The sequence below is a fragment of the Helicoverpa zea genome, chromosome 2 (genome assembly GCF_022581195.2).
Source record: "Helicoverpa zea isolate HzStark_Cry1AcR chromosome 2, ilHelZeax1.1, whole genome shotgun sequence".
NCBI lineage: Eukaryota > Metazoa > Arthropoda > Insecta > Lepidoptera > Noctuidae > Helicoverpa > Helicoverpa zea.
Genome location: NC_061453.1, coordinates 95,197 through 1,189,081, shown reverse-complemented (window position 1 = coordinate 1,189,081; position 1,093,885 = coordinate 95,197). Strand labels below are relative to the sequence as shown.

At 38.8% G+C, this 1,093,885-nt stretch overlaps 49 protein-coding genes, 1 long non-coding RNA gene and 1 other non-coding gene across 82 annotated transcripts; 25 read left to right on the top strand and 26 right to left on the bottom strand.

Annotated features, from left to right (window-relative positions):
- Window positions 1-3,086: 3,086 nt before the first annotated feature.
- On the bottom strand, window positions 3,087-5,040 carry LOC124640395 (innexin inx2). The gene is made up of 2 exons (XM_047178158.1): window positions 3,790-5,040; window positions 3,087-3,725 (listed from the first exon to the last, which is right to left on the bottom strand). The coding sequence occupies exon 1, from the start codon at window positions 4,928-4,930 to the stop codon at window positions 3,851-3,853; it is 1,080 nt and encodes a 359-aa protein (XP_047034114.1). The 5' UTR covers window positions 4,931-5,040; the 3' UTR covers window positions 3,087-3,725; window positions 3,790-3,850.
- Window positions 5,041-56,264: 51,224 nt separating this feature from the next.
- Window positions 56,265-64,559, top strand: LOC124642562 (innexin inx7). The gene is made up of 8 exons (XM_047180995.1): window positions 56,265-56,359; window positions 58,831-59,109; window positions 60,151-60,328; window positions 61,068-61,215; window positions 61,425-61,614; window positions 62,871-63,021; window positions 63,314-63,503; window positions 63,796-64,559. Exons 2-8 carry the CDS (start codon window positions 58,861-58,863, stop codon window positions 63,950-63,952), a joined length of 1,263 nt encoding a protein of 420 aa, XP_047036951.1. The 5' UTR covers window positions 56,265-56,359; window positions 58,831-58,860; the 3' UTR covers window positions 63,953-64,559.
- Window positions 64,560-68,929: 4,370 nt separating this feature from the next.
- On the top strand, window positions 68,930-115,907 carry LOC124645136 (innexin inx1). The gene is made up of 8 exons (XM_047184889.1): window positions 68,930-69,279; window positions 85,887-86,258; window positions 91,334-91,441; window positions 95,447-95,602; window positions 110,188-110,345; window positions 110,780-110,974; window positions 112,049-112,210; window positions 113,923-115,907. The coding sequence occupies exons 2-8, from the start codon at window positions 86,010-86,012 to the stop codon at window positions 113,975-113,977; spliced, it is 1,083 nt and encodes a 360-aa protein (XP_047040845.1). The 5' UTR covers window positions 68,930-69,279; window positions 85,887-86,009; the 3' UTR covers window positions 113,978-115,907.
- A 2,310-nt stretch (window positions 115,908-118,217) lies between these two features.
- LOC124645108 (innexin shaking-B) lies at window positions 118,218-189,458 on the bottom strand. Of its 4 annotated transcripts, none has more exons than XM_047184865.1 (5): window positions 189,186-189,458; window positions 139,351-140,086; window positions 123,270-123,489; window positions 120,853-120,976; window positions 118,218-120,644 (listed from the first exon to the last, which is right to left on the bottom strand). In XM_047184865.1, the coding sequence occupies exons 2-5, from the start codon at window positions 139,720-139,722 to the stop codon at window positions 120,239-120,241; spliced, it is 1,122 nt and encodes a 373-aa protein (XP_047040821.1). In that variant the 5' UTR covers window positions 139,723-140,086; window positions 189,186-189,458; the 3' UTR covers window positions 118,218-120,238. The 4 variants fall into 4 exon arrangements, with proteins under 4 accessions (XP_047040821.1, XP_047040837.1, XP_047040830.1 ...); XM_047184881.1 differs by having other exon boundaries at window positions 139,351-140,044; window positions 189,292-189,458; XM_047184874.1 differs by lacking the exon at window positions 189,186-189,458 and adding an exon at window positions 189,026-189,166.
- A 14,592-nt stretch (window positions 189,459-204,050) lies between these two features.
- On the bottom strand, window positions 204,051-211,575 carry LOC124644394 (innexin shaking-B-like). The gene is made up of 4 exons (XM_047183708.1): window positions 211,511-211,575; window positions 206,362-206,521; window positions 205,110-205,246; window positions 204,051-204,267 (listed from the first exon to the last, which is right to left on the bottom strand). The coding sequence occupies exons 1-4, from the start codon at window positions 211,573-211,575 to the stop codon at window positions 204,051-204,053; spliced, it is 579 nt and encodes a 192-aa protein (XP_047039664.1).
- Window positions 211,576-218,833: 7,258 nt separating this feature from the next.
- On the top strand, window positions 218,834-224,665 carry LOC124642017. The gene is made up of 5 exons (XM_047180316.1): window positions 218,834-218,987; window positions 220,880-220,970; window positions 222,348-222,494; window positions 223,917-224,036; window positions 224,429-224,665. The coding sequence occupies exons 1-5, from the start codon at window positions 218,956-218,958 to the stop codon at window positions 224,657-224,659; spliced, it is 621 nt and encodes a 206-aa protein (XP_047036272.1). The 5' UTR covers window positions 218,834-218,955; the 3' UTR covers window positions 224,660-224,665.
- Window positions 224,666-286,444: 61,779 nt separating this feature from the next.
- LOC124644337 (homeobox protein MSH-A-like) lies at window positions 286,445-290,238 on the bottom strand. Its single transcript, XM_047183649.1, has 4 exons — window positions 290,151-290,238; window positions 288,648-289,163; window positions 288,126-288,333; window positions 286,445-286,592 (listed from the first exon to the last, which is right to left on the bottom strand). The coding sequence occupies exons 1-4, from the start codon at window positions 290,236-290,238 to the stop codon at window positions 286,445-286,447; spliced, it is 960 nt and encodes a 319-aa protein (XP_047039605.1).
- Window positions 290,239-308,757: 18,519 nt separating this feature from the next.
- On the bottom strand, window positions 308,758-328,133 carry LOC124639778 (nuclear pore complex protein Nup205). The gene is made up of 31 exons (XM_047177249.1): window positions 327,956-328,133; window positions 327,358-327,518; window positions 326,889-327,009; window positions 325,955-326,132; window positions 325,439-325,639; window positions 324,965-325,046; window positions 324,774-324,877; window positions 324,223-324,487; window positions 323,471-323,607; window positions 322,793-323,158; window positions 322,228-322,345; window positions 321,775-321,889; window positions 321,189-321,358; window positions 320,098-320,301; window positions 319,471-319,689; window positions 318,751-318,886; window positions 318,247-318,433; window positions 317,333-317,510; window positions 316,691-316,803; window positions 315,976-316,120; window positions 315,402-315,542; window positions 314,239-314,374; window positions 313,811-313,926; window positions 312,866-313,678; window positions 312,554-312,777; window positions 311,789-311,926; window positions 311,155-311,398; window positions 310,561-310,744; window positions 309,864-310,073; window positions 309,287-309,405; window positions 308,758-308,920 (listed from the first exon to the last, which is right to left on the bottom strand). Exons 1-31 carry the CDS (start codon window positions 327,969-327,971, stop codon window positions 308,840-308,842), a joined length of 5,622 nt encoding a protein of 1,873 aa, XP_047033205.1. The 5' UTR covers window positions 327,972-328,133; the 3' UTR covers window positions 308,758-308,839.
- A 312-nt stretch (window positions 328,134-328,445) lies between these two features.
- Window positions 328,446-331,719, bottom strand: LOC124642705 (cap-specific mRNA (nucleoside-2'-O-)-methyltransferase 2). The gene is made up of 4 exons (XM_047181309.1): window positions 331,030-331,719; window positions 330,547-330,732; window positions 330,351-330,471; window positions 328,446-329,868 (listed from the first exon to the last, which is right to left on the bottom strand). Exons 1-4 carry the CDS (start codon window positions 331,510-331,512, stop codon window positions 328,577-328,579), a joined length of 2,082 nt encoding a protein of 693 aa, XP_047037265.1. The 5' UTR covers window positions 331,513-331,719; the 3' UTR covers window positions 328,446-328,576.
- A 577-nt stretch (window positions 331,720-332,296) lies between these two features.
- On the top strand, window positions 332,297-335,043 carry LOC124635968 (RNA-binding protein 45-like). 2 transcript variants are annotated; one of them, XM_047171933.1, is made up of 2 exons: window positions 332,297-332,384; window positions 332,516-335,043. In XM_047171933.1, the coding sequence occupies exon 2, from the start codon at window positions 332,583-332,585 to the stop codon at window positions 334,107-334,109; it is 1,527 nt and encodes a 508-aa protein (XP_047027889.1). In that variant the 5' UTR covers window positions 332,297-332,384; window positions 332,516-332,582; the 3' UTR covers window positions 334,110-335,043. The 2 variants fall into 2 exon arrangements, with proteins under 2 accessions (XP_047027889.1, XP_047027896.1); XM_047171940.1 differs by having other exon boundaries at window positions 332,333-332,359.
- Window positions 334,194-336,851, bottom strand: LOC124635999. The gene is made up of 2 exons (XM_047171963.1): window positions 336,181-336,851; window positions 334,194-335,879 (listed from the first exon to the last, which is right to left on the bottom strand). Exons 1-2 carry the CDS (start codon window positions 336,721-336,723, stop codon window positions 335,730-335,732), a joined length of 693 nt encoding a protein of 230 aa, XP_047027919.1. The 5' UTR covers window positions 336,724-336,851; the 3' UTR covers window positions 334,194-335,729.
- A 287-nt stretch (window positions 336,852-337,138) lies between these two features.
- LOC124636008 (U3 small nucleolar ribonucleoprotein protein IMP3) lies at window positions 337,139-340,163 on the top strand. The gene is made up of 4 exons (XM_047171971.1): window positions 337,139-337,358; window positions 337,437-337,648; window positions 337,796-337,971; window positions 340,006-340,163. Exons 1-4 carry the CDS (start codon window positions 337,222-337,224, stop codon window positions 340,027-340,029), a joined length of 549 nt encoding a protein of 182 aa, XP_047027927.1. The 5' UTR covers window positions 337,139-337,221; the 3' UTR covers window positions 340,030-340,163.
- On the bottom strand, window positions 340,153-342,970 carry LOC124635984. 2 transcript variants are annotated; one of them, XM_047171955.1, is made up of 6 exons: window positions 342,913-342,970; window positions 342,493-342,722; window positions 341,953-342,132; window positions 341,761-341,860; window positions 340,985-341,071; window positions 340,153-340,748 (listed from the first exon to the last, which is right to left on the bottom strand). In XM_047171955.1, the coding sequence occupies exons 2-6, from the start codon at window positions 342,700-342,702 to the stop codon at window positions 340,513-340,515; spliced, it is 813 nt and encodes a 270-aa protein (XP_047027911.1). In that variant the 5' UTR covers window positions 342,703-342,722; window positions 342,913-342,970; the 3' UTR covers window positions 340,153-340,512. The 2 variants fall into 2 exon arrangements, with proteins under 2 accessions (XP_047027911.1, XP_047027904.1); XM_047171948.1 differs by having other exon boundaries at window positions 342,862-342,939.
- Window positions 342,971-342,998: 28 nt separating this feature from the next.
- Window positions 342,999-356,924, top strand: LOC124635954 (raf homolog serine/threonine-protein kinase Raf). Of its 2 annotated transcripts, XM_047171922.1 has the most exons (13): window positions 342,999-343,739; window positions 344,564-344,755; window positions 347,959-348,083; window positions 348,956-349,000; window positions 350,042-350,159; window positions 351,185-351,286; window positions 351,785-351,926; window positions 352,246-352,358; window positions 352,663-352,883; window positions 353,140-353,231; window positions 353,748-353,938; window positions 354,367-354,683; window positions 354,934-356,924. In XM_047171922.1, exons 1-13 carry the CDS (start codon window positions 342,999-343,001, stop codon window positions 354,962-354,964), a joined length of 2,430 nt encoding a protein of 809 aa, XP_047027878.1. In that variant the 3' UTR covers window positions 354,965-356,924. The 2 variants fall into 2 exon arrangements, with proteins under 2 accessions (XP_047027878.1, XP_047027884.1); XM_047171928.1 differs by lacking the exon at window positions 348,956-349,000 and having other exon boundaries at window positions 343,027-343,739.
- Window positions 356,925-357,226: 302 nt separating this feature from the next.
- On the top strand, window positions 357,227-357,299 carry Trnav-aac. Its single transcript has one exon. It is a non-coding gene; the product is annotated as a tRNA-Val (tRNA).
- Window positions 357,300-357,483: 184 nt separating this feature from the next.
- Window positions 357,484-361,115, bottom strand: LOC124639401 (titin-like). The gene is made up of 4 exons (XM_047176743.1): window positions 359,626-361,115; window positions 359,390-359,474; window positions 358,840-359,029; window positions 357,484-358,646 (listed from the first exon to the last, which is right to left on the bottom strand). Exons 1-4 carry the CDS (start codon window positions 360,960-360,962, stop codon window positions 358,459-358,461), a joined length of 1,800 nt encoding a protein of 599 aa, XP_047032699.1. The 5' UTR covers window positions 360,963-361,115; the 3' UTR covers window positions 357,484-358,458.
- Window positions 361,116-361,804: 689 nt separating this feature from the next.
- On the top strand, window positions 361,805-369,826 carry LOC124639720 (nucleolin-like). 4 transcript variants are annotated; one of them, XM_047177206.1, is made up of 9 exons: window positions 361,805-361,973; window positions 362,375-362,761; window positions 363,009-363,096; window positions 364,599-364,785; window positions 366,987-367,132; window positions 367,476-367,611; window positions 368,104-368,210; window positions 369,125-369,160; window positions 369,551-369,826. In XM_047177206.1, exons 2-8 carry the CDS (start codon window positions 362,388-362,390, stop codon window positions 369,134-369,136), a joined length of 1,050 nt encoding a protein of 349 aa, XP_047033162.1. In that variant the 5' UTR covers window positions 361,805-361,973; window positions 362,375-362,387; the 3' UTR covers window positions 369,137-369,160; window positions 369,551-369,826. The 4 variants fall into 4 exon arrangements, with proteins under 4 accessions (XP_047033162.1, XP_047033153.1, XP_047033146.1 ...); XM_047177197.1 differs by having other exon boundaries at window positions 369,548-369,826; XM_047177190.1 differs by lacking the exon at window positions 369,125-369,160.
- Window positions 369,827-370,706: 880 nt separating this feature from the next.
- On the top strand, window positions 370,707-379,372 carry LOC124643193. Its single transcript, XM_047182077.1, has 13 exons — window positions 370,707-370,997; window positions 373,380-373,465; window positions 373,542-373,638; window positions 373,704-373,837; window positions 373,903-374,695; window positions 374,768-374,855; window positions 375,271-375,399; window positions 375,874-376,039; window positions 376,561-376,742; window positions 377,039-377,168; window positions 378,052-378,208; window positions 378,567-378,709; window positions 379,058-379,372. The coding sequence occupies exons 1-13, from the start codon at window positions 370,712-370,714 to the stop codon at window positions 379,172-379,174; spliced, it is 2,508 nt and encodes an 835-aa protein (XP_047038033.1). The 5' UTR covers window positions 370,707-370,711; the 3' UTR covers window positions 379,175-379,372.
- Window positions 379,373-379,797: 425 nt separating this feature from the next.
- LOC124644321 lies at window positions 379,798-434,150 on the bottom strand. Its single transcript, XM_047183625.1, has 20 exons — window positions 433,776-434,150; window positions 431,940-432,061; window positions 429,777-429,884; window positions 428,846-429,015; window positions 428,480-428,626; window positions 420,254-420,964; window positions 395,626-395,745; window positions 392,544-392,677; window positions 391,959-392,131; window positions 387,970-388,160; window positions 387,406-387,507; window positions 386,741-386,901; window positions 386,389-386,489; window positions 385,989-386,120; window positions 385,493-385,658; window positions 385,233-385,312; window positions 384,891-385,116; window positions 384,443-384,617; window positions 383,859-384,001; window positions 379,798-380,840 (listed from the first exon to the last, which is right to left on the bottom strand). Exons 1-20 carry the CDS (start codon window positions 434,148-434,150, stop codon window positions 380,712-380,714), a joined length of 3,666 nt encoding a protein of 1,221 aa, XP_047039581.1. The 3' UTR covers window positions 379,798-380,711.
- Window positions 434,151-449,632: 15,482 nt separating this feature from the next.
- On the top strand, window positions 449,633-455,188 carry LOC124642731 (dual specificity protein phosphatase MPK-4-like). Its single transcript, XM_047181340.1, has 9 exons — window positions 449,633-449,857; window positions 449,965-450,122; window positions 450,436-450,567; window positions 450,916-451,015; window positions 451,280-451,515; window positions 451,841-452,014; window positions 452,353-452,531; window positions 452,934-453,126; window positions 453,914-455,188. Exons 2-9 carry the CDS (start codon window positions 450,011-450,013, stop codon window positions 454,015-454,017), a joined length of 1,230 nt encoding a protein of 409 aa, XP_047037296.1. The 5' UTR covers window positions 449,633-449,857; window positions 449,965-450,010; the 3' UTR covers window positions 454,018-455,188.
- A 906-nt stretch (window positions 455,189-456,094) lies between these two features.
- LOC124642458 lies at window positions 456,095-462,048 on the bottom strand. Of its 2 annotated transcripts, none has more exons than XM_047180888.1 (2): window positions 460,371-460,702; window positions 456,095-459,992 (listed from the first exon to the last, which is right to left on the bottom strand). In XM_047180888.1, exons 1-2 carry the CDS (start codon window positions 460,674-460,676, stop codon window positions 456,450-456,452), a joined length of 3,849 nt encoding a protein of 1,282 aa, XP_047036844.1. In that variant the 5' UTR covers window positions 460,677-460,702; the 3' UTR covers window positions 456,095-456,449. The 2 variants fall into 2 exon arrangements, with proteins under 2 accessions (XP_047036844.1, XP_047036854.1); XM_047180898.1 differs by lacking the exon at window positions 460,371-460,702 and adding an exon at window positions 460,709-462,048 and having other exon boundaries at window positions 459,857-459,992.
- A 315-nt stretch (window positions 462,049-462,363) lies between these two features.
- Window positions 462,364-468,754, bottom strand: LOC124644432 (zinc finger protein 664-like). The gene is made up of 6 exons (XM_047183775.1): window positions 468,571-468,754; window positions 467,848-468,355; window positions 467,313-467,481; window positions 466,022-466,116; window positions 464,617-464,795; window positions 462,364-462,982 (listed from the first exon to the last, which is right to left on the bottom strand). The coding sequence occupies exons 1-6, from the start codon at window positions 468,679-468,681 to the stop codon at window positions 462,818-462,820; spliced, it is 1,227 nt and encodes a 408-aa protein (XP_047039731.1). The 5' UTR covers window positions 468,682-468,754; the 3' UTR covers window positions 462,364-462,817.
- Window positions 468,755-469,243: 489 nt separating this feature from the next.
- Window positions 469,244-471,062, bottom strand: LOC124642425 (ADP-ribosylation factor-like protein 16). Its single transcript, XM_047180841.1, has 3 exons — window positions 470,772-471,062; window positions 469,831-469,929; window positions 469,244-469,566 (listed from the first exon to the last, which is right to left on the bottom strand). Exons 1-3 carry the CDS (start codon window positions 471,021-471,023, stop codon window positions 469,369-469,371), a joined length of 549 nt encoding a protein of 182 aa, XP_047036797.1. The 5' UTR covers window positions 471,024-471,062; the 3' UTR covers window positions 469,244-469,368.
- Window positions 471,063-494,590: 23,528 nt separating this feature from the next.
- LOC124638818 (ecdysone-induced protein 74EF) lies at window positions 494,591-703,114 on the top strand. Of its 4 annotated transcripts, none has more exons than XM_047175939.1 (10): window positions 494,591-494,860; window positions 544,055-544,150; window positions 556,853-556,913; window positions 580,023-580,112; window positions 580,543-580,979; window positions 581,275-581,532; window positions 581,836-582,193; window positions 675,735-675,851; window positions 681,966-682,169; window positions 699,362-703,114. In XM_047175939.1, the coding sequence occupies exons 5-10, from the start codon at window positions 580,905-580,907 to the stop codon at window positions 699,895-699,897; spliced, it is 1,548 nt and encodes a 515-aa protein (XP_047031895.1). In that variant the 5' UTR covers window positions 494,591-494,860; window positions 544,055-544,150; window positions 556,853-556,913; window positions 580,023-580,112; window positions 580,543-580,904; the 3' UTR covers window positions 699,898-703,114. The 4 variants fall into 4 exon arrangements, with proteins under 4 accessions (XP_047031895.1, XP_047031904.1, XP_047031887.1 ...); XM_047175948.1 differs by having other exon boundaries at window positions 580,023-580,207; window positions 581,836-582,187; XM_047175931.1 differs by having other exon boundaries at window positions 580,023-580,207.
- Window positions 542,820-570,905, bottom strand: LOC124638843 (U7 snRNA-associated Sm-like protein LSm11). Its single transcript, XM_047175966.1, has 4 exons — window positions 570,428-570,905; window positions 562,990-563,105; window positions 543,491-543,638; window positions 542,820-543,418 (listed from the first exon to the last, which is right to left on the bottom strand). The coding sequence occupies exons 1-4, from the start codon at window positions 570,726-570,728 to the stop codon at window positions 543,261-543,263; spliced, it is 723 nt and encodes a 240-aa protein (XP_047031922.1). The 5' UTR covers window positions 570,729-570,905; the 3' UTR covers window positions 542,820-543,260.
- A 1,475-nt stretch (window positions 703,115-704,589) lies between the features above and the next one.
- On the top strand, window positions 704,590-709,636 carry LOC124637410 (vesicle-trafficking protein SEC22b). 2 transcript variants are annotated; one of them, XR_006985239.1, is made up of 6 exons: window positions 704,590-704,837; window positions 705,062-705,171; window positions 705,443-705,563; window positions 708,054-708,252; window positions 708,579-708,855; window positions 708,886-709,636. XR_006985239.1 is itself a non-coding variant. In XM_047173849.1 (5 exons), exons 1-5 carry the CDS (start codon window positions 704,763-704,765, stop codon window positions 708,725-708,727), a joined length of 654 nt encoding a protein of 217 aa, XP_047029805.1. In that variant the 5' UTR covers window positions 704,590-704,762; the 3' UTR covers window positions 708,728-709,636. The 2 variants fall into 2 exon arrangements, 1 of the variants encoding a protein (XP_047029805.1); XM_047173849.1 differs by having other exon boundaries at window positions 708,579-709,636.
- On the bottom strand, window positions 709,631-710,839 carry LOC124637415. Of its 2 annotated transcripts, none has more exons than XM_047173869.1 (5): window positions 710,759-710,839; window positions 710,566-710,671; window positions 710,344-710,472; window positions 710,123-710,266; window positions 709,631-709,882 (listed from the first exon to the last, which is right to left on the bottom strand). In XM_047173869.1, exons 2-5 carry the CDS (start codon window positions 710,623-710,625, stop codon window positions 709,772-709,774), a joined length of 444 nt encoding a protein of 147 aa, XP_047029825.1. In that variant the 5' UTR covers window positions 710,626-710,671; window positions 710,759-710,839; the 3' UTR covers window positions 709,631-709,771. The 2 variants fall into 2 exon arrangements, with proteins under 2 accessions (XP_047029825.1, XP_047029836.1); XM_047173880.1 differs by having other exon boundaries at window positions 710,766-710,829.
- A 269-nt stretch (window positions 710,840-711,108) lies between these two features.
- LOC124637394 (nudC domain-containing protein 1) lies at window positions 711,109-713,086 on the top strand. The gene is made up of 2 exons (XM_047173826.1): window positions 711,109-712,478; window positions 712,578-713,086. The coding sequence occupies exons 1-2, from the start codon at window positions 711,242-711,244 to the stop codon at window positions 713,069-713,071; spliced, it is 1,731 nt and encodes a 576-aa protein (XP_047029782.1). The 5' UTR covers window positions 711,109-711,241; the 3' UTR covers window positions 713,072-713,086.
- Window positions 713,075-717,412, bottom strand: LOC124637401 (box C/D snoRNA protein 1). Its single transcript, XM_047173838.1, has 6 exons — window positions 717,241-717,412; window positions 716,890-717,166; window positions 716,487-716,805; window positions 716,249-716,401; window positions 715,827-716,142; window positions 713,075-713,271 (listed from the first exon to the last, which is right to left on the bottom strand). Exons 1-5 carry the CDS (start codon window positions 717,288-717,290, stop codon window positions 715,841-715,843), a joined length of 1,101 nt encoding a protein of 366 aa, XP_047029794.1. The 5' UTR covers window positions 717,291-717,412; the 3' UTR covers window positions 713,075-713,271; window positions 715,827-715,840.
- A 1,046-nt stretch (window positions 717,413-718,458) lies between these two features.
- Window positions 718,459-719,848, top strand: LOC124642672 (PAXIP1-associated glutamate-rich protein 1A). Its single transcript, XM_047181269.1, has one exon. It carries the CDS (start codon window positions 718,582-718,584, stop codon window positions 719,038-719,040), a length of 459 nt encoding a protein of 152 aa, XP_047037225.1. The 5' UTR covers window positions 718,459-718,581; the 3' UTR covers window positions 719,041-719,848.
- On the bottom strand, window positions 719,399-720,940 carry LOC124642665 (mitochondrial mRNA pseudouridine synthase Trub2). The gene is made up of 5 exons (XM_047181255.1): window positions 720,719-720,940; window positions 720,422-720,613; window positions 720,125-720,341; window positions 719,885-720,021; window positions 719,399-719,723 (listed from the first exon to the last, which is right to left on the bottom strand). The coding sequence occupies exons 1-5, from the start codon at window positions 720,840-720,842 to the stop codon at window positions 719,473-719,475; spliced, it is 921 nt and encodes a 306-aa protein (XP_047037211.1). The 5' UTR covers window positions 720,843-720,940; the 3' UTR covers window positions 719,399-719,472.
- An 879-nt stretch (window positions 720,941-721,819) lies between these two features.
- Window positions 721,820-791,681, top strand: LOC124637721 (protein FAM102A). 4 transcript variants are annotated; one of them, XM_047174377.1, is made up of 13 exons: window positions 721,820-722,089; window positions 740,253-740,341; window positions 743,423-743,895; window positions 778,083-778,213; window positions 779,076-779,256; window positions 779,366-779,514; window positions 779,647-779,748; window positions 786,999-787,138; window positions 787,242-787,339; window positions 787,736-788,419; window positions 789,427-789,638; window positions 790,153-790,270; window positions 790,346-791,681. In XM_047174377.1, the coding sequence occupies exons 3-13, from the start codon at window positions 743,750-743,752 to the stop codon at window positions 790,347-790,349; spliced, it is 1,965 nt and encodes a 654-aa protein (XP_047030333.1). In that variant the 5' UTR covers window positions 721,820-722,089; window positions 740,253-740,341; window positions 743,423-743,749; the 3' UTR covers window positions 790,350-791,681. The 4 variants fall into 4 exon arrangements, with proteins under 4 accessions (XP_047030333.1, XP_047030308.1, XP_047030325.1 ...); XM_047174352.1 differs by having other exon boundaries at window positions 721,820-722,092; window positions 789,384-789,638; XM_047174369.1 differs by lacking the exon at window positions 740,253-740,341 and having other exon boundaries at window positions 721,820-722,092; window positions 789,384-789,638.
- A 1,417-nt stretch (window positions 791,682-793,098) lies between these two features.
- Window positions 793,099-843,399, bottom strand: LOC124637700 (protein crumbs). Of its 2 annotated transcripts, XM_047174322.1 has the most exons (40): window positions 843,149-843,399; window positions 822,714-822,887; window positions 820,464-820,675; window positions 819,359-819,548; window positions 818,401-818,497; window positions 816,883-817,034; window positions 816,682-816,801; window positions 816,486-816,608; window positions 816,104-816,412; window positions 815,758-815,829; window positions 815,556-815,684; window positions 815,272-815,375; window positions 814,497-814,830; window positions 811,192-811,299; window positions 810,983-811,105; window positions 810,763-810,911; window positions 810,311-810,506; window positions 809,894-810,083; window positions 809,617-809,796; window positions 809,329-809,551; window positions 808,814-809,056; window positions 808,409-808,621; window positions 807,534-807,768; window positions 807,298-807,466; window positions 805,762-805,996; window positions 805,405-805,677; window positions 805,141-805,334; window positions 804,939-805,043; window positions 804,342-804,834; window positions 804,169-804,255; window positions 803,966-804,081; window positions 802,198-802,342; window positions 801,918-802,024; window positions 801,458-801,651; window positions 800,386-800,507; window positions 800,031-800,184; window positions 796,264-796,363; window positions 795,958-796,144; window positions 795,541-795,780; window positions 793,099-795,415 (listed from the first exon to the last, which is right to left on the bottom strand). In XM_047174322.1, exons 1-39 carry the CDS (start codon window positions 843,195-843,197, stop codon window positions 795,544-795,546), a joined length of 6,843 nt encoding a protein of 2,280 aa, XP_047030278.1. In that variant the 5' UTR covers window positions 843,198-843,399; the 3' UTR covers window positions 793,099-795,415; window positions 795,541-795,543. The 2 variants fall into 2 exon arrangements, with proteins under 2 accessions (XP_047030278.1, XP_047030287.1); XM_047174331.1 differs by lacking the exons at window positions 793,099-795,415; window positions 795,541-795,780; window positions 795,958-796,144; ... (4 more) ...; window positions 801,918-802,024; window positions 802,198-802,342 and adding an exon at window positions 803,335-803,920 and having other exon boundaries at window positions 804,028-804,081.
- LOC124637714 (nitric oxide-associated protein 1) lies at window positions 811,807-814,438 on the top strand. The gene is made up of 3 exons (XM_047174342.1): window positions 811,807-812,816; window positions 812,955-813,072; window positions 813,214-814,438. Exons 1-3 carry the CDS (start codon window positions 811,975-811,977, stop codon window positions 814,387-814,389), a joined length of 2,136 nt encoding a protein of 711 aa, XP_047030298.1. The 5' UTR covers window positions 811,807-811,974; the 3' UTR covers window positions 814,390-814,438.
- Window positions 843,400-845,884: 2,485 nt separating the features above from the next.
- Window positions 845,885-849,207, top strand: LOC124640270 (ubiquitin carboxyl-terminal hydrolase MINDY-3 homolog). 2 transcript variants are annotated; one of them, XM_047177983.1, is made up of 2 exons: window positions 845,885-846,057; window positions 846,250-849,207. In XM_047177983.1, exon 2 carries the CDS (start codon window positions 846,273-846,275, stop codon window positions 847,641-847,643), a length of 1,371 nt encoding a protein of 456 aa, XP_047033939.1. In that variant the 5' UTR covers window positions 845,885-846,057; window positions 846,250-846,272; the 3' UTR covers window positions 847,644-849,207. The 2 variants fall into 2 exon arrangements, with proteins under 2 accessions (XP_047033939.1, XP_047033933.1); XM_047177977.1 differs by having other exon boundaries at window positions 845,891-846,091.
- A 2,674-nt stretch (window positions 849,208-851,881) lies between these two features.
- On the top strand, window positions 851,882-854,331 carry LOC124638792. Its single transcript, XM_047175896.1, has 2 exons — window positions 851,882-852,523; window positions 853,050-854,331. Exons 1-2 carry the CDS (start codon window positions 852,332-852,334, stop codon window positions 854,307-854,309), a joined length of 1,452 nt encoding a protein of 483 aa, XP_047031852.1. The 5' UTR covers window positions 851,882-852,331; the 3' UTR covers window positions 854,310-854,331.
- Window positions 854,329-855,941, bottom strand: LOC124638799. Its single transcript, XM_047175908.1, has one exon. The coding sequence runs from the start codon at window positions 855,649-855,651 to the stop codon at window positions 854,344-854,346; it is 1,308 nt and encodes a 435-aa protein (XP_047031864.1). The 5' UTR covers window positions 855,652-855,941; the 3' UTR covers window positions 854,329-854,343.
- A 145-nt stretch (window positions 855,942-856,086) lies between these two features.
- LOC124638783 (U11/U12 small nuclear ribonucleoprotein 35 kDa protein-like) lies at window positions 856,087-857,792 on the top strand. The gene is made up of 3 exons (XM_047175883.1): window positions 856,087-856,452; window positions 857,106-857,236; window positions 857,445-857,792. The coding sequence occupies exons 1-3, from the start codon at window positions 856,380-856,382 to the stop codon at window positions 857,790-857,792; spliced, it is 552 nt and encodes a 183-aa protein (XP_047031839.1). The 5' UTR covers window positions 856,087-856,379.
- A 253-nt stretch (window positions 857,793-858,045) lies between these two features.
- LOC124644312 lies at window positions 858,046-859,678 on the top strand. Its single transcript, XM_047183617.1, has 3 exons — window positions 858,046-859,018; window positions 859,327-859,384; window positions 859,415-859,678. Exons 1-3 carry the CDS (start codon window positions 858,081-858,083, stop codon window positions 859,655-859,657), a joined length of 1,239 nt encoding a protein of 412 aa, XP_047039573.1. The 5' UTR covers window positions 858,046-858,080; the 3' UTR covers window positions 859,658-859,678.
- A 13,502-nt stretch (window positions 859,679-873,180) lies between these two features.
- On the bottom strand, window positions 873,181-895,933 carry LOC124643111 (YLP motif-containing protein 1). 7 transcript variants are annotated; one of them, XM_047181978.1, is made up of 23 exons: window positions 895,521-895,928; window positions 892,353-895,150; window positions 892,042-892,274; window positions 890,689-890,805; window positions 890,234-890,389; window positions 889,267-889,369; window positions 888,659-888,721; window positions 888,260-888,359; window positions 888,043-888,196; window positions 887,838-887,971; window positions 887,676-887,763; window positions 887,491-887,598; window positions 887,314-887,418; window positions 886,710-887,242; window positions 886,469-886,620; window positions 885,441-885,546; window positions 884,918-885,211; window positions 882,466-882,612; window positions 881,336-881,497; window positions 879,452-879,561; window positions 879,292-879,377; window positions 878,059-878,195; window positions 873,181-874,164 (listed from the first exon to the last, which is right to left on the bottom strand). In XM_047181978.1, the coding sequence occupies exons 1-23, from the start codon at window positions 895,602-895,604 to the stop codon at window positions 874,099-874,101; spliced, it is 6,036 nt and encodes a 2,011-aa protein (XP_047037934.1). In that variant the 5' UTR covers window positions 895,605-895,928; the 3' UTR covers window positions 873,181-874,098. The 7 variants fall into 7 exon arrangements, with proteins under 7 accessions (XP_047037934.1, XP_047037925.1, XP_047037943.1 ...); XM_047181969.1 differs by having other exon boundaries at window positions 881,336-881,500; window positions 895,521-895,926; XM_047181987.1 differs by lacking the exon at window positions 888,659-888,721 and having other exon boundaries at window positions 881,336-881,500; window positions 895,521-895,926.
- An 800-nt stretch (window positions 895,934-896,733) lies between these two features.
- LOC124642597 (apoptosis regulatory protein Siva-like) lies at window positions 896,734-902,494 on the top strand. Of its 2 annotated transcripts, none has more exons than XM_047181078.1 (4): window positions 896,734-896,988; window positions 897,069-897,217; window positions 897,312-897,460; window positions 902,275-902,494. In XM_047181078.1, the coding sequence occupies exons 1-4, from the start codon at window positions 896,880-896,882 to the stop codon at window positions 902,312-902,314; spliced, it is 447 nt and encodes a 148-aa protein (XP_047037034.1). In that variant the 5' UTR covers window positions 896,734-896,879; the 3' UTR covers window positions 902,315-902,494. The 2 variants fall into 2 exon arrangements, with proteins under 2 accessions (XP_047037034.1, XP_047037024.1); XM_047181068.1 differs by having other exon boundaries at window positions 897,297-897,460.
- A 1,191-nt stretch (window positions 902,495-903,685) lies between these two features.
- On the bottom strand, window positions 903,686-921,189 carry LOC124639390 (cytochrome b5-like). The gene is made up of 4 exons (XM_047176731.1): window positions 920,862-921,189; window positions 907,484-907,572; window positions 906,827-906,937; window positions 903,686-904,824 (listed from the first exon to the last, which is right to left on the bottom strand). The coding sequence occupies exons 1-4, from the start codon at window positions 920,976-920,978 to the stop codon at window positions 904,749-904,751; spliced, it is 393 nt and encodes a 130-aa protein (XP_047032687.1). The 5' UTR covers window positions 920,979-921,189; the 3' UTR covers window positions 903,686-904,748.
- Window positions 921,190-929,041: 7,852 nt separating this feature from the next.
- On the bottom strand, window positions 929,042-930,914 carry LOC124642778 (THAP domain-containing protein 2-like). Its single transcript, XM_047181421.1, has 3 exons — window positions 930,719-930,914; window positions 930,003-930,177; window positions 929,042-929,887 (listed from the first exon to the last, which is right to left on the bottom strand). Exons 1-3 carry the CDS (start codon window positions 930,787-930,789, stop codon window positions 929,660-929,662), a joined length of 474 nt encoding a protein of 157 aa, XP_047037377.1. The 5' UTR covers window positions 930,790-930,914; the 3' UTR covers window positions 929,042-929,659.
- A 4,325-nt stretch (window positions 930,915-935,239) lies between these two features.
- On the bottom strand, window positions 935,240-936,132 carry LOC124638941 (CDGSH iron-sulfur domain-containing protein 3, mitochondrial). Its single transcript, XM_047176118.1, has 3 exons — window positions 935,960-936,132; window positions 935,560-935,786; window positions 935,240-935,481 (listed from the first exon to the last, which is right to left on the bottom strand). The coding sequence occupies exons 1-3, from the start codon at window positions 936,008-936,010 to the stop codon at window positions 935,349-935,351; spliced, it is 411 nt and encodes a 136-aa protein (XP_047032074.1). The 5' UTR covers window positions 936,011-936,132; the 3' UTR covers window positions 935,240-935,348.
- Window positions 936,133-938,792: 2,660 nt separating this feature from the next.
- Window positions 938,793-945,797, top strand: LOC124641045 (cell division cycle 7-related protein kinase-like). The gene is made up of 8 exons (XM_047179054.1): window positions 938,793-939,130; window positions 939,290-939,515; window positions 939,750-939,843; window positions 943,271-943,413; window positions 943,490-943,601; window positions 943,786-944,272; window positions 944,334-944,512; window positions 945,330-945,797. Exons 1-8 carry the CDS (start codon window positions 939,004-939,006, stop codon window positions 945,468-945,470), a joined length of 1,509 nt encoding a protein of 502 aa, XP_047035010.1. The 5' UTR covers window positions 938,793-939,003; the 3' UTR covers window positions 945,471-945,797.
- Window positions 945,798-951,604: 5,807 nt separating this feature from the next.
- LOC124637213 lies at window positions 951,605-956,604 on the top strand. Its single transcript, XM_047173578.1, has 2 exons — window positions 951,605-951,881; window positions 952,443-956,604. Exons 1-2 carry the CDS (start codon window positions 951,867-951,869, stop codon window positions 954,912-954,914), a joined length of 2,487 nt encoding a protein of 828 aa, XP_047029534.1. The 5' UTR covers window positions 951,605-951,866; the 3' UTR covers window positions 954,915-956,604.
- Window positions 956,605-958,230: 1,626 nt separating this feature from the next.
- On the bottom strand, window positions 958,231-961,179 carry LOC124637223 (protein OPI10 homolog). 2 transcript variants are annotated; one of them, XM_047173587.1, is made up of 4 exons: window positions 960,959-961,179; window positions 959,498-959,750; window positions 959,296-959,414; window positions 958,231-959,206 (listed from the first exon to the last, which is right to left on the bottom strand). In XM_047173587.1, exons 1-4 carry the CDS (start codon window positions 960,995-960,997, stop codon window positions 959,006-959,008), a joined length of 612 nt encoding a protein of 203 aa, XP_047029543.1. In that variant the 5' UTR covers window positions 960,998-961,179; the 3' UTR covers window positions 958,231-959,005. The 2 variants fall into 2 exon arrangements, with proteins under 2 accessions (XP_047029543.1, XP_047029544.1); XM_047173588.1 differs by having other exon boundaries at window positions 959,296-959,405.
- A 6,149-nt stretch (window positions 961,180-967,328) lies between these two features.
- Window positions 967,329-990,216, top strand: LOC124637912. Its single transcript, XR_006985304.1, has 2 exons — window positions 967,329-967,995; window positions 988,446-990,216. It is a non-coding gene; the product is annotated as an uncharacterized LOC124637912 (long non-coding RNA).
- Window positions 967,610-970,752, bottom strand: LOC124637885 (delta-1-pyrroline-5-carboxylate dehydrogenase, mitochondrial). Its single transcript, XM_047174630.1, has one exon. It carries the CDS (start codon window positions 970,025-970,027, stop codon window positions 968,327-968,329), a length of 1,701 nt encoding a protein of 566 aa, XP_047030586.1. The 5' UTR covers window positions 970,028-970,752; the 3' UTR covers window positions 967,610-968,326.
- Window positions 971,632-975,846, top strand: LOC124637900 (delta-1-pyrroline-5-carboxylate dehydrogenase, mitochondrial-like). Its single transcript, XM_047174631.1, has 4 exons — window positions 971,632-973,530; window positions 974,137-974,391; window positions 975,444-975,584; window positions 975,667-975,846. The coding sequence occupies exons 1-4, from the start codon at window positions 972,295-972,297 to the stop codon at window positions 975,790-975,792; spliced, it is 1,758 nt and encodes a 585-aa protein (XP_047030587.1). The 5' UTR covers window positions 971,632-972,294; the 3' UTR covers window positions 975,793-975,846.
- On the bottom strand, window positions 975,837-1,026,273 carry LOC124637867 (formin-like protein 5). Of its 4 annotated transcripts, none has more exons than XM_047174591.1 (7): window positions 1,025,811-1,026,273; window positions 1,023,523-1,023,591; window positions 1,013,961-1,015,513; window positions 991,593-991,772; window positions 989,953-990,112; window positions 980,343-980,570; window positions 975,837-976,886 (listed from the first exon to the last, which is right to left on the bottom strand). In XM_047174591.1, the coding sequence occupies exons 2-6, from the start codon at window positions 1,023,560-1,023,562 to the stop codon at window positions 980,356-980,358; spliced, it is 2,148 nt and encodes a 715-aa protein (XP_047030547.1). In that variant the 5' UTR covers window positions 1,023,563-1,023,591; window positions 1,025,811-1,026,273; the 3' UTR covers window positions 975,837-976,886; window positions 980,343-980,355. The 4 variants fall into 4 exon arrangements, with proteins under 4 accessions (XP_047030547.1, XP_047030556.1, XP_047030564.1 ...); XM_047174600.1 differs by lacking the exon at window positions 1,025,811-1,026,273 and adding an exon at window positions 1,023,676-1,024,697; XM_047174608.1 differs by lacking the exon at window positions 1,023,523-1,023,591.
- Window positions 1,026,274-1,093,885: the final 67,612 nt, after the last annotated feature.

Here is a 1,093,885-nt window from a genome sequence, read left to right as displayed (position 1 = left end):
ATCGAGTTACTGCCTTTATGGAAAAGCAAGCCTGGTTTTTCATCCTAGAATAAGGAGTGATTGACATAGACCATCTAGATACGGCCAAGTAACGGTTTATCGAACCTCTTTACACTACCAATGTACCTATATGCGTGCGCATTCGCAGGTAACGTACTTACACATTTGTAGTGTTTTACCCACCAGCCTGTACACATTATGGAATGCAATAAACTTATTGAGTATTGAGTATAGGACTTATGTTAAGATCCTGACTGTAGGTAAATGCAAAAGGATACTTTGCATTTTTTCAGTTATCTTATAGAGAAGGGATGTGATATGGGTAGAATTTTGTGAAAAGAGTGAAATGATGTAAAGCGTTTCATAACATTTCATCTGTATTTGTCACACGTCAAATTGGTGTAGTCCTAATAATTTTGTTATCCGTGGTCTAGCCGTTTAACTCTAAAAGGGTAACAACAATTAGACAATAAATATAAGTTGGTTTTTAGTTAGGTACTTTATATTAACTATTAATAATTGTTCTGCGTCAAATACATAGTTCTTTAATGACGTGGTTAAAACCACGGGAAACTGGTTTGCTACTAATTTACTCAAATATGACTTTTGCAAAATAAGGAGTAAAACGATGAGTAATTTTGCTCAAATGGTATTTAATTGCGCCATTGTTTATTTCATAAAGTTAACTGTAGTTTAATAGTTATGCAAATCGTATTCACAGAAGTTGTACGAAGATTTATTTATAAACTGACCTACCTGGCTGAAATTTAATCTTAGTTTTGTCCTGTTACAAAAGTTTCTATGTGTGCAACTTTTTTTAGGTTTATTACTTATCGGGCACCTATATCATTTCTGAAAACAGCGAATGCATTTTTTAAATGTGAATTATGATTAGCCTTCTTCTGTGTGAGATGAGGCCTTTGCATAGCAGTGGGATGCTAAAAAGCCTGATGATGATGATGAAATGTGATAAGGACCTCCTTAACCTCAATGATGATGCTGGACTGCAAGACACTCTTTGAGAAAAAAACACATTTTATTTGTCAAAAGAAATATCAGAAAGTCTCTCACAAAAGAAAGGTTATTAATAATCCAAGTTCTTAAGTGGATTTTATATGCGCATAAAACGCGCACGAAGCCGCGGGCAGACATGACGACCAAAAACAATGGAAGATTTAAGCCGGCACGCATTGTTATATCCTGCGGTCTTCCTGCAAATTCTATTCCGTAATCTATGAGCTTAAATAGAAATACAAGTAAGAAAGGCAAGAGGTTTGAACAAAGAAGGCCCCATCGTTTGTTCTGGCCAGGTAAACGAATACTTCCCGGAACGCGCCGAGCACAGACAAATATCACGACTTTACGAGGCTCGAGTGAAATATTTCACACGTCTACTCTTTATGGTTAGTCTTAGCTTTTTACGCTTACAGAATGATGAAAAACATTTGAATGGAATATTTAAAAGAATAATATTTAATTACGTGATTGGTATTTTTAATTCAAATTTGGGAGTCCACCTTTAGATCAGAAATAACGTGTCTTCTGCAAGACGAAAGTTGTAATTTTAAAACGGGCTTGAAAGGAAAACAATATTTGTCACTGAAGAATGCTGTATTTCTTACCTAGTTAACGGTAACGGTGACCTACCATAATGAGGTCGTCCGTCATTCAAAGAGTTTAATGGTGATATAAACTACAACTACTAGAATTAAACTTGATAGTAAATCAACTACATAATACAACAATAAATTGTTGCCTATATTTATCCACACAATAATAGGATGTAGGTACCTACCTGCCTAGCAAGGTATATTTTTATTTAGCATTGTACAATTATTTATGCATGAGTGCTTGCATAATTAGGAGCCTCGTTGGTCTAGCTGTCGCAAGTGCGGCTGCTAAGCACGAGGTCTCGGGTTCGATTCCCGAGTCGGGCCGAAATCGCCTTGTGGGTTTTAGAAGACTTTCACAAAGCAGCCCGGAGCCTGGAAGCTGGTGATTGATACACCCGTGCATCGGAGAGCACGTAAATGTCGGTCCTGCGCCTGATCTCTCTCCGGTCGTGTCGGATTACCGTCCCATCGGGCTATGAGAGTTAAGGAATAGTGAGTGCACCTGTGTCTGCGCAAATGCTCGTGCACTATAATATGTCCTGCGTAGTTGGCTAATCTCCTTACATGAGAACAGCCGCCGTAGCCGATAATCGGCTAGGAGGACATCATCATCAATTAGGAACGTAAAAACAGCTGTTTATTTTACTATGTATTTGTCAGATGACGTAGTTCTATCTATCACGTCATAATGCGTCATGGATAGTCAAAAACCATTACTTACTTGTAAGAAGCTATTATCAAAATTCTATCCCCAGTAAGCAAATCAACACACAAATAGATTATTGGAAACGGACGTGATTTTTGGTATCTATGAATGAATTTGTTTTAAATATGACGCACTATTTATCGATTTACGTAACAGGGTCATGATTTTATAATTGCTTAATAATCATTTGGATAATTAGAATTACTTACCGGAATGGCGGTCCTTTGCAATAATGAATATGTAACGGTAGATAAGATTTTAAATATTAGTCATTTTATAGGTGTGTTATTATATTGTGATTGTTATATGTGTGATTCAATAATTAAGGAATTCTTAACAGCTAACAGCTTTTCACAAGAAATCCTGAATTGACTCAGCTCATCGTGGTTTGTTACCATAAACTAAATACAGAAACAGGCAAACGGCCGAGGTTCATGTTGTATGTATATGAAAGAAAATGTTATATAAGAAAATTATGTCATTTATAGTATCATAATTCATTATCTAAAGTACCTATATTATCAAAGAATGCAAAAGAAAAAAAAACGGGTTTAACTGCAATTTGTTAACAACGCCATCTGCTATCAACATTTTGTAGTTTAAAAGAGTCCTAAGAGATGGCGTTACTGGTTCTCTTTGTCGTAACGTGTTGGCTTTGTGTCGATGTGTGCCTTTTCAAGGCAGCTGAACAAAGCAGTTTGTTATTGTTATCAAGATTAGTTGAATCATCATTTGTAATGAGGAGTTCTTATCGAAATAATACAAAATTAATGTGGCAGTAAATATATTCAGAAAATATCAACCATGATCGCAGGTATTTATCGATTTCATCAATGTAAAAAAGTTTAATACAAATCAGTACGAATTACTTACGTAGATATATGTATAATATTGTCAACTTTCATTTTGTATACTTAGCCATTATCTTATAATTAATAGTTCAGTTACGTTTTATTACAGTTTAGCTTTATTATTGCTTTATACAATATCGTATCGTGTAGCCGTCCACACGTTCTATTTCGTACACGCTAGTCACTTAATTTAGATTAATAATAATTACATATCACAATGAGACGTTCCTTCAACATGATACACTCGCACACAAATAATACAAAATACAAAACGAAGGCACGAGATCTAACTACATCTACGACTACTAGTATAAACATGCCCCAATAACATTACGCTAAATGCACGCGCGACCATTGCGGCGCGACTCAGTCAAAGTGTTGCGTTTGGAAGAGTCATATCACCTATTTCAATTTCGGTAGCGTTAGTTTGAAAGCGGTTCTGGAATACAACGATGCGGCGGCGCGGAGGTCGTTCCCCGCGCCGGCCGTGGGTAATGGAATGTTGGCGTACAGCCGCTCCCGGCGCTCTTTGTGCGCGGCGCGCCCCGCCCGGTCCGCGGCGCGGGCGCAGCGGCCAGGTAGCCGCCGCCGGCCCGCCTCGCGGACCGGGCCTTCGATCACTATTAACACGTCACACGGACGACCCAAAGTCCACTAGCCGCTTCACACGCCCCGACAGACTACACACTGTCCTTCCCCTCGAACTTCTCAGCCAGCTCGCCCATCAGCTCCTTGTAGATCAGAGGGTCGATGTTCTTGCCGAGCTGGTAGAGCACGAACCAGTCGCCGATCTGCAGCTCGCGCGCCACGGTCTCCACCTGCGCTTGCGGCGCCAGGCGGCTGCGGGCGCGGAGCAGGTACAGGCGCACGCGCGGGCCTGCCACCACGGCCATGCGGTAGATCAAGGAAATTCCACTCAAGATAGACAGGATCATGAACCAGAACCACAAGAACACGTAGATCTTCTCGTTGACAATGTTCAGGGGCAGCACGCACAGGCCGTCGAACTTCTGCACGGTTCCCGAGGGACCGTATTTGTGGAAGGTACACTTGGTCACTTTAGGAAACACTCTAGCCATCGGGTCCACACGCTCTTCCGGCTCCATCTCGGTGAAGCTGACCACGTCACTGCCGTACGTGGAGAACTCTCCGTCCAAGAAGAAGTCCATGAAGAAGATCTGGCCGACCACGTTGATGAAGTTCAACACTTCACAGATGAAGAATCGGAACGCGTAAAAGTTTTGCGTATGCAGGTTTGTGTGAAAGTAGTCGACGAGCAACTTCTTGCGACTATCTTTGCATTCATCTCCCACGACGGGGCAGTTGAGATCGAGCACTAACATCTTGATGCGGCCGCCTTCCCATGTTTTCCACAAGTATCGCGGCACATAAAACAAAATGGCTTGGAAGAACAACACAAAACACACCCACTGGTAGTACTTGTGGTATTTGACCTCATCCTGGCCATCAACGTGCGAGGCGACTCCGGCCTGCACCACATCCTTGCCGACGCGGCCCACCAGCCGGTTGGGAATTGTGAAAGTTGAGTATATCCAACAGTATGTGTCCATTACGGCGAGCGGGATCTCGTCGACAATGCAGTCGATAGGGTCACCGATGTATTGCCGCGACGTGACGAGCAGCGAAAACGCGATCAGGATGATCACGGTGGCTTTGTAATGAAGCCGGAACACATTGTTGTCGATGCACACTGAGTCGAGCTTGAGAAGCCCCTTCACGGAGCCGAAAACGTCAAACATGGCGGTCGTCTAGCCGCGAGCGCGCGGCGCGTCGTACGCGATCGTTAAAAAAGCAGGGCGTGCGCTTCGCCCTCGCGTCGAGTGCGGAATGCTGGTCGGTGGGGAGCACCGTCGGTTGAGGGCGCCGGGCCGGGGGGGGCGGGTGCGGGGCGGGGCGAGAGGGGGGCCGCGACCCCCGCCTCGTCGCCGCGTGCAGTCTCAGACTCTCGGAGCAACGACACAGCACTGACCCTATTTCTACCTCCGTGGCGTCATCTGGTAGCTGTGACGCCGTACCCCGGGGGCTGTCGGCCACCAGTGATAATGCTCACGGTGCGCCGCACTGCTGCCTAATTAAATACATGATTACGCGTTGCATCACTTAGTTTGGGAGAGTGCATGTCCGTGAAATGGTAATAGTATGCATTCTAACGGTAATGGCCGACAACGCGGGGCCGCAGCTGCGCTGACAACCACAACGGGTTACCTAATAACTTAACCGATTGAAAGTATTGCGATGGATACTTAAGAGTAAAATCATTGGTATGTGAAGAAGTGTTAGCAAATGATCATAAATAATGTTATTGGCGAGTGTAGGTGGACAGACACTTGGCTGATGACGATATATCGGTCAAAGGCCGAGGGTTCAAGTGTAATTAATGTTATCATTCTGTCAGCATTGAATTACTTCACATACGCGAACGTAATATTGCGGAAATTTGAGAGATATTCTAACATCTACCTAATAGAGGTAGAATAGATTTTAGTTTATAAAAGGACATACATAATATAGGTAGGTACATGGAAGTGCACTGAGGATTCAGTTTGGCTTCTATTGCACAATATTGGGCCAAAATAAACGAAAAGATTTCGAGTTATGGTTCTCATATTAAACGTGGTGTAATCGATTTGGTACATTGAGCAAAGTTTTTTTAAGAGAACACTTATAGTATCCTTGATGTCCCCCTTTTTTTTTTTTTTTAGCGACGTAAAATCATCAAATGACCCCTCCCGCTGTGGGTTAGCAGCGGTGAGGGAGTGTCAGACTCTTACTGACTAAAATGTGTGTGTTATGTATTATGTGTGTTCAAAGCACAATAAAAATCTCCGCTCCTCTAATAATCGTCTTCTTCACTGCCCTGCTCACCGTTCAGATATTATTCACTCTTCCTTCTTTGTTAAATCTATCCTTCTCTGGAATGAGCTACCCTTGGAGGTCAGGATGGTAAAAAGTCGACACACGTTTAAAATTAAACTGCGTAATCACATCCATGGCAAGTTGGCGGAATCATTACACTAGTTCATTTTCTTCACTTTCTTCTCTTGGATTCAGTAATATATATATATATATATTTATTATATTTATATACATATACATAAATATATTTATTTTTATTTTCTTGCACTTATGCTCAAACTGTGTTGCACCTACCATTTCTGTTTCACCACCACCCTAAGGTAGACTGGCAGAGAACGCCTAAGGCGTTAAGTCCGCCGTTGTACAATGTGCATAAAGTATTTTAAATAAATAAATAAATAAAAATAAAATCGTCGTGTTCCGTCATAGGCCTTTTATGTACCAGGGCCGCGGTATCTCTTTCGAACAACCCGCAGCCCCGGCAGGCCTTGGCCCTGCTGGGCCCCGCTTGACGTCCCCTCAAGAAGACATCTGTTTGTTTTGATCTATCTTAAATAGCATTAATTAGGACCATTTATCTAATGGTTTATTGTTTGCGATCCTGGTGCTATAGTCCCCTGTAACTTCTGTAATGCAGAAAAATGGAAATTAGGCTTTTTATTGCGAAATTCTTCGCGCCTTGCTGAGCATGACAATCGTTCCCTAAGCTCCCGACCTCTCTCACGATTTGTCATGATTTTTATAACAGCTAGAAAAAAAACTGTTAAATAGTTGAAAAAGGCAAACATAGATAGTTTATACGAAAATTAGCTTGTCTAATAGTTTGTAATTCATTAGAGTATGATGTAAAGCAATTATAATATTTTGAAATACATTTGTTTAATCGTCATTGAATATCTCACGGTAACTTAGGATATTTATCATTTGAGAGTTACGTGCGGTCGCGCACGATTTTACAACAACTTGGTTATTTGAGAAAGCGGTAGAAATATTATGACTGTTGGAATGAGAAGTTTTTTCGCCAGTTAACGACGAATGATCTACAAAAGGTCTTCTACATAAAGAGTTGAAGAATATAAAAAGAAGGCATGGAAAAGATTGGTTATATCCCCGGCTAAATCAAATTAAATAATTTAAAGATGAGGGTAGATGTTTAACCTATAGTCTACAAGAAGTTCGAAGTAACTGAACATGATGTTGTTTTGGATGTATGTAGGCCCCATCAACCTTAGATTTAGGTGATCCACCTTGTCGAATAATCGTTTGCAACTGCCAAAACAAGACCTTTACAATGCACGCAAAATTTCGACATTTGATTGTCGCTGCGAAAACTTGCTTAAGGATGCTCATACAATAAAATTGGTTGATAGTACTGTACTTTAAGGTCAGATAGGCAGTCGCTTCTTGTAAAGCACTGGTACTCAGCTGAATGCGCTTAGACTGGAAGCCGACCCCAACATAGCTCGGAGGATGATGAGTACTGTACTTCCAAGTTTGCCAAACTTGTTGAGGTCTATTAAAACCTTCTAGTGTTTGCTGAATGTTCAATAAGGTAAGTTAATAATAGGCACTTATGCGAAGTGGACGTTGAAGCAGTACGTAGAGGTGTCGAGTAAAATCCATGAATTTATATATTATCGCCGATATCCGTGAGATAAGATTGTGTTCTTGCAAAATGTACATGGAATACGACGTAGAGTGAAGATTAGTAGTCAGTAAATTTAATACAGATATTTTGGCGTTCTTATATTGTTTTGAATAGTTTTCTTTGAAGCTTGAGGTCATCATTTGACGCATGATGAGGCTTCAAAACTACTAAAAATACAATTAAATGTCTAAAAGCCGGTGTCTTGAGGTCAAATGATGTGGATTCACAGTCAGGGAGATGAAGTCTATTTCTATGGCCAAAAAGCAGCACAATTTCGTGTAAAGACTATGTAGGTATTTATAATTTCACATATAAGTTTAGAACATCTTCTAGAAGTAAGGTCACGGTTCGAGAACGATGGTGACGCATGAGCGTGGTCTGTCACGCATGAGTCCTAACAGTTCTTGTCAGATTAAGTTTGGTAACTTTAATAACTTTATTCATACTTACACATACCTGTTAACTTTACTAGAATTCCACAATTTACAAGATTACGAGTAAGTATTGTTCATCGGTACCTATCAATGAAGGATCATAGATAAAATCAGAAAACAATAGTATCATATTTACCTTAAGAACAAAGCAGTTAACGTAGACATAGTAAGGTAAGAGAATACAGGATATAGCTCATTATGAGTAACATTATAACTTATGATTTTCCTTACAAGATAACAATTAGTAATGCATGTAGATACTTAATTGCACAAACGTATCCATTATAAACCCACGTGCAAAAAGTATTAAGTTTCAGATAGTCCGATATTACCTAGCGTACCTATGTCAGCAGTTTCACCCACGGTTTACAGGAACTATACCGCGCACCTGGATTCAAAATAGTCAATAAGCTTCCTCGATAAATGGGCTACATAACACTGAAGGAATTTTTCAAATTGGAATAGTTCCTGAGATTAGAGCGTTAAAGCAAACAGCAGCTAAATAATAATTGCACGTCATATTATTGTGCATAAATGACGTAATGAAACTAAGTACCGACGTAATAATTATGTTATCTTTACAGTTACTAGTCAATTAATTCGTCTATTTGTTTATTTAATTAATTTAAGGAAAACCCCAATAAAATATAGGCCTATTAAAATATTAATATGTTACAAATGGTTTGTTATTTACATTTAGTAGGTAAAAGTGCGTAGGTATATCTTATGTAATCTAGGTTTATTTTGTAAGTAAAACCACAATAAAAATAGAACAAAGTAGAAACCTAGTATGCGGAAACTTATGAATGAACCAATGTAATATTGTTTATGTCGTAAGGGATTCCATTTTTAGATTGTGCATGGTCAGTCGAATATAAATATATTTTTTAAAAGAAGGTCTACTAGAATCAGGTGACCAGCATAAAATGAATATAATCTGTAAGTAGGTAAATATAATAGGTAGCATGATATGTTAACTTGTGAAAAGAGAACCTGTTAATGACATCTTAATAATTAAAATGTCACTAGTTTATACTAGTAAATCATGAAGACTTGAAAAGGATTCTTGTCTGTCGACCATTTCAAAGATTATGATATAGGTACTCGTACGGATGGATAAGACGTATTTTATCTGCGTCGTGCCGTGTTTTAAGTCAATCATCAGATAACTCAAGACAGAGAATCCTTTTGCATATTGATTGATACCGATATGATATGACTATTGTGTTTGAATGTTTACTTCAAACAAATTCTCTCGGTTCTGCTACAATGGGAAGAGTTGTTTGAAGGTGGCTTTAAAAGATTTAGGCAGTTTCGACTTCTAGACCCCAATTCTAGAAGTCGAAACTGCATGCTTCATGTCAAATCTAAATGAAGATTTGAACGGTTTTCGTCAAATAATTCTACCTTTGTGAAACGGCTATACATAACAGTTTGACTAGACATAGAGTCACTATGTAGAAGCCAACTTTTGAGCTGTTGTATTTACTGGGACCTGTATGGGCCAGGCTTTATGTTCTACGGTCTACTGTAAACCAAGAGATTCGTTTCCTTTTCCACTGTTATCAGTATATAGCAGAACAAAGAAACTATGGCTGCCCTTTTATTGTAGTACGCAATGAAAACAAAAGTGCACCGATTGCATGAGTGCCCGATAATATTGCTACTCAAAACATTTGACGATCTGAATTGTGTAAATTGATCCAATTCTGTGATAAGTGTTGCAACTGTTAGACTTTTTATCCGGATGGAAGTAGTTGCACTCGGGAGGCAGGGATCAGCTAGTCAAATTATAAACAAGTACATGCTTAAGTGATTTGTTGATTTTCGAAGTTTAATTTATCTCTTATTTCATTCAAGAATGTAATGACGTTAGTAAGTAGTGTTAGACCATTTTGGCAGACTTGGGGCCAAGATCAAAGTTTTAAAGTCAGATACCTACTTAGTGTAAGTAGGTGGCTTACATAAGTAGATGTCTGAAGTATCGATCCAGGACATGGTCTGACTGTGTGCCAAGATGCATACAGCTCAAAACTACTACTTCAGAAAAGACTAAAAAGAGGTTTTTACGGTTACATTAAGCAGGTCATCTCAATCAGAATGTATATTATGATATTTTACATATGTTTATTGTCAAACTTAATCGTTATTCGTGCAGTCCCTATTAGTTAGCACCCTATCTCCAAATTACATAGTCAGTGTGATAGAGCAAAATAGGGAAGAAAAATCAGGATAGCTGACCCCACCACCATATTTTATAAATAGCAGAAAGAGAGTGTCTTTTAGACATTAAAACAATATCAATGAATCTTCTTATCAATATCAAGTGTAGTCTCACTATAAGACATGTCATCGACACCAAAGAAGAAGAATGAATCTTCTTATCGAGTGAGCTGCAGGTATAATCACCTAACAAACCCTGGTGTCAGAGTTTTCCCAAATCCACCAGACATTTTCGACAAAGTTTGCTACTGAGCAGTATAACAAAGAATAAAAACAACCTAAAGAACATTTTTATGGTTAAGAAAGTGTCAAGCTGCGTCGACAAGCGGCCATGCTCTCAAATTGGACCAGATTACGTTCAATAAGTGCCTTGACCCAGTCAGTTCGAAGTGCGCACTGTATCATGTGTTCTGTAAGTTATCATGATAATATTGCACTTGGGAAGTCCTATCATTTTATATTATTAGATAGATAAGTGAATTAGAGAGTATGTTCAATTAATTTGGATAAGATCTATTTTTGGAAAATGGAAGCCTTTCATGTTGATCTGTAGCCGAATATTATCTTGGCTGGTATTGGTGAACATTTAAGTAATTTGTATATAGGATATCCTGAGGAGGAAAAAGGCTCGGAGGACGATGATATCCGACCGGAGAATTTGGAAGAAGCTTTTTTTTCTTTGAAATAGAGAAAGTCTCCTTTTCTTCTACTCATTTGGTCCTCGTGGTTATTCCTGCCTGTTTTAAGGATATCGTCTGTTCTCCTTGTAGCACACATTTGATTAATTCATTATCGTGTATAATTTACTTGCCTTACGTGTTGTTAGGCGACTTGACACGTCTATTTATAAAATTAATAATGTTAACCTAAACATATTTTGTTATTTAATACTCGTTGCTTATTTCATCAAAATTGAAGCTGGCTCTTCGAACCTTTGAGGAAAACAATATATGAATTTAGCAAATACCGTTTAGTAATTCTTGTTTTCCTGAATGACCTGGATTTGCATGGAGCACTGACTCATTATATACTGTGGATTCTATTGGTTTTACGTGACTGACAGCAGATGCACATCGAATTTTACATTTGCTCAAGGGTCCTGCTGCTTGTCTTACATCTAGGCCAGCCATAGATTGGTTGAAAAGTCGCCATTTACGAAATCATACGATCAATGTGTAAAGTGCAATTTGTATAATTTCTTTACCTCAGTAGATCGGTATACTATGTTGGGAATCTGAACAGGCAAATGAGCTAAATTCTTGGAAAGTGAAATCATTTAACTACCATCCATTCGTAATAATTGTTCACCGGTGTAAGAGGTATATCCCCTTTCAATGAAAAAACCAATCACAAAACAAGGAAAATGTCTTGGATGCTTTACCGTCTCAACTTTAAGAGCCTACTGCAAAGTTTTAGTTGGCCGACAGCTTGTTCGAGCTCAAAAATTAGTATGAAAATGAATGGTAGGTAGTAAACACAACACAACGATCAGGTATTTAGCCGGTATCAGACCGACTGAAAACTTAGATTTGAATCAACATCACCTTTAAAACAAAATTGTCAACCAACCACAGGGTCAACTATCGGCCAACTGTAGTCTAAAATGTGTTCGTATTCTTAAACTTCAAAAAATCTTGAGATAATAGCCAAATATCTACATTGAGAAAGAATATTTCAAATGCAAAATTTCGCTTATGCAGACGGGATTTTCGCTCTAGAACAACTGAAATTAAGGTAAATTAATACAGGTACACAGTTACATTAGGTACTAGCTGTAGTCATCTCAGTAACCTTGTTTAGTCCAATCACATGACAAAGTGGAATTTTGCATTTATTTTCCCTTTGAGAACTTTACAGGTGATGTCAATGACACGAACGAAACGGAGCATAGAAACCACTTCAAGAAAATGGATTCAAATCATCTTATATACTTTTTCATTATTGACACAATTAAGTACCTAATCATCTCTCATATTATCAGTAAAAGTACCTATGAAATCTTACTTACCATATTTACATTTAAAAAAAATTGCAGCGGTCAGGCGATCAGTCAAAACCGTCCATTGCTGAACGTACATATCTCTCCCTAGGTAATTATTCTGATTCATGTACAAATGACTGTTAACTTTAAATAACCTGGACTACCTAATTTATTACTAGAACCTAATTACTAACTTATGCATATAACCACACCTTTATTTTAGAGAGACCCACTTCATATTTGTATGTCAAAATTTAAACACCATTTCAAAGAAAACCGCCAAATATCAGGTGACCTCTACCAAAAGCTGTATTACCGATAAACCCCAATATACGAGAGGATTAACCGCCTGTATTGCCAACAGAGAATTTATGACGAAGCAGATAAAGAGGTAAGACAACTTAATACCTCCTTTATGCCAATCGAGAGTCGTAAATGGCAGGCGTGTTTGATAAACCATTGATGTTCGATAGGAGTAAAACGACTGACGCTTTTGAAGGTCTTTGGAGATTAGAAATGCTGTGTAAAATCTAGGATATGTATCATCGTTATATAACCAGGCTATTTACTATTGAACAACTGTTGGTCTTAGGGTGGTTTTAGGCCTCTCTTACTTGGTTACCGCGGCCCTGATACATTAAGGGCTTAAGAAGGAACATGATGGGTTTTAGTCAATAAGACTGACACTCCCTCACGCTGCAACCACAGCGTGAGAGGTCTTTTCATGATTTCTCATAAAAAAATGCCTTTTCCACCAGGTGGATTTGAGAAAACTTAGATAAATCGTCAGATAAAGCGTCATTTCATGATAAACAATATGGTTTCTTTACTAGTTATCATGTATCATGTTCGAAACCTCAAAAATACCAGTCGACGCGCCAACAACCGTTTGTAAGGCTGACTAAGCATTCTTAAAAACTTGAAACCTAAATACACAAGTACAAAACAAAAACGTTTTAAAACAAAGCGCAGTTTTGCACCTCCATTGAATATTACACTCACGTAGAAAAACGTTTTTTACTTACATATGTGCATTTGTTATTCAGAGAAGCGTCATTTCTTTGAACGTTGTAAAAAGCGGTTGAGTTACCTTTGTGCATGCTAATGTAAGTTACTTTAGAAGTTAGGGCAAGAGTTAGTGACTGTAAGACCTCCTATATTTTGTAGACGTCGGCATATGGAACACTTTTATTTACGAAGTCTCCCAATTGTGGCGTTCAACTAGTTTGTATCTTTCTCTGGGGCGGTTTTGACGTCTTAAACAATATTCTTTAAATTTCCCAAATCAACCAATAATGAAAGTTCGTTATAGTCAATCGTTACCCACTGTTGGGTGGATGCTGATAAAATATAGGTACTAGCTGTGCCACGCTAGTCAAAAAGTTGCTTGTGTCTGTTCTCATGCTTTAGACTACTTTGTACCAAATTCATTTAGTTAAATCTGTTCTGTTGTTTAAGCGTGAAAGGCGGACAGAAAGACAGACAGACAGTCAAAGCGAGAATTACTTTCGCATTAATAATAGTCAGAATATAGGAGTTCTGTCTGTCTCTGGCTCTTGATCTAACTAGATAGATATGAGAACGGGTTTGTTCAGCGTCCGTGGCTAAGAATAGACCTAACTCTATAGATGACTTGTCAGTAACCACGTCATTGTTATTTGACCGGTCCCAGTATCCTGTACGAGACTTTGGACCTTACGACTTTAAGAACTGTGAGATTTGTTGCCACGTTCAATAACGATGCTAAGTTCAAGGTTCTTTTTATTTAGGAAAAGTATTTATTTTTGACTGGCGACGAACATGATAAAAAAAGTATCCTTCTTAGCAGTCAAGTAAAAATTACGAAAGCATCGCAAATATCATGCAAACACGTATTAACCCTAATTTACTTTGTATGTTAAATACGTAATTTACCAAACCGCAACATACCAGATACATGATATTTCAAAAACCACAAAATTCATAACAGTTCATAAATAAATAGATAAAAATAAAGTTCATAAATTATCCTTAGAAATATTAGTTTTTTTTTTTTTATAACGTCTTCAAAAATCATCAAATGACCCCTCCCGCTGTGGGTTAGCAGCGGTGAGGGAGTGTCAGACTCTTACTGACTAAAAACCGTCGTGTTCCGTCGTAGGCCTTTTTATGTGCTAGGGCCGCGGTATCTCTTTCGAACAACCCGCAGCAGAAATATTAGACATGCGACAATACCCAGCTGCGTCAGTCTGGCTATGCTTTCATGGCTAAACCTGTTGATTTCAAAAGTTTGTATGAAGACAAAGAAGAAAGAAGGAAATTCATTGGACTTTTCTTACAGGTTACAGTACAGTAACCAATTCCCCTGGTATGCCAGTAACAAAAAAGGTACCTATGTAATGTGTAATCTGAATATCTGACACATTGTTTATATCACCATTTTGATAACACACAGGTGCATAATACTTAAATTAAATTATTAATTAATAATCATGAGGTGGTTAAAAGTTCAAAAGTCGAAATGTGTACGGCAATATAATGCCAAACCACGGCAACGACGTGGGCACATGTCAAAGTCTCACAATGCAAAATTAACAGTCGAACCAGGGTTTGTTTTTGGTCGTTTAATAAGAGTGAAAACGATAATAAATGATAGGTAGTTAAATTTTCTAAGAAATGTTCGGTACTATTTTAGTATCTAATCGGATCATCAGTTCAAATGATTCAATCACTTTAAAGTGCATTGTTATACTGCACATGACAATTCATTGCACTTACACATACGAAATTATTATAGTATTTGTGTTCTAATTTACGCCAATTAACGTTAAATATAAAACTGATTAGTTGTTAATCAGTTTCATGCATTACAAAGCAAGATATTATTTTATTCGCCACGATTTATCGAAAATACGGGCCGCACCTTTTTTATTAATCGCTCGTATATTTGATAAGTAACCTTGCAAAAAGGTGTGGTTCTAAATTTCACAAGAACTATTTTAGAAATGATACGCTGTTGTTCATATCTAGATTTTTTTAATGATTGTTAGATTGTCATGCATTTGCGCTATACTTTTCCAAATAAAGTATATGATAGGGCCAAGCCAACCATGTCTTGGAAGCGTGCAAACGTTTTGACATTTTCTTTAAACGTTTGCAAAGATGATCATCATCTGTCTAGCCTTTTCCCGACTATGTTGGGGTCGGTTTCCAGTCATACCGGAGCAGCTGGGTTCTATTCTTTTACAAGGAGCGATTGCTTATCTGACCTCCTGATCGGGCTGTTGGATTGCCCTTGGTAAGACTGGTGTCAGACTTACTGACTTTTGACTATTTGAAAAACACACCTAGAAAATAATAATAGCGGGAAATAATGAGGTCTTCATAAGGACCTTATCATCCCAACTATACTTGACATAAAATCCTTCATTCATTGTTCTCATTAAATGGACATAAAATTCTCATAGTAAATAAGCTGTGGTACTTATCGAATTCTTATCGTAGAGTTAAGCTCGTAAAACACTTATTGGCTATTACAACGACTACTTAAAATGTTGTTAATCTGAGTACGTAGTATATGTAGTGATGACATAATCACTAAGCGTAGTTGAAGTTTTAATGAACTATGCGAAGAAAATATTAGTTGGGCTGTGGTTTGACTGTAGTACGTATTATACGTATTTCTTTGCCAGTTTTCGAAAATGTTGAGGTTTGCATTTTGACAGATCTGAGTTGGTTTCTTCTTAATTGGACACTCTTGGCAGAGTGGTCGTGATCATGGATTCTCTGGTGGCTGCCCTTGCGATTTCTCTCCACTTCTCCCTGCTGGTGGCGTTCCGTGCGCACTCCACAATTGAGCGTGATGTTACAGATTTTATGAGGTCTGTCCATCTGGTTGGCGATCGTCCACGAGGACGCTGTCCTTCTATTCTCCCTTGCACAACTAATCGTTCCATTGAGTCTTCATTGCGGATGATATGGCCAAACATTTTAAGTGTTCTTAGTTGCACAATCGAAGAAAGTCTTTGTTTGATGTGAAGCTCTTTTAATATGGATACATTAGTGCGGTGTTCAGTCCAGCTTTTTCTCAGTAGCCGCCTCCAGCACCACATCTCCAACGCATCTGTTCTGCTGCGATCTTTTTGACGAATAGTCCACGTTTCAGCTCCATATAGAAAGATAGGAAAGACTAAGCACCGCATCAGTCGGACCTTGGTATTTTTGGTTATGCGCCTGTGTCTCTCCAGATTTTCTTGAGCTTTTCCACAGCTGAACGCGTCACAGCACATCCCTGTTCAGGTTCATCCCTGTCCAGCCTTCGTATCTCTTCCTCACAACTTCCGGTGTTGTTGATGGTAGAGCCTAAGTAAATGTATGTAGTAGTAGCTCTGGACAAGTGCACAGTTACCAATGTTATGGATCTCCGGTCTATTATTGGTCTTGCGATCCACAATCATCATTTTGGTTTTCTCGCGGTTTATAGCCAAGCCATACTCAAGACTGGTACACTCTAGAAGTTGGAGAAGGTTTTCTATATCAGGTAGTGAGGGAGCGAGAAGAGTAGTGTCGTCAGCGTACCTGAGATTTGAAATCATGCGACCCCCCAAAGATATCCCTTTATCCCACTGATCTAGCACCTTGCGCATGATATATTTTGTGTATATATTGAACAACAACGGGGAGAGAATGCATCCCTGCCGAACACCCGCCTGCGTCTTGAAATTGGCTGAGTCAACCCCATCTACCTGGATTGCTGCTGTGCCGTCTTCGTACAATCGTCTGAGGAGATACACTAGATGTTGCGGTACACCCATTTCTAGGAGTATATTCCAGAGTTTACTCCACTTGACTGTATCAAATGCTTTGCGAAAGTCGACAAAGCAAAGAAACAGGGGTTTATTAAACTCTCTACTCTTTTCAATTATCTGTCTCAAGATGAGAATTTGCTCGCGTGTACCTCTTGCTTTCACGAAACCAGCTTGTTCCTGAGCAATTTCTCTGTTCAGGAATGCCTGCAGCCTTGTGTTCAGGACAAAATCAAAAATCAAAATCAAAAGTCATTTATTCAAAGTAGGCTGAAAATCAGCACTTTTTGAACGTCAAATCTACAAAAGACAGCCCCCAAAACGCCCGCCCTTCATACCACCACCACTACCACCACCACCACTTCCTATGTGTTTTTGCTGGGAAGAAGAAGTGGTGGAACAAACTCCCCAGCAACACAATTCTGTCTGTATGGTTTGAAGAACCGTATACAAAAAAATAAATAAAAATATCACTCAAAATTATACACAAAAAATTTTATTTATTCACAATATACATATTTACATTAATTGAAAATAAAATAAAATAAACTTATATATATATATACAACTTAAAACTAATACAGTGCATCAAAAAATTGCAAATTATACACATAAATTTGTATAAAAAAAAAAAAACAAGTAAACATGTAATCATGTTAGCTAGTACACACCTTTCCCATACCTATTACTCAAGCAGCTACAAAAAAAAAAAAATGTTGCAAAAAAAAAGAGAGAACATAATGCCTCCATTCAGTGAAAATAGGTATAGTTTTAGGGCGTACTCAGCGACATGCGAAACACGACGTGTTTTTATATATATAATATATAAAAAAAAAAAAAAAAACAAATTTACAACATAAACAGTGAAAACGGTGAACTAGGACTACTGTTCGAATCAAAAGTCATACACATTATATTACGAGTCAAGAAAATATGTAGTCAGCAAGACGACCTGGTACCACAAGCAGCACCCGTTCACGAGCATAACGCGAGGATCAGCCATCGCCCCCCTCGCACATTTTTGAGGGAGGGAGGCAACCCGACCACCGACGCTACCGCAAGCAATACCGTCTAAGGGAGCATGACGACTTGCAACCACATAACAAGAAAACAGTTAATACTAATAGTTTTACAGTCGCTAGTAAACCATTTACAAAATTGCGAAACAACTCATCGTGAAAACAGTACGATGGTGATAATCTGTCTGTATACATACAAAATGGAAAATGTCACGTATAAAATGAAAGTAAATCACATCAACTATCAATGATAACTCTTGAAGCTGTCCGGTGTTTAACATGAGGACCAACTACTCTTATCGTTTATGTAATCATTTACAGTATAGTAGGCTTTCTTCGACAGAATAGATTTGACTTGGACTTTAAATTTATCAAATGGCAATTCTAGTAACGACTGAGGAAGTTTATTATAAAATCGTATACCTAGCCCCTTAAATGTTCCATGCACCTTGTGAAGCCTGTGAATGGGTACGCACAGTTTATGCTTGTTCCTAGTGTTGATACTGTGGACATCACTTTTCTTAGTGTAGAGATGAATATTCTGCCTAATATATAGTATGTTAGCAAGGATGAATTGAGATGCCACAGTAAGGATACCTATTTCTTTGAAAAGCTCCCTTAAGGAATGCTTGCTACCTAACTGATATATTGCACGAACGGCTCGTTTCTGTAGTACGAAAATGTTTTCGATATCTGCAGCTTTGCCCCACAGTAGAATACCATAGGACATAACGCAATGAAAGTAACTAAAATAGACTAGTCGAGCTGTGTCTACGTCAGTGAATTGTCTTACTTTTCTGACGGCGTAGGCAGCAGAACTAAGCCTTCCCGCGAGGCTAGATATATGCGAGCCCCACTGTAGCTTTGCATCAACTGTTATTCCCAGAAACACTGTTGACTTCACAGTTTCAAGAACTTCATTATTTAGGATAATATTAGGTCCTAAGTGTTTCACATTAGGCAAGGTGAACTTAACACATTTAGTTTTTTTTAGCATTAAGAACTAAATTATTTGTTGTGAACCAGTGCGTAACTAAGGAGAGGGCACTATTCACTTCATCAAATTGCTCTCTATTCCTATCAACTTTGAAAATGAGAGACATGTAGCAGTATCTTACTTCCGTGTGATATTAGAGAGATCAAGCGGTAGTTGTTATACTTTTTCGTCGATCCTTTCTTGTGGAGTGGTATGAAGACTGACTTTGACCAATCTCTTGGCCATTCTCCAGTGTCCCAAATTTTTGTGCAGATGATATGCATGATATCCACACCGATATCGCCCATGTCCTTGATTACTTCAATGGGTATTTCATTAACGCCGACTGCCTTACCGCGCTTCAGATGTTTAATGGCGGCGGCTACCTCTTCTCTCAATATGCAGGGTTCCCGTTGTGATGGATAACTGATTGTAGCGTCTGTTGCATTGGGACTGTCGGTGAAAAGGGACTTACAGTAGTCCTCCCATACTTTCACAATCAGTTTGATGTCGGTAACAGACTCACCAGCACTATTCTACACCGCCCAAGTTTTGGCTTTAAATTGACGCGTGATGACTTTTATTTTCATGTGAAACTAAAGACTTGCGTCCTTGGTTTCAAACTTTTGCGAGTGTCTTTCCAGCTCAGTGCATATGTTTTTAAGCTCTGGGTTTCGGTCTCTGCGACATGCAGCTGAGTTGGTTAGTTTTTAAGAAATAACATGTTACCTTTTTGTAGAGAGCGTTTCATTAGACGATTAGGTGATACATAAGAGGGAGTTCATGTTACTAAAATATACTTATAAATACTATTTATTATGTATGTTGTTTCGGTTTCAATTTATTACATCTACCCAAGACAAAGGGGAATTAATAATTCATTGAGAGGACAAAGATTTGTCCTGTTTACTAAACTGAAAACGAAAATTTCAGGATTCATCATTATTTGTACGTATTGTTCTCCCAACAATACACAATTGACTGAGTTATTTTGCAGTAGTTAATAGTGATTCACATTGAAACAATATTTTAATGGGAAATATTGCCATCCCAATGCGCAAATCCGAATTCTGGGTTTTTCTTAAATAGTTTAAGGAAAATTTGAAAATTACCCATCGTAATTCAAAGTACTGTAAAAAAAGTTTGAAACATTGTTAATTTTGGATTTTTTTTTAAGAAAATATATTTTTAATGCCTAGCCCAATTTATTCACATTGAGTTCTGTACTCAATACTCAATACTTTTATTGCTTTCCACATGTATTCTTTGGTGGTAATACTTATAAATATGTAGTTCGCATGGACCCTGTCGGGCCCTGTATTTGCATCCATGGACCCTGTATTTCTTAAGGCGGATGTACGTGATGATTTTCTGGTCTACCAAGGATATTTGATTAAATATTTTAATCTATGCATATTAGGCATATGATTGTAACACAGGACACGTAATCCTTCCGGGGAAAAAATGGGCGTGAATATCACGCAATAAATTCTAAAAATTAATCATAATGCCTACCTATGACTCACAATAACCAAAAAGTGTTACTTTTTTAAAGCAACATTGATTACAATTTAAAGATATGACACCGCGCCTTCTTCAGTAATATTTTCGGTCTTCAAATATTGGTTTCAGGACCTTGAAAATGTCCTCCAAATTCTACCAGAGTCGACAAGTAGGCTACATCGTTATCGATAAAGATAAATGGGCCTACCTATTGGGAAATAGGTAATCGACGTCGGCGGTTAAAAGTGAAGATTATATCGACGTTTTGAGATACCGATAAGTTTACGTCCCTTCAGATAATTTCGACTTTTCGCAATGTATGATGACTGAGCGTGGACTGATTTTTCTGAAGTTTGGGGATTAAATTGTCATGTAGGTACCTATTGGTCATGGTCTATCATCGCTTGGCCAACACTTGATCTATCTATCTAGTTGTCTAGTGCAAAACTAAAGCGATGTTGTTGTATTGATTTTAGTGTATTACCGCGATATCTGTAGTTTCGTTGAATGTATAGATACGGATGCATCTATACACTATGGTCAGTTGGCGGGAAACTGTGAGGTGTTGTGGCAGGATGGGTAAGACCTTATGCATACATGTGAGCCGATATCTTACTATCGGATGGTAATTACAGAGATACAGTTAGGACGAACACTACACTGTCTAAACCACCTTCAAATTACATAATTTTCGCCCTTTTTGACAGCTTTTGGTAAACCGCAAGGCGAAAGCACAACATATTCAAGTCTTCTATGATATGCTGACACCTCAACAAAACAGTAAAAGTAAATGACTCGTCTTATAGGAATTACTGCCGGAATTGAGTCATTGAGGTTTCCATTGGCAGAATACATCAAGAGATTTTGATTGCGATAAGTTTAACCACAAAATATTACTTATGCAAGCGCGTGATTGATTCACATAGGAATACACTACTTATTTTTGCATAAAACTTAAAAGAATTATATTCATATTAAAGGACTTACAATTTTTTGCAAAAACCATTATGCCATTGTCTCCAGCGCTTTAAAAACAATATTTTGGATGTCATTTGTTATTTCAAGATGGCTGCCACTATGGCGCGAAGATATGGAAGATATAAAATGAAGACGTTAGGGATAGGGTAGCTGGCCCAAACAACTGTCATCTGATTACGATCTCATATTTCATCACACATTATTAAGTATTTGATTATTTGTTTGTGTCGTTTAACGTTTTAACAAACAGAAGAGTTCTCTGAGAAAAAAGGTCAAATTTTGCATACAGGCATTAAAGCGTTGGGTCAATAATTACTCTATTGTTAAGGTTTGTCTTTAGGGTACCTATCTGTAACATGAAGTGCGTTGTGTCTTCGTAGAAAATGAGCTTTAGAAATCTTGAAGCTTCGAAGTCAACATCAAAACCAGCTAAAGTTTCATATAGTAATGAATACAGGGCCAGATGACCGCAATACCCCGTATTACACCACAAAATGTCAGTACGCATGCTCTTTTAATACACATAATTGCTTCTAGACGGGTAGCCTCGCAGCCTGCGCCGGCGCAGACGGGCTGGGGGGCGCAGAGCAGTGCAGGGGAGGGGGTATGAGTAACACGGAACCCGTCAGACCTGCCGAGAGACGCCGAGACCCCTCTGCCTCTCGCGAAATGCCTTCCGACAAAACGATACTACAGACAAATTTAAACCCTATTTGAAAACCCAAATAGTTTATTGTTCTTCGTCACGGTTCTACGGTGTTAGAGATTACCTTCTATTCCTTTTACAACCGCTTTCCAACTAAAAAGGCTTTAAATATTCATTTCAATAATGAAACCGCGCTATTGCTGTTAGATATAAGGATTGTTTTGCTTTGCGCTTCGTGTAAATTTTTTACAGGCAAAATTAAGTTCTATCTCAATCGGATAAGATTTAAATTTCCTGCAGATGACTTGGTAATTTATATCGTTTATCACATTTAAGGGGGTAATGCACAAGACATATTCAAGTTTGGAGTTCTAAGAATTGAGAAATGCTGTCGTTAGTCCGAACTTCTTTACTTTTTTTTTGAAGAAAATTAAGTTGTCGTGATTTGATAGCTATAAAGCCTAGTTGGTTTATTAACGATTCTCTCCGATTTCTTGGCTAGTTTAATTACTGCTCTATCAACTGTCTTGGTGATCAGATGACGTAAGGCACAAGAAAAAAAAACTTGCAGGTGGACTTTTTAGTAGCACCGGACCATTTTTTGTTGTAACCTTTTTATTAATACGTGATCAACGTCAGGGTTTTAAAGTAAGAGATGAAAACATTATATAGACAGAGACAGCCTTACCTACAGACAAGTACCTATAGCGAATATATCAGTCAAAGAAGATACTGCTGCAAAAAATGCTGTTAACAGTTGCTTTCTCGCACTCTTAACTTATAGTTTAAAATATTCTAAAGCAAAAAAAAAATACAGTTAATCGGAGTTAAGTATTTTCTTCATACATTTCTTTAGCATTCCAACAGCAAAGCTTTTAGTACAAACTTCACTAATCGTCTTAACTCGTTGTGTTCGACTGGTACGCGCATTGCATTTTTACGACCCACAGTCCGGTCCCACGGACGTATTAAAAAATGACCAGAAAAAATGGTCGACGAAAAAACCAGTATGGCCATCTATCCGTGTCGGATTAGTAACAGGCCTATTATTGGGTTGTTTACCCTATACGTGGCTACGTTTGTTTTCTATTTCAAAATTGACACCTCGCGATTTTTATTATTATTATTTTGTGTTTATTGTTGTTGATGGTTAAAGTGACTTTTGTCACCGATGACTAATTAGTTAAGTATTACGCTTTAGTGTTCTCTACTTGCTAAGATAAAGTAGTTACAAAACCGTTTTACCTACACAAAGTAAATGTACAAAGTGTGCTGTGCCTAGTTCATAAACCTCATTTTATTTAATTTAACATGAGCTTACCTACCATGTTTATGTTAACTTTTTATTTAGTAATTAACCGTTATTCTTTTTACTTACAATTTATCTACTATTTACATTGAAAACTGTAACAAAAATCTGAAACTGAACTTTAGGAAAAAAAGAAAGCCAGCCATAAAGAAAACTGTTTCCCCAATTCAAGAAGGATAAACACCAAGGAGGTATAACTACAGGCGGCTGACTAAGACGCATGAGGACAATGCACCATAAACAATGTATGCGAATTGCAGAAAGTGAAGTACAGATGATTAATATTCTGGTTACGAGTATTCTCTGTAGCTTGTGGTCAACGGTTATGGACCACCGGGAATGACCTGGCTTTTAGGGCTGGCCCCGATTTTTGCTTGCGTGGTTTGTTAAGTGCGTGGTTAGTATTTTTGAATAGATGCTTTTAATGCATTTGAATAACTGAAAGGGTTCATAATAGTATCATCAAGAACAACAAATTAATTCGCAAATAAATTGGTGTGCAGGCAATCTTGATATTTCCTCAGATGAAACAAAAAAAAAAGGCAATCTTGATATCTTAAAGCTGATGTCCACATCTTAAAAATATTTTAGACAGTTAGGATTTAAAAATCTATCCAGGATACAAAATAATAAGCAACATTTAGTAATACCCAATTCTTGATTCACCGAATTAATATTTGTTAATGGATCTAAAATCGTTTTAACATAAAGTTTGACCTGTCATCATATTGAAACGAGTGTGGTGAGCAAAAAAATATGCTATCGCTGTTGGCACGGATTATGTAATCGACAGAGAGTGCAAACTTTGAATGTTCGCATGGAAATGTATATTTATGTCGCTCTGCAACAAATTAGTATTCTAAAAGCTTTTGTCTGTACCATTGCTTAGTTTGCTCAGAAAACTGCCGGCTGCACATTGTGGTAACTTGTGCATGAAGTTTTGGAATTTCGTCCGTATGGTTTTGTAAATTACTTAACTAATTCTTGGAAAAAAATTGCAAGAAAAAATCAAACGACATTGTAGACGACCTAAAACTTAATCTTTTTTGATGAATTGATTGAGCTTGCGACGAGGTATCAACAACTTGGAAAACTGTTGAAACAACAGCTGTACTAGTTGATAGATATTTGTACGGACCTCAAAGAATTTGCAGCAATTTCAAACTCTGTTCCTTCCCTCCTCATTGTCGCTAGATGGCTTAAGCTCGTAATAGTTATAAATAAATGACATTATGTACCAGGTTCGTTGACTCAAGTCATTTGACGGCTGATTACTGGTCCCTGCAACTTTTTATTTGAAATTGCTGTACTTGAGTTGACCACACCGAGCCCAGGTGTTGGTTTTTTGCAACTTATTGGGGAAAAACTATAGACTATATAGACAACATAATTGCTTATAATATGTGCCAATAGTATTTAATATATCACGATGATTTATCGTTACAAGAATAGGTTCGTTTGTCGTAATGCTTACCTCATGAGTCAACCGCTTTTCGGCAAATTGACGGCCTAAATGACTGTTGAATCTAGACTAAATGATTGCAAAACATAACTCCTCTTTTTTTCCTTGTACAACAAAATAGGTTTAAGCCAGCTATAATCAATATTGTTTTATTTTAGTCAGCTAAATTAAAACAAGTGCCCACCTGTACACTTAGTAAAAAAAAACAATTTTGCAAAACTTCAACGCAGCAAAGCTGTCAGTCTCTTGTTCAAGCTCTCATTAGATAGCAACGAATGGGGAGGAATTTCAGACGCTTTTTAGTATATACTTATGTTTATAATAATTCAATAAGTCCTTATCTTTGACAATAACTTAAATGTTTTTGCAGTAATGTTCTGACAACCCTACGAGACGTGCTGACACCGCCCCGCAGTTATCTGGTGCCATAAAGCCAAGTAAGCTCTCGATAACCATGGGACTGTTGCCGGGCACAACTTAGCACATCTCTTCTTGCGTTGCTAGATAGATAGATAGATGTCTGCAACGTTGGCGGATAGACTTACAAGACACCCATTGAGAAACAATGCACGGTCAGCGACAGAAGTAGACAAAACAAAATAAAATTTTCAAAAGTGCTTAGCAACGTAAAGGCTCATAATTTCTTAACAACAAAAACGTCAAGATTTACTTAACATCCTAAACTTCAAAGGGACGGATGAATACTCTGGTAATTTATCAAAGACACGACGTTTAGCAATTTTGAAAATGTTGATCGGTTCAACTACTTTTGAAGCTGACTGTACGTGTTCTATTTATCTATACATATAGGTATATTTTGACCGATTGGATGGAAACCATAGAAATCTTCTAATATCTATTTATTGATCCATAAGAGGCAAAAAATTGCCTTCAGACTAAATAGTTTCATGAAAGACCCATTCAACTCGGGCCCTTTGCAAGTACCTACATTAAATATACTGTATTAAACTTCCCAATAAGACCTGTCGACGAAGAATGCTGTATAAGTTTATATACCTTATGGTGTCTACACACCAAAGCCGCTGATGCCGGCGGCACAGCCCGGCGGCCCAAGCCGCCGGCCGTATTTTGTTCAATCATGCCGCATGATTGTACAAAATACGGCCGGCGGGTTGGGCCGCCGGGCTGTGCCGCCGGCATCTGCGGCTTTGGTGTGTAGACACCTTTATTCTACTCGATCAAAGAGCTAACGTTATGTACAGCGACGTGCGCAAATCCGTTCAATTTATCTCAATAGACACGCGTTGAGGGGGGTACATGGTCATGGTCGTTGCAGTTAAATAATCTTCAATGGAGGATTGTTTCGTAACGTTGTCGTGGGTTTCAGACCTTTTCCATCACGTCAACATGTATTAGTTTGTATAATTGTTCGTAATCATCCTCCTGCCCTTATCCCAATTTAATTTTCCATACTCTTTAATCTGCCGTCATCTCATGAGTAATAATGTTTTTAATCATGTACTAAATTAATTTTTATTTAATTAAAACTTTCAGTATACTTAATAAGTATCAGATTTTTTGACTAAATTCTGAATAGAGGTTGCATTCTACGGCATTAGCATGTTGCTGTAGCGACCGCGGGTTGGTCTGAATCTGAAAGACTTACCGCAGCCAAAGACAATAGAATCGGATAACCAGGAAACCATGAAAGGTGAGCCTTATAGAGGCTCTGCCGTGTTGAGGGAGGAACTGCCACATTGTATTTCTGAGGCCAGATAAACTGTTAAGTATTCAAATTTCAATACATATTTTGAAAATGACGTGGTCTCAAAACATAAGGAAGAGGAGTCAAAGTAAAGAAATAATAATTCGCATACGCATTCGAAAGCAAAAAACCCATCCGCATCGCTCTCAGCGGGGATCGTGCCCAAAAGGCTGGCTGCGTTGCCCCGCTGAATTTCAATGCATATTCTTTGACATAAAGTTGGTATAGACCAGCCTTTTGGTCATTAATACAATTTAATGATTGAAGAAAAACAAGTTGCCTTATTTAGGTACCTTCTGGTAGCTTCTTCATGACTTCAACATCAGTCACCACAATAAGCCAAAGAAACATCAACACAATATGTTACAAACAGCATTTCTCACACTTGCTTACACGAATGAAATGCATGCGATTCATTCCTATTTGTGTTCTCACAATGCTGTTTGTAAATAATGTCCGTTGCAAACCAAACGTGAGTGAGTTCGCATTATTGTGTTCAGTTAATTTGAATGATAGATAATTGAAGAGGTATCCGTGTTTATTTGTGAATCTTTCAGTAGGTAGGTATGTTGCTGCACGGAATTTTCGGAAGGTTTCTGAACTCATAGCGAAGGCTTAAAAACTACGAGTGTTAGGAGTCTCAAATTCAGAGGTTTCTTTTTAGGACTGCGTTCACTTAGGTGGGATTTTGCGAAATTAAAATCGTGTAAAACAAATGCAGTGAGGTGATATAGATAGTAAATAGATATTCAGGACGTCTGTCGGTCCAAAGTTAGGGTGCAAGGAGCACTTTAAAACGCACATCCGCCTCAGCAACCTGTCAATTGACATTTACAGAATTACTAAAAGATTGATTCTAGATATTTTTTATAAATAATTTCTTCAGACACGACTATAGCAGACAATAATATTTACGAGCAGGTTTACTTACCTCATTCCAATAAAAATAAATATTTATTCAAACAAGTATAAAGTTTTTAATATGTTTGTTAAGCAAGCGTCATAGTGACCCATTTTTTGAGACACACAGATGTGTTATCATGACGAATGTGCTGTTCAGATACCAGGTGATAAGGCTATATGCTAGAACTCAGGAAGTTTTTATAAGAAATATATTATTTACTAGCTACTACGGGAAAACTCCCATGGTTTTACCCGAGTCCCGTCGGAACTACTGCCCTTACCATTAAAGTAGCCTACGTTAACTCGGGAAGATTAAGTGATTTTTCAAATATGTTAATTAATTTCGGAACCTTTTTTGCTTACAAACAAACAAAACAATGTTTCCCCTTTAATATATATATTAAGTACCTACAGATACATTATTGATTACTAGATTACAACATATGGGCTCGTTAGTGAGGTAAGGCTTGCCTTATTGGGTGTCTATTGCGTATTTAGCAAGACTAGATTATTATCTACCATTTGTAGCTGTCGTGGCTGGGTTTACTTCTTTCGTGTTCCTGATACTTGTATATAAGGTTACTTAATCTTTTTCTTCAGGTTTGATTCCACATTATTCACTTTTAGGACCATACATTTCATCTGGATCATGCTGTTTTTCTTGTCATTGCTGTAGTGACTTGACTTTTCCTTCAGAAACAATACTCTAGTCTTTGCTGCACGGAACCAAAGCTTTAAATGAAGAGAGATATGTTTTGTCATTGCAAGGATCGCAGAACAATCATCTCAGGAAGGAATGGTCACCGCATCAACTCCATAAATTTAGCATCATAAACATATGCCTATTATTTATGAAATGTATACCTTAAGGTTGCTCTCTTGTATTCGATAAATCTTCACTAAGCTTTGTATTTTACGGGTGACAGTATGTCTACCAAGACGTTCCATACCTCGATAATGAATTAATCACTCACATAGCTACCGGTGAACAACCTCGACCTATGGCTCTGCTCATACAACAGACGCCTGTTCGTGATAACTGGTGGAGCACAGTGGGTGATTGTCGTGGGAACGTCAGCGCGTGCCAATTCATTATGTGGCTGGTTAAGAATGTTAGGGTGATATACTATGTCTGATATCTTGGGTGTGTGCTGGTGAGATGCCTGTATACCTCAGGGACATGATGGTGGCATTTCTTTATTTCCTCCACAATGTAGGTCATCTCATCATCTACCGAGCCCTTTCCCGACTATGTTGGTGTCAGTTTCCAGTCTAGACGGATGCAGCTGAGTGCCAGTGTTTTCAATGTGGCATTGTATGTAAAAGGGGGCGCGTGTCTTATCCTAAAATATTCACTAACATTTTTAATCACGTACGTAGGTAACATTGCAGGTTAATACCTATGTATAGATGTGCCGAGGTCCATATCTAAGAAATGTCACTGTTAGCTCGTTTTTGTGCCATGTTGAATATTTAGTTGGAATTCTCACGATTATCATAATTGAATTCTGAACATGTACATCTATATGTGTTAAGCGCCCTGAGAACGATGTAACACTAAGAACTGCTATTATCAGACTGATGACCTTAAGGAATCATCTACATATATGGTTTTGAAGAATAAACAAAATTCACATACCCAATTTTAATTTTTGTCGCCCTTTCATTGTTACATCTATCATTAGTTGACACATATCACACTAATATTAGAAGCTTGTTTACTCCGGATATTTGTTGGGTACTCTTTCAGGAAAATACTTCTACGAATTTTGGTGGTGTGCAAAGAACCCTTGGGACATCGGTGAAACGGCGAGCCGAAGCTAGTCTTTAGAGATAATATTCAAATTCTGATTTAAGAAAATAAATGAATACCAACTAAATTCATCAAATTAACAACCTATGTAAACATCATCTAAAGCTATAATAGTGTCCCAATATGGCGGCATTGTCAACGGAATGCGAGTTGCGCAAGCACTGGGCTCGGGTCAAATGAACGGGACCCATTGAGGCCCGAAACTGATCATTGATGAGTAGATGAGTAGGTATTTGTTATTATCGAGGCCAAGTGTGGGCGTTGTGTTGTTAATAAGCACTAGGGTTTATTTTTAGAAGCCTGATTGAAAAATATTTTCAGTTTTGAACATTTCTATGAACAGTCTTGCATTTCGCTGATTTGCCGAGCCCAGCAGTCCAAAGAAGATTCTGACTTAACTTAAGAAGTTACATGTATGTATGTATACATGTAACTTTACTTACTTATGCCACAGCAGAATCTTCTTAGCCTGTATGTATGTGTGTATACATGTAACTTTTTAAGTTACTTTTGCGAAAAAATTCAATTTCATTTTCAGCTGAAATATAAATAGAAATATGGCCTACTAGCCTCCATAGCTTTACAGTCACATTCAGATACAGTTGGATAAAGACTACCCAAAGATACGGTTACAAAGACGTTGAATTTAAGACCTGTCTACATGCGTTTCAACAGCAAGTAAATAGATTCTCATCGTCATCTGCATTTTGGAAGTATTTCAATGCCCATCTAATTGACCACTATCTTTTACTCATAAAGTATTTTACCAACCGTGAAAATGCAAAACGTGGGCGATGCACTTAACACCGAACAAGATGGAGCCCAACCGGTAAGTTCACATGTTAATGAAGAAGTTGGACGGCTCCACAGTGGCTGTCCAACGGGACTTGGTGTTAGACAGGTTTGTACCTATTGAGGCTGGTGGTACTACATACTGGGTACTATAGGTCCTATTAAAATAGTGGGACAAATGACGGTGCTACTGTAATGTTCAGTACTACTTACAACGATTTAAAAATAACATTTAGTTTAAAGTGTATGTATAAGCTATCATTACCATATGTTACATACCCGTAATGAGGTATGTTCTGTTCACTAGAGCTACATAATGGCAACCGTATGGATAACCACATTTCAAGCAAATAAATGATTAATTATTTAAGTCAAAACATGATCAATTACATCTGTAGAAAAAAAAATTACCTCGAAAAGAAATCACGAAAATACAAAATAATAAAAAAATATCAGCTTGTTGTAAATATTTGTTGGTTACAGTTTTATTTAACATCACTCAATGAGATAGTGTTATCCTTTCAAGTTATGAAAGCACAATTATAGGTGAGTAATCCGTGATGAAAATTCAAAACATTCGTCCAAGGAGTTTCTCAGGTTTTGAGCGAAACCGAAAGCAGTAGTAATTAAGTACATATCTATATTTTTTGTAGAATTTCCTCAACTGGGGAAAAACTAGCTTTATTATTATTCACCCCTTTTTGAAAAATAATGTTACAGAAATGCAATAAACAGGAAAATTGGAAAGTAATTGTTAATTCGAAAACAAGGCCAAGTGACAAATGCATGCGTATGCCAGTGTGTGCACATAGTCATTCATAATGGCTATTCATGCTACAAACAATCTTTTGTTCATATGAGTAAGAACTGTCTCACTCTGATGGAATTGCAATATAGTGCAGCTCACGACTTAGACACTTTAGAATCAACTCGTTTGTAAACGTAGTTTTAATTGTTTTTTCATGCGATTTCATGTCCCGTAAAGGGTCGTATTTTATGGGGTACTCATTTTCATCACGTAAAGAGTTTATTTTATTTTATTCATAGCGCATCTCAGTATATCTACTGGACAGATTTTAAAAAATATTGCAGAGCCAAAGACACCAAGGCCAATGTTTCCTTGGGACACTAGAGGAGACTTGAGAGACTAGATATTATGACATAAGATAAAAAAAATGGTATACAGTATAGTTATCGGCACGAATCTTGAGCTCTGACCTACATCTGCGCAGAAGTGATTTATTAGCAAAGAACCAATCCCGAGTGACGGCTATGACGCGATGCACTGGGGGCCAATCACCGCTTCAGACCGCCCCCGCGCGCGCCTCACTTCATACCACAAAAGGGACCCAATGAATTACTTCTGCGCAGATGAAGGTCAGAGCTCAAGATTCGTGCCGATAACTATAGCTTCATGATATGATGTGTGTTCATAAGCGGGCAGGACAGGTTTGAACGAAAGAGTGAAGTGAACCCGCCAGAATGAAGGATTTATAAAACCAAAGGCAAGCAAGTCAAACCAGCAACACAAGTAAACACTAATTCTTATCTCTAATTAATATCTAGACTAGGTCACATATCATCTAACACTGAAATGAATACCATATAAAAAGATCAACTGGTAGAATTAATCCCTATTGTAGAGCATATCGTGCGAAGCAAAGTGGGTGTGCAAGGCTAAAGCAATCACCAGCTTCCTTCGGGACGTACAATTACTACTACTTACCTATATACACTGGTTTGTGTGTATGTGTGTATGCTTGTTTATGTCCGTATCCGTGTGACGAGAATCCTGGATGCAGTCGTAATGAGGTTGTTCCTGGTTCCTATGCATGGTATGTTATAATGGATAATTCTATTGATATTTATGCATTATTTAATACATAGCTCATGTTTCTCGTTTGCCTGTGGGCGCTATGATACCCCAACAATCACAAGAGTTGCAAAATTCTTAGAAGAATAATAACACCCCCACGGCAACTGATTTTTAATCGACATCTTTTAGTCAGTCAAATATTTTAGCGGGTTATTTAATGAACCTTCACTCCATTCATAGAATAAATTCCGCAGCTAGTCTAATTTTATGTTGAGGCTGAATGAAGGAGAAAGTTTGTGAATGTGGACGGTCCTGCATAAAGTACTGACCTATATTTCTCAAATGAAACACAAGTAAAGTTGCGGGAACGACTAGTACTAAAACTGTGTATATTGACGTCTCATGGTGCATCCCACGATAAATGGTAAGGTTACGACGCAGTAGACCTGTCGTCTCCAATACATGGACACGTGGAACCTCATGTTATTTATTGGCTTTAATAAACAGTGCATATCTTCATACACAATACGTATAAGGTCTTGCAAGTACCAATGCAACTGTTCTCAATTTGTATGTAGGTACTTTTCTCTTCTATATATCTTGGACACTAATGACCGTGTCTCGGAGAGCACGGTGAACTGTAGGTCCCGGCTGTCATTGAACATCTTTGACAGTCGTGTGCGTTCGCGCAGCGGAATGTTGTTGAATTTAAAGATTTTAATTATGCAGATAATTAGTGTAAGACGTCCTATAATTGTGTATGGTAAATAAAAATTTGTGTATGCAGCCATTGTGGAGAAATTCACCAAAAACAGATTCCGCTGGGCGAACGTTGGCGAACGTTGTCCTGGCGGAACTTTTTTTAATCCATATACTTTAGAAGAAAAGAGATGTGTCCTAAAATTAGTGTGTATTTGTGTATAATTGATTATGTATGAATGAAATCAGAGCATGCATAAACTTCGGAGAAATTCAAGTTTCCGCTACGCGAACGTTTGGCCATTAGCTAGTTTTCATATAAAGCGCTTACATAGAGAGCTGTAGATTTTTACATACGTTGTTTTGAATTTGTTTATATTTGTTTAAAAAACAGATTTAGAAAAAGTCGTAGGGTTTAAAAGATAAAAATATAAACGTAAAATACACTTATTAGGTCTTAGTTCTTAAAGTATGCAGTTTGGGGTCTAGATTTTCACGTTTACACAAACCTTGTAAGTGTCTCCAACATGTTGCCAAGTATCAATGATGTTCCGTTAGTAATTAAAAAGTTATAGGATATTTTACCATGAATAGATCACTGTTTACAAAGCAGTCGAATATCACGACGTTCTAAAGGAATTGCATGGTAAAATGTATGCCAATAATTAGTTTAATCATTCAACTATTCACTTGCAAAATTTCATGTCATTAAATTCAGTAATTAAAGAAAGACAATTATAATACTGACGGAGCATCGAAACCCTACATAATCCGACCAAGTTCGGATAGCTACAAAAAAGCGGCCGTACCATAAGTCTAAGCAACGTTCTTAACTTGGTAGGTTAGTATTTATTAATATGGTACAGTTGCGTACACAAGCGTTAGGAAAAAATAAAACAATTATATTTCTTGATTGAAAAATATTTTTTTAATAATAATGCCACTATCTACGATAAAAATAAATCTTCAATTAACAAGTACTTCTCTATTTAAATATCCGTGCACAAAATATTTTTATTATTATTACTTACATAAATTACTTAACTGCGTGATTAAAAATAACGTTAATAAACGTTACGTACTTTAACTAAAATGTCGTAGATAGTGGCGTTATTATTAAAAAAATATTTTTCATTCAAGAAATATAATTGTTTTATTTTTTCCTAACGCTTGTGTACGCAACTGTACCATATTAATAAATATACTAACCTTCCAAGATAAGAACGTTTCTTAGACATATGGCACGGCCGCTTTTTTGTAGCTATCCGAACTTGGTCGGATTATGTAGGGTTTCGATGCTCCGTCAGTATTATAATTGTCTTTCTTTAATTACTGAATTTAATGACATGAAATTTTGCAAGTGAATAGTTGAATGATTAAACTAATTATTGGCATACATTTTACCATGCAATTCCTTTAGAACGTCGTGATATTCGACTGCTTTGTAAACAGTGATCTATTCATGGTAAAATATCCTATAACTTTTTAATTACTAACGGAACATCATTGATACTTGGCAACATGTTGGAGACACTTACAAGGTTTGTGTAAACGTGAAAATCTAGACCCCAAACTGCATACTTTAAGAACTAAGACCTAATAAGTGTATTTTACGTTTATATTTTTATCTTTTAAACCCTACGACTTTTTCTAAATCTGTTTTTTAAACAAATATAAACAAATTCAAAACAACGTATGTAAAAATCTACAGCTCTCTATGTAAGCGCTTTATATGAAAACTAGCTAATGGCCAAACGTTCGCGTAGCGGAAACTTGAATTTCTCCGAAGTTTATGCATGCTCTGATTTCATTCATACATAATCAATTATACACAAATACACACTAATTTTCGGACACATCTCTTTTCTTCTAAAGTCTATGGATTAAAAAAAGTTCCGCCAGGACAACGTTCGCCAACGTTCGCCCAGCGGAATCTGTTTTTGGTGACTTTCTCCACAATGGCTGCATACACAAATTTTTATTTACCATACACAATTATAGGACGTCTTACACTAATTATCTGCATAATTCAAATCTTTAAATTCAACAACATTCCGCTGCGCGAACGCACACTTGACAGTCAGTCAGTGAAAAGCCAGTAAGTCCGACACCAGTCTTACCAAGGGGCATTAGGTTGCCCGGGTAACAGGGTTGAGGAGGTCAGATAGGCAGTCGCTCCTTGTAAAACACTGGTACAGCAGCAGCCGGTTAGACTGGATGCCTTCCCCAACATATTTGGGAAAGGGCGCAAATTCATAATAATACCTACCTACTGCAGTAGGTATAAAGAGCATTATCAAGGCAATTGCTGATCGACGGACTATAGGACGTCGTCCAACGAGCCATTTCCTAGTATGATCGCTTATAGGTAGGAACTTTAGAACTCTTAACTCAAGAGGGAGCTCGTGGCTATGTGACAGTCCTAAGGGTCTTTCAAGGTCCTGATTTGAAGATAAGAGAATGTTCTTTGCGTTTGTTCCAAGTATCTAGAAGTCTTTGTGTCTTGAAAAGGACATTAAACTGTTGAATATGTGTATCTATAATCTTTATCCGATTTATAAGTTAGAAGACGAACACAATTATGTTTTTTTTTTTTGCTTTCTTTTTTATTTTGATAGTATAAGATGACATGTAGAACTTTCTATATTTATAACTGACAGACTGCTTTTTGTAGTTTCAACTGCGTTTTCGGAAAACCCAAAACCCCTCTTTGTGTCACTATTTCATCATTTAAGGAAATGTGTGCAAAATTAGTAGCAAGTAGGTACTTCTAAATCCAGCTGTTTCGACAGTTCAGCCATACAGTCAGTTTATCTGTTTTCTAAAGACTATGTATCATTTGTTTAGCGATAAACAAAGGATCGACTATCCTTATGGGATTGAGAAATGACAGGATTTATAATAAGCTAAATATCAACAGATAGGTTATAAATACAAATCTGCAGTTACATAGATTTGTCTTACAATTCCTGTCGTATAAACTAAGCTACATACAATGTTAGTGACTAAAGCAAAAGTCGCGGGCATCTCGTCCGGTGCACGCAGGTAGCAGATGCAACTGACTCACCGGGCCTAGCCAGGTAACATTAATAACCGTTTGTTAATCTTGCACCTTCACTGTGTTACCAATGAAATAAACACAGAAGTTTAACTAGGATGTCCTAAAATAGCTTTTGCTTCCAACAAAAATATTTTGGAAAATTCTCGATTTTTCTGCAGTTGAAGCAGTTTATGATTACCACAGCACCAATTGTCAGCTTTAAGGTTTTTACTTTGCACGATTGCTTGTCTGTGGAATTGAAAAATTGGCAGAGAATTGCTTGTCATTTCGGGATCGTGATCACCATTAAAGAGTGTGCAAAACACCAAGCTGGTACTCCGCTTCCTCCGGTTAAACTGGAAGCTGGCTAGGCAGGTGGTTATTATACTTTTTCTACAGGTAATTTTTAAAAGAAAATACCTTATCTCGTCTATGAAATGTGTGTTATCAAGATGATTTTATTATCTTTTCCTGTTTCTTCATATCGGCAGTCAGTCAGCCATATCTTTGGAGAGTTTTGAGATAGATTCTTCCGAATTACTATTATTAGGATACGAGCGTTGGCATTGAAACTGGAAAACTCTCCTAGAATGGCCTCTTTAACTAAAAGGTAAAAAGTTTTAGTAAAAATCTTACTATTATTCGGACTGCAGTTAGCATGAGTCGTGTTAAAAGTACAAAGTGAAACACGAAATTTCTGAAGGTATACGTATATTTATGAAGTAGGCTTTTCAGTTATTTAATACTAGCTTTACCCTCGCTTTTGCCCGCCTTCTGCTACTTCATGACATCAGGTAAAAAGCTGCTTGCACCCGAAAGATTTTTTGTACACCAGTTCTTCAGCGCGTTCAAATAAGCTATTGAAAGCAAAGGTTTGTATAGTAGGATGGATTCTATTATATATATTTTGTTTCTATTGGACCTTCTGACTTCATACATTTCATTATAGTCAGGTAACGACAGAAATCACTCGCGGCTGTAGGTAGCTCTTTCAGATTTTTTGTGACCAATCTCGAAGGTGCTTTAATAAAAGCAATTCATGGAGACCTTAGTATAATGAGTGGATTTATAGGACAATAATAACTGGGAAAGTATAGGTTGTACGTGTTAAGTTAAATCAGGAACATATATGTGTATTTAATTTGTGTAATATGTTTGTAATACGGGAACAATTTTCTGAAATAAATGATTATTTAATTTAGCGAGCTGTGTCTCCGAGGTCTGCGTTCCGAGAAAACTAGTCCTGAGCTCTTTTGATTTAACTAACTTTCTGGTATATAATAGTTGAATGAAATAAAGATTCTGTCAACTCTACTTTAGACATAGAAAGACAACAGCTGAAAATGTGAATTTTAGGATTAATTTGTGTATGAAACTATGTTAACCATTGTTATACGTAAAAACAGGATACAACGTAAAATATGTATCATGACGTACAAAAGGTAATCAGATGTAGGTACCTGTGTGTATATAATTAGTGTCTATTTCCTCTATCAATTATGGTAAAATAAGTGTTCTAAACGTATTAAATTAATTATTGTAGCGGATATAGCGCAGTTATTTACCAGTAAATGTTGACTAATTTCTGCGAAAAACAAAACGGTAAAACCCAGTAATACCTAGGTACCTTTGTTACGTAAGCAAAGGGGGATAACCAGTCCATTTTAAATAAGCCATTAATATTTCTTTCTGCTGTATTATTATATATTGGTTGGCTCCTCAAATACTCATCAGTATGGCAAGTACCACTGCAACTTTTCCAAGTTATGTGTACTTTCTAAGCTTATCTTGGACACTAATTACGGAGTTAAGGTGAAGGAAAACATCTTGAGGACACCTGAAATAAAGTCTGAAATCACCAACCCATTGATTTGATTGATCAAGCGTAGTTAACGCTCAAGCCTTCTCTGTGTGAGACGAGGCCTGTGCCCAGCAGTGGGACGATAAGAAGGCTGAAGATGAGGGGAATATAATAAAGTCATTAACCGGCAAATGCTGACTAATCATTTCTATGAGTTTCACAACGGTTAAACCCTGTAATGCCCAGCTACAAACAAAGCATAACCAGGCATCTTAAATAAGCGATTAGTATTTCTTTTCCTATACTATTATTGCTTTGTTTCCCACCATCCAAGAGTCATTATCTGCCCATAATGACATATATATCTCTGTAGTAAGGCACCTATTGATCACATCAACACAAATCATCAACATTTATGCGTAAAGGTAGTAGTCTAAACTACTTTCCTAACGGGTCCTCTTCTTTCTCTTTTACTCTTACTAGAAAGTGTCTGCTGTCTCCCTTCAGCGTAGGTGTAACCCAAATAGTTGGGTACAGGGTCAAGCAGGTATGCACAGAAGTACAGTTTTGAAAATGTATCTCTTGGAAAATCTGGTCATCTGGAAATTGTATGTCAGTTAAACTCGTTTTTCCTCTATTAACTGCCAAAATGGTAAACAGGCTCACTGATGGTTGACAGTCTTCTGAATTTAGAAAACATTAGTAAGGATGATTCTTCTTGAATATTTTCCCCGTTTAAAACAAGAGGCTCATGAAAGTGTGAAGACATGGCCCGTTATTAAATGGGTCATGAGTGACAGCTACATAATGCATAGTTTTAGACCTCTCTAGATTCCGTGGCTGGGTGTTATTACGATATTTTCGCGATCGTAAGTCGTCAACAGAAAAAACTATAATAGCCCATTCAAATTGAGCATATACATATGGGCTGCCCATTTATTCTAAATTTAAACGTTCAAACATCGGATTTATAAATGACAACATGCATAAATTATTATCACCATAGGTCACCTTTAAAACTGTAGGCAGGCAACCCTTGCTGATTAGCAAAATCGACATGAGCCATTCTGCTTCAATTCGCTTTATCAGACAGGATTATAGTACGAAAACACAACTGGCTTTAATCTAACGATGTCAATATTTGCTGAAGCCGGATTAATGACGTCATACTCGTGTACTATGGAATCTTATGTCATTTTATTGCAGAACTATAAAGTTCTTTACACAAACATGATATAGCTGTGAAAAGACTTTAGTTCCTCTAACGCGCTCATAATCAGCGGAGCCTTTTCCCAACTATGTGGGGGTCGGCTTCCAGTCTAACTGGATGCAGCTGAGTACCAGTGTTTTACAAGAAGCGACTGCCTATCTGACCTCTTTAACCCAGTTACTTAGGCAACCCAATACCTGGTTGTCAGACTTCTCAGGAAACTGGTTTGAGCGCCCATGTCACGAAATACTGGTCCGATTTCTTAAATATCTTTCAGCGTTAGATAGCCCATTTATTGAGAAAAGCTATAACAGAGACTCTAAAGAATGAGGAATACCGCGGGCAGAACCTAGTGAAGGATAAAAAGAGATTAGAAGCTGCAGAATTATCCCAACAATATCATAATAAAAATGGGTGTTGATTTTACATAATCCTGTTTTATCAACCGGTAGAGGAAATGCTAGCTAGTGCAGATAACAGGACTGAAAAATAATGATTTTGTGTTTTTCTCAGTATTTCTGACTGTTAGGTATTCGGTTTTTGTATACTGAATCATTTATTTTTGTTTACTTACTACATGATGGCTCATGTTTAGTGGTAAATGTAATAAAAGAGGTTTTTTTTGATAACTTTCTTAGATGACGCAGTTTGCGTCTTAACAAATTAAGAGGACGAATTAGAATTTTTGGCGCCAAGGATCTCAATTTTTCTCAGTAAATACAAAATGGATCAAAATACAACTTGGTTACCTGAAAGTTCATGATATAAACCTTATTTTGTTAGACGTCAAAACATGATTAGGTAACTTTTATAACAGAGAAAAATATATCAAACATACCTCTTTTTAAAAAGAGATTCACATATTAAGGGCAAACGGGACCGATTTAAGCCTCTTAACTTTTATAGTAGTTGAGTATATACATACTCTTTAAAATTGTAGAAGGATTTTTTATAAAATTATCATTTCTAAATAATAAAATTACAAAACCATTTTGTCGCTTACGACTTTTAGTTATAAGCTAGCGCGCGTATTGTTATCCTCGCCCCGCTCAGACACTCCGACCCCTTTTGGCGCCTTAGATGCGCGTGCCGGTTATGGAATTATTGTTGACCAATTCGTCGCCTTAAAGTTAGCAAATGCGTCAATGTGTTTACACTATGCAACTCACTGTTTCTATTTTAAATTACTGTAAAGGACAATGCTATTCTTTGTATGGAAGTTGGGCTCAAGAGTTGCCCACAGTAACTGCATAGTGTATTATGTTCCATAGGCTTATAATAGGTCCCAGACCGAAATATTTCGAAATCTATCCCAGGAGTGCTGAGAAAAACTGGTTTGACTCTTATTCAATACTACGAAAAATATGCTTACGAACTCTTAACTATTCCACTTTTATTACCTTAATTGAAATGCATTATAATATTAATCGACAAATACGAGGTATTGAACGAGATTTTTTTTTACCGACTTCAAAAAATGGAGGAGTTTCTCAGTTCGTTTGTATTCTTTTTACGTAAGTACGTGCATAACTCCGTCGTTTACCAACCGATTTAAACAATCATTTTATTGTTTAAAAGGATTTACTTTCCAAATAGTTCCAGGGTCCAGGGTCTGGTGATAGAAACCTTAAAACATTATGGAACTCTCGGAAATTGTAAGCACATCTATACATATAATAAATCTGTAGAAAAGTAATTTTTGTACATTGAAGAAATTGACAAAAAAAATAGCCAGCATGTTAAAGGATAACTAACAGAACCCATTTCCATCATTTTTGTCATTTTTGTCTGTTTGTCTGTTTGTCTGTTTGTCTGTTTATCTGTTTGTTTGTTCGAGATTCACGTAAAATCTACGAATTAAATGCAGACAATGCTTATATACAAAAATTCTACGTAACTTGGGGTATTACTTAGTTTTTGTTTCATCGAAATCGATTCACTCTATCAAAAGATATGATTAATTTTGTGAATTCAAGATGTAAAATATTACGACACGCAATCTATTTGTCATAACTGTACATTTGAATGTTGTACTTATATTAGTTGATCGGCCTATTATTAATCTTTACACCGAAAATCACACCTTTATAAGTAACATCGGAAGAAAAAAAAAAATGAAAATTTTGTTTAGCCAAGGTTAAAGTAGCTCCATCTGTGGTAAATAAAATACATCATCAATTTGTCAAAGGAGCGAGGTGGTAAATGACAATATTACCATACATTCTTTATAGAGGATTATTATTTCAACAGATGGAGTTGTGTATTTTCCGTAATTCACCATATTTTAACACGAAGTGTAATTTTTCGATAGACATTTCAATAGTGTTTGTCAGTTTGCCGTGCCACATCAAAATCCAACTATAATTATTACCTTGATGAAAGGAAAATTAATAGTTCTCGGCCAAATTTAAAACGGTGCCATCTAAATAATTTTTTGAACATTATGTCAAAAATGATGACTTTAGTGGAACAATTAATTATCATTTAAAGTTACAGATGGAGTTCATATCAGGATTTTTTCATAAACATAGTTTAGCTTATCTTCCACTAATGTGGTGGCCTTAAAACAAAGTACTTTGAGTGAGTAGTATTAAGTAGACCTTAATTATTTTTTCTGATGCAAAATATGTAAACTTAATCCTAGAAGAAATGAGGATCTATCTCTCGCAAGCGCTGCTAAGCGTGAGGAAGGTAATGTAGGATTCTGTAGCTTTAAAAACAAGCCCAGATACAAAGTGCAGATAAGAAATGGGAGCTCTCTCTATTTAATACCATCATCATCCTCCGAGCCTTTTCCCAACTATGTTGGGGTCGGCTTCCAGTCTAACCGGATTCAGCTGAGTACCAGTGCTTTACAAGAAGCGACTGCCTATCTGACCTCCTCAACCCAGTTACCCGGGCAACCCGATACCCCTTAGTTAGACTGGTGTCAGATTTACTGGCTTCTGACTACCCGTAACGACTGTCAAGGATGTTCAATGACAGCCGGGACCTACAGTTTAACGTGCCATCCGAAACACAGTCATTGGTGTCTAAGATATACTTAGATAGTACTTACAAACTTAGAAAAGTTGCATTGGTACTTGCCTGACCTGGGATCGAACCCGCGCCCTCATACTCTATTTATTTAATACCATACACACGTAAAATGCTTTATGCGTCTGAAAACGTACAAATTACGCGCCGCATACCAGAGACATGCTTACTTTCAACTTCTGATCGCAAATACACTGTTCACGATTACGAACAGTCTCAGTAAGACCCGAGCCAAGTCTAAAAAAACACCTTTTATATAAAACTACGTTTGATATCATTTAATCACAAAGACAGAATTGTTCTCTGTTGCAAATCCTATCCACCTATATCCTATCCTAATCCAGAATGCATTGCAGGTGTGCATTGCACAAAAACCAATGGTATCCTATTCGAGAAGTCAAAAGAGTTGACCTGCCAACGTCAGCTTCTGCGCTAAGCAAATGTTCTTAATAGTACCATCAGAATTGATCAGAATTACATTCATCGTTGAATGAGGTGAATAAATTTTCAGAAACCACAATAACAGTAGGAGCCAAAGCGTATTATCGCTTCATAGAGCTCTGATTGGTCCCAGGTGACCAAGTCAGGTCTGATTTGTTCGTTCATCAGATCTTTGAAAGTGTTTCGGTGGATACTTACTGTCGTCCTGTTTACGTGTGACACAAAATATGGTATATAAACGTCCTCCGCAAGAGCGAAATTTTCCCGGTGTGCGGTAGTGACGCACAGTATACAACACTTATGTTTCTTTTGATTTGCTGGCTCCACCAAGAAATGACAAATTGCGAGCGTGCATTCTGAAAATCTTGGCAAAACTACAGGTTTCAAGTACGAACACATGAAGTGGACTCTCACAGATACGTACATTTTGCCTATTCGTGAACTAATGCAAACATTTCGGTGGAGTCCTGGCTTAGGCCTCCCCCACATTAGGCGTGCGCGATCCTCGGGCGTGTGAGTAGCGCGGGCGCCGCGCGTGCGTCGCGAGCGCGTTGCGTGAGCGTCGCGTTTTGTTGCCCTGCGGCATTTGCAGCGCGCTCGCGGCGCGCACGCGCCGCTCTCCTTGACGTTTAACTGCTAAGGCGTTTAGCGGGCGGCGGGGATAGCAGGCGAAGGGGTAAGAACGCAACTCGAGCGCCGCGTGCTCGCCGCGAGCGCGTCGCTTGCACTCTTCACACATGCCGCAGGGCAGCAAAACGCGACGTTCACGCAGCGTGCTCGCGACGCCCGCACTACTCACACGCCCGAGGATCGCGCACGCCTAATGTGTGGTCAGCCTTACCATGAGTAAGTGAAACTATCCTACCCTATGCGCCTGCTGATGATGATGACTCATTTTATCATCCATCCAGCTATTCCCCAACTATGTTGGTGTTGGCTTCCAGTCACCGAATCTGTTTTAGTACCAATATTTTGCTTGGAGCGACTACCTATCTACAATCCAGTCAACTACACAAGACGATATCCATATTATGGTAAGACTGACAGACTTTCTGGCTTCTGATTAGTCGCAGCAGCTGCAGAAAATGTACAAATGACAGCTTTATCAGACTCAAAGCATGTAGACATAGATTATAGCTGTTTCCTGTGAAAATTACTTACGCACCATACGTAATAATTTTCCAAATTGGCTGAACAACGTCACAAACTTTACTTCTTTTGTTTAGATAAATGGTCACATCCACAACACAACCTTGATCAATGAATCTATGCGACTGCGAAGTGCTAATCCTAATTATACTGTCACGTGAAAGAATGCACCTACGGGATAAGTAGTATTTTGACGATTCTATATTGCCCACGCAGACGAAGTTGCGGGCAACAGCTAGTATCGAATAAAAACTTGTCAATCGGGTATATGTCTCCGACACCACAAAACTGTGGAGGTTAAGACCTGACCTGACGATGGAGACGACAGTGAGACGAGGGAACTCCTCAACGGTATCTATTTACTACCTCGTGTTTGAGCTTATTTTATTCGTCTTGATAAGATTTTTCCATTGCCATTAAGGATATTAATTGCATGACGCTACTCGAACTTAGGACTGATTGTGGTAGATAGAGACTGAAAAGCAAGAGAAACAACAATTACCTTTAAACGTCTATTTCTGTTTTTTTTTTTTTTTATCCTGTTAACAGTGAAACCACTATCTATCTGATATATATATCTCTATCTATCAAGAAAAGAGGTTGTTAGGTTTGTGGCTGCTTAAAATGGCTTGCTAACAATGGCTGGCTAAAATTAGAACTGGTTTTTCTCGGGACCTCTGGGACCGATTTCAAAAATATTTGGATTCCGTCTTAAGAGTGAAGTAAAAAACCTATTTTAATCATTCCCACTACTGGGCAAATGGCTTGGGCTTCATAAACTGACTGTTCAAGTTGGACATTAGAACCGGGTTTTCTCGGGACCTCTGGGACCGATTTCCAAAATATTTGGATTTCGTGATAACAGTGAAGTAAAGAACCTATTCTAACCATTCCCACTACTGGGCAAATGGCTTGGGCTTTATAAAGTGACTGTTCAAGTTTAACATTTGAACCGGTTTTTCTCGGGACCTCTGGGACCGATTTCAAAAATATTTGGATTCCGTCTTAAGAGTGAAGTAAAGAACCTATTCTAACCATTCCCACTACTGGGCAAATGGCTTGGACTTTATAAAGTGACTGATCAAGTTTAACATTTGAACCGGTTTTTCTCGGGACCTCTGGGACCGATTTCCAAAATATTTGGATTTCGTGACAACAGTGAAGTAAAGAACCTATTCTAACCATTCCCACTACTGGGCAAATGGCTTGGGCTTTATAAAGTGACTGTTCAAGTTTAACATTTGAACCGGTTTTTCTCGGGACCTCTGGGACCGATTTCAAAAATATTTGGATTCCGTCTTAAGAGTGAAGTAAAGAACGAATTTCCACCACTTTCACTACTGGGCAAATGGCTCAGGCTTTGTTAAGTGACTATCTATGGAGACCATTTGAACCGGTTTTTCTCGGGACCTCTGGGACCGATTTCAAAAATATTTGGATTTCGTGTTCAGAGTGCACTATGGAACCAGCTGAAACTACTCCCACTGCTGGGCAAACTTTGAGCCCACACCCTGGCATTGTCCTTTATGTGATTTTGTATTCTTTGCAATGAAACAATATTTTGCTTAGATTCTCAAAGTTGTTTAAAGATTTTCATCTTATTCTCCTCACCTTATACTATTTAACATTCAGTCATCAATGTCATTCATTACATTTATTCTTTTTATAAATTTATAGATATTTTTTTATAGAGAATGTGTCTGGACCTTATTTCGACCACCCTTTACCCATAAACCTTCTGTTCTCCATGCCTCACGGTGAAGGTTAAGCAAAAAGGTGGGAAGGTATTTTGATAAGGGCCCTTAATTGTGTATTCTTGGATGATGATGAAGAGTTTCTGATTCTATACGTTTGTTAGCTTCGACGGACAGGAATGCTCCCTTTGTGTGTATGTTCATACATACTTATGTGTAAAGCTTTTCTATGTTAATTTTTGGTTTGAAACCTCCTTATGCGTGAGTGAACGGTAAGCCTTACAAGTGTTGTTGTCACGAAGATCGTATTTTGTCTTGTAGGCAGTTTTTTGGTCGTGATTTTATGAAAGCTGGGTGAGGTAGAAAAATCGACGTATGCGTACAAATTAAATTAAAGGTTTATACTTTAATTTAAGTTTTAAGCTCTTGCTGTTAATAAGTATAAGTTCTTTGAAGACGCGAACCATTTACAGTTGTCAAATCTCTGATTTGACCAATGAGCGGCAACTATACGCCTAGTTAGGTTAATAATATAGGTATAGTAATTTAGTTATCGTTATAGTAAAATGGTGCAACTGGGTCTTAATGTATTTTCCTTTCTTTTAGTTTACAAAAGCTTATGATGTGTTGATAACCTTCAAATAAGGATTTACATCTAAGCCTTCTCTTCTTTGTACCTGTGCAAGCGTGCATAGGTACAATAAGCAATAACGATCATCACTGCAACATCGTAATCGATGTGACACACAAACTGACACGTGTCCAGTTACATACATGTACACAGCCAATGAGACGACAATATGGTAAAACTTTGCCTTGAAGAACCACATAACTCTTTTCTAGATGATAAAGTTTTATGTTCCATCAAAAACCTTTCTGTCTAATGCAGTGGTTCTTAACCTTTTTGACATGAGGGACCACTTTGACTAAAGTTTGTCTTGCCGGGGACCACCTCATCGGTTTACCTAAATTAGTACTCATTTCTTTATTATTTATCAAAAAAAAATTGAATTTTTGGGTCAGTTCTACTCAAAGCTAAACGCATGTCAGCAGTTGTGTAGGTAAGCAAATGCAAATAAAGAAAAACGCGCCTAAGGAGTTTCCAAATGCGCGAGCGAAGCGAGCGCGAAATTTTTATCGGACTTGAACCAAATATTACGTAAAATGTAGCCCAAACTTACTTAACTTTTTGTTTGTTGACAAATGCAAAAATAAGGGCATATAGTTTCTGAATACGCGAGCGAAGGGAGCGCGAAATTTTTATCGGACTTAAACCAAATATTACGTAAAATGTAGCCCAAACGTACTTAACTTTTCGTTTGTTGACAAATGCAAAAATAAGGGCATGTAGTTTCTGAATACGCGAGCGAAGCGAGCGCGAAATTTTAGTTATTTTTTAAGACTCAAAACCAAAATTACGTAAAATGTAGCCCAAACATACATTTTCATGAATGGGGGGACTCTGTACGACACATCCGATATACGTCCATGCGAAAACCCCCGCTCGCAATTATAAGTCGATAAAAATTAAGTTAGATAACTTATAGCAACGTCGCGAAGCTAAGCTTCGCGGACCACTTGGAATGCCTCCAGGGACCACCAGTGGTCCGCGGACCACCGGTTAAGAACCACTGGTCTAATGGATAGATTTATTTCCTTCCCACACTATAAGTACTCTCAAATTATGAAGGAAATAGACGACAACCAGTCGCTAGAAGCGTGAAAGACTGACAACCAGTATCGGTTTGCCCGGGTTGGAGAGGTCAGATAGACAGTCGCTTCATGTAAACCTCTCAGTTACCCCTGGTTGTGACTAGAAGCCTGCCTGCCCCAATATAAATCGTTTTGAAAAGGCTTGACAGTTAGAAATATCTCGATGCAAATCTTTAACTAACACTGGTAACGTGTCTTGTTTCGAATGCCACCAAAATCACACCAAAAACCAACCCCAAACTATCCCCCTAATAACGCCTTCCAAATCGATATTGACCAACCGATTATATGGATCGATTGGTGACTCGAGAGCTCCGGAGCGCTTGGCAACTGCACGAGGTCGCGAAAGGTGACTGAACAGGTTCTGCCAGGCTAAGAGCTGACGTGCCTATCTGCCTGCATTCCACTAAGAATATCTCAACGGATTAAGTTTTTAACTCGCCTTTAATTTGGTTAGTAATTTCGTGGATGGAAATAGACTGTTATGATGCTTTTTTAGGCACGTTTTTGTTGCTTTTAGTAGTGTGAAATGTTTAGGTGTTTATTTTTGCCATTTACTATTTTTTGCATTTCGTATTTTTATGGGATGAAATGGGATGTAGGCAGGATGATGATGATCCTTTTAAGAGTTGAAGCCTGAAAAAATCACGCATATTTTTTTTAAAACCTAGAAATAAGTGCAGTTGACACAACTCTCTTGTGGGAAACCATGATAGATATAAGACATAGTTAGTTTCTTCATGTAGCTATTATTGGATGTAGCTATGTATAAGTGTTTTACAAGGAGCGAATGCCTATCTAACGTCCTCAACCCGGGAAACCCTAGGCCTTGGTAACCACTACTGAAGTATCTTTCAACTATTAAAACTGTAAACAAATCCACCATGATGATGACAAGTATAAAATATGATGTCTAGAATGTGGCGTCTAATTGTCAGAATACGCCATTTAATTTAACAGTAATTTATCTTGTTCAAATACGACTAATTACTGTGAGTTATCATGGCTGCCATGGTTGGCACTGTCCCACTTTATGTAGATAATGTTGATTTTTATTGTTTTAATACTTACTTTTGATTTATTAGGATTAAGGTTTTAAGGGCTTTCGTTGTTGACGGAAAATAGACCTTAAATTAAACGAGAAAACCTCGATTTTCCGATGTAGCTGTGGTAATAAGATTTAACTGTGTCTGTTTGTTCTTAAAATTACTATGTATACTTAAACCTAAAAATACATTTCTAAACAGGTTTGCACTATCAGCCCCAGATATGCTTCTTCACAAATATTCTATTCGACAAAATATCATATTATTAAGTAATAGGTAGGTTCAAATACCTAATTTTAATTCACCAGAATTTCCTGCAAAAACAAAATAAGTTCAAAAAATGCACGAACCTCCTTCTCACTATCCTCCGGGGCCGGTCTTGATCCCTGCGCACGAGTCGATCTCACACATGCAACGACTCGCGTACATTACTTGCGCATGTGTGAGTGTGTGTAACTCGGGTCAAATGGTGGTCAGGTTGAAAATTAGTCCCATAAGGCCGGCTTAATCATATTTAGTTACCTACGTCACCAATTAAATGGGTTTCGCTTGGCAGTTTTTTTATGTATTTATGCTGTGCTAGTTTTTGTAATGACTTGGTTAGGTGCTTGTAGATCGTGTAGTAAATGGATGGTCTGTTATAGCATTTAAGGATAATCCATCTACGTTTTGAGAGAGAATTGCAGTACAATTGCAATTTTTTTTGCAATCTAAATGCAAATCTAATCTTTTGTTGCAATCTAAATGCAAATTAATTTAAATCGATAAATGATTTAAAAAAAAAATGCTTCATATAATTTCTGAATTGGAAGAAAAAGATTACGCTTTGTTAATCATATCAAACCATGTGCAATAGTGGCACGTGGTATTCTTCAGGTCCAATTTTATATAACTGTTACACTATATAATACATAGTTACTTTATACTAGCTCTATCGATTCAATTGTGATAAAAACAGGAGGGTTTCCAGAAAAAGAAATAGTTCGCTTTATCTGGGCACGTGAACCTCTTTAGTCATTACCTAATAAGTGGCGTTGGTATCTTAATTACTGACATTTTTGAGACAATGATGCAAGGCATTAGGATAAAGAATGGCAAACTGTTGTATTCTGCATATTCAAGAAACCAGTTAGTTCAAAATAACTGCAGATTTCGAAGCTGAGATTAAAAAACAGTAGTGCCTGAATGTATGAATCGAATAAATTGACGTTAGAGTACAGTAACCGTGTTACATTTACCTGTATAAATAACAGATGTACTTTAACAGGTAAAACAATAAGCAAAACGATATATTCTAATCAAGTGCCCACCAACGTATAAGATGATAAGTATATCCCTAAACATACATTTGCGAAATATCCTTATAGTTCGGCCATTCAGAGAATGCGTTCCTGACACGTCGCGATTGAACTGACGACGTAACTTTGCAATGGCGTTGCAGTTACGATAAAAATATTTTTGCTGGTTGTTTACCGTTTTAACAATTGAGGAGCATTAAAACAACATTATTATATCAATAATCAATGAATGTTATAATTTTGTGCCAAACTGAGTGTCAAATAACTTGGTAAACAATATTTTTCTAAATCTATACTGCGCTATTACAAGGTTATGTCAGCGGTTTATATTTTGTAGTGCTGTGCTAAAAATAACTGGCAAGTATCGTAATCTGTTCTTATACAGTTATAATATAAAATAATACGTTTTGATTTTCTTTTTAAGAATTGGAAAATAATGGACTATAAGACTTAATTATAACTTTTATGAAAAATAAAAATAAAACTATGACCAAACCGCATTTTTATACTTAGATTAAAAATGGTAACCCCAAATGGCGTTATGGGCCGCCATTTTGTGACGCTAAAACAGTCGTCCGTTGTCGTTTCGTGCGCATAGACCACGTTTTTCAAGTGTTTTCGATCTGTTTTTATTTGATTACCCGGCTTTTGTTAGACCGAGATATCAGGATTGATTCTGTTATTGATAATAATATAATTATACATGTAGGCGAAGATGATGATGAAGACACCACCTCCTCAAGCAAATCGGAGTCTGATTAATATTCTGTTCGCACATTCAATTCAATGTACTTGTAACAAAGAATAAATAAAACAATTTTATTATATGAATATTACCTTTTTTTGGTTTCCACTTAAATAACTAAAATATAAAACAAATGATTCCGCCAATTTAAAACGAAAATAATCTTAAAATAATGCGGCGGTTCATTTTGAAGGAACGGTAACGAACTCAGTGTTATGTTGTGCCCATCACTAGTCGTGACTAACTGATAGGTGTCAGGAACGCATTCTCTGAACGGCCGAAGTATAACAAGTCATCAATTTGCGACAAACTAAATATTGTTTCCTCAAACGAGAATAATGTTAAAAGTATTAAAAATCTCAGTTGCTCCTTTGTTCGTTATGTGCGCAGACAGGAATGCAGTCTTGCGGGCTCCGGACTGCACTCACACATGTACAACTGTGCATGTATACAGAAGGAGTCCTGTGTGTGGGATTGGGGCGATACTACGAGTTGAGATGTCACTTGTTACTGGTGAGTGAGTTTTGTTCGTGAGTTATGAGTTGTGAGTCATTTTTTTTACAAAATTCAACATATTAAAAAAAGAAGATCTCATCATTGTTACAAACATGTAGTTACCGTAGCAGGTGAATTTTAATTTATTTCTGCTATGAAGGCAAGGCTCCAGAGTTGCAAATAGACAAATATTTTGTATAATTGATGCATTTTTCGTTGGCTTAAGCCTTCTTTAGTATTATGAAAGTTCGTATAAAAAGACAAAAATCATCACAAGATAAAATAGGTAACCATTAGTTATAAAACATTATTAGTAGATTTTGTTGTCAATCAAACTGTAAGCGTTTTTGGCACTAGCGCAAAAAAGAAGGTGTGGTTAGTTTTTATTTCACAATAATCGCAATAATTACAGTGCATCAAAATAGTCACAGCATTAATTTTCATCTCCTCGCCAATAACAAGAACCTTTCGAGTGATAACCAAGTGAGAACAACATGATAACCAAACCCATAGTAGTGCCCACAACTGCGCCTGTGTGTACCATAGCCTGTCGTACGAACACATTAGCAATTTTTTCACAAACGCCACGAGACGACGGAACAGGTTACAGCATATAGTCTTATGTAATAATAGCACATAACAGACATGGTTTATTTGATGCATATTGTAATAAGGTAAATGGTTCTTCTTAATAAGATTTGTTAAAGAAAATGGATAGGTTTAGGACGTGTTATGTTTAAGAGATGTAAGGGAAATAGTGTTAAGTAAATTGGCGGACGTCTGAGGATAGACTGAATTTTAGATTAGTTCTTGTCGTGAAAAGAGTAAAGATGAAGCTACCTGGAAGGTGCAAAAAGAGCATAATATATTTCAAAAGCATAAGTTTTATAATATTGTATCGGAAATTAGCATAAATGGAAAGTGAGGCATCTACACATCTACAGCACTTAGTACATAATGGTAAAAAAAATCGGGTGTGCCAAGTCTTTTCTTCAATAAGTCAATATCTAAATTGCATAAGAAACGAAGAGAAGGGAAGGTATTTTCTTCCCCAATTTGGAGATATCACAGGAAAATTCAGAACTAATCTTACCATGATTCCTTATTATCGCTGGACAAATATCGACTCATATAGTATATATGTGAGTCAAGTCAGTCACGATCACTTCTATTAATAACTATGACAATTATTTGACAAATTCACACGTTACTGAGAAATATCACCTGCTATTGTTGTATAGCTAAATTTGTATTTCCGTACTTAGAGTTACTAACTTTGTATTGTAATGTTTCTGACTTCCTTATTAAAATAGTAAACTTTATTGCAAGCATGAGTTGTGTTATTAAAGAGTGTCATTAATCTAGTTAGGGTCCATAAATGTCAGTCCTTTACTTGGTCTGTCTTTTTGCGATAAACTCAAAAGCAATAAAGGATTTTCCGTGCGGTCATCACTAACGGCCAGTTTTTTCATCAAAAGTAAAAGCCAAAGTAATGTCAAAAGTAAAAGTAACGTACAAATTCGTTTTTTCAAGGCCAAAGTAACAGCAAAACTAATAGAAAAAATGAATTTAACCGTTACTTTTACTTTATGACATTACTTTGGCTTTGTCTTTGGCTTTTACTTTTGATGAAGAAATTGGCTGTAAGAGTTAGAGCGATTCATGAGGAAAACTTAGAAATATAGGTAGCTATAGTATTTGTAATATTAATGCCTGGGCGGTTCGAAAATGGCTAATCTAGTATAGACACTAATATCACTTCACTTATTTTATAAATCCCTTATTGTAAACGTATCTACTCGTAATACTTTAGAAGATTTTTTTTAAATCAATGCTTCAATTAACCGCAATCACATATATTGATCAATATATTTTATCAAATCAATTACCATTGTAGATGTGTAGCCCCGGAAAAGAGTTGCACATACGAGCATAGTTAATTACTAAATTCATTCATATTTAGTTCTAATATACTTTCTCATGCTGCGAGAAAGGCAATTACCCAATATTGGCCACCTAAAAGTTACCAGTCGCCAGTTTGGTCGCTACTAAACACTTTTTCAACGGTGAAGCCTGCAAAAAAGGAAATCTAAATCAAGTAGATTTTGCTATGATCTAGAATTAGGTGACAAATTCACTGATCGCGACATTAATAATTTCATTGAGCCTTATTTGTTCCGATAATTTCAGGTAGAACAGTTTGATCAGCAACATTTCTTCGTAAATATCGTGATTGGGTTACAAGTTCTGATAAAGTCGTCGTGTAGCGTGACAATATGACATCATGTATCTTGAGCTCCGATTACTTAAAACTGCTTGGTCATCAATTTACGTGTGCCTAACAAACCTTGTAGGTAGGATTATTAAGTCTTTGATGAATAAACTAAGTAGTTCAAGTTTTTTAGGTCTTACATATTTATGAAGCTTCCCAAGCGTAAAGATATATAACTATAAAATAGTCAGGAATATTAAGTAAATATTTTTTATTTAACATTGAGGCAAGGAGGATCATAACCTATTTGTAAATCATCGATAACAGGATGCAGGTGTCAAGCCAAGGACCGGGCAAGCTGGCGTTCATGAAAAAGCTTATGATCAAAGACAATATAATGGACTTTTTATGATGATAAAGAAAAGCAATCCCTTGGGAGGTAAGTAAATATGTTACTTTGATAATCATATTTTGTTACGAAGTCTTGTGTCGAATAATTTAGATCTTTAGCTATGCCACTCACATGCTCAGAACAGTGGGTATGGGCACATCCTCTTGCTTGGGGGAGGCAGTAGTCCAGTATTGGACGTATTTCGGCAACTTGTCGTCAATTTCTTAATTGAATTGTTTATTCGACAAAATTGTAAAATCCATCAACTATAACAAGTTTATTTCTTTATTAACTAATCTAGAAACGTATAAAGGTAAGTAAACGAGCTCGGTACCTCTACATCGATATCGTGTTCACGATAAGAGTTTGATAACCCAAATAGCGAACTGTAATGATTGTATTACAAACACAATCACGTTATTAATTGTTAGGAATTTACCGTGGTTGTGCTAATCTTAATTTACTTTCATATAAATGGTTTATTGAGCCAATTTGACGCAAAAAATTACTGCAATTTGATAATTAAGTAAACATTTTGATGGTTATGAATTAAGGATTGTTTGGTTTTCTTGGTCTGCAAAATTTTGATACTTGGTACTGCAGTAATTTTATACGCATGGTTCATTTAACCTTGTCTTGTGAAGAAATAAATTATTGCGAAGGTTACCTCTAAACTTTAATGTAGAGATAGCCTTTTTATTATTAAATGTATCGGTCAAAAGGTTGCATGAATTGTCAAATCAAATCAAATCAAATCAAATCAATTTATTCATTTTGTGAAACAGGGGTGATTACAGGTGATTGTCGACCACTTGCTATGAAATGGGTTATTAGCTAATGTTGATTGCTGTTCCATCAATGTGCTCACTGTTTTACCTGCTTCCAAAAATTACTTGTTACGTAAATAGAAATATGTTATTCTGATGTTGTAGCTTCATCCAAATCCGTATAGTAGATTTTACCTGAAAGACTAACTACTTATTCTTCCTATATAATGTTCTCTGCCTGTGGTGTGAAGTCTTTCCTGGAATGCATTCACGCTTGAGAAAGTAGTTATAGTAAATTAAGTAAGGAGTATGAGTGCGTGATTTTTATTTTTATATTATTCTAGTTGTCAATACACAATGTGATGGGGCTCGAACTTTCGAAGTAACCAGATAATGTAAAAATTAGAGCAGTAGCTATGCTTAGACAAGACATGATAAAACTTATCAGTTAAATCAGAAACAGCTATATTTATCATAGGTTTAGTTCGAGTAGCAAATATAATTATAACGGATTACTAGGATTAACTAGCGTCTAGCTTATTTCCAGATAATAATAATTACTTAAATATAATTTATAACTTACAAATCTGTGTCTCCTTTTGGTTATTGAAACCGTCATATTCTGGGAATAGTTTCAAGCAATTTAATAACCAGCTAATTTGAACGTGAAGCAATAAGAGATTAAGGTTTAAAAATATTGTTTTGTTTGTTTTAGGGTTGCAAACGTTTGTTCCATAGATGTAGCAGGTAAATCAATATTCTATCCTGTATTATCCGGTCACAGTAAATTTAATAAATGACCTATCAAGCCAGACTCGTTGTAAGTTTTGGTTATTTTGCAGTTATCCAGTCAGGAACGACAGATATATCTGGTGAATGCCAACAGGGAGAAATGATGAAGATGATGATGATGATGTTCTCCTAGCCGATTATCGGCTACGGCGGCTGTTCTCATGTAAGGAGATTAGCCAACTGCGCAGGACATATTATAGTGCACGAGGATTTGCGCAGACACAGGTGCACTCACTATTCCTTCACTCTCATAGCCCGATGGGACGGCAATCCGACACGACCGGAAAGAGATCAGGCGCAGGACCGACATTTACGTGCTCTCCGATGCACGGGTGTATCAATCACCACCTTCCAGGCTCCGGGCTGCTATGTGAAAGTCTTCTAAAACCCACAAAGCGATTTCGGCCCGACTCGGGAATCGAACCCGAGACCTCGTGCTCAGCAGCCGCACTTGCGACAGCTAGACCAACGAGGGAGGGGGGGGGAAATGATGAAAGACTGTATATGGAGCTGGATACGCCTAAACCACCACCAACTTAAATGTCTTGATGTGACCATGACCACTCTGTCAAGAGAAACAAAAGAGAGGAAATGTAGAAACCAGTACCTAACGTAATATGTATTTGTGTCGCAAAGGGTTAATACGTAAATAGAATAATCTACAAATTCACTAATTTACGTGATTGATGATTAATTTCTTTGAAATAATTTAATCATCAATCCTTGGATTGTATTAAACAAACCTTTCACGCACACATGGATATATTTATGTTCAGTTGCTATCGCGTTATCACTAAGAAGAGGGTGCTACGACCTACGCACTTCGTAGCACGTAGCAATCTCGTAGATTTTACAATTATCAAAGATTTTAATGTTGTATTATAAAATTACCGTGAGAGTATTTGTGGATTTAAAGGGGAGTGAACAGTTGAGCACCAATTAATAATACATAACGATAACCTTAAGCAGCCATGAAATTGCCGCCCATTGGAAAAATCTGCGATTTGACAACTGAAAATGGTTCAGTTATCGTTAGAGTTAAAATGTGTAGTCCACCCCAAGTAACTAAGATAATTATTAAATAATAATTTAATGCCTGCCCCAACTTACGGATATCCTTTTAATCAACTTTGAAAATAAAAATATGTGCATACATAATTGTTACAGTAAATATTAACCATATGTCATCTCTAAGTCATATGGCATTTATCTAGCTAAAGAGGAAACTTATCCTTTACGAATTTGGAACTAATTAGAACCTTTGCCATACTTGTTTATGTTTGAACACAGCTTTTAGATAATCAAGCTTCCGTTCAAGCAGGTTTCATGAAAAAACAAAAGAACTGGATTATCTTTTCACTAAAGATCATTCGTCATACTGATTATTATCAAACTTTACAACAGTTATGCTGAAACAGCAAATTCCTGAAAAAAGTGTTCTAGTTCATTGTCATCCTGAGTTCCCTTGTGTTCATTCAATTCAAAATTCTCTCCTCTTATCTTTTCCATATAAGTTTTGAAGGCTCCAAGGTCTTCCATAGGTAATAAGTACCTATATTTAAAAATCGAGTTCCACATATTAATCGCAAAATGTTAAAACAAAAGAACAAATAATTGAGGCACATTACACACTAGATCGCACTTATCTAATCGTTATCATTGCTATCTGGTGACAGACTACAGGACTCGCGCCAGTATGCGATCAGCCTTACGCTGCTATATGTCGGTGGTGGAGTATAGTGCTGTGTGCGATCAGCTGAAAGTGAGAGTGTAAGTGTGCATATCTGTTTATTATGTAGGCATCTTTGTTCATGTTGTGATGAGATGTTAAGTTTCTGCAATTTTGATTAGTTCGCCATAGAATAGCTACATAAATGGAGAGATTATGATTTGAAAGAATAGGATGCTGGCATTGAAGGCAAAAGCTTGTTTAACAAACCGTAGTTTGTATGTTGTGTAAAGCTTACTAATCTACGCTGAAAGTTTGTTGTAAAAGTGTGATGCCGTATGCAGAAACTACTTTTGATTAAAGATGCATATTTTAAGTTCGTTTATATTTAAGCGTAGTTTTACAACTTTTTTGTGCCATTTATTACAGTTACATGTTTCTTTTATATAAGGCTTTATTTTAAGTATGATGGTCAGGACTTCAGGAGCCCAGTATTTATTGAACCTTTTAGACAATAAAATATGTCTTGGTTTAATCTGACATAACGTTTTGTTTTGCGATATCAGCAGAAAAAGAAAATAAGGTTACCATGTGACATTGTGTAGGTACTAAGATTTTCATTTAATTATCATAATTGTATGTTATTTTTTTTTACTTTTGATTTCATTAGACTACATAACTAAATATTTCATGCCTTCGTGATTGCGGCAGTATTTAGAATAATTGCTTTAATAATCCTATGATTGCTGTAGGTTATCTGAACATCCATCCATGTAAAAGTACATATGTATAATCTTACTGAACGATCAAAGGTTTTTTTAAGAACATGCCCCTATCAATATCTTAGGCTTGGCTCCTAAGGGCACGCCACCATCGTGGCGGTAAGTCCCCTCTTTGAGGAGTGGCTCGGGAGGAGTCACGGCGCCCTCACGTACCGCATGACGCAGGTCCTCACCGGATACGGTTGTTTCGGGAGGTACCTGCACCGCATCGGTCGTGAGGAGGCGCCCGGGTGTCACCATTGTGCGGACAGCCCCGAGGACACGGTGGACCACACAGTCCAGGTGTGCCCCGCATGGGAGGGGCACCGCCGGGTCCTCGTCGAGGCTTTGGGCGGCGGCGACCTCTCGCGTCCGGCCCTGGTTCAGGCCATGGTCCGGGGCGAGAGGGAATGGGATGCCGTCGCCTCCTTCTGCGAAGCGGTCATGCTCGAGAAGGAGGAGGCGGAACGCCAGAGAGTCCGCACCTCTCATCCCGGCCGCCGCGCTGGACCAGGTAGACACCATGGGCGCCGGGTGTCGCGAGATGACTCCCGGCCACCGTAGGCGTGGGTCTGTGGGCGGTGAGTTCGGGTGGCTCATCGTCCCTCTGTCTTCCTAGACGACAGACCCGTGTCGACGGCGCGCGTTGTTCCACGCGCTCCTCAAAGAGACGTCAGCAACCCCAGCGGGGCCCAGCAGGGCCAAGGCCTGCCGGGGCTGCGGGTTGTTCGAAAGAGATACCGCGGCCCTGGTACATAAAAGGCCTATGACGGAACACGACGATTTTAGTCAGTAAGAGTCTGACACTCCCTCACCGCTGCTAACCCACAGCGGGAGGGGTCATTTGATGATTTTACGTCGATAAAAAAAAAAAAAAAAAAAAAAAAGGCTTGGCTCCTACGTTATACGATATCTTTGGATACATCGATTGTTATCAGTTGTTATCTTAAGATAACTTTGCAACAGGCACTCACTTATTTTGTGCAAATGACTTGCTTTGTCAAATGCATCGTTGACAAATATTTAAACTCGAAGAAATGGGGTTACAAATGAACAACAAGCTTGCTAGATTGTTGACGAAAATTAGTAAACTACTGTTCTAACTTCATTATCGTTTATTTATTCACGTTTTACACATTTTGATTTTCACTCAGTAAATATTTGGTATGGTAAGTCATGGTTTTAACTAAGTTTCATGACTTTCAATCTTTTTAATAAATATTGGTCAGAGAGCAATTTAAATATTATTTATTTTAAATTATTTCTTTACATTAAGTTGTCAATTCTGCCAAGGAGACCAAGAAAAGTTGAAAAGTTCATGAGGATTTTCATTTAAGTACCTAAATCTCTAAAGATCCTGGTACCTGGCATTACAGTACCTAAGTACACATGACAAACAAAAAAAAATTAATACTATAATATTTATGTTTAAAATGCTGTTCAAATATAAGTCTAGTTACTTACTTATCTTTTATGGTACCTTTACCCCATAAAATATACAAGTTGGTACGTACGTATTGTTATCAAACAAAATATGTAATGGTAAGATTTACTTAAAGATATGGAGAAATATCTGGGTCATGGTTATGACAATAAAAGCCATAAAGACATATTTTTGTTACAATAAGGCTAACCATTTAAGGTCGCATTTCTTACGCAATTCGAAGTAGAAGACCCTTTATATAAAAAAAAAAAACAAGAAACTTCTTGCATAGCTTTATTTAGACAATAGAGCTTAATTAGGCACTTACTTCGGAGAAAACATAACGCATATATATAAACAAATTAATTTAACTGTTCTTTTTTTGCAGTCAACCCTTCTAATGAAATAAACCACCAAGATGTTAGCGTCAACCCTATCAACGCTGCTGGGGCCGCGCATGCGCGACACTCTCTCCCTACGCAAGCCAATCATAGAGAACATAGCCTTCAAATTGCACTACCAGCTCACAGTGACGCTCCTATTGCTGGCTGTGATCCTCGTCTGCGCAAGAGACTATATCGGAGCGAGCATCAGTTGTATGGCAGATGCTGGGATACCGACGCCTTTGATTGAGAAATACTGCTTCTTTATGGCTACTTTTACTATTGTAAGTTGGTTTTGTCTCTTTTATATTTGAAAATTTTGACGTACTTATTACTTCCTCAATTCTAGTTAGAATACTTAATGACACTTGAAAAAAATGAGAAGTATCCCTTTAATATCTAGAATTATAGGTGTGATTTGAAGTAGTAAGTTTGCAGCGGTTTATTCAGACTTGTCAAGTAGTTCCCTTGGAACCAAACTTCTTTTTTGATTGGAAATCATCCCCGCTGTAGGTGCAGCATGAGGAGATCAGACATACGTTACTCTTACTGACTAAAACTTACCATGTTTTTTTTTTTCAAATCAAATCAAATCAAATCATTTATTTGCATAATACAGGTATAAAAGATGTTACATATGGATATATAGTGCACTGTATCATTACCTAAATAGATGTGCAAATATTTATACAGTCTTTAGGCAATAAATTTTTCTAATTACATTATATGCTTACAATAATATTACAAAATTATAGAAATGTCAAAGGATTAAAACGTACAGAATGTCAAGTTATAATTGTTCATGTCATGGTCAATAAATAAAAGAAAAAAAAAAGTAAAGTCTTTCTTAAGCTCTTTATGCACTAAAGCCGTGGTGACTCTTTCGAACAATCCCGCAGGCCCGGCAGGCTTTGGCCGTGAGGCCCGCTGGGGTTTGCTGACACTCTTTGAGGAGCTCGTGGAACTACGAGTGCCACCGAGAGCATGGGCCTGTTGCCTCCTAGGAGACGGACGGACGATGAGCCACTCGAAAATCACCGCCTCAAGACCCACGCCTACGGTGGCCGGGTCGACTCACGACACCGTGCGCTCGTGGTTTTATTCCACGTCAACCGCAGCGGCTGGGATGAGAGGTGCGAGTTCTCAGTCGCTCCAAAGCCTCCTTCTCTAGCATGATTTCTATGCAGTAGAAGGCGAAGGCATCCCATTCCCTCTCTGCCCGGACCATAGCTTGAACCGTCAATCGACCTTGAATCCAAACTGCAAACAACTTCCTTTTAAGCCCGATTGTCAACTGAAAGTACACTCTATTTCTATTACCTCAGGTTCGACATTACAACGAGAGTCTGCTGCAAGGCGGGTTCCTGCCCCACCCTGGAGTGGGTCCCCTCTCGGATTCTGACGAGACCCTGCATCATACGTACTACCAGTGGGTGCCGTTCGTGCTCTTCATTCAGTCCATCTGCTTCTATATGCCGCATTATATCTGGAAGAAGAAAGAAGGTCGGTGTGAAAAAAATAGTTATAGAATATTCGTATGATCCTTCAAACCAATTTGAAAAAAATATTCAATGTTAGAAGTTAGAAGTTAGGCCATGACAATGTCTATTTTTTTGACGAAAATGTGTTATAATTAAATGGTTAATTAATGAGGACTAGTAAACCATTATCCAAATAACTATACAGCTTTTGAATCAACGAGAATCTCATGATGATTTATAAACAAAGTGACAAATCGCAAATATTTAAAACGTTTGTCGTGATTAAGTTGTATTCTGTGTATTTTTATATGACTTCACACTGTCTTTATCTTATCTAGAAAATTCAGGTTAAGTATAACATTTTTCTTAGAAATGTGTGTCACAGCAATGTTGTGGTTGTGAGTCTTAACAAAGAATGTATGATACTTCCAGTTGTTTTTGCAAGAAATTATTAATAAGAAAGTAAATATCCTGTATCCAGGGTCATTTTAATATTAAAAATGAAGGAACATAAAGAATAGGCTCTCGAATTTTTTTTAATTCATAAAGATTAATTTTCAAGAATGTTTAACTTTGCACAGTTATGGCTTCCTATTCAAACACATTTTTCGATGTTTCCATTGATAGAACAAGTTTTTGGCGAGGTAAAGTACCTACCCACAACAGAATTTTATAGTAATATTCAATGGTGCATCAGAGGGGTACAAGATTATTATCTTGCAATAAAAAACAGCTAGATCAATCATAGTATTTCTTTGCAGGGGGCAGAATACGGGCTCTAGTGAACGGCCTGCAGTACGCCAGCCTAGCGTTAACGACAGAAGACATGAATGTAGCCGGCATGGACGTACCTTCAAAGGAGACGCTGGAAAAACGCATTGACATCATCAGGAGAGATATTAAACTGAGGTACATATAAATATCTATACTAATGTACCAAAGTCGAAGAGTTTATTTATTTACGTCCATCATGGGATTAGAAATTGGTTCGATTTGAAAAAAAAAAGTTTTAGATAGTCCCTTTATCGAGGAAGGGTCCGTGCTGCTTTTTATTCGGGTGTGTAAAATAGTTCCCACGGAAAGTTAGTTTAAAATAGTTTTTCTACTATTTATTCCAGGTTGCGTATCACCCGTACCTGGTCAGTATGGCTGGTATCCATGGAGGTGGTGAACCTCCTTCACGTCATGTTCCAGATCTGGATCATTGACAGGTTCCTCAACGGAGCCTTCATAGGGCTCGGTCCCAGTGTGCTCAACTACGACGAATGGAATAACATTGCTGATCCATTGGAAACTGTATTTCCTAAGGTACTTAATAGATCTATGTATATATTTAGATACAGATTTCAATAAATTAAATTATATATGCCGTAAATCCTACAATTTCTCCAAAGCTATGAAGAACGAAAATATATTATACAAGCTGTTGATTTGCATCCGTGCCATATTCAAGGACGTCATTATGCTACTATTCTCGACCCAAATCAACAAAAAAAATTGGTACTTATTTTTTTTTTCGGAATTCCTTCAATGTCATCTAGCCGTATTTTAAACTTGGCGCGTGTGTTACTGGCCTTAAAACCGTGTTGCGCCCTCAAACAAACGCAAACACAAAGCATACGCAACGATCATTCATAATTTTCATTCATAAAATTGGGTTACTTCTGAAATACTACGACATTAAAATGACAAAAATAGCAGTGCATATTAGCTATTTCCCGTCTACTGTAATTCCAATTGATTATTTACGTATTTTATGTCCTCCTCCTGCAGTATGGCACAAATGCAAATCAACACCTTGTATATTTATTTATTTTATTTATTTAGTAAGGTACACCAACGACATTTTTACAAATAGCTTAAATTTTTATAAACATTTATCCTCCATACAGTGCAAAAACGTCACTTAAAGGTGTACACACCATTCGTATGGAAAGTAACAATCATAAATACATTAGATTAAATTGCATTACATTGAATCATTATATTACATTATTGAAATTACATTGAAGAATAAAAATGTTAATAAAATTCTTATAACAATAAATTGAAAAAAAAAAAAAGAAAAACACAAACAAAGACAAAATCAGAATATTTACAATTGGCAGATAAAAAATAATAATAATAAAAGATTGAGTCGTTAAATTAAATCAAGCAAAAAAAAAAAACACACACACACAGAATTACAATAGTTACTAGGTAGCCAATCACAGGTCATCAATGACAATTGCCTTGGCTTTGAAGCTTGATAAGCTGTCAGAATATAATCTAAGCTACTGTCACACGCGCAAGCTTTATTATACGTAGTCATCATCCTATTAAGAGGTGCATGTTGTTATACATATTGTACCCATATTCTCTGCAAAATAAACGATTTGATTTGATTTAAAACTATATTAACTTGTTCTTCTTTCTTGCCGTGTTAATTTTTGGGTAACGGAATAAGTTTACTCCTAATCTTATATCTTTTCATGATTACTTTTATTTCTTCCCGTCTCTTGGCTATCATCATTCACAAATTCAATCATTACAGCTTTCTATAATTTCTCTGTTGTCTTCACCAGGTGACAAAGTGCATCTTCCACAAGTACGGTCCCAGTGGCTCCATCCAGCAACACGATGCGCTCTGCGTGATGGCTCTCAACATCATCCACGAGAAGATCTACACTGTCCTCTGGTTCTGGTTCCTGTTCCTCTTCATCGTGTCTGTTCTTGGTAAGTTCTGGAAGAACTACATTACCTACATTACCGACTACATTTTTGGTATTGAATTCTATTAATATCAATTGTCTTGTTTAGGCTCCTAGCCATCAGTGATTGACAAAGTATAATTGTTGATAAGATTCTTAATACATTAAATTTAAAATGTGATTGGGGTTTAGCAATCAAAATGACTCTGAGTGCATCCTTTGTATATTTTGAGTTCCTCTGTCACAAGAGTTTATTTAGCAAAACTGCTGCAGTTATCAGGCATTGCACCAAGTTTTAAATTGACTTTTTCTTACAGCTGTAGTCTGGCGTTTCATATCGTTCTTCCTATACCGCCGTTCTCCGAAGTTCAACATGATGATGTTCCAACGAGCGACTCGCGCCAAATTTGATCCCTACAACGTCATTGACGTCGTGAACGGCTGCCAGTTCGGAGACTGGCTGTTCCTTTACTACCTCGCTAAGAACATGCAGGGCTTTGTCTTCCAGTGAGTATATTTTGACTGTTAACTTTCTTAAATTGGCTTTTAAAAAACCTCAGAGGTTTTATGTGACTTTATGTGAGCTGTTCGATCTTCTTTTGCTTGTGATTTTTTTTCTCTTGCGTCTCGTGTAAGATAAGAAAAAAAAATCTTTTTCTATATTTTCTTTAGTGTATTGATAGTATTTAATTCATGTTCGATATTGTACCGTGTCACTAAAAGTGACTTAAAAACCTGAGTACAAACAACAATGCAAATATTTTCCTAGATTTTACCAGAAACATTTTTTTTCTTTCAGGCAACTCTTCGCCCGACTAGCAGAAGAGTTAGGGAAGCGAGACATGCCTGACAATGACGACCCCGATGAGAAGAAGGGAGCTGAACCTATCCTAGTAGGCCATGTGAACTATGACGACGAAACACTACCACTTAAGCCTGACAAGAAAGCCTCATAGTGAGGACTGATATTTATTAGGAAATACTTGAAATGAGAGATAGGTTAACAAACATTAGCAGGGTTTTAGGCAATAATCGAAATTATTTTTCTGGTTATAAGAATATATGATCTATTGCCATAATTTTTAAGTATTAAATTAATTACTTATTTTGGTTTTGCTCAAAATAAACTTTAAGTGGTTTTGTACAGAAAATTAATGAAAGCAATTAATTTATTAAAATCATAGATTATACGTGAAACAGTATTTAGAAAATCCTTTAGATTATTTAATCAATTTGTAACATAAATAATGTTTATTCGTGAGATATGCGACCCCTTAAAACTTCGATTCAGAACGGACTTAGGAAAAAATCGACTGCAGGTTTTTTTATTAGGTAAGTAAGTATATTTTATAAGCAACGTATAAAAACGTCCTTCTGGACTCGATAATAATCAGTTTTCTTAAAAGAAGTTCTGAATCGATCGGCTGAAGAAATCGATGTATAATGATGATGACAGCTACGAAATTACGCATTTTTGTACAATTTAATTTAAATTGTCTAGTCCATATATGTTTTGTTATGTTTTTTAAAGTTTATGTGAATATAAGTGTGTTGTTTTTAAAATTCTCGTTTTATTTTTAATTCGAATAAAATAATTTCAAAATTCCTAGATTGACTTTGGTTTTCTGTTGCATCTATAATCAGTCCACCTAAGTTTAATAGGGATGTACCTTACAATACGAGCATAGTTTAGTTGGTATTTTTAAGCGAGAACATCTTTAGGTCTTCCTATCCTATACATAAATGAGTTATTGAATAAAGTAGCACAAATATAACCAAACTAAACAAACTTCCGTATCTTAGAAGTTTAAATGTCTTAATAAGGTTGGCAAGTTAATTAAGTTGTTAGCCTAACCTCCTTGCAAGCAGTTAGCATAGACACACGTCATCGCTAAAACTTAGGCAGAGTAAATACAAAGTAGACTTTTAGTTATTTAGCAAATTAACGCGCGCCAAATGTTTGAATTTCGAAGATATCGGTAGTTTTTTTTTTTTTAGGTAAGTATTTAATGGCAAATATGAGACGAGGACTCAGCTGCCCACGTATGTGGCCAAAGCTACACGTGGACTTTCAAAATTATATGGATGATTTGCGTTAGAAAACCGAAAGTCACGAAAACCAAATTAAACGAAACGTAACTTATGCATTCAACAAAAACTCGAATACGTACACTAAAGTTCTACAATTACCGTTCGAATAAAATTACATAGATAAGTATGCACATTTTCAAAAGGGAATTTTGGTACTTAGTTATTGAAGACGCGGGCAAAACCCTGGGATACACAACTATTACCTACTACTTAAATGCATCAATAATAATAATAATAAGCCCCGCAGGGCATCTGAGGCGGATGACGGGGAGTAGCGACCCCGCGGGGCTATATATCCGAGTGCTCCAGGGAGAGTATACTGTCCCCCACCTCCGGCTTGCCGGAGTGAAGCATGACGGGGGATAGGTCTCCCGCCTCTTGGCTTGCCTTCATCGGCCGGTCAGAGTGGAGTCGCTAGAGCAAGGTTAGTCCTGCTCGGAGGGTAGGTGCCTCGTGGTAAGTGGCGAGTGGGCCGGTGATGCTGGACCCACAGGGAGCGCGTGATCTGCGTTTAAAGTCCGCCGAGGTATCCTCACCCTTCTCAGCCGCTCATGTCCCTGTTGCCCTCTTGTTGCTTTTCAGTGACTGATTCCCGGGGGCCCAGTAAGTGAGTTGGCGAGTCTCCACCTGCCATTTTAACATGTATTTAATACATTGTCATCGGCAGGTGCCATAGTTCCCGTAGTTTCCCCATTCCTAGTCCATTAGCATCCCATCACAATAGCCTAAGTAGTTTTCATCCATTGTTAGCAATAGTTTAGCACAGAACCGGGGATTGTCCTTGGGTACATGTTACATAGTGTATACAGGGATAATCGTCGGTTTTGTGTTACTATTTCATTAAAGTTGTCTCAAAAGGGCTTCAGCGTGTTGGCTTCGGCCCCACGTTCGCCTTCCAAAAATCCGGGACTCTGTAGTCCCGAGGTCAGAAAGAGACATACAAATAATAATAATAATATTCATTTATTTGCTCAGAATGTAGGTATTTACAATAAGGTGTTTACAGAAAATGTTGAAGCATCCTAGTACATTCTACCATTTTGGCATGCAAACATTTGATATGATGCAATTCATCATTACACATGCTTAATGCATCCTATATTGAACTTAATTATTTTGCGTAGGCTGTTACTAACAAGCCTTACCATTTAGGATTTAACTTCCTACTAACCGTAATATTGTCTCTGTAACAATATGAGTGACCTTTGACAAGTCTTGTTTATAAAAATCATTGACAATATTTACTTTATACCTATGTATGCTACCTACTTACTTAATACAATTGTGTGATAATATGATGTGTTCGTCCATGTGGATTTGTAAGTATTATGTGTTAGTATGTGAAAATGTAACAAACGTTAATTATAAAGTTGAGGTTAAACGATATAAATAAGGTACCTACAATTAAGTAGGAAATTGCTTTGTCATTGGACCATATGATATCGATAGATACTCTTTATTCTACGAAAAAGGCTTTTTTCCGTCTTTCATTTTTATATCTTCCTTATTTTTGGGAAATCGATAAAAGATGGCAAGATTTACGGGCTTAATTAAATAACTGTTGTGCTAATTAACAATACCAACCTACACTGTTCTTGGTTGGAAAAGAAAGTTATCAATTCATTCTGTAGGTAGTGTATTACGTACTGTTTCCCGCGGATCCACCCACGGCCTGCAGGAACGACTTCCTGAACCCGTATAAAAAGAAGTCTATAGCCTAAGTCTATAGTCTATAGCTTTCCTCGATAAATGGGCTATCTAGATCTAATACTGAACACAGCAAGTAATCATTTGAAATTATGGTACTTTTAGATATTTTGTAATTTTGCTTGTGTTAATTGACTTTGTAGTTAGATAAGGTCATAAAAATCTAAAAAGGCTTTAGTTACACTTTAGGTACCTACTTAAAATTAACATAATATCATTGCATGATTTAATTTAATGCACATTGCACGTTGAGCGCCGGCGCCAGGCAACGCATCATGAATGCAGTTCCACAATGTCTAATGAGTAATTAAGTCTTAGATACGCCGTGCTTATTCGCTATTATTATATTTCTTTGCCAAATTATAAACATTCTCCTTTTACCTTAGTAAAACACAAGACACACACAAGAGTAGGTACACTGCAAGCTTTTAATCGGCCGATAGCTTGTTTGGCCTCATAAATCAGCATGAATATGAATACTTTATGCTAGTGCGCACATTACATGATCTGGGGCCCGATTCTCCTAATTTTACTTAAGCAACATTCGATTGACGTTCGACTCGATTCGACTGAGATCCGATCCCGACTCGATTACGATTGAAGCGTATGTGGCATTCCGCTATTTTTTCTTTGAAATAAACGTTTTTATCCTTTTCTTTCATTCAATAATGAATCATTTTGTCTGCAAATGATTTACGATTGCAAAATGATTGTACAGCAAACTACCGTATAGACCAAAATCACCAAAATAGCAGACCAATCGCACACCAATCAAATGTCAATCGAATACGATTGGTCTTTTATTAGTAGCAGAATGCCCGATATGGTTAAAACTGCTATTGCGATCATATTGCGATTCGATTTCTATTCGATTTTGACATTATTGACTTAGGAGAATCGGGCCCCAGAACGACTAAAAACAATGATTAGAATTAAAAAAAAAATATTGGCAACTTTCGGGTCAACTGTCGACCGACTATTTAGTTTGCAGTGTGTGGGTCATCTAGCGCGGTATCGTCATGACAATATGATATGTTATTATATCGTTTATCCGGATGTTAATGTTATACCTAAGCAGGTACCAATTTAAGGTTTATATTACTATCGCATTATAGCGTCAAAGGCACCGTCTATTGTTGCTAAGGTTCGTGTTTAGAATATTATATACAATTACGTGTAGGTATGGCAACGAAGGGACATTTATTTATGTGAAAACCTTACGCACGCTGAACTATTTTGTGGGCTGTACTTACGACAAAAAGGTAGCTGTACTTTTTTAGAGACTAAAAAACACGGTTCTGCAATTAAGTACCTAACAGTAAAGTTTATTTGTACCTATGCTATGTTGACCGCATCTCGTAGCGTGCTAAGACTTCTAAGCGCTCAATCCCGGTGTCTCTTTTCGGTGGGACAGGCCACCTGGTGGCGACTGCGCGAATTACGTCGTACATGAGACACAACACGTAGCCACAGCACGAACGGCCATCCGGCTACCTAGAGCAGTTAGTTTTATCTGCAAGGTATTTTTTTACACAAATAATTATTGTGTTACTTTTGTCTACAAAACTTATTGTCTATTTTCTAACGTATAGATAGATATTTCTAACGTATCTATTAGATTAGATTTATAATAGCTACATACAAGTAAGTATCTTTGGTGAAATTTTAAAAGTAATATTTAATCGAACTTTGCACTTCATGACGATAATGCGACCATTAGATATACATAAACAGGTTTTGATAAAATATCACAACAATACATATTTCATAATTTAAATTGAACAAGGCGGTTTTATTGCCAGGTAAAAAACCAATGATAAACTACATGCCTAAAAAATACTGATATATCGCATCCAATTAATTGAAACATTCCACTTATACTGTAAACCAACTGTAGAAGATGTTAAATGTGTTATATACCTACTAATATTTTATTTCTCCACCAATTATTTTAAAGTCTTGAACTTCTGTGCTTAATGCGTAGATTGAAATGTTATTTTTATAATCTGGCAAGAATCAAAATGGCGTCAGCGCGCGCTCCGAAGCGCGCTCTCTCTTATATGTCTGTCCTTTTCTGACGTAGGATAAAGTATACAGCTATCTCTGTTATCGGCAACAGATAATAATTTTCTTTCAGTGCGTGCGATGTAAAACAAAATAATCGTGAGAGCCGGGCTAGCCGTGAAACGGAGTACTTTTCTTTGACGTTGCATGGTTCCGTTTGTGGTCAAAGTGTTTTTATACGTTTACTTTCGTGATTTATCAAAGAAAATATTGCCAAATATTGAGACAGTTAATTAAAGGACAAGGTGGACTTTGAAATGTATTAACGAGTGTGTTTAATGCGATTTTTTATATTACTGTTTCCATGAAACTGTATTTGTAAACGATTATTACGAAAACGATCGGATTTTCCGCGAAAAATAATTTCAAAACAAAGGACTAACTTGGAAAAGTTTATGGAGGGAAAAAATTGTACTATTTGGTGAGTAGAACATAATGTAATATCTAAGTCGGTCGTGTAACATTTTTTACGCACCACGATTTTTTGAGTAGCTACGCAAACACAGCTGAGGACTATGCCAGTAAAATGTTAGATGAAAATAGTATCTTTACGCAATTATGAGACAAAGGAGGCTCAATAGTACACTGTCCTATTTTTTAGTTTTATGCATAGCCAGTACGTGATAGTTTATTAAGATTTAAATGAATAAAACTAAAGAAAACTACGTTTTTAGTAGGCCACCCACATCCTTGATTTACAAATAAAATTACATTATGATGTCAAACTGCGATAATTTTAGTTTTTTCTTCTGTGTACAAGGACTTTCTACAGCAGACCAGCACTAGCCTACATGTGAAACTGGGTTAGGTGTCTTTTATGAACAAAAATGTATGTCTACCCTAAAAGAAAAGCTGTTCACAGTATCCTTACAAAAATAGTATTCTGTATTAGGTAGTAGATACAAGAGAATTAAACTATATTACATCTGTTAGCATTGGTTCCATTTTTATGGGCACAATATTACTTGACCCATGATTCTATAGGCACTTCAGAATTTTATTTATAGTTTATAATTGTATACCTAACACACAAGTAAAGTTAGTACCAGTTTACTTAATAATAGGTTGATCAGTATGACACAGCATTTATAGAGGTATAAATGTGTCTGAATGTGCAACCACATAATTGTACAGAACTGCCAATTATTCTAGGAAACTGGTACTAACTGTTCAACTATGTAAATGACAACATACATACCTACTAACTGGGATAATATTACAGATGTATTGAACCACTACAAGAATAATTATGAAATGAACTACTACCAAAACAGCTTCTTTCCTACAGTTCCAATGTTTACAGAAAAACTACATCTAAATGAGAAAAGTAAACTACACTCTTCCTAAGTAACTTAATAAAGTATATTTTATCCCAGTACGGACAGTATTTCCCATGGGAGACAGGTGAAATCAGCGGGAAACGGCTGGTCTACCACAAGATGAATTAATATAATTATTATTTCAAGTTGCAAACGCAGGACTGCTTTTATCCTGCTGTATGGAGTAATTTCCTAAAAATGTAACCACAAGAAACAGCTAGTCTAGAAGAATGCTAAGCATACGTGACATTTTTAAACCGCTAAATGATTAAAACCTCAAATATTAACAAAACAAGTATGTTTTCCTTAAGTCGAAGTAAATAATTAGTAGGGTTTGTACCTAATATTCATTATAATTTGCAGTAATTAATACTAACTTTGTTAGGAGGAAAATATGTTCTCCTTTATGGCATTTTACCTAAACCTAGTTAGTATCCTGTTTGTAAGTTCACTCAGAATAAATAACAGCATTTATTTTTCATGTTCCCTATCATTTCTCAAGGGTAAAACCGACCTATAAAACAACTTATATAAAACAACTTATATAATAATTGCATAATAAATTGTTTTTAATTAATGACCAGTGAATCATGCTGCTGATTAACTGTGGAAACTACGGGAAAATGTATTTAGTACTACAAATAACTAATTGTAATAGATTAGGATAATTTTATTTTATTACTTGGTTGTTAATTAAATAAATCAAAATTACTACCACAAAAGTGGTTTCAAACTATAGTAGGCTACCAATAATTTTACTTAGGTAAAGCTTTAGTGATTACGTTGACACTAAAAATTAAATATATTCTGGGTTTAAAAAAATTATTTGATTCAAACTGCAAAGGCATGCAGTGCTAGCAACTTTCTATACCAGTTTATCTGAGTATAAAGGAGCACTGTTCAGAGAAAGCTAGGTCTGACAGATAGCATAGAAACAGACAAACTTGATCATGTTATGCAAATATTATTACGAAAAATACCATACATGTGGCAGCATTTTTCGTCAATGGTAGTTCGATTTTCAAAATGGAACGTACAGAGCAAAAAGTATTAAACAAAACACGATCAATAAAGGCTAAACAAAATCAAGACTAGAAATGAACGAAGATACGGAAGATATGTCATCTGGAAGGGGCATTTCATCTGATTCCAACATGTGACGGAGCGCACGTGCTCCCCAGCCGCGCTCCATCCGGGATAATGACCGCAGCACATTTTTGTGGCCAACTGTGGCCAAACCGTATAATTTGGACCATCCTGCTCTCGAGCACACTTTAATCACCTTTAATGGTAGATCGCCGGGGGCGGGGCGGGGTGATTTATAGCCAAACTTGTCTAGCTTACTGGCCGACCAGTGTATTGAGACCAAATAACTTGCTTCATTTCGTATAAGCCACATCTAGAAGGTTCTAAGATCAAGGAATAAGAAAGCTCTTTCTAGTTTGGCGGTCGTGATCCCGCACTTAGTTCGTACTGTCGAAATATCAGGTGTGGAATTGGTCTAGAATAAATTGCTTTCCAGCTGGTTTTAAGCTCTGCAACTTGCAAAGCATCAATTATATTTTTAACGAAACCTTATAGCTACAGGATTGTTTTAAGCTGTAAGTTTTCTAATCCTGAAGGATAATCCCATAGCTTTCCTAAATCTGAACAATCGCTGATTCATTTCCATATCATGTTTCTTTAGTTAAATTATGTCTTTATTCGTAAACCCACAGAAGCTGTAGTTACTAAACAAAATTAAAACTTTAAACAGATGATGCTGGCTCATCCAAACATATCATAAATTAAAATGATAATATGTATATGCAAATCTATATTTCAAAAACTTTGTATCATTATTTCCAGTTTCATTGTTTGTACACCTAACTTGAATTATAAATATGGAAATCATGTGTGAGATTGTTGCGAGATCAAAGCAAAACGCGCAAGTATTGAAGTTGTGTTTAAACGACTTTTGAGGAGGAAGCCGCCAATTGATGGTACTTTGGTTAAACGTTTGACGGAAGCTCGTCTAATAGTTTCTTTTTTAAACTGGTTAAACACTGTTAAGTCATAGATTGTCTTTGGTAGCCTTCATAGTAAAGCTGGTCAAATATCAATGCTTTGCAGCCTCTTATGAAAAGTCACTCCTTTAAGTGCAAGTGCTAATGATACCCTGAAGAACTGATACCTTTATGTACCTATCTCTTATCTCCAATCATTGAAGCCTTCGACTTGCTCCATTTTTTTACACCGGTACTACTTTAGACCAATTTACTGCATAAATAGTTCATTACCTTCGATCCTGACGCTCATTCTATTGTCATCAGGTGGTTAGCCGGCCAATGATTCACTATAAAAAATGTTATTGTCATGATCGGTAATTGTTAACTGTCCTGTGGCAGAAATTCTTCGTTTTTTTCATCAAAGTCACTGATCTCATTATCAATTCAATAAAAGAAAGCATGAAAGCCATTTTTTCTCCAAAACCACTTTGCCAAAGTAACTGCCTCAATCGCTTGACTATTGGATATCGTAAGAAATTCTTACTCAATGCTTAATTCTATAACAACCAAAGCCAATCCTAAGCAAGGACACAGTTTCTCAAAGAGTAAAAGTGTCCATTCTTTGTAAAAGCGGGTTCCTATTACCTATGCTAAGTGGGTGCAACGCGATACGATGTTGCACCTTGCGCTTGCAGTTCGCCTTGACCGCGAAACAGACCTGTTATACTGTCTGCGATATGGCAGTTTTCCATGCCAGATTGTATCTGAATGGCGATGTCAACGCGGTAATGAAAATACTAGGGCAGATCAAAGCCTTGATCCTTGATAAGCTTGTTTTGCCAAAATTTATGGGAACTGTTTGCATATTTCAAGTTCGGGATCAGAAGGTCTTTCGCCTAGTATCCAAATCTGAGCATTCTATATTAATTTTGCAAAGTCTTTTTAAGCGCGATCTATTTGCAATTCATATCTAGTTTTTTTACAAAATATATTCATACAGGCCAGTTGTTAGGTAACTACCACGGAGGAAACTACGTTCCATTCACATTTTACATTCATAAATTATTTTGTTTGCGCTCGTTCTACATAAGTTAACATAATTAATTTACAGATGGGTTTATATCCCACAACCGGTGTGTACTTTAGTCGTCCTTCAACCCGTCCGGTGTTAGACAATTATATTCATTTTGCACACGAATTAATAACAGCTCCAAAAATGCTATAAATTACAGGCCTACTCGTTTTTGCCCGCGGCTCTGACGAAGGTTTAAAAGAAACAATTAGAAAAAATATTTTTTTCAAATTACAGATCACAAAGATCTATGGTTTGATCCTTTAAATTGTATCTGGGATTATTTGAATTGCAGATGTTATTATTAAATGCTAAGCCATGTGTTAAGGTTAATTACGTTATGCTAAATCTAGTGGTGCAATCCTTACACAAAATAATAGTGTTTTTACTAACACCGTCTATCAGTGAGGTCGTCTACTATCTATGACCTTAGTGACATCACTCTCAATCACGGCCATGTGGCAATTGCTCGCTCAATTATCATAAAATTTTTGGGTCACGCTGTCGTCGCATCATTTTAGATCATCTGCGTACGTTATATGATGTATGTGATCATTAGCAGCTGTTGGCATGTCCAAATAAATGTGTCTGTTGAAAACCAAGTGGAAATTAAAGTTTAAAATGTATTTATTGTTTGCTACTAAATTCGCAATTTGTAGCTATAGGGAAATGACCTCAGTAAAATCGCTAGTGTCGTCATCCTAATCCTTTGATAAGAGAATAATGTTTAGGCTAATTCTAGTGCCTTATGACATCATTGTGGGTTTTGATTCAAAAAATCCCATATAATCGGTATCCTATTATTGGTCCAAAAGGAGGCTTTTCACACAGTATAAGACGAATAGATCTCATAGGATTTATGTAAACCTTCCAGATTCAGTAGGATCTTCTATTCCATATGATGGAGTTGATGCAAAATACACCACGGGCTTAATGCAATTTCCTTTCCATTAGGTTTGCTTATTTTAAGATTGAGTCAGACCGTGCGAAGAGGCTTGTAACTTCAATCGCTGCACGTGGGCCGGTCTGAGGTCACTATTACCGTTAGTAAGTCAGACTTGCAAGACAATCGCTAGAGTTCATTGTAACACTGCTGTTGGTAACTATTTGGATCCCGCGACTGTCCTGCTTCCATTTTGTTCAAGTGTGAATTGGAATGGTCTTATTTTGGGCACTTTTCATCTCTATTAGTTGCTTGGTATTTTATTAACAATATTTTTGGCAACATCTTGATTTATTATTGTCTAAAAAAACTTCCCAGCAAAATCCTAATCGAACGCATCGCCTTAGGCCATATGTTTAAATCAAAAAGCTCCTAAACGTAAGCTTCTAGTATAAACTGCTAGATGCTTCCAGCCATTTCTAAAGTATTAAAATTATATCTTCCTTACTATGAGGTAGAATAGTAGTCATAATAATACACAGAACATTATCAATAGTAAATAAATGTAGACTGTACCGTTTGTTTATTAAGATCAATAAATATTTTGTTGTTGGTGTTCAATCAATGATGAATAACAAATGTTAACTAGTCGCCAATGACACCAATGCTGGATGTTTAACACTGATTGCCAATCGAACTACCACGTGCTAGAATTTATTTCAATCAAGCACAGTACCTACTTCTCTTGCTCGTCATGTAGTTCGAGAGACAAGTACAGATCTCTAAGAGCTCCTAAATATTCGTTATAGCCAATCAAGAGCGAATAATGAATTTCATTGGAATAATATGTTATCTGTCTCTTAATAATTTTAATATCAGTATCATTTAGTATTCTTATATCTTGAACAGGTTAGCTACCGGATATCATCGCCATATTTATTGCCCTCATGGCATGAAAGAAGTCAATGTATCCTGTAGCGATAATGATTTTTGTGCACACATGTTGCAGGAATCGTAATGTGAGTCTGGTCTGTTTTCGTCGTCCAAAGTTCTTATCTGGGTCCTTGACACTGAAGCTATCGTTCTTGATAAAGATTATGTATTTGGCAGTTTGAAAGTTTTTTTTTTTCTAATAATATTTCATAAGGAAACTGTGAGGATTATTGATTGATATTTAGGTCACTGAGAATAACTAGTAAACTATTGTATGTGTTTCTTATCATAATAAGTCTACGGCATAGTTTACTATCGGCACATTCGTAAATACAGTTTGTTTGTTGTTTTGACAAACAAGTGCTTATTGTTTAGTGCATTATTGTTTATACAACAAAATTTCCTCTTAACGTCAATGCATTGCGTTATTCATTTGCATTATATACTTATCACCCACTATTCTTGGTAATGTGCTAAATTGTATTAATTTGCCATTAAAGACTTATGTCATTAATGATTGCTTTTCCGTTAGCAGCATTATGCAATTTAGTCTTGCAATGTTTTGCAATGATTTCATCAATTTAGACATCAGTTAACCGAGCCAATAAATGTTAGGTTTCTAGAAATCCTATTAGTGTCACTGCTTTCAAAGTGATGATTAAATGCGAATCTGATCTAATCTTGTATTTCCTCATTCAAAGATATGTAGTAGTTTATGACCATTTAGAGTTTATGAAGATTGACAATCGGATAGAGAAATCGCAAACGACGTTGTTAAATCTTAACGGGGTTTCTCTAAGGTCTGGTAGCAAGCACGTAGATTTCTCCGAAATTGTAAGATACTCAGTAGGGACAATGACCCTGACTAGTAGCCTTTAATGTCTCCTTTAGAATCGGTAGGATTTAGAACTGTAATTTCAGTCCGGCTTCAATCGCAAATAGTTTACTTGTTCCTCATTCCCGAAGTGGATGAGTTCCTTTTACTGCCAGTCTTGTGTTTTAGGGTCACCCACGCTTTTATGAACATTCCTTGCAACTGATCTAACTTCACCCAACTGGCTATTACAACGACTCATCCCATATCAGATGACCAAGCTCCTGTTGCATTGTGCCACTAGCTGTTGCATTCATTGCTCGATCATGTCAATTGGGAGCGACACCGACAATTGGCCAATTTGGGCTGGCCTCGATGATCGGGCCTACAATAGGCTTGACAATCAGATGTACCTCCTGTACGGGTTTGTACCCTTTGTTGGTATTTGATAAACTCATCTTGTGGTTTGCACGTTTTGCTTGTTTGTTCGTTAGATTGCTATCAAGATGGCAATCACCCGATGGCCCGATGATCCCCATAGTTGTGTTGTTATGGTGTTTTGCATGGAATTTTCGCTAATAAATCAGATTTCGGTGGATATAACCGAAAAAATCGCTAAGAGCAATATTAGGGACAAATATGAAAAATGATCTAGTTATAGCATTCATTTGTAAAATAATTCCGTATTAACAATGTTTTTTGCGATTACAACCTTCACTTTTATTATGTGAAAAACTTTCGGAACGGAATTGTTTAAAACTATAAGCATGCTTTGTAGTGTGAACTAATTAGTATGTTCACATTCTTAATGATAAGATGATGAATGCCGTTAACTTTGAGATTTTTTTTTTGTTTTGCCCGTTTTATTGGAAAGTAAAGTAAGGCAGGGTAAAATAAGGCTTTCTAGATGAAAAAAAAAACTCAGTTTTATCAGCCTTAACCTAGTTTTTGGAGCCTCATTCACTACCTAAATGAAATTTAGCTGTTTAATTGTTGCCCATGTTCTCTTTAATTATACTCTATTATAGTTATTTTAATGGGAAGTCATGAACAATTACATCATGAATGGCATTATTTTCAGTGTTGACTAATGCTTGCGTGCTAATATCACGGCGGTAACAATTGGCAGTTGACCCATGCCCTCAGCAGTATTCGTGAAATTAATCAAATTCGTACTCACTGCTCTGATTTCTATTGCAGTCTCTGCGTGAGGTAGATTCTTTACATCAGTATGTACATACGTCTGTTTCAGAATATACTTGCATATCTTACTTAGATACGTTCTTTGTTATCATCATCAGCTTTTGCATTAGTTCTTGCGTTGATAAAGAGAATCTTTTTGAACTTCGTCTATATGTCCTATCTTCAGTGTGACATTCCGTTTAAATTAAGTATGTTTTTGAAAAATAATTTCGAATAAAATGATTTCTTGTGGTTAGAAAGTATTGGTTTTAGTCTTACTCATTTTCATACTATTTTTGTAAATATTTATGATGAAATTATGAATGGGAAAACGAACTTCGGAACCACAAAAACACTGCGCCAAATAATTTGTCATCATACGAATCGCTATATAGGTGATATATAGGTTAATTTCAAATACCTAAGTAATGAAATAACATGTTTACTATAAATATGTATAATATTGAATAAATACATATTTCTAACAAACTTCCAGACCCTTTGACTGAAACGAATTAATAACTTTATTTCCCTAAGTTCATATTCAGGTAATTCAGGTAGTTTATGAGTATGATGCATGTGTTAGGTTTTAACTTATTTCCAAATACATATCATTTTATAATGAATGTTTCCTATCGTCATTATGACGTATATCCTGCGTCATTATCATGATTAAAATGCCCATAAAATACCTATAAAATTACCATATAGAGGTATATAGAGTCTGACTTCAACCATACATAGAATAGACTGTGTATATGGATATTTTACAATACCTCTGTTTTACCTTAAATGCGTCAGTTTTAGCATAGATTATAGATGCCTACTTTGGTTCTGTACTATCTATAGTAAGCTTTAGTTATAATATCAACAAAATAGAGCTAAACGACATCCTTTCGAATAAAGCATCTTGCATACGATGGGACCTTACCTATATTCGATGGCACAGGAATCATAAGTTGACTTTCTGTAGCATAAACCGACTTAGTTCGGTTTGTGGTCTTATTAATATCGATAAGGAAATTATATTTCGAGTAATTTTATTTGCTCGAGATAATTATTTCCTGTTGCCTTCGAATACGTTCTATTTAGATCATATAAAGGTATTTTTGGACCAAGTAATCACTGGTAAGTAATAATAACAAGTGAATGTAATTTATTTGATTCTAATTAAACTTGTTAAATGTAAAGGGCTTTGTAAAGAAAGTAGGTCCTCGGCTACAGCTATTCGTTACGAAATTACGTCTATCAAGAGTAGATTAAGTTCGATAGCAAACGGTGAAGCAAATTGTAACCAGTTGTTCCGAGCGGTTTTGTGTTGTACCAATTTCAATGGATTTGTAACAATAAACCTATCCTAGTACCTACAAATACATCAACTTTATATTAGTTGAGAATTAATCTCTTCCACTACATTTGCCGGATGTTTGCCTTTTAGTACTATTGTTCCGTAACTAATTTACAATAAACATATCCACTATTCTAAGAAGTACAACGGTACTTTATCCCTTTTATTAGCCGGTACAGAAATAGCTGCTTCCCTCCTTGGGCATGACTTTACAGTTGCTCGTAAAGCTACCACATCGCCTGGTCATTATCCTAACCGAACCCATATATTAGCCAGTAATAATGCTCGAAATCTATTATTCATAGACTTGCAGTAGTTTCTGCATTAAGAGCTTTGTTTTCTGAAGGCTTGGATTTCGTCCAAGGAGTTGACCAACATTTGGTAGTTCGTTCCTTCATTTTAAGCCAACGGAACACCATTTTTTTCATATTTTATCTCATATTGGAGAGCGGGAAAATGAGGGATTTTCTTATCTCCGGATTGGGATGAAACCGTGAGAAAAATGGGTTCATTTATAATCTTTTAAAACTTTGTTTTACTTACAGTGCATTTCAGTTTTGTGTACTGAATATTCCACATCTATATTTTTATTGGTTCCTGCACTTTGGCCTGCTTAAATACAACAATTTTCTAAGGAACAATTTTTTTATGATTTTTGTTACATAAACTCTCAATTTAAATACTCAGTTGAAATAGAATAAATATGTCTTGCTGTGATTTTTATATTTCTAATCCCAGGGTACGGGTCGGCATCACGTTTCTTGCTAGGGTGCACCATTTAATTGAAATCGGAAACCTTTCTCTCATAAATCTGTTAGATTTATATTACTTTGCACTGAACCGGTTTATTTGAATTTTAATTGGAATTCATAAAAAGAGGTTTAATTGATTTTATGTGAACTCCTTTTTATTACTTTTGTTATAGTTCCATTAACTTTTTCGATTGCAGCATTTATTTAATCCTGCAAAGAATTTTCATGCGATCCCAACGTGAATGTTTTCAACCGTTCTGCGGTTGTTGACTGCCATTTTCAAATATTTAGGTGTAATTGTGCGGTAGTTTGGCGCTATTCAGTTTAATTGGGCTGATGGCTTTATTTAAACGTAAAGTTTAAATAAAACGTAATGGAACTATTTTAAGACCTTCGCGGTAACTGGCGTGTTCACATGCTGAAACAGTTTTTTTTTTTAACATTATTTTGCTATTCACTTGTGACCACATGACCAATATTCTGCCATATTTTAAACTTAAATAAAAATCTTTTAGACGATATTTTTGGCGAGAGTTAGGCTAAATTGGGAGATAGCATTCATTTATGTCGCTACCAATTGTTATATTTTTCATTAATTTGACAGTATGTGCAAGAGAATAGACTGTATGAGTACTCAGAAAAAATGTTTTTATCATAACAGCTGTTTGATACAAGTGGCCTCATTGTACTGTTTGTGTTACTAAGTAACATATAACAATAACATTTATATGTTTATAATCATTGAATTGTGGGACACAAATATTAATCCAGGTTTGTAACCACGTACAATTTTGTCGTGTCTGCCAACTTAAACTGTTTAGATACGTAAGTTTCTTTGTCTTTTCAATATTATTTTCTAGTACTTACTTATATTTGCATTCAACCTCTGAACTCATTTCCTCGTTTGGTAAATATTCCTTCTTTATGTTTATTTATAACTTGCATCTAGAAAGTGTTGCTAAGTATCCCGTCACGATTGCATTTGGTGACATATTAACATCTGTGACAGATTTTGAATGCTAAATAGTATTAAACGGAATTATTTAGTTCAAGTTGACACTTTAGAAAAGTGCTAATTTTAAAAGTGGTGTGTTATTGTCACTTAGTTTATTTTTGATTATCGTTTCATTGCCATATTTGGTCTAAAAGAAGTGTACTGTATCCAGTACAGTAAAAAATATTGAAAAAGAAAAACTAATTTCTAAGCGTTGATTCAGTCATTTTGACATTATTATAGAGATAGAATATGGCACGACTAACTGTACTCTGAGTGACAAGTTGTGGCCTATAACGGTGGTTTTAAAATCATTATTTTAAACTGTAGGCATACCAGCATACCAGTTTGTATTATGTAATTAAGTATGTCTTCATTTTTTATCACAGTGATTCGAATATTTTTCTTTTGCAGTTAGATTGCACTTTATAATATCAGAGTTCTGACATACTCTTACTTGCTTGTTCGTATGAAATGTTAGGCATATTTTAACCAAGCACTTGCATTATGTTGACAGAATTTTATCAAATCGTCTCACTAATAACAAGAAAAAAACGTTTAATGAGATATCACACAACACCTTTACTTAATGTGACATCCTATTAACTTGCATTCGGTGTGGGTAAACAGACACTTGCTACAGTTTTGTTACTACTTAGACGTATTTGTAATACGTAGATTATGTTTGGCTTAAAATAAATAAAGATATAAACACTGAAATACCTATGGTACGGTATGGTCGAAAGACTTTATGGCCTGCCTTATGGGTAAATAAAAAAATGATGTTTGGGTTATGTCGCCGTATTTATAAGCGTTGTATGCAAAGGAGTTATTTTTATTCATGCTAAAAACTCCCCCACATATTTTTCGGTTATTCCCCTATATGAATGGCACGTTCGAATTCATAAAATTCTTAGCTGCCAGCAACAGTGGTGTTCACACGCGATACTAAGAGGTTACAACCAAAACAAGGTGGAACAATTGCCAGTTGAGAAATACTCGCTATTTGCTTAGCTGTGACCTGCGTACCGTCTTCAGGGTAATGCACTGTTACGTCACTAGTTGGAATTCGAATATTGAATTTTTGGAATGCCATATTCAAAATTCGAGCGGTTGTCCTAAAAATTAAACGTGGAGTTTCGGTTGTTTTATCTTGCCAATATCATATTTAGTAGAATAAAATTCGCTGCAAAAGTTAATAAAACTGCTTGATATGGATGTATCTGAAAATATGAAGACATTTGTTAGGGTAAAATTTCGTGTTCATTTTCTATGAGAAATATTAAGTTATGACAAGGGAAGGAAGCGGAACATAACATAGGGGTGCCAAATGTCAAACGAAGGGACTTTATTCTATGTGAGATTTTGTTCGAAGATTCACCCTCACACAAAGCTTTTTTATAATTTGTTAATGTTATTCAGCCAGCCAGCCAGAAATCAAAATATTTACCTAATTGTAATATAAGCGTATAAGCACACTAATATTAATTTATGGTCTATTCTGACTGCGGGGTTTTTTCTTGGAACAAACACGATCTTTAAAGTTTATGTGCCATCTAGTTTTATAGCTAAAATCCACATAACCGGTAACTAAAAAAATTGGCATTAAGCTTATCACTCGGAGTCAATAAGGCTACTGTAACATTGGTTTGTAATTTAATTTTCCTTGCATAATGCAGCATAATGCTCTCATTAGCTGTTTATGCATGCAAAGCAAATTAATCGTAATCTTAACGAGGTATAGTTATGCTTCGCGATAACAGAGGTCAGTGAACTTTCCTTGTAGAATAGACAGCCTCTGTTGTTACCGCCTTGAAAATACATTGCGCGGGCGCAAACATTGCATCTAGTTACATATTATAATTCTTAAATGGGGCATGTAATTGCACAAAATATAGCTTTATGATATTGTATATTTACTTTTGCTTTACTTACATTTCTCTAGGAATGCAGTGTCGATAGGATATCATGTCATAATACGGCCTAAACTTATGTCTACATACACAACGTAGCTGTTGTCAGGTTACTGCCAATTTAGATTAACATCTGAATTATTGCCATTCCCCTTTGCCACGCCCCCTATTTTGACGTAGCTGGTGGGGCAATCGACGTAGGATCCTACGTCATAGCAACATAGATATTGATGTTCTCTGTGCTTCTGTATGAAGTATCAAAGTTATGATTACCAGGTTGAATCCTTAAATTAAACTATATCGGATTGGTCGACGACAGATGCACATACCTAGACGTCTAGGACTTAATATTATACCATTTCCGACAAAAAATGACAGACCGGCTAGAGCGGAGTGATTGAAGGCGAGAGGTACGGATCTGTGTGTTTAGGCTGATGATGAGGAATATCGATAATATGAAAGCCAGAATCCTTTATAACATAGTCTTTGGGTTAATAATATTTACCAGATCGTAAGATAATACAATAATAGTGAGGTCCTTAACCTTCCTACAGCTTTCTTATACGAAGTTGTTTTCCTTAAGTTATATGCGTAATAGCTGGCTCGTCGACCTGGACTATTAAACAAAACAGTAGTAGGTATCAGGTTTTATTAAATTAATGAGGAATTTTGAACCATGTTAATAGGATTATTTCATTATAATAGATGCGATCTTAAGAACCACTTAATAAACCTTGCTTTGGATCTACAGAAGCCAAATAAAAGGAAAAATAACAGATTTTATTATTTATGATCTGTCCCACGCCTGTTTTCTACATTAGACTAAATGACATTTACATTGTATCTAATCAAATAATATCTATGTGATAAAATAACAATACTGAATAATAATTCTTTAAAATGATCATGATTTGGCAATTTTTAGATAACTGAACAGGTTAAAGAAAACATGCTTGATATTTTACGCGCAGTAGATTTAATAGTAAATATTGTATTAATAAACATATTTTTTTTATCTGACACCACCTTGTTGCCAAATATCATTTATATTGGTTTAGCCGGTTTTACTCCCAAACTCACTTGTTGCATCCATGATTAAAATTGCGCCTGCAAATGCATATAATCTGCCTACTCACCTGTATCCGAACGTCGTGTGCTCACTATATCATCACGCATCACTGTTATGTGAATATCCTGTGTTATTAATACATACTTATTTACTACTACTATTAGTATTTATGTACACGCAATATCACAGTTAGCGACAAAACGCGCAACACTTGCGTGTAGCGATGTTATTTTTATTGCATTTATAATGACAACTAATAGTAAATAAATAACAGAGGGAATTTGAGACTATCTTAGCATACTCATTATGTTATAATTAAGTAACTTCAAATAATGTAAATATATTTGTACATATTTTCCTTTCATCATATTTTTAATTTTTCAATTAGGTATAGATGATGGATGGATGGATTGACTAAGTCGCAAAATCATTAAACCAATGTAACCAACTGAATTTTCCTTACCTAGAGCTTAGATAAATGAATAACTTACTAATATCGTAAATGGGAGACATTTAACATTTCATCATCATCATCAGCCTATCGCAGTCCACTGCTGTACTGGGATTCTATAAAACTCGATCAACAACTCGCATTTCACTTCGATTCGTAATGTCATTTCATACTTTAGGGGAGGTAGGGGAGGGATGGGCACTTTTTCACAATTTATTGCATAAAAAATCAGATTTTACAGATCATTATCAACTTTTATTGCCATTTCTTATATTCGGCTAGATATAATGAAAGAGCTTTCCTAAAAATTACAATCAGTTTCAACATTACGAGATATTTAAACGGTTTTATTTAGCTCACCCCGTTTGTTTTATTATTTATTCTTGGATCAAATTTAGTAATTCAAATTTCACCCTCTTCCTGTCAACCGATTGGTCTGAAATTTTGTATACACCTTTAATTAAATCCAATATGGCCGCCGGCACAAAATGGCACAGCCCCCTCAATATGGGTATCAAATGAAAGGGCTACACAAGTAGAATACTGTCAGCAACCCCAGCGGGGCGCAACAGGGCCAAGGCCTGCCTGCACGTCGATTCTATAAAATTCGAACAACAACTCGCATTTCACTTCGCTATTCACTCTCACTTCGCATTCGATTCAGAACGACCTTGATTTTGCATTCTGTAAACATCACCTAATCACTTGCGAAGTGAAGTGAGCTCGACATCGACCAATGCTGTGCTAGTGACTTCCCCACTCGACAAAATGTCAACCGAGATTAATCAGTTTTTAATTTTATCAGTTTTGACACAGAATTTTAGCTAAATATGATGTTTTAGTTATAATTTGTTATTGTAAGGAATTTGAGGCAGCTTTTAAGTATAAAATAAACAGAAATCTCTAAATTCGTGCTGTGAATATAATCTATGCTTACCCTACGAAAAAAAATACTGACAGCGCCAATACCATTATTAATCTGTGGACAATATTTTCTTCTCTTCTGTCATAGAGGAAAGTAATATATCGGGTATCTTCTGTCTTCATATTGTGTTTAAGCTTGTTTGTTTTGTATTGACAACTCACAGAAATGACAGATAGTCTATGGATGAACACCGTTACCAGTCGGTAACGTAAACTACCCAATTAAAAAAAAAACAAAACTATGATCAGAAATCAGAATAAAAGGACCCCCCTTTTATTCTGATTTGATCATGTCTCCCAACTGCCCATCTCTCCCCTACCTCCCCTATAGATAGACAGATTTTGACAAATCTGTCAAAATCTCGACTTTGATTTAGTTCAACTTGTCAACACGCTCGATAGTGAAGCGCTAGTGTAGTTTGACAATGTCAATCACGAAACTTTAAGGTAGAATTCCGTGGGTCGCGATTGTCGCAGCCGCGCGCGACAAAAGTCAACCTATGAAAATGTATGGCACCGCTGCCGAGGGCTGCGACAGTCGCGCGCGGACGACGAATTTCGTGAGCCGCTCGCGGCCGTACGCTTCTCAACATGGTCTAGCGCTTAATAACATCTATAGGATTTTAGTAAAACCAGAATTAAATTTTTGACAATGCCGCGAGCAGCTTACGAAATTCGTCGGCCGCGCGCGACTGTCACGGGCCTCGACAACGGTGCCATACATTTTCAAAGGTTGACTATTGTCGCGTCCACGGAATTCTACCTTTAGATCGAAGTCGAAGTGAGAGTGATGTCGAAGTGAGTTGTGATATTTTATAGAATCGACATGCTGGACATAGGCCTCTCCAAGTGCACGCCACTGAGATTAACATTTAACATTTATCATTTTGAAATTGTTTATTTATTTATTTACGTTACTCACATTTTATGTTTTTGTGCATCTTGTGGTTTATGGTGCTTAAAGGGGTAAATTGTATTTTAAAAAATACGCAATGTGACCGCAGGTATCCGTCATTTGCCAATTAATATGATAACAATTGTCCCAAGCGTTATTCTGTCCCATATTTTGGTTAGGTATACTAAGGCACAAATAGGTTTTAATACTGACAGCATTTCGTATCGGGTCCCGCTATATAAATTTTGGTTTTCCTCTTTCATATTTAGTTGTGAATAAGCATTCATATGTAACTGACGTACATATATTATGGGTTTGTGAGGTGAATTAGAGCATATAATAATATTTTATTGGAATATACCTTAGAACTGTCACTCATTTTTTATCACTTTCCCTGAGTCCTATCATTGATTAGATAGTTCCTATTAACCTCAGTATGCAGTGATTATAAAAAATCGTGGTTATATTAACCAATTTTTCTTTTGTTTCAGATGACAGCGCACAGACAATAAACGCGGTACACAGACCACGTAACAATTACAAAAAGACTGATTTTACGTAGTATCACACATTCCTATCCATGTACAGATAACAAGAAGCCGAAATAAGGCAAAATGTTTAAGCTACTCGGAGGGTTGCGGGTGTACTTCAAGACCCAGCCTATAAAGACTGACAATGCAGTGTTCAGGCTACACAATGTGTTCACGACGGTTCTACTGCTCACCTGTTCCATGATCATCACAGCTACCCAGTATGTTGGGCAGCCTATCCAGTGCATCGTCAGTGGTTTGCCCACAAATGTGGTCAATACCTTCTGTTGGATTACTTCGACGTTCACAATGCCTGATGCCTTTGCTAGAGAGGTGAGTTTTTGTTATGCAATAAGTAAATAATAGTTTACTGCCGTGATTAATTATGTCATTTTCAATGTATTGTGTCATATACGGAAAGTAGCTGCAATAACTGCTTACCGATGCCCTATACTCATTTAAAATTATTAACAATATTTGCGATCCTTCCATTCTATCTTTACGGAAATACCTAGATAAGTTAGCTTTGATAGCTAAGTTTGAGATAAATAAAAAAACGAAATACAATCTGTGACTTCGTAACTCGGTGGCGCATTAACCCTTCAGCAGCTCAGACACAGTCTGGCACTTGAAGTCAAGAGCGCTCGGTCTAATTGGTACCCTTTCTTTTTAAGTGCCCTAACCGCAGTGCAACGGTACTCAGTGACATTTATCATAGACGTGTCCCCTCACGAAACGCATACGCTTTTATGGGTAATTAAAAGCTATATGTATGGTCTCCAAAACCTGTCGTGTATTTTTATTGCTGTTGAAAATTCATGAGCATTGAACATCATATTCTTGATAAAGGTTATCAGATTCATTAGTTTAATTTAGTATTGATTTTTTTTATCGCTGTGTCTTTAAAGTCCTGATGAACCTTAAATATTAAATCTGTCCATCTTAAAATTTCAATCTATTAAACTTCTAACAGAAATGAATCAGTCCTCAGCTTTACGGAAGCTGGAGGACCTTTAAATACTTTTGTACAATTAACAACAATAACATGTCTCTATGTTTCTGTGCACGCCTATGCAAGCTGAATATTTGTCTATCCGGAATAGCCCTAATTTGAAACTGATCAGTAACATGACTACCCAAGCCAATGTCATAATACGAATGCCCTGAATTAATTACAATGGTAACATTTGTAACACAATATTGGCATCCAGCCAGCACCTCCGCGAATTAGGAGCTTCCGATTTCTTCTTCTTGTAAGGATTGGAATTATCATTCGTTTTGTTATTTTAATGGCAACACCTGTGTCTGAACTTTATGTAATCTTCATTGCTTGCTAGGCACAGACGCCAACAGGTCAAAAAATCCGAAATACCAATCGAACATTAACTTTCCACTATTGTGACAAAATTGAAAATGATTTGAAAAAAAAATTACAGTTTGAATTGCATTTGGTAGGTTGGGTGTGGTTAGGGCTGCCATCTCGAATTTCGCCAAACCCGGACAAACATTTAAAAAACCCGGACATTTGGCGTAAATCGCATTTTTCCCCGAACGAGTACGATTTTTTTTTAACAAAATAATACCTAATTTGTAATCCATTTACTATTAACATATACCTACTTAATTCAATGAGGTGGTTCCTTACATGAAGTGTCCGGGTTTTCCCCGGACACTTCTTGAAACCCCGCCCGGACGGCCCCCGGACGGCCTCCAAACGAGGACAAATCCGGGGAAACGAGGACGGATGGCAGCCCTAGGTGTGGTAGATTGACGGCATGGTCAAATGCGGAGGACAATATGATCATACATTTATTTGTATTTATTGAATTAGGCTTTTGGGCTGTGTGGTACAATCTAGGTAGGAAAACTTTCTTCTCAAAGATATGTAATTTACTCGTAGTTTCTGTCTTATGAAGTAGACAGTTATTAAACTTAAAACAATGGGTGTCAACAATTTATTCATAATTAATACATCAAATGTTTATCTGTTGCTACATCTTTATAACTACAGTCATAACTCATAGCATCTGAGTAGGCAAAAGTAGTCAGTTATTTATAACTCCTAAACAATTAACTAATATTGTATTGTTTGTAAAGCGTACTACACAATGTAAGGTAAATCACATGGTTATGGGTCAAGCACATTTAGTTAAAGGTTACTAAATTATGCGTAGGATCGTCATGTGGGAACATGATTTGTGATTCTTGAGACCAATATTTGGTCAGAGTTCTGATTGTAACATTTGGTCATAATCTTTTACGTAATCGCCGCCGTTACCGAGAAAACCGCAAAATCAGATCATTAACCTTCATAAATGGGGAGGGACAGTCACTTAATCTGGCTAATATTTTATTTCTTTAACTATATTGTAACTAGAAGACGTACATTTAGGTTTACTATTTTCCATTCTGACTAGTTTTTCAAAGCTTTTATTTGTCCTTTTTATTTGTCCTGTTATCTGTTCTCACTATATTTTAGTCATCATCTTTCATTTGAGTACTATTAAAATCCGCTACTACATCTTCATTGCACAAATCACCGTCGATTAGTCGGGTAGGTGCTGTCAATTGCGCGTGCGCAGATCTCCGTAACTGCTCGCTTCCTCTCTTGTGGCGTGAGTGCGTTAGGGCTGTACATGAACAGAATAGTAATGAATAGAAAATACGATTGCATCGTGTGATTTGATTGAGAAAAATCAGAGATATTGGTGCATTTAGTACGTCAATAATTTAAACCTTTATGGCCTTACTACAAAAACTTTAAACCCTGTTTTACACTTGTCTAATAAAATTTTGGCTGCAAAATGAACCATATGTCAACGTCATAATTTGACATTTTTTTAGACAAGGCATAAACTGACGTTTAAAAGTTTTTGTGGTAAGACGGTTAAAATCTGTATTTTTTCTTGTTTATCAGCTGCTTTCTTAATGTTTTTAGCCTAATTTTGGGTGTTGGTTAAACACACACAGAATCAAATTTTCTGTCCATAACAGTCATGAAGGTACTGTGTGAAATTTATGTTTTACCTATCATTCTTCGCTGCAGTATTGCTGCAGAGATGTTGCTGCTCCTTTATTAACTTTAACTACCTATTGCAAATAATAGGGCCTAATTCAATTTATTGAACATTGAGCTAGGTCGTTAGCCTAATAATAATTGTATGTACTTACGGGTCAATGAAGTGTTACCCTCGATCGAGATTGGCATCCTCCATGTGTGATGATGACTAATTTCTGTAATTGGAGGGTCAATTGAAAACCAGTTGTAGAGGTCATTGTATTGACACATCGAATCAAAGAACCTTGATGATTAAGTAATATTACATAAGTAACTGTAAATAACTTGGTAAACAGGTTGTTGTTATTGTAATCAGCATTTTATTTTACCTGTATTATTCATTTATGTTCTGCAGCATTTTTCGCATGTGTTTTATGTAAACAAAATATTAATCTGAACATTATTTTGTTTTGAGTATTTCCAAATTAAGAGTATTTAATGAGTTTGATCATTATTGTCTTATGGTTATTTAATGTTTGTTTGTTGGCCATGCCGAGGAATACTGCTAAATTACTTCCTTTATCACATCTCCCCATTTATCCCAATAATCAGCTACATCAGGTACCATAAAAGCATAGAACCACAAACCAGATTTCGCTCGCGGTTTAACTCAAGAATCGATGGGGACTACTACCGAAAAAACATTGTCCATCTCCGTATTCAGTTCACCATCAAATTATCTACATAAATATACACAGTTTTGATAAAGGATAGCCCTATATCTGTAGTTACAGAGATTCGCAATTCGCACAGCTACCAAATGGGCGTGTATTGGTTAAGGTCAGCGTCCACTTGTCTCGCTCCTATTGTTACGTCTGAGTAATAAATTGGATCTGCGTAGTAGGCTGAATTGGGTTATTTTGGGCCTATAAAACTTGCATTATTAGCCTTGTTTGGAGCGTTTGGCCTAGTTAAATTGTAACTTCACGCAAAATATGAATCGGTCTCTGCCGGGAAAGGTCATATTCTAATAAAAAAAAAGCTTGAATATTGATCAGAATTTAAATCCCGGTCTATTCCCGATGTTTGCTTTACTGTTAGGCACTAATTCCGGCAGCCGGATAAAAAGTTACCTTAATGATTTTTCTCAGGTTCTGCGTACGGATCTGTGTGACGGACACACAATTACTCTCGTACTTGTGACATTAGTAAGGAACAAGAATAAATTCCGAATATCATTTCAAGGCAAATGTTTGATGCTGGTGGTATATACTTATGGTAATGAAATAGTATATTTATTACACCTTCAGAATCTGCTTAAATGTGAAAACCAAATTATCTCACGTTGCTGAATATCATATTTACGATATTTCCACTCGTAAACTTTACGAAACAGTTTCGAAATGAAAATCACCATTAAATAATGTATGAAGGCAATAGAACCTGAATATTTCAGCATAACCGTAAATATTTCAACAGTTTTCAGCAATAAATTGTCCATGTTTAGTACCTATTATATTAAAATTATCTATTTATAACCCTTCTTGGTAGACCCCATCTCAAAGATATTTATTAATTTAAACATGAAGTCCCATTTTCGCAAATAAAACGAAGTTAGGGCAATCGATCAACTGAATCGACTTTCTAAACAACCTAAGTATATGAAATTTTCATGATTTCTTCATCAATTTGAAATTCACATGAAAATCCTTCGAAATAACTTCATTGCTTATTTATGGTGTATCTTTATAATACCAATGTTTATGTATCAAGATATCTTACTTGAATGAGGAAGTAATGTACTGTGGGTATACATTTGATTTAATAACTATAAACTGCCTTGACCTAACGGTAACTTGAGTAATTCAACGTATTAAGGGAGTTTTCGATTACATGTGCCACCGCCATTATACTTAGACTTGAACCATTTTGGAACGCTTTTTAATAGCGATCTAGGCATTTCTAGTTAAGGATACTCTTCTTCTTCCTACCTCTTCTTCCACTTTACTCTGTCCTGGACATCTTCGAGTTCGCAGCGTTTCATGTCTTTCCTTATGACACTTATCCAACGTAGTTTCTAGATACTGACAGTGAACAGAACATCATCATCATCATCTCAGCCATAGGACGTCCACTGCTGAACATAGGCCTCCCCCTTAGATCTCCACAGATACTTGTTGGAGGCGACCTGCATGGAGCGTCTACCGGCAACCATTATAAGGTCGTCTGTCCACCTTGTTTTCTCAAAGCTCAAAGTCGCTCAACGAGCTATGGAAAGGGCTATGTTCGGTGTTTCTCTACGTGATCGAATCCGAAATAAGCAGAACTTATTAACATCAAAATATCTTCTCCGTATCTTCGAGAATTAGGGGTCTATTGTTTTACTTATTTACGTGTATGTTGTCCACAGGTCGGCAAAGAAGTAGCGCATCCAGGTATAGCGAACGAGTACGACAGTTCGCAAGAAAAGAAGTACTACACGTACTACCAGTGGGTGTGCTTCGTGCTGTTCTTCCAGGTGAGATCTTAAAAACTTTATTACCTAAAATACTGTGAACTTGCCCAGATATTGACCGTTTGAAAGTTTCTCTGGCTATGGAACTTAAGGGTTAAATATGGACTTTGGACACTGAAAGGAGCGATGATTTTATAAGAAAAATTATATTCCGCCCGTGGGTATTTCGAGCATTTGCATAAAGAGCCTTGAGTCTTCCTCGATAAGAAGGCTACCTAACACCAACATAATTTGTCAAAATGGACCAGTAGTTCTTAAGATTAGCTCGTTAAAACATAATACTTTTAATTGTCAAGTGTATTTTATTCATTTTAATAAGACATGTATTGTGTATGTTGAGTGGAGGTTGGCAGGTCAATGGATACAAATACAAATAACTGTTATTACATTGTTTTGTGGCATTGTTAGTGGTAATTACTTTATTAATTCTGTCGCCACTACACAGCTGTAAGATTCATATTGGGGAAATATAATTCGATTTACACTAAGCTTTTGTTTTGATTAATTTGTTAAAAAATGATTACTATTGATCCAGTTATTTGAAGTAAACTTGCTAAAGCCAAAACTGTGACACCGTCTACATAAGTCCCAATTTTATTGGTTGTTAGGTGTAAGGAAACCCTGGAAAGGAATCTGTAAAGTAATCAGTGTTAGAAGAATTTTATATATCAGGAGTAAATAAAGCTAAAATCTAAATTGAAACTGCTTCACAATACAGGAGGATCTAAGTAGTAGTCACATTAAGATAGAAATCAAATAATTAAAACAAACGGAAGTGTTCGCACAGTTGCACACGTGCTGGCAATTGCTTCGAACCTTAATAATGTAAACATTATCTCACTATGCTGTGATGTCATGTGACGTCATATTTTTACTTCATGTAGACTTATAAGGATTGTCTATAGTAGTGTACAGTATAGAAGCCATCAGGTGGATTTGAGAAAACTCTGACATTAGGGCTTGTTACGTGATTAAAACCTGCAGCTCACTCGATAAGAAGTAAGAAAATTAATGGTCAAAGTTATTTTGATAGTAATATTATGTTATAAGTAAATCAATTAGAGAGAATTCATTCTAACTTAAATACTTCTTGATGCTACGGTGCCGTAGAAATTATCAGTATAGTTAGTATGCGTCAGTTTAATTAATTACAAACAGTGCATCGTTATCCACGTGCAGTAATTTACCTTTATCTCATATTTATCCAACGTGGATTACTCATAGAGTTGTAAGTCTATGAGCAACTAGTCTAAGCATTAACTAAGCAAGTATTACTCACGGTATAGAAATAAAATGTGTTCTTTTTATACTTATTTTATGAGTTAACTTTCTATTTGCGCGGTCGACACTTTCTTTATTGTAAATGAGATTGACAATGCATCTAGAAAATCCTGTTTTCTATCGATTAATTAGTTTGAGAATATATCTGTGACTTCAAACAATCGAACAGGCTGTATCCTATTCTGAAAATTAAGCTTAACCGTGCAAGAGCGAAAGATTTTGTTAGGGAATCAAGTTTAATTTTCGTAACTTTTTTCTAGGATCTTCCATGTAGGTATCATTTCGAAGTATTAAAAAAATAACGTAAAAAGAACTATAAAGCAATAAATTCCGACCCAATTTCTGTACCATCATGACAATGAGAATTTCAATTAGCACTTGAACCGGTGCAAGGCCTACGACCGTATATGGCCTATTGCCAGTAAACTGTATTGAGTCGTACACTACTTACCCAAATATGGCCACCTGCGCCGACGTCGACCAAATGTATCTAATAGCTTAATCACGAGGTGTCAATGAAGTGCCGTCAAGTGCCTATACTGTTTTTTTTTCTTTTTGCAATTTATCTATTACTGATGGCCGTAGTTTTATACACGTATCCTGAGGGTTCCTATTAATTCCTGTATATTTTTGTTTTAAGTAGGGTTCCGTTCCCAAAGGGTAAAACGGGGCCCTATTGTTTTCGCTCCTTTGTCCGTCTGTCTGTCACCAGGCTATATCTCATGAACCGTGATAGTTAGAGAGTTGAAATTTTCACAGATGATGTATTTCTGTTGCCGCTATAACAACAAATACTGAAAACTAGAATAAAATAAATATTTTGGGGGCTCCCATACAACAAATGTGATTTTTTTGCTCATATTTGCTCTGGTACGGAACACTTCGTGCGTGAGTCCGACTCGCACTTGACCGGTTTTTTACAAACATATCACATAGGTATTATTGTGAATTGAATTAGAAACATCCTTATTAATAAACTTCACGTTTATAATATCAACGTACTGTGATTTTATGATGCCTTAGGTCACCGAGGGCCGTGCTATCTCTTTCGGACAATCCTACAGCCGTTCAAGTTTACCGTAATTAAATAAATCTGTCCAATTTATTATAACAATGAAGGAAAACGGATAATTAATGCTATTGGTGATGAAATGATGAACAAGGTGACAGAAATCAAGTTTGAAGGTGGTCGCTATATAATTGATGCTATTTTCCTATTGTTTCTATAGGAAATGTCGATCCTGTCCGTCAAGAGAGATCATTATTAATCACGAATTGAAAAGCATGATGATGATGACTAATTGAAAACATGATTGGTGTCATCACTTAACCCTACTCGGCAGCATACTGCAGCACGTGGTAGCACAGGCGGAACAAATGCGATTCCGTGCTGCCAGATGTGGTCCAACCCTTACCTTTCCTAAAGATCAAAGTTTTATATAGGGGAAAAGTAGAATGACAGTAGATCTTCTAGAAACAGCTACATACAATAACATCTTCCAAGCCTATACTTATTGCTTAGACATGATCTTTGTTCTAACAATTGTTTTATAAACATTTAGCTGAGTTTATTGTAAGTTGTAGTAATAACAGCGGCGTGGCTAACTTGTTTAGTTCGAAGATCGTCTGTGTAACTGTTCTAAGCAGGTGTGACAATGAAGACTGCAGATGGCCTCTTGAACGTGGTCCATTGTACGGAGGAATTATAAGAAATCCTCTCTGTAGAATTTGTTTGTTTAGTTATTTTATTACAATTGCTCAGTTTGTATGCTCGTTTGAGGTATACCTTAGCCGAGATATTGACTTACGAATCAGACTTCTACAAAAATCTAATATCGATCAATGGCTTTGCGTATTTCACAATATCTTTTCAGTTTACGTAGACGTTTCCTAGTAGACTTCGATATTGCCCTATGCACAGCCAATTTTCGTGCAGGCAGTCTGCAGCTGTGGTAGCATTAAAAGTATATTCAGCCTGAAAACCGCCTCCAATAACTCACATACCATAATTTAGATTTGTATTAGGTACTTAGGTAGGTATAGTGTATAATATTTTGCTTATTACTCATACATTATTGCTAAAAAATATGACCATATATTCAGTCAACATAACCGGAACAACTGACTTTTTGATTGGAACTCCAATTCTTCTCACCTATATACCGTGACAGCACGATTAACATTGCCGAGCTGAGCTGCATATCCGTGGGAACGCCAATATTCTCGTCAGAATCAGAATATAAAACAAATGACGAGATGTGATAATTGACACTCAATTGTTTGGTATATTTGAACTGCAGACGTGTCTGTTAGAATCGTGACATGCCAATATATGGGCTGTTACTCTTTCGGTCTAGTTGTTGCGCTTATAGTGACAATGACATGCCTTTGTTTTGATATGCCAATGTTCGGACAGGCCTACCGTGTCAGTGAGTCATGGGATGCAAAATTTATATTTAAACTATAATATAATATGCAAAAGTGTATCTTCGAGATATAACTGCTGAATGGGTTTTTCTAAAATATGGCACAAAGATGGACCATATTTTTTGAATTACATGAAACTGTAGACATGAATTCGCCATTTTTTCTTGAAAGTTTTACTTTAAAAGCTTTTGAACATAATGGTACTTTTCAAAACATAAGTAAATAGAGACGTAAATAAAATCCCTTGTGTATCTGAGATACCAACTCTCAGCCCAAATTCATACCTATAATCTCTTCCAGGCCATAATGTGCTACACACCCAAGTTCCTATGGGATGCCTTCGAGGGAGGTCTTCTAAGGACCCTCGTGATGGGGCTCAACATTGGCATCTGTCACCCTGATGAGAAGGAGAAAAAGAAGGATGTCCTCATAGAGTACCTCATCAGGCACGAAAGGGTATGTTGCTAATTTATATCATATTTAGTATATGTTATTTAAATATTAAGAAGAGATAGCTATTGTTATTCATTATCATACTTTAGTTTTACCTTGCTATTTAAAATAATTGACGTTTGAAAGTAAAGCGGTAAAAATCAGATTCTGCCAGCGTGGGGTCTCAAAGGCACAGCCAATATCATCACAGGATTGAAAAATATTGCCAAACAGTTGGTAATCCAAATCCTTTTGTGACCTTCACCAGACCTCTACCAGTTCAATAACCGTGAATGCTTTACTTATATTAACTATAGATTGCGCAATAATCGCATACACAGGATCAAAGTACAGGAATATATTCAAGGGTATAGTCTACCATTTCATAACACAAACTATATCGGACTGTGAATTCAATATTTCAATGGTCTTTCCTTTGCGTAATATAAAGTTTGTGGTTTAGGAAAATTAGTCACACACTGACTCATTGCCCCAAAGTTAAGTGCCGAGTCACTGTGTAACTGTAAAGTTAGCAAAAACCGTATTTTTGCCGAAGAAACTGTGCCTAGTGAAACAGAGGTCAATTTTAATTACGAGTATGTCTGTAGTAGTTTTGACAACAAGATACCTATTGTAGTGTAATGTTGTAGAACCACTAACATCTGAGCTAGGACCGTTTTGTTTCTTTTAGGACATGCTACAATAACTGGTTGGACATCAGTCTTATTCTGATCAGTGAACATTATTCCAAGATTTCAAGGACTTATCAAAAACTTGCAGTTCCTATTTAATATTCACAACCAACGGCTTCTGTCCGCCTCTGGGAACTGAACCTTGTTCCTGTCGAATCGTGTCCTGCGTACACAATGCATTCCCGGCCCGCCTGTAATTGGCATTCGATAGGCGAACGCTGCGCGTGAGTCGTTAGGGACTTTCTTGTGGCCGTATTGTCGAAGTCCACGGAATTGGACTTAATAACTTCTAAGAGTTTCTAAACAGTACAAATGACACTAGAGTTTCTTCAGCAAACCAACTGACATATCAAAAGTTTTATCGACTTCAAGCTTCATTGAAGCAAATTCTTTAAACTCGTTCGGAATGTCTGTATTTTGGCTGTCTATATTAAATTCAGTCTATTTTTGTTTAAGTTTTTAAACATATGGTATTGTTGTTCATAGCTTAATCTCGGTCTAGCTAAAAAAAAGATCGTTAGAATTTACACGGGCACATAAAATGCATCAAGTAAATCAAGCGTACATGTTTCTTATGGACAATAAACAGTAGTAAATTAGCCATTCTAAAAGCGTCTGTCATCGTGCAATATTTTTACCACACATGAATGACTCGCGGCTATTTATTAGGTTTTTACACTACGAGGAAAGACAACTTAACATGATACAAAACTTTATACAAAAGCCTGTGTACCTGTTAAGATTACTCACGTTTCTCTACCTTTAAGTCTGACGAAATAAATTGCAACTCATCACCATCTGCCTAGCCTATTCCCAACTATGTTGGGGTCGGCTTCCAGGCTAACTGTATGCAGCTGAGTACCAGTGTTTTACATGGAGTGCCTATCTGACCCCCTCAACCTAGACTCACCTTACCCGGGCTACCAATACCCCTTGTTAAGACTGGTTTTCAGAGAAAAGCTTCTTCTACTATTAATTCTGAAGAAGTAAATGGCATCCCTATGAATATGAATATTCCCAAATTCCATAGTAGTATCTATCACCCAACATTTTTCCAATATCCATTTGCTGAATGGGACTCTGAGCAATGATTCACGCAGTCTAGACGCCTAATTTAATTAGCCTTTGCATCGTATCAGTCTGCTTTTTTGGGCGACATGTTTTATTCATTATAGGGGATATGCTAATGAACTTGACCTAGATCTTAGAACATATGTTTACATGTACTGTTAACGGTGACTATGTTTTTATTTCCTCGTGCCGTAAAGGGACCTGTGACTCTTTTATTGTATTTTGCTAATTTATGAATACGTGCTTTATTTCCTTAGTTGCTAAGTTTCGGTTGGTTGACAAAGCTTCTCGGCAGATTTGGGTCCCAAAGATGTAACTTAGCTATTAAAGAAAATCCTGTCTCTGTTTGCTTCTGATATTGCAAGAATTTCAAAACAATTACATCAGATGCTTACCATTCAATTTTTTCCCCCTCAAGTTCAGAAAGGGCTTCAAAATTTAATTTGTCAGCCTTATCTATTGTGTGCGTCGTGTCGCTTTCTCGCTTGCAATAGACCGTGACTTGGCTTGAGATCGTGACAGTCGATCAGGCCAGCGACAAACCGATTCAACCAATTTTTTCTACGCGGTCATTGCCCATACCTCGTTCATTGCTTTCTTACGCAATAACTTAACTGTCGTCTATACATCGACGCTTCTCTTCTAAGCTTTCGTTTGTGAGTAAAAGTTGGCCAGTATTGGATAGTGTATATATTTTTTGCGTTAAATACCTTCTCCGAAGTTACTTTTCCGGTTTGTAGCGTACTTAGTTGTTGTAGATGTGGTCCTATTCTATTTCAATTCTGATTATTATGAAGCTTGGAAGCTTATGTAGTAAAACCATACATAGTGGCCGATACATAAACTGAATATTTAAAATCTGATTCGTACTAATATTTATGACTATAGTGATTAGATTAGATATTGATAGAATGTTTATAAATTAATTTATGGTTTTCGATGCAGGATATATTTACAAGGATTCATAATAAATTCAATTAACCGTGTGGTTTGAAAGCTTCGCTTTTATTGATAACATTTCCTGCTACTTATAATTTGTTCTGACTAATAAGTTTCAATGGAAATTATAACTTGAAAGGCTTCGAGGCCGTTTTCGTAGAAATAATTGACACCGAAAAACATTCACTGGAGCCTATAACGTATAGTAATCGGTCAGTTTCGAAGTAATTTAATGGAAGGAGGAAAAACCAGGTTGCAAAACATGATCTTCCTGCTTAATTGACTGACTAAATAGGAGAAATGCCTCGAGGATCAAAAAGCTGTTCTGGTTCCAACACTTCTCTACTAGTTTTTACAGAACTTTGGTGGTTGTGCGTTCATGTTTTGGAAATTTTTGAAATCATTGTAACCTAACGTATTACTTCGTGGTCAGGCTGTTGGATGTTTAGGTAATATTTCTATACTTCCGATGGACTTTTGAGGCTTTCGATAATCTTCTTTTTGTCCTGTTTCCAACTCTGATATTCTTCTTGCATCTGATCATACCATGATTTTCGTCATCCTTCGTTTGTAACTAAATTCTATTATCAAAAGTACACCAGTCCTATAAATTCCCCATTACAACATAAACCCATACAAGTGTCAGCGTAGGTGTCAAGTGCGACCGCTTCCTGTCATCTGGCGGATGTCTCGGCTGCCGCAGGTGTGGGCTGTGGGCCGATTTTTTACCTAGAAATGAGGTTTTACTTACCTTTTGGCATAAGGTAGCTGGTCAGTTTCAATATGGTTGTTTTTGTCTTGTTTAAACCGTTGTTGATTTTGGTTTTTTATTTAATTGTTTTTGGAATTTGTAGTATAGAGTTGTTACTGATTTTCAATTCGGTTCTTTTTCGTGCCATTTAATTTTTATGTTCACACGCACGATTCATGGCTAGGAGACGTTTAAGAAAGCATAGGGGACAAGATTTGCAATTCGTGCTATAATTTCTAGCTTAGGTACAGGTGTGGGTACTATTTCCTGACTAAAGTATTGTCGCCTAAGTTAACCTCAAAGTCATTATCAATACAAATTGAAGTAAGTAATTTAAATTATTTCACGTTATCAATTTTATTTCCCGGAAGCGTTTTATTAGTTCAAAATAAAACGCATTGCACTTAAATGTATGACCAGTTTATTACTTTAATACAATTTAAAACAGGTACCTATATATTTTATTGTTCCGTTTCTCGTCGAGTCAGGGAGGAAAATCCAGGCTGCTAAACTATATTTGTACATGAAGTTTTAAGTTACATCATATAAGTATGAATCACAAGAGGATTATTGTAATTTAGAGAAATAACAGCCAAATAACATATTAATTTTGTTTTCGTCAAAATATGTTTCTCCTGAGTTGTGGCATGTAGGCAGATCATTTTAGGTTAGTGACCGAGTATAGAGGTGTAATTCTCACGTATGTATAAAATTCGTACGTTTGTGAAGGTTTAAAAAATCACACCTTTTTATTCTAAGCGCGAATTCACGATTTGGTATAGTCATCTGTAGGATTGTGCGAAAGGGTTACCACGGCCTTAGTGCTCAAAGGGCTGCAAAAGGAACGTGATGGGATGGTTCAGATGATTTCAGTCAGTAAAAGTCTGACGTGTCCCTCACGCTGCAACCGCAGCGGAAGGGGTATTTTAACAAACAAGGATATAAGAGTCGTGTACCAGCAATAGAAGTTGCCTGGAAAATTCTCTGAACTGAATACGAAATTACGAACTCAAAAGCGAATAATCGGTATTGTGTGATAATCATTTACATATTAGTTAGATATCTTACATTAGACTAAGTAAAACCCAAGAATCATGATGCCAGATCTTCCTTGAACTCATAAATAAAACCAATCTGTTAAGTCACTTGTCCTTCTAACATTAGTCGTGTCTGTGGGGAAACCCGAAACTACTGTAACACATGTTCTGAATTACCTACCATAGTTTAAACTGAACTTAGAATATAACTACACAAGTATGCTCATCAATTCATACAATGACGAATGTTTAAGCAAATCTTGAGTAATCTTTACGATTTCCTCATTTTTTTCGGTATATTTATTCAGATTCTTTGTATTAATTTGCATTTGCAACTTTGTTCAAATTTTGAGTACATATTTTGGTATATTTTTTGTCCATGTGTAACTTTATGTTACTGATCATTATCTCAAAGCGTTATGGTTTCTTTGTAATTGTTTTAATTTCAGTATTAAAGTGCACAAGCGCTGAGTGCTTTTAGTTTTAATGCAAGCCCTTTTCAATAAAAATGTCGTAAAATATAACACTGGAGTCATCGGACTCTTTAGAAGACTTATTCAGCATAATGTTTGAATTTAATCTAAAATATTTCGAAGCCAGTTCCTAATGCCTAATCAATGAATGAAGTAAAACTATTCGTATCAAAGATATTTCACAATCAGCCTTGGAATTTTACGCTAACATTCCTCACATACGCGTGGGACATTCATACAATTTTAGATTGAAGTAATCGTGCGCGGTGGAGTATGAAGATTTCATTCATATCCGACATAAATATATGACTATTATGTATGTACTCCTATGAATGAACGTCATGTGATTGTGGTAAAATTGCTTTGTGGTTTGGTTATTTTGCGGGCTTTGTGTGACTATAATTCTATATGGGAGTTGACAATGCTAACAGCTAATAGCTGTTAAGAGTTGAAGCCATCATGACGTTTAAACATAGAAATCTAAAATTTCTATTTTATAGATGTGTAAGGTACATGTTAGTTATGAACGCGCGCTTTCACGATGTCTTCGTGAAGTGTATTGTTTACAAGTTATTTGGCTATTTTGAGTTTAATTTTGGGTAGGCCTGGCTTAGTAATTAGGATTAGTGTAGTGCAGTGCCTCTTTCTTCTTCTTCTTCGCAATGTTATTTGGGAACCGTGCCATATGTTTTCCACTTCCATTTCTCAGTCACTCGCGATACTACTTCACATTATACATACATTCACTCCTTTCTTATTCATGTTTTCTCTCTCACAGTGCCAGCTGATGCTTTGCACAATCCCAATTTTTCACAAATACATTAAAATAATAAAAAAATGATTATTTAAGCTAAAACTCTAAGTTCCAAAAACTAGAACTTTCCACCAGCATCAGGTTTTTTTGGTGGCTGTCACTCAACGGGTTTGACTGCAGCTTATTTTAACGGTACTTCGAGAGACGGCTACCGGGCGACGCGGCCATAATTTATAATGAGAACTTCTCAGCTTGGCTGGCACCCTTTTTGTACCAGCTTAGAAGGTCCGCTAGCACTTGGTCTGATGTGTTTTTAAATGGTCTAGTAGGCCTGTGCTCGTGGGAAGTTGATTTTGTTTTGTACTAATCGGTAGTTGTGAAGATAATGTAATAGTTGTGTGTTGTGTGTGCTAATCAAATGCAATTTTATGGGTAATAATAAAAATATAATAAAAATATGGGTTTTTGAGATCGTGATCGGCATATGTGGTGAATAAGTTTACCTATGGATTGGGGAAATAAGCTTTATAGAAAAAACAAGCGTGATCTAGATCATTAGTAGGTACCAACTCAGTTAAACATACGTAACTATTGACGCATTTTTCTCTCATAACAAGAAATATGACTTCAGAATTGTATTACGGAAAATGCATAAATTAAATGAAGCATTTACGTCATTAGTTATCCTTTTGAAACCACAATTTAATTAAATCATAACTTACTTTGACCACTTTTATATTGAAACTTATATATGTAATAGCAAATAATAAATTAATTATACTCAAGCAAGGGTACGTCATATCATATAAGGGTCTCATTGCATTTGTCAGTTGTCAACTGGATAGTTTGCCTTGACACAGTCAAGCTGTCGTGGACCTAAAAAAAAGTTCTACTTAAGACCCGTACCTCTACTTAATAGGGCATAAAAGGTTATCAGTGCAGTCCATCGTTCATCGATGCAGACGTTTCTACGATAAAAAATACTTTTCCAAGAACTTACGACATTAAGAAGTGTACATAATATATGTCATCATTAGTCTTTACCTTTTTGGCACATTGTTTCTCATTCATAATATCCAAACAACAACGTACACAGTGCCCCTGCATACACATCTCGGTCCCCAATTTTTGTTCCCTTCCCAACTTCCTCTGTTCAAGTTCAAGGAGAATTAACTGCCCCAATCCGGACCCCTGCTGTTAGGGAGATCAAAAATAAGACGTAGATGCACCTTCCAGTCAAAATTGCACTTTATCACCCCCTCGTTAGGTGCAATTTGCTAAATTTTGCTGAAAACGACGCATGATCGAAAGCAAAATATGAACGAGAACTCACTTCCTTGTGTAATAAAATCTGTCTTTGTACACATTGCTTATTTCCGATTAAATCTTTCTCAATTAGATTTTAAAAAGGGTCAACGCAGATTTTGTTGTTTAATTTCGCCGTGTTAAACGAGATTCGTTTGTATCCCGATAGTTTTAAGTTCAGTTTTCATTGAGCGATAGTCATTTGGCGCGCAAAAACTTCGCTGGAGGCGAAAACATGTGGCAAGCAGTTCAACCATGTGTCCGGTCGAGTCCGTTTTAAGATATTTAGGAAATTAGTTCGTTGAAAACTTTTTGCTAAATATTTAAAGTCTCTTTGGCTCTTTTGTGAGACATACGATGTATCCCACCAAGAACCAAGAATAAAAATGTATTGTAAATAAACAAATATAGAGGTAAGTTATGTTTATTGTAATACTGCATGCTCATTATAGATTGTAATTGGTTTTAGTATAAGAAGAGTTTTTATTGCAATTTATTATTACATTTGCGTTCGCAAGTACTTGATTCTGTTGGAGTTGTAATGAAGCTAACATTGACCAATACATATTTTTTGCTGCATACTACTTACAGTAATAAGTTCTCTTACGTCAAACGCTACGGCTTACCATGGCGCTTCCTATCTTCGTTTGTAGACTTCAAGACTCACGGTGAACACATAAAAATAGAACTAGCTTTTGTATAAGGATAAATTAAAGCCTTTACCACCTGTAAAGGACTGGATAATTCCAGATCTGAAAATGTTATGTTAAATATGAAATGTGAGATTCTTAAAAAAAAAATTATCATCAAAATATTTATGTCTTACAAAAGAGGTTTGTTTTGTACACCAATCACAATCGTGGCTTTCAACTCGTAAACAAATGTTCTAAAGTGGTTCCAGAGATTATCCCCTACAAAAGAACAATCTTGCTCCTCTTCAAAATATTGGTATAGTTTAGATAGCACAAAACACCTATTTTGACAATCATCTGGATCACAATGGCTTTGATAATACGGCTATTTTCAAATTAGTGAATGGTACTTTTTACTTCGTATAAAAAGGCAGTTCATCTAATCACGTTAGGAGACTTTTTGCAGGATACTCGTAACAGTTGATTATGATCAGTTTTTTGCCAAGATCGATAGCTGAACGGACAAATACGTATAATGGCACCTAGTGCAATGACCGCTTTATGTTATGTACTTTAAAGTTTAATACTATCCTTGTGATTGAGGTTTTTGTTGGGTCATGAACTTGAATGATGGAGAGCGTTGAAAAAATACCAAGGGATGGTTAAAAAGAAATGAGGAAGACGCTTTCGTGGATATCTTATATGGTTACCTGATCTCGTTCTTATTTAGGACCGTAGAACTAGGGCTAATGAACCTCTTTGCTAAAAGACTGCGCTAAATCAATGATATGTAATCAATTAGATGCAGGAAGGGTAAATTCGGAAAATATTTCACATAATTCGAATGATGATTATTATAAGCACTAAGCAGCATGCCTATCATATACTCGTATTTTTGGAGTTCGACAACATAGCATTACAAAATTAAAGCCTGAACAGACTACACAAATACCTTCACCATTGCAAAACCATTCATGGATGTTATGAAAGCGTAATGATACTCTTGGCTTGTCGGTTTCATGTGTGTGTGTGTTTCATGTGTTTCAACAATGGGATAGTGATGTGAAACCATAGTGCTGTACCTAATTGCTGAGCCGAGTCGAGTTGCCCGATTGTTTGTCGTTAACTGCTATGCAGGGCTGGGTCACACGTATTCTGATGAAGCAAAGACAAGAAGGCTTTGTAAAAGGAATATTTGTCTTGTAATGAAGACATTGAAGTACGTGTGAGCAAAAAAAAAATGATTGTGATGTCCGTATTTTGATAGTGTTTGCCTATAAGCTCATTTTTATGTCCACATGTCATGTCTTGGTACTCAGTGAATTAATTTGAATTATTCAAGACTAAGCCACGTTTAGAGGGCACGTGCGTGTTTATGTAGACCAGTGGTTCTTAACCGGTGGTCCGCGGACCACTGGTGGTCCCTGGAGGCATTCCAAGTGGTCCGCGAAGCTTAGCTTCGCGACGTTGCTATACGTTATCTAACTTAATTTTTATCGACGAGCGGGGGTTTTCACGTATATCGGGTGTGTCGTACCTAGTCCCCCCATTCATGAAAATGTATGTTTGGGCTACATTTTACGTAATTTTGGTTTTGAGTCTTAAAAAATAATTAAAATTTCGCGCTCGCGTATTCAGAAACTGTATGCCCTTATTTTTGCATTTGTCAACAAACAAAAAGTTAAGTACGTTTGGGCTACATTTTACGTAATATTTGGTTTAAGTCCGATAAAAATTTCGCGCTCGCTTTGCTCGCGCATTTGGAAACTGCATCGGCAAGTTTTTCTTTACTTGCAATTGCTTACCTACACAACTGCCGACATGCGTTTAGCTTTGAGTAGAACTGAACCAAAAATTCAGTTTTTTTTTTTATAAATAATTAAGAAATGAGTGCTAATTTAGGTAAACCGATGAGGTGGTGGGCAAGACAAACTTTAGTTAAAGTGGTCCCTCATATCAAAAAGGTTAAGAACCACTGATGTAGACATTATCGTGGCATCGATCTGCATAGTTATGATAGTAACCGAGTCTAGTATCTAGATCGTCACAAAATGCAATGGTGAGATAATTTACTAATTACTGTAGAATTATCTAAGTTAATGCTTATATCTAAGTATAAGCATCTGCAGAAACCCGAAAGTGGCAGAGGGCATTGCGTTTCAGATATTTAATTCAATGAACAGATGTTGTACCTACTAATACTGTAACTACCGTTATGAAGACACTAAAAATAGACCACTACAATTCTATAAATAACGACATAGATTAACCATCATACTATTTAATGATGAGCTAAACCACGTTGGTGTAACTGGCAGATGATTATACCAAAGTAACCCGTTGAAGAAATAAGCGACATCAAAAAAAGTTACCATTTAATACAGCAAAATGTATGATGAAACTAGTACAGTATTATTTGCTGGGCTTACAAAAAGTGCCAGGTGTTGGTTCGTCTCGTTCCGTGCATCTGCCGCACCGACCCCTTGCCTCACCCTAGCGCGGTGATGTTCATTGGGTAGATCCTGTCAGGTGGGGGACTTTGCACGTACTATTGTTATATTCGATGATTTCGCTTCATTGGGTTGTTCTGTAGAATAATTGGAATAAGTTTGTAATATGCGTGTAAAATTTATCCTTTAATCGATTCTATAACTTCTGGTCGGTCAAAGCCGGTTCTTACGATGCATGTCCTAAGCTATAGCTGTAGCAAATTATTGATAATATAATTTATATAAAGGTTTAGTTATACACAATTAGCCGTCGCGAATCCGTATTGTCAAAGTAAACAAATATTCCTCTTAAATGAAACGTAACCCCATAAATATAGGTACAAATCCTACGCATTGATCAACCCTATACAAAACCATCAGCTATCAAGAAACTATTGTCTTTAAGGACATTCTGACATTTGATGGGAAGCTGTCGCTTACGCCGTCTGCGCTATGATGCAAAGGTGACGCAACTAGATGCAACAGCCTGCAGGCCTGTGTACTTTGTACCCGACTGCCTATAGTCATGGGCAGTCAGGCATGGTGGGTTTGTGATGATGAAATACCTGGAGCATCGATGGTAAAAATATCAATCGTGTGTATTAATACAGTACAAAATCAATGGCTGTCAAGAAACTATTGTCTTTAAGGACAGTCTGACATTTGAGGGGGCTGTCGCTTACACCGTCTGCGCTATGATGCAAAGGTGACGCAACTTGATGCAACAGCCTGCAGGCCTGTGTACTTTGTACCCGACTGCCTATAGTCAAGAGCGGTCAGCCATAGTGGGTTTATTATGATGAAATACCTGGAGCATCGATGGTAAAAATATCAATCGTATGTACCTCTATTAATACAGTACAAAATCAATGGATCTCAAGAAACTATTGTCTTTAAGGACAGTCTGACATTTGATGGAATTACACCAGCTGGACTATGATGCAAAGGTGACGCAACTTGTTGCAACAGCCTGCAGGCCTGTGTACTTTGTACCCAACTACCATAGTCATGGGCAGTCTGGCATGGTGGGTTTATCATGATGAAATACCTGATGTTTTGATGATAGAGCTCGCAAAGAGTAGTTACAGCTAACACCATGTTTTGGATTGTCATTTAATAGTGACTACTTTGAACCTAAAATAATAATGATGAGTGATGAAGTTTCAACATAGAATTCCAATTTTAAGGAGCACTACAATTTTGCTGTAAGTAAGTTCATGAAAGAAATACAAACTTATTAATATAAAAAATCTTCTTGGGATATTGAGTAACCTACGTGTAGAAACATGGTGACCTTGCGAGCTTATGGTTGCCCTTTTGATGCGGTTTTTCTAATCCCATCATTAGTTATATAACTAGCCGGAACGTTTTCGAAGGTCAACGGTATGTAATTGTGTGTACTGACGTTTGATTGTTCGTTATTATTTATTTATGGGGGTTTTTCTAATGCTATACTTACTTAATATTTCGATTATCAAAATTGGTTTATTGTTCGAAGCACACTGATTTACCCAATTAGATTGAACACAAGAAGGATGATTCTTCTGACTATTTGATGATCTACATTTACACACATATGGCTTATTTGCGTTAGTATCATAAGCCCAAGTTGAGACTAACTTTAGGAAAGTTCTTAGATAAGCCGTAGAAGATGTCAGATATTTATTTGCCAAACTATCGGTATTATAGTATTTTAAGCCGGTAATACAAAACTTGGTATTTTAATGACAGTACTCATTAACAGTTAGATGAGCAAGCTATATTTATAGTCTGCCTTGACACATCACAAATGGAAGAATATTCATTGCTTCCGATGTCGTTAGCATATCGCATCTTTTGTCTGCCCACAAATAAATATGGATAAGTTTACGATGCGGTTTTATAACAAAATAAATTTTTGTTTAGGCTTCTCAGTAAACCTAGGCTTAAAATAAATTAATAATTTACGATGTATAATAATTTTATTGTTACTCCTAGACGCATATAAACTTGCATTAATCAGCAAATGACTTCATATGTTTAACGTCGTCCTTCGGACAGCCTCTATCTCGAAGCATCATGCAAATGGAGGGAATTGCTGATAAAGAAATAACTGCATACCAAACACAAAAGCATTCTTCACTCCATTCCACCAACATCTGCCACATTCCATTTCCCTTTTATCCTCACAAAGAGCTATTTCATACATTAATTGCAGTGTTATCTGCTTTATCTCCAATAGGACCCTGTGTTCGCTTCAATTGGACCATTGAAGAGATAATCGTACCGACATATCGAGCTCGAGTGACAAGGTTCGCTTGTAAGTAGACTCTTGATAGCCTGGTAACCCAAACAGAACACCCACGAGTCAGGGTGTATGAAAATGAATAGTCTTTTGATTTTGTACCAACGGTTCTTGGTAATCGGATGCCAACTGTGTTATGGGTCGCCGTTGTTTCCGCGGGTGCCTATAGAGTAGTGTTGATAAGTGTAGGAAGGAAAGAGGAAGTAGGATATAATGCAATTATATTAAAGTTGTGACATTTTTGTTACTCGTTATTGAATTAAAAAATACCGATAAGATGCAGGGAGATTTTATCACGTGCAGCATATTTGGAGTAAAAAAATAGTACCTAAAGCGAAACTGAGGCTGGCTGGGATAGTTAAAATATTTAGACTTATTCATAGACTTGAAATATTACGATAAAAAACATATCATTAAACAATCTATGTATGTAAAGTGTACACTTTAATGTTTAAAATAATTCGACAGCATAAAAGAGGTGACCAATGACTAAAAAGATTAAAAAAGAGAAGTGCCCATTTCGTATCTTAGTAGGTTAAATACCTCCCAATGTAAAACACAAGTCAATAGTATACGCTAATAACTACTCGAGATAGAATGACATAATGATGTAAACGCACTCGTTTTCAAGAGCCTGCTTATAATCCAAACGGTCGAGTGGTTTTGAAGATTATGTCACTCAAACATTTTTGAAAGTTTAAAAAGAAATATGTGGAGTCGTTATTTGAGAGATTAGTAAGAATTTTAAACATATGTATGTATGCTTAGTAGCTACGTGCCTATGGCTGCACTCGTTGTTTTAATAGAAATGCAACATGATTTTATATTTGAGTAAGTACTCCTCTGCGTTAAAATAATTAAATCCAGACCAATTTTACGCCTCTACATAAAAAAATGCTGACCGAATTCCCAAAAAAGTATAAGTATCCCAATTTGGTTTGTATTTTTTTTATTCAATATTTTCAAAGTTCTAGAAGTGACTTAAATTCAAATTCAACGACAAAGATATGAAATAATTCCCCGTTTAATTTAAATTCTAGTATAAAAACCTCATTAAGCATTGTACTAAGTGCAGTGCAGTGCATCGACGTCGGGTCTTCATAAAACACTGCACACACTTAAGGAATTTTAATACCGACCACACCAGTAGGTACATTTACGTGTTCATACGTTTCTTACTGAGAGAGGAGTATTGTGTGTTAAACTTGGTATTTTACTATGTAAAGCTTGAGGAATGTTTCTTATTATTTTATATGGTAATTGATATAACTTGATCAGGATTCTTTGCAAAAGCTACTTGAGAAGGTTTCGGATATGCTCATCAATGGTGAAGTAATTTAAAAGAGATTGAACCTTGATTTTTTAAAGGGTTTCTTCGGCATGTATGTAGTAGATAAGCTTAGGGAACTATATCTAAATTCTAAATTAAGCCTTAAATGTAAGAGCAGTTCCGAAAGCACGGGTTTTTTTTGTTAAGTTCACGTTTTTAGGGGACGTTATAAATTGTAGATGGACCATAATAGACAGGTATGCCATGCCTATTACCTACACAAACAAAAATGTGCAATTCTCTTTTGAAAATGCGTATCTAGTATTAAATGGACATGGATAATCACATCCGGACAAACACGAACCAATACCGCGACAGTCATAAATAAAGTACTTGAAAACTTAGATAAATTACCCAAAACAAATATTTATATTTGATTCAACAGCAAAGTGTCATTAGGGTCATTTAATCACATTATAAAATTGGAAGGGATATTTTGCTGATATGAAGTGATTCCAATGATAATATCGTATAGTCTGTTTATTTAAAGTTCGAGGTTATCTACCATTTCTTTGTTATTGACATACAATTTCTATATTTCAACTATGTGCACAAAAATCCTATAATATGAGAAAAACTAAAAAAAAAAACAACACTACAAAACCTATACTCATCGGTTTAGCCGAAAGACGTCCTCTTCTAGACAAAGGTATCCCCCAAGATTCGCCACTTTGGTCAGTGCCCAGCAATCTGCATTCACTGCTGCCCGACAACCTTAGCTAGATCGAAGTCAATCCCTATGGAAACCCTCAAAAACATCTTCCTTGATAGCTACTTTGATATTCAGTATAACCTTAAATATTTGACTTTATAGAGCATTCCAGAATCTAATCTTTTTCTATCTCCTTCCAGACGCACAAGCTATACGCGCTACGGTACTGGGGCTGCGAGCTGCTCTGCCTCATCAACATTGTGCTGCAGCTGTGGATGATGAACGCCTTCTTCAACGGCGAGTTCTTCTCGTACGGCACCAGGGTCCTCGGGTACAGTGAGGTGCCGCAGGAAGAGAGGTATTGGAAACTTGAAGTTGTTTGTTTAAAAGGGTGAATGAAGGGGATGAGTCGCTTGGGTAAATCCATCATAGGGTTAAATAGGACTTGGTGTGAGTGGTCCTTATATAGGTGACCATCTTTTCATGACGAGTTCTTCCGTGTTTCGGAAGGGTCGTTAACTTGGTGGGTCTCGGCTGACATTAGAAAATCTTTGGCAGTCGTTACGGGTAGTTAAAAGCCGGAAAGCCTGACGACCCAAGTCTTATCAGATTACCCAGGCTGATGTCGTCATATAGGCATTCGCTCTATGTAAAGCACTGGTACTCAGCTGTATCTGATTAGACTGGAAGCCGACCCCAACTTCTTTCAACAACTCTGCAACCAGGAACTCCTCCTATCAGCTAGCAGAGCCTACAAATCAGTCCATTTAATATACCTTTTTCTCTTTTCAGATACGACCCAATGATCTACATATTCCCTCGCATCACAAAGTGCACGTTCCACAAGTTCGGTGCTTCAGGCAGCATACAGACGCACGACAGTCTATGCATACTGCCGCTGAACATCGTCAACGAGAAGACGTATATCTTCCTGTGGTTCTGGTACATCATTCTGGCTGTGGTGCTGACCCTGCTTGTTATATACAGGTGAGGATTTTTAATAAGCAAAAGGGTTTATAATAGCCGTTCTGGTTTGTCGAATAGATTTGATTTAACTAGAAATCGTAGAACTGTTTCAAAGTTGGAGTCCTAACGTTTTTGAAAGTAGCTAGGAAGCTTATTACAGCCAGGCCCTGAGGGAACAGCTTCCCGCACCCGGATAAGAGTAGCCTATAGCTCATATAAAGCTATAAAACTGCCGAGTTTAATGAAGTCAAATAATGAAGTTCAATGAAGACACATATAAGTTAAATAACTTTTGCTAAAGGTTTTAATAAATATGAGTTGCTATTAATATCTTTTAAAACACGATACACCGTAAAATTGCTGCAAAATCAAGGTCACATCCATAACCGAGTCCAAAACGTGACATTTAACACAAATCTCGACTTTACTTACTAAACAAACACTCGATACATCATATTGCTGCGACAGTTTGTGCCTTATCAGTGCTCGGCGCGTACGCATACCTGCATAACGAGGTGTGATAGCTGGGACTAGTGTAATTATCGTTAAACGTAGGTATGTGGGATAGAGGTCATTTTATCTTACTTTACTTAGTTGAAACAATTGAATTACGATTGAAATTAGTATCTTTTTGAACTGCAAAAATTCCCAAAATTAGGTAAGGTTAGTTGACCTTACCTAGTAATATGAGATTCGTTTAAACCACTGTTGTATTAGGCAATGTCCCTTTAAAGATGTATGTGGTTAATAAGTACATGAATATAGTCGGAATTGTATAACTCAATGTAATTCATTGCCCTACCCTATTTACTACCTTGGGCCTTTATATGTGTCCTATATTTAAATAACTTTAGACCTTCAATAAAAATATAGTAAGTTATCAACACTGAATCAATATGTACTTGTATGTACATCAATGGGTACTAAATAAACTGGTAGTGACTAAAGATTTTGATCATCATAATGAAAGACAAGGTGAAGGTTGTGACGTATAAGAAAGTTCAGGAGTTGGCGCTAGATAGGCATAAATGACTGATGAGGATAATTAATTTTGCTCATATTTAAATGACTCTCAAGTATTTTACTCCATTCCAGACTAGTAATAATCTTCATGCCGTCGATCCGGCCGCGTCTCCTGCACGCTCGCTCCCGCACCATCGCCATGGAGACCGCCAAGCTCGTCTCCCGCCGCACCGACATCGGCGACTGGTGGCTGCTGTACATGCTGGCGCGGAACATGGACCCGCTCATATACAGGTATGATGATGAACTGTACACAGCTGCCCGTCTACTGGCATAGCTGGGGGGATTTTTGACTCTACGCGCAGTTAGATGGAATATGTTCTCTCAAGGCGAGGTCCAGCGGTGGTGGCAACGTGAAGCACATCGAATGTTTCTTCTCTACTATTCGCTCAACAACAACAACAAATAACAGTAACAAATTGCGTGTTAACATTTCTAAAATGTCCGCAAAGCAAGCCTTGTGCAAACACATGCTGACAGTGGAGTCGTACACAATTTTTGTTCGCGAAATTTTCCTTTTTAAAGTTCAAGTACTATAGGAATGGAGTCACGTTGACCAACACATGGTTTTTGTACGCAAACTTTTCTTCTTTAAATTTCAAGTACCATAGGAAAAGTGCAATAGAGCGACAAAATGGAAATCTGCTTTCACTTTCAACAGCAAGCGCAACAAGCGTGGATAAGTATAGCCACACGCAACGACCGATTAAAGGTCAGTTTTGCTCATAGTCTGGTTGGTTCGCCGATGACTCTAGAAGAATATGTTTTCTGTATGACCCGGATCTTTATAAAAGGTGAATATTTAAGCCATCTTAGGTTCGCAGACGACCTAGTAATCCTCTCAGAGACGGCCAGCCAGATGCAACACATGATAGAGACTCTTCACCAAGCTAGTACCAGGGTTGGACTGGAGATGAACCTAACTAAAACCAAGATAATGACAAATGACAGATGGAAAAAACCTATAATAATAAACAAAGAGCCACTAGAACATGTTGAAAAGTACATATAATTAGGAAAATTGTTAAGTTTTGACAAAAACAACGAAACATTAGAAATAGAAAGAAGGGTACAATCAACTTGGAACAAGTACTGGTATTTGAAGGAAATTTTCAAGAGTAATATGCCGACAGACATCAAAACCAAAGTGATGAACTCGAGTCTCTTACCTTGTCTGACATATGGGTGCCAAACGTGGAAGTTCTCTTCTAAGTCCACAAACAAAATCAGATCCTGCCAAAGGGGCATAGAGAGGAGCATGCTGAATATTAGGAAGATAGACAGGGTAAGACATACTAATATAAGAAAAACCACCAAAGCAATAGATGCTCAAACCTACGCACTTCAGCAGAAGTGGAGATGGGCTGGTCATGTCGCAAGATGTACAGACCAGAGATGGACTGCGAGAGTAACATCGTGGAGAGGCCCCATGGGTAAGAGAAGCCGAGGGAAACCACTAACAAGATGGGAAGATGACCTAAAACGGACTGCTGGCCCATCCTGGCAAGACGTAGCACGTGACAGAGAGACATGGGCATCTTTGGAGGAGGCCTATACCCAATCCGGGGTTCATGCTGAATAAACATAAAGTGTATAAAAAATGTAAATACTTAAACTATGCAGAAGCATGAAATAAATGGCTTATTTATTTATTTATATTTTATTTATTTATGACCCGGATATATATTTTACCTCACTAAGATAAGGGAGACATGATGGTGTGTAAAAATGTGTCTTGACCACTACTGCATATAGGTATGTAAACACACAAGTGAGACTCACCTGCTTCCGGAAGTAAAAAAGAAACATCTATAACTGTGGTTTCTATTGGGTTGGGGTTTAGAAGAAATCGTCGATGTGAAATATCTACTTTGAACCCCACCAATGTCCAACATTAACATTCAACAAATATTTCTCTAACTTATTTTTATACATGTTGTCCCCAGAGAGCTGATCTCGGAGCTAGCGAAGCGTATGGGCGAGAAGCCGGGCCGCGCGTGACAGCCGCCGCCCAGCGTCGCCGTGCTCGGCGTCTGACACATCATCACATTACTTTACTCTGGATTACAACCTCTTTAGAAGGCTGGACAAACTCCCTACACCTTGTGTCGAAGGTTTGCTAAACATACACGTAGTTTAAACTCCTCAGTTTGAAAAAACAAATGAAATCAGCATATTTACTTGGACAGCCCAGTAGAGATCGAGTAGCCAAGTCATAAAATGACAATATGCGTGTATGTATGTAAAACATTTGTACCATGTCTGTGTACCACTGATCAATAATAATTTGGTATTATTCTGTATGTATCATTTTTTACAACATTATATAAGGTAAACCATCACAATTCCATTAGCTTTATATTTTTCAACTTAAAAAATTTGTTAAATATACAAAATGTTGGTTAAAGGCCTTCTAGGGGGGTTCCTTCAAATCCTGTTTCTACATTATACTATTATTAAAATGTATGTGATCAGATAGCATATAGCATTAGCTATAAACAGATATATTAAGATTACTTTACCCGCCTGCATCAAGGAGGGTAATGATTTCTCAGCTGTAGTCGACGATAGTCAATTACTTGCCCAAACGCTGTATAAAAATATTGTATTCCACGATCACAATCTCTTACCTTATTGCAATGGTATAAGGTTCAAATTGCAACTTGTGGTCGTGAAATACCATGTTTTTAGCGAAAAATACTCTACTTAAGAATTTGCAATAGATGCTACATTTGCATTAATATAAGATAAGATTTTTTTAAAGATATGGCCATAATTAGCGCTATTATCAAAAAAAACTAGTTTTTTTCCTAACTCGACAATCGATAACAGTGAATCGGATTGTCCAGTTATTATGAACAATAGCGTCCAGAAAAATTAAAATATGAAAAACTAAAATCTCTACTAGAAATCTGAATTATTTGTATACTATATTAAGCTGAAAGATCTATGTATTTCATATTTTTTCTTTAATTTACTGTACTATATAGATTTTACTGTCTGCATGAACAACGAATATTGTACCTTAAAACTAGGTACCGTAAGTAGAAATTCCTTTAGCATTTTTCTTTATGTTATTTTTCTCTGTAGTCATTATTTCACTGCCATTTTTTTATCACAAAGAAACATTTACTAGTTAATGCATCACACACATCACAATACCTTTTTTTTCCGTTATATCATCACGTCTTATTTTGTCATCGCTATTAAAATCTTATGTTTTCAAAAAATCTTTTAAGTTTATATCTCAATTAGAAAGATGACAAGTAGGTTTTATTTTGTATTTTACAATACACTGCAATATTCTTTTGTGGCCCATCGTATTTGTTCCACTTTTGTGGTAGTACGAAAGGTGGAAATCACCAGTGGGACGAAGGTAGTGAGCCGAATAGAAATAAACCACATTATGTTAAAGCAAAAAATGCTTGATAATATACTCAGCGTATCGTAAAATATGTAATATGTCTTATTTGTCGTAAGATCTGAGTAAAAAGACATTTTTACTAAACAGTTTTATGCATATCAAGTAGATAATTGTTTACTAAGTTTTCTCTATTATTTTAATGTTTAACTCCAACATTTGTTTATTACGATAAGTTTATCTTACAGTTAATTTTTCTGAAAATAATCTCAACCATATCTTAGCACAAATCTTTTTTACAAATAGCAACATTTTTACTTCAACTTTTTTTTTTGCAATGGTCACACTAATTTGAGGTCTCTATTTTGAGGTCCATTTTTAACCGACTTCCCAAAAAGAAGGAGGTTGTTTATATTGCCCACCATGGCCTTTTGTGAATAAAGCCGTTAAATATTAGTATTGTAAAGCACTGATGTGAAATGGACTGGAATTGTATGGCCTTATAACTAGTATTGTATGATATGTATGGACTTGAAGATTTGCACTGGCATATCTCGAATATGTACCTAAGTGTTGCGTGAAATTAGACTTTACAGTCTTTGAATTGGATATTTCCAAGTTTTTTTAACGTAGTCAGTGATATTATGTATCATTTGTGTATTTGTATAAGTCATGGAGAATAAAATGACTAGCGGAGATGTCATAACGAAAAATCTACTAAGAAATGCCAAAATGCGGGTGTTCGGGGGACGGGGAACGTTACTGGCTCCGCCCTTACACGCCTTCCTTTATTTTCAAAATAAAATTACCGGTCAATCAAGACCAATCTTTGACAGATTGGTTTTGATTTGACAAGAAACCCGAACACCTCGTTAGTTCTAGTAACTGATCACGCCTACCGTACGTTGCCTGACGTGATGGTATCTCCGCTATCTTTCCTTCCTCCATGACATAAGTATAGTTATATGTGAACGGTAAAATTCTAGTATTTGGATTTATTCAATGTGTCAGTGGCGCCATCTAGGCGTCCGAATCGTAACAAGCGTTGTGATCAGACTGTCAGTGTTCATTTTTGTAATGAAATATTAGCTCCATTGTATTGGAGAAGTTTTTTAGCATTTTCGCTCTTTAGCGCGTTGAAAGTTGACTTTTTAAATGAATTGTTAAGTTTTAATAATGATATCATTTTCATTGTTGTAGTGAAGGACCTAATTGTATATGCATTCCAATTTAAAGTGTAGGTTGTGCGCGAGTGTCACAATATGGCCTATTATTCCTCTTTTAAAAATACATCACGAAGCTAGTATTAATATAAAACCGCCTTCGCTACAATTTCATCTCAATATAAGTCATAAAGATTCAATAAATAAGACTTTAAGGAATTCCTTCATTTCAAACATACCTCGAATATGTATTAGATCTACGAATAAATTCAAGATTTTCTATGTTCTAGGTTCGCCAATATATCATATTGAAATAAAATAGAATGCTAACTATTGTAGACTCATAAATAAAAATCATAAGCATAGCCCATCAAAAATTGCGCTCAAGAAAAATGCCATAAAATATTAATATGTAATATCTATAAAAAATCACAAAACTTTTATATTATTTGTATATTAAGTAATTATTAATATAAATTTAGAATTATGTTTACGCAAGCGTTTGCGCAGAGCGAGCGATTTCCATTTTAGTGATTTTTGTATGTTAGTGATTTTCTTAAATTTCGTCATGCGCCCTAATAGTCCTCTTGCATTAAATTACATAATATTATAATATTCCATAGATTGTTACGAAAAAAAGAGATGGATATTATTTGGTTTTTACCCAAAAATAAAATGGTATCTGTTTTTAAAATGACATTGGGCGTATGACAATATTTTTTTGCAATTAAAGACAGGATGTAAATAGTGATTTTAGTAGTTATACGTATGTTCCTAACAGACGATTACTTTTAGTTCAATATTAGCATGTATTTTTGTTCCCAGAGAACATTATTTTCTGTGTCGCTAGAAATTTAGATTGTCGCTTATTGTATGACATAAGAAAAAATAATATCAAACTGTTCACAGAAGATTGACTTATTTTTCTTCCACAAAAAGCGGCAATATCTAAAATTAGTGTCAGCATAGCGGTTGCATTTTTAGATTGCAAGTGTAAACCCGCTGTTCCGACGCACACTATAATTCCTAGCGACCGACGTTTTACGTTGATAGTTTAAAAAAGTATAACACAAAACTTTAAGTTAAGATTAACTATACTGTTAATTTTAAAGATCAAGCATTTATTATATTTAGTTTAAATCTTGTGTTAATATTTATATACTCTGTATGATACGTTCTCGAATAGTTTTAGTTCAAACTGGTTATTTTTTTGTGATTTAGGTACGTGTATCGTCGATTCTTTTTAAGAGAAAATATATTACATTTTATACTATAAGATTTTTTTTTTTCTCGCAATAACTTATAATTGTACCTATACCTTAGTGTATTGGACGCAAGGATAAAAATTTCATTTTTTTCTTAAAATTGTCCTTGCGTCTGATATACCATAACCCATCTACTTCCATAGCCGCTCAGCCTATAAAAACATTTCTCTACAGATTGTGATTATTTAGTTCGTATAAGAATATGTAATTGTTTAAAAGTAGCTCATAGAAAACGCGATGTTTCTTTGTCAGATGAAATAAACAAATATTATTCTTTTAATTATGTGGTTTTATTTCTTGAAAGCTGATACATAGATTTCCAACCATTTTTCAATCTTTGATTGATTAATTAATCGTATGACGCTTAAGTAAAATTTTCAGAATTGAGCCCCAGGATTTTTCACTAAGCATAGGTTAGTTAACAGCCTAAGGTAGAAAATAAAATACATAAACATTTTCAATATGATTTATTCGATCTCTCCCCTGGTAACTCGTCTGTCGTAACATTTTGTTATAAATAATTAATCTTTTGGCACAATATTTGGCTTGGTTCACCAAGAGTTACAGAAATTGATGCCGTCACGTCAGAATTCGGAAGCACGTAACTTCCAATTCAGGTTTCTGTACATTTTATTGACTTGCCCAGTTCCTATAAAAAGAAACCATTCGTTTTGCTTACCAATGGTAGATTCTTGACATTAGCCTCCTAGAACAAACGTCAAAACTTACCGTTCGTAAGCAGAACGAATCGTAAGTAGTAGCAAATAAAAATAAATTGTTTAGTTTTTAACGTAATACGGGCGCTATATCTCACTTGTACCTACATTAATCGTTCTAGACTGTGTCCAAACGCACCAGCAAAACATAAATTGTTACACTTTACAATCAGACAACCTTTTTACATTTACAATATTTACGTGCCGTTAGCCATTCGAGGAGGGCTCCAAAAACTAATTCCTGAGATTTGACATAGACAAGTAAGAGTAAAAACTACAAACACAACACGATGTTTACTCTATGGATTCAAAACAGTTATTAATTTTACTCATTTAATTTATTTAATACATTAATAGGCAATGTACAGATTTTGTCAGTTAAAAGATTTATGTCCATAGTATAAAAACATAGTCTTTCAATACCCAAAGACTCGTTTTTGGAGACCTAACACTCCAACATGGCGAAAACGACACAACCTTCTAATATCTTCACGAACACAACAATTTATTGTTTGTAACAATATTATAATAATTTTCAGCCTACTTCTAGGCAAAATAAATTTCTCTAAACATTTTCGTTAGCTTACAGATTATTCTAAGCATTGTACGACAACATTATTGTCAATTTTACACCTACAGAAACAGTCTACTTATTTATAAGTTCTTTCCAATAGGTACTTAAAATTTTGAATCTGTAAGCTAACGTCTAAAATTTTCGAATCAAGAAATCTAACCGCCATTTTGAATGATGTGTCAAAAAGTCTTTCAATTACACGTCAAAATTCCGTTCAGATTTCTTGAGACAAGATACCAATTACATTTTCTAATAAACCGAAGAAATTATAAGAATTCAGTCGCTCCATTATAAAAACAACAATTGTTTTAAACACGTTTTATATAAGCGAACATTTGTGTTCTCGCTGTATTGATGGCAGTGTGGTTTTCGTCGTAACAAAGTTTTATCATTTGAGCGCTAGGTACCTACATGTGGCGGTTCTCTCTGAACTTAATGAAAATTGAGATTTCAAGATTTTCTTCAGAAGTTTGAGGCTGTCGGATTTCTATTAAGTGTGCCCAATAGAAATAGCAGTTCTGTTACTTATTGCTCAGTATGTCGTTCGTCAAATCTGCAATTAACGTAAAATGTCTTTTGACAATCAAAAGCTAGGTCATTGTGATGTCGCGGCGATGTCACTACTCGGGTACACTCGATCCCCTAGGGAACTGTTCGTTCAACTAGTAATATCCTCAATTACAACTACACTATAATACTTAATTGCTTTATTAATTATTGCTTTATATTTTTGGTCTGTCAAATCCTTGGCGAGTGAATCGTGTAAAATTGTATATCGTGTATGTGTGCTCACTGTGTGCTTACTTTCAGTACATTACAACAGCTAAAGTAGAAAACAAACGAAGCGTCGATTAACTGATTACTACAGCAGCGAAACTATGAGTAAAAATAGTTCTAAAAAGTATACTAGTACCTACTAACGGGGTAGCCGTCGATGTTAACTATTAAAAGGCCTTCGATAGGATTCGTCCTGAGATCACGTTCTTAAAGATTAAGTACAAACTATTATTGCATGTTTAGAATTGCACTGTTACGATTTCGATCAAAAAGTATCGATAAAAGTAGTCTTTACACTGGTTAGTATTGTCCTGTGGAGAAGCACCTTGGGGCGGAGCGGTCAGGCCGGCGGCAGGCGCGGCGGCGGCGTCAGTCACGTGGGGAACACCCACCCCGGCACCGGAGGTCACGCGTCCGGCACGCCGTGGATGTGGTGCTGGTAGTTGTGGTTCAGCTTGTTCGCGAACTCGTGCATGATGTCCCGGAAGATCACCGAGTCCAGGTTCTCGCCCAGGATGTACAGGAGGTACCAGTCGCCCATCTTGCTGCGGCGCACGATGGTGTCGACGTTGTCGCGCCGCACCAGCCGGAACCGCATCCGCATCATGTACACGCGCATGCGCGGCGAGAAGATGATCACCAGCCGGTACACGAGCGTGACGAACGTGAGGATGCCGAGGATGACGAACCAGAACCACAGGAACACGTAGATCTTCTCGTTGACCACGTTGAGCGGCAGGATGCAGAGCGCGTCGTGCCGCTCCACCTCGCCCGACGACCCGAACTTGTTGAACAGTGTGCACTTCACCATCCTGGAATGCACACGTCAAATATTAAACTATGTGCAACTCAGATATATTAATTGATACATGTTAAACGTTATAGAATAAAATAAAATCACGTATTCATTGCGGAGTCCATATTCTACGACTTCTAATTAGTTACGCTTTTTCACAAAAGTTTATCAGAGCAACCCATTACATTAAACTGTTCCTAATAAATAAGCTAATCATACATTACCTTGGAAATATATAAATCATGGGGTCGATGCGATCCTCCTGGTCGGACTCCATGTAGGCGATCACGTCCAGCCCGAAGGTGAGGAACTCTCCGTCGAAGAACCGGTTCATCAGGAACATTTGCCCTGGAACATGATGACATGTTTCAATTAATAATTATTTTTCAATAATGAAATGAAGGAAAACCGTGGTTTTAATTTATGCTAAAACAGCTTAAGTTCCAGCAGTTTTCTTTGGTTTTCGGATCGGACGAAATCGGATGAAAATTATGTTTCATACAAGCAAAATTTCAATACTAGGTACGTATCAATATCAATTTTCGTCCAACAATTTTTCCGTAAGTCAAAAAACAGACATAGAGGAAGCGTACTTTCAATTTTTTAATAATGTTAAGGATTCTAACGTGTGATTCGAAAATAAATACGTTTTTTCAAAAACTTAGGCTGTTCTATATCCCATTTATATTCTGAGCGATACCCAAAAACAGTTGACGCGCCGTGTTTTTTATTTTATTGCATAGTTTGGGTAGAGGTCAACAGTCGGGCATAAACCCAGTGTGCTGTAAACCTTAGTTTATGCCCCTTTTAATTCAATATGTTATGATTTACAATCGGCGCGGTAGACCCTGCGGCGTTGTGTAGAAAAATGGCAGAAGATTTATTAACATCAATATTTTTTGTGTAATTTATTTCACGGGAATTAAAACAGATTGACAATGGGAGACAGCAACATTTTGAGCAATTAGCGAACCACAAGAATATGCAAGAGATGACATATTTGTCACAAAGAACGTCCTAAGCTGGTGGATAAGTTGAGGTCTTTAGAGTCTGACATAATAGCCGGTTGACTGTCATTCGGATATTACTTATCATAGTAAATTCTAAGATGTTAAAGAAAGAAGATTTCTGAGAGAAACCATTAGTAGAAATCAAACAGAGGACGTTAAAGATTTTCTTGTTTTACTTGGTGTTGTCACGAGTCTCCCAAAAAAAATGACGCATAAATAAAGAGTGAGGTTCTTAACCATATAAATGAACCTTCTAGGGTACACCTGTCGTTGAGGGCGGTTGGTTCACGATTCAGATCGTGCGCGCGACAGATGTGCGTCTGATATATCAGTTAGGACATGTTTAGGTCCCGCGGGCCACGGAACACGCGATTTTGATAAAAAATTTGACGTTTTCCCAGACTATATTGCGTAAGGATGGTGATTGGTATGTGTGAACGTGATTGTGTCTTATTGAATTTCTGGATCAGCTTACAGAAGACAAGATAATTGACGATGATTATTTATTTTATAAAATAAATACTTTTTAAAATTCTTTTAAATGTATTTTTTTTTATAAAAATGAAATAATCATCGATCTTTTAACAAGTATTTTATAGTGGCAGATTTACACAACGCACCACAGCGATGTCGCTCGGTTTTCTGCTCGGGAAATCCGCCAATTAAAAACGCTGTAATTGTCTTCACACCACACCATAGGTATTAGGTGTCCATCATTAAGGATAATATTGGGCATAGTCCTTGTATTTATCCCATAAAGTGCGTGCAAGAATTCGCTGATTTGGTGGCCCATCGGTAGCAAGATCGCGCGCACAGCATTATTTCCCTGGCGGCCTACTTAGATTTTGTTGTTGGAAACGCGACAGGAAGCGAAACTATATTGCCATACATGAGTTTAGAATTACAATCGACTGATACAAAAGTTGTGTTTCCTGGCAATTTTTAATGAGATTTTGTAATATCATCTACACCACATTGCAAATAGAGGCTACCTATGGAAAAAAGTGTAGATTTTCTCCAAGTAATATAAATAGGACAGAAAACTCGAAAATGGTTGCGAGTTAGGTACGTGATGTTCTTTGTCGCAGAATGAAGTCAATCAATTTCTTTTATGTTTAGTTGTTGATAACAAGGAGCTACAGGCTTCAAAAGCTTTCACCACAAAAATATTGACAAGTTTTTAGAATGCCAAATATAATTTAACTTAACGCTAATTTAGCAATCTGAAGTGTTTTTCTCCGATCAGAGGAAAATTATGATCGAGATAACGCAGACTTCACTTGACAGTTTTCTAAAAACCTTTTTTCATTCAAAAGAAGCCTAATGTTTAGATACATTTTCCCTAAAATGTTTTATGATTGGTTTTCATTTTTTGTAAGTATTCTAAATTGAGCTAGACATTGAATGAAGTCAGGTTACATAAAAATGATACTGAGTGATCTTTTTGTAAATAGGAATAGGTTTTTTTTTTAAAGCAGTCTAGTGGAAGCAATCTGAATAAAGTAAAAAGAAGAAACAATTTATATCAACATTTCTAGCATTATGAACAAACAAATTGGCTGGATGGCGTAGTTCCTACGGGACTTGGGGGAAACCACAGTCATAAATAAACTAGCTATTTAAAAACTCACCTATAACATTGACAAGAGCAAGCCCCTCGCACAGATAGTACCGGTAGGCCCACCAGTTGTGGTACCTCAAGTTCTCCCACAGGTAGTCGAGGATCAGCTTCTTCTTCGTCTTCTTCTCGATCTCGGTGCACACCCCCACGTCCAGGTCCATCATCAGGGCCCGGATCTTGCCCCCCTCCCAGGACTTCCACAGCCAACGGGGCGCGTAGAATAGCATTGCCTGGAACAAAAGTTGTGGGCTTTGAGAATTGGTTTTAGAGGTAGGAAAAAAGAATCAGGTATTTTTTTTTGGGTTTCTTTTATGAACATCGCTATAAAAAGGGGGATTTTGCAAAATGATATAGATAGACAAACTAAATTCCCCATTTTAATCTTATTTAGGTACCTAAATAAATTTAAAATGCAGCACATTTTTGAACTTAAGTATAATTATGACATGATGTCAAACCGCTTGATTTTTCAGTTATTTATCTATCTATCATCATCATCATCATCTCAGCCGTAGGACGTCCACTGAACATAGGCCTCCTCCTTAGATCTCCACAGATACCGGTTGGAGGCGACCAGCATCCAGCGTCTATTTATCTATTAACTCCATGAAAGTAAAAACCATCATAAAGCAACCACCTAAGCTCGTTTCCAATTTTAATAGTTTGTCTCCAAAACAGCCACTTGAACCAGCCAAACAGCACTAAACACTAACAGACCAATTTCAATAATATTAGAAATACCCAACTTATAGAAACATCACATTTAGGACCATTCAAATGTTTACAGTCAACTTAATTAACTTTTGCACAATACATTTTCAACTTTATGATTAAGGTTTAATGTTTAAAATTTGAAGTTTTGGAAGGTTATAAGGGGTGAGTCACAATGAGAGCAATCTCGGGATTTGAGCAATAAAAGTATGTATGAAATGTTCTGAAGTGGCAGACGTTCGGTTAGCATTATTGCAACCTGTATTACGATGTATATGTTTACTGCTATTGCCGGTATATAAGTGCAATTGCTAAAATACACATGGGAAGCTAGAGACAGGGCTGGCAAAAATGTCTTAGGTATTTTCGTTCAGAACCTAAGAGAAAATATTATTTAGAAATTCGCAGGGTTGATGAACATTATTTGGGCGATGTTTCAAGAAAAAACAGTCTAATCATGCATCCACCTGCACCTTTTAGAGGCTGGTCTTATGAGTATTCCTTAATGAAAAATTGCTGCGGAGCTATTGTCATCTAAACATGAATCCACGAATAGGTTGGTTGGTACCTGTCCTGACTCACTGATTCATGTGAGTAGACCAACTTAAATAAGATTATTGTCAAATGCCAATGGAATTAAGCCTTTTATGTTCAAATGAACTACCTACTTACTAGAACATCATTTATTGGTGCGTAAATTATCACCAGGCTCTGGAAACCGCAGGAAAATTCAGAAATGCTTCCTGTAGTCATAATTCATGACATCAAAAACCTATCCCCCAACTTATATCAATAACTTTCAATCGCCAACCCTGTCCATACGTCATAAATTCATCTGGCTAGACACTATCATAAATGGTTTATAGCTATCAGATATTATACCTTTCGGCAGGCACGGCTGCGCAAACTGACAGACATCATAATACTAATGGCTTTATATAAATAACTGATTGGCGTTTGTGGGTCGCGCCGCTAGGTGGCGCTGTATTTGTGTATTGCAGATTCAGCTGCATTTGTGTCACGTAACCTGTAAATTCGTGTTTCGATAGTAGTACATGGTTTGGAAGGCGTTTTGGTTTTTTATTTATTCAGGGGGTTTTTTTAGGAATTGGTAATTGTGATATGGTATCTCGATGCGTGGTATGGAAGTCAAGATAGCATATAAGTAAATGGTTAAAAAGTAAACTAACTAGTATAGAATAAGAATCCGTATTTGCCAATAAAATTGGTCATTGCTATCTACGAAAATCTGTGATGGCCGATGTGTAACAAAATAGTTCTTGCATTGCCACTTTTTTGAATACGCTTTCCCAATCTTATCTTGAACGGAAGATAAACTATTGAAAAAATAAAAAAAATCTACCATTTAATTCCCAAATTTATGTATGAGAACTGAAACAATTATTTTCCGCCCACCAACTTTAGCTACTATTTCTCTCAAATGCGTTCACATCATTCCCTTAAAGCACATATTTACTATTCTAAAACAATCAGATCACCCAATACCATGGCATTATAGGCCTACAAACTTGTGAACTCCCAGTGCATAATGCAGCTGACTGCAGCGATGCACGTAGCTCGTAAATTGTGTGTGTTCGATGCGCAGCCCGCGGTATTATCAATTCAATGCATACTAGGTACCAAAATAAGTGTGGTTTTCATCATTTACGTACGAGTGTTATTTGCTTTTTCTGCGTGGTAAGTTTTTTATACTTTAGGTAAATGAAAAAAGTATGTTAAATATTCTTATATTTCTTACTTTTCCTCGTAGGTACTACAACTTAGGATACATTGAAACTCGAAACTTACTTAGGTATCGATACAAAGATACTGATCTGTCCATCTCCTAATCTTCTTACAATGCTCACAAAAACGTTAATCACCAACTATGCGGTAAGTTACCTGATTACATTTATTTACAAAATTACATAATTATCATACAACATTTAAGCCACATTTCAATATGAATTATGTAGATTTTTACTGATGTAACTTTAATCTATCCTAATTAAAGAATTTCTATTTCCTATCCATATCTACTTTTCGAGCAAAACCATGACAAAATAAATCCTTGCTATCGTAACAACAATACTTCTATCCGGCAGCCATCCGGTTTATTTACGTTACACAGCGACACCGCGAGTGTGTTTACGACGTACCGATTGACCGGCCATACGTTTCTGCGAGTCGTGAACCGCCGCAGTGTCCCCAACTTTAGTGCTGTTATTAATAGCCAAGCCGATTCATGCGGGTTAATTGAAAATCTAGTGTTTTCGCAGTTATTGGTTGTGATGCTCGTTTTTGGTGGGAAAATAAGAGAGTTGTTTTAAGATTCTGAATTATGAATGCATGTCTATAACATTCTTAAAGATCAAGCTTAAAGAAAAATCTGAATGTGTGAGGTGAGTAGGTAATTCCTTGCTAAAACAGCTCTATTTTGACACGGCCATTGGCTTGATAGCATAATAGGCCATTTACATAGTCAATATCCATCAATTTCATTGATAAAAATAAAATACTCCGTGCCCACCATTTATAAATTACGATATATTATTTTCACACTCAAGTGTGCGTTGCTCATTATGCGTGTACCTCCTTAGTACGGAGGCCCCAGCATTCATTCAACCATGTAACATTTATATAGCACAAACGTAATACGACTAAGAACGTTTAAACAAAAAAGATGTAACCAAATCTCCCAATAGCTTTCAATGCTCCGAAAAACTTATCGAACTTGACACACCATTAGACCAGACAGGCTTTTCTTAAAAATATTTGCAGGAATAAAAGCTGTTGGCAAGCCTTAAAAAATCTCTAAACAGCCAGTAAGTTTGGTGAGTGTTGCCAGTTTTTCTGTAGGTCTGGTCAGCCACAACAGCTGTTAGTCCGCAACTACTAGATTAATCGCCCGGCTGCACTTGCGTGAGCATTCCAAGGTTTACCAAGTTCAGTCCGTAAAACGGGCAAATGCCGGCTGTTTTAGCAGTAAAATACTGGCCGAATAACGTGTTTTTAAATGATGTTATTTTGTAGAAGGCATGTTATATGTGTGCGGGGTCTAATCGTTCGCATATAACATTTGAAAATTATGTTTCTATTTCGCTCTTCATAATGGAGTGAAAATGTGCACTCCATTAATTTAATTTCAATTATTACGCAAGAAAGAATTGCAAAAGCTCTTAATATTTGAAATGCAATAGTATGCAAAACTAATTACTTAGATCGCCCTTTTAAGAATTAAACATTGATACGTTAATTGATTTTCTATTAAAATGTTACAAATACTTAACAGATCATATTATTTAAATGTCTAATCTTCTGCCATATTAACTTAAACACATACTATATGAGAAACCTACTAACCCAACACATTTTACCCAACAAAAGCTATTTTAAATGTGCGACCTTCTTTGGCGACGTGAATAGACAACTGGAGCATAGAGTAGCAAGCGAGCAAGGAGGTTGCTATCTGTACAGTCGAGCGCTCTCTGCGATCAGCTGTGAACCGATTATCACATACTTGTTGCTTGTGGGGAACTTTGTTGGTTTTAGCTTACTAAATGATAAAGTAGCTATTGCTGTGTGTGATTATAAGTTTTCTATTTTGTTAATAGCTACAGTTTTAACCAAAAGTTCATCATTTGCAAAGTATTTTCCCAACTTTATTGGGGCCGGCTCCCAGTATAACCAAATGCAGCTGAATACCAGTACTTCACATAGAGAGACATTAGTGGTTAGTGATTTTAACTAAACTTTTAATTGAAAAAAAAAATTGTTAAGCAGTCGGGGAGTTTGCAATTCTGGAACACCTAGGATTTAGAAAAGAACACACTAGAATGGATTTTAATACCTAAACAAGAGTCAGATCCTCTCTTACCTATACATCACCCAGACCTTAAATAACTTCCCATTCCTTAGACAATACAATACACTTATTAGCTTTCCCGAAAATAAACAGATGTATATTAATACCCCTCGACATATTTAATTCCACGCCACGCCGGCGCAACATCAAGACACACGGCCGTAACTATCACACTGGCTATAGCACTTCATAATTAGCTAGTGTTACAATAGATTACAAGGCGTGCCGACAGATAGGTCCAAGATCGCCACTGACTCACTTGGCACTCGACAACGGTCATCGTCGCAGCAGTGTCTATGCCACGAGAGGAGAGCGATTTACTTTATCTATGGTTGTTGTTTCTATTATTATTTTTTTGTTCAATTAATTGTTTTGTTTTATTTAAGTAGGATTTATTTTTATGTATGCTGTGTTCATCTGCAGAAAACTGACTGTCACACACTATTATTCCTTGTGCAGCGTTGACATTGTTGATAAACCAAATTAATAGATGCAAGTATAAAGTTAAAGGGTATTTAGTTAAAATGGCGTTTTAATTTGACATTGCTTTGTTTTTCAGTAGGTAATGGTAATTAGTACTAATTAACATTAGCGTTGATTAACCTTTGTTTATTTATAATATTAACTCGTAATTACGTTTTATCATTGCTTATTGATAAAAATACAATTAAATAACACTGGAAAATAAATAATGTATTGATTATATTTAGAAACTTTCCGGACTTAATTTACATTGTGTGAATTTGTGTCATAAAAAGTACTTATACGTGAACGGAAAACCAAAAACCACCAAATGTTACGTTTGTAACATAAACATGCCAAGCAGAAATGTATATAAATTATTACAAACAAAATACTAACACAACGGATACACCAATAATTAAGAATTTAAAACAATTACTTGTTATAAATTATTACAAAAACAAACAATAGAGCGATTGGACGACATGCCAAATTGTTCCCGCCAAAACGTTATGCCTTGCCGCCATTTCTAATGCGCGGGAAACCGTCATGGCGGGCGTGACTTTTTCACGGCCACGAGTGAACCACGAGTGAAATATGGAAACCATTAATGACAGCAACACTGGTTTCATTTGTTAGACTGTTAAACGTGTTATTTTTGAGTTTCAGAAACTAAAACTGCATCGGTTAATTGCTGCACGCCTTAATTAACTGCTCGCACAACCTTGACAGTTAATATTTTGAGCAGTACATATTTGTTTTTGAAATGGATGTCGTGGTGGCTTAGTGGGTAAAGAACCAACTTCTCAAGTACGCGTGTGGCTTTCGAATTCATGTCAGGTAAGTACCAATACAACTTGTCTAAGTTTGTATGTACTTTCTAAGTATAATATCTTATAATTTTTGTAATATCTTAAGGCTGTTATTTCAATATCTTGAGGCAGTCGTTTCAGCAGAAACCAGGTAACTGGGTTGATGAGGTCAGATAGGCAGTCGCTCCTTGTAAGTATAGCACTGGTACTGGTGGTTAGGCCGGAGGCCGACCCCAACAAAGTTGGGAGAAGGCTAGGCAAATCATTACTTGTTTTTGAAACGTAAATAATTTAGAGACGCGCCGCCATTTAAACTGCTTTGGTACTTACGTTTCGGGATCAGTAAAGATTTATCGCTTCATTTCTTTCGAATATAAAAAAATGCTTTGATTGTTAAGTAGGATATTTAGGATTATTAACGCAGTTCATAAATTATATTTATTAGGTTTTCAGCGTGTTGTGAGATTGTTTATGGACAAAAAATTAATATATAGGCCCATTTATTATTGATATACCTACCTACATTATGTCATCCCACTTAGTTTTGTAAACAGAATAAAGATTTAGTTTTATAAACATTTATTATTATGTATTATAAAAATAATTTTGCCGGAGAATCTGATTTTTTTTTCTGCCAATGTTAATAATATAATTAGATAGCATTTAATTTTACCAATTTCCATGTTCGAAATTAACTATTATAGTCCTTAATTACAAAATTAGTTTGAAAGTAAGTACTCATTAATGTATTAACCACAGATTAAACAAACGCGCACACGTCAAATTCTAAATACATTTCGGATGCATCGATCATCGCGTTCGGATACATGCAGCTATCGCGGAACGACACGCGTGATTTATGCCACTGGCTGTATGCGTCCAGCGTCCAGTTGTCTTTGCTCTCCGCATTGACAGCGCGGGAAAAATACCATATGATTGAATGACATGACGCTATTTTGATTGAAAATATCGGAAAAGTATTTTATTGCGTAGGACTGTGATTTTTTTTGAAAATACCCGTTGACACTTCATTTTACTGCTAGCTTGGAGCCACAACTTCAATCGCCTGGATAAAAAGTAGGTACCTTACATCTGGCTGCAGGACAGCACCGATCTCTGTGTACCAAATTTCATCACACCTTTAGCCGTTTTAGCGCTATTGAGTAACACAGCGACTATAACATTTAATACCTAATATTAATAAGAATTTTGATGATGCGATTCCATATTGAAATACCTAGTCATAACATCCTAAAGATCTAGGTATAGTGTTAGTGTGTAGCTAAGCGCATGCGCCGTTTCTCACAAACACGTTAGTAACAAACAATAACTGTTTACAGCTTCATTAGAATTCCCCTTTATTTGTTACTTCTCTACAATGTTTCGCAAATAAGTCTAATTACTAAGGAGTTATATGTGGCTATGCATGAGTATTTGGATACCTACGAGTATTGGATACTTGTTAAGACGGACATATCCTTAAAGCTTTTTCCTAAAGCTTAATTTTATGCTCTATTTCCTACAAATTATCAATCTACCTATTAAAATATCGATCTATTTACGACGCACGTCAGTTGAATATTTTTCTTTTTTTAATGTACTCACTAAAACTTCATCGATGAAAAGCACAGATGTGTTCTACAGAAAACGGTATGACCAACTTAAAATGACGTTACAAAACCCCGCACGCGTCAATAAACTACCGTACAATATACGAGGAAAGAAAACACACGCACAGGAAAAGAACATAATGAAAACAAACAAAAAAACTGGACTGACTCTGTTCCCATCAGAATATCACGCAAAAAATAAATATCAGGTACTTTCTTACTTCTTAAAACACGTATAATATTTTAAATCACGACCCACGTTCTGCGGTTTAATCATCAATATGTAAAACAATGTTTGAAAAGTTAACACAAACACACAAACGTATTTTTATCGTAATTGCAAACAATCTGACAATAATATAATGTAAACAATAAAAGCGAGCGTTTGGCGTGAACAGTGAAATCGAATGCACTGGGTGAGTGTTTCATAATATATATGTTTCCTCGTAAGTATTCATAAAGATGTGATTGAGATGGATAATCAATTGTTTTGATTTGGATATTATTAATACCAAAATCAGAATGATAGTGTTCATGAATTCATAAATGAAATATTCGCTAAGTATTTGATGTCTGCCCAGCTTTTAGCTGTGTCCTTGTTGACTACTTCAGAGCTGTAAAACGGTAGAGGCGACTGCGACAAAACATGTCTCGAAACCATTTTCTGTCACCACCAACTTTCACTTAAAAAACTCTTATCCAAATCGATTTATCCGTTTAAGACCAGCAAGTTACAGTTACAGGAAGACAAGGGCAGACAAATAGAGCGGTCAAACTTATTACAACCGTTTTCCTCGGGGGTTAAAAACAGCATGTATGAGATACGAATATTAGAAAGGTAGACATCGATAGTGGGGACGATAAGCCCCCCTGAATAATAGCTGCCCAAACCTCTGAATAGTGTAAAGGCCTACGACAACACTGAAAGCTTTTATACGGATGGGTAATAGAGAGTTTGTAGGTATAATGTGTATGTAGGTATTCAAATAGGACTTAAAGAAATGGTCAGCAATTCACTATATCGTGTGTAATGTAGTGGAGTCAGCAGATTCACTTACTATCAACTTGCAAGGCTTCGATGCTGCACGGAACCTATCAATTGTATAGTTTATTGTTTTCTTTACTTTTCAAATGAATCAATGATGTTAATTTTGTTTTCACAATTCAAGTCATTTAATCAATTTAGGCCAAAGATCGAGCATCATTTTGAATGTCAAAATAATCTAAGGACAGCTCCATTCATTCATAGACATACCATTTCCTGGCAACGCATTTTCTACACTTTAAATGGTAAAAAACTCAGCCATTCCTTCTCTTTTTTTCGTTTTTGCGTGTCTAAAAAAAGGTTTTGTTTGTCTCCATAATAAAGTCCAAAATATTTCCAGGTACTCACGTGCTCATCAAAAATTAAATTAAAGCCCAAAAGCTTCACAATAAGTGAATATCGAATACGTATTCACAACGACAATGATTCCGCGCCATTTATGACGGTCAACAGAGAGAAATAATTTATAGTGCGTTGCCAACGAGCGTTATAATTTATGAACTGCAGCTAACCACACGCATGATTGCGCTCAATGGGAGTTACTGCTGTGAATTCAATGTTACTGCATGAGGATTCGAAAGAACTGTGACCCTGGTGTATCAAGGGCTCCAGAAGGACGTTGGGTTTTAGTCAGTAAGACTGACACAACTTCACGCTGCATTCACAGCGGGAGGGGTACTTTGATGATTTCTAACCGAAAACAAGAGGTATGGGAATCGTCACTTTGCAGTAAGTTAATGGAGACCATGGATTGAGTTAAAGACTTCGAGTGATTTTAGCTAAGCGACCATTTTTGAATATCAAACACTTGGAGTAGAAACGATGCAAAACGAAAAAATGGGTCTAAGGAGAGCGTTATTCTGCAGATTTTTTTTATAATGGTAAATTTTTCAACACTTACTTAATGAATATATTGTAATCGAATCCCTAATTAAACAGGTCCCATAAAACCCAAACAGTACTTGTATCACACGCAACTTCATACCATTAGCGCATCATAAATATGCAGTAACCGCCACAGTGACTAGAACCCAATTATTTTGCTACATTATCGTGATTCTCGCCAAACCTCGCCCAATTGGCAACTATATAGTCCATATTTTAGCCGCCCATGACCCCGGTATTGGGATCCAAAGCCCAGGGGAGCAGGTTCTAATCCGGGTAGTGCTCATGCATTATGAGAAGTAGCCAGACAAGGTTCAGTACATTAAAAGCGTGTTATCTGGTATAATAAACAGATGGTTCGATTGGTTTCTAGTGCTTTTAGTATTGTTTTAGTTCGGCGTGAGATTATTTTAATCGTTACATTTGTGAATATTGATTTTCGTTAATTTTTTAGCGTAAATAGGAAGTTTGTATTCAAAGCAATAGTGGTAATTCTGTAATTTAACGTTTTAAGTTTAATACGTTTCTAAACGATATGTGGCAGACATTTCTATTAAGTTTCGATATCCGATCACAGATTCCACAAAAATTAAATAAATAGAAAATTGTTTACAATTGCTTATATTTAAATCATGCGAGAACTATTCGGCACCCCGGCTAGGTCTTAAAACTACAAATTAGCCCAGATAATCTGCCAAACACGTGAGACCCGTATTTTAATTAAAATGATAAAATGTACAGCTCTAAGACACGACGGAGGCATGAGACGTGACCCCACATAATACGACAGTAGGGTCTTGATAAGCCTGAGGGCCCTCAAATACTTAAGGTGCTATGTTATACATAGCTATAACTTCAAAAATATTTAGTAAATGCATAAAAATATGCGTAAAAAATACGCTAATTTTTTCTTTAGCTTGCTTTAACTTACTTATAGAAGAGTAGCCAAAAGGCCGAAAGTATGATAGCCAGTCTTACAAAGGGGTATCGGGTTGCCCGGGAGGTCAGATAATAATGGCGTCCACGGCCGATTTTGGCCACGGCGGCTGCTCTCATTTAAGGAGATTAGCCAGCTGCGCAGGACATATTATAGTGCACGAGCATTTGCGCAGACACAGGTGCACTCCTAATTCCTTCACTCTCATAACCCGATGGGACGGCAATCCGACACGACCGGAAAGAGATCAGGCGCAAGACCGACATTTACGTGCTCTCCGATGCACGGGTGAATCAATCACCAACTTCCAGACTACGGGCTGCTTTGTGAAAGTTCACTAAAACCCACTAGGCGATTTCGGCCCGACCCGGGAATCGAACCCGAGACCTCGAGAACTGCAGCCGCGCTTGCGACCACTAGACCAACGAAGCAGTCAGTCAGTCCAGGGAGGTCAGATAGTCAGCCGCTAAATGTAAAACACAAGTATCTACATCAAGCAAACTGTGCAGTACTATACAGCAAGAAAAACACCTGTCTATGCCTGTTACCTTGACCTTTCCAAGGCTTTTGACCTGGTATCGTATAATGTCTTATGGGAAAAGCTGAGGAACGAAACCAGCCTACCGTCAGAGGTGATAGGTATTTTTAGGTATTGGTACGAAAACCAGCGAAATCGTGTCAGGTGGGCCGAATCACTTTCGAGCGAGTACAGGCTGGAATGCGGGGTGAGACAGGGTGGTTTGACCTCACCAGCGCTCTTCAACCTGTACATGAATAATCTGATTGAGGGCCTCAGTAGTACTGGCATCGGATGTCATATAGACGGTATTTGTGTAAATAACATAAGTTATGCGGATGACATGGTGCTGCTGAGTCCCTCAATCAGAGCTCTGAGGAAGTTGATTGGTATGTGTGAGTCCTATGCTGAGACTCATGGGCTCAAATACAATGCACTAAAGAGCGAGTTCATGGTTTTTAAGACCAGTAGTAATAATTACTCTGATGTGCCACCAGTTTTGCTATGTGGTACTCCACTGAACAGAGCTACTAAGGTCAAGTATTTGGGCCACTGGGTCTCGGAAGACCTGAAAGACAACCTAGATATCGAGCGGGAGCGCAGGTCGCTTGCTGTCCGATGTAATATGTTGGCCCGCAGGTTTGCACGGTGTACTACTCATGTTAAGGTCACGCTTTTTAAAGCATTCTGTCAATCCTTTTACACGTGCAGCCTGTGGGTTGACTTTACGCAGAGGGCATATAGCGACTTGCGTATTCAATATAATAATGCGTTCCGGGTGCTAGTGGGGCTGCCGCGTTTTTGTAGCGCATCCGGCATGTTTGCCGATGCGCATGTGGACAGTTTTTCCACAATAATTCGTAAAAGATGCGCCTCCTTATTGCGCCGTGTACGCGACAGCCCCAACATCATTCTCAGGACGATGGCTGACCGGTGGGACTCTCCGATCCTGGGGCGGTGGATACGACTGCATGCAGTTAAGTAGCTAGCCCCCCAGGATAGCATTTTTCTTTATTTTATTTTCCTTTATTTTATATTATGTTGTATGTTTTATGTTTTATTATGTTGTATGTTTTGTGATTATGTTTTATTTTTTGTAAGATTGCATTGAATTGTATATGGAACTAATTTCCGAAATAAATGATTATTATCTTGTATGTCTCTACCAGACCTCGGGACTACAGAGTCCCGGATTTTTGGGAGGCGAACGTGGGGCCGAAGCCAACACGCTGAAGCCCTTTTGAGACAACTTTAATGAAATGGTGACACAAAACCGACGATTATCCCTGTATACACTATAGAAATGTACCCAAGGACAATCCCCGGTTCTGTGCTAAACTATTGCTAACTATGGATGAAAACTACTTGGGCTATTGTGATGGGATGCTAGTGGACTAGGAATGGGGGAACTACGGGAACTATGGCACCTGCCGATAACAATGTAATAAATACACGTAAAAATGGCAGGTGGAGACTCGCCAACTCACTTACTGGGCCCCCGGGAATCAGTCGCTAAATCGCAACAAGGGGGCAACAGGTACATGAGCGGCTGAAGGGTGAGGATACCTCGGTGGACTTTAAACGCAGATCACGCGCTCCCTGTGGGTCCAGCATCACCGGCCCACTCGCCACTTACCACGAGGCACCTACCCTCCGAGCGGGCTGCTAACCCTACTCTAGCGACTCCACTCTGACCGGCCGGTGAAGGCAAGCCAAGAGGCGGGAGACCTATCCCCCGTCATGCTTCACTCCGGCAAGCCGGAGATGGGGGACAGTATACTCTCCCTGGAGCACTCGGATATATAGCCCCGCGGGGTCGCTACTCCCCGTCATCCGCCTCAGATGCCCTGCGGGGCTGATTATTATTATTATTATTTGTTCGTCTCTAACCGACCACGTGACTACAGAGTCCCGGATTTTTGGAAGGCGAACGTGGGGCCGAAGCCAACACGCTGAAGCCCTTTTGAGACAACTTTAATGAAATGGTAACACAAAACCGACGATTATCCCTGTATACACTATAGAAATGTACCCAAGGACAATCCCCGGTTCTGTGCTAAACTATTGCTAACTATGGATAAAAACTACTTAGGCTATTGTGATGGGATGCTAATGGACTAGGAATGGGGAAACTACGGGAACTATGGCACCTGCCGATGACAATGTATTAAATACATGTTAAAATGGCAGGTGGAGACTCGCCAACTTACTTACTGGGCCCCCGGGAATCAGTCACTGAAAAGCAACAAGAGGGCAACAGGGACATGAGCGGCTGAGAAGGGTGAGGATACCTCGGCGGACTTTAAACGCAGATCACGCGCTCCCTGTGGGTCCAGCATCACCGGCCCACTCGCCACTTACCACGAGGCACCTACCCTCCGAGCAGGACTAACCTTGCTCTAGCGACTCCACTCTGACCGGCCGATGAAGGCAAGCCAAGAGGCGGGAGACCTATCCCCCGTCATGCTTCACTCCGGCAAGCCGGAGGTGGGGGACAGTATACTCTCCCTGGAGCACTCGGATATAGCCCCGCGGGGTCGCTACTCCCCGTCATCCGCCTCAGATGCCCTTTATTATTATTACATGCATCAAGCTATATTGGTCGACTCCAACATACTTGTCATAAGTGCCTATATCATGAAAATCTTAAGTATAGAAAACGTACACCTCGAACCTAACCTAGTGAATAAATATTTTCATTCATTTTCATTCATTCATAACATCTAACAGAAAACAAAACCCGATAGAACCTAACCTAAACTCGATTCTACCGACGCGAGCTTATCGAGAACATTCAAAAATCCCCAAATAGTGCACAAAACCTTCCATTCGAGTAAACACGCCATTATTTAGCTTAATAAAGTGAAAATTAGGTCGCCTCGAGTGGGGGGAGGGGGGGGGGGTAATGTCTGACGGGATGATAATCAACCGATATTAACGGCTACTCCAGTAGCTCTTACATTTTTATTCTGATGATCTGTTTAAGGGTGGGTTTCGGCGCTGCGACTTCGTTGGTTTTGCGAATTGTCCAGCAATTTTTTCGGAGGATATTTTTTTGGGTGAAGGTGATTTTTAATAGATTTGTGTTACATTTAAATAATTCAAATTTAACCAGTTATTTATTTTTTACAATACAGTTTTTGGCGTTCCAATAACCGAACAATATTTAACACTATTTACTTTGTATTAGTAACAAACATTCAAATAAATATGATATATTTATTAATCAGTCTGAATTTTGTTATCAAGCTTTTAAATACATTATCAGAAATAATTACACTTTTGTTGAGACTTCAGGTCTTACAACAGTCGCAGCGATGAAACAGCATGACGTTCGGTAGTCGGCGGCGACATTACCATGCTGTTGATATTTGCATACATTAGCCGCCCATTGGACCCACCCCTAATAAAAACATAGCTGCTTGCCAACTTACACAACCGACCCTCGGCTACCGATATTTAATGCCAACCTACAAGAATTTACAAACTTTTGTCTTTTGAGCTCTTTTCTTCAGTTACCTTTTTTTTTTTTTTAACGACGTAATCATCAAATGCCCCCCCGCTGTGGGTTAGCAGCGGTGAGGGAGTGTCAGACTCTTACTGACTAAAAGCCGTCGTGTTCCGTCGTAGGCCTTCTTATGTGCTAGAGCCGCGGTACCTCTTTCGAACAACCCGCAGCCCCTTATTCAGTTACCTAAGTTGATACTAGTTATATAAGTAAAAGTATTTCAATGATTTACAGTTGGAGATCCAGTGTTATTGGTTATTTTTTGAAAGCATATAATAAAAATTACTTAATTTAAAATTACTTCTTTTTACTAAAGGGGAAAATAAATAAACAGTTCTACATATATGATAAACCAAGTAAATAAACTGCACCCAAGCGTAGCTTAGTTTCGTAGGCTCGTAGCACCTCTGTCGTAGCTTGATATAACTTGCTACGAACTTGCGTAGCTGATTAATTGAATCAAATTGATCTAGACCTTTAAAGTTTAAATATTACTACTTTGTTCGAAATCATTATTATAACGTGTCTAATCGTTTACTTAGGAAAATATTAAATTGTTTCATATTATGAAAGTTAATCGTTTAAAGGTTTTAACGAAATTATCTCATGTAAATAGTTATTAAAATTAACCCAGAACGTCCATTTTGCTAAGCAGTTACTAATAAGGCACACATATCATTGTAAATAAAAACATTTGTACCTAATTTTTGCTTTGATCAATAAACAATTTTGAGAATTAACACCACAAACTATTAGAACTTCATCAAAACTTAACACGGTTTTGATGTCCCTATCAAAGCCGCGGTTATGACAACATTATAATTCATAGAGGCTTACCGTTAACAGTTTAGTTAATCTGTAACTGGAAGTTAAGCTGTTAATCCTTCCTTGTCTAATTACAGTGGGAGGCGGCGTGGGTGCACACATTTTTAATCCTTACTGATATTATAAATGGGTAAGTCTGTCTGTCTGTCTGTCATGATTTTACTTTCATATTAGTAGCGTTGTTTTGTGTGTCGTCGGCTTGTAGAGTTTACTATTGTAAGTGTTGTTAAACAAACAACCAACATTAAATCTTGTCTTGTGAATTCTTGTACTTAATTATCGCTTTAAAAATCTGTATTTTTTATCAACATAGGTCAAATATTCTTAAAGGTTTTAACAAATTCGTTTATTCTTAAATTCGTGTGTGTTATTATACAAACTTATTTTTTATCATTAAATTTTAACTGAACTAAACACTATGTGTGCCTGAGCATATTTTCTTCAAAAATAGGATATAGTTTGACCTGGACATGCACTTTTTATATTATGACTGTCCATTATTCCAGATTCCTGATTGACGTTCCAGTTTGTCGATAATAAAATCGGTAAAAATACACGTTTCCGAACGGGACGCGCTCCGCTAACATTTTATATTGTTGTCTTGATTCTAGATCGTGTCATACTTTTCACAAAAGGTTAAATTATAAAATCTTTAGTGTTTTATTTATGAAAAAATATGTAAAGTTTTTAGATGTCCATTTATTTAATTTAGTTTTCAATGTAACAGAACAATTTATTTTTAAATGTCTCCGCGTGAGTAACGACAGCGAAAATATTAACTTGTCATCACTCGTCAAAAACTATCTACAGTTGAGTGTTGACGTCTGTAGTGACACCATAGTGACACACAATAGTTTGAGCACGATATACTGTTTCATGTTAGTCAAGGATATTCCACTAGGTCTAAGACTCACCTGAAAAAATAGGCAAAAACACACCCATTGGTAGTACTTGTATATCTTCCTGTCGCTCATGTCTTCCTTGCCCTTGGCGCGGCTGTTGCCGATGCCGGGGTAGGGCACCTCCACGCCCACCGTCTTGTTGAAGAAGCTCTTCAGCGTGTAGGTGGAGTGGATCCAGCAGTAGGTGTTCAGCACATCCTCGGGGATGTCCTTGGTGTGGATGCAGTCGATGGGGTTGCCCACGTACTGGCGCGTCGTCACGATCAGGCTGAACGAGATCAGCAGGATGACGGTGATCGAGTAGTGCAGGCGGAATACCGGCGAGTCGATGTGGACATAGTTCACTTTAATGAGATTCTTCAATCCACGAAAAACGTCTAACATCTTAAACGTTTGAGCTTGTCGTCCGTGTGTCTGTGTTCACTAACATTATTTATTGTTTCGAAGCACCAAGATTACACTATTATAACGTAAGGCACTAGGTAGCTTGGCAGTGAATGTTCGGCGGGCGCGCGGGGCACGTCCCTTCACGTTGGTACTTTTTGGGTATTTTGATGAACTTGAGCAGTGACAGCGCTTGGCTCATGTTGTCTGCGTCTCATGGCAGCGGCGGTCAGTGCGCGCGCGCCGCCATGCCGGCCCTCGCTGTAGTCATCCAGTCTAGTTAGCGATGACGCCGCCGCTGCGTAACTCTTGGGAAATTAATCTTCGGGGAATTAACGTAAACTAGATTATCAGGTCAGATGTTCTAGTACAAATTTATGAGTTCACACGTCGTCGATCCGCCGGAGCACCCGCGCCGTACCCGCCTCTACGATAAACTAATCGTTGTAGGAAACTGATGAAAAATATTTAAATTATGATCCTAAATAGAGGCGGTGTATTCCCTAGGAGTTAATTTATGCGTTGCTATGAGTCAATCACGGGCGAGAGGTGCACGGGAGCGGTTGTGCTCAATGACTAACCGCAGTGTTATGATCACAGTCGGATAAACTGCCCTGATGTGAGTTATATGAGCATTACGATATTTATTAGCGTTGCCAATACTCGCTGTAAACTAGTGCTGCAAGCGATCGCTCAACAGTTGCTCAGGCGTTTATTTTGTTTTCTAGAAATACGCTCGTTGTGTGGTATTTTAAATAACAATGACAATCTTGGAGAGCATCACGCGATTCTCAGAAGTGTGTTGGTTGTACGATTTATGGGGCAGTGCCGGTTCAAGGCCCGGCGTGTCACAAGTGTGCCACGGGCTGCTGTTGCGATAATATTTACACGTTACAGTTTAGGAGCTCCTTTGAAATATTATATTTAGTAGCCATTGTTTGAGATGATTTAGCTCTTGTCTCACGGCCGCTTGGCTTCTAACTGGACGGACTTGACTCATGAAGAAACTATTACTCTTAAATCATCTGGAAATATTTCCTAATATTTTAGTGTTGATAGATCTTCCGTCTATTTTAAACTTTCAGACCAATTTCTGTAGAGTTCAACGTTTAACTCTAATTTTTCAGTTCGTTAGACAAATTATTGGAAAATAACAAGATATCACTTGATATGTGTTATGATTTAAAAATATAGGTACAAAAGCCACTTAAAAGCCCTACGTTTAACGATGGCTTAATTTTACGTGGCTATAACCATTGTGTTAAATATTATTAGTGAAAAGAACAAAGCGTAAACTCTTAACGTTAAAAGCTCTTGAGGAGCACATCAAAAGATTAGACAGAATCGCGTTGAAGAATAATTTCATAATTTTTTGAAACCTTAACAGCCTTACTTATAAACGTGAATTAAATATAAGTAATACTTAAGGGCTGTTTAAGAAATTCTTACTTATAAACGTTGCTTAATCCTGTCTTAACTAACATTTAATCACTACTTAAGACTTTAAGTAGTGATTAGTTAAAATGTTGCTTAGAAGGTGATTAGAGATTTTATAAGTAAGGGGGTAAGTGAATTGTATTATGTTGCTATATGCATTATTTGAAAACGTCATGTCAAGTAGTTTTATTACAAACTAGCTTCTGCCCGCGACTTCGTTCGCGGATCCTGTCCCTTATGCCAGCGACTACGGGGTCAGCAAAATCAAAGATCTGAATCGTCTGATATTGAATTTTAAGGGCCCGTTGACTTGAAAACAACGGAATACGCATAGCCATTAGAAATGTTCCATATATTTAATTTTTGTACTTTAACGGCAAAAGCACAGCAGACTAAACAAAACGCTGAGAACTGAACCGCAATAGACGTGACCATAGGGATAAAAGTAGTGATTCTAATTAGTCCGCATTTAAGTTGTATGTGGCAAAAATATTACACGTATTATTACGTAAAAAAACATTAAATGTTACTGAGATGACAAAGTCGTGATGACTTAGTGGAAGTCGTGGTGGTTTAGTGGGTAGAAAACCAATCTCTCAAGTATGAGCGTGCGTCTTTAATTCCAGGTCTGGCAAGTACCTGCCAATGCAACTTTTCTAACTTCGTATGTACTTTCTACGTATATTGTGGATACCAATGACCGTTATTTGGAGGGGATGTTAAACTGTAGGTTCCGGCTGTCATTGAACATTCTTGGCAGTCGTTATGGGTAGTCAGAAGCCAGTAAGTCTGACCAGTTTTACCGAGGGGTGTTGGGTTGAGCGATTAACCGGGTTGTGGAGGTCAAATAGATAGTCGCTCCTTTTAAAACACTGGTACTCAGTTGCATCGTGACTGGAAGTCGACCCTAACATAATTGGGACAAAGGCTCTTGAGATAATAACGACAATAATAATGAGATATAAGCATCGCAGGACATCTGAGGCTGATGACGGGGAGTAGCGACCCCGCGGGACATATATACTGAGTTCTCCAGGGAGAGTATACTGTCCCCTATCTCCGGCCGGTCGGAGTGAACCATGACGGGGGTAGGTCTCACGCCTCTGGCTTGGCTTGACCATCCAGAGTGGAGTCGCTTGAGCAGGGTTAGTAGCCCTGCTCGGAGGATAGGTGCCTCGTGGTAAGTGACCCACAGGGAGCGCGTAATCTGCGTTTAAAATCCGCCGAGGTATCCTCACACTTCAACCGCTCATGTCCCTGTTGCCCTTTTGTTGCTATTCAGTGTCAGATTCCCGGGGGCCCAGTAAGTGAGCTGGCGAGTCTCCACCTGCCATTTTTACATGTACCTAATACATTGTCATCGGCAGGTGCCAAAGTTCCCGTAGTTTCCTCATTCCTAGTCCATTAGCATCCCATCACAATAGCCCAAGTAGTATTCATCCACAGTTAGCAATGGTATAGCACAGATTGTCTTTTTTTTTAACGACGTTCACCGGGGATTGTCCTTGGGTTCATTTCTATAGTGTACAAAGGGATAATTGTCGGTTTTGTGTCATCATTTCATTAAAGTTGTCTCAAAAGGGCTTCAGCGTGTTGGCTTTGGCCTCACGTTTGCCTCCCAAAAATTCGGAACTCTGTAGTCCCGAGGTCTGGAAGAGACATACAAAATAATAATGAGATATATATAACGCAAAAAATTCGGAGAGTGGGGGCTCGTGACGCCACGTCTAGGTATGTAAAATTTGTACTAAGCAGTGACTTAACACAAAATTCAAGCGTGTTATATCTTCGTTATTATTTGTTTGTGAGAAGGAGAAAAGAAAAAATACGTGTCCATTATTTTAGGGTTATCTAAAAGACGGACTAATTACTTTTTTTGATTCACCATACCTATTTCATAACATTCATTTCTATACATTTCAAGTGTAGTATTGCTCTTGTAGTTCCACATCAGGTGTTCCAGATCTTCGATGTTTATACGTCAAAATAGAGAGTGCTTATCAGATTGAACCACTTTTGCTAAAACGTCATATCTTTATAAGCTATAGTCTAGCTGGGCTCTGGGTTTCCACATCAGGTGTTTTACATCTTCAATTTTTATAAGTCAACAGAGAGTGCTTATCAGATTGAACAACTTTTGCTAAAACGTCATACCTCTATATGCTAAAGTCTAGCTGGGCCCCTGGAGTTCCACATCAGGTGTTTTAGATCTTCAATTTGTATAAGTCAATAGAAAGTGCTTATCAAATTGAACAACTTTTGCTAAAACGGCATACCTGTATATGGTACAGAGAAGCTGGGCTCTTGGGGTTCCACATCAGGTGTTCCAGATCTTCAAATTTATTATCTCAGCTGAAAATGCTCATCACATGAAACAATTTTTGCCATGACACCATTTTTGTATCTCTTATAGTTTTGTTGGTCTGTTGGTGTTCTGCATCAGGTCTTCAAGTTTCGAAGATAAATTATAGCCTATATGTTGACCAGGCTTAATACTGACACAACAAAGAAAAAATCATTGAAATCCGTTCAGTAGTTCGGAAGATTAGCGTGTACAAACAAACAGACATACAGACATACAGACATACAGACATACAGACATACAGACATACAGACAGAATTTTTTTTTTGGATTTGTGCTCCATTACTGTTTCTAAACCCCACCCAATTATTATTTTTTTAATATATTCAATGTACAGACACAGTTTTTTTACAGATTTATTATATGTATAGATTGTGTCACAATAGTTCAACAATATCTTTTTGCGTATATAAAACTGTTGTTATGGAGATAATTATTAGTTGGTATATTTGTAACCCTTTCAAGATTAAACTATCGAATCAAATGTTGGTTTTTATACGCATATGTAAGTCGAAACCAGGAAAACTACTTTTTTCGAATTTAATTATTTGGTAAGTGAAAAAGTTTTCACTAAACTGTAACTCCCCGTACAATACGCTTTTACTATTAAGTATTCCTTTATTTAAGAAATGTGTATAAATTATACACATTTATGGAGTAAATCTAAAGATCGTAAATGTTATATTTGCACCTATCGAAGTCTAAAAGCACACGTAGGTACAACGTGCTTACTTTACAAATACAGGGGTGAGTGAACCGAGATGCTAAGATGCTGATCTAGTCTATGAGAAAAGAGACTGTATGAGGATCATGTTTCCCACAGATAAGAGAAAATCGACTAAAGTGCGTCATACACATGACGCCAATTTAACATACTAACGAGAATTAAAAATAAAATTGATTGATTTTTAGTGTAGCAATAAATTGTCCTATTTTCCTGAATCATCACACCTAGACACATGGCAGCCATTCATACAAAAACAAAATTAATTACCGCCATTAAAATCAGGACATAATTACTAAGATTTATCGATTACTAATCGAGCATTAAAATAATATTGCCATAACAAAAATATAAATAAGAAATAAACAGCGACAAACTATTTGTCAAAATTAAGCGGTTGAAATCTGGCAATCTTGCAGGGTTGCCAGTTTTTTCGTGAACGTAAATAATTTATCACGGGCATCCTTCGTTTGGCAAAGAAAACTCTGCCAAGTGTTACGAACGCGTTTAAATATTTCCCGTAGCACGTATTCCTTATTTTGGAATGCATTTTTAGCATTAGTAGGAAGCAAAAATTTTTGTAGTTTTTTTTGGTTAAACTTCAACATTTTTGCTGCAGTAAGAGCTTAATGTTTGACAGGCATTCTAAATGTAAAAAAGTTGCTTTTCTTTTGCGATTGATATTTTTTCGTACATTTCTTATTAATAACAGTTTCTGATCATTCAAACAATTGACTTATGACAAATGGCTATTTTGATAGAGCCTTTTTTATTTTACCTACTGCTAATTCTACAGAAACACTCTAAAGAAATTTGAAATCGGCTCAGTAGTGTCTAAGATTAGTAGGTAGTTTTACTAACGATTTACCTATTTATTTTATACTAGCTTTCGCCTGCGGTTTCACCCGCGTCCCGTAGCCGGATGGTGACAAAAATTATCCTAAAACCTTCTTCTCCTGGGTCGAAGTTACCTCCCCTCTAATTTTCAGCCAAATCGGTCAAGCCGTTTTCATGTTATGTGGTGACAACAAAGAGCGGGTTTCATTTTTATATATATAAGATAAGATATACGTATAACTTATACCAATTTACATAAAATAAACTATTCGACAGATTTGTAGATAACCAAATTCACTGATAGATTTTATCAAAATGACCGTTTGTTCTTTTGAATTTATATCAGTTTAATGGACCTTAACATTTACGATTGATACTCAAATGATTACTATTTGTGTTACTTGAATAGCTCCTGTATTACGCTTTGATGCGTCGAACGGAACGCAAGGTTTGTGTTGCAACCGTCCCTTGTGTCAAATGACCCATTACTATTCAAGCTATTGTTGGTCTTGTATAGGTAGGACAGTTTTTTGACTGTTCATTATTTGAGAGAGTTATTATAATCTGATTTAAGCAAATTAATGAGTCCTACATTGAAATGTAGGTACCTAAGGGTTGACACCATTGGGCCAGCGACCACTGATCTCTGGTGGTCAAAATTAAATGAAGAGCATCCTCATCTGCCAAGCCTTTTCCCAACATGTTCCGGTCGGCTTCCAGAGCGACTGACAGTCTGATCTCCACAATAGGCATGATGACAGTAATCAAAAATCATTAAAATAATATATTTATTAAATTAAACTTGAAGCTAGGAATATAAAACGCGCATTGTTTTCTTTATTAATAATGTGATTAATATGTATTTTTATAAAATAAAATTACGAAATAAGGCAATCCGCCATGATATCTTGAACACCAATCAGAGCTCGTGACGTCATCTCTCAAAACAACTCGCGCGAAAGCGCGCGAACGTCACATTTCGTTATTGTGAACTTCCACTGCGATCTTTGTTTTTAATTAATTAATTACCTAATAATTACTATTAGAAACCTAATAGTCCCCAGGCCGGCGAACAAATTTTTTTTTGATACATATACATTTAAGACTTTGTGAGTGCCTTCCTTACGATGAGTCCGACAAACTTTTCGAATGCGCAAATTTTGGTGCCGCTGCGTTTTTTAATGCTTGACTCCTGAAATTGTCGATATGACGTCACTATGGCTCTTCGTACATACACGTTTCATCTTTTGAGAATCGTTTAATAAAGTTAACTAGAGAATGGTGGTCAACTTGTCCGATAAAGATCGTGCTGCGTTTGGAGTGTCCACCATCCTGAAAATGTCGATATGACGTCACTATGACTCTTCGTACATACCTGTTTCATTTTTTGAGATTCGTTTAACAAAGTTAACTAGAAAATGGTGGTCAACTTGTCCGATAAAGATCGTGCTGCGTTTGGAGTGTCCACCATCCTGAAAATGTCGGTATGACGTCACTACGACTCTTCGTACATACACGTTTCATTTTTTGAGATTTGTTTAATAAAGTTAACTAGAAAATTGTGGTAAGCTTGTCCGACAAAGATCATGCTGCGTTTGGAGTGTCCACCATCCGAAACATGTCGATATGACGTCACTGTGTCTCCCCATACATACATGTCGGTCAAATACAACAATGATAGATAATACTATTCTTATTGCAAATATCGACTTGTCCGACAAATGTAGTGAGGCAAATAGTCAGTTCGACAAGAAAATGAGAAAAAAATATTACAATACAAATTAAACGTGTATGTACGAAGAGCCATAGTGACGTCATATCGACAATTTCAGGAGTCAAGCATTAAAAAACGCAGCGGCACCAAAATTTGCGCATTCGAAAAGTTTGTCGGACTCATCGTAAGGAAGACACTCACAAAGTCTTAAATGTATATGTATCAAAAAAAAATTTGTTCGCCGGCCTGGGGACTATAACCTCTAAATAGTTATTTACATTATAAACTATGCTAGAATCTAGAGAACTATGTAATAACTTACATCAAAGTGATCTTCACAAAAATAAAGTTGTACCCTGGGCAATATTGCTTTTGAATCTCGCCTTGCAAGTTTAGGCCACTTGTTTCGTATTTTTTTATTGTGAGGAACGTATACAAATAACTTATCAGGAGTTGTTTTGGATGTGTTCTTACACTGGGGGACCCCACAAGACCTATGCCCTTTCGAATTCATATTTAATAACACAAAAAACTTAATTATTGCACGAGCGTTGTTTACTTGCGTCTTGTAATTTCAGTCGTGACGTCACAAGTGACGACATGACACTGACAAGCGTTTTCGCGCCGGATTCAAAGTGCACAGAGAAAAATGCAATTATTTGATAAAAAAACTTCGCATTTTCTTAAAATTAATAATTTTTCATATAAAATAGACGTATACCTACATCATACAAAGGAATTTAAAAATTTGTCATCATGCCTATTCAGTGTTTTTACAAGGAGCGACTGCCTATCCGACCTCCACAACAGAGTTGCACGGGCAACTCGATATTCGATTTCAATCATTGGCTCACTTTATATGGAGATAAAACAAATTAACTGTCTATGAATAAGTTTACAATGAAATATCACCCACTGACAGCCCTAACCAGACAGTTAACGATCCTCCCAATTTACGGCACTCTTCAAAGGAAACGTTCTTCCGTTCAGAAATATTTCTTTTTTTAATTTTCCTCTGTCGTACACTATGTTCCTACTTCACTGTTATAATCGATTTTAGGTCAAGGGCGTTTCTGAACGGTCAGGAAACGACGCAGGCGCATTGGTACGTGATTATGCGTTCGGGAAGTTTCGTAAACGTTCGGCAAATGTCGTTAACGTTCGGGTGTCATGTCCGCAGTACAGTTTGATATATTTACTTTTTATGGCAGATATGAGTTACAAATGTTATGATTAATTAGGCTGTGATTAGTAGAATACCGTAGGAAATGAGACGTGTTCTGATTATTAAGAAACTAAGGAAATGGAATTCACGGAAGATACGAGTATGTTACACAGAAGTTTACCCAATGTAGTCAATAGTAGTAGGTATTTAGATGCGAGTTTCAGCAATAGACTTGGATAGGTATATTTATTTATTTTCTTGTAAAACATTTTATTCAAAACTTTCGTTTATTTAATTTTAAGTAATTTGAAAGTCTTTATTTGTTTAAAAACTAGGTAGGCTGAACTGTAAATTTTTTTGGAATTTTTGTGCTTGCCTATACCTGCCTCTGGTTCACATCATCCCGTTTATGATGTTTGTGACAATCACCAAAACATTGATTTTGATCTTTAAATAACTCATATACTATACAGTAATATGACATTAAAATAGAAACAAACTGAAGAATACATTTCCATACATTTGTTCCCTTCACCCACAGCCTGCAGGAACGGAATCGAGGCGGGGGTGAAAGAATAGCTTGAAGAGAGATCAGTTGGGTAATTAGCGAGATTCCACATTCATCTCTATGATACAATAACGTTTCACGAACATAATTAGAGTCTTAGTCAGTAGGTTTGTGGGTTTTTTACTTGAACTAATTTTATGCTTGTTCAAGTCATAAATATGTTTGGAAATAACTGGGAACTGAAAAAATAAATCGGGGAAATTCTTCTAGCTGACATTTTCTATAGGTAGGTACCTACACAATGACAACGCAATCACCCAATTCAGGGAGAGGCAATTTGTATTTCAAACCACTTTTATATTTGAATGTTTGTTTTAAAAAAAAAGCACATAACAGGCTTACAGGCAAGACTTTTGCACATGGTCAAGTACTCGTTTACAAGACAAAGTAATAAGAAAGCAGTTTTTTCTAGTTTTCTTACTACGAGTAACCTAGCGGTTCTAAGCGGTTCAAACCACTTTTAACCACGTGCACATAAAAGAGTAAGAGAGTTCAAATGAATGTTTATTTTTCTAACCCTATCTTTATGTATTATATTGTATTACGCTAACCTGACCAAATAAATTAATATTTCAATCGACCGTTACATTTTTAGTTAAATAGACTTGCTCTGGTTATATCTGGTAACTCCACTGTATACAGTAATAATTTAAATACCTGCATAATTGCCAAACATTAAGGCGAAATTTATTTTATTATAATTTATTGTAAAAGCTGTGAAATAAATAACGAACACGTTATAGTTTCGTGTAACCACGGAGTAAGGAAAAATAAGCGGAGAGACCATAACGTAAGGAGGTCAGGCGCAAAGGTTCTGCTAGGTCAAATTTGTATGGTGGGCACGACCAAAACGATCAGTTAGGAGTAAACTAACGAGACATTCGGGTTCTTTGAGTCATCTGTCAACGATTTTTCACAAAAAATGCGTAGGTATAAGGGCTAAACAGTAACGTTCCTCGCCACCCGTTTACCCGCGTTTCGGGGCGCTACTTTTTTAGGCGATTTTGCGTTATGGCACCTCCGCTAGTCATTTTGTTCTCCAAGCGTGTAACGGAACGTTAAACCGAGTTCTATTTCAATCAGCTGAAAGTTGTTAGTTTTGGTTTTAGATTTAAGAGGTTCGTTATTTATTGCTTATATAGCCAATATAACACGCTGCGTAAAAGTAGTTTTGAATACAAGCGATCCGTATTTGATAAAGAAAGCATAGGTTATCTACCCTTGAGAAGTTTAGATCTATGCTTCGGATCACAAATAGTTTCAAAAACCAGACACAATTACTATGACGAATTTAGGGAACACGTTTAAGAAAACTGATTGTAGGTGTAAAACCAGCTTTTACTACAAAGGTTTTTTTTACATGACATGGCCAGTTTCTTCATCAAAAGTTAAAGTTAAAGTAATGTCTAAAGTAAAAGTAACGGTCAAATTCGTTTTTTCAAGGCTAAAGTGACAGCAAAACTAATAGAAAAATTTAATTTGACCGTTACTTTTACTTTAGACATTACTTTGACTTTTACTTTGGCTTTAACTTTTGATGAAGAAACTGGCTGTAAGTGTCGCTTGTTACGAGACTTTAGTTTGGGCACCGCAAATGGTGTGAAAAATTTGAACCAGTCAGTAGGTTCTTATCATAGTTTTGACAATACTAAATCAGTTATTAATGAACAGATTGAATTTTCTAAGACAAAACAATATGTTCAGTTGACCTTCTAGTTGTACAACATATAGAGTGTGACAACGTTGGCAGCGCGGCCATTTATACTAGCGTTATTCATTCACAAGACGCGTATATTTAGTGCTAGCTTAGATCAGAGAACCAACTGGAGACGCCATTGTTTTAAGGCCCAAGTTAATCGACAACAATGCAAGCTTTCTTGAAACAACTGCTGCAGCTGTATATAAATTTAAGTTGTATTTAAAGTCGAACGTGAAAATTGACAGTTAAGAGTTTTTTTTAAGAAAACGTACGCTAATGTTGTCGATGAACTGGACTTTATTATCAACTCTGCAACACGCAGTCTTGCCAACAACTCAACAACGTGTTGATGCAACTTTGTTATAAACAATAGTTTACTATGTTACGAATAATTGAATGGTTTTACCTTCCCAAAGAAGAGTGCGTAAAGTTTATGCTTGCCTTTCGTGTGTGTGCGTTATGATTGAAAATGCATGAGTGAACTCTCTCTATCTACTGCGCATAAATTGACAGACTGTTTAATATAGAGGTTTGCGCTCACTGCGTTTCCGGTAGGTTAAATGCTCCAAGTGTGATACTTCAGTAGCTGCGTGGGCGCACGGGACGCGTGCGATTTATACCGTGCGTTTGTCACGAGTATCGTACGGGGATTACTGCTAAAATAATTGTAACGTGGGAAATAATTTATTTGTCTTTTTTTAAATATTATATTTAGTTTTATTTTTGGTTTTAATACTAATAAATGTTTTCTACTCGCTTAGTCTCTTGCAGCATAAGAGTCTTGAAGTAGAGTCAAAGTAATCAGATAAATATTATATCTCATCCATTTGTTCACAAATTGCGTTTCAAACAATAGGAATATTGAATAAACCCTTTCAAAAGTAATAAACAAAATAAAACACGACCCCATAGAAGACGTATCACACACTACATAAAACAAATTCTCCCAAACTTCATAGACGGCAGTTCATCACGAGACAAAAGACTCTAAACTGTTGTTCAAAGCCACAATATTTTACAAAAACACACTGGAAAGGTAATATTTTAACATTTGTGTCGCCATAAAAACCGCAGCTCGGAACATACGTCCGGTGTCAACGACTCCACGACTGAAATAAGAATAAATAACGAATTAGTTGGGGGTATTCGAATTTTGAATCGTTCTTGTTTATGGTCTGAGTGCTGATTCCGAGTTTTGTGTGCATTCGCAACTCGATACGTAATTATAAGTCTATTGAAATAAAGAGTCGTATGCTACGTCACATGATTTAGATATTACATGTTCATTCATTTTGCCGGTTAATAATGCTTACACTCGCAAAAGTGAGCTGGAGTGTAATACGACCAAGTACCGATCACAGACTTTATTAAATAAACAATTCTATGATAAGTGCTACGTGATTCAATGGTATGATAATCTTCGCATCGAAAAAATTAACTTGCAAAACTCGCACTAGGCACTCTGTTCGCTGTTTTCTTAATAAAGGAGGGAAGATCCACGCAGGTTTTATGTTACCTACATAATGAAAGTGAGACTAATTTAATATTATGTTTAGTTCTAAATTAAGATTAATTAGACGTAGACTTATTAGATAGATTTTGTATGTCATCTAACTGTCTAATTATTATTTTATAAACAAACGCTCTGGTGATACTTTGATGTGGTTTTTAAATATCAGTAGAGCAATTAAAACAAATTATTTTAACGACGAGGCCAAGCTTTGATTGATCATTAATTAGAACGTATTGTATTAATTTGTTCTCACTAATTAGATCACAGAAAAATTTACAATAGAAATGAAATAAAAATAATTAGACGTTTAAACTTAGAAAGATTGCTTTACAGTTCAAACAAAAACCTACACTAATTAATACTAATCATATTTACTAAGACAATACAATGCACGTTTAAATAAAACAAGCTCTTCAGTAACCGGCCGTCACTTTTCTATTGCTGGAGGTATCAAAGATGGCTGCCGTACTTGGAGAACAAAATGATAAGCGGAGATGCCATAATGCAAAATTTCCTAAGAAAGTAGCGCGCCAAAATGCGGGTGTTCGGGGGCTCTATTACACGCCTTTTATGGAAGCTATATTTCAAAATAAAATCACCAATCAATCAAGACCAATCTTTGACAGATAGGTTTTGATATGACAAGGAATCCGAAGGCGTCGTTAGTTCTTGTACCTAATAACGCCTATTGTACTTGCTTGACCTACAAGAAGGCGCTTGAAATACCTTCTTTATGGCATCTCCGCTATCTTTCCTTCCTCCTTGCTACCGGAGTCTTTGCACTTTCAATATTTATTTACGTACATGCAGCTCAAACAGATAAAAGTGTTTCAGGCTATTATTTTGATGTTTATGGCGAGTTTCCATTGTTTATTACAATAACGGACGAGTTTGAAATCATTTGGACGAGTTTTTTTTACGGTTAAGCCACTGCGTTTTTCTTTTAAATTGTTTTTATTGACGAATTGCATTTGGGTGATGACGTACTTAGTTGAAAGGAAATATGGTGGTCTGCTTTTTTATTTTTAAGTAAGCAAAGGTTTTGAATTTAGAGCCAGCAGCTGGTAAGAATATTTAGGGTATCTAATGTTTTAAAATGACTACATCTAACCAAATTTGATAAGTGATCTAAATGGGTCGGTGCTCGGTGAGTCTATTTTGAACATGTAAATAATATTCTGCCTAACTTGACATTGTTATAATCAATCAAAAATAATAAAAACTTATTGTGTCTGCGTCTGAGTTGTAGCTTCAACAATCTATAATTCTTTTACAAACTTGGTAGATTTGAGTAAAGAAAATAAATAATATAAAACACAGACAAGTCTGACTGCACGTTTGTCATGGCTGTCTACAAAAGTGAGTGACAAGTAAATTGTTACAATACATCTCAGATGTTGAAGAAAAGATTGAATACTCGGTTACATATTGTATTTTAAATAGGTATTATATTTTCATTTTAATACGATCGGTCTTCCCGCGGTTTAAACCGCGACCCGTGGTAACTGCTACCCGTACCGGGATAAAATATAGCATATATGTAACTCGCAAATGATGTAGCTTTCTAATGGTGAAAGAATTTTTAAAATCGGTATAGTAGTTTCGGAGCCTTTCGAGGTACAAACAAACAACAAAATGTTTTCTCTATATTATATTAGTATAGATTTTAGGTATTACTAGTTTCTGTGGCACGTTTTGCATCGTGAGAAACTTTTTCTCGTACGCGTATAAAATCAGAATGAAAATAAAAACATAGAGTTAGTTTAGTATTCATAAAACCATTATTAGGTACAGGTGTATTGTATCAAAGCTGTCAATGAAGAAACTCCACGAATTTGAAGAAAATATTTGATTTCTAACACATTGTTCTTTATCATAAGTTCGAAGCAAATCATAATTCTTGTCCTCGTTAACCGACACATATCACTTCTCAAGTCCGTTCATTTATTTTGTTAGTTAGATTTCAAATGAATCTTATATTTGTTAGCAAAAACTAAATAAACAATCAGATTGGCCCGCCCGGTAAGTGATTTTCAAAACACATGCAACCAACGGATGTAACTCATCTACATTTCGAATTCCGAATCAGCCTTTTCTAAATTTAAAATAAACATAATCATAGACTAAACGGCTTATTTCTTCGGCGCCATTATGCTCAATAAAAACTCTTTTATTTGATATAACGTCCGGAAATGTTAGTAACACTCATTGAAATTTTTTATAATATTTTTACAACTTCCTCTTTGTGAACGATTAAAGAGTTTTATTAACTTTTGTAAGTGTTATAAAAGTAATGTTTTGATGTGTTGTACACATGAGGTGAGATCAAAACAGGTTGTTAATGAATTCAAATGACTCTCTTTGATATGAAAGGAGTGAAGTAGATAGTAACATTATTTCGTAGTAAGTGACTGCAAATCACTGACAGTGAGTCTGCGTGTGGGCTGATTTCCTGCGTGAATAGATAGATTAGGACTTCAAAGCTGTGTTATAAACGATTCATTATTCATGAATAATATTAGTCATGTAAACTAGGTAACATCTTTAGATAGTTGGGAATTGCCTCCAAAAAATTATCAAACATTTTCGTCTTTTTGTTTTACCCGCGTCCTATGGGAACAACTACTCCGCGCCTAGAGAGTAGCCCTCCTCGATAAATAGACTATTTAACACGAGAAGAAGTTCCTGTGTTAAGCGCATTCAAACAAACTTACTAATAAGCTCAGCTTCATAATATTAATCAGTACTTATGGATAATTAATTAACACAATTTTCCACCTGGAAGAACCTTTTAAAATTGGTGCATGGAGCAACATTTTGTAATAGGCATGATGACAAATTTTTAAATTCCTTTGTATGATGTAGGTATACGTCTATTTTATATGAAAAATTATTAATTTTAAGAAAATGCGAAGTTTTTTTTATCAAATAATTGCATTTTTCTCTGTCCACTTTGAATCCGGCGCGAAAACGCTTGTCAGTGTCATGTCGTCACTTGTGACGTCACGACTGAAATTACAAAACGCAAGTAAACAACGCTCGTGCAATAATTAAGTTTTTTGTGTTATTAAATATGAATTCGAAAGGGCATAGGTGTTGTGGGGTCCCCCAGTGTAAGAACACATCCAAAACAACTCCTGATGAGTTATTTGTGTACGTTCCTCACAATAAAAAAATACGAAACAAGTGGCTTAAACTTGCAAGGCGAGATTCAAAAGCAATATTGCCCAGGGTACAACTTTATTTTTGTGAAGATCACTTTGATGTAAGTTATTACATAGTTCTCTAGATTCTAGCATAGTTTATAATGTAAATAACTATTTCGAGGTTAGGTTTCATCTCTCATTGTTTTTTAATTAAACTAGTATACTTACGTGGAAGTTTTAACATTTCTAAATTCAGCTGAACAAAAATCTTTATTTGATGCCAAAAACTTTCCCAGCATTATGATATCAATTCTAGGCAAATTAGCGCTGTTTGCCTTGATAAATCCGGGCTCCATAACTCGTGTTATAAACAATTAATTAATTAAAAACAAAGATCGCAGTGGAAGTTCACAATCACGAAATGTGACGTTCGCGCGCTTTCGCGCGATTTGTTTTGAGAAATGACGTCACGAGCTCTGATTGGTGTTCAAGATATCATGGCGGATTGCCTTATTTCGTAATTTTATTTTATAAAAATACATATTAATCACATTATTAATAAAGAAAACAATGCGCGTTTTATATTCCAAGCTTCAAGTTTAATTTAATAAATATATTATTTTAATGATTTTTGATTACTGTCATCATGCCTATTGTCGTTTTCATTCTGAATGAATGGGCCATAATGGCGGAAACGTGTTTTGTACTTTTGTTTCATCGTTTCGGGAAATTCGGGAAAGACAGTTTTCACTCTACAGTTACTTTTTCCATGAGATCTGGTTACAGATGATTATTCGTAATTTTGTATGTTTAGAAGTTCTTTATACAGCTCATTGGCTAGAATTAAATAAAAGTATATTTTTTATAAAAACTGGTAAATGACTTTTGAACATATTTTTGTTGTAAATATACCAACATAATATATTTATTTTCGTATTTTTTTAAATAAGTGCCTATTTATTGGATAATCGAGAATGATATTAAAAATAACTAAGCGTGTTAAAAAAGGAGACGAGTATATGGTAACTTAACTAAACAGTAAAAAGATAGAAGCCGCAGGACACAACCATCTCCAATATAACTTCACCATAGTACAACCTGTACTAGAATATGTATCGTGTATCAATGGCCACGCGCATCCCGGCCCGGGTATAAATATTTATTATATTGCTCGTAGATTGCAAATATTGCAATACGCTACGTCTGCTCTAATATTCTAAACTGTAGTTCTGCTGAGGTAAAATGGTAAAATAATTTACAACTTTGAGGACGCATCTGCAAGACTGATAGAGATTGAAAATAGCGCAGGGATATTCTTGAGATTAGGACATTTTAGCAACAATACAAATAAATTCATCAGCTTTATAACGTTGCTACCTATATCTAGGTAATTTGTCATAAATAAACATCAATTGGTTTCAGCACCACAATATTGTAAATTATGTTATTTCCTAAGATAAAACTCCACCCAGTCTGAAAAATTATGGCGAGATTTTCTTATGAAAATTCTAATCATTTTATGTCTAGCCATTTAGTGTATTCTCTATGCAATGACTATAGAAAAGTCTTTTTTAATCCATGATTGTTTAAGAAGTAGATCAAGGTTAAGATTAATAAATCAATCTAATAGTGATGGTGTCTTTATAGTCGTTGTTTTACGAGGCGCCGATCAGTGGCGGCCATAACGCGAAATGGCGGAATAATTAGATAAACAAGATGGCGGATTGTCAACAGAGATGTTTTGTGGTCATTTTGGTCAAGATACATGATTTAAAATAGATATGGACACAAGACTTTTGGAAGAATATTGCAGATTTTCCGGTCGAAACACACATTGCACACATTCCGATCGACAAAACTTGTCACGGAGTTTCTGCTTGGTAAAAGCAAAGTGGTTTTTCTCTAAGTAGTGTGCAGAAGGTACTATTAAAATACTAAAGTTACTCATCAGTTCTTTTTTCAATTTTAATGTCGACAACTAAGCTATTTTCTCTTTAATATTCACTATACCTACATTTTTTTAAATAGTTTTATTATTTTGATTACAAACCAATACGTTACAGTACGTGAAACTACGTCAATCCGTTGCATCGTCTAGCCTCTTGTCAACGTGTAATTAAGATGAGTGCCAAACTGTTCAGCAGACTGACAGCCGCGTTCAGTTTCAGCATTTCTTGCGGCCTATCAATCAACTATCAGTCAGAGCCCACAGATGAACAATCACTTGTGTTGTTTGACATTACTATGAGAACCTACTTCTTATAGTAAAGAGGTATTTTGAAGTTATCTGTGAATCTACTAAAGTGATTTATTATTATATTTCAGCTTTAGAAAACCTTTTTGTTTGTGAGTTCTAGATAAGGTATATTTTATCCTGGTTGTAGGAAAGATTTCGGAGACACCTCGGAACCCAGTGATACCTAGTTTGATAATTGAGTTATCTAATACTGAAAGTTTTAAGGTCAAGGTTCAAGCGACAAATTCTTCAGCTTTATTATATTTTTGTATATTTATTGTAATTATATATAGTTATATAATCCATTGTAGAACCTATTTGGCCAACAGCATTAGCATTTCTGATACGGATAGAAAATTAAATTGTTTCATAGAGAAAAAATAAATAGCGAGTTATAACAACCACTGCAAACTAAATGAATATGTTACTTTAATCTCAGCCTCAAACAAGCATTGGGCGTTACATTTGACTAGGTATAATAAATCTAATATCTTTTACAAACAAGAAGATTAAAGAACTTTTCAATTTGTAAAATAAACAGGGTTCACGTTTGGAAGCTACGCTAGGAAACTTATTACAGTATGTTAAATCAGAGAAGATTATTATACCTATATTCATATACCTATTGAAATGATTTTATAGTAGATATGACTTATGGGCTCAATCAATTTAGATAGATTTAAAATACTAGTAACATGTAAAATACGTATCCTAAGCTAGCATCCGGTAGCGTTTCTTAAGACTAAAAGTAGACTAAGCCTATCTCGATACATGGGCTATCTCACACTGAAAGATTTTGTCTAGTCTATTCTGTAGTTCCTGAGATTGCTGCATTCAATTGAGTATCACTGAGAAAATGAAAATTCGGTTCAAATGCCTACTTTTTCACCAGAACCTCATGCTACAACCACTGTACATCAGACTACTAACAGCTAAAATAAAATTTAACGCGTATTAGCATGGAGAGCACCCTGGACCGGTTCCAGCTGCAGCCATCATGTTTGATGGACAGGTTTTGTGGCAACCGACGTGTCATATTGTGTACCTATTTCATAAGGGACTAAGTTGGACACACTCTGTCCGATATTTTTGTTCTCCATCACAATTTCCATGCGCATGATATGCCTAATTGAGAAACAGTGTTGAGACTGGTGAGTGGTGACTATCTGTTGACCTGTGGCAGTACCAAAAAGTATTGTTTATTGATTTCACCAATGTGCCGCACTGTGCGGCACCTTAACGCATACAAATCAAATAGTTCTTCTTATCTTTTCGCTCCAGCAAACATTAAGAAATTGCGTGCAAACATTTATTAATGCCTTCGAAACTGCATCCCTTTTTTATGCGAAATATTTACCAGTAGTGGACTCCGACAGTTTCATACGTATTTATTGTTCGCGAAGTAGTAAATAAAACAATGTTGGAATCTCGGTAGCATCATTTAAAAACCATCAAAATTAAAACGTCATCAAGCAATCAAAAGCAAAAGAGAAAGGCACTCAACAATGGCGCGCACTGCACTGCGAGTGAATCACAGGACTATTTCCACGCGACCAGACACCTCCACTTCCGTTCCTCGTGAGTAACTGCCTCCAGTCGCCATCTTACGAGTATTTTCGGGGAATTAATCAGACGACCAGCCAATAAATACAAGCTAAATATAGGGAAACATATGCCCTCGAAGTAGTTAAATTAAAATATTTTTCGACATTCCGATCATTGTTTAGATATTTTTCCTGGCCATTTATAAATGTACGAAAACTAAAGTTACCTAATCAGTATTTAGAATAGCTTTATTATATTCCCAGCAGTAGAACCAGTACCTTGGAAATATTTTTTTTTGTAAAAATATCTCATGTTGTACAAATAGTTTGTTTACATTTAAAATATATTCTATTAAAGAAAATCGTCACAATTAGTGTGAAAAGTGAACACCATTTATTAGACAAATTGACCGAAATCACCGTGACATGTCGTTACTATCACTAATTATGTCGGGACATCAGTAACACAGTATAGTATGACAATTAATTATTAACAAATAGCCGTAATAAATGACCCGTATTTGCGTCAAAATTGAGGCCATGTCTTCAAAACATCTACAAAATTAATAATACCATGCATTAGTACAAAAAGTTGATGAAAATAAATGAGTAGATAAACTCCAAATAAATTGACAAAAAATACTGCTCAAATAATGTGCTCAATAAATTAGTGACAAATTGACATTATTTATTTGACAATTTATCCACAATTACTGACAATATCGTCACACAAATTTTCAAAACGGAAAATGTGTCTATGAGTCACTGTTACCGGCTTCTGAATATCCACTACTGGATACTCAGTAGTGTACTGACGCTCATATCTAAAGAGTTTCATTGACAAACAAGATCAAGGAAGGTACCTGATGATTCATAACTTCATGATGGATGACTCCTCAAGACTGCTGTAAATAGGAGTAGTTTTCCTTGAAGAGTAATGTAAACTTTAGGCTTAAAGTGTTCGTGATGCACGAATGACGTTAAAGTTCTGGCATTACCGGTGCATCAGATGTAGGACTGATTACTAATGGATCTATAAGTGCTGCTATGGTACCAATGCTTTATTTAATGTATTAATGATAATCGGGTTATGGTTTCTATGAAAGATGACTCGAATAAGAAGAGCATGTTTGAAGTATAATGGGTGATATGGAAAGAATAGAAGTGGAAAATATATTTCACTGATATTACTCTTGACTCCATATTAAATTCGGAGTAGGACAATTAATAATAGGTAACTAAAGTTTCCTCTTCAGTTTTCAGTTACTTTTACAGTAGCAGGCAGCTCAATAAGAAAAATAGAATTTGACACTTCAAAAATTGATCTTCCCACTATATTCAAAACAAACCAAGGTATGCAAAGGGGTTACCAGCAAGTACATAAGTGACATAACATTTTTACGATTTCCCCGTGTCTGTAAGACAATGACAGTGAGTGTGGGTAATCGATCAGGCGAGTAAGACGCACTTGCAAGGCGTCGGAATTACACGGTAGACACACGGAACACACATAAGTAGTGTGTAATGCACTTCCTTACACGTCAATGTATTAAAGGGTGTATGGAAGTGTAGCTGCAGACGACTATGTAAAATAGTGTAAAAGTGTACATGTAGACTATGACAGGGAAAGGTAGTGACAAGAGAATAGAAAGAAATAAGTATAAGGAGTGGGCCTTACAGCAGAAGATAATGGGAGTGAAATGAGCGATACTGGGAACCAGAGTCTTGAAATGGTTTCAGTGCAAAAATGAAATGAGTCGTTTAACGAAAAGGCATTGAAAACACAAGACCATAGATTGTATGAAATTATACAAATACTAATTTTATATGTAATCGGGTTGATAAGATATTGACAAGATCACCAACCTCCATAACAAAACTACGAATATAATCTTTACAACATAACATTAGCAAAACATTATCGAAACCAAATTCTTTAACTCAAAAAACGAGGTTAATCGAGCCCTCTAACCTTAACCACTAAAAATAAATATACAACCCAATTATTCTCTTATTCTCACACTTCATATAGTTTCAGTGAAGACAGTTTACTAGTAGAAATATATCCAAATAAACATCACCAAGTGCGTAAGAAAAAATGGTGTCGTTTGTAACTCGCTAAGAGCGTTTAACAATCTGGAGAAGTTCTGAGTCTTCAGTTTACGAAAAGAGACGACCGAAAGTACGGCTTACTAATGATATGTAATGATAGTTATATTACTAACTCATTTTCGTTCACATTGTTAAACATGCATACAACAAAATTGACGCATAAACTGGGCGAAAACGTCTTGAGGAGACCGCACTTCAAAGTCGGAAATCGCCTAACTACCTTTTGTTGCGATTAATGCTCATTAGAATTAATTAATTAATGCTCAGAAGAGGCATATGCCCTACAGTGGGACAGTAAACTTTTGACAAAGGAGAAGGCACAGTTTTGGAAGAGGGCGAAATAAAGCAATGGGGCATGGCGTCTCCAGTTAATCTAATTCTCTAAGCAAACTTCTGTTTATTTGGTAGGTCGTCGATTGACAAAGTAAAATAATTCGGCTCTGGTTCAACTATGAAGGTCAGAGCATCTTGTTTGTGTCATGGGGTACATACACTCCTACAGCCATGGTTCAATGTTTGAAGTACGTTTACGAGTGTTTAGTGAACCATGGTTCTGATGGTACCTTTTTTGATTGGTATGTGTTACGTCAGCGGCGTTTTTATAGAGGTTTAGACATAGCTACTGAATTTACAAGATAGTTTATAAAAGTAGTCAGTAAAGTAGTTATTTTGTCAACTGTAGATCGAATGCTGTCTAAATATAGTAACATTGACACAGGTATTAATTTATACCCTTGAGATTATTCATGGATTTTCAGCCATATATTTACTCTGGGCCACAATAGTCTAAAAACATGATTCGTCTTTTGGCGCAGTTGGGGTAAAAATACATCAGTAGCGTTGAAAATAGCTCGAACACGTAACTGTCTCTAACCTACCCAGCATGATAAGTCCATGTATTAAAACACGAACTTATGACTGGACTCTAGTACCAACATCCCACTTGACTAAAACCCAGTGCAGTTTATTTTCACAACTAGGGTAACACAGCCGCGGGTTCAACGCCCCACAATCCCACGGATTTTGACTCGCGTATCCGTCAGAAATCCGTTAATATCTGGCAACACTGGCATCCATGATCGTGTGATCCGATGCCAACTCGCGGCCAATCGATCAGGAATCGAGTCGATACAATGCGCGCTCGGATTGATACCGAATTGTGAAATGAGGAATATGACGTAACGAGCTATGATAAGTGCTCGCAAATATGCATGTGACGTCAAACTTTGTGGGTATAGGTATAGGTTTGTGTTGAAACATTTTGAACTGATGTAGGCGGTATATCTAAACACTTTTCTTTTGTTTGTACCTTCGTACTAGTACCTACCCTGAAGGTACCGAAACCACTGAACCAATTTGAAAAACTCGTTCACTGATGGGAAGATACACTGTCAAGGATACGGGAGAAATTCCCCCGAGAAGCGGGTAAAACTGCGAAAAACTGACAGTCAAAATAATACTATTTTCAGAAATCCAGGCTAAAACCTTGATTAACATTGAGGATATGATTTAATTGCATACTTTTTTACTTACTTACTATAAAATACTTTTACTTACTGTAAAAACAACGATATTATACATAGGTAAGCCTAATGAAAATACACTACATTAAGTACATACCTACATCAGTACACTTTGGCAAGACAGTTAAACAATAGAAGTGACACGGTTATCGTTGCAGTCGATCTGCAGCTAATGAGACGATGACAGCCTTGATTGACTCATTATCTAAGTACTAGACGATGTCTAGTCACAAAAATTATACTAGCTATAGGTACTGTAAGTAGAAAGACGATTGTATCTATAGCTTTATCATAAGCGTTAATTTTAAAGAGAAAAGGGCGTAGTATTTTTGGCCATAGTAATATTTGACAGACTTGCAAAAATTTCCAAAACTTTGAGCTCCGAAGTTCCAATTTGAAAAAATCGTTCACCATTGGGAAGCAAAAGATACGGACAGGACGCAGGAGAAACCCCGATGAACAGATGATCTTTAAGCTGTAAATTCAACTACGAGACAGCTGAAACTTTTTAAAAGCTGGTATATTTTTTTAATTTGATTTAATTGCATATTTATCTCGACAACGACGACGTTATACCTACGCAGGTATTACAGTCTAAAGACAATACACTGCATTGGATGCATACATCAATACATTTTGGCAAGACAGTTTGAACAATAGAAATGGCATGGTTGTCGTTACAGTCCATCTGCAGCTAATGAGACGATGACAGCCATGTGATTGACTCATTATCTAAGTACTAGACGATGTCTGGTCACAAAAGATGTACATTGCAAGTGCAGAGATTACAGGAAAAAGATGATTGTACCTACATAATTGATATATCACAGGCAGGTAATAATTTTAAAGAGAATACACCATTGGTAGGCTACACTAAGGCTAAAAAAGGCATATAAAAAAGGCATAAAAAAGGCATATTACACCATCAATGATTATTTGAATGATAAAAATAGTTGGTCGCCATGATGAACGCAAGACAGCTATATTAGCTATATTATTTAGATAATTTAAATTTCTCCCATTCAATCTCTTGACTCAATGACATTTATTTTATTTTGATTTATTATTTAATTATTATTTTTTAATGTTTTTACATTATTGACAAGATACATTCTTTGTATTAATTTTCTGTTTTGGATTTTAGTAAATAATACTACTTAGCGGGAACTGATAATTTAATCTTGATATTGAGTTGTGTAGCAGTGAGTACGTCATGCTCCCTTAGACGGCACTGCTTGCGGTAGCGTCGGCGGTCGGGTTGCCTCCCTCCCTCAAAAATGTGCGAGGGGGGCGATGGCTGATCCTCGCGTTATGCTCGTGAACGGGTGCTGCTTGTGGTGCCAGGTCGTCTTACTGACTATCTATTAGTTTTTTTGTTTTTATTTGTAAACTCTTTTTATTTTACATATGTTCTGGCTGAGCGGTCTAATTTACTAGTTTACAAAAGAATAGCACATGTAGGTGGGCACTCCCTGATATTCTATTAAGTGTAAATATTTGGAGGCTATAATTTTCTGTTCATCAAACATATTCAATGCTTGAGTTAGTTAAGGTATGTAGGGTGAGTGCTAGCTAGCATGTGGTGTATACATTATTTTTACTGTATTGTCCTCTTTTGTAATATACAAATTAAATTGTATACAAATGTACATATCAAACAATGTTTAAGGTTCTTCTAACCGAACAGACAGACATGTGTTGCTGGGGAGTTTGTTGCGCCACTTCTTCTTCCCAGCAAAAACACATAGGAAGTGGTGAAGGGTGGGCGTTTTGGGGGCTGTCTTTTGTAATTTTTTTTTTTTGACGTTCGAAAAGTGCTGTTTTGCAGCCAAGTTTGAATAAATGACTTTTGATTTTGATTTTGATTTTGATTTTGACACTTTCGCTATGAGATAATCCAATTCTGGAAAGCTTGTCTTTGTAAATCATCTTCTCCAAAATGTATATGTATTTATAAATAGTGTATGCAATAAAGGATAATCATAAAAATCATAAAGGATAATCATATTTTTGGGCTTTAATTACATTTCTTTGCATTATATTCTGCTTCAGACTAGCGATAAGTCATCAAACTAACCTTCGAAAACTTGTCTTACAGACAGATGCGAGACCCAAGCTATCATCCATGCAAACGTATCACCAACATTTAACATCTATAGAAAACATGAAAACACATGTAAACCCAACAAACAAAACTCCCTAGTTGTCAAATATCATCAATCATACGCGCAGGCGCATTGGGATCGCCTATGCGTACGCGCTCCCGAATTAGCCCGCAAGTGGGTTAATACCCGCAGTTTTTACCGACCAGACATAGTGTTATGTACATTATGGCAGACAAACCAGGTGTTGCCAGTAAAATACTTTAAAAGTTGCTGGTGAAAGATTGTGTGGGCAAAGACAAAGGTGGAGTTATTTTGTGTACGTCAAAATAGTAATACAAACTTTAACTGTTGACATGTGTTGCGCAGCTTTTAAAATAGTCTGCCTTCGGTAGTTTTATGTTTATATAGTCTAATGAATCTTGGTGTTATATTCATGTTTCGAAAGGTTCAAAAAGCGCATCAGATCACTGTGTAAAGATTAACCTGAATGTGTAAAAAGTGCATGAAAGTAGGGCAAACAAAAATGAAAATAATGACTTCAAAACTAAATTATTGTATACCACCCAAAATTCACAAAAACCCAAAGGAACTCATTCATAACCTAACCCAACACGTTTTATCTTATTAATTAAATCATATGGGCCTTACTACAAAAACTTTAAACCCTGTTTTACACTTGTCTAATAAAATTTTGGCTGCAAAATGAACCATATGTCAACGTCATAATTTGACATTTTTTTAGACAAGGCATAAACTGACGTTTAAAAGTTTTTGTGGTAAGACGGTAAAGAACTACAATATATTTTTTAAAACGATGTATGAAATCATGAAAACCTCTGTGGTACGGATGCGTGAATGTCCAGGGTTAGACTTCAATAGTTTATTAAATGTTGATTTTTATAGCATGTGAATTAGGTATCTACGTACTATCTTTTCATCTGCCCACGCTACGACAATGTTGGGATGAAGAAGTGGGTGGTAGTGGGTATAGTCACAAGTGTCTACCTACGTGGATGAACGGATAGGGTGGTCGAGTTAATCGAATGCATTTATCTTTTCTTATGTAAGAAAATCCGCAAGGAAAAGTAATTTTGAATAACTTGTACCTACAGATTTTTAGATGCTTCACAGCTACATATCATCACCTCCCGAGCCTTTTTCCAACTATGTTGGGATCGGCTTCCAGTCTAACTGGATGCAGCTGAATACCAGTGCTTTACAAGGAGCGACTGCCTAACTGATCTCCTCAACCGAGTTACCAGGGCAACTTCTTGATGAGACTGGTTGTCAGACAGGTAAGACAGTGAGTTTTCTACTAATTTTATGCCAAACAAATTACGCAGCTCAAAAATTTGTGAGAAAAGAAAAGTCTTGTATTTTTGTTACGTAAACATTAGAATTAGCATTAGAATTACTTGTGACATCTTGTAATGAGTGCAGACTGTCTTTTTATGAAAGTAGGTTAAGAGCTATTCGTGTATTGACTTGTATTGTTTTGGCTGTAGTACTAGAGTAGGTACAGTTGTTAGCCAAATTTCGACATTCATTAATCAATAGATGTATGAATGAAAACGATTCTAATTCAATATAGTATTTGGCTTTGTAAACAAGGTCTTGTCAATGAAATAAACAAATGATTATCTCTGCTAATCTTTTTGTTAGTGTCTTGGTTGAAAAAAGTTTTGATATGGAAAACGTTTCATATGTGTGTGTGAACTTGAAAAGTAAAAAACAATAACGGTTGTGCTCTCGATATGGTAAAGTTTTGGTATACGTTGATGGTGTTGATATTTTACATTAGTTGTTAAGTTGTACGCTGCCATAAATGTATTAAACATTTTAAAGTAAAAGTATTTATGACACCGTACAACTCAACAACTAATTTAAAACATCAACACCATTTACGTACACCAAAACTTTACCATAACGAGAGCCCCGCCGAGTTCAAACCTTGTCGATGAAGATGCCAAGACGAGGGAAGCTTATAATTTTTTAAACTCGCCTTGATAGCGTGCACGATAGTGGCAGACCCATCTGAATAATGTAATCCTATCATCGCTGTTGTACCGGCAACTTCGCCCGCGGTTTTTCAATGTTTTATAGCTTATTTTTTTATTATCGAATGTTGGTGCTATCTGTATTTTAGTTTTGGGGCATGTTAACGTTGAAAGTGTGTGGCTACGGTTATTTTTATTTATTCCATTTTTCTGTTTGGGAAAAACAATTCATACCTATGTGGTATTTTCTTTACTCATCTGTATAATGGATTCAAATGAACAATAACTTTAAACAAAATGGACTAATTAGCAGACATCTAAGGATATCTGTTGTTTTCTAGCGGCTGCTATGTGAAGTTTTTAACTCAACTACATTTCCCTCAGTAAGCCCAAAGTTCAAGCCCAACGTTCAAATAGTTTAAAGCAATTAAATACTGATGTACACATAATGTTTGATACAATGGGCTTCCAAGCCACGAATACCTTCCTATGAAATCGGGATTCGTGTATTATACAAATACAGAAACTCCATACTTATGTAGGCAGTATACAGCGAGTTCCGAACACATAACTCCAATCAATAAACTATTAAATCATTATGTAAATACGTCGGCACTGTAATGCATTAAACGCATCGGCTCGGTTTACGTTCCGTCGCCGCTCGCTAATATTGAACTAGACACGAGTTTCCAAGTGACGTCATTATGTTAAGATGGAATAACTTACAAAAACTAGGTAATTTCTAAAAATGGAAGAAGTCAAATTATTCATGACATGAAAAAGATAAAAGATATATATATTTATTTTCAACCAAATATGTACACTAGGTATGTTAGTGACTTTACATTTTGTATTACCACATGAATTAATTCCTAAATTGAATTCGTCTTACTTTTCAGGGGTCGTTCTAATGGTGACACTGAAACTATTCTATTTAGTAGTTATAATAAGTTTTACGATAACCATATCGTAGATTAGCTTACCAAAACTCGTGCTGGATAATTTCTTGAAATTATCACATTACGTTTTTTAACCATGCAGAAAAGGAGCCTATGATATTTTATGAAATAATAAAGTAAGCAAATCAACTATATGACTACGTACGACACATAACTATTAAAATATTTATGCATCACTAAAATTATATTCAACTCAAGAACACAAGCCTTAAAAGTTCTAATTTACATTTTTTCTACACAAACGCCTAAAGATCGACCAAAAATTGTAAGTCGGCGTGCCCATCGCCAAATATCGGCAGCTCGGCAGAAATAATGATGTCATTTCTAACCTCTTAAGTTGTTCAGAGATCATCGACACCTACCATTAAGGAAACTGTGTTTATCTCTCATTACTTATCAAAAACAAAAGAAACTGACAGGAGTTTATTCAACCTTAAGTTCGTTCTGAAAAGCTTGTAAACTGTGTACAGGAGGTAGAGAAATCATGGAGCATCAATAGGTATATAAAATTTTAAACCTCCCTGCTGATTTATAAGCCCGATCAAACTATCGGCTGACAAAAAGTTTGTTGTGCTTTCAGGTTCCTTAATTAAAAGTGAAAACATCAACTCAGTATCACTTTTGGCCAATAAGTATTGCGAGGAGATACATCTATTTCTTACTTCAATAAATTGATCAAAAAACTAATAGAACTATCCTTCGTTAGACACAAAATTGTTTACACGTTTAAATAAATTATCTGGGCTCGTAAAGCACGCGTCCATTCTGAAAGAATTCATCATTTTCAATGTAAACTGACCCATATTGCGTGCAACCAACACACACATACAACTCAATATTTAGATACATTAAAACGTTGTAAAAGGAAAAATAAATATTATTGTCTGCCTACCGATTCCAAAATTCAATCCATCTGTTGATTTTCTAACCAGAGATAGGAAGTTTTCAGCCTTACTTATAAACGTGAATTAAATATAAGTAATACTTAAGGGCTGTTTAAGAAAATTCTTACTTATAAACGTTGCTTAAGCATGTCTTAACTAACATTTAATCACTACTTAAGACTTTAAGTAGTGATTAGTTAAAATGTTGCTTAGAAGGTGATTAGAGATTTTATAAGTAAGGGGGCTAGACATTAGCCCCATACAAGTAATGTCAAATAATTCCTATCTCTAGCAACTAAAACTATAGATCGATAGATTATTGGGAATGGCTATTAAACTTTGAATCTGTGGAAGATTAAAGCTAATGTAAATATAGTAGTTTAGTGTTTAGTTCTGAAAGTATTTTTCGACCGCTGCGTTGCTCGTATTTTTTTTTTAATAATCGTGAAATGAGTTTGTATATCACTCAATAGCGAAATAAAGACTATGTGAATGTTTAACCCCTCTGCTCGACAAGATTTTGACATATGACTATACCGTTGATTCGGCGGGATATTTTGAATCGCGACATGGAAGTCAAAAATTTGTACTAACTTTCAACACATGAATTCTAAGTCCGTAATGCCTGATTAGAAGTATTTTACCTATAACTTTAGAGCTCACTTATTTGACAACAGCGTGCAAAGGTCAAATGGGGTCAGTTAATTCAGAAAAATATAATAATTACGGTGTTTTTAAGTCTATCGAAAAGTTAGGCATTTCAAATTTGGTGAAAACTTACCAATAAATAATCGCATCACTTTCTCAAACACAACACAAACGTCATATTTATAACATTTTCAATCCATTGCAATACATTTCGTGCACTTATTTATGTTCAATAACTAAAAAATCAGCACATAAAATACACAATAAAAATGAACAATATTTACAAGATCAAAGTCACAGACAAGTAGAGTTTGGAATAGAGTTTTATTTTTTTTTTTCAATCATCGGTGTGCATTCGATACCTAAATCGGATATTTATTATAAATAATCGAATACCAATTTTATATATTTTTTTTAATAGCAACTTATTTCAATTTTATTTATTAATTTTAAATTATAGGTTCAATTTGTTTTTGTTGTTAAGAAAAAAGATATTTAAGTTTTATGAAAGTTTTTAGCATTAAATTTTTATATGTATTATTTATTTTGGTGTTGCGTCATTCGTAATAATTTTTAACTTTAATTGAATTTTTATTACCTATTACGGAATTTTAATTTATTCTTATATTATTTCTGAACAATTCTAAGATTTTTGTTTCGGCGGAGGGTAAGCCTGCTCTTAGAGGTATTTAGCCTACTTCAATCGATCTCAGTGGCGTGCACTTGGAGAGGCCTATGTCCAGCAGTGGACTGCGATAGGCTGATGATGATGATGATGATGATGAGGGTAAGCCTGGTGTTCTGAAATATAATGCAATTTGTAACTACCAAAGTAATGTACTTATTTGATGATGAGAAACAATAATAATAATTGATTGATTTTAAAGTCACCAAATATTTTTAACCGAATCCCAAAAAGGAGGTGGTTCTCAATTTGGATGTTTGTTTTTGGTCGAAAGAGTATATTCCCCATATTTGTTATTAGGTCCAGGATCTGATGATGGAAACCTTGAGAAATCGAGGGCAACTCTCGAAAATTGTAAGCATAGATAAGGTTATAACTTGACACTCAGATGTATGTCTGATAACACTATGAAACAGTAAAGGTTTGGAGCTGACCTGATGATGGAGACCAGAGAAGGTCGAGGGATCTCGACAACCGAACTTCTCTTGTCTCCATCTCCTTCACTGTTGCAGAGGCCTCGTAAATACGAATAATATAAGCACAAACACGAGAAAGTTTAAATATTCAGTTGTCGAGTTCCCTCGAACTTCACTGGTCTCCATCATCAGTTCAGCTCAAAACCTTCACTGTTGAATAGTGCTAACAGGCAAACACCTGAGTGATAAGATTTCAACCTATGTATTTCTGCAACTTTCGAAAGTCGCCCTCGATTTCTCAAGGTTCCATCATCAGATCCTGACCTGATGATAACGGGACCACCTCGGAGGTATACGCTATCAAACAAAAAAAGAATCATTAAAATCGATAAATAAATGGCTGAGTAATCGCGTAACAAACATACAAAAAAAAACGGTCGAATTGAGAACCTCCGCTTTTTGGGAAGTCGGTTAAAAATAAGTCGGCGGCGGCCATCTTTCCATCTTGGACCAGCTTTCGATGAACAGCGAACTATTTGCCCTTTCAAACAATGAAATCGTCATAAAATTTTGCGATAACTACACCTAACTACGGCTCTCGTCAAATAGCTTTGCCGCTCAGTTAAAAAGTTGGAAGTAACGAATCGCCATTAAGTTTGGCAGGTCTACAGGAATCCTGCACATAAAACACCCGAAGAAATAAATAAGTCTTCATTTGCCGTCTTCAGAAACCCTAAAAACCGAAGATTTTTTTTATTCCGGCTACAACGTATTTTCTACCACTGATTTTCTAGCATTTTTTTCAAAATAAATTAAGTCATTTTACTTTTCCTAATTTATTTTCAGATTATGGTAAGTACCTATACAAAAGTGCAATTTAGTAATATTATAATATAAAATTATTAAATCGATTCTTTATTTTAACGAATCGGATCATTCGATGCAAAACTTCTATCACCGTCGCCATCTTGTCTATGCGTCTTCAAATTAAAAAAAAACAACTAATGTAAACAAACATGGCGAGTTCGATCAGAATTCCCGGTAATTACGATTGGATTTTAAAAAGGTATATTTCTAACGGGATGCTAAATATGAAAGGTTTGAATGCGTAAAAATAATTTAAATTTATTTAGTTATTTTATTTAGTACTCACAAATGTGGTTTGATTGGAAAGAAAATAAATATGAGCGTAAATAATTAGGAAAGTGTATGACTGATTCGCAGACCCCAATTGGGGTCTAAACCGAGCTTACGGTGACATTGATGTTCAGACCCCGATTGGGGTCCGCTACGGATTTGACGGTTAAATAATCAAAAGAAAATGTTTATGAAGAATGCAATACATTTATGTTACTGTTATATTATCAAATAAAGATTTTAAGATTATGATCAAAATGAGAAAATATGGCCTGTAAAAATTATTAAATGCGAGTTGCTTCATCAAATCCCGCAAGAATTTTACCGCCACAGTTTAAGAATTCAGAAGAAAACTATAAAATATCTTGTAAAGTCTATATCGGTATGATATATCACAACATTTATTTATTTGATCTCGCGCGAACAAATATACAACCTCTTTATTTAAACTTTTTACTTGCGTTGTTGCCATAGACTAGCTGTCTGAGAATATAGAAGTCAGTCATCATTTTTGAGATTTGTTACTATGTCTATGGAGGGGTATTTTTATTAAAAACTACAATTGAACCAAGCCGGTAAAATTAGTTTTTTTTTTTCAAAATGTACCGGCACGTGAAATAATGAAAGGCGGGCGTTTTGGGATGTTACAATCAAACACTTATAATGTGCTGATTTAACTAAATAGGTAGTATGCATATTATTACTTTAGATATAAAATATGCTGTAGAGAACTAACAAAACTTCATCTTTAACTTACTGAAATAAGTCGTAATGGTCTGTCCCATGTAAACATAAATAGCTATCGATTAGACAGGCGTTTTCAATGCAGTACCACAGAGCATGAAAAATATATCGAACACCGCACCGGTGGAACACGCGACAATGACACTAAACGACATTTTAGTACCAATGGGTACTAGCCCAAAATATACACTAAGGGTGGTATCATGCTTTTCAAATATCTTGGTTTAATCGACATTTCATGAGTCACGAATTGAAACATGGAGATTTGATCAAAATATTTATATCAATACCTAATATTTGGCTTAAAATATCTGCACACATTTTAAAACATTACAATTCCAATGACGAACGATGAAAGATGAAAAAGCATACTTACTCAGAATAAAATATTTGCAAAGTGTAATACAGCCTTAACTGGGATGTAAGCGACACGGGAATTGAATTATGGGTACTTATGCTTCGAACTTTATTGATACGTAATTTGTACAGAAATTACCCCTCATTGCCGTTTGAGGGTTACGATTACAAGAGAGTATTCCAGGGACTAAATATGCAGTAACCATTTTAGGCTTCCCAGGTATTAAATTGTTATTGATAATTAAAACGAAGACATTTTTCTTTAACCTACATGTGATTGCCTCGCCTACAGTAGAGTAACATTTGATAGAACGGACTCGATAGTTTCCCTTTGCCAAATCTTCATTAGATCGCATGTAACGAGAGCAAGCATGGACCGGTTTGTCCAAAAGGAGTAAAGATTACATACACGCTCTTTGCTTTTTTCTCTACTTGCGATCTAATGAAGATTTGGCAAAGGGAAACTTTTGAGTTATCAAACTAAATGTCCGAATTATTTTGTAATTTTTATTGCGTGCTAATTTACCTACTTATATGTCGTGAGAAGGGCTGTGTTGGAATTTTGTTTTGTCAGTCTTTTACTGACTCAATTCGGCATACCATGTCTTATTTTTGGAGTCTCTCACCAACTACTAGGCATAAAGCTTATATTTCCCATGGAATGCCCATTAGTCCAGGCCTAACCAAACGCAACCTAATCCAAGAACCACATCTGACCCAAATTCACTTGATACCACACATTTAATTCTCCAACGAATGCCAAGTTCGCTACCGAAATAATTCTTTCCGACAAATAAACAACTAGCCACTGTGTTAAGGCAGAAGTAATTACGATGGCCATGTTACCTATATTTACGTTTATTTATTCCACAGGGGCTATTCTCCGCGCGTCAGCAAGTATGGCGGTAAAAATAAGGTGTTGCCAGCCTTAAAAATAGTATTAGTGATGGATATTATCGGTGGTAGTGGGGAAATAAATGTTTTTGTGGTTGCAACATTTAATAGCAATTTGTTAGCTTTTAGCGTAGAGTTTTATTTTTGTTAGTAAAAGTTTTACCTGTTTCGTTTATTTTATGGGAGAAGGTCAAACACTCAATATGATGTCTTTAAAATGAGGTTAATACCTACTATTTTACTAATAGTTGTGCAACGTCATGAGAAATAGATCCACGTGCAGAAGAGGCAGTTTAAAAGTGCTTAAACAGTGCTTATCGGATAACTTTAATAACTTAAGTTAAAATAACTTCAAAGTGTTTTTTAAAGAGAACAGTCACTATGTTATTGACTAGAAAAATACAAACAATCTCATTTCATTGTTCATGTAAAAAAGATGAACTGTAATATTAATATTCGGGAACAGTTCAAAGATGATTGATAAATTACAGCAATAAATCCCGACAAATAAAACAGTTCACTTCCAACTACTAAACACTTAACAAATGGCGGCCATTTAAAAAAACATGGATGCCAAACTTGTCTGTGACAAGATTAATAAAACTTAATGTGTCGCGAGAATACAGCTAAATCCATCTCCATTCAGCCAACTATTTTAAACACTTATAAATACTTTGGCACTTAAAGGGTTATTTTGTTTCGGATGGCAACACTCGTTTCAAAAATGGAAAAGGAAACATATTTACGGCCAGTGAGAAGTAAGAAAAAAATACGTTTGACAGTTTTGTGATGACACAAAAGATGTCATGTTGAACGAGTGAATGAGTGAACGATAAACATCGTTCAAAAGGGACCAATAGATGGTGTTTTGGGTGAAAAGGGATTCTGTATTCGAATATTGAATAGGAACTATCCGCGGAATGAGCGCAGCTAGTGAATGATAATAATGTGGAATGAAACACTTGTGTAAAGTTATGTGGGTTAAGAGATTTGAGCATTTAGTGATTTTCGACAGACAATTATTTTAGAGATTTATAGAACTCTACCCCGTATCCATTGCAAAATCACTAGATACAGGAAACTATCTTCAGAATTGTTTGAAGAAATTTTCCTTCACTATAAATTTTTTAACCTTTCAATGTTATATTTACCAAAAGCTTATTAACGACGCTACCACCGAATTGAGCTATTACCAAAGATATTACTTAATTCAAAAACATAATAATGTTTTCTTGTCTGAAGAATTAGAGCCATAAAGACAAAAGAATTTAATGAAGTCACCTTTACATGTAGGAAACTTTATAAAACTATAAAATTAACATCTAAACTCACTTCAAACGCAACAAAAATACAATCCAAAACCATTATTTCAATACACAACCAAAACAGATAAAGCTTACAGACTTCAGTATTCCGATATTGGATCGGATATAAATACAAACGGTTAACCGATCTCCGATACGGAAAGCCAGTCAGTTGTCTAAAACCGTCTATTATTGGTATATCTTTGCCAAAATAAAACCTTTAAAGTATGTGCTAGTGTCAAATATGACGGCTGTGCATTTATTTTGCATTTGAAAATATTGAAAATCCATTTATTATTGATATTCTCATTGTATTGTGAGGAATATGATCTGTGATAGATGTTGGTTTGGGTAGGGATTCTTTTGAAAAGTTTCTTGTAGTTTCTAGTTATTTCTTATTATCTACGCTACTTATGTGGTACATTTTATAAAGCTGAAGTTTTGTTTGGACGCGCTAATCTCTGAAACCAAAGGGCCGATTACTAAACTTCTTTCAGTTTTAGATAGCCCATGTTTCGAGGAAAAAAAATGTACATTTACTTATTATTTTAATCAGAAAATCTGCAACATAGAAATAATGCAATTAAGCTGATGTCTAAAAAAATAATGTCTTTTGATTTAAAAGAAAAAAAAAGTTACGTTTTCTAAACAATTTTAACAGTTTTCAACCCAAAGAAGCAATCTACAAAAATATAACAAACAAAAACCAATCTGTCTGGTTGTCTATGAAATCCCGCCATGTTTACATGTCACGGTAAGCTTGACAAGTCGCGTTATTTACAGACGAAGCCGGGCGGCGATTGTAAACTAGCTGGAATTAGAACTATAGAACTATGTCAGTCAGGTGTTGCTGGGTGGTCTGGCTAAGTTTAGATCCGTAAGTCTGTGTCTAGTAGATTATGTGGGGTTAACTGAACTGTACTGATATTATAATCGCACACTAATCTCATCAACTACGGGAGCGATGCCGCGATGTGAAGATTTCGGTGATAGATGGCCCACTTTTTGAGAAGGCTACCTTTTATCTGGGTGCGGGAAGTAGAGCCTATGGGACGTGAGTAGAACCACGGGGAACAACTGGTTGTAAATTAGTTAATGTACCTAAAAGAAAATTGTGTTTATAATCTTTAATTCATCAAACAGACAAAGTTATATTTTAAACATAAGTGGTATGTTTTGACCTTTTAGTCACATGAACCACAAAAAACAGCCAACGAACGCATACAAATTCTTCCTAGAATCCATATCCACGTAATAGAGAAAATAGACGCTCTTAATATATTGCACTTTCCGAGAAACGAAGACGAATCGTAATCCTGACGATTACAAACTCCTTACATCCGTTGAGAACTAATTGAACGTTTTAAAAAATAATTTCCACGCATTGGCGCCAAAAACAACATATTTCATTTGTTTATCTGTATATGTGTCACGTCAAGAACAGCTGGAGTGATTCGAATGCTACTTTCTCTGATACATTTCTTGGAACGCCGGAAATATTTCCTGTCAAAGAGAATGGACTCTCTGACAGTTCAAGGGCAGAAAAATAAGATTTTTCATTAAATTATTTCATGATATTTTGTAGTGATCATCTGCGATTATAAAGAACTCGCTTCTGCCAGCGATTTCACCCGAGTCTAATGGTAAGTGCCCTACACATCCGGATCAAAATAAGCTTGTCTTTTTCGATAAAGGGGCTATCTAACACTGATATAATTTTACGAATCGGACCATTGGTTTCTCAGGTAAGCCCGTTCAAACAAACTTGATGTTACAACACGATATAATGATCCAATATTTTAACTTTAATTTTAAAGACTTTTACATATTACAACATTAAAATTGGTTTACATACTACTTAATGAAGTATTCTTCAAAAAAAAAAAAACATTACACGAACGGAATTCCGGCTCCATAACCACAGCATACTATAAAATATCCGTGTTCATATATCTGCGAATGAAAAGTGTGGGATATCGCTAGCCAGACAGTTCGTTTTATGAAGTTTGCTCAGGAGCAAATAGACACGTCACTAATACCGAGGCGATTGGGGGCGATTAATCGCTATCGCCTAGCTGAACGTAGCTTCGCACCTATGCTATTATGTTGGACCAGTTGTTTCCTGCATTTGGGATTGTAGATAGATAGATATTTAGATATATTCTTTACTAGCTTTCGCCCGCGGTTTCACCCGCGTCCCGTAGCCGGATGGTGACAAAAACTATTCTAAAACCTTCTCCCGGGTCTAAGTTACCTCTCTTCTAATTTTCAGCCAAATCGGTCAAGCCGTTTTCATGTTATATCGTGACAACGGAAATCGGGTTTCATTTTTATTTATATAGATTATGTACACCAATTAGAATTACAAGGAAAAAACTAAATATGTATTCAAAAGTTTAGTTGATACAATGGCTGTTCTATTGCTAAAAGCTATCTCTTACAGACAACCTTGTAGACGGGCTTTAAGACAGTTATGTATGTATTAGTTAAAGTAAGATAGGGAATATCGAACACGCCAATAAAAAGAAAACAGGTAACTCGTGTGTGTGTTTTTATTGGATATTACTGAAACTGTGAAGTCTATGTTGGAAATGATGAGCGTAGGTAATGTTACGAGTGCGTGTTTATATTTACGTCTGGCAATAATTAAAACTTTATTGCAAGTCAAATGACGTCTACAGAGTTTGTAACCATCCATATCAATCCTCTTTAAAACAGACCTCGACACGAACAGCGAAAAAAAAACAAACGCCAAAGAATATTTATTTTAAACAATTATTTGCGTAATAATTTCAAATATCGAAGCGAGTGTAAACGCTCCACAACCGACTTCATTTATAAATACATAATAAACTTCCTACATGCCAAAATAGACTGGTGTACCGACACAATCTCACTTCGCGATCTGCGCGTACGCCTATCGCGTCGTACGCAGACTCTATCATTGACTGAAATTGAAAAAATAAACGGAATCATTCGGTAATACGATTTACGATTGTAAATAATTATAATAGGCGTAAGTATCGGGCCAAGGTTCGGCTCTGGTTCGTTTAGTTAATCATTTATTTTGTGAGCTTGCACGTTCCCGGTTTTAGGAATTGACACCTCTTGTTTAGGGCTGCCATCTTTAAAAAAATATAACATCGTTTTCTGAAACAATTATGTAGAAATCTAGGAAATAAAGCAAGTTATTTTCTTCCATTTTCAATCAAAAGTAAGCAGTGTTTATAAAGAAAAAAATTACCCAAACTTCCTTTCTAGTAAAATACTGTGGAAACCCCACAAAAAAAAACAGTTTGACAACCTGAAATACAGATAAAAAACAAATCATTCAATACGTCAATGTGAATGTTTAGCTATCGACCATTTAGCGATACATTGCGGACTACGTTCGATCTCTTCTTACTAACGTGCTCGAAGAAAACACGCAATAGGTTGTGAAATATTTACGAGAGATTTCCTAGCAGCCTAGTAGGTAGTTTCCTAGTAGAATGGTAATAGCTCGCTCGTGGATAGACGAGGAAAATGCGTCAATGCGTAGGTTTGTTTGCATTTAATTAATAAAGAAAAGTTGCTCACTTTTATTATAGTCAGTTGCTATGTTTGATGTTTTTGTAGTTTAGATAATAAATATTGTTTTATCGTGTATTTTGTGTGGGATATACTTCTAGCATTGAAGTGTAACTTAGGTGTGTGTAGTGTTAGAATTTGAATAAGTTTTTCTGATTTTCTGAAAAAGCATTTTCTTTAAGAGAATAGATGCCATTACAAAATATATTATGCAAATTATGTTTTTCATTATCATTAACATTTAGCTAAGCGATTAAAAAATATAACACAGTTCAGCCATCTGACCTATAAAAATAAAAGTTAAGTGTGCATCTTTAAAAATTCGTCACAAAGACTTCACAAGATAGTCGATATCCTTAAAGATAAAGATTGGGGTGAAGTGTTACCCAAATCTGATACCATACGATTAGCATGACCGCATTTTGTCGACTGAAAATTTGTAAAGATTTGACCCTGACATGATTATAGCTGTAGTAGGTTATTATCTACTTGATTATAAAGCAACTGCTAGAAGCATTTGATTTCAAGTAGTATAAGATTATTACTTCTATTTATCTCTATATTCATACCTACTCATCAGTTTAGGATTTAAAACATACACGTACACATATGTTCCCATTCTATTTATCTTAACCCTTTTAAGCGCTAATATGTACATAAAACAATATATGTTTTAATATTAGACTGTGGACATATCTTTGGGAGGCTATAGGAAAATGAATCCTAGGTCTCACTCCATGACACATGAAAACATACACCTAAAAATATAAGAGTGTTAAAAATCATTCGCTATCCTGTCAAAAACACTGCATTACATAAAAAGTAATCCCTCTATCCTAACCCAATGTTCTTAGTAGTAAATTCCTCACTAAACTAAAGCCTAAAGGGATTAAGCCTTCAATATTTTTAATACTTTCAAGTGGGGATGAACTTGCTATAAATATAAGATAAAGTCTGGTGAATGGCGCGGCACTCCACTTCTGACTCTCGTCGTGTACGGACGTGTCGCTCTGCGCTCGCCCGTTTACGACTTTTGTCTTTGTTACGCCCGACGTAACGCTCACCGTAGTCGCTCTGCCGACTACAAATATATCAATCTAAAGCTGCTTTTTTCAAAGCGGCGGACGATTATCCTGTTTCTAAAACGTTTGTGTCAAGTAAATTCACTTGACCCCTTCTGGGTAAAAGCCACAGTTTCGTGGTTCTCGGTTGAAACCATACGGTGCCAACGAAGCCGAGAGGGTGTTGACCCAATCACACCCGCCGAACCCCTTCAGGGCAAGGCAGTCAATTGGACGGGAGCTCGGATTTCGGCCTTGGGGGATCTCCTAGTCGTGCCTTGCATCTGGTTTGCTTTCACAGCTACACACCTGGTGTCGGTTGGGTATCTCTATACCCTTCGCACTAGACTGGCTAGGGCCCGTTCGCACAATAAGACTGGCGAACGGTTTACAAGCTTAGGGCTCACCAATAGGTACTCACCTCCCTGCCTATACCCGGCAGGGAGGGTTACACATCCCCGGGCCCATCCACCCGGGGAGATAGGAGATAGGTTGTTAGGTTTTTATAATTAGGCCCCCACCTCTTTTAGCTCGGTAGCCCTCTTCCCTCACGGGAAAATGACTACCGAAGTAATTAAGTTCTTCTTTGAGGTCCTCCTCAAGGACCAAGACATCGTCGCCAAATATGGCGACATTATTAGTAACCTTGATATCAAGGACCCGCGCCTAGCGCGCTATTGTGTTATAGATAACGGCTCAACAAAGGAGGCCGGCGCAGCTGTGCCGCGCCCCATTGTCGAGCCTATAATTGTCTCTTCGGGGAAAACCGCCGCATTAGCGGAAACGGTAATCCCCAATACAATGGTCGATGCCCAGCTGCACTCGACCATTGTTTCTAATCCCATTGTCTCACAGACAATGGAAATAACTCAGGCGAGTGCACCTGCGTCAAACGTCGACGCCGAATGCATGGACACCTCGTCCTCCCGCTCTGCCTCACCCGTCCCTGAGGATGCTCAACCCTCCGAGCCCTCTGACTCCTCTTCCTCCGATGAAGACTTCACCGTCGTACTGGGAGGTAAGAGGAAAAAGAACAAAAACAACGACAAGGCGCGCAAGACCATCGCCCTTGCCGCATCTCCTCTCCCTAGCCCGCCCGCTGTGTCTACAGCATCCCCCGCCCCGTCACCCTCGACCTCGCAGGTCGCTTCCTCCCAAGGTGCCGCTAAGCCCAAAAGCGCACCTAAAAGCAAACCTCTGCCGCCTGTATACTTACAGGACAAGGCGAAATGGACCGAAGTGTCCAAGCTGTGTGTTGATCGTAAGATCAACTACAGATCGGCCTCCAATACCGGCAACGGTATCAAAATCGTCCTCCCTACGTCAGACGACTATAGGGAAATAACTAAAGCGCTAAGAGCGAGGAACATTTCGTTCCATACGTACTCCCTCCCTGAGGAAAAACCTCTCCGGGTCGTCATTACCCGTATTCCGAAGGAAATCCCTTCGGATGACATTTTAAGTGACCTTAAGTCACAAAACATCCCTGCGACGCAAGTCCATAGGATGCACCGCGCCCGCAGCGGCCACGCCTTCGACATGGTGCTCGTAGTATGCGAGCCGTGTCCTTCCAAAATCCACCCGATTTTTAACATCAAATCGGTGTGTAATTTAACCGGCATCTCAATCGAGAAGCCAAATAGATCTGGCATTGTATCCCAATGCCACCGTTGCCAACTGTGGGGTCACTCACAGCGCAACTGTTTCGCCCAGCCTAGGTGCGTGAAATGCCTAGGCCAACACGGCACCTCCGACTGCCCGCGACCCAAGGACCGCACTCTGTGCACCGAGCCTCCGAGCTGTGTACTCTGCGGCGCCTCAGGCCATCCCGCCAACTACCGCGGCTGCCCAAAGGCCCCAAAAACGTCTCCCAAGCTGGCCAAGCGTGCAAACGCCCGCCAGCTAAGGGAAAGCCCATCAGCGAGGCTACCTACCGCTCAACTTCCCGAGCGTCTCAGCCCACAACGGCCCTCCCCATGGAACCCTCTCAACCATCAGAGAGCCTTTCCAACCCCGAGGCCAACTCAGCCCCAGCCAACTCCCGCCCCGGTGAATAATTCCACCGCGGCGCCCGCGAGCTTACCTCGCGTCCCTCCCGTCCTTCCCTCCGCGCCCTCCGCGCCCTCCGCGGCTCCTATAGCCGCCAAGCTCGCGCAAGCGCAAGCGCCATCCAAATCCGTCGCGCCCTCTTCTAGCCCAGTATCAGCGCTCAGTTCTATGAACGTTATACTGAGCACGTTCAGTGTATTCACGAGCGACAGAGCTCAACAACTTTCGAGGGAGATAGTCGCCAGCAATGGCGACCTTATCAAACTCTACTCCGTTATGCAGGAGTATTCAGACGTCGCCCAGGCAGTTCAAAACCTGCCTCACTTTAGGAAATAGAAATGGATAATACATCCAAAATTAAACCCCATTCCCTCAGGCTTGGCTATTATAATGCCAACGGTATTCTCGGCCAACGCGACGAGATTTCCGCCTTCCTACAATCCCATAAGATAGACATTCTTCTCGTACAAGAGACCTTCCTAAAGCCGCGTGTACGCGGCCCTAATATAGCTAACTACAAGTTAATTAGAAATGACAGGATCACACGCCACAAAGGCGGCACGCTTATCTATTATAAAAGATCGCTACATTGTGTAGAGATCACTCCCCCCGACTTAAGCTGCATTGAAGCCTCGATCTGTCGACTAGCCATGTCCCAGCACCAGTCGATCACTCTCGTATCGGCCTACTGCCCTCCCACGTCCTCATCCTTTCAGTCCTACGACCCGATCCTTTTCACGAACGATCTCAGAGCCTTACTAGGCCTGAGCGACTCTGTAATAATAGCAGGCGATCTAAACGCCAAACATCCCGCCTGGAATAGCAACACTACCTCTCCAAGAGGCAGGTTGCTATTTAATCAGTGTGAATCCCTCAACTTCGATGTCATCGCTCCGATGCATCCCACTCACTTCCTAATATAGTCGACCACCTTTCCGACGTTCTCGATGTAGCGCTCCTCAAGAACGTAAACTTACGTTTACATTCGATCGAGGTACTACACGAGCTCACCTCCGACCACAGACCGGTTCTTGTGGAACTAGCCTCGCGCTCAGGCCCACTCGACCCGGATCGCCCTCCTCCCACCCAGATTGTCACGGACTGGAGAATGCTAAGCGAAAGCTTGAAATCCTCCTCCGCCCAGTTAGAATCAATTCCCGATGAAATCAACTCAGTCGCTGACATGACGGGCGCGATCGGCTCGTTCACCGAGCACGTACAATCCACCGTGGACAAGTGTTCACGTAGAGTTGAAGCGACGAGCTTTCATCGCTTCAAGCTCCCGGATGACGTGCGTGCTCTGGTGACCGAGAAGAACGCGGCTGTCCGTGCCTACAGTACTTTTCCCTGCGACGCTAACAAGTCTCACATGCGTAACTTACAGCGTGCTGTAAAGGAACGCCTTGCTGAGATGCGTGAAACGCGCTGGGACAAGACGCTGAGTGAACTCGAGCCGACTCATCAAGCCTTCTGGCAGCTTCAAAGGAAACTCAAATCCGATGAAGTAGCTTCCACCCCGCCGATCAAACGCCCCGACAATTCCATCGCCTTCGAGGACGATGAAAAAGCGGAATGTCTGGCCGACAGCCTCGAGGCTCAATGCTCGCCTAGTACCCTACCGGTCGACCCGGCTCACCTACTAAAGGTCGAAGCCGAGGTCGAGCGCAGATCCTCCCTACCACCGCAAGAAGACCCCGACGATCCCTTGCCACCCGTCACTCCAGACGAAGTGGCAGAGATCATCAAACGTCTCAAACCCCGTAAAGCTCCGGGCCCAGATAGAATAACCAATAAAGTGTTCAAAATCCTACCCGCCTCCCTCGTAATGCTCATGACCGCGATCTTCAATTGCGCCATGACCCATAACCTGTTCCCACAGGCATGGAAAGAGGCAACCGTAATCGGTATTCCCAAACCCGGTAAACCAAAATCAGACCCGTCCAGCTATCGCCCTATCAGTTTACTCAATGTGTTCGGCAAGATCTACGAGATACTTATCTATAAGCGTCTCAAAGATTACGTCGAAGCAAAGAGTCTTATTCCATTAGAACAGTTTGGTTTTCGAACCCATCACTCTTGTGTCCAACAAGTCCACCGCATCGTGGAAGGTGTGAGCCACGGATTCCAACGTGGCCAACTCACCGGCACGATTCTCTTCGACATAGCAAAGGCATTCGACAAAGTCTGGCACAAAGGCTTGATTTACAAGCTTTACCAACTCGGTGTCCCAGACCGTCTCGTCGTCATCTTACGAGACTTTTTGTCGAATCGCACCTTTCGCTATCGCATAGACGGCACTCTTTCTTCGGCCCACCCTATAAAAGCTGGCGTCCCACAAGGCTCGGTACTCTCCCCCATCCTCTTCACGCTATACACTAGCGATATTCCTAAGAACAAGCATGTTCAATTAGCCTTATTCGCCGACGACACGGCAATCTACTGCTCAGGCCGCAGCCCAGCCGCCATAGTGAGACATCTCCAAGCCTATTGCAACACCCTAGGTGTCTGGACTAGGCTATGGAGAATCGAACTCCACCCCGACAAAAGCCAGGCCATACTCTTTTCGAGCCCCCGCCGTAGGCTTCCTCCCGCGCCCCCGTCAGTCACCATGTTTGGTAGGCCGATTCCTTGGAAGGAGCATGCCAAATATCTAGGTGTAATCTTAGACCAGCGCCTCTCATTCGCCGAGCACATACGTAAGGTGCGCTCTAGAGCAGCCTTTGTGTACGGCAGATTGCACTTCTTGCTCAATTCAAAGAGCAAATTATCTCTTAAATCCAAGTTACGCCTCTACGGATCGTGCATACGCCCCGTCATGATGTATGCTTGCCCTGTGTTCGCACAGGCAAGCCATCGCCGCCTTCACAGAATGCAAGCCCTTCAAAACCGTGCCTTACGGAAAATCACAGGAGCTCCCTATTATGTTCGAAATGAGATTCTTCATGTCGACTTAAAAATCCCTACCATCCGCCAGTATATGAAGCGTGCCGCCATACGGTACTTCGAACGCGCTGAGAAACACGATAACTCACTTATCGTGTCAGCCAGTAATTACACTCCCTCCCGCATCAGTAGGATTCGCCGCCCTAGGCATGCCCTTCTAGAACCTGACGATGAGATAACTGTCCTCCAAGAGAGTAGTAAACTCACTAGCACCCTATACAAACACAAACCGCGTTCGTACAAACCTCGCCGCCGAGGTCCGCCGCGACGTCCCGTTCTCTGTCCTCCCGACCCTTGCTCATCGAGCCAGCCCGCGAGCTGAGCCAGTAGCTTTAAATTCCCCATGTAATAATAATGATCATATGATCCAGCCTGTCCCTTTGCTGCCTCCCCAGCGACGCCCTAAGCCGAGGTCCGACCCCACAGGGGGTACCCTTAGCGCAGTCGCTTAGTTTATAAGTTGTTTTACGCCCCTGGCTGGAGGCCTTAAATTCTAGGCATCCACAGGGAAAAGTCCGGTTAAGCAGTACACGGCCTCCTAGGCTGAACTGCGAGATGCCATACCAAAAAAAAAAAAAAAAAAAAAAAAAAAAAAAAAAGGTGAATGGCGCAGAACAGTCGTATTTTGAGACGACTCGGATCAATTAAGATTGGTATGTCAATGACCTCGCAGGTACATGCCACTGACTCAACCTGGATACAGTTTGTAGCTTTGTAAAGTCTGAATAGATTGGCAATGAAAATTTGCGAATAGGTAAGTTAAAAATGTTGCTAAGAAATGTGTACTTATTCTACTTGTCTGACAATTTGGGTGCGGTTCCAATACTTCCAAAAGTTGTGAAATTGGTGAAAAAGGAACATTGCGGAATAGTGTAGTTTTTCTTTTTTTACCCGGGATTGTCTGCACAAAATGAACTCCATATTGGTCCCAAACAAAAATGTTGTAGGTGAAATAGGTTTCCATTATTTTGGTGGTACGTAAAATAAAGTCAAGCTAGGCAGATGAAGAATAAATTTCATCCAGATGTGTACCTATTTCATCCAGATATGTTTAGCTCTAGAAAAACAATAATTATAGCATGATGCGAATAAAGTATAAAACATCAAATAAATAAATACACCAACACGGCAAGTTTCAGTGACTCTCCACTGAATCGTAGGGACAATAAAATGCCATGACAACAATATAATAAGCGGCTATGAGACGTTATGGGGAGCTATGGCGGTTCTGACTCAACACGCCCGAGTTTGTGCGTCTTGTATTGTGGTGTTTGGTTTCTTTATAATGTCAAATTGTAGCTTGTTTTTACATCTTTTACCTTTTGGGTGATTTACTACAGATTTTTAAAACGCATTATAAGAATGATTTTTTCCAATAGGCAATAATTTTTGTTTTATAAAAGCGAAACGAATCATTTTTCAATCAACATAGCGGAAAAAATATACATCACAAAATGACGTTTGTAAGTTCTAAGGTTCGCATATTTTTATTTATTTACCAAATATGTATGATAGTTTAAATTGGGATTATTTTGATACTTTTTGCAATGTTTTTAGAAAAGTGTTGTCATGCTTATTCGACTACATCTTCTAAATAGCGAATGCGATTTACAAATAATTTCCTAGACATCCCGCCTGCACTAGCCACCCAAGGAATGCTACAGAACGCTAAATAAACATCAGTTTTCTTCAGTTTGTATTTTTTCAAACGAACTGGCCATTAAAACGGGAGTTTACAACGGCGCGCGCGCATGTTTTACTTGTCCGTTTATTGGTGTTGAATAAAAATATAGATCTATGTAGCACTGCATAGATGTGGGACTGTCTTGTTTGTTTTACGATTGCAAGCGCTACTGGTAAGTCCTGGGTTTGACTTCTGGCTCTAGTTATTGGACTTTCGTATGAGAAGGTATAGGTAGAAGCGGTGATGGGTGGGCATTTTTGAGGGTGCAGTCCTATTGTAGCCTTTGACGTGAAATAAGGTAGACTTTTTGTACTTTACCATTACCAGACTTATTGCCATCATTATATAGATAAAAATACTGATTACTGGATGCTCAGAAACTAACCATAATATCGTCGATATTTGCCTAGGTATCGTTTTTTCCATTCATGGAAAAAGATTCGGGTTATTGTCTCGACCACATTCAGAGTGTAGATTCTAAATCACACTTCATTTCCAAAACTGCTTATTTCCTACACTTATTTCCTCTTAAACAAATAAAGAATAAACACAGTATATCTACAATAGATCACCACAGAGCGTTTAACCAGCATGACTGCACAAAGTTGACACTAGTTCATTCCGTAAATACGTTTCGTAGAAGCAGTGGTTTGCAGAACGCGCCGACACTTGTGCACATGATATATTATAGTGAAGAGGTACGATTAGCAAATGTAAATTGCTGAATGTTTGTGAAAATTATTAAGGGTTTTGATAGGATTTTAATGATTTATCTTTACTTCTATACTAATACAATAAACAGCTTCAAAACTACTGGACTGCAGTATGTCTTACACACATATAAATATTGTGAACAAGGAAACGTATGTAGGTGTGTATGCATGGGGAAATCCCCCGAATTGCCGAAACGATTACAGTGTAACATTTTACTGCAGTACCTAAGCTGAAATTATAATTGTACCAATGATAAATAGATAATTGATGTGCCTACAAACTAACTGAAAAATTGACAATGAAACTTACTTTGTATTATTTATTTTTAGTTTTACCAAAAATGTTATATGCACGCAATAAAATGTTTTTATGAAATGGCAACATAATATTTAGTGACCGTACTAACATTAGTCGACCACATTATTAATCACAAAGTCTGTGAGGTGCAAACCCTTTTTATTGGATGCACCCATGTTGCACCTTTTTGTAGCTGTCTTGTGGGTGAAGACGAATGGTTCTTATTGTGGCAAAAGTTACGACAAGCAGATGAGAAATTGTGTGTAGTTGACGCTAAAATTAGTCGAGTAAGTTAATGTTTCTGTTACTATCCTATTAATACTATAAACACGAAAGTTCGGAGGGGTGGACGTATAGATGCTTGTTCTTCTTTAATGCAAAAATCCTCTAGATAGATTGGATAAAACTTGGTATTATATACCTATGACTTGTATAGATCAGAATTATAGGCTACTCTTTACCTCGGAAAGTGGGTGAAAACACTGGAAGCCTGTAAAATATACTTTGCCTTACTGAAAATCTAATAAGAGTGACATAGATATTTCAAATTATGGAAATTCCGTAAAAGGCAGCAAACCAAATTGTGATAAAATGTAAACTGATTATGAAGCCATCATAGACATTTTTAAGATACATAAAAAAAATATCTTTCTTTGTATAAAAGACTGCATTCCTAAATAAAAAAAGTAATATTTAAAGAAAAGCCAAGTACACAGAAAGCTATTATAACAGTAGCTATTCCGTTGTAAAATTGTATATTACGACCACATTGGGTGACAAGGAAATAAGCCATATAATTTGCATTTGTAAGCAGTTCATGATGAAAAACTATTTTTATACTTTTGTCTGTTTATTTCTATGCATTAAACATACTTTTTGTAAATTATTATGAACACGGTATATTACTTTGTCTTAAAAAATATTCCTGAACGTTAAAAACTCTATGGTCTCTTAACTATAAAGTGACAGTTATGTCAATCAAACCCGAAGTTTCAACTCCAAAATAGACTTCCATTACTAGAAAAATATAAATGGTGTGTTATAATTCCCATGTTACGATGAGCATAACATTTTCAACAAAACTATGACCATTTAATGTCAGTCAACATCGGGCAACCGGCAGCCGCCATTAATCGGTAATGGCTAATGAGTGACAGAGAAAAGCGCGGGAAAGTGGAGGCAAAGATAACGCTCATTCTGCCTAGCGAAACGTAATAAATGTTTATTTCAGTTCGTTAAATAACTTGGGGATGATTTACTTATTGATTTGTTTCGTTCATATTTTTTTTTTTGTAGTTTGTAAGTTTAGATATTGATCGTATGGTAATTCCTAAGGATAAAATACTGTATGTAGATAATTATTAATCGTTAATCTTATCTGTATATAGTGATATTGCGACATAAACCAAGAGCTAAACATCATCTCAAACACGAATATTGCATTTTCACTATCCAGCTCCTGAAAACGAGCCCCCAGCGTATACGTAGTCCGCGGTAGGCATAATTAATATAAAAACCGCGGTCCCGATTAGCCACTGTTTAATGTACGAGGTACATTGTAATTCCAAGCAGACCGCTCCCGATATTGGGTCAACATTGTCCAAACGCCTCGTACGATGAACTATGAGCATTATCGAGCAACGTTTCGCAACTTGTCGTAAATCACCACGCAGGTTTGATCCAAAACGGACTGGTTCCTCAGAATTGGATTCTAAAAAAAGTTTTGTTTTTAAAAACTAAAAGTTGCAGAATTGGGTTGTGTAGTTTGAAATGAGGGGTTCCTTTTTTGAATTGAATAATGGAATGTCTCAGATTGTCATTTTATTTTGTGACTGATTCAATGTTGTTTTTTGTAAAATATTTCTCTTTGCTTTCAGTTATTGGATTTAGTTTTCACACTACTATTGAAACTATTACGGTTGAAAAGTTCATGTAAGAATTCTCATAATTATGAAATAATAGTTATAATGCTGAAAGCTATTGCAGAAAACTTCCAAATTAAAAATTGACGGTTTTCATTAGCGGTGCAACATAAAACAGTGTAATTGTAATTACTTTCAGAACATGTACAGAAACGTGGACTACACGCTTTAATTTCTCACCGCGCTGTTATTACGAAACTGGAATGTAAACAAATACTAACGACCACCTTGATTAGTTGCAAAACTCCACCGCGTCGGGGCTTTGTGAGAGTTAATTAGAACTAGTCGTCTAATTACCACGTTCCGCTGTAGCAATCACTTGCAGCAACTGCTAACATGGGAACCGTACGTACCACGGGAACTGCACTGACGGGAACTCAACTAATTCGCGAGTAACGCGTGTCACACTGTCCCGTGGCTCACGTGTCGATAGAGAACATGCCGCCGAGCAGTTCGCGATCGCCACAGTTTTCAGACACAATTTTAATGCATGCTTTTTATTTTGTCATTAACCTTCGGGGTGCTCCGGTTTCGAATCGGCAACGTTTTATTTTTGAAACACGGTTACGCGCCGCGGTGATTAGCGGCAAGTCGACGCGTGCACCGGTGTCGCACTCACTGGCGGCCCGGGGGCCCGCACTGCACCGCCGCACCCACTCTCATCGAAAAACTTCCAAAATTCGATAGAAAAAAAGTTCGCGAGCCGTTTCCAAAAGTTGCGTTTGGCCGGTGTCGGCGGCGCGGGCAGGCGCGAGCGGCGCGCACAGACGATCGCGGCGACTGGCCCGCCTCGCGCTCAAAAAGCTCCTTACGTTAAATACATACAGGGCGATGTGCATTCTATTTATAAACTTAAGTTGGGCGTGCGGCACGCGCGTGCAGCGCCCGCCACTGCCTACATTAACATCATAATATTTGAAGTTATTAGGTCAGCTGATGAAACGTGCTGCGGCAGGCGGGCGCGCTCGGCCGCTGCTGCCGCGGTAATTAGCAGCACCCGCGTCGCTGCCGGCGCCGTCCGCCCTGCATCACTCGCGGATCCACCACTAAGTAGGTATAATAGTTACACATTGGAAGGGCTCCAACAATAATACAGATATGTTACGTTTTATGATGATCGTGAGAACCGTTTTGACGCGCTCCGTTTTCAATTTTATTTTATTTACTAAAATAACATCTTTAGTTACAGTGAAAACTATAAAAACCGCAATAAATATCGAGTTCGACATTCAAATTTATTATCGTGGAACAAAATGGCTTCATAAGTAATATTTCAGTGATGGTTTTTCGAAAGCTTTTGCGTCAACGCGTGAAGAGCGTGGCCGGGCACGCAGCTTCGCTATGTTGACGAAGCTTGACAAGTGACGGGACAGCTTACTACACCATGAAACGAGGGACAAGATCCTATATAAAAAGTATAACATCAAGAAAACTCAAAGTCTAATGACACGGTGCTCGATAAATCTTTGAAGTTTATCCCTACATAAATATCTTAACACATATAACAACTAAATTGGACGCGTTGAAATTGTTTAACCGTTTATCTTTATAAATAAAACTAGGGTTTAATGTAATAATTTATTTTTTATGGCCACCTTGTAAATGAGTTGAAAACTTTATTTCTTGGTGTCAAACTGTCATACAGTTATTTTATTTTGGCAATATATTATATTGCTAATGACTAACTAGCTGGCCTCCATGACAGCGAGAGAATTTGACAAAACGAGAAATAAATGGATACAATTTTTGACTAACTGACGTTTATTCATAAAGTAATTAATTAATGACGTAAATAACGAAAATCTTATGAAAATAGCAGTGACATGGGAAAAGTAAGCATGATAAATAATAGGCAAAATACGTATTGAATCTGTTATGATCATAAACTGGAGTTGTGAGTACAAAACGTATATTTCAGTGGTGCAATAAATCAGATTAGAAAGTAATAAATTAGTCTATATTTGTGGTGATTTTAACATAGATCTTTTGTCTGAATCATCTGATAAATGTAACCTTTTAGCGTTATTTAATTCATTTAATCTAAATTATTTGTTTAATGATCCTACTAGAATTACGGCTACTTCCAGTACCTGTATTGATAATATATTTACTAATAACAGTAATATTGAACATTCTTCCTTAATATCTGGTGTACGGTCGGACCACAAAGGTCAGCTTGTTAGTTTTAAAGCGAATAAAATAAATTCATTAAATAAGAAAATTACCTTTAGACCATTGAACAAAAAAACTTTGCAAAAATTTAAAGATAATACTTCGGATAAATTAAATTGTATTAACATAGACTGTAAAAAGCCAAATAAACTATTTAAACATTTATTTAATACACTCTGTCTGGAACTTAATAAGTCATGTCCGAAAAAAACTATTGAAATCACTCACAAATTTAAATTCAGTGAATGGTCTACTAAAGGGATTAGGATAAGTAGGGATGTCTTATATAACTTGTACCACGAAAGGTCATTGACTTCTGATCCATCTTTTCACGATTATGTAAGAAACTACTCGAAGATATTTAAAAAGGTATGTATTCTTGCTAAATCGAAATCAATTAGTAATAAAATAGCCAAATCAGACAATAAAATAAAAACGGTCTGGAATATTATAAACGTTGAAACTGGCCAAACCAAAATGCGGGATGCTGACCCGCGGTTAGTTATTGATAATGCTGTTATCTCAGATAAGGTAGAGGTTGCCAATGCTTTTGACACCTTTTTTTCAAACATTCCCGTAGAGGTTACCAAGTCCCTTAATTCACCTTCGATATTAGCTGAGTCGTTACTTCGACAAAACTTCAGTAGAAATGTACCTAGTTTTAAATTTCAATGTGTTTCTGATTACACGATTAAAAGAGCATTCAAGTCTTTAAATCTAAAAAAGACTGAGGACTTATGGGGCTTTTCTGTCACAGTCATTAATTCCATTATTGAGAGTGTTGCCCCAATACTTAGTGAAATTTTTAACCTTTGCATTGACAACGGTATCTTCCCTGACTTGATGAAACTCAGCAAAATTATTCCTCTAATTTAATTATCTTTAAATCAGGCTGTAAGAAAAACCCTTCCAACTACAGACCTATTTCAATCCTTCCAGCCTTTAGTAAAATCTTCGAAAGGATCATGTTAGATCAGATGTTAAGACATTTTAATTTAAACACCATATTTCATGACCGCCAGTACGGCTTCACAAAGGGTAGGTCCACCACTGACGCAAGTGCAAGATTGATCACCCAAATCTTAAACGCCTGGGAAGATTCGCGGGATGCTGTGGGCATCTTCTGCGACCTTTCTAAGGCGTTCGATTGCGTTGACCACGACACTCTCATTTGTAAGCTGAACCACTACGGAATTCGTGGTAAAGCTCTCGCGCTCGTCCTTTCCTATCTATCAAATAGACAGCAAGTAGTGGACATAAGTGGCTCAACTTCATCTGGGTCATTAGTAAAAATGGGCGTGCCGCAGGGCTCAATTTTAGGTCCTTTTTTATTCTTAGCTTATATAAATGATCTCCCGTATATGATGTCTGAGATCTCTGATATTATTTTATTTGCTGATGACACTTCCCTTGTCTTCAAAATTAACAGAAAGGAATCTAGTCCCATAAACGTAAACGATAGCTTGGTTATTCTGAGCAAGTGGTTTGCCGCGAATAACTTGCTTCTTAATTCTTCTAAAACGAAATGTATTAAATTCTCTTTACCTAATGTAACACCAGTAGGGCTCAATATCGTTCTGGACGATAATAAGTTAGATGTTATTAAGCAAACCGTCTTCCTGGGCATCACCATAGACTCTAAATTGCAATGGGGTGCTCACATCTCAGCAATGTCAAAAAGGCTGAGTTCCGCAGCTTATGCAGTCAGAAAAATAAGACAGATTACTGACGTTGCTACTGCTAGGCTCGTGTATTTTGCTTACTTCCATAGTATTATGTCCTACGGTATTTTATTGTGGGGGGCAGCGGCGGACGTAAATTCAATATTTGTACTCCAGAAAAGGGCAGTTCGTGCAATTTATGGCCTCGGCCCTCGCGAGTCATTGAGAGAATTATTTAAAGAAATTGAAATACTTACACTTCCTTCTCTTTACATTCTTGAAAATATAATGTTCGTACGCAAAAACTTAAATCAATTTATTGTTAAAAGTGATATACATTCGATTAATACAAGAAACAAGCACAAACTAGTAGTTCCGAGATTCAGATTAACGAAATCGAATAAATCGTTTTTAGGGAACTGTGTCCGTTTTTACAACAAGCTGCCTAAGTGTGTAACCGATCTCACGGATATAAAATTTAAGAACACTGTAAAATCCACCCTCATTAAAAAAGCTTATTATAAAATTCAAGACTTCGTTGACGATAAAGATATTATATGGCGATAACTCATCTCTCCATGTGTGGCTTCCCTGGCAATTAAACGTCTTTTTCTTTTCTCTTTGGATTGTATAGATTTACTGTTTACCTTTCAGTTGCATTGTATAATTTTATCAGCTTACTATTGTTATGTAATAGAATGTTTGTGACAATATTACTTTTTAAAAGAGTGTCTATGGAGTTTCTTGCCGGCTCTTCTCCATGAGACCAACTTTTTGGAACCGTGCAATTAATTTGACGTTTCATAAGAGCCTGCAAAGGCCTATTTGAAATAAAAACAATTTGATTTTGATTTTGATTTTGATTTTGAGATAACATATTTCTCTCTTTTGTTCTTACTTATTTTGTTTTAATGTAGGTATTGGATATGTCCGTGTGTTCGTCGGTCTGAATGTCCTGGACTGAAATCTTATGGATACTTAAATTGTTAGGTTTGAGGGTTTGAAAACTTAACATTAGTTGCGATATTTGTGAAATGTTCAATATCTATCCTTTAACATAATATATCGTGATGTACTTCAAACAATTACATTCGGAAAACTGTAAGCTAGCGTAAATTAAATATATTTAATTTTTTAGGTTAAATTTATTTATTTTTTGTTTGCATTGAGACTACATACTATGTTTATTAACGATAAAAAGTGTCAAAGATTCGTATTTTCCACCAGCATCATAAAATATATACCACCATAGAAAAAACTAAAAATAAATTCTAGCTACCTAGTCAAGTATTGCAATTTCGCTAACTCGACACGTGCTAAGTTCTCAAGTACTAAAACTTTAAGCTGTTTCCTTGCAAAGAGTATTATACCGTGGTGTTGCCAGTTATAGTTTATGCAAATCCCAACTACACCGGTGTTGCCCACTTTACACTGTTATTCGTCTTGTTTAAAGTTTTCTTAGCAATTTAGGTATTGTCTCAAATTAAAGAAACGTAATAAAAATCTTGAGTTTCTTTACCTGTAAATCTATAAAAATTCAGTTGTACGCAAAGGTATGTAAAATAAACTTCTATACTACATTATTAGCTTACACTTACCGACACCTAGAAATCAATTAAGAAATAAAGATACCCAACTGGAAAACTATATAATTGAAAGCCATTCGAAATCGTAATATTCAATCATGCCAATACTATTAAACATCCGCAACTGGGCATCAATTCCATGAAATTACATCTATTTAGCGTCAATCGGACGTGCATATAAACATATTCCTATTAGGGTGTGTTCAAACTAAACCAGTAACTGTCTCATTTTTTGTATCACTATCAAATAATGTAATAAAGAACAATAAAGAATGCTTTTCTTTTGTTTAAATTAAAAAATAATGCTTTTTCCTCAGCATTTTTCTACCGTCCTACTGCTGGGCACAGGCCTCCTCTAACAGAGAGAAAGAATGAACGCGTAAATATCACAGAAATCTTTATTAGTTGATATCCACTCTTGAAAGTTGATTCCAGACCAGGCAAATATTGGTACTGGTATCTGGAATCGAACCCACACACTCATACTTGATAGAGGTTAGTGCTTTACTCACTAGGCCACCACGACTTCAATAATGCTTAAGCATTATAAGAATGCTCTTTGTAGCTCTAGTTACTTGTTCGCTTGTTCTAAACGCACCCTAGTCGCAGTAATTTGCGACTCGACCGACAGATGGCGTTGTGTAAACTAGAGTGACACTTTCAGCAGACTGCCGACTGAATAATGGGGGTTTGGTTGCTGAAATCTGTTATGGGATGGGAAATATGATCGTATTTTATTGTTTTAAAGTTTATGACTCAAAGTTTAAAGTGATTCTGTATTTAATATAAAAATGCTGAAGAGAGTGTTGGTTTGTTCGCCCTAATTTCAGGACTTTAATTTTATTTAGAACTTAATTTTATCCGAGAGCTAAGTAATTAATTACTGCCACAGTATGCGGGTGAATCCAAGTTTTTCATTAGTATAGTGGACATAGGTATTAGTCAAGAAATAAGTGTTCAGAAGAAAAGGCACATTCTGAAACACAAACTACTATATATTATTTTAAACTGAAATATTTACCTTTGAATCTTCATATAATGACTTCAACTTCGAATACAAATTAACATTATCCAACCCATATTGAGTAAGTATTGCCCTGTCAGTATATTTAACAAAAATAAAGGTATGTACATAAAAACTGTGAGATAATGTGTTTTTATTTATTTTAATGAATGTACGTTTTATTTACGTTTCCTTGGGCGGTCCCTACATTGTAAACATTGTGAGTTTATTCTCAAAACAAATACCTGGTCAGTTATTTTATTGAACTGGTTACGTCAATACATTTCAGCGTTATGTTCCGGAAAATTATTTTTGAGGTTGCTTGGTAGATTTTTAAAATTAGTTTGAAAGATGTAATTTTGAATAAGTAACGCAGACTTTATGGTAAAGATTAATTATTTCGGCAAAAACATAAAATAGCCAAAACATGGTTCTCAATTGGATTCTGGAGTGATTTTTCTAATAGCATCCCAAAATCGGGTATTTTGTGTCTTAGAAAAATAGAAAACAGGACATCGAACTTGCCGCTCAAGATCAAACAGAGTTGAAAAGCCTTTTGCGAGCCCTACTACCTCCTTGATGAGTGTTAATAGGATACCAACACCATCATCATCATCATCCCCAAGCAGCAAAATGGTCGAGTAACAATTTGTTTACTCAGCATTTAATTGTATAAGAGCCGAGTAACCGTTCTTAAAACACTCATTTATCGTATAATAGCGGTAATCTCGACTATTTGCTAATGTGTGCTTTAAGGACGTTGAATAAACGTTTACAGCACTGTGTTTTAACATTTTTACTCCACCTTTTAGCAGATGCTGAATTAAATGGTCTAAAATACTCGTTACTCGATCATTTGATCTATAACAGTCGTATAATAGCTGTAGAATAGCTGATTCACTGAATTGGGTGCTTTTATACAGCCACTACTCAGCTTTCTTTTATGTTTCTATAAGAGCTCTATAAATGTAATCAAAATGCTTATGGCAAGATTGCTGCAGTTACTGCACACTTATAGATGAACTCGTATAAAAGCTTTTATACGATATTTACTCAGCTTAAAGTAGTATTGTAGAGTTCTGAGCAACAGTAACACCACAAGTCCGTCCATTGTGAATTTCTAAGCGCGAGTCCGAGTATTTTAAGTGGTTCCGTAGATTCAAGTACATAACACAATAATTTACAATGTAAATGACGACGGACGACATTAAGTACTAGGGCCGAGTCACACAAGTGATGTTGGAATAAGTTCAGATATTGAATGTACTGAAATCAGTTCTGATTCAGAAAGCAGTGAAAAAGACAGTGTCGAAGATAATAATTTTCAGATGAATTTAAGAGAATCGGCTCTTCAATTAAATATATCTCATGCTGCATTTAGACACCTGGCAACTGTTTTAAATAAATGCCTGCCACATGTTCTCCCTAAAGATCCACAAACCTTATTGACTGATTTTCTTCGGTTTGACATTATCTGATAATCGGATCATTTACATTTATCTGATAAATGAGTTTCCTTCCAAGCCCGTCCCAATTTTTCAAAAAAATAATCTAATTAAAATGATTTTTTTGGTCTCATACCAATAAGCGAACCCTAAATCCTGTTATCATGGCGATACCTTGTGCTATAAATGTGGTGACCAGCACTCTTACTCGACTTTTAATCGAATAAGTTCGCTATAATTACAACTAGATTACCAATATGGCCACAGCATTTAAAATAATTAATTAAAATATATTTAATTTAAAAAAATTGTCGTCCAAATTTAAGAAAATAGACAGCGCATGAATGTTTATGTAAAAATGCCTTTGGGTTTAACAATAAAGCTTGTTGCGCATGATGTTTTGAAGTAGCTACACGAACAGTAAAAATAAACATATTGCTCAAAACTTAATATAAATGTAATATATTATTCCTAAAAAGTCATGGTGGCCCAGTGGGTAAAGAACCAACCTTTCGAGTATGAGGGTGTGGGTTCGATTCCAGGGTCAGGCAAGTACCAATGCAACTTTTCTAAGTTTGTATGTACTTTCTAAGTATACTTAGACACCAATGGCTGATAAAAAGGTGAAGGAAAACATCTTGAGGAAACCTGGACTATAAAGTCTGAAATCACCAACCCGCATTGAGCAAGCGTGGTGATTAATGCTCAATCCTTCTCCATATGAGAGGAGGCCTGTGCCCAGCAGTGGGACGATAAAAAGGCTGTAACATATTATTCCTTGAAATGTAGTTTACTTTACAAATAATGAGTTGAAATTTTTAATAAATTAGGTAAGAGCCTCCGTAAGATCATTTACAGCACTTATTAGTCGAGTAAAAGCATTCTATATGCTGTTATAGAACTAAAATGGCGAATAAAAGCAATTCGCTTCGCTATTATAGCACAATTTACCTGTATAATAGCAAATCGATTGCGTGTATTGAAATAAATATCCTATATACGCATTTTGGTTGCTCTTAAAACACTCCTAGTGTTTTGTACCACTTTTACTCAAATCTTACAGCATGTTTTAGTTGCTTACTCAGCGCTTATTCCACTTTAATAGGACTTTAGGCTGAATAATTTGCGCCTTTTTCGCGTTGAGTAAACGTTTCGAGCACTTTTACTCGACTGTTTTTAGGACTTTTATTGAACTTAAAGGCGAAAACAGAACGTGCTCTCGACCATTATAGCACGTCTATTTGCTGCTTGGGATCATAATGACAAAACACTGTTTACTTAAACATTACTAGTGAACCTGGAGCTTTTCTGCATACACAGACAAAAAAAACTTGACAAATCAACAATTTTCATAACTAACTTTTCAGATATTTCTCATCAGAGGTTGAAATATGTAAAACGTGAAGGATTATGCAAATGAGCAGTTTGATGCCGCGACAGTTCGCAGTGACCCACTTGCAGGTGAGCAGTAAACATTACTGATGGACAATACTGGACCGAATTGTTGGGTGTGAGTCATGAGCGCGAGCGATTTTTAAAGTAGTGTGTAAGTAGAAAACTTTTGAGAGTCGTCAGTTTTGTCGGTGTTTATTTTTGTCAAAATAAAACGATGTTAATTGTAAAGGAAAGTAGATAAATAATTAAATCGTTATGGTCAGCTGTTCACTTTTTCTTATTACCTGTAACACTAGGAAACGCGTCTGATAAGAGGCTGCAAATGACTAGGAAACGGTGATAAGTTCATTTTGAAAACATTTTAAGGGGTGATGTACCAATGCGCATTGTAATCATTGTCCTAAAAAATGTTATTTTTTATTTGATTTGGCTGATAAAATGAGCTTAACCATATCTTATCATATATATAGCATATCAGCAAGTGTGTAACCAATAACATCCAATCTACGGGTTATTTATTATTTATTTTATTATTTAATGAATGTTTCTAAAACCCACAAAGCACACCGCAACATAGCAGCAATTATATACGATTACTAAACCAACGCAGTAGGTGTAACTAAGCATAAACTGCTTTTTAACTGGTTTCAAAACGCCTTCCTCCTATAACTTAAACCCCACAGGTCTGCAGAAGAGTGGCACGTGCGCGAACACTAAACGCGAGTACCTACGTATTGGCGAGACACCGTGTACAGACATTAACATACTTACCGATTTACATACTAACTCATCGTGTCTGCTTGTCTGTCTGTCTATCAGCTTCTCTGGTCGGCTTTGTTTTACCTAAATGTATTAGATGGTCACGAGAAAAAATATTGAGAATAGTTGTATTGCACACTAAACCCATATTTTTTATTGGAATGCATTCATTTTATGGTTACATTATCACGTTAATCATACATTTAACAATACAATAATCATACATTTAATAAATTTTACATGAAGTACAGATTACATGACAGTTAAGTTTCTTATTACAGAATTATTTTCAGGAAATTATGAAAGAATACTTTTTCAAATAATTTCTTCGCATTTTACCATAGCATTTACTGTCTAGCTTTATATTCTATTAAAAATGGCTAATATTTAGTAAATAATAACAGACTAAATTCACCAACTGTGGGATAACAGCTACTTATGCAAACGAGCTCATTAACTGAAATTATAGTTGTTGCAAAGCGTTAATAGCTTTGAATTAGTTATTTATTTAATAAACGGTCTGCTAAGCTAAACGGTCGTGTGGAACCTACGGTTTAATAACTAATTTCCATTTTTTTTATGAAGCTTCATTACACGTGACAGAGAGATTTTGTATTCGAATAATGCGTAAGTATATTTAGAGTGCAAGCATGTAATCTAGTGTTTACATAAATATCTTAGATATTTATTATCTTAGAAACTCGAATTGCAAAGAAGTACTTTCGTATGTTTCTTAGAAACTCGAATTGCAAAGAAGTACTTTCGTATGTTTCTAAGACTAAAAACATATCTTAGATATTTATGTTTTTAGTCTTAGAAACATACGAAAGTGTACTTCTTTGCAATTCGAGTTTCTGATCTATTTGACTTTAAATCTGTTATTTCTATTAAATATATAACCTTATAGATACCCATTTTCATATTTAATTGGACTGGTTTGAAAAACTTTGTAATTTGCACAGAATTTCCTTATAAATATGCAAGTGAAGCCAGGTTTAGTTATAGATTGGAACCCGTGACAAAATCCTTTAGCTCTGCCGCGCGACACGGTCGAACGATACACGGCTAAAACTACTAGGTAACTGCAGTTATGAATATGTTATAATGGAACTATACATTTTATTTAAAAATATGTTGGTAATATTATGGATCGAAATAAAACTTTGAGTGTGATATATTTCGTTTTAAAAAATAACACTAGTACTCAGTCGCATCAGGTTAGACTGGAAGCCGATCCCAACTTTGTTGGGAATAGGCTAGCTAGGCAGATGATAATGACAAATGAGTCATAAAACGAAATGCATTATATACCGGCGTAGTAATCGATTGCTACGCCGTAGCATTTCGTAGCAATATCCGAACCTTTCAACAGACCTTTATAATGTAGACGTAGTATGCTTGAGAGATAATGTGCAATTTTTTTTACTATGTTATAGTTCTTGCTTAATAGATTTGCTTGTCCAAAGTACGCTACTATTTATACTTCACTAAAGTGAAAATATACTTATGAACAAAATACTACCGTATATGCACGAGCAGTGAAGATCATCAAAATTACATGATAAGTACTCTAGTTTGGGTTCATAATACATATCCTGAGAGAACAACCCTCAGCCGGTTAAAAAGTAGCCGTTAGCAGCCTCACTGGAATCGGTTCAGTAGTATTGGCGTAATTACGCGACAAACAGGCATGAAATCAGAGTTACTTTCGTATTTAGTATCTCACAATATTGGTCAATTAGTCATGTCTTAATTTCAAAAATAAACTAAAACACCTACACGACCAATCCTCACCGTCCCCACTATACGTCAGCTAGCGTGCTACTTAATCCCGATTCCCTCTAAGTAGCCAATTCACGATGACCACACTACAATCACTTAACCATAGACAAGTTAGCACTCAACTTTATTGCTCATATATCAATATTATTTTCCAATCTTATTATCATTATCACTGTACCGAAGTTATTTTTGGGGTTTGGTTTGATAAGATCAATAATTTGAAAAGTCTGTTTCAAGATTTGAAAATTGGAGCGAAAAACACTTCGAAAATGTGATGTGAAAGAAAATCTTTCTATTTATTAGCGAATCAGATTTTCTGAGAATTGCTTTGTACCCTTCTGTTATGGGTAATTTTTTTTTTTACAAGACTAAATATCTTAACTTTTTATAAATTCTACATAAAAATCTGTATCATAACGTGCTCCTTAAATAAGTATTTAATCAAGACCTAAACTAATAATAAAGCTGAAGAGCTTAGGATCTTCTGGATCAATTAAAAAAATAATTTAGTGTTAGATAGCCATTTTATCAAAAAAGGCAAAAAAGCTTTAGCCCAGCGTGTGAAGTAGGTAACAACTGACCGATGCTGGTGATTCATTAAAATCTGACCACCAAACTAAACCTGTTAGTATTTTGCACAAACGGCACCTCAGGGAAGAACTGTCTAAAAACCATGTAAGTACCTTCCGTAAATAAAGAGTAGTATACTTTTTTGGCAATAAAGACTGTAATGATAGCTGTAACATTGACCGTAAAAATACCTCGGTAATATTGTCTCAAAGGGTTCCGTATTGGTTTCAGACCCAAGCCTCCCAAAGGTCCAGGTCTGTAGTTCCATATAAAAGAGGGCATAAAGCCTTTGGTCGTAATAATGTTTAGGTACCTACCTGTATCATTTCTTATGTAGATGTAACTAGTATTTTTCATGGTTTTAGTTATAGCCTGGTAAGGGTGTAGGTATGTAATGGTTCTATTTATTTAAGAACTAGCTTCTGCCCGCGACTTCGTACGCGGATCCTGTCCCTTATGTCAGCGACTACGGGGTCAGCAAAATCAAAGATCTGAATAGTCGCAATAGACGTGAACATAGGGATAAAAGTAGTGATTCTAATTAGTCCGCATTTAAGTAGTGTGTGGCAAAAATATTACGTAAAAAAACATTAAATAGATGACAAAGTCGTGGTGACTTAGTGGAATTCGTGGTGGTTTAGTGGGTAGAGAACCAATCTCTTAAGTATGAGCGTGCGTCTTTGATTCCAGGTCTGGCAAGTGCCTGCCAATGCAACTTTTCTAAGTTCATATGTACTTTCTACGTATATTTTGGATACCAATGACCGTTATTTGGAGGGGATGTTAAACTGTAGGTTCCGACTGTCATTGAACATTCCATTCTTGGCAGTCGTTATGGGTAGTCAGAAGCCAGTTAGTTTTACCAAGGGGTGTTGGGTTGAGCGGGTAACCGGGTTGTGGAGGTCAGATAGGCAGTCGCTCCTTGTAAAACACTGGTACTCAGTTGCATCGTGACTGGAAGTCGACCCTAACATAATTGGGACAAAGGCTCTTGAGATAATAACGACAATAATAATGAGATATAAGCACCGCAGGACATCTGAGGCTGATGACGGGGAGTAGCGACCCCGCGGGGCTATATATATTGAGTTCTCCAGGGAGTGTATACTGTCCCCCATCTTCGGCCGGTCGGAGTGAACCATGACGGGGGTAGGTCTCACGCCTCTGGCTTGGCTTGGCCGTCCAGAGTGGAGCCGTCGCTAGAGCAGGATTAGTAGCCTTGCTCGGAGGTTAGGTGCCTCATGGTAAGCACAGGGAGCGCGTAATCTGCGTTTAAAGTCCGCCGAGGTATCCTCACCCTTCAGCCGCTCATGTCCCTGTTGCCCTCTTGTTGCTATTCAGTGACTGGTTCCCGGGGGCCCAGTAAGTGAGGTGGCGAGTCTCCACCTGCCGTTTTTACGTGTACCTAATACATTGTCATCCACTAACATCCCATCACAATAGCCCAAGTAGTTTTCCTCCATAGTTAGCAATAGTTTAGCACAGAACCGGGGATTGTCTTTTTTTTAACGACGTCCACCGGGGATTGTCCTTGGATTCATTTCTATAGTGTATAAAGGGATAATCGTCGGTTTTGTGTCACCATTTCATTAAAGTTGTCTCAAAAGGACTTCAGCGTGTTGGCTTCGGCCCCATGTTTGCCTCCCAAAAATTCGGAACTCTGTAGTCCCGAGGTCTTTTTTTTTTTTTTTTAGCGACGTAATATCATCAAATGACCCCTCCCGCTGTGGGTTAGCAGCGGTGAGGGAGTGTCAGACTCTTACTGACTAAAATCGTCGTGTTCCGTCATAGACCTTTTATGTACCAGGGCCGCGGTATCTCTTTCGAACAACCCGCAGCCCTAGTCCCGAGGTCTGGAAGAGACATACAAAATAATAATGAGATATAACGCAACAAAGTTAGAGAGCGGGGGCTCGTGACGCCACGTCTAGGTATGTAAAATTTGTACTAAGCAGTGACTTAACACGAAATTCAAGCGTTGTTGTATCTTCGTTATTATTTGTTTGTGTGAGAGAGAAAAGAAAAATGCGTCAATAGAGAGTGCTTATCAGATTGAACAACTTTTGCTAAAACGTCATACCTCTATATGCTATAGTCTAGCTGGGCCCCTGGAGTTCCACATCAGATGTTTTAGATCTTCAATTTGTATAAGTCAATAGAAAGTGCTTATCAAATTGAACAACTTTTGCTAAAACGTCATACCTGTATATGGTACAGAGAAGCTGGGCTCTTGGGGTTCCACATCAGGTGTTCCAGATCTTAAAATTTATTATCTCAGCTGAAAATGCTCAAAGTTCATCAAATGAAACAATTTTTGCCACAGCACCATATTTGTATCTCTTATAGTTTCATTGGTCTGTTGGAGTTCTGCATCAGGTCTTCAAGTTTCGAAGATAAATTATAGCCTATATGTTGACCAGGCTTAATACTGATACAACAAAGAAAAAATCATTGAAATCCGTTCAGTAGTTCGGAAGATTAGCGTGTACAAACAAACAGACATACAGACATACAGACAGAATTTTTTTTTTGGATTTGTGCTCCATTACTGTTTCTAAACCCCACCCAATTATTATTTTTTTAATATATTCAATGTACAGACACAGTTTTTTTACAGATTTATTATATGTATATAGATATTAATTTTGTGTAAAAATTAAATCATAAGTTTAGCTAAGCTTTTTCCTGGCCTTCTTATTTGTCAATTTTTTTCTCAATATGCGAGTATTAATATAAAGTAATTTATCGTCTTCATAATCATTAGACTATTTAATGTAATCCAGTCACCCTTTTTAGGGTCACTGAACTGCCGGACCTTCTCATAATTTCCTAGAAGGTATCCTTTAAACACTTTCCTAAGGCCCTTTTCAAGCTAAAGCATAAGCGTCCGTTTTTTTTAAACAACTTTGGAACTTGAACCTGAAAATTCATAGTACTTAAACAGCTATTTTAAGAAGCACTGACATTAATATTGTCGTTGAACTTGATTCTCAGTAATTCTCTAACTAGAAACCGCTAGAATCATCTAGAACATCCCAGAAACCACTGACCTGAAAGAACAGCGTGAAGGCGACCCACTGGTAGTACTTGCCGTACCGGCGGGGCGAAGTCCCGGCGCTCCGCACGCCGGGGTACGCGCCGCCCGTGCTCCCCGCCTCGCCCGCCACCGTGAAGGTGGAGTGGATCCAGCAGTAGGTGTTTAGCACGTCTTCTGGGATGTCCCTGGTGAGAAGGTGGATAATTAACATCGTGAACGGTAGGAATTATGAAGAAAATTTTCTAATCTAGCTTCAATTGCCAGCACCGATTGCACCCGTCTCCCGGGGAAATGAGTAGCCTATTACATTTGTTTGTCCAAGGCTACCTAACACTGAAAACATTTACAAATCGGAGCAGTAGTTTCCAACATAAGAGCATTTAAACAAACAAACTCTTCAATAAAAGTAAAGGTAAAAAAACACAGGCAACAAAACTTAGATACCCGAGTGCTGGTCTTATGATAATCAGCCGAAAGCTAGTAAGAAAATAATATGCTAAATAAGCAAATTCACCTCATAAATTAAATTTGGAATCTTATTATATCTGCTGATCAAAGGGGGTTTTAATAAGGACACTACTACTACTACATCTTAAATAACTAAAAAATATTTCTGATTAATAGACTCCAAAAACCTTTATTTTACCCAAAATACACTTTATAGCTCAACTACTGTCATAATAATTATTTAGTACGCGAACTGATTTAATTTATGATATCAATAAAGCTATTAACTGGGGAGGTACAATATTGGCACACATTTTCTGCTAATGAGTTCATCACGAATATCCAGCTACTGAATCACTGCGGCACTATTTTCAACCTGGACGAGTAATTCGCCTCATATATTATTTTAATAACAATACAAGTCATATTACGGAAATAAAACAATGTATTTTTTGTCAACATAAAAAATCGCTGCCCATTTTCCTCCCACACGTTTCCACAATATTTAGTTTAGCGCCATCTGTGTTTTGAAGTGCGAACTATGTGGTCCGGTAGGTGGCCAAACAACGTGTTTTCTCACCTCGTGTGTATGCAGTCGATGGGGTTGCCCACCAGGTGGCGCGTTGTCAAAGCTGCGCTCGCCGCTAGCAACGCCGCGGTGGTTGCACCGCAGTGCAGTCGGAATGCTACGGAATCAATCTTCGGGTTCACCCCTTGCTGTATGCGGGAAAATAAAACATAAAACTGTAGTTTCAAAGTTTAGAATCCTTGTTTTGAAGTATTGCTAGCAGACGTTAAAGTTTCATAGTTAAAACCAGTGCAAATTGGGCTATCAATCCGTAGTCTGCGCTGCTTGAATTCGAAGAAAATTGCTTGTATTGGAATAGTTTAGTTAGTTTAGCTATTGATTCATTTATTCAAGTATTTGGCTTGAGACGGGACGAGTTTTGTGAATTCGTTTGACCGCAATTTAGTTCCAAAACGTTTTACAGGAAATCAGAGTTCTTAGACACGCATTTTCGCAATTTTCCAGCTAAAATTCAAGCATTTAAATGTTTAGAAATTACGTTCATTAACATCATTTACTATTTTTTCACTTTCTAACCAAACAATGGTTTCCTTCGTTTCTGTTGACGTTAAAGTTTAAAAAATGATTTGTTAGTGATATACCTTTCTTCTCCATAGCTAAAGGACAATCACACCAATAGCAAATATAGAAAAAGAAACAAATGTCCTTAATATCCCCACGACATTACGGACAATGAGTTCACTAGAAGCCGCAGACGCATAACAGACTTACGTTGCGTTACAACGAGATTAAGTTGCGCAGTCTACCCGCTTCTAGTGGTCTTACGTATGTTAATTAGCGTCGCGGTGCAAGGGATAGGGTAAACAGTGGTGTAAGCTAAGTATGCTTGCTATTGTGTACGCATATGCTGATGGGGGAAGGCTTTTTTAATTGCTATCTGAATTTTTTGAAACAACGAAAAAACTAAGTTCACATAGAACAATGCTCCTGCCAGATGAGGGATGTAAAAGACATAGAGGTAATTACTACATATCTGACTTAATATATTCACAGGTTGAGATGGACTTTAGATAACAAGAAAATCTACTAGTCTTGTGGCAAAATCTCTTACAAAATAATGCCACCTCAATGTACGCCGGTTGAATTCTGAGCTATCTAGAATCTAGAGACATCATGTGGAGCGTCAGATAGAGTCCCCAGTAGAGATACCAAGTTCCTTCGTGCAAAAAATGCACACTCGCAAAACCCGAGGCCTTAAAAAATAGTTCGTACTTTACTTGAAGATAAAATTTATTCTACTCACCCCACCGGACAGAAGCGCATAGATGCTGGTAAGGATCTCCATGGGCCTCCGCGGCTGCGGGGCGCGCTCGCGCCGCCGCCACGCGCCCGCGCCTGCGGACACGCCGCCCGTGCGCGCGCCTGCGCCCCGTGCCCGACGGCCCCAAGATATGCCTGAGTCCCTGAGGAATTGGAAACAGGTTAGAGAGAGTTTAAGACTAAAGTGTGGGAAAGGCTTGTAGTAAAAAAATAGTGGCTTATTACTGACAATCAGTAGGAAAACCGCGGCCTAGGGTCTAAACAATTGAGTAATTTTGCCTTGAAGAAATATGATAACTGTGGCGTAGCTTTGATTGTGTCGAAAGGCACATTTTTGTGGATACGACATATGGACGACAAAGAAACGAAACAGAGGTCGGTTGCATATGGTTATCATTTTGATGTAACAGCCCTATGTCCAACTGTGGACCAATTCAAAATTTCCATGATATTTCGGAAAGGTTATTCAAAATTAATATACATTCAGCTATCACCATCCTACGATACTGCTGCTTTGGCCCCAAATTAACCTACATCTTGCGTGCTTCTCATTTATGGAAGCACATCAACCTTTTGGATCAAATGAATAAAATAATTCACACATACATTGACATACACTTTCATCAATTTTAAATGTGGCCTTGGACGACAAAGCTTGGTCTCAAGTTACACTTCCCATCCGTATGGGAGGGCTTGGCGTCCGCAAAATTTCCAGTATTAGTTTACCGGCATTTATTTCCTCCGTCCATGGCACTGACAAATTGATCAGGAAAATCCTACCAATTACACTGATCAATTTTGAGATGCCATGCCTGGCGGAGGCTATTAATGCTTGGAAAGTCACATGCCCGAATACCGATCTACCCGCCAACCCATCCTCCCAGAGACAGTGGGATGAGCCGCTCTGCAGAGTAATATGGAAAAATCTCATTGATACATCAATTACTTCTGCGGAGCGAGCACGCCTACTGGCTGTGGGTGAATGGGAGTCAGGTCTTTGGCTTCACGCATTTCCGTCGGCAAACATAGGCACCATGTTTGACGACACCACTTTCAGATTCGCTGTCTGCCTGCTTCTGGGTGCTTCGTGCTGCACTCCTCACCGCTGCCACTGCGGGGAAGCTGTCAACAGCCTCGGTCACCACGGCCTGTCGTGCAGTCGGAGTGCGGGCCGCATACCACGACATGCGAATATCAACGACGTGATCCGTCGGGCTCTTGTTGCCGTCGGCGTGCCAGCCGTACTTGAACCGAATGGTTTGGCACGCGACGATGGCAAGAGACCAGACGGTATGTCGCTATTTCCGTGGAAGATAGGTAGGACTTTAGTGTGGGACGCGACCTGCGTCGACACTCTTGCGCCATCCCATCTTCCTTGAACTGCGTGTTGTGTTGGCTCCGCCGCTTCACAAGCAGAGGACCTCAAACGGCGCAAATATAGTAGCCTTATCGGGAATTACATGTTTGAGCCGTTTGGGGTTGAAACTCTCGGGCCGTGGGGTCCGAGTGCTCACGCGCTTGCGAAGGAAATTTCTAAGCGCCTTGTTGACACTTCTCGTGACCCAAGGGCTGGCTTTTATTTCGCACAGAGGTTGAGCATTGCCATCCAACGTGGCAATGCTGCCAGCCTTCTGGGTACATTACCCAGTGACAGCGATGAGGAGCAGTTTTTTGATGCAATATATTAGTTTTAAGTTGTATATATAAGTCTATTTTTAATTTTTAAAATTAATGTAAATATTATGTAAATACTTCAAATAACAATAAATGGGCCAATTATGTAGCTAGATAATAATGATTTTGACTAGATTTAGGAAATTTAAAAAAAGTTTTTATCGTGACCGTTCGGAATTCGTTTGCCCAAAAGCTCCTGTCCTCAATAGAGTAATCAAGATTTAGGTCGGATATTTATAAGACTGGTCATTGGAGATAGAAGGTCAGTATCTATAATAATAGCTATTGTTGGTAGTTGGTTTGTTGCGACATTTCTTCCTGATAGCAGAATCAGTTTAAACGACATCAAAGTTGGCTCAAAGTCTGCGAGAGACTCTAATTGATATTTCGTATGATGCAGAATGATAACCATTCATGAAAATGGAGTTTTATTAACATTAAATCTAAATATTCCTCATATCAAAAAAGAATACGATCGCACTCTTTTTTGGATGGACCATCTTGTTATGACGAGTTTCTTGTACCTTCTCAGCTGCATTGGGTTGAGAGATGATGCCGATCTCAAAAAAGTTTGGGAAACGGCTGGCCATATAAGATTTTCTTTCGATATAAGTAGTTTCGACTTCAGTATAACTTTTTACAGCATTAAAACAAGTTTATAACGACAGCAGACAATTACTACACGCAAAAGATTCATGACCAAACCAAAATTTACACAATACTATTCATCTTAACCAGTAACATTGAGAAAAAATAATTACTGGAAATCGAACTTTATTTTTAGACGTAGTTGTTGAAAAACAGCTGTTTTTTGTAGCGTGCAGTGTAAATATGTGATGCAGGCAACTGTGTCTAAATTGTGTGCACGCAGTGACCATACTGTCCGGTCAAAGTTGTGTGTTTTCACAATTTTCAGTGCGTTGTAATTGTAAAGCGTGAATTGGATAATAAAACTGGGAATGTAACGATTTTTTTGGTGAAAGTTAGGAACAACCTTTATTTAAATATGTAAAGTGGCTGATCGTGGTCGGGAGTGGTTCTGTCTAAAAATGTACAAATGTTCGGAAACGTATTGTGAATTGATTGATTTAAAAATCTTTCATAATATGAAAGTGTGTTATAATTTGAAGAATCAAAATGTTTTTGAGTGGTAAACTATGATTGAGCTGCAAAATGAATTAACTTAAGAACTTCACCTTGTTTACTTCAGTAATCGTTCAATCCAACATATTAAGGACCACACAATCAAAACTATAACTTAAACAGTGAAACAAAACAATATACTTACAAAAAAAATCCAAACTGTAAATCCAAACTACACAAACAACACTACAACAACACAAAACACTACGTATGAATGAAACAGTACACACTAAAGATGCGCAAGCGCCGACGAACACGTGTTGCGAACTAAATCTAGACAAAATAGCTGAAATCCACTAAACTGTGTACCTAGTTTAAAGGTTCGAACACAACTACCCGAAGTTTAGGGAAACGCCGTAGATATAAGAATAGAGATTCAATTAATAGAATCCCAAGGTCATGTCTTGTCAATAGGGATTGGGAACTATATTGGGGATTGCTATTGTTTTAGGGACTTGACTACCAGTAATATTATTTATTTACATTTTTACTGATTAATTGATAAAGTTAACACTAGTGACAACAATGTAGATAGGTACTGCAATTACCATGGTTGGTACATAAGTGACTTTAAATATAAGACTATATGACGGTGGGATTCGAAATTAGTAGATACAGAAATAACTGGTGCCGTTGTTTACCAATAAAGTACACAATTCCGTGAACGATTTAATGTATTCAATAAAATGCATTAACATTGACCAAAGATAACAAGAACGATAACTGACTTAAAGATTAAAATAGGCTGCATGCAAAATGTATGCGATTGATTCTGATATAAATAAACTAACATTTGAGTACAGGAATGTCAGCTCTATCGTAAATCCTACTCAGGATACATAAAATGTTAATAGCAATTCAACTTCGGCAAACCCACTAAAAATACGTATTGTAACACTAAAATTAATAATGTAGGACAAATAGCCCAACTACTATTGTTAACGCCGATTATAATTAAACACAGTAAACTTCTGTACTCATTAAATTAATCCTCATAATCTTAACCACATATTTGTCTCATTATGAAAGAAAAACCCATTCAGTCGACAATATTTACGAAAAAGCTTTGGACGCTCTCCAAATTACCCAAACTTATGTGATGAATGTACTACACCGCCTCTTAATCCCAGTTTACGTCTAATGGTTAATTAAATAAATCGCTTTTTGTAGTTATCGTCAAATTATCGTTCATCTTATGACTCAATTATATTTGTAACAAGATACTGCTAACAAACTTTATGGTCCTAACATTGAGCCCTGTGGTATCCCTCATGTTTTTCTTTCCGAATCCGTTCGATTGAACTCTGAATACAAAGTGAAGTATGTTATTTAAAGCAACAAACTTTATAAGCCTTACTTTACTAAGTACTGATCCGTTTTAAGTTGGTTGTCAAATACATACAGGTGTCGGCCTTGTCAAACGCTGCCCACGAGTCAGCCGCTAAAGATTGATGTCTGAACAACTGCTGCCGTCTGTTTAGAGATCTTTGTCCGTCCGTCTGATAGTGAATCACGTGTAAATTCGGAACTCGGTCAAACGTCCGTTGACTTGTATCATACACTTTTCATTGTTAATGGATATTGTGTTTATTTTTAATATCTCGTTAGCGGGTTCGGTTCTATTATTGCTTGTATATTTTTTTAGATTTGTGGCTTGATCTAATTTTATTGCTCAATAGTAAATTGTTTGTTAGATTATGTCTTGGATCATTTATTTACATTGTGTTCGTTTGTTTATCGATGTTTCATTGATGTCGTTTTTGATCGATTCTGTTTGATTTATTTGGTTTAGTTTTGTTATGAAAAATATTTCGTTATAACATGCATGTAGTGAGTGTTATGTGTGTACCTTCTGTTAGCAATCCTGATCGCTCGCACCCCTACTTCCTGGCGGCCACCTACTTCTTGGCGACAACCAGACGTCTTGCCCATGGGGTGCGCGGGAAGCAGCGCCGCTCTGCGCCTGCACATATCACTACATTTATTACCTTGACCATTATTACGATTTACTATGTACAGTTCATTGAAATTATTTATTACTTTTTCTCTTACAATAGTCCTTATTTAATTATCAGGTACTAGTATTAGTTGCATGATTGTTTTCACACATTTAAGTATATAAGTCATGCACTGTTGAGTTTATCCCTATCAGCACAGATATTTAATGTGCAGTATTGTTCATATATAGTATTCATATAGTAAAATTATTTCCTACATGTAGCCCATCTTAGTCCTCTTAGGTATTATTCATGATTACAGAAGTACCTAATCAACATGTCATATTTGTTACTACCTAGGTACCATTAATTAGGTACCTTCTATGAGCAAGTCTGTGTGCGCGCACTCCTGGGTCGGGCCGGCCGCCGGACGTCTTGCCCATCGGGCGGCGTCAGCGCGAGACCTGCGCCCGCGCCATGCTCGCGTCTACCACTGTGGACAAATGGAAGCCCGTCAGCTGTGTGCCTAGCCTAGTCGTCTGCTTCTGGAGAGTTAATGGTAACTTTAAACTTTAAATGCCTTGTATTTCAGCATTGAGCAGCACAAAAGATTGTTGTCTGAGGTGTTTAAGATAGGAACAATTTATTATGAATGACTTTTTAAATTGTAGCTTTAACAGGACTTTTTAGCTGCCTATCTGAAGTCCTCTTAGTAAGTACCCTTATGGCAGGTCACGTTCTGTTATTATCTAATTACGTAATGGTCATGAATCATCGCATCTCCGTTCTCTTTTAATTACGATGACATAGAACGCAGAAGGAAATACAATATGCTTTTAACGCCTAGTAACATACTCACGACATGCTTCCTTACTAAAACTAACATCTGCAACTGAAACAACATTTCCAGAACTGCAACATTTGCACAACTTACTAAAATTCCTTCAATCCTGTCAATGCAAATTACGCCATCAATCATTATTAATATTTGTCTATAAGATCGCATTACTTTGTCAGTTTGTCCGTCCATTTGCGACTGGAGGACTGTCTTCTATTTCCCGACGCAAATGGGCGCTCGTTTGGTCGCGTTTTGAGTCATAAAATAGTTAAGTGTCTGTCTGTCTGGTTGTTCAGGCTGAATGTTTGTAGACAGGGCTTGTATTGTTGGTTTGAATAGTAATTGTTGTTAAAACTGGTTGCCTATTTTGGTTGATTTTGTCTGCCATTAGCTAAATGGGGGTGAAGTTTCAAATAGATTTTGGATTCGAATTCCTGATTTTCAATAGCAAGCCTTTTGTAAACGTATGTCTTGCGACAGTGAGGATAATATCGATACGGGTAATTGATATCAAATAACCTTCTCATTATTTCCGATTATCGAGTTAGCTAATTACTATAAATGTATCTATTTACCTAAAATAAATAGGTAGGCATGGTACCGTGGTGTGGTATTTCTGTTAAAAACACCAACGCCAGTAAATAGTACCACAATTCTAATAAACTACCTGACCATTGCATAACCAACATCACTTGTAATAAATCATCTGATAGAAAAACGCATTTTATTAAAAACTTCCCGTATCGCATCAAATCAGAAAGTCATTTAAATAATTGATATCACCAGTGAGTACGTATAGTGCAATGTACGCAGCGAATTCTTTGCCAATGCATATTGATTGGCAAATATCATCTCTAAGGCTGGAATACGGTGGCAGACACAGCGGGGTACAAAATCGTCTTTTGTATCTTTTGAAAGAGTTTGTTTTAGTTTTAAGAACAAATAATATACCTTTATTAAGGTGAAAATTTATGAATTGCAAGATGATGAGTATAAGTAATGATTTCTGAGGATACGTATGTTTACTTATGTATGTAAAAGTTTTTGATAAAACTAAGATTTCTTTAAACACTAGCTGCTCCTCGTGTTAACCAGGTAGTCCTAAATAACCTTCTATATCCATTCTCAAGCGTACATGTAATATACATAGTTAAGTATACAGTGATGGCGAAAGAACCAAACAGGAAGACAAACAGTAACTTTCGCATTTATTATATTAGTTTCTTAATAGATCGTTCTATTTACAATTCACAAAACCACATACTATTCGACCAGTTTTCCCTAACCAAGTTCAGTTTGAAGATTCGACTCTAAAGTCACGAGTATTTTATTACCTCATCTATGTTTGATTGTTATTTCATGTTTAAAGTGCCACCGAGTCAGGGCCACTGTAAACGTGAAATATTGGGTTTAAACCATTTGATAGGCTGTAAACACTGATTTATCGTCTAGTGGTAATGGAATAACCTTTTCTAAAGCGTTTTGCAATGGCTCAGGAAATAGCTTTGAATGTCTAGGACTAGTAGGTACTAGGCACTAGCAGATTCATGGAGTTTCTTACCGGTTCTTCTCCATAAGACCAACTCTTTGAAACCGTGCAACTAGCTTGTCGTTTCGAAACAGCTTTTATAGGCCTATTTGAAAAAGAAATTACTTTGACTTTGAAATTCTATTGATCAATGGTCAATTTCAATATTTTATATGTATAATATAAGGATTTTGTACTTGACTTAGTTAACTATATAACCAATTGTAAATAAGTATCAGCTAACTCCGGGGATATTTGACGACAGTTTTAAACTATAATTTATACTGAAAATTAAAACAGTAGATTAAAAATAATGTGTAATTTACACTGAATCATAACAGGAAGAAATACGCGATCAAAAATGAAATCCGAACCTATAGTTTTAATAAATCACAGAACAAATTAATTGATAACGATCTTTCATTTTCACATGTTCGCTTTTCCGCTTTCCGCTCGCGTCGCTCCACGAGAGCGGTTCCGCGGAAAAGTGCGCGGAAATCGAATGGAATTCCATTCCCTGGTGATTCTTACACGGATAAATTTCCAGTTGGCGGGGAAACGCTGAAATTTCACGTTTCACTTATCTTCCATGTGGAATATTAAAGTTTTGTCTAGAATTTCACAATTTTCTCATATACATAGTTCTATATATATGTGTTCGTACGTGTGTCGCGTAAAATTTTATCATTCGGTTTTACGAGCCGCGTCGATGTTACAGTTATTGTTTTTTTTTTTTTACTTTTTTATGTGGAGTGTGTTATCGTTTTTTCGAGAAGGATTTGAATTCATAAATATATAATATTCGTTTAAGTTTGAGCTACAGGTTTAGCGAAATGTTGCCAGTTTTCACGGAATAAGTTGGCTTAGAAGAAGTTTGCGTGTTGAAAGTTAGATGTTGTATTTTTATTACACGAAACGTGTTTGGTTTTATATTTTTAGCGTACAATAGATACTTAATTCTTCAACGTCCATGAATTACTTGCAATCGAAAGTTTTGTATTGCTTATTATTTCGATATTATCGATGATCGATGATTAGTAGGTATCGCATATCGCATCGGTATTTGCATGAGAATCAGGAGAGGAACTAACCAAACCAATTAATAAAGTACAAGTGCCTGCTGACAGTTGAAATTACCTAAAGCTACATTCCTACTAATACAATTTTAAAGATATTATGTAGATACCTAACTCGTACCAGATATAAGCATATATTGCCAAAACAACTATAAACAATACCTGTTCCCAAAAACAAACCAACACTAGTAATAAAATAGTAGATACAATATTCATTCATCAAATAGCAAAGCAATAGTGTGAGACAACTGGAAGCGCCGCGACACACAATATAAGAGATTTCCATAAATCCACGTGTATAGTAACGTATTGTAAAGGCAGCCTAGAGCGTTTAACCAACTGGATAAGGCGTGAAAAAATACTATGCAAAAAAGTCTGCCAAAATACGCACGAGGTCTGACGCAGAAAACAGTAACAGCTCAATGGTCATGCCATTTATGATCTACCTAAAGCTAATTTTCCTAGAAACAATCAAAAATACTGTGGCCATACATGTCATTAGTCGATAGAACCCACTACATTTTTGTTCTGATTCTTTCGCACATATCAAATTTGACAAAAACAAGCTTAAACCTATATACACATGTGCGATCGGCGTTTTCGTAGTCCTCTCATGTCAGGCATCTCCAGTCACCGGAATGCTCTAAGAAATGCAATAAATCGCACGTTTTTACTGTGCCCTGCTCGTAAACGTATTGCGACACGCGATATTTACCGATACGCCGCCACTACACGATACGCCGCCACTCCACGATACGCCACCACTACGCCACTGACACGAGTACACCGCAATCTTGTCGATAGATTTAGTTTGGTACAATTTTAGGCGGTTTCAAACTGGGTGTCTTGTTGATATTGCATGTGAACTGTCTGGGTGCTTGTAGGACATGCAAATAATGCGCTTTGGATGCTGTTTAAGTTTATGAAGTACTTTTCTAAAAATAATGATGATGATTAATGTAATTAATATGTTCTATAGGACTTATTTTAGACTTATTTGTTTACTTGGTTGACCTGGGAAATTAAATAATAATTATTTGTTTCGTGATTTCGGCTCAATTGACTCGGAGCTGATATCGTAACTATTTTGCCAGCTAACACTAACGTATTTATGCAAAATATTGTCTTTCAAATTATATCATGCTAGTTAATAAATTCACTTATTAAACACCAACAATATTATCCGTAAGAACTAAAAAAACGAACTGAATTTTTATTATAATATGCGAGGAAGTTTAAATATTCAAGTTTATGAACGCGACTCGGAACTTTGCTCCATAATCCATAACGTATAATTATGAAGTTCAAAAAAATATAGCCGTGGTCTTTTTCTTTACATTTTTACACTCAAGAGAGTTTTCTGTTTTTTCCTTATATGTAAATACTCTTTAAAATAAAATAACTTTTTGTAATACGCTAATGTTATTTGAATATAATGAAAATTAATATAATATTTACAAATATGCTTTCCTTACCTATATCGGAGAGATAACATACATTAACTTATATTATTTTCTACTTCCACACGTTTTCTAAATACAGGTCCATATGTATACTAAAAAAGGATAATTTTCTTAAATCGCTTTAAAATAAATTGGATTCCGTGCAAACACGGTCAGTTTTTCATGATTTTTCAGCGCTCGCCGCCGATGCTCCTAATATTCAATTTGGGCAGGAAACTGAATTTAGCAGGAAGATGAGCTATTTTTAACCGACTTCAAAAAAGGAGGTTCTCAATTCGACCGTATTTTTTTTTTTTTTTTTTTTTTTTTGTATGTTTGTTACGCGATTACTCCGCCAGTTATTAATCGATTTTGATGATTCTTTTTTTGTTTGATAGGATATACTCCCGAGGTGGTCCCATAGTCATCAGGTCAGGATCTGATGATGGAAACCCTGAGAAATCGAGGGCAACCTTCGAAAGTTGTAGGCATACATAGGGTAAAAACTTGACACTCAGGTGTACGCCTAAAAGCACTATTCAACTGTGAAGATTTGGAGCTGACCTGATGATGGAGACCAGAGAGGGTCGAGGGAACTCGACAACTGAATATGTAAACTACCTCGTGTTTGGGCTTAAATTATTTGTATTGACAAGACCTTTGCAACAGTGAAGGTTTGGAGCTGACCTGATGATGGAGACCAGAGAAAGTAAGTCGAGGGAACTCGACAACTGAATATGTAAAATACCTCGTATTTGGACTTATATTCTTTGTATTGATGAGAACTTCTCACTTGTATGGATAGTGACAACTATTCGTATCACTGAAAAGCTTTAAATAAAAAACTTTTTTACAAAAAAATTAAACCGACTTCCCAAAACACTAAAAAGCAAAAAAAAACTATTTTTAGGTGCATCGGCCTAGAAGTCGGTGGCAAAATTAACTTAGTAACATCCATTAGACACCGACTTCTAGGCCGATGCACCTAAAAATAGTTTTTTTTTGCTTTTTAGTGTTTTTGACAAATATTAACGAGACAATTTATTGTAAATGTTTCCTGAGGAAATGTTCGTCAAATGATGTTATTTAAATATGAGTTTAATGAATTTGATTATTTTTATTTTAAGACCAGCTTCTGCCAGCGGTTTCACTCGCCACCTGTGGGCACAACTCATGATATCAAGTAGCCTGTAGCACTGTAGCCTAACACCGAAACTTTGCAAATCGGTCTAGGAGGTAATTCCAGAGATTAAAGCATTCCGAAAAAAACAAACACACTCTTCAACTTTATAATATGGACGTATAAACCCTTAAATAGAACAAATAATTTCTCCCAACTATGTAACTACTAACGTCGTAAGTCAATCAAAAACAACAAGATTTTATTCCTCGCCCCAATTCAAATACATAGACCAATATTCCAACATCAAATACAAATACAAGTCACTTAACGCGCCGTACAATTTTATTAACAATCAGGTTTTACGAGACTCAAACCGTTGCGATACACTTAGAGTCACACTGCAAACTTTAAGTCGGCCGACTGTTTGTTCGGGCTCATAAATCAGTAGAGAATGAATGGCAGTGCACTCATAACAACGATCAGGTATTTGGCCGGTATCAGACCGACTGAAAACTTTGATTAAATTTACGATTTTATTATTAAAATATTTTTTACAACCATGGGGCGAACTCTTGACCGACTGTTTAAGCCGAGTCTGCGTGTACTCTTACTCGTACGTGACTTCCGTCATTTTAACTCCAGACACTAACGTCTCGTGAATAAAAAATACTGCATTAGGTATTCTCTGTGGAAGTAAATTTTACTGAAAAATAAAATGGGTTGCCAGTTAAAGTGAATATTGAAGTGGAATGGCTGTGTGGGTCTTAGTGATCGTCGCGTGCGCCGCAGTGGCAGCCACCAACAAAGACGAGGTAATTGTTTTAAGCCCAAAATTGCAACACAGCTCCAAAAATTTGGCAACAATACATGTCCTGATAACGAACGCATACATGTAAATGCTGAAAAGATAAAAAACTATACGATTTTTATTTCCAAGTTCCCTTTTTTGCGTTACATTTTATGAGATCTAAATTGCCTGGTTTTGCATTGTAGCGTGTTCTTGAAAACATTTTTATTTATTTTAATCGCTGCGAAATACAGTCGCTTTTGTTTAGTGCTAGTGATACGGTTTCGAGACAAAAGGAATGTTTTTATTTCTGTATCTACCGAATAAAGGCTTTGAAATTAAATAATGTTATGCGCGGGCTTGCATTGGGAAAAAGCAGGAAATGGCAAAATATTGCTTGCATTTTAATTACAATGAGAATTTCTTTTTTCAAATGTCGCTTTAACTATTGCATTTAACATACATGTAAAATGTACAAGAGCACTGATGATATTTTATGCATATAAAAATGCATCAGAGGACCAAAAATTTAACAGTAAACAATAACAGACGTTTACATTATTATTGCTGTATTAAATGAATGGACGTTTACCACAGACATAAAATATGTCGTCATTCAGCGACACATTTTGGAAATCTTTATATTTATTAGCAGTTTCATTGGTGGGAAGTCCATACACCCGTATAAAAAGTAGCCCAAAGCCTTCCTCGATAAATGTACTATCGAAAACTAAAAATAAAAATTGAATTGGCACAGTTATTCCTCAGATTAGCACATTCAAGCCAAAAACCAAACAAGCAGACTCTTCTGCTTTACAAAATCAGTATCTATTTACACAGATTTAAAAAAACTATAAGCCCTTATAGATTTTCTCAAGTCAAATTATAACTATTTTTCTATTAAAGATGCATTTCCAAGAAAACCGTCGGCTGGCGAAGGCCACGGTGGAAGCGCTGCAAGACTCCAAGTTCGATGAGGAGCTACTCTTCGACCTGAAGAAGGAGAACCAGGTGTACCTCAACCGCACCATGTCACTGGTCATCAAATATATTGTTAAACGGTAATGTTAAAGAAAACAATAATTTTGAAACTTGGAAAAAAATGCTTAGGCATTTCGCAGTTGGACAGTAGGACCATGGAAGCAGGCCAAAAAACTTTTATGGTCGACCGTTTCTTGGTGCAGTTTACAATCTGTCAGATAGTGCAAATGCAACCTTTCTTAGAAAATTGCTGTCAACTGCATAAAACATTCGGTACCATTATACGTTATAAACTTGCTATGGCCCAAACTTAATTGTATGTCAGGAACGACTGGCTCTCAAAAAATTAAACCTCACCCAATCCAAGACAGTGTTTGTCATATCTTATCCCTAGTCTACACTGTATATAAAACTACTAGTTTTCAAGAGTAGGTAAATCAGATCACTAGTTTAATAATCCTTCTATAAAAAAGCACGTTTTCACGTGTAAATCAGAACGAGCCAATAATTTCAGCAGCATTGTGTTCAGACACAAAGCAAGTTAGCTTCGATTATCTAAAATCGTGCTTGCCGGCAATTTCTCGAATATTCCATAGAATTTCGCAGTCCCAAAGCAACTATGGCATAAAGTTAGGATACACAGTGCTGGTAACATTATATTTCATGCTGGGACCATACAAACGGCTTACAGGCTTAGGATAGTGCGTAGTTACCACGGCAGTTACGCGTAAAATATTGATATCGAGTAACTGGATGCTGCAAGTTGTGCCTGTTAGGACGAAGCAAGGATCAATGTTATGGTTAGATACTATGTATATAGAGACATGGACTAAATATCCTTTCAGGAAAGGAATTATAAATTTTACGATTGTCAACGTAGTATTGCGATGCAGAGCTCTATAACATAGGTAGGTATTTAATAACCAATGATTAAATATGTGCCTAGTGGGCAAAGAACCAACCTCTCGAGTATGAGGGCGCGGGTTCGATTCCAGGTCAGGCAAGTACCAATGCAACTTTTCCAAGTTTGTATGTACTTTCTAAGTATATCTTAGACACCAATGACTGTGTTTCGGATAGCACGTTAAACTGTAGGTCCCGGCTGTCATTGAACATCCTTGGCAGTCGTTACGGGTAGTCAGAAGCCAGTAAGTCTGACACCAGTCTAACCAAAGGGTATCGGGTTGCCCGGGTAACTGGGTTGAGGAGGTCAGATAGGCAGTCGCTTCTTGTAAAGCACTGGTACTCAGCTGAATCCGGTTAGACTGGAAGCCGACCCCAACATAGTTTGGGGAAAGGCTCGGAGGATGATAATGGATGATTAAATATGTGCATAATCCACATTCGAGTTATTTAAAGAAATGCAATCAGTTTGCAATTTTTAACCAAAGAGCAACGAATAATTTGAACAGTAAAGACCATTTTTCGAATAAGTCAATCACACCATCGTATCTCCATACATTAGTTCCAAGATTGTAGGTACATCAAATAAGCATTCCCATTTTAAAAGTAGCTACTCGACTACCAATCTTCCATATGTATGAGCAAACATTATATTCCTCTTCTACTTTTGTACACCAAATAAGCATTTCCAAATTAAAAGTAGCAACTTGACCCCAATTTTCCATATTAGCAAACATTGCAGATTCCCCAACAGTTCCAAAATAACCAATAATTTTCTGCAGATCTATAATTTATCTATCCATTGTTTTTCGATTGTAGATTCAAAGACATTATTAAGGGCTCTGCACATAAAGCAACTACTACAGTAACTGGCGACTAGCTTTTTTCATATTTTAAAATGGGATTGTGCACTCATAGCAATGTTCCCACATAGAAACCTTTCAAAAAGTTATCAACTAAAGTTGCTCCGTGTTAAAATTCAATCGGTAGTCGCAAAATAATGGTTACGGATTTGTTATAGAAGTCCTCAGTTAATCAAGAGTTGTTGATATTTTGCTTGCAATTGCAGCGAGGTAGACAACTACCGCTCGAGGCGGACCGATGCCATCAGCCGACGGATTTATTCGTCTTTGATTATGAAGCTCATCGATATTGCGAAGGTATGGTTTTAACTTTTGAAGGAAATAGGTACCTACTCAGGAAACTATTATAAATGCAGAGATTATTTCATTTTTTAAAAAGTTTCAATGAAATAACTTCAATCTAAAATCGTTTAACTAAGTACTAATGATTGCAATAGAAGTCAAAGATTTATTTATTGCTGCAGTGTCCATAGATAAAAAAAAGATACTGGCGTAATTCCTTATTGACAAATCAATAGGAAGTGTTGTCAATGAGTTTTTAGAAGTTCTCATACAGTACGTACGAGTATATAAGACCTGTTATACACATTATAACTTCGTCCAAGACAGCATGAACAAAACAAAAGGACTCGATTATTATGCAACTAAGTAAGTAACTGCATTGCATACGAGAGCAGTTTGTTTCTGCATATCGAACTCGAACAATGCGCTCGGACTACAATAGCCAAATTATGAGAATATTACATTTTCAACAAAACTACTAGATGTCAAGAGTTTTGTTTCTCTCAGTGAAAACGCGTGGAAAGCTGATATTGAGATGACAGCAAAGTGAATAAAAAATCTTGGCCCTAAATAAAAGTCAAATAAAGAGTCTGATTAATCAATAGTGAGGCTCTCAGACCAAAAGGATAGTACCTACTCCTGACAGTAATAATATAATAACAACGCTTTGACACTATCGGATGGTTATGGCACAGTATAGCGGCACCGCAACAGCACGGCTCCACACCAGCATTTAAGTTGTCATTCAATTTAGAGCATTAAATCGTGTATATTATAATATATTTCGTAATGTCAATATGAAAAAGCCAACGGCGAGCAGTCAGCGCGCTTGCCGCTACCACACAACTCGACTCGCCGCCCGCGTGCTGCAAGCGAGCGGACCTCATGCGTACAGCGCGCCGACGGCGTGCTAATTACGCGCCGACTCCGAGCCGGCAGCGAAACAACGTCATTGCGTCGTGCTCAATCATAACTGTCTTAAAATAATATTGAGTTTGCGGTGACAGCAAGCTTACACCTCGCGGCCGGCGCGCGGACGGGGCGCGGACGGCGAGCTGGCACCTTGCGGACAACGCGTAGTTAGCGCGCTGGCAGCTAGCCGTAGTCTAATTCTGTTGCGGTGCTGCTATAATGTGCCATGTCCCTTATGCCCCCAGATTTTGCGAGAGAATCGCAAACAATTGACAACTACCGGTTCAAAAGATGAGATGTGTAACCCGGCGCGAAAGGTTTTTGTCCCTCGAAATGTGTTAGAGGAGATCAGCAGTTAGTTTTTCCACTAACAGTAGAATTCGCCATCATGGTCTCAGCAATAGGAGACCCTCTGCCTAAGCCTCCCCGAAAGATGGTCAAGTACCTACATATATAATCAAACTAATCCTTTCCTCCCAGGACCTCCCCCGCAACACGACAGCACAAGCCCGCATAGACACAGCACACCGCTACTACATGTCAGTAGAGAGCAGGGACATGCACGACCAGATGGCAGACGTGCAGGTGTTCCACGCGTGCGCGAGGCTCTACGATATCATGTTCACTGTAAGTACAATATACTATGAAATTATAATAATACTATAAAAAATACGAAGTCCGTACAGGGTACCATTCTTCCCTTTAGACACTAATTTGAAACCCTAAAAACAAATGGTAATAGGGTACCATTTTTATATACAATTTACAAAATTTTATGTCAAAAAAAAATTAACGAACGCATTGTTTTTGAAGTTTAGAATTTCAATCGTGGTTGATAAGGGGAACAAAGAATTTTGTTACCCCAAAATATTTATTATTTGTCAATATCCTCCATACAATATGTATACAAACTGACAAACCATCCATAGCTAGTTACAATGTCTATTTGTGAAGTAATCTCTGGTTGAACCGGCTTCACAACGCGACAGTGACGTTGAGAAATTAAGCCTGCCTGAAATGTGCTCCGGACTTTACGTACGAATACTGAGCTAAACTTCAAGTACAATGTTATCTATACTAACCTTCTTCGACCCAACATTTACCTTAAGTAACGCAAAATAATAAGGTGAGAAAAAAAATTGATTAGTAGGAGTATCCGCACACTGCATCATTTAAGTCGACCGATAATTTTATCAAGATCCTTAGGTACGGAAATGAATAGTAGTGCTCATATACTTAACGATCCGGTATCAAACCGAAAAAAAGTTTGATTAGATCCCTGAACTTCAGAATAAACTGTAGACCATTCAACATATCTATTAAGTCTGTGGTGCTGAATTTAAAGCATAAGAGGAATTGCATGAAAATAACAAATGAAAACAATTTCAGTTTCCTGTTAATTAATTATAGTTCGGCCATTCAGAGAATGCGTTCCTGACACGTCGCGATTGAACTGACGACGTAACTTTGCAATGGCGTTGCAGTTACGATAAAAATATTTTTGCTGGTTGTTTACCGTTTTAACAATTGAGGAGCATTAAAACAACATTATTATATCAATAATCAATGAATGTAGTTACGTCGTCAGTTCAATCGCGACGTGTCAGGAACGCATTCTCTGAATGGCCGAACTATAATAGACAGCTGTGCTACTGAAAAGTTTGTTCATAACCACTTCCTCTTTTTAACCACCTCTAGCTTCAATTTACTATTTAATTCTCATTATTTTCCTATTTTGGGACGATATTATGTGCTATATTTTCACAATATTACATTGATACTGTATTCTACTTAAAATATGTTATGTTAAACATGAAGATGTGGAAAGTTGAATATTTTTTTTACTTTTCGCATTACTAAATGGATTTTAATGACACCTTACAATAATGTTGCTCGTACTGGGACCACAGACTACTAATAGTCACTACTTAATTATTACATTAAAATATCACTTTTATCCTGCTGCATGTAAACGATCCCACGGAACCGTTTGCATAATCTAGTATGTCTTGAAGTGCGACCTTTTAGCTGACTAAATCTACATTGCAGGCTCCTCGAATCATAGCCCAACTGGGCAAGCTGGATGACCTGACGCCGAGGATACTGGTGCGAAAGCTGAAAGACATGGAGATCAAACCCGTGCATCTCGCAATTGCCTTACTTATACAGGCTAGTAGCCAACTTACTAATGTCATCTGCCTAGCCTTTTCCCAAAAATGTTGGGGATCGGCTCCCAATATAGCAGGATGTCAGAGTCTTATCTCATAGACCGACTGCCTATCTGACCTCCACAACTCAGTTACCCGGGCAACGTCATACCCTTGGTAAGGCTGATTTATCAGACTTTCTGGCTTCTGACACCCCTAAAGACTGCTTAAGACGTTCAAATGACAGCTGAGGCTGAGGCTTACTATCGTGCTTTCCGAAATACGGAAGAACTCGTCATGGCAAGATGATCACCCATGTACGGACTGACTGCGCCAAGCGTTGCTTAACCTGAGGATGACCCTTCGATTCTTAGACGTGATTTCTGCCTTCATTCTTCTTCTTCCTTTCTACAGTACCATCTCCGCCACACAGTGAACTTCGCGATCCACTCCAAGTCTCTGGACGTGCTGTCTACCAAGCCACAGATGGTGGGTCCTCAAGTGATCGACATGCTGAAGGCGCTGGCTGCTAGGATGCTGCCCATTGCTGAGCTGCTGGACATCCACCTGGCGCACTCCAGCCCTGCCTTCAAGGATACCTGTCCTAGCACCTGGCTTGGCATTGTTAATAATAAACAGCCTTGAAGTTTATGTGGTTTGGTTGGTTTCGTCTTTGATTTTGGAAGAAGAATTATGTTTTTGAAATGCCCTTTCTAAATAGCTATTGGCCTTTACCTGCCTTTATTTTGGAATTTTTGTTAGTTTGTCTTTCAAGCTTAAACTACTGGATGTATTTTGATGATTTGATGATACTTTAGCTTTGTTACCTATTTATTTTATCCGACTTCCTAAAACGAAGGTTCTCAATTTGAGCGTGTATTTATTTATTATGAAATATCAAATGAACTGACATGCTTCTTGAAAAAATATAAATATAAAGATATAGTGTGAACAAGAAACACTTAGCAAGGGTCGCTAAGTGAAGCGATGGAGCTTTCAGTAAGAACCCCCATGCCATACTGACAACAATGGGGGACTCAAATTACTGTCAAATGGTGTGAATTAATGTCATCGACTTTGAGGTCATGTCACGTTTCATAACGTTCGCTATGCGTAAGAAAATCATGAGAGTGCATTTTGGTGATTCTTGAAAAGTACGTTTAGTATATCTATACTGCTGATCCTGACAGTTCCATCTGCGTCTCAGGGGAACCACTTCCCATAACACGATAAAAAGTTGTTTTTCTCAGGCTCTAGAAGACTATCTATGTCCTGAACATTAAAATTGGGTTGGCAGTTTTGGCGTCAAAGCAGGATAGACACACAGTAACACAAGTAATATTGGTAATAATATTGGTAAGGATTACAAAAAAAAAAGGAAAAATATTAACCAAAACCATAGAAAAATATATATATACCGTACGTAGTTTAACCAACTGATTTGACAAAATCCATCGCTATTTATCCAGCAAGCTGTTGCTGGAGGCGTTCCAACTAATGAACTCGCTGAAACCTAGAACTTCTTGAGCAGAATTTTAACTTCTCGGGAGAAAATAGCTCATTGTTTTCAGGCATTTTTAGAGAGTAAACTTAATACAGCTTCAAATAGTAGAGTTTTATTGCTACTTTGGCTTATTTATACTTTTACTATAATCCTGAAGAGTTCATTTATTAGCTTAAACGTGATAATCTCGAAAACTACTACTTCAATAAGTAAATAATATTCCACTTTTAACTCTCATGGAGTACAGATGAAACTGCGGATAGAAGCTGAGAAGTAGATCAATGACAAAACCGAGACACTCTAAAATCCAAGATTACAACAAGAAACTTACTTCTAACTCTATGTATGACTTTCATGCCAATCCTCATTGAAAAAACTCTGTAACTATATCGGGCAACAAACCCATTACAGTCCAGCATTTCCTAATATTAATATCAGCTCACACCGACATACATACAATCTATTTATATATAGTACAAGTAGGTAGGTACCGGACAATCGCACGGCAGACTGGCAGCCGAAGGTTTTTATTAGACAAGGCAGGTTTATCGACGACCCACACTGTAACGAGGTGGGGCCATGAGAACAGCGATGAAGAGGTAACAAGTTCATTAAATTTGTTCATATAAAAATCACTTACTACCGCACTGCAGACGGAGTAGAATTTCGACTGATAGTTGACATAACCTGGTCTATTTTGAAAGAAATCGTAAATCCAATCTAAGTTTTTGGTCAGTAAGTAATATTGGGTTCCTGTAATCAACTACGATTAAACTATGAAACTGAGAAGATAGTTTGATAAATGTTCTACCGCTTGTTTTATGGCCACAACCTGAATCATCATAAAATATTATCTAGAAGCCGATCGTGATAATTGAGTAAAACAAATAATATCATAATATTTAGATGAGATCAAACATTGAATAAAATTATACGATACCCCTATTATAACGCTGCATAATTAACATTATAACTTTTATACTTTCTGCAATTATTTAATACAACATAGAAACATATTCATTTACAAAGAACATTAAAAACGTTGATTTCTTAATATCCCCAAACGATAAAAGAATATCAGGGAATCACATACAGTGACGTCACTGTCCTATATTACGGTAACACGGTATCGACCGGCGCGCGCGCATGGTTGCGTACGATTTACGAGCGGACGCCGGTTGTCCCCTGCTACTGCTTGTTCTACCATTAAACACCTCGTAAAATATATCCGACGGGATATTTTTTAATTTTTCAGTATTTTTTACAAGATTGTCCCACTTTGTTAATTTGAAAAGTGTGTGATTTTTTTATTTGTAAAGGTTTAGTCGAAAATATTGCGGTCGTAAAATTTGTTTTTCTTTGTTCATGTCTACATCAAACATCGTCTATGTCAAGAATAATTTGGCTGTAATTATAAGTGACATTCAGAAATTCAGTCTATTTTTAGATCCAGTATTTAGGTGCTTTCTGCAGAGTATTAGCATCAAGTAATTAAATCCGTATCGAAGACACTTTCCCTTCTGAAAGTCATTTTCAACATAGCTACCTCGTATAAAGCTTGGAAACTCACTGTTATTATCTTCACTAGATTATCTAATCTAATTTTCTAAATCTACTACACCCTACGCTAAAATATGTGCCCATCAAATCTGTTCACTACTTCAACATCATGAAGAAGTGGCGCTCATATATATTTACCTGTCTATCAAACTGACATCCACATGATATTTTGAGCTATAACCGAATAAAGAAAATCTGCTTTCACAAGTAACAAAGCTATTCGTAAGAAAGTCAGTTTACTGACAAACAGAGCACTCTGCTGTGCAAGCATGGAGAACAAAATGGCTAGCGGAGATGTCATAACGCAAAATTTTGTAAGAAAGTAGCTCGCCAAAATGCGGGTGTTCCGGAGGACAAGAAATTTTACTAGATCCGCTCTCATATGCCTTCTTTGGAAGCCCATATTTTTAAAACCGAATCAATAATCTGTTGACAGATGTGTCAAGATAGTTAGTACCGAACGTCTCGTCAGTTATTAGTAATTGATCGTTTTGGTGTCGCCTTCTATCAGTTACTTGACCTAAAAGAAGGCTGCTGACCTACCTGCCATAGCATCTCTGCTATCTTTCCTTCCTCCGTGGCTGTAAGTAACGAGGTTCTGGTGGGCCGGGGTATACATATGTATGTATGCTTCGTTCCATCACGAAGCCCGTCCGGTCATTCACGCTTGATGTGCGTAGATACATAGAGTAGGAAAGTCTGGAAGTGGTTTTAAATTGAAAATTATTGTTTTTGCATAAAGTTTGGACTAAGCAAATTCATTATTTATTTATTTCTCGCCGTTTACCTACCTGTATAAGTGTAAAACATCCTCATAAATATTCCTCTATTGGTAATAAACGAATGAAAATCCATTTAAGTAATTAGTAGACAGACATATGCGTTGCTAAATCTTCTATATTATTGTGTATGTGATTTTCTTAATTGTTTTTACTATTACTGCACAAATACAAACCTACCTACTGCTTTTAAACCTGAGTTGTTAACCTTGTGAGCTATAGATATTTTACCAAAAACATCAATCACCATTCAACCACGCCTACACCTTCCACAATCTGTACATCAACGTCTACCTTATCAGCCCCATTCGGGGTCTAAGTGTCTCGAAAATTGCTATTAAATAATATTCGTCGCGATGAGCGGTGTAATGGCCGCCCTAATCGGCCTAGTGGCCCGAGATATTGACGTGGTCAGGGATTTTGGGCCGAGCTCGTCCGTCACGGGGAATTTGCAAATATTTCTGTAATGAACTGAAAGGTGCCTATAGAATATGCTGCCCTGGTAGGTAGGAGATTGTTTATCGGCTTTTCAATTACGTATCGCTTACATATTTGCTTATATATGTATAGGTAACTCTTATATTTTGCCATTATTTCTCTTAATAAATGTCTATAATTGATTTTCAGGTGAAAATATCGAAAAATCATTTTTTTTTATATGCCATCTCTCAGTTTTACCTAGATTATATATTGGCGTCCACGGCCGATTTCGGCCACGGCGGCTGTTCTCATTTAAGGAGATCAGCCAGCTGCGCAGGACATATTATAGTGCACGAGCATTTGCGCAGACACAGGTGCACTCCCTACTCCTTCACTCTTATAACCCGATGGGACAGCAATCCGACACGACCGGAAAGAGATCAGGCGCAGGGCTGACATTTACGTGCTCTCCGATGCACGGGTGAATCAATCACCAACTTCCAGACTACGGGCTGCTTTGTGAAAGTTTAAGAAAACCCACAAAGCGATTTCGGCCCGACCCGGGAATCGAACCCGAGACCTCGAGCCCAGCAGCCGCGCTTACGACCACTAGACCAACGAGGCAGTCAAAGTTTACCTAGAAGGCTGTTTACTGCTCAACCAGTCTTGAGAAAATTGGCATCGTTATAGTCAGATGATGCTAACAACCATAGTACCCGAATAAGCTTCAGTATGCATTTTAACACAAAATGATCGAGGTAGGCATCTCTAAACGCTACCAAAGCTCAATTCAACAGAACATTCGTTTTTTTTACCTAAAACTACGCATATTCATGAATAGCTCAAAATAGACTTTACAAGCTACAAATCCCCAAACTACCCAACAGTACTCAGTATATAGACATCAGTACAAACAGTCAGCATAAAAGAACATAACAATTTGAGTTGAACGACCTAACTGTATTTATTATTTGGCAAGCAGCACAGTCTAAGGGTTGTAGGTTGTATTCCGGCTGAGACAAAAAAGCATTTTATAGCACACTACAGATTTATACTCTGTGCAATTGAGAGATAAGCCGCGCTGACGTGCTTATGGCAACACTAAGCATTTTAGTTGATTGATTGGCTTGCTTTATTTTTGTTTTGACAACTTTTTATTAGTAGGGAAATAAAAAGATTTTATTAGGAGATTAGTTGACCACTTTAGTACTATGCTTACTTATATTATAAATGCTAAAGTATGTATTTAACTCCGTCTGTCTGTTGGACTTTCACGCCAAACTACAGAACCTATTTAAATGGTATACACAGGTAGTCTATAGCCCGAGAAAGGACATAAGCTTTTTACCCAGTTGCAGTTGTTCTCCCTGGACCACGGGAAACCGCTAGTTTTTAATACTTATTCTTTTATTAATCTTCATTATATAGTGGAATATATGTACCTTAGTGTAACTCCCTATTTTAAGTCAGATATACCAACATTTTGCCTGTACTTCATCTGATTAGAAAGCTTTATTCTATTTAGGTGGAAGACGCGTGTGAACGAAAATAGAGTGTATTAGATGTGTGTAATCCCGAGGGTTAGCTAAGGTCCAGCAATAAGTCCACGGATATAAATAGTTACATGTACGAAAAGAAAATACTGCACTCTGGCCAATGTGTTTGATGGCCTGATAGAACAGTATAGACATTTCTTATACTTACCTTAAATAAATTAACTTATATAAAGTAACATTCTCTTATAGTAAATAAATAATAGTGACGTTAAGTTTTTTAGTATACTTTTATCTCTATAACCTTTGAAAATTAAGTCTCAAAGGATAAACCAGTCTCTACAAATATAACACCAATAAAAAGCCAATATTACTTCAACCCATAAAACAAGAAATCGGAATTACAACATAATAACCAGTAGGCATGGTCTGAACGACCCTTACCGACTCCCAAAGGGTTAAGTGAGTACTGTTAACAAATCAATTACTGTAACCCTCCACCGCTGGGTCGGTGTAAAGCCGACTACTTTCCGCAACAAATAAGCTCCTAAGATTTATGCGTGTTGGGTGTCTTCACGACCCGAACGATCCCGAGGTCCGACACACCCGGGATAAAAATCCCGTACCTTATATCACGGCATTAAGCGCTCAGCGGTCGAAGTGTTAAAAAGTGGAGGATAAGAGAAAAAAATATAGATATCGTTACTGATGCTGACGTGAAAAGATGGTCAGATTATGATGGGAAAGCTCAGTGTGAATTCCCATAAGTTATTTTACTCAGAACAATAAGTAAAGTCATTATTCAATACTGATTCTATAGCTAACATCCAATAGTTTACAAAACTTGCCAATGAACAGGCTTATGTGAAGTAAAGCCAACATGGCAATATAAAGCACCCCATCACATGGAGAGTTATTCCTTCCCCATCTACACACGACATCCCAATTTCTCAGCCACAATCAATAAATCTAGCCAATTCCGAAATCGCAGAAGACAGTCCACTACATACAGTGCATGCAAGAACAATAAATTTTATCGAGAGCCCAGCGGTCGATTCACTTCGCCGTCAGATTAATTCTGCAGTTAAATTGTAAATGAGACGCGGAATCCCGCTCACTCCGGGATTTACGTCGCATCCCTGATTTATTCATCCCGTCTTGTTCTAGCTTTTCTTTTAGGACTACTCCGGCTAACGAAGCCGGAATGTATTGAGTGACGGCCGATTTGTAAGGGTACGGTACGTAGCAGATTTGTATCGGGTGACTTGGCCATATGTAGCTCAGAGACATGTTCGTATATCAGAGGTCTTTTAGGTATATACAGTGTAACTACTTCAGTACAATAACGTACACATTTGTCAGATATGAGTAGCCAAAAGATATATTAACGGAAATCCCTTTGAAGCAAGAATGAAAGATGATGTTATCTTCCATTCACAAAATGGAGTTTAAATCCAGCCCCGGCTACCAGACAAAGTGGAGTTATAAATAGTTTGTGCAAACTGCAATCTTTGTCCCATTCTTTGGCCGCGTAATCGGACAAGCGACCAACTAGACCAAAACACCGCGAACTGCCTCAAAACTTCATCATGTGAGCATTTATCTAGTCGCATTGTGCGGTGCAACAATGCACTTCGCACTCCGCGGGACTGTCAGGCCTTCCTGCAGATAGGCACTGCGGCGCGACAAGACGCGGCACGACGCGGCACGACGCGGTGCGGCCGCCAGCACGCGACCAAGGCACGGCAAGATATATCGCCTGCCAGAAACGTTCTATCACGAAAACTACTTAGTACAGTCTCGTCTGAAATATTTATGCCTCAGAATTTGTTTCGTACTCATTTGAATATGTAGCAGCTATCGTGCTAGTTGACGAAAGTATTTTCATTATTTAAACTGCAGACCAGAAACTTTTATGTCTTCATTTTTAATGAAAGGACATTGTTCAATTTTGGCCTAAGAACCGATGTGAATATAAATTATACTATAATTTTTATTTATTTTTATATTGTTTGAAACATATTTTAGTATTCCACGGACACTTCAAATAAATAAATTCCAAATAAAAAGTAGGGTCACAATTATTGATGCCTTATAAAATGTTTCCGTCAGCCAGTGCTGCCAGTTTCGGAAGTTTTCGGGATTTCGGTAAATACGGATCGAATTGAGAACCTACTTTCCGAAGTCGGTTATTAAAATTAGTTGGTAACACTTTATTCATTTAAATACCTAAACTGACTAGCTAGAAAAAAGCTAGTATTCTGTATAATGTTTTAAGATGGTTTTGAGCGAATCGCGAATTTCTAGCTTGGCATTCGAGTAGGATTATAGTTTTCGTAATTGGCAACACTGGTGTACTTCAGTCAGTTTGCTAGAAGTCAGTTTGATTGGTTTGATTGCTTTGCGACTATCGTTTCTTTTGTGATTTTCTATGCGTTTCATGGTTTTATTCTAACAACTTTGGCTTGATTACGGACTCCGATTAGATTGCGTACTTGGTAGACTCGGCTTTGTGTGAAGAACTGGATTTTACTAGCATTTTCGGATATTGCTCTGTCTGTGATCGAATTTAGTTATATTATAATTACAACAATGGATGCAGAATATAGTATATTGTATAAATTGTGGATCTGCTGGAGGTTCTTTGGTATTAGAAAACGAAGATATACTTCGTTGCATACAACAATGGACTGTTCCCCGTATGGTAAGTGGTCTACGAAAGTGTTTTTCTAATTTTGATAAGAATGTTACTACCTACTTATGTTTTCATAAGCACACAATTTCTCGGTTTTCAAATCAATTGCCACAATTGCAAGTTACTTGATATTTACTAATGATTTTTTGTATTTATTATTACAGGTTGAAGCTCATGACCTTATATGTACGACGTGTTGGTCTGAAGCAGTCGAGCATAATAAGATGCAATGCACTGTTGGACGCAATTGTGTACTTTGTAAGAAGCTCCTACCATCAGGCATACTGTTGCAATTGTATCGTTGGGCGTAGAACAGTGGGCTGTTGTGCCCACATAATGACTATTATCTGGTATTTAAGCTGGGCGAGATACCAAAGCTCAGTTCTTAGATATATTATTGAGAAATATTGATGATTAAAAACCTTTAATTGAATATAAATATTGTTTTTATTGCACATCCTCGAAAACCTCTTTCATTGTTATTGGTAAACCTTACTTTAACTGTTAAATTATTTTGTGTGGTAATGACATTTTTAGTATGGTCTGTGCCTTCTTGGTAATAGACCGCGGGTTCGATTCCCGCCTTATGGCATGTAGATAGCTAGGTAACTGTCTAATATAAAAGTAGTAACAATCATTTAAATAAATAATTCTCCATCGTAATAATATCGATATTTTATGAATTGTGGTGAATGGAACTCTTCCATTTTGGAAACTTATGCGTTTTATCACAAATCCAAAGTGGATTCACTATATATTAAGAAACGTAACGTTGAAAGCAAAAGCGTTTAGGTAGTTGTTTTTCATAAAAATTCTAAGCATTTATGAAAACTAGTCACACGCCCCGTCTTCGCACGGTGGCAATGTAAAACCTTGGTGTAAACCTTCCTCTTGACCTACTCTATCTATTAAAAAAAATCGCACCCAAATCCATTGCGTAGTTTTAAAGATCTAAAGCATTCAAAGGGACAGACAGAAAATGCAACTTTATAAAATGATCATTGTCAAAGAATTATCTTAAACTTGACTATTTACTATCTCTTTTCCTAGTATCTAGTAGAGTAGTCTTTTCCTAGATCTAGAAGAGAACATATAGAGCTGTACATAGTATTGTTGATTTTTTGTATAGTGTAGTTTGATAATACTACTCTGTTCACGCAAGCTTGGTTATTTTTTATTTATAACCTCAAAATATTAACTTTTTTCGTAATTATTTTAGTTTCCTGAAGTGTCCGTTCGTGAAAACTTATTTCATAGGATTCCATATAATTTTAAGAGTTTATAGAAGTCACTTTCCATTCGAACGGTTCTTAGGCAGAACATGTATGGAGCCGGAACAATGTCCTTTAAACTTCGGGTATGTCGGAGGGAACGTTTCTCGAGAGTTATGAGCTGTTCGCGTGCAAAAAATTGCGGCGATTTGATGACACTCGCTTAGCGGCCATTCACCACGCAAGAAAAGCCTTCATTATACTATTTCGGGGAGAAGTGTTTCCTATACGCATTTAGGCTAATTTGTCAGCTAAGACGATGTTACGGAAACAGTTTCTTCTGCCACAACCATCGTCCTAGACTATAAATGAAAAAACTATCACTTCAAAATCACTTAGTAGCTAACCTACACAAAAAAGTATAAACTATCGAAATCAAAAAGAAAATGGCGGCCTCACTTGCAGACTACGTATCAATAGAGTGTCAGGCCACTGAGGAAATAAATAGGAAATTGTTTATTGTACGCAGAAATAACATTTCTTGTCCACTTTATAAAGTTTGCGGCCGGTTTATGTGCTCCACCATCTTGCCCGGAACCCGGTTAAAAATGTAGTTTCGATAAAAATATACGTGATATTACTTTTTTGCGGAAATTGGTATTTTATACAAAAGGTCCACTTTTTATCATTGACCTCTACAACGTTTAATTAAAAATAAAAGAAGTACGTTTAATGTTATTGCTCAAATTACCTATTGTGGTTCAGCCGAAATACTCGTACGTCCACTGGTAGACAAAGTTCGCTACTTTACTAGGTCTACACTCTATGCCGGTAGACCATTATTCAATAACATATGTACCTAAAAACTCATATTCAGTAGTAACATGCAATTTCTAAGCTAAACTAATTCAACGATTTTCCGAAAGTTTCGCTTAACTGTAACAATTTGGTTGAACAGCTGTCAGTAGCCGTCAGTAGTTCGATAGCAGAGGCTCTCAAATGAACATGTTAGATGTTGTTATGATACACCTGCGACTGAACGATTTCAACAAGACACAAGTTCATAAGGATTACTTTGAGTACCTAGTTCATTCATTCAGTGTGTTAAATAGGGCTTCTACGCAAACTATAGAGATTTTTTCTATAGTTTATATAATATACTTAGGTAACTTTTTCAGTAAATATACATAGAGTGAATAGTACTCTAGATTTGTCCATAGGACGAAAGTCAAGTCATTTGAATAAGAATTGTATTTTTGAGATATTCATCCATATAATAACCCAGTATAACGAGAGCGTATTATTATTTAAAAATAAGTATTAATAAAGTTTTACCGCATCGCTGAAGCTTCTGAACTTTCTCACTTTTATTGCAGTTATCATCAAACTATCAAGGTTCACAGTCTTGGTAAATATTTATCTAAGTAAATAGCAAAAATAAAATAAGTCTGTCTTTCTGTTTAAGATCTTTCCCAGCGTTAATACTGCTAAGAGATACAAAATCGACATTCAGACAGAATCAATCCTAGGAAGGACATAGGACTTCAGGCCATGAAACCGTCGGAAACAAGATATCCTATTACATAAACTGAACCACCAATAACAAATAAATAAACAACCACTATTCTGAATATTTATGTAAAAAAATATACGCGAACAAAAAAAAGAACATATTTATTTCCCTTCCCATCCGCTAGAGGGCCCTGCTAAGCCGTAGCGAGTCACAACAGGAAATCGTAAAGAACGCCAGAATAAGATTTAGCATACCCTTAATTACGGTGTTAACAGACTATTATTTTGACTTAGAGCACCCCGCACACTGAAGACCAAACAGTCGGTCAACAGTTGACCCGATGGTTCGTAAATAGTCGTACATTTTTTACAGAAAATTATACCCAATTTCAATCAAAATTATCAGTCGGTTTGTTATAGGCCAAATACCTAATCGCTATTACACAGTTTAAATATTATATTCTCTTGGTGTGACATCTATTTGTGAAGCTACGTCCTAACTTTCGTAACAATGTCACTCACACGCATATGCTGCATACACGACATATGTACTGATAGCACCGATATCGCCGGTAAAAGCTCGTCGATGCACATGAGTGTGTGAGTGACAATTTTGCGAATGTTGGTACGTAGCTTCACAACTGAACATCTTCATGCTGTGGAGTGTGCACTACTATACATCGCCTTACATACCAAGCGCCCCTTGAAACAGTCGGCCGACTAAAATTCTGCGGTTTGCAGGGTACTCCTAAGAACAGGCCAGTTTTCCACCAAGTTTCTCTCCTGAGGTTTTGTTAGGCAGTAGTAAAGTTTGGGAGAAATGACTTAGGTTAGCTGAAGGAGGAACTTGGACTCGTTTGGTTAATGTGAGTTTACTGCGCTGCGGTTCTTCAGGTCTTCAGTTGTGTGTATGTGGTGCAGGAAGTTAATCACTACTTGTTTATGGTTGCTGTTTCGACTTATAAATTAGTCTTATACTTGCAGCTTCAATTTTCAGATTAATTTCTCTGCATCATCTGTTTAACTTGCCATAAAGCCTGAACTACGGAATGGAATGAGAAAATCCTCGTAAAATAAATTAAAAATTGGAAACCGGTCTTATGTACTCTACAAAGAAAGGCAATGTCACCTACATTCTTTTCTTTTGGGGATATCATCAAATGCTCCCGCTGTGGGTGCAGTGTCAGATTCTTCATGACTAAAGCCAGTCATGTTCTTTTGTAACAATACAATGAAAATTAGTAAAACACCAGAAACTACTTGATCCATTCAATAAAAGTAACATCTTGACAAACCTTGACCTAAGATAATTAAAATCTTCAATTCTGATACTTCAAACGCCAAGCCTAGTCATCTATACATAGATTAACGTTGTTACGAAGGTCAATACATAAAAGGCACATAAATAACACCGCTATCAATTGAAAACGAATAAATCAAAACAAATGAGGTTTAACTACCGCTTCTGTACACTACAGTTCACTGTTAGAGGATATTTTTATTATTTCTTTTGAATACACAAAATAATCTTACGCTAGGTGAGGAATTATTACGATTTAATTTTGTTTTCTTACAAATTGCATAAACAATAAATCTGTGATTTCTTCATTTCTGAGTGTTTAAATAAGCATCAACGGCTGAAGCTGTTTAGATGAAATTCTATTTGACATAAATTGATCATTGACTAAGCTGGTATAAATAGATCCTTTTTATTGAAGCCTTTATCTTTTTTTATTTCACCTTGGGCTTTACCTTCTTCCTAAAACAATGACACATTTTTTTTCAACCCAATAAGTACTTAACATCTCATAGCCCACATCGAGTAAATAGGTATAACACATTAACTCCAAGGTCCCAGTAATTTACACACCAATTGTTCCCAATACCTTCTTTAAATCATGACCTCCTGGTACAAAATAATCCCTATGTGAACTTTTTCCAGGACCTATAAAGATGACGGCCATAGATAAAAACTCTATGATCAGCGGATTTTGTGCCAAAAAATGGGGAAACGAAAGTAGTGAAAATGTACTTTTAGTGGCTATAAATATGTTTATGATAATAAAAAGCTTATCTCGAATTGACGTTTGGGTTTGTAGTGTATTTCTTGACCGGAACTTTAACGTGCATAAAAATATTAATAGGCCTTGGGAAATTGTCGCACTATCTACTTCTGGGCTAACGATAATGGCAAATTGTATAAAAAGAAAACCAGTTCGTTTTTATTGATATCAGAATATGCCAAATGCTCTCGTTTTCTTCTCGCTTATGGCTTAATCTCTGTCTCATTACGTAGCTATTCAAAAGCAGAAAAATCACAAGCATAGCATATTTAATTTCACTATTAATCCTATTTAATTATGAATCCCACATTACTGAAATTATCTCAGTTCTCACGCATACTCCATACTATTTCGCGTGCTCACTAATAAATCGTGCGCTCCCAGCTTAGCGAGTGTGTGTGCAATCACCCCCACTTTGTCATCGTTCCCGATTATCACAAACGATATGCTTTGACAAATGCACGTGTAACTCCGGCTTAATATATCGTTGCAGATAATTTATGAATCGCAGCTTGAATAATTGAAAATTACTGCGCTGTGGTCGCCGCCTAAATGTTGCAAAAGCCACCGATTTGGGCGGTTTGTACTAATGTTATTATTTATGTGGAAGCTTACATATTTATCTTCTTACCTCATCAGTATGGGAAAACCACATAGCCTTTGTAATAAAATTTGTAACACTAGATAATGAATATGTAAACTTGCACATAAATTATAGTACAGGATATACCTCCTCATATACCAACGTTATCTAAATATAACAAGTGAGTATAAAAGTGAAAGAAATAAAACCTTTTGGCAAAAGATAGAGCAATCTACTGTCAAAAGAAATAATCAAGAAAGTAAACACAAAATACGCCAAGTCGGTGAATTTATCTGATAGCAAGAACTGTTGACGGAGCAGCCATTTGAGAACTTAAAATGGGTTTAAAGATGGAATATCTGAGGAAAGTACGTGGGATAAAAATTACTATAATAATAGCTATATATCTGCACTGTCTGGTGTTCTTCAAATGCAGTATCCCTGGTTACTTTGAGGCCCTTAGAGCCTAAGCTCGCCGGTGGTCCAGGGTTTTTCAAAAGAGTTCCCTCGGCCATAGTACACAAAGATTAAACTTAAATTCAGGTTAGGTAATTTGCTCAACAAAAACAGTAAAACAATATGGTTAAAATACCTGCATATTCCACAAGTAAAACTATATGAAGTCGAAAAATTCGTCGTCATGGCAGTCGACTGAAACGTACCCAAGAGACTGACAGCATTGCCACGTTGAATGCAATGCATCCAACCAATTGGAACCAATTTGCAAAATGGGATGGGTAGGCTAGAATTACTCCTCTTTTATACTCCTTCAAGTTAAATAAAAGGGTAAAACTAAGGTCAAATGAAAATAATTTTATCCAACGTATTGTTGCTGGCTTACAAATTATTTTAATTGAAGAATATATTTATTTATGTAGAATTTCTAGGAGATATCTACAAGAAAATGTTCAGAATGATATTTATATGTTAAAACACAGTCAAATAGAATTAATTTAACTTTCACAGGAGCTGAAAACTACGGTTAAAAGTTTAACATTTTAATTGCCAACCAAGAATGGGTTAAAATAATTTAGCAAAACTTGTCTCTTGTATTTTCCTAGCTAGCATGTTAGCAGGATTTATCTCAGCACTGTCTGAAGGCGAATGCTGCTTCTTTGTAGAATTAAGCTGTAAGCTTTACTTAGCAAAAGCTAAGTTCTGCACGGAATAGTAAACGAGTTTGCAGTCAGATAGCTTAAAGCGCTTTTTATTCAATGTTTTGTGTTAAGAGGCTATTTTGATATGCAACTGTATTTAAAAAATCAGCCCTTATTTTGATATGTTGCGCTTTCATTTGTTTTTCATTTCAAATTGAAGACACGCTTGCCAAATTTAATAAAATGCCTACTCGTTTTATTGGTACATACATGCAAAAGCACTTTTTTCCGTTTGTACTTGAATAGCTGAATCAGTTTACATACAATTTTGTATGTAGATAGATAGGTGAGACATGTAGACTGGTACCTACCTATGCATTAAAGAAATTCCCCAGCCTAGTGGATAAAAGCAACATATACAACTTCTAGGTATAAAATATACAGAAAATAAAAACAAATAATGCACCAGGTGTCCGAACCAACTTAACAACCATAACTTAAGTGTTGGTACACAAATGTGACATAAGTTAATTAGGCCGGCGGCTGGCGAGGCGCGGTTAATGAAACGATGAGTTCGCCCGCAATTCGGTCGACGCTCTCGTCTGTAGCGAGCCTAATAACTGGAGATAATGTCTTGGAAGATATACTGGCTGACCAACTAGCTTTTCGTTTAAGAGTATAAGAGCAGTTCTACTACGGATTGCCTGCGGTTATGCTTGATATTTAAAAAAAATAATGTGGAAATATGGGTTTTTCTGTCCCAGGTTTCATATTGTCATTCTTAAAATACTTAGTAGTCTAAAGCCCTCACTAGATTTATTTGTTTGAAATGGAATAGGCTTCTTAGCCGGGTGCGTGTGGACGTCTCAGTTTTGAAACTCTTATTTCTGAGATAAGCATGTTCAACGACCCAAACCAAAAACTGTCCAGCTGTTAAGCGTATAGGTTTAATTTATAACTATTGTTGCAGATAAATAGTCTCCTTTTTTACACTTATTTCCGTTCCCAATATTCTAGAGTAATAATTTAGTTAATTAATTTTAACATTAGCCATTAACATACAAGTAATATCAAATTCCTATCTTAAGTAACCAAAACAACAGAACCGAATATTAAAGGAATTAAAAAAGAACGGACATAAATGTCATCTAAACGGGCAGTTTAACAATGAAAGGGTGTTACACGACTGTGCCGGCAGACAAAGTTACTGTTTTAATATTACCTACGTAAGTACAGTAATATACGAATACATATCTATATGTATATGTTGATATGTGTTTACTTTTCAGGCGAAATAGAAATATTCGCTTCGGTACACATTTTTATTCGAGTACTTCGTTTTTCTACTATCTCTTTATGGTTGGTTATTCTTCCTTATAATATTATAAACATAGATACATATATACGAAAGGTAAGTCTGTATATTATAGTTCGAACAAAATACTCTATGGACATCTACACCTATGAGATAGATTGAAATATGGAAACGAAGATTGAATTTTTATAGCCATAGTACGCATGACGTTACATATTTCGTTCAGCATGCAAGTGAGATCGCAGGAAATGGATAGTATAGGTAAACCTACATTGTTTCAATTTACTTCCCAGAAAAGAAAGAAGTTCTCAATTAAACAATGTAGGTATGTATATTTCTAAGTGTGTAGTCAACTCGAATATTAGTTAATTACAAAAGTTACATAGAGACTCATTGTTTCTGCTGGACATAAGCCTACCAGCCTACCCCACTGTCTTCCAAAAGGATGTTTACGCTTACCGATATAGAAAGACAGACCAATGGCAAATGAAATTTTCTCAAGTGGAGACCATGGACCGGCGAACATAGCACAGGACGGCGACTTACAGGATGGTCAAACGATATGGCAAAAATTTTAAAGTAAGTAAATATTTTTAAATCAGAAAATTCCTTAAAACAACGCGTACCGCGTTTAATAAGTGCGTGGCTTGTGGTGTCAAACGTGGAGGATAATCGTTAATCCAATTAGTGAGCGCTAATTAAATTATTATGTCATACGCGTTCTATGTGGGACGCCGAAGAATACGCCACTCCTATCAGTTATCTATTATTATGATAAAATAATAGATATAATGTTACTGGCTGGATTAGTTAAGTTTCTGTAGCTGTTCTGAGGTAAGAATCCTAAGAGCTATTTTTTATTGAAATCGTGAAAAATTGTGGTAATGTAAGTTATGTTAGGACTAGCCTGATTCACTTTTCCAGACGGTTTAATACCTAGACGATGCTTGGGTGAGTAAGTAAGTAGGATTATATAGCTGAAGGGGTTTTGTATTCTTAATTAAACTGCTTATTATTTAGCACACAATATAATAATATCATACAGGATACAAGTTCAATTGACTCCTGCTGTATAAATGAAAGTAAAACAAGGCACAAAAGTTATACACTAGAACAATGATTTTATTATCTGTATCATTTAAAGATATAAGGGCTTCCGTATATGTATGTACATGATCATTCGAATTCTTTTACAGCCAACATACTGACACCCAGCTAGCACAACACCTAGAGTGCCAACCAACCGTTCAAAAAACCTCCCTACACGCCAAGTCTTAATTAAACAAATTCAAACATCTATAAAAAGGCGATACGCTTTAAACGCTGCTGATAAAGCTAACGAACTCCATAATGAGTGGGGCGTTTTGTACCCCTCACGCATGGGGCATTATGTACCCCCCACGCATCGACGGGGTGTTTTGTACCACATTAACTCCCTGGCTGCTAAGAATAAGTGTTGTAAAAACTATGTGTGATCCAGAAAATGTGGGTTGCTATAGAACTTATAGGGTTGGTTGATTTGTTAGGCTTCGTTCTTAGGGTTGGTTGGATGTGGGTTGGTGTGTCATGGGTTTATGGTTGTTAGTCAAAATATTGGTAATTTTTGAATTGTTGTAAAGTAGGGGTAGATGTCATAATTGAGTTCATAGATATTGGCATAGTCTTAATATTTTATTGGTAGAAATCCTTTCAAGACAGTTGTTCTTATTTAATTTAATTTTAGATGGTAAGTGTTCATATACAAGATATACCTACATACAGCCTTAAAAGTCATAGAGACAAGTTCATGATAACTATAATACCCAACTACAACTACTTCCCATGATAACCTGAAGACAAAGACTTTTATTTTAATGTACTTCATAATTAATTACATAGCTTCACAATTCCGTGTTCCGCTTAGTAAATAAATTAAACCGTTTAATAAAGCATATAAAATGAACGTGAATTCTAAATGTCGATAGACGAGTAGAGTATTGTTTGTCCAATCAGCTGACTAACAAATTAAATCATTTTTTGCAATGAAACAACGTTTTACTTACTACAAATTCACAATTTTGACACACAATATAATGATAACTTATGTATATAGTAGCATTTTTTCAAATGATTATTATTTTCCCCGATAAAGTTTTTTTTTTAAATAAAGGTCCCCCATATTCGTAGTGTTACTATAAAACTAGGAGTTCATTCTATAAAATATGTTTTGACCTTTTGTCGGCGTAATTCAATTGTAGCGAAACGATATCAATTAAATACAAATGAAGAACTAAGTTTGCCGGTGCTCCTAGCGATATGTTACTATAATGTGAACAACGCACCCTGTGCTCCAGTGAATATCAATCACTTCACTCAGAAAACAAACACTTGTACACAAAAATAAGTAAAAAAACTCACATCAGCGGCCTGCGAGGACTTGTCACACACGGAACACACGCGAACCACACAACAACACACTTGCCCAGCCATGGCGGACAACATATTTATCAGAAGCTGCCATTTATCACCACCGGCCAAGGGGACATTTATTACGAAATGTCAAAACTAAAATAGAATTCAGTTGTTTGTGTCCAAACAGCGACCACGTGCGGCCCAACGGGCGCGCCGCTCATATCTGACGCCTCACTTACCTATTACACGAAAACGAGAAAAACAACACCACTCCACACTTACCGCCATTATTTAATAACCATCTGCACATAAATTAATGGAAAATCAATGAAGTATTCGCTTTGATGTTTCATGTTACGTCGACCGGCGTTTAATTCTCAAATAAGTCTTTTAAACTGGGCCAAAGCAGTTTATTTTGTAAATGACACAATTCTCTATGGAGTATGGCTTTTAATGTTTGATTTATACTATGACAGAGTATTGGAAAAAGTTTGCGAATAGCTGTACTGCAGTGTATGACAATAGTCGTAAAATCAATAAGTGCGGGAGTCATTAATTATGTGTAGATAATATCTGTGTAACATGAACGCACCTGGCACAAAAGCGCGGCAAGCTCATCCGTCAAGCGGAGTGGCGCGAACCTATTCACGGGCGCGCGTTTACAAATCCATATCATTGTCACCACAAACACCCGCGGCTATAGACACTTTGAAAAAAAAAGAAGAAAGAAAAAAGGTTGGAAGTGATTGTCGTAAGTTGCGAGTAGGTGAGGAGCGTGGGTGCGTGCCGACCAGCGCGCGAAATGTTGTCGGATGGACTGCAACCCGCGCCCACTGACGGCCATTTTTCTATTCTATACGTTTGTTCTTCACTCAATCGTGTCATATCATGGTCGTGGACATTGGGCGGCGCTATTTTTAATTGGCCCTATATCTTTAAAAATATAACGTGAGAATATTTGTATTATGTGAGCTAGAATGTGGAGACAATCGGTGTTTGTTTCATGTTTTTTAGAATTTGTTCTGTCATTTTCTTGGTTTACAAATTGGCTTAGTTTTTGTGTTAAATTATTTGTTGACGTATTTATTGTCTACAAATGTTAAGTGCTCTTTTTATTTCTTTACACGTTTGTATGATATAATTACATTACATTTGTTCAGTCTTACGAGAAAACTATATGGTAGTAATAACAAAAAAAAAACAATTAATTTTAATCGATCGAACTATCTTTTATTCTGTGAATTGTTACAGCACTTCTCATCTACAGCACAAGATTATTGTCTATTACAATTGTTTCAATATTTACCCGCCCTGAGAATCGAATTGGATACTCATGCATAGCAGTAGAACGTGCGACATAATTGTCACAGATACCTAGATTACTCTTTCCCTTCTTGTAGCTTATCCGTCATTTTTATCAAATAATTCCAAAACATTTGAGTTTCTATATGTAAGCAAAAAAATCTAAGCAAATATTACATAGGTATAATACGTTATTCGCCCAAAATCCACGGCTAAGGGAAACGGGCTCATAAAAATTGAGTTGAGCCATTTTGACTGTGTGTTGACGAGTCAGCACGACACTGTGTACATACCGTGTCTACAGTGTCATTACACGGTGTTACATTGTGTCCTGACACGGTGCTTTGTAACGTGTTTCTATTAGGTATGAATGAGGAAGATGAGAGGAGTGATATTTAAACGTCTACAAAAATTCAGTTAATGTTTTAGAATTTTTGCAGATATTCTCAATATGCTATTGGCGCAGTTAAACTACAATATAGCACAAACACGAACGACGCGAAATCCAATCTAGACACAGAGAAAAAAAGTAGTTTCGAATACGCTCAAAACTCGGTAAAAAAATGTGCCTCTGACTGCCCGACTTTTGGAAAAGCTTAGGCACGGCCAAAGTACGACAAAGGGGTAAAACCACGGTATATATGTAGCTAGCACAGTAGAACACATGATACCATGAACCCCTCGATTGGGCATATGCTAATCTATGCAAGCACGCCGCTCAGATAAGAGCGGGTACTTGCAGGAAAGTCGTGTATGTACGAATAGGATGACAAAGAAAAACCTATTGTTATGTTCCTATGTGTTTTTTGTAACTTTTTATTCTATAGTAATGTACTATATTCAATAGTTGCAGTAAGTTATTCGTACCTATAGATATACAAAACCGTGTAATTTACTTAATTATTACATGACCGGCCATTGTTTCAACTGGTCACCACTTTAAGTTTCCCTCGTAAACTTGCGTGTAAACAAACGTTTTACACTGATGTTGAGCCGTGTGGTCACGCTAACTATTCACGATCACGATAACTTTAACACAACTAAGATTACCTATCGGTGTGGTAAGTGGCAATCTGCGAAGTGATTTTGGCAAATATCTAGATTGTTAATTATGATCAACTACTTAAATGATTATTTAATCTCATTAGAATATAAAAATAGAATAGTAACCTTTAAGTAACTAGAATAGAAGAATAGTAACTTTTCAAAAAAATATAGCTGCTACTTTTAACCGTCTTCCCAAAAAGGAGGAGGTTCTCAATTCTGCGACCGCGTATATATTTTTTATACATCTTAAGCCTTAACTATTATCAGACAGCATCATTTGATAAGAAACTGTTAGAATTAGCTAACTGCACAGATTTTCTTCAAAAATAGATACTAAATGAAATCTGTCTGGCCGAGATTTCAAAAAGCCACGAAAGACTCGAGTTCAGACGCCAATAAATACATTTGTTCATAGAATATTATTCTCTAAATCGCTAATAAAGTACTAAAATAAATACGAAACATATAAAACCTTTTAAATAATATAATTTAGAGCACAACACGTGTAGACACGCATTTGATAGCAACATTGTAGCACGTGGCATGACCGGCAGAACGTTTTACGATTATATTATGAAATCTCGCTTGATTTCAATACAGTTAAAAAACGTGTTTTAAGAGTACACGGTCGGCCTACATTTGAAAAAAAAATTGATTCCAATCAAAGTTTTCAGTCGGTTTGATGCCGGCTAAATACCTGATCTTAATGATCTGTGTACTACCATTTATCTTCATACTGATTTATGAGCCCAAACAAACAGTAGGCCACTAAAATTTTGTAGTGTGCGCGTACTCTAAATTTACACTGCAAGCCACAATATCAAATCAAAGAATAATATCAATCAAAGAGAAAAAAAAAACTAGTTAAGTAACATAAAAAGTATTTAGATATCTCTTTCTTGAACATACTTTTAAGATATGCCTATGCGCTCCTGTAAAAAGGTCCAAATAGACAACGAATCAGTAACGGTTTTCTTTCTTCTTTTAGAGAAGTCCGGAACCCTAAGACCAAACTTACATAAGTCTAGGAGTAAGTCTCAAAATTAAAAAAATAGACTTATGAAACTAACTAGGAAGAGAGAATAAATGGGGTACTTTTTATCACTATTCTTGAAGCAGCACTCTTGTAGCCGCGGGATATAGTTTTAAAATAAAAACAGAGTCATTCTGATACTTTTATTTCAGCTTACAAGTACGAGTCATTGAACTACAACGCCGATGTATTTTGCTTTACGCTTTTAGTAATAAAACTACACTACACTAGTGAGAAAGCATCGCATCAATGCTAACATTGTAAAGCTGAAAATTTTGTTTGTTTCTTCGAACGCGCTTATCTTAGGGACTACCAGGCCGATTTGTCATTTCATTTCAGTTGTTTACAGGTCGAGAATAGCTTCTTTTTATCCGAGTGCGCGTACTATATAGTTCCCATGGGACACGGTTGAAACCGCTGGCATAGGTTAGTCATACTATCAATTTCTTATATATCTATAATGTACTATCAATTTCTTTAATTACTTCATACAGTTTCATGGTAAGCTCCGTATTCATACCAAAACCACCGCACCGAAAAACCACCGTAGGTATGTTTATCCTTAAGTAATTCAGAAAACACATACTTATACATATACTAAATGATCTTATTATAGGGAAACTAAGTATCAAAATATTCATCCGCATCGCTGTCAGCTGGGATCGTGCCCAAAAGGCTGGCTGCATTGCTACGCTGGATGGCAATGCATATCCTTTGACCGAAGTATAGGCCAGCCCTTTGGTCACGAGTGGACTCCACTAATCGCTTACTAATTTCTCGAAAGAGTCTGTGGGCACTTGGGCCCCATGGTCCCAGGGTTTCAACCCCATACGGCTCAAAAATGCAATTGCCGGTGAGGTTTACATATTTGTGCCGCTTGAGGTTTTCCGCGGCTGCAGCAGCTGCACCGACACAGCTGTACTGGGAAGGTGGGAAGGTGCAAGGGTGTCGACGCAGGTTGCGTCCCACACCAAAGACCTTCCCATCTTCCAAGGCATTATAGACATCCCGTCTGGTCTCTTGCCATCGTCGCGCGCCAAGCCTCTGGGTTCTAAAATGGCTGGCACTCCGGCGGTGACAAGAGCACGACGGATAATGTCATTTATGCTGGCGTGTCGTGCCATGTGACCAGCACTTTTGCTACAGGAAAGACCATGGTGCCCAAGGCGGTCCACAGATTCACCGCACTGGCAGCGATGCGGAGCCGCAGTGGGAGCGCCGAGGCGTAGGCATGTAGCGAGCCGGAATGTAGTGTCACCCAGCATGGTCCCAACGCTGGGTGACGGCAGTGCGTGAAGCCATAACCCTGACTCCCACTCTCCCACAGCCAGTAGGCGGGCACGCTCAGCAGTATTGACAGATGTTTCAATTAGTTTATTTCTCGTCAATCTGCAGAGCGGCTCGTCCCACTGTCTCTGGGAAGCCGGGTTGTCAGGGAAGGCTGTGTTTGGGCAAGCCACTTTCCAGGCGTTCATGCCATCAGTCAGACACGGCACCTCAGAATCGACCAGTGAAGGGGCTAAAATTTTTCTGGTCAACTCCTTAGTGCCGCAGACCGAGGATAGGAACGCCGGTAGACTTAAACTGGAAATTTTGCGGACACCGAGGCCACCGAATCTGATAGGAAGGGTGGCTTGAAGCCACGCTCGGTCGTCCAAGGCCAAATTAAAAACAGATATAAAAGTAGAACGGATAATTTGGTCAATTCTGTCTAAAAGATGTGGCTGCTTCCATAAGGGAGAGGAGCGAAGGTTGTATATAAATTTTGGGCCAAAACAACAGTATAATAACTAAGTAAGTAGGGCAGTAACTAAGGTAAAAGCCGAATGAAGATTAATTTTAAAAAGTCTATCCGAAATGTCATTAAAATTTGAAATTTTGTTATCTATGAATGTTGTGAAACTTTCTTCCAAAATAGGTGAACCTAGGAGGTGCAATGATGTTTCGTCCAGAATTTTAATTTGAGGTGCTATGACATTAAATTTTGATATGACTGTCTGTCTGTCCGGGATGTCAGGAACAAAAATTTCACATTTTGATAAATTTAGATCCAGTCCAATCGAATGAAATTTTTCTTTTAGGAATATGAGGTCTTGATAAACAGTTTCTCTATCTCCTCCTAGGGTCCCGTCATCCAAATACCAAGCGTTAAATTTTGAATTTAGTTTCTCTATTATGGGGTGAATAGCCAAGCTGAAAATGACCGGCCCAAGGGGGTCACCCTGTTGGCATCCAACTGCAGATTCCAAAACATGGTCCTTGTATAGTAATTTAGAAGGGTGCCTGTAACATTGCCAAAGGTAACTATAAATTTCGGGTAATTCTTTTTTAGCCTCGGCCAACAAGGTGTCCCTGTTTACAGAATTAAAAGCGTTCTTTATGTCAACCTTAAGGATGACCTCACCTTTTTTTGAGTCTAAAAATGTGGAGAAAGCATGTATAGCAGCCTCACAGCCCCCTTTCGAACCAAATCCGAGTTACAGGGGCTGAAATTTGTTAGCAAGCACGTCATGATAGTGCTTGCAACAAATTTTGGCTGCCATACGCCTGTATGTACACCCTACGGCAATGGGACGAATGCCGCCGTCCTTTTTACGGAGCGCACATAAGTTCGCTCCGTAAAGCACGTCCATTGTTCACACCGCCGGAGAGCATAAGATTAACTAGAGCCGTAAGTTCCCTCAGAAGCGACTCACCAGCTTCCCCAGCGCCCGAACCTACAAGATCCTTCAGATGTTGAGGGCTCAGGCCGTCGAGGCCGCCCGCAGAGCCGGTCCTGAAAGAAGCTATGGCTCCAGCTACTTGTTGGGCTGTAACGGTGAGGTGGTTGGAATTTAGATCTGGAGGGTCGGGGAAAGTGAGGTCATCCGAAGGAGCCGGGTGTTTACTCTCCAGAGCGGCAAGTGTTTCTGGAGAGTACGGCGCCACCACATCGCTGCTGAAAAGGATCCTAGCAGCACCCCTTATGTCACCCTCGCTTAATTTATTCTCTACATGTTGACACAAGTCCTTGGAGGTGAATTTGGAATTTACTGAAGTGTCTGGGACGAAAATGGAGGTCGAAAGGCTGCAATTTAGTTTAATTTGCTTGGTTAATGATTTTTTATTTATCTGAGTTTTGTCAACATGTAGGATGCGGTAGGGAAGGGTGAGCAACTGTTCCCAGGCGCTTTCTGAATTTTCCAGGGTTGCGAGGCGGACGCATTGGGCCAGACTTGACGCAACAGTCCGCCTTGCACCCCTGGGCACTCTTTTGAGTATGGGGGTGTTACTTTTTAATTTTGAAAGTGAGTTCCAGAGGAGATGGTTTGTTGGAGGTGTAGTAACTTGAGGGGTCAAGGGGCACTGAGATACACTCTGCATCTTGTGGACTTTGCCTAAGTGTATCTTCAGGCCCCTTTCTCCTTTAAAAAATCTTGCCTGGGAACAGAAGGGGCATCTTACTGAGGTCTCAGCCGATGTGGAAGGTTGACACACGCTGCTTCCGGCGTCGCTACTGCCATCGTTCATTGAAACAGTAAAATGGAAAAGCTTTAATCAAAATAATACACTGTAGTCTTCACAAATGTCTTCAAAAAATAACACACTGTAGTCTTCACAGATTTTCAATATGAACGGCCAGGGGGCTGCCGCCCCCCGGCGTCTACACGGTCCGATGTTGCCTGATGCTTCTGGAAGCTGGGGCGATTGGAGGTTGTGTATCTGTCGTTCTTCTTGGATTTGTATTCTGGTTGAATGATGGTTATTGACACATGGTTGCGTTAAACTGTATTGATATAGATAACTTTTGGAATAATTTCAAAATACACCAATTTTTGTTCCTGACATCCCGCATTCAGAAAACCCATATACAAAAAACAAAGGATGATGGGTAAAATTGGCCGGTATATCCAATAAAAACGATTCGCATATCAAATGATAGCTTATACCCTAAGCTTCATTTTTTATTATGGGCAAAACATTGTAAACCACCGGAGAACGAAGATATGACACTTGATAGCATAGGACAGCCTAAGGACTTGAACCACTTCATTTTGTATGGGAGGGATGTTTAAGTGCATTATATTATTGTCAATAATTGTCAGAACGAGTCGCAGAAGGTGTCTGTGCCCATATTTTCCAAGTTTATTGAAAAAAAAAAGATTATTTAGCATTTAGTATTTACAACGTATGGTGTACGTATTCCGCCGTTCTGGTGAGTCTAACCGGCATAACCAATGAAAACCATTTGCATATCAAATGATAGCTCATATCCTAAGCTTCATTTTTTATTATGGGCAAAACATTGTGAACCACCGGAGAACGATGATATGACACTTGGTAGCGTAGGACAGCGTATGGACTTGAAACCCTTCATTTTGTATGGGAGAGATGTTTAAGTGCCATTATTATTGTCCATATTAGTCAGGGCGTATCACACAAGGTGTCTGTGCCCATATTTTCCAAGGTTATAAAAAAGATTATTTAGCAGGTATTACCTATTTACAACGTATGGTGTACGTACTCCACCGTTCTGGTGGCTCTAACCGGCATAACCAATAAAAACAATTCGCATATCAAATGATAGCTGATACCCTAAGTTTTATTTTTTATTATGGGCAAAACATTGTAAACCACCGGAGAACGAAGATATGACACTTGATAGCATAGGACAGCCTAAGGACTTGAACCACTTCATTTTGTATGGGAGGGATGTTTAAGTGCATTATATTATTGTCAATAATTGTCAGAACGAGTCGCAGAAGGTGTCTGTGCCCATATTTTTCAAGTTTATTGAAAAAAAAAAGATTATTTAGCATTTAGTATTTACAACGTATGGTGTACGTATTCCGCCGTTCTGGTGAGTCTAACCGGCATAACCAATGAAAACCATTTGCATATCAAATGATAGCTCATATCCTAAGCTTCATTTTTTATTATGGGCAAAACATTGTGAACCACCGGAGAACGATGATATGACACTTGGTAGCGTAGGACAGCGTATGGACTTGAAACCCTTCATTTTGTATGGGAGAGATGTTTAAGTGCCATTATTATTGTCCATATTAGTCAGGGCGTATCACACAAGGTGTCTGTGCCCATATTTTCCAAGGTTATAAAAAAGATTATTTAGCAGGTATTACCTATTTACAACGTATGGTGTACGTACTCCACCGTTCTGGTGGCTCTAACCGGCATAACCAATAAAAACAATTCGCATATCAAATGATAGCTGATACCCTAAGTTTTATTTTTTATTATGGGCAAAACATTGTAAACCACCGGAGAACGAAGATATGACACTTGATAGCATAGGACAGCCTAAGGACTTGAACCACTTCATTTTGTATGGGAGGGATGTTTAAGTGCATTATATTATTGTCAATAATTGTCAGAACGAGTCGCAAAAGGTGTCTGTGCCCATATTTTTCAAGTTTATTGAAAAAAAAAAGATTATATCAAATGATAGCTAAATGATAGCATATCCTAAGCTTCATTTTTTATTATGGGCAAAACATTGTGAACCACCGGAGAACGAAGATATGACACTTGGTAGCGTGGCACAGCGTATGGACTTGAAACACTTCATTTTGTATGGGAGAGATGTTTAAGTGCCATTATTATTGCCAATATCAGTCAGGACGTATCACAGAAGGTGCATGTGTCCATATTAAAAAGAATACAGGCAGCATTCACAACATAAGGTGTACGTATTCCGCCGTTTCAGTGAGTCTAACCGGCATAACCAATAATATCCATTTGCACATCAAATGATAGCTTATACCCTAAACTTCAATTTTTGTTATGGGTAGAACATTGTTAACCACTGGGGAAGGAATATATCAGTCCTGTAAGCCTACGACTGCCTATGGAATTAAACCACTTTGGCACGTATGGTATATAAAGAAAACCTACCTATCTTCTTATTATAAATAACGTAGCTTTTCCACCACTGAAAGATTTTTCAAATCAGTTCAGTCAAGTCCGTAGCCCATTTCATGCAAATACTTGTCGTGAGTACTTGCATGACATCATCTAATGGCCAGGATAATACATCTTGCTTTGAAATATAATCCTATGGAATTGGAGGTGTGCTGGCATCAAGCTATCATCATCAATGACTGTCGACTGTCCTGGCTAACAAGCCTGATGTGCCATATGATGAGAACTCTGTGAAAGCTGATAAACAACTTAAATAACTTTAGTCTAAGAATACTGATTAAACCCCTCATTTATCTTTGCGGACCTGACCACCCGTGCGGTTTTTTTAATATATTATTATATTCAAAGATAGAGTGATTGAAGAGGTAGGTTTGTATGTGTAATAACATCCGTTAAATAGTGAGTAAATTCTGTTTTCCCGTGCGAAGCTGGGGTGGGTCGCTACTTTTCTAATAACTCGACAACCCAAGGCCGACTATCCTGGTGCCGCAGAACGAGGAAATGCTATCTCCAATAATGGAAATAGTATACGGTGGTAGAAGTAAAAGTTTTTATGTTTTGTTTTGCTATTAAAACAATTATGCGTAGTTAAGACCGATTTTTATTGATAGTCTACCCTAGGCTTATTTAAAAAAGTGATAAGTTGACGAAAATACATCATACAATGAATTTTTCTAGTATGGATTTTATTTTAAACAAAAAAAAATCGGTGCAAAAAGTATAACTCTTTTGTGCCCGACTGTACTTATTTCCGGTAGATTCTTGACATGAACCGTTTTATTTCAGTAACTATAGGGTATAAGCAATAATATAATATTCATTAGAACTTTATTGGTTATCAGGCCAGGGTTCATACAAAATTGCCCATCATCCTTTAAAACCAGAAACAAGTAACAGTGCCCTCTATATTTACCCGGAACCAACCGTGAGAAAAGTACGGCAGATGAGATGCCACGTGTTAAAGGGCATTCGATACTAGGATAACAGGAATAGATAGGAGCTCTTCACTGCACCAGGAATCAATATTCGTACGGCGAACCACTACATACACAACTGTGATGCAAAGCTTTGTCTGTGTGCGTCGGTCTGAATGAAACTGCACACATGCATTGATTTATTGAAGACAGGTCAATGAGTGGGTGTGTATGTGTGTCTGTGTGCGTGAGCCCCCTTCAATTTGATGTTAGGGAGGGATGATGCTGGCCGGTCGTGTCAGAAATGCTCCACTGTTACAACCAAAGTTTAATAAATTAAGTCACAACTTTCTTATTCACTGTCGTCCCTAAATTACAGGCACAGATCCCATACTCCTTGAGTAACAAAAATAATAGTTAATGCAAAAATAAACATATGTATTTGGTTTTTAGTTGATAAATAGAGTTGAAATAAGATACGAACGCAAGTTTTTTATTTAGATCGGCTCCGCAGTTTCAGCGATTGAGATTGTTCCCTTTAGACCGAATTTGAAAAGTTAAACTACTATGATTGGTAGCTAAATGGTATTCATGCCAGCACATATCAATTTTATACAGTTATGTACTTCTGATTAAATAAAATGCTACGCAGCAATAACTATGCGTAGCAATGTATTGTTCTCAAATATGCCTACGCGCAGCTACGCCGTAGACACGTAGCCTCACTACCATAAAGTAATATATAGTCTTTGCTCCCTACACTAAAGTGTCGCGTTTGTCATGTCAATAAAATCGTTTTTTTTTTTTTATATTGCACTTATGCATGCAGGAATCAGTTATTTTTTCGTAAAAAAATTATATCTAATATTTTTATCGAACAAACGAAAGTTCAGATCGTAATACAAACCTATTAAACTAAATATCTACCTGATTTCCTATTACACGATTTTTACACACAAATGAGGAATAAATAGATCACTGTAAATTCCAAATTATCATAATCATTCGTTAACCTAATGTCAATCTCCTATTTAAGCCCGGCGTATTCTTCTTTTTGAGTACTTCACCACAACTCCCAAATATAAAAAAAAACATCATTACGACCACTAAATCTGGCACAATTTATAGCTGTTTACTGACATTACGACTAACTATCCGTCTCGGTGATATAATCCTCTGGTCATGTTTAACTGCACCCGCGGGGGTTTGTCACCATCCGCCATTTTTGCGCGCGAATTCCCAAACTCCCATACGTGTGTGCCGTGGGAATGGTTGAATGACGTCACGTGTGCTGGGACAATTTGTACTAGGATAGCAGGGAGACAGAGGAGTTTGATTGTTGATAGTAGTACCACACTACTGTTAGTAATACAGGTACGTACCAAAAATAATGTTTGTTGTATTATTTTTGGTTATTAATATCCAGGATAAATATTAATGTATTATTAGTTAACTAATAGACGATTGCATACCATATTTAAAGACTCTAATGACCAAACAGTTACAAAATACTAGAATAAATAAATGGTAAGTAGTCAAAATTTTATGGGACAACTCGCATTGTTTTGCATTAATAATTTGAATATGAAATTATGTACGTTCATAAACTCTAATTTTATGGAAATCAATTGAATTGAATGTAGTTCTTGGGTAAATTACTTTAACTGTTTTTTTTTTCAGACGCTGAAGAACATCTCCAGCTCTCCTCTATTCTGTAGTGTGTATATGTGATGCTCCTAGACCACACATGTGTCATAACATGAGATACCAGGGTATCATCAGCCAAAAGGATACATGCGTTCAAAGTTCAAGGACAGCTTCAACAACTATGAACTGCAGAGAAAGATACTACCTATCTATCCGTTATCCTTACATACTGTTATTTTTGACGACCTCGATGGCGCAATGGTCACCATGCCGGACTGCCGAACCTGAGGTCCCGGGTTCGATTCCCGGTTCGGTCGACATGTGTGTGATGAGCATGCTTGTTGGCCGTAGTCTGGGTGTTACAATATGTATTTATCAATATGTATATATGTATATGTAGCTATATGTAGTTGATCAGTTGTGTGAGCACCCATAACACAAGTTAATTAATAACTTACCATGGGGCTAACCGACCGTGTGTGAAAATGTGTCCAGACATTATTTATTTATTTATTTTACCAACCAAATAATTCCTTCTGTTATGTAACCCAGAGGTTTCCTTGACGATAGATTTAGAAATGTATGCCCGGCTAGTTATAGCGTAAAAGCAAGATTTGTAACCATCACTATAGTCTGCATAATAAAAAAGTATTTGATTTCAACTCAATATGGAATCCGAATTTTCCGAGTGAAGAACGAAAGAAAAGCTATGGTAAAATGTAACTGTAAAGCGTAGTGCCTGATGATAGGAGAGCACAAAATAAAACTTATCTATCTGGCGTTTTTTCTAAAATTTCAGTCCATCTGCTTTATAACTTTTTACTTAAATAAAATTAGTTGTTTACTCCTAATTATTTTTTACCACCTAACAAAGTGGACCTTGATCAGTCGTAATAATCGCTAGTGTATAATACAATTAAACTTCATAATTAGCTGTTAAAAATAAAATTGTGTTTGTTACATTTCCGTAATTACCGATAGGTTTGTATACATTTGAACTTCCAATCTTATACAAAAATGGCGACCCTTCGTAAAAAGCACGAGCAGAAACCACGTGTTTATCGATATCATTGTATCAGGGTAACAACATGCAGCAGGAGATGTTTTACACATTGCTTTGTAAGGGGTGGGTTGCACTTACACGAGGGTTGAAAAGTTTGTTGTGTATTTCGATATTTTAAATTACCGACGAAATAGGAGTTTTAAATCCTATGAGTTCCTGCCACGGGTGGAAGGCAACTATTGTTCTCCATGGTTCCTGACTTCTAAACAAATGAATCAATACATTTTTCTTACAAGATTTCGGCTCTTTAAAAAACAAATGAGATGGAGTGAAAACTTTAAGCTGATTATTTGAAAAAAGGAAAAACAAAATACCTGCATAGAACAACATTATATTTTACTAAAAAATAAATTCACAAAACGAACCATCTTAATGAGGCCACGTGTTATTAAACAAGAAATACTAGGATAGTATAAGTCTGCAGGAGTTCACAAACTTGCAACAAGGGGTGCGTCAAATTCGCCAGGTGGCCCCAAACGACCTTGACATTGAAAAGAACGTTTTACTATAATGCATGCTGCACAGCTGACGCACCACCTGTTTCCGGACTTAGAAATATTATGAATATAAAGAATGTTTAACAATAGAAACTTATTGAATGGATAGCACGTGGATATTAAAATATTCCCTGTGAAAGGAAATGTAGCTGGGTAAAATTTTTAAAAAGTGTTAGTACAAATTCCATTTACCTGCTTTAAAAAAAGAAAAAACTGAAAGTGCTGTAGGGGTTTTATTTAATTTTAAATGAATGCAGGCGTTAAGTACATTAAATAATATTTTTAAAATATATGAAAATAAATTAGGTTTTCACAATGATTTGTCAATTCTGCCGATGAGCCCAATAAAAATTCAAGTTTAAAAGATGAGCATTGCCATCCAACGTGGCAATGCTCATGCCTTTTGGGTCACAGCGATGAGGAGCAATTTTTTGATGCACTGTATTAGTTTTAAGTTGTATATGTATATAAGTTTATTTTAACTTTAAAATTAATGTAAATATTTTGTTTTAATTAATTCAATAAACAATTTAAAAGTAGATGAAGATTTTTATTTGAGGACAACCCCAAAGATCCTGGTCTGCAGCGTGCCACGCGCGGCATGAATGCAGTTTACTAAATCTGTATACTCTTTGTATCTTCTGGTGTCTTAGTACCGAACGGTTCCCAAAAACGTGACGCAACCACCAGTTTCCTACGGTCCATATTATTTTTTTGTTTGTATAAGTTACCTGCGTTTTACCATGACCAAAAAGGGTATTTATGAATTTCGAGCGTATCTTGTATTTCTGTATGGATGCATCTCTCGATTAGATTAGGAGAATTAGCTTCCATTGATCAATCAATTGATTTTCTCTTGATAATTATAAAAATCTGTCAGAAGAAACGGTTTCGTAGAACATAGGTAATATATTCTTATTTAGTGTAAACTTTCTTACATACAAATTTTTTCAAAACAAGAAAATCGGACCCCTACCTGCAATCATTGAATGCAGTTTTCTGAATCTATATACTCTTTAAGTATTCTGATGTCCTAGTACCGAACGGTTCCCGAAAACGTGACGCAACCACCAGTTTCCCACGGTCGTGTTATCCCATAATAAAGTTACCTGCTTTTTGCCCGACTGCAACACAATACTAGTTGTGTTTGTATTTTTTCTATTTGTATGACCTGTATGGCGGATCACGGCATGAACATATTTTATTTAAGACCTATTATTACTACCTACTATTATACCTGTGCATCACAAATAAATGATTTGATTTGAGATATCGAAGAGTAAACATTTTCTTTCCGAGATGGTGGGATGAAAACTTTGTTGTTTAGGTACTCCAAACCACACTGTTCATCTATTTTTTTAATTTAAAATAGTTTAGCGCCTAATTTAGTGTAAACGAGTCACCTAGTATATAACCAATTAGACAATTAGCTGTAACTTCCCAATTACCGATTGCTTTGATCTTACATAAAAATGTGCAACTGGCCACGACCCTTCATGAATAGCACGAGCAGAAACCACGTGTTTATCGATACCTTTGTATCAGGGTAACAACATGCAGCAGGAGATGTTTTACACATGCAGTTTGTAAAGGGGTGTGTTAAATTTACACGAGGGTTGTGAATGAGTTCAATAAGAGGCGGTAAAGATGTAATAGAAATGTTTCGTTGTCTATCTTTGAGCTTCTCAAAAAAAAAATGTATTTAGGTGTTCTTTAAATTAAACGTAAACGTACAAAAAACACTATTTTGTAGTTTTGTAAAATAAAAAATAAATTCACAAAAACAAACCAACCTGAACCAACCCAGTGGGGCCACGTGTTAATAAATATGAAATACTAGGGCAGCAGTACTCCGCAGGAGTTCACAAACTTTAACAAGGGGTGTGTCAAAATCGCCAGGTGGCCCCAAACGACCTTGACATGTCACAAAGTGTGTGATCCACAATGCATGCTGCACAGCTGACGCCCCACCTGTGTCTGGGCTTAGAAATATTATGAATAAAAGAATGTTCAACAGTAGAAAGATATTCAATGAATAGCACGTGGATACTAAACTTTCCTTGTGTAACAGAAAATAATAGATCGGTGAGTGAAACTGTATGCGATTGATCGATGTATTGCTTTTCTTGATAATTATAAAATTTGCTTTCGTAATTTCATAAGAGAAAAGGAGAGTTTTATATCAGTTTAAATTAAGAATGGTGTTAAAGGCATTTAAATGAAATTCTTTAAAAAAATGATTAGGTTTTTACAATGACTTGTAAACTCTGCCAATTTTTTATTTTGCCAATGAGCCCAATAAAAATTTAACTTTAAACGTCTATGGAGATTTTTATTTGAGGAAATCCCCAAAGATCCTGATCCGTAGCGTGCCACGCGCGACATGGATGCAGTTTTCTGAATCTCTGGTGTACTCTTTGAATCTTCTGGTGTCCTAGTACCCAACGGTTCCCGAAAACGTGACGCAACCACCAGTTTCCCACGGTCCATATTATTTTTACAATTTACCTGCGTTTTACCCGATTCCCAAAAACGGTTATGTATGTATTTTTGCTCGTATCTTGTATGTTGGTATGAAAATCTTCGAAACGACCTAACGGATTCCGATAGTCAAGATGTTGTGAGATTCGTCTCGATTACCCAAGATATGAAAAAGCAGAAAAAAGTTGAACAATTGCAGTTGACATAGAAAAAAGAAAGTTTCTACTAAAATACATGCTGCACAGCTGACGCGCCACCTGCTTCTGGCCTTAGAAATATTACGAACATAAGGAATGTTTAACTATAAAAAAATATTGAATGGCTAGCACGTGGATAATAAAATTGTATTCTATGTGAAACAATATGTAGCTGGGTGAATGGGCTTCCATAGACCGATCAACTGTTTTTCTTGATAATTATAATTTGTTTAGAAAATCTGTCAGAACAAACGCTTTTGAAGAACATGGGTAAATTGTTGTTTACTGTAAACTTTCTTACATCCTTTTTTAAAATAAGAAAATCGGACCCCTTACCTGCATGAATGCAGTTTTCTGAATCTATGTACTCTTTGTATCGTCTAGTGTCCTAGTACCGAACGGTTCCCGAAAACGTGACGCAACCATCAGTTTCCCACGGTCGTGTTATTATATAATAAGCCCATTATATTTTTTCAACTTCTTTTACCCGAATGCCAAGAAGTGGTATGTTGTTCCTGAGTAAATTGTACGTTTGTTTGAATGTGTAAAAATCTTCGAAACGGCCTAACCGATAACGACAATCACGATATTGTTATATTTGTCTCGATAACCCAAGATCTGAAAAGGTAAAACGAGTTAAACAGTCGCAGTTATGGAACCTCCCAGCTCAATAAGTAAATGACTAGACTGTTATGAATGGAAAGGAATTAACTAATATGTACTAAACATTAAAAAAACTTAGACGACAACTAACGCTTTACAACTTTTTTCTCGAATCACATAGTAAAACTTTTTTGAGCAAAGGAGATGTATGTATCTCTGAATATCTTGTACGCAGTGTGCACTATGAGTGTGCATTACTTTTGATAAACTTCTATGAGGACTCCTGGCGTGTTCTGATATCCTAGTACCGAACGGTTCCTGAAAACGTGACGCAACCGTCGCTTCCCACGGTGTGTGCCAGCATTATTTTTTATCTATGAGAGATTTATCTGAGTGCTTAGTGCGAGTTTTCGTGAATTTTTTTACGGACTCACATGAGAGCGCGTATACTAAGATTTGTATGCAGTGTTGCCAACTTAGTGGATTTTCCACTAATACTGGTGGTTTAAGTCCCCTATTTAGTGGCGAAATGTTGAAAGTACTGCGGGTCAAGTAGCGAAATGTAAGTTTTGTGGTACAACTTTAAGGAGTTACTATGGAGATTTGAAGTCTCACGGAATGTCAAAAAAGCATCTACAAAACAAAAAGGTGAACGACTACTATATAATTATATTAAGTACTCATTCATTGGTCAAATGCGTAACTAAACAATTTGTGAAACTACTACGCCGATTATAATTTGTGAAGGATTCGGATCGGGTCGGATGAATTGCTAAACAGATGTAATGCTTTGTCTGTTTTAATTTTCTATCGTTGCCGAGTTACATCTTTGGATGATTAAATTGTTTTAGGTTACAATAAAATATAAACAATATTTTTTTAGTGGTGAATTTGGTGATTTTAAGTGTGGGATAAATTTTTGTTAGTGGTTTTCTGGTGGTTTTAAAAGTTGACTCTGGTGGTAAGCTTCTACAACTGTTGGCAACACTGTTTGTATGGAACAAAAACAGGTTCCAATTTTTGACACTAGGTGGAGCTGTTTTTGTTCCATACAAATCTTAGTATACGCGCTCTCATGTGAGTCCGTAAAAAAATTCACGAAAACTCGCACTAAGCACTCTGTTCAATGTTTTTTTCTGGTAATTCAGCTGTACACAGGGTGGGAAAAAAACTGGTAACAAAGCCAAGTATTCCTGATTCATAGAAGGAAACGTTTTGTGCTGGTTTTGCCCATGTCAGAAAAAGTGACACCATTCAAATCGGTCCATCCGCTTGCGAGCTACAATGACTGACAAAGAAGCCGATCAGACATCTCTAACAACTTGTACGCATACAATTTCTTTACGTATGTAAAAGCATGAGACTTCCTAGATATATTTAATAGGCATGATGACAAATTTTTAAATTCCTTTGTATGATGTAGGTATACGTCTATTTTATATGAAAAATTATTAATTTTAAGAAAATGCGAAGTTTTTTTATCAAATAATTGCATTTTTCTCTGTCCACTTTGAATCCGGCGCGAAAACGCTTGTCAGTGTCATGTCGTCACTTGTGACGTCACGTGTTACGTGTTATTAAATATGAATTCGAAAGTGCATAGGTGTTGTGGGGTCCCCCAGTGTAAGAACACATCTCAAAACAACTCCTGATAAGTTATTTGTGTACGTTCCTCACAATAAAAAAATACGAAACAAGTGGCTTAAACTTGCAAGGCGAGATTCAAAAGCAATATTGCCCAGGGTACAACTTTATTTTTGTGAAGATCACTTTGATGTAAGTTATTACATAGTTCTCTAGATTCTAGCATAGTTTATAATGTAAATAACTATTTCGAGGTTAGGTTTCATCTCTCATTGCTGTTATATTACGCATTTTATTCATATCATGTATTTATATGTATGTGTTTATTTAAGGAATTATTTATAACTAAAATTGTTTTTAATTAAACTAATATTCTAACATAGAAGTTTTTTTAATTAAACTAATACACTTAAATGGAAGTTTTTTTAATTAAACTAGTATACTTACATGGAAGTTTTAACATTTCTAAATTCAGCTGAACAAAAATCTTTATTTGATGCTAAAAACTCTCCCAGCATTATGATATCCATTCTAGGAAAATTAGCGCTGTTTGCTATGATAAATCCGGGCGCCATAACTCGTGTTATAAACAATTAATTAAAAACAAAGATCGCAGTGGAAGTTCACAATAACGAAATGTGACGTTCGCGCGCTTTCGCGCGAGTTGTTTTCAGAGATGACGTCACGAGCTCTGATTGGTGTTCAAGATATCATGGCGGATTGCCTTATTTCGTAATTTTATTTTATAAAAATACATATTAATCACATTATTAATAAAGAAAACAATGCGCGTTTTATATTCCAAGCTTCAAGTTTAATTTAATAAATATATTATTTTAATGATTTTTGATTACTGTCATCATGCCTCAAATGATAACAACACTAAAGATTGACAGACAAGCTAAAATGAATTGTTGAAAAAAAGTTAGCAGAATGATAATATAAGAATTATATAATTTTTATATAATTCGCAATATGTAGTGATTGGATAATAAATGTAGAGTTTTTTGCATACATTCTACTGTTTTCGCAACTCTTTAGTATTTCTGATGCCCTAGTACCCAGCGATCTAGTAGTCGCTACTAGGACGTTCAGGAAAGCGTAATGTGACGTCATAACACAGCCGTGACGTCACCCAACCCTCCCCCGCTGCAATCTAGACTAGTGATTATACATACTAACAATATGAATATGGCTATATGAAAAACTAGCCAAGTGCGAGAATAGGACAGATGGTCTCCCGTGTTTGAATTGTTGATCTAACGAATTCTAAATCTGTGACTTTATCTGGTATCTTAGCCGAAGATTTTTTTTCAAAACCTTGTAAAGAGGAAAGAGTATTGATTGTTTGCATCGAATAAGCCCCAAAACTAGTGAACCTATTTGGAAAAAAGTCACTATCTCACCCATATCTCACCACACTATCCGAGATGGACGAAAAAAAAGTTGACAGGCTACTTTTTATCTGTGACAATTTGTCGCGATATTTTAGTACAACCGCATATCTCAGTAAGTCACTAAGTCAATGATATAAAACTGAGAACCTCGTTTTTCGAAGTCGGTTAATAGAATAGGTTGATAACAAAGCGCATTGTAACGTAGTAGATTCTACGTTCTTTCAGGTCATTGAATGTCACATTTTAGCGTAATACATCTCCTATCGAATACTAGTGTCCTAGTGATCGAGGCCAGTTATTGGAACAGGTGGCCTCAACAGGTGCTTCGGAAAATCCAAAGCAAGAAAGAAAGGTGAAATTAGTATTTTACCGCACATGATTTAACTTTGATTAAAATGTTATATTAACAACAACAACTTTTAATGACGTGAAGATACCATTTAAAAAGTACTGGACTTATAATTTCCTTATATCGTATGGGTTCCTGTATACGTTCAAAATTCTCTCCTTTATTTTCCAAAAGTGCAACGTCGAAACTCTTGATAGCTTTTGCTCTCCTGGTACAATCAGCCAAGAAACACGTGGCCACGGCTGCGCGGCGTTGCCACGCCTTCTTTCATTTGAAACCCCCACTAATTTACCCTTAATTTTAACATTCAAAAAGTCAACATTGTTTTTTATTGAAAACCTGCTTTTTAACTTTTTCACGTCATCCTCCAAAACCTTTTCGAATGTTCATGAACATGGTCATCGAGTTAAAAACACGGATTCAACAAAGCCAAAGGCTTTTGTTTGCTAGATCAATAAGTTTAAAAATGCATAGGTGGGCTTTTTAATTTATTTTATACACCAGAAAAACAAAAGAGCGAAAGCTTTATTAATTTTTTCGGTGAACATTTTATTTGTTTGCATAAACGTTTAAATAAAAGGTTTCAATAGTTTTGCACAATACATACTGATACTGCATACTGAACTTAAGTTTACCAAATCCCAAAATATTTTTTTTTACCATATTTAATTATAGTTCTTCATAATATTAAATGGGTTTACTTACTACTTTTAAAATAAATTTTACGCATTTAAAATGTTTAATTTACATGTGTTAGTGTGTTTGCGGTGTGCTAATTTATATTATTTCGCTTGTTATTTCCATTCATGCAGTTACAACCCTCGAAACTCCTGGCAACTTTTGATATCCTGGTAGCAGATACCAAACCACCACGTGACGTAATCGGTTTGGTGGTGATGCCAAAATGTCTGACTATCTATCCGTCGTGCATTCAGATCGAAGGTATCTGTTGTAGAGGAATATTGTGCACAAGTTAACATTGTGTTACTTCTAGCTTCGCGTAGAGTTCGGTTACATCGCGTTTCCAAGAGAATTTTTCAAAAGTCCGGAATAAAAACTATCCTATGTTCTTTCTCAAGGTCAACTCTATCTCTGTACCAAATTTTATTAAAATCAGTTCAGTGGTTTAGACGTGATGGCGTAACAGATAGACAGACAGGCAGAGCTACTTTCGCATTGATAATATTAGTAGGGATTAGTAGGGATTTGCTGATATTTGATGATTACGAATATTAGTCAATCGCCAATACAGATACAGTAACAAAATGAAATTCGTAAAATAACATGATAGGTATTGCTGAGAAAAACTTAAACAACAGAATGTACTTAGTAGCAGTAGCTTCACTCGACCCGAGATCACCTGTTGCGCTTTATTAAATTGTAACTCACCCCTGCAGGTTGCAACGCACCCCCGAATATACAACAAGTGTTTTGGTAAAATCTCTCGTTGATTTATGATTGCCTAGTACTCGATATTAAAAGACACGTGGCGTCCGTGTGACAGACCAGTGGGGACAGCTGTAAACAATCAGGGAGAAAGAGAGAGTTTGACTGAATTAACATGTAAAATAAAAAGGTTTAACTACTAACCGCAGCCGGTTTTAGTATGATGTTTTCGATCTCATTTACGACTAATTTTAATATATTAAAAAAAACTAATTTTGAAAGAAGATCTTAGTAGTAGGTACCTATATTATCTCTGCATCACCTTAAGGTTGACTGGAGGGAATGCCCATGGCATTAAGTCCGCCTTTGTAATTGTTTGATTGCATAGAGTTAAATAAATAAATAAAAACCTACATGGTAATCAAAAATTTTGTTGTTGGGGGGGAGGGGGGAGTTTGTTTCGATGTATAAATTGAGTATTAAAACAGTGAATTATAATTTAATAATTCACTTTTAAAAAAGTCACATAAAATCTTTCTTTTTATAAATGTAAATCTTAAATTCTTTTTATAAAAAACAGCCAAAATCAAATCCTAACTCTAGTAGGTAAACAAGAGAGCATAGATAGGATACTGCAACAGCCCCCAGCAGAATGCAACGCACCCCTGAATCAACAAGTATTTTGGTAAAATCTCTACTTGATTTATGATTGCCTAGTACTTTATACTAAAAGACACGTGGCGTCCGGGCGATAGACAAGATGGCAGATTGCAAAACAGCTGTTAATCAAGTTGTTGTATGAAGAAAAAGTGGTTTGATTATTGGTTTCACTGCTAGTGAACATGGAGAAAATGTAGAATACATAAAACACGATTCCTGAAATAAAATACATTTTTTTATACATACACTATTAACAAGCTGTAACAGCCAGTTACAGCCAGATTGTTAGTCAAATATCTTATCTGAGGTATTATAAATTATAATAAATAATAATTTGACTGTTTAAAACAAAACAAAAGTCAGGCAAAATCAGATTTGCCCAACAAAAATAAAATTAACTCAACCAAAGTAAAAAAATCCTATCTCTAGAAAAGCAACAAAGGGAAGATGAGGTATTGAACCAGCCTTTTGTCACACGAGGGGTAAGTTGTACTAGGAGATTATAAAAAATGAGGAACTAATAGACAACAATAGAGTGCAAGTTAAGGGGTGTGCACGATTCATACCCCGTGGTTGTTAAGGCACACTTGTTATTAAACGACTTTCAAAAACTGTACTATGTTTAGACCTATCTTTCCATAAACTTATTTAACAGTCAAGTTTTGAAAACAGAATAACCATTCATTTCAATTTTCGATTTGTTATTTGTTTGTTATTCAAATTCTTAAAACAGAAGCCATTTATTACAACTTATCTTAATGATGTTGAAATTAATTTCATACAATTGCTTGATATGTATCAAAGAAAAAGAAAACAAAATTCCTATCTCTAGTAAGCAAAAAGATAGGATATTGGACCAGCGTTGCGTCACCATTCAGGGGTAACCTGCTCTAGGAGATCAGTAAAAAACAGGAGCTCTAATAGACAATAGTAAAAAGTGTTATTATTTATAAAGATTAAGTAGATAAGCAATATCTTCTGAAAACTTCAATTACTGTAATTTGCCTTTCAATATAAAACGAATGCCATGTAATAAAAATCTTAATCTTTGTTATAAAACTAGATTATAAATAACTATTTTTTTAAGTAAAAAAGGGTTAACAAAAAAGGATAGATAGGACAGGATATTGGAACAGCATTGCGTCACACGATAGGGGTAAGTTGTACTAAGACATCAGGAAAAATGAGGAGCTCTAATAGACAACAATAGAGGGACGCAAGCGATTCTCACCCTATGATTTTTATTCTATTCCTGCCTAATTATTTTTTGCTTGTTTTGATTTTGTACTTATCTATTTGCATTAAAGGCATATAGGTACCTGTAGTTGAGTTTTATAGCAAGTAAATAAATAGACTGTTCTATGGTGCTCAAATTATTTGGATGCCTATGGTATAGACATTACCTATATTTACAATTGAATAATATTCAAGATTTCGTTTTTAATGGCATAGTTTTCTTAAGTTGGTCAGTTTTTGAATTTGTAAATCGCGGAATGTCAGATCGGTATTATGAATATTATAAAAAAAATACAAATTATAGTTCAGTCATAAACATTGAACACTGCATGGCATTAATAATTTTCTTCAGTATACATACCTATCTAGGTAAGTAAGTATTTAAATATGCAGCATCATCGCGATAATCCCGCCACGTCAGCTGTTACGTCACGTGTTGAGGGGTATTCAGCACTAGGATACCAGGAAATGCTAGGAGCTTATGCATTTCACTCACACAAATTTATACTATAAATGGCGCGAAACTACCACGCCGATCTTTCATATAAAAATATTATAAAAAAACAGCATCACAGTGATAACCCCGCCACGTCAGATGTTACGTCACGTGTCGGGGGGTATTCGGCACTAGGATACCAGGAAATGCTAAAGTTCAAGTTTTTCTATAGACATTCTGTATTGATGAAATTAATAACTGAAATCCAATAGGTATAAATGGTCACGAAATAAACTTGTAGTATGGTCGCTTGCAGAGCTTTCATACAAAAATAATAGTCAATTTCTTACACCCTTTTAATAGATTTTTGTTGATTTTAAGTATGTGAAATGTCTTTTTTATGACATCTGTATATTTTCAGTTGGTATATTCATAATTGAATACTATTCAAGATTTCGCTTATGACAGTACGGTTTTCCTTAGCTGGGCCATTTTGGAATTCCAAGATCACAGAGAATCAGCCCTAAACATTAAACATTTTTTTTTAAATCGTCAAGCATCATGTTCTCGATAACAGCGCCGCGTCAGATGTTACGTCACGTGTTGAAAGGTATTCAGCACGAAGACACCAGGAAATGCTAAGAGCTTATTTACATAGGTATTATGAGGTGGAATTGATGTATAGTTTTGATAGCTGGTTGGTTAGAATAAGCTGCTCAGTTTTAGAATTCCAGGATTTTTTAATCAAAAACATCAAAAAAATACAAATTAAGGAATGAATTATAAACATTGATTGAAACTGGAATTGATATATTTTCTTCCACTTTCATAGAATAATACGTTTTTAAACAGCATCATAGTCTCGATCACCCCGCCACGTCAGATGTTACGTCACGTGTTGAGGGGTATTCGGCACTAGGACACCAGGAAATGCTAGGAGCTTATTCATTTCTCTCACATAAAAATGGTGCGAAATTAACATCCAGAGTTTACATAAAAAAACTACAGCTTTTAATTATTATTTTTTAGATTTTTGTTTGATTGGAAGTTTGTGAATTGTCTTTTCTATGACATCTAGCTCTATATTCTATCTAATTGGTATACAATATAATAGTATTCAAGATTTTTTTATAATAGCACGATTTTCTTTAGCAGTTAGTTTTAGAAATTCAAGTTCACAGAATGTTTAATTAAAAACAACAAAAAAGTAAAAATTACGGAATTAATCATAAACATTGATTATCTTTTGATTTAAACTGGAATATATATTTTTTTCCACTTTCACAAAATAATAAGAAAGTAAAGCTTTCATTCTTTCTTGAAACCAATGACCTTTTTTATGAACCAACCTTTTTTTATGAAGTTATTCAAGGAATTTCAAGATCACAGGATTTACAAATCATAAAAAAAATTAAGGATTTAAATAATTGATTCCAATTTGTTTGAAATTGAATATTTTTTCCACTTTAATAAAATATAATTTAAAAAAATAGCATCATGGTCTCGATAACCCCGCCAGCTGTTACGTCACGTGTTGAGGGGTATTCGGCACTAGGACACCAGGAAGTGCTAGGAGCTATCCTTGAATTTCACTCACAAACACACATGGCGCGAAACTACCACGCTGATCTTTCATATAAAAATATGATATTAAAAACAGCATCACAGCGATAACCCCACCACGTCAGATGTTACGTCACGTGTTGAGGGGTATTCAGCACTAGGATACCAGGAAATGCTAGGAGCTAAAATACGCTTACATGGCGCGAAATTACTAAGTAAACTTTTCATAAACATAACTAAAATAAAAGCATTTTTTTTTCATCTTTTCATTTTTAACGGGTTATTGTTTTATATTGATAATATAATATTAATTAATAACTGAACAATACTAGGTATAAAAGTTTTTCAAAACTTTTATTACCTACTAGCTTCCACCCGCGGCTTCGCCCGCGTGGTGTGTTGATAAAAAGTATCCTATGTTATTTCTAGTACCACCAAGAATATGTGTACAAAGTTTCATGATGATTGCTTAAGTAGATTTTGCGTGTATATAGGAGGAAAATTGGTTCAGTAAAAAATTCGACGATCTACCTACAGGCACCAAAACAAGAAACCTTTGAAATAACATCTATTTGTTTTCGAACAATACGGGCGAATCAACGATAAACACAACACGAATGTGCGGCATTTGCTTTTATAAAATCCATATAAAAACAATTGAAATAAACCCACAGTTTCGGAGAGTTGGTGCACTACAGTGACACCCAACGTGGGACTATTTTATTATGTTATGCTTGTTTTTGTACGAAATACTGTACAATAAAGAGGAAATACTTTCATGTTTGTTTTTTTTTTTTAACTAGTAAAGTAACTTGTGTATGACACAAGCGACCTAAAGTGTAAAGGACTAGGTACAGTCAACACCAAAAGTCGATGAACAGAATCAACATGACAAAACACCTGTTCACAATAAAATGCCATAAGTTATAGGCGCAACTAGGAAACAAAATAGACTGTACACCAGAAACTTACAAAAGTCGTTAAACACGAGTATTTCAAAAGTATCTGTGCACTAGTATTCCTAAAGTCGCTGTACACCATCAATCCAAATGTCGCTGAACATCATTGTATCAAAAGTCACTAAACAGCAGTAAATACAAAATTAGGTTAACAAAGTATATTTTTAATGTTGCCGTGTGTTAATGGACTTTTGACGCTTATGTTGTTCAGCTACTTTTGGGACAGTACTTGCATGACCTTAACAATGTATGTTAACACGTTAGTATCTATTTCAATAATTATAATAATTATTTTGTAAATACACTCTTTTGCAAAAAAAGCGGGCACCTATGCGAAATTTTAGTTTTAAGGACTTTACGTGTATTTCAAAGGGTTTTAATGATTGTAGTATGTTTCTAGCATCAAAAGGGTTAGCCAAGCATGCGTGAGAGTGTATTCTAAATTTGAATTTTGTACAATTGCTAATAAAATTGGTTAAACCTTGTTTTGGACTAATTGCTGGCAGAAAGTTCGTCGGTGTTTTGAAAAGTTTTTGAAGTGTTTTTCAGAAAACTGATAATGCAGTTTTAATTAACGATTAATGTACCTTTTTGTTAGATAAAACATTTTTGAAAAACTATGCGTATTTGATAAAATTTTCACCTGCTCTAAATGGGCTATACTGATGATTGATAGCAATGTTAAAAGTTTCGGTATTTTAGTGCAAAGCGTTCTACTGTTTAAATATTGTACCCACGTGTTTTAAAATATCGCTTTTTCATAATTAAATACTATTTAGAGGAGTATCAGTACATTGGGCTGCGACAAAACCAATTTAAAGTAAGCAGTGTCGATCGCAACTCGTCTCCTATCGTACTTTGACATTAAAAAATACCAAATTTTGTGATAAATGTTAAAATTAACCACATGAAAAATGATGAGGAGGGTTTAAGCTATCTAAAAAGTCTAATTATTGCCGCGTTGAAGCTCTCTATAACTCCATAGGTATCGGGTTACTAAACGATGATTTCGCTGAAAGGGAGTCAAGAATTCAAAAGTATTGACCAAACGTATGTTTCTTAAGAAATGAGCAGATATCCAATTATTGTTATGATTTAAGCAGTAAAGTGCTGTAGATGCTAGGAAATCTCGGTGCAGGCAAGTTTATTTAATAAAATGTCAGTGGGATGAAAACACGCAATTTGAACGCTCAGACTCATAGATCTTCGGAGGTCCACGGAGTTTCCCAAGAGACGAGGTTGTTTGAAAATCAATGATTACGAGACCTTAAGACCTCGTGCTCACAGTCTATGCGCTATTTTCTGTATTTTGTAGAATTTCAAGATTTTTAAAAATGTTAAAGTCCGAAAGGAGACGAGTTGTGATCGGCACTGCTTACTTTAAATTGGTTTTGTTGCAGCCCAATGTACTGATACTCCTCTAAATAGTGTTTAATTACGAAAAAGCGATATTTTAAAACACGTGGGTATAATATCTAAACAGAAGAACGCTTTACACTAAAATACCGAAACTCTTAACATTGCCATCAATCATCAGTGTAGCCCATTTAGAGTAGGTGAAAATTTTATCAAATACGCATAGTTTTTCAAAAATGTTTTATCTAACAAAAAGGTACATTAATCGTTAATTAAAACTGCATTATCAGTTTTCTGAAAATCACTTCAAAAACTTTTCAAAACACCGACGAACTTTCTGCCAGCAATTAGTCCAAAACAAGGTTTAACCAATTTCTTAGCAATTGTACAAAATTCAAATTTAGAATACACTCTCACGCATGCTTGGCTAACCCTTTTGATGCTAGAAACATACTACAATCATTAAAACCCTTTGAAATACACGTAAAGTCCTTAAAACTAAGATTTCGCATAGGTGCCCGCTTTTTTTGCAAAAGAGTGTATTTCCAAAATAATTATTATAATTATTGAAATAGATACTAACGTGTTAACATACATTGTTAAGGTCATGCAAGTACTGTCCCAAAAGTAGCTGAACAACATAAGCGTCAAAAGTCCATTAACACACGGCAACATTAAAAATATACTTTGTTAACCTAATTTTGTATTTACTGCTGTTTAGTGACTTTTGATACAATGATGTTCAGCGACATTTGGATTGATGGTGTACAGCGACTTTAGGAATACTAGTGCACAGATACTTTTGAAATACTCGTGTTTAACGACTTTTGTAAGTTTCTGGTGTACAGTCTATTTTGTTTCCTAGTTGCGACTATAACTTATGGCATTTTATTGTGAACAGGTGTTTTGTCATGTTGATTCTGTTCATCGACTTTTGGTGCTGACTGTACGTATCTGCTCCTACGTACATATTATATTGGCTGGTTTTGCGATACACACGATTTTGCCTTGAAAATACGTCAAAGTCGTAGCTTTACATTGTAATTCATATCATAATATATCATGTAATTATAATTATATCAATTTCAACTAAAAAAGGGAACTATCCCCTTTCTCTTTGTGTAATGTTAATGTCATCGTTAGTAAATATGAATATGATAGTAGAAATGATTATTTATGTACTTCTCATGTATCCCCTTCTTAGGACCAGTCTGTGGCTGAGATGTGCAACATAGATTAGAGAAGATAAGGGATTACATTTTAGGAGTAGGTACATAAGCGGAGTATATAAGGGGAGTACATAAGTGGAGTATACAGGGTGGCCCATCCATAGGCGTCCAAAAGAAAAATTTAGAAGCTCTATGCTATGGGGTATCCGAATCACCCCCATGTATGTTCAGCGATTTTTTGTACTTTAGAAGCTAAAATTATTTTTAAACAGGAGGAAAACCACTATTAAGGTCTGATTTTTATGAATGATATTTATTGTCACAGGTTCTTAGCAGTTTTTAAGAATGCTTAGAAACCTCTGGCACCCCTTATTTTTTTTTTAAGCCCTTAACATTTTTGGCTACTGAACTCCACAAGTAATTTTGAACCTCAGATAAAATTTTATGTAAGTTCTAGAATGTTTAGCCAAACTGCTTTTTCAGGTGTTAGCTACTATCATGATGATTAATTACACCAAAAAAAAAACATCTGTAAACGTTAGGAAAAAAAAGATAAAATAGAAAAAACAATGTTGAAATGAAAATTATGGAAAAAAATTAAAATAATTCTACATATACCCCATAGCTAAATTTTTCTTTTGGACGCCTATGGATGGGCTACCCTGTATAAGGAAGTACATAAGTTGAGTAGATAAGGAAGTACATAAGGGGAGTATATAAGAGGAGTACATAAGAGGAGTACATAAGAGGAGTACATAAATGGAGTACATAAGTGGAGTACATAATGAAGTACATAAGGAGAGTACATACGTTGAGTAGATAAGGAAGTACATAAGGGGAGTATATAAGAGGAGCACATAAGGGGAGTACATAAGTGGAGTGCATAATGAAGTACATAAGGAGATTAGATAAGGAAGTACATAATGAAGTACATAAGGGGAGTAGATAAGGAAGTACATAAGGAAGTAGATAAGAGGAGTATATAAGAGGAGTACATAAGGGGAGTACATAAGTGGAGCACATAAGGAAGTACATAAGGGGAGTATATAAGAGGAGTACATAAGGGGAGTACATAAATGGAGTACATAAGTGGAGTACATAATGAAGTACATAAGGATGTAATAAGAGATCGGATTACATTACTTATAGGAGTACATAAGGGGAGTACACAAGGGGAGCTTTTAGGGGCGGGGGTATATAAGGAAGTACATAAGCGGAGTACATAAGGGGAGTATATAACAGAAAAAAAAATATATGCTATGATTTCACGGTCGGGAAAAATATATTTTCAAGGAGCCTCCTGCTTCTTCTTCTAACCAACTTTCTAATTCTATTTGGGAAAATATTTTCAATTTGCTGACCATCCCATAATCACTGAAGAAATCCTTTGGATATTCACGATGTTTTGTTTAAATAACACGGAAAAAAATCTAAATAACGCTTTCAGGCTATTTTCAAGTGAGGCCGCACTGAGGCCACGTGCTTTCGGACATTCAGTACTAGGACATCAGAAACCAATGGGAGTTGCATCACTGAGCTGGACTTTACAAGTGAAGCTTTAGAGGTTTTCTCATATCTTTTTCTGCCAGGGTCCAAACACCAATCTTTAGGAAGCAAACGGAGTAATAAAGTTTGATACGACATAAAGCATGTTAGATCATTGAATGACGTATGATAATCCACAAATCCTTACTTGCTTATAAATTGGTGGAACTTCCAATATGATGTTTGTTACTCCTTTTTATAAGGAACCCATCATAGTTTTAATCAAATCCATCGAAATAAAGTGTGTGACAGCCATTATATAAGTAACTAGCCGTTTTCCCGCGGTTTCATCCGCGTCCCATGGGAGCTATTGCCCGCGCCGGGATAAAATATAGCCTATGTTACTCGCAGATAATATAGCTTTCTAATGATGAAAGAATATTTAAAAACGGACCAGTAGTTTTTGAGTTTATCCATTACAACCAAACAAACAAACAAAGTTTTCCTCTTTATAATATTAGTATGGAAGTATAGATAAATATATCCCAACCACATACAGACAAACAGATTTTATTTAGGTACATTGATAATCAGTGGCGGCCCTAGGGGTGTGCGAACTGTGCCATCGCACAGGGCCTCGCGCTTGGGGGGGCCTCGCGCTATAACCCACACTAATATAAAAAATATATATATCTGGTCAAAGAAAAAAAATGCATTTTTTCTTTATTTCTAATTCATTCTGCTTTTACTTTTTGAGTCCTCAATTTAACAAAAAGTTGGAACACCCCAAGTAGCATTCGGGGTTCTATATAAGATGTCTAGTCGTTCACATGTACTCTACAAGCTGTGTATGTCAGCTGTATATGAGCTGTATAGCTTGCTATAATGCTTTTATTGAACCAGTTTGGGCACAAATTAGACAGCCTTAAGTTCACTATGGCTGTACATTAGAAGTATAATAGCATTATAATAGCAGTTTAAGTAGTAACATCGGACTTAAGGCTGACTTACGGCACTATATGGAACGCAGTGTGAACCATACAACGTACATGAGTGTAATAAAGAGTAATAAGGGGCTAAATACACAGCCTTCACAGTTAAAATCGGACAAAAGTACTCCAGTAAGCTACCTTAAATTCACTTGTGTCCTAAATTATTTCCACATTTAATATATTAGTTTGACAATTGTACGGAGTGCACGGATTCGGGACAAACTAACTCCGGTGAATTATTATTATAATATAACACGCGGTAGTACCTGTTTTATATACTATATCATGTTAATGCCATGGGAATGCAACTTTATCGTGAAATGTATACATATTGATAACTAAAATTTTCACGCGCCTCTGTAAAAACGCTTTATGCATTTTGAAATATTTAAAACTGGCTGAGAGGAAAATTTACATTTTCAGTTTTAGATATTTTATTGGCATTATAATTATACTACGTTAATTAATTTTAACATGAAACCAAAACTCATTCGCTCTATCTGCGTATTTTGTGATAAATCTGCATTAATCTTGTAGATTTATTTGGTAAATATTTTAGGTTACGTAGAAAAAAAAGGTGGAAATGAAATACGGCTATGTGAACTGTTATAAGTCCTTCTAACAGCCTACAGTCCACGTGTGAATCATTTAAACACTTCTGTACAGATAGTAAAAAAAAGGTTATTTTAAGTATCACAAGCAAGTCCTAATCCAGCTACTGGCTGTATAACAGTCTAAGACAAGTAAACATAACAGCCTTTGGCTTTATAAATGACCAGAAGTGTTCTATTAAAATGCTAGCTCTATAACATCGAATAACTAGACTGTTAAACAGCGGTTGCCGTATCTCTACCCTCCTATAATGCTCTTAGTCAGAAAGCTGACTAAAGGATAGTTGTTAGAGTATTATAACACCCATAACCGTATAAAAGTATTACTCTACACTCCTGTAAGTCCCTTAGACAGGCATAGGTGTAATTAATTACAATAATACAGCTAATACATCACGAGTGAACTGTAGTAATGCTTTAAGTTCACCTTGGAACCAAATGTGTACTCTTAAATGGAACAAAATGCTACTTGGGACCAACGTAACAAAAACAACTGGCTCTCGATCCAGTCACGAATTCTTTTTATTTGTGCTTAATTCCGAGTTTAATTTGAGAGTCCTTAAACAAACAATTTAAAAAAATTTGCGTTCGCTACGCTCGCGGCTGTTCACTTGACAGTAGTACCTTTTCTCCTAACTTGATTTTATGTCCCAAAATTCAAAAATTTTCGCGCTCGCTACGCTCGCGATTCACCTTGCACTGTTGTTTGTTGTACAAGTTTAGGTGCTTCAGTGACCCAAAGCTCAAAATTTTTTGCGCTCGCTACGCTCGCGGGTGCTTTACTTTCCACATCTTTTGTTTTTTTCATGCTTTTTTAGCCGAACAAGAAAATAACTCCTAGTTTCCGTATCAACTTTCTTATTTACGACGTTTGAACTACTCAAGTCACAATCTTTCAATACATAGAAGGCGCTTGGGTCATGATTGCACCCGGTCGCTACATGAACTAGAGACGGCCCTGAATCAGTTATACGAAGAGCTGAATATTATTTCGGTGCTGAAATATATATTAGAAAATAATTTAACTGAAAATCCGCCACTACCGAAATAGTCTTGAGAATTCGAATAATAAAATAACAATATCGAAAAAGCAGTTTTTCGAGGCTTAAAATTATTAAAACATGTTTAGGGAATTCGATGTCACAAGATCGACTTTCAGCCCTTGCTATTCTTGAAAATGACATTGCTCATTCGATTACTCTGCTTTAATTAAAGATTTTAGTCTTAAGAAAAGTCGCAAGCATCAGATCATTTTAATATTAGTTAATTTTGTGATTCTTTATAAATATAAACTGTAGTAAAAATAAAATTTTATTAAATGAGACTTTTCACGTAAGACAAAGGGCCTCGCATATACCTGCCGCACGTAGCCTCGCAATAGCTAGGGCCGCCGCTGTTGATAATACGTGTAGACTAAAGGGCTTATTACACTTGACTAAATTCAGTCGTCTAAATGATTCAGTCACTAAATTCAGTCAAATGTAATCGCATTTAGGAAGGTAGGTTTCTTTGAATCATTTAGAAACCTAATTAGACGACTGAATTTAGTCAAATGTAATAAGCCCTTAACTTTACTAGGCAAGGAGTGCATCGTATAAAATCGTCGACGTAAATGACGTCACGTTATGACGTCATAACGACCTCCTGAACGCCCTAGTCTCGATAGCTCGATTTATTGGATACTAGGATTGCAGAATTCATTAAGAGGTTGCTGAATTCTGAGTTCAGGTAAGTACTTATAGACCCACCGAGCAATCAGTTCATAATAGCGCTGCTGGCTTTGATTTGATGCTGCCATTTTAGTCAACATTTCAAATAAATCTTCCTCCTTATACACCTACTTACTACTACACTACACTACTTACCTATAAACCTACGTAGGTGGTCCCGGTCATATTAGACTAAAATAAAAACGTGGGGCCCATTCCGTAACTATTGCTGTAATACTTTCTTCTAGCTAGAGGTATAATAGGTGTGGATTGCATCGACTTACTATAATCATAACTGGAGATTTTGACAATCAATAATCAGCCGTAGCGGCTTCATCAGCGAACGCCGAGCTCACGATCTTGCCATAAGTAGGATTTCAGAGGGCCCCACGTTTTTATTTTAGTCTAATATGACCGGGACCACCTACGTAGGTTTATAGGTAAGTAACTGTTTTTTTATTTTTTATTTTTCAGTGCACATAAGATAAAACCGTTTAACTTAAAAGTTTTTTTACCGATTTTTTATTATCTAGTTTTTAGTATTTAATGAAAATGCCTACCGAATATTCTTCATTCTATACATGGGTCAGCAGCGGTGAGGGAGTGCCAGACTCTTACTGACTAAAAACCGTTCTTTTTCGTCGTAGGCCTTTTATGTACCACGACCACGGTAACTCTTTAGGACAATCCCGCAGCCCAGGCAGGCCTTGGCCCTGTTGGGCCCCGTTGGGGTTGCTGACAGTATTCTACTTGAGTAGCCCTTTCATTTGATACCCATATTGAGGGGGTTGTGGAAAAATATGTAATCCGCCATTTTGTACCGGCGGCCATCTTGGATTTACAATGTTATTCATATTACTATATTGTATTGTCATCGGAATTAAAGGTGTGTACCAAATTTCAGATCAATCTGACAACAGGAAGGCACTGAAATTTCAATTTCTAAATTTGACCCAAGAATGAATAAATAATAAAAAAAACCGTTTAACAAACGGGGTGAGCTAAATAAAACCGTTTAAAAATGTTCGATGTTTCATGAATGGTTGCACATTGCACACACAAAAGACATAACTTTGTGTTAAAACCTCCTTCTTAGTCTTTTCCATAGAACATTAGTTTTTTTTTGGTTGTAAGTGTTATTAACAGAAAGAGTCTCACATTCATGAAAGACAATCTGAGGAAAGAGTGCATCGTGAAAGCTCTCCGGTGACGTCACGGTACTAAATGACGTCATACATTGCCTTCCCCAGCCCTAGTCGCGGCAGCTTGACTTGTAGAAAACTAGGGCGCCACGATACACTAGGAGATATGATATAAAATTCAGGTAAACACTTAAACAGTCAGGTAAAGGAGGCTTGTATCAGTCATACAACAAAATTGCATAAACATTTGAAGATAGAACACAATAGATGGTCTAGTACAAAGTGTCTCCTAAAATTATTGAATAGCCAACGCAAGTTAAAGTTTTTTTGCAGGTGCATTCTTCAGGTGACGGTTAAACTATCTGTTTTTTCAGTCTTTGTTAAGGCTAACAATAAGCAGGTGTTAACTCCGTGGGAATCAGCTGGTTATGTAACGTTTCACGACGTGTTAGTTACTAGGATAGCAGAGAGCAACAAGAGCTTATGCGGAAGCTAGCACACATGTCAGCAATGAATTGAGAAACACGGGGCAGGTAGGGGTCGAAACACGACAATGCGAACATGTCATGTTTTAGAGAGGGGCGAGCTACTAGGATATGAGGAATCGGTAAGAGTCAAAGCATCTAGTATGATTTGTAAACAATTTGTTTTTGAGGAGCAAGTACGGTAGACTGCACATCAGTGGTAACTGTCATGCACCTTAACTCAATAGTAATAAGTACGATTTTCCTATAAAACTGTTACCACTGACCTGAAGTTGACTGTACATATGATGACTGCGATAACTGAGACACCTTTTAAACTTGAGATAACGATTAAAAATACGGGGCTATCGAAAAAACCGACTTCTAAAAGTCTGTCTATCATAGCGCCCCTATTAGGGGAAATTTCTCGTCTATACCTAATTATAAAGTACTTGGTACACATGGTACTGGTACTGGATCCCTAAACATAAAAAAAAACAATCCGAATTGAGAACTGGTGTAAGCTGTTCACAATAAATCATCTGTTTTAACCGTTAAAAACTGAGTGCTTAGTGCGAGTTTTCGTGAATTTTTTTACGGACTCACATGAGAGCGCGTATACTAAGATTTGTATGGAACAAAAACAGCTCCACCTAGTGTCAAAAATTGAAACCTGTTTTTGTTCCATACAAACAGTGTTGCCAACAGTTGTAGAAGCTTACCACCAGAGTCAACTTTTAAAACCACCAGAAAACCACTAACAAAAATTTATCCCACACTTAAAATCACCAAATTCACCACTAAAAAAATATTGTTTATATTTTATTGTAACCTAAAACAATTTAATCATCCAAAGATGTAACTCGGCAACGATAGAAAATTAAAACAGACAAAGCATTACATCTGTTTAGCAATTCATCCGACCCGATCCGAATCCTTCACAAATTATAATCGGCGTAGTAGTTTCACAAATTGTTTAGTTACGCATTTGACCAATGAATGAGTACTTAATATAATTATATAGTAGTCGTTCACCTTTTTGTTTTGTAGATGCTTTTTTGACATTCCGTGAGACTTCAAATCTCCATAGTAACTCCTTAAAGTTGTACCACAAAACTTACATTTCGCTACTTGACCCGCAGTACTTTCAACATTTCGCCACTAAATAGGGGACTTAAACCACCAGTATTAGTGGAAAATCCACTAAGTTGGCAACACTGCATACAAATCTTAGTATACGCGCTCTCATGTGAGTCCGTAAAAAAATTCACGAAAACTCGCACTAAGCACTCTGTATACAAAAAACCGTCACTTTCTTTTGTCAGATACAAAAGTGCTGAGAGGAGCGTGAGAAAATCTCTCTGACGTCACGTGTTAAAGGGCAATCATCACTAGGAGATCAGAAGATACCAGGAATTAGTGCAACACTATGGAACATCATATTTTTATCCTTAGAATAGGTGCATCAAAGTCTTTATTTAGTTGATCAAAAGCACCCATCATATTGAAACAGGTAGATCGTCATACAAATTGCAACTCAATTGCATACGAGTTACATCGCATTTTTGCTTCCCGAATACCGTGGGAACCAACTCAGTTTCATCCCCATATCACTTCAATTGCACACATGAATTATAGAATTTCGACCTTATTTTTTGAACGCTAGACTCTATTTTTACAAATTGCGTATAAGACGTTTTGTATTTCAAAGCTGTAATTGCATACCCCCAGGAACGTCCTCGTGTGAAAGGGATGCATCGCGGATATTTGCGTGTGTTAAAAAGAGAAAAATGATTTTCTCTCCATTTGATTAACGACCTCCTCGGTGCTGGACGTGGCAACTAATTATAGGAAATCAGGATACTTTTTTCGGGACGCTAATTATTTGAAACTGAATAAAGAAATGAAACTTAGTTGAAACAACGTTTAAGAATTATATCAATGAAATGATTGTTCATGAAAAATTATGGAGGGTCGATAAAATTTTGAAATGACGTAGGTAATTAGATTATGAATTTTCAGGTTTCATAAAGTTTTTGTTTTGAATAAGCATCTCCGTAAAATGCATGTTGACACGTGTTATTATTTTTTAGTTCTAAAGTGCATCTATATGTCAAGTTATCTAGGTTTTTAATTTGAATACTTCTACAGTCCATCAGTTACTTTTCAAAATGACACTGCCCTTCACAGCCCCTCTCATACAAACCTCAAAAAGGCACCCCTTTACCATACATACACACATTACACACATTGCACGCGTGTCAACAACACACGACACGCCTCGTGTGTGAGAAACTCGTCGCGACACGTCACCTCACGTGTTTCTCGATCGCTGGGTACTAGGCGCACAGAAAGCAGAGAGGGTTGCAGCTAGCTTAGGATTGAGACTGGTCGCTCGATCTGTCGTTGCTATGTGCAGTTGGGGTGCACGCAAAAGTTCACTTGTTGAGAGACTTTAAGATGGTGAAGATTTTGGTTAACTTTTAATAGGTGTTAATGTTTATTTTATTGTGGATTAAAAATAAATGAAAATCTAAAAATTTACGTGTCTTTTAAATAGGTATTACAAATGAAAAAAAAACTTACGAATGCATGAAGAAAGACTACTGACTGAAGTTTGGTGAACTTTTGCAGTAACTAATATACTTTATTCACCAGACCCTTGCCAAGCAAAAATGCAGGCGACCCAGAGGTGAAAGAAAACAATAATTAAAACAAACTTTTTCAAGATAATAAATACACAATGTAAAAATTACAACTCAAACAAACATAAATAAGACTTATTGATTCTTATGATGGAAAATGCTTAGTAACTTCTTCCTAACCCGCCACAAATTTCCGTAGACACTACCCACACAATCAAACCACCATAAAGAAAGCTACAAAAACGCCATAAACTTGGTACTTATAGGAACCGAACCCACATCACAATACTGAGCCTTTTCCCAACTATGTTGGGGTTGGCTTCCAGTCTAATCGGATGCAGCTGAGCACCAGTGTTTTACAAGGAGCGATTGCCTATCTGATCTCCTCAACCCAGTTACCCGGGCAACCCAATACGCTTTCGTCAGACTTACTGGCTTCTGCCAAGGATGTGTAATGACAGTTGACAACGAATGGTGGCGTCCCACAAACCTTGATTTGAACGAAAGCCGACGCGCACGGGCTTCGTAATGCCTTCCTTACAGGCATACCCGGGAGGCATTAGTAGTCGTGAGCTTATGGGATTTGCTTGCATACATATCTTACACCCTTTCTTTGCGTAAGTATTGTGCTAGAACTACGGTAACGGTACGGTACGGTTTCTTGGAAAGAAGGTTAGCTTGTTAGAAGGTATATGGGTTATTTTTTGGAATTATGAATTTTCTGCGATTGGAAATTAGATAGTAGCAAACTAGGCATACTATGTTTAATTTACGACATAATATTGTCTAGAATAAAAAAAATAGTAAATAAGCACACTTTTCTAGATTTTTCAGTGTTGAAAAAGTGAAATATCTATTTACACATCAGGTTTTTCCCTTGCAGGTAAACATATCGTCCGCTGAACTACATACCTACAATCCTACATTCACAAAAGTTCACAAGTTCGATTCCCGGAAGAAACAAACGTTGATTGGAACTGTTGCACTCGTTACGTGTAATGGCTCGAGGAAGCGAAACCAATTAATATAACAAATGTTGTGTGGTGAACTTGTGAAACCTGTGGTTTCAGTTCTGTAATTAACTTTACCTATTAATTGCATTTAGTTCAGGTTTTGTTTTAAGCCGTTGCAGAAAAAGTGTTTTTCTCTCTCGTAACTAAGAAAAATAATTTTATTAAGTACATAATATAACTCCGATTCATGAATACACTTCATCGCCTATCTTATCTTATCTTATTCTGATTTCAAGTTTAATCTATACAAATAATAAATCTGTAGAAAAGTAATTAATAATAAAAATCGCATTCCGACAACTCATAGTTTGAATCATAATTTACAACTATTCAATAAGAAGCTAACCTACTAAAAATTCCTACAAATAGTTTTTGCAAAAATATTATAATTCTGCTAAGACAAGCTTATTAAAAACACGGCTAGCGCCATCTGTGACAACTAACACAAACCTGTAACACACCTTGCTTACTCCGTCTGTGAATAACGCCAGAAACCTCCCAAAAACTAGTATCTGCGCCATCTAGTGTAAGTTTACTGAAGTTCTATACAAGTACAACGTTGCCACGTTGCTGATCCCTAATTTTCTCGCATGTGCCAAACTTTTATAGGAGCTTTTAAACCACGAGATGCCCTTAGTAGAAAGAAATGGGAACAGAATTGTTTGCCACTGAATCTACTTTGCCATTCAAATATTGGTTAAGGTTTTATTTAACGAAAGATTATTAGAAAGTATACCTACCTAGCATTTAATGACGTTTGAGAACGAATTAGTTGGTTTATCTCTTTCTGGATACCTAAAGACCAAACCTTTTGTGTATTTTAAACTTTATTGAAAGACCCGAGTCCCCGAGACAACATTTAGCACAACACTTTTACGATTCGATGACAATTTTGACAAAAACCTTACTCTAAACTCTTCCATTGAAGAGTCATTTCACACTCCAGATCGTAGTTCCTGATCTGATCGATCTGCAGCTCGATGACCTCCACAGCATCTGGACACACATCCGTGTCAAACTCCACAGTCTCGTCATAGTATTCAATAGAGCTAAACATGTATTCGCTTGCCCTTCTCACTATCGTATCATTCTCCTTCTCCAAGCCTGCTTTTTTCTTCTTCTTCATCACTATAGGCTTGATCTTCATCTGATCCGTCGTAGCCTGAAAGTCCATCTTTGGTGTGGTTTCTTCCACTTTCATTGAAGCTGTTGTGTTAGCTTCAGTTGTCTCATTTTGTGCAACAGTTGTGGCTGCGATATTAACATCATCGTTGGTAACGTTGACAGGGGTAGCAGTTGTCACTTTGGTTGTTGGTATGGTAGTCACGTTTAATCCACTTGGTTCCTCATCCATGAAATCTTCTACTCTACAAGTATCATCGTTAAGATCTGCTTCGTTCACAGGAATAGGGTCAGCTGACACAAACTCCACTCGTGCTCCGTCATTCTTCAACATTTTCCTGTATCTGCGTACCTTGTCTGCGAAGGTGTCCTGCATGCAGTCTCGTCTGCCATCGAATACTGCACTCCTGAGGTGAGCAACATGCCATTCATAGTCATCTAAATCTTCTATGAATCTTCTTTCTATATTCGTTTTCATGATGTTAACCTTTTCAGCAGCCTTTGAAATACCCAACAACTCGTTTACATTTTGTTGGCATGTAGTGGTACTAATTAATAGAAATAAAGAAATTTCTAAAAGAATAATCATGTTTGAGGAAACGATATTCCATGAACGTAGTAAAGTGAGAGAATAAAATTTAATTAAGTTAATCTTGTGTTGTGATTCGGTCAGTAAGCGATGCGTGAATTTTATAAATACGCAGGTATTGGTTTGGTTTGTTTGGTATAGCTTAGCAGTACTTTGTTAGTTGGTTCAAAAATATGGCAGTACGTACATACCAGTGGTGGGGAAAGACCTAAATTTGATGTGGGCAAGACAGATTTCGCGAGTCCCTGTTCTATGGCGACCTGAAGACGGATTCTTTAAAATAATAAAAACAAACAAAACAATTAACACTGTCAAGTTTTTATTCATAAAAATACAAATTAGATTAATAAGTATTAATGAAAAATTACAAATCGGAGATATACATTTTTTAAAGTGTATACTTAAAAATGATTAGATTTCTTTATTAAAGGAACAGAAAGTTCCTGCTTTTAACTTTACTAAATTCGTAATTCAGCCTAGATGCCAAATCTGATTCAATTGATAAAACAGCCAAACATGAAAGTCTTTCTTGGCTCATTGTGTTTTTCAAATAATTTTTTATTAATTTTAATTTTGAAAAACTTCTTTCAGCTGAGGCTGTACTTACAGGAATTGTTAATAAAATTCGGATGACAATGTAAATATTTGGGTAAATTTCTTTCAGGCAATTTTCCGTTATGTATGACAGCAGCTGTTTCACGTCTTTAATGAAGTTGGGTAAATTCGGGGTCATTGTATTTAATTCTTCATATAATTCAAATGGTTGGAAGTCACTGCTCTCACCCACACGCAGAACGTTATGTAAATCGTTACAGGTGTTAACATTTGCTCCTGTGGCATAGTTAGTCATAGAGAAAACCAAAATCTTAAAAATTTTGATGTAAAGACGTAAATCTTAATTCCATATTGGTTATTATAGAATCAATCATGGCGTAAAAAAAAATCTGTTTGATACCGGATTTTGGGACACTGTATAGGTTGATCGCCGCCTCCTCTGGCACATACCTTCTACTTAAGTATCCGTAGACTTCAAGTGGTCACAGAGACCATAGTTCGTTGCCTAAAAATAACAAAAGGTGTCAATGAAATTAGGTACTTTATTATTCCACTAATTGTAAAAAGAAAACAGATTTGTCCTCAGATAACTGTTACTGTTGATCAATCATAGTTTGTGTATCGTGGGAAGGACCTTACTCATTCACGATCAAAGGTCAAAACATTGATGTGTAAGATAATTTCTACTTACCATTAACTTACACAATATTGAATAGATAAATCCAACAACAGTAATCATCGCATTACCGTCGCCGACTCCCACAGTGACAAGCCACTGAACACGAACAGTAAAAAAAACAAACGAAACGACCACGATCTCCAGCAAATACCGCCTAATAAAAGTATACAAGCGAAACCGCCCATTATAAAGGCATCATTGACAGATCGTTATCTCGGCGCGCTAACTAATCCATTCAGCCTCGGGTAACGTAACTACCCTCCAAACGTCGGGAAAATACTTCAATTACCCTCACCCCTACCCCTCCCTCCGCGACATCAAAACAGCCCAATTACACGAAGCCACCCTTTAATAAACCCTCGTTTGCTCAAATCTGAAATAAAGACGGATAAATAATCAACAATTTTGAAACGAAAAGCTACAAATTAGCATTTGTTTGAATAAATTGAACAGTAAATGTGACTCTGGGACCCGGTCAAAGTTGTTGGCTGCAGAAACTCGAGAACAGTAAAGCGATGCAGCGCTTTACAGCGGACTAAAGTTCAGCGTTTGTACTCTCTGCAGTTTAAGTTGGTAGCGCTGTAGCAGCTGTGTTCTCGTTTCAAATGTTAACAACTTGCTAAGAGATGCAAATTGCGGGCGGTTGGCAGCCATGATTCGGAATGGCGCCAAAACATTTGCATAATTTGCACAGAATTGAATGGCGGCTTCAGAAATGGAGCGTGATTGAAAAGCTGTGGGTGATTTAAGATCATTTACTCGCTATTACCATTTGTGTTGTTGTTATTCTACATTAAAGCTATGGATTTATGTTCTACTTAGCAATAATTAACAAATAATTATTTAAATAAATAAAATATACAATAAATAAACAAAAATACAATGTCAATTAACGAAAATAAAAACAGTTAAGTAGTAATTTAAACAAAAAATATAAAAACATTATTTCCAAAATTGATAGTGGTTACTGAATTAATTACTACTTTTATCTTTGTCTCAAAATAAGTTAGGTACGTACATAATTTGAAATCCTAGAAAGCTTAAATAATCTTATCTAATGTTTAAACAATAAACTTATTATGTATTTACCCTAATTAATTACAATAACTCTGAAATATTACAATTTTATTGCACAAGATTTGCTTAACTAACATTTGACACGATTATTTACAACTTATACCTATGCCTATGTTTTAATTCAATAACTGTTAATTCACTAATAATGTTAATTTGTGCTAATAAATTCATCTAAGTGTAACGTTAAATTACGATATCAAAGCTATGTTAAATAATTTACTATAATTCATATCTTAATTTGCAATGTCGACGAACAATTAGGTAGCATTTTCCTATGTACTCGAATTTTCAAAATTACAGTTTTACAAAGATTTGGAGAAAACCAAAATACATATCTTTTTACAGAGTTTGATATTTACCTTTAAAGATGATAAGTACTAAATCAACTGAAATAAGACATAATACAAGTAGCCTGGAATAACACGTAGGTACACGTATATGACTGCCTCGTTGGTCTAGCTCTCGCAAGCGGGCTGCTGAGCACGAGGTCTCGGGTTTTATAAGACTTTCACAAAGCAGCCCGGAGCCTGGAAGTTGGTGATTGATACACCCGTGCATCGGAGAGCACGTAAATGTCGGACCTCGGCCCGATTTCTCTCCGGTCGTGTCGGATTGCCGTCCCATCGGGTTATAAGAGTGAAGGAATAGTGAATACTCCTGTGTCTCTGCGCAAATGCTTGTGCACTATAATATGTTCTGCGCAGTTGGCTGATCTCCGTATATGAGAACAGCCGCCGTAGCCGATAATCGGCTAGGAGGACATCATACACAAACGAATCTTCAGCTTGTACCCATATCTTAACTTTTGAGACGGCAATGGACTAGATTTACAAATAAGAATTTCAGGATGTACAAAATAAATGTTCCGCAAGATTTGAACCTTAAACTCACACCGTGTAAGTACATTATCCACTACACTACATTCACAGATGGCAGTGCATATACGCGGGGTAGGGTGGCAGCAGCGCGCAGGCGAGCGGCAGCGCGTGCGCCGATAGCTCGCGCTCGCCGCTCGCTGCCTGCGCGCGCAGCTGTTCTAGACGCAGCTGGTTTTGGCGCTTCCATTTTGTTCTATGGGAAGAAAGGCTGTTTTTAGACTTAAAAGTATGGTTATAGTATACTTAGAATATAGTAAATTGCCTTAATTGTAGAAAAGGCTTAGAACTTCTAGTTTCCATATTGGCGCCCAACAAGTTTTTCTGCCACTTGAAACTTTTCACAATATTACAACCATTAGGGACTTAAATCACGAACAATTATTCTCATACATATTGTATAATATTTTGTCAATTTTAAAAGTCCCATTCGGGCGCCAATTTCTCAATTCTCAATCCTTCTCTCTTTTCTCCCATTTATGGAACCTATTCATGGACCTATGTTAAGCAGTGGACGTCCTATGGCTGAGGTGATGATGATGATGATGATGATGATTCATGGACCAAAGGTGCAAAGCGATGCTATACCTTATAATCGATCGACGCGTGCGGCTGTCACTTAGCCACGAGCTCCTCTATCCCAATACCGAAAGTTGTAAGAAAATCTTTTTTTTTTTTTATTAATTTTAAAGAAGGCTTACATTCTAATTACAAACTATGAGTAAAAAAACATTGCTAATAACAAGCCTCCACATATACATGTTATTATGTTAATTAGACGTATAACCTATGACGATTTTACATTATTAAACTATGTTTAGATAATGATTTAAAATAATTACAATAATAACACTACAGTTCGTTTTCAAAAAACTGTTTTGCTAAAATCCGCGTTGTCGTACTAGCGGATGTACAATAAAGATCAATGTTCAACTCAAGGGGTAGTTTGTTGAAGCTTGCCGTGCTCCTAGCAAAGAAAGCATTTCGCCTGTAGTTCGTAGACGAGAAAGGGACGTTGAGCAGTGGGCGCTGACGTAAACCGAGTTGATTTGTTCGCAGTTCTAACTTAGCGACTAGTTCGGCACAGTCGATTGTGCCATTCGCTATATTTAATAAAAAACCAATGGTATCTGTGGCAACGTTGACTGTAATCTGCTGAATACTGCCGTGCTTTAAAATCAATGTATTTTAAAAACTTTTTCTGGATAGCCTCAATACGAGAATTATAAATCTCATATTGCGGGTTCCAGACCTGTGATGCATATTCTAAATGACTACGTACAAATGAACAGTATAATATTTTAATTGTTTTTATAGATCGGAAGTTTGCAGACATTCTAGTTATAAAGCCTAACGCTTTTGCCGCTTTCTTAACTATGGACTCAATGTGCTGATCGAATAATAGTTTACTATCAAATATAACTCCAAGATCTCTGATGGTATTGACTTTATTAATTGTTTGACCATACAGTGTATAGCCTGTACCTATCAAGGTCTTTTTGCGCGTATATGTAACGTGATAACATTTAGACACATTAAGCTGTAGCTTATTTAAGATACAATAAGTCTCAAATCTTATAAGGTCCTCCTGTAAGAGGTGTGTATCGAAGTCATTATTAACTTTTTTAAGTATCTTCATGTCGTCAGCATAAAGTAAAATATACGAATGTTTAAAACACGATTTTATGTCCTGCCACATCATCAAAATGAGAAACCATGTATCACTCACCGTCGGTTCTGATACCAGGTCTTCACCTGAGTCTCGCTAAGGCTGAGCGCCTCCGCCACATCTCCCCGATCAGCCACACTCAGGTACTTCTGACAGCGGAACTTGCGCTCTAAGTACGCGAGCTGCGCGTGAGTGAATGCCGTGCGGCGCCGGCGCGGCTTGCGGCTTGAACTTGAGGAGGCTGTGGGCCGGCTGCCAGGCTGACGGTCTGAGAAAGAGATAATTAAATGGTGTATTGACAAATAACACTTTTGGAATGGTGACCAAGATTTAACAGTCTCCTAGGAAGCGGTGAAAGCGAGGTATTTTGGGGTTCTGTCTAATGTAATTTGACGTGAAAAAGTGTAAATAAGCACTTAAATTAAACGTATTTAACTTTGCCAATAGACTTAACTTAGTTAACCTAATGTAACAAGTCTTACTCGACGTCATCTGTAAACCTTGAAAGTGTACCTAACAAATGATAGAGGCACGTATGTTTTACATTTGAAACGATGAAGTTTAGTGAAAGGATCAAATTACCATTGGATTCTTGTGATTCTCTCTGAGTATTGCCAGCTATGACTGACGCGAAACCTGCCAGCAGCTGCGACTGGAATGAGTTCTTCGACAGATCCATAGACCTGCCATAAATACTGTCCGATAGACCTTTCATGTGCTCATAAGCTGCCCCTTCAGTCCCCTCGTCTTTCTTGCCATCACGCTCTGGCCTATACAAGTGAAACAGGCTAGTATCATACAGCTTCATTCTTTCTTCCGACCGGTTCTCATAGTCATTCTCGTCTTCTTTGAAAGGAGAACTGTAGCTCGCTTGGTTGTTCAAACTGTACTCTAAAGGTGACGACCTCTCTGCTTCTTCTCCATCCAATTTCTTTTTATATTCATCTGGAAATGTGAATTGTGACTTTTTAGGCGTAGAAGTCTCGCTTCTGTTGTCACCCACTGAGATGTCGTCCTCGGCGTCCGATGTTTCCACATTCTGACTAACTGAGGAATTGCACCGCTGAGCCTCTGGTTCCTCTTCAAGCTGAGGTGGCCCTGAGAACAATAATCGAATGATGATTAAACAAGCGGCTTCACTTCAAAGTAACTTCGCTTGGTGTCAAATGAGGATTTCCCGTAAATTATAGTCAACAAAGAGGTTAAAGCCGACTTGACACTTAACCGTGAGCACAAACGGAACGCGCACAAAGGCGGGGGCTAGCATAAAGACCTCAGTTTTAAAAAAGGAACGGCTATAGACGCGAGTTTTCTGCTCTAATTAATGCCTCGGGGCGTTCCGTTTCGCTCTCGAGCAATTGAATACGACGTCTGTGAATGGTGTGTTTTAGCGCGCTCGGGAAATTCTTGTCTATGGTTGCGTTTGTGTCTTTTAATTTGCGTGAAAATGGTGAGAGTGAGCGCGGGGCATACAGGCCGGGTGGTCGCTTTTCATATGATTTTCTTTCGCTAAACTTTTGTATGCGCCGTTGTTAATGGCGTGGCCGTACCACGATTACTTGTTATGTGGCGGGCGGGTGGAGTGGCGGCTCGAGGGTTTCTCTCGTTATAATATCGCATAAATATGTTTTAGCGTGCACTCCTCCTCGCTGCCTCGAGAGGTCTTAATGTTTCCGCTTGAGTATCTTCTACGAAAACATCGTTAAAATATCATATTCTGTTTATGTATAAATATGTAAAGGAAAGCTGTAATAAAATGTAGCTATTATATCAAAATCCTTCAGCTTGAAGCTGAGACCTAGCAAGTACCTACAAAAAATCAACCCACATAATGTAAATTTTAACCTCCCTTAAACTTTAACTCACAGACAGTTTTAATGAGTCCAAAAAGGGAGCGGTTGTTAAATAATGATGAATATAAAATTAAGAAACAAAATCAAACAAAACATTCAAAGTTCAAGTTAAGTCCACCGTAAAATGAGCGATGATATTACAATTTCAAAACAATGCGATGATTAATTCATATTCGCGTCTACCACGTTAAAACAAAATGCTTTTTAGGGTAAGTTACTAAAGTTGACTTACGACTCTTATATTTAATGGCTAGATACCACCTTTTGTATGCGTAGGCGTAGGCGTTCTGCTGGTATGAATTCGTGCACAAACGTATCATGTCGTCAACTCGACACGTTATGATTTTGATACGTGTCCAGTTAGTGAAACTTAAATTATAAACTTTTATGTTTTCACCAAACAAAAACATGACAATACTTTTGGTTAGAACCCTTGTCTTGGGGACCCTAGCTCGGGCCCCGTACAATGTAAATAGCACGCGTGACAAATTAGCGATGTCCCGCTGTGCTCTTTAACATCGACACCCCTGTGTGATTCCGATTGTAGACCTAGTAGTCTTGATACTTACGTTTTTCTATTGTAAAAACTCAAAAAAAAAACGATTATAGTACATAAAATCTTCTACAAATGACAAATACTGCACTGAGAACTACATCAAAATCGGCTCAGCTAAATGTGAGGTAGGTAATTACGCACAAACATAGGTCAAACTGAGAACATCCTTTTTTGGAGTCGGTTAATAGTGTACACAGTCTTATTATAACCGAGGCTCCTATGTAAGTGAATACAGTGACAATTGAATGTTGATAATGCAATTAAAAGGTTTCAAAAAGTGTGTGACAAAAAACCTAAGTAGGTAGTTCATTAATTTTATGTCTCAAAAACTAGTAGGTATATACGTAACAAGTTATATTATTTCAAAAGGAGGTAAATAAGTCAAATAAATAACCTTATTTTTTTAGGCCACCAGCGACCTGCTCAGAAAAGTAGGTGTACACTATATTTCTAACGCTGAAAACTTATACCTAACTACCGAAAAAGCTATATAAGTTTTTACAAATATAATTTGATATCTTTTTGCACTCATTATTATACAAGAAGAGCAATGAATCAAGTGCGTTTGATCGCTGTACAATCATTAATGATATTGTAAGGGTTGTCCTATCAATTGTGTGCCCATAGTAATGACAATCAAAGCTAACCCGGGCCACAGCTCAATTATTATCTCTAATCTTCTGACATCTCAATCTCAGCAGGAGATATTTTCTAAAGAAATATGAAATGAACAAATACAAGGTTTAAGGATTTCCCCTTAAAATGTAACACGTTTGTCACAGTTTTAGTTTTGTCTCTAAAATTGAAATTGATTTTGTAAAAGTATTCGCAATGTAATGTTTTGCAAGTCATTGTTGTGTTTTATCCAAATGTGTGAATTACTCTTATTTATATTTATTTATTCATGCTATTTAGAATTCAGAGGCAACATAGTAGGTATAATAAACTAACCCCTATAATTTCACAACTTCTGACAGTCGGTCAATAATTTCCGAAATTTGTATTGCTGTTAAACTGGCAACTCATTGAAACCACATTATGTATGTATGTATTTTATAAACTTATGTATAGAATGTATTTTCATACATTATATTCTTCGAAAAGTTTGTCAATTTAATTAGGTACTCCAACCGTGTTTTAGTTATTACCTACTGTCCTGCATTTCTTTGTAAACTTTATTGTGTGTTAGTTTAAACATGTGATTCAACCTAGGTATGCAAGTAAGACTTTCTATGTATGCTTTATTTACTGTTATAGGCATAGAATTGGGATACGTGATATTTTTTTTTCTAGATTCGAAAACTGCTCTAAAAGAAAATATAAATAAGAAATCACTTGTTTTCTTACATTTACTCATGGTGGTAACAGGCCCGCCGCTAGCTGTTTGTTCGCCCGCGTGCAAAACTGATTATGCCGCCCTACGACTACATACGTTTTGACAAAAAATACCGCAAAAAACACCGCTCTGATTACAGAAAACCCACCTACTTTTGGATAAATAACTATTGCAATACATAACATACATTACACATAACTTTTTATTTACTTGAAATGTTCAGAGTAACCTAAGCAGTCTTGGGTTAGCCCATAAGCAAACTAAGCAATTGCTTAGGCTTAGGGCATCAATGCAGTGCAATCATTACCCAAGTGGCCCCTATGTATTGAAAGATTGTGATTAACTTAAACTAACGCACTTAAATATCTATAACAATGTTTAAAGTCAGTAAAATATGTTATTTGGTGGGTTTCCCGTTGAAAACTTATAAGGCACATGTCATATGTAATACTATTATATATATATTGCTGTAATACTGGAAACAATAAACTTCTATTCTATTCTATTCTAAAAAAAAAAAAATATGTAAGGAAGCGCGAGCGGAGCGAGCGCGAAAATTTTTTAATCTAAGGACACAAAACAAATAAAAACCACTGTAAATTAACAAAGCAAAGTCAAAAGTAAGATATGCACAGAAGTGAAGTGCAAAAGCCGCGAGCGAAGCGAGCGCGATTTTTTCCTTAGAGTTTTCATGAAGTAAACATATTATCATAAAAAGCCATAACGGACGTGCGCGAAAAATGTTTTTCGGAATTGAATGCCTCAACAATTAAACAAAGATAAAATGCGACATCTGACATGGAGCCGCGAGCGCAGCGAGCGCGAATTTTTTTGGGGATCATCATCATCATCATCATCATCATCTCAGCCATAGGACGTCCACTGCTGAACATAGGCCTCCCCCTTTGATCTCCACAGATACCTGTTGGAAGCGACCTGCATCCAGCGTCTTCCGGCGACCTTTATAAGGTCGTCTGTCCACCTCGTTGGTGGACGTCCTACGCTGCGCTTGCTAGTCCGTGGTCTCCACTCCAGCACTTTGGGGATGCAAAGGGTGAATCAGTCAAAATTGATAGGAGACGACCAAAGCTAGGGCGGCTTTTTCTGAAATTTTATTGGTTTAATTTTGCCGCCCCCTAAATAGCATTTGCCCCACGCTACGCCACTGGTTGATCTTAAATCGTTTTTAAGAATCTTTAATTTTGAAAATGTTTTAATTTTGAAAATCTTTCAACAGATGTACCTAACTGAAACCGGCAGTGTATGTAATATTATTAGCGCTATTGCTGAGTTCGGAAATATTGAAATTAAATCATTAGTAAAAAGATATTGTATTTTTTAAATATTACATGATAACTCGCTAGATTTGCCGCCCCCTAGGACGTGCCGCCCGCGTGCTGTGCACGCGCTGCACGCCCGCTTACGGCGGGCCTGGGTGGTAATAAGATATTTTTTCAAATCTAACCAGTTTTTCCTAGTTACGTAGTAACTATTATAGTAATCTGTGGTATTAGTCCGTTCAAGCATAACATTAAATACACAGAAAACTCTTCAGCTTTATAATATATAGTACTATAAACATAACAGTTATATTTTCATGTCAACATTTCAATTATGGCCAGTTTTACCAGTTACTAATAAAGTAACTGATTGCTTGAATTTGGCAGATAGATAAACTTTAAATAAATAATAAATACATATCGCGACATATTGTTTAACTTGTAATAAAAGTAAGTAAAAAGATAAACTTTGGTTTCACAGGCCTCGGGTATCAATATCTATATAGCAGAAATTATAAATAGCCTTTATCTAGCAGTTAGAATTAACTATTACTCGGATAACTAACTGACACATTATCGGTAACAAGTGAAATTAGGTGCTAATGTGAAAAAGCAAAGTTTATTTATTATTCAGACACGAAATAATAGCCTCAGCGGATTTTTCTTCGTACTGAAAAAGTTTACACCGTGCCTCCCTAGATGGCGTTGTACAATCGAGGCGTATTTCTGCATCGCGCTATGGTTTCGTTACCGTCGGCCATACGGTACCGAGGCCCGACTCGCTTCAACCTGACGGACGGATAGACGGACGTTCCTCAATAACCAGTGAAGGGTTCCGTACTATTTATTATGAGATAAGTATTTTTGAAAGGTTTGATACTACTGCAAAGTAGTTTGAAACCTAATATTATAGAAAAATGCTGAATAACTGAGACATAGTACATAAGTCTTAAGTATGGATTATAAAAAAACGCGCTAGTCATGGTATTGTCATCAGAACTGAGAGCGTGTGCAAACATCCTAATCGAAGACCGGGAAGTGGGTCAAATTAAGATTCTCAGATTTTCTTACATTTATAGTCACAAGTGCAGCTAGTACGCGTATAAGCGTGTTAAAAAGAAATATTTTGTTAATCTTCACCAGATAGTATAAAACAAAGTCGCTTTTTCAGTCCATTTGTATGCTTACACCTTCAAAACTACGGAACTGATTTTCATGCGGTTATTTTTAAGAGATACCTAAGAGTGATTTAAGAGACAGGTTTATATGCATAATAATAAACATTAAATAGCATTGCACCCGTGCTAGTTACTAATATAAAAAAGAGAAAACCCTTTTTTTTGTATGTAGGTTTGTAACCTATAGTTGTTTGTAAATTCGCCGAAACTACTGAACTGGAAAACTATTTCACTGTTGGAAACCTACAGAATGTAGGTTTAAGCGAGTTATAAAGGCTATACATATTTTATTCCGGTACGGGCAATAGTTATCAAGAAACGCGACTGAAACTGCGGGAACACGGCTGGTATAATAATTATGAGTAAGCGCCTAGTGCCTAAGATAAATAATGGAGATATACAAGGATAAGCAACGTGGCTGTAGCTCAAACAACGCGATCTAAATTGTATATTTATAAATTTTCCATTAAAGGAGAATATGTCTATGTCTAAAATCTGCTGTAGCTTCTAAAGTACTGACAATTTGTTAGAGGTATTTTAGTACGAAATGTTCTATTTAAAGAGGCCTTTTCAGTGATATATAATTCATTACTAGAGAAGAAATGTAAGAACTTGAAACTAACTATCGATAAAAATACCTTAAACATGTTCTAACATCTAAAGTACTAAGAATTGGTAATTAGTATGTTAGTACAAAATATAACGCTTGAAAAAACCTTTCAAATGATGTATGACTCATTACTAGAGGGGGAGTAGACCACAGACATTCAAACATTTTGCCATTTATTTGGCGTAAGTGTATCACCGCTATCAAATGATTTATTATAATAGTAAGTAATTATTGTAATTTATCCAAATATGCGAATTATGAATCCCTTTTTTAACCGACTTCCCAAAAAGGAGGAGGTTCTCAATTCGTCGGGATCTTTTTTTTTTTTTTTATTTTTTATGTATGTTCACCGATTACTCAGAGACGCTTCGACCGATTTGCAAAATTTTTTTTTTGTTTGATAGGGTTTACCTCCCAGGTGGTCCCATAGTCACCAGGTCAGGATCTGATGATGGAAACCCTGAGAAATCGAGGGCAACTTTCGAAAATCGTAGGCATACGTAGGGTAAAAACTTGACACTAAGGCGCATGTCTGATAACACTATGCAATGGTGAAGGCTTGGAGCTGACCTGATGATGAAGACCAGAGAAGGTCGAGGGAACTTGAACAATGAATGTGTAAAAAACTACCTCGTGTTTGGGCTTATTTTGTTCGTATTGACGAGACCTTTGCAACAGTGAAGGTTTGAAGCTGACCTGATGATGGAGACCAGCGAAGGTCGAGGGAACTCGACAATTGAATATGTAAACTACCTCGTGCTTGGGCTTATATTGTTCGTATTGATGAGAACTTTCCACTGCGGATATGACATGCGGATAGTGACAACTATGCTTGTCACTGAAAAGCTAAAAATAAAAAACTTTTTACAAAAAAATAAAACCGACTCCCAAAAACACTGAAAAGCAAAAAAAAACTATTCTTAGGTGCATCGGCCTAGAAGTCGGTGGCGTTATAAACTTAGTTACATCCATTAGACACCGACTTCTAGGCCGATGCACCTAAGAATAGTTTTTTTTTGCTTTTCAGTGTTTTTGGGAGTGGGTTTTATTTTTTTGTAAAAAGTTTTTTTTTATTTAGGTTAGGGAATTCCAAAGCAAAATATGATTTATCTGATTTATCAGTCAGTCAGTGATTCCATTAATTATATATTATTGCTATGGACCTGTAAACCTAATGAAACCGTTTAGTTACATAATATTCTTCGAAAACTTTGTCATTTAATTAATCTGAACATATTTTAATTTATCCACGTATAGCATCTACTACTATACGTAGATAAATTGTGTACTTTTAAGTATACGAACCATATTACGTTAATGGACTCTGAACCCGAAAGCCGACCCCAACATGATTGGGAAAAAGGCTCGGAGGATGATGATGGACTCTGAACTGAAATAAAAAAATAGGATTCGAGATGTTCTAAAGGAAAATAGAAACGAAATCATCTTTCCTTGTACAGAAAAGCGCCTATTATTAGAGGTTAATTTAATCAAAAGTGAGGTAAAAAAATCTTTTAAAACAAGCTTTTATTTAAATGCGCTAAAAAGAAAAAAATAAACTTTTACTGTAACTTTACTTTCAACTTATAACGACATTTCAAATTTAACATATTTGACACAATTTATACGTTTAAGCTTGTCGCGAGATTTAAGTACCTACTCGTATTTACTTTCTTAGTAAAATCGCTACAAGCTTTTAAAACATATAAATTGTGTCAAATATGTTAAATTTGAAATGTCGTTATAAGTTGACAGTAAAGTTACAGTAAAAGTTTATTTTTTTCTTTTTAGCGCAGGCGGGCTTAATGTAAGACTGGGACTTAACGGTCCCAGATAAATTGTGAGAATATTCGTAGTCTACTGTCGAGTAGTCTAGTTATAATGTCCTACTGTAGTTCCCAATACACTGTTGATTTGCTTACTAAAGATTAATTCAGCTATTAGCCCCATATGTTACTTATGTCATATTATTATCTCTAGTAAGCAAAATAAACACATGATAGCCTATAATATGAACGTCATCACATCTAAATAAATATACACTTCTCATTAAAAAAATCTAAATATTTCCGTTTTATGTTGTCTGTCTCCAACAAGAAAAATAGTTATTATTTTATTCATAAAAATCAGCGAAAATTCTAAATTGAATGTTAGAATATCAATTATTATAAAATAAATTAAGTATTTTCTGTTTTGGAACTAATGTGTATTTGGAATTGGAGTACATTTCACTTGGAAAATAAAAAGTTAGCGCTCATGTAAAGTCAAATCGAAGCTCTTTGTCATGTAGTCATAAGTTACAAAGGTTTTAGTACATAATAGTATGTATCACTTTGCCCTGTTTGTAAAACATACAGAAATAAGAAGTACCTAAAACTAGGTTAAAATCCATGTAGTTTATTGAACTATAACATAAGATTAACGTAAATCTTATGTTATAGTTGTAACAATCATAAATCTAACTAAAACGAATGAATCTAACTCTTATATAATAAATCATAACAATTTAACTAAAACTATCGTCTAAATATTCTAAAATTGAATAATAAGCCTTATCCAAAAAAAAGGGTTAAATTTTTTTACAGGTAATTTATTATATGTATTTTCAAACTATATCTCAAAAAACATTTGTCTACTGTAACTTTGGGACGTCTAAAAAAGTTATCTTTTCTCTAAAACAGAGAAACTTCGAACGCAGAAGCCGCCCATGGTTGAGGCATTGCTGAATTCTGGACTGAGTCAGCGTTTTTGTGGCGGGAAGATTTAAGCTTGTCGTCTGTTCATGTCATAGTCAAAGGTGTTTATTTTATATAGAAACCTATTAATACACCCTTAAGCACCTGTAGGTGCTGCAGGTGCTGCACGTATTGCAGGTATTTGAGAAACGGCGTGAAAAGTGTACGTAGTTTACTAATGCCGACTGGTTTGTTCACGCACCATTCAAGATTTGGCAGGAATCCGGTCATCTCTGACTGAGCATTATGATCGATTCATCTGTTAGGGTGACCTGACAAATCGCCCATTACTAACAAACTGTAGCAGCAGCTTCATGCTGTACGTAGGGTGGCTGTAAGTGAGTCTATGTTAAGAAGAAGGTTGAAGAAACGTGGACTGGTCCATCACAAGCTAGCAAATGGCCAAAATTAATTGTAGACCATCGAAGAGCGCATCGTAGGAGCAAAGTGCTTTTTTGCCGATGACTGTAAAACTATACTATATTATGGTAACGGAAAAAGGAACAAGGTTTACAGGAGACGTGCTTAATGCTTTTTTTTACAAATTATTATTATTGCACTTACTCTCAAAGAGTGTTACACCTAATACTTCTATGCCTAACAAAAGTCTAGGGCATTAAGTCCGTGTGAAGAAAAAGTCAGCTATGGTGACGGTTCGTGGACAGTTTGAAGAAGAATCAGCGCCGACGCGACGGTAAGTCAGAGCTTGTCTTTACGTCTCGACCACGTCTACCTGCAAGTGTCTTGAGCCTCATGTGATGCCCTATGGATTTTATTGGCAACGGTTTTATATTACATGAATATTAGCAGTCGTACGCAATTACATTTCTTACCGTAATTGGTTTTCGATTATGGAATGGCCAGCAACAAGCCCGGACTTGAATCCCATCTAGGGCTGCCATCTCGAATTTCACCAAACCCGGACAAACATTAAAAAAACCCGGACATTTGGCGTAAATCGCATTTTTTCCCCGAAGGAGTACGATTTTTTTAAACAAAATAATACCTAATTTGTAATCCATTTACTATTAACACATACCTACTTAAATCCAATGAGGTGCTTCCTTACATGAAAAGTGTCCGGGTTTTCCCCGGACACTTCTTGAAACCCCGCCCGGACGGCCCCCGGACGGCCTCCAAACGAGGACAAATCCGGGGAAACCCGGACGGATGGCAGCCCTAATCCCATCGAACGTCTCAAGGAATTAAAGAGACGAATTCGTGTACAATAATAAACTACATTTGACAATATATATTCCTAAATAGGAATAGTATCCTAGTAGGTAAGTACTGTGTATACCAGTTTCTTTTAGGTAAGATGATTTTTGCGTTAAATATAATGGATAAATGCCTAATTCTATGTTACATAAAAAATATCATATTATATTATCAATGAATAAAAGCACCTTAATGTTATACACACAATATGATATTAAGTAATGGTTTTTTCCTAGCTTCGATAACTCGACAAGATTATTTTTTCATTATGTAACATAATTTGTGAATTATTGATGATTGCATAATGCTTACTAAAATTACAGTTCCCGCTGTGAGGAAACGGTATGAAATGGTAACCATTTGATACCAAACGTTAATGGCAATAACGATTGGACTAACAGCACGATTTACTATCAATAGCTACTGATTGTAAACGTTGGTATTAAGGTTGGTATTGGTATATGGCTATAAAGTTACAAGTAAATGGATATTTACTGAAGTGTTTGAGTAAACTGTCTGTTAAGAAAATCTGGACAGCAAAAATCGTTAAAAAGTAAGCACTTTTTGAAGGTGAATTTTACAAAGTTTGTGCGTCGTAGTAGATTTTTTTCGGCCTCGCTCTAAGTTTATACGCAAGATTTTTTCTTCGAAAAAAGATTTTTTTCTTCGAAACCTTAAATCACAAATTAACATCAAACCTTAGTTATTTCATTAGCAAACGTAGCAATGTCGATAAAATAAAATATCTTTCTAAAGGCATAGAACTAAACAATTTTATAACAACCCTCTCACAATTCTTAAAGCCTAATAAATCTCATCGCACAATGAGAACAAAGCACGTATTTGATTGGACAAAACAAATTAAAAGTCGTTAATTTGAATTTGGAAGGCGCGGAGTCAATCGGTGCTCAACCGCGGCGCGTGGCAGTCGCGTGTGCGCAAGAGTGGCGCCGTGCTGCGCTCAAGAGCATATGCAGAGTTATTGTGCGTATATCATCTTATCGTTGAATGCTAGGATTTTATTGTAGCTTACATTAGAATTGATTGGAGGGGTTATATGAAACAATTTTTGCAATTAAATGTAGGTAAATCTTTTGGGTAGCAAAAGATATTGAACACGCATTTTGGTTGCAAAGAATAATTTACTAAGGTAAAACGCATTACAAATCTAGAGAAGGAGAATGTGGACCTCACTTTGTTGTATTTGTAAGCAATGCTGCTGTTATACCTACTACGACAATACAACTTCGCTGTTTGTGAGAGAAAAGAAAAATACATAACATCTTGCATTTTTCGTTTATCTAAAAGATGGACTGTATGTAGTTTAGTCTATAACTTAGTTATAAAATTAATTCCCAACTGAAGAAAAAAAATTATATGCCATAGTAACATGTAGCTAATAACTACGTAACTTAGCACTTTTTAGACTTTGGACAATTTGGACTTTAGACCTGCTCCCTCTTATTATAAAAACTGCCGCAAGTAGTGGTTTAAACCCGACTGAAGACGTCTTGGTTTGTTACGGTACTTACGATAGTCTTCACATCCTTATTACAAAACGTAGACTAAGAGAAGACTGTTTAGTACTTCGATTTGTCTATGGTTCAAATAATATCCACAGATTATAAGCAACAAATATTTAAATTATTCGTTCAATCGTTCCGAATTCTATGCGCAGTTCCTTTTTACATTATTTTGTTAAGTCTATTTTGATGAAAAATAAATAACTATGATAATAAAAAAAATATCTCTGCAGTTGAAAATATTACTTTTTATTATTTAAAGGTAATTTTATATTTCTAGTATCTTTTAACGATATACATATGATCCAATTATTCTCTTTTAAACAACTATCGAGTTTGCGCGTATAACGGAACGTCAGCGCGCGTTTCTGAGTTGTTTTGTTTTTAGGTTAGAAATAATTTGGATTATTTTCATCCCGATTTAAATGATTAAATAAGACGTTGTGCATCTAATTAGAACCTCTTCAAAATTAAGTGCACAATAACTTACACACAGAATATCGTGTGCATTAAATTACCAAAAGAAAATGAAACATTTGAAACAACATAAAAGTAGAAAATTATATTTTATTCCGATGTCTATTTATACAGTCAAATGCACTGATACATGTTGGACACTGTTCTTCATCGCACAATCTTGTTCCCTTTCTCATCTAGGCATTTTTCTACATTTTAGCAAGCTTCCAGTCTTTTACAAACATTGCATATTACTGGCAGAGATACGGCGTGCAAAACGCCAAAATAGTCTTGAATCTGTAAATAAACAATAGACTGTATGATAATCTGATATATTTTCGGAGTTTCATCAAAATCTATGTGGTAGTTTATGCGTGGAACATAAACAAACATCCATAATAAAAACTTTGACTCTTATACAATTAATTAGGATGTTTTGGCAACCTACTTGCACTGTAAAGGCTACTTACTTTATGGCGAGCCCAGTTGAGCATCATAGGATCATCCTGGATTATCATCATGCATTCAATTGACTATTATTTCGAAAAACGTAAATCGATATTTATATCGAAAATTGTCGTCAGGTAATTTGAAGAGATTTTGACGATGACGCATTCTGTTGGGTCCCCGGACACTCTCAATAGTATTCTAACACATCCAAGTATTCCAAATCACACATATTTATATCCACTTTCGTTTTTTTCATCACAAAACAAATAACCTCAAAAGTAAATAATGTCGGAATTTGACGTTTGTCGACTAAGTACTGCAGTTAAACTAGGGGGCTCGATGGTTTATCTTTTGTACTACAGATAGTAATAGGACTTGCGATAAACTGCGTTTTGTAATAACGTTTTTTCAAGGTCGTACTTAAAGGTGGATTAAAGGTAGTACAAAAGCCGATACTTATTTGATACCGCGTTTTATAATAAGAGGGGCTGAGTTTAAAACTTATTTCATACTAGCTGGTGCCCGCGACTTCGTCTGCGCAGGTTTAGTATTTCGAACAATATGTTTACAAATTGTAGCCTATGTGTTATTCTGATGTATAAGCTATATTATTGTAAAGTTTCATTAAAATCCATTCAGTAGTTTTTGCGTGAAAGAGTAACAAACATCCATACATCCATACATACAAACTTTCGCGTTTATAATATTAGTAGGATTCTATTTTGTAATCTAACTACCGCCACACGCTTACTTTACTGTCACAAAACTAACTCTGACGTCATTGGAAAACTCTCCGGACACAGCAGGTGGTCATTAAAGTTGCTAAACTTCGGACTCTCAAAGAAATAGTTTTGTTTTAAAGAGTCTTGTGAGCTTTGAACGTGACCTGCACAAATGCTGAATGTCACGTAGTTACTGCACTTAAGTACATTTTATTTTGAAGAAAGAATGGTTAGTTGGGCCAGTTAGGCCCAAGTGCACGGACCACATAAACAACCGGTTTTCTTAAAACAACCGTTTACTTTGACAATTGGACGTGAAAATTAAAAATAGGAAACAGGTATTTTAATAATACCGACTTTTATATTGTCGGTAAAGTTGGGCCTTGTTGGAATATAAAGGAAAAAAAAATGACTCAGCCATTAGGATGTGTTTATAAGTGACTGATTGGCTTTCTCACTGTATCGACGCTCGGGCATGATTGCACCGATATGCGGCACTGTGATGTACACAGAAAACATTGCTACTTATTGAAAGATTGGAAAATGGTTAAGAAGGGAGGGTTTTAACGTAACTTACTTATGTAAGGACAGCTGGAGTTGGATCACAGAGTGCTAGTAATGGTTCTCCTGGTAAACTGGCTATAGCAAACGGTAACAAAATTGCGTGCGAACATTTCTAATCTAATCTGTCCGTGAAATCGCAACCTTTGTGCTCGACTTTTTGTAAAATTTTGCCACAACAGAGTCGAAACACCATTAAATTTTGTGTGCAATTCATATCGGTCTTAATAAATAATGAAAAGGCATAAATGGCAAAAATAATTGACTTGAAACAAACTTTCTCTGTGACACTGGTAGACAACAAAACAATACGCTAAACTAAAAATGTTAATAAATTCAACAGTTCTTAGTACCTCGTTACGTTTGTTTATTACCCCTCTCCTCACGAGTATGTCCCGCGAAAATGGCAGGAGACACATGAAAAATTCATCATACACAGCTAATTATACAGTCGAGATAGGAAATTAGGAAGTAATGCATGCACCACGACTAACCCGAGGCTTATTAGCCGCTAATGTATGCAAGTGCAGGGCGCGCGCACACTTGCACCTTGACGGCTTATTATCGCGCCGCGCACACTTAGACACGTAGCGAATAACGATATAATTTTGTTGCTACTTATGTTAGTTTGTTGAATATCTCATTTGTGTCCGGGCTTAACAATTAATGTATCTACTTGCTATATCTGACCCCATCTATGAAAACACTCTTTCAGAAAGACTATGAAAAACTATAAGAGGAGGCATGGCTACCAACATACGTCATTAAATAACATCAAACCATATTTATATGTGGATGTTTGTTACCCTTAATTATTACTGAAAAAATGTTGTGAATAGAGTAGTTAATTTAGTATATCGTCAAATTACCATTATAGGCTAATTTTTGTCGAGGTCAGTGAGAGAACTTAAGATGACATGACAACGAATTCCTCAGGATAGTGCATCTTCTCAAAAGTTGTTTCTGTAGTTTTGGAGCCTTTAGGATCCAAACAAATAAAAAAGTATTCCTCTTTATAGTTACAAGTGAGCAAAGTTGTTTGGATTTTAAATCCTAAGTAATCTAAGGATTCTGTTTGAATCACGAACGTAGCGAATGATTCTTGAAAAGGATCCATGACATTTAACGATGATGTAAAAAACCTTGCTCTCATGTGACACTATTCACTTCAGCAACGAGACCAAAATATTCTCGCCGAATGTATTTTGTTTTTCTTCAAGTCTAGCAGTGAGAGAAAGTCACCCATGACCCTATTTATTAATAGATTTAGGTAAGGACAGCCGCGTTTTATCTCACTTAAGAGTGAAAGTCTATTTTGCTGAATGTTAATCAATAAAACCTACATGTTCAGGATACTGAGGTATGTTTGAATCTCTCGATCGAATACGAAGATCGGACCACGACTAACATCGACTGTATGTATTTAATCCGGATACGGGAACAAGTCCCCCGGGACGCGGGTGAAATCCTGAGAAAACAGTGTTTTTTTTTATATAACGAGTAACCCTTAACAATAAAAATCACCACCACGGTAGGCATATGCTATATACGTATGTTATAGACGTAGATACCTATTTGAAATACACATATAGTTACCGGCACGGATATTGAGCTCTCGGCGGAAGAGTGGGGATCGCTTTACGCACTATACACATAAGGCAATAAACCAATAAATCGCTTCTGCGCAGGTGAAGGTCAGAGCTCAATATCCGTGCCGATAACTATACCAAGTTTTGTTGCGACTCTATAAGAAACTTCTGTGTGTTCTAGTAACGAAAATTACAGGGAAGAAAGTATTTAGTTTTTGTTTAATGTTAATTTCAACAAGTTACAAGATTTGATATTACTGTTATTTGGAAAAACGTAGACCTTATAACATTATGAATCGGAAAGTTCATGGTTTTGTCAGATTACAATTAATTTATCGAGGGAAAGAAGCCAGAAATATATATATGTATAAGTATATGTTACCGTAAGATTACAAACATCGTTAGATTACAATCTATCTCGAGAGATTGTAAACTGTCGAATTATTGTGAACCGTAACATCTGATTGCAATTTAACGCATTATTTTTCGCTATATTATAATCTATCGATGAGAAATTGTCAAATTGTCAACTGTCCGAAAGCTCTCTCTGATTGGTCAGTCTTTTTGTAAAACTAATATATATACAACTTAAAATTGCTCCTCATCGCTGTCACTGGATAATGTACCCAAAAGAAAAATAAAATAAAATAAATGGAAACTTACCATTATCATTAAAAATCATAACTGAATCAGCAATTTAACACTGTTGGGCACAGCGCGACTTCATGAATATTAATTTACATAACTCTTGTTATAAGATAATTATAGAAAACACATTAAAAAAACTTGAGAGTCCTTGAGATGAGATACAATTTAATAAAAATAATTAAATACAAATTTAGATTTAATACTGATTTTACGAACTACGCAGTCTACGCGCGCTCTGTAGCCGGTGCTACGAAGATGCTACGGAAACAGCTACGCACGCCTATGCGAGGTTACGAATGACACTACGAAAACTAAAAAAACGAATACTTACATGTGTGTATTTCCTATATTTAAAAGACAAAATTCAAGTAAGTATTTATGTAAATACCAATTCGGTTTCGCCAATCTATGTATTTATATATCACAGTCATTTATTTGTTAAGATGACTTTTGTGGACTTTTGATTTATTCTTAAATTGATCTAAACTTGTCTTGTTTGTTTTCATATGCAGTTTTTTTTTTTTTTTTTGTTATGGTCTTCATTATCTGACATAAAGTTACCAGATTTATACAGCCTGTTTTGTTTGCATTCGACCGCGTAATCTTGAATGACATAATTGTAGAAACATTTTGACACATACCTACAGGAACTGCCCCCGGCCTCAGCACGTCACCGAGAAGATCCTTAATTAGGAAGGATTTGTGACAGTCCTGCACTCGCGAATCCATTGCAATCACACTATGTTTATTGTGACAAAAGTACTAGCACTTATTCAATCATTCAAATTCACATAGCCAATAAATATTGTGAATTGTAATATTTGTCCATCACAAAAAAAAACATTTACAAGTTCAGTTTTAATTCACTTAAATGAATGAAATTAATTGATGTCAGTTCATAAAGTTAAGTTTTATATCTAAGAACCCTTTATGTAATGATCAAAAGAATAGACAAGCAACGTGCACTTTCCCGCGCATTCGACATCACTGTCCGCCATATTCGCAAAATAGTCGTTGAATCGCGAAAATCTTTTCATTTAGCTACGCCCTACCCCTAACCGATGTTACATACATTTTCTTGTGGTTTTGGACCAAAATACCGCTTAAACGGGGTTTAAAGCGCGTTTAGCATGCGCGGCGGGCGCCGGGCGTGGTTTCCCGACTCCTCCCCGGAGCCGCGCGCCAATCCGCGCCCAGCCACTAACTTTTACAGCCGAATGATTTCTAAAGTACGCATCGAACGAGGGTTTAGACTTGTAGTTATTGAGTTGGGTTTTTTAAAAGACCGTTTTGAATGTAAATCGAAAAGTTAAGCGGGGTAAAGAGGCTGCCCGCGGTTCTCCAATTAAATTGATAGTTGTTCGTCGAGTGGCGGGCGCGGGCGGACGCCGAGACGCTTTGTTATTACGTAAGTAACCTACCTAACTGTACCGATTCGTGAAGTAATTTTGTAATTGTTATCGCTTATGTTTTGTTTGAAAGTTTTGTAACTTAAGAATTTACAGGCATAGTTTAATAGGACTTTTTTGAGACCCCGGTAGGTTTTTACGTAAAATCATGCCCTTTATTGTTATCAGCATCGCGTGTATGATTTTGCGAACTCAAAACCTTTTTTCTAGTCAAGGAGTTTGACAAATTAATGGTCATACTATAAACCTATAAACTATATTTTTATTTGTATTTATATAATACAGGTATAATTTATATACTGTACTATATCCTTTGCAGTTCTTTTACAGTCTGTCCTCTCTATATTACGTACCTCTCTATATTGTAACTCTCCTACTACGGGTCTGCTGGAAGAGATCGTTAGGAATAAGTACTAAGTAGTACCTACCTTTGTACTAATTTATGTGACTTCTTACATGTGTTTACGGTGTTCATAAAGGTTAAATAAATAAATAAATAATGTCACTCTGAATCACCGGAATAAGTAGGTATAGGTGTACCCGTTGGTCTAGTCACAAAATGTAATAATCACATAATGCAACTGTTGTGCTCTTGGGTTTGATTTTTGGGTCGGTCGGAAACCGATCTGTGGATCGGATTGCCGTCCCGTCGGGTTATGAGATCGAGGGAATATCGTGAACGAATATTTGTGCATTTATTATGTATTATGGAAAGTGATTATCGACAGCCACGGACACTTGCAATACCGAAGCCCGCTCCGCTGAAGTTGAAAGTATGTTGCTTTAGTTTTAAATAAACCCGGCCAAGAGCGTGTCGGGCTGCGCTCACTGTAGGATTCCGTAGTAAATATTCAAAGTGAGCTAAGGAATGAGCTATAATCGGGAAACTACGGATCCCTATACTGAGCGTGGCATGACCCGACACGCTCTTGGATGTTTTTTTTTTTTTGAACTGTCATCATGTAAAGATCTGCTGAGACTTCTTATGTGTGGTTTGAACATAGGTAGAGACTCTTAAAGCGATGGGGTTTCGATTTTTTGAAAAAAATTGGTTGGTTGTAAAGTAGGTTTACGATCGAGATGTTTACGTGATAACGTCTTATTGGTGATATAAGTTTTTGAGAAGTAAGGAATTAATGAAGATAACAATTTTTTCAAATTTTAAATTACATCTGTCGTTTTATTCACACTTTTGATGATTTTCGGGTGTAAAAATCTCCATTCGTTTGTATGCCGCTAGTGTGAGAGAGACGGAAGATCGGTCTACTCACTCGAACGCTATGCCAGCCTCCGCTCGTGAGGATTCCGCGTGACAAGTTTCACGGAATGACTGGCAGCGCTCGAGATGAGACGGGAGATCGGTCCGTCTCTCTCTCGTTATACCTGCGATCGCGCTCGTGAGGTTTTGGTGTGACACAAGTTTCTGAACATGTCAACCGACTAAAACGATTTTAAAGACGTTATCACGTCAATAAAGGGCTTTTTTGAAAAATGTTTATACGTTCAATTTCGCATAGGTAGGTAATTTGAAGTTGAAGTTTCTACTTTGCCTTGCGTTTCGAGGCGAAGCGATTACGTTACGTTACGATTCTGATTTCTAGAGTGCATCGCAGTTGAGAATTCATACAAATTATACTGAACGATTCGAGTTGGTACGGTGACGATCATTTTCGAGTTTTTGTTCGCGTACATTTATTTGCAAACAAAAAGTGTGTACCTACCTTCGCGTCGGCACTCATCCAAAGCATTTGATCTCGCACAAAGGTAGCAGTTTCGCTGAGTCGGACTATGCCGCGACTCGATCACATGGCTTAAAATCCACATCTCTTTTCCACTCCACTTCAAATTAAACGGCAATTTTAGAAATCTTCGCTTACTCGGTCAAGCACAAGGTGAAAAATCTTTGCACTCAAGTGCAGCACGTAACTTTTCATCCTATCTCATCGAGGAAATAACTAATTAACTAAATGCAAAAAAATAAAATGGCGCGCACTCACACATAAAAACTAAATTAAAAAGAAGTACCTACCTATTAAAATTAGGAAGTCGTGGTGGCTTAGTGGGCAAAGAACCAACCTCTCGAGTATGAGGGTGCGGGTTCGATTCCAGGTCAGACAAGTACCAATGCAACTTTTCTAAGTTTGTATGTACTTTCTAAGTATATCTTAGACACCAATGATTGTGTTTCGGATGGCACGTTAAACTGTAGGTCCCGGCTGTCATTGAACATCCTTGGCAGTCGTTACGGGTAGTCAGAAGCCAGTAAGTCTGACACCAGTCTAACCAAGGGGTATCGGGTTGCCCGGGTAACTGGGTTGAGGGGGTCAGATAGGCAGTCGCTTCTTGTAAAGTACTGGTACTCAGCTGAATCCGGTTAGACTGGAAGTCAACCCCAACATAGTTTGGGAAAAAGGCTCGGAGGATGATGACCTACCTATTAAAATTAATTTATTCAAAATCCCTTCAAAATCCAATAATAAACATTTCAAGAGCAAGATTTCAAGATTTTTAAATAAATTAATTTGTTTTATATGCTTTATGGTTGTTAGGAAAAATAAAATACTTGCAATCATTACAAAATTAATTTTATTTATTATCCAACGAGACAATTTCGTATTTTAGTAGATTAACATTAATTAACATAACTAGTTCAGAGCGGAGAGAACTGGATCATGGTCTTGATATCCTTCACCAGGATCTCTAAGAAACTGCGATGTATTTGCGGCTGGTTCTGAAAAAATAAATAAAACGTTTTCAGTTTCGTATTCATTTATGTCAAGTTTCCCATTTAGGTCTCTGTTTTTTTTCAGTATTTGCTGAATTCGTATATACAAAGCGGGTTTTAAGCTGATTTCATCTGGATCACTTCTGAAGACCCATGTTTTGTGGACCTTAGACAGCTTTCTGTTCACAATTCAATATCTCTCTAATGTATAATAGTTTAGAAACACTTTCCTAGGGACCTTTGTGGTCAAATACATGCTGATATAAAGTGCAAACTTTCTAGTGATTTTTATGAAATAGGATAGACAGGTATATACTTCATGGCGATTTGAATGAAACAGTAAACAGAATACTAAATAAAATAGTGTCTTACCTTAGCAGTATCGAGCAGTTGTTCAGTGAACCTATCGTTGAAGACAGCTATCAGTTCCTTGCGCAGCTCGGGCACCTCGTCGCCGCTGCTGCGCCAGCCGCTCGACGTGTTCAACATTGCTGTAATAAACAGATTTATTTTATGGAGTTTTTAAAGTAAGCTGTATTAGTAATAATGAAATTTTGACTGGGTATTGGTGACAAGTGATATATTACTTTACAGACCGCTAAATGTTTGTAATTTTTTAATATTCCGTACAATCAGTACTATTATTTTAAATCATATTTGATGTGTTAGTTAAGAGAGCAAACACATTAAAAAAAATATTAAGGACATTAATGCCAATATAATTGCTGAAGTTAATGTAAAACACAAAATAAATCTTTTTTTTTGTGATTCTAAAGACACTGAGACCTTTCGTGTGGATCTATAATTTTAGTAAACTACAAACACTTGTTGATATGTGATTTAGTTCAACTTAAAAATATTAGAAGAGAGCATAGTAAGCAACCAACTATTTTTCTGGCAATATCAAAACTGTCAGGTGCAACAAGAACAACATCAAATCAACACATACAGTTATCATTATCGTCAGTAGGCAGATGTTTCCTGAGCAGCAGCCTGGCCCTCGCCCACAGCAGATGTGCCGCCGCCTCCAGGGCATGCGCCGCGGCTCCCAGCGCCTGGCGCCGCGTCCTCACGCGGCCGCCCAGCGCCGCGGCCGCGCGGGACCGCCACTCCGCCGGGGAGAGGGTGTCGTCTGACCCGGGGACTAGCTTGCGCATGTCTGAAACAGTACAATTAAACATGTCAAGTATAATATTATTGTAATCATAAAATAAATTATTGATAAAAAAGTAACAATATGAAAATGTCATGAAGTGAGCCACAAAGTATCTTTTGGCTTACATGTGTATGTAACGAAACTGATGGCAATCTCCAGGACCTAAATAATTTCCAAACGTAACGCAACAATTTATATGACAGATCTTAGTTCAATTGGGGTAACTACAGAAAAATTTACTGAGTACTAGACAATAATGAAAGCAAATCATCACCATCAGCTTTTTTCTCATCGCACCGTCGAGCACAGGCCTCTTCTCATACAGAGAAGAATGAAATGACTTAGAAAATACATTTGTCTAGAAAAATGGCCACATATGGACTTCATACCCAATCATAGTGAAAGTAATAATTAGCAGAAAACATCACAATAACTTATTTTTCTTATAAAACCTTGTAAAATTGCAACATTTTGCATCATAATATCATACCATCTAAACTCATAGTGGGCAGGTTATGCAGCTGATGCCTGGTGGTGGCGAGCAGCTTCTCGTGGTGTCCGTGCGCTTGCACCAGGTGCTGCAGCAACGCCAGCAGTCGCCCGCACTCGCCCGGCTCGCCGGTCTGCTCCTCGCCTAATGTGTTGCGGGCGTAGGTTAGGAGATTGCATACGATCTGTGCATAGAAATAAACAGTGATTAGACAAATAATACAGACAATTTATTTATTAGGGTAGATTTATAGGCAAATGGTGAATAAGATGATATGTATGGCCTACTCGTCATTGCTGGGACAGTAGGGCCCAGAGTTGAAATTGCCTTTTAAAAGGCAACTCGGAAGAACGGAGCACCGCGGGGGAACTCACTATGATTAATTCCGAAATCACGTCGTTACAATGTTTACTTACGATTACATAAACCAGTTAGGCCCAAACTCCACCAAAGCGGAGCGGAGAAGTTGTTAATAACTAATCGATTTTTTCCGCTCGGGAATAGTGGGCCGACATGAGATATTTGAATAGAAACATTTTATTGTTTTTTAGAAACCTGTTAGGGAATCTGTGTCCTTAGATATACACTGTATACCTTATAGTACAGCAGATTAGTCTGTCCCTGGTCCTGCACATCAGGCGCGGGTCGATGGAACCTCGCCAACAGCGCCAGCAGCAGCCAGCGCACTCTCTGCGCGGCGCCGGCACTGGCCTGCAGGGCTGTGGGCTCGTCGCCGCTGGCGCCGCCGAACACCTCGCGGTTGGCGGCGCGGCCGATCACGGAGGTGATGGCTTCGACCTCGATGAGAAGTTCCACGGGCGAGTTGGGGTGCGCCGCTCTGTATGTGGAACAAAATAGTGCAGTCTGATTATGGATTTATTAATGTTAATTGACGAGACTGATGTTTGATACTACAGCATTTTTTCCTTTTTATGTACCCATTCACGTTGACTCGCGGGCTCATTTGCAGGCGCGGTCACGAAATATCAAACATACAGCGTCATTTACAATGATTCATGTAGAAATTGCTCGTACGGTCTAACTAGCGGGTGAGCTCGCGACAAAAGCGTGCGGCACGCTCGCGGACATAGCAAACGCTGGAGATTGGCGTAGTGCCAGTGAGTATTTTGTTATCGAACTATAAGTTACAGTTTTCTTTAGTTACATAGGTAAATCCCTAAATAAATCGTTACCAAAACAAAAATCTTAGTTGAATAGTGTATCGTACCTGAGTACTGCGTCGATGCACTCGACGTGGCTGAGCAGCGCGTGCGTCACATGTAACACACAGCTGTGGTTCTGCGGACCCAGCGTCGTCAGCAACGCATCGCATAGTGCCAGCGCCGGGACTAGGATCTGACGGAACCTGGGACAAGAAATAAAAAAATATGATTAAATCACGCTGTTTTGAGGACACTACATCTTGTAACCGGAATGATGCCTATGAAAGTCATCTTCAAGGTTTCAGCAGTAGGTACCGAATTTCGTGTTAATTAATACAACTATGCTGAATTATGTTCAACTGTTCCTTTGCCATATTCTTCGAATTAATTTATCATACCAACTATTCACTAATCTTTCACCCACATTTTGAAGGACTACCACTATCAGTGTCTTGCGCTGAATATCTACTACTAGCTTCTGCCAGCGGTTTCACCCGCATCCCGTGGGAACCTCTGCACGAACCCGGATAAAAAGTAGCCTATAGCCTTCCTCGATAAATGGGCTATCTAACACCGAAAGAATTGTTCAAATCGGACCAGTAGTTCCTGAGATTAGCGCGTTCAAACAAACAAACTCTTCAGCTTTATAATATTAGTATAGATTCCAAAACACCAATGTATATGCTAGCATTAACTAACAATACCACATTTAATTATCACACAAACACAACATACAGTGTTCATAACATGTTGCGCCGACCCCAAATGAGTTGGAAACGGGGCGAGAAGATGAAGATGATGATAACAACATAAAGTGCTCCAACCCTCACCTATTAGCAACGGAAGGCACGAACTCCGTATCCTGGTGGCTCCCTAACCCAGTATGTATGTCAGGATGCTTGTCCAGCGCGGTGAGTGACGCCAGGCAGCCCAGCGCCCCCTGCGACAGCAGCGTCTCTGCGCCGGCGCGGGTGCCCGCCATCTTTATTAGAAGGCCCATTTTGGACTCGTATACGTAGAGCACGCGAAGAGATTTTGGGTTTGGTTCTAGTGTCTGAAAAAAAATAATTGATGAATATTATGTGCCATGTAAAATGAAATAAAACAGTTATAAGACGTATAAAATTAATTTATTAACTTACCTCCTTCAACCCCTCATCGTCTTGCAGCAAGCTATCAATCAGACTTCTCAAGTACCCCTGATTAGTCAAGGTATTCATCCAATCAGTCCTAGGATTAATCTCAATGAGCGTGTCCAAGCAAGCCAGGGCTACCATCCTGCAGACATCATGACCAGCCCCGATACAGTCCCCACAGACTATCGAACATAGGTTCTCACCGAACTCACTGATCACATCAATCACCATAGATTTTAATGCCGACTCTTCACGACTAGGCCGGGCCTTAGAACTATCTAAGCGACTAACGTATGTATTTGACACATTTTCTTCTTCCGGATCTGCAGCACTGGACTTCAAATTGACAATATTTAAGTAGTTTAATAACGCTCCGTATAAATTCACTCTCATTTTTTGCGTCGATCCGCCTGATACTAAAATCCATGATAATATCTTATGCAGGATAAATTTCAGTGTGAGAGAATTTGTTTGCATGATTTGGTTTGAAGGTCCGAAGAAGCTCATTTCGAATTCCGACGACTTCTGATTTGACTCTCTCTTCTGTAGAATATAGCAGTGTCGTAGATTGACTAGGAGTAGTAATACTGTTCCTGAGGCTAAGTTTCCAAGCTGTGGTAGTACTTCAGATGGTGGGATCTTGTTTAGAAGGTCCTGTAGGATGTTGAGGAGTAAGTTCTTCCGGGATTCGAGGCTGAGGATGTCGTGGGGAGCGACGCAGAAGAGGATCTCGGTGAGTTGTCGCCAGGAGTCGTAGTAGTGTGTGAGAGTGGCCGCTAGGTTGCGCTGTCTGTTCACTTCAGTTACGTAGTCTAGTACCTGTGGAATTAAAAAGGATTTACATACAATAAATATAGAATTTGATTTTTTTCATAGCTTAAATGGTATACAATTGGGTAATTGAGATTTTGCTGTCAATGTAGGTCTTTTTGCTCTTCAAATAGAACGTACCTTCTGTATTTCGTTGGCGACAAGGTTCCGCTGCGGCGCGGTGGCGTGTAGTGCAGCTAATTCGCGCGTCAGTAGAGCATGTACGCGGGATACACTGATGCGCTTGCCGCCCAGACCTACGACATTATAATCATTATATTAAATATAATGAATACCGCAGTTCTATTTCAATATTTTTAATTAACTGTCTAAAACTGTTAATTTCTTTACAATTTTTATGAAAATTAGAACTATGAGTCAAGTCAAGCTGAATATACCTATTTTTGCCGTTATATATTGTCATCATTTAAAAAGTTATGCATTTTTTTTTCAAGACATTATAAATGTGACATTTGTTACTGGTTAACTAATTGCTGAAAAAAAATCACATCGTACACTAAAACGAAACCGTTAAATCGAAAAACTAAAGGTATTTTGACATTACATACCAGTAGGCAAATCACACGATGCGATGGCTTGCCGTAACTGTTGAGCTTGGAACAGTTCCCAGCGCGGCTCCGGCGTCGCTTCTACTGTTACTGGGAGCTCCTCTAATGTTCTACGGAGCAGGCACCATTCCCATTCCTATATAAACAAAGATGTTGGGTGATAACAAGCGGTAAAACCCCAGTAAAGCGGTGACCAGTAAGTCTGACATCAGTCTCACCAAGGAGTACTGGGTTGCCTAGGTAACTGAATTGCGGAGGTCAGACAGGGCAGTCGCTCCTTGTAAAACACCGGTACTCAGCTGCATCCTCGAAAGATGTTATAACTAGCGGTATTGTATTTGGATAGTAGCGTCTTCACATTGGACAAAAATAGGGACGCTTCGGAGACAGTGTGGGAAACTTCCGTAGCCATATTTTGAAGTAGTTTTCACTGTCATCGCGAACTCTGTGTGTGTGCGTCTTTGAACGATATCACATCCCATTGTGTTGCGCGGGAGATGCATGTGTAGCTAGTGGAAAGTCTCTCTTCACGGGCACCGATGCGACCACACGTATTGCAATTTATTTATTTATTATCTACTAGTGTTTTTCTACTATATTATTCATTATATTATAAATGTGAAAGTTTGTGAGAATGTATGGATGTATGTTTGTTATTCAATCACGCAAAAACAGCTGGACCGATTTGATTGAAATTTGGTATGTAAATAGGTGATACCCTGGATTAACACATAGGCTCCTTTTTATCAACACACCACGCGGGCGAAGCCGCTGGCGGAAGCTAATTATTCATATATTAAACACATAAACCTTCCTCTGGAAACATTCTCATCTAATGGAAATTGGTTGCGTAGTTTTGAGGATTTAAGAGTACATAAAAATAAGATAAAAGATAAAAAGTCATTCATGAATCAGTACTTGTTGATGGTCAAATTTACAAAAGACAGACCCAAGACGCCCGCCCTTCATCACTTCCTATGCGTTTTTGCTGGGAAGAAGTGGTGGAACAATATTCCCAGCGACACAATTCCGTATACAAAACGTATACAAAGGGACATAGTGATATAGGGACAGAAAAAGCGACTTTGTTTTATACTATGTAGTGACATTTATGACCACCTGACATGTCAGATAAGTTGTCAAGTTCGATATACCATACACACCTGTGTGGGATGATGCGCGGTGTGCGTGAGCGCAGTGAGCAGCGCCGCCAGCGCCGCGTGCTGCCGCGGCGCCGCGCCCGCCTCGCACGCGCACGCGCGCAGCACCCACGAGCGCGCCGACAGCGTTACTACTGACGCCGACTGGGAGGAAATAAACACATTTATTTACACTTATGACACAGGCACATGGAGGGCCTTCGCTGCTCCGTCGCGGGCGTCTGTGACATCGATCCTATCGACGCTCAATCTTTATGTACAAATAACGCACAGCTAGCATTCAGAAAAATACAAGCGCCGGGAGCAGCGAAAGCCCGTACAAAGGAAGAAATTGATTTTTATAACGTCATACAGCGATCTCTGTTCCTGTAATGTGGATAGAATTTAAAAACGATTTTGCCAAAAGCCAATCCGACCACGTCGCACAACCATTGAATTTCTAAGAAACGTCGGATTATTCAACACACAACATTAATCAACTTTTTCTAACATGTTTTTTTTTTATATCAAAATAACTTTTTACATTTACATATATAGCACACATTTGAATGAATTTGTTATATAATACGAGTATTACCTTAAGATCGACAGTGGCCTTGACATGTCGGGAGAGGAAGTAGTCCCGGGTGCGCAGGAAGCGCAGTATGGGCGCGGAGGTGTTGGGCCGCGCGCACAGCCAGTACACCAGCCGGTAGCAGCTCTCCACTAGGTTGTTGGCCTCTCTGAAGCATAAGAACAATGAGACTAGTATAATCATCAGCAAGGATATTGAGCCCTGACCTTCACCTGCGCAAAAGTGATTTATTGGTTTATTGCCATAAGTGTACAGTGCGCAAAGCGATCGACACTCTTCCGCCGAGATCTCATTATCCGTGCCGATAACTTTAATTTGAATTGATAAACAATGTTGTCAAATTTTTTATGTGTAACAGCGCTTTCACATTAGCGTATTTTCCTCCCGGTTCTTGCGAGTGGATAATACGAATGGTCAATTGTTTGCTTTAAAAATATGATACGTGAAATAACGCGACAGATTTTTTGTCGCTACGATTGTGTCGCGAAAAAACTGCGGCAGAAAAGGTGATAGCGCTAAATAGTTAGCAAAAGTAACATGAAAACTAAAGTATTTCAATAATAATCAATTCTCGGTAGAAAAAGAGCATGTGGTGGTCATGGGACAATACAACCAAGCCCCCAGTAATAAGAGAGCACAAAAATAAATGCTATTGAGTCCACACAAAAAAATATCTTCTGCCCAATAACAAATCACCATATATAACCAGTATACATACTTGTGCTGCTGGTTGTGGTCAGCGATGTGCTGCTCGAGGATGTCGAGGATGGCGTGCAGACACGTGCGCGGGTACCCGCCCGCGCCCGCCTCGCACAGGGTGCTGCGGCTCACCTAAGGAACAACATTTACGAGTTTCACAAGAGACATGACAAGAGATGCCATGAAGCAGGTAGGTCAGGCGACTTCTTGTAGGTCACATAACGTAACAAAACGGTAAGTTAAGTTACTAGTAACTAACGAGTAGTTTCGGCATTGATTTGGTTAACAGAGCGGGTTCCAAAAAAAACCTATGATGAAGGAGACAGTAATGTTCCTCGTGCACCGAACACCCGCATGTTTGCGACACTACTTTCTAAGAAGACTGTGCGTAATAACATTTCCACTCGTAATTTTTTCTCCATGGAGAATATATAAGGAAGTACATAGTACTTCATAACGAAGTACACAAAGTGCATAGGGATAGTACATCACGGAGTACTTAAGAAATTATATTGGGTTAATATATAACGGAGTAAATAAGGTTAGTCCATTCGGCTAGTCCATAATCATTAAAAATCAGTATGAAGGATACAATTATGAGCCCCAACAAATTGTCGTCCGACTAAAAGTTTGCAGTGTGCTCTAAAGTAAGAAGACTTACCACATCAGTAAGATTGTAGCCCAACAAGAAGTGCGCGAGGTTCGGTGGTGCGGTAGGCAATACATGCTGCAACAACATCAGTATTCCTTCCTTAGCTTGTCGCACACTGTTCTCCTGGTCACCGTCCGTACTGGATGCTGTCCATTCTTCAGCTTCCAGACATTCCACGAAACCGTATCTGGAAGGAATATGGTGGTTAGTGGTCGTTTGTTCAAAAGCATGAGGCTGAAAAGGCGTATGCTTATGCCCGCCATACACGCTACGGTCTACCGAAGAGGTCCACCTATGCAGGTATGCCTGCGCAGGTGGACCGGAATGTGTGTGGGAATAAACCTGTGCAGTTTTTTTAAAGCTAACATTGTTCGGTTTACCTCTCCGCACACTCTGCACAGATTACCTCTCCGGTAGACTGTAGCGTGTTTATGATGGCATAATGTATGTAGAGGACGGTGAGATGCGTAACATAAAAATGCAATTAGGACTAGTCTAATTTGGAGTTTACATGGAGATTCTTGTCCGTTCTTATCCATAGGAAGCTACTTTCGGAATGGGCAACTAAATTAATTATTGTAGCGAGCTATGGTTCTAGCATTAGTCTTGCTACACTCTCCAAGTGAGCCGTCGCAGCCCGGCGTAAAAACAAAAAAGACGAGCACGAACTGGTTTGCACCGGCACGCGGTGGTTGCCGCGCCCCCGGCGCCGGTGGCTTGCGTGTCGTGTCGAGCTAGATTGCTATCCAAGAGAAGCCGCGATCCGCTCTGTTCGAGGCAAGTGCGACGGCCCTAGAGTTTTTTTATTATTTCATTTTGTTTTGTCTATCCGTGTAAGTATTGTTTTGTTTTGATTATACGTGAGATAATTTAGTTTGTGCAGGCAGCCGGCTCCCGTGCTGCAGCGTGTGACTGTGCAGTACCTGATCTCTGCCGCGAGCGCGTGCCTGTGCGTGATGGAGGCCAGCAGGTGCCGTGCGGCGGCCGGGCTGCGCAGCGCGCGGCACAGCAGCGCCACGGCGCGGGCGCAGGCGCCGGGCAGCCGGCTCACGTGCTGCAGCACCTTGCAGCACGTCACCAGGCGGCAGTTGTTGTCCGGACCCTCTGGGGCTAATACACAAGGAATTTTCGATAAGACATTTGCTCGGAAACAACATTGTCGCGACAGGCATTCACGGCAAAACATACCTGGCGCGGAGGGCATACAAAAACATCTAATCTCGCGCGGACGGGATTCACAAAAATATAATGTCGCGCGGACGGCATACACAGGAAACAATTTGTCTGCCACACATAATACAATTATTTCTACATGAAAATAAATCATAATAGTTTCGGCCCACACACACCATAATCAAAAATAACTAAGAACTAACAAAAAAACATTAAACAATTTACAGAAAAATATGTTCTTTAGTATCACTTACCCAGTATAAGCTTGGACAGAGGCACAATGAGTACAGATCGGCCGGCATCAGCCGCCGCCGTCAACAACGGCCGCTCCAACGCTAGTGCTCGCTCCAAGATCTGTAGAATGCTGATCAGACTCTGCTCTATGAACTCCTGGGAGGAAGGTAAAGTAGGGTTAAGAGTATTGTATTGTAACTATTGAAGAATTTGGTACAACATACTGAATGTTTTTTTTTTTATATATATTATTTCTTTGCATTTATAAGTACAGTGGATCGGTGGAAATCCGCGGAGAATCCACTGCCTATCTGACCTCCTCAACACAGTTACCTGGGCAACCCAGGCAACCAGTTACCCCTTGGTGTCAGACTTATTGGCTTTTGCTATTGTTGTTTTGCTTACTATAGATACAATTTTGACATAAACCTCCTAAAAGTAATGAATGTTTAAGAGGCCAACCAGAAAAATAAAAAAATCTAGTTGTGAAGGTAAATTTTCCTTTATTTCCACTTACCTTAGCCGGTTGCGGCGGTCTATCCAGCAACTCGTGGGCCTCATCCAAGGAAGTGAGCAGCAGCCTCAACAGTTCCGACTTGGTGTGCAACTGCAGCAGCAGTCGGAAGCCAGGCGGCGGGTTCGTGTCCGGCTCGCGACCGACCGGCGGGAAGTCGGACGGAGACGGCTCGTATTAACCAGCGAGCGAAGAGTCGGAAGCATTTTAATCTAGTTTTACATACCTTAGCAGGTTGTGGTGGTCTATCCAGCAACTCGTGGGCTTCATCCAGCGAAGTCAGCAGCAGCCTCAACAGTTCCGACTTGGTGTGTAACTGCAGCAGCAGTCGAAAGCCGGGCGGCGGGTTCGTGTCCGGCTCGCGACCGACCGGCGGGAAGTCGGAGGGCGACGGCTCGTATTGTTCTAGCCAGCGAGCGAAGAGACGGAAGCAGAGGGATAGCATCTGTGGAAGGAGATGAGTTGTTAAAAATTGTTTCTTTTTGTTAGAGCAAAAAATATATGGAGTAAATAAATCTTAGTAGTGTCAAGATGGCTCGTGGCACATTCAGCTATATTTTGGTACGTATTTGGTATGTAAAACTATGGATCTTTAACAGCATTTTTTTTAAGAAATATGCATACAGAGTGAATTAAATATACGTCACTTAAATATGACAACATAAAGCTAAGGATTGTATGATATAACATGATTGCACAATCAGCCAAAAAAAAGCTGAAAAAAAAAGCTTTCAAGAGAATTGATATAAAATGACCACATCACAAAATCCTTGCTTAGCACATTGAGGGCACATTTTTTCTCCATACCTTTTTGTATTCAATTACAATAATATTTAACATGTGTCCTTCTCACCTGCCACTTCTCAGTAGGTTTAGCATAAGGTCTATGCGGCGCGGGTAGCGCGAGCCTGTTGAGCGCGTGCTCCACGTAGGGGTCCAGGCCCGCCGCCCGGGCCCCTGCGCCCAGCGCGCGGGGCAGCGGCGCCGCCGCGCAGAGACAGTCTAGGAGGGTCAGGAATGCGCGGGAGAGCGGGTACTCTTCTATGCGGCATTCCACCTGAAGACAACAGTTAGTAATTATTAGATATTGTCATTTTTATATAGGCTGAATGACATAACGACAGTGAAGGTTTACTTTTATTACAGTTCAAAAAACGACCAGTTTCACCGGTTATCGATAAAGGCTCTGATAGTCTATTAAGAACTTATCTGACAAATAAACTATGACTCTTTTATACACAGGTCTTACATAGCAAAATCTGGCAGATAGCTTAAACTATCACATAGTTAACCGACACTATCCGTCAATGAGGGTTTTTTAAATTTTTTCTGCCACCGGGTGGCGCCACGTATGCGTCTGGTCCAAACAGCTGTCAAATAGTATGGAATTGTAGGTGCCGAACTTATTGTTTATTGAAATTCTGTTATATTGGAAGTGTTATTGATTTTATTATGGACTACGGTCAGAATAAGGTTTCCGAACTAAAAATTGAGCTAAGAGAGAGGGTGCAAAAGTCACTGGTACTAAGGAAAAGCTTGTTGAAAAATTTGTTAACACAATATGATTTAGTTTTTTTTATTTACTCAACCGCAATTGTAAAACAATAATGCAGTGCTTTAATTATAAAATAAAAAAAAACACTAAAATCGTTCACTATTCATAGTAAAGATAAGCACTTTGACAGTTACCTGGACCTGACGACTCGGTGCTGCCACCTCGTGGACGCCATTTTAGAAGACCCTCATTGTAGAAAAATCGGTTACAATTAAAACATCTGTGAATCTATTGTTAACACTTTTTATCTTGTTGACAAAGAAAGAGTCAGTAATAGATGCAAGAACCTTTGACTTTATTGGATCTTTCTGCATCTGACTATAACTCGGTAACCAGTTAAACCAGACCTTATTTTTTCAGAAAGACTTCATTGATTATTTTTATCATACCTCATGCAGCTCAGCATTAAGTGCCCTCTTGTCGTTATTGGGCGACACGAGACGAGCCGCCTCCAGCCCCGCCCACACCCGCCCCGCCGTGCCCGCCGTGCCGCCCAGCGCCGCCAGCGTCAGGCACAGCTCCGCCTTCAGTTGGAGCGGGATGTGGCAGCAGATCAGACCTGCGAACAAATAAATACAGGAAAATAATAAGGACAGTCTCCAAAACCTACTACAATGCTGCTGGATTACTGCCCACCGGCATATGCAAGCAAGCAGGAAGGCTTTTATTTATATGCGGGCAGGCAGAAGATACCGCCAGCACTTTGTATCCTGAAATAGGCGGACTAGCGATAACTGTTTCTACTTTTTCAGGACAACAAAATACACATCGGCCTGCATACATAATTGACAAATATAAATAGATAGAGTTATAGAGCTTTAAAAATAATTCTAGGCAGCAGTCCTAAAATGCGTATTTCTCTATTCTGCCTCATTCCTCTAGATACTAAACAATATTTCAAATTACAAATAGGTATATAAGATATTACAAAACCAAAAAACGCTATAATTTTTGCCTGCTATCAGTTGTACTCACCAAACATACAATTGACAGCATCCCACTGCAAGTTCTCGCAGATGGCGGCGCAGGCGGCGTGGTCCTCACGCGCCACGCGGGCTATCAATTTCAGAGCCGCGATTAACGCTTCAACCTACGAAAATAATAGGAAAAGCAGTCTTTATATACATACATGGCTATTTTTCTACATACATAATTGTAATATTTACAAAAAAAAATAGAACCATCTAGTGTGTAACTAGCTTTTGTTAGCAGTTTCAAACTTTTCCATGCCCATCCAATGGAACTGTTTTCCACATACCAATAAAATTAGCCTACAGGTAGGTGATTCTGATATAAGAGTTATATTGCAGCTAAGTTTCACAAAAAAAGTCATGAAGGAGGCCCTAATATCTAACCATCCATACATAAAAAAGAAACATTTGTAATATTAATTAATTTATAAGATTCTACCAGAATATAGCTACACACCTCTTCCTGTCGTACAAGCATCTTGCCGGGGCGGGCAGCGGGGGTGACGATGGCGGACGCGCCCAGTGACGACGCGTGCACATGCTCAGAGAATGGCGCTGGGTCTGCGCGGAGATTGCTGTACAATAGTAAATATTGCTGTATTTATTTGGTATATAGATTAAGAATTGACGCTCAAAGGGTTCCAGAAAAAATAAAGATGGGTTTCAGTTAGTATTAGTTTAACATTTCGTTCGACTGTGAATGCAGCGGAAGGAAGATTTGGATGTCTAATGATTTTCCGTTAAAAACAGGGTTGTAGGCGTCCAGATTGTCGTGGCATCTCTTCCGGAGCCTACCCCGTCTGTGGTGGCCATTCTGTGGTATCCACTGAGCCTAGAAAATATTAACCCACCTGTCGGGATGCATTTCAAGTGTGATATAAATTTAAATCTGGGGTTCTCAGAAAACTACCTTTTATCACCTAAGTGTAGCTAAAATATTTTTGCAAATAGCAGTTATGGAATAAATAATTCAACTTTACCGAGTAACTTGAAACAAAATTAATAATAAAAAATCTACTCACCTATGATACCTAGAAAGCGCGGTCAACAAATGATACGCGGACAAGGCATCCCTCTTCGCTAGTAAAGCCCAAGTATGCCTCGGTACCGCTAAACTGGCCAACGCTCTCAAGTACGCGGCTAACAAAGCACCACAGAGCACTTCTCCGGAGAGACGGACGAACTTGTAGAGTGTAGCTGCCCTGCCGGAGGCGCGGGCCGCAGTCCCGGAGGCCGCCTCCCAGTAGGCGTGGCGCAGCCCCCGCGGGTCCCGCGCGTACAGACGCTCCACGCAGCGCAGGAGTGCGTCCAATCGGGTCCGCGTGCCGCCGGGCGCGGTTAGCCCTTCGGCCGCGTACATTTGGACGGCGCGAGCGGCTTCGTCAGCTCTAAAGAGGGAAAATATTATGTGATTAGATAGACTTACAACCCAGAATATGGGTAATATTTTATCAATATTTGTTGTATCATTTAAGTACTTCTTAGACTTATGCCATCTGTGCAAGATAAGTATGGTATTACTGACAAGTGTATCATGGTTTACATTGTAACTAATAGCAAAAGTGCAATAGTATTTGATTTTTATTTTTTGTAATAACACATTTGTTTGAAACTATATTCAATGAGCTCACAATAGCTGCATTTATGTAAAAAAATAATAACTAAATATTAAATAATCCCATGACTGTAAGCATACTCACTTGACTCTCATCTCCATGAGTTTGGAATGCATTAACACGATAAAGTCCGTAATGAGCGTGTGTATGCGCCGCTGGTAGTACTCCTCCTTCGATACCAAGTCTGTAGACAGGATCGCCTCATCTAGATACTCGAAAACCTGAGAAGAAAACACATTTCTTAGTAACTACATAAATAAAATAATACACTGCTAAATAGTGGGCCTCTTCTTAAAAATATTGTAATTGAATACAGAGATCAAATACATGACACTCGGTTTGCGGACTACAGGGAACGTTGCAAAGCCACAATAGTCAACGTACTCGAATTAGTTATATGCCGTCGCTATTGAAGACAGTGTGCCCCACCATCATGGGAGTCTCATTCTCACCATTTGCCAGACAATGATGCGACTGTCCTTCTCGTATTCAATAACCGTAACACTTAACACCATTTTGTTAGCGCGCAGCAGTGCAGGATTCGGAACGCACTACCACCACCGCCCTCCCTCTACTTGGTGCCTATATAAGGGCGCGCCACGCGGTCAGTCGGCGTCTGCGTCGATCTTGCATATTTAAATTGTATAGAGTAGCCTCGTATATATACTAGCAACATTTGTAAATGGTGAAAACAGTAACCAATAAACGTCTAAAAAGTCTCCGAGTACGTCTTTCTTTTCAGCTCCTATCTAGTACACATATCCAACACACACAACAGTCTAAGCCTAGACACCATTTAATAAGCTTTTTTTTCTATTAATTTACAAGTAACCCACCTTGCCATCAATAGCAGCATCCACAAGCATCTCATCCTGGTCTAGTAGATCACAGTTAAGATGTGGTGCCGTAGCCCTCCGCAGTAATGACTGTGGGGCTCTCTTCAGAGCCGCTAGAGCCAGGCCTAGTGACAGTTGACATAGAGCCCTGACGCCGGCACCTCGGCCTTCGGTGGGACGGGACAGCTCGTCTAGGAGAACGGAGATCAGCTCCGGGTCTTGGATGAGGGGTAGTTTCTTTGCTAGCTCTTCGCCGTCTTCGCGTCTGTGGGAGAAATGTCAAAATATGTATCAACTATATCCTACTAATATTAAAAACCTGTACGTAGGGCTGGATGTATGTTTGTCCTTCTTTAACGTAAAAACTACTGTAATATGAATTTTGACAAATATAAAAGATACAGGTACAGTTACGTTATTCCATTGAGAGGAGGGTGTAACGGCTAGCCAAAGCTAATGTCGAATACTTTTAATAGCCTGGGAGATCAAGTATACAGCAGGAATTTCTGTATGCTGTGGGAGTATGACCTTAAAATTCTTTTATAACTTACCTATGCAATACAGATAAGTCCAGTGCATACAGCAACGCCATTTGCAAGCCGAGCGATATTTCGTCGAGAGCTCCTGTCGCACCCTGCGTCGGTGATGTCGTTTGCTAAAATAAATAATAATTCAACATCTTTTTAACATTTTACTATAAATAATTACTTACCTAAGGATATCTCTTGTATAATATATGTACCTCTGATATAATCCTAAGAATAATGTCTCTACTGAGTCCTCTCTGCGCTGAAGCCGCGAATACTACTCCCGCCAGTAATTTTCTGTAAAAATACAAACGCATGTTAAACAATGATTCTGAACAAAGTCTGAACAATCAGAAGCTTTAAAAGGAAGAAACTGAATTCTTTGAGAAGGTGAAGAAACTAAATTCGGAAATCGTAGTATCATTTCAATATGTAATGAGATCATCTATTTTTCAAGTTAGATATAACGTCAACTGATTTTGTGAACGCTTATGCAAGAATTTCCTTACAGAATTGTATAAGGGTAGAAGAGAGAATACGGAGGAAAGAAAGACAGTGGAGATGCCTACCATATGGCATGTCAGTTTGTTCTCCATGGACTAACCTTGAGAAGATGTCTGTCTATAACTCCTTCTTTCTTCTTTTCTATTTTATTCTCGTTGTGCCGTTATTCTGTAACCTACACGTACCTGGTACTCTCCATAGCAGTGATGAGCGTGGCGTGATGCCTGCCGGGCGGCAGCGCGCGGTTGTTCTGCAGCAGCTCCATCTCGCCGTCCAGCGTGAAGCGGCGCAGCGCGTCCATGGCGTTGCCTAGCAACCCGTCCGCTATCAGCTGTTCGACGTACCGTGATACGTAGGATATTATCTCTTCGCGGGCGTTTATTGACCTAGAAGACATATATTGGTGAAATACACGTACTTTAACACTGCACGCTACCAAGCTTATCCTTAAAAAGATAAAGTGCATCTACATTTACACAAACGAGAATACCTAACCCCCTTTCCTGAGAGAAAATATTATGTAAGTATTGCTTAATGTCTAAAAACCCAAGCTTGAAACATAATTATTTTCGTAAACTCAACTAATCGCAAAATTATTGATGTTTAAGATGCTTGCTCCTCACTTAGATTTTGGAAGTTTCTTAAATGGTTCCCAGATTCTACATATTTTTTTCAGTCAGTGACTATGACATCAAACTCACCAACACACACCATCCCGAGCCATAACAAGTTCCTTCAGTGCCTGCACAAGAGCCCTCCTGCCATCATAGTACAACAAGATAGCCACAAGACCGCGCGGCAGCCCCGGGTGCCGTGGCGACTGGCGCTGTGCCGTGTGGAGTAGCTCTAATGCTAGGTACTCACTTACATTGTACATGTCTGTGAAAAAAAAGTGTGTGTTTTTTGTAAAGGAGTTTTTTTGTTGATAGCTAGACTACTTGGTGAATTAAATTTTGTAAATAGATTGAAATAAACATTTTTTAAACTAGATGAAACTACGAGACCTGTATTTCCTTGGTCATGGTCTCTTTTTATGTTCAAACTAGCTTTTGCCCGCAACTTCGTTCGCGTGGAATAGTGACTACCAGCAGATTTTTGATTTGACCAATAGATGGCGCTATATGTCCGGAATAATTTTATTTTTATTTTTTTTTTGTAATAAAAACTATCCTATGTCCTTTCTCAAGTTTCAAACTATGTCTGTACGAAATTTCACACAAATCGGTTCAGTAGTTTAGGCGTGAAGAAAAGACAGACAGACAGACAGAGTTACTTTCGCATTTATAATATTAGTTTGGATATAAATGACTATACAATTGCAAGAGCAATTTTTTACATTATGAATTTATTTAGTTTTCTAGCTGCTGCCTAAAAATCTTGTTAGACTTTACAAAACTGATAATTTTTTACTATATCGTAAAACTATAATAGCAGTTTTCCCGTGGTTACAACCGCATCTCATGGGACCTAATGACCATACTGGACTAATATGCTTATATGTTACCCACAGATAATGTAGCTTTCTATTGGTAAAAGAATATTTAAAATCAGTCCAGTTGTTTTTGAGTTTATCCATTAAAAACAAGCTATCAAAGTTTTCCTCTTTATAATACTAGTATAGATGAGTGAACTAACCTGATATAATAATAGCTTCGTCTACAAGCTCTTTAGAGAGGAGTGTCCTCCCAATACTTGGTAAGTTAACTCCTTCTGTGATACCTCGCTTAATTTCCTCTCGGCTAGCAGGGTTCTTTGGCTGAAAGTAAAATTATTTACTGGTATAATAATGTGCTTGCTTGTTGTGGTGTCATGGTCAAATAACAAAGCCGAACAATGTAATTTTTTTTAGATAATTATAAAATCTAGATTTACAGAGATTGTTATACAAAATTGAGTTTAAGCTTGATATAGTGCGCTTCCAAGTAGTGTGAATGTGCTTTCTTGGAAATAATGTGAAATAGGTAATGAGTAGATGTTTACTAAGACAAATGCATTGCACTTTTGGATAATTTTACCCTCAACTGACATTGACAAATCTATATCAGAAATCTTAAAGTAGAGGAGAGTAAAAACAGCAAGAACACAAAGGTTATATTACACGTACCGGATTTTTGAACAGAGACAAAAATGTTTGCTTATGCCGCCGCAATACTGATTCAAATGTGTGCACAGCATAGGGGGCTCCTTTGCCCTCGTGAGCAAGGTACCCCTCTACCACTGATACCAACTCCTTGTATGGCGTCCATAAGTCGTCTGCTGTAGTCCCTGTAACATACCATGTCATGTGTAATGGCGGAGGAAGTCGTACTTTCATTTTAGGAAGAACTTCTGATACCAGATACAAAACTAAAAACATAACTCTATGGTATGAAGCAAATCTTTGTTGGCAATGCTAAATTGTCTAATAATTGATAGGCTTATGTGTCTGAAAAGATACATATAGATTTCTGCATGTTTGTAATCTAAAGTAGCATGATTTTACCCATTAAAAGTGTTTTTATAACCTACAAACAACTTGATGAATGAATCATTGTAATTTTAGCTGAGAAATGGTTAGAACACTTTTAAATACTTTCAAGATACTGGTCTACTGAGTAGTTTAATATGGAAATAAACAATTGTAACCAATACATGGTAAAACAAACATTTTTTAGTAATACCGCTAAACTTTCAGAACAAGGTTATAGAAACGGGCCGCTTACCTTCGTTTATATCCATTGTGCTTTTTCACTGTTTGAACAGCAAAACTATACTATTACACCATCAGCTTTCACTGCACACTATTCAAGATTATCTTTATCTTTTAAGCATCTGAATTAGATCTTTTATTTTGAAACGATTTCGATTTGATTTGACAGTTTACGAATTGATGGAAAAAGACAAGACAGACGCGCGCGCGACTCCTTTCGTTCGGAAATTTCAAAATGTTCGTAGTAATTTCAAAATGGCATTTTGTCTATGAACAATTTCGTCGTGAGATACGAGTACGGTGCATGGCCTGGGATCAAAGGCAGAACTTAAGATGCACACCAGTTTAATTTTCCGATAAATAAAATCCACGATCAAAACTAAAATAATATTAAGGAAAACTATGATCTTCATTTGTAAACCACTGTGGTATCTCTTTACAAATCGTCTTAGGGCTGAATACCATGAATATTAGAATGGCCACAGTAAATAAATACACCAAAATTCATACAACATTCAAGATTTATTTAATTGTTTGTAAAATAGCATTTACAGAGCATGAACATCAATAACAATAAAAAATATTAAAAAATAGTCTTCAAGTACAAGTTATACAGTTAAAATTGCATAATAATTTAAACGAATTTTTCAATCTTAGTGAGGTATTCCAGACATTTGTTCCGATAAAATGTGTTGTTATAGAATATAATGCTGTTGTAGAAGTCACCAACATTTGTTGTTTGGACCTTCAGAGAGTTCAAGACATCCTTAGTGCCATCAATTTTCATCTTATCACATTCAGCATCCACAAGCTCTAAGTAATTTAGAGCAGATTTGTTCTTGAGGTTCTTAAGTATAATTGTGTTCTCAGATGTGAATCCAATCTTCTCAAAGCACTTCTTTGTTATGATGTATATGACACTGACATTGAAATGTGTTGCCATGTTGATGTTCTGCACCAGCAGTGTCTGGCCTTGACTCAATTTCTGCATACTCTGTAGCAGCATCTTCAAGCACCTTTTCTCAAACACATGGTAGCTCTCTGAATGCTCAAAATCGGGAAGCAACAGTCTCATATTTATCTCCAGTCCATAGTCTCTATTGTTATCAATACTTTTTCCATCTTTACTAAATATAATCTCCTTAAACTCTTCTTCAGCTAAAATCTGTTGATATAACTTAAATATAGGTACAAATATAAACTTTGAGCTATTTATTTTCTCCAAAGGACATCCATATGTGAAGTGTAACTTTAGTTCTGTATACTCATTGTAAAAGTACATCCATTTCACTGGTTCATTTATTAAAATCATAGGGTTTGACAGCACTTCAGCTTGGAGGAATGAATTCAAATTGTTCAACTTCTCTCTGAGAGACATTTTAGTGTAGAGCTGTCTCTCAGTGTAAGACCCACGGTGATATCTGGGATTCATGTTAATTTTGTTTTCCTCATGAAGAGCTCCCTTCATGATCTCTTGTTCGTAATCTATAGGTTTCAGATCATATTGCCAGATGAACTCTGAAGCTACTATCCCTCGAATTTTCTTGATGTCACTATGAAGTGCAATGTTCTTCTGCATGAGGTAGGCTTGAATGTTATTATTAATGACTTGGCACTGTATAGAGCAGAAGTAGCATGCACACTCTTCAATTTGCTTGAGGAAAGTTTCTGGGATGGCCTCAAGAGGAAAGAGGGCCAAGTTTCCATATTGTTCGGATCCATATGCTGATTTTAACGTAGGCAGGAACTCCTCTAGACTTGCTGAACCTTTATACTTGAGGCAGATGGCATACACCTCAGAGTTGCCCTGCCTGGAGGTGACAGGCTTGTATATGTTCACCTCACTGAACAGATGGTTCACAAGGTACAGGAGGCTCACTGTTGAATGTTCAAACAGTGTAAACAGCTTAAAGATTAGTGTGCCGTCTGAAACAATTATATAATCATATAATAAGTGAAAAAAGTCGTGGTGGCCTAGTGGGTAAAGGACCAATCTCTCAAGTATGAGGGCGCGGGTTCGATCCCAGGTCAGGCAAGTACCAATGCAACTTTTCTAAGTCTGTATGTACTTTCTAAGTATATCTTAGACACCATTGGCTGTGTTTCGGATGGCACGTTAAACTGTAGGTCCCGGCTGTCATTGAACATCCTTGGCAGTCGTTACGGGTAGTCAGAAGCCAGTAAGTCTGACACCAGTCTAACCAAGGGGTATCGGGTTGCCCGGGTAACTGGGTTGAGGAGGTCAGATAGGCAGTCGCTTCTTGTAAAGCACTGGTACTCAGCTGAATCCGGTTAGACTGGAAGCCGACCCCAACATGATTGGGAAAAAGGCTCGGAGGATGATGAAGTGATAATAACAGATGACTCATTATTTAGTCTAGTCCCTTATTTGTAATGAAATACTGCACCTGTGCTGAGAGCCTGCAGTGCAGTGATGATCTCACAGTAATGCAAGGGTGACGTCACTTCTTCCTGTGCATCAGGCTTCTGCAGGCAGTCTATGGAGCCATCTGCTGTCACCAGTAGTACCTACAACAATCACTACTAAGATTATAAAGTCTTAAAGATACATCTTATGTAATATACTATTTCATATGATGCTACCTTCCCCAAAGACTTGGCCTTCCTGATGATAGCTTGAGAGTTCTCCCAGTCCATGAGGTTCCCAGTGTTGTCCACCCCAAAGTCCCAGTTGTTCAGTGTGTGGAACATGAACCGATCATCACTAATCATGTTAGATGGAGAGTTGCCCTCATAATATGGGTTCAGTGTATTGGCCACCCATTTCCACTGAAAAGGTAATATAAAGGTATAATATATCATTATTTCATAAAACTGCTTTGTGATGTCATACATTCTCAGTAAATTTAATTAATGTAATTGACATTTGTTCAGTATACTTATGGTAATGAAGTGTAAACAGATGGTATTTCAAAGGTACTAGTAATTATGTTTGAACATGCAAGCTGAGCTGGTCAATAAGACAATGACAGAAACACCTTGTTGATACCAAAAAAATGCTGTCAATCTGTGATTTCATATCACAGTTGTTAGCATTTGACTGGCTTCTGACTCTGAGGCACTCACATCTATGTTCTGATGGTTTAGCTTGAGGTAGTGGTTCAGGGAGGTGATGAATGCCCCCGGTGCTTCACACAGGTGCAGGGACACCATCTTCCTCTCCAGCGTCGCCTCCGCTGGTATAATCCGGTACGTGCACGCACACTCGTAAAACTTAGTCCAAGCTTGAGTTAAAAACTCTGGATTGATCAAGCACCGCAGCCTCCAGCAGACCTCGCCGGCGGGATTCCTGCGCCGCGTGTGGCTACTCCACTCTTCAATATTAAAATCATTCAACTGACTCTTGTGAAAATTTAATCGATTTTTCAAAATCTCTAATTGCTTCACTTTCCATGGTGGCGTAGAAAACCACGACTCCTTTTCAGGCAATTTCCAATCGTTGTGGAAACGAAACTGGAATTTCTTATTGAACAAGTTGTTTAATTCATCTTGAAAATCATCATTACTGAAAAATCTTTGAGGACACATGTAGCTATCGTTTTTAAACATTTCTTATATTGAAATTACTTGAGCGAGAAGATATATTATGTTACAAATTTTATAAACTCCAACTAAAGGAAGAATTTTCAAGGTATAAGTTTAATGTAGTTTAGTTCATTTTTATTACCTACTACGTTTCATTTGTATTTATTTTCCCAAAACAAAATACGCAAAATACACAACCAACTTGACGGAAAACTGACAGGAATGATAGACATAGACATTTGAAGTTTGAACTGCCAAAGAGTCAAAACCATTGGGGATTGCATTTATTATGCTACTGCTCCACCTGCGTCTTAACGCGTTAAATTTTGGCATTACGCAGATGTGGCCAACGTTTTAATGTCAATTTATACTAATGGCAATATAAATAGCATTAAACGTTAAGCGATAACTCGGGTGTCGGTTTTTTGGACGCATCAAAGGGTTTTAGTGCGTAGCTTAGAGCGCTAAGTGATGTTGGCTACATTAATGCCATCTCATTGCACGCATGCAAGGACGAGTGTAGGTACTTTGTTTAAGTTGTAACTGCATTTTACGAGCACGATAATGGAATGGTCAAATGAAAAAGCTTTAGTTTTTAGAATTATTTTGTGTGTCTGAGTTTAATCTCTTTAATGTATGTTAACGCGTTACTTCATGAGGGATTAACTCTTTGCGTAAGTGTAGCCAACACGCATTTTTAATGCTATAAGTAACGTGTAGTTGGCCATTGACATTAACGTTAACGCTAACGCAGGTGGAGCAGGAGCATTACAGAGTAAAAAAAGCTAAGTCAGTCTGTTAACGTCACAACCAACCTCTGCTAACTGTTTTCCTCGAGTTCTGTTTTATCTGTCGACAGAATATAATCTGTGTAAGTACATGAAAGAAAAAATGAGGTGAATGAACTTTTTTAGTTTTCTTTTGTGTTCCCGTGAGATGATTATTTGTATTTTATTATTGGTTTGTGATTTTAATTTTGGACATGGAGAGACAAAGTAATAGACTAACTTGAGACTATTTATTCCAGACTGCTTGTATTTTCGACTTGATTGACGACCTCTAGTACTGATCTAATTTACCGTTAGACTGTGATCATGAACAATTGGAACCAAAGCATGCGAAATGACGACCGCAATGACGATAAACCTCCTTACTCGAGGATATTCGTAGTGTGCAGTAAGCAGTTAAGGGTGGAAGACTTGAGACCGGCCTTCGCGGTGTTCGGGCTCATTGAAGATATTCACATGCCCAGGGACCGCAACACTGGGGAGTCTAAGGGCATAGCATACATTAAATATAGTAAGACTTCCTCCGCCGCCACTGCTATTAAGGAGATGCACTTAAAAACCATCCAGAACAGTAACAAACCCATCCGAGTAATGGTAGCTACAAACAAAAATGACAGCCACAACACTAACGAGGAGAAGTACAAGCGGCTCTTTATTAAAGTGCATAAAGAAGTTACTGAGAGTGAATTAAGACAACACTTCTCAGAATTTGGGCATGTGGACACAGTCCACCTGCAGCGGGACAAACTCACTGATGAGTGCAGGGGATTTGCTTATGTCAATTATACTACATTTCTTGATGCAGCCCGAGCATTTGAAGAATGTGATAGGAAATATAAACCAATATTTGCAACACCCAAGGAAGAATTGAAAAGGAGTAGAAATAGTTTAGAGAATTTCACTGAAAGTTTTCATTCTAGCAACTCGAGTATTATTAAAGATAATTATAATGACCACTATGGTCAGTCAAGAGGAGAAATGCACAAAAGAGATAGTATGACTTCACTTATCAAAGCCAAACCCCATGACTATGACACTGTCTGTGTGACTTGCAGCCCACAAGTACCACAGAAGTATATTGATAGACTATTTAACATCATACCAGGAATGATTTCATGTAAATATTCAGCCGATTCATTTAATGGCTATTGCAAGGCAATTATAACATATGATGATGAAAAATCTGCATTTCATGCTGTTGAGAGACTAAACAATTTTGAATTTCCTTCTGGAGAAATTATATCTGTAAAACCTGAAAATAATCCACTTTCCAAGGCAGCCAGTAACCTTTCTAACATTGTAAACAGTTTTAAAAATGCCATAGATACAGCTAACCCTGACTTAGTACAGCTTGCAGAGGCAATCGCCCAAGCATCGACTTTGATAAAAGCTGCTACATCAGGGCCTGGTATGAGAGAGACCAAATCAGAAGGACATTCAACAGATTTCTGCAGTGTTCACCTGCCTCCTCCACAACCACTAGCTAGCAGTAACAGCCGTGTGGCCCAGAGATGTTTCTTGGTCTTCAAGCCACACCCCCCACCGGTGGCAATATTGAAAGATGCATTTTGCCGTTTTGGAGATCTTATTGATGTGTCTACATTCCCTAACAAAACATTTGGGTTTGCCAAGTATGCATCCATAAGGGCAGCTCAGGAAGCAATAAAAACACTCCATGGGGCAACTTTGTGCGACATAAAGCTGAAAGTGTTGGAGGCAGATGAGAGACCATCCAAAGATGACAAGATAAATGCTGATGATGAGAGCAGTGTAGATCACAATACTGACCGAAAGAGAATTAAATTACATGACGGAGACTCTAGCATGAGTTAGGGACAAAGCATGATACTCCACTTCTTTGATATTATAAGTACAGATCTGACAGCTGTTGTAAATGTTGTTTAAAATTAGAACACATTTTTCTTTATTATTAATTCTTTATTAACAATCGGTTCTATTGACTGACTTACAGAATGATTAATTTTAACCATGATTTGACCATATTAATTTGGAATGTGAAGACAATTTTTTATTTAATGAAATTTTTACAAAATTGTACATTTACAACATAATTCCACAATGAACTGAACACTGTACTACATAAATATTTATTTTCGTTACAAAAGACTTGAATAAGAGTTTTGCAAGAAAATTAATTTTTTGATGAACTAAATAAATTATCAAAACAAAAAATACTGGTTTTATATTTGTAGCGAATATGGTCAGTAATGAGATTACTCACAGATTATTCGGACTATGATAATTATATGGCCTACAGCAGGGATGGCGAACCAATGGCACGCGTGCCCGTGGTGGCACGCAGCTAAATAATTTGGGCACGCCATTATTTTGCAAGTTTTCAATTGAAATTATGTACCATAACCACATACTCGTGCATTCAATCAGATCACATGACAACTATTTCCCATATCCCGAAGAGAGCCTATTTTATTAAGATATCTGAGCGCTAATGTTAAAATTTTTTATGAAAATTTTCGAATCAAAGACAAGTATCTTCTTCATAATCTTTTACCGTTTCATGTTAACTATTTGCCATAAAGGCACGCCTCCATAATTGTAGTTATGTTTTTTACTTGATTTGGCACGCAAGTCAATAAAGGTTCGCCATCCCTGGCCTACAGCCTGATTATGCACAAGGAACATCCCCTGTTTAAAAACATACAATATCCTAAAATCTTAATTACATACACTTAAAGCTACTATAAAAATCACAATAATTATAATCAAAACTCACTGGACCCTAACTTTTTAACATGTCAATTTGTATCAATCCAGAACATTGTAATTTTTAAAATCCATTAAACATATAACACCTTTTTTGAACTATTGAATACCTATCTAATTAGACAGTAACTCAATAACATAAGAACATGCAACAAATACAAAAACAAAACTTGTTTTTTCTTTTGATTTTTGATTAGCATTTAGTTGTCACACTAACTATTTTATTTACTTCTATGGCAGATATTATCAGTACAATAAACAAATACACCCATACTCTTTAGTTAGTATAATAAAACATTCTCAATTACACAGCTTCATTACAAAATACTGTTTGAATGAGGATTGCATCATAAAACAGGAGAATACAGGTGTTAGGCTAGGAATATACTAAATATATAGGTCAGACCAAGGAGGTAGAAGTTCCAAGTTAGCTTAATTTTTTTGAATTATATCAGAAAGTCATGAATGTAGGTTGAAAATCTGCACTTTCTGCAGGTCAATTTTACAAAACAGTCCCCCAATACATACACATTCATGACTAACAAGAAAAAGTGGTAGAACAGACTCCCTAGCATCTTCTGAAGGGATTATACATTTATACACATAGTACAATTCCTAGCCAAGAGGTTTTAAACCCTAAAAACTAAAAAAGCTGTGCTTAGACAACATTCATAGAGATCCATTAAAATAAAACTGTACTTCAATGATTTATACTTTGTTCTGCAGTAAGCAAATGACTTCATTGAGATCTGAGATCAACTTCTTGATGATATTGTCATATTGCAGCTCATTGCCATCTTGTCGGTTCTCTGTCCAATTCTTGTTGCGCTCACTTAAAGTTTTCTTAGCACTTAATAGCTGAAATAAAGGGAAATACTATTAGAAGTGACCACCGTTTCATGAGTAAAGAGTTTATAGAAAATGCACAAGAATAAAGAAATAGTGTAGTTTCATTCAAAGAGTAACTAAACAGTTGGCCTATCAAAGCAAATGTGGATAAGTGCCAACTGTGTGTCAATCTAAAACAATACATGTGTATCATTTATCTCAATAATAAACAACACATTGCATGTATTCAAAAGCACATTCATCTAATAAGAACACAGATATGTCTGATCTTACATTTTAAAAACAATTTAGACATCAAAACAAATGTTACCTTCATGAACATATCAACATCTCCACATAACTGCTGCAGCTTGGCCTCAAGGTCAGCATTTTTAAGCTTTGAATTATCGTTCTTATTCAGTTTGATGTTGGCCAAGCGTTTGCCAAGCTGATCCAGGCTCTGAGCATACTGGTCCAAATTAAGTTCCACCATCTCAGTGGGCCTGGGAGGCTGCTGTTCTAGCACCACTAGCGTATGCTTCAACCCCTCGGCGTAGCGCTTCAGGGATGCGATGGCCTCGTCAATGTCGATGTCCATGTTCTCCACCGCCATGTCCGGCATCAACAGCTGAGGAACACCGGCTTCCAACAAGTTCGAGAGCGTTGCTTGGCGCCGCTCGCTGTTGGCAGGCTCCTCGTTATTCACCCCCGTGGACACAGAGTTGTATACCGATCTTATTTCCATCATTATCTTTTGCGAATCCTCGAGCTCTCTATCCAATTCTTCAGTCATTTTCTCTAACGCATCCAATTTTATCAGTGATTGTAAGTAGTCTGTGAAATCATTTGGATTGACTTTTAAATGTTCACCCATTGTGATCGCAGTAGATTACAATAAACCCACGATATTCTTTTGACTTTTATTTTGTAAACTGTGTTTCCTTCTATTCGATCAATTTTAATCATAGACACAGAAACAGAAAGAAAAAGAATTCTTGACAAACTGTCAAGTTAGACACATTGTGTCACGTTTAGAAACTATATAGTCGGTAGCAAAACCAAACTATGAAAAACTGAATGAATAATTGGTTTTTCAAACAGCCAGTGAATGTTCACAAGAAGTATGAAAAGCTTGCTGATGAAGGCAAAAATTGCTTCAAGGAGTCGCTGCAATGTTGCGAGGCAACATGGATTCCACTTTGATTATATATTCCACTACAGCGAAAACGATCATCGAAACGAGTTAGAGTTTGTCACTTGAGCTTTGACAGCATCTTGACAGTTAGTCCAAAGAGTAAAGTTAGTCACACGTGCAAAGTGTGGCTGTGTTTACTATTTTAACTATTTACCGTAGCAAGAAAATCACACGAAAATGGTCCGAAAATTGAAATTCCATGAGCAAAAACTGCTCAAGAAAGTTGATTTCATATCATGGAAAGTTGACAATAACTTGAATGAGGTGAAAGTAATGAAAAAGTTTCATATACAGAAACGAGAAGACTACACAAAGTAAGCCTAGGTTTTGATGACATTTTTGCTTAGTTTAAAATGAAAAGAGTGTGTATTTATTCTTCATTTATATTGTAGATATAATAAGTTGTCCAGGGATATCCGTGAACTGGCAAATAAGATAAAAGATTTGGACGCTAGCAGTGAGTTTCGAACGGAAGCAAGTGCACAGTTATTAGAGAAGTTATACCAGATGGGTTTGATACCGACGCGATGGGACCTTGCGTTGGCAAGCAATGTGTCAGCCAGTGGCTTCTGCCGACGAAGACTGCCTTCAGTTATGGTTAGAAGTGAGTATGGGTACACAAGACTGCCATGCATTTTACACAAAACTTACAAAGTTGAAGAGTAGAGATAGATTAAATAAAATTACTTCTATTATGTTTGTTGAGGGATAGTACATGAAATTGGCTCACCCTTTTTTTAATAATTTCCAGATAAAATGTCAGAAAACATGAAAGAAGCAACAAAATACATAGAACAGGGCCATGTCCGAGTGGGGCCAGAGGTTGTGAAGGATCCTGCCTTCCTGGTCACAAGAGCTCTTGAGGACTTTGTCACATGGGTTGATGGCTCGGCCATCAGGAAACATGTTATGGAGTATAATGACCTGGTGAGTTTGTTGTGGATGTTACAATCCCACCCAAAACAAAAATGTGAAAGACTGCCAAGTTCGATAATATGGGAATGCTTCGCCTATAAAAGATGTGAGATCTGAATAAGTACCAAGTTCCATACACATACCTCAGTTAAAAATAGTTACTTTTTAATGATGTTATTTGGAAAGTTTTCATACACCTTGTTATAAACCTACTAAACGCAATGAATCAAGTATTTAATTTTCTATTAAAACTTGCCAAGTAACATCATTAAAAAGTAACTATTTTTAACTGAGGTATGTGTATGGAACTTGGTACTTATTCAGATCTCACATCTTTTATAGGCGAAGCATTCCCATATTATCGAACTTGGCAGTCTTTCACATTTTTGTTTTGGGTGGGATTTCATTTATTTTTGTAAGGTTGTTTATTTTATTTTTTTCTTATGATGAAGTTAGTTAAAGGAATGTCTCATTTATACTATCTTTTAGATTTTTTAATATGCACTATGTTTCTTACAAAGAAATGAACTAGATTAACTAAATGGACTAGATTTACCAACTGATTGACATGACATGTTATCATATATTATGTTCGTGGATCAAAGTTACACATTCGTTATTTTCGAAAGTGATTCACACTTGGCCGTTTTCAGATTTTTATTTTACTTCTAACTACACTATTTTACTTCTAACTAAACTAAATACAAACCATTCGAAGATATATTATATAAATATAGATAAATTTAGTTCGTTTTAGTTCCTTAGGGGTATAAATTTACACCGGGTATAAAACACCTTCATTATTTTGAAACCGACTCACACTTGGCCATTTTCAGATTTTTCCCTTTACCTTGACATAAAGACCTACCTCCATGCCAAATTTCAAGTCAATATGACCATTGGAAGTGGTCTAGGTTTTTGATGAGTGAGTCAGTGAATCAGTCAGTCAGTGAGTGTATAGTAAAAAATTGAGGTAAAAAAATCTTTAAAAACAAGCTTTTATTTAAATGCGCTAAAAATAAAAAAATAATCTTTTACTGTAACTTTACTGATTTATGTTTTAAAAGCTTGTCGCGACATTTAAGTACTCGTGTTTACTTTCTTAGTAAAATCGCGACAAGCTTTTAAAACATAAATCAGTAAAGTTACAGTAAAAGATTATTTTTTTATTTTTAGCGCATTTAAATAAAAGCTTGTTTTTAAAGATTTTTTTACCTCAATTTATTTTATACTTTTTAGTTTTGATTTGGTAAAGTGCGCTTTATTTTACTTGCCTGTCATTGGATACCCATATGGATGGGATTGAAAAAAAAAGGTTATTCACCATTTTGTAGCGGCGGCCATCTTGGATTTTTATTTCGTAAAGTGCAATGTGTTCTACTAGTCAATCCCTTTCATTTGATACCCATATTGTATAGGTACTTTAAAAATAACTAGTCCGCCATCTTGTATATTTAGCCATGTTGGGTTTAGGATGACGTCACATAGCTTAACATGCATTGTCATCCAAACTAAACATGTATGCAAAATTGCAGCTCAATCGGTTGAGGGCAAGTGCCTTAAAATTGACTTGTAAAATTCCACCCGAACACACATAGTTACATACATACATACATACATACATACATACATTGCAAGTTAAATAAAAGCTTGTAAAATAGCGATTTTCTGACGTCAATATCTCAAGACCTACAATAGGTATATTAATGAAATTTTGTATTTTAGATAAGTGAGGGGGTCTCAATAGATACTAGAAATTTGATATGCGTAAATAAAATAGATTTTGAGTTACAGGGGGGTCGAATTTGGCCCGAAATGGTTCGTGTAATATAACCCACGGCCGGTGTGTCGCTTTTTTTGCTCGAACTTGGCGGACACACTGCCGTGTGTCTAGATATTTAAAAACTCATTTGTTTCATGAGCAGATGTTTTTGGACTACTGCAAGATGTAAAACATCTATAGAAATCATAATCATGCTAAGGGAACATTCTTTTTAAATAAAAAAAAGGGGGGCAATTAAAATGTATTTCTTATTTTTGTTTCAGAGGGATGATTTCGAGATGCTGTAATAAATTTAGATATTAACTAGGATAATATTGTTTAAATTAAGTACCTACTTTTGTAGGTGATGATGATGAAGAGAATGATCTAGTGATTGTGGTAATAAAGTGATAAATAAACACCAATAAAAATATTATTCAAATTATTATTTTTATTTTTGATCTGTAAAATAGTATTCCTTATCTATGTTAATATTTATAATTATTTACTTACACAATCTATTTACATTACAATATTTATTAAATATAAATGCCTGTTAATTTCTTTCTCTACACACAAACTTGTTGATTCATTCAAAACTTATCATTGATTTTAGGAACTTTGTACGATTTAATTTCCATCAAAATGAACTGTATTACTCTTAATCCATGGAGAATTCAGAAGACAAGACCTTCATATTATCGGCTTTAATTTGCCAATAATAGATAGATTACTTAAATTCCAATCTCACTCATCCAACATAAATTCCTCAACTATCAATGAACAACTCTTCACATATCCAGCACATCCCTTTGTCCCCTGGTCTCCAACACTGTGGCTATCCTCATAATAGCCTCGGCCTGTATACTCGCAGCATCTGCCAACCTCTTTAGTGCCTCAGCTTGTAGAAGTGCAGCCTCTGCATTTTTGGCAGAGACAAGGGCTCGCTGCTCTTCAGCTTTCGCGCGTATCAATTCGGCATCTGCGCGTTTTTTCTCTACCTCTATGAGCCATTGTGGGTAGATGTCTGTAAGAGTGAAGTTACATGTCTTAAAGCTCATAGGTTACTGCTGCCTGTCATAATTATTGTTTATCTGTAAGGTCAGTTCAAACAGCAGAGTTTATGAAGGAACAATGTAATGTTACTTAACCTGGTATATTTAATTGCAGGTGAACAATTGATTTTCTATTGTCTTATTAATACTGCCGTACAAGTAACTTTCTTTGCAAATTGAACTTTATAGTATAATTTGCTAAACTTACTCTGTATAACAGGTGCATTTGTATCGTTTTCATTTCCATCTTCACCACCAGAGGACTCTGCACTGTCATTACTCTGATCACCACCACCTGAAAGGAGATTGGGCAAGAATGTATGAAGTTTGGTCCAAATGTCCACCACGAACGAGACCTATATAATTAAATAGTCCACTTAATTTACAGTAACTTTTACTAAGAAAGTAAAAAAAAAAAGTTATAGCCAAAAATGTATTCCTAATTTTCGGTAGTTTTTGTATGTTATCATTATTATTTTATTCCACTTCCATTTCCGCACTTTATCTAAAACTAAGATGAGTAAGACACATTTGCATATAAACAGCCCATATTTTTTTGCCCGATGGATACGAATCACTAACCAATTGAGGCGCCAGGTGCTTGAATATACTCAGCGATACCTGGATCTAAGAAAGTTCGATGTAACTGCTGGTGTCTTCTCTCTAATAATGAACAATTCTATTTTGTCAAAAGTTACAGAAAGTACGAAAATCGAACATCACGAAAAGTAATTGAAAAAATCTATAAAATGTTTTATTTGATTTTGCTATAACTTTTTTCTGGCATTATATTTTTTTTTACTTTCATAACAAAAAATGTTCCATATTTAACGGGCTATCTAGCCATATAGGTCTCGTTCATGGTGGACATTTGGACTGGATTTGCCCATTGTCCTTTCATATTAATTTGGAACGGTTTAGAAAGCAAAATCTTGGAAAACTTATTTAAATCAAAAATGTTATTCTTTTAATTAATATAATTACCCGATAGTCTGTCATTAGATTCATTTTCAGATTTACTAAAACTGTCCACATGTATAGTCTCATTAAAGGATTCCTGTTTCACTTCTGGGTGCAACTCAATCTGCAAACAAAATAATTCATTCGGGCCATATTAAAATTGGTAATGCAGCATCTTTTTAATGATTAATTTTTAAGTTTTAATTTTTAACTTACAGAATTTGATTTATTGTAAGCTTTCCTAGTTTTGATCTTCTCATAATAAGGGCCTAGTATAGCAAGAGCTCTCTTCTCCAGTTTAGTGAGTGGTGTGATGCCCGTCATGGTAGATCCAGCCTTTTTCTTCTTGAGCAGCCATACTTTATTCTTCAACTTGTTTTTGAAATCACTCCAGTACTGTAAGTATTCAAAACACCATATTATGCTCTAAAGGTATTGTTGTTGGATTGCAAGTTTCCCAAACATGCAATTTTTTTTTTTAAACTTAATTTATTTGAGTTTTTAAGGTTTACATTTTATGAATATTGTCATACATGTCTTTTTACTAAATGTGGAAGTTTAACTGTGTGTAATAGTTCACCACTGCCGTGGTGGTTCTTTCCAACCATAACAAAGTGTGGAAAGTGGACAAAGTAGGTGTTTTCGAGGCACTGATCTTTTGTAATTTTATGACATAAAATGGATAGTTATTTGTGCCCACTTACAACTTTTGACATTGGATTTCAAACAAAACTCTCAGGATACTATGTTATTAACCTTACTCCATCCGTCAGCAGTCTTCTTGGTGCCTCCCCGGCAGCTGTTGAGGATCTTAGTGAGCTCTGCCCACAGTCTTTTAGAAGTGTGTCTGGCTTCCAGCGAGCGCAGGTTGCCTGAAGCGAAGTCCACGTGCTGTGACATGAAGTCTATGATATGCTTCACCTGCTCGTAGGAAACGTGACGGGACTGGCTTCTGCTTTCACTCATTGCTGTTTTTTTAATACCTACTGCAATAGAAATGGTTTTCATTAGGCCATTATATAGCTTTAAAAATGGGAGAAAGTATTAGAAGCTGGAGTAGAAATCGAGCGAAATTTACTGTTAAAGCAATTATGTTTATGTGTTGTATATACTATTTATTTTGACCTTTCATTAACTTTAGAATTATTCAAAAAGATTGGAAACAATAATTAATACCTATATATTTGTGAATTCTCTAAAATATCAACAAAAACTTGTCAACGTCAAACTATAGAATTATATAAAGAGGTGACCACGGCGACATGCGCGGATATTTGCGGATATTTTGGGATTCAGTTGACTTCAAAAGTTTAGTGGACCACAACCTTTGGACAAAATATATTTTTGCGTATGGCAACACAACAACAGCCTTGTCTTGCGCAGCGAGTGTGCGCAGAAAAATAAAAAAAATAATAGGAAAAGAAATGGCAGTTACTAGAGAGAAAGAAAATTGTTCAAGAAAAATTAATGGAAATATACCTGCATTATCTCTCAATAGTGATAATATGTCGACGTCCACGGATAGTGACGACGTAGCGGACCCGACGTATGAAATTAGGAACATTCAAAGCATCATAAACGTAACTCGTGAAAACATTGACGCTCTGAATGCAAAATTCGCTGGTTTCCAGCATCCTCCGTCATTGTATCTGTCTGAATACCAAGAGTTGACGTCTAAGTTGCATAATTTGGAGTTAAGAGAGCGGACTTTGCGTGAGTTGCTGCAGTGTGAGTCGCCGGACAGGAGTGAGGAGTATTCGTTGCATGATGACAGTAAAAAGTTCGATACTCTTACGCGGCAGCCGAAGGTGTTCCTGCGGGCGCACCTGCCGAACCAGCAGCGCACGAGCGTGCAGGTGAAGGAGGGAGTGACGCTGCGGGACGCGCTGTCGAAGGCGCTGAAGCTGCGCAACCTGACCTGTGAGATGTGTGAAGTGGTGCGGACAGGCAATAACCTAGTGATACCGTGGGATATCGACATTACGCACATCGACGCTGAGGAGGTCAGTCCACTCTCATTTGTTATGATTAGCTGTTGGTAAGTAGTGATCTGTTGCAGGCTGCTGTTGGACACAAGTCCTTGTGGAATATGTTGAAACATCAAAACATACATACAGTTATGTTAATGTGAAGGTAGCCTTCAGTAGGATACAGTTACTTTGGTCAGTGGGTCATCTTAGGACTACAATACTTCTGGTATCATTAGGCAATCATAACATATTGACATCAGGATACCTCAGCTGACACTTAATGGTACTTCTGTAAAAGTTTTAAGAAATAGATTCATAGCATTGGACTTGAAGAAAGAGGAAAAGGATCCAATACATTAATCTTGAGAAATATATGATGTCAATCACATACCTACCATAATATTATGTCAATCTGTATTTGTTGTGCATCCAGGCAATACTTCAATGAAAAGCTATGAACTAAACCTAATGTCACAAATAGATACAGAAACTGTTAATTAGAAAAGCCAATTATAGATATCACACACATACACCACACTGTAAACATAGAATTACAAATCTTGGATAGCTCTGCAGTTGACACAAAACAATAATATAGGGGTTTGTATTTATGAGAATTCTGATTCCATATACTGCCTTAGGGAGACAGCAATTTCCTTAGCCTCAATACTAAAAGTCATTCTAGTCTGTAGTAGTGTATTTAAGACTCCAAGTTCCATACTAATGTTATGAACACAAAAGTAAATAAATCAGTCAATCCATTTACAACATTTTCACATAGTCAAACTAATTCCCACAGAATTATAAATACATAAAAATACAGACCATCTAGCTAACTACAAACTATATGTTACCAGGTAACAGTCCGCACCCTGGACAAGCTGCCCATAATGTCCCACATATCGCACCAGTTTACACGCAAGACGTTCTTCACCCTGGCCTTCTGCGAGTGCTGCAGGCGGCTGCTGTTCAACGGCTTCTACTGCTCACAGTGCAACTTCAAGTTCCACCAGCGCTGTGCTGACAAAGTGCCCAGTATTTGTCATCAGGTAATCTTAAATTTTTGGTTTTAGTAGGTATTACTTATTTAAAATTGATTTTCCTGGTAACTTTTTTTGTAGGTAATATTTTGTTTTGGTTTTGATGGGGCTGAATATGGTGCCAATGGCAGGTCCAGAGAAAGGACTATATTATTTAGCACAAAAACATTGACTTTTAACAAGTTGTAACTTTGCAATGTCATAAAACCTTAATTTGTGGACAATTTGATGGTTCCATTTGTTGGAAGTTTTGCATACATTTTAGGTATACACCATTCATATCAAAAATTCTAAATACAAATAACTTGTCTTAGGAGTTATCTAGTCAAATACTATCTACATGACAAGATCAAACACTGTCACAATGATGAAGCATGCCTACTGTCTGTTGTCTTCAAGATAATATGAAATCAGGCATTCCTTATAAAGAAACATATTTTTCCTAACATTTAATGCAATGCAGATTTCCGCAAAATAATGCCTGATTGTAATTTATCTTTTATCAGCAGGTAAAGCCAAGCAAGCAAAACTACATGAATTTGATAAAATCCAACATTTAGCAGCTCAGTGCCTTGCATATAATCAAAACAAAGTATTCCCCTAACATTGACAGCCTTACTTATAAACGTGAATTAAATAATAAGTAATATTTAAGGGCTGTTTAAGAAAAATCTTACTTATAAACGTTGCTTAAGCATGTCTTAACTAACATTTAATCACTACTAAAGGCTTTAAGTAGTGATTAGTTAAAATGTTGCTTAGAAGGTGATTAGAGATTTTTATAAGTAAAGGGGTGAATGTTTTGATGACATATAGGCTTACGTTTTTTGTGCTTAGTCATTATTACAAATGCTTTAAAGGTAAGCCAGCTCGCTTTATAAACAGACAACTATCTCTTTGATAATATCAGTACAAACTCATAATGATGAATAATCTATATCTACAGTAATCACAACCCCAATGGAGGCTAGTTCTCGCCTATCTAACCTCATTATACTGTAGATTGATTTATGCTCAAGATCGATGGAGTTAGGGTCAATTCCCACTGAAAGAGCAGCGGCCGGCAGCGGCCGTAAGAGCACGGACAATGTAAGAGCGCGGCGCCGCGCGGCCCGCCGCGCTCGCGCTCAATCACCTGCATTTACGGCCGCTGCTCTTTCAGTGGGGATTGACCCTTAGGCCGCTGCCTCGAATTTTGCGGGCAGCGGGGCGGCAGCGGCGGCGGCGCGGGAGCGGCAGGATCTTACGCGTATAATCAAATGGACCGGCCCTCGAATACAGCGGCGCGGGAGCGGGCAACGAGCGGTGAGCTCCATTCAAAACGGTGACCGAACGCGCCGCCGCCGCTGCCGCCCCGCTGCCCGCAAAATTCGAGGCAGCGGCCTTATGAGTACCCCCCGCCGACACAGGAATCTTTCAAAGAAACCTCTCCAGGGCTGATCAGTCAATATAAGTCAATCAGTATAAGTGACGAGTCTACTGTAATCATTTGGCTTGTCCATAATACTAATTTAATGGTGACGTTCTTGCCGCGCTATCCATGGCTCGCCTAACATCCGAACTGTTTGACTACTCCTAGCATTCTGGTGTTCGCCAGGGGTGTATACTGTCGCCACTACTTTTCAACATCTACACTGAGTATATCATGCGCATTGTCTTGGATGGATGGGATAAAGGTGTGTCAGTGGGGGGTCGAGTGATAAATAACTTACGATACGCTGACGACACTACGCTTCTTGCCAAATCTAAAGAAGATCTAGAAGAACTCCTTAATCGTCTAGAAACTACTAGCCTCCGATTTGGGCTTGCGCTAAATAGAGACAAGACGAAGGTAATGATAGTGGACCGAGCTGGACAGGAAAATATAGATGTAGCAAATATAGCCAACTGCAAGGTTGTGGACCGATATATTTACCTTGGTTCCACTATCACAAATGCTGGAGGTTGCGAAGAAGAGATCAAGCGTAGATGCACCATCACTAGATCTGCAGTGGAGCGGCTTGGGAAGATTTGGAACGACAGGAGAATCACAAAGACCACAAAGGTTCGGCTGATGAAATGTCTAGTTTTTCCGATCTTTCTTTACGGAGCTGAAACTTGGTCTTTGAGAAAGCAGGACCGCCAGAAAATCGATGCCCTGGAGATGTGGTGCTGGAGACGATTATTAAAAATACCCTGGACAGCATTCCGCACCAATAACTCCATCCTCAAGGAGCTTCGCATTCGTGACAGGTTGTCGTCGATAGTACAGTTGCGAATTTTGAAGTTCTTTGGGCACATTTCTCGAAATGAGAACTCAATGGAGAGGCTTGTAGTGCAAGGCCGTATAGAAGGCACAAGACTGAGGGGTCGATCTCCAACCCGCTGGATCGACCTCATTAAGGGTGCGTCCACATCTGGCAAATGCGCCGCGAATGCGCAGCACGCGAGCCGATCGCGAGCTGTCCGCGAGCTGCGCGCGTGCAGTTACTGCAATAGTTCGGTGCGCCTCTTTAGCGCAACTCACGCAAGGCTCGTATAGAGCGCGCGAGCGGCGCGCGATCTGCGCGCAATCAGTTCTCGCCCTTACAGTTCCGTATATTGGCTCAGTACTATCGGAAGATGGCAGACGTCGCGCGCCGCCTGCGCGCCGCTCGCGTGCGGCGCTTAGGTCGCGCGCGAGCTGCGCGCGGGCGGCGCAGAAGCGGCGCACGAACAAAAATGCACGCGCGCAGCTCGCGGACAGCTCGCGATCGGCTCGCGTGCTGCGCATTCGCGGCGCATTCGCCAGATGTGGACGCACCCTAAAGCTACAACAGAAGCGACTGCGGTACAATGTGTTCGCGATGCCGAAAACCGGCAAAAATGGAGGGGCATCGTGCGACGTGCAGCGGCCCTAAAGGCTCCCGACGATAGTGCGCCGCAACCCTGCCCATCAACAGCCACGACCACTCTGTCAAGAGTGCCCGACTGAGAAGAGAGCATTCAAGGGATCGCCGCAGCCCATGGAGAACAAAATGTCTAGCGGAAGTGCCATAACGTAAAATCACCTAAGAAGTAGCGCGCCAATACGCTACTGTTTCCGCTCTTTTTGGTCATAACCACCGTACGAATTTGACTGCTAGGAGAAGGCGCCTGACCTACCAGCATCATGGCATCTCCGCTCTTTCCTTACTCCGTGCTACAGCCTAACATAACACGATCAGCATCTAAATCGTTCCTCATATTCCCAGGTGCGCATGACAGACACGTACTACGCGGCGCTGCTAGCCCAGAACCCGGAGACGCAAGCCGGCATCCTGCACTTCCCGCCACACTTCGGGTACCATCATATGATCTCTAGGACTGATCAGAGCAAGTCAGTATTTGTTTTACATTAGTAGACTAGATATTCATGAAGAATTTGTCAATTTAGATTCTGTTTTTCTAGGGTTTTGGATAATTTTGATACTAAATTAATATGTTACAAAATCTAGTTTATGTTTCTGTCGGAATATATAGTTCAAAAGTCTATTTCAGAGGGCAATGACTTATTTAATTGACACACGTTTTTATATTATAGTTCGGCCATTCAGAGAATGCGTTCCTGACACGTCGCGATTGAACTGACGACGTAACTTTGCAATGGCGTTGCAGTTACGATAAAAATATTTTTGCTGGTTGTTTACCGTTTTAACAATTGAGGAGCATTAAAACAACATTATTATATCAATAATCAATGAATGTTATTACGTCGTCAGTTCAATCGCGACGTGTCAGGAACGCATTCTCTGAATGGCCGAACTATAGTACATAAACATTTATAGGACACATTTGACACATTTGACGACCTCGATGGCGCAATGGTCACCATGCCGGACTGCTGAACCTGAGGTCCCGGGTTCGATTCCCGGCTCGGTCGACATTTGTGCGATGAGCATGCTTGTTAGCCGTGGTCTGGGTGTTACAATATGTATTTATAAATATGTAGCTATATGTAGTTTATCAGTTGTGTTAGCACCCATAACACAAGTTAATTAATAACTTACCATGGGGCTAACCGACCGTCTGTGAAAAGGTGTCCCGACATTATATTTATATTTGGTTGGTACAGTTATGTTTAATTCTTAACAATAAGGATAAACATTACATAATATTCTTGTTACATATAAATTAATGCTTCAATAAGGTAAATATAAAAATTAGTCATACAAAATAAGAGAAGTTACTAAGCAATACAATGATGTGCAGGTCTATCTCTCCGGCTAAGAAAATGAAGGAGTTTGATGTTCATTGGTGAATATCTGGCAATAGATTGGCACTGCTTGCTTTTGTGAACGCAATGGAACGCATATATATACACTCACATATTTACTTGTGTACAGACACACATAGTTAGGGCTGGTGCAAACTTGACATGATAGAAAAAGCATCCAAAAAAATCCTGCGATAAACTATCTGTACTTTTTGGATGCAGAGTAAACCTTTTCAACCAAGAATTAAGCATACTAACTTTGTGTTACCTTCTTTGCTTACTAGAAAAGTAAAAATCAAAATGTATTAAGACGAAAGAACTTTCGTCATATTTGTGCCAGCCTACAAATTGTATGTCTTTAGAATTCAACTGTATCTTACGTTCTGTATCTATCTCTTCCTAGATTTTCTTTGTGTGCTGTCGAACTATATAGGACGTGTAGCACCAGTATTGTAGTTATTTATGTATAGAGTTTGGGCCAGGCCACAACAGTGCGTTGCGGCGTCGCATCGCAAAAACAACATTGCACAGCTATGCGATTAATATGATATGCGTCGTTGATTTTTGCGATGCGACGCCGCAACGCACTGTTGTGGCCTGGCCCTTTGATGTGTATTACGCTACTATTATAACCAAACTTGGTTAAACTGCAACCTTGTAATTACTTATTGGTTGAATCTGGTTCAGAGTATCTTTTGACGAATTAGTTATGTGTTGTGATAAATGTTTTAAAAAACGGTGTTTATTATAATAACACTGCTTCAATAAATTAATGTTTTGTGTGTATTTAGTAATGCTTATATAACGTAAACCTCTAAAGAGCCAATCTTCTTTAATTGCAATCTGGCAATGGCTTAGTCAGTCTGAGCGAAGAAATTATATTTGTCCGACTTTCAACATCCACAATAAATAATCTTTCTGTCCTGTTCCCAATGTAGTCAGGGTCAGCGCAAAATGATTACTTATACATAAATTTGGCAAAGCTTGGGGGAGGCTTTTCTCCAGTAGTGGCGAAGAAGAATAATGATTCTCCTGTCATACTAACAACGCATATTATACTGACAGTTAATACATTTGTTCAGGCACCAGCACCCTCGCTCGTTGAACCAGCAGGACAGGTCGAATTCGGCGCCAAACGTGTGCATCAACATGGTGCAGCGCCCCATGACGCTGGCTGAGCACCAGAGGAAACATAATCAGGTATTGTAGTGACAGACATACGATAGTATACTTCCTTATATACTCCCCTTATATTCTTCCCTATGTGCTACCCCTATGAACTCTCTTACGTACGCCTTAAACACTATCTTATGCACTTCATTATGTACTCACCTTTTACACTTCCTTATCTACTAGGTACCTCTTATGTATTTCATTATGGATTACTCCTATGTACTCCGTAATATGTTGCTACTCCCTTTCGTACTCCCTCTATGTACAACCCTTATGACTCACAATTTACTCCCCTTACGTTCTCCCTCATGTACGTTTCTGAATTTAATCAATTTGAGTTTACAGCCATATCTGCTATAATTTGATGGGCCCACAACCTTTTTTTGGGGCTGGATTTCCATGTGTGAGACAGTATCTACTTTTAAATAAAAATATATCGACACTACAAAAAAGAAAGATTATGTATGAAATAAACTTTCTTGTATCGTCAATAACGACAATTAAAGCCGAGTAATGCGTAGAAACTGTAAGGCGATTGCGCGTGAAGCAATTTGTTCTAGCTCGTAATAGATATGTGACAGTAACGAGTGCGTGCCGTATGTCTGTTATGCGTAGCATTAACTTCTGGTATTAACCGATTATATGGCTCTTTGTCATAATAATTACAGTGTAAGGGAAATCAATCGTGACTTATATATTACCTCTCTAAACACTTACATACCCGTAGTTCTCTGCTCGCAGATATTAATGTTAGCCCGCACCAATTCCGAGTGCAATTTCACGCATGTATCCCATCGATATCTTTACCTGTGTCACCCGCTAATGCCATTAAATGGTTACATTTTTCCGTAACGGTAAAAAGTTTGGAGAAAATTATAACAATACCTCGGAAGTGATGTTTTTAAATGTCCACCATTTTATGAACATTTTATCTGGTTTTGCCTTTTTCTAGACAGAAAATTATTGTTTTGTTTGTATAGAATAAACTGTTTCATAATTCAGATGATATTCTTTGAAATCTCTAGTAATGTCACGTTTGTTTTTGTCCCCAGTCTAACAACTCGCCGCAGTCGTCGAACTACCTGACGTCGGGCAGACACAAACAGGACGACAAAGACAAGGCTGTCGATCAGCAGCATAGCCAGAGTACACAGGTATGTAAATGTAATATTTCTTTTAACAAGAATTACAGAAATCAAAACTTGTATGCGATTGAGAGATTTTCTTCAACATGATACGGGTAATTAGAAGTCAGATAAATAATCGGATAACACGTTTTACCAAAGGTTTATTCAGTAAACCAAGTAACGCCGGGTTGAAGAGGCCAAATTGGCAGTTGCTCCATGTAGGACACTTCTTTAAATACGGTGTGATTAGAACCCAACGATAACATAGTTTGGTGAAACATTGTGAGGGACCCCGCAAAATGAAGGTGGGAGAAAAATTGAAAAAATATTATCGACCTCACTGTTTGTTTTTTCAACCCGATCTTGGGCAGCCGGTATCTATCTGCTACCTGTCAAGTTCTTTTGGATGGTTGGCGTTCTTTGGGGGAGGCCTACATTCGGTGGACGGCAATTGGCTGTTATGATGCTGATTATTTTATTTATCCCAACAACCTCATGACATTTTAACACTACTATTTCTCCCAGGCGTCCCCGACGGGCACGCTGCGGCCGCGGCGGGCCCGGGCGCGGTCGGCGGACGAGTCTTGGAAGAACGCGCTGTCTCCCAGGGAGAGCTACGACGACTGGGTCATACACGCCGACGAGATACTCATCGGCGCTAGGATAGGTATGTATTTATGTCATTTATTTTTCAAAGTAACGCAAGTTTTCGCTTTTGGTACGGATGAAACTTTAAAGTAAACCTAATAAAATATTATTATAGTCAAATCTTTGTGGTATAAATCTGTTTAAAAGTTTATTACAAAGGCATGTTTCAGTAGTAATTCAAATTCTTGATAAAGTAGAAAAGTAAACATTAAAAAAATTCTATAGAAAAAAAAAACTTAATTTGCAATCATATGTCCCTAAACTTCTTTCGTATCCAATGTATGTACCATGTTTCTGTAAAAGGTATCGTGAATAATAACTTTGTCATCTATGTTCAGGTTCTGGCAGTTTCGGGACGGTATACAAGGCGCACTGGCACGGGCCGGTGGCGGTCAAGACGCTCAACGTCAAGACTCCCACGCCCGCACAGCTGCAGGCCTTCAAGAATGAGGTAAATAGCATCTAGACACTATCTGAATAATAATAAATTATATCTCTGCTGATGTATTAAACTGTATAAAGAAACTTTACTTTGAGTTGAATTTTCAACAGTACTTGTCCAATTGTTTTCACGAATTTTCCGATGGATAATAAGGATTAAAATTACTCAGAATCACATGTGCTTATAGGTGTATGTTTTTTCCTCATTGACACAAATAGAGGGCACTAAAAAAATTTTAAGTTCTTACAAACTTCCAAATTGAAAATCTCCTCTTTTTTGGAAAGTCAGTTAAAAATAATACCTACTACTCCAGGTGGCAGTCCTCCGCAAGACCCGGCACTGCAACATTCTCCTGTTCATGGGCTGCGTGTCGAAGCCGTCGCTGGCCATCGTGACGCAGTGGTGCGAGGGCTCCTCGCTGTACCAGCACCTGCACGTGCTGGAGACGCCCTTCCCGCTGCTGTACCTCATCGACGTGGCCCGCCAGACGGCGCAGGGCATGGACTATCTGCATGCTAAGAATATTATACATAGGTATGTCTGTAGTCATAAATGAGTTAGCTGCTAACAAATATAGAAAAAAAAACCCCTTTTTTGGGAAGACAGTAAATAAAAATTAGGTTATAACTTTTAGGTTCCAAAAATTTTGGTCTGTTTACAAAACCAACTATTGGAGAACTCAACTCTGAGACTTTTCATTTGTTAATGCACGTATAAATGTGCAAATAGTTATGCTAATTATGCATAATGTGGCGAAGTGTTGTATTTATTAGGTTGTTGTTATTTTCAGGGATCTGAAATCCAATAACATATTCCTGAGAGATGACTGGTCGGTCAAGATAGGAGATTTCGGTCTAGCCACGGCCAAGGTGCGGTGGTCAGGTGAGTGCTAAAACTTTAATTATATTTTCATAATTCAGCAATGACAGATTCACTCCTTCCATTCACCCTCTAAATATAAGACCCACTTTTTTTAAGGCCCGTCTCAATTTTGTATTTCCTATTCTAAAATTATGTTTTCGTCGTCATTCACATTCGTCACTACAGCTGAAAAACCTCCACTGCTGGACTGCTATCTCCTACAAGAGAGATAGATAATTCTTTATTGTACACCAAGAAAATTAACACACAGGAAATCAGAACACACAAGTTGGGAGGATTAACCCATAGTCACCGTCATCCTCCGAGCCCTTTTTCCCAACTACGGTGGGGTCGGCTTCTAGTCTAACTGGATGTAGCTGAGTACCAGTGCTTTACAAGGAGCGACTGCCTAATCTGACCTCAACCCAATTACCCGGGCAACCCAATACCCCTTAGTTAGACTGCCCATGTCCATAGTCACTGTGTTAAGCACTATTTATGTACATATTTTAAATACAATTTTACAACGTCCCTCAGACACGTCAACAGCGGGCGGCGTGCAGTGGCAGCAGCCGACGGGCTCGATCCTGTGGATGGCGCCCGAGGTGATCCGCATGGAGGAGCCGGCGCCCTACACCTTCCGCTCCGACGTGTACGCCTACGGCATCGTGCTGTACGAGCTCATGGCCGGCGAGCTGCCTTATGCGCACTTTAATAATAAGGATCAGGTATGCTGCTCCACATAGTACTCGTCACGTCATGTATATCTATACTAATATTATAAAGCTGAAGAGTTTGTTTGTTTGAACGCGCTAATCTCAGGAACTACTGGTCCGATTTGAAAATTTCTTTCAGTGTTAGATAGCCCATTTATCGAGGAAGGCTATAGGCTACTTTTTATCCCGGTACGGGAAGTAGTAGAAATTGTAATAAAGACAGGAGAATGTCAACATTCTATTTCTAATTCTAACATAGTCGAATAAATAAAAATAATAAAATTTTAAAACGTCGCTGAACTGTCAGGAGCTAGCTGTTACTTCATCATTTTGTTTGTTATTCTGTTTATGTAACGCGTCTGTCTATTAAAAATGATTTGATAAGTTTAGTGGTATTTAGCAGAATCGCCCATTTTTATAAATTGTATTAATTTCTTCAGATCCTCTGGATGGTAGGGCGCGGTCTCCTCCGGCCCGACGCGCGGCGCCTCCGCCAGGACGCCCCGCAGGCCCTCAAGCGCCTCTTCGAAGACTGCATCAAGTTCGACCGGGAACAGCGACCGCTATTCCGTCAGATCTTGGCCTCGCTAGAGTCCATGCTCCGAGCCATGCCTAAGATCACCCGCAGCGCTTCCGAACCGAACCTGAATAGGCAGTTGCATGCGTCTGATGATTACTTGAGCTACAGCTGTGCCTCGCCTAAAACGCCCGTCAACTTCCAGTTCAATACTGATACTAGCTTTCCTGCGTTTTATGGGTAAGTGTAAAATTTCTTTCTTTAAATAGAATGTCATATAAAAGGTTATAAGAGATAGCTTTTATCGATAAAGCCGTTCATATCACCACCTACCGGTGGTCTGGCCCTAAAAATATAAATAACGAATTGATTGTTAAATAACTAGTTGACATTCTTGTACAACTTAGCCAAAAATAATGTCTATCTTGAATATTTTTGCATGTAGCCATATTTTTTATCTGACCATAATTGCTATCGTTTCTTGTTCCAGCATCCCAGTGCCTAACCAGCGGCACCCGTAGGGGTTGCTGAAGGGCTACGACTAGCCAAGCGGCGCGGCCGGCGCATGCGCGGCGCTTGTCACGTGCGCAAATTTGGCTTCTATCGCGAGTGTCCGTGTGTACGCGAGTATTCGTACATGTGCGAGTGTCCTCACATTCGCGAGTGTTCGTGTATACGTAAGTGGCCGAAAACGCGCTAGTGTCTGTACATGCGACACAGGCCGACCATGCGCAAATGTGGCTGAAATCGTGAGTGTCCGAATAGGCGCGAGTGTTCTTACATGCGCTAATGTTACACATACGAGCATTATTACTCACGCGAGTGATGATATAAGTGCGAGTGTCACCACGTGCGCGAGTGCTACAGAACCCGCGATGTTCACCGGCCCCGACGCGAGCGCTGCGTAGCTCTTCACCACACGTCATCGTTAAGACGTCACGCACCTTACCTACGTCACGGGACGACCATTTGGACCTGACATTCGTCCTTATGATACTAGAAAGTCTTGGCAATGAAAATATATCAACATTGGACATGAAGTTTCAAAAGTTCTCTATCAAATAATCAGAAAAATATTGTAGTAAAAAGTGGCAGATTTACTCTTGTTTTTCTGAACATTGTCGTCTGATATCGAACTTATAGTGTCATAGAGGTCTTAGCTGGACTGTCGAACGTTTCTGAAAAGTTTAAATTCGTGTATAGTTAGTAATTTCAGTGTAAAATGTGATAATGCCGACAAGGACAAATGTGAGACAGTATTTTAAGTATGGCTTAACATAATTGGACGTGTGAGCGTTTCTATTGGCGGGAGATGTTGAGGGATGCACGATTGAGCTTCGACGCGATGCTGTTCAGCGGCTGGTTTATATTAGTCAATAATCAGCTGGGACTTTGAACAGGCAAATTTATTTGCGACACTAGAAGAGCTGAACATAAAGTTGATATTTTAGGCGTAAGTTAACGAACGGAGTAGTAGTCTCCGTGTTAGCAACTCATTTCAATTCTTAACTCAAAAACAGACTCACGCCCTGTCTTACTTATTGGGTTTGATAGCAAGTCCGATATTTAACAATCGGTACTGAATAAATTACATGCCGAAAACTTAGGCCATATACTTTATAAATAAAGGGGTGTCTACGTCTAAAATATCGACTTTGTTTACACGCCTTTTATAGTTGTCATATTGAATAAGGTTCTACTGTCGATATGTTCACGATCTCGGAATGTATTTATCTTTATTTATTGTATAATTTATTGAAAATTATTTATTATTATTTCTGACCAAGTATATGATATGATGTGAAAAGTTATGCATATTATATTTTATGAAACTAATGTCGCTCAATATATGGCTAATTTTATCGAAAAATCTGAAAACCAATTGTGTCTCACTTTTCTAAATATTTTAAAGAAAATAAAGGCAATTCTAACATTCATTTCAAACACATTACATTCAAAAAATGTAGTTACAAATTATTCTAATTGTTGCATCTGGTTGAAGTCTGAAGGCGGTTACTAAAAACAGGGACGATGATATCCTTGTATCTAAATCAGTCTTACGAAACCATACTCATAGTGCAAACATTCTGTGAAGGTTTAAATAACGTGACAAACAAACGTGCGATTTTCAATCGCAAGTTAGTGACCCACTTTACATAATCGTTGACAAAGCGACGCAGGCGCATCGATCGATACGGACGTTATTTTTCTGACATAAATAAAATATTTTTGTATTATCTCAATACAGATCATTAAGTGATAGTAATAATGTATGTTTTAAAAGTATTATTTGTACGATATAGTTGTAACCAGATCGTGTCGAGACATAAATGTAATTTATTCGTAATTATTGTAAATAATTAATTGTAATAAAGACCGTAGTTTAATGTCGGACGATTAAGAATCTTGTGTATACAGTATAATTAATTTTAACGCATAGCTATTAACTTTAAGAACACAATAAATTATTGTTTCAATTTATTTTATTGTTTTTCTTTCGAATCATGTGGATGCAGGATTCATAACCTAGTAGGAAACCATGGTTTACGTCTGGAATTTATACATATTTATGCTGAACCCTCAATAAACTGTCATTCCCTTTCTAAAATTTCATTAGGGCAATACTTGACACCCAGTATCCCTGACACTACAAAACAGCGAAGCTTTAGAGCTGACCTGATGATGAAGACGAGAGTCGCGAAAATTTTCAACGGTATTGGTTCATTATCTGCTCTCCAAATACCACCCGGATACCAATTTATAAATTCGCACCATAACATCAAGTTTTCGTGGTGTAGCGGTTATCACATCTGCCTAACACGCAGAAGGCCCCCGGTTCGATCCCGGGCGAAAACATAGTTTTGCTCTTTCTTACAACATCTGTTGGGAAACGTCTCTACAGAATTATTTTACTCTTTGGAAATGTCTTTCTGTATATAGAAAAATAGGTACTTTAAAAGAAAAATAATATTTTTATGCTCTTTACCACATCATTTGAAGATTTCCATCCGGAGAGAGAAATTAAATAAAAATAAGCAGATTAAATTCAACGAGCCTGTTTATTTCGTAATATTTGTCTCACAACATAATCATCTCTATAACTAACGATGGTTGCTCATAACTACCCCATCATCGTAACCTTCACAATTTAACTTTACTTTTTAACATTTACCATATTTCTGTATTTGGCAATGGCATAAACAGTGTTGTGTACCATACAATGAGGTTTGTATAGAATAAGACAAAAATCTAACAAATATAATATTACAGTTACTATTGATAGTAGAATACGTATGACATATTTAACATTAGAAAATACATTATATTAAAACAAAACTGAACTTTGAAGTGGTAACATTCCATTCATACAAGTAAATTAATTGCAATAACATGGAAAAATAATATTTTATTCTATGTAAAAACTTGGCTAGCTTTATTTATTTAGTACATCAAACTAGTACATAATTATATTACAGTCTTACGAGATATTTTATGTTGTATGGTATGAAAAGTATCAAAATTGTGTCTATTCTTTAGCAATATAGCGTATTTTAGACCAATACCCTAGAAAAGATCTCGACATAAACATATAGTTATATGGTTTGGATGGTGAAAGAGTTTTGAGTCGATCAATGCTTGAGCAGCGTTCTAAAATTCGCACCCAAAAGGTTATAAAAAATGAATCAATTTAAACTATGAAATAAAAAATCCGAATTTGGCAATCACGACGTTTTCATACAGCGTGCACACACTGTCAAAATATAATCAAGCTATTGGAATAAACCATAGAATTTAGGACCACATTGTTTTCAAAACGTTATTATGCATAGTTTTGTAGTTAAAAAATATATTAATACTAAATAAAAAATAATTAATATCTAAAGGACATCGGACCGTCGTGTTTCGTCATACTCAGATCATGGCAGTGTGTAATTTAAATGCCATTGCATTTAATAATCTGGTTAAAACATATTATTTTAGGTCTTTTGCATTCTTTGTACTATATAAAACCTAACTAATCGTTTGAATCTTCGCTGTCGGCGTCGGCAGCGCTGTCACCCTCGCTCTTGTGTTTCTTCACTTTTTTGGCGCGAATCTCGAACTTGGACAGATGGATCTTTTTTCCGCCAATTTTGGTGTCACCTGCAAGCTTAATCGCGCGTTCCACTGCTTCGGGTCCATCGAATTCGATGAATGCCGTCGCTGGAAGGAAAGATTAATCATTAGATATTTCTGAGTTATTTAACTAAATAGAGTCCTACCCCAATTCGCTTTTTGTGCAAAACTTATATTCAGTTTAAAAAATCAATCCTCAAAATCTCAAAATCCTTATCTACAGAAACATATTTTCAAGAAATCTAAAATACATTTCATTCTATGACTTAAATATACATACACATGGTCTTCTTCCCCTTGACAAGATGTCGTATGCTCCTGATCTTGCCGGCGCCGAGGAATGTGGTGCTGAGAGCCTGGTCGGTCAGATCAGCATAGGATCGCACCACCAGCGTCGTCTGTGTCGCGGGCAGCGCTCGCTTCACGCGGATGCGGCTGTTGTCTACGTACGTGTGGTTTTCTTCTAGTGCCTGGGGGAATATTAAATGTTATAGTAACCTTTTTTTCGGTAGTCAGAAGCCAGAAGTCTTACAAAGAGGTTACAGGTTGCTCAAGTAACTGGGTTGAGTAGTTGGTACATATGATCTGATTTGGAAAGGCATGTAAAACACTGGTAGTCCGCTGCATCAGGTGGTTAGACTGGAAGCTGACCAATATAGGTATTTTGTAAAAAGCTAGGCAGATGATAGTAATCTTTTTTTGTAATAGCAATTGCTATTGCACCTATGTGTTGAATTAAATATATAAAGAACTTCATGTTAGTGTCAGACATTAGATACTCAAGTATATGTTTTACAAGTTGAGTATAAAAGTTTTTTAATTGAACATACTTTCTCAGCTGCTACATTGGTGTGGAAGTTTATAGTAGTAGTGAATACTGGCTTTGATTCTTCTGTAGGATATACCTCAGCAATACTGGAATAAAGAAAACATGTAATGGTTAACTCTCTCTTTGTACTTATGTCAAACTACAAGAAGGCATGTAGGCACACTCTGACATGACACACTTTAGGCCAAATCAAAGGCAAAGTATTAAATGACACAAATATTTTATGCCTTTACTTACCCAAACTTTTTAATAGGTCCATGTTTAATAAACTGGTCAGTGAGCAACTTCTTATAGTTCAACATGATAGATATCGGCAGGTTCTCCACAATAACTGTATGTGCCAAGCTATCCTCATCCATATCTCCCTTCTTATCCTTGTTCCACTTTCTCTTCTTCCATTTAATCTTCTCCTTCACTTCTTCGCTCTTCTCTGCATCTTCTTTACTGGGAACTGCAGGGCCTTTAGGTTTTTTGTTCTTGTTGAATTTCTGCCGTAACTGTTTGCGCTTTGCTTTGTCAACAACAGTCATCTCATCAAGCAGGTTTGTCAATGTGTGAGCGTTGTCACCTATGCTGAGGTTCTCAAGGTCCTCAGCAATAGCTTCAGGTTTTGCATCCTTCTTACGTGACTTGGGTGCGGGCTCCCCTTCCCCTTCAGTTGTTTCAGTGGGAAGAGACTTCACCTTCTTCTTTTTTAACTTTTTTGCTTTAGATTCAGTTGGCACCTCATTGTTATTATCCGTGTCGGTAGGCTCTGAATTTTCAGGTTTTGGTTTCTTTACCTTTTTTATCTTCTTCTTTTTCTCTTTGATTTCTTGAGCTTGGCTTTTGGCATCACCTGATGACTCTCCCAGCATTTTTTTAGTTTTATTAAACTTTGCAGGTTTTTTCTCAAGTGTAATATTTTTAACAGCATCAACCTCCATATTTAGGTTGTTGACTTCAGCTGCCTTGTTCTCCTTTTCAGATTGCTGATACTTTTTCAACTTCTTAATATTCTTGTTTTTGTCTTTGATAGTAGTTTTGGCTGCAGCACCAGGTTTCACGCCAACTTTGGAGTCATCAGACTTGGTTCTCTTCACGACAACTTCCTCATTGTCGTCTAGCATGAAGCTGACGGACTTGTTCCTCTTCTTGGGCTTGCCACTGGAGACCGACCTTGGACTCTCTGTAGAGTGCTCAGTTAGCGATTTGTTTTTCATGATGGACTTGACCCCTCCCGTTTGGTCTTGATTCTTGTTACTCGCGTTAGGAGTAGAAGTAACTTTCAAATCCCTGACGGGACTGCTACGATCTGTACTTGTATTTAAATTAGAGCCATCAATTTTAATTTGCGAAATGTCCAATGTCTCTTGTTTGCTCCGCTTTTTGTTTTTGTTAGCTGTGAGTTCACGTTTAGGGGTACCTGTCTTGGCTTTTACGGTTTCCTTATTGATTGTTTCATCAGATTTTCGTTTCTCCGCAACTTTATTCGTATCTGCAACAGACTTGTAAAGACCAATAAAATCTAGGGTCTTGTCAAATGCATGCTTTTCAGCAGAACTTGGTTTCAAATCAAATGACTTGGATTTCATTTTTGTCGCTGAAAAGTATCTTTTTTACCCAATAATTGTAACAGAATTGTTTTAACACATGATAAATACGGACGTGCTCTGAATGTGTGTGAATATTTTGAGGTTATGTTTTGGAGATGCCAAATGCCATTTGCCAAAAAACAGGTATACCAACATATACAGCTTGAATGAGAGCAACACGAGCCTGTTTACAAAATTACAAAATTACACAACTCTGAAAAAAACTATGACTCCACACATATAGACCAAAATCCATTCAATACACAACAAGTAGGTCACAATCTAAAGATGTGCGAAACTGTTAGGTACCTATCGTTAATTAACATAGTTAAGAGCACATTAAAAGCAAAGAAAAAACGGTTTACCAAAAAGCTTATTTATTTAATGTTATTTTGTTAATATTGCTTCATTTTATGCGTCCCATGGGAAGCACTGCCTGTACCCGGAAAAATATAGCCTATGTGCTTCCTTACAGAGAAAGAATTTCAAATCGGTTTGATAGTTCCGGAGTTTTTATGGTACAAACAAACAAAAATATTTCGTTTTTATTATAATAAGTACAGATAGGATTTTTTTCTTAAATATTTTGATAAATAGTTTTCTAATAACAGTATGTTATTAATTATAGTACCTACATATTCAGTAACAAGTACCTATGCAAAAAATCTTGAACTACAGGCTGTTGATAGCCCGCCTGCATATACTTAGACGAACATACCACTTTTTAAGGACTTGTACATGTTTTAAACTTACTTATTCTTATGTTTTTCTATCCATTATGTTTCTAAAACCAATTTTAGTTTATTGATTTTATTCATCTATTCCAGTGTTCGGATACACCTACCAAAACTAATTTTTAATATGACAACACCACTAACCTCACTTTTTTAAATCTATTTAATGGCGGATGCGCTTGCGTGATGCCGGTTTCGTGTTATTATTGCATATAGTTTGGCGTCTTTTCCTGGTGGATTTGTGATATCATTGATTTTACCTGTTAATTCACATTTGGTAAGTTAAAGTTTCTATCATACTGTTCAATTGTTAGCCCGAATTGTGTTATATTATTGTAACAACGTATTACGAGGTAACGCTTCGGGTTCGTGAATTTTCCACTCGAAGTCTAAGCATGCTTCATGGCGCGTATGGCTTGTTATGATGTATTTACCGTTATCTGTGATCTTACACATAGTTAAATTTAGCTCATCTGCTAAAACAGTGTAAATTTTGTACGATTCTGCGTAATATGATGTTTCGCGCGTTAGCAACTGCGCCCTTGAGATCTGAGAATAGGCGCCAAGTGTTGTAGATAAGTTTTAGCAAAAAATAGATATGGCGGGAAATGTTGCCACTGTGAGAGCGTGACGAATCGCACGCCTGATTGCTTGAGTCGGTTCTTGTGTGTATTGCAGCTGGATCGTCAAAATGGTAGCCCAGAAGAAAGGCCGCGGCGCTAAAAACCAGGCAGCGAAGGCAAAGGCCGCCGCCCAAGCCGCCGAGGAGCAGGCGCCTGAGATGGAGACTTCCGAGCCCGTCGAGGCCGAAGACAACAACGGAGACGCCGAGCAGGCTGAACAGGGCGACGACTCCACTGTGGGAGACGCCGGCGCCGCGGAGGGCGGCGACGCCGACCAGAGCCACGACAACGCCGAGGGCGATGCTGCCGGAGATGATAAGAAAGAGGACAAAGTGGAGTCTGGTAAAATACTCGTTGAGAACCTCCCGTCGACATACCTGTTCGACTACCAGGAGAAACTCAAGGAGTTGTTCTCAAAACACGGAGAAGTTACCAATGTCAAGTGAGTACACCTGTTCTACAACATCAGCAATGTTACTGAAACATACAACTTGCCAACATTCAAATATCAATCCCTCAAATATCTAAACTGTTGCTATGAATCACTATTTGTATTTGTAATTCAAGTTGATTAGTATATGATAAATTGTGTGATGTGTTCTGGAGGAACTAGCAAGCTGCACTCTGAACACAGTAACACTGGCTCTACTGAACGGAGTATTAATGAGACAAATTTTCTTTCTTTTTAGACGTGGTCCAATCATTGTAACTGAACTGACCACAACTCCGACATTATCGGCAATAGTCGAATTCAAAAACAAAGAGTCTCTGGAAAAGGTAAACAATAGTTTATTAACATTTTATATTTTATGCTGACAAGTGATTAAGTAGATATTAGAATTTTATTAGCCTGCTTCTGAATGAGGCTGTATTTATGGCTAAAACTTTTTTCCAAATTATGTATATCCAGAATTGTTGCCACTTTCCTCAAGTCCTGAGCTGAGCAAGTGACTATTTGAATGTTAGAACAGGCTGGTCTTCTACACTTGATGAATCTGTTTGGCAGCTTTGTTCCTTTGCAAAGTAAACAACTAAATTCATGATTGATATCACTGTGATGTAGTAGATCAGCTGATGAATATAATCATGCCATTTTGTGACGTGTCCATTTATGTGTAATTGCAGTGGCAGTCGGTAAGTTTGGGGCTGGTGCAGTGGGTTTCTGGTCCTATGGTCATTTTACAGCACTAAACTTGGTCATGTTCCATTATTTCAACTATTATTCATTAAAATTTAAGTAAGGCACTTTTAAACTAATTGTGAAGAAACTGCATGCAAAATCAAGATGTATGTTTTTATTTATATCAATTAAGTAAATAAATACACTGATGCTTGCAACTGATACTGTATGAAGCCCACTGCACAGCCTTGTTGGTAAGTAGAACTCCAGATGTATTTGCGATCGGTAATGTGCTAAATATAATGTGTATGTCCATAACGAGAGGCCGCGAAACTCGCGTGCTGATAGACTAAACATTCTGTTATACGCGGTTACCATGCCAACGGACGGCGCCGGCAGACTTTACCTTCAGTTTTATTATCATTACATGTAATTTTCGCGCTATAACAGCCCTATACTGAAAGTTATTCTTTCCAGAAATGATTGCCCATTTCATACAAAACAGCTCGAATTTCGCAATAATTGGTACTCAAACTAACATTCAATATACTCAAGGCTGGCATTATTTCTTTTGTTTTGTGTAATACACATAACTACTCTAATTGAATGATTTAAAATCCTGTCGAGCCTATAAAACAAGGCTATTTAAGTTCATATTTTACACAAGGCAGCATATTACACGAATACTTGACACTTAAATAATAAATGCGTAGACACACACGCCGACTATTTCCATTCCGTTTTCAGGAATTGCTACGTTCTCGGAAGAAAATTTGATTTCCCGCGACATGCACGGAGAATTCCTTGTAAACGAGTGTCGTTTGGGCGTGTGTTGATTGCAAGGGACTACTTTATTTATTACTTTTATAAATATTTTAGTTAAATTGCAGGAAATGGGTACCTCGTGGTGTTTTTCTTGTATTACGAGAGCAGTTAAGTATTTGTGTAGTATGGTGCTTTCTCATGGTATTGTTTATATCATATTGTTTCTAATATTAATTTACGATTGGAGTCGATAAACTATAAAATCCATCGACATACAAAACTTGACCAACATTCTGGAATACTCTCTCAAAACGCATGGTCATATCAGTCTTATAAATACCAAAGACGTTCAAAATATGGAGCCTACAATGTCTAACATGTGGGTGCCTCGCAGGCGTTGTCCGAGGAGGGCACGGTGCTAGACGGCAGCAGCATCTCAGTGTCGGTGGAGTCCCGCGCGGAGACCGCGGTGCTGGTCGGCGTGCCCTATGAAGCCAGCACGGAGTACGTGAAGCTCCTGTTCTCCCAGTGCGGCGAGGTCGCGCATATACACGAGTTCAGCAAGACTAAGTACAAAATATGTAAGTGATATTTTTATTTCTATTTTTTTTCTAACTCCCAAGTCCTTAGATGTAAGGAATCTTTCAGCATAACCGTCATTGTCGTCGGAAGTAATTTTTAGGTATGCATATTGGCATTTATTACGCAGTAATGTCGACTATCCGAGCTGTTGTACATGTTTCTTTTAATATGTGCCCCCTTTATAACGTCCAATTTGAAATATCTTCAGCGGGACAGGAAATTGACCTACACAAGAGAATATATTTTAAAAAATCGGGAAATTCGTCAGTTCATAGGTACGCGAACTTAGGAAAATGTCGAAATGTTGAGAACCTTATCGACGCTACGATCGAGGGCGCGCGTAAAACATGTACTATCCAGTGTCCGATTAACAACGTGCTCTGGGGTAACGACCTCGGGCGGACAATAAAAACGGCATCTGTATTAGCGCCAACGAAGGGGAGTAACAGAAGGGTGAATGAGCCACGCGGGAGAAAAAAGTATTGATTTACTACCCCAGCGCGTATTACGCACAACTGTTACGACTTTCGACGTAACGCCGCACAATACAACTTGCCGCCACACTGTAGCACCTGATATTCTTGCTCGAAATAACACGAGCGAGTTTTGAAAGAACATCTTAAAAGATTACAAGTGCGTTCCTTTGTGAATTACTCATTGTGCGTTTCGGTCGGCTCTCCGTCTTAGGAGGGTGCGCCCCTTTCCACTTCTATTCATACCGTCCAACGTGCTCCTGCTACATAATAAATCGAGAATTTATTGACGTTTCCCAGCTCGCGTTAAGAGCAAATCGCGGCGCCGATATGGCTCATATCGATTTATGTTAGGATTGGCGTCCATGTTGCATAGCAGAATAATATGCAAATGAGGATAGCTAGGGGAGGGTATTATGCTCCCCAACGCGAGGGGAAACTGTTATCGCCGGCTGACGTCAGCCAGTCCAGTTGCAACGGTTAACAGTTTCATTAAAAAAGTAGTTGACCCATTTTAAGCTTCTACTGCACAAGGACTAGAAACTTTTAGGGAAGAAAAAAGTGCACGATGATTTCAAATTACTTTTATGTACTAGATAAATTAAAATAAGAGGAATTTTATCGACTATCTGCGTATTATGAGCACATAAATGGCGAATTAAGGCGTGTTACGTTTGCTGACCATACCTTAGTTTTATTACAGTTTTCAAGGTCCACTGGTTAAGTACAAAGTGGTACTTGAATGAGTTACGCAACCGTGTCAAGCTTCGGCTTTTATAAGTTTGTTGGTATGCGAATCTTGGAAAAAACACGATGATGATTTTATAGCAGTTCAATGACCGGTCCATTGTTTTTTTGTGAACCTGGGAAATTGGAGAATCCAACGTGCCACGCGTGTTAATTTCAATTTGTCGGAAGGAAAAGTACCTTTTCCAACTACTTTTGTAAAAGCTTAAACCTGTTTTGTGTGTACGGATGTATAGTAGGACTTGTCGAGTTCGCATTGTAAATGAGTCGTGCAGCATCCCCCACGATTGCTGTTATTGTAGGGTGCGCGTCGCTCACCCCTCGTGACGCTGGGGCGTGTTTATTTTGCGTTCACTTTATCCAACTACGAAATTGAATCTCTTTGCCGGATGGAAGTTCTCATATAGCGCTCGGCGAATTGATTGACAGTTTCTGATTCGTCATCGCTCGCTCGCGGCTGGGCTCGCGTTACGTCAATGAGAATACTTGATGTCTACCCGTGGCCACGTGTTACGCATGATGTCCACTAGCTATTTTTGAGTTTGTCTGACTCCTTTAATTTTAGATTTTCTGTACAATTAATTGGAAGTCTGCTTCCTGAAATCTGTCTTGTTCATATTTTGATGAAAGAAATATTGTTGTCGTTTTGAGTAGTTTAGAAGAAAGATTGTTAAATATAATTGGAGTTTTGTGGATTCCGAATAGTAGAAGGTGACTTGATAAGTTAGTCTATCGCGACAAAGGTGAAAGTTTTACTTTTGTTTACTAAATCCAATTTTTAGGTAAATATAGCATAAATATTTATAAATATCATTATTAAATAAGACTAATCATGTTAGCCGCCCTTTTTCGACGTCACATCCTACAAACGTCCATTGCTAGACAAAGGTCTCCCCCAAAGTTGGATAATTTGCTCACGCTGGGCCGCCCTTTTTTATACATAGATAATCCAACTAATAAATTTATTCTCTCGTGCACAGTGAGAGTAACATTCCAAGACAAGGACTGCGTGGACAAGGCCCTGAAGCTGGACCGCGAGCTGCGCATCAACGGCTTCCTCGTCACCGTCTCCAAGTACCGCGACGAAGACGAACAGAAGGCGCATAACGCCGCCAATGTTAACAAGGTATGTACCAAAATAAACATGGCTCATTTTGTAAAATTTGGAATGAGCATGCCAGTTTTATTAGAAACATAATAATTTTGTTCTAAGCAATAGTTTTTTATTTCATAAAAACTTACCGTATACATTATGATGATGGTTGTACTTAAAATAATGATAAGTGTTTTATAGGCCAAGTCTTTTCACTGTTCTAAAAGCTATTTTTTGCACAAAAGACAATTTCGCCGGTAAAAGATTTCAAATTCTAGATTTTCCAAGATATATCGTCCATAATGTATATCTGACGTTTTTCATATAAAATGATGCTACTTACTTCTACTCAAAAACAACATATTACTTTCTACAGAACAAGCGGCAGCACCCGAACCAGCAACAGAACCGCAACAACGCGAACGCGAACACGAACGCGAGCCCCAACGCCAACCGCTCCAACAACTTCCGCGCGCGGGGCGGCGCCTTCAACGCCAGGGGCAACTTCAGAGGTAACACATGCGCTATGTGTTTACTTATGATAAATCTTCCTAACATAATAAAGGCGAAAGTCCATTCTCTTTCACCCAAAAACTATTTTTTATCCGGAGGCGGCAAGAAGTCCCCCCGGGAGCGAGTAATTTGATGTATTTATGACGAAAACGCCGAATATGTCAGTGGTAGGGTTGTGCAAAATACGTAGATCTCATCATCCTCCGAGCCTTTTCCCAATCATGTCGGGGTGGCTTCCAGTCTAACCGGATTCAGCTGAGTACCAGTGCTTTACAAGGAGCGACGTAGAAAATACGTAGATCTACAGATCGCAATTTTTGAAGACACCTTTCGTTAAAGTGTCACATTTCTACTAAACTTTGTATTCCAAGGACGCGATAACTCGAATATCTCTAGGCTGCGAATTAACTGACATTACATTGTATTCCATATTCATCATTGCAAGAATGTAATATCTATACAAATAGTTTTAATATGTTGTTATTTTCCAGGAGCTCGCGGTCGCGGCGGGTTCGGTGGTCGCGGAGGCGCGTTCCCGCGCGGCGGCTTCGCCCCAGTCAACACGTACATGCCGCCACAGGGCTTCATGGGCCGTCCGGTAAGCTGACACACCACCCACACCTCATTACCCGCACTACCGCACGAAACCACCCTGTATTTCATTGTGTGAATAATGTTCTAAATGTTGTGGCTAAACTTTTCAATAAAAAGGTCTTACTTAATCTCAAGCCTTATGAGTCTGACTTGACAGCAGTGCTCAAACTCAATAGCGCGACAAGACCACAACATTCTTCGCGAACGCGAAGTTAGCCGAAGTTAACCGAACACAAAGAGGAGGAGGAGGACTTTGGGCTTACTTCGGCCAACTTTGCTTTGCTATATTCCTTTCTCATTGACTCCGATCAACTTTCCCAAGTACCTCGCTCGCCGAGTAACTTAACGATTAGTGTGGAAGACACTTTATTCTTTCTATTCTAAGCATGACTTTAAATATCATCTTGAGAATATCTAGTTGGCTTACTACTCTGTGCCTTGCCCTCAAACTATATTTGTTGCACCATAGGCTAGCATGTTAGCGACACTGCTTTATTATGTACATAAGTAATCTTAGCGTGTTCCCAAGCATTGGATTGGACTTTAGCCTGACTTAATGTGGCGGAATATTACTATTATTCTATTTTATTTATTTTTTTGTTTGATTATAAAAAGCTTAGTTGAACTTTGGTGTAAAATAGTGTCGATTCCATGTTTTAGATGTCAACATATAGACATGTATTTATATTTTATTTATTTACCCTTCCACAATAACGTTGACATCTTCCGAACTGTATTTTTTTGCAATAATTTTTAAGAAAGCTTTTCCATTGCATGTCCACGCCCATTTCATAGAAACGAGTGCATAGAAAGATGTGCAAAGAAATGCAGTACAAGACGAGACACTGAAGAGACTACAGAATACACACCAACTCTGCAATTCTCTGTGCATTAACACATTCTGTGCATTCTTTTCAGAACTACCTGTAGAAACATTACACCAGTTAAGTCCAGGTAAAGTTGCGCCTTTACGATCCGCCATGTGCATACACACAACCAAAGCGCGACGATGTCTGTTTCGTAGGGAAACAACGATTTTACACTGAAACAACTAATATACAGTCCTCGCCAATATTTAGGTGCCCAAGAGGACAAGGCGCCACTGATTTTGGCTAGAACTAATCCTTATAACTTATATATGCTTGCTATTAATTTGCCTCTTTACGGTTTGGTTGCATGTATTCAGATGGTGCAGCTCATTTTTATTTTTTGTGAATTTGATGTGTGAAAGTAGACTGTATGTTTTTTTGATTGGATAAATGCTGTAAATAGGTCAACCGATACTGAATGATCAGTAAATTATGCTCAGTATTTTAATTTTAATATTTGTTTGTTTCTCAGCAGGGTGGGTTCATGAACGACGGTCAGCGACCAAACAAGCGGCTCCGGCAAATGTAACCATATTCCTTAAGACATAAGATCCAGTGTCGTGCGTCGTCCTCCTATGTTCGTGTGTGTGAGTGTGAACAGCGCCCTATCAGAGACTTCTACAGTGACATGATTTGCAGTATCAATAATAAAGAAATAAATCTAGCTAATTGTATTTACTAAGTACATGGAATAAAATAATTGTAAGCTAATGTCTTTTTGACAGGTAATAAATGTAATTACTAACATTTACATGGTTGTTTTGTTTTTATTCCGGATTTCACCGGCGGAGAAAGAAAGTTGAGTAATTGCGGCGGCATTTCCCTTTTGTTTGCATTTAATAAACACAATATCAGTGGTCGGTGTGACCGGAACACTAGACGGGAACAGTACGAGGTGCCACACGACACGGACATGCTTTACAAATATTTTGAACAGAAATATGCTCCGAAATATGACCAAAATTGGTTGCATGCCTATTTACCTATACATAATAGTTCGAGCAATTACATTTTTACTCCGCATATTTGGTTGCTAAAAAAAACGAGTTTCTAATTGTGACAAGATTCTAACAGCAACACTTAACATAACGTTGTATGTAGCAACCCATGTTTTCTCAAGTAAATATTGATTTTATTAATTGAAGATGCTTTTATCTAATTTCACGGTCTATATAATTACATAAAAGATTAGTTCCGGAGTAGCGTTAGCAAAGTCCCGCCAGTCTATTGAGAGCCCGTCTTATTTTAGTATCCATCTCTACACGTAATTGTTTTAATTGCTTTTGATTCCCGTTATAATTACTCCATAACATCTTGATTAAAAGAGAAAGTAAATAATTGAGTACCTATCTATCATAAAATCTTAATTTCAGATTAATCCATGTGGAGTGTAAATAACCAGTGAATCACGACAACCAAAAAAAGATTACCGCTTTTTACGGCTAGACTGCATGTCTGGTTTGTTTATAGCATTATTTATACTCTTTACAATTCGCATCGAGTGCTTGTAAACACGCCTAATCGCGAGTCGCGACTTACTGCAGTTAATGAACATTAGCTAACGTGTGTCTGCACTGGACGCACGCACCCACGTCGTTTGTCAAGAACGGAATAAAATGTACCTCACAAAATGTTGATGCTAAAAGTGTGTTGTGTGCTATTGTTCATCGTTTTGGCCGACTGCGGCAAAACTATTTCGCGCCAAAATAATGCTTTAAAAAAGGAACTAAATAGAGGTACAAAACGTCCTGCGCGCAAGGAAGTGTTCGACAACTTGTTCAATATCTATGACCCGTCGTTTTTGGCGGTAGTGTGGCCCAAAATTACAAATGGAATGCATATCTTGGTTGACCATACTTGTTGGGAGGAGCTCGGACTTTTCTTCAAAGAGTTGACGGATGGCAAGGCATGGGCATACAACGGTAAGTCATACTAACCAATTAACGGCACTTTCAATGAGATAATGAAGACAATAAGTTACGGTAATTTAATTAGATGTTATGGAGAAGAAAACACAGATACATCTAATACATAATGCATGGTAGTCAAGTAGGTACTAATTTCTAACGAATAAGTACGGGTTTCACTTGCTGATTTACAATTGACATTCATAACTTTATGAGCCCATTATAATAATGTCAAAATCGAGTAGAAATTGAATCGCAATATGATCGCAATAGCAGTTTTAACCATATCGGGCATTCTGCTACTAATAAAAGACCAATCGTATTCGATTGACATTTGATTGGTGTGCGATTGGTCTGCTTTTTTTTTAACTTTGGTCTATACGGAAGTTTGCTGTACAATCATTTTGCAATCTTAAATCATTTGCAGACAAAATGATTCATTATTGAATGACAGAAAAGGATAAAAACGTTTATTTCAAAGAAAAAATAGCGGAATGCCACATACGCTTCAATCGTAATCGAGTCGGGATCGGATATCAGTCGAATCGAGTCGAACGTGAATCGTATGACGCTTAAGTAAAATTAGGAGAATCGGGGCCCAGACTCCGTACGTTCTCAGTCAGCCACTAATGTTTTACTATGAATTGGTCAGTTAATTTTTTCCGAGGAAAGTGATATGAATCAACAATTACTGCACATGCAATGCATTGCTACAAACTGACGAGCCATTATATTTCTGAGTTTGTACCAGATTTTAGTGTATCTCTTTCTGAAACGCGGCTGACCTAGGTTCTGAACTTACTTCGGCCGCGTTGCCAATGGGTGACCATCCATTTGATGACGAAAGCCTTATTATTATTATTTTCTATGCAAAGGCAAATGCCTACATCTAGAATGATAGATTCCACTCCGTCCTTTGTCTATTCATAAATTCTTGGGAAAGATACACAGGTAACTACTTAGGGAATACCAATTCTTAGACAGAGTAAAAACAAGAGTTACGAATTCAAAATCTCGATAAAAAGAAAGTTGGTACTTTAAAGGTTTGTGGAAAAAATGGAAAAATCAAAAAGGAAGAGTGCTTATTCATTTAATACCTGGAATAAACCATCGAACCTCAGACCCCGGGAACGATCGCCCTACCCGCGACCACTGAATATATCCTAAGAACCTAATTAATCGATAATCAAAGCCTCTTTCTATTTTCCCCTGACCGCAAAGATTTCCGCATAGATAGATTCGTAGATATTCACTAATTCGTTCCTCATTCTAACAATTCAATAAGCATAACATTAATGATGTAATTTCTACTGTAACACGCATAATTTGTCTTCGACTGTCGTGACCACAAATCAATAAACTTTCGATCGTTCGTGGTAATGAGAATGTTGCAAGTTCAGTGATCCAGCTCTTCATTAAAGCAGCATAACGAAACATTAGGATAAGCGCATGTTGCATCAATTTAGATGACAGCATGTATTACAATGAGTAATAGTTTGAAGTTCATTTTTATAAACAAACATAGGCACATTGTTTTGGAAGATACTGTGTTGTGATTAGATACTGTCGTTAGGCTTACATGATTTGTTTATCAATGGGAATATAATAGCCGAAAACATTGTAGTCATTGTGTTACATTGAAGGGCCATTTAAAAAATGTGTTCATTAATTGAATAACGCTTTGACAGATCGGTACAGTGCATCGCGAACTTACTCATATAATATTAATAGAAAGGGTTTCGGTTGATACATCTTTCTCATTCCCTATACCAATGTCCGTGTTTATAGGACTACTACTGTTAAGTATTATTGTAAAAGAAAACAACATTATGTCAGTGATTTTCTCGTTATTATTAGCCATGGTTTGGACATCTATAATTTTCTGATTATTACTCAAGCGTGACACGGGACTTTCTGGATTTTTTTCCGAAGTTAAAAACGGTATTTCACCAAACCCTGTGCCGGCATTGAACCAAAAATTATGCGCATTATTAATAAAGAACAAAAGAAAACTATTCACGCAACCCAGTCCGTTACACGCGCGGTGTCAACATAACATGTACGAGTATGAAGGCGCACAGTTAGGTACGAGATGGGTGCGCCTACGCAGCATGACTTCAGTGAGAGTTATCTCGAAAAAACTAAAGAGGTGAAATTGCTTTATTGTTGTTTTGTTAATTGTTAATGGGTCTTTTGTTATGAAGGTAAAGATGTTGACATCATTACGATTTACGTAGTTAAATAGGTAGGTATTATGTTCGCAAATGAGACTACTGAGTACGAAGGTCCAGGGTTCGATGCTCAGATTTGCACTCCACCATTTTGGGTTTATTCATGTGGCTATTTTCCGAAGAAAGTGATATTATAAAACTAGTTTAAATTGAAATATATTTACAGCTTTAGACGCATCAGGGCGTTATGGATCTGGACTTTTTATGGGGAACCGATTTTGGTTGGGATCCAAAGAGCAATGTTTGGATTTGGTAAGACAAACTTAGAACTATTTATAAACCTAGTTTTTTTCAACATTAGGTTGGTAACGTTCGTAACTGCTTTCAGGACCAACTTTCTAGGAAACCGAATAAAAGTGGAATAGTAACAGATATGGAACAAAACGATGTTAGCCACGTATCTAGGCAGAAATACTTTGACGATGGTGAGACTTATCTTTATATTTTTTACCAAGTAAATAGCAGAACTTACTGATTGTTATTTTCTTAGAATCGCACCAGTGGAGATGGATGGTGCAGTATGAAGATACGCCGATGAAGGTCGCCGATAGCTGGCCGCCGTACCGCCTCGCTTACTCCACCCTCGGCATCACTCTGAACATCACCAAGTCAAACATGATAAAGGCAAGTTACTTAAGCAATAACTGCTATCCGATTAATCAGTATTTCAACTATTGTTGTCTTTTCAGTCGACAGACATAACTCTAGGCCTGTGCATGCCGTATTCCTGCTCACCGAGAGACATAACATCTGTCATCAATTTCTCGATCATGATCAACGACAATTTGAAAACAAATAACACAACATCTCGGGTGGCGAGAATCACAAGCGTGAGGCGGGTGCAGGGGCACTACGAGTTCACATCCGACAGAGCTGCAGTACTATTGCTGTGCCTCACAGCAATCCTTGTGGCTTTAGTCGTAACCGCCACAACCATAGATCTAGATCTGATGAAATGTCTACCATACGGCTCAAAGTCCATGACGTTCGATTTAGAAAAGTACAATACGGATCCAAATAGAAGGATGGGGAAAGAGAATGGAAAACTTGAGAATGGAGCGAAGTCAGAGACTGAAGTTTTGCCAGTAGAACACGCGACCCCGCACTACATGGCGGTGGACAGCCTGGTGAAGTGCAGCGCTCCCGCGATTACGCTGGACGTGAATTGTGCGGAGAAGACAATAGGCAGCTGCAGGCGATGCGGGAAGTACAGGAAGCAGTGCATCAACCCGCGCCAGCTCGACAACCTGCCGCCGTGTCCGCGACTCAAGTACAACTCGTTCGCAAGCCTCAGCACAGAGAGCAAGAAGACTAATGTCTTCTGCAGGCTCCTCCTGTGCTTCTCTCTGGCGTACTGCTGGAAGAGAATCTTCAACACAAACACGGCGAACAAAGATCTGTCCTTGATACACGTGATGAGAGTCTTTGCAACGTTTTGGATAATGTTCGTGCACGTCGCGGTTATTGTCGAATATATTGCAGGTGCGGTATACCCTACTAGGCATTCGATATTTGCTACAGATTGGGCAATGTTGACTGTTATGTTTTTTGCAGATACAGCTCTTGATGTCAATGCGCAGAATGATGTTTACTTAATTATCGCCACCGGAACAATCGCTTTTGATACATTATTTTTTGTGAGGTAAGTTGAAAGGTTCCTTTAATTGTATACTATTTGTCTTACCAGTCTTGCTTTATGTTTAGATTTACACTGTCATTATAGTTCGGCCATTCAGAGAATGCGTTCCTGACACGTCGCGATTGAACTGACGACGTAACTACATTCATTGATTATTGATATAATAATGTTGTTTTAATGCTCCTCAATTGTTAAAACGGTAAACAACCAGCAAAAATATTTTTATCGTAACTGCAACGCCATTGCAAAGTTACGTCGTCAGTTCAATCGCGACGTGTCAGGAACGCATTCTCTGAATGGCCGAACTATAGCTAAGTTCTGATTGGGTTATCTAAAAAAACTTAAACGTGACGATCGGAGCTTGTGGCTTTTAGTTCATACAGAAATTAATCCATATTCTATGTTTGTTGTCTTACAGCGGCCTCTTCAGTTCACACCATTTCTTCTTCTTGAAGAGCCAGTACAGCGTGAAGGAGCTGGTTGGATTCCAAGGAGCCTGCGGGCAGGTCCTGCAGTTTATCTGCTTCGTCACTAACAGGGTCATCAGGTCCGTGACCATTTGGGGTCATCTAAACTTAGCATGCTTTTACTTTTTACGTATGTATGTCGAAAAATAAACAACAGTTTACGATTCATGGTTTCGTGACTTTTTCTGAAGTTGGAAAGCGCTTTCATCATAACGACTTGCAATTATTGCGTGTGTAGAATTTTTAGTTATTTTTTGACGAGATTGCTTATCTTAGCAAAAAAACTGTGTGCTGTGAAATTTTTTTGAATTTTAAAACGACAGCTACCTACTGGAGGTTCTAGTAACCTACAGACAGACATGTGTTGCTTGGGCGTTTGTTGCGCCACTTCTCCTTCCCAGAAAAAATAAACACATAGGAAGGGGGCGTTTTGGGGGCTGTCTGTCCAAAAAATGCTGTTTTGCAGCCAAATTTGATAATTTTTAATTTTTGCTTTGTCTACTTAGTTTTTTTAGAACTTTAAAATGCTGCTTTTAATGTTTATTTTCTACCAGGTTGCTACCTTCATACGCGTACGCGGTGCTATTGTCAGGGGTGTTGGCACTGTCGTCATACAAAACTGCTACACTAGCCCTGCCCGACGATGATGAGCACAACTGTCGCAAGTACGGCTGGAGGAACCTCCTCTACATCACCACAGCCTACCCCATACAGGAACAGGTGACGACAAAGAATAAAATCATAGTCCGCTTCTAAGAGCTCAGTTTTTTTCTATTTGCTTTAACATATTATAATAAACTGAAGTATACTTTAACATAAATAAATTAATAAGAATAGAACAATTAATTTGTCAAGAATATGTGTATACACGCAGGTGCATGCCTGTAGGATAACAATACAATTAAAGGTATGCGGCCGTGGCATGCAAATATTTATATATATTTTTTAAAATCATTGAGAGACAATAATAAAATAGAAAATAAATGGATGATATTTCTATTTCAAAATCACTACCAATTTTTTACTGATTTCTCAAAAAGGAAGAATTCATATGATTGTATATCTTTTATGGATACGGGTTGAAAACTACAAGACTAATCACAGAGCAATGGAATAAAATTACATTACCCAAGTACTTATAAAACACTTATAAAATTTTGACAAGTTTTTCATCTCTTTAACCTTGCTAAAAGAAAAATTACTTTAAGGCATCAGCAAACAATCCCACATTTCTTCTACAGTGCATGCAAATCTCCTGGTACCTCTCAACGGAGACACAACTGCACATGCTGGGCGCGCTACTCTGCGCCGTGAGCGCGGCGTCCAGCATGCGCGCGCGCATCGCCGCCGGCGTCACCATGCTGGCCATGCTGGCCGCCACTATCGCTGATGCTAGCGCCGCGTTCTTTGATTTTGGACAGACGTGAGTCTTTGTTGAATAAAAAGGTGTTTGGTTTATTGGTGTAGTCTAAAAATTATATTATATGTACTAAAAAGTCTTATTGAATGTCTTGTAATTATAAATAGTACATCTCATAAGCCGTAGCTGTAGCTGAATAGACAGAAAACTACGAACTCTATCATATAATATAGCTGTGAAAAGCTGGACCATTTTTAAGATGGGCGAATAACATTTGACGAATAACAGTGATGTTAATTTAATTTTCCTCTTAGGGTTTTGTACAGAGGGAACAAAAAGAGGTTCTATTTTATTTTTAGATTTACAAACTCATTTGGTGCATATGCCGTTATCATCGAGCGACCGTGGGCTCGCGTCGCTCCTTACTTCATGGGCGTGTTCGCGGGTTGGCTGATACACATCGTTCAAGGAAAGCTCAAGGTTTCTAAGGTAGGTATTTATATAAACTATAATTTAGTGCAAAATTGTTAAATATAATACAGATTTTTCTTTCAAATAATTTTAGTCCTAGGAACAGTCCTTGCGGCACTCCATAAACTATATTGGCTAGATGATAACATAAAACAAATGAAGTGCGGAATCTATCAAAATATCTGTGTTGCATTGTAGTTAAACTAGCATTAGTCTAACTTAGTGTTGCAAAAAAACCGTTTTTTTTTTCTATTGTGAAAAAAACCTTGAAAAAAAACCTGATAAAAACAGTTTTTTTTCTGGGCCTTGTTTTTTTTCAAGAGTATAATAACTCTAAAATTGTTAGGGCATTTACCGTTAAAGATTAATACTTAAGATTACATAATAGAGTCTTAGGTTTATTCTTGAATCTACTGTACTTTTCTGATAAAACAGTACCAAAATTTCATAAAAATATTGGCAACATTCATTGATATTAACTCAACACAAGGGAAATTTTGAAAATTGAACTAAAACATAGGCTAGAAAAAAAAACCAAATTTAGAAAAAAAACAACGATGCAAAGTTTTTTTTCATGTTTTTTTTAAATAAAGCGAAAAAATACAAATCGTTTTTTTTTTTCATTTTACATCACTAGTCTAACTTCAACTATAGAGGAAAACTTTGTTTGTTTGTTTGGTTGTAATAAATAGGTTCAAAAACTACTGGACCGTTTTTAAAAATTCTTTCACCATTCGAAAGCTGCATTATCCACGAGAAACATAGGCTATATTTTATCCCGGTACGGGCAGTAATTACCACGGGAAGTAATTACCAGGGAAAACGGCTAGTATGTTATAAAACATATTTCACCTACTAGCTTACAGTGTCAAAAGCTTATGCCAAATCTATTATATTGTAGGTGACATCGGGTTTGCTATGGATGGCGTCGATATCGTTTATGTTCACATCATCAGCAGTGCCTCTGGTGGGGCTGCCTTGGCTAGCCGCGTGGCTTCACCTGACCTGGCCCATAGCCTTGCTGTGGCCTGTTTTGATGGGCACTACTACTTGGGCTAGTAAGAATAAATTATGATTTGTAACGTAATAATACCACCTGTATAATATTTCGTATGCCACAAATTCAAACTCTCGAAGGTAATTTCATGGGTTTTCATCTCTGTAATCAATCTCGTGTTCCATAATCTATTTATTATATGTATTGTCAAAAAGGACACTATAATTTAACTTTGATGCTTTCTTCTAGATTGTCGTCACATGAATAGATTTCAAAAATGTTATTTATTTAAAAATTGAATTATTAAGCCATGTAGGTGCTTCAATAGCGTCCTTCCGTACTTTATAATTGTATATTTTAATGTCTATAAGGGGATAGGACTCCTTGATCACCACCTCCTATATTATCTTTTTCCTCAGCAATTTTCCGGCGGCTTTTAGCCCGGTCGTCGATAGCAGCGCTGAGCCGGTTGAGTTACGGCATGTTACTGCTGCACTCCGCAGTAGCGCGGTCCATGTTGCTGTCTATGGATTCAGCACTATGTTCTACTACTTTGTGTATTGTGAGTTTTGACTTCATATTTATAGCTACATGGTTTAGTCTATAGACTTCCTCGATAAATGAGCTATCTAACACTGAATTATTTTTCAAATCGGTCTTGGAGTTCCTGGGATAGCAAACAAACAAACACTTCAGCTTGATAATATTATAGCAATTAAAGGGAATGTATTTATGATGAATTCCACATAACACTAATGCAGAATGAAGGAACAATTCTTATTGTATGTTTTTTACTTGAAAAATGTTTAGATTCCTACATTCCTAGTCGACTGTACCTATGTATGTATGTAGCAGCATTAACTTATTGAGGCGTATTTCGTATTTTAACTAGAAGTTGCTTTGTCCACAGTGGCTGTATTTTGCGGGAACAACAGTAGTAACGTTAGTAGCATCTCTATTACTCTCTCTCCTAGTTGAGATGCCATGTTGCAGCCTCCTTAGAAGACTCTCCGACTGCGCATCATAACAGTAAAACAACTCACATTATTTGTAATAAAAGTTATATTTATTTATTTATAATATTCGGTAAAAAACTTACAACTAAGTAATTATATTTACAGCCTATTTACATTATTAGGTACATGAGTAAATGTACATATTTATCGTATTTTATATAATTATTTATTTTATTCAGCTGATATTTATTTAAGTTGGTCAGAAGTAGGTGGTTATATGCTGGGTAGTTTGGTTGTGGTGAAATGTTCATTAGAAAAAATAAAAATACATTTGGGGGGAAATAGGCAGTCTACGTCGACAGATTCAATCAAATATTCTAGGTTTTTAAAATACGTAATGGTGCTATATTGACTAAAGCTATGGTCTCCCAAACTACCCAGTTTTGACCTACTAAAAGAATAAGCGAAGTAAAGAGATCAGACTAAAATAAAATACTCGACCGGTTCACAATTAGAAGAAACTGCAAGCCTAGCACTTATGTACATAAATACAAGTCTATACAAACGTGAACCGGCCATTATTTATCATTATTTAAAAAGAAATTCTATTAATTAATTTGTATTTTTTTTTGTAAGAATAATAAATAGAAATAATTCGTATTTGTCTTTTTTTATTTCGACGACTAAATTTTCACACAGGCCACTCGTTTTATCTGTGGCTTAATTTAACTTATATAAAAATAATATACGAATATGAGTACTTTGAACTTTGGCTGGCCAATACCAACTAATTCGGAGACATGCCTATACATAAAGGTGAATTATTATTCGAAAGATATTCTAAACATGTTAAAAGAGTGAACTGGGCTAAAATATCGTATACCCTGGAGTGTCGAGCCAAACATATCACTTGTAGTTTGTGTAATTTGTAGGTAAATGGCTCACCAACAATGGCCAACCTAGCAACTAAATTCGTCATATATTTCGTTGTATGGTTTCCTATAAAAATATTGATAAAAGTCTCAATTGTCATGTTTTACAAAACTCAGAAGCACTTACACAAGAACTTACAATAATCTGTCATATCCAATTCTCAGTAAATACAATCAACACGAATCATTACACTTCAGTCAGACTGTCCCCAACTGAGGACACTATATTTATGAAATACCTAAGAAAATATACAATGGAATGGTAATTAATTTACAGAGTAATGCTCGTTTCCTAATGATTGATCGAATGGTGAAAATTTTTCTTCTCAAATAGTTCCAAAATTGTTTTTTTAAAAAATCGGTTCAGGTACCTTCTAACATTAAGAAACGGGCATAAAGTTACAAAAAATCACATTCGCACTACACGACAGCGAAGAGTGTTCAACGTATTTCTGCAACTCTTGCGCAGGTCGCATATTTTGGGCCAATTAAACCTTTGCAACAGCTCATTAATGCCATCCGTTAGTGCGTTAACTGAGGCAGTTACCGTCGTACCACAAAAACTTCTTCTTTTAAACGTCTGTTCAACACTTGTCTAAATAATGACTGATCACGTTGAACACATGTTTAAGTTTTTGTAGTAAGGCTGTTAGTCTCTAAATATTAGTTGGTAGTTTCATACTCTGTGGGGTTTCTTTTGTGGGGAGACGATCTTCAACATGGTGACGATGGGAGCCTCGAAGGCTACTGATATTACGAACGCGATGGCGTATGATATCACTGTTAGGCCCAGGAACAGGATGAACTGGGGAGAGAAAAATATTATCTAGAGATGTGTTGTTTTAGATATTAATAGTAAAAGTTGAAATTGCATTTACATCATTTGATCGGTTAAGGGCTAATAAAATAATTCGAAAAATGAGAGCGCTTGAAATGATGGCGTGAGCGTCTTATGAAGAACACAAAATATCCAGATATATGGTCATAATGGCGGATTTGTGGTTTCCCAGTGACAGAACGCTTTGTCCTTCCACAAAAAAAATCTCATTAAGCTGGACACCAAAAACTTCACAAACAACCTCTTGTCTTAAAAACGAAACATCCATTACGGCCCATATAGCCGATACAGAAGCTCTGTTCAACACACAAAGGAGATGGCCAAATTTTCATAGTAAAAATACCCAGAATCGACAGCAACGAAATGGGTACCAATGGGTTCATTATGAAAGACCTTTGATGGTGCCAAAAAGTCAAGCCTGAAATCCATGGGGTATAGGAGCTATATCACATTTTCACAAAAATAGGTTATGTTGAATTTATATTGATTTTAAAGATTATTTACATAAAGGACCATAAAAACAATGTATACTAACATTATACATGCGAATAGTAATATCCCCGTAGTTACAGATCAGAGTTTGCCTGGTAATTAAAAGGTCTTGAGTTTGACCCCCACCCATTGCACTATTCCCATGAACCACTCCAGATACGATTAAGTACCGACCTTACCTACTTGAAGAGGTTTCCCTGTTATGTGGAAACTTCTGAACTGGCAAAGGTTGATAAAAAAAAACTTAAAAGAAAAAAAAAGAAGTTTTACTTTTTTTTATTTTTAGTCACTATTAGTATAAGTATATAATAAGTCAAAAGTTCTCGTCAATGCGAATAATATAAGCCCAAACACGAGGTAGTTAATATTCACCATTGCCGAGTTCCCTTGACCGTCTCTCTTCTCCATCATCAGGTCAGCTCTAAACCTTCACTCGTGTATAGTGCTACGAGACATAGACCTGGGTGTAAAGTTTTTACCCTAGACGCACAACTTCTAAAGAAACGGCAAACAGAAAAGTTAAGCTTTTTTATGTACTAAAATCTTAATCGAAATGTGGTGGCCTTATCGTTGACTTGACCACTTCATGAAATGACTCGACCATTTCATGAAATGGTCCCGTTTCATGAAATGTTTCACTGTTTATTGGCCACATCATGATGTGACTTGGGCAAATCAATGATGAGAAATCGTTTCTCGATATGTGCAACTAAAAGCTCGGCTTCTTCATGAAATGATCAAAATTAATTGATCACATCGTAAAATAGTTATGTAAATTGCCCCTAGGGGCGCTGCCAGCGCTTTATTTACGTTTGAAGATTTCGGCCGTTGACTGCATTGAAAATTCTTGCAGCGAAAAATTGAATAATTCGTTTGAGGAAAAAGTGACAAAAGAGTGTATACGACGAAAATAATAATAATATAAAATAATTCTACGTTGGTGAATTATAACAACGTTTTTAATTATAAGGTTATAAAACAAATCAAGAACAGTAGGGTGACCACGCCAAAGACGTCCATGGACTATTACTGGCTGTCAAAATATAACGTTATGGAAACTGCAGATGAGGAATATCTTATATTTAAGAAAAAATGCGTCGACTATCCTACTATGCGTATAATTCCGATGGAGAAGTATTTTAAAATATTAAAGGAACTTCATAAAACTGTTGGATAAGGTGGACGACTAAAAATGATTCAATACATTATAATATCCCAAAGAAACCCATTGAACTATTTATTGACTATTATTGTGTTATTAATAATAATATATATGACAGGAACATACTTTGCTGTTTAATTTGCTTACTCCAAACCCCATGGAATTATTTACCAGCGATGTAACCCTTATAACTTCTTGCGAGTAGTAGCGAGTGTAACATCCACCAGATACAAGAACCCACCGCTCTCAGAACGCATCCCAAACGAGCCAGCTGAGCGCAGACCTAGGTAAGGTGGGGAAACTCGTCTACCCCTATAGTCTGCAACATAGTATGCAACAATAATGTCCTCTTAGCCAATTATCGGCTACGGCGGCTGTTCTCATGTAAGGAGATTAGCCAACTGCGCGAGACATATTATAGTGCACAAGAATTTGCGAGGTGACACACAGACACAGCTGCACTCACTATTCCTTCACTTCCATAGCCCGATGGGACGGCAATCCAACACGATCGGAGAGAGATCAGGCGCAGGACCGACATTTACGTGCTCTCTGATGCACAAATACCAACTTCCAAGCTGCGGGCTGTTTCGTGAAAGTCTCTAAAACCCACAAAGCGATTTCGGCTCGACCCGGGAATCAAGACCTCGTGCTCGACAGCTGCGCTTGTGTCGCAAGCTAGACCAACGAGGCAGTGAACCTACAGGTTACGTCATTTTAGATTAAGTGTGTTCTATTTTAAGATTCCTAAAATGTTACTAAAGTTCCTATTTTATTTAAATTATTATGTATGTCGGACTTAAAGGACAATGAACAAGTTCTTACTCTTTATATTTGCAATCGAAGTTATGAAAAAAACCTAAGTGTTTTTGCCTCCTGACAATTTTGAGCTGTGAAAAATTTCACAACTACCAGATTTTATGAAATTAAACTCCAATGGGTCGACCCAAAATATTGTGGATTTATATTAAATATTTTATGGATACCCTATTATACCATACGGCCAGACGTGGATGACAAAATCGAGAAATGTTGACGATTTAACGATCTGGTCAAATTAACATGAACATTTCATGAAACGCAACCATTTCATGAAATGCTCAAGCTTTTCATGAAGTGGTCAATTCTACGATATGGCTACGACAGAAATAACCTTGTAAAAAGAGAACCCCATGGTTTTTAGATGATATGAAATACTTTTTGTAATCTACACATTATACTGAATCCAACCATACATACGAAGTTTCTGTCGACTCTGGGTTTTTTTTTGGCCATCTCCTTTTTTTATGAGTCCGGTTAAAAGGTTATAAGTTAATGGTAATGATACTAACCACAAACAGCTCCCCCATGTGTATGGGGTGCGTGAGATGCATGGCGACGTAGCGCAGCACCACGGGGTGCACCAGGTACGCGCAGTACGTCACGCGCGAGAACGGGTACAGCACCGGCGCTGACAGCAGCGGCCGCACCCAGCCTGAGGACGAACGACATATTGTATCAACTGCTAAGCAATCTATATCAATATAATAAAGAGGAAACAATTTTAGTATGTTTGTAAAGGTTTCAATACTACTGAACCGATTTCAAATACCGGACTATCTTCAAGCTATGTAGGCTATATTTTGTGCGGGTACGGGAAGTTCCCGCAGGACGCGGTTGAAACCAGGGGGGATCAGCTAGCTTTTTTTATTGTACTTACAGTGTTGTTTAAATAAACGTACGTCCCATAGTGGATTTATCATCCAATAACAATTTAGGAGGCGTAACGAAAATACAATAATATCTATGATTCGAAGCTATGTTTTGATGTCGATTTATGACTTCGCCAGATTTGCTGGATTATTCTATTATTTTTCTGATAAATGATCTGCATCTTCCAGAGCTATTTTTATGAGCTACAATACTCGTGACCTACCTCCATGACCAGTAGAACAAGCAATGATAATCCACCCGATACAGCCAGCCCACAGCGAGTGTGACAGCGCGGAGTACACAGCTGCTGACAGCACGCCCAGCTCCGTCTTGTACAGACCGAAGATCAGGAACAGTAGTGTGCCCGTGCATACTGCCCAGCCTACTGCTGCCCATATCTGGAGAACATTGAAACAATATACGTTAGTTATATACTTATTTTCTAGTAGTTCATAAGTACTATAGAACATGGGATCCCGTAAAATTGCACATGCATGAAGATCTTTTGCAGTTCTATCTTGCAAAATGGATGTTGGATTGCGATATGTGGAAATGAGACTTACTTAAAAATGTAAAGAAGTAGGAAAACCTGAGCTAATGGGGGACTTATCAAAACTCTTTCTACAAAACTTTTCGAATCTGAAGAAGTTATGCTTCAAAGATTAACTTACCCTGCTCATCCGAATCTGCAAGTTAGTCTTGAACAGTATCCACCCGGTGAGCATGCCGACGAGATAAGGTCCGAGCCTGGTCCAGGGCTTCTCGTAGACCTTGTCGAACTGCGTGAAGGGGTCCTCACTGTTCGGGATGTGGTCGTTGCTCCAAGACACGTAGCCAGTTGTGAAGAGGGACGAGACGAATAATACACCGCCTAGAGATGCTGATAGTTTGAAGTGGCTGGAGAAGAAAAAAGGAAAATAGTAATTAGGTTTGGAAGTACCAGTTCAGGAAGACTCGCTATTAATAGTACCTAATGTAAAAAAAAAATGCAAATGGGCATCTAAAGAACTCACCTAGTGGCCAGGATCAAAAGGATGGCGCTGACTGCGTAAAACTGGGTGTCATCTGAGAGGTACCAACTCCATAACATGCACTGAAATAGAACAGATATCATGAAAATATTGTATTAGACCAAAAGACAACTTTTTTGAAGACCATATAATGAAGAATTGCTATGGTGTTATTTATCAAATCCAGTTATATTAATCTTCTCATCCAGACGCCTTACAGGTTCTATTACCCTACAATTATTAGATCTTTTCTGTCAACTCACCATTTGCTCAACAGGGAAGAGAGTGTTGATATACAGCAGATTCCTCCACCAGTACTTGGGGCAGGTCTCATAGTCGTTCGCGGGAGGTTCGAAGACCGCGTTATGCTGGAACCACTTCATCGTCACCTCCACTACGCCCAGGATGAACAGGTATGGAGCCGTTAATCTGGAAAATAGAACGGGAAACGTTAGAAGGAAATTCACAAAAGGGGCATGTTAAGGACGATAATCAGATATTTATCACCTAAATCTTGTAAATGAAGAACTTAATGAGCGTTTTGTCAAAACAGTCATCACATTTGGGTAATCAAGGTGCACTCACAGTAAGGTAAGTTGGTAAGTTGTGGGGCTGCATAATTATTCTCAAAAGCAATTCGATCCTTTTATTGTAGACAATAATCTAATTATTTGTGCTTACTAGAGATATTAATTTGACATTTCATTCATGGAGTTTATGATAGATAGAATCTTGTAATCTTCAGTGGCAAAGTCTTACCTGGCAAATCGGTAAGCAATAAGTCCGAGGAACTGCAGTATGCCGGAGGTGATCTTTCTGCGCCCCTTCACCAGCAGGTCCAGCTTGCCCTTCGTCTTCGTGCGGAAGTACAGGAACGTCACCAGCGTGGCTCTGAGGATATTAAAATGGTTGGGTCAATATGGCTTTTATCGTATCTTGAGAATCTTGCTTAAGTTTCTATGTAAATCAAAAATGCTGTAGGTATCTACTGTTCTATTCTCCAGTGTACCAACTTTTTGGATCCTAGCTTATCGCTTCATATGTACCGTTGTGGGTTTTCTTTTAGAGTCTGTGACGTGAAACTGGAGAAGACGTTCTATAAGTCCTTGTATTTGGTAGTTTTGTTTTTGATTAATTCGATTTATATAAAGTCACATACCCGAGACAGAAGAAGGTATCAACACTGTACACGGCGCTGATGATGAGCTGGAACCAGAAGCTCTTCTCCAGGATAGCCCGCAATGCTGTGTTGTCGGCGTACTGCAGGAAATCAGGCAAGTTTCATAAGTATGTAGAATTTTGCGGTGTTTTGGTAATTGTAATAAACACAGAGACAAGTTCACAGCTCACTTTGAGGGACTAAAAACTGTCATTTAAGCATTTATCTTGTCTTCAACATTCTACAAATCTACTTACATTAAACCAGAGTTTTTAGTTTACTGCAACTTTTTTGCTAAGAAAGCATCATCTAGCTAGCTGATTTACTTACTGAGTATAATAAAAAACCTCACCTTAAAGACAACGATGCAGGTATGCCCAAAAATAACCCAGACCATGGACAGTGACCTCAGGCCATGCACGACGGGCACAGTGTCAGCCCCGACTGACTGGTCGAAGATCTGCAGCACATTCGCCTTCATGGAGAACGATAACAGCAGCTCCGACCATACGCCTGTGGAGATGTAATGGCAAATTAGGACAAGTACGATGGAAGTTGCTGTTTAAAATGTTAGAGGCGTTAGGTTTTGTATTAGGTACCCATTGCTCGTTGAGTGGATTGTGATTTTATAATTTGGATAGGTAAGCGGTATACATTTACATTTGGACAGGTAAGGAGTAAGGGGTAGGGAGTAAGTACACTTTAAATTTAAAAAAATGTGAAAAATAGTCAAAGAGGCTTCTCTTATTTTGACGACTCTTTGAACGAGGTAAAAAGTATAAAAAAAGAAACCAAAATACTGAACGATTCGCCTCCATAAAGGTTACAACAATATCAGTAGGTAAGAAAAAAAATCGGTCAATATGATTAATACTTTTTAGTCTGGTGTTTTAGTAACTAATCACAAAGATAAAAAAACCTTACCAACTGCTCCGGTAAATCCGTACAATCCAAAGATCCGGAGCAGACATTAACTCTGGGCGATCCACCGGGAACAGACTAGTATGTATAACTTACTGAGTTTGAGTTCGTCGTTGGAGATGGCCTCCGCCGTGAGACGTTCCTCCGAAGTGTTGCTGTTGATAGCCAGGTTGTTGTTCACGTTGTACATTGTCTTGCCTGCGGAGAAAATTATTATTTCATTTTTATTTTATTTTATTTTATACAGGTCCTTCACAGCTGTCAATATTGAATATTATACACTCCACTACATCGTATAAATAAAATAGTCACTTGTACTATCCCTATGTATAGGTACATCATGTTATTAGAGACTTACGGCCAGTTTCTTCATCAAAAGTTAAAGTTAAAGTAATGTCTAAAGTAAAAGTAACGGTCAAATACGTTTTTTCAAGGCTAAAGTGACAGCAAAACTAATAGAAAAATTGAATTTGACCGTTACTTTTACTTTAGACATTACTTTGGCTTTAACTTTTGATGAAGAAACTGGCTGATAGGGATTATGTTCTCTTAAATCTTCAAAACTACGCAAAGGATTTTGATGCGGTTTTAATATTACTCTGATAAACCTCAGTGACACTTATAGGATTTAAAACCTCTTGTTTGTGATTATTTGCTTACCATTAGTAACAGTACTAATATCATCCAATCCATTGAGGTCGAGCTTCAGATCGCCGCGCGTGCCATTATTGGCCACGATGTTGGCGGCAATGTTGGCCGCGCGCTGCCTGCGCCTGCGCACGTCGCGGGCTATCTTCACGTCGTATATAGTGGCTATGATCAGCAGGATTGTTACTATGCAGGATACGGCTCTGGAAACAGTTAAAACAATAGTCAAAATAAGCATAACTGAAAAGAGTGTGTCAATATTTGTGGTACACCATTTCTGTAATCATTTATTTAGGACCGACTTTTCAATCATTAGTTAACTTATATTTTAGTAATAAATAAAGAGGTTTCTCTTTCAAACAAAAGCTATTAAAATGACGAACATTTTCTTCAGATAAAAGTTATCTAGCGAAAAAAATATCGGACTTTAGCCGATTACATTCAAGACTCTAGGATGATGTCAATTTATAAGAACCAAAAAAAACATGTCTTTTATTTGCCTTCTTTTAAACGGCTTGGGTACCCATAATGACTCTTACGCATATTATGGATAGACACATAAGCAACCTCAAGTACATAACCATACTTATATTCTGTCCTACAAACCTTACAGTTAATGTAACTATTATATCATTTACCTCAGTTTAACGCTCCGCGGAACAGTAGAATTTTGAAACGAAAATACTTAACTATTTTAAAATTACTGCCAGTTAAATAATAAACTGTTTGCAGTAACTGCGCCTAGCGGGTGCAATCAACTATAGTTTAGCTTCGGTTCATATTTAACTGAAGTTTGACAGTATATAGTTAGGTTAGCTCTAATTGCAGGTAAGTGGGCGGAACAGTTACGTTGAACCTAGATTGTGTAGTTTAGACCTGTGTATCTTTTGAGTAACGCCATGATCAGATTTTTGTATAATTGTATAATTTTATCAGCTTACTATTGTTATGTAATAGAATGTTTGTGAAAATATTACTTTTCGAGTGTCTATGGATTTTCTTGCCGGCTCTTCTCCATGAGACCAACTTTTTGGAACCGTGCAATTAATTTGACGTTTCATAAGAGCCTGCAAAGGCCTATTTGAAATAAAAACAATTTGATTTTGATTTTGATTTAGTAAATAGAAGAAGTTCGTAAAATAAGAAACATGCGAATTGAGAAACTCCTCCTTTTTCGGAAGTCGGCAAAAAAAGTAGACATATTATAGCGATTGTAAAATGAACTTGGATAAGGCATTTTTTAATATTATTATCTATACTAATATTATAAAGAGGAAAACTTTGTTTCTTTGTTTGTTTGGTTGTAATGGATAAACTCAAAAACTACTGGACCGATTTTAAATATTCTTTCATCATTAGAAAGCTATGTTATCTGCGAGTAACATATGTAGGAGGCTATATTTTATCCCGGTGCGGGTAGTAGCTCCCACTTCGTATAAATATGTAGATGTAAAAGAACTTATTGCCAGTTGTCTCAAAGAACTACATTTCTCAACATACTAGTGGTCTACAATCACATTTTACAGGTTCAGCTTACAGTACAGTCGTGAATTATGAAAGTAAATATTGGACGGTTAAGGCGGTGTTACATCCAACAATACAAGAACAGTTTCAGTAACCGTTAAGTGTGAATGAAGTTTATGTTCCAGATATTAACATTTTGAAAACACATACTTTTGAAGTAAATAAAGAATACATTTGTTGTTTGTTTGTACCCTAAATGCTCCGAATATACCGAACCGATTTGAAAAATTATTTCACTGTTGAAAAGTTACGCTCTTTCCAAATAACATAGGCTATATTTTATCACGGAACGGGAAGTAGTTCCCACGTGATGCGGCTGAAATTGCGTGAAAACGGCTAGTTAGTTACGAATACCATTTTAGATTTGTTTACTTTAGTCACAAAATAAACAAATTGTCTCCAAATCGGTCACTACATTGTAAGGCTTTGATTACATAAGTCATAAAGGCAGTGTCCCAACAAAGGTCTGCCCATATCTAGTCTAGGAGTTGTGACGTCACAGCCTGACACACAAACACGCTTATAGAAAGTGAGCCGTTGGCAAGCCTTAGGAAATATCTTAATGTCAGCCATTTCATAATTGTGTTAAATACGTAATGAATCATCGTTTACCTCAAAATGTTGAGTGTTGTCTTATAGTATATTACGTTGACATTCGTTTTGCATAACTTTCTGTGGTTTGCCAATTTTATTACCGTATATGGACATTGCTGTAGATATTTGGTTTGATATGAGCTGGTGAGGTGAGCTTTTATATTTGTGTGTGTGAATTTTAATGCACATTTTCTTTGTATGTGTGAGCGTAAGTAGTTCAGAAGTGTCCGAATCACCGAGTCATACAAAGACAATGTGCATTTTGCATGTACATTTATTTACACACACATGTATGTCTCACCCGTGTTGTGACGTGTCGTGGTGGCCTAGTGGGTAAAGGACCAACCTCTCAAGTATGAGGGAGCGGGTTCGATCCCAGGTCAGGAAAGTACCAATGCAACTTTTCTAAGTTTGTATGTACTTTCTAAGTATATCTTAGACACCATTGGCTGTGTTTCGGATGGCACGTTAAACTGTAGGTCCCGGCTGTCATTGAACATCCTTGGCAGTCGTTACGGGTAGTCAGAAGCCAGTAAGTCTGACACCAGTCTAACCAAGGGGTATCGGGTTGCCCGGGTAACTGGGTTGAGGAGGTCAGATAGGCAGTCGCTTCTTGTAAAGCACTGGTACTCAGCTGAATCCGGTTAGACTGGAAGCCGACCCCAACATGATTGGGAAAAGGCTCGGAGGATGATGTATGTCTCACCCGCATCCGTCAAATAAACCCTGTATAAAAGTTTCTATAAATTCTTTCAATTGGACCACTCCGCAGGAATTTAGTAATAAATTGCAAAATGAATTAAAAGGTAATAGTTTATGTCGAGTGCTCGGCTTTGATACATTATTAACCCGATTACGTTGCTTACATAACGGAGGTATTTCTCAAACCCGAACGTTTATTACGAGAAGCGAAGTGGGCCCGCAATCGTAAATACATGTTTATATACAGTACTTATTTGCGGATAAATTAGCATTTAACACCCTAACTCTTGTGCATAGATAGCTGCGGTATTAAAATCAGGCGAGCCCATTAAAAATATAGTTACTTACGAGCCCAGTGACCGAAGCACCTGTGCCCGAGCCAAAAATTGCTTTTAAATAAAATAACAGGACCAGGAGCGTCTTCCACAGGTGCTTCGAAGACTGGGGGCGTAAGTCACTAACCCAAATATTGTAGCCCAGTCAAAACGCGTGGAACTATTAGTAAAAACTTAATATTCTTGCTTAGTGACAGAAAATAACAATAAATGAAGATATTGATGACTATATTGTCATGTCTGTCCACTACGCCGCCTAGACCAAAATATTGCGTTGTCAGTGTGTCTACACGCGTGACCTGTCTTGTAAGACTTACATAACATCGCGTAAGTTATGTCTGATGAAGTAATCTAAACAAATATGTTTACAGCTTTTAATTTTTATTGGTAGCTAGAAAGTATGTATGATGACGAGTCGAATTAAGGCATAGGGCGGTACCATATTATTCGATAAATGGAGCAGGATTATTCATTCCAAGTTCTGTCAAAAACTTTAACCTCATCAAACTCATACTTCGCTCACTAGCACCCAATAAACATAAGCTGACCTCTGATTTTATGGACAAAGCTTGGGGGAGGCCTTCCACCAGCAGCGGACGTTTTGACAGCTCATACTAGGAAAGCTTGAGGGAGGCCTTTCATCAGCAGCGGACGTTTTTCGGCTGTGCCGAGGGCAGTACATACTCGGAAAAGTCGTAATATATTCTGAGTTTTATGCCACTATTCGCTATACTAATTTTCAATCACTTCAGAGTCTTTGCGATTGACGGTCGGTAGTACATTTATAGTATGCCAAACGACCCCTGTTTTGAGGTTCATAATACACTTAATTCTCGTCATACTTACAACAACACCTGGAACGTAGGATCAGCCCAGTAGTTGTACCCCCCGTGCTGCGGGGAGCGCACGGCCAGCACGCGCGTGCTCAGCAGCGGCGCGCGCGTGTCGCCCACCAGCGCGCCCACCGCCGCGCGCGAGCACGAGCGCGGGAGACATATGCCGAGGTGCAGGGTGCGGCGCTGGAAGGAGAAGAGAGTGAGAAAGAGAACAGCATAGAAGCCTACGGAGTCAAAAAACTAATTTTTAATAGAGACTATCATCCGCCAGCGGCTTCTCATCTGCTTACCGGCTTCTCATCCCGGGGGAACTACTTTTATAGTTGTGTGATTATGTGATTGCGAAAAAAATAGACAGAGTTGCTTTCGCATTTATAATAGATATATATAGAGAAATAACGTCACGCACATAATATGAAATAGGTAATTGAACATTATTATATCACGTGATAATAGTTATCAAGGTATACATAAGCATTAGGCTAGCGGTCGTCTCGGCATATAAGACGAACAACAAGATTTGTAAGAATCACATTTGCTTCATTTGTACGAAATAAAGTATTCAAAAATGATGTTCTAAGTTCGCACAACTTACAGTTTTGACGATATCAGTGAAGTTGCTGGTGACGGTGACCTTGGCGATGTAGAAGGCTGTCTCGAAGGGAGGCCCGAAGCCCACCATCGACAGGTCCTGCCGCCAGTCGTTGAAGATCTGAGACTGAGCCGTTTCTGAGGAAATAAAGGATTTTATTAAATGGACCCGTATTATTAACTATACCTATTTATAGGTACCTACAGTAAAAGGTACAAAAATAAACAATTAACATCTACATAAATTAGTAATTATTTACTGATTCATTATATAATCCTGATTAAATAAAAATTTAACCGTATTGCTTAGCATAATTATTGAGCAGGCATAGAAAAGTGTAACGAATTGTAGCTCCATACCAAAGACATCAACGCGCGATGTTTACGTTTCAAAACATTCCTATGCGTATGCGCATAATCCCTAATGCAACGCTTTTTGAACATTTATCAAATTGCATAATTAATTATCATTATATTATCCTACTATTTATCTGACCTATTAATAATATTAGGTTTTTAATTAGATTGTAAATTATGTACTTATCAAAAATATTATAGTCAATATTTTTTTTTTTGAAAAATTCGCACGCCAAAAACTCGCACGCCAAGAACGAAGGTTTCATAATCCCACGCGTAATGTAGGAAAATATTATTTTGAATTTGTTTTTTGGAAGTTTCTCGAGGCGTGCGCGGGCGCAAGGCCGCAGCTGTTTGTAGAAAGTGACGTAAGTCAACACCCCTTGACCCAGTGGTTAGTGCCGGCTGTCGGCTGTACAGATATTGATGTAATTGTGGGTGCTGGACAGTTTTTGTGAGTCACAGTAGTGTTTAGGTTTCATAATTAGCTGTTCGGTCACGTAACTTGTTTTCTTTGTTCATTCTTAGGCATTTCAGTGAAAAGTTTTTACCAATTTCCGTTTGGTAAGACTCGGAACTTTGCAGCTATTACTTTTGTATTTGTTTTTCAGGTTCTTGGTTCTTCGCTGTTTAGGTACACTCAAGAATCGGGACTCGAATATTTGAAACTTTGAAACCACTTCGCATTAAGATTTCACAAAACTTTCCCCTTAAAAGTCATTTACAAAAATTACCGACTTCCAAAATAATTTTCATAACCCTGCACTTATTTCCACGGTCCACGGCGTCTATTTCTACGATTACTCGATACTCGGTTACATAAGAGAACCCGCACAATGTAGACTAAATAGTCGGCCGATAGTTGGCCCGATGGTATTTTTTTTTTGAAAATCATGAATTAGATCAAAATCAAAAATCGTTTATTCTAACTTGACTGCAACACCAGCACTTTTTGAACGTCAGTTTGCAAAAGACAGTTCCAAAAAACCTTTCACCACTTTCCTGTTTTTGCTGGGAAGAAGAAATAACGCAAAAAAAAACTCCACAGCAATAATCAAAGTTTTTAGTCGGTCTGACTCCGGCCAAGTACATTTATTATTGATGTGCCTACTTCTTTTCCATTTAATAGCCCGAAAAACCTGCCAGCCGACTAAAAGTTTGCAGTTTGCCACTAAGTGTTGTCTTATCGATAGTTGCATATCGATAAGCTGGTGACGAGTGGTCACTGGAGTCGATAATGTCGCCATAGTCCGTGCTAGAGGCTCGATTTGTTAACGAAATTAATTGCTATGCGCTAAGCGTGGAGACTGTATGCATTTGTACAATTTAGCAACATTTTACTAACGTTGTCTTTGTATCGTAATCAGTATTTTGATACAAGAGTTGTTCTAATTACTAATGAGTGTATCATTGCCATATTTATTTTACAATTGCTGTAAACTATTGTTGCGTATTTAAACACAGATTGCTTTGTTGGTAAAGTTAAGCTCATGTTATCATTATCATCATATATCATATGGAGACCTCAGTTGACATTTTAGCTTATATAACTAATTAGATTTTTGCATAGACATGTGTTTACTATTAAAGTAGAATGCAGGATACTTTTGAATAACTAAAGTACGATTAAGATGGATTCTAACCCTCAAGCATGTAGTTTTAAATACAACTACCGCACTTATCAGCCCCATCACTTCGCGTGATAGTCAACACCGACAAACAGACACAGTTTGCACAGTTGTGTCGACGCTATCTCAGTTCCGCGCGCACTGACACGCTTGCGACAACAATGGGACACTTGCAACATTGTATGTACTTTGGCAGATAAAGTACTTAAAGTAAATGTCTTTATAAGTAACCAGATATATTCTGTGAATAAGTGTTCTTATTAACACGCTATCTATATCTAGCTTCACTTGTAAGAAAATCTTGGAATCTTAATTTGACCCACTTCCCAGTCTCCGATTAGGGTGTTTGCGCATGCTCTGAGGAGTTCGTCGTAGTTTTTCGAGCTTGTAGAGTCCATCATTAAGCATGTGACTCCGCGGACCCGGTCCAGTAGTTGTTGCCCCAGTAGAACATGCGAGATTGTAATGTACGACAGATATACTGACTGTTGCGTTGTTTGACCGGCGTGTGCTGCTCGTTGAGGATGTCGCGCAGCTCCGCGGACCCGGTCTAGTAGTTGTTGCCCCAGTAGAACATGCTAGATTGTAATGTACGATAGATATACTGAATGTTGCGTTGTTTGACCGGCGTGTGCTGCTCGTTGAGGATGTCGCACAGCTCCGCGGACCCGGTCCAGTAGTTGTTGCCCCAGTAGAACATGCTAGATTGTAATGTACGACAGATATACTGACTGTTGCGTTGTTTGACCGGCGTGTGCTGCTCGTTGAGGATGTCGCACAGCTCCGCGGACCCGGTCCAGTAGTTGTTGCCCCAGTAGAACATGCGAGATTGTAATGTACGACAGATATACTGACTGTTGCGTTGTTTGACCGGCGTGTGCTGCTCGTTGAGGATGTCGCACAGCTCCGCGGACCCGGTCCAGTAGTTGTTGCCCCAGTAGAACATGCGAGATTGTAATGTACGACAGATATACTGACTGTTGCGTTGTTTGACCGGCGTGTGCTGCTCGTTGAGGATGTCGCACAGCTCCGCGGACCCAGTCCAGTAGTTGTTGCCCCAGTAGAACATGCGAGATTGTAATGTACGACAGATATACTGACTGTTGCGTTGTTTGACCGGCGTGTGCTGCTCGTTGAGGATGTCGCACAGCTCCGCGGACCCGGTCCAGTAATTGTTGCCCCAGTAGAACATGGATGTGTAGCGCCCGCTCGCGTCCTCCACTGGAAGAAAAGAAAGAGAATACATTAATAAAATATACACATAGACGCAGCACGCATTACTTCAAACTAATTGAACGGGCGCAGAATCCGATAAGAGATATTTCATGATCCTTGTATTGATTTTTGAGACGTTTTTTTAGACCGACCGTCAAGTATGTTAAGTTACGATACATATTGTTATGTATAATGGCCATTGTGCTATTAGGCAAATATCGAAAATCGTTTTTTATAGGTATTCGTATGAAAAATTTACAAGTCCAACAAGCCAATAAGGATGAATTTCGGTGTTCCGGCATTGCATATCGCGCTTGCCTTGAGTGAGTATCGGTGCCTTTTGGTTAATCGCGACACTTTAACTAATAACAAATAACACTTCCTTCATAAATAAACTTCGATGTCAATGGTTTGTAGCCATACAGCCTTACTTATAAAAGTGAATTAAATATAAATAATACTTAAGGGCTGTTTAAGAAAATTCTTACTTATAAACGTTGCTTAAGCATTTCTTAACTAACATTTAATCACTACTTAAGACTTTAAGTAGTGATTAGTTAAAATGTTGCTTAGAAGGTGATTAGAGATTTTATAAGTAAGGGGGTTAATGTATATTTTTAAAACTGCACTGATAAAAGAAGGATCTGTGGATTTTCAGATATGCGTATACAGCCACAGTGGTAATTTAGGTGTACTGTAAAGTACACAGTATGGGTACATAGTAAATGTGTATGCACCACATTCTTTGGCGGAAATATCTTTTACAGGTTCGTCATTCGATATCTTATCGATATTATATCTTCATACACCTGTCTTTATATAGCTTCTTTAACTGTAAAACTGTCCTAATTCACTACCTAATATTTTCATTACCTATGCTGTGTAGGTAACACTTCAATATACGAAATGATTAAATTCGCGAAAATTGCTCTAATATACATTTTAACGATTTGATTACCACTTGCAACAAAACCCAAGTACTTAATTTTTAGTAACTATAAAGGCTACACTTAACGATCTACTTAGCTTCCTACAGTTCGAGAGCAGTTGACCTCAGCTGCAGCTGCACAATCTCGGTGCATTCGATGTAGGTAACAGGGACCTTGGTGCATAGGACCTTCGGATTCGACATGACAAAAACTGCCGATAGGTACCTATAGAGAAATCCTTCGTGAATGGCGTGGGAACTTTTACAAGGTTTTTTGCAGAACTTTGTAAAAGTATGATTGGGAAAATATGAATCAGGTTGAAAAATCTTGTAATATTCATCATTTGCCTAGCCTTTCCGTTTTTCTAGCGTATGTAGGGGTGGGCTTTATATAAAGCATATAAAACATAGATGAGCAGATGCAGCGACTGCCTATCTGAACTCCTCAACCTAGTTATAGGATTTCTAGTTACTTTACTCTAATTTCTCAGCTCTGAAAATGAAACTCATAAAAAACCGTGATCTCATATGGGGGACAAAAGTCAAAACATTTATTTCATTTAGGCCTTTACAAGCACTTGTGAAGATTTAAATCGAAAGAAGTGTTAAAAATATACATGAGGAAATCGTCACATTAACCTCAATATAGAATCAGTCAAGATCCATCGTATTGTGCGTCGCGGAAGAGACGATCATTCATTTCGTTCCTTCAATCGTTCATATTGTATCCGGTGGGAAGTGATGAGTAATAATGCAGGCAGTGCTTGACTGGCTATTGTAAGTTGTATATCTTCTTCTAGGAAGTAAAGAACAACTGTCTATTTTTGAGTAAAGGGTAGTTGTACAATTGGGTAGTTGTACAATTACTCGGTTAAAATGTCTTAAAAATCTTTTAAAGTATCTAAATCTACTGGTGCACCGAATTGTTTATTCTATTGTCATCATTTATTTAATTTTCTTGCCACCTTAACTCTTCAGTAGTAGTCTTGAAGAACACACAAAAAACCTAATTGTCCTTAAAACTTTATTGACAATAAAATGCATAGCTATGTACCAGGCCCAATAAAACTAAGAATGCACGAGAGAAGCCGCAGTATAAACAGCTGCATACGATCGAATAGTGAATAGAAACGAGATCTATGTCAAGGTGACTCGATGCAGCCACGTGTCAGTGACCCCAAACAAGTGCTCATTCTAATCTAAACCGTGTTTGTTTTTAATGCATTTTGTAATAGAAGAGATGATGTCTGTTTGTTTTTGTAGGGAAAGCTAATGATTAATCGATTTTGTAGAGACACGGGAGCATTTGTTTCATAGTCTCCTAAAGCCAAACTTAATTAAGTTTTTTTAAATGTAAATGATGAAGGTTTCGTGATTCATTTAATGCCAATTATTTTCATTGCCAAAATAATTCTCAAAAGAATAAGAATGAATTACTTTTGTTACCATGCAATGATTTTATACTAAAAAAGCGAAGTTATCGAACAATGGCAGTAATCAAGCTGTATTGGTATATTTTTCCCGAAAGATTGCAGATTCCTCAATATATCACCTCGCACCGACTTGATAAATGCATCTTAAGCAATCAATAGATCATCATCATTATGTGACAAATATTCCACATTACCATCACCAAGGCCTTACAGCCCATTCCCTTTATTATAAATCTAATATAATCTATAAATAATGCCAATATTACCGACCTTGTGTTAACTGACCATAACTGGTGTAATATATTACGGCTTACAAAATTAAACTTGAAATAAAGAACCATAATTTCATGGATTTTTTAGTTTGATTTTGAAATTATTGCGAGTGTGTTGAAATTGGAATAATTTGAGGTGTTTTGGTGATTTTAAGATTTGGTTAACAGTCATGGTCTTTTTGCCCTTGATAAGTGAGTATGTTTCCTGGCACTATTGAACCGCGGCCTAATTCTGCTTATTTGCTTACAGTTATATTCGCAAAAATGAGGCATTTGAAACATATCTTAGATCAGGAAAGTTAGTGGTACATCCAGTCATTGATCGCCTGTCTCGTACCTAGTTCATAAAAATCTAGTTTTGGTAATTTTCAAAAATTTCGTCGCAACATCTAGTTCAATCCACTTCAATTTTACCCACAAACCATTTCCCCATTTCCTTTTACCGCATACCATAGCAATCTGTATCATTTCATCACCCCTGGTGCAATTGCAGCTGCTTGCCATGCCAAACGCGTTGGGTCGCAGTGCTGACCTCTAGCGTGGCGCAACTGACTGATGGGTCCGCGTTTCGACAACTTACTACGAATGTATAGCATGCACTAATGACATTGTGCCTAATCGGTTTGTGAGATGTGAGAATAAATGTTTGTTACAGACTTCTCGAAAAGGGTTTTCGATTCGGATGTTTGTATGTTTGTTTTTGTGTTATCATAGTATCATTCGCTGTCCAACACTATAATTTCTTTATATGTTTTTAATTGATCTGTTGTGGTTCGTGGAGTGGTTCTAATGGATACCTGTGGTAATTCAAATCGCAGGATAAGCTATGCATGTTAAGCAATATTATGAGTAATTTCATAAGATCAAGCAATTAATCTACAGAATTAGTTTGTGCTCTATCCTGATATTGGATCCCTTAAAACCACGCCAAAATATGACAACGTCATCAGCAGAATAATAATTAAGAAGTTTCTAATCAGTGCAAGTGGAATTGTGGCAACACCACGATGTTAACGGTCAAGTTGCGCGCGCGCCGATTAGCTGATGCGCTGACGCAACGTGATGGCTGACACGTCATCGACGGCGCTTTGAATTTCGAACGCTGTTTAAAATGTTATTCTTGTTGATCATGTTTGCACGTAACATGAACATTTTTTGTGTTTGGAATAGTTTTATTTTGATTGAAGTGGTTGTTGCCGATTGTACTTACTAATACTTACAAATACATAGGGGTCTGTACATGGATATTCTCGCTTTACTTTTATAATGATAACCATCTGATAGTTTTTACGAGGGTATTTTTGTGTTTGCAGACATGTTCTACTGTGATTCTTTTCAAAGTGTCTATGTTTTTCAACGGTATCGGCTATAAAGATTAACTACATGCACTCAACAAAACATGAAACAATTAATAATCACACAGTTCCGGCCACAGACACGAGCAACATTTTCAAACATCATTCAACAGCCACTGAATTACGCAACGCCATTAAAATGTATAATAAAGCGAGGCTCGTGGAGTAAAAGTGAATAATAATAATAATATCAGCACATAACAGGTGCTAATAAGTTTCACTGCGCCATAAGCTGCGCGTGCGCTTGTTAGCGGGACATCAGTGACGTTGCTCGATGTGAGTGATGAGCGGTAGCGGACGATGGGACGCTGGAGAAAAAAATAATGTAAATAAAATTATTTAGCAAATGTGAACAAGATGTTAACCATTTTATATAATGGTTATTTATAAGGCAGCTAGCCACTTGCCTTTGTTGATACTTATTGAAATCAGAGAGAACAGGCTCATTTAAATGACAATACCTGATCGACATATACAGTATGTGGCTAAATATGGTGTATCTGCGCATTTTCTGGTCCTTGGTGCAACATTGTCTACGGGAGATTATGATATGATAATAAATGCCTTGAAATGAGTACAACTATTTCACATATAATCAAAACTTTCAATACCACACAGAGAAGATTGAACTTGACCGCTCATCCCTTACACCGCGACATTGTCATAACCATGCGTTTGCGCAACGCACCGGCTCATGGGACGCTTTCTCCAGCCGCCGGCGATCATGTGTGCACCAGTTTATACGCAGCTTAGTGGTGTAGGCCGACGGAAGTAGGCTAACGTGCTGGAGACCACCTAGGAAGTTAGGGTGATGATCTTAGGAAGATGGTATGCGTCAAGCTGAGGATGTAGCGATGATACTTAGTTGTTAAGGGAATTACTGGGGTATTGCTGGGGATAGGTCCAATCGTGGAATTATACATAACATACTGAATAGACTGACTGATGATAATGATGATGTTGATAAAGTATACAGACATAGACTAGAAAGAATAAGACACGAAACGAACGAAGAAAGAATAAGGCCACATTTTGCAGACGTTAGAAGAAGCTTGGCATTTGTGTAAGGAGGTTTGAGTGACGAGTTCCTATCCGAGAAGATAGGACATCTAATTGAGATAGGTACACTATAGAATTATTGCAGAGGATTCTGCCTTAATTACTTATTTGGATATAATAATCTTATATACTTAAGCTTTCCCAGTAAGTAGTTATAAGTTTTCGCCGTATGAGCTTGATATGAAGTCAGAGTAATTACTTACTGAATTTGAGTCAAGATAATTACAATTACGTTAATAGCGGAACTTTCGCTAATTATTGTGTAATACATCGTAAGTCGTGTGTAGTTACAAGAGCGTCACGCCGCCATTAATGTTGAACGTTATTGTTTCCTTATTATAATGCTAAAGATGACGGATGAGCTGGAAATACTGGAATCTACTGTGAGCTATATTACATACAGGGCTGCGGGTTGTTCGAGAAATACCGCGGCCCTGGTACATAAAAGGCCTACGACGAAACACGACGGTTTTAGTCAGTAAGAGTCTGACACTCCCTCACCGCTGCTAACCCACAGCGGGAGGGGTCATTTGATGATTTTTGACGTCGGAAAAAAAAAAAACTATATTACATACATACATAGTATACACAAAGACTAACATTTGAAATAAGTTTTGTTTATGAGTCAATATGTATATGTTTATTGTCCAAGATTTTCAACACTTTTGACAATCTTAATCTTTCTTATAGTTATCGGCACGAATCTTGAGCTCTGACCTACATCTGCGCAGAAGTGATAAATTAGAAAAGAACCAATCCCGAGTGACGGCTATGACGCGATGCACTGCGGGCCAATCACCGCTTTAGCCCACCCCCGCGACTCACTTCATACCACAAAAGGGACCCAATAAATTACTTCTGCGCAGGTGAGGTCAGAGCTCAAGATTCGTGCCGATAACTATACAATATTATTACTATGTACATGTTATTATTTTGCCACAGTGTCACGGGTAAAATTGGTGACCTCAATACCAAATAGATAGATAAGGTGTTGTCCTGAAATCTTAGCGAGCCCACGGGATTTTTCGGTTCGTATTATATATAGTTCACTCCGGAAGACAGCAGCTAGTAAGTAACAAATTAATTTCATTGCGATTCTAATACGGTTGTTTAACTAGTAAACTACATAATTGCAGTAACATTTGGTAACCTTTAAGAGGACGAATTGGAATTTTTGGCGCCAAGGATGTCAATTTTTCTCAGTAAATACAAAACGGATCAAAATACAACTTGGTTACCTGAAAGTTCATGATATAAGCCTTATTTTGTTAGTTGTAGAAACATGATTAGGTAACTTTTATAACAGAGAAAAATATATCAAACATACCTCTTTTTAAAAAGAGATTCACATATTATGGGCAAACGGGACCGATTTAAGCCTCTTAACTTTTTTAGTAGTTGAGTATATACATACTCTTTAAAATGGTAGTAGGAATTTTTATTAAATTATCATTTCTAAATATTAAAATTACAAAACCATTTTGTCGCTTACGACTTTTAGTTATAAGCTAGCGCGCGTATTGTTATCCTCGCCCCGCTCAGACGCTCCGACCCCTTTTGGCGCCTTAGATGCGCGTGCCGGTTATGGAATTATTGTTGACCACTTCCTCGCCTTAAGCGATGCAAGGTGAAGAGCACACCGCACGCATGACTAAGTTAATAGAAGTTGTGTTCTTATGTATTTTGTATCGCGTAAAAGTATTACACGGTAAAAGCCTTTAGAGGTTTTGGTTACTGAAGCTGGGTTCGTTTATTGATGGAAGCTGAGATAAAACGTTGTCGGTTTTTAAGAAATATAAAGTTTTAAATGACATACCCTACTTAAAGATCCGAGAGGCTCCAGATTGCACGTTATCAGGCAGCTAAAGTAAAAGTGCAGCTGGATTGGAATGTAGATCAAAAGTAAGGGCATCAGAAATATTTGTTTGGGCAATGACCTGATGAAGGACTACACCACTGGATACAGTTGTTACCGTGATAAGATTACGAGTTTTATATGGTAAGAGAATTAGTAAAAAAAAATGAGAATTTTGTTATAGAACGTGTGCCAGTGAAAATTGTGGATTTGGTATTTAAGTACTTGTTTTGTATTTAAGTAATTGCAAAGTTCTTAACTTTGCAAAGTTCTTAACTTTGCAATTTGACTACGCAATTGATAAAACGTATTAGTAATTTGAATGAGCTTTATTTATACATATATTAGGTTTTCGGGACAAAAACGTAGATTATACAAGAAAAACACATTGATTTGCAGTTGTTTGTCAACGAAGTGATATGGCGATAATAAAATATTTTTGGCAAATAATATAGACAAACAAGACTGCTATTATAACTTTGTTGACCTGCGGTCATTGACAGACTGCACCTACCTTGATTGACTCTGTTCTCTCTCTTTGACTCCCTTTAGAAGTTTAAATAGTTCACTTAATTCCTCAACAGCAGATATGAGACTTACTAAAAAATCCATTACATTCATCCATGATTAACACTTCAAAATAAATGCAAACCTTCCGAGATACGAAGATGTCTCGCTATGACATATAGGTATCGATTGACTCATTCATCAATCACCTTCTTATTTATTAAAAAGAAAAACAAAGGCTAGTCTCAATACTAGGAAACAAATTGAAAAGAAAGCCGTCTACAAATCGTAGTACTAAATCAACGTTAATGAGAAGCTTACACACTGGTGTTACGCAATAATAGCCCCTAAGTGCATGATTACAAGCGTTAATATAGCGTGGAAGGGTACAGAGGGCAAAGACCCCATCCTTGACGCTTTCACTTCATGGGAATATTACATAATAAGGGAAATAGTTTCCGCTGTCGAAGTTTTTTGATAAAGTTATCAAAAACGATATTTTTTTCTTAACATTTTTGAACATAGTGTTGTTAAAAGAAGCATGCAGTGCAATGGCACAGACAGAAGGTCTACGAAGTTCTGCTTTAAGGGTAAAATAAATTAGCCTACTTAACTCATTGATCTATTGGTTGCAAGTCGTAGGGAAAACTATGTATTAGTAGCTGGTACGTCAGTTAGGGATTTTACTTATTTCATAATATATTTTTAATATTATATTTCTGGGTCTTAAAATCTGCATAAGCTGTTTATTTTAATTATACAGTAAGTTGAACCATGCCTAGGACTTTCACATAAAAAAAACGAGAAATTCGTATTATACGTTTAACCTGTACTTGTAAAACAGGCTTTATATTAAGGTGTCTTCAAAGGTCATAAGGTTAAAAGGCTTTTGCGGTTCTGTGGTTAAAATATTCACGATTTACGCTCAAAAGACGGTAACTATGCGGCAGTAAAGGAAACGGAAGTTGTATTCAGTGGGCGGCAAGGCTTGACTGCAGCTGAGTTCAACTGTCAGGTTCAAGTTCCAACCAATACTCAACTGTATGTGGTTGTTAACTTTCGTTTTGAGGAGCTGATTGTGGTATGGTTATATTGTAAAAAAAGAATATTCTTATAAGTAACAGACTGGAAGTAAGTATGATTCTTGAGACTTTAGAACATTAATTTCTGTTTTATATCTACTGGGGCAGTTCTTGAAAAAAATTTCTTCTCTAATGAAAGATACAATAGTAACCTATAGTGGTTAGTGTAACAATGAAATAAAAACTAACTGAAGTTACATTTATTTGTAACTCAACAATCATTTTTATCTCATGAGTAGACAGTGCAAAAGATTAATGTGTGCCTACTATTTTGGTATTAACATTGACATTAAAAGGGAAGGTCTGAATTCGAAGTAATTGACCTTAAAGTACTATTAAATGGCCAATTTGTCTGACCAGAGTCTGTTTCCAGTCATTGTCATTTTATAGTACCTAATTAAAAAGTAAAAGACAAGTCAGATGTCTGTCACTCTGTGGTTTATTTCAGAACTGTATAAAAGTAACTTGTCCTCAACCTTTCTGTTTAGGATCTTATTCATAGGTATGAACTCTTCAACCCGTTTTTATCAACCCAATCTAATGTTAAATCTCTCTAAACTGGCTAGTCACCCTGGCTGACCCCATGACATCCAAGTTTCACTACGTATAGCTTCTATATAAGAGTATGTTTGATAATACATCTGGTCAAACTAGAAATTATCTTGACAAACTTATGAAGATATTTCATGGTACATAGGACATAGAGGAAATACCTTGTGACTATTATTAATACATAGTTTTATATTACTTCATATTGTTCTCATTATATTTTGAGCTATCCTAAGAGCACTACCTACTCCACCTGGTAAAAATCTGCAATACCAATTAAAATTATTAAAGATTAAACAACAATACTCATTAACATTTAAATTTCAACCTGCAATTTTTGGCCACCAGATGTTACTTTTACTCACCTTACATAACCCAAGGTCGTCTTTCCGAGCTCTTCAGCCATAATCAGCCACTTACCATAAGACCAGTAATGAGCCAAGGGTTTCCACGTAATAGTAGTAATTAGTATTGCTCAATAGTTGTTGTAAAACGAAGACATTTGGCAACGGTAGCTGGAATTCAGATGTAAAGGTGATGGGACACTGGCTCGTAACATTTATATGGCATCTTGATTATAATCACTGTAAATTAGCTATAATTAACTTATGTAGGAATTTTGTTTGATATGCATAATTGGGTAGATATTATTTATTGATACATGTGTGCAACGAATTAGGTATCTACATATATTTTTATACTATTTGTTACTACATACTACAACACTAAAGACTGTTGTAAAAATAAAGGCTCGGTGTTTTTAGGTATCTATAGGTAAATTAAAGTTGTTGTAAAAGTTGTTACAGTCAACTCAGCAGTATATACCTTGTTCTCTAACTAGGTGGTCCATTGTTTTAAAATAATTATGTAACCGAACCAGCTGACCGTGCCGACCACAAGTCTACAACAACGCTTACGAACTAAACTTTCCTTACTTTTATTGTGCTTTGAACTGTTAACTCTAAATAGAACACAGTATTTACCGATAGGAACTAAAATTTTTAATAATTAAATATATCACAAAATCCTCATTTTTGTAAAGTCGGGTAAAATATTATTACGATGGTTTTAAGACATAAAAGAAAATGTATTATAAAAGAATTCTATTGATGTACAATTGGCTAAGAGGTATGTGTGACAAGCTTTATTTTATAAATCAGTAAAACTAATCTACTGAATATAGATCCTTACTTTAAGTTTTGGCCAAATAGCTGCATTTAGAACACTTAGGTGATCTTCACACTGCCCCGCATCACGCTGCATCTTGCGTGTCGACGCACCTACGCGCGTTCCTGCGGGAGTGCAGATCTGCATCATCGTGCGGGTTTTTCACGCACTCACGCGCGTAGGTGCGTTTTGTAAATTCACGCACAGCGAGTTCCATTTTCAAATATACACGTCACACCCATTCAAAATCACGCGCGGCATTGCGGGATTCAGTGTGCCATACCTTGCGTCTCGCCCCGCACCTACGCGCGGGGGTGCGTGTTTCTCCGCATGTATGTGCGTGATCCGCATGAACGCGCGTGGATGCATTTTCAGTGTGTTGGACTATGCGTGTTTTCCATACAAACGGAGATATTTCCATACAACGGAAAAAAAACGCATCCACGCACTACGCTGCATCATGCGGGGCAGTGTGATAATCGCCTAACACGTCAACTGAGTCAACACTAAGTTATTAAGTCATTGATGACTGTTATTGAAAAGTTTTCGCAGTATTCTACTTCGACTATGTTTCATAATTTAGTTTCAACGTAGTCTTGAATCAAAGCTCTAGTAATTATTTTGGGATATTTAATTAGTAAAGAAGTGGTTTAAATATATTATTAGCGTCTGCTATTATTTGTTAACATTCATTTTTGCAAATATATTATTTCTCTTCTATTCCAAAGTTCATTAAAAATGGTTACTGGGACTATGATGGTTTTATTGAACTATCTAACACTAAAATATTGTTTTCTAATCGGACCAGTACTTTCTCTGATTAGCGCGTTCAAACAAATAAATAAAAAATCACTCTTCATGAGTCCATATAACAAGTATCTAAGATGAATACATGTTTCTACCTTAAACTGGCAAGTGTTTATCTTAAAACAGCTGAACAATTGCTTTGGAACGATATGGAGATCATCGGCTTATTCAAACACCAGCAAAAAGCAGCAGTAAAATAGTGAGAAAACTCTAATCTTATTTAAGTTTACCTAATCAGGAATAAGTAACCGCGCGACATATCGGCGTTACATAACATCTGACCGACTAACCGACTGGCTGCGGGTTATGCGCATAGATTGGACCACTTGCGCAGAATTGTAATCACTCCCAATATAGGAATGAACGCTCATTTTATGGCAGTAATTTCTTCCTTGTAGGTTAGGAGGAGCAAATTCCTTTTTTGTGAATTGTGTGTAGGTAAGTTTGTTACCCAATGATGGTAGAAATATGCTGTGAATTTCACTGGTATTTTTAAAGAAAGACGTTATAACGTCTGCTTGTATGTCTCTGACTCCACAGTGCTCAGAGAGAGGCTTTTAGGTGTTTGTATATCCGGGTGCGCGAAGTAGTTCTACAGGGCGCTTCCCGTCAAACTGTTGGCTGAGGCTAGTTTATAATTAACACCAAATTTCATAACTGTCAAATGAGCTCTTGCTATACTTTAGCTTTGCCTATCTTGCAAGCAAAATAGATTTGATATGAAATCCATTAAAGAGCCTTACCAAACCTTTGCTAATGACTTGACGAAATAACTATTTACCTCCCTAGTCAGTAATGACTTGCAGCTTACAGGTTTCTCCGAAAACTATATAATACTTGAGTTTCCTCACATTTAGTAATAGTATTCCAATATAGGCACCATTAGCGACAGTTTAGTCATAAAGAGAGACTAAAAACCGATGTGACTAAGAGCACAATGCAAACTTTTAGTCGGCCGATAGTTTCAAGTTCAGGTTCGTAAATCAATATGGAAAGAATAGTAAGCATATATCAACGATCAGTTATTTGGCCGATATAAGACCGATTAAAAGCTTTTGATTGAATTCACAGTTTTCTTAAAAAAAAATCAGCCGACAGTTTGCTGCAGTGTGCGGCTACTCTTAGTCATAAAGGAAGGCTAAAAACCGATGTGACTTAACGATATTCAATTCTAGCTTTCATAACTTTGACTAAACATTTTGCAACGCGCATTATCCTCGCAAACGATTAAAACGCGCGAGAATCGAACCTGACACCTTATGTAACACTATTATGTCGACAGTGGCATCCCTCTCGCACGTAAGCTGTGTGTATATGCTTGTCCTTGTTTATCGACCTGACCTACTGCCATAGGAGTATAACTTTCTCATTTGATTATTATTAGTTTAGATTCAGTTGATTTTATTGAATTCGATTTGGTGTTGTTTAACATAACTTATCACGCATGTTTTTATAAATATTATATTTACAGAAACTTCTTAAATCGATGTTTTGATCTGACGAATTAAATGCTTTATTATTCTTATCTAGAACAATGCATTTTATTTTCGGTGTCTATCACCTTCTTCATCTATTTATAGTCAAAACAGTGCTCTAAATCATTTGGCTCTTGAATAATTTACATTTTCAGTTTTCTCTGAGCTGTTTACAAAACACCTTTCAGCTAGAGTTTAGACTATAAGGTCACTTACAAGTTTTCTCTCTCAATAAGAAATTGTTTCATTCATAGACGGATTAATAAACTGTCGAGACAACTCCCATCTCATCATAATAACGAGGCTTAACTGACCTGTAGACAGATTAAAAATAATTATATTCATATGCCTATTTCGATTTAACCAATTTTTGATGTAAATAGTCATGTATGACGAGTGAACTTTTAAATAAGATTATATAATATGATATTTTCGTTTAGGCATATACCAGAAGGTCGCAGGAATACCATACATAGATGCCTTACTGAGGCCCAAGTTCACCGATATCATAAGTGTCCATTTTTCTTAAAACAACTGTTTACTGTAAATTATCACGCATGAGTTTCAAAGATATTATTAATTGTTTTAAGAAAAATGACGTTAATGTTACAGTAAGTTTAGTGTTACAGCCTAATTTAAAAAGTAAAGCGAAGATAGCGCAAAGCTGCTACAATAATAGCCATTCAAAGAATGGTATAGCCGTAATTCTATCACATTACCATGACTTGGCAAGATTGCAATATTACTTTGGCACAGTTAGACACACGATTAATGACCCTCAACGGATTGTGTCAGTCAACTATCAAAGCTTGACAGCAACCATCATTATTATCATCTCAATTATATACTTAGTTCAAAGTATGTCTTCTAAAGTAATATATCGAAGAGGAAACATTTTTGTTTGCCTGTAAAGTCTTCGAAACTAAAGAACCGAATTGCAAATCTCTTGCACCGTTTCGAAGTTACATTATGCCCGATTGAGTAATAGTTTATCCATGTAAGTGCAGTAGTTCCCACGGGAAGCGAGTGAAACCGCGGAAAAACATATCGTTTTCTTATAAACTTAATCAACAATGATGTTATGTGAAGAATTCATCAGAACACATCAATATTACCAGATCATCAAATCATCAAGATAGGTCATCACGACCCATAGTGTACATGCGACAGCAACCACGTGCACCGGCAACCAACAGATCCGGTCATAAGTTACGTGAACAACCGGGCGCTCTCACGCACGCGGTTGCGCAACCATCGCAGACGGCGCGCGCGCAGGGAAGTACGAGATAACGTGACGTAGCAACAAGTTGGTGATCGGTTGTTGTTGCTTTGGGTGTAAAAGATATATGTATTGTTGTTGTGTTGCTATTGGTTTTAAGCCATGTATTCACTGGGAAACAATGTTTCAGATACACAGTTTCTGAAACATCACGTAGATGTTTACAGCAACAATGTTTCGGAAACTCTGCCGACCACATCGTCCACAGAAACAAAATTATATGTTTCTGAAACAAAATTATTTGTTTCAGAAACACGGTGATATTGTTTCTGAAACAGTGTCTATAAACAATTGTTTCTCAGTGAATACATGGCTTTAGAGACCTAAATTATTTAGGCAATTCATAATCGAAATAAAAAAAGTTTTTTGTTTAAGTTTGATAGAGACATTGCTTTAAAGTTCTCGTTTAATTTAAACATGGCATTCAATCCGTTCTCAAATTAGCACTTGGATAGTAGAGACAGATACCTGCCGAATAAACAGACTTTTCAGATTATTACGGCAAAAAGCATGATCAGGAAAAGCAAGTTTCTTTACAAAAGGAAAAGAATAAAAAATTCAGACATCTGAATTGAGAACCTTTTGGAAAGTCACTTACAAACATTTACTTTAAAATCTCTCAACACTCCAGGTCTTGTATCCACCGAGGGTGTTCCACATGACCCATCCTTCACCCCCTGACCTGCACCATACAACAAAGGTTCCCACGCGTCTTCATTACTGGCTGATGATAATAGTCTGGTGGCTAACGGACAAGGCTGCGCGTACGCACGCATAGGACATGTCGCTTGTTTAGATATGTACAAGTATTATCTCTTATCTAGGTGTTTTGTGTCAAGAAGATAGTTGTAGAAGTCTAAAGGGCTGTATGTATGTTTGTGTCTAAATTCATCATGAATGATGAATCAGCCGTTCTCTCATTCTCATTTTATGTTTTGTAAGACAATCGACGTATGTTTGCAGATTGAGTCGTAATTCTAAGATTATATCCATTGGTACTTGATTCCAAGGAAATGAAAGAACCTAGGAAGTTCTTGGGAAAAGGCCAAGCATTTAAGTAATGCCTTCCAGTTATCATATATTTCTGTCTCTTTATTAACTTTCATCGGCCAAACGTTGCTCTCATAAAATATCAATTGACTCCGGTAAAATGATACGGTTAAGCTTACAAGCTTTCAATAACTTACCTGCTTCCTACTCGAGAGGAACATAAATTATTAATCTGAATATTATAAATTATATGGTGACATTGCACTAAGAGGTTGCTTAGACGTACGAAGATAAGATTTATTTTCAGCACATTTTATAGAAGATAACTAATATTTACTTAGCATCTATTACAATATGTATGATTTGTTGTTCCAAAAACTAGTCGATACTAATCACTGCTATATATTTTTTACGAAATATTTAAGCTAAAGAGATTGTTTATTTGTACGTGCTTTGTCATCATATATTTATAGAGCAGGTAGACCATAAAGATTAGAGTTAAACTACTGGACTGATTTCAAAAATTCTTTCACTGTCAGAAAGTTACGTTAGCCTTTGTTAAAATCGGCATAGCCCATATTTAAAAAGGTATAAGAAGTAGTTGCGAGATGCGGCTGGAACCACGAGAAACAGTTATTTTGATAAAATTTCGGTACCTATATCAAAGGCTGATTCCGACGGTTGATTGGACTCTCAGTAGCCGAGGAAGCATAAAAAGCGAAAGATGCCATGTCGCAGGTCAAGGGCCATCAGCGGATCTAGCCGCGGGGCACAACTAGTCTAACAATAATGTTAAAAACTCTTCCCATATCGACTTTCACATCAATAAACACCCTGCACAGAAGGAAACCATAGACAGGTAGGTAGTATAATAGAAAGTGTTGCCAGCTGCACGATGTAATCTATGGTTAACATGGGATTTATTGGGATTACAGTACATGTCGACGTTTAAAATGTTAATACGTGTTGGCTGTTTGTTTATAAATGTATGTAAGATACTGTCAGATAGGACTTTCATTCACAGCGTGTCGATCGATTGCACTGTGGCTAATGGTTAATAGGGTTTTGTAAGCAAATTGATATGTTTTCGAGCATGTCAAAAAATCTTTGTAATTTCATTGTAGTGTATATGCTTTATCTTTTAATAACTTCCTTGTTCCATGAGAAGTATATGAAATGTACAGTGATTGTTTATATAATGCTTGTATTTATAATGCGGACAGTCAATGCAGAGATTCAATTTGTAACATTCAATCCCACATATGTGACAATATTTCTATTAGTTTAATGTAACACATAGTAGAACAATATAGACCCATTTTCTCGTCAAGATTTACAGAAGGAAAACTCGCAAGAAAATCAACAAACACATAGACACACACGTACATATGTACGAACATACATACAAGCCAATCACATTAGTACATAAATAGAAAGTGAAACTAACAAGTCCTGTCCAGTGGCACAGGACACGTGGCCATACTTGGACAGCTGCGTCTGCGCAAGGTTGAGTTGCAGTTGGCGCGGTTACGGAAGGTTCAGGGTTTTTGTGCCATTCGGCGGTTTTGGTTTCCGTGTTTTATTGTTACAATTGGAGAATGTATTAAGGAGAATTTAGCGTAGAACTAAAGCTACATATTGCAGCTTTAGGTTCTACGTATGTATAGTCCCATAATAAATTGTATAGTCTTTGAGAATGCAGTGAGAAGAACGAAAGAATGCTTCGCGTCTGTTTTTATAGAGTTTGGGAAGAATGAGCATACACTCGTTTTAAAAATATTTATTTCACATTAAAAATAATCAAACATGTTATATTGTTGGTCAGGAAGTCACACCTTTAGGTACCGTCTATTTACAATATAACAGTCCAATATTTATTACACTTTAAAGTTTTTGATGAGACACGTACTACCAATATTGGCTTAAAGTTAAAAAATGTTTATTGTAATTTATTTAGCTATAGAGCTCGTCTCAAACTTTTTTGTTCAAACCGCTACAAACTGACCGTTTACCAAACCATTCCTCTATACAAATGAAGGTGAAAATGAGCTCCAATTCCCCCCTACGCCTACCATTCACTATTTCCTAGCATAGATCTCTATCTAACTATCAATGGTTCTTTCACGACTATGCAAACTAAATTGCATAACTCACGCATGACTGGGAACCCAAGCAAGTGATGTGTCAAACGAAAGCTGTCAAAATTATGTCATTGTCAAACAAGACGCCATGACACATTAAATAGAAGTGACGTTGCGATTTTCTTTGATTGAATATTGAATCAATGACTTTTCACTTTAATTGTAAGAGGTCTTTTCTTATTGATGTTTCTTAGAAATTGAATTGACACAAGGTTATAAATGTTGAGTACGATTGAACTTATGTATGTCTGCTTTAGAATTACGTCTGCATCGAAATTAATGTCACTTTCTTTTTAATATTTAACTTATGTATAAGTTAGTTTTTATTGGATTTATTGCCCATGCAATTTGCATATCTATCGCTGATTTTGACATTTGAAACTTGATACAGATTAGGAGGCAAAATGGAGATACTATTCATGTTATCTATACCTATTTTTATTTCGTAAATAAATCTGGATAATTAATAAAATTAATATAAATCATAGGTAATAAGAACACTTACTCTTACTCTGCTTGAAAAAAATAGGTTGTAGGCAGTTTTGTACATAATTTCAAGGTGTAATTTATAGGCCAGTATTAACATTCCAAAATAAACAACATGAGTAAGTAGTTATTATAATTCTGTCAACCTCTCACTTGCAACACTCGACGCAGGCGATCCCGCGCATGCGCAGATGTTTGCAACCGTTTCGTCATTTATTTTATAGCTAAAACATTAAACTTAGATGGATTCGTGGTGATTGTACAAATAACTTTATTATGTATCGTCCTTCGTGATGATAGTTTGAACGTTACATTGATGCAGTCATTGATGCAGATGGTAGTGAGAGAGCCGTTATTTTTTAATTTATCTACCCCTGTGAATCAAAAGTCGACTTTATAGTTCTTTACGTTCTGTCCACTGGTACATACAGCCAGCTAAAATCTCAACTACTGGTCAGCTAAAGACCATTAACGGGCCTACATAACTCTTTGCTATCCATTACCTACTTAAACATCTTATAACGTTGCAAAGAAACAACTACAGTCTAATTTTGTATTGATAATTCACAAAATAGTTAAATTCCAGATATACACGTATTTGAACAACAATTAACTATTAAACAATAGCTAATCACAGCCCACCAGCACGGTAGCAAAACAGCCGCACTGGGAAGCGAACCGGCGACCTTACGCAACGCAACAATATGATTGTGAGATGAAAGTCGCTGATCTTGGTATCTCTCTCACGACTACTGTGGTACTAGCTAGTTGTACAGTGGTTAATGTGGTATAAGTAGATGTTAGAAATGTACAAAAAAGATGGTAAAATAAGACTCTTTGTGTCGTATCATCTGAAAGAGATGCTCCATTTTGTGGAGGTCAATGCCTCGATGGTCTTAAAAAACTTTGTAGTATGAAGTTTACGTTATCTTACTAATATTATAAAGAGGAAACATTTGTTTGTTAATATTCTAGAGGCTACGGTTTGAGCAAATCATTCACTGTTGAAAAGCCATTCTGTGCCCTTGTAACATAGGCTATATTTTATCCGGGTTCGGGAAGTGATTTCCCCGGGATACGTGTAAAACCGAGAGCAGCAGTACTTAATATTTTAGTACTTTAATATTTTTGATGATTATATTGTTATATTTGATGGTAAAACGCTGAGATTTCGAGAAAATTGCTGGTTCATTAAGTGACCATTTTGTTTTTTTCTACTCAACTATTTTTATATAATCATTCTCGGTTTGATAACTTAATGAGAATTGAATGTCAAATTAAACTAACAGCGCACCATTTACGAGTTTATGTTAAGGTCTCCGTAACAAATCGCTACATGTTTCTATAACCCCATTGGCACCATGGCTAATAAATTGGTCACAACTTATAATTTGATGGGCAATTGACCGTAAAAACAATGACGAATCGCATGTCAAATAAGATTCGATAACAATAAGTGGTATATGCAAAGTGTATGAAGGCTGTAAGTAATTAATATGGTTGGCTCCGCGACTTCTTGGTACCAACATGTAGGTAATATTAAAATATGTTTTACCTAAATATGTTGGGTCTAATGCATCACCATGAACTTTTACGATTGCCTGTAATTAATACCTGATCGTTGAGATTTGTGTTGTGTAGGTGTAGATTCTTTACTTTCAGCTTGGTAATCAAACGTAAAGTAGCCTATACAATATCAGTGCCTAGTTATTAGTATAGGTTAGATCATACTTCAGAGATAATGAAATAGCTACACATTTCCCTAGGAAAAAACGTTTCTTTTATCTTTTTACGTTTTCATCCATCCATTTTATCGGACAATTTATTTAGTAAATCCGATTAGAGTTGTTCTATCGAATTCAAGAGGAAGTGTAGTATAAGATTAATGCCCAATAGTTTGTCTGCGTGGTACACGTAGCATTTCAAAATACTTACAAATGAACTGAGATCACGCGACAATTCCATTAATAATATCCGTTTTATTTTCTGGTTTAGAAATTGCTGCTTTTGGTTGAATGAAAAGATTTATTTGAGCATTTAAATAGACTAGAAATATATTAGGTAGAAACTTAGTATGCATACTACATTGAATTTTTCCACACACTATATAATATTTTTGTTATAATTATTACCATAATAGATACCAAAACAATTTTACAACATCTAGATAGGACGATAGCAACCAACAGATAAGCATGGAGAACCTTCATCTTTACATTATCTCGCAATTTTTGCCTTTAAGACATCATAAAGTAAATAAAATACCCAAAAATTATGAAATTTTCGCAAAAATTACTCTTTTTTGTCACAAACAAAGACTATAAAAGAGAAGACAAGGTTGACTGGTACGTGGTTTCCACATCACATTTCCCAACTGGATGCAGCTGACATTGAATTCAATTGTTACGGCTTGCATCTGTCAGAGCACTGCGGCCATTGACCTCGGCCCGATGTTCGGGGAAAAGGAATTTGGACGACCGGTAGCTTTGGTACCATGGTGGGTACTTAAAGTAGGCTCATTTATTTGTTTATGGTTTGAGTGAATGGTTATTATAGGGATGTCTGGTAAAAGGTAGCCTTTGTGTTATCTGCACTTAGCTATATAGAAAAAGTTAGATAGTTATCGTCGCAGTATAAGATAAACTAAGCATACCCAGAATTGTCTGAGTTACAAGATTTTTCTTTCACGCGCGTAAGCTGTATTACAAACGTAATAGGTATAGACTCTATTGACTTGATTCAATACTTTGACACTCAATCGATTGCTCACAATTTATCTCTATTCATTTGTCATCAGCAAACACTGCAACGAACAGACAAATCGCAGAATAAGCATGACTGTACTTATTTAACTAAAATAGCCACTCTTTGCCTCAGAGACATCGATCGGCCATTGTTACATAAGCATGCGCCTGCGCAGTTGCCAAATCACCGATGTTGGCCCAACCAGCGAAGGTCGGACGATGGTGGACATTGCATATGTATCGGAATTTTTACGTCATGCTATGATGTATGTGCATACATACATAATATAGTGCTTTATGCCTAGTAGTCGAGGTCATATTTCGCCATAAGTGGAATAGCTATGAAAATCCAATTCAATTCCTAATTCACACATTAGGAAAAAAAATTATACGAAAAAAAGCTACCTGAAAAGCGATTTTGATTCTACATTCAGAATCATGTGTAATCTTTTCCTGTCAAGGAATGTCATTTTTCTCTGCCTTTTCTGCCTAAAGTTTATAACATCATATTTAACGCGGAACACTAACAAGCAAAGATTATATTCATAGCGTTGACAGATTTATACGTATTTGATTTTATTTAAATAAATGACTTCATAAATATTTTCCTTTCTTCAGTCCTTCATACAATTTGTCAAACTTGTTTTATGTTTTTCCGATAAGGCGACGAATACGGTCATTTATTTAAACTCATATTATGAGAATATGAACATTAGGACATTCATGGGTTTAGTGTGTACCACAATATACCATTTTTAAATCTTGGCAGTCGGGTAAATACACAAGCACGGGTGATTTTGACAACATATTCAAGTTTATAAAATGGTACGCATATGTCTGTTGTTTCCTCTAATGATTACATTAGAGGAAGTCTGAAAGTAGCGCCAGTTACAGAAAAGATGAGAAGTAGAAGATTGTCGTGGTATGGGCATGTAATGAGGAGGGATGATACGCATGCAACAAAGTGTGTGCTAAGTATGAATGTAGATGGATGGAGAGGAAGAGGAAGACCTAAGAAAAGATGGATGGATTGCCTGAAAGATGATATGAATAGGAAGGGAGTGAGTGTCAGTATGACGAGTGACAGGGGAAAATGAAAAAAAATGACATATTACGCCGACCCCAAGTAAAATTTGAGAACAGGGCAGGAGAAAGAAAGATGTCTGTTGTGAAAAAATAAAATATGATTTTGGAAAAGCTGTATAAAAAAAAACATTAATTTCAATTATACGTGTAAAACTAAAATAAGGAAATGTAAGGTAAACAGTTGTGTAAAGTTCTTATGTACAGTAAGCATGAAACGTTTTTGTTTTTTTTGAAATGTTACCGTACGGACTGTGGTAATATAGAGAGAAAACTATATGCTTTATTTATCTCTCTTGAGCATCTCGGTTCCGTCTGAACATTATCATTTCCGCAGTTAAGTAACTTTTAGTCTATTTTTGATATCTCATAATGAACAAGATGTAAGCGAGTAGTTGTTTTTCAGGAAGTGTTATCTTATACAATACGATTTGTATTTGAATTTATGATTGTAGAAAAGATTCTTATTATTAAGAAGAAATTAAAAAAGATTGGATTAATTTGTGAATTAATTAAAAAAAAATATTTTACGACTTTTTTCTCTTATCAAATGCTCAATGGATTGTTCTTAAAATTATAATTAAAAGCAGTTGTCCCTGATTATGGCGGAAACGTATTATTTGTTCTGAGTTAAGCAAATATGAGTTTATTGTACTTACATCTACATACGTGAGGTGTGGTATAACTTATAATAAGCCCCGTGGACTATATGTTTGAAGAGTTTTACAAACAGTTGGCAAAGAATGCCTCTGGGTCTATTTAATTAAGTTAGTTGAACAACTTGATTTTTTGCCGCAAATATTTCGTAATTTCTACATCCTTCGTCAAATATTTTAGATCATAAGAGGAATGACATTTTAATGTTCATTTAGGTGGGTAAACCATCACTAGTTTAGACATCTTTATCTAGTTTTAATTACGTGAATTCCTAAGAACTGAATTAACTCTTAGAATTAAATTAACTAAGATTTTGCGTTATTTTGTGAGGAAGTTTTTTGAACCAGATAAGTATCTCATACTAAAGTTAGTCGATCATCGTTAATTAATCGTTAGTTAATTGAAACTTAATACAAGTGGGTACGAATGTTTATTCTTAAGAGCTTATATCAAAAAGTTGCATTTCACGATGAGACGGATAATAATTCAAATGATTGTTGCATCATATTCATTGTTATTCACACGCAGTTTATAGATGTGTTAATGAAATGTCAACAAAATCATTATAAGTACAGCAAATTATCTTATTTGTCATTGGTCATTGAAATCTTAGCCACTATCATGAATAATAAATATTTTCAAAATTGAAGATAATTTTACTGTAACATACTGTATTTTCCAAAATTCTTTAATCAATTTTACACCTTTCCTTCTTCAAAATAAAATCTATTTTCACTTGACAAACTCTGTTCACGATTTTGCCAAAAGCTATATAATGAAGTTTAAAAAAAAAGAATTCGGTTGTGCAAGTAAACAAACTGTGTTGATCTTATTAACTCCGCTTGGTGGCGCTACTGACCCAGATACGGAATTTCGGTTTCAATTACGCAACTCGGCGCAGTCGAGTGTTTAGAAAAACTAGCCTCTAGCTATACAACCTGTTGTTTTCTGAAGTTTTTTGCAACTAACCATCCGTTAGAGTGGCCTAGTTAGGATAGATTTGAAGATACTCGATAATTCAATGAAGCAGTTTTTGTAAATTGTCGAGTAAATACACTACTTAGAAATATAATATCGCAAAATGCAAAATTTGAAGAGCTTTTTTAGGAGAAAAAAAAACAATTTTAAGCTACAAATCGATTTGAGCCATACCTAAAAATATACAGCCTTACTTATAAACGTGAATTAAATATAAGTAATACTTAAGGGCTGTTTAAGGAAATTCTTACTTATGAACGTTGCTTAAGCATGTCTTAACTAACATTTAATCACTACTTAAGACTTTAAGTAGTGATTAGTTAAAATGTAGCTTAGAAGTTGATTAGAGATTTTATAAGTAAGGGGGATATTGTATTACAACTTTCAATGAACCTTTTTTTCAATTACCTATATAGCATTTCTCTTAATCATTATTTCATAAACACTTGAGCAATTAGTGTTTAAAGTCGTTAAAATGAACTGGCTTTGCATATTAACTCCGATTACGTTTTAATATGATTCCACGTATATTATGTGCTATTACTTAATAGATCGGTTGCCTCATCTCTTTCAAAACATGCAAATGTTAAACTGAAGTCTGTTTTGGTTGATTAAGGTTCAAAGTCTAATGAACTGTCTATATTCTAAGTCTTATATTGTAAAACATAATTATCTATGGCAATATTCAAAAATTGCCGTTCCAATTCAAAATATTCTTCTTAATTTTAAAACTTTTTCTTAACTATTCTTTGCGCATTAAATCTATAATCAGTTACCTTAAGATTCATAAAAAAATTGCAGCCTTGATTATTCGTTTAATTAATTTCCCCATAAAGAACTCATTAGCAGTAACCTTAACAACCTTGCAGTTAAATCAGAAGTTAACGTTTACAGTTACGAAATAATTGAATAACAGTTAAAGGCTCTTAAGACTTATATTGCAAATCTTAATAAAAGAAAAACGTATTTAAGACTGAACGTTAAGTTGCGGAAATGGGTGGCTTACATTCTACAATGTTTTATTTTATCTTTTGTTTAAGATAAAGTAGTGGTTGTTCGCCATTTTATTCGCATACCTATATAATGTTCTAAGATTAAAAGCGTTTTAGTTTTTCTTTGTAACTGTTTATATGCTAGTCGTATTTTAGTCGTGATAACAAGGCAAATAGGTAGGTAGATAGAGTAGAGATGAAATTTGCTAATTAATCTCAGAGAATTATATGTATATTTCTTATTGTTGGTAATTGGATGGTTTAAAGAAAACCAGAATAGATGATAATGGAACACTTTCAAAAATGGTATTCAACTACGCGTTCAAAAAGAAAGTCTATTTTGTGCGTAAGTGAAATAGGTATTTAAAATATTTTGATATTGAGATTCGAAAGCGAATCGTGTAAGTTTATTCACAAATTATATGCGTAGTATAAAAGTAACCATTTCAAGTTTATATAACGAAGCAGCACATGTATTTGCACAATGTTTGGTAAAAGTGCCTCTTGTGTAACTCACAGAATCTTCTGAAGATACCACACCATATGAGTTGCGAAAAAACTGATTCAACAACCTCGTACCTATTCAATCGTCACGATAACCCATATTGTTAAGATTTATCCAAACATCGTATAGAAATAATTCGGATTAACCTACATATTAGATTTGGTACTTACTCTTGAGCGCCCACAGCTGCTTCTCCACGAGGCCGTCGACGTACTCCTGCAGGTCCGCCCGGCACTCCCCGGAGACCAGGCGCTGTAGCTCCGGCCACTGGCGCACCAGGATGTCCGCGTCGAACAGCCGCAGCATGTTCTCTATCCCCAGCACCTCCGTCACGTTCCCACTGTCCCGTCTCAACACGTTCCGTGACTCGTTCACCGCCTCCCTGATCGAGTCACTCAGCTTCCCCAACACATCCTTGTTCGGCGTCGGAGACTTCGAAGTCGTTCTCTCCGCGGGCTTGCTGGTCGTCTTCACAATGTGCTGCACATTGTGAGACTTCACCGTCGTCGACTGTTTCTCCTCAGTCTTCACATCGCTGAAGTCCGCGAACGACAGCCCGTCGTCGTCCGCGAACAGGTCGAAGGCGTCCTCTGTGGTCGCCTTGTCGTTTCGACTCGAGTTCGGAGGAGCAGGCTTGGCCAGCGAGCCGATTAGGTCGGACGCCAGGTCGTCGTCCACGCCACCCTTGGCCGAAGCTTTCTTGATACTCTGAAAAGCGTCAATCAAAGCACTCCGCAACTTCTCCTCGCGCGCACTCTCCCTGTCGCCCTGCAGTTCACCGGCATTTACTAAAACTAAAGCACTTAACAAAACTATCACTAGGGGAGACATTTTGGAAAAAAATATTTTTATTTTTTTTTTCAAAGTTTCACTCGCACATGCTTGTTAGTTCGATCACTTCGCTCAAATTTTCTAGATATTTTTTTGGTGATGTTAAAGGTGCGCGCGCGGCGTCATAGTCGGGGCGCGACTGCGCGGGCGCGAGGCTGTGACATAACGCCGTTACGAAGTTACAGCGGCACTTTCACTGTCGGCGGCGCGCGCGCAGGTGATCGCCGCATCCTTGTAGGGCGGCGCATGCGTGGCCGAGCGCACAAGTGTGTTGGCCAACATATTAGTAAAGCTGCCATAGATCAATATTATGTATCCGATAAGGGGATCCTGCTGTGCTGGCGGTCGCATTGGCGGTTTTGGTTACTAACTGCTTAAATCATACTCAGTATTTTATCAGGATTAAGTAACGAAATTACGTATAATTCAAATCGGAAGACATTAAACAAACAAGTAATGTTTGCAATTTTGACCGATAATTGTAAATGACTCAGCCCGGTGCTGTACGTGACTTAATTTTATCTCTCAGGAATCTGAAAGTCGGACAATGACCAAATAATTCGCAACCAGTGTTAACCCACATAAAACAAATAGGTATTCGTAACATAAACAATGATTTACGAGCTTGAAACAATCAATCCTGTTAAAGCACATAATGTAAGACCTGAAAGCTCGGTCTCAATCATAATCGATGCAATAAGGAGTACATAAGGGGAGTAAAAGCACTGGTACTCAGCTACATCCGGTTAGACTGGAAGCCGACCCCAACATAGTTTGGGAAAAAGGCTCGGAGGATGATAAGGGGAGTAAATAAGTGGAGTACATAAGGGAGTACATAACGGGAGTGCATAAGGGGAGTACATAAGGGGAGCACATAAAGGGAGTGCATAAGGGGAGTACATAATGGTAGTACATAAGGGAGTAGATAAGGGAGTACATAACAGAGTACATAAGGGAGTATATAAGGGAGTACATAAGGGAGTACATAAGGGAGTACATAAAGGGAGTAGATAAGGGGAATATATGTATATAATGTCATCATTTTTGTTTAGGAAGTTTACAGAAACAAAAAATTATCCTATTCAATTTATTTTGGCGGACTAGCTTAATTTTAGCTTTAAATGACCCAAGGGCTGGTTTTAATTTCAGTCAATATTAAGCCTCTTGCATACCTACGCTTTATTTGGGTTGCGACAGCGAAGAGTTATTATTCGACGCCCTAATTTTATTATTACATGATAGTAAAACCATAATTAGCCTTCCTTGCTTAGAAGTTTTCATTCATCAAGATGTGACAATTCGAACAATGCAGCAAACTTGGCAGATTTTCCAGTTTTGTGAATATGAAGCAAGCCCTATGAAGGGGCAAGAAAATAACATCGTGTCAATATGGCCATTTCAAAATAGATGAGTAAGTAGTAAACATTGTACGAATGAGTGGCAGTAGGACTTATGTTCAAAGGTATTGATGTCAGTTTGTATCTGATGTAATATTGTGGACTTCTGTTGCCAAATTGACGAGAACTGGCTCTCGTGAGTCGTTTTGTTGCGAACCGTTATTATAAATACGAGTCTGTTTAAGGAACCAATATCCATAATTTTTGGATATGACATTTTTCGGGTGTGAATTTAGAGTCAGTAACGGAAATTGGGTGAGAAATGTAGGTAGTCTAATGTTCTGATTTTAACTTTCTACCGATTTTTTTTGTTTCTAGTTATTCAGCTAGGACACTAGGTTAAGCTCGCCGTTTTACATAAACTCTTGTTTTCTGTATATTATATGTATAGTGTGTAATCAAGAATAATAAAATCATTGAAGATAGAAATTTTTTTCATGCTATCAAGATTAAGTGAAAACTATTGACCCTTCATTGTGTTATTTTAAGGTAAGTTATTTTGTTTTAAGTGTTGGTTTTCCTCAAAATTCTTTCATTTGTGAGTAAATATGTTCAATGCTATCTTGCTGTAGAATGTGAGGCTTGCATTACTCTTAGCAAATAATAATTTGTTTTTACCTGTAAGATTGAAACAACTTATTCGTAGAAATGTTGCAAATTTTCATCACGAATGTATATTAAATACATGTTCATTATAATAATTGATATCCTTGAAGCAAGAGCTATTTTCCTTTGTTTCGAAAGTCATCTAATTTCGTGCAACTCGTACAAGGTTTTAATAGCGTAACAAGAATTAGATGAAACAAAGACAACATGTTATTTAAATAAATAGGCTGCGAAGGAGCAATACTTAATCAATGATTGACAAGTGAATTGAGAAAAAAACTTTGTGGAGAAGGTAAAGTCATTGCCGTTTTTGTTCAATCTGAGGACCTTAATCTTGGTGGGTACATCCAAAATCTGAAAGCGAGGCATCGTGCTACTTTTGATGATGCATTGAAGACTGTTTTTACGAAAATACTTTTTCCTTCTTGAATTTTATATTGAATATTATATGAATTCTTGCATCAAGCTCCTGTGAATTTCTGGGAAAATTTTTATATGTACCTATACAAAATCAAAATCAAAAGTCATTTATTCAAAGTAGGCTGAAAATCAGCACTTTTCGAACGTCAATACAAAAGACAGCCCCCAAAACGCCCGCCCTTCACCACTTCCTATGTGTTTTTGCTGGGAAGAAGAAGTGGTGGAACAAACTCCCCAGCAACACAATTCTGTCTGTATGGTTTGAAGAACCGTATACAAATATTTAAATATCACTATACAACATTGTGTACATAAATTTGTATATAAAATCAATTCAAATAGTTAATCATGTTGGCTAGTACACACCTTACCCATACCTATTACTCAAGCAGTTACGAAATAAATCTATTAAAAAAAGAGTGAAAAATATAAAAAAATATAAAGCCTCCATTCAGTGAAGATAGATATAGTTTAGGGTGCACCCACCGACATGTCAAAGAGTTTTTATGAAAAAATAAAATAACAACATAAACAATGAAAACGGTGAACTAGGACTACCGTTCAAACCAAAATCATATACATTAGGTATATTACGGGTGTACAAATTATATAATGAAATTCCAAAATTATATAAATTTCTTTGGCAGTGTTATAGACATTCAACTAAATTACTCTATAAAGACCAAGTTCTAGATTCGGCCGTCGGATGTCAACAAGGTGATCCTCTGGGGCCTGCCATTTTCAGCTTGGCTATTAACCCTATCATTCGACAGCTAAATTCTAAATTTAATGTGTGGTACCTCGATGATGGGATCCTAGGAGGCGACGCAGATACTGTAGCTGACGACTTTAGATTATTAATACAAAAATTCGACTCGATTGGCTTACAACTAAATTTATCAAAATGTGAAATCTTCATCCCTGATAACAACCAACAAGTCTTTTCGAAATTCCAATCCATAGCTCCAAATTTGACAGTACTAGAAAAAAGTTCCCTTCGCCTCCTGGGATCACCTATTCTCGATGAGTCCTTCACCAGTTATATTAACGAGAAAATTCAAAATTTTAATGATGTTTCAGAGAGATTATACAAAATCAGTATACATTCGGCCTTCACTTTGATTCGGTACTGTTGTTTTGGACCAAAATTTACTTATATTCTTCGCTCCTCACATATATGGAAGCACCCACAAGTTTTGGACAAAGTTGACCAAATTATCAGAAGCACCCTCACCTCCATCCTCAATGTGGCCTTGGACGATCGAGCCTGGCAGCAAGCTGCACTCCCAATACGCATGGGAGGTCTCGGCGTCCGCAAAATTTCAAGTGTTAGTTTACCGGCATTCCTCTCCTCGGTTCACAGTACTGATACATTAACCAGAAAGATATTGTCGTCTTCTGCACTGGTTGATGTTGAAGTACCGTGTTTGACCGACGCGCTGGATGCCTGGAAAATGGCTACTCCCAATACGGATTTGCCCGGCAACCGCTGCTCTCAGAGACAATGGGACGGGCCGCTCTGTAGCACTATACGGAATAATCTATTAAATACGTGTAATAGTGCTGCTGAGCGTGCCCGTTTGTTGGCTGTGGGAGAGTGGGAGTCGGGCCTCTGGTTACAGGCGATCCCGTCATCTAGCATAGGCACTATGCTGGATGACACAACGTTCCGCATCGCTACATGCTTACGGTTAGGCGCTCCCTGTGTTGCTCCGCATCGCTGCCATTGCGGTGAAGCCGTCGACAGCCTCGGGCACCATGGTCTGTCGTGCTGCAGAAGTGCTGGTCGTATTGCACGGCATGCCAGCATTAACGACATTATCCGTCGTGCTCTTTCCACCGCCGGCGTGCCAGCCGTGTTAGAGCCTAATGGACTGGTACGTGACGATGGAAAGAGGCCAGATGGTATGACGTTGTTGCCATGGAAGTTGGGTAGGCCCTTGGTGTGGGATGCAACGTGCGTCGACACCCTGGCGCCATCGCATCTTCCCTGCACGGCAGGTCATGCTGGTGCGGCTGCTGCTTCTGCAGAGACCACCAAGCGGCGCAAGTATAGTAACCTTATTGGGAACTATACTTTTGAGCCATTTGGGGTCGAAACGCTCGGACCATGGGGCCCGAGTACGCGGTTACTTTATAAGGACATCGCGAAAAGGCTTGTCGACGCTTCGCGTGACCAGAGGGCTGGCTTATTCTTCGGACAAAGAATTAGCATTGCCATTCAACGTGGCAATGCAGCCAGTCTTCTGGGCACGTTTCCGGAGGACAGTGATGCGGAGGAATACTTCGACGCCTGATCGATGCTCTTTTATATTTTATGTTTATATATATTTTGTATATAGTATTTTATTTTTAGTTTTGTTTAAAGATAAGTAGTTTAAGTTTGTATATATGTATAGGGTGTACAAATATGTAGTCAGCAAGACGACCTGGTACCACAAGCAGCACCCGTTCACGAGCATAACGCGAGGATCAGCCATCGCCCCCCTCGCACATTTTTGAGGGAGGGAGGCAACCCGACCACCGACGCTACCGCAAGCAATACCGTCAAAGGGAGCATGACGACTTGCAGCTACACTACAAGAAAACAGTTAATACTATAGTTCGGCCATTCAGAGAATGCGTTCCTGACACGTCGCGATTGAACTGACGACGTAACTACATTCATTGATTATTGATATAATAATGTTGTTTTAATGCTCCTCAATTGTTAAAACGGTAAACAACCAGCAAAAATATTTTTATCGTAACTGCAACGCCATTGCAAAGTTACGTCGTCAGTTCAATCGCGACGTGTCAGGAACGCATTCTCTGAATGGCCGAACTATAATAGATTCGCAGTCGCTAGTAGACCATTTACAAAATTAAGGAACAACTCATCGTAAAAACAGAACGATGATGGTAATTAGTCAGTATACAAAAATAAAAAAATGTCACGTATAAAATAATATAAATCACATCAACTCATAATGATAACTTTGAAGCTGTCCAGTGTTTAACATGAGGACCAACTATTTTTATCGTTTATGTAGTCATTAACTGTATAATAAGCTTTCTTCGACAGGATAGATTTGATCTGCACTTTAAATTTATCAAAAGGCAATTCTAAAAACGACTGAGGAAGTTTATTATAAAATCGAATACCAAGCCCCATAAATGTTCCATGTACCTTGTGAAGCCTGTGAATGGGTACGCACAGTTTATGCTTGTTCCTAGTGTTGATACTGTGGACATCACTTTTCTTGGTGTAGTGATGAATATTCTGCCTAATGTATAATATGTTAGCAAGGATGAATTGCGATGCCACAGTAAGGATACCTATTTCTTTAAAAAGTTCCCTTAAGGAATGCTTGCTACCTAACTTATATATTGCACGAACAGCTCGTTTCTGTAATACGAAAATGTTTTCTATATCTGCAGCTTTGCCCCACAGTAGAATACCGTAGGACATAACGCAATGAAAATAACTAAAATAGACTAGTCGAGCTGTGTCTACGTCAGTGAATTGTCTTACTTTTCTGACGGCGTAGGCAGCAGAACTAAGTCTACCCGCGAGGCTAGATATATGTGAGCCCCACTGTAGCTTAGTCCCCAGGCCGGCGAACAAATTTTTTTTTGATACATATACATTTAAGACTTTGTGAGTGCCTTCCTTACGATGAGTCCGACAAACTTTTCGAATGCGCAAATTTTGGTGACGCCGCGTTTTTTAATGCTTGACTCCTGAAATTGTCGATATGACGTCACTATGGCTCTTCGTACATACACGTTTCATTTTTTTAGATTCGTTTATTAAAGGTTACTAGAGAATGGTGGTCAACTTGTCCGATAAAGATCGTGCTGCGTTTGGAGTGTCCACCATCCTGAAAATGTCGGTATGACGTCACTACGACTCTTCGTACATACACGTTTCATTTTTTGAGGTTTGTTTAATAAAGTTAACTAGAAAATTGTGGTCAACTTGTCCGATAAAGATCATGCTGCGTTTGGAGTGTCCACCATCCGAAACATGTCGATATGACGTCACTGTGTCTCCCCATACATACATGTCGGTCAAATACAACAATGATAGATAACACTATTCTTATTGCAAATATCGACTTGTCCGACAAATGTAGTGAGGCAAATAGTCAGTTCGACAAGAAAATGAGAAAAAAATATTACAATTGGAAGAAGTTTATTTTTATTTTATTTATTCTTTATTGTACACAAAAACATATAAAAAAAAAGACACACAACACAGAGAAGACATGTACAAAGGCGAGCTTAACCCAGAACTGGGTTCTCTAACAGCAAACCTTAGAGCGATAGAGAGATGCGATAGGGAAGAGAAAATTTAAAGTGCACAACATTAAACAAAACAAAGATGAAACTACATAACATAAAATATATACCTATAAAGAAAACATAAAATATAATAAATAAATAAATACATACATACATACAAATAAGGTCATGTTGACAGGAAATGTTCTTTAGTTCGTCTCCTGAAGACATCTAACGACTTGCTCTCACGTATACTGTGAGGCAGAGCGTTCCAAAGCCTCACAGCGCGCACAGTGAAGGATCCATCATAACGGCTCGAAGTATGAGGAGGGATACGGACTAGGAGAGATACAGAGGAGCGACAGGGTTTGCCTCTGGGAACAAGGAACTCAAAACGTTCCCGAAGATAGCTCGGAGCGTTGGGATTATGAAGAAGAGAAAAGAGAAAAGATAGAATATGAGCATCTCGACGCTGCCGAATTGGCAGCCACTTCAGCTGGCTCCGAAATTCTGACACATGGTCGTATTTCCGGAGGCCAAAAATGAAGCGAATACACAAATTCTGCAGACGCTCGAGTTTGTCAAGAAGTTCTTCAGTCGCATCAAGAAAGCAGACATCAGCATAATCTAAAAGAGGGAGAAGAAGCGACTGAGCGAGAGTAATTTTTGTCGGAAAAGGCAGGAACTTCTGGAGACGTTTGAGTGACTGAAACGAGCAAAAAACCCTTCTGCTTACTTCCGCAATGTGTGAACCCCAGGATAAATGACAGTCCATAATTACCCCCAAGTTCTTGACCGCAGAGGAGTATGGGATGGCAACGCTATGATATGAAACCGGTGGTGGAGAAGACAGCTTATTAAGGAAATATCTGCCACCAATAATGATAGCTTGTGACTTGGCAGGATTGACTAGAAGTCCGAAATCCTTAGCCCATCGACTTATGTTTCTAAGATCATTATTGATGGCATCAATTGCTTTCGGCAGCTCTTCAAGTTTGAAGTGTTGATAAAGCTGCAAGTCATCTGCATAGAGATGGTAATGCGAAACTAGTGACTTAGTGATGGCGTTTATAAAAACGGAGAAAAGTAATGGAGAGAGAACGCCACCTTGAGGAACACCCGCAGCGAGTTCCCGCCACTCAGAGGAAGCCTCATCAACGCGAACCGACTGTGAGCGACCTCGAAGATAAGAGTTGAACCACCCCACAGCAGAAGGAGATACATTTAGTGAGGATAGGATACCTAAGAGGATGTCGAAATCAACTGAGTTAAACGCACTGCTAAAATCCAGCAAAACCAGTACAGTTAAAAGCCCCTTCTCCATAGCCAGCCGGATATCATCAGTAATTTTGATGAGAGCCGACACTGTACTATGGCCAGGGCGAAAACCAGACTGGTATGGACTTAGCAGGCTGTTAAAGGAGAGATAACGAGAAAGTTGATTGTTGACAACACTCTCAAGGACTTTGGATAGAATTGGAAGTATGGATATAGGACGATACTGAGACACTGAGGATGGATTGGAGACTTTGGGCAAGGGCAACACATGAGCTTTCTTCCAAGCCGATGGAAAGGAGCTAGTGAAGAGGGAATAATTGACTAGGTGGAGAATGACAGGAATGATGATATTAAGGATAGGAAGTAGCATTTGTAGGTGAAGGCCGTCATCCCCGACAGCTTTTGGGAGATGGATAGAATGGCACGTTTGATATCTCCCTCCGTAGCCGGGTGGAATGAAAACGAAGTACATTTAGGCAAAGAAAGTTTTGAGAGATACTGAAGAGTAGACGATTTAACGTTGTCGTCCAGCGTTACTGGTGACTTCGAGAAATGGTCATTAATTGTGTTGAGGTTTAATTCGGGAGCGCTATCATTAGCGACCTTCCCGATACCAAAAGTCTTAAGAAATTGCCATACTTGTGCTGTGTTGAAGTTTTTAATGGAGTTGTGAATATGGCGTCTCTTCGCATCTCTGCACAGACGACTGCAGCGATTACGTAATTGCTTGTAAAAAGACCAGTTCTCCTCAGTTGGATCCCTTCTGTAGCGTCGCTTAGCCTTATCCCGTCTTGACATTTCCTGTTTTATACTGTCAGATAGCCACGGGGCTGGAAGGTGTTTGACTCTGACTTTTTTAACAGGTGCATGTTTATCGTAGAGTTCCAACACTAACTTGTTAAATTCAGATACCATGGAATCCACATCAGTGCAGTCGTAAACAGGAGACCAGTCAATTCTGCCCGCATCCTCCATCAAACGATCCATATCAATGTTCTTGAAACTGCGAAGGAAAAGAAACTTGGATTTACGCTTAGGAGGACGAATCTTATAAGATAGAAACAAAAGGTCATGATATGAGAAAGAGGCAGGAAGTTGACCATGAGTGGCTACTTTGCTAGGGTCTGATACTATTATAAGATCTAGAAGAGAGGGATTACAGTGAGGGGCGTGATGAGTAGCATTAAGCTGAAGAATGTTCATATTGACAGAAGAGACAAGAGATCGAAGTTTACGGCTGCGCACATCATCCTTAATTAAACAGGTGTTGAAGTCTCCGAGGATAATAGTGTGGTCATAACAGGGAGTGAGAGATTCAAGTTTCGACTCAAAAGAAGAAAAGTAGCCGAAAGTGCACGAAGGATTATAATATACACCTAAAAGTATTTTGGCACCATTAAAATTAATTTCGATAAAGAGATGTTCAGCAAATTTAGAGTAATCGCTCGGAGACTTGTCCACAATGTGATAGGAGATATCACCACGTAGATAAATGGCGACCCCTCCGCCTCCCTTGCCAGTTCTGTCATTACGGACAAGTTTGTAGCCGGGCAAGGAATATTGGGTGGAGGGAAGTGCTGGTTTGAGGAAAGTTTCAGATACAAGGATAGCTTGAACAAGGTTTGAGTCAAAAGAGGACAGGAGATCAGCATGATGAGCGGGAACACTTTGAGCATTTATGTGGACCACATTGAAAAATTTACTGTAGGGAGAGAAAGTAGTAAACAGTTGATCACGCAGATGCACTGAATCATCACTGAACGCACTGGCAAAGCTCTCGTCAGATGCACAAGAAGACGAACAAGAAACAAAACTGTCATCAAAATTGTCGAACATGACAAATAATTATTGACAAAAATATATATATATATATAGAATAAAAATAAAAAAATAGAATAAAATTAAAATAACCTACTATTCAAAACATCCTCGATGCACTCGCTAGTTAAGTATAACAATACATGGATGAAAAGGTTCGTATCTAAATATAGTTTCCGAACGAATTCAGGTATAGAGTTTATTCTTTTTGTCAATTTCTGACTTAACCCTCTGCAACTGACGTGGTAAAATTTTTACAATTCAACTGAGGTGGTATAATAGTACACGAGACACCACTTCAACTACAAATATTATTGTAAAATTAAACTATACAGCTAACTCATTGATATTTATTAGATTTATAGCCTATTTTAAATGTTAAATTAACTTGGAATAAAAAAAAGAAAATGTACTTTCAAAATTAAACAACTTTTATTTACTTATGTCAAATCAGTCTGAAAAATTATACTTAATCATTTATGATGTAAAAAAAGTAACAAAATCAACTTTTTCAAATTTTACATTACATATTTTAAAAGTTCACAATAAAATGAATCAGTGTTGGAAAAATGAGATACATTCGTTGGTCAAATTATAAACTAGAGTGATTCAAAGTCACACCTTTTTTTGGCAATTATCACATAGTGGCTTAGAGAACTGAAGGCAAATTGGCTTCGAACAATCACAGCAACGATACTTAGTTTGTCTTTTTATTTAATTTGGAAAAATATAACATAATGTTTTGTCACTCAGTGGAACAGATCGCACTACCGAAGATGGAGGGACCTCCCATCCATGCCTAAAACTCTTCTTCACGTGAAATGGCGTCATCTTCATCGTGTTCGGTTTCAGGCTCGAAACTTGGATCTCCATCTTTATCATCAATACCTAACACTAAAGGCATCGTAACTTTCCTGTTACAGTTAGTTCAATATTTCCCCTTCATGACTCTAGCTGGAGAGTTCCAGCCGATGTTCTTTTACAAGCAGAAGTCCCTGGTTTAGGGTTGTTGCTTGAGATGTCCATCTAAAAACTTGTTAGGTTCTTAACACTAGTTAGCTTGGTATTCAAGTTAATTGATTAGTAATTAAAGTTTAATACTTTAAGTGTAATATTTTATGAAAATTGGAAAATAACACGAAATAATGAATCATTTAAACTAGTTTACTGACGTGGTAGTTTAGGAGACACTATGAAGATATAACCATTTGACTGAGGTGGTAGTCTCGTGGAAACTTACCTTGACGCTGACGTGGTAGTCCCGTGGACACTTTCCTTCCTCCACGCTAAAGTAAACTCACTGCGACCGCCCCCCACACACTGACCGACGCGCGAGCCCTTTATAGGAAGGTACTCGAAGAGCTGGCGCACGAATTTGAAAAATGACGGTAAAAAACTTGATTTTGTATTTTGCGGTGTCTGTGGGACTACCACCTCAGCTGCAGAGGGTTAAATATTCACGTGCATTATTTAAGTATATTAAATTGGCATACTACTTACCAATTTTAATTACTATTTTAGAAAAAGTAGCCTGACTAAGACGTATTGTTGATAGTTTATATTATGTTAAGGAATAATATCCCACATCTATTAATTAACTATATATCAATCAAAAGGTCTTTTTAAGTGCAACATTTTGTCTCAACATACCACTTATCAATTCTTAGTATTTTAGAAGATATAGCCCAAATAAGGCGTATTATCGATAGGTTTTACTATGTTAGGGAATAATGTTCCACCTCTAGGTATGAACCATATGTCAATCGAATGATCTTTTTAAGCGCTATATTCCGTCTTAACATACCACTTACCGATTCTTAGTATTTTGGAAGACATAACTGACCTAAGGCATATTATTGATACTTTACATTGTGTTAAGGAATAACATCTCACTTGAAGTTATGAGCCATATTTCAATCAAAAGATCTTTTTAACCGCAAGGTTGTATTAGCATAACTCCGACAAATTGTTAGTACTTTAAAAGCTAGAGCTTTTCTAAGAATATATTAGCGGTAGGTTCTGTCAAGCTAATCCATTACTTCTTTAGTAACAAATTGTATATTATTTGAAAAACCTTTCCAAATGAAACATTTCGTGTTAACATACTTCCGACAAATTGTTAGTAGTTTAGAAGCTAGAGCTTATTTAAAATTATAATTATTGATAGATGTTTTCAATTAAATAAATCCCATCTCTAGTAATGAGTTATACATAATTCAAAAGACGTTTTTAAATGCAACATTTCATATTAAAAAAACTTCGGCGAATTGTTAGTATTTCAGAAGCTAGAGCTTATATAAGATTATTTTATCGATAGGTGTTTTCAAGTTAATAAATCCCTCCTGTAGTAATGATACATATATCATTCGAAACGACTTTCTAAATGCAACATTTACTATTAACATACTTCACACCAATTGTCAGTACTTTATACCAAATCTTAAAATATATCTATATTTTCCGGACGGTGGACACTCCATATGCAGCATGATCTTTGTCAGACAAGCTTACCACAATTTTCCAGTTAACTTTATTAAACAAATCTCAAAAAATGAAACAGGTATGTACGAAGAGTCGTAGTGACGTCATACCGACATTTTCAGGATGGTGGACACTCCAAACGCAGCACGATCTTTATCGGACAAGTTGACCACCATTCTCTAGTTAACTTTATTAAACGAATCTCAAAAAATGAAAAAGGTATGTACGAAGAGTCATAGTGACGTCATATCGACATTTTCAGGATGGTGGACACTCCAAACGCAGCACGATCTTTATCGGACAAGTTGACCACCATTCTCTAGTTAACTTTATTAAACGAATCTCAAAAGATGAAACGTGTATGTACGAAGAGCCATAATGACGTCATATCGACAATTTCAGGAGTCAAGCATTAAAAAACGCAGCGGCACCAAAATTTGCGCATTCGAAAAGTTTGTCGGACTCATCGTAAGGAAGGCACTCACAAAGTCTTAAATGTATATGTATCAAAAAAATATTTGTTCGCCGGCCTGGGGACTAGCTTTGCATCAACTGTTATTCCCAGAAACACTGTTGACTTCACAGTTTCAAGAACTTCATTATTTAGGATAATCTTAGGTCCTAAGTTGTTGTGGTTGGCAGCTTCCAACTGTGTAATGGTGTTATGGGCCCTGCTTAACTCGATTTCCAGTTCAGAGATCCGCCTCAATGCCAGTTCATGTGTGTCATGACACTCTTGGTAATTTGACACAAGTTGACGGAGGTGGTTGTGTTGGTCAAGTATGTCCATGTGTTGGATATGTAATTCTGCCAATTGATTCTTGAGGTCAGTGTTCTTGTCTACTATGCGTTTTACTTCTACCTCATCCCTCTCCTGCAACAGTTGATCGCACAGGTTTTTCCTGGATTCCAGTTCCTTTAGCGTAGCCCTCAACTTTTCATCCAAGAGTGCAGCACTGCGGGTCATCATGATGGTATGCTAACCCAAAGGCACCCTGGAATGTCAGAAGAGACAGCTAAGTGAAGGAAGGAGAAAGTTGAGAAAGTAAAGAACCTAAGTAACTAGTAAATTTGGGGAAACTAATTGTGTAAAGTAAAGTATACAAAGTAAAGTGTGTGTAAAGTATACTTACGCAAGACATATTATGTCATTATCAATACGCAAGTTTTTTTTTAATAACCCAAGTTTTATATACTCAATGTGTTATATACCTAATATTAAAAAAAATTGGCCTGCCTCTCTGTATTTACCAGTCAACCGTTCCGAATGTGTCGCCTTCAAATCATATTTGAGTCAGTATCGACCAGGAAATAACTATGGATGTCTTACTTAGTAGTGTTTATGTAACGTGTGTCATGTGGGCACTCATTGTGACTGTGACAATATTTTGACAAATAACTTGCTTCCGTATTGTGCGTGTTAGGGAATGTTTTGAGTGATTCTATAACATTGTTTTATAGCAGTGCATTGTTTGGTAGCAGTCATTCGAGTATGGTCACTGATGTAAAGTTGAAATTGTACCAACGTAAAGTTTGAGTTACGCAATCTTATATCCAGATTTTTCAAGATGTCAAGCCAAAAAAAGATGTATGTTTTTGTTACGTTAAAGCCTAACTAATAACCATTTAAAAAACAGGTAGCCACTTTACCGTTTTCCTAATACAGTAGGCATTGTAATAAGATGTAGGTAAGTTAAAACAACATTATTTAAATCTGATTGTTTATAGAGATGATAATTTTCCAATTTTGCAAAGTCAGCTTACAAACGATTCGCAATATATTACATAAAGAAGAGCTTAAATCGGTTAACTTACTTTCCGCTATTTTGCGAAATCATGATTCCTCGGACGAGTGTGTGCAAATATTATGAGTAAGACTAGTTTGGCCCGCGACCTCGCCCGCGGCCTCGGGATTGGCCAACTTTACTCATAATAAGCTTATTGCAAAGATAAAGTGCGTACAACATATCCGTAATGAGTGTACAAGGAAAATAATATTGCTTTTTCTTAATGTTAAGTATTACGACATTGGGGAAACTGGGTTCTGAAAGTTATTTTTTTAAGCTGGTTTTGAATTTTGGTTTTGTTTATATATATTTTCAATTATAAATTCTGGGTGACACCTTTGTTTTACTAGAATAATGACACTTACGTAATTAGACTGAGTCATTATTATTATTAGTTCTATTTATTTTGATTTCTTAATACATCAAGGACTTGCCTTAGGTCATCATCTTTTTCCATAACACACTCTAAAAACAAACATCCAGACCAAAAATATAAAAGCTAAAGTAAATATTAAAAATATGCCACTACGTCATATTAGGTGCATATTGCTGTCTGGTTGCTTGTTTGTGGTCGTCACGGTGACGTGAGGTGACAAAGTCAATTAAAAATAATATTAAAGGGAGTCTCAAAGGGAAATCAAGTTAAGGTCTTTGGAAAATGTATCCGTTCCACCCGACGTTATTGTAACCATACAGCTATTATACATTCATCAAATAATACGATTACAGACAATGTGAACGATTATTTTAGTATTATTTCATAATCTGACAAGATGCAGTGTATCAAAAATTTAATCCCTTCTTTAATTCTTTATACACATAACACGAGTGCCACCAGAGGAATAAACTAGTATATCCACACAAACGTTACATATGCGAAAGTACAGAGTTACTCAATCGTTAGCTGCAGATGACCGGACGAGGAAGTTCTAGCTAGGAACTAGCATATCATATCGTGTGATCATCATAGTGTGATCGTGGGTGATTGGGTTTCTAGGAAGGCTTATGTCATGGTTTAGTACTGGTGTTATGATAATCCATTGGACTGTAGTTGGGAAAAGTACGCAATATCATGTAGGTTAATTATAGTCTACAGACTTTTTTAAGGAGTCAAATTCAGATCTAACTGACTTTTTTGTCACTTCTTTCGACTCTTCTTTCTTTGTTTCTCACGTCGACCGCTTTTTAATTTAACATTCAAGGCATTAACTTTAACACACACTAGCCGTTTTCCCGCGGTTTCACCCGCGTCCCGTGGTAACTACTGCCCGTACCGGGATAAAATATAGCCTATGTTACTCGTGGATAATGTAGCTTTCGAATGGTGAAAGCATTTTTAAAAACTGTCCAGTCGTTTTTGAGCCTATTCATTACAACCAAACAAACAAACAAAGTTTTCCTCTTTATAATATTAGTATAGATGACAATGGGAATGAAGAATTAATGTGAAAAATACTGTGAAATTGGACCCTTCAGGCTCACATTCAGCTTTTCGATGACCTTTGCGAAACTATAAACTTTTAATACGAATTGACAATCATAGACTACACTAAAATAAGGGATAAGGGCTGGATGCTAATGATAAACTACATCAAGACACAGCAAATCTCTTTCTACACCATAAACAAATACCATGTACCACGGAAGAGAAATGTACAGAAACAGCCGTGTCCCAACGGACCAACAATGGGACAATACCCTTATGAAACTGCGCGCGATCAGATCGCGGCGCATCGAATCTTGCGTATGCGCAGGGCACTTATGTAATGCCAGTTTTGTTGTACAAATCTCAAAGATAATGGCGGGAGATTGATGTCATTATGATACTTTTAAAGATAAATGTCTTATGATGTGGTGCTGCTTAAATAGCTTCTGACACAAAAAGGGTCGCAACGATGCAACGATGGAGCGACCATATTTTCCTATTAAGTATACCTATTGTTTTTCACACAATACATGCCCCAATACTTTGGATCCGCTTCCTCTATGACAATTCATGTCCACTGCTCCTTTCTCTCACTAAAATTAAGTAAAAAATTAACTAGATTGTAATGAAACTTCGATATTGCAAAAATTTATCAAACAAGAGAGCGTCTATTGTAACAATATTTTTTATACAACAGAAGAAATATACACACTTATTTACAAGATTATAAAAAAAAGAGGTGCTTACATTATGTATGTCGATATTATCTTTGCCAATATGTAATGTATCTTGAAAAAAATGTTATAAAAAATAGCTTATGTTTTATGTAGGTTCGTAAATAAATATGTAAATATGGGCAGACATATTAGCGATATTATATAAGCATTGTTCGCGACATCGATTTCTTAAGTCGAGGAAACTGGCGGTTGTGGGAATCCGCGACAACTACACTCCCATCTAATAATAATGTAGTTTATTTTGCTGTCAGTCTATTTACTAAGCTGATATACAAGCTATCAAGATTTGGCTTTATTGCAAAAAAGTTAAACAGACCTTTGACTCGTACTTAAGAATACATATTTGTATGTATAATATATTTTTAAACCCGTGTCACAGTCTCTTTAACTTTTTTGTAATACTTAACTTTACTGATATTTACTTATTTCCAAATCTGCTTTCCATCCACGACATTGAAACCACTATCAATTTAGTACCTATATTTATATCTCGGCCACTAAGGTTTTACTAGAAAAGATTCTGACCTCACGGTTAACATTAATCTAACTCAAATGGTGATATCTTGCGGCTTTCTTTTCAAAAGCTACAAATCATCAATCTATTGGATCTCGGGTAACAGTACATTGAACTGGTACATCATACATACATGTGGATTTGTAAATAAGTGGCCACTCACTACTCTGAGTGACCCACGAGAATGGCAACACCGTTATAACGTGACCCGGTTAAGATACGCCACTCCTAGTTTTGGTCATCTTCCTTATAACAAACCTCCTACTTACTTTTTCTTAAAGAGATTAGCCGCATTTTCATTCTTAAGGATAAGCAACGCTTTACGCCGTCATTATATGGATGGGTCTCTATCTTGTCCTGACGAAGTTCCTTTGTTGTGTTTTGGAAGGCAAGTTAAAGTGGTGGTCCTGGTTGTCATAGGCTATCTTTGGCAGTCACTGCGGGTATTCAAAAGCCAAAAAATCGTGTTATATGATTTACTGGGTCTAAGAGGTGAGAAAGGCATTCGCTCAATATAAAACTCTGGAACTCAGCTGCTGCCTGGTTAGACTGAAACCCGACCTTACTAAAGTTGGGTGATGAAAGAAGATGTGATAATTAAAATAGGCTTAGGAAAACTAAAAGGCAGACTATCACTTCTTCTTGTAAAATTAAATAATCAAACCAGTCCACAAAGCATAGCTAGTTATAAGACACAGTACTAAATAAAACGTAGCTGTCTGATTAGGTAATACAGTTCACATGCGATGCTTCTCGTTCAATAGGTTAAGCACTACAATGAGCACGCTTCCATGTAGGCTAAGTGCTGAATTAGCAAGAGATGAATCAACAGCATAAACCTGTATTAATAATGTAATAAATAAGTAGGTAATACGCCTACTCTAAATGCGAAAGTGGTAAGGTTTTTCTGTGGGTGCAGAAAGAAGTACCCTCGGGGCGTTGGCAAAACTGCTGACGAAAGCTGGTCAAATAGGTAACCTTTCTTGGTTCCTCTGCGTTAAATAAGCAGCATACCGCATATAGGTAAGTATTTATTCCACTTTAGTAGAGCACATCCATCTTCGCTCAAGATTCTTCAAAAATGGTCGGTCCATCGGCAAATATGGCCAGAAAACTACCGCTCCTTCCTCCAATCAATCCTTTCAGTTATGAGCTCAATTATCTGTTACTTTGGTTCTCTCTAGGTATCAGGCCAGTTACCTAGGTTAAATAAAATACTCAAATTGTTTATCAAATAAACTAACAAAGAGCACTTATTGTGTTTACGTAGTTTGCGCTATTATCTCAAGGTGTTATTCATGAAAACCCGGGCGTTCAGAGAAAGCTTTCGTTTTTATTCAAATGTCCGTGAGAACAAATGAAAGCAATGGGAACCTTGTCTGACTTATGTAAATTGTGTGTGTACGTTATTCGTACCTAAAGGTGTACTTTTTATTATTTATCCATTTATTTCACGTCCCTACGATAAACGTCAAGACGCAATGCGTCTCGAATACTTTATATACTTATGACTTTATGGGAAACTACTGCCCGTACCGGGACGAAATACAGCCTATGCTATGCTATTTGGAAAGAGTGTAGCTTTATAATAGTGAAAGAATTTTTCAAATCGGTTCATTATTTTCGAACCCTTTAGGGTACAAACAAACGAACAAGAGTTATTTTGTATTAGTATAGATAGAAAAGATGGTTGAATGCAAGATTAAAAAAAAATTGGTAATATTTTGATTCTAGCTAGGTATCATCTTTCTTATTACTTTGCAATTAGAGAACACAACAATTACAAAACTAATGATATGCGTAAATTAGCATAAGTAAGGTAAGTCGCAGGCGCAGGGTCATTACAGCGAGTAACAAGCGTTATATAATTATTGCGTTCTGACTCCACATACAATGGTACGCCATTATGCTATGCGAAATTGAGAAGACCCACTTAGATTAACTCACATTGTAGAAGATTAGCAATTAATTAAATGTCAATGTACTTGTCAGTTGTCTTCGCATAATGTAGGGTTGATATGTTGATCCAGTGTACTTCAGATCTATATGGATGTTTGTTCAGGCCTTTGGTTCTCCTCGACTGAATCCAGCCATTGCTATCTTCTTGAAGAAGAAAATTTGAAACCTAGGAAGGTCACCTCTTGTTTTTGTAGTACGGCTTGCAGTTAAAGAAAGTTGTGTGCTGTTTGTGCCTACCTTTTGAGTTTGCTCAGAAAAACTGGACCTTTTAAACAATTTGTTCCGCTTGGTACTTACTACCCCTCACGCATTACACGATAGTTGGAATGGGTAATTTTGCTAAATAGCTTTTAGTGTAGAACTGTCTCTATCGACACCCTTACTAAGTGTGACAAGTGAGTTTAGCGTGAGATCATTTAAATAAATATATCGAGGAAAAGTTTGATAAAAAAAATGTTATCGTTACAATTTTATTTGTACTACTTGGACTGCTGCCTATGTAGGGGGAGGATATAAAGTGTGCATAGTGTGCATCTATATGGGGAATATATGGGCATAGTATGGTACATGAGGGAGAACATAAGCGTCTACATAACTCCCCGTATAACTCTCTAGGAGTACGTAAGAGAGTTCATAAGCGCCTACATAAAGAGCATCTCTGTGTCTTTCTATTTCAAAAAAAGCTTATTTAAATACACGATTAAAAAGCATTAAAGTCTAAAAATAAATGAATAACCATCGTAAACCGACAGTAAGACCTCCCAGCAGTAGGTAACACCCAACAATTAACTAGACAAATAGCATAGGAAGCTCTAGCTCCTGCATCTGTGTCCGTCGCGGACGAGCGGCGCCCGCGCACGCACTTTACGTAACACTAGCACATTATCTACGACTATGAATTACTGTCACTGCACAACTAGAAAATGGTAAAAAAAGAGTTGTACACAGTATTTTTTCTTCTCTATTATTGATTCTTAGAATGCAGCAATTTTTGTGGAACCTATCCAGATGTAAGGATCAATTAAAGTTAGGTCCTATTATTAGACTATTAAAGGGGTTCCATGTGTTGCTATGTTATCTTTTTAATCCGATAAATGTATGGTTCATCCGAACCAAAGCTTAGGTTTACACTCAGATTGATATAGTCATGTTAGGGGAACGTCTTTTGAAATGCATTTAATATTTTTCTTACCGAGATCAAAATAGGTAATAAGTCATCCTGTAAATGGACAACGGTAACATCATATTCCAATGCAACATGTACATTTACAAAGTCACTTCAATCCAACCTTCAGACTACTAATTTCAAAAGGACCACTCAATAATTTCACAAATCGTATGTAGGTTACCCCGTACTATATAGCACAGAACATTTTCCTTGTGTTACGATAGTGAAAGAGGCCTGCGCAGGCGCACCACGCAGATGTGTGCGTGTGACGTAACATGCTCCCAATACGCGGTGAAGAAACGTCGACGCAATGCCCCCTTGTCTGAAGCTGGTGTTAATTGTAAGCCTTAATTGGGAATTATGATTTAGTCTGTTTAAAATAATATGTTACTTGAGACTTGAAGACTTGAGACATCTGTAACTCTCTTTTTGATGATGTCCTCTTAGACGTTTCCCTCGACGGCGACATCCAGGAGCCCGATTCTCCTAATTTTACTTAAGCAACATACGGTTCACGTTCGACTCGATTCGACTGAGATCCGATCCCGACTCGATTACGATTGAAGCGTATGTGGCACTCCGCTATTTTTTCTTTGAAATAAACGTTTTTATCCTTTTCTGTCATTCAATAATGAATCATTTTGTCTGCAAATGATTTACGATTGCAAAATGATTGTACAGCAAACTACCGTATTAACCAAAATTACCAAAATAGCAGACGCGCGTGCGGTCATAAATGACGCAGTAAAGTGGCCCTTTCGTATTGTAAGTGTAATTATCGTTTTAATTATGTATCTAGCCCTCTTTGAGTGCTAAGGACCCTTCAGACCTTTAAGCGATAATCGCTCAGGACGCAGAAAATCTACACAATTCATCCAGTCATTAGATTAATTGAGTGATTTACGAAGTTAATGGTTTGAGTTATGAACATTGCCCAGTTAATAGATAATTAAAGTTACTCATGCATTTAAATGTTCAAGCCTTACTACTTTTACTACATAACTAGGTATCAAAAAAGCTTAAATAGTATTTTATTCTTCATAATTAGATGCCATTTCATAATATATTTTCAAAATCATATCACGGGTTTTCCTTATAAGATTTCGTATGTGTCCACGAAATTATGATTACATTATAATAAAAGTATTGTAACAGAGCTAAGTCCAAGGCTGTTTGCATATGAAAGTGGAATATCGGTACTACATTGACGTTTGGACACCGCAATGTATGTCGTCACTGGTTTTTTGAAAATATTGTAAGAGGAAAGTGCATGGAAAGTTTTGAAGTGAAGGAAGTGTTTCTCAATTGGATACTACATGGTGTAGGTATTACTTATTCCCTACGAGAACACATTTTATTTTGGAAATAAATTGTAATGTTGACTTCTCAGTTTTAGGTGCTACTCAAAAAGGCATGTGAATCCATCATTTAATTCCTAGCTACCTATCAACTAGGACCTTTATTTTAATGTTATTCGAGCTTCGGCAATTTATTTTGGCATAATTAAAACTCAAAGATAAAGCATTTGAAGATAAGAAGCTAACCACCTAGCGAAAGCTCTATTTATCTCTTTTATAAATACATAGCTAAGTAGGTAAGTTACATAACGGTTTTAACGCTTTTTCAAAATCCAAAACTTACTTTTAACGATCTTACTTTAATTGCAATGTGATCCGATGTACTTTGGACCCGTGCATTGCTGCAATGCTCAAAGTCCAAGGTTGCATGAGAAAGCGCAAACTTTGGGCAAATGTTTGTGCAATATTTATTTACTACTTTGGGGCCGATGGACGCTGATATTTGGTAATGTACTTATAAGGAAAGTATGGCTTGGTTACAAAATAACGGAGTTGAAGTTACCGCCAAATATTATTGCCTAGTTGGTCTAGTGATTAACCTTTGGCAATAGGTAGGTGTGAAAGTTAATAAAGGTCTTAATATCAGCTATCAAAAAAAGGTTTCTCCTGAGGGTTCTGGAAAAAATCAAATGAAAATTGTTACCTACGTTACTATTATTTCAGAGAATTGTTCAGTTTCAATAATGTTTAGATTAATAATGTTACGAAGATTATTCTAAGCCGTTACTATTACCTATACGTATGTAAATAAGTAAAAATGTATCCGTGCCTAAAGACACGAATGTTAGAAAGTTGTCCAAACAACCGCTCTTAGTATTCATAAATGTGTTTAGTAAAACTGCACCATTACTCTGAAACAGGACCGTACGTGACAAAAAGATAATGTCTCTTAATCTCATTTAAATGAACTCGCATTTATTTAATGTGTTTAATTAATTAGTTATCATTAAGCTAGCTTAAATAAATAGCCTCCTCCTTGCACTGGGCATTAGTGTTGGTAAGCGAATTTTGTGCCAATTTATTTTTATTATTTATTATGACCTTTCAAAGGCCTTTGACACTGTTTCTGTTCCTCTCTTGCTGGATAAGCTCCAAAAAATTGGAATTAGAGGATTAACTCACGACATCTTTAGGAGTTACCTTAGTGAACGATCACAAATTGTAAAAATAGGGAACTATATGAGCAGCGCAGAAAATATGAGCTATGGCGTTCCCCAGGGTAGTGTCCTTGGACCTACCTTATTTCTAACCTACATTAACGAGCTCTGCAGTCTAAACATACCAAATTCGAACATTATTGTCTATGCTGACGATACTGCTATAATGTTCAAGGCAGAGACTGGTCTGATACCCGCTTACATGCAGAATATGCGTTACGTATAGTGTCTGACTAGTTTTCAAAAAATCTGCTTACCCTGAACATGGAAAAGACAAAATTTATCACATTTGCTCCACGTTTAGCTTCTCAACCACTTGAGCCATTTACCCTGACTATCCATAACTGCTTATCCGATACGAATCAGAACTGCTGCTACAACTCTATCTCGCGAACCAATAGTACTAAATACTTAGGGGTGATAATCGATAGCACCATGACCTGGAACGATCACATTGAATCATTGGTGGCACGTGTTAGAAAACTAATATTTGTATTTAAAAAATTGAGGTCATCGGCGGCATCTCCCTACGCTTAAAACTGTGTACTATGCACTGGCGAACTCTATTCTAAACTACTGTAACATTGTATGGGGAAGTTCTGGAAAATGCTTAATGCTTCGTTTGGAAAGAGCGCAGCGTGCGGTCCTGAAAGTCATGTCACACAAACCAGTCCGTTTCCCCACTGATGAACTGGGGCCCGATTCTCCTAATTTTACTTAAGCGCCATTCGATTCACGTTCGACTCGATTCGACTGAGATCCAATCCCGACTCGATTACGATTGAAGCGTATGTGGCATTCCGCTATTTTTTCTTAGAAATAAACGTTTTTATCCTTTTCTGTCATTCAATAATGAATCATTTTGTCTGCAAATGATTTACGATTGCAAAATGATTGTACAGCAAACTACCGTATAGACCAAAATCACCAAAATAGCAGACCAATCGCACACCAATCAAATGTCAATCGAATACGATTGGTCTTTTATTAGTAGCAGAATGCCCGATATGGTTAAAACTGCTATTGCGATCATATTGCGATTCGATTTCTATTCGATTTTGACATTATTAACTTAGGAGAATCGGGCCCCTGTACGCTGAGCTACACAGGCCCGCCGCTAGCTGTTTGTTCGCCCGCGTGCAAAACCGATTATGCCGCCCTACGACTACATATTATACTGGGTTTTGTCAAAAAATATATAAGGGGTGGGGTCCAGGGGGACCGGACCCCCCCGCCCATTCATATCCATTTTACTTGTCCAACAGAAAAAAATATGTACATGCACCGCTCTGATTGCAAAAAACGCACTTCCTTTTGGATACATAAATATTGCAATAGATACATCAACGGCGGATCCAGGGGGTAGGTCACAAGGTCATGACCCCCCCCTGGGCCAGGTTCAGGACCTAAGAGGACCAATAATTGAAATGGTTAAACACGATGTTTTATGTTTTTGTTATCAGTATAAGATAATTTTTATTCCGAGTGAATAGGTAGATACCTACATAGTTACAGGTAGAGTAGTTTTGCTGAAGAATTCGTGCTCGCAACGCTCACTCTCTATTCTTTATTTACTCTTTATCCGTACCTACCCAAAAGGAGGAAACAGGACCGTGTTACTAAGAATCTGCTGTCCGGGTTGTCTACATTACATGCTGTATCTCATGCAGGGCCGTCTTAACCTATGATGCAGGGTGTGCGAATAACCCGGGCGCCTCGATCTCAGGGGCGCCGCGGGACGCCCCACCACCAGGAAATTTCGAAGAAATTACACCCGTTCGATAAAGAAGTTCCACATTGTATCACGATACTGACAAAAAAGTCGCCTTCGCTTTCGAAAAAATTCTAGCTCGCTGCGCTCGCGAGTAAATGACTATGTCTGTACTGTATTTCTGATTGTTTATTATTTTTATTGACGCACCGAATCAACGAACACAAATGGCACTCGCTCTAATCACGGTTCCTTTTTATTTGTACGTAATTCCCAGTCTGATTTGTGAGTCTTCAAACAAATAATTTAAAAAAGTCGCGCTCGCTGCGCTCGCGACTATTGTTGCTTTACAGTGTGCTTAATCAGGTACTTTTGTGTCGTAGGCTCAAAAAATTTCGCGCTCGCTTCGCTCGCGCAATATTATATATGCTTCGCCTCGATAACTTCATAAGTCAAATATAGCAAAAAAAAAAATATTAATGGAGTCCTCAAAAACAAAACAGTTTGCGCTTCCGACTGCTTGTTACTTGTAACTTTTTGTGTCCCAAAATTAAAAAATTTGCGCGCTCGCTTCGCTCGCGCTCATTTTTACAATTACGTTGTCCAGTCTCGACTTTCATAACTTAAATCTGGCCAACAGTTTGAGCCTACAATGATTTGGAAACATTTTTTTAAGTCCTTTATCTACCAAAAAAGTGACTTTCGTTCGAACGTACTTATTTATATTCCTTGTAAAGTACTTCGATCAGTATGTACTACTCAAAATCTTTCAATAGATACATAGGTGGCGCTTGGGTGATGATTGCACCCAGGCGCTACATGAGCTAGAGACAGCCCTGATCTCATGAACCCTTACCAATAGTAAGACAATTGAAGTTTTCACAGAAAATGTTTTACTGTTGCAGCAATAAAAAACGTACGCGGCCTTTTCTGCGTACACAATACTTTTCAAACGTTTAGTCCTGAAAAAATTCTCGCGCTTTCTTGTATTTGTGCTGTATATTTGTTATACAGCAAGAAAGCGTTTTCATCTACTTTTAGTTCTCGAACTGAAAAAAAATTTTCGCGGTCGCTTCGCTCGCGCTTTTTTAAATTTCGCGTCTCTGATTATGTCCAAGAAATCGCGTTCGCTCAGCTCGGACCATTTTCTACATAAAAACACTTTTTTAACCTTAGTCCTCGACCTGAACAAAAATTTTCGCGCTCGCTTCGCTCGCGCTTTTTTGTTTGGCACATGTGTTTAGTATATATACGAGAAATTGCGCTCACTGTGCTCGGGCCATTTTCTACATGAAAACACTTTTCTCAACATTCGAAAAATTTCGAGCTCGCTACGATCGCGCTTATTGTATTTACACTACTACTTTTAATATTAAAAGAAGTATACGCTACAATATAATATTTTTTGTGACTTGACCACGACTGTGTGACCCCCCCCTGGCGCCGAAGCTGGATCCGCCCTTGAGATACATAACATATTACACATAACTTTTTATTTACTTGAAATGCTCTAAGTCTTAGAGTAACCTAAGAAGTCCTGGGTTAGCCCATAAGCAGACTAAGCAATTGCTTAGGGCATCAATACAGTGCAATCATTACCCAAGTGGCCCCTATGTATTGAAAGATTGTGATTAATGGGTAGGCACCAACATAATGTATATCAAAGTGCTTAGAACAGATTATGGGTAACTTAAACTAACGAAATTAAATATCTATAGCAATGTTTAATTTCAGTAAAATATGTTATTAATGGTTTTTGGTGGGTTTCCCGTTGAAAAAGTCGACGCATGAGACACATTTCATATGTAAGGAAGCGCGAGCGAAGCGAGCGCGAAATTTTTTTAGTCTAAGGACACAAAACAAATAAAAACCACTGTAAATTAACAAAGCAAAGTCAAAAAGTAAGATATGCACAGAAATGAAGTGCTAATGTACATGACGCCGCGCGCGACGCGAGCGCGATTTTTTCCTTAGAGTTTTCATGAAGTAAACATATCATAAAAAGCCAAAGTGAACAAAAAGCTATAACGGACGTGCGCGAAAAATGATTTTTCGGAATAGAATGCCTCAACAATTAAACAAAGATAAATTGCGATCAGTGCCGGTTTTAACTCTACCAGCGCCCTGGGCGAGATTTCTACGGCGCCCTTCAACTGCAATTCAAATCCATACGAAAAACAGAGGTGTGTGTAGTTACCGATTGCGCGAGCGAAGCGAGCGCGAATATATTTTTTTATAGTTAACAAGTCGAAGCAAAAATTACGTAAAATGTAGCCCAATCGTACATAAGTTATTGCTGGTTGGTGAATGGAAAAACACCGGAACATGTCTTCTGATTGCGCGAGCGAAGCGAGCGCGAATTTTTTTGTTATATTTTAGAACTCAAAACAAAAATTACTTAAAATTTTGCCCAAACGTACATAACTCTTTGTTGGTGTTGGCGCCTATGTATTATATTTTTGGGACTTAAAGTAGTACCGTAAATAAGAAAGTTCATATGGAAACTAGAAGTTACTTTCTTATTAATAAAAGAACTCAAAAACGACGCTACCTTTTTGCTAGGGTAGACTAAAATATTGTTGAAAAATAAAACAACTGTAAAGTGAAGCAAGCCCGAAAATTTTTGAGTTTTGGATCACTAAAAGTCCTAAACATATATAATAAAAAACGACTGTGAAGTGAAGAAGCCGCGAGCGAAGGGAGCGTGATTTTTTTTGAGTATTGGGACATTAAAAGTAGCTATATGTGATAAAAAATTGAAGCGTAAAGTAAGGAAACCGCGAGCGGAGCGATCGCGAAAATTTTTGAGTTTTGGGACATAAAAGTAGTGTTTGTTCGAGAATTTCTCAAATTTAACGCGGAATTAAACACAAATTCGCTTCGGCGCCCCTGAGCCCGCGGCGCCCGGGTTATTCGCATACGCTGCACCATAAGTTAAGATGGCCCTGATGCTATCCATTCATTTGGATACAGTTCTTGTAAGTTGCAATCTTTGATGAAATTTAAAACAAAAATAGGAGTAACATTCTGATCAAGGATTGGTGGGGGCGCCTGCGGTGCCCCTTATATCCGGCGCCCTGGGCCGTCGCCCAACCGCGCCCTACCGCTACTAACTGCGATATCTGACATGGAGGCGCGAGCGCAGCGAGCGCGAATTTTTTTGGGGATGCAAAGGGTGAACCCGTCAAAATTGATAGGGGACGACCAAAGCGAGGGCGGCTATTGCTGTGTTCGGAAATATTGAAATCAAATAATTGGTAAAAAGATATTGTATTTTTTTAATATTACGTGATAAGTCACCCGATTTGCCGCCCCCTAGGACGTGCCGCCCGCGTGCGGTGCACGCCTTGCACGCCCGCTTACGGCGGGCCTGGAGCTACAAATATCTAGGGTAAGGCACAGTTTTCTGCTGAACTCAATTCTAAAGAAACATTCAGAACTTAGTTACGATCAGTTTTTTATCAGCCATAGTACTCAAAACGTAGGCCACTTAAAGTTTGCCCTGTAATACCAGCTAGCATCGGCATGGTTAGAAGACACTTCTATTTCTTAAGCCCAATTTTATATAATAAAATAAATGGGATTTTGAATATTTACCCCCTTACCTCACGCGAGTGCAAATCTGTAACTAATAAGTGGCTCTGTTCCTTGTCCTATGAAGAGCTTGAAATTTTAGTAAGAACCTAATTAAAAAGTAAAAAAGATGTCCCTTTCATTCTTTCTGCCTCCCAAAACACACAAACATGGAAACATGCATACACCCACCCTTACATACCCACACCTTCACTCACATGTACTTACACTTCTACACATGCATGAGTAATATAAATTAGCATTTAAGATTTTTATCATTAGTTTTCTTTTTATTACATATTGTCTTCTGGAACTGGAACGCTGATGTCTCCTCTCTTGGAGGTGGGCGCTAATGGCTGCGACACAGTATTTTTTTTACTAATGCGGCTGTTAACGAACACAATTTTTTCTGTAAATGTGCTTTTTGTTCCAATAAATATTTTTGATTTTTTTTGAATTTTTATTGTATTTTTTGTCTACTGATGTACCACCGGGGATATATAAGGGAGTATGTAAGGAATTACATAGGGGTAGTTTATAAGGGGAAACATTAGAGAGTAGAGTATACATACAGGGGAATATAAATGTAGTGTAGGAGTAGAATAAATGATTTGACTTTCACAGGTATGTAAATAACCACATAAGGTAGTACGTAATGGTAGTACATAAGCGATTACATGGGGTCCATGGGGGTAGTAAATAAGAAAGTAAAACATGGGAGGTATAATCTCTGTCCTGTCATTTGGTCATAAGTCAATGTCTTTATTGAATGATGATAGTAATATTATATCTATGATGATGATACATGATGATGATATTGATGATGACGGCTTATCTGTCACCTGCACCCGTCGATATTATATAAATTGTCAATAGGCCATGAAAGAAGTGTGAAGTCACAAGTAAATTAGGGTTAGGTTAGAAATCTAATAGTAAGAAAATCTACTAATCTGCCACTGTCTGCCACTGATTCACTATAAGCACAAATCAACTCAATAAAATCATGGTATTTCAGAAAGCCATAAATAGAAACTAACGTGTTTCCAGACGTGTTTGTCAAATTCAAAGTCAGCTGTCAAAATTGGAAAATTCGCGGGCGATTTCTATTGATATTGATTCCACGTTTTTGATTAGATTTTTAGTATTTTCTTACATAAATTGTGTGTAAATAAGTGTAATTCATCTTCCTGGTGGCATATATTTGGTTAATTGTGCATCGGTTGACGTTAAATGTGTAAAATACTCTGCGCAACTTACATGTATTGATTTTTCAAGTATTGATTTTAGGTGTGTAAATAAACCTATAAATATGCATTATCTTATTCAGAAACATGTTCACAATCAAAACTACAGCTAAACATGCTTAATTATTGATGTTTAAACATGTTTTACAGGGCTTTATCCCCCAAACTTGAGACTACAAATAGTTGAGTATACTAGATGGCAAAAGTGAACGTGACGGACGTGGAAGTCCACGCTGAGGATGATTCTGACGACCAGGATGACTGTTTCGGCATCAGCGTGGACCTCATTGACGAGAGATTATACTTGGGTTAGCTATAAACTTGATATTTTTAAGTAAACATTCTGTGTAACATAGTTTTGAACACAGACCACATTTAACCAATAATAGTTGATAAATTCTCTCGTCTCTTAAAGCATCTATGGTGTTAATAAATAAAGCTTAAAATTTAAACCTCAGAACATGAATTCCTAACTAATAACACACTGATAACCACAATGTATGAATTTTACTTTTTTAAACATCATTAAGCAGACCAATAATAATTCAGCAAACATATTAATTGCTATAAAACCCAATTACTTAGTAAGGAAACAAAATATTTTCTTTTGTAATTTTCCAGGAAACTTGGCATGTGCTCGTGACTACAAAACTTTAGAAACCCTGCAGATAACTCACATTCTGACCATCGATGTGGTGCCTCTGCCTCGGACTATACTTGAGAGAACAAACCTATGCTTCCACTATGTTAAATGTAAGTTCTATGAACTACACACTAATACACTTAACACAAAGTAACTATGTGTTGCCTGAAGTTGATGCTGTGCGAGTTTGTTCGTTCTGATCTTGGTAAAAAGCGTTGCTTGACCAAAGTATTGATTTCACCAAAATGAAATGGCTTACTTCTTCTGTTTTATGTTTTTTAACAGCACAATTTTTTGCAATAGTTGGATACTATTACAATTTTTATTATTATCTTGTATATACCACAGTACTTTTTTTTAACTGAAGCCCTTTTGAGACAACTTTAATGATTGTTTTTTACTATAAGACTCACAAATAATGATGTAGTATCTTGTAAATTCATGTATGTTCATTGCAGTGGCAGATGTACCCAAAGAAGACTTGATTACTCACCTGCCGGAGACCAACAACTTTATCAAACAAGCACTCGCAGATGGAGGAACAGTCCTTGTGCACTGGTAAGCATTTAAAAGAAATAAAATTCACTGAAAAATAATTGTTAAATGACAGAGTTATGCCTGCTAAAACATACAAGCATTCAAATTGAAAACTTCTTCACTTTTTCCTCATTTTCTCACTGTTACGATTTTTACCTCTCATGCTGGTCAGTTACTATTTCCTCTACTACACTGTTATCTAGCTAGTGTCTGATGTAATGAGTTATTAAAAAGGTAAAAATATAATAACCTTCTTTACAAAATTTATTGACATGCTCCTTTCAGTCATTTCGGCGTATCCCGTTCAGCAGCAGTAGTAATAGCCTTCATCATGGAGAAGTATGGCTTATGTTTCGAAGAAGCCTTCACTCTCGTGAAGAGTAAGCGGCGGTTCGTAGGCCCCAACGTGGGCTTCGTTGCCCAGCTCAAACTGTTTGGACATATGGGCTACACGATCAATAGAGATGATCCGAGGTTTAAACAGTTCCGTCTGAAGTTGGCTGGTCAGAAACTGAAAGAAGGTGAATAATATTATGTTATTTGTTTTAGAAATTGTTATTTTTATGATAGTTACTTCTACCCGCGGTTTCTACCGCGTCATGAGGAAACTTCCGGATAAGAAGTGGCCTATATGCTTTTTTGATGTATAAGATATATTACTGCCAACTTTCATCAATACATTTAGCCATCTGCGCGTAAAAAGTACCCACAAACTTCGCCTTTATAATATTAGTGTCACATACACACACTCACACATATAACTTTGGCCTTTATAATACTAGTATAGTACGATATTCAATTTTTTTATTACAATATTCACAAATTCATCTACTGTCCCACTTCCAGTGAAGATCTTGCCCCAACTGTTTGCGGACCTGGTGAAGCCGGACCCCGGGCTGGTGAGGGAGCGGCCGGACCCCATCGTGTACCGCTGCAAGAAGTGTCGCCGGATAGTGGCCAGCCAGAGCAATATTATACCGCATATACCCAAGCCTGTGAAGGTGGAGTTGGCTAAGAAAGGTAAGGTTTGGAAATAAAGAATGATATATCAGATTAGGGCTCGAAGGATTGGTCCTATTATATAGCATTCATATTGCTTTATGTAAATTATTGACCCTAGTAAAATTGTGTAAACTGTTGGTAGATGAGTAGAAGAACAAATTGCTCACATAATTTTTGTAGGTGCTTTGCTTGGTTACTTGTGTGTTATCTGCATTCCCAATATGTTTGTTACAATATTTACAGAGTTCCATTAATTACTATGCCAAGTCTGCTACTCCATATTCTTTCAGAGTTACGCAAATTTCACAAAACATGTGGTGTTGTTAAATAACTGTCCTAACATATTCCAATTACAGGCATCCGACCACCCCCGAGCAAGTTAACAGGACTGAACTGTGCGGAGAACGGTGAGATCCTTCTAGAGAAGCTGAAGAGCCTCGCCTCCCAGCTGATGGACATGCGCTGTGACTACGAGGACAGTCCTGGACAGAGTCAGAGCAACAGCGAGGAGGGACCCAGTCAGGGACAGGAGGAGGTGGGATATGTCACCTTAATTATTTATAATACATCAAAGTAGAATTTATATCTAGACATCGTTGTCTGCTTACCCTTATCAAAATTTTATTTGGAGTCGGTTTTCTCCTTCCATAGTCTTCTAACTTTCGTTATCTCATAAGGTTCTTTCTAACCATACCTACTTTTACCCGGTAAGTCCATTGTTTCTTTGGTCATCCTCTTATATTGTATAAATTTGGATATATGTAGTTTGACGTGGTTTTTTGCGCCCAGTATAAGATTCAAATGTAATGGTAGCTTTAATGTTCTTACTAGAAGTGGATTTGCAATCTATTTAGTCCTAGACCCTAGGCCATATAATTTACCACTTCCAAGTACATGCTACTATCCATTCTTATATAAAAAAAAATATTTCTTCCAGCATCTAGACGGCTACAGCGAGACCAACATGGTGGACGGCAACATAGTAGGTCGAGCGGACCTGCCCGACGCGTGCCGGCTCATGTGGTTCGTGGAGCCGATGGCGTGGATGCGGGACGTCACCCACCACGCGCAGGGGAAGCTGCACTGTCCCAGATGTCTCAACAAGATCGGATCTTTTAGTTGGATTATGGGTAAGTGCACTTAACAAACAAATCAAACTTAACTTAATAAACAAATCAAACTTAAAATTCCAACTTAGCTGCTAGACAGCATTTTTTTAACGTCAATAACTAATGACTTCTTTTGCATCATTCGAAAGAGAACAGCGTCGATGATGAGCAGGATCCGTGGTAGCACCAACACTGTCCTCAGAACGTTAGCGTACAAAATAGACAGTCCCTTTAACGTGTTTTGGGCGAGCGTTCACCTGCTTAGAAATAGGAAGTAGACTCCAGTTATTCTTTATGTACACTGTTTTGTTGTGTTTACTAACAACCCTACTAACGTTTGTTTGTTTTTTTTTTTTTTTTGTGTAAAAAGCTATGGACTAAATGTCTGAAATAAAGATAATTTAATTTAATAACAAAAGACAGCCCCAAGACGCCCAACCTTCACGACTTTTTTGTTGAGAAAAACTCAATCAAACACTGGACTTGATAAAATTGGCACACTTGATCAAATCTGTCAATCTGGACTAGACTTAGACTCTCTAGACTAGTTGGATATCTGTATAACTGAAAACAGTTGAGGACCTACGCTTTCTTGGAGAGACAACATATCTGACCGTGACCATGTGAAAATGAAGGAAACCATAATTATGGTAACCTGGACTCTAATATCTAAATCGCTAATCTGCCTTGTGGTGATAAACGTTCATTCCTTCTGTATTTGAGAAGAAGCCTATGCCCTGCATTGGGACGATAAAGAAGGCTGCTGATGAAAAAGAAATTCATCCTTAAAGCAACATGTTTGTTTCAGGTTGTAAATGCCCATGCGGACAGAAAGTGGCTCCAGCATTCTACCTGGTACCCTCCAAGGTGGAATGGTCTAACATCGTGCAGAACGTTCAGATCACTGTCTGAATCTCCACATTAACATACAGGAATAAATATTATAGTGACTGAAGGGAATATGTAATGGATGACAATGTGATAGTCAGACCTCACATACTTATAGATAGTTTGATGTACCAACTCAAGTTGTTGTTTATATTTTAAAATGCTGACTCTTTGCAGTTGGAAACGATGAAATAAATAATGTGTAGAAACAGTAACAAAACTTACACCATGCAAGAAAATTGGCCATGTTTGATGCTCAATAATTTGTAATATACCTACATAAAATCTAGTAAATGTATTAAAACATTGATAATCGTATTTATACTCGGAACAGTGTATATGCAGAATGTATTCATACCACTATTTTCTGCGCACACGCCATCCATTATAATAAACTACAATTAAACAAAAAGGAAATAAAATGTAGGTATTTTCGGTGATTTGGGGACTGACAGGAATATTATAAAAAAACATATACAATACGGCTAGACTAATGCTAGAAACGTTTTTAAAATAACAAAGAACCAATATTTATCCGAACTGTTTAAAATCAACTTGTATTTGAATTCTTGCTGTAATCTTTTCAAACAATTTTACGTAGAATGTTACAGCTTTTAAACTTGATATTAATTGACAGATTTTTTGACTTTTAACCCTGTAGTAATTTTTGACCTGTAATGTAAAGTTGTAAATAGTCAGAAGACCCTATTTATACAGTGGGAAAGGGGTAAAAATATGTATGTATATTGTGTAAATCCTAAAAGGGAATACAGGTAGTCTATGAGTGATTTCTTTCGTATGCCTTCCCAACAATAATGTAATCTTTAGAACTTAGTAGTTTGGTGCTTCGATTTATTGAATTCTTCCTGTACGTAAATATAGTATTTACTGATTGACATTTACGAAGTATTTTTGATAAAAAAATAACTCGCCTTCAAGATAAAAGAAATTACGTAAGACGGTTGAAAATGGCAACACTGACTGGTCCGTAATCGAGATTTAGTGGCAACATTGAAAAGCAAACACAAATCACAAGAAGTTTATGTTCGTAAATGTTCTTCAGTGAGAACAAAATAATATTGTGTTGTAGATAAAATCCAATGATATACTTCCAGTAGCTATTTATTTCAATACGTCCTATATGATTGTTGACTGTTAGCTTGTATAGATTTAATAAAAATATGTTTTAATACAACACCATCCTCTTTTATTTAAAACTTGTATCTTAAAAACTAATATTTGGTATTTGCAGGTACATAATTACACGTTGTGTTTTAAAAGTTGGAAATAAATATTAATCGTACACATAACGTAGGCTTTATATCACAATAAATTAACTATTTAGGCCTATCTACAAAAGTTTTGTAACTATTCACAATCATATCTTTTCATCATAAAACAGAGAGCAATAAATATTATGTAGGTACGCTTAGCACACATTCCTGATCACGGGACAGTCACATTGGACATTTAAATAAATATTATGCCCATTTATATAAGACCGCGTTTAGACGGACTACATTTTTCTGCAATAGACTGTTTGGGATTATGGTCAGACCTGCTGTCTTGTATGGATCAGAGTGCTGGCCCACAAAAGCGACGAATGAAAGACAATTGCATGCGGCAGAGATGAGAATGTTAAGAGGTATGTGTGGAGTTACGCGAATGGATAGAGTGAGGAATGAGTATATAAGAGGAAGTTTGAAAGTAGCGCCGGTATCAGAAAAACTGCGTGGAAACCGGCTGTCGTGGTATGGGCATGTGATGCGGAGGAATGAGAGTCATGTTGTGAGGAAGGTGATGAGTATGAACGTGGACGGATATAGTGGAAGAGGAAGACCAAAAAAACGATGGATGGATTGTGTGAAAGTAGATATGGCTAGAAAGAATGTTACTTGTGAGATGACGGCAGATAGAAGAGTATGGAAGAAGAAAACATGCTGCGCCGACCCCAAATGAAATTGGGATAAGGGCAGGAGGATGATGAGACTGTTTGGGATTGCTTAAGGTGCGTCCACATCTAGCGAATGAGCAGCTTGCGGTCAGCTCGCAAAAGGCCCCCGAGCTTTGTGTTCCCCACAAAGTTAAGTAATTAGTTCTTCAATATCACGCTGGTGTGGCCATTGGGAACATAAAAGAAAAAGGCTTTCCAAGTGGTGTAAATATGTAACAATACTTTTATTAATTTAGAAGAAATTATATAAACGTGCTCACAAGGAAAAATTTGTACAGAGTGACATTCCTTTCTTTTGTTCTTGACATTTTAGAAAAAAATAAAATTAAATACATCCTCCAATGAGGTTTTATATGTCATGAACATGCTGGGGCCTCAGCCACAAGCTAAACTCATCATAAAGCTAAACATTTAAAATAAATACCCAAATGGATTAGTAAAGAAATTAAAGATAAACTAAACTCAGGAGTAATTCTTACTTTAAAATTAAAGAGTAGGTCCATTAATTATACTCAATAGGTAATGGACACACTTTCATAACACTTGTTCTTACAACGTGACCTTTGCTAGTTTTTACCTCCACTGCACGAACTAAATCATCTTTTCCTGGAATGACCTTTACAATTCTACCTACAGGCCAGTTCAATGGAGATACATTATCAGACTTAAACAATACCATATTGCCTATTTCTAAATTAGGTAGTTGAGTTTTCCATTTAGGCCGACTCTGCAACATAACTAAATATTGTTTATGCCATTGATTCCAAAAATGCTGTTGCATTTGAGAACATTGTTTCCAAAAACTAAGCCTTCCTACATTTACATCAGTCAAATTAAGCTCTGGATATGAAGTCAATGGTGAGCCAGTAAGGAAATGTGCAGGTGTCAGGTAAGACATGTCATCACAATCTCTTGACATGGGAGTTAATGGTCTAGAATTTAAAATACTTTCTATGTGCACTAACACTGTATACAGTTCTTCATAAGTAAGTACACTCTGAGTAATTACACGTTTCATATGATATTTTATACTTTTTACTCCTGCCTCCCACAGGCCACCAAATACTGGGGAATATGAAGGAATAAACTGAAACTGTATTCTCTCTGAACAACCATAATCAAACACTTTGTTTTGATGATCTGTGGAATTCAGTAGCTTATGCAAATCCTTGAGTGCATTATCAGCACCTCTATAATAACTAGCATTATCACAATATATTTTTGTAGGCTTATTTCTACGGCTTATAAACCTTTTTAAACAAGCTAAGAAAGTATTAGTTGTCATGTCTGACGCCAATTCTATGTGAATTGCTTTAGTAATAAAACATATGAAAATAACAACATAAGCCTTGGTTATAACAGGATTTCTTACTCTAGTTTGTTTAACATTGAAAGGACCCGCATAATCAGTGCCTACAATTTGAAAAGGACGTGTAATATTGACTCTGTCAAGTGGTAATGAACCCATAAGTTGACTGGAAGCTTTAGCCTTAAATCTGAAACATAATACACACTTGTGCAACACAGATTTTACTTCTCTGCTAGCATTGATTAGCCAATATTGCTCGCTTAAACTACTAAGAATTAGCTTCTGCCCAGCATGCTTAAGGCGAATGTGTTCATTAAGAATGATAAGTTTGGTCAAAGTTGACTTTTTGGGCAAAATAATAGGATGCTTTTGCTGAAATGAAAGGTTTGCATTTTGCAAGCGACCACCTACTCTTAATAAGCCGCAGCCATCAACAAAAGGATTTAAACCACTTAAGTAAGAACTTAGATCAACTTTCGACTTCAAACATTTCAACTCATTTTCAAAATGTGAGCTTTGATCAATTTTAATCAAGTCATGCAAAGCAAGAGCCACCTCCTCAGGAGTTAAATGTCCCTGCCTTTTCTTAATATTCTGTTTATTACAATTAAATACAAAACGTTTGACATAAGCCATTATTCTAGTCATTTTATTTAAATTAGAATACTTTTCTATAAAACTATAAAACAAATTATTTTCCTTACATTTAACTAAAGTATTACATGTTGAAGGAATCAAATTGACCTCAGAAGTATCAGAAACATCAGTATTTATCTGAGAATTATCATGAACATATTCACTGTTTTGCAAGTACTGTGGACCATGAAACCATAATGAGTTTTCGATTAACTGATCTGGTTTAAGACCGCGAGATAAGCAATCAGCAGGATTGTCGTTGGTGCTGACATAGTCCCAGTGTACATCTTTTGATAACTGCTTGATTTTTTCTATTCTATTAGCAACATAAGCAGTTAGTTTTACAGACTCAATCTTAAGCCATGATAAAACAATCTTTGAATCTAAATATAAGTAAATAGGAATATAATTATATTTTACTGCTAAAGTATCATGCACTTTTCTTGCCAACTTGGCTAACAACAAAGCACTATTGAGCTCAAGTCTAGGAATAGTTAATGTTTTATCCTTAGGGTTAATACGAGACTTGGAACACAAAAGGTTAACATTTACAGTGTTATCATCTCTGACTACTCTCAAATAAAGGCAACACCCATGTGCAATATTAGATGCATCAGCATAACCAACTAACTCTAGCCTTTTATGTGGATATACATTGATATTTCTAGGAACAGATATACAAGACATATTCATCAAACCTTCAACAAATTGAAGAAATTTTTTATTTAAAGCATCAGGGAGAATATCATCCCACTTTAACTTTTCAAACCAGACTTGTTGCATTAAGTATTTAGCTTGCACCAAAATAGGACCTACCAAACCCAAAGGATCAAAAAATTTGCTAATAAAACTTAACATTTGTCTCTTAGTAGAAGGTTTTTGTATTTCAGCGCTTGGACACTTCATACTTAAAGTATCAGAAGTCACATCATATGACAAGCCTAAAGTTTTCACAAAAGTATTTGTTTTATCAAAATCCTCTTTATTTAATTGATGAATTTCTATAGGAATGTCATCTAATATTTCAGTGTTATTTGAACACCACTTGTGTAATGAAAAACTAGCTAAGTTCAAAAGCTCAATAAGTTGCCTTTTTATCTCAACAAGCTCTAAAATATCGTTGGAACCACATAAAACATCATCGACATATGTAGAATATTTCAACACAAAAGATGCTAATGGATACTTCTCTTGGTACCGTTCAGCAAGTTCAATCAAACACCTAGTTGCTAAAAATGCAGAACTCTTTAAACCATATGTGACAGTTTGTAGCTGAAGACATTGCACACTTTGATCAACAGAATCTCGCCAAAGAATATTTTGCAAGCAGCAATGGTCTTTACTCACTAATATACCCCTATACATAGCCTTTATATCACACAGTAAAACATATTTAAAACTCCTAAATAGTGTCAAAATATCAAATAAATCATTTTGCACAACAGGCCCATTAAGCATCATGTCATTTAGACAAATACCTTTATTGGTTTTCATGCTCGCGTCAAAGACAGCTCGAACCGGAGTAGTTTTACTATTTAAATTAATGACTGGGTGGTGAGGTAAGAAATACACATTACCTGCCCTAGGATCATAGTTAGATATATCAAAGTACATGGCATGGCCTTGCTCAAGATAAACATGAATGAACTTCTTATACTGTTGATATAACTTATCATCTTTAGCGAAATGCCTTTCTAAATTATGAAAACGATGCAATGCCTGATTAAATGAGTTACCCATCTGGATATCGTTTAAATTAAGTTTTAAAGGTAAATCTACACAAAACTTTCCATCAACAAGTTTGACAGAGTTTTGAAAACATTCCTCAGCTAGTTGATGTTCAGTAATACCTTCTTTATAAATTTCAGGTACTTTTTCACATTTCCAAAAATTTGAAATAGTATGTTCAATACTATCAAGTTGATCATTATGAGAATTATGAGAAATATTATGGGGGGTACCTTGAACTGTTACACAGAAATTTGAAGAATGGATGTTTCCAACGGATACTGGTAGGCTGCCTGCTACAATATAACCTAGGCTGGTACTAACCAGGTAGGGACCTTGCGGCGTTAGAGGCAGTGATTCCCTCTGAAGCACCTGGAAAAATACATCACACCCTAATAACAAAGAAATTTCACCAGTTTTATTAAAGTTTTTATCTGCCAAATAGACATGCGAAGGAATATTACACCCAACATTATAAAAACTCTGTTGTGGCAGTTCACAAGTTATATTCTTAGCTATATAACAGTTTAAGGCTAATTTAAAGTTACTATTAGCAGCATAAATATCAAAATTTGCCCTCTGGTGCATATTACTAGTGCCTTGTAGAATACCTGTTATGAGCTGATTTGCCGGTGTAATCTTGCAATCAATTTGATCAGCAAGCTTTTCTGTAATAAAAGATACCTGGCTACCCGTGTCCAGCAAAGCGCGTGCATGGATAAATGTACCATTTTTGGTGATAATACGCACTATAGCGGTAGGTAGCAGCACATCCTTCACAGGCGAGGTACTTGACATAGCTACTGCCCTGTCAGACCTTCCAACGTCAGCACAGGGCACTGCGGCAGAAGAACTGGCAGTGGCGACATTGCTCGCCTCCATCTTAGCCATTTCCACACCATGCAGAAGCGTATTGTGCCATTGCTGACAGATTGAGCATTTCAAACGCAGCTTGCATTTACCACCATGCGCATTCAAACAAACAATGCATAACTTATGTTTTTTAACAAATTGACCCTTGTCATTATCAGCAGCAAGTTTAAATTTGGCACACATGTACAATCTATGATTAGTATTGCAATACTTACATGAGACTGCTGCTGCTGTATTACATGCAGGCTTGCCAGGCTTCACACCACTGGGAGTACTCACAGGCATTGTTTCCATTGCATTCTCCCTGGCCAACGCTCTGGACTCCAAAAAATCTATGAATTCCTGCATAGAAAACACAACTTTTTTATCCCGTCTTAAATGAAACTCATTGTTTGTCTCAGAATCCACTTTTCGGAGCAAAATGTTGACCATTATCGGACCCCAAGCTTCAACCGGCATGTTTAAACTTTTTAGTGCAGTTAAATGTACATTAGCACTTGCTACCAAAGATCTAAGATCAGCAGCAGTGCATTTAGGCAAATCAATCAAAGTATTAATGTGATGGTTAATGATCATTGGCTCATTGTTATAGCGGTTTTCTAACAACTTTAATGCTTCAGAATAATTTACTTCAGTCAAAGGCAGATTTTGAATTAAGCATAAGGCTTCCCCAGTTAAAAATGATCTCAAATAATATAATTTTTGGCACAGACTCAAGCTTGTGTCAGAATCAATGACTGCCTTAAACATATTAATAAAAGGTAGATAATCTAAAATATTGGCACCACTAAATTCTTTTATTGTAATTTGTGGGAGCTTCCTGAAATTATTTGCATTTTGCCTAGGAGGCTCCGCCTCGGGCTGCCCCGATGTACGACAAGCATTGAGCTGACGATCAATTTTGGATATGCAGGTGAAGTACTTACTTTCATAAACAACGGGGTCTTCATCGTCCTTTGGATTTATGCACAAAATACTCTTGTTAAGGTCCTCGTAAGAGGCAAAGTTTTTCACCAAGCGACTGCGCCGCTCCGTGAGCAACTCACTAGACGCGATCACAATTTCTTCGCTGTTACAAAAACTTTCTTCACGAGTTATTGCACCCTTTACATAGCCCCTACGGAGCTTTAATTGAGCCAGCTCGTCACTAAGAGCCATGGTACTATATCCTAAGATGCAAGCCAAAACCCAGATGCAACAAATGTAAGCAACACCTTAACGTTAAGTACACTGTTATAAATAATATACAACTAACAAAACTAACAAAATAAACAGAAACGTGTAAAAAAATGGCGACGCGAAAAAAATGATGAACGCCGACAGTCAATTCATTCACTCGATGTTCGATATTTGGCCGGAAACTCACGGCAAATGTTCATTGTTCGGTCGCTCTTCGCGCGCTCATTGGTCGCGTTTCGTTTTCTTGGGTTGGCAGCGCCTTACCTCGTTTGCACGTTTGGATACGCGCGATGCACGCAGCGAAACTGCTTCCGTAATAGCACGGAAACACCCTTACGCACAATTGATGGATGACTCTGAATCCTCCTGTGGCTTTCTTCTTTATAACCACTTTTTCATAAAGGGATTGCCTTGTAATACGAAGCATCAAATTTCTCCACTTCTATAAGAGTATTATTTATCTTCTTACATATATTTAATTTGAAGGAATAATTCTCTTCTATGCAAGTCGAAAACAATCGAAGGACCTATTTTTCCTTATATTCGAAGGATCAGCTTCTCGAAGTCTCGACGGATTACTTTTTCGAAGGACCACTTTCTTCTCGAAGGACCACTTTTTTCTCGAAGGACCACTTTTTATGTTCCCCACAAAGTTAAGTAATTAGTTCTTCAATATCACGCTGGTGTGGCCATTGGGAACATAAAAGAAAAGGGCTTTCCAAGTGGTGTAAATATGTAACAATACTTTTATTAATTTAGAAGAAATTATATAAACGTGCTCACAAGGAAAAATTTGTACAGAGTGACATTCCTTTCTTTTGTTCTTGACATTTTAGAAAAAAATAAAATTAAATACATCCTCCAATGAGGTTTTATATGTCATGAACACTTTGCATTCGTCAGATGTGGACGCACCTTTGTATGTTGCCGTCGTTGCTGGTCACTGCTGCAACCATATATTGCACAAGATTGTAGCCCGTCTAGATGCGCCCTACAATTTAGTCTATCCACACTGCACATAGGTACACATACTTCATAGTAGCTTGAAGGCGTCCGAACGGCTCGTGCGAATTTATTATTTTGTAGACCGTATGTCAAAGTAGTTAAGGTTTATATTAAATTGTTGTCTTGAAATGCTGTACAGTTCAGTGTATGGTGCGTCCGTCCCTGCGCATGCGCGGTATGTCGTGCAGCGCGAGGCGGTGTGCTCGCATGAGATGCGTCTTGCGCTTCCAGCTGTCGGCGAATGCTCGCGCACAGCCCGGACACTGGTACGGCAGCTCGCCTGTATGGGTGCGGACATGACGAGCCTGTGGATAATGATCAAGATGTAATATCTTTTAACAATATGTATGTAATAAACACAACATAATTACACTATCAGCTTTATAATATTAGTAAAAGATTACACGTTAAAGTCGGTTCTGCGCCTGATCTCTCTCCGGTCGTGTCGGCTTGCCGCCCCATCGGGCTATGACAGTGAAGGAATAGTGAGTGCACTTGTGTCTGCGCAAATGCTTGTGCACTATAATATCTCCTGCGCAGCTGGCTAATCGCCTTATATGAGAACAGCCGCCGTGGCCGGCTTTGGTCGTATTATTAAAGATTACTGACCAGTCCACTGGCATCATAGAAGCCTTTATTGCAGTGTTTGCAGACATAGGTCCTAGCGGCCTGGTGCTGACGCTGATGGCGCCGCAGGTTGCCCGCCCTATAGTTCGGCCATTCAGAGAATGCGTTCCTGACACGTCGCGATTGAACTGACGACGTAACTTTGCAATGGCGTTGCAGTTACGATAAAAATATTTTTGCTGGTTGTTTACCGTTTTAACAATTGAGGAGCATTAAAACAACATTATTATATCAATAATCAATGAATGTTATAATTTTGTGCCAAACTGAGTGTCAAATAACTTGGTAAACAATATTTTTCTAAATCTATACTGCGCTATTACAAGGTTATGTCAGCGGTTTATATTTTGTAGTGCTGTGCTAAAAATAACAGGCAAGTATCGTAATCTGTTCTTATACAGTTATAATATGTATAAAATAATACGTTTTGATTTTCTTTTTAAGAATTGGAAAATAATGGACTATAAGACTTAATTATAACGTTTATGAAATATAAAAATAAAACTATGACCAAACCGCATTTTTATACTTAGATTAAAAATGGTAACCCCAAATGGCGTTATGGGCCGCCATTTTGTGACGCTAAAACAGTCGTCCGTTGTCGTTTCGTGCGCATAGACCACGTTTTTCAAGTGTTTTCGATCTGTTTTTATTTGATTACCCGGCTTTTGTTAGACCGAGATATCAGGATTGATTCTGTTATTGATAATAATATAATTATACATGTAGGCGAAGATGATGATGAAGACACCACCTCCTCAAGCAAATCGGAGTCTGATTAATATTCTGTTCGCACATTCAATTCAATGTACTTGTAACAAAGAATAAATAAAACAATTTTATTATATGAATATTACCTTTTTTTGGTTTCCACTTAAATAACTAAAATATAAAACAAATGATTCCGCCAATTTAAAACGAAAATAATCTTAAAATAATGCGGCGGTTCATTTTGAAGGAACGGTAACGAACTCAGTGTTATGTTGTGCCCATCACTATTTCGTGACTAACTGATAGGTGTCAGGAACGCATTCTCTGAACGGCCGAAGTATAGTTACACAATATAGTTCGGCCATTCAGAGAATGCGTTCCTGACACGTCGCGATTGAACTGACGACGTAATAACATTCATTGATTATTGATATAATAATGTTGTTTTAATGCTCCTCAATTGTTAAAACGGTAAACAACCAGCAAAAATATTTTTATCGTAACTGCAACGCCATTGCAAAGTTACGTCGTCAGTTCAATCGCGACGTGTCAGGAACGCATTCTCTGAATGGCCGAACTATAATATTAGCACAATACGGACCAGTCCACTGGCGTCATAGAAGCCTTTATTGCAATGCTTGCAGACATAGGTCCTGGCGGCCTGGTGCTGTCGCTGGTGGCGCCGCAGGTTGGACGACACGGCCGCGCGGAACCCGCACTCGTTGCAGCGGAACGGCTTCTCGCCTGTGTGTTTGCGCATGTGCACTTCTAGGTTGCCAGCTGGGAAGAAAATTAATGAAGATTTTTATAAAAAAATATTTACTGTATGATGAAATGTACGAAACTGCACTCTACTTTAAATGAACACATTAATTACCTACACATTTTAAGTAAATTGCATCCTCTACAAACTTAGGAAATTAAGATTATCAGCACTAGCTCGTTTAATGTATTTTTACCCACGACGGAACGGAGCAGTATATGCGTTTAGGGTGAGAGATGTGCGTTTGTGCAAAGTAATGTTCCCACCTATCTTCTAAACTAATGATCTGATTTTGATGCGGTTTTCAATAACGGATTTGTGTTCGATGAGTTCATGTTCTTAGACAGCTGTCATGGCTGTAGCTCACTAGGGGGCGCCACAATTTTAGTGCAAAACAGTAAAGTAATGTTCCCACCTACCTTCTAAACTAATGATTAGATTTTGATGCAGTTTTCAATAACGGTTTTGTGTTCGATGAGTTCATGTTCTTAGATAGGTTCATGGCTATAACTAACTAGGGGGCGCCACAATATTAGTGCAAAACAATGTTGCAATATAATCAAAACGTCCGATTACAATTCTGTTTTCATCAGCAATGTGTACGTGCTTAATGCATGTTCCCAAATAATAAAAGTTACGTCTGTAACTCACTAGAGGGCGCTACAATATTAGTGCGAAATAATATTGCAATAACATATTATATAGACTATAATTCCTATATGCTCTCTAAAAAGTCAGAAATAAAATTAAGCGAAATTAAAAATCTTCAAACATCCCCCGACGGTAAAATTCTTATTGAAAAATAATAAAATAACTCAAAACCCCCGACTTAACCCAATTACATAGGAATAACCGTCGGGGGCTGCCTTTTCTATATGAAATTTCAATAATTAATTGAGTGTATTTTATGTCATCGTTAAACATCTACAATTCATCAATAATTGTATTCACGACACTAGAAATCCTTTAGCTGGTTTAATGGCAGCCCCCGACGGATATTCCTATATAATTGGGTAAAGTCGGGGGTTTTGAGTTATTTTATTATTTTTCAATAAGAATTTTACCGTCGGGGGATTTTTCAAAATTTTTAATTTTGCTTAATTAATAAACCATCTTACAAAAGCAAACATTTGTAGACTATAAGTAACTCTGAGGGATCATACAGATCAAGGGTACTGAGTTGTTGCCTGTTGCCGACAGGTGGCGTGGACTGCACCTGTATCTGCTGTTTATAAGCGCTTACCTTGTGCGAAGCTCCATCCACAGAAGTAGCATAAATACTGCTTTTCTCCATCGTGAACTTTCATATGGGATTTTAGTATACTTTTTATTTTGAACCTGAAAAAGTAAAGTATGTTAATTTTACATGAAAAAATAAATAGTCATTTCTCCAATAAAGTAGCTAAGCATTTACACATAATAAATGTCCCTATCCAACCCACAATAAGAATTTAATTCAGGCACGACGTGAGAATTGAACCCACCATAAAAAGCGCAGGAGCATTGGTGGCCCCGAAACTAACGGAACTGTCATCAAATTAATAAGAAATAAGTACCAATTCTTTGTTTCGAAATCAATTGTAAAAAGAAATTATCTATAATTGGCTAATTTTAACCTTTTAACATCTCGCAGAATTATTCACTATTTCAGTAGAAACCCATTCGTCCCACATGGAACGTGCTATAAAACACTATAATCTTTCCTAAATACTCTGTGGCCATGATTTTGTGATATAACGGCGGCCTCGTTATGTCATGTCGGTCAAGGTTGCCCCAAAAATGTGGGTAACTGGGTCAAGGTCATTTCAACTAGTTATTTCGAGGCCAAGGTCCTTTCTAGCTCGGATGTATCAAGGTCATTCTTGTCGTAAAAATAAAAGTGTAAACTATTCCTCGGTTTATATTTGAAGTAACGAAACGGTAAATATACAAATGGTAGAGGTAGGTTATTTGTACGAAGGCGAGTTTTAGAATAGATAACGTGTGGCAGAATTGGCCTTATGCATTTAAAAGTGTATAAAATTACTAGATGAAAGTTGGTTTAAAATAAGTAGGTAACGTACCTAATGTTTTTGAGTATTTGTAAAAAGTGAGCAGAACTATAATTATGTACCTCCAAGATTTTTTAGGACTAGCATTACGAATTTTGTTGCAAGTTTTATTCAAGGTCAAATTTACAGATTTTCGCACCTTGATTTCAAGGTCCCGTGACCTTTACTGCTAAATTACTATAAGTGGCATATTGAGAAAAGAGCTAGACAAATAGCTCGCTTATACTTCTGCATTACTGCAAAAAACTAACTTAAAACTGCCCTCTATTAAAAAAATATTTGTTTTATGCGAATTCTGCTGAGAAATCAGCAATTTTCGAAGATTGACAAAGAAATACAAATATTTTATTTGAATATGGGTTTTCACATAATATGGTTTTATTGGTATTTTATTAAAAGCCAAAGCAATCTTATAAGTGTCTTTTTAACGTTTTACTGAGTTATCCCATATAAATTCATATCATAACTGAATAAACTCCCTACCTCATGCTACATTTGTCGCAGGCATAAGGCCTGGCGTCCGCGTGCGCCCGCGCATGGCAGGCGAGCTGCTTGCGGCGCTTGAAGCGCTTGCCGCACGCCGCGCACGCGAACTTGCGCTCTTCCGAGTGCGATGCTGCGTGGTCGGCGAGAAGAGATGCTTTGGAAAATGCTGGAAGATAATGTCAGATTAGTACTACAACAATGGGATTTTTTGTTAAGTCTGGTACTAGTCTTTATCTACCTTATTAAACATGATCCATTAAGCTTGTACTTTTCTTAGACCACCTCATATAGAGGTGGAATAGGTATGGATAAAACACAACTAGTGTGAAGATAATATTAAACAACACAGTAGTGGGAGAATAAAAAAGATGAAAGATATTCTTATTTCTTAGTGATGTAAGCTAAGGATAAACAGCTGTGGTAGGATATCATCTCTTTTTTATGTGCCATGGTGCCTTTTCATATACAATAAAAGTAAATAAATGAGTTTCAATTGGTTATCTACCAAAAGTAATATGAAACAAAAGCTTACTTTTAGGACAATGTGCACAGGCATATTTATGATCTGTGTGCTCCTTCTTCATATGTTTATCAAACCAAGTTTTCGAAGTAAAAGCTTTCCGACATACAGGACATACATTCTTTTTAGTTTCCTCCACCAACACCTTCTCTTGCACTATTTCATTACTTATGTCTTTAATTTCCACTTCAGTATTTGGAATAAGATCTATTTCTTCTAAAGACTTTTCAGTAATTACATGGTTATCACTGGCTGGCAAATCAATATTGTCAAATAAAACATGCTCATCGTAATTGTCTACGGCCACACTGACTTTGTAGTCAGGTAATGTGAGTTTGAGGTTTTCTTTCGGTCTAGTGAGAGTCTCTGGTTCTACAATAATGCTGGTGTCAGTTCTAGAGATTATATTCTTCAGTGTAGCATCAACTTTGTGAGCCTCAGTTATGTATGTGAATGCTGATTCTATTTTAATGACACAGTCGTAGCAGAATTGTTTTGGAAGTTTATCGTTTTCTGTGATCTGTTGAAAGATTAGAGGATTGTATCACTTTAGAGATTTGTTTTTAAGCAAGTCTCAACCATCAATGTCTACCATGACAAAATAAATAACATTTAATTCGGCACTAATACAGGATTAATATTTTGACTTTGGCATTATATTAAAATTAAATATGAAGAACTTAGTTACTATTTTTGTTATATTTTTATTGATTAGAAAAATAATCAGACGCTTACCGCTATATTTGTGCAAAAGCAAAACATTTCAACAGCTCTAGGATCGAAATTCTCTTTCTCCCACGAAGACACTTCTTTCATACAACTTCTACATAAATTAGATGTATCCATTTCTGTTACTATTTAATATAATAAATTGAAAAATAAGATCGTGAGTTGAGAAGTAAATAAACAAATGTCATAATTCGCGTTCCGATGTTTTATTTGCGTCATTCGATATCTTTCACATTTTGGTCGAAGGCAATGGCGACAGAGATAACACTAAAGATTTGCGAATAAATCTTAATGTATGACCAGGACAAAAGATTGACATTTTGAGCATGCGGTAAAATTGTAGAGGGTACACGCATGGTACATACCTTCATGGTACAGGCAACCATATTGAGATTTTGTTGTGCGTTTTCCACGCACGCAAAAGTAGGGAAATAAAAATGCGTATAATTAAATAATGCCCGTTTTCACCAACAATCTCTTAATCTAAGTGCCACTTAGAATAAGGGCTCTCCCAATTTTGACATAAATAACTATGTATAAGGGACACCTAAACTTTGGTGAAAACGAAATTCTTATTAAGTGTTCCGTAAATGCTCTTAGGGAATCCCTAAATTTAGGGATTTGTTGGTGAAAATGGGCATAAGTGACTATAAGTGAGTGTAATATAAAAACTCTGTGATTTCTTAATATGTATTTTTATTTTAATGTTTTGGTAGGTAGAGCAATCATTTCTTTTAGGGTAACTTTATACGAGTTCAGTTCGATCCCGATTTCATCGTTTCAACTGTGTAACTGTTTTTCCAATCAAACTGTGGTAGTGGGTTTAGTATCACAGAGGGCAGCCTTGAGCTGGTCCATGCCCTCTCCGGTGAGGGGCGCAGCCTCCAACAGCATGGGAGCATTAGATAGCTCAGTGCTGAGTCGCGTGTGTTGCAGCATTAGAAGCGCTTCGTTACGCATCTGTCTGTACGCTGCGTCCATCTTGCTCAGCACAAGGATAAACTGGGGACAATTAAGGACATGTGTATTATACACTTACCTACAGCATAGGCTAATATTTTTTAATAATTTTGTAGCTTACGAAAAATAATTCACTGTAGGTATATTAGATGTAGGTGTAATGATTGTGAATTTAATTATAATAACATTAGGCTAAGTTATACTAACTCTATATGAATGGTTCAAATCAAATCCAGTATTTGAATTGAATTAAAAATACATATATTAAGGAGTCTTGCTAATGAGCTAGCAATTCTGAAAAGGTACCTTGGCACTTTTGAGTCTTGGTTCAGCCAATAACGTGTACAGCAACACAGCAGCGGCAGATATCTGACACAAATTCGATGTGTCCACCACGTAAATCACCTGCAAATGTTTACTTTTACTTAATTGAACGACAGCTGAGAGGATTAAAAGTTAATATGAATATTATTATCTTGTATATCTCTAACCGACCACGGGACTACAGAGTCCCGGATTTTTGGAAGGCGAACGTGGGGCTGAAGCCAACACGCTCCATGAAGCCCTTTTGAGACAACTTTAATGAAATGGTGACACAAAACCGACGATTATCCCTGTATACACTATAGAAACGTACCCAAGGACAATCCCCGGTTCTGTGCTAAACTATTGCTAAATATGGAATAAAACTACTAGGGCTATTGGGATGGTAATGGACTGGGAATGGGGATAACTATGGGAACTATGGCACCTGCCGATAACAATGTTTACACACGTAAAAATGGCAGGTGGAGACTCACCAACTCACTTACTGGGCCCCCGGGAATCAGTCGCTATATCGCAACAAGAGGGCAACAGGTACATGAGCGGCTGAAGGGTAAGGATACCTCGGCGGACTTTAAACGCAGATCACGCGCTCCTTGTGGGTCCAGCATCACCGGCCCACTCGCCACTTACCACGAGGCACCTACCCTCCGAGCGGGCTGCTAACCCTGCTCTAGCGACTCCACTCTGACCGGCCGATGAAGGCAAGCCAAGAGGCGGGAGACCTATCCCCCGTCATGCTTCACTCCGGCAAGCCGGAGGTGGGGGACAGTATACTCTCCCTGGAGCACTCGGATATATAGCCCCGCGAGGTCGCTACTCCCCGTCATCCGCCTCAGATGCCCTGCAGGGCATATTAATAATGTGAATATTATTATTAATAAATAAACATATGCAAATAGCATTGTGCAATTTTAACGTACCTTTTCAATACCGTCTAAATAATTGTGCCACAGTGGCGCCATCTCACCGCCCACTTCTCTGATTGACAACATTTGCTTTTTTCCGTGCTTGTTTATGTAATAGATGTCGTAAATGTTCGTTCCAATTGTTGGCACAGGGCTGTATGTGTTATCGATCCCTTCAGCGTTTTGAAGTTTCTTCAATAACGTGGTCTTCCCTGAACCCTTCGGTCCTAGACACAACACTGAGATTTTTCTGTCGGGATCATCCATAATATAATAAGAAAGTATTTAATATCTACTTAAAGTACTTATTGTGTTACTCAAACCGTTTCCACAACAGTGGAGAAAATGTTTTATCAATAAATACATGTTGTTGTTACTGTGTGATTTAGTCATTCTACTCGGCGATAGATGGCGCTGAAACCAACATAAAATCATAACCACCGCTACAGGATTCTTGAATCATACTAAATCTATTTTTGCGATATTAAAGTTTCATTATTAATTCGATACATACGAACTTCTGATTATTTAATCGTTTACTTTCACAACATCGAGAGCCAAGGATGAACATTGTTAAACTTTCATTAGTTAACAATAGTGACTGCTCTAATTTAGGCAAGACTAGTTCGACCCAGCTGGTAGCCTCGGGTGGTATGTTGTCAGACCTACTGATGTGGGTGATGGGTGACTGCCATTCAAGCACTTGACTTGCTCCAACTGCTAGACGACCTTAAACTTGGATTTATGGAATGAGACTCGGCCCACGGACCAGCCTCACCTTACCTACTAGTGATGTGACCGAATACATAATATAAAATGTGTACCTACTTACATACACATTTTGCTGCAACTTACATGAAGGTCGAAAGAGTCGTCTGTAATGATGACAGTCATTAAATCTGTCTTGTCTAGATAGCAGATTGTTATTGATAAACTTTATGTTGTAGGAAGTAATCCGACCTAAACATAGTAAATTGAGAAGGTAATATGTTTCTGATGACACTTGAAAGTTTATTAAGTTGTTTTTTATCTAGAAAACTGGTAGTTAATCTATCTTCTTTGGAAGTGTCAGATAGTATATTGAAAAAAATATTAAGAATTAATTTAACTGCTCTAAAACCTGACCAGCAGGTATCATAAATGTTTTGAAAAAGACATTTAAAACACGTTAATTTCAATAAGATAACTACGGTTAACGTAACAAAGTTATCTATGTAAAGAAGGCCAAATCGTTGCTTATCCTCCTTAAACTAAATTTAGTATAGCATCAGTATCCGATTATGAAATGTACAAAAAGTTAGCGAATAGTAAGCGCGTTAGGCACTAGCCCCTCCCTACCGAGTGAGGTTAGCAACTGGTAAGCCCGCGAATTTCGGCGCGCGGCACTGCGTAACTAGGCCAGCGCACCCTTGACCTACTGACTCACTGCCAGCAAGCGCCCGCCATTGTTTTTCAACAATCAATAAATAATACGCCGAGCAAAACTCTTTACACTCGCACATTTGCGCAACATCGCCTGGCCTGCTCATCGCCGCCATCTTTTGCATTAGTTTGCATTTTCGCGCGCTGTCAGCTTTGAAGTTTGTAACTTTTTTTTGGGTCGCGAAAACTGCGCCATTGGCGTATTACGTGCAGCCCACGTACTAGTTACCCAATAAAAATAAATATTGATGTGTGTCGACCTTCGTTTCTTAATGTTAAATTAGTTAGAGCTTTTATAATTTATGATCTTAATGGGCAAGACTTGTAGTAGCCATACATAATGAAGATAATTGTATTTTTTATAAATCAGTGTAACCTGCAACAATACGTGCGAATTTTTTGCGGTCAGACAAATTACAGAGTTATGTTATGGATCATTATTGAGTTTGTGGCAAGCGCAACCTTCACATGACGATAGCCTTTGCACTTTAAATTTTCGTCAGTTAACACTACAAAATGACATAATAAATACAATAAAATGCAGGGAATTAACAGTTGGTAATCAGCAGCAGTCACAGTGCATCCGAGCGTCGGCCTTGTAGAAGCTCTTTTTCACACAGAACAAACCAATGCTATTCGTTATCTATTTGGTATTTAACTATGTATAGGTTGTATAAAACAATGCAACAAATCGTGACCTTCTTATTGTACTTCTGTAATTAGGTATTTTAAAGTAAACAATTACTCCGCACACAGGGATCGAAGATTTGCATGTTGTGTAGTTTGTTAAGCGTTTTAATGCTCAAAATGATTATAATCGCACATAAATGTCCAAATATGGGCATGCGTCATTAAAAAAAAAAACTCTATGGTAGAGTATATTTATTAAAAACGGTCATACTTAAAAATATACGAGTGAGTACGTAGTCACACGCACACACACGTTGGAGAATAAATTAAATAAATACATACATAAAAGCATTACGTTGTGGCCGCCAAGGGAGGTCGACACGTAGCGCGGGCGCAGCGAACGAAACGAACCTTTGCCTGATGCCTTCGGCAGAACGGAACGTACTTATACTATTTTTAAAATTCGGCCAATCCATGATTCAACTACCTCGGCTTGGCTGCTACTTTTTAAGTTGTTAGCACTAAAGGTTTATTTAAATATAAATTGCGTCATTTTTAGTCATGTTACACTAAGTTAGCCTTTTAAATTGTTTTGAAAAATAAGTTGATGTATTGTTAACTTGAAGTTAAACTATTGTGTAGGCAGGTACACCTAGCTTTTAACTGCTGAAACTGGGTACATACTAGAAACATTTCGCACCTCCCAGTTAATGCTTTGCTTGCTTTTTTATTTTATTTTTTTAACCACCTGAGGTAACTATCGAGGTATCATCAAATATGATGCAAATTCATTTAAATTAACTGTATGAAATCTTTCCACTGATAAATTAACAGAGAAAGTTGAAACTAATAAATTATTTTTTACAGGTGGTTTATGTTTTTTTTCTGAAGTTGGCGTGCGTATCACCGCTTTTGCATCGTCTATGGTCATTCCATTTCAGACCTCGATGGTTAGATAAAAACAATTGTTTATGAAACCCAGAAGGTTATGCTAGGATAACTTATACTCATTTCAATCCGATTGTTAAAACTAATACCCGCCTGCAGTAATTAACATGGACGGTGTTGCGCCATTGTCTTACATTTTAGTAGTTATACGGCATTGAGGGAAACAAACAATTAGGTTCTCCACGAGTGAAATTTTCACCTTGTTCACACCGCGGCTAAAACCTAAGTAGTTGTGACCTGAATCGTGCGCTGAAAAAATATCAAAACTTTATTATGAGAACTTTTTTTGAGATACACTTTTTTCGACGTGATCCAATGTCACAATGAGACTCTTTTGTTAAAGTTTTTGAGGTTTCAAGGAAACAGTAGCGATGATAAAAAGTAATTGAATGGCATTACTGCTTTGTAATTTCTAATAAAAAATGGCCGATGACTTTATATTGGATTTAAAAGCTTTATAAACTTTTACTGGGAACTTGTTTGTAGAGTTTACAGCTCAATCGACGATTGTCGTATTGTGTATTATGAAGACATAAATATTCGATTTATGTTTATTTGTCTATTAAAGTTTAAACGGTATTCGTCGTTTGAGTAAAATTATTGCTTTTGTAGCGTAGACATTGAATGAGAGGGATTGCCTAATTAAAAGTTGGATCTTGAAGTTTGAAGCAATTGTCTAGAGCTCTTTCTAATATGGATTCCCTTTAAAGGGTGTCCCAGTGGGTAGAAGGTAGGTAAGAGGAGGTAGGATGAAGTGTGCTAAATCTCTGTTTTTTCAACTGCCCTTTCTGTTCGTCATTCTGTAATCGTTAAAGCAAAGTCCTGCGTTTTGGATCATAGAAAGAAGTTTTACCTATGAGGTTGATTATAGTTACTTCTGCAGCAGTCGTCGTCATCTCATTTACACGTGACGGTTTTACCAACACGGTACGGTCGTGTCGTGGTCGTCGCGTCACAGTCCACTGTCACTTTCCTTGATGACGGCCGGTGAAAGGCATGGCCGTTCCAATTCATACATTGTACTGTTGCATTTTGTTTGGGGTAAGCAGAGACTGCAGAGGCTTGCGTTTAGTCCAAATAGATTGTACAATTCTATGGCGCTATTTGTAAGATCTTTCATTGAATATAAAATTTAAATAAAAAATTGATTGGGCAAAATATACGACAGTGGGTCCAAATTAAAGGCAAATGTTTGTTTATTAGAGGAGCCAACTGGATTTAAACCTTCTGGATGGGTCATAATAAAATTTATTTTACTTTATTTTACTGTATCATGGTAGCCTAAACATAAACCGTCTTACCACAAAAACTTTTTAACGTCAGTTTAAGACTTGTCTAAAAAAATGTCAAATTATGACGTTGACATACGGTTCATTTTGGAGCCACATTTTTTTAGACAAGTGTAAAACAGTGGTTAAAGTTTTTGTAGTAAGGCCAATAATATCAAAACTAATTAGGTACTGCACTGCACAGTATGTATTGGTATAATATTAAGTCCGCCAAGAAAATGGCAATGATTGTCCATTGCCCCGGGTTCAACATTTTGCTCTCAACACTGCATTTACTCAAGACAAAATTGCAGTTTAAGTAAAAACGTTTTGACTTTTTATTTTTGAACAAAGAACCTATACATACATGCACATAATGTATGCATGTGTGTGTGTGTACTTTTCGTATGAGCTTGGGTTTGTGAATCAGGCGCATGAATATCCCTTTTTTGGAGTTTTCCTGACAAGGCGGATTATAAATAAACCGACTGAGTTACTTTAAGGACATTTATAAATATACAAACATAAATAACGAGCGATATTTTAAACTTTCTTCCTGCTTAGTGTAAGGTGCTATAATAAGATGTTTTTCTATTAATACATTTCTTATACGTAATCCAATATATCTTTGAAGTGACTGACACTTGCACTTTAAGATACTTATGTTTCCTGCCCTTATAATTATGATTGTGATTAGGCAATCCAGACCACGATAAAAAGCTGTTAGTATTAGCGTCGGTCGCACGCAATGCTTTCGTTAATTAAACACATTTTTCTAGTGGACTACGGTCATTTAGCCATCGTGCCATCTCGGTCTAATGGCAAGAAGTTACGTGTAGCCGTCTCGTTCCAAATCGACAAAGTCCGTCTAGCAATGTTATCGCGACGCGAAAGTGGCGGGTCGCGTGCGCCAGCGCCGGTGAAAGAGTCGATGACCTGCGCGGGAGCAACGAACGTCTTTGCGGCGGCGCATTGTGCTGAACGCAACCCCCTCCCCCCTCCCGCCCCGCAGAGCCGCACGCACTCAGCATATGGAGCGAGCACACCCCCCCGGCGCTACTTTGATTTATTGAACCATAGTCACATTGTAAGGAAATGTGTGTTCTAGTGCCCGAAAGTGGAAAATGCGGAAGAGGTTTTCACATTTCCTAATTCCAGAATTTTCATTTTGCGACATCATTAAATCCCTTGCATCACACCGAAGACACCAAAATATGTTAAATTTTCGCAAACATCGACATTTGCAAATAATGTCTAAGTAACTAGAGCGATAACTTAGAAGAGTGATGCAACAATTGTTGACGATTAATAACAAATCTTTTAATATTTTTATACACTTAAAAATTCACAAAGAAATAAGTACCTATGTAGTACCTGCTGCTACAAAAAGAAACTCATTAAAACAACAAATATCGAAAGTGGATTACTCCAAACACTTCAAACGCTTTACAACACAAGTATACATAAAAGCAGAATGTATAATATTATAGCAACGGAGATAAACCACTCTATATGATATAATCTAAGCGATGCATTAGACGCACACAGGCGCACGCTGCAATCTTGCGCACGCACACAAACACACACTTCTAATAGTGTAGCAGGTCTAGTGCACATTGGTGGCTTATCTAGGACTTTTAGCTGACATTTTTATTCGACCGCCCGTGAACTATGGGGGAGTGACGTCACAGATATCCTGGGATGCTTCGAGGTTATCAGCCCAGTTACGTCATTGACCACGTGGCGCAGTGACGGCTGATTGCAAAATCTAGGTACATTTTGTTGCTTGAACCTCGGGTCTTCTAATGTAATCTATAAAGTAGATTTTTTATTAGGTAGTAGATAGATTAAAATAATTATGTACATAGACTAGACTCTTAAAAGGGCACATTTGAAAGACGGTTTGATGCTTTAACTACTGCTAAACAAAATATTGCACAAGTTCGATGTAAACATTATGCGTATTTAAAGTTACATGATTATTTTATTCGCGACGCAATACTGGTATGATAAACCAGGTTTAAAGGAGATGGCCAAAAAAAAACCCAGAGTCGACAGGAACTTCATATGTATGATTGGATTCAGTATAATTTGTGGATTTTAAAAAGTATTTCAAAACATCTAAAAACCATGGGGTTCTCTTTTTATAACGTTTTTTCGATCAAGATTTTAGTTCACAAAAAAGTTTACTTTTACTGTTTGATGTTCGTTAGAAGTTGAATGCAGACTCGTGATTGGACCGTTTTACATTGCTAAGTCATTTGTTATATTTGACAATGTCACATGGCGCGATTTTCAAAGACAATTTCTCCAAAAACATTTCATAGCCAGTTGTGAAGGTTGCATGTAACTGCGAAACCTCTCCAAGTAGGTAAGGTCGGTGCTTAATCGTATCTGGAGTGGTTAAATACAAGACCTTTTAATCACCAGGCCAACTCTGAAACTATGGGGTTGTTACTAGTGGCTTGTATAATGTTATATAGTTTACTTTGCTTTTTTATGTCCCTTGATGTTAATAATCTTTAAAATCAACATATATTCAACATAACCTATTTTTGCGATAATATGAAATAGCTCCTATACCCCATGGATTTCAGTCTGGATTTTTTGGCACCATCAAAGGTCTATCATAAAGAACCTATTGGTAACCATTTCATTGCTGTCGATTCTGGGTTTTTTTTCTATGAAAATTTGGCCATCTCCTTTTGACAGTCTCCCTATGCGTTGGGGATGAACCTGTCATGTTTTGCTTTCATCAGAATATTCCTAAGCCTCTACTGCCTCCCCGAGGAAAGATGAATCCATAAGGATTTATAAAATCAAAACCAAAAAGCGTTTGTGCAAAGTTGAAAACAGCACTTTTCGAAGAATGACAGAATTACAAAAAAGCCCACCCTTCATCACTTTCTATGTATTACTAGGAAGAAGAACAGTCATAATATAAAAAAATCTTAAAAATTAAAGTCTCTATACAAAATTGTCATTCATAATACACTTTATAAAAAAAAATGTTACCCACAGTCGACATTATGGAATTATTTTACCGTTATTTCTAAATACAGTTTATTCAGTTCATAAAAACATCTCAAACTGCAGTTATTTGCGTGTTGTTTCCAATAAGCTGTCTAGTCTGTAAAAACAAAGCCATATGTGCAAATATTGCAATGTTTAATAAAAAATGGTACCAGCAGCGAATTTTTATAGCTAAGTCGTCTACCTTTTGTAGTTTCAGACAATGGACGTTAAATGTAGAACAAGGACGAACACGTTATTACTTTACCTACAGGAGGGCATTTTTAAACTGCTATAATGAGTGTATGCCTTATGATGACACACCCTTCCATATCTTTGTGTACGAAAATTCTTTCTATCAATATTGTAACTGTGACATTACATTACTTATTACCTACCAAACCAGATACCTACTGTCGTTTCATAGTCCTTTAAGAACCTTAAACAAATTATTCGAAATTTTTAATTCGCACTTTAATCAAAATTCGGAAAAAAACATTGTGAAGAAAAGAGATCTAGCCGTCCTCTAAGCTGGTAGGATTAGGTTATAATTTGACAATTCTATAATATACATAGCGTTATATTGTAGTTAGTCAAATTAAGCTTGTAAATAGGTATACAAAGCAATGGAACTCAATGTGGCGACATTTTTCGAAAGCCGTTAAGTTAATGAAAGTAACGAGTTGGTTTTCTCTTAATCGTAAAAAAAACATAATTGATGTAATAAAGTTACATTTAAGGTGTTTAATTTAATTAAAGAATTGTATTCAAAATTAATAAGTTAGATAATAAAATTTAGACACCTCTAGTTCCTTTGGATATTCTAATGAAAACTAAACTAAAAGAGGATATTTAACAGTTACTTAAATCTGTAAGATAGTATCATTCCTAAAGAATTGGTTCGTTTGATAAAGTTTCAGTCGTTTTTCTCAGTAACTGTACACTCAGATAACATCTATCGAAAACCGAGATAATTTGGAAACTTTCGCCCGTTTCCACGGCACCGTTTTATTATTATTATTGTAATCTCGTAAATGTAAATTCTTACTTGTGATCAATTAAAAGTAATAAGTTTTATTAAGGATGCCATTCATTTACTTTAATGGTTGCTTTTTATCGTAACTTCATTATAAATTGATCTTAGGTATTTTGTTAAATTCTGATATGTGTGGAAAATTCCGTCTTTAAAGTTTTGTGGAAAAACATTGCGTGGTCGTTTACAGCGGCGTACAAATTAGAAACGTTACTATTTGAAAGACACAACTTAAATATATCAAGTCTATGAAATTACTAATAGATCAAACTGGAATGCATTGCCTAAGCTGTTATCTAAGGTTTTTAATAGTTGTAACCTGTTAAATGGCGCAGTCGTAAAGGCTGCACTTTTCATTGTCAGCATACAAAGGGTAATAAATAAACAGCCTTATTGTGAAAAATTATCAATTGTCAAATGGTATATGTTGAAAATAAATAAAACTGTTAAATTTGTGATAATAATAATAGCAAACATATTAGCAAAAAGGTAAATCTTATTCTATTATATTTTATTTTGCTCATAAATTCTATTTGCAATTATGTTTGGCCATAGACTTATCGCCATAGTGAGCGCGCCTTAGGAATAGTTCGCCAAGTGAAAGTGAGTGTGTGTTGGTGTGTTTAGAGTGTGTGCACCGACGCACGCACACACGCAAGCGATGCGCCTGCGCTTTCCGACCTACAGGCTGATGCGGGGGTGAGAGCTTAGGAAGCTTTTCAGCTTGAGGAATAAAAGAAGACGGATCACAATCCATACAAAATTGCCCCACGTCCTATAACAATGTGACGTATCTCAAAAAAAAGATAAAAATGTTTAAAAAAATATGGCATACTCTCTAATTCATTTTTTTTACACCTTCATACGAAAAAAATGCTTTAAAAATTGTTCAGGCGCTGTTATGAAAACATCGTTCATAGAACTATGAATGGACTATTTTATTAAATTATTTTTTTGTTTGATAGGGTATACCTCACAGGTGGTCCCATAATCATCAGGTCAGGATCTGATGATGGAAACCCTGAGAAATTCAGGGCAACTTTTGAAAGTTGTAGGCATGCGCAGGATAAAAACTTGACTATAAGATGTATGTTTTATAACACTATGCAACAGTGAAGATTCGGAGCTAACCTGATGATGGAGACGAAAGAAGATCGAGGGAACTCGACAACTGAATATGTAAACTACCTCGTGTTTGGGCTTGTATTATTTGTATTGAATAGACCTTTGCAACAGAGAAGGTTTGGAGCTGATCCGATGATGAAGACCAGAGAAGGTCGGGGGGACTCGACAACAAAATATGTAAACTACCTCAGAAGTCGGTGTCTAATGGATGTACTTAAGTTTATATCCCCACCGACTTCTAGGCCGATGCTCCTAAGAATAGTTTTTTTTGGGAGTCTGTTTTATTTTATTGTAAAAAGTTTTTTTTTTTATTTTTGGCTTTTCAGTGACAAGCACAGTTGTCACTATCCGCATAAGTGGAAAGTTCTTATCAATACGAATAATATAAGCCCAAACACGTGGTAGTTCACATATTCAGTTGTCGAGTTCCCTCGCCCTTCTCTGGTCTCCATCATCAGATCAGCTCCAAACCTTCACTGTTGCAAAGGTCTATTCAATACAAATAATACAAGCCCAAACACGAGGTAGCTCACATATTCAGTTGTCGAGTTCCCTCGACCTTCTTTCGTTTCCATCATCAGGTCAGCTCCAAATCTTCACTGTTGCATATTGTTATAAGACATACACCTTATAGTCAAGTTTTTATTCTGCGCATGCCTACAACTTTCAAAAGTTGCCCTGAATTTCTCAGGGTTTCCATCATCAGATCCTGACCTGATGATTATCGGACCACCTGTGAGGTATACTCTATCAAACAAAAAAACAATTTAAAAAAATAGTCCATTAATAGTTCTATGAACGACGTTTTCATAACAGCGCCTGAACAATTTTTAAAGCATTTTTTTCATATGAAGGTGTAAAAAAAATGAATTAGAGAGCATGCCATATTTTTTTAAACATTTTTATCTTTTTTTTGAGATACGTCACATTGTTATAGGACGTGGGGCAATTTTGATCCATCTTCTTTGTTTTTTTTTTCACACACATATTAATTTTTATTGACTTTGCTGTAAAATATAGGAATATGTTGGAATAAATAATTAAATTAGGTGCAGTGTTGATTGGTATATTATTGTGATCTATGTCACATCACTTTTTCTTTGCCATTTTTTTTCTTTTTAACATTGTTTTTCTGAATACACATAGACAGAGAATAATTCCATCGTCGAAATATTAGAGATTATTTGAGAACACAAAACTCGAATTTTCTAGAACAAAACAACAAATGCAAAACTTAAAAACAACACACTGTATATCGCGGAAGCGTCAAACGCGGCCGGTGGCCGGCCTCGGCGCGGCTTTCTTATGGAAAACTGCGAGCTGGCTGCTGTTCGGCCTAATCCTCACACATCCAGCTGCCCCCTCACTAAACTGCCTCGTAGATCATATTTCAGCTAAAACGTCACATAAATGACAAACTGAATTTCAGTATAAGTGAAGTATTTTATGTCCAGTATTGTTAGAGAACTTTTGTTGGATAACTTTTAGGTTTTCCATTTTGAGGTTTCGCTTTTTTCAGGTGTTACCTCAGTTATATGAAAATGGTGTTATCTGTGTGTGTAATATTTTTAATGCCTACCTTTACGATTTACGTCAGAAATGTATGCCTCAATAAACCTTATTGATTACTATTTTGAAATTAATTGCTTACGTAGATATATATATATATATATATTTGTATATCTATGAATTGAATATAAATGATGATTATAAAGTCACAATCGTGCGTAATTACGGTGCACTACAATAATATATTTTCTACGGTTGAGTCAGAGCGACGTGCGATGAATTTCAAGTCGCATAGCGTTTAAAAGGAACACTTGTATTTTTTTCAATTTGATTAAATAAAAGAATAAGCATTACGTATTTTAATACAAAATTGAAAGGTATTTATAACTGGCCATTAATATTGAACTCAACTTCAATTCTCTTTTTACAACGAGATGATTTCAGACGTCATGAATATATTAAGTTAGGTATGATCCAACATTTGGATAAATAGTGTACCGCGAGACCGTATACAGACATTTTTATGCAAAACGCAAAATAAAGATGTCTTACGTATGATTTTATATCAAACCCTATACCTATATATTACAAGTGAAAAGTGGAATGTTTAGTGATGATTTTGGTATAGAACGTTACAAATCCATGTGAATAGATGATACGCACGTCCCGCAGTTACAAAATTGGGTTTATGGCTTTATATTCCCATTCAAGACTCCTAGGCCGAAAGATACATAAAACAGGTACCTACCTACAATTTGTATTGACGATTATTTGATTTCGATCTCCAATATAGATTTTGAAGTTTCAAAAGTTGGTTGCGATAGAGCAGTTATACGGTTTTCCAAACAGGACGGTATATAGGTTATTTCCTTACAGTGCAGTTAATTTGCCTAATTTATACAGCATTATGCGTTATTTCAGGCGCGCTGACACTACTCTGAATTTTGAGCAGCGCGTGCGCGAGATGCAATTGATATCCTTGAATAATATCTCACGTTAAGTTGTCGGCTGTATCTTGGAGACATCATTTGTTAAGAGTACTTTGGTGGTAATATTGGCTTCGATAGGTTTAAATGAGCCTGTATTTTCGATTTTGGAGACGTAAAAGTCTATTTCGAGAAATATTTAGTTACAATTACGAGGAGGTATAATCACAACAGCCACATTTTCGCAACGATCACATTTTTGCTAAAGGTATGTTATTTTCGTAATTTTTCCAACCCCAGTTATGAATTTTGTAACCTGAACCTTTTATTTGAATCGGTTCAGACTTTTTAGAGCGAAACAACACATAGGTAGTCTATTGCATTTTTTAAATTTGTTTGATTCTCTCTTTGCGCCGTAGTCGTGCTTATCTATCCTATGTCTGAGTAAAATCATATTTCGTTTACAAAACAAAGCTGAATATGATGATGATGATGATGATGTTCTCTCCTAGCCGATTATCGGCTACGGCGGCTGTTCTCATGTAAGGAGATTAGCCAACTGCGCAGGACATATTATAGTGCACGAGCATTTGCGCAGACACAGGTGCACTCACTATTCCTTAACTCTCATAGCCCGATGGGACGGCAATCCGACACGACCGGAAAGAGATCAGGCGCAGGACCGACATTTACGTGCTCTCCGATGCACGGGTGTATCAATCACCACCTTCCAGGCTCCGGGCTGCTATGTGAAAGTCTTCTAAAACCCACAAAGCGATTTCGGCCCGACTCGGGAATCGAACCCGAGACCTCGTGCTCAGCAGCCGCACTTGCGACAGCTAGACCAACGAGGCAGTAAAGCTGAATATATAACGACTACAATAACACTACCAACTACCAATAACTACTAATTGAAAGTCAAATGGTTTGTTTTGATTGCATTTCTTGCATTAGGTTATCTCTGAATTGAATTTGTTTATTTATGAAGCTTAGTTGCTAAGTTAACTAAACAATTAAATACATACCTACTGTGTAAAATATTTAAATATTTGTTAATCCAGTTAATGCAGAAAATGAACAAGAAAGTCTTCTTCTTCATAACGAAAGTAGAGTCATAGTGTCAAAGTGTTCTAAATTCCGCCTGAAAGTCCAAAGTCCTCCAAAGTCCTGGTTGGGGGTGTTTCGAAACTTCCAGACTCCGACCTGCGCTGAACGTTTCTCTAAAACTCACAATACTATATCCCTCGTGACCCAGGACCTTAAATTAGATCAACGAGACAGTACATGGGATAAGTATGTAGTTTCATCGTCACACATCCACAACAAAACCTTGATCGATGAATCTGTGCGGCTGCTAATAAGTGATCCTAATTATACTGTCACGTGAAAAAATTCACCTACGGGATAAGTATTATTTTGACGATTCACGCAGACGAAGTCGCGGGCAACAGCTAGTATTAAAATAAACTACCTGCGAGTTATGAGTATGACAGTTTTCATTAAAAAACACTGTAATTAAAACTAACGATGACATAACGTGCGTGTTAGGTTCACCGGCGACTCAAACCGAAGGAATGCGTTTTACTCGTCTCATCTGCTTTTACTTGGGAAAACCCAACCTGTAACTTCATCTCAAGTTAATTTTGTCGCAAAAAATATCGTAAAAACAAGGAGTACGTCGGCGGATCAGGAAGAGACTAGAGTCTAGACTTTCGCGAACCATATGGCTAGGCTTTATAAGCTTCACTAGGCAGAAATCTAGCCTCAATAGGCTTCAACCGACTGCCGGAAGTGTCTAATATACAGCACGTTTTCCATTTAACATAGTGCGGAAATGACGGTGACTGTAAATTAAAACTCAATCCAATTATCTATACAAATGTTATGAAGCGGAATTTATTGTTGTGTGTTTGTTATAAGGCTTCAGTACAGAATTGATTTGATACAATTTTCTGTTATTGGAAAGCTACATTTCTCCCATATAGCTTAGGCAATATTTTACCTGTGTACGTGAAAAAGTTCTCCGGGGACATGAATGAAACTGCTTTTTACAGCAATTACATAAATAAAACTATTAACTGCAATCACAAGCACTATTAAATAGACAATATTATAACTCGTATAAAATCGCGTGATACATCTCGTAAGAACATTCCGCAGTTAAAACAAACATCTAAATTATAATCAGCTCGTATGATTAGATCTCGCAAATCTCGGACATAATCCGTCACGTATTATATCACGTTGCGCGTGCGCTGCACCGATGCATTTCTCTCGCGCCCTCCCCCCGCCGCCCCGCCGCGCGCAGAGTGAATGCACTCTCGCTGGCTGTTATGTAAGTTTGCTCCTGCGCACCTCACGCACACACGCGCACCCACGCGACACTGCTCGCTGTGTGTGCGGGATTGTTAGTGTTTTTGTGTACGGATTATGAAAAGTCCATGCAGATTAGATTTTAATGCGCTGGGATTCTCGCGATAGAAAAACTCGGCTTCCTTACACTTTTCCGAGGATCCTTTGATGTTACACTGATCAACGTATGATACGGACTTTTCAATTTACTTTTTATTAAGATTAAGAAGTTTCACGTCGTAGTTTATATTTGGAACGTCGTACCTATCCTCAAAATTAAGTAAGAAGTTTGTAAATGCCGACCAGAACTTACATTACTATCGAAAATGTGTAAGTACCCAGCAGGCTTTTGTTTCGAAGTGGTTCGGCGACCATAGTCACCAGTTGTGCAGCAATGCAACGATTACGTAACCTAGGACAGATCTCTGCGGGGAGGGGAGGGGTGCCGAGTGAAAGTTAGCAGACACTAGCTATTATAAAAGTATGACTAGCAGCTAGTGCTTATATTTGCATATTTCTTTCATTATAAGTCTGTGGAAGTTTCAAGATTGGATGCTATCTTATAATTCTATGGCTCCCTTGACGATACTTTGGAAGCTGCAGCGGCTCCGCGCTTCTTTATTAAACATTATAGGTATCGTGTATAGAACCAATGCCGCTTTATCTTAGATGAGGTTTATAATATATAGATCTATGATGGAGCATAAAAATGTAGAAAACGATCATATATGAAAATAAATCAAACTCAAACTCAAAAACGTTTATTCAAATTAGGCTGATAAATCAGCACTTTTTGAACGTCAAAAACAAAAGACAGCCCCCAAAACGCCCGCCCTTCACCACTTCCTATGTGTTTCTACTGGGAAAAAGTGGCGCAACAAACTCCCTAGTGATAGGATAACTGAAGCCAGTCTATGTAAAAGTTAATATCCGAATGTGCGAGAAGCTGCTGGTGAACAGTCATTGGATAAATACTATTCTGAAGTCAGTTAGCATTAGCAATCAGCATTTTTCAAGTGCCCTCGTGGCTTTTGAATGCTTAGTTCACCAGGTTACTTTCCAGGTTTAAGGTTTAAACCTTAGTTCACTTTAATTATGATAACCTTAGGACAGAAATCTCCACATGTAGAGTAGGTTTACTTACTGAAATAAATTTAAAGCAGTCGTGGGAAAGGTTCGCGGATAATAACGGAGTCTAGCATGTGTGTCATAGGTATGTGTTCGTTACTTGTATTTACTTGTACGAGTTTATTTTTCTTATTATTACATTTTATCAACTATTCAAACTATTGCATTTCTATGCAGATAATTCTTCGCAAAGCCCATCCTACACGATCTCTTATGGTGTTTTCAATTTAAGCTGTCAATTTGTCTAAGTCAATATTCGTGTTTTACTTCGTGAAAAGCCATAAAAATTAATCAGACAGTATTTAGTGTAAATCTTAGTGTTCGTTGTTCTCCTAAATGAGCTGTTGTACTGAAGGACCGCTTTCCTCACAGGAACTGGTTAGAACTTTCTATCGGAGCGCATGCTCCTGTGAGCTTAGCGAAAACTTTCATCATTTTCAACAAAAAACAATAGATGAAGTGAAACATACATCGTTCGTTATCACCAAATACTTAATGTCATACCGTAGAGTGCCAGAAAAAGAACAGAAAATACTTAAATAACCAACCAAGAAAAAAACTGTTAGGTGCATCGGTCCAGAATTCGGGGTCTAGAGGATGCAGTTCGGTTTTATTTTTTTATACAAAGTGTATTTCTTAGTTGATTTTGGTTAATTTTTGTTTTGTTTCTTAGTTATTTTTTTTTCTTTTACCAAAAAAAATGAGATTTTGCAAGTAAAGGACTATTCTATGGAAACTTGCCACTTAACTTAGAGGCTATGCATACGGCCTTAAACCAAATAATAGGTTAACACATAAAATATAAACTCCCACACCACCACAGTACAACCAAGGGCTAACCAACAAATAACCTAATCCTCAGATAGAACCCATTACGTAAGGCATGTGGAGCCGTGAGAAGGAGAAATGCGGCAGATCTGCGCGCGCGCACCCCGGCTGCGCGGGCGCCGCTGCGGTTACGGTATGCCTTTACACTGGCTACATGTGTTTTGCAATTTATCTCTCACTCTAGATTACTTTGTTTGCACTTATACACATATTTGTTTGAAGTAGCTAACCATAAGAAGAAAAAAAGGTTTCTTTTGTCAGTTAATGGCAATAGTATCCGACAAAATGTTTATTCGTTTTTATTATAAATTTCTTTCTTATGCATGAAATTAAAATTCGTGTTTTTGAATGTGTGGAGATTTAAGGCTGTATTTTTCGTAGTATACACCTTGGGAACAAGACCAAATTGTACGCTTAGGCGATGTAAGTCAATGGATCAGTTTGGGCGACTGAAACAACGCAGGACAAATAGTAAAGGGGTCCTTCAAACAAATTCGCTCAAGTGTGTTTCGAGTACTTCGTGAGGTCTATTTTGAATCACAATAAACTCGGACCCCTCGGACTAGCTTATTGTCTTAGACCACTTCCTGACTTCTCTATCGTCAGAAGGTCTAGTGGTATGGTACCGTACTATTTTTTTTCTCTTTTATTTTTGATTTTAGTGATTCTATTTGATAACAGTTCTATATATACCTACCTCTAAATACACATACAGTATTTTCCACAAGCACAATACAATTGGCAACACATTAATTGGTACATTTTAGACCCCAAAGGTTGTCAGGAACTTAGTGTGAAGGATGTTAGCTAATATTGGCAACAATGATGATTTTAAGTTTTATTTTGTTTACGTGCTTACTTGTAACAAAATAGATATAGCTATCAAATCTTCTCTCATTGATGGGCTATAGTTCGGCCATTCAGAGAATGCGTTCCTGACACGTCGCGATTGAACTGACGACGTAACTTTGCAATGGCGTTGCAGTTACGATAAAAATATTTTTGCTGGTTGTTTACCGTTTTAACAATTGAGGAGCATTAAAACAATATTATTATATCAATAATCAATGAATGTTATTACGTCGTCAGTTCAATCGCGACGTGTCAGGAACGCATTCTCTGAATGGCCGAACATTAATATTTTTAACAATACCGGAATTACTGTAATGTAATTCATGCATGTCTAAAATCACAATACCTTAGTTGTTACCTTATAAAACACTTAAAGACATAACGAAAAAGTAGTTAAACCCGTCCACGAACTTCATAAGGTTAAGCAACGAGCCGTTCCTCTGTTCGTAAACTATCAGTTACACGTTTGTTGTACTTGTGACGTTTCGTAACTGGTAGCTTGACACGTTCGGAGCGTGTCGTATGTGTCATGTGTTAATTAATATTTGTAAATTAAACTTTACTTACGGTAAGAAATGCGAATGTGAGTTTGTTACGTTTTCACGGTAAACTGATGAACCGATTGCGATGACATTTGGTCCTGGGACAGAAGACAGTTACAGGATAGGGCTAGTTAAGGATTCATTTCATAGAGGTGTCAACATTAATAATAAGTTATTTGTGAAACGTTTCGTACTTTTCCATCAAATCAGTAAAACTGGAAAATTCTGATCATTTGAATTGACTTTCGCAATTCTGATTACACTTTGACTACCTCAATATATCACCTACTAAACACCCAGAAGGCAATCATAAAAACTTAACAAAAGTACAATAATAACAGTGATTAATCTCAACTAACTGGTAAGCAGTGGATAGTCGTGGACTCGTGATCAATATATCGTGGCACGAGGACGCCGCGACTGTGGCGATGCATGGCTGATATCAGCGCAGTCGCGAAACAAGGGCATTGTCACCTGTCAATTGGATACTTTATTGTTTTGGGAACTTATGATGCGAAAAGCTTTAGCTCTATTTATACTAACATTTTTGTATCCTAAAGACTCCAAAACTACTGAACTCATTTGTGAAATTATTTCAGTGTGGGAAGCTCCTCTTTCCCCGGATTTATTTTTTTGTATAAGGGAATCATTTTCCATGAGACGTGGGAGACGCTGCGGGAAACAGCTCGTTAGAAATAAAAGCAATGAAAAAGGAGTAAGTAAGCATAAATGACCTGCGAAATTAACTAGATTCCTTAGTCTGTATTCATATTTCCATGTGGCTGTTTAATCCGAGCTCAGGATTAGCCTTCCTGAAGAGTACCAAACATCATGATTTTAAGGATCCTAAAGGTAGACCACTTTCTGGCACTTGTAATATTCTAAGTGCTGCTCCCCTCATCGCTGCCACTGTAGTGAGGCTGTCACCAGCCTCGGACACCACGGCCTGTCGTGCAGCCGTAGTGCGGGCCGTATTGCGCGGCATGCAAACATCAATGACATTATACGTCGAGCTCTTGTTGCCGTCGGGGTACCAGCTTGCTTGGCACGCGACGACGGTAAGAGACCAGACGGCATGTCGTTATTCCCTTGGAAGATGGGTAGGCCTTTAGTATGGGACGCAACCTGTGTCGATACTCTTGCGCCATCACACCTTCCAAGTTCTGCGTGCGGTGCTGCTGCTGCCGCTGCGGCTGCGGAGAACCTCAAGCGGCGGAAATATAGTGGCCTTATCGGAAACTATATTTTCGAACCGTTTGGGGTTGAAACCCTCGGGTCGTGGGGTCCGAATGCCCACATTCTATTTAAAGATCTCTCTAGGCGGCTGGTTGACGCTTCTCGTGACCTGAAGGCTGGCTATTACCTCGGACAAAGAATCAGCATGGCGATCCAACGAGGTAATGCTGCCAGCCTCTTGGGCATGCTCCCAGTTGACAGCGATGGGGACGAATTTTTTGACGCTTTTTAGTTGTTTGTTTTACTAGGATAGTTTTTGATATTTTTTGTTAATATGTATTGTAAATATCTATGTAATCAAGAAAAGTTTTACAATCTTGTCAATGTTAAAATCTATATGGTTTCTAAGTTGAAGATATTGTGACATAACCTTACGTTTCCGACTTTAGAAAACGAAACAAATTGAGCATAAAATTTATAGAGATATCAGTTTTACAAAATAGCAGGGACAAAGTGAAAATTGTGAAATAAGTACTATTGTAAGTTATCGCCCAGTCTATGAATCAGTATCTGTAAGATAAAGCCTGATCTAGGCCAACAAAGTGGCTTTCCACTCGTTAATGTACACAAAAACCATTAGGACTATGACAATAATGTAATAAATATATCAAAGGAAAATTGTCGGCACTACTGTTTTAGATACCAACCAATAGCCATTCCTAATATTCTATCTGTATTTTGTTTTGCTTACTAGAGATAGTTATGTCATTTCTAGTAAGCATATGTCAGAATCGGTCAGGCGAATATTGGAAATGTCCGTTAGTGACCTAACTTCTTCTAGACAGATTTAGTTCTAACTTAGAATGTTCACCTATATTTCAATAGATTTCTGAATGGTTTGAAGATATTTGGACCCGGACAGCCACCTGGCTATCTGTGAAAATAAAATCAGCTCAGACTTTCATGTATTTTCAAGTACAAGCACTGTTTCTGAATGATAATGTATCTATAATAAATATAAGCTAGTTCTAACAAGACCACACCAAAAGAAAATAAAAAAAACCAAGTGAATCGTTATAAATTGCAACCTTTCATATTTCAGAGTTATTTTTTCTGCATGAACTAAAAATACGTACAATTGCTTTGTCTGTGGTTTACATAGGCCTATGCAGTTGTATGCACATTTTCAGCCGATATAGGAAAAATAAAGCAATGCGTGTGACTCACATAGTGTAACAACAATTGCACTGCGATAAATATATTTATTGCAATTCCGCATTATACCAGCTAACCACTGTTGCATTTTTGTAATACATACTTTACACTTCTCATTGTATTAAATACATTTAATAATGTTACTTATTTCAGTGTTATTATGTTAACTATGTATAGAATTATGTTGAGATCTATTTGTAATGTTAACCTTGATTTTGGAGCTTTTATTTATATAATAATGATAACTGTCACTTCGGCAATTAAGTTTTATTCTTTTTCAATTGTTTAATTGACAAATCCTTTATTTGTTTTTCCTGATACTGACTGCTGTTGAGTAGCTCTTCTTCCATTGTATGTGCAGTCGTGACTAAGAACCTGCAATTTTATGATATGTAGAACTGAAAATAAATGGATGATTTAAAATAATATATTCCAAAAAATTACCTGTCATTCAGACCACGTAACAAGCTGCCAGCGGTACTACCAATAGCTGTCAAATTCGTTCATATTTGATCATCGACCACATAATGGTGACCTCACACGAGCCTCACTCGTGTGAGTGTGGAGCGACCTTTACCAAGGCCCGCGGTGCGATAAACTTTCGTAATTAAATTTGCAACTGCACGCACATATCTTGACGTTTGGCATACACCAACTATTGTAAAAATAGCCTTAAAATGTATGGAGTCAATTGAATTGGATATGCATTTGCCTAAAAATGCCTAGGCCGTCGCAACTGACCTCTACGCAATGATTTTCAGTAATACGGTTAAACTATTGTTGGGCCGACATGGTTGTTTAAAAATGTAAATGTGACTGTATTTTTAGTGCAGTTTTTCATCTGTTTGCGTTTTCCTTGTCTGCATAATGAAAGTGGAACTTGTTATTTATAATAATGTTTATTGCAGCGAAAGTCGAATTTCAGAGCTTTCTGTTTATGCTAGATTCTCTGTGTATATAGGCATTTTAACTCCGGTACGATGTCAAACCATTCGAACGCCTGTAACAAAAAGATGGCGGATAATTCTCGATTCTAATTAAACAGATTGTATTCAATTCTTCCTTCCTTGTTATTAAGATTTACATTTAAAATTAAAATCTGCAAAACTTTTTTACGATTGAACTTGACATTTGTTAAAATCAAGGAGTGTTATTGGCGTGACCACTTGAAGATAACCTCCAAATCGGCTGTCAGGGTTGAGATGATGATGGCCACAGATGGAGTTGCAGATAGCCGAGAATTCGATGACTATCTACGGTCACGCAGACATGCTAGTATTGGAGTTTGATTTATAATGTACTGGATTGGTTGTGCCCTTTCATTTAATTTTGAAAATTAGAGAGGCATAATTATGGTCTTAAATATCTGTCTATTTAATAATCAATTGGTATCTTAACTGAATTATTTATCATTAGGACAGCATACGTACATTTATTAACCGTTCATCTAGTAATTCAATAACTCAACGAAAGTGTTCAGGAGTGGGCGAAAATAAATGTAACCATATCAAAAGAATTTACTATCGTATCCACGAGGAAATTAATTTGAAACGAAAGAAGCTTACAACTCAATAAGGACGCTTTTCGTGGAAACCATAAACAAATCAATTGGAAAAGCAATCGATCACTGAAAAGGCTTTATATCGATGTCGCTGACGTTGGAACCACTAAATATAACCTCATTGTGAGCGAGGGTGAATGAAACGGGATCGATAGGCCTTGTTCGGTGTTACGCGGTGGCCTCGATACCCGCCGCTCTGAAGGGGCGGGTGCAAAGGTCACTATAATCGTTCACTACCGGCCTCCGACGATTCAAGTGGATTTTGCTAAACTTGAGGTTTGTGGTCGTGAAAAGGTTGTCAAAAGATTTTTTTTATATGTTACGATATTTACTGTATTTTAATGTTTCAGTAGAACAGGGTATGAGAGCATTATGTTTCATTGGCGTATCTGCATTACTATGTTACGTTAATTGAGAACATCTTGTTCGCTGAAACGCTTCAAATTAATCCATATCTTGTAATTCCAAGATCATCACTTAACAAATTGTTTAAGGCAGCATATTGTTGTTTTTTTAATTAATAGTATCACTACAATACAAAGTCAGAGTGACGCAGTTTGGCGGGAAAAGAATTCACCTTGAAATGACGCGCTTCCCGCGCTGCGACCTCGCTGGCGGCCGCGAACGTTCGGCCCGCTTCGGAAGCGTTCGGCCAACTTCGTTGATTGTCGATGCTCTTCGGCGCCGCTCGGGTGTCCTCGCTACGAATCGGGTGGTGTTCATTTTAATTGGTTTGAGATTAGTTTGTGTTTATTCGAATTAGTTTGGTTATTTCATTTTAGGATATGTATTTTCCTTTACAGGGCTATATAAATAACCTTTTTACGCTTTCAAGGTACCCTTTAAAGCTTCAAGATATCATTTTAATCATATCATCCTCCGAGCCTTTTCCCAATCATGTTAGGGTCGGCTTCCAGGCTAACCGGATTCAGCTGAATACCAGTGCTTTACAAGAAGCGACTGCCTATCTGACCTCCTCAACCCAGTTACCCGGGCAACCCGATACCCCTTGGTTAGACTGGTGTCAGACTTACTGGCTTCTGACCACCCGTAACGACTGCCAAGGATGTTCAATGACAGCCGGGACCTCAGTTTAACGTGCCATCCGAAACACAGCCAATGGTGTCTAAGATATAGTTAGAAAGTACATACAAACTAGAAAAGTTGCATTGGTACTTGCCTGACCTGGGATCGAACCCGCGCCCTCATAGGTACTTGAGAGGTTGGTCCTTTACCCACTAGGCCACCACGACTTTTTCAAGATATAATTTTAATCAATACGATATATATGTTGATTTTCACTAATTAATGTAAAAATGATTAATATCTTCGGGGATTTCCATTTTCTCGTCAGTTTTTGCGATCGACTGACCAGTTGCTGACATTAATTGGTGTTATTACGTTTCATAAATCTGCGTAAATAAGTATCGCGATTTACAATTTGCTGTATTCGAAAGTGCACTCACAAATAAAGTGAAGGCTATGAAACGATATGCGTCAGATAAATTATTATACCTATGTAGATGAATGTGAAAATTTTGGAAATTTCTAGTTTTTTTTGTGTAGGTATGTATGTACCTTTTGGACATGTATAATATAAGTTTTTGTAAGTGATGGGACACCTGGAACTGACCACTTTCATCAACTGGATCCTGTAGGAGCGAAGGTGTCAGTGCGATCGTTTAAGAAAGCAGGTCTTAATTTATTATTTCTTAAGACAATTTTTTAGTTTGCCTAGGAAATAGACGCACAGAAGCAAAGTGCATATGCATCTTCTTCTCATCCTTTCTGTTTGTGCACTTTTCAGTTTATATATTTCATTTTTTTTCAGACACAAAGCAGAACAATAACAATGCCTTGAGACTTTAGGTTTCATTCAGGGAAAAGGGTAGGTAACTTTTTATTAACTACAACTTACACCGGACCGATCATTAATTGGTTTTTTATTTCTTTCTTAACTTTCCATACGCTGAAATTGTTCTTAAAAGTACTTAAGATGAAGGCCATTGGGAACATAAACTGGCCTGAACAAAAACCTACTTCAGAAAACTATTAATAATAGGCCCATTATGTAATGAGTCCTTTCTGGTCCTGACAGGCGATTCGATGAAAAAGAGGAGCCAAAAGCAATTGATTGAACGAGCTCCGCGCTTTCGTTCCGCAGCGCTAACCGCTTGACCCAATTTCTTAAATCCACAACCATTTCAGGGTTTGACAATGATAACACTAGTTGGAGCAGTCATAAAAATATACGCGAGCATCCATCGGTTGACGGGGGCGCGGTTGTGCGGCAGTTCAGTGACTCGTGGGCCGCCGCACCGAGCGGACGTACGTGCACGCTCGTCTCTTATCCTCAACACGTTACGAACGCAACCTTCAGCGTGGAACTGTATTTTGAAATTGTGTGTGCTCTCAATTTGAAAATTATCTGACAGTGACAGGAGTGTTGCCAGTGTTTTTGAGGAATTCTGCAAGATTTCCTTTTGGATGAAACTGATTTTATTGTAATATTTTGATTTTTTATTATTGTGTGCATGTGGAAGGATCAGTGAACCTTTGGATTGCGATTTGGACTTGGTAAGTAGTAATTCTTGCTTCTTGTTCTTCTGCTTTGGAACAAATTACATGTAAAATTGTATTTAAACAGCATAAACACTTAAACAAACAAAACTGAACTGATACAGCAACAAAGTTCACAACACTTACAAACTGTACATGAATAGGCTGAAAAGGCGGCCTTTTAATGCTACTCACAATACTTGCAACAATGTACACAAACACTTAAGATAACAACCGTAACTTACTAAAATAATCTTGAAAAAAAAACTCGCAAATATTTTTCAGAGATAAAGCCTGAGCTTTTGTTAAAAATAAACAGTAAATTGCTTTGATTTGCGAACCTTCAATTCAGTTTCGAAAAAGATCTATAAATTGAAAGTAAAAATAATATTCTAGCTCAGAACCGAGCACGCTTACTTTCATTGCTCCGATTTTTTGTCGCAAATAGATTTGCATCGTAAATATTTTCTTTTTAATGTATTTTGTATTGAAAATAGTTTATATAATGTTTCAGTTAATGGAGCAGTGATCACAAAAGCATGGCCCTGAATTGAATGGGCACGTAAATGACATAATTTGACCACGTTAGGCCGTGTGGATCCAACGTGGTCAGATGGATTTAAAGACTGAAAAAAAGCCTATGTACATAGTCTTCAATAGTTAAAGTTTTTTGTGATATAAGGACAGCCCAATAGGTCTGGTAAAATTAAAGATTAATACAAAATTAACTGCAGGTTCTATTCTGTTTACTGCTATGATGAGTTTTGCGTGAAATCGTCCAAATTGATTTGTTTTCTATCAGAACTTTCGCCGCTTTGGATATTTCCATATATATTACTATATTAGGTATTACTATAATCAAGATATTCATAACATGTTATTTACAAATTGTAATCAAAACAATCCTATATTCTGGGCTGCTTTCAATGTTTTTTTTTTTATTAGATGAGATTTTCTTGTAGGGGTTTTCAGTGGTATAAATTTATTTATTCTAGCTTTCAAGGGTAATACTATTTCCCTATGACATAATATCATACATTACCAATTCATTCTTAATTAAAAGCATGAGGAATTTCCTAAAGACATACAATTTAAGTATTTCCAACTCATTGTTTCCTCATTTAAAAAGTAAATAAGTTATTCTTTCAAAGCTTTTAACATAATTGTAAGAGCAATTGAAATCACAAGTAAATATTTAGACAGATCTACCATACTGGGAATCGGGCGACGTAGGCGTCTCACGAAACTGTTACGTATCGAAGTTATTACGCAGTTTCGGTTATTATTTACGTTTCCCTGTAATACCTGATCTCACCATCAATATAACGACATCCATAACTTCATACTTTATGATTATAAATCTGTGTATCTCGTCATCTGGTCTAACTGGATTCAGAAATTACAGATTCGATATCATTTAATACAGATCACGTTCCAAAGAAATTGCGTGTCCCAGCTACTGTCTTTTGTTTTTACGATGTGGTAAGAACTAAGAGAGTAGACTTGACATAAGGCCAGGGGTGCAATTACTCATAATATGCCGAAAAGCTGTGGCCAGTGACTGTACCTGCCAGCACACGTAGCGACCTTGTGTACAGGCATTATCTAAGCTAAGTATTGCGCAGTTATGAAAATGTTTCTGTCGAAAACATCGCCTCTTTATTTTTTTCAGGTGATCTATTTGTGTGCATTGTCACGGGATATGCATGTCTGTTGTTACTGTTACTGTTACAGCCTTTTTATCGTCCCACTGCTGGGCACAGGCCTCCTCTCACATGGAGAAGGATTGAGCATTAATCACCACGCTTGCTCAATGCGGGTTGGTGATTACAGACTTTATAGTCCAGGTTTCCTCAAGATGTTTTCCTTCACCTTTATATCAGCCATTGGTGTCTAAGATATACTTAGAAAGTACATACAAACTTAGAAAAGTTGCATTGGTACTTGCCTGACCTGGAATCGAACCCACGCCTTCATACTCGAGAGGTTGGTTCTTTACCCACTAGGCCACCACGACTTTTTTATGTGTATTTTTTATGTATGTCTGTTGTTATAAGAGAAAAACAGCTTACAAGATTAGTTTATAGTATTTTTGGAGCTATATGTATTTGTGATAGGCTGTGTTCTGAAAAACACTTTTAGGTGACGTCATAAAAGTTAAAATTCCTTGAAAAATGCTTTGAAAAAGACACAAATAATGCAAATAAATTCATCTTGGCTGTCGTTTCTCACTACAAGAACAATCTTGCAAATAACACTGCTGTTCGCTTGGAAATTTTGATATATTGCACAATAAATAATTCCTTAGTACGCAGCATTTTCTTGGCGATGAGTAATGTAACCTCCAAAACTAACCGACGAAGCTACGGGGAAACGGAACGTTTATTTAAATGTTGCGCATGAGCATCATTGTTATGGCTTTATAAACACCAATACAATAGTTACAGGGTTGGAAAAATCACTATAATGCTGTCCCTTTAATTTAACACATGATCCATAGAGCCCGAAATATGTTCATAAAATACCATAGATACATGGAGGTCATAAAGTAAGTGCGCCTCTTTTCTGAAGATCAAAGCGTTCTTTAAGCGAACACTTCCTGAATAACACAACAAGTATTACAACAACAAACAATAGCAACTATTATAGCTATTATAAAATCACGGAACATGGCGCCCTAGTATCGATAAGTTATCAGCGGCCTTGCGTTTATCTGAGCACTGCTCATCTGCTCACGTGGGCTGATTGTTTCAAGAGCATTCAGCTAACTGGGTAAATTGCGAATCATCTTGTACTGGGTTCTTGCGATTTTACGAAATTAGTCCAAAATGGTCTTGAACCAACTAGCCCTACAGTTGGATTAAGATAATTTTAGACCTGTGTATCTCTATTTTAAAGTCTGGCGAAATCATTAGCCCTTTTGACGTAAAGGAATGTGAACTTAAGTTCGCTTGTAATAGGCATAGGTTGTTTAGAATTAAACTCCGGGTGAAATTGGAAGAGTTAACACCATATCTTTATATTTGGGAATATAAAAAATGTGGTGTAAACTGGCCTAGTTAACTTTCCTTGAAGAGAGGACGGAATCGGTCATCAAGATATGAAAGTAAGGATAAATTTCGTTGTAGCTAATGCAATGTCAAGTAAAATCCTTGCTAATATAATAAAATGATAAGAATGTGTTGCTTTCCCGATGAAGCGGCTGAAGCGCTTTAGATGCTGACAATGAAGATTGATTGATATATAGAGATATGGCAGGAACTGAGAAAGAAGGTACTGCAACGCATATAGTTGACACTAAAATGCTTTTCTGATGGGAAGTCCATCCATCCATTATTTGCTTATTATTATTACCATGGGATATGTAAGGAATTAAGAAAGATTTTTTGCTTATTGTTTTAAAGTTTCTAAAGCTCGAAACCTGGCACCACAATTCCATAATATATTCGGCATCTATAAACAAAGTTGCAATCAACATCATAAACATTTATGTTCATATCGTAAGGCTATTTCTTATGACAGCTTTAGTTTTACCTTTCAAAACTAGATTTGCGAACAATGCGGCCTGATTTTTCTGCATTTATATGTTAGCTTTACAATATTCTTCCTATTCCATATTTTTCTCATCATAATGTATTTCAGGGCTACTTACCATTATTATATTTGTAATATATCTTTCATGAGTCATTTAATTTTGACTATTTTGTTAACCCCTGTCTTTTTCATAAGGTTTGGACCATTCCAATTATAGACCAGATTCCCAGAGCAAATGGATGGGAGTGTAACATGTTTGTTTCCATGGCAACGCAGCACCGGCGTATGGTTTGTGGTTTGAGGCCGTAAAATCAGTTTAGCTATAACTTTGAGCGCTCATTTCGCACCGCTTCCTGCTTCTTCATATTAATTGAGGATTTCTAGGAATTTTCGCAAACATGGCTCAATTTATATATGGACGTTATTTAATTGTTTTTCTCTATACTAGCTTTCAGGTATCCAAATTACGTTTGTGTTTCTGTTTACGACAAATGTTCCTCTATGACAGCTTCAAGATTTCTAAACGTGTTAACAACCTTAAGTCATTAATCAATAGATTTACAGCCAGCTCTTATCTGGCCATTAAATAATCATGAGTTTCTTACAAGAGAGTAATGTTTTGCATCAGTTAAAAACTTCGAAATCAGTCATTCGACTTCGCGTGTTATCCTAACCGAGCCATCATTAAGATTCGGTACAATTGCAACTGGGACCCGATCTCACGCTATAAGAGCTCTTACATTAAACGCATTAAGATTTAAATTCGTTTGCAAAATGTAATTTATACTTTCGAGTAATGGTTGCAAGCAAATGATGGAATCACATGTACATTTATAATGGTGAAATTGCTTTCTCTTGTTAACAATAACTTTTATTTTTTTAATTTAGTTAGCTCATCTATTGCGAAATGGGAGGTCTTTGCCACACGAATATTCGTGTGTACTGGTATTTTGGATTGGAAGATATTTTCGCTTTTCTTTTAAGCTGAAAGCCACATTATACTCCATATATCCAGATTGAACTTTCTTGGTAATTGTGCACCAGCTTTTGTTTGTATTTTTAGTTTTCAAACCAGTTACAATATTTTAAAGACTATACTATGTATTACACTGACCACTGTTTACTTCAGTCCTAATACATCTACGCGCAATATTTCAAAACGCTTTCTAACCAGAATTGTCTGTTCAGTTAATTTCAAATTAATATCAAGCTTCGATCGAAAGGACAAGGGAATGGTGCATTAGCAATAAATAACGAATGCAATCTGAACATTTTCAGTAGCATTCACAAGATAGCGATAAATCAATGCGCTTGCGCTGCTCGCTTCCGCATAGACGTGCGCACGCGACGCAGAGAGTGAAAGTATGATTCCAAATGGACGTCACCGCGATTACGTAGCTTTGTTACTTTTTAATATAAGATTTTATATATCTAAGTTTAATGAATTTCAAAAATAACGCGCCATTCCTTACATCCTTACTCAAAACCATAGTACATCAACTCCAAGTCAAAAATATAATCAACTAACTTTTCAATAGACTCCTACTACAAATAGATCGGATCGTACTGTTGAATATTTGAATGCTATCATAACCCTTATTGCTATATTTACGATTTAATTCCATAATGGATATTCTATCAAGTGGTACCAGAGATTTTTGAAGCGGCACGTGGAATAGGTTATTGGTCTTTCGTTTAGAACTATTTTTGCTTCAACTTTTTGGGTATTAGGATCGTTTTCTAAGTATGTCGGAGTCTAGATAGTTTTAATTCTGCTGATAACTTTAGCCTTTCGTTTATTTATTACATTCTTGATATCTACTCAATAATATATTTATAATGCTGTATGTTATATATGATTAGATTCTTTAGTTAATACTCCAGAGAAAGGCATCATCATACCTACAGTTACACACTACCGAATTGTGAAATTCCTGTAATGAAAGTAATGATGTGTTAATAATAAATAAATAAGTTTGTCATTATAATCGAGTTTTCTAGAATGATCATAGTTTCCAAAAATACAATTTACACTCTGTTCCCATGTAAGAGAATCGCGTAGTTTAATTTTAATGGCATCGGCCGGGTTCAATGTTCTGATGATGGGCATAAACTTTTATTCAGCGAATCCCATGGGCTATAAATATTTTGTGTTTCCTAACATACGATGTATAGGTATATAGGCCGGAAATGTATGCAAAAGTTTAGTTTCAAACAAATAATTATGAATGGAAATAGCTACAGTTGAATACGAATCTCTTAAAGCAAAGTTTGTAAATGGGTTGGAGATTTAGGCTTAAAATTAAATTGGATTATTGTAGAGTTAGAATTGAAAATGATACTTTAATCTATCAAACTTTTGGAGAAGTTTGGACAAAATCTATGATTTATATTCTTAGAGGTCAGATCAGAAGTGGTACTTGAAAATGAATAACACACGTCTATAAACATTTAACCTGGTAAGGTTTATTTCTTACAAAGGATTTAGCAGAAGCCAACTTTGAATAGCAAATACAATATCGATAATTAATTATAAGATCACGACGTGACATCTTCAACGTCCGTCATCCTTCTATCCGTCATAACTTCTTCTTCTATACCAGCCTGGTCAGTCCAGGTTGGTAGCAAGGAGGATTCATATCTAACACGGCCGTTCCTGACCCTGCGGCGTCCTCGCCAGCAGTATTATTCGACTCTTCAGCATCAGATCAACTACCCATAAGCTGATCACCGAGATGTTGCTCATGATCTGAAACATGTTAAGCAAGGTATAAGTAATTTACTCGTAGTAGTTTTTGTGTAGGTATAAGTCTGCAGCAGAGAAAAGGAAGGGTAACAAAAAAAAAATGTTGCATGTCATTTCACGCATTCATAGCATAGGCACGCATTTAGGCTATAGGTTGCATACTATGACGACGTGAAACAGAGACCCATGCCGTTGTATGTTCTCGGTGACAGAGGCTCCCAGTTTGCTTGTCATTACACACGCTCATAGCATAGGCACGCATTTAAGCTATAGGTAGCATACTATGAAGACGTGGAACAGAGACCCATACCGTCGTATGTTCCCTCAAAGTGGTCTAGACAACTAGCACCATCAGTATGTCAAAGTCAAAATCAAGGAAAAGACCATTTCCAAGCTAAAATTACAGTCAAGGTCAAAATCAGTCATTGAAAGTAGGTCAATTAGATCAACACATCAATATTCATGCACCCTTTCATGGCACGGACACAAAGACTCATGTACATTCGAACGTCCTCAAAGTCCTTGTCATTGTCAAATTGCCTTGCAGCTCTCAAAGAAAGCCAAGGAGGTCACATTTCGCTCGGCCACTGCTGACCGTTCATTTGAAGGATCTAAGTTTCCAAAGAAATAAATCCATGACTTAATTATAACTTTGACATCATCATCATCATTGGCCACAGAGCATCTTGGTCAGACGATTGTGGCAATGCGGTTATTAGTGCCGCAATCACTTTCTTTTATGGCTAAATAAGCCAATAGCTGCACGACACACATAACTTTGACACATAAAATCAAAATAGTAATCCAAAATATCATCATTACTCATATCAAGTGCCAACAAACATAAGTGATCAACGGTTAGAATTGACACGTATGCAGTTTTAATCATCTTTTATAAAATAATGGTAAAAGGTCATGATGGGATACATAAGAACTGGATTGATCTCACCAGGCATTATCACTCCATGCTTCTTGTAATATCTCTGCAAACAGCGCTAGGCCTTTGCGCTTTATGATAACAGCAGGGAATCACATTATGTGACACCACAGCGAGACAGGAGTAGAGGTTCCTCTCACACGAAACGCACGAGCGACCTCGCGATATGTTGATGAGCTGCTCCACTCGACAGACAGGATACATGTTCCCAGCTCACGTATTAGATACTATTCTCGCCATAAGACAAATGTACCACATGAAACATAAAAACACAATAACTGGATAACAACTTTGATATGTCACCATGGAAACCGGTGATATTTTTTGTAGCTACAAGCGGCCTTGTTATATAAGTAGAAATTATTTCCCATTATTTCTTAAAATGTATCCAAGAATAATGAAAACAACACCGATACTCTTCTTTCAACACAATTTTTAGTACAGCAAATCATGCATCGCACAGAATATTCAATTAGTTTTAACAGTTGGCAGTTTTAGGCCTTTATGTTGAAATCATTTTCTAAAAGCGTGATAAAAGGTAGCGACACGATACAGCGCTTCTTCCTTCCTTCTCAACGCCAGACATACTTATACCTCGTACTATGATAAGTTGAAAAGTTTCAGCCCTATCTGCAAAATTCATAATCCAAAATTGTTCAAATCATAAAATATTGATCATAAATTTATTATGTGCAAGTTGTAAAACTTCAACATGGCTTTTCAGGGCCACTGTCTTCGAGCTTCAGTGCTTTACACATCCTGAAAAAGAAATCCAAGAGAAGAGGTTCACTCTAAAGCACAAATCTGCTGTTGAAAGGAATCTTCGTAAGATCGAGCTGAGGCTGTTCCAGCTGGTGGGCTATCTTCAGTATCTCCAGCATTCGATCGCTTTTTGTTTTACAAACAAGACACAGCAGCTGTCACTTTTCCTCTCTCGCAATTTCTAGTCAAGACTTTGACCAGTTCTTTGCCATAATGTTGATGTTGTGGCTTCCAATGTGCTGTCGGTTATATCGTGGTTGTTTCACAGCACATGAGGATCATTCATAGAATCGCAACGGTATCGGAACTATAACTAGTTCATACTTTTTCTTCAGAATACTCTCGAGTGTAAGAAATAAGACTTACTTACAGTTGACGTGTAATTTCATGAACAAAATAAATAATTATTGGATTCAGATGGCAAAGGGTAAAGAACGCGTGGCGATCCCACTTCTGATCTTAGAGGTCAGATCAGAAGTGGTACTTGAAAATGAATAACACACGTCTATAAACATTTAACCTGGTAAGGTTTATTTCTTACAAAGGATTTAGCAGAAGCCAACTTTGAATAGCAAATACAATATCGATAATTAATTATAAGATCACGACGTGACATCTTCAACGTCCGTCATCCTTCTATCCGTCATAACTTCTTCTTCTATACCAGCCTGGTCAGTCCAGGTTGGTAGCAAGGAGGATTCATATCTAACAATATATATATTCTCAGATATATATTATGTTTTTAATTATTTATATAAATACTAATGTTGATTATAATAATTATAAGAGCCACCTGTTTCATTTATTATAATTATATGTCTTTCTATCATTGTTCTGACATTCCCACATGAATATTAATGTGGTTTTTTGTAACATAGTCTACGCATATTTCTGGTAAACTAAAGTGTCTAAATGTATATAATTAGTTGTTTGTTTTGTTGTACAAGAGGGTAACGAACTACATTTTTATAGGCTGCTATCATGCCGACCTATGACCTTTGGCAACAATAGTTATTTCGTTTAATATTGGGCTGAGATGAAAGACCTCTCGGCTCAGATGGTGTCAGTTACTGGATGCTGATTTTATTAGCGTTTATAGTGTTAAATTAACTATTTTATGAAGGAAAAGGAAAGGAGTTTCAGATTAAAGTGTTTCTGATTTTTTGACTAGAAAGTTTTTACTTTTGGTCACTAATATGTTTCCAAGTTTGACTAAGATTTCAAGTAAAGTATCGAATACTGTGAGAATAGTCATAAAAATTCGCATCGATGAGGTCAGAATTCATTGTGATTCCGCGCAGGCTTGCATTCTAATACCTTTCACTTGCGCGCGCGCTTCATCCTTTACATTCTTAATGAAAAACTAAACATACACCCACCACACACTGACACAAACACTTACGATTTCAACTTAAACGTATATTTAATATTTCCCTATAATAAGATCATTTTGTAAAACTATTGTATAAACCGTGTCTTCCTTCTACTTCCTATTCTTTACCAGGTTTTCAGCTAATAAGAAATGATCGCACGGTTGGCGGTGGGGGTGGTGTTGCCATTTACCTTCGTCCACATATTCCTTTTTCTATTATTAGCATGTCAGCACAACCACCACCGCTGGGTGCCGGTGAGCATCTCTTTTTAGAAGTCAACCTGAATCATGCCAAAATTCTGCTTGGTGTCTTCTATTCTCCTTCCTTACGTGTAAATTACTTCTCCAGCCTTGAACATCTCCTCGAAAACCTAACACCTTCTTACAGTCATACCATTATTATGGGAGATTTTAATACGTGTTTGTTGAAAAACGACTCCCGTTCCTCTTCCTTATGTTCAACGATTGAATCATCCAATCTGTCAATCCTGCCATTAAGTGCCACTCACCACTTCCCCAACTGTAACCCTTCATTACTGGACCTTGCTATTGTGTCGTCTAAGGAACATGTCAGCAAGCATGGTCAATGTGCAGCTGATATGTTTTCCTACCACGACTTAATATTCCTTTCTTACAAAATTCGCCCTCCTAAACCTAAACCCAGAATCCTTCTGCAGCGTAATTTTGGTGGCATGAATACGGATGACCTTTGCAGAGATGCTGGCAGTATTGATTGGGCACCGCTGGCTGCTGCCGAGTCGGTCGATGACAAAGTTTCATTGCTTACTGACACACTGATACGGCTTTACGACGTCCACGCTCCGATTCGTGCAATTAAACTGAAGCATCTTCCGGCTCCATGGCTATCGGATACCATCAAGACTGTCATGCATAAGAAGGCTGTGGCAAAAACCAAGTTTAAATGTCGTCCTAGTGCGTCTACTCGTGAGAATTATGTAGAGGTTCGCAATCGATGCAACAAGGTGTGTAGAGATGCACAACGCCAACATTTCCACCATTCAGTTGAGAATGGAGACCCAGCAAAAGTCTGGAAATTTCTAAAATCCATGGGAGTTGGGAAGTCACGCCAAGATCCAGTTTCGACACAGTTAAATGTTGATCTTCTAAATCAACACTTTTCATCGTCGTCTTCGTACAGTGGGACAGCTAAGGCTCGCACCTTAGATTATCTTTCAAAACAACCAACTCCGGATCATCCTGCATTTGTCTTTAGTCAATTCTCTGATTGTGATGTTAAGAAGAGTATAGTATCCATTACCTCTAATGCTGTAGGTGATGATTGTGTCAGTCGGAAAATGATACTTCCAATCCTTGATGACATTTTACCTGTCCTGTGCCATATCCTTAACTATTCCGTATCCTGTGGTATCTTTCCATCCATTTGGAAAGAAGCCAAAATCATCCCCTTACCCAAAACATCGAATCCTGCTTCGTTTTCAGAATATCGTCCCATCTCCATCCTGCCTTTCCTTTCCAAAGTCCTAGAACGTCTGGTCCATGATCAGCTGAATGCCTTTCTATGTAGGAATAACCTGCTGAATCCTTTCCAGTCCGGTTTCCGACCTGGTCACAGCACCACTACAGCGTTGCTGAATATTACTGAGGATATACGCCGTGGCATGGACACTGGGAATCTGACGGTCCTTTGCTTGCTAGATTTTAGTAATGCATTTAATACCGTCGACTTCGACGTCCTGCTTGGCATACTTAGCTCTCTGAACGTATCTCCAACGGTGATTGACTGGTTTCGTAGTTACCTGTTTGGCCGCCGTCAACGTATATGCATAGAAGACGCATACTCTTCATGGTGCTATACTTCTGTTGGCGTGCCACAGGGTGGCGTTTTATCTCCTTTACTCTTCGCGATATTTATCAATTCTATTTCCAAAAATCTCATTTCTTCCTACCACCTTTATGCTGATGATTTGCAAATTTATAGCCAAGCTGCATTTTCGGACTTGGCAGATGCAATCGCTAATATTAACACCGACTTGGCTACAATTTGCGAGTGGAGTGAAACTTACGGTCTCAAGGTCAATCCAGCAAAAACTCAGGCCATTGTAGTTGGTAGCTCTAGATTGGTTCAAAGGATTGACTGGCCGCAACTTCCTCATATTTCTTTTGGTGGCACTGCCATTTCAATAAGGGACAAGGTTAAAAATCTAGGGATTCTCATTGACAAAAATTTATCATGGGGTCCCCAACTACAAGAGATTAGCCGGAAAGTGTTTGCATCTGTCAGGTCCTTGAGGAGATTGCGAAACTTTCTCCCGACTGCCACCAAAACTGCGCTTGCACAATCCCTCTTGCTTCCAATCCTTGATTATGCTGACGTCAGTTATCTTGATCTCACTGAGGCACAGCTTGATAAACTTGAGCGACTTCAAAATGTTTGTATTAGATTTATATTTGGCTTGCGCAAATATGATCATATTTCTGAATTCCGTTCAAAACTCAAGTGGCTTCCTATACGTCTTCGCCGGAATACTCATATCCTGTCTTTGCTGTACAACATTTTGTTCAATCCAAAAAACCCGTCCTATCTCAAAGAACGTTTTAAGTTCCTTAATGACACACATGCAAAATATCTAAGGTCATCAGAGAACTTGCGGCTAGAGATGGCAATGCATTCCACTAACTTCTTTGATAAATCTTTTACCGTTCAAGCTGTGCGGTTGTGGAATGCATTGCCCGTTACAATAAGGCAGGCTCAATCTTTAGCAGTCTTCAAGAACCTGATAAGGAATCACTACCTTTCCAATTTGTAACTGGGTATAATACCCTACTGTTGCAGACTATTGTCAAGTCTAATTGGCAACTTTAAATATATATCATATATATACATATTTCTGTTATATCTATCTATTATATATACATATATATATATATATATATTATATTTTATTTGTTATTGTTTTAGGTATTATTATTTTATATACATAGTGCACCAAAACTACCTGCGATATGGTTATTTCCTTTTTGTCACAATCCATCCAAAGGTTGTCTGTAAGAGATCGCTTTTAGCGATAAGACCGCCCATTGTGTCACCAACTTCAAAATTTTTGTTTATTCTTGTTGTTTTTTTTTTTTTTAAATTGGTGTGCATAATAAAGAATATATCTATCTATCTATCTTAAACGTATTAACCAATTAATTTAATTCAATATATCAATTGACCTTCATTTAGCATATTTATTTTATCCCACACCGCCCACCGGCCGCCATTTCTTTTTTTAACGCGAGTAATAAAGTAAATAAACTCGGACAGTCCTAATTCTAATCTAACGACGCCAAGGTTCGCGAATTTTTCTCCAATACATTCGTTTCCTTGACACACATCGCGCTGATGCGCCCGCGCAGCCGCGACGCGCGTAAAAATGGCCGCGGATAAAAACTAGCCTTTGAATCATTGTCTGATAAATTCGCTAGTTTATAAAGTTTTCAGTGAATTACGAATTATGACTGTTTGTATATTTAAGATTATCGTAAAATCAAATACTAAATGTTTAGATTTTTTGTGAAGGCGCCGCAATACTAAAATAAAGCCTATAAGCTTCGGATTATTCCACAAGTTTAGTAGCAATAAAGTCTAGACACACAAATCAAAAGTGCCACAAAGCTCTCTAAACAATCTATATTATTCCTTTCAAATATTAAGCTTTTGTTTATAGCAATGGCTGAGACTGCGCCTGAGTGTTTTTAACTCGACAAAAGCGAGAACAATCACACATTTGCCATCGAACTTTATTTTCTGTGCGACAAGTCTTACAGCCATCTTTTTATTTTATTGTAAAGCTGCTATTGCTATTTACTGCTTGTATGACATATTGAAACTTTTAACTGTGGTCATATTTTAATACCAACAGTGACATTAGGTATTTTAGTCGATAAAAAGAAAACACCCTTTTTTAAGGTGGTTACAACATCTTTACTAAAATAGGTGAAAAGTGAAGAGAATCCAGCTACAACTTTGTATAAGCTTATACATTAATACAAACCATCTCATCAGAAATGCCCAGTATGCCTATTATAGTTGTTTCGTTTCTTTAGCCCCAACAATTGAGAAGAAAATTGGTAACCATGGAAACCAGCGGCCTTGGCGCCTTGTCCCAATTCCAACTATTTCGCATGAGAGCGGGAATTGGCGCCAATTTATTTTATTGTTTTTTTTTCTACAGCTATAAAACGACGGTATTCAGGGCGCAGGGTCGACAGATAATCGAGCACCTAAAAGTTTAATTTTAGTAGTTGAAAGTAAGACCTTTTTAATTGAAAAGCTGTAAAATACTGAGCAATGTGCGTACCTAACATTTATTTATCATTAATTTACTCAGAAAAAGCATTTCCCTTACGTACAAAGGGCTATCGAAGTCCAATTAATCTAATTTAGCAATAAACTATTATCTATATGTGTTATATCAGCCGATAGATAATCATGAGTATTAGTGCAAAGGTACTTCATAGTATTCCGCTTGTAAATTAATGATTATCGATACGATGTCTCACTTTAAAGGCATCACTAGATTGTATTGAGGAAAAGCCTAATCAACTTCACATAACCATGGTTCAAAACATGACCAGACAATGGGAATCCTTGCTTATTGAATGTGCATCAATGTACAGTAAGTTGATCTGTAAATATCTCAAAAGATCACAATTTCTCCAAAAGCTTAAAAAACTAACGGTAACAAAGTACCGTAATTTAAAAATAAATATTAACAAACCTTGCCTGATTGTTTTATAGTTTCTAATATTTTAACCCGATGCAAAGGATTGTCCCCACCGACTATTTTATGCTTTCTTTTATGACCACCGTAAAAATACCCGTAATAAATACTTACTCCATGGTTACGACTTGCAACCTACAATGTTAAAAAAGTTTTCTATCAGTACTCTATGGTAAAGGGTGGCTTTAGTATCTGTTGACAGAATAATAATAGCGAGTTTTATTGTCTATATTTCATTCGGTCGTAAAAGCGAGCCGAGAGTACAGGAGAAACAGTTTTTTGTACTGGTTATTGAATAATAGTTGTGTTTTATTAATGTTAGTCGAGGAGGATTGTAAAGATATGTAATTTTGATTAATTTAAAATAAATTGCGTGTTATGCAATTTAAAAATTATCTACAAGGTGTTGATTTGCATTTGTGCCATAGCTCAGGAGGAGGACATACAATACGTAAATAATCGATTGGAATTACAGTAGATGGGAAATAACTAATATGCACTGCTTTTTTTGTCATTGTAATGTCGTGGTATTTCCGAAGTAATCCAATTTTATGAATGAAATTTATGAGTGATCGTTGCGTATGCTTTGTGTTTGCGTTTGTGTGAGGGTGCAGCACGGTTTTAACGCCAGTAACATACGCGCCAAGTTTAAATAAGGCTAGATGACATTTACGGAATTCCGAAAAAAAATTACGTACCAATTTTTTTATTGATTTGGGTCGAGAATCATTAGCATAATTACCTCCTTGAATATGGCACGGATGCAAATCAACAGCTTGTATAGGTTTAAGAAGCTTGAATATAGTCTGCCAATTCAACCTATCACTTCGTAAGTAAGTCGGTTACTTAGTTGCCTATATTATTAAAATAATAAATCATGTTTTTTGTTGGTACTAAAGAATGTCATGCTATTATTTTAACAAGAACACAGTTTTCATTGCATCAATTCCCAGAACGGAGCGCAAATTGGAAGGAAATAATAATACATTTTACATATAAAATTGAGTTTTCAATAATAAATCACTCGAAACTTGTTTTGATTATCGCAAAGGCAAATATTTATGCACTACTAAAAATACGCATGACAACCACGCAGACAGAGAAATCGTATCAAAGTACTGTTGTATCATCCTACAATGAATGTAAAAGAAAAGAAAAAAAAATGCAGGAACAAAGAAAATGGCTATCTATTAAATTGTACACGAAACAGAGAAAGTAGTTATGTTGTTACGTGTTCGCATGCTGACAGAGTAAAAACAAACGTCAGTCGATACGCGCGAAATGTTCATCGTTCGTCGACTTTCGGCAGTTTTCGGCTGCCATCGGCGCAAAAATGTCGCGATGTCGGCGCAACCGGTGTTGCTAGACCTACACATCTCCCTGCAAGCGTGAGTCACGTAGGCCTAAAAGGAGGTTTGTTTTCGTGTTCTGGGGATCTAGTTTGGCTGGTCCGCGGACATCCGCGCCTGTCTCACCGACCTTGGCCTAGTTTGATAGTGGGCTCTAGCGAGTCGCAGCTGTTATACAGATAGCTCTGATAATTCACTTCCTAATGGAGTTTTTGCTTGTTATCAACGAAGACCACAATAAAGTATGCATGTGACGTCATTTCCAAGTATTGGTTGGGTTTATTTAAATTTTGGTGTTATCTATGTGCCTCTTTATTTAGACAAAATAGCCTATTAATTGTTGATAAAGTTGTCTGGCCTACCAAAGCAACTTTACTATTTTGTGCTCATTACCCCAATTTTAGTGACTCATTTAATTTTCCTAGCAGCATAACAGATCTATAAAGGGCACGTGTATGGATATTTACGGCTAAAGACGTACCTAAATTATTGTTTTCAAAAATAAACATCATGTTTGTTACATACTGTCCCTCCTACGTTTGCTTATGTATCATCGCATGTGTCTAGATATTTTCGATGGTAAACAATATTTATTTCAACTTCCAGGTAGGTAGGTACTTTAACTAGTGCCTAAATACCTATCATCAAAACAAATCAGCCAAGGTCCGATCACTAAGTCACGGCTGCATACATACGTCTCTTTTCCACATTCTATTGGTTGTTTCATCATTTGTCACTGTTTAAACCATTCATTCATTAATTGAGTGTGCAATGAATTTCGGGGACATCCATGACCCACTTTAGCATATAGAGTAGCTATGGCTTTATAAGACATGGCCAATGCCAATTACGCGCCGCAAAAAAAAGAAAATATCGAATGAGTTTCGCGTACGTTCGGAAATAAGCGCGTTATTTTCCCGTAGTAAAAATGGCGGGAAATGTGACAGCTGTCAGTTGAATTATGATCCCATTTATTTAACTTTTTTAAGTTAATCAATTACTCACTAAAGTTTTACTTCAAAATCCAATGCTTGTCATACAACCCGAATTGGCATTGACACACACAGAAAGCCAATCATTAGTAACTACAGAGATAGTGAACGAGAGAACAGGACAGATATATTGTCGTCGTTGTCCCTCTCTTTTATTTATATTTGTAAATAATTTCCTGGTATCATGAATAAAAGCCTTGAATTGACTATTATATTACACTATATTTGAAGCAGTCATTAGCTATATAATTATGCTTTAAATTGAATATATCTGACTGAGATCAAAATTAAATGTACATCGCTTTTATTATGAGGCGATGTTCAATAATACTCGGTTCCACCCAGGCGACGGATGATGCATTAAGCGTTAAAATCAACAATAAAAATATAAACTATTCCATTTCACTTTTAAACTTTTACTTTTTCATACATAATACTTTTATTGTCGTTCAAGTAGGCATAATAAAATGTGTATACCAGAGACAAAAGGTAGAATAAAAACATACTGTTGGCAGACTTGCCATGGACACTTAACGAGAAAAAACAAAACAATAGAATTTTTGTTATTGTTTTAAACTGGAAAGAAGACAGGCGCGTTCATTTTAATTAAAACAACATAATTTATATTTGGCAAGTTCCCCACTTTTTAGGCGATATTGTTTCGTTCATACATACAATTACGTATTTTTTTGTCAATAAATATTAAGTTGTTGTTGTCTACTATGTCATGCTTTATGGTCACTGCTGTACAGTGAATGCTTAATCGATTCCCTTTAATTTGATCACTCATGCATGTCGTTTATTTTCCTTCAAGCAGTTTCAATGTAGTCACAAATAGCTGCGAGCATGCACAGGTAAAATAATCCAATTACTCACAGCACAATCATTTGGCAGCAAAGTTTAGCCCATAAACGTATTGGGAATCCACCGGCCCACTCAGCCGGCCCCCCACTCCCCGGCTGCGTGTGCGCCGACCTTAGCTCCGCACAACACGTCTACGAAGCAACCTTGATCTCTACCTATTACTGAAAAATGTTGCATTAAAAACACCCAACTTATTGTCTTGCACTACACATGTAAAGCACGCGTTTAACAACTCTATGTTAATACCGATAGAGTCCAAATTAATTAATTATTCCTTTTCGTGGACCTTGACGGCTGGCCTTGCCTCTATCTGGCGTCCGCTCTTTCCGCCTTCGCCGAATCAATTTAAAGATTATTATTTTTATTCACTTATTTAAAAATACCTTTGTTGTTGTTTTTTTATTATTATTTAAAAATATCATTAGATTTGATCAAACTAAAGTTATTATCTTCTCCATTCAAATGTCTGTAAATAATGCATAGGTTCTATTTTTGTAATGTACTGAAAAGTGGTGTTGCGACCTTGAGCCAATTTGGGCCCCAAATTAAAAGTAATTTCTGTGAAAACTTGTCCTATTTTTCGATCCTCAACTTGTCATTGAATGATTCAATACTTAGTCCGCAATCCCATAATTGTAGGTAGTAAAGTTAACCTATAAATACGTACCGACCTACTAAAACGACCTATTTAGTAAACGAAAAAAGGCGGGCGAAAATTCGTGGTCGAAATGTGCTCGCGCGCAGCCGCAGCCGTACGTAATCACTAAAAGTGTGTCATGATCACTGGGTTAAGTTTAAACGTTTCAACTGAAGGTTTTTTACACTGTGGCGTGGCGGGGCTCGTACGTCACCACCATGCACTGCCTTAAGGTCGCATTTTCGCAATTTCACACCACCATGCGAATAGTCTTCTTACCTTCGGACGTAGTGTCAAAATCAAGGTAACATTAGGCAGCACTTTAGAGCCGCGTAGCCGATGCCGTGCTCGTATTTAGGTCAATCTAATTTCTAAAGTAGGTTATCGCCTCGGATAAAAATAATAGTGTGTAAATTGTTTCGCGAACCACCTGCCATCTCGTCCCAATTTTTCTGCGAATCAAAGTAACGCAGCTCCTTTGAAATCTTTGTAATCTTATCGGCAACATCTTAGGGCTTGGTGAGGAGCTCTGCGTGTGGCATATCACACATTCATTAGATTAAATTAATTACCTTGGATTGCCACGTGAGGCGCCCACGCTACATCGAGGCGCCTCCATTTTTTGTCCGCGTAAACAAATCCGTATTATGAGTTATTTTGGTGCGTGTCTCCAAAACTATTGAACTAATTCTGATACAGCTTCGCGAATTACGCACGTAGTATGTATTTTTATTTATTGGCACAGATTTTTGAAGTTCATTTTGCACTTGAATCTATTATTTCTTAGATTCTTGTATTTCCTATTTAAAGTGGAACATACAGACCTTGTAACATAATATTATGTTTGCGTTTAGTTGGTGCATCGAGATCGCGCGCTCTAATTAGGCATAAGTCGGACTGGTCTAAAAAGGTCATTGGAATATGCTAATGTAAGCAATATAATCGGTAATTAGTATTAAATGAGCCGTTTTTATACACTTCTTTTGAAATTATTCCAATAAACAGATTAGTAGTATTGGCACATTTTAAGATAAGCAGTTATTCGTTTTTAATTACTACACAGTCGCTCCAAATACAAATAAAAATATATTTCATAATTTCTTCACAATGAAAACTGTTTGAATATAAAGATGACATAAATGAGTCATGTTATTACTATGAACCGGTGCAGTGTATCGCTGCACTTGCACAAAGTACAATAATTTAGGGCGCGTTGCGACAGCCGCTGCGTCTGCGCATATGACCGTTTTGATTTTAAACAATAACTGGTCGCTTGCACAATATGCCCTAGATACGCGTTAATGTATTTGTTTAATTATATATGTATGATGAAGAGAAGAATAAATTGACGATTATAACAGTTTCAAAGAGGTTGTAAATCTTTTGAATAAAATTCACTTTCACATTTAAATACTTGATGGTGTTCCGGGGAAAAATGTTGACAACCTTTTGTTATTTAACTTTATTGTTAGAACCTACACACAATTAAGTATTTTCTTCTTTTTCGAGTTATTCGATGTAACATAATTTGAATTAATAATGTGGGTTTGTTACAACGGTACTCATTCAATTTCCAATTTAGGTGTTTAGGGGAAAAATGTACAAATTTTTGCGGAACCCCCTCGGGCCACAATTTCACCCAATTTGTTTATCTATGATACGAGTGAAAACACGTACTTACAGTAAATAAAGCCGTACGTAATTTATCTGGTCCAAACAAACGGCCTTGGTCCAATTTGTCCATGCCACAGATAATAAATAATTGGTCGTCCTAATTCCCTTGAATGTCAACGTGATGTATCATTAAGTGGTGTTGGGGTAAGTGGGTGACTGACTTACACGAATATTGGGTCGAGCACAAGATTCTCTATTGCCGGTAGGAAGAAGTCTTGAAGGAATTGTTACTATATTCATATATAAAAAAAAATATTATTCTTGGGGGAAGTTTTTCATGAATTTTTTTACTGTCCAAAAATTCAGAAATGAACATCGTTATTTAGCCTTAATCCTTCCTACAAAAGCTATTATCCCATTTACCTAACAACAAAAAAGATTAATAAAACGAGAGTATTAGTAAGAAAGAAACCTTTTCTTTAAAACTGAATCCATTCGTTTATTTCAATCACCAAAGCGTCCTCTTATAAAAATCGGGTCACGAACCCTTTTCTTCCAAAAGACAAAACCTCAGATATCTTTCACAATATTAAAACATACATAATTAGTTATACAATAATTACCAGCAAAATAGAGAGATAGTCGCGAAACAGAATCGCCACATCAGAGTATCGGGGGAAACGGGTCAGAAGGCCACATAGACCAGCTATTTGTCACTTGTATGTGTTATTGTGATGTTTTACTCTTTACTCGACTGCTGTAGTATTTTATGTAATAATGTATTATTATGTAGATTGTATTCAGACTTATTTGAGTCTGAAGCGAGCAAGGAACTAGGAGAAAGAAAAGGGAAATCCCTAAGTCTGAAGTCCAAGAGAAATAGAGAAAGTCTAATGTATAGTATTTTTTTTTAACGACGTCAAAAATCATCAAATTACCCCTCCCGCTGTGGGTTAGCAGCGGTGAGGGAGTGTCAGACTCTTACTGACTAAAAACCGTCGTGTTCCGTCATAGGCCTTTTAGGTACCTCTTTCGAACAACCCGCAGCCCCGGCATTCCTTGGCCCTGCTGGGCCTCGCTGTAATGTATAGTACTTAAGTACTCTTTTTCATATAGGTTTACGGATAGACAAAAGCCACCAGTAAATAAAGTTACAGAATTTCATATTATTCTCAGGTATCCTAAATAAATATGTCAGGTGCACAGTCTTCAGGAATTAATATTGAGTTACTTATAATAATATGTAAATATTGCAGTTTTTACATAAAATATGTTGTCGCCAAATTGTGTTCACAAAGGTGATGATAGCGTTATTCGTAGTTTTGACGTCATTTGTGTACGCATGTAGTATCACTATAACTTTGTGAGTTCATAATACTACCTATACCTAACCTAGTTTAATTTGAAATAGCGTAGATATTAGTAATGAAATGAAATAATTTAATTTATATCATAGTTTCAATTAGCTTTGTATCTGCATTAACTGTACCTTGAGGAAGCTATGTATATCCAAAATATTCTGACTACCATTCTGATCATCCTTCCCCAAAATAGGGTATTACATGCATTTTTGAAATATATCTTAAATAAATTCTTTAGTCTTAATATATCTCTAAAAAATTAAAAATATTTTTTTTTCTCACGTTATGTACGAATATAAATTAATTGTTTTATCATAATTTCAAATTTCGCGCGTATTTCGCGAAAACGCGGCACACAACGGACGCCATGATTGTTTTTTGGTCATGACGTCATTACGTTAGTAAACAAACTACAGCTGTCAGTAATACATATTTTGATATGTATTGAAAATTTTAATAATGAGTAATTATGCTCCGTATCGTTGGTGTGTTGTTTCTGAATGTGAGAACACTAGTGTAAAAACACCAGACAAATTATGGATTCAAGTACCAGTCGATATAAATATGAGAAACACTTGGTTAAAAGTTGCGAGACGAGATCCCGGACTGTTATCAGATAAATCTCGTTTATACTTTTGTGAAGATCACTTTGATGTAAGTAACTGTATTAACATTACCTATCTAATGAAATATACTCTTTAATGATAGGTTAACTACTTCAAGAATCAATACTTTGGGAAATGTGGATAATATTTAGAGGTTATACACTTTTGTTTACTACCGTAATGACGTCATTAGCATGGCGGCGACATTTCGTAGTGTTCAAAGACAGATAAAAAAACCTAAAAACTTTAAACTGCAATAAAAAATATATTTATGTACCTTACGAAGTGAAACTAACATTTCCCGATTGCTTTTCCTCTAAACAATCATTGTAATACACTTTTAATTTTTTTCTCATCTAGACTAAAATACCCTATTCAATCTAACCCCATGCCACATTGCGTCTAAGCTGATGCAGACATTTGACCATGACAGTGTTAAAGATAAACACGGACATAGATACTTTCGTACTTATTATATTAGAATGTGCCACAGTTTTCCAGTTTCCTACGCCAACACAAACAACCCTTTCATCACTGAAGGAAATATCAGACGCATTCATTTCGATCACGACGCACACGCACGGAATCCGGTAGTTATCACCCAGACAGAGACAGAGCGAAGGGCCACGTGCGCGAGCGAGCGAGACAGAAGCAAGGTTAGCCTCACGGCCGGCCATCAGGCCACTATCGGTGCAACTTGTATGAAACTCAATGTTTATCTTCGAATCGAGTTAATGACATTAAAATTGGGTTTTCAGGGAACGCTTTTGTGATAACAGATAAGTTATAATGCATTTGAAAAGTAAATTATAGATAGCCTTGCAGTTAATTCAAAGATATCAGTTACACAATTGGGTGCAAAATAGACTTATGATAAGAAAAAAATAGAATTTATTATGTCTATTAATAATTCAAAGTAATATAGCAATGTATGAAGTTAGCAGCCTCTAAGTTGACCTTAGCATTGACTTAATAACTTATTTCACAACAGATGCAAATAGCCACAGCCAGTCTAGTGTGAATCGCTGACTGCGGTTTTCGCAATCTCACAAACACTAGTAACTATGAACATTTTGCGAAACAATATTTTACATGAATTGCAAGTTTGAAAAATAATTTTCCACGAATCGTGTCTACTGATCCATTTTTTTGCAACATTTTGTGTCAACAGTAATAAAGATCGATTTATTAAGCGCATTCTGAGACAGTTATAGATGGTTACGTATATTGCGCCATTTTATTTGGCAGCCATTGTAATAAGACATTGTGTTGGCACAACTGCTCTCAACAGACTTATGTTGAATAATCCGCGACAGAGAGTAACTTACTACTGAAATATAGCGCATATTGCTTGTAAAAATAGTCATTTTATATTGTTGATTGATTCAAACGTCACCTTGAATTTAAGAGTTAATGTGTACAGCGCTGCACTTTGTGTAACCATTTAATTTGTTTATTAACATTAACCCCTCTGCTCGACAAGATTTTGACATATGACTTTACCGTTGATTCGGCGGGATATTTTGAATCGCGACATGGAAGTCAAAAATTTGTACTAACTTTCAACACATGAATTCTAAGTCCGTAATGCCTGATCAGAAGTATTTTAACTATAACTTTAGAGCTCACTTATTTGACAACAACGTGCAAAGGTCAAATGGGGTCAGTTAATTCAGAAAAAGATAATAATTACGGTGTTTTTAAGTCTATCGAAAAGTTAGGCATTTCAAATTTGGTGAAAACTTACCAATAAGTAATCGCATCACTTTCTCAAACACAACACAAACGTCATATTTATAACATTTTCAATCCGTTGCAATACATTTCGTGCACTTATTTATGTTCAATAACTAAAAAATCAGCACATAAAATACACAATAAAAATGAACAATTTACAAGATCAGTCAAGTCACAGACAAGTAGAGTTTGGAATGGAGTATTTTTTTTTTTCAATCAGCGGTGTGCATTCGATACCTAAATCGGAAATCTATTATAAATAATCGAATACCAATTTTATATATACCTATTTTTTAATAGCAACTTATTTCAATTTTATTTATTAATTTTAAATTATAGGTTCAATTTGTTTTTGTTGTTAAGAAAAAAGATATTTAAGTTTTTAGCATTAAATTTTTATATGTATTATTTATTTTGGTGTTGCGTCATTCGTAATAATTTTTAACTTTAATTGAATTTTTATTACCTATTACGGAATTTTAATTTATTCTTATATTATTTCTCAACAATTCTAACATTTTTGTTTCGGCGGAGGGTATGCGGGTGTTCTGAAATATAATGCAATTTGTAACTACCAAAGGTATGTACTTATTTGATGATGAGAAACAATAATAATAATTGATTGATTTGCCCCGCAGGGCATCTGAGGCGGATGACGGGGAGTAGCGACCCCGCGGGGCTATATATCCGAGTGCTCCAGGGAGAGTATACTGTCCCCCATCTCCGGCTTGCCGGAGTGAAGCATGACGGGGGAGAGGTCTCCCGCCTCTTGGCTTGCCTTCACCGGCCGGTCAGAGTGGAGTCGCTAGAGTAGGGTTAGCAGCCCGCTCGGAGGGTAGGTGCCTCGTGGTAAGTGGCGAGTGGGCCGGTGATGCTGGACCCACAGGGAGCGCGTGATCTGCGTTTAAAGTCCGCCGAGGTATCCTCACCCTTCAGCCGCTCATGTACCTGTTGCCCTCTTGTTGCGATTTAGCGACTGATTCCCGGGGGCCCAGTAAGTGAGTTGCCGAGTCTCCACCTGCCATTTTTACGTGTATTTATTACATTGTTATCGGCAGGTGCCATAGTTCCCGTAGTTTCCCCATTCCTAGTCCACTAGCATCCCATCACAATAGCCCAAGTAGTTTTCATCCATAGTTAGCAATAGTTTAGCACAGAACCGGGCATTGTCCTTGGGTACATTTCTATAGTGTATACAGGGATAATCGTCGGTTTTGTGTCACCATTTCATTAAAGTTGTCTCAAAAGGGCTTCAGCGTGTTGGCTTCGGCCCCACGTTCGCCTTCCAAAAATCCGGGACTCTGTAGTCCCGTGGTCGGTTAGAGACATAATAATTGATTGATTTTAAAGTCACCAAATATTTTTAACCGAATCCCAAAAAGGAGGTGGTTCTCAATTTGGATGTTTGTTTTTGGTCGAAAGGGTATATTCCCCATATTTGTTATTAGGTCCAGGATCTGATGATGGAAACCTTGAGAAATCGAGGGCAGCTCTCGAAAATTGTAAGCATAGATAAGGTTATAACTTGACACTCAGATGTATATCTGATAACACTATGAGACAGTAAAGGTTTGGAGCTGACCTGATGATGGAGACCAGAGAAGGTCAAGGGAACTCGACAACCGTACTTCTCTCGTCTCCATCTCCTTCACTGTTGCAGAGGCCTCGTAAATACGAATAATATAAGCACAAACACGAGAAAGTTTAAATATTCAGTTGTCGAGTTCCCTCGACCTTCACTGGTCTCCATCATCAGGTCAGCTCAAAGCCTTCACTGTTGATGCCTGTAGCACACCTCCGCTGCGAAACCCAAAGGGCGAAACCGCCATAGTTTCGCTGTGAGTTGTGAGTTGTTGGGCGGCGAAACAATAGCGAAATTCCCTGCTCTAACGTACAAAACTGACTATGACGTTGTCTCTTTCTAACATGATTTCGCTCATTTGCTTAGGCGCCGTCTACATCTCCGCTCGTTGTCCGCCAGTTGTCCGCCAGGGCGGAGATGTAGACGGCGCCTAAGCAAATGAGCGAAATCATGTTAGAAAGAGACAACGTCATAGTCAGTTTTGTACGTTAGAGCAGGGAATTTCGCTATTGTTTCGCCGCCCAACAACTCACAACTCACAGCGAAACTATGGCGGTTTCGCCCTTTGGGTTTCGCAGCGGAGGTGTGCTACAGGCATTAATAGTGCTACCAGGCAAACACCTGAGTGATAAGATTTCAACCTATGTATTTCTGCAACTTTCGAAAGTCGCCCTCGATTTCTCAAGGTTCCATCATCAGATCCTGACCTAATGATAATGGGACCACCTCGGAAGTACACGCTATCAAACAAAAAAAGAATCATCAAAATCGATAAATAAATGGCTGAGTAATCGCGTAACAAACATACAAAAAAAAACGGTCGAATTGAGAACCTCCGCTTTTTGGGAAGTCGGTTAAAAATAAGTCGGCGGCGGCCATCTTTCCATCTTGGACCAGCTTTCGATGAACAGCGAACTATTTGCCCCTTCAAACAATAAAATCGTCATAAAATTTTGCGATAACTACACCTAACTACGGCTCTCGTCAAATAGCTTTGCCGCTCAGTTAAAAAGTTGGAAGTAACGAATCGCCATTAAGTTTGGCAGATCTACAGGAATCCTGCACATAAAACACCCGAAGAATAAGTCTTCATTTGCCGTCTTCAGAAACCCTAAAAACCGAAGATTTTTTTTATTCCGGCTACAACGTATTTTCTACCACTGATTTTCTAGCATTTTTTTCAAAATAAATTAAGTAATTTTACTTTTCCTAATTTATTTTCAGATTATGGTAAGTATACAAAAGTACAATTTAGTAATATTATAATATCAAATAATATAAAATTATTAAATCGATTCTTTATTTTAACGAATCGGATCATTCGATGCAAAACTTCTATCACCGTCGCACTCTTGTCTATGCGTCTTCAAATTTAAAAAAACAACTAATGTAAACAAACATGGCGAGTTCGATCAGAATTCCCGGTAATTAAGATTGGATTTTAAAAAGGTATATTTCTAACGGGATGCTAAATATGAAAGGTTTGAATGCGTAATAATAATTTAAATTTATTTAGTTATTTTATTTAGTACTCACAAATGTGGTTTGATTGGAAAGAAAATAAATATGAGCGTAAATAATTAGGAAAGTGTATGACTGATTCACAGACCCCAATTGGGGTCTAAACCGAGCTTACGGTGACATTGATGTTCAGACCCCGATTGGGGTCCGCTACGGATTTGACGGTTAAAATTTAAACAAACTGACCATGGTGTAATCGAAACAACGTTTAAAACAAACCTTGGTTTGTATATAGGTACCCTTTAATTAAATCAAGTTAACTAATACACGAAATAACTTAATAACAGAGTAGAAGATAATATTTAATCGAAACTAGCGTGAGCACATTGCTGTTGACATGTTATTTCATTCACTATTTATAGTTGGTATAGGGATGTGATTCACTACGTAATGACGAACCGATGTCATCATAACTGGCGCCTAAATATTTGCTTAAATACTCACTCACTTATAAGAATATCAAATAGCAAAACAATAATTACAAAAATCAAAACTTGCCTATATTTTTCTACTAAAAAAAAAAATGCCTCCAGCGTTGTCGGCCATATTGGACCATTCGAAATTAGATTAGCAACGTGACATCTTTCACGAAACAAGTGTGTAACAAGCATACGATCACCGAAAAGCCCAGTGACCCCGCCGAAAGCGCCAAATAAGGCCACAAAACGTGCAGACATATCCCCGCGGCATGAGGCCGCTCGCTGACATAGACCTAGTTACTGTGACATTGGCACTACATTCAAGCGCTGAGGTCGCCCGTTGCCAGTTTAAAAATAAAACGCGCGCGCTCTCTGACGTTTGTGATTTTTTGACAGATGCAGTGCGGAATTTGAAATTTTGTATTTGGAATTTATTGGTTTTGGAAATGCTTGGTCTCTGGTCTTGGCCTTCAAAACCGACGAAAGAATGGTAATGGGAATGTCAAATTGTGAAACCAAAGGTGATATAGTTCGGCCATTCAGAGAATGCGTTCCTGACACGTCGCGATTGAACTGACGACGTAATAACATTCATTGATTATTGATATAATAATGTTGTTTTAATGCTCCTCAATTGTTAAAACGGTAAACAACCAGCAAAAATATTTTTATCGTAACTGCAACGCCATTGCAAAGTTACGTCGTCAGTTCAATCGCGACGTGTCAGGAACGCATTCTCTGAATGGCCGAACTATAATGTTTTTTTTCTGAATGTAATTTTAGGTTTACCGGTTTGCCAAAAGGAGTTATTAGTTGATTTCTTCAAAATTACATGCGACATCTTGTAACAGATTAACTATTTAATAATACATAAAATAAAATATACACAATACCACAATGTTCCATTAAGTATCTCCAAACAAGGAAAACCCCCCACAAACTGAGACATTACCAGAGAAAATTTTAGAACCATTTATAAAAAAAGTAGTAAATGAAATGTCATTTTGACACATGTCAAGGCGTAGTCCGTAGTTGACCCTCGTAAGGTCTTCATTATATAAGCGGAGGTCTGCGCGTGAGGCGCTCACAGTTACGTCATACGTCTGCCGAGGTATTTTCCTACACCGCATCTAGACATATGTTGAATACTAGATTGTAAGCTCAAAGATATGTGGGACAAAAATCTTGATACTTCGAGAAGTGTGGAATATTTTCTATTAGCCGTTTTCTGTCGGTTTCACCCGGAACTAATGCCGGTACCGGGATAAAATATAGCCTATGTTGCTCGGGAAAACAGTAGCTTTTTGAAAGTGAAAGAATTTTTCAATTCGGTTCAGTAGTTTGAAGCCTTTTGGGTACAAACAAACATACAAAAATATTTCCTCTTTACAATATGATTAGTACATTAACTAAACGTTATATGATAAAATTAATTATCCACGCTGAACCGAGAAAACAAACTGCGATTACAACATAATTACCGATTTATAATCGAATACAAATCGTTAATCGTAATTCAATGACGTCTCATCTAACTGCATAACTAAATACTAATAATATTAATTTCAGAAACCGAATAAATAAATATTATAGATTCGAAACGAAAGTGATTTAAACTTAGTTAAGTTTCTTTCACTTTCTGTGCCGGGTTTGCATATATTTTGGGGTTTTATGTAACAGTGTATCTATTTCATTTTATTTTCGTTGCTAGCTAACGGGTAATTTTGGATAAATCGTTTGAAGAAAATGTTTTTAGTAATTTTAACATCTTAAATACATACGTACAATTATTTTTCTTTCTTTGAATTTCTGAAATATTTTCACATGATAAAATATACCCTAAGTCAAATATTAATAATACCCTTTATTTATCACGAAGGAAAAGAAACAAAGACTAGAGGATTTACGCCAAACATTTTTTTCATTACATAACCTAAGCTTGGCCGCTATCGTAGCAACGGCGTAGCGCTACGCTACGCTCTCGTAGGCGGCTACGAACTACGCTCCGCGGAGTTTTTCGGAACTAATGAATAATTTAGAACAAGTAGTGCAAACAAGACTTGATATTTGACTTGAATAGTAGTTTTGTATATTTTTTGAGTATTTTTGTTTGTTTAATTATTCTTGCTAAACCATTGTTTAATTTACATTAAGGTGACGCATATTAATGTTCATAATTTGCCTAAAATAGTAAAAAAAAAAAATATTTACAATGTGTAGGGAATAATAGGATAGATAATTATCAATTTAATATGATGTGATAAATAATGACTATACGATATCATGTTATGGTACTATTAATAAAACGATAATCATAGTACAATTTGTCAAACTGACGCCTATGCTCAAAGTAATACACCCGATACCAGAAGCTAATTTTATCTTATTTTTATCTCAAGAAAATACGAGCAAAATCAAGGAAAACAGCTAATTAAACTGAGGTACAATACAACATCTGAACAACAACCCGTTATTGAATTAAATATAATATCCAAACACTATTCACGAAATGTTTTACAAGGGAATTAATAAAATGTTCTCAGCTTCCTTACATTAGATTTAATGGCTATTTCCGGGAAGATGTGGGCGGGGTGCGGGGCGTACGGGAGGGGAGGTACCTACAGGTAATATCTACAATTACAGAAGGTTCATTATTATAGTTCCTTCTTATGAATGAGGTGAGGTGCTCGTGGCGAAGTAACAGTAGTCCACTCTTATGTCATTACTCTAAAGACTAAGACGTCGTCCTAATTGACAGCGATTGTACGATGACACGATGCGTTCTCGTCGTTCGATGAGTTCAAACATACAGATTTCATCAGAGTGTCCTATTTGAACCTCGCAAGTGAGATAGTGAGATCGTGAGATGAAAAACGCATCGCGCCATCGTGCGATCGCTGCCAATTAGGACGACGCCTAAAGGCTCTAAAGACACGTTCATTTGTGGGTCCGACTGTCAATCAAACTTTGGCAGTCGTTTAGGGTAGTCAGTACCCGGAAGGTTGCCCAGATTGAAGAGCCGAAATAGGCAGTTGCTCCATGTAAGACATACATACTCTGCCTCCGGTTAGACTGGAGGCCTACCAAAAATACCTGGAAAAAATTAATGGTAACAACTTGAAGGTTCAGGAAGATTATTATATTTCATAATTTCTAAAGTACATACTATGTAACCATAGCGTAATATTCTTATGCAACCATAGTCAATTACCCATCGATCGATCGTTTTAACAATGTCACTAATCAATCGACTTCTACACTAAGTTATAAGGGTAGAAGTAGAACGTAACTATTATAGTAATCTGTAGTAGAACAAACTTGAATTTACCAAATACGTGCAATACCTATCCGCAGAACAATACAAGTACATGAATGCCCAATTTCACGTGTGTTCTTTTCCTTAGTTAGAATGAATTGCGGGAGAATGAACAGGAAAAGATGTTTCCTTCTGATTTTAAACGGCCGAACTAAGACAACGCGTCTTCAATATTTTAAACTACATTATCCCCGGTACTTCTGCCCTCACCTGGTGATTACAAAGCATTGCTAGGCAACGCTACACGCGTACGGGTGGGGGCGCCCTCGCTGCATTTAGCTCAGAACTCGGGGCCTGCCGCGGCTTCCAATGATGACAGTCCTACGTAATTATTGAATAACACCCCCCTTTAATGGAGAAACTTTTGTTAATTAGGCACGTGTGTGAATGATGTGTTAATGAGAATCTGATCGTGTTTAAAACATATTGAAGTCAAAGATCTGTTGGAAGAAATTGCTGTTTAGCGATAAGACCGCCAATCGTTGTGATTTCCTGTGTTGTTAATTTTCTTGGTGTACAATAAAGAATAATCTAACTATCTTATATTTTTTACACTAAAGTACGAAGATAGCAACTGTTTCAAAAATACTAATTAACAAGAAAACACGTGTAATATTGTAAAAAACATTAATAAAACAATTATTTTCCTTGTCTTTGAGCAGAAACATTAGAAGTTGAACGTACATTAATTAGAGTGAACTAACAAAAGCCGTGTTTTACACTATCGGGGTGTGCGGGGGTGAGGCGAGGGGATGTGGGGTGACGCCCACGCAGGGGGGGTGGTGTTCCACGTGTATCAATGAAGAATGAACGTAAACGGAGCGGAGAGGGCGCAGAAGTGATAGCGGGTAGCGGATAGCATTGTAGACTTACCTTACATAATCAAGGGTTAAACATCATTGATTGACCACTTTGATTGTTTTAGCTTGACTTTTAGTAGGTATATAGTCTGATAAATTATGAATCTACACTGTTTGTAATGTCAACCAATTTTTATTGATAGAGGCGTAATACTGAAATGGCACTAAAACATCATGAGTATTTTTTATTTTTATACTTAATTAATGTTACAAAGGTTCAATGTGTTAAAATGCTAATCCCTACTTAAAAGCACATGGTTTCAATAGACACCTTTAATCTCTTAATTTACCTTGAGATTAAAACACAGGCCCATTTAATAATTACGCGGGTAAAATCAAATTAACCTGTACAACGGACACCCCGAAGTTTGAGGAAAAGTCGTTTGAGAAAACCCGCAATTCATGAAAATTCAACAATTTTCCTTGAATACCGAGGCATTCAGAATATAGTTTTCTAAACATATTTTGTTTTTAAACAAATATCGTGAAGTGGCAATGCCATCTCTAATTACTTTCAACTAATGATATAAAAAGGAGCGCCTCCCGGGTTACACGTGCCGGCGCCCCCCCCCCCCCCCCACTCTCGACGTCGCTATCAAAAGATTTAATTCCTCTAAAGAAATATTATTTATATTTGTTGAAGGTCCTTGAGTAACGACCTAACAACAAAAGAGTAACAAGCTTTTAGAGAAGATAAAATAAATTCTCGTGATAAAGTTTATTTGATGTAAGCACTACTGAAGTCTACTTAAAAGGCAGATTATTTAGCAATATTTTATTCATGAAAATCTCCTCAAGCGAGAGTGTGTAACAATGTTTGTATGTTTGTTACTCTTTCACGCAAAAACGGTTGAAGGGATTTTAATCTTTAGAAGGACCGGTTACGGAAAATAATTCCCTAGATACAGTGGAAATGCGGGAAATAGCTAGTACTTCATATTACTTTAGTAGGCTTTTCAGTGATCTGGAATCCCACTACTATCTAAGGTTAATGACAATTGGGACCGAAGTTTTCCGAGAAAGGTAGGAAAGGCTGGTAGGAAAATTATACCAAAATATTATGATGTCCTCAGTTTTCCTGTGTGAATATTTTTAGATAAAATGGTGGGGTAGCAATTATTTCCTCGTGAGTGATTCTCACATTTTCAGGTAGTTACTGAGCTATTTATATTTATACGTGGGCCTTCGAAAGATACTAAGTTTGAAACTATATTAAGTAAAGATGCCTAAGGATAAGAACATGTTTGTGTTATACTATACATAAGTTGTAGATAAATAACAACTAAGCTACTAATCTGTAATAATATACAAGATTGAAAATGGCAATATTTTTTTGTTTACATTTAAAAAAGACCGTTAAAACCATATGTGTAAGCAGATAATTAAAAAATAAATATCATCGTAAAAAGATAACTCAAAAAATGCATAAACAACATTTTTCCAGGAAAAAATATAGCCAAAAAATGCTATAATCTCAACTAGACTTTTTAACAAGATTATTTTGCAATTTTCTTCGAATCATTTAGTTATCTATCAGTTAACTGTCGAGTGATACGGTTTATTTCAATGCGTTATCTTGTGTAGTTAATAAATTAATTAATTTAATTGATCTATAACATCTACAGGTGTATCGCTATTATCTTAATGAAGACATGGAAAGGCTCTATATCAGTCCGCTAGATCTTGTTCTAACTTGCATTACATGATATTGTTGTATTCAGTTTAAGACTGTCATAGATTACAGTTTAAAATAACTTCATAATAAACTGTATTGTCAGTTATTGTAATATTATTTGCAACCAGCCTCTTACCCGCATCTCGTGGGAACTATTACCCGTACGAGGATAAAATGTAGCCTATGTTACTCGGGAAGAGTGTAGCGCCCCAACAGTGATAGAATTTTTCAAATTAGTTCAGTAGATTCGAAACCTTTAGGTTTTACAAACAAAAAATGTTTTTGCTCTTAATATATTCGTATAGTAGATGTATTATTCGCTCCTTTAAGAACCCTACGGTTGTCAGAATGTACTTTCTCCACGTAGAAGAATTCTTAGGAAATAACTTTTGGGATCACACCTACAAGTATATCAAAATACTCCCTCATAATATAACTTGCCAACCTGGAAAAAAAAAACATGGGAAAAAATACGAATTTATGGCAAAATAAGTAACCGCTACCAATTTTAGTGAGGCCGCGTGGGAAGACGCGTAGGCGAGGAGTGTCAAATATAGTAGGAACGCAAAAGAAAAAAAAAACGGTAATATGTAACAGAAAACTATGCGATTTTTTGTAAGAATTCACAAGTGTATAAAGTATTTACGGCCATTCCCAATATCCTACTATCTAAAATATAAAGGAATTTGACATTACATGTATGGGACTAACTTCAAAATTCTACCTCTAGTAATCAAATCGACTGAACGACAGAATATTGGGAACGGCCATTAGTCAATTTCATAAAAAACGAATATAAGAATACTTTAGCTTAAAAAATCACCTGTCAAATTAGCTTAATCCTTATGTAAATTAAATTTAACTCACCAACAGTACAACAAAAGTAAAAGAGCATTGTACTCAAAAGCGGCCTTGTGTCAGTTCAGGCTTTTGCACTAACCTAGCCTAACGTGAACTTAGGTCCCAAGCAACACGACGTTGAATTTTCCTCAACACAAACACAGTTGTGCACCTTTGTTTACGGGGAATAAGGTTCAAATTCCTTTACTTCGGTTTGAATGTACACAACACATCAATCAAAAAAAGAAAGAGTCTTAAATTCAGCAAGCCAAAGATCATTTTCGCTTGGCAAAGTGAAACTCCTGAAACAGTACTAAAGTACCAAATTGCGAAGAAAATCCCTTATAAGACTTTCAAAAGTTGATTGTTTGTTTTAATCTAGAAAACAACTGAAAGCTTATCCTATTTCGTAGTAAAACGAAATTTAAACGCAATGCGTCCCCGCAATGCGCCATTTTTATTTCATAGGGCAAACTTCGAAGACAAGATACAATTTTTATCAACAAAGGTTTTTTTACTATTTCTCGATACTTGTTGTAACAGAGTTGTTTAAAACTCTCTATTTTTGTTATATTAGCATTGACCCTCAAGATCGAATTAGAATTTCTGGAGTAATTTTTCTCATATATAATTTCACGTTAAACATACAAACTTACAACTCTAAAACATTAACGTACATATCGGCATTATATAAAAGGCTAGGCAACACAGTTTAGTTTTAATTATACGCATGATATCACTGATAAGAACCCTGAGTGTTGTGAAGAGTTACTTGTCACTTCGTAGAGTTTTGTTAAGAGGTTCATGATAACGCTTTTGTTGGTTGACTGCAGGCTTATAAATAGGTTGTATAACAACCATATTTATTAGAAACTATCCCTTTACTGCTGAATTTGGGCAGGTACCTGATAACAAAATTAGAAAATGATATCGTCAAAAATACGATTGCAAATTCGATGTTTGGAACCTGGTTTGGTGTCCTGAAAAATTTCTAAATACTTAGTAAAGTTTCTTTTAATTATTTACTGTTAAACTCTACTTTAGTCAAGATTGATGGAATAAGTCCTGAATTACAGTCAAAACTCCATATTTTTTTTAACCCTGAAATTCTACAAAACCATGTCACAGGTTCACTGCTCTGAAACAAGAAGTATTTACGTTAACCCTGTAACAGGGTTGGCAGGTTGCTCGTGAATGACTGGCCGGTGCGTCCCTCTTACGTAAGTCGGTAAAGGTTACCCGTGTAGTACTACGGATCGATACGGAGGAGGGGCGGGAGGGGAGGGTTCAAGGGCGGGAGTACTCGTACCATTGCGTATCAGGACTGAGGAACTATGCAGGTAGTGTTTTGTGTACTAGTAGATATGTACTTGGTACAATGTTTTTGTCAAATTCGGTATCTCAATTGACTTCTAAAATATGTACTGAATTTGACAGTCACATAGTTTGAGAAAGTAGGGATTTAAAAAAATCGGTAAAAAAACTTTTAAGTTAAACGGTTTTATCTTATGTGCACTGAAAACTAGAAAATAAAAAAATAGTTACTTACCTGTCAACCTACGTAGGTGGTCCCGGTCATATTAAACTAAAATAAAAACGTGGGGCCCATTAACTATTGCTGTAGTACTTTCTTCTAGAGGTATAATAGGTGTGGATTGCATCGACTTACTACAATCGTAACTGGAGATTTTGACAATCAATAATCAGCCGTAGCAGCTTCACCGGCGAACGCCGAGCTCATGATCTACCAAAGTATAAAGATATGCTTTGCCATAGGTAGGATTTCACAGGGGCCCCACGTTTTTATTTTAGTTTAATATGACCGGGACCACCTACGTAGGTTGACAGGTAAGTAACTATTTTTTTATTTTCTAGTTTTCAGTGCACATAAGATAAAACCGTTTAACTTAAAAGTTTTTTTACCGATTTTTTATTTTCTAGTTTTTAGTATTTAATGAAAATGCGTACCGAATATTCCTCATTCTATCTAATTCATTTAGTGTATCATTATTACACGGTCTCTTACCTGACAATTTATTACAATCTAATTCCTCAATACATAGCCCTTCCAGATACTTTTTTTTTAACAACCCCAAAAATCATCACATGACCTCTCCTGCTGTGGGTCAGCAGCGGTGAGGGAGTGTCAGACTCTTGACTAGAAACCGTTTTGTTCCGTCGTAGGCCTTTTATGTACCAGGGCCGCGGTAACTCTTTCGAACAATCTCGCAGCCCAGGCAGGCCTTGGCCCTGTTGGGCCCCGCTGGAGTTACTGACAGTTTTCTACTTGTGAAGCCCTTTTATTTGATACCCGTATTGGTGGGATTGATAAAAAATTGTTATCAGCCATTTGGTAGCGGCGGCCATCTTAGATTTCAATTTTGCATAGTAAATTGTATTCTACTTGTTGAGACCTTTCATTTGATACCCATGTTGATGGGATTGATAAAACCTACGTTATCCGCCATTTTATAGCGGCCGCCATCTTGGATTTAATTTTTTATAGTATATTGTATTCTGTTTGTTGAGCCCTTTCATTTGATACCCATATTGATGGGATTGATAAAACCTACGTTATCCGCCATCTTAGATTTCAATTTTGCATAGTAAATTGTATTCTACTTGTTGAGACCTTTCATTTGATACCCATGTTGATGGGATTTATAAAACTTAAGTTATCCGCCATTTTGTAGAGGCCGCCATCTTGGATTTTAATTTTATATAGTACATTGTATTCTACTGGTTGAGAACTTTCATTTGATACCCATATTGATGGGATTGATAAAACCTACGTTATCCGCCATTTTGTAGAGGCCGCCATCTTGGATTTTAATTTTATATAGTACATTGTATTCTACTGGTTGAGAACTTTCATTTGATACCCATATTGATGGGATTGATAAAACCTACGTTATCCGCCATTTTGTAGCGGCCGCCATCTTGGATTTCAATTTTTTATAGTATATTGTATTCTGCTTGTTGAGCCCTTTCATTTGATACCCATATTGATGGGATTGATAAAATCTACGTTATCCGCCATTTTGTGCCGGCGGCCATATTGGATTTACAATGTTATTGATATTACTATATTGTATTGTCATCGGAATTAAAGGTGTGTACAAAATTTCAGATTAATCGGTTGACAGGAAGAGGGTGAAAGGACGATGGGCGTTTTGGTACCCTGTCCAACAGTGTTGATTCTAGTACCATTGCGTAGGTCTTGGCAAGCCAAAAATGTTTACTATGACGACTAGTCCCAATTCCTTGTCCATTTCGCGTGACATCGACTAATAGAATGTATAATGTTCATAAATCATCAACGTAGATGTAGTTCTTAAATCCAACTGTATTGAATAAAAACTGGTAAAGTAACAAAAAAACAAGAATTTGTCCTTCTTAGAATGTTTGCCTGCCCACTGCTTTAAAAAAAGTCTGTGTGCAAACCTTTGCAGTTCACGCAGAATATAGCTTATGTATTTGATGAAAGTCTTTCAGTATTTACAATCAATTAATGTTTAATGATTATCGTGTTTTAATAACAGGTTTTTTTTTATTTCATATAATGTGTAGGTACATGGAAGCCAGTATGTTTAAAGATAATATGTAACTAAAATGATTAGTTGTGTTTTCAGAAATGTTTTGAACTTTTGTCAAATCAGATGACGATTGTGTTTCCGTAGTATGACTCCATAGACTATTACAACCTTTAGATTATAATAGAGTGTATCTCAAACAATTTAAGATGTCTATTAACTGAGTTTAAAATTATTATACTGACGACATATGCCTCTTAATGAATTTGCATATATGGATGACATACTTGTTTCTATGTCGATTTAATTTTTATCGTTACTCGGATCGGACAGCTAATTGAGGCAAGCCCCATAGTTTTTATTATTGTTCACGTAAATACCTTTCTAATGATATATCATACGTTACTGTTGGAGCGGGTACCAAATCCCATACAAAGTGCCCATTGTCCTTTGAATTACTAAATTTGACCCAAGAATGAATAAATAAAACAAACGGGGTAAGCTAAATAAAACCGTTTAAAAAAAAAATCTGTGCGATGTTCCAATAGACAAAGAACTTTTTAACGTCTTCGGCTTAAAATGGTATTATGGTTTTTAAATATGAATATCCGGTGTCACAATTCAGTTAGTGTAACATAATTTGTATTGTTACGGACAAGTTCATATTCTGACCCTAGCACAACACATTCTTTGTAATTATGGTTCAACTTCCGTCTGAACAGTCACAAAAAATTCTTAAACCAATAGTTTCGCAAGTTTTATAAACCATATAGTTCCTCCACGAAAATTTTCAACCTACCATAAATTAATATAACCGCCCTAAAATATCTACGTACCAATGAAACTGTAAGTCTTCCACAATGATCTCCCTCTTGATAAGGCAGTAAAGTCTTCTTCACTTCGTCAGCATTTTCCTGAAAGCTTTCAAGCCTACTTAAAGGTCATCGCCCTCTGCGACCTTAAAATTGTCCCGTGATGGTGAACGTTAGCTGAAAAACTGAAAATTATTACTAGAAATTCGGCAAGAGTATGGTTTGGAGACACGCTATTTTGTTGCCTAGGCAATTTTAGTTAAAGTTCATCGTGATATTTAGACTTTTTAAAAGAAACAGAAGGAATATTTACGAGCTCAAATAATAATATTTACAAATTAATTTGAAACTTGTAAAAGGGAAATTACTCAAAGTTGGGAGCGGAAAATCCTTTACTTAAATACCAACCTACTAATTAGTGATCTGAAAATCTGACAGTTGAAAAGTGGTTTAATGCTGGCCGTAACATACGCCAATCTGAACGAAAACAAAACTAATTCGTGTACACATTAAACTTTCACTCTCCGCGGCAACAATTAACTGAATGCGAGTGACTTTGCTGTGGCACAAGTTATAGGCGACAGGCGTGTTTACAGAATATTCTAGAACTTTAGCAGTAGATCCATAGACCAAATCTAGAACTGCTTTTGAATATCGAAGACGAATTCCAGCATGCTAAATGTGCCTTCTGTAAAAAAATCTAAGATTTTATGCCAAGGTTAGTTTTGATGGGGTATTTGGATATCAATGTCACAATTATATGCATAATTAGGTAATCCTGACAATCGAATTACCAATGGCAATGATTTATAATAAAACAATTAACAGCTTTCGTTGTTCTTTAATCAATCATCACTCTCGACACATCATCGATCAAATTCAAAATTAATTATACGCACCAATTAATCACGGTAATAAATCGTTCTATTTATTAAAACCATTGCACTGGCTGACAATTAATATAGCAACTTGAATAGTATAAGCATAAAATTAGATGTAAATAAGAGTTTAGTTCTAAAGGTTTTTTGGAAGTTCGAAGCCTATTTAAAACGTTTCCTTAAACCTTAACTTTAGGTTGCAAAGATCCCATAATTCACACAGCAGATTCTCTCGATACCCATATTCGCCAAAGGACTATTACTTGTGCCACACACCACAGTATTTTGATAAAATCTGTCCATGTTTAGTGGAAGAAATCACATTGTAAACTAATGCTGAAAGTTCGTAGATAGTTGCACATGGGTCGTAATGAAATGTATTAGTGGTCTATGGTGGTTACCTCGGTACCGTAAATAGAAAGAGGTGTGTTTGGAGAATAAAGTTCGAAGGTAATTTTGCAGAGACTGAGCATGGTGGATGATGATAGCAAAGAATTGGCGAGTAGTAAAAAAGCCAATTTTGACAGAGAGTGCCGTAGGTACTGTACTTCACCTCGCCTCCCCTCGCCTCGTTGGTCTAGTTGTCGCAAGTGTGGCTGCTGAGCACGAGGTCTCAGGTTCGATTCCCGAGTCGGGCCGAAATCGCTTTGTGGGTTTTAGAAGACTTTCACAAAGCAGCCCGAAGCCTGGAAGTTGGTGATTGATTCACCCGTGCATCGGAGAGCACATAAATGTCGGTCCTGCGCCTGATCTCTTTCCGGTCGTGTCGGATTGCCGTCCCATTGGGCTATGAGAGTGAAGGAATAGGGAGTGCACCTGTGTCTGCGCAAATGCTTGTGCACTATAATATGTCCTGCGCAGTTGGCTAATCTCCTTACATGAGAACAGCCGCCGTAGCCGATAATCGGCTAGGAGGACATCATCATCATCATCATCACTTCACCTAAGTAGAAGTTTGGTTGTTAGTTAGGTTCTTTTTTGTTTCAAATGCAAGACCGCGTGCCACCTCGTGCTTTGGTTCCTATTATGAAACTGTGTAAATGAAGGCGTATAAAATTTCGTGTCGCTGTCGCGCACAACGGGTCTTTGTAAACACAATAAAACTTGTATGTCTCAAACAGAGGACAACACGCCGGGAAACATGAAGAAAAACGCGGAAAATTCCTTAAAAATCGAGTTCACCGCCACCGCAGCGAATAATAGTGCACGAACAATAAACCTTTTATTGACATCGTAAAGGTGGACGCATAAAAATCATTTAACTTCAGCATTTACGATCGCGCCGATTTCCTGATGGTGCGCACTTTCGCGTACCCCGCGCCCGGCCGCTTTTCACGGCTTTCCTCAGAAAACTATATCTGTCCCGCTCCCGCGTGTGCGCCTATCTCTCTCCAGCGCCAAGTTCGACGACCGGGGCAACGAGCGCGCGAAAGTACTTTCACTGCGCCGGCGCATGCGAGTCTCTAACGCCCGTCTGTTGTTACGGGCGCGTTTGCGTCTTTATTGTACGGAGTTCGGCACCGGTGATCGCAGATAACGCGCTCGACGCGGTGAAATGGCCTTTGCTGGGCTTGCACCGAGCCCGCAACAGTTTAGATGTTAACTAGTTGTAATTCATCTAGGAATGCGACTTGTCTATCCGTCTGCGCGCGTTGCACCAGACCGTCCCTAGTCGCACTCGTAATGAGCCTTTGTTCTGCTGTTATAGGACCATTTTCTTTTACGAGTATAGCTCTGCTCGGGGCTTTTTCAAAGTCCCCGTAAAACTCTAGCACCGCTCCGCCTCCGCCTAAGTGCCTGGCTCACAAAAAAATTACAAAAAACATTTCCCTTACTTCAATCAACAAACACAAACTGGCATGCAATTGTTTGCATCAATTAAAAAACTATCACCGCTCAACAATTAAGTACAAAAAACGTTTTTTGCACAAAAACACAACAAATGGTACATAATAGCGTTGTCGTGTTGTATATCAATCGCGGGTAGGAAGCGCGAGTGAAAGCAAGCCTTTCTGTCACGAGGCGCACGCGCGGTACTTAGCCGCGGTGCACAATGCAGCTGAACCTAGAATCCGTCTAGATCTGCGCAGATTTGTATCGCTTCACTGTTGGAGATGTTGAATGAAGGGGAAACTTAGTGTTTGCGAATAAATCACGATTTTCATAGTCAGCTTGTCATTGATGTCAAAACTTTTCAGAGAAATGGAAAGTATGATGAGATTAATAGCCACCGATTTATCTAGAATTGCAGATAGCTACAAGCTTACTTTTCTCTTGAGGACAAGATACCTCAAAATATAGTAATACCAAACAAATTGATCCCCATATCTGGGTCTAGATACTTCAATTCCTAGTTGCCATCAGCTTGCCACATGCTCATGCATGTGGTTCCAAGACTGTTGCATAAGTTGAAGATGGTGACACAATCGCCATAGGAGTAATGGCGCCTGCGCACAATGCCTCATGGAGGTAAAGCGGCCATATTGTGATGTCCATGGACGGATCGAAGAATACATTGAAACGTGGATGAAAAACCACCGTGAATAATGAGGTATACAATATGAAATATATTTTAAATTATGTTGCCTGGATCTGGTGGCGCCAGGAGTTGAGGAAGTACATAAGAAATTCAGAACAAACCTACTTCAACCTTTACCTGGGTAGTTTATGTCTGGGCTGAATATAAGTGCAAATAGCAAAGTTCTAGAATGCAGTTCTTTGCTAGTGTAAATCACAGACCCTAAGAAGAATTTTGGCGAAATTATGAGAATAAAGCACAGTAAAGTGATAGTCTCTAAAGCAAAATAAATTCACGTTGCATCTATGCACACATCCCAACAATTAGCTTTTGTTTTATGACAGTTTCACATAATTGTCAACGGAGCATAATTCAAACTGGCATAATCATAACGCCGGCTTTATTTCCGTAAGCGGCGCGCGCGCAAGTAAAAGTTGCAATTATGAGCTCTTTCATAATGACAGCTTCGAGAGATTAAACTAACACTATCGGTTTTACGTAATTATTATAATACGTAATGACTTGACTAATATGGTTAATGTTCAGTTAATTATTATGTAGGTTTATTAGTTTTTATATTAACCTCGTCATTCCGGGGTTAAACTTTAACGTTATTTCTAAATTAATTCTGCGACTATTTCTCTTAGTTGATTTGATTTGGAAGATATTAGAAAAAACTAGTATATCGGCTAATTATAATGGTCACTAAGCTAGTTATTTATTGACACGTAATAAGCAATTATCTTGTTTACCAAGTCGGTTGGCCTAACGTAACTAAGTGGTAGCATTAATAATTTTGGAAAAATCCAGTTGTCATGATGTTCATAAAGAATTGGACTTGCAGGTATATTATTAAAGGGAGTCTATCGATGGTTAGATTTAAAATTGAGTATCATTATTTAGATTTGAAATTGTGTCTCAATTTGTGTACCTACTCATTCTATAGTAGGTACTTACTTGGTAACTTAGTTAAAAATGCATATTTACAAATGGGTGCCGACCCTGAGTTGCACTTGCATCATTTCGCGTGATCGATTTTTTACGACCCGCTAATTGTATCGACTATGATACCTTTTACGAATCAATAGTTTTGTCCAATCGATTCAATTGTAAATATTCTTATAGGTAAGACTTTTGTAAAACTGAAAATGGTGGCTTAGGCTTTTTTGTTTAAAATGTTGCTGGAAAAATACTATTTCAACGATCTACTGTCAATCAATATAAAGTAGGAAGTATGAAGCACCATAACTTAGGGTATAACTTAATTTCGCGACTGACGTGACCCCGATGGTTCAAGTTAAGGCACTCGGGCAAATACTTCAAACGAAGCGGAATCATGTGGCCGGTCTATAAATAAATACCAGTTATAAATATAAACTTAATTAATGCCGTCCTTTGTGGAATTATCTAGTATTTTACTCGTAGAGGTTCTGAAATTAGATATTTTGTATATTTTTCTTAACTGTAACAAAAACAATTGTTGAATAATTTAAACATTAGATAGGTTTTCAATTTTCTTATTTGTCAATTTTAGGAATGTCATCTTCCACTACACAATTATATTAATAAGCCATTATCAAAACTTATAATAATAATCAATAACCGTTCAAGAGGCATGCTTTACGACAGACAACCCCCAACACATGTATTTAGCTTTTATTGAACATTTTCACATGTCACAAACATTATTCTTCTCCCACCGTCCACCAACAACCCAGAACAAAATACGTCCATGAAATAAATCAGTAAAACGGATGCTAATCTGACTCATCTCCCAAACGTCCAGTGTTTTAAAACGCGAATACCATAAGACGGTCGCCACGTGCCGTTGGGCGCGTTTGAGTCCTGGCTGAGTCTATTTGCGGGAAATGGGTCAAGCCAATCCCAAGTTAGCTGCAAGAACGAATACAAAAAGAGTAAAGTGAACAGCGGTGGGTTGCACCGCAAACTTTGACCGTCGGTTAACTGGACGTTTAGTTTTTGATGAAGAAATATGTTGCTCAGTTTATTTAAATAAGAAAGTATCTTCTATAAAATATTACTTTTGTGTTTTTGAAACGGCTGTGAAAGCTTTATTAGTGTATTAATTTCGTTCAAATTAAAAATGCAACTCGAAGAAAGGCGATTAAAGAAAATCCCATATAAAGTTCGGTCCTAAGAACTTTGTATGGTAAACAGTTTTCTTCGAAAGGTTTTCTCAAGTTACCAGGCCAGCATAAACACGTAACAATCTTTTTTTATCCACATGATTCCACACGTGATCGTGGGCAGCTAACACTGGAATCTCCATACATTCCAATTTCATGTTCACTACAACGCAGCCAAGGTTGGAAAAAAGAATAGTAGACGACATTGGACGCACATACTTATACATATATACATACAGCCTGTACATAAGGCGGAAGTGCCGCCTTGTCGAGACCTGTTCGCCTTACCAGTAATGTCGATACATTTAACGTGTCTATATACGATATGTTTATAACTATACCTGTTTTTTAATCGTGTAAAATAAGGTGCTGTTTACTGCTGTAGAAAAAATACTCAGCAAACGCTAAATTGGTCGCCAAAAAAAACAATAACTGTATCTAGGTTTGCAATCAGTCCAGCTTTTTGAACCAAAAGTTAATCTCTAACCGTCGGTTTAACCACGCGTCTAACTGCTGTTAACGCTAATCCCGGTCGGCAGTGTGTCGGTGTGGTGCGCGGGCGCAGTGCATCGGCCGCGTTGCGCAACCGTCGCTATTTATACCCACCCTCGCCTAACGCCGGAACTTCTCCGGTGAAAGTTTGCACTATATTTTTATTACTATACATATTTTATTCGGGATATCTGAAATGTTTCAGATTATTTGAAAGATTTGGAAGTCCTTATTTATTAAGCTGGAATAAAAATTTGGAAATACGTGAGTAGTGACCAATAATTCAACCTCAGGGAACGAGTAGCAGTGATTGCCGCAGCAACTTCGCTAATTGATTTCAGCATGTAATCCGCCCAACATGTATATGTCAGTATTAACAAACACCATCCTCTTGAAGATAATTCCTTCTTCATACCCCCAACTACTTCACCATTACACCTTAAACCATAAAAACATAATCACACTTATTTGTAAAACGCAACACGATCTCTCATCTCCGGATAATCATCTTATAATGGCCTCTATGGCCGGTACATACGACCTTTCGCACCGATGCACAATCAGCCAGCTTTTGTATACTCTGTGTAACCTTTTGACAATTTACTCGCGGCTGCACTTTCAGTTTTCATTGTGATTCCAAATGAGTTTGTAATTAATGCTAAAACGGATTTTTATGTGGCTGTTCAGTGAATGGAATACGAGAATGCATTTAAATTATGTGCATGGCTTTTGTCTTAAAATTTTAGTTTCATAAGTAGTTAAAGAAACCTTCAGTTTTCTGGTCCGTAAAGCAGGGAAGGTTTACCTTCGTAAAAATTTTACCGGCTTTCTTTTTTTTCAAGTATTGGATGAACATAATGTTCTTAGATTTTCTCCTATGTTTACTCAAGCCAAGTGAGGCACTTCTCCTGTAGTAAACACACAAAATTACTCACATAGGTACGTACTTTTGTTCAAAGCCAAAGCTATTAATATGGACTGCCCACGCTTAGAATCCATTATCCATATTCTTGGATGGACAAGTTGTTTACTCCAAAAAAACACCCACCTATAATAGAAAGGGGGAGACAGGAATCAATGGCAAAAAACACGATACTGGAAGGAAGATTTAGAAAATGAAATCCATCTAAGGATAGCAACAAGGCATCTCTGGTGAAATATTTAAGCCCGTGAACATAGCAGCAACAAAATCTCGTGATGTAAAACCGCCTGCAAGACCCATTGTGCACTCCGAAGATAAATCAGATAAAGAAGTCCATTCTTCACAAGCAACAAGGTTACGAACATAATACGCGCATTATCTAACACAACATTATCACCATTATATAACCGTCCTCGCTTATTTATAAACAATATTATAAACAAACGATATTAATTTGTTGTCAAATCGCTCAAGACTTGCCGTTACTTCCGCGTGCTATTTAAGAATTGCCGTCTAAGGCCACGCAGAAGGTTGAAAATAACAATTAATGAATAATGCAAGCAGAACGAACGTTTCATTGGACAGAATTCTCGAATTTTCATAATTATCTTAATCATGCTACATGAGTCAGTAAAACTTAACCGAAAACGTAAACAGGAGATTGCTAATCGTGACTAATTCTAGGATCAAACTACAATGTTTTGATAAAATATCGAATCTTAGTTACAGTTTTAATTAGTTCAGCAAAACAAAGAAGAGTTTCGATTTCAATAGTTAGTGTTTGATGTATAAACTTGACTCCATTGAGATAAAACACATCGATTGAACAGTGTATTTCCCACAGCAAAATCAATAGCCAAGAGCCAAGTCTTCCATTCAGAAAATAGTAATATCAACACAGCTACATACTTTTTTAACTTTTATGGAGATATTCGTTTTTCTTATTTTTCTTCCCTTTGAAGTTTAAATTACGTTTCCAAGAGAACCTCTTCGTACACTCACATTCATCACTAGTTTTTATTAATTTTATCTGTGTTTAAAAAAACATTTTTTGTATCCAATTGCTTACTTACCGTAAAAGTACGAACAGACAGCATGACCTGATATTCCATCAGTCCCTCCACCCACGTTACATGAGAGGCTTCCATTATGAAACCAACTAAACAAGTGCACATGACTGTCACACGTCATGTTCCAAGCTGTCAAGTGTTACAGCGATGATGATTGTTTTCTACCCTCCTGACGTTGGCCGGCGGCCAGGGTGCGTCGCCCCGGCCGGCCATTGTCTCCTCATCGATTTCAAACAGAAATAGACATGATGCATTGCCGGCCCCACGGGATTCTTTCCGTGGCGTCACCATTCGTGTGGGAAATCGTGAACTTTGTCTACTTGTGGGAAACATTGAACATTTCTTGTTGCTTCATTGGAATTCGTTTTTCTGCTTCAGGGGGTAAACAATGTTGATTCCGCTTTGGTATCTTATCAGTCAGTTCAAGTATTGCATGCTTGATGACATGTGTTAAGTTTGGGTTTCCTAGGAAAGCGGTACCGTCTATTTGCGTCCGTAATATTACGGCCGCTATATGACGGCACCGCTTTCCTAGAAAACCAAAGCTTTACTGACGCCCACCGTGGGACCACATGGACAGACGTTTTGACGTTAATTCCACATAATTACATGAAGTATTTGCTTAAGCCAACAACTGTTCCTAACCCGTTCTATTACTATGTCGACACATACAACCTGCGCCGGATTAGCAGCTGTTGCATACAAGTTTTCTATTCAGTCCCTAATTAGAACATTATCATGCCAATATTCTGCCAGTATAGAAATACTATTTTCCATAAATAAGCATAGTTTACTTCAAATGGCTCCTAAAATAGAAACGTTTTTGTTTAATAATGCCTAATTTGAATAAACCAAATTGTTTCGATGCTAAGAAGCCTCAAATAATAGGATTACAAAGTTTCATTTCAGCTAACTTTGTCGTTAGCTTTCAAGTATTCTACCTAAGCAGTTTAACATAATTTTCGTTAATTTATGTTAGTTTAAAGATAAAGATTTAGTTATTATATCATTCTCTAACATATACAAAAACGTTTCATATATTATCAATCTTGCACAATACAAAAACAATCTAAGTATAAACACATCCAATAACCATTTCACAATATTACAAAACCATACAACCGCAGCAAAAAACGTCAAGATTTCGGGAGCACTGCGCTTGCGCACGCGAAAAGCGTCCCGCGTCCCTTGTCCCGGGGTCGACGGACTTGCCGCGGTCACGCCGGCCGTTCCCCGGCCGCGGGAAAATGGGGAAACTATTGTTGCGCACAATGCGTGTGCGCTTCCGTGTCAACCAACCTGGGATGTTCTGCCCGCAAATTACCGTAAGAAGATATGTCTTAGCGCCTGTGGGATCCTGGTAGCATGAGCTATTGTGCATTTATGCCGTACTAATTTCCATTTAGTATTTTTTTAAGCAAGTTACGATCGCAGCGGTCGTTGTCGCGAATTTTGAACTCAGGACAATAGTTTCATTGTTCTAAATAAAATTGAAATTTTTCTCAAATTCTGACGTCGTACTTTTTCTGAGAAAGATGCCGTTTACAAGAAAAAACTTCAAAAGACTGTTCATACAGTCCTGTTTTGAATTACGCGTACAAAAATATGCAAACAGATGCAGCGTGCAATAGTGCGTTGGTTTCCTGTAGGCATATACGCATGAGTGCCCCTCTTATTGTCATGTTACCCTAATAACTGTGCGGGCAACGCCACAGGATTGTAACAGTGAAGTCCTGTTATAATAGCGTGTCCTGGCTTCCAAATTACGTACGTGAAGTATGCAATTTGCGGACACTGTGGTTTGTGTGCAAAACATTATTGAACAGTTCTCATATTTCATGTGACTTTGCTTTTGTATGAATAAGGTTTTATTTGAACATTAACCTTTTTAAAAGGCGGATAAAACTCAAAAGAAACTGGAAATAGTGACTAATTAAGTTGAATGTTCATTATTTCAATAGCCCAGTACGGCTGTCCGTTCCCATGGAATATCATTCCAAAATCGAATAACGTTCCTCAAAACAAGCATTGTGTGGATTTTAATTTATTTTATTCGTTGACAATACTGGGACATTGGAAACGCATGGGAATGCCAGTGGGAACATTTTTATTGTTAGTAAAAAAGTATACAAACTTTTTTGATTATAAAAATATTTATTTATCACGGAGTAGTGGATGCTCTGTACTTGAAGTGGCCGCACACGCGGCCTATCAATCTATATACCTACCTAAATATTTGTATAACGTCAACATTAGCACATAGAACTATTTTACAGTGATACAATGAAATAGATTTTCGTTCAATACAGTAATTGAGTAACAATCAACATAATCATAATTCCGTCAGTTTAACAAATCCAAACAATGATTCTAATATCTTACGAGCTAATATTTCGAAATAGAGTAGCACCTACATACATAATATCGTTACTTATTTTAACTAAAAGCGTAATACATTTTGCAATATCAAAATATAGCAATAAGCGATACAAAAAACTGCCAGAAAAAATTGAGATAGTCGGGCAAAAACTTGCATCGCAATTTGAGCTACCAGGCTAGCATATAACGTAAGAGATCATCGCTCCGCAATATTGACTAGTACCACGTGTTCGCCTCGAACCATCATCTGAGGTATCACTCTTGTGCACTCCCATACACCGTTGCCAAGAGGTTTTTCTGTCACTTCTGGTATTGAGGAAATGGATGCCGCCGTACCTTTTGGGACTGGTGTACCTGAATTGGGAAATATCATTGTTAAAGCAGAAAATCAATAGCAATTTAAATGAATAATTGTATGGAACATACCTAATCCAGGAGGAACTTTTCTCTTCTTAACCCCTTTCCTTTTCCAAGTTTCCAAGACGTCACTGAGTGCCATATTCCACTGCTTGTCGAAGGCTACGACAGTCCCGTGTAAAGTCCCTCTTATGCCCCTGTCGTTGCGAGTTATTATCTGAGAACAAAATGTATTATGTTACTGTTCTTTTGTATTTACTGAAGTTAAAAAGTGGCTTTGTAAGACCGACTGCAAATTGCAATTGCAACTCTTTATATGAGTATTATATTTGGAATTCCCGATATAAGTCAACCAATTTGTTTGAGTCCGAAACAAATGATATCTATTAATCTCCACCCTCTTTCCTGTTCTCTATCCTATGGGACCGCACAAACAAGCCACATCGATCAACCAGAAAAAGTTATTTTTTATATAATTTTCCCACATACCAGTTTATGCTACTGGCTTTCGTAGAATTACTCATATTTCCATTTAAAAATTCCACGTAATATACCGTTGGAGATGTTAAAAACTACGTCGTACAGGAAGGGCCTTGCAAAGGGTGATGACTAATGTACAACTCTTTGTTTCAGACGGAACATTGCATGACAGCGCGTGGTGACTCCCTGCCCCATGTCTTCACACGGAAACCTGCCTTCCAGCGTAGTAATACACCATCTGGCTGTATGGTAAGTGTTTATTTATTTTAGATACATATTGTAGTTAAGCGAAGTCGCAGAATTGGTTACGCACTAAAGAAAAAAACGATTCGGCAGAATTCGCCAGTTACTAGTCTTGCCACAAACATAAGCCTGTTTTCAGGGTCAGATAATGAATGTAAATAAAGCCTCCAATGTAGGGTAGGAGGTTGTTTGTGACATCATCAGCGTCACTTGTACCTAGGTCCGGGAAGCGTAATGTCTTTCTTTATTACAATATCTCTTGGAAGATTGCCAGTTTTCTACGAGGCACGAATTCTAGAACATTCCACTCTCCTTTTGATGGCAATATTTATTCTGCCCGACGAAACATAAACACAATAACGTTTGTAACATGTAGTGTGTGTATGACAACCTCGTGGCGATAGACGGCTCGGTACGCCAGGGCTTAACAGGTGAGGTCAGAAAGGATACTGTGGCATTGACACCATTCGAGAACACCCATTAGTGCCTGCCGAATACCCAGACCTTCAGAGAGATTTAACCACAAAAATGTAATCACAGATCTGCTAAATCGCACAACAAGGTGGGTTATAGACACATTTAAGTGCTATAATTCAATCAGTGGCGAACAAATACGCGGTGTTGTTGCGGAAGGCGAGGCGGCCTCGGCGGGGGCCGATTTAATTCGTAAGTACCGCGCCAAGGTCCGCCGCTTATATCGTATGGAAACTTTTTGATTTTTCCTCCTATGTGGTTTTTGGTGTTTTTAAAAGCCGTTAATGACAAGGTGACAGAAGAATGCGTGCCTGGAATCACGAGTTCGTTAAAATAAAATTACGGATTTATGTTTCGGAACTAATTTTGTTATTAACTGACCTTGGCCAATGCAACGCCAAAACACGAGATCACAGACAGTGTCAGAGGATGAGAGTCATAATTATCCATATCAAGACACATTTCCATATTTTAGACGAGGTTAGAGGCTAGCCATGTAAAAGTCTTGAGTAGTTGTAATGCACCACAAGGCAAAACAAGCGCAGAGTTCACGCGCGCCGCATGATGATATTAAAATATTTTTACTGAGTGGAAATATACCCGGTAGCAGCCGACAGACTGAAATAGACTGCATGACTTTAATACATGATTTTACAAGTAAAAGATAGTATGAAAATAATTTGACATGACGATAAAAAATTACAAAAGTTTTTTTGAAGAACGAGGCAGAGCCATATGACATATGGCTGCATTTTAAGAGCCTGCACTATAAATCTAGATAATATTATAAATAGAGCTTTATTATAAATAGCATAAAATTAAAAATGAAATATTCCCTTCAGGTCACAAGGTCAACTTTAATAAACTCCCGCCACAAAGGGCACGAACTTCAATATATAAACCCATTAAAATATCCATTACAGCGTCTATACGGCCCATATATTCTGCCTGCGCCAAATAAGGGCAATGTAAATAAAATTCAGCGGTTTTAACGTGACAGCTAGAATGACGCCGCGGCTTCCGGGTTGAAAGTTGCTTTGGGCCCAAGGTCGGCTTCTTACCGTCAGAGGGCACTGCTCTGCCGGCAAGTGTGCTTACGTCACTGTCTTTTGCGACCTTATGTTCAGAGATCATTTTAATGCAGCTTGGCGTCAAGTAAAACCTGGTTAAAGAACGGCTTTTTTAATAACAGCTCTGATGATTCACAGCTCAGATCAAACAGATGGCTTTCTTTCAAATCGAATAAAATAAGGAAGTCAATCAATTAAAACATAATTATGGATATTTGTTCCTACACAACCTCTAATGAATAGTCATAAAAATAAATGTGTTTTTGTGTATAAACACTGAGAGACTGGGACAGGTGCGATGGTTGCGTGCACAATACCTATGGCGGGCACCTGCCAATATTTATACTCAGACAACATGTACGTACACTACACATGTACTATTACGTCATCAATTTTCATCTATATCGGGTGTGTCGTTCATAATCACATTAAATCCTATGGCATATACTTTATAATATTCTATGGCGAATTGTAAAAAAAATAACCTAATCCATTCAGTGGTTTAACCACAGGAGTCATTTTTCGTTTTTATAATTTACAACATCATGTGTAAAGCAGAGGTAAAGTTAGGAATATCGAATGTTTTGATCGGTTGACAGCTGTCAGTCTTCAAGGGAGAATTTCAGTTGTTTGTAATGACTGACTTTTATATGGTGTTCTAATTTTCGCACATTTTTATTATATTTACTTTGTTTGAAAAATTCATTTTGTTTTATTTTTACGTATTTTTCTTTTTTCTTTGTGTTAATCGACATATATTAACCAGTATATTAACGCATTTCATTTAATGTGATTGTGAACGACACACCCGATATATGGAAATACTAAATCAAGAACTGCCAATACTTCTCTCGTTAAAAAATAAACATGGCGTTCTTATAAGCAGAAAAGCCCAGATTCAGGTGAAAGGGAAATTAAGACCTTGCGATTTAATGGTGATCTCATTTTGACCTTTCCAGACCACCTTTGTCTGACACTACTTGATAAATTGAAGTTGCGGGTACTTAACGTACTTACACCTTCACATTTAGAAGACCCAAAGAGATTAAACTGAGAAAACTGGAAATATTTCCTAGAAAATGAATAATTTGGACCAGCAACATGTGATAAAAAATTGGTGCTAAGCGGATCTACTCGAGGAAGATCATTGAATGCAATTTATCAATCTGAGTCTGCAGATCGGGTGCCTTGAAAATGACATAGTTCTAAAACTATCTAGATTCTTCTGGAATCTTCCGGGAATTTAGTATAACTGAGGTCAAAAGGAAGAATATGCAATTTAACAATCATGGTCAAAGCAATTGCATTAAGTGCAGTGTGCAGGTGAAGGGAAGATGCGTTCATCCCACGACACTTGCTAGTTCATTGGGTGAACTATGTTGATTACTTGTGCGATGCTTCAGGCGATAACAGCACGGAAGAATACTGTGAGTTGCTAGCAAACCCAGTGTTAATATTTTGGACCGAAAGGTGTTCTGTACAACATCAATTTGCAAAATCAGTGTTATTTTCATAAACGTAATGGATGCTAGCTATATTTTCTTGGCTAACATTTTTCCTACAGACCCATACGATGCACTGGATAAATTTATTTACTACAGAATAAATTGGCAAAACCGCAAACCAATTAAACAAGAAATATAGCGTCTTCCAAATACTGCACTTCCTGGTTATCAAAACGCTACAAAGTGATCGGACATCCCAGGAAGAGACTGCAGATTGATGCCACGTATTCTCCGTCAGGGCCGAAGACATTTGGCTCGTTGTCGCCAAGGCGAAGGGCGCTGGGCACTGCCCAGGCTATTATGCAACCCGTCTATTTTCAACAAAGTGATATTGCTGGCGATTCTACGGAATCCACTGGCAGATGCGGCCGCCTACCGTTTATATGGAATGTTTGCGTGGCGGCGATAATTGTACCTAATGGACACTTTATGGAGCCGTTAGAAACAAAGTTTACTAAAAATATAACCGTCTGGAGTTAGTTGATCTCTCTGACTCCTTCTCTGATAGTAAAATTAATCATATTGCATTTTATTGCCCATGTGATGAATAGGCACTTTCATCTGCGCCCTGTCACAAGCCAATTATATTTGCAAGTTCATGATCGGACTATGTCATCGGTCCATCTGGTCGATGATCTACCTTACGGTCGTTGTCCCGAGCTTAGAGTCTGTATACTACAAACTACGCATAACTTCTAATTATAGATCCAAAGCCATTTTTCTGACGTCCATATGTTTACAAGTCACACGTTTGGGCTGCATGTTTTATTTACTTTTCTAACGCATCGGAAAATTTTCTCATTGAAATGGTTCAAAACTCAATTATGCAAATGCGGCGACTTAGTTCATTATTCCGATCGTTTTTCCTTTAACATTACGTTCTATTACAATAGAGCTAACAGTAGGCATAATAATGCAGGGGTAACCACTGTAACTCGAACGGAAGGAAAAAGCTCTGGTTTCGTAAGCCGAAGGTTGCAGCCGTGAAGATGTGAGGCCGATCGCAATCAGGGATGCGCCGAATTTTCAGCAATTTATTACTTAGTGCGGTAATTTGGGTAATTATTTCTTAGTGATTGCGCAATGGATTGTTTATAGCTTGATCTGAAGCGTTAAGAGGTATTACGTGCTTAAAAGGCTTTAAGAGCATGGTTGTTAAGTCAAGGCTAACAGCAAAACTAATATTTATTGTGTATAGAATTGTCCATCGAATGAATCCTAAATCTTGATAGGATTCTTCAGCGCTAATTGGAGTAGGTACCACAGCTCCTAATGATCAGTTTCTGCATACTATTCGTTGAAGTATGCAAAGCAAACATCTGTCCTATGGTAATGCAGTCCGAATGGACGTAACTTAGTGAAAGTGCACAAGATATGCGCTGCAGCACTTCTGTCGAGCTACGTTTCACCTCACACATGCATAGCTTCATCTCCATGTGGAATGATCATCAAATTATTTATAGAAAAAACTATATTTTCGATAAGATTCTCGATACATTTCTTTTGCATGGAAATCTTATTAACACTTTGACAACCAAGACCAATTTTCATACCCACTTCGATTCCTTCTATAAATCTCTAGTAGCTGTTATCTAAGCACAACATTATTCAGACATTGATGAAACAAAGACTATATAATGTTTATTGATCATTTTCCTCGTTTAATTTGTAACTTCAATCAAATCATCTAAATAGAAATATATCATTTTAGTATTCATAACAATTTGGCACGAGCAGCAGATCAGATAAAATTAACATAAGCAATTAATCTAAACTATTATAAACGGCTGTCATAGTTAAAATTATAGAAGAAAGTTTTGGCTGGAATTTGCATAGAAACTGAATACCGTTACGAGAGCGATGCATTGAAAATTTAATAATCCCTGATTTATTGGCAGGGCATTATGAACGGTCGGTTAAGAAAGCTGGTGAAAAGATTCAATATGCATCTCTTTAAATTGATGTTATCTGAAGATTACTGCAGTTTTTTGGCGATAACAATGGAAGTTATGGAAAAAGAAGACATGCTAATAAATTAGGATAAGAGTAGAGAAATGATGACTGCCGTTTTTTGACAGGAGGCAGAGAAACTACATTAGTTATGTATTTATTAAGGAAACTGCTATCTAGCTTAGATTCATTTAAAAACCATTTCTCATTAAATCAATTTCCCATATCGTCTGACATTTTTAAGGTACGCCCAAGTCAAGACCTGTAAAACAAAAATTGACCGAACGTTTAATTCTCTAATTCAAAAAACCGATTACAACCAACTCCAGCTCCTTCAGCACCCGCTATAAAAACCCGAACCACATAATAATTACGAACCCACACATGTACAGTAAAAGCAATAACAAACAATAACTCATGCAGTGAATCGCCAATGAATATAATTATAGACTGGAGATAACCGACAGTTTTAGTGTGACTTAATTGATGTAACCGATGAATGTCTGTGCGTGTGTGTGAGTGAGATAATGTATTTATTGCTAACAATTGACGATAGACTGCAAGACGTTCGAAAGTTGTGTTTACGCGTGTCTTTTGTTTGTAATTGAAGGATTCATGAATGAAATTGGCAAACAAACTAATTACTGCTCTGTGTTTAAGACTATCTGCATATTTGGCCATTATACCTGTTCTGGTGCCATTTTTGTCAAATTCAAAGATTTGATATTATCTGGAATATGCGCCGAATATCCAAGTCAATATTAAACAGACTAAGTTAGTAAATATTGTGCGACCTTGCCGTCAATACAATCGCGATATATCCTTGACTGCGACTCATCTAAGGCCAAAACACACGTACCAAAGTTCAATGACGTTTGCTTTTCGCTATTTATATAGGTCGCAACTTAAGGCTGCTTTTGTAATAATACTTGAAATAAGGTCGAACCTGATCTATATTCGGTATTGATCATTTCGACACATTTGGTAAGGGCAATGCATTTTTGAATGCCATTTTGGTTATTTTTGTTTATGTCCTCAATGTTCTTCTCATAAGAAAAATCTCAACTAAAAATATTTTATAAATATTATTTGTAACGGGATATCAAACGCCTACCAAAATGTCAAGCTCCATTCAGAATATGTCATGTCTAATGGCTAGAAGAATGGCCGACCTTGAACGGTCTCCAAATATTCCGCCATCTCCCAAACCTGTGACCATTGACCGCTAGAGAAAGTAAACAGACACTTGTGCGACGTACGTGCGGCCTTGGGGAGGCCGTCATCGACCGCACGCAACCAAAACAGGGCTTTACAACTTGAGGAATTAAGTCCAAGTTTGTCCATCACTTATTTGGCAGTTGAAAAAAAAATGTGGTGGTACAGTATTGGAAATAGGACCTTACGCAGCGGCAGATAGAGTACATGTTTGGGTATTAGGAGGCGGTGCTGTATCTATTGCGGCAGAGGCAGGCAGTAGGTACCCCCACGACGTCGCAGTGAAAGTGAGCGGTGACGCTGCACGCGGAAGCGTAGCGCGGCAGCTAAGGTGAAGGTATGATAATGTGATTAGTATTTACTCGCATGCCTCGTTCAGGTAATACTGGATAATAAAACTGTTTATTTATAGACGTGTGGACGTTCGAGTTGCACTAGGTTGTGGTCGCGTTTTGACAGCTATGAAAGTGGTTCTGCAAGTGCGGGTTCCAATTCATGCATTTGACAGACGTCGCCGGTATGCACTGGCTTTTGCTTAGTTATTAACAGGGCTCTACGAAGTTATTAGACAACATTTTATAATTTCAGAAAGCTTACCATAATTGGAATTTCAAAAAGTAATCTATTTTTAAATCACAAAGCCATAAAACCACAATACATATTGTCGATATCCGGAATGAAACCAGTTTCAAGTATTAAAAGTGTGATTGACTGATACGCATAGCGGATATCCCCTTTTCAAGGTCAGTGTCAAAGCCGAAATCAAACGTCAAAGAACTGTTGCTTTTCCAAACGCAACCGGACGCTGTGATGTAACTATAACGACCTGCAAGAAAAAACTTCAACTTATTTAGGTTATTATAGACTTTTTGTTTTGATAATACATTTAAACATAATGTTCTTTGTCCACTGATACATAACAGTCTTTTTTGAATTTTACTTTACGCGTTTTCCGCCTTTCAATTTCTCTCGAAGATCTGTTAACAGCTGCATATATTAGTGGTGCAATTATTAAGAAACAGTCAGCATTTATGAGCATCTCACAAAGAAGTTTACATTTCAATACTCACTTCACAGTTAGTTGTGAGCGCGTAAGACTCATCACTGCCGTCAATAGCGACAACACGACAACGTAACATCTCGTAAGCATTTCTTTCGTAACTTTCTTTTTATTCATAGCTGTTTAAGGTTTTTTTCCACAAATGCTCGTCATCTTTTTAAATGGTTAAAAAATGGTTAAAAAATGGTTAACTTCATTGTGCATTACCATGTTTATAAGTGGCAAAAAACTTCCATAGCTAGATTTATTTGAAGAAATAACCTTAAACATAACGTGTTTCAGTTTCAAAAATTCTCAAAATACGACGAGAATAATCTTTAGTAATTTCTATCCAATCCCACGACCTATCGTAACTTGTCAAAAACCGCGAAAGTCTCAAAAGGCGGTCGTGTCTCGTTGCGCAAACGCTCCAGATCCGGCACTCTCGATTTCGGCGCGAGCGCAGCCGCCACGGTCACGGGCACCTGACGCCCGTGTTTTTGTTTCGTTCGGCATAATTCGACGTTATGACGTCATGTCACAGTGGTCACCTGCCTTTATTTGTGATTGTTTGATTTTGTGATGTGCCTGTTCAGTGAATTGGATTGCTTTCGCTTTTAAGGTGACGTACCATATTTTTTTTATTTGTTTGGTAATTATTGAACCGAGGCAGATGGTTTATACCATATCAAGGAACACTCGTAGCTCGTGAAGCTAAATTATATCTTAATAAATACAAACTCAAATCTGCTGAAAAAAAAACTGCAATACCAGTCTGAGGCCGTGACTTCCGTGTTTTTTTCACTTGTTTCGGGACCTTCGCGTGAAAAATAAAACAATGCTTGGTACAGTCTGTGCATTGAGCCGCGGTGTTCACGTGACGATGATTTCTTTCGACGTTCACGCTTCACGGAGCTGCGTGAACAAGCAAAAACTCAATCAAGATCATTTAAATTTTACTTTGATGGCAATGGACGGCTGACACTAAAAAGTCGTTAAAACACAGATTTTCACAGCTATCGATATGCATCATAAACCGATTCTGCAGACCCGCGTCGATTTTATTTTTATCAGTTCATCGAAACATTGATTTAGATCCGTGACTTTTAATTCAAGACGATGGCCATGATAAGTTGACCTTATTAGTGTCTAAAAAGATTATTGGACATTAGACATAATAGAACAACGATTATAAATTATGATTATTAATTGACTCATTTTATTATCTAATATATTCAGATTTGACAGACAAGCTTTGATATACCGTTTTGAAGATACTGTAGGTGTAGAAGTTACTACCGTCTTTCTGGAATAAAAACGTTTTAATAGAACCTCATTTTTGATGTTGTTTAACAACCAGTCAACCGCAGACCGTCAAAAAATTGCATTGTAGACGAGTGAGGAAGGAAAACAAGAGCCGGACATTCAGCCGTGCATAAAGTTCCCGTCGAAAAAATACCGGAATCAAACTAGCGACCTTCCTCGACACTGCACAAGGCCAGCCCTTTATCGAATGATAAAAAAGAACATACAAACAAGATGATAACAACGTCTCAAGGTCGCGGCCCTACTCACTGGGTAAAGGTCGAGGTGTATTTGTTTTTTATTTGGATAAGAATAGCCTGGAGTTTTTTTCCGTGATTCCTCCTCACCTTGTGTGTACGTGGTTAACTGGATTATATGTGGTAGGTCTATTTGCTGTGGGGCACAGTCTCATAAAATTCGTTATTCAGTGAAAAGTTATGTAGTTAAGGATTTATCGCGCATGTTACCGTAGCTGCGTACCACCCTAGGGACATATATATAATCAGCATTGGCATTCCACAAAGTGCTTTATTAATCGTAAGAAATAGGCTGAAGTAAAGTAAGTTAACTATCATAGACATTTCAAGAAAACAGATAGCACTCTTACGTAGCATCTTAAAAATGACAAAACCTGTCTCAAAAGATCTCCTCAAAAAAAATCCACGACCATAAACGGTCATAATTAAACAAAGGCCGTACAATGCTCAAGACCACCAACACTCATTAGGGTCACAGCCAGGATACAAAAAAACTACGATTATCAAAATTTTAAGTTTTACCCAAATTGCTGACATCCGCGTGTCCTTGCAGAAAGCACGAACAAATGCATTATAATTCTATATGCATGAAAAGCCATTTCGATATAGGAAGTATTCAGATAATAGGAGCTAATTAATGAAGTGGTTAATTGAAATGCTCTTTATAAGTTTTGCTTGAGGCTACACTTTGTTGGACGGTGAAGGCTTTCAAGGAATTGTACCAAAAGTAGGTTAGATGAATGCATTTTATGACTTAAGACTAACTTTTAAGATCCGTTCTAGAACAATTCACAGTAAGAGATGTCAACTTAAAGCTCAAACTATCTGAACAATGGTTCTAGTCTGATGACAAGATTGGACAGTATAGATATAGACGGATATATCTTAGACCGATGAATTTATAATGTTTATGTTTGTATGTAGGTAGATCGTAGTCTTCATTCTTGTAGTTTACGTAGTTTTAGGTCGGTCTGAGTGTATCAAGACTAAACCTTAAAAAAAAACAAAACGCTGCGCTGAAAGCGATGCAGTGATTCCTTCGATTACAGCGCTTTACAGCGGAAATATAAAAGAAAAAAAAAACATTTTAAGAGACGAATTGTGCAGCAAGATTAATGCAACAGATAAATTAACATTTCTTTATACATATTATATTTCCGGTTGATATTTTTCCAAAGGTTACGCAGAAGGTCCTCCTCGAAATATTGTTATTTTTGGATAACTGAACCGAGTGACCTCAATAAATATAATTGATAAGTGAGTTATATTATTTTGATTAACCGTAAATAATGTTGTTATAGGTGCGAAATTTCCGCATTTTTAATTAACATTTAGTTCGTGCACGAATAAAAATTACTTACTTAAATTATAACCTTGCATTACCTTTATAACCATATAAAAACCTTATTGATATATTTTGGTATTACTATGTTTGCAATATTTCAAGAACATGGTAGTATCCCGTCTATGGTAATGCAAGCTAATGTATTTAGGAAGTGCTAGAATTTATGCTAATTGCTCATAATGACCTCTGTTTTAATTTAGTAAATTCAAGACCAACTTTTGTTTACAACAACTGGCAATTTAATACGAAACAATTTTATAAAAAGGCAATTACGATTATCGTAGATTACTTTAACTACAAGTAAGTACATTTAAGTATTTTAAGTTATTGAAACATGCACTTGGGCACACTTTACAATTAATTATGCAACTGAGAACCAATAACATAATTATCGGGATACACACACAGCCACGAATGCGTTTTATCGTAATCAAAACAATATTATCGTAGAAGTGCATAGAGCAGGAAGCATGCGCAGGCGCCGGCCATGACAGCTGCCGCGAGGTCGCACCAACGTAATTGTGACGCGTTTTGCGTAACAATAGTTTTGTTCTGCAGTTGCCGCTTGATTGGCCGTCAAACGATGATTGATTAGGAAAATTGCTTTACATAAATATTGAATTAATTAAAAAAAAAATGGCGGCATGATTGTTTTATTGTTTCATGTTTTAAAGCAATAAACGCCGTATTATTTCTTATTAACAAAGCATCTTTGTGAATGTTAGTTTGTATTTAAGAAAGATGATGCTTTATGTGCAGTTAACTGTTAATTACATCCAACTTACTCACGCTTTACAAAAGAAAATTAAATAACAACTAACTAATATGTTACAATATAAAATTTAATTTGAATGAGCAGTCTTCACAAGTTGTTGCACAATCTTTTGATACAAGCACAATTTTCTCGTTTTCTGACATTAGTCAGCTCTTAAATCTCACAGTCATACATTGTGAAGCTTAACTTTCACATAAGGTGTTATGCGCAAGATGCAAATCGCACCAATCACTGGTGACTCAGCAAATTCATGTACGAACACGTTTCCAGGTATTTCTCTTGTAAGCTTAGAACTTTACCGTACAGAGAGCCATTAGAATAACCTATAAAAGACTCATAAAATACGCGGTAGCAATAAAACTCATTATTACATACAAATTCTTGCCATACTGATTAGAAGTCATCAGTGTGCATAATACTTGCATTACAGGTGAGTAAAAGTTACGTAAAGCATCTGAGGTAAAATACGTAAGTGCACACATTCCTACCTTGGGCAAGACCTTTTGAAAGTTACCTAAAACGCTGTAAGAGCTCTTAGCACTTGTTGTTTATGAAGATTCAACGACATTGCATAACGTTGTCCGGTCACAGCTGAATGCTAATACAAATAAGGTGACGAACTTGGTTGAAGCGACGACGATGCCGTAAATGCCGTAACACCCTGTAGATCTAGTCGAGCTAAATGTAAGGCTGATACATCTTAAAAACTGTAAAGGTTAAAGTTGAATAAGTTCTCTTTAAAAATATAAGGAAAATGACCGCAAGAAACTACAACGGAGGCCTAAAGTGTATCTACGGATAAAATTACTTCTCTCATTTACAGTAAGTCAGCTCAGACTGCCGTAATTGTTGGGGAAAGCCACTATGCAAGCAAAGGTCGAGTTGCATCCTCAGGTCACTTAGAATTACTACGATAGGACCTTTGCATATTCAATCCGAGACTGAATTTGCATCAATCTTGCAGCGCGGCGAAAGTAATGGATTAGAAAGACAATAGGTTTATCAATCATGTAGCCTATTAGTCCTACGTTGTTCGCAAATGTTCGGCGAAGCTTTACATCTATTAAACTGTACACATCATCGGTCTTTGTCTCTGCGTGCATATTGCAGTTGCAACCGCAACGCATGTGCGTGGGAAGATGAAACGCATTATGTATGAGCTATTAGTGAGCTTGTTTTTCTATTATCATAGCTTTAATTTAATTAACACGAGGAAGTCGATGTTAATGTTGCGGTTAATTTGCTTTAAGGATATCGGTACTATTGTTTCAGCATGTTTTTTTATCAGCATTTAGTTGTTGATAGAACAGGATACAGGACAAAAATTCTGTGTAAAATATTTTACTTTATTGATGTTATAAAAGAAGTAACTGTCATGTAGTATGCAGACTGTACCTCCGTCACCGTCGGCGGTCGAGCGGCGACTGCGCTTCGAGTGCGCCTCGGCCGTCGACAGGCGGAAGCGTGCGCGCGCGCACCCGCGCAAGGCTACGCTCATGACCTCGCACCGTCTTTGTCTAGCGCTATCTAGCGTCTGTTTACCCGCGAGGCCGAATGCATCATACCTTTGCTAGGCGTGTACTTGAAAACTAAATGATTATTGAAACCATAAATTTATCGCTAGGGTGTACGTTTCTTTTTGAAGAGAACCTTGTAGATAAATTGAGTGATAATGAATCGAGGTACGAGGAGTCTCTGCCGCGGCGTTCCGTTTCACGTACTCGAATTGTATTGTTTGTTTAACATTATTTATTTATTGTGTTATATTTTCAGATATGGCGCGATATAAGTGACCGCATCAACTGTATGATCGAGTGGGAGCTGTTAGTCAGATGTAAGTTGAAAATATTGAAATGCTTATTAATCATACAGGAACTGAAGTTATCGTGGAGCCTAGATTAAATTAAAAGGGAACCTAGAGATGGAAAATTAATGAGCAGTTAAACTTTTATCTAGTGACGATCAAACCAGAGATAAACTGATATCATCTTCTATCAGTTTTTTTTTAATTGTCGTTATATAAACTGATTTTTCTAGGCCAAATTATCGACGTGCGTATAAATTTTGATAAATTTTCGAGGCATCGATCACAGCAAAACGTTCGCTAACGACTTTTTGATGACAGAAGCTCATTTATCAACGTTTTTTCTGTTTGCCGTGACGTTTGTCAAGAGTCTGTTAAATGGATGCCAATAGATAAAATTTTAATTTGATTATTTATTTTAAAAGCTCCTACCGTTTTAAACAATGACTAATAGTAGAAAACTTTTTTGTCATGGCTATGTGTGAAGTTAACGAGTTGCCATGTCTTTTCTGACCAAGAGAAGTTTGGTAGTGACCTTAAACCTTTTCGATAACTATTACAGACCTTTAAAGTTTTCCAACTTTTCTGTAGAGACATGTCTTATCTTGAAGTAAAGTCTTCCAAACTTTCCATTCACTATTAAAGTCAACCCTGACCCTTTCATATTAATTAAAGCATCATATAAACCTTTTCTTCCTTATTACTGTAGTAGAAAAGAAGAGAGAATACAAGTAGCCTATCGGATACCAAGAAACCTTCTTCCATTTCATTACAATTTTCTTAGTTTACCCGTAACAAGCGCATTTCGACTACCATTTTGGATACCCCAACCGAAAAAACAAATAACCTCCTCAATAACCTTCCAAGCTGAAAAACACTCATTTTCCTACACATTTCGTAGTTATCTTAAAAACCCAGAGGTTGGCTGCACTGCGGAGGTTTTTTTAACCTCACTTCGAATGTTGGCGACCTTGTCATTGCCCACAATTCGGGGTGAACAGCTAACGAGTAGCGACGGCAGAACAACACTCATTATTATTGAGATAAAATCACAAAATATTTTTGAGAGATAAATTGGGGAAGTATATTTTTATTGGGAGAGACTTTTTAAGTGATGTTTACATAACCACTTAAGTTTTATTCTTTAAGATGTTTTGAATCTGGAAAAATCTTAAATTTTTTAACCGGCTTCAAAACAAGAAGGTTCTCAGTTTGACCTGTGTGTAAAGTAACTTTTTCTATTATGATAACATTTTCATCAATTGCAATTACAATGTATTACACTGGTCAACAAATTATTATTATTTTTTTGGTGCAAAGGAAATGATATATTTCACCGCACCAAAAATGCTGTTGACCAGTGTTATGTAATAAAATTTTCTTTAACAACCCACAATTAATGACAAAATATGCACTAACCTTAACCACTAACAAGAAAAGTGAATATAAACACACTTCCTACATAATTTTTCCTAGATAATGCGTTAGTAAAGTTAGCCGATGTATATTGTAAGCGTTTAATATGCATTTGCATATTTATGCCTATAACAATATCTTCCGCGTTAGTTATAAAGCTTGTTTATCAAAATGTTAGCTAAGTCGTTATCCTTCAAATAAATTCAACTTCATCACTTAAGTGTAACTAAGTTATATTATTAGCATGTAATCTTATTATAAATGCCTAACTTAGCTTTTAATCATTTAACTATAAAAAAACCTCCCTCCTTTTTTAGAAGGCGATTAAAAATGTTTTAAATTCGTTTGAGAAAGAAACCGTTTTTCAAGTTGCAAGCTCAATTTTTCGTCATCGTAAAAAGGAAAATAATAATTAAACAGTTCAATTTTATTACATAGTTTAAATAATTTATCGATCTACAATATAACGTATAACAATGATAAAATCAGCGCACTCATCGAGTTTCAGGAAAAAAAACATTAGTATTATTTCCTGTTCACTTAGAACCATGAACGTTGTCTCTGATAAGCCTATTGAACATATAAACGAACATAATTGTTATTGATTGTCCTATTAATAGATATCGTGTCAGACCCTAAACTTTTAAACCTTCGAGTTGTAATAGTTTGACCTCCATCATAGATTTGCTTCAGACATCACAATTTCACGTATTCGGTTACAATTTTAAGTCTTTAAAGTATTAATATTTATAGCATTCACTATAGGCAATCGTCTCATGTATTAGTTAGCCATATAAGCCAGTGCTTTAAATAAACAGCGAGATAAATCCCAATAAAAAACTGCACCAAAAACGATGACGAATATAGGCACGCATGCTCACGCCTTTCATGCCAACGCCTCTAACTGGCCAATCAATTGAAGTGTTGCCTTCAAGGCGAGCAACACCGAAATCGAATAATGACAGATAAATGTCTTAAATATATGTGTACTAGGAAGTATCGTGCCCGATGCGTCCTAGCAAGCCCTTGTTAACAGCACGCACACACGTGCAAGTATACAGACACGCGAGCACACAAGCGCACGACACGCACACAAGCACACAAAAATGGCCATGAGATAACTGACATCACAGCAAGGTCCCGACACTCGGTACAGCCAACCAAACAAATTTACGTTACTAAAAATATTTAAAATAATAATGCAAAATTCCTGTAAGGTAACTTAATGACGTCATCACCGTCTCTATTTACTATTCAACCCTGAACTTTTGGAAACGCTAAAAATATTCGTTTTAGTACCGCAAAATGAGGTAAAATATTCATTTTACGATCGTTATAATATTTAAATAAAATGACGTTTGTTTTTATAACAATTAACCTTGGCAAACGAATTTATCTGCGGTGCATCTAAATGATGTGGTAAATATTTCCACCGAAAGTTTTTAAAAATACGCTACATTACAAATAGTCGTAAACCCAACTACTGTCAGAACGAAACTTTATAAACATTTGTCACCCATATTAACGAACGCAAATTATTTTATTTTATTTCTTTTAAACCACATTTTTTTCCTAAGCCGGATCTTTCAGTAAGTAGGCGTTCTCTTTCAGTAAATTCAGTGCTAACAGACAAAAAATAGCTAAAGAACCATTTTTTGTTATTTAAATCATGAGGTTTCTTAAGGGTTTTTCTCCTTGGACATCAACTAGCTTGACGTTTTGAAAGAGCTGTTATGGGTCTATTTGAATTAAGAAAAATGAGCTTGAATTTTACCGGAGGTCAGATAGGGCAGTCGCTCCTTGTAAAGACTGGTACTCAGCTGCATCTGGTTAGACTGGAAGCCGACCCCAACATAGTTGGGAAAAGGCTCGCAAGACAATGACCGGTGGAAAAATGTTTATACCGGTGAAAAATTTGGGTGCACTTGTAGTTTAACTTGCTATCGGTATTACCACGTGCATCACGCATGCTGCGTAACATATAGTAATGACAGTGTTTGTATCGGCGCCGGCCTTCGACGAGCCGATCTCCGATGAATATTTTTAACATAGGGCCCACGCGACCTAACGCATACCGCTGTACCTGCATACACTTGAACCGAATTTGATAGTGGTTGACACTGAACAGTAACGAAGTAGATCAGGTGACCGACAGATATTTACTATTAGGAGTTGAGGAATTAAGAAATTCTATTGGGGTAACATGTCAAGTAACTGAAGTTGAGATTAGCATACTTTTTGCAAGTTATCTGTTGCTTACTTAGGCAGAAATTCTAAAGACACAGATAAGATATTATCACTGATTTAAAATTGTTTTATCTATTATTTCAGTAATATTGTTTAATAAAATAAACAACAAAGGGTTATTTAAAGTAATCAAGTAATTAGTATTCAAGGTAACGAGGGCTCAAAGCGATGATTACGGTTTGTCCGCTTGTATTTTGTATAAGGAAACGAATGTTTACAACACTACTGTATCTGAATATATTTACTGAATGCCTTCAAGGGCCGCGGGCTATGTAATCACTATAATTAACTAGAACACAACATTTTCCAGTTTCCAATTAAAAATGTTTATGAAAAATTAATTTATATTTGAAAATAATTTACAAAAGTCTGATTCATTTCGCATGATTCAAATGAAGGGAAGATAAATGACTCACATAATAACAGCAGATGAATCAATGCATTGTAATTTTTCAAAAGAGAAAAAATAGCATCGAGCTCCGAATTTATTTGCGTCCAGTACGCCAGACGCCACGCATTGCACCGCACCAATAATAGAAACTTGCAAATCGCGTTGTGCAGACGCCGGCCGGACGGACGGCCTGCAAGGCTCTTCCTAGACGACGGTGAGTCAGCACGGTGCACTTCTAGAACATCATCGTGCCCTACTGAAACCATATTCGCTCCTGCTATTAATTTCGCTGAGATTCTAGATAGCCGAGTATGTAGGGGATATCCGGATCGCATTCGGTATAATGGGATATCGACCATGAAATCATTAACTTATCCTTGTTGGGCATAGTATTCTAAAACAGCAAGCAATCATGAACTAGGCACCGTATTTTAGGCTGCTCTTGAGTTTTCTTTAGGTCTAATTAAACTTACGCCTCAAAAGGTTAATAATTGAGGTCTAATTTACGATGACTAAATTCACTTGTATTAGTGAAGTTAACACGAAGCGAGGTAATTAAATCGAATGCAAATTAATTAGCCGTAGGAGCCAAGGCGACCGGTGTAACTTGGGCTCAACAATACGTGTGTACTTTGTTCTAGGATGCCCTTGCGGTGTTGAAATTGCGTATAATTTACACGTGGCTACAACTGTATCGAAATGATGTATGTATTGATGTTTGTTAGTAGTAGGGGTCTTTGTGAAGGAGTAAGTTAAGTACTACGAGTAGCAGAAACAAGTAAATATGACAATAATTACGCCTCTAAAAAAATACCAATACCCTTAAGCAAAGGCACTAAGTAAAATTAACAAGATTAGGTTCCTGCCAAAATATTTGCTTTACCAATTGATTTCGATATGACAATTGCTTGCACCAATGATAACGAATGAAGGAAAGGGTTTAAAAAGCGATCGAAACTATATTCTGATCACCATAATATATGTATGTATGTATTCTGCACTGTTTTTGCCACAGCTTATGAGCAATCCAGTCTTGTCAAAAACTTAGTTTAAATACGTCCTTCCCGTAGTATTTATCTACCTGCAAATCCTTTCTGATTTTTTTAAGCACGACAGATCGTTTATATGGACTAAAATCTATTCTCTACTCAACTTAGCCAAAGTTCCAGATAGAGTTAACGAACATCTACACCCATATAATTTTACACACAATGCACCTGGTGTTGACATAACCGTAGCGACTTTACTTGTTTGCTGAAGAAAGTAGAGCACCTCAGTCTTTCTGTAATATTTATTTATCGTGAGTCACAACGGACATTTATTTGAAAGAAAACTTCACGCTTCTAACGTCAGAATCAACGACATAGTTAGGTACATAGCATATCTGAAATACCAAAAGCAAAAATCTCCTTTTGAAAAAACTTCTTTTGTTTGCGAGTGCCTCGTGTAAACTTTTATGGCATTTTTGTCAGCGCAAAGGTACGTTCGACCATAAAACCCGAGATTGCTCCATCACTGTCCAGTTAATGTTCTGCAATTTCCAGTCTCTAGAAAGGGCTTTGTACTATTTCGGCTTTGGGCAAGCCATCAGTCATCAAAGCGCACGCGCAGCTTCCGCGTTGGAAACCCGCCAGTTATGTACAAAGGATGCATTAAGGACCCAGAATTATGACACACGATCTAAACACGGATTGGCTGAAAACCATTTCGGTTTTAGAGTTATGTTCTAGTTCGTTATTGCCAGTTTCAGACGTGAATTGCTTTTCAATCGATAACACGTAGATTTTGGCGATGTATCGATTGTACTTAAGCGTGTTTTATGATCAAGCCATTTAATAAATAAAGGAGATGTGGCTTCAAGTCTTCCATATCCATCACTAAACATCGATTGTTGCTGACCACTGCATCTTTTTACGCTGTCCCGATCTAATTAAAATTGGCCTCTTATACCATGACCCACTTTCCTACGTTTTTTTTTCTTTACCTAGTACTCCAAGAAGAAATGACTTGTAAATATGTTCCTGTATGACCAGACATTTGGTTAATCCTTACCTTGACTCTGAGTCTGTTGTCCACACATTCCTTTAACACGGCGAGGGGTCCGTCAATCGTCCCCATGCGAGTGAGGACATTCCTTATTCTGTATTCTCTTCTCGCTGGTGCAGTATCTGTAAAGAAAAATACGTCTGAAAACCAGGCGTTTATTCTCACACAAAATCGGTTGTGATGTGGTATTTTTATTATTAGTTTTTGGCCATCACAGTCCACGTTGAAACTTAAATGACCGCCGTATACCAAATACTCCATTTCCAATACGAATAAAATTTGAGCTTATTTTAATCAAAAACAGCCAAGTAAGTTTTGGTTCTTGACTAATCTTGACCAGCATACTTAAGTTTTTTTTTATGGCAAGCAAGGGTTATGTTATTTAGGCATTGTTTTATGATATTGATAAACATGATGATGGAACAGGATGATGTCATAAACTCGAGGAAGATACAAAAGAATGTCGTGAAGGTAAACTTGTACTCATAAGTTGTACTTTCTTACAAAGACTTACCTACTATATGAACAAAGGGAATATTTCTTTCTTTAACCCTTAGCTTAGGACTTAGGGCTCATTAATTGTTCGTTTTTGACAAATACACGTGTAGTTTACGTTAGTATAAGTTTTTAAATTTGGCTAAGACAAATGAGTAGGTATGAACTTTTTTTTTTTATTACATAATTTGTTGTTGCTATGCACTGCAGCATTATCGAGAAGGTATTTTGTGCAAAATCATTAATTCAAAGATTTCAAAAATAAATTACTCTAGTAGGTATAAGCCACAAAACTAAGACTAGAACAAAAAAGTCGTTGATTTTTAACTAGAAGAGACAATACCGTTTTAGTGTATTACGATAACAATGTCGTAGAATAAGTCAACGCACCCGTTATCACTGTGACACAAATATGACACCTGTAAAAATATCGCGAGTCGTGACGTCACCTGCGCGGGCGCAGCGCGTGCAATCACCCAACGTGGTCAGTGTATGCCCCTCTGTCATTGCTGAGACGAGTTCAAATTGTTGAGGAGTCAATGATTTTTCTTAGATAAGTTATAAATGTCGATTAAAAAGAATATTTACTTTGATGTTGGAAGTAATTTTTTTATAGGTTTCGGTCCTAAAACGATTTGGCTGGATATTATTTTCATCTTCCATCATCCAACCTTTGGTAGTAGCCTAGGTCATGGTAGTAGTCTATATCTCTTGGAATAAAAGAAACCAGTATCGGAATTCCACGAGTTAGCATTGCATTAATGTAAATCCTCAAGATATCATCAACATATGAAGTGCGCTCTTTCTAAGTAGTAACAACTTAATAACTTTATGAATAATTAGATTAACAACATCGATATCTCACTGTTATAAATAACTGATAGAAATCGTTCTACCTCTCTAACTCAGAACATTTACAATAAAAATCAGCACGTGTTGCGTGACATTATGAAAGTATCGAATAATTAAGTTATTAAAAGACGAGCGCTCAAAATACACTCATTATCTTGTATCAGGTAGTTACAGCTACTTTTAACAAGTATTTATAAAACTGATTATAACTATTACGATACACAGATATGTTCTAAATATGGACTATCTAAATGAAATCAAGAGCGGCTACGCGAAACGGGTTTCTCATTAGAATCGCGTTAGAAGCGAGATGATTACTATCGACACACTGAATTAGTCGAATCGCGAGTGAACAATCGATTGAAAAATTTACTATGTATTATGATTAATGATCGTCGTGGTAGTTTGTTAGTCATTATATGTAAATGTTGTAAAGTTAATTGAGACGACCTTTACTATTTAACATAATGTTAAATATGTGTATGACACAATAGCCCTGTAAACTTTGCTTGTAAGCCGACCATCATACACGAGTAATAGACAAACGAATACTCTTTCACCCAGAGTCGTAAAAACAAACAAAAAGAAAACAAATAAGTAAGAGCTTTGAAGTGAAACAATATCCATTAATCAAACTCATCAATTCATCAGCAATCGATTAAAAAGCCCGTAAAGTATGAAGAAATGTATGCAGCGGCGGCGTCGGAGGTACCAGGACGGCATGGCTCGCGAGCGGTCGCCGATCGCGAATTACTTTCACTCCACTATCCCCGGGCGCTGACCGCGCGGCCGGGGTCGTCGGCCGCGAGCCGAGCGCGGGAAACGCCACCCGCCATCGCGCCATTCAGAAAAGCGCGCCATGTTTACACAGATGCGCGCCGAAACGCGTGCCGTTGCATCACTTCCGTTTACGTTCCGTTCCGCCGCTTATTGGCGACGTACCGATATACTTTTATGTGTTTAACACGATTTAATTACGTAATCTGTCTACACATTATCCCGGCGCATGTGCAATGAAGCTTAGGCTTACTGCAACTTAAGAATTTCATAATATTTTTTTTCCATTGTTAAAATAATGATGAATTTAATTGTAAATCTTAAATGAGTAACACAGATAGATGTGTTGGTGACGATAGCAGTGAGAACGCCGGTATCGGGCAAGGCGCGCACGCGCAGGCCGCCGGCTTAGCGTGATAGATAACAGAGCACGCAACTATTTGTTATCTCCTTTTATAATTCGTAAACATTGTACTACACGTAATTGTTTTCTTTGGATTTCAGTACGATTGACACTGATTTTCTGAAATATCTCTGATGCAGCATCTGAGTAACTTATCAAGCTCCAGTCATTTAAAATATGTAGATATATTGCTGTTACAAAAACAATACAATTTGGTGTCCAAAAGCATCCTTAGTAGAACAGAATTCTTTGATTTAGAAATCCACATTGACAAGATTTGGTAAAGACACACATTTAGTACCTAATAAGTACATGACATAATACTACAACAGAATACATTTAAACTGTGCTAATACAAAGTAAAACCCGCCAACTTTTATCTCCTCTTATCTCGGACGACACCATTGTTTATCGGCATTTCTTTGCACGCATCATTAACATTAAAATAATAATTGTAAGATAGCTTAGACAGTCTTCATGTTTAGATAAATTTAAATTTTAAAGCTTACCATAACTCACAAACATATTTGGACTTTATTAATAATATCCTTTCAACTTTCGAAGTATTAGGTACTTAAGTGTCCTGTATTACCCTAATTGCTCATTCATAGAATGAATCATATCAATACCAATTTGTGTGTCGCTATTAATAATATAAATGCAAAGGCGGACTTGTTTGAAACGAAATTGTGTATAAGATCAAAGAAATAATTGATAAAGTAATTAGGATTCTTGATCAGTATTCAGAACTTGCGAACGTCTACATAGCAACAAAATTTTGTTTGTACGGAGCCAACACGGGTGTTAAAGTTCGTTTACTTATTGTCATATACGTTGCTCTTTGAATTTAAATGCTGAAAGTTCATATTCAACGATGTAAGCAGTCGGATCAAAATGTACGTGCACTGAAATTCATAACAGGCATTCACATTTTTCATTGCTCTACTGCAAAAAGTTTCATCTTAATCCCATAGGCAATCTAGAGTGAAGGCAACAAGGCAACACGCATTACTCAGCCTCTATGAAATCGGTTTGCGGTTTGCCGATACATGATCCTCAATTTTCGTGGAGAGTCCAGTGCGAACAGCCCTAGGCGCAAAATCTCTGGATGGCATGTCAACGACCGAGGCTTCAGGCCGAGTGAGACGGAGAACGCAACTCATGTGGAAAGCGGTTATGCAACAATCGTACACGCGAAAGTCTAGCGAACGATGTTACGTTCGCAGCGATGCATCTAGATGAACGCATTGCGATTTATTCAGATATTCTCGACAATCGTAACGATCTGTCGGACTGGTGATAGAGCGATTGCCAGTAAATATGCTCGCTTTTTGTTGGAAACGTATCTCATTTACGGTGATACACAAATGAGTTTCCAGTTATATTTGTGCAGTCGCCTTTTTCATTTTTCATGACTTCATGACGAAGGTTTTTCTCACACCTTCGTGAGATATTTTTTCGCTGTTTCCAGATTGTAATCAGGTTTTGCTTGAAGATTCCGTGTTTGTTCTAAAATCACCTTAAACTGTACTGATTTGTAGAAACCTTAAAGTAATTATGGTATAAAACCTATATCAGCTTTCTGTTGCTAGGTTTACATAGAAAAGTGCGTATTAGTTAAAACTGAACTAATTCTAAGCTACACTACATTTAATTCCATGTTAGTCTGCTTTCGAACAAGCACTTTCTTAGATAGTCTCAATAGATGTAAATGCGCACGATTGTTCAGACCGTGTTTCAGTATTGCAAAACAATATGGCGACCGCAATAATTATACTCTAGAATCTACCATTACGCTTATATTAGGCTTAACGATTGCACAAAAGTAGCCGATAATAGAAGCGAACAAGGAGTTTACAAGCCAGCTGTGTTTAATCTATGGTGCGCACTATACCTGTCACTTTCCATCGCCATTTTTGTCAATTTGGCGGGAAAATAATTCAGGTAATATTATCATATCACGCGATCGCGTGCCTAGGTCCTATGTGCTTTGATCATTAAAAACATTTTGAGTTTCTTAATTAGCGCACAAGGGTGCTTATATCGCGAGTTTGACACAAAAATTACCATGTTTTTTATCTTTATTGTTTGGTTTTAAGTAATTTTACGTGCGCCTACTTTGTTCTCTTGACAACAAGATAAGAAAACGTCAAATGACCTAAAACTAAAATAAGAGCAATTAATTTTAATATTGTTAACATAAGAACACACAAGTTGTATAAAATCATATTCAGGAAGTTGGTACAATCAATTCTGAAATATTGTGTTCCGTAAACTTTCGACAACAGAAACTTCAAAGATTCATAGAATTTGTACCTACTTGCCTACCTATTACACAATATTCGCAACTGAAAACGAAGCCCTTCCACCTTTAAAGTATTCGTAACATAATAGGCATCCGCAAAAAGCCAGCTGACGTAATCCAAGCCACTCGTTCTAAGCCAAAACAAATTGTGGATAAAAAAAGGTTTATGTAAGCAAGGCCGCCGGGGCAGCGGGTCATGGGCAGTATGCAAATGAGCTGATGCCATTGTTGATAGCAAGTCATTGACTATGCGGACCTGGATACGTTACGTCCATTCACGGCAATAAAAGGATTTTTATTATGATCTTTATTGGCGCTTGAATGTTACGTCGCGACGCGTAACTAGACATGGTCCTTTAATACGCGCCTCTCACGACCAGTTTTGCAATCACATACGTTCATATTAATTCCTAGGCCTTAACATTGTCCTTAATTAAAACACGAGCCTAGAGCTTTTATGAATCTATTACTTATATGTTACGATTAAAAGCATAATTGTTAAGACAGATTTTATACGCTAAGCTCTCAATTGAGAGTAGTTAAACAGCCATTAAAGTAGTAAGACATGTCCGGCCGACATTACGGATTAGCAGTAATGCGAAAAGCTATGTCGGGTCATTTGCTATTTACGACTGCGCACTATACATGCGTGAGATGTCTAAGTTATGCCTAGATTAAAATAACAACTTCGGAGTTTGAAATATAGCTTTTTAAGCTCAGGAATGAGCATTCCGTCTCATTACGAAATGTATTAAAACGGAGATGCTGCCTACGCTATTGTCTAGGTGGCGTAAACAATAGACTACTCAAGATTATCCAAGATTTTGTTTGCAACAGGAATTTATTACTACTTAGGAAGAGAAGGCCTGGGTTCAAAGTAATATTTTGTATACAATAAGCAATCGAGACGTAGGTAATTGACATGTAATGTCTGGGTCTTTTATGGATACGTTAACTTCATCACAATCAATTTAATCGTCATTTGGAGCCTTGATCCTGAAATGTTTGAAGTCCCTCAACTGCCTGGGTGGGCTGTGTAGCTTATCCAGGGGTAGGCCGCGTGCGGGGTGCGGGACGCCGGGTCGTCGGCCGCGGTTGACATAGAGCCGCGTGCATTGAACGCGCGGCCTAGACTGACCTCCATGACCTGACACTCCATTTGACAGAAGATGCTAACTTGCTGACGATATTTGTGATTTGATTACCATAGATAAAAAGAAATATAATCTTTACTAAATTTATGAAAAGGTACTGGAAGTACTGCATCAATTTTGAATTTATTTTATCAATAGAAAGCCACATCACTTTTGGGCATGTCAAAAGCTACATTTTGTTTGTGACGCGGCTTATATTGCGAGGATCATCTACTTTTTAAAATATATTTTACATAAATGTTTTTTTGTTATTTTATCATGCACATACAGATCCCCTTTTTCTTAGAAGCTTGTAAGAAAGCCTATTGAAAATATTTGATTGTTCAAAAACCATAAAAAAGGCATCAAAACATCTATTTATCTATATTTTAAGTTTATCGATCAGTTGTTACAGTAATATGATTATTACATTAACTTTCAGTTACCTAAAGTTTCACTAATCTATACTTGAATATTCAATTTAATGTTTAAGAAAGTGCATTTACTTTAAATTTTGCATGCAGGAAGCGTTTCATAAGATTAAAAAGTTTAATGATTGCTTTAGTTTATATTTTTATTTAAGGAAAAGTTATTCATTGGTTGTGTAATGTGCGGTGACAGGTTATAATAATATTATGACGCTGCATTGTGTGATTTCTACCATTCAACAGGCTATATTGCTTGAATAATTATATTATATTTATATTATTTATATTATTATATTATATTTAATAATTAAATTATATTTATTAATTTACTGGATTCGTGCCGAAACGGCGTCTTGATTGTATAGTCCCGAGGCAAGTCATGTGGTGGGTCAGCGCTGAAAACCAGCGCTGTTGTCTCGTGCCTGCGTGTGCGAGACACAGCATTATGCTGAGCGTTGCCCCTTTTCACGCATAAGTGACGCAGCTGCAGCGCTTTTCTTTTTTGTTTCACTGTTTGTTTTGTCCATTGTTATATTTGTTTGTATTTGTGTGTGTTTGTTCTCTGCGTCATTTGTGTGTTAAATAAAATGGTTTTTCTTTTCTTTCTTTTAATAAATCTAAAGCCTTAGGTAACATTTAATATTAAAGTTAAGTGATCAACACATACCTTATAAAAATATTTCAAAGATGGGGTTCGGCTTAATAGTAATGCAGCGGAGAGTAATAATTTTAAGTGGCACAACCACAGATCATCCATCATGCCATCTTAATACTTAAAAATTATATCTAAAAACCTGAGAATACAGCCTGTTTATATATATTGAACTCCTAAGTAGATGTTGTTGTAAAGATTTAAAATAATAAATTTAATAAAAAGCATTACATTTTTTGTTTCCCTTCTAAAACTTTGAATCTTCTAAAACTGACAAATCTAAACAAAACTAACGAAGGGTTTGCTGTACGTTTATATTCATATGCCAGAAGCAATAAAATATCGCAAAACTTCTAACGATTAGGAGCATTGTATCATAACATAACCTCAAAATCGTACCTTGATATTGTGCAAACCGCTGTTTGTTCTTCTCCGCTAACCATTTCTCCTCCTCAAGTCTTTTCTTTTCTTTCTCTTCTGCTCTCTTTTGAGCCAATTCCTTTTGTCCAACGGTTATAATTTCATTAGTTTTCTTCAAGGCGGCTTCATACTGCACTATGTTCTCATACAAAGGTGCGGATTCTACCGGAACCTTGACTTTGTCAGAATATAAAGCTTTTAAAGGGTTAAAATTAGAGCTGCAGGCACTAACTTCTGATTCAGAAGTAGAAGAATCAGATTTATTATCATCCGACATCATGAACTTCGCCGAAAACTTGTAAATAAACTTCGGCCGCACAGTCTATACCGCTGCTGTCAAAAGTCAATGTCATATGGTTTTACGTTTCGTTTCACGCGCGCGTTTCAAATTACCAGCTGGATTTATTTCAATCGTAATTTTATTTTTTAAATTAATAACACTATCAATCTAATTGAACTGCGACATTTTAATATTGGGAAAAAAAAAAACTAATCATATTTCATTTACTTTACGTTCGGTTTCGTTAGACGATATATGTACATCATGCTAACAACGCGGAAATCGTTTTGGAAACAATATTAATTAAATTACCTCGAAGTAAATTATTATAATTGCACATTTTTTATTGACATTGCAGTCATATTGATCGCGTGGTAGAATGCTGAAGGTTCTTCCTCGAACTGCAATAATTCAGTGATAATTACAGTTCGTATTAGCAAAAGAAACAAAAGTTACTGAGTACAATATGTAAATACTCATATTTACTACATAAGTAGTGTTGGAATATACGCACGATGTACGTATAATACCTCCTTTACAAATATCCAAGATTATATAAAGCATACCTACTTCAATCATTCGTCAAACATTCAATCATTCAATGTTCACTTAAATCGTACGTTCTTACATTCGAAATATAACAGTCGTTCAGGATACATGTGTTTTCTTTGTCTCACTCAGTCTCACCTGCACCCATATCCAACAGGTTATGGGCCCAGGCCGTTTTCTGTAGTTAAAAGTAATACAACAAAATTTTAAATTCAGTGAAAGAGTGTAAATTAAAATTGCATTAACAATGAACAAAATATCACATCTTATGACGGTGTTATTTCTGCGTTGCTAGGTGATGAGCAACTCAATATGGTTTCTGTGAAGACTACGCCTACTCGAACATGAATTGTATAATAATAATGAGACCCACACTCAAAATAAAAATAATTAGAGCTCTCGCTGTGGCGGCATATTGGGCTGACAAAGTGTAGTCTCACTATAAGACATGTCATCGACACGAAAGAAGAAGAATAAAAATAATTATCAACCAGGAAATTCAATGCATATAATATCAAAAATGTATTGTGATCATTGCGGACGTCAGAATAATTTCAAAAAGGACTGCCGTTACTTAAAGGGACTGCAGCAAAATAAATAAATGGGTGAACTTCAAAAGTCTGCCAATAACATTGAATACTGCAACAATGACCAGGGCGGTTTCGTTTTTATGATTTCATAATGTAAATTGTCTGCTAATTATGTAGAAAATAGCTAATACTGTTTATTTTCTTTTAGATTCTGGTGTGACAGATCATGATGACATATCATATTGACAAATCAAAAAAATAAAATAAAATAAAATTAAAAGATTGACAATGTAAAAAGGTTTTAACCTCGTACGTCGAATTATCGGATTTACCAAGGGTCGTTCTACTACGGATGCGGGCGTGGAATTGCTTAAAAATATATTCGAGGCCTGGGAGAATTCGCAGGATGCGCTCGGTATTTTCTGCGACTTGTCCAAGGCTTTTGATTGCGTGCACCATGATATACTCATCAGGAAACTTCACCACTATGGTATCAAAAACAAGGCTCTTGACCTTCTGACTTCTTATTTGCATAATAGAATTCAGAGGGTGGATGTCAATGGTAAGAGGTCTTCTGGATCTACGGTCACCATGGGGGTTCCACAGGGTTCAATTCTAGGCCCTTTTTTGTTCCTTATTTATATTAATGACCTCCCTTATCACGTAAGGGATAATCACAAGATTGTGTTGTTTGCCGATGATACTTCACTCGTTTTTAAAATCAAGCGCCAACTCGACAATTTTGACGAAGTTAACAATGCACTCTCTAAGGTTGTTCATTGGTTTAATGTCAATAATCTTCTTTTAAATGAATCTAAAACGAAGTTAATTAAATTCTCAACGCCTAACGTAAGGCAGTTACACACCAATGTACAACTTAATGGAGTAGAGTTGAAGCCTGTTGAGTCAATGGTATTTCTTGGTTTGACCGTTGATTCCAAACTCCAATGGGGCCCACATATAGTTAAATTGTCAGGAAGGCTTAGTTCAGCCGCCTATGCTATTAAAAAGATCCGACTTATCACCGATGTGGACACAGCCAGAATAGTTTATTTTAGTTACTTTCATAGTTCAATGACGTATGGGATTCTCCTTTGGGGAAACTGTGCGGATGTTGAAACTATATTTATTTTACAGAAAAGAGCTGTTCGAGCCATTTATAATCTGGGTCCAAAAGTTTCTCTCAGAGAGAAATTCAAAGAAATAAACATTCTGACTGTTGCCTCTCAATATATTTTTGAAAATTTAATGTACGTTCGTAAAAACATTTCTAACTTTGTTCAAATGTCTGATGTTCATTGCATAAATACTAGGAATAAACATAATCTTGCTGTACATGCTACTCGCCTCCACAGAGTAAGCAACTCGTTCATGGGTCAATGTATACGCTTTTACAATAAACTTCCCAAAGCGGTTCGTGATTTACCTATCAGGAAATTTAAAAATCATATAAAATCCAAACTTTTGAAAAAAGGATATTACAAAATATCTGATTATTTAAATGATAAAGAAGCTTGGGAATGAGCTGCTCGCTTAGTGAGTGATATCTTTTTAAATGCCTGTGTATTGTTACTTTTGACATTTAAATATTATTATCATCAGATAACATTTTATTAATGACATTCTTCTTATTGACATTTATATGTTATAATTGTATTTTTTTTTTTAAATTTATTATTATTATTGTGAATGTGAGTATCGTGTATGCGAGCAACATTATATATCCTTATAACATAAATACTGTCTGGCGGGTTTGAGTATTTTTGAATGGCCTACGCAAATGTTCTGCAGATCTGGTATCGTCGTGTGACAGGTCGTTGAGCTCCCTAAGATATGGTTGAGCTACACGACGACTGATGCATGCGTGCCGTCTGTTGGGACTGGTCAGCTCCAGCCTGATGTGGCTCTTTCCTCAAAAGGCCATTCCAGACCGCGTACATGGTGACACTCACACATAATTATTTCATTTATAACATGTTTGGACTTTAAAAGAGACTATGACCCTTGAGTTTGTTTCGGCGTTTCTTCTCAGGGATCAGTCAGTTAGGAAATGCCGGCCTCAGCGTTCTTAAAATGACGTGTAAAAGTGATGTAATGTCCAACTTGCAAAATAAACAATTTCATTTCATTTCATTTCATTTCATTTCATTTCATTTCATATCCACACCATTGAAGATCGGTGTTGCTAGGAAAGGAGTTTCAATCCTGGATTTTGGTAAAGGGTAAATCGAGGTAACAACATAAATTCAAGGATCAATTGATGACGTTTTATATTCACCGGAGGTACGTTATAATATGCCAAAAGACTGGTATGTCGGTAAATTTTTCAACATTTATGTTAAAAATAATAAATGTTTTATGACAGGTGAGAACATCAATCGATAATGTTTTTAGTATTACTTTTAAACAGTAATAATTCTCTGAGTAATTTAAATTTAGTTGAAGAGAATAACCAAGACTGTGTAAAAGAGTATAAATAATACGGCATAGTACTCACTTAAATAAACAGAAAAATTTTATGTTCAAATATGTAGTTGATGAAAATAATGTTTTTATTTGATAATTTGGTAATGCTGATGAATTATTTGAACCTTGCATACTTGGTAAAAACCATGTACTGTAGATAATAAGAACTATTTTGTTACTTTTATAGACAATTTTATACATTACAGTGTAATATTACACTGTTATATATATATTTGATGTATGCTAAGTCAGAAGTGCTGAAATGTTTTCAAGATTTTGTTGCTAAAAGTGAAAACTTATTTAACCATAAAGTAAACTAATTTATATTGCGATAGTGGGCGAGAATATCTTTCTAATGAATTTAAAGATTATTATTGTGTTTGTAAGGAATAACTTACTGTTTAACAGTATCGAATAGCCACAACAAAATGGTGTCGAGGAGCGTATGAATCGTACGTTAACCGAAATGGCTCGACCATTGGTTACAAGTGCGAAATTATATAAAATATTCTGGGATGAGGCTATAATAATATACATATTTAACAAATAGACTACCCACAAAAGCGCTCGCCAATAATAAAACACCATACGAAACATGACACAATCAATACCGAAAATACGAAACCGAAAATAAGTCATTCAAGACATTTAAAATAATGATGATGATTCGGTTCAACATGTTCATGATAAAACTAAAGCCTCGAAATTTGACGAAAAGTCATTTAAAGCCATATTAGTTGGTTACGACCAAAATGGTTACAAACTATTTACCTAATACAGAAAATAACCAATTCCCTATTGCGAGGGATGTTGATTTGATGAAAGAAAGTGCTTGCGGCACTAATAACCGCGTAGACAAGCACTGCCACAATCATCTGTCCAAGATGCTCTGTGGCCAATGATGATGATGATTTGATGAGTTGTATTTCTATAATACCTGTTCAAATTCCCGCCTAAATTAACAAGCACGATAACGACGAGAAATCGGCAAAGTTAATAGGCAACAAACACAAACATAATTATTCCCCTGATAGTAGCTCAGAAGCTGGACCTTCATCTAGCAAACTGAGACGTAATACAAATAATTCTCAAAGTACCCCAATAGATTATAAAAGGATTGATGACCCATTTTTGCTTATCGCTCACAACTGTTCAATCACTACCATGCACCTATTGTGACATTTTTAGTGGGGATGATTCTAGTATACATATGTTGAAAACCACAAAAAGTGAAATAGAGTCTAATCATAGAAATAATACTTGGACTCTCATAGCAAGACCTAAAAATTTTAACATAAAAAGCTCAAATTGGGTATGTACAATTAAAAATAACGAGTTGGGTAAACCTACATGGTATAAAGCCCGATTAGTAGCTCGTGGTGTCACTCAACAATGCTTACAAGATTATAACGAAACGTTGACTCCAGTAGCTCAAATATAATCTTTCCAATTTATTTTAACTCTTGCAAATCAGTTTGATTTACATGCCCATCTTATGGATGTAAAAACCGCCGTTTAGAAAGGCATTCTCAAGGAAGATATCTATATGGAAGTGCCTTATGTACGCAATGCGCATGCAATGCTTAGTACATGACCAAATATTTGTGCTGCTATAGGTATTATAAGTCAGTATCAAAGTAAAATTAATGAAGTTATGGAAGTGGTTAAAACATCTTTTGAGATACATAAAAGGAACTCTTAAATTAAAGCTGACCTATGTGAAATGTGATTACAAACAACTGATGGCAGGGTATGCAGATTCTGATCGGTTGAGGCGACGTTATTGACCGCAAAAGTACAACAGATCACATAATTAAAGTGTTTGATAATTGTACAAATTCGTGGAATACACGGAAACAAAATAGTCGCCGGTTCCTCAACAGAAGCTGAATATATGCTTATTTGAAGCTATAAGAGAAGCTATTTGGATAAAATCATTATAACATAGTTCTATTCTGATAAAACAGACAATGATGATATATGAAGTTAATAACAGTTGTATTAGCATCGCTAATAATCCTACAAATCACAAACGATATTGTGACGAATTTAGTTAAGTTTTTATGTGTTGATTTGTGTGATGTGATGTGATGTGTTATTTATGTGTTTTTAGTTTAGTTTAGAATTAATAAGAACCCATCTGCCGCATTAGGCACGTCCTGTAAGGGTAGATGTAAGGTTGTATATGTAAATAAATAAGTAAATGTAATAACAAAATACCAGACAACCAGGCAACAGTCTGGAACTGAATGACATGAGGTTTAAAACTCATATATAAAAAAGCCACACTTTTTAAAAAAGCATATTATAAGTTAGAACATTAAGTTCAAGATAAAAATGCTTAGAAATGTGGTGGTCCTGCTCCATAGGACATAACAATATCTAATTAATAACCAAATTAAAATTTTACCAGCTAGTAAAATTGTATTTTTCCTTTGACTATTTGTCTGGTGACAAAATATGTACATATAAAAGTATTAATTAATGTAAAATATGTGAATGTTTATACTTATTACAAGATAAGTTACAAAGTACATTAAAAGATTCATATCATGTTTAATAATTATTCTTATAAATGGTATTTGACTCATGCATTTTCGTGAAACATGAAAATTTGAAGCATGAAGCATTTTAATGGTAATTTAATTCTCATATGTTTTTGTTTGTGATTCTACATGACCTTCGCATGCTGTTATTGTATGTATCAATACATATAAACTGTAATACCATATTATGTATTCTATGCATTTAAAAAAAAAAAAAAAAAAAAAAAAAAAAAAAAAAAAAAAAGTAACCATGGAGTTACTTGCCTGTTCTTCTCCATAGGAAGCTACTGTTGGAATGAGCAACTAGAATCAAACTTATTTATGTTTTTGACTTTCATAAGTGCTTGTTATGGTCTAAATGAAGTAAATGTTTTGACTTTGACTTATGATGCAAAGTTTTTAGAATTAAGTTGAACTTAATGTAAATTTTTGAATAATTTCAGTTCAATGATTTTATTTAGAATGCTATTATGTTTATAATCTAAGCTGTTGATCAAAGTTATTGTAATTTGATATGCAGCAGGTACTATTTATGACTGTATAAAGTGTATGTAAATATTGCATATTGTCCTATACTGCAATGTACAAATTGTATTGTATACTTTATATATCAAACAATGTTTAAGGTTCTTCTAACCTACAGACAGACATGTGTTGCTGGGGAGTTTGTTGCGCCACTTCTTCTTCCCAGTAAAAACACACAGGAAGTGGTGAAAGGTGGGCGTTTTGGGGACTGTCTTTTATAAATTCCTCACGTTCAAAAGGTGCTGTTTTGCAGCCAAGTTTGGGTAAACGATTTTTGACTTATGATTGTATAAAATGCTTGTACATTTGAGGGGGGCTGTTGGAATATACGCACGATGTACGTATAATACCTCCTTTACAAATATCCAAGATTATATAAAGCATACCTACTTCAATCATTCGTCAAACATTCAATCATTCAATGTTCACTTTAATCGTACGTTCTTACATTCGAAATATAACAGTCGTTCAGGATACATGTGTTTTCTTTGTCTCACCTGCACCCATATCCAACAAGTAGCAATATAATATTACTAAGAATAATATGTTTATTTCATTATATGCTATTTTACTACATTAAAACAAGCAACAGGTTGTGTAAACAAGATAAGTATTAGCAAGATGTTAGCTCGTCGCAATTACGCCAACTCAATGCAAGGTCCTCAGAGCAATATGCAATAGGAAGTAAATGATTCAAGGTTGCGTCTCACTGAAGTCTATAAATCTTTCAATAGACTATTTATACAGGAAAATTTATTGTAAATTGCCATAAAAAGAAAAAATAATATGAACGCACTTGTAACGCCTTACATGATAACAAAAACAATTATTAATTGATGTAACAAGATTTTTGTGACTCTTCACAAACATTTATTTATTACATTAAATTGTTCCCATTGAAATACAATTATACAAATACATTATAAAAAATATATGTTTCAAACTTCATCTATTCCCCGCTAGATGGCGCTAATACACGAGCGCCAAGAAAAGTGATTTAATGTCTTTGCTGGCGATTTGCTTTTATCAATTAATATTTTAACTATATCTTTTCATAGCGTTAAATATAAATAACTATAGCAATTCCGGCGCAATCAACTTTCATATTTGAAGTATGAGTGTGGTTCTAATTTAATCCTATGATTAAATCAAGGCAATGCGTATTTGCTCGGCGTCGCCTATTAATTGGCTACTTATTTATAGACAAGCTATGAATAATGCAACGTTAGGTAAATGACATGAAGATGCTTTGCTATTAGTTAATCTTCTTTTCATAAAACATATGTGAGGATATTGCACAATTATTAGGTTAATAATTTTGTATAAGTCGTCTTAACTAGGACTAAAATGATTAGACATTTTTTATAAAATAAAGTGATCAGAGGACAGCAGGCAATTAGCTTTCCGATTGTAATCGGCAGCTTTTACATTACACAGATAACAAATCTGCAAATCACCAACAGCCAAGAATTAATTATTCTGGCAACAAAATCGACGCACGAAGAAAGCGGTACTAGGAAGCGTTTAGAAAAGAAAAGTAATTCTTTTTGCTTCACACACGACAATTATAGTGAAAGACTGAGTTAACATTGTTCGCTTTTTTACGTACGCGCGCGTTGATTGGCTGCATTTCTTTGTTTCGCGGCGCGCGCGCACTCTTCCGTGCATTGTGAGCTCAGCATAATATGATTACGAGAACGTCTTATGTTTGTTACGTTAATAATTTCTTTGTTTTTTAGAAGCCACGAGCATTTTATGGTCAGTTAATTTCTTGAGATAAACCCAGTTATGTAAGTTGTACAGGTGCTAAATATAAATTATAAAGTTCTTTGTTCGGTTTGTTAATTTGAAATCATTGCTAGAAAAGCTAGAAAAAAATGCATTTATACCGGGATGTTGTTAGGGGAACCATATTATAAAGAATATATACAGCACCTACATTTTTACATTTCTGAGGCATACATGATGTATACGTATTTAAAAAAATAGTCATGCGATCCACTTAACGCATCATTATTATCAATAAATTATGAAAGCTTTTCCATGTCTATACACTCTATTGTTACACGGCTAAAGAACAATGATTAGTTAGGTGACGCCCGAAATAGCTAGGAAGTTCATTGACTGGTCGTACGTCACACACCAGATTAGATTTATTGTAGTATTCGCCACACGTGATGCGCAAACGATCCGCGAATGATTTATTAATCTGATGTACCTACTGCTTAAATAGGTCACTCGCTGTCTGTCTCAGATATCATAATTTATTGCTATTACTATTGTTTAAATTAGACTAATTATAAAAAGGCTGTCGTGGTTCCGATGGTCGTGGGCATATATGGTGTAATGGCCAAACCATCAACATCTCAAGAAACTCTCGTTAGGTGGTCGAGGGATTGATTCAGAAGGTGGTAGTCGTGTAGAGATTTCTGTCTCTAAAGTCCTTGTCCCCGGTTCTATGGACACTGACCCTATTTTTAAAAATTCCATATTTAAGATTATGAAAGAAGAAATTGTTTTTTTTTTCTTTTATTTATCATATTTAGGTACAGTAAATACATGATTATATATTTAAAATAGCAACCAAAAACCACTAAGGTTTAAACTTGTGCTATCACGAATCCATCTCAAAATTAGAAAGACATGTAAAATAATGTGTTTATTTCTTTTAATTCCAGAGCGGCGTCAGCGTGTGCGCAGGCGAGTGAGCGCAGCGCTGCCTCTATGCTGTATCGACGCAGATTTGACATTCACCGGGACGTCGCCAGGTGATCTCGGTGCATCGCCGCCGTCACACTTACAACACTATAACATTAAATCCAGATGAAAAGAGAAAAAAATCCACTTAACCTGAAATTCTAATGTAACCACTGTTTTTATTTAATCATGCCAGCGCCATCTTGTGGCGAGTGGAAAAATCATTGAACTAACCAGAAACCAGCAATTTGTAACTGTTAATAAAAAAAATACACTAATTTGCTGATGTCATTTTCATTGCATTAATTGAGAATGAAGTTTCTATTATACATTCATTATTAAACTAGGAATTCCTTTCATTGAGACTAACAATTAATTAGTACTAACAAATCCGATAAATTCAGAGCCTTTTCACCTGACCCTACTCAACTCATACAATTATATTTATTTTATATGCGATCATTGTTAAGACGTGAAAGCCTACGCTCGTAATCTTAACAGGTCGCTGCTGAAGAGAAGTGGATTACGAGGAGTGAGGTAACCTGGCCGGGAGGAGGACAAGCTAGCCGAAGAAACAGAGCCATCTGTCGTCCAGCGGCAACAACAAACAAACCGATATGTGTTCCCCCGTAACTAAGTACCTAAAATTCGCGTAATACCTACATCGAATAATGTACGTTCCGTCCAAGAAGCTGCCAAACATTTTGAACGAATTTATTAGTGTAAATACATTTTTGGACTATTTATATTTGTGTATAGTTCGCGAGTGCTCGCGAGTGTAAGAGTGGTGTGCAAGCGCCACCTAGTGTATAACCGTGATAAAGGTGGCGGGGACGCATGCGCCATCGGGACAGGCGCTGGCGATGCCATTTATTGAAGACGAATGGTGGTCCGCGGAGAATGAGGGCAGGATGGTCGACCTCTCCAATTGCCTGCAGGTAATACACTCCAAGTTGCACTTTCTTCTGTGACAAACTCACCAAGTTTCTTTGGAGTACTACCTCTTGCAACATTGATAAAAGCTCTACTGGACTACACAAAACGAGCTAGCCCAATGATTGGACCCATTTTGCAATATCTATTTACAATAAATAATCGCATGACAAGACTAACCTGGCATAGTAGTAAAACTGAATATCCTAAGTAATTTCCCTCAAACAGCCCTATACACTACACAGACACTAACACCAACTCACCTTATCATCACGATTGTATACAAAAAGCTTGTGCTAGTTCCAGGACGCGGTAGTGGCAGCAGGCGGCCAGGCGGCCGCTCAGCTCCAGCAGATGGCCACTTCCCTGGGGGACCTCTCGCAGGCCGAGCTCACCAACATCGTCGGCGGCCTCACGCTCGAGCCCGACACCGGCGAGGCAGCTGACCCTGACGATATCCTCAAACAACTGGGGGAGACTGCCTTTGATAACTTCGAAACGTTTTTTACGGATCTAACGAATGCCACCGCGTCTTCTGTACCGCCTATTGAAATAAAGGTGAGAGTAAATTTTACAATCATTGTTAAATACATATCTTTACATAAGTTTGCTAAATGCAACGATAGGATTAGGCGATGGTCGAGCTAGTTCTATATCGTTGGACCAAGGTCCAGGTGTCTGAAAAAAACTATATTTATTATCTAAGGTAGAATCAACAAAACAAAACTATGACAATTGCAATCATAAAAATGAAGTATATAAATAATCAATGGTAAGGAATAAAGAAATTATATAATAAAGGTTTAATAAAAAACAGCGCAGGTAATGTTGATTGTTAATTTTTGTGCCTTTTGATTCCAGCAAGAAGAAAACAACAACATATCATCGCCAGCGTCCAGCAGCCAACTACAAGGCTATTACCAACAAAACAGTCAATTAGCCCTGCCGAACAACGGCCAGCAACGGTTACAACAACTGTTGAGATCTGGCACGAGTGCAATCAACAATGCCGTGACAAATAACATCAATAATGGGAGATATAACATCGCTTCTGCGAATCCGCTGCTTGCTGAGAAGCTGTCGGCGTCTCCTAGCGGGATCAAGCAAGAGCCAATCAGCTCGGACTACAACACGACGAGTATGAACTACGGCAGCGCGTCGCCGATGCAGAGGATGCCGAGCGGGAAGCCGCAGGTGCACGATGCTGGTGGAGGTAAAGGTGAGTTTTATTACTTTGTAGTTGTAAGATCAGAGTAGCAACATCTGTTAACAGCGACATCTAGCGGATAGTAGCAAAACTACTACAACAACGCGTAAACAATTCGACGTAATAGTTCTGCCACTGGCTACTAGATGTCAGCGCTGGTGCTTTGCAACAATAGTTTGTCTATTGAACAATAGATGTCGCTACTCTCCAAAGTGCAGTTGCAACGTCTGATGCATTAGCTACCTCCGCCTATGCAGTTTTCTCCTCGCGATCACAATCCACTTTCGATTTCCGCTCGAGGAAGTACTGACGATTTTCCTTTCACGACTTGCCGCTTTTACCTCGTCAAACGTTTAGGCCGGCCGGCGGCCACGAGAAAGTTTACTCAGCTAGGCATCCAGTATATCTAGGTACGTACTCACTTCGCTGATGTGTAAGCGGTTTCATCTAATCGTTTTTGTGAACTAAGCATACAAGCAGGTATCGTACTGTACCTATATCGTTCTTTTACTAAAGAGCGCAGAATAATGGGAAGATGGGAACTAAGAAATAGTGAATATTTCTAACAAACGATATGCTTCAAGACTAAATTATTGATTGATCACTGTTCGCAAGAGTTTACTGTTGTCCTGTTCCATGTATTATTTTCACCATGACCGTACCAACTCAAGCCAAATATTTAGAGTTATAATTCTGTATTAAATCTTAACTCCTGTAACCATAAATTCTAGTGGATAACACGAGGCGTCGAGATATATCTGGTGTGCAGTAGGTCAGTGGCGCCCCCGCGCGGCCGGAAGCGAAAGCGACGCTGGACGCCTCATCTAGCCGGCAACCGCTTTCCCCGTCTAGTAATATAGCTGAAACTGCGTACATAGGCATACTCTCATGAGAAAGTTTATCATTTTACTTATTTTCTATTTCATAAGATACCGACATCATTTATTAAGAAATAATCGGTAAATATCTACCCTTAACTAGCGTCTGGGCTTCTAGGACTAAAACTAATTTTTAAAATTGCCACATCAATGTTAGATTATTCCTATGATATTGTCGTCAATATTTAACGACCAGGAGAAGCTATAAAATGAATCTTTCCTTTTCAAATGCAAGGAGCGCACGGGCCCCGGTGGCCACTCGCGGTGCATATGCGCGCATACACCACCATAGGTAATTATGCATTAGAATATGTTGCCTACGCCTCTTATGGGGTCACTGTTGTACATAATATTTTCGTAATTAATGCACCGACAGGGTTTTGGTTTATCACTATTTAGAACTGGTAACAGTCATAAGTTTAAGGTTTTTTTATTGGAAAAGTTTTCAAGACTTTATGCAGTAAACGTGTCAATTGCGAGTTATTTGTGCAAATGATTAGATTGATCATAAAATTCAGGTTATATCTACATTATCTGAATTCGATTTAAAGGTCTAAAGTAAATAGGTCTACTACTAATTATAGAGGTGACGAATAACGTTTGTTAGGAAGAAATATTTTACGTAAAAAAACGTGTAAATCGCAAAATGTAAACTGTAGGCTGGATCGCAACCCAACTTCCGATGGTAGGTAAGTAGAAAAAATATACTTTCCTATTACAAATTATAAACTACTCATAGTAACGGTAGTACCACTAATGAAGTGACAAAAAAATAACAAAGTTTTAACGTTTTTATCACACAAATAAAAAAGCCTTTTCGTAGAACGGCCCATGTTCAAACACTTAGGGCTTTGCCCCTTTGGGACCGAAGTTACAAGTGTACTGCGGTATTAAGGAAGTTTTACTTTTTTCTGTTGAAGAAAAAAGCCGAACTTTGAAGTGGTTTTTTGGCAAAAAAAATAAACTGCGACAGAATTGTTATAACTTATTCATAACTAGTTAACAACGTCTTGGATTCAGTTTCGAACCAGAATGTAGATTGCTTTGTTTTTCTATTTTGCGTTTTAAAGCTTGTGGCACATTATAGCAGCACCGCAACAGCACGGCTGCAACACGGCGTCGCCTCGAATTTAGACTACGGCGAGCGGACAGCGCGCCAACCACGCGCGGTCCGCTCGCCGTCGGCGCGCCGGCCGCGCGCCGGCCGCGAGGTGTAAGCTTGCTGTCACAGCAAACTCAATATTATTTTAAGACGATTATGATGTTATGATTGAACACGACGTAATGACGTTGTTTCGCTGCCGGCTCGGAGTCGGCGCGCAATTAGCACGCCGTTGGCGCGCTGTACGCATGAGGTCAGCACGCAGGCGGCGAGTCGAGTTGTGTGGAAGCGGCAAGCACGCTGACTGCTCGCCGTTGGCTTTTTCATATTGATATTACGAAAAATATAATAATATACACGATTTAATGCTCTAAATTGAATGACAACTTAAATGCTGGTGTGGAGCCGTGCTGTTGCGGTGCTGCTATAATGTGCCACAAGCTTTATAAGTCTACTTTTATGTTTTTTGGCTGTTGAAATGCACCATTATTATTACACAGAGGTATCAGTTTAAGCTAAGCTAAAACCTACATAGTGTGACTTTACCATAAAGTAAGAGCTTAAAAAACTTCACTCCTATCACCGTTTCCATTTCTGTATTAATTAGCAGTGTCATAATTATGTTGTTTTCCTTAACTTATCATTATGACTGTACGTTGTTAAAATAACATTATTTATTACTTACTAGCTGTTCCCCGTGGATTCACCCGCGACCCTAGAGAATAACTTCCTGCACCCTGTGGCATTTTTTAGATTATCTGTATACGAAATTTCATTCAACTCAGTTCAAAAGACCAAGTTTGCTACTTTTCGCTCCAAGTTTGCTACTTTCGATAGTATGTAAAATTTACATTCAGATTGTAATTAACAGGCTTTATAATATTTTTTGGAAGCCGACCCCAACATAGTTGGGAAAAAGACTCGGAGGATATTGATTAACAAGCTTTATAAACATTAATAAACTATACGTCAGTACCTTAAAAACATTTTATCCTTTGAAATTAACGCTAAGTTTACCACCTTGACCTACAAAAATAGCCAGAACAGGTGTAAACATAACTTAACTACTATTAAAGCGAATAGGAAAACGTCGGTAGGTACTTACCGAGTGAATCATTAAAATTATTGTAATAAATACAACGGTATCTTCCCAGAACGCGAACTGGGGTACTAGGGTTGTATGTCAAGGCAGGAGTCGCGACGTGTCGTGTGACGTCACTACGCTACGTAATAACTCCCATGGTGGATAGTGATAATTAGGGATGTTTCGTTAGGTTATGTGGGACTTATGGTAGGTGATAGATTAGGTGATTTGTTATCATGTTTTACTTCTGTTTTTGAGGGTGGTCTGTTTGGCAATAGTTTTTTTAGGCTTAACAGAGCTTAATCGATGCAGTTTTCGAGTCTAGAACTTTACGTTTAACAGTTACACCCACCTTTTTTTTGACCACATGGTTCTTTATGTATGAAAAAGTCGTGGTGGCCTAGTGGGCAAAGAACCAACCTCTCGAGTATGAGGGCGCGGGTTCGATTCCAGGTCAGGCAAGTACCAATGCAACTTTTCTAAGTTTGTATGTACTTTCTAAGTATATCTTAGACACCAATGACTGTGTTTCGGATGGCACGTTAAACTGCAGGTCCAGGCTGTCATTGAACATCCTTGGCAGTCGTTACGGGTAGTCAGAAACCAGTAAGTCTGACACCAGTCTAACCAAGGGGTATCGGGTTGCCCGGGTAACTGGGTTGAGGAGGTCAGATAGGCAGTCGCTTCTTGTAAAGCACTGGTACTCAGCTGAATCCGGTTAGACTGGAAGCCGACCCCAACATAGTTTGGGAAAAGGCTCGGAGGATGATGATGATGGTTCTTTATGTATGTCTTTTTCTGGTCTTAAGACATCATTTCCTGAAGACTGACATAGATATTATGTATTCTACTTATATACTAAGGTAGGCATAACAAAGAGAAGTTAAGCTTAAGTACATACACTTTCACGCAAATTGCTGAACCAATATGTCGACACTTACTACAGGCACCACACGCATCAACAAATTATAGGGGTAATGCCTTCTGCATACGCAGCGTTACAGCTTTTAATAAATTGCCATCTCACCTGGATATTGATCTATTCTGCACTAGCGCACAAAAAATAAGAAAATTTTTGAATACGGACTATTTTGACGGGAGACGCATGTAGTTCATTTACCTGTTTCCTGCTAAAATGTTCCCATCCTCCTATTCCTACTTGAATTAAGTATAAAAGTGAAGCAAGTGAAACACGTTTGTTTGTTAAAAATATGAACTTAATATATTTCTGTAAACATGTGGAAGCTTGTCATTAGCAATTATTTTATATACTTTGTTAAATCATTGGTGTAATTAGTCCGTAAGCTTTCTTTAAAACAAAAAAAAAATACTTGATACAGTAATAAAATGGACCCTAGTGCAGATTCTACTATTGTTTATCCAGATATTTCACGGTTTCTCAAGAACTAAACTGAGAAACTGCTAAATTACAATCAGCTGCACCATACTTTACACCTACCCTCAGGCTTTTCCCCAATACTTTTTACTCATAAGAATTACTCACTTACCCGAATATATAAAGCTCAACGTTGATACAAATCCTCATATAACGATTTGTCACACATGTCAGTCGGAAGTGTTCCTAGAACCCAGTATATCTAGGTCATCAATATCTGCTCGCGTTAACCGCTTCCGGCTAACGCTACCAACCTAGCAATATTACCCTCTTTAGATTGTATTTCGAAGAAAAAACTAGTCATTTTAAATTCAAATTCCCGTAATGGAGCTTTTGTTTTAATGTATGTAAAAATGCGTCGAATTTGTTATTAGTTCTGCAAAACAGAAGTTATCTATTAAAATAACAGAATCTATTTGATGCACTTTGAACCTACTATGTGTCTTTAACATACCTTTGTATTTATGAAAGATTGTATTTCGTCCTTGCTCATTGGAAAACACATAATATACATTGAAATCTGGCACTAAAATACTTAATAACTTATTAAAAGAACAATAAATACCCAATGAATTTCATAACTTTACATTCAAATCCTTTTATCACAAAGCAAAGTATATAATGATCAAAGAAAGAGCTCTTTAAATAGCTTCTTACATTTTGTTCTTACAGCACCATTAACGTCACGCTATTTCTTAGAAACCGAAATAAAAACAACGGCTTGCTACGTAATACAATGTCTTTTTAAAAAACTTTAACTTTATTAATTCATAATCAGCCTTTTTGTCGTCCCACTGCTGGGCAGCGGCCTCCTCTAATATAGAGAAAGACTGGGCGATGATCACCACGCTTGCTTAATGCGGGTTGGTGATCTTTAATCGGTTATTGCTGAAGTTCAAGATATACTTGCCTGACCTGAAATCGGAGCCGCACTCGTATTTGAGAGAATGGTTCTTCCCACTAGGCCACCACGACTTAATTACCTATCTTCAATTCTTCTTAAATCCTTAGGAAGGCATATTTTGTGGGTCCCGGCTAACATTTCTTGTAGTCAGAGGCTGGATGGTCTGATAACCAGTCTTAGTGATCAAACAGGCAGTGGCTACATGTAAAACTTGGGCAATCAGTTGTGTGTCAGAGAGAAGTATTTTTTGGGTAGACTCCTGAGTCTAGATTTGTTCTAGGTCCATGATCAAAGTATTTTCCTATCATTATACTTAAATTGCTAGTTAAGCATTATGAAAGCTGTCTCTTATCACAGTACAAACAAGTTTATACTTAGGTTTAGCTTACACTTAACACTGGTAGCACAGATAACAGATGCACATAGATAAAATATTGCACTAGACTAGCTCCTGCCCCCATATCGCCTGCGTCTAATGTAAATAAAACCAAGAGTTACGTTACTAAGGCATAGCGTTGTTTTTGAAGTAGGTAAAACATTTTTGGGGAACGATGAGTAAGTACAGCGGTACTTACAAATTCCCCTCGGTATAATATGTTTTTAGTGTTCGTAGATTTTTCAGTATTAGGTGATAAGAACAGTAACATTTCCTGGAAACACTCTGTCTGTAATATTGTTAAATACATAGGTACGTGTCACCGGGAATTTCCAGAAATCTTCACATAGATAGTATTTGCTGGTATCGTGTTGGTACCTACAGTTTTCTACTAAATGCTTATTGCTTAAATTTCCTACGCAGTTTCATACGTTCTTCATTCAGGCGATCTATCTCTGCTGTACAAACAGAACGTTTCTTCAAAAACCTTCCCCATTTTCATTGATGGGTTTTCATGAAACCGCTGAAATTTTTGGACAACCGCATCCGCAATCCTATAATGCACGGTGCACCGTGCGTCACAGCTGCGCTTGTGTGCGTGCAACCATGACCCCGTTTTCACTGCGCGCGCGCACTGCGCCCGTGTGCCGTGTACACACTCGCCTGTGTCTGTGTGAGTGCGCCACATGTGCTTGTGTTATGTCACACGAGATGGAGCGTGCGTTTCGCGATGCGTGCGTCTGCGCCGCTCCGCAAGATGCTCTGCTTTCCTTATTTTTTCCCCTGAATAATCTGTTTGGTAAACAATTACTAAGAATGTGAGATAATTCGTAAGTAGGTCAAATTTTATTGACACCCATTCGGTTGTTGATTTATTGGTTTATATACCTGGCGTTTGACTTTGGCTATATTAATGGGGTCTTTTCAAAAACACCAATTAAAAATTGAAAGATAGATGACTTCCCGTATATGTGTACATATAAAAACGAACAATAATTACAAATTACGACACCCAAAACCTTTCTTGCCGTTCTCCAAGGACCCGCAGTCGTGACCCGGGCGAAGATCAGAGCAATTTATGTCTATTAAAAGGCGGACGTCCGTTTATTAATAACAAATCTATCGAAGTGGAGCATACTTCGGCACGTCTCGGTTACGCAAGCGCATCCGCGCGCCTCGCCTTGAGAACTGTTAGCTGCGCGAGCGCACTACTTGACGAGATTTCGGATTTATAGGACTTAACCAGATAGAATTTATAATACCTAGTCTTGATGATTCTTTCTCTGATTGGTGCTCACTTGTCTCGGGTGTGCCTCAGGGTGGCGTTCTCTCTCCTCTTCTCTTTTCTATTTTTATTAATACAGTCACCACTGTCATCTCCTGTAACTTCCATCTCTATGCCGACGACTTACAGCTTTATCGTCACTTTGTGCCGCATGACGCGGAAGTTGCCTTGTCAGCCATGAATCATGACTTGGAATTAGTTGATCAGTGGGCGCGTTCGTTTGGTCTACTAATCAACCCTACAAAATCCAAGGCCTTGATCATCGGTGGCAGAAATATGCGGAGTAGGCTTGATTTTAATGTTTTAACCCCGCTCTGCCTTAATGGAGTTAATATTGATATTAGTGCTACGGCTAAAGACCTTGGTGTGATCATCGACTCCAACTTATCCTGGACAGCTCAAGTCGCTGAAGTCAGTCGGAAGGTATATTATACTTTTCACTCGCTCAGGTGCCTCCAGAACTTCTTACCCTTGAAGACCAAAATCTCTTTAGCCCAAACTTTAATCCAGCCCATTATTGACTACGCTGACGCCTGTTATTTGGATGCCACCGAGGAGCTCTTAAACAAGCTTGAGCGTCTGCAAAATATCTGTATACGTTTTATCTTTAATCTTAAAAAATATGATCACGTCTCTAGCTTTCGCAGCAGTCTCAAGTGGCTCCCAATTCGACTTCGCCGGAACACTCGCATTTTGTGTTTATTATTCAACATCCTCTATAACCCTAAATTTCCTTCGTACCTTCGAGAGCGGTTTTCCTTCATCCGTTCTAGTGATGCGCCTTGCAGGTCACATCTTAGAACGATTCTAAAATTTCCTTCCCATTCCACTGACTTCTATTCCTATTCCTTTACTGTTCACGCTGTTCGGTTATGGAATTCCCTTCCCCATGAGATTAGAGATTGCCAAACTGTTGGACTTTTTAAGAGGAAAGTTAAAGAACATTATCTGTCCATTGCATCATAGTTATTTTAGTTAGTTATATATGTATCTAGGTATATATTATTTTATTTTCGGGTATATATTATTTAGTAGGTATATATTCCTTATTTACGTATTGTTTATGTAGGTATAATATACAATATACAGCTGTTTTCTTCCATTTTTAATTTCTGTTTCCCTTGCTTTTTACACACTGTCTACATCTCTTTTATTCCTTTTCCTTTCGCAGGTATGCTGGAAGAGATTTCTTTAGAAATAAGCATTACCTTTGTAAATTCTTTCTTTCCTGTCATCTTTCTTTATTATGTGTGTGTACAAAAATTTGTAAATAAAATAAATAAATAAATAAATACCTAGGTAGGTAGACTACCAGGGTATTCCAGCTTGAAACAACCTAGTAGGCCTAGTATATTTCTTGGAAGCTACGTATGATTAAATGGTCCACAATGAGTCGATTGCTTTAATTGGTAAAAATATAGATATATAGCACATATACACAATATATAGCACTTCCAGTAATCTTAAAGCTTATTGCTTTAAGATTACTGGAAGTACTGGAAGTGCGGCCACTATAATAATTTATATTAGTTCCATAGAAATGAAAAAAGTGGAAACTTTGTTCTGTCATAGTAATTTAGAAGTTGGGAGAATCAAAGTTCCCCTTTCAATATATTTTCTTTTGCTGATCCAAAAAACAATAATGAGCATCACATATTTACCTAAAAGAAGTTTCGTAAACAATAACATCGGCACGTAATTGATCTTTTGTAAGCCATAAAACTCTGTTTTAGGAAAACCGTAGGCTTTACGCACTGTATACACTACACAACCTGGTTTGAAACCTACGCGAGTTCTCACGGTTTGTATGGTGAAGCTAATAATATAGCTACCACGATTTCACCTATTTACTTTTAAAATAGGCATATTATATTACAATACAGATATATTTAAAAACATACATACCATTAATTCTCCAAAGGAGAGAAGAGTAGTTGCAAAAAGGGCTTACGAAGCTGAAAACTGAAAGTTAAAAGGATGTTCCTCATGTAGATTCCCTGCTAATCATAAGCCCTATCTATTACAGGAAGCAATAAGTGTTGAACATCTAATCAGCCAGTTAATCACTGCAAGGCAACAGGAACGACTTCCAACGAAACTTTTTGTCCGAACCACTGAAGGAAAAACCGATGCGCTATTAAAATTTTGAATAACTAGCTTCTGCCAGCGGTTTCACCCGCATCCCGTGGAAACCTCTGCATGAACCCGGATAAAAAGTAGCCTATAGCCTTCCTCGATAAATGGACTGTCTAACACTAACAACAATTTTTCAAATCAGACCAGTAACTGATTCACTGAAGGAAAAAGCGATGCGCTATTAAATTAAAATTATGAATAATTCCGGCAATGTTCCCCGACTGAGTTCCCGGAATCGGATAGGCCGCGGACATTTCTCGCCGAGCCCAGCGACCGTGACCCAGAATCGGTCGGATACGTAAATAAACAGAAATATACAGGCGGGATTGAGCTCTGGACCTAGCGCATCACGTGGGCTAGACGTGAGCGCTGGAATATTAAGCGCGCTCTAGAATATATTTAGAGTCATTTAAATAATGGTAATGCTCCAATCTTCGTTCTATGGGAGGTCACATAAAATGTAAAAAAACTTACACTATACTGTCGAAAACAAAAATTTGCCAATAAATACAGGGGCAAAGGTCTGGCATTATAATTCACTCGCATATTCTTATACTTGCACTGATCGGGCTGATTGCATTAAAAAATATAAATAATTGTAACTTAAACCCAAATAAAACAAAACAAAAAAGGCTCCTAAAAAAACCCTTTCCCATAATTATAAACTTAACCAACGAAAGCAGTTCTAGAAAGAGGGTGTATGTACATTATTCCAGGACTAGTTTTCAAACCCCACACTTACATAGCAAACTAAATTGCCCATGACAACCGAACGTTTAGTCAGACATTAGCAAAATGATCCAAACCTACAATCATTTAAGTACCTTCCTTTCTTTCTTGACATCACCCATCATCATAGCTTAACAGGCAGTTTCTATGGGGTCCCATATTATACCATGGTGTAATGGGCAGCTAGAAGTAGGAGGCACCCGTCGGCGGAAACCAATGAAACTATATTACCTTAATTGTGTGGTCGTACAGTCTGATAGGCAAATGTTTTAACAGTAGTGAGTTCTTGTAGTATTTATTATGTATGTAGCTGTCTTTTATGTCAAAGAGATGGAGATGTCAAAAAGTAGCAGAAGTTCCATTCAGCTAATCATCTTTCACTGTCTTCTCCCGACATTTTCTCATTTTCCCTTTAATGCAGGCTTCAAACCATCTCTGTATTTAAGGTTTCGCCCAAAAACCTCCTCCTCTCGTTATTTAAAAGAGCTCCCACATCCTTATCAAGGGTAATTACCAAGCCAAGTATATCATAACCTACATAATAACAAGATAACAAGCAATGTGCGCGACTGTACACTTGAATCTAAGCACAGCTCCTTGAAGCAGTGCGACAACCTTATTCATGTCAATGACGAGCGACCACATACGCACACATGCGCGCGCACGCACACACGCGCGGCCTGCGTGTGCGCACGCGTCCTGCACAAGTGCACGCGACACCGTTCTCCTGCGCACCGGTTTGTTGTAGCTAACAAGGAGTTTGTTGTTATTGCACTTTATGTTTATTCTAGGGTGGAGAATATTCAGACTGCATTTAGCATTTATCACTTGCTAATCTCCAATAGTAAGATAGGCAACTAAAAAGTAGTGAAAACGAACCCCTATCCTAGCTATAGTAAGTTAATTAAAAACGACCCTTACTCTACTCATAAATTTTGCCATATAATTTTGTCTGACTAATCATGAGGATAGTTAATGCTAATCAAGCAACAAAACATTAACATATCTTTAGGCTTCTAGGACTAGGTAATAGCATGTTGTTTAGTACCTAACAAGAACATTAGGGCAACGGGTGAAACTTTTTCAAGAAATTCTACTACAGTACAAAGCTTGCAACTTAACCGCCGTAACTGTGGCTAGCAACCACCAAAACAAGATTACATATTCCATACAAACAAATAACCTCATATCTATATATAAACTAAATTGATGTACTTATGGCAAACAACGGAAGGTTTAAGTTAATCTAATCGTGTAACTCTTGCTATCATTTCCGGTAATCATTGATAATGCATTCAATTATAATGTTGATGTTGAATGCGATAATTTTCTTTTTATCTTGTGTCAATCAAAAACAGGGCCTTTAATATATTTTATGCGGAATGCTCTATCAATCGGAGTCTTTGTATACCTACTTACAAACTTCTTAATTCTCACATCTCATTTTCCTCCTGCGACATGACATGTGATGTTTCTCAAACACAGATTTCAGCTTAAATAATATTTGAGTTCTATAGCTGTTTCATCATGTTTCTACTCCGATTTGCAACGTCAATATAGCATAGGTACTCTGCTGCATCCAGTTAGACTGGAAATTGACCCAATCCCAACATAGTTGGGAACAGGCTCGGGAGACTCTCTCACTCTTTTTTTTGCATTCATAATTTCTACTAAAATAATCATCATACATTGTTCGTCAACGTGACTGTTCCTGATGCAGTCCTCGTTGCATAAGCGTTTACAAAATAGGCGCAGGCGCAAGGTTTCGCAACCACATTACTAACTGGGACGCGTATGTTTAACGTATCGATTTAATATACCATCGGCCTTAAGGTGAATTCCCACGCAACTGTTACTGGGACCTTTTTTCTAATGATTTTTGAGTTAGGAAGCATTCTTTCTATTTATATTGATAGCTACAAAGACTTCTTCCTCGATAAGTATATATCGGGAAATGATATGAGCAGGACTTGAAAAATGGCACAGATTTTTAGAACTGAAGAACTTGGCTTAAGCTCCTAACCTCTAATAAAGCAATATTTTTTTTAACTTCGTCAATTCTTTTAAATAATTTTTAGTCTATAACTAATTGATTGCATAATCAAAATGTTAATGTCACCTACAGCCGTCAAGGCTTTTATAATCGCCTTGCTTGAAATTTTGGGAGGGAAACTCTATCATTTCTTCCTTTTTTATCCACAAATACAAATGATTTAATAATACATTAAGTTTATGTCTACTGCTTATTGCATCAACCTCACCTTAGAATTAATGGGAAAATGTCAGAATATCAATGTGTGCAGTCTTAATTTTAAATTGCTCCCGATGTACCGTTTGGTTGTTAGTTTATTTGAAATTAATATCATCTGCAGCGAGTACTGCACTCGGAATGCATAATGCAGCGGTTGAGGCATCACATCTGCATATAACATCTATATTTTAATACTAGGCTACTAAGCTACTTTGTAAATTATTTAAAATACACAAAGAGTACTGAAAATATCTATTTAATAACGAATTAATTTTATTTCATGTTCATTCGATATCGTACAAAGGAAATGTGTGATAATTAGGTATCAGTAATTGAATCTGCCATTATTTGGTTTCCTCTGTAAACAAATTGTTATCTTAATTGGCTTAGCTTTTCAAATTTAAGGTTCCTCTTAGATGGCAAAATATTCACACCACATAAAAAGTAGCCTACAGGCTCTAGACTATCGTGATACCAAAATTTAATTGAAATCAGTTCAGTACCATCTCCATGACAGAGCAACAGATAAAGACAGCGATACTGTCGCGTTTATAATATTAGTAAGCTTAAACATAATCTCTAAAACTGAATCTAACTACCAAGCAAACACTATAACGGAAACTATTATCCTAAGGAAACTTGTAGATAAGTACTAGGTGCCTAATGTATCGGAAACCGGACGCAGACCACCTGGGCGCCAGACAGGTCTACACTCTGATCCTGTCATGTGGGACGATATTGTCTGGTTATAGGAGGGAGGGGGGGGGGGAGGTACATTCGATTCCTTGTTATACTGAAGGTTGCAAGCATTGTGTTATCATTTTGTGTAAAATGCATATAACTAGGTACCTCTACCTCCGTGGTAGGTACTAAGTCGCTTGTGTTTACCTAAAAAATATAGGCAGGTTTAGACCCAGTTTGGTTAAAGACCTAGGTAAGATAAGGGAGTAGGCATATAATTTAGTAAACGCATTTTGATAAAATTTTAAAATAATGTAGATTATTTATTATAACATAGCAGCGTCAGATACTCGTTTTTATACGGAAAGCTATTTGCTATTTGGTGTAACAGTTAATCGCATTTTCCTGACGAGAAAATTGAACAAACAACGATGTTAGATCATGGGGATGTCATAATAAACAGAAATTAGTATTACATAATTGTTCAGAATATTGAATATATTATAAAACAACAGTTCAACACCGGGAAATCCCAGTTCCGACGGATAAATAAACACTGTAAAATATTATGTATTGTTGTTATCCATGACATTTCTATCAAAAACATATTAATCACTCATAACGTGTAACTAAATATTTGCTCTTTGTACCTTTAGCTCTGTACATTGGCATTCGTTAAGGATAATCAGAAGCCAGAAAGTCTGAGAACCAGTCTTACTACGGGGTATTTTGTTTGCCCCGGTTTACTGGGCTAAAGAGGATAGATAGCCAATCGCTTTTTATCCAATACCGTACTAGACAGTCTTTTTCAGTTTTTTTTAACAAAATTTTCGCCCTAACACAGCTATGAGCAACCATATAAAATTCATATTCAAAACTCTAACTACCGTTCTCCACAGTGGATTAGAAAAACGCATAGCTGTAATTATTTTTTGCTTCTAAACTCAACAAAAATTATAAAAAAAAGTGTTCAAAATGATGCAAAAACTGCGTGTTTAGGAACGTGTGGCGCCGGCGCATAATGTGAGCCATTAATATTGCGCACCTCGACGACTCCGGGCGTGTCATTAAATACTCCGGATGAGCGGTATTTATCGCTTGTTTTTAGGGTTCCACAGAGAATTCATTTTTACATTTTCTAAGACAGATATTTTTTCATTCAATATAAGAATATATTTACAGTTGCACAATCGAAAAACCGTCTACGTTTAGAATATGAACAATCGAGCCTGCTTTGATTTCTATATAATGTAATGATTATTTCCGTCTGGGGATAGTAATAACAAATCCTTCAAACGTTCAGTTTCAAGTTCAGTAAGTTTTGTTACTTTTGGGCTGAAAAGCAACAGTCAATGAAAACTATAGGGCTTAGGGAAACTAGACCTTTAGACATTAATATGCAAAATTGTGTTTTCTAACTTTATCCTTTGTTAGCCAAAACAAAAACATACATTCAAATTGAGAACCTCCTCCTTTTTGAAATCTATTAAAACAATACAAATTATGAATGCCAGTATGTTAACTCTATTTGATGGTAAAACTATAACAAAATATTAATACGGAACCCGGAACAAATATTTCAGCACCTGACACCTCAACACGTGTAACGTTACATGGGTGCGCGAGCGCAACTTTTTGTCCGTCACGGCCCATCGGCTAAGATCGGCCACGTTCGGCCCCGATGTCACTGGGGGTGTCAGATACACACTATAAGAATTTAACGCTAATGAATTAGGGGAATTCTAACGCGATTTCGGAATGTATAGGATTTCGAAATTTTGACAGTTCCGTGATGTATCTCTTTAGATGTTAATTAGGTGGATATTAATGCGTTCTTTTTTGTTGTTAAGAATGTCCTATTAGTTATTTATTACATGTATTATTTTACAAACCTCCCGAACAGCTGTCAAGTTAACTTTAATTACTCAATCAGCTAGTAATAATAGTGCTTTTAAAGTTGGATACTTTGAATATGTTACGTCACTGCTAAGTAAATTGTTAGGATTAGTTAGCCTTATAACTACAGAACTTTAACCAAAGTACTTTTCACAGGGTGATTAAGCTGACCATTAAATTAATTTAAATAGCTAGCAGACATATTTAATGAACGTGTTCAATATTTGTACTCCCTAGTCTATAATTAATTACGTGTGTGATGACTCAGGCGTCATTAATATTCCTGTTAATTATCATAAAGTTGACATATCGGCTGTCCGCATTCGACACGGGACAGACAAACAAACGGTTCCTATTAGTTTTAGTGGTCCTTTGAGGCGAAATGATTCTATGCTCGGTGGTACAAGTTCGACACCTGGCTGGATATATTTTTATCGCATATAGGATTCATATGACGTATTTTTATTAGATCAGTAGAAATAGGATAATCATCAGTTGCAACTGCATTTAATGCTTAATTTTAAGCGATTTGCATGTCACCATCCTCCGAGCCTTTTTCCCAACTATGTTAGGGTCGGCTTCCAGCATAACCGGAGCGTTTTGCATGTGGATATACAAAATTTAAAGAGTTTTGTACTCATTTTAAAGCTAAAGAGGATTGTTCTTCAACATAAATAATTTATTATAACCTCATTGCAAAACTAAGTTTTAAAACAATCTTCCATGAAAAAAATCTGTATTACCTTATCAGATGTTGGTTAGGTACCTACTTACCAACTTGTTAAAGTGGAAGTTAAAGTTGAAGTAACTACCAAGTACACTCATCAAATGAGCTAGCAACAAATGTAGACCACTTTTCAAAAAACATTAAGAGACTTAGCCTTCCATGTTATATCAAAAGAAATTAGGTCTCATATTCAGTACCGATCACAGTAACAAGCCTATTTTTGTTACACACGTGGCCCTGAAATACCTATCCGTATAATCGATAGTAAGTACTTTATTTCTGCTTCCACATATTAATTACAGTTTTCTTTGTTACAGGTAAGTTGTACCCGAGACCGCCTGGCATCTCAGCGGTCAGCTAATTAAAATAACTGGACCCAGGTATATTGGGCCAAGATTTAGTGCCGTGTTCGGAAAAGCTTGAAAAATTGCGATTTTTCACGCACACCAAATGACCAGGGAAATAGCTAGCTTATCGGGAAATAGGCTCATGTATTTGAAGGTCATTTTGGTAAATTCTTCCTTTTGTATGGTGCAATTAATTTGATTAATTAGGTTAGGGTTAAATAGTTACCGGTACAAATAAGTCTGGTGACGAAATCGCTGATATTCAGGTGATTGTAGTCGATTCTGACGTGGTAGGTATCTGACTATGTGGCAACCGATATGCTATTTATAGCTAAACAGCGATTATATGCTTTGATTACAGTCTTATAATATCACTTTATCTTTCTGATAGAAATATCACAAAAATGCTTAAGATTGTTGTTTACGCAACATGTATCTTCTTATATCAGCTTTACGTATTAAAATACTTTATACTTTGTTACCTACCTATTGTATATAAATACCGCAATATGCGTCGCATCCAGTGGCGTAGTCTAAAAATAACAACAAAAGACTGAGGATATAATAATATTCATTTTAATATCAAACATTGTACCTATTCGAAGAACTTTCCAGATTTTTTACAAGCATATTATATGCTTTAAACCGGCAAGACACCTGACTAAAGATAGATAACAATATTTCCCAAAAATAAATTATAGCTCCGACATTCGGGGCACGTGACTGCCCAATCACGACTTTTCCATCAAGTCTAACTTGCAATACGAGATTTTTGCGTAATTTTGCGTAATTACGCGTACTTTAATGTGTCGGCGCGTAAACGAAAGTAATATTATCCGATGTGTTTGTGTCTCAGTGCACTTGGTTACGTATCAACCATGTAGGTCAGGGTTGCGCGCGCGCCGCGGAAAGCGAACTAACAACACTAGTCTTTTCATAGCTCTTTTTTGCGTTTTCACCTTGATGCACTTGTTCAGATTAATTTTGAATGCATTTTGATTTAGTAGAACAAAAAAAATTGAATGCATTGTTTTTTTTACGTCTAACTCTTTATTGAGTGACCGTTTTATTTTTTATGCAATTAAATTAAAAGGTTTAAATCATAATATTTGACCTATGCAATCGTAAATACTGAACAAAAAATGCTGATACAATATTCCAAATAAGCAATTTAAATAATTATGTATTTTATCGTGTATGTACTTTATATCGTTACATCACTATATATACTAACTCGTCTCTTACGTCAAATAGTAAAATATCAGTCACGACGCTATATTAATAACTATAAAATAATGAACTTCTAGCAACCGGATCGCTAAACTAGAACATGTAAATGCAAAACATATGAGTATTTATCATATAAATAAATTTATCGGCCTAATCGTGTCGGTAAATGCACACAAACCACAAATCTTACATAACACACTTGTGCGCGTGTGTGGGTGCGCGCACACACCCGCGTCACGTGCGCGTACGCAGCCTGCATCCTGTCCCAGTTAGTGAGGTGAACCGGTCGCTCTATGGATCTTGTCTATGGTGAAAAACTAGTATGGTGGATTTAGTTTTATACTAATTAGGGTTCAGCGTGATATAACCAAGAGTTTTGCATGTCAACTAATTTTAAGGACATGTCGCGCGTTATTCTAGTTTTTTTGTTTTAATTAGTGCTAGATTTAATCAAGGCTCTTAAGTTTATGTCCCAATAAAATAAACTCAAGAATATAAGTGCTTATTTACTTGAAACAATTTTAACTAAAACAATCTGTTATATAATCAAACCAAAGTACGTCACAGCCCTCATATTTTCGTTTGAGCACCCGCACATTCGATAATTTCTATTTTCGGACATATTTGTCAATTTTGGCAACAGAAATAAACCAAAACTTTCACAAGATGCAAATTTTTCTTTCTTAGAAAGAAGAAAGATAATTTAGGTAATTAACTTCATAAAGCCCTTATACCTTAACAGTTACGTATGTTACTGCCAGGTCCACAATATAACCAGTCTTGATACTAGCTGAATGTATCTAGGCGCAAGAATTCACAGTGCACTCTAAATATGCCACATATGGGTGCAGAAGGCCATGCCTTGCCAAGCTATAATGCTGGTAGAAGCACTACTCATTAACATTGAATTTATTTTGCAAAATAACGACCAAACTTTGCATTCGTTTTTGGATGATGAGCATTAGAAACTGGTTAGGGGGTCACGTAAACATGGTAGTTTTTATAAGGTTAACAAGTGCACAAGAAGTACACATTATGATTCGATTCAATTTCTTCAGCTTTTTCTATACACAGGCGAAATTAGGTCATTATTTATAGATCTATAATTCAACAGAATTAGTTCCTTAATTACGTAACCCAAGCTGAGATCGCTCTAACTCTTTTCAAAAAAACTGGTCGTAAGAGTCATTTCGTAAAACACATCGCATTGTGATCCTTCTATCTTACATAGTTATCTTTTCTTCAATCCGCAAGATTTGCCAACCAGTAGGCATGTTTACGGCAAAGTGAGTGCAAACACTAGTGTATGGGAGCCAGTAATAATATAGTGAACCGGCGCGCACAAGGTCTGTGTCGGCTGTTGCAACCGACAGCTCTCGAATGTTGCACAAACGCGCGCTAATTGCCGCCAATGTGATCTTCCGACTCATATGGACCTTCATACCTTTCCCCTTCTCCTGAACATGTCTCAAAACACCAGTTTCTATAATCTAGAGAAGATGGGCTAGATGTAAAATCCAGTATGCGCCGGTTTCGTTTGAACGGTAGCAAGTTCTGGAAACTTCGCTCGCATCCGCTCGCTGCTGATAATTCTCGAATAAATTAGAACAAGTAGTAAACTCCCGTTTGTATCATCCTCCAGAGAAGTGTGAGATCAATTCCAGAATGTGCAGTGCAAAAAAATGTAGGACTAGTTCTTTGAGAGTTAAGTTTTTACTATGGAATAGTCAATGCAACTCACACGCAGTTCAGGGAATAGGAACTTGCCGCTGTTCCCCAACCCTGGCGTTCCTCCAAGCTCATGATCCAAACGCGTACAAAACAAGGATTAGACTTGTTTGTCAGTTGGCGTGGATAGGAAATATAGATAATGGTGAGGAAGGAAACTGCGGTGCGCAGCCGGCGTGCAATGCTACAGCACTAAGGCCAGAAGATCAGCGACCGCGCGAGGTCGTGTCATGTAAATGCGGCTCTCAAGGCGCCCGCCCTAGTTACGGTCCAAACAACACCGCTTTACAATCACCTTCAACCTTATCACGACGGACTAAGGTCTAGCTTCTATTCATTCAGCTGCATAAACAACTCGGTATTACAAACACGTAATTGCGTTTGACGTAACACTTAATGACCTATGTATAGAGGTTGTTTTCGCTCGCTGTACTAGCAGGTTTAAGGTTGTATAGCTAAGAGCGATCGGACGGAGACGGTGACACGAACACGATCCTTTTTAGTAAAATCATTTGCAGAAAAAAAATGATTGGCAAAAGTTAAAATGCAGTTCATTAGCGATTAATGACGGCGATTTAATAGCTGGAATTTGATGTTGTGGTGCTGTATGGAGCTGACTGGTGGTCTCTGCATGATACCTACCTGCATCCCTGGAAATATTGCTGTTTTCTAATGAGAGTGCTCGCTCACGTGCAAAAGTATTGCTGATGAGTTATGGTGGCTCTCTTTTTGTTTAACTTAAATACTGGCTCTAGAGACCCATATTAGGTAATGTTTGCACTTGCCACTGCACTCTTTGTTTCCTTGATACGCCACGTACATCATCTGCACTCAGAGATTTGTTTTATTCAATTTAGTTGAGTATTTTTGATGAGTTTACATTTATTTGGTTATTAGTACCTAAGAACAAAAATTAGATTATTTTAAACGGGTGCAGAACACTGGTTTATTCCACGGTTGGTAACATGGTTTTCTCCAAATCCAAGCGATTTGCTAACTCAATCAATGAGTGACCTCTGAATTGATATTGAAATGAAATTAACATAAATATGAATGGTCCACCATGTTGGATTGGCGGTCACACCAAAAGCTGCGTATATTTGGCACCAGCCGCGGTGGTTCTATCGATGCGCGCGCGCAGAATATAAAGTGTCCTTTAAGTTTGTTGTTAGGACGAGTAAAGGACTACAATATGGTGTAACATTCTATTAAATAGTAGTACCTTTTTTAGGCTGACCGATCCCAGTAGTAAATCGTATTTATTGCAGTTTGTTCGCCTTCCAATTCTTGGTCTTAGGTATCCAAATTGAATAGATTATAGAAATATCATCGTGAAATTAATCAAATCAGATGACTGGTATTATAAATAAATTATAACAGTATTTGCCATTACATCTTTATGTTCATTAAATAATAAATAGCAGGTCGTAACAGTGACTAATATTAATGAAATTGGCAATATTTTCCGTGACACCTCGGACTGATTAGTATGTCTGGTTAGACGCAGTGGCGTAACGCGGCATTTGAGTTCTAGGCTGCCGGTTTGATACCCGCATCGGGACTAGCTGTACCAAGGTTGTCTATGTAGGATACTAGTGTTTGTAGCTGTGTCTTAGTTTGTCTGATAATAACTCGAATGTCAGAGAAACTGTTGAATTTTAAAACTTATATCCGTCTACTATTTCCATTTACTGATACAAAATGTGTTGTGCAGGAGTAGTAATTTCTACGAGTTTGAATATTCGACTTGTGTCATGAGCAAGAAATGATTCGTTTTGCTTACAGATGGTAGCTTTTTAAGAATCTGTTCCATGAAATAATATCGTATTTCAGAAAAACGTTAATATTTTCTTGATTATAACAACTGGATATAAGACACTTTTTATAGGATTGCCATGTCATACTTTTTATTAATCTTTCTCAGCATTTTGATTTTACATCGTTAAGTATATAAATTAGGTGAAAATGTCTGGTGAGAGACAGATTTTACCAGACCAGACTAATGATGATGGCCGTCTGAGAACTTTTTGTCTACCCTCAGCCTGCACGGGAGATTACTAGCTAATATACACTTTATGTTAGAGCCTAGGACATATGTTACATTAGTCGACTGCTCCCAAATAAAATATACTATAGGACGCGCTAATCTCAGAAACTACTGAATCGATTTGAAAAACTCTGAAGTGTTAGATAGACCATTTATTAAAGAAGGTATTTATTAGGTACAGCGAAGCCGTTGGTAGAAATTAGTTTAAATAATAAGGTCTCATACATCTTTAGACATATTTGCAACCAGAGCACGTATTTCAGCAATAATAACATTAATCCCAACAAAATAATTCCGGAAAGGCCAATAAATATCCATTCACGTCAATAAGTGATAGATGTTATTATCATTAGCATAAATAGTACAGATAACTTAGGGAAATGGGATGATTTCCCGACCAGTGAACCGGTAACCCCAACCGGGTGTAGGAACCAAAAACCCGGATAATAACTGTATACCACCCCAGTCGCGATTATACATGACATACATTTACGGCGGCTTCCAATACTCTATCTATCTATGTTGCATACGGGAGATAGGAATTCGACATTACTCGTATGGGGCATATTCACGGAGGAAAGAAAGATGAGCGGAGACGAATGCAGGTAGGTCAGGCTCCTTCTTCTAGCTCAAATTCGTACGATGGGTCCTATCCAAAACGATCAGTCACGAGTGAACTAACAAGGCATTCGGGTTATTTGAGACATCTGTCTACGATTTTTGGTTAAAAAAGGGTGCATAAGGGTGAACATGCATCAGTAACATTCCTCGTCCTCCGCTCGCATTTTGGCGCGCTACTTTCTTAGGCGATTTTCCATTATGACATCTCCTCTAGTCTTTTTATTCTCGATGGGCTCGTGTCAACATGCAATCTCCAGTAAGCAAAAAACAGATCGATTGAATATTAGGAACGAACGGTATTCAATTTGTTATAGTACGTGTATTTTCTTTAAGAACAACTTTGTTGGCATGTAGTGGAAAATTTTGGAGGATTTTGTGCCCGTTTTCCGGGTATAAACAAAGTATCTCAAGATGTTAAGAATTTATTTGGTTATTACATCCAAGTCAATTGTTTGGACTGTATTTAAATCATATTGTTTTTGATTAAATATCTCTATTTTATTCAAGTTGAAACATAATTATTACTTACTTTTTTTTTCCGCGGTTTCATACAGACAATATATAGCCTATGTTATTCAAGAAGAGTGTAGCTTTCCAACATTGCTAGAATGTTTCATACAAATAAATGTTCCTTTTTTATTATAATAGTAACCATAGGATACAGCAAGTGACGTCACGGTACCCTATTATCAAATTCTATGCGACTAAAGTTGTCGACCATCTAGTCTAGCAATATATTAGCGTTAAATAGAAACGTTCCTAGAAGTTGCGGAATCCTAAGTATTTCTCATTACTAGTGCTATATCGATTGTATATAGAAATACATGTTCCTATGTCTTTGTTGTTCAGTGTTATTTGATACATGTATATTGCTGGCATTTTATGTAGCTTTTGCTCTTAAGAAAAGTACGTAATATGAAATAATCTGAATTTCTTTTATCTCTACTAATATGAGTCTATCTCATCATCATCATGTCGGCTATCATTTGAACATCTTTCGCAGTCTTACTGGTAGTCAAAAGCCAGAAAGTCTGACTACCAATCTTACCTAAGGGTATTGGGTTGCCCGGGTAACTGGGTTGAGATCTGATAGGCAGTCGCTCCATGTCAAACGGGCTGCATCCACCGAGCCGACCCCAACATAGTTGGGAAAAGGCTAGGCAGATGATGTCATATATCTTTATCTTAATAGATTCAGTAGTACCATTACCGTGAACAGGTGACAAAAACTCCTTCAAATAAGTGAAAATAAGAATTCAAAACTTGATAAGCACTAAACATTATTACGATTATAATCGAGTGAACTTAATCGATTTGTCGCCGCACATCTTTCGGGTTCCCATCGATATACATTAATTAATAATTTAGCCTTTAGCTGTCTAGCTTCACACGGCTAAAAGTATTTTTTTCTAAAGGTTTACGAGGTAAACTTTTAGAAATATAGCAGATCGGACAAACGATTCTTAGGTTTCTTTGTTACCTACTCGTTCTTTGTACCTATGTCATCCTAAATATTTTCTTGTCAGCCAAACGTGTTGAAGTAGCAATTTTATTTAACAAGAGAGTATGTCTCCATGTTTTTGAAATACCTTGTACAGTCTACATATTTTTTACTCTATATTTTAATACATAAAATAATAGAGTATGTCACTTTCTGGCTAAAACCCAGACTAATTCCTTTGTGTTCTAGATCATCCCTTTCGAACTTTCCCTTTAACTAAACTATACATCATTATAGACTTCTAATTTGTATTATCGATCGACAAATTAAAAACAATTAGATTTTATTCAAATTCTACCAAAATACACAAAGCTTTTTTGCTTCTATTTACCAGGTTTTCAAACAGACGTATTGTGCATATCCAGACATATTAGTAGACTGTCCTTGACCATGACACGCGACAAAGCGTCCATTGTTATCCCGGCACCGAATGCCAGCCCGTCTGCCTGCCTTCTGAGAACACCCTCACTATACGAAGATAGCATACTGTAAATACGTATCTACCTCCTCGGTATCTTTGTTCATACAAGTACGGAATTTTCCATGGAAAATGTACATGAAATACAAGGATGTTCATGGATACGGAAACTTAATTGCTATCATGTTACCTCGGGCACAAATAAAGAAAATGTCCAGGAAAATATATTAATTGTAGTCTCGTACCGAAATGTGATATTTGGGTCAAAAAATTCGCTGTTACATGCCTTATGTAATGTTGTACCCTTTACATAGCTTGAAAACATACATGTATAATGTTATGTATTCCGCCAATACCGCTGTAACGCCTACAGCAGTATGTAATTCAGAACGATTATCTAGGCTAGGTAACAAGGAGTCTAGACCGGTTGTCATGACAACCAGACGGTTCTCGAACGTTACACGCGGTGGGCGGGTATATACTGTTTATTTTTAATTTTTATACGGTTGTATTATTTTTTTGGGAGAAAGGATATTAGTCGGGAGTTGTAGTTTTTCAAGGGTATCGAAATAAAAATAAGCTTGTTTTTCAGATTTAATAGGGCTTCTTATGGGGACTTCCAATTATTAGTACATTTTCTAAAGAAAAATTAATTAAGATGATTCAAAGAATAGCCGTATAATAATAACAACAAACAATTTTCATTAGCATATCTGCATTTCGTTAATAAACGCGGGGAAGTAGAGCATTTTGCTCTGCGTTCTATTTTCGCTTCACGATCCATTCGCCCACTACAATCCATTCTGCAAAAACAATTGCACATCAGATAACACAACTGTTTACTTTACATTTTCATCAAGTATTTTCTGAAACTCATACATATTTATGTCCCCCTGGTACTCAAGTCTCCAAAATATTCATAAACTAGCCGTTTTCCCACGGTTTCACCCGCGTCCTGTGGGAACTACTGCTCCCGTATATGGAAAAACTATAGCCTATGTCACTCGGAAAATGAAACCGTTCCAACAGTGAAAGTTGTTTAGGAGCCTTTAAGGTGGTACATATAAAAAAAACCCTCTTTATTTTTATTAGTATTGATTATTATACAAACATATTTTCCGAACTCCTCTGTACTCATGACAGCCTAGTACTTTTACGTAATGCAAGCGATCTCAAACTGAGATTGCATCAAAGCAATGCATTTCAAGTACCGTTTGACATATTTTCAGAACAGTATGCATTTGGGTGAATGCACTTGAATTTGAATTGTAATCATTTTACTATGATACGTTATCATTGCATATTTGACGAAGATTTTCTACTATAGTTACATACATATTATAAGAACAGACCCATTTTTTACTCAACTAGCTGCTCCATGCGGTTTCATAGCGGATAAAACATAGCCCATGTTCAGCACAGATAGTGTAGCTTCCTAGCAGTGAAAGAATTATTGAAATCTTTTCAGTAGTTCCGGAGCCTATTCTATATTATATTAGTATAGATTGCTAGCTCATTGCAAGAGCACATTGACGATTTACAAAGTCCAAGTTTACCTACGAAGTATTATAGTACCAACCACTTTTTAACTTGAGATGAAGATGCCATAATCTTTACCCATTTTATAACATCACTAAGATAAGTGACAGATAAATTACAGCAGTGGCAGTCATCACGCGAAACTATCCGTTTGTCATCAGCTAATTAGTGGGACCTGCGTCATATTCAGCAGGTTCTGATTGCAGTCCGTTATCCACTAGTTATGTAAGTAATTGTCGTCATTAACTCCTCGGGAGCCTGTGTTTTCCTCGACGATATAAAAGGCGAATTACAACGAGCTAGGAACGGTAGGATGTGACAATATATCGGGTGTGTCGTTCATAATCACATTAAATGAAATGCGTTAATATACTGGTTAATATATGTCCATTAACACAAAGAAAAAAGAAAAATACGTAAAAATAAAAAAATGAATTTTTCAAACAAAGTAAATAGAATAAAAATGTGCGAAAATTAGAACACCATATAAAAGTCAGTCATTACAAACAACTGTAATTCTCCCTTGAAAACTGACAGCTGTCAACTGATCAAAACATTCAATACTCCTAACTTTATCTCTGCTTTACACATGATGTTGTAAATTATAAAAACGAAAAATGACTCCTGTGAAACCACTGAATGGATTAGGTTATTTTTTTTACAATTCGCCATAGAATATCATAAAGTATATGCGATAGAATTTAATGTGATTGTGAACGACACACCCTGTATACACGTGAATATATGTGTTTTATGTATACAATTGTTACTATATAGGTCGGCTTTGTGGTCGTTAATATATTAAAACATGCTTAGTTTTGATTGGGTTTGTAACCTTTTCGCAGAAAGTTTGGATGTTCCTGAGTAAAATTGTGGCAATAATGTCGCGACTATGTCATGTGGATAGTTGGCACATATTGCACTGTAGGTAGAGGAGCAACTTTGTGTCATCTTTTCAGGAAAATAGGCTCATCTGGAAATACCGCAAATAAGACCACAGTCATGCCTAACTTACATGCGTACTGCAACTAATACAAGTTATCTCACTTTTATGCCTATTTTGGGAAAGAGAGACTCCCACCTAAATAGGTAAACCTACTGAATTCAAGTACAATAATTAGACAAGCTACTTATATACAAACTAAATCATTTTCCGCTACATAATCAAGTGACTAAATATAAGCAATTCGTGACCTATTAAATATTTTCCTTCCTAATTCGAGAAGCGCTCCTAATTGTAATGAGTGTTAAAGTGACGTCACGATACTCCTCTCTGAATGATCTGGCGCGCTCCACGGAGCCTTGACTCCATTCTGTAATGCCGTGCGCGAGAGTCGCTTCCTGATAGATCTTATCGGATGTACGCGCTTATTGATCTATATCTTTATTGGTATGTGGAACGTGCTAAATAAGACTTAGAAACTTTTTTGAGTAATTTTTAGTCAAGGTCCCAAAAACCTGTTGAAATGTTAGTTATTTATACCCATCTATTTCAATATCTACAAAGATCACGATGGTACTTAAAGATTGCTTCTAAACCGTTCTAAGCTAACTATCGTCTCGCCATGTTTCACAATACTATAACTAACGAATACTAATCAAATATTTACACTAGCAATCATAAACAAATAATAACACTTTTGAACTGCGCAACTCTATTCTCACAATAAAACTAAACGACACTAGAAAATAGTCGCAATAAAAAATAAACAACTGTTCTTTTTTTAAATACCATGAGTTAAGTAAAAAGTTTTGTTAAAAAAAATTGACCTGTCAAAAAATAAAAATAAAAAACAGCAAAATTGTAAATTTGAAAATAGAACGCTAGTTTAAAACTACCAGTAAATAGGTTCCACGTTTAATTTATTTATCATCGTGTCGTCACCTTCGGTTCGTAGCTCCGCGTCGCCAAGTCAGCGGCGGCGTATGACATCGCGTGCTGCATTGACCTAGTTGCCGCGGGTTCGATACCCGACTGAGGTCGGCCGCATAGATAATAACTTTAAACGCCTCCGCTTGCTTGTGAGTCTTCGCTGAATCTCTTTATCTGATGACGTTTTATTTTAAGTGATGAGTTGGTGATGCTTGGCGGAATTTACTGCGCTTGCCTTGTCTAGGAATGTTCGAATTTACGAGTATGACGAAATTGGCTGGCATTAGGTAAATGTATGCAGTGCAATCCTTTGCAGAACAAGGTTGTTCATGGGTACATAGATTCGCTGGTATAATTTGTTTCAATCACAATTAAAAAATCTGATCGGAAGCAAATTCAAACCCTGGTTCAGTGTTTTAGCACATCACGCGCAGCATCTTATGCATATTGAGAAAATGCATTCAATTTTCGCAATTTAACTTTCAAATTTAACTTTCGCCAGGGGGTGCGCCCGAATAAAAATTCTGTAACCTTCCTCTATCATTAAAGGATCCTCTATCATTTAACACTAAAGAATTTTCAAATCGTTTCATTTGTTCCTAAGATTAACGCGTACGAACAAACTTTTCAGCTTTATAATATCTAACACAAAATAATCAATCTTGCACATTCTTCAAAAACCATTAAACAGATTCCGTCAATAAAACCAAGGTTTGCAACAGAACGCAGTGGTCCTATTATTAATTGCGAACAGTGATGAATCTCGAGGTCACTTCTAAATGTTTATAGGTATTACATATGTCATCATCATCTGCCTAGCCTTTTCTCTTGGGGCTTTGGTATGACTAGTTGACAGACTTTCAGGCCTGTGACTACCCTTGCCTACTGCTAACGATGTTCAAATGACAACCGGGACCTACAGTTTATCGTGCTTTCCGAAGAACTCGTTATAACTACATAGTCACCCATCCACCGACGGAGCGCGGCAAGCGTTGCTCAACTTTTATAACCGACCGATCTTGCTTAGACTTACCTACAAGCTCTTCTGTATATCTCTTCCGTCTTAATGTTTATTCTATGTCTGAAAAACAAAAGAAGAGTACACAAATAGTGGCCATAGAACAACATAGACTGGTTCCCTGTGGTCTAAAAATAAACGATTTAAGGTTCTGGGAATCTCTTCTGGAAATTTTCTTACACGTGCCTACTTAATGTATCAATCGCATTGCTGAGAATCGAATTGTTCAACTTTTGTTTTATATCTAATGTAATGTAATTTACAGATTTGGTAATTTAAAAGTCAGAATCAGTAATAGAATATATGTGTTTATATTGGGGCTGCGGATTTGGTCGTAAGAGTTACCGCAATCCTGGTACACTAAAGGCTTCAAAAAAAAACAAAGATGAATTTAAGCTAGTAAACGCCCAATAAAAGATTAATGACTAAATTGATAATTTAAAATGTTTGAGAAAATAGAAGAATTTGTAAAAATTGTTAAAGAATAAAGGTATTAATTATTACAAAGAGCGTAGTTCTCAGAAACTCCCACTTACACTAATTATTATTTATCTTTTTATAGACAAATCGCAAATTCAAGATCAATTCATAATGATTCGAGGAAAAACCAAAGAACCAGTAACTAAAAAAAAGTCAAAGTTTATCTCCAATACAAACAAAAAGCACTCTCTTATCTCTACACAACTTATTTTTACTTCAACTTAGATAATTCCACTAACCACTGATAAATACATTTCACTCACACACACATAGACAGAGCTACCGAAATTTCTTATCGGTACACTGTAGACGCATAGGCGTAAGTCAGTGTGCGCTGTCCACACACACAGGCGCAGGTCTTCTGGAGTAAGTAACAAGTGCATCTGACGCACACATAGACAGTCCCTGAAGGGCGTCCTCGGGGTAACGGCCTATTCGTCTGAAGGGCGTTTTTACGTGCCCTTAAACCTTTTTGACATTAGTAGGCTTGTTATGTGGTATCTAGCGGTTTTTGAGGGGAGACTTGTAACGCTTAAATATATAATGTACTTAGTAAGTCATGTCTTAACGCATTGCATAAAAGTACTAGCGTTTTTATTTTACACGCTTCTTCGTTACACGCCTAGTTACTTATGTAATTTGCATAATGTTGAGACTTTTTTTCAGTTTATAAATATAGAGTACTGATATAATAAAGTTGTATTGTAAAGTTAACACGTGAAGACAAAAAAACATTTTATACTTTTTGCTGGCTATAAAATGCATTTATCAATTTTAGAAAAAATACTAGCCCAGCAAATCAATAATTTTATGGTTTCTTCATAATTTAATGACGCACATAAAACTTAGCCTGCGTGTAGCGAGGCTAGCTAAGCATAACTAGTGATGTTCAACTTTTTATTATATTGCTTTCATATTTCTAGATATTATTGTTAAATACTTACAAACACATATCTTCTATACTTCCATGCTTATATAATTAAGAGGTAATATGTTACTGTTTGTACCCTAAAAGCTCCGAAACAGCTGAACCGATTTGTAAAAAAAATCACTGTTGGAAAGTTCGCTCCCAAATAACGTAGACGTTACGACGGAACGCGGGTGAAACCGCGGCAAAACCGCTAGTATGAAATAAGTACATCTAATATTGCGCGAATCAGCTTGTCATCAAATTATGAATTAAAATTGCCGAAAAACATATACGTATTAAGATTTAATTCATATTTTTTTATAAATGAATGTGCATAATTTTACACAGACTGCACAAATAAACTGAATATGTTGCAGAACTCATTAAATATAACGTTAATGACTTTTAATTAACTTGTAATGCCATAAACACGCATTATTTGCACAATTTCGGAAATTTTCGTGTGTATTAATTATTGAGTCGATGAATAAAATTATTAATTTATTTAAATAAAATTATATTTAAATTAATTAATCCAATCACGATACAGGACAGCGGTTTTGGTGATATTGTTTTAATGTACAAAATAAATGTAAAAATCGCCAAATGAGAATGTGTTAATTAATGTACAGAATATAAAAAAAAATAACACGAATTCTAAAACATGGCCTTAGGTTGCGATGTCATGCACTTGTCGCTAAGTATTTCTACGTTTTTCTGACCCATACTAAGTATACAATTTCCTTCATTTGCTAAGCAAGAGCCATTCATGTGAGAAATAAATAATGAAATAAAATATGATTCTAATATACGTTACGAGAATGGTGGGAGTCAAAGTATAAACCCCCATTTCAGCTCAAATATTACTGCATAAAGTACGCACCTAACATTCTACGTCTGTCCTGAAAATGCGAGAAGTTTCGTGAGCAGTATTCAGCCGGGATAAGTGTTGGGCGGGCGGCGCGTCCTTCCCAGGGCGGGCGTCAACCCGCGTCCCGGCCTTATCTGCAGCCGACAATTTATAGGCTTCGATCGATGGTACAAGTTGTTTTGGTCAATTAAATGTTATGGGTCCGATTACCACATAGAAGAAAATAAAATAAAAAAATGAGCTAGCACACTAGATAAAAATAAAATAAATAGGTACAAAAGAGAAAAACCTTAATAAGAAAAATACATTCACAACTTAAAATACATATGTAGCACCACCGAACGCACGCCGCGCTCGCGTGCGCACTCACACTGTGTCGGGACGGGACACAGACGCACACTAGCTCGCCGCGCCACCTTTATAAGGAGCCACCGAGCCATCGATCGGCAGATAATAATGATCATATGATCCAGCCTGTCCCTTTGCTGCCTCCCCAGCGACGCCCTAAGCCGAGGTCCGACCCCACAGGGGGTACCCTTAGCGCAGTCGCTTAGTTTATAAGTTGTTTTACGCCCCTGGCTGGAGGCCTTAAATTCTAGGCATCCACAGGGAAAAGTCCGGTTAAGCAGTACACGGCCTCCTAGGCTGAACTGCGAGATGCCATACCAAAAAAAAAAAAAAAAAAAAAAAAAAAATCGATCGGCAGTCTCTGCGCTAGCGCGCCGCTGTATCCACGCATTGGAAGAGCCCGCCTAGCCTGAGCCGCCCCTGCCCGCTCGCCCGTGGTGACGTATCCTGCTTGTTTCGTGACGTCACGACACGAACTGGCCGGGACCGTACCGCGCGTCGATCCGTATAGAGTTAGTGTAGTCATACGAGTGTAGGATTAATGTTTACACATTTGTTAGCAAATAAATTGCCTTGAAGTTTTCACCCCAAGTTTTATTGAAGACCTTAACAATCTTACAATCTGGCGCTCAACGTCAAGGCCCGGAAGCTGGCTAGCCCAAAACAAGGAACACGTAGAAGAATAAAAGAAGAACTGCTGAACACCATGAGTTTGTCAACCGAGCAATTTGAAAAGTTACTGTCAGTAATTGGTAGTAATCAACAGCGACGGGGTTCTTTTACCACCTGTAAGGTTACATTTAATGGTGCTAGGGACACAGAAACTGTGGAATCTTTTCTGGCTGCGGTTTCAGTGTTCAAGTCTGTGGAACAAATCCCTGATGAAGATGCCATTATGAGCGTTCCCTTAATTTTGAGAGAAGAGGCAGCTACCTGGTGGAATGGCATAAAGGAACAGGTAAAAACCTGGGAAGAATTTATTTCAAGAGTTCGCCACGCCTTTGCCCCCAAGAGACCTGGGTACCAATTATACCAGAACGTGGTGAACATTAAGCAAGGTGAAGATGAACTCACAGAGGTGTTTGTTGCAAAGAAGAGGGCGCTTATCGCACAAATGCCAGAACCACACTCGGAAACTCAACAAATCGATATGATTTACGGGCAGTTACGGTACAAAATCAGGGTAAAAATGCCACGCGACACCGTCAATACCCTTGACGCCTTAGTGAAGGCAGCCAGGGGTATAGAACAGCTCTTGGTTGAGAAGAAGATCCCAGAAGAAGGGACAAAGAAGGAGGAAGAAACAGGGAAGGTGCCATTTAAAAAGAAGCGCTGCACATACTGTCGATTGCCTGGGCATTCAATCGAGACATGTCGGAAGAAGGAAAAGAAGGATCTCGCTTCTGGTACTTCTGATGCTTCTGTCGCGAAACCTGCGCCTAAAAATGTTGCCATGGGTACTCAAGCACCATCGCCCTCCACACCAACGTTTGCATGCTACGGATGTGGTACACCAGGAGTGGTCCGTTCAAAATGCACCACCTGTGCCAACGCTAAGCCGAAGGTGGGAAGAGCTGAAGTAAGTTTCTGCTCAATCAACACGGCAGATGTACGCGCTCGGCCAATTGTGGGTATTGCTATAGGCAAAATAACAGGGAACGCCTACGTGGACACTTGCGCGAAGACAAGCGTTGCCTCATACGCGCTGTACAAATGCCTGCGTAGACTTGGCTTTGCGTTCCAGACACAACAGCTGATGGTGAAACTGGCTGATGGCACCACTACTCAGAGAGACGTATTAACGGTGGAGGCCCCCGTTAGTATCTGCTATCGTGTTGTACCGACGACTTTTATCGTCTTCCCAGAAGCTCGTGAGTCTCGCACACTGTTGGGTATTGGGTTTATCGAGGATGCCAAAATGGTACTCAACGTACCTCAGAAGACATGGCATTTTGAGGATCACCCTGGAGATGTCTTCGACCTCCAAGACGAAGATGCTGAGGAGATATCACTGGCCAAGATGGAAGCTACGCCTATTCATTTTAATCCTCGGTTACGTCCTATACTAAAGGATGTCGAGATGCGTGAATTTATTTCCCCTCTGTCAATAACTCCAAGGTACAATAGCATACGAGAACCGGCGCTGCCACGATCCAGTATATGCACACCAACAACTGACCACCCATCCAGCGGAGAACCAGCACTACCAGAAACAAGTGCCTGCTCCACACATACAATGACATATCGCGTAGTGCCAATTGCGCTGTCTCCCATTAAAAGGAAGCGAACATTCGATGGGTATTCACCAAGATTCGTCGACTTTATGATCCGTGATGCCCAGATACAACTTCACGGTGCTACGTGTGAACTATCTCCACATTTCAAGGCACTTTTTCCTAGCGACCATAGTCATAGTAGCACTGATGTTGAAATTAGATCTTTGGAAGTGGATGAGGTCTCATCGGATACCCTAGACGCAACTCAAAAGCAGTTTTAGTGCAGGGGGAGTCCGTTTCTACACAGTGTTTCAGTGGTCAGAGGTAGGGCTGATCTAATCCTAGCACGTCATGGTGCTTCATCTTATCTGATTTCAGATCCCACTACTCCAGATAAACCCCTTGGAGAATATCACACGTCCGCCTTGACTCCGTTCCAGGGCCCTGCGGCGAGTCCACTTCCGCCGCCAATACGCCCCCTGAAGAAACGCGGGCGTCCGCCTAAGGCCAGGCCTGCTGAGGACTCTACTCCGCCCACTCGCGGACGAGGACGGCCACGGCGACACGCTTCGTCCTGCCCAACATCGTCAGTGCAACATTAATTGTGACTGGCTACTCGTCGGGGCGCCTTCGCATCCAGAGGGGGAGCCTGTAGCACCACCGAACGCACGCCGCGCTCGCGTGCGCACTCACACTGTGTCGGGACGGGACACAGACGCACACTAGCTCGCCGCGCCACCTTTATAAGGAGCCACCGAGCCATCGATCGGCAGTCTCTGCGCTAGCGCGCCGCTGTATCCACGCATTGGAAGAGCCCGCCTAGCCTGAGCCGCCCCTGCCCGCTCGCCCGTGGTGACGTATCCTGCTTGTTTCGTGACGTCACGACACGAACTGGCCGGGACCGTACCGCGCGTCGATCCGTATAGAGTTAGTGTAGTCATACGAGTGTAGGATTAATGTTTACACATTTGTTAGCAAATAAATTGCCTTGAAGTTTTCACCCCAAGTTTTATTGAAGACCTTAACAATCTTACACATATATTTTTCTTAATGGTCCACGGCATTGTAAAATCGAATAATTGATTTTTATATAGGTATTTGTCAATGTAACCCCATGATAATATCTCGGCATTCGGTTTAAACTATAATAGGAATTTAATAGACCGATTGTATGCAATACATAATTATTTTTATTTTCAAGACGCCTAAAAATAACAAAAACATAAAGGACAATGCCAGGGTGTGGGCTCAAAGTTTGCCCAGCAGTGGGAGTAGTTTCAGCTGGTTCCATAGTGCACTCTGAACACGAAATCCAAATATTTTTGAAATCGGTCCCAGAGGTCCCGAGAAAAACCGGTTCAAATGTTCTCCATAGATAGTCACTTAACAAAGCCTGAGCCATTTGCCCAGTAGTGGGAATGGTTAGAATAGGTTCTTTACTTCACTGTTATCACGAAATCCAAATATTTTGGAAATCGGTCCCAGAAGTCCCGAGAAAAACTGGTTCTAATGTCAAACTTGAACAGTCAATTAATAAAGCCTAAGCCATTTGCCCAGTAGTGGGAATTATTAAAATAGGTTCCATAGTGCACTCTGAACACGAAATCCAAATATTTTTGAAGTCGGTCCCAGAGGTCCCGAGAAAAACCGGTTCAAATGTTCTCCATAGATAGTCACTTAACAAAGCCCAAGCCATTTGCCCAGTAGTGGGAATTATTAAAATAGGTTCCATAGTGCACTCTGAACACGAAATCCAAATATTTTGGAAATCGGTCCCAGAGGTCCCGAGAAAAACCGGTTCAAATGTTCTCCATAGATAGTCACTTAACAAAGCCTGAGCCATTTGCCCAGTAGTGGGAATGGTTAGAATAGGTTCTTTACTTCACTGTTATCACGAAATCCAAATATTTTGGAAATCGGTCCCAGAAGTCCCGAGAAAAACTGGTTCTAATGTCAAACTTGAACAGTCAATTAATAAAGCCCAAGCCATTTGCCCAGTAGTGGGAATTATTAAAATAGGTTCCATAGTGCACTCTGAACACGAAATCCAAATATTTTTGAAGTCGGTCCCAGAGGTCCCGAGAAAAACCGGTTCAAATGTTCTCCATAGATAGTCACTTAACAAAGCCCAAGCCATTTGCCCAGTAGTGGGAATTATTAAAATAGGTTCCATAGTGCACTCTGAACACGAAATCCAAATATTTTGGAAATCGGTCCCAGAGGTCCCGAGAAAAACCGGTTCAAATGTTAAACTTGAACAGTCACTTTATAAAGCCCAAGCCATTTGCCCAGTAGTGGGAATGGTTAGAATAGGTTCTTTACTTCACTGTTGTCACGAAATCCAAATATTTTGGAAATCGGTCCCAGAGGTCCCGAGAAAAACCGGTTCAAATGTTAAACTTGAACAGTTACTTTATAAAGCCCAAGCCATTTGCCCAGTAGTGGGAATGGTTAGAATAGGTTCTTTACTTCACTCTTAAGACGGAATCCAAATATTTTTGAAATCGGTCCCAGAGGTTCCGAGAAAACCCGGTTCTAATGTCCAACTTGAACAGTCAGTTTATGAAGCCCAAGCCATTTGCCCAGTAGTGGGAATGGTTAAAATAGGTTATTTACTTCACTCTTAAGACGGAATCCAAATATTTTTGAAATCGGTCCCAGAGGTCCCGAGAAAAACCAGTTCTAATGTTAGCCAGCCATTGTTAGCAAGCCATTTTAAGCAGCCACAAACCTAACAACCTCTTTTCTTGAAATAACATTCAGATAGATAGTGGTTTTACTGTTAACAGGATAAAAAAAAAAAAACAGAAATAGACGTTTAAAGGTAATTGTTGTTTCTCTTGCTTTTCAGTCTCTATCTACCACAATCAGTCCTAAGTTCGAGTAGCGTCATGCAAATCCTTAATGGCAATGGAAAAATCTTATCAAGACGAATAAAATAAGCTCAAACACGAGGTAGTAAATAGATACCGTTGAGGAGTTCCCTCGTCTCACTGTCGTCTCCATCGTCAGGTCAGGTCTTAACCTCCACAGTTTTGTGGTGTCGGAGACATATACCCGAATGACAAGTTTTTATTCGATATGTGCTTACAATTTCCGAGAGTTCCATAATGTTTTAAGGTTTCTATCACCAGACCCTGGACCCTGGAACTATTTGGAAAGTAAATCCTTTTAAACAATAAAATGATTGTTTAAATCGGTTGGTAAACGACGGAGTTATGCACGTACTTACGTAAAAAGAATACAAACGAACTGAGAAACTCCTCCATTTTTTGAAGTCGGTAAAAAAAAATCTCGTTCAATACCTCGTATTTGTCGATTAATATTATAATGCATTTCAATTAAGGTAATAAAAGTGGAATAGTTAAGAGTTCGTAAGCATATTTTTCGTAGTATTGAATAAGAGTCAAACCAGTTTTTTTTTTTTTTTTTTTTATTTTTTTTATTAGGGAAAACAAACAGTAGTATATTATTGGTACACAAAATGTTCTTAAAACTAATCTTAAAAAAATATACTACCCACTACATTTTCCACAAATTACAAAAAAAAAAAGTGATCCTAAATCTGTACGCAGACATTTGCTGTCAAATCGTTATATTATACAATTAGGTATTAACTGTAGTGAAAAGTGCACTGCGTTATTATCATAAATTGCCACATTACTATGCCAGGTGAATTCATACAAAATGTTATCTTAAATTCAACTATAGTAAGAGGAAAAAAAAAATAAAATAAAAAAACAATATAATAATCTAATGCATCTAACGCAGTCTACTGCCGATCCTTCAAAACGTTGACTATCCTTTTTTTAAAACTGAATCTGTTAAGATGAAATATGTCGATTGAGCCAAACTGTTTGTTGTATGTGTCCACTAAGCGATGGAGCGGAGAGCGTTTACCAGAATTGGATTTGCATAAGCTGGTAGCAAATAGACGCCTCGTTCGCACCTCACGCCCATGGATTGTTCGAGGAACCAGGTAACATAATCTATTAACTAATGGGGGGCAGTCAAATTTATTACGGCATATGTCAAATAGAGTCATCATATCAAGCAACTTGCGCCTTGATTGTAGGGTCAGCATATTGTATTTTTTAAGAAGTAGCTTATAAGATATTTTTTTACGGTAACATCTGTAAAGCACGGCGCGAAAGTATTTGCGTTGGACTAATTCAATTGCTTCATTATATTTTGCATAATATGGATTCCAAATCGGCACTGCATATTCCAGTTGTGGTCGAATTATTGATTTGTAGAGATGAAAATAAGTAGAGGGTCGTTTAAAATCGCGAGACGCTCTCATTACAAAGCCATACATTTTGTATGCTCTATTCACTATATTTTCTACATGAGTATCCAAGTGAAGTTTTGTATCTAGTTGCACACCAAGATCACGAAGAGTGGTAACTTTATTTATGATACTGTTAGCAAGCCGATATTCGTAGAAATTAATATTTTTTTTTTTGGTAAATGTTATCGTGCAGCATTTGGATAGGCTTAGATATAGCTTATTAGCAGAGCAATAGCTGGAAAAACGGTCCAAATCTTCTTGAAATGCTATAGAGTCTGTATCATTACAAATTCTCTTAAATATTTTTAAATCATCCGCGTATAACAGAAATTTTGAGTGTTTAAAGCAGTGTTTAATATCATTAATATATAATATAAATAAAAGGGGACCCAAAATTGAGCCTTGCGGCACTCCTGAAGTTACCTCGATAGAGTTAGATTTAAAGCCGTTTATTACAACAATTTGAGTCCTATTAGTTATATAAGAAGCAAACCATCGGAGAAGGTCTCCTCTAATACCGTTGTATGAAATTTTGTTGAGCAATAATCTGTGGTCAACTTTATCAAACGCCTTCTGAAAATCTGTATAAACCGAATCTATCTGTTGTCTATCATCAATACCCTCAAAAAGCTGAGTCGTAAATAACATAAGGTTGCTAATGCATGACCTACCTTGGACAAAACCATGTTGTTCCTCAATTATAAGGCGATGAATGAACGGGTATATCTCGTTATGAACAAGTTTCTCAAACAGTTTTGAGAATGCTGACAATATAGAGATAGGACGGTATGTCTCTACATCATTTACAGACCCACTCTTGTGAACCGGCACGATGTTGGCACGCTTCCATATCTCAGGAAAAACTCCATGTGAAATACATTTATTGTAAATTATATAAAGAGGGTAGCAAATTGTACTATAAGTATTTTTTAAAAACAAAGCCGGAATACCATCCGGTCCAGGCCCCTTAGTGGCGTCAAGCGATTTCAACTCTCGTCGTATTCTATTTAGAGAAAAGTGTAACTTTGATATATTAATATCAAGCTCAGTGCTAGAGGATGGTGGTTCCCAAGAATTAGGGTCGAATGAAGACGGTTCATACACTGAATGAAAGAATGATGAAAATAAATTACATATTGTAGTAGGATCACTAGCGGAAATTTGTTTATAATTAACTGTGCAGGGAATTTTATTAGTAATTTTACGATTGGAGATGTAAGTCCAAAAAGCCTTATTGTTAGTCGCAATACTGTCCTCAATAGAATTCATATACATTTTATAACATTTATCAACCTCTTTCTTAAATTTTGATCTATTGATAGAAAACGTTTCGTAGTCGCTAATATTTCCATACTTTTTCCATCTTATCCAGGCAGAAGCTTTGTTTTTATAAATACGTATTAATGTTTTGGAAAACCAAATGGGGAATTGATTGTTATTGTGCCTGCGAATGGATGTGTGTGACCTGATTATTTCAAATAGTTTTTCATAGAATGCTGAGACAGCTTCATCAGGCAATAATTTTTGAAGCGACTCAGCCCAATCGACATCTTTTATGTCTTTATTTATATTAACATAATCAGCTTTATGGTAATTCAATATTCTTAGAGCTTTATTTTTGGAAAAAAATGTTGTTGCTGGATTTACTATTTTCACATGGACGTAAAAAGCCGGGTGATGCGTGTCCAAGGGTAACAAGGGATATTCGGCCATATACGCTATAGAATCAGTGTTTGAGTAAAATAAATCTAAAATGCGATTATTACAATTCATTAAATCATTGTATTGTCTTAGATTTACTTCTGAGCAATGGTTGAATAAAACACGGGCTACGTTACTATAAGAAGTTGTAGTAGCACATTCCATAAATGAAGATCTTTTAACCCAGTTCAGATATGGCATATTGAAATCACCGGCTAAAATGACACAGTCGACTCGAGATTGACCAAATATGGACGATAGAGAGTTAAGGAAAGTAATTGTAATATCATCTACACTATTCGGTGGTATGTACGTAGCACATATTATATAAATGATATTTATCGTCATAAGATGGGATTCTAACTATTACATGCTCGGGCAACAGTAGGGGGGGAGACAACAACAGACGAGTGGGTTTGAGTTCTCGCGAAACCGCAATAAGTACACCACCACCATCCTTCTTCTTAGTAACAGTACGATTGCGATCATATCTAAATAACGCGTAACGTTGATCTATAAATTCGTTGCCCGAAATATCGGGTGTTAGCCATGTTTCGGTAAATATGATTATGTCATATGCGTGAGCTAATACATTAAGATAAAGTGTGTTCATTTTCGTCCTGATTCCTCGACAATTCTGATAATAAATAGATAGATCATTAGTAGCCATTATAAAAAATTTTAATATCAAAAATATTGATTATAAGCAATAACGAGCTCCTCAAGCAATAACATGCTATAGTTGGGGTAATCGACACATTAACATACACGTTAAGTTTAATTATGGCAAATGAAGTGTGATTATAACAATAAGTAAAACAAAACAATATCTTACGGATCGGGGGTAGCCTCGCAAGACACCAAGCAAAATCAGTTAGAGAGTACAATACTTTGACATAGAGAAATATGTAACGGAGCACATTAAAAAAGTAAGAACCAGACATTTTTGAGCATTTACAATTAAATGTGACGTTATTAGCTAGTAATTTATAATTCAAAGGAATTTTAAGTTTTCGTAACAGTTTCGGTACGATACTTATTTGCATTAATTTTAGTAGATATGTCAGATTCAGTATGAATAGCAAACGTAGCAGAGTCATCCATTTCCTTGACCAATATGGTAGCGTTCCGTATCCACACGTACTTAAACTTATTTGCTTGAGCAGCTTCGCGACATTTTCGAAATAAATCCTTGTTGCGAAGAGTCAAATGTTCATTCATGTAGACGCGGATTGGAGTACCAGATATGCCAATGCGGTCAGATGTAAGCCCTCTTGACAGCCGATACGCACTTAGCATGTTATCTCGTAGTAGTCGAGTTGCAAACTTTACTATTATATTCTTAGGTCTTGTGTTCTTTGAATGAGCATGGGGGACGCGATGGATCGCAATTATGTCACGCTGAGAAAGCGTCATATTAATTGCTTTTTCTCGCACTCCTGGGATAGATTTCGAAATATTTCGGTCTGGGACCTATTATAAGCCTATGGAACATAATACACTATGCAGTTACTGTGGGCAACTCTTGAGCCCAACTTCCATACAAAGAATAGCATTGTCCTTTACCGAACACCTAAAATAACATATTTATTTGTTATTTCACCACCTCAGCAAAAATACGCAAACATTTTCTCTTTCATAATTTTGGTATGAAACGCAATAACAGCCCAGACTAAGGTTTGCATCAGGCTGTGTCGGAAGGCAAGGGCGGGCGGCGCGTCCTGCAGGTCGACGCACTCCTGAGCCGCAACAGCCTCCGCCATGGAGAACAAAATCACTACCAGAGGTGCCATAATAGAAAATAGTAGTACATAGTCTAAGAAAGGGGTATCGGGTTGCCCGGGTAACTGGGTTGAGGAGGTCAGATAGGCAGTCGCTCCTTGTAAAACACTGGTACTTAGCTGAATCCGGTTAGACTGGAAGCCGACCCCAACATAGATGGGAAAAGGCTCGGCAGATGATGATGAATGATGAGGTGCCATAACGGACAATCTCCTGAGAAAGTAGCGCCAAAATGCGGGTGCGCGGTAGACGGGGCACGTTACTATCTCTGCCTTTTTACGCCTTTTTTTGGACCCGACCATTTTTCGTCATACCAAAAATTGTTTACAGTAGCCTCGAAGAACGGGTTCTTCGTTAGTTCACTCGTAACTGATCGTTTGGTCATGCCCACCGTACATATTTGTACTAGAAGAAGGTTCCTGACCTACCTGCAGTATAGCATCTCCGCTCTTTCCTTGCTCCGTGGCATCTGAGGAACCCTGACGCTCGGCGGCGGCGTCTGTAGGAAGGCAAGGGCGGGCGGCGCGTCCTCAGGTTCGACGGACGGTAATGCCGTACATAATGCCTGCATTCGCGTCTGGTTAACTGAGAGGAATATTGTGGGGTAGGTGTGGGTTGTGGGTTTGCTTGCTATTTTGATTTTTATGATATGTTTTTCAAGTGCAGTCTAATGTAAACATTATAAATTATGAAATAGGTAACAAAATACTACTTATCAGAATTTGCACTTCAAAATATAACTAATAAATGTTCTGTCATCTAATAATGTTCTTCTAATGTTAATCTAATAATGTAATGTTCTTTTAATGTTCATCTAATAATGTTCATAATAATGTTCTTCATCTTGCATCCCTCGGAGATCAACCTTCAGTGATCTTCCCAGCGGCGCAGCAGTTACCGCGACCTCTAGACTGCGGAGTCGATGCCCCGGCCGGGAAAATGACGTGACTCCAGGGGCTCTAAGTTAGATGAACTAAATATATTTTTTTGTTATGTCACAGGACTGGATTTTGTATTATTGTTGAATTTTTATTGGGTTATGATTTTCATGTTACGTTATTTTTTATTGGTATAGGGTGAAGGAATACAATTTAAAGTAGTAAAATATGGCTATGTTTATTACATGTGTATATTTTACACTGGTTTTAATTTGATCAATGTTGTACCGTTATGACGTAGCCTTGAATTAATAATTAATTAAAACCTTCCTTTACTTTCAAGTAGATATGCTGACTTACCAAGTTGAAATTTCATTCAAAATATATACCTATACATTTTAAAGATAAATACATTAGTTACTAGTCCCTTGAATTACTTCAATATATATCTCCACTCTGCACGCTGAATATGGTATATATGATATTATGAAATTACAGAATAATTAACATTACATATCGGTTCTGTCCCTACTTGGTATATTTTTTGAGCATTCGCATAAAAAAACGATCGATGGAAATTATTTAAAAGTATGTATATAATAATTTCCAAGATATAAAAGAAAGAAAGAAGATGAAAGAAAAATCGTTCATTGACACAGCACAAGACATACATACACATAGAATAAAAAGTACAAAAACAACAATAGGTTTCACCAAATATATCCAGTTCAGCCAGTGTCGGACGCTGGTCTTCATCTGGACCTATGAGGAGCCGTGTGAATGTATATCTATACTAATATTATAAAGAGGAAAATTTTGTTTGTTTGTTTGTTTGTTTTGTTGTAATGAATAGGCTCAAAAACTACTGGACAGTTTTTAAAAATTCTTTCACCATTCGAAAGCTACATTATCCACGAGTAACATAGGCTATATTTTATCCCGGTACGGGCAGTAGTTACCACGGGACGCGGGTGAAACCGCGGGAAAACGACTAGTTATTATATAAATAGTGTAAACGTCAAAACATTCACAAAATACACCTAACACCGCCTTACAAAAAACACCCAGACATAATAATTCCACATTCTATATCAGTTGCATCAAGCACCTCGCAATACAGCCTACAGTGGAAGGCTAGGGCGGGCGGCGCGTCCTTCCGAGGGCGGGCGGCGACCCCAGCCGACCCTTTGATCCTGAAGCCCAATTGAAGCCTCAATCATTAGTGATGAGACTGGTGATTGGGAATAATAGACCTGTACTCTATATTGAATTTATTAAATTAAAAAATGTAGTAAATAGCAGACTTTACTTCCTAATTTGAGGTATTTGTGATGAGGAAAAAATAGAAATTTAAGGTTACTTATTTTTGCAAATATAGTTTATTTATTCATCACTAACATTACAGATTCTTAAAATCTAATGCGTCAGTGAGACACACAAAATATACCAAAGCATGAATAGTGGTTACAAATTTTTCATTTGAACTGACTTAAAATAAGGTTTCTTACTATGTTACAGCTTGAGACTATTTATTCCAAAATAATTTTAAGAGGACGAAATGAACATGATGTTAAGTAATATTTCTAGCATTGTTGCTTCTAAAAAAAAATATCGTTTATCGTATCACAATTAAAAATATTCATAATCAATATAAGCCAACCACCAGACATATCCCATTAAAATACAATATTCACCGAAAACAATATGACAATTAACTCTTTAGTAGACATCGGTAATAAGCTGAGGATCAAAGGAAAGGCGCCGCCGGGTCGCCGCCCGCCCTCGGAAGGACGCGCCGCCCGCCCTAGCCTTCCACTTGTCCTCAGCACCCGGCCTGGCCTGATGCTGCAATACTTTGATAATATTCAAGAAGGTTCTTGGGAAAATGTATTTAAACACAGCCTATTTATATATTAGGCAGATAAATTGATTAAAAACATATGTGTCTGATTACTTCCTTTATTCTCAAAAGCATCAAAAATTGTTTTAATCGTCATAATTATAAGAGCATTTCATTGTGACAATTGGCTTCCATGAAGGTAGAGTCGTACTAAATAAACATATCTTCAAGATTCTTATCATAATATGACACAAAGATTCGTAATTAAATCAAAATTCTTCTTTCCTTGTCTTCATAAAACCTAATTTAAATGCATATAAAAAGTCTCTTTAGAATTGATATCATTGCAATATTATTACAAAACAGTACATAAAACGTACAAATAAAACCAACGCGACGAGAAAAACAATCTACCTTCAAACGTGAACTCACCCTGAACCCGGCTCGCCCGACTCACCTTCCACCCGGCAAGCGTAGCGGCGTAGCGCGTAGCGGCGTAGCGGCGTAGTAGAGGACACCTCTACGCGGCTACGCGGGTCTACGGCCGGCCGACCGGACGCCCGACTGAGCCTTCTATATAAATGGATTTATATATTTCTCTTCGTATTATGTATTTCAGTACTATTTTGGTGTTTATTAGACGTCGCCTTGTTTGACATGTTATGGCTTTTTAACGATCAATACCCATCTATTATAGCTACTAATAAAATAAATAGGAAGAATTTTTGTAATTCGAGTAATATAAGCTATATTTTATCTCAGCACGGGCAGTCGTTTTCACGGGGCACGGGTGAAACCGCGTGAAAACGGTTAGTACGCAATAACTTACCACCATTTTCACTTTTTATCAATATTTTTCTTTTGTATACTAAATCCTAGTTCCTTACCTTACCTTCATAACCACGGGCTATCAATCACGCGTCTTCTAAATGAAGATCATTGACAACAGCCTGTAACCGGGTTGTATGGAAACTGGTAATTTTCCAGCGGAAAGTCTCGAGTTATTAATAAAATGGCGTCGTAATGGGGCCAAGCAGGCTTCGTGGTCACAATTATTGAATTAACGAAGAAATGCGGTAGACAGACAGATCTCAATCTGCCATTATTATTTTGAGTATCTTAGAGACACGGTTAAAGTATGTTTTATTCGTTGTGTTGCAAAAAGTTTTTAAACCAATTTCCTCATATTCCTCACTATACAGTATTTATTATAATTTGTATTTTCATTTAATTTTATAGTGTGTTATGTTAAATAAAAAACTGCGCACCTAAAAAACACATAGGTACTTCATACATAAAACCAACCCCACTTTCCTTTTACATATGCAGCGCAAAAAAATACACTGCGCCACAGCCTTCCCACCCCCGCTATAAAACCGCCCCCTATGCACAAACGTAGCTATAAAGTGTACCGTCTACGGTACAAAATGCCCCTAATTTTGGGCATCCTGGGCGGTGCACCCCCCCCTGTTTCACCTTAGCGAAGGTTGCGGACGTCCCGGACGAAGTTCATTGTACCACCTCCACAAGGGCGAATTGCATAAACCATCCCCAAAACTGTACATGTGTGCGTCTGTAAAATCTATGCTAGTGTGCGTAGAGTGTGCCGTGTACGTGTCTCTATGTGTGTGTACTATGGGGCGGTGAGCCTTGGCTAATTAATATCTATGTAAGATTTATTTAACATGCCATTAACGTCTTGTTGAAAAGATTTAAAATATAATCCGCAGCTATTTTTCGCTTTTTAGATTATAAAGCTATTTTCGAAGGTTTTGTTTTCGGTAATTTTCCGCTGACCTTTAGATACGTATTGTGATGAAATATGATTATAATGAAGGTTGGTTGATTTTCTTTTGATATTTTTGTGGGAGGAAAGGATTTTTACTTGATATTTTTTTTCATACACACTTTTCATTCAGCATAATTTCGAGTTTTCTTTTCGCAGAATAAACTGAATGAAGATAACATGTTCATACGGCGCGCTAAGTATGGACATTTAAATAAATAAGAACACAAACGAATGTACATTATGTTTGTCGCATACATATATTTTCCCGCTTATTTTTTCCGTGATTATGTAAGACTTGTACCTCTAATATTATGTACTCACATTTTGAAATTTAAAACCTTTGTATGAAGTAACACATCTATAAAAATATATCTAGTATTCAACAGAAATTCAGGACAAACAAAAGATGTCTTTATTATTATTTATTTGTCATTCCATATTCGGAAGGTAAAATATAGGAAAACATGATGAAATAATATGCTGACTAAATAAATAGGAATGTGGAAATCATCTTTCAGCATGTCTCGATACTGTCTTACGCAATATTTTTTTTCCTTATAAAAAATATTAATTTTCCTTATTTTGCATAAAATTACATCAGCAGACAATTATTAATTACCAATATGATGATCAGTTACGTGAAAAACTATTTACGGTTCAATCGTTTTTGTATTGAACTAAATTCTATGAATATTACTCAGCCTCTACAAAAAAAAACATACTTCATGTAAAAAGATTCCATTATATTACATTTCGACGGAAACGCCTTTCTATCTGGAAAAAAGCAACAAGACGTTTTCCCAGCAAACACTTTACCGACTACAACTAACAATTTCGCAGGCGATAAAAGTCTTAGAGGACGTCAAATAAACATCCCTTTGCTAAAAACTTCAAGCGCCATCCGCGAGGAATCAGACATGCTCAACTCTACGCACACACGCCCACCCAAGCCCTGTACCTACACGACAGCTACGCGAATACACGCGCACACAAAAACATTCTCGTTATCTGAGTAACGCACACAGACGCAGGCGGCGTGCACACACACGCAGCTGTCTAGACTACTTGTTAAAATGCGATGTTCCGGGGCTCGACATTCGTCAGTAGGATAGGTCACGGACCACCACGGACATCGCTGTCCCTTTCTAACTTATACTCACGTCCCTTACTTTCGAAACGGCGCCCGAACATTTGAATACAGACCTTATGTCTCGGTGTTAGCTTTCGTTTTCCTTAAAGGTACGATCAGGTATAAATTTCGCTTTCAAAGCTAAGTCCTCCGAATATCAATAAGGCGATAACTGAGGGAAAAAATTGGGCGAAGTTGAATCCTAAGTATATAGCTGGAGAGTTCAAAATCATGACTAATGGTTGTGGTCCTTCCAGGTCTCCCGGCATTGCGTCCTTGGTCGGTCAGGACGAATTAGTCTTGGGAATAATAATTTATGTAAATGTTAGTGTGTACATATATGTACATAGTGTTTGTACATAAATGTGCCCGGTCTAGTCTTTGTTGCCTAGACATTGTAGATTGGACCTAAAATAATGCTAGAATATTATTTAGGCACCAGCTGTAGCATAGACAAACATAGCTTTTGTTTCTAGGCATTGAGCTTTTTTCAAATAAAATGTCTAATGCCTATAATTCAGTATGATACTCTAGACATTCCTGGAATCAAAACCAATTTAAGACACACATCCTATTTGACAATCCCAGGAACAGAACACCCAGAACACAACCAGTACAATTGGTTGCTACGTGGAAACAGCTTCGAGTACCCTGGTCTATCATTACTAGACTCCTGCAATTACTTGCTGCTTTATAATAAGAATATCTTATAACTAGTAAGCTCTTAGTTTCGTAGGTAAATAATGATTTAACTATAAGACATTTACTTAAGCATTTTTCAGTGAGAAGTTCTCTTTAAGCACGGATTTACCTGTTGCATCGCTGTATCAAATATAGCGAGTGTTTTGTTTTTTTTTAATTGTATTCCAATCTAGTTTTAAATCGTCTAGCTAGGTCCTATCTCAATATATTCTGATAGAATCTATGAATGGAATATTGTTCCAATTTATTGTTGTATCATCGTGAGAGTCAACTTTTTAATCCACGGTATTATAAATACCCAGCTAAAACGCAATCTTGAACTTACTATCATAGATATCCCACCCAAAACAAAAATGTGAAAGGCTGCCAAGTTCGATAATATGGAAATCCTTCGCCTATAAAAGAAGTGAGATCTGAATAAGTACCAAGTTCCATACACATACCTCAGTTAAAAATAGTTACTTTTTAATGATGTTACTTGGCAAGTTTTCACACACCTTCTTATAAACCTACTAAACGCAATGAATCAAGTATTTAATTTTCTATTAAAACTTGCCAAGTAACATTATTAAAAAGTAACTATTTTTAACTGAGGTATGTGTAACTATTTTTAACTGAATATGCACTATGCTTCTTACAAAGAAATGAACTAGATTAACTAAATGGACTAGATTTACCAACTGACTGACATGGCATGTTATCATATATTATGTTCGTGGATCAAAGTTACACATTCGTTATTTTCGAAAGTGACTCACACTTGGCCGTTTTCAGATTTTTACTTTGACTAAATACAAACCTTTGTAACGAATTTCAGATCGGTACGACCATTCGAAGATATATTATATAAATATAGATAAATTTAGTTCGTTTTAGTTCCTTGGGGGTATAAATTTACACTGGGTATTTTACACCTTCATTATTTTGAAACCGACTCACACTTGGCCATTTTCAGATTTTTCCCTTTACCTTGACATAAAGACCTACCTCCATGCCAAATTTCAAGTCAATACGACCATTGGAAGTGGTCTAGGTTTTTGATGAGTGAGTCAGTGAATCAGTGAGTCAGTCAGTGAGTGTATAGTAAAAATAGCGATTTTCTGACGTCAATATCTCAAGACCTACAATAGGTATATTAATGAAATTTTGTATTTTAGATAAGTGAGGGGGTCTCAACAGATACTAGAAATTTGAAATGTGTAAATAAAATAGATTTTGAGTTATAGGGGGGTCGAATTTGGCCCGAAATGGTTCGTGTAATATAACCCACGGCCGGTGTGTCGCTTTTTTTGCTCGAACTTGGCGGACACACTGCCGTGTGTTTAGATCTACTTATATGGAAATTTTATCTTGCGATTAAAAACAAATAGGTTCCTGTGTACACTGCAGACTGTCAGCCGATGGTTTAATTTAGTAGACGTTTGGTTGACACTTCCTTTTGAAAGTATTCATCTCCATACTGATTTAAGAGCACGAACAAACTATCGGCCGACTAAAAGTTTGCAGTGTGTAAAAACTCTAAAGGGCTACAAATACACTTAAGTAAATTTTAATAGAGGTACCTAATACACTAGTACTTGGTTCGGGCTTCGTAAATATTTAATGCCTTAGGAAATGGTTACAGGATATTAAAGTATTTCCCAGACAGAATGATCTGCGTATGTCCGTTGTGGGTTGTACCAAAAAAATATATTCAGTACCTACAGCATCACGCTTGCCGTATTTAAAAGGTTAAGCAGAGGCGTCCATCCCCACATTTTCTTAGTCATGTTAAAGTTTTGAGTAGTGTGAACATACATAAATTCGCTGTTTCCCCGTAGGGGTGTCTACACCTCCGCTTGTACAAAAAGTTCGCTTACTTTCATACTACCTCAACTGTTAGAATCTTTTGTGTAAATATAAAATAGGTATAATAAAAAAAACTATGATGTACAATGTACATGCTGATTACTGATTTTTCACCCGATAACTACTTTTCCAGATAACTTCTTCCCATAATCACATAAAATATAGCTTTATCACCCGAGATAGTGTAGCTTACCAATAATAAAATCATTTCAGTAGTTTCGCAGTCCATTCAGTGCATACAAACAACCAAATAAAAAGAACATTTAAAAAAGAACGAACAGAATTAAAGGGCTTTCTAGAAGTTCTCTTTACGTCGTAATATCCGCGCGCGAGCATGTACTGAGCTTCTGCATAAAATATATTGAACTACGCTACTCACATAGACATACTCTCTTTATTACAATATATCGCTAACTCAGCTCAACCAGAAGTTAAAAATAAACACAAAAATAATTGGAAACATAGTCAAAACCCATATCGCTATCGACAACATTCTCGGAAATATATTGAACAAAGAAAATTGCTTTTTTACAATATCCAGTGAACTCAGTAACTGCTAGATAAGAGTTTGTCGACAAATATGTGGACAGCACTAGTTTAATTAAAAATCGCCAGTGTTTAATGTAGACCTAATTGTCGATTAACGAAATAACCTGAAACTGCTTGCTGGCAACCTTTTCAGCTTTCCTTTTTAGCGTGGGAGCGGCTTTATGAGCTGTTAAATAGTATTATAGTGTTCACTCTTAATTGGTAGCACTTGGCGGTAGAAAGTAAAGCTATACCTATGAAAGTAGCTGCTATAATGGTTAATTGTAAACTCGCTATCGAACCACTTGAACCGCTTCCGTTGACTACACATAAAAGTACAAGTTTAATGGAGGCAGATCTTGCTTCTTTTAGTATCGCATTATCACCTTTCGTACTTCCATTTTTAATGTTATACGACCACTAATCTGAATTGTAATAAATATAAAACAATAGGGTCCTCCGCGATCGCGTCTCGTCGGCAAATCAAAGGGCAATTTGATTATAACGATCGTTAGTCCACAAATCTGGAACATAAACGGCACATTATGTATTAATTACAATGTTGGTCTATTGTGGGGAGCTTCCTAGACGGCTCCCCCCCCCCCCCCCCCCGGCCCCCACCCAGCGCGTCTGAAGGTCGCGGGGAGGCCGTTCACCCCCAGACGACACCCACAGGCACCCACACAGGCGCGCTACACGCCTATGTCTTAGCACCCCGGTGCGTGAGTGTGCGGCACGCTGATTTTTCAGGTGTCTTATTAGGCGTATTTTGTAATGCTCACTGCTTTGTGAAATTAGGCTTTTTTGACAGTTCCTTTTTACACCCTTGTTTGAATAAAATATAGGCCTTCGGAACGTGAAATAACTTTATTATATATATTTATTATATTATTATAACTTCTTTTCGACAACATAACTACTGTAATTATCGATAACTAACAGCATAATTTTGATCCCTAGCTCTAGCCTAGTTCTAGTTAATCTCTAGTTCTATTAAATCAAAAATATAACAAACGTTAGAGGCAAAACCATGTAGCTACAATAAATATGTATGGCTGCCAGATATTAATATTAACGTATGTAACGTGTTTGAAACGAATATATTGAAGTTCTAATATTATTTCTGTCTACGAATATCGTTCCTATTTTGTTAGTTGAACTGATACTAAGTAATTGTACTGATACCTCTCCATATACCTACATAGTTTAATAATCTTAATATTTTGTGAAAAAAAGCATTCAATGAAATATAAATATACAATTCCACAAAGTAACCCAGGTTGGGATTTTTGTCACAACACAGCGTAAGCCTGCTTGCTAACTCGATCATTAAATCAATACAACAAAGTATTTTTAGCAGAAAATTACTCTTTGCACCTGTAAAAATGTAAGTGTACAACTTATCTACATCTACATCAATCAATAAAAGTTAGGATTCAAACAAAACAGTTGCATATAATTTTCAAAAGCAGCGCTCCCCATCAAGCTCACACACCTACATAGTACTTATATACTTGATATGCGCTGCCTGGTAAAGCATATACACCTACATACAAACTTATATACTTGATATTCTACTCATGTTCTATGTACAGACGTCAGAGTTTACATATAACATATATAACACACGTATATACTTAGCTAACTAGAACTAGGGCACAAATCAATATACACTAGCTCTATAAAAGCTGAAAACATGAGAACATTCATTTTGATACAAAGTAAATGCAATATTTTATAACACGCAGAAGCTTTCCATTCAGAAATATTTCATAAGTATTCCTTTACAGCACAAATGATCTCTATAAGCACTATACTTAACCAAATAAGGATTCATTCTCTTACCAAAAACCATTATTTCTTTATTGGGTCTATATTTTTTATATCAACAACATGAGTTACCATACGAATACTTTTAAGAAGGAATATTCGTTTGTTTGTACCGTTAAGTCTCAGAAACTACTGTTCGGGTTTACTTAACTTAGGAATCTATCCTAGCCGTATGAAAGCGACAGTATATAGCTAGTTAGAAAGTTATTTCCGCGGGACACGGGCAAAACCGCTAGTCATTCATAAACACACAAAAAGTTAATTTACCAAAACAAAGTCTAGGTTCAAGCCATTTCTGGGAACGTTAAGTACGGTAGCCACGAAGGTTACAATGCATAAACAACAACATGTATATACTAGACTGCCCTAGGGAATAAAACGCGATAAAAAAACTTTAAATAATGATATACAACAGTGACTGTTATACGCGATCTCTTGTTACGCAAGCGATTTGGGAAACAAGGAAAATTGCTGATGATATCATGCCTAACTTTATGGTGAGGGAGGTCAATGTGAATTTGGAAAAATGTCGTTTTGATGCTTGAAATCAACATTGTATAAAATTGTTTCTGATGAACAAAATGTCAAAGTTACGCAAACTATTAAATAGGTAGGAACTCTTACCCGAACCGGAATAAAAAATAGAAGAGAAGAAGAAGAAGAGTTTAGTAGTTTCGAAGCCTTTCGGTACACACTAACAAACATAACTCTTTATTGAATTAGTATACACATTAAGATGTATAGATAGGGCATGAAACATTTCAGTACATTACTTCATAGGTATATTCTGTAGGATGTTTCATGTTTATCAAAACATCATTATAAATTATAATTAATACATCGTAGATTAGGTAATTATACAACCTAACAAGTCAATTTTCAGAAATTTCTGGGTACAGAACAAGTTAAGAACACGCGCAAGTGAGTGAGTACCTTTACGCCCTAGAAACACCAGTGCTGTAGGTATTGTATGAAATTCTCATGAATGTTTCAGTAAGCAAGGCTCACACGAACGCCCTGAAACCAGAACTGAAATAATAAGGACTACGTCTAGACTGAAATTATTAAATGTTAATTACAAGCTACACAGTCTGACGTGTCTTAGTAATTTCATAATTAATAATTAAGATGAGTAAAATGTTGAGATCTTGTAGCTTTTTGTGAAGACGTTTACTGAGATTGTTGGTTCGTTCCACAAAATGGTATGAGAAACTATTTAGGTTAAGTAATTTAGAATTAAACTATCCAACGTTATGAAGAAAAATCATAAGAATAATATGCAAGTAAAGAAAATTCTACAAATCCACTTTCCCCGTTCGGAAAATAGCGTAAAGATTGTCCAATGATAATGACGTATAATAACAGCTGACGGTGAACGCGACCATACCACACCACTCCGCAGACAGTAGGCTTTTTTCCTGAAAAAACGTGAAACTTTCCCAGCCCTTTGTACACAGGGAAACTGTTTGTAGAAATGTAGACACACTTTACGTAATAAGGGAATTTAATTAACTAGCAACGCTCCCTGGCGGCGGGGGTGAGAACAAAACCCGATCTGTTTCCGGTAACGCGAACTTTGAGGATAGGATCAGCAAATATTTGTAGGCTCTTGTTCAATACTTTTTAGTTAAATACCAGGCCTTGCTGGGACTGGATTAGGAAGAGGAATTCCTGTTTGATCACTTAGTATTTCATTGCTATGTACAAACGAATACTTTTGAAGCTTTTAAATAGATATATTAAGAACTGTCGTTAAATCCACCCAGAATAAAACCGTGTGAAACAAATATTCAATCAACAGCCCATATTAAAACTGTTTTTTATTTGACACCTTTTTGAAGTCTAAAATTAAGAAAAAAAAGCAAACATGTTAAAATATTTCGACGACAGCTCTGCATCCGCGTCGCTTGTCTGCCAGTTGACAGTATCGACATGGCACCGATGGGCTGTCAAACGTCACCGTTGACGATCAGCAGTTTGACAGCTGTCACGCCTGTCAACGTGTGCGCAACATCTGATCTTAAAATTAGGTGGATATTTAGAGAAACCAGGAAGTTAGCTGGGATTTTAGTGCAAAAACTATACGTTTATTTTATAATTTGAGTAACTGAAGAAATAGTGTTATTTTAAGATGTTAATATAAGAAACTTATTGTCTACTGAAATATGTTTTCTTAACTAGATGATATTATTCAGATCTATCGATATAGGCTTCCTTGTACAAATTATGTTTTCATCGACGTCACTGATCACAGTTCTCAGTATCAATTTCCGGCGGCTTCTGGCTTTACCTACAAGCTTGTGCTTCTTCGAAATTCATATTAATTTGTGTATTTACTACAAATCATTGTATTATTTGTTCCGGAAAGGATTTCGAGAGCCACAGTCAATACATCATATTAATATATTCTAGGAAACAATTTGGATGATGCGCCGGATTATTTATAAAATTAATTTCTCTTTTTCCTTTCCTCTGCACCAAATAATAATGATAGGTATGTCATAGTTATTTGAGTTGCATTTCCACATTAATGTTTCTACAAATTCGAATACAATATCGATTAAATCAATTAGAGTTAATTACATATTGCAACGGTAACGTATTCATTAAATTCTGTATTTCCCGTCCATTCTAAATAGGTCCGTGGTGTCTCCCCACCCTCCCCTTGTGTGGGTCACCGTACACTGGGTGGAGTGGGTGTACATCTCGCTTGTATTGTTTACACTGAGAAAACATTCGCTTTTAGATAGTAAATTGCACTGGCGTGCATATCTCGCGTCTCGTTTCTGCAGCAGGGTGATGAATCTCGCCGTCTCTCTCACCGAAGAAATGCAGTTTTCACTGTCGGTCACGCGATACTGCACCTATAAATTGGTCGTTCTTAGGAAATGTGAGGGATTTTTTGCGGTACTTATAAATATGGCGGGAGGGGTTTTTATCCCAGTACCGTTAGACAATCGGACGGCGTGACTTTTGTAATTGATGGCCGAATGCCGAGTGGTTATGTCTACATACACAATTGAACGTTCCTACATTTGATTACGCTATTGTGAAAACTGATTGAATAGTGCCTTTAGCAGCCGAACGCCACATAGCACTCCACTCATTATTTTCAATAAATATGTAGATTCTACATGCTGAATAAAGTCTAGTAAATATTAAAGCACGTTATTACTAGATGGTTGATATTCATGAAATGAGATGTGACGTGTAAACGATTATCGCTGGTTGCTATGTTACTGAAACATAAGTATGGCATTTTTACCTTTTCTGGGTATAATAAAATATTTTTAACAATAATATGAAGATTGCTGAGGGTATAAGCTAGCTCAGAAGTTATTGTGGAAAATGAGGTCTGTTGGCCTAAATACTACACGTGCCTATAACACACATTTAGGGCAAACCTTTCCTTATTTCATTAACTAGCGTTTGCCTGCGACGTCGCCCACGTGGAAAAGTAGCTCTATTTTATATTAAACTATTTTAGGCTGGATAAATAAAAATGAAGAAAATAGTTATGTCATTTAAAATGGTTTAGATATGTTATGGTGTGGTTTAGATATTTTTACATTAGGGTGCAGGAGAAACCATAGGAAACAGCTAGTCTTACCAAATTTACGAGCTATTTCATATTGTAATTTATTGTCTATTTACTCAATTACTATCACAGAGCCATGTTTTCGTATATAAGGCAAAGGTATCGCTTTATTTATTTAAATATTTCTAGACATATATTATGTAAACGGATATAATAAATTGCAATAGTAAGAAAAATGCCAGTATAACTATTAAATAGTTTTATTAGAAGCAATTAAGGTTAATGTATCTGTAAATCAATATGTTTTATGTTAGTACTTTATTTAAGCAAATTATAAGTAAAGGAGGTCTAAGTCGGTTACTTTAAGTTGAAATTTAAAACCCGATTTAAATAAAACTAAGCACACAAATAGTTTTGAGCCTGAGAAATGATATTAGCCACTATTTACTTGGAAAAAGGACATACATATTTTCCCTCTGATCCATAGATGAAAAAAGTTTTTCATAATCTGTGTTTTTCTGATTTCCAATATTATATTTCTTGTTTCTGTATACTAATGTGTGTGTTTGTATCTTTACAGGTAAGTTCCAGTGGCTCGCATGTGCGCTGGACGTAATATCATGGTCGACTAATAACCGAGGATTGCACACTTACAGCTCTAAATAGACGGGAAATGTAGCCCACAGATATTCTTGTAACTATAACCAATAGGATTAAATAGCATTTAAATATTATTTTTAAGAGCTATACTATACTATACTTCAGTAAGTCATGTAAGAAATATTATTATATATTGGGAGATTTTATTAACGTAGCTCAGGTTTTTATAAGCTGCATTATTATGAGCTGCATTTATTTTCGACACACAACAATTTTCGCAACACACACACGCACATAAACAGCCTACTTAACTACTCCTAACATTGTCCTTAATCAATAAAACAGGCGTCTAACAGAAACCCGTATAAATATGAAATGCAACAAAATGTCGGTGAAGCGTCGCTTCGTAATAGAACGTCGGCCGAGCGTGGGAATGCAGTTGCAAGGACACGATGCACCGGCTATATGGAACAACACACTTTCAAATCTATATCTATAGGATATTACGTAGTCCTAGATATTGTTAGGTTGTTTGTAACTTTCATAGAATGTGTGTAAAATTATGTATGGGATTAGGCCAATCCTAGAAACGGGTTAACCCGCCAAAAAAAGTGGTAGTTAGTACTGCACATTTTTAAATTACCCGGAGCATAGATATACGCGAGACACAGTAGATTTTCTATTGTTTTATAATTAGCGACAAATGAGTAGTTAAAGGTTAGTAAGGCAAGTTAAAAGGTCAAAAGATATTTCCGATAGTTACTAAGGAAAGCTTGGACTTCCCTTCACTTAGGTTTATTAGAAAAAAAATGTGCGCACTCACAATTTCATTAGGTAGAGCTATGTAAAAGGCCTAGAATTAATAAAACGTTTTCTAGACTTATTATATAGGCAAAGAAATTGCCGTGTATAGTGGTTGAACACAAGTAAAATTTCGCGCAATAATGAAAAATCTAATTTCCTTGTGTCCTTCAAGGAAAAACCTAAGCTTGAGACAGCTTTCAATGTATTTTATATTTATATATACGTTACCTACTCCTTTTCAATATCCTACCTGGTATAAAAAATATAATAAAATGCGCCTGATTCCCTGCCCAATAGCCTTCAATCAACACAGTTCCCGTTATGTGCCCAGTTGCCCACTTGTGTAGTTTTTATTCCCAGTTAATTGGCAGCGTTGGCGCGCCGATGGGAAAATTAATTATTTCTGACATTTACCTAACAATCATTGAAAGAGAGGCACCTGGTCACGCCAAACTAACTTGTTATAAGAAAAACTCGCGTAACCACGAGGTGTGAAGCCAAAAATTACGTGTTAAAGAATTTATTTACGCCCATTGTAAAATGAAATCAAATAGGTCATTGTTTTCTCCATTTGGGTTATCTCATCACTTCATAATCTATTTATTGTTATCAAGATGTGGCCGTGATAATCTTGATAATGTTATCCACAATCTTTTTAAATCTTCCGAAAAAACAGAACGTTTAAACAAAATGAAACAGTCTCCGCTGCAGTGTAGATCAGCATTGAATGTTGTCACATATCAACTACGCACGTATAACGGACAGCAAAACATACAATTTTAAATCTATCAAGTTTCTAAATACTTTTCCTAACAATTTCCCCGCTTCAGAGCGACCAATAAATATTTGAGACTATGGCGTATCATAAAACATATAGTATGAGTCCCATTCAGACTTTCCTTTACCAAACATCACATACACACAGGTTTGTGTCTCTGTGTGCAAAGTCAACTGCATAGTGTGCAGCGTGAGATGCGTCTGTGTGCCCCGGTGGGTGTGTGTGTGTGTAGGAAGAAAGTGCATTCTGGTTGCACGGACGGCTAGTCGAGGGAAACTTGACATTAGCGCGCGATACACAACGGTGCGAGTTAGATACCCAGTCTCAAGATATGACGACATTATTAAACTTGAATTTCCTTTTCATTTAATGTTTTGTTGTCAAGTAAAAGCTTATTAAGTTCTGTCTCCGTTTTTATTATGTCAATTAGTAACTCGAGATAATATTAAAACTTGAAAACAGTTAACATAAATTACTTGTACATTATCTGCAAACTGTTAAAATTAAAATACTGTTTGCCATCAATGGCTGTCAATTTAAAGAGCCACAATACAGAGACAGAGATAAAAACGTGTAGCCTAGCGTCAGTTATCTGGGCACCGGTCTGGGTCGGTTATCTCGTGTGCTGCGCGCGCGCCGCTGCACTTGCACCAGTAAACTTGAAACAGTTCCAGCCAGTTATTACGTTTCCCTTTCGTATGGTGAGGGGACTTACGTACTTTTGCTGTAACTCAGCGTTTATTGCACATATTATTGGCGTTATGGGCACATTTCATTGGTCAGTTTTTTTGTTTTAATACAACAAATAATAAAGAAAAGTTTGAGTATACTCTTAGTTATTTAATTGTTTTCGCTTGTCTATACTTTTATGATCTGCTATTAGTGTTTGAGTATTTATAAAGTTTATGTTGAGATTGGTTTTATAAAAACGTTCGTGTATACATTTAGAAATTACCAGTCGTCCGTCTGTATCAGACTTTGACGTGACATCATAAGGGAATACTAACATAATGTTTTACGTAACTAATTCGAAACTTGTCGGTCCGAAATTCGAGACTTTCGGTCGGAAACCCACCTTTGTAAAGCGAACCTCAATTATACTTTCTTGTTGTGATCACAAAGGCTAGGTAACGAAGTACTGGGAGCTTCCCACAAAGGGACGCAGGTCTGAACAGTAATTAGGTGGGTAATATTCCTAGGTCTGCTGGCCCAAGTCTAGACAACGAGACCTTGGCGAGAGACCTTGTAGCTAAGTCTCTGAACATGGCACAATTCCTCAGATATTATTTCTATTATGAAATAAAAGTTTTCGGGATCGCCTTGTTTTATGTGGGCGTAGCTTACCAAAGTAGGTAGTTTGTATCTATATTTTGTGAAAACAAAGATTGCCTTTTTAATTTTAGGCAAGAATTAAATAAACATGGTGCTCGCTAATTTGAATACAATGGTTTGTTGATCAACATTTTTGTACTTGTGTTATAATTTAAATAATTTTATTTTGGCTTCAGTTGATGACCCTTGCGTATTTTCGGCACACACAATCAGACAAATTGATATTCATTTTTGGCTTGAGTAGGTGCGCTGTATTTACTAAATACTTTTTACATAAAACCACATTTATAAGAAGAAATATCCTTGTTAGTAATAAAATATATGCCTACGATACAGACAATAAAACCGTCAGCAATAAAGCAAGCATGTCGGCAGTGAGTCCTCGGCTTAACACTTCTTTGCTTCCTAAAATACCGCAATACCCTCGGAGGACCCTTACAGGACACGACACGACTGTGTTACGATTTTACTATTCAATACGTACTAACACTCAGGTTTTAAAATAGTTCTAAACTCTAAATACCACCAACTTTCCACAATGTATGAGTATAACATTTGCACCTGTGGATATTGTTCTTTTAATTGTCATGTTTCTTTTTCAACATCCGAAAAAATCTTGATGAACCCTTAGACAGTCGTGTGATGTAAAAGGGTTTGTAGTATTTCATTTAAAGTGTAAAGCGAACTCGTTCGCACTGGCTGTAATATGCCAAACGTTTACAAAGACGTTTGCTCTAGTATTATGTAAGTACGTTTTATATTATTAAGGACTATTACTTAACGTATTAGATTAAATATGAGAAAAATATCGAGATACATCACTGCCCATGGGATTTTAATAATTTTGTTATAATTCTTTTCAACACAGGGTCCTACATTTTCGAACAAACCTGGTGTATAGTAAGAGCTTCCTTAATTTAGAACCACAAGGATATAAACATTATCCGTTAGTCATTATTTAGTCTCATTTCATGTTGTTATTTTATCCACATATTATTGTCTGTTTTATATAAATAAATAATTTATTGTATAGTAACAGTGACAATCAGAACTATATTTAACGGATGCTAATGCGTGGTTATAAATATACAAGCGACAGTATTTTATTCAGTTACCCATTTATCTAATGTAACTCAGTATAAAATGTTCAATAATATATGTTTATAAAACGACTATAGAAATATCATTCCTGTTTTTATCAGGCATGATTTTGACCTAGAGCAATTTTTTAACAGTAATACCAAAAAATATTAGCTTACTTTTAATTTTTTGTCACGTTCCGTGCAGTCTCCGAACTTCACTTATTTTACGAAAATACTAGAGATTTTTTACACATTAACCATACTTAAAGCTCTAATATCCTAAGTCATGCCAATAAAAGAAATACGAGCGTTCTAACCTACTCACATTCTAAACCTTTACGCAAAAGAAAGTACCAGGCTAGCATAACAGTCAGCAGATCGTTTCATCAGGTATTTAAATCTAAATTTAAAACAAGTACGTGTTTACAATCAGCCCTAGGAACTTACGCGAGCTAATTTAGGAACGAGACTCATTATCCTCATATTTATTTACTCCTACATTACAGTTTATAGGCGTTTTTAAAAGGAATATTTATATCCCGGGCTGATTTCTACCTGTTTATTATGCTTAGTGACCGGAATTTTAAATAGGTAGGATGTATTTAGCTTCCTCTAACGAGTTCTTAGTATAAGAGGATATTTTGACAGAATATTACATAATACGAAATTACGAGGAAACCTAGCTACCTGCATTTCCATTTGTAGTTAACTAGTTTTAGTGATTTATACCTGTAGCCTGAGAGTTTATTTTCCCAGCTTAATTTCGCAAATTTTGGTCTATATTTTTAAGATAGCGTTATTTATATTTCACCTAGACAATTTAAATTATTTCCCTTGCTCTGATCTGACCCTATTGCAGCGTTAGAAAAAATATTCCTACTTAAAGCAGCACAATAATAACCAGATTTTAACTGCTAACACTTACTCAACCAACCCAGCACCTCTACGAACAGTATCGTGACTACCTCGCTATAGTAATTGCCGCGACTTCACCCGCTTTTCCCCAGTATTTCGCACGCTCGCGTTTTTCACCGCAGAACAATGTCGTCATTCAGTTTCCACTTTCGTTTTCACTGATGGACGCTGATCCGATGCGCGGGCGCAGCAAAAACTGCGCCACTGTTACACGGCACTGTACTGGTGACATATTAGTGAGTGATTTATTGAGTGGTACAGCAGAAAGTTGGCTAAGACAGAACAGATGAAAGTACATACAAATTCTGCTTTCAGTAGTAAATACGTGTTAAAAACATTATATAACTTATCGCTAAATGTGTTTTTATAAAGCTCTAAGAATTCTGAAATTTTTCCTGTGTATTAAAAGTTTTAGAAAAAAAAGTATTTTCCATTCATAATGTCCCAAGTTTTGTCCAAATCTTTTTAGCCGTCATGACTGGAAAATTAAACATTATCCGTCTTACCACAAAAACTGTTAAACGTCAGTTTAAGCCTTGTCTAAAAAAAATTCAAATTATGACGTTGACATATGGTTCATTTTGCAGCCACAATTTCTTTTAGACAAGTGTAAAACAGGCGTTTAAGTTTTTGTAGTAAGGCCATATTAGTCTGCCATCGCAATAAACTTTTTTTTACAAGACTAAAACGTAATTACACAGTTACGTTACTCATCTACAATAAATCCAAAATCCCAAAAAAAAAACTAAACAGAACTAAAACAATTTTTCCTCGTACCGTACAATATAGTATCACGTTTGTTTACCGTTTTCACTCTCTATATTTTTCTCGCGAGTGAAAATTCCTCCGGCATCAGCGCAGGCGCAGTGCGTGCGAAACTTTTTTACTTGCCACGTAATGAGATTAGTAGATCGCGAGAGGATTTTTTTGTTTCATGATTACACGTTGGATTTCCATGATGTTAGGTATTAATCTGAGGGCACGGCAGTGCCCCAGCCAAGACTCGAGCAAAGCGGGCACGGCCGTACCATCTTTTCTCGAAGCGTTTCGCGGCTATTTCAGCCCCCTGTATCTTTCATGTGAACAAAGCTAGGAGTTTAGGTTTTCGATGACCAAGAGTAAGTATTAGAACAAGCTCAGTCTCAAAATTACAAGACATTTGAATAAATAGTTTACGAGATATGAGCGATCAAAGTTACACCATTTTGTCACTGACTCACTCACTGACCGATCATCAAAAGTCTAAGGTACTTCTAGCAAACTTAGAACCTTCAAATTTGGCAACAAGATAGGTTATTACCTACATATAAAGGGAAAATTATAAAAACCTTAAAACTTAATAAAAAAATAGGAAACAAATTTATATTTGCGGTTTTTCAAGAACATTGTGTATGAATTTTGACTGCATTGATAACTTTGTTATTTATTTATGTACAAAATGTTACTACATATTTGTTTTATTGTTACGTAGTGGTATATTGTTATTATGTATTAAATATACAACATATGAATAAACAAGCTAGGTTTAAATGAAATGAATAATGATAAAATCTTTCATATTAAAGCAGTGCGATAAACACTGCATGCTCGCTCGATAGATGGCGTTGTCCTGGTCTAAATCGCGCTATGGTTTCGTTACATAGCTTAGTATAAGTAGTACTTAAAAAAAAATCAAATAATTTCATGTGATAGCGTCATCTACCTCTGAAATAAATCTCTTTTATTCTAAAAGATATTCGATTAAAAAATTCAACAATTTCGAAATTTTTTAGGTTAAAAAAATATTGTTTACGTGCTACTTTAGGTGTACATATTTAGTTTGTTATATATTTAGTTAGTTGCATGTAAGTTAATTTAATTTGTTATACCTATACTTAGAGAAGAAAGAGACCTACAAAAAATAAATTAGATCCCACCAAAAACATTAAATGTAAAAAAAGCCAATCCTCTACGCAATTCCTCCACCGTAAAAAGTTTTGAGATCACATAGAAGCCAAGTCCTGTTCTACTTTATTTGTAATAATAAATCAATATTTTGTGACTATATCAATAGTTTTGTTCTCATTACAATAATACTGTCTTGGCCATGAGCACAAGTTAAAAGTCGCTCCTTGTAATAATGTGTAAATACCATTGAATTGATAAATTCTATATGGACATGATTTTACGATTGGACTGATTATGGACTGATTGGAATTTGAGATCACCATGGACTAAACATGCGCCATAGTACATGTGCAGTTCATTGATGTTGGATGATACTGACTGTCGGTCATTTAGTAACAATTGAATAAACTAAAAGTATTTAATTCTGTGATATTAAACTTCATGTTTGACTTTCACCTCTCCAAGATATGCTGTATTATATTTGTAGTTTATTGTGCTCATGGCCAAGTCAATATTATTGTAAAGTGAACGAAACTATTGATATAGTCACAAAATATTGATTTATTATTACAAATAAAGTAGAACAGGACTTGGCTTCTATGTGATCTCAAAACTTTTTACGGTGGAGGAATTGCGTAGAGGATTGGCTTTTTTTACATTTAATGTTTTTGGTGGGATTAAGTTATAGGGAATTTTAGGTAATTTTAATTAGTAAGATATGTTCTGTTTCCATGTCTATATTTTGTGTTTATATTAATATTTTCTTGGAGTCTTTGGAAACCAACCTTTTATGCTTTAACGAATTCACCTACAACATTTACTAAATCTTTTCGTAACTATAATATCTCATAAAATAACTGTACTATAAAATCGACACGTGCAAAATCTCCGACTTATAATTCACACATGTTGGTATATCTTAAAACTGTTCCCGTGTATCGAGAGCATAAGCTACAAGATATAATCTAAACAGTTCGCTTCAGCCCGCCTCAGGGTCAATGTCCCTTCTTTCAGGTTAACTGGATTATTTTGTAATAAACATGCTCTAATTATTACCTTACAATTGCAATTACAATTTGGGATGTTTTCGTTCGTCAGTAATTTTCTTTGACAAATAATTATGGTGAATATGCTTAATTTTCTATGTCATGACCTTTAGAATACCTATCTTCTTTCAATGTTTCTGTTGATACGTACAAATATATTGGTGTCCCTGTAATGTGGCAACCTTGTGTAATACATTAGTTACACAGATCTCGGGCCATCAGTCATACGGCACGGAATGCGAGCAATCTGCTGTCGAAAACGACACGATACGTCTCGATACTCATCATTTAGGCACAGGTAATCGAGCTTGTGTATCGATGTTATGTGTAAGTGTGAGATCGGGGGCACGCAGCACTATTTCGCGGAAATAATGGACGCCTTAATATTGTACATAGTGGTGATCCAGATCTCTGTCCTGGATTGGTCAGAATCGATGTTTAGTTGATTGTTTCCTGACATCTAAAGCTACCAATCCTTCTTTGTACACGTTACTTATTTACACGTCCTCTAATGCCATGCTACCCTGGTACCTTAAGCTCCCTGGATTGGTCAGAATCGATGTTCAGTTGTTTATTTTCTGACATTTAAGGCTACCAATGCTTTCTCTCATCTTTATTACATCTCCTCTAATCTGATACTACCCTGGTACCTGACAAACTTTTCCACACTCTATCCGGCCGGTAACGTTTATCAGCCGGCTGCTAAGTGCATTGTCTGTGCTGTTGATCAGCACAAGGGTACAGCTATCGACTGATTGCGAGGAGTGTTTGCCTTCAAGGCGAGCAGACGTAAACACCACGAGTGCTTGCACAACGATATACTTGCGACTATTTGTTTTCGCGTATCTGTTGATCACTCTATAGTACGGTGATCAAGGCTCAATAACAATTAGAATGAAGATTTTTTGCTAAAATATATGTAGAAGTAGTATGTATGTCGCTAGATGATATATTGAAACCGTGAAGCCAAGAAGAATCATAATTTCATATTAATTGTGCCGGTCCTTGTTAGCCATATCGTCCAAGTAAAGCACAAGCAGTAATAAAGCGAATAAAACAATCACATATCCGCCACAAGCTCGAGTTTCCTTGTTAACTCATTCCGTTGAATAGATTGATATCTGGCATCCATATGCAGTGTCCATTTGAATACAAACGCAGGTAGGACCTAGGACAACACTCCCGACGAGCCGGACACACGCTAAAAATACTCGAGTGTAGAAAAAAATAAAAAACTCCCCATAGACCAGTCTTCCTGTGCTAATCGATGCCAATTATAAGTACGGTGACCATGATGCCGGCTATCCGGGAACATTCCTGACTCTAGTTGTTAAGGAAAGTTGTACAGGTGTTAACTAATGTTATTTATAGCGAGGGGGAAAAGTTACGTTAATTATTAAATGGAAGTTAATGATATATGGACTTTGTAAACAGTTAGATAAAGGTAAAAAATGGGTTTTAACGCTTTCCTGTTTTATTAGAGTGATGTAATGAAGTTTATTGTCATTTATAGGTACGTTGTTGTTTTATGAACTAAGTTGCACGATTTATTTATCTTATAATTATGGCGCCTCCGATTGATATAAGTGCACATTTGTATTTTGTTTCTTCAAGTGTGACATTGTAGTATATGATAATTATTCATTTATATGTAAACAAAACGTCCAGATTACCATGTATTTTTAACATTTATCAATTTATGTTTATGCTATTACAAAATGACTTTCGTCCGTACGAGATATCCAAATTCATTATCAAACTGAAAAACTTTAATTCGAGTGTATTCTCGACAACTAATTAGTTTCTACATAATTATGACTCTGAAAGACTTTTCTTCCAGAAATATAAAAAATATATAATTAGTATAGGAACACTTGGATTTTTAGGAAACAAGGAAAAGTCTCGTGTTATCCCAAATGGCACTCAACGAGTAGCCACCCTAAGCAACTAATGTACAAATATCTGGATGCAAAAACGATTAGTATTGCGGAACGGAGTAAGTTGATGCTATCTCCTTCTAACTTACGTACCACCACTGATAACAGACAAGGTGGGGGCTACTTTACTATTCATAACCCTTGATTGTGCTGCCGTTAGTGGCAGCGCATCCATGACGTGCGAACTGCGCGTGTGTGTGTGCGCGGTGCAACGTGCGCGTGTGTGCGGCTGCGCGGGCGCAGCGACGCCGCGTAGCCTTGAATTCGTACAACGACTGCACTTGTACAACGATAACCGTTCGGAAATGTATCATTGTGATATATTTTAATTGATAGTTTTTTATATGGACTATTTATCTATGAGTTGCAAAACACCTAAGCCATATTAAAATATTTAGTCAAACAGTCGTAATGGTGTCTTTCCCAATACACAACGATTACATATTGTTTATCACTGAATAAAAATAAGGTGAAAATATTCACATGTTATCAGCGCGTTGTTTTGTAACAATAATATTTTTGTATAATTACAGTTGCTTGTAAAATTCCTTGAGATAACAAAGCGCAATGAAATCATTGTACTATGTAACCTCTATTATATCGATTTAGTAATATTTATTTTAACTGTTTGACACCAATTCATTTGATTACTGTTTTCCTTTAGGTAGATAACGGTAATTAACCAGTCGGTATTTTAACACGTAATAATCTCTAATTAGATTCTGACTAGGATTATATCCTTCCTTCTTATTTGAATTTTGCTGTCCGATTTTTAGATCCTAAACCCTTAAGCAAAAATGTTTTGCAAAAATATCTTCTTATGCGTTTCGGAACGAAGCAAGATCTCCAACACCTCCGTCCCTTGTCCAGGCATCTCGTTCCTTAATTACTCCATCTCCCTCTAACTCACGCAACTCTTTAATACATCTATCACCGTCGCACGCGCACATAATTGGCGCCGCAGGAAGCGCAGAGAGATTGATGATCTAAGCGCTGGATCGATAGTTGTTTTTTATGTTTTTTCTCTTTATTGCAAGTTCCGTTGGTTATTTTAATGGCCGTGACTCGGTTGGTGGGGTTTATAGGCCAGGATCGGGATACACGGACAAACGCCGATAGGTAGCGGGTACTTTGTTCTAATATTACTCGTTAATAAAATAAAGGAACTATTGTCAAAGTATTTTATGAAGTACATGGTTTATGCGCGAGAAAGAGGATTTTCTTAGCGTTTTCCTGTTAGATTCTGCATTCTTATGGGGATGTGACTTACACATTCTTTTGTATGGAAACCAGTATTCGAGTTGCATCTTGCAAGACTTTTTCTTGTTTGAAAATAGGATGCAAATATTCCTAACTTTCAAGTTTTAACTAGGCAGAATGTATTTAACTGGCTTTATAAACAGCTAAAAAGTATTAAAAACGTGAAACTATTAGGCAGTCTACGTCTGAAGGTCGTGGGGGTGTTTCTGCTAAAACTGATATCATCCCAATTTACCTTTTGTCGTTGCGCAGACATTACGAAATTCGCTAACGGGGTAGTCTGACCTCCGTAGAGGGCGGAGGTACGGAGGCACGGACATACGGACAGACAGTATTGTGAATGTGGCTCACGTTCCGTATGTCTGTTTCAGCGCCCTACAGATGACCTACATAGTGTTATGTGTGAAGTACATGTAATGCGGTACATTCACATTACGGTATTTATTTTAATGGAAATTAGTAGGCGGAGTTTTCATTTTAAAGGACTCTTTGTAAATAAATTCGTACTTTCCAATTAAAATAATAATGCAGAAGACAATTGAACTACATATTAGTCTGTTAATTAAGGATTAATCCTCCAATACAATTCTGTTAAATCAGTCAGGTAAATAAAATCAACAAACTCAAGAATCGAGCCTATTTTTTCACACCAGTCTTGAAAAACCCAGATAAGTAAATCTATTACTATTTACCTCTTACCAAAAATATTGTTTAACCGACATATCGTAAAGCTTCGTGACAATTGGACTAGGTTCACACATCGCCATTGAAGTGTGGCCTATCTCTTAGCGTTAACATCTGTGACGGATTGCTCACAGCCTCCCCAATCATATTGCTTGGTTGATGCTCACGTATATATATCTATCTTATGGCTTAAATAATAAATTCAACATTTAGTTGAATATACTAGTGTTGCGTTACTAATAAATTGTTTATGGAAAATAGTCACGTGGAAAATTTTTATAATCTATTTCAATCATTATGTTATGAACAGTGAAATTGCTGAGCGTGATATATGTAGGTATTCATTTTAATATTCTACCCCTTAGATTTTTCTATTGTCCCCAGTGAGGCCAGGGCCAAAGCCTGCCGGGGCTGCGGGATTGTTCGAAAGAGTTACCGCAGCCCTGGTACATAAAGGGCTTAAGAATGAACATGGTGGGCTATGCTCACAAAGCTAGCCATAGGTTTGTCTATAGTCTATCTCAACAGGAAAACGGAAGTCAGGTTTCTAAAAAAAACACAAAAATGCTAATGCATGTGTACTAAAGATAATTCTTTACACGTGTATCTAATATCTGCTATCGCTAGATTCATAATTCTGGAATAATCATTATCACATGTTACCACACAGGTACAGGACACAAATTACATTAATATCACATATTTCCCTGTTCTGGTTATAATTAACATGGCGATTATTGTTTTCCTATGTAAAAAAACGCCGGTAGATATTTATAATGCTGATTAATATAATACATACTTAATAATATGAATACAACGGTAACTCTGTCTGTTTTTTGACTGTCACGTTTTCATGCCAAAACGGAGTCCGAAGAAGGACATGGGATATTTTTCATCCGGGGAAGCGGGACGAAGTTTCTTAGTTGACGGGGAATGGTCTGTAGTTTATATAGGAAAGTATGAAGTGTCAAAAACAATAGTAAGTACTTTGTTACATAAGTAGGGTCGATGTCCGCACGATCTGCGATATGATACGAGACCCCCGACCCGCCCCTGATAACACTACGCCATCTTAGATCCTACTTACAATATGTTTTATTGCTAAATCGTGCGCTATAATTAATGTTATCACTAGCTAGATATATGACGGAAATGTCAGTAGGTATGTAACTCAGTGCGAATCTTTGTTATCTAAGTGACTTCTCAAAATGACAGGCTTAAAATAGATTTGTGAGTTTGAACGGGAAAATAATGATTTACAAAACAAAATCTTAGATTTTGATTAAATTAACAATTTAGTTTTAGAGTCAATAAGGTAAATTGGCAACAGGTGTATTTTCCGTTTTGATTGGATGTGTGTTTTTAATATGTAAATATTTAACAATCATTTTACAATAATGCATAATACGAATTTATAATCAACCAATCTCTGATACCAAAAAACTTGCAATTACTCTTTATCTTTCAAGAGACACGTGTAAAGTTTTTCAAAAATTCCATTGCGTAGTTTACTTACCAGTATTTAAAAACTTTATACTTATGTACTATACTGTGTATATACTCAATAATTCTTGATGACATGAACGACTACGCGGAAATAGCTGTTAGTATTCAGGTCAAACCCTAGATAGTTTCAGTGCCGTTTGAACCTAAAATTGGACAGTGCAGAATATTTTATTCACACATATTGATAGTATATTAAACTGCTAGTATTTTGATTATAAATACAGGTACAAATTATATCCTAATTTATGCAGTAGTTCATCATTTTTCGGTCCCACTGCTGGACACTGGCCTCCTCTCACACTGAGAAGGATTGTACTAGTTCTGTACAAAATATATTAAACTGACAAAAATAATTCACAGCAAATATAATAATCAGAACATAATAATACGGAGAATATTTTAATTTCAATGGAGTTTCCAAACCTTTACCCGTAATTCTAAATTCAACACCATTTTCTTGCTTACCTACATGACATTATATGATAAAGTTCATTCATAGTACATTGACTAAACCTAAAAATAAGATCTCAAACAATAAGTCTAAAACAAGACAAAAAGAAGACCTAACTTAAGAATATATCTCTATTGAAATACAGCTTTTATATTTAGGTTTTCAGTCATATTGTAGTGTTAGAATCTCATTGAATATTTAGCTCGGTTATCAATGAGTTGTAGCTAGTAGGTCGCCGTCATATGCAGTAATTGTAAGGGCATTAACAATTTGCTCATTGTGTTCAGTACTTTTCAAGTAAGCACGACTGTCCTGGTTCCTGGTGCTAAAATTTGTAGAACTATTTGGTTTAATCAAATAATTATACAGAATCTTATACGCCAATGGTCAAAGGATTTAATTATTTCTAAAATAAGGCTATTTTTATTCATAATTCCTTGTTTCTTTTGCCAGTTTATTGAATCACAAAATCTAAAAAAAAACTGTTAATCAATCACGCCTACACTGAAAACGTGTCACATCACGTGTATTATATATTAGTGTATTATATCTTCCGTACACATAATATAATAAGATTTATGTATGCGTCTGTGTACAAGGAAGTGACACTCCCATAAAATCCTTATATTTTTCTAACAACAGTCACGTTTTGTCATCTGTATGGTTATCTAATAGCTTATCATAAGTTTGACGAATGAATCTATGTTTATAGTAACGTTATCAGCCTCTGCGAATAATGAAACGTCTAAAATTACGTGATTCTACATATTCGCGTGTGTTTAATTACTTCTGTTTATATTTCACTCTTTTTATATTCAAGTGCGTATTTGAAGAACAGATAAATTATAATTCTTGTTAATTGTCTTGATATCTTTTGCGACAATTTCCTCCCAATAACTATAATGACTTTAGATAATAATTGTGATTAATTACCGAATATTTAAATGCGTGGTTATTGGAACACTCTGAAAAACTGCTAAAACAAAAATGATATTGTAAAATTAAATGCTGCAATTTTCAAACCCACTGCATTTTTGTGAAAATAATTTCATGCATTCCATGCAACGTAAACACGTTAATAAATACAATGTAACACTTCACGAAAATAGTGTAGCACAACAACATTGTCATTCAGGCGCACCTCTATAATTATGCCAAAATGATGCGTCACTTCCACGTCGGTAATAGCCAACATTTATCTGTTTAGGACGAACGTGTGACATTGGCTCTAAATTAATAGTAGGCACTACCCTATCTATTAACAGCTAATATGTGCTGACCCCTCCGGAGCAGCGAGCAGTCCCCGCCGTCGCCCCGAGCTCGGTGAGAGGAGAGCGGCGCGGCGGCTCAGGTTAGACTGGCGATGTCAGTGTGTCACGTGGTCGCCGCGCGCGCAACTTTATTTGTAAAGTCGGTCAATGCCCCGAGCGTTAGATAAAAAAACACACAATTTGTTTACGCGGTGTGTTACGCAAAACATCGCTGATTGTCCAAGCGTTCCGGTTCGTGATAAATATTATAAATTGTTATTTAACTTATAATCAGTGAAATAATATTAGTTCAGCATTCATTCTATCTCTAGCATTTGCTAATGTAGTCAAAATTTACCATTATGTTAATTTTAAAGATAAGGAATTTTACTTATTATTGAAATCGTACAAATCATTAAATATTCCATAAAAATCTGTACCTGTATCGAGTCAAACAAATATTAATTAGTAATACAAGGTGTTGATTTGCATTTGTGCCATACGTCAGGAGGAGGACATGAAATACGTTAATAATCGATTGTAATTACAGTAGACGGGAAATAGCTAATACGCACGGCTTTTTTTGTCATTGTAATGTCGTAGCATTTCAGAAGTAATCCAATTTTATGAATGAAATTTATGAATGATCGTTACGTATGCTTTCTGTTTGGGTTTGTGTGAGGGCGCAGCACGGTTTTAAGGCCAGTAACACACGCGCCAAGTTTAAATACGGCTAGATAACATTGACGGATTTCCGAAAAAAAATTAAAATCAAAAATTTTCCTGCCGATTTTTTTGTTGATTTGGGTTGAGAATCATTAGTATAATTACGTCCTTGACTATGGCACGGATGCAAATCAACAGCTTGTATAATTTTCCTCGTAAATTCATTACCTGAGCACAATCGGTCGCAAACGAGACTGGCGCCGAACCAGTAACGCTAATTAATCAAGTCAGCTAAACAGTGAAAACCTGTTGGGTAACTCGGGAAATGAAGGAAAGCTCCGCGACGAAAGTGGAAAAAGCTTCGCCAATACAGACGCAGCGCGCACACAGACGCACGGCGCACACAGACGCGGCGCGGTGTGAGACACGCACACACGCGCGCCTGTACGAAAACGAAAGTGTCCGAGCGGCGCCGAGCGCGCCCGAAGCGAGCTCACGAAGTCAGTGGAACTCATCGTCGAAACTGGGACATCAGTCCGTAATACGACGCGAACGCCAGTGGACGCGGCGCGCGGTTGCAACACGACACATTACGCTCTATGACATAACTGCAAACTGTGGGCTTGTGATTATGGTGTTTGGTGTTAATAATTAAATATGATGGCTGTGGAAGTTCGTCCGGCGAGTGCCGGCCCGGAGGCGCGACAGTCGCCGGCCGCCGACCGCAGAGCGCTCAGCGCCGATAACGAGCCTCGCACCCTGGCCGCCAGGAAGGCTTACCCTGAGGAGCCGGCTTCTCCGAAACCAGAACCAGAGGAAGACGATGCCCCACTAGACTTGTCAGTTCGCAAGGAGATTTCTGTATGCGACTTCGCGCGACTTTCGTTCGCGGACCCCGCGGACTACGTGAGGACGCAGATGATCCTGAAGCAGTCGCAGGACTACCTGGCGTCGGGGCGCGACTCCGGCACCGAGTCCGACGACTCCGCTGGCCGCCTCAGCCCGCGCGACGACGACATCTCCGGCAAGGCTTACAAGAAGTCGCTCATGAAGAGATACAGTAAGTTCACTTACCATCTCATACCGGCTCGGGATGATTTCACTTTACAGCTGTATTTCCCTGCAAGTAAATACAAAATATTCATCAAACCTGGAAGTTAAAATAACTAAACATATTTTTGGAAGCAACACAAACAACTTTACTATCATAAATCAAATATGAATTTGTAGACAACTTAACAAATGAAACAAAGCAGTTATTTTAGCATTAACACTCTTTATTACTGTATTTAAGAATATTACATGCAATATAAGTGAAAAAGTATCGCACAGAAAGATTTTCCGCAAATTGCTACGTCACGCGTGAAAGTGCTACGAGCTACAGGCGTAGCGGCGGCTACGGTGCTACGCGGCCCTTGCTACGACTTTATCTTGCATGGCATTAGCGTATGAAATATGTTGCACGGAGTACATAGCACTGGTATATGTAAATATGTTGATGCAGCGCCGCCCTGACCTAGCCCAACATGCAGCGCGTAGGGCGGGGGTGGCGGCACATTGCGTCGCAACTATTTACAATACTACGACACTCATATTTATTGTTTAACACTTTCTTTGTTTCTATCGCTGTAACATTCTCACACAACAACTGTTGTCATTGATAATACAACTACTTACAACACACTTGTATTACACGGTGTCCGCTGAAGAAAGGCTATTTCACCCAAATATTAATATGTAATGATTCAGATATCCTAAAAATCTTCTGATCGAGACCAATATTAGCTTTAGGACATCTTTTCCTCCTAATGTACAAATAAGGATACCTAAATATACATTAGTTACTTCGTTTTTGGGATTTCCGTGTTCCCCTGTAACAATAAGATAAATTCAATACGTAACAACAAATAAAATTGTCGAATAAACTTGAGGATAAACGTATATATATTTATCTGTGCATATATTATGTGCATGTTCGTTTTTCCTCAAAACGTCCAGGTACGAGTGGTTCGGCTGACTAATCTCGGTTATTTGTAAACTATTCTAAGTGTTGGGTAATTTTATAATTTGTTTCAAGTCATGAGACTTTGATACACCATCTCAATATGAATTCTAGATGTACTATCAGCATAACTTACCTTCAGACAAGAGCACTTTCACACATTTGGTTTATTTCCTTACCAAAATAAGCGTTGGTAGCACAATATAAATGTAAATGATTACATCAAAGGCATCAATTGCTGAAATGCCTCCAGAAATTTATCCAGACAGGTCACATCCGTGCCCAGGTTATCTGGTTGCTAAGGAGCATACTGTCTGGTTGCTAAGGAGTATAGTGTCTGGTTGCTAAGGCACAGCTGCGTATATCCAGGTCGTATTTCTCGAGACATGTTTTTGTTAGTACGTTATGTAACAAAATGTCTGCCGGCTAAAGGTTGCGTCTTGTCACTTACATTATTGTTATTGAAAAGGTACTGTTTTCTGAAAACTTATCACATTTATAAGTTTGATATAAAAGGATTTAAATGGGTACTTTTATGGGGTTTTAGTTTATTTGTTTATAAGAATAGATTCCTCGATATTTTGTCGTATCACGCTGCTGTCAATAATATTAAGGAAAGTCTAAAAGCATGATTAGTTTAAATTACCTAATTACAGGTTCTTCTATATTTTCCTGTCACAAATAGTGATAATATGAATCATCTTTCATATATTTCCTTAATGTTTCCACATCCTCCATATAATTTCTTGATAAACTAGCATATACATGAGAATATGGTTGAATTTAATACATACACAAAGTATGTGATAAATTCAGTAATTACTGCGTCGTAGGTATTGAAAAACTTAAATTGTGTAACTGTACAAGATAGTTAATCATTTCATAAATTCCTTTTAATCTTTTGTGACAGTATTTATACCTATATTTAGCATGATTGACTCATTATGATAACGTTTTTTAGTTAATAATATACGAAAGATATGTAAGTATGTATAATACATCTTTATTTTATTGGTATTATATAAAGGCTCTACAGAACTAATAGCAATAAAATAATTAGAACATCTTCGGTTGAGTCTACTCCAAAACTTTTGTTCTAGAAACGTTTATATTGAGCGAGGGACTGTAAGTCTGTAACAACACTTCCCAATAACTATCCGGGAACAACTGTTACTTAGTATTTTCGGTTCCCGTCGGCCTCGGTAGCTTCGGAAATGTTTAGTGCTCCGAACATCGGACGTGTCACATGCTACCAGTGCGTCTGGTCGGTCTATTGTAGCGAGAGTCGCGAGAACACATACAACATAGAATCCGCACACAAATCCGGCAGCATTCTTTCAAACAATGCCGTATTGTACCCACTGTTTACTATTGCCTACTACGAGATGTTTTCAACCAAATTCTATTTAATATTCACCTGAAAGTTAGAAAATGTCATTCAAACGTTTACATGAATAGCTGTAATTTAGATTAAAACTTTAAATGACATAATTGTTTGCCTCAAAACGCCGTTCTAAGCGTATTTTTTTCATAAACAATGTAGGTAGTGACCAATCATTCATCAGCTAAAATACTCCTGACAATAGCACGTACAGGCGTGCACACTGCACTATAACACCAATAAGGGTCATTGACACATCACGGAAAACACATATGTGCATAATGTGCATCGCTATGTACATACAGTTATTTTATAATGCACAATAAATTATTCACTCAGCTAAATTTAGAGTTGTCCTATTTAAACTTATAGTGAGCAGCTTAAGTTATATATCATCATTGGTCTCACCATCATGGGTAATTCTAATGTATCATAATTATCATAATACCATGATGCACCCGTGACAGTGATTTGAATACTAAAAACCTACCTAATTTAAAACCACATAAATTAAAATAATTACGGTTAATTATTATAATTATTTGTTTATCAATTCAATTAATTCATTGATTGCTCCCGGTGTTGTACACACCAACACAGAATAGTGTATACGGAGCAAGAATTGGACTTCATTATGTTTTCTATATTAAGGAAACTTGTGATAAATTTAAACATACATACATACATACATACATGCAAGATGTTGTCTAGAGACAAAAAACTTACTTTTCAATAGTTTGATTTGCAAAAAAGTAGTTGAACAACTGTGCAGTTTCTCTGCTTACCGTTTATGGTAAGTGTCGCGATATTAAAACAATATAAGCATTGCATTACACTTATTGTTATCAAAACACACGAATCGCTCGCTCATCAGTGCAGTTCGCGGTAGTGCGGGTTCGATGCCCGCGCTTCCGACTATGGCACTGCATCGCGTTACCTGACTCCTGTTACACGCGCAAATTATAACAATGCATATTTATATTATATGTTGTCATCGTAGGTACTTACACAAATAGATATGGTCAACTTGTTAAAGATTATATGGCAAGAAGAAAATAAGCTACAATTTTAACCAACTCTTCCGATGCAAATCCTATCACACATAAATACTATAAAATGATCTTTAGTTGTACGATTTTTAAACAAATACTGCAACGTGATTAATCATTTCGCATCCGCAATATATTAGTCTAGGATTAGAAAATATTCGTCTATCAAATGAGAAAAATAATCGCATCGAATACTAAATACATCGATTGAACGACAAGATCAATTAATGTCTGTCATAGAACATATACATTAGCTATTTCGTAATTTCCAAGATTTATATCGAAATAGGGTCGCGACCCAAATAATTTTACGTTTTATATTTAAATATATTTTTCATCTCGGAATTAGAAGGAATCGTCTCAAATGTAATCAGGAAACAGGCCGAATTCCGGCCTGGTTCACTCACAAATTGTCCACTGATCGCCGATTTGAGATTTTAAGGTTTAACACATATCTGAAGTCAAATGACTTGACAGTGAGTCATCTGTTTTAACGATCAATAACTCCACAAAACATCGTCAGAGCTTCCATTGTGCGACAACATCAGAATCGATGTAAACCAACTCAATGGGCAATTCTGTATCGAAATATCGCTTGTCAAAAAAACGTGACCCGCGACCAACTTTCCCATGAATATTCAAAAAGAAAGGATGCACCAGGAAACGTAATCTGTGTACATTTTATTAAACAGCTGCCAAATAATGGCTATCAGGCCCTTCTGGGTGAAATGTATGATACCTGCCCAGGCGCAGGTCGGAAGTGAAAGGTGCGTAAAAAATCTTATTTATACGCGATCGGCGACGCCGGATGCGCCCGCGCATCCACCACTAAACAATACGCAAACGTGATCGGGTTGGAAGCTATTGGCGTTTTTATACATAATCAGCATTTTTAATGTCACACGCTTGAGTTATAGCAATAGACGAACGGTGATGTCATAGTTATCAGATAGCAACAAATTGATCTTTCACGAATCACAGAAATGACGGTTCACTTTTATCTGTTATTAATATCTTTGAAGATGATCTTAGAACTCGCGTTACCGGTAGCGACACCCGGAGATCACTGAGGTCGTTGTTCTTACAAATATTTGCATAAATTACAACAAAACGACACATAATTATTAGCTTATAGTAGACAACAAGTTGACTTGTTGAAATACCGAAACAATATCATTATAGTCCAATCACAACACTGGCCGGCTACCTGTTCACAGAAATTCGAATAAGAAAAAAACAACGATTTTGAATTATATTAATTCTTAAATCAATTCCAATCATGCTAACCGACAATCATTGACACATAAAAATAAACTCTAAAATGATTGAGCTTGAGTCCAATATAAAGACTGTCAGACGAACATATGACGTTTCGATTTAATGTAAAAAATAGAATGTCCCAAAAGGGTGAGGAAGGGTTGTTCTTTTTTTGAATAGCTTCCTGCAAATCGTGCGTCTCATTCACACCTCAGCCAATAATAAGGCAGGAATGAGAAAGAATAACTGATTACTGCCCGCGACTGGATTTGAAAAAAATGCACTTTTAGTATTTAAATGACGTGAACGCATCCGTTTTTAGAATTTCAAAAATAAATAAACGTAGCAAACCCGCGGCTATTGATAAAATAAACTGTTTTATAACTTCCCGACTAAACAAAGATGTTAGAGTTTTTGTCCGTTAACGTATTAGCAGTGTTATCAACGGCCCTTCACTCGCTAAATGGGTTCGTGTCGTCGGCAAATTAGTGCAATAAATTAAGGGGCGCGTCCTGCCGTCTGTATCGATATATTTTTTATCGAACATTTAATCTTATCTGTTATGTATTTATGCGTGCAACGCTCTTTAAATCGGGCACATCTGGGCGTGGGGCCGCGCGCGCAGTTTTTGGCCGGCCTTCAACCGCAGCGCAAGGCTATTAGGTTTCACAACACATACGGACAAACAGACTGGCGACCTGCGAGACCGCTGTTACTTTGGGGCCTCTTACTATCCCCGCGCTGATATTTTCGGCCAATCAATACGAGTTTACGATCACGGCGTGCATAAATGTATTTATAGAAATTTACATGTGCGCCAAAACATGTGAACCGATTACGGGCGGAGGTAAAAACTAAGTTAATAGGGTAGTAGGTAGTGTAGGTACAGTAAAAAAGCTGTGGTTTCCGTAACAGTACACCGCTTACCTTGTTCGCTTCATCTGTCACATAAAAAAATTAACCCAATTTTTTAAATGCATTAAAAAACACGTACCTGCCGGTAGCGGGTGTACACCCCCGGTAATAAAAACTTCTTAACTGTAAACCTTAAAAGGCGTGCATTCAAATAACCAAGTGGTACTTTTTCGCGGGTTTTTGCATTCCACGGTAAACAAAAAGTTTTTTATTGGCAAATTTACGGCTGCGTTCGGTTTTCGCAACGGTACCTCTACGGTCCTTTGTCTATTATTGCGTTGCAGATGTTTTTTTTTATTACAAATAATGGTTTTAGAGTTTCAACTTCCTCAAAAACGTTTAAGTAACCTTTGTTCGTCTTTCTCCTCTGTATAAAAACATCTTAACCCTGTATTTTTAAACAAACAATTTGTTGTCAATTTCGCAAGCATTGCCAAAAGTCGGCAGTAATGTCTCTGAGGAAAAAACAGCTTTTTGTTGATGGTTTGCGTCGCGACTGAAACTCAAGATTTGTGAGATAAACACTTGTTTTTATAAATAAATCTTATCATTGTGTTTCCTGTCCCCATTAGATATTTCCAGCGATTTCGTACCAAGCAAATTATACTTCATTATTTAATAAAATAATTAAGCATGAAAAATTTTTTTATGTAATTTGTTGCCTGACTTCTCGAATACTGATTTAGTTATAATAGGTATTTAATGTAAATGAACATAAAATAAAATTATTATCAGTAAAATGATTCGAAACCGGGGAAGCCCTGAATTATTATGAAGTTCAACGCTCAAATACATTTTTATACCTACCTAATACGACAAATAAAACGATAATTAAAACAAATGCCTATCTAATATTAAGTACACAGCGGACTAGGCAGGAAACCGGTGCAAAAAACACAAATATTCTGTAACACGAGCATCTGTTGTCGCCTCGTTTATTGACAAGCCGTTTAAATCAAACCCGCAGCGGTTTACAAACCCAGTGCGTCACGTCTTATCATTACAACACGAGATTGTGAAGAATTTCATCATCAAACAGCAAGATCACGTTTAAAGATTCACATTTCCGCAATAATAATAACGTTTACAAAAAATTGATAGGTACTTTATTATCTGGATCTAATCTATCGCTAAAAAGTTCACAGAGTGGCACAAGTGCCGTGACACGTGCCCAAACACGCTTATCTCTGGTTAAAAATGCAGCGAGTATTATTAGATACGTGACCTGTGCGGACATACAAACAAACATACATACAGGTTGTATTACATAGTGAAGGTGAGTACAATAACACGCGGGAAATCCGACAGCATTTTTGTATTCAATATCGCAATTCGGTCAATGTTAGCGCATCATCGCTTTGGTACTAGAATTACATTTAATTTACAGTCTTGTACTTATATAAATAGCTGTGAATGACTGATTTATACAGAAAAAGCTTTCGTTAGTCACAACAAGAAAAACAGTTCACGAGAATTAATAAATATACGACAGAAACACGCGAGTCTACGTCGTATGATTTCTAAGCTGTTTTTCCTAGTTCTATGGCACTTCTAAACACACAAGTAGGTAACATACCTTCTAATAAAAAATTGGTTTAGCTACTAAACATAATTTTCTGTGCCATGTCATATTCCAAGCAGTTCATTTTGTTATTAGGTACAGATACTGTACATGCTTGTTCCAATAAATCGGCCGGCCCAATAAAGCTGGACGTAACATTCCACCTCTGGCTCATTCAGGTCATCCAAACAGCGGGCATCAGACGGGAGCCGTGTGATGTCACCGCGCTTCCGCCTGCGCCCACGCAGCCGCGCACACAAGCGCACACACCGCACACAGGCGCACACGCCGCACGTGCCGACAATTAGACATCGACACCCCGTCTGGACACAACACAAACAGTTTTAATAAACCGAATATTCATGATTTGTGTAGTTATAGTTCTACTAGTTGACTGGTTGGGTAACCTGCGCCCGCGTCATCGCCACGAGGAAGTGCGATGTATGCCAAAAGTATTATCAGTATCGCGTGTAAACGCTATCTGTACACGTAATCACTACAATTCTTAATTTTCGCCTCAAACTTTCCAGATGTGTTTCAGCGATTTTATCACTGAAGATTTAATATAAAACTTGAAAGAAAAGTAACTGGTATTGGAGCGAATGTTAGTAAAAGCTCGATGCAAACTTTCTCTGCAGTTATATGATTTTAGTAGATTTAGCATCGACCTGGGGCCGCCGGTTCCGCGAACTGTTGCACAAATAGAACCTTTTAGTTCGATACTACTGTGAGGATAGCCTTACAACTGCAAATTCTGAGGTACTGGCTATACCGTGCCCTTGTATAAAACGTTTTTAAACGTCACTCTATAATGTATCAAAAACTATAACATAAAATTAATCGTTTTGTCTACATGTACTCGTTCTATGTGTTTGAGCAAAGTTAATACTAATTAGTAATTGTCTAGCCTAGGCTTTGTAGGTAATGCGTATAACCTAAGGGACCTTGCTTTTTTAGGCTGCCTGAGTTTTTGCCGGCCCCAGGCGGGGCGGGCACGGCCGGGACACAGACTAATATGATAATGGAAACTACACAGAATAATGTTTGTAGGACCTACAGACTTCTACTAGGCGTGTGCTATAACGCAAACCAAGCTATTGAGAGCTATAGATATCTCTCTATATTGATTAATGGCAACCTATTGATCCACACGTGTTGAATTTTGGAAATACCTCTGACGCAAGTCTCAAAAAAGTTTGACATTTTATATGAATTATTATCAAGAGTCGATTATTATCCAAAATAAATAACTATGTACCAATTTCATTAGACGAACAATTTGCAAAGCATTTCACTGTTAATTAATACACATATATTAACATACTACATGACTATTCATGAATGTGATTATTATGTTATGTTGTTTCTGAACTAAAAGCTTCTTTTGATAATGATCTCGATACACAACACTTGAGTCCGCGCTACCTTACTTTGGCAGGTATCCAAAACACATTTTTTGTAATATTTTCAAGACATTGCAACGTGGCTTACATTCAGTTTTCTAGTAGATTCTAACGCCCTTAGTCTAGCTGGTAATGTTTATCGCATCGCTTGAGTTGGTGTGTAGCCTTCACGGAGGCTGGTGTTGGAAGAGAAAACAGTTTGTCTGAACAAGTGTGCTCACTCAGCCAGAGGGACTCATTAATATACATTGTTTGTACATAGTCTAGACTGATTTACGCTTAATTTCAATCAAAACTTTTGATATTAATTGATGTGTAGTTAATAGTTCTGTGTAGGATCTGCCCTACATAATACTTTAGTTTGTTCAGTTTTCAATATTGACCGTGTTTTAGGGTTTGTTAGCACTTCTAGTCTTTTTGTGGGTAACTATATGGTTTGACCGATAGAAGTTAGTTAACGGCCATATAAAAACTGGAACGCGTTAAACGTCATATGTGACCTTATTAACTGTTTTCCATAAATATATTCCACTCATAAAAGTTCAAATATTCCGTAATTATTAAAAGAAAGTACTACAATTACGAAATTCTTGGAGCAGCGAGTCCACTCGGGCTAAGTGCGTATTTATAATATTTAACTGGCCGTCCTTAGCCCAATTAGTCGCAACTATTGTTTACATATTAAACGTTGATAAAGTAACGCACAATCTATAAATAATAAGCGATCGATCGCTTTATTTCCGTTCGACTAACACGACGTTCATTTACGCGTGGAATTGCAATTTCTTGCAGTAATTTTCCGTTTTTTGCAAACTCATAGCATATATACTAAAACATCACATGGCTCCGTTTTCCAGAAAATAGTGTTTGCAATATATGTAACGTAATTTATCTATTATTTGATAGCAAGTACTTGAGTTCACAATCTATTAATATGTAGTACCCAGTAAACTAAACACTGACCTTACTCAACATTTCTACCAATATCACACTGTTTTCAAGCCACCGCAGTCGTGTAAATAATTGATATAAAATTATTTTGTCTCTCCATAGGTACCTACATGGTTGCACCTTAATTACTTGAAACATTTCAGCAATTTCCTTTCATTTTCATGTTGTAAGCAAGATACACTTTATTTTGTACAATTACGGAAATATAAGGTCATTAACCCACTTCGATTTTGGTTTGTAAATACAATTTCAACAGACTATGTAATGTACAAATACTCGTATATAGTTTTAAACTAAATTTGGCAGTAGCCGATAAATATACTTAAGTCCTGTCCGTTTTATTGGCATTCGTCGGCGGATATTACGAAACGCCACTGACATTTTATTGTACAGGAAATCAGCTTTGGCTTCTAAAATGTTAATTATATTGATGTTTTTACAACGAGTATTAGAAGTAAACCTTCCAGTAGCCAGTAGCTACCCGGGGTAAATAAGAAAAATATATATTATACCGGATTATTCTTATCTTCAAAAATACGTCTATACTTTTTCATGAAAAACGATGCGCTTAGTAAATATCCGTCACCAAACTGTCACAGAAACATCGCGAAACACAATTTCGCACGCTAAATTGACCCTTAAGTCATTGACATAGGGAAGTTTATTAGCAAGGTTCAGGGCAGGGCAGTTCGCGCGGCCGCCGGCGTTTTTACAACACACCACACATTGTGCAACGCAGTAGTGAGTGACGCAATACAACCAGCGCACGCCATACGATGCTAACTGTACACCTTGGACGCCCACGCCGCTATTACTAAATATTTTTTATTCGAAGCTCTCGATTGTTGTTCCGCACTCGATTACATTACAGTCACGAACTGTGAGCTACTGATCATAAAATCTTATGTTTGTTACTTAAGATCATCCGACGCAACTCTTGCGGCATCGAGAGTTCTCTTTAATAACCCGTAGGTGCCTTTGTAGTAATGTAGTTATGATAGTTTGGGCAACACTGTCTCATACTTTTGACTTACAAGGAAAATTAGCAGGAAGTGTGTTTTCCGCGTTGTCTACTACACAAACAGTTGTCTGAATGTGTACAGTCTGGTATATACAGTATACTACATTATCAGGAGTGATTCACTTGACCGCTAGACGTGCCCTGCTCGATCTTCATCATGTAAAGGACTTTCCGCCTCCTTGCAATGATGCTATTCGGCTAAGATGGCCGACGATTAACGCCCAAACACAAATATTGCCGAAATGTACGGAAACGTCCTATTTCTAGTATTGCAACACAAATAGCGCATTCTTTGTTTAATTTCTTAATCCAGACAGCACATAGGTCATTGTATTGATTAGTCATTGTTGGACCTAAAATATTACCTCACACGGTTAAACTAAAATGCATTATTTATTACTTTGAGTCACACGCAAAAATACATTCATTTGGCTCAAATATAAAATCCGTGGCGGTCCAAAAACCGTATATTTCCACGAAATAAAAAAGCCCGTAGACAATCACCGCAAACATCGCGGTTACGACACGCGCAAGTGTGTCAATGTCGCGCGAGTTCCCGCGACCGGCGCGCGCGCAGCCAGCGCTTCCTAGCCGGCGACGACGCGATAACGCAAATCTTATGCTTGTCAATAACTCAATTGACTCATGAGATTTTGAAATAAGGAATTTAAATAAACAAGAATAAGATACACAAAATCTAAATTACAAATATTTACAAGCAGCATATCTAAATTGATTTATATTTTAATATAAAGTTTACTTCAGTGTAATAGTTACCTGTCCTTAACCGTAGGAAGTAGTAGAAAGCCATCTAGTCAGATGAAGCGGTTTCAAGGTAATGTCTGAGAACAACAACACTACGATGTAGTTTATAATATCAAAACAGGCAAGGGAAGTCGCGGGACAACAATGTGCGCGTGGATGTTTGCACTATCTGCTGTTTGTTTGTTTGTGCACCGGCGCGCGCGCAATGCCGGTATTTTACGGTTTCCGGAGAACCACGCTATACACCAATACTTAGGTCGGCAGAATAAGCATTGATTTCGACACCTGACAACTAATTATCCAAAAACCTGCCGAACAATATCGTAATACCGAAACAAGAAGACTATGGCTGCCATTGCGCAACCCGCGCGCGACCTACAACTCGCCTGCGCAGACGCAAGTAAACAGGAAAACGACCGCCGAAAAGCTGAGGCCGACACTTATACTTTTAATTCATTCATACGGTTAACGGGTTTCATACGGCAAATAATTTGAAAAATAAATAACTTACCTATAACCAGTAGTTTAAACGTCATAACAAACTCCACAAATACTCATACAAGCCGGAAATATATAAAGTTTATTTAAGACTGAGAAACAAGAAGTATCCTTTACAAAGAGAAGCTTTCATTGGTCGGGTTACGAGCTCCGAGAAACTCATATTTAGGAAAAGTTAAAATTATCTCGTCACTCACAATAACGTGAAACCTTCGCTGCGAGAGTTTGAGCTAAAATTAAAATACTAACTTACACGGCTAGGGATAAAGTTTGCCACCCACAGCGTCGCTCGCCACGGTACAGGGAAAATAGAGGTATGTTTTCACCCGCCTCGCATCTGCAAAGGTCACTGCAGATTAAAATAACTCTCATATCAGGGAACTGAAGCATTTAGCAATAAAAGTAAAAAACTACGTAGTAATCTGCGTATAAAAGTTTCGAAATGTAGTTAATTGGTCACGGTGACGTATTAGTGTGGCAACTATTTCGTATCGATATCCGAGCCCACCTGTAGAGATTGCCAAACGTTTCCGGTACGAACTCTTTACCGGTTTTCTTGCGACGGTTTTTGTGCCGCTAATTATGTCATCGAGCCGACACAACGTAGCTAATCCGCGACGCTTTTTGTGTGTACCTCTACTTTGTATTAACACAGTTTTTTTAAGTAGCGCAATTTTACACTACATTTTTTTAGATTGAAACATCTCTTATGTACGCATAGGTATTATTTATTTAGGTACTTACTAATGCTGGTCGGGTTTTCACGTGCTTACCTAAGGTCACTGAATTGTGGTTGTTCAGTGTTTTTGTAAACATCCACATTTGGATAAGGAGCAGGAAAAGGTTTCACATTCTTTTGTGCTTTATGAATGAGGGCAAACAGCGGCTACTATTGGCGGTAACAGCGAAATTGTAGAGGCGTTATGTCATTACAACAAGTAGTTAGCTGGCAATTATTTCAATGTAAAGTTCACAGATTGAAGGTGATATTGGCAACTGCAGCACTCCCACACGTTGCTACGTACCCCACTAATAGATCCGGTTCGAAATCATTTCCTCTAGCTTATCACGAACTGGCGATTACTTCACGTAATGGTTTCCTAACCGCAAAACTTAAATCACACATCGTGACCTAATATTTTCACCTAAAAACAAATGTTGTAATGTTGTCGATAATGAAGCTAATCACATCCCTGAAAAACATTTCCATTGGCGCGAGCGCGGTGTATGGGCACGCACACAGGCGCGCGGGCGTCACGCACACAGTTACTATGCAGTTCTCGCCTAGACGAGTGTCTATGTGTTGGGTTTACTATCGTAGTGCGGCGCGGGGCGCGGGCGGCGCAACCGGGTCAAGGGAGCTGCGATGCACCGTTCGCGTTAAATCTCACTTTCGCGCGCTGCACCACTAAACATGGCGGACGTAGTGACGCGCGGTTTCGATCTCGATGACACATTTACGCTTTTCCACTTTGTTTCCCACCCGTTCCGGCTACTTAATCAGGCCACTGTGTTGTAACGATTTACACGTGTACTGTGTAATGTAGTAATTGACGAAACAAACAAACTTATATCTGTGGCGACCCAATATCCTTGTCCCTATTTCTTGTTTCCTACGTCGAGTATCGTGCGTATCGAGATAGTAAGCTTATCTGTCCGTAGTGGCATCTTATCAGCGCACTACTATAATGCAATACACCGTCGGATATGATAAACAACAGATTTCATAATTGTTTTTAATTTGACATCATTTTGATAAAGGGCGCGATCTATTTGTAGATAATATATTGTTTGGTTGGTAGTGTTGGAACATTGCGCATGGATATGGTAAATAAAGAAACTTAGTCGCGGAGAATGCATACTAATCTGATAGTAGATCCTTTACAAAGTAGGCAATCAAGATCAAGCGCTAAGTGCTACAATTTCTACGCGTTTCCTCTGGCACTTTCCTAGTGGTCGATTTGCATGACGAGAAGCTGTCGGCTCTAACGACGCGTGAAATTTACAATTATGAAACAGTAGCGACGCAATCGGTAGGTTCGTGCGATCGTAGACAAAAAATAAACAAATTATAAAGGTGTGTTTACATGTAACCGCGACCGTGAATCGAATTAACGTCTGTCCGAGGCTGCACGTACACCAACCTGTTGTTTCCTCAGACAAGGTTGGCCCAAAAAAAAAATCTATCGCAACGTACAAACTTTTGGGACATGACTAATGGACAATAGCTTGCGAAACGGAATCGCCTGCATTATCTGTGTTGTATCAGCTGATTGATGTAAATAGGGTTTTCCAAGTTGATCTAGAAATAAGTTACAAGTAAAACGGTACAAAAATAGTTTTTAATTGAAAAGTTTTATCAGCCATCGGAAAGATGTTTCCTATTCAATTCTGTCAATTTCCGATATCGTAAAGTTTTTTGATGTAGACTCTATTTCGATGTACCAAGTATACATACCAAATAATAAAAAACATAATTATCGATATCGATGTTAATAATTCGTAAAGTATCGTATTTAGGAAGTGTTGTCCCAGCACTAGCTAGTGAGCGGCGCGTACGGCGGCGTAGGAAGCGCGGCGCGGGCGCATCTCGCCCTTCGCGCCGCCTGACCCACTTAGCGCCGCACTAATATAAACTGTTGTGATCGTATCTACGTACGAGGACCGATAAACTCACACAATGTTGCTATATGAGAGGAGACACTTAATTTTTACTACCATATTAATTGGTATCATCTAACGATCAGGACTTTGCGAAATTGCTATAAATGCAAAGAATATTATAACTAGGTGTCTCATCCGACATAAAGCTGTTAATAAAATGTCATTTGATAACCATATTAGTCAATCGGAAATTACCAAAGTGAGTGTCACATTTGGGCATCTCGTCGGGCGGTCACTTCTCTCTCGTGAGTCACTCGTTGCGTAAGCGCACGCATGTCAGCTCAACATTATGTTTCAACTGAACACTAGACAATATCTATTGTTTACTATATTCGTACCCAAATCTTATAGTGATAACCGGCTGAATGGAGCTTGAGTCATCGGTCGAAAGAAGAAAGCAAATAAATACGCAGACAGTAAAATTGTGCTGTTGAAATTAAACAGATTATGCACTGCGTCTTGAAAACCTCAAGTTAATTTCATTCATTCCTAAATTCGAGTTTCAATGCTGACTTTATAGGACTCGTTAACTAAGGAGACTAGCAATAAAAATGCATGTTACCGAGTTTCTGTAGTTATATGTATAAAGGTATGTCCAAGCATAGTGGCCTGTTATTAACGCCGGCAGATAAACATGTTATCAGCATTAATCGCGACAGTTTCCATTTCGCGGCGCGCGACCGCCACTTTCTTACGTTTCCCGCGCGCGGGGAAAGTGCCCGCGCTTTTCCGACGCCATCTTTGAAACTACGCTCCCTTCCACGCAAGCCAACTGCAGCTACCGATATAACATGAGCTTTGGAGTCTATGGAATTGTTTTAGCGGGTAATATTGAGGTGGAAAGTAGTATTCAATATTCATCAATAATTATTAAATTATAATCTTTTGGGCAATCAAAACAAGCAATGGCCAACATCAAGATTGGAAAACATGATAAGAAGTTAATTGACAAGCTTATTTGTTTACACAAATTCATACACGGCTGTACTATGTAGTGTATTAAAATATGTCTGTCAATTACGAGTTATATCGCGTATGTAGAAGCACAAACGCAGTCGTGATCAGAAATTTTAAGCGTTCCATGGATCCTTGATCGACAGTGCGGACTACGTACCAAAATCGATTTCATGGTAAAACAATTGATTCGAATTCGTTATACAGAGGCATAATCATGTTTCACATGACTACTGCCTGTATATGTTACGCACTGATTCTCAAAAATGGAAAAACAAAAGGAAATTAGACCTATTTGCATCCCCTATTCCTTGAAATGCATTTGTATTCTAAGTAATTAAACATAGTAGTGAACAGTTTCTCGCAAAGCGCTCTGTAAATACGGAAATACGTTAAATGTTTGCGAGACCAATCTTACACACACATCTTACTGAACACCGAATAAATTATATTACTTTTGTGTGTAATTCAACTAGTGTTATGCGGAAACTTTGGCCTAGTGACATCTGTCGACAGATGACAAGCAACTAATGAAGAGAAAACCCATCTGCCGGAAAATAGATCATTTATCTTTCTTTATAGTTTCTAGTTAGATTTATGTTTTCCGGGTTGAAAAAATACTTACGTTAGACAGACGCAAAATATGTAGATATTGTATGTAAAATAGGCTGGCTTGTTTTGTTTAGCAATTCGGTTTTGCTTTCTACATTACATTGATCGATATTAGACACATTGGAGTTCAGTGAGTCATTAAAAAGAACCTCATTATTCACACACACTAGCGCAGACCACAACATACTGACAAATTGAGTAACATTCATTACACGGACTCAATGACCACTGTTACTTGAACTCTATAAACTATCACTTTTTAAAGCCCGTGGGGGTCATAACACTGGATACTGGTCGCGTTGGAAATAGCATGGCTTCCCGGATGTTGCTCTGACGTCAGACATCTCGCTACAGATTTGCCGAATCCAATTGTCATTCTCAAAGTACCCTTATTTGCAAACACATAGAGTTCCATTTACTCTGCAGCAGAAGAGACGCTGGTACCCACCTGTAGGTATACCTACTCTATTGCTAAATAACGTTGTAAAATTATTGGATAAGGACAATTAATGTTAGGAGGATCAATAAATTGTATAAAAAAATGACAAAAAACTAAACGACATTGGACATCAAAACATTTAACTTCTAAATCTGATAATCGTGAATATTGTAAGAAGGGTATTTTTGAATAGCATATTATTTTAAACTTGATGATCCAAATGACTTTATCGAATCAAAGAAACGCGCGCATTGATTTTATTTGAAGTATTTTTCCTCAATAAGTGCAGCTGTGTGTTATTGGCTCAAGTCATAAGAATTCGTCAGATAGATACCTATTTACCTACTCACTATACCAGAAAGTGCAATAAAACAAAAAAATCGCTCTATTATAAGCTGTGATAAGTGTGTAATCCTTCAGTAAATAATTTATCGTATTTAACAATAAACTAAACGTCAACAAATGTTCAAAGGATTATAACCTTTTAATCCTCTAAACATTTGACAACCGCGACTAATCCTTGTTTCAATCTCATCGTAACCAATCATTTCGTCGCTAACCAAATAATCTTTAATTTTGTAATCATTTGCTCATCAAACCGCCACATCTTATATGTTGGGATGCACGGAATTCATTCATATTGACGTCATCTCACCACGTGTATTTCATTTTATTGTGCTATCGGCCACTTCCCCGTCGACCATAGTAGGATCACTAAATGACGACACTGTTTATTAGCGCGGCCATCAAACTGTGCCGAATTTTATGTAAATATTTCTTCGCTGAAGTTGCAATGAGTCACTCCGTCGAGGGTATACGGTAGAAACATAAGGATTACGGTCAGCAGCCAGTATGTTTCAATGTAGTGCTAAGTCCGTGGTAAGCTAGCCGGCGACTGGCAGCCCGCCATTACAGCGCTCGTTACGACAACTCCGTGCAGGGAAAAGGCCACGGGAAATCCGGATTGACTTATCAAGAGCCGTGCACGGTTCAGATCTCAAAATGCCAGCCATGTAATATTCTAGAAACACAATAGTCGTACTTTTTACTTTCAAAACATCGCATTGTTCCAAATAAATGGCGATTACTTCATACGAGTATGTTGTTTACGTGTTGGATGATGATCAGCCGGTGTCAATTATTTCGGTTGACATTGTGCCGCGCACTGCTGCCGCTGCTCCATCAGGCGCAGGCGACGTCCACGCGTCACTTGGCTTCCAACCTCTGCATGCAGCAATTATAATTTTAGCAATTTTATTTTTACATCCAAACACAAAGAAATGCCACTTGCACAAACACCGGCTGAAGTTTTCATATATTTTTGTAAAAGCGACAGGAAATAATTAAAACCGACAATTTACGTTCATTTAAGAAATATGCGCTTTGAACTCCGCGCTCGGGGCGCGTTTTACGAGAGGCGCAAATTATTTTACACGTCGGTCTAATATTAAAATGATTGAAGAATACTGAAACAGGCTTTAATATTTTGGACAGCTTAATTATGTTCCCGAGATACATTCGCCCCAAACGGCCTGGGAAATCATTCCGGGAGAGTAAAAGAAAATCGTGTCGTATCAACCGACAATATTTCCGCTTCACCGTGGGGGAAAACCAATTACGAATATACCTGGAAAAACTTCGCCCAATTATGTTCAAACGTAAATAGGTACCGACGTTAGAAACTGTAAAACTGAAGTAATTCCAGCAAATTAGCCCGCGTAATTAGTAGACCCACAGCGGACGTTCCCCTATTCATAAAGAGACAACACACAAGTTTAATCCGCCCGAGCACAACTTTTACTTTCCTGCTGCGCTGAAATATTAACTAACTTGCATAAGTTATGCAGCTCCTCCTGCCTCCTGCTCCTGCAGCTCCTGCCTCCCTGCAGGTGAATGCACGGGGGGCAGGGGGCCGCGGGTGTAGCGCGGGGGGGGGGGGGGGAGTGACTCCCTGCACCTCTATTATTTCGAGCTGAAGCTACACGCGAACTATGGTCGGTATGTTCAGCGCGGTGCAACGTTCCCTTTAGGTCCGTCTGTTTGTAGGAAGCCCGTGTTTTTGACCCGACCCTCGCTACATGTATTATATTTTGTATTAACATTTTATGATTAAAACTACAAAGGAACGTTTGCAGCGGACAGGGTTACTGCTTTCTGTGAATAGTTAGTTCTCATGCACATACCTTCGCTTGCAGTGGATATGATAAGGTCACGTGCGTCGGCAATAAGTCCGAGTGCCACTCAGTGTTATCACTATCGCACTAAATATAGCTCACTACTGCTCCCCAGGGTACATCAATACTCAGTTAAAATTAGCGTTTAGGTAACATCTACAAATAGAAAGTCAATAAGGTCGACCTTAAGTCACGCTCCCTGTACTAAGTATTTAAGAATATATATCACGCAGCAAAGTCTAGGTTTTATTGAAGACTATTTCCTATTCTCGGCGAGTGCCGCCCGAGCTCACGCGGGAGGATCCTAAAGTGTAACATATTGACAGAACCCGCCCCATCTGCATCGAGGAACTCTGTACAGGATGATATGTACATCGATCGCTTCAATGTCTCCAAATTCAATAACATCTGGCGCTGATTAAATATTAATTATTGATGTATTCAATATTGGCTGTACAAATATGTGCTATTCAATTTCGGAAATTGCCGTGGGAAATTGGAGGAAGAGCCTTTGTGATCGCAATAGCGGACCGTGAATGATGTCATATTATCTGTAAGTCTCGATGGAATTCTGACGTAAAACATTATATTTTTAACACCTACTTCCTTTTATATTTATAAGTATGCAAGCAGGTAGGTAGTACCCATTGTGAATAGTCACGTTCGTACGTAGGTATGCAGACTCCTGGATATTCAACAGTTATATGAAAACGCGTTAACTGAAACTAATCGCTTTATTTTCCAAACTGAATGAATGTTCTCTTTACATTTCGGTATTTTCTCCAAGTTGTAACAAACATCCAGTGGCACTTGTATAGCTTCTCTGTCCTACATCAGTCTGATTAAAGTAGATTTTGTTTTCCTCTTAAATCACGAGGAGAGTTCGTCGAACCTGGAGATTGAATGGGTGGAGTATGCATCGCCTTCCTCGGCGCTGAATAATGCAAGCGGCGCCTCACTATCTCGTGCGGATACACTCCGACCAACACTAGCGAATTAATTGAATTTTCTCTCAAATTGTCACTGTATCCACACAGTTGTTTATGCTCGGGGTATAAACGGCGCTGTTGTCGAACACTGTTTATATTATTATCTGGCTCGATAAGCCGCTGATATGTACTCTATTTTTATGTGTCTCCCGATATTGTGTTCAGGAAACTTCCATGCAGTATGTATTCAAAATGTGTAAATACGGGATATTTTCCGTGCAGATCTCTCAGCTAATATGGAGAGCGCTTAAGCCCCCACAAAGCCGTGGCGGCGTCTAATCCACTCAGAGCTTTGTCCCCATTCCGCCGCGGACTCAACTCATTTGAAACTATTTCCAATGCATCTGTTTTGAATTTCACTAGCGATTTGATCAATCTGTTTCGTGAGAAAACTGTCGCTCGCGTGACAAACATGCGAATATATGCAATGAAAGTATTGCGTTTATTCAGTTGCAGTCTTACAGTTTGCAGCAGAACTAGGAATTAGATAAACAAACGCGTCATGTATATAAGAGCTTTGGCATAGCTAAGAACTAGAATGCATTGAGATAATCCAAACATTACTTCATAATTTATTAAGATTAGTCGTCATTAGCTATTTACTTATGCTAAATTCTGTGATACATGCGACCACAAGCTATAATCCCCTGAACGGTGCAGTATTTGGCGTATGTCTGGTGGCAGTATATTTCCCATAACTGGAGTTGCATGGAGCGCGTCGCGTGACTGCCGAACTGGAAGCATTTGCATTCAGCTGATAGCCGCTATCACACGGCTCACATGTGGCCGGGCTGTAAAGAGTTCAAATTCCGTCTAGACACTTCGACCTGAAAAACGAAAGGGAAAGCTTTCGTCCGTCCCGCTCTATGCGTCAAACATGCGCAGTGCTCGCTCGGGGGTAGAACGAGACAACAGGTGGGTCCGTGAATAATTTAAGGGGGTTGCGGGGGCCCAAGGTCGGCGCACGGAAGCGTCTGGCTCGGATGTAGCCAGATTATATACAATGTTATATCGATTTTGCGGTAATTTCCCTGGAACATGCGACCTCCCAACTTGTCGACTACTCTTTAATGATCTAAACTTGGGATGTTACCTGATATTAAATTATTCTTAAGTTGTAAAGAAGTGGGTCGGCTAAGTTCGGCTAAACTTGTCCGATGAGTACACTTCACGTTGCTGTTGATAAGTGGCCCCCGCGAGACAATCGTGACCTATAGCGCACGTGAAACAAATAAACTTACGAACGCTATCAGTCGCCGCTCGTTAACTTAACTGGCTTGTAGCTGACACGGTTAGTTTTACGTGTTGACTCAGTCACAAATCGTAGTGTGACATTTAAAGCCACGTCCACACTCGCACACATAAAATTTAACTAATTGATTAGCTGTGAATCTAAGCGCGGTATCTATTCGGCGATCTGCACGTAAACTGTGATTAATTACTTTAATCAACTGATACATACGTCACCTATTTCCTTCGTTTTATCACACGTATCTACTTAACTAAATTAAATTATACCTAGTCTTCGTTTTATCGTAGCAATAAAAAAGTTTCTATGATAACTTCAATCAGTTACAAAGATTCAAAAGCAAGTCTAATTTCCAAAATTACCCTACAGCAACACGTATTGCGTGAAAAATCCTGAGCACATGTGAGCTGAGCTAGTTCTCGGAAAGTAAGCAGCCTACACGCGTACTCAACATAACTCCACATACACAAGTGATGAACAGACTTGTAACAAAGGGTTAGACAGTCCCTAGCTAAGTAATTCTAGAATATTCTCCGAAACGCCCGCACCACTCCCCGGGGTACCGTCCACAAGTTTTACCTGAAGAAATTTTGATAAACGAGCTTCCAAGTTGTCTTTTCTAGACGTTAAATACTGAAACCCTTTAGCGTCAGACTTGTCTTCGTTTATAAAGCGAATACCCTTTTGAGTTGAACGTTTTTCAGTTTTGCTTTATGATTTAAAGTTTGGGTGTGAATCAGAAAGTCAGGGACGTTAGTACCGATAGCTTGATCAATATTTAGGCTGACTGGGTGACTCAGAGCACGTAAATCAAATCACTGTTATCTTTTTAGTTATATCAGGAGTGGCATGTTTTGGCGGATTTACCGGTTTCTAATCTAGTCTTCAGTAACTACAAATACTTAAGTCATATATGTATACCTGATCAGAACACGGCAAAAAAGCCAATATCAAAAATGTTAATGTTTGCTTTGAATTGTCCTGTATCAGTAGTAGCCTAACGAGGCTGTTTTCTTGTTGCAGTGGACGGCGAGCCGGCCGGGCTCCCGCTGAGCGCGCGCAGCTCGCTGAGCCGGGCGCTGCTGCTGCTGGCACCCGGGCCCACCGCGCGGCATCACCTCTACACCGCCCCCAACACAGGTAACTAACATCACATATACAGACTTTAGGTTGTGATAGCTTAGGTTACGGAAATAGGAAAATATACAAAAGTATATAAGTAGTTCTTATCAAATATCACACATTCATTACGTTTAATTGAGTTACTATGCATGAAAGTAGGACTACTAGGTTTTAAAACAAAAGCCACAGCTTTCAACTCAACCAAAGATATAAGGATATTTCATCTCAAAACCGTAACTTTAAAAGCCTCAAACAATTACGAATAAACAAAAAAAACGAATGCGTATTCTATAAATAAGACAAATCCGAAGTCTCGGCTAGCAATAGCGCGGAAGACAACAAAAGCCGACGCGAAATGTGGCGAAAACAGAAAGCTTACAGGCCACAGGTACCCCAACAATTACGAACATTTCGACTGTTACGTACACATTTCCACATTTCCTTCTAACTACATCTTATTGGCTCACAGCGGAAATTACAGACTGCTATTCGATATTAACATGAGCATTGCAAAGGTCGACACAAGCACGAAGCTACATACCAAGCTAGCTTTGTTCGATACGAGCGAATATCGATACCTACGTGCCACAAATCAATATCGATAAGTATTACCTAATTACTGTTGATAACATAATTTGTTGAAAGCTATCTTTCATCGGAAATTATATTGTCACTTTTGTATTTATTTTTAAATGTCATAATTCTTGTCGATGACGGTTTTATAATAATATAGTTCTGTGAAGACATCGTAACATAGACGTTGTGTCGTGTTATATATTTTGCTCAGATTTGTAAGGGACAATACGGAGTCGGAAGGTAATATCCGGACCGACCAGCGCCCTATCTACAGCTAGATATTATATCATATATTATTTGGAATTAAAATCAATTTCCTTTGGCACGTGAAAATTTAATTACTGGATTAATTTAGGAATTTAATTTAATTAAATTTATTTCCTAATCTGTGTACATATTTTTTTATATTATAGTATTATAGACTTTAAAGAGTAAGCTATTGGGATGATAATCAAAAGAACCCATTATATTCAAAATCATGGTGTCTTGCACTTATTGTATCTCAGTATCAGTACATTATCGGTTATGCGACGAGACCGGCTAATCTAATCACGACACTTCTAATCCATTGTGACGTATCACCAAGATATTCAGCTTCCTGATACTTTCCATCTCAGTGTAAACAAAGACTATGATTACACTATCTGTTCACGTATTTTAGTAGTTACTTTTGTCCATATTATTATATTATAGGAAATATTTAGACTACCTGGAACTAAAATTTCAGTTATTTCCATGAATACAGGAAATCAAATGGTGATTTCCTGTTGACTGTGCCATTCTATAACAAAGCTTAAGGAAGATGCAAATTCAGGATCTGAAACTGGAGTTAATATAACAACGCACATAGCCTTATAAATAGAAATAGCGGTTTATTATAAATTATATTACGTGTCGACTGTACTTATTCCGAGTCTCCATGGGGAATCAGTGTGACGTCAAATTGTATCTATAAATACGCTTATATAACGTTAACAATAAATGATATGTAGGTACTTTAAAATAAATGCAGATTTACGTAGCAATATTATAACACCTATTAATTGGATGTTAGTCAGCCATCTTCGATAAATAAGCTCGCTTTTGTAAGCACTCTGTAAATCCATGTAAGGCACGAATGAAAACAACTGGAAATACATTTGAATTCTTGTTGTAACATCATTTCGAATGTAGCTGCTCAAGTATTCTGTTTAGGGCGAGTTGGGTAGTCTTTGTTAAGTCGTACATATGTACCAGGGCTATATACGCGCCAGGAGGTGCCTCCCTCGAGCACGCTCCGCCTGACTCCAGCTCACGTACTGTGCTTAATGCTTACTAGCTTATATAACTACTACACATTAATATTGCATCGTTAATTTAACATTTTATGTCAACACCTAACCACAAAAGTTTAAACAGCTTTCATTAATACTGAAAGTGACAATCAAAAAGCCAAGTATGCAAATAAAAAGTTTGTCAAGTTCCGCAATAGTGGCAGGGGAGGGCGTCATAACAAAACTTACGGTCGCGGCACTCAGGCTGTTCCATGAAAAATTCATAAAGAACAAAGAGGAAGTGGCGGCTCGACAATCGATAGACGCGTCAGCTGATCCGCCCGCCCAATGTCACGACCGCGCGGCGAGACGCCCGCCCTGCCCCCCACGCACACGCGCGCACTCACGCACACGTACACGCGCCTCCTAGAGACACCTCCGAGTGTGGACCTGTCGCCAGGCTATTACTGCTCACTTTTATTGTGACGCTTTGATAAACGGTGAACAATTTTATATTGTTAGTGTTTGTTAGAGTTACTGTTCGATAGACCTATGTTGATGTCTGTCTATAAGTTTTTTAATTAGGCTTGTGCGATTTATGTAGGTCAAAAATGATTGTCCTGAATTCAAAAGTAACAAATGTTTTTGGAGCTTTGTAGCTCGGAATCGATAAATCGAGTAAATAAAACCTCTAAATTGTAAATATTAACAGCTTTAATGTGTAATATAATGCGGTGTCATATTCGCGATGTTGATATATCGTCCGAGCTATACCTTTTGTGTAAACAACTTTCGCTCTCTGTCCACCCCTTTTTGCGTCATTGAGCGCAGATGTCCTACTCTCAGGGGCACATTTGACCCAAAATGTGCACTTAACCCCCCAATGCGTGCGGGCGGATTGTGCCGACAACAATAAATAATATTTATCGAAAGGGTTACTCAAAGGAGCGTAATTACGCAACGTGCGATGTATTTGATGGATTATGTCATGATTCAGTCACTTTCTGTTGCACAATGTTTATTTTTGGGCACAAACGCGATTTTGTATGCAGCGTGCAACTACCACGATTTGGGGAGATATGAATAATCGTTTTATTATGTGCTCAGAATGTACACTCGGACATACGCGATATGCAATCTGTTGTCAATTGACACACTCGGTCTTGAACTAAATGTTATTGTTACATAATAAGAATTTTGGAATAGTTGGCAAAAAAATGCTGAATCCAAATGTTTCGGTGCGTTTGAAAGCGCAACCCTTACAAGGGCCGTCACCGAGAGCCTTCTATCGGAACATGCAACATCCTAAGCAAACAATAGTGCCGGCAGCTGGTTGCGCACGTTGCGCCACTCGCTCCACATTTCCAAAATGCCAAGTTTTTACGCAAAAATGGGTTACACTGCACCTTGCACTACGAAATCGCCGCGTCATCCGTCACAATAGCCGCTAATCTCGGTTGCCGTCTCGTTTTCGCGTATAGTTGTATCTCTTTCATGTTTTCAATTTGCCCCACAGCGGCTTTCCGGAGCTATTGACACTTTGAAATTAGAATGTCATGCGTGGGTGCGCGAACGCAACCCATTGTCGGTATTAGTATTGTGTGTGGACCCGATTTGCAATCGGCGAATATTGTAAGGGTTAATTATAATGGCTCGCATACGACAAAGGATGTGCGCCTATTGTCGTCATCTGGTCGCATGTGTCGAGTTCATAGCACCTTGCCGAGTGCTATCAGCACAGCTTGCTATCAGTGTTATTCTTGATCTTTACGTAATACTCAACAATAAAGTAATTACACTTTTCCTGAATTTAGATAACAATATCAAATATCGCGGATTTGGACAGACCAATGAGATACTGTATCATTTCCGACCGGTGATCCTCAGTACATGTGTACTAGCTTATGTAGTGTCCGACCAACTGTACACACCGTGGAACATTGTGATGTTATTCTAAGCTGAATTACCATCTTAAAGGAGATGTGCGACAATGGACGCGCACAAAGGGACACTAAGAGATACTCTGTACAACGCGAGTTTTTTTTAATAATAAGTCAGGGGTCGTTTGATAAATATAGAGTTGGACGTCAAATGGAAAGTTTACTTAAATTTATATCAAGTCACGTAATGATTATAAATCACTTACATCATTCTATGAATAGCACATAATTTTAATAACTAGAAAAAGATAAGTAATAAACCAAACAATTTGCAAACAATGCAGTAGATATAATGTGCCCGTTGTTCTTATAGCAGCTCAGTGTTCACTTCGACACATAACTTACAATCTAATGTCTGGCATTGGGAAGTACCGCTCTCACACGTGTTATACGTATACACAAGTCGTTAGCCATCATCCGTTACATAAGAATATATATTTACCACACAATATTATTCATATGCAAAAAAATGGCGACGTCTAAGACTGGGCTCCAGGGATTATGGTCTAACGCCAGCGCGCACAAAGGACATGAAGAGCGGTCACTCCATAAAGATGCTCCGATTAAGGAAGGGTCATCATTGTGATATTTTACTAATGGGACCGCATTCCTCGTCGACCAGTAGACCAGATTCGGGACAATCGCGACCCCCGGTCTATAAGGCCGCGGTCATTATTTATAGTTAATTTATTATTATTTTGATACGCGAGATGAAAGGGTTGGCACAATGGCTCGTATTCCGTGTTCGGGGCCGTTGGTCACTCGTGTGTCCGAGCGACGTGTCAACCGGACAGGGGTGCCAGAGCTTTTGTTTAAGCTTGGGAACTTCCACCTCTCGGAGGTGCGAACGTGCACGCAATTTATATAATCTAACATCGCTCATTACCTACATGCGATTTAGATAAATAATCCACGTACCGGATAAAACAGGCGAATTGTTTTACCTGTTTTTAGGATCGAAATAGATAAGGTATTTAATTAAACCAATATTGCACAATATAGGTAATGAAATTAATCTAATGCATTTTCCTTTTAGCTTTATGTTTTAAAATTAGATAACAAATAGCGATGACAGGCATACACACCACGGCTAACCACAATGTCGCGTTCTTATAAATACTAAAAATATAAATATGAAATGTAATACGCAAGAACTAGTTACAATTGTTTCGTCGCATTTGAGGCATTCTCGATTTAAATGGTGGAAGTGACCGGGGGCCCTCGCGATCGCTTCCCGATTCCCATGCATTGTGCCATTGAAGGGTTAACAATGGACACAAAGGGGTGTGGACAGCGGCCACCGTGCACCGGTCAAATGGTCACTTTATACCAGTCATAGTCCCAATGGACAAGGAAATATGAATAAACAGCTTTCTACTATTACTTGTTCGTTGATTATATTATTTAAATACCGGACAACCGTTACGCGTCAAACTTTAGGGACCCGGACATGAGAAAGTTTGTCCCTTCGACTAGTTCAACTCGATCCACAGATTAAGTTTTTTATCAACCTTTTCTATGAACTTTATAGGAGAGTGCTCCCGAACAAGAAACTTTCGTATAAACTCTTTCATTCAATAAAAATAATCTGTTTACTGTTACCGTTGCATTTCAAAAGCTCGATGTAAATCGCGTACAAGCAATACTTACATGCAAGATACCCGCGAAATAAATGGGTAATATGTTCTTGGTTGTGAGTAAAAGTTAACAAAAATACAATCACAAATGCAAGTTACGTAACGGTCAAACTGACCTACTATTGTTCAGCTGAGAAATGGAATTAACTAAGCTTCATTCTAAAAATAATTACAAGAAAACAAACCAAAAGAGCAACTGCATCACCATAAATTACCCTTTTGTAAACCAAAACAACTTCGCATTAGATATGCAAAAAAATGCAACCCTTGCCTATTGTGTCCTCTAAATAGTAAAAAGTTCGCTTGTGAGTTACGTAAGCCCCCGTGGGTCTGCCAGGCCTCCGCTTGCTGACCACATCACGAGAGCAGGTGGACTCGCATGCATCTGAGAAATTCGCCTCTCTAACGGTTAATCTCATAAAGTGACCGTTGGGCTTCAAAGACCCCGTGGAATTAATTGCATTTGCAGGGTTGCAAGATGCAAATATATGCAAGTCAGGTGACCGTTAGTATAATAGGATGATGGTCCTTTAGGAATGTAATTTAATAACGGTTATGCATCTCACAATCTCACGAGATTAATTGTATTTCATTTAGTTGTAGTTAGGGTTGATGATGTTTTTTTGTCTATTCGTTTCTTGTGTCGGAATAAATTACTTATCCTCAAAGTATGTATATTTTTTCTGTATGTGAAACAATGTGACTGATGGACGGTTTCTTCTTCAGGTTCTCTCCCCCCGTCGCCGGCGGACAGCGGCGTGTCGGACGTGGAGTCGTCTTCATCAGGCGCGGGCTCCGCCGAGGAGCTGAAGGCGCGCCTGCAGCCGCCGCCCCCCGCGCCCTTCCACGCGCCCTTCCTGCCCTTCTACCAGCACCACCAGATCGCCAACACGCTGCAGCACCATGCCACCGCACACCCCCGACCACCAGGTATGTTCACAGGCTACATTAACGAAAACTATGAGAGTAACCCTTCTTATGATCAATATTAGCCCAAGTGTACAAGAATGCAGGTACCTCTTAACTCTTTAGTGCATACTCAGTCATAGTATATCAAAGTACAAGTTTAGGCAGATTCTCGTGAACTTAAATGATCCTTCGATCCGATAAAAAAGAAGAACACGTCATGCAAAGTATTACAGATGTGGTCATATCCTCAATGACTCTCGGAACTCGTAAAGGTAAAGATGCACTTGTGTTGTTATTAAAAATAGAGAATAGTGTAGTATTGTTGCGACGTAACGCGTGTAGGTGACCGCGCGGTGAACGCCCCCCTCCGGGGAGGTCACCTTACTTGCGCACGCGCAGGAAATTCGGGGGAACTGCGACCTACTAGTTTTGACACTTTGATATTCGCACAAACTCTCAAAACTTCTTCACAGTGTAAACACTAGTGAGGTTTGCTTTCATTTATCAAACAAAAGTGCGCCAATAAATGTTCCATAAATTCAGAGGAAAAAGACCAGTTTTTTTGTAAACAACGCTCAGAATTATTCTAACACAACAAATGTCATCTAACTAGAACTGACATTATATTTAGCGCGAGCACGCAAATAAATGCACAACTATATGTATACTTCTCGGAATTATGTCGTAGGAAATTCATTAAATAACATTACCACAAGTTTATCGCGTTAGTTTAGGTAGGACACTCGTGCTTAGTAATTACTGAGCCCTAAGTGGTAGTGTCGCGGTCACCAGCAGCTATCAACATTTGCGTAAAAACCAAATTCGTTTCTGTAACTCCAATAACTTCAGCTTTAATGGAAAATATTAATTTATAGCATTTAACACTAATCCACTCAATGGATGACGAACGCATGCCTACATAATTTATTGCGCAGACAACATGGCGGTCTAATTGCGATGATAATTAAAAAAACTGCAATCAACAGCGAGAATATAATACGGACAACGGTTGTCTTATCTTAGCGTTATCTTGAAGCTCCAGCAGTCTTGAGAAGTCCTCGGCTGCAGTCGTCGAGACAAACTATCGCACGTTATCTCAATGTATGCGATGCACAGCTTTATCACTGCACTTCCGGGGGCGTGTTTATTGCACCCTGGCCGGTGGCCAACTGGCCTTCTTTCCAAACTTTGAATTGTATCGTTAAATGCACGTATTATTTTTATGTGCACTAATAATTCACTCCCGCAATTGTTTCAATTTTCAAGAAAAACAGACTGAATACATTGCGCTGCGCGCTGCTTTTGTAACGAAAACATTTTGAAAAAACAAAGCGATTAATTGCGAGCGCTTTCCCGGCTGCTGTATCATGTTGACACGGCTTCCCTTACTGAACTTCACAAATACCTCGCCATATTGTAAAACGCATAAACTGCGCGCTCATGAAGCGGTCGGGAGTCACGACGCGCAGACACGGGAAGTACAGTTTAGTCATAGCTATTCGTTTTCACGGATATTGTGATGCGTTGAGCTAACACAACGGCCACTACAAAATACACCATCAAAAGTAAGTTCGTCGAGCGCTACCTCCTCGCCATTCCGAGAATTATGAATGTTTATAATCGATAGATGTGTAGAGATGCCGGTTTCCATGACACAAAAACGAAAGAAGCGACTGACGGACGGAACCAGTTGGCATGGCGTTGCATCGGCCATTTATCGCGAGTTGGCGCTCCACGCCCGTCCTCAGCTATTTGACATTGCGCAAGGTCAGTGCTCCTAATATAAAGATGCAAAAAACTATACTACCGTCAAGCAGTATGCGAGACGCGTCGTCCGCGCGACTCGCAGCGCATGCGAAGCGACCACTTTCGATTGTGGCGCATTTTAAAAACGCCTTGTACGAGTAGGTATACTGAATTCCCCGACTAGGACCCTTTGTCCTGAGAACGGATGTACCCAAACATAGCTAGGAGTATTATAATGAGCATTAAAATGACACAGTTAACCGTCGGCGTCGCATAAGACATTATGGATGACGATAAGAATGGTAAAAATTATGATATTTTACGGAATTAGCAATAAAATTCTTATAATGATCACGATTTTGTAGCACCATGCAAATGGAATTCGAATTGGCAGCAAAAATAAAGCAGTAATGTTACATCCAGGAGACTGATTAGATTAAGTATCGCGCAGGATACCTAGCAGAGCACAAACAATGGCTGTAATCCTGAAACGTGGAGGAAAACTAACTTCATATGAAACTATTAGAAACAACGTCACAAGCAGTTTATTTACGTATTTATTGTTGTGTCTCTGTAAAATGGTAATGAGGATAAGTATAATGAAAAACATCAGGCAAAACCACATAAGAAAAATCCTTGCAAAGTACCTAACATTGACTAAGTTGTTGTTACAATAAGTGCCGATAACGAGCCATGAATGAAGTGTCGGCCCAAACAGGACATAACACGCCTGATACGTATTTTATATAATGCTCTGATTCATTTCAAGAACTCGTCCTGAAAATATACGTAGCCTGTAAATAAGCGTACGTGTTCACAGAAAGGAAAATGAAAGAGTGCGGTAGTGGCATGTGGTGTCATGCCAGTAGGTGTGTGCCGTAAATCGGCCATTGCTGTAATGCGGCACACACGAAATTTCGGTGTTGCAAACGCGAATATTGGGCAAGAGCGGCGGTGCCGGCGCCATTGTCAGCCTCTGGCGAAACGAACGCGACCTTCCTACTCGGATTGGGCAGTCCAAACCTGATTGTGTGAGTATGTGGCCGCGTTCGAATTCAATCAACCAGTTTCTACTAATATGCTCATTTCAATCAGAACCTTATTGGAGTGTTGCCGTTCATTTCTGTTCCTGAGCAAACAACTACAAGGCCTTATCAGAATCAACAAGTTTTTGGGGGTCCATTAAAAGAATAAGCAGTTGGAATCATGTTTGAGAGTTCAACCTCTCACCTTTTCTAATTTGAACAAACATTGCACAATGTTCAAAGAATCCGAAAGATTCCGGTTATACTGTAACTCTGATACAGCTAACTTAATTAATTAAAACAAAAGAAACCTTGAATGGATGTTGCCAATTGCCAAATTGTGCTGATGTAGGTAGCACGAAACGCTGTTCTCGTATGCGTGCGAATATCGAGAGTTGATTTTTGAATGCGATTTGGTTGCGCGAGCTGCAGGAGTTGCGTCACATGATGCGGGCGCGCACCGCCCCGTGCGGGGGACTGCTTCACCAAGTGCACCATGCCTACACTAGCGCTCACCATGGATCTGGAACACTCAATCCAAATTAAATAACTCTAATCTGGGACGCGTCGTGCCGCGCTATCAATCTATGTATCCGTTTACTGGTTGCGAGATCACGATCTACGGACAGGATATGAGAATATTATGTGTAACTAAATATCTAGTTAATACCAATAATAAAAACCCACTTTAATCAACAGTTTATGACTTCTCAGTAGCTTAGTAAATTACTTCGTATCTCTGGCTGCGATGCAAATTCCTCATGTAAATACATAGCGAGGGATGGACGAAGGAACACCATCAAATGCAACGAATCTCAATTAATATTATGTCGCTCGTAATAGAGATGAAATAAGAGCTAGTCAGGCATTCAGTGCGCGAAGTAAACATAGAGATGTCAATGTGACATTTGCAAACGAAATGGAAATTAAAATGATGGCGGTGTGTATTGTGCAGCGCGCTGCATCGCGATAAGGCGCGAGTACGCGCGTGTGTGTGTGCGTCTAACGTCGGCGCGTGTCGGTGTGCGGCGTGCGCGGGAGTGTGCGCGAGGTGATCGTCCCGTTTCAAGGGCAGTGCAGCGCTAGCGCTCGCCTCGTATTAATAGTTGGCGACTATTTTCGCCTCGCCGACCGCTGGGGGGACCGGAACGTTATTATTGACATTCGCGAACTTCCAAAATGGATTTACTACCTTACATCACGCGACACGCGGTGCCACACGAACGGAGACTCTCCGTCCACTCCGTGGTACTCAGTATCTACACTTCAAATTCTTAGTAATTTTTCAATAAGTAGTAGTGTTTTGTTTTCCTTCATGACTCGTTTGACGTTGTTTATTAAAATGGGTCAATAGAGAACTGAAATACCACGTCTGTTGATTCAAAGTATCAAGTACATTTCGCCACTACACAAGCGAAGTGCTGTGTGCTCATCGCTGCGCCGCGCCAATCGATCTTTCTTTCTGAATCACTCGCCAAACTGATAACAACTGTTTACCCTCTTCCAGATAACAGTTGCTTTTATATTATTTATTCCACGCATCGGCTTATCCCATTAGGTATTTAAACTCATATTCCGTGATAAAGTTTAATGATTAATTATATGGGTTTAGTAGGCATGTAAGTCTCAAATAATACTTCCAGTCTATCATTATCCTTTCCCTTATTGGTTTCCAATTAGTCTCGATTCTGTGAGTGCTGAGTGTTGAGACTGGTGTGACGTCATCGCATAAATCCAAGCAGCGGGACCGAATAACTCGGTTATGCGATCACGGCTACAATTACAGCGCGGTTGCGGGTTGGACTTATTCTAAATCTAGAACAAAACATGAGTTACTTCTAAAAAGTGGTTTCTTTGTTTTGAATCGCATCGCCGTATAAGGAAGACGCGACACACGCCATCTGTCGTACGAAAAACGGTTGCGCAACCGTTGGCGACCCACTTGCGCCGCCGCCGCTGCCAAGCGCGCCTCGACTCCTCTACAATTACATATTTCGGTGTCGCAACTGCGCGGTCGCATCCGAGTTGAACGGCCCGCGACCTTGAGTGTTGCGCAGCGCGCCGCACGCGCCGCCGAAAGCGAAAGGACCCACTTACCATCCCGGAATTTACCATAACAATCATAACAAATTCCCGTTAGGTCATGGTGCCTACGTGACATAGCACTTGTAGCCTGCCGGGAGCTCCGAGCTGACCACAAGTAATCGGGAGCTGGGAAGCAGTGAATCACGAGCAAGCGGCCGCGGTGCTGCGGCGACCGTGCGTCACCTTCGCGCGTTCCGTTTCACACGCGGCTTCCTGCGCGTTTCGCAACGCATCTCGGTACCTACGCGGAATAGCGGCCACACGTCCAATGGTGAACTCGGCAAATCCGACACGACCCAATTCTGTGCGAAACAATCTCAGCGCTCCACTTGTCCGGAAACTTCGCACGCTTCTTTTACGATAGGTATAAAAACAGAAGGGGCGCCGTGTCCAGGCGGCCTACATACTCGCTCCGATGGTTTCCTGGCTGTTTAAAATTATCCGCTCGTCCCCGGCGGAGCGGCAAAAGGCTCGCCCTTCACGGACCACGGCCGCCCCCGTCAGGCCACCACTCTAAATAGCATAACTCCATAACCGGGTCGATTATCGCGCGGCGGGTGGGTCTGTCCGGTGGCGTCCCGCGCTCGTGGCTCGCACTCGCTATCCTTGTGTTTATGCGTCGCGAGCCTAACCGGGTCAGTGTTAGGTCGCATAGCGCTGCATAAATAGATGCGTCGCTCCCCGTTGCAGCGCTCCTCCGCCTGGCCGATATCGAGCATTTCGCAATGTGTTTACGCGCGTCCCACATGCCCCGTGCCAAGTCGACGGATTCTACGATTCCACGGAATACCAGAGTTGCAAAACCGTGGCTTTCAGATTATAACGTCGGCGCGGCGTCCAGCATTGACATCGCCGCACCGTGGGAATATGGGACAGTTAAAATTAGTCGCCGGTCTCTTTTCGAAATACTCTACTTCATAATACAAGCTGAGCTACGAGTCGTTGACAAAAGGCCACCAGGTTCACGTCGTCGTTACATAATGGACTTCCTGATCGATAGCCTGCGAGGGAACAATCGACTTTTATCTGTTGCTAAAACGAGAACGAAATTGATACACGTGACACTGATAAGGGGGTGATGGAGCATTTTACTGCACGTGGTAGCGGAGCGGGGCTCTGCTGGTAACCTGACGTCGGGTGACGTCCCTGGCGGCCAATTACATGTAACAATAGTTTCGGACTTGGACGACAATACAAATCGATAAATTAAGTGAAAAAAGTCGTTCCGGCCTGATTGGTCCCGAGTCAGGGTCGCGTTGGGCAACACGTTTGATGGAAATCAGCGGGGCCTTGACCGCCGCGTACGCCCCTCAACCCGCTTTTTATGGCCATCGTCTTGACGACAAATTGTTTATTGCACATAATTATACCATATTTCATAACAAACTGTTTGTTACGTCAAAAAAACGTCAGCTTGTTGACAATTTTCAGTTCAATTCCTTAGAAGTTTGAGGCTGACTCGTCACGCGCCTTGGAGATGCGTTTGCTACGTAGTCGGAAGACACCGATCGACATACCGTTTTCTCAAAAATTAATGTTATAGACAAAAAAAAATTACACATTGATACTGCATTAAGTATTCTAAGCGGATTCTAGTTAGATTCGCGTGGTAACTTGAAGAGCCGAAATCAGACTTGTTGCAGTATTATTGGCAGCATCACGCTACCTTAATGTGTATGACCCAGTGGAACAATACATGTGCATTACAATATGCATTCAGGCCACAACAGCTGCCGGATGTACCTCATAGCCGGAAATCGATATTAGAGATGAGCGGAAGGCGAAAATTCGCGCGCGTCACGCAACCGGCGCGGGCGCTACTAGTTTTGTTTACGGCTAATGAATTAATAGAAGCATAGATTAATTTATCTTTATCTTTAGTTATTAGTATTATATATTTTTACGCGCATACGCTGAGCGCATCCTACTTACCGATGCAATGGTTTTCCTTTCTAATACTGAAGGAAATATATTGATGTTCAAATAGAACCGAACGATTTTCTGATAGTTGAGACTTTCAGTACTTTAGCATATATATGGAACTTTTTTCTTACTAACTTTGTAACTTTGTAACTCACTATTCCTAGTTTTTATAAGTTCTGTAGGTAGTTTCTTACACTTCTTATAGGTTCTTTTTCACAGTAATTTACCATCGGTTCAACCGCATGACTTTTTCGACATTTAAGTACAAAAACAAAATGACGCGACTTGGGTCAAAAACCACAATGTCATAAGACGATCACATTATAGACGTTTTTTATCGAGCCCTCAAATACTTAATAACTTTACGAAAAGGTCACAAGTGCCACCTTTGGGGTCGAAATGTATTAAAACTCAATCAATTATGATACGACTTTACCATGCATGTTAGCTTTTCATAGGGTAATATTAAGAAACGAGATAAAAACAATTGGGAAACAAAAGCTTTACGCAGTTATGCATTTGCGAATTAAGGAACAAGAAAACATAGTTTTAATAGTAATTACCAACTGAAACTAGTTTTAAATGCCTTTGAACAAATAAATAAATGTAGATACATGATAAGTGAATGCATTAAAGATTTTTTCACAGTGGACATTGTAACCATCATATTTCAGATCACGTTCGTAATCCCTGACAGCGCTGACCTGCGCTTTACTATGTATTGTAGTAAATATATACGTGTGTGTGTGTGTAGTATCACTCACACACGCGTATTTACATAATATTTACTTACATACCTACTAGTGCAGTTGTACATACGTGAGTCAGCCACGGGAAGGAAACGGACACAATTATGAATAATACCTATGTATATAGCCACTTATATACATCTTTATGTACCACAATTAGTATAGGTACCTAATATAAAGTTATAGGAAAGTGTAATTTTGACTAATGGAAAGACATAAATTACGTATGTGGTTTTCCTTTCTAGATAAAATAGCAAATTAATAAATTATACTTTTCCGTCTTGACTTGATAGCTTTATCAGATAATAAGTGGATCCGCCCGCTACGAGCACACGAAGGTGCACCTACAATAAACACAAAGAGTAGCAAACTTGCAGGACTTGCAACTAGAATGATTGATCCAATATGGCGTCCTGTTGCAAGGAAGTGCAGGAATTTGCGAGACGCGTTAGAGGGCGCGGGCGGCGGCGGCGGGCGGCGCGCGGGGAGGGGTGACCTTCGCGCGTTGATGCAATGTCGCCGTGTCATTGACCACGCTGCGCCGCTCGCAAACAGTTGCAGCTACGCCCCCCCGCGCCCCGCGCCGCTCCCGAGTCTATCGCCCCCGCCCCACACCCCCCGCCCACCTCCTCGCCGCACAGCAAACTTTTGCTGGTTTAACGATATTCATTCGTTTGCATTTAGAACTTGGATATAATTTTTAAATAAGGAACAGGAAAATGATTCGCTCGCCTTTTATTTTGGAGCGGCGCGACGTCAGCGTACGCAAAAGGGTTTGATTAAGATGAACGGCAAAAAATACAACAAAGGAAGGGTAATGTCACTTAACAAAAGAAAAATCCAATTTGAAAATGTCCAATTGGAGTGCAGTTATCTAAATCTCATAAGCTCTTTCCTGTACGTGTGTGTGCGCTATTAAAAACCAGTTTTTTCTAAATCCATAAGCTGCTTATCAGCGCCTATTTGCAAAGTCTTCAAAACAATCTCTGAAAACGTAGCTGCATATTATTTCATTACATGCATCTTGATTGTTACATATCTTGTGTTTGTTTCAATTTATTATTAAGTAATTTATATAACTTGCACGATAACATGTAGGTAGGTAATATGCGTATCTACTTATATGAAACGCAGTCTTACTCACTAGGAAATTATAAAAAATATAAACATTCATAACAAATCATGAAAAGCCCTGTAATCCTGTAAAGATGGAGAAGTGTCAACTTAAAACATTGTTTGGCTGCGCTCCATCTGAAAAACAATGATCATCGAATGCGTCAGCGCTGAGCCGCGAGGCGGAACGCGCCCTTACATTATATCAATATGAAAATAAAAATGTTTTCACAGTTGCATATGTTTACGTAAGCGGGGTGCACGAACTCTGCGCCGGATCACCTTCGCCGTGTCCCAAACTATAGGTTGAGGTCGAACCCGCAATAATAGCGATCGATAGCGCGACAAACAAGATGAGCAGAGTACCACACAGCTCCCTACTGTCCCCGGCAGTGCGTAGCGCGGGAAACAACACTAATGTCAAAAGTACGTCCTCAAATCGATACTATTATACCTAGCAGTATCTACAACACTTGTTGCTTGTCATTGGAAGGGACGCCGCGGTCTCAAGGGGACTCATTAATAACCCAGACAGACTATCTTCACTTTCAAATCTATCACAAGAATCCACTATCACGAGCCTTGAGGAAATATACAGAAAATCATCAAAACACAACAAACGGGCGCCTGTTGGAGACGGCAGCAGTCGCGTCAACTGACCTTACACAATATCGAGTGCATTCGTGTTAGCCGCTCTAAATAAACAGATAGTTGAACCGTCGCTTTGTGCACTGATAACGGCATCCGCCCGCTCTGCTCACAAAAAATAAACTTAAACGCGATAACACTATCACCTCTCAACTTACGATTTCATTACACCTCGCTATTCCTGGTAATGTAATGTCACTGCTCAGAAAAATAATGTCACCGAGTCACAGCTCACGTTCCGTGGTGATAAACCTCACCAGATTATACATTGTTATGTAAGCGCGAAATGGAACGTCGAAGCTGACCGGTCTATCTAGTCTCGTAGATGTTATCTCGCGTCCCGATCCGCCGAATTCGATAATTAACTAGATAGTTGTATTAGATTTATCTACGGCTTATCACCGTATCTATTTAATAATGCAATAATCTGCCGTACGAATATTTGCAATGATTAGGTAGTTCTTTACTACAATTTCATAGTGATAAAGTTTATCTTTCATTATGTGGGGATAGATTAGAAAGGTACGAACTACGTTGTTTTTTTCTCTGTAAATTTAAAAAATCCATATGGAGTGCATAATATGGCGTGGCGGTCGTCGCGCGTAGGAGACAAAAATGTCACTTAGATAAGTAGGAACTTCCCATTTAGATAATGAACGATAACTGGCGCGTAACCAACGAACCACTACTCCCAAATAGTGAGCAAACGCGGAAATGTTTTATGCTTTATAATAAAGACAAAAATACTCACATCATTTAGATAGAAATAACACTCTTTTACTAATTATTGGTTCGACAAACGTCTACTTACATACAGATCATTAAGGAAGATGACAAGAAACAAATGACAATCAATTCGCCACATTTACCAACTACAGTACCTACATATTTTGAAATTCTTGAAACTGATAAATGACGAATAAATAAATATTGCAGGTCATTTTCCACATAATTAGGATGTATAAAATCCACTAATTATCTTGTTAATAGGCGTTGGTTTTTCTATATTTAATGCAATGTCATAGTCACTATAAAAGTTTTGATTACAATTTACACTTTCAATTTCTTCATGACTGGAATACTGAACAATGACAACTAGTTCAGTTACCTAATACATAAATATGGTATTAGAATGATTCAGTCTGATTATGTTATGTACAATAGAATCTTTTCCATATAACATGGCCGCCATAGGTACGTTTGTACAGATGTTGTTTCGCAATAATTTCGCGCGAAATCAAGTGCGTATGTTCCGTGTTTATTTTACACTACAAATTGTTCACTCTTCCGCCTTTTGGCACTTTTATACTTGTGTATTTTTATACACAGGAGTTTTTTTCAATGCTATATCTGTGACTTCCATCTCTAAACATACAAATGTTGAAAAGTGTCTTGTAATTACGACTTTTCTCGCTTTATCAATAGTTATTGTTTTCTCAGAATAGAGTGTGACTTTGAACCTACTATTAACCTATTCGACACACCAATAACTTGGAATAAACAGCCATTAATATTGAAGACAGTGTGTAATGTCGTCATTTCAGTACAGTTGGTTAAACAGGCGCGGTGTTTGCCCAGCGCAGGCGCAGACGAAGGCTGTTCACAACCGCACACATAACCTTAAATACCATCGATACTAGGCTGAGTCTACATCACACGTTTTACTATATAAAAATATTTTATAATGACAAGATTTACTGGCCAACCGAAGAAAAAAATGAGTTACAAGATCATCCCGTCGTATTCGCGCAAACGGCTTCAATAAAAACTTTAAAGTCGATTTTTATCACTTTGGCGATGCTGATCATTAACTTTTATCTATTTATAAGTATAATTAAGTATGTATAAATAAACAATAACTCGATAGTATCCGGTCGCAGCTCACTAAATAAAGCCAATAAAAGCAGAACATGATTAAGTCATAGGGATTCTATCAACTGTTTAATTATGCATGTTGAAATCGAGACGCTCGCGGCTGTGCGCTTTTCAATTAACCAGGCAATTAAATTATTAACTTGATCATATTTGAATAAAACAAAAAGAATACAGGTTGCCTATAGATATAACGAGCTTCTACGTATTACAAAGAATTGCTCAGATTATTACCAGTTCTACAGAAATAATATTTGAGGCTATAATTAAAAGAGGTTACACAGGTTTTAAAGACTCGTTATCTACCTACATAATCGATGGTGGGTGATATCACAGATTGCAACAATTACATTGATTATGCAAGGAAAGTGGTCTACACGAAAACCGGTCGCCAGTTCCAAAGTGAAGTGACACGGCGACCGTCCCTCGCGGTGTGAACGACTTACACATGCAAATCATTAAACCACGGTGGGTTACGATATTTGCCGGAAAATTAACTATTCTTACATACTACACTTGAAGGATAACGTCTACTTGAAATGCACTTAAAGAAAATATCGAGACTGGTCGATGACACCAGCACATACGACTTTAGATAAAAGTTACGAACGATTATCTCGGCATGATACAAATGTTAGTCATGCTGCTTAATATTATGCACAGAATCTCGAGCCTGGTATTACACTAGATATTTTGTAACGTCGTAAAATTGTTCATCTTCATAAATATGCACTATCAGTGTGGGCCACTAAAATTTCAGCCATAAATGTAAAATATCTCTCTGCTCTACTTTCTAGGGCGCTCAGAAACTTTCATATGTTGGTATAGCGAATAATCCTTGCGAAATCGGTGTGCGCCCAGCAACTTTGAGTGCATTGAAACTCAGCTAGCTTTGGTTACTTAGAGTCAGGTCCTGCCTCCTGTGATCCTGGAGGACTCGGGAGCTGGTCCGCATGACCTCGACCCGCACAAGTGGCGCCCTCTGTGCGCGTGTTATCGCGAGCCGTTACGTAAGGTGCAGTGTTGCCGAGCGCAGCGCTGACCTTACTTAACGCAGCGCTAGTTCACCGCGCGCAGGAAAATAGAACGCGCCATCTTTGCATTCGCGCTTTAAATATCTCAAGCGCGAAGCTCCAGATTGTAGTCATGCACGAGCTCCAACTCCACAGGATTCATGTGTATAAATACATCTGTTTACAACATTGTAATCTTAACCTATTCCCTTGATATCAGTTTAGTAGGTACCGGCTGAGAAATGTTTTTTATTCTTAATAACTTACATAACTGAACGCACTATCAACGATGATGCGCAGTGGCAGTACAATCGGAATGTCACCTTGATAATGAATGCACAAAAACTGAGTTATCGTCGAAGCACCTCTCCACTTTGCCCTCATCAATCGCAACATGACGCCAATGACCAATAATGACGCCGGTCGCGAAAAACAACAGATAAAATACACGTGAAGTATTGTCCGTGATGAAAGTGATGCTCTCCGCTGTTGCTGCACAAGTTGCGCTCCGTGCAGATGTGCATACGCGGCGCGTCAACGCGAAATCCCGTAGAAGCCGCGCGGGAGGAGCAGGGAGGGCGCGGGGGGCGGCGGGGGCGCGGGTGCGCGCTGGTGTGCGTGCGGCTGAAGGTCAGCCGGCGGCGTCATTTCCTGGTCATTGCCTGTGCCGCCGCATCCGACGCTGCGCCCGCGCCGCCACCTCGCAATCTTAGACGCACGCACGCTTTCCGGTCGCACAGGAAAACTAGATGCTATTGTCACACACACTATGGGAGGATATGAGTCTGAAACTCAAATGCCATGCACACGCGACGCTGCAGTCTCATCACAGCCAGGCGCTGATTACCTATCGCTTCCGCCTGAAAAACAAAAGATAAAGCATTATTTTTCACATTTTGTGGCCACGTTTACAGCGCGGTTGCTTGGAGGAAATGTTCTCACCCCGCTATCTTATCTACTCATAATTCTTTTTATCGCGAGCAAAAATAACAAATTTGCAAACTGATAAATCGTCATAGGTGTTAGTTATGAAGCGCTTGACGTCAGCGCACTGTAATACTGTAACACCGCTGTAAGCTCTGTCACTTCCTAAACAATAGGTACACAAAAAGACTACACAGAACAGTGAAAAGGTATTTAAACTGTATACCTACATGTTTAAATACTTAAATGTAGCAGGATTCATGACAAGCAGCTAATGACCACTCAAACCACAAAGGAGAAGCCACTTTGCATCCAGCTTAGATGCACATTTGCGTCAGTTGCGAAGTTTTTACAGCAAATTGCGCGCTAATTAGCCCTAACCATCGCTTTCCACTTCCCCTGGCTTGGTAAAAACTCTGCAATGATCATAATAAGTGAGAGCAGGAGGGCGCGCGGCCGAGCGTTGCGTGTTTGTATCGCAAGAGGTTTGTGGGGTAACCCATTTATCGCGACCGCGGGATGCGCGCCCGCAACCGGTTCCCCTCCTCCCCCTCCCCGCCCGCTACACCCCACATCAAGCTAAACGTTCGCATACTCGCATCCGGGAGCAAAACAATCAGTCTTCGTCAATACGCTGCGGCAAAAAGCACCCAGTCCGCTGAGCGTAAGGCACACTTCGCGGCACATCGGCGCTCGATACATTTAGTGTTCGCTCCGCGACTGCTAACTAGCAAAGTGAAGATGACATTCTAAGACTGCAGCAGGCGTACTCGCCGACGTAACCTTGATCTTGCAGCGCAGCCAGTAGGATGCGTCCAGCGCAGGCGCTATAAATAGAGTCGCCGCCGCATAAAATGCGGGTTTTTTACGCGGCGTCTTGTTAGCTTCCCATGCTCGCCAGGGATTTTTATGAGAGACGTGTTCGTGGAACGTTAAATTATAAATAACAGGTAACTACATATGTACCTCCCGCGTTAGAATTTACCGTTGTAAACGTTCACTCTACTTACAAATATCCATTGTGCGAATGTTCAATTTGATAAATACAAAAACTCGTATCCAGTTTGCTATCTAATCTTAATTCATTGATATTGATTCTATTGATTCATTCAAATTAATGATTATAATCATTTATCTGTGTTGGCTTGTGTAAGCAAACAAAGAACGTGAAAAGTGTTGAGTGCAACAGCGACATCTATCACTGTCAACCTGATAACTAATCAAGTTATTTACATCATTCTCAGTTTCCAGCATTTCCCGTCATGTATTATGGACACCCGACTCCCTTAAAAGAACAAAAGTAAATTCAGCGGTCGCTTATCTCTTATCAGTGATAAGTTTAAGCCGGAAAAGTAAAACCTGAAAATTCTGGTTGTAACCAGACCCTTTTTCTCTTACATCATTTTCCGTTCTATGTTCTGGCTATAGCATAAACATTTATTTAGATCAGTCTAACAAAACCTGTGTATTGGCGCGTCCATTACGAACACAACAATGCGTGGGCGTTACGTTAGCCGACCTTAGACGGTCGCACGCGCACCTTATTTAGCAACCTCTTCACAGGACTTTCATGTTTGCTATAGCTGTACGATATCATAAACACGTGTTTTCGATTCAAAAGTATTTGCTTATTTCTTGATTTTCCAGGAAGTAATACAAGTGCGTAGGAATGTGTCCACACGTGTCAGTGCGCAGGGTCAATGACCGCGCAGATAAGCCGCGCGAAAATATATACCAGTTAGATAATATTAGAAAATGGCGAATAGCGCCAACGCACTACCACTCCACACCGGCGACGTTTAAAAATACATGCGTTATGTTATACTCGATCCGACGCGAGGAACCACTATGCTAACTAACTTACAACTTATATATTTCAAACTAAAAATTATAATATTAAAGTAATTACCTATCTATTTAGATTCCGCTCTGCAGTTAGCATAGTACTCGCAAAAGGAAAACCACTATATAGTTCATTATGACATTAATTGAATTTTTTGGAAATTGATTACGTCAAAACCGCAAAATTCCCTATCTTCATTTACCTAATGGTACTTCCTCATAAAAATAAATTAACATTTAAACCGTACTTCCGCCTGTCCCTGGTGGCATTACCAACGTAATTCTACATTCCCTATGGGAGATCAACAGATTCAATTATGAAAAGTTTCCTCACTGAAGCGTTTGTGCTGAAAGCGAGACACCGAACAGGGTCTTTCCTTATAAATTATATTATCAATTTAATATGTTCGTAATTTTCTATTAATTGATGGAATAACAACGATTGAATCATTGCGACAGTTCTGTGGTCGGTTATCATAACCCAGTGTTATGTCACGTACGCACCATATGTTCTAATCCTGGTGTGGTTTCTGGCTAAACAGTCATCCGACACGAAAAACCCAGCTTTATGCAAAACTCCTGGAAGACATAATTTACGCAACCTTATTACGCGAACATGGGAATGCTTCCACATAATAAATAACACCATAAAATCCGAGAGAAACTAGGTGATCTTCACTTCCTTGCTTGTTAAACTAGCCAATAATTCGGTCTTACTCCACATTCCTGTTTAATTCAAGAGAAGGAATAATAAAAATATTTATTACAATTTACTAAAGTAAATCTGTCATAGGCACAAGTCATTTATAAAAAGTATTACAAAAAAATGAAATATACGAGTTTTGCGACGAAGAATGTTAAAGAATAGCGGACATAGACATGAAAAAAAGTAATTATACCATTACACAGACGCACAGACAGACGATAATCCTAAATGTTAGGAAGTGTTAACTAAATCATTTCCCGCGAATTGGGTTAATCACACAAGCAAACAACTGTTTTATTGAGCGCCTAGAGCTCGCCAGATGAAATTTATTGCTCGGCTTGAAGTTTTTAGATCGAACTCACGCGGTCAACTGAAAAATATACTGTTGTTTTGTTTCCTAAGAAACGTTGACTTTGATGTTATTTCTGTGTGTCTGAGTAAACTGCGAAATAGTTTTTGAGGTTTAAAAATCAATTGAGTTTCAGAACCCTAAAACTGCCTTAAAAACATACTACGTTAACGTTCTAGAAGTATGTCTGATTACTATCCTCTAGAACATTACGCAGAAGCTTATTTTCCGAGGAGGAAAACGTGTCGGCGAGTGCGCCGGTCGCAGGCATTCGGGTCAAGGCACGGCTCCGGCGCTTTGACGCAATCGCGACACTATCAGTGTTATCGTACCAACGCTCACATTGTTCCACGACCCACCAAACTACCGACGAAACATACAACTTCGGGAAATACTCATACTTCTTCTAAGAAGTCGATCTCAAACTGGTAATTCATTTTCGCGAGGAACCATTTGAAGCGATGAGCAAATAAAATAGCAGTATCGTTTAGTAGGCGCATTATAAAAAGGGGACAAAACAACACTATAAATCATCGTAATGTATAAAAATATTGAATTTGATAAGGACACACAAATAAACGTCATCCGCATCCTTTCACTGTCGGCGACGCATTATCATCGAGGACTGCACTACTGCTTCGCTCTATTGATACTGTATCGACGTTATGACTACCTATTGGATTTTATTGCTTATAGGCAATTTATTACTGCATGCTCATTTATTAAATGAATTTATTTTATTCGACCACACTTTCATAATCATGAAATTGTGGTCATTTATTCCCAGTAATGATGTACGACCACAATTTGCTTATTGGTACTTAACTACCATGTACAACAGGGAAACAGGACGTTCCTTTAAGTTAAAATATTCCTATGAATATAAATTAATGTTATCAAAACACGGGAGTTAGTTTAGACAACAGAGTACCCTAATCGCATGAGAGTTGCGTCGCCCTCTAGTCTCACTATTGTTTAGTCGGATTAGTTGGCACCAAATGTTGCATCAACATTGTATTCATTAAATATTTACTTGTCTAGCACTAACAGGTACATTATTTTTACATGAGATTTAAATACGAGCACAATCTCTAGGCGATGTAAGAAGTTCGTAATAAGGATGAGGTACCTGCTTTCTTGATGATGACTAGTTTACGCCCCACTCAATATCTTTGTATTATAACTCGTATTTAACGTTTTTGTTCTGTTTGTTTCCAGTGGGAGGCGGGCACGAGCGCGAGGCGTACGGGTACGGGTACGGCGGCGGCGGCGGCGGCGCGCACCACTTCGCCGCGCCCGCGCCGCCGCCGCTGCCGCACGACGAGCTGCCCTACTCCGTGTTCGACTTCGGCGATTACCAGCGGCATCACCACCACAACAAGCTCAAGCCCAAGAAGAGGCCGCGCGCCGAGGGCCCGCCCACGCCCGGCGTGAAGCGCAAGAGCCGCGAGGGCTCCACCACCTACCTGTGGGAGTTCCTGCTGAAGCTGCTGCAGGACCGCGAGTACTGCCCGCGCTTCATCAAGTGGACCAACCGCGAGAAGGGCGTGTTCAAGCTGGTGGACTCGAAGGCGGTGTCGCGCCTGTGGGGGCTGCACAAGAACAAGCCCGACATGAACTACGAGACGATGGGGCGCGCGCTGCGCTACTACTACCAGCGCGGCATCCTCGCCAAGGTGGACGGCCAGCGCCTCGTCTACCAGTTCGTCGACGTGCCCAAGGACATCGTCGAGATCGACTGCTCGCTGGCGTAGGCCGCTGGAATCTCCCTCGACGCCCAGACGTGGATGACGTGTGACGTGGATAACGTGTGACGTATGACGTGCCGCAGGACACTCTCAGTCGTGACGCGGTGTGTAGAGGACGCGTATTCATTTCGCTCTTACATTACTAGTTTTTTCACTAATAGTTACAATTCGTCTATTTTTCAAATCATCATGCATTACGTTTTTCAGATCGCTTCTATATAATGTTATTAATATAAATATTACTCTCAAATCGAACTAATATTAACTTATCATTGAATTTAATATTTATACAAAAATAGGAGAGACGAAATTGATTGCTCAAATGTTTATATAGGTACCTATTTTTAGGGTATTCAGAAGAGGAACACTAAATTTGCTAGATGTTATATGGGGACGGAGTGATTTTTGTATAATGTTGAAACGAATTTTTAAATGTTTGTAAATGAAATTTCTATATATTGCATGTTTAATGTCGATTATACATTTCCTCGGTCGACTGTACGAAATCAGAACTTCCTACCTCAACCTAAGCAAAACTAACAAATGATTCATATGAATATACAATTTACATTGTTCGACACACTTTACAATACGCAATAAGATATATATATATATATAGTCTAAATAAGAGTTTATTATAAAGAAATATTTACGTAAAAATGTTTATATAACGAAAATATCTTATAGTAATATCCTCAGATGAAATATATTCACTTCTTGGTGCTTTGTATGGCCATCTCATATTTACACCTTGTTACAAACGGAGCAACCTCACTGCTGTTGAGTTATATATTACTATGAACATTTAGTGATTGTCTATACCTAGCTGTAATCTGTTTCCCGAGAGCGTCCCCCGAGCGGCGCGCGCGCAGCACTCGACGCTCGGGCGCCGCTCTCGCATCGCATAGTCTATCTCTATTGTTTTACATTTCGATACCGAATTAGGAAATGATATTAAATTGCAAACATTCATTTAAAACAAATGTTTTGACGTAATACTACGCAAGTACTGATAAACCTACTGCCAACTGTCCGACAGGAACACTGACATAATGAATAGTTAAGGGATGATTTTTGTGCGTTAATTGTGTTAATTATAAATATATGTTTACTATAAGTGAGCTGTTTAAGTGGACATGTTCTAGTTTATTTCGTTTATTTAAAATTTATATTAAGCATGTTGCGAGGGGGTCGCGCGCACCTCACCGCCACTCGAACATATCACAACATGACCGTGCGCGCACACTTGTGTCGCATATCAGGCCGCTCGGATATCATTTGTTAAGTTGAACAGCGCGCGACCTCCATTTTTTGTTACCTGAATAAATATTATTAATAATTAATTACGATTTGTGGTCCAATGTTAATGAATCATAATACTTTTAACTAGATAGTTGTAAAAGAAAGATCGATTTAGGTGTAGCCTAGTTCACTTCGACATATACACAGATAAATAATTGATATTTCATTCAATGCAAAGACAAAAGATCCTTCTATGTATACAATAAAGTTTGTTAATATGTAATAGTAAATGTATATAAGAGGAGGAATTGTTAGATGGCTTCGTGTCAAGTATAATAATTGTAGAGGCCGCGTTGTCCCCGGCCGCGCCGGTCACAGAGGCACTATATTTTTGTAAGGGAGTAGCGTGGAGCAGGGCGCGAGTGCTGGTGACGGGCGCGGGTGGGGGGGCCTCGCACTGTGAGGGTCACACGAGCCTTAGGAGTAGGGAGGAGGTACAATGGGTGCTATGCAGAGGGACCGCCGCGAGCGCGCTCGGGTCAGACTCGCACACGATACAATAATAGGTAGACCAGTCCAACCGATATACAGGTGTTAACTATATATTAAATAGACCAGTGCGTTAAGTGACTTTTATTTAGGTGAAAGATCTCAGTATCCAAACTTCTTCGAACAAAACCAGTGGCCGTTTCATGTGATTCAAATTAATATATTTAAAAAAACAAAATTGTGGAATTTTAATCGTATTTTTATATAGCTAGATGGAATTCTCAGTAATTTTCTGTTCGGCACTACTTCTTATGCTTTTGTAAATATAACTATAGGGTTTAATTTATTTATTTTGCCTGTCACGCGGTCGACGCCCAGGGACGTCACGGGCGATGACAAACGCATTATTTTCCTTTTTAGGAAATTTCGTTCTGTAGGTTACAAATTTTATTGTAAAATATCTTTATGAATAGATTAGTAGGTAATGAATGGACCATGGGGTGGAAGGTGAACGCTCTCAGAATTTATAATTCGGCTAGTGTGTGTCCTAATCGACGATGTGAGATACTAGTTACCGGTTAGTAGGCAAAATGTTTGAGCAAGCATTTAAAATAATGCTCGGAGAGTTTAAATAATTATAGTCGAATTGATGTTGTTGAATAAAAAATCAAAGTTTCTAATTACTAATGTACTTAAATTTTCAATGTAAATTTTAAAGGCACCTCGAAAAAAAATATTATTAATGAAATTATTTTAAATTGAGCCTAGTCTTAGTATCATAATTTGATTTAAAATGATAATAACGGACGCCGCATTGGCACAAGGCGTCGTCGTGTAGTGGTCTATATATCGCGGCCGCGGATGTTCTGCACGTCTAAATTATTGTAAATATTTAATGTAATCCAAACGCACACCCTCACGACCCATCAACGGCTAGTTATTGGCGTCGGTAGATAGGTGAAATATGAGAATATTTTGCGCGGAAGCAATGAGAAGGTTAGTGAATTCGGTGATAGGCAGGGGAGGGCAGGCGGCCAGCAGTCTTACACGTTCGTGTTTTATCGTTAATTCCTATTTCAATGTACTGTTCGTCGATATTAATGTCCAATATTCGAATACGTAATTCATTCCGGATGAGTGGTGTGTTACGTCTGTGTCGACAACGAGTTGTAAGAGTTACACTTTAGTTACTGCTACTCGCTCATAGATGGCGCTTTCGTTTCGCTTTGATCAGTTCTAACAAATTGAAGTAATTATTCTGAGAGTTGCGTGCGATACAGTGATGTTGCGTTATACTTGCTTTTAGTTGTATGCAGTTAAAGTCCGATATTTTAATTGTAATTTTAGTTGTTTAATTTTACAAAATACTGTATTTTCTGCCCCCTAGTTAAGTTATTTTTCTATGTATAGTTAGTTATAAGTGTAAATGAATTAGCACATAAATTTGATGCATGATGATAATGTTAATAAAATATCCACAATAAAATCCAAACTTGTTTGTTATTATATCCACTGCTGCAGTACCCCCGCGCGTTGTACTCTTTTACACGCACTCTGTAGTGCTAGCATTGCGCTACGAAATTGTAGCTAGAAAACTTGATAGAAACCAGGAGAATATTCTGGTAAACAAAAGTTATCCGAGGTTTTTTCATGATGGAAGTTTTTTAGTAGGGAGTTATTCAGCTAATACGCCCATCGATCTGGGAAAAAAACACGCTATACAATTTACAACATTCGTATACTTCATATTTACATATTCGCCCGTAGTAAGTGCTGCACACTGTATGTAAACATGACCTTTGATAAGCGGCATAAGTGTAAGCTTCTTATGTTGGATCAAAAAACAACAAACAAGATAGAGTACCCTTGTGGTACATACCACGTTTTTCAAATTAAAATACTACTACTAGACCTCAGAACTGGGGCCCGATTCTCCTAATTTTACTTAAGCGACATACGATTCACATTCGACTGCGATCCAATCACGACTCAATTACGATTGAAGCGTATGTGGCATTCCACTATCTTTTCTTTGAAATAAACCTTTTTATCCTTTTCTGTCATTCAATAATGAATCATTTTGTCTGCAAATTATTTACGATTGCAATATGATTGTAGAGCAAACTACCGTATAGACCAAAATCATCAAAATAGCATACCAATCGCAAACCAATCGAATATCGTTGGAATACGATTGGTCTTATATTAGTAGCAGAATGCCCAATATGGTTAAAACTGCTATTGCGATTCGATTTCTATTCAATTTTGATATTATTACCTTAGGAGAATCGGGCCCCTGGACGCTCGGTGGAGTGTCTTGTGATTTGTTTTCCTGACTTTTGGATAATTTATTACAAGACGTGGTAACCAAAGTTTTGTGACTATATTTTATTTAGTGTCCTCAACGATATCTCGACCACCTGATGACGAACCCGTGCCTTCATACTTCTAAAATACTTTGCCTGGGACTGGACATCCTCGTCGCAGAAAAACCATGTCCCGTGTTGGGATAAATTAATATTAGTGAATGTATGTCTATGCCACCGATCTCCAGTCTCCCTCTCTCAATCGGTTTAGCTATTTAAGGGTGAAAGCATCAAACACACAAAGTCACATTTCGTTCTGTGTACAAAAATATGTGGATACAGAAAAATAAACAGTTAGCTATTCTTCACTAATATAGAAAAATTTTACTAAATTGTACACATTGAACCTTTTTCTTACAATATTTACCAATTCAATAACTGGCACATTTTCCAGTAAAAAAATCGTTTGCGCCATTAAATAAATAAAAAAAATGTTTCCTTTCTAACATGTAACGGCATCGAAATATTTTATAGGCCAGTTTACATATAACATTATGAGGAGATAAAATCCTTATCGTTTGAAAACTTTTATGTGGATGTAAAACGGAACGTGTTTTTCTTAAATGGTAACTCATAACATGAACAAAGTTTCTGAGTTCTGACGTGTTGTTGTCATGTCAGTTGCTTTGACGTGTATGAACAGCTGTCAACTATAGATCTTGTTTTCCATTTCCCGATAATGAGAAGGAAAAAGTAACCAGTGTTGTGTGAAAATCTTACTAAAACATACATTTGTTTATATGTTAACGTGAGAGACAATTATAATATACCAAAATGGTTCTGATGACTATGATCGCGAGGGTCGTAGACGGCCTCCCCCTGGCCGCTACTATGCAAGAGGATGAGCAGGTAACATGTTTTACTGGACATTAATACATTACCGTTAAAATATATCATATTCCACGTGTAACATGTATTCACTTGTCAATTTTTTAGCTTATTATTTCATATAATTTCACGTATATTGCTCACGTATATTTTCTCGTTTCAATATGTTTTACAACATTATTTTGTTTAATTTCTCCTGTTTATTATTTTAATTTTACAATTTAATTTGCTGTGGTGGTTCGCAGAGCGGCTGCAATGTTCTGGAGTACCAAAATCAGGCTAAAATGCTGTTTAGAAAACTAGGCCCACAGTCGCCGACGCGTTGCTCCATCGAAACTGGGCCCTATCTCTTCCAGTGAGTCCTACTGCTTGTTATTTTCAGTTTATCACATTATTTTACTGCTTTTTAGTTGTTAATGTTCTCTATCATACTGATGTAATGTCATGGTACATTTGTGCAATCTTATTTATTTGCTTTACACAATAGAAGCAATGATACATCATTTATTTTTAGTAGGAAACAAAAACAATTTGCCTAGTTGCTGTTGAAAACACAGAATAGAAGGAGTGCAGCTAGACTGATTTACTTATTCAGTTTTAAATGGAGAATATTGTTAACTTTCCAGTTATCTAATTGAGCATGAGATCTGCTACCTAGTGCTGTGTGAGCGCAACTACAGCAAGAGACTGGCATTCAGCTACCTCGAGGAGATTGCACAGGAGTTCTACCAGCAATACGGCAAGCGGGTGTGTATACATACTCATCATGTTTATAGCTAAAATATCAATATAAATGTAATCTATAACATAAACATTGTAACCGCTATGTCACAATCCAATTAGAGTAAATTGTTTACTTTTTTGCTAAACTTACAAGTAGAAGCTCTTATCTTAATTAAGAAAAAGCCACTTTCACTAAAAGGAGCTTTCACTAAATATCCAATTGACATTTTCACAAGCTATTTTCATTATATATGATATAGAAATAATAGACTTCATGACATATTAAAGTAATGAAATGTTGCTTGCATAATAATATCATTGTATAGTACCTACATACATATGTAAGTGTTTTATTTTATTTTTAAATATAATGTATTGTTGTTGATAGGAAATAAATTGTTTCCTTTTTTCACACTCTGCCTATTAAAATGCTGTCATGCTCTGATAGCAATGTGCTAAAATGATGTCAGTCAACCATGCTGAAGTACTCAAGGGCGGATCCAGCTTCGGCGCCAGGGGGGGGTCACACACTCGTGGTCAAGTCCCAAAAAATATTATATTGTAGCTTCTTTTAATACTAAAAGTAGTAGTATAAATACAATAAGCGCGATCGTAGCGAGCTCGACATTTTTACGAATGTTAAGAAAAGTGTTTTCATGTAGAAAATGGCCCGAGCAGAGTGAGCGCAATTTCTCGTATTTATAGTACACAGACGTGCCAAACAAAAAAGCGCGAGCGAAGCGAGCGCGAAAATTTTTGTTCAGGTCGAGGACTAAGGTTAAAAAAGTGTTTTTATGTAGAAAATGGTCCGAGCTGAGCGAACGCGATTTCTTGGACACAATCACAGATGCGAAATTGAAAAAAGCGCGAGCGAAGCGAGCCCGAAAATTTTTATTCAGTTCGAGGACTAAAAGTAGATAGGCGCTTTCTTGCTGTATAACAAATATACAGCACAAATACAAGAAAGCGCGATCATGCAAGCGCGAGAATTTTTTCAGGTTGAAGACTAAACGTTTGAAAAGTATTGTGTACGCAGAAAAGGGCGCATACGTTTTTTATTGTAGCAACAGTAAAACATTTTCTGTGGAAACTTCAATTGTCTTACTCTTGGTAAGGGTTCATGAGATCAGGGCCGTCTCCAGCTCATGTAGCGCCTCGGTGCAATCATCACCCAAGCGCCACCTATGTATCTATTGAAAGACTTTCGAGTAGTACATATTGATCGAAGTACTTTACAAGGAATATAAATAAGATATTTTTGGTAGGTAAAGGACTTGAAAAATGATTCCTAATCATTGTAGGCTCAAACTGTTGGCCAGATTTCAGTTATGAAAGTCGAGACAGGACAACGTAATTGTAAAAATTAGCGCGAGCGAAGCGAGCGCGCAAATCTTTTATTTTTGGGACACAAAAAGTTCATAAGTTTTAAAAAGCGCTGTAAAGTAACAAGCAGTCGGAAGCGCAAACTGTTTTGTTTTTGAGGACTCCATTAATATTTTTCTTTTGCTATATTTGACTTATGAAGATCCCAAGGCAAGGTATATATAATACGAAATTTTTTTAGCCTACGACACAAAAGCAACAAGTAACCGCGAGCGCAACGAGCGCAAACTTTTCTAAATTATTTGTTTGAAGACTCCGTGAAAGGAACCGTGATTAGAGCGAGTGCCATTTGTGTTCGTTGATTCGGTGCGTCAATAAAATTAATAAACAATCAGAAATACAGTAGATACATAGTCATTTACTCGCGAGCGTAGCGAGCTAGAATTTTTTCACTTAGTTGGAGGATGTTAAAAGTTAAAAATAATCAAAATGATCAATCCAACAAAGCGAAGGCGACTTTTTTGTCAGTATCATGATAGAATGTGGAACTTCCTTATCGAACGGGTGTAATTTCTTCGAAATTTCCTGGTGTTGGTGCGTCCCGCAGCGCCCCTGATATCGAGGCGCCCGGGTTATTCGCACACCCTGCACCATAGGTTAAGACGGCCCTGCATGAGATACAGCATGTAATGTAGACAACTCGGACAGCGGATTCTTAGTAACAGGGTTCCGTTTCCTCCTTTTGGGTACGGATAAAGAGTAAATAAAGAATAGAGAGCGCGCGTTGCGAGCACGAATTCTTCAGCAAAACTACTCTACCTGTAACTATGTAGGTATCTACCTATTCACTCGGAATAAAAATAATTATTGGTCCTCTTTGGTCCTGAACCTGGCCCAGGGGGGGGTCATGACCTTGTGACCTACCCCCTGGATCCGCCGTTGGAAGTACTCTGTAATTACAGTAGCAGTAAACCTGTTTCTGTAATTTATTATGATGAATACTTCTAACTAAAATTACACTTTGATTTGATATATTTTATTATTCCTATTAGTAAAGCACCTACAAAATTATTTTATTTATTACATGAACTATTCAACAGCTATCAAAAACAAATGTGTAACTAAAGCTTGAAGTGCAGGATCTTAAGAATAAAGTTTTCGTAAACCTATCATTACTATCCCATGTTACAGGTGAACACAGTAACCCGGCCATACACGTTCATAGAGTTCGACACGTGGATGCAGCGCGCGCGGCGGCAGTACGCGGAGGGCGGCGCCCGCGCACGCCGCGCCGGCGCCGCCGCGCAGCTCGGCGGCCAGCTGGGCGACGTGCAGCGCATCATGATGCAGAACATCGACGATGTGCTGCAGAGGGGAGCTATACTCTCCGGTAAGGGTCTTACTTACCACTTCTTGCAGAATAGAACCTAAAGGGACTGGAGGCAGCTAATTCATATGCTTTATCATATCTCTATTAATAATATGTACAAAAATTAATTTACTTTTCTTTCGACATACACAAATAGCAAATAATATTTCAATATATATATAGCAAGCAATATTTCGTACTTACGCCTATATGTTTCACTGAATCATCATAACTCAAATTGCATGTCATGCTGCATCAAAGCAAATCATATCATCTATAATCATTTAAGATTACTGTTACAGTTGACAATCGGTTGCAGAAATGCTGAATGTTACATATTGTTTCAGAACTGGATACAAAAACCCAGAACCTATCAATGATGTCTTCGAAGTACAAGAAGGATGCAACCTATCTAAACACCAAGTCTATGCTGGTGAAGGTAACAGCGGGCGCTGTCATACTGCTGGTGTTTGTACTCTACTTCTGGGTCCTTTAGGCCCGCTCATACTTTAGGATCCTTCATCTGTGGTATAGCATATACTAGAGCTGGGGACTCTGCGGTAACATTCAATGCTATGAGGTCATTGAAACTTCCACTGATATGATTCTTCTATAATAAGTTTATAACTAGTGACTTAGCCAGATGACATTCCCTTCACACTAATGAATGAAAGTTAATTTATTTAACAGAGTTTTACAAAAATGTTCTAAATGAAGTTTTACATGCAATGAAAGAATCAAGTTCTCACCACAACCTCCAATCAAGTTCCATATGATAAAAGCATTGTATGATGCTGCAGAGTGACAGTTACCCCAGCAGTGTGACAGCTAAGCTGTTATAGTTGAATTGCCTTTTGAAACTATAATAGTACAGTTATGGGATATTTATGTAAAAGCAAGATTTCATATTTTCTATGTGATTCCTCTGGACAGTTTTGTATTTAGACATAGCAATGAAGTATAATAGGAGTAAGGAGCTATATAGCCGATTTATAATTTGTTTATTTACCCTGCATCAATATTTAGTTCTCATTTATTGAATCAACTACTGAGTATGATGAATCTGAGTATATAACTGGCTTCCTAAAACATTGAAAATTTAATTATTTAGCATGAAAAGCATTCCAAGCAGTTATTTTTTTTATAAATCTTACCAAAAATTATGATATTTGATAAAAAATCTGATTCATAGTGCATAGCAATGTGTTTGGTATGACAATATGGGATATTCAGCTTAAAAGTGTAAGTTAACTCCAGCAGAAGCAAAATTATATGATTATATGCCCATCATTATTATTTTATGTAAAAAGCGCAGCGAGTGCTTGGTGATGGAATGTTGTAAATTTTATCACATATTGTTAATTAATGTATTTATTTAAGATTTAATAAATATGCATTCTTTTAATTTGTTATTTATTTTATAAACATTTCACAATTTTAAACTTATAGCAACAATTTCATATCACAGGGTAAAAGGTACAAGATTAAACATTCTTGTTCAAATCTGGCAACATTAATAACAGGCCAATTTCTTTAATAATCATGTTGGATCTTCTTCATATTCTTGTTTGGGACCATTTTTGGCTAGGTGTGTATTAGCAATACCACTCAGGGCATTCCTGAGTCTTATGGCTGATGGTATACTCAAGACCTGGAAATAAAACAGTTGCAAGAATTAGGACATTGCATGGAAATTATGGCTACTTATGGGATTAGCCAACAGTTTTATTTATAGGAGCTCTTATCAGGGCATGGTTTAAGAGAGAAAGCAGGTACTGACAGCCTCTTATTGAAACTTAGTGATTCACACTTACAAAAACTAGGTCCTCAAGAAGCCTTAGAGGTATGATTTTCTTTAGAAGGCATTTATAATGTCTTGGAAAATGCTTACCTGCAGTATCTTGGCAAATATGACAGGTCTCTTCTTCCACTGCAGTGTGCCAAACACTTGCACAGGGTATGGTATCACCGTGGACTGCACCAGAGAGTTCAAATACACTACTGACAACTGGACTATAGGCTTCCCACCACTTAACTGAAATTAAAACAATATTTCAGAACTTAATTCTTTTCTTTCTCTCTTAGACAAATAGTAAAGCATGATTTACTCACATCAGATAAAAAGAATCGACCATGAACACTTTGTAGTATCCCAATAGTCCTGCATTTCATTATTTCATCATTGTAAATGGTACATCTATCAGCTACATCTTTTAAATCTGAGTATATGTAAAAATCGGCCTAAAAGTAAATATTCATGTTATATTGTCATTCTAAGATTCCTTATTGCTAAATATAAGTGTTGTTTTATTGGTAACTAACAAATTAACTTACATACGGTGTGTTAGCATCAAAAGGCATATCACAGTATGAATTATTTTTGACAAAGGTCATTTCTGAAACAATTTTTACTCATATCTCCAGCTCTCGAAAAGGTCTTCTGAAAAGAAGAAGACCCTTTAACAGTTATCGCCAGTAACTAACAACAACATTATTTGCCAAAACAATTAAAAATATAATTATTTACACAAAACCTGGGAAGAAATCAAGAAATTCTATCCTCTCCCGCGGTTTATTTTGTTTTGACTTTGTTTTTACCATCGGTTTTTACGCTTTGCTGTCTGTCAATGTCAAATTCGAGATAACACCAGGGAAATAGTGTTGTACTGAGAGCATTTTTTTTGCATCTTTCATTCTTTTTATCATTCGCTACGCTCCTGAATCAAACAGAATCCTTTGCTAGCTAGTGGGGATTTAAAATCTGCACTTGCAGCAATCTACATTTCTCACTTTTGTAACCGACTTGTAACACGTAACACAAATAATATTTGGCATTTGACTTCAGTTCAGTCACTATATAGTCAGTAGTCATTTGACAATTACAGCGAATCACATTGACGTTTGTGTGTTAGTGTGACTTATGTTGACAAAATAATAAGTTAAATTTCAGTAGTGCTAGATTGACCCAGCCGGACTTATTTAAGACCAAATACTTGCATAAAATAAAACTATGTCGTCTCTTGTCGAGTTGCGTCCGAACCGGCGCCTCTTGGACCATGATTTTGAAGGTTATAAATTAAACTTACAAGCCTTACCACATTTCTCGCATGATCTGGTCACTTCTGTGGACAGAGTTTACCCGGACGAAGTGCAGTACTCGTTCGTTCACGCTAAACTCTTTGCACTTCATAATCACCTAGTTCTTGACTATTGGGATTACTCGCTCAACTACTACTACATCGATAAAGAACAGAAGATACGTCATGTTTCTTTCGAAAGTACCAACCAAACATTCCACAACGATGTAGTGTACGACGTCCCCGCGCATGTGGCGAGGCAGTCCGGCCACTTCAACCTGTGCCTGTCGTTCCCTTCCAACAGTTTGGCTGTAGTCAGTGATGGCACTGGATACTTGCATATTGTGAGCACTGGAGCAAGGACCAGACCCTCTGGAAGAAACCAACAATGGCAAACTCTCCAGTCAAGTCTCATTCTTGGTGAGGGAAAATATTTCATCATAGTGGACTCTAGAATACAGGAGAAGGATAATACTGAGACATTGCATTGTCTTCTACAGTCTGTTGAACAGAATGAATCACATTTCAACTCAGTGCTTACTTGGGTGTCCTTTGACAATGATGGCCAAGAATGGAAGCAGATGAGTTTTAGACAAGTTCAAGGCAAGGGTATTGTGCACTATGCTGCAATTGAAACCAGTTGTACTGCATTGTATATTGCTTCTGACAACACATTCAAGTTCACATCAGACTCTGAGCAAGAGATTACACAACCATCCAAGCAGGAGCCACGGACAGTCATATACACGTGGCTGCAGACAACAGAGGATATTACAATCACTTTGAAACTTGAAACAAACTTCAACAGAAGCCTTTTGATTGTAAATGTCACTCCACTGAATATAAAAGTCAGTTATGCTGGTAAAACATTTGTTGATGGAAAGTTAAAGCAGAAGGTTGATAGTGAACTCACTACATGGAATGTCCAGGACAATGGGCAGGTAGATATATTAATAACTAAATCTGAAAGTATGCTGTGGGAGGAACTGTTGGAAGGAGGGGACCCCAATGGTGAGCAGGTCATGGATGCAAGCCTGGTGGAGGAAGCCCACCGGCGCCTGGCTCACTTGTGTGCTGAAACTGAGGTGACTACAGAACCAACAATGCCAGGACTGTCCACACAAGAGTTAGAGGAGTGTGATGCTGCCTCTGAGGAAGATACTGTGCTAGGTACAAATTCTTCAGTTATAAAAATTAAATAAATATATTTCAATAATTTATATGTTTGCTTTCTTACATTATATAAAATTAACTTCTTATCAATTTCAGTGAGGCTGGATGCAACAACCCACAATGTGACACACAGAGCTCCACTCAGTGTGCACCAGTTCCTGTTCAGCATCAAAATAGAAACACAAGAGGCACCAGCCCTAGCACTACGACACGACGTGGACGCCTGCCTCTGGCAACCCTATGCACAACTGATAAACTCCAGCACATGGCCAATGAAGCACCAGGGATCCCTCAGTGCATTTGGTTATGTGCAGTCATCAAAACAAAATCGCAAATTTGTGACATGCCCCCCCAACTTCTCATACAGTGTGGTCTGTGAAGCTACCAGACACATATTCATTTACCAAAGCACCAGCAACCAAGACTGTCAGCTGAGGAAGAGGACTGGGGGTGGCATGAAGAACATCAAAATTGGACAACAGCATGTGTTCAACATTGACAAGTATGGAGAGGTGTTGGGGATCAATGCTACAAATGAATATCTATTCATATTAACAGAGAAACATTTAGTAGCAATACAAATACAATAAAAATATTTATAATAACTTTCTTATATTTTTAAACATATTTACAGAATCCTTATAATATTACATATTGCCATTTTCATACATTGTAGAAATAGGAACACTGTATTCAGCATCTTACCTGGTTACACCAAACTAGAAGCAGAATATAACACACTCATGAGAAGGCTTAGCAAAGTGCCAACAGAAACTGCCCATGGTCAGCTATAGTTCGGCCGTTCAGAGAATGCGTTCCTGACACATCGCGATTGAACTGACGACGTAACTTTGTAATGGCGTTGCAGTTACGATAAAAATTTTTTGCTGATTGTTTACCGTTTTAACAATTGATGAAATAAATTTAAAACAACATTATTATATCAATAATCAATGAATGTTATAATTTTGGTCCAAACTGAGTGTCAAATAACTTGGTAAACAATATTTTTCTAAATCTATACTGCGCAATTACAAGGTTATGTCAGCGCTTTATATTTGTAGTGCTGTGCTAAAAATAACAGGCAAGTATCGTAATCAGTTCTTTTACAGTTATACTTATATTATAAAATAAAAGATTTGTTTTTCTTTTTTAAAATTTGAAAATAATGGACTATAAGATAACTTTTATGAATTTAATACAGCTAATTTCAGCTAATTATTAAAAGCTTATATTAGTATCTTAAGGTAACAAACTGCGTAAGTTAAAACTTCAATACCAATCTGTGTTTAATAATCTTAGCAAATTCGGATTTGTCTCACATAGCTTAATCTCATAGACACCAATAAGTAAGTAGTATAATATGTGCGCAGTCCTGTTTACTATATTATGTCTATGGTTTTTATTTGATTATCCGGCTTATGTTTAATGGACTTGTAGCGACATGAAACGCATACAACCTTTTCGACTCGCAACCTTCAATAGTCATGAAGAAAAATACAATGAAGTTCAAATGTCAAATTCAAAATTTTAAATTTTCAAAATCAGATTTTCGTTGTCGCAGGCGTACACATATAAATAGGGCGCCGCCCGTATAAATAAATTAGTCGACATAAATTCTTCGTGCGTAACTCATCTCCTTAAGACTGTTTCTGCTTTTCAAACTGACATCGGCGCTAAATAGGACTTCGATTGTGTTTTTTATTGCGTTCTTTTTACTTTTGGTGCATAATAATGCCTAAACGTGGACAAACATTGAAAAGTGGAGCCCGTGAGTTAATCATCAAGCTGCAAGATTACTTTGAGCGGGAGCGGCAAAATTGCGGACCCCTGATACCTGTCGAACAAGTACAAGAACGCGTCTCTCAGGCGCTTGGAGTTAGCAAACGAACGATAACAAATATTAATAAAGAAAAGTTCGGCTCGACTGGCATGGAAGATAATATTTTACGTACTCCGAAGAAGAAACGTAGAACTAAACCCGTGACAGATATTGACACCTTTGACGCCGATGCAATCAGAAATCATATATATGGTTACTATTCCAGAAATGAATATCTCAACAGGAAGAAGCTTTTGGCATCCTTAAGAGAAGCTGGACTGTTTAGGGGGGGTAAAACTGCTTTAACCAAAATCTTAAAAGATATAGGTTTTTCGTATAAAAAAACAGACAAAAGAAAAATTTTATTAGAACGATACGACGTAATTTTAAAAAGGATAAGTTTTTTGAGGGAAGCAAAAAAAAATTGATAACTGGGATAATGTCGTGTTCATTGACGAGACATGGCTAAACGCCAATCACACGGTTTCCCGTTCCTGGACGGATGATACACAAGCGTCAACGTCAAAAGTACCAATGGGTAAGGGGGCCCGTCTGATAATATGCCACGCAGGTTCTGCAAAATACGGCTTTGTGGAGAACGCGTTACTGGCATTTCAATCAAAAACCACAAATGACTACCACGAGGAAATGAATGCCACTACATTTAAAGAGTGGTTCCAGAACGTGCTTTTGCCCAGCCTAGCAGAGCCTTCTGTAATATTCATGGATAATGCCTCCTATCACTCGGTTCAAATACAGAAACCCCCTACCCAAGCTAATAAAAAAGAAGAAATGGTGGCTTGGTTACAAGCAAAAGGCATTGACGCAAATATGCAGATGCTAAAAGCAGAGCTAATTAAATTAGTTAAAGAAAATAAAGCGGCAAATGTGCGATACGAAATCGATGAACTGGCTCTGGAGTACGGTCATCGCGTTCTAAGAATTCCACCGTATCATTGCCAATATAACGCGATCGAGCTAATCTGGGCTCAAATAAAAGGTTACGCCGCCCGCCACAATACTTCCCCGCCATTCAGCACGAAGTCTTCAGGGAAGTCACAAGAGATGACTGGGCAAGGGTTGTTGAGAAGACTAAAAACCTGATTTTGGAACATTTTGACCGAGATATCAGGATTGATTCTGTTATTGATAATAATATAATTATACATGTAGGGGAAGATGATGATGAAGACACCACCTCCTCAAGCGAATCGGAGTCTGATTAATATTCTGTACGCACATTCAATTCAATGTACTTACTTTATTGCATAGAAATTGTAACTTTGTAACAAAGAATAAATAAAACAATTTTATTATATGAATATTACCTTTTTTTGGTTTCCACTTAAATAACTAAAATAAAAATTTAAATGATTCCGCCAATTTAAAACGAAAATAATCTTAAAATAATTTGGCGGTTCATTTTGGAGGAACGGTAACGAACTCAGTGTTATGTTGTGCCCATCACTAGTCGTGACTAACTGACAGGTGTCAGGAACGCATTCTCTGAACGGCCGAACTATAGTCATGGTGCCAGTCACGTCTCATCATCACTTTCGCCATCTATACTCTCCTCTGAAGAGTACCCGGTGGTGAACAGTAGATTCTTTGGCTTCTTCTTCTTAGCTGCTTTTATCTCTTTCTCAATTTCCATCTTCTTCTCTAGAGCAACTTTCTCTGTCAGCAGCTGCCTTGGTCTCTTTCTAGAATGGTCTGTGTTGCCATTAGCAGTGGAAGTGACAGCAGCAGTTGGTGCACCATTTGTGACCGGTGAATCTTTTGTGCTGTTAGTTGCCTTATCTTGATTACAAACAGGAGTTTCCTCTTCAAATTCATCTTCTGAAAAATGTATAATTAATATTAGGTATCAAAAGCTATTGGAAGTTTTTGCCTTCTCAACAACTATTTTTAAGTAGTGAAAATTTTGGACGAAAAAGTAAATTACCTGGAGTAATAATTTCAAAGTTGTAAGCATGATCCTTGAGCACAACAAAAATGATTGGAAACTCCACAATACACTTGCCAGACAAGTTTTCAGCCAAAGATTCTGTTGGATCTAGCTCAAAGAACTTTCTTGCTGAGCCTTTCACTTTTTCAGCTGAAAAACCATTAATATATAAACATCCCATAACTTTTTATAGGTAAGTAAAAAATAACATGTAATGACGAATATGAAGGTTTACCTCTCAATAATATTTTGACCCCACTAAATCCAGCTGCCTTATAGAAAGTCAAAGCTTTAGAGCCTTCAAATGGCAAGGCATCAGGATTCAAATACTTGTCCAACAGTTCCGAGAGGCGTTTCTGTTCTGCACACCTTTCATCCACAAACTTCAGCGGCTCAGACTCCACGTTGGGGAACACCCACTCCACTCGCCAGTTGATAATGTTCATTTTGTTATTGTATCTGGTCGTGTTAGCTTTGTGTCTTGAAAAGTTATGAGACAAGAACTGTAGCACTGTGCCTCGCTTTCTGGCTGCCATCTTCAGTTTGTATAGATACTGTTGAAAAAATTCAATGGATATAATGGGTCTACACTACAGTAATTCTGATTTAATATTTCAGGTTATACAATATCAACTTACAATTGGCAAGTCTTTATCAATCCTGGTGTATTTCTTTTTCTCATCAATTTTGACGCCATAGACGAACCGCGCGCACTCCTCGAGCAGCCTGTAGTCGCTCAGTAAGTCCGTATCAGTAAAATCCTTCATTCTGATGAACTTCGTGCGATCCCTGATTCCGTCGCACTCCAGTTCCTTCTTGTGTATCCTCACGCAATCTAGGCAACATGTTTTCACTTCACACTTCGGGCATGTGTATTTCGCTTTGTTCCTTGCACAGACCTCGCAGTCTCCAAGTCTGTGAAATAGGTTATATGAACGTAAACGGGAAATTGTAAAGCTAGGAAATAAACGCCATTTAGATAATCTTGCCTGTTAACTTCGTTCTCATGGTCAGAGTCAGAGTCTGATGATGAAGACATTATTAGTTCTTGTGATTAAAATAAACTATAAAACAACACTTTTTTGTTTATTCAAAACATTTCAAACAGCCATGCTGGAAACTTGAAAAGCGTAAACTGTCAAAATCAAAATTAAGGATGTCAGATTGGGAAAAATGACAAAGTCACAGTTAGCCAAAAGCATAGATATAATATTACTAAACAAGATTGCGCACGCTCAAAATATATATTTACGAAAATGAACTCTATTCTAACGCAATAAGGTACTAAATTGGTTGCATAATACACAGAGGCAAATTCGAGCCGAGAGGGATAGTTCGAACGGAGGCTGTTTGTCTCTTTCTAACACATTGCCAGCATAAAAAAATGTTGTGATCAAAAGTTTTGTCTTCCTAAAAACAATTGAATCACTTATATTTTTATCTTATTTTAACAATTGTAAGTCAACAAATTAATAACAATCGCATTAATTTATTCGTATTTATTATTAAAACATAAACAACATAAATTTTTATTTTGCTTTTTTTTATTTTCTAGCGGTAACCCTGAACATTCTTGGCGCGTAATCAGCATTTAAAATTTTGTTTATATTTTTTTGTATTCAATCAATTTAAACTATTAAAATGGTGAAAAAGTGTTGCGTTTCTACTTGCAAAAGTGAATCCTATGGTGGTTGCAATATATCGTTCCACAGGTTAGCTAATAATAACATTTTCGTAAACCAAACAACTAGGGTGCCCATGAATTCTTGTAACGAGTCAAAATATGGGTGATGGATTTTAAAACTGTTGTACTATTGTTATAGCTTCCCAAAAAATGAAGAAAGGCGACATAAATGGCTCAGCAGTCTATATATGAAGTAGAAATACAAAAAAAACAGTCTTCACTTCGAATCTTCCTGCTTTTATACTGCTAATTTCCGCTAATTATTAAAAGCCTTTATTAGTATCTTAAGGTCACAAACTGCGTAAGTTAAAACTTCAATACTAATCTGTGTTTAATAATCTTAGCAAATTCGGATTTGTCTCACATAGCTTAATCTCATAGTCACCCTATTAGAAAGGGACAGACAGCCTCCGTACTAACTGTTTCACTCGGCTCGTTTTTTGGGTTTATATGCGCAGTCCTGTTTACTAATATTATGTCTATGGCCAAAAGTTTGTTTGGTTTAATCTGTCCCAAACTATATAATCTGCTGAGTGCTGTCACAACAAAAAACCAAACGTCAATAGGTAACCAAAAGTTGTGTTTGTATTTTTCCCTATATGATTTTTCAAAGTTCTGAAAGAAAATAATACTTACAAAAACAACAATGAGCACTACAGAATCACATGGTGATGACTGGGATCTACCATGTTCAGATGACGAGCTATCCAAGAGTGGTGTGTTCATCGGCAAGAACTGGATGCCTGACCCTGCTGAATTAGAAGAACTGTACAAGGCTGTCGATAAAACAGGAACTGTTACACTGGAATGGAAATGCCCTGGGAGGAGGCTTCCCTCCCCCGTGCCGGTGAGCAAAGAAAATCAGCCTGAAATTCCCGCGTCGCCAATAAGAGAAGAAAAATCTGATTTTGATTTTATGGATGAAGTGAGTTCGTTGCGTTTACGAGTGCGCAGCAAGGGAGAGGACACTCTGAGAGGATCTGCTAAGAAGAAGACTACCTCGTTCGACGGCATTCTGTCGAACATGATCAGACACAAGCGCATAGAGCAGATGGAGAAGCAAGCCAACACGTCTCCATCAACACCGTCATCTAGTGGCAGTTGATTAGAGGATGCAAGTGATGCTAGTGACTAAAGTGGACTCTGTGGAAGGAATCATCAGTATCATTGACATGTTGCGTTGAACTCCTTGAGTGTTTGAACATACAATCTGGTATTTACTACTATAAACATATACATATTCTTTATCAATAATGTTCAATATTGTAACCAGTTAATGATATTATAGATTTTGCACTGCTTGATTTAAAAGTAGAGGACTGCTTTTGATAGGTATATGACATGAGGGTTCAGTTTTATCAGATACATAGAAGTGAATTTGTCTTGTCAGGACTCATGTTCATATTTAAGTGGTTAGGAATTAAAGGATATCAACAGACACAAAGGAACACACACAATAGTAATTCAGACAGTAAACTATTCATTATTTAATTTCTTATATATATTTACATGAAACTATTCTACAAATAATACAGAACTATGCAGTCATTATAGCAGATGTTGGGTTGAGCAGATGTTCATTTTCCTCCAGTATTTCTGCACACGTGTTCATGTTGTCTGCTAGGTGCTCCAGGGTCCAGTGCTTCCGGAGTAGAGCCAGGTCCACATCGAACTTGCCTTGCCTGATGCACTGGACAGCTGTGCAGTAGGCTGTGGACTTCAGTTGGACACCAAGGTCATGAATGAGGGTCCAGAAGTACTTCTCATATTCATTCACTGATTGTATTTCTGTAAAAGAATAAATAAATTGTTACTATAGGTTATTAGCAAACTGACATATTATTATAAAGGTTATTATAGCTTTATGTTACAGAGATAACTAAATAAATAACAGTCTCAAATTCTTCTGAATAGTTATTTAGTTTTAATTATTTATTTGAATACCTTACCTAATGTAAAGTTTGGGGAATTGAAGTAGACACACTTGATGCCATAGATAACTGGAATCTTGTTATCAACTGGTCGGATGAGGCCCTTTGAGGCCAATTCATAGGTGGTCTGAGAATCCATATGAAGCCCTGATTGTCTGCAAAGAGTTTACTTAATTAGTACACAGATTTCAACATACATTTTGATCATAGAATGCTCCAGAATGAACCATAACAATTTTAAGGTGTTAGAGAACTTACTCAAACATAGCTTTCTGATGTGCAGCTTGCATGTGAGCCACAACTTTGTCTATCTTCTCTCTGGTGATGTGTTGGAAGGTGGATCTCTCCATTGTTTTGCCGTTCCAGAAGTAAGTGTCAGTAGCCTTACCCAGCTGACCGTGAACTTTGAAAGCTCTCGTTGGCCGTCCAACATTTATCTTGTAGGTGAGCTTTGTGCCATCATTGATGCCTAATACTGAAATATGTACAAGAATTTTAGTAACTTTGCAGCACAGGTTTTGAAATCCTATATGACTTACATAAGGTGACACTTACATAGTACGCCGCTACTAAATAATCCAAGATGTGTTGCCCAGCTGCACCTGAAGTCCTCATTCATGTACCTCGGGCCGCACACTCGGGGGTCATCAGCATAATTAGGCACAAGTCTAACCTTCATAGGCTCATTTGTTGATCCTATTATTTCTACTCTTTTCTCTATTGGTCTGTCGGGCAATGCGTTCAAATCTGCAGAAAAAAATACATTTAACCTAAACAAAATAATTGTTAATGATACCTTTAGCACTGCGTTCCTCCTAAACATATCATGTATGAAAATAGAATATATCTAACCTCTACAAAGATTTGTTTTTATCGTGTGCTGGACTTGTTTCACCGGAACGCCTGCTGGCTTATAAACACAGATCAGTCCGTTAAGAGTGTTAAACGCCGACACCGCATCTTTGAATTTTACCATATTTGTTATTTGTTTTTTCAAAATCTAATTGTGATTTGTATTGTGTATTTTGGTCTGCTTCTGCTGTCAACTCAAGTGTCACCTGTTAAAGCTGTCGAACTGTCATTTTTCTCAAAACATTTGTAAATGGCACAGATTACTTTAATAGTTACCAAGTAAATGGTAAGACTACAATCACGGTATTATAATAATATGAATACCCCAGGAGACATACTATAAATGAAAGATGTTTTTTTACAATACATAAATAAGTTATAGTATTTTATTTTGCTTATAGCGACACCACTTTGTATGAGAAAGAAATAATGTTGCCTATTCATCAAGAATCTTCTAATTAATTATAAACGAAACCGATATTGGGAAAAAAATTGAAATGAGATCGCCCTCTTCTTGATTCATTTTGTACGACATGTATTTTATCAATTTTTCCAATATTTAACAACCTATTCCAATACAAACTACGTCTGTTTTAGAGGTCTCTTCTAATCAGGTAAATTTTACAGAATCTATGAAATTATTGATATACACTTTTCAAAATCTTTTGGGACATTCCGATAAGAATCTGACTGATTAATCTCCTTTTATTTCATTGTTGTTTTATATTTATAGTTTTTATTTTAAATTCTTCGTCGTCCGTTTCTTGCAGTGACGTACATACCAAGATCAGCACTATCTAGTCAACAGCCAGCAGCTATGAAAATAATAATAAAAGAAATAGAAAGTCCCTCATAGAGTATTTTTGTCAGATTGAGTATTTTTTATTAAAAGATTTGTAAAATCGCCTAGCTAGTCGTTGTATTGTATTTACACTTAAAATGACCCCTACATTGTGGATATTATTTATCTAAGATTCTTTGCATTTGCTTTCCAGATTACACACAGCTTTTTGTATTTTGTACATACAGCTACTTTTTAATGGAATAGTGGAAGTATTTTGAAATTTATGACTAGCAATCTTGAGTGAAAAAGTAACGACATGATGACGACAGACTTGTTAGTCTGTGGTATCGTGCAATGGCCGATTGATAGGGATTCATTCAGAACATTTTGTTGGCTAATCCCGAAAGCCTGCATCCTCACATAGTATAATTGTGTTCCTTCCAACTATATCTTCCGTAATTAATAATAGAAGGTAGTGCAAGTTTTGTGTTATATCTATAAATCGTCTGGACAGTGGATTAAAACTTTTGTGTAGGTGTTCACATACCATCAAAGTCTGTCGGTGTTATTTCGTGTGAAACTTGTTGTTGGTAAGTTAAACCTGTCCGTGTATGTGCTGTTTGTGTTAACAGTTTGATATAAGAGACAGTTGTGTATAGGACGCAGCCAAGTGTCGTGTAATTCAAGCGAGCCGTCATTGCCAGGTTGTCGCCCATGCATGGGAATGTACTAGCATTGTGCCAATTGATTGCGTGTGTCGTTTCTGTTTACTTCCTAATTCATAAGAACTTTCTGTTTACTCAGCCCTTCTTGGAAAGAATATCTCATACATAAAAGACTCAGGTAGGCTGAACTGTTGATAAAATGAGATTTTTTACAATTCATCTTAATTTTGTGTGAGAGTACTTAAATAAAATAATAAAAACAATTTAAATGGTATACTATATCTTTTGTACAAGATTAGTAGTAGTTTAAGATTGACTCTGCTCGCTCTATGCAAATATAATGAATTCCATTAATGTAAGATTTCTTTGATTACACAAGAACTTACATTGTGTTTTCTAAATCCTGAGTTCTTGGCTCACCCTTTACTACACTCTTACCCTAACATTATCTAAGTTTGGAGCAGGCATCACTGCCTTTATGGCTTTATTAAGTTAAATAAAAAGTGAAAATTAATTTTCAAAATATGTTTAACTATGGTTATGTATACATGGGTTATGTTTATTAGCAGTTTTTTGGTCTTAATGCTACAAGTAAAAATAAATCCTGGATAAGAGTCAAGCATGTGTAGTGGATTTGAACTCCTCATCCTATTGCTGGGTGTCCCATTTGATCAGATTTTGTATTATTTGTGCTATTGCACTTTTGCTTTATTATTAAGGAGCTGAAAAACATGTATGATAAATCAGCAATTATTAATAAATAATAAACCTGTAAAAAAAAAATTGAGTAAATGTTACTTCTACTGAGTTATGATGGTATTGTTTCAGTACATACCAGCAATGATTTCAAATAACATAACTGCATACATTCATAAATAATTAAAATATCTCATTTATCTATATAGTATAGTATACCCGATACATCAGTAATGAAGGGAGTGTGTGTGCTTTGCACAGGGGAGAGTAATCTATTTTGCCTCTAGTATTTACTAAATTAGTAGCATAAATATTAAAATATTCCTATTTTACATGCTAGATACATAATAAACAGCTCAAAGATACTAATAAAAAGACATTTAAAAATGTGTAATGAAATTGAGTAATTTACTCAACATTTTATAAGATTTCTAATTAGTTTAGTAAGTAATGAAGTGATAATGTTGAAGCTATGCTGGTGTAAACAATTACAAAATGACACTCAGCTGATATGAAATGTGTGCACCTTACGAGACGCGTGCGCCGCCCGCCGTGACGTCACGCTAGTTACCCGCCCCTCATACGATACTAGCATCCGCCCCCAGTTTCTCCTCCTAAAGTGACTACTCCGCTCACTGGACAAAAAAGTTTTCTACTAAAACATTAAATTAACAAACCCCATAGCACATATATTATATGTATATTTATCAAAAAAAAAAAAAATATTATTTACTTTTGATATGTATACGATACATACGATTTAAAATTAGTTTTATCAAATGAAGTCAATTACAAGTTCATTAATCGTAAAATTAAACCCTATAACAAAATCACACAAATGTAAAAAAAAAACACATTCGGACAATAATATTACGTAAACCTTCCCAGTAACTAGGTGACAATATATTAGGAGTGAGCATGAAAAGGAACCTCGTAACATATTAAGATTTCTTTGAACACGTCGGGATCAGAATACCGTTACGTAATATTACGTAGCCGAGTAGAAATTTATCTCATGTATAATAAGGAAATTTTGCCAAATAGGGCTATGCTTGCCAAAACTGTGGAATTTGTATTATAACGTCAACAAGCTTTAGATACTCAGTGTCTTCAAAGCGCTGCGAGCCCTGTAAGACTAACGGTATATGTATATGCTAAAACCTCGCTTGTATACGTAAACACAAGCCGAGAGCGTTGGCAGATTATCAGTTTAATAAGTTGGTGAATAATAACTTGTATCCGCACTTTATGCTAACTGCATAATTCCATCAGACATATCTGTTTAGCACGCAATAACGCCTTTAAGCTAGCTATTTAATTGCTACTTAAAATTCAAGAGTCGCTCAATTGTGTGCGTTAAAGATTGGTATGTAGAATCAAGAAACGTACAAGGTTAATCTGCTGTTTAAATTGGTCCTCTTGTCTCGCCGTCACACTCTCGATTTACATAGTTTGAAAGACACTGTTTTTTTCTTCTCTACAACGCTATTTAAAATACGAACAAACTGCGGAATAATTTTCTTCAAAGCACTTTTAATCTTCCCAAAGTCTCGCCGTTTTCCTTGGGTCTTCAATATTTCCTCATGATTCCTAATCTTTTTGTATCCAGTAACATTCCTCAAAAATAGCCATATTATAAAATAGAAGGATTGACGATAGTCGGATTGAAAATACGTAGGGATTAGATCGAAGTACTAAAGGGCTAATATCGCTGATTCAGATTAAATTATAGTAATGTTAATGTCAAGAAGCTATCTTGGCAATGTGAAGTAGGGAATATCGACAGGCTCTCGACGCTGGAGCACGGTTCCACACTCTGAGAACTCTTCATTTTGTTAAGTATTCTCTAATAACCGGTTTATGTTGACGCTGTATCGCCGCCGGCTCGGCGATCCAACGCGAATTTATTATCCATTTGTAACAAGCTTCGTGCATAAAATATTCTAAATTCTATCCAGATATTGGATATGGGACGCTGAAAACTGTTTATAAGCAGAGATCAAATATTTTTACTGTATATACTTTAGGTAGTAATCTGCGTAGGTTTCGCTATTTTATTTAATTTGGAAAGAATGTTTATTTTTTTTTTTTTCTGTTAGTCTGCCCGTCGTTTTCGCGCGCCGCGCCGTCGCATCTGTTGCTGCGAAGACTTCCTGCTTTTACATACATAATGGCACAGCTATATCTCTGCGCATTTTCCTCATATCTGTTGAAAGTGCACTCAGTGCTACACAATGCGAGCGCTATCGCACCTTGAACCGCTCTCGATGAAATCAAGTCAGCGGCGGCGACGGCGCTGATCACTAATTGTTTTCTGAAGGGAAAATAACGAACTAGGTCACTGTAAAAACTGCTAAATGGCCTTCATTATGTCTTAAAACCTATTCAATGCGGTGTCATACCTACAATAATGTCCGTAATTAACGCGCATTATGGTGATCACTTTATTATTATGTGATGGTCGTTCGAAGCAGGTGATTTCAGTGCTTTGACGTAAACCGTTTAAAGCCGTATGCTTACGACCTTACATTGGCATTACCAAACACGGATATTCGCGCAGAGTAAGGTCGAAGAAAATCAATGTATTTGCTCTTGATTTAATCTGATGTTGGATTTAAATGCAAGTAATTTAGGGATTTCTTGCTTTTAGATCTCCACATTGTTCGCCACGATGTATTTGTAATAGCGCTTAGGAGAGCTTTAAACCGAGACAAACTCGACGGTTTCCGTCCTTCAGATTCTCGCTGTCTGTTACGCACCGCTGAATAGCGGCACGGCACGGACGGACTTAATTCGCTTCAACGCGCGACATCTGTGTTACTAAAAGCGTCCCCGAGCCAACGGTCATCTCGAAGGTCGCCAACGTACGGGAAAAAGGCGCCGCGGCCACAATGTTTCATCAGCCAAGGTTACTGGGACCGTCGTCAGCTCTACGTATCTGTCATACAAATCAATTGAAACGTAATTCGATTTTGTAATTGGTCATTTTGCAATCTTTAATTCATCCGAGCCAGCAGCACCTGGTTATCTAAAAAGGAAAACAGTCCTAAAGTCAGTTTTCCTCACTCTGGTTGGTATACGACCTTCCTAAATCGAAGACACATTTAACAATGACAAGACTGATAGTATAGCTCGTATTTTACGTTCAGTTCAGCTAGTTATTACTTCCTTGTGAGATGTAATTTGGTTGAAGGCCTGCGGAATATTATTCAAGCATGGGCATGGCGCGTGTGCGCAGATTTTTCGCATCATACCGAATATAATTATTGTTTCATGTATAACAAGCATGATACATCTGGGTGTCCGTGTCCAGTGCCATTTTGATTACTTCTTCATCTTCAATATAACGTTAACGAGCCGCGATTGTCTGTTTATTGGAGCTCATCAAATGTTGCCACTGGCTCGTGTACCCGCTCAATAAATTGAACATTTCTTCCTGAATGTTAGGCATTGCCTTGACGCGTGATGTATTTACTATACTGTGTATTATACACGTTTATAGCTATACAATTTTCATAATTGAACAAATTGCCCTTGATTTATATTCTATTTAAGGAACTCTTTTCTAAGACATTGCTGCAGATTTCACATCACATCACTGATAGGAGCAAGGCCAGTGTCGTCAACCATTTGTTGCCTACATGTGATGTCCATGATCTTTGAACTGCTATAACAACTAAAAAGGTTTCTCTATAGTTCAAACTGTATAACAAGAGAAATCTTGTACTAGAACAGTGGTTTATTAGTTGAATGTTTTTATGAATAGTTCTCAGCCGGGTGGCGTCTGCGACGGTTGCGCAAAACAATACGAACAGTAACGACGCTGTTTCTCAGTTTCGCGCCGAGCGGTCACGTTGTATGTAACGACTTTTTTGTATAATTGCTCTTCTGTGGTTGAGAATAAAGCTCCTCACGGACGATTCGAACATGTATTGTTTGTACAAATGGAGTCAGTGTGGTTTTCTTCTCGCTACATAAAATCGATACAATCGGGTTGTTCACGGCTTAGCCGTTGTTTTATAAGAGGGTAATACTATTCAGTATAAGTGTCTGTATTTATTCAGTGACTTCTGCTGACGTCAGTCGTCATCATGTCACGAAGACTACCTTACTACGAAGACTATATTACCACAAGTCTGACGTAGCTGGAGTTTCCAATAAAATCACATAATTTCTGAGTTGTGACGAATCGCAGGTAAACAATACTTACCTCCTGCTGGCATTTATCTGCGTTTGTCGCGTCACGACGCCTGCGCATCGTGTGAGGTCATAAAGCGACCCGCTCTTGCATGCGCGCGCGCAGCTCGTGACTTGACTCTGACCTCATGCTTCGCACCACGGTAGTGCGATTTCCGCTGCAATACTATATCTTTGTTCAGTGTTTTATGAACAAGAAGTAATCCACATTGAAATGGTACATAGATTGGGAATGAATGGCAAATATTTGAAACCTACAATTTTCAATTAAAAAATATTTAACACTAAAAAGGCTGAAAGGCTAATTTCAGATGTTCAGATTCACAAACTAAAGCTGCCTGTGGCAGGAGGTCAGCTAATTGACGCTCGTACCGCAGAACACAAAACTGGCCAGTCAATAATGCTTTTGCACAATTTTCATGAAAAGCTTGAACTTGTACATCGTAATAGTGTCCACAGTAAGTGGTCAAGGGGGACTGGGTCGCGCAGCCTTGCACATTATCACCCACTCGACGGCAATGCGAGTCCGCCATCGAAAACGGTGACGTGCGCGATAAAGTGCAGCCGCTAATGTTATCTACTTCACCATGTTTCTTTTCTCGCGCACTTTATCGTGTACTTTTCCATTTTTTTTAATACTATCAAGTAAGCCTACAAGTGCAATGCTGGATGCAATTCTTTACATATCGGTCGTGCGATGTATAGACAGAGTCGTATTGTTGAAGTAACGATCACAATGGTTGTTTTGTATGGTATCTTATGTACTCAAGCTATGATAAGTATTATTGTACGCTCTATTAGTATATCATCGCACCGAGACAATATGTTAGTTTGCAGAACATAGCCTGCGTCTGTAGTGATAATGTTATTGCGTGTGGATAGTAATTAATTGGGCTCTGTATGATGGCTGCCGCACGCAATTCAATTTACCGTCCACTTTGCATGATTTGCTGAGCAAAACGCTTGATCCGATATGCAGTTTGTATATGAAAACAAAATTTTTAATTACTGATGTGGCGATGTCCGGATGCATAACTTTTGCTGAATGTACGAAACGATTACCTACGTGTCGATGGATGTCATTATAAAGGCGCGTACGCACGTACGAACACGAACATAGCGAACACAAACACCAGACCCGAACATTTGGTTCGTACGTATGGACGGCATATTCGAACACGAACGCAAACCTAGTTCGAGTCGAGTTCGCGAACAACAGTCGTGAACTCTATCTTAGTAGCCATGACGGCGCCGTTGGAAGTGGTCGATTGTGAAGTTATTAAAGCGCTTCGAACACCGTCCATACAGAACACACTACAAGGATCGCCGCGAACATGTTTGACGAACAGAGTGTTCGATGTTCGATAGTGGTACGCACGTGCGAACCAAGTTGTTGCATATCATGTAACGCAACAAATTTGTTCGTACGTGCGTACGCGGCTTAATACGTTTGGCCTGGACTGGAATCATGACTTAGCTATATTTAAAAGAAGGAATATCCTGGACTTGTATCAAGTCAGATGCAATACATAATATTCTAATATCCCTCCTCCTGTACACAGAGGTACATATACATACATGCTAATTATGGTCTCGTACCTAGTTATTACAATACAATGGTAGCATCTGCGATAGCATCAGTATCGAGTTAACTGCCTATTTATAATGTAATCATGCGAATTTATCGTCTGGAGCAGGTTTGATTGACGCGCCTGTTATCTGGGCCTGGTTCGCCAACAATGCAGGACGAGTTCGAATGTGTTCAGCTGGGATGCCGTCAGCTACGTGGCAGTTGAGGCACATTGTGGCGCGTCGTGAGCTGGTGGTCGCACGGCGCGCCCGCCGGCCGGTACGCGATTGTCCCGCACTTGTGCAAACTGTGTGCAAAACACTCCATTGTGCGTGCGTAACAAGAGCCGATCGAATACGTCCAATGGTTAGTTGTTGTCTGGCCGACGACGTTTTCGACAACAATTGGTCGAGTTGCGCATTTGCGCCCATTCAACTGTGAATGTTATACGAAACTTGCTATTTCACATGAGACGCGCTGTAATGAAAACAAAATGTTTAATTGTGTTCGTTCATTTCATGCAGTTGAAACAAAGAACGTCAGACTTCATTTACCTCTGTACGTACCTAGGTACATTCCTACAGTAATCACTGCTTGCACTGTGCACAATCAGAGCAGAGTTCAACAGATATTATAATTATCTACTACACCGAGAGGGAAGGTGTGAACTTTGAACATAATATTCATTGCTTCTACGCAATTACTAATGTTGTTGTGGGTGACATTATTTATATGACATAATTCAAAACCTATTCTTTTAGGGATTGTTCACACCAAACGTATTGTCCGCCGCTGACTGTGAGTATACTCACTGTCTGCCCCAGTGTGAACGTCGACTCAATCTGCAGTACGCGTACTCACCAAGCCGACAATAGGCTATAGCGTACGATGCGCTACATGTGTGAACAAAAGAATAGGCTCTTGTAGGTTCACACTGGATGCGTACGCTGAGCGGCTGACTATTCTACACATAAAGGGGCTCAGTATTTGAAGTTGCTCGTAGTATTTTATAAACGATAAAACTTATTTTTTTCAAATCAGACGTTTCACTGATATTTCAATTACATCATGCGCATTCAGATAGTTGCCATTTGCGAAGCTCTAGAGGAAGACGAAAATAATAAAAAGAAGAGATTGTGGGTACATCCCTTAAATTTGAAGAGATGTTTTCTTGGTCAATTTCATACTTTATATTTCGAATATAGACTTTATCCAAATAAGTTCAAGAAATATTTTCGTATGACAGTAAAACATTCGATGAGTTACTATCTTTAATACGTTTAAGTTTATATAAAAGGGACACAAATTATCGACGCGCTGTACCGAGGCGCAGGGCGGTGCGTACGCGGCGGAGCGGCGCTATTCGGCAACTGCGTCCGCGTACCCAATCCGCGTCCGCCGTGCATAGTTGCGTATTAAAATAATCGGCCACTGAGAGTCAGCTACAACAGACGACGTAACAGCGTATAGTCGGTTCGGTGTGAACGACAATTTCAATATATATGAAAAAGCAATAAACTGCGTAACGCGCGCTCACAGTCAGCGGCCGACAATACGTTTGGTCTGAACGATGCCTTAATGTTCATTAACGTTGAATCTTTCGTAACCTTACTGATACTGCGTACCATCTGGGGAAACTTCTGTAATAAAATTACAGCTACAATCACAGAATTGCATAGTTTTAATTAAATCATAGAGCAGACGTTTCAAAAACATTTCCCATTTGTAAAAGTCCCCGTGGTGGCGTCACGAGCGACGTTGTGTTCAATTACAGTCGCCGACTGTTTTCTTTTTGCTTCGTTTTACTTTGCTAGCTGCGCTCTAAAACACTGCAGTGTAGCTGCCTTTATCGACCGTTGATTTGGCATAAAACACGCCGCCTTTTTAGTCTCTGGAGAGTCAAGTTCTAATCAACGTTAGTCTTGATTTTTGTATTTTGCTGTTTCATTCTCGCACAACAAGAATAAATCTCAATTGAGCCTATACGCGGCTACAGTTGATTTCCACATGTATTTTTTTAATCTAATCGTCAACAGAATTCAACATCTTTGGATCTGCCAAGAGCCAGCCATTGTTCGTATAACAAGCACTGTTGAAAACAGAAAAAAAAAACGTGGAAATTACAATAAAAAGTCAGGGGAAACGTGTAAAACAAATTAGCATGGCCTTGCCATTGTGTGGCGGGCAGACGCAGCGTCGCGCCCGCGCTGCCCGGTCAAAGTCACTGCCAACTGTGCGTGCACACGTAAATAATACACCGTCACACTATACATACGTCAATTAAATTATGTACAATTATCTACTACCAACAATGCAGCTATTAATGAATAAATTACTGCCTTGTTCCTCTGAGAATCAATCTTGTCCTCCACACTTAGAATTGCAAATCAAGATACTTTGAAAACAGCCCCATCTATAAACTGTGTTATATGTTCTTGTCTTTTCTAGATTGTAGACTAGGATGCTGGAAGATGATTCCAGCACCCTAGTTAGAGCTTTTATGTTCATAGCCATCAAGCAGGTTTACAGATAGCATAATTGTAACAACTTTGAATTTGTTATTATAAAATGAATTGATCGATTGATCTGAACACTATAACCACGGTCTGTGCCACCACTTGTCTACATTAAGTAATTTGTTTCAAGATTATCCTTGAAAAGTATATAAATTAACAAGTAAACGCAGAGAGCTGCAAGTTCCAATGAGCTCATTTCTGACATGTTCTCTGGGTTTTCCGACCACGTAATTAATTGTCTATTGAAAGCACGTCCTGATTAGGTATAAGGAAGACAATTATATAAAATTTCAGAAAATTGTCGCAACTATGATAGATTATGATAGATAGATATAATTATACGTAAATCTATTGTGAATTAATGTAATCTGGGACAATTTATAAATTACTTGATAAATCTAAACCGAAAATGATCACCAAACAGTGGTTTCTAGAGGTTTCGCCAAGCTTCAATGCTGTGCCCAATTGTCTCTAATTGCTCCGGCCTGTGAATTAAACTTAGCACAATGTATCTGTGGTGAGTGTTCGCAGGACGGTCCAATCTGTCCACTGCGCTATTTATTGCTCTTGACAGTGCTGTGCCGCGGCTCCGACGCCCTTGAGACTCGCGACTTGACACGGATTCCTCCGTATGTCCGTCACGATCAATGACCACATTAGCTCTCACTGTACTCGTATTACAATCTTCTTACATTTTCTCATTTTCTTCCTTTAGAATTGTTACTTTGAAAATTAATAATTGACCGATCTCAATTACTAGTTCCAGAATTAAAACGACAGTTCATGCTACATATTTCTTGAGCAAGGAGAGATCGCAAATTAAAATGCACCTCTCTAATTAAATAATGACACCTGATGTCTGATCGATAGTTGAATGTAGCGATAAGACAGCAGCAAACATGCTATTGAAAGTCAAGTGCTTGACTAATTTCGATAAGACACTTTCGTGTTGTGGCTTGGTCGCGGGCAGGTTCCAATGTAATTTCACGGGCTGCAAATCTGTGAGCGGCATGCACATGATCCGTTATCCGAGGCGCCGGCCGGCGGGCAGCGTTGCCGCCGCGGTTTGGGTGACCCACAACACTCGACCTCGATACACCCAGATCATATCATGTACTATGCTCCAACTGTCCTACTATATCATAGATACAATCGAAGTTGATTTACGTCGTTGGCAGAGGCCGCCGTTCCTTCAGTTCTTGGAACAGGAAACTTTCCATGGCTGATGTGTTGACAGTCGACTTGGCGACCGCTATATGAGTTTCCTTGTGCATGGCGACCTTGCCAGTGCGAGTCAGGTTGACCTTACGTATGCAAATGGAAACGAGCTATTGTTGGGAGACTGTGGAATGCATCAGTGATGAGTCTTACCTACATGTGCTTAACATCATCGGGATGAAAAATAAACATATTTCAATGACAAGACAAAACTGTGTCTCTCATTATAACCAACTTGTTGTTTTCTTAAAAAAACATAATACATAATTTGGTAGTTACCTGTGTATGAATAAAGAACACATAACATAAGAATGGTAAGAAATTACAGTCATTATCTTTACATAATTTTTTACTTCGCGACGACGCAGCAGCTTATACTTGAAATATTTTTCAAAGATGATGTTATTTATAAAAGTCTATCAAGAAATATTATTGAAATGATTTTTGTGAGTATGATGCACGTTGTGAGTGTTGGCGGTCGGCCGTCCTTGTTTGCAGTCAAATAGAGTATTGGATGTCAATGAACTTGGCACTCTGGCTCCCCGCCCGTGTTACATTCGCTTATATCTCTACACTTAAGTGTCTTCATTGTGTTTTTCACCTTCACGCAAACTCGAATGATATTTTCAGTCCCAACACACGTCCCTAGTGTAGCAATTAAAATTTTACTAGTTAACAACAATGTTCGGTTTTGCAACCATTTGCTATACAAATGAAGCAGACAAATTCAATAACAAAAACCAATTCCAACTTTTAAAACTTTTGAACCAGTGGTTTAGTTTCTGTATAAAACTCGAGTGTTTCAATTAGTTCAATAAATTGTTTTCCTTTATCGTTTCAGTAAGAAGTATTTTAATTTGGCATCAATAAATATATTCAAAGAACGATTAGTTTCGACCAATCATAAATATTACAGAGATGATCAATCAATGTCAGTGCCAGTACATGATTTTTATATTCGGATTTTCGACATATCAGTTATCTAGCTAAATATCTCTCCCTTAAATAATTGTATTCCACCATGCTCCCGAACAGAGATATTGTTTCTCGTAACTTTTTGGTGATAATTTACTAAGATAGGTTATCAGTAGACTAAATGTCTATATTGACTTATGCTAGTGTCGTAATATTAGGCAACACAACACCTGCTGTCGTGTTCGTCATCGGGATCAAGTCATATCAGTCCATATGCCTCTACTCTGATTTTAATTACTTTACTCGTTAAAGTCATTTCAATTTTCCAATCGCCTCCACTCACGTGTTTTCCATTTTCGTTGATTGCTACGTTATCTTTATTGTTTTAGATATCAAATATAAGTGCTTGTTTATCTGTATACCTACACGATAACTATATGTTTTCAATATGCATAATTTTATATTTGCCATCGTTCATATTCGCAACTCCAAATTATTGGACCTAAATGACGTTCTTGTGGGACCCCTTAGAGTTAAATTGACAAAAAATTATGAGCACCATTTGGCCATTTTGTGTTTAGCAAATGAGTATGTCTTTGTTTGCATACAGACATACTATGTTTGAGTATACACTGGTACGTGGCATAGAGCCAAGCGCTCTGCTTTTCGCTTTGAAATTGCTATAGTTTTGGACAGAAAACTAGTGATGACAAATACTGAAATGACCGAATACCGAATAGCATTGTTGTACAAGAACTTATTTCTCTTTTGCAGTACCTTAGCTGTATTGATGTTTATGTACCTCTTATATCTAACATTTATTTGTTATCCTTACAATCTTTCCTATAACGCTGACTACAATGTTCTGAAATGGCATCTGAATAACACTTTCGTATAGAGGCCTACTATCTTTCAATATCGACATCGTTCCATTGTTATAATATGAAACGCATAATAGATAAGTGAGGGTGTGTGAGTGTGCTCGGCGCTCGACTCGAGGGTACTGCTGTAGTGTTCGTATTCAAGTGTGCGATGACGTCACAGCGACGTGTCGCTTGATAGTGCAGGTATAGCTGATGTTTACTCCTACGCTATACAAGAAGTGTGGCTATTGTTACTCCGAATAATGCGAATACTGGCCGTAGCCTATTTTCGCCGGTTTTGCATAAAGATGTTTCCAGTGGGGACGTGGAACAAAAACTATTGCTCAGTTCGGACCGGACGAAGAGCTTGTGGCTAAGTTAAAGGATCCATCGATCATAAGGTTAAGCATCGCTTGGGGCGGTCGGTTCGTAGTGATCATTTTATCATGATGACGTCTTCCGTGTTTCGGAAGGCACAATAAATTGACGGCCTCACTATAATTTGGCCATCTTTGGCAGTGGTTGCGGGTACTTAGAAGCCAGAAATCCTGGCAACCAGTTTTACCAAGAGGTATCGGGTTGCCCGAGAAACAGGGTTGTGGAGGTCAGATAGGCAGTCACTCCATGTAAAAAACCTAGTTCTCAGCTGTGTTATAGGTACGGTAAATATTACCTGTTATTCTTCATTTTTATTCATTCATGGCTGAGGAAGGAGAATGAAAAGAAGGAAAATGCGTGAAATTCCGTTTGGTTTGGTAACTTTACCGTATAGTTGATGCTAATTGTTTGTTTGGTAATTGATAATAGTAACCTTGTTAGCTAATGAGTATGCCTGTATCTATTACTATAATATATATCTGACTGCTTATAGCTTTTAAATGTTTGATGGTTTTTATCTCAACACACATATTTTTATCGTAAAGTGTACTGCAACTTTTGCAAGCTCGAATACTTTGCATAATGGACTCTAGCGATAAAATTGAAAGCTCTTAAGAGGCTGCGTCGGTGAGTGCGGTCATCCTATCGTTTCCTACATGAAAGTCCTCCGCCGTGCGCCTGCGTCGGTCACAGATCATTTCCCCGCTACTTTCTCCCGACCACACTGACCACTCGCTATCATCTAACGATCGCCAGTTACATTTTAAAGTTGCAAAATTGTCCAGCAGCTAGCTCGTCTGGCGTAAGTAATGTAAGCGCTATGTACAGTTCAGCACTATCATTAAATCTATCTAGTAAATGCATAACAGCTTCTCTGCCAGTCACCCACAGTTACAGTTACACAATCAGTGTTAGCAGCTGTTTTGGCTTAGAAACTTCAGAGGCGGTGCCGCGGTGCAATCATTGCAGAACAATACCCAGCGTGGGCTGTCACTAAACATTGGCACTCTCCAGCGACTCGCAGTACCAACGTATACATTACAGCATTGCTTCTTTAACCAACTGCTAATTCGGTCATTTGTAAGCATTAGATATCTCACATTACGTTACAAAATAGTAGAGTCGTACGTAGATGGTGTTTTGCAGTTCAAAGCTTTTGGTCGCATCAGTATCCAATCTTAGCGATTTGAATCGAATGTGCACTAGACCGTCCTAATAAAACTTTATTATTATGATGTTTCGCACAAAAGCAACCTGTATAATTTTAATATGCTTAAAGGTCCTGTTGTTAGGCGCCATCCTCCGTATCCAATAGTATCCAGGCAACAGAAACCTGTTATAATCTGAACGTCATTCAGATTGTTTCGCAGCAAGCTGTGATACGTTTGTAATAGTATTTTCCACATTGTTTAGGTTTCTGGGCAGGCTATAAAAAAGAGATGGTATGAATTTTCTTTTACGATCGTCTCATTGGATAAAACCTATGGGTTTACTGTGGGCATTATCAACGGCTGGCAAATAAAAGGGACGCTCGTAATTCTTATTTGATTTGCTTATATACTTTGATTTAAGACATCGAATGCTTTGGGTCTAGAAAAGCTAATCTCACCGACACCACAACATGTATAAGAACGAATTCGCTTCAACGTGTAAAATGCAGGCTATGTTCTTATTATTTCCTGACATTAAAAAGCGGGAACTGAAACTACTAGTTTTAAATAAAGATCAGAATATTGAAAACTCAATTACTTCGTTCCCAGAATGATGTCCTCCAGGAAATTTAATAGAGCTCCCTTAATGAACGTGCCTAGAAAACTTGGTGGCGCGTTTAATTATCCCCTGTCTAGTCCACCCCGCCGGCTTCGTGAGCACTTACATAGTAGGCGTTTATATCTGTGTACTTGTACATTGTTCCAACATTTGGGATACATCCTGGAGTTCTCCAGGTTAACATCATCCAATAGTGCTGTAAAATCAGCCGTCTAATTAGTTGTTATTTACGTTGTGCTCACTATCGGTTCCACGTGGAAACTGCCATACATACACATCAGTCAGTCATTTTCACAAAAACACGCACGCTCCACTGCTTTCAAGATTGATGTAATTTTTTGCCGGGCTAACCAATTTGAGACACCGCCGGCTTGCGTGATCGCGGCAACGCCCGCCGACTTGCCAACATAAAGATGTTTTAGCCTCACTGTTTACTGTAATGGTTTAACATACTGGCAATGAAGTAATCGTACGTTTTGGCAATCGATGCCAGTTTTTCCTAATACATGAGAGAACTCAGGCCATTTAAATGGGTTTTAAATCTTTATTTCAGTCAATTACATCATTGATTCCAAAAAATAACCTCCAAGGTTGAATACTTTCAGAAAGAAGAACAACTCATTATAAACAGCACGAGGCGTGAACAGAACACCTATCTTTAACAAAAACGAAGTAAAATTTCGTTTTGATAAACCGGTTACATGTGGCGTAATATCGGCCATTGCGCGATGTCGTGATGTAGCAACTGCGACTTAAAACCGTCCTGTTTAGCACACTCCAGTCTAGGTGTATTACATACTGTTAGCCACGCTTGGATTATTTCTATCCCTTCAACTTGTGTGTCACGTATTACAAAAACACATTATAATCAAGGGTTATCGTAACCGGCGGTGCTAGCGACTGCTTGCTTTTGTCCAGTCATCCGTGCCTTCTGCAATATCACGCATGGGGTGGACACCCCTTCCATCGGCCCCTCGACTATGGCAACGTATGTAATTGACTACATACGACTACACAATTACACACACGCATATACAACCTGATAGTCGGGTAGAGCGGGGATGCAAATTAGTATCGATTCTGATCAGGTTTCTAACAGTCGTTGCTGGTAGGTAATTGCTGGCAAATAAAACAATTTATTGCAAGTACTACTGATTCAGTAAATTAGAGAGTCAAGGGTAGCCATTGATTTTTATTGGATGATGTCATGGTAATGGTACAAAAACCTGAACAAGGGACTACACTGTGCGGAAATAATATGACTCACAATTGTCACAAAAAAACCAGTACACTGCTACCGAATGGGAATTGCTAATTGAAGAGAATCGAAATGTAAATATTGCCATAACACGCAACATTGTTTAAATAGCTACCGCTACCTGGACGTGTCACTGCACTGTCACAGACCATACACACGACATTTAAGTTTTCTCGTTCTAATAGAGGCAATCCGATTGAAAGCGTTCCATCCGTCAAGCATAGTCTTAACGCCGCAGTTTTTGCTTGATCTCGGTACAGCACGGCGTAGTAGATCGATTGGCCTCGGTCGTGCACGCTCCGCCGGCTATTGCGTCATGCGGTGATGCTGTCAGGTGGACCAGACGATGATAATGAGCACGTTGCCCATGTTTATTGCTTTGTTTTTACCAGCCTCCATTGAAGTTTGCTGCTCAAAAGATAGATAGTTGTGATGACATTGGCACTTTGGCACCAGTCGTATGACAGTAACCAGAAGTCAAGGTTGTCCCTAGTTGTTTGTTTGAAAAACTCTTAGAAAAAGTCTCCTTTCCTAAAAGTTCTAAAAAACGGAATCATCATTTTCGACATACTCAAATTATATGATATCTTTTTCTGATGATGATGATAAGAAAGCATTTGTCATTGTTTTTGCAAACGAAGGTGTCTGTAGGTCTTGTAAGGTCAGTTATGAAAAAAAAACCGTGACAACCACGAAGTGCGGCGCTTACTTGAGTATTACAAAAGCGTTCGTCATCCCGTGCTAAATCGATGTCCAATCGAGCACGTCTGACAGATTGATCGTTCACCCCAAACTGGTGCAGCCGAGCATGGCCGTGCGCACATTGCTGCTCCACTACTAATATTGTGCTAAATAAGTCATTACGAAGTTTGTGCAACGTGTAGGTAATAAATATATTCTTACGCTCCAATTTGCATTTAACCCATGAAAGAACTCATATCGTAAACCCACTGAAAATATTGCATATGACTGCGGAAATCTATTTAAGACACTGATAAAGTTCTTGTTTTTATTTATGCTTTGAAACGTTAATCATTACGTGTTTATAATTAAATTCTAATTTAATAATGAGAAATCCGGAGCGTGATGGTAAATCGAAACTTAGGAAGCTGTTGGTAGTAACATTTGCATTTAAACACTTCCCGAGATTAATATCACTTTAGATCTCATTGATCGGTGTGGATTAATGCGTGTGTGCGTAGCTTAAGCCCCGTGTCAAGTTAGCCGGAGGGGCAGGCGGGAGGACTCATTAGCCGGTAATTTGGCGCCGGCTGCTATTTGCATGTTATCTGCACTCCGCTGGCGCCGTCGACATACCAGACCAGATAGCATAATGTGTAACGCCACATATGAACGCAAATTAACATGGACGCCCAAATAACTAGCTTCGATAACCAGTCGCCATTCAACGACTTTGTACAATTTTATCTGCACAGACTCTCGTTTGAATTATAATAACAAATATCTACTTCGTTTCATGTCTGGACAACTAATAAAAAATTATAATCCCAACATGTGTTGGAATTATAATCCCAACATGTGTTGGAATTGTAGTGGCATATGGTATAAGTACACGTTGTCTATTCCGGTATGTTTATGGCGGCTGGGGCCCTAGGGGCGCTGCTAGGGACAGTCAAGGTGACGGCGGCAAAGGCTTACGTTGGCGCATAGCCAGCCCCGTCTAACAGCGTGCCTATAGCATACTCGCTGTTTTATGTCCAATGCTACTGGATAAAGTTTTATTATGCCCTCACGTATAGATCGGTATGCGTAAACAATTTTTAGAGATCAGAAAGATATGTGGGATTATGTACAATTCGTGTTTTAAGGGTCCCCTCAGCTCATAAACTCATATGCATACAACCGTTAGATATACTTCCACACATAAGTAACGACATACAAATACATGTGACATACATAGTCTGTGCTTAATTAACTCTACCGTAAAACAGGAAAAGTACATTTGGAGCAAGTACTTACTACACAAAGTACCAACTTCTCTCAATTGACATTTCATTGCGCTAATTGAGTGAAGTCTGAAAATAGCCCTGATATAATAGGTGACACCACGTCTTTAATTGTTGTCCGAGTGGGTGCGAATCTGCTGGGGCACCTCTAACCTGTGGCCCCGGGTCAATTGCGCACACGCACCCCCGCGCGCCTCAAGGCCGTCAATCGCCTGATCAGCCAATTGGTGCAATTAAATAAGATTTTGTACGTGCGCCTGTAACACGCATTAAGATTATTAGCCGCATCCTCGCCGAAGATATCTGAAAGGCTCGACGGAAGCCATAAAGCAGCGCCCGTCAGTTCTGATTGAACTAGTTATGAAAGATTGAAATTGAGAGGTCTGGCATACCTGACTCAAGGAGAACAATTACTCTTGTTAACCAAACGCCTTTGGACGACGACTCTTCAAATATTCTGGCGTTCCACTTCGAATCTATAAAATTAAAACAGTTGAACAAGTTGATATTAAAAATTCCTAACCCTATTTCTCATAGGAAACAAAAGTAAAATCCTGTGAACTGAGAGCCATTAACAAAAAAATTGCAAGTTCAAACACCAATTGAGTTACATTTTTTTTAGTTTATTCAAGTAAAGCGGCATTGCAGGATGTCTTAAAATGGAAAAACACTTCTCAGAAATTATAGAAATAAGTAGTTTATAGCATAAAGTTAATGGACGCGTGTCTTTGTTCCAGGCAATGTAAGAGTTCTGAGCACGCGGTGGGGTGGCTCCTCGGAACTGGCAATGTTCCATCCTGCCATCTTCCCATCATTCACCAACCATGTTAGTAGACCTTTGGATCCTATTGTAGCTTACTAAGCGACTCAGATTAGCCGTACCCTCACGTCATAAATGATATGATTACTTTATAACAGCTGTTACCTTGCAATCAAAACAGTACAATTGATAAGGACGGCTTTCGTCTACAGCTTATCACTCGTATTATGAAGGTAATCCTGGTTATCGTACAAGGACACTCCGACATCGAGATTATCATTAATTAGCCGTTTAAATTGAATACAAATTTGCGCACAGTCGAAATTGTATGAATGTACAATGTTTAGCGTCCTTGCCACTTGGCACCCTTCGGCAGTCACGCGAGAACTGCGCCGCGGCGCGGACGTGCATCGCGCTGCTCCGCTGCGATAATGTGCATAACCTGAGCACTTCCACTCGTAACGTGAACACATTATTGACTCATTAGAACGTTTTTGTGTCCGACCTCTGAAACTGCAGCACTCACTATAATAGCAGTACGTATTCTAATTGCTTTTGTTTCATATCTTGTCTTTTGTTTGGAGAACATGGGTATTGTAAACGAAATGAGTGCACTTGTAAGGATTCTTATAACGCGCTAATCCCGACGTTCACGGTATCACTCTGGCTTTTATATGGTTTCAATAAAACTTTAATTTGGTAAACAAACATGATCGTGAGCCGTGGATGCTTGTGATTATGCTAAATAAGAATGACATACTGAAATAGTGTGTGCCGTATGTGGTTTGTTGTCGTTGCCAGAACATGTGATTATATGACAAACTTGTTGTTTTTGTTTTGGATGAGAAGGTAATGTTCGTATTAAGAATTGCTCTGCCTATATATCAGCTCGAACAATGAAGCCGATTTCAGATAGGAAATGTAAAAAGATGCTAAACTCGACATAAACGCAAAATCAAAACAGGAATTATATGGCTAGGTAAGAACAGAAGTAATCCAAGTAGCATTTTTTTAAAGTTGAGATATTCATAGAAATGCGTTTTTATGAATATTATAATTATGTTGAGCACATGATTTAAAATATGTTTGTTAACCCCCGACGCAAAAGCTATGTTTGGTGGAAATCGGTTCAGGTCTTCAAGGTCATCAGCTCGTTTGTTAGGTGTGATAGGAATGTTACACGCTCAGTTTACTTGCAAGCATATGTGGGATCTGAAATTTGAAATACTAATGTCTTCTGGAACCACTGAGCTGGTCTGCTGTTAGGACACGAAGATAGGAGACGTAACCCTGAACTGCCGTTTAGTAAACCCATCGAGTTTGGGCTCGTTGAATTTGTCTTGACGAGTTCTCTTCATGTTTCTGATTGACGAGAACCTGATGCTGGAAATGGGATGTGGCGGATGAAACCCTGGAATGCCGGAATGAAACGGATAAACCGATTTATATTTTTGCTAAAAATCTAGAATGACCAAAGGTTAATCTTTGTTGTTTCTCAATCTGTGCAATTCTCCCAGAGCTGGTTTGTCATGAGGATTGTTAAACAGCTTCTTTTGGCCGAGATCGCATATAGCGACCCCATCTTAAAATAAAAGAAATTAAATGAAAGAAGGAAAAATTAAGGAGCTCCTTCAAAAAGCATGAAATAAAATAAAATTATAAATTTAAAAAAACCCCCGACCCAAAAAAAAGCACGCAATTATTATGACAAAAGGTTAAAAACGCTAAACCCTATAAAAAGCAAAAAATAACTTTTAACACTACGTAAGTACCAACTAAAGCATGTCAGACTAAACTAAATTTTGACGTGTCGGGGGACCGCTTTTTACCTTTAAAAATACTTACATAAATCAAATGATACCTACCTAATTACAACATTCGTATAAAAAGTTATAAGAAGTATATGTAATGTAGTAGTATATAATTCTAACGTTAGGCTAATAAATTAGAGCGGTCCCCCGACACGACAAAATTTAGTTTAGTCTGACATGCTTTAGTTGGTACTTACGTAGTGTTAAAAGTTATTTTTTGCTTTTTATAGGGTTTAGCGTTTTTAACCTTTTGTCATAATAATTGCGTGCTTTTTTTTGGGTCGGGGGTTTTTTTAAATTTATAATTTTTATTTGATAGATATAAACATAACTCAAACTTTCATAGCTGTTTTTCTTTAGTAAATGCAATTTTGATAAAAATATTGGTATAATTGTGTTTATATTTAAATATTTTGTTGAAATACAGAAACGTAACATAAAAGAGTTTGTTTGAAAAAGTACTGAATAACACTTGGGTTACTTTTGCACAACCTCACTTCATACTCAAAAGTCCCAAAAATCGACTTTGCTCCATTTTGTCAAAAATGTTACTTGGATCACTTCTGTTCTTAACTAGCCATATGTTGGGTTTTTATATAGAGGTATATCACCACTCCGATGACACTTTAACGAGTCTCCTGGAGCTGATTGTTACGTAACATAGTTTAACCCAAAATTCGACTACACTTACATTGTTTTACATATTTTGATTTTAATATGTTGTATCGTTCTAGATCGAACTAGAATTTCAAGCTATTAGACTGTCTTTCCAGCAGGTCATTATTGTATTAATCTGAGTTCCAATATTAATGAGCAGAAATCCCTGACATTTCTCAATGAGTCGGGCTCATCAATTCATTCATCAATTTCAAAATCAAATAAAACTAATTAGTTTCACAATGCATGCAAATTCGCTAGACTTGATAACCATTACTCTTTGACATCTTAATAAATTCGAGTCACTTGACACACCGTAAAGCCAACAGATGGCCTTTTATTAATTTATAGAATCGAAATACAGAATTTTAATTAAATCGAGTGATATATGTGCGAATGGACTCCACATTGCAACAGATGTTACATTATAACATTTGTCTTTAATCTTGTTTGATGTTCAACCAAATTTTCTAGTTCCCAGACTCGGTCATGTAGCTAGTTCGCCTAATAATCGCGATAGAACTTCAACGTTGTTTGACTGGCAATCAGCAAAAAAAGAACCGATTACCAGTATTGTTCGGCACAAAAAAATTCGTATCTTAAGTCAGATAGCCTGCGGTTCGTGCTAGTGCCTCTTTGTGTTATCTTAATGTGCTAAACCATCAATTCTCTATTCCAGACTAATGAGCCCGGCAGCTATGCGACTGGTCGTCGGCCACCACACGCTATCGAACCTCGGAGGACGCGACTCTGATGCCAAAATAATCTCTCCTCTTTACCTCTCCACTTAGATAGTCGTTTTTAATGTTTTATAATTTACATTTTTAACGTAGATTCATTTACACGTGCGTTGATGCTAACACACATGTGAAGTGAAGTGCAAGTGCTAGTGTTGTGACGGAGCTGGTATAATCCAGCTGTATCTGGTTATAAGTTGTGCGTGTCCGGTTGAATCCGGCGTGCGGTAGTCCGGGCCGGTAGCGCAGGGCCCGATGTTGGCAGCGTCATGGCCTTCATGACGAAGAAGAAGCGGTACAAGTTTGGGGTGCAGTGTTGTCTGGAAGAGCTCACTGAGGTGCCTTTCGTGTCTGCGGTGCTGTTCGCCAAAGTCCGCCTGCTTGACGGCGGAAACTTCCAAGAACATTCTAGCAGGTCAGTAACACATCATTGTATAACCATTTATTCGATTCGGAGCTATCATCGTTCTCCAAGTTAAATGACACGTCGTTAGGTGTTATCAAACTCTGTCGCACTGTATGAAAGTATCGATAAAAAATAATCTGTTTTAAATGTAGACCTGTCGTTACCCGATGATATGACTGATTCGTTGTCACTGTTACCCGACGCTCGATAAAAAGTTACAGCAGCTCTACAACGGAGTTAATTTGAACTTGATAAATATTTATGCCACTTTATGGTAAACGTTTACGCTGACCTGGAATTTCGGGGAATCAAATATCACATCATCTTATGTTAATTTGATAACACTAAGCTTCGCTACAGTTAGATTTTAATTTAAAGCAATGTCGTTAAGCTCTTAATTTATTCCTAGCACCATTTGACATTTTTGGCATACGATGTCTCGAGTTTGGTTCTATATATACTTGAACATTTTGTATAGCCCAATGAAATAACAGGAATCCTCAATATTTGGGAATGAAAGTAAAAGCCCACTTGTAGCTGGATACGAACTTGCAATATTAATGGGATTGTTTCGTGTGCTGATTAAGTAACTTTGACGGTCGTTTATTACTACATTATTGCGATATGTTACAAAACGGCTCGTATACAATAATGGTCGTCTGTTTGTCCGTTGTGCTCCAATCGCTGTCGCAAGTGACGGTAGTCCAGCTCATAAATCAAGTTCTGGTAATCCAGTCGGACGGCGCTGGGGCGTATTCAGCGCACTGGACCACACCTCGCTTGCACAACGCTATTCTTCCTTATGTATTATACTAACTAAAACTTCTACTTCAGTCAGCCGTAGATTTCCGCGTTTGCAGTTTTTGACTGAAAAACTTTATTGCGCTCGTTACACAGGAGTTACTTGTTGCTCAAGTTTCTTTGCTTCCAAATATTGTTGTTGGAAGTTTTTTTGAAAGTACCAATACCTAGTAAAGTACTTTTCGAATACCCCATAGTGTGCAAAATTTTAATTAAAATGAATGACGCATAAAGGTAGTACTGAAATCTACAATCGAAATAAATGCATGCAGGTACTGCACTTTTCATACATAGAATTTTGTTGGTCTGTAAAATGTCTGCTCTGCGTATCCGAGATAAAACTTGTGACATAAACTGCAATTGATTTCATTGTTCTTCATTCCTGTATAATATAAACTGCATTACGTTTTTTTTTTCAATTATTTTTAAACTTTATGGCTTTCGGAATATTATGACCAAGTACAAACTCGAGATTCTACCGTCGCACGACAGATATTTCACCGGCCTCCCTAAGAGAAGTCAAGTTCAAAGTTATAATGTTTGCCATAAAAGCCACTGTTGACCTTTTTTGCAGACATGTATCGTTAAGAACCTCTACTGTAGCTCAGGGTTATGGCCGTTTTATTCATAGATCTTGTATTGTTTTGAGCGTTCCTTACTCATTTCTTTTGAGATTCTTCAAGAATTTTCCTAAAAGTTTGAGCAATTTGGATCTTTGCTGCATTACTTACTTTTAAAACACGGACTCAAAGCCAGCCAGGAACTTGGTACAAATCTTAAATTTTATTTACTTCCGAATTATATAACTGTCAGAAGTTTGGCTCTCTTTCGGACGTCGAATTCCGGAGAAGATATTCATTAAATGAAACTGTCCATCTTTAGGAAGCAGTGATTTTTCTGCAACTAATGTTTTATGCAAGGGGCGTTGTAGTGTAATCGCTATCATCACTATTATTATAGGTATACAACTTATATATTTTCCGCAAGTTCTGTCATTCCGAAGTAACTTGGTGATGATATAAGCCACCCACGCGTAGCAAATTGTCTAGGTGTTCACTCGCGTGTACATGTTCAACATACTACCTATAATTATATGGTGTTTTACCAAATTGAAATTGATGATCGTGATAAAAAAATGTCAAGTCATTTATATTACCATCAACAACAATTTGGTGGTTAGTAAGGCATCGTTCAGACCAAACGTATTGTCGGCCGCTGACTGTGAGCGCGCGTTACTGTAGAGATGTAGTACTGAAGTAGATTAGAAGTAGGTTTTATGAATTGTAATTGATACTGGCCGGACAATGATATAAATAGAAATAGAATAGTTTTTATATATTGAAGTATGTCACTTCACCCCCGAGTCAGCGAATAAACGCAAAGTTAAAGTTATTACTGAATGTTTTAATTTAATATCCTGAGGATCCCCGGTTCCTGGCGCACCACGCGCTACATTACGCAGTTTATTGCTTTTCCATATATATTGAAATTGTCGTTCACACCGAACCGACTATACGCTGTTACGTCGTCTGTTGTAGCTGACTCTCAGTGGCCGATTATTTAACTACGCGACTATGCACGGCGGACGCGGATTGGCTACGCGGACGCAGTTGCCGAATAGCGCCGCTCCGCCGCGTACGCACCGCCGCGCCTCGGTACAGCACGTCGATGATTAGTGTCCCTTTTATATAAACTTAAACGTATTAAAGATAGTAACTCATCGAATGTTTTACTGTCATACGAAAATATTTCTTGAACTTATTTGGATAAAGTCTATATTCGAAATATAAAGTATGAAATTGACCAAGAAAACATTTCTTCAAAGGACGATGGGCGTTTTGGTACCCTGTCCAACAGTGTTGATTCTAGTACCATTGCGTAGGTCTTGGCAAGCCAAAAAATGTTTACTATGACGACTAGTCCCAATTCCTTGTCCATTTCGCGTGACATCGACTAATAGAATGTATAATGTTCATAAATCATCAACGTAGATGTAGTTCTTAAATCCAACTGTATTGAATAAAAACTGGTTAAGTAACAAAAAAACAAGAATTTGGCCTTCTTAGAATGTTTGCCTGCCCACTGCTTTAAAAAAAGTCTGTGTGCAAACCTTTGCAGTTCACGCAGAATATAGCTTATGTATTTGATGAAAGTCTTTCAGTATTTACAATCAATTAATGTTTAATGATTATCGTGTTTTAATAACAGGTTTTTTTTTTTTATTTCATATAATGTGTAGGTACATGGAAGTCAGTATGTTTAAAGATAGTATGTAACTAAAATGATTAGTTGTGTTTTCAGAAATGTTTTGAACTTTTGTCAAATCAGATGACGATTGTGTTTCCGTAGTATGACTCCATAGACTATTACAACCTTTAGATTATAATAGAGTGTATCTCAAACAATTTAAGATGTCTATTAACTGAGTTTAAAATTATTATACTGACGACATATGCCTCTTAATGAATTTGCATATATGGATGACATACTTGTTTCTAAGTCGATTTAATTTTTATCGTTACTCGGATCGGACAGCTAATTGAGGCAAGCCCCATAGTTTTTATTATTGTTCACGTAAATACCTTTCTAATGATATATCATACGTTACTGTTGGAGCGGGTACCAAATCCCATACAAAGTGCCCATTGTCCTTTAAGGGATGTACCCACAATCTCTTCTTTTTATTATTTTCGTCTTCCTCTAGAGCTTCGCAAATGGCAACTTTCTGAATGCGCATCATTTAATTGAAATATCAGTAAAACGTCTGATTTGAAAAAAATAAATTACGCTAGTTTTATCGTTTATAAAATACTACGAGCAACTTCAAATACTGAGCTCTTTTATGTGTAGAATAGTCAGCCGCTCAGCGTACGCATCTAGTGTGAACCTACACGAGCCTATTCTTTTGTTCACACATGTAGCGCATCGTACGCTATAGCCTATTGTCGGCTTGGTGAGTACGCGTACTGCAGATTGAGTCGACGTTCACACTGGGGCAGACAGTGAGTATACTCACAGTCAGCGGCGGACAATACGTTTGGTGTGAACAATCCCTAAAAGTATTGAAAATAATTGTTGGTTTTTGTTAACTGAAATACGATATCGCTGAGGGCAAAGTGCATGGAAATGTATTAGGTGTATCCGAGGATTCTGGTGTTGTCCGCCCGGCGACCGGACGCTCGTTATCCAATCGGCAGCAGCGCCGGACAGGCATCATATTTAGCACGGCTCCCAGTGCCTCGTTACCCATCGGTCACCACTTCGCACTTCGATTGGCACATCCTTCTCGCTCAGTGCTGCTGTCCTCAGTTGACCATGATCAGAACATAAGGATTGCCACTCGTGTCCAATTTTCTGTAAAAAAATATTTTGCATCTAACAAGTAACCAAAAAGTGATGATTGTTTGATTCTGATATTTCCTCGGAACATTTTGTCTAATACTGGTTCAATCATAGCACCAAAACGGTTGATACAAATATAGATAACACTTGATACAAATATAGTTAACGACACGTAACTTCCTTATGATGTAGCAGTCGTATCAATGAGTTTCCGAGTCGCCGCAGATAAGTGTGACCATGTGCGCTTCCGATACGTGTTAGTGTTGCTATCGGCAATAATTGAGCGCCGAGCGACTCCAATCCATTCCTGTGCAAATGGCAACTGGGTAATATTAGCATACCAGCGTTGTATTATGTTCGTAATTATGTTTTCATTGTGCAGTTGTTAAAGGCAATCTAAGTCCAGGAAGTGAATTAAATAAAGTGTTGCAGAACTTGGCAGTGAAAAACTGTATGCACGTGTTGGTTCTTTCTGTACTCTTATCACGCCAATACAACTGAGTTTATGATTGCAGCTTGCATTGCTTTATTACATCTGATCAAATATTTTTTGTATCAAAATTACAACATGCTGCTGGCCTACTAATCTTATCATTATCTCATCAGGCTCCGATTACTAACAGTAAGTTGCCAACTCATTCCAATTTATTACAAATAGTCATGCGGGGACTACTAATCCTAATAGGGAAATGCTCTCGAATCTATCGGAGCCAATTATAATGGCTCCCGACTCTAGTCGTGAGCATATAATGAAGTACATATGTAGGGCACATTCAGGCACGAACTGAAGGATTATCTGGACAAAAATGTAACAAGTCAATGTTTTCAATCAATCATGTGATATGTTCGGAGTATAACAGGTCATATCTGGAATTTTATGTCAAATTTTGGTGTTGCATAAAAATGTAGAGCTAATGTATTCGCTGCATCCCGGCTGGCCTGTGGGAAGTCAGCAGTTATCGGGTGTAGGGGAGAGGTGGAATGCGGAGGCGTCCGGCGACCAGCCGACTCCCGTCCTCTAGCTGAACAATTGACTGCTCGCTACCAGCCAATCACTGGCACTGCACGCCTATCCAGCTAGGATAACGCTATCAAATGACTTTAGCTTTTGAGGAAGCTTGCGTAACACAGATAACGCTGCCTTTGACATTTGACCTACTACAAAACTTGATTCTCAAATTATTTATTGCGTTCAACGTTCAGAACTGATTATGAGTATGGGAAAAAAATCGAAAGCGATAGAAATGATGCAAGAATTTTAATCATTAGTTTTCTTCTAAACGCCAATTTGAGAGATAAACCGCGCTAATAATATATTGTGAATAGTTATTAATGTTTAATGGCGCGGCCTGGCGTTTAGCACGCGGGTGTGGAATTCCTCACCCAGATAAGAACCGCCACCTTACTGCACGGGTTGAATGACTTTCTGTTTTCACAACCACTGCTAACATTCAACAAGTATTTACTGTGTACATCTCAGTCTCCAAGCAATGTTATTTAGATATACCTGTAACAGCAGATTCAGTGATTTTGTTTAAGTAAGTATGTCACAAAGTGGAAAACAATCAAAACTCGCTGCAAGCATGCTGCTTTATCCACGTTCCACCTCACGCGTGCTGGTGCCAATTATTCCGACTTCTTCGCTAAGGGATTATTGTACAATAGGCATGATGACAAATTTTTAAATTCCTTTGTATGATGTAGGTATACGTCTATTTTATATGAAAAATTATTAATTTTAAGAAAATGCGAAGTTTTTTTATCACATAATTGCATTTTTCTCTGACCACTTTGAATCCGGCGCGAAAACGCTTGTCAGTGTCATGTCGTCACTTGTGACGTCACGACTGAAATTACAAGACGCAAGTAAACAACGCTCGTGCAATAATTAAGTTTTTTGTGTTATTAAATATGAATTCGAAAGTGCATAGGTGTTGTGGGGTCCCCCAGTGTAAGAACACATCCAAAACAACTCCTGATAAGTTATTTGTGTACGTTCCTCACAATAAAAAAATACGAAACAAGTGGCTTAAACTTGCATGGCGAGATTCAAAAACAATATTGCCCAGGGTACAACTTTATTTTTGTGAAGATCACTTTGATGTACATAAGTTATTACATAGTTCTTTAGATTCTAGCATAGAAGTTTTTTTAATTAAACTAATACACTTACATGGAAGTTTTTTAATTAAACTAATACACTTACATGGAAGTTTTTTAATTAAACTAGTATACTTACATGGAAGTTTTAACATTTCTAAATTCAGCTGAACAAAAATCTTTATTTGATGCCAAAAACTCTCCCAGCATTATGATATCAATTCTAGGCAAATTAGCGCTGTTTGCCTTGATAAATCCGGGCTCCATAACTCGTGTTATAAACAATTAATTAATTTAAAACCAAGATCGCAGTGGAAGTTCACAATAACGAAATGTGACGTTCGCGCGCTTTCGCGCGAGTTGTTTTGAGAGGTGACGTCACGAGCTCTGATTGGTGTTCAAGATATCATGGCGGATTGCCTTATTTCGTAATTTTATTTTATAAAAATACATATTAATCACATTATTAATAAAGAAAACAATGCGCGTTTTATATTCCAAGCTTCAAGTTTATTTAATAAATATATTATTTTAATGATTTTTGATTACTGTCATCATGCCTATTAGTAGAATTATCATATCATAGTTACAAGTGCCCTTCATAGTTTCAAAGAAAATTGCTCTGTACCATGTGCTCACTAGCACTCTTTGCCATAAAAGTTGCTCTCGCAAATTGCATCTGGCCATCAACTATGAATTCAACTAATAATAGAGCAAGTTTATTTATAAACTGGCTCGCTCCATTGTTTACAATAGCACGTCACCGCCGACATTTTGTTTTCATTAACCATCTTTTGTTCTTTACACAAATTAATCGTTTGTTTTTTCTTACTTTTTGTGGTGCGCAGTGTTTGCTTGTTTTTGTCACTTGCTGTGGTAATCTTGCGCAGCCGCTGGCTGCTTGAAAGTTTATTTTATTTATAAATCTCTCTCTCTCGTCTCGGAAACTTACCTGAAACATTAATTGGTATCTGCGAGTTACAGTAGTATTCCAAGTAGTAATTACAGACAATTAATTTGTGTCAAAAAGTAGCTTGTTAAGGCTCTATTTTTTACGTATGAAGCGAGTAGATACATGTAGGTGTGTCTGTGTAAAGCGGTGGCTGTCGGCGACAAGTGAACCACTTTCTACAAAAACAAACAACGCGTTGACCGTCCGCAGATAAAGACCAGCTTACTAGCAGCGGTATCATTAGCCGACGTCTATTATAGTAATTATGTAGAAACCGCAAAATCCACAGATTTAATAAGTGCCGTGTTAGCATCAAGTCAGTGTGTTTGTTTATCAGTTGCGCGTTGCTAAGCAATCTCATGTTATTATGACTTGTTTCCCGAGTATTAATCTTGTCACAAATGTCGTTTTATCGAACTACCAATCAATCTGGATATTTAAGTGCTCGGAGTGTAGGTACGTGTTCTGGTAGCTATGTAACAAATAAGAATCATCATCATGATTTTCTGCAGAAAACACTTTGATCCCAATGAAACATGTGGAAACGATCAACTCTAATGTTGCTGGCCTTGAGTTATAAGAATTACAATGAAATATGATTATTTATAAAAGTTTCTAGAAGCAATTTTAGTACCGCTTGCGTGGCTAGACTAATGGAAATTTATATTGGTCCAGATATCAGAACTGTAATAAGGCTATGAAAGATCACCTATTGTCCAATAGCTTTTATTTTTGCACGCATTAAGATCGCGCGTGCCACCTATAAATAGACTCGCGATTTATCTACCCACCGTAGCTGTGGTGTAATTAACGATATCAGCCAACTTGGCCAAGGCAATGGCGCCCGCATTGCACCAGGGAGCAAGGACACCTTCGTGGACAAACGCCAACCACCATGACAAAGCTTAGATCCTAGCGATACACTAACTTTTCCACCGATACGGTTCACAACAATAGCGACGGTCCTCGCACACTAAGTACGTATGAAAAGATAGCAGCCAAAGAGCGTGTCGATAAAATCACAATTAAAAATAGTAAGTAGTCACGCGAGCGTGTAAACACAAACAGATATGACGATAATTAGAGTATAGTGCATGCGATATTATAAGTATAATTTGCGGTCGCTTTGTCGCCAGTGAATGGAGCACCTCGTTATCTGCGATTTGTCGATTTCAGATGCAACATTGTGCAACTGTTTGGAAACTTTGTCCACAGAAATTGGTTCAGTGTCATATCTGCATCCATAAATCTTATGTTTTTTACAGTAAGTACTTTTGTTTGGGATTCACGTGAAAGTCTTTATTTACCTTGTTTACAATGATTGTACTCCGCTTGAACATAAAATGGCGATTCTTGTCTCGATCTTCTTACTCGCAACTTGAGCTCCAGTTTCCGGCCGTGGTGCAAACTGTACATTTTTAACGTGCTTAATTGCTTAAGAGCTCATTATTCTCGTACAATGCTAGCTAAATGAGCTTCTAGCCGAAAAGGTTACACTCATCTGGCATTGCGCATGCGCAGTCCTTACATAACATCTGGGCTTTTCTCTGCGGACTTATCTGTGACCTTTATACTGCTTGCAATATTTCATTTTGAAGAGCATCTGTGTTATTAGATTGCTAAAAATATTATGCTAGTCAACTTTGCAATGTCTATAGCAATTATGACATCATGCAGCTGAAACAATCTGACATTGTAAGAGCTCTATGTTGTAAAGGTTATCTCCTATGGTGAAATTGTTTAACATTATTTCATGTTAAATAGAAGTAATCCGAGACTCTCAAAGAAATATTTTTCCCAAATTATTGATCCTAGTCTGAACTGATTAATCGAGCGGCGTATTAAATTACTGAATGCTCCTCGTTACTACCCACTGTTTTCATATTCATGAAGATAATCGTATTACTAGTGGCTTTCTATTAGGCTTCATTACTCCACGTGTCATTTAATAAGGTTCGTGAAAAAAATCCATTAAGCGGTGCTGTGAGCCGCTGATGTAATTATTAAAGTGCTTTTCTCCGTACACATGAAAGTAGCAGTTTCTCATGTAGAGCCTTCTGGCTTTCCCTGCTCTTGCTACTAAATGCAATATTATTATTTCACAGTTTATCTACACCTGGAATAACATAATTTATTTGAACAAATCAGCTTCAGCTCGTGTTCTGCGAATAGTTGCGTATGCATTAAAAATAATGAACGAATAAACACTTTTTAAAGTAGGCGATGTGAAATGGTTTCGCAGCGTTGCCAATAGCTTCTAGCCCATAAATAGGTTTGGTGAATCAGAAGTTTTTACGTTTTAAGTGGTTTTCGGTGTATGTAAGCAAGTAGCTACATAAAGTAGACCATATTATGTTCGCTTGTACAAGCTGTATGTTTGCTTCTTCGGGTACTGTTGCACAACTTGAAAGTATATATTTGGCCTTCATTTTATTGCAAAAATATGATCAATTTCGAAAATAGGTTTGTCATCAAATTTTAATGAGCACATTGTCTTCTTCCGCAGCTTTAATCTACGTCATTAATACATCATTCGATCACCTGATTATTATGTTTAATGGTTTCGTTATCGTTAATGATTTCTGCTTTATAGTCTTTTTATCTTTTTGCATTTAATTTCCCATCCAGCTTAGCAGCGTGTATTGATACAGATGCACAAATCGAACAACAATAAAGTGCTCATTGATATTCTAGATATGAATTACGTAGAAATATTTACATAGGTATATACAGACGAGTGCTTGAGTGGTTACAAGAATCTTGATTACTGGGAACACTCAACATCCACAAGGCAAACATTGTTAGCAGTTGCTTGTTATTTTGTAAGCTTTGCTATCCTAACGACACGTTGATAGTTCCAATCTGCGTAATGACATTACGAGTGGAGTCGCAAGTCGGGGTAATTGCCGTAACTGTTGGACCACATTTGATATTACGCGCGGTAAATGAAAACATGCGTGCTGTCCAATCATCATACTTATTTCTTTTAGCGAAAGTAGTAAAAATGATTTATTTGGGATTTCTTAGCTCAGCATCAAGTAACGAAAAGGCAATAGATACGTGGTTTGCGTCCTCACGAATAGATAGAGTAAATCCAATAATGCTGGTACTTACCATTAAATTGTCAGAAGATTCGCTTCGCCTAGGTAATAAGCTCATGCGAATCAATTTATAGTATCGACGGAGCGTCCTCCCACACGAGATTCATCGAAAAATAGTTCTTCGTCATTCGAAGATATTGCCAGAATAATTCCCAAGATCCATTCCGAAGCTGTTTTAAAGATTCTTACTCATGGACCTAAATTCGTACCTGATCTAAGATTTTCAATTAGCATTAGTGGGTGTAAAACAGCACTTCTGTTCTAGCGCTCGCGGATTTTTCCCAAATGTTTATTGAACAACTCGTCTGTATTCAATTATCCAGGTATGAGTTTATTACCACATATTATGCGTGACCTGGGTTAAAAAAATGTTTTGCACGTTTTGTCGTCTTCATAACATGCGGGCGGAATAAAGAATTGTGCGTATATACACGGGATTATTGAATTTATTCTTTGCGGAAACACATTTACTACCTTAGAATACTGATAGATAGATTACTATACTACATACAAATTGATGTAGGGTCGCTTTTCAATAAGCTTCGAAAATGTGACAATATTGTGTAATACATATGTACGTACTGGCGCAGGTTTTTTATCGAAACCCTGGTAAGCTTGCTTCGATCAATTTATGTGTAGGTAAATCCGTCGAGCATGCACAATGAATGCAATTGTCGTCGTCCCCACTGGCATCAAGCTATCGTCACATGTACGTGTGTTGGTCTGGCGGCGTGCGCTCGTACACTCATTAATGCTTATTAATTAATCATTAGCGGAGTTAAGTAACCGGCGACTACTCGCCGCTCTCGTGAAAAGTGAAATTTTCCCCTCCCTCCCCACCCTCATCACTCTCCGGTGCATTTTATTACCGTTTTACGTGAGTTCGTTGATACCCCTTAGTTTTGATACTTTCAATTATTTATTGTTGCTCTGTAGCTCCAAATAACTGCGGAGATTTAACCGTTGTTGTCTGTAGCTTATTAGATTAATCAATGAATTTGTAGGCTGAATATTTGAAACGAGCTTTTCCTGTTGTTCCAATACTTCAATTGTGTGTTTGTTAGGTAACTGTTCAAACACAATGAACGACGTTAATCAATCAAACTGGTTTGTGGTAATAGAGCGTGAAGATAATTTGCTAGTTCATCGACACCAAACACCATTAATTAATGTTGGGGAAACAAAATAAACTATTCGTCGATATAAATAACGATTCGTCCTGTCAAATCATTTTAACAGTAAGCGTTTTTGGACTTTCGTCACTTGTAAATTCTTTATCCTCTGGTCGTAGCTCATATAATGAAGTGCTTCCTTGCGGCATTAATCTCAAAAAGGAAAGTGCTAATTCGCTGCGACACGAGTTTCCAGAAGTTTCCTATGAACTGGCTTCACATGAAGTGTTTCTAATCGATCACCACGTGTACATCGACACTTCCCACTTCCGTGACACCACATACATATAAGTATATTTGTGCAAGACAGCGTACACTCGCTTGCAAAAAAACTTGTTAATTCGATAATTCCGAAAATAACAGGATAATGTAACACTTCATTAATAAATTGTAACCAATCAAGTGGGAACGTTTGTTATATTGATTGGCATGAGTTATTAAATATGTTGCAAAAAATACTCTACATTTGTGCTCAATTAAACAACGCGGAAAAGTATCGGGTACGTAAAATTATTTGTAATTTAGTTTGAGAATTGAGGCGTAAATGTTCTGGCATTTATTTATTATTGCAATGTAAATCTGGACAGCAACTACCGTGGGTATTGTAAATATGTTAGTTGGTATTAACAACATAACACTTGTGGTCTGCTGTCTGAAACTAAATTTTCATCGCGGATACGTTTTAACGTAAAATTTTCCAGAATATAAATAAAATTTACGAATCACGATGAAAATTCGATTTCCCCTTTTTTTCATGTTAGTTGTTGTTGTTGTTTTGTAGATAGAACGTCCCAACTAAGAATTAGCTTCGCTCTCACTGCAGCGCGTGGTGCAGATTCTCAGTAAAAAGCTCGCGTTCCGCATGCCCGCCGTTGTGCTGACTGCGCTAACTGATTCGATACAATCTCACTCAACTAGGGGCCTGGTTTCACTGTCCAATTGCAAGAAATCAGTGCAGCTCACTTTCTTAAAACCTACAGTTCCGCCCTAAGTGTAAAGCAGTGTAAGAAAAACAGCTGAGGTTAAAAACCACAAACTATATTTAGAATACTATCAGATTGCACGTGCATTGACATGCGTTTTATCTCAAGTTATTATTTACTTTTCGATCCTCATTTAATCCTACGCTCATTAAAATAATTAAATTATTACAACACATTTCTTGCACAAACATCAAATAAGCGGCTCAGAACGGAAACAATGACGACTTCACACAATCCTAAACCAACAAGGCAAAGCTTCTTACGTCACCAGAGGCCAAATATCACTCCAACTATTTGTTGTTTGCAGTATAATGTGAAAATGTTAACAATAATATGTGTGCACATCCCCCGGCACAACGACTCTAAACGAGGGTAGGCAAGCAATAAACTCGACTTGCTGAGCGCCTCGCAAATGTGCCCTGACGTGTGTTCACTTTACTGAAGAAAATTCTTTTACTCGGAAAAGTCACAACGAGAATTTAAGCTCTCGCAATTTTATTGTGTAGACACCTAGTTATCGTAACAGTAGATTTGCTCCTGAATGTAAAATGTTCAAGCCGTGCAGTGACCCGACAGGTGCTCAGTAGTTTCCACGAAACGGTTAGTTTAGTCGTCGTATTAGATCCTTAATCACATGGTGCCTAGCTAACCTACTGCGTGCGAGCTAATGTTGCTTCCAAAACCAGTTCTTTAATTGATATTTTATCGACGTAGTTATTGCTTGATGTGAGCCACATTTATCTCGAGTGGTCTGAGCATTTATAATGTAATATGCGTCCAAGTGGCGGTACACAGGGAGTATTATATTACTCGGCGGTGCCGTATCTGGTGTCAGTAAAGACGCGTGTAAATCAGCGCGGGCCTGCGATGGGCGCTCGGACGGCATTCCGCTGCCGGCCCACTGTCGACCATGCGTGAACATATCCACGCTCGCCCTAAATATTCGCGTCTGTTTCTACATCGTATAATGATGTATTTGTTTACACATTCATACACGTAATACCAGTTTAAACAATACATTGGTTACCATACTCCATTTCATTTCATAATTTGGATAACCTGACACGTAATCTTAACCATTTAAGATTTTGTTGAATTTTCCTTTGGGTATTATTAAATATAATTTTATTGCCAACTCCAGTGTTATAATTAAAGAGCATCGGCCTAGTAAAGCGTGAAGTACATAGTTAAACTAGCTAGACAAGCGGTTCCAAACTAATTTAAGTCAATTCCGGGCAGCCGGCCGCCGGCCTTATCAGCCATCACGTTAACATCATTATTATTAACCTGCTGACCTTATCTAAATGCATACACTACCCTACTAAATAATTACGTACAGAAGCTTCATGTCCCAGGTGTTTTAATTAAACCGAAGAGTACGTACATCATACGTGCGCTATAATTATTTACTGCATAAGTTATCTATGACGGTTTGGCCCACTTTCTTCAGATCCTTATTTATATTTCCTCTATTTCTCAAAAGCCAGCAGGTTGTTTATACCGCGTCCGTCCATGTATCTGTTGAACAAGTTTTCTCTGAACAGTGAGAGATAACGGCGCGGCGCCTGCGCATCGGCTGTCAACACGCTTCGAAGTTCGCAAAAAGCATACACGCGCAGTGTTTAGACGTGAACAGTTTTTGTGTGGGACGAGGACTTGATACTCTTAGCAAAAAACGATACAAGTTAAATGCTACACATAAAAACAGCATCCATTTCACTAGAACCGGATTTTTGAATAGGTAAGCATAGGTTTTTAAAATCCAACATTACTTGTTGGATTGTTCTTATCGTTTATTTTAGGCAGATTTTACCAATGTTATGAATGCTCTTAGGATTGAATGCCATATCAGTTGTAACGGTAATTTATTAAAGACTAGGTACCTTTTTATCTCCTTTAAGATTGAAACAGGACACCACGTATCTTTTATTTATAAAATATACATACCTAGTCCATTAGTCTGATCGATGGCTACAGTAGGCGAGTAATTGCCAGTCGCATCGTGCACCAATTCTCATGTCGCAATGATGCCACCGTTTGGCAACTCCACCATTGCCGCGCTTGCCCAATCCGCGGCAAACATTCTCTCTCCTTACTTTGTTACAATAACTTCCCCTTTCATGTTTACTTTGGCTCTTTAGATCTCTTTCATATTGATAAATATCTCGTTATTTTTATATTTCGTAACGTCCTATAAATTGGCTTTAGAAAATCTTTTGATTTTTATCGCGAGCGAAACTAGGACAAAGCTAAAATTGATCACGTTTGTGATTTACTACGATTTCTTAACGAGTCTGGATTAGATCAAGTGTGGTTATAGTTTTCATGACATTACTTCAACCAGTTAGAATTGTTTGCTTGCTAAAATGTATATGCTAGCGTTATGAAATAACAATAGAAAAAATATAGTACAGTTTTTTCCTGCAGAAAAATAGTTTTTTTTTATGTGATAAACAATAAAATACATGTTTTATTCGTAACAAAGTTTGAATGCGAGTGTTCAGCAGTTACTAAGCTGGCGAGTTATTGCCAATAACTCCGAGAACGGCCTTACAAACTTGTTACAGAATACAACAAAAAAATAACTGCGATGCGATCATACGATAGCACAATCATGGTCGATAATATTGTGCAGACCAGTAGTAATGTAGGCTAAATATTGCTTCGGTGGTTGGTTACTCAAGTTGGTATGCTCTTGCAAGTCTTACGAATTTTTCTAGTTTTCTTTAATTGGATGAGACAAATCCCTTGGATGCTCAAAATATTGTGACATGTCAACTGCTTTAATTAGAAGACATTACGTACTTTTACTGTTGTATAATAGTGAATACGTTTACCATAATGACCATAAACACTTCTATGTTAGATGCAGTTTGCAGTTGAACCAGTGAACTTATTACGTGTACATGTTGGGATGTCATCATGGATGCGCGCCGTGGCCAGCGATTGCCGAACGCCACCGGTCAGACCGGACTTATTGTTGTTTTCGTTGTTTTGCTACCGGGCCCGACGTCTCCATTATTCTATGGACTTATGTCCAAATAAACCTGATCATGTACAATTAGATGTTTATTATCAAAGCAAGGAATGAGATTCCCACACAAATAAATTAGTTTTAGGGAAAAGGATTTGGTAGTGGCTGAATAAGGACGACGTAAGCAATCCTAGGTTATAAAATTCTTCATTACAAATAAATATGTCCTCAAACGTGCGCGAGGAGGACGTTTTTAAGTCCTATGAGCCGATGGCGCCGGGCTCGCTGGTAATTTGATATTCCTTGAATTGCGCTGTGGGATTGCATGTAATTTACTATTATTCTCTAGCACTACACTATCTCTTAGTGACAGTCTCTTTGTGGCTGGTGAAATGTGAAAATTAAGTTAACGGAGTCTTTCACATTTATAGCTTTATGTTTCCGCCGCAGCTTTTACAATGAATATTGAACAGTCGTCGTCGATTCCACGTTGTGAGCTAAATGAAAAGTCACTTGCTATGCATTGCTTGCATATTCACCACTATCTTTGCTAACAGGAGTCGGAACTCTTTGTGAAAATAATGAAATCTTCTTATTAGTATTTCCTTTTCATGACAGATGCTTTAAACTTTATCTACCTAAGCTAATTAATTCCAGCATTAACCTCTGTTCAACCAGCCTTTCACCTCAGATACGCTTTGCCTTCAAATTTTCGCCATCACATGATGAGACTGCCATCACGGCTACTCTTAGCGTACTCTTATAATCTAGTTGACCTCATATTAAAAATAACTCACAATAACTAGTTTACGTATGAGCACGTATTACCTAACAGCACAACTAAATAAACAAGACAAACAGGAAACGCGGAAAGGTCGTCGACTCTGCGACTTGCGACCATTCGAGCACGTACGGTACTTGTGACAAGTCAGACACGACGCAGCTTCACCGGCTCAACACCCATCGATTCATAGTGGAGCTTAGTGCTCCTATCGGATATATGAAACTTCGATTGACATCAGGATCCTTTTCTATTCACACGCATGTAAAAGCACTGTGACTGTGTGACTGTGACATTTCAAATTAAAGAAGTTGTGAAGAAAGGGGATTTACTTATTTTCCGAATTTGTAAAGCCTAAACGTGATGTACAGATGTATCAAATGTATTGGGTTATAAAAATATTTTGATAACCTAATAGGCATTTTGTTGTCTATTAATCTAAGATAAAAGATGGAGATCAAAGCCAGTCCAGCGCGTCCACCGGGCTGCATTCGTTAGGCGGCTATTTCGGTGACATCCGCTGCATTATGTACCTATGTGTTTTTTCAAACGCCCGTGATAGAGCGATAAATCTGTCGCACGGAGGATGTGACACTTATTAAATGCTGCTAGAGTTCACTTAAATGTCATTCAGTTCAACATGTATTTAAATCATATCCATATTTATACCAATTTATTGCCCTGTTCAATAAAAAATCCGACTCCAGAACGATCTGTAGCATAATTATTTTTATGGTTTTTAAAGTTGAACAATGAACTTCACGGATGTTGCTATCGGCTGTATGACAAACTGATAACTCGATATAACCGTCACGGCGGAATCGATTATTAAAAAAATTATAAAGCACGCTGACCGATAGCGAATTAATATATGCGACTGGTTCCTAGAACAGCTTTAACATATGAATATGGTATTAGACCCTTGAGACTGCACACGTGCGTGCTACGTGCTGTGAGCGTATGCGTACGCGCATGAAACGCGGAGGTAATGTCGCCCAGTTGTGATGAATGGATGCCGGTGTCTTAAATGTGTTTGTGTACACTATTATGGACGCCATGTTTATACAGATTACCTTATTATCACATGATGTTTGAAGTAATACAGTACACAGTATATCATTGTAAGAATGTATTGGTATTTAACCTTCTGATAAGGTTTGATTTTAAAATCTTGAATCAAATATTTACATAAGGACAGTGTTTCATTATTTTGACTCGCAGTCAAACAAAGAAGTTATCAGATGCGTGTCATCGCGACTGCTGACGTCAAGTCGTCATAAGGAGCACAAGGCACATCGATCACTATCAAATCATGTCGATATTCATAGACGTTTCTTACTCGGAGTTTGACGCGAAATGGATGTCTTTATGTTTTACCGGTGTTGTGTCCGGAAGGATGCAAGTCTCTCGGCGTCGGATTCCCACGTTTCAATGTTCCACGGAAATGGAACGGGCGGCCGGCAGACAGGTGCGATGGCGACGCCCACCTATGACAATTACCTATATGAAAATTAAGCGCAAAGCTCGCAGCGAGACATACATTTTCGTAATTAAATAGTTTAAGAGTTTCAGCTCAGCGGGAATGCAAACACAGATATGGTTTTGGAGTTATATTTGCCTGAGGAAAAGTGAGGTGGTGATGTTCAGTTTTGTGTTTATTTTTGTTATCCCAATATATTCCTGACGGTCTAACACATTACGTGAACCAGCTTGACGTGTAGCTGTGTTTATGTGGCCCATTTATTATATGGGCTTGCCGCACGCGGTGGCGTCGCAACCGACACGGGCGCCTCGACAGTTTCACAAACAAAACATCAATACCAACGTTTTTCCAAAGTAATCGCTCTTTTTGTTCTCTGAACGGAGATTGTTTGACTTACTGCCAGCACAAACAACTTTGATCAACATTTGATTGCACCAATTAACCTTAATTCGTTCCAAACAACAGTTGCAGTAGAAAGAAACAGGAATCCTTGCAAATTGAGATTTATCACTTCCTTCTGTAATTTTGAGACAAAGGCAAGGCTGTGGTGTGCCCGCACTGGTTCATACGCCCAATTTGCGTGTAGCAGCGGGGTCGATGCTCGCATCGAATTCGTACAGGCCGGCCAAGTGATGCCAACGACCAGCGATGACGACGACAACCATTGTCTGACTGCTGACGGTACCTACTCATCTGCCCAGATATCTAGGTGCTGGTTTTACTCGTACATCCGGTTAGACTGGAAGCCGACCCCAACACAGTTGGGAAAAAGGCTCGGAGGAAAGGGTTTTACTCGTACATACACGGATTATTTATTTATCTATGGCGATTTCTAGTAAACAGATCTACAATTACTTACTAAAACTAATAGTTACTAGCGTTTCCCGCTGTCAGTTCTAGAAAGCACCGTCATATAATACTGTCAGAGCTATAAAGCGATCAATTGCTGTAGGTTCTGCTCGTTCCAGCAATTAATGGCGAGTCTCGTGATCTGTGCGCGGTCGTTACGGAGACGTCTGTCGTCAACGAATACTTATTCTATAGCCTTGTAACCTTAACCAATCCAATTTAATCATTGTGTACATTAGCTCAGCTGCTGGCTGTTTTTACAAAAAAGGTAATTGCTACATTTGAATTTAATATTTTCTGGGTATGTACTTATTCAGCCTATGCGTAAAAAATGTAGTATAATTTTCCGTCAACCTACATTTTCATTCCGCAATTTTCTGCATGAAATGATAAAGCCTGAACCACTTGTGAGGTTGATGGCGTTAATAATTAAAATGAATCGCTCACAGTCTGACGAGGGTAAATATTTTGGTGTAAGCATAGACTTTAATGATCAGTTTGAGCGAGAAGCCCTGCTATAACCAGAGGCTGGGGTAGGTTGATTGCATTAAAGACGCCGACCTCCGGCCATTCACCCGCGTCTTGTTCCGTACGGCCTACGCCGGAATACAGAATGCTATCTTGTAGAATAGTTACAGATATTAAAATAGATTTCATATGCAATACTTGGTAGTGTAATGACCTGTAAGTAATTTGATTAGTATTCGACAGTCCTTAGAACAAAGGAGACCTATAAAATGTTATGAAACTTTCGAGTGTAGTCCGTGGACATCCCCGGCGCGGCGCTCGGCGAGTAGTGAGGAGACGCGTGGGAACAGCTCGTGTTTACCATAGTCGTTGATCCACTCATCGTTACATTGCTTTTTGTTATTCATTTTTGCGTACCTACCTTTTTTTGTAAACGAACCGATACGATGTTTTATGACTGATTGCCAGTTATTACGAAGTAGTCAGACTACAATCTGACGAGTTTTGAAACTGCTTTTAATGTCGTCTACCGATGGTCCTCCAAATCGAAATAAGTAAACGCAAAGTACAAGATACAATCCCTAGGCCCAATTGAATTTGGTCTAAACACATCAACAAATATCACACACAGACCAGAGGATACAAACACATTTGTCACTTATTTATGACATCACAACTCCCTCATAAATTGAATGCCATAAATTTTAGATGGACTATAAATCTATAGAGCACTTAAACCCCTAATACATAAATCCGTAATAAATACACTCTCGCATTCGGAGTTTTCCGCCATAACGAAGTTCTAATCCACAGGGCGCTCCGTCTCATTATGTTGATTATTTCGTCATAGATTTATCATTACGGTACCGTTCAGTTTGTTATTGGGGTTATCTTAAAATTCCATTTTTAATATGCTGAAAACACTTCGTCCCTGGATGACGTCAATAAAAGTTTCGGGATTAGATGGTCAATATCAACAGTTATAGATATTTGTATTATCGAGGTAAATACATACTTGTGTACCTACTACGGGATATATTATAGTTTAGTTTCCACCACGGACACTGATTCAGTCGTTCGGCCTCGTTCAATGGTCGCCGCATCGCCTCATACATAAACAGTTAATGTCTGCCGCGTAATAATTACACATACGTTATTGAATGGACATCATTATTGATATAATGTTATTCATCAAATGTTACTATGCAGCATTGAAAATGTGCGGTGACTCGTGACTGACAAACAAAACGGTTTTCAATAACCATACGTGGTTCATTAATATTGGAACGCGCAACAATATCGTGATATAATGTAAAGTTACTAACTACGTTATATAAACTACGTTATCACCTCTAGAAGATATCATTGAATATTTGAAGAAAAAAAAAGTTAGTTCGGTAGATGTCGAATTAGGAAATAAAGCCATAAGTCTACAAGAATGCATTGGTTACCAAGAAAAAGCTATAAAAAGTGATAAATAAATAAAAGCAGACACGTATAACTTGAACGATTTAATTAAGACAGTTGCTGTTGTAAGCTGCAATTATACAGACATTATGGAAATCATAAAGTTTGCTCACGAGCAAGAGAACTCCCATTTGTTGGAGCCATAGTCTACCCCTAGGATTAAGTCAGTCTGGTAGACAAGCTTAAGTTGGCACAGAGAGCTTTCCTATGCAACTAGAATTATAATATTATGAGATAAAATATATTTTGAGATAAAACTGCAGCTGAAATAAATTTTGAAATAGAAATGCTTTTTAAGATAATACATACACAATTAAAGAAATATTCAAATGATGAAAAATAACGGTTGCTCCTGGTCAAACAATCTCAGAGGCCACCAGTGCGGCAAAAACGTTTAGTGCGAGCGCTATTTTTGTTTGCTTGCTACTAATTGTATTTACGCTAACTTAGACCTGGGGCCGAACAATAGATTGTTTGTTTTGATTACTCTGTTTTATAAGTATTTTGTACGGGTACAGGTTTTGATACCCAATGTTTTCCAGTATTCATTTCGGTAACATCAATTTTATTCATCAAATGTCGCTATCGCTACATCACAAGAAGGTCAATACTAAATTAATTATGTATTTTAAATGGCATCAGTGCTTGATTATGATAAACTGTTATTGATATTAAAATGAGCCGATGACCTGGTTCGACTGAACGATCCTTGGCGCGAAATTAAATCAGTGCAATATACCACCATTTTCATTTGAGGTCGGGTGGTTGTCGACAGACACGTTACAAACGTTATTCTATTCCCAATCTCTTCGGAAGTGAGCTCATTGTTTGTCTTAGAATCTAGATTTTATAAGGGGTCACTAAACTTTGCTTAGGAAAATTTTCCTCTACAATTTATTGTTTGTTTTTGACTGAGAAAAGAAATTGGTGATGAATTTATAGCTGTTCTTCCCTATATATGCAACATGTAAGTCTTTAATAGGTTTATATTACAGACAATATTGGAAAAGAGAGCTTGGTTACCTGTAAAAATATTTTCTAACAAAATTATTTATTTATTTTCTATAAGAAAATCAATCCAAAAGCCAAATGGTGCTGCCAAACGATTACGTATGCTTACACATCATCAACATTGTTTACTCGAATGAATTCTCAGAACTACCATGCGTATATTTTTCTGGATACATTGCGTTTCGTGGAACATGTCATTTTCTTGTCGATCTTGCAATAAAAAACTACGGATTTTCCTGTTAAATGCGTTGTGTTCCTTAGCCGTCATCACGCTTGTTGTGATATTGTTCTTGAACGTCCGCAGTTATATCGTGTCCTACTTTGTTGATAGGAATGGTCAATTCGTCTAGTTCAATATGTTGATAAATAAGTGTGTCATGCGGTGTCTCGCTATTGTTGCCAACGACCGCTGTTGGTAGGGTCAGGCGCTGACCTTGCGCGCGGCAGGACAATGACGTGAGGAGCCACTGCCCACCTAAACGCTGTTCTCTCTCCCGCCTCGTCTTTGATATTCTCATGTGCTCATTTTTGACACTCAGGCTAAAATAGATCTTTTTACTTTGAAATTACTTGATAACGTGCTAATAATGACGTCCTATTTACATATGCGAACGGTATTTCCAATTAAAGTTCCAATTAAATATTTTTAATAATAGCACGTTATTTTTCTCTATTGCATCGATCGAAAAAGTTATTGTATATGATTAAATTGAAGCCTTGAACATTAATGAACATAATATTACCGTACACTACGCATTATATTGTTAGGCGGAAGTAAATAATTGGATTTAAGGGCCTGACATTGGCTCTGGGCGTTACATTCCACTGACACGCGTATCCAACTTGCACTTTAATACTGTTTTACATTTGCTGCATAATTTGCATTTAGCCAGCAGCCGCAAATTGTATAACCTTAGAGATAAATAATTGTAGTGAGCAGCAAAAGGGTTTCAGAAATGTATTAATCTCTTCTTTAGTATTAGTCTTTTGGATTCTGACAAGTACTCACATTTTTAACTTGTGTTTTTACTAGTTCTCCCTAAAAGTTCTCGGCTTTGTTTACTAAGGTCTGACCTCCATATTGTCTAGCTATATGTTTGCTGTAGTAGTTACTGGTAGCATGTGTTGCCTGTTCTTGACATGACATGTAGGCAGCACGTGGGTACGTCTGATAATTAATACCCAGCTCCTCTGATGAATTGGATGAGCGAAGGACAAATCTTTTGTGTGCGCTAGGGTTACGTCGGACCGATCCGAAATGTTTGTATGAATCTTTAAGGCTTCTTTGCATATGGTATAACCGCAATCCTTTGCATGTAATACTTATTTATACACATAAGTAGTGACGTTGTTTGCTGTCATCGGCTTAGTGTTCACCCCTGCAATTCACGTGGGACTGGTAACAGGTGACCGGGGGATTATGTCGGGTATCCGCAGAGCGACAGCTACTCTCACATTCTAGAAAACTATTACTATGGAAAGATAAAGATGTATTATCAGTTCACTTAGGACCTCCCGATACATGCTTAAAGTGCACTTGCATCATTATCTCGCATATTTTCCTTATTTAAGAGATATGGCATGACACTATGGAAATACCCTTTTAATTAATTATATTTTGCTGCACTTGCCTTATAAGTATAACAATACAAATAGAATTATCTAAAACTAACGGTCACATACCACAACAGCTATTAATAGTTGTCGCCACGCCAAACATTCACACATAAACCGACCACTGTGAACGTCCTCACTAATAATATTGCGAAACTAAGAATAAACGTGTGTATTTATATCTGTACGGTTTTCCTCAAGGAAATATTCACTCAAATACCAGAGAACAGATTTTGACATAGTTTGACATGTTTGATCTTCCTGTAGGAAATAATATGTGTGGAACGAAAGTGACAGGTGGGAGCCCTGCCCGCCCGCACTATAAATAGACAATGACAAACTCAGCGCCAACAGATATTTTAGCCAAGCGTGGGATCCTCTGATTCATTTATAAATGTTTATCATTTGTGCTGCAACCGACTAACATTGATTGATGACTTCATCACAATACGTGTTTGACTACAATTAAAACGCTAAGCTTTAGCACACATGTTTATTTAAGTTCTAATAGCAGTCATCAAAAAAACTTTGTTCATACTCTGTTAATTATCCTGAAAAATGGCTCTGCAGCAGGCAACGTGCATGAACGGCAATGCGCCAGAGCATATGACCGTTGCAGCTGATTGGCCGGCGGCGCAAGGTCAGACAAGGCCGGCAGCGCGCGCGCCGCTTGTTGCCGGCCGCAGAACAGCCGCAGGTGAAAGGACCCACACACGATGAACCTCTTTCCACGAATTCGTAATTTCGCTGTTACGTTGCCAAATATTGTAACAGCACCCATTATAACAGTTTTTGTTCAATCATCTCGTTCCATCTCGAGACGATACAGATTAGTGCTAATGGCCAGTTGGATGCGCTCGTTTGTCTGTTAGATAATTTTTACGTAACCTTTATTTTAACTAAACCGTTAAAGCTACAGTGAACAGCTAACTTAATCGATTAACTAAAAGCTTTTCGTGACAAGACTCTATAAAATGTGTACGTTTTAATCAGTTGGTTAGAGTTACGGTTTCAGGTTCAAAGGTGAATGCAGAAGTTTGTAAACACGACTATAAATAATCTTAGATCAATTACTATTTATAATCGGAAATTCTATTAGGCTTATTTACGGCAATTACTCAATGTTTATCATACTGGAAGCATTCACGCGTCGGTTAATAGCAAATTAATTTGATTAGTTAATTCAAATTTAGAAGGGACCATTTACTCTGCGATTTTAATTTAGGTTTGTAACGCGGTGTCCTGCGTGAGCGACGAACGCGACGCGACGCGACGCTGCGAACGCGACGAACGCGATCAACTCAAAGGAATTCCCTACATGCGGCCTATGTGACAGTCTGCGGCGAGACGCGACGTAACGCGTACTTGTTTTGAGGGCGACCAGACGCGACACCGCGAACTATTCAGAAGCGTTGATTGTTGTGGGACAAAAAAAACATAAATATTAAAGAAATCGTTTATTAGTACAAACAAGTTGGAAGATTGTTGCTGTCTGTACTTTAAATATGAACTTTCAAGCAAAATTGTAACACAACTTCTCCATGATTTGAGAAGTAATGACCAAAATCACGTAGGACATCTGTCGCGTATAGCATCGCGTCGCATTACGTCGCGTCGTGTTGCGTCGCGTCGCGTCGCGTTCGTCGCTCACGCAGGACACCGCGTTAGTTTTTTGAATCTTGTGACTTAGCCAAAACCTACTGCCAAGTTCTGATTTATCCAAAACCAATATTTTTCAAGCGATGACTGGTGCCCAAAAACTGGGAATTACCTCAGTGATGCGTTTATTTGGCAAAACACGTCGTTTGCGTTGGCGAGGCACAACACAAGCCTGAGACGATGATATCAGCGCGCGCGCATCATCTGCTTACCTAGACGACGTCATGCGGTAACTGATGTTAATACACCTTTAATTGTTTTGCTGTTTGAGCAGATAACGAGTTTAATTGTTTTAGCAAGTGTTAACTTGATTCATTCCGATTCTGTTTTGTTCAGTTCCGTGATGTAAGCAAAACGTTGGTTTAAGAAAAAAAAACTTTTGTCTTGATTCTAGAATAAAATAATTCATGGTTATAAATGCAAAGTATTCTGCATACAATTTGTTATGACTGCTTTACAAGCGTATTGCTTGTGTTTCTGTTTTCTAAGTATGACATGACAACGTTGATTTACTTCATTGTTTCTAATCGTTTTCGTTTATAAAACGTTGCAGTATAAGCTGTTGTTTGTAACCGACTTACAAATTAGGAAGAGGTTCTATGTACCTTTTGTATTATTGCATAAAAATATGAGTACTTAACTAAATATTAATTTATGAGCCTACATATGCATTTGTTCGTAATAATAGTTTCTCTATTGTTCGTGTCTATCTCTAGGTAGGTAAACAGTAGCACTTTCATTGACACGGCTTAGCAGCACGTGATCGGAAGCGAGGAGTGTTGGCGCGCCGCCACATCCTCGCCCAACACTGACATCACCCGCCACGTAACACTGCTCCGAGCTTGTTCAACATCGATGTTTGTGTTCCAACAATGCAGTCACACACCTTTCACGACTGCAGCCTGCTGCCCAACGATCGTGCTGTTCAAACTCGTGGACGATTACTTCAATATAGTTCTTCCTTCCTCTACACGACATCCATATAAACGTCATAAAATTTTGCATCAACGTGCACCGGCTATAAATCTCCTGTTTCTATGAACTACACGTGTAATTGTGATGGCCTTAATATTGCTTACACAAATACGCACTGACCCATTTCGTTTGTTAGCAGTTGCTCGGGTATAAGTAACAGCGTCGTTTACATGTGAAATATGTCAAGCGGGCCTAAATCTCATTCCCACAGTTTGTCATCACGAAGCAAAACATTTGTTTGAAGCCGAGGGAGTGCAATGCACGTTAACATTAACCGGCAACGAGCCCGTCTGGAAAGTATTGGCCGAGCTATAAACCGAGCCGTTTCCGAATCGGCAGTTAATCGTGATTTACTCCACCATTACTCCAGCACAGAATACCAATATAATTTGGAGCGGTAATAAGGAAAGCCGGCCTCTCAATAAACTGCATACAGTTGTATTATGATCGGAATTCTAATATTACAATTGTAGTAAATAAATAGTTTCTATTGGAATCGAGTATTGCCAAACAAAACAGTATTTAGTAGTTTACATTCACAAACCTCTTATTATAAACAAGTGTAACTAGGCGCAATTTCTCAGCAACTTAAATATACGCATCGGCGAAATTCTGCAGCATTGGAAGTTGAGACAAGTTGGCGCCACAACTACCAGACCGTTTAGAACGAACTGCAGTCTGAACGGGGAATGAAATGCTGTCATGTTCGAATGTAAATCGAGTTGTACTTGCAAATATCTGGGTTAAATGCACTTCACTTTCTGTTGCTGAATAGACGTTCATTTTTGCCGATTCACAGTGCGTATCCGCATATGTGCGCATCATCCGATGGGTAATAAAGCAACGCAGCGCATCCTGCGGCTGCGCAACGCTTCCTCGCGGGGCTTCGACCCCATTCCTACCAGCACTGGTTAGTAGCTCGTTGGTCGTTCACTGCGAGCTATCCTTGTGGTTGCGAAGTCGTCTGTTTGTTGATACTGCGCGGCTAATTGTTGTTGCGCATTCGCTACGGGAACGGGGATGTTTGGTTAATGTGTGCAACGCTTCGTTTGGAACTTGTGTTTTGTTTTACATAGGTACGTGTTGTTTCTTCAGTTTATATTGTAGAAACAAAACATGTAGCAAATATTTGAGTAGTATTCTAAATTGTGTTTGACGTAAATATACAAAAACAATCTAGGACTGAATAGCACGCTTCCCGCAACATGCAGCGTAACAGCATGCGTCAAACATTCTCCACATTGATTGACATTCAACTAAGCAGAGCGCGTAGGCGTGCAAATTATGCGAACACGCGTTATTCCTGGATGTGATGCTCATGTCGGGGGAAATGGAAACCGAAATATAGATTCTAATGATGACTTAATGCCTACCAATATCCTGCTTCGCATCTAATCGACAACGCGTCTATTGTATAATAACGCATTGAACCTTGTGTTATATCTGCCAACATCCTGAATTGCATTGTCCCAGATTCCGTGGCGGATCTGGAACATGTATTAATATTAAGTGGCAGTATAATCTTATACGATCTGCGGATATAACTCTCGGTCTCAATAACCGATATAGGCGATTATTGCGGCTTCGAGAAGCGTGTCTAAATGCGAGTATGTCGTAATGATGACAATGCTGGGCGCTGCGCTGCGTCACTCAACCTAGCCGAGTGGAAATATCGCGAGCTGTTTGATGCCTATGACTCATACAAGTGTATCTATCACCGATACGCTAAATACTATTGCAGAAATACATTACATGATTCTAGTGAAGTTATTTTAGGACATCGAACTGTCCTGAACAAACTCACAATACCCCGTCCATGTGGGTGGACAATCTTAGGTTTTTGGATACTTGTGTATAATTCTGTTACAAATGGGTAAATCCCATTTTGCGAATACCCTGAATTCTCAATCAACTATTTGTAGATGACACAAACTTTACAATTAACAGCATGAATCAATACAAGCTGCGTGTAGTCAAGTGAATTCCTTACTAACCGCAGATGAAACCGCAAACATTTCAACAATAACACTTAGTTTTGTCATGGTATGGCTCAATATTATATAACTATGGGAACGGCATAATGCTGTTATCCCGATAAATCTTACAAGCATAACGAGTAAACAAGTAGATAAGGGTAACAAATCATAAGTATCTAGTTATTTACTGAAAGGAAGCGTGCTTGGAAAAGTGAGTTTATTTACAGGCAACGCAAAAAAAAATTACTACAATAATTTAATTTATGCACGATTGTAATTAGGACAAATATTTTAGTTTATCGGTTTACGCCCTCTCTGAGTCACGTCCATTTGTACTACTTTCTAGAAACTCGACCATTGTTAGTTTTTCGTCCCTATTCATTATTCAGGGGTCGAATTAGGCTTGAATAGTTTATTGGACCCGGTTCATTTCTGATTCTGTTTGAAGCTTATTTTTTCGTGGCATTAAGAGCAGGACGTAATATTGGTGTCCCAACCACGTCCATAGCTCGCCAGTACACCACTGGGCTTCGCTCGTAAAGAAGGATAGCTTCGCTGGAGCAATTTAACCCTCGTATATTGTTCGTTCCGCTACACTGAACCGAGCGTTTATTTTGCACCTTTTACTGAATAATATGTACGAACGTAACGATCCTAACGAAACCTCAATAGCATCGAATGTGGTTTACTCGCACTGAGAAAACCTCAAACCTCTCGCTTTTCACCTAGTAACATCTTCTAAAATTCATAAACGTTATTTCAGTGCTAATCAGCAATGAAATTATTCATGTTAATAATATCATAGTTTGTAGCCTAATTACTAGATTGTTCAGACAAGGAATTAGTTATTCGAGCCGACCCTTGTCCTTCAACGGGCATCAGCGGAGGTTTATGATGATCCTTTTTACTTAAGTGGCGTGCCGACTGACGTCACGAGCTTAATTTGATTGGCCATACTGTTTTGTTGAGACACTACTTGTGCACAGCAACATTCACTCACGGAAAATACATTAAATCTATGTGTCACGGGATGCATAACATTTCCTAACGTGGGTTTAGTGTTTAGCAGGATTCTCCTCATTCTGATTCTTGACAGGAATGCGTAAAGAACAAAAACCATTAGTTGATTTCATGCAAGAATCTAGCCCACGACCTCATGCCTACAGATGACTTGCCTGTTAGTCACTATTATCATCTTGTCCCACAATGCACAAACCACAAACGATTGGAAAACCCATTACATCGTTAGACATTTGGTTGGTTTCTGTCTGCTATTTTGATGTATTTTCATTAAATCATATTTATAAGTACTAATCTGGGAATTAAATCGTTGTTATAGTGTAGGAATGGATATAAGGACTACTTGTGACTTGTGACTCTGTGCTATATTACAATTATAATTTGAGAACTGCACATTCATGTAACTGCAATTTTAGCTCTTGTAGTTCGCTTAAAACCCAGTTGGCTTTAAAATGAACGTTAGTCAGATTCGTGCAATTCGTGCTAATCCCGAAACAAGTTGAACGAGCGGGCAGTGGTAATTAGCCGCGGTTGTCTGGTCGCGTCCAGTGTCCAGTGTCGCGGTGAGCCATCTGCCCGACACCCGACACCGCGGCATCTGCCGGCCTTGCGCTCGTTACACGCTCCGGCCCTTTGATCTGCGACTCTGCTTGCTCGTACAATGCACGCGATTCTCACGTGTTAGATATTGGGTAGGGACGGATGTACTGAGTTACAGCGTTCAAGGGATTTAGTGGTCTGTGCCTTAGTGCTTATTTCTAAAATCAGAAAGTTTCCAAACTGTTTCATGCATTAATTCTAAATCAAATGTATATTTAGAAGAAAGGCATAAAATCCATTCCTTCCCAAATAAGATTAATAGATGCACAAGCACCAGAAATTTCGCGGAACATCAATTCCTGTTTGAAAGCAGCTCGTAAGCCTGTAAGTAAACCAATTTATCTGTGTACTTATAGAGCTAGTTTCCTGTAAGAATTCTTGGCTGGTTTATGATAGCTTTAAATCTTGGTCTCGCATCACCTCATAAAGCTTGGCTGGTTCGTCCGGCGCGGCTCGTAAACTGCAGGAATGGGGCCGCCTGTTGCAACGCGCACGTCTTCACGATGGGCCCACCTCGCCCATTGTACTATATTCCGTTCATAACAATATTTCTTTCATTATGTTTTAGTACACCGATTGCTGTTTCTTTTAATTAATGTGTGTACACGTACGAGAAATCTTCGAGATGTTTATATCATAGCGAATCGGTCAGCGCATCTACTCATTGTTACTGTACTGCAATACGCATGAAACTGTTGTTTTAACTGTTTTCCTTCATACCTGTGAAACCTGTTTAATCTTACATCTATCTGAAGGTTACATAAGCATAATTTTGTTGAAATCATTATGACCTAGACATTATACGAGATTGGACCCGCCATAACTGGCAGTAATTTCAGACTGGCAGTTCGCACACCCACGACTATTTTAGTTAATCTTTCACTTAAGCCGTTGAAATGCAGTAATATCGCGCGCAACATTCCTTCCTGAAAGCACTCAATACAGTACAGACCATTAACCCGCTAAAGTATTAATGTATGCACAGTCAAATTGAGCGTCGGCCGGCCATCACGCAGTGGTCCGGCGCGTACGCTCTCACGCACGCAGCAATTACAATGTCACCGCGTACTTTACTAGCACTTTTATTTGCAGTAATGCGCATGCGACGCCGCATTACATTCGCATAATGGATTATTATAAACTATTAATATGAGTAATGCTGACTCTAATACAGTTTTCGCCGACATTACGACCTAGAGCGTGAAGTTTCGCTAATTAACATTGTGTAAATACAGCGCTTGTGTTATTAATATCTTTCGTAAAATGATTAATTCCTTATTGCTTTAATATTGTACTGTACAAGAATAAGGACACGCAATTTCATTGCAGCCAGTCTTTACTTAACAAAAACTTGGTACGAATTTGTCTTTTGACAACATAAACATCACGAGACTTTAGATCCCAAATAAAGTACGAATAAAGTTCAATCACCTACTTAGCACCATATTTTCATACTTAGCCTATATATCGCTTGCTACAGTATTGTAGTAATCAAAGGCTGCAATATTATGCATCTTAGGAGGATTATACCAACATCTGGTGGGCGCAGCGAGTGAAATGTGGCATCAGCATGTTCGACTCAGCATGTATCTACACTACTCATAGTAAACACCAGGCGATCGGCTGCACTTACGAAACACATAATAATCGATTTATATTTACTATTCATTTATTTACTTGTGAAACTAAGCTGATCGCCGTGTTTCTCAATAACACAGCGGTTGCAAACGCCGGGTAAAATGACACAATTCACATAAATATTGTAAACTCATTTGATTTGTTCGAATATCTTCCTCGTTGATAGTTTTACGTATAAGATTATTGTGATTAAAAAAGACGATATGTTAGTACAATTTCCGCTTCGAGTTTCTCCAGCAATCCAATTTCCTTACGGGAGCTTGATAGCCAATTATTGAAACGATTCTGATATTATGACAACATCTTATTTATTGTGGACCTTGATAAAGTAATATATTTTATATTATTGTGTAAGTACAAGTATTTTCTATATAATTTTATGTTTCTACAAACACTACAGAACGTAATATACTGCCTGAAGGTATATTATAAGCTTCAGTAAATACAATTTTCTGCCATGTTTTCATAAAGCGATTACTCAGGCTCGTGTTTCAAACGCGGTCATTGCTCCTCCCGAGGGCCCGATAGAGCAAGCTAACTTGTATCGTTAATAATAATAAAGAAGTAATATAATAACGAGTACAATAACCGGCGCGTGCTTATCTGAAAGAAGTCATGTCATTAGTAATGATTAATTAGCGGTCAGGTGCGGTGGCCGCGCACCGGCCGTGACGCGGGCGCAGCTAGGGCCGGCCCGGCTGACCGTGAAGATACTTATCGCACCACCTTGCACCAGATCATTATGGAAAACTTCAAAAAACCACCTCCAAATTCTGTTGGAGTCAGTTATGCGAGGGCCAAGGGCAATGATTTCTATCTAACACTGACATGATGTATGTTCTCTACAAGTGCAGCTTACGTAACAGGTTTGAGTAACTAAGCGGTCCTTTGATTCAAGTGGCTTAATAATTACGACCGGTACATGTTAACAAGTCGTTAATCTTTGCTGACTATCGAAAACAGTAATTAGCTAACCTAAACAAACAGCTTCATATTAAATTGCTCGCGACTGGTAACATTTCCTCGCATGATCGTAGCGATTAGAAGAAGCCTTCATTGTTCGCTTCAGTAGAAGCGGCATTAAATCTCGATAAGGATTGAAGGAGCGTCCTCAGCCGCTCCGGGTCGACGACTGCCTCGTAAACACGGCCCAACTAGCCGCACCGCCCGCGTTGCGAGCTGAACACTACTAACATTATAACATCGTACTATCAGCACTTACTACGAAGTGCTAAGACAATTTATAAATGCATCCAGAGGTAATAACATTTCTCCATAATCTGATTTTAAGACAAAGAAACCTTTTGTACGCGTGACGACCAATCATAATTCCATTTGTCTAAACGCGATAAAATCTTCCTTCGTGCACTTGAAGAGCAAGGCTCCCGAAAGTTAACGAAATAAAAACGACATTATGTGGAGTACGGGCCGTATTATCACAAGGACCATTAGTGGGCGGAAGTGTGGTGTCGGGCACGCGAACACTCTCGTTACCATTTAGGCACCATCGCCCATCGGCGACCGACGCAATTGGGACACTGCTATGTGGGACAACAACACCTAGGTCAGATAAACCTTCTGCTTATCATAATGGTATTTGAATACTGTTATTGCATTGGCTTTTTGGATAATACATAGATTAATTTGATCGATGTCATGTAATTATTCATTATAATCATTATTGGTCATGTTAACAAAGTTTTACGTTACAACATGTTCAATAATGCATCATAGCGGTCCCGACCATTTCAAGCATCCTGGCTGCATAGTTTATGCTGAGGAGGCTGTTCGTTTGCCATTCTGGCCATGACTGTGTAACGGATTCGCGTAAACTACAGACAGCTCGACTCGGGACTACTCGGGAGGTTTATCACGACCACCCGATATACTCGTATTTACATGAGAAAGTATGTAAGGAATAAAATACAGGTTCGTTTATACGTCCGACCGGTCCACTTATTGGCAGACTTTGTTTTCAGATCAATATGTACGTTACATTACAGCGTATCATTAGATCGATGTTTATTTAGGCTGAACGACCTACAGGCGCGTGCGTGATCGAGGTTATTACACAGAATTATTCGGTATGAACTCATGATAACTAACATGTATAGCTAATACGCGATCCTACTGATGATAACAGACCTTAAATGTGTAATGGGTCTACTGACCTATACATTTGTAAGTTGGCAATTTGCAGTAAATGGTTTTTAATTTCCAGTAGCGTAGTCATCATTAAGGGTCACGACGAGGGCGCGCCGTTAGTTTCACACCCAGCTGTTAGCAGAGTGCACCCACTCGGCCACTGTGCACTAATGCTCGCCGGCTGCTGCTCACTGCGAACGATGTCATTGCCTCCACACAAACCTGCCCACTTCTATTAAGATATCTTTGCGTTAGACGTTTTACTTCATCCATTAAACTTCACGATCCTACCTCATTATACGATTCCAGTGTTTTTATTTCTGTTTCACGAGCGCAGTACTGTAGTTGTAGTTTTAATGTATGCTAGGGTTATCGGTCACTCCATCGCACTAAAGATAATATATATAACTTCCCCAATTGACAGCGGTTGTTCTCGTGAGATAAGGCCACGAAGTTGAATTTGAGTGCATCTTACAGGAAAGAGTCCAAAATCTACTTTCAGACGCTTAGAACTGCTATATTTTGGTGATTGTGCTGCTGTTACATCTCCGACTGCAATTGCTCAGTCGTGGTGAACTGAGGATATGCTACAAGTGACGTTATATTATAGCTATAGAATTGTACATTGAGTATTACACACTATATCATTTGAATAACTTAAACTATTGTTTAAATCTAAAAGGCAGCTTTGTTCGGGCTGCTAAAGAAATGCTTTTCCATAGCTCTTGTCGATTTATGAGAGATCGGCATCATATATTCGAGCGCTTGCGACATGTAATGGAGGCAGTTCGGCCGCGGTGCGCCATATAGGTCGTCGGAACGTTCTGTATGTGCGACACCGGCAGTTTTAACGAAGTGCAACTGAATGGAGCACGCGCAGCCGTCACTTCCGCATCCAGTCGGATCCGCCGGTTGTGGCGTATTACACTATCATTATATAGGAAATAGTTGCTGGAAGTTGGGTAACTCTGACATGGATTCGAGACCAAAACTTTGGGCAAAGCTTACAGAGGATGATTCAGTTCCAATCTGTTTTAGGTATACTTTGAGGATGACTATTGATAATTTGTTTGTATTGTCGACAGAGAGGAGGTCCGGAACCACGCGGTGCGGTGGAACGCGCAGTTCTCGTTTGTGTGCAAGATGTGCGCCAACGCCAGCACCGGCGTGCTCGAACCCGCGCTCATGCGGGTCTCCGTGCGCAAGGAGTGCAAAGGTAACTAACGTCAGATTACATTATACCAAGGTGTTAACTGCTGTCATCGTGAACTATTTACTCAGCTGCAAAGTAGGATTATATTTTATGCAAAATTTTCGCGAAATAGCAAATCTATATCAAGACTTCATTTCGACCAGTTAAATTGTTTCATTGTAAAATACTAATTGAGCTGATCATACCCTGACATTCGCTTAGCCGCCAAAAGCTTACCAAAACAAAGTGGACCGTAGTTAATTTAATGAACAGCCGACGTTATCTGCACTGCCAGGCTCGAATTAATACACGCCATTCCCACGACGTAACGTAACGCTGACAAAAGTTTCATCAAAATATTTGCGTTAATCATTCCGACGACTTCCAAACTCCCTTTGACCCGTTTAAATATTTTCGTGTAAACTTTGCCGTTGGAATATTCAACATTGAGAGCGGGCGCGCCTCCACAGCGTCCATATATTTGCAACTCCAACAGAGCCGCGAGACTGAACGGACGGATTTTGAAGTCATCCGCTTTGAAACGAAGTGAATTCGCAAAGTATTCGATGAATCCGAGCGCTCGTTTATAAAGTCGTGCCTTCGCAGCGGACCGACTTCCAACTTAGATAAATCCTGAACGATTCAACTTGTTATCCGTAGAGACTCTCTTTCCAGTTTGGTTTTCTTTGTAGGTACAATTCATAATATTTTATTTTGTGCTCGCTGTACATTTATAGTAAACGAAGTATTTTAAAAGCACTTTCCATAATGAACACAATGTTTATGGACGATAACATACGAGCAGCAAGTGGCTAAGCTGTCAAAAACGTTTTAATTGTACTGAAAGTGTAACAATTTAGCAAGTGGCATATTGTTCGGTTTGCAGGCGGCAGGTCATACCAGAAGCTGGGCTTCTGCGACGTGAACCTGGCGGAGCTGGCGGGCGCGGGCGAGACCACGCGCCGCTGCCTGCTCGAGGGCTACGACCCGCGCCGCCGGCAGGACAACTCCGTGCTGCGGGTCCGCATCAAGATGAACATGATCTCCGGAGACCCTCTCTTCAAAGTGTACGTAACACACGACCAACTGACACTACTGCCATTCTATTTCGTGCAAATAACGTGTCTCTCACACTGTAATAAGTTTTTACAATAGGGTGTAATGTTCATGTTGCAGTCCTGAGCGCAAGCAGGAGGCTGCGGAAGGCATGGCGGGTGGCGACAGCGGCTCCGAGAGCGTGCCCGGCGCCACCCAGCCCGACGACGACTGCGCCTCCTCCACCGCCTCCTCGGGCTTCGGTTCGCTCACCAAAAAGAAGAACTACGGTATGCACACACCATCCCAACTCATCATAATACACAAGGGATCCTAAATACCAATTGAAAAAATGGAGACAAACTTCAAAAATGTTTAACATGCTCCTTCCTTATTTAAAAGGTTAATGTAAATGTTTGCAGAGGGTAGCGTATCGCAGCCCCTGTCGTTGGTGCCTTCCAGTGAGCTCCCCACTCCTGACGGCGAAGAGTCCCCCCTTGGCACCTCCGCGCCTGACCAACCTGGTAAGAAGTTCACACTTTGACCGATTTCATTCTCAAATCTTTGGACTTTGGGGCAAATAGAAAATTGATAGTGAACAGGCTTTGGGATACATCCTTTCCCATCCTTTTCCTCCCTATTCTACATCGTCACAAAGCACCGAACGCAACCAAAACTGCGCATCGAGCGCCATCTATGGAACTCATAGACAAAACTCCAGTTTCAAACTCAGCAATGGCCGGCCGGCATCGATAACTGCGCGCGCGGTGTAAAAAATTAAATAAAACCTGTGAATACGACTAAAAGTGCTCTGGTGTTGTGATCCCTGTGTTCCTGGCATCCTGTAAGTACTTGATCTTTCATTCATTTAATCTCACAGCCTGTTTCTAGCAAAATACCTAAATCAAGGCGTCCCCGGCTGGACGCCAAACTCAATCATATTTGTGGTCCATTTCGAGCGCGAATACCTGTAGATTACAGTTTATTCAAGCATTCTCAGGTTCAATTTCTATCGAAAACTCTGAGATTATCTAGATTTTTCAATTTTAAAAGTATTGTCCTACTAAATATTGTTAGTCATACTCGCCGTGAGTAACCTATGCGGATTCACAGGTCATCTTCATTTAGTCGGGTTATATTACAATAATTTTCGTAACTATTTACAAAGTAAATTGTTTACTATCTTATTATATGAATATAACTATTCACAATTAAAACTATTTCACCTAAACGTATTTATGTACACCTAATACAATCTCAACTTAGGTTCGCATTTCATACGTGATTTCTTAATACCTACATACTTTACGAAACAAAAACAAAATGGAGGAGGGCAAACTAAAACTTCTTCAATCTCAACGCGAATATGTCTATCGTGATATTCAAATCCTTTATGACTTATCAATAGCTATGATTCAAGATCATTCAAAGGTATCGTCGTTCAAGGCGAGATATTCTCGGATACATTCAATTCGCGAAGAATTTGTTTCGTTATGTAGTAAAATACAAGCATTGGAGTTAGCTATAAAACCTGAAGCACAAGTGTCCCAAAAATCTTTGAGTTCGTTTGATGATTTGTACTATGCCGTAATCAGTGCAGCGGCTGACTTGCCTACTACCGAGAAGAGCGGCAACGTCGACGGAACGTCCTCGCATACGTCATCGGTTCTAGAGCGAGCGGAAGTAAAATCTAACTCGGGACGTAACGCGCGGCTACCTAAACTTGAGTTGCCTAAATTCGATAGTAAAATAGAAAACTGGCAAACATTTTATGATATTTACAAAAGTTTGATTCACGATAATAAGTCGATTTCGGAAATAGAAAAATTTCATTATTTAGCGTCTTGTTTACAAGGCCCCGCTTTGTCTATTGTCAAAGGAGTTCCGATGACCGCCGATAATTACGAAGTCGTTTTTAATAGTTTAATCGAGCGTTATCAAAACAAGCGTCTTATAGCTTTGTCATATCTTGATAAATTTTTCAACCTGCCAGCTGTAAAATCAGGCAACTTCCAAGATCTGCAAAAGTTAACAGGTGAGGCTTATGAGGCTTACTATGCTCTCCAATCAATGAAAATCGAAAACTTAGGTGATTTTGTTTTGTTTTATTTAACATCGCGTTCGCTCGATCCGGACACGCGCATTCGATTCGAAACTCAAACAAACATTTCGCAAATACCTACCTTTTGTGAATTGTTAAAGTTTCTTCAAGATTATGTTAAAATCTTAGAAACTAATCAGCTATCTTCTAAATCTACAAATAATAATAATTCTAGTACCCCGCGTAAACTCGCGTGTACAAAATTTCCGATCGCACCCGCACCGCGTGGGCAAAATAGCAGCGGACAAAAACGCTCATCTTATCTCGCTAAATCTAACTCGCTTGCAAATGTGGCTTGTGCTCATTGCAATAATGCGCACTCAATTTATCAGTGCCCTACCTTTCAATCTTTAGACTCTCGTGCTAGACTCGCATTAATAAAAACTAAAAATAATATGTGTACAAACTGTTTACGTACAAATCACGTCATAGAAAAATGCTTATCAAAAATGACTTGTACGGTGTGTGGTTTACGTCATCATACCCTGTTGCATATAGACCAAGCGCCATCCACTAGCGCCGGCGCGTCCACTGAAGCAAACGTTACAGCTCATTCTCACGCTGCAGTTCCCAACCGCGATATGGTTTTACTAGGAACCTGTCAGGTGCGCGCGCTCAACACCGCCGCCGGCACGCAATGTACCGTGCGTGCACTCGTTGACAGTGGGGCGCAGGATTGTTTTATTACTTCTGCATGCGCAAAAACACTTGGGTTGAAACTCCGCCGGTGCAATCTGACCATAGCCGGACTAGGACAAAACTCAGTTACACATGTAAAGGGGGTGACAGACTGCACTATACTACCTGTACATGGTGATGCTCCGCACTTTAATATCAAACCAGTCGTATTAGATAACATCACAGCTTTAATACCTAGCGTTAAAGTACCATCAGTCGTTCGAGAACGCTCCAAACATCTCGTGTTAGCTGATCGCGACTATGATGTTCCCGCCAAAATTGATTTATTAATAGGGGCGGAGCTATTCCACGATATTTATGACGGTCAACGTATCAATCTGGGGCCCGGTTTACCTACCGCTCTGCATAGCGTTTTCGGGTGGATTTTAACAGGGGCAGTCAATTCTAATTCTGTACCCTTGAACACAGCGTGCTCTTTAGTGGCCACCACATTTAAATTAGAGGAACAAATTCAAAAATTTTGGGAAGTGGAGGAACCACCACGCACTATTATCACCGTACCCGAGAATGATACCTGCGAACGTATGTACACAGATCTAACCTATCGCGAACCTAACGGCCGATATGTCGTACCTATCCTCTTAAAGGAAGGCGATCGGTCATTGGGTGAATCTTACAATAATACACTCTCGCGTTTTACTAATCTTGAAAAGAAACTTAATCCTCAGACTGAACTTAAATCCGATTATGTAAACTGTATGCGCGAGTACGAGAATTTAAATCATATGTATCCTGCACCTGACCCTGCAGTACCTACTCTCAATCGTTATCTCATCCCTCACAGTTGTGTCGTTCGCCCAGAGAGCACGACCACTAAATTGAGAGTAGTATTCGATGCTAGCTCTAAAACTACTAACGGTCTTTCTTTAAATGACATTGTTTATACTGGCCCAAAGCTTCAAGTAGATATTGTAGACATCATAACTGGCTTCAGATTACACACAGTAGTTGTAACGTGTGACATATCCAAGATGTATAGAGGGATCTTAATAAGACCGGAGGATCGGAATTATCAACACATACTATGGCGAGAATCTCCCAGTGATCCAGTAAAAGAGTACGAACTCGCGACTGTCACCTACGGAGTTAGTAGTTCACCTTATCTGGCCATCCGCACCCTCCACCAATTAGCTGTCGATCATGGCGCCGCGTATCCACGTGCAGCTGAAGCTCTTCTTCATGAGACATATGTCGACGATATAACTAGTGGCGCGCCCTCTGTACGTGAAGCTATAGAACTAAAAAATCAACTTATCTCTTTGCTAGGTTGTGCTCAACTTGAGCTCCGAAAATGGAGTAGTAATTCGCAATCGATCCTTAATACTTTGCCAGTAGATCATTGTCAAAAACCTAAACTTTTTTCTGATGAAAGCGATAAATCAACTTTAAAAATCTTAGGAGTCCAATATGACCCTGTGAGTGACAACTTCAGTTATTCACACTCCCCTATCGAGGACGGTGAATGTACCAAGCGTTCAATCTTATCTAGCATCGCGCGTATTTTCGATCCTCTAGGGTGGCTTACACCTTGTATCCTAAAAGCCAAATTGCTCCTTCAAGATTTGTGGCGTCTTAATCTTTCATGGGACGAACCTGTGCCCAGGGATGTAGCTGTAGAATGGCAAACCTTTATAGCTGATCTCCATAACTTAAATCTAATACAAATCCCTCGTAGGATTATACCTTCTCAATCTAAAGCATTTCAACTCATCGGATTTTGTGATGGATCCACGAAAGCATATGGCTGTTGTGTTTATCTTCGTGTCGCCACCCCTCACGGTGTTCAAGTTTATCTTTTAATTGCTAAGTCCAAGGTTGCACCTCTGAAAGTGTTGACTGTTAACCGTTTAGAGTTGTGCAGTGCTGTATTGCTGGTCAAAGTAATAAATCGCATTCACTCCTTGCTTAGTTCTAAAGTCATCTTAAATAAATCTACCTTGTTTACAGACAGCTCGACTGTATTGTCGTGGTTGAATACTGAGCCACACAAACTTAAGACCTTCGTTGCTCACAGAGTAGTCCTTATTAACGACAGTCCTGTGCCAACTGAGTGGCGACATGTGTCCACCCATGACAACCCAGCCGACGTCTGTAGTCGTGGCTTATCATGCCTATCTCTATCTTCAGCTCAAATTTGGTGGTCTGGCCCTCAGTGGTTGCACCACGAACCCTTTAACTGGCCTGTATCAGCAGTTGAAGTGTCAGATAATGTGCCAGAACTTAAGCCCTCATCACGCGCGTGTCACACAACTGTGACGCGTGAAGCTGACTTACTCGATTCCATCATGGAACGCCACTCCTCTCTTTCCCACGTGGAAAGAGTGGTTGCATGGATCAATCGTTTCATTAAAAACGCGAAAGCAAAACGTTCTGACCGTAACTTACTACCTTACCTCACAGCCGCTGAACTAAGTCAGTCTCTGGACCATCTAACAAAATATGTTCAACAGCAAAGTTTTAATGATGTCATATCTTTGATTGCATCCAATAGACCCTTACCTAAACATTTATCTGAACTCTCTCCTTTTGTGGACACTCGCGGAATCTTGCGAGTGGGGGGACGTCTTAAGCACGCGTCGTTACCTTGTCACGTCAAACATCCATATCTGTTGCCTAAAACTTCCCGACTGAGTACTCTTCTTATCGACCACTTTCATGCAACTTACCTTCATTGTGGGCCTCGTCTACTCCAATCTTTAATTATGCGTCGATATTGGATACTCGGCGTCAGGAATCTCATCAGATCGCGTTTATCAAAATGCGTGATTTGTTTTAAAATCAAACCGATTCCACTTCAACCTTTTCAAGGTGATCTTCCACCTTCCCGACTACAAACGGGTCATTGTTTTCAAACAATCGGCATCGACTTCGGAGGTCCGTTTATCATAAAAGAAAGTAGACGCCGTAACGCCAAAACTTACAAAGCATATCTTTGCCTCATAGTATGCCACGCTACCAAAGCAGTTCATCTCGAGCTCGTCACCGAGCTCACATCTGAAGCGTTTATAGCGGCCTTGGATCGTTTTGTATCACGCAGAGGACTTTGTCACTCTATAGTCACAGATGGTGGTACTAACTTCGTGGGTGCCAGACGTTATTTATCGGAAGTCAGCGAAATGCTCAACCGCGAACGCAACAGTATTTCCAATCAGCTCGCTTCTCGAGGAATTACGTGGAAGCTCAATCCTCCTTCGGGCCCTCACTTCGGAGGCATATTCGAGAGCGGTATAAAATCTACCAAATATCATCTCAAACGTATAATCGGATCGCAGGTTCTTACCTTTGAAGAATTTTATACGATCTTAACGAAAATAGAAGCCATGTTAAACTCTAGACCTTTAGTGGAATTATCTTCCGATCCCGACGAGGTTGACGCTCTTACAGCTGGTCACTTCCTCATCGGTCGACCTTTAATATCTCTGCCCGAACCGGTACATTCTGAAAACGAGACCTTACGTACTCGTTGGCAGCTCTTACAGCGCCTATCTCAGATTTTTTGGCGCACTTGGCAAAGGGACTATTTACATACGTTGCAACAGCGACTGAAATGGTTTAAACATGGCAACCATCAACCAAAGTTGAATGATCTTGTAACCATTTACGAACCAAACTTACCTGCTAACGAATGGAGGTTGGGTCGTGTCGTACAGCTCCATCCGGGTAAAGATAACATTACTCGTGTGGTAACAGTCAAAACATCAAAAGGCTTACTTACAAGACCTGCTGTCAAAATTTGTCCTCTTCCAATTGAACAAAACAATTAATTTAAGAGGACGAATTGGAATTTTTGGCGCCAAGGATGTCAATTTTTCTCAGTAAATACAAAACGGATCAAAATACAACTTGGTTACCTGAAAGTTCATGATATAAGCCTTATTTTGTTAGTTGTAGAAACATGATTAGGTAACTTTTATAACAGAGAAAAATATATCAAACATACCTCTTTTTAAAAAGAGATTCACATATTATGGGCAAACGGGACCGATTTAAGCCTCTTAACTTTTTTAGTAGTTGAGTATATACATACTCTTTAAAATGGTAGTAGGATTTTTTATTAAATTATCATTTCTAAATATTAAAATTACAAAACCATTTTGTCGCTTACGACTTTTAGTTATAAGCTAGCGCGCGTATTGTTATCCTCGCCCCGCTCAGACGCTCCGACCCCTTTTGGCGCCTTAGATGCGCGTGCCGGTTATGGAATTATTGTTGACCACTTCCTCGCCTTAACTACACACATTTATTAATACATTATCTTAATTATATTATTAAAATTTTATTATTACTCACCTATCTTAAAACTTATACGTATCTATTATCTTATTATTAATCTATTAACTAAAAATCATATAATGATGACATATGAATCTGCATAGGCCCTCGATTTTAATCTCAAATCTTAAATTTATCAAAACTTATGAAATCCCTGGGTGATTTCAAGTGGGGGGATATGAACAGGCTTTGGGATACATCCTTTCCCATCCTTTTCCTCCCTATTCTACATCGTCACAAAGCACCGAACGCAACCAAAACTGCGCATCGAGCGCCATCTATGGAACTCATAGACAAAACTCCAGTTTCAAACTCAGCAATGGCCGGCCGGCATCGATAACTGCGCGCGCGGTGTAAAAAATTAAATAAAACCTGTGAATACGACTAAAAGTGCTCTGGTGTTGTGATCCCTGTGTTCCTGGCATCCTGTAAGTACTTGATCTTTCATTCATTTAATCTCACAGCCTGTTTCTAGCAAAATACCTAAATCAAGGCGTCCCCGGCTGGACGCCAAACTCAATCAGATAGTATAAGGGCCTAGTTTTCAATTGCCAAATAACTTTTATCTAAATAATATACCTATAGGTTTTGTATAAATATGTCCACCCGCTATATTTATTCCTCAGGGTTAGTAGTCGACTGACAGTTTAAAACTCAGCCTTTAGAAGACATTCACGAGGTTTTTGTTGGACGTGTTTTCAGGTTTAACGATGTTGGCGGCGGTGAGCGGCGCGGGCGCGGCGGGCAGCAGCTCGGTGACGGCGTCGTGCGCGGCCTGCCTGCAGCAGCAGCACACGCACTCGCGCAACTCCTCCAACACCTCCGGGGACATGAGCAGCAAGGTACGTAACCTCACTTGTCACTCTAACTAACTGACCTCCTTTATATTTTTTTAAGTCAAAAAGTTTATCTTTCAATATGTAATGGGCGATATGTCCGTTCCAGGCGTCCGGGTACGGCAGCTCGTCGGCGGCGTCGGCGCACTCGCGGCAGAGCTCGGAGGGCGACTCGGCCGGCGACTCCGCGCGTCCGCACCACAACAGGTGAACCGCTTGTGTACCGCACGGTGACGGCGCATCCCCAGCCTGCCTGCAGGACACCATAACAACATATGTTACTCTTCACTGACAAACTGTGGTGCCGGATTAAAATGTCTTCATTCAACATTTGTATACCGTCACTTATTGGTTATTGACAAATGGTAGCGGCAAGATGAACGTACTTTAACGGCCCCGACCACAGGCTGCATGTCACACGCGGGCACGTGTCGTCTCACGACCACTCTGTACAGTGTTCATTGTTTAGCTTATTATGTTCATTAACCCATTTTGTTTCGCACGGTAACTACTTTATTTTATTTCGGTCCAGCACTTTTAATTTATTTTGCTTTTTAATTTATCTTTTATGTTTTGTTCCGTCCCGCCCCCCGCCGCCCGCAGTGTCCGCGTAGAGCGCTCGGTGACGTCAGTGTTCGTGCCGTCGCAGTCGTGCAAGCAGGCGGGCCGCGCGCTGGCCAAGCTGCTGCTGGACAGCAGCGAGTGCGACGTGTACCTCACGCCCAACTGCACGCTGTCCGTGCCCGACGTGCTGGCCGACGTGCCGCGCCTGTCGCCCGCCAGCGACGCCTACGCCACGCCCGACGCCACGCTGCTGGCCGCGCACGACTACTCCTTCGCCATGCCCACATACTTCGACAAGAAGAAGAAGGTGGCCGCCACCATCATCAGCGCCGCGGTCGAACCGCTCACCAACTTCCAAATCTTCAAGCAGAAGTCGCTCAACACCATTCCCGCGCTTCTCGACAAGAACAAGAAGAACGAGGAGTTGTTCAACAATTTCCCGTTTCTGACGCCACTCGCGCACAGGAAGAACTCGCTCGTGTCCAACGCGAACAGACTGTCCGGCTGCATAGAGGACGAGTTCTACTGCATTCCCTCCGATCCCGAAGTGGACCTGGGCTCGTCAGAGTGTATCGACATCCGACACCGGTTCAGAAGCCTGTCCAACCAGGCGCTGAACGAGGGCGCGGTGCAGACGTCGACGCCCAACGGGCCCGAGGCGGAGGCGGCGCGGGGCCGGCGCCTGGCCGCCACGCTGCGCCACAGCTACACGGACTCGGCCAGGTGAGGCCTCACTAACGGGTGCGGGTGGTGTCGGCGGGTTACTAAGCATCTGTTTTAGTCTTCCTCTCTGTCCTGTCCTCTAACTGTGAATGTGTGTCGTGTGCCGCGCCGTCCGCGTGTGTAGTCAGTAAGCTAACGCGGGGCCCCCGCCCGGCCCCTGTGTGCAGGCGCGAGTGCGGCGCGTGCGGCGCCCCGCGGGACCCCGGGGGCCCGGCCGCGGGGCCCGCCGCCCCGCCCGCCCCCGGCTCGCTGCCGCGCCGGCCCAGCTCGGCGCTGTTAGTGCTCCAACACCTCCACACGTACTGCCGCGGCCGCTGCGCGCGTGTTGCCCGCGTGCCGAGCCCGTGCCGCGCCCGTGCCGAGCCCGTGCCGCACGCGTGCACACGCGCGCATCGACCTACCCTTAGATGTTGTCTCGTGCCCTTGTCGTATCGACTACGTGTTTATGTATTGACGCTTCCTTGTGATGTCGATTCTGTTTTGTTAGATATTAAGATTTTTAAAATTTCTTAATAAAAATATATTTCATACATTTACGCATATTTTATTACGGCTTCATTGGAAAATAGTCGTTTATAATAATTACGGAGTATTTCAAATTATTTTAAATAAAGTAGGAGTTAATGCTATAACGGTGTGACTACGCGGTGCATGCATTCTTCCTATCTATTTTTCTATCTGTACAGCATAATACTACTTACATGCTTGAGGTAAAGCGGTAATGCATGCTGTAGGTGATGGCAATAACATTGGATGTTGCATGCGTTTGCAAAATATGCTGTGTACGCTTCATAATATTATATTTTAAGAATCTTACTTAATAAATGTGGCTGTTTTTAATGTTTTATTCATTACATTTATATTTGATTTGATGTAGTACGATCGTAAGAACACAGTTCCAGAATTACTTCAAGTAAATTGACGACATGATTTATTTAGCAATATAACGTTAATTTACTGGTAGTAACGGTGAACCGAGGCCGGCTCGTGACGCTCACGTCCCGCAGGAACCCGTCGGGCGGGTCGGCGTCGGGCGCGGAGCTGGGCGGGTCGCTGGAGCGCGCGCGCGCGGCGCTGGAGCGGCGCCGGCGCCAGGCGCCGCCCGACGACGAGCCGCCGCCCGGCCGCGTCGAGCACACGCGCGTCAACCCCGACGAGCTCATCGACGAGCTGCTCGCCGCCACCGACCTCAAGCACGCCGTCGACGACGCCGCCGAGAGTCAGTACCGCCGAGCACCGTACTCGCACGATATTTACTATTTACTAAAAACGATTCAAAATCAATCAGCCTTACCACAAAAACTTAAACATCTGCCGAACACTTGTCTAAAAAAAAGTGTGGCTGCAAAACGGACCTTATTTCAACATCATAATGACATGTTTTTTAGACAAGTGTTCAACAGACGTTTTTGTGGTACGACGGAATATGTTTATAAAAATACTTTAGAATGACCTAAAATGTTGCCTCCAGTATTTTTTAACACGCTTATATTAGCTTCACTTGTAATTTTTAAAGCGTGATTTTTAGTTCTTTAAACTATCATTTTTATGTTAACATTAGAATTGATTTACCATTTCACCGACAACATAAACATCTGTTCTCTTTGAAACTTGTAAATGAAAATTAATAATAAATAATCAATTGTTTTATGAAAACTGACGTTCATATTGTCGGTGAAGTCAAGGTTTATAGTATAGTTATAAAATGTAACGGACACATGTGAATCTTGCAGCGTCCGGACTGCAGCTGTTCATCACGCGCGACGGCACCGCCGAGCTCGGCTCGCGCCAGCGCCAGCAGCTCGCGCGCCGCGACTACCAGCGCGTCGTGCTGCACCCGCACGACAACAGGTGCTGCCCCCGCCCCGCCCCCGCCCTCAGCCCCCAGCCCCCAGTCCGCCCCCACTGACCGCGTGTGTGTTGCAGGTAGCCCCGGGCGTGACTGCACACGCGGCCGGACGACGCGTGACCGCCAGTGCTGTGATGTGGTAGTGGACAGTATTACTTGAGATTCGCCCCGACCTGCTCTACTGTGTATTAGCTTTTATATACGTCCCGCCGGGGACCGCGAGCAATGCATATACATATATTTATTGTTTTAATGTAATATAAATTATGCCATAATTGTTTTACGACTCGTAATTTAATGTTAATTATTATTATTCGGTAGCAGTTCTACAAAGAATGGTTGTGTTCGTGCAAACCGACAAGTTTTGTATGATTTATATAATTTTTATTTGTTTTTAATGTAAGTAGGAATCTTTGAATTTAATGACGACCTACTCGACGACTGATTGTTCCTATATTTTGCGTAGCGTCTGTGCTTCCTCCACTCTCCGTATGCAGGCCTGCGAGTCCCGCACGCGCAGGCCTCCACGTTAGTCTTGCCTCTCCCGGCGCCGGCACTAGCCCAGCGCGCCGCCCGCCGCGCGTGGCGCACGCGTGGCGCACGTGTGGCGTGTCGCTCGTGTGGCGCGGCGGGCGGCGCTGGCGCATGTTAGCGTAACACAAGTGCTCACAAGTGGTGCTACGTCAGCGCGGGTCGCTGCTGACTGCGACGCGCGCGAACTTTTACTATCGATATCATGTAATTATTATTATAAATTATTAAAAAATGTCACCCATTAAGTGAACCATGTAATCGAAACAGTACTTCCAAATCCCTCCATTAATATATTATCAATGTGAATTTTGTATACATTATTTAGTGTGGTGCCAAACAAACGTGCGCCCACTCCAGTGGGGGGAACTAACTAAATATACAATAGTGCGAGGAGGTAAATCTAAGTCATTCCTTTGCGTAGCTTGAGCGCGTGGCTTGCGGCGATACGACGAGAGGCGCTCAGTGTGCCGCCGCACGCGAATTCATTTTATAATTGCTATTTAAAGATGAAATGATTTGCCTGAGTATAATCATGACAATATTTCTTCCGTCGAGTGTTCATTTACAAGAGCTCTGCGGCGTCACTCTGAGCGCGACTGGTTATGAACACCATTGAACGCGCATCAGCGAGTGCCGCCTACTGGCCACTGTCAGAGCTGCGGGCGCGGCACGGTCTGTGGCGCCAACGATGCCTCTAGTGGCATTAGTGCCGCCACCAGTGTCGCTGGTAGCACTAATGTCACTAGTGCCCCACTGTGACCAGTGCCGCTCGAGCCATGGGACGGGCCGCGCTCGAGCGTCTGATCGGCACGCGTTGTTATTGTATCATATTATTCTAAAGCCTGTACAGTATTTGAATAAAGGACGTGTCTAGAACTATATTTGTTTATCTTATTCAAGTACCTTCACTTCCTTCTCCATTTTACACTCTCAATGAAAAAGAATACAAGCGCACTAAACACCTAATCGCTTCATGTCGTCAAGATTGAACTGTTCGTTTGATAGAATACATAATGCAATACAGTTTTCGTAAAACACGATGGCGGTCTGCGGGTCTGCGATTAAATTCCAATCTCAACTAGCCGCGACGAACACTCACATAAACATCATTTCAGTCCGGAAGGGTTCAAGAGGTATACATTTAAAACTATGTAGCAAGCAACATGCACCAACCGAAATATAATTGAAGCGTATGTGGCATTCCGCAATTTTTTCTTTGAAATAAACGTTTTTATCCTTTTCTGTCATTCAATAATGAATCATTTTGTCTGCAAATGATTTACGATTGTAATATGATTGTAGAGCAAACTACCGTATAGACCAAAATCACCAAAATAGCAGACCAATCGAATGTCGTTGGAATACGATTGGTCTTATGTTAGTAGCAGAATGCCCGATATGGTTAAAACTGCTATTGTGATCATATTGCGATTCAATTTCTATTAGATTTTGACATTATTAACTTAGGAGATAAGGGCCCAGGGTTGTGGTCTTACGATAAAATACGTTAATTTGTTGTTCTGGTAGATCCTAGACAATTCACAGTAGTCACAATGCACACTCATACCTTGTGACCCTTGGACTGCTACCGGCTGATTTGGTTATTCCCGCTCGGTAACACCCTTTCGTCAACACTGTTGACGATCGGGAAAAAAAAGTTTCATTCGTTCACAGTGTTGACAAACGCTATTTATTATATTAGTGTAAAATGGTTATTATGCACATGATAAGGCCACTTTTATTTTCTAGTTAATTGTGTTTTATAAGATCTAACATAATCCATTAAACATTTAAAAAATCCATGTAATTTTATTTCCATATTTTAAAAATAAAAACCAGCATTCATGGTCACTGTGAACGAACGAAACTTTTTTTTCCCGATCGTCAACAGTGTTGACGAAAGGATGTTACCGAGCGGGAATAACCCTGATTTGATTTCACACATAAAATAGGAGTTGTCGTCGGTTTTCGGTTTAAGTTGAGCAAACCGCGCGAGCGCTTCGTTTTTTGAAAACTGAACGCTAGAGGGCGCTGGCGACTCTAACCAAAGACTACAATATAATATAGGAGCTTCGTGCGAGTCATGCAGTCGATTGATTGGTGGGAGTGCGTACATGAACAACCAACCACAACCAACAGATTGGCGTTTCGATACTGCTGCCGCAGGATACCAGAACAACGATTATAAAACTAAATTGGTTTGGTTGAATTGCGTTTTGTTTACTTTATGGAAATGAAACAAACTACGTGAAACTTCTATATACTGTGATCTGACGAGTAAATAAAACGACATGGGTGTCATATAATATTTGTTTATTGAGTAAGGCCAAAAGGCTCGGGTGCTGTACACTAGGGCGGCGCGTGGAACGGATCGTTCTCACGCTACAGTGAGTAGAGTCGACATACGCTGATTTAGTATTTACTAAGAGGAATAGTTACATTGATTCAATTTAAAATCTACTTACATTTATCTGTTACGGTACCTTTATATTCACTCTGCAGTCACTTATTTTAGAAACTTGAGTGTACTTCGAACAATACAAAATGTACAATAGTTCATATATGGGTACAGAACACTTACTATACAATAAATTGATTATAATTAACGGACGGCCGAAATCTATAAATACTGATTTGGAACACTTCTTTACTGTTACGAACAAAACAAGAATATAATACATAAAGCGATGCAACAATAAAATCAAAAGAATTATCACAAAAATGGAATATTAAGTTACAAATAATAATTTGTTAAAAATCTTATAAACAAGGCAACGAAATCAAAATATAAAGAAATATCGCTGTCGAGCAGCTAGTTGAGCACTGAGTAAGCACAGGGGGGCTCGTGTGCCGCTACGTACATGTACTTGTCGCCTACAGCTACAGTATACGCCTAGCCTAGCGGTGACAGCGTCACTCGTGTATACGGTACATAATATACAGACTTGTGGTTAAGGCACGGACGGCTCGCCGCAGCCTGCCGCACTCGGGACGCGCCCTATCTACTCAACCTTACATATTTACATATCGAAATACATTAACCTATATACTTGTGTGCTACTGTCCACCTAATCAAGAGCTACCTCTGTGGCGTGGCGCACGTGTGGCGCACATGTGGCTAACTAGAGTGTACACTAGGCGCGGCCGAGTGCGCGGCCCTAGGCGGACGAGTGGCGTCTTCACTATCATGTAATTTAGAATCTTGCACGCTTTCAATACCACTTACCTACGTCTAATCCTTATACTAAATAAACTCAGATAAACGCGAGCGATTTGCACACAACTGGAATCACTGAAAACAATGCAGTTGGTGACTCATCGTTAGAATTTTGTTCAAATTGTATAAATACTAATGGTACGCTCAATTCATTGGTCAAGATGACAGTTCTAAATACCATCATTAATATATTTAACGTTGCATATGCACACCGCTCGCTCTACTTGTCACAGTTAAATAAAATTGCGCCGCTGAGGTCTTCGCTACACCGATCATCTTATTAAATCTATAACACGTTACGTTTTGACAGCTTCTAAATATTACGCCGCTTTGTATATTTTATTTATAAATATCGCAATAACGCTTGAGCAAACGCTAATAAGTAGTTGTTTTATCACATTTATGTAAAAAGTTCAAACAGCATATCCGAACAAGAGCTATCAAAACCCACGCGCACCCGGAATGTGGCGCGGCGTCGCGGACCTCTCAGCGGCGAACAGTTACGCTTACTGACTACTACTAGATAATAAATATTTGTATTCGAATTCATCATGAATACGGTACACGGACGTGTCAGCAGTCGGACAGTCAACAGATTCCTACAATTCATTTATTATCCTATCGCTAATTTATTTTATTATTACAGAAATACATCTAATATTACATGTTTCAAAAATACAATGCTAGTTACCATGATTGTTTCCAAATACAATAGAATACACGTTACGATAAAAATTCGAAGTTCTTCAAAGTCAGGCACAGTATTGTCAAGTATAGTGTTTACATACATCTCAATATAAGTCGCCCCTATACAGAGTCAGACATTGCATTAAATAACTTCATATCAAAATAGTCGCGTTCTTAGCCTAGATATAAGTACTCAAGTCTGTATTTATTTATAAAATTTGTCATTTTTATAAAAAATGTACACTGTGTGAACTAGGGGCGGTTGCCCGCGCCGGCACGTCGTGTGAGATCAACAAGTGCACCGAGTTATTTAATATCTATATCAAAAGCCTATGAAGTAATAAACCCGTACAAACTGCAGCCACGGCCTGCGCACGAGTTGACCTGACGCGACATGGCGTCACCACTACACTCACTATATAATTCGTCTGCGTGGTAAAGTTAAGTACAGGGTGGCGGCGCTCTGTGGCGCCACACTTCTTAAAGCTAATTATTAGTTATGTCACGCACACACTCACACTGTTCAAATGTATAAAACGTACAGGTACAAACTAGAACACTCGACACACACACACACACACACAAATCTTCATTCACACGCACACGCACACAACAGTCATTTGGTTGATATGCGACGAGGTTCGTGTCAACTTTCTTCTTGTATTTCTAATATTTTTGTTCGATTTTCATGTTTTCTTAAATGTCACAACTGAAACAAAAGATTTAAATGATCAAAAAGTTATAACGGTGCGAAACGATGAAGCAAGCACGCGTGCAGCACCGGCAGCGCGGCAGTACCGGCAGCGCGGCAGTAGCGGCTAGATGTGGCAGTACCGGCTAGATGAGGCGCTCCTCGGGCGGCGGCTTGAGCGCGTGCTGCATCATCTCGGCGCGCGGGTTGCAGTACTCCTGCCCCGACGGCGAGTACGTGCCGCGCGTGGCTCGCTTGCGCCGCGCCTGCGCCCCCAGCGCCCCCAGCGCGCCGCCCGCCAGCGCCAGCGCCAGCAGCGCCGCGCCCACCGCGATCAGCACCGTCGCCGACGTGTCGCCCGCGCCCGACCCCGACGCCACCACCTGCCCACAGACCACACCTTACTAATCGCTTTATGGATTTTAAGAAACTTTGACAAAACAGCTAAGCAGTAAAGTCCAAAAGTTAATGAATTTACACCATTGCTCCAGAGTGATCTCTCTGATTGTATCGAATTGGCTGATCCATCGGGCTGAGGGATTAGAGAATATTGACGGTACCTGCTGCGAGCAGTTGTGTCCGCCCCAGCCGTCCACGCAGTGGCACACGTAGTCAGTGTGCGCGGCGCAGCGCTGCTCGCACGTGCCGCCGTGCAGGCAGGGGCCCGTGCCGTTGCCCTCGCCCAGCGCGAAGCACGGGTCCTGCAGCGAGCACTCGTTGCCGCAGAATCCAGGCGCACACAGACATCTGTAACACAAACCATACAATATAGAAAACGGCTACCAATGATATATAACAAACAATTTTTTTTTAAATTTAAGATACTATGACATATTTATAGCAAGAGATGAAGGATGTATACATACGTGTAGGAGCCGTTCAGGTTGAGGCAGTCCCCGGGCCCGCAGCTCACGAGCCCGGCCGCGCACTCGTCCACGTCCACCTCGCAGCGCGCGCCCGTCCATCCTGCGCCACACCACAACATACTATTTAACTCATACATTTTACTCATGACATTATGTTGAGCAGCCAGTATTAAACCGAGTACAATATAATAAGTAAATATTGAATTACTCTTCTTACAAATAATATTAGGTAGAATCTATGTTCTGACGTCTCCCAGTCGCCGTTATGTGACTAATTCGTATTAGTAATGATTATGACCTCAATATGCTGAAAACAGTAGCAAACTTTTACACTATACAATATGTTATTAACTTCATAGTACTTTTTTTTATTAATTAATTAGGTATGGTCATACAATTCCGGTGCTTTATAGAAATAGCGAAGTTTCAGGTGATCGTTATCACGTTATGATTGTATCGCGTGATAACGTTATCAGTAAACAATGTGAAGGTTCCCGCGGCGCTCAAACAGACCGCATCCTTCGGCGGTAATGCAACGATAACATAACCATTCTCACGAAATTATTGTGTTTTGAGACATATCGTACAATAACATGACATATTGCAGAAGATGAGGTCACGGCGCTGTGCTCTCAACTCCTTTGTATAATATGTTTACAAGGAAACTTACTTCGGCCGATATTATATTGGGACTTCCACAATAGATCATAACACATTGATGGTTCATAAGGGGTGTAAGCATGTTCAAAATAAAAACTATTGAATTTTTTCATTGTGTTGCGAAGTCTGAGAGTATTTCGTGGTTTAGTCGTCAATGCTCCCAACGGTGAGCAAGTGCATAAGCGTCGACAGTAACTTGACCAATGATGCAGAAATATTTATATTTTTTGTTCATCGGAAAGCAATCTTTACACAGGTCGTGGTAATGAAAACATCAGGAAACTGAAGCGAAGCCACCGGGCCGTCACGGGTAATAACGAATTACGACAATTTGTCACAAGTCACAATGAAATGTATTGACTCACTGCATACTGTATATATACATAATTATTGTAATATGTCGTCTGCCTGATATATCAACAGGTGTAGAACTGTTTTACATACATTTATATTTAATTTACATGTTATTGACACTAGTAGTCTTCAGAGTTGCTTGTCTACAGATAAATAGCAAGACGTTCGCAAAAGTATACTTTATATCAACGTGAAAAAAAAATTGAAAAGCACAAAACTTTATCTTCTATTATTAGATGATTACTCGTAATTTGTAGCGAAGCGTACACCTGTTACTCCATAACCGAGAATAAATTAAAAATAAAACTTGTCAAAATAAAATCGATCGTTGTCCTTCCTCTCGAGTTTTCTACAATCGAGTTCAAGGTACCTGCGCGTGATAAATGAGAAGGTAAGTACGATAGTGTCAACTGTCAAGTAATACTACATCTGCACGCACTTCTACTATGAGATTCGTACGTAGATTTTTGTCCAGTAGTATCTCACGTGACATGATTATATAAAATAATAAATAATAAATAAATTTATTTCCACATAACAATTTACATTTAGAGTTACCATGTAGTATACAGAGGCAACTTGCCTTATAAATTGTAAGTCACTGATATTATAGATCTCTGGCACCCAAATTAAGATCAAACTTGAATTGTTTACTATTCACTCGTCAATCATCAGCGGAACAAAACGTTTATTTGAATTAATTTCATAAATAATAGGCTGAATGAAGGGCGGACGGCGTGACATCAGCGTTTGTTTATCTAGCGGCGATCACTATCACTGACAACACACAATGCCATGATATCAGCGACCCGGAGTTGTCATCAACTATATCAGCCCAATTACCTATTCACTAATTACTCACTATAATTAATCTAATATCACTCAATTACTTCTTGATTTTATGTCTGAATTCATTGAAAAGAATAACTTCTTCAACGTAATGTATGTATGCTTTATAATGAAGCACTAAATCCAGGTAATACAATACCTAACAAGACTAGAAGTAGCAGTGTGATCATCATGGCGAGCACATCATCACATCAGCCACTATCACAGTAGGATCAGCTCGTAGCACACATCACACAGACACACAAACTGCACAGATATCAATTAGCGCGACGTCCCGCGCCCGGCGTGCGACTGGCCCCGCGCCGCGCCCGCGCGGACACTGATTCACAAACTGTGACGACACCGCGATTTTCCTGCATCTCCGATACCGACTAATTAATATTACGAAGATGTCTCATTGTACTCGCATTCATTGTATTGCGCGAGTGTTTACCGCCCACGATACACTTACACTACACACGTGAAGGACAGAGCGGACCGGGACTGCACTTTTGTTGTTAATAAGAATGTATGATTGCTGCCATAAATAATAATACAATAGGTGATATAAATATTTAAGCTCTATAACTATTAGATGTCATGAATTAGTTGTACAACTTGTTCTGAAAACAAAACCTTGTTTAATGTTTTTATTGCAAATGCTAAGTAGGAACTACGATGCACTAGCAAGGTAACATGTAAAATAAATGACTAAGTTTACGGTTTGTTTGCGGTGTAAACAAGGACATCAATGAATCATGACGATTTCATATAAAACGACATTGGATGTTGCCTGACGTCGTGTCTGTCGTATTGTTTTTATTTAATTTTATATTTGATTAAAAGAAAAAGTTTGCGAACCACAGTCCGTGTTATCAGGTGAGCGCTTATCGGCGGTGTAGTCGCGATCGCGCGCAATGCCGATAAGATACTCCGACACAAGTGTAGGTGACCACACATACACACAAATACACATACAAACACATGCTGACAACTTCACTGGGAACTGTTACAGTGGAACATCACTGATATCAATATTTGGTCCGTGTCCCGTGTACTACATTCCAAAATAGACACTGCCTTGAATAAAGACCGAACATTTTCACTTAATCATTATTTGACTTCCTGAAAAGGAAGAGAGGTTTTCAATCCATCTGTAAATTTTTACAATTTAGATTTTTTTTTCTCATTCAAGGCAGTAGGTATGTTGCGCTACTGAATAAATATGGTGTGTATGTGTACCAGGGGCCCGATTCTCCTAATTTTACTTAAGCGCCATTCGATTGACGTTCGACTCGATTCGACTGAGACCCAATCCCGACTCGATTACGATTGAAGCGTATGTGGCATTCCGCTATTTTTTCTTTGAAAAAAACGTGTTTATCCTTTTCTGTCATTCAATAATGAATCATTTTGTCTGCAAATGATTTACGATTGCAAAATGATTGTACAGCAAACTACCGTATAGACCAAAATCATCAAAATAGCAGACCAATCGCACACCAATCAAATGTCAATCGAATACGATTGGTCTTTTATTAGTAGCAGAATGCCCGATATGGTTAAAACTGCTATTACGATCATATTGCGATTCGATTTCTATTCGATTTTGACATTATTAACTTAGGAGAATCGGGGCCCAGTTCTGTGAGACGCGCACGTTACGGCACATCAGTGACGTCACAGCCGACCATTGACTCACGCGTGGTCTGTGCGCTGTTATTCGCGTTGCTATTTACACGTGCCTCCTGAATATGGCATGTTCCATACTTTCTATTTTGTAGCACGTGTGAATGAATAAATTATAAGAAGAGTAGGTGTCACGGAGCAGGTATCGTGATACCATGTGAAAGGGGTTGATGTGATCATGTAGACAGACAGTGTATCTAATGCAGTGGTGCAGCAGCTGGCTGTGGTATAGTTACCGGTGCCGCTGCAGTCGCACAGGTAGTCGCCGGTGGCGTCGAGGCAGCGGCCGGCGTGCAGACAGGCGGCGGCGCCGCCCGCCTCCGCGCACTCGTCGCGCTCCGCCTCGCAGCGCCGCCCGCTGTAGCCCGCCGCGCACACGCACCGCGCCGACTGCACAAGAACATCATACTATTACTATACATGCTCCAAAAACAATGCATTTTAATTGCATAATAACCACTATACAACGCACTGACACCCTTAAGATCATAGCCCACTTATGTTTCCACCCAGCAAAAAGAATATAATTTAAATATGGGCTTTAAATTTTGCTCTATTTTACATTATAAATAAGCAGACAGCTTGGCGTACCTTGGTATCGTTGACGCAGTGCCCGTGCAGACAGGGCGTGAGCTCGCAGAAGGCGTACTCGCAGTACACGCCTTCGAAGCCCTCGTTGCACACGCACGTGAAGTTGTTGCCCGTCGGGGGATCTGTCACCCGATTATATGATGATGATGATGTCCTCCTAGCCGATTTATCGGCTACGGCGGCTGTTCTCATTTAAGGAGATCAGCCAATTGCGCAGGACATATTATAGTGCACAAACACTTGCGCAGACACAGGTGCACTCCCTATTCCTTCACTCTCATAACCCGATGGGACGGCAAATCCGACACGACCGGAGAGAGATCAGGCGCAGGACCGACATTTACGTGCTCTCCGATGCACGGGTGTATCAATCACCAACTTCCAGGCTCCGGGCTGCTTTGTGAAAGTCTTCTAAAACCCACAAAGCGATTTCGGCCCGACTCGGGAATCGAACCCGAGACCTCGTGATCAGCAGCCGCACTTGCGACAGCTAGACCAACGAGGCAGTACCCGATTATATATTTACAAGTCTAATAAGTTAATTACGCTGTTTTGAAGCTATATGCTATTGGACTAAAAGTGTTACAGATCAGACTATATACAAAGGGTATATACAAAGTGTGTCGTACCTAATCACATTAAATCAAACACGTTAATATACTGGTTAATATTATGTCGATTAGCACAAAGAAAAAAAATAAAATACGCAGTATTTTTTTCTAACAAAGTAAATAAATAGATAGAGTATATGTGTGAGAATTAGAACACCATATAAGAGTCAGTCATTACAAACAACAGAAATTCTTCCTTGAAAACTGACAGCTGTCAACTGGTCAAACATTCGATACTCTTAACTTTATGTCTGCTGTTGTAAATTAGGAAAACGAAAAATGATTCCTGTGGCCAAACCACTGAATGGATTAGGTTATTTTTTTAAAATTCGCCATAGAATATCATAAAGTATATGTGAAAGGATTGAACGTGATTAAAAACGACACCCGATATACATGTGAATGAGAGTATATTTTGAGCAGTTAGGTGTATGTGTGTGTGTGTATGCGCCGGTGCGTACCGGGCGGCGTGTCCAGGCAGGCGGCGGCGGCGGGCGCGCAGGGCCGGTGCGCGCAGGCGCGGCGGCGCGGCGCGGCGCACGTGGGGCCCCGCCACGCGCCCGCGCACGCGCAGCGGAACCCGCCCGCGCCGTCCGTGCACGTGCCGCCGTGCTGGCACGGCGACGACAGGCACTCGTCGATGTCGCGCTCGCACCTAAAACACAACATACACATCCTACAAAGATCCGCCTCCGACCGACGCCAGACGGGAAAGCATGACATTGGCGGCTCCAGTTATTAAATACACTAATAATGGCATCCGTGGCCGACTTCGGCCACACATAAGGACATGAATGCAGGATCGAAATTAAATACACTAGAATATCGCCAAATATACATGATATAAATTTTAACATTAAATGCTATACACTAATAACCCCATATAAATCAATAGCTTTGAACAATTTGCCAGTAACTCACAAGTCTCCCTCGAAGCCCTCGGGACAGATGCAGGTATACTCCGCGATGCCGTCCTTACACGTGGCGCCGTTCTGACACTGATGCGATGCACATTCGTCCACGTCAATCTACAATCAAACAATTTATACTTTATGTACAAAAATAGTACATTGGCGGACTTAATGCCGCAAGAAATTGTCAATATTTTGAAAATAACAATCATTATGTACTTCATATTTAGAGATAATAAAAAAATGACAAGTATTTACATTAGACATTTAGCGGTATAATGTGAGTGTACCTGGCAGTAGTCTCCAGTGTACCCGGCGGGACAGGCGCAGGAGTAGGAGGACCTGACGTCGGCGCAGTGTCCGCCGTTAGCGCAGTCCCGCTCCAAGCACAGCACGCAGCCCACGCCCGCCGCCGAGCCCCACGGCCGCCCCGACCTGTACACAGCCAAAATAAATAAATAAAATACATTCATTTCAGGTTTCCCCATACAAAAATTACAAAGCACGAAATACATAAACATCGTCACAAAATGTAATAAATACAAGTAATTAAATAATAAATACAATGTCAAATTAAATAAATTCCGAAAAATAATACATGCAATATTGAATGAAAAAAGTAATAAATTAATTAATATAACAAGACAAAGGGGTAAGTGTAGAATAATAACAGGCTGTCTCAAACTCAACACCGGTTCAAATGCTATATCCACTCGCCGGAATTGCCCCCAGCGGTACGCAGAAACGTGGCTGCCTCCCTGGAAAAAATGCGCCAAGAAACGGACCAACGTCATCCACTAGATGGCGCTAGACCACCGCGCAGCCGACTAAAAAGCAGGAACAGTTTCCTAACCAGTGTAGCCCCAGTTAAAGATGCTCCTAAGAACCGCATCGAACAATGGGAAGAACTTGCTCTGCCTGACTTCCTTCCACCCGTGGAACGGCTTCCACCAGGTTACGACCAACCGTGGCCTGTATGGAAGTCTCTTAACAGGCTACGTGCACAGGTAGGCAGGTGCAGGGAAAACCTATGTAAGTGGGGCTACACTGACGACAATAGCTGCGGGTGCGGAGCCATACCACAAACCATGCGGCACCTTCTATGCTGCCCACTATGCCCCGACAGCTGCATAGTGGATGACCTTTATAACGCTACTGACAATGCCGTATGCGTAGCGAAATATTGGGCCTCCAAAATTTAAGTTGCCATCGACTCGCCAAGAAGAAGAAGAAGAAGATAACAAGACAAAGTTGCTAACATACGCTCCAACTATATGCATACTGCAATACTTTCTAATATAAGGACAGTCCAGTCGTCCTGCAATGATTGCCAGGACAGTATTGGAGCTTGCCCGCACCAAGGATCTGCTCCTCCGTGACGTCACACACTGGCACTGGCACTGGCGCGGTACTCACATGAGCGCGTAGTGCGGCTGCGCGGCCAGCAGCGCCGCCGTGGCGCCCACGAACAGCTCCTCCTCCGTGACGTCACACACTGGCACTGGCACTGGCGCGGTACTCACATGAGCGCGTAGTGCGGCTGCGCGGCCAGCAGCGCCGCCGTGGCGCCCACGAACAGCTCCTCCTCCGTGACGTCACACACTGGCACTGGCACTGGCGCGGTACTCACATGAGCGCGTAGTGCGGCTGCGCGGCCAGCAGCGCCGCCGTGGCGCCCACGAACAGCTCCTCCTCCGTGACGTCACACACTGGCACTGGCACTGGCGCGGTACTCACATGAGCGCGTAGTGCGGCTGCGCGGCCAGCAGCGCCGCCGTGGCGCCCACGAACAGCTCCTCCTCCGTGACGTCACACACTGGCACTGGCACTGGCGCGGTACTCACATGAGCGCGTAGTGCGGCTGCGCGGCCAGCAGCGCCGCCGTGGCGCCCACGAACAGCTCCTCCTCCGTGACGTCACACACTGGCACTGGCACTGGCGCGGTACTCACATGAGCGCGTAGTGCGGCTGCGCGGCCAGCAGCGCCGCCGTGGCGCCCACGAACAGCTCCTCCTCCGTGACGTCACACACTGGCACTGGCACTGGCGCGGTACTCACATGAGCGCGTAGTGCGGCTGCGCGGCCAGCAGCGCCGCCGTGGCGCCCACGAACAGCTCCTCCTCCGTGAAGAACGGCAGCAGCAGCCCGCCCACGTGCACCGCGCCCATGCAGCCCTGTCAAACACACATTACACGCTCAATCAAATATTATTGCAATACAACTCCACTTCGACTCATAGGAAATTTTAAAATAACTTTTACCTTGAAGTATTCTCCGGCTAAATTGTCGCCAGTCACTTCTTCGCCTTCCGAGTATTCCCACACGTTCGGATCCGTTGAACTTTCACTCTGGAAAACCAAGTCACAAAAATTATATTATTGACATATTTTTAACCGTCGTCGCAATAAGTAAAAGTAATATGGCATGAGCTCACCATAGTGGTAGGCAGCGAGGGCGGCAGTGTGGTGGCGGCGGCGGCGCCGGGGCGCAGGCCGCCCAGCGTGATGGTGCCCTCCATGACGAGGCGCTGCCACGCGCGCGTGTCGATGGCGGCGGCCAGCGCCAGCTCCTCGTGGCCGGCGGGCTCCAGGAAGGCGCCGCGCAGCGTGTTGCCGGCCAGCGACAGGCGCAGCGACGTCCAGGCGGCGTGGCCGGCGGCGCGCAGGCGGCGCAGCGCGGGCAGCCCGGCGCCGCCCACGCGCCACTGCACGGCCACCTGGCCGCGGAACACGCCCACCGTGAACCACGAGCCCGCGTGCTCCGCGTGGAACAGCGTGCCGCCCGACTTGCTGCGGTACGTGATGGTCAGCGAGTCGGGCAGCTCCGCCTCCGACTCCGCCGCGATGTTGCCGGTGCGCGGCACCCGCAGCTTGTACGTCAGCGTCGTGTTCACGCCGTCGAACGTCGCGTTCGACACGCACTCGTACCTATGTACGTCAATGTTACACTTAGCCTCAGGATGTAGCCGATATTCGCTGCAGTGGTATCATTACAGTAAAACCTGTCAGCTAAACAAAGCTACAATACTGACCCAGCATCGAGGTTGCGACAGTGCGAGTTGAGCGGACAGCCCTGCAGCTGACAGAACTCCACCTCCGAGCACTGCTTGCCTTTGTACCCGCGAGGACACTGACATCTACACATTCAAATATACACATTCGTTACAACTTGCCGTTCTAAGAAATGTCCATACGTCATATGTGTAGTGGTGTCAAGCATGACGCTGTGCTTACATGTAGTCGTTCCATGTGTTGGTGCAGGTGGCGTTGTGCAGACAGGGCCGCTCGGCGCAGAGGTCGTCGGACACGACGCCGGGCAGCACGCCGGCGGGGTCCAGCCACACCTCGCCGAAGGCGGGCGGCAGCTGCAGCCCCGGCACGTTCAGCGGGAAGAACTCCACGATGGACACGTTCACGCCGTTCGAGATCTGCACACGTACTGAGTCAGCAGGCGTTCTATGGCAGTGCGTGACGTGACCAGCGGCTTGCGACACGTACCTGCACGTCCTGTATGACGCCCTTGAAGTAGGCGCTGTCGTCGGGCTCGGCGGCGGCGGGCGGCGCGGGGGTGGGCGGCGCGGGGGCCGGCGTGGACAGCGGCAGCGCGGGCGCCGGCGACACCGCGGGGGCCGTGGGGCTGGCGGCGGCGGGGGACGCGGGCAGCTGCGACGCGGGGGGCATCTGCGCCTGCGCCGCCGCTACCGGCACCGGGGACGGCACTTCAGTGCTGCTGTCCACCAATGGTGGCGGTGGTCCACCCAAGTACAGCACCTGACACGGGATTACATTGTTACATAAATAACATAACGCCTAACATGCAATTCTAGGTCTCATTGAAAAAGTCATGTAGTTTACCTGTGCGTCAATCTGCTTGGCGGCCGATATGGACTTGCGGAAGTACTCGGTGCCGTTGAGCTTGACCTGCACCAGCGTGGAGTTGCGCACCACCTCGATGAGGTGCAGGTAGCCGTTGTCGAGGCGCGTGCCGCCCACCGTGTAGTTCTCCGGCGTCTGGTTGAAGCGCAGGTGCAGCAGCAGCTCCCCGCCTTCCAGCGATGCGCCCACTTGCGTCTCGTCCGTTTGACCGAACCTGACAATATATTTATTCCCATGTGCTTTTGCTGGAAAGAAGAAGTGGCGCAACAAACTCCCCAGTAACACATGGTTAAAAGAACTTTTCAACAATGTCTTTTGTATATAAATGTATATTGTAATATACAATTTGCGAACACCACTTAACTGACTCAAGCATTGAATGAATTAAGGTAAAGCAACACTTGGCGCACTCGGTTCGTGGATGGATGACTAACTTTATATTAATACTAGCCGTTTTCCCGCAGTTTCACCCGCGTCCCGTGGTAACTACTGCCCGTACCGGGATAAAATATAGCCTATGTTACTCGTGGATAATGTAGCTTTCGAATGGTTAATGGTAATGGTAATGGTAGTTTTTGAGCCTATTCATTACAACCAAACAAACAAACAAAGTTTTCCTCCTTATAATATTAGTATAGATGGATAAATCCGAAGTAAATAAATTGTGAAGAGTTTTTTCGTGTTTCTGAAGGCATAATAAACTTGTGGGTAGCTTCAGTCATTTGAACATTTTCGGCAGTCGGTTTGAGTGCTGGGTAGTTAGAAGCCTGAAAGGACAATGGGCGATTCCGGTCCAAATGTCCACCACGAACGAGACCTATATGGCTAGATAGCCCGTTAAATATAGAACATTTTTTGTTATGAAAGTAAAAAAAAATATGATGCCAGAAAAAAGTTATAGCAAAATCAAATAAAACGTTTATAGATTTTTTCAATTTCATGTTTTCAATTACTTTTCGTGATGTTCGATTTTCGTACTTTCTGTAACTTCTGACAAAATAGAATTGTTCATTATTAGGGAGAAGACACCACCAGTTACATCGAACTTTCTTAGATCCAGGCACCGCTGAGTATATTCAAGCACTTCTGGCGCCTCTATTGGTTATGATTCGTACATCCATCGGGCAAAAATATATGGGCTGTTTGTATGCAAATGTGTCTTGTTCAACTTAGACTTACTCATTTTTAGATAAAGTGCAGAAATGGAAGTGGAATAAAATAAAAAATAATAATGATAACATACAAAAACTACCGAAAATTAAGAATACAGTTTTGGCTATAACTTTTTTTTGGCATTGTTTTTTTTTTACTTTCTTAGTAAAAGTTACTCTAAATTAAGTGGACTATTCAATTATATAGGTCTCGTTCGTGGTGGACATTTGGACCAAACTTCATACATTCTTGCCCAATCTCTTTTTGATAATCAATTTGACTAAGGGTTATTGGGTTAGAATTGTGGAGTTGAGACGGACAGTCGGTCGTCGTGGCACAGTGTCAGTGAGCTGCGGGGCGTACCTGGCGCGCGAGCCGAGGTAGAAGATGTGTCCGGTGGGCTTGCGCGTGCGGATGAACATGGAGATGTCGAGCGCCGCCCGCACGCCGCGCCGCGCCGCCTCCGCCACCAGCACGCGCACCACCGCGCGCCGCGCCGCCGCCTCCTGCCCGAACGTGGCCGCCGTGTAGTCTGCAACACGCGCACGAGTCACGCCTCACGCTCAGCGCGCCGGCTCGCCGCGAGCACGGACACTCACTGTACTGGCAGGTGTCGCCGAGGTGCGGGCGCGGGCACGTGCACACGAAGGACGTCCAGGCGTCGAGGCAGGCGCCGCCGGAGCGGCAGGGGTTGGGCGCGCACTGCGGCACGCGCGGGCACTGCGCCAGCACGCCGTGCAGCAGCGCGCGCGCCCGCGGGCCCGAGCCCTCCGCGCCGCCCGCCGCCGCCTCCGTCGTCGTCTCCGCGCCCGCGTGCGCCTCCTCCGGCAGCACCTGCGAGAGCAACACCACTGACCACCTCAACCGCACCACCTGAGCCTCTCCAGAAACTGCGATTTACGCGCGTGTCCACTCGCACGTATGCATTCGCGCTTTACCTCACACGCACGTAAAACGCTTGCGATGAGCGGGACTCTCAACTCGCACGGCGATTTTGACATAGGTGGTAATTTAATTTGTTTATGAAATATTAAATTTAATTCAAGCGATTGAATAACAAGTAATTTCATTATAATAAAAAATTAATTATTTGTATGGACGTTCTTGTCTATCGTTAGAATATATGTCAATGATATGTTCCGGCTCCGACGCGTCAGCCGGCTCCAATGCTAGCAGCAACCACCGAGCGAGGCGCAGCGAGCTGCCCGGCGCCGCACGTGCGGCCTTACGAACCAGGCCTCCACTCCAATGACACGGATTCATTATTTCTATCCACATCATGTTTATTGTAATTGTACAAGTCTCATCAAAACAGCTCCAACCATTTTGTGCGTCATTTATAGCTCCAAGAGCATCAAAGCAAATCCAATTTACATACATGTTTAAAAAAAAACTAGTAGCTGTGGCACCAAAAATAATAAAACTTAAGATTTTCGCATGATAATAAGAACACGAATAGGCATGCAGTACTGACCCACTGTCCGTTGACGACGACGTCCTGGAAGCAGCCGACGAAGAAGTTGGGTCCGTGCGTGAGCGTGGCGTAGGACGAGCCGTAGGTGCCGAGCCGCGTGGACGGGAACGACGTCACGGACGAGTTGTACGCCTCGTTCTGGCTGATGGGGTAGATGGTCTGCTCCTCGTTCGCCGCCAGCACCAGGTGCGACGAGTTGATCGTCACGAACACCTGGCCACGCGACAATGCACGGTTAATATTATTTCATGTTAGGGTTTAGTTACTACACTATCGAGCTAACTTTAATTTCATTATTTCACTATTTTATTATTTCTGAAGAACAAAAATTGTGTTGCACCCACGGGTTTACAATCGTGGGTAGGTACGCCATAGGTACAACTAATTAATTATTGGGGATGTTACCTTTTGCCAATGGCTGTCATTCAAGTTGGATCCGATGAAGACTCCCTCCCACTTGTTGAGCAGGCTGGAGTGCAGGTTGAGGCGGCCGTTGGAGAGCTCCAGGAAGAAGTACGTGAGTCCCCGGCCCATGGCCAGCAGGCCGTTGCCCAGCGTGGTCTTGAAGCGGAACGAGATGTCGTAGCCCTCCTCGCGCGTCGTGTTCACCTCCGCGTAGCTGCTCTTCTCCAGCGACATCGTCGTGATCTGCCGCAAGTAGTTTACATCGTCTGTCACGTGTGTCGACTCAGCATCTCGACACGTTTCAATAACAGTTTTGGGTGAAGGGTGTCGTGTTCCGGCGATTCCGCGGGAAGTTACGCGACTTCACGCTTAGATTTAAATTGTTTATTTTTTTTATGTATTAGTTTATAAATATTGTTATATTTTATTATATATTCTATTTTCTATCGGCCTTACCTCGATGTCTGAAATAAAGGAATGAATAAATAATAAAATAAGTAATAGTGAGGCGTTACCTTCTCGCAGGTGGTGCCGTAGTGGCCGGGCGTGCAGGAGCAGTTGAAGCGGTGCTCGGTCTCGTCGCGCAGCCAGGGGTGGCACGTGCCGTTGTTGCGGCAGGGCGCGGCGGCGCAGCCCCGCAGCACCACGGAGCAGTTCTGGCCGCCCCAGCCGCGCTCGCACAGGCAGTAGTAGGCCGCGCGCCCGTCGTAGCACTTGCCGTGCGCGCACGGCGCGTACCTGCGGGGCGGAGCTGTAGTACTGCGGGCAAGAGGCGCTGCCGGGGCGCCGCGTGTCACACCTACCTCTGGCACTCGTCGATCTCGATCTCGCAGTGCTCGCCCTCGTAGCCGGCGAAGCACTCGCACTTGTAGGAGCCGATGAGGTCGACGCACTTGCCGGCCTCGCAGGGCGCGGGGGCGCACTCGTCGATGTTGGTCTCGCAGCGCGGGCCCGCCGTGCCCGACACGCACACGCACTCGTATCTGATATACACAGAAAAAAATAATACAAAGAGCATTGCTTTTTCTGGGTCCAAAAAAATGTTTATGTAATAATTTATTTTGTGTAACGGTGACTAACCCGGCAGCCGTGTCGAGGGAGAAGGGCTGGTAGAAGGCGGCGGGCAGCAGCATCTGCGGCTGCGGGCCCACCTGCAGGCGCGGCGCGTCGGCGGCGCGGTACAGCGACGCGTTGGACCGCTCCAGGCACACGCCGCCGAACTTGCACGGCGAGCTCTCGCACTCGCTGATGTCGATCTCGCAGTTCTTGCCTGCCAGACACCGATACGGGACGTTCTACTTTACCCACTCACTAAAATAGAACTCTTTAGGAACACAGTAAGCCATCCCAAAAAACAAAATAGCACCCTGAGTCTCCCACCTCATTCCTATGAATTGGAACATTTGAGTACGCCTAACGACCTCTTCTCGTAAGCCTCCAATGCGTCGGCTAAGAGAAACACAACGGTAAAGTAGATGATGGTGGAGACGGACTGACCGGTGTAGGCGGCGTAGCAGTTGCAGTGGTAGTCGTTGACGTCGTCGACGCAGGTGCCGCCGTGGCGGCAGGGCTGCGGCGCGCACTCGTCGATGTTGCTGGAGCAGTCGTCGCCCGTGTAGCCCGTGCCGCCGCACTCGCACGCGAAGCTGTTCACGCCGTCCACGCAGCGCCCGCCGTGCTGGCACGGCTGCGACTGTCACACGCACACCACGCTTCACATACGCTCCGATCCACTTTATTCACTAACACGACTAACTTTATTAAACACGTCGTAATCGTGCAGCAATGTTTGATAATAATAACAAAATACCATAAAGTTATAATAAATGCAATTATCATAAAACCGAGCCTCGAAACAATAAGAATAATCAAGTACAATAATATGAAATGCACAACAATGAGGTGTCGTGCTAAGAGAACAATGGCGCGCGACCTTGCGGCGCGGGTACCTCGCAGTCGTCGATGTCGATCTCGCAGGTGGGCCCCGTCAGCCCCTCCTGGCACACGCACGAGTAGCTGGCGATGCCGTCCAGGCACGTGGACCCCGCCGCGCACGGGTTCGCCTCGCACTCGTTTATGTTCGTCGAACAGTCCTTGCCTGGAAACATCGTTACAATTACGTAGGGAATTTATAAAGTTAAATAACAAACATTGCTGTCGTATAGCGACCTTCGAATCCTTCCTTGCAGGTGCACTCGTAGTTATTTTCGAGGTTCTGGCAGGTTCCGCCGTTCTTACAGGGTGATGATAGGCACTCGTCAATGTCCTGTTCGCAGCTGTCGCCCGTATAGCCTACACAACGAAATCAGTTAATTTGCATGCTAATTGATGACTAATGAGGTTACATAGAACTATCTGTAAAGTGAAGCGACAGTTACCGGGCCTGCAGTAGCACTCGTACGATCCGGGAACGTTGAAGCACACTCCGTGGTTACATATTTTCGGCATTATTGCACATTCGTCTATGTCCATATCGCAAAATCGACCTGAAATAATACAAAGTTTCATATTTATTATAGTAACAATTACACCGGTTTGTTATTTATATTCTTACCATTCGTTATAGAAAACAACACAAGTATGTGAATAAACATAATCGATTCTACTAACAAATTTAAAATAAAGAAATAACTAAATCTAAAGATAATTATATCTGTGATTTAAAATTCGTCACATAATTCACAGTGCGTTTATGCAGAGGTATTGACTAACTGTGTTAATTAAACTAATACCTATCCATAATGAGAACAATGCTACAACAACAAAAAATCAAATAATAATAAAGGACATAGACTGAATAATATCAGGATATTATATGAATAAAACAAAGGCATCAATTCATAACATTGCACGACATATTTATTTTAAAAAAATTATGGCCAAAATCTGTAGTGAAATATACAAAGCGATTTCCAAAAAATAATTATAATAATTGCAACACAGCACATGACAGTAACGACAACTTAAAGCAACTTTGACACTGACATAAATGGTTTGTCAGTTGTTGATAAAATGTCACTGTCAGTTTTGCAGCTAGCTATTGTTTTGGAGCGACCTAATTTAATATTTTTTGATATTTCGTGCTAAATAATCAATGAAGGTATTAGAAACATGTAATTGAATGAATTTTATTTCAAGTGCAATGTGTGTGAATCATCGCCATGCTGTATACAATACATAATGTTTTAAGGTTATGTCGACGACAAACAGTGTACCTAAATAAACGTTTAACACAAACGCGAGCCGTGACCGGTGCGGAGCACGAACAGAAAGGCCAGAAACAAAGCGAGACGAAAGACTTTCCACACTTGCTACAGAAATATAAAGATAAAATCACGTTTAATAACTACTTAGAAAAGGATAAGTTGAAATTAGGTTATTTTAAGTACTATAAGAAAACTGTAAGACAAGCGAAACAGAATGTTAGCACAGAATATGAGGAGAAGCGTAAGCCCCCCCTCCCAGTCTCCTTACAGTACTATGTAGAGAAGGGTCGACTCCTACAAGATGAAAATGTGGAAATTACCTCTGAACCTGACAAGCAATTCCAATTGCCTTTTGGAACATCTACGAAAATAGAATTTGATGACAAAGACGTGGCTCCACCTAAAATCGATGTCAATCCTAGTAACACTGAACAGGAATTTGATCGCTCAAATATAAATAGGTGGATGACTAACTATGAGTACTTTGATGATACTAAATTGTCATCGGAGGAGATAGACGATGAAGATTGGCATGATGAAGAATGGAGCAAGCACTATGGAACTCCCGACCCTACAGCAGCCGTGAGCAGCGTGCCATGTGGGGGCTGTGGGGCCCTCTTACACTGTAGCGACCCCGCCATCCCCGGGTACCTGCCCAGTGAGATCTTCAAGAACAGACAAGAAGATGAACTGAAGACACTGGAGTGCCAGAGGTGTCACTTCCTCAAGGAGTACAATATTGCATTAGATATCAGTGTGCAGCCAGAAGAGTATGAGAAACTGTTGCAATCTATCAGGTAAATGAAATAACTATTACCTTGAATGGGAGTGGATAATAAACAAGAATTTATTATAGTTTGTTTTAAAAGCAAATATTAAATGAATGCATAAAGCTTATGCATTTGATAAAGTTAGTATTTATTGACTATTAACAGGAATGTGAAATCTCTGGTGCTGTTGATGGTGGATCTGCTGGACTTTCCGTGCTCCATATGGCCCGGCATTGTGGACATCATTGGCAAGCACAGACCTATCATTGTTGTTGCCAACAAGGTAAATAATGTCTTCACATAGCTCTAGTTTATGTTGCTAAAATAAAATTGGAGTATTTGCTAAAATAACTAATATTATGAGCATATTGAATGTAAGCAAGTGTTATTCTAACTAAATTGATGAATTTACTTTCTTCCCCAGGTGGATCTGTTACCTGGCGACAGTCATGGATACTTAAAGCGTGTGAAGCATTCACTCGTGACAGAAATCAGGAAGACTAAACTGGGTGAAGCTAACATCAAACATATTGCTTTGATATCAGCTAAAACAGGGTATGGCGTGGAGGACCTGATCTCAGCCATGTTCAAGCAGTGGCTGTACAAGGGCGACGTGTTCCTCGTCGGCTGCACCAATGTCGGCAAGAGCTCCTTGTTCAATGCACTGCTTCAGTCAGACTACTGTAAAGTGCACGCTACGGACATCATCAAACGCGCCACAGTCAGCCGCTGGCCAGGAACAACACTCAACCTTTTGAAATTCCCTATAAACAGACCTTCAGGATGGAAAATATACCAAAGATCGCGAAGATTGAACTCAGAAGCCAAACTATACAAAGTAGAGAAGCAAATTAGAAACGCTCAGTTGGATGGGAAAATACCGACAGAAGCACCTGCCTTGATAGGTCATATTGGACGATCATTTTCTGAGCTTCATGATCTCGATAAAAATGAGACATTCAAAGAGAAAAAAAATATTTTTGACGAAAAGGACAAGCTTTTTGCAAACAGTAAATGGCTATATGACACTCCTGGGGTTATCCATCCTGATCAAGTGCTCTCACTCCTTAGCACTGAGGAACTACTTGTGACCATTCCAAAACAGCTGATCAGACCACAAACATATTTCTTGTATGAAGGTTCGACGATATTCATTGGCGGGTTGGCGCGAATTGATCTTGTCAATAGTTCGGAACCTTGCCGCTTTACAATATTTTGTTCCGAGTGTCTGCCAATAACTGTCACCAAGACTGAAGACGCTAATGAGATTTACGAGCAGTTTGTAGGTACAGAACTGTTCGCCGCTCCGAGCGGAGGAGCTGAGAGACTTAAGAACTGGCCGGGGCTGCAGGAAGCCGCCGAATTGTTGGAATTCTCTGGTGAAGGACCGAAGACTGTCTGCGGAGACATAGTGCTCTCGTCCGTGGCGTGGGTCGGCGTAACGGCGAAAACGGAGACGACCTGCAAGATTCGCGCGTGGACACCGGGAGCCCGGGGCATCTACAGACGACAACCCTCCATTCTGCCGTTCTCAATAAATTTGAAAGGCAAGAGACTTCGCGATACGCCAGCGTACACGATTGGAAAGGTTTTTTTCTGAATAGTTTGTAACTATAGTTACGTATTATATAAAATATGTAATAGTAAGAGATGAATGTTTTATTTTATCGGTGCAACTAAAGCAGAGGTAAGAGCGTGCGTACTGACCGGTCTGGCCGGGCAGGCACTGGCAGCGGAAGAGGCCGTTGTCGAGCGCCAGGCAGGTGCCGTTGTGGCAGGGCGAGGAGGCGCAGGCGGAGTCCTGCGCGGCGGGGGCGCAGCGCCAGGCGGCGGCGCTCTCCACGCACTCGTAGTTGGGCGCGCAGGGCGCGGCGCGGCAGTCGGCCGCCAGCTCGCAGGCGGCGCCGGCCCAGCCGGGGCGGCAGGCGCAGGCGCCGTCGCGGCACGCGCCGCCGTTAGCGCAGCCGCGCGGGCACGGCTCGGGCGCGTCGCAGCGCAAGCCGCCCCAGCCCGCCTCGCACTCGCAGCGGAACCCGCTCGGCTGCGGCAACACGCGCATACATCGCACCACGACCGAGTCGTTACATGACGTTGCTTTGTGCCTCACACCGGTGCAGCGATATTGTGAAATTTATTAGCTTTCAGATTTAACCCAAGTGCACTGTGAGCCAAAACCACTGTCTACATGTTCTTGTACAAATAAGATATCTTGTTTCTTTAAAATTTGATTGACATTTACACACATTTTTATATTTTTTTACCATAAAAATTAACCCAATCAATTTTAAAACCAATATTATTAAAAATCTTTGACCAGCGTGTATAGCTTCTACAATACAACCTGTGAATAGTGTAAAAGCATCAAATACTATATTAATTATAAATAAGGCTAACTAGCCTAACTACTAATAAAGTTACCACATAAAACATGCAAAGCATAAATAAGGATGTCGGAGATGTGCGCGACACAGTGAGTACTCACGAGCTCCTGGCAGGACTTGGCGTGCAGACAGGGCCCGCTGGCGCAGCGCTCCGCCGCCTTCAGGTCCGACAGCGCCTTGCCGACCGCCTGCTCGCAGTACACGCCTACGCATGCCCACACGTAAGCACAACACTAACGTCACTAACACGGCCGGCGTTACGGCAACACATCAGGCATGCATCAACAAAATGGTAAAACAATGATGCTAGGCAACGGAACATTCAAGAGTCGGGACAAACGAACAAAGCTCGGTAGGCGACAGGAACGCAGGTGAGGCGGGGTACCTTTGTATCCGGGCGCGCAGGAGCAGTTGAAGTGGTCGGCGGCCAGCGAGCACGTGGCGCCGTTGAGGCAGGCGCCCGCCTCGCACACCGCCTCCAGGCTGCTGCAGTTGGGCGACACGCCCGGCGCGCCTGCAAGCCGTGTCACACGTGTACTACGTTACGTCATACCGTCTCCGACCACTTGATTGTGAACCTTTCTTACCGTAGTACCCGACGTCGCACACGCACATCACTTGCTTGGCTATGACTCCGGTTACCATCATGTTTGGTATACCTACAAAAGCAAAGTTCATTAAGTTTTGTCGGTGGAGCGTATATCTACACTATTGTATAAAGAGGAAAGATTCGATTATTTGACTGCTGAATTAATTAATTCTTTCACTGTTAGGAAGCTACATTCTTTGTGCTGAACATGGACTATCCGGGTACGGGTAGAAGTTTCCCCGGGACGCTTGTGAAACCGCGTGGAACAGCGAGTATAAAATAATAAAAGATGTCGCAGTGAGCGAATATGTAAGGACGACATAAGAGAGTATGCATGCGGTTACAGTGCGAGTGCGGCGGACACACGATGTCCTGGCAGGAGGCGGCGGGCGCGGCGGGCGCGCAGTAGGGCGGCAGGTAGCCGCGCGCACACACGCAGCGGAAGCCCGCGCCGCCCGCCTCCTCCACGCACGCGCCGCCCGCGCCGCACGGGCCCGACGCGCACGCCGACACGTCGCCGCAGCGCGCGCCCGCGTAGCCCAGCTGGCACGCGCACACGAAGCCGCCGTACGTGTCGTAGCACACGCCGTGCCCGCACACGCCGCGCTCCTCGCACTCGTTCACGTTCAGCTCGCAGCGCGCGCCCGTGTACCCTGCAGCAGCGACCTTACAGTGTACTACTGACCCGCCGATCGATCACACCTAGCGTCGCGGAGGAGTACATACCGGTGCCGGTGCAGTCGCACGTGAAGTTGTTGACGGCGTCCTGGCACACGCCGCCGTTGAGGCAGGCGCTGGGCGACGTCGCGCACTCGTCTATGTCCGTCTCGCAGTTGCGGCCCGTGTAGCCTACCATAGCATACGATATCAAACGTGCACACTTATCAAAGCTCACAGAGAACATACATGTGTAATGTTGTACCTGGCGGACAGTCACAGACGTAGGAGTCGGCGCCGGGCGGCACGCTGCAGCTGCCGTTGTTGCGGCAGGGGCCGGCCACGCACTGCGGGTCCAGCGACACTTCCAGCTCGCAGTATGTGCCTATCACGTAATACAATATAAATCTGTCCTATGCAATACAGAGAATTCTTATGATTAACAGACATTGGTCGGTCTGTATACCATGGTAGTTGGCAGGGCAGTCGCAGGTGTAGTCGCCGCGCGTGTCCTCGACGCAGCGGCCCCCGTTCTGGCAGGGGCCCGGCTCGCACGGGTCCCCCGCGTCCACCTCGCAGTTGTTGCCTGTGTAGCGTGCCGTGCAGTGGCACTCGTATCTACACACACAAACATTATGCTCACAATCATACTTGAGACCAAATGAGACATGTTCTTTAAAGACCGAATAGAGTGGACAATGTATTCAGTCCCCCGAAATTACAGTTTTTTTTAATTACATATATTAATTATACGGACCATTACAAGTCATATCATAAACATGCCATAGGTAAATACAATATTAGCAAAACATTAGATGCGAGGCGCGTAAAAGAAAACACTCTAAGCGGCTGTCAATGTGGAACGGTACAGAACAATTAACGAAGCATTGAACCGCGCCACAATAGGGCGCTACCACGTGATGACTCATTCATAACATCAACATGAGACGCACCTGCCTGCAACGCGACCGTGTAATACCACGTTTCACTTGTTTACAGTAAATGGCAAAACTAAAGTCCGTATTACAGAAAGCTACTCAAGTCAAGTTTGATCTCGAATCACCTGATCATAGTTTAAATATGGAATCTGCACTTGAGGGTTGTTCTTATTTCAGAACAGTACTTAAACTGCACTCAGCTGAATCGAGATTCAAATCGCGCCTCAAGCAGAGAATATGGCTTGTCTATGCATCAGCCAGTTTTTGTTTACATTTTATTTTTTTCGCCAACTCTGTTACAACTTACGCAAAATAAGAATTTAGTTTAACATCTAATTATTAATGAAATCATGATTTAAAGATAACATAGGCTTTTTAATTGTAGGTTGTATTTAAATATGCCATTTTTACGCCTTATACGCCATTATTTATACGCCAATGATAACTATAGCAGTTGGTTGTAATATCTAAAATTACAAATACGAGCGTGTTCGTAGAATGGAATGTTTTCCGAGTGTATCTATCTGTGGTGGTGGAGATTGACACTAATTGACAGTTACAGTTATAATAGTACTTATATATACCTATACATCTCTGAGGTATCTGAGAGGAATGCTGAAGTTCAACCTTCTGTTCGAATCATCTATAGCAAATATATTATCGTAATAATCAATTTCTTCAAAAATATCAATTTTTTGTTCGTATTTTAATTTTAACTTCCTATTCGACAACAAATTATTTGCTAAACTGACAAGGAAATCTCTGCTCAAGCGTGGTGTCGACCACACTTGCGTGATTATAGTTCAAATCTCTACTTAAACTGTAATCGACAACTGAGTAATGATCTACACTCAGCTGAACTATGATCACCGAATCTATGCTTGAGGAGCGTTCTAAAATTAAATCTCAACTCAAATCTAGTTTTAAACAGAGATCAGGACTTGAGTAGCCTTCTGTAATACGGACCTAAGAGTCAGTAGGAATGGTGGCAACAAGCTAGGCTACATCGCCATCGCTGATGGCTAGTATATGACAATATGACTGACCTGTCATGTCGAGATATGCAGGTGCCGTGTCGCATGCAGGGCTCGTTGTAGCAGTAGTCCTTAGGCTGGATGCGCAACACATCCTTTCTGTCAATACCTGCAATATTCGCACGTGTTGATACTACGCCCACACAGGAACCCAGTACAGGAAGTTTACTAATCGCACTGATTTCTACCACCAGGAAAAATTATAATTAAGTTATAAAGTATGATTTACAGCACACTTCCCGTTGGTATTCCATTGTTATTTTGATCAGGAAAGGAAAAAAAAAATGTTGGTGTGTAATCGCAACTTCCCGAGTTAAGGCGAGGAATTGGTCAACAATAATTCCATAACCGGCACGCGCATCTAAGGCGCCAAAAGGGGTCGGAGCGTCTGAGCGGGGCGAGGATAACAATACGCGCGCTAGCTTATAACTAAAAGTCGTAAGCGACAAAATGGTTTTGTAATTTTAATATTTAGAAATGATAATTTAATAAAAATTCCTATTACAATTTTAAAGAGTATGTATATACTCAACTACTAAAAAAGTTAAGAGGCTTAAATCGGTCCCGTATGCCCATAATATGTGAATCTCTTTTTAAAAAGAGGTATGTTTGATATATTTTTCTCTGTTATAAAAGTTACCTAATCATGTTTCTACAACTAACAAAATAAGGTTTATATCATGAACTTTCAGGTAACCAAGTTGTATTTTGATCCGTTTTGTATTTACTGAGAAAAATTGACATCCTTGGCGCCAAAAATTCCAATTCGTCCTCTTAAATGATTATTGCTTGGAATAACATGAATGACGGACTAAGGACAACTTTTTTATAGGTATCTTGTTAGTAAACATGATATCATTGTTGACATTCGATGTTGTTTGGTATTATTGTGGTTTGGTAAGATGGGCCCTATGCTATGTTTGGAACATTATTAGTAAGATTGTTATTAGTGAGTATTTGCGTGACTCACAGTCGTCAGTGGTGAGGGGGCAGTGCTCGAACAAGGCGTTGCGGTGCTGCGTGGTGGCGGCGAAGAACTCGAGCTGCGGGCCCTCGTGGATGCAGCCGCTGAACAGGTTGCCCACCAGCAGCGTGGCGCCGCCCGCCTCCAGCAGCCCCGGCGACAGCAGCTCCGGGTTCCACGTCACGTTCGATATTATCTGCACACACGCCATCACCTCTGATTATCCTATTCATGTTCATACCAGATGGATTTCTTAATCCTTGCCTAATATTGATCGATCTTTATGTATCTTCTCACAACGTCAAAAGCATTACATATAGCATGACTTGTAAGTTTCTGGAACAGCATTACGGTTTTACTAAAGCATTATAAGATAATGAGTTTTACTATAAAAACGATAATTATGTTCTGACTAATAGAAATATAACGAACTATTGTAACATTATTACGGTATCGCTCTTTAATGAAGCGGTTGCATTACGCACACTGTTCATTATAATTACGGTGCTTTAAGCAAGACTTGTACAAATGTGTACATACGACTAAGAGTTCATTTGTCTCAATGTATTATATATTCAGCCTCTAATAAATGGAATGTAATTTTTTTGTCTTCCTACGCCTAATAATGACAGAACTATGTGATTTTCTGCATATATCATTATATAATAGGTAAGTAGTTTGTTTGATCAACAGGAAGCGACAGTATCGGTGGATGCGTTCATTAAGTGTAAAATATTCGCACACCTCGTGTCACTAGCGATACACTGAAATATTGTAACTGTCCTATGACATCAGAAATCAATCAGTTTATTGCCAAGCAGGCAATAAACTGTTTCTAACTAGTTGGTTTGTCTGTGCAGGCAGCTTTTATTTGTGTTGTGCAACAATTGCAATGAATACCTTGTTGCATCTGTATCAACACGCCACTCCGCGGCATCGTCCGCTCAGATTTATTTAGACAAGTGCAGCGCGCACGACGCACGTGGATGACGGCGCACCACATACACCTCATGAATGATTGACACCGAGTTTATTGACGCTAACCGACATTTGTATCGCGAAAATATTATATTGTCCTTATGTGGTAAATGTTTGTAATTTGTATAGGTACCTGTGTATCCTTATCGACTTCCAGCAGCAGTGAGGGGGGGTCGGAGTTGTAGCGCAGTCCGACCCAGTGCCAGCGGTTGTCGAGCGTCTCCTTGGCCAGGCCCACCTTGCGGTGGAGGTGCGAGGGCCGGGCCCACGAGACCACCACCTGCTCGAACAGCGCCGTCACGTGCAGCGTGTACCCCTCGAACCGCTGCGAGAATAACTCGCCTCCTACAACACACACACGACTTTACATATCGATATAAAGCTTGTTTGAGACCACTTTTTCCGTTAAAATAAACTCGTATCAAAATGGCCTCGAGCGTCACAAATTCTCATTTCAAACAGCAAACGAAACCATCCGAAGAATAATTGTATCGCAAACGTTTACCGACTCTTATGAAAAGTCACACAATTAGGGTGCTGAGTGAGGTTGGGTGTCCCGTTTATTTCGTCGTATGCGATGACCTTTCAACTCAACCCACAGCACATAACGGTTCAAAAGCCGCGTTCAGAATATTCTCACGATGACATTTGGCCAAGAGTAATGCGACTAACGGTGAGCAAAATGTACGTAAAATGGATGTCATAACAACGTAGTGTTAGTGAAACAAACGTCAGTAAACGGTGTTACTACAAATGCAGCTGCGGGACAGGTGCACACTCATTGTTTCTCGTTGCTCTTTACTGCGTTGAAGATAATTATAATAGAAGATCAAGGAGTTCATATTTGTAAACACCTGTCCCGTACAGACAGCAGCGTTGTTCTAGCGCTAGCTACTACAATGCTATGGCGGAATGGATGATCAAATACCTAATTCGGAACACGACGAATTCCACGAGTCTGGCGGATGAATGAAACAGAGTGTGGATTAAATGAAAATCATGCAGTGTAATCAGTAGCGTCATCACACGTTCAACAATGAGTCTTGCAATCATAACTACAACTACATAGACAAATGTGACCCATGTTTTGATCCAAGTCCTCCACAAAACAACAACGATGGCGTATTTATATTGGTTCACATTCCATGTGCGCTCACGTCGTCAGTAGCTACACGGCCGTCATTGGTTTTTCTGTGAAGTCGTTTTATACGTAAACCTATTGCTCCTCCAGGTAAAGGCATACCTCGGCAATAGTACCTATTCACATTCGTCAACAAGTTGTTTTCGCCACTCGCTTAATATTTCTAACAGTTCGTTTTAAGATTAAAAATACGTGACTACTATAAAAATGTATTATATGAAGTGTTGTATAAAGTCACGAGTAGTGTTGGTTCGAGTATTGAGTGGCGATGGAACCCCTTCCTCCCAACAAATCAGTGTTACGATTAGGAGAGGCGTGCGTGAGTACGGCCGGGAGACCGGTCCGCGGCGCGTGTGTGCCCTGACGTACGAGTCGCACTGGCCGCACGATCACACAGCGGCCAGATCAACCGCGCCATGTGCTAACTTACACATAGTCGTATGTCATACGTTAAGTACTGCCCACCCATGCGTACGCGCATGACTCCATTTGACACATTGCCCATCAAATACGGTCGATATGGCCTTCGATTTGGTGAGATATGCAGAAACGTTGAATGTATTAGATTTTTGGAATTAAGGTTTGCATAATCAATCGGGGTATGTGTTCAGCATATTCATAGACATCAATTGTATTTTGTAACTGATTCAGTAATGGCGCGCTACGTAAATTGAAATTAGTTACGACTCTACCAGATGAAAAGTCTAGAACCCATCAAATTGGAAATTAAATTGCTTTTTAATTAGAATACACATTGGGAATAAAATTCCCATAAAGAACACATATATTATTTGTGCGTCGTCAATCTGCGATTCCTTATAATGATGAAGCGTGTTTTGCAATGCGATAACGCGTGCACTTCGCGTAATCATCATCAGCAAAAAGCGTCGACGCGATGTAATGAGGCTGGCGGCGCAGACCATGTTGATTGATGCGCGCTCCGTGCGCCGCGCGCCAGGACATCCACTCAGCTTTTTGTCATAAGGACTGCTCGCTCTTTGGAACGTAGCTCTCGCGTAACCAATGGACAAGGCGTAGGTACATCGGGGACAAAAACTCTTCTCTTATGATTGACTGTTAATGTGGAGTGCAATTTGGTCTTCTTTTGTATAATCAATCAAAAATTGTATTTCATTAATTTGAATGCTGACAAAAACATGCTCACTAAAGTTTTGATGTTTGTTTGAGTATAATGGCACAAGCTTTCTTTCACAATATGCGTCTCATTTTGTGGTAACTGACCTACACATGTCCGAAAACTGAGTCCAACGAGTTGCTTGAGTGATATGGGCCTGGACAGCCGAATGTAGGCGGTGCCGTTGAAGTAGGCCTCCGGCCGTTCGGAGGGGCCCAGCGGGCCGGCGGCGTGAGCGCCCGGTGATGACCCAGCACACGCCACCAAGACCACCAGGCAAGCTGCAACAAACAACAATGACACTTTATAAGTATGTACTTCCAAGTTAAATCTAAATACGAACCACTACGTCTTACCACCAAAGTCACAAATGATTACAATATCAGTCACAATCACAAAGTATATGCAGTGCCACTGACGTCACAAGCGAAAAGTTATTGGTGTGCCGGTCGGCAATGTGTGTGCGTTGTGCAAACAGTTCGATACGGGGGAATAAACGCTGTGTTGCATACAGGCGCATAGGTAGAGCCTCGACGAAACCGGGTCACTGCAGGAGGCACAAGACGCGCGAGCCAGCGGTTGCTAAAACACCAAATGTACACCGCCAAATCAACATTCGTTTGAAAGTTCCAATTGTAAAACAAAATCGTATTACGCAAACAGTGCCAGTCCATTGAGGAAATGGATTACGTACCATGAAGAAGCTTGTTGGCCTACAGACCATTCACTACTTGATTCATACACCGGATTTCGACTCAACTTTGACCTAACGTCAAAGTTGAGTCTTCAACGCTTCAACATTTGAACGATACCTAAGGTAAACGCGGGTGTGAAGTCATCATGCCCCAATAGTCGACAATTAATCTAAAAATTGGTAAGTACATATAAAGCAAAAGATAAGTATTTTGGTACTTTATATAGTTTCTATATATCTAACCGCATTTGGGTGCTTAATCTTAAAATATGGTTTTGAAGTGGCTTTCTATCTTTAAATAAAAGTATAATCTATATTTACTTATACTAAATACATTTTGCGTTTAAAACAGCTGTACTATCGCCGATAGCTTGCACCGAGCACAGTGAGAGCGCCCGATATTCTCCCAGGGCTCGGATAGACCGCTGGCCGCGGCTCCAATTTATTGCCTATCGACTATCGACGTACCTAGTTCGCTCCTAAACGTATTTACTGTTACCGCACGCGCACTGAACTACAACCGAAACTTTGCAACCACGAACGAACGAGTGCTGCGATATTCCGTGATTGCATTGGCCCCAATACACAAGAATTTAGTGCAACGTTCCAAATAACACACATTGATTCTTATCGCATTGGTATTTTCTGTAGATTTTTTTTTCACTTTTAAATTGCATGCTGATAGTTGCAAACTTATTTCAATAAAGGAATTCTACTACTTTTTCGGACTCGATCGGCCTGTTCAAATGTTAACTGCCGTTCCATTCGATTCTTCATTGGTGAAAGTGCTTCAAAGCATCAAAATTGAACAACTGTCTAAAATTTATATTTCACGACATGGAATTATTTATAAAACTTTGGGAAAGAAAAGCGTAGCATGTGTACAAACAGTTGCTTTTATGGTACTTGTCGTTTGCAACGACACGTTCCCATAGAGATAGCATCACGGCATGAAGGCAAAAACATTAGAAACCTTATGAACGGTGAAGTAAAAGTTGTAGAGATAGTCCAATGTCAGCGAGACCTGAGTTCTTTGACCGTTATTGTAGTCATGAATACATCAATCCAATTAGTGGCAACGGCGCGGGCAGAGCACGCGCTCTCCACATAATCGAGTTACAATCGATTCGTCACGAGATCGAGTAGCTACTCGGCCAGCAATCACGACGGTTTTATTGGCCACATTATGGGAAACTATAACTGCGTGTACTCTCTTGAACGTATAATGCAATTGAGAGCAGCTTCTCTCTATCCTCACAGTTTTATGTATAGCCAGTATAGTACCGAATGCGCAGTAAAGTCGATGTGTAGGATTTCATAATGCTGAGATTACAGATGTTTTGCGAAAACTCGGAAACAAAGTAACTGCGTCAGAATAAAACCTTCACCTTGAGAGACGTTCAAATTATTGTGGTCTTTTGCCACATCGAAATGTACTATGTGCATTATGTTAATGTCTAAATTGAAGATGATTTATTTCTAGTGAGTTCTTCTAAGCTAAGGAAAGAACAGTACATTTTACCATCATCCAGATACGCAGAGTGTACAATGTACACCTACCTACTCTATACCAGGGTTTTCTCAAGCAACTTCTACAGAAATAAGAAGTATGTAGTAATCGGAAATAAAGTCGAGTCTTCAAACAAATTGTTGTTTGTATTTGCATAACAATCATCTTGCTTTATTAATACTATTGCACTTCGTGTATTAATCTGTGAAATTGGGAGCTTCTAGTCCCTTACTCAACTACTCCTAAATACCAGAGATAAGATCGTGGACAGTCGGAATTTCCAACAGGTAAGTTAAGATAATCTTGCTTGAATGAGGAAAACCATCAGTTGAGGAAGGTTCAGATGAAACCGTCCACAGCTTAATGATGGTCTTTCCCAGTCATTTAATATACCATTAGATGTAAATTAACCTGTCCCATTACTTTTTATACTTAGTCCTTGCAGAGCGAGAGACACAAAAAAATATTGTAATAATGAATGCAAGTTTAGATCGCGATCAGCTCGGTACAGATGATCTTCCCCCACGCATCGAATGAGATGAGTGCAGTTCCAGCGCAATGGATGCAATAATGCACGTTACACAATGCGGTTGGCTTGCAAGCGTACGCGCAACGTATATGCACCTCTGGAAGGATGCCAATGTTGTAACCAACGTAAAAAATCGAACACATAAGAAATCCTTATGCTAGAATTTAAAAAAAAAATAAATTATTTTGAAAACCTCTACCATTAAATATTTAAAGATATATTTGGCCATTTAGCATGAACTCACCTGGGGCCCGATTCTCCTAAGTTAATAATGTCAAAATCGAATCGCAATATGATCGCAATAGCAGTTTTAACCATATCGGGCATTCTGCTACTAATAAAAGACCAATCGTATTCGATTGACATTTGATTGGTGTGCGATTGATCTGCTATTTTGGTCTATACGGTAGTTTTTTCTATACAATCATTTTGCAATCGTAAATCATTTGCAGGCAAAATGATTCATTATTGAATGACAGAAAAGGATAAAACGTTTATTTCAAAGAAAAGTAGCGGAATGCCACATACGCTTCAATCGTAATCGAGTCGGGATTGGATCTCAGTCGAATCGAGTCGAACGTGAATCGTATGTCGCTTAAGTAAAATTAGGAGAATCGGGCCCCTGAAGGCTACAGAGCTCATCCGCATCATCGAATGTTTTGGTTTCTTTAAATGGTACATCCCCTTAACTATTTCAATTCAATTAGATCGCAAACGTCGCAGAACTCTTTAAATAAATATGTAGTTATGTATGAAAGGCTTTAGCCGTTGTCGCGACTGTATCAATGTATAAGATCGTACACACGTTGATCACCTCCATGTCAGAGTGTATTGTGTAGGCTGTAGGACATGGCAGGCTCGGTACAGTACTCGCTGAGCCGCGTGACGTCACGCCACGCTCGACCTATGTCTAAACGACCAGTGTCACTGAACTTAAGCCACTTAACATTGTTTCAGATTACGTTCCGAAACTGCCCCCCGATAATAACCAGGCTTACTATAGTTCGGCCATTCAGAGAATGCGTTCCTGACACGTCGCGATTGAACTGACGACGTAACTTTGCAATGGCGTTGCAGTTACGATAAAAATATTTTTGCTGGTTGTTTACCGTTTTAACAATTGAGGAGCATTAAAACAACATTATTATATCAATAATCAATGAATGTAGTTACGTCGTCAGTTCAATCGCGACGTGTCAGGAACGCATTCTCTGAATGGCCGAACTATAGAGTTAAATTATCGTTCGTGAATCAAGAAGGTACAAAACCCAAGATGGTAAGTTGCAATTAAGTATAGTATTGAAAAGAAGTTAAAACCTAATTCCCAGGTTTCATGTTGCAAAAGTCGATGTTCTGTTCAGAGGAACCCTGGTAAGAACTATAATGTTACAACAAACCACATAACCGTCTCGTAGACAATGCGTGGGCGTCGAGGTTAATCTTACGACACTATCCCACTGCCTGACTGAGATTCACGCCGCTTCCCACAATCGAAACTAAAACCTACCACAATACAACAGAGCAGAAATTCAATAAGCAAGGTGCACAATAGGTCGTTACACGTGTGATTTCAACGACCATCCGTAACTGCAAACCTTATTAGACGGGGAACATATTAATTTTGTATTTAAAATGATACGACATAGAACATTCGTGGATGTGGCAAAATCTTAACACTGAGCCACTTACTAAGAAGTAGAAAGTAGTTGTGAAAAAGAGTATTTTTATGAGAACTAAGGCAGATAATGTATCAAGTAAACAATGAAGCAAAATACTTATAGATACTTTACAATGAAAAATTCTTCTCACTGATACATTGATTAGTAATTCATAACACACCATAAACAATGTGGACAAAACGCGCGCCGCTGTGTTCAGCAATGCGCGTGCGCATAGCGGCGCAGTGACGTCACCGCTCACCTTTAATACCAATGAGTCACAAGTCATAGTCCTTTGGTTTCCAGGAAATAACGTTCGCGGAAGCGGCGGACCAAAGGATCAGGTGAGTCAAAAGGTGTAAAAGCGCTTTCATTCATTCTCTTTACTATCTCATTTGAATTTAAAAAGTCCAAGTAAAACCAGTTCGGTCACGCCGCGCCGTTAGGTACGTAACATTGTGTTATATGAAACCGAAAATATTAAAAAAACATGTTCAAGATATTTCGTATCCTCGAAAGGTTTTCTAAGTACGAAGTACAGACCTACGTAGTTGCACGTTTGACAAATATGTCAAACCATTATACATTCGTGACAGTTTCCCAGACAATGTGCACCCGATACAAACAAACCACTTTCTAGTCGACAAGCTACGTTTGCCAGTTATCCATTAGTTTTCGTAACGAATTATACTAAGCAATTGACATAACGGCCTTCAGCTCCGAAACAAAATGGCGGCCACCGCACAGCCAGATGATATTCGACACACTGTGACTAATTACATCTAACGATTGCTGTTCGAAAGCCAGTGATAAAATGGTGAGGCTATAAAATAAAAAATAATATTTTGCTTTCTACTTTTATGGAAATAGCTTAAACTATAAGTGATTGTAAGCAACAGCAAGATGAAAGTTTTTACATGTTGTAAGAATAGGAATATTGTCATACCGAGTCATGAGTCTGACGTATAACGTAGTCAGAAGTTATATTGAAAAATCTGTAACTGATCGCTAAAATAATTGGTAGTTCTTTTATCTTTATGATTCAGACAAATAACAGAGTACAGCCACAGACCGCGAAATACGATTGTATTCTACGTTAGCTCCACCAAAACGAGCGGCTTCAGATAACGGTAACCGGCGCCTGCGCATACGGTGATACCAGGACCGATCTCACGAACGTGTTATATCATTGCCGGGCCAGCATTCATTCAACTTTGCGGTTCAGATTCATCTCTAAATATTCCTCATATTCCATGAAATCATAAATAATGCAAAGGTCGAACGAAAATAAACTACAAATGAATCTAACCATGACAAGTGTAGTGTAATAATTTTCGTGAACATGTCTGTAGAACACAGTGCAGCATGAGAAACTAACAATGATGTGCCAGCACCTGTGGTGTGAGCAATTAGCCCAGTGTCGAGGCAGATCGATATCTGTGGCCGATGCGCGTGCGCACGCACTCGCATAAACATGTAGAGTTAGTAGTAGCGTGACTACACCACACGTTATAAGTAACAGTTTGGTGACACGGCCCGAGAAACTCTCGCACGCGTCGCATCACGCTGCCACGGACACTTCGAGTTCAGTGTAAACACTTTCGAAAGCATCACTGCTATAGGTATGTAAATTCTGAAACATTTTCTGTAACACTTTCAGACAATCCACGATGTCTTAACTGTACTAAAAACTGTTTAAAATATGAACCGCTACAGTAACATTGTCGGAACGTTGTCTGTTTTACTTGTCTACCATCATCACTGCTACAGATACAAAGTTGACAAATATTACCAGTTCACCCAAAAAATTATGACGATCAAAAATGTACAAATGATGAGGAAAGATTTAAGCTTAAAATAAAAATTATATCGCACTAGTAGACAGCTTCAAATCCGTTATAATTTGTATCTGTTTCTGGTCTATAGGCGTAAATGAGTCTGTCATCAGGCCTACACTGTCAATAAACAGCCTGACTGGTCAGCTACGCTGTTGTGACTGAAAATAGTACGGCTTTTGTAGAAAATAATATTTAACGAAGTTATCGTTGCCTGCCTAGAAGCGAAAACAATTAAACATTCTTTGAATGAAACTTTTTAGCGTTTTAGATAAACCGCACGGCTATGTATGTAACAGCTGATCAAGTCGCATACAAATCTCCACGTTGTATGTAAATGTTGTTTTAAATTACCTCGAGATAAGTGTATGTTCATTAGTGCAGCGTGCACGATGCTCACAGCACGACCAGACCACTGTTTTGCGATTATCATTGACTATTCATTCAATTACCCTTGAAAATAAATCACCATCCTAGAAATCTTCTTAAAATGGATTTAACGACAGATTTTAATGTAAAACTCATAAAGTCATAAACTCATAAACTCAACATGATATTATGATAAGCCATGACGTTGGCACAGGTGGTCGTAACAGAATATCGGATGATTCACATACGTTACACCATGTTTCAATGAAAGCTTATTCAAAAACTCATAGATATTTTTCAGGCTTATGCGCTGCGGTACATTGTCGGTATGGTACGGTCAGCACAAGACGATGACTGAGTGATAAGGCCAAATACTAATCAGTTAAAATATGAATGTGGTTAGCCAGTCAACGTGGAGCAAATTCAATAAATGCTGGTTCACGCACACAAGATTTGCTAATTCATAACAAACGTTAATATGGCGTTAACAGTAATAACTACTGATAGGCGTTTAATTGTCAGATTATATGATTTATTGGTTGATTTGGGCCAGCTGCGCGTGCACCTATGTTATAATAATAAATTAATAGATTGCTTACAGGAATGCAATCAATATTATTTACAGAGTTGGTTTGCATAAGCTATTGCAAAATGCTGAACACGATGCACGTGATTATGCATGAATACTTTCTCTTAATAGTGAATACAGGCGGTAAATAGGCCTTAATACCTAGATAAACCAGCAATTATTCTCTAATTGTTACCTAAATATCAAATAATGACAGCAGAAACCTAAACATTGAAAACCTAAGACAGATAAGACAAAATATTTTGCCATAAGGTGAGAATTAAATCTACAACACAAGGATAGCCAAGTGTAACAAAAACGCCCCTAAAAATGAAACATTCATAAGTAAAGTATACATAGTAGACCATCAGCGAAATCAATTTAACCTACCTCGTCGAAAACAGCCCCATAAGCTATCAAGTGTTTAACAGCACTTGTAGGGTATCATCTCAAGTGTCAGTAAAAATATTTTTTAGTGTGGGAACCGCGTGGCGCCGCAGTATCGAGACACACGTGACAGATCTCGACAAGGCGCTCTAGGCCGTGACCCTCGAGCCGCCACTCCACAACACTCGTCGCCCTACCTGTCCAAAACACTTTTTGACGCGGAAAAACTTTGCTAATACTGGCATGCTACATTGTTCATTAAAACTGGCGCAAAAAAACCTAAGAAACAAAACTGTTAGATCGTATTGGGTTCGTTAAGCCGCCGTTGCCAGCCCGTAGATCCGGATTAAAACTACATAAACCTTTTTCGAAAGCAAGTTCTTTGAAATTAACACGGGCTTGGAAGTTCCAGTATCAAAATCTGTTAATAAACAAATTTTATCCTTGCATGAGTCACTTGCAACGTGTTTGCCGTTTCTTTGGCAAACAGTTACAAGAACCAACAGTTAGGAAAGTATCATAAAAATGGAGCGCTTTGTTCAAACTGCGGAACGGTTGAAACTAACTAAAAAATATTCTAAAACAATAGAGAGGACGTCTAACTGGGGCACGTCCAATATCCATTGTATAGTACAGAACGTTTCACTAATATTGTACGAGGTACCGCGTACTCAAGGGATTTTATTCTTGGGGTTATACCTCACTTTAATTGACTTTAATTAACATTCATACTATTAACTACTACGTATAGCTTGTTTATGGCATTTTTTATCCTTCTAGTACTTAAGCTCAATATATTAAAGTTTTTTACCATCTTTTCCCGTTCTGATTTTTAGAAACGGAAAATTGATATTTTCCTCTTAGCGATAATAACTAATGATTATTTATTTATTATTTAATTAATTTGAATAAAAGGTAAAATAATTATTGAACAGACCAATACCACAAAATACATAGGTACAGAAGTCAATCTACATACAAAGCGCGTTCGAGTCACGCAGACATAGGTGTCTATGTGTGCGTGTTCACAGACGCGCTGTCTCAAAACAACTCAAAACAGTGCGAGCGCGGCTGCCGTTTTCTTGAGATACGCGCGGCACACACAAGGTAGATAAATGTGCACGCGTTGTGATATCTAACTGTAATTTGATTTTTAATTTTAATAACAAAAGAAAAAGTAATAACAAAAATGTCGTATTGTAACTGTTCAGTGGACGGTTGTTTTAATCCTTACTAATCCTTACTAATATTATAAATCGGAAAGTGAGTTTGTTTGTTTGTTTGTTTGTTTGTTCCACTTTCACGCCGTAACTACTGAACCGATTGCTTTGAAATTTTGCAGACGTAAAGTTAGAAGTCCGGATTAAATAATAGGGTACTTTTTATCCCGAAAAAAATAGATATTCCCGAGGGAAAACAAAAATATTGTTTGCTTGATGGATGGATTGTAGATGGCGCTGTGTGTCGTTTAAAACAAGGTAATATATTGCAAACGAATATAAACATGTAAATTTAGAAGCTAAATGATACGATAATGAATCCCCGAAAATGAGGAATTCCCGAGGGATGATGTACAATTTGTTTAATCGTCTAAACTGTTTTTTTTTACATCTACTTATATATTGCAAACGAATATGAACATATAAATTTAGAAGCTAAATGATACGATAATGAATCCTCGAAAATGAGGAATTCCCGAGGGATGACGTACAATTTGTTTTATCGTCTTAACTGTTTTTTTTACATCTACTTATCCTGAAATAACTATAATTCAACGAATTACTAATTGGTATAAGTATTAGTTAAGTTATTTAGTTCTTGAGGTATGCGATAGATGGCGCTGGGTGTTTTTAAAACGTGGTAACGATGTGTTTTTAAATACGTAAGAAGTGGAATGATAGCTTTTTAAAACGTGGTGACGTTGTTTTTTTTAAGATACGTAAGAAGTGCAATGATATCTCGCGCTTTAACCTGTAGCTCATCGTATCCAGCGTTACATCGCGCTTCTTAGATTTTTCCATGGGAATGAGAAGTTTTCTTATAGTTGTGATTTATATCGCAATATAACCGAATTCCACGCGGGCGAAGCCGCGGGCGGAAAGCTAGTAATATTATAAATGGGAAAGTGAGTTTGTTTGTTTGTTTGTTTGTTTGTTTGTTCCGCTTTCACGCCGTAACTACTGAACCGATTGCTTTGAAATTTTGCAGACGTAAAGTTAGAAGTCCGGATTAAATAATAGGGTACTTTTTATCCCGAAAAAAATAGATATTCCCGAGGGAAAACAAAAATATTGTTTGCTTGATGGATGGATTGTAGATGGCGCTGTGTGTCCAATATAACCGAATTCCACGCGGGCGGAGCCGCGGGCGGAAGGCTAGTACAATAATAAACAGTGAACTGTCGTTTTTTAGCCTGCCGGTTGATTCAGAGGGGTAAGTACCTATAGTATGTAATGTATCTACTTATTTTCTTATATTTCGATGGTTCGTTTAATAAACGCAGTAGGTACAATTAGGTGGGCAGGTAAGCCACGGCGGTCTCTGGCCCAATGCCGTAATAAGTTTTGCTAGTGTCGACTAGGGCTTTCAATACCGGTATTACGGGATCCCGTAATACCGTGATCACGGATATATTTTGGTCTTTTTTCAATACCGGTATTGACGAGCCAATACCGTGATTACGGTATTACAATCTTTTTATAATTTTGATTATTGTGGTTTGTTGTAATAAGTAGCAGGAAGTTGTCTATACATATAATAAATCTGTAAAAAAACTGTGTCTGTACATTGAATATATTAAAAAAATAATAATTGGGTGGGGTTTAGAATCAGTAATGGAGCACAAATCCAAAAAAAAAATTCTGTCTGTTTGTCTGTATGTCTGTATGTCTGTTTGTTTGTACACGCTAATCTTCGGAACTACTGGACGGATTTCAATGATTTTTTCTTTGTTGTATCAGTATTAAGCCTGGTCAACATATAGGCTATAATTTATCTTCGAAACTTGAAGACCTGGTACAGAACTCCAACAGACCAATAAAACTATAAGAGATACAAATATGGTGCCTTGGCAAAAATTGTTTCATTTGATGAGCATTTTCAGCTGAGATAATAAATTTTAAGATCTGGAACACCTGATGTGGAACCCCAAGAGCCCAGCTTCTCTGTACCATATACAGGTATGACGTTTTAGCAAAAGTTGTTCAATTTGATAAGCACTTTCTATTGACTTATACAAATTGAAGATCTAAAACACCTGATGTGGAACTCCAGGGGCCCAGCTAGACTATAACATATAGAGGAATGACGTTTTAGCAAAAGTTGTTCAATCTGATAAGCATTCTCTGTTGACTTATAAAAATTGAAGATGTAAAATACCTGATGTGGAACTCCAGGAGCCCTGCTAGACTATATGAAGCATATGAAGATATGACGTTTTAGCAACGTGGGGCCGAAGCCAACACGCTGAAGCCCTTTTGAGACCACTTTAATGAAATGGTGACACAAAACCGACGATTATCCCTTTATACACTATAGAAATGAACTCAAGGACAATCCCCGGTGGACGTCGTTAAAAAAAAGACAATCCCCGGTTCTGTGCTAAGCTATTGCTAACTATGGACGAAAACTACTTGGGCTATTGTGATGGAATGTTAGTGGATGACAATGTATTAGGTACATGTAAAAACGGCAGGTGGAGACTCGCCACCTCACTTACTGGGCCCCCGGGACCCAGTCACTGAATAGCAACAAGAGGGCAACAGGGACATGAGCGGCTGAAGGGTGAGGATACCTCGGCGGACTTTAAACGCAGATTACGCGCTCCCTGTGCTTACCATGAGGCACCTACCCTCCGAGCAGGGCTACTATCCTGCTCTAGCGACTCCACTCTGGACGGCCAAGCCAAGCCAGAGGCGTGAGACCTACCCCCGTCATGGTTCACTCCGACCGGCCGGAGATGGGGGACAGTATACACTCCCTGGAGAACTCAGTATATATAGCCCCGCGGGGTCGTTACTCCCCGTCATCAGCCTCAGATGTCCTGCGGTGCCTATATCTCATTATTATTGTCGTTATTATCTCAAGAGCCTTTGTCCCAATTATGTTAGGGTCGACATCCAGTCACGATGCAACTGAGTACCAGTGTCTTACAAGGAGCGACTGCTTATCTGACCTCCACAACCCGGTTACCCGCTCAACCCAACACCCCTTGGTAAGTCTTACTGACTACCCATAACGACTGCCAAGAATGTTCAATGACAGTCGGAACCTATAGTTTAACATCCCCTCCAAATAACGGTCATTGGTATCCAAAATATACGTAGAATGTACATACGAACTTAGAAAAGTTGCATTGGCAGGCACTTGCCAGACGGAATTGAACTTGGAATCAAAGACGCACGCTCATACTTGAGAGATTGGTTCTCCACCCACTAAACCACCACGAATTCCACTAAGTCACCACGACTTTGTCATCTATTTAATGTTTTTTTACGTAATAAAACGTGTAATATTTTTGCCTCACACAACTTAAATGCGGACTAATTAGAATCACTACTTTTATCCCTATGGTCACGTCTATTGCGACTATTCAGATCTTTGATTTTGCTGACCCCGTAGTCGCTGGCATAAGGGACAGGATCCGCGTACGAAGTCGCGGGCAGAAGCTAGTATTAAATAAAATAAATAACTACATACTCGTAAGATGTATGTACTACTCGTAATATTAGTCTCACACTTCACACTTGTGTATTAAGCGCCAACTTTTATCTGCAGCATTCCCGCCCGCACCTTTCTTAAACGATCGGTTTAGTCGGTCCAGCGAGCCAAACAGCGTTATTGTTTTGTTAGTCAGTACTTAGCAAAGAGACATCTCATCACTAGGATGTATCGCCAATCTACTTGGCAACGCTGCAGAGACTCCAGAATAGACCAGATTTCAACCGAGTCGAAGGCCTTCTCATAGTCCACAAATGCTAGACACAGCGGCTGATTATACTCTTCGGTCTTCTGTATAATCTGTCGCACTGTGTGGATGTGGTCTATGGTGCCGTATCCGCTCCGAAACCCAGCCTGCTCCGGTGGTTGGAATTCGTCTAGTCTTCGCGTAAGTCGGTTCGTGATCACTCTTGAGTACAGCCTATATACGTGGCTTAGGAGGAAAATGGGTCGATAGTTCTTCAGCTGGGTTTTGTCTCCCTTTTTGAAGAACAGGACGACAACACTCCTACTCCACGCCTCTGGAGTTCTCCCTTCAAACAGGACGGCGTTAAAAAGCTTCTGGAGCTCCCCCAGTACGGGCTTACCACCTGCTTTTAATAGCTCTGTTGTAATGCCATCCTCGCTAGGGGTTTTTCCATTTTTGAGCTGTCTCAGAGCGATCTCGATTTCGCCACTGCTGACTTCTAGCAGGTCTTCGGTGAAATGGCGTGTTAATGTGGCTCTAGAATCCTTATTTCCGGGATCAAGTCGAGATGCATGCGTTGCGTATAACCGGCCATAGAAGTTTTCCACTTCCGAAAGCACTGCCGGCACCGAAGAAATGACTTCTCCACTTGTTGTGGTCAGCTTCGTCAAGTGGCTTCTTCCAAAAGATTGTACGAACACTTTTGAACCCCGATTCAGCTCAATTGCTCTTTCAATTTCAAGAGTATTGGAGCACCGGAGGTCGCGTCGTACGTGCTTGTTGATCTCTTGGTTTAGAGCCCGCTTAGCTGACGAAGTGACAGGCGGGTTTTCACGTCGTTTCTTCATAAGCCCCAATGTTTCTTCCGAAAGCTTTGATTTCTTGCCATAACTCTGCATGTTACAGAATCTCGAACCTTCCTCCCTGAGGATCCGAACCACATATTCGTGGTTCTGGTTAACGTTGTGGTTTCCAGGGCGGCAAATCGGTTCTCCAAATTTGACTGGAACTTTTCAGATCCTGAAATGGTTTGGAGCAGTGTTGGTCGGAGCCTGGCCTTCATCAGACGGAAACGTTCGGCCTTGAAGTTGATATTCAGAGAGCTTCGCACAAGTCGGTGATCGCTACCGGTATTAAACCTATTGATCACGGAGACTTCTCTGAGTATGTGCTTCTTGTTCGTCATGATGAAGTCAATCTCATTTTTAGTCATAGGGTCGGTGTTATGATTGGACGCTTTTTGAAACTAAAGGATTGTGTTTTAAAAGTTTTAATCGATTTAAAATTAAACTCCGATTTCGAATTGGACGAATTCCATTTGACAATATTAAAAAATATTTACAACAGCCTTTCTGTAGTCAAAGTAACTGTATTAGAAATTTGTAAACGGGATGCCAATTCACTAAAAGCGGATATTGCGCTAAAATTTATGTTGACGAAGTTAGATGGTCAAGCTAATGACTTAAGATAAAATCTTGCAAAAGTACTTCGAAGACGCATAAAGGAGCGACGACTTTTAATATCTGGAGTATTGCAATATTTGCATGACCGACAATACCGTGATCACGTGATCACGGTATTGAAATTTCTAATACCGGTATTGATACCGGAATTGAAAAAATCCGGTATTTGAAAGCCCTAGTGTCGACCCAGGCGAACCTGCCAACCTACCCTCAAAGATTATTACTAGGTAGTAGGAGTTAATAATTTTTGTGATCATGGCGAGAGTATGTTGTAAGGTAGACGAAATAAAACCGGTCAAGTGCGAGTCGGACTCGCATTCAAGGTTTCTGTAGGTAGAAGCAAGCTTAGATTAGGGACTGTACCAACCAATTACCTACATAAAAAAAAAAATTGTTCGCAAGTAAAGAGGTACTTTGTTTTACATAGTGTTTTATATAAAATTATATAATAATAATAATTTCCTGTTTTATTTTCAACAATAAATAAATAATTAGATACGAGTACCACTACCACGTTAGTTTTATGCGCATAAAAAAGTTGACAACCCTAGCGCGACCGCCGGGTTTAGGCATGAAAAGTGAAGTACATACATGAGATTGACTTCTGTACCTATGTATTTTGTGCCAATACACTGCGCTTGAATGTGAGCATAAATACTGCTTTTGTTTAAACAATCGTACACAGCCGACTATCTTCTGTAAAGAAATTCAATATTCTTGTGATTCACCGTGACAATAACGAAAGGCAGTTCATCTCATCATCTCTAAATTGTAATCTTACAAACAAATGGTGCGTAACAGCGGTTCAGTTGTACTGAACCGCTGTTACGCACCATTTGTTTTAGCATTTTCTGATATTTCCTTGTGGCAAAATGTTTGTGCAAAATATCGATACGGCATTGAATTCCATCAACAGTAGGTAGGTTAGCATAACACCGCAAAGTTGGCGTTGTTTCAATGTTAAGCTGTAGGCACACAGAGCACACCAAGTTTCACTCTAGAGCTAACTGCATTGAGTGAACAGAGGAGCTCTCCTCGTCGACCGTCGCCAACACTCGACCTCAAGCCTCCTCCGCTAGCGGTGCTCGTTAGTGCACCCGCCGGCCACTTCGCTAATGACTCATCGACTGCAACCAGTTAATATGCAACAGGCTCGGCCAGGGCTTTGCTTTTAACCTAACTTCTTATAATTACACAATTTGCAATGGTAATACAGTACAACGGAAAAACGCATCAGGTAAAGGTTCTCAAGTTCTGCAACACTGGAATGGATGATAGGGACCATTACTGACACAACTAAGTGCTTTTGGTAAATATTTGGCGCTTGTTCCGGAGACACGAAGAATTATCCAATTACGCGATGGCTAAGAATTACCTGCGACTTCGACCTTTCTTCCTACTCGCGAATGTCGTCCTGCTAAGCTCTCAGAGAGATCTCTGCAAACACAAGCGAGTGGCTCGCCATGAATATTGAAATAATTTCACTTTAATAAACGATTGAATCGTTGTAGTGAAGTCTGATACGATTTGCGTGTAGCTAGACCGCGTATGAATAATATAGTGAGCATGCAGCGTTGCGACACTGCGGGTTCAACGATCCACGGAGACACCGTATCGGGTTCAATTATAACAGGACCCGGTGTCTGCCAGGTTCGCGTTATGCATACCTAATAATTATGAAATGTTCCGAAAGCAATCCGATGTCAACAAACTTGAGACAATAACTAAGTAAGCCTATATGCTTTCTAAACATCTTGGAATAATAAACATTGCATAGAATGTTTGCAAACAATAAAACTATCACGGAAGACAAGCAAAATAATTAAGTGTGTCAGTCAGTATGGCTACATGTATGTACAAACATTCCATTTATAATAATATAGACTGCACCAATGCTTAATGAAATGATGATTGCTCTCAGCATAGACTATTGAGTAAACATCCATTTTGCGCGATAGACTCGTGGGAAACAACAGCCGTTATTTTATGTGCGTTTCAGGGGTTTACTGGAGTATTCCGCATAGCAAGTATCGATTATTAACAAGTTATCATGAGAGACGGCAGCTGTCGCGGCGTTATGTCGGTGCCGCAGGTCGGGGCGACACGCACCGGCGATCTGCACCTGCGCCCACGCCACTCCGCCCTTTACTGACTATCCCGCAAATGAGAGCAAGTGGAAAGTCGGAACTTTGTAGTACCCGTGTGTCGCGCATGTCTCATTATTGAATTTGAGACTCATTTGCACCACTGAATTATAAGAATATCTAAACCATAACCAGTCGTGTGCTTGCGGCCCATTGGTAAAAAAAATCAGCGATTTGACAACTTCAAATAGTACGGTTATCGTTATACCACAGATTACTACACTCTTTTGCAAAAAAAACGGGCACCTATGCGAAATCTTAGTTTTAAGGACTTTACATGTATTTCAAAGGGTTTAACCAATTTCTTAGCAATCGTACAAAATTCAAATTTAGAATACACTCTCACGCATGCTCGGCTAACTCTTTTGATGCTAGAAACATACTACAATCATTAAAACCCTTTGAAATACACGTAAAGTCCTTAAAACTAAGATTTCGCATAGGTGCCCGTTTTTTTTGCAAAAGAGTTTATAATAGTTACTACGTAGTTATCCTTAGTTAAATGGTGCACCGTAAGAAATGAACTAAGGAAGCAGAAAATATATTAGAATCCATTGACAAGTATAAAATGATCTCACATCAGAAAATCGTCATAACTTGTAGGAAGTTAACTCGCTGAAGCGTCCCTTTTTACGCCCTTGTTGCAACTTTTCTAGTAGGTGCATTGTTAAAGGTGCATTGGTAAATGGTTAATATAAATAATGCACAAACAACAATTTCAATGGCGTTGTTTCGGTTGAGAGACATTTCGTCCATTGTCCTGTCTCATTATTGCTGGTAACCTTACAATCATTCAACATGTATGATAGATGTCCAGTGATTCTTCTTATATTACATGGAAGATGTTGGTAAACTTTTAAGAAATATATAACTAATTCTCAAAAAGACGCAGACTCATAATGAGAAATTAAATTATTAGTATTCGGCGTCGCTCTGAATAATGCATAACGAGTATAAGCTGCTGAAGGCAGATCGATAGAATTAAGTAGCAGCCACCTGGTGCATTCCCGCCCTGCATTCACTGACCTACTAATGAGCTCTAATGGCCACTTTACCGAACACTATTTACTTCTTCGCTTTTAGTAAGACAATTGTTATAACGTTACTTCTTAATGACTGCCAGTAAAAAAAACAAGTTTTTTAACTAATTCTTCAACAAAAAAGACACGTTATTTCAGAGGATTTAGAGACACAAATGGTTACAAAACAGTAATTAACGTGGTTCTGGTGAACAATAGCAACCTCGTGAATATCCAAGGACAAGGAAGTCGCGCTTAGGACTAAGATGTTCCAGCTAGATACATTTGCTTAGCGTTCTTACTAATATCGTCGGTCGAATCCTACTACTCACTACAATGAAGACTTCCAACACCTAAAAACCCTGCTGTTTTGGTGCTTTTTGTTAGTTCAAAGAACGTTTAAGTCTCATCTACGTTACTAACGTTACTCTCATTTCTGAGTGAGCAGTGAATGGATAATGCCTTTCAGTACGTGTACCTATCTGTACTCTCTACATACTATGTATAAAATGAGATTTTAAAAACCTGTTCCTGTTATTTATTTTTGTTTTGAATAAAAGGTACTAGCTTCTGCCCGTAGTTTGACCCGTGTCCCGGATGGTGACAAACATGTCCTTCTCCTAGGTCTAACTATCTTCCGAATTTTCAGCTTAAACGGTTCAGCCATTCTTGAGTCATAAAATGTGTAAGTAACACCACTTTTTTTATACATATACCTATATAGATTTTGGTATTGTGTTTTTGTTGCTGACGTAAACGAGGGAAACGTCAGAGGCTAATTAATGCTTATAGCAATTAATTCCTCCATTATCCGATTTGATTCTGAATCGTCAATGAATACCTACCTATCGTAATATCAGCACTATGAGGGGTAGCCTCGGGGGAGCCGTTACTAGTTCTCATACGATTAGCACATCGCTTGCCTTCCGCCATTAACGGTATGTTCGCAGGTATCAAGTCATTCGCACAGCTCGGGACGACACAGCTCGGACACGACAGGATTGTGCACCTTCCAACAGCCTTCACCTCGTTTTAGTAAAACGTCGGTGTAAACACGTCGGAAACAATAAGAAAGTGTTGTGTGCGCACTTTCCAGTCACAAGTAAGCATCAGCACATTGAGGGGGCATACGGCACACGACGCGAACAATGGCCGTGTGAGCTGCTTTCATTGAGCGAGAGGCCGCCCAAACTGGCGCGTTTCTCTTGTCTACTGTTCTACCCGCTCGTTTGTGACGAAGTTCTTATGTTAACAAATATGATTTACCTACTTAAAGTAATTATATTGTATGATGTCACTAGATTTTAGAGGGTACAATGGCGTTGATATGTCCATGTGGAAAAAACCCAGAATTAAATAAATTAATTAAATATATGTATATGGGTATATGATTTACATAGGTACTTAAAGTTAAGTAAATCCTAAACCTACATAGGTATACAACAAACGGATAACTAGCGTCTGAATGGGGCAGAAAAGCAAGCTCAGGTAAGAGGGGCAGAAAACGCGAGCGGAGCAAGCGCAACTTTTTGGCTATTTTGGAGGACAGTGTAATGACTGATGCGAATTCGCATCGCATCGTGTTTTGTGTGGGCGCCCATAAAGACCCACAGTCTTTTATATAATTTATATTATAATAACTAGACTTTTATCCGCCATGTGTGAATGTCCAATCTTGCGCCTTTATCAGAGAGGGATTTATGGTCTCAGGCTCAACGCCATGTAGGCGCTTCTTTCACAACCCATCATCACTAGAAAACTACACAATAGTTTTAATTAACCATTCTTGTTAAACGTTGCAAACCTGTACTTATTTGATTTCATTAACCACATGCTCAATGTTAAAAAATGTTAAATTATAAGAGGGATATTGGTGACCAAAACCACTGTCAGAAGTTAAACCAAATAGGTATTTGAATGAAGCTGCATAAATAAATGCTTCATTGTAAAAGTACTGGAGTTCTGTTGAAATGATGTGCTACATGTAGTCTACATCCAGTTATGTCATTATATCAACTATATAAGGCATTATTTCAGTCTAAACTATTAAGAGGGATTTGTAACTTAAATAGAGCATTGTATGAGATTTTATATATTACAAACTTGTACACATTTGAAATAAAAATATTTGGCTTTGACATCACAAGCAACATTGTGTACACTTGTGCCTTCAACCATTAACCATTCTTTTATTTCTTCTGTTTATCTACTTAGTTATAGTTATCATATTATCTACTTAGTAAATATGATAGTGGCATCATTTTAAACATATAGTTTTAAAACAAAAAAGGTTTTCTTTATGTGAACATAACAATAAATTATATGTTGTACTGATACACATAGTTATTTGTATTCTATTCCATAGCAATAAGTACTTACTAGAAGTAATTACCTAATAAATTAGTCCTGAGTTCAGATCATTTGTAAAAATAAAATTGATTATCATCATTGCAATAAACTCTACAATCCAAACCCTATAATATTGAAACACCATGGCTACTGATGTATGCACATTTACAAAAGAAGCTAATTTTTGTAAATTGTCTGTTTGAATAAATCTTAATCTTTTCTATTGCCATATTAGGTTTAAATTCTCAAACATTATAAAATCTTAATGTTTTCATTTTCAGCATAAAAGTAGGTTATCATTGCAAACATTAATCAACACTATTCATAATTTGAATGATATCCTGCTAATAAATGCTTATTGCTGATAAATATGTATAATAGAATGAATGATAATAATTGCACAGTCCCCCACATTGCACTTGCTCCACTCTGACATGGCAATTGTTAGACTATGCAGTACAATCAGGTCAGTGTGTGAGTTATGCAGTCATGTAGTGTTTCAGTGAAGGCTAACTGTATGTAACACCATGCCTGCAGGTTATGACAAGGCAACAGATAAAGCCATAGTATTCCATTCAATACCAGAAACAATATTGTGTGAATGTTTCAAATAACACACTGAATCATCAACAATAAGTTGTGCATTTTATGTGTCCATGGCTGGGGACATTTTGATGACAAACAGGTTTGAGGTCCCCTCAGTGTCCAATTAAAACAAACTTCTTTTTTAAATATTAAGTATGGCAAACAATGTCTACAAATGAATTTAAAAGTGGCAGCCTTCCCTCTCCAGCCCAACCATGAAGGTTAAATTAACTCAAATAATTTCACTCACACTGCCTAACAATTATCATTTTCATCTTGTTATTAAATTTAAAATATAAATAAGTTATGAAGTAATAATGTGAATATGTACCTAGGCATGCAAACTTTGAAATTTTAATAACACGTATTATCCAAAAACGTTTTTCACCTTCCTTATTTCATTCATCAAACATATTTAATTTTTATGTTATCGCCACTTAATTTAACTAAGTACGTTGTAGATCGACTTTAAAACAGTGACATGCAAAATATTTGTAAGCGCTAGTGAAGAAATGCCACCACCGACCTGCTAGTTGTGCAGCTCCGCGACGCCTCCAAACAACGTCCACCTTCATGTTCAAATAACAAAACACAATAACTATTCACCTACATTCAAATTATTATTTTGATAACTAATTCATAATTCACTACTTAAAACAACTCAGGGTTAATTAAATTACACAAAATCATACAATGAAATGTAAGCTTTTGATGTTCACGAAAATAAAAACATAAAAAGAAACATCACCACGCAACATTACTCATGGACTGACAGCACTGACATCGGCAGACTATTTGACACTGACAGATAACGGGTAGGAGAGAGTCATAGATGTAATATACTAATCAAGATTGCGCACGCTCAAAATATATATTTACGAAAATGAACTCTATTCTAACGCAATAAGGTACTAAATTGGTTGCATAATAATCAGAGGCAAATCCGAGCCGAGAGGGATAGTTAGAACGGAGGCCGTTTGTCTCTTTCTAACACCTTGCCAGCATAAAAAAATGTTGTGATCAACAGTTTTATCTTCCCAAAAAAACAATTGAATCACTTATATTTTTATCTTATTTTAACAATTGTAAGTCAACAAATTAATAACAATCGCATTAGTTTATTCGTATTTATTCTTAAAACATAAACAACATAAATTTTTATTTTGCTTTTTTTTATTTTCTAGCGGTAACCCTGAACATTCTTGGCGCGTAATCAGCATTTAAAATTTTATTTATATTTTTTGTATTAAATCAATTTAAACTATTAAAATGGTGAAAAAGTGTTGCGTTTATACTTGTAAAACTGAATCCTATGGTGGTTGCAATATATCGTTCCACAGGTTAGCTAATAATAACATTTTCGTAAATCAAACAACTAGGGTGCCCATGAATTCTTGTAATGAGTCAAAATATGGGTGATGGATATTAAAACTGTTGTACTATTGTTATAGCTTCCCAAAAAATGAAGAAAGGCGACATAAACGGCTCAGCAGTCTATATGTTAAGCAAAAATACAAAAAAAAATAGTCTTCACTTCGAATCTCCCTGCTTTTATACTGCTAATTCCCGCTAATGATTAAAAGCCTATATTAGTATTTTAAGGTCACAAACTGCGTAAGTTAAAATTTCAATACCAATCTGTGTTTAATAATCTTAGCAAATTCGTATTTGTCTCACCTAGTTTAATCTCATAGTCACCCTATTAGAAAGGGACAGACGGCCTCGGTACTAACTGTTTCACTCGGCTCGTTTTTTGGCTAAAGGTGCGCAGTCCTGTTTACTAATATTATGTCTATGGAGAGAGTAGAGTAGAGGGGCAGGGGGCACAGATTATTATTATATGGCATTATTTTTAATTGTAAAACATACACAAATGATCAAGTGCTATTGTTTTTACTTCCAATATAAAAGATTAAAGTAACTGCAGTTACAATTGTTTTGTAAAGATCAGAATTTCTGCGAACGTTTTTAGGGTTTCTTAGTGAACTAGGAACTCATAGTTTCAACATTTACGGCCATTTGATTTGACCCTAACAACCGATGTGCTCCGTCCTTTTGTTTTTTTTTTTTTTTGAAAGGGTATTTTTTTTTAGTTTAGCCTGGATTTGTTGACACGTTGACACTATCATAATTAGATGTGGATACCCCAGGATACCCTAACAACATCAAGGTACAAGTTTTGAGTTTACCTTCATGGGACAGACGCTAATTTTAGTACATTGTATAAAACATTTAAAAATAAACGTCGAGACGTACCCTAATATGAATCCTGATGTTGAGATAAAACTACTTTAACGGATTTTATCGCGGTTATATTTATATTATTTAATCCCGACGTTTCGGATCCTTTACAGAATCCATAGTCACGGGCAGACTAAGGCTCTCGACAGACGGACTGTATTTCAACTGTTTTCATTAGGTACATACAGTTACCCTACATTTTGTTGATTATTATTGACAATCCGATTCACGCAAAACGAGCTCACTGTAACAAAGGTAAAAGCAAAAGGAAAATTCACGTAAAAGAAGTTTTATTCCAATATCTAATATTCGCATAAGTATCAGAAATCTATATAAATATAAAATATAAAATCGAATAGAAATCGAATCGCAATATGATCACAATAGCAGTTTTAACCATATCGGGCATTCTGCTACTAATAAAAGACCAATCGTATTCGATTGACATTTGATTGGTGTGCGATTGGTCTGCTATTTTGGTGATTTTGGTCTATACGGTAGTTTGCTGTACAATCATTTTGCAATCTTAAATCATTTGCAGACAAAATGATTCATTATTGAATGACAGAAAAGGATAAAAACGTTTATTTCAGAGAAAAAATAGCGGAATGCCACATACGCTTCAATCGTAATCGAGTCGGGATTGGATCTCAGTCGAACCGAGTCGAACGTGAATCGTATGACGCTTAAGTAAAATTAGGAGAATCGGGGCCCTGATGGTTAAAATGTATATACTATATTAATTTGTTTGTTGTAAAAGTTCACGGATTATGGTGGCCCATCGACAAATGTTAATTATTTTATGATAGGTGTTAAGAAATAATCAAGATATGTAAAAAAATGTTCAGACAAATGTTTGTTTCTAGATGGTTTCTAGTTAAATGGCTATGTATGTATTTCATTAAGTCAGTTAAACACAGTTAAATTAAGGAGGGAAGAAGTCAGGATCTCACGAAACAGTGCGTTTAGCGTATATTATGACGCAAAAAATAGTTTTCTGTTTGACATGCAGTGAGTGACAGTACAAAAGTAAATGTTGCTATTTTTCATAAAAAATGGCAGCCTTCATGTCGTAAGCTTTTCTTTTCTTTTCTACACATGAAAAGTTTTTATTAAACAATTTATGGAAGATTTATAATGCTGTTTGAGGCGATCCAGATGGTTAATCGGTTTTCCGAAGAAATCATTTAGTTGGTAAATGTCGTTAGTCATGTACTACATATTGGCTGTAAGTACTACGTGGTTATGATTCTTTTGTAGTGGTGGATTTGCTTGAGTTAATTTACGTATGTGAATATTTCTGGATAGATGTACAATCACTAATTCCCTAGACGTCATATTACTTTAATATAACCGTGTATTTTCTGTACATTGTTATTTTTTTAGGTGGCGTAAACATTGGGCTACTTATGCAAATGTTGAACGGATCGAACGATACGAATAATTCTGTGACAACATCCAACAAAGATACTATGAGCGCTGGAAGTGTGACGTTGGACCGTGAGCTGGCGAGCACGCGGCGCCTGCTGTGGGGGGAGCACGTGAAGGAGGATGTGTTCAGGCGCTGGGCGCAGGGCTTCCAGTTCAGTCCGGACGAGCCCAGTGCCCTCGTCCAGCAGGAAGGCGGTCCGTGTGCGGCTATTGCACCTGTACAAGGCTTTCTGCTCAAAATTCTTTTATCAGAGACACCTGGACACAGTTTTCAAGACTTAACATCAGAGAAGTGCAATTCTCTACTTGTTAGGGCTGTGTGTACAATATTAAGCCAGTGTCTAGCTCCTAAGTACAATGTTGCAGTGTACCGAAAGAATGAATCAGACGCTGAGACCAGCGGTGGCAATGACCACAGTGTGGAAGAACAATCCAATTCGGTGCAAGAAACCTTAGAACAGTTCCATCGAAGGATTGAAGTACATCCTTTTCAAACATTATCTGAGGTGGAAGCATTCTACACAAGGAACATTCGGATATTGAAGGACAAGTATGGTGTATTACTTCTGTTGTATAGTGTTATTCTCAGCAAGGGGGTTGGCGTTGTGGAGGCAGAGCTGGCCGAGTTATCAGACCCACTCATACATTCAACATATGGATATGGCTCACAGGGACTTATTAACTTAATGCTCACAGGACGGGCTGTAGCACACGTGTGGGACCATGACCAAGTTGTGGGGGGCCTTCGGCTGCGGGGCATTGAGAGACAAAATGATATTGGATTCCTTACAATAATGGAGCATATGCAATATTGCACAGTTGGTTCTTTCTATAAAAATCCTAAACATCCTGTGTGGGTGTTAGCCTCTGATACACATCTTACAGTGTTATTTTCTCTTGAACGACGACTAGCTGCACCTGAGACAGTTGGTGAGTCAGCTGAACGAATTTTTCGTTCATTTGATCCGGAGGGCAACAACTTTATTCCTTCTGCTGCACTACAAGATGTGTTATGTGCTGCTGACTTGGTTAGTGAACCTGAGTACGTAGAGTTAATGAGGCGGAAATTGGATTCCGAAAATTTGGGTATTATCCTATTGAGTGCATTCATGGATGAGTTCTTCCCAGGATGTGAGCGTGGTGCACCTGACACATTCACATTGCACCATTACAACGGGCTGCTGCGCAGTAACCCTGGCGCGCGCGTCATGTACCGCACCGGCCGCGCCGCGCTGCTGGAGTGCCCCATGCGCGCCGCCAGCACGGACGCCATGCTCACGTGTCTGCAGACTAAGTGGCCCAGCATCGACGTGGTGTGGGATGATGGACAGTCGCCGTCACTTAATTAGCCCTGGCTGCTCCCTTCCGATCACCCCTTGCTTTGAACTTGTACTGTGACACAGTGAGGAATGCGTCGAAACTACTGTTAGATATGTTTAAATAATGTCGCTGAAAAATTCCATTACTTTATGTATTAACTTATGTATAAAAAATTGTATTGGATGGATTGCGTTGAGGCTTCGCAAAGATGATCCTCGCACTGGTAAAGGCAGCTATTTTGCATAAATTTGGCGTGATTGAGCTAGTAGTATCTCGTCAGTGTGCTCTGTGCTCTGTCTGCAAGATGACACTTAGTAATAATCAGTACAATGTTGTGAGAATAGCTTCAAGCTACCTTTATAAATGAGTGATCTGATAAATTAAGCAATAAGCTTTATGCAAGTGTATAATATGATAGTATGTAAAATATAGTTTTACAGTGCTCTATTTTTGTGTTAAAAAATTGATCATAATTTTAGATTGGGGATTGAAATACAAATCTATTTTCGTATTTAGATTAGCCACAACGAAATTTCCTCTAGGTCATGATATAATTATCTACACATGATGAGTGATGCCAACCAATGGTTTAGTTAAGCTCATTGTGCACTTTATTGACATTGCAGTAATGTTAGATCACAACAAGTCACTCATGACTATTCAATAGAATTTGTACTTGCACTGGTCTTCTTAGCTTGTATATTTTGCAGTACAAACTCTGGTATTCAGCATGTTGGTTTTCTTGTTAATGATGATGTATAGACCTATTATTGTTCCAGTATTGTCTCAAGCACCATCTAGCTGCAAGCATAACAGAAATAAAACGCTGATCCTAGTCCTTGTCACAAGCACACAAATTCTGACTATTACAATATAATAACAAAATTTGGAAAGCTTGTACTAACTTATATTATTAGATATCTTAATATCAGAACAAGTGATAAAAATGTAGCCACCCCTGTTTTCTGTCACTGTGATATTTGAGTAGTTTGTGTTGCTGTACTTGCAGCTAGTGCTTGCACACAGCATATCTTCATTGTTGCTACACTGTTGTACATACCTATACACTACTTTGATAAGTACTAAGTATGGAAGCAAGCTTATGTTGGTTATAAATACTATAACTTAATGTATGTAAACCAACTAATAGGGTATATTATATGTTATAATGATGTTACATGGGACTCTTCTAGGAAGTATCCCAACAATTTAATTGGTTATTTACTTAAATTACATACATTTTGTAAACTTTCTCTTTAATTTATATTGTGACCTCAATTTAACTAACAAAAACTATTGCTTTAGTGAAAAACAATTACCCAAATATTTATAATATAATAGCCATGTTAATTCTCTTTGGAATGAAAAAAATCCATTATGGGGCTTTACCATGACGACACAAAACTCATCCCAAATACCATGATTGTATTGAAACTACCCGCTTTTGGATATATGAGGTAGTGATTTATCATTGTGTATTGTCAGATTCATGTAAAATAGCTGTACACATTAGTGTCGAATTATAAAGAGTATATTGAAAGATATTTTCAGTTACTTAGTCATAAATAGTGTAACATGCTTTTTTAATTACAATATGCTGGTTTTATTTTTTAGGGTTCCATAATAATTCATTTATAGTTATAGGCTATATTCCGACTCACCCCCAACTTACTAAATATACTTTAGGTACTACCAATAATAGCAATTTTCCCATACCCAGATAAAATATATACTTAGTCTATTGACGTATCTCGGATAATGCAGAAATACTAATAGAGAAATGTTTTTTCAAATCGTTTATTTCGGAGCCTTTAAATGGTTTTGCAATGGTAAAAACAAACAGACAAAAAAAAATCCTTATTATTACATAACTAGGTATAGATCCTTAAGTATAGAACAAATAATAATTTTATCAGTGTGAAGTACTAACTTGGGGGTGTTTGGGACTCAAAGGAGTGGGTAGGATAACTTTGTATGAAACTTGAGGCGAACCTAACATTATTGTAAATCAACCTCAGATTATTACCAATACCAATAGATGCAAGAATCAACAACTCTAGTGCCCATCCTAGTTACGCAAAAACAAGCTCGTAGAAGAAAAAACAAGGGTCAGTGGGTCGTCTTTGCTTTTTATCAACCTGCGTGCTGGTAAGTATGCAGTGGCGGCCCTAGGGGTGTGCGAACTGTGCCCTCGCACAGGGCCTCGCGCTACAACCCACAACTGGCTCTCAATCCAGTCATGGATTTTTTTTATTTTTGCTTAATTTGAGAGTCCTTAAACAAACAATTTAAAAAAATTCGCGCTCGCTACGCTCGCGGCTGTTCACCTAACAGTATCTTTCCTTCTAAATTGATTAGAGAACTTTTATGTCCCAAAACTCAAAAATTTTCGCGCTCGCTACGCTCGCGGCTTCACCTCTTGAACTGTTGTTTGTTATAGAAGTTTACGTGCTTTGGTGACCCAAACCTCAAAAATTTTTGGGCTCGCTACGCTCGCGGGTTCTTTACTTTCCACTTGTTTTATTTTTTGTGATTCTTTAAATATAAACTGTAGTAAAAATAAAATTTTATTAATTTGTTTAACTTGACCATTTCTACTTATACATGACGTTTAGCTAAATCAAAACACCAGCTTACTCTCGCAATACATACTTTTCACATAGGACAAAGGGCCTCGCATAGACCTGCCGCACGCAGCCTCGCAATGGCTAGGGCCGTCGCTGTAAGTATGTATATGTCACCGGAAAATAACAAGATCCGTAAGTTTATAAATTTACTAGGAAGTTTATAAACTTTCGTAAGGTTCTAAACGGGAGATAAATTGTAATATTTTACGTCCACATTTTCGTAAATTGATAAACTTACTGAACTCACTCGTAAAATAATAAGTAAGCAGTAACCAAACTCTACGCGCGATCTGATTGGTTGGCTGTCACGTGACACTTCTCCTTCCTAAGCATTGCCACTATGAACATTGACCAATCAGAGAGCAGTGTGTTATTTTACGTATTTCAAAGATCGTATATTTAAAATAGTTTCTGTGATTGGTCGAACCATATAAAATCTTACGAATAGATATTCGTTAGTTTATAAATTTACCGTATGACGTCGGAAATTGATAAATTTACGAAAATGTGGACGTAAAATATTACAATTTATCTCCCGTTTAGAATCTTACGAAAGTTTATAAACTTCCTAGTAAATTTATAAACTTACGGATCTTGTTATTTTCCGGTGACATATAGTTAAATTTGACCGTGTATAAATTGGAATGATGCATGTGCACGTCTAAGCTACGAATTATACGCGAGCAGTACGCAAAATTCGTGTATACTTTGAAATCACAAATTAAAAAACAGCATTACAAAGTATCAGCGAGCAGTTTTCTATGGATGCGTTTTGGCTACGTACACACTGTAAATACGCGTCTCTTACTATCGGCCTCATCTTAAAGCTCAAAGTTGCTCAACGAGCTATGGAGAGGGCTATCCTCGGAGTCGGGGTTTCTCTACGTGATCGAATCCGAAATGAGGAGATCCGTATACGAACTAAAGTCACCGATATAGCCCACCGGATTAGCAAGTTGAAGTGGCAATGGGCAGGCCATATTGCTCGCAGAGTGGATGGCCGATGGGGTCGAAAAGTGCTTGAGTGGAGACCACGGATTTCCACCAACAAGTTGGACAGACGACCTTATAAAGGTCGCCGGAAGACGCCGGATGCAGGTCGCCTCCAACAGGTATCTGTAGAGATCTAAGGGGAGGCCTATGTTCAGCAGTGGACGTCCTCTATGGCTGAGATGATGATGATGATGATGAAAGGCCCCTTGAGACTCTTCTTCTGTTTAGCCTTTTCCCAACTTTGTTGGATTCGGTCGGCTTCTAATCTAATCGGATGCAACTGAGTACCTATCAGTGTTTATCGTGCCCATTGACATCCAAACAAATAATTTGTCCGCTTATGTTATCTGTTGACCTTGTTGACTTGACGTATTGTGAGTATTGTGACAGGTAGCAGCCATACTCATTGATGTTTATCGCAGATGTGACACAACGTTTTCGCTCGTATTTTACCTACATTGTTTAATAAAATATTACTCTAGTCCAAAATGTTTCAATCAAAACTTCAGCCGCAGTCGCATCTCTCTCTGCCAGTGTAAATCCAGGCAAACTAGAATTGACAACATTTCAAAATTTACACGACCTTTAAACAAAAATACCATTTCTTTATTTTCGTATCCTGAGTTCAAATATATTTTTTTAATTTTTTTTTATTCCTTTATTTCTGAGGAAAAAAATAAAAATCAAAAAACACTTGATGACGTCACATATACGGTAGAATGAAGTAGTTACCTTAGCCTAGGCATTTCAATGTGAAGAAAACATCAAGTGTCACTGTCAATGTCACTTTTGGCATGAAGTACCTACCTATCTATACTATAAAAATATTATAAAGCTGAAGTTTGTTTGCTTGAACGCGCTAATCTCAGATCCGATTTCAAAAATTATTTCAGGGTTAGATAGCCCATTTATCGAGGAAGGCTATAGGCTACTTTTTATCCGGGTTAGTGCAGAGGTTCCCACGGGATGCGGGTGAAACCGCTGGCAGAAGCTAGTACCAAATAAAACTAGCGAAATTGATTAGCACAACATTTTCCTATCAACACCGCTTACTGTTATCACTATCAACTGTTGATTAAAATTATTTCGTCACTGAAATGGATCCCAATCAAACATATACGCCAATGAAGGAACCAAAATATTGTTTTGTACCAGCCTGCAAAAACAGTTCTAGAGATACTCAAAAAGCATTTTTTGCGGTGCCTAGCTCAGCAAAACAAGAGTGGTGCGATGCTGTGGGTATAGCATGTCCTAAACGTGTTATATATATATGCGAAGATCATCTCAATGTAAGTACCTAAACTAAAATGTTTTTTTATAAACCTGATGCCACAACCACACCACAACAATGCATTGTTCATGTGGTGTCAAAGGTTTTTGGCATGAGATTTGTCACTTGAATTTTGGGTAAAAATGTGATTAAAAATAATATAAAAAAATAACATTGTAAATATAGACATCGAATGTTGTTCATTCTTGGACAGAAGAAACACTCGACTCAATCCTACTTATATTATAAATGTGAAAGTTTGTGAGAATGTATGGATGTATGTTTGTTATTTAATCACGCAAAAACGGCTGGACCGATTTGATTGAAATTTGGTATGTAGATAGGTGATACCCTGGATTAACACATAGGCTACTTTTTATCAACACACCACGCGGGCGAAGCCGCTGGCGGAAGCTAGTTATAAAATATATCTCAGAAACAATCTTATAAATTGTTTTATATACATATAATCATAATGATTTTAACTTACAATATAGGTTGTTTTGGGGACAAATATAAAATATCAATTATAATTTATCTTTTAGTTGCAGGAAGATGTGGAGAACTACCGGTATTGGATAACTATGAAAGTGCGGCCAAAATTGAAGTCTCGGTTACCACATTCTCTCAGGAGGACATTAATGGCAACTGTTCATCAAGAAATTATTGAACCTAGACCTAGCACATCTTCAACAGCTTCCTCCTCATTTCACTGTGAAAGTCCAGTCACTACAAAAGTCAGCAAAGGAGTACAAGTAAAACCAAGAACATCGGATAGAACTACTTTTTGTGCCATTTACAAAAAGAAGACAAAAAGACCTTTGCTTCAAGAAGATGATGAGATGGAAGAAGTGTTGTTGCCTTCAACACAAGGAAGTTCTACCTCTGTTGAAATGTCAGAAGTCTCATCAGAAATCTACACTAAAACTGTAATGCAGACCCAGAGAAGCTTTATGCTTGACCTTATTAAAAAAAAAACACAAAATTATATAGGCTTACCAAAGACTTATTATTGGTTAATTAATTATTTAGAAAGTAATCTAAATGTAAAATCTTTTGATATAATAGTAACTTTGTATAAAATTAAAAATAATACCCCATTCTACCAAATCTCAGATTTGTTTGAGGTATCATTAACCACATTATGGAGAATATTTTTCAGAACTTTGTGTGTTCTATCCAAGTTCTTTAAACAATTGATTTATTCCCCTCAAGTATATGATGTCAAAAGAAAGTTACCAGCCTCCTTCAATACCAATAAAGAATATTCAAATGTGTTTTGCATTATTGATTGTTTTGAGATAGAAATTGAAAAACCCTCAAATCCTATTTTCCAGTCTCTAACATGGTCACAGTATAAAAATGCCAATACATTAAAATACTTGATAGCTACAACACCGGATGGTTTTGTCAACTTTGTATCTGCTGGTTTTGGGGGACGTATATCTGATGCCAATATTGTAGAAAAAAGTGGTTTTTTGGATGTGCTGCCACCAAAGTGTACTGTATTGGCAGATAGAGGATTTAAACATGTTGATACTTTACTAAGTAGAAATCAGAATAATCTACTTCGGCCACCCAGTGTTGCAAAAGATCAAAAATTGTCAAAGCGGGATGCTATCAAAAGCAAAGTCATTGCCAGTCTGCGCATCCACGTTGAGAGGGTAATAAGAAGAGTTAGGCTATATAAATTGTTGAAACCACACTCTGTAATAAATAATAAATTAATTCAACATGCAGATGATGCTGTCATTGTGGCATGTGGGTTGATAAATCTACAAGGTTCTATTATTAAGAATGAATAAAACAAATAAAAGACAAATACTATGTAAATTGGTTTTATTTTGCACTTTGTAAAACAGAATTAAAAATAAATTGTTTCCAAAATTCTTCAGCTGCACCTAATAAATATGTCACATGTTTTTCATCATAGTCAACCCAGTACTTATGTAGGAGTTTTGTCTGTTCAAAACTAGGATCCGCAATACAAAACAGTCCTTTTAATTTTTTTGCTGCATGCATCTGTAACATTATCTGAGCTTTATATTTTTCATATAGTTCACCGTCTCTCACATAACTTTTCATTGTCTTATCACTTATGGAGCATTTTATTTCAATCACAAAGTCTTTACAAATTCCATCGGGTGAAACCCCTATGATAGGGGATATTAAAATCAACCCTGTGTGTTGAATTGCTCCTAATTCCTGTTCTAACTCCTTGAGTACTTCTTTTTCTAAAGTTTTGCCCCTTTTAATAGCCTTTGTTTCTGGCACCTTGTAACCTCCAAGAATGCTTTGTACTAAGGCACCATTCTCTGTTTTACAGTGAATGGCTTCATAGATCCTGGACCCTGTGACTCTCCCTTGACGCATAGAATGCCATAGTGTAGAGTTTGCCTGAGCTTTTGTAGCTTCAGCAATAGATTCTACTACATCTTCGGTAATAGTTGTTGCAGAAAATGATTTAAAATTGTCATAGCAGTGATCATCTGCTTGGTGTATAAAATGCAGCACTACATTAAAAACACTAAAGTCGCTCAACTGGGGCTGTTGATTTCCACAGTAATTTAAAATCAATCCCGTTGTGACTTTACGTCTCTTGCATTCTTCGGAAAACATAGCGATATTTACAGTCATGTCAACATTATCTGGAGCTCTTTTCATTTTGCCAATGTTTTTTGCTAAGATGAATTTCTGGTCACCTACAGCTCCAGCAAGTTTTGGTTTACTCCAATAACACGTAGTTGACGTAGTTGATGGTTCGTCTGACCGTTTTATGAGCCAAATTGCAAAGCATATGGCGTGTTTGCAGCCTCCTGCAGAAGCTGCACAGTCGTTGCATTGAACTGTGATAATCTTCTCAACAGATTCATCGATTACAGCTGTAACTTGATATAACTTATATTTCACTCTATGTTCGGGTGTTACCCTGCATTTAACGGTGCATGAGTTACCTTCTCGCTTGACTTCTACATATCCTACAGCTGTGTCAACATATGCTTCACGTGATGCTAGTAATGCCTTGGCACTACGTGTTTCTGCAATATTGTAGCATTCATTTTCGTGCATATATTGCAATAGCATTAAATAGTCCACTTTCGGCAAGTTTCTGCTATCGGCCACTACAAATCCTTCCGAAACCTTCATGGCGATTTAATAAAAACAGAATGAGAATAAAAATTGTGTTATGAACTCAATTGAAAACCAACACCACAAGTTTATACGCGAACCGCCTACAAGCAAGTTTGTCAAACTGACAATGCAATTGACATCTACCATTTTTTTACGGGTGACGGCGAAGCAAAGGTTTTATCGCCATTCCACCGTATGTATGACGTCATTTGGTGCTTACGTCTTTTTAGAATACACCGAATTTCAATGCTGAAATTATGAATGAAAAGTACATATTTTCGAAAAATTGAAAAATATGGGTGCCTTATTTTTTAATTTACTTTTATGTAACGTAATAATACATGTAGGTTAAAAATATGAAATGTTGTCAATTAAGTACAAATTACATTTTCATTTTTATATTGAAATATAAAAACGTAAAATATGCGATAAAACTATTTGTAGTTTTAACGTAAAATGTTCACTGCCGCCGTTCAGCAGTACTTTAGTTTTTGTAACATTTTACCTATTGGCACATCTGCACTGAATCCTTTTTTTGGTCTATGATTTCAAGGTGGCGAGTCGTGCAAATAAATTATTTATTCTTAATAATTAATTATATTGAAATGTTGAACTATCATTTAATATTATATAAATTAGATTACTGCTGAATGGTTAGTAAGGTCCATATTTACATTGTATTCGAGTTGTCAAATTCGTTGCGAGTTGAGTTGTTTCTAGATTAACAGCTACCAACAGTCAGCATGGCAAGAGATGAAATCCATTTTAAGAAATATGCAACTGACTACGATCCCATCATAATCGGATCTATTGATGGTGAGTGACAAGTTCATGTATGATATATTCAAACGCGTCGTGCTAGCATTATCGTCAGATCGACAATAGTCACATGAAATAAAGTGTAAAGTAACTTGGATGTACAAATAAAAACGGAGTTTCCTCGCAGTATTGCTACCTATCGTCATCATAAAGTCAGTTGTAACTGTGGCTGACGCTCTTTTTTGGATCTTGATGCAGTACGGTTAGATTAATATTCTAGTAAGTAAAGGCTGATGATGATGAAAACAACATTTAACATTTTTGTGAGAGAATATAATAAATAATCAACATCATCCTTTTTATTGCCCCACTGCTGGGCACAGGCCTCCTCTCACATGGTGAAGGATTGAGCGTTTATCATCACACTTCCTCATACAGGTTGGTGATTTCAGACATGTTAGTTCAGATTTTATCAAGATGTTTTCTTTTACCTTTAATCAATCATTGGTGTCCAAGATATACATAATTTAAAAAGTAAATGTTGCTCTATATACTTACCAATAATAAGCTGTTTATTCTGCTTAGATAGACTCACTGCTCACAATGACTGCAGAATCAACATGTTGAATGTTGACAACCTTGTGACCTAAATCAAGATATTTCAGTTCTTTTTCATTTCACTTTATTAATTATAGTATCTTATTGATTAGGCACAGACACAGAGCCCCACGATCGGGCGATACTGCGTGCACTGCATTCCGAATATATCCCCAACAAGCTGGTGAAGGGAGACCCTGTCAATACCCTATTTATAGGAAGGCTGAACCCTAGAACTACTGAAGTGAGTGTGTGCTCTACTAAACATAATATTCTCATCACTCCCTAGTGATACAAACACATCAATACTATATTATATGTAAGGAGGTGATGTACAATAAAATTGTCCCTTGTGTCGCACGGCTCAATAACTGCTCCAAACAATGCACTTAAAAAAAATATTGTTTCCATTTTCTAATATAAAATGTAACAAATTAATGTTTCTTCTACAGGAAACACTTAAATCTGAATTTGATAAATTTGGAAGGATAATTAATTGCCGTGTTGTGAGAGACATAGTCACGGGAAAGTCAAAGCAATATGCGTTCATAGAGTTTGAAAACTTGGGAAGTGTGGACCGGGCCCTCAAGGAGATGCAGAAGGAGTTCATCGACGGTGCAGAGGTGATTGTGGAGCGTGAAGCAGAGCGCTGCCTGAGGGGCTGGCGGCCCCGGCGGCTTGGCGGGGGTTTCGGTGGCCGAAAGGAATCCGGACAACTTCGATTTGGTTGTCAAGATCGACCATTCCGAAAACCCATAATGGTTTGGCAAAAACGCGAGAAGGGGCCATCCAGATTATGATGAACTTCCTGATAGATACTAGAACGTTGATTTATTGATTAGTCATGGCATTGGTAAAGTCCTCACTTTCCACTGTAGCCTGTAGCTATTTAAAAGTTATCGCTTTATAAAAGTGGTACTTAATAGAGCCATTATGAATATTTGTACGTGTGATGTACTTGTACGCGAACTTCATTAAAACACAATTAATTGTGCACTTGGACATTGAAAAACGTATGTCGTTATCTAAATGGTCATGAATGTCAGCTGTCGGTCACAAGTGTACAACATGAGCAGCCGCGACAAACAATGTGTTATGTGTGCTGTAAGGAGCTGAAGGGCTGGTGCAACTCATTCACGCGGGCTGAAGGACTCCTCTCTCTCCTAGAGGCTATTTTCCTTGTGGTATTTTTTAGCTTTTTCATATTTTTGATACTTCACTTTGTGGCCTGTCCCACATATCCGGAAGGTATTACTGAAGAACATCCGAAAATAACTGATGCAACGACGAGCACCATCGTCGTAGTCACCACCGCTTCGTACCCACCCATCACCGGCGCGTCCACTGGCGCGTCCACTGGCGCAGAGTCCAGCAGCAGCACCGGCAGCACCAGCACTCTGCCGCCAGACGTGGAGTGCACGTGGGAGGCTTCACGACAGACTTCTCCTGCCACGCATTACTATCTCACGAACGAGCCTCGTAGCTCGCGTCGCCAAACTGATACACCTTCCACAAGGTACGTGGAGGATGAGGACATCGCGGCAGAGACATTAGACATATTCAACAGTACTCTGAAACCTCCTCACGACTATGACGATGACCAATTTGTAGAACCTGTAGATGGCGAGCCGGCCGACGACACCTACAAAAGTCAAGTCGTGGCTCTGGTCAAGTTAAAGCCTCTTGGGGACGTGACCTTCGGCTGTATTTTGACTAAAGTAACACAATTTTGGACATTGACGGCGGCCAGCTGCATAGAGTCGATCGAAGAAGTGGACTCGCTGGACTCGTTCGTCATCATCGAGCAGTTCGGCGAGGCGGCGGCTTCGCGACCGCGCGGCGTGGCGGACGTGCGCGTGCACCCGCAGTTCCGCGCGGCCGGGCGGTCGCGCGAGCACGACCTGGCGGCGCTGCGGGCGCACCGCGCGCTGCGTGCTGGCGCCGCGCCACGCCTGCCCGCGCTGCCCGACTACTTCCTCGTCGCTATTGGCGAGCGCTTCCACATTCTCGGCTACGGAGGGTTTAGGTAATCTATACCATGAGGACATCACTAATACATAAGCTGCGGCGTTAATCATCTATCTTGGCGAGGAGCATGTTAATCCCTTGGGTGTGTTCTGCCTCGTTGGTCTAGCTGTCGCATAGCTCGGTCGTGCTGAATCTCTTTCTGGTTTAAGAAACTTTTACAAAGCAACCCGAAAGATGGTGGTCGGTTCACCCGTGCACCGGAGAGCACGTCAATGTCGGCCCTGCGCCTGATCTCTCACACAGTTTTGTATAAGCGCCCAAAGGTGGTAGCATCGGTGCAGATAAAACATAACAAGGTGGACGCAGGAGCAGCGCGGGCGACAGGGCGGCGCGGCGGCTGCGGCAGGCGGCGGTGTTCGCGCTGGCGGGCGGCGCGTGCGGCGCGGCGGGCGCGCGGCACCTGGCGGGCGCGGGCGCGGCGCGGCACGGCGCGTGCGGGGCGGCGGCGCTGTGCGCGGGGCTGCGCTGGGCGCGCGGCGCGGGCTGCGGCTACTGCGCGGGCACGCCGCTGCTGCGCGCCGGCAAGCTGTTCGGCGTCATGAGCGACGCCGGCGGCTGCGGCGTCACCTGCGAGCCGCAGCTCTACGTCAACATGGCCACGCTGCGCGACTGGATCGACGCAGTTACTATCGATTAAAATATTTATTTTTTACTGCAACTAGAGTTTTATTTGCATCTAATTGGTGAATATGTACATCTAAAGCCCGTAACACGGCTACATCTAGTTCTAGCTAGCTAAAGCTAGGTGTAGGCGGCCACAAGCGGCTAAAAACTAGTTTAAAAAAAAAAACACCTAAGGTTGAAAATCGGCACTTTAAGGTCTACAAAAGACAGCCCCCAAAACGCCCGCCCTTCACCACTTCTTATGTGTTTTTGCTGGGAAGAGGAAGTGGTGTAACAAACTCCCCAGCAACATATAATATGATAGGTATATAAATTACATAATTTTTTTGTTCAGTGTTCATCATCAAAGCCAGTGCCTGAGAACAATGCGATTGAGATCTGAGTAGGTTTGGGAGATTTTAAAAGTCGTGAAATGGAAATCAAAAATTTTCTTGGTCTTTTCAATGAGTGACGACCGTTCGCTGGGGTTTCTATCTCATTAGAACAGTTCTTAACCTTTTTGACATGAGGGACCACTTTAACTAAAGTTTGTCTTGCCGGGGACCACCTCATCGGTTTACCTAAATTAGCACTCATTTCTTTATTATTTATCAAAAAAAATATTAGAATTTTTGGGTCAGTTCTACTCAAAGCTAAACGCATGGCGGCTGTTGTGTAGGTAAGCAAATGCAAATAAGGAAAAACTGGCCTATGTAGTTTCCAAATGCGCGAGCGAAGCGAGCGCGAAATTTTAATCGGACTTAAACCAAATATTACGTGAAATGTAGCCCAAACGTACTTAACTTTTTGTTTGTTGACAAATGCAAAAATAAGGGCATACAGTCTCTGAAGACGCGAGCGAAGCGAGCGCTAAATTTTTATCGGACTTAAAACAAAAATGACATAAAATTTAGCCCAAACGTACTTAACGTTTTGTTTGCTGACAAATGCAAAAATAAGGGCATACAGTTCTTGAATACGCGAGCGAAGCGAGCGCGAAATTTTAATAATTTTTTAAGACTCAAAACCAAAATGACGTAAAATGTAGCCCAAACATACATTTTCATGAATGGGGGGACTAGGTACGACACACCCGATATAATAATAATGGTGTCCACGGCCGATTTTCGGCCACGGCGGCTGTTCTCACTTAAGGAGATCAGCCAGCTGTGCAGGACATATTGTAGTGCACGAGCATTTGCGCAGACACAGGTGCACTCCCTATTCCTTCACTCTCTTAACCCGATGGGACGGCTATCCGACACGACCGGAAAGAGATCAGGCGCAGGACCGACATTTACGTGCTCTCCGATGCACGGGTGAATCAATCACCAATTTCCAGACTACAGGCTGCTTTGTGAAAGCTTAAGATACACCCGCTCGCAATTATAAGTCGATAAAAATTAAGTTAGACAACGTATAGCAACGTCGCGAAGCTAAGTTTCGCGGACCACTTGGATTGCCTCCGGGGACCACCAGTGGTCCGCGGACCACCGGTTAAGAACCACTGCCTTAGAACTACTTCGTTGTTACGAATAGAATAATAATACAATAATTCGTTTTAGAATAATAAATATTCCTACACGGTGTTCCATGTAGGAATATTTATTTATTAGCTTCTGCCCGCGACTTCGTACGCGGATCCTGTCCCTTATGCCAGCGACTACGGGGTCAGCAAAATCAAAGATCTGAATAGTCTGATATTGAATTTTAAGGGCCCGTTGACTTGAAAACATCGGAATACGCATAACCATTAGAAACGTTCCATATATTAAATTTTTGTACTTTAACGGCAAAAGGACAGCAGACTAAACAAAACGCTGAGAACTGAACCGCAATAGACGTGACCATAGGGATAAAAGTAGTGATTCTAATTAGTCCGCATTTAAGTTGTGTGGGGCAAAAATATTACCTACACGTATTATTACCTAAAAAAACATTAAATAGATGACAAAGTCGTGGTGACTTAGTGGAAGTCGTGGTGGTTTAGTGGGTAGAGAACCAATCTCTCAAGTATGAGCGTGCGTCTTTGATTCCAGGTCTGGCAAGTGCCTGCCAATGCAACTTTTCTAAGTTCGTATGTACTTTCTACGTATATTTTGGATACCAATGACCGTTATTTGGAGGGGATGTTAAACTGTAGGTTCCGGCTATCATTGAACATTCTTGGCAGTCGTTATGGGTAGTGAGTCTTACCAAGGGGTGTTGGGTTGAGCGGGTAATCGGGTTATGGAGGTCAGATAGGCAGTCGCTCCTTGTAAAACACTGGTACTCAGTTGCATCGTGACTGGAAGTCGACCCTAACATAATTGGGACAAAGGCTCTTGAGATAATAACGACAATAATAATGAGATATAGGCATCGCAGGACATCTGAGGCTGATGACGGGGAGTAGCGACCCCGCGGGGCTATATATACTGAGTTCTCCAGGGAGAGTATACTGTCCCCCCATCTCCGGCCGGTCGGAGTGAACCATGACGTGGGTAGGTCTCACGCCTCTGGCTTGGCTTGGCCGTCCAGAGTGGAGCAGGATTAGTAGCCCTGCTCGGAGGGTAGGTGCCTCATGGGAAGCACAGGGAGCGCGTAATCTACGTTTAAAGTCCGCCGAGGTATCCTCACCCTTCAGCCGCTCATGTCCCTGTTGCCCTCTTGTTGCTATTCAGTGACTGGTTCCCGGGGCCCAGTAAGTGAGGTGGCGAGTCTCCACCTGCCATTTTTACATGTAGCTAATACATTGTCATCCACTAACATCCCATCATAATAGCCCAATTAGTTTTCCTCCATAGTTAGCAATAGTTTAGCACAGAACCGGGGATTGTCTTTTTTTAACGACGTCCACCGGGGATTGTCCTTGAGTTCATTTCTATAATGTATAAAGGGATAATTGTCGGTTTTGTGTCACCATTTCATTAAAGTTGTCTCAAAAGGGCTTCAGCGTGTTGGCTTCGGCCCCACGTTTGCCTCCCAAAAATTCGGAACTCTGTAGTCCCGAGGTCTGGAAGAGACATACAAAATAATAATGAGATATAACGCAACAAAGTCGGAGAGTGGGGGCTCGTGACGCCACGTCTAGGTATGTAAAATTTGTACTAAGCAGTGACTTAACACAAAATTCGAGCGTGTTATATCTACGTTATTATTTGTTTGTGAGAAGGAGAAAAGAAAAAATACGTGTCCATTATTTTAAGGTTATCTAAAAGACGGACTAATTACTTTTTTTTGATTCACCATACCTATTTCATAACATTTATTTCTATACATTTCAAGTGTAGTATTGCTCTTGAAGTTCCACATCAGGTGTTCCAGATCTTCGATGTTTATACGTCAATAGAGAATGCTTATCAGATTGAACCACTTTTGCTAAAACGTCATATCTTCATATGCTGTCTAGCTGGGCTCCTGGAGTTCCATATCAGGTGTTAAGTCAACAGAGAGTGCTTATCAGATTGAGCAACTTTTGCTAAAACGTCATACCTCTATATGCTATAGTCTGGCTGGGCCCCTGGAGTTCCACATCAGGTGATTTAGATCTTCAATTTGTATAAAACGTCATACCTGTATATGGTACAGAGAAGCTGGGCTCTTGGGGTTCCACATCAGGTGTTCCAGATCTTAAAATTTATTATCTCAGCTGAAAATACTCATCACATGAAACAATTTTTGCCATGGCACCATTTTTGTATCTCTTATAGTTTTGTTGGTCTGTTGGAGTTCTGCATCAGGTCTTCAAGTTTCGAAGATAAATTATAGCCTATATGTTGACCAGGCTTAATACTGATACAACAAAGAAAAAATCATTGAAATCCGTTCAGTAGTTCGGAAGATTAGCGTGTACAAACCAGGGACCGTACAACCCCGAATATAAGTTAATTCTTTCGAAAGTGTTACAGGTTATATGGCTGCAGTCAATAAAAGTGTTATCTCTTGGTAGTGTTAACCTTTTCAAAACCCTAACGTTAGGGTAACCCTTTCAATAAGTTAACTATATAGTACAAGATGTTACCGGCTCATGTATGATATCCAATTGAAGTAGATAACCCTTTGAAAGGGTTTTTCGGGGTTTTCAAAGGGTTTTAAATCAAATTATTTTAAACTACATAGGAGAAGGGGAATAGATTTTGACCTTGAAAGCTTGGAATCATTTACAATTTTTCATAACTGTTTCTTACTCGTCTATAATATTGTCTTGAGCGCAGTCGGTTACAAAAGTTTTCGTTGTTACTGTTGTTGAGTTTTATTAGTATTGTTTAGTTTTTTATTTAGTGCTTATGATTGTTTTGTGTATAAATACATGGGTTAATTGAAAAATGAAAATAACAGTTTTTTTCACGATTGTAAATGCGCTAAAGTTTTTTATTTTTTTATTAATAAAACCTTACCGCAGTAAAAAATGTAAATAAAAGCGCGGACCCCCAAGGGTCCGCGCTTTTATTTACATTTTTTACTTAATTATAATTTTCGCCGTCTTGGCCTCACAAAAACTTATGTCTACTGACTTCTAGTCTTAAGACTATGTGAGTCCACCACGTATTTATGTATATATTATTATTACACAATACTTAACACTATACGCATGGACTTAGTTTCACAAGATTATGGGACAGGAACGGATTGGGGATTGGTCTCATTTCCCGCTAGCGACTAGGGACTACCGCGTGAGAGACGCGGTCATGAATTTGGAGCTTCCTGTACTTAGTGTTTATGATGACGACGTTGTCGTATGTCAGTCCCTGAGCCTCGTAAATGGTTAAGGTACGCGACCCTTCACCGGACCCGTATCCCTGGCTAATAAAAAAAGATTTCTTTTCTTGCGTATGAGCCAGGAATAGGGTGTTTTGGGCAGTGATCGATACTTGCGCTCCTGTTAAACCCTTCAAGCTCAGGGAATGAACATGAGACAGCGACGTTTTGGAGTGGACGACGCTGAGTGCGAAGGCCACATCCACTGGGTTACGGTGGGTGCAGAGCAGCTCCTGTGTGATGCCAGCCACCAGATATGGACGGGTATACTTTAATGGGAAAAGATTTTCCCTGTCCAAATATGGTAGCTGATTCACGTCTCCGATGAGGACCACCTCGCTTGCACCAGACAACTTTACTGCCATGACTATGGCCCCAAAGTGGTTCATGAGAGCTTCGTCTACCGTCAAACGGTGACATTTCTCATTTGGATTGAACCCGATGGCTAAAATTGAGGCCATAGTGCGCACCTTTGTCTTCGCTCTGTCGCCCAATTGGTGCGCAAGCTTTCCTCTTAGATCTTTGGCCGCTTCAGTTGTCGTGGTGGCTACGACATCCCTCCTCTCGTCGAAGTGTTTCACTACCCAGGTAGTTTTGCCGCACCCCGGCACCCCATTTACCCATCTGATATTGGGTACCGCCCAAGCTTCCATCGATGCTGAGGTGTCTGAGGTCCCAGAAACGGTCTGTGCCATTTCAAGGATACTATCCTCCAGCATGATTTTGGTACATTTGGCGGTAACCACTATCGGGTCATCGTGTGGCGTCAGGAATTTTATTTTGCCGGTTCGCTCCGTTGCCTCTTCGTCCAGGGCCACGAAACCGCTCTTTGCGCTGTAGGCGGCCATGTACGACCCCGTCATTTCCCCTGCAATGACTTGGGAGTTGGCGTTGTCGTCTACCGCCGCCTCTGCGTCCTTCAGTAATACCCGGAGCAGACCCTCATTTTCTCGACGGAAGGTCAGCATGATCTTGTTGCAATTTCTAAGGTTTACCTCCTTTGTGGCCCTTACAAGTGCAACGTATTCCAGGAAAGCGTTTTTGACATGGTCCGTGATGCCAAACACATCGCGAGAGTCGGTGGGCGACCTGCCCCTTGTCCGCTCTTGTAGGCTTAGGCTTCGGCGACTCGGGCTCTTTGGGCTTTTTTCGGAAAAACCGCTCCACTGCTGATTCCTGTTTCGCTGTTGGTGATTTGCGACTGACCGATGAGAATGGTGCTCAGGAAAGAACCGATAGCTTTAAGGCGATTCCGCGCACGAGCGTGCTCCTCTTTGCTGGTGGTATTCCTTTGCTCCTTTGCGGTTTTTGCTGGGCTCTCTCCAGCCCCGGATCTTCAATTTTTTTTAGGCGGGGCAAATACTGAAAAATGCCGCCCCGCCTGCCTACCTAATTATGTTTATTTTCACCAAAGAAAGTCACTTTTTTGGTAGGTAAAGGACTTAAAAAAAATGTCCAAATCATTGTAGGCTCAAACAGTAGGCCAGATTAATTTATGAAAGTCGAGACAGATTAATGTAGGTACACAAAAAGTTAATAAGTTTTAAAAAGCGCTATAATAAAGTAACAAGCAATCGGAAGCGCAAACTTTTTTGTTTTTGAGGACTCCATAAATATCTTTTTGCTACATTTGACTTATAAAAGGTAATACAGCGTGGATTTGATTTATGGAGTCAACAAGGTAAACCGGTAATGGTTATGTAATATTGCGCGAGCGAAGCGAGCGCCAAATTTTTTGAGTTTACGACACAAAAGTACCTACATTGTCAAGGAACAAGTAGCCGCGTGCGTAGCGAGCGCGAACTTTTTTAAGTTATTTGTTTGAAGACTCACAAAATGAAACAAGGAATTATGTACAAATAAAAAGAAACCGTGATTAGAGCGAGTGCCATTTGCGTTCGTTGATTCGGTGCGTCAATAAAAATAACACTTCACTTATTTTTAAAGTCGACAGAAATAGGGATCACTTTAACGACGTAAACAGTGCACTTTCGTTGGTTACACACTGGTTTAGTACTAATAACTTGGTCTTAAATGCGAAGAAAACAAAATGCCTTAAATTTACTCTACCGAACGTGAAAAACCTAGGCCCGAATATTATATTAAGTAACGAGGTTCTAGAAACTGTCAAATCCACAGTATTTCTTGGTATATCAGTCGATAGCAGACTTCAGTGGGGCTCGCATATAGCTGGCCTCGCGGGAAGGCTTAGCTCAGCTGCGTACGTCGTCAGAAAAGTGAGACAATTCACTGACGTAGAAACAGCTCGAGTAGTCTATTTTAGCTACTTTCACAGCGTTATGTCCTACGGTATTCTTCTGTGGGGCAAAGCTGCTGATATTCAAAACATATTTGTATTACAAAAACGAGCTGTTCGTGCGATATACCGGTTAGGTAGTAGACACTCGCTAAGAGAGCTCTTTAAAGAAATAGGCATTCTTACTGTGGCATCACAATTTATCTTTGCCAATATACTTTACATTAGGCAAAATATTCATTTGTACACCAAAAAAAGCGATGTTCACAGTATTAACACTAGAAACAAGCACAAACTGTGTGTACCCACTCACAGACTTCATAAGGTTCATGGATCATTTTTGGGGCTCGGTATTCGCTTTTATAATAAACTACCTCTAACTTTACTACAATTACCGTTTAACGCATTTAAATTACAAGTAAAGTCAATTCTTTCAAAGAAGGCTTACTATAGCATTAATGACTATTTAAATGATAAGAATAGTTGGTCGCTAAGTTGAACGCGAGGCAGCTCATTCTTGTTATCACTTTAACTAAATTATTAACTTATTATTATTGTTTACATTAATTGACATTACTTCGGACATTAATTCTGAATTATAATTGAGTTTATTTTTATTTACTTAGGGAAGTTTTGTTAAACTTTGCTTACCATTGTTTCTTTATGGCTTGCTAGTGACTGCAGCATTTCTTACATGTTCTACTTTTGTTGAATAGCAGCAAGCACGTCATGCTCCCTTAGACGGTATGGCCAGCGGTAGCGTTGGGGGTCGGGTTGTCCCCTTCCCTCAAAAATGTGCGAAGGGGGCGATGGCTGATCCTCGCGTTATACTCGTGAACGGGTGCTGCTGGCGGTACCAGGTCGTGTTGATGGCTATTGACACTTTATCAATTTTAGTATGATTTTCTATTAGCTTTTTTTTTTGAAGAAAATAATAATACTGTAGTCCTAGCAGGTACACCTTGTTTGTGTTGTACAGCTACAACGTAAACATCTATGCGCATGTAGGTGGGCACGCTGATTCTATGCTTATATTAAAATACATTTTTATTTTATTAACAGGAGGCTTTAGATACACTTAATGGACTATAAGAAATGCTTGAGTACTTAGTCTTTATAGGTGTAAATCTGTGTGCTAGCCTACTTGTGTTCAGTTTGTTTTTTTTTTTTTCCTTTTTTAATTTTATATAATAGTTATCATGTGATAATGATATTTTTATGACTTTTTGACTTGTTTTGTATACATTCTGGTTCTTCAAACCTTACAGACAGACATGTGTTGCTGGGGAGTTTGTTGCGCCACTTCTTCTTCCCAGCAAAAACACATAGGAAGTGGTGAAGGGCGGGCGTTTTTGGGGGCTGTCTTTTGTTTTTGACGTTCGAAAAGTGCTGATTTATCAGCCTAATTTGAATAAACGATTTTGAGTTTGAGTTTGAAAAAACCATCTGAAAAACGGTACATAAATAGCCATTTAGCCGCGAGCGTAGCGAGCGAGAATTTTTTCACTTAGTTAGAGGATGTTAAAAGGGTGAATTTCAACAGGTCCAATAAAATCTTCATTTCCGTGGATTTTTTATACTTCAACTTTAGAACAAGAAAAAATAGTGTTTACTAAAGTTTTTGATAAGATATGTATTCTTACTTAATATCTAGTAGATAGCTTAAAAAACTAACGAGATATACAAGACTAAAATTTTCATGCCACGGCGGTGAAACATGCATGCACGGCAATGAAACATGCGTCCATGGCAATGAAAACTATTCCTGCAGCCATCGTTTTGACATATCTTTCTCTTTCTTTTCTTAAATACTCCTCTAGTAAAACAACCTAAGTGAACCTGAACCTGAAGTGGCGTGTGTAAGTTTATCATTTAGTGAGGTGAACGTGGAAATATCTTTTTGTAGTTGACTATATAGTACAAATTGTTTTTTTTTCTTAATGATGCCGTGGCGATGAAAACATAAGTCACGGTAATGAAACATGCGGCCACGGCAATGAAACGAAATTGTTTTACAAGGCATGGCAATGAAAATTTTTTTAAAAAAATATTAGAATATTATAACAATGATTTTTATATAGTACCGATTTCATCGATGCCACGCAATTTTTGGTCCCGGGAAATTCACCCAAAAGTGAAAAATATTCAAAATGATCAATTAAACAAAGCGAAGGCGACTTTTTTTGAAACTACGGGTGTAATTTCATCGAAATTTCCTGGTGGTGGGGTGGGGCGTCCCGCGGCGCCCCTGAGACCGAGGCGCCCGGGTTATTCGCACACGCTGCACCATAGGTTAAGACAGCCCTGTAGGTAACTATTATGGTTAAAATCAGGCAGCTGCCTGATTTTGCCGCCCCCTGAATTTGCCGCCCGGGGCATGGGCCCCGGCTTGCCCCCCCCCCCCCCCCCCTAGATCCGGGGCTGGCTCTCTCAGACCTGCTTTGCGCAGTTGGACGCTGGCTGTTTTTTTTTTTTTAACGACGTCAAAAATCATCAAATGCTGTGGGTTAGCAGCGGCGAGGGAGTGTCAGACTCTTACTGACTAACAACCGTCGTGTTCCGTCGTAGGCCTTTCATGTGCCAGGGCCGCGGTATCTCTTTCGAACAACCCGCAGCGCTGTAGGGTTTCCGCGGACTTAAAGGAAATTCAAGGTTTCCCCTCTGTCCTCGTATACTACCACCTCATGGTGTTCCGAGGCTTTTAAACAGCCGAAGCGGTCTGCGACGTCACCCCTTTTCTATTCAACTGCCATCGCGTCGACGCTTATGGTGCGAGCCGTGGGTGGCGCTTCTTCTTCTTCTGCCTCTGCGATCTTTTGCAGAAGTGAGCACACCTGAATGAATGGAGTCTCCTCTCTCCACTCGAGTATTGCGATCGTCTTGCATTTGAATCGGAATAGTCGGCATCGGTGAGAGGCTACTTTCAATTGAGGCAGTGCATGGTACTTGCTGCCTTTTTTGGTTGTCTTGGTGGTGCAACCGTTGAACGGGGCGGCGAGGCCTGGTGCAATGGTTATTCGAGCTCCAGCTCGACTCGAGCCCATGCAGAAGCTTATGCCTATTTTTTCCGCTTCCCTGTTCATAAACAAGGCGACTCCACGCAGTCTTATGCCTGGCACTCCGTCTCCTCCGAATGCCAGAAGCTGTGCGATGGGCATGGTACTTGGAGCTGACTGTTGACTGGTGGGTGATTTCTGTGTTTGCGCTGGTTGTGAGTTGGTGTTAGTAGGTCCTTTGTGTGGTTGTTAATTCTGTGTGTGTTGATTGTATGATAGTCGTTTGTCTGGTTGTCAGTTCTGTAGGTGTCTGTTCTGTAGATGTTTAGTGCAGCGGTTCCCGAATTTTTTTGGTTTCGGAACCCTTTTCGTTTCACCATTTTTCGGCGGAACCTTAGCTTAAGTAAGAAGTAAACTAAAGACGTAAATACACTTAGGTAAGGCTCGTGGCGCGTGGTAGCGCACCAAGTGGTTATATGGTTAGAGACATATTCATTATACTCAGGCGTAGCATGGCTATCTGCCACACGGGCCAGAAAACAATTTAGCCGCCCTTGACTTTGTGTATTATGTGAATAGTTTTCAGTTTGAAGACTGACAAAGTAAACGCAAAAAAAAATAGATTGGGTTTATAAAGGTGCGAGGCGAGCGAGCGTGATTTTTTTTAACTAAAAGAAGAAGTTTCAAGCACCCGCTAGCATTGAAAGACAATCAGTGGTAGCCGGTATCGCGAGCGAAGCGAGCGCGAATTTTTTAAAATTATTTTTTTCCACTGTAAATTAATGAGGTCTCAAAAAGTACAATATCCACCCAAAAAAGCAAATGCAAATGAATAAGCAGCTAGCGAAGAAAGCGCTATTGCTTTTTGCTTCTGGTTCACCAGAGGAATAAAAAAAAACACATCAAAGGAAACCTCGACGGAATAGCGCGAAATGTTGTTGGTGTTGGATGCTTGAGCAATTTAACATAAAAGCATCACATGGAGTCGCGAGCCAAGCGAGCGCGAAATTTTCGGATTCGCGGAGGTGCAAAAATTGGAAATAATGTCACACTTTGATTCGTGGTAAAAAAATAGCCACTGGAAATACTCGTATGCCGTGTCATTTCACGTCCTGTCAAATGTATGAAAACGTATAATCCTGGCGATAAAATAAGCCCAAAAAATGCGGTGATTTTTGGCCGACTCGCTTCCTACTTTTGCCAATTGCCGAAGACCTGGATGTATTAAGTTAATTTACAATTTGTAAAAAATGGAATTAAATTATCTGCTGCCGTGGCCTTCCCCCGCCACTTGTCGCGAAAGTACGAGACTTACACTCCCGAGTAGTACCCACCTACATGGTGTATAAATGGAATTTTGGAATGCAATATTCAAAACAATTTAATTGAAAATGAATAATAATTTAATATTGTCAAAGGTGAAACGATTTACCATATGGAAATCTTGAATTTTCCACGGAACCCCTGAGGGCCTGTCACGGAACCTTAGGGTTCCGCGGAACCCCATTTGGGAACAGCTGGTTTAGTGTATGGTTGTAGTTTGTGTGGTTATCGGTTGAGTGGTTGTTGTTAGTGTTGTTGTCGATTGTGTTGTGGTTGTCGGTTGAGTGGTTCTTGTCTGTGTTGTTGTTGACGTTAAATGTGGTTGTATGGTGGTGGTGTGTATGGTTGTAGGTGTGGTGGTCGTAGCGAGTGTAGTGTAGGGTCCGTTTTGTTGGCCGCAGCTGCGACTATGGCTAGTTTAATGGTTTCCTAGTAGCCGGTTTCCCCATGATCGTGTGGACTGTGGACTGACTCGGTTTCGATCGTGTATTCCAGTTCCATTCTGTCGTGGCAGAACCTTGGACACTCGAAAAGCAGGTGCCAGACTGTTTCATCGCAGCTGGGGTCACAGACGCACGAGGGACTGTTTTTGAGTTGGAATCTGTGGAGATACGCTGAGAATCCTCCATGCCCGCTTAGGATCTGGATGTGTGTCGGTGTAAGGACAGCTTCTTTAAGTCTTCTTTTTGCCGCAAGGACATTTGGAAAGAACACTTTTGTGACCGCTCCTGTGCTGCAGGATTCATATCGCGCTTGCCACATTCTGATACGATACGAGAACTTTGAAAATACAGCGGAGTACATTGTAATCCGCTGTATTTTCTGTCCTCCTTGGCCAGCTGGTCCGCTCTTTCATTCAATGGAGATCCCACGTGGGCCCTCAGCCAGAAGAATTTCACGTCTCTGCCCTCCTCTCTGATGTCTCGGACGCATCTCTTTATCTTTAGTGCCAGGTGATGTGTGACAGACGGACTCCTCAGCAGCTCAAGCGACGATCTGATGCGCTAAAGTTCGCAGAGCCTATGTTCAGACTCGCCAAGACACAACGGCCGTATTGTAGTTTAGAACTTTAAAGTAAAGGCACGAGATATAAAATTACAATATTTGTAGTCCCAATGGGTTACTGTGTTACAGTCGTTGAAGGGGTAACCCGTTCAAAACGTCTTACGACAAAAAAGTGTAACCCATTAAGAATGGGTTTTTTAATACACAGGTATCAAATCGAAAGGGTTTGAAAGAGGTTATCCATTGATAAGGGTTTTCGTAAAAAAGTGTAACAAATATGAAATTGGTTCTAAAACAACACTTTGTCAAAACCCTATCAAAAACCCTTTCAATGGGTAACCAAAATGGTCCCTGGTACAAACATACAGACAAACAGACAGAATTTTTTTTTTGGATTTGTGCTCCATTACTGTTTCTAAACCCCACCCAATTATTATTTGTTTAATATATTCAATGTACAGACACAGTTTTTTTACAGATTTATTATATGTATAGATTCCTACACGGTGTTCCTCTTTGGTTCCGTGTAGGAATATTTATTATTCTACATGAAACAACATGTCAACAAAAATCTTTGTTGACGCGTTGCTTGGTGACATTAGCTTGATTATATATTGTTTGTCAGAGCTAAATGCTGTTTGTCAGTGCAGCGAGGATGTTGTAGCTTGTTGTACACAAACGTAACGAGTTCGTGTCTATAGTGTGTGCCAACAAAGGCTTGTTGGTGATCTCCCTGATCATGGCAGTTTTCGTCATATGCACCATAGGCGCTGCGATACTACAGATAGTGGTCACCATAAACGGCAAGGAAGACGTCGAACCAGAGATAGAAGATCTTATCCGCATGGGAACTGTGACCGTCGGCGTGGCCCCGTACGACATCAACAGGTTCCTGCCGCAAGAGAAGCGCGTGCCGCCCAGCGCCGCCACCCCGCCTGACACCGACGGCATGGAGCGAACCACGCCGCATGTCTTGTCTATCCCCATTTTAAGAATAAACTCAAAAGAAACATTATTGCGGCTACCCACGATCATTCCTGGTCAGGGACTATCCTCAACTCTGAAAGCTTCTTCAAATATATAAATTATATATTGTAACTGTGAATACTGTAATGTTAATTGTTTCCGTCCGTTATCCCGATTACATTGTTATCCCGATGGCTACATAGTACACACAGCACAGCGAGACTGTCGTATGTGGCGTCTCGTCGGGCATCAGACAAATGAAACACAAGGTAAGCATAACATAAACATTTTATTTAAATATTTTCCATAAGTTTTGAATCGTCATATAATACAATGCAAACCAGACGTGTCCCCCGCCTGTCTTCACTCCAATATACATATAAACCGAAACTACATATATGCTTTTATACAAATGAACGCCTATTTATGGATTACTAAGGCATTTAACACTTTATACAATGTATCCGTGCAGAGGCTGCGCGAGCGCCGCTTCAGGCCGGTAGCTGTCCGGTGCCATCCCCACCACCTGACCGATCCACACGAAACACAACCCCGACGAAACTAAACAATGGACGAATCACAACTTGTTACCACTAATACTAATAGAAAATAAATTGACAACAAATATGAAAGCAATATAGAAATAATACATTAAATTACATCATTTTTATTAAATAATACAATTTATGTGTCGAATCAAAATACCATTGGTTTCTTTCTAACTATAATATAATTTAACATAAAATCCATTTCCGTAAGACATTGAGTATAAAGAATGAGGAAAAAAGAAAAATAATGGAACGTGTTTGTTTATCATATACAATATACAGTAACAGTAGCACGTGTCAGTGCGCCGGCGCTGCGGCCCACAGGCATAGAGTATCTAGCAGACGCTACCAAGCACTTTCTGCTTATAAGTAGTATGTATTACTTTTGTTATGAAATATGTTAGCCATATTCTTAAAGTAAACCACAAGCTATATATCCTTGTAAGTTTTATACCGCGACCAGCATGAGTGTACAAACATTACCATGATGTATACTGACAGCACAGTGATTAGGTTCCTCACACAGTGCGACACATGTTGTTGACTAATGCTTTACTCTATAGTAGGTATTGTAACGTGGGTGACGAATACTTCCATATAACATGATTTGATCAAGATCGCGGAATGATGTCGTGCCGCGCTAGATGCCGCTGCGCTCGTACGCCTCCTGCTCGCTCTCCACCATGGAAGGCTCGTACACGCCGCTCTGCAAACGTCAACCCATTCTCTTACTCAACTCTTATCTTAAAAACATTCACGTAGAGGTCACAACCATTCGTATGAGGTGTTATAGCGAACTACGTGTTTGATCAATCAGGGGCCCGATTGTCCTAAGTTAATAATGTCAAAATTGAATCGCAATATGATCGTAATAGCAGTTTTAACCATATCGGACATTCTGCTACTAATATTATTAATACTAATATTATGACGTCTGGCTCCGATTGCATGCTCTTTGATGCTCGCGCAGCCGATCGGCTCCGGTCTGTGTGAAAAGAAAAATGCGCGCCGATGCTCTCCGACCCGGGGCCCGATTCTCCTAAGTTAATAATGTCAAAATTGAATAGAAATCGAATCGTAGTATGAGCGCAAAAGCAGTTTTAACCATATCGGGCATTCTGCTACTAACATAAGAATAGACCAATCGTATTCCAACGACATTCGATTGGTTTGCGATTGGTCTGCTATTTGAGTGATTTTGGTCTATACGGTAGTTTGCTCTACAATCATATTGCAATTGTAAATCATTTGCAGACAAAATGATTCATTATTGAATGACAGAAAAGGATAAAAACGTTTATTTCAAAGAAAAAATAGCGGAATGCCACATACGCTTCAATCGTAATTGAGTCGGGATTGGATCTCAGTCGAATGTGAATCGTATGTCGCTTAAGTAAAATTAGGAGAATCGGGCCCCTGGCCATGTGATAAGAATGCCTTACGTTAGTGTCCGTTGGGCAGGCTTTCTGATTCCTAGCAGCATGTGACGACAAAAACACGTTACTATATTTGTTTGTAAACAGTAGGTACATGTTCACACATACATGAGCTGATTTCTATAATATGTGATATATTAACAAATTGAAACAACCGAGGGTAAAGGTTTTGTATAGGCATAGTTATGGCGAGGAAGGATATAAATTGGCAAAATATATGTAACATCTACTTTCTACGATGACCAAATAGTATAACTACAGTGAATTGCACCATTATTATTTAACTATGGATAGCAATAAACCGAGTGACTGTAAATTACAATTTTAAGTGTCAAAATTAATTAATTTGGGTTATATAATTACTAAGTGAGCGACTGACTTTAAGTGATGAAAAATCAACAGAATAGTATCTTACAAACATTAATTTGTGTTACTTAAAATACAAAATGAGCAGCTTCATAATATTTGAGCGACTTAATATTTGTTTGAGTGTCAACGTTACGTCCTGCATTTTTTTCAATATTTGGCAAATGTATTTTTTATACTGAGCGGCATTTTATCTTAAATTAAGTGTCTTGAATACAAAATGTGTGAAATAAATTACATTAGACACATTTCCTAGGATAACTATACATTTTGAGCGAGGGAAGGGGATTGAAGCGAAGATGGATGAATGGGATGGAAGCACAATGCCACATGCAGCAAGCATCGCTTTTGTCACGGCTCCGGCGCTGCGGGGCTCCGGCGGTCCCATGCGAGCTTAGGCTTAGCTAGAGCGCAGGCCGCCTCGCCCCTCCGCGCCTACGCGGTTTTGAATTGCACTCTAGGGTAGGGCAAACAAGACTACGTGGAGTCGGTTTTGCAGCGATTCGTTTTCAAAATTCTGCCATCTTAAAATATAATATCAGGAACCAATAATCATTAATAAAGCAGCTCACAAAACTTTGCTCAAAGTGAACTATTTAGTAGTACGTTATGTATAACCTCACTTAGAAAAATCGATTCTATCTTAATATTGAAGTTGCCCTCTCTGTATTTCCAGTCGCTCACTTAGAAATGTAGTCGTTCGGATAAAATTCTAATATATGAAATGCATTTATCACAATCCACTTTTTATAAGCTCGTTCTGGATTTTATTATTAATCAATATTCGTTGTTAGTTTAGCCACTCAAGCGTCCGAGGTGATAACAGTCACCAAAAAAATTCTTGCCTTAAGCGTTCATGGTGACTACAGTATCCGAACGACATCGTTCGGTTTAAACGTGTACAGCGCTATAGCCAGGTGGTATTAATATAGTTGATTGATACTAGATGGCGCGTTATTAAATTTGTCATCCGTGAGTTGTGATTTTTTCTGTGCAATGGCAACATTAAATTTATAAAAAAATATATTGAAGTGACAGTTCGTCGTTTTTGACAAGTGACTTTTTTGTGTGTGGAGCTCTTGACAAAAATGTGGTAAGTTTCTTGTTTTATACCTTATTTAGATTGTTATTTTATATCAAAATAAACGTGAAGAAATTTCCTTTACGAAATATGTATTATTACGACAATTTTAAAACGTTTACATAGTATAATTTAGGTGGAAAAGTTATACGATCACTACACGATCATCGTTTGATACTTTTCTATTGTTTACAGTGTATTCTAATTGGTTATTTTTGTTAAATAAATGCAAAATATACGAGAATCGTTCACTATTAGCACGTTAATGGCCATTTACAAACGAAATACATTGAGATGGGGTCTATAATGATTAAAATGTTAAGACGTTATTCATGATTTTAGTGTTGGTGAGCCGACTCCCCTTGGACTGATCTACTTACAACGTAAATAATGGTTTGTTCACACGGAGCGTTTTATGATCAATTTGGGAATGTTTTGTGGCTTTTGGCTTTGTTTATGTATCTACTTATAGGTGACGGCATGTTTATTTAGTTTTCGTTTTTCAATATCAAAGAATGAAAAATACCTAAAATTACAGTTTTACAGTGTATTTATTTTACTGTAATATCAATAACCGCTTTCTTTTTTTCTATTTAACATAATAAAAAATTATATGTAATAAAATTATACAAAAGTAAACATGTTTGCTCTATAAACATACCGAACAGTAATATGCGTGTTTCATTAAAACAACGTCGTCGTGTGAACACGCTATTAGCCGGGCGGCCATCTTGTCACATTTTTACGTCGCCCGAGGCCCAGTGACCGCTTGAGAAACACTTAACTTTGTTTATTTTTTCATGACAGAAAACTAATTACTTATATTAAGATATTGGTATCATTTTAAAGAGTATATCCTGTACTAATATAATAACAAAACATTGTTACCAGTAATCACTATATTTTTCTTATAAAACTCGGAATAAAAAAAAATTACGATATTTTTTTTGATATCCTCAACTTTATACTTTATTATCATCCTATAATATTAATTAAAGTAATTTACTTTTAATCAAATTAAATTTTACGTTCTTTTAGCTTTCCGTGAGTATTTTTTATTCGAATCTAGCTATTGTAGTTTTTCAGTAGTAATCGTTTTTGTTGAGAGAGTCTCGCTTGGTCGTAAACAAGCAATTGACATTTCATGCGCGGACAGGTGGGCCGAGAATCACTGCGCGGCTTGGACGCTTGAGTGGTTAGTTAATTTTTCGCTTACCTACTCAAATTCATACCGCTCAAGTTATTAATAGAGAATGTCATCATCAGCCGCAAAGCGTTTTTTTAATCGCTCGTTTTATAATTCCCCTTTAACTATAATGATAACCAGACCATAACCAGCCGTGGTTTTTCATTTGTACTTGCCGCTCAATGGCTAAATCATCGATTTGACTAGAGAATGATGGGAATGGATCAGGTATCTTTAAATTGGTCACTTGAAACAATGTCTACTGTAATGAATTTAGTAGTGAGTGCGAAGCTGCGGGTACCTCGTCGGGTTCGGGGTCCTGGATGGGGGACGGGGGAGGGGACTCCGAGTCGGACGGGGTGGGGGAGGGGGGAATCATCACCTCGATAGTCTCCGGCCGTGTCACCTCCGGCTCCTGTTTTTGTCAATGTATCAATGTATGCCAATGGGGCGGAGGGAGTTAAATGGTAGGACAAAGAATGAAGGAATAAATGAGGTGAAACAAAGATAGCGCTATAGTGAGCGACATACGTTTGGCAGCGGCGCGGGCACGAAGTAGTTGGTGGGCGCCAGCGGCGGCGGCGCGGGGCCCAGCACCTCGCCCGCCGGCGGCAGCGGCCGCGCGGCGCCGCCGGGGTTGAACACGTCCACGTACGACTTCTTTATGTCTGCAACACAACGACCTCCCTTCTATTATCCGATATAAGCCTCGTCAGTATGTACTACAGTGTACGAACTTGTTAGTCTCGTTGAATATAAATGTTATGGACCAAGTGATAAATTGGGCAGTATACATAATGCCCGGTCATTATGAATAATGCCCAATATGAGGGTGCAATTTGATAATAATTATTCAAACAATCAAATTGACCGGGCACTATACATATTGCCCGTGACCTTTTGGGCAAAGTAATACAAACATATTTAATTTCATTTTTTTATTGTTATAGACATTTCACTTAAAATAAACTAAATATAACACATCCCATATCAATTGACAGAGTATAGAAGTAGGCATGCAACATGCAGCAAGCATGGCTTCTGTCACGGCTCCGGCGCTGCGGGGCTCCGGCGGTCCCATGCGAGCTTATCGTCGCAGATGGTTTTCACGCTCACCACCGCAGCTTCGGCTTGCTGGCCGGCTCCCGGCCAGCCTCAGCCGCGGCGGCGAGCGCTTCAACTACCTGCGCCTCAGCTCGCAGGCCGCCTCGCCCCTCCGTGCCTACGCGGTTTTGAATTGCACTCTAGGGGTAGGGCAGACAAGACTACGTGGAGTCGGTTTTGCAGCGATTCGTTTTCGTCACTAAGTTCAGTTTTTAATACAATGTTTTGAATCCAAATTAAATTCTACCATAAAAAAACGAGCCAAGAAAAATGCGATCAAGAAAAACGAGGCCGAGTTAGTAAATTAGATGACAATTGTCCAATTAATAGTTTTGTGCCTAGACTTATAATTTCCCATTAAAATAGAACATATAATTTAAAACAATAATCATAAAATATGTAGCAAGTAACAGGATTTATTTATTAGAACAACTGCCACCCTCGCACCGCATAAAATATAGCTTTATTATCAAATTGCCCAACTGTCATGTAGCAATATAATAATGCCCGTGCAATGTGATAAATAATGAAGTTAAGATAGTTATTAATCACTTGGCCCGATAAAGCTAGACATTATTCATAATGCTCGGGCATTATAAATAATGCCCGAATTAATCACATGGTCCATAACATAAATAATACTCTAATGGCAATACTCACGTCGTCCTTTCTGCATTTTGAATATGTTAGAGACGGGCGCGGCGGGCGGTGCCCCGGGCGGCGCCGACAGCGGCGGCGACGTGCTCCTGCACAGACACACGGGTTAGCGCGTACACTCCCACTCAGACAGCAGCAGCCAGCAATGAAGCACAGATGTTACCTGAGCGCGGGCGGCAGCTGCGCGGCGGTGGGCGGCGGCGGCGGCGGCTCGCTGGCGTCGGCGTCGCCGTCCAGGTTGCGCCAGCGCTTGTGCTCCGCGTCCCACACGATCTACACACACCACGTCACTGCCACGTGCTGCACTACAGCACATCACTCACATCCACCATGTGTTCAATGTTAAATGTCATTAAAGATACATCAATAAGTATTGTTCAACTTGTCTCCGTTGTTGCGCTAAACCAGACGTAGACAGCAAACATAACGACAAACTACGTGTATCCGATCATGTGTAATAAAAGACTCAAAGTGCGCAATAAGTTTATTGAATAGATACATAGACATAAGATAGAAATATACCGAATTAATATGAATAAATACGATAACATAACATATATGCAGCCATAATATACAACATGTAACGTAATTAACGCACACCCTCAAACACTCCAATTAGAATATTATGTTATAATCATAATACATACACTGAATGTTTAATTTAACATGTATATGCATTGTTATTTACTAAATTAGTTATACCAATTCTAGGAGAACTTTTTGGTCATACTACTACGCACGCAAATATCGCGCCGCGCGCCGCTCGTCTCGACACAACATAACGAAACTACGGAAAAAGACACGAAGTCTTATTACTTTGAGTTACGGTCTATTTGAATTTGTTTTGACTGTACAGGGTTAATAATGACAATAATTTCCGTAATTTTAATTATTTTTGGGATAATAAAAAATTACCCATATTAAAAATGACATAAATCGATTCAGTAAACGATTCTGAACAAACTAATTTCAGGATGTGCGTTAATTAAGTTACATGTTGTATATATATGGAAAAATAACAGAATGCTGCCGATCTTGTGCAAATATCTGTCACATCACCATGTTGACATGGCAACAATCGCTCACCTTAAATAAGTCTTGGTTAGCGCTTCATCATATTAGTTGTGCATACTATAAATATATAAATGCAATAGAAATATACTAAACAAATAAGTGTTGAGTTCATAATAAATATCATACGAACTGAACTCTTGGGAAAACAACGATAAAATATTATATAAAAGGTAATAAAGTGAAATAATACATACATGTTACAAGTAGCACTTGAAAAATTTTTCGCGGTTTCTCTCTACTGTACAATTTGAGGATAAGGTTTAATTGAGTAATATATATGATTGTAGGTAATGAATGATCCAGATCTTTAATTTTACTTTACACATAAAATTATGATCATGAACAATCCTTAAATCCTATCAACTGTCGCTAAACAAACAAAACATTATACAGCAGTATCTAGCGGGGGAAAGTATTTTCAAATTGTAATCGATGAATCATGTTAAGATTCGGCAAATAGTATTGAGAGGTGTTGAGTCTACCGGCACTAGAGTAATACAGGGGCCCGATTCTCCTAAGTTAATAATGTCAAAATCGAGTAGAAATCGAATCGCAATATAATCGCAATAGCAGTTTTAACCATATCGGGCATTCTGCTACTAATAAAAGACCAATCGTATTCGATTGACATTTGATTGGTCTGCTATTTTGGTGATTTTGGTCCATACAGTAGTTTGCTGTACAATCATTTTGCAATCGTAAATCATTTGCAGACAAAATGATTCTTATTGAATGACAGAAAAGGATAAAAACGTTTATTTCAAAGAAAAAATAGCGGAATGCCACATACCCTTCAATCGTAATCGAGTCGGGATCGGATCTCAGTCGAATCGAGTCGAACGTGAATCGTATGACGCTTAAGTAAAATTAGGAGAATCGCGGCCCTGGAGCCACAATGGCTCGCCTAGAGTAGCGTGGGCATGTCAAGTCGCGGGCTGCGCAGGCGCAGTGCGGGCGGGGCGGACACACTCACGGTGGGGTTCTTGTCGTCGGGCAGGATCATCTGGTTGGGCGGGCGCAGCGACAGCTTGGTGAGGATGCCGCCCAGCCAGCCGCTGCCCTTGCCCTTGCCCTCCTCCTTCGGCTTGCCCTCCTGCTTCCTGGCGCCGCCCGACTCCTCGCGCTCCGCCGGCTGCTGCTGCATTCCAACAACGATAATAACAACTGAACATGCTCAATACTTTTACTTCACAACTTAACAGGTACATTTACATTACCTACATACAAATTGTGAACATTGTAAGTCATTATTTGGTGTGATATTTTTTTATGTCCTGACTTATTATCTACTTGTGACTATTAATTTACGATAAAGTTACTTGATGTGCAGTGATCGCCGTGGCTAGGGCTGCCATTTCGAATTTCGCCAAACCCGGATAAACATTAAAAATACCCGGACATTTGGCGTAAATCGCATTTTTTCCCCGAACGAGTACGATTTTTTTAAAACATACAATTTGTAATCCATTTACTATTAACATATACTTAAATTCAATGAGGCTTCGTTACATGAAAAGTGTCCGGGTTTCCCCGGACACTTCTTGAAACCCCGCCCGGACGGCAAATCCGGGGAAACCCGGTCGGATGGCAGCCCTAGCCGTGGCGGATTTGGTGCAGATTTGGAATTAGTGGATCACAATAATCAACAAAAGATGGTAAAGGTATGGATGGAATACAGTGGCCCGATTCTCCTAAGTTAATAATGTCAAAATCGAATAGCAATATGATCGCAATAGCAGTTTTAACCATATCGGTCATTCTGCTACTAATATAAGACCAATCGTATTCCAACGACATTCGATTGGTTTGCGATTGGTCTGCTATTTTGGTGATTTTGGTCTATACGGTAGTTTGCTCTACTATCATATTGCAATAGTTAATCATTTGCAGACAAAATGATTCATTATTGAATGACAGAAAAGGATAAAAACGTTTATTTCAAAGAAAAAATAGCGGAATGCCACATACGTTTCAATCGTAATCGAGTCGGGATTGGATCGCAGTCGAACGTGAATCTTATGTTGCTTAAGTAAAATAAGGAGAATTGGGCCCCAGTAGGTAAGATTTAGGGCACAAGAGTGATAGTTGTAGGTGTGCACTCACGTGGTTATCCTGCGGCGGCTCGTCGTAGTCCGCGTAGTAGGGCGCGCGCGGCTTGCTGGCGCCCGGCATCGTGATGGTGGGCGTCTCCTCCGCCCCGCCCTCCGCCCCGCCCGCCGCCCCGCCCGCCGCCCCGCCTCCCGCGCCGCCCTGCAGCACCACGCTAGTACGCACGCCCGACACACACCGCCGCATCTCAACCAAAATAATGAGAGTGACACCCTCACGTGGTCTAACCATTATGTATTCGCTTACGAATCAAAATGTTTTTGATCGTGTCGACATTATTTTGGCTCCTTGTACAAATTCAATTAAACTCAATGCGGATAGTGTTATGACCGGAAATGCGTGCAATAAACATAATATATATTACGTCAGCGGTGAATCGTGGTTTCAAAACTTTATTTCAAAGGTGACTTTCGCAAAAGATGTGATATTGAAGTTGAATGAACGATGTACCGCTGACTGTTCTCACACATAATATCGGTTTGCTCTAGAATTACAATACCATAACATTTTCAAATGTAAACAGATTTGAAGTGTCCATTAAAATTGGTTATTATGCCTAAATCTCATTAGTGGATATTATATAAGCCGAGTATCTGGCACAGGGGGCGGATCCGCAGTTAGTGGATGCCGCCGCGTGCGCACGAACGAGCGCAGTGTTAGCGTGTGTCGCGCCCCCAGAGTTCTCCTTCCCCTGGCGAGTTCCCCGACACGCGGCGAGTTCCCCGACACGCGGCGAGTTCCCCGACACGCGGCGAGTTCCCCGACACGCGGCGAGTTCCCCGACACGCGGCGAGTTCCCCGACACGCGGCGAGTTCCCCGACACGCGGCGAGTTCCCCGACACGCGGCGAATTCCCAGTCACGTGGCGAGTTCCCCGACACGCGGCGAGTTCCCCGACACGCGGCGAGTTCACCGTCACGTGGCGAGTTCCCCAGCGTGCTCGATGCTCGTTCGTGCGCACACGGCTTACTACGGGAACAAACAATGTCTTTGTTTCAGTTATATTAATGTATTACACGTATCTGCTGGACAGTACATGCCATAACAATGTTGAATGAATATAAATTATCGATCGCGCGTTAACAACTCACTATAAAACTATGAACACTTTCTTCTGAGCTTAGAATCAGCAAACACACACACACACACACAGACTGAAATTATAAAACGTTACAATGTTAACAGAAACAGACAAATGATAGTAACACATGTACACAGGCAGTGCGACGCGACAGTGGACGGCGATGCGAGGCACGTCACCGACTGCTGGGGACAGGGAAACCACAGGCTGACAGGCTCAACATTTAATTGCAGTAAATAATTGTCTACAACGACCGTGAATTATAATACTTTAAGATTATTCCAGCAATAACACAATACATCATAATAAACGATACATTTCAATATTCATAATTCAATAAATATTTTATAAATCATAAACAATAACGTGAGACGGATCAATAGTAATATTTTAATGGTTAACATAATTTAGATTTGGTATATTATAGAAACTTTAAAAGTTATAAAATAATAAAACGCGAGTGTAAGATCAGATCGATAAATATCACAGCTGAGTGTCGAGACGCCGCAGCCAGCGCTACATGTAGTCGACGGGCTCGTCGATGTCGTACGTCTTGGGCCCCGCCACGTAGTACTTGGCGTCCGGGTCGCGCGGCAGCGCGGGCCCCGGGGCCCCGGGCGCGGCGGGCGCGTCGATGGCGAAGGTGCGCGCCGGGCGCCGCGCCAGCAGCGCCTCGAAGCGGTCCAGGCTGCGCTCGATGCACGCGCGCAGCGCCCGCGGCGCCAGCGCCCCGCCCGGGCCCGCCGGCTCGTCGATGGGGTACGTGCCGCCGAACACCAGCGGCTTGAGCCCGCGCGCCGCCCGCCCCGAGCGCGCCCAGTGCTCCGCCGTCGCCGCGATCACGCGCCCGCCGGGGCCCGCGCGGCCGGGCCCGTCGCCCGCGTCGGGCTCGGCCAGTAGGCGGCGGCGCAGCGCGGGCGCAGAGGGCGCGAGCTCGTGCGGGGCGGGCGCGGGGGGCGGCGCGAGGCGCGGGCGGCGGGCAGGCTGCACACCCGCGCCACACAACTCGTTAGAACAGCGCGGACAGGGCGGCGGCCGCTCGGGTGAGGCGGTGTGGGAGACGCCTCGGTGGGCTCACGACGACTTTCAGCTTTCGATACTCGGCTTATATTATAATGATTGAAAAGATTGTGACTCTGAGAGATGTGACTGACTTGAGATGAATTGTTAAGATTTATGGTGAACACCACAAAATTAGTAAACAAAGACATCGTTTATTGCGAGTCAAATTTTACTTACGATAGTTGGTCGAAACAAACCAAAAAAATGAGAAGAAGGTACCTAACTGGATCCCCCAAATATGACTTTCAGGCAGTATTTACAAATTTATATTAGGCCTCCACTATAAGGTCCCGGGCGCCTCACCTCGGTGTAGTGGTAGTGGTCGGGCTGCCAGTAGGGGTCGGCGTACTGCTGCGCCGGCTCCTCGCGCCCCCAGTCCTCGTAGCCGGCGTAGTGCTGGGTGTCCTCGGGCGGCGGCGGGTGGTGCTGCGGCGCGGGCTCGGGCGGCTCGGCAAGCGGCGGCGGCTCGGCGGCCGCGTACTGCTGCGCCTGCCCGTGCGGCGGGTCCGCGCGTACCTGCTGCTCACTCCAGCCGAACTGCGGCTGCGGCTGCTGGTACACGTGCTGCGGACTGCTCTGCTGCGACGCCGCCTGCTCCTGCTCACACACACACGCACACTACTTAGTTCACAACACGCAGCACATGCGGGAGGAATACACATACCTACATATTTGTGTGGGGAAAGGATATATTAGTACTTGCGATATTGATGATATATGAAAAAAAATATCATATTGATTTATTGCTTTTTAGATGTTTTCATGCGTGTTTGTTCTTTCGGTTTTTATATGCAATAGAGTGAGTGGGTATTAGTGCGTGACGTACGGCTCGCTGCGCGACGTCGCTGAGCCAGTGGTGGCGCGGCGAGGCGGGGCCGCTGTCCGCCTCCTCCGCGCCCTCCGCGCCCAGCGCCGGGTCGTGGTACTTCAGCCTGCCGACATCAAATAACTCTATAGCAATTCCTTCAAATAACCTGCTAATTATTAACATACTTTTACATTATTTTCTATTTGCCAGGAAGAAATGACCCAATTCATCAAACGATACATTTCCCTCTGTCACCAACCGCACGTTTCACCCGCAGAGGCCTAGCCTAGCGCGGGGGTAGGCGGCGGGCTGGCGGGCTCGGCGCGGGCAAGTACCTGTCGGCGAGCGTGGCGAGCTGCGCCAGCAGCGCGGGGGGGTAGGCGGCGGGCTGGCGGGCTCGGCGCGGGCACGTACCTGTCGGCGAGCGTGGCGAGCTGCGCCAGCAGCGCGGGGGGGTAGGCGGCGGGCTGGCGGGCTCGGCGCGGGCACGTACCTGTCGGCGAGCGTGGCGAGCTGCGCCAGCAGCGCAAGGGGGTAGGCGGCGGGCTGGCGGGCTCGGCGCGGGCACGTACCTGTCGGCGAGCGTGGCGAGCTGCGCCAGCAGCGCGGGGGGGTAGGCGGCGGGCTGGCGGGCTCGGCGCGGGCACGTACCTGTCGGCGAGCGTGGCGAGCTGCGCCAGCAGCGCGGGGGGGTAGGCGGCGGGCTGGCGGGCTCGGCGCGGGCACGTACCTGTCGGCGAGCGAGGCGAGCTGCGCCAGCAGCGCGGGGGGGTAGGCGGCGGGCTGGCGAGCTCGGCGCGGGCACGTACCTGTCGGCGAGCGTGGCGAGCTGCGCCAGCAGCGCGGGGGGGTAGGCGGCGGGCTGGCGGGCTCGGCGCGGGCACGTACCTGTCGGCGAGCGTGGCGAGCTGCGCCAGCAGCGCGGGGGGGTAGGCGGCGGGCTGGCGGGCTCGGCGCGGGCACGTACCTGTCGGCGAGCGTGGCGAGCTGCGCCAGCAGCGCGGGGGGGTAGGCGGCGGGCTGGCGGGCTCGGCGCGGGCACGTACCTGTCGGCGAGCGTGGCGAGCTGCGCCAGCAGCGCGGGGGGGTAGGCGGCGGGCTGGCGGGCGACGGCGCGGCCGCATGCCTCGACGTACGCCAGCGCCCGCTCGTACTGCCCGCAGTCCAGCAGCCGGCACGACAGTAACAGCTTGTACGGCTGTCGGGGGACATCTCATATTAATATATGACCGATCATCATTAACAATCCAGATCATGCGTCGGGCGCTTCGCAAGAGAGCTCCTCACCTGTAGTTCAGTGATAACAAAGTCGTCTTGGTTGAGCGAGAGCGCGTACTCGTAGACCTCGGTGGCGAACAGCGCCTTGTTGTGCGCGAGCTGGTCGAGCGTGGCGGCGCGGGGGTCGGCCAGCAGCAGCGCCAGGCGCGGCGCGGCGGCGCCCGGCCCCCACAGCGGCGCCAGCGGGTGCCGCGCCAGCTGCACGCCGGCCGACACGTAGCACACCTGCGCGCTGTACAGCAGGCCGCGCGAGGCCAGGCTGTCGCCGAGCTGGGCGAGCGTGCGGCGGTCGTGGTCGGCGCGCGCGGAGGGGTTGGCCAGCAGCACGGCGGCGTGCGGGCGCCAGTCGGCCCAGCGCTCGTCGGCCAGCGCGGTGGCGGCGGGCGGCGGCGCGGCCTGCAGCGCGGCGTACAGCGTGTGCAGCGGGTCCGTGCGCGGCAGCGCGTGCAGGAAGCGCGCCGCCACGTGCGCGCGCACGCGGCGGGCGGCGTGCCACGACAGCTGCAGCGCGTGCCCCCACAGCCCGGTGCTCATCGCCCACTCTGCGGACAGCGGAGCGCGTTAGAGCCGCCCGGCCGTGTCGGCGGCGTCGCCTGCCCCCGCCGGCACCTACCGATGGCTTCCTGCCTGTTGCCGTATATGAGCAGTTCGCGCAGACGGTCCAGTGCGGCGCGCTCGTCCACCGCCGCCTGCCCGGGAGAACTCGACCACTCCTGGTCTGAAACGAATCAAACATAATCATCATCATACCGGTTCGTCGTGCTCCAGTCGTCGGCCGTAATGCACTTACTCAGGTTTTCTGACATGGATAAAGATGGCTGGTCGGGAGAAGAGCTCCGCAGCTCCTCTTCGCGTCCATCGCGGCCCTCGCCCGACATGGAAGAACCTCGTCTACTCTCTACGACAACACACGCATCAGTTTTATCGTCTTGTTACAGAATAACGTATCAACAATTTGTATATAAATATACGTACCATTTCGAGACTTCGCAGCGGGCACTTTGTACTCGTATTCTGTCGCGTTCTTCATGAGGAGCTCGGCTATGTCGGTGCCCACCACCACCTGTAACGATCGTTGAACAATGATTCATATAGGTATTACACAAAACATTAGATGAGACGTATGTAAGTCGTTACCCCGTTCTGCCTGAGCATGAGCGCCAGCAGGCTCCACAGCAGCACGTAGCCGGTGACGTCACGCGCGCCTTCCTTCTCGGCGCTGCGCACGCGCAGCTCGCAGTAGTCGATGACGCTCTTCTTGTGCGTCACACCTGGGACATGCGCAAGGGTATAGTGACGCGGGCGGCACAGCGCGGCAAGCGCGGGACTGGAGGCGGCGTACCTTTGAGCAGCGGGCCGGGGAAGGCGGCCAGCTCGGCGGCGGCGGGCAGGTGGCGCAGCGCGGCGGCCAGCGACAGCACGTGCACGGTGGCGGGCGCGCCGTCCACGGGGTAGGCCGCGCGCACCACCACCACGTCGCGCACGCCCACGCTGCCCTGCGACACACCAGCGTCAGCACGTGCACAGGCAGGCTCGCGCCCGTCCGCGCCGTGTCATACCTTGATGTGCGCGGTGGAGTAGCGGAACGGCGTCATCCTCTCCGAGCGCACCGTCGACTCCTCCAGGTGCAGGTTGAGCGACATGTCCGTGGTCAGCTCCCTGCGCACGCGCACACATCGACACCGGTACAGTGAGACAACAATTTAATACACGAGTACAGTCAAAATAAGCTTAACTAAATAATATACAGAGCCTCTTGTGAAATATTAGTAAGTCATGAAATGTGCTAGTGATGATGATGAATGAACGATGTTATTGCAATGATGTCAATGGGAGGCGAGCATTCTGTGCTCGAGTAGCACGTGCTCTACGCGAAACTATAAGTCGTACACGTCGCTAGTGACGTGACAGAAGGTTCACGTGGCTCGCAAGGTGTCCGGGGTGTAGCTACACAGTACCTGTCGGAGAGGTCTGCGCGCAGGTCGGGCGCGTCGCGCAGCTCGCGCGGCCGGAAGCAGTACCTGCGCACACGCACGTCTCACACACCGCAGCTACATTACACTGGCTCTGTTCTGTACTTATCCTACACCATGCTCATTACGAGCCGATATGACGTTTAAACAAATTAGTGTACATCGAAGTAAATCAGAACTCGAAAATATACCTATTTTTATTTGTATTACTTGTATGAAACTATTCTTCTAGTAATAATAGAAAAATAGTTTCATACATACAAGTACATGTTACAAGAGCGTCGCGCTACCGACGAGTAGTCATTTACACAGACGTGCTTATCAGCGGCAATCGGCGCCGCAATCCTAATGTGCAGCGAATTAATGAAGTTATGATTCGCCACGCGTTCATGACCCTCGCTAGTAGTGAGTGAGAGCGTCTTTACCGCTTCATATCGACAAGGAAAATGCTCAGCCAAGTGCGAATGACTTGCGTCCTCTTGGTTTGCGATATATGAGAGTATTAACATGTGACCGGTGTTTAATATGTCAGCTTTGTACATGCATGAGTATGATGTTCAGGAAATATGTCGGGTGAGGTGCGCGGGACTCACGTGTCGTTGCCCTTGAGGCCGGCGGCGGAGGAGCGGCCCGAGTGCACGCTGGCGCGGTCCTCGCGCCGCGCCTCGTAGCCCGCGCCCAGCTCCGAGCCGAACGCTGTCGCACCACACATGTACGTATGTATATATACAACATGTAACGTAATTAACGCACACCCTCAAACACCCCAATTAGAATATTATGTTATAATCATAATACATACACTGAATGTTTAATTTAACATGTATATGCATTGTTATTTACTAAATTAGTTATACCAATTCTAGGAGAACTTTTTGGTCATACTACTACGCACGCAAATATCGCGCCGCGCGCCGCTCGTCTCGACACAACATAACGAAACTACGGAAAAAGACACGAAGTCTTATTACTTTGAGTTACGGTCTATTTGAATTTGTTTTGACTGTACAGGGTTAATATGACAATAATTTCCGTAGTTTTAATTATTTTTGGGATAAAAAATTACCTATATTAAAAATGATATAAATCGATTCAGTAAACGATTCTGAACAAACTAATTTCAGGATGTGCGTTAATTAAGTTACATTTTGTATATATATTATAACAAGAAGAAAATGTAAGAGGTTGTGGTGGCCTAGTGTGTAAACAACCAACCTCTCAAGTATGAGGGCGCGGGTTCAAATCCAGGTTCCAGGTTTTTAAGTTTGTATATACTTTCTGAGTATATCTTAGACACCAATGACTGTGTTTCGGATGGCACGTTAAACTGTAGGTCCCAGATGTCATTGAACATCCTTGGCAATCGTTACGGGTAGTCTGACACCAGTCTAACCAATGGTTATTGGGTTGCCCGGGTTACTGGCTTTAAGAGGTCAGGTAAGCAGTCGCTCCTTGTAAAGCAGGTTAGACTGGAAGCCGAGCAACACGACAACATAGTTGGGAAAACGCTCGGTAGATGATGGATTTAAGTAGTAAATATGATTATAATGGTAGTGGTACCGTCGTAGGGCGCCGAGGGCGGCGCGGGCGGCGCGTGGCCCGCCAGCAGCTGCTTGTACACCAGCATGTAGGCGGCGGGGTCGCGCAGGCGCAGCTGCTCGTAGTACGCGTACTGCTGCCGCTGCGCCAGGTACGGGTCCGCGTACGCGCCGTACTCTACACATAAATGTTAACGCGTACCGTGATGTTTCTCTACTTGTCATTCACGACACAAGGGATGATTTAAATTAGGTCGGGCCGTGTCCGGGGCGTGCCGTGTACGTGCCTCGTACGGGGCACGGATGTGAAACGTTACATACATTTTGTATGAAGCAGTTTATATTACACAGTGCATGATCCGTGGCCCGTCTGGGCCACAAACGACGCTCGTCTTTAGAATTTCGTAAAAGTCCTGACACGGCCCGGCCTGATATATATCATCCGTAAAGGGAACAAATCGGAGAGTGGGTCGTTACCGTCGTAGAAGGGGTCGGCGGTTCGGCGCGCGCGGCGGTCGGCGCGGCGGCGCGCGTCGGCCGCGTCGTCGTCCGTGGCCTCGCGCGAGTCGGCCCGCGGCGGCGACGAGAACTCGCCTGCACACACTACGCGTCAGTCCGTCTGCCGAGCGCGCAGCTCGCACACACAACACTATCACACATTATAATAACAGCGCACACTAGCTGATTTTCCCGCATAGCTTTTCATAGGGTATTGTGGCGCGAAGCACAGAAATTATCACTATCAATTCAAAAGATAGGTTGTTTGCTACATATGTCGTACCTAACTGAACGATACGCGATAAAATCCACTAGTGTGAAGACGCTCTTAATCTATCTACGTAATATTATATGAGATGACTTATGCTAAGTCATGACCGCGGCCTAACATAAACACATTCTGTAATATTAGACGTGTTCAAAGGCACATACATGGGAATCATCATTTTCAGATGAATAGTGGAACAGGACATTATTTTGATTGAAATGGAACTTTATCTGAACGGATTGACGAGAGATAAGCACGCAACGCGTACTCGATAGATATCATGTATCTCACAGAGATACATGTGAACAATTCATAATGCAACGTATTATGGACAAGACAACTCCTAGTGAATCAATAATAGCGCATGTAGTCTGTTATTGTGTAAATAATGTTGTATGTAAGCAAATATTTCCAAACCATCTCAATGGCAAAGCGCAGCAATGTTATTGTTTTAATATTGAATGCTCGAGCGGCACCCTGCGCCGTCTGTGTCGGCCCTAACATCTGTGGGGGTACACATGGCTGGCTGCTCTTACTTTAATCCATACAATTTATTGATTTTGAAATGCTTTAATATATTTTGTTGCTTATGCCATTATGTTTTCTGAACCAAATTAGTTCTCAGTGAAGTACTTTGTATGAAGCGATGCAAACGTGTTATAAACAGTTCCATCAAACATGTGGCATGCATGGTATGTTATAGCGCACTATGTTGAAATAACTTAATGCATGGCGCAGCGCAGACCACGCTCAAGTGAGTTCAACTAGCGCGCTGTGCGACATTCAGCGCACGGCACGAGCCGCGTGCGTCATTTGTACCTTGTTTCATACAACTATCATTAGCTTTTGCATCGCTCGAGAATGTCACAACTGCAACATAAATATAAGAGACCATCATCAATCAGTAATAGCAGTGTTGCTAGCTTAAATACACTCTCACAAAGAAACTCACTGTTTGTTTTTAGAATTTGAGAGCTCGTTCTATATTCGTAGTACACAGTTTAAATAAAGAAGACAAGACGAAGAAGCACCTCGTGGTGGCACATCGGAAGGAGCGGACTGACCTCTGCGCGAGTCGCGGGCGCGCTGGCCGGCGTGGGTGCGCGCGACGTCGATGTCGCGGTAGGCGCGCTCGTAGCGCTCGCGCGGGCGCCGCGCCGAGCGCTCCGCCTCGTGGCGCCGCTCGCGCTCCAGCGTGTGGTACCGCTTGCTGCGGTCCCGCTCCGAGCCGTACCTTCGCTCTTTGTCGTCCGCACGCGGCGGTTTCGACGATGTGTACGAACCTTCACGGTGCCGCCTAAAAAGTTAACATTAGTTTACAAGAGCAGAAGAGTAATGAGGGATAATATGACATGCGAGATGTGAACGCGATCACCTTCGATCTCTGTCGCGGTCGCTGTAGTAGTCGGTGTCCTCGGTCTCGTAGCGGTGGTGGCGGGCGGCGCGGCGGGCGCGGCGGGCGTCGGGGCTGTCGTCGCGGCGCTCGCGGCCGTCGCGGCGCTCCTTGTCTGCGCGCCGGTCTTCCCTGACAGATCGTCTGTCAGCCTCGTACTTCCGGTCCCCGCGGGAATACCTACCGTCTTCGCGGTCTCTGTCTCGCTCCCTATCGCGGTCCCTGTCGCGCTTTTGGTCTCTGTCTCTAGTCGATTTATGCTTATCCCTCCTCGGTGATGATTTGAACGCTCTATCTCGTTCAGAATCCTCTCCTGAGCTATTAACTCTATTCAGAGACTGCCGCCTCGAACTTGTGGTCGGATGGTCGATAGAATCAGATAAGTCCGTCTTACGGTCCGTAGGGATGTCCGTAAGCGTAATGTCGGCGCCATCCAACACCTGTTCACGTGAGTAAGTGAGTTCCGTTGATGAAATGATACTAAGGTCTTGCAGATTTTCACCCTCCATGGTGACTTCTCTCTGCTGCTCATCTGGTGGAGCGTTGAAGTCGGGCGATGTGTCATTGCTGGACTCTCTGGCACCGATAATGTTTCTCGAGGGATTTCTCGCACTCTGTTCAGTGTAATCAGAACCATCCACATTCTGCTCTCTGACATCAGGTGGCCCCGAATCACTTGGCATAGAAAAGTCATGGTCCAATCCAGTGACCACGCGATGCTCGTTCGCGGCGTAGTTAGATCCCTGGTATTGCGAGTACTCGTCGTTGCTGGGCTCGCCCGGCACCATCCTGTCGAGGCCGACGGGGCGCCTCTCCGCGCCGCGTGTAGGCGCTGGCTGCGTGTAATTGTCTGGGGTTTGTTGCCCGTCGGCCTGGCGGTACGGCCGAGCGCCACTATCGGTCGGTTGTCCGTCAATATGGCGATCTAGATAATTATCGGCAGACTGATTGTATGCATTCTCAGCTTCAGTCTGTTGTCCAGGCACCATTCTAGCCAACCCCGGTGGCGGTTCGTCGCCAGAAATATTCAAGTTCTGATTATATTCAGACTCCTGCTGGCCTACTACCATCCGGCGCAAGCCAAGCAGTGGTGCACTTCTGCTAAAATCTGTATTTTCACCATAGTCACTGCTTGACAAATGAGCAGTTTGAAGATATTCATTTCTATCGTTTCTAGGTGCTACTTCCATATTATCGGGTACTTGTTGCGAGACAGCCATTGGTCTGAAGGCCGATACTTGGAGCTGGTCTGGTCGTTCTGAATTATCTGGAGTAGTTTCCAAGTTTGCCTCAAACCCCAGAGGCACTCTATTACTCTGAGAAACTTTGCTAACAACAGCTGGCGACGTCAAATTCGCACTAGACATCGGAGGTGGAAATGCCTGAACTGTTGTAGCACTTGTCGAAACTTTAGCTATAGTTTTGTGCGAGAATGGTCCTGCATTCATTTTGAAAGGATTCTGGTTGGTAGCTGCTGGAGGGATATTGGGGGGTGGAATAGCTGATGAGGAGGGCGGAGCCGAAAGCGTGGCAGATGACGAAGTAGTCGGCAAAGGCGCTGATGAAACGGGTGGAAGTGGCATAGTCGTGGATATTGGTGGAGCAACTACAGATGGAACCGGTGCTGGACAGTTAGGTGGAGACAATACAGGTGGTGCTTGTGTTACTGGCACATGTTCTTGACTGGTTTTGGGCACCACCTCATTCATTGGATGTAATTTGTCGTTTGAAGGGTTTTCATGATTATTCAAACTCATATCCTGCATAGGAGCAGAAAGTTCCTCATGAATTTCCTGCAAGCTGTTTGTTTGTGTACTGTCAACTAAGGTTGGTTCTTCTGAAGGCCTTGACCATTCACTGTTCTGAGAATAGCCTTCGTCTAACCCAGCTTGTGAATAATTAAAGTTTGAATTATCTGTGTTTAACCCTGGGCTACCCTTACTCGAGTTCCTGGACTGATTTTCACTTCTATAAGTTCCTTCAGATTGTGTATGAGGGCCATCACTAGATTCCTGAGACATTTGTGATTCAATGGACCACTGCGGTGTTAAATTGTCTAAATGGAAGCGTTTACCTAAAGCCAAATTAGGAAGTCGTTCCTTGACCACTTCTCTGTCATTTAAAGTGCGAACTTCCTCTGCTGTTAGCGCCAAAGCATTACTGGTGCTCACTGGCATGTTGTTGTCAGGAACTGCATTATTTTCTGCTGCTGGCTTTGGCTGTGCTGGTGTAGGAGGTTCTTTATTTTCATTCATGTGAGGCACAGTGGGAGTTTCTTTTGGTTCTTTCTTGTCATCCATGGACCAATTCCAACTATCTGTTGAAGCAAAACTCTCTGCTATTACATTAGCATTATTGAAGACCTGTTGCTGAGGGGCACTAGGCTGCTGAACAGCATTCTGGGATGCCTTTTGAGCTTGTTTAGCTGACTCTTCCCAGCCCCAATCCCAGTTGTCCTCCCAGCCGTCAGCATTGGCTTTGTTTTGTTGGAAGTTTGATTGCTGTGCTCCTTGGTTTTGATAATAGTTTTGTTGGTAACTTTGTTGCTGAGTACTATTAAAGTCTTGGTTGGTATAAGTCTGATTAAATTGATTAGGATTTGGTTGTTGATAGAATTGGTTAGCATTGGCGGGATAGTCCTGTTGCTGATACACCTGACCATACTGCTGGTTGTACTGGGGCTGCTGCTGCGGCGGCATCTGCCAGAACTGCTGCGGTGGAACACTCCCAGTTGTTCCTCCTTGGAAATTTGAGTACATGTTCTGTTGGTTCCCAAATGGCTGAAATGGCAAGAATATAATGTTTGAAATACTTTTAGTCAATAATGTCCGATCAACACTTGTTGTCATTGTGTAATACACATAGTGTAAAGTGAGCATATTGTTAGTACCAGCCAGTAACAGGATTGGTCAAGCATGTTAATTGCAATTCTTTATTGCCTACTATTTAAATTGATTAATTATACTAGAACAAGTACAAAATTGATTTGAAATAAATAAAACCAAGCAAATTTATAAAAAAGAAGGGAATAAATATGGATAATCCACAAGTAAATGTTTATGTATCAATCAGATGACGAGTGGACACATCGGTGCAGTTGGTCCACGTCATTGTTTACGTCTGAGTGGATATAACCTGGTCGGCGCTCACCTGTGCCTGGGGTGCGGCGTAGGCCTGCCGCTCCGAGCCCGGCGGCGGCGCCGCGCCGCCCTGCGCCCGCTTCATCCAAGACATGCCGCACGGTGCTACCGCTTACATAACATTCACGAGGGCTCCGCTCACATATGCTACGGCAGCGACCGACAGCCCCGTCACTATCATGGAATCAACTGATACAAGAAACACTTTCACTATCGCACCAGATGTTGTCACTACATCCAACTTGAAACACTATGTTACTTTTACATGAGCCGAGATGAATACGTCGTCAAAGAGTAGCTGCGTCTATCATGAAATTTATTTTATAAATATTTTATAAAGAATTTGTTGACAGCAGCCCATCGATCGAAGGTGCCCCGTTGGCAGTGTCGCCATCCTAAATTTTATTTTCTCCTACTTGTAATCGCTCAGGGTCTTGCTCGAGTTAATATATTTTCTCGCATATTTGACGGAGCAAGCCTGAGCATTTCAAGCCCTAAGTATTATAATTAAAGATTTTATTTTAATTATAGGGAAGTTGCTGTGTAGCTTGAATTACTATTATTATGTATTTATTGTATTTGCCAAAGACAACTAAGAGTTGGCAATGACGAGTTTTTTTAGTATATTTGGTTGATGGCAAGGGAATAATAATCTGTGCTAATATTATAAAGAGGAAAACTTTGTTTGATTGGTTGTAATGGATAAACTCAAAAACTACTGAACCGATTTTAAATATTCTTTCACCATTAGAAAACTATGTTATCTGCGAGTAACATAGGCTATATTTTATCCAGGTGCGGGCAGTAGCTCCCACGGGAGAACCCCACGGGGAAAACGGCTAGTGTTATAATATTTAACAGAGAGCTAAAATGTACTCTGTGGAGCTGAGAGAGGAAATAATTTTATTCAATAGTTTTACAAAATGATCTTATTATAGGGAAATATTAAAACTAAGTATCAAAATATTCATCCGCATCGCTGTTAGCTGGGATCGTGCCCAAAAGGCTGCAAAGGGGTTCGGTCAAAGGATATGCATTGCCATCCAGCGTGGCAATGCATATCCTTTGACCGAAGTATAGGCCAGCTCTTTGGTCACGAGTGGACTCCACTAATCGCTTACTAATTTCTCGAAAGAGAGAAAGAGCTGAGAAAGTATGAAATCTATCTGTCAAACTGACTGTTGACATTGACTTAGTCAATGATTTCATTACATTTCATGACAATGACAAATGACATTTGAACTAAAACTTGTTTACTTGTTTTTGTCTAAATGTCTACTACTACTGCCTACTGCTCTGTCTATGCTAGCATATAATACCCAACATCTAAAAATAGTTATTTGTTAAAATTTTCTTTTGTTTTAATGAAATGGCGAAAAGATCAAATCCATTTATCGAAGACTTCGTTCAACAAAGTAAAATCCACGTGGGCATGAAACAGTTTAATAATAATGAGGATAAATTGAAAAAAGTTTACGGTAATCTTTAATAATATGTATTTTTGTAGTTACCTACGTTAGAGATTTATTAACTTTATTCTCATCATGTTGTTTCATAGAACGAACTTTGTTGCTCCTATTCAAAGGCGCCAAAAAATGTCCACCAGTGATTATATCTGAAGATACAGTGAACACCTCGGAAAAGCAAGGCAAAATGAAGCAGTTGTTCATTGGTAAAGACGGTGGACTCATGCATTCTGGTAGCATGGTAAATAGCACTTTTGTATTACTTACCTTACTTATCTTGTATTACTTATATTGAAGACTAAGGCAGACATCTTTATTAGAAGTCTTCATTACAGGTTCAATGTATGTCAGGGATCAAGCAATGCTCATGTGGCAGTAAGGACGAGTCCCAGTGTGCCTACTGCGAGGTGAGCCTGTGCTGTGACTGCCAGCACATGTGCATCCGTTGCGAGAGACAACACTGCGCCTGCTGCACTATGATTGGGTAAGTACTTATCCATTTCATACATTAGAATTAACACGCCTTAGATGTCCTCTCTAAGGTATTTTAAGAAGGCTTGTGTTTAAACACCACCCAAAAAAGTACCTATTTTACTACCAAAAAAATTCTAAACGGTTACCAAAATGGATAAATGGTCACCAAATAACGTTTCCAAAAATATTATTAGGTAAAACCATTTTTTCGTATTATTGACTACTAAAAAAATAAATGGACACCTTTAAAATACACTTTAGACCAAATATTATATATTGTCACTACTTAGATGTTACCAATTATGTAATACCATGACTCCTAATTTGGTCATTTTTAACCCCCGACGCAAAAACGACGGGGTGTTATAAGTTTGACGTGTCTGTGTGTGTGTGTGTGTGTGTATGTGGCATCGTAGCTCCCAAACGGATGATCCGATCGTAATGCGGTTTTTTTTGTTTGAAAAGAATGTCATTCGGGAGTGTTCTTAGCTATGTTTGGTGAAAATCGGTTCAGGTCTTCAAGGTCATCAGCTCGTTTGTTAGGTGTGATAGGAATGTTACATGCTCAGTTTACTTGCAAGCATATGTGGGATCTAAAATTTGAAATACTAATGTCTTCTGGAACCACTGAGCTGGTCTGCTGTTAGGCCACGAAGATAGGAGACGTAACCCTGAACTGCCTTTTAGTAAACCCATCAAGTTTGGGTTCGTTTAATTTGTCTTAACTAGTTCATTTCATGTTTCTAATTGACGAGAACCTAATGCTGGAAATGGGATGTGGCGGATGAAACCTTAGAATGGTATATAACCCTGGATCACCAAAAGTTAATCTTTATTGTTTCTCACTCTGTGCAATTCTCCCAGAGCCAGTTTGTCATGAGGATTGTTAAACAGCTTCCTTTGGCTGAGATCGCATATAGCGAACCCATCATAAAAAGAAGGAAAAATTAAGGAGCTCCTTTAAAAAACCATGAAATAAAATTAAATTATAAATTTAAAAAAACCCCCGACCCAAAAAAGTACGCAATTATTATGACAAAATGTTATAAACGATAAACCCTATAAAAAGCAAAAAATAACTTTAAACACTACGTAAGTACCAACTAAAGCATGTCAGACTAAACAAAATTTTGACGTGTCGGGGGACCGCTTTTTACCTTCAAAAATACTTACATAAATCAAATGAAAACTACCTAATTACAACATTCGTATAAAAAAAACATGTATCTAAACAAAATTATATAAAAAGTTATAAGAAGGAATGTAGTAGGTAGTATATAATTACTTCTAACGTTAGGCTAACAAATTAGAGCGGTCCCCCGACACGTCAAAATTTTGTTTAGTCTGACATGCTTTAGTTGGTACTTACGTAGGTAGTGTTTAAAGTTATTTTTTGCTTTTTATAGGGTTTATCGTTTATAACATTTTGTCATAATAATTGCGTACTTTTTTGGGTCGGGGGTTTTTTTAAATTTATAATTTAATTTTTTGTTAGACTAAAAAAGCTAACGATCGCTAGAATATTTCCCAAATACCAATTAATATACTGGGGTTCCCAAACGTACGTCGCTTATTTATTGTTATATGAATTTGTGTGTAACTCAGTAGTAAAATGTAAGCACGAAACATGCAGCAAGCATGGCTTCTGTCACGGCTCCGGCACTGCGGGGCTCCGGCGGTCCCATGCGAGCTTATCGTCGCAGATGGTTTTCACGCTCACCACCGCAGCTTCGGCTTGCGCCCCTCTGCGCCTACGCGGATTTGAATTGCACTCTAGGGGTAGGGCAGACAAGACTACGTGGAGTCGGTTTTGTAGCGATTCGTTTTCGTCACTAACTTTGATTTTGGTAGTAATATTAATCTTTTAGTTGGATAGAATTTGGTGACCATTAATCCATTTTGGAAACCAAAAATAATATTTGTGCGAGATTTGCGATTTTTCTGATGTTATTTTATTTTTTTTGGATCATACTATTATATACTTTAGTGCCCTTTTAATAATGTCAATTTATTTTTTTTGGAGTTGTTTATTTTATTTGGTGCCTCAGCTTAGAGTCTTAAAAATATTTTTGGTGATCGCCTAAATTATACCCTTTTAAGAATACTCATGTTGAAATATTTTAACACATTCAACACTGCCATGAGTATATGGAATCACTTGCCAAGTAGCCGGCACTGTTCAAGAGACATGTTAGGTACACCTGCCAGGTGGGTACTGTATTAAACTTAGTGCAATAGATACATAAAGTCATCGAGCAAGTGTCCCATTCAAGCTTCGCAGATACTTCAAAGGAACCTAAATGAGATGGAGAAATGGCTAGGAAAATGGAGAATTGCTGCAAGTGTGTCTAAATCAGTGCATGTCACATTCTCTCTGCGCAAGGAAAATTGTGCTCCAGTGACTATAAATGGAATGCAACTACCACATCACAACAGTTAAATACCTGGGGATGCATCTAGACCGCAAACTCACATGGCATAAACACATCCAGACAAAAAGAGAGGAGATAAAATCCAAATACAGGGACCTGCATTGGTTACTAGGCAAGAACTCTAAACTGGCTGTAGATAACAAGCTCTTGATCTATAAATCAATTCTTAAGCCCATATGGACATATGGGATACAACTATGGGGTACCACCAGCGACTCCAATAAGATGATCATACAAAGGGTGCAAAACTACATCTTAAAACAAATATCAAATGCACCCTGGTTTAGCAGAATGTCAGATGTTCACGAAGTACTCGGCATACCGATGGTGAAAGAGGAAGTGAATCTTCATGCTGCCAGTTACAAAATTAGACTTCAGAAGCACCCAAACCAACTTGCGGGGCAGCTCACAATACCTGAGACCATTCGTCGGCTAAAAAAGCGGCGAGATATCTTCGACATTTAGATTACTAAATAAAAGAAAGGTCCTGCTCTACTGGGAGTAGTGACCTACCCGCCACTTAAACTCCACCTTATCTGCTTATAGTCAGGAGATCGCATGATTGCAATAAGATAAAAAAGATACATAAAGAATGCATAGTTAACCGTCTTGCTAAGTTGTTTTTAATTTTGTCTGACTAATGATAGTGGTTGTGTATCAACTAATTATATCTTCGTATGAGGAGTGCAAGTATACAAGTGTTCTTAGACATGTTTGTAGAAAATCTGTTGAGCCTTTATCATTTAGGTGATTGGGGGGGGGAGAACAACCCACTATCTATATTATACTATACTTGTGTGGGACACACATTACGACAACCACCTTGGTCTAGTTGTTGCATAGCGCGACTGCTGTGCAAAAGGTCTCGGGTTCCATTCCTGGGACGGGCCCAAATAGCTAGTTTGAGGGTTTCAGAAGCTTTGTGAAAGTGCGTGTGTGTGTGTTCCCAGCGACTTTGACCCGATCACCCGTCCATGGCCACTCGAGAACTTTTCTGCTACACCGTCACACCGGCCATCGGTTCTGCGAGCTATGTGCTCTGCTCATTGCCACTTCAGTTTTGCAATCCTTCGGGCTACTTCTGCGGATCGCCTCATTTCTGATCGATCTCGCAGAGAAACTCCTAGTACAGCCCTCTCCACTGCTCTCTGAGTGACTGAGCTTTCCTAGGCTAGGAGACAAAAATTACTCGCGGAGATGCCCTCTCCTAAATAGTGGGGGGCCGACGAGCCATTATACGCACTTTTTGAACCCGCATTTTTTTTTGAAATATCAAAAACGTCTCTATACCGTACGTTATTACTGGCAACACATGTTCAACCTTTGTCTTTCGACACTGCGGTATTGGGGATGATAAGATGTTACATAGCTTCCTGCCCAGCCGAGTTGGTAATTCGAAGATTGATTTCCTTCTCGAAGTAGATCTCTTACCTAGCTGAACTGTTTGATGTATAAAATGTAAATCCCCGACACATAAAACTACAATACGTTTAGTATATTTCACCTTCAACATTACAACCTTCATTTATTTCTAGAGAGTTATCTGCTGCTTATGTGTGTTGGTGCTGAGTAAAATATGGCTGTTTTACTGAATCTTATCGTGTCTGTTATGTAATCTAGCAGTTCCTGTTTGCATTTACATGATATATGTTCACGCAGATTAGAATAATTGCAGTAACTAAAACGGTTTGTTAGAGTACACTTATTAAATACATACTTATTAAATATGTGTTGCCTAAAGCTTGTGGCACATTATAGCAGCACCGCAACAGCACGGCTCCACACCAGCATTTAAGTTGTCATTCAATTTAGAGCATTAAATCGTGTATATTATATTTCGTAATGTCAATATGAAAAAGCCAACGGCGAGCAGTCAGCGTGCTTGCCGCTTCCACACAACTTGACTCGCCGCCCGCGTGCTGACCTCATGCGTACAGCGCGCCAACGGCGTGCTAATTGCGCGCCGACTCCGAGCCGGCAGCGAAACAACGTCATTACGTCGTGTTCAATCATAACATCAATCATAATCGTCTTAAAATAATATTGAGTTTGCTGTGACAGCAAGCTTACACCTCGCGGCCGGCGCGCCGACGGCGAGCAGACAGCGCGTGGTTGGCGCGCTGTCCGCTCGCCGTAGTCTTAATTCGAGGCGACGCCGTGCTGCAGCCGTGCTGTTGCGGTGCTGCTATAATGTGCCACAAGCTTAATTCGCTTTGATATCTTGCATTGATTTATTCCTAAAAAAATATGATTAATGTACCCACCTGGCGGGATATCGGCTTTGTATAAGAACCTTATTTAAAAAATGTGTGATGTCATGAATTTCAGGTAGCAGCGCAAATATCGCCACCATCCGATAGATTGTCATGTGATGACTTGTTGTTGTTTACAGGTCTGAGGGAGCAGAAGTGTGTGTGTCTTGTTATAGTTAATCAAATATACTTACTGTATAGATGAGTCTATTACTGTTTCGTGGTGATCTGTTTTATTATAAAGCGCATAGTTACAATATTAAGAGATAATTTAAGTAAAGAGTGCAGTAGTTTTTAAGCTCAAAAAGGCTGTAACATTATTTCATAGGATTATAAGAAATAAAACACTGAATAAGGTAATGTAGTTTATATAAATTCATAACAAAACTGCTTTAACTTAAAAAAATATTCCTTCAATGTCCTGAATGACTAATCCAAACGCATAACACGTCGGATGACACATTTATACAAGTTTGTATTAAATAATTAAGGTCATGTGTAAGGGTGCGTCCACATCTGGCGAATGTGCCGCGAATGCGCAGCTCGCGAGCCGTTTGCGACCTGCCCGCGAGCTGCGCGCGTGCAGTCACACTGCAATAGCTTGGTGCGCCTCTTTAGCGCAACTCATGCAAGGCTCGTATAGAGCGCGCGATCTGCGCGCACTCAGTTCTCGCCCTTACAGTTCCGTTTATTATTTAATAAAGAGCGCGTCGCGCGCCGCCTGCGCGCTGATCGTGTACGGCGCTTAGGTCGCGCGCAAACTGCGCGCGGGTGGCGCAGAAGCGGCGCACGAACAAAAATGCACGCGTGCAGCTCGCGGGCAGGTCGCAAACGGCTCGCGAGCTGCACATTCGCGGCACATTCGCCAGATGTGGACGCACCCTAACAATACTAATTCAATCATCATGTGAACGTCTATAAAATGCAGATATCTCTCTCAATATAGGCAGGTATACATAGTTTGTGCATAAATTACGGAAAATCCACAAAATGTGGAACAACTACACATAAATGGACATGGTAAAACATTTATTAATTGACATCAATAAACACACGATTCAATAAGCTGGTGCATCACCTTTAAAAAACCTTAATATACCCCTTATCCATCCAAACCATACATAATTATGTATAGTCTGTTTTTTAATCTCGTAGACTAAATTGACACTTGCAAAATGTCAAACTTTCTAATAATTTTGCTAGCTCTGTGGTGCAGTGTTGTACTTACGATACCGGTTCGTTGAATCGTAACTTTTTATCTATAATAGACGAATTTAATATTCATTCAAAGTTTTATATTTAAAATTCACGTACGTACACATGGCTGTACGACGTGCTACAAACTGCCAGGGATATCTGACCACGCAAAGCCATGCGTAATCATCAAGGATAAGCCCATTATTTCAGGATGACTTATTGTAAAAAGTTACGATTCAACGAACCGGTATCGTAAGTACAACACTGCACCACAGAGCTAGCAAAATTATTAGAAAGTTTGACATTTTGCAAGTGTCAATTTAGTCTACGAGATTAAAAAACAGACTATAGTGCTATTTACTTTTACATAGAAAACAGTGCACTATTGTGCAAGAACAATCTTATCATACCCAATTAAATACCTACTTTTGTATGTTTGAACTTTGAACTGGTTGCAAAGTAACATTAGGTACTGAAATATTATATTGTCACGAAACACAAAAATATAAAAGAAAACATCTTTCGCTTACTCATCTAATATAGTCTTATCACCTTAACTAAGCAGTAACTGCGTAGCGACAATGTGTAGCTATCGCGACCTCGCAGCCAATAGCAGCAAGTCGGCAAGCTTGTCAACATCTTCAAACCTGACTGTAGCTAATGGTTAGCTAAAAATATTCTCCTTTTATTTTCACAAAGCTTGTATATCTCATCATGATCATCTGCCTAGCCTTTTCCCAACTGTGTTAGGGTCGGCTTCCTGGCTAACCGAATGCAGCTGGGTGCCAATTTTTTACATGGAGTGACTGCCTATCTGACCTCCTTAACCCAGTTACTCGGGCAACCCAATCCTGTTAGTTTCTAGGCAAGACTGCTTGTCAAATTTCTGATTACCCGTAACGACTGCCAAAGATAAAGTTTTTACATCTAATAAATATATTTGCTTTTGTTCAAAGTAGCGATTCAAAAGCCTAAAAATATTTTACAAGCAGTTACAATGTTGCGGATGAACTATTATCTCTCACACACATTAAATATTTTTTATAGCTACTGGCACCTTTTTCTAAACACAGTAATCGATAGCTAGCCGTTGAATGTTGAACCAAGTATTGCGTTGACGCCTAATAATATAATTTTAGTTGGGCATAATATACGCAACACCAGGCCAACTGCGGCGCACAAGGCTGCTAAAAGGCCACGCACTCAGTAATTGACCTATCTATTCAGTCTGCGGTCCACTGTTCACCTCCCTGAACCTTTGGGTGCTTATTTATAAAACTTACTCGCCTTGCTATAGAGCTGTATAAAGAGCTTGAGCCACGATGGTGAATGGACACAGTATTTACCCATGTAGATGTAGTCGAGTTGAAGTGCGACGGTGGAGGTTGCGGCGCGTGCGTGGCGAAGCGGCGGCGCACTACGCGAACAGGTACCGGTACAGGATGGTGGCGGCCACGCCCAGCAGCAGCGGCGTCAGCCACGACGTCCACGTGCTGCAGACACCAACAACTCGCTCATACATTACGCTCCGAGCCCCGCGCCCACACCTCCCTGGTGCCAGGCGAACTTACACACTCACTCTAGACCCACCAGGTACAACTACCGTTATGATTCTGCTCTTCAACGTAGGTATCTAAATATACTTTTTAATATGTGACAAGTGTTTTATTCACTGAATATCGAAAGAACTACTAAAGGAATCAAAAATAAATAAGCACATGGGTCTGTGTAACTAAAAGCATAAATGAGAAGGATGGTAGAGGAAAGTTGTAAATAATGAGGCGAATGTGATGTTATGCACTTTATTAGGCAATAATAAAATAGTCACAATACAAGTTGTTAGCATTTCTATAATAATAAGACAAAGCACCGCAAAACGAGACCAAACGCCTTCGTTAAATATGTATATTCTTACAAATCTAAATAAAATAATGTTGTGCAATAATTATAACAAGCAGTTGTCTACAACTACTGGAATCTATTAGAGATCTCGCTTAGCAACCAATAAGTTCTAATAATATATGTATATTTTTTTAGATGTACAATCTAAAAACAATAACAATATAATTCATATCTACCCTATAGGAAAGCATTTACAGATCATTGTATCACAATCGTTAATAAGTGGCATGTCAAGTACGATAGGTGAGCGATGTGCTTTATCATTACTTTACACAGAGCCATGTGCATAGTGCGTGGACGGCTAAGTGGAATCAGCCAATAGAACACTAAAGAGTCCCTCGTCAGTATTTTCACTGTTTGGATTCGAGCATTACATGGGAAAAATTATGAGAATCATTTTAAATTGCAATGATGATAATATGATACTTAACCGCGATGAAATATGGCCTATTTATCTATAAGGTGAGTATAGACTACAACATTTACTTGTATGAAAACAACGAGCCGCTCCATAATATGTTCTTGTGTATCATCCTTTTACGAACTAAACGTCGAGCACGCTCGCCCTTTTGACGTGACAACGTCTTATATATCGATAGAGCCGGCTGCACGCACGAAAAAACATGATTCATGCGGCGTTACCTCGCTCTGAGGCGTTCCGTTTAAGGCTTGAAGTGCAAGCGAGAGCACGCAACGAGTGACAAAGAGGCACGATCGGCCTCCGCTTTCGGCAGCGTTCGACATCTGACGATCAATTTCTTATGACGTTGTCACGTTCGACTATCGTCAGTAAACCGACTTTACAGACAACCGTTTTTTTCTTACAAACCAACGAGTATATTCGTCGAGCCACGACGCTAATCGCAGCACACGCAACTTGTAGGTCCAACATTTCAAAAAAGAATGAACGCAAGGTACAACGATATGTTGGTAAATGCACACTCGCTGTGAGCATTTAACCGTAACATAATGCCGAGCATTCGCAAGAACGTTACATTTCTTGGAAATGCTTTGGAAACCGAGCTTTTTTCTATATTGTATCATTCGCAAGAATGTTACATTGCACAGAAATGCTCCAGAAAATGTTGTAGTCTATACTCAACTATAGTTGTAAGAAGATAAGGTCTATTTAGATACCCGATGTACTTAATTCAAATGAGGAAAAAAATAGTTGAAGATGGAAAGTTCCACCAGCGCAACAACTTTCGGAAACACTAGGAATCCGAATAAAAATAGTAATTGAATGATCCTAACTGCATATGATTGCAGAACTGGTCCTTACTAAGGTGCTCCCTAGACGAACAATTGAATTGCACAATATTTCGATATTGTTTTTAAAAAGCCCTTGATTACATTCCATTTTGTTTCTTACTCTTAATAAGTTATTAAGTGATGTGATACCTATACCAAACCAAGAAAAAAAATCTATTTTAACTATTGTCACGAGTTGTTGCCCTGCTTCTACTTATTATGTAAGATAACACTGATTTTAATATGGGTGTTGGTTTATAATTGTGATAACTGGGGACGGGTGAGTTAGAGAGTGCATCGCAGATGTATGTCGGTGTTGGGAGGAACTACGCGATTACGCACTTGCCCTGCTCCTGCGGCTGGTCGTTGCTCCACTGCGGCGCGAAAGCGTTCTTGCTCTGCACTCGGTCCGCCTCCACCAACTCGCCGATCTTGTACTTCTTCATCAGGGATCTGTTAACACAACAAGTTACTTACATATTTGCAGGTACACATGTATTTATCTATTTCCGATTTTTGTACACACACGTAATAAAGAAAGAAGTATGTATGTAAATTCTGCCGGGGCTGCGGGATTGCTCGAAAGAGTCGGGCCCTAGTACAGTAAAGGCCTACGACGGAACACGACGGTTTTTAATCAGTAAGAGTCTGACACTCCCTCACCGCTGCTAACCCACAGCGGGAGGGGACATTTGATGATTTTTGACGTCGTTAAAAAAAGTGTTAATAAATTAGAATTTTGTTTTGTGTTTTGCCAAAGATCATCTATTAGAATCGAACGCACCAAACGAATTTCATAATTCTTTATATGAAATTGCATGAAACCTAAACAATTTCTTACGGCGCGTTCGGCTCCGATAGACATATACCTTTGCCATTAATGGCGATCACGGTTCCCGCACTTGAGCTTTAAGGGCACTTCCACTCGTTTTCTTTCCTCTGTGATACTATGTTTAGTCATCCTATACACAAACTAGCTAAACGTAGCAAGGGACATACCTGGCATCGGAGCTGTGGCTGACGTCTTCGAAAGGCTCCGTTGCATCTTGGCCACCTTTCTCTAGCAGCACTTCTTCGCCTCCGGGGTGCTGGGAACAAAACCAAAGAAATAAATTACAAAGGTAGCTTATTTCTAAAGAAATATCTTCCCGCATTCCTCCTAGAAACTCAAGCAGTTCTATCTCTTGCGCGGAAACAGACAGGTAAAAAGAAAGAAGATAGATTTTTGTTGAGATTTTTTGCAGTGTCTTGAACTGTACCGTTAGATATGGAATTTAATCCAAAAAATCTCTGGCTACTCGTACTTATTTTATTTTAAACAAAACAGACAAACCGATTTGAGCATTTTAATCCATTACTGCTAAAGAACTTCCATTAGGATAGGTACACCACGTGTTGGACCAATGCATTGAACTCAGTAAGTCAAATAAAGTAATGAGGTTTTAGGTAATGAGGTGATGACCGCAATGTCATTTAATCTAATTTCCTAAATGTAAAAGAGTATCTATTAATTAATTTATATTGAATACTACTATCACAATACTAGAAAAAGTTTTATTTCAAGTATTTATTTTATTAGTAGTCTATGTAAGTCATCATCTGCCTAGTCTTTTTCAAAACAGTGTTGGGATCAGCTTCCAGTGTTCCAGTTGATTCAGCTGAGCTGCGTTTTCTATCTAGTTGGGTAGAAGAAGTTCAATAGGCCTGATGGGGTACTGGTTTGCCTGGATAGTTTGAAAGCCGGGTTGTCAAACTTTCTGGCCCCTGACTACTCGTAACTACTTCCAAATGTTATTCATATCTCAGACGGGACCCATTAATCGTGTACTCTGAGACACGGAGAAACTTCATACATTGATAGTCTCCATGGACCCACCGTAAGGCCGTCACTTAGTCACGAGCTGTATGTGTGTAAAAATAACATAACCTTGTTTGCTGTATCGTACAGGCAAACTCTAAGTACCTATAAAGTCAGGGCCATAAGTTAAAGAGGAGAGAGATCATTCGACTGATAACTACACAACTAAATATACATAAAGCCACGTCAATTATAAACGTATTGTGAGACTCACACAAAGAGGGTGCAAAGTTCCACTGCGAGAATATTTATTGTCAAGTAATATAAAATTACTTATTAAATACTTAATAATTAAATATTTTATTAATAGACCGGTGTTTATCGTCGACGCTGGTATACCTATACGTAGTATAAACATCCGATATTCCATATTTTGGTTAAGTTTTGACTTCTTCTACTGTATGATCTCTATCTATCTACATATGAAAAGGTTTTTCATGCGGTTTTCACCAAGGTTTCGTTCATAGCGAGTCGCTTGTTACCTACTGAAACAAGAGGTACGTGTTAGATTGTTCGGTTAAACATCTGAACGGATTGCGATTATATTTGCCTGTACCTAAATAAAACCATAATCACAAATGTGAATCCCACCAAAAACATTAAATGTAAAAAAAGCCAATCCTCTACGCAATTGCTCCACCGTAAAAAGTTTTGAGATCGCATAGAAGCCAAGTCCTGTTCAACTTTATTTGTAATGTGAACAAAACTATTGATATAGTCACAAAATATTGATTTATTATTACAAATAAAGTTGAACAGGACATGGCTTCTACGCGATCTCAAAACTTTTTACGGTGGAGGAATTGCGTAGAGGATTGGCTTTTTTTAACATTTAATGTTTTTGGTGGGATCTAATTTATTTTTTGTAGGTCTCTTTCTTCTCTAAATATATACACCTAAAGTAGCACGTAAACCATTTTTTTTTTAATAAACTAAAACACTTTTCGAAATTGTCGAATATTTGAATCGAATATCTTTTAGAATAAAAGAGATTTATTTCAGAGGTAAATGGCGCTATCACATGACATTTTTTTTTTAAGTACTACTTATACTAAGCTATGTAACCAAACCATAGCGCGACTTAGACCAGGACAACACCATCTATCGAGCGAGCATGGAGTATTTATCGCACTGCATTAATATGAAAGATTTTATCATTATTCATTTCATTTTAACCTAGCTTTTTTATTCATATGTATGTATATTTAATACATTAACAAAATTATAATTTCATGAAGAATGACCTAGTACTTACGCTTAATATTTCATTTGAATATACATAATTCGTATAATTTTTATAATAACGAGAAACGAGAACGTTTCCGTGGAAACAAAGAGATAAAAGTTAAGATATTGAGTATTTTCGCGTGGGTTTACCCACTCGGGAGCGACTAAACCGATTTTTATATTTAAGTCGAGTTTATTTATTTGTAGAAAGTTTTTATCGGTGCGTTGAAAGGAAGTTCCTCGAGACCCTCATAAAACCGCGGAAAACAGGACGAAGTCGCGTGCAAAATCGAATAATTAAACACGCAATCGACTCGAACTAGTCTCGTGACAAAACTGATAAGCAATACTTTATCGTTCACTTAGGTATGATTAGCAATAGTTCGCTTAGCGGATAGCACAATGTCACCGGAGACAGCGCACTGGGCTAATTTGCGAGCAAAGCTGACAGACAGGTTTAAGTATCGCTTATTAATGACCTGGTTCAGGTTACCAATTGACGGTTATCCGGACCTGGACCAGTCACAGATTACGTAATTACTCTTATTTTGAACCAACTATGGTCCGCCGTTACGTATGATGTCCTACATTAATAAATTATTCGCAATACGCATAGTAATGGAGTCCGCGAGTATCACACTTTAATGACTAAAAGTACTACTTAAGCCCTTTATGTACCAGGGTGCCGATAGCTCTTTCAAACAATCCCGCGGCCCCGACAGGCTTTGGCCCTAGCGGGCCCCACAAGCGCATGGCACGATGCGCAGCGCCGACATGGGCCTGTCGTCTGCCAGGCCACAGAATGACGATGGGCCATTCGAAACTCACCGCCCGCAGATCCACGTATGGAATCCATACCCTGACATTTTTAACTTCTACGTCGCCGTCTAACCCTGCAGAAGGATTCCCACTCTCCATTAATGTGGAAAGCTCAGTATGATGTGATAGGAACGCTGTGTCGCTCGCATATCGTAATCTCCCAGTCAAACGAGCAGATAAAGTCTATTATGTATGTAGGTCACTGTAAGAGAGCTCTCGACCCTCGGCTCCGCATTCCGTTTGCGCCACAAAATGAGAAATTCCAACGCTTCATGACGACGAGAATCACATAATCAACATTCCCGGCTATAGGCGGGGAGTATAAATTGAAATATATTGTATTAGTATATGTAATGATACCAGCTGTTTGCCGCGGACAGCCGCGGCAAACAGCTGGTATCATTCCGTCTCCCATGAAACTATTTCCCGTATCCCCGGATAAATAGCCTAATGTCATGCATATTGACGACCTCTGTGGCGCAATGGTCACCAAGCCGGACTGCCGAATCTGAGGTCCCCGGTTCGGTCGACATGTGTGTGATGAGCATGCTTGTTGGTCTTGTTCTGGGTGTTACAATATGTATTTATAAATATGTATTTGTAGTTTATCAGTTGTGTTAGCACCCATAACACAAGTTAATTAATAACTTACCATGGGGCTAACCAACCGTGTGTGAAAAGGTGTCCCGACATTATTTATATTGTAGCTTGCCAGCAGTCATTTTTTTTTTTCATATTAGTTAATCCGTTCAGTTTTTGGCGCCTTAGGAAACAAACAAAATCATTTTCTTCTTCATAGATATAGTATTAGTAAATAACTATAGAAAAGTTTATAAACGGGGCCTTACGAATTAGGGTTTCTTGCACCATTTAACTATAACGATAACCCAGCCATATACCAGCAGTATACTTGCCGCCTTATCCTTTTGGGCATAAAAGGACAAGGCGGCAAAGGACAACATTCATTTCGTACCCAAAACTGAAAGTGCCGGCCAGAAGAAAAAAATAGTGGATTCTTGTAGAGAATAATGCCCTGAAGATTTTTTACTATTACAAGAATTGTCTACAATTAACCCCCAGGCTGCTATTTGACTTTGAAAATACCAAAAAATCCCACAATGTTTGGTGCATTACATTACGGCCATTAACTGGAGAAGCCAGCCGCTGCCTTCAAACGACTCCTGCCCGACCTGGGAAGTCATCAAATAACCCCCCTCTCGTTATGGGAAAGTCTGACTCTTACTGACTAAAACCCATCATGGGGAAACCAGGGCCGCGATAATCCACTCGAAATTCTATAGGGGCAAGGGGGAATGGGATGCCTTTTTTTTAATGACGTCAAGAATCATCAAATGACCCCTCCCGCTGTGGGTTAGCAGCGGCGAGGGAATGTCAGACTCTTACTGACTAAAAACCATCGTGTTCCGTCGTAGGCCTTTTACGTGCCAGGGCCGCGGCATCTCTTTCGAACAACCCGCAGCCCCGGCAGGCCTTGGCCCTACTGGGCCCCGCTGGGGTTGCTGACATCTCTTTGAGGAGCGCGTGGAACAACGCGCGCCGTCGACACGGGTCTGTCGTCTAAGCAGAGGGACGATGAGCCACCCGAACTAACCGCCCACAGACCCACGCCTACGGTGGCCGGGAGTCATCTCGCGACACCCGGCGCCCGTGGTGTCTACCTGGCGTGGCGGTCGGAATGAGAGGTGCGAACACTCTGGCGTTTCGCCCCCTCCTTCTCGAGCATGACCGCTTCGCAGAAGGAGGCGACGGCATTCCATTCCCTCTCGCCCCGGACCATGGCCTGAACCAGGGCCGGACGCGAGAGGTCGCCGCCGCCTAAAGCCTCTACGAGGACCCGGCGGTGCCCTTCCTACGCAGGGCACTCCTGGACTATGTGGTCCACCGTGTCCTCGGGGCTATCCGCACAGTGGTGACACCCAGGCGCCTCCTCACGACCGATTCGATGCAGGTACCTCCCGAAACAACCGTGTCCGGTGAGGACCTGCGTCATGCGGTATGTGAGCCGGTCGGCCGGTCGGCCGCCTCCTGGTGCGACCTCCCCTGTGCCAGTACCAGCGTGTCGTCAGCGTAGTACACCACGCTGACGCCGCTAGGGAGGTCGGCGCGCAGCACCCAGTCGTAGCCGATGTTCCACAGGAGCGGCCCCAGAACCGATCCCTGCGAAACACCGACCTGAGACCGGACCTATCCGACAGATAGGCAAGAGATGTCAAGAGACACCGCCAAGACGACATCCCCCCGAGACACAGCGTCCCCCCTCGTGAGAGTGGGACCCACCAGGGTCAGAACCTGCCAGGGCTGCGAGATAGTTCGCAAGAGTTACCGCGGCCCTGGTACATTATCAGAAGAAACATGATGGGTTTAAATCAGTAAGTCCCCTCGGTGTAGCAGGAGGGGAGGGGGGGGTATATGGTAGAGGTTCGATTAGTTAAAAAATACTGTGGACGTTATTTGCCGTAACATTCAAGTATAGATTTTTTATTCACGGTTCTCACACTTTAAACTCAAATAGCAGTCTGAGGGTTAGCCGAAGACGTTCCTTATAATAGTAAAAAATCTTCAAGGCATCCTCGACAAGAATCCTACGATATTTTTACGGGGACAAGGCCTATCGAGGCTGCGGGATTCTTCGAAAGGATTATCGCGGCCCTGGTTTCCCCATGATGGGTTTTAGTCAGTAAGAGTCAGACTTCCCCATAACGAGAGGGGGGTCATTTGATGACTTCCCAGGTCGGGCAGGAGTCGTTTGAAGGCAGCGGCTGGCTTCTCCAGTTAATGGCCGTAATGTAATGCACCAAACATTGTGGGATTTTTTGGTATTTTCAAAGTCAAATAGTAGCCTGGGGGTTAATTATAGACAATTCTTGTAATAGTAAAAAATCTTCAGGGCATTATTCTCTATAAGAATCTACAATTTTTTTCTTCTGGCCGGCACTTTCATTTTTGGGTACAAAATGTTCGACACTTGAATGATCTCCTTTGTCTACACTTTGTAATTTCTATTGCCGTTTACAGATATTGAAAACTAAACTAAATAAATGTATTAGGGGCTCCGACAACAAGCGTGATTTATTGCGTGTTGGTCCTCCATACTGATAACGACAAGGTACAGACAAGTCGCTAGCTTGTTTCCAAAACGTATCTTAAAGAGTTATGTAGTATGTACGTAATCACGGTGACCGGTCGCCCTGATGATCCTGAGCAACATAGGCTATATTTTATCCAAGTACGGGAACAAGTTCCCCCGGGAATAAAAAACGTAAGTAATAATAATACTGACCAGCACACGCTCCCTGACTCTTGGGAATAAAGGCACGCATAAAATGGCGACAGCAACGCCATTAACACCAATATCCCTGAGCTGAGAAATTCTATTACTTTTAAAAATTCTCCTCTACAGTATAGTCTCACTAGCTTGTTATTATCAAATCCATCAATTTTTGTGTTGTGGTGATGAACCAGTCTGACATCATAACATTGAGTCAGAGGCAGATTGGGTCTCATAGGTGTTGTAACATCACTAATTAGTAATACTAATTAGTACGTCACTAATATAATAACTTCCGCTATGATCTGTCATCTGTCTTTTTCCATATCTTTGGTATGGGTCGACTATGTAACTGTGTGAATGTGTGTTGTGAAATAAAACTCAAGTAACCCAAGATCAAGGACTTTCATTTATATTACATGGTGTCAGAAGTCAAGAAGAACTCAAGTCAAAAAAGTCGAAGTCTGGAAGACAGTCGGTCGCGAAAATGGACCAGTCGAGTTCCGAGCCATGCGGCGTGGGCGACCATAATGGCGTCCAAGGCCTTAACAGCAAAATAAAATCACTGCAAATTTCGTCAGATTCCACAAATAATAATGCGGAGGCGTGGAAACGCTGGTGGCAGCAGTTGGAGCTGTATCTATTGGCCACGGGTTTGGATAAGGCACCCGAAAAGCGTAAGATAGCTATCTTGTTACATCTCATAGGTGAAAAGGGCTTAAATATATTCAATACTTTCAACCTCACCATTGAGAAGACCACGCTTGCCGAAGTCAAGTCCAAATTTCAGAATTTTTTTGAGCCCAGAAGGAACATAACCATGTGCCGTCACATGTTCTTCACCAGAAAGCAACAGAAATCCGAGTCGATCGAAGGATTCCTAGCAGATCTGGAGAACAAAAGCCAAGATTGTGAATTTGGAACACTCAGGGAATCGCTCATCAGGGATATTTTCATTGCAAATCTGCATATGGATTTAGCACATGTACGTCAGAGACTACTCCAGGAACCTGATCTGACATATCAGAAGATGCGAGAACTGGCAACAACACTGATCGTCGCACAGCAGGATGCTGAAAAAATTGTCAGTAGTTCCAACGTTGAAAAGTCAGAAAATGTCATGCATCTACGTAGGAGGAGCCGTAGTCGAGGGGATCGTCGACAGCGAGCTTCACCAGTCGGTCAGCAGGGTTCTGGCGCAGGGAAGTCTCCCAACCCTGAAAGGCGCTCGAGGCCGTGTAGCCGCTGTGGGCAATCTCACCGCTACAAGTGCCCAGCGCAAGGAGTCAAATGCAGGTCATGTAAATCATTTGGTCATTTTGCTAAATATTGCTTCAAAAATAAAAATATCAGTCATTTAGAGTCGTTTAATTAAAGTCATAGTCAAAAAAAAAATCAAGATTATTTTTTTGGAATTTTGAATAGTCATAGCTCCAGTCAAAGTCATAAGTCTAATTGTCATTTAAAGTCATATAACAGTCACTATAAACATGTCAAGTCAGCAAGCACACATTCACTGCACCACTTGTCTCCACCACCACAATTTACACACATACATAGTCAGTCACAGTCAGGGAATGATTCCGGTGATGACATTGGTGTCATTCCTGAGAGATCTCACCGAGACTCATATTGTCAGTCTGAGAAATTAATTTTCAAGTCATATTTCAATGATGATAATGGTGATAGTGTCATGTCTGAGAGGTCTGAAAAGTACCTCGGTGATGAAAGCAGTCACCAGTCAGAGAAATCAATTCTCAAGTCATATTGTCATAATTCAAATAAAAGTTGTGATAGTCAAAGTGGGTATCTTAATGATGAGTACAGACACATGTCTGAGGAATCACCTCACACAATCACAACAGTCACATCACCATATCACAGTCAACAAGTCACATCATCATTTAGTCAGGTCAATACAGTCGAGTCAAAACATAAACATAACATTAACAATAGTAAACAGTCTTGGAACATAAATGTTAAAGTAGGTCATTCACAATTTAATTGTATCATTGATTCAGGAGCTGATCTTAACATAATGTCAAAACAAACTTTTGATTCTTTAAAACGTCAACAAAGTCAAATGTCACTTGTCAAATGTCACATAAATGTCACAGGATTTTGTGGCAAGTCAATACCCATTATGGGAAAAGTCAATATTAAATGCAATTTAATATTAAATAATAACACTGTCAGTGAAAATATAGTGTTCATAGTCGCAAACTTAGTATGTCCCAATGTCCTAGGTCTTCCTACTTGTGAAAGGTTAGGAATAATTAAAAGAGTTTTTTCAGTATCTAAACAAAATTTTTGTCAACAAATTCTAACACAATATAATGATGTTTTTCAGGGTCTTGGCTGTCTACCTCCTGTCTGTCACCTGAAACTCAAACCTGATGCAGTACCATGCGTGGATCCTCCCAGGAGAGTACCATTTGCGATGCTTGGAAAGCTACGCGAGGAGTTGGATCGCATGGAGAGCATGCAAGTCATTGAAAAAGTCACTAAGCCTACAGAATGGGTGAATAGCATAGTAATTACGGTCAAAAGTTCAGGTCAGTTACGAATTTGTTTAGATCCTAGAAATTTGAATAAGAATATTATAAGGGAAATTTATCCAATAAAGTCAATTGATGAGATAAGATCTCAATTAGTAGGAGCTGTTTGTTTTTCTCATTTAGATGCATTTTCAGGTTTTTGGATGTTAAGATTAGATGAATATAGTTCTAATTTATGTACCTTTCAAACACCATTTGGCAGATATAAATATTTAAGATTACCTTTTGGCATAAATGCATCATCAGAAATATTTCAAAGAGTTATGATGAATTTGTTTGGTGATTTAGAAGGAGTCTTGATATTCATCGATGACATTCTAGTCTATGGTCCAAGTGAGTCTATACATAATGAGAGATTACATAAAGTAATGCAAAGAGCTCGTCAAGTTAATTTAAAATTTAACAAGTCCAAATGTAAATTTCTAGTTTCTGAAGTCTGTTTTTTAGGTTATGTCTTTAGTAAAGATGGTGCAAGGGTTGACCAAGAAAAAGTAAAAGCAATTGTCAATATGCCTACACCACAAAATGTCAAAGAATTGCAAAGAATATTAGGTATGATCAATTATTTAGGTCCCTTTATTAGCAATTTGTCAGAAAAAACTCAAATTTTAAGAAATCTTTTGAAAAAAGATGCAGTCTGGTCTTGGGATGAAAATCATAATAAATGTCTTAAGAGTTTAATAGATGAAATTACAAAGTCACCGGTTTTAGCTCACTATAACCCCAATATTCCATTAGTCTTGTCAGTAGATTCGTCTAAGTCAGCATTGGGAGCAGTCATTTTACAAAATAATAAACCCATTGCTTATAGTTCAAAAACATTAACCACAACTCAGTCTAGGTATGCTCAAATTGAGAAAGAATTGCTTGCAATTCAATTTGGTTGTGAAAAATTTCATCAGTATGTATATGGTCATAGAGTCACAGTTCATACAGATCATAAACCATTAGTCTACTTATTTGATAAACCATTACATGATGTACCAGCTAGGTTACAGCGAATGATGTTAACTTTACAAAAGTATGACTTGAAAGTCATACATGTCCCAGGTAAACAAATGTTTATATCTGATACCTTGTCTAGAGCTGCCTTAAAAGATTATTATATACCAGAAAATGAGGCAGAAATAACTTGTCATGTCAATTTAATGTATTCAAATTTAGCAGTCACTAAAGACTACAGCACAAAATTGTCACAACATACTAATAAAGATGAAAGTTTGCAATTGTTAAAGAAATATTATTATGAAGGTTGGCCAAAAAGTAAAAGTAAAGTCAGTCAATTAGTCAAACCATATTGGAATATACAAGCTGAAATTCATGTCGTAAAAGATTTGTTGTTCAAAGGTTCAAAATTGATAGTACCACAGTCTATGTATAAGGAAATGTTGGATAAAATTCATGAAGGTCACCAAGGTATAAACAAATGTCTTAAATTAGCTAGAGATTCTTTATATTGGCCAAACATGTCAGGTGATATCAAAAATTTAGTAGAACAATGTCTTATATGTGCGAAATTCAAACCTTGTAACCAAAAAGAACCATTACAAAATTTTGAGATTAATAAGTATCCATGGCAACAAGTTGGTATTGATTTAATGTATATTGATAACCTTTCTTATTTAATTGTTACAGATTATTATTCTAAATACATAGAGATAGCTTTGTTAAATAAAAATAGTACAGCCAAAAGTGTAATTACACATTTAAAGTCTATTTTTGCCCGTCATGGTATACCTTTGTCATTAGTGTCTGACGGTGGACCTCCTTTCCAATCTTTAGAATTCAAGAATTTTTTACATGAATGGGACATAGAACATATTATTACTAGCCCATATCATGCACAGTCGAATGGTCAAGCAGAAAGTTCAGTCAAAATTGTAAAAAATATGTTGAAAAAATGTAAAGAAAATTCGTCTGATCCTTATATAGCCTTATTACAATATAGAAATACACCTAAAAATAATTTACCATCCCCAGCACAACTGTTAATGTCTAGGAATTTAAGAGATAATGTTCCAAAGTCATATAAAAAATTAAAACCAAAGGTTGTAAAATTTAAAGATTACAAAGAATGTGTAAACAAGAATAATGTCAATAAGTCAAAATATTATAATAGAAATTCTAAGCCTTTGTCATTGTTGTATCCTAATGATCATGTCTACTTTAAAAGAAAACCAAATTATAATTGGGAACATGCCATTGTCAAGCAAAGGCTGGCAAATAATAGGTCATATGTCATTGAGGATGTCAATGGAGTTAGGTATAGGAGAAATAGAATTCACTTAAGGCATAAGTACTCTCCTATGCTATCCAACTCGTCGTCGTCGTTGTCATCGTCGCAGGGGAGAGAGGATGGTGACAGTCAGAAGGCTGGACCTCAAGAACTCTCATCTCAATCCTCAAGTAGTCAAATTGTCACACGTTCAGGTCGATTTGTAAAGCCTTCTCGTAGGCTAATAGAAGAAATAGATTAAGTATATAATTGTAATCTAAATTAAGTCATAATTAAGTAAAAACCTTTGTCTATCATAACTATGTATAATAAAGTCAATTTTTGTCAAGTCAGTCCATAGTCTTAAGTCTATTGTTTGTCAAGGGTTAATTTAAACTTAACAGGGGGGATGTTGTAACATCACTAATTAGTAATACTAATTAGTACGTCACTAATATAATAACTTCCGCTATGATCTGTCATCTGTCTTTTTCCATATCTTTGGTATGGGTCGACTATGTAACTGTGTGAATGTGTGTTGTGAAATAAAACTCAAGTAACCCAAGATCAAGGACTTTCATTTATATTACAATAGGTGCATTATTGTATCTTGCTTTTTGGCTCCTAAGACAACCCACTGACCTGGATTTTATGCCAATTACTTCTGACTAATATGACCCTCTAAGATTAAGTGAAACTCAGTGGCGGCCCTAGGGGTGTGCGAACTGTGCCATCGCACAGGGCCTCGCGCTTGGGGGGGCCTCGCGCTACAACCCACACTAATATAAAAAAAAATATTATAAAAAAATATAAATCTGGTCCAAGAAAAAAAATGTGCATTTTTTCTTTACTTCTAATTCATTCTGCGTTTACTTTTTGAGTCCTCAATTTAACAAAAAGTTGGCACCAAAGTAACAAAAACCACTGGCTCTCGATCCAGTCACGAATTCTTTTTATTTGTGCTTAATTCCGAGTTTAATTTGAGAGTCCTTAAACAAACAATTTAAAAAATTCGCGCTCGCTACGCTCGCGACTGTTCACTTCGCAGTACCTTTCCTTCTAACTTGATTAGAGTAGTTTTATGTCCCAAAACTACGATTTTCGCGCTCGCTACGCACGCGACTTCACCTTCCACTGTTGTTTCTTATACAAGTTTAGGTGTTTCAGTGACCCAAACATCAAAATTTTCGCGCTCGCTACGCTCGCGGCTTCACCTTCCGCTGCTGTTTGTTATACAAGTTTAGGTGTTTCAGTGACCCAAACCTCAAAATTTTCGCGCTCGCTACGCTCGCGGCTTCACCTTCCGCTGCTGTTTGTTATACAAGTTTAGGTGTTTCAGTGACCCAAACCTCAAAATTTTCGCGCTCGCTACGCTCGCGACTTCACCTTGCACTGTTGTTTATTATACAAGTTTAGGTGCTTTAGTGACCCAAAGTTCTAAATTTTACTTGATTTATTTTTTCATCGATCCTTTTTTAACTGAACCTAGACGGTAGCGCCGCTTTTAAGTCCTTTTATTAACAAGAAAACAACTCCTAGTTTCCGTATGAACCTTCTTATTTACGACGTTCGAACTACTCAAGTCACAATCTTTCAATACATAGGGGGCGCTTTTGTCATGATTGCACCCGAACGCTACATGAGCTAGAGACGGCCCTGAATTAGTTATACGAAGAGCTGAATATTATCTCGGTGCTGAAATATATATTAGAAAATAATTTAACTGAAATTTATCCCACTACCGAAATAGTCTTGAGAATTCGAATAATAAAATATTCATATCGAAAAAGCAGTTTTTCGAGGCTTAAAATTATTAAAACATGTTTAAGGAATTCGATGACACAAGATCGACTTTCAGCCCTTGCTATTCTTTCGATCGAAAATGACGTTGCACATACATTCCATTATTCTGCTTTAATTAAAGATTTTAGTCTTAAGAGAAGTCGCAAGCATCAGATCATTTTAATATTTGATAATTTTGTGATTCTTTAAATATAAACTGTAGTAAAATTAAATTTTATTAATTTGTTTAACTTGAGCATTTTTCCTCAAACATGACGTTTAGCTAAATCAAAACACCAGCTTACTTTCGCAACACATACTTTTCACGTAGGACAAAGGGCCTCGCATAGACCTGCCGCACGTAGCCTCGCAATGGCTAGGGCCGCCGCTGGTGAAACTGATACAAATTGGAATCTAAGAGTTCCATGTAGACCAGGAAGCGTACACAAAAGATTAGACTTAGGAGTCTTCTCTCAGAGCATAACTTAATATCTATTGCATGTTTAATTACTTTTCTGTCTGTTATCTTAATAGAGTCAAACTAGTTCTTGAAAGGACATTAAAGGACGGTTCTAAACAATATTTAAATTGTAATTGAAATTTAAGTGGTGTAAAAAAATTCGACTGACCTCTGCGAGGAAGCTGGTGACGTCGTATACTTCGTTGTGAATTATAAGCACGGCGTCATTGCGCGTGCAACGAGACTTCAACTCCTCACGCGTGAACAACTTTGGCTGGTCTTCCATCGTGTGCTCCGTAAAACTTCGCTGTATGGAGTGCAGAAGAAACTACTTGTGCCGGTGCCACCACGCTATATAATAACACCTGATAACCACAATGCCTTGAGATAATTCTGGCCCGTGTCGACGTGTCGTCGCAAACACCACAATCATTAAATAGTGGGCAACAACGACCGAAACGGGTGATTTGATTAATATATTTTTTATAAAGTCACGAATGAACGGAAGAGTATAATCTCAATTTCATTCATTCTATGTTATGTCATTGTCATTAAATAAGAATATGGAGGGTAGAGGTACGAAAACCACGCACGTTTGTTTTTATTTTATTTATTGTTAAACATTTTAATTACATTTTTAAATATTAAATATAAAAATAGGTTGCCACCGATATCGGGCACAGGGTCCAAGGTACCGGTGGTTAGGGTCCCAGAGACAGAAACTTCCTCACAATACGCGCCGTATCTATCCTGCCTTCTGAATTAGTCCCTTGATCCAGCCGCCTAACGAGAGCCTCATCAGGTGTTGTTCGAGGCTCTTGGCTATTAGACCATTGGCCGTAACGACAATCGGCACAATAACAGCCGTGTCGACATTGCACATGGCGACAACCTCGTGCGCTAAGTCGAGATACTTTATTTGTTTCTCTTTTTTAGCTTTCACGAGGTTCTCGTCATGCGGAACGGCGACATCGACTATCATCGCGCGGCGCGCTAATCGATCTATCACCACTTTATTGGCTACAATAGTCCTGTCAGTGATGATTGATCGATCCCAGTACAACGTGATATGGTCCTTTTCGAGAACTGAGTCGGGCGCATACTTGTAGTACGGTACCTCAAGGTCTTCAAGATTGTATTGCAGATGATTGCAGAGCAAGCTGCTGGTGGATGATCTTGGCCACTTGGTTATGTCTGTGCAAATATTCACCGTTGCACATAGGGGTATTTTGCACTTTTAGCCGGGCGAAACTAGTAAAAACAAACTTTCACATAAAAGAAAAAAATTCTACTTGTTAGCCAGCCAGGTAACTACTGAACGAAATCTGAGCTTTTTTGGACTCCTCCTACCCACACGCCAGCTACCCATTGACATATAAATAAAGGGACAGGAAATGTCACGAAAAAAACGTGCACACCTACTGTCAGTCTGCAGTCGTAACTAAAATGGCTGCCATTACTAGGGTTGTACCGCTACCGGATTCAACAAATATCGATATTGTATTCTAGTTAGAAGTACGTACGAGTCTTACTGGGTGCTTAAAAATAACCGAGTATAAATAATTTCTTCGTCATAGAACTAACTATCACATTAATTTCACTGATACTAATAACCTCAACAACATCAACCAAATGGGAGGAGTTATTTCAGTAGGGTGATACCTTTGAAAAAAAAAAACACAGGCAAAGTAATTATTAATTATTTATTATTTCAAATAGCGTGGTGGCCTAGTGGGCAAAGAACCAACCTCTCGAGTATGAGGGCGCGGGTTCGATTCCAGGTCAGGCAAGTACCAATGCAACTTTTCTAAGTTTGTATGTACTTTCTAAGTATATCTTAGACACCAATGACTGTGTTTCGGATGGCACGTTAACCGTCAAATCCGTAGCGGACCCCAATCGGGGTCTGAACATCAATGTCACCGTAAGCTCGGTTTAGACCCCAATTGGGGTCTGCGAATCAGTCATACACTTTCCTAATTATTTACGCTCATATTTATTTTCTTTCCAATCAAACCACATTTGTGAGTACTAAATAAAATAACTAAATAAATGTAAATTATTATTACGCATTCAAACCTTTCATATTTAGCATCCCGTTAGAAATATACCTTTTTAAAATCCAATCGTAATTACCGGGAATTCTGATCGAACTCGCCATGTTTGTTTACATTAGTTGTTTTTTTAAATTTGAAGACGCATAGACAAGATGGCGACGGTGATAGAAGTTTTGCATCGAATGATCCGATTCGTTAAAATAAAGAATCGATTTAATAATTTTATATTATTTGATATTATAATATTACTAAATTGCACTTTTGTATACTTACCATAATCTGAAAATAAATTAGGAAAAGTAAAATGACTTAATTTATTTAAAAAAAAATGCTAGAAAATCAGTGGTAGAAAATACGTTGTAGCCGGAATAAAAAAAATCTTCGGTTTTTAGGGTTTCTGAAGACGGCAAATGAAGACTTATTCTTCGGGTGTTTTATGTGCAGGATTCCTGTAGATCTGCCAAACTTAATGGCGATTCGTTACTTCCAACTTATTAACTGAGCGGCAAAGCTATTTGACGAGAGCCGTAGTTAGGTGTAGTTATCGCAAAATTTTATGACGATTTTATTGTTTGAAGGGGCAAATAGTTCGCTGTTCATTGAAAGCTGGTCCAAGATGGAAAGATGGCCGCCGCCGACTTATTTTTAACCGACTTCCCAAAAAGCGGAGGTTCTCAATTCGACCGTTTTTTTTTTGTATGTTTGTTACGCGATTACTCAGCCATTTATTTATCGATTTTGATGATTCTTTTTTTGTTTGATAGCGTGTACTTCCGAGGTGGTCCCATTATCATTAGGTCAGGATCTGATGATGGAACCTTGAGAAATCGAGGGCGACTTTCGAAAGTTGCAGAAATACATAGGTTGAAATCTTATCACTCAGGTGTTTGCCTGGTAGCACTATTCAACAGTGAAGGCTTTGAGCTGACCTGATGATGGAGACCAGTGAAGGTCGAGGGAACTCGACAACTGAATATTTAAACTTTCTCGTGTTTGTGCTTATATTATTCGTATTTACGAGGCCTCTGCAACAGTGAAGGAGATGGAGACGAGAGAAGTACGGTTGTCGAGTTCCCTCGACCTTCTCTGGTCTCCATCATCAGGTCAGCTCCAAACCTTTACTGTCTCATAGTGTTATCAGATATACATCTGAGTGTCAAGTTATAACCTTATCTATGCTTACAATTTTCGAGAGCTGCCCTCGATTTCTCAAGGTTTCCATCATCAGATCCTGGACCTAATAACAAATATGGGGAATATACCCTTTCGACCAAAAACAAAAATCCAAATTGAGAACCACCTCCTTTTTGGGATTCGGTTAAAAATATTTGGTGACTTTAAAATCAATCAATTATTATGTCTCTAACCGACCACGGGACTACAGAGTCCCGGATTTTTGGAAGGCGAACGTGGGGCTGAAGCCAACACGCTGAAGCCCTTTTGAGACAACTTTAATGAAATGGTGACACAAAACCGACGATTATCCCTGTATACACTATAGAAATGTACCCAAGGACAATGCCCGGTTCTGTGCTAAACTATTGCTAACTATGGATGAAAACTACTTGGGCTATTGTGATGGGATGCTAGTGGACTAGGAATGGGGAAACTACGGGAACTATGGCACCTGCCGATAACAATGTAATAAATACACGTAAAAATGGCAGGTGGAGACTCGCCAACTCACTTACTGGGTCCCCGGGAATCAGTCGCTAAATCGCAACAAGAGGGCAACAGGTACATGAGCGGCTGAAGGGTGAGGATACCTCGGCGGACTTTAAACGCAGATCACGCGCTCCCTGTGGGTCCAGCATCACCGGCCCACTCGCCACTTACCACGAGGCACCTACCCTCCGAGCGGGCTGCTAACCCTACTCTAGCGACTCCACTCTGACCGGCCGGTGAAGGCAAGCCAAGAGGCGGGAGACCTCTCCCCCGTCATGCTTCACTCCGACAAGCCGGAGATGGGGGACAGTATACTCTCCCTGGAGCACTCGGATATATAGCCCCGCGGGGTCGCTACTCCCCGTCATCCGCCTCAGATGCCCTGCGGGGCAAATCAATCAATTATTATTATTGTTTCTCATCATCAAATAAGTACATACCTTTGGTAGTTACAAATTGCATTATATTTCAGAACACCCGCATACCCTCCGCCGAAACAAAAATGTTAGAATTGTTGAGAAATAATATAAGAATAAATTAAAATTCCGTAATAGGTAATAAAAATTCAATTAAAGTTAAAAATTATTACGAATGACGCAACACCAAAATAAATAATACATATAAAAATTTAATGCTAAAAACTTAAATATCTTTTTTCTTAAAAACAAAAACAAATTGAACCTATAATTTAAAATTAATAAATAAAATTGAAATAAGTTGCTATTAAAAAATAGGTATATATAAAATTGGTATTCGATTATTTATAATAAATTTCCGATTTAGGTATCGAATGCACACCGCTGATTGAAAAAAAAAATACTCCATTCCAAACTCTACTTGTCTGTGACTTGACTGATCTTGTAAATTGTTCATTTTTATTGTGTATTTTATGTGCTGATTTTTTAGTTATTGAACATAAATAAGTGCACGAAATGTATTGCAACGGATTGAAAATGTTATAAATATGACGTTTGTGTTGTGTTTGAGAAAGTGATGCGATTACTTATTGGTAAGTTTTCACCAAATTTGAAATGCCTAACTTTTCGATAGACTTAAAAACACCGTAATTATTATCTTTTTCTGAATTAACTGACCCCATTTGACCTTTGCACGTTGTTTTCAAATAAGTGAGCTCTAAAGTTATAGTTAAAATACTTCTGATCAGGCATTACGGACTTAGAATTCATGTGTTGAAAGTTAGTACAAATTTTTGACTTCCATGTCGCGATTCAAAATATCCCGCCGAATCAACGGTAAAGTCATATGTCAAAATCTTGTCGAGCAGAGGGGTTAAACTGTAGGTCCCGGCTGTCATTGAACATCCTTGGCAGTCGTTACGGGTAGTCAGAAGCCAGTAAGTCTGACACCAGTCTAACCAAGGGGTATTGGGTTGCCCGGGTAACTGGGTTGAGGAGGTCAGGCAGGGCAGTCGCTCCTTGTAAAGCACTGGTACTCAGCTACATCCGGTTAGACTGGAAGCCGACCCCAACATAGTTTGGGAAAAAGGCTCGGAGGATGGAGGATGGATATTATTTCAAATAGCCCTATGAAAGTTCTTTCACGTCAGACTAGTTGCAGGGTGCCAAAGATTCGGTCTTATGAAGAAGAATCCGCAAGAAACGCCATAAGTAGATACTCTCTTAAAAAAAATACAATAATTTACAATCGTTTTCAAGCTATTCATGAGAAAGTTATATAATGCAAATGGAGCTAATTATGTATTAATCGATTGTACAAAACAATTTTGTGCCGGCGGCCATATTGGATTTACAATGTTATTGATATTACTATATTGTATTGTCATGGGAATTAAAGGTGTATACAAAATTTCAGATTAATCGGTTGACAGGAAGAGGGTGAATTTTGAATTACTAAATTTGACCCAAGAATAAATAATAAACCAAACGGGGTGAGCAAAGTTATTCATTTCTAAACAATATAAGCTTATTAAAAAACTGTCTATGAGACAGTTTTTCAATTCTTCTACAACCGTAGTATCTGAATCTTATATCTAAAAATGTTTTAATTATTGACTTGATCAAAAGGAACTTGTGGTTAGTACTGTGATTGGGATCACAGTCAAAAAAAGTATTAATTTCATAAAATTCACACATAAATTTAAAAATGTATAGATAATAGACTTCAGGTTTAATTTTACAATCTAAATGAGTTTTCACGAGTTTCTCTGTTTTTTTAATTATATCTATGACGCTACAAGAGGCATATTTCAGCCCTCCTCTTGTTTTTACATAAATGAGGCTATTGATGTCTTCCTCCCCAATTAATAATGAAACACAAACGTCACATTTAATGCTACGCATTAACTTTTTAACGACGTATCCAGATATATATTCGATGACTTTATCAGAGTACGTCTCAGCTGTGGTATTTAAAATGTATTGCATATACGTATCGTACAAATCGCTATGATCCTCTGGGATATCTATGAAATTCTTTCTATCACTCAATTCATTTATAGCTAAAACCGGATTTTTACTAGAGCAATTTAGTACAGTAATTTGCTCTAGTGGAGCACAATTCCCAATGCCATCATCGCGAATCTCAGCTCTCACTAATAACTTTTTGTAAGCTGCGCGAAATTGAACAGCATTGGGATTATTGTTGAAACCCCCTCTAGCTCTCACAGCCGAGAAAAAAAGCTCTAAATGATCTTGGCTGACTTTATAGAGGGGGATGTATTTGAGCAATTTTGTGTCTTCGACCAGGTAACGATAAAGCGACAAAGCGCTTTCCATATTAACAATTAAACCAATGAAGCCGGTTTTTCTTCGGGAATTTATTACAAGTTCACCTGATGGCAATTTTAAACTTTTCAGGTAATTTGTCGCACATTCAAATAGAGCAGATATTAAACCAATATTGGCAGGACACATAGCTTTTTTGAATCCTGGGGGACGGATGGAGTGGCTGTTTAATACGTCGAATACGTTGTTCATTAAATTTATAAAATTCACCGTGCCATCACAATTTTTAAATTGTTTTAATTTTAGTTCACAACGGCAGTAATCAAGTGCATCTGCTACTGAGCTACTAAAAAGCTGTGTCGCCAGTTTTACCTTCATTTTTTGTTTTTGGTAAAATATATGAGGTTTTTTAATTTTATTAGCAAGATGGAGGCCCTGTTTTTCTTGAAGTTCAAGAAGTTTTTCTAGATATTCGAAATCTACCTTTCGCCCGAGTGAGTCTATGAACACTCTAAGTTCGCCAAATGCATTTCTTATTAATTTTATCGCGTGGCAAGGGTCAATAAAAGCGTGAACGCGAGTGCCATATTCAAAACTGGTAATATCTTGCTGTCGGAAAAGATTACAGCCAAATGACGTAAACATGCTAAGCGGCAGGTCCATCACAAGTAATACTAACTACCTTTACGCCTATTTCTTGACATAACTTCAAAGCTGTGCCAATAATAATATACTTTTGTTCGCCGGTAAGGGTTGTTATGAAAAAATAACCAATGGGAATTTTCCACGAGTCGTTAATAGCTGTCAACAAGACCACTAGTACTTGATTTGCTTCCTCGGTACTGTCACTATCTAGATTGTGTCCTAAATTAACTCGACCATGAAATATCTGATCTCTTGGATCCCAGGTCAGAGACTTTCTTATGGCCATTTCGTCGAAAACTAATGAGCATATTATAGGCCGGGTACTTCTCTGCACCTTGAATTTTAATGTGTCAAATGCTTCTTTAGTAAATCCAGGTTCGCAATTAACGTGTTGGTACCATTTGCATAAAGTTCTTGTATGGGGTAAACATGTGTTATAAGTCTGCCTTATATAATTGTAAGCTTTAGGGGACAAGAAATGTAAAGTCAATGCAAACTTTCTGATTTCTTCGGAGTACATACGAGGTGTAGGCAAACCTTTAGACTTCATAACTTGCCTTTTCAAAAAGTCTTTTGGTCCCGCTAAATCTTCAATAGCTACAGCTTGTTCACTGTTGACACAATTTTTTCTCTTAAGATCTTCTACAATATCTGCTAAATTGGCTATCTTTTTGTTACGCCTTCGAATCGTCTCGTTGAGACGTTTAATTGTTTTCTGCTGTGTGAGACATTTGTTTTTCAAAGCCTTGACTTTTTCAATCAATACAATCTGGTAAAAAAAAATCACCTGTAGGTATAAAGAAGCAGGGTATGTCCGTAAATATATATGTAAAGAGCATTTAGTTGGTGTAAGATATTTCACCTCTATGGTTTTATTTTCTTTATGAAAATTAAGCGTACAAAGGGACATAGGGACAGGAAAAGCGACTGTGTTTTATATATAGTGATACTACATATCTATACTACATATCTATGTAATGCTACTACATACATACTCAGTCGAAAACTGAACTTTCTTTTTTAAAATCTATACTAATATTATAAAGAGGAAAACTTTGTTTACTTGTAATGAATAGGCTCAAAAACTACCGGACCATTTTTAAAAATTCTTTCACCATTCGAAAGCTACATTATCCACGAGCAACATAGCATATAAGAAACCTATAGTACCAAACTCCCTTAAAAAATATTAAAATACTAGCCTTAGCCTACACTTTAGAAAGTTGAAATTGTTCATAAAGACCCGGACTTATACACAAAAAGAAAAGACATACAAATCAAATTAATTTATTTATTCATATACATGTTGGGTATTAAATATGTTCACAATTTTAATAAAATTAGTACCACCAAAATCTGCCTCAGAAGGCGTATGAATGTAATGTCAGGTATGAAGATTGTAGTATTAATCACATACATTAATTTTCATGTATTAATATTCAACAAAATCAAATTAAATGCATTTTCAACAAACAAAATTAATTACAATGTCAAAGTTATGATAGAAAAATAAAAATATTCACATCACAATAACAAGTAAGGATACAGTAAGTATGTAATATTAGGAGAACAGGGCGTATGTCAAGGTGTTTCTAAGTTATTGTCATTTAAAAAATCATTAATGGTGTAGTAACAATTTTTGACCAAGAGGGCTCTAAGTGCTCGTTTAAATGTGGTCAAGTCGTATTCTTTTATTTTTTGTGGTAATTTAAAATACAAACTAGATAATATATACTTTAAGAATTGTTACAAATGTTTTAATTTACAAATAACTTTTTACAATGTCTTGATAATAAATATATATACATCATACAACTAACTTATTACGTAATATATACACTTACTATAAATATAAATGTATAATTTAAGAATCATTTGTTCTATATATTTCTAATTTAATTACTAATGTTGCTATCCCTTACAAGGACCATTGTAAATACCTCTTTATGACGGACAGTCTGCTTCTTCCTTCTTCTTTCGTCTGAAACAAACTCCTTATGCTTTGGTTTTATATTTTCATAGGATAATGGGAACACATCAGTTGATGTGGCAGTATCATTATGCTTTCTGATGTTAGTAATATCATGTAAAACCAACGACTCTTGGGGGCCTTCTTTGGGTGTCTGAAAAAAAGAATATTCCTTTAATAACGATTGAACGGAGAGATATACTGTACTAATAATATAATTACATAGGATTTGTCTAACAAAAAAAAAAAAAAACTATCTTAAGACTTACCAAAAATAATGTGGGAACAGAGTTGTCACGTAATCTTAAGATATCCAGTGTTCTATTAAAACAACTATCTTCAAAGTGAAGCGAACAGACATACCAATATTTATGTCTGGGATTAATATTTTCCTCACCAATAGCTTCTAACCATTTTGTCCTTAAATCATTTCGTATAGGAAACCTGCAAAAAAAGTTTTTTAATTAAAGAACATCAAAACTTGAACTTATCTATAGATAGGTACTTTGATTATTTGTTTGGATTGAATAGGCTCCGAAACAAGTTGACCGATTTGAAAGCTACACTTTACCCGGTATAGGCTATTACTGTTCGCGTACGGGAATTGGATCCGTCGGGACGCGAGTAATACCGCGATGAAAAGATAAATAAAAAAGTAAGTAAGTAAATAACAAAATAGAGATGTTCTATTCAACATAATACACAACTCTGAGGGCTCAGTGTCTTAGGAACAGTAACTTCTGTTGTTAAAATTAGTAAAAGCTGAATTATAAAAGTGGATATTATATCGATACAGTTATGACAACTGTACAGCACTATGCCATATGACATGTTATTGTAAACAACATTTATTTCTAAATATAGCTTTTTATACAGAAATAAACTTAAATATAAGTACTTTCACCATCAATTCATGTTTCCGTAACATATTTTTTATCCAATGTGAATTAGTTTATGTAGAATCTAGCAAAAACTGGTTACTAACCTGTGTAAAGAAAATCCTGCTTGATTTTTGTGCTTACTTGCACGACACTTCACGATACAACACGTAGGCATACTCGTTGATAAATTCAGTCTTGAAATAGTAAAGTCTTAATAGTAAACACGTAAAATACACACATAAAATAACAAAAATAAGTCACGAAGAGCACCTATTTGACAGCACAACTACCATGACATATATGGCCATATGGCCAGATATGGCACGCAGAAGGATTTCAAAAGTAAATGTCACCATTTTACGCAATCACAAAAATATTGTTGTCCCTGTTTTCAAATACACTTATCTGCTTAGAAAGAGTGAGACAGAACTATGTTGCATAGTTTGTTTCATATTTATATAACTATAGATACGTCAATATCAAAACGGCGTCTCCTTATAATTCTAAGCTCGATGCAGCTACCCACAAATCTGTCAGAACTTAATCGTTGTCACATGCACTCACGTCAGTTACTGACTACATTAAAAACGTGCCGTGTTTGATACCTCAGAGTTTTTTATTGTGAGTTAGATAACCAAAACTACTATGGATTATCATAATACAGGTAAGAACACTTTTATTTGTTATGATTTACTAATGTTTAAGTGTAATTTTAAGATACAAAATCAATTTTTGAAGTTCAACAGTTTTTAACGTTTTTTTGTATGAATTCTACTATTCTCAGGGATTAAAGTTATCCTTCCGAGTGTTTCCGGGTAACGATTTCTGTTGTAACGTATTACAAAATCTGTCAGGTGATAGATATTACACACATTGGGTGCTACTTTGCTTGAAAATAATGGTTAATGGTTTTTAGCTAACACCAGCAGAAAAGTCTAAGTTTTGTCGAAAGTAGCAAAAAGTAGCACCCAATGTGTGTAATATCTATCACTTGACAGATTTTGTAATACGTTACAACAGAAATCGTTACCCGGAAACACTCGGAAGGATAACTTTAATCCCTGAGAATAGTAGAATTCATACAAAAAAACGTTTAAAAATGTTGAACTTCAAAAATTGATTTTGAATCTTAAAAATACACGTAAACATTAGTAAATCATAACAAATAAAACTGTTCTTACCTGTATTACGATAATCCATAGTAGTTTTGGTTATCTAACGCACAATAAAAAAACTCTGAGGTATCAAACACGGCACGTTTTTAATGTAGTCAGTAACTGACGTGAGTGCATGTGACAACGATCAAGTTCTGACAGATTTGTGGGTAGCTGGCGTGTGGGTAGGAGTCCAAAAAAGCTCAGATTTCGTTCAGGGGCCCGATTCTCCTAATTTTACTTAAGCGACATACGATTCACGTTCGACTCGATTCGACTGAGATCCGATCCCGACTCGATTACGATTGAAGCGTATGTGGCATTCCGCTATTTTTTCTTTGAAATAAACGTTTTTATCCTTTTCTGTCATTCAATAATGAATCATTTTGTCTGCAAATGATTTACGATTGCAAAATGATTGTACAGCAAATACCGTAAAGACCAAAATTACCAAAATAGCAGACCAATCGCACACCAATCAAATGTCAATCGAATACGATTGGTCTTTTATTAGTAGCAGAATGCCCGATATGGTTAAAACTGCTATTGCGATCATATTGCGATTCGATTTCTATTCGATTTTGACATTATTAACTTAGGAGAATTCTACCTTACCTATTGTCGAGGGCACGGGTATCGCCAAAGCATTCTTCCGCACCCCCGACAGGTATTGGCCCGCCAGATGTTCAAAGGCGGGCCCGGTCAACCTCTGTGGCCGTCACCCAGCGGCCACAGCAAACTCCACTGAGAGAGGCGCGCGCAACACAACGCCACCGTCTCGAGGCCTGTTTCTGATCGGACGACAGACGCCCCTAGTCTGTCGCCCGCAGGCCGCGCCCTATGGTGGCCGGAGATCAGCCACCCTGCGACGCCCACCACGTCTGCTGCGGGCGGGGAGAGAGGAAGTTTCTCTCTCCCTTTCCGCCGCCTCCTTTAAAACCATCACATCCTCACAAAAGGAGGCGACGGCGTTCCACCCTTCCTCGCTGCCGACCATGCAGGACACAACAGCCGGCAGCGAAAGACTTCCCGCAGCATCTACTGCTGCCGCGAGGTCACGGCGCTGCGTTGCCCATGCTGGGCACTCCACCAACGTGTGCAGCGCCGAGTCCTCGCTGCAGATCCCACAGTGGTGGCATTTGGGCGTGGGCTCCCGGCCTATGCGACACAGGAACTTTCCGAAACACCCATGTCCGGTAAGAACCTGTGTCAGGCGGAAGCTGAGGGCGCCGTGGCTTCTCTCCAGCCACTCCTTCATAACGGGCCTGACCGCCGCGACAACGGCGTGCCCTGCCGTGGGTCGCGCAAGTCGCTGCTCCCATTCCACCATTAACACCTGGCGTAGCTCTGCCCTGCGCGCCTCAACTTGTCGAGGCACGAGGCACTCACCCCGCTGCACTGCTTCCTCGCGCCATGTATAGAGTGACGCGAGGACTTTCCCGTCTAGGTCCCATGGTGGGGATCCGGCTAGGAGGCATGCCGCTTCAAAGGATATCGTACGGTATCCCCTTATGACCCTGATGGCCATCGCTCGCTGAGGTCTTCGCAGCACTGCAAGATTGCGGGCCATCAGGGTGTTCGCCCACACTGGCGCTGCGTAGAGCGCCATCGCCCGCACGACCCCCATATAGAGCCTCCGGCAGGAGGTATTGGGTCCCCTGAGGTTGGGCAGCAGGCGTGAGAGCGCAGAAGCTGCGGTCAACAATCGGGGAGCGAGACGTTGGAAATGCGGCCCGAAGTCCCACCGACTGTCGAGAACGAGACCGAGGTATTTCATCGTCGATTCGACAGCGATGGTGACCCCTCCTACTACGATGCTAGACCCCGGAGGTGGCTTCTTCCTCGGCCCATGGAAGCAGAGGGCCTCAGACTTGTGCAAGGCCACCTCGAGGCCAAGACGCCGGATCCTACCCACGACCTGCGCGACACTGGCTGTGGCCCGAATGGCCGCCTGTCGGTACGTCTTCCCACGTGCTGTTACTAGCGTGTCGTCAGCGTAGCATATCACGCTGACGCCGTGGAGAAGCGCACCGTGCAGGACCCAATCGTATCCAATGTTCCACAGGAGAGGGCCGAGAACCGACCCCTGAGGAACACCGCACGTCATCTCACGACGACCCCATCCTTCTCGACCCGGGTACACGATAGCCCTTTCGGACAAATAGGCCCCGATTATGCGACGGAGGTACCCTGGCACTCCGTGATAACGGAGCGCCTCCTTTATGGTATTCCAGGGCAGGGTGTTGAACGCGTTGGCGATGTCGAGCGACACCGCCAAGACCACCTCGCCCCGGGCGACTGCTTCCTCCGCCAGGACCCTCACGCGCATGATCGCGTCAACTGTTGAACGCCCCTTGCGGAAACCATACTGGTTGTTGGCCAGATCCGGCCCCTCTCCGGTTATATGCTGAATAAGGCGGTCGGCGATGATTCGCTCAAAGATTTTTCCCACCTCATTCAGCAACACAATGGGACTGTCTAGGTGAATGTTTTTATATATTTTTTGTTAAAGTATTTATAGTAAATAATGTATCTGTCTTTTGAGTGAATAAAGATTATGTACTTGGGCTGAAAAAACGCCTAAATGATAAATCAATTATCAGTAGAACACGTGGTAAAAATATTGCCAATGAATTCCATTTCAGACCGTATATCTATAATAGTCCTTTTCTCTTTACTAATCTTTATCTAAACGTAGTTAGTCAATTACAAACATTCAAAATAATGCTTTACTCTTCACTTTTTTCCGATATTTAGTTCAGGAAGAGAAATAAACTTTGATGCTTTCATATAATACATTCTTTTGCAAAAAAAGCGGGCACCTAAGCGAAATCTTGGTTTTAAGGACTTTACGTGTATTTCAAAGTGTCTTAATGACTGTAGGATGTTACTAGCATCAAAAGGGTTAGCCAAGCATGCGTGAGAGTGTATTCTAAATTTGAATCTTGGATAAATGCTAAGAAACTGGTTAAACCTTGCTTTGGACTAATTCTTGGTAGAAAGTTCGTCGGCGTTTTGAAAAGATTTTGATGTGATTTTCAGAAAACTGATAGTGCAGTTTTAATTAATGATTAATGGACCCTTCTTTTACATCAAAACATTTTTTAAAAACAATGCATCTTTGATCAAATTTGCACCTGCTCTAAATGGTCTATGATGATGATTGATGGCAATGTTAAGAGTTTCTGTATTTTTGTGTAAAGTGTTCTATTGTTTAGATATTGTACCCACACGGTTTAAAATATCCCTTTCTCATAAATAAACACAATTTAGAGGAGTCTCAGTACTTTGGACTGCGACAAAACCAATTTAATGTTAGCAGTGCCGATTACAACTCGTCTCTTATACAAATTTGACATTTTGAAAAATCTTGAAATTCTACAAAATTCAGCTAATGAGCAAAGTACTTCCATCGAGAAGTGGATGAAACTGGTGGCAGAAACTTATGTTTAAGAAAATTGTAGTACAAAATTGGTTTTCAATTATTAATTTATTTACAATTACTCCCTAAAACTACACAAGTATTCAATATAATGCAACTAGTTCCACAACACTCAGAGCCATGTGTCCTGCATTCTATTCACAGTCTGACAGTCGTAGCCTCTTGAACATCTTTCTGTTTGTGTGCTCCATCACAGAATGGTCTATTTTTCGTTTGCTTACAGTTACACAGCCAATAGTCCTTGGTTTTTTCCACTGTGAATCTGACAGGCCTGCAAATATTTATCATTTTAGTTACTAATGTACTCCAGAATAGTAGTTAGTAGTACTTCAACCCACACACAACTTACCTCTGTGTTATTTTGAGGTAGATATCCTTATGTGTACCATCACACAGTGGCTGTGCCTTGGATCGGCCACACAGGCACCAGTGGTATGTTTTCCCTGCCTCAAGGGTTAGCTTAAAAGGTTTCTTATCATATACAACACCAGTATCTTTTTGGTTGGTCGCTGAGTACACTGAAGCTAAAGGATTCTTTGGGATCTCTGGCTTAGAACTTTTGGTGGCATAGTTGACCTAAAAATATAGGTTACGTTTCAAAGGAAGTTTTGGGTTATACTTCTACGAGTCAATCATCTAGTTTAATTGTTATATTAGACTCAGTAAAGTTACATTTTAAATACTTTTAAGAAGTTCCCAATCAAAACAAAATGAATTACAGATACATGTCTTGGGTACTATGAACTTACCGTTCTTAGAGACTTCGTAAGTAAAATTTGAGTAGATTTCCTAATAAACATTGTTAAAGGACTCTTCAATAAAATGTAATTTTATTTTAAAAGTAATCTTTCAATTTACTGTGATTCGGGTCCCGATTAATACGATCGATGTCATAGGTATGTATGTAGTCTATATATAATACTAAATACTATCTATACTCTATGAGTCTATGGATACTACGTTCAACTACAAGTCAATGCGTTCAAAAAAATATTTTTACACTAGCTTCCGCTCTCGCGGCATCGCCCGCGTGGTGTGTTGGCAAAAAGTAGCCTATGTGAATCCAGAGTATCACCATTGACATATATTCTATATATCGATGAGTATCACCTATCTACATACTAAATTTCAACTAAATCGGTCCAGCCGTTTTCACGTGAAAGAGTAACAAACATACATCCATACATTCTCACAAACTTTCATATATTTATAATATTAATTAGTAGGAAATATAAATTAAAAAAAAAGGAAATATTAGTAGGTATATGTCAATGGTAGGATTCTATTATGATCTATATGATAGACATACCCATAGATGTAATATACTATAAACAAGATTGCGCATTCTCAAAATATATATTTACGAAAATGAACTCTATTCCAACGCAATAAGGTACTAAGTTGGTTGCATAATACACAGAGGCAAATCCGAGCCGAGCGGGATAGTTAGAACGGAGGCCGTTTGTCTCTTTCTAACACCTTGCCAGCATAAAAAAATGTTGTGATCAAGTTTTTTTTGCCCAAAAAAACAATTGAATCACTTATATTTTTATCTTATTTTAACAATATTGTAAGTCAACAAATTAAGAACAATCGCATTATATAATTTATTCGTATTTATTCTTAAAACATAAACAACATAAATTTTTATTTTGCTTTTTTTATTTTCCAGCGGTAACCCTGAACATTCTTGGCGCGTAATCAGCATTTAAAATGTTGTTTATATTTTTTTGTATTAAATCAATTCAAATTATTGAAATGGTGAAAAAGTGTTGCTTTTATACTTGTGAAAGTGAATCCTATGGTGGTTGCAATATATCGTTCCACCGGTAAGCTAATAATAACATTTTCGTAAATCAAACAACTAGGGTGCCCATGAATTCTTGTTATGAGTCAAAATATGGGTGATGGATTTTAAAACTGTTGTACTATTGTTATAGCTTCCCAAAAAAATGTAGAAAGGCGATATAAATGGCTCAGCAGTCTATATGTGAAGCAAAAATACAAAAAAATCAGTCTGCACTTCAAATCTTCCCGTTTTTATTACTGCTAATTCCTGCTAATTATTAAAAGCCTATATTATTAGTTTAAGGTCACAAACTGCGTAAGTTAAAACTTCAATACCAATCTGTGTTTAATAATCTTAGCAAACTCGGATTGGTCTCACATAGCTTAATCTCATAGTCACCCTATTAGAAAGGGACAGACGGCCTCCGTACTAACTATTTCACTCGGCTCGTTTTTTGGTTAAAAATGCGCAGTCCTGTTTACTAATATTATGTCTATGGACATACCAGACTGACAACGTGACAACCTGTGGCATAGATGTAATGTACTAAACAAGATTGCGTACTCTCAAAATATATATTTTCGAAAATGAACTCTATTCTAACGCAATAAGGTACTAAATTGGTTGCATAATACACAGAGGCAAATCCGAGCCGAGAGGGATAGTTAGAACGGAGGCCGTTTGTCTCTTTCTAACACCATGCCAGCATTAAAAAATGTTATGATCAACAGTTTTGTCTTCCCAAAAAACAATAGGGTTGTTTCCTTGTATTCATTTAGTTAAAATTAAATAAATGCACCGAAAGTTCACAAAACTAGAAACACGATAAGCTATAGTATATTATTTATAACTGACCATATATTTTTTTTAATTAATTTATGAAATTTTAATTTAGAGCCTGTGACGTCATGCCATTAAAAACGACGAGAAGAGACCGATGACGTCATCCTTTCTATATTTGACAATGACAAGTATTTGACAGTGACAGATATATTGAAATAACCTCAGAATTAATGTTTTGTTTTTCTCCTTCCACTTGTCATTGGCAGAATCGTCGACGTTTGCATCGACATGGATTGCCATAAATAAAAATAGAATGTTTTGTTTACTTGCTTCTGTGAAGTTCTGTGTGTTAATTGCATTTAAGTGATACAACTGCTAAAAAATTACGGAGAAACGATTTATGAAAGCTGATAGTTCCAATCTGCCAAGAGTAGACTCTTTTATGGTCGCTCAATTCTTTGCCAATCAATAACCAAGATTTTTATTCAGCGGTACGTGGATGAACAGTTTATTTAGAGCACTAATGGTCGTATTTCCACAGTCTCGCACAACACAAACCTTATAGACATTCATTTAATTTAAGTTTTTTGAAAAAGCATCAAATCTTTTCGAACGCGGACACAAACATAACCTCAATATAAATAAACACAAACTTTACGTTTCTTTGCACCATTTCATTTTTCCGCGTACACAACTCAAAACATTTGAGGTATTTTATTTTTGTTCAAATGTATAAAAATAATCTATATGTATAAAATATTATAGTTTAGTAGCTATTTTATAAAAATACATTATTAAAATCAAGAAATCCATTAGTTGGTATGTTAGTTTTTTCTCGTTAGATGTGATTTAAAATGTAAAGGAATGAACAGAGAACGTTGACGTTTCACTCGGCTCGTTTTTTGGTTAGAAGTGCGCAGTCCTGTTTACTTATATTACGTCTATGACCTGTGGTGACAACTGACAAAAGTGACAAAGTCTGACTGACGGGCGGTAGGTATATAGTATAATAGTCACTGTCACGTAAAAAAAGAATCTGACTGATTGATATTGACACTTGACACTGCTAACAAGCAATCAATCAGTATCAGAAAAAGCTGTGTTGTGAAAAATAAAAAAAATATAACAGGCAAACAGCAACACGTAAATTATAATACTGTTTTAGAATAAAAATAAAAATATTTGATATAGGAATTGTAGAATGAATATTTTGAAACAGTGATGTCTAGAATTAAAGGTATTGAAGTTAAAGTTCAAAAAGAAGTGTTACAAACACGCAAATATGGCCTCAATGAGATCCTTAAAAAGAAAAACGACGATCAAAATAATTCTAAAGATGCCACAGAAAGTAAGTGTAATCGATAGGAAGTTATATGCTGTACAATAAAAAACCTGCTCTGTGGAATATAGCTTCTTCCATAAAATAATGTTTTGAGGTTAAGGACATTAGCAGATATGTGCCTGGTAAATTCAATTTTAAGACGATCCCTCTCCTTGTTTTTTATAGAGCATCAGATAAAAGAGTTGTTGCACAAGCTTCCAAGATTGGATAAAATATTTGAAGTTCATCGCAAGATTGGAGAGGGAACATTTAGCTCAGTGTACCTGGGCTCGCTGCGGCAGCACGCTGCTCTGCCCGACAGCGAGAAGCGATGGTTTGCTATCAAGCACCTGGTGCCCACTGCACATCCTGCTAGGATAGAACACGAACTTCGCTGTCTACAAGATATTGGGTTAGTATATGCAGATTATAATGTACAAGTTTTGTGGTTGTGCTAACATATTTACTGAGAAGTATTCTTGATCTGTTTTTGCATCAATCCCAGACGGCCATGTTTAGCAGAGGACATTCATGGACTGAAGGTGATTCTTCATCTTATTTAGAACAAATGCATCATGTATCTAGTGAGATACATGACAGTTTATCAGTTGATTAACGTTGATGTTTGTTATCTATTGTGTTTCAGAGGCAAAGACCATGTGATAGGAGTGGAGTTGTGCCTTCGCAATTTAGATACTATAGTTTTTATCATGCCTTACATACCTCATAAGAAATTTTCAGTAAGTTTATTTTTAATTTAAACCAATTCTTGCTATTTGATAATGCCTGAATTTTTGTTTTATTCTTATTTTTAAAAGAACACTTGTGCTCTGATTCAGAGATCAGACAAATTATATACATATTTAGGTCTTAAAAGTACCTGTAAAGCTGAAATAGGATTAAATGGCCTTATATTGATTTTTATTTACCGCAAAAATATATATATTTTTTGAAGCCCTTGCTTGTTTTATCATAGAGTAGGTAAAATATGTGTATGCAATTTCTTTACCTAATATGAACTGACCAAGACAAAGAAAATCAGAATAACCAAATTAATCGACTTTGCTTAGATACAGTGAAACTTGGTAAAGTGGGACCTGGATAAGAGAAAAACCTCCATAACTGGACTGGAGGACTGACAACCTCGATGGCGCAATGGTCACCATGCCGGACTGCCGAACCTGAGGTCCCGGGTTCGATTCCCGGTTCGGTCGACATTTGTGTGATGAGCATGCTTGTTGGCTGTGGTCTGGGTGTTATGATATGTATTTATAAATATGTATATATGTAGCTATATGTAGTTTATCAGTTGTGTTAGCACCCATAACACAAGTTAATAATTAACTTACCATAGGGCTAACCGACCGTGTGTGAAAAAGTGACCCGGCATTATTTATATATTATTATTGCTATTTTCTTTTTTCATCAGAGTCACCTCTATAAGTGAATTTAACTGAGATACCATTGTTTTCATTGTCCGATGGCTTATATTTCCAAAAGACAAACTAAAATGGCGGATTTTCATAACTGACATTTTGTGTCCATATTTGTATAAACATGCTTATATATTTTTGTTCTTTACATTTTTTATGATAAAATTTATGTTTTAAATTGTTACCCAATGGCCAATTGTAATATATACAAAACACATTATTTTATTTGATGATCACACCTCTATAAGTGAAATAACTTGTATTCTGATCTCTATTAATGGAACCCTCTGTAAATGAGACAGACATTTATTTATACCGGAGTATCTGAGACACAGGTTAAGTCGAATATCTCTTTAAGTGAAACGATATTGCCCTGTAACCTTGAAGTCTCACTAATCTCACTTTACCAGCCTTCACTGTATTACAAATTACAATGAGAAAGATTTGTATACATATAAAAAAAACCGGCCAAGTGCGAGCCGGACTCGCGCACGAAGGGTTCCGTACTATTATTTATAAAACCTTCCATAATTATAAAACATTATTAATTTATTCTGTTAATATTTCAAGCATCTACCTGTTGCCGTTCGATATCGAGCAAAAAAATCACGTTTGTTGTATGGCACCCCTAAATATTTATTTTATTCTAGTTTTCAGTATTTATTGTTATGGCGGCAACAGAAGTACATCATCTGTCAAAATTTCAACACTCGTAACTATCACGGTTCATGAGATACAGCCTAGTGACAGAAGGACGGACGCACAGAGAAACGAAAACAATAGCATCCCGTCCCGTTTTACCCTTTCTACCTAAACATAATTTTAGGTACAAAACTGTTATGTGTGTGTTAACAGAGGGGCTGTCTGTTACAATAACCTATCTTTTCTACATTTGAATGATATGACATTTTGCATGGATTGGAGACATTTTTGGCTATGATAATTTACTTTTTTTTACTATTTTTGTAACATCGTATTATTTATTTGATCTCTGAATCTTTTCTTGTCACTACTTAAGTAATCCCTCATCCAATTCAAATGTTTTATTTCACATTGTATGTTGTTTTGCTGTCTCAACTGTGTCCGGAAGATTTTTAGGGTTCCGTAGCCAAAATGGCAAAAACGGAACCCTTATAGTTTCGTCATGTCCGTCTGTCCGTCTGTCCGTCTGTCCGTCTGTCACAGCCGATTTACTCGGAAACTATAAGTACTACAGTGATGAAATTTGATGGGAATATGTGTTGTATGAACCGCTACAAAAATATGACACTAAATAGTAAAAAAAAGAATTGGGGGTGGGGCCCCCCATACATGTAACTGAGGGATGAATTTTTTTTTTTCGATGTACATACCCGTGTGGGGTATCAATGGAAAGGTCTTTTAAAATGATATAAAGTTTTCTAAAAAACATTTTTCTTAAAGTGAACGGTTTTTGAGATATCAGCTCTCAAAGTCGTAAAAAGTATGTCCCCCCCCTCTATTTTTATAACTACGGGGTATAAAATTCTAAAAAAAATAGAGGTGATGCATGCTAATTAACTCTTTCAACGATTTTTGGTTTGATCAAAGTATCTCTTATAGTTTTTGAGATAGGTTGATTTAACTGTAATTTACGGAACCCTTCGTGCACGAGTCCGACTCGCACTTGGCCGGTTTTTTTTCTTATGCCAAGATTTCACCCCAAAACTAATAGGCATTCTTTCATAACCTCATAAAATATCTTTTTGTTATAAATAAATAATTGTTTTGCAGTCGTTTATTGAAAAAAAAATCCGGCGCGATAATAGGCGCGCATCTAAACCTTTATGCGCCTTGTCACAGCAGATTTCTATAAATGAAGCATTTATATTTTTGGCCCTTTTTTAATCTGGCATGTTTATTAGCAAAGAACCAATCCCGAGTGATGGCTCTGACGCGATGCGCTGCGGGCCAATCACCGCTTTATCCCACCCCCGCGCCTCACTTCATACCACAAAAGGGACCCAATAAATCAATTCTGCGCCGGTGAAGGTCAGCGCTCAAGATTCGTGCCGATGATTATAAGACCAATCGTTTTCCAATGACATTCGATTGGTCTGCCATTTGATCTATACGGCTGTTTGCTCTACATATTGCAATCGTAATTAATTTGCAGACAATATGATTCATAATTGAATCACAGAAACGTATAAAAACGTTTATTTAAAAGAAAAAAATAGTGGAATGCCACATACGCTTCAATCGTAATTGAGTCGTGGACCTCTCAGTCGGAAGTGAATTGTATGTCGCTTAAGTAAAATTAGTAGAATCGCGCTCCTGTTGTATTTTTAGGTTTTCTAAAAATCTAAAGTTTATTCAAAGTAGGCTGAAAATCTTCGTTAAAACATTTGAATAATGCTTGATTCCTAATAAAAAACAAAGATTCGCAAGCGAAAAAAATGTTTCGTTCGTTTATAACAGCGGTTCAGAAACTTAATTTGGCTGCTGCTCACTTTGAGAATAAATTAATTTTTAGCGCCCCCATTTTTCCTACTTAAAACAAATTGAACTTCGAAGCCTCTACACAACGCCCCCATTTTTTTCTGGGTCACTTATCTCTAGGCCTGTAGCGCTCGCAAGAGGGCGTTATCGACCACTTTGGGAAAGGCTGGTTTATAGGAACCACACATAGGTGGCGTGTGACGAAATGTGGACTAGTTCGGTTTTCAATAGAAGAGGTGTGACAACTAACATGTAATACGATATGTGTGTGCAGGAGTACGTGGGCGAGATGGACGCGGCTGAGCTGCGACAGTACATGCGCGCGCTGATGATCGCGCTGCGTCACGTGCACTCGTTCGGCGTCATCCACCGCGACGTCAAGCCCAGCAACTTCCTGTACGACCGCGACAATCGCCGGTGCGTACCCGCCACCCCCCGCCGCTCCACGCCGCATGCTCTAATTATCGTCGCGCTAATTATCTATTCACTCCAGATACTTGCTGGTTGATTTTGGTCTGGCACAACGCCTTTGTCCTGCGCCTGAGGAGACTCCTGCCCCGCCTCCCGCGCACTCCAATGGCATACGAAAACGGCCTCGTGATGAGGTATGTGGTATCCTGATATTCATTTTCTTTTTTATCTTCTGAAATCTGCCGCCCCTGTGACGCTGCCGCCCCTTAGCCGCGGCCTATTCATAAATCCAGGACTGAAGCTTACACATTCAGTGAATCTAATGCAAGTGACTTAAACAGCTACCGGAGTAAGTTAAGAAATACGAGTGTATGTTAGGAGGAGGCCTCATCAGCTGCCAAGCGAGTAGCGCTCGACCTCAGCACGGGCGCGCCCGTGGCTTGCGCCGCGCCGCCTGTGCCGCGCTGCGCGTGCGCGGGCGCGGGCGGCGTGTGCGGCGCGTGCTCGGCGCGTCCGCCGCCGCGCTGCGCGTGCGCGGGCGCGGGCGGCGTGTGCGGCGCGTGCTCGGCGCGTCCGCCGCCGCGCTGCGCGTGCGCGGGCGCGGGCGGCGTGTGCGGCGCGTGCTCGGCGCGTCCGCCGCCGCGCGCGCCGCGGGCCGGCACGCAGGGCTTCCGGCCGCCCGAGGTGCTGCTGAAGTACCCGCACCAGACGACTGCGGTGGACGTGTGGGCGGCGGGCGTGGTGCTGGCGAGCGCGCTGACGGCGCGGTACCCGTTCTTTCGCGCCGGGGACGACGTGGCGGCGCTGGCGGAGCTGGCGGACCTGGTGGGCACGGAGCCGCTGCAGCGGGCGGCCGCGGCGCTGGGTACGTGTTGCGCGCAGCCGGGAGCGCGGTGGCGGCGCGGCTCTGACCACTGTGTGTGCAGGGCGGCGCGTGGTGACGTCGTCGGCGCGGCGCGGGCTGTGCCTGCGCAAGCTGGCGGCCTGGCTGCGCGGGCAGGGCGCGGGGCAGGCGCGGGGGGCGGGGGCCGAGCCCGGCGCGCCTCTCTGCACGCGATGTCGGCTACCGCGGAATCAGTGCCTGTGTCGTGATGAAATCAAAAAGGTATTACACAGTTACAGTTTCGAATTCCATACTACTCAAGTAGAATAGTAGTAGTCCTCCCGAGTAGGATATTGCAATTAATAATAATTTAATAAGTAGGAACTCATCAAGTAAAAAATACCTTTTATCCCCTAAGGGTTCATACGCACTATGCACGCGGCAAGCACAATAATTATGTACGTACCTAATATTCATTTCTGTGCGCACTGCGATGCGGCTACCCGCAGACCGCTCCGTTGCTATACGCACTGTGCGGTTCAGTCTGCGGCTGCCCGCCATGAGTGACTGTTTTTTAGTTCTTCGAAAAATATTGCAAAATGCTTGATCTCATCTCGTGTTTGCAAATAAGGACGCACCCAGTACTTATTTCTTTGTTTTTTTCTTTACGTAACGTATGCAAAAGTAGTAAATAGCTGCAACTTCTTCCACGTCCATCTTTGAAATGGATCTACATGACCGCAAATCGCAACGGTTCTTCAACCGCACGTCTGCCCGCGATCCGTGCTGGCCGTATTCGCAACCGCATCTTGCGGTCAGCCGCGCGGCTAGCCGTAATGCGGCTACCGGCATAGTGCGTATGAACCCTAAGGGTCCGTTCAGACAGACCGGCTCGGAGATCATCAGCGCGCATTTTTCTTCACACAGACCGGAATCGGTTCCGATCGGCTGAAAGAGCAAGCAATCTCTAAACGTCTGCAAGAGCGGGAAAAATAACGCGATCGGAGCCGGTCGGCTCCTCTTTTTATTTGACACCGAGCGCCTTCTGAACGGACCCTGAGAGTGGCATGATTTGAAACATGGAATGGTGTGATGGCAGGCGGAGGAGTTCAGCGCTGCGCAGTCGGTGGCGGGCTTCCCCGACGCCGCGTTCGCGCTGGCGGCGCGCCTGCTGGACCCCGACCCGCGCTCGCGCATCTCCGCCGCCGCCGCGCTCGCGCACCCCTTCCTCGCCGACTGATCATACAAGAGCTGCCAAATCATTCTGAGAATTAACTATTGCTGGAAAAGTGACTCCACGTTCGTACTAAACACCAGACGTAGGTACATGGTGGAGTGGTAGGTTAGTGAGGTTTTTTATTGTTGCTTAGTTGTAATGGAGATCTCAAAGTAAACTTAAGTTTTATAACAAGTACAAAATATATTAATACCGACAAGCTGCACGGTAATCTGTGCACGAACTATTTATTTAATGTTCATACCATGTGCCTTTACACTTGTGTTCAGAAGAATGTTGTTATGTTACCTCATTGTAAACAACCTCTATATTAAAATCTAAGTTAAGAAATTTGTTTTTTAATTTCTGTCCTTAACACATACGCTTCAATCAATGTAATTGAGTCGTGATTGGATCTCAGTCGAATGTGAATCGTATGTCGTATGTAAAATTAGTAAAATCGCGCCTCTGGCCGGCACAGCTGGCCAACCTCAGCTCGCAGGCCGCCTCGCCCCTCCGCGCCTACGCGGTTTTGAATTGCACTCCAGGTAGGGCAAGGTGGGCACGCCACCAAAGTGGCGGTAAGTCCCCTCTTTGAGGAGTGGCTCGGAGGAGTCACGGCGCCCTCACGTACCGCATGACGCAGGTCCACACCGGACACGATTGTTTCGAGAGGTACCCGCATCGAATCGGTCGTGAGGAGGCGCCCGGGTGTCACTACTGTGCGGATAGCCCCGAGGACAAGGTGGACCACACAGTTCAGGAGTGCCCTGCGTGGGAAGGGCACCGCCGGGTCCTCGTCGAGGCTTTAGGCGGCGGCGACCTTTCGCGTCCGGCCCTGGTTCAGGCCATGGTCCGGGGCGAGAGGGAATGGGATGCCGTCGCTTCCTTCTGCGAAGCGGTCATGCTCGAGAAGGAGGCGGAACGCCAGAGAGTTCGCAACTCTCATCCCGTGAGCGTGGGTCTGTGGGCGGTGAGTTCGGGTGGCTCATCGCTCATGTCTATTTTTAGACAACAGACCCGTGTCGGCGGCGCGCGTTGTTCCACGCGCTCCTCAAAGAGATGTCAGCAACCCCAGCGGGGCCCAATAGGGCCAAGGCCTGCCGGGGCTGCGGGTTGTTCGAAGGAGATACCTACCGTGGCCCTGGCACATAAAAAGGCCTACGACGGATCACGACGGTTATTAGTCAGTAAGAGTCTGACACTCCCTCACCGCTGCTAACCCACAGCGGGAAGGGTCATTTGATGGTTTTTGACGTCGTTAAAAAAAAAAGGGGTAGGGCAAGGTGGAGTCGATTTTGCAGCGATTCGTTTTCGTCATTAACTTAAATTTTTAATACAACGTTTTTTCATTGAAGGTTATAAATGGCAATATGCTAAATAAAATTAATCCAAATGAAATTCTACCATCTTCATAGTACGCCAATTCTGCCAGATAGAAGGAACCGGACAAACCATTGTTCTTATACATTTCCTAAAACGATATTGGAATTTATACAATGCCTAGGAAATGTATGTATAAAATAATTATTGAAAAAATATTTTATACATTTCCTACGTAGCTTCGGAATTGTATTAATTTCCTAGGAGCTGTATACAATTCCTAGACTTCATACATTTTCGGTAACATATATCAATGTGTGAATAGTGATTATGTAACGGTATTCAAATAATTCAAATTCAATTCAAATAATGTAAACATTTCACATAATTCATTCCAGATTTTCTTTTTTACGGTCCTGTTGCTGTAATCATCCGTCCTCGAATCCCACAAAGCTGGGCGTGTTTGATTTTGAATTAGGTATAAATTGTTCCGTGTTAAATTCGCTCATTGTGAAAACGGGTTATTCCCGTTCGGTAACACCCTTTCGTGAACACTGTTGACCATCGGGAAAAAAAAGTTTCGTTCGTTCACAGGGTTGACGAACGCTACTTATTATTTCGGGTAATTCCCGTTGGGTAACACATTTCGTTCCTGTCGTCAACACTGTTGACGATCGGGAAAAAAAAGTTTCGTTCGTTCACAGTGTCCATGAATGCTGGTTTTTCGCATCGAATCGCAATAGCAGTTTTAACCATATCGGGCATTCTGCTACTAATATAAGACCAATCGTATTCCAACGACATTCGATTGCTTTGCGATTGGTCTGCTATTTTGGTGATTTTGGTCAATACGGTAGTTTGCTCTACAATCATATTGCAATCGTAAATCATTTGCAGACAAAATGATCCATTATTGAATAACATAGAAGGATAAATCGTTTATTTCAAAGAAAAAATAGCGGAATGCCACATACGCTTCAATCGTAATCGAGTCGGGATTGGATCGCAGTCGAATGTGAATCGTATGTTGCTTAAGTAAAATTAGGAGAATCGGGCCCCTGTATGGACAATCACGTGTCGCGCGGCTGTCGCGCTGCTCTGTTTAGTATGGAATTTAGCCGCCTGTGAACAGCGAGTCTGTCGCGCTGCTATAGCCGCGCTGCTGCCGCACTACTTGCGACGTAATGTGAAGGCACACTTAGAGACAGCCTCAGGAGCCTGATTCTAATAAGTTAATAATGTCACAAACACACAAACTCACATCTCTCACCCTAATAGGGCATGCAATTTCGGTAAAACAAAAATTACCGGTAAAAATTCGGTAATAAAAATATTTTTACCGGTAAACCGGTAAAACGGTAATTTTTGTAATTTTTTTGAAATGTGATATTATAACAATAAGATTGGGTAGTCTTAAAGCAAAAACTAAATAAATATGCAAAGTATAAGGTGGTAAACGTTTTTTGTGTCGTGGGCCGTAACAAAAAACATGTCAGTACCATCCGTACGCGATGTCGCCGATAAAATGCAAGAGAAACGGCTGCGATGGTACGGACATGTAAAAAGGAGTGACACCTGAGGACATCGGCAGTGTGAATGTGATACTCAATCTCAATATACCCGGTCAAAGGGGCAAAGGCAGGCCGAAACCGTGGTGGTTGAGTGTCGTAACATGAAAATCTGCGAACTCGAAGAGGAAGATGTCTATTCAGGAGGATAGAGCGAAGTGGAAGAAGGAAGATACGGAAAGCCGACCCCGTCACAAGACGGGATAAACGCTAAGAATTACCGTAAAATATATATTTTTCATTGAAGGGAAAGCCCTTTTTTATGGTAAATCATCAAATGACAGACTCTTTCTATCTAAAACCCATGTTTTTTAGTAGGCGTTTTATGGACCAGGGTAGCGGCAACTCTTTCGAACAATCCCGCGGCCCCGGCAGGCCTTGGCCCTGCTGGGCCCCACTGGGTTTGCTGACATCTCCCTGAGAAGCCCGTGGAACAACGTGCGCCGCTGACACGGGTCTGTTGTCTATGCAGACGGTGGAACGATGAGCCACCCGAACTCACCGCCCACAGACCGACGCCTACGGTGGCCGGGAGTCGTCTCTCGACCCTTGGCGCCCATGGTGTCTTCCTGGTCCACTACAGAGGCTGGGATGAGAGGTGCTACTCGCAGTCGCTCCGCCGTCTCCTTCTCGAGCATGACTGCTTCGCAGAAGGGGCGACGGCTTCCCATTCCCTCTAGCTCCGGACCATGGCTTGAATCAGGGAAGGACGCGAAAGGTCGCCACTGCCTATTGCCTCGACGACAACACGGCGGTACCCTTCCCAGGCAGTGCACACCTGGACTGTGTGCTCCACCGTGTCCTCAGAGCTGTCCGCATGGTGGTGAAGTAAAAGCCCTTGCTCAGTAAGGTCATAGAGTAGGTAAAATAAGCATTAGCTACATGTGTACCTAGTATGAGCTGACAGCTATGAGGAAAAACAGAATAACCGAATGAATACAATTTGTTTAGATTTTATAAATTAAGATGAGAAAAAAGATTTGTATCTTACCTAGAGATAGTTAAGGACACACAAGTTTACTTTTCTAAAAAACAGCAACTTTAGCACTCTTACAATACGTAATGTATGCAACATTACATTATATTCGGGCTACATAACAAAGATTTGACGTTAAATGAACAATTGCTATATTTTATCAGAAAAACGTAAAAACCGGTAAATTACCGGTTTCATATTATTTTTACCGGTAATTTAAAACTCGCAAAAATGGGCGATTTACCGGTAAAAACGAAACCGGTTAACCGGTATTGCATGCCCTACACCCTAAACGCATATTCTCTCCTCTCCTCTCCGCTCCATTCCGTCGTGGGTAAAAAATTAAATAGAAATTGAATCGCAATAGCAGTTTTAACCTTAGCGGTCATTCTTCTACTGATATAAGATAATGATATTGCAATCGTAAATAATTTACAGTGATTCATTATTGAATCATAGAAACGGATAAAACTTGAATCATAGAAACGGATAGAAACTTGAATCATAGAATCTGATAAAAACGTTTATTTTCATCCCACCATCTCGGAAAGAGTATTTTACCCTTTGATATCTGAGCGCAAAAGCCGTTTTTAACCTCTAGAGCGGCAAAGTGATTTGAATTTAGAACATCGTGTACAATACTCCATTTGTGACAATCTTGATAAGACTTTTCAAACAATACATATTATAAACAATTAAAATAATTATTCAATTAATTAAGTAATTTTTATGATTATTTTTACACAGATTTTTAACCTCGTTTCATTTTTAAACTGGGTTTTCAAATGAATGAACTTTAATAAGTAGGTACTTACTTCTTTTTAATTTGATACTCATTCGTGCGCGCCATTTTGTTTTTTAACCCCCGACGCAAAAACGACGGGGTGTTATAAGTTTGACGTGTCTGTGTGTGTGTGTGTGTGTGTATGTGGCATTGTAGCTCCCAAACGAATGATCCGATTGTAATGCGGTTTTTTTTGTTTGAAAGGAATGGCATTCGGGAGTGTTCTTAGCTATGTTTGGTGGAAATCGGTTCAGGTCTTCAAGGTCATCAGCTCGTTTGATAGGTGTGATAGGAATGTTACACGCTCAGTTTACTTACAAGCATATGTGGGATCTGAAATTTGAAACACTAATATCTTCTGGAACCACTGAGCTGGTCTGCTGTTAGGGCACGAAGATAGGAGACGTAACCCTGAACTGCCTTTTAGTAAACGCATCGAGTTTGGGCTCGTTGAATTTGTCTTGACTAGTTCTCTTCATGATTCTAATTGACGAGAACCTGATGCTGGAAATGGGATGTGACGGATGAAACCCTGGAATGCCGGAATGAAACGGATAAACCGATTTATATTTTTGCTGAAAATCTAAAATGACCAAAAGTGAATCTTTATTGATTCTTAATCTGTGCAATTCTTTCAGAGCCAGTTTGTCATGAGGATTGTTAAACAGCTTCCTTTGGCCGTGATCGCATATAGCGACCCCATCTTAAAATAAAAGAAATTAAATGAAGGAAGGAAAAATTAAGGAGCTCCTTCAAAAAGCATGAAATAAAATTAAATTATAAATTTAAAAAACCCCCGACCCAAAAAAAGTACGCAATTAAACCCTATATAAAGCAAAAAATAACTTTAAACACTACGTAAGTACCAACTAAAGCATGTCAGACTAAACAAAATTTTGACGTGTCGGGGGACCGCTTTTTACCTTTAAAAATACTTACATAAATCAAATGATACCTACCTAATTACAACACTCGTATAAAAAAACACGTATCTAAACAAAATTATATACAAAGTTATAAGTAGTATATAATTACTTCTAACGTTAGGCTAATAAATAAGAGCGGTCCCTCGACACGACAAAATTTTGTTTAGTCTGACATGCTTTAGTTGGTACTTACGTAGTGTTTAAAGTTATTTTTTGCTTTTTATAGGGTTTAATTGCGTACTTTTTTTGGGTCGGGGGTTTTTTAAATTTATAATTTAATTTTATTGCATTTAGAAATTTCCTCGATGAGGTGGGATGAAAAGTTACGTGTTGCGTAATAACTATTAAAGGAAAAAAATAGCGGAATGCCACACGCTTCAATCGTAATTGAATCTCAGTCGGATGTGAATCGTATGTAAACACTATGGAGGGGTTTTACATTTGCTTTATCGTAAACTAGCAAAAATACTCTTGATTTCATAAAACTTTATTATAAAATTGTTATTTGCAAGCAGTCTTTCGTCGATAAAATATTTTCGTTCACTCAATAAGGTTACCATTACGACAAACTCGACTTTGCTACGGTACCGTGAAATGCTCCAACTTTGCCACCAGGTAAATCTTTGCCCCAAACATAATTTCTATGAAAATCTACTAATTTCACAAAAACTACCAAACTTACGACCACTTTAGTAATATTGGTAGAAAATCGAATATGCATTTGGCAACACAGAATATAACGTTCGCTCGTAACTTCACTCAGTTACCAGTCGAAACTTGTCGAACACGGAGTGTATTTTTGTGGGCAATTTCTGTGAATATTTGGAAGTTAATTTGTGCATTATGGCGAATACACCGGTAAGTTTAATCTATTGTTTATGTGTAAAATAATGTCCTGAGTCTTTTGATGATAGTTTCGTTGCTGTAATTCATGTAAATAAAAAGTTATGATAACGGGCAATGTTACCCAGTAATGTTCAGCCGTATCATTGTCAACATTGCCCGCTTTAACGAAACACCTAGGGTTGACACTTCTTATTTTATTTTTACACGACTATCAAAAAATGGGTGTATGTTTTAGGGTTCATATCTTTGATTTTATAATTTCTAGATGGAGCGCGTCTTAAACCGCAACAATAAAAATGGCGCAGCTTCGAGTCTGAGCATTAGACGCTCATTTATATAGGTTTTTTGTTTGACCATAACTCACTCTATGTAATGTCTGGGGCAGAGCTTGTTATCGGTTTTTTCATATTCGTCAAAGTCAAAATGCTTTTTAATGTAAAAAATTATCTTTTCTTTTCTCTTTTCCCGTCTCTTCTCTCCTCTCTCTCCTCTTCCTTCTCCTCTTCCGTCTTCTCTTCTTAACCTTTTTGAACATAAACTATCCGTATACGCATTTGCATTTTTGTATTTCAGAAAAACACACATAAATCACGCATTAGACAAAGAAAGTCAAGACGAGAACTGGGATCACGAATGTACAAAAATTATTCTTACGAAATGTTGATGCTTGCGTGTGAAGCTGTTCAGTCAGGTCAAATTTCATCAAGAGATGCTGAAAGACAATTTGGAATCCCAAGGCGTACTATAGTTAATAAAATAAAACAAGTACATTTGAAACCCGTTGGTCGCCCTACTGCTTTAACAACCAAAGAAGAAGATCAAATAGTTAAGGTTTTACAAGCTTCTAGCACCTTTGGCTCCCCGCTAACAAAATTAGATCTGAAGCTATTGATTCATGAATATGTGAAGAAAAACTCAAGGGATCATATTTTTAAGAATAAAATTCCTGGTGATGCATGGGTACAGAGCTTTTTGGTAAGACATGCTAATGAATTGACTTTGAGAACTACCCAAAATATTTCAAAGGCGAGAGCTGAAAAGGGATCTCAAGAAATACTTAATTATTTCAAGAATTTAAGTACAACATTGAAAGATGTACCAGCTGAAAACATTGTCAATTTCGACGAAACTAACCTTTCCGACGACCCAGGCTCTTCTAAGAGCATTTTTAGAAGAGGGGTGAAATACCCTGAAAGAATAGTGAATTCCACTAAAGGAAACATATCTCTGATGTTTACAGCTACCGCTGCTGGTAGGTGCCTCCCTTTATATGTGGTTTATAAAGCAACAAATTTATACTCTGAATGGATTAATGGAGGACCGCCAGAAACCAGATATAATTGTACTAAGTCAGGCTGGTTTGACAGCGCCATGTTTGAGGATTACTTTGAAACAATAATTATTTCGTGGGCAAAAGAAACTGAGGGGGCAAAAGTTGTCATTTGCGACAACCTATCTAGCCATTTGAGTGTCAAAGTAGTAGAGTTGTGCGCGCAACATAATATTAAGTTTGTATTCATCCCTCCGAGGTCAACACATCTTACACAACCACTAGACGTTGCTTTTTTTGCGCCTTTAAAAAAGTGCTGGCGTAAAATTTTGTACCAGTACAAGCTCAAAAATCCGACCCAAACTACGTTAAATAAAAAACATTTCCCGAAATTGCTCAATGAATTAATCGAAGTAATTAAGATAAATGAAAAAAGGAACATAATAAGTGGCTTTAGGGCATCAGGAATATTTCCATTGAATCCGCAAGAAGTTCTGAAAAAGATCCCAGAAATGCAAGAGGAAATAATATCATATGGAATCGATCAAGTACTAGTGGATTATTTAACAGAGACCAGGGCGCAAAAGCCTATGCAAGTACAGAGGAGTAAAAAAGTCAATTGTGAGCCAGGCAAATCGGTAAGCATTTCTGATATAAATGTTGGTACCTGCAATAAGAAAGTAAAAAGGCAATCCGTTAAAGTTTCTAGTGTTCAAAAAACAAACGATGAATCTTCCTATTTAGACGAAAAAACTGGCTTTTATGTACCAGGAATTGTTGATCTTTGTTCAGAAATTAATGATAATTATGCTCAAGACTTGGAAAATACTATCAGTATCCCCCAGTGGCAGGATACAAATATTCCTGAAAGTCTTAGCAAACAATGTATTGATGTAATAAATTCTTATTTAAGCCAATCATTGCGTATTGAAATGACAACATCGTCCTCTGACCTTTTTAAAGCTTCAAATGATACCACAAACACATGTCCTGCTAAGAAAAGTAAAATAACAATTCTTTCGAATATTCGCATAAAATCTCCAACACCAGCAAATGATGTTTGTTTGTTAAAAAATGCTACCACTATGGCAGAGAATATGCCGTTTGTAGCTGCGTTTAAAACAGACTTGCCGATATGCCTACAAGACGGGAAGAAAAATAAATTAAAGAAAAAAATAGAGAAGATAAAAGATAGAAACAATAAGAAAAGTAATAGTAACCATGCAGTAAGAAAAAATCGAAAGGGGATAAATTCAGTCCGAAGATGTTCTTCAATAAAAAGAAAACATAAACAATATTCTGATACTGAGTCAAGTTCTACATCGAAAGAATTTTTAACAGTTGATACCGATGAAGAATACGAGACAATAAATGATTTTTACATAGCTGAATTCCTCCAACAAGAGGATAAAGAAAATTTTGAGCCCCCACAAACGACTTCCTTTGGATTACATGACATTGAATATTTTTCTGAAAATCAAGAAAAAATTAAAGAAAATGATTGGATTATTGCTAAGTTTGCTACAAAAAAGAGTTTGAAACATTTTGTAGGTAAGGTTTTATCGATTAATGGTGTAAATCCTGTGGTAAAGTTTTTACGCAAGGTTAAAGAATCTAAATGTGATACAGGAACGACTTTTTCTTATCCAACAGTTGACGACATTTGCACCATTGAACATTTAGAAGATATTGTAACAGTTTTACCCGAGCCAACAATTACTCGACGCGGTCAGATTATATTTCATGTAGATTTCAGTAATTTTAACATTCAATGAAAATTTACTTGCCGAACTTTTCTGAATTATTGTTTCTTAGAATTCCATTTTTCGAAAATAATTTCATAAGTTGGTAAAAATGTTAATTATAATCCCGTAAACTTTAATTGCAACTGAGTGAAATACTGTTTTGAAATATTGTTTTGTTGATTGTTTGACAGTTTCCAATCTTATTCAATCATATATATAGATAAATAAATAATACATAGATTATAATGATTGATACTAGTAGGTAAAATGATAATAAATATACCGTGAAATTTTAATGGTTGTTTTCCCGCAGCGAAAAAATACAAAGCAAGTAGTCCAGTTGATTAATTTTTTTATTAATATGACAAGAAGTTTGTTCTACGAAGTCGAAGATTATTTTGTCTTTATAGTGCGATTTGTTGGCCACTGTAAGATAACTGTATTTTTTTAAACTAATAAAATCTATACATGTGTAATGAATAAACTATATCTACACAAACATAATAATATATAGAAAACAACTATTAAAACACGGTATGCAACTCAGTGCATTGATTAGTTGCTAAAAAAATAAGTTAAATTACTGAAGTGATTTGTTAAAGACTGTGTTCTCCAAAGAATATTTTAGTATGTAGATTGAAAAAGTGAGAATTTATACCATTCCTCGCGTTATATTCGGGGAAAGATAATTATCTAGTTGAAACATTATTAGGTTTACATTTTATAATTAATAATAAAAATGTTAATAGGAGTGTTGACAATTTTTTTAAAGTATAATTTTGATGTTTATGTAAAGAAGCGTTAAAAACAATTTTAAGAATTCTAGAAAAATTAAATAAAATCTTCTCATAATGCCAGAGATATTAGCGTCCAAAATTCGAGGAGATATCGCTATCCTCTTCTCGCTCGAAGTTTGACGGTATTGACGCCACGGCAAAATAATGCCTTCATTTTTCATTATTTTTTTACATTTGATATTTTTTATTTGGTTCATTTCCGTGCGATCTATTTCATGAAAAGTGTAACTATCTGCAATAGGTAGATATACTTTTTGTGAAATAGATTTCTTGATAGAGACTTTGAGCTTGTGAGGTTAAAGACTAATTATTTTTATGTTTTTTTTTTTAGTTACTTACGAATAGGTATTTAATTTTGTTTTGTTTAGTTATCAGATTTCTTTAGTTGATTTAAAAATCTCAAACACAATTACGAGTACTTACGATTGATTTGACTTAATAAACCACTTTGTACCTAAAATGTTTTATTCCCTGACTTTGTAGAAATTTATCCAATGAGACAACCCTGGCACTTTTAAATCGCTATAGAGCGTTTGTATGGAGAAGGGAAAAAATATCAGGGTAAGATTGCCCATCCATTTTAATAGGAAAATATTCATGATATGGCATAACTTTATTTAGCTATCGCTTACATTGCCAGAAAGCTTTAGCTAGTTTTTATGGCATTGAAATAAGGGTTATAATTCCACTAAAATCATGGTGGGTAAAGTTGGCTAAAAGTCCAGATAACTTTGCCCGCCTTAAAATTTGTTTATATGATCAAGAACGCGATGTCAAAATTTAAATATTGGCTAACCAATGCATGCGTTTAATCTTAGTGTTGCCACAGATAAAATATATATCCCAGGTTACATACAAAAATCTTGAAGTATCTTGTTTTATTCAAAAAATGTGGGCAATGTTGGCGTATTTCACGGTACCTATTGGTGCGCAATAGTGAATTTAAAAAAGCAGTCAATAACCTGTCACATCATGTTATTATAAAGGACAATGCCAGGGTCTGGGCTCATAGTTTGCCCAGCAGTGGGAGTAGTTCCAGGGGGTTCCTTAGTGCACTCTGAACACGTAATGCAAATATTTTTGAAATCGCTCCCTGGGGTCCCGAGGAAAACCGGTTCAAATATTCTCCATGAAGAGTCACTTTACGAGGCCTGAGCCATTTGCCCACTAGTAGGAGTGGTTGGAATAGGTTCTTTACTTCACTCTTAACACGAAATTAAAATATTTTTATAATCGGTCCCAGGGGTCCCGAGAAAAACCGGTTCAAATGTTCTCCTTAGATAGTCACTTAACAAAGTCTTTGGCATTTGCCCAGTAGTGGGAGTGGTTAAAGTAAATTCTTTACTTCACTTTTAACATGAAATTAAAATATTTTTGAAATCGGTCCCTGGGGTCCGGGTGAAAAACCAGTTCTTATATTCCACATGAACAGTCGCTTCACAAAGCCTGTGCCATTTGCCCAGTAGTGGGAGTGATTGAAATAGATTCTTTACTTCACTCTAAACATGAAATCAAAATATTTTTGAAATCGGTCCCAGGGGTCCCGAGAAATTAATCTGATAAGACTTTTCTGCCAAATAAGTCTTACTCATATGTATATTGACAATCTCAATGCTCAGGATCTCGCTGTCAGGATCCAGTACTGGAAAATGTTGGAATGGGTTTTTTTTACTGTGATTTTCAAATAAATTCTAAAAGCGTTGGATTCTAATAAGAACTGACAATGATTTTCTGAAAAAAAGGCAATTACCGCAATATTTTTGAATTTACGGTTTAAATCTACAAGGCGCCTGCGCAATAAGCTGTCTTCTAGAAAAATCTTATCAAGACGAATAAAATAAGCTCGAACATGAGGTAGTTAGTAGATACCGTTGAGGAGTTCCCTCGTCTCTCTGTCGTCTCCATTGTCAGGTGAGATCTTAACCTTTACAGTTTTGTTTTGTCTGACACATATACCCGAATGACAAGGTTTTACTCGATATGTGTCTACAATTTTTCGAGAGTCGCTCCCGATTTTTTTAGAGATTCCATCACCAGACCCTGGGCCGGATGACAAATGAACCATTGAGGAAGTAAGCCCTTTCAAACAATAAAATAATTGTTGAAATCGATTGGTAAACGACGGAGTTATGCACGTACAAACGTAAAAAGAGTACAAAGGAATTAAGAACCTCTTCCATTTTTGGAAGTCGGTTAAAAAAAAGTTGTCGTGTACAATACCTCGTATTTGTCAATGAATACAATTCATTTCAATTAAGGTAATAAAAGTGGAATAGTTAAGAGTTAAGCTAAAGCGTAAGCTTATTTTTATGTAATATTGAATAAGAGTCAAACCAGTTTTTCTCAGGACTCCTGGGATAGATTTCGAAATGCTTTGGTCTGGGACCTAATATAAGCCTATGGGACATAATACACTATGCAGTTACTGTGGGCAACACTTGAGCCCAACTTCCATACAAAGAATAGCATTGTCCTTTATTTCATTTGTAAAATATGTAGTAGTTAAAGGCAGCAGTGGTTTGTATGATGCATTTCATAAAACTACGAGCTATTCCCTAAGAAAGTGTATTATAGGTAATAATGAAACTGTTGCATTCATTGTATAAGGCCAAATATGGTTGAAATAGGCCTCCTGAAACACCACAAAAAAAGTGCCTTGTTCTTCACCTGTGGTGTGGAAGAATAGACATACATAGTATTGCTCTTAGTAACTATTTTAAATGAAGTGCAGTTTTATTCGAAGCTTACTTTTAAGTCCAATGTGGGGCATTACTTGTATTTTTCACATCACCTATGAATTACAAATTATACATAACCTAAAATTCCATATTTTAATATGGTTATAATAATATGTTACCAGTCATCACTACACTGACTGGTGTACTAAAGTCACACAGAAATTGAAGATGGTTCAAATTGTTTACATTCAGTTAAAAACCTGAACATAATTCTAGACATTGCATTGAATTCCTTAGGGCCTAGTGTGCGTTTTACAAGAGAAATGTTCTCAAAATTATGATAACGACTTGGCTTAATTTAAGAGACGGATGTTAGCTCACATGATTCGAATATTTCCTTTCAAAGCAGTTTTGGCAGCACTGACAAGACAAGCATACACGAATGGCAGCTTCAATTAAATAAACATTGTAAAGCATTGGTACTCAGCTGAATCCGGTTAGACTGGAAATCAACCCCAACAAAGTTGGGAAAAAGGCTCGGAGGATGATGAATTAAATTAACATTACTAAAAGTAAATACTACACAATTAAGTCAACATTTAACATGCATGTTGGCACTAAGCCCCCTGGTTAGCAGACATTAGTACTAGTTTTTCCAGAAGTTGGGGTTTTGTTGTAGTCTCCGCTCAAAGTTCTGGTACCACGTGTGCAGAGTGTTGAGTGGTATGTACGACACTCCTGGTGTGGCTGTCATCTGCTCCTGTGTCACAGAGAATGACGCCACAAAGTTCACTAGATTCTCTAACATCTTCTGGGCAAACGTTATGTAATTATTCTGTTGCTGGGCCTGAAACATTGGTTTATGTATTTAACGTTTGTAACAATGTGCTTATTGACTTGACATTCATGCTATTGTACAACTTATAGGATACTTACAATGGAAGAAGCCACCAGTTGAACATTAGATTCAGGCTCAATAGATATACCAATCTGTGCATTATGACAAATCTGCTGTTGCCCAAAAGCACTTATGAATTTATTGTCACCTGTAAACCATAAGGATAAAAGTGGGTAAAGCACCGGTTTGTAACAAACATTATTATTGAAATTGATTACAGTATTAATCAAAGAATCTTACTAGATAGTTCATGTAGCTTCTTTAAAGTTCCTATTTTGAAAATGGCAGAAGGTTTCGTATTAGATATATGACCGAGAAGCTGCCAGTTGGGAGGAGCCGCGGGATCCGGCCAGCTCCAGTACACCATGCCCACCGTGCCGACCGGCAGCGGCGCGACTCCCGTTAAGAACACCACCGCATGGTTTATATTGTCCGCCTCAGTGATGGTAATGAGGAACTGAGTATCTGACAACGTTGCAAAGTCTGTCTGCACCTATAAACACAAACAAAAAATAACACTAGTTTACAAAATCAAACTTTTTGCCTGTTGCCGTGGATTTAATGGCTGGTAACATTCACTTATGTTTAGTTTTTATTAATTACACCCGCAAATTTTTTTTTGTAGCTCGACTTTACGTGTTATTGACTTTCTCTTTTCTGAACCTTTTTCAGTCGCTGAAGTACGTATTTTATTGTAATTATACAAATATGTGAAGTTTTTACAACACGAGTAGTTCAAGGAGGCGTTGTTTGAACAATCCAAACCATGTTTATTACTTATGTGGAGAATATGTGTTTGAGAAGTGTAGAAATGTCATCAGAAACGCTTAAAAATACTTATTTTTTTATATTTTGGAATGTTGTTAGATAAAAATGACAAATCTTGGGCTCCTGATTGTGTTTGTAAATCGTGCGTTGAATACCTAAGATTATGGAAAAGTGGTAAAAAAAGTACTTTTCAACTTAAAACACCAACTATTTGGAAAGAATCGGAAAATCATCTCGACGACTCTTACTTTTGTAGCGTGAACATAAACAGCTTAACCACCAAAAATCGAGCTAAATGGCAAAACCGAAGTAGTACATGTGTTCAGCGTCCAGTGCAGCATTCACCTGACCTTTCAGAGAATAAAAATTATATTGAATTTTGAAAAATTATAATGAAAATTATGTTGAACTTGTCGAAGACCTGCTCTTACAATTAAGAGATATGGGATGCGATTTGAGCATAAACTCACTTCCTCTTCAGTCATCTGGACAGATTTCCGGAAAATTTAGGAGATATGAGCGAAGAGCAGGGGAGAACGTATGCATCAAGATTAACGTGTCATGGAAGAACGTTATCAGGGTTTCTGGGATGTAAATATGATGTCTGACTATTGCTGGTCTCTGATACGCCATTTCCCAAAGTCTACACATAAGAGAAGAGCTTTAAAGCCAAGTTTTTTGGAACTCAACAATTAATATAATTTTTAAACAAATATTCTTTAAGGTAAATACACGTTTTTTCTCTATAAACCGCACTTACCTGAATCTCAAAAACTAGAGCTGATAAAAAAAAACTACTAATAGTTTTAAATATGGTTAAATATGAGTAGTCAACAACAGCTTAAAAAATCCCGGCAACAAATGTACTGTAAACTAGTGTAATCATTACAGGCTTCACATGAAAACTTAATTTAGAATTTTGGTTTTACTTACGAGACGACCCGATACAATTAAACCAAACACATTAGACATTTTAATCTGTTTAATTGTAATAATCCAACTAATAAATAGTCCTTTTACACACAATAACCTAAACAGCCTGAATTCCACTTTATTCTAGAAACATTTTTCCCCAGTTTGCCTGCTGATATTTCTTTCTAGATTCTACACCTTGTTGTATGTAGCTATAGCGCGGTGTTATTAAATTAAATGTCGTAAATAGGGACACGAAAAAAGTATCGATGCTTTGTGGTATCGAGTACATTCCAGTTCGATACCGATACTTTTGTACTCGATACTTTGCAGTCGATACTTTTACTCAATAAGTACTTTTTCCCAGGTATCGTATCGAATGAAGAATTTAATTTAACAGCGCTTTCTAGCTCACTCGTTGAAATGTTTTAAGACACTCTGTCTTAAAAAAAGAAACGACATTTGATTTCTGGAGCCACCATAAGAAGTTGGCACACACTAAAAAACAGAATAATAAAGCAAGTTCTTCATCACAGCCTGAAATGAAGGATGAATTAAGCTACTACTTATCGGCACAGGTTTCGCCACTTTCAGTAGATCCCTTAAAACAATGGGAAGATATGAAAGTAGTTTTCCCAAAATTATATTAATTGGCACGAGAATGAATATATATCAATCACTGCGACGTCAGTACCTTCAGAACGATTATTTTCTAAAGCAGGAAGTACCATCACAAAAATTCGAAACCGCTTATCTCCAAAAAGGCTCAACAAACTTCTATTTTTAAGTGACTCTACGGAGGAGGAATGGGAACTTTAATCTACTACGCGGGTGAAACCGTGGGACACTGCTAGTTTTTAGTATACCTCAACTTAATATTGTTTCCTTTTGCTACATTTTCGATTTGTTTCATTCATTCTATTTTCCATTTTTCTATTATTCTATTAAATTTGTGTAGGTACCAATACCATTTGTTTTTTATGTCCTGCTGAACTGAAGTAAAACTGACATTATTTACTAACTGATATTGACCTAGCAAATTTTGATCTAAAAAGTACTCGATACCTTGAAGTATCGATACTTTTATTTCGATACTTTAATGAGTACGATACTTTGTTATCGATTCTACTCATGAGTACGGTATCGATACTTTTGCTTCGATACCGTGTCCCTAGTCGTAAATGTCAGTCAATGTCTTAAACAATCTGTGGATAACAGAAGTTTGCAGTGTTTTTTTTTGTCGTAATTACGAAGCTTTTAGGTAGATACAGTATAAGAGTAACTTAAGGGGTCGGGGTCCATAGATCTATACATATAATAAATCTGTAAAAAAACTGTGTCTGTACATTGAATATATTAAAAAAATAATAATTGGGTGGGGTTTAGAAACAGTAATGGAGCACAAATCCAAAAAAAAAATTCTGTCTGTATGTCTGTTTGTTTGTACACGCTAATCTTCCGAACTACTGAACGGATTTCAATGATTTTTTCTTTGTTGTATCAGTATTAAGCCTGGTCAACATATAGACTATAATTTATCTTCGAAACTTGAAGACTGATGCAGAACTCCAACAGACCAATAAAACTATAAGAGATACAAATATGGTGCCGTGGCAAAAATTATTTCATTTGATGAGCATTTTCAGCTGAGATAATAAATTTTAAAATCTGGAACACCTGATGTGGACCCCAAGAGCCCAGCTTCTCTGTACCCTATACAGGTATGACGTTTTAGCAAAAGTTGTTCAATTTGATAAGCACTTTCTATTGACTTATACAAATTGAAGATCTAAAACATCTGATGTGGAACTCCAGGGGCCCAGCTAGACTATAGCATATAGAGGTATGACGTTTTAGCAAAAGTTGTTCAATCTGATAAGCACTCTCTGTTGACTTATAAAAATTGAAGATGTAAAACACCTGATGTGGAACTCCAGGAGCCCTGCTAGACTGTATGAAGCATATGAAGATATGACGTTTTAGCAAAAGTGGTTCAATCTGATAAGCACTCTCTATTGACGCATTTTTCTTTTCTCTCTCACACAAACAAATAATAACGAAGATACAACAACGCTTGAATTTCGTGTTAAGTCACTGCTTAGTAAAAATTTGACATACCTAGACGTGGCGTCACGAGCCCCCGCTCTCTAACTTTGTTGCGTTATATCTCATTATTATTTTGTATGTCTCTTCCAGACCTCGGGACTACAGAGTTCCGAATTTTTGGGAGGCAAACGTGGGGCCGAAGCCAACACGCTGAAGTCCTTTTGAGACAACTTTAATGAAATGGTGACACAAAACCGACGATTATCCCTTTATACACTATAGAAATGAATCCAAGGACAATCCCCGGTGGACGTCGTTAAAAAAAAAGACAATCCCCGGTTCTGTGCTAAACTATGGAGGAAAACTACTTGGGCTATTGTGACGGGATGTTAGTGGATGACAATGTATTAGGTACATGTGAAAACGGCAGGTGGAGACTCGCCACCTCACTTACTGGGCCCCCGGGAACCAGTCACTGAATAGCAACAAGAGGGCAACAGGGACATGAGCGGCTGAAGGGTGAGGATACCTCGGCGGACTTTAAACGCAGATTACGCGCTCCCTGTGCTTACCATGAGGCACCTACCCTCCGAGCAAGGCTACTAATCCGGCTCTAGCGACGGCTCCACTCTGGACGGCCAAGCCAAGCCAGAGGCGTGAGACCTACCCCCGTCGTGGTTCACTCCGACCGGCCGGAGATGGGGGACAGTATACACTCCCTGGAGAACTCAATATATATAGCCCCGCGGGGTCGCTACTCCCCGTCATCAGCCTCAGATGTCCTGCGGTGCCTATATCTCATTATTATTGTCGTTATTATCTCAAGAGCCTTTGTCCCAATTATGTTAGGGTCGACTTCCAGTCACGATGCAACTGAGTACCAGTGTTTTACAAGGAGCGACTGCCTATCTGACCTCCACAACCCGGTTACCCGCTCAACCCAACACCCCTTGGTAAGACTTACTGGCTTCTGACTACCCATAACGACTGCCAAGAATGGAATGTTCAATGACAGTCGGAACCTACAGTTTAACATCCCCTCCAAATAACGGTCATTGGTATCCAAAATATACGTAGAAAGTACATACGAACTTAGAAAAGTTGCATTGGCAGGCACTTGCCAGACCTGGAATCAAAGACGCACGCTCATACTTAAGAGATTGGTTCTCTACCCACTAAACCACCACGAATTCCACTAAGTCACCACGACTTTGTCATCTATTTAATGTTTTTTTACGTAATATTTTTACCACACACAACTTAAATGCGGACTAATTAGAATCACTACTTTTATCCCTATGTTCACGCCTATTGCGACTATTCAGATCTTTGATTTTGCTGACCCCGTAGTCGCTGGCATAAGGGACAGGATCCGCGTACGAAGTCGCGGGCAGAAGCTATCTACAATAAAATGCAATTAAAAAAAAGTAGTTTCCCGGGTAACTGGGCTGAGGGGGTCCGATTGACACTAGCCAGTCGCTCCCAACATAGGTGGGAAAAGGCTAGGTAGATACCTAATGAAAAAAAAAAACACTAATCAATCTTTAATATTCACCCACTAGCTACACGCTAGTTAAGTATGTAGTAGCTCAACGCCCTACCTATACGCTAGTAATTAGTAAACTAATGTATCGACATTCAAATCCTTTGTTGATGGTCTTGGTTTGACGCAGGGGCACGATTCGACTGAGATCCAATCACAACTCGTAAACGTTTTTATCCTTTTCTGTGATTTAATAATGAATCATTTTGTCTGCAAATGATTTACGACTGCAAATGATTGTAGAGAGAACAAAATCACCAAAATGTCTGTGTCGATTTTTTTTGGGGGGTGCTCAATAGGTAGTCCGCCCCGGGTGCCATCCGATGCTACCCCGCCACTGGATCATACTTGATCGTAGCACCTGAACGAATGAACCGATTTCAATTTAGTATTTTTTTGTATTATACAGGTGTTTTACGGGCAAATGTTTTAGACATGTTTTATGAAAATCGATTGAGCCGTTTAATACCGAGTTTACACTCTCGCCTCGCGCCTCACCTCGCGCCTCGCCTCGTACCTCGTCTCGCAGCTCGCGAGGTAGCGAGTGCCTGTTTTCACTCTCGTGCGTTCGGTTTGCAATGCCCTTTGACTCGTGCCCAAAAAACCGCCTCCGAGGCGAGCGCCGCGAGTGGCGAGGCGAGCTGCGAGGCAAGGCACGAGGAAGCGTTTACACTCTCGCCTCGCGCCTCACCTCGCAGCTCGCGTCGCCACTCGCGCGAGAGTGTAAACCGGCTATAAAAGTTACAAAGGTTTTACGCTTTAAAGTCGCTGTCAAATAAACTTGTTAGGTCAACATTAAGTTTTTCGGTTCATAGCGGAAAGCAAAAATAGTCTATAACTGACAGAAATAGTGAACTTATCACTCACAATTACGGCTGCCATCCGTCCGGGTTTCCCCGGATTTGTCCTTGTTTTGACCCCGTCCGGGGGACGTCCGGGCGGGTTTTCAAGAAGCGTCCGGGGAAAACCCGGACACTTTTCATATAAGAAAACACCTTACTATATATACGTATTTATCGGCATTATAATACAACGCTACCTTCATTCGGTGTAAGAGTAACACGATAAAATAACAACGGACCGCCCTCCATCGCCACACCCTCGCGAGTTCAACCACTTCGATTGGATGATGTTGGAAAACATTTCAGTAGATTCATCGTGGCCTGAAGTAGAAAAAACTGTTCTATTTCTGAAAGAAAGAAACATTAATATAGACGACTCGAAATTATTTGACGAGTGGAGTGGGTCAATTTGAAAGAATTTAGCCTAAATCTTTCAGACGAAGAGAAAAAATTGAGCGCTAACCAGCTTTGGCTGATTTTTTTAAAACAAAGAATGCACATCTGCACACTGAATTAAGTAAGATTGTGCAATATTTTTTCTGCATACCTGCTCATAATGCGAATGCGAATTTTCATTAATTATAGTTCGGCCATTCAGAGAATGCGTTCCTGACACGTCGCGATTGAACTGACGACGTAACTACATTCATTGATTATTGATATAATAATGTTGTTTTAATGCTCCTCAATTGTTAAAACGGTAAACAACCAGCAAAAATATTTTTATCGTAACTGCAACGCCATTGCAAAGTTACGTCGTCAGTTCAATCGCGACGTGTCAGGAACGCATTCTCTGAATGGCCGAATCAGCAATGGACGAAAGAAACTCGTTAGACTCTGTGTCTAACGAGTTCTATAGGTATAATATTTTTTTGTAAAAAAATTGATTTGTTTTTGTTTATTGCTAAAATTACACATTGTAAAAAAGAAAAAAAAAAAGAAAATTAAAGGTCTTTTTCTTAATATTATTTTCGGACCCGTCGTGGGGGCCTAGTGGGTAAAGGACCAACCTCTCAAGTATGAGGGCGCGGGTTCGATCCCAGGTCAGGCAAGTACCAATGCAACTTTTTTAAGTCTGTATGTACTTTCTAAGTATATCTTAGACACCATTGACTGTTTCGGATGGCACGTTAAACTGTAGGTCCCGGCTGTCATTGAACATCCTTGGCAGTCGTTACGGGTAGTCAGAAGTCAGTAAGTCTGACACCAGTCTAACCAAGGGGTATCAGGTTGTCCGGGTAACTGGGTTGAGGAGGTCAGATAGGCAGTCGCTTCTTGTAAAGCACTGGTACTCAGCTGAATCCGGTTAGACTGGAAGCCGACCCCAACATGATTGGGAAAAGGCTCGGAGGATGAATGATGATTTTCGGAGCCGTCCGGGGAAAAAATGCGATTTACGTCAAATGTCCGGTTTTTTTTTAATCTTTGTCCGGGTTCGACGAAATTCGAGATGGCAGCCCTGCTCACAACCATTAGGCCGCGTTTCCACTGACGCGGAGCTGGGCGGAGAGGAGCTGAGAAGAGCGGTGAAAAGTGGTCAGTATTTCCACTGAAGCGGAGCTGGGCGGAGAGGAGCGATGAAGATTTTGAATGCACCTAGTGACGTAACGAAGACAACTGACACACTGCACCCGAGTCACGCACCGCCCCGCTGTCCTCCGCTCTGCACCCCAATGCTCGCTGTCCTCCGCACTGCACCGCCTCGATGTATGAATATTCGCTCAGCTCTGCTCCACCCCGCTCGTACTGTTTCCATTGAAGCGGAGCGAAGATTTCAAGCATAGTCATTGGTCAATTTGTGCACCGCTAAGCTCCTCTCCGCCCAGCTCCGCGTCAGTGGAAACGCGGCCCTAAGGCTGATTTACATTGAGTCAGTAACTGACGTCAGTGTAGGCGCCGAAAACTGACGGTTACAGTCATTGTACTGACTTCAAATCAATTTACACGATGGCAGTGCCGGGTCAGCACTGACGTCAGTTACTGACTCAATATAAATCAGCCATTAGGGGTGGCAAAAATTGGATGGCCTACTAGCGGCAAATTTGTAAATCCACCACTGTCTACAGTGTTACTAGATATGTTTAGTCTTGTATAAGAAACTGTCTAGGACCTAGACTCTAGTGTTCTAAAAAATAACGATCTTGTATCGCCATTTCGCAAAACCGGAAAAATATTTATGAACAGCCTTTGTTCACAAATGCCTATTACATAAAAGCCTATTACTTAAATAAAACGAAATTCTTATTCATATATTATATTTTATTGGAATTAAAGATCAACTTAGTAATATAGGTAAACAAGTAACAGGAACTAGCACCTGAAATGATAAACTAAATAACAAACAATGGTTACGTTTAAACAACAAACGAGTAGTACTAAGGTAACAAAAAGCATAAATGCAATTATTAGAGGCAGAGAGCACGCGAAGCTGGAAATCAAATATTACATAAATAAAATAGTTACTGATAAGAACTAAGAGCAAATAAGAATTGATAAGAGACAGTCACAGGGCGATAGCGAGCGCGGACAGTCGCCGCTGCAGACAAGTTACACAAATAGTTACATCATTAATTTCACCATTATAATCAACAAGTCTAATGCAATAAGTGCACTACTTCACATAACAGGTAACCCTATTCATTTTTGTTTACCTTACAACATTATACACAAGCAATCTTTTACGAATTATACACCCATTGTTCTTGTGTATATTATTGTAATTTGTTACTTTTATTTACTCTATTATAGTTATTTTAAATCTCTAAATATCTAATCAATACATAAAGAAATAATACTTTGTAGTTACATTGTGAGAAAACATATCATATAACATCTATTAAGCCTAATTATTCTGCAATCTTAAGTAGGTCATATTGATAAATAATTTATTGAATATGTTTGTGGTTATTATTATTGTACTGATACTTTAATTTCAAAGGGTATTGTTATTTTCCGAGTTTAGTCCCGCATGTAGGGGTAGTCGATATCGCGCAGAGGCACGAAGGTCTCTTTGATTGACTGGGGTGTGGTCCAGCGCATCACGTAGCCAGGCCCACCTGCCTTGTCGTTTGTGCCGGACATGCGACCCCCGCCAAATGGCTGCTGCCCAACAACTGATCCTGTTGATTTGTCATTTATATAGAAGTTCCCAGCTGTCATCTTGAGCTCATCAAGAGCCTTTTGCAAGAAAGTTTTATCCATCGCAAATACTGCCCCTGTTAATGCAAACTTGGTTGATGATCCAATGAGAGCCATTGCCTTGTCAACTTCACGGTCATCATAGACATACATAGTAAGCACGGGCCCAAAGATCTCTTCAGTCATAAGTTTATCATGTGGATCCGAAGTTTCAATGATAGTGGGCTGTACAAAGTAGCCTTTGCTGCCATCAAATTCACCTCCAGCAATTATTTTATTTTTTGGGTTGTTCTTCGCATTCTTTATGTAGCTGGTAATTCTATTGAAGGCCTTATCATCAATGACCGCTGCTGCAAATACTTTGAAGTCTGCAGGATCGCCTATCTTTAATTTGGAACGCTCTTGAATTAAGCCATTCTTAATTGGCTCAGCAAGAGATTTGGGAACATAAATCCTTGAGCAGGCTGAGCATTTTTGTCCATTGTATTCAAATGCAGACCGAATGGTGGCAGTGACCACAGATTGAATATCAGCCGAAGGATGCACAAAATGATAATTTTTCCCCCCACACTCTCCAATAAGTCTGGGATAGTTACGATAACGACTTAGGTTTTTTCCAACTTCATTCCAAAGCCAGTTGAATGTTGGTACGGAACCAGTAAAGTTGATACCTGCCAGGTCCGGAGATGATGTGATTGTGCGTCCAAAAGTAGGTCCATCTGCTGGAACAAAGTTGACAACTCCATCTGGGAGTCCTGCTTCACGCATAATGTTAAAAATCCTCCAGTTAGATAAAAGAGCTGTGTCTGAGGGTTTCCACACTACACCATTACCCATGAGAGCAGGTGTATATGCCAAGTTACCCCCAATAGCTGTAAAGTTGAAAGGACTTATAGCTGCAATAAATCCATCAATACCACGGAAACGTAGAGAGTTTCTTGTGACTGAAGGGTTTTCAGAAATAGGTTGGTACTTAGCATTCTCTTTTAAGAAGTATACATTGAATCTGAAGAAGTCAATTAGTTCTGCAGCAGAATCAATTTCAGCTTGGATGACGCTCTTAGACTGACCCAACATGGTGGCAGCGTTGAGCTTTTGCCTGTGGGCACCAGCCATCAGTTCAGCAGCATTCTGCCAAATACGAATACGTTCCTGCAGCGGCGTGCGATCCCAACGCGCCTGGGCGTCGACCGACACTTTAATAGCCTTTTGTATGGTTTTTTCACTTGCATAATAGAACTTGGCAATCTTCTTGGAATGATTGTGTGGCATCACTTGAAACCGCGGCTCGCCCTCCCGGATACTCTCGCCGCCGATCACGATAGGCACCTCCTCGGTGACTGCGGCGGTCTGCTTCAGCTCTGCGGCCAGGGCGGCGCGCTCGCCGCTGCCCTCCCGGTACTCCAACACTGGTTCATTCTGTACGCCAAAGTCTTGGAATTTGGGCAATTCTACAATACTCGACAGCGAGCGCTCCAGAACGCGCCCTGCGCGTGTTGTCCTCGTCCATACGCTTAACATCTTGGTGTAGTTCACTAATTCTTTCCCTTGGTACAATAAGAATTTTATTCACCTTATCCGTGAAAAGTAATGTCAAGCTCTCGTTACGTAAACCGTGTCGTTCACAAACGCTCAAGTCTAAAACGCGCGGATACGGTAACTGACGTCGATACTTGTTTCCACGGAAGCTGTGACCTTCACTAATCCATCACATTTTGTTTGCAGTGAAAAGAGTGGCACATAGCTATATGTAGGTTTTACAATATGATTTGATTGAATTATTTCACACTTAATTACTCCAAGAATCACAATAAGTTTCAGTTTGACATTTCTGACTGAGAGAACCGATGATGTTATTAAAATCGATACAGTAGGTATGGCAATATTTTTGAGATTCTTTTATTATATTCGATATTTTTTTATATACAGCACAACTATACTGAGCTTTTAATAGACCAGAGATTACTAATGCCGACGGGGATTAGACTAGACTTGAGGTTCTAGGGCTAGTAGACGATGACGTTTGCTACTACCGACCCGAAGCAAAAGAAAGAAGCACTGCGTGCGCGATATGCGCATTGCGCAACCAGCTGCGCATAATATTTAATGCACTGTGTTAAACTGTTCTTGGTTAAAAATATATTTATAAGAGAAGGATTTTATATGTCTTTAATTTCTGCTTATTCTTTAAGACGAATACTTCAACTGATAGCGGGAAATTCAAATATAAAATAGTTTTTTGAACAGGTACATGATGATAATGGTAAACCAAGTTTACACTATTTATTAGATTTAATCGAATCTCATAAAATGTTTTCAAAATAAAAATAGGCGATTCCTCCGGAAACTGTCTTCTGTAGAGCAATGCTCAGACAGATTTTTTGTTTTTAAAAGTCGATTTTTTTTTGTAAAAAAGATCGGTCACAAATTGTCGGTGGTGGGCGGGCAGCCTTAAAAAAAAAAAAAAAAAAAAACGGCCAAATGCGAGTCGGAATCAGGAGGCACGAAGGGTTCCGTACCATTATTTAGAAAATGAGCAAAAAAAAAAAATCACGTTTGTTGTATGGGAGCCCCCTAAAATATTCATTTTATTATAGTTTTCAGTATTTGTTGTTATAGCGGCAACAGAAATACATCATCTGTGAAAATTTCAACTCTCTAACTATTACAGTTCATGAGATAGGTACAGCCTGGTGACAGACGGACGCCCGGACGGACGGACGGACAGAGGAGCAAAAATAATAGGGTCCCGTTTTACCCTTTGGGTTCGGAACCCTAAAAACGACAACAGTCTTTTTAGAACTCCGACTTGAGCGGGAAAGTGGCAATCTGATGTGGATTACATTTACATACTAGCTGTTCCCGCACTTTCAACCGCCAACCTCTCAAGTACGAGTGCGAGGTTCGAAAATAGGTCAGGCAAGTAGGTACCAATCCAACTTGTTTAAGTTTGTATGCACCTACTGACTAAGGATATCTTAGATACCAATGACTGTGTTTCGGAGGGCAGGTTAAACTGTAGGTCACGGCTGTCATTGAACATCCTTTGCAGTAGTTACGGGTAGTCAGAAGCCAGTAAGTCGGACACCATTCTAACGAAGGGGTATTGGGTTGCCCATGGGTTGCCGGGGTAACTGGATTGACGAGGTCAAATAGGCAGTCGCTTCTTGTCAAACACTGGAACTCAGCTGCATCCGATAAGACTGGAAGCTCCCAACTATATTGGGAAAGGCTCGGGAGATGATGACTAGCTGTTCGCGCACTTTCTTCCGCTTATCGTCAGGATTAAAAGGCTTATTTCTGCGCATTCGCAGGAAACAGTACCGTTGGCTTGCAACGTGCTTAATATACGAACTGCGTGCGTGGGCTTATACCTACGTGCTCATCTTGAAGTCTCGCCACAAAAAAATAGAAGGCTCTTTAGAGAGCACAGGAACACGCATCTTGTCATACCCGAGATCAAGAAATAACTCCACCGACCGCTGATCTTAATTTGATATAGGTCTAGTTATTTCAGCGCAGGGACTACATGAAGACAGGCGCTATCAGCGCACCTTTAACGCATGACTACCTATTTACTGTTTTAATTATTGTTCTGAATTTTTATTAATTATCGGTCTTACCTCTTTGCTTTCGAACAAAGTGTCAATAATCGCAGTATGATATGTAGTCACAAAAACAAACAGAACTTCTATTTTTGACATAGTAAAAAAATCGTTAGGTAAAAACTCTCTGTAGGTTTAAAATTCAAAATTATAGTGTAAAGCAAAATAGAATATTGAGCGAGCATGATCCGAGTGGTGTCAGTAGAGCTGCGCGTAGTGTGCCGACTGTGCGGCGTGGTGCAGGTGCGGCTGATGGCGCGCGCGGCGCGGCCGGCGTCGGCGCTGCAGCCGCAGTGCTCCGTGTTCCCCAAGGCGCCGCGCAACGAGCGCGTGCTGGAGCATTGCGCCGGCACCCGCGAGCGCACCAGCCTCACGCACGAGCTCACCACGCTCAGCCGCAGCCCTGAGACCATCCCTCTCATCATTGGCCCGGAGAAAACTATTTCCGGGGATTGTTGCGTGCAGCCCATGCCATTTGACCATCAGCAAATTGCCGCGTACTACCATCGCGCGTGGCCGGATACGATCACAATGGCCATGGAGATGGCCACGGCCTGCCAGCCCAGCTGGGAGCGCACGTCGGTGGACGAGCGCTGCGGCATACTAGAGCGCGCCACTGACCTGCTGGCCGGCGTGTTCCGCCAGCGCGTCATCGCGGCCGCCATCATCGGACAGGCGATGACGGCGATCCAGGCAGAGCTCAACATGTGTCAACTGATTGATTACCTGCGGTTCGGATGCTATTTCATGCGGGAGCTCACCAAGGGTAACAGCGTGATCGACGGTGGCGAGCAGGCAATCAATCACAACCAGTACCATGGCCTCGAGGGATTCTGGGCGGCCATCACGCCGGACAATTCGCTCGCCCACGCCGCACAGCTGGCTATCATACCAACGATTTTAGGCAACTGTGTGGTCTGGAAGCCTAGCGACCACTCGGTACTGGCGTGCTACCGCGTGCTCGAGTGCCTGCAGTGTGCGGGGCTGCCTCCCGGCGTCATCAACTTCGTGCCCGCCGAGGAGAACCGATTCTTAGAGGCGGTGTGCTCGAGCACGGACCTGGCGGGTATTACCTTCGGGGGTACGACACGCACACTCGAACATATATGGCGCACAGTTGGGGATCGCATACATAGTTATCTCCGGTTTCCGCGTGTCGTTGGCACGGGCAGCGGGAAGAACTTCCACGTGGTGCACTCGTCCGCCAACCTGTCCAACGCCGTGGCGTGCACGGCGCGCGCGGCGTTCGAGATGGCGGGGCAGAAGGCGACGTCGTGCTCGCGCGTCTTCGTCGCCGAGTCGGTGCTGGATCGCTTTACGCAAGCCCTCGCGCAGGTGGCGCAGTCGCTCGTGGTCTGCCATCCGCTCGACTACAGATGTTTCACGTCAGCGCTCGCTTCGAAAGACGCATACTATAAGGTTTTCCATCTACCTATTATATTTATATCTTACCTAAACTTATCTAACGATGCGGTTTCACAAAACAAACATAAGGCTAGGAACTGAATTAGATCATACAATCTTGAGTCACCCAGGGGCACGATTCTGCTATTTTACTTAAGTGGCCTTCGATTCACATCCGACTGAGATCCAATCACGACTCAATTACCTACGATTAAAGCGTATGTGGCATTCCACTATTTTTTCTTTAAAATAAACGTTTTTATTCTTTTCTGTCATTCGATAATGAATCACATAGTCTGCAAATTAGGTACCTACTTACGATTGCAATATGATTGTAGAGCAAACTACCGTATAGGTAGACCAAATGGTAGACCAATCGCAAACCAATCGAATGTCATTGGAATACGATTGGTCTTTTATTAGTAGCAGAATGCCCGATATGGTTAAAACTGCTATTGCGATTCAATTTCTATTCAATTTTGAATTCTTACGGGCCCCTGATTGTAAGGAGAAACCGCATTTACCGCATCGCTTGCTCGTCACTCGGCTAGGTATTCTGCTCATAGTTATTGTGTTTTGGGTCAGAGTAAGAACATATTAGTCGATTAAATGCGGGTGTAGGTGTGCTGCTACCTGGAGCGCGCGGCAGCTGACAGCACGGTGCGGCGCGTGTGCGGCGGGCGCACGGAGCCGGCGGTGGGCTACTTCGTGGAGCCCACGGTGTTCCTGGTGCCCGAGCCCACGCACGAGCTCATGTGCGACGAGCTGCGCGGGCCCGTGCTGGCCGTGTGCGGCTTCCCCGACAACGACCCCGACGCGCTCGTGTGGGCCGTGGCGCAGACGCACTACGCCATCACGGGCTCTATATTCGCTCGAGTGAGTAACCGCACGATCTCGATTACTGAACGATAAAAGAAACGCCTGAACCGCTTTGGAGTACAAATAAATGCCAGCTAAAAAATTGTTATTAGGCAAAAACTAACACATTTATCCCTATTAATATTATAAATGCGAAAGTAACTCTGAAATTCTGTAAAAATTATAAAATGTTATATCTGTCTGTCTGTTACGCTTTCACGTCTAAACCACTGATTGAAACTGACTAACAAAATAAGGTAAAGACATAGAGTTGACCTTGAGAAATAACTTAGGATAGTTTTTATCCCGGACTTTGACTCTGAAATATATTCATACTAGCTTTTGCCCGCGACTTCGTTCGCGTGGAATAGTGACTTCCGGCAGATTTTTGGTTTTACCCACATAGTTCCCGATCTCGCGGGATTTTTGAGAAGTTCCCGCTCCCGCAGGATTTTTGGGATAAAAACTATCCTATGTCCTTTCTCGAGTTCCAAACTATGTCTGTACCAAATTTCATCCAAATCGGTTCAGTAGTTTAGGCGTGACGGAAGACAGATAGACAGAGTTAGGTATTATCGCATTTTTAGCATGGGTAGTTTTGCCCGTTTACATTTTTCTGATGGATTTTCCGATGAATTAAAACAATAACATGAACCGAACACGTGTAATGACACCATTGCGCGATTAACGCCATCTATCTACGGAGCATAGGAACAGCTCGACATTTGACCAATAGATGGCACTGTATGTCCGTAATAAATTTTATTTTTTATTTTTTGTAATAAAAACTATCCTATGTCCTTTCTCAAGTTTCAAACTATGTCTGTACCAAATTTCACACAAATCGGTTCAGTAGTTTAGGCGTGAAGAAAAGAACAGACAGACAGACAGAAAGACAGACAGACAGACAGACAGACAGAGTTACTTTCGCATTTATAATATAAGTTTGGATAAAATGGGTACTTTGCAGCATTTTTTTATTGTACATAAGCTCAGTTTGGAATGGGTTGTTTTCCATCAATGATTTCAATAAGAGTAGATGACTGAAACGTGAGTGTGGGCGGACGCAGGACTCGGCGTGGGCGCAGTGGGCAGTGGGCGCGCTGCGTGACTTCTCGGCCACGCTGTACCTGAACGACCGCTGCTCCGAGGAGCTGCCGGGCCAGCAGTCGGTGGGCGGCACGCGCAAGTCCAGCTCCAGCGGCGCCAAGGTGAGTGCGGCGCGGGGCCCGGGGCCCGGGGGGCGCGGGGCCCGGGGGGCGCGGGGCCGGTGCTGAGCTGGACGTGTTGCAGGCGGGCGCCATGTCGTACCTGCTGCAGTTCGCGACGGAGCGCTCCATCAAGGAGGCGCTGCGCACGAGCTCTGACGTCACCTACTCCTACATGGACGAGATGCCGCCCACCGTCGTGGTCAAGTGATGCTCCTGTGCTGTTGTAGTGGATGCTATGTAATAAAACGTCAGTTTGAGTCGGTTCCATGTTTTATTGCAAATCAGAATGTTTACATGTTGGGTATAATAGGATGCGATAGCGCGGCCCGGCTGTCCGCCGGCTGCAGCGTCTACCATCGGCATCTATCGACTACTAGTAATGATTACATATTATAACTTCTTTTGTACACGTTCCTTATAAATCACTATCAAGATCTCACCGGTGCGCACCTGAGTTTACTTACAAAGAATAATCGCAATATATTGCATTAGTACATATCAGTTAAAACTACTACATTGAAGAATCACCTAAATGTCATAATATGCATAAAGTACGATATAACTAGGCATTGGCAAGTGTCGGCCGGGCGGCCTGCGCTTGCGCCGCGGTCAGCGCAAGCGTTACAAACAATATTATATAATTATGACACTGTGACAACGTGGCCAGTACGTGTCGGCCGGCGGTGCTGCGGTGCTGCGGCACCGCACAGCTCCTAGCTATCGATGTCGGTTACAATAATACTCACTAACTAAAGGAATCTAAACACATTTTGTATCATTATTCATTCATTATAATATACCATAAGAAATACTATAAAAATATACGCCTTTTGTTTCAATTATACATTAAGTTTGTTTGTCATAACAATTCAGTTAAATGTTGTAAATTTTTATAAAATTGTCAATAAAAGACTGTTACAGTACAAATTAGGAATGCCATGGAATGAGTAGAGCGCGATCACAATACAAGGGCGAGCCGCGCAGCCCGCGGTCACGCCTCACAGCTTCTATAATTGTCTATGCACCCTCATAGACTTAGTATCAACTAATTATATCTACACCCTATTATATTAAAATACATAATTATATTTAAATGCTTCCAAATGTCAAAAGTTGCGTTGTCGTTATCAGCTAATCAGTCGGGCGTGGTTACCAGTGATAACGTGTTGTAGGTCGACAGCAATGTATCGACAGGCACCTACGGATATGACTCGATGCACGTTAACCTACGCGAAGTACTTGAGCAGGCTGCAGCGCCGGAGCCGTCGCTCTCGTGTCTCTGCCATCCGGAGTCTCGACGACCTGACCAGTTCTCAACGTTAAAACCTTCATAATCGAACCGCGGCTACACCTATTTCTAGCTAGCTACAGCTAGGTGCAGGCGGCTACACTTAGTTTTATATTCGTATCTTCGCTTAGAGGTAGGTGCAGCCTTTATCGTAGTATAGCGGTTAGAACTAGGTACAGCCGCACATCGCTCCGCTCCGCCAGCAATGTGCAGCTGCACCATGTAGTTAGCAGATCTAAAAGGACATCAATAATACTTAGTTATTTGTTATACAAGAGTGCAAAGTTGCTTTTTGACCGCGGGTTGAATTTGGATGACCGAGCAAGCGAAAATTGGAATCCTGAGCGATAGATAGCGAGGGAATCAAAAGAGCACAAGGTGAAAAATCTTTGCACTCGAGTGCAACACTTGACTTTTGGAAGGGCTTAACGACACCATGTCGTCGGCATAACTGATATTGTTGACTATTTGACGGTCTATTGAGCAACCGACGTTGATGTTGTTGAGCTCACGAACCAATTCCCTCACATAAATATCAAATAACATTATAGACATTACATTATAGTTATCAAATAGGGGAGCTAAGTCCCCCCTGCCTGACTCCACAATTTAATTGATAAGGATGAGTAGACTATCTGCCCATTTTACATAGTTAGTTTGATGTCTATGTTACAGCCAAAGTAATAAGTCTGCATATTATACATATAATCTAGCTATTATTTATAATATCTACTCAATTTGGATAAAGTGATAATTGAAACAGAATTAATCACATTAACTAGCAATTTTATATAATATCTCCATAGACTTAGATAATGTAATAAAACAAGTAGGTAAACGTTATTATTTCATGTTAACTAACCAAAGTGTCTGGTAGCCCACTATATGGACGGCTCGGAGGACATGGTGAACCTCACAGTCCTGGTGTGCCCTGCCTGGGAAGGGCACCGCCGTGTCCTCGTCAAGACAATAGGCTACGATCACCTCTCGTGCTCGGCCCTGGTTCAAGCCATGGTCCGGGGTGACCTTAATATAATTCGAATAAAGCTAGTTAGCACAGTGCAGGGCAGCCCATAATAGTAGCGAAAAGTCACCTCTTTGAGGTGTGACTCGGGCCACTATGTGGACGGCCCGGAGGACATGGTGAACCTCACAGTCCTGGTGTGCCCTGCCTGGGAAGGGCACCGCCGTGTCCTCGTCAAGACAATAGGCTACGATCACCTCTCGTGCTCGGCCCTGGTTCAAGCCATGGTCCGGGGTGACCTTAATATAATTCGAATAAAGCTAGTTAGCACAGTGCAGGGCAGCCCATAATAGTAGCGAAAAGTCACCTCTTTGAGGTGTGACTCGGGCCACTATGTGGACGGCCCGGAGGACATGGTGAACCTCACAGTCCTGGTGTGCCCTGCCTGGGAAGGGCACCGCCGTGTCCTCGTCAAGGCAATAGGCAACGGTGACCTCTCGTGCTCGGCCCTGGTTCAAGCCATAGTCCGAGGTGAGAGGTAATGGGATGTTGTCGTCACATGCAGACGCTAGAGAAGTTCACACCTCTCATCCCAGCTGCTGCCATGGACGAAGAAGACACCCCGGGCGCCGGGTGTCGAGTGACGTCTCCCGGCCACCGTAGGCGTGGGGTTGTGGGCTGTGAGTTTCGGTTGGCTCCTCGTCCTTCCGTCTCTTAGAAGACACGGGCCCGTCTCGGCAGCGCGCGTTGTTCCACGCGCTCCTCGAAGAGATTCAGCAAACCCCAGTGGGTTTAAGTCACTAACAGTCCGACACACCTTCACGCTGCTAAACCACAGCGGGAGGAATCATTTGATGATTTATCATAAAAAACGTCGACAATAACTTAAACCGTTTTTAAGAATTAGTCAGTACCAAGTTGGTTATACCTACGATATTTATTACTTTGGCCAACTTTGACCAGCTATTATGAATAATATCCAGATAAAGTAATTAATTTATCACATTGTCAAGTCAATTTGGGTAATATATATAATGATCAGTGATTATGTATAATATATATTTAATCACTATGGCTGTAACATCTATACCAGTATTTGAGAACATTTATTATACCTTGCGGAATGCTGTTTTCTCTCAGGTAATGATGTCTGCAAATTCCTCCCAGCAAAAACATAGTAAGTGGTGTGGTGGGTTTGGGTTTGGGGGTTTTCTTATGTAAAGGACAATGGGCACAAATATATGGGACCTGGTATACCCCACCAATAGCGATGTCATACGTATCATTGGATAGGCCTTTTTATGTGGAACAACATTTACTATGACAGCTTTGCTGAAGTGTTTGTCCGTTCTGAGGTATAGATCAAAAACTGTGCAAAAGTTAAACTAAAGTTAACTTAATAATCTATTGATATCTCAAGTTTTTAGAGGAAAAGCTAAGTTCCACTAAGTGTAAGTCTCCTAAGTCCTACCTGCTATACCCGTTAGAGTCCATAATTGTTACTATTATTTTTCATTTCAACCTATACTGTAACCTATAATATCCACATTTCGTTCATACGTTACTTTGTACATTTAAATAATTCAATATGATCTTATTAGCCTTTTCCCGGCTATCTTGCGGTCGGCTTCCAGACTAACCAGATGTAATTGCCTCTCTGATCTCCTTACCCCAGTAATCTGGGCAACTCGATACCTCTTCGTAAGATTGGTTGCCAGTCTCTTTGTCTTCTGTTGTTACCCATGTAAGACCATGGACCGACCGCATCAAGCGTTTGCTTATGATCCTTATTATCGATCGACACATGTGGCTCTTACTCAGACAAGAGTTTCTCTTTCTCATGATCATTAAATCTTTCTCATTCGAAAGTAATGATGAAAAGTAAAGAAAATAAAAAAATAAAGACATTGGTGTTATTTTCAAAGAATATCAGATTACAGTGTTGATTAGCATTGTTTTTAAGCCATATCTCAGAACGGACAAACAATAGAACAAAGCTGTCATAGTAGGTAAATGTTGTTCCAGTTTAAAAGACCTATCCATCGATATGCATGACTTTGTTATTGGTGGGGTTTATCATTATGCCCAATATCCAGTTGGTACAGTATAAGGTTGAAATGAAAAATAATAGTAACAATTATGGACCCTAACGGGAACAGCAGGTAGGACTCAGGAGACTTACACTTAGTGGAACTTAGTTTTTCCTCTAAAAACTTGAGATATCAATAGATTATTAAGTTAACTTTAGTTTAACTTTTGCTCAGTTTTTGATCTATATCTCAGAACGGACAAACATTTCAGCAAAGCTGTCATAGTAAATGTTGTTCTACATAAAAAGGCCTATCCAATGATATGTATGACATCGCTATTGGTGGGGTATACCAATCTGACCAATGTCCTTTGACCTTCAAAGAGTGGTGATTTTCAGGCTAGTTTGAATAAATGACTTTTTATCTTTTATCGATGAGTCAAACTTTAGAGAGGCCAGCGGGCACAGTGCGAGTACCTGCGACGTGTGACTAGAACAGCAGGTCCGTGGCGTGAGTCCGCGCCTCGCTCCACGAGCGCGCGTCCGCGCCGCACGGCCGCGCGTCGCCCGCCTCCGCCTCCGCCTCCGCCTCCGCCGGCTCCTCGCCCGCCTCGCGCGCCTCGCCCTCCGCGCGCCGGGTCACGCCGAGCTGGAAGGCGGCGCCCGCCGTCTTGTGCGGCGTGTAGCGCGACAGTGCCGCCGACGCTGCGAACATGCATGCGCTCTGCTGGTGACGGTGTCCACCTATAGGGAGCTTCGTACAGACTTGCTGTTCCGATGTGCGCGTACTGTAGCATAACCAGGAAAGATGGTAGAGTCCAAAATGTGATTACATTGTGCACATTGAAAGGTCCAGTTTGTACGAAGCTTTCCGACTACATACCAAAACCATAAAACAGGATCGGTATGTAAACAGTCACAATACTTTATAGTTATCATGTATGGGTATAGCGAATCTAAATTGTATCTGTTCAATTTCTACACAGTGGCGGCGTAGCATGGCGCCTGCGACGACTTTCTATTGAGCACCCTCAAAATATACTTAACGACAAATACAATGTTTTTCTTCTTATTTTTCAATGAAAAATATAGAAAAACCGGGAAGCCATGTTGGATTCGTGGTAGATCATTAGTAAGATTTTTTTAACCGACTTCCCAAAAAGGAGGAGGTTCTCAATTCGTCGGGATTTTTATGTTCACCGATTACTCGAAGACGCCTAGACCAATTTACAAAATTTTTCCTCCCAGGTGGTCCCATAATCATCAGGTCAGGATCTGATGATGGAAACCCTGAGAAATCGAAGGCAACTTTCGAAAATTGTAGGCATACGTAGGATAAAAACTTGACACTAAGGCGTATGTCTGATAACAATACGCAATGGTGAAGGTTTGAAGTTGACCTGATGATGGAGACCAGAGAAGGTCAAGGGAACTCGACAACTGAATGTGTGAACTGCCTCGTGTTTGGGCCTATATTATTCATATTGACGAGACCTTTGCAACAGTGAAGGTTTGGAGCTGACCTGATGATGGAGACCAGAGAAGGTCGAGGGAACTCGACAACTGAATACGTAAACTACCTCGTGTTTGGGCTTATACAGGAATGAATTTTAAGCAGTGCGCAAAAAAAAACTGGTGGTCCAGAATCTTTAACAGAACATTGAGCCCCCACCCGAGTATATTTGTAGACGTTCGGTCATGCTTCTCTACTTTCATCCACACGAGTCTAAGCAGCACACTCGCATATAAGTTACCTTTTATAATCTAAATAGCTTCACCGTTCGGGAGATTCCACAGACAAACACGTCAAACTTATGACACCCCTTTTTATCCGTCAGTTAAAAACAGAAAAAAATGCAACGAGCAAAAAAAAAACATCATTTTAAAAAAGAAATTTCAAAAAATAATCTTCTTCCGTCCCTGTTCCCGTTATCTGGGGTCGGGTCTCCTCCCACTACGGTGCCAGGTTGGTCTATCCTGTGTTGTCAGTTTTGGCAATTGGGCTTTCTTAAGGTCTCTTTCGATGTTTGACCACCAGGTCAACGGCGGGCGGCCTCTACCTCTCTTTTGTTCTGGCAAGTTTAGTGCGATTTTTACTATATGGTCTTCGTCTCATCTCATAATATGGCCATACCATCTAAGGCGATTTTCCGTCATTTTGTCAGTGATTGGTGCCACTTTAAAGCTCCCCCTTATGTATTCGTTCCGAACTCTGTCCATTCTGGTCCCCCACCTGCCCAGCGCAGCATCTTCATTTCATTTACATGTGCTGTCTGTTCATGCGTTTTCTTGACTGTCCAGCATTCGGAACCGTACAGTAAGGCGGGCCTGACGGCTGTTTTGTACACTTTACCCTTTGTTCTTATGGGCATACGAGTATCACACATAACTCCTGTTAGTGACCGCCATTTCTGCCGCGCTACATTTACACGGTGTGCAACATCGGTCTCTACGTTGGCATCCGGCGTTACTTAAACTTGTTTACTGTGGGGATAGGTGTTGATCCAATACATACAGATTCAGGAGTTGCATTTCCGCTAAAGGGGCATTTCATGTACGCCGTCTTACTTTTGATCCCTCGGAGTGCGTACTTAATCAAACTTTTTATGATATGTCAGAGTCAGCTAAAACGGAAGAAGAGATATTTAAAATCACTCGCGAAGATCCTACCGCGGGGGGTAGGATCTTCGTGAGGGAATTCTTCATTTATTAGGTGCTCATAGTATTCTTGCCAGCGTTGCATAATTTGTGTATTATCCGTCAGTAACACTTGCTCCTTGCTCTTAATATATCTGAGGGCACGGCAGTGCCCCAGCCAAGACTCGAGCAAAGCGGGCACGGCCGTACCATCTTTTCTCGAAGCGTTTCGCGGCTATTTCAGCCCCCTGTATCTTCCATGTGAACAAAGCTAGGAGTTTAGGTTTTCGATGACCAAGAGTAAGTATTAGAACAAGCTCAGTCTCAAAATTACAAGACATTTGAATAAATAGTTTACGAGCTATGAGCGATCAAAGTTACACCATTTTGTCACTGACTCACTGACCGATCATCAAAAGTCTAAGGTACTTCTAGCAAACTTAGAACCTTCAAATTTGGCACCAAGATAGGTTATTAGCTACATATAAAGGGAAAATTATAAAAACCTTAAAACTTAATAAAAAAATAGGAAACAAATTTATATTTGCGGTTTTTCAAGAACATTGTGTATGAATTTTGACTGCATTGATAACTTTGTTATTTATTTATGTACAAAATGTTACTATTTGTTTTATTGTTACGTAGTGTGGTGTATTGTTATTATGTTTAAGCTAGGTTAAAATGAAATGAATAATGATAAAATCTTTCATATTAATGCAGTGCGACAAATACTGCATGCTCGCATGATAGATGGCGTTGTCCTGGTCTAAATCGCGCTATGGTTTCGTTATATAGCTTAGTATAAGTAGTTCTAAAAAAAAAAAACAAATTTCATGTGATAGCGCCATCTACCTCTGAAATAAATCTCTTTCATTCTTAAAGATATTCGATTAAAAAATTCGACAATTTTGAAATTTTTTAGTTTATTTAAAAAAAAATGTTGTGTACATATTTAGTTAGTTGCATGTAAGTTAATTTAATTTGTTATACCTATACTTAGAGAAGAAAGAGACCTACAAAAAATAAATTAGATCCCACCAAAAACATTAAATGTAAAAAAAAGCCAATCCTCTACGCAATTCCTCCACCGTAAAAAGTTTTGAGATCGCATAGAAGCCAAGTCCTGTTCAACTTTATTTGTAATAATAAATCAATATTTTGTGACTATATCAATAGTTTTGTTCACATTACAATAATATTGTCTTGGCCGTGAGCACAAGTTAAAAGTCGCTCCTTGAAATAATGTGTAAATACCATTGAATTGATAAATTCTATATGGACATGATTTTACGATTGGACTGATTATGGACTGATTGGAATTTGAGATCACCATGGACTAAACATAAGCCATAGTACATGTGCAGTTCATTGATGTTGGATGATACTGACTGACGGTCATTTAATAACAATTAAATAAACTAAAAGTATTTAATTCTGTAATATTAAACTTCATGTTTGACTTTCCCCTCTCCAAGATATGCTGTATTATATTTGTAGTTTATTGTGCTCATGGCCAAGTCAATATTATTGTAATGTGAACAAAACTATTGATATAGTCACAAAATATTGATTTATTATTACAAATAAAGTTGAACAGGACTTGGCTTCTATGCGATCTCAAAACTTTTTACGGTGGAGGAATTGCGTAGAGGATTGGCTTTTTTTTACATTTAATGTTTTTGGTGGGATCTGTTCATTTTGATATCAATTGTGGCCTGATGTCTTTGCTTGGCAATTTTAAATATCTCTTTTTCCGTTTTAGCTGACGCTGACATATCATAAAAAGTTTGATTTGCATGCGCTCTTTCCTTCGCTATACAGGTTTTTGCATGTCTCTTAGCTTATCTATATTTATCCTTATCATCATCTGATTGTGAACTTTGCCAAGCTTTGAATTGGGTTTTCTTGGAAAGTAAGGCCTGTTTTATTTCGTCATTCCACCACGTGGAATCTTTTCCAGAGCGAAAAGGCCCTTTAGAAACGCCCAATATTTCTGCAGCTTTCGTTCTACAAACTTGGACCACATAGTTTCAGCTTGAATGTGTTCATTATCTAAATCAGCCTCAAGATAGCTCTTAAAAATTAAAAAAAATAAAACAAATTAAAAAAAAGAAATATCTACTATTCTATGAATTGATGCTTAGTATATCCGTGGCAGACAGGCCAATTGGCCGCCGCACATACGGGTATTTTGCACTCCTAGCCGGGCGAAGTTACTGACTTCATTAAAAACGTACCGTGTTTGATACCTCAGAGCTTTTTTATTGTGAGTTATTTAAGGGGCTGAATGCCGAAATTGGCTTGCCTCAAACAATTTTTTGGCCAAATCTATACAGTTTCTGACGGTGAAAAAAAAATATATAAATCTTGAACATATTTCTGAGAATCCTGTTCATTTTAAAACACGTTGTCGAAATGTTTTCTTGATACAAAAAATTGTGAACTTACCTCTAAAATGATCTTCCAACAAAAATATCTGTATTACTTATCAACGTACATTGTTAAAGTAACATTAACGAGTCCATATGTAAATACAGAACTTGGTTAATTTTTATTTTTGATTACTCACCTCGTGTTAAAGCTATTAATTTATATGTGTGTTACGAACATCGCGTCAACAGGCTTCTCTCTCTTTCTCTCTCAAAAAAATTCCAAATTTTAAATTCAGAGAGAAAGAGTGTTTTGGGTGCATTCAGCCTTTTAACCAAAACTATTATGGATTATCATAATACAGGTAAAAACAGTTGTTAGATTTACCAATGTTTACGTGTATTGTAGGTTCAAAATCAATTTTAAAGTGCAAAATTTTTGAACAGTTTTTTAATGAATAGTACTTTTCAGTGATTATAATTTTCTTCCGAGTGCTTCCGGCTAACGATGTCTGTTGTAACGTATTACAAACACTGTCAGATGATAGATATCACCATAGACATAATATTAGTAAACAGGACTGCGCATATAAACCCAAAAAACGAGCCGAGTGAAACAGTTAGTACGGAGGCTGTCTGTCCCTTTCTAATAGGGTGACTATGAGATTAAGCTATGAGAGACAAATCCGAATTTGCTAAGATTATTAAACGCAGATTGGTATTGAAGTTTTAACTTACGCAGTTTGTGACCTTAAGATACTTATAAAGGCTTTTAATAGCGGGAATTAGCAGTATAAAAGGAGGAAGATTCGAAGTGAAGACTGTTTTTTTTTGTATTTCTACTTCATATATAGACTGCTGAGCCATTTATGTCTCGCCTTTCTTCATTTTTTGGGAAGCTATAACAATAGTACAACAGTTTTAAAATCCATCACCCATATTTTCACTCATTACAAGAATTCATGGGCACCCTAGTTGTTTGGTTTACGAAAATGTTATTATTAGCTAACCTGTGGAACGATATATTGCAACCACCATAGGATTCACTTTTGCAAGTATAAACGCAACACTTTTTCACCATTTAAATAGTTTAAATTGATTTAATACAAAAAATATAAACAACATTTTAAACGCTGATTACGCGCCAAGAATGTTCAGGGTTACCGCTAGAAAAAAACAAAATAAAAATTTATGTTGTTTATGTTTTAAGAATAATAATTTATATAAATAATTATAATAAATTAATGTGATTTTTATTAATTTGTTGACTTACAATTGTTAAAATAAGATAAAAATATATGTGATTCAATTGTTTTTTTGGGAAGACAAAACTGTTGATCACAACATTTTTTTATGCTGGCAAGGTGTTAGAAAGAGACAAACGGCCTCCGTTCTAACTATCCCTCTCGCCTCGGATTTGCCTCTGTGTATTATGCAACAAATTTAGTACCTTATTGCGATGGAATAGAGTTCATTTTTGTAAATATATATTTCGAGCGTGCGCAATCTTGTTTATTATATTACATCTATGGATATCACACACATTATAACCCCGCGCGGCGAATCATGATCCGTATGACGTTTCAACTGACAGTAGTAATAGTGATGCGAAACTTCGATTAAATTCTGTTAGACAAAGGTCATGTCATTCAGCCAGGTCATTCGACGGCTTTATTATATTTTATTTTACTGTACATTAATTTTTATTAAAATTGCACAATTTAAAGAGAAGAATTTTTAGAATTCTTTTTGAATTTGATTTTAAAGAATTCATTTCCAGCTTCATGGAAAAATATTTAAAAGTTGGACATAGACCCACCCTATTTTTTTAATTCAGTCATATCATGTCTTGTTAGTCTGCTTGCGACTACTTGCGAGTGCTCTAACGCCTTGTATGCGCCACGTGTTTCTTTGTTAGCTGAGTTTTGTTTCTGTTTTCGCTGTTATTTGTTGATTTTCGGTTTTGCAAAATGCCGGGGCAATATTGTATGGATTGTGATCCGTCTTCTTTCTTCCAACAAATTATTCATATTTTGTTTATCGATGTGTCCCTTTTTTTCAGTATCAGTATCAGTAATTTGGGCTGCGACAAAACAAATTTAAAGTTAGTAGAGCCAGATCACAACTCATCTCCAATCACACTTTGACATTTAAAAAATGCCAAATTTGGTGATAAATGCAAAAATAACCATATGAAAAATGACGAAAAGGGTTAAAACTATCCAAAAAGTCAAATTATTGCCGCGTTGAAGCTCTCGAGAACTCCATAGGTGTCGGGTTACTAAACGATGATTTAGCTGAAAGCGAGTCATGAATTCAAAATTATTGGCCAAACGTATGTTTTTTTTAAAAAATGACCAGTTAGCTAATTATTGTTATGATTTAAGCAGGAAAGTGCTGCGGATACCTGAAAACTTTGGATTAGACAGGTTTATTTAATAAAATGTCCGTGTGATGAAAACCCGCTATTTGAACGCTCAGAGTCATAGATCTTAAGAGGTCTACGGAGTTTCCCAATAGGCGAGGTTATTTAAAATCAGTGATTACGAGACCTTAAGACCTCGTGCTCATAGTCTATGCGCTATTTTCTGTTTTTTCTAGAATTTCAAGATTTTTCAAAATGTCAAAGTCTGATAGGATCCGACTTGTGACGGTTTCGTCGCAGCCCAAAATATTGAATAATATTGATACTCCTCTAAACTGTGTTTGTTTATGAGAAAGAGTCATTTTAAACCGCGTGGGTACAATATCTAAACAATAGAGCGTTTTACGCAAAAATACCGAAACTCTTAACATTGCCATCAATCATCAGCATAGACCATTTAGAGCAGGTGAAAATTTTATCAAATACGCATAGTTTTTTAAAAATGTTTTGATGTAACAGAAAGGTACATTAATTATTAATGAAAACTGCATTGTTAGTTTTCTTAAAATCACGTCAAAAACTTTTCAAAACGCCCACGAACATCCTACCAGGAATTAGTCCAAAACAAAGTTTAACCAGTTTCTTAGCAAATCTACAAAATTCAAATTAAGAATACACTCTCACGCAGGTTTGGCTAACACTTTTGATGCTAGTAACATACTACAGCTATTAAAACCCTTTGAAATACACCTAAAGTCCTCAAAACCAAGATTTCGCCTAGGTGCCCGTTTTTTTTTGCAAAAGAGTTTATTAGTAAGTCCTACCTACTTTACAGCAGAAAAAACTGCACTTATAATTTCGCCCGGCTAGAAATGCAAAATACCCCTATGTGCGCCGCTTACGTCGCTACCGTGTCTACATCTGCCTCGTTCTAAGCATGAATTTAAGGTGTTGGGTTGAAATAAATTCTACATCGTCTGCATGCGCAGTCGATCGCACACAGAACAAATAACCATCGAGCGACCTCTACTCGTGCAGGCGCATTAACTTCTGCCACGCAAGTGTCGAAGTTGCGTGGCACTCAGCTTACAAGGAATCAAATAACGCGAGCGCAAAACAAAGCGGTGTCTTGTTTACTCAATCAAGCTCAATTTACATTGATAAATTATAATATGTATAATAAGTTTACTAAAATATTAATTGATGTAGATTTTCGTCGAGCATAGCGGGCGAGGCGCGATGTCAGACGAAGGTTTCGCCGTCCACGCAGTCCGGGCGCCGCGCCGGGCTCCGCGCCGGGCCCCGCGTCGAGCCCCGCGCCGGGCCGCACCATTGCACGTCTGTGGGACGCATACGTGCCGCACAAACAACCACTTGTGTAAAAATTGCGAATCAAACCCCCGCACTCAGTGTCTCTGAGTGTGTCCAAAAAGCAGCAATAGTCCCCTAACTTACTATTTATAGTATATTTGCGTTAGTAATAAATTTCCTTAATTCCAAACTGCGAAACATGAACCACGAAGAGGGAAGGAGGAACGCGCTGGGCTTACTCCCTCACGCTGTGAGTGCACATATCAATAGTGATACTTCATCTGTGTGGCTCGACTGTACCGTGAACATGTCACTTCACTTATTTATTATTTTTACAGAATTGTTTTGTTTCAGTGTCTTCATACTTATGTATGGTGTACATATATATATTATACCTACGTGACTGTTACTGAGTATCTGTGAGTAGGCACATTACATTTAGTTGAATCATCAACAGATTTTAGTTTCATGTTTTTACAGTATTCACAGAAACGAACTTCACGTACCCTTTTCTAAAGAAACATTATTAACTCCAGTCAGTAAAATGAAATTTCTAGTGTTGCAGGTTTTTAGTTCGTAATAAATAGTGATGTGGCTGAATCTAGTTTTACCAATTTAAGTTAGTAAACATTTTTCTTTATTTAATATTAAATTGCCTTTTCAAAATACTCTAACACCCCATTCTGCATTCACGGAGAAAAATACTGATAAAAGATATCCCACTACGTGCGTTTGAAGCAGAAGCAGAGGCAGGGGCAACAATCAGGGTCACGGGTTAAAATGGTAGCTGCACCTCTGGGTAACATAACATTTTGTCAAGTGGTTCATTTGCCGTACTACGTTACTTATGCCTGGCGCACATGTTTACAAGCTTTTGTAGGTAGAGTATCAATGCGAAAGCTGTGCCATTCTGATAAATTTAGGGGATGTATCCACATTTTAGATATCCTCTTCTTTGGAAGTGACATCGTCCATACACTATGGAATTAAGGCACTAAACTTGTAAACATGGCATTGGTTTGGCTCAAAAATAAAGTCGGTTAAGTAAGGTGGGGCGCAGCCGCGCGGCTCGCGGCCGACGCGAAGCTGTTCAAGTGCAGAGTACACGTGCGCCACTTGCCTTATCTCAATAATCGCGCTTGTCGCTGCCCCGCCAAGGCAACCACTTCGCACATGTTTCTAAACATCGCGCTCTTCATTTCATATTGCTCAATATAAGAATTATCCTCTTACAATAGATGTTTTTGATAGTATCTACTTATATACTTTCTCACAATTAAACGAGGTGGCAAAGAAACGAGACAGAGCAGGCTTGCTGCTAGTTGCAATCATGACAAAAGATAGTTGTGTGGTAAAGGCGGCAGAACGCGAGGGGATCGGGCGGCAGACGCGCGCAGGTACTTACAGATGTGCGTGTTGGCGGCGAGCGGCGCGTGCAGCGGCGACTCGGCCAGCTGCGGCGCCGCGGCCGGCTGCGGCGCGTCGCCCGGCGCCGCCTCGCACAGCGAAGTCTCCGACGGGTACTCGAACGTGCGCGTCAGCGAGTCGTCGAACTGCAGCTTCAGCTGGAACACCAACACATCACTCCTCACTACCGGGACACTCGCGAGGATGCACCTTACCAACCATACTCATACTATTCAATATTAATTATAATCATTGACTGTCACAGCCTTATTTTATTCTCATAAATGGGAAAGTAACTCTGTCTCTCTGTTTGTACGCCAGGACTACAGTAGCAATTTCACTGAAAGGTACAGAACTGCAGATAGTCCAGAGCCTGAGGACTAATATTTATAATATTAATATATTATTTATTTATTTATGAGCATGGAAGACTTACAGCTAAGTACATATAATAGGTAATTGTGTGACTAACTGACAGCCAATTACAAGTCTTCACTTCTAAAACTAGTTAAACATAAAAAAGGACAGTGGAACAAACTCAACACACTGCTTATAACGCCTGAGCAAAAAACAAAAAAAAAAAAAACAATAATTAAAAACGCAAAACCAATAACTTTGCTACAGGATTTTTTGAGGGAAATGTTAAGTATTAGAAATTGAATTGAAAGATGGGAACAAATAATTTAATTTTTAAAGAAATTCAATGCTAAACTCTTTTTCACCGAAGTCACACTTGTGTTAAATATGTCAAAGTCAAACTGCTTACACACCTTATTAAAATATCTACACACACGCACAAAATAAGAATTTTGCCTGTAATTTGTATTTGATAATGGTACGCTTAGCGGTGGATTGAACCTTTTGGATTTACTTGGCACATTAAAAAAGAAAGACGATAAAATTTCAAAACAATTTATATCACCTTGAACCGTTTTCAATAAAAATATGCAGTCAGAGATGTCACGTCGATTAGCCAGTGGTAAAAGATGAAATTTTTTACAGAGATTGGGGTAGTTAACTGATTGATACGGTACTCCTTGGTGATAGCAGGGATTCCATATTTCAGATGCATATTCCAAGTGGCTTCTAACATAAGTACAGTAAAGAATTTTTAAAGTTTTGGCTTTTGTGAAGCACTTAGATAATCGCATAACGAAACCCAGAGACTTAGAAGCTTTAGCAACGATAGCATCGACATGCTTATCAAAGCTTAGTTTGTAATCGTGATGCACTCCCAGATCACGAATAGTATCACATCTGGGTAAGACATGACCACCTAGAGTGTACGTTGTGGTTAGAACCGATCTTCCACGAGAATATGTCACAACAGAGCATTTGCTGGGGTTCAGGTCAAGCTTGTTATTTTTACAATAATCTTGAAGACTCTGTAAATCTTTTTGAAGTGCTGACATGTCCGCTGTTGAAGATATAGTTGCGTATATCTTCATATCATCAGCAAAGCACAATAATATTGGCTAGTTTTATCTGAGTACGGAGAGTATTTCCCTTGAGAAGCGAATGGAACCGCGAGCAACTGCTAGAAATGAATATTACATTCCTAATGGAATCAAAATCAATGTGTGCTTAATATTCTTGGCGAATTTAGTGAAAAGATGTATATTATTAATGGTAAGTTACCTTAGCGATGCGGTCCTTGTTGGGCCTGGCGGGCATGGAGGAGCGGCCGCCGATGAGCACGTTGTCGTTGACGAAGCGCACGGCGCACGGCGAGGGCGGCCCGCCGTCCGGCTCCGTCTCCGAGTCGGAGTCGCGCGCCAGCGCCTCCGGCCGCAGCACCACCACGCCCGGCTCGCCCGGCTGCCACAGAACACGTCAAACAGTTCAACCTCACTACCAATATGTATATTGTCGTAACCTTCTATTTAGCAAGTTAACGTCCGGACGGCAAACATCAAGGTGATGTAACGCCCCAACTAGCTAAATAATCCTGGAATGCGTTTTCATGTACCCCCGGCACAAGTCCGCCGACCGCTGATACATACACAAAACTTGGTTTCTGCGCAGTGACACGCGTAATAAGTCCTAAAACTGATTATCTCTACTTAGTGCCTCTAGCCTACTCTCACGATTTTCAAGATTAGGGCTGGTTATCACACTTTCTAGCTTCTCGTAACGCCTACCAAAGCTATGTCTACAAATGATAGTAGGGTAGGACCCTTCGAAACCCGGAGCGATCGCATCAAGCTAAGCTTATCCTTTGATCGCATCGTCCCGATGTTACTCTGCGAAACATTTTCCAAAATAAGTTGTGGACGATTAGCGGCGGAATCTCACCGAGGCGCGTCTCGTGACCGTGAGCAGACGCAGGGTTCAAGGGAACCGCGCCGGACCGGTGCCCTTCCCGTGCTCGCGGCCTCCTCCACTTACTGCATGAGTACCTACTGCAATACAGGACCGACAACATCATTATCCTAACTCCAACGACACCCAAACGATTATCAATACAGCAGATTAAAAAAGCTGTTTAAGTTCTACTGGCAATTCTGATCACTTGTTGCGCCTGTGACGACGCGGATGCGACGCTTTTTTAGCGAGTTCACGCACGAGATGGCTACCCTGTGTATTAATACATAAATGTAAATAGATATTTTTATGAAGACTAAAATAATGTTAACTATATTAGAAATTGGTTTAATTAATTGTGCTCATTGTTCTGATCAAATCATCAAACTAATATCAGGTTTTACTATCCTAATTGTATTTGGGTATAATTTAGGCGATCACCAAAAATATTTTTAAGACTCTAAGCTGAGGCACCAAATAAAATAAACAACTCCAAAAAAAATAAATTGACTTTATTAAAAGGGCACTAAAGTATATAATATTATGATCCAAAAAAAATAAAATAACATCAGAAAAATCGCAAATCTCGCACAAATATTATTTTTGGTTCCCAAAATGGATTAATGGTCACCAAATTCTATCCAACTAAAAGATTAATATTACTACCAAAATCAAAGTTAGTGACGAAAACGAATCGCTGCAAAACCGACACCACGTAGTCTTGTCTGCCCTACCCCTAGAGTGCAATTCAAATCCGCGTAGGCGCAGAGGGGCGAGGCGGCCTGCGAGCTGAGGCGCAGGTAGTTTTTAAGGCTCGCCGCCGCGGCTGAGGCTGGCCGGCAGAGCCGGCCAGCAAGCCGAAGCTGCGGTGGTGAGCGTGAAAACCATCTGCGACGATAAGCTCGCATGGGACCGCCGGAGCCCCGCAGTGCCGGAGCCGTGACAGAAGCCATGCTTGCTGCATGTTGCGTGTAGGGCATGCAATACCGGTTAACCGGTTTCGTTTTTACCGGTAAATCGCCCATTTTTGCGAGTTTTAAATTACCGGTAAAAATAATATGAAACCGGTAATTTACCGGTTTTTACGTTTTTCTGATAAAATATAGCAATTGTTCATTTAACGTCAAATCTTTGTTATGTAGCCTGAATATAATGTAATGTTGCATACATTACGTATTGTAAGAGTGTTAAAGTTGCTGTTTTTTAGAAAAGTAAACTTGTGCGTCCTTAACTATCTATAAGTTAGATACAAATCTTCTTTCTCATCTTAATTTATAAAATCTAAACAAATTGTATTCATTCGGTTATTCTGTTTTTCCTCATAGCTGCTCATACTAGGTACAAATGTAGCTAATGCTTATTTTACCTACTCTATGACCTTACTGAGCAAGGGCTTTTACTTCACCACCATGCGGACAGCTCTGAGGACACGGTGGAGCACACAGTCCAGGTGTGCACTGCCTGGGAAATGTACCGCCTTGTTGTCGTCGAGGCTATAGGCAGCGGCGACCTTTCGCGTCCTTCCCTGGTTCAAGCCATGGTCCGGAGCTAGAGGGAATGGGAAGCCGTCGCCCCTTCTGCGAAGCAGTCATGCTCGAGAAGGAGACGGCAGAGCGACTGCGAGTAGCACCTCTCATCCCAGCCGCTGTAGTGGACCAGGAAGACACCACGGGCGCCAAGGGTCGAGAGACGACTCCCGGCCACCGTAGGCGTCGGTCTGTGGGCGGTGAGTTCGGTTGGCTCATCGTTCCACCGTCTGCATAGACAACAGACCCGTGTTAGCAGTGCGCGTTGTTCCACGGGTTCCTCAGGGAGATGTCACCAAACCCAGTGGGGCCCAGCAGGGCCAAGGCCTGCCGGGGCCGCGGGATTGTTCTAAAGAGTTACCGCTACCCTGGTCCATAAAACGCCTACTAAAAAACATGGGTTTTAGACAGAAAGAGTCTGTCATTTGATGATTTACCATAAAAAAGGGCTTTCCCTTCAATGAAAAATATATTTTTTACGGTAATTCTTAGCGTTCATCCCGTCTTGTGATGGGGTCAGCTTTCCGTATCTTCCTTCTTCCACTTGGCTCTATCCTCCTGAATAGACATCTTCCTCTTCGAGTTCGCAGATTTTCATGTCATTCATTACGACACTCAACCACCACGGTTTCGGCCTGCCTTTGCGCCTTTGACCGGGTATATTGAGATTGAGTATCACATTCACACTGCCGATGTCCTCAGGTGTCACTCCTTTTTACATGTCCGTACCATCGCAGCCGTTTCTCTTGCATTTTGTCGGCGACATCGCGTACGGGTGGTACTGACATGTTTTTTGTTACGGCCCACGACACAAAAAACGTTTACCACCTTATACTTTTTTTGACGACCTCGATGGCGCAATGGTCACCATGCCGGACTGCCGAACCTGAGGTCCCGGGTTCGATTCTCGGTTCGGTCGACATTTGTGTGATGAGCATGCTTGTTGGCCGTGGTCTGGGTGTTATAATATGTATTTATAAATATGTATATATGTAGCTATATGTAGTTTATCAGTTGTGTTAGCACCCATAACACAAGTTAATTAATAACTTACCGTGGGGCTAACCGACCGTGTGTGAAAAATGTCCCGGCATTATTTATTTATATACCTTGCATATTTATTTAGTTTTTGCTTTAAGACTACCCAATCTTATTGTTACAATATCACATTTTTAAAAAATTACAAAAATTACCGTTTTACCGGTAAAAATATTTTTATTACCGAATTTTTACCGGTAATTTTTGTTTTACCGAAATTGCATGCCCTAGTTGCGTGCTTACATTTTACTACTGAGTTACACACAAATTCATATAACAATAAATAAGCGACGTACGTTTGGGAACCCCAGTATATTAATTGGTATTTGGGAAATATTCTAGCGATCGTTAGCTTTTTTAGTCTAACAAAAATGACCAAATTAGGAGTCATGGTATTACATAATTGGTAACATCTAAGTAGTGACAATATATAATATTTGGTCTAAAGTGTATTTTAAAGGCGTCCATATATTTTTTTAGTAGTCAATAATACGAAAAAATGGTTTTACCTAACAATATTTTTGGAAACGTTATTTGGTGACCATTTATCCATTTTGGTAACCGTTTAGAATTTTTTTGGTAGTAAAATAGGTACTTTTTTGGGTGGTGTTTAAACACAAGCCATTGTATTTATGAAAATCATTAGCAGTAACCACATGTCCTTGTTCTGATTTCGAGTAGTTTCAGTTGTATTAGGAATAGCGACATACATGTTTTAAGATCACTTCTGTAAGGGACATGGCACATTATAGCAGCACCGCAACTGCACGGCTGCAGCACGGCGTCGCCTCGAATTTAGACTACGGCTAGCTACGCTAGGCCAGCGCGCTAACTACGCGTTGTCCGCAAGGTGCAAGCTCGCCGTCCGCGAGGTGTAAGCTTGCTGTCACCGCAAACTCAATATTATTTTAAGACAGTTATGATTGAACACGACGCAATGACGTTGTTTCGCTGCCGGCTCGTAGTCGGCGCGTAATTAGCACGCCGTCGGCGCGCTGTACGCATGAGGTCCGCTCGCTTGCAGCACGCGGGCGGCGAGTCGAGTTGTGTGGTAGCGGCAAGCGCGCTGACTGCTCGCCGTTGGCTTTTTCATATTGACATTACGAAATATATTATACACGATTTAATGCTCTAAATTGAATAACAACTTTTTGACCAACTCGCGTGGGTATAAAATGTAGTGACTGGACGTTGGTACCTATGCTGGTGTGGAGCCGTGCTGTTGCGGTGCCGCTATACTGTGCCATAACCTTAAGATTCATTATATTGACTCGTATCCTTTCCAGAGTCATAAGTGTAGAACAGGAGTATTTTATCTAACTTCTTACTAATATTAGATAGAGGTGAAGTGATTTTGACTATTGTAATTGTGTTTTTAGGGTTCCGTACCCAAAGGCATAATGCAGCTCCTGCCAGCCGTCTTGCGCAAGTCATCACTCCACCGTGCCTGAGGACGTCCTACACTACGTTTGCCGAGGCGTGGTCTCCACTCTAGAACTCGTTTACCCCAACGGTTGTCGAACCCTCTGTGCGCGATTCCGACTCGCACTTTAGTATTTTTTTTAGTGGTAAAACCACTAAAAAGCAAAAAAAAGAAACAAATTTTGGATGCATAGGCCTAAAAGCCGGTGTCTAATGGATGTTACTAAGTTAATTTTGCCACCGACTTCTAGGCGATGCATCTAAAATTTGTTTTTGGAAGTCGGTTTAATTTTTTTGAAAAAAGTTTTTTATTTATAGCTTTTCAGTGATACGAATAGTTGTCACTATCTATATAAGTGGAAAGTTCTCATCAATACAAAGAATATAATCCCTCGCCCTTCTCTGATCTCCATCATCAGGTCAGCTCCAAACCTTCACTGTTGAATAGTGCTTTCTTTGATACACCTGAGTGTCAAGTTTTTACCCTATGTATGCCTACAACTTTCGAAGGTTGCCCTCCATTTCTCAGGGTTTCCATCATCAGATCCTGACCTGATGACTATGGGACCAACTGGCAGTTATTCCGCGTCGAACAAAAAACGAATCACGTAAATCGGTCTATAAACCTCGGAGTAATCTTCGAGGTCGCTCGCAGTCGGTTCGCTCTGACGAGGGTTCCTCTGAGGGGTGTGATCTTGCTGCGGGTGTTCCTCAGGGCGGCGTTCTCTCTCCTCTACTTTTCTCCGTTTTTATTAACGCCATCACAAAGTCACTTACTTCACATTACCATCTCTATGCAGACGATTTGCAGCTTTATCAACATTGTAACCTTGAGGAGCTTCCTAGGACAATTGATGCCATCAATAATGATCTTGACAACATAAGTCAGTGGGCTAAGAGCTTTGGACTTTTAGTCAACCCCTCTAAATCTCAAGCTATCATTGTTGGTGGCAGATATTTTCTAAATAGGTTGCAATCTCCTCCGCCACTCTTGTATGATAATGTCATTATAAATTACTCTTCGCACGTCAAAAACCTGGGTGTGCTAATGGATTGCCACTTGTCTTGGGGTAAACACATTGCGGAAGTAAGCAGGAGAGTATTTTGCACGTTTCAGTCTCTTAAACGGCTCCAAAAGTTCCTGCCTTTTTCAACCAAAATTACTCTCGCTCAGTCGCTTCTTCTCCCACTACTAGATTACGCTGATGTCTGTTTCCTTGATGCGACTGAGGAACTTCTAGACAAGCTCGAACGTCTGCAGAATCTGTGCATCCGCTTCATTTTTGGACTCAGGAAGTACGACCACGTGTCGGAATTTCGAAGTCAGTTGAAGTGGTTGCCTATTCGGCGGCGTCGAGATGCTCACATTCTTTCTTTTCTCTTCTCTGTTCTCTATAATCCCCTCTCACCAAGATATCTTCGGGAACGTTTTGAGTTTCTTGTTCCCAGAGGCAAACCTTGTCGCACTTCGTCATCTCTCCTTCTTCGTGTCCCTTCCCACACTACGAGCCGCTATGATGGATCGTTCACTGTTCGTGCTGTGAGACTGTGGAATTCTCTTCCACACTCAATACGCGAAAGCCCATCGTTGGGTGCATTCAAGAGACGAGTAAAGGATTACTATTCATCATCATGAATGACATTTATATTTGTATGTATATATATATATTTTTTATGTGTATTATGTTTATGTATTGTGTAGTTTTACTACATATATATGTTTAGTATATTGTTATTTTATATATGTATATATATATATATTTCTTTAGTTATTAATGTTTGTTGTGCACTTTTTTGAATCTACCGTACCACTATCGAATCTCTCTATAGCTTTAAGGTTGGCTGTAAGAGAACCCAATTCTGGGTTAAGCTCGCCATTGTACATAAACTGTCTGTATTATTTTTATATATTTGTTGTTAAGTGTGCAATAAAGAATAAATAAATAAAATAAATAAATAATCGATGTATGTATGTACATACGTATAAAAAAAAAACATACCGGTCGTATTGAGAACCTCCTCCTTTTTATGAAGTCGGTTAAAAAACCACAAAGTAATAGCACTGTTATTATTGCACAGAACAATATGAGGAATAATTATTATTATTATATTAAATGCTAACGAGGTCCAGCTATAAGGATATTTGTTACATTTATTGTACATGACGCGGTGTTTGTGAGCGCAGTTAACCTATATTATATTTATAAAATACTCGATATCAGCTAACAAAGCCTGAGAACCATACGCAGCTTGAACAATTATATTGTTGACTAGTATTAACATTTAGCTATTTACAAGTACGTATGTACAGCTCTCCATCTCGATTCGGTATTGTTTTATGCCTACGAAACGGTTCGTAGACTACTACTCTGTTCATTTCTTGGATATGAGAGCTGAAAAGTAACTACCTACTTACGTTAAGCGACCAATAAAAACGCTAGTTAAAGCAAACAATTATGTCGGTCCTCAAGACCTACAAGTTGTTATCAACGTCAAACAATATTGATATCTGGTAGCCAATCACAGGCCGGTGGCACATCCACCTCCCTCAAGCACACAGCACATTCACACGCACCAAAATAATCATTTATACTGAGATCTGTCGTGGTACGCCTGGGGCAAATATTTCGCTTATGATCCTGGTGAGAGGGTCCCGCTGCTAGTCTGTCCTTGTTTGACAGACTGCAGCGTCCCTCACGTCTTGCCGTCTCAACCTAACCATTAAGTTTGGTAAAAATGGTAGATTATTATATAGTTCTCTTATCATGTTTTATCCAATTTAATGATTCGTAAACCTTGAAATGTATTTAAATATTCCTATAACCGTTTCTGCAATTAATAAGAAATAAAGTAATACCCGCAGCCCGCAGGACAGCTGAGGCGAATCTTGACATGTCTATTGAGTTATTTAGACTCTACTTGGTTACTGAATCAACGAGTAAAGCATGCTCGGATGTGGGTAGGTGAATGAAAATAATATATTGTAGGAATTAGCCACTGCCACCACCAGCGGCAAGCCAGAAGGCGGCTCGGCATGCCGCGTCCGTATCTTAATCGCGGATAATGCGCAAGATATCACTACCGGACCAGAGGTGTTACTATTATCGCAGTCTTAAGCACATACTAATCTTTATTGAGTACATAAATAATTTGAATGATATGATACATAATTTTGAACAGCTTTTCCCTATAGATAACAAAAAATATACCAGAAAATAACGAAAAAAAAGTTTTGAAATGTATATCCGAGGGAAACGCGGCTCGTGCTTGAGCCCAAGATCATATAATGCACGAATTACTTTATTTGAGGTTTAAATGACAGGAACACTTACAACTAGATAATGAAGCTGTACCACAAGAGCTCTGGTTCCAAGATACGGTTTGGATCCCAAAACATAGAATCGTATGACGTGGGCGAGACTTTCGCTTCACATCAGTGGTTCTTAACCTTTTTGACATGAGGGACCACTTTGACTAAAGTTTGTCTTGCCGGGGACCACCTCATCGGTTTACCTAAATTAGTACTCATTTCTTTATTATTTATGCAAAAAAAAACTGAATTTTTGGGTCAGGTCTAGTCAAAGCTAAACGCATATCGGCAGATGTGTAGGTAAGCAAATGCAAATAAAGAAAAACATGCCTATGTAGTTTCCAAATGCGCGAGCGAAGCGAGCGCGAAATTTTTATCGGACTTAAACCAAATATTACGTAAAATGTAGCCCAAACGTACTTAACTTTTCGTTTGTTGACAAATGCAAAAATAAGGAGAAATAGTTTCTGAATACGCGAGCGAAGCGAGCGCGAAATTTTTATCGGACTTCAACCAAATATTACGTAAAATTTAGCCCAAACGTACTTAACTTTTTGTTTGTTGACAAATGCAAAAATAAAGGCATACAGTTTTTGAATACGCGAGCGAAGCGAGCGAGAAATTTTAATTATTTTTTAAGACTCAAAACCAAAATTACAAATTACTAGGTACGATACACCCGATATACGTCCATGCGAAAACCCCCGCTCGCAGTTATGTCGATAAAAATTAAGTTAGATAACGTATAGCAACGTCGCGAAGCTAAGCTTCGCGGACCACTTGGAATGCCTCCAGGGACCACCAGTGGTCCGCGGACCACCGGTTAAGAACCACTGCTTCACATGCACGAAACCGATACACGACACGTGTTGCGTATTTTTATAGAACCCGATTTGACATTGGCATTTCATTAATCCTTGCAATGCTTAATATTTAATGATTCCTTTTAAATACATTTGAAATTGAGATCAGCGTATGACATTTGCAACATGAGCATGTTAATATTAAAGTGAATGCGAGTCCTCGCTTGTAATGGATGATAGGTAAGTAAGACGATTGCTCCAGAGGACTATTACTAGAGTTTATTTTATTAATTTAGAGGAGCCGTGTCGCGACGAGGTTGGCGACGCGGCCTGCAGCAGTCACGTGTCACCGCGCACCATAGACATAATATAGTAAACAGGACTGCGCACTTTTAACCAAAAAACGAGCCGAGTGAAACAGTTAGTACGGAGGCCATCTGTCCCTTTCTAATATGGTGACTATGAGATTATAGTTCGGCCATTCAGAGAATGCGTTCCTGACACGTCGCGATTGAACTGACGACGTAACTTTGCAATGGCGTTGCAGTTACGATAAAAATATTTTTGCTGGTTGTTTACCGTTTTAACAATTGAGGAGCATTAAAACAACATTATTATATCAATAATCAATGAATGTTATAATTTTGTGCCAAACTGAGTGTCAAATAACTTGGTAAACAATATTTTTCTAAATCTATACTGCGCTATTACAAGGTTATGTCAGCGGTTTATATTTTGTAGTGCTGTGCTAAAAATAACAGGCAAGTATCGTAATCTGTTCTTATACAGTTATAATATAAAATAATACGTTTTGATTTTCTTTTTAAGAATTGGAAAATAATGGACTATAAGACTTAATTATAACGTTTATGAAATATAAAAATAAAACTATGACCAAACCGCATTTTTATACTTAGATTAAAAATGGTAACCCCAAATGGCGTTATGGGCCGCCATTTTGTGACGCTAAAACAGTCGTCCGTTGTCGTTTCGTGCGCATAGACCACGTTTTTCAAGTGTTTTCGATCTGTTTTTATTTGATTGAGATATCAGGATTGATTCTGTTATTGATAATAATATAATTATACATGTAGGCGAAGATGATGATGAAGACACCACCTCCTCAAGCAAATCGGAGTCTGATTAATATTCTGTTCGCACATTCAATTCAATGTACTTGTAACAAAGAATAAATAAAACAATTTTATTATATGAATATTACCTTTTTTTGGTTTCCACTTAAATAACTAAAATATAAAACAAATGATTCCGCCAATTTAAAACGAAAATAATCTTAAAATAATGCGGCGGTTCATTTTGAAGGAACGGTAACGAACTCAGTGTTATGTTGTGCCCATCACTAGTCGTGACTAACTGATAGGTGTCAGGAACGCATTCTCTGAACGGCCGAAGTATAAGCTATGTGAGACCAGAGTTTACTAAGATTATTAAACACAGATTGGTATTGAAGTTTTAACTTACGCAGTTTGTGACCTTAAAATACTAATATAGGCTTTTAATAATTAGCGGGAATTAGCAGTAATAAAAACAGGAAGATTCGAAGTGCAGACTGATTTTTTTTGTATTTTTGCTTCACATATAGACTGCTGAGTCATTTATATCGCCTTTCTACATTTTTTTGAGAAGCTATAACAATAGTAGAACAGTTTTAAAATCCATCACCCATATTTGACTCATTACAAGAATTCATGGGCACCCTAGTTGTTTGATTTACGAAAATATTATTAGCTTACCTGTGGAACAATATATTGCAACCACCGTAGGATTCACTTTCACAAGTATAAAAGCAACACTTTTTTACCATTTTAATAGTTTAAATTGATTTAATACAAAAAAATATAAACAAAATTTTAAATGCTGATTACGCGCCAAGAATGTTCAGGGTTACCGCTAGAAAATAAAAAAAAGCAAAATAAAAATTTATGATGTTTATGTTTTAAGAATAAATACGAATAAATTAATACGATTGTTATTAATTTGTTGACTTACAATTGTAAAGGTCTCTGCACAAAGCGGGCGCGGCGCGGCGGGACGGGACGGGACGCGACACTAAGCAGTTGTAATGTACTAGATATTACGGACGACGTCACACAGAGCCGTCCCGCTCGACGCGACGCGACGCGTAATATTTATAGGCCTCCTCTCACACGAAGAAGGATTGAGCATTTATCACCACGCTTGCTCAATGCGGGTTGGTGATTTCAGACTTTATAGTCTAGGTTTCCTTAAGATATTTTCCTTCACCTTTATTTATCAGCCATTGGTGTCCAAGTTATACTTAGAAAGTACATACAAACTTAGAAAAGTTGCATTGGTACTTGCCTGAACTGGAATCGAACCCACATCCTCATACTCGAGAGGTTGGTTCTTTACCCACTAGGCCACCACGACTGTTCAGTTCTTTAATTAGTCGTTATTATGTGTCTCAGACTTAAGTTACACCTCGCTGTTTAACTTGTACAGATTTGTAACTTGATGGTGATTTGATCCTAAAATATTTACAAGCATCAACATTTACTTATTTATTGGATACTGGGTACCATATGAGTAGCTAAATAACATGTACTAAAGATTTTTTCCCATGTTTGAGACTTTGTACTAAAAAGAAAATCTAAGTAAGTGCTTGTTATTTTTGAGTGCAAGGTAGGTGGAATGGGAGCCCTATTGTTTGCGCGCGTACGAGCTGTGCTGAACGGTAATAAAATGACGTGACCGCTTCGCCACGTCCTGTCACTACTGACCATTGTTGACTTATCAGCGAGACATACCTAGATAAAGCCATTTTATTGGATCCCACTCAGTGGTCGGCCAGCCGGCCGCTTATACTTCTCTCTACTGTAAGCGCGATGTTTCTGCACAACGCCAAACAATACAAGGGCAGTCGAGCTTCATCAATTTACACGCGCCGAGCAGCGCTCGCGTCAGTAAACCGGTTTCGCGTTGCCGCCGCTGTGCCTACTATGACGACTGTGACGGTACAATCCGTTACAAAATAAACATCTTTCGTTATCAATAACTTCTCTTATCTTTTTTGTACTAAAACACAACAAAATAAAAATATACGTATCTATAAAACTTATTCAACTATAAGTTGACAAAGTTCGCGCACTGAATAAAATTAATTCCTGTATTAGTGTAGATATTATGTATATTGAGTAGGATGAGTCACCGTGCCCGCGCCAGCCGATCGATGCGAGCCTGTCTGGAGGGCACGCCGCTACCGGCCCTACTTTGAGATTGCTTAGAACTTGTCGCGTTCAATAATGCACTTCAATATTGTACTATACTAATAAATCGTCACTGATGGAATTCCGATGGGCGTCACGAAATTAGCGCGATAACGAGTAATAACCTGACGCAGAGCCAGCTGCTGAATAATAACAATGTTATCTTCTTTTCCTACAGGCTAACAAAACGCATCCCTAAATACACCAATCCCGGAGGCCTCTTATGTCCTATCCCTGATAAATGAATAGGCATGATGGCAGCGAAAAAATGTGATTCTAATTAGACCATATTATTGGTCACGTATTTTTTATTTTAACAAGAGATAAAAAAAAATACAAACATAATAAGGGCGCTTTCAACTTATGTGTTTCTTGACGGCCGGCTAGGGTGCCGAAGCGGAAGGCATTAAACGTTCGGAGTAGGGGTTTGTAAGTGACGTAACACATTCATTATCTGTGAGAGAAAGGGAAAAATACTTGTCCATAATTATAGGGTTATCTAAAAGACGGATCTATTTACCCGACTGCCAAAGAAGGAGGGTAATGTTTTTACCCGACTGCCAAAGAAGGAGGGTAATGTTTTTCGAGTGTATGTAAGTATGTATGTATGTCTGTTCCTTTGTGACCTCCTGTAGCCTAAACGGCTTGATGGATTTTGATGTATGAGGTATCGTTAGATTTGTCTTGATTACGGGAGTGTCATAGGATACATTTTATCCTAAAAGTCCCACGAGATATTTTTTCTAAATTTCCCTTTAAAAAAATATGTATGCGGTATCATTAGATTCATTTCAATCACGGGAGTAATAATTAATATAGGATACGTTTTTTCTCAAAATTCCCACGGGAACATGTTAATTCTGCGTCAACGCAAAGCAACTCATGCGTTAGCAAGCAAAAAGATAGGGCGTGGCCTGGCATGCGGCGCGCGGCGCGGTGCGGAGGGGGATATGCTCGAGTATACAGCCCGAATGCGGGCACACGCATAAGGGCACACGTCGTTGACGGTCTTCAGCAGTAATGACTCACCTAATTCTTTTTCTTCTTCACTACCAACAGTCCAGATTGGCGGTAAATTTATGTTGCGGAGTAACATCACTCGTAATCTAAAGCCAAATGTCGTCGAAATAATTTAAAATGGTACTTACATATACATAGTCTTCTACATCTACAACATTTTCGTTAAATAAAAACAGCTAAAAAGTTATAAATAAAAGAATTATTATTAAAAAAACAAAATACCCGACTGCACACTAAAAAAAGAGTAAAACAAGCCCCACAATAATATTTAATTTATAAATATTGATGGAAAGCATCGCAGGCGGGGACCACCTTGACCGCCACCAACGAAAATTCTGCTAAATGGTGCACAACCGAAATGACTATAAATAAGCCTCTGTTGGTCCCCGCCTGCGATGCTTTCCATCAATATTTATAAATTAAATATTATTGTGGGGCTTGTTTTACTCTTTTTTTAGTGTGCAGTCGGGTATTTTGTTTTTTTAATAATAATTTACTTTTTTGTACTTATAGTTTATTTTTGCGGTCGCTTTGCCTATTGTAATCAGTTTTTCAGAGATTCACTTTGAAATGTTGCAGGATTAGCGCAGGGCCGAGCGCACTGCACTGAGCCTGGCGAGGCCGACACACTAACCGCTGACATTCAATAGCATCGCTTATGTAACTGCGCGTACGCACGGCACAGGCACTCCGCCCATGCTTTAGGTTAGTCTTGCATGCGAACTACCTGCGCAGCTGGACACATCCCTACTCATTGCTCTCACATCAATGTCTGATCATATTTAAGATTGAGAGTCCGTTTTTCTTAAAACAACTGTTTTAAATACTGTGTGAAATCACGGTGAACGGGTGTTCTAAGAAAACAGTTGTGGCCTTACTACAAAAACTTTAACCCCTGTTTTCCACTTGTCTAAAAAAATTTTGGCTGCAAAATGAACCGTATGTCAACGTCATAATTTGACATTTTTTTAGACAAGTCTTAAACTGACGTTTAAAAGTTTTTGTGGTAAGACGGTAAAAGTTTAAGTTGACGGTGAACTCGCGCCTAAATAACGTGTTAAGTAACTTTAACGAAGCACTACACTCGTTATTGCAATGCTTTTCATTTGGAAAATGGAAAGATACACTACATAACGTTACGAAATGTCCGGTTGCTGATTGATCTCACAGTAAAGTGCTGTAATTACATAAAAAAACCTATAGAAGACAGTAAGTATGTATGTTTTGGTAAGCAGACAACAAGGACACAGGAGTCCCATGTGTTCACGATGACAGGGCAAAGGAGTCCCATGTGTTCACGACGACGATTCGAAATATTGCGGTCCATGGCGACGTCTCATGGCGCCGCCAAATACGTCGCCGCGAGAGAAAGTAAACGCCTGCTGGCGCTACCAGCTACCAATGCCATTAGTGCCGACCTCTGCTCTAAAATCAATTACAAATGTGTCATTGAATAACTACTGTATAGTAGTAACTGTTGGTCGGCTGGCCGGCCACCAATCTAAACTAGTTCTCGCTGTACTGATAACAGTTACTGGCACTGACACTAATTGCGACGCTTGTTAATTTCCGTGTTGGCCACAAATTAAAGCTATATTTATATAGTTATATATATACATATATATTATTATTAACTTATTTGTGTATTTTAATATATGTAGGTTTATGTCTCATACTAGTTTTTCGGTTTTGTTTGCACCTACCAACACTTTCTCTCCGCCACCCAAAGGTAGACTGGTAGAGAACGCCTTAGGCGTTATGTCCGCCGTTGTACTATATGTGCAAGAAGTATTAAATAAATAAATAAATATTATAAACATTGTGATTTGATTAATATGCGAGATGTCAAGTAGTGGCCGACAATGTTTACTAAACTAAGTTAGTTTAAGTTTATCTATCCGAATAGAACCGATTTTTAAGAATCGCTATCGATAAGCTCGTTTAAGTTTAGCTTTATCGTAATGCATAGTAATGAGTAGATCTCAGTGTTGTAGTCGGCACAGAGGTCTGTGTGCATGCAAACAAAACTGTTTTTGCGTGTAAACAAACAAAAACCGGAGTGCCCCCCTGATGCAACTCCAGGGGAGGGAACTGCAACTCTTGTGAGTTCGGGTGGCTCATCGCTCATTTCTATTTTTAGACAACAGACCCGTGTCGGCGACGTGCGTTGTTCCGCGCGCTCCTCAAGAAGATATCAGCAAACACAGCAGGGCCCAGCAGGGCCAAGACCTGCCGGGGCTGCGGGATTGTTCGAAAGAGTTACGGCGACCCCGGTCAATAAAATGCCTACGATTTACCATGAAAAGGCCTTTCACTTCACGGCAATTCTTAGCGTTTATCCCGTCTTGTGACGGGGTCCGCTTTCTGTATCTTCTTCTTCCACTTAACTCTATCCACGACATCTTCCTCTTCGAGTTCGTAGATTTTCATGTCATTCATTACGACACTCAACCACCACACTTTCGGCCTGTCTCTACGCCTTTAGCCGGGTATATCGTGGGTACATTGGCGATGTATTCGGGTGGTCTCCTTTTTATCGGAGCCGTTTCTCTTGCATTTTGTCGGCGACATCGCGTACGGATGGTACTGACATATTTTTTTCAAATCTCTTTATTTTCAGGCTGCTTAGGCCCATAGATATATACCTTAAAGACTAACATACATATTATATTACATATTTACCACATTTTTTTTTGTTACGGACCACGTCACAAAAGCTATTTGCACCTTGTATTTTTATTTATTCTTTGCGTTTAGATTACCCAATCTTATTGTTATAATATCACATTTTTTAAAAATTCAAAAATTACCGTCTTACCGGTAAAAATAAAATTATTACCGAATTTTTAATTTACTGAAATTGCATGCCCTAGTGCGGTGTTCCGCAGGGATCGGTTCTGGGGCCGTTCTTGTGGAACATCGGCTATGACTAGGTGCTGCGCGCCGACTTCCCTAGCGGCGTCAGCGTGGTGTGCTACGCTACGCCATTTTGCCGCGGTAAGTTGTCGCGCAGCGGGCGAAGCTCTGGCGCGATCTCATGGTGGTCTGGAGGGAGCGACTGTCACAACCCAGTGCAGGGCACGCCACCATAGTGGCGGTAACAACATTTACGGGAGTGCATATTTCTAATTGTACTTGGTGTTCTGTATAATATAAACTTTATAACAAATATTTGCATACCGTATGTAATGGTAGAATGTAAATGGGTCACTTTAGATTTAAGAACATACTCTGTACTATGTATTCTGGCAAATAAAAGACTTTGACTTTGACTTTAAGTCTCTCTCACGTACCGCATGACGCAGGTCCTCACCGGACACGGCTGTTTCGGGAGGTACCTGCATCGAATCGGTCGTGAGGAGGCGCCCGGGTGTCACCACTGTTCGGACAGCCCCGAGGACATAGTGGACCACACAGTCCAGGAGTGCCCTGCACTTGTGTGTTCCTGTGGGAAGGGCACCGCCGGGTCCTCGTTTGAGCTCTAGGCGGCGGCGACCTCTCGCGTCCGGCCCTGGTTCAGGCCATGATCCGGGGCGAGAAGGAATGGGATGCCGTCGCATCCTTCTGCGAAGCAGTCATGCTCGAGAAGGAGGCGGCGGAACGTCAGAGAGTTCGCACCTCTTATCCCGGCCGCCGCGCTGGATCAGGTAGACACCACGGGCGCCAGGTGTCGCGAGACGACTTCCGGCCACCGTAGGCGTGGATCTGTGGGCGGTGAGTTCGGGTGGCTGTCTAGTCAATAGACAACAGACCCGTGTCGGCGGCGCGCGTTGTTTCATGCGCTCCTCAAAGAGATGTCAGCAACCCCAGCGGGGCCCGGTAGGGCCAAGCCTGCTGGGGCTACGGGATTGTTCGAAAGAGTTACCGCGGCCCTGGTACATAAAAAGCCTACGACGGGACACGACGGTTTTTAGTCAGTAAGAGTCTGACACTACCTCACCGCTGCTAACCCACAGCGCGACGGGTCATTTCATGATTTTTGACGTCGTTAAAAAAAGGGCCTTTGTCCAGCAGTGGACGGACGTGTTTCAGCTGACACGACGACGGCTACATGCAGTAGAGGAATCAAGTTTTTTTTATAAATTGTGTAGTCTCTGAATGTTTGCGAACAATGAGTAATGAATATAGAAAAGGAACTGCAGAGATACAGTTAGAGTAGGAGGGGTGCGGGGGAGACGCGGCGCATCATACATCACGTAGAGAGCAGCGCGCGCGGCGCTGACACGCCAACCAGAGCGGAACGTTGATAACCGCACCAGTGTTTTTGTGCCATTATACCATTTCCGACGGCGCGCCGCCGGGCTTCACGTGCTGCTGCCGAAGCAACCTGTGTCAACGTTTCATACGTGCCTAACATGGATCAACAATTAGGGACATTTATTAGACCTAGGAACTCTTACGAAATGAAAAATCAACGTGCTCCAGGTCGAAATGGCATAATAATATTTAATATACCATTGTCTTCTATTTGAGCATAATAAAGATAAAACTTCGATACTAATTCTAATCTATCGTAATATAATAAAGAGAATCAATTTTCGTTTGTTTTTACCCAAAAGGCTCCGAACCCGAACCGACGCTGTCCTCCGCACACCGGGTAAACCATGGGAGTGTCTTTAACGAAAATGCCAGGCTGTAGTTCAGTTGTGGGTCCTATTTGAATCGCGTAGATACCTAGACTTCTTTGTAGACACACGAATCTATTCAATATTGTGGAGAAACTAAATATGAAATCGAAACCATATACCAAGCGTTTGAAAGTGTGAAATTGGGACAGTTCCCCAAAGTACCTACAGTAGTGACATCGAGAACACTTCGCATTCGCAATGAGCGCGACAGTCTGCGAGCGCCCGCGCGCCGCTGGCCCGTCCAGCGCGGGGCACGGCCGCAGGCCTCGCCGTGCGCGCCGGTGCCCCGCTCGACCGCTTATCACCGATAACGCCCTATCAGATACAGGTTTATCACTTAATGTACTGCTGACTAAGCCCATAGCTCTCACAAGGACATCATTGATTTTCAATAACTACCTTCTTCTCTAAGCAATTACACCCAATATTACTTATGCCAGTTAGGCCAACGGTGTCAGCATGTCGTTACTTCAGCACTCATTGTTAATTAACGTACCAGGCTACCGTATTGGTTTCATCAGCGATTACCATAGATATGCTTTTTAGAGTCCTGTACGTAGAGAGTAAAACGGGATCCTACTTCTAAGACTTCGCTGTTCGTTCGTCCACAACAAATACCTATTCAAAACTAATGATGACAAAATAATAATTTTAGGGGGCTCCATAGAACAAACTTGATTTTTGTAGAGGACCATTCGTGCGCGAGTCCGACTCGGACTTGGCCGTTTTAAGATGTCAATAGCGATTACCAATAAAATTAAAGATCACAATAAATCATGTCCAGTCGTAGGTATTACCATAACAGAGTGATTTGCGTAGCGTAACTTTTGGATTACGTCTTTGATCACTGTCTTGTCTATTATGTATTATGTTTAACGTCTTTGCCGATTACCGACTCTTACCTGAACTTGACCATTTGACAATATTGAATCTTATCTGTATATTTACCTGTAATCGAGCCTTATTTCATAACGATGTAATGAGAGCTAAGTGTTCACGCGGCACACAGGTATGCGAGGATTTATAGACAAATTAGTCGGAGCTCGTCCGCAAGCGCTACTGACATTGCTTTTTATTTAAAGGTGACTAGGTGTTTTGATATTTGATGATGCAGGTTATACTTGTTTTTCTTAATTCGTGTATAAAATTATTCATTTGTCGAGGTCATATCGATTAGTTACCATTTCAAATATCATAAGGATATACCTACTTATGTTATATGTGACATTGCACTGTGCTAAAATCGCTAATGGAAAGCGTTCCATATTTATAAATACGTAGTCGCGGCACATGTTTGGGTTAGCTGCAGCCTACAGTGTCAACACTGGGACGGCGATGGCGCCACGGGCTCGCGCCCCGCTGCCACAACTGATACAGTGCTTGTGACAACAGAAAACACATTTCTATGATAATATTATTATGTTCGTTGACGAGGCTGTTGTGAAATAGTCGACATGTAAATGTGCAACTCGAGCCGAGCTCGACAGTTCGATGACGAGCTACAATGATTGAGTAACATCGATTAGGTTCACAAGATGTCCAAAACGATTGACTGCTTACAAAAATAAACTAAATGTTTGGATTTGAATAAACGCACAAATCACATTCTAGGCTAAGCCTCCTGGCATTTTTTAATAAGTCCGGGTTCTATAAACAAAGTGTTAACTACGAAATATATCCAAAACAGTCTCTCTGGGGTCTCCAACAACACGCTCATTTTCATCATTTTGTTCATTTTTGGAAAGTCATCAGTTGACTAGTTTGATTGTACCCCTGATTTCAAGCAACACCCACTTTGCTTTGCCGCATGAACATGATGTTTATCAGTGGTTTCACAGGTTTCGAAGAAGTTAGAATCTATGTACATGGTTGACTTGTTCGGATTTTACTAAGTAGTAGAACATCCCCGGGAGCAGGCCTGGTGCTGCGCTCGTGGAGGCGTGCTGCGCTCGTGGAGGCGCGCCGCGCTCTCACCGCGCTCTGAGAACGCACTTTTTTGGCAATACACGTCTATTGTGTGTGGGAGCATTCGGAGCGTTCCACGGACGAGTTTTTGTCGGAGTTAGAAAGCTATCATTTAAGAATTATTAACAACGTTTCCTTGTACGCCACACAATACGTCGTGTAGCGATAACCGAACAGTCGTTTATTAATACAATGCTCTGCAAGTTCTTGCAGATGAACTACTAGCATTAAGAATACCTTCCATATTCCACAAGGAAAACAATGGAAAAAAGGTGCAATGAATAAAAAGTAGGAAGTTCGCACTATCATAAACTAAATTTCATTTAAAAACAAAAAAATGCTGGCCTGGAGCAGGTACAGAGCTCATCTGTAGATAGGATTAAGCCAAATTCGAGATTATTAGAAACATTTGTATCAAATGCTATGCGACAGAGACTAACAAATGGAGTACCTGTTTTAATTAACCGCATATCACCATTTATGCTTTGAGTTCACTAAAATGAGGTGTATGTATTGGCTGCAGTGCTCATTCACTGCGGAACCGGTCTGGAAATACAACGGCATGTTAAAAAGAGCAAGTCGCCCCGAGCGGAGCTCAACGAGGGCAAAATGAGCGAGAGGAGTGCGCGCCTCACCACCTGTCGCATGTACACTGGACGCGTCCCTACTCGACTGGAGCTAGCACTCAAACTGACGTCTGCGAACATTTCTATCCTCACATAATCACATTGGATAACTTATTTGTTATCATTGTTATATTGCGGCAGTATACACATTACACATGAAGGTATATTTCAGTGGTTGTGCGATCCTACACAATTTAGACATGAGCTCGACCCAAACGTGTTATCGTGAGCAGCGTTGCAGGTGCGATTAGAGCATTGGAAAGCAATAAAGTTACGAGCGGTTACGACGTTCGACCAATCGCTCATCCATAGTAACGAGATTCGAGCGCATGGGCACGCAGTGAAAGCAATGTCGCCGCGGGTCAGCGCGCGCGCCGCTTGCCGACGCTAGCCAGGCCTGCGCGGGGAAGCCTCGCCGGCCGAGGCGTTCACATTCCGAGGTGATGAAGCGCTACACGACCGCAGGACACTTTCGAGCGGATGCGATCTTGACGAAATCGAGAGTGCCATTCGATTGGGGCATCGATCGGGCGCGCGCACGTTGCCCGCCGGTTTCACCTGACGAACCGCGGCCGCGTGCGCTTCCACATCACACCCATCTCATGCTATCACTTTCACCTTTTCAAGAAAACTATTTTATATTTGCATATCGAATGTTACGTGATCGCCGAGTGTTCTATGGCAACGGTCGTAAAACGGAGCGAGCCGTGTAACAGCTCGACCGAGCCACTTGTTCCCAAACCTGCTTGACGTTGTCATTGACGACGGCTTGAGTTCAGTCGCATGCGTTTCTATTCTTACAAAATTGCAGTAATAAGTACCGGCCGCAGCGCACGCAGCACAGTGCACGCATACAGCCCGACACTGGAGCACGACCTCCTACGTACATGTGTTAGTCATCTTATCGAGCACTCGTATCCGTGCGACAAATCTAAATCGATAACCGACGCTGAAGTTTCGTCAATGCATAAATAATACAGGGAATAACACAGCTCATATATGTTTTATCGGCGATAACGGCAGTTTCTCACTTGGGCTGATTATGACAACTTAATCACTTGTACGAGTTCTGATAAGAGATCAGTGCCAACATTTAACATTTTTATAATTCGAGAAGGCGATGCATTCAGTATGTTGCATGAATATTACGATGTCAGAGTTAAATGATCAATAAACCCTTAAACATTATAATTGTTGATCAACTACATTTATGTGTGTAACTATCACTAACATAACGTAAAGTCTCAAAACTAGTGTACATACTTTACGGATACAGTACATCGGCATTTTGAACTTCGAGATTCCGTAGTGCAGTCGGCGCAACTTTTTGAGTGTACAAATATTTGTGCGATAAACAAATTTTGGAAAAATCTTCTAATTGCGAAGTTTGTGTATGCTTTCTTGCAAAAAAGAGACGATTCCGAGGAGTATCAGTACTATAGACTGTGTCAAAACAAGGTGGTGATGCCGATCATTACTCGTCCCATATCATAATTTGACATTTAAAAGTACGGCAGAATGCAAAATACAGAAAATATTACATACTGTGTGCACGAGACCTCTAGGTGTTAAAGCTTATTTAAAGTAATTGGTTGAAAACAGTTTAAATTCTCAAAATGTGTGTATGGTCTGCAAATATCTGGCTGGGCATCCATGCATTTTGAAAAAAATCCTTTAGGGTCCGATCACACAGACCGGCTTGGAGAGCATCGGCGCATATTTTTCTTTTCACACAGACCGGAATCGGCTCCTCTTATTATTTGACACCAAGCGCCTTCTAGCATTCTTAATGACAAAAGCGGTGCACATGCAAAAATAAACCTTACTACAATTACTAAGGTACTCGATTTTCAACGTGTTAAGAATTTGGTCTCCACTCCGAGCCAGTCTGTCTGAAAAGATCCTTAGAATATCGTATAACGCACGCTTTATAATTATAACGTATTCCACTCATCAAAACTTTTTGAAACATACATAAAGCCCTTAAAAACAGGTTTGTCATAGGTACAATTGAAACTCCCACAATTCCAACTGGTATCTATAAATCCCGACCAACACTGACAAATTTCCTGGGCAAAAGCAAGTTTGCTATATTATTTGCGGAGTGTAGACTCACCTTGATCCTGTTTCTCCTGGAGGCGCGCAGGATGATGCCGTCGTTCTCGATGTAGTCGGGCACCTCCTTGCGGTTGGAGAAGTTGAACACGACCGAGGTGCAGGCGGGCGCGGGCCCGCGCGCGCGCCGCGCCGCGCCGCCGCCGCGCGCCCACGCCGCGCCGCCGCCCGCGCTCTCCGGCTTCTTGTCCGCCGAGCCGCTCCACGCGCGCTCAATGCCCGCCGCGCCGATACGTGACACACCTGGTTTGGAGTCTACTGAACGCTCAGAGATCCCGTGGCCGTTCACAAGCGGCGAGACGACCGACTCCGACACATCTCTAGGCTTTGGCTCCGGGCTGGGGCTGCGCTCCACCGAGAGCGGTGCGGCCGGGGTCGGCGAGCGGACTGCCTCGACCGGCGACCGCGGGATCGGTTCTACCAGAGCTGCGGGTGGAGGTTCTCTTCTTTCAGATCGACCGGGCGAATTTATTTCGCACTCAGCCGCCGGCGTCGGGGAGGGAGACGCAAGTCTTGTGGCCTGCTCGGAATTCTTTTCATCTGCCTCTTCGACAGGTTCATCGGCGGTGGAGTCGGTGGCACGTGCCGGCATGGGGCGGATTACACCGACTCGTCGCGCTCGCCCCACTAGAACTTGATTGGTGGCCGCTAGTGGGGGCAAGTGTGAGGCCGCACGAGGAGCTTCGAATGCGTAGCGCACAGTGGAGCCGGCGCGAGCTATGCCATCCAGCGCAGCCCTGGACACTTGCCGCGAGCTGACGGCTTCTGGAGAACTCTCCGTCTCTTCATTAGTGATAGCTACCGGCACGGGAGACAAGGGTTCGGCCGGCGGCAATGGACTAGGTGTTCGGGGGCTTAGCGGTGGAGCGTCTGATGATTCGCGAGGTTCTGGTGTGGAAGTTCGTGGCCCTTCAAAACCTCGAAGAACTGCAGACACGCGAGCGGCAGGGGCAGCGCGGCGCGTCGGTGCACTTTCGAACTTTCGTAATGTCGAACGTACTACGTCTGGGGGAGGACGTTCAGTTTCGCGCAACAGAGGGGTGGGTCGTCGAGGGGGACGCGCCGAACGAGGTTGCGGTGGCGGGCGTGGCGCCAATGGCGGCGGTGGCGATGGCGACGGTGCCCGGGGCTCTTCCCGTGTGTCGAGGCGGCTCAGCGCGTCTACGGAGCGCGCACGCTTTACAGAGTCCCTACGGGCATTGGTAGGTAGAATAGCTGGCGGCACGGCTACGGAGGCAGGGCGCGGTGGGCGCAGGTTCGTGCGAGGCGCGGGGGCGGGCGGAGGCCGCTCATCCAGCAGGTGTTCGAGGGAGGCGGCGCGCCGCAGCACTGAGGGGCGCCGGCGCGGCGCATCGCGCAGTGCTAAGCTGAGATAGCGCGACTTGAGCCGCTTGACAATGCCGGGCCCGTAGCGCAGCTCCTCGTCGTCTTCATCGTGCGGCGGCGGTGGTGGCGGCGGCGGCGGCTGCGCTGGCGCCTGCGCCGGCCTACTGCGCGCGGCGCGCCGCTGTAGCAGTTCGCGCTTCCACTGCGGCAGCGCTCCGTTAGACATACCTGTGCAAAAATGATAAAAGTGTAAAGTAGAACTATCGTATAAGTTTGGTCACTGTACCGATTTGCCATCCATAAAAAACGTGTTCAAAATATTTTATTTTGCATAGTTCCGATTCGTCATCAATAGGTACTGTATTTTGTTAAAAGTATTGTTAACATATGTGTATCTTGCCCGTCCTAACCTACGGTGCGCAAACATGGTCTCTTACCGAGTGTCAGAAGTCCAGACTCAAGGTTTGCCAAAGAGCAATGGAACGTAGCCTTTTAGGCATTAAACGGACGGATCGCATCGCGGAATACCGTAATACGTTCCAGAACAAGAGTCGTTGATGTAGGCCGAAACGCGGCAACATTCAAATGAAACTGAGCCGGACACGTCAGGCGTCGCCAATGGCCACCCCAGGATGGACACCGCAGGCGGGGTAGGCCCCGGAAGAGATGGCGTTACGAACTAGACGCCTACTGACGGTACTGGTGGAGTCGATCGAAAGATCGGGAAGTGTGAAAGCGAGATGGGGAGGCCGGTGGTTAGGGTCCCAGAGACCAGTGGCGGGGCAAGACCTAAATTTGATGTGGGCAAGACAGATTTCGCGAGGCCCTGTTCTATGGCGACCTGAAGACGGATTCTTTAAAATAATAAAAACAAACAAAACAATTAACACAGCCAAGTTTTTATTCATAAAAATACAAATAAGATTAAAGTCGCTGGCAGAAGTTAGTATTGAATAACACAATTATACGTTTATATTTAGTGCCGGTTTTAACTCTACCAGCGCCCTGGGCGAGATTTCTACGCGCCCTCCAACTGCAATTGAAACCCATAGGAAAAACAGAGACATACGCAGTTACCGATTGCGCGAGCGAAGCGAGCGCGAATTTTTTTCTATAGTTAACAAGTCAAAACAAAAATTACGTAAAATGTAGCCCAATCGTACATAAGTTATTGCTGGTTGGTGAAGGCAAAAATACGGGAACATAGCTTCTGATTACGCGAGCGAAGCGAGCGCGAAATTTTTTGTAATATTTTAGAACTCAAAACAAAAATTACTTAAAATGTAGCCCAAACGTACGTATGACTCTTTGTTGACGCCTATGTATTAAAATTTTGGGACTTAAAGTAGTACCGTAAATAAGAAAGTTCATATGGAAACTATAGCTTGTGGCACATTATAGCAGCACCGCAACAGCACGACTGCAGCACGGCGTCGCCTCGAATTAAGACTACGGCTAGTTGCCAGCGCGCCAACCACGCGCTGTCCGCTCGCCGTCCGCGAGGTGTAAGCTTGCTGTCACCGCAAACTCAATATTATTTTAAGACGAATATGATTGATGTTATGATTGAACACGACGTAATGACGTTGTTTCGCTGCCAGCTCGGAGTCGGCGCGCAATTAGCACGCCGTCGGCGCGCAATTAGCACGCCGTCGGCGCGCTGTACGCATGAGGTCAGCACGCGGGCGGCGAGTCGAGTTGTGTGGAAGCGGCAAGCACGCTGACTGCTCGCCGTTGGCTTTTTCATATTGACATTACGAAATATATTATAATATACACGATTTAATGCTCTAAATTTAATGATAACTTAAATGCTGGTGTGGAGCCGTGCTGTTGCGGTGCCGCTATAATGTGCCATAACCTTAAAAGTTACTTTCTTATTAATAAAAGGACTTAAAAACGACGTTACCTTTTTGCTAGGGTAGACTAAAAATGTTGACACTGGCAATGAAAACAACTGTAAAGTGAAGCAAGCCCGAAAATTTTTAAGTTTTGGATCACTAAAAGTCCTAAACAGATATAATAAAAGGCAAAAGTGAAAAAGCCGCGAGCGAAGGAAGTGCGAATTTTTGAGAGTATTGGGATATTTAAAGTAGCTACATGTGATAAAAAAATTAAGAGGAAAGTAAAGAAACCGCGAGCGAGGCGAGCGCGAAAATTTTTGAGTTTTGGGACATAAAAGTAGTGTTTGTTCGAGAATTTATCAAAGGACATTGGGCAGATTGGTATACCCTACCAATAGCGATGTCATACATATCATAGGATAGGCCTTTTTATGTAGAACAACATTTACTATGACAGCTTTGCTGAAATGATTGTCCGTTCTGAGATATAGATCAAAAACTGTGCAAAAGTTAACCTAATGTTAACTTAATAATCTCTTGATATCTCAAGTTTTCAGAGGAAAAACTAAGTTCCACTAAGTGTAAGTCTCCTGAGTCCTACCTGCGGTGCCCGTTAGGGTCCATAATTGTTACTATTGTTTAGCATTTCAACCAACTAGATATTGGGCATAATGATAAAAGCCACCAATAACAAAGCCATACATATCGATAGATAGGTCTTTTTAACTGAAACAACATTTACTATGACAGCTTTGTTCTATTGTTTATCCGTTCTGAGATATGGCCAAAAAACAATGCTGATCAACACTGTAATCTAATATTCTTTGAAAAATAACACCAATGTCTTCCTTTTTTTATTTTTTTTATAATCATTATGTAAGTCATGGTGGCCCAGTGGATAAAGGGCCAACCTCTCAAGTATGAGGCCCGCGAGTTCAATTTCAGGTCAGGCAAGTACCAATGCAACTTTTCTAAGTTTGTATGTACTTTCTAAGTATATCTTAGATACCATTGACTGTGTTTCGAATGGCACGCTAAACTATAGGTCCTGGCTGTCATAGAACATCCTTGGCAGTCGTTACGGGTAGTCACAAGCCAGTAAGTCTGACACCAGTCTAACCAAGTGGTATCGGGTTGCCCGGGCAACTGGGTTGAGGAGGTCAGATAGGCAGTTGCTTCTTGTAAAGCACTAGTACTCAGCTGAATCCGGTTAGACTGGAAGCCGACCCCAACATGTGCGCGGGTTCGATTCCAGGTCAGGCAAGTACCAATGCAACTTTTCTAAGTTTGTATGTACTGTCAACCTAAGTATACATATCTTGGACACCATGGACTGTGTTACGGATGGCACGTTAAACTGTAGGTTCCGGCTGTCATTGAACATCCTTGGCTGTCATTGCGGGTAGTCATAATTCAGTAAGTCTGACACCAGTCTAACCAAGAGGTATTGAATTGCCCGGGTAGCTGGATTGAGGAGGTCAGATAGGCAGTCACTCCTTGTAAAACACTCAGCTGCATTCGGTTAAACTAAAAGCCGGTCGAATCAATATTTTTATGTACTTTAGAATGAGAAAGATTTAATGATCATGAGAAAGAGAAACTCTTGTCTGAGTAACAGCCACATGTGTCTATCGATCATAAGGATCATAAGCAAACGCTTGGTGCGGTCGGTCCATGGTCGTGCATGGGTAACAACAGAAGACAAAGAGACTGGCAACCAATCTTACCAAGAGATATCGAGTTGCCCAGATTACTGGGGTAAGGAGATCAGATAGGCAATAACATCCAGTTAGACTGGAAGCCGACTTTAAGATAGCTGAGAAAAGGCTAATAAGATCATATTGAATTATTTAAATGTATAAAGTTACGTATGAACGAAATGTGGATATTATTCTTATATTCGTATCGTCTATTTCATTCCGCAATGTAAAGTATAAGGTGGAACTGCTAAATATAGTAACAAATGCAGACTCACAGCAGGTATTTAGTACATCGAAGACATAATGAACATAGATTTTCCTTTAAACACTTAATTAGCATTAATTTTAAGTTTGTATTTTATCTATATCTCAGAACGGACAAACAACAGAACAAAGCTGTCATAGTAAATGTTGTTCCAGTTAAAAAGACTTATCCATCGATATGTATGGCTTTCTTATTGGTGGCTTTTATCATTACGCCCAATATCCAGTTGGTACAGTATAAGGTTGAACTGCTAAATAATAATAACAATTATGGACCCTAACGGGCACAGCAGGTAGGACTCAGGAGACTTACACTTAGTGGAACTTAGTTTTTCCTCTAAAAACTTGAGATATCAATAGATTATTAAGTTAACATTAGTTTAACTTTTGCACAATTTTTGATCTATATCTCAGAACGGACAAACATTTCAGCAAAGCTGTCATAGTAAATGTTGTTCTACATAAAAAGGCCTATCCAATGATATGAATGACATCGCTATTGGTGGGGTATACCAGGTCCCATATATTTGTGCCCATTGTCCTTTAACGCGGAATTAAACACAAATTAAAAGAAACCTTGACTGGATCGCCAGTCAGCTGTGTTTCTTCGGTGCTCCAACTTTTTGTTAAGTTGAGAACTCTAAAAGTAAACGTAGAATACATTAGAAATAAAGAAGAAACCGCGAGCGAAGTGAGCGCTTTTTTTTCGACGTCTGCTTTGCTTGTCTATTTGACATTTTACAAGGTTAAACTTCCATACAACGCAAGCAATCCCATGTTCCATGTCCTCGTTGGTCTAGCTGTCGCTAGTGCGGCTGCTAAGCACGAGGTCTCGGGTTCGATTCCCGAGTCGGGCCGAAATCGCTTTGTGGGTTTTAGAAGACTTTCACAAAGCAGCCCGGAGCCTGGAAGCTGGTGATTGATACACCCGTGCATCGGAGAGCACGTAAATGTCGGTCCTGCGCCTGATCTCTCTCCGGTCGTGTCGGATTACCGTCCCATCGGGCTATGAGAGTTAAGGAATAGTGAGTGCACCTGTGTCTGCGCAAATGCTCGTGCACTATAATATGTCCTGCGTAGTTGGCTAATCTCCTTACATGAGAACAGCCGCCGTAGCCGATAATCGGCTAGGAGGACATCATCATTATTTTTACGGGCTAGGAATTGACTTGGTTGGTGGTTTTAAAAATTGTATTTGAGGCGCGAGGCCCCTTGTACCGCGAGGCCGTAGGCGGTGGCCCACGTCGCCCACGCCTAGCGCCGCCTCTGCCAGAGACAGAAACCTCCTCACAATACGCGCCGTATCAAGGAGTACTGCCTTCTGAATCAGCCGCCTAACGAGAGCCTCATGAGGTGTTGGTCGAGGCTCTTGGCTATTAGACCATTAGCCGTAACGGCAATCGGCACAATAACAGCCGTGTCGACATTCCACATGGCGACAACCTCGTGCGCCGGTGGATGATCTTGGCCACATGGTTACGTCTGTGCAAATATTCACCATTAGCCAAACGAGAACAACCAGATATAATATGTCTGATAGATCCACCCGGTGGGTGACATGCCCGACATATGTCAACCGTCCCGTCTTTCATGATATATCTCCGGTAGTTATTCGTAAGGATAACTTCGTCCATAATTGCACATACAAACTCTTCGGTTTCTCCAAACAGGTCACCGAAGCGTAGCCAAGATACGGACGCTTTGAAGTCTACATCGGGGCCATGAAGAGCCCCGAAGATTCGTCCGTGTAGCTCAGCGGTTCCCAAATGAAATCCTAATTCCTGAGGTTCCGTGACAGGCCCTCAGGGGTTCCGTGGAAAATTCTAGATTTCCATATGGTAAATCGTTTCACTTTTGACAATATTAAATTATTATTCATTTTCAATTAAATTGTTTTAAATATTGCATTCCAAAATTCCATTTAGGCACCATGTAGGTGGGTACCACTTGGGAGTGTAAGTCTCGTACTTTTGCGACAAGCGCAGGGGAAGGCCACGGCAGCAGATAAATTAATTCCGTTTTTTTACAAATTGTAGATTAACTTAATACCTCCAGGTCTTCGGCAATCGGCATATAAGTAGGTAGCGAGTCGGCCAAAAATCACCGCATTTTTTGGGCTTATTTCATCGCCAGGATTATACGTTTTCATACATTTGACAGGACGTGAAATGACACGGCATATGAGTATTTCCAGTGGCTATTTTTACCATGAATCAAAGTGTGACATTATTTCCAATTTTTGCACCTCCGCGAGTCCGAAAATTTCGCGCTCGCTTCGCTCGCGACTCCATGTTGCGTGTGATGCTTTTATGTTCGTTTAATTGCTCAAGTATTCAGCAAAGATAAAATTTCGCGCTCTTCCGTCGAGGTTTCCTTTGATGTTTTATTTTTTTATTCCTCTGGTTCAGAAAAAGCAATAGCGCTTTCATCGCTAGCTGCTTATTCATTTGGATTTGCTTTTTTGTGTGGATATTGTACTTTTTGAGACCTTATTAATTTACAGTGGTTTTGTTTATTTTGTGTAGGTAATTAAACTAAAAAAAATTCGCGCTCGCTTCGCTCGCGATACCGGCTACCACTGAATGTCTTTCAATGCTAGCGGGTGTTTGGAACTTCTTTTTTTAGTTAAAAAAAATCGCGCTCGCTCGCCTCGCACGTGTACAAACCCAATCTATTTTTTTTTGCGTTTACTTTGTCAGTCTTCAAACTGAAAACTATTCACATACACAAAGTCAAGGGTGGCCAAATTATTTTCTGGCAAGTGTGGCCATGCTACGCCTGAGTATACTGAATATGTCTCTAACCATATTATAACCTTTTGGTGCACTACCACGCGCCACGAGCCGTACCTACCTAAGTATATTTTACGTCTTTAGTTTACTTCTTACTTAAGCTAAGGTTTCGCCGAAAAATGGTGAAATGAAAAGGGTTCCGAAGCCAAAAGAATTCGGAAACCGCTGGTCTATCCAACATGTCGAAAATGTTTTTCGGGATCGTCGAACCTGTTGGCTGATGACCATATCAGTGAGGAGCAGCTCCTTAGTAGCACGGGACCCGTTCTTACATCCATTTTGAGAAACTGACATGATTGAATATTTTTCAATATGTTGATTTATTTTAATCTCAAAATAGATGTAAGAAGATTATAGACCGTCGGTAAACAAGTGATCGATCTATAATTTTTGGGTTCCGCGGTACTTCAGATTTACGGAGCAGGTGGGTAATGCCTGTTGTTAGAAACTGTGGGAGTGACCCGGCTTCTAAGGATGACTGAAACTGCGATGCTAAACAGGGATGTGAACTTTACAGCCACTTTAACCAGAAATTGTGCAGTCCGTCCGGCCCTGGTGATTTCCAATTCTGCATCGGACGGACTGCATAGGCTACGTCGGAGGAGGTAATATTAACCTCTTCCATTTCTGGTATTTGTTCACACTCCCGCTCAACACCACGTGTCCAGTCACCCTCCTCGTGAAATACGGGCGTCGACCAGAGGTTACGCCAAAACATGTTTGTGGCACCATCATCCGGTCGGCTCCCGTCCATCACGCATTGCTCAGGTTGGTCCCAAGTTCTATATTTTTATTTAACTTTATTATTATTTATATTCTACTAATAATATAAATGCGAAAGTCCATTTCTTTTCTTTTTTTTTCTTTTTAATGCCGGGACATTTTTCACACACGGTCGGTTAGCCCCACGGTAAGTTATTAATTAACTTGTATTATGGGTGCTAACACAACTGATAAACTACATATAGCTACATATATACATATTTATAAATACATATTGTAACACCCAGACCACGGCCAACAAGCATGTTCATCACACAAATGTCGACCGAACCGAGAATCGAACCCGGGACCTCAGGTTCGGCAGTCCGGTATGGTGACCATTGCGCCATCGAGGTCGCCATTTGTTTGCTACAACCAAATATCAATCAAATATCGTCGCTAGTCATTTAACCAAATAGTGGATCCAACCAGATGACAGGGACATTTGTATGACTATGAAATCAGTTTATAAAACAAGGTGTCAAATTTAGGCTTGTACAGCAAGCTACTGAAACATGAAGACTATAGCTATCGAAATATCACCATAACAAGCAGGAAAACCAATAACTGACAGGAAACAGACATATTTTATGCTGAATGTTATTTACAACATATTATATCAGTTTACAGTTTCCTTTGGCTGGCTAATGCCAATGTAATGTTTTATGTATGAGTAGAATTATTATTTTATGGACATTTTATATATATTTACTTAGCTAACTACTTTGTGCTCTGCACTTTATCTATGTCAATATAATAATGAATGTGCAGAAATGTTAGTGTAAGATGAGCAATGGTAACCAGTGGATACTCGCCACAGAACAATACACACTCTATAGTTTGTTACATATTATAATACCTACTGCAACACTTACCAAAGTCCTGAGAGGACTCCAGGATGGTTTCCACCATCATCTTCAGTAGGCTGCACCAATCTTAAGCAACTGAATGAAAATGCAAAATAATAAGTTAAGCTGTAAAACAGGAAAAGCAAAATAAATAACAGTTGGACATAAAGACTAACATACAAAGTTTACATTTTCCTTCATTTTTCATTTTTCCTTCATTTTTCAGTTTACAGTCCTTTAGGACCTATTTTGCTAACCGAGACAAAAATAGCTTATTACATTCCTCAGTAAATGAGGTACCTAACCATGACTTTTTTCAAATCAGACCAGATAATCAGGTTTATAATATTAAGTGTAGAATCTTACATCTTTATGTTCACCCAATAGATATGACAATGATATGGGTTATTGTTTATTTATATCATGCTGTGATACAGTTTGACAGCAATTTGGTTATAATATCACCTTAGTATTGTAGTTGCATATACCCAGAAGTTGCATTATATTGTTTGGGCTGGAACTATTCAAACTAAATTGTCTCAATCTGTAAATTTTTTAACTGAAATATTTAAAATGTTTATAATAATGAAGGTCATGTTTTTGACAATGTAGTCTTTGAGTACATTTAGTATTGTTCAAGAAGATATAATGCTTCAGTATTTTCTGGTCAGTGCACTTATAACAGTCATCATCTTTGAGTCAAGCTTGATACAGTACTTTTTAAGAAATATGATTATAATATGTCATAGAGTGACAGCCTCCTCAAACTTGCTACATAATCTCTTGGTCAGGTTGTCAGAGTTTCTGGCATTACTGCCAAAGATGTACAAATGGGACTTGGGCCTGGGATTTCACATTTGATTGATGATCACTGGTGACTGACTGAGCACCACCCTTACCAGCCATAAGCTTGTATTCTGAAGATAATGAATACCAGAATTATAAAAAATGAGTCGAATGATAGCACCAGTGTGGAATCACATAGACAACTTGCTAAGTTTTAAAGGGAACCATCCAAAGGAACTACTTACTGCACGTAAATAAAAACTTTTCTTTTAATAAACGATATTCTGATTGATAGCTATATTACTACCAAAAGTCATGGTGGCTTAGAGGGCAAAGAACAACCAATGCAACTTTTCTAAGTTTGTATGTACTGTCTAAGTATATTTTAGACACCAATGACTGTGTTTCAGATGGCACGTTAAACTGTGATCCTGGCTGTTATTGAACATCCTTGGCAATCGTTACGGTTAGTCTGAAGCCAGTAAGTCTGACACCAGTCTGACCTAGGGGTATTGGGTTGCCCGGGTAACTGGGTTGAGGAGGTCAGATAGGGCAGTCGCTCCTTGTAAAGCACTGGTTCTCAGCTACATCTAGTTAGACTTAGACTGGAAAAAATAGAAAAAGGATCGGAGGATGATGCTACACTACTACTATAGTCTGTTTTAAATCTCATAGAGAAAACTGACATTACGAGTGTTGTCAGTTTATTGCAATTTTTAAATAGTGATGTGGCACAACCAAACTGTTTTTTTTCAATAAGTCATCCTGAAATAATTTGATGATTATGCATGGCTTTGCCACATTACGTTGCGTTGTCTACGTTAACTAAAAGAAAAGAAACGTAGCACGTCGCCACTGTGTGTACATACATGAATTTGAAATATTAAACTTTGATTGAATATTTGGTCAACACAAGCTCAACCTCTCCTGATAACATGTAACTACAACAGCAGTTTGGTTCAACAATTTAGTTATAGAATAACTGCTCTGACTGACAGCTAACTTGGCATTCCCCACTGAAGGGCACTCAGATATTCTTAAACACCTACATATTTGTTGGATATTTTTATGATTATAAAACTAAAAGAAAAGTATGTCTGTTAAATATTTAGAAGAGTCATGTATGTACAACTTGAGTAGCTCATACATGCAATAAATAATATTATTTATTTCTGTGAACTCATTCAAATCCAAACACAGGTTTGTTTTCTTATCAGACCACTTTGTGGAAGTTAAATGTCACAATCAATGATGAGAAGGGAGTCGGCGGCTGTGGCGGCAGCGACGACAGCGTTGTCGACGTCGATGACCCCGCGTTCCAACTAGCGTCTCGTCTAACTGTATCATTGCCGAGCTACACCGGCTAAGCCGTCATTGAACAATACTTTGGGCAAGCTCGTGTGGCCACTTGACAACTGAAGCGACTACATCACTGCAACTACGAACACAATAGTCCCGACACCCGCACGCCATAGCTCGCCGGTGCATTCTTTTCCCCCATACTTGGCATAACTCGATTGATGTCTTACCTTCTAAAAATCCATCGACGACTAACAAGGAGTCAAGCTTTTAACTGATTGAGCTTGTGTAGTCTAAAGCATTGCCATGAATTTGAATGCTACCTTTGTAAATCTCAGCTAGATCGACCACAAGCACTTTTGAATTCTTTCGATGTACCAACTCTGGATCACACACGACGGGTCAACAAACACTTGAATAGACTCTTTAGCCACTCATTTTCTGGTTACACAGTAGAATGAACTCCGTTCACTAAGTATAATGATCCAGTTATGCTATATTTTGTAGGTTCATAATAATAAATTGTTTTACACACTACACAACCACCGACAAATGTCGATTCACAAAACTAAACTACACACAATCCACCTTCTGAACGAATTGTGCACCAACGTGAAGTGAACTAAACTACTAGAATACCTACAAAAAAAAATGACAAAAGGAAGAAGAACAGAATGCTGAAATGACAGTGAGTGAATGACAGTTTAAACCAAAGAGTAAAGAGTAAAGTAACCCTACACAGCACAGAGCCTACACAGGTGTATACAGACTATATAGATCGTAGATATAGACAGATGCTACATATATTTTATTAATCTTTATTTACATTACATAATTTAAAATCTTTACAAATAAAAAGGAAACAATAAAACTATGTATCAAAAAATCATGATGATGGCCATCGCTGGATGATAGTGGATATTTGTTGACAGAAGTATAGGCCGGCCCTTTGGTCGAATGTTTGGTCACGAGTGGACTTCAAATAAGCGCTTGCACATTTCATTTTCATTATAGAATCTGAGAGCACTTGGGTCCCATGGTCCTAAGGTTTCAACCCTCAACGGATCACACATGTAATGAGGGATTTCCTTTTTATAATCATTTAATCCATTGACTTCTACCTGCTAGAATTATAGTAATCTGTGGTATCCATATACAATGCATATTCCGTAGCTGCAGATACATAGTAATATATTTAAACACGATTTAAACTGTGCAGATATTTAACCATAAATAAAATTAAGAGTAAGGATTTTTGAGTTTCGCAGATTGGAATGCCATCTATACGTGGCGATTTGCAAGGTATCCAAACTAGCGTTTACCGAGTTTGATATTTATCGTAAGATGGCGGTTGTATGTTGATAATATAATGAGGGATATTAGGTGATCTTCACACTGCCCCGCATCACGCTGCATCTTGCGTGTTGACGCACCTACGCGCGTTCCTGCGGGAGTGCAGATCTGCATCATCGTGCGGGTTTTTTGCGCACTCACGCGCGTAGGTGCGTTTTGTAGATTCACGCACGGCGGCTCTCATCGAGTTCCATTTTCAAATATACACGTCACGCCCATTCAAAATCACGCGCGGCACTGCGGGATTCAGTGTGCCTTGCGTCTCGCCCCGCACCTACGCGTGGGGGTGCATGTTTCTCCGCGTGTATGCGCGTGATCCGCATGAACGCGCGTGGATGCATTTTCAGTGTGTTGGACTATGCGTGTTTTCCATACAAACAGAGATATTTACAAGCAACGGAAAAAACGCATCCACGCGCTACGCTGCATCATGCGGGGCAGTGTGATAATCGCCTTATAATCATCGGCAGGGATATTGAGCCCTGACCTTCACCTGCGCAGAAGCGATTTATTGGTTTATTGCCTTATGTGTACAGTGCGCAAAGCGATCCCCACTCTTCCGCCGAGAGCTCAATATCCGTGCCGATAACTATACGTGATATTTTTTTTATTCTTTTCCTAGCTGACGCCTAGATGGCGCAGATGGCGCTGATCTTGGTACGGTACTTTAAGGAAACGGAGCGTCCATAATTATCTTTCCAACGTCATATAATTTTGAGGTAATAACGAAACGTACTTGTCATCAACAATTAAAACATAGAAAACACTAGCTTCTGCCCGCGACTTCGTACGCGGATCCTGTCCCTTATGCCAGGGACTACGGGGTCAGCAAAATCAAAGGTCTGAATCGTCTCATATTGAATTTTAAGAGTCCGTTGACGGGAAAACAACGGAATACGCATAACCATTAGAAACGTTCCATACATATAAGTATTTAATTTTTTGTACGTCAACGGCAAAAGCATAGCAGACAAAACGCTGAGAACTGAAGCGCAATAGGCGTGACCATAGGGATAAAAGTAGTGATTCTAATTAGTCTAAGTTGTGTGTGGCAAATGTTGCACGTATTATTACGTAAAAAAAAACATTAAATATTACTGAGATAACAAAGTAGTGGTGACCTAGTGAAAGTCGTTTTGGTTTAATAATGGCGTCCACGGCAGATTTTGGCTACGGCGGCTGTTCTCATTTAAGGAGATCAGCCACAGGTTTAAAATAATCCTAGTTCGGGTGGTCCATATAGGTATTAGATTTAGACCGTCTTTCTCGTATTTATTATGTATTAGTCTAGATTAAGTGAACTCCTATGATTATTTTTATTTTTTAAGATTTATATATGCCATTACAATGAGCTATTTGTATTTGTACATGTTGAACTATGTGTTTTTTAATAAATTTATTTTATTTTATTTTTATTTTATTTTATTTGCGCAGGACATATTATAGTGCACGAGCATTTGCGCGGACACAGGTGCACTCCCTATTCCTTCACTCTCATAAACCGATGGGACGGCAATCCGACACGACCGGAAAGAGATCAGGCGCAGGATCGACATTTACGTGCTGAGCACGGGTGAATCAATCACCAACTTCCAGACTACGGGCTGTTTAGTGAAAGTTTTTGAGAAAACCCACAAAGCGATTGCGGCCCGATCCGGGAATCCAACCCGAGAACCCTGGCACAGCAGCCGCGCTTGCGACCACTAGACCAACGAAGCAGTCGTTTTTGTTTTGGGGGTAGAGAACCAATCTCTCAAGTATGACTTTGATTCCAGGTCTGGCAAGTACCTGCCAATGCAACTTTTCTAAGTTCGTATGCGCTTTCTATGTATATTTTGGATACCAATAGGGGAAGTTAAACTGTAGGTTCCGGCTGTGAACATTCTTGGCAGTCGTTATGGGTATATACTTCCCTGCCGATTTCGGCTATGGTGACTGCTTTCAGTTATCATTGAGAGAAGAGCTAGGATGATCAGCTCTTCTATGCGCCCTTTGATGGCTGCAGTACCCTATTTTATGTCTAAACGTGCGCGAGCATTGGCTGCACGTTAGGATACCGTCCACGTAGTTATAATGAATGGCTACTGGTGTTTTAGCCTTAAGAGCATCACGCTTCGCATCCAGTGCGGATTTCCTTTGCTCTTCGAATTCTTTGATCGCATTTTTTAGTAGGCCTCTCCATTCAGGGCGGCAAATGGCTTTTGTCTCCCAGTTCTGAGGATCAATGTTGCACCTTTTCATGTGTCTTTTCTGAACATCCTTGAAGCGTAAGAACTGGCCACCTTGTTTCCGTCTGCCGTTCTGGAGTTCAGAAAAGAAGATGCGTTTGGCCACCCAATCATCATCCATGCGTAGAACATGATCGCACCATCTGAGCTGTCGCCGCATCAGGTACGCTTCTATGCCGCAGACATTCGCGCGTCGTAGCACTTCGGTATTTCTAATCCGATCCGACCATTTGATTTTCAGAATGTCTCTTATGCACTTTAGATGAAATCGGTCCAGCGCCCGTATATGTTTCCGATAGAGGACCCATGTTTCAGCCGAGTATAAAAGATTTGGGAGGACTATGGCCTTGTAAACGGAGATTTTTGTCGAAAGCTTCAAATCATGTGTGTGTAAGACTTTGGCTCGTAATTTACCGAAAGCAGCTGATGCAGCGCCAATGCGATGGTTTATTTCGGTATCAAGGTCACACTTGGATGTAATTGTGCTGCCCAGATATTTGAAGGTATTCACTTGCTTCAGCTCAGTATCGCCAATGCTTACCTTGATAGGTTCTGTAGCTCCTTGAGAGTCGATTGCCATTACCTCAGTTTTCTTAACACTGATTTTTAGACCGAAACGACAACAGACTTCCTGAAGGTTAGTCATCAGGTTCTGGAGCTCTTGTGCAGAGTTGGTAACAAAACACAGATCATCAGCGTACATGATCTCCGTTATAAGAGCATGAGATACTTTAGTATATGCTTTTAATCTGGCCAGGTTGAAAAATCCCCCATCAGTCCTGAAACGTATTTTGATTCCAGCAGAAGTTTGTTTGAGTGCTTCACTGACAACGACAGAAAAGTAGAGAGCAAACAGTGTTGGCGCAAGCACACAACCTTGTTTGACCCCACAGGTGACACGAAAGAACTCTGACTGGTCACCATTATAGGTAACACAGCAGGTCATCTCGTCGTGCAGAAGGCGAATCATTCTCACAAACTTCTCAGGACAACCTAATTTTGCCAGTAAAGTCCAGAGGGCTTCCCTCGGCACGCAGTCAAAAGCTTTTTCTAAGTCCACGAAGCACATACACAAAGGTTGGCCTTGTTCTCGGCTTTTTTCCTGGAGTTGCCTGATGGAAAAGATGGCTTCGCCGGTGCCCCTGTTAGGTCGAAACCCAAACTGAGTTTCTGGCAATATGGCTTCGGAGACTGGTAAAAGCCGGTTGAGAAGAACTCTGGCAAATATCTTTTCAGGGACAGAGAGGAGCGATATACCCCGGTAGGAGTTGCAGTCGGAACGATCTCCTTTGTTTTTATACAGTGTCTGTATACGGGATATTTTAAATTCAGGTGGTATTGTTTCCTCGTTCCAAATGCGATCAAAAATTTGCCAGATGTAAGTATGAAGTTGCTCCCCTCCGTATTTCAGCAGTTCTCCGGCGATGTTATCAACGCCAACTGCTTTTTTATTTTTCTGCTCTTTGATGGCTTGAACAACTTCAGCAAAAGTTAGTGGTTCAGCAAGCGACTCATTCGGCGTCAGAGGATGGATACGCCTTATATGCTCAAGATCTGCTGATCGATCTACATTGAGCAGGTGGTTAAAGTGCTCTGCCCAACGATCAAGTATATCCTGCTTAGCAGTGAGCTTTTGGGAACCATCTAGGGATCTTAACGGAGTGCAGTTTTTTATGGAAACGCAAATCAACTTACGCATTTCTTCATAGAAAGCGCCTAGTTGATGGGTATCTGCAAGCCACTGTATCTTTTTTGCCTTTTCAAGCCACCATCCATCTTTCATCTTCCTTGTTAATTTCCTTAAGGAATCACCACTACTTCGGACTTCTTGACTGGATTTATGATTTCCTTCATTACGCTTTATGAGTACACGATGCTGTTTGAATGCTTCAGTTAGGACCCTATCATTCTGGTCAAACCAGTCCTCGTTGATTCGTTTTTTGTATCCTATGGTTTCCGTAGCCACAGTCAGTACGGTGGATGAGATCTGTTTCCATTTTGATATTAAGTCACCTTGCTGGGCATCAAACACATCTAGCGCATCTGTTAGGCCTTTCTGGTATTTTTCTTGAAGATCTTTACAATCCAGTCGATCTAAGTTGAGAGATATTGGTTTAGCCCTGCAGGGTCTTCGTGGTTCACGAAGGCGGAGTCTCAACTTAGTTACCAAAAGCCTGTGGTCTGTCCAGCAGTGCGCGCCGCGCATAACGCGTGTGATATGCACCTGGGAGATGTCCCTTCGTCGCGTTATCGCGTAATCGAGGAGGTGCCAGTGTTTAGAACGCGGGTGCATCAGGTGGTTTTGAATTTGTCCCGAAGCCTAAACAGAGTGTTAGTGATGGTGAGGTCGAATTGGGCACAGAGTGTGAGTAGTAATTGTCCGTTACTATTCATATTGCCCACACCATTATTTCCAATCACGCCCGGCCACGACTCAGAATCTCTGCCAACCCTCGCGTTGAAATCGCCTAGCAGCAGTATTTGTTCGTTTGAACGTATGCTGGTAAGGCATTGGCAAAGTTCTTCATAAAACTGATCTTTGACACTGTCCTCGTTACTCATTGTTGGTGCGTATACGCTTATTACATTCAGGTAGTTGTCGTTTGGTAGGTGAAGGCGTAATGTGATAATGCGGTCCGAGATGTATTGTGGACATTCTGGCAGCCCCACCCATAACGCCGCTGATAGGCGTTATGGGTAGTCAGAAGCCAGTAGGTAAGTCTGACCAGTTTTACCAAGGGGTGTTGGGTTGAGCGGGTAACCGGTTGTAAAACATTGGTACTCAGTTGCATCGTGACTGGAAGCCGACCATAACATAATTGGGACAAAGGCTCTTGAGATAATAACGACAATAATAATGAGATATAAGTCCCGCAGAATATCTGAGGCGGAGCCCCGCAGGACATCTGAGGCTGATGACGGGGAGTAGCGACCCCGCGGGGCTATATATACCGACTGCTCCAGGGAGAGTATACTGTCCCCCATCTCCGGCCGGCCGGAGTGAACCATGACGGGGTTAGGTCTCACGCCTCTTGGCTTGCTTTCATTGGCCGTCCAGAGTGGAGTCGCTGGAGCAGGGTTAGTAGCCCTGCTCGAAGGGTAGGTGCAGTGGCGGATTAACGTATAAGCACTACACTGGGTGAAGACACTGGCTCCTGTAACACAGGTCTCACCTAGCACAGGAGCCAGGGCTTCCTTTGTAATTGTATTTTATTTTTTATGTCAATAAAACATTTATTTATTATTTATTTATTATTATTTACTACAAGCACGTGCTTGGGGCCCCTGTTCTCCAGGGGCCTCCATCCTCTGCTGGCGTTTCATTTTATACCTAGGTACATTTTATCGAGATTCATCCACAATATGTCCGAAATCACAAGGCGCGAGCAGTTCGGGAGTGACCTTTCATACACCCCCGCCTCTAAACTTGATTGGTCGCAGTGCTGTTGATTGTTGTATGATCGCAGTGAATTTTTTTCAATTGTGCCGTTGTTATACAATTTTTTTCGGTTTCTACTCATCGTTGGGCAGTTTTAAAAGAATTAATAGGCAACGATAGCGTTTTGAAGTCGCTATCGGACACTCGTTGGGAAGCTCACGCTGTAACTACGAGTGCAATATAACAATCATATCCGAAAATTTTGGATGCTTTAGATCAGTGGTTCTTAACCGGTGGTCCGCGGACCACTGGTGGTCCCCGGAGGCAGTCCAAGTGGTCCGCGAAGCTTTGCTTCGCGACGTTGTTATCGATCTTACGTATATATCGATCTTACTTGTCCAACAGAAAAAAATGAAGGTTTGAAATGTAGCCCTTTTACGTAATTTTGGTTCTGAGTCTTAAAAAATAATAAAGATTTCTCGCTCGCTTCGCTCGCGTATTCAGAAACTGTATGTCCTCGTTTTTTCATTTGTCAACAAACAAAAAGTTAAGTACGTTTGGGCTACATTTGACGTAATTTTGGTTCTGAGTGTTAAAAAATAATCAAAATTTCCTGCTCGCTTCGCTCGCGTATTCAGAAACTGCATGTCCTCGTTTTTACATTTGTCAACAAATAAAAAGTTAAGTACGTTTGGGCTACATTTTACGTAATTTTGGTTCTGAGTCTTAAAAATAATTAAAATTTCGCGCTCGCTTCGCTATTTGTAACTACATAGGCGTCGCGCGATTTCTTGTCGGTCAATTTCTTCTACCTTCCATTCCATTTAAGCAATAAAGGGTCTACACAGGCTCTGTGCTTAGGGCCTCGGATACTCTTAATCCGCCACTGGTTAGGTGCCTCGTGGTAAGTGCGAGTGGGCCGGTGATGCTGGACCCACAGGGAGCGCGTGACCTGCGTTTAAAGTCCGCCGAGGTATCCTCACCCTTCAGTCGCTCATGTCCTTGTTGCCCTCTTGTTGCTATTCAGTGACTGATTCCCGGGGGTGAGTAAGTGAGGTGGCGAGTCTCCACCTGCCATTTTTACATGTATAATTTTTATTTTATTTATTTATTTATTTAAATCAGGCATCAAGGCCCATAGAAAACACTCTACATAAATATTATAACATTAAATCATATACTAATACATATTTTATATAAACTACTTAAAACTAATGCACACGAAGTGTCGGCGTCGTGTTACGCTGCGGGGTGTCGCGTAGCCATCCTCGGAACCTCCGATAGACGACACCCTTCGGCCAAAACTCTTCCTTGAGGAATGTCTCGACGTGATGAGTTGGAACTCGCACCATGAACGAATTGAAGTTCGTATTGTGGCGCGACTCCAACTTCGCCACCCTCAAGGTCCAGTTGGTCTTTGATCGAACATACTCCACGATCTGCTCCACCGTCGTGGTGTGATGTAGTCGGGACACGTACAACTGCGTCGTAGGTACTGCAGGACGCAGCTGGATGTTGGGTCCAGTTTGTGCGGTACCGTACTGATTCCTACAAGGTGGCCTCTTTTTTCTCCTTTCTACCTTTATGAAGCCATCCTTGTCGCACGTGTCCTTCTTAGGACCAGTCTATAATAATACATTGTCAGTTTATAATAATACATTGTCATCGAGAGGTGCCATAGTTCCCATAGTTTCCTATGTTCTAATCCACAAACATCCCATCACAATAGCCCAAGTAGTTTTCCTCCATAGTCAGCAATAGTTTAGCACAGAACCGGGGATTGTCTTTTTTTTTAACGACGCGACGCGACGTCTACAGGTCGTCTTTGGGTTCATTTCTATAGTGTATAAAGGGATAAACGTCGGTTTTGTGTGACCATGTCATTAAAGTTGTCTCAGCGTGTTGGCTTCGGTCCCACGTTTACCTCCCAAAAATTCGGGACTCTGTAGTCCCGAGGTCTGAAAAAGACATACAAAATAATAATGAGATATAACGCAACAAAGTCGGAGTCGGGATCTAGGTATGTAAAATTTGTACTAATAAGTGACTTAACACAAAATTCAAGCGTGTTGTATCAGAGAAAGAAAAGAAAAAATTAAAAATTTTGAAAAAACCCCCGACGGTAAAAATCTTATTGAAAAAAAAAAAACTCAAAACCCCCGATTTAACCCAATTATATAGGAATATCCGTCGGGGGCTGCCATTAAACCAGCTAAAGGATTTCTAGTGTCGTGAATACAATTATTGAAGAATTGTAGATGTTTAACGATGACATAAAATACACTCCATTGATTATTGAAATGTCATATAGAAAAGGCAGCCCCCGACGGTTATCCCTATACAGGGTTACTGGTAAGTAGACCGCATCCTTTCAGGAGGTGATAGTATAGGTCAATACGGACAAATTTGACCCTGGGATACACTGGGCAAAAGTTAACCCGTTTCAAGATAATCGAATTTTAAGATTTTTTCTTTACAAGTCGTCTAGGTACACGTATACATTTTTATTACTAGTTAAAAGTCTCGTTTTTGCGGATTTTTGTGTGTTTTGTGGCTTTTTGGATAGCTAGATAAATGTAGATGTTTTTTAAGTATTCTGCACAAAAAAATGAAGAGTAATATTTTTGAGAAAATATCTACTAAAAAAGTAATTGCTGTTCGCTATAATTTCCTCTGTGATTTGTACAGTTTTATGGTTTGTTATTATGAAATGATTCATCTTCTATCCAAAAACACACAAAAATCCACAAAAACAAGACTTTTGACTAATAATGAAAATTTATACGTGTACCTAGACGACTGATCTTGAAATTCGATTATCTTGAAACGGGTTAACTTTTGCCCAGTGCATCCCAGGGTCAAATTTGTCCGTATTGACCTATACTATCACCTCCTGAAAGGATGCGGTCTACTTACCAGTAACCCTGTATAATTGGGTTAAGTCGGGGGTTTTGAGTTATTTTATTATTTTTCAATAAGCTTTTTACCGTGGGGAGTTTTTTCAAAATTTTTAATTTTGCTTAATTTTATTTCAGACTTTTTAGAGAGCATATACGAATTATAGTCCATATAATATGTTATTGCAATATTATTTTGCACTGATATTGTAGCGCCCTCTAGTGAGTTACAGGCGTAATTTTTATTATTTGAGAACATGCATTCAGCATTAAGCATGTACACATTGCTGATGAAAACAGAATTGTAAGTTTTGATTATACCTACCTATTGCAACATTGTTTGGCACTAATATTGTGGCGCCCCCTAGTCAGTTACAGCCATGACACCTGTCTAAGAACATGAACTCATCGAACACAAACCCTTTATTGAAAACCGCATCAAAATCAGATCATTAGTTTAGAAGATAGGAGGGAACATTACTTTGCACAAACGCACACACAAACACACAAACGCACATCTCTCACCCTAAACGCATATACCTGCTCCGTTCCGTCGTGGGTAAAAATACGTGTTTATTATTTTACATAGATAACTATGTAGAAGACGGACTAATTACTTTGTTTGATTCAGCATACCTATTTTGTAACATTAATTTCTATACATTATAGCCCGGTCAAAATAGACATAAAATTAGTGGTCAAATTACAAAAATTCCCACAAAGCTGATTTTTAGTGGAGAGCTAGATTTGATCATTATAAATAAAATACTAATGGCCTTACTACAAAAACTTTAACCACTGTTTTACACTTGTCTAAAAAAAATGTGGCTCCAAAATGAACCGTATGTCAACGTCATAATTTGACATTTTTTTAGACAAGCCTTAAACTGACGTTAAAAAGTTTTTGTGGTAAGACGGTAAAAGTCCCCATCGATCCCATGTGTGCGTCAAAAGTTATTCGAGGTCAAATGTCAAAATTTTAGGTTTTTTGATTTTTTTCGAAAACGTTAAGTTTGATCAAAAAAAGAAATCAGACCAAAAGTGTAGTAGGGCTCTTGAAGTTCTACATCAGGTGTTCCAGATCTTCGATTTTTATACGTCATTAGAGAGTGCTTATCAGATTAAACAACTTTTGCTAAAACGCCATACCTTAATATGCCATAGTCTAGCTGGGCTCCTGGAATTCTACATAAGGGGTGTTTTAGATCTTCAATTTTTATAAGTCAGTAGAAAGTGCTTATCAACTTTTCTAAGTTTGTATGTACTTTCTAAGTATATCTTAGACACCATGGACTGTGTTTCGGATGGCACGTTAAACTGTAGGTAAACGGTAAAGGGAACCATCCAAAGGAACTACTTACTGTACGTAAATAAAAACTTTTCTTTTAATAAACGATATTCTGATTGATAGCTATATTACTACCAAAAGTCATGGTGGCTTAGAGGGCAAAGAACATCCAATGCAACTTTTCTAAGTTTGTATGTACTGTCTAAGTATATTTTAGACACCAATGACTGTGTTTCAGATGGCACGTTAAACTGTGATCCCGGCTGTTATTGAACATCCTTGGCAATCGTTACGGTTAGTCTGAAGCCAGTAAGTCTGACACCAGTCTGACCAAGGGGTATTGGGTTACCCGGGTAACTGGGTTGAGGAGGTCAGTTGGCAGTCGCTTCTTGTAAAGCACTGGTATTCAGATGAAACCGGTTAGACTGGAAGCCGACCCCAACATGATTGGGAAAAAGGCTCGGAGGATGAGTAGAAAGTGCTTATCTGGTTGAACAACTTTTGCTAAAACGTCATACCTGTATATGGTACAGAGTAGCTGGGCTCTTGGCCATTTTTGTATCTCTTACAGTTTTGTTGGTCTGCTGGTGTTCTACATCAGGTCTTCAAGTTTCGAAGATAAATTATAGCCTAATTTTTTTTTTTTTTCATTACTGTTTCTAAACCCCACCCAATTTTTTTTTATATTTTCAATGTACAGACACAGTTTCAAAATAAAAAAATAAACTTTTACTGTAACTTTACTGTCAACTTATAACGACATTTCAAATTAAAATTATTTGACACAATTTTATTTATACGTTTTAAAAGCTTGTCGCGAGATTTAAGTACTCGTAGGTATTTACTTTCTTAGTAAAATCGCGACAAACTTTTATAAATTGGTATGTACTTTCTTAGCATATCTTGGACAACCATCACCGACAGGCAGTCGCTCCTAGTAAAACACCACAGCTGCAACAGGTTAGACTGGAAGCCGACCTGCCGACCCCACCATAGTTGGGAAAAGGCAAGGCAGATAATGATGCTATTAGTAAAAAAATATATCATACGATTGTATATATAACTTAAGAAGAAGCTATTGGAATATACACGGTTTTTCTTCCTTAGGCCCAGCTTCAGAAATAGGAAATAGTAGGAAGTACATAGAATTAGTACGTAGGTAGGTACACAGTAGTAGTACACCTTACTATTTTATAAGGGGTGTCTATAAGAATAGAATAGAATAGAATTGAATAGAAGTTTATTGTTACCAGTATTACCTACAGCAAACAGAAAAAAATAACTTAACATGGAGGCTATAATACCGAAAGCAAAAGTAAGTACCTATATAGCTACTATTTTAACTGCCTCGTTGGTTTAGTGGTCGCAAGCGCGGCTGCTGAGTTCGAGGTCTCGGGTTCGATTCCCGGGTCGGGCCGAAATCGCTTTGTGGGTTTTCTTTCAACTTCACTTTCACAAAGCAGCCCGTAGTCTGGAAGTTGGTGATTGATTCATTCACCCGTGCATCGGAGAACACGTAAATGTCGGTCCTGCGCCTGATCTCTTTCCGGTCGTGTCGGATTGCCATCCCATCGCGTTATGAGAGTGAAGGAATAGGAAGTGCACCTGTGTCTGCGCAAATGCTCGTGCACTATAATAGGTATGTCCTGCGCAGCTGGCTGATCTCCTTAAGTGAGAACAGCCGCCGTGGCCGAAAACGGCCGTGGACGCCATTATTATATAAGTACATAATGTAGAAGTGTAGGTATATAAGGAAGTACGCAGGGGAGTACATAAAGAAGTAAATAAGTAGGAGTGTACATAAATAAGTACATGTGAGTGTTCTTATCGCGTGGGCTGCAGGTTTAATCACCTAGCCAGCGGCGGCCCTAGGCATTGCGAGGCTACGTGCGGCAGGTCTATGCGAGGCCCTTTGTCCTACGTGAAAAGTATGTGTTGCGAGAGTTGTACACCAGCTTGTGTTTTGATTTAGCTAAACGTCATGTTTAAGGAGAAACAAATTAATAAAATTTTATTTTTACTACAGTTTATATTTAAAGAATCGCAAAATTAACAAATATTAAAATGATCTGATGCTTGCGACTTTTCTTAAGACTAAAATCTTTAATTAAAGCAGAATAATCGAATGAATGAGCAACGTCATTTTCGATCGAAAGAATAGCAAGGGCTGAAAGTCGATCTTGTGTCATCGAATTCCTTAAACATGTTTTAATAATTGTAAGCCTCGAAAAACTGCTTTTTCGATATTATTATTTTATTATTCGAATTCTCAAGACTATTTCGGAAGTGGGATAAATTTCAGTTAAATTATTTTCTAATATATATTTCAGCACCGAGATAATATTCAGCTCTTCGTAAAACTGATTCAGGGCCGTCTCTAGCTCATGTAGCGCCCGGGTGCAATCATGACCCAAGCGCCCCCGAAAGATTGTGACTTGAGTAGTTCGAACTTCGTAAATAAGAAAGTTCATACGGAAACTAGGAGTTATTTTCTTGTTAATAAAAGGACTTAAAAGCGGCGCTACCTTCTAGGTTCGGCTAAAAAGGATGAAAAAAATAAAACAAGCGGAAAGTAAAGCACCCGCGAGCGTAGCGAGCGCAAAAATTTTTGAGCTTTGGGTCAGTAAAGCATATAAACTTGTATAATAAACAACAGTGCAAGGTGAAGTCGCGAGCGTAGCGAGCGCGAAAATTTTTGAGTTTTGGGACATAAAAGTACTCTAATCAAGTTAGAAGGAGAGGCACTACCAAGGGAACAGTCGCGGGCGTAGCGAGCGCGTTTTTTTTTTAAATTATTTGTGTAGGGTAAAGGCGGGATAGATGCCCCACTTTTTGAAATATGCTTATAATTTAATAAATATTGGTTCTACATTAATAACACCTATGAATGTAACTAGTTTGATCCTTTATGTTTATTTGTGATTTGTCTTTTTGGACCTATATACTACACGTTTTGCAGATTTTAGCTTTTTGTAGACCTCAATTTTTGGGGATAGATGCCTACCCCTATGGATAGTTGCCCCACCTTGAAAATACTAGCGAGGATAGATGCCTACGGTGCGGGATAGATGCCCTCCATACTGTTTAAGTATATTAAATTAATAATATTTATATATTTTTTGACTTTAATTTATTTGAAATGAAAAGTATTTTGCAGTTTTTAAAATCTTTTTATATTCATTATCAGATTAATTAAAATTAACACAATAATATTCTAAAAGTATTTTTTCAACAAAAATAATGTATTTTATATTTGAAACACTTATTATAAAATATTAATTATTTAGTTTCAACATGCAAAATCATAAAAATCATTCTTTCTTAAAAACTAAAATAACACAATATACTTAGCATCATAATATTTAACCGGACAGTGCTTTAAGTTTTCTACATCTCGAGCAAAAATTTCTGAAAAGTATAGAGGTTTCATGTAACGAGCACTGACACATTAAACATTGAATCCAGTCGGATTTAGACTTTGTTTATTCATAGTTTTCAAAGCATTATATGCAGTTATTTTTATTTGTATCTTTAGGCTCATCCTGCCCATCTCTTTTAGTCTTCTTCACCGGCAAACCTTTAGTTTTCTATTCCTTAACTTTGTTCTTAAGTGAATTGTCTTCATCTTCACTGTTTGAACTGTAAATCATTCGTAATCAATAAAAAGTGTAAATACCTATACATAAACACATGAAAAATATATATTCAAAGCACTTATAATACATTCAGGGTACACGTGGTGTATGGAGGGATAGATGCCCCTAGGGGCACCTATACCGTAAAAAATCAGGGCAACTATCCTTTTTGACAGGGTTAGATACCCTAGTATTTTTTTAAATAAATAAATACAATAGAGCAACTATTTACATCAAAATGTATAGTTCATGAAACAATATACATACGTAATAAAAAAATTGATGGAATTAATATCTACTTATAAAGTTATACAACAGCAAATACTCACCTTTAAAAATTTTACGCTCGCTGTAAGTTCGCCGCGGAGATGAATTCACACACGAGCGAAACGCGACCTCATCCCTCGATGGCGCGTGGCTAATTTAGGTGCGGGGTGCTTGTGGCTTCTAGTTAAACGGTTGTTTCTTAATCGCGAGCATGGGAAGTTAGGTTTTTTAAAAATGGGGCATCTATCCCACTGCGGCATCTATCCCGCCTTTACCCTAAGGACTCTCAAATTAAACTCGGAATTAAGCACAAATAAAAAGAATCCGTGACTGGATCGAGAGCCAGTTGTGAAACGCAGAATGAATTATAAATAAAGAAAAAATGTAATTTTTTTTTCTTGGACCAGATATATATTTTTAATTATATATTTTTTTATATTAGTGTGGGTTGTAGCGCGAGGCCCCCCTAAGCGCGAGGCCCTGTGCGATGGCACAGTTCGCACACCCCTAGGGCCGCCACTGCACCTAGCAATCCCCGGAAGCACACTGGGGGAGTATATACCTAAGGAAGCATAAATATGGGAGATACAAGGAAGAGTATAGGGAATAATAAAGCTAGTACTTACCGGTCTCACCTACTTTAAAATTTTGACGTGTTAAAGTGTTTTTAACCGACTTCCCTGAAAGGAGGCGGCTCTCAATGCGGATGTTTATAGTAAGTAGTGTTTTTGTAGAATAAGTTGTAGGCAAGGCATTAGGCACACACGTCCTCGCCCGAGATGACGGTCTGTGTGAAGAGCGCGACCGAGTTGCGCAGTTTGTTTCTGATCTGAGTAATTATTTGATATTTATACGTGTTTTATAGTTCTTATTTCCGCCCTGAGCGGAGTTGGGAAGGGCTCGTAAAATTTAACAGTGCGATCGATAGCGGAATGCTTAAACGTTTTTGTCCAATGTTCGTAAATTATAGATATTTATGTTATAAGCTACGAGCAGTTGTTGTTGCTCCAAGCAAATAATTTTATAATTAAAGCTCATTCGATTGTATAAGTTGGTCCTACAGTTGATTCATTACACGTATACGTGGGTACAGCGCACGCTACGCACAACATTAACAGCTTCATTTGCATGTCGCTTAAATGTTGTATTGTTTTGAAACTTGGCAGGCTTAAGCTAATGCCAAAACAAACGCGATACAATATAAAGTCCATCAAAGTCTCATGTGGATCATAACATGTTTCTAATATACTTTCCTAGAGCTGACTGGAGAACGACTTGTATATGTTACTGTAAAATCCCGAACTATGGTAAATCTAAGCTGAGATTTACCGACATGAGTTGGTAAATGTAAGAATTTATTATAAAGATACGATTTATTCGGACTTCTACCATTTCAATTCAATACATGCTAGGTTTTCCAACGCGGACTGGTAAATGTTAAAAACAAAACATGTCATAACGTGGTCAGCGCAACGACTCGTACTTGTTACATAGAGATTAAGATATTCAGAGATATACGTTATGTGTTTTTTTCAAAATAATTTAAATAAGTTGGTTTTAGTCTGTACTTATTACTATCATATGATACCTTTATAGTACTATGTACCTGTTTTGTCTAATAGTTCATTAAATTAATAGAATAACTCTTATTTTTATTCCTAAAATCAACATCTCCTAGCTGACAGTGGTAAAACCTAGCATTTACTGAACTCGAATGGTAAAAGCTCAAAAAAATTGACGTATTTTTAGAAATACTCACATTTACCAACTCATGTGGGTAAGTCCTGAGACTTTAACTCAAATCTTAAGATTAACCGTTGTTCGAGGTGTTACAGTAACATACATGCTGTATCGATAGGAACAACACGACAATATGTACACAGCACAGGTAAATAAAAATAGCCCAAGTGAGAGTCGGACTCGCGCACGAAGGGTTCCGTACCAGAGCAAAAATGAGCAAAAAAAATCAGGTTTGTTGTATGGGAGCCCCCCAAAATATTTATTTTATTCTAGTTTCAGTATTTGTTGTTATAGCGTCAACAGAAATACATCATCTGTGAACAACTCTCTAACTATCAAGGTTCATGAGATACAGCCTGGTGACAGACGGACCCTATTGTTTTCGCTCCTCTGTCCGTCCGTCCGTCCCTTTTGCCCTTTGGGTACGGAACCCTAATAATCAAATAAAATCATGATCACAATGAATACATGTTAGATGTAATCATAGAAATCGAAATAATAACAAAATACTCATAGCCGTGTCGATTGACTTTTTGAACTTTGTACGTTTATCATCAGGTTATATTCCTAACATTTAGCGACTGGCATTCGGAAATTGAGTCAATCTGTTACACAATCAATGAAACGTGATTTGAGCATTTTTTTTTCTATTATAGCTAATAACGATAAATCTACCTACTATGGGGTTTCCTCTCAATGCTTTTAAAAGTAATGCTCGTGATGAAACTGTCCCAACATTTTTGGATTTACCTAATCGAGGGAAAATAATAATGGTTCCGACAAACAAATTAATCTCCAGCGATCTGTGGCCGACTATTATTCTTATTAACCAGCGATAAAATTAATTACCGACAAAAAATCCAAAACATTAACGAAAAAAAATATTAAATTTTACAACAAATAATAATAACATTTTCTCTTAAAAAATGGATCTTCGAATAACAAAACTAAACTTCCGAATAGAATACTGAACCTCCGATAAAATTACTAAGTTACCGATAACAGAGGTTTTGTCAAAATAATCATATTTTTACAACTGCATGAACTGTTTTAATTTCTAACTATGAAAACTACATTTTTATAATAAACTGAATTTTGTTTTATTTTTATTTTTGATCTCGCTGACATTATAACATCTAGGAAATTTTTCGAATAATAATACAGTAAACAGTGAAATATTCCAAGAAACCAAAGTCTACTTGGTTTTAGATTATAGCGTGTAAACGACTGTTCAAAATTTTTAAGCCCTAGGTACTGATATCGAAGCATACCCATGGTAAGTATAAGTTATGATATATGATTTTATATTATATTACATTTATATTTTTTATAAGTTTCTGTATAACCACTAAGAATGATATTTACAATTGGGTATAATTTAGGCGATCACCAAAAATATTTTTAAGACTCTAAGCTGAGGCACCAAATAAAATAAACAACTCCAAAAAAAATAAATTGACTTTATTAAAAGGGCACTAAAGTATATAATATTATGATCCAAAAAAAATAAAATAACATCAGAAAAATCGCAAATCTCGCACAAATATTATTTTTGGTTCCCAAAATGGATTAATGGTCACCAAATTCTATCCAACTAAAAGATTAATATTACTACCAAAATCAAAGTTAGTGACGAAAACGAATCGCTGCAAAACCGACACCACGTAGTCTTGTCTGCCCTACCCCTAGAGTGCAATTCAAATCCGCGTAGGCGCAGAGGGGCGAGGCGGCCTGCGAGCTGAGGCGCAGGTAGTTTTTAAGGCTCGCCGCCGCGGCTGAGGCTGGCCGGCAGAGCCGGCCAGCAAGCCGAAGCTGCGGTGGTGAGCGTGAAAACCATCTGCGACGATAAGCTCGCATGGGACCGCCGGAGCCCCGCAGTGCCGGAGCCGTGACAGAAGCCATGCTTGCTGCATGTTTCGTGCTTACATTTTACTACTGAGTTACACACAAATTCATATAACAATAAATAAGCGACGTACGTTTGGGAACCCCAGTATATTAATTGGTATTTGGGAAATATTCTAGCGATCGTTAGCTTTTTTAGTCTAACAAAAATGACCAAATTAGGAGTCATGGTATTACATAATTGGTAACATCTAAGTAGTGACAATATATAATATTTGGTCTAAAGTGTATTTTAAAGGCGTCCATATATTTTTTTAGTAGTCAATAATACGAAAAAATGGTTTTACCTAACAATATTTTTGGAAACGTTATTTGGTGACCATTTATCCATTTTGGTAACCGTTTAGAATTTTTTTGGTAGTAACATAGGTACTTTTTTGGGTGGTGTTTAAACACAAGCCTTTACAATTCAGTGTTATAGTTAAAGTAGCACCACAGTCCATGAAATACGAAATGTAATTTATGAATTAATTCAAGTAGGCAAGTAAAGATAAAAATTACAAAGCATAGTTTTCAGTAGAACGTAATTTATGCTGGTAAAAAAGTATTATAGTAATAAACAGTCATATTTACTTTTCGAAGATTTCAGTATCTCATTCGGTCATTTCGTCATTTTTATTCAACAAAAGTAGTCGAAAAGTTACCTAATATTTTAGACAGTAGATTTAGTATTTTGGGTAAGGTAAATTCTTTTTTTGTCGGAGCTTTTATTACTAGCCCTAATCGAGCAGCACTATACGTAGGTACTTACATTATCTAACTTTACCTAAGACAGTAGGTAGTAAATAAATACGCACAATCGTTAACATTGTAGCAGATTATGTGTAGTCGATTCTGTGAATTATTAAAGTTTATTATTCAATTTTTATAACAAAATTACCGTGTTCCTGATTTGCATAACAAGTAGACACGTGCGCATGAAGATATTGTGAACATATTTCATGTTTACGTTAAATTAAGTATTTTTTGGCTCGGATTTACTTATTCATGACAAAAATGCTTAAGAATTTATTTTTTATTATCATGCTCTGCCGGGCATGAAAGAAAAACACAGTGTGTCTTTTCGTTTTGGTCCGCCATTAGTATCCGGCAGCAGAGCGACGCGCCACTTTGTCATGCGTTGTTCGCGGCGAGACGACGCGCCTCGCCGCCACGCCACGCCACGCTAAAGCGATTCATCCACTACTTCATCATAACCGAAGCCATATCTTCGGTTCGGTGCTCACAGGTGGATTTACTTTGCTACTTGCTTATAATCTAAGAATCTATAAGAAAACCCAGCAAATTGTAGGTGTCTAGTTTTCAAATCTTTGGTTTTCGAATAACCTTAACTAAAGAAACAAACAAAAGAAAACAAAGAACAATGTCAGACGTCCATAGTAACTTAGGCTCAATAAAAATATTTCATGTACAGTGAAAATTCTTACAGTTTTTTGTGTAGTTTAATGTCAGAAGCTTTTCTATGTTTTCCACTTTTGCATTGAACTTCTCAAAACCAAATTATTCCAAATTATTCAAACGAAAAACCTGAACTCGATAAACAAAATAATTACTTATTAAAATGATATTTTTTTTTGGAAAAGTTCTAGATAACAATTAAATATTTTATAAGAAGTTAGTATTTTATATGTAAATTGTTGTTACTTGTAAGTACCAACTAAAGCATGTCAGACTAAACTAAATTTTGTCGTGTCGGGGGACCGCTCTAATTTATTAGCCTAACATTAGAAGTAATTATATACTACTACATTACATATACTTCTTATAACTTTTTATATAATTTTGTTCAGATACGTGTTTTTTTTTATTCGAATGTTGTAATTAGGTAGGTATCATTTGATTTATGTAAGTATTTTTAAAGGTAAAAAGCGACCCCCCGACACGTCAAAATTTTGTTTAGTCTGACATGCTTTAGTTGGTACTTACGTAGTGTTAAAAGTTATTTTTTGTTTTTTATAGGGTTTAGCGTTTTTAACCTTTTGTCATAATAATTGCGTGCTTTTTTTGGGTCGGGGGGTTTTTTTAAATTTATAATTTAATTTTATTTCATGCTTTTTGAAGGAGCTCCTTAATTTTTCCTTCTTTCATTTAATTTATTTTATTTTAAGATGGGGTCGCTATATGCGATCTCGGCCAAAAGATGCTGTTTAACAATCCTCATGACAAACTGGCTCTGGGAGAATTGCACAGATTGAGAAACAACGAAGATTAACCTTTGGTCATTCTAGATTTTAAGCAAAAATATAAATCGGTTTATCCGTTTCATTCCGGCATTCCAGGGTTTCATCCGCCACATCCCATTTCCAGCATCAGGTTCTCGTCAATCAAAAACATGAAGAGAACTCGTCAATACAAATTCAACGAGCCCAAACTCGATGGGTTTACTAAGAGGCAGTTCAGGGTTACGTCTCCTATCTTCGTGTCCTAACAGCAGACCAGCTCAGTGGTTCCAGAAGACATTAGTATTTCAAATTTCAGATCCCACATATGCTTGCAAGTAAACTGAGCGTGTAACATTCCTATCACACCTAACAAACGAGCTGATGACCTTGAAGACCTGAATCGATTTCCACAAAAAAAACCGCATTACAATCGGATTATCCGTTTGGGAGCTACGATGCCACATACACACACACACACACACACACACAGACACGTCAAACTTATAACACCCCGTCGTTTTTACGTCGGGGGTTAAAAAGTCGGTGTCTTCAAGTTACCACAGATTACTAATACATGGTTACTGCGGTAACTATATCTTTTGCTATTAGGGTTCCGCAGTAAACTAGGCACCCTAAAAAAGGAACAAGTTTCTGGCGAACAACCTCGGTGGACTCTCCACTAAGCACCCACTGGGATATTAAATGCCTTGATTGGAGGTGGGCAAGAGCATACCTATCGGAAGCTGGAGAAATATTCCACGTTGCGCCCAGTGTGCGTGGTGGGGAGCACGGTGAGTGTGGGCACGTTCCCCAGCGCTTGGGGAAGCTTTGTCCAGCAGTGAACTGTCGTTTAGGTACTGACGATAACCTAGCTCCTTTTGAAATTTTCCGAAATGGTTGAGGCATGTACCCAGTACATCATCGCACTGTTTCCTGTTTTTATAACATATTGAACAAGTCTGAACACGGGGTTATGAAATGCAATTTTAGATTGTGAGTAAAGGATGAGCGAACACTTCTTAAAGGTTGAGAAAATGTAGTAAGCTGAAGCGTGAATCTCTTTGACAAATGTGCCAACAAGATGTACACAATTTATTTGAGCCGGTGCGCAGAGAGCGCTTCGGCCCGTGTCTCGGCAAAGTTGCGCCCTTGGGGCTCAGTTCGGCCCCCGCGGCCCGAACAGCGACTTACCTGAAAAAATGTGGAGAGGATGGGGATGTTCTGTGTACTGAACCAACTATACATATATACCCAAAAACAGGGTAATAGGTGTTTGTATATCATGATGGTTGGCACAGGTCAGTCGCGCCACGCAGCCGTAGAGAGTGCGTAAAGCCGCGGGAATCTGAACAGAGTGAATGAGTTTGAGAGCGGGAGTGTGGCGGGCGGCGCGGCGGCTGCCGGGACTTAGCCGATAATAAGCCGAACGTCCCGCGGTGACGCCGCCGCTGCTCGATGCGGCTTTGTTTCTTAACAGACGGCTTGGCTTTCGGTTCCGCTACTTTTCATTTTATGATGCGTGTATTACCCATTCTAATTTGTCTTTCGTTGATCGCATCTAGCAGCCCAACAAATAAGTGAAACATAATACTTAATTGTCAATTTATTTTCTTTAGTCATCTTATATATAAAAATGAATCTTATATCTTATATGTATATAAAAATGAATTGCTGTTCGTTAGTCTCACTAAAACTCCGGAATGGCTGGACCGATTTGGCTTATTTTGGTTTTAAAATGTTTGTAGAAGTCCAGGGAAGGTTTAAACGATACGAAGTTCGCGGGATCAGCTAGTCATGAATATAAATATCGGAGCATCACATTCCAGTGACAGCGACGAGGAGCAATTTTTTGATGCACTGTATTAGTTTTAAGTTGTATATATATGTTTTTTTTTTCAATTAATGTAAATATTTTGTGAATAAACCACCTAAGCAATGTCTGTACCAAATTTCACACAAATCGGTTCGGTAGTTTAGGCGTGAAGAAAAGACAGACAGAGTTACTTTCACATTTATAATATTAGTCAGGATTAGTTAGGATTTTACAACACCCAGACCACAGACAACAAGTATGCTCATCACACTCATTGACTGTACTCAGAATTGAACCCGGGATATTAGGTTCAGCAGTACATCATGATAGATAGATAGATATTCGTAATTCGGTAGGTACACCAATTTTACATTTTTGATCTTAAACTAGTTAAAAGTAGGTGACATAATGGGCGGTCTTATCGCTAAGAGCGATCTCTTCTAGACAACCTTAGGGTGGGTTGAAACGAGAAGGAAAAGATTATATGGTAGGTAGTTAGGCAAAGTGTACACTTGCTCCTGCAGTTTGCGTACCTATTAATAATAGTCATAAATACAGTCCCGCAGGGCATCTGAGGCGGATGACGGGGAGTAGCGACCCCGCGGGGCTATAATATATCCGAGTGCTCCAGGGAGAGTATACTGTCCCCCACCTCCGGCCTGCCGGAGTGAAGCATGACGGGGGATAGGTCTCCCGCCTCTTGGCTTGCCTTCATCGGCCGGTCAGAGTGGAGTCGCTAGAGCAGGGTTATCAGCCCGCTCGGAGGGTAGGTGCCTCGTGGTAAGTGGCGAATGGGCCGGTGATGCTGGACCCACAGGGAGCGCGTGATCTGCGTTTAAAGTCCGCCGAGGTATCCTCACCCTTCAGCCGCTCATGTACCTGTTGCCCTCTTGTTGCCTGATTCCCGGGGGCCCAGTAAGTGAGATGGCGTGTCTCCACCTGCCATTTTTACGTGTGCAAACATTGTTATCGGCAGGTGCCATAGTTCCCATAGTTATCCAAATTCCCGGTCCATTAGCTCGTTCGTGGTGCGTGTTCCGACACAAGGTCTCGAGAAGGTCCTCAAGGAAGATTTTTGGCCGAAGGGTGTTCTGTACCGCCGGTTTCGTGGCCGGCTACGTGACACCAGTCAGCGTAACACGACGCCGACACATCGTGTGCATTAGTTTTAAGAATATTTGTTATATATTTATAGTATGTTTAAGTTTTTATAGATATAGTATTGTATATATATATTGATATGGTGAATTTTTATGTATTAGTTTATAAGTATTGTAATGTACGATATATGTGTATTTGTATTTTTATGGGCCCTAGTTGCCTGAAATAAAGGAATAAATAAATTAGCATCCCATCCCAATAGCCCTAGTAGTTTTATTCCATATTTAGCAATAGTTTACCACAGAACCGGGGATTGTCCTTGGGTACGTTTCTATAATGTATACAGGGATAATCGTCGGTTTTGTGTCGCCATTTCATTAAAGTTGTCTCAAAAGGGCTTCAGCATGTTGGCTTCGGCCCCACGTTCGCCTTCCAAAAATCCGGGACTCTGTAGTCCCGTGGTCGGGTAGAGTCATAAATACTTAAACTATAACTATAAACTAAATATATTATATTATATTTGTATATTTATCTGGTGACCATTTCGCCAATGAGGTCGCTTATCACCTACCTAGCCTTTTTAACCGACTTCCCAAAAAGGAGGAGGTTCTCAATTCGTCGGGATCTTTTTTTTTAAACGGTTTTATTTAGCTCGACCCGTACGGTATTTATTTTTTTCAATTCAATTCAAATTCTTTATTTCAGACTTAGACTAAACTAATTTTTTTCGTGTCGGGGGACCGCTCTAATTTATTAGCCCAACGTTAGAAGTAATTATATACTGGGTACTACCTACATTATACTATATATACTACGTATAACTTTGTATATAATTTTGTTTAGATACGTGTTTTTTATACGAATGTTGTAATTAGGTAGGTATCATTTGATTTATGTAACTATTTTTGAAGGTAGCGGGCCCCCGACACATCAAAATTTACTTTAGTCGTATTAATTACGTAGTGTTAAAAGTTATTTTTTGCTTTTTATAGGGTTAAGCGTTTTTAACCTTTTCTCATAAGAATTTCGTTCTTTTTTTGGGTCGGGGGTTTTTTAAATTTATAATTTAATTTTATTTCATGCTTTTTGAAGGCTCCTTAATCTAGACACACGGCAGTGTGTCCGCCAAGTTCGAGCAAAAAAGCGACACACCGGCCGTGGGTTATATTACACGAACCATTTCGGGCCAAATTCGACCCCCCTGTAACTCAAAATCTATTTTATTTACGCATATCAAATTTCTAGTATCTGTTGAGACCCCCTCACTTATCTAAAATACAAAATTTCATTAATATACCTATTGTAGGTCTTGAGATATTGACGTCAGAAAATCGCTATTTTTACTATACACTCACTGACTGACTGATTCACTGACTCACTCATCAAAAACCTAGACCACTTCCAATGGTCGTATTGACTTGAAATTTGGCATGGAGGTAGGTCTTTATGTCAAGGTAAAGGGAAAAATCTGAAAATGGCCAAGTGTGAGTCGGTTTCAAAATAATGAAGGTGTTTTATACCCGGTGTAAATTTATACCCCTAAGGAACTAAAACGAACTAAATTTATCTATATTTATATATCTTCGAATGGTACAAAGGTTTGTATTTAGTCAAAGTAAAGTAAAAATCTGAAAACGGCCAAGTGTGAATCACTTTCGAAAATAACGAATGTGTAACTTTGATCCACGAACATAATATATGATAACATGTCATGTCAGTCAGTTGGTAAATCTAGTCCATTTAGTTAATCTAGTTCATTTCTTTGTAAGAAACATAGTGCATATTAAAAGATCTAAAAGATAGTATAAATGAGACATTTCTTTAACTAACTTCATCATAAGAAAATAAAAAATAAACAACCTTACAAAAATAAATGAAATCCCACCCAAAACAAAAATGTGAAAGACTGCCAAGTTCGATAATATGGAAATGCTTCGCCTATAAAAGAAGTGAAATCTGAATAAGTACCAAGTTCCATACACATACCTCAGTTAAAAATAGTTACTTTTTAATGATGTTACTTGGCAAGTTTTAATAGAAAATTAAATACTTGATTCATTGCGTTTAGTAGGTTTATAACAAGGTGTATGAAAACTTGCCAAGTAACATCATTAAAAAGTAACTATTTTTAACTGAGGTATGTGTATGGAACTTGGTACTTATTCAGATTTCACTTCTTTTATAGGCGAAGCATTTCCATATTATCGAACTTGGCAGTCTTTCACATTTTTGTTTTGGGTGGGTTTTTTCCTTCTTTCATTTTTTTTTTTTATTTTAAGATGGGGTCGCTATTGCGATCTCGGCCAAAGGAAGCTGTTTAACAATCCTCATGACAAACTGGCTCTGAGAGAATTGCACAGATTGAGAAACAATTAAGATTAACCTTTGGTCATTCTAGACTTTCAGCAAAAAATATCCGTTTCATTCCGGCATTCCAGGGTTTCATCCGCCACATACCATTTTCAGCATCAGGTTCTCGTGAATCAGAAACATGAATAGGACTTGTCAAGACAAATTCAACGAGCCCAAACTCGAAGAGTTTACTAAAAGGCAGTTCAGGGTTACGTCTCCTACTTTCGTGTTCTAACAGCAGACCAGTACGTTGATTCTATAAAATTCTCGCATTTTACTTCGACATCATTCTCACTTCGCATTCGGTTCAAAACGTTCTAAAGTTTCGTGATTGGCATTCTCAAACTACACTAGCGCTACTCTTGCGAGCGTGTTAACGAGTTGAACTAAATTAAACTTGAGATTTTGACAGATAGGGGAGGTAGGGGAGAGATGGGCACTTGGGAGACATGAGCACCCCCCTTTTATTCTGATTTGATCATATCATAATAAAAGGGGGGGTCAAATTATATTCTATTCTACAAGGTGTTGATTTGCATTTGTGCCATATTTCAGGAGGAGGTCATAAAATACGTAAATAATCGATTGGAATGACAGTAGACGGGAAGTAGCTAATATGTACTACTTTTTTGTCATTGTAATGTCGTAGTATTTCAGAAGTAATCCAACTTTATGAATGAACGTTGCGTATGCTTTGTGTTTGCGTTTGTGTGAGGGCGCAGCACGGTTTTAAGGCCAGTAACACACGCGCCAAGTTTAAATACGGCTAGATGACATTGACGGAATTCCGAAAAAAATAAAAAATTACTTACGTACCAATTTTTTTGTTGTTTTGGGTCGAGAATCATTAGCATAATTACGTCCTTGAATATGGCACGGATGCAAATCAACAGCTTGTATTATATTCTATAGTTATATATTTTATATAGTTATACTTAGTTGATTGAGCACGGCAGATACAATACACATCTCTATGGACCTGAGAACAACGACTGGACATATACATAGGTGACTTTGGTCAACAAGTAGGTATTCAGTCGAGCGGAAAAACATGGCAGCGTTATGTGCTGTTAAGTAGTTAGTCGAAGGTGTGTGTATGAGAAGGCCGATACAAAGCGATAGGCATGGCCTGAGTAACATTAATCATGGCAGTTGCTCCCCGCGTCCCCGGGGAACGCACTGGATATAAATTAGTTCGGTGTCGTGTAATACTCGGCCTCACTACACTCGACACTCTCCGCCAGATACAAAAACCGAGTGTGCCTCAAGTTTTTGCGACACGTGACGACTCGCGAACCCGCTCACACTTTGCCGCTGACTTATTACACAATATTATTTTGGTGTTGTTCCGAATGGAAACAAGACACTGACGTCGACTACGTTCTGTTCAGCCAGTGAGCACGAAGTCAATTGAGGATAACGGTTCCATGCGATCACACGACCAGGTAATACTATAGGCGTGCATATAACATTGTATATCTTATTTACATAGACATATCCAGCACAGCTATTATCATACAATTCCGATCGTATCGGTTGCGCCGTGGGAGCGTGACGTCATGTACATTTTCTTCGGTTTCATCCGAAAAATATAATATTATCAGTTTTTTTGAGAAAGTAAAATTGGCGGATGTTGACACAATACGTCCGTAAAGTGGCTCGGTCGACGAGGCACGTCGCGTAGCGCGGCGTGACGCGGTGCGGTGCGGCGTGATGCGGCGCGGTGCGGCGCCGTGTCTACGGATAAGTATGTTAATGCGACGTGACGTGCCAGATTGCTACATGTTTTTCTCACACCAATAAAGAAACGTTCTCAATGCGTGCCGTCGATGATGGTCACAATACTTACACTGTAATTTTGTAGGTATAGTACGTTTCAACAGCCGTTTATTATTTCCCGAGAGTTGATCAACTACCTAGAAAATTGATCAACTTACGAGTCTGGTTATTTTCCGGTGATATATATATGATTTGATTAGATGTTCGAGATCGAACACGGAGTTGAAGTTTTTCAAAGTTTGACTGTATTTCGCCGAGCGAAGTCACGGGAAATCTGTGAGACCACACCGTATAGATGGCGAGGCGCTGGGATCTTTTTAATGAATTCCGAAGTAATCCGAGTGAAGCAACAACAATCTATTTTACAATAACATATTTAATTTGTCCGGTGCGAGGCTGCGCGCGGCTGATTGCGGGATTGTATTCGCTGCGACACGCGACGCGCCACGCGCCACACGCCACGCGCCACACGTAGCCGCTGCACTTACTCTGATGACATGTTTTTCGAAAGTCTTCTTTGTGTTGCGCTGTAGTTTGTGGCGAAGTTCCTTCTCCTGGAATCAATATTTACTAACTCATGGCTAAAAAACTGTTGAATAGAAATAAAGTTTTATATCAGGCCATATGTGTGCCACGTTTATTTAAAAATAGAGTACCTACAAGTGACACAAATCGGAGGCTGAGCCGGCGCGGCCGTGTCGCCGGAAGTGTGGGCCACTTCACGGAGCCATAACAAAACCCGTGTGTTCAATGGACAAGGTGTCATATCGCGCACTGTGCCGCGCCGAGCCGCGCCGAGTCGCGCCGAGTTATGAAGTTTTTAGTATTCGCTGATTGTTTTAGCAAACTAATATTGGATTTAGTACAGTATGTATGCTCTAGCTTAGTAGACATACATAAGTCGTTTCAGTCGGTACATTTTTGGTCATTCTGGTTTGCGTTCAAGTAAACAAGCAGTAAGTTGGGGAGTCGCGGTCGGCCTAAGTTTGCGGTATCAGGTATCGCTTTGACGTTGTGTGGTTTCTACTTTACATAACTTAGCGCACATGTAAATGGTCATAAACTTTGTCATAACGTGCCTATGTTTGCCGCTGTTTATATTTATTTGGGTAAGTATAATACATTATGTATGTAGTTACCTAGTTATGGCAATTGAGTGTTTCCGCTTCATGCAATATTCATGAGGCACATGTGACGGGCGGGGTCAGGTCGCAAGGCGGGAAGGCTGCCGGACATCACTGGGCGTTAGATCGAGTCGCAGGTAGCGGCTACATACGACAACGCTGGGGCTTACTCGCCGCACGATTATTTATTTTTCCAATAAGCCGCGTGAACGGGCGGCGCGGGGGTAGGGGTGGGGGGTGGGTTGGTGATTTTCACTTCATATTAGCCTACTAAGACGACGTGGTTCGTACGCCTCGTCGTATTGACACGATTGTCGCGTCAAGAAGCGCCACGTTTGGTTATTTGTCTATAAAGTCGACAGTTTGCAGCTTCGTACTTAAGCTAATTTATAATACATATCGGTTCGGTTACATCGCGTTTCCAAGAGAACTCTGCAGAAGTCCAGGATAAAAACTATCCTATGTTCTTTCTCAAGGTCAAGTCTATCTCTGTACCAAATTTTACTAAAATCATTTCAGTGGTTTAGACGTGAAAGCTTAACAGACAGACAGACCGAGTTACTTTCGCATTTATAATATAAGTAGGGATAAGGAAAGTACATAGATTAGCGAGGCACGCCAACCACGCTGCTGATGGGCAGCATATTCCACTACCGACGTCATATAGTACGCCGTGCACTACGTCATATAGTACGCCGTGCACTACGTCATATAGTACGCCGTGCACTACGTCATATAGTACGCCGTGCACTACGTCATATAGTACGCCGTGCACTACGTCATATAGTACGCCGTGCACTACGTCATATAGTACGCCGTGCACTACGTCATATAGTACGCCGTGCACTAGTGCTGCCCTTGTGCTTGTCCTGAAGTTTGCGACCACACTGCGACAAGTACAGCATTGTTTATTGCTACCTCAGATGTTTCCCCTAAATGCCCGTTTTCACCAACAATCTCTTACCGTTTCCCTATCTAAATGCTACTTACAATAAGGGCCCCGCCAATTTGACACCTACCTAAATTCATTTTCACCACACTTATACATGGTTCCCTTAAGTAAGTGACAGATTACTAGTTCTACAAACGATATTTTATCGATAAAATGATTTTTCAGTATTTCTTAAGAAATAAACGTCAATTCACAGTGAATAAAATTATTTTGTGATGTTATTTTAACTTTAACTACTTTACGCTTTGTTTTCTATACAAATATTATAAAGAGGAAAACTTTGTTTGTTTGTTTGTTTGTTTGGTTGGTTGTAATGGATAAACTCAAAAACTACTGGACCGATTTTAAATATTCTTTCACCATTAGAAAGCTATAATATCTGCGAATAACATAGGCTTTATTTTATACCGGTGCGGTTATATAGTATACAATAAAACAGTAAAGAGGTTTTCTATAGGTGAATTTTTACCTATGTCCTTCGCGCTTGCGCACCATCAAAATATACATTTACGAAAATGAACTCTATTCCAACGCAATAAGGTAAAATTGGTTGCATAATACACAGAGGCAAATCCGAGCCGAGAGGGATAGTTATAACGAGGCCGCGTGTCTCATTCTAACAGCTTGCCAAGATAAAAAATTTTATGATCAACAGTTATGTCTACCCAAAAAAACAATTGAATCACTTATATTTTTATCTTTTTTTACACTACACTACACTTGTACACTTGTGTAAGTCAACAAATTAATAACAATCGCATTAGTTTATTCGAATTTATTCTTAAAACATAAATTTGTATTTAGCTTTTTTTATTTTCTAGTGGTAACCCTGAACATTCATTGTACATTGAGTGAGGTTAATTTCGGGTTTGTTATTGTTGAATAGATAAGTTTATTTTGGCAGAGAAGAGAAAACCAGGACAAAACTTTCTTACAGAAGAAAAAGACAAGCTAGTGAAATTGCTGACGTCTCATAGAGATAATATTAAACATAAAGCGGATGGGAGCACGCACGAAGCCAAAAACAAAGCGGTTTACAGGTGAATGTGAATAATATCTGGGTGTAATAATATACAGGACTGAATTTTATCCAGTGCGCAAACTTTGTCAACTTGCAACTTGCAGCAATGGTTTACAGCCAATAATTTAGTTTTGAATACGAAGAAAACAAAATGTATTAAATTTGCTTTGCCCAATGTAAAAAATCTCGGTCCCGGTGTAATTTTGAACAATGAGGAACTTGAAACGGTACATGCTACGACTTTTCTAGGGATAACAGTAGACTCCAAAATTCAATGGGGTGAGCATATAACTGGCATCACGGGTAAAGCTCTGCTGCGTACGCTGTCAGGAAAGTAAGAGCTCTCACCGATGTAGCCACGGCGCGTTTAGTGTACTTTAGGTATTTTCACTGTATCATGTCCTACGGAATTCTTATGTGGGGCAATGCTGCCGATATCGAGAATGTTTTCGTACTACAGAAGCGCGCTGTCCGTGCTATATACAAACTTGGTGCTAGAGTCTCCCTTAGGGAAAGGTTTAAGGATATTGGTATTCTGACTGTGGCGTCTCAATACATTTATGCCAATATAATATACGTAAGGCAAAACCTAGATTCATATAGTAAAAACAGCGACGTACATCATTTTAATACTAGAAATAAACATAAGTTAACCGCACCTAATTATCGTCTACATAAGGTGCACGGTTCATTTGTGGGGCTTTGTGTACGCATTTATAACAGAATTCCGGTTCATCTGTTGGAATCAACGGACAGTTCTTTTAAAAACAAAATCAAAGAAATTCTTGTTAAAAAGGCATATTATAATATTAATGATTATTTCTCAGATAAACGCAGATGGCAGCTCTGAAGTGGAACAAAAGTGCTTTATTTTATTTTTCATCCCACCATCTCGGAAAGAGTAGTTTTACCCTTTGATATCTGAGCGCAAAAGCCGTTTTTATCCTCAAGAGCGGCAAAGTGATTTGAATTTAGAACATCGTGTGCAATACTCCATTTGTGACAATTTTGATAAGACTTTTCAAACAAATACATATTAAAGAAATAAAATACTGCTTAAAATAATTATTCAATTAATTCAGTAGTTTTTATTATTGTTTTTTCATCGATTTTTAACCTCGTTTCATTTTTAAACTGATTTTTCAAATAAATGAACTTTAATAGGTACATACTTCTTTTTAATTTGATACTCATATGTGCGCGCCATTTTGTTTTTTTGCATTTAGTAATTTTCTCGATGAGGTGGGATGAAAAGTTACGTGTTGCACTCGAGTGCAAAGATTTTTCACCTTGTGCTCTTTTGATTCCCTCGCTATCGCTCAGGATTCTAATTATTGAAACACTCGCTACGCTCGTGTTTCAATTTTAGAATCCTTCGCTTGCTCGGTCATCAAAATTGAGCCCGCGGTTAAAAAGCAACTTTGCACTCTTGTATAACAAATAACTATTGTATTTTTCGGTGTTTTAAATTAATAATTGATGAAATTGAATTGTATAATTGTAAAATAAATTAATAATAATTAAATTGTAATAGACAGCTGTGTTGCTGGGAAGTTTGTTCTTCACCGCTTCTTCTTTCCAGCCATAACACTAGGAAGTGGTGAAAGGGGGTGCTGTCATTCTTGTAAAATGTTGACGTTAAAAGTGCTAATCGTATTAGCCTACTTGAATAAATGATTTTGACTTTGACTTTGAATAAGGTTTATAGATACGTATATTTTTATTTTGTCGTGGGTTAGTACAAAAAAGAAAAGTTATTGATTGCGAAAGATGTTTATTTTGTAACCGATTGTACGGTCACAGTCGTCATAGCAGGCACGGCGCGGGCGGCAACGCGAAACCGGTTTACTGACGGGAGCGCGGCTCCAAGCGCGTAAGAATAGTTGGTATCCATATTTTGCTGATTTTAGGGCGGACAAAAGAACGAAAAAATTTTTTTTACAGATGATGCAGATTATGTTCTGTTACTGATTCTGGACCACCAGTTTTTTTTGTGCACTGCTTAAAATTCATTCCTGTATTGTATTAAGATATTGCCGTTCAACTGTGTTCCTTGTTTATTTTTGTTCTCCACGAGTTGATGGATTTAAGTTAAAATTGAAGAAATTAAAATGATATTTATTTCGTTTCAGGTGGTACGAAAAATTGGAAAGGCGCGTTAAAACATGCTGCGCCGACCCCAAATTGAGTTGAGGCAGGAGGATGATGATAATGTTTGGTACATCACATGAGGACTAATATTAAAATATTTGTTTACTATCTTTGTTTTAATTTACATAATTTATTATGTACAGTGTTAGCCTACTTCTTACCTTCAGAGGGTATCCACTATCCACCTAGGAGATAGGTTCCGCCATATTCACCATTTTCAAATCATTGGTATCTACTGCAGTTTTGATATATAGTTGAGTCATGTCTCGGCCACCGCGAAACTACATCAGTGATTACCACCTTTGCATCTGTTATGGTCTGTGTATATATGGACATGCAAGACTTCCTATTTTTGAACAATTCAGCGACATCACGACCTAGCAAGTGCATTCATAGCAAGTGATAGCCTATCACTACATAGTATAAAACAAAGTCGCTTTTTCTGTCCCTATATCCCTTTGTACGCTTAAATATTCAAAACTACGCAACCGATTTTCATGCGGCTTTTTTTAATAGATAGAGTGATTAAAGAAGAAGGTTTAAATGTATAATAACATACAATAAATAGTGGGGAAATACTGTTATCCCGTGCGAAGCCGGGGCGGGTCGCTAGTATCTTATAAAAAGCCATGATCTGCATCTGCTCTCTCACGTTAGATACGTGGTGTTCTAATGATTATTATTTAACATATCCACAATCTCCACAGCTTCTAAACTTTCAAATAAAATCGTATCATGTCACTACTTATCCATCGCTAGAAACGATTCGAAATATGTTTGTATTCTGTCATTATCATAGGGGTTGTTTAAGCAGGCATCAATCGGGCCCCCAAGTTTAAGTGTTTTAAAGATAATAAGGGACACCTAAGCTTTGGTGAACATGAAATTCTTATTAAGTGTTCCGTAAATGCTCCCCAAAGGACAATGTGCGAAATGTTTTTTGGATGTTGGTCTACTCCCCCTCTAGTGATGAGTCATACATCATTTGAAAGGTCTTTTCAAGCGTTACATTTTGTACTAACATACTACTTACCAAATCTTAGTACTTTAGATGTTAGAGCTTATTTTAGATTATATTATCGATAGTTAGTCTCAAGTTCTTAGATTCCTTCTCTAGTAATAAATTACATATCAGTGGAAAGGCCTTTTTAAATAGTACATTTCGTATGAACATACCTCCAACGAATTATAAGTACTTTAGAAGGTAGAGCTTATTTTAGATTATATTATCGATAGGTGTTTTCAGTTTATATATCCCTTCTCTACTAATAAATTATATTTCACTGGAAAGGCCTTTTTGAATAGAACATTTCGTACTGAAATACCTCTAACAAATTGTCAGTACTTTAGAAGCTACAGCAGATTTTAGACATAGTTATTATTTCACTAAACACGTTCTAACTCCCTAAATACTAACAAATGACAATCGCCGCCATACAAGAAAATACTCTACATAACACAAGCTTTCTATTGATATATCATTTAATGCTAGAGGAGAGGAAGACCAAAACGCTCATTGTCCTTTAGGTATTTGTTGGTGAAAACTGTTGGTACTATATAATACCTATGTTTTTGAAAAATTCTTTGATTGTTGGGAATAGAAGTACTAAGCGCACGCCTTCGCTCTCATACTAACATTATAGTTGGCGGCAAGTTAACCCGCGCCCGACACAACTAGTCGAGCCGTCTCCTCGCGGGAACCATCCGCTCGATGTCTTGACAAAAACATCACTTAACAAATAGTGTGACAACTTGCTACAAGTTGGCGCGAAGTTGTGTTGGCGGCGCCTGGAGACCGCTCGCCTCGCACGTCTCTAACTTGTCAAACAATCACTACATCACAGTTCATTCAAAGCCTTATTCACAGTCCCTAAGTGACGCCAGGATATCATTGTTTACACACAACTACGTATGTATCCTCTAGATGGCAGTGCGCAGCGCGACGTCTGCGCGTGGCGTGCGCCGAGTGCAGCCGAGTGCAGCCGAGTGCAGCCGAGTGCAGCCCAGTGCAGCGCGAGCACGGCCTGGGAGCTACTCCCGCTCGGCTAACTCTGCCGGTTCATTCAATTTCCCGCGAGAGATGCTTATGTTTTTGTCTCATTTCCGGATTAACGTGAAGATGAAAATTTATGAAGTGACGTGATGGCAGCGAGCCGGCTCGTGCCCCAGTGACGCGAGCCTCGTACTCATTGCGCCACATTACTTTTAATCTATATATATGTTATGGACCAAGTGATAAATTGAGCAGTATACATAATGCCCGGTCATTATGAAAAATGCCCAATATGAGAGCGCAATTTGATAATAATTATAATTAAATTAATGCCCGGTCAATTTGATTATTTATAATTAAATAATCAAATTGACCGGGCACTATACATATTGCCCGTGACCTTTTGGGCAAAGTAATACAAGCAAAGTAATAACATATTTATATTCATTTTTTTCTTGTTATTGCCATTTAATTTAAAATAAACTAAATATTAAACCACTTAAATAATCAGCCTCATGATTTGGATTAATTATGAAGGACTTCTGCCTTAAAAATCCACTAGTTTTTGCATTTAAAAGTTAAGGAAAGTCATATTTAAAGGGTGCTTATTAAACAGGCTCCTTTTTAATATAATTATTCGCCCCGAATAATGTTTGTTGCCTTCTAAATTACTAAGTCAGCCACAATTAACGAGCATCTAAATAATACTATCTCAGCCACTCGTTATCTTCTAAGTAAACCGCTCTAAATACAACTCCGCATGATGGTTATTTTTTAGCATCTAAATTTGTAGCATGCGTTCTAACAGTAAACTTCTAAAATACTATTAAATGACATCATAAAATTTATTTATTTAGCTTCTAATTTTTTAACTCAGTACGTTTAAAATGTAAGCAAGCAACATGCAGCAAGCATGGCTTCTGTCACGGCTCCGGTGCTGCGGGGCTCCGGCGGTCCCATACGAGGAGGGGCGAGGCCGCCTCGCCCCTCCACACTTACGCGGTTGTGAATTGCACTCTAGGGGTAGGACAGACAAGACTACGTGGAGTCGGTTTTGCAGCGATACGTTTTCGTCACATCATCCTCCGAGCCTTTTTCCCAAACTATGTTGGGGTCGGCTTCCAGTCTAACCGGATGTAACTGAGTACCAGTGCTTTACAAGGAGCGACTGCCCTATCTGACCTCCTCAACCCAGTTACCCGGGCAACCGTTACGTGGGATACGTTTTCGTCACTAACTTCAATTTTTTGCTTTATTATCAAATTGCCCAACTGTCATGTAGCAATATAATAATGCCCGTGCAATGTGATAAATAATGAAGTTAAGATAGTTATTAATCACTTGGCCCGATAAAGCTAGACATTATTCATAATGCTCGGGCATTATTAATAATGCCCGAATTAATCACATGGTCCATAACATATATAGAACCCAAATTCACTGTAAACGAGTTGCTAAGCGCAAAACCCGAACACGAGTTCATTCATATTCAATTTAGTATTGCGGTGGTTCATGTGATGAGTGACACCTCACTTGATTGTGTTAAATTGTAAAACAATATGTATTGAACATAACGAGTAGGTAACATAAAGTCAACATAAAGTCGTGGTGGCCTAGTGCGTAAAGAATCAACTTCTCGAGTATGAGGGTGTGAGTCCGATTCCAGTTCAGGCAAGTACCAATGCAACTTTTCTAAGTTTGTATGTACTTTCTAAGTATATCTTGGACACCAATGGCTGATAAAAAGGTGAAGGAAAAACATCTTGAGAAAACCTGGACAGTCTGAAATAACCAACCCGCATTGAGAAAGCGTGGTGATTATTGTTCAATCCTTTTCCGTGTGTGAGGAGTCCTGTGCCCAGCAGTTTTCCAATCTACCCGTTCATTTGGGCGTACCGCAAGGGTCGATTTTAGGTCCTTTTTTGTTTCTTGTATACATTAATGACTTGCCATATTATTTAAAATCATTGTATTGTTTGCTGATGACACATCTCTAATTTTTAAAGTTGATAGGAATAGAGTAGATTTTGATGACGTGAATTCTTGTCTTTCACTAGTAACGCAATGGTTTACAGCCAATAATTTAGTTTTGAATACGAAGAAAACAAAATGTATTAAATTTGCTTTGCCCAATGTAAAAAATCTCGGTCCCGGTGTAATTTTGAACAATGAGGAACTTGAAACGGTACATGCTACGACTTTTCTAGGGATAACAGTAGACTCCAAAATTCAATGGGGTGAGCATATAACTGGCATCACTGGTAAATTAAGCTCTGCTGCGTACGCTGTCAGGAAAGTAAGAGCTCTCACCGATGTAGCCACGGCGCGTTTAGTGTACTTTAGCTATTTTCACTGCATCATGTCCTACGGAATTCTTATGTGGGGCAATGCTGCCGATATCGAGAATGTTTTCGTACTACAGAAGCGCGCTGTCCGTGCTATATACAAACTTGGTGCTAGAGTCTCCCTTAGGGAAAGGTTTAAGGATATTGGTATTCTGACTGTGGTGTCTCAATACATTTATGCCAATATAATATACGTAAGGCAAAACCTAGATTCATATAGTAAAAACAGCGACGTACATCATTTTAATACTAGAAATAAACATAAGTTAACCGCACCTAATTATCGTCTACATAAGGTGCACGGTTCATTTGTGGGGCTTTGTGTACGCATTTATAACAGAATTCCGGTTCATCTGTTGGAATCAACGGACAGTTCTTTTAAAAACAAAATCAAAGAAATTCTTGTTAAAAAGGCATATTATAATATTAATGATTATTTCTCAGATAAACGCAGATGGCAGCTCTGAAGTGGAACAAAAGTGCTTTATTTTATTTTTCATCCCACCATCTCGGAAAGAGTAGTTTTACCCTTTGATATCTGAGCGCAAAAGCCGTTTTTATCCTCAAGAGCGGCAAAGTGATTTGAATTTAGAACATCGTGTGCAATACTCCATTTGTGACAATTTTGATAAGACTTTTCAAACAAATACATATTAAAGAAATAAAATACTGCTTAAAATAATTATTCAATTAATTCAGTAGTTTTTATTATTGTTTTTTCATCGATTTTTAACCTCGTTTCATTTTTAAACTGATTTTTCAAATAAATGAACTTTAATAGGTACATACTTCTTTTTAATTTGATACTCATATGTGCGCGCCATTTTGTTTTTTTGCATTTAGTAATTTTCTCGATGAGGTGGGATGAAAAGTTACGTGTTGCACTCGAGTGCAAAGATTTTTCACCTTGTGCTCTTTTGATTCCCTCGCTATCGCTCAGGATTCTAATTATTGAAACACTCGCTACGCTCGTGTTTCAATTTTAGAATCCTTCGCTTGCTCGGTCATCAAAATTGAGCCCGCGGTTAAAAAGCAACTTTGCACTCTTGTATAACAAATAACTATTGTATTTTTCGGTGTTTTAAATTAATAATTGATGAAATTGAATTGTATAATTGTAAAATAAATTAATAATAATTAAATTGTAATAGACAGCTGTGTTGCTGGGAAGTTTGTTCTTCACCGCTTCTTCTTTCCAGCCATAACACTAGGAAGTGGTGAAAGGGGGTGCTGTCATTCTTGTAAAATGTTGACGTTAAAAGTGCTAATCGTATTAGCCTACTTGAATAAATGATTTTGACTTTGACTTTGAATAAGGTTTATAGATACGTATATTTTTATTTTGTCGTGGGTTAGTACAAAAAAGAAAAGTTATTGATTGCGAAAGATGTTTATTTTGTAACCGATTGTACGGTCACAGTCGTCATAGCAGGCACGGCGCGGGCGGCAACGCGAAACCGGTTTACTGACGGGAGCGCGGCTCCAAGCGCGTAAGAATAGTTGGTATCCATATTTTGCTGATTTTAGGGCGGACAAAAGAACGAAAAAATTTTTTTTACAGATGATGCAGATTATGTTCTGTTACTGATTCTGGACCACCAGTTTTTTTTGTGCACTGCTTAAAATTCATTCCTGTATTGTATTAAGATATTGCCGTTCAACTGTGTTCCTTGTTTATTTTTGTTCTCCACGAGTTGATGGATTTAAGTTAAAATTGAAGAAATTAAAATGATATTTATTTCGTTTCAGGTGGTACGAAAAATTGGAAAGGCGCGTTAAAACATGCTGCGCCGACCCCAAATTGAGTTGAGGCAGGAGGATGATGATAATGTTTGGTACATCACATGAGGACTAATATTAAAATATTTGTTTACTATCTTTGTTTTAATTTACATAATTTATTATGTACAGTGTTAGCCTACTTCTTACCTTCAGAGGGTATCCACTATCCACCTAGGAGATAGGTTCCGCCATATTCACCATTTTCAAATCATTGGTATCTACTGCAGTTTTGATATATAGTTGAGTCATGTCTCGGCCACCGCGAAACTACATCAGTGATTACCACCTTTGCATCTGTTATGGTCTGTGTATATATGGACATGCAAGACTTCCTATTTTTGAACAATTCAGCGACATCACGACCTAGCAAGTGCATTCATAGCAAGTGATAGCCTATCACTACATAGTATAAAACAAAGTCGCTTTTTCTGTCCCTATATCCCTTTGTACGCTTAAATATTCAAAACTACGCAACCGATTTTCATGCGGCTTTTTTTAATAGATAGAGTGATTAAAGAAGAAGGTTTAAATGTATAATAACATACAATAAATAGTGGGGAAATACTGTTATCCCGTGCGAAGCCGGGGCGGGTCGCTAGTATCTTATAAAAAGCCATGATCTGCATCTGCTCTCTCACGTTAGATACGTGGTGTTCTAATGATTATTATTTAACATATCCACAATCTCCACAGCTTCTAAACTTTCAAATAAAATCGTATCATGTCACTACTTATCCATCGCTAGAAACGATTCGAAATATGTTTGTATTCTGTCATTATCATAGGGGTTGTTTAAGCAGGCATCAATCGGGCCCCCAAGTTTAAGTGTTTTAAAGATAATAAGGGACACCTAAGCTTTGGTGAACATGAAATTCTTATTAAGTGTTCCGTAAATGCTCCCCAAAGGACAATGTGCGAAATGTTTTTTGGATGTTGGTCTACTCCCCCTCTAGTGATGAGTCATACATCATTTGAAAGGTCTTTTCAAGCGTTACATTTTGTACTAACATACTACTTACCAAATCTTAGTACTTTAGATGTTAGAGCTTATTTTAGATTATATTATCGATAGTTAGTCTCAAGTTCTTAGATTCCTTCTCTAGTAATAAATTACATATCAGTGGAAAGGCCTTTTTAAATAGTACATTTCGTATGAACATACCTCCAACGAATTATAAGTACTTTAGAAGGTAGAGCTTATTTTAGATTATATTATCGATAGGTGTTTTCAGTTTATATATCCCTTCTCTACTAATAAATTATATTTCACTGGAAAGGCCTTTTTGAATAGAACATTTCGTACTGAAATACCTCTAACAAATTGTCAGTACTTTAGAAGCTACAGCAGATTTTAGACATAGTTATTATTTCACTAAACACGTTCTAACTCCCTAAATACTAACAAATGACAATCGCCGCCATACAAGAAAATACTCTACATAACACAAGCTTTCTATTGATATATCATTTAATGCTAGAGGAGAGGAAGACCAAAACGCTCATTGTCCTTTAGGTATTTGTTGGTGAAAACTGTTGGTACTATATAATACCTATGTTTTTGAAAAATTCTTTGATTGTTGGGAATAGAAGTACTAAGCGCACGCCTTCGCTCTCATACTAACATTATAGTTGGCGGCAAGTTAACCCGCGCCCGACACAACTAGTCGAGCCGTCTCCTCGCGGGAACCATCCGCTCGATGTCTTGACAAAAACATCACTTAACAAATAGTGTGACAACTTGCTACAAGTTGGCGCGAAGTTGTGTTGGCGGCGCCTGGAGACCGCTCGCCTCGCACGTCTCTAACTTGTCAAACAATCACTACATCACAGTTCATTCAAAGCCTTATTCACAGTCCCTAAGTGACGCCAGGATATCATTGTTTACACACAACTACGTATGTATCCTCTAGATGGCAGTGCGCAGCGCGACGTCTGCGCGTGGCGTGCGCCGAGTGCAGCCGAGTGCAGCCGAGTGCAGCCGAGTGCAGCCCAGTGCAGCGCGAGCACGGCCTGGGAGCTACTCCCGCTCGGCTAACTCTGCCGGTTCATTCAATTTCCCGCGAGAGATGCTTATGTTTTTGTCTCATTTCCGGATTAACGTGAAGATGAAAATTTATGAAGTGACGTGATGGCAGCGAGCCGGCTCGTGCCCCAGTGACGCGAGCCTCGTACTCATTGCGCCACATTACTTTTAATCTATATATATGTTATGGACCAAGTGATAAATTGAGCAGTATACATAATGCCCGGTCATTATGAAAAATGCCCAATATGAGAGCGCAATTTGATAATAATTATAATTAAATTAATGCCCGGTCAATTTGATTATTTATAATTAAATAATCAAATTGACCGGGCACTATACATATTGCCCGTGACCTTTTGGGCAAAGTAATACAAGCAAAGTAATAACATATTTATATTCATTTTTTTCTTGTTATTGCCATTTAATTTAAAATAAACTAAATATTAAACCACTTAAATAATCAGCCTCATGATTTGGATTAATTATGAAGGACTTCTGCCTTAAAAATCCACTAGTTTTTGCATTTAAAAGTTAAGGAAAGTCATATTTAAAGGGTGCTTATTAAACAGGCTCCTTTTTAATATAATTATTCGCCCCGAATAATGTTTGTTGCCTTCTAAATTACTAAGTCAGCCACAATTAACGAGCATCTAAATAATACTATCTCAGCCACTCGTTATCTTCTAAGTAAACCGCTCTAAATACAACTCCGCATGATGGTTATTTTTTAGCATCTAAATTTGTAGCATGCGTTCTAACAGTAAACTTCTAAAATACTATTAAATGACATCATAAAATTTATTTATTTAGCTTCTAATTTTTTAACTCAGTACGTTTAAAATGTAAGCAAGCAACATGCAGCAAGCATGGCTTCTGTCACGGCTCCGGTGCTGCGGGGCTCCGGCGGTCCCATACGAGGAGGGGCGAGGCCGCCTCGCCCCTCCACACTTACGCGGTTGTGAATTGCACTCTAGGGGTAGGACAGACAAGACTACGTGGAGTCGGTTTTGCAGCGATACGTTTTCGTCACATCATCCTCCGAGCCTTTTTCCCAAACTATGTTGGGGTCGGCTTCCAGTCTAACCGGATGTAACTGAGTACCAGTGCTTTACAAGGAGCGACTGCCCTATCTGACCTCCTCAACCCAGTTACCCGGGCAACCGTTACGTGGGATACGTTTTCGTCACTAACTTCAATTTTTTGCTTTATTATCAAATTGCCCAACTGTCATGTAGCAATATAATAATGCCCGTGCAATGTGATAAATAATGAAGTTAAGATAGTTATTAATCACTTGGCCCGATAAAGCTAGACATTATTCATAATGCTCGGGCATTATTAATAATGCCCGAATTAATCACATGGTCCATAACATATATAGAACCCAAATTCACTGTAAACGAGTTGCTAAGCGCAAAACCCGAACACGAGTTCATTCATATTCAATTTAGTATTGCGGTGGTTCATGTGATGAGTGACACCTCACTTGATTGTGTTAAATTGTAAAACAATATGTATTGAACATAACGAGTAGGTAACATAAAGTCAACATAAAGTCGTGGTGGCCTAGTGCGTAAAGAATCAACTTCTCGAGTATGAGGGTGTGAGTCCGATTCCAGTTCAGGCAAGTACCAATGCAACTTTTCTAAGTTTGTATGTACTTTCTAAGTATATCTTGGACACCAATGGCTGATAAAAAGGTGAAGGAAAAACATCTTGAGAAAACCTGGACAGTCTGAAATAACCAACCCGCATTGAGAAAGCGTGGTGATTATTGTTCAATCCTTTTCCGTGTGTGAGGAGTCCTGTGCCCAGCAGTTTTCCAATCTACCCGTTCATTTGGGCGTACCGCAAGGGTCGATTTTAGGTCCTTTTTTGTTTCTTGTATACATTAATGACTTGCCATATTATTTAAAATCATTGTATTGTTTGCTGATGACACATCTCTAATTTTTAAAGTTGATAGGAATAGAGTAGATTTTGATGACGTGAATTCTTGTCTTTCACTAGTAACGCAATGGTTTACAGCCAATAATTTAGTTTTGAATACGAAGAAAACAAAATGTATTAAATTTGCTTTGCCCAATGTAAAAAATCTCGGTCCCGGTGTAATTTTGAACAATGAGGAACTTGAAACGGTACATGCTACGACTTTTCTAGGGATAACAGTAGACTCCAAAATTCAATGGGGTGAGCATATAACTGGCATCACTGGTAAATTAAGCTCTGCTGCGTACGCTGTCAGGAAAGTAAGAGCTCTCACCGATGTAGCCACGGCGCGTTTAGTGTACTTTAGCTATTTTCACTGCATCATGTCCTACGGAATTCTTATGTGGGGCAATGCTGCCGATATCGAGAATGTTTTCGTACTACAGAAGCGCGCTGTCCGTGCTATATACAAACTTGGTGCTAGAGTCTCCCTTAGGGAAAGGTTTAAGGATATTGGTATTCTGACTGTGGTGTCTCAATACATTTATGCCAATATAATATACGTAAGGCAAAACCTAGATTCATATAGTAAAAACAGCGACGTACATCATTTTAATACTAGAAATAAACATAAGTTAACCGCACCTAATTATCGTCTACATAAGGTGCACGGTTCATTTGTGGGGCTTTGTGTACGCATTTATAACAGAATTCCGGTTCATCTGTTGGAATCAACGGACAGTTCTTTTAAAAACAAAATCAAAGAAATTCTTGTTAAAAAGGCATATTATAATATTAATGATTATTTCTCAGATAAACGCAGATGGCAGCTCTGAAGTGGAACAAAAGTGCTTTATTTTATTTTTCATCCCACCATCTCGGAAAGAGTAGTTTTACCCTTTGATATCTGAGCGCAAAAGCCGTTTTTATCCTCAAGAGCGGCAAAGTGATTTGAATTTAGAACATCGTGTGCAATACTCCATTTGTGACAATTTTGATAAGACTTTTCAAACAAATACATATTAAAGAAATAAAATACTGCTTAAAATAATTATTCAATTAATTCAGTAGTTTTTATTATTGTTTTTTCATCGATTTTTAACCTCGTTTCATTTTTAAACTGATTTTTCAAATAAATGAACTTTAATAGGTACATACTTCTTTTTAATTTGATACTCATATGTGCGCGCCATTTTGTTTTTTTGCATTTAGTAATTTTCTCGATGAGGTGGGATGAAAAGTTACGTGTTGCACTCGAGTGCAAAGATTTTTCACCTTGTGCTCTTTTGATTCCCTCGCTATCGCTCAGGATTCTAATTATTGAAACACTCGCTACGCTCGTGTTTCAATTTTAGAATCCTTCGCTTGCTCGGTCATCAAAATTGAGCCCGCGGTTAAAAAGCAACTTTGCACTCTTGTATAACAAATAACTATTGTATTTTTCGGTGTTTTAAATTAATAATTGATGAAATTGAATTGTATAATTGTAAAATAAATTAATAATAATTAAATTGTAATAGACAGCTGTGTTGCTGGGAAGTTTGTTCTTCACCGCTTCTTCTTTCCAGCCATAACACTAGGAAGTGGTGAAAGGGGGTGCTGTCATTCTTGTAAAATGTTGACGTTAAAAGTGCTAATCGTATTAGCCTACTTGAATAAATGATTTTGACTTTGACTTTGACTTTGAGCAGTGGGACGATAAAAAGGCTGTAACTGTAACAGTAACAAGTATTAGCACGGCATGTTGACACGGCGTGTTAATAATAAGTTATTTAACAACTTGTTGCATGCGCGACTGAAGTTCGCTTTGGCAGAGCGATCCGAGTAGAGTGGTAACTAACATTAATGAGCAATATTGTGTCGGGCGGCGGCGGCCACCGACCACGCAATATCGACTTCCCGGTAACACAACTAATATAGTTTTTAATTTAGCGTCGGTGCGGCCATCGCGTTCACCAACTTGTACCGACGCGTTCCGCTTCCGGACAGCAATAGTTAGCTTCCCGACTTCAGACACACACACACACACACAAACACACACACACGAGCTCACTGAGCCGCGACTTAAGTCACAACGTCACAGTGTGCATGAGCCTGCGAGCCTGTCTCCTTTACAAATTATCCCAAGTAATTTTCTCCACATTTTTGAATAGTGAAAACTCTCATTTGTGGGTATAAAAGTAAGATTCTTCGACAGTTTAATTAAATTACTTGGAGAAATAAGGAAAGAATGTGTGGGCGGCAGTGGTGTGGGGCGGTGTGGGGCGGTGTGGGGCGGTGGGGCGGCTGATTGATGGCGGCGGCGGTCATAACATTGAGCGCGAGCCGGCGGCCGGCGCTCGTTACACTTCCCGCCGCACTCACCACTCGGCTCACAGTTATGCAACAGCCTAGCGCAGCCCACGCCTCACACTTCACGCCGGACGCCGGACGCCGGACGCCGGACGCGGGACCGGACTGCGGGCTCGTTAGGGCCTCGCTGCGAGTTTATGCGAATCGGCAGAACTTGTTAGTGCTCAGCACTCCAGTAACAGGGTTGTGTACGGCTAGCGACTGTCTCTCACTCCACATTCAGCCCAAGTCAAAGGTTGTTAGCGTTGTCGTTCTACAATACGATACTAATAGTTGCTTGTTAACATATTCATTATTTTAACTTAATATTTATTAAAGTGCCATTGAGTTTTCACGCTTTCTTTTCTGCTCGAATAACTTAATAATCCATAGTTAGCAATAGTTAAGCACAGAACCGGGGATTGTCCTTGGGTTCATTTCTATAGTGTATACAGGGATAATCGTCGGTTATGTATCACCGTTTCATTAAAGTTGTCTTAAAAGGGCTTCAGCGTTTTGGATTCGGCCCCACGTTTGCCTCCCAAAAAACCTGGGAACTACAGTCCCGTCGTCTGGTAGAGACACAAAATAATCATTTTATTCTTTATTGGAAGAAAACACAATTGGTTGTGATCGAAATAGCTACAAGAGTTAAAAACTGTGTCGCAACTATTAGCGTCCGCCTCCAGTACCGAGATATGAGCGTTCCTAAACAATGAAACAACAACGACGCAACATTTACACTGACTTACACATCAAACACATTGCACATACACTAGCGAGGACCCTTCCTCGCACTGTCCCGCTACGAGCGCTACGTGCGTAGCGGCCGTGCTACGTAGCGTAGCGGTGGCTCTACGCGACCCGAACACTGCGTAGGCAGACTGACGCTGCTACTGACGACACTCACGTATCTTTACTATTATTGCAAGTGCGAGTTTAACGTACACTTTGTTATGAGATTTGTGTAGATAAACAAGAGGCGGCTAAGAGTTCAGCCGAGTGAGGCGAGGTCAGTGCCTGCATTGGGATACACGTAAGACACACGCTAAGGCGCCTGAACCGAGAAGGATCTTTGCCATGGAGGAAGGCAAAGTACCCTTGACACGGTAACAGGCCCCATCTTTACCTAAGAAATGTTAGGATAACGTTTTTATTAACTTTCATGTAAAATTATAGGATAGCCTTTTCCTATTATTTTACATGAAAGTTGATGATGATATGATCCTCTTCCAGACCTCGGGACTATAGAGTCCCGGATTTTTTGGGAGGCGAACGTGGGGCCGAAGCCAACACGCTGACGCCCTTTTGAGACAACTTTAATGAAATGGTGACACAAAACCGACGATTATCCCTGTATACACTATAGAAATGTACCCAAGGACAATCCCGGGTCTGTGTTATACTATTGCTAACTGTGGATGAAAACTACTTGGGCTATTGTGATGGGATGCTAATGGACTGGGAATGGGGATAACTATGGGAACTATGGCACCTGCCGTTAACAATGTTTGCACACGTAAAAATGGCAGGTGGAGACTCGCCAACTCACTTACTGGGCCCCCGGGAATCAGTCGCTAAATAGCAACAAGAGGGCAACAGGTACATGAGCGGCTGAAGGGTGAGAAACGCAGATCACGCGCTCCCTGTGGGTCCAGCATCACCGGTCCACTCGCCACTTACACGAGGCACCTACCCTCCGAGCGGGCTGCTCACCCTACTCTAGCGACTCCACTCTGACCGGTCGATGAAGGCAAGCCAAGAGGCGGGAGACCTATCCCCCGCAGGCCGGAGAGAAGCATGACGGGGACGGGGGGGCAGTATACTCTCCCTGGAGCACTCGGATATATAGCCCCGCGGGGTCGCTACTCCCCGTCATCCGCCTCAGATGCCCTGCGATTATTATTATATTTGATGATTCTATTACCTGTAAATATTAATTAAAAATAAAAATACTCATAATCATAATTTGGTTTGAAAATAAAAGGCTACGAATGTGCTACGCCATTACTACGACGTAGCAGTGATCGCGCCAAGTCAGTCACAAACATGTATATTGTTGATATCGACTTGTCGGCTGTGACTCGAGCAGGCGTCGGCTGCGCAACAAGCCTACATGTCTGTCTGTCAGTGAGTTGCCATGTCCTCTCGTGCGCGCCGGCCGGTGAGGGTGCCGAGTGTCCGGTGTCATTGCTGTGTGTTCCGGGATGGCTGGTCCCGCGGTGGTGGATGCGCATGTTGGCTCTGTGGCCTGCTCTACTACTGTTCGCACAAGTACTGTGTCTCCGAGTACCTCGCTGGGAACCTGTGCTTGTGATGTGCTGCTTGTTTTGTACGATATGAATGTTGACTGGTCTATGTATTGTTTAATGGTTTCTGCAACGGTCACGACTATAGGAATCGTTCGTGCATTCCACATTTCAGTTTTCAGAAGATGATATTGCTTAATTTTTCAATTTCTTCTGGTCCTGCGTTGTAATCTGATGGTACTGCAATATCTGTTAAATATGTTTTGTTATTACTTTGGTATGTGTATGTGATGTCTGGTCTACTGTGCGTAGCAGTGACATCGATCGGCTAGAACCGGCATTTCCACATGATTTTGGCTGTTTCATTTACTTTTACTTGCGGTTGTATATGTAATTAAAAGGTACTAGTCCTCCTAGCCGATTATCGGCCACGGCGGCTGTTCTCATAATAGGAGATCAGCCAGCTGCGCAGGACATATTATAGTGCACGAGCATTAGCGCAGACACAACTGCACTCACTATTCTTTCATTCTCATAGCCCGATGGGACGGCAAGCCGGCACGACCGGAAAAAGATCAAGCCCACGACCGACATTTACTAAACGTGTTCTCCGATGCACGGGTGAATCAATCACCAACTTCCAGACTACGGGCTGCTTTGTGAAGTTTTAGAAAACCCACAAAGTGATTTCGGCCCGACCCGGGAATCGAACCCGAGACCTCGAGCACAGCAGCTGCGGTTGCGACCACTAGACCAACGAGGCATAATACTAAGCAGGTCGGAACATCTATGAGTATTATGGCTCACCGTCCTTCCGGGTGGAGAGGGGCCGTGTCTTCTTGATAGCTGCCAACAATGATACGATTGAAGACAAACGTAGCGCGACATGGCGCCGCTAATCAGGAGACTAGTCGAGAGCGGCCCTTGTTAGCGAATCATATTTCAGAATTATATTTGAAGTTATAACCAATTTATTCGTTTCTACATTGAGACTGTGAAATATTTTGACTGAAATGATACTTGCCAACGTTATCAGTAAAATCAACAATGAAACAGTCGCTATAATTTATTCAAATTATTCGTCGGTGATGAAATCACAACTGAACGCTTAGCAACCAGGAATGCAGCAAAAAAAACGAGCTGTACACAAAAGGCATTAAATCAAAAACAACGCCAGCCACACTCGGCACTCGGCATTCGGCGCCAAACGAGAGAAAAAAACAAACATTGCTCCACAATAAAATTAATTCGGAATAAAATTCCCCCGAGCAGGCGGCGAGGCTGCCGACGTTCCACTTTGTTGCCGCGCTCGCCGTGAGTCGGCCGCCGCCACGCCACCGCCACACCGCCGCCACGCCACCGCCACACCGCCGTATATCCCGTGGTTTTACCTTCGTCCAGGGACAACTCCCGCACATAGATAAAATATAGCCTGTATGTGACCAGAGGGCTGGCTTATTCTTTGGACAAAGAATTAGCATTGCCATTCAACGTGGCAATGCAGCCAGTCTTCTGGGCACGTTTCCGGAGGACAGTGATGCGGAGGAATACTTCGACGCCTGATCGATGCTCTTTTATATATGTTTTATGTTTATACATATTTTGTATATAGTATTTTATTTTTAGATTTGTATAAAGATAAGTAGTTTAAGTTTGTATATATAGCCCATATGTTATTTTTTTTTACACACAATTGTTTTCTTTATTTACATAGATATTTACAATACATATTTACAATAAATATCAAAAACTATCCTAGTAAAACAAACAACTAAAAAGCGTCAAAAAATTCGTCCCCATCGCTGTCAACTGGGAGCGTGCCCAAGAGGCTGGCAGCATTACCTCGTTGGATCGCCATGCTGATTCTTTGTCCGAGGTAATAGCCAGCCTTCTGGTCACGAGAAGCGTCAACCAGCCGCCTAGAGAGATCTTTAAATAGAATGTGGGCATTCGGACCCCACGACCCGAGGGTTTCAACCCCAAACGGTTCGAAAATATAGTTTCCGACAAGGCCACTATATTTCCGCCGCTTGAGGTTCTCCGCAGCCGTAGCGGCAGCAGCAGCACAGCACGCAGAACTTGGAAGGTGTGATGGCGCAAGAGTATCGACACAGGTTGCGTCCCATACTAAAGGCCTACCCATCTTCCAAGGGAATAACGACATGCCGTCTGGTCTCTTACCGTCGTCGCGTGCCAAGCCGTTTGGTTCTAATACGGCTGGTACCCCGACGGCAACAAGAGCTCGACGTATAATGTCATTGATGTTTGCATGCCGCGCAATACGGCCCGCACTACGGCTGCACGACAGGCCGTGGTGTCCGAGGCTGGTGACAGCCTCACCACAGTGGCAGCGATGAGGGGAGCAGCACGGTGCTCCTATACGTAAACAGGTAGCGAGGCGGAAAGTTGTATCGTCAAACATGGTGCCAATGTTTGACGACGGTAGTGCCTGAAGCCAAAGCCCCGACTCCCATCTACCCAGAGCCAGTAGGCGTGCTCGCCCAGCAAGAGTAATTGCCGTTTCTATTAAACTATTCCGGGTTACTCTGCAGAGCGGCTCATCCCACTGTCTTTGGGAAGACGGGTTGCTGGGTAAATTTTCGTTCGGGCAAGTAATTTTCCATGCATCCATAGCCTCGGCTAAATACGGCACCTCGAAATCAGCCAGTGTTGGACTAAGAATATTCCTGGCTAATTTCTCAGTGCCGTGAACCGAGGATATGAATGCCGGTAAACTAATACTGGTAATTTTGCGGACGCCGAGATCTCCCATCCGGATGGGCAATGTGGCTTGTTGCCAGGCTCGGTCATCCAGGGCCACATTGAGGATGGAGCTGAGGGTATGGCGGATAATTTTATCAATTGGGTCTAAAAGGTGGCTATGTTTAAAGAGATGAGAAGAACGGAGGTAATATGTAAATTTAGGACCAAAACAGCAGTGTCGAATTATTGTGATGGCCGAATGCATTGTAATTTTCTGTAGGCGTTCCGAAATATCGTTGAATTTATTATTAATTTTTTCCGAAATAAAAGTAGAAAAAGATTGGTCTAGGATGGGAGCCCCAAGGAGGCGGAGAGACTGTTTATCTATGATTTTAATCTGTGGTGCTAATGATTGAAATTTGGATATTGTCATTTGTCTGTCAGTCGTGTCAGTAATAAATAATTCGCATTTTGTACAATTTAGTTCTAAACCAATGGAATCAAATTTATGTTTTAAATGAATGAAATCCTGAAATACGGTCTCTACATCGCCTCCCAGAGTCCCATCATCTAGAGATACCAAACGTTGAATTTAGAATTTAGCTCTCGAATGATTGGGTGAATGGCTAGGCTGTAAATTACTGGCCCGAGGGGATCACCTTGTTGGCATCCGACTGCAGATTCCAATAGGTTGTCCTTATAAAGTAATTTTGATGGGTGCCTGTAACATTGATAGAAAAAACTATAAATTTTAGGTACTTCTTTTTGTGCTTCAGCCAACAGGGTGTCCCGGTTTACAGAATTGAAATCATTTTTGATGTCAACCTTCAGGATGACCTCTCCTTTGCCACAATTTAGGTAGGCCAACAAAGCGTGTACGGCAGCCTCGCCGCCCCCTTTGGAACCGTATCCCGACTGTAGGGGCTGAAGTTTGTTCGAAAGTTCCTCACTGTAAAATTTGCAACCGATTTTGGCTGCTATACGACGATATGTTGTTCCCACGGCAATCGGACGAATACCGCCGTCCTTTTTCTTAAGGGCGCACAGATTAGCGCCATATAGGACGTCGAGGACAGCATCGTGCACACTGCCGGAGAGCATCACATTGGTTAGGGCTGTAAGCTCCTTAAGAAGCTCCGCACCGGCGTCCCCGGCGCCCGAGCTCGTTAAATCTTTAAGATGTTGCGGAGTCAGGCCGTCGAGGCCACCGGTGGATCCACTTCGGAAAGAATTTACAGCCTCAACCACTTGTCGACCTGTAACTGTGAGGGTGTTTGTATCAGGAAGGGGAGGGTCGGGAAAGGAAAGACCATCAGCGGGGGCCGGGTGTTTGCTCTCCAGGGCTGTAAGAGTATCCGGAGAGCATGGCGCCACAACATCACTGCTGAAGAGTATTCTGGCTGCACCTCTGATATCACCTTCGCCTAGCTTTGTTTCAATTAAATTGCTTATACCCCTTGGGGAGGTAAAACATTGTGCCGGTAATTTAGAGTCAAAATTTTGAGTCGAAATATTACAATTTTCTTTTACTTTTGATGTCAAAGATTTTTTGCTAGTTAAATTTTTTTGGATGTGGAGAATTCTGTAGGGGAAGGTGAGTAACAGTTCCCAGGCACGTGGCGAGTTCTCCCGTGCTGCGAGGCGCATGCACTGCGCTAAGGATTGCGCTACTAATGGCCTCGCACCACGGGGAACCCGCTTCAAAATGGGAACAGAGTTTTTTAATTTGGAAAGCTTTTGCCAAATGGGAACATTATTAGTTACTGTGTGTATCTGTGGGCCAGGTTGGGGGGTGTTTACATTTTGAGGTACTGAGAAACTTTGGGGTCTGTGTATTTTTCCAATGTGGATATTCAGACCCCGCTTACCTTTAAAGTACCGTGCCTGGGTACAGTGCGGGCATCGTTCCGGAATACCTAGCGATGCAGAAGGTTGACTTGCACTTCTCGCCGCATCGCTACTGTTCATTTCACTTACAACTAACAATATAAATATAAATACAAAAAATAAATATATACACAACACACACAGTCTATCAAAAACACTGAATGACAGATAGAAGCGCAGCGCCGCGCGCCGCCGCCGTCACCGCAGCGCCCTGTCATCGCAGCCTCCGGCCATGGCAACCGTTGCCGGAGAGACCGCTGCAGGGCGTCGCGTCACGTCACCACGTCACCGTCACAATTTCTTCAATCGTAATTGAGTCGGGATTGGATCTCAGTCGAAGTAAAATTAGGAAAATCGGGCCCCTGTAGCGTCCGAGTTAACTTCTGTGTTGTTTGTCCCCAGAGTCTTCCCGTTAAAATCCAATTTATTAATTTGAATTGAGCGGTTGACAGCTGACCGCCTCCGTGTGATGTAGATTTTTATCATGTTATCCTTCTACAATGACGCCACAAACATTTGTACACTATATTTATGACCACTACTACTATATTAAATGCTTTTAAGGGCTATTTTGACTATTTTTCTATTTTATTTCAATTTTAAATTACACAGCTGTTTTTTGACAAGTCAAAAGTTTTACTCAGTAGATTATTATTATATGTTATTTGGATATAACATTACTATATAACAAGTTCCGTCAAAAAAGGAAAAAAAACATCCATAAAGGAATGGAATCCAGGGTAAAGTATATCATAAAAAACAATTAGCGTTTATAATATTAGTTCTATTATAAATATAATCCCACCCAAAACAAAAATGTGAAAGACTGCCAAGTTCGATAATATGGGAATGCTTCGCCTATAAAAGAAGTGAGATCTGAATAAGTACCAAGTTCCATACACATACCTCAGTTAAAAATAGTTACTTTTTAATGATGTTACTTGGCAAGTTTTCATACACCTTGTTATAAACCTACTAAACGCAATGAATCAAGTATTTAATTTTCTATTAAAACTTGCCAAGTAATCATCATTAAAAAGTAACTATTTTTAACTGAGGTATGTGTATGGAACTTGGTACTTATTCAGATCTCACTTCTTTTATAGGCGAAGCATTCCCATATTATCGAACTTGGCAGTCTTTCACATTTTTGTTTTGGGTGGGATTTCATTTATTTTTGTAAGGTTGTTTATTTTATTTTTTTCTTATGATGAAGTTAGTTAAAGAAATGTCTCATTTATACTATCTTTTAGATCTTTTAATATGCACTATGTTTCTTACAAAGAAATGAACTAGATTAACTATGTCTAGATTTACCAACTGACTGACAAGACATGTTATCATATATTATGTTCGTGGATCAAAGTTACACATTCGTTATTTTCGAAAGTGATTCACACTTGGCCGTTTTCAGATTTTTACTTTACTTTGACTAAATACAAACCTTTGTACCATTCGAAGATATATTATATAAATATAGATAAATTTAGTTCGTTTTAGTTCCTTAGGGGTATAAATTTACACCGGGTATAAAACACCTTCATTATTTTGAAACCGACTCACACTTGGCCATTTTCAGATTTTTCCCTTTACCTTGACATAAAGACCTACCTCCATGCCAAATTTCAAGTCAATACGACCATTGGAAGTGGTCTAGGTTTTTGATGAGTGAGTCAGTGAATAAGTGAATCAGTGTATAGTAAAAATAGCGATTTTCTGACGTCAATATCTCAAGACCTACAATAGGTATATTAATGAAATTTTGTATTTTAGATAAGTGAGGGGGTCTTAACAGATACTAGAAATTTGATATGCGTAAATAAAATAGATTTTGAGTTACAGGGGGGTCGAATTTGGCCCGAAATGGTTCGTGTAATATAACCCACGGCCGGTGTGTCGCCTTTTTTGCTCGAACTTGGCGGACACACTGCCGTGTGTCTAGACTAGTACAGGTGTCTCGTTGGTCTAGCTGTCGCAAGCGCGGCTGCTGAGCACGAGGTCTCGGGTTCGATTCCCGGGTTGGGCCGAAATCCCTTTGTGGTTTTCTAAAACTTTCACAAAGCAGCTCGTAGTCTGGAAGTTGGTGATTGATACACTCGTGCATCTGAGAGCACGTAAATGTCGGTCCTGCGCCTGATCTCTTTCCGGTCGTGTCGGATGGCCGTCCCATCGGGCTATGAGACTGAAGGAATAGGGAGTGCACCTGTGTCCGCGCAAATGCTCGTGCACTATAATATGTCCTGCACAGCTGGCTGATCTCCTAATATGAGAACAGCCGCCGTGGCCTGAAATCGGCCGTGGTCGCCATTTTTGTATGTAGAATATTTAAAATAGCGTCAGTTGGTAAAAGAGTGATGTGCCGAGAGTAGCAATAAGAAGTGCTATACCGAGGAGGCGAGTGTCGGCGGAGGCTGGACGTCATAATGGCATCGGACACGGCGTGATAAACGATATCTCGTAAGCGCGCGGATATTGGCACGGCCGCCGGAGGGGTCACGCTCACTCCGAGCTGGGTGTACTCACACTCCGCACGATGTTACTTCTTTCTACATTTTAAATTAATTTTAAATAGACTTTTTATCGGCTTTCAAAACGTTGTATTTTTTTGTTTTGGCAAAAGGCTTTCAATACTGAAGACTATTTAGATTCAATTTTTATTAAGTAGCCTGTTTGATCTGTATGAAACTTTGGACTTATGTACTTTTTGTTAGTAAAAAGAATTTACTTGATTTTAGAACGGAGCTAGGTAGACGAAGCTTAGCTTGATGAAAACTATACTTGTGTCTATATCGGCCGTTCAGAGAATGCGTTCCTGACACCTATCAGTTAGTCACGACTAGTGATGGGCACAACATAACACTGAGTTCGTTACCGTTCCTTCAAAATGAACCGCCGCATTATTTTAAGATTATTTTCGTTTTAAATTGGCGGAATCATTTGTTTTATATTTTAGTTATTTAAGTGGAAACCAAAAAAAGGTAATATTCATATAATAAAATTGTTTTATTTATTCTTTGTTACAAGTACATTGAATTGAATGTGCGAACAGAATATTAATCAGACTCCGATTTGCTTGAGGAGGTGGTGTCTTCATCATCATCTTCGCCTACATGTATAATTATATTATTATCAATAACAGAATCAATCCTGATATCTCGGTCTAACAAAAGCCGGGTAATCAAATAAAAACAGATCGAAAACACTTGAAAAACGTGGTCTATGCGCACGAAACGACAACGGACGACTGTTTTAGCGTCACAAAATGGCGGCCCATAACGCCATTTGGGGTTACCATTTTTAATCTAAGTATAAAAATGCGGTTTGGTCATAGTTTTATTTTTATATTTCATAAACGTTATAATTAAGTCTTATAGTCCATTATTTTCCAATTCTTAAAAAGAAAATCAAAACGTATTATTTTATATTATAACTGTATAAGAACAGATTACGATACTTGCCTGTTATTTTTAGCACAGCACTACAAAATATAAACCGCTGACATAACCTTGTAATAGCGCAGTATAGATTTAGAAAAATATTGTTTACCAAGTTATTTGACACTCAGTTTGGCACAAAATTATAACATTCATTGATTATTGATATAATAATGTTGTTTTAATGCTCCTCAATTGTTAAAACGGTAAACAACCAGCAAAAATATTTTTATCGTAACTGCAACGCCATTGCAAAGTTACGTCGTCAGTTCAATCGCGACGTGTCAGGAACGCATTCTCTGAATGGCCGAACTATAGTTGACTGGTATTGTAAGCCGTGTGGCGCCCACCTGAGCCGAGCGCAGTGTGCGAGCCGCCTTCTTTACGCCAACTCATTAACATTAGTTAAGTTTGCCGCGTAAGTGAAATGTAACCCTTCGCCGTAAATGGGACAGAGTTTATAAACAAAACATAGAACGCATTAAAAGCATAATTTGTTTGAAGCTCAACATTTAAATGAAGGTAAAGTAATTTAGCAAACAGTATCATTTCCCCGGCGGTGAGGCAGCGGAGCGTCAGGACAAACAGTATTTAGTGGCACACAATGACTTCTTCGCAGGCGGGCGGCGGGGCGCGGGGGGGGGGGGGGGCTCCGGCGCGAGATATAATATGCGGACGTGGCGCGACTGCCGAGCGACGCAGATAAAAACACAAACGATGCCGGCGACCGCATCACTATGTAATAGCTGCAATTTATAATAGTCCTCACGAAATGATTAGATGTTTGCGCCGGCCAGCGCGTGCTGTGCACCAGCCCGCGCCGCCCGCCGGACTCACTGCGCCGCATCATTCCTGCCTGATCAATGGTGTGATATTGAATCTTACATAATGCTTACAGGCACATTACTTATAGAACACATTATTTAAATAGATATTCCAATCGGATTCTCATCAATCACACTTAGTTCGGCTTGTGATTGATGCTAGCGCGCACTCGCTGGAGCGCTCTGTGCCACATCACACACATGTAGTGTGTGTGCGTGTGTGCGGTAATGAGTGGCGCAGTGTGCGTGTAGTGTTTCAGGGGCTTCGGTGTCCGTTCGTCCGAAAATAACTCAAATGATGAAGTAAGTAAATTAAAGCGCGTCACAAAGGCGGCCGCTGGGATTCCGACCCTTTCGGAGCGGCTCGGCTTACATGCCGCCGACGCTCTCTTCAACATGTCAGTTAGTTGTGAACACCCGGGGTGACCTGCGAGCCACGCGAGTACATGTGTGCGGCACTATAGCGCCGGCGGCTTAATGTCGCTCGTTTATATCAATTTGAGAATCGCTTTAAGTACCTACGTATGCGACGCGGCGCCTCGTTAACATCACGCGCCGCCTCGCTCAGCTTGTGTGTCGCTGTCATGTCGCTCTCGTGCCGCTGTCGTGTCGTCGCCGTGTCGTGCAGGCCCACAGTCCGTTCGGCGCACGCGGACCTGACAATCTGTCTTTCAACTTTTGTTTCCCATTTAAATACTCAATTAGTTCGTTTCCAAAGTTAGATCTTACTTTAATCTTCTTTAGTTATATTCTGATTCGTTTCATATTTAATCCAAAACTTATCAAACTGAAGAATGAGTTAACGTTTTTCACATAGAAAAAAAGATGTTTGTGATGTCTTCAATCACTCCTTATAGCTAAATATATTTAAACACACATTACAAAGCTAAATGGTGTGTGTATGAACGAGCCAATCTCAGAATCCTATCTGGTCCGATTTGAAAAATACTTTCAGTGTTGTTGCGCACAGATTAGCGCCATATAGGACGTCGAGGACAGCATCGTGCACACTGCCGGAGAGCATCACATTGGTTAGGGCTGTAAGCTCCTTAAGAAGCTCCGCACCGGCGTCCCCGGCGCCCGAGCTCGTTAAATCTTTAAGATGTTGCGGAGTCAGGCCGTCGAGGCCACCGGTGGATCCACTTCGGAAAGAATTTACAGCCTCAACCACTTGTCGACCTGTAACTGTGAGGGTGTTTGTATCAGGAAGGGGAGGGTCGGGAAAGGAAAGACCATCAGCGGGGGCCGGGTGTTTGCTCTCCAGGGCTGTAAGAGTATCCGGAGAGCATGGCGCCACAACATCACTGCTGAAGAGTATTCTGGCTGCACCTCTGATATCACCTTCGCCTAGCTTTGTTTCAATTAAATTGCTTATACCCCTTGGGGAGGTAAAACATTGTGCCGGTAATTTAGAGTCAAAATTTTGAGTCGAAATATTACAATTTTCTTTTACTTTTGATGTCAAAGATTTTTTGCTAGTTAAATTTTTTTGGATGTGGAGAATTCTGTAGGGGAAGGTGAGTAACAGTTCCCAGGCACGTGGCGAGTTCTCCCGTGCTGCGAGGCGCATGCACTGCGCTAAGGATTGCGCTACTAATGGCCTCGCACCACGGGGAACCCGCTTCAAAATGGGAACAGAGTTTTTTAATTTGGAAAGCTTTTGCCAAATGGGAACATTATTAGTTACTGTGTGTATCTGTGGGCCAGGTTGGGGGGTGTTTACATTTTGAGGTACTGAGAAACTTTGGGGTCTGTGTATTTTTCCAATGTGGATATTCAGACCCCGCTTACCTTTAAAGTACCGTGCCTGGGTACAGTGCGGGCATCGTTCCGGAATACCTAGCGATGCAGAAGGTTGACTTGCACTTCTCGCCGCATCGCTACTGTTCATTTCACTTACAACTAACAATATAAATATAAATACAAAAAATAAATATATACACAACACACACAGTCTATCAAAAACACTGAATGACAGATAGAAGCGCAGCGCCGCGCGCCGCCGCCGTCACCGCAGCGCCCTGTCATCGCAGCCTCCGGCCATGGCAACCGTTGCCGGAGAGACCGCTGCAGGGCGTCGCGTCACGTCACCACGTCACCGTCACAATTTCTTCAATCGTAATTGAGTCGGGATTGGATCTCAGTCGAAGTAAAATTAGGAAAATCGGGCCCCTGTAGCGTCCGAGTTAACTTCTGTGTTGTTTGTCCCCAGAGTCTTCCCGTTAAAATCCAATTTATTAATTTGAATTGAGCGGTTGACAGCTGACCGCCTCCGTGTGATGTAGATTTTTATCATGTTATCCTTCTACAATGACGCCACAAACATTTGTACACTATATTTATGACCACTACTACTATATTAAATGCTTTTAAGGGCTATTTTGACTATTTTTCTATTTTATTTCAATTTTAAATTACACAGCTGTTTTTTGACAAGTCAAAAGTTTTACTCAGTAGATTATTATTATATGTTATTTGGATATAACATTACTATATAACAAGTTCCGTCAAAAAAGGAAAAAAAACATCCATAAAGGAATGGAATCCAGGGTAAAGTATATCATAAAAAACAATTAGCGTTTATAATATTAGTTCTATTATAAATATAATCCCACCCAAAACAAAAATGTGAAAGACTGCCAAGTTCGATAATATGGGAATGCTTCGCCTATAAAAGAAGTGAGATCTGAATAAGTACCAAGTTCCATACACATACCTCAGTTAAAAATAGTTACTTTTTAATGATGTTACTTGGCAAGTTTTCATACACCTTGTTATAAACCTACTAAACGCAATGAATCAAGTATTTAATTTTCTATTAAAACTTGCCAAGTAATCATCATTAAAAAGTAACTATTTTTAACTGAGGTATGTGTATGGAACTTGGTACTTATTCAGATCTCACTTCTTTTATAGGCGAAGCATTCCCATATTATCGAACTTGGCAGTCTTTCACATTTTTGTTTTGGGTGGGATTTCATTTATTTTTGTAAGGTTGTTTATTTTATTTTTTTCTTATGATGAAGTTAGTTAAAGAAATGTCTCATTTATACTATCTTTTAGATCTTTTAATATGCACTATGTTTCTTACAAAGAAATGAACTAGATTAACTATGTCTAGATTTACCAACTGACTGACAAGACATGTTATCATATATTATGTTCGTGGATCAAAGTTACACATTCGTTATTTTCGAAAGTGATTCACACTTGGCCGTTTTCAGATTTTTACTTTACTTTGACTAAATACAAACCTTTGTACCATTCGAAGATATATTATATAAATATAGATAAATTTAGTTCGTTTTAGTTCCTTAGGGGTATAAATTTACACCGGGTATAAAACACCTTCATTATTTTGAAACCGACTCACACTTGGCCATTTTCAGATTTTTCCCTTTACCTTGACATAAAGACCTACCTCCATGCCAAATTTCAAGTCAATACGACCATTGGAAGTGGTCTAGGTTTTTGATGAGTGAGTCAGTGAATAAGTGAATCAGTGTATAGTAAAAATAGCGATTTTCTGACGTCAATATCTCAAGACCTACAATAGGTATATTAATGAAATTTTGTATTTTAGATAAGTGAGGGGGTCTTAACAGATACTAGAAATTTGATATGCGTAAATAAAATAGATTTTGAGTTACAGGGGGGTCGAATTTGGCCCGAAATGGTTCGTGTAATATAACCCACGGCCGGTGTGTCGCCTTTTTTGCTCGAACTTGGCGGACACACTGCCGTGTGTCTAGACTAGTACAGGTGTCTCGTTGGTCTAGCTGTCGCAAGCGCGGCTGCTGAGCACGAGGTCTCGGGTTCGATTCCCGGGTTGGGCCGAAATCCCTTTGTGGTTTTCTAAAACTTTCACAAAGCAGCTCGTAGTCTGGAAGTTGGTGATTGATACACTCGTGCATCTGAGAGCACGTAAATGTCGGTCCTGCGCCTGATCTCTTTCCGGTCGTGTCGGATGGCCGTCCCATCGGGCTATGAGACTGAAGGAATAGGGAGTGCACCTGTGTCCGCGCAAATGCTCGTGCACTATAATATGTCCTGCACAGCTGGCTGATCTCCTAATATGAGAACAGCCGCCGTGGCCTGAAATCGGCCGTGGTCGCCATTTTTGTATGTAGAATATTTAAAATAGCGTCAGTTGGTAAAAGAGTGATGTGCCGAGAGTAGCAATAAGAAGTGCTATACCGAGGAGGCGAGTGTCGGCGGAGGCTGGACGTCATAATGGCATCGGACACGGCGTGATAAACGATATCTCGTAAGCGCGCGGATATTGGCACGGCCGCCGGAGGGGTCACGCTCACTCCGAGCTGGGTGTACTCACACTCCGCACGATGTTACTTCTTTCTACATTTTAAATTAATTTTAAATAGACTTTTTATCGGCTTTCAAAACGTTGTATTTTTTTGTTTTGGCAAAAGGCTTTCAATACTGAAGACTATTTAGATTCAATTTTTATTAAGTAGCCTGTTTGATCTGTATGAAACTTTGGACTTATGTACTTTTTGTTAGTAAAAAGAATTTACTTGATTTTAGAACGGAGCTAGGTAGACGAAGCTTAGCTTGATGAAAACTATACTTGTGTCTATATCGGCCGTTCAGAGAATGCGTTCCTGACACCTATCAGTTAGTCACGACTAGTGATGGGCACAACATAACACTGAGTTCGTTACCGTTCCTTCAAAATGAACCGCCGCATTATTTTAAGATTATTTTCGTTTTAAATTGGCGGAATCATTTGTTTTATATTTTAGTTATTTAAGTGGAAACCAAAAAAAGGTAATATTCATATAATAAAATTGTTTTATTTATTCTTTGTTACAAGTACATTGAATTGAATGTGCGAACAGAATATTAATCAGACTCCGATTTGCTTGAGGAGGTGGTGTCTTCATCATCATCTTCGCCTACATGTATAATTATATTATTATCAATAACAGAATCAATCCTGATATCTCGGTCTAACAAAAGCCGGGTAATCAAATAAAAACAGATCGAAAACACTTGAAAAACGTGGTCTATGCGCACGAAACGACAACGGACGACTGTTTTAGCGTCACAAAATGGCGGCCCATAACGCCATTTGGGGTTACCATTTTTAATCTAAGTATAAAAATGCGGTTTGGTCATAGTTTTATTTTTATATTTCATAAACGTTATAATTAAGTCTTATAGTCCATTATTTTCCAATTCTTAAAAAGAAAATCAAAACGTATTATTTTATATTATAACTGTATAAGAACAGATTACGATACTTGCCTGTTATTTTTAGCACAGCACTACAAAATATAAACCGCTGACATAACCTTGTAATAGCGCAGTATAGATTTAGAAAAATATTGTTTACCAAGTTATTTGACACTCAGTTTGGCACAAAATTATAACATTCATTGATTATTGATATAATAATGTTGTTTTAATGCTCCTCAATTGTTAAAACGGTAAACAACCAGCAAAAATATTTTTATCGTAACTGCAACGCCATTGCAAAGTTACGTCGTCAGTTCAATCGCGACGTGTCAGGAACGCATTCTCTGAATGGCCGAACTATAGTTGACTGGTATTGTAAGCCGTGTGGCGCCCACCTGAGCCGAGCGCAGTGTGCGAGCCGCCTTCTTTACGCCAACTCATTAACATTAGTTAAGTTTGCCGCGTAAGTGAAATGTAACCCTTCGCCGTAAATGGGACAGAGTTTATAAACAAAACATAGAACGCATTAAAAGCATAATTTGTTTGAAGCTCAACATTTAAATGAAGGTAAAGTAATTTAGCAAACAGTATCATTTCCCCGGCGGTGAGGCAGCGGAGCGTCAGGACAAACAGTATTTAGTGGCACACAATGACTTCTTCGCAGGCGGGCGGCGGGGCGCGGGGGGGAGGGGGGGCTCCGGCGCGAGATATAATATGCGGACGTGGCGCGACTGCCGAGCGACGCAGATAAAAACACAAACGATGCCGGCGACCGCATCACTATGTAATAGCTGCAATTTATAATAGTCCTCACGAAATGATTAGATGTTTGCGCCGGCCAGCGCGTGCTGTGCACCAGCCCGCGCCGCCCGCCGGACTCACTGCGCCGCATCATTCCTGCCTGATCAATGGTGTGATATTGAATCTTACATAATGCTTACAGGCACATTACTTATAGAACACATTATTTAAATAGATATTCCAATCGGATTCTCATCAATCACACTTAGTTCGGCTTGTGATTGATGCTAGCGCGCACTCGCTGGAGCGCTCTGTGCCACATCACACACATGTAGTGTGTGTGCGTGTGTGCGGTAATGAGTGGCGCAGTGTGCGTGTAGTGTTTCAGGGGCTTCGGTGTCCGTTCGTCCGAAAATAACTCAAATGATGAAGTAAGTAAATTAAAGCGCGTCACAAAGGCGGCCGCTGGGATTCCGACCCTTTCGGAGCGGCTCGGCTTACATGCCGCCGACGCTCTCTTCAACATGTCAGTTAGTTGTGAACACCCGGGGTGACCTGCGAGCCACGCGAGTACATGTGTGCGGCACTATAGCGCCGGCGGCTTAATGTCGCTCGTTTATATCAATTTGAGAATCGCTTTAAGTACCTACGTATGCGACGCGGCGCCTCGTTAACATCACGCGCCGCCTCGCTCAGCTTGTGTGTCGCTGTCATGTCGCTCTCGTGCCGCTGTCGTGTCGTCGCCGTGTCGTGCAGGCCCACAGTCCGTTCGGCGCACGCGGACCTGACAATCTGTCTTTCAACTTTTGTTTCCCATTTAAATACTCAATTAGTTCGTTTCCAAAGTTAGATCTTACTTTAATCTTCTTTAGTTATATTCTGATTCGTTTCATATTTAATCCAAAACTTATCAAACTGAAGAATGAGTTAACGTTTTTCACATAGAAAAAAAGATGTTTGTGATGTCTTCAATCACTCCTTATAGCTAAATATATTTAAACACACATTACAAAGCTAAATGGTGTGTGTATGAACGAGCCAATCTCAGAATCCTATCTGGTCCGATTTGAAAAATACTTTCAGTGTTAGATAGGTAGTCCTTTATGTAAGGAGTAAGACTAGTGTTTACCCGGGTGCGCGGTGTAGTGTGCTCCGGCTAGCGCGCCGGCCTGCGCCGCTCGCACTGTACGCGGTGAGACACGGCGCGGCGCGGCACGGACGCGAGCGGGCGACGCGCGAGGCGCGGGGCGACACACAAATTGGCAATTTGAAATGGCGGGTGTCGCGGTCGGGATCATCGCTCTTGTTTCATTACAGCACACGTGCTACGTGTGAAGCCCTTTGTGACGGATTCTTTTGATCTATAAATCGATCACACGTTGGAGTAATTTCCTCTCACTAAATATTTATGCATACGAGTAAATAGCACGAAAAGTAAATCGTCTTTTGGGAAACACTCAATTCAATTTTGTTGACTTTCGCAACAATAAATTGAAAGCTAATAAATGAAAGTACAACGCTCGCTAGTGAGGCTGGCGTCGGCGGCGCGGAGCGGTGCGTCGCGGCGCGGCGGCGGGAGATACTCCCGCTCTAAATATTCCCTATCCGGTTTCATTGCTTTTCAGGGGATCTCTTTATTTTCAAGAATATCGACGCGTTTTCCTCAAAGCTATCTGTGGATCGTAGGCAAGTGGTTTTCATTTTACGTAAAAAGTAGCATGTAATGCAGTTTGTAGTTAAGTATTGTAGTACGGTAATTTAATCTAGGCGGGGCACTAGCCTTCTCTTCCACAGTCTAGTTGATTCACAGATAAAAGTCAAGCTTCAAATAATAACTTCTGAATGGCGTCAGGGGAGCCTTCCGTCAGATCGTCCCCCTCGACAAATCGGTGGCGTGTCTCTTCACAGGATGATGTCTGTGTCTGTGTGTGTGTGTGTGCGCGTGTGTGAGTAGCTGTACGGTTGTGACGCATCGTTATTTGGAAGTGTAATCTCACCAATTGCAAGGATGTCTGTTCCCTGACTGGATACGTATACTGACAAGATGTTGTTATAAAGCAATTCATAGTTACAACGTCATTCATAGTGATATAAATGGCATGGACAAGAAATCTTCAATCCAATGTTTTGAATCGAATTACAGCAGAATTTCCTAGATAAAAGCTTACACCGAGTCCAGGGTGCCACCTGTTCTCACAACCATTATTAACAACAAGTATTAATTAGTGTAAGCAGCGCAATGTTTGCTGGATGACGTGGCCAGGAGGGAACCTGCAGCGCTGCAGGTTAGGCGCGTCCTGGTCCGCATTACCTTGTCTCTATGATATTACCTTTCCTTTACGGCGCGGTTCGATTGGGATCGTGAAATCTGCTGAAGGTGTATTTCGTTCTATATAAATCCGAGTTTATCCAGTTTGTGGTGTAATCGGTTGAAAAAATCCCTTTGTAATACATCGGCCCAGAGCAGTAAGGAGCGATGCTTATAGATAAGTGTGCGGGGGTCGGAGGGGGGGGGGGTGAGAGGCGGTGTCGTGGCGGGCAGGGGGGGGGGGGGCAGCCGCCGCGGCGTACCGACGCGATTAGCTACTACAATTGAATAAGGCAGGAATGGGCACCAGGCCTGAGAATTCGACCCTCCACAATGCTTGTCGCCGTCAAAGGGAACGGAAATAAGTCAATTATGCGATATTGTCACGGTGGACAGTAATAATCAGCTGCTGAGTGATGAGGTGCGGTGCGGTGCGGTGCCGCACGGCACGACGCGGCACATCGATCTCGATTTGCCGAATAAGAATTAGATTAATCTATGACAGGCAAACACAAACAACGGGGCGAGCCGCAATCATATATCAGGACGCGAGGGGGTGAATGCGAACTTTGTGAAACATACTGTGAATGCTCAGATTGTGTGTCGGCGGCGGGTGACGGCGCGGTCTAGTGCTTCACCCGCGAGTGCATAATGACGCGTCGAGAGCCCACGCGCACCACACGGCCCGCCAATTTGCTTCTTCTAACTAAATGTGACTGACTTTAATAATGTCACGTAAGCTATATATACTTCCCTGCCGATTTCGGCTATGGTGACTGCTTTCAGTTATCATTGAGAGAAGAGCTAGGATGATCAGCTCTTCTATGCGCCCTTTGATGGCTGCAGTACCCTATTTTATGTGTAAACGTGCGCGAGCATTGGCTGCACGTTAGGATACCGTCCACGTAGTTATAATGAATGGCTACTGGTGTTTTAGCCTTAAGAGCATAACGCTTCGCATCCAGTGCGGATTTCCTTTGCTCTTCGAAATCTTTGATCGCATTTTTTAGTAGGCCTCTCCACTCTTCACGTAAGCTATATAGGTACACGCAAGAGGGATGTGTCTGCACCACGCCCTCCAACAATGCCACCCGCCTGCCATCAGTCTGGTGAGCTTTCATTTAACATACAGCATACAGAGGCTTATTACAGTTTATAATATTTGAAGCGTAATGTTGAGCTCCGTGCGATATCATAAATAACTTCATATCTGTCTCACTTTTCTGCAAATATATGTATTTATTCACGTTTTACAGATATATTTGAGAATTATTAAATTCTTCGAGTCGTTTATTATCCTATCTACGCTTTAAATTTATAAATATATTATTTGCAAAGATGATCAGATATACTTCTCCGTATATATGTTAGACTAGCTTCTGCGCGCGGCTTCGCCCGCGTAGAGTTCGGTTATATCGCGTTTCCAAGAGAATTCTTCAAAAGTCCGGGATAAAAACTATCCTATGTTCCTTTCGCAAGGTCAACTCTATCTCTGTACCAAATATTAAAATCAGTTCAGTGGTTTAGACTTGAAAGCGTAACAGACAGACAGACAGAGGTACTTTCGCATTTATAATATTAGTAGCGATGAGCGGGAGTGTCAGTGGCGCCTGGCAGAGTACCTACGTGCTGCGAGCTCGTCACCACGCCCAACACCTGTCTGTTCCAGCTTACTAATGTTATTCTTCATGTGCCTACCTACTTGGTTATTTATTTATATAAGACGAATTCAATATGAGCTCTTATGTCAAAGGTTAAAATATAGGTAGGTACTTTATTATTGCGCGTAGTGGGCACGAGCGTGGCCTATAATTAAAATGTTATTTCGGTATGATATGGATCGGCGCGATAACTATACGAACGCAGTAATGAGCGGCTCACCGCAACGGGACCGCGGCCGGACCGGCGTCGCCGGACCGCGTGACCGGCGCTCCGCGCACTGGTGCCTCAGTGCGGAACACCAGACAAACAATATGGTGATTGATACGGTCGTGTCGACATTTCCACCATACCAACAATATAGCTAACTACGTATTGGGTAGATATATTTATTAAAATATGCCGTTTATCAACCCACGTAGTGGTAGGCACTTAGACAATAAAAGAATATTGTTATTCTTTCATCATGATCCTCCGAGCCTTTTTCCCAACTGTATTGGGGTCGGCTTCCAGTCTAACCGGATTCAGCTGAGTACCAGTGCTTTTACAAGAAGCGACTGCCTATCTGACCTCCTCAACCCAGTTATCCGGGCAACCCGATATCCCTTGGTTAGACTGGCGTCAGACTTACTGGCTTCTAACTACTCGTAATGCCAAGGTTGTTCTATGACAGTCGGGACCTACAGTTTAACGTCCAAACAAGGTAATTGGTGTCCAAAACATACTTAGAAAGTACATACAAACTTAGAAAAGTAGCATTGGTACTTGCCTGACCTGGAATCGAACCATACTCGAGAGGTTGGCTCTTTACCCACTAGGCCACCACGACTCTTCATAACGACGAAATATTGTTAATTTTTAACTAACCTAAAACCTCAATAAGTACTTATGCTTTGTAACAACCGCAGATTGATCATAAGGTTAAGCAACTCTAGTAAATCCCTAAGTAAATCCCCTCTTTGAGAAGTGGCTCGGGAGGAGTCATGGCGCCCTCACGTACCGCATGACGCAGGTCCTCACCGGACACGGTTGTTTCGGAAGATACCTGCATCGAATAGGTCGTGAGGAGGCGCCTGGGTGTCATGGGTGTCACTACTGTGCGGACAGCCCCGAGGACACGGTGGACCACACAGTCCAGGAGTGTCCTGCGTGGGAAGGGCTCTGCCGGGTCCTCGTCGAGGCTTTAGGCGGCGGCGACCTCTCGCGTCCGGCCCTGGTTCAGGCCATGGTCCGGGGCGAGAGGGAATGGGATGCCGTCGCCTCCTTCTGCGAAGCAGTCATTCTCGAGATGGAGGAGGCGGAACGACAGAGAGTTCGCACCTCTCACCCCGGCCGCCGCGCTGGACCAGGTAGACACCACGGGCGCCGGGTGTCGCGAGACGACTCCCGGCCACCGTAGGCGTGGGCGGTGAGTTCGGGTGGCTCATCGTTCATGTCTAGTTAACAGACAACAGACCCGTGTCGGCGGCGCGCGTTGTTCCATGCGCTCCTCAAACAGATGTCAGCAACCCCAGCGGGGCCCGGTAGGGCCAAGGCCTGTTGGGGCTGCGGGATTGTTCGAAAGAGTTACCGCGGCCCTGGTAATTAAAAGGCCTACGACAGAACACGATGGTTTTTAGTCAGTAAGAATCTGACACTTCCTCATCGCTGCTAACCGCTGCTAACACAGTGGGAGGGCTCATTCGATGATTTTTGACGTCGTTAAAAAAAGGGTTCCGTACCATTATTTAGAAAATGAGCAAAAAAAT

Coding starts and splice junctions, on each gene's coding strand:
- LOC124643193 (XM_047182077.1), top strand. CDS start 370,712: ATGCTAAAAGTGTGTTGTGTGCTATTGTTCATCGTTTTGGCCGACTGC. Junction 373,466..373,541: donor AAGAGCAATGTTTGGATTTG/GTAAGACAAACT, acceptor AACTGCTTTCAG/GACCAACTTTCTAGGAAACC. Junction 373,639..373,703: donor GCAGAAATACTTTGACGATG/GTGAGACTTATC, acceptor TTATTTTCTTAG/AATCGCACCAGTGGAGATGG.
- LOC124645108 (XM_047184865.1), bottom strand. CDS start 139,722: ATGTTAGACGTTTTTCGTGGATTGAAGAATCTCATTAAAGTGAACTAT. Junction 123,490..139,350: donor GTTTTTGCCTATTTTTTCAG/GTGAGTCTTAGA, acceptor CTTTTGTTCCAG/GCAATGCTATTCTACGCGCC. Junction 120,977..123,269: donor TGCTCTTGTCAATGTTATAG/GTGAGTTTTTAA, acceptor ATCATGTTCCAG/GGCAAATGTTCCTGATGAAC.
- LOC124644432 (XM_047183775.1), bottom strand. CDS start 468,681: ATGGATACATCTAATTTATGTAGAAGTTGTATGAAAGAAGTGTCTTCG. Junction 464,796..466,021: donor TGGATGGAGCTTCGCACAAG/GTAAGCGCTTAT, acceptor TTTTCTTCCCAG/CTGGCAACCTAGAAGTGCAC. Junction 462,983..464,616: donor TCTATGACGCCAGTGGACTG/GTCCGTATTGTG, acceptor CATTATCCACAG/GCTCGTCATGTCCGCACCCA.
- LOC124637900 (XM_047174631.1), top strand. CDS start 972,295: ATGATCCGAGTGGTGTCAGTAGAGCTGCGCGTAGTGTGCCGACTGTGC. Junction 974,392..975,443: donor CGGGCTCTATATTCGCTCGA/GTGAGTAACCGC, acceptor GGGCGGACGCAG/GACTCGGCGTGGGCGCAGTG. Junction 975,585..975,666: donor CCAGCTCCAGCGGCGCCAAG/GTGAGTGCGGCG, acceptor GACGTGTTGCAG/GCGGGCGCCATGTCGTACCT.
- LOC124638783 (XM_047175883.1), top strand. CDS start 856,380: ATGGCAAGAGATGAAATCCATTTTAAGAAATATGCAACTGACTACGAT. Junction 856,453..857,105: donor CATAATCGGATCTATTGATG/GTGAGTGACAAG, acceptor CTTATTGATTAG/GCACAGACACAGAGCCCCAC. Junction 857,237..857,444: donor TGAACCCTAGAACTACTGAA/GTGAGTGTGTGC, acceptor TTTCTTCTACAG/GAAACACTTAAATCTGAATT.
- LOC124642672 (XM_047181269.1), top strand. CDS start 718,582: ATGAGCACTACAGAATCACATGGTGATGACTGGGATCTACCATGTTCA.
- LOC124640270 (XM_047177983.1), top strand. CDS start 846,273: ATGCAAATGTTGAACGGATCGAACGATACGAATAATTCTGTGACAACA.
- LOC124644312 (XM_047183617.1), top strand. CDS start 858,081: ATGTGTTATGTGTGCTGTAAGGAGCTGAAGGGCTGGTGCAACTCATTC. Junction 859,019..859,326: donor CTCGGCTACGGAGGGTTTAG/GTAATCTATACC, acceptor AGGTGGACGCAG/GAGCAGCGCGGGCGACAGGG. Junction 859,385..859,414: donor AGGCGGCGGTGTTCGCGCTG/GCGGGCGGCGCG, acceptor GCGGCGGGCGCG/CGGCACCTGGCGGGCGCGGG.
- LOC124637721 (XM_047174369.1), top strand. CDS start 743,750: ATGGCCTTCATGACGAAGAAGAAGCGGTACAAGTTTGGGGTGCAGTGT. Junction 778,214..779,075: donor CGTGCGCAAGGAGTGCAAAG/GTAACTAACGTC, acceptor TTCGGTTTGCAG/GCGGCAGGTCATACCAGAAG. Junction 787,139..787,241: donor CCGGGGACATGAGCAGCAAG/GTACGTAACCTC, acceptor TGTCCGTTCCAG/GCGTCCGGGTACGGCAGCTC.
- LOC124637394 (XM_047173826.1), top strand. CDS start 711,242: ATGTCGTCTCTTGTCGAGTTGCGTCCGAACCGGCGCCTCTTGGACCAT. Junction 712,479..712,577: donor TGAGGAAGATACTGTGCTAG/GTACAAATTCTT, acceptor TATCAATTTCAG/TGAGGCTGGATGCAACAACC.
- LOC124640395 (XM_047178158.1), bottom strand. CDS start 4,930: ATGTTTGACGTTTTCGGCTCCGTGAAGGGGCTTCTCAAGCTCGACTCA.
- LOC124637415 (XM_047173869.1), bottom strand. CDS start 710,625: ATGACCTTTGTCAAAAATAATTCATACTGTGATATGCCTTTTGATGCT. Junction 710,473..710,565: donor TTGATGCTAACACACCGTAT/GTAAGTTAATTT, acceptor ATTTACTTTTAG/GCCGATTTTTACATATACTC. Junction 709,883..710,122: donor TATTTGCCAAGATACTGCAG/GTAAGCATTTTC, acceptor TTTTATTTCCAG/GTCTTGAGTATACCATCAGC.
- LOC124644394 (XM_047183708.1), bottom strand. CDS start 211,575: ATGGGCAAGACGTCCGGCGGCCGGCCCGACCCAGGAGTGCGCGCACAC. Junction 205,247..206,361: donor ATGCGCTTCTGTCCGGTGGG/GTGAGTAGAATA, acceptor TCCCGCATACAG/CAAGGGGTGAACCCGAAGAT. Junction 204,268..205,109: donor ATCGACTGCATACACACGAG/GTGAGAAAACAC, acceptor CCTTCTCACCAG/GGACATCCCAGAAGACGTGC.
- LOC124637885 (XM_047174630.1), bottom strand. CDS start 970,027: ATGTTAAGCGTATGGACGAGGACAACACGCGCAGGGCGCGTTCTGGAG.
- LOC124638799 (XM_047175908.1), bottom strand. CDS start 855,651: ATGAAGGTTTCGGAAGGATTTGTAGTGGCCGATAGCAGAAACTTGCCG.
- LOC124642562 (XM_047180995.1), top strand. CDS start 58,861: ATGTTAGCGTCAACCCTATCAACGCTGCTGGGGCCGCGCATGCGCGAC. Junction 60,329..61,067: donor TATCTGGAAGAAGAAAGAAG/GTCGGTGTGAAA, acceptor ATTTCTTTGCAG/GGGGCAGAATACGGGCTCTA. Junction 61,615..62,870: donor TGGAAACTGTATTTCCTAAG/GTACTTAATAGA, acceptor TGTCTTCACCAG/GTGACAAAGTGCATCTTCCA.
- LOC124644337 (XM_047183649.1), bottom strand. CDS start 290,238: ATGATACGTTTGTGCACGAATTCATACCAGCAGAACGCCTACGCCTAC. Junction 289,164..290,150: donor AGCCATTAAATATAAGAGTC/GTAAGTCAACTT, acceptor TATTGTTCTCAG/GGCCACCTCAGCTTGAAGAG. Junction 288,334..288,647: donor AGAATCACAAGAATCCAATG/GTAATTTGATCC, acceptor TCTCTTTCTCAG/ACCGTCAGCCTGGCAGCCGG.
- LOC124638792 (XM_047175896.1), top strand. CDS start 852,332: ATGGATCCCAATCAAACATATACGCCAATGAAGGAACCAAAATATTGT. Junction 852,524..853,049: donor TATGCGAAGATCATCTCAAT/GTAAGTACCTAA, acceptor TTTATCTTTTAG/TTGCAGGAAGATGTGGAGAA.
- LOC124639390 (XM_047176731.1), bottom strand. CDS start 920,978: ATGGAAGACCAGCCAAAGTTGTTCACGCGTGAGGAGTTGAAGTCTCGT. Junction 907,573..920,861: donor TCACCAGCTTCCTCGCAGAG/GTCAGTCGAATT, acceptor TTTTGTTCCCAG/CACCCCGGAGGCGAAGAAGT. Junction 906,938..907,483: donor AGCCACAGCTCCGATGCCAG/GTATGTCCCTTG, acceptor TTGTGTTAACAG/ATCCCTGATGAAGAAGTACA.
- LOC124635999 (XM_047171963.1), bottom strand. CDS start 336,723: ATGGGTGAACATTTAAAAGTCAATCCAAATGATTTCACAGACTACTTA. Junction 335,880..336,180: donor ATGTTGATATGTTCATGAAG/GTAACATTTGTT, acceptor CCTTTATTTCAG/CTATTAAGTGCTAAGAAAAC.
- LOC124638843 (XM_047175966.1), bottom strand. CDS start 570,728: ATGATGTCGGATGATAATAAATCTGATTCTTCTACTTCTGAATCAGAA. Junction 563,106..570,427: donor GCGGTTTGCACAATATCAAG/GTACGATTTTGA, acceptor TTTTCTTTACAG/ATACTGCACCAGCGAGAAGA. Junction 543,419..543,490: donor AAAAGTTCCTCCTGGATTAG/GTATGTTCCATA, acceptor TTCCCAATTCAG/GTACACCAGTCCCAAAAGGT.
- LOC124642705 (XM_047181309.1), bottom strand. CDS start 331,512: ATGTTTAAAAACGATAGCTACATGTGTCCTCAAAGATTTTTCAGTAAT. Junction 330,733..331,029: donor TAAACCATCAGAACATAGAT/GTGAGTGCCTCA, acceptor TTACCTTTTCAG/TGGAAATGGGTGGCCAATAC. Junction 329,869..330,350: donor ACTGCAGGCTCTCAGCACAG/GTGCAGTATTTC, acceptor TAATTGTTTCAG/ACGGCACACTAATCTTTAAG.
- LOC124637410 (XM_047173849.1), top strand. CDS start 704,763: ATGGTTCTGATGACTATGATCGCGAGGGTCGTAGACGGCCTCCCCCTG. Junction 704,838..705,061: donor CTATGCAAGAGGATGAGCAG/GTAACATGTTTT, acceptor GGTGGTTCGCAG/AGCGGCTGCAATGTTCTGGA. Junction 705,564..708,053: donor ACCAGCAATACGGCAAGCGG/GTGTGTATACAT, acceptor CCCATGTTACAG/GTGAACACAGTAACCCGGCC.
- LOC124642017 (XM_047180316.1), top strand. CDS start 218,956: ATGTCACTGGTCATCAAATATATTGTTAAACG. Junction 218,988..220,879: donor ATCAAATATATTGTTAAACG/GTAATGTTAAAG, acceptor TTGCAATTGCAG/CGAGGTAGACAACTACCGCT. Junction 220,971..222,347: donor AGCTCATCGATATTGCGAAG/GTATGGTTTTAA, acceptor CTTTCCTCCCAG/GACCTCCCCCGCAACACGAC.
- LOC124639778 (XM_047177249.1), bottom strand. Junction 319,690..320,097: donor AACCTACTGAGAAGTGGCAG/GTGAGAAGGACA, acceptor CTCCTTCCACAG/ATGCTATCCCTCTGCTTCCG. Junction 311,399..311,788: donor TGCATCGACGCAGTACTCAG/GTACGATACACT, acceptor TTCCACATACAG/AGCGGCGCACCCCAACTCGC.
- LOC124642778 (XM_047181421.1), bottom strand. CDS start 930,789: ATGCCTACGTGTTGTATCGTGAAGTGTCGTGCAAGTAAGCACAAAAAT. Junction 930,178..930,718: donor GCAGGATTTTCTTTACACAG/GTTAGTAACCAG, acceptor CTTTTTTTGCAG/GTTTCCTATACGAAATGATT. Junction 929,888..930,002: donor CTGTTCCCACATTATTTTTG/GTAAGTCTTAAG, acceptor TCTTTTTTTCAG/ACACCCAAAGAAGGCCCCCA.
- LOC124641045 (XM_047179054.1), top strand. CDS start 939,004: ATGTCTAGAATTAAAGGTATTGAAGTTAAAGTTCAAAAAGAAGTGTTA. Junction 943,414..943,489: donor TACGACCGCGACAATCGCCG/GTGCGTACCCGC, acceptor TATTCACTCCAG/ATACTTGCTGGTTGATTTTG. Junction 943,602..943,785: donor GAAAACGGCCTCGTGATGAG/GTATGTGGTATC, acceptor AGTGTATGTTAG/GAGGAGGCCTCATCAGCTGC.
- LOC124642665 (XM_047181255.1), bottom strand. CDS start 720,842: ATGGTAAAATTCAAAGATGCGGTGTCGGCGTTTAACACTCTTAACGGA. Junction 720,022..720,124: donor CATCAGAAAGCTATGTTTGA/GTAAGTTCTCTA, acceptor AACTCTTTGCAG/ACAATCAGGGCTTCATATGG. Junction 719,724..719,884: donor TTCCCCAAACTTTACATTAG/GTAAGGTATTCA, acceptor ATTCTTTTACAG/AAATACAATCAGTGAATGAA.
- LOC124644321 (XM_047183625.1), bottom strand. CDS start 434,150: ATGATGACCCGCAGTGCTGCACTCTTGGATGAAAAGTTGAGGGCTACG. Junction 392,132..392,543: donor TCACTGATATCGTCAAAACT/GTAAGTTGTGCG, acceptor TTCTCCTTCCAG/CGCCGCACCCTGCACCTCGG. Junction 388,161..391,958: donor CCTACGTTCCAGGTGTTGTT/GTAAGTATGACG, acceptor AACTGTTTCCAG/AGCCGTATCCTGCATAGTAA.
- LOC124637223 (XM_047173587.1), bottom strand. CDS start 960,997: ATGTCTAATGTGTTTGGTTTAATTGTATCGGGTCGTCTC. Junction 959,415..959,497: donor GAAGCTACATGAACTATCTA/GTAAGATTCTTT, acceptor TTTTATCCTTAT/GGTTTACAGGTGACAATAAA. Junction 959,207..959,295: donor AACTGGTGGCTTCTTCCATT/GTAAGTATCCTA, acceptor CCAATGTTTCAG/GCCCAGCAACAGAATAATTA.
- LOC124642458 (XM_047180888.1), bottom strand. CDS start 460,676: ATGTGTGCCAAATTTAAACTTGCTGCTGATAATGACAAGGGTCAATTT. Junction 459,993..460,370: donor TGCTGCTACCTACCGCTATA/GTGCGTATTATC, acceptor GTATTTTTCCAG/GTGCTTCAGAGGGAATCACT.
- LOC124637401 (XM_047173838.1), bottom strand. CDS start 717,290: ATGTCTTCATCATCAGACTCTGACTCTGACCATGAGAACGAAGTTAAC. Junction 717,167..717,240: donor CATGAGAACGAAGTTAACAG/GCAAGATTATCT, acceptor CCTATTTCACAG/ACTTGGAGACTGCGAGGTCT. Junction 716,402..716,486: donor GGTCAAAATATTATTGAGAG/GTAAACCTTCAT, acceptor ATGGTTTTTCAG/CTGAAAAAGTGAAAGGCTCA.
- LOC124635968 (XM_047171933.1), top strand. CDS start 332,583: ATGAACAATTGGAACCAAAGCATGCGAAATGACGACCGCAATGACGAT.
- LOC124636008 (XM_047171971.1), top strand. CDS start 337,222: ATGGTCCGAAAATTGAAATTCCATGAGCAAAAACTGCTCAAGAAAGTT. Junction 337,359..337,436: donor AAACGAGAAGACTACACAAA/GTAAGCCTAGGT, acceptor TTTATATTGTAG/ATATAATAAGTTGTCCAGGG. Junction 337,972..340,005: donor TTATGGAGTATAATGACCTG/GTGAGTTTGTTG, acceptor TTTTTGTTTCAG/AGGGATGATTTCGAGATGCT.
- LOC124635954 (XM_047171922.1), top strand. CDS start 342,999: ATGCGCGGATATTTGCGGATATTTTGGGATTCAGTTGACTTCAAAAGT. Junction 352,359..352,662: donor TGCAGGCCTTCAAGAATGAG/GTAAATAGCATC, acceptor CTACTACTCCAG/GTGGCAGTCCTCCGCAAGAC. Junction 353,232..353,747: donor GGCCAAGGTGCGGTGGTCAG/GTGAGTGCTAAA, acceptor AACGTCCCTCAG/ACACGTCAACAGCGGGCGGC.
- LOC124639720 (XM_047177183.1), top strand. CDS start 362,388: ATGGTAGCCCAGAAGAAAGGCCGCGGCGCTAAAAACCAGGCAGCGAAG. Junction 363,097..364,598: donor ACAAAGAGTCTCTGGAAAAG/GTAAACAATAGT, acceptor GGTGCCTCGCAG/GCGTTGTCCGAGGAGGGCAC. Junction 367,133..367,475: donor ACGCCGCCAATGTTAACAAG/GTATGTACCAAA, acceptor TACTTTCTACAG/AACAAGCGGCAGCACCCGAA.
- LOC124637714 (XM_047174342.1), top strand. CDS start 811,975: ATGCTGTATACAATACATAATGTTTTAAGGTTATGTCGACGACAAACA. Junction 812,817..812,954: donor AAACTGTTGCAATCTATCAG/GTAAATGAAATA, acceptor GACTATTAACAG/GAATGTGAAATCTCTGGTGC. Junction 813,073..813,213: donor TCATTGTTGTTGCCAACAAG/GTAAATAATGTC, acceptor TTTCTTCCCCAG/GTGGATCTGTTACCTGGCGA.
- LOC124639401 (XM_047176743.1), bottom strand. CDS start 360,962: ATGAAATCCAAGTCATTTGATTTGAAACCAAGTTCTGCTGAAAAGCAT. Junction 359,030..359,389: donor CCAATGTAGCAGCTGAGAAA/GTATGTTCAATT, acceptor ATATTCCCCCAG/GCACTAGAAGAAAACCACAC. Junction 358,647..358,839: donor CAAGGGGAAGAAGACCATGT/GTATGTATATTT, acceptor CTTTCCTTCCAG/CGACGGCATTCATCGAATTC.
- LOC124642731 (XM_047181340.1), top strand. CDS start 450,011: ATGGCAAAAGTGAACGTGACGGACGTGGAAGTCCACGCTGAGGATGAT. Junction 451,016..451,279: donor GGAACAGTCCTTGTGCACTG/GTAAGCATTTAA, acceptor TGCTCCTTTCAG/TCATTTCGGCGTATCCCGTT. Junction 453,127..453,913: donor ATCTTTTAGTTGGATTATGG/GTAAGTGCACTT, acceptor TGTTTGTTTCAG/GTTGTAAATGCCCATGCGGA.
- LOC124638818 (XM_047175939.1), top strand. CDS start 580,905: ATGCCATTTATTGAAGACGAATGGTGGTCCGCGGAGAATGAGGGCAGG. Junction 581,533..581,835: donor TACCGCCTATTGAAATAAAG/GTGAGAGTAAAT, acceptor TTTTGATTCCAG/CAAGAAGAAAACAACAACAT. Junction 675,852..681,965: donor CTACACCGCCCCCAACACAG/GTAACTAACATC, acceptor TTTCTTCTTCAG/GTTCTCTCCCCCCGTCGCCG.
- LOC124642597 (XM_047181068.1), top strand. CDS start 896,880: ATGGCGAAAAGATCAAATCCATTTATCGAAGACTTCGTTCAACAAAGT. Junction 897,218..897,296: donor TCATGCATTCTGGTAGCATG/GTAAATAGCACT, acceptor CATCTTTATTAG/AAGTCTTCATTACAGGTTCA. Junction 897,461..902,274: donor GCCTGCTGCACTATGATTGG/GTAAGTACTTAT, acceptor TGTTGTTTACAG/GTCTGAGGGAGCAGAAGTGT.
- LOC124635984 (XM_047171948.1), bottom strand. Junction 341,861..341,952: donor CTTACAATAAATCAAATTCT/GTAAGTTAAAAA, acceptor TTTTGTTTGCAG/ATTGAGTTGCACCCAGAAGT. Junction 341,072..341,760: donor ATCTAATGACAGACTATCGG/GTAATTATATTA, acceptor ATCTCCTTTCAG/GTGGTGGTGATCAGAGTAAT.
- LOC124642425 (XM_047180841.1), bottom strand. CDS start 471,023: ATGGATGATCCCGACAGAAAAATCTCAGTGTTGTGTCTAGGACCGAAG. Junction 469,930..470,771: donor ATTTAGACGGTATTGAAAAG/GTACGTTAAAAT, acceptor AAACATTTGCAG/GTGATTTACGTGGTGGACAC. Junction 469,567..469,830: donor CAAGACTCAAAAGTGCCAAG/GTACCTTTTCAG, acceptor AATTGTCCCCAG/TTTATCCTTGTGCTGAGCAA.
- LOC124637700 (XM_047174322.1), bottom strand. CDS start 843,197: ATGAAGGTGGACGTTGTTTGGAGGCGTCGCGGAGCTGCACAACTAGCA. Junction 811,106..811,191: donor CGAGTGCTACTGCAGGCCCG/GTAACTGTCGCT, acceptor TTCGTTGTGTAG/GCTATACGGGCGACAGCTGC. Junction 810,084..810,310: donor CTGCTACGCCGCCTACACCG/GTCAGTCCGTCT, acceptor GGTGTCTGGCAG/GCAAGAACTGCGAGATCGAC.
- LOC124638941 (XM_047176118.1), bottom strand. CDS start 936,010: ATGTTTATTAGGAAATCTACTCAAATTTTACTTACGAAGTCTCTAAGA. Junction 935,787..935,959: donor TTACGAAGTCTCTAAGAACG/GTAAGTTCATAG, acceptor CTATATTTTTAG/GTCAACTATGCCACCAAAAG. Junction 935,482..935,559: donor TACCTCAAAATAACACAGAG/GTAAGTTGTGTG, acceptor AAATATTTGCAG/GCCTGTCAGATTCACAGTGG.
- LOC124637867 (XM_047174591.1), bottom strand. CDS start 1,023,562: ATGATGGTGGAAACCATCCTGGAGTCCTCTCAGGACTTTG. Junction 991,773..1,013,960: donor CCAGGAGAAACAGGATCAAG/GTGAGTCTACAC, acceptor GTTCTGTGGCAG/CCGGGCGAGCCGGGCGTGGT. Junction 990,113..991,592: donor ACAAGGACCGCATCGCTAAG/GTAACTTACCAT, acceptor TTGGTGTTCCAG/CTGAAGCTGCAGTTCGACGA.
- LOC124645136 (XM_047184889.1), top strand. CDS start 86,010: ATGTTTAAGCTACTCGGAGGGTTGCGGGTGTACTTCAAGACCCAGCCT. Junction 86,259..91,333: donor CTGATGCCTTTGCTAGAGAG/GTGAGTTTTTGT, acceptor TGTTGTCCACAG/GTCGGCAAAGAAGTAGCGCA. Junction 112,211..113,922: donor ATGGACCCGCTCATATACAG/GTATGATGATGA, acceptor TGTTGTCCCCAG/AGAGCTGATCTCGGAGCTAG.
- LOC124643111 (XM_047181969.1), bottom strand. CDS start 895,604: ATGTCTTGGATGAAGCGGGCGCAGGGCGGCGCGGCGCCGCCGCCGGGC. Junction 886,621..886,709: donor TTGTTATCACTGAACTACAG/GTGAGGAGCTCT, acceptor GTCCCCCGACAG/CCGTACAAGCTGTTACTGTC. Junction 882,613..884,917: donor ACCACTACCACTACACCGAG/GTGAGGCGCCCG, acceptor GTGGTGCTGCAG/GGCGGCGCGGGAGGCGGGGC.